At 34.1% G+C, this 934,269-nt stretch overlaps 20 protein-coding genes across 43 annotated transcripts; 7 read left to right on the forward strand and 13 right to left on the reverse strand.

The window, feature by feature from the left end:
- The first annotated feature begins 121,457 nt into the window (after positions 1-121,457).
- On the forward strand, positions 121,458-726,797 carry LOC143911227 (CUGBP Elav-like family member 2). Of its 15 annotated transcripts, none has more exons than XM_077430030.1 (15): positions 121,458-121,606; positions 133,452-133,525; positions 223,269-223,358; positions 373,570-373,638; positions 560,385-560,423; positions 626,696-627,310; positions 641,019-641,085; positions 646,937-647,057; positions 649,043-649,125; positions 663,593-663,641; positions 721,901-722,079; positions 723,168-723,438; positions 723,605-723,751; positions 724,602-724,721; positions 725,478-726,797. In XM_077430030.1, exons 6-15 carry the CDS (start codon positions 627,189-627,191, stop codon positions 725,762-725,764), a joined length of 1,446 nt encoding a protein of 481 aa, XP_077286156.1. In that variant the 5' UTR covers positions 121,458-121,606; positions 133,452-133,525; positions 223,269-223,358; positions 373,570-373,638; positions 560,385-560,423; positions 626,696-627,188; the 3' UTR covers positions 725,765-726,797. The 15 variants fall into 15 exon arrangements, with proteins under 15 accessions (XP_077286156.1, XP_077286152.1, XP_077286155.1 ...); XM_077430026.1 differs by lacking the exon at positions 133,452-133,525 and adding an exon at positions 724,120-724,146 and having other exon boundaries at positions 725,478-726,578; XM_077430024.1 differs by lacking the exons at positions 121,458-121,606; positions 133,452-133,525; positions 223,269-223,358; positions 373,570-373,638 and adding exons at positions 467,364-467,489; positions 469,394-469,519; positions 724,120-724,146 and having other exon boundaries at positions 725,478-726,578.
- On the reverse strand, positions 156,866-159,611 carry LOC143910732 (uncharacterized). The gene is made up of 3 exons (XM_077429330.1): positions 158,960-159,611; positions 157,238-158,140; positions 156,866-157,148 (listed from the first exon to the last, which is right to left on the reverse strand). Exons 1-2 carry the CDS (start codon positions 159,609-159,611, stop codon positions 157,464-157,466), a joined length of 1,329 nt encoding a protein of 442 aa, XP_077285456.1. The 3' UTR covers positions 156,866-157,148; positions 157,238-157,463.
- On the reverse strand, positions 489,636-496,203 carry LOC143911270 (uncharacterized). Its single transcript, XM_077430105.1, has 2 exons — positions 495,766-496,203; positions 489,636-491,207 (listed from the first exon to the last, which is right to left on the reverse strand). The coding sequence occupies exon 2, from the start codon at positions 491,186-491,188 to the stop codon at positions 490,883-490,885; it is 306 nt and encodes a 101-aa protein (XP_077286231.1). The 5' UTR covers positions 491,189-491,207; positions 495,766-496,203; the 3' UTR covers positions 489,636-490,882.
- On the reverse strand, positions 657,593-661,416 carry LOC143911233 (uncharacterized). Its single transcript, XM_077430044.1, has 2 exons — positions 661,326-661,416; positions 657,593-661,272 (listed from the first exon to the last, which is right to left on the reverse strand). Exon 2 carries the CDS (start codon positions 658,967-658,969, stop codon positions 658,625-658,627), a length of 345 nt encoding a protein of 114 aa, XP_077286170.1. The 5' UTR covers positions 658,970-661,272; positions 661,326-661,416; the 3' UTR covers positions 657,593-658,624.
- LOC143911226 (endoplasmic reticulum lectin 1) lies at positions 726,664-730,921 on the reverse strand. 2 transcript variants are annotated; one of them, XM_077430021.1, is made up of 8 exons: positions 730,612-730,921; positions 730,055-730,292; positions 729,821-729,985; positions 729,459-729,736; positions 729,176-729,232; positions 728,044-728,190; positions 727,350-727,515; positions 726,664-727,280 (listed from the first exon to the last, which is right to left on the reverse strand). In XM_077430021.1, the coding sequence occupies exons 1-8, from the start codon at positions 730,735-730,737 to the stop codon at positions 726,910-726,912; spliced, it is 1,548 nt and encodes a 515-aa protein (XP_077286147.1). In that variant the 5' UTR covers positions 730,738-730,921; the 3' UTR covers positions 726,664-726,909. The 2 variants fall into 2 exon arrangements, with proteins under 2 accessions (XP_077286147.1, XP_077286148.1); XM_077430022.1 differs by lacking the exon at positions 729,176-729,232 and having other exon boundaries at positions 730,612-730,901.
- A 1,368-nt stretch (positions 730,922-732,289) lies between these two features.
- Positions 732,290-734,065, forward strand: cni (protein cornichon). Its single transcript, XM_077429039.1, has 4 exons — positions 732,290-732,539; positions 732,636-732,748; positions 732,821-732,964; positions 733,041-734,065. Exons 1-4 carry the CDS (start codon positions 732,390-732,392, stop codon positions 733,066-733,068), a joined length of 435 nt encoding a protein of 144 aa, XP_077285165.1. The 5' UTR covers positions 732,290-732,389; the 3' UTR covers positions 733,069-734,065.
- A 1,929-nt stretch (positions 734,066-735,994) lies between these two features.
- aph-1 (gamma-secretase subunit Aph-1) lies at positions 735,995-737,305 on the forward strand. Its single transcript, XM_077429041.1, has 3 exons — positions 735,995-736,313; positions 736,381-736,554; positions 736,626-737,305. The coding sequence occupies exons 1-3, from the start codon at positions 736,092-736,094 to the stop codon at positions 736,947-736,949; spliced, it is 720 nt and encodes a 239-aa protein (XP_077285167.1). The 5' UTR covers positions 735,995-736,091; the 3' UTR covers positions 736,950-737,305.
- IFT43 (intraflagellar transport 43) lies at positions 737,071-739,416 on the reverse strand. Its single transcript, XM_077429042.1, has 4 exons — positions 739,330-739,416; positions 739,051-739,161; positions 738,473-738,975; positions 737,071-737,507 (listed from the first exon to the last, which is right to left on the reverse strand). The coding sequence occupies exons 1-3, from the start codon at positions 739,377-739,379 to the stop codon at positions 738,765-738,767; spliced, it is 372 nt and encodes a 123-aa protein (XP_077285168.1). The 5' UTR covers positions 739,380-739,416; the 3' UTR covers positions 737,071-737,507; positions 738,473-738,764.
- Positions 739,417-740,606: 1,190 nt separating this feature from the next.
- On the forward strand, positions 740,607-743,108 carry LOC143910383 (ATPase family gene 2 protein homolog A). Its single transcript, XM_077428827.1, has 2 exons — positions 740,607-741,075; positions 741,146-743,108. The coding sequence occupies exons 1-2, from the start codon at positions 740,703-740,705 to the stop codon at positions 743,074-743,076; spliced, it is 2,304 nt and encodes a 767-aa protein (XP_077284953.1). The 5' UTR covers positions 740,607-740,702; the 3' UTR covers positions 743,077-743,108.
- Positions 743,109-745,081: 1,973 nt separating this feature from the next.
- LOC143910372 (uncharacterized) lies at positions 745,082-755,413 on the reverse strand. The gene is made up of 5 exons (XM_077428810.1): positions 754,742-755,413; positions 747,116-747,221; positions 746,789-747,021; positions 746,506-746,708; positions 745,082-745,478 (listed from the first exon to the last, which is right to left on the reverse strand). Exons 1-5 carry the CDS (start codon positions 755,375-755,377, stop codon positions 745,211-745,213), a joined length of 1,446 nt encoding a protein of 481 aa, XP_077284936.1. The 5' UTR covers positions 755,378-755,413; the 3' UTR covers positions 745,082-745,210.
- A 12,327-nt stretch (positions 755,414-767,740) lies between these two features.
- On the reverse strand, positions 767,741-772,484 carry LOC143911234 (protein FAM151B). 3 transcript variants are annotated; one of them, XM_077430046.1, is made up of 5 exons: positions 772,347-772,482; positions 772,179-772,262; positions 768,993-769,127; positions 768,380-768,624; positions 767,741-768,315 (listed from the first exon to the last, which is right to left on the reverse strand). In XM_077430046.1, the coding sequence occupies exons 2-5, from the start codon at positions 772,216-772,218 to the stop codon at positions 767,857-767,859; spliced, it is 879 nt and encodes a 292-aa protein (XP_077286172.1). In that variant the 5' UTR covers positions 772,219-772,262; positions 772,347-772,482; the 3' UTR covers positions 767,741-767,856. The 3 variants fall into 3 exon arrangements, with proteins under 3 accessions (XP_077286172.1, XP_077286171.1, XP_077286173.1); XM_077430045.1 differs by having other exon boundaries at positions 772,179-772,484; XM_077430047.1 differs by lacking the exons at positions 772,179-772,262; positions 772,347-772,482 and adding an exon at positions 771,806-771,981 and having other exon boundaries at positions 767,764-768,315.
- Positions 772,485-773,335: 851 nt separating this feature from the next.
- Positions 773,336-789,387, reverse strand: LOC143910329 (protein peste-like). 3 transcript variants are annotated; one of them, XM_077428759.1, is made up of 10 exons: positions 788,932-789,379; positions 788,574-788,613; positions 777,416-777,548; positions 775,438-775,743; positions 775,137-775,349; positions 774,934-775,065; positions 774,669-774,840; positions 774,397-774,599; positions 774,223-774,296; positions 773,336-774,103 (listed from the first exon to the last, which is right to left on the reverse strand). In XM_077428759.1, exons 3-10 carry the CDS (start codon positions 777,536-777,538, stop codon positions 773,698-773,700), a joined length of 1,629 nt encoding a protein of 542 aa, XP_077284885.1. In that variant the 5' UTR covers positions 777,539-777,548; positions 788,574-788,613; positions 788,932-789,379; the 3' UTR covers positions 773,336-773,697. The 3 variants fall into 3 exon arrangements, with proteins under 3 accessions (XP_077284885.1, XP_077284882.1, XP_077284883.1); XM_077428756.1 differs by lacking the exon at positions 788,574-788,613 and having other exon boundaries at positions 773,565-774,103; positions 788,932-789,387; XM_077428757.1 differs by lacking the exons at positions 788,574-788,613; positions 788,932-789,379 and adding an exon at positions 783,235-783,393 and having other exon boundaries at positions 773,565-774,103.
- Positions 789,388-795,533: 6,146 nt separating this feature from the next.
- Positions 795,534-808,935, reverse strand: LOC143911381 (protein croquemort-like). 2 transcript variants are annotated; one of them, XM_077430254.1, is made up of 9 exons: positions 808,818-808,935; positions 803,554-803,694; positions 803,113-803,295; positions 799,151-799,276; positions 798,826-799,035; positions 798,535-798,746; positions 797,379-797,642; positions 797,187-797,294; positions 795,534-797,110 (listed from the first exon to the last, which is right to left on the reverse strand). In XM_077430254.1, the coding sequence occupies exons 2-9, from the start codon at positions 803,674-803,676 to the stop codon at positions 796,864-796,866; spliced, it is 1,473 nt and encodes a 490-aa protein (XP_077286380.1). In that variant the 5' UTR covers positions 803,677-803,694; positions 808,818-808,935; the 3' UTR covers positions 795,534-796,863. The 2 variants fall into 2 exon arrangements, with proteins under 2 accessions (XP_077286380.1, XP_077286381.1); XM_077430255.1 differs by lacking the exon at positions 808,818-808,935 and adding an exon at positions 808,242-808,304.
- A 2,759-nt stretch (positions 808,936-811,694) lies between these two features.
- Ced-12 (engulfment and cell motility Ced-12) lies at positions 811,695-814,745 on the forward strand. Its single transcript, XM_077429312.1, has one exon. The coding sequence runs from the start codon at positions 811,762-811,764 to the stop codon at positions 814,018-814,020; it is 2,259 nt and encodes a 752-aa protein (XP_077285438.1). The 5' UTR covers positions 811,695-811,761; the 3' UTR covers positions 814,021-814,745.
- Positions 814,699-820,377, reverse strand: TBC1D23 (TBC1 domain family member 23). Its single transcript, XM_077429313.1, has 2 exons — positions 820,230-820,377; positions 814,699-818,596 (listed from the first exon to the last, which is right to left on the reverse strand). The coding sequence occupies exons 1-2, from the start codon at positions 820,256-820,258 to the stop codon at positions 816,607-816,609; spliced, it is 2,019 nt and encodes a 672-aa protein (XP_077285439.1). The 5' UTR covers positions 820,259-820,377; the 3' UTR covers positions 814,699-816,606.
- Positions 820,378-829,643: 9,266 nt separating this feature from the next.
- On the forward strand, positions 829,644-839,423 carry LOC143911236 (signal-induced proliferation-associated 1-like protein 1). Its single transcript, XM_077430049.1, has 11 exons — positions 829,644-830,253; positions 833,441-833,863; positions 833,944-834,198; positions 834,277-834,562; positions 834,640-835,240; positions 835,371-835,506; positions 835,581-835,829; positions 835,903-836,085; positions 836,929-837,914; positions 838,028-838,243; positions 838,326-839,423. The coding sequence occupies exons 1-11, from the start codon at positions 829,899-829,901 to the stop codon at positions 838,434-838,436; spliced, it is 3,801 nt and encodes a 1,266-aa protein (XP_077286175.1). The 5' UTR covers positions 829,644-829,898; the 3' UTR covers positions 838,437-839,423.
- Positions 839,424-841,331: 1,908 nt separating this feature from the next.
- On the reverse strand, positions 841,332-845,467 carry Mnn1 (menin 1). Of its 3 annotated transcripts, XR_013260559.1 has the most exons (7): positions 844,668-845,467; positions 843,988-844,213; positions 843,671-843,917; positions 843,449-843,598; positions 842,621-843,370; positions 842,039-842,241; positions 841,332-841,912 (listed from the first exon to the last, which is right to left on the reverse strand). XR_013260559.1 is itself a non-coding variant. In XM_077430051.1 (6 exons), exons 1-5 carry the CDS (start codon positions 845,256-845,258, stop codon positions 842,866-842,868), a joined length of 1,719 nt encoding a protein of 572 aa, XP_077286177.1. In that variant the 5' UTR covers positions 845,259-845,381; the 3' UTR covers positions 841,332-841,494; positions 842,827-842,865. The 3 variants fall into 3 exon arrangements, 1 of the variants encoding a protein (XP_077286177.1); XR_013260560.1 differs by having other exon boundaries at positions 841,332-842,280; positions 842,630-843,370; positions 844,668-845,381; XM_077430051.1 differs by lacking the exon at positions 842,039-842,241 and having other exon boundaries at positions 841,332-841,494; positions 842,827-843,370; positions 844,668-845,381.
- A 2,303-nt stretch (positions 845,468-847,770) lies between these two features.
- Positions 847,771-853,847, forward strand: grp (serine/threonine-protein kinase grp). 2 transcript variants are annotated; one of them, XM_077430052.1, is made up of 8 exons: positions 847,771-848,077; positions 849,867-850,090; positions 850,162-850,339; positions 850,498-850,640; positions 852,180-852,392; positions 852,879-853,063; positions 853,141-853,275; positions 853,353-853,847. In XM_077430052.1, exons 1-8 carry the CDS (start codon positions 848,013-848,015, stop codon positions 853,536-853,538), a joined length of 1,329 nt encoding a protein of 442 aa, XP_077286178.1. In that variant the 5' UTR covers positions 847,771-848,012; the 3' UTR covers positions 853,539-853,847. The 2 variants fall into 2 exon arrangements, with proteins under 2 accessions (XP_077286178.1, XP_077286179.1); XM_077430053.1 differs by having other exon boundaries at positions 848,067-848,132.
- Positions 853,848-856,430: 2,583 nt separating this feature from the next.
- On the reverse strand, positions 856,431-857,322 carry LOC143911240 (gem-associated protein 6-like). The gene is made up of 2 exons (XM_077430054.1): positions 857,109-857,322; positions 856,431-856,949 (listed from the first exon to the last, which is right to left on the reverse strand). The coding sequence occupies exons 1-2, from the start codon at positions 857,249-857,251 to the stop codon at positions 856,592-856,594; spliced, it is 501 nt and encodes a 166-aa protein (XP_077286180.1). The 5' UTR covers positions 857,252-857,322; the 3' UTR covers positions 856,431-856,591.
- Positions 857,323-859,704: 2,382 nt separating this feature from the next.
- On the reverse strand, positions 859,705-925,491 carry nompC (no mechanoreceptor potential C). The gene is made up of 18 exons (XM_077429331.1): positions 925,474-925,491; positions 888,329-888,430; positions 878,891-878,992; positions 875,873-875,989; positions 871,732-871,824; positions 871,446-871,659; positions 871,182-871,378; positions 871,014-871,112; positions 870,637-870,939; positions 869,337-870,564; positions 869,067-869,266; positions 868,454-868,990; positions 868,168-868,374; positions 866,179-866,869; positions 861,852-862,066; positions 860,218-860,346; positions 860,001-860,133; positions 859,705-859,925 (listed from the first exon to the last, which is right to left on the reverse strand). The coding sequence occupies exons 1-18, from the start codon at positions 925,474-925,476 to the stop codon at positions 859,705-859,707; spliced, it is 4,791 nt and encodes a 1,596-aa protein (XP_077285457.1). The 5' UTR covers positions 925,477-925,491.
- Between the last annotated feature and the right edge of the window lie 8,778 nt (positions 925,492-934,269).

Genomic DNA, 934,269 nt, shown 5'->3' on the forward strand with positions numbered 1-934,269 from the left:
TTCTTGAACTCTCATTACATATTTTCTGGTGCATTTACAAAATAGTGTTACGTAAGTTATGTAGTTAAAACTCATAAATTAAAGGTAAACAATAATAAGAATTGTATTGATGACCAAAATGAGCAATATGGCAAAGTATGAAAACGATCAGATAAGAGGCAACATTTTTTCAGAATTGTAATCGTAAGTGAAACATAAAAGAGGTTTGTAAATATTGATTAGATCACATTTTAATTTTTCAAATTTTCTTATATTATCCTTAATAGATATTTAAATAACGTGCCCGTTGATTTACAATAATTCTAGAATTACGCAGTACAAACGATTCATATTAAATAATATTATAAATGCTAATTTTATAATAAAAAAAACTAAATGCTTATTTAATCATTACAAAATATTGGAAAGTTGGCTTAGCCAAAAAAGAGAATATTTTGAGCAGATTTGACAAAAGGGAGAGAACAAAAGATGTTGTTTAAAAAGTGGACATGTTCTCTTGAAAAGAGACCTGTTGGCAAGTCTAACATATGGCGTATGTATTTAAAAGTTATTATAAGTTAATAGAGAAGGAAATGTTTATTTCTAGATAAAATTTGATTTAAAAGCTTTTTTAAAATAAAATACTATGCTGGATATAACAATATGCATCAATAAAATAGTTATCCATGAATAGTAATTTTATATATATATATATATGTATGTATTTATTTTCTTTTTACAAATGGATGTCAAATGACTAATTACGCACTATTGAGCATACTCGAAGCATACTAGAATATGTACATATATACATGTTATATTACATGTACATACATTGTATATATAATATGAGCCGTTCCACTTTTCTTCATTTCGGGAAATATCTCGCAAAATATTAAATATGAATGTTGACTGAAAACTCATTATTATAATCAACTTGTTTAAAATACAAAAATTCCCTGGATCGTGATGATATTTAATACATTCGAATATATGAACCACTTTTCTTCATTTAGAGAAATATCTCGCAAAACATTATATATGTATATGTACATATATAATGTTTTGCGTTTAACAATATTTAAAAAAAGTGCCGGCCTGTAACATGTTTATTCAGCTTTTCCGAGATTCTGGACATATCGAATTAAAATAAGTGATAGCAATTTTTGAATTAAGTCAAACAGAAGTAGTGATTTTGAAACTGAAAATTATACTTCTGCTTTTTTAAATATAATGGTTCATATATCTATTAGACGTGCATATGTAGTATGGAAGAGGAGACATTTTCAAAAGCAAATTAAGTTGAAAAATCTGAACACACGTACATTTATATATGCTAATTATTCAATATCGGAAGCTCCATATGTGACATAATCCCTCATTGTCAAGGATTTCAACCGGAAGGGTTGTAATATTAATTAAGCTTTGATGCACGTCAGACCTGGCTCACATTGACGTGGATGCCGTTAATTTTAACGGCAAAATTCACCGTGCACCATCTCTCTATTACTCTCAGGTAAAAGGAATTGAATTATAAAACAAACCCTACACTCACACGTGTGCACTGCATGTTTATTTATCATCCTGGGTGTGTTTGTGTTTCACCGTTGAAAATACATTTAAATGCGGGCTAGGTCTGGGGTAGTTTTATCACTTTAATGGAATCGGCTTACATTTGACGGGGAAAAGTTGACCGGATATTACGGTAAAGTTTATCAAGCTGTCATGACGTTTCACCATTACATGGGGATACACGCGGAAAAGTCCTACGTGTGTTTGTGCGTGTATAAGCATTTAATAAAATTAATTGAAACACAATGGCCTGTTGCTACTCCACTCTACTCTATGTACATACATATGTATGTACGTACCGAAATGGCCGTTACATACATATTCGAGTTTGTTTTCCGGAACTTCTCACGGCTTTGTGTTTCGGTTTAATTCTGGCATTGTCCTAACGAAACTAAACATGTTACTGTTGTGTAGTGTAAGGCCGGCGCTTACTTATTACGCAAAAAGGTCCAATTTGGAGTAAATGTAATTTATTTTTTGAATTAAAATCAACTTGAACATTTTTCGCGTCGAACTTGGCGCTTATAATTTTCTCATGAGTGCGCTCCCGGCTCTCGCGCGTAAATTAATATTTTATTTTCTCAGACGTCGGGAAAAGTAAGTTTTCGCGGAGGAAAACACACAGAAGGAGGAAAAAAAATAAAATACCAAAGAAAAAAATGTACGACGTGGAGAGCCGTTTTTATTTGAGTTCGGTTTATATTTGGCGTTTCGGCCGTCAGTGGAGCGGATCCCTTCTCGGGGGCAACTTTTGCGATTACGCTCGGGAATAGGGGTAAACTTTTGCAAACGGCACAACGAATGAAATTTTGTTACGGAAAAACGACAAAACATCGCTGGGCCTGATATGATTTGCGCCAAATTTACACACACACGTATAGAGGCAGACAGTAAAAAAAGGAAAATCGTCGAAAGTGCCACGCTCCATTGGAGTAACGCGGGATCAAAACGAACATCACAATACGTACGTTAATCCAGTGACGAAATAAAGAAAGAGAAGTTTATCTATACATGTTTATGACTACTATGAACATTTATAAACTCGATAAAAGTTTTGCGATTACTCTTTGAAGGCATAGTGGAATGATTGGATTGCTACTGTCGCTGAGGAACGAACGATTTTCGACACGAGTTTCTGTTTTGAATTGAATTAAAAGTTATAATTATTTTCGAGTTTTTTTAAATAATTCAATTGATGGATGTGTTAACTTTGTAAAGAAAGTATTTTTCGATATGTGAGTAATCGATACGTCTGCAAAAGTGAAGGTCAAAAATTCCCATACTCCATATGATAACTTCTAGTATTGCATATTTTATAACACATCATTTTAACATGATATTTCCATCCATGGCACTTCGAATATGAATGTCGTAAACCATCCATTTCCACTCAATATTTGTTTGTATTAAATATTTAAACATTTTTTTTATACATTCCATCACTCAAATTCAACAATCACAAATAACTATCCGAACAAGTACACTAGTACATATGTACCTATATGTATATCCTCCATTAAAATCTTATTATTATTTTTTTAATTTTATTTCAATCAAACATGTAGTCTCCTTTATAGATCGCTCAAATTGATGAGTGTTCTTACACAGATACAATACAATACATACAATTAATACCAGCATTTTTATACAATGCTAATTCATACAAACATCATCCACAGTGACATCTATGGAGAAATTTTCGCAGCATTTTTATTATAGAAATTGGCGAACCCCAAGACGCTGAATAACTTTAGATTTGCAAGAGAGATTGGATTCTAATTTACTGGAACTGTTTCAATTCAAATCAGAAAACTCTGAAAAGAAACGATTGCATTGGGCTCAAAAATCAAGGTCTGGCCAACAGCTACTAGTGGGAATCATAATGTCGAAGGCATAGTCGAAGGCATTCTATATTAACCACTAGGCCACGCTGCTGATTGATTATTATTTAACCACTTACATACAACCAAGTATAATACTATATTTTTAAATACCAAATTTGTGTGTTATTAGAAAATTTTACACTGACAATGGATCATGATATATTTTTATGGAACTAAACATATTTAGACAGAAATTACCCCAAGGTGACATATGTGGTTAGATTATATAATATTTGTACATAAGTAATAACAATTTTTCAAACATAACAGGACATATAATACAATAGAGACATCTATGGATAACAGTTTTTTTAATAGACAAAAAAATATATTTATTATATTGGAGATGCTTATTATATAGCTAACAAATTGGAGATGCTAATTGGCGAGAAACTTAGGGAGAGGATACCAATTTATATGATTCGCCAACGCAATTAAGCCAGAAAATTCTAACAGGAGATGGTTGATCTGTGTTTTAATTACCACAAAATCTCGCCCGCTACGTATTAAGCCAGGACTTGAACCCACGAACTCTCTACTTGTATCTAATAGCTCTACCAGTCCAATAAGCTGTGACTATATCTACAAGTACAGATAGATTTTCTATGTATACGATATAAATATGTGTATATTTTATCTGAATTATGAAAGTAATTTTAAAAATCTTATAAGGGAAAAATGATGTCTTGTTTTCTTTGTAGTACTATTACTAAAATGAGCCATTGTGAGTTGTAAAATGAGTGTGATTGAAATACTAGATTTGCGAAGTCTCAATCCAATTGTGCTTAAGTATAATATGTGCATATAATACAGTGTAAGATTGTTAGATTATTATACATTATACGTAATTACATATTAATTTGACTATATCCTGTTTATTGAAAAGTATTGAACTATTTTGAACTTTGTGTCCCATAGGTGTTGGTAAATTCAGAGTTCCTGTCAGGTTTTGGTATAGTTTGGACGTAAACTAGAAGGTGCAAAACTTGAACTACCTTCAATGTATATCGGTTGGGCATTGTCCGAAGGGCTTTTCACCAGAAGACAGTTCCAGCAACGACCGTCGCCCTCGCCTCACGACCCGACACACAATAGTTATTGCCGAGTATAAATCGATTTATGGCACAAAGGCTTTGTTTATTGCTCGTAAAGTTTTCCATCATGAATATTTCTACGTCGACGCAGAAAACAATTTGCTCGGGAGGCGTTCGAATGGCGCCCCGTCGCACTTTGAAAGTTGCCCTTTTGTTGTTGTCAACGAAGCTCGACACGAATTTTTCGAACTCACTCGCCAATAGACTCGAGTCAAAAGCGTCAAAGTGTGATGATTTAGTGAAAAAAAATCATTAAAAAAGTAAATATAAAATAGTGAGCGACAAAGCTGCCTTTTGTAAGCTCGCGTTCAATGGTTATTCGCGGAAAAGCTTTTTTTATTTTGCCGAAATCAATTTAAAAAACATTATAGAATATCAGAATGGACTATATAGCTACATAAAAATGCTTATAAGGTCTGATTTAAGGTGAAAATTTCACGTTGACTAAAATTTTATTTTAATTATCACTAGGCATCTAATATGTAATGAGTAGAGACACGTATTTTGGACATTTTTCCATAAATGCTCAATACATGCTAAAATTCGGAATGGATGCTAATAGATGCTAAATTCGTAAAATATGCGAATACATGCTAAAATAACAAACAAAAGTGAACTTTGTATAAAATTTATAAAATTAATAATCAATTTAGAAGGTTTACCATAGACGGTGTTTTTCCTGTCGAAACCAAGCAAATGCTTTTGTCTACTACTGTTAACAAGAGAAAACAGTTGGAGCTGTGTATCCAAAATACTGCTCAAAACAGCGTTTTAAAACTAGAATCGCATTCAAGACTATATGAGACAAATCTATTCCTCCAACCATTGAGTAAACTATTCAATCCATCTGTGACAGGTACAGAATCTAATATTAATGTTAAAGAAACCGGCCGCTGTTTAATGTATTAACAGAGGCTGAATGTTTGGAAGGATATCAGGACTTTTTTATACAATTAATAGAGAATATGAAAAGTGAATCCACGCCGGATATATTGCTATTGTTGATGGCAGCAAAAATTAAATATGAAGAGTTTGGTTGTGCAGCTCTAAAATCTATTTGGTATCCCGTCAATAGTGTGGATGCTGAAAGGTATTTTAATAAATACAATAAATGTAATTGTTACCGATCGTCGCACGAATCTCAAAAAAGAATCCGTAGAAATATGCCCCATGTTGAGTTTTAATAAATTTCAATTGGTATTATATTTTTATACTCATATTTTTTGTCTTTGTATTTTTATATTCATGTATTTTGTATTTGTTTTTTAATAGTAATGTTTTTTTCTTTGTAGTTTTAATTATAAAACATTTTTGAATTTTTCTATTATTTTTAATTGTTGTGTTGTCTTTAAATTGTAGGTATATATGTATATAAATTTTATTAAAATTCGTCGAAATTGTTTATTATTTAAAATTAAACTCTTCATAAAAATTGATGCTAGGTAGACGCTAAAATTGAACATTTTTTAATGCCCTAAATCGCTAAAATGCAAAATGAAAATGCTAAAATTGACAAAAATAGATGGCCAAAATACGTGTCTCTAGTAATGAGCATTATCCCGGTACGGATTAAAAGAAAGTTGAAGCCCAGTACGAAAACACACCATCTTAACCACCCCATAGACGAGTAACGTCTGTCAGTGTATGTATGTATACGATCAAAGGGCTTTCGTTCGTCATATTATTTCTGGGAATTAATAAAGTGCGCCTCGGAGCGCCAAAACGGGACGCTCGGCTGTCAGGCGTCAGGATTAAGCGACAACTTGAGCGACATTTAACGGTATTTCATTTGGCGCCAACCCAATATTAATAATACATAGACAAAATATCCCCCACCCATGAAGGTGACAAACATACATACACTCACCCACCTACACATTCACATCCGCTAGGATTTGATTTGTTTTTCACGTGTCGCCCTTTTGTCTCCGGCGACACTTCTCGCTAATTCGCGTACGTCGCCCGCTCTGCGAATCGCTTTTGTAATTTCGTCATATTACGCTTGATGCCTCGTTATTAGGTTCTTCTATCTGAGACAAGTACTCAAGCCTACATTTGTATTAAGTACATACCGAGCATGAGAATTGTTACGCGTGAAATTGAATAAAGTATAATGGGTGATAATTTATAGTGTAGTATTGTCGGTGCTAAACGTAATTGATGGCTATGATCAATTCGAGCATAATATTGAAACAATAAGAAATTACATCTCTAAGAACCATTGCTACACTTTAATTTTGTTTATTAACATTACTAAAAAAATATAAAGATTAGCAGATAAATCGGATTCTCATGCTCATTTCGATTGAATTTCAGCATGAACGAAAGAAGAGATATTAACGGGGTTGCGGAGATGACATTTCGATGTACATTGATGATTGGCAATCTTAAAATTGAGTTGGATCTATCTGGCAAGTGTAAAATGTCAAAAGCCGAGACAAAAGTATGAAATGAGCATGCAGTGAAATTAGCATGCGGCCAAGTAGTTTGCAACCATTTGTAGCGGAGCGCTTTGTTATACAAAAAATCTCTATTTTCTGGTTTGGTCCAATGAATTTCGTTCAACCTTTCTACCTAAATTTAATGGTTTTATATATTTTTTAATGGTAAAAATATAGAGGTATAAAATTTTTAATTTATATTACATGTAAAAAAAAATTATTCCGATTCGGTTAGCGGTTTTTGAGATAATTGAATTCAAAAATTTAAAGAAAAGAGTAAACTGTATAAGGGGAGGTACCATTTCCGGTCAACTTAAAAATTTGAAAAAAATTTACATCGTATCGATAAGAATAAGGTAACTGATACTATATTTCGGTTTCATAGAACTAACGGTGTTAAATCATTTTTTTAACACCGTTACACACACACATTTTTTCTAGATTATGAAATGGTGATCAGTGATCGATTCTGAGTTAGAACCAGTCAAAATCTTGAGTTCGAATTTTCGCATGATCACAAAACTTCATCGATTGTTACTACGTACAATGTACGTAGTAATAATAGATTTTAACAATAGTTTAAATCTAAACTATGGTGATCTAGTAGAGATATTGTGTTCGTTTTTGATTAATTTATTTTATATTTTATGTTTGTTTTTTATCATGTTTTATTTTCATTCTTATTATCTTATTAGAACTGATGTGTAATGTTACTGTGGCAAAATTGTAAAAAGTAAAAAAAAAATTTTCATATAATATTTGTACTTTATTTGAAAAACTTGTTTTTTTTTGTGTAGAACTACGCATCATTACTTTTTGATAAAATAAATGCGTTTTATTTTAACGAATTTAACATATAATATTTAACTATGTACATATTATATGTTAATTGTGTAGGTTAGTATGTAATTATATATCCAAAATGATAAAAAAGTTCTCAAATGAATATTGAAAGACATAGAAGATTAAACGTAAACCTAATCAAACATTTATCCAAAAATGTTTGGTTAGGTTTACGACGATTTTGACGACGAAGTATTTAAATTTAATTTAAAATATTTACAGTTTTCGAAAATACGATTTATATTTAAGGAAAAGCTTGAATGCAAGATTTACTCAGACGTTGTACACAAATCTGAATATACCATACATCCAGAATTTATTTATTTCATTTGAATACCCAGGACAATAGAGAGGGCCGTGTATATATTTTTTCAATGGCAAAGCGGTTGTATACGCATGTTAGGGATTTTCACTGAGAACTGTTGCAGATGGGCTTTACAGGAGTTGAATTTCAAGAAAAACTTAATTTAATGTATCCTGCACGGGCCTGTGTCACGTTGGGTAGCGATTTATCACGCGCGCACGCCGCCAGCACGCGCTCCATGAATCATTCAGCGTCTGAAGCAGCCAGAGCAACTGAAGCTCTTGCACGCACTACTCTTTTGAGCTCCAGGTTTTGTTCGAGCTTCGATTTGAAAGCACAGCTTTCTAAACCTGAAGATTGATGATTAAACGAAGTAAAAATAAAAAATAAATAAACGAAAAAATAATACATTCCTCAACTTCGAACATCTGCCTCTGATATTTATTCCGAAACAACAAAATACACTGTTATATCATACTAGTGTTGTACCCGATGAAATATCATCGCATGGGTGTTGGCATATTAAGTCATTAAATAAAAAAAAGGTGCTGTGTTTGACCTTTTAAATAAATTTAATTTAATATTTAACTAGTTGTTTTACCCGGCTTCTCTCCGTGTTTGTAATATAAACAGCTTTGATTTTGATTTTTAAATACTTTTTAATATTACAAAATTAAGTTCACAATACATCTTACATCTTTTTAAATAGCTACTGATCTACTGATCATTTTCTATTTTACAATTTTAATTTAATTTGGTTAGTAATCATAGTATTATATTATTCTAATGTTAATGTACAGCATAATAGGAAAAAGAGCTCAACAACCTATTTACAATTATTATAAATGTTCATAATACATTTAATACATAATATTAATTAATGACTCTCTAAATTCGATGACCTAAAGCAGATTGTGTTTAGGTAATCTGTATGTATTTAATCCGAAATATTTTCTATTAGCTTTAACATGGCGAATCTAATAGAAAAAATTCATTTGTTTTTTTATTAAATTTATTTGAATCGAAAAAAAATAATATTCAACCAATCGAATCATCATAGACACTGGATTGTTTTCGATTCCCAACCAACAATACTTACAAAGTCTCTATAGAAATTATATATTAGATTGTTTAATATGAAAAAAAGGTAAAAACTAGCTACATACCTACATATTAACAATAATAAACACCGATAGAAAAATTAATCAATTAAATAAATTTTCAATAGGCAGCGATAAATTATTTCGGTTTGTTTGCCAAGCGGAAAGATTGGCATCGATTAGTATAGAAATAAGTTATTTATTTTGTTATTATACTTACGTATACTTTTTGTATTCGACTATTTTAGTACAGCGAGCGTTATATCAGACACACAGACACACATACAGAGCGATATTATAACTATATTATATTATGTATATATATACATATATATGATTATATGTTCCACCTAAGTTTGTGTGTGTGTGTGCATTTTTTTAAAGCAACAGTGTCGCCCGGAAGTGAAGTAAGCTTCACCCCCATGCTGGTGGCGCAACATCCCTTCGGGCGTGAGTTATTGTCATTGCAGACTATTTACCGGATAAATTGCGCAATAAACAATCAAACCCAGATGTTTCGGCTGTTCGATGGCTATTATTGCGTCTCCCGCTGGCTGTCCAGATAGGTAAGGGCTACCCAACTGGACACATTGCCAATAATTGTGCACGCATAAATATGTGTGATACGTTCAAATGGAAACCGCAACGGTTAAATGACGCTTTTAAAACATCCTCGGCTTACAAACGATGTTTATTGCATATAAAAATAAAATGTTTGGGGATGAAATCGAGGAGGATCTGTCCGTTGTTTATCTGAATTACATTAGTGGTACATCTACATATATGTATGTATATACCTAAAAAATAACAGGGGGTAAATTCTTGCTCAATAGATTGATTTGGAATGAAATGATACAAAAAAATGTGTAAGAAGACAATTGAGAATGTATTCAATAATTATTTATTTATTTAACATACTTGGGGGAGGCGAAAAAGCCGATGGACTCAAGGGGTTTGATTTATACAAAAATGCCACTTTGCTTGAAGAAAAAGATCTTCAATCAATGTGTTTTGCCAGTGATGACGTATGGATATGACACTTGGATATTGAACTCCAAACTGCTACAAAAAGTTCAATGCACTCAAAGAAGTATGGAACGTTGTATGTTTGGCATAACCAGGATAGTGGATATAGTAGATAGAGTGGAGAGATTGAAATGAAGCGTATTGTAGAGGCCTTTATCCAGCAGTGGATGGTGAATGGCTGTAGATGATGATGATGATGATGATATAAATTAATCGACAAAAAATATATAAAAAAATAAAAGAGAATACAAAGAGATAGAACAGTAAAATGATAACTAAAAGAAAAAAAACCAAAATATAAAAAGAAATGAAGATATAGGAAAAGAAGAATTATAAAAAATCTTTAAGTTTAAGAAAGACATCTACATAGCTTGTTCTTAAAAATCTTAAGGTTTTTAGAAAATACCACATTTTTAAGAAGACTGTACCAAACTTTAACCAGTCTGTTTGTAAAGATGGAATCTCTAATCAATATGTTCGATTTTTTTTTATGAGTCTGAGAGCGTGACTTCTAAGATGATAGTTGGAATTGAACATAAAGGAGGTTTGTAAAAAAGAGGTTAGACAATTGTAATGATAATTTAATATTTTAAAGATTTTGATTAAGTCGCCTCTTGTTATTATTAATACATATAGTTATGTATTATTTGAAAGCAGATGAGATAAGAAAGCAAAGTGTCAACTTTCAATTATTGGAAAAGGATTAAAAAACAAAGCAACCCGATATGTAATTTGAGCTTTACGCTTCAATAAAAGTTGATGCTTACTAAAGTATCATATTGAAGTCTAGACTTTTCAGATTGGAGATCATTTACATATGTAAATACATACACAGCTTTGCGATGCCATTATTTTTTTTTACTTCAATCTAAAGCAATAGAAACATTCGTGGCTATTGAGGGACTCTCTATGAAGCATATACATTTTTCGCCATAGTTCTTTATCAACTCAAAATAAAATAAAATTATATCGCGCGCTCATATTACCATTATTATATGTATGGAATAACGCCTCGAATACTAACCTTTCCAAGATCCAAGTAATACAAAATAAATCCATAAAAACAATTAATAATACACCGATATATGTATATTAACTTGAAAAAACTGCATGCCATATATAATATTCCGTCTGTTACGGACATTACTAACAAACTAACCAGTAGATTCTATGACAGAATCACTAATAACTATACTAACACACTTGTGAAGAGTCTCGGTGATTACAACAAAATGTCTATACCCTTCAGGTATAACACACAGATTACCTTAACACAATCTGCTTTAAGTCATCGACTTTAATTGATATTATGTATTAGATGTATTATGAGCATTTATAAGAATTGTAAATAGGTTTTTGAGCTCTTTTTCCTAGTATGCTGTAGATTAACATTAGAATAATATAATACTATGATTATTAACCAGATTAAATAAAATTGTAAAATAGAAAATGATCAGTTGATCAGTAGCTATTAAAATAGATGTAAGATGTATTGTGAACCTAATTTCGTAATAATAAAAAGCATTTAAAAAAAAAATCATATAAATTTTTAGTTGTAATTGTATCAAACAAACTTGTAATTGTATCTTGTATTGTAAAAAATTGTAAAAAATTGTAAAAAATTGTAATTGTATCTAATTGTATCAAACAAACAATGTTTATCCTTATTGTTTATGCGTTTTCAAAGTACGACAAACATAATGTCATATAAGCATTTAATAAAACGTGAACACGAATTTCACATCATCTTCACAATCGTTCGTTGAATTTAATACTATTCCAGCGTCAGATGTTTATGACAGCCCTGAGTTAACATGGCATTACAATACGAGTACACGTATATCAATACAAAATTAAATAAACATCGATACATAGATCGTTCTGTAAACATTTTTGTATTTTTGCACGCCGAATTGAACCGACGGAGAGTTCCGATACAAAAGTACGGTCATAAACAGACCCGGTGAAATGTATCAGACAGGGGGGGGGTTGCGGTTTTCCGAATCGGTCCAGGTATTTTGTTCGAGGCATTCAGTTATTACATTTTATGTCCAATCCGGAATGTTTGCGGAAGTTTAATGCGATTTCCGTGTTCTTGCCGAAATGGGGCAGTTAAATTCGCATCGATATCTCGCTCACCGGAAATATGCTGCGGAGACATTTCAATAAGCGCCCAGCCGATGTTAAATTTCACGGTAATATAATACATTATATCAAATCCCCATTCGACCGACACGTTTCAACCGTAAAATACATACGAATATATAGCAGATACATTACAAATGTCTATTATTTATACCCAAAATAAAATAGATAGGTATTTGCCTATGTTACACATAGCAGAACTAAATTATTGGATTTTCCCGTATATTTTTCATAGACGTACGTACACGTGTACGTGTGCTGGACTGAATATACCATCGTTTGTAACGGGCATGTTTTCTAGACGTACACTGGAAGATGCTGCTACGTTTTCAGCAAATATTTATTCAGCCGAATCTACTGCGTTTCGTATTGAAGGATTGCCATTTTTGAGAATCAATGAATATCAATGAGAAACACAGTCTAGTCGGTGTATGGGCGATACATTTTAAAATTGGCGTATTTATTCTATTATTATATTTAGAAATTGATTGTTTTCAGTGAGAGGTCAAAAGTTGTGTATTTTAGACGAAAAGTTCGATTAAAGGTTGGAGTTGAATTAAAAAATAACAATTTATCTTGGAAAAGCGATACTGAAACTCGACGCCGCTTTTGTTTATTGAAAATTGAGAAAATATTTTCTGAGATAACTAATTTAAATGAGAGGAATTGAACTTTATAAGAAATCAAAACATTTAATCAAATTAAAGTATTCATTTTATATCGTTAGTCTGTGAAAACAATAAGAAAATTAATTAACCACAACATAATAATCAAAACTTGTTTATCGAGAAACTTGAATCAAGTGGAAAACTTACATACAGAAGTTTATATTTTTGATTTGTATAATTCAATACCTACATAACACTAAGTCGAAGCGAAAAACATGAATTTTTGGATCTTTGGAGCTACCTTGGGTATATTATGGAGTTGCAATTTGAATGGAAAAAAAATTAACAAACTTCATGAAATATGAGGAGGCCAAAATGACCTATTTTAACAGAGAATGTCATGTTTTACGCCAAAACAGGTCATTTTGGCCTCATTATATTTCTTAAAATTCGTCATGTTTTTCGGATTTTTTTGTGTTCAAATTTTTTGTGTTTTGTGTCCAGATATAAACTCAAAAATGTTCTCAATGACTTTTATTTTCAAAATAATGACGGGAATACGAAAAAAATGAATATTTTTTTGAAAATAACGCTTCGCCTTTCAAACGAAACGGCGACTTTGAATTCTCGTTTATTAGTTAAAACTTATTATAATCAACCCAAATAAACTTTAAAAGATGAACATTGAGTGTTTATTTTATTTAAAATTATTTAAAAAAAATCGAAACTATTCTTGAAAAAGAGATGCATGAAAAAAATTTTCTTTTTAGAAATTTTTGTCGGGTTAAATCGATTGGTTGAAGTCACAAGATGTTACACATTTTTAAATCAATGATTTATTTTATTTAACATGCCTATGATAACAGAAAGTTTTCCACTATTTCCATTGATGAAAAAACGAAATTCGCGTTTTTCCCTCCGGTTAAATATTTATATCTATATAATATGTACATATGTACATATACATTGTATGAACGATATTTGAAATAAGATTTGATACATTGAAAGACAACATAGTGTCTTCCTAATTTGTAATTTTTACTATTTTTTTATATTATTAGCCAGCAGCGTGGACGAGTGGTTAGCATATTATGGTATCGAACAGAGAGGTCACGGGTTCAAGTCCCACTAGAGTCCCGTTGCTGGCCAGCCCATGGTTTGTGAGTCCAGTTCGATCGTTTGTTATCAGAATTTCGCAATATTTCCGATTTTAATTGAAACGGTTATTGTAAAATTGGCATCTCCTTTCCTTTCTCTCTTGCTAATCTCAGTTAATTTATTCAGCGTCTTGAGGTTCGCCATTGATTATAAAATGCTGAAAATATTCCTCCATAGATGTCCATAGAATTCGCATTGTATAAAATGCTTATGTATATTGATTGCATTGTATCTGTATAAGTGTACTCATAGCTTTGTAGCGATCTGTAAAGACGAGTGTTCATGTTCTGTGAAATAAAATAAAATAGAAATTTAAAAACTGTGAAAATGACGTAAAAGAGCACGATAGCAGTAGTATAATATAAAGGTTGATAAAATTGTTTTTATTCTCTTCTGTACTGTAATGGAAGCTATCAACTTCAAATCTTTATATCTGCATTTAGAGTAAAAGGTCAAGAAGCTTTCCCAGCTAAAAGTCGTATAGAAACCATCGTGTAATTAGGAGGTCGGAGAGTGAAGTGGGTCTGTCGAATAAAACAAGATAAAATACTAGAGCATCCTTAAACCAAGGGTTTTTTTTTAGTCAGTCGGAATGCTTTGGCCCTCTTTCGCACACATTGTGTGTAACTCACTGCTTAATAGGGATACTTAGTGAGTGTTGAGCACATTTCGTGACAAATGTAGTCTAAGAACATTTGTAATTAGGCCATTTGGCAACGGTTCAGCGCCGCATAATGCATTGCCGAGTGGTGGCACATTCGCAGACGAAAGTTTGCCCACTTGAAACGAAGTAAAAACCGGACAACCGGTTAGTCCTAGGCCAAAGCCTATACAGCGGGCAAAACTTGGCCTATTCGACCGGAGAAACTTTGCAAAATACCATTATTTGCCATATGCGTGTTATGATAGAAACATATTCACATACTTCAAGTATGGATATAAAGTTCAAAGTTTCTTTAATGGTATAGTTTGTTGATTTTGAAGTATGCTGGTATTAAATATTTCATACTCAACGGTTATATACTTAAATAACACTTTTTATATGTACGTGGAAAAAAGTCCAAATCATCATAATTAAATACAACCAAGTAGTAAATTTGATGATGAACGTAATGTAATGGCTTCAATTAGTACTACATGATATGTATTATAGACATTGTTTTTCCTTCGGTTTTTTTTAAGGTTTTATATTTGTTTCATTTCATATCTTTGCAAGGCACACCTTTCTAAACTCTTCCAATTGCTTTGAAACTTTTCCAACTTGCTAGGTTTGGCCTTCGATAGAAATTTCAATTGCTTTCGCTAATTCGTTGGAGAAATTTAATCATCATAGACATGTTCAAAGATCCAGAGTTTTTCGAAACGATCGGGTAATTGCTCACGCTTTAACTTTTTCACACTATATCTTATTTACCTTGAAGAAATAATGAAGGAAAACAATTGACAGAACACTGTTTGAAACTATTAGTGAAGTAAAATATATAAGGGAGATAATGAGAACCTATAATGCGAATTTTATAAAATATAATGTGAAACTAGGCGTTTAAACAATTAAAATCCGACAAAACGAGAGGGTGGCGGGAAGGAAAATAAATAAGGCTAATTACCATAAGACGTCAAGATGGTAAAAATTGTAGCATTTTTTAAACGTGTCTATTACGATTATTTTTCACCATCGTACTGGCGGAATTGATTTGAATATCTATTGTTGAAAAAATGACAAAGTTTCGAAACGATCGGAATAATGTAGGATATAATATCCATATGTTGTCATACCAATGAGCGAAGTGAAATATAGTCTTAGCCTTGTAAGAAGTGAAATATAGAAGAGCTTTGAAATGAAAAAGTGTAATAACCGCATCTGCACTGGAAACCATGTACACTTCTATTTGTATTAGAAAAATAGAGATGAATGGTAATTTCCTTCAGCAACAGATTTTGAACTTGTACGAATTATCTTCAGAATTAAATGAGTAAATAATCATTTAATGAATGTTTAAAAGTTTGAGTAACTGTATCATAGTACGTGTTTATATTTCGCTAACTGACATTTATTATACAAAAAAAAATAAAGCAATAAAGATAAATTTATTTTATTAAAAGACGCCAGTCGCCATCGAGCAATTCCACTTTCGAATAATGTTCCTGTGAAAAATATGTAAATTTCTAGACGTTTAGCGACGTACGTGTCCTAAGAGGTGAATCGATATGGCGGCACAAGAGTTTTCTCAAAGCTGGAAAAGTCGACTGCAGTTGTCCAGAGGTTTTCCAAACGTAGACCTAAAGCTTGGTCACGTCCATTCACTCTTTTCTAACCGAAATCCATCTCGTTAAAAAGGCAACCAAACGGCCCCAAGAAGCACCTTCTCACCAGTATTCATAGAGAGAGGGGGATAATTCAAGCAGCAATTCTATCCACAAGAAAACTGCATAGCAGCATATGTACATACAATCAATTACTAATGCAAACCGAGCAAACTGGCTATTGTTTGTGTTGGTTGGTTGGTTGTTTCGTCGCCGAGCTCCATTGAACTTGAGATTGTTCTTGGGTGCAGCGCAGTGGTGGTCTCTCAGAATACACACAATGGTCTTCGGCCTTTTAACGACCCGTGGAACTTAACGCCGACCGACTCTTGTTCTGAGCACACTGAATAAATTAGTCGAAGACAAAACGTTTCTCGTTTCGGACGAAGGGTGTGGGTCGTTTTCATGGTAATCAGACCCTTGGCCTGAGCACTGTTCGTGTCGCTCGTTAACGACCCATTTTTCACGCAGTCTCACTCCGTCTTCTGCCCTCCAATTACACACATCGCTTATATAACATAATCGCTTCTTCTCCACCTTCTTAATGTAATATTAATAAAGAAGGCACGGTGCTAATGACTAGTCGAAGAAGCCCATTTAACAAGTTATATCTATACGACCACTAAATCATACCATGCTTGACAAGAGTAAATCAAAGATAGAGTGAAAAAAGAAAAAGGTATAGGCGTTTAAACAATTGAAATCTGATATAGCGAGAGGGTGGCGAAAAGAGAAATAAATACGGCAACTTACTAATAGACGTCAATGAGAACGATAAAGTAGTGTAGCATATGCCAAAAGGAGCCGCCTTTATAATTGGTTTACGAGGATTATCTCCAGGCTTAAGTGCTGTCGGCTAACAATGGAGACCCACGAATGTACTGTGGTCGGTAACGGCATTCGGTCACTTTCCGCTAGAGTTCTCATAACTGACAGCGCGAAAGCGTGGGACTGCATGCCGAGACCGTGGGACTGCGTATCTGGTACGTGACTATAACAGTAAGTAAACAAACGCGTCAAGGAAGATTCAGTGAGTGGCCTGCCCTTTATGAGCAGGTACTTAGGCCATATTAAGGCATTCTGGACGGAGCCCTGGCAGTGCGTGGATCTCCTTAATCACCCAATAAATGATGTAAAGCGACTTTGGCCTTTTATTTGGATCCTCCACCCACCCCTACGCAACAGTAGTATTTTTCAAACGTGTCTATTACGATTATTTTTCACCATCGTACTGGCGGATTTGATTTCCACATATGTATATATTGATGACGAAACCGAGCAAAATGGGAAAGTTTGAAAACGATCGGAAAAGTGTGGATAAGAACCCAAATATTGTCTGACGAAAAAATCGAAAGCAAGCTGATAAGAAGCTTGTAAAAACAGATTACGCTTATATGACCCTTTCCGACTACCCTTTATTAAATTAAAAGTGCCATCTGATGTCAATTCAATGACATGAGGTTTTATGTTGAATTAAATTAAATTAAAATTTGATGGTAATTTAATTAAAAGTCTTAAATTATTTTTGTATAGTAGAAATATCAAGCAAAAATGGTAACGTAACATATTTAAAATTATTTTCATGTTTAAAAAAATAAAATATTATAGAGATAATAATAATGTTTTCCGGATTAAATCGTTTATCAAAATAAACGTCGTATTTTACTATTTTGTTTATTAGAACTAAATATTTTACATAAGTACATACATATGTATGTGTAGGAGTGTTGATGTACTACATATGTACATATTTGTTAGAAAGACATTCGAAGAATTAATTTAAAGCTTGTTTATAGTGATTCTCACCACAACTAATTTGCCAAAAGCCACATCGGTGAATAAATCGTGCAAATTTATTTGAGAAATGAGATATAAACTGAAAATGTAGTAATTAATTATCTTTGGTAAAGAAAACTCAATTCATTATAATCAGAACATCAATTTCTTTTAAAGCTCATATTAATATTATTATTAGCTTCGGACCATTATGGCATGATACGAAGAACCTAAAGTGCCACGATAGTGAACATAAGAAAATAATACACAATAAAAATAAAAAAAGCAAAAGCAGAAAAATATTATATAAAAGCAAAAGAAAAAAAATGCAGAATAAAAAAAAATTAAATAAAGACAATAGGGAATGTCTTACATCCACAGCAAACACCAATATCTAATATATAATTTCAAAAGAGACTTTGCTTGTATGTATGTATGTGTATTTGTTGGGTTCATAGAGTCTGTGACGTTCAATTTAATAAAAAAACAAATTAATATTCAAATAAATTTAAATAAAATAAAACTATTCAAATAAATTTAATAAAAATGTTATCTATTAGACTGGCCATATTTAAGTTGTTTGTATTACAAATACCGAGCGAAGCCGGGTAAAAACACTAGTAATATATAAGAATCAGCCGTAAATATAAAACACTCTTGCAAGCCCCAAATGGAAGAGAGAATATCAAAACTCCACTCATTCACCAAATCTAATTATGAGTGCAGGCTACCAGACAAATAGGCTAAAATAATCTCTACTAACCTACACTTACTACAACTCAGGCACCGCAGCAACGATTTTATTAAGAAGTCGGATAGTTCTTGGAATAGGAGCCATCCGATAAAGCACTGTGCGGGCAGAAGGTACAATGATTAAATAATCATGTATCATAATTATTAGAGACATACTTTCCCAACTATTCTAGCAATGACGGGCATGACGTATTACCACGTAAAAGCTGGAGAATAAAACGAATTAATGAGAAGTTTCTCCGAAGTTCAAGGTAATTATACCCAAGCATGCCAAAAAGGAAAAGAGAAGGGTAGAGAAATTCATTCCCATAATTACATAATTTTCATATCTTTCAATCATTCAGATAGTACATAGTATCCAAGCCCAATGACACGAATACAAAAATATCACAATAATACGGATATAACATCAGTGTGAAAATACAAGATGAACTATTAAATTTGTATTTTAACAATACACACATCCATGGATACAAACTTTCAAAGTAAATTTCGCATAATATCATATCAAAGTAAATAGTACGAAGTTCAAATTGAAATCGAAACTTCATTTTGATTTAATCAAATAGATTTATTCTTTACACAAGGGAGTCTAGTGAGTTTCGAAATGAAACTTTCCAAAGCCTAATTGTACGATTTAGAATATTTGATCTGCATAAATATATATATACATACATACATACATACGTACATAATTCGTACACATTTCAATGCGAAACTAGCTTCTCTCATTATTCACGCTACAAATTGATTACCATACCGTTATTGAAACGGCATTACCATTCCGTGCGTCGAATTTAAAACAATTTATTTTGCGGGTGAAGTTATTATAGAGCGGCAAACTTGAGAACGGCATACACATCGACCCTTAGAGAGTAAATTAATTTCGAAATCATTGCAGATGTTGCCAAACGCGGCGCTAGAACGACGTCAGTTGTTGCCAATTGGAACTAGGGACACATTAAATCGAGTGTTTTCACACCCGGTTATATGTATGTATGTATATTCGACGATAAATTCAAACACAACGACCGATCTGATAAGTACGGTTAATTTTTGAGAGTGAGATTTCCATCGCCGTTTCGAACGGCGTGTTATTGGTTTGGACCTTTCGCAGTTACTGCATGTGAATTCCATACCCTTTGGTTTGTGTCCGGGTTCCGGGTATTCCGGAATCAATATGTAAGTAATATCTTGTCCGTCGTTCTTGACATACCATAGAGAGATCGCAATCCAATATCCCGCCGGTCATACAAATACCTCCTCTTTGCAGATGGTGGCCACAACTACACGCCCCGCCGGAGAGTGTTCCCGCAAATAAGTGAGTCATCTCAATATCCTGGCAGTTTGCATTACGCCTGACTTTGCACTCCAAATATCCTGCTCTCGCAATGTCGGGGGAGCTTCCTTTATTTTCTGATCGAAAAAGTTTTTATCGCCGGTCCCCGTCCGGTCGCTGGTGGCCCTTTGGACGAATTTGTATTGTGCAATTTCACTACTGGGGTCAAGGGTGTCCCCCGAGTGGCGAAAAGGGGTCCGGATGACCGACTCCCCGTCTCTCTTTCAACCATTTTTTTTCGTATAGTTGAAAAATAGACTGGAAATTATAAGGAGGGTGCGGATAGTCGACCGTGAAGCCTAAACCGCATCGGTAAAAATCCACGGGGTGAAAGGAAAACCTATATTGCATTAGGATTCGAAAGGATTTGCCTCGGACGAATATAAAAAGGGGGAGCGGAGGCTTTATGCATAGAATTTATGATGTAGTACTTTTAAAATCAATACGGATGTATAAAATAAAATATTAATGCGTTGCAAGAAATCCGCACCAAATACAAATCGACAGGGAGGACTCAACGTATGTACACGCGTTCATTGTACATAAATCATAAATAAGCCACCGTTTTTTATACGCAACCACTCAAATGAATAAGGATTTAAGGGTCTTAAATAAAATATGACAATTTACAACGAGTTTTCGTGAATCTTACGATTGATGGATTTTTAAAAATTGTTTTCAAATATCACTATAATGAGCAAAAAATAGCCTGAAACCATATTTATTGTATCTAAAAGCTCATAAAAATTGGTTTTAGATCTTGATATCTAATGGTAGGTAGTCAAATTAATGAACTATAAACATAATAATTAGCCAGCAGCATAGCTCGGTCGTTAAGCTTCTGCCTAACACCGAGAGGCGCATGCATGGTTTGACCCCTTGAGCTGACATCGATTGAAAAGAATTTTATAGTATATCTGTAGTGCTGCTGGTCAGACCTGGATATTTGTGATCTGGGTCGATCGGTTCATATCAGAGTTAGTTAGTCACAACCTACTACGTCACCACTATTTGAGTAATTATAAGTTACCTATTATAAGTTACCCATTTAAATAAAGTATCTGATCTAATAACCAATTATCCAGAGGATCGATTCATTTTACTCGGTGATTACAATCTTCCCACTATTGATTGGACAATATACGACTCAAATCTGCATCTATTTCCTTCCAATTGTATTAATTTTTCTTCCCTTTCCTTTACTCAATTCTTATCTTATAATAAACTTTATCAATACAATTATTTGTCAAATACTAATAATCGTATTCTTGACCTAGCTATTAGTAGTTTCCCCTTATATATTTCTCGTGCTGACTCTACGCTAATCCATGAAGATTCTCATCATTTATCCTTTTGCATCTCAATAATTTACAACAAATCTTCACCCTTGAATTATAATTATAATAAAACTTTCCTCTTTAGAAAAGCTGACTATGCTACAATTATTCCAATTTTAAGCGATATCAATTGGAATTCACTTTTGTCCAATTTAAATATTGATTTAGCTTGTAAAAAATTTTACGATACCTTACAAAATATTATTGAATGCCACGTCCCTTTTACTCTTAAATCTAAACGTACCAAATATCCCCCTTGGTTTACATCGTCTCTTATTAAAATAATAAAAGAAAAAAACAAATTCCATAAAAAATTTAAAATTTATTCAAATCCCTTAGATTATCAAAGTTTTTCACTATTAAGAGCTCGAATTAAAAAATATTCTTTAATCTGCTATAGAAATTATATTTCTCTTATTCAAAATAATATTAAAACTAATCCCAAATCATTTTGGTCATATATAAATTCAAAAAAAAATACCTCCTCTTCATATCCTTCCGTAATGTATTATGGAAATAAGTCGGCTTCACATGGTTCTGAAATCTGTACCATTTTTGCTGACTATTTTGACTCCACTTTCAATAGTGATTCTACCATTAACCTTTCTATCTCTAATACAGATACTTCTTCTTGTAACTTATCTACTTTTCATTTTGACTTATCTACTGTACTCAGTCACATCAACTCTCTCAATGTTAATCTTGGTGCGGGTTGTGATGGTTTGCCTTCTTTTTTCCTTGTTAAATGTGCTGTCCCATTATCTCTTCCCATAACAATCCTTTTCAATCTTTCTATGTCGAACGGTAAATTTCCTGACTATTGGAAATTATCTTACATCACCCCTATTTTTAAAAAAGGTGATAAGAATCTTATTGAGAATTACCGTCCTATATCTAAACTATCTGTCATTAGTAAAATCTTTGAAAAAATTATCTATAATTTCCTTTTCTCCAATTTCAAAAACTACATTATACCTGAACAACATGGTTTTTTTAAGGGGAGATCGGTAGAGACTAACCTGCTTAATTTCACTAGTACTCTCACATCTTATATGGACAAACGAATCCAAATAGACGTCGTTTATACGGATTTCTCTAAAGCTTTTGATAAAATCAATCACAACCTTTTACTCAATAAACTTTGGTCCCTCGGAATCCGAGGAAATTTATTTCGTTGGATCTCTTCGTATATACTAAATCGTCACCAAATCATAATTCTCAATGGTTTTAGATCATCACTTAGACATATTCCTTCCGGTGTCCCACAAGGGTCGCATTTAGGTCCCTTATTCTTTTTACTCTATATTAATGATATCTCATACATCTTCAAACATTCCTTTATACTTCTTTACGCTGATGATTTAAAAATTTACAAACCTATATACACCATAGACGATTGTCATAAGATACAAGAAGATCTAGATAGATTCTCTATATATTGTTTAAATAATGATCTTTTTATTAATCTAGAAAAATGCTCTATTTTAAATTTCACTAGAAATAAGTCAATTATTACTAATCAATATCAATTAAATCATTCAATCCTTAACACGTCATCTTCTATTAAGGATCTTGGTGTAATACTCAATGATAAACTAGATTTCTCTGAACATATTTCTTTTATTACCAACAAAGCATTTAAATCTCTTGGATTCCTACTCCGCTCAACAAAACCCTTTAATGATCCTTACGTACTAAAATTACTTTATTTTTCCTTTGTAAGGTCTCACCTTGAATTTGCCTCAATTATCTGGTCACCTTTTTATTTATCCCATATTAATTGTATTGAGAAAGTTCAACTTAAATTTATTAAATCCTTACGCTACCTTTTTCCTACCTATACCCATTCTACTGTTTCCGACATTTTAAAAATCCTTTCTTTTAACAATCTTTCTGTCAGGCGACGACATTCTGATGCTATATTCTTCTTTAAGCTCATAAATGGTTTCCTTGATTGTTCTGATTTACTGAATAAGGTTAATTTCAGAATCCCAGTTCGATACCCTAGACGCGTTGCACTCTTTTCACTTGATCCTTTCAATACTAATTCCCAAAAATATTTTTATCTGCAGCGCGTTTATCGTATGTTTAACGGAGAGCTGAATGAGGTTGATCTGTTTGGTATTTCCCTACATCAATTCAGGTCTAACATCAAGAGAATCTTGACCGATTGATTCATTTTTTCTTCTATTCTATTTTTCCAATATTTCCATTATTTTTATACTTTAGTTTAGTTATGTAATGTGCTATTTAATCATATTATAGCTTTCATTCCTTTCCATTTCATTTGTTTATTTTGTATTTACCTTTTTCATTTGTTTTTTATATTTGTAAATTTCAATTTCTTCTTATATTCTATCTTATAACCTTTTCCAATTATTTTAATACTATAGTTTAATTATGCAATGTACTACATATTTTGTCATGCCTTTATTCTTTACTTTTTAATTTGTTTTCCTTATATTTATCTTTTTCATTTTTGTAAAAATCTATTATTGGACTCGGGTGTTACATATATTATTTATTTACTTAATGTGTTTTTTATACCTATCTCTGTACATCCTGTCTGTTGATTTTTCAATTAATAAAATAAAATAAAAAATAAAATAAAATGATTAATGTACAATAAAATGTATGTACAATTCATAGATGTCTCGTTAATTTGCGAGTTTTCAATGTCTCGTAATTCAGCGACTTGTATAATAAAAATGCTGTATTGTTTGTAATTGGCCGGGAAGGCACATTGGGGCTTACCTGAAAGGCCTTCCTGGTATAAAATGTTAAAAAAAAAAATTAAAAAGTAATATATTAAAATTGAATAAAATAGAAAGTACTAAAATGTAAAAAATAATTATGAAACCGGCCTAAATGTTAGAAGAATACCCCTATAAGAACTAACTATGAACATATTTACTAGCAAGCGACAGTAATATTGAATAGTAAAATTTATATAAATTATATTTGCAGTATAGCATAATTGTTTAAACAAAATTCTTTATATAACCAAATATTTACGCCTCAAGTTTTTGCTTGAGGCGTAAAGTCATAATTTCAAGGTTATATCCACGCCTCAAACTTTTATACAAAAAGCTTTGTTTTACCATAATTATTTCACTCAAGTTAGAGCAGTCTCATTCTTCAATGCGCAGTACATTTAGTAATTTCCCTTTGCTAATGAAATTACTAAATGTGCGTAGGCTTGCCCGGAATCAAAGAGTCTTGATCCTAAAACTAGTTTATCTTAAATATAAGAGTCTTTATCCTAAATATAGATACCCTCATTCCTGAGGATTGCAACCTCCATTGGTCTTTCAATGAGGAGTGTGGACACTCCAGATTATCTCCTCCCAAAACTATGTGCGCCAAGTGACAGATACGTATAGTTTTGGATTTGGCCAAAGTATTTCAATAGTTGGGTCACGAATATCACTAATATATTACTTTATTTAATCTATTATTGAACTGAAAACGTATGTCATAATGTAAAAACGCTTGTAATATTAAGTTATGACATAATAGTAAAATAGTAAATTTGACCATTGTCTAAGTGAGATGTGAAGGGGTGGTAGATAGCTAACTGTCATCACTCCGATCCGACACAAGATTTCGATGTAAATTTTAATGAGTTCGTTAATGATAAAACTCCTCTAGTTTTATGTCAGAAACACAAGCTTATTTTAATGCTAGCTAGCTTCCGTATGACGATAAGATATCGAAGCCACCTGATCAAAAAAGATCACAAAAAGCTTGTAAAAATACCATTGACGTTTTTTCTACCCACTTAACGATGGGAAAATTCTCAAACCCCTAATTATATGCCTTGAAAAGTTTCAGCAACGGGAAATTTTGCCAAAGTTACTTTGATAAAAACCATCACATACATATTTAGGTAACCATTTACACTTAGCAAGTTGAGTAAGCTGAATACTATCGTATACATAATAGTCTAAATTAATCTAATCTACCTAACACTTCACATAAATATAATTATAAACATATTTTGCATTGCATACTTCATAGAATTCCTTTCTCATTCAAGAATTTTATAACTTACATTTCACTCGACTGGTAATATGAAATGCAAACAGCATTCAACACAGTTATGATGAAGCTATGTACATATGTATATATTAAAAATTGAATTTTCCGGTTCCATACTTTTTAGTAGATATATGAAACATATAAAACATCCATAAATTCAACATTCAGCGCTTTCGCACTACTTGTGTTATTTCTAAATAAGTGGTAAGAAATAGAGTTTCGTCGAAGGCAAAGAGAAAAAAGGAAAATACAATATCCTGTCTATCAAGAGACCGTAAATAATGCAATATTGATAGCGTTTAGTATAAGACCAGTGAGAGAGAAGAGTCTGGCGGCTGTCTACCATCCAAAATACATACATATATACATATATGTATTCAATACCGAAGTCATTTCTACTGGGGAGAGAATCGCAAAAGGGTAGGGGGAAGGAATACTTTCCCTCATACAGAGGTATCGAACAAAGGAGACAGATACAGTGTGGTCGAAAGGTCGAAAGCTCCATAAAACGAAACGAAACCATTTTCCGAGCACTGATTTGATTTCAGCAATTCGTACCCGTGACGCGCCGTCTCTCTGCCATTCTGTATAACATTGGGCATGTTGACGTTATGATATGTTTGTCTCCGTAGCGAAATAGACCCAAGTGGTCAATAATAAATGAACCATAATATCGCTACTATTACGACTCTCCTTCGCATTCTTCCATTCTTCTCGTTTATTGACACAAAAAGGGAAGCAACGCTGTTTGCACATCCGCAGGACACTGCTGGATATGACAAGAGGTTCGTCCCAACGCTTTTGGAGATTTTTTTTTATTATCTTCCGGAAATGGAAAAGAGTTTGCGAACTCGAGAGGAAAAAGGGAGAAGATGGCGTCTCATCGGTCGTATCGAGACCTGAGAAAAACACATACGAAACCTGTGAAATATGACTATTACGTTTGGCATGCATACGGCTGGGTTTTCTTTTCATTTCGTATACAGTTTTTAGTTTTGCAACGTAATGCAGTATGGAAATAAGAGGCAACTTCCTTTGGATGCAACCTGCACATTTTAATATCAGCCCCCGTGTTCTTTCGCAATATAAAACACGAACGCAACACAATGTAAGAGAGAGAGATATGCAAAAAAGCGGCATAAATCTCGAAACAATATTGTTTCGCAACAAAAGAACGCCAGTGTCGATAATGCTAGAATAAAATATTCAACATATTCACAATTTTTGCTCGAGAAAAACATTTGTTTTTTAATAGAAATTCGCAGACGTTTCGGAATGTATGTACATGAACAAAAAATAAGTGAATAAATAAATAATGATCAAATTTGACGTTATTTATTTTTAATATGGTCAAATAATCAGAAAAGAATTTGTTGACATATAAAAGGCGTATAGGGGAGATATGTAAGTACTTTGAACAAATATTTGTCACGTACAGTTTGCTCCAAAAATAATGTTTGGATATATTTTACTTACGTTCAACTACATATTTACCAAAATCGTAAATAAATAATATGATATGTACATAAATATAATATAATACATATGTACTTGTAAAGTGACCATATGAATACTTCGAAGAATCATCGTACCTATATAAACAATGTTACAAGTTGGAGGGGGAGTAAACATACATAGATCTCACTCTAAATTTGGATGTGCAGGCTCAGTGAAAATGGTTCACAGCCCAAATCGAGAATTTCTATAAAAATGAAAATTTATTTATTAAATATATTTATTCAACATTAAACACGACATTTATGGTCAAATATTGTACAGATGTATTATGCAAGACAAAAACAAATGTGAATTAACCTCAACAGGGATTTTAGTGGTAAAATTTGCAACACTTCAGACAAATCAGCGAAATTCGAAAGACCAAAATTTGCGAGAAATGGGTAAAGTATGCCATTTTTTTCAGTTTCAATAAAAATTAAATAAATTGGCAAAATCTGATAATAAACGATCGATCTGAAGTCACATATACAAGGTCTGGTCAGCAGTAAACGGTGGGATTGAATCCATGACCACTTTGTTCGATAGATTATCATTTCTCTAATATGTACAAAGGCTAAGTGCATTTTATTTTATTGTTTTCGTTTCATTTATTTATTCACTTCAGGTATCTTCATTGTTTAAAACTCTTATTTTTCGATTCCTATATTAATATTATTTTTTATTACTGTTCTATTGTATTATGATTTAATGGTCCTTGCGGCCGTATACATATGTATAAATAAATAGCATTATATGTTAACCAATAGTCTATGCTGCTGGTATATGTATTAATGTAAAGTTAATACATATAGTTTTAAATTTAGAACCACAAAATTTATTATATATGTATGCAATACAATATATGACCATTATAGTCTCTAAGCTTAAACTATTGGTTATAAAATTTAACTGCATATAAAAATGTATATTTTCATCGCACTTTGTTGAAGTATACAAATCGCAACATCTGAAACTGATTTTGTGCAATTTTAGTTACAAGGACTGCACTCAAAGCTGAAATAATGACAACGTCAGTCGGCATAAGACCGGATGTTAAATTTCTCCATCGTGTCGTTGCGGATTCATCATAAATTACGTGTTTAAATTAGCTTTTTCTCGAAATGCAGTCTCACCATGCCGAGACCGCTTCTCAAGGGTGCATTCTCCCCCCCCTCCCAACCTCCCCATCTGAAATGCAGTTTGCAGCCGCAATAACAAAAGATAACGAACGTAGTTTGCCTTCCGGTATGATTCTTCCGCACCGGGGAAGATTGCGACTGAAATAAATTGAATAATTTACATAGTAATTCGGAAGTGTCGGATGCCCTGCAGAACGATCTGAAACATTGATGATTTGATAACTAGAGTTTGAAACAACATCTGAATTGATCAAACGCGATGCACATTTAAATCCCGGAAAGATGGTAAAAAATATTCAGATATTTTTATTTATTTTATTTATATATATTTTAGCTATCAAGCTAATTTAAAAATACATCTTAATTATTATACTTAACTCTAAAATTTATAATTATCTTATATGTACTGTCCCTCACAGAGGTGTCTCTTCGCACCTCGCAGGAATGCATCCATGTTTTTAGCAGACCTGACGCACTCAGGGAGGGCATTATACATGAGCACACCCCTGTGAAAAACACCCCCAGCCGTCTTATTCTTTCTTACTCTACTTACAACTAGTTTGTCCTTATTTCTAGTATAAAAACTATGTTTATCTCTATTCCTTATTATATAATCATCAAAATACTTAGGTAATAACTTATGATCTAACTTATAAACAAAAGACAATGTATGTACTAATATTTAGACTAATTGTAATACTCATCCATCCTAATTCATCTAACATACTTCCAATACTCTACTCACAAATCTACTCACATTCAAAATACCTCTCATAGCTTTATTCTGTATTTTTTGAATTTTTCTAAACCTTGGCCACTAAAAAAAATTAAGCACAGTGGCACAATAAACCACATGTGGCAAGACAATTGAATTAAACACTAAAATTTTACTTTTTTTACTTAAAATATTTCTTAATCTACATAATACACCGTATTTTATATTTTCAACTTTTTCAATTAACTTATCATCAATTCTAATTTCATTCAATATATTTTTATTTTTACCATTCAACCACATCATTTTTGTTTTATTCACATTCAACTTTAATTTATTTTCACACAACCAGTCATTCACATAATTTAATTCTATATTTAAAATCTCAGACATTACATCAACATTCTTTCCAATTATATATATCAATGTATCATCTGCAAACAAATGTATTTTACACATATTAATTACCTTAACAATATCATTTATATATATAATATAAATAATAAGGGTCCCAATTTGGACCCTTGCGGCACTCCATGAGGTGTTACAAATTCAGAGGATAACACCTTATCAATTTTTACTATTTGCCTTCTATAATATTTTACAAACAATGCTTCATACCATCGTTCTATAAATACAAATAGTTTTATTTATGACGGCCATCAACGGAAATTCATACATTTTTTGAATAAATTGAGAGACAGTACTGTAAATCATTAGGTTAACAACGTAACGAAAATATTATGCGAAAGATAATAGCATACACTTAAAATCATTGTGACAAAGCATAGTTTATTGAAAGATGTGAATATTATTGCTATTGTATTATATGCACAAAAAAAATATGAGATTTATTGCGATGATATTTTTCTATATTCGCTGCCCTACAAATGTTTGCAAACCATGCGGCCGCATGCTCATTTCGCTGCATGCTCATTTCATACTTTTGTCTCGGTTTTTGCCATTTTAAACTTGCCAGAAAGATCCAACTCAATTTTAAGAATTGCCGATCATCAATGTATATCGAAATGTCATCTACGCAACCCCATGAATATCTCGTCTTTCGTACATGCTGAAATTCAAACAATCAAAATTCAATCGAAATGAGCATGCTGCCGCGTGGTTTGCAACCATTTGTAGCAAACCCGCCTACATTACAAAGGTCAAGGAGCCCGCTTTAAAGGTCAAGGAATTCGACCCTTAAAGCCCTCAACATGAGGCCACCACCACTCCAACGAATACAGTCTAAGAGACCCTTTCGTCGGAGAACGAGACGAATGTTCATGAATATCGCACAAGAACAACCGCATATCACTGCTGTAATGAAAAACATAGATAAAGTAAAAACCACACTGTACATAACCAAGTACAAAATAAACAAAAACGCATGAACACATAAAGCGCACACGCGATAGGAATTGATACCTGAAATGTGCCTACATTACATAATATATACTTTTTAAATGAATTCAATTAATTAAATAAAATGTTATATTTTTAAAAGTAAAAATTTCGAATACCTGTGAGTAGTGATAATAAGAGCTGGGCGTAATTGATAAAAGCAAAGGATCACTTTCTCCTTTTTTCCATAATTTTCCTCCCTAGCTGAAGCTACTTTATATGGAATAAAATTAGAGGGTATTAATTAAATTTGGCGTTGTCAACCCTCGGCGTCTGAGAGCGTCTCGAATTTAAACCGGGCGCCATCTGCCGCCGCCCACGCACGCGAGATGTTTGATTAAGGTAAGCACTTTACCTTTTTTATCCCTCCCTCCGCCTCCCCGGGAGGAGAGGTAGAAGTACCCACTCTCCGATCCACTTCGAGGGTGAAATTTGTCAACAAGGAAAAAAGGACACCGGACGCCCTTGATTATGTAAGCCCGTGAGAATGTCGCCACGTGGTCTCAAAAGAGCATTCACTACCTGGAGGGACAGGAAAGGACCTCCTTCGTGTCTGGATATCATTTACGTTTTGCGGTCGAAAGGTATACGAGGACAATGGGAGATTTTCGTTCTGACAGCGTGAAGGGTTTTGAAAATGCTCCACCACCTACCGCATCCCCATCTACTTTCACTCACACATACTGACGGGATAAAAATCGTACAACGTAATTAATTTTATCGGATGGCCATTTTTATTACATACCTCTTCTTAGCTTGCAAACGATTTGGTCGTGTGACAAAGTTTGGGGTTTTTTCCGATCGTTTTCAAACTTTGCCATTTTGCTCGGTTTGGTCATCAATATAAGTGGAAGTGTAATCCACCATTACGATGGTGAAATAGTCGTAATAGACATGTTTGAAAATTCTGCATCGTTTTACACGGTGATGTTTATCTGTCACATTCATCATTCACATCGGTAGTTTCATTACTTTTCGCCCTGCCATCTCGTTGTCAGATTTTAATTGTTTAAACGCCTATAACTTTTTCTTTTTTCACTCTAAATTTGCTTTATAGGTTCTCATTATCTCTTATATATATTTTTAGTTCACTCAAAGTGTTAATAATGAATGTTTTCGATATCGTTGTCGGTCGAAATATCGCTCTTACGGCTAAAGTCTCGTCTCACATTTGACAGTTCTAGGTTAGAATTAAACGTCACTTGACTCGACCCACTGTAACCGCGTTGGGCCGCTTTTATATCATCACATACATAAATACTTACGTGGTTACAGTCGAGACGTACTTAAAGGTTCACTTCGGCGTCTTCAGAATATTTAAATACTATATTTGCCCTGAAAACAGTTTTATTTTTAGTTATAATTATTGCTGAATACCATTATAAATTATAATGGTATACAATGTAATTCAAGACATATGTATATATGTGCAATGCCAATGGATGCATATATAATAAAAATCATATATTTATGATAGACAAACCATGCATTTGATTACATAAATACCAGCAGAATAGACTAGTGGTTAGCATACAATGTCTTGACAAAGTGGTCACGGGTTCAAATCTCACTGGTTTCTGCTGGTCAGACCTTGGATTTGTGACTCCAGGTCGATGGGTTCCTATTAGAATTTGCCAATTCATCTGATTTTCATTGAAACGGTTGGAACAAATTGTTTCCCATTTTTTCGCGAATCTCGAATTTTCAGAAATCTCGAGTTTCGCTGAATTGCATAAAATGCTGTAAATTTACAAATTTGACCACAAATGTCTCTGTGGATATTAATTGATGTGTATTTACTGAATTTTGCTGAATTGCTTAAAATGCTGCAAATTTACAAAATTGATTATTCATTGTAGATTTTTCTGTGGCTGTTTATTTATATGAATTTACTTTGTACAATACTAATAATATTTGTATCAAATGTACAATGTTTCTGGCCAGGAAGGTGCATTGAAGTCACCTGTTAAGCCTTTTTGGTATAAATTTAAAAAATAAAATAAAACATGTATTTGAAAATTAACTGTTGACACATCGAAGCATATTGACCCCTGATCCTTGTGAAAGTTGTATACATATATCAACCTTTAGATAAGTCATTAATTCGTTACGGAAAATATGAATGTGTTCATATACATACATACATATAATGTACTTAAGAGTATATTTCGTGCTGCTGTTTACGTGCAGTAGCCGGATTGAGCTGTACTGGTATACATGAACCATTATATAGTCATATTATTAATTAATCTATATATATATATATATATATATATATATATACATATATATATATATATATATATATATATATATATATATATATATATATATATATATATATATATATATATATATATATATATATATATATATATATATATATATATATATGTATATATAAAAATGAATGTCTGTGTATGTCTCGAATGGGCTCCTAAGCCACTGAACCGATTACGATGGAACTTTAAGGATTTGTTGTATTTATGTCCGGGAAGATTACTGTGAAAAAAAATTGTCCAAAAACGGGAACGAAATCGGGAAAAACGGGAATGAGTGTCATTGCAACGCAATAATATCAAATTGTTCGCTGCCTGCGTTTTTCCGACAAATGGGAACGGGAACGGGAATTGAATTCGTTATTGTGGCATTGCAACGCATGCCGGGTTCAGCTAGTTGATTATAAAATGTAATGTAATGGCTTGTAATGGCTTGTACAAAAGAAAGTACTCGGTCAAGATTTCCCGGAAAGTATCGTGTCTGTCGCACTGCTTTTTCCTCGTCTCCGAAAATTGTACGTCAAGTCCTGGATATCTGAGTTTGGCTCGCAGTCAAGATGTGCGATAGGCTGTCGCCAGTGGCGTCTCGTCGCCGAGGAGTGGTAAAAACGCCCGGGGGCGGCACATCAGATAACGTTATCGTTTTTTACGTATCCCGAACGAGAATAAATTATAGATAGAAGGGTGCCGCCCGGGTAATTTCCTGCTGGCTGTCAGCGGCCACTCCAGGCCCGGGGCTAGGGTAGGGGAGACATCGGGGTAGGCGCCAGGCGTCGTTCACAGAGGCGCCCCAGGCGACACAACCACAGACAAGAATACACTATTTACCTAACACAATGTCTAATTAGTATTAATTTCAATTGAAACCTAATCTCAATTCATACGCACAGTATTCATTTATACTGCAACAGATTGTAGTTACATAGGGTGACAATATGTACGTCCCGTTTTTACGTCCTTTGCGTTCGTCCCATCGTTTTCTTATAATTGTGTGATTTGTCTCGTTTTGTCTATATATTGATGCACAGAAGAATTTTTTTGTAAACAAATTTGTTATAACAAAAAAATTTGGTTTTATAAAACCAAATTTTTTATGAAAAATTACTTAATCGGAGAAATATTCTTGGCATACTTATTATATTTACTTACCAAAGAATTATTTTAAGCCAATTAAGATAAATACATACATTTTTTTTAAATTTTGATGTTATTTTTATTTCCATATTAATCCAAATCAAGTCGTTTCCCAAAAAAAAAAAAAAAAATTATATAAATGTAAAATAACAAGTATTTTGTTACATGATTCATTTTAGATGAAAAAAAATACTTTGTGTTATTATTTTCATTATAATTATTTATAAATAACTGTAAAATAAAGTATTATGTTATATTTAAAGTACTGGTAAAAATTATATGACTTAACAAAAGAATAAATGAAAATAAAAAAAATCTAAATTTTTAGTTGCACATAATTTTTGCAATTAAAAGAAACCGTGAATATATTTGAAGTTATTTTATTTCTTAATTTTACACGTTTCAGAAAAAAATCAGCCTGCGTCGTATGACCGTCATATATTATATAATTTTTTTTTATTTTGCTAATATTTTTCTTGTACAAAAGAATTGTACAATTTGAAAAAAAATATAATTAATTGACAATACCGATAGTTATTTAATGGAAAAAATAAAATGTTGAAACACATTTATCTAGGGGGGGAGACAAATTTTTGCGCAAATTTACATGGTGTAAGACATTTCAAAATGTGTAAGGGCTTTGAATGAGACACTACGTTTGCTGCAACCAAGTAAACACTTTTAATTAAACACGAGGAAAAAACGATTCATTAAATGTTGGACAACGAACAATAATCGCAGGGCGAGCCATTAATCTACTACCATTTGGAAGATTTAAATTTATAACTTAAACATGTATATTCTGTATTGTTCAAAGAGCGTATTCTACATACATATATACAGTTCTTCGAATACGATATAAACATTACGTATTTGGTCAACTTTGCGGCGTCCAAACGTTAAACTTTCGTCCGCTGCAGACATTAATGTATGAAGAGGGTTGCAAAGGGGTCACTTTTAATGTCGACTCCATTGCCGACGGCTGTAATTGGAATTTTTCCGGAGAAAAATATCTAAGATGGTGCAAATGCTGCTGAATATTGAATGCATTTTCTACGACGAGTATGAAATAATTATTCAGCACGAGTGAGCATTTACACCACTATGCGGGTAATTCGCGAGTAAATATTATGGTATTTTCATCGGAGTGATAAAAATATGAATGCACTTTTATACTGCGCGTAATAAAAGTGGATTATGAGCTTTTACTGTTTAATAATGTCTGTCTATCGTTCCATCGCTATAACGGCTATAATTATATTCCATTATAATGTATGTATGTATGTACATACATATCTATAATAATAATAATAAAAAAAACGTAAAATTTTAGTATTCCTTTATTGACATAATTAGGGCTAAATTATATTTGTATTAAAATGGCTCAATATTTTTTTATTCAATAAAAATTGTTTATAGATTATGGGAATTCAATATATGGCTTGCCTTTATAGAGCTCATTCACGACAACTTGCTATTATACTTATGTTATTGAATTACAGTCTGATTGTGGATGCAAAATTTGTATTTAAAAACAATAAATGTATTGAAGTTCTTCATAAAATATGTTCCAATATTATGTAACGTTTTTACAAGACTTACAATAATGCTTAAAATCAAGGAGAAAAGAACGCTTAAAAATTATATAGTGAAAAATTATGTTTTAAACACCGGAAATATTTTTACGTTATAATAAAATTAGATGTAGCTATCTGTTATATTGTGTCTGTAAGTTCGGAAATGTGAAAGATTTTTTTTGTTTTCTTCTCTGGTGCCATCTTATCAATCTCCGATAAATCATCACTAATGATATCCCTGTTTTTCCGGTCATGAACGGGCACTACGAAATAAACACTCCATCCCACAAGATTGTGAATTGATCTTCTGGATCTCTCACATTCAGATTACCAATTCGTGAGAATTTTTCCTATTTAAATTTTCTCTGAGTTGTATCCAGTCTCACCTCATGCTTGCCGGCCCATTTCCATATCATCTGTCTTACTGTTTTCATTTTTAATTCCTTGTGGTTATTTGCATTTTTAACAAAGCGATATGCGTTGGTGATGATCCTCACAAACTGGTTTTGCTATCTTTGCACATATTCGATATTGGATGGCCTACTTACCGCTCCCTCACAGTTGTACGTCATACATTAATACTGGGTTCATAATGGCCTGGTATATTACTGTTTTGCAGTTCAGGTATAATTTTGAGTGTTTTCTTATTAGCCAGTACATCTCTATTTGTTTGATTTGAATATGCTCTATTTTTTCTTAATATTATGCCCCCATGACTTGAGTTGAGGTGCAGTCTTAAATATTCGGCTGAATTGGTAGCCTGTTGATGAAAATCTGAAGGTTGATATCATTTAGTCGCAGAGTACATTTGATTTGCATTAATTAGAGCTCGTTTAGTTTACCTTCGAATATTTGGTCAATTGGTTGATTTCGTCAAGTGTTCAACCGCCTCTGTTATTGTTCGATGAAATAATCACCGTGTCATCGGCAAATATTGAAATGAATTTTTATTTTCTTAACTTTACAAGATAGGTCCTATTACGTATGCCTGAATCAAGACTCCGAGAGTGATAGTCATCACCATCAAGACTCTGATAGTGGTAGTCATCATCATCGAGGCTACGAGAGTGGTTGTAATTAATATCAACCCCGCAAGTAGCAGTCAACAAATCAACAGCAGAAAAAAGTTAAATAGTGAAGCAAAGTTAAATTGAAACAGTTCTATGTACGTATTTCATTTAAATTATCCGTTCCATACTTAAATTCTACCAATAAGATAAATATAGCGCTTTAATAATAATAAAAATATCTTGGTTAGTTAACCAAGTATTTAATCTTTCATTGGAACTTGACAATACACAAAACATTATTTTTTCCAAACACAGGTTGAATAGATAAATTAAATAAAATCGTGAGCTACACAATTCAGAAATAGAATAACAAGGATTAATACCATAAAGTTCTTGTAAAAAAACTATCTATAAATAAGAAATTAACCTTGTTTTGCTAAGAGCGACATGTTTGCAATATATCTGAAAGCATACGAGCAAATAAATGTAAAGCAAATATAATAATAATATTTACATTAATATTGATGTTGAATTAGGGGTATTCCATGGTGAATGGGGGAGTAGATGTAGACGAGACGGTTTCTTCAAATATTCAATTACAACATCATTATGTACACCCAATAAATGGAAAAACTTTCTCGACAGCATTCGATTGACATCGTGAGTAATAATTTCAACTCGGATCGGTTTAGGTGGGTTGGGGGCGATTTGCTTCTTTGCTTTCGGTCTGCTCCTTTCTTCCCATTCCAGTACAAGTCGCCTCCTCATTTCGGTCGACTAGAGGCGGCGGCAGGACCTTCGTCGTGTTTGTTTGATGTGGAGATAGAACAGATTTTGCCCGGGGCTATTGGAAAGTCGATTAAGTGTTCAACATTATCGGCCCTAGAAGGGGGAGGATGGTGACGCGACCGATCAATTCGTTTTAAATTTCGTCCCTTAAAACTTTTCTTAGCTTGAAATTTCGCATTATCTACAAAAAAAATCTTAATCTCGTACCACTTTAAAACCACTTTAACCAAATAAAACTATTACTTTATATATATACATACATATGTACAATCGCTTATCAGACACATGATATTGAACTCTCCTGAATTTCAATTTCCATATCATAATTATTCAAATTATACATATGTACAGTCGAACTTTATGCGAGAGCAAAATGCTTTTTTATCAATTTACTTAAAAGCTTTAGAAAATATTTTTTGCAATTTCTCGTAAAAGAAATTAGCTGTGCTAATAAAATGTTTAAATAAATTTATTTATCCTTCAATCTATAAAAAATAATAATAAATTTTGCCTATGAACATATATTTTTTTACATACATACATAATTTGTAATTTGTAGCACAGCGCCCATATTTGAGTGTTATTAGAAAATTTTACACTGACAATGGATCATGATATATTTTTATTAAGGAACCAAACATATTTAGACAGAAATTACCCCAAGGTGACATATATGGCTAGATTATATCATATTTGTATGTATGTCAGTAATAACAATTTTTCAAACACAAAATGACATAATACAATAGAGACATTTATGAACAGAAAATTTGCAATAAATACATACTGTATGATGCTGGTCAATGCATATTACATATATAGTACATGTATATTTAAATTACCACAAACCTATGAAATATGTAAATAATTTAAACCAGATCAATTGCAATGACAATTAAGTAAGTGTGGATTTAAATCTGTCAAACAGGTCAACCAATCAAATTTTTTACATTACTCACATTTACATTAATCACATTGTAACTGATGGTATCAAAAATTTTCTCACACCTTTAATTGGAACGTACATACATACATAGATCGTACAAACATCGAATTCAATTTACCACATTCACGATCATCATCGCAAGTCAAAAATTCAATTGAATATGAGGGAAAAGCATTGAATTCATAGACTCTCACACAATTTAAACATCAAATAGTTTTCAAGTAGAAACGTAGGAGAATTTACTTTGTAAAAAGTAAAAAGTATGTAAAAAGTACCTCGGGTGTTGGAGTCGTGTGCAGGGCCGTATCCAGGTAATATCTAGAGTAGACACTTTGACGTCGAACGGACGTGAGGGGCAACCCAACTGCGTTATTTTTCTTTGACATTCGGTCTTGAATCTATCATACGTGTGTGGGTGCCCGAATTCTCATAAGATGTGCTTTTGCACAATGGAATGGATTCCATTCGCGACTCTTTTCCAGATATATTTTTCACGTGAAAAGAACTCACACACACTCACACACGTGCCTTGATGAAAGATAAAATTTTCAACAATGGTTCGCTTTTTCGATGGGAAGGAGGGAGGGGGGGAGGAGGCAGGAGATCGTTTTGAATTTGGCGCTCTTGTGAATAATGGCCGCCGGTCGACGGGTAATGGCCACTGTGTTTAATTAACTAATGGTCGTTCGCACGCTGCAGCAGCCCTAATCAATATTTACTTTATACTTAATGCAGGCGTTTTATTGATATTGTCGATGCTGAAACTACGGATAACCCTTTAGCGATGTACATACATATAATACTAACCAGTTTGGGGAATATGCTATTATTTTATTTTATTTTATTTTATTTATTTGGAAAATTTACAGTTTACAGTTTATTAGATTGATAGTAAAAAAAATATAATTATGTTAAGTAAACCATTAATAATTTTCACATATAGGTAAAAAAAGAAAAGCTCAAACATTTAAAATAAGAAACAAAAATGATAATAGAGTAAGATAGTTAAAGAAAACAAAAAAAGAAAAAAAATAGAAATAACAGTATAATAAAAATATCAGAATAATAAGAATAATAATATGATAAAAATTATGAAATAATATAAAAAATATAATATATAACAAAAAACAAAAAGACAAAATAAATACATCAAAATAAAAATTCATAATCATAATCATAAACTTTCATTAAAATTAATCATCGAAAAACAAATTTGCAATAATTACTCTAGCTTGTATAGCATTAATATTAAATAAGTCAAACATAGAAATTGTTAAGATTAGTGTGTTGACGGTGGAGCTTGCACGCCAGATGAATGAGCTTCTTCCATAATTAGAAAAAGTATTAGGTATGTAAAGGAGCTCATTACATCTAGTCATTCTATTTGGTACACGCAATGATAGTCTGCTCAATAATTGAGGACAGTCAATCGAGCCGTTAAGGATGTTCAAAATTGTTGAGATGTCAGCTATCTCCCTTCTTTTGACAAGAGGAAGTAGATGCTGACACCTACAAGCATCTTCATAGGAAGTATAGGTTAATCCAAAACGGCTACTGACGTACCTCAGGAATCTCTTCTGAATGCGCTCCAATCTGTCTCTTGCACCAGAGTAATCTGGGTTCCAAACTTGGGATGCAAACTCAACAATACTTCTTACGTATGCACAATATAGTATTTTGTATGATTTTATAGAAGTAAAGCATTTGGAGGACCGGATGACGAACCCGAGGGCCTTCGACGCTCGAGCTACAACATTGTCAATATGTTTACTAAAGGATAGATCAGAGTTTAAAAAGACTCCCAAATCCCTAATTTCCGATACCCTTGTGAGTCTATGTCCGTTAATTGAATGAGGAAAGTCAACTGGACATAGTTTTCTGGTGAAGGTTATGCAGGAGCATTTTGCTACATTAATTTCCAACTTATTTATGCTGCAATAAGCCTCTAGTCTGAACAAATCATCTTGTAGGGCCAAAGCATCATTTCGGTTGTCTATTCTCTTGAAAATCTTCATATCATCAGCAAATAATAGTACATTTGAATTCTGAAAACATTTTTCAATATCGAAGATGAAAATATTGAATAATAGAGGTCCCAAGAGGGAGCCTTGTGGAACACCAGAAGGAATATTCATCCATTTCGATATAAATCCATTTAATGAGACAGCCTGTGATCGACGCGTAATGTATGAGGTGAACCATCTATAGAGATCACCATGAATACCGATCTGTAAAAGTTTTTCAAGGAGAATATCGTGATCAATCTTGTCAAATGCCTTACTATAATCTGTATATATAGTATCAACCTGAGACCGATCGTTCATGGCATTAGTAACGAAATCATTAAATAGTAGTAAATTTGTTGTAACTGAGCGTCCTTTCTGAAAACCATGTTGTTGCATACTAAGAGATTGCGAGATAGCTGGAAAAAGTTGGTCGTACACTAATTTTTCTAATATCTTAGCAAATATACATAGCTTTGATATAGGCCTGTAATTGGAAATTTCGTTTTTTTTTCCTTTCTTATGTACAGGAGATATGAATGCTGATTCCTTGTTTTAGTTGGTTTAATTATTTAATAGATTTTTGGCCTCCGAACACTTTATATCTACTTTTAGCACTGTCCTGCCGATCCACTTTAATACAAAATATAGCAATTTGCATTTAAAAATATCGTTATCTCGTGTTAAAATACATACTTGAAGTGTACCGATATAAATATGAAACGGATTCCCGATATATTCAGATATCAGATTCGCAAGGCTAAAAGTATAATCAAGAGATATGAGTCTTTTTAGAGATTCTGTTGGTTCTCTAAATTGATATATCCAAATTATTCTGATTATGACAGAAGCCCTCCGATGACAAGTGGGTGACTTAAACCTCCGATGATCAGTTGGGTAACTTAAAAGCTTCCTAAATTTACGATGTGTCCTTATTGAGAAGACGTCTATAAATTTGTGATTCAAACCCCATTTGGATAGGTTTATACATATATAATGTAAAATTAAATATTTTTCGATCGATGATTGTAATGGTAATAATACATTCAAAAGTGCGGCACAGTACGCCTAGATGTACTCCAAATGTGATAGGCGTGTCTTCACGTCGTTATTAATTTATACGATCTTCTTATTTTAAGAAGTTCCTAAATTAATTAATATACATATAAGAACCACCATTATTGACCATTGTCAATTCCATGTCAATACAAGGATAAAATATCACTGAAAACAATTTAGGGGGTAGTTTTGGGAAGGATCACGATGGTATAGACTAGGCATGCCAGCGTATTTTTTTGTATCTATTAAAACTATTCTATTCCCGGTTTTTGACTTTAGAATCACTAAATTTGGTATACGAGACACCCCAAATTAGAAAATTAGTGGATTTTAGAGCGGTTCAGAGCCCTGAAACAAAGAGCTCCTATATGAAACTCCTGGGCAAATGTTTTTTCCCACTATGTAATTTCACTGTTAAAAAATTAATATACACCAAATTTTATATACATACATATACATAGCATATCATAGTACTTTAACTCTATCTGAATTTCGAAAGGAGATGGAACCCAGGGTCAAGGTATCTCCATACAAACATTCACCAGCTTGATCAGCGCTGGTTTTATCTAGTCATAAAGCACACAAATAGAATTAATGTGCCGTTAAAATTTGAACAAAAATAATATTCAACATAAATATAGTGATGTATACGTATATGTATACTGTATAGTCGACTTTCAATTGAGATTTCTTTTAAAACTTGTTGTCAATGTAGTTTTTAAAGTGAATAGTTTCATAAGCTGATTCCCCATAAGTACACGAGACGTACGAGAAAATTACTCTTGGGAATGAAAGACCCAACAATGACAAGAGAAAACGTTCACTTATATGTATGTATGTACAAGCGGTAATTTTAAAGTAAGCTCGTGTTACAGAAGCAATTTCTCAGCGTGTTTGTATTTATTTAGAAATTGCGTGAAAATAAAATAAATCGTACCCGAAGGTTCTTTTTATTAGCAGTTATGGCGGTTCTTCGTAACATATTTCCTCAGCGAAGGGTACATACAATGCGAATCCCCAGAATAACCATTTTCTTAGACGTCGCATAGTGAAATTTCCTCGCCTTACAGTCGTATAGGAAAATTTCAGCGACAAAGTGTTCCGTGAACGAAGTCGCCATGGTCGTTTTCTCATTCGGCAACTGCGGATGGATTTTTATACCCAACTTCGCGCCAACTTTGATTAAACTTTTCCATTTTGAACTAAAGTTACATACTTTGCTAGCACAGTGCAGGGCGAATGCACACAGTGCCGGGAAAAAAAGATGAAAAAACAAATAATACGAATCGGAAAAAGGTCGATGCATTTGCGAACCGCGTGCACCGCATTTCGGTACGAATCACGTCTGCTCATATTTCACATTTTACGTGAGTCGTAAAACTGTTCGAAAATGTTTTCCCATGTTCATATTTCAAACGTTGCGTTAAGCCGTAACGAAATATTAATTAAATACGCAGAATAGCCGCGAGATTTATAGACGGGCGTCAAAGCGAATTGGTCGCATTCATTTTCCGATGATTTCGTAAGAAGGCGCTTTTCCGCGAAGTGCCGTAGCGGAAAATGCGATAGGATTAAGCAGACCTGGGACGAATTCCGCCACCGAGTATCAAAAGAGGAGAGGGATTGGAGGATGGGGTGTGGGCTAATTTTCGCGCCGAAAGTTAAAGGCGAGCTTTCGGACTTTTCGAGTGGCCAGCTTATTTATTAAAAGTGTACCGGCGGAAAAGTTTCACGACTGCCATTTTCCGACACAAAAGGCGATACGCTTTAATTATGCACCTTTGACAAACTCAAATGTTAGATTCATTTTTCGAAAACTGTCTTTTCTATACCCATTTCAACGATGTCGCTAGCATACATACATATGTACAGCCATACATATGTATATACAAGTCAAAAAGCTATACACTCTACATCAAAAAGAACGTGACTGATGTATAAATGTCCTCCATTGTATAACTCTGTTGCAGATATATTGAAAATTTAAGAGCAAGCTAAGGGTAAAACAAAGAACTAGCGAGCATAAAACGTCGAACTATTAGGAATAGGACAAATAAATGGCGCCACACCAAAACCGGTCTAAAGAAATGATCATAAGGTCTTAAAAGGCTTTGCTAGTGTAGTAAACGAGATGGAATTATCAACATATCTATGTATATTAAACTACGTAGCTTTTTTCTAGAAGTGATGAACAATAAATTAATGAAAATCAATTAAGTTAAGCATAATCAAAACGTCTGTCTCTATCTCGATCCATCGTGATGCAATTTTTTACTAAATCTTTTGCATTCAATTGTATGAATTATTTTAGTTGACCGTTATTTTTACTTGAAACTAAAACCAAACATTAAATATTATAAGGAAATGTAATGCTCTTTCATATTTTAAAAGTTTATGACCTTTGTCTTGCTTTGTAAAGAGTTTAACCTTACTTTTACCATTTTATCTACATATATTACGATTAATAATAGAAATATAGATTCTTGTAGGAGCATCATTATTTTTTTAGTTTATTTTTTAATTCCTCTTTATGCTTATATTATGAAGTTAGTTTACTAAAAACAGTTGTTTGCATGTACAAAAAATTATACTTGTAATGTATAATTTCCCTTTATAAATTCTTAATCATCATTTATTCGTCCAGAATTAGACATACTTTTTAAAAATTCATTCTCTAGATTCATTCTTTGTGACTGCCTACACCAACAAACTATGGTAATCTTTCAATTTTGCACTATTTTTATCAAATAATGTGAAATCAAAATTATAGTTTTGAAACCACGTAAGAAAACCTCAATCCTAATTGTTGGCCATCACGAAGTTAATGTCCAGCAGTATAATAAGAATAAATTGGCTGAACTACTTAGAGGAATAGAGACAGAGAGTAGACACCTGGGTTTAGAGATAAACAAAAGTAAAACAAAAATCCTATTCCTCGAAAGATTTGAGACTCTCATAAAGTCTGATGCATTAAAAGACTATAAGGAAGTCGACGACTTTTTTTTTACCTATGTAGGTGCTTTATACTCGAGGGAAGGAGGATGCGAATCAAAAATCTGCAGATCAGTAGGAATGGCAAAAATGGCAATGGTCAGCCTCATAAAGGTATAAAATAACCAATCTAATATGAAAATAATGAAAATTCGTCTGGTGTGATCTCTGGTATTCCCTATTGCATTGTATGGATTCGAGACATTGACCCTGAAAAAGAGAGAAAGGGATATGCTAGATGTATTCGAAATGTGGTGTTGGAGACGGATACTGTGCATCCCATGGACCACAAAACGCACTGCTAGTTTCAAATAGACTCTCCACAATATGTAAGAAAAGATTTATTTTCTACTTTGGTCATATCGCCAGGAAGTGGAGTACTGTTGGTAGCGAGAAGATTGTTTCCCAAGAGATGGTCAGACCAAATCAAAGAACTGACGGTATTGTCTCTTAGCACTACATTTAACTTGGCACAGAACTGGGAGGAGAAGGGGCGAATATTTCATCAAATACTAGGCGACATCAATGACCACGATGCTCTGAACTGAGCAAACGAAGAAGAAAAAAAATAACATGTCACTAGGTGGGAAATGTTTATATTGCTTTGTAAACCAACAAATTGATCAAAAACAAATCTATACATACTTCAGTGTCGTGCTAATTACATATATCAAACAGGTGACAATGGTAGGAATGCATGCTAAGTATCGTAGAAAGATTCGAAAAGGAAATGTCCATTTTCAGATTATGAAATTAGAAATTGAAAACGTGTGCGTGATTTTTTTCAGGGTGGTGATATTTTTTTAGACACGTCGACGTGACGGATAAGACGTTCGAACTTCGAACGCATAAATAAGCAATGTGTTTTCCTCGTTATACGAGCGCATTATTCACGCTCATGTGTTTCACATTTGAATATTGGCGCGCATTTTTCACGCGCTCGCGATCAAAGGCGAAGATGGCTCAAATGAGGGGGCGTGGAGTGGGGGGGGGGGGGGGAGCAAATGCGAGCACACGCAAGTAATTTATTACGATTCAATTATTCCCCGTAGAAGCTCTACAGAATCCTGTATTTCGATGATAAATATTAAAAAATTGTGTAGTCAGAAGAAACAAATTTTCATAAATTTCATAAAATATCTAACCTTAACTGAACTAAGAGAAGGTTAGTAATAACTAGAGGTAGGATAGTCACAGTGCTATCCATTGTTCGGCAAACCTTTAACAATGCATTTACAACCTTTGAACAATACACGGCTCCCTCAGGCTCCGGTGACTAGTAATAACTAACCTTCTCTTAGTTCAGAAACGATTTTGTCGTGTGACGAAGTTTGGGTTCTTATCCGATCGTTTTCAAACTTTGCGATTTTGCTTGGTTTGGTCATCAATATATGTGGAAATGACCTCCGCCATTACGATGGTGAAAAATAATCGTAATAGACAAGTTTGAAAATACTCGAATATATTTGAAAGTCATATTTCTTCTTGACTTTTATCTTTCGAATTGATCGTTCAGACTGTTCGTCCAGATTGTTCGTTTTAGCCTCTTCTTACTTTATATTCCTTTTCGCCGCCATCTCGCTATGTCAGATTTTAATTGTTTAAACGCCTATAACTTTTTCTTTTTTCACTCTATATTTTATATGTATGTATATCCAAGGTTTGGTAAGCAACACCGCCCAGGAATTGATCTCATGATTCCTCAGTTGTAAGCACTATACGCTAACGACCGAACTATGTTGCTGGTTAATATTTTTTGTTTCTGTTTTTAAAAATAAACAAATATATTAAATAACCAGCAGCATGGACTAGTGGTTAGCATGTCTTGTTATGGTCATTGAGGTTGTGAGTTCGAGTCACGCTGGTTGCGGCTGGCCAGACCTTGGTTTGCAACCAGGTCGGTCGTTTCTTATCAGAGTTTGCATTTTTTTTTGATTTTCATTGAAACGATTCCTGCAAAATTGGCTTTCCCTTCCCATTTCTCTCGCGAAATATTGAGTTATTGTGTTATATCTCAGGTTTCGCCAAGTTTCTCCGAAATATTTTTTCCTGTGGATGTTATTGTATATAATTTCGAATTGTAAAATGAAAATCTTATCGATCGTATTGTATACGATGCTTGCAGTGTCTGATCATAGATGTCATGTATGGTTTCGATTTATGTAATAATTATGTATTAAATATATATAATTTCTTGAGTCTTAATCTGTTTAGCACACTCGTCGCTTTGTAGTATTCTGTTACACGAGCGTGCATGATTGTGAAAAAATAATAAAAAAAAAAAGTAAATGGAAAGGTACGTGTATTTCAATTGAAATTTAATACAATGTACATTTAATTCATCTATAATATATAGGAAACGTAATACGTTTTATATTATGTAATATAACGTTAATTTGAGCATTTTATACAAAACAAATATTATAATAAAATATTAATAACAAAATCAATTCGAATTAATTTACCGAGAAAAGTTTCGCGCATTATGCCTTATAAAATTTTACCAACTTTAATTGGAAAATAAAATATGAAGCCGTCAGGTTTTACACCGGGCCAATTTTAAATCACCGAAGCAAAATAAAGAAAAAAAAAGTGAAATTTCAATACAATTAAGAACACAAGCCCAACTTTAAAAAAATTGAACCAACTTTGTCGATTTGTTTAATATTATGCAAATGTATGTAAAGTGGCGTTCCCGCGATGGGGAATTACGCGCAGCACGCACGTGATTTGTAAATTGGTAAAAGCTCAAAGGCGAACCCGTGTTTTTTATTTTATTTTATTTTACTTTTTATTTTCAAACATCTCTCCACATACCCTTCACTCCATTCCTAGACGGTTGTTTTAAGCCAAATCCATTTAATCAACTAAGTGGGATGCGTACGTGTGTTTGTGTGTGTGTCGATATTCGAGAGGAAGGAGGGGTCGTTGAAACAGTTTGAGATTCTGGAAAGGGTCCGTTTGTGTCTCCTGCTCGCCGGGCGATTACACGGACATCTACAAGTTTTTCCTTTCACCACCCCACCACTTACTGATTGCAACATTACACTTAACAATATTAACACGTCCCCCGACTCGAGGGCTGGGGGAGACGCGCTCTCCCCCATCGGAAGCTTCTAATCTCGCTGATTCATTCGTCCCAACGCCGATACGCACTGAGATTTGATCTCCACCGCTCCGATTACATGCCCTTCCATTAGCGATACTCATCTACTACATAAACTATCCGATTCGAAAAGTTATCATGTTAAAATATCAAGTCGTGCCATGAATGAAAATTTATTTATATAATTTTAGCTATCTAGCTAATTTAAAAATACATTCTTAATTTATTTAATTATATATATTATCTTAGCTATCATGCTAATTTAAAAAATACATCTTAATTACTTAACTCTAAAATTTATAATTAGCTTATATGTACTGTCCCTCACAGAGGTGTCTCTTCGCACTTCGCAAGAATGCATCCATGGTCTTAGCAGACCTGATGCAATCAGGAGGGCATTATACATGAGCACACCCCTGTGAAAAACACCCCCAGCCGTCTTATTTTTTCTTACTCTACTTATAACTAGTTTGTCCTTATTTCTAGTATTTCCTATGTTTATCTCTATTCCTTATTATATAATCATCAAAGTACTTGGGCAATAACTTATGATCTAACTTATAAACAAAAGACAATGTATTAATATTTAGACTAATTCTAATACTCATCCATCCTGATTCATCTAACATACTTCCAATACTCTTAAATCTACTCACATTCAGAATACCTCTCATGGCTTTATTCTGTATTTAAAATCTCAGACATTACATCAACATCTTTCCAATTATGTATATCAATGTATCATCTGCAAACAGATGTATTGTACAATTCTTAATTACCTTAACATTATCGTTTATATATAAAATAAATAATAAGGGTCCCAATTTGGACCCTTGCAGCACTCCATGAGGTGTTGCAAATTCTTAGGATAACACCTTTTAAATTTTTACTATTTGCCGTCTATTATTTAAGTATGATTGAAACCACTTTAAAACTATACCATTTATTCCTAACTTATATAATTTTTGTAATAAAATATTCCTATCTACTGTCTCAAATGCTCGTTTAAAGTCTAGAAAAACTGCTCCAACAACTATACCTGATTCATTCATCGCCTCCATCCAATATATTACTTAACTCTAAAATATTATATATAAATTTATATGCACTGTCATTCACCGAGGTGTTCCAATTTTAAGGAACCGTTTCAACAATGATCCGATAAAGTTGGCATAACAATACATACATACTATATTAAAAATAATAGGCCTTATAAAAATCTTAATATGAATTTGAAATCTCTATGCAAAATCTCGATTTTGTTCATAGTGATAATTTTATATGGGAACAGTCAGTCATTAAGTGGCTGGACCCCAGACTTCTCCCTTCCTCAATTATAGCACTAGAGAAATTATTTTTTAATATGCTATGGATATCCACCATATGCATGTTTTTATTTTTATTTATTTTTTTGATTAATCAATAAGAAGAGGTTAGTAAAAAATTAAATAAATCAAAAATCAATTAATTAAAAAAGAAAAAAAAGAAATAGGCCTATGGTGGATATCCATAGCATATTAAAAAGTATTGCTCTAGTGCCATAATTGAGGAAGGTAGAAGCCTAATAAGTTTGTATGGACAAGGCGCTGGGGTTCAGCTCTCTTAACTGGCAATCATCAAGAAATTCGAACAAATCAAAATTACTGGTAAGCTATACTGTGGTTGTATTATTTAATCGCTTAAATATTAAATTGTTTTCTAATAAAAAACATCAACTAAAAATACGCTACGCATGATTGACACATTTGCTTTCATGTTTCGTGTTTGCTTTGAAATCCGCAAAAAGATCACGCAGAGCGCATATTGCTCGCATTGTTCCCATGTTAAACACATTTACAAATTAAATTTTCAACGGACAGAAATCGAATGAGTGAGGGGTTGCGCGTCGGCCGCGGTACGCAGAGCCGGTTTCAGCAATTAAACAAGCTTTCGCAAAAATAGATGAGTTTTATCTGTAAATTAATGGGTTTTCCGCTCTATGAATTCACAATGTGTTATAATGTAATTTTAACACTTTGAATCCGCGATGGAGCTATTTTATTCATGTCCATTTCACTCCCCTCTCCGTCCCCATCATTGGACCGCGCCGAACGAAAATCTCATTTAACATTCACGCGCAGTGAGTGTCCGGGACCGCGCTCAGGTGCCGAACTGACGACAATTTCGATTTATTTATTTATTTCCCGTTATTTATTATTGCACACGTGAGTGCGTGTATATGCACATACGTAGGGGTGAGAGACTCACGTGGAAAAAAATTATGTGTGTTGTCCTCGTCGTCGTTTTACATAAGGCTACTAATCAATTATTATTAAGCGATTTTTTCAGAAAACAATAACTACAAGCGTTATTTGAATCATGAATTTTTTTTTCATGATTCAAATAACGCTTGTAGCTTAATAACGACTATCTAGCGAAATGGATTATGATAATCAACTCAAATAAACATCTTTAAGTTAGCATTGAGTGTTTATTTTTGTTTAAATAGTAAAAAATCAAAAAATTACCTCGAAAAAGAGATATATGAAAAAAACCAACTTTTTACTAACCTTTTCTTACTTTGCTTTCGATTTTGTGGTGTGACGAAGTTTGTTTAGAAATAAATCTATCGGTTGGTGGCACAGAACTTTGTTCAAAATCATTGATTTTTTTTAACGTTACCTTAATACGGCGAAAGTTTTCCATAAGGTCCATCGATGAAATTCAATAACTAATAAGCCTCATGAGTTTTTACCCTTCTAAAATTTACCCCAAAAGAGAGCTTTTTTTATGCCAAATTTTCATTCTTCTGTAACCACGTCTCGAATTCTTCGTCAAATGCTGATTTTAAAATTTAATTTACAACATTTTTCTTATGTTTAAAAACATTATTTTAATAAGTTCTATTTTTTTATGTAACTTCTTACATTGTGAATATTTGCATTATAGCTCTCAAAATTTTTCTATATAGGTTTATCCCATAATTATACATATGTACACGTATATGCATCACCCTATATATTATAGTACAGTATAGTAGTATACATATATGTAAATATATATATATATATATATATATATATATATATATATATATATATATATATATATATATATATATATATATATATATATATATATATATATATATATATATATATATATATATATATATATATATATATATATATATATATATATATATATATATATATATATATGTATATATAAAAAAAATCCATTTCCGCGTGTGTGACGAGTGAACGCCGGCCCGTATTTCATATGTAATCAGATTTGGCGTGGGGAGTTGGGTGAGAGAGAGAGCGGGTGGCCGCGTCTGCAAAAGACTTTTCAATTTTACGCCGTTGAGCAATCGGAAATATCCCGCATCTTTACACTTGTCTTCCCTCACTTTTTCCGGTTGGGAAAATTCGACGGAAGCCGACAATTACGCGGCCCAAAGTCTCAGATACGCGCGAAAGCCGCTTTTCAATCGGCGCGCCAACTTTTCCTCGCGAATGTGAACAACTTCGGCTTTTCCTTTTAAATTTATGTTATATAGACGTCGAAGACAGTACTTACGACATTATCCAAATCGAATGATTCAAATCTCCAACAAAATGAGATTATTTGAATTACAACGAGAGAGTTATTATAGGCAAAGCGATGCAGATCACTCAACTGATAACCCGGGGAGTTTAAGATGTGGGGTGATCGTGTATGAGACAAGTTCTATATCAAAATATATCAAGAAATCATCAAGTTTTTCATTATAATATATTATAAGGTACTTCCATAGTTATATAAATTAAAATATTACAGAACATTAAGTGTTAATTAAACTACACAACAAAAGTACTACCTAATTATGTATAGTTCATATTCTGAGGTAATTATCAATAAGGTGGGAAGAGGTAGATGAAATGATAAGACACTTTCTCTAATCACAATTTAATACAGTCTCCGCAAAAGAATTTTATTAAAAAAAAACAATTATAATAACATTAAAAAGGTATATATAATTTTATTTTATTCGAAAACCAAGCAAAAGTGATAAAAAGATCTGTTCAGACAATGAATTAGCATTTTTTTTATTGAATCAGTCATATAACGAAGTTAAACCTTTCTTTATCTTCTCAATAGTTTGTTCAGGATAACGATCAACTTTACTAAAACTTCTTTAGAGAATTTACATGCATACATAAATACATTCAACTACTATTTGAATTTGCTCTTAGAGTCTAGCCTTCTTCACTTCATGTGTTTTTCTCATCCCATTCTGGATTACTATTTTGATATTTTACATAATGGTATTGGGAAGAAAATCTAAGATAATGTACATATAAGGAAATTTATACAATATATCTAATATATAATTTCGAAAGAGACTTAGTAAGTTTGTATCTTTTGTTGGGAACTTCGTAAACAAAACAAAATTTCTATGACGACAATTCAATTGGTTGAATATTATATTTTTTTACATACCTCCTTTACGTTTCACATGGCTTTCGTGTTAGTGGTCATTTTGATCTCTTATCCGATCGTTTTCATACTTTGCCATATTGCTCATTTTGGCAAAGTATTTGCCATATTGCTCATCAATACACGTTCCTAAAGCGCCACAATGGTCAAAAAATATAACACAAAAACAAAATAACAATTAAACATAAACATAAATACATCCATACATAAACATAAAAAATAGCATTTAATAATAACAGATAAAGTAAAAATATCAAATAAAATATAGCATAAGGAATGCCTTGCACCTACAGCCAGTTTCAATAAATATGTAAGAAACAACTACAAATACAAAACATCCCTGTAAGGCCCAAATGGAAGAGAGTTAATCAAAATTTCACTCATAAATCACAATCAATCATGAAAACAATGATGAGCGCAGACTACCAGATAAATGGGTTAGAGTAATTTCCGACAATTTACGCTCACTAAGGTGGAAAATATCACATTCAGTCTCGGCAGCAACGATTTCATTAAGAAGTCGGATAGCTCTTGGAATAGGAGCCATTCGAAAAAGGACTGTGCGGGCAGGAGGTACAGCCAGCAAATGATGATGTCTACCACGCACATAGTGATTAGGAACATAAATTACCAACTGCTCCAGCAACAACGGGCATGACGTATTACCACGTAAGAGCAGGAGAACGAAACGAATTAATGAGAAGTTTCTCCGAAGTTCAAGTGATACGATACTCATTTTTCAACCATTTTTGCGGTTGCATTTTTAGTGTTCGATTTTCCAAAGTGAAACTTTTCAACGTTAAAAAATGTACAAAACTGAAGTGAGACGATAGGAAGGTATTGAAAATCCTCATAAACCTGTTCTGTATAAAATATACGGTCGATTTTTTCCGAATTATATTCTGGAATCTAGTATTCTTCGATATTTGGCAAAGGACCATCTATTTATTTTCGCTATAATAAATCGCGATGAAGTTGCGCGAATCGCACTCGACGAACCGTGCACGGAAGTCGCACAAACGCGGTCGGTTATTAAGCGCTATCGCTCGTCGTCGCAACGGAAGTGTTTTATCAAAGTTTACGGTGACTTTGGCACCGAACCAACCCACCCACCCACCCATCCACCCTTTCCTGAAACCCCTGCGACGGTCAGGTAGAAAGCACTTCCGCAGAGTTACACTCTACTTGATGATTGTTTCGCAATGCTGTTTTCGCGTTAACCGAATTCAGTTCGGTTTTCCGGTTTCGCTACACAGAACCGCATCACGACCCCCGATTCCTCCCTCCCACCCACCCCCCCTGCTATCCCTACCGCTCTCTGCCCTTTAACTTTGAGAACGTGTTCTTCCGGTAGAAATAATGCGGCTTGTAGCGGGCCACATATCGCATTATCGCCATAGCAGCGGCTACGACTCAAACTCGCTTATTACGATATCCGATTTCGGTAAAACTCGTTCGGTTAACTTCCCGACTAAAATGAATCAATAGCAGGGATTCTTAACCATTTTAAGGCAAGTGAAACGGACCATTACAGAAATGTTTTCAAAAAATTGTATTACAAAATAAGATAATAGTATAAAAATGGCATTATTCAAATATGTAGGATAATAGTACAAAACACGAAAAACGTAAAGTAGTCTTAGAAGAATTTCTTTATATGACTAAATATAAAATATTTATAAAATCGTTGTTTTTATAAAACTCTTTTTACCATAATTATTTTATTTTATGCTTTTCCATAGTTCCAGAGTTTTATGTCGAAGCCGGGTAAAACAACTAGTAATATAATAAACCAAAGTTTTTTTAATGTAAAATCGTTATTATGGAAATTTGGATGACACTACTGAATACATCTGATCTTGAGAAATTTTTAAAAGTACTTACAAAACATGCAGTATGTGTGTATAGCTTATTAATACTAAGGAAGACTTTCACTACAAAACTTTATGGGGAATACAAAAATGGTTAAATTTTTATATAATTCTCTGAAACTCAATTCTGAATATCCTAAAAATCGCATTCGTGAACAGCTGTATAATAAATTGAATTAATTTAATTCAAGCTAATTTCCATAACAATAAATTACACTACCCTTACTCGGTAAAAAGAAGCAATCGCTGTCGCGGTTAACGAGCCACGTGTCGCCTTCTTCTTATAAATATTCAGAAGTCCTTGGCTAATGCAACACTCGTAAATATCGAACAAGTGTCGAGAGGGGCTGCCGCCCTCCCGATTAACCCACCGGAGGGCACAGCGTGTTTTTACGGGTTCTGGGACTTAATTAGCGCGGCAATTAATTACCGGGTCTCGGAAGCCTCACCGGTCAAAGTTGCGGTCTATGCACAGAGTGGGAGTTGCCACCTCCTCCTCCCCCACCCAATCCAGCTTCATAAAGCGACGTTTTGGCTGTTTGAATAATTCTGCAAGATGCTACATATATCGCGAAAACTTTCCAATGTGTCGTCCGGGAATACACAAGTTTGACAAGAGAATTCGTCTTGGAAGTTTTTACCTCGATTTTATTCGCAACATGGACTATGTATGGGCTTTTTATATATGTAGGTCAATGGAATGCGTTATATCGGTCCTCTAATTGTACTCGAAGAGGTGCAAGAATCCACATACATACATATAGCGGGATTTGATTTATGTCATATGAAGTTCGCTAACTACAAGATGAATTATCCTTCTGGGCTTTGCAAAGTGAAGTAAATAATCAATATATGTACATATAACAAACGACACGAAATGCTAACGAGCGGAGAATGCTTGTGTCATAGTTAACTCCGCTTTTGTATGGAGAAATTTTCAATAGAAGAGCAATGAAAACGCACACTTGAAATAGATCATTGACGCATTAGGCTCGGCACGAATAATTGTATGTACTATTGTCATAGCATATGTTTCACAACTTCAAAAAATACTCGCTCTTTTTATTTTGTAATTATCATTTATTTTACTGTTAGTATATTGATTTAAATTTGTCAATTTTGACTGGCTAGGTTCACTCCACCAGTGGTACTTAGGACGAGCCGCCATCTGGTCAATTCGGTTTTGAATTTAAACTATATAGATACATATATCATCATCATCATCATTTACAGCCATTCGCCATCCACTGCTGGATGAAGGCCTCTCCAACACGCTTCCACTCGTCTCTGTTTTGCGCAACACTCATCCATCTCATTCCGCACATTTTCCTAATTTCGTTCACCCATCTTCCTTGCGGTCTTCGTTTTACTCTTTTGCCTTCTATCGGGTACCATTCAAGCACTTCTTTTGTTCACCTTTCGTCCATCCTCCTAGCTACGTGACCCGCCCATTGCCATTTCAATCTCTTCACTCTATCTCCGCTCTCTAATCACTTTTAAATTAAAAGCCAATTTTAGTATATAACTTTTTCATAACATGCAGAACCACGTCATACTGAACTAGCTACATAAGAATATGTCACGTATAGGCTTCTAAACCAATCAACCGATTACGATGGAATTTTCAGGATTTGTTGTATGCATTTCCGGGAAGCTTATTGTGAAAAAAAACGGGGAAAAAAAGATTTTACCCACGCGAAAGTTTGAAGCGCCATTGTGTAGACATGGAAATGTGTTCGTTGGTAAGCACGTTACCAATTGGTTTATGATGACACGGCGTTGAAGAAACGTTAGTACAGCTCCAACCATCACTTGAAACGGTAACGGGAATTGCATGCTTTATTATGGCATTGCAAAGCATGCCGGGTTCATCATAAAATTCAGTAGTATTTCAATGCATTTTGAATGATTTTGAAATAAAAATATACGTTTTAAGTTGTCTGGAATTACCAAAAAAAACTACATAAATATTTTGAAAAGATCACTGAATAGCCAGTGCTACGGCCATTCCGAAATTTCAATTACGTTTCATATTAAACGTAGCAAACATTCTTTTCGGAGCTTTGAGCGCGAGTTCAGTACGTGCGTGAGTAAATGCTAGCGTGGGCACACGTGCGTGAGAGCGCATACGCTCATAAGAAATTGATAATACTATTAGGCGAAGATTTCCAACCTGTTGCCTCCACATCCAGCACATGCTCCATATACTAATGCTCGATATAAACATACGCTCGAGCGACCGAAAGTCTTCCATATCGACGAACTACCCCTGCTGTAAAATATTACGTTTCAATCAGCCAAAAAAAAAAATGAAGAAAAACCTAGAGCTACATTCGTACGTATGCTCTGCCCCAGCGTGAGTTTTCTTGCAGAAATGAAAACATCAAAGTTGCTTTTCTATAAAGATTCATTCACTTCATCGTTTAAAGATTCGTACAAATGAATTAAGTTTGATATAATGTTAAAGATATTTTTTCAGTAAATATTAATTAATTAATTAATTTAAATTTGTACCATTGTCGCATTACAGGAATCCTTAGTGCGCCACAATGATCGAAAATTTAACAGAGACGTGAAAAAAAAATATACAGGCAAAAATACATAATAAATAATCATTAAAAATAGTAGATACAATAAAAATCATATATAATATCACTATTCTGTGGGTTTGCCTGTGTCTCTGTCTGAGATAACGCTCGCCGTACTATAATAGTCGTTTTGATTCGAAATATGTATATATGTACATATGTACATGTTCATCACAGCTAAACCACTGCCAAACCGTGTAATTTACATAATAAAAGAAGAAACTTCTATATATAGACTGTTCGACACCAATGTTTCTTCTAGGCACATAGTACGAAATAATTTACCGCCATCTATTGGAAATTTATTTAATTAATTAATGTATTAATATCGGTGTTTTATATTGTTTATACATATATAGGCAGGTAGGTAGTTTATACCATTTTTTTTTTCAAACTAAACAATTAAATATATTTAAAAGGTATTTGAAAAAAATTCAACCGCGTGGGGATCGAACACATGAGCAACGACACCTTTCTTTTAATTTTTTAAAATTTAATTACTAATATGCCCACACCCATGTGATGATATGTCATCGGGTACAACACTAGTATCAAAGAAACAGAATACATAGTATGGAATGTTTTGCATTTACAGCCAGCACCAATATACATATACGAACCAGCTGTAAATACAAAAAATCCCTGCGAGGCCTAAATGGAAGAGAGAAGATCAAAATTCCACTCGTCATATAAAATTATAAAAATAAGGTTGAGCGCAGGCTACCAGACAGATAGGTTAAAATAATCTTCCTTACTAAGGTGAAAAATATTGAGAAGTTGGATTAGCTCTAGGGTTCGCAGGCACCGTCGTGGGCGCAGCCGCTGAGGGTGAAGCCATAGGGGGTGGAGTCCTAGGGGGCGTAGTTGCGGGGGCGCAGGCACCGGATTCTGGTATACATATAATTTCGAAAGAGACTTACTATATATGTTTGTTTGTTCGCGACAGTCAAGTTAATAGAAAAAATAAAAGAGTATTAAAATAAATTTATATAAAATAAAACTATTCAAATAAATTTATATAAAATAAAACTATTCAAATAAATTTAATAAAATGTTAACTATTAGATTACTCATGTTTAAGAGGTTTATATTACAAATACCGAGCGAAGCCGGGTAATACAGCCAGTGAAATATATAATACAAAACGAATTAATTAAATATGTAATACTATAGCATGAACCACGTGTAGAAAGATTGCCGAGATTTGAGTTAAAGACGCAGTGAGTAGTGATAGAGTTAATGTTGACCAGTCGGCCAGCCAGTTTCGAATGAAGCACGGAACAATTCCGCGGAGTATTTATACACAGAGTGTACTCTCAGCACAGATTGGCTGTTGTATACACGGGCCCTTATTGGCTGTTGTATACAGCATGCTCATACGCCGAGGGCTTTAGGTGCAAATGAGGCGAATAGTAATGGAAGACCAGTGGTCGACGAGCATCAATGACCTAATCTCTCCATATTCCCTAATAAATAGGCCAATTTTAATGTAAAAAATAAATTCAGTTTTATATCTACTTGTATAGTTGAATGTGAATTTAATTTCAGACTATCAAAATCATGTTTTTTTTTTTAAATATTGCTCTATTTGACGACACCATTAAAATATCCATAAAATGTTCATACGAAGACAGCAAATTTACGCTGTAATTTATGATATAAATACAATAATCTGTCAAAAACCGTACGTGCAAATTCCTCAAAGAGAACATTTGAATTAATAGCATTTTTATATCCGGCGTCAGCGTGCTCGACCGCGACCGCTGAAATTACCAGAAAACAGCCCAAAATTTGCAAGGGATGGCAGATAGGGGGTGGCAAGCGCAACGACGCCAACGAAAGACCCAACCCCAACCCTGCAAACAATAATAGCTCAGTCTTTATTGTTAGCATCTGCGCTTTATAAAATAATCCTTTGTGACATTATTGTGGCAAGCGGAACGTTAATTAATTTTATAAGTTTAATATCCACCCCCTCCTCCCACCCAGGCTTCTCCCCATCGAAATTGTTGCAGGGATGTAAGTGTGAGAGTTCGAGGATGGGTGTTGTGAGGGGAGGGGTGAGGGATGGAAGCGCGGGAAAACGCGTGAGGAAATTGAAGAAAGGAAGAAAATAAATCAGAGTAAGACTTTCACTTGCACCTGACTCCACTTTTGAGCATAAATCTCGAAGCTTGTTTAAACTTTCCAACATGAGGATTTAATATAAGGGCGAAACTGTATCGCATTTAAAAGCGCGACGTTTCTGTGTACTAGCTTTTTCCCCGGTTCCAGTCGAACCCGGAAAACTACAAGCATAATTTATTACACACAAACAAACCATTTTCGTACCACGAAATTCTGAATATGAACTTTACTTTTTAAATTATGTACTAGATGGAAATCCTAGTGCCGACAAACTATCTATGTAAAAGATGTTTCTTTTCATGTACATATTATATTTATATACCCAGACTTTTTGCAATCATTAAGCAAACGCAAAATATATTCCTCTTTATAAAACGAGTATTTTTATTTATATATTTATAATCATCCACTAGTATTTGTGAGTATCTTTGAATTCCTAAAGAAAATTTATTGTACGGAAAAATCAGTCTTCTACAAAAAATTTATATCCGTGATATAAATAAATATCTATAAATGAACGATTATATCAATTTATTTTATAATTTTTTTGTTGAAAAAAAATATATATTTCGATTAACATAAAAGGATACATAACAATAAAATTTTAAATTAATCCTAATAATAAAAATAGTTCAGATGTGACGTATTTGACGAATATGTCACATATAGTATAAAAAAAGAAGAATAAAAAACATAACTCGATAATGATACATATGTTTATACCTATATATCGCCAGCAGTATGGCTCAAGTGGTAGCGTGTACATACATATGTTTAGCACCAAGTGATTATTGGGTTCGAGCCCGCTATATTGCTCGTCAGACTTGGGTGTTTGTGAGTCCAAGTTGATCGTTTTTTACCAGAGTTTACCGATTGTATCTGATTGTTGAAACGGTTCCTCAAAATTGGCAAAAAAATCATGGCACCTGCTGTCACAAATCTTCTTTATTTAATCTACATATGTACAATTTGTAGAAATTATGTACAAATCTTAAATTCATAGATGTCTCAATGGATTAATTATATAATTAATCAATTAATTGCTAATGTCGTGTTCTTCAGCTTCTCGGAATACAGTGATTTATGTAATAAAAATGCTGTGTTCTTTATAATTAAATGTCTAGAAAAGTGCATTGGGGTCTTCCTGTCAAGCCTTCCTGGTATATATTAACTCCTCTCGAGAAAGCACCAATGTTACTAGCACCTCTAATGCTCTTTTGGCATTGCATATTTGAACACCTCTGTGGAAAACACCTCCTGCAGTTTTTTGCTTTTTTTAACTCTTTCTATAATTAATTTATTCCTATTTCTAGTTTTATAATTATGTACATATATCTCTTTTCCTTACTATGTATATGATTATTAAAATATTTAGGTAATAGATTCTTATCTAGCTTACATATATACAATTTTTAAAGTGATTAATTTAAGACTATTTCTACTATCCAACCATTTCAATTCATCTAACATATAAACATACATATGTACTTTTAACATTCTTACGTTTCCTCGCATCCAAAATTGCACGCATTGCTCTATTCTGCACTTTCTGCAGTTTATAAATACACAATCCACTAAATAGATTGAGCACTGTAGCGCAATATACAGTATGAGGCCGTACAATACAATTATATAGTAATATTTTCCTTTTTATAATTAATACATTTCTTAACCTACAAAGTACACCAACTTATTTTGCCATTTTTTTAATAATATAATCCGCTTGCACCTTAAAACTTAATTTTACAATCCAAATAAATGCCTCTATAGTTAAGATCAAAATTGATCTTGAATGAATTGATAATATTCAAATACTACTTAAATTCGAAAAAACAAATACTTATTTTATTCAAACGTCATTTAAAAGCTCGCTTGTGAAAAGATATATGTACATGTACATATAAGTCGGAGGTATTAAAGCATAGGATGGCAATTCGTTCCGATGACTGGGTCTGTTCGAACGACACAAAAAGCCCGCCCAGGGCGGCTCGGGCTCTGCGAACCCGAACGACCGACTAAATGTATATTTATTTTATCGAATCCTCCGGCCGTGTAAATTTGATTTTATCAGGCAATAACACCCTCCGCAATCTACCTACGGCCCTGTTGTCTCGGCGGCGTCTGCGAAAATCTTGTCGGAATCGCGGCAAAGTGAAACAGTCGCGGGCGATACTCCGATATGCGAAATATAAAACAAAACGACGAAACAAAAACAGATCGGAAGGGGAGGGGAAAACTCGGATTATCCCCAGCTTGTACGTAATTTATTTTTCACTTCGAATCTATCCCCCTTCGTTGCAGTTAACAGGTTCATGTTTTTTCTATTGCTTCGAGGATAATGTCAGTGCTTTTTTTTAGAAAGCTTCATTTTTATCGATAGTCACTTTTTATTCCGAAATGGAATGAGGGAGGGGGGGTTGAACAACTCAGCATTTTTTTCTTGCTTCATAGACTCCCTTGAAAGATTAAAAGGAACAAGCAAACAGGGTGGGATTTATCGGAAAACTTTTCTTAAAATTCTTCACCGAAAATTCCAAAGGCTAATTTTCTTTTTTCGTAATCGAAGCGAAAAATATTTTCTTTTAATTACGAAGCGATCCATCGCGAAATATGCTTTGTAAGCGTATTAAAATTAAAACATCCGGGAGGGAAAAATAATCAAATTTATATCTTGTACGTATACATAATGTACGAAGTGGAGTGTATAATCTGGTGTGAAGTGATTTCGTTGTTCGGAAAAATCAGAGCTTTTCCGAGCTGTTAATTTGCGACTAGTGGAAAAACAATATGGAGAGAGACGTGCTAACAGCCAGGGGCGGCTCACCCATCACATGCAAATACCCCGACAAATGGATACAATTTCTTTTATAGCTTTCCAGGGCGAATAGCCCCAGGATCACAACCTGCTCCAGCGTTCATCAACCTTTTAAAATGAATTGTGGATAATAATATTTTCGTTCGACTTTAAATTAAATACAATGTAATAACAGATTTTCTGAAAATATCTTCTCGGAAAAGTTGATGTATATTGGAAGCTTTACAAGAAATTTCCAAGAAGCGATTTTAATATGTAAGCAATAAACATTGTAAAAAACCAAGTAAAAATAATAAGCCTCAGTTAAGCTTACTTGGCCTCGAGGTTGAAAGTCACCGGTGAGGATAAAATATAATTTGATTTTTTTGATGCCTTTTATCTCATCATATTCTGACAAGGCTTATTAAATATTTGGTTACATGATATATTATTATAAACTCCCATCAGAATTTTACAAAGTGCTTCCGTTGAAATTTTAACGGGTGGTTTTTGAAGTAAATAAATTGAAACTCATTAAAAAAGTACCAAATAATATATTTTTTTACATACATACATATATATGTATATATATACCAGGAAGCCTAACAGGTAAACTCCAATGCGACTTCATCACAAACATCGATATACAATTTTTAGAATAATTTTAACAAAGCATCATAGAGACGTCAACGGATAAATTTTGATAAACGTACATTTACGGAGCATTTTTTAATATAAATCGTAACATTTCGAGATGCTAAAAATCAGAGAAATTTGCGAGACATTTATGGACAAATTTGCAATATTTTTATACGAATCACCGAAAATTGTGATGCTGAAAACTTGGAAATTGCGAGAAATGGGTAATGGTTGCCAATTTGTTGGAACCGTTTCAATGAAAATCAGATTAATTGGCAAACTCTGATAGGAAACGATTGACCTCGATAAACCAAGGTCTGGTCAACAACGAGACTCTTAGTGGGAATCGAACCCATGACATCAAGCAAGAAATAATTCAACACTCACCACTAGACCACGCTGTTGATTAATGGTGAATGTTAAGATGTATGTAATAATAAAGTAAATAATGAGCATAGGCGTAATTACAAAATAAACTAGGTCTGAATCAATGCGACTCAAACATGCTTTGAAGTAATCTGAAGAAAGTTTCATTCGATGCCTTAAAGCGGCTGAGGCTCATATCCCACTATGAAGAATACAATAAACTGTGCAAAAAATACGCAGAATCTACAGTTGCCAACCACTGCTTCAGCAGACGAAATTTCAGAGTGGCTACGCTAAGAGAATCGTTCGAAATGTATTACATTTGCATTATTCAATTTCTTTCACGATGAAACAAAGACGCCAGCTCCAGTACTGCATACAACAATGGTCCATCGAGCGATAACCACCAACACCATAACGCGGAATTCGAACACGGCTAAAACTAACCGCGGGTTCAAATAAAAAAAAAAAAACACATAAATCACAAATGCCGAGAAATTCATCTCGGCTCATCCCGAAGATGGTAAGCTTCCATTTCGCCGGTGCATTGTAGCGTTACGCGAAACAAGAACCAGACCCCATTGTCCTCTTATTCATTTGCCTTTTGCATTGTGCGAGACGGCGAAAGACACGGCACCGAAGGGGTTAAAGCGGGTAGGGTTAAAGGCCCATACTAGCCGAGTGCAATAAAGCCGGTTTGTTTATAGCTACGAGTGTCTACAAATACGCATTGTGCTGCAACAGGGAAACAGTACCAGCACTTAAACTGGATGTATCTATGTATCTGTACATATGTATGAGAATTTTACGTGAATACAAAAAGGCTATTTACGCGTGTTTTATTGAAACGGAATCGCGCAGATAAAATAGGTTTATAGTTTGTTAGCGTTTAACCGCTTCTGTTTTATTTTGATACGAGCAAAATAGTCATTCTATGCACGTCGTAGACCACAAAAGATAAGATATGATACACACCGTCGACAAAAAATACAGTTTGACATGTCTCCTTTATTTTTCTTCTTTCCAGAGTGGCACACCAATTCTATGCAATCTCCCCTATGAAGCTTTCAAATTTCAGCCGTTTTACATGCTCAACAAAGAGCGTGAAAATGGAGATAAAATCAATATTCTACACACTTGTTTAACATTTCTAGTTGTATGGGATACTAAAAGAAAATCATATAAAGCTATATAATAATTATAATTAATTTAAACAGCTTAAAATTCACAAGACAGAACAAACGCTTAGATACAAGAATAAGAACGTCAATTAACCGTCGTAATTATTAACCATCCAGGTATCTATACATATGTTATGTCACGCTCCAGGGGTTGTTTGTGTTTTTAACCCTCCCTTACCGAAGTGGGGTATGCGAGTACCGATGTGGTTTTCAAAGCTATCCACCCTATATTTCTTGTATTCCTAGAATGAACTAAAATAAATTTATTTTAATAGATTTTGTATGATTTATAAAAGGGGTACATCGTAAAAAAAATTCATTTATACATTTCTAGGTTCCAATGTATGATTTAAAGGCGATAGCGATAAATCATGTTTTTGACTGTTCGCTTGCATATTCTTGTTGATCGATGAATCAATACGAGAGAAAGAGACAGCTATATTTTCGGAGTGCGCGAGCGTATGAGTCATCCAGTTGCCTGTTGGCCTTACCCATATGCGGACGCATGTTGATGCTTGTCGTTATTTATGAATACAAAAAAAGTTTTTTAAAAACATACCTCTTCTATAATTTGTATATAAAATTATTATTTTGAATAAAAATACCAATAATTTTATTTTACTACCGCCATCTATGTTTAAAACTAAGAACTGGATAGACGTCAGGCACTTTTCAGAAATTAAAATCTCAAACGCGTCTTAAACGATAATTTTGCACCATTGCAATGGCGGAGGTATATTGATGACCAAAATGAGCAATATGGCAAAGTATGAAAACGATCGGATAAGAGGCAAACTTTTTCCTGAATTGTAATCGTAAGTGAAACATAAGGAAGTATGTAAAAAAAGTCAAAAACATGCTATACGACTAAATATTTTTTATGTTGATGTATAAAATAAGAGATATAAAAAATGAGCACTAACACGAAAACCATGTGAAATGCAAAGGAGGTATATAATGATTAATAAGATACAAATTGACCCTATTTGTATTGAGAAAAGCTGTATATTGATTAAAAAACACTGGGGGTCTTACATGACCCCGGTTCGGGAGACTCGTCCGATTTCAACGCTCCGTCCTTCAAAGGTTAAAAGAATTGTTAAGGATGATAACGATCCAGTTAATATAACAATATATACATGTATTTCTGAATATATGTTCTCATGAAAATTTGTTTTAAAAAACACATAGATAATTTTTGTTTACGGGCCAGTAAAATGCTGGGATTTTTACTACAAGTTAGTAAACCTTTCTAGAGTGCGTTGGTGCTTTAAATTTTCCATAAATCTCTAGTACGAGCATTCTAGAATTATATGGAGTCCTACTCATACGACTCATTCATTGAAGATTGAGAGAATCCAAAAACAGTTTTTCAGATATCTTTATATGAAATTATATGGTTATTATCCCTGGCTATATCCTAGTGATTTTCTGCTAGGTTAACGTTAGCGTTAGGCTTTAACTCATTGGAGTCACGTCGTGTTATGTTTCTGGGTAAGCATTTTTTTTAACTATTAACTGGATCAATACACAATCCTCGGGTTCTTAATGAAGTTTTATACGCCTAGTAAGTTCAGGGACTTGAGGTATCGTGATTTATTTTCAAATATGTATGTACATATGTTAGCAACGTCTCCAATCTCTGAAGTAATTTATCTGCTCAACCGGGTTGCTGGTGAAATTGATCTATTTAATGTAATCAATGCTGAACTATAATAATTTGGTGGTTGTTGAACAACACTTATTGTTGATTTTATCCAACATGAATGTCGTTAAGCATGAGTATTTTATATGCCTATATTTGTACTATGTTTATATGTCACAGTGACACGTTAAAGTACTCTCTTATGTCACTGTGGCTTATATGTACAATAATAAATAATTTAATTATTTTTATTTAAAGTTTTTAAGTTCTGAATAAAAGAGCACCGAATCTTTATATCATATTTAAAAATATACGTTTTTAATTATCACAAATATATTCTAAGAAAACTTTAATATTGTAAATAAAAACATTAGAGATGCGTAGAACTATTAATAATTTACTGCATTGAAGAACAGTACTCGTTGAATCGGAAGTTATGATTAAATAGATGGAGTCTGATGTTTTGACTGACTCTCGTGCCTCGGGCACGGTTTACATATAGATATACCGAATTTCACTATCTCAATGTTTATCTTTTAGCGATTAGATTAACTTGTCGCTTTTCTGGTTTTATATTCCCCACGTGCAATTCATCTGTTTACTTAAAATTAGATCAAGGCGTGCTATATATGCAGATAATCGATCTTGCACTTATCAATTTTGAACCTTCAACGAAAGCATAATCGTTGACAGTAAAGTAAAATTAAATTCCCAAACGTACACATGTATGAATATTTAATAAGCTTTCTCATTGAAAATTACCAATTAACCACATATAATATTTATGAATATCTAAGCTGCTTGAGTGAAAGAAAACATTAGTTCAAAAGTATTTACATGCATGTGTAATATCAGATTAAAAAAAAACAAACAGAAGCATCAGACAAAAAAAGCCCAAAAGGAAATTGACGAAAGGTTGAAGATCTTTTGCATTGAAGATTTTATGCGTTGAAGATCTTATGCATGAAAAGTTGAGATATTTGAATATGAAAGTGTCCATTTTCAATTAAAACAATGATGATTCTAAAATATCTATAATTTAAAAATTCCGAAAGCTTTACGCACTCTTTCTGTCACATTATACGAAATTATACGATCGTTTGCCAGAAAGCTCTCCTCGGAAGCGACAACTTTTCCTTTCACCCCGCGCTAGCTAAGAGGATTAAACGAGAATATCATATAATAACGTTTTTTAAAAGCTTTTCGAGAACTGTTTCCGTTTGTCGAGAATCGCATGCAACGGATACCTCCGACATAATGGAAAATTTTCAAAAGGAAAGTTTATTTTATTTCATCCACCTCTTGCTCGGAAGGAGACCGTGAAAAGTTCACCGAACCGAAAGTTATCACACTTACTTTGCCGAGCATATTAAAGTGTTTTATGGCATGCGGGAAACGTATTGCGTAATACAAATAAATAATTTACATAGTGTGCGCGCGTTTTGCCGGCGAAAAGTTTTCCCGGCAAGGAAAAACACCTCGCGCGAAAAGTTGGTGTCGGCCGGGAAAAAGATTGCGCACTCGTTTGAAGAACATAATTTCGACGATAAGTGTGCGAAAAAAGCTCGCCATTGTTGAGGCTAGAGCTTCGCTCTATTGCGGCCATAGTGAGAAATTATGTGACCATAAATAAAATATCTTTTTATCCTGGGCGAGGCCCCTCTATAAACCAAACCGACGACGCACTTACACGACGTCCATTATATTATACGCGGGAAAAAGGAATATGTATTCTAAGCAATATCCTTCAATCAACCACCTTCCTCTCTCCCCTGTTCTCTATTTTCACCTTCCTTTTGAAAAAGAGGGGTTCTTATCGAATAGACGGAAATCTTTTAGCGTTATTCCTAGAGCGCCAAAGTACATATTTTCATCAAATTATTTTATAGCCATACTCTAAATTCCAACATTCTTTGTTTACGATTATATAGAAAACATCTAAAATAAGAATATTGCGTCCTCAAAAGACAATAATAGTAAGTTAACGCTTTAATTAATACGATTTATTAATTAGAATACAGTGGAAACTTTTCATAATAATACCAATGTTTGTGGCAGTACAGAATATAAGTTTAACTTTAATTTAAAATCACGTATCAATGCATTTTAAAAACGAAAAAATTTCAACGCGTAAAACATTAGTAGATGAAAAATTTACCAGAATATATTTATGAAATATTTTAAAATCATAAATTAACTTCAACTAGAGGCGTGGACTAGTTCGTGAACCACGGTTTGAGTCCCACTAGAGTCCCACTACTGGCCATACATGCATTTCCATACATTTATTTTATAATTAGCAGCGTGGAGTAGGGGTTAGCATATTATGCTTTCGAGCAGAGTGGTCACGGTTCGATTCCCACTAGTAGCTGTTGGTCGGACCTTGGTTTGTGACTCCAGATCGAGCGTTTCTTATGAGAGTTTGCTAACTTTTTAAAAAAATATTTCATTTAAACGGTTCCTGTAAAATTGACACTTCCTTTCCTATCTCTCTATTTAATCTCAAGTTATTCAGCGTCTTGAAGTTCACCAATTTTATTATAAAATAATGCAAAAATTACTCAATAGATGTCACTGTGGATGTTTGTATGAATTCGCATTGTATCAAATGCTTATGTATATTGATTGATTGTGTTGTATCTGTTTAAGTGCACTAGTCGCTTTTGAGCGATCTGGAAAGGCGAGTGTTCATGTTCTATGAAATAAAATAAAACTCAGTTTCCCAGTTTTGTGTCATCTTTAAAATGTTCTATCATTGTGCTCTAAGAACGCGATATATTTATATTGTAAATAAATTATTGACAGTTTCAACTATGTAATCTTAAACCATTGGTCAAATACATACACAGCAATAGATACATAATTTGTACCAACGTGTAAAAACTTCAATACTTGCGTGATATCGCGCTTCTCACACAGTCCATGTTTTTCCCCAGTTTTTCCCCTGAGGTCTCGCTAGACGATATTTTTCCGCCGGCGTAACTAAGAAAGTTTTTCTATAAATTTAAGGTTTTACCGAACTTGGCCTCAGCGCATCTTTTGAACTTCGCTCGCTTTTCATACCTGAAAAGCCGGAGCGCAGTTTGTCTTTATTCCCCCGTTCGTCCATCCGTCCTTCCGTTCTTTCCCTCTCGCTTTTCCCTTCCCCTCCTCTCTTCTCTTTTCGCTCTTTTACGCTTTTGATCTTACCGCAGAAAAATGACATGCACTCGCGGGACAAATAAATGCGATTAAGAAGCTTTACCACCAGCATCAATGCACCTACCGCAAGCTTTTCATAATTTTAAATAATTTATTTCAATTCTTACTCAGTCTCTACAAAGAACTTTTACATTCCGTATAAATACTTTTTATTTAATATTTAGTCACAAGTCATTGTTTCATATAAACACTGTCGGAAGTATATCAATATAAATACATATATTGTAGCAATGACATATGCGCGTACATATTTACATACATAAATATAATCAATTGAGATGGAAATAGCGATGGACGGGTCACGTAGCTATAAGAACGGACGATAAATGGATGAAATAAATGCTTGAATGGTACCAGAGAAAGAAAAAGGTTGCAAGAAAGGCCACAGGGGCGATGGGTGGATAAAATCAGAAAAAAATGTGTGGGATGAGATGGATGAGAGTGGCCCAAAACAGAAAAGGCCTCAATCCGGCAATGAATGGTTAATGGCTGTAAATGATGATGGTGATGATGAATGTTTATTATTTTTAAACCTTTATTGTATTCAACCATCTTTCAAAATTCACTTACATATTTATTTATTTAAGTTTACTATTGTGGCATTACAAGTGTCCCTAATGCGCCACAGGGGTCGAAAAAATACAGAGAGATGAGAAAATTAAAATATTGTTACGTATACTGAAAAGAGCCGCCGAGTAATTGCGATCGGATTAGGCCGGGTAGCGTCCTGAGAGACCGTGTGACCGGTATAAGTGGTTTCAAGGATTAGCGACAGGCTAAGTGCATGTAGGCTAAACAATGGCGACCGAGTTGGCTGGTATTGGTACTTTCTCAAAATTGACCTGTACCGTGGGAGCGAATGTCGTGGGAAGACATATCCGTACGTGACCATAACAATAGGTAAACAAATTAGGCGTCGAAGATGTCCTGAGAGATCTATCCCTTATAAGGCGATACTTAGGCGATATCATGTCATTCTGGACTGAGCACTGCCAGTGCGTGTATCTCCTTAATCATCAATAAATGCTGTGAAACGACTAAGGCCTTTTACTTGGAACCTCCACCCACCCCTACGCAACAATATATACATATATAAACATAAAAAATACATTTATACGTAATCATAAAAAAACAATAGCATTATAATAATAGCAGATAAAGTAAAAATATAAAATAATAAAAAAACAAAGTAGGGAATGTCTTGCACCTATAGCCAGCACCAATATACATATAAGAACTAGCCGGAAATACTACGCAAATAATTATTAGGGACATAAAGTCCCAACATATATCCATATACGTATGTATGTAATTGACTAAAAATATTGTTAGCCTACGGGTAAACTCCTTTCTCTTTTCAACTCCTGTATATTCTTTCATATCGCTCTATTATATAATTAGGTTCAATATTGATTTTCTAATGTTGATTATGATGATTTTTTCAAAAGTTTTTGCTGTTCATAATATTGTGTTTTTCTAATATAAAATAAATAAAAAAAGAAATAAATGAACTGAACTTTTCAATCCACCTTTTAACATGTCACAATGTGTAAAAAATTGTTAAATACACTTCGCATGATTAAAATTAATTATGTTAGAGAGGCTTTCATCCAGCATTAGATGGCATGTGACTGTGAATGATCATATAATCAATACTTAGTACATTAGTACAGCAAGCGCTTCATATTTTTTAAATTATTTTAAGTTTATATTTTGCAGACATAATGTTGATGTTACATTTACGCACGAAACCGCACACAATTGTAAAACGTATCAAATTCGTTATCATTTTTCATTTTGATGTAAGCGACGTATTGTAATAAAATTTGATTTTTATTTTTACTACACTCCATCAACTTAAAAAAAATAAAGTAAAAAATGAATAATTTCTATAAATAAAACTCCAAAATGAAAATTGGAACTCGCGAAATATACGTCTATGTAGAAGCAACATAGCCTACCGTTTCTATTTCAATTACATTTTCAACGCAACGTTTCAATTTGAACAAACGATCGACGGCGAGAATTCTCGTTTCCGCCAAACTATTCGACGAGCGGGAATCCTTACGATTTAACCAGATAGAAGACGAAGAAAAATAAGAAGTAGAAAATCGGCACTGTCAATTTTCAATTTGACTTTTCGCATTTTTTCCCCCATTTTTTAACAGTGAAGAGGTCAGCACGCCCTCTTTGCGATTATAAGACGTCGACATGCAAATTCAGTTTACTCGGTGCGGTCTTCATATCTCTTGTTCCGTCTAATTAAATTAAATACCACCGCAATGAGAAGGTCTCCAACCGCTAAAGCATCGTTCAACGAAAGCTCCCCAGCAGTTTTCCAACTTTTCCACAGGTAATTTCAACGTCGAAGCCTTTCCAATAGTTGAATTAGTTTCCGAGAACCAACTAATTACTTGTCTTTAAGAGCCGGCGCACATTCATCGAGTAATTTTTAACACACCATTTCATTCAAATCAAATCTTTCAGAAATAATTCCATTCTGTCAATAGTCAACATTCCAAAACAGTCAACATTTCGCAGATTGGCAACCGTCGTTCTACGTGCGATGTTGTGCTTCGTGTCTGAATGCCGTTTTAGTTACCTCACTTGCCGGCTTAAGTAGCATATCTTGTTTTTTTTTATTCCGGGCTAAGAATGGAATTTATTTTACCGGGAAGGAATTCCCACTCTCTTCACGTTTTTCTTTATTTTATTTTTTTGGTCCGTTGTATTTTGCAAAACTGGGAACGCTTTATGGTTGAGCCTTTGCAAGTGCAATAGCTAACCACGAGTCTGCGCGTATTTTTGCATCGTTTTACATATATTTATGATACGCTGTGCGAAACCGAATAAAAAATGCTAATTCATTTATCATTGAACGATTTAACGATTTCCATCACAATTTTACAAATTTGTATTACGGTTATGATTCCATAAAAATTGACACGACCAATTTTCCTACCAACCTAACCTTGGAATATATGTATGTACCGAATGGAATATATGTATATACGTACATATATTCCATTTGCTATCAAATTATAAATCTCTATCAAATAAAGAAGGCAACCAACTTCAGAACAAGGAATTATGATAAGAGTTTTATAGTAAACTGTGAAATTAGAAAATTAAAATTAGAAGATGACATGAATACGTAAGACTACAGGAATTCATTATTCTTCATCAGAAAATACACCGGTTATTTCATTTATGCATTTATTTAAAATAATTTGTTATGATCTTATAGTAAAAGCCTAATATGTCTGTGTTCCTCTTTAAATTGTGTATAGTATTTGATTTGTAAATGCTTTTTATTATTACTAAATTATGTTCACAATACATCTTTATCTATTTTAATAGCTACTGATCTACTGATCATTTTCTATTTTACAATTTTAATTTAATTTTGTTAGTAATCATAATATTATATTATTCTAATGTTAATGTACAGCATAATAGGAAAAAGAGCTCAAAAACTTATTTACAATTCAATTCAATTCAATACAATTGTAAAGTATAAAAGTGATAAATATTTTACAAACTGTCAAACTTCACAACAACAAAAAATTTCCTATATAACAAATTGCAACTATTTTGAAACAAAATAACTAAACATACTTTTCTATCCCCTTTCTTATTTCGTTTTTTAACGAATATTGAGAAAATTTTAATGAAACAATAAGTTCGACAAGTCTCCAGAAGTTATATTCTTAATAAGAGATAACAGATATAAAAAATGACCACTTACACGAAAACATGTGAACTTAATAAGAGGTTAGTAAAAAAAAGTTCATCAAAGCACCAAATACTGAATTTTACATACATAACCCGCAACGCGGAATAGTAGTTAGCATATTATGCTTTCGAGCAGAGTAGCCAATTTTTCCGATTTTCATTAAAACGGTCCTGTAAATTGGCATCTTCTTTCCAATGTCTCTTGAAAATCTCAAGTTATTCAACGTCTTGGATTCATCAATTTCTAAAATAAAATGCTGCGAAATTTTTTCCATAGATGTCAATGTGGATGATGTTTGTATGTATTTGCATTGTATAAAATGCTTGTTTTAATTGTATTTTTGTATTGTTTCTGTATAAGAACACTCGTCACTTTGGATCGATCTATAAATATGAGTGTACATACATGTTCGATTGAAATAAAAATAAAAATAACATAAAAATATGTCTACAAGAAAAAATTTCCAAAAATCAAAATTCAAACATCAATATTCGTATAATCAACAGCAAACTAACCATCTAACGTACGTACGCTTCGAAAATTTTACAGCACAAATCAAAAGAGCATTCTGAATTTTTATCGTACCACGTTTCACTCCAACGCTGAAAAAAAAAAAAACCCACCACCACCACTTTATGTATTCTCCATCTGCAGCCTCCACTCCGAAAGACCTCGCCGATTGTACTCATATAATAAAATTAGACGATACGATACGCCAGACTTCTCGATTTAAATCCATCGCGCAAAACGTATCACGGCAATTCTATTACGCCCAAGTTAAGTCGAGAAATTAATCGACGATAGCTTCGCAAACGCGTCTGAATCGCCGGCCGCTAGTACGCACTAACGGCCGTTAAACGACGCGTGCGAATCGCGAACGAAGTGACGATATCGTCAAACGACCCTCAGAAAGGGTATCGTTAATGATTGTAAAACGACGTAAAGTGGAAATCTCGGTCGAGGAAACCTCTCTATCACACCCCCCTACACACACACACATCCACAAAACCCACCCACCCCATGACCAGATCATCGACACCGTTAAAAATATTACGGCGCAATAAAGGCCGGAACAATGCGACCTTTACTATACTATGGTAGGGTTACCATACGTCCTTTTTTCCCCAGACATGCAACCCTTTTCAGGTCTTAAATTTCCGAGCTTTTAAAATGTGTAAAAATGTTCGGGTTTTTACTTTATACACTTATTATTTATTTGGGCTTTGAATCTTAGCACCTTTTATAACGGTGGTTGCGTCATTGTCCCGGTAGTATTTTTGATTTTTAAATGTTTTTCATTATTACTAAATTATGTTCATAATACATCTTGTATCTATGTATTTTAATAGCTACTGATCTACTGATCATTTTCTATTTTACAATTTTAATTTAATTTTGTTAGTAATCATTGTATTATATTATCCTAACATTAATGTACAGCATAATAGGAAAAAGAGCTTGGGGTTTACCTGTTAGGCCTTCCTGGTATATATATGTATACATATGTATATACATACATATAAATGTATATACAAATGTAAAAATAAAATAACATTTTCAAAATCACCCGTTGACATAAATTAGAATTATAATTTTGAAACACTATTTTAATTTGAAACGTTATATTTGAAAGTAGCTTTTAAAACTCCACTTTCTTTCATTTTTTTCAGAAATATTTCGCAAAACATTAACTATAATGTTTTGCGTTTAGCAATTTTTTACTTTATCTGTATCTTTTTCTTTATCTGTTTTTTTTCTTTTTTTTAAATCTTGATGTTTTTGTAATTTTACTTTTTTATATCACCATGTGGTGCTCACTGTAAATGGAATATTATATTTTTATTTATGTTTATTATTATTTTTTGTCTCATTATACAACTTTCTTTTTATATTTTATTCTGTATGTGTGCCTATTTAAATAAAATAAAATAAAATAAATAAAATATTTAAAAGTACTGGTGGCCTTGTCTTACGTTTATCCTGCTGTGCCGAGATTCTGAACATCGAATTAAAATCCAACTGTTTTGAGACTGCTGTACAATACTCTCGTTAGGAGTATCTTGGAATACGCCTCTATGATCTGGAATCCTTCCAATAAATCTCTATCTATGAAACTTGAACTTATCCAAAGACGCTTTCTTCGACTGCTTTATAAGGAGCAATATGGGATTTACCCATATTTATTTCCTTCACAATTCGTCATGGGTATGGTCGGCTACACTTCTCTTGAACACAGGAGGAGTGTTGCCCTCATCAAGTTCTTGTTTTCCATATTTAGAGGCTATATCTCCTGTCCGTCTATCCTGGCTGAGTTGGGCCTTCATGCTCCAGAGAGTGTAATATGGACCTGCCATCGTCCCCTTTTTCACACTCCTCTGGCTAGAACTGTGGCTTTTAGTTATTCTTCCATTCCTCGTGGGCTCCGTTTCTTAAATTCACTGGATGGTGCCATTGACATTTGTCACAACTCTCGTCATTTTCTGCACCACTTCCTAAGTTACTGAAGTCGCGACCATGTAGAAAGGTTGAGTTATTTTTTAAGAATTTTTTTTTTATTTTTACTTGTCTTTTCTTTATTTACGTATTTTTAACTGTAAAATTTAATGTACTTTTTTACTTTTGTCCTTTCTTAATCTTTTTAGCACACTCGTCGCTTTGGAGCAATCTGTTAGACGAGTGTGCTTGATTACTTGATGGTGTATAATAAAATAAAATAAAATATCACCACTATTTGAGTATGATTAATTTACAGTAAAATTTATGTACAATTTAAAATTCATAGATTTCTCGTTAATTTGGAGTTTTCAGTGTCACGTAATTCAACGACTTATGTAATAAAAATGCTGCATTGCTTGTGATTGGCCAGGAAGGTGCATTAGTGTATACCTTTTAGGCCTTTCTGGTATATATGTATATAATAAAAATAAAAAGTCAAATAGAAACACTGATCTTGGATCTGAAAATTGGATTTCGGCCACTTTCAAATATAACGGCTCATTTAATAACCGACCAAAATCAAAATCACATATGTAAAAACCCAGACCCAAAAGGAACTGTAGACAATGGTAACCCTATCCGAATATGGCCACCCTATGCTATGACTTTTCCGACGAAGGGTCTCGAAGACCCTAATAGTGGGGTTTTCTAATACGTTTTGCATGCGTCCGCACGGATATTTTAATGCGTCCGTGCAGGTGGAGGGTAGTTAATTTGCGGACTGCGGAACAATTGTGTGCGGAATTTAATTTCGGGCACGTTTGACGCACGTACGAGACTACCTCGCACGACCCGTCCTTCCACAGTTTGTATGGACTCGTATTGTATAAGTACACGAGTCGAGAGTGTCGCAATTTACATGCGAAATAATTTACTTATTTAGTGGACGCGTCGGAGCGAAACGCATGGCTCGTGTGAACGCTGATTGAAACGGTGTGCTTTCGGCGATTCAATTCGATCTTGAGAGGAGCTTTCGAAAGACTGGAGTAAAATTACACGTGACTTTCCAAAGTATGCGTATTATATAAATACATATGTATATAGTATAGTTTGGCTTTTGGCAGACAGCGCACTTGAATTCCGAAAGTCTCTTTATGTATGTATGATCTTGGCAGACCTTTTCCGCCGCGGGATTGTTTGCTTGGAGTTTTTCCGCTGACTTTTAAAGAGTATGGAAAATATTAGGTTGGTTGAAATTTAATTGCAGTATATGACAATTTTTTGCTGAGTGGTTCTGAATCGTTGGAAACTCAACATTTGTGCATGCTTTGGAATTCTTTCCCATAGTACTGGTTCAACTACATACATATCTTCAGTTAGTTGTTATAAACCGAAGAAAGACGCCTACGATATTTTCCATCTTTATAACTTTCAGTCGAAATACACAGTTTCCAGGACAACTATTGCACCGTACGTTCCTTAACAATACCCAACCTATAGCCATTGCTTAATTCGTGAACAGTTTCTGTAGCGTTACCACCAGTTTTGAACTCATTCAGGAAATTGCTCATTTTCCACAATTAATTGAATATTCTAATTTTACTTAAATACAAACAGAAAATAATAATAGCATGACAATCATCATTATCACAGCCATTTGATATCCACTTCTGGATATCGAATGGCTGTGCTGGGCAACTCTCATCAATCTCATCCCAATTTTTTTTCTAATTTCATCCACCCATCTTCCTTTCACCCTTTTAGATTCTCTCAAGTTACATTTCAGCAATTCTTATATCCACCTTTCTTCCATTATTCTAGCTACGTGATCTGTCCATTTTAATCTTTTCACTCTCTTATATATCGACTACCCGTTTCATACTGTTCACCTATGTATGTATATACGTTTTAATTGTTATGACGAATCAAATTAATCAGTATCCTCATCCATCTCATCCCACACATTTTTCTAATAAAATCCACCCATTTCCCATGTGGCATTCCTTGCATCCTTTTACATTCTCTCGGGTACCATTTGAGCACTTATTTCATGCATCTTTAGTCCAATGTTTGCATAAATGCTCGCGACTTAATCTGTAGAGCGTTCAAGAAGTCGCAATCTGAAGTGTTCTATTCATCGATATGAGAATGCAATATGTATTTGAAAGTAAATATTTGAATAGCAATATATTAAATACATTAATTAAATATATTAATTAATTAAATTATGTTCACTTGTACCAACTAACTCTACAAGGGAAATAAGTGTAGTCTCACATAGCAAAGGGGTACTTGTTCCTAATATAAACTCCATGGAACTACCTATATGTACAATGTACATTGATCTCAAAACAGCTGCAAGAAAAGAATAAATTTCAAAAAATAAATAAATAATAAATAAGTTTCAGATTGTGCTTCGTATATTTTCATACGATTAAAATTATTGTTTACATACATTGTTGAAATATTTCATCCAATAACTTAAAAACCTGTCCCGAATCATTACTGTTTGTAAGCAAAATGTTTAGAAATTACTAATTTTGACAAATGTCGCCTAAAAATAATATTCAAAAAATCATTTTACAACAAACATACGAGTTTAATATACAAACATACATACAGTATTAACCAGCAGCATAGACGAATGGTTAGCATATAATGCTTCTGAACAAAGTAGTTCCCGTTTCAATCCCACCGGTTGCTGCTAGCCAGACCTAGGATATGTGACTCCAGGTCAATCGTTTCCTATCAGAGTTTGCCAATTTAACTGATTTCCATTGAAACGGTTCCAGCAAATTGTCAACCTTTACCCATTTTCTCACAAACTTCGAGTTTTCAGCATATCGATTTTCGCGGATTGGCAAAAAAACACTGAAAATTTGACCATATATGTCTCTGTTGATGTTAATTTATATTTGTGTTTGCCTCGCATAGTACTTACAATACTTCTGTACAACGCTTGACCATAGATGTCATGTTTAATGTATAAAATATATGTGTGCATAGATAGCTGTATCTAATATATAATTTCGAAAGAGACTCTGTAAGTATGTAATGTTGGTTGGCAACATCGACATATCAAAGTTTCAATGACGACGATTCTTAAATTCGATTTTTAAATTCAAATAAATTTAATATAAAAAAAAACAATTGATTATTTACAATTTCATTTGCCATGTTTAAGCTGTTTATATTACAAATACTGAGCCTAGCCAGGTAAGACAACTAGTAATCAATAAATAGATGAAACTAATATGTATGACCAAAATGGCGCATTGGATCACTCTGTAATGCCACTGCGGTATAATAAAAATAAGTAAATAAATAAGAAAATATTTTTTTCCACTAAAACCATTTGAAATATCAATATCGCCATTTTATCACGAAACAAGTTTTTATATACTTTTGCTATTTACAAAGGAATTGCACATTCCACCCCGTATCTTTCAATATTTACACTCAATTTTCCAATGTTCCAGCCACTACCCTTAAACAAACACCCTTTTCAACACACACACACACACACTCATAGTATATTTATTTATTTCTCACGACACTTTCCCACCCTCTCTCGTTTCGGTAAACTCTCAAAGATTCGCGAGCGACTTCCGGTGTTTGTACAAAACCCGGAGGGGTGGGAAGTGGGGGGTGGCTGATTAAATTCAATGACATGGGCAAGTCGTCACGATTGCCTGCCGATAAAACACCGAAACCGCGTTTAATTGCGATTCATATTCAATGAGGCTTTGTGGCCCCGCGCGCATTTTATGAGCGCCACTCCGTCTGCTGCCCCTTCCCCTTTTTCCACCCACCCGCCCTCTCACCGACCGACCACCCACCCACCCACCCACCCCCTACCGACGTAACTATGTAAATATGAAATCACCTTACCCATTAGGGTTTCTCGTTAGGTAAATTCATTGCCTTTCCCGCGTGAACAGCACGCTCTCCCTGAAATTATGCTTGGCTTCATAAAACGCCACTTTTACGACGGAAACTTTAATCTTTTTCCCGCCCCTCTCGCAGTGGGGCGCGATATTGTTTTTATTAATTTTTTTTACCACGACTGATACGATACCGAGCGCCTATTATTATTTCCTCATCCGCAAATAATTTATGATATTGATTGGAGTGGAAAAAGTTCTAATAGCCAGTCCTGCTGACTACATATGTACATACATATACACATATGTACATATATTCCATCAATCAATATCATCCACGTACATACACGTTGAACTTAATTCATTTTTAAATATCTGATTTCTTTCAAGCACACGTGATCTATACTGATTTAATGATTATTCTTTCGATCTTGCATCGTATCAGTGGCCATTGGAGCCATTAGAGTCGCTCACCATGATTTTCCTCTTTAATAATGGATGGAAAATTACATTTAAAATTGTAGGAAAGATTATAAAATATGAAAAATTATAATAACATAATGGTTTACATATAAAAAATTATTAAAATATGACAAAAAATAATATTACGTATGTCTAATTGTAATTATTTTTAAATGTGTACATATACATAATTACATCAGATGTTTCAATTTCCTAATTTAAGGTTTGTGATTATAAATTAAAAACCCTTAAAGTTTCATGTATATATGTATGTACATAGGCAAAAGGATCAGGAAAATGTTCATTTAAAATTGGACATATTTTTTACAAGGTTTTTATTAGTTTCACTTCGTCCGTTAAGTATGACAAACTTCCTAAGCTCTTCCTATTGCTTTGAAACTTTTCAATTTTGTGAGGTTTGGCCGCCGATAGAGAATTCAATTGGATCCATTAAGTCGATGGTAAAATATAATCGTATTGAACACGTTTAAGAATCGAAGAATTCTGGAGACGGTGACAGTTCACATATTGCCAATAGCCAGTAGCCTTGTTTGTTTGACTTTCCGCTCCCTACTTGTTTTGTCAGATTTTAATTATTTAAACGCCTATAACTTTATCTTCCTCAAACTATATCTTCTAAAATTTGCATTATAGGCTCTCATTAGCTATCATATATATTTTTTCTCCACCGATAGGTTATTTAATGACTGATAAAAATATTTTTTTATAAAATTGAAATGGCCGATGCGGTGTTTGTTGTTTGGCCAAGCCGTTCTCGCCGCTTGTTTGACGTCCCTCTTTTCGATCTCATTTCTCTAATTTCAACTCTCTGGTTTCGATTTTTTGGATTGATTTTTGACTGAGAGCGTCTCTTCCGAACTGCGATATTTTACGAACATTTTCACACCACATCATTTTTAATTTACAATTTATACAAATCTATCTATTTATACCAATTTATACAGTCATCTCACAGTCGAATGCTAATTTACAATTTATATAAATATAGTATGAAAATAATACATATTTTATTATGAAATTCAATTGGAAAAAAATCGAAATGCATATTGATATTTCAGCTTCGGAATAAAATAAAAAAACCCGAGTAATAAAGAGAATAATTTATTAGTGACTACGGTAGAATATGTTAAGAAGTCGACGAGTGCAGAAAATTAAATAATGCAGAAGTGACTATTTTTACAAACGTCCTTTACGTTTCACTTACGATTAAAATTCAGAAGACTTTTTATTTGAAAAAAAATACACTACTGTAATGAATTAAATTATAAAGCTCCTGTTTATAACTTTATGTGCATCAAAGAGGTTTGCTACAAATGATTGCAAACCACCCGGCTGCATTCTCATTTCGATTGAATTTTAACTGTTTGAATTTCAGCATGTACGAAAGACGAGATATTCATGGGGTTGCACAGATGACATTTCGATGTACATTGATGATTATTAATTCTTAAAATTGGGTTGGATCTTTCTGGCAAGTTTAAAATGGCAAAAGCCGAGACAAAAGTATTAAATGAGCATACAGGGAAATAAGCATGCGCCTGCTTGGTTTGCAATCGTTTTGCAATAAATAGCGCAGGGGCATCAAAGAGGCTTTTATCGATTTTTTGAAAAAAGCAACATCAAATTTGTCCTATATATGTATGTATGTATGTACATGTTTAATCAATTTTTGGAGAAGCCATGTAAAGGGTTTGTATCAAACGTTTACACAGAAGAGAGTCTGCACCTACTGCATGATCTAAAAATACGCTTAAAATTCGTGAACCAGCTTCGAAAGCTTTAAATAAACGACGTCGATCAATTGTAGAGTACATTTTCTGCGCCGTCCATCCGCAGATTCAAATAACAGGTTTGCAAGGTAGTCGGGAATATTTAAGCTCCCGTATACGAATAGGTACTGGGTGGCTACACAGTGTACACACAGACTTTGTAGGCTACTACTCGAATGTAAAAGCAAATCTATGTAAGTTAAATTTGTAACGCGGCAATAGACGTGGCGGGGGCATTTGTGTATTCACCTAACGGCTGAATTTGCATTTATCTCTGTGAAAAGCCAACGTTCCGAAGAAAAACAATTAGCCGACGGCTACGAGCGACAAAAAATATCACCTGAAAAAAAAAGAAACAAAACCACATTTCTACAGTCTCCATCGTGATATAAAATCAAATTAGCATCCTTGGAGATGAAATAACAAGAGAGTATACTCGCTTATCGTACAAACCCATACTTTCATAGATAGAGCGAAAGCTCTACACACATATAATAATATGTAGGTTCAAGTGTATTTTGAGGTAAATTCTGACGATAGACTTGTATACTATCGATATACATATACATATGTATGAACATAATATGCATACTTGTGACATATTCAAAAAGGTGATACATCCTCCAAAGTCGTAAAAAATACTATAAAAATAAGAATAGATAATGCTAAAAGGGTCTTGAATACAATATTCATGTTTTTATTTTTATTTATTCATGAAGTACGTATTATATAAATGCTTCGAAGATTGGTCATAAAAATAGCTTACATATAGTGTACTCTTGATTAATTCGGCTAAGTTCGAAATGGGGCTTGGTTTTTTTTTTAGATAGTTTTAAACATATAGGAAAAATGTCGCGTTCATGGGATACCTACAAGGTATAGTCCTTTCAAAACGTCTAAAATAAAAGACCTTGTATCCTTGTATTTATCCTTGCTTGACAATGATCGATAATGGTATTAAGAAATGTAGGAGAATTTGTCGACGTTCCATATACCACATGCCGCTCTGTGTGATTTCGCTGGAGAGTACGTAACCGGATAATTGAAAAACACTTTTTATTTTATTTTATTTTTTGTTACATTTTATACCAGAAAGGCCTTACAGGTAAGCCCCAATGCGCCTTCCTGGCCAATTACAAATAATACAGCATTTTTATTACATAAATCAATGTATTTCGAGAGGCTGAAGAACGCAAAATTAGCAAATTAATTAATTAATCCATTGAGACATCAATGGATTTAGACTTGTAAATAAAGTCGCTGAATTACGAAACACTGAAAACTCGCAAATTAACGAAACATCGATGAATTGTACATAAATTTTATTGTACATTAATTACACTCAAATAATGGTGACATAGTACATAGGTAGGAAGGTTTTTAGCCAATTTTTAATCGGGAACCGTTTCAACAATGCAATCAGAGAAAATTGGCTAACTCTGATAGGAAAAGATTGATCTGGAGTCACAAATATCCAGGTCTGACCAGCAGCACAACAGATATACTCAGAAAAATTCTTTTCAATTGAGGTCAGCTCATGGGATTGAACCCGGCGCCTCTCAGTTTTAGGCAGAAGCTTAACGACTGAGCTATGCTGCTGGCTAAATATATAATACGAAGTATGAATTTTGTGTATGTGTGTACGCTCCCGCGCAGCACATCTGACGTTGGTATCACCCATCGCTCGTCATGACGTCATTTGGCGCTCAATATCAGGAGCACATATCAGACGCTCCACAACCTCCACTTTCCCGCTTTAAAAAAATTAAAAACATGTTTGGAAAATTATTGCATAAAAATTATCCCATTTGTGAAAATTTTCATTTCGAGCCCTGTTTTATATTGCATAAATAAAATATTGCAAAGTGGTTTAAAAATAGTTGAACTCCTTGCGGAACAGTCAGATTCGGATTGAAAAGCGACAATCAACGAATAGAACGACTGGGTAGTAAGTGTCAAACTAAGCCGTGTAGGCCATAGCAACCAACATTATTACCAAGCTCTTCTTACATTCGCTTATATCACGATCAACATTTACAACAATATGAGTGACCTAAAAATATATATGAGAGATGATGAAAACCTATAGAAAAAATCTAATAAAATATAAAGTGAAAAAGAAAAAGAAATAGGCGTTGAAGCAATTAAAATCTGAGATAGCTAGATGATGGCGAAAAAAGATATACAGCAAGAATTAAGCCGATGTGATCTTAGTAGGCGAACAATGCGACCGAACATTTTGGGCGATTAACGTCAGGCAGATCTTCGTGGGAGGATTCCCAAACGTGTCTGTTACGATCATCGGCGGATGATACCTTTACTTACATATATTGATGACCAAAATGAGCAAAATGGCAAAGTATGAAAACGATCAGTTAAGAGCCAAAATTTTTACTGAATTGCAATCGTAAGGCAAAGTAAGAAGAGGTATGTAAAAAATACATCAATGGAAAAGTTAAATATCAAGATCTATCAGAAGAAATAAATTCGCAGCATCCCTTAATTTCAAAGTCACCTTACGCCACTTCTACACACACACACACACACACACACATAAACACACACAAAGACACACCACATGCAAATTTTGTCCGTGCGCAATCTATAGGTCGATTTTAATTAACGATTCATAACTACCGTATACATACATACATACATTGGTACGGCAGTCGGTTGAAAGGGCCCTGCGGCCCTTCCAAAACTCACGTCTTAACTTCGGCGCACAATCGGCGCGAAGTTGCCTATTAGGTGTGGTATTAGTTAGTTATTAGAAGGGCGAACGAACGGGGGAGGGGGTAAGGACAGAGGGGGCAAGGGATGGTACGGAGTGAGTGGGGGGGAGGGCGAGGGGAGGGGTACTTAAACTTTTAGGGTCATCCCCATAAGCAGATTATATTCGTCGAAATTGGAGCCGACGCCCATAACCACTTCATCAATCACGGCCCCCACGTACGTAGCTACCTTCTACTGTGCGAACGGGCCCAAGTTTCGCCAATTTTGAAGCTTTATCCGCGCTAATTCGAATTTCGCGCCAAACCCTTGTCGCAAATTTTAATTGACTGCGACGTCGACGAGGATGCGTCCGATTAATATTTCAGATAAAAATATTCATTAGCTCTCGTCGATCTCAATTTTATGCGAGCGCCCTCTGCCAAGTTTCGATAAAAATGTAAATGTTTTTATTTTATTTCAAACGGAACATGTACACTCGCCTTTACACAGATATAAATATATATATATATATATATATATATATATATATATATATATATATATATATATATATATATATATATATATATATGTATATATATACCTACATGTATATGCCTACATATATGTATATGTATATGCCTACAATTTATATTGTAGGCCATTGTGTTACTTTAGCTATAACTCTATCTGGATTTCTCTTTCTAAAACTCTATCTGGATAATATTGAAATATCTGATAAGAAACGATCGACCTGGAGTCACAAACCAAGGTCTGGCCAGCAGCTACTAGTGGGAATCGACCCACTCTGTTCGAAAGCATAATATGCTTTCCACAAGTTCACGCTGCTGGTTAATATACATACATAGGTACGTACGTACGTGTATAAGCACTGAGGTATTTTGTATATACGTACATACATTTAATAATAACATTTAGAAGGGGTACACGTTTGCGAGATCGCATTTCCGTTTCCGTTAATTGATGGTGGCTTTATCGAAGCGCGGCATCTTTATTAATTAATTTCACAAAAGGCAATTTGTCAACGTCACATAATAATAATCGAGCGAGCTCCGAAAACCGTGCGCGCGGCGGCGAACGTGTTAATACTCCAATTCCGAGGATATATTGCGCGATTATGCTAGTTGTTTTGTAAATTTGCATGTACGGCCATTTTTCGGCGTCTACGGGTCTGTTTGAAAATAGAATTTCTTATGAATATGATAAAATTTATACGACAAACACTCGCCCGGGCATAACAGGAATCGCTAGCGTGCGTACAAATTAGACGAGGTAATTATTCATATGAAATATAATATACAGTGCGGCAGAAAAATCTGACTACATTCAAGATGAAATAACCCAACAAAATATATTTTATTTCAATAAAAAAATTATATAATAATATTTAACAAACCATGACATCGGATTTAAAAGTAGTGGTCGTGTTGTACACATTTGTGCGTTTGATAAAAGGTGAATTTTTGAAATCCACGAAGCAAAAAGATCACTCACAACGAACAAACTATCGAACTGCTGCCTCTTATTATTTAACTAGTTTTATGGCCGTTGAAATTTCAACGGGTGCTTTCGGATTGATACATGATTTAAAATAAAGTTACAATATGAATAGTAATAATTAGTTGGAATCGGAACTGAAAAAGAAATCGGGAATCGGTTATGCCAATTAAATTATACAATAAAAAATAATAACAAAGTTATAAAACCCGAAGTCGAAATCACAATCGGAATCGGATCTGAATATAAAATATACGTATTTTTACGTACTTTTCTTATGTACTGTTCTATTTAGTCATGTTTTAGTTTTTATTCTTTTATTTTTCATTTGTTTGTCTCTATGTACCATTTCATTTTTTATGCATTTCTTTATTTTTATGCATTTCTATATATGTGTCTGTTGATTTTTCAATAAATAAATAGTATTCTGTACGAAAATTGGAACTGTCAAAATCTGTCCAATCTATAATTTTGATATTTCTTTGAACAAAATCTAACGCAGGAAAATCTTTCTCAAGAACACTTGGGGCTACATGACTTGAATATTCTACTATAATTAAGTTTTTAGTCAAATGTTAATACAATTAATCTGAAACAATAAATTTGCTAAAAAAAACGCGTAAAATGTGTAATAATAAGTCTGAATGATCTGAAAATTAAATCAATATAAAATTAACAAGAAGTCTCAGTAAGATTTAACCGGGTATGAAACAGCGGAATAATCTATACATAAGGTGTACAGACATACATATATGTATGTAAATAGTATGTACCTACCGAAATAAAACTCCAATCAACGTAATTTTCGATACTAATTATCAAGCAATGTAACGGGGGTTTCGGGGTTGGTATTTAATTTACAAAATCGTCAGGCTTCCCCGTCTTCGTATAATAAATAAAATAAAATACAATTCCGCCTTGTTTACGATACCGAGTACGTACAAAAGAGTAAACTAATTTCGGTAAGGCATCGTTGAAAATTACTTAGCGGAAATATACATTTTGAATAGGAAAAACTTTTCGAGCTGTATTAAAAAGTATTTTAGGGGGTATAATTCGAATGTTGCCGGATGAACTTGCGATTAATTATAAAGTAGTCCAGCGGCGAGAATTTTCTCCCGGGAAATCTTTTCTCGAAAGTAATTAAAATATGCACGCGCTTTACGTATGTATGTGTGGGTGTATTTTTCTACATTTTGCACCGAGAGCCGAGTTGCATAGCATTAAAATGTCTAGAAAAATAATTACACAGCAGCGGAGCTTTACCGACGTCTGGGGACATACAATACATACATATGTATGTACATACGTACATACAAAAAAATTTGCAACAAGTCAAATGACAACTTCGTACATATTATGCACATGTACTCGTACATATACGTAATATGTGTGCAGTAGTTCGCCGATGATGCGCTCGAGTGCATCTCGTAAACCCTTTCACCGAGAATAAGGGTTCGTTTAATTGAACGACTTCCGCGTAACGGAAATTACGCTTAAACACAGATGAACAAAATTGGCGTCGTTTTACGAGGAAAGCCATTCTCGTAAAACGGCCACGGCTTGTGGTCGCCTAATGAGGTACAAGACCTTAAGTGCACGTTGCACTTGCGTCTCCAAGCAACCCCATTCGTTCGATTTACATCAATATTATAATATTTTACGATTTCATCACTATTCGAGAATAATCACCGCAGGCACTATTTTATATATGTATGTATGTATTTGTAAAAGATTTTAATTATATTTATATCTTATCTTTTGGAATCGAAACGTCACCGTTCTGTAAATATGTACCTATATATTTAGCGGTTCAAAAATTGGAAACGAAATTTTTATGGCAGATGGATACAAATTAAACTTTGTATAAATCGATGAAGAAAACTAAATATGTATATAAATACATATTGCATGTTTGATGTACTTTCACTACAGACACCAACCATGTATAGTACATATGTTTATAACCATGTATAGTAAAAGATTTAGAAAAAATGCAAAAAATACAGAATAAAGCTATGAGAGCTGTTTTGAATGTGAGTAGATTTAAGAGTATTGGAAGTATGTTAGATGAATTAGGATGGATGAGTATTATAATTAGTCTAAATATTAGTAAATTGTCTTTTGTTTATATGTAAGTTAGATCATAAGTTATTACCTAAGTATTTTGATGATTATATAATAAGGAATAGAGATAAACATAGTTTTTATACTAGAAATAAGGACAAACTAGTTGTAAGTAGAGTAAGAAAGAATAAGACGGCTGGGGGTGTTTTTCACAGGGGTGTGCTCATGTATAATGCCCTCCCTGAGTGCGTCAGGTCTGCTAAAAACATGGATGCATTCCTGCGAGGTGCGAAGAGACACCTCTGTGAGGGACAGTACATATAAGTTAATTATAAATTTTAGAGTTAAGTATAATAATTAAGATGTATTTTTAAATTAGCTTGATAGCTAAAATATATATAAATAAATAAATAAATAAATATGTAGATGATGATATACTATTTACATATTTTATTCTACATACTATTTTCCAGCATTGACAACAAATCGTAAAAACTTACGGCCAAAACATTAAAGAGCAATGAATCATTCGCAAACCTTATAAATGAAACTGGAAAGACTTCCTTCAAGCTCTCGCTATGCTCCTTTTACAATTTTCATTGAAAATTTCAAAGAAAGCTCTCGACGTCTCGGCGCTGAAAACAATATAGCCTCTCATGAGTATTTTCATTTTCAAGTAATTTTTATATGTACGTAGGCAATATATGTATATGTATGTTTACATATGTAAATACATACATACATACAGTGAGTAGAAATATTTTTTAATAATTAAACTCGATTATGCATATAAAATATTGTATGCAAAAAAGTAGCAGTAGCTCTTGTTTTCGACTATTTTTTTCGACCCATTTAGTATGTATGCTTTCCACGAAATAAAACCAGTATGATTGTTGTATGAATATCATGTAAATAGAAAAAAATAACAAATTTAATAAACCGGAAGTGTCCACACGGTTTTTTCCACACTACTTTGCTTATAATGTCTAAACTTTATATTTTATTTTTAAGAATTACTTTTTCTAAAAACAGTATTTCATTATTTTATGGTTATAATCTACATATATAATTAATTAAGTAATTAAGTAATTAAGTAATGAAAAAAAAAGAACAAAGTGAAACAACCGGAAGTATAAAATTTGTCTTGTATGAGTTTCTCTATATTAGCGCTCAAACGAGAACGTTTTCATAGCCGGTATGTGTGCCTCATTATCCAATTTAGTTTTTGATACTTTTAATATTCCACAAATACATAAAAACATATGTTCATCAGTTCGGTAATTATTCCGCACAAAGCGATCTCACACACGTCACTCAAATTTTGATCACGGAACATCTGGCACCCAAAAAATCTATGCATCGAGAGTTATCCACGCGAACTATTATTAGTAAGATAGTTCGCATATCAACTCAAGTGTCAGATATCCTGTATTCACGATTTTCGCGGCAATGATTGTCGTGTGCGTGATCGCAATGTGCGAAATAGTCCGTCTACCGGATTGGTCACATCTGATTTTTTTCTTCAATGGCAACTTAGTTGTAGGAAAATAATATTTAGCAATATGTATCCAATCTTAACTTAATTAATTTAAGCAATCGGCATTCAAATATAATAAAAAGCCTTTAAAAAAGGTGTTATTTCTAAACGATAAAATCACTTAAAAATTCCAAAATCCAATCATTCAAAATATACCCAAACCAGCACTTTATTATATCTATATATACCTCATTATATTGGCACGACTTGTATATATAGGTACATAATTTCCTCGATTTTAGCACATTTTATTGAATCTATGTAAATGTTAGGTCATTCATATTCGAATAAAACTAGAAAACTGTATTTCTACAAGCGCAAATAAACTTTAAACAATGTGCGCCAGTTGTAATATAACAATTCAGTTTTGACAGTGCTGATTTTTTTACGAACGCTTTAGAATTCAATTTACTAGTCGAGTGACGTTTTCACGAAAACCTAACCACTTCATCGAACCTGTTACCAACTTATAGTTGAGATATTTTGACCAGTTTGAATGTACACAATTTGCTGGATCCCGGAAGAATGAACTGAATTGCATTGAATAGTGGCGCAGTTTCGAGAAATCTTAATTTTCAAAGGCGCCCATGAAGAACTTACGCAATCGATTTTAACAAAAGGGGATTAGCACCCTTGGATAATATACAAATACCCCTTGACGTGTTTTGTGGAATTCTATTGCGTCAGTTCCCCAGCATCTTTGAAAGTTTTGATGTATCGAGAGTGCGATCACCTAATTCGTCACATGTATGAACCCACATACATGGGTTAGACGGAATATAGTACAACTGAAAATACACTTCTACACACTATAATAGTATTTGGTACTAGTTTAGATGGAATGTATTTCAAGTAGTCAAATATATCACAACTGCAAGCTACAATTCAACTGTAAAATACACCTATACACAGATATTGTACATCTGAATTCACCACACCTGCACTTCACCACCTGCAATAGTTCAATCGGAACATTGTCCAAGCGAGGAAGCCTTTTTGTATTGAAGTCACCTTATTCAGTTTGCAAACGTAATTGTAAACTCATTTCCGCTGGCTTCAGCACGTTCGCGACTTACCTACAAAGCGCTTCCAAAGTGGGATTAAACTTTTGATTTGGCCCCGGTGTGTCACGAGAGCCTTAATCGCACACGCAGCCTCTCTCACAGACACAAAAACACACACGACTTGTATATGTAGGTACATACATTCATATATGCATATACATACATACATACGTACAGTGGGCTGGAGCGAAAAACGAAAATTTTGGATATCTCCAACCTAACCGAATGATTTTTGTCAAGATAAATCGATTTATCTTAGGCACACGACATAGTTTAAAATCGACAGTTTTTTTTAATTCAACTTTCCCTTGACCCGACGCAAATTTTCAACTAGGTCCGTCGCGGGAAATCCTAAATTTTCATTTCACTCTCCAACCCAATGTACAGGGTGTTGCCGCTAGTGTGGGGCGTGTTTGTGTTTGCGGATATGTGTGTACAGCCGGGCTTAACTGTATTAAAAGTTTTATTTACCCTCTCGACACACTGTATGCTCAGACATTCGAGTAGTAAAGCAAAAACAAATATAAAGTTTTATATTAGTATATGGAAACAAAGCGTGCAAGCCAACCAGTAAATATTTGCACGCCTACGTACATTGTACATAGACACCCCCGCATTCGTGCATTTCTACCCCCTGTCTGATTGTCTCGTGATGTGTGATGTTGTTTTAAATGATATCGTTGTAATTTGAATATATGTAGATATGTATTTATGTATGTATGTATGTAGCATCTTGACAGTGTACAGTGCATAGATATTTCCTGTTTAAGCTGAGCTTTTATGTAGATATGTATACGAATATACTTTGTCCGGTAGTAACGAAGAAAAAATAAAAAGACGTATGAAATTAGGATGGAGTGCATTTCGACGAATGAACCGAGTTTTTAAATCAAAAATACCATTTTGCCTGAAGAAAAAGATCTTCGATCAATGTGTTTTGCAATGTGATGACGTATGGATGTGAAACTTGGAAATTGAACGCCAAGTTACTACACAAAGTCCAATGCACTCGTTAACATTTACATCGGAATCTTGCATCAGATCAAATAACAGCTGGTTATTCATAAATATTTTCTGTTCCCGATATTTTAAAAATCCTATCCTTTAACAATCTTTCTGTCAGGCAGGCGATGACTCACTGATGCTACATTATTGTTTAAGCTCCTAAAAGGTTTCCTTGATTGTTCCGATTTACTGAGTAAGGTTGGTTTAAGGATCCCAGTTAGGTATTCTAGATAAGTTGCACTCTTTTCATTTAATCCTTTCAAAACCGATTCCCTAAAATATTCCTATCTACAGCGTGTTTATCGTATGCTTTTACGGGGAGCTGAATGAGGTTGATCTATTCGGTATTTCCTTACATCAATTCAGGACTGCCATGAGGATAGTCTTGATTGATTGATCCATTTACATTTCTATTTCTAGTATGTATTCTTTAGCCAATTATATTATATCACTTTATGTTTATGTTATTATATTATATCACTTTATGTTTATGTATGTAATTATATTATATCACTTTATGTTTAATTATGCATTGTCCTATCTAGTCACATTTTAGTTTTAATTATTTTTTATTTCATTTGTTTGTCTATATGTATTAGATATATTATGTATTTTGTAAAAATCTATAATTGGGCTCAGATGTTTTTTGCTATATTTATTCTTTGTTTTTATGAATTTCTACATCTGAGGCCTGTTGATTTTTTAATAAATAAATAAATAAATACGCGGCTTTCCACAAACCCAATTAAACATTGGTATAACTTACTTTTTTCACTCTCATTTATTCTTATCTCATGTAAACTTAATATTACAAGCTATTATATTTTAAGTATTCATTTTTTTTAATTCACTTACATATATGTACATACATTATTACGTTAAAGCATGAAAACAAAAGCAGAAATTGTTCTTAGTCGTTTTTAACTCACATACCTCTTGACAGATCATTTCCAAAAATTTAATTCTTCATTTTAGAAGCCTTTTTTAATTTAACTATCCCCAAACCACCCCTGTCCCCTTGCTAGGTCTCACTGTTATAGATAAATCTGCATCTGTCATCCATAGATCGTGATAAGTTCAGATATGATGATGGCAATGTTTTTCCACCATGGTTTTTTCCACATTTCATTACGTACCCCCAAAACAACCCCTCACATTCACTTGGGAGTATGCGTACCCCAGTTGGCAATCGCTGCACTACATAATATTTTGAAAATTTCAAATATGTAATCTTATTTCAACCCTTCCACAAAAGTTGACAGTAAATAAAAATTTAAATATCATATAGGCAAGAAAGGGCCGCGCGTACACCTGAGCGATCAACTTAATTTTCCAGGGGTGCTAAGGGGCGCCATTACTATCACCCTCGAGTGGTGCCTCTTTATTATTTACATACAGAGACCTCCACCCGACCCTGGCAAGGTCTGCAAAGGTTTGCTCGGGCCAGATTATCGCACGTGCTTCCAAGTCAAACACGTGTCCTTCACCATACTGCAGACACAGAACTTCAATTAAAATTATTTTTTATTATAAAAGCGTTCAACACTTACACTAAACGTAAGTCGAAATCAATGTCGGCTCGGCGATAATGCTCGAAAGCACTAAAGCACTAAGGCACATCGCGATCGAGCTGGCTTAATTTTAAATTAAATTTCCAAATACACATTTTCCAGTCGAAATTAGCTCCGACTTTTTAACCATTCATTTTCATCTGGAAAATGCGAGTTTTTATCTTATTCCCTCCACCTCCGTCTTCTTATTTTTTGAAGTCTTTCTTAATTTCAAAAGTACACGTTAAAAAAATACGCGAGGCAGTTGAAAGCTGTCTCCTCCGTTTAAGAGGCAACCTTATCTCGCCCGACCTGGCCGCGAGTTAAAAAAAATAAAAAAAATTAAAAAAAGGACGATGAAGGGAACGAGAAATCGAGAGAAAGAGAGGGAGGGAACGTTCGCCAGACGACTGAATAATACTTCGGGGGCTCAGCCTTAATTACGGTGCGGACTGGACGCGATAATCCCCGCCGCAGGACCACTAAACACACAGGACTCCGTGTAAAAATAAAGCGACGGGCTTAATTTGTTTTTGTCGTTGACATTTATATCGTCTCGTAAAAAGAGTCGCCGCTTTGAGGGTTGAATGCAAACGTGTGTGTGTGAGAGCGCGAGTGCCGTAAAGCGCTTTTCCGCACGCACACATTTCAAAGACAGGGTTAGACGCGGGGAGGAAGGGGTGGGGTGGGTGTAGGGGCCGCTCTCGTCAAATTAACCCTTCAGGAGAACAAGGGCCTCTCGAGAAAAGTCCCGGCCGGATGGTCCCTCGGGGGGCCGAGCTAAAGGGCCCGCGTCGGGTCCCCAGCGCGTGCACTAAAGTGGTGAGAGTTAATGGAGTTTATTATCCGAAGAAGACTGCTTGATGATCCTCAACTGCTAGATTCTATTCTAGATATAACCCTTTCTTATCAACGGGTATTATGAATGATTTTCAATTTAAAGCTATAATCACTAACACATATGTACGTACATATGTATATTATATTGACATGTAGCGGCCTTAGAAAGTGATGGTGATATCTTCAAGAACAAATTAATCAGATCACATTTTGCATATGAAAATGATAATTCAGTAAAGCTTTATTCTAGTTAAATGTACGTCCGAAGTTAATTATTTGACTTTTAGTGGTTTTTCAATTGACATTTCAAAGGGTGGAATTCAAAAGGTGTTGATACATGATTTTAAATTATAGCTAAAATTAAAAGTCATGCTATTTCGTAAAGTCGAATAAGAACTAAACTGTTATAAAAATTGTCGACTTGGTATAATTTGGTCCAAGAACATCACTAGCGGATGCAGAACATGGGGGTGGGGGGTGGAGAAAAGCATTCATATTGAAAATATAACGCATTAAATGTTATTTTTTGTGGCCTATTACTTTTCTTATAAGCCACAAATTATGTAAAATTTAAATAGAGGTTTGTAATATTATATGTATTTTAAACAAATACAAATTTGTCGTGATTAATATATTTAAATGTGAAAAATTAAAACCTGTATATCTAATATATAATCTAATGTATATCTAATATATTATTAGAGACTTTTTATGTACGTTTGTTCGTAAATCAGTGAGGTTTAATTTAATAAAAAAAAAACAAATGAATATCCAAATAAATTTAAATAAAATAAAATTATTCAAATAAATTTAATAAAATGTTTACTATTAGATTGGCCATGTTTAAGCGGTTTATATTACAAATACCGAGCGTAGCCGGGTAAAAACACTAGTGTACTATGTATAAAAATGAGCTTTTATATACGATAGTAGCATAAGTCCACTTTCCTTCATTTCGAGAAATATTTCGCAAAATATTAAATATAATGTTTTGAAGCCATATTTAAAAATACTGGTTTCCTGTAATAAGTTTATTCTTCTTTTCCGAGATTCTGGACATATAGAATTAAAATAAATAACAACAGTTTATGAATTAAGTAAAACAGAAATTCTTTTTTTGGAACTAAAAATTGGACTTCTTCCACTTTCAAATATAACGACTCTAAGAGACTAAGATCTTTTCTTAGACATAGACTCTAAATTTCGACTCTATGTCTAAGAGAGGGGGGGGGGGGGGGCGCAGCTAAAGTTCTTTAAATTTCCATATTACATACACAGCCTATGTAGTAAAGTTTATGAGTAGCTAAAACATCAGTTTTTGAATAGATTTATCGGCCGTCAGTACATTTTAATATTGAAAAATGCAAAAGATCAGTTATGAAAAGTGACAACAGCTATAATAATTTATAAGTAAGATTCATGTAAGAAATATATCTAACATATTACATGTAAGCTAGTTTTAGTACAAATCTTTGATCTGTATAGGAGATAATACTTATTAAAAAGAGAAGATCAAATCTGAATTTCAGTAATTTATTCAATGTTCAAGATTCAGTGTGATAGGATTAACAGTACATGAATTACATAGACACACACATACTCATTTTTTACACACACATTTTTTTCTAAGCCATGAAAATATGATCATACGACTCTGAGCTCAAATCAGTCAAAATCTCGAGATCGGATTTTTAAAAGATCATAAAATGTCTTATATTATGTATTACTACTTATATACATACATAGATAAATTAAAAATATGTGTCTATGTGAAAGCTTGAAAGTTCAATGACTTTTTGATTTGATTTTATTATTAGGAAAATTTAATTAAAATTCCCATATGTATATAATATGAATACTACATAGAATCAATTAAGATACACGAATTATTTTGTTACCAAGTCATAATAAATGGAATAGGTAGACTTGTAATTTGAAAGGCTTATTTATATATCTCAAAATATATGTACGTATAAATTGCGACATTATATGATACTTCCGTCAAATTATAAATGATATATTTAAATTAGATATAAATGTTTATGTATTTCAAAGACTCACCGACAATTAAAAGCAGAGAAATGTTATCATTATAACATTTCTCCGATTGTAAGTAGCTAGTTATGTAGAACAATTTGTAATGATGTGAGACGATAACAGCTTTAATAACCGCGTCTGAAAATCACAACAGGAAATATAATAGATTAAAAATAAATGATAAAAATTATGCAAATCATCATCAAATTTCGTAAAGATTTGTTTTGCAAAATGTAAAAGGAATTAAATGAAAATTACCAAACCTGAAATGTATCAACGAGTGAAAATCCCGAACTTTATAAAATTTGTTTATGAAAAAATTTCTGTTGTTTTTCATTTAAATTTGAATGTTTTTATTTATTCTATGCAAACCTAATTTCAATCGTTAAATGATTTATGATATTTTAATAGCATGTATCTTGGAAATTTCGCATGAATATACATACATAACAAGGAGATTGGTTGTATGGGTGTTTTGGGTGTGTCGACCTTTGGTTCATTTACAATTAGTGTTGTGAGCGATGTTTCCCAACACAACGAAGAAGGGATGAGAGGTGTTTTTGGGGGAGTCGAGTGGGCGGTTCAGGGGGTGGGTTGGGATGGTTTTACAGTATTCAAAACCGCTTCGCAACCGAACGACGACGGTTCAGCAAAGGATTTATGGCGAACCTCGAGCCACCTCTGGCCGCTGCTTTTACGGTCCAGGAATGTGCTCCAGGGATACAACAACCGGCCAATATATACTTCGGTAACTATCGAATACGACCGTGAGCTGCGACCACCCAGAGGTACGACCACAATCGTGAAGAACACCCCTGTTAACACTGATGCCGCGTGTGCTAAGAATTAATTTCGAGGCGTATAAATTTCCCCCCAGACCGTGAGACGTTCAGGAATGTAAACTCGAGTGTTGAAGGGGTTGGGTTGGGTATCTCCTTAAAGGCCAAGATCTACCGTTAGCCCCTAACGATATTAGTTGAGCTCTGGGTTGCGGCGAGAACACCCAACTCTATCAAATATTTGGAGCAGGCTGTTGACTCGGCAGATTTACCTGTTAAACGCTGGATTCAGTTACAGTTCCCGTATTAATATTGCACTGTTAATATTTCGCCCGTTGATATTTCAATGTATGGTTTTTTTATGGACCGTGACATCGAAAGACAAAGCAATATGTGTCATTACGGGTCAAACGATTTTACTGAGACAATTATTTAGTCTCTATACTGGCTAACTATGGAAGAAATGCATGCAAGCAGGAGACAATGAAGAGGATAAGGGCGAAATCAGATAGCGGTGAATGTGGCATGTGGTTTTTTTTTTGATAAAGAATTGCAGACGAACGGTTTGAATAAAAATAACGATTTATTATAATATTCAGTACAAGAGACTAATTACAGACTAACTTAATTCTAACAGTGTCGAGTTTATATACTCTTATTTAAAACAATGAATGTGTTGAAGACAAAACTTGTCGTACGATTTCGGTTAGTCGGTGCGTGAGGTGTGGTACAAATCAATAATGCTATTCATTAAATTAGGTGTGTCACAAATCAATGGTATTACTTATAAAATTGTGTGACTTATCTCTACTGGTTAGTCGTTTTATTCTTATATTAATTACACATCATGTGACAATGAAGGAGTCATAATGATGGTGTCATACAAGTTTGTGAAGAATTTGTGATAGTTGAGTATAATGGTAGAGGATTGTTTTCAGCCCTTAACTCGTGCATGGGATATTCCTTTCAAAACGACACATTAGAAAATCATAATTTTTTTTATATAAGGCTTAAGTAACTAATTAATTTGGTAGACAATTACAAATTTTAATCGTTCTATTAAATAAGAAGAGGCTATTAAAAAGTAGACATCCCTTATTATTTGAGAGTGTGAGCTCTCAGATAAGTGCTTTTGATAACAGCTATGAGGTCACAGGGCAATTGCAACGGTTATTTATAATCTTGTAAACTTCGATTCGTCCCTCTTATCATTATAATTTAGAAAGTGGAAAGAATATTATGTATATACAAAATATCTGAATTCGATAAGGTTAAAACTCTGAGCGATTGATGAATTGTATATAAAGACTTCGTCAAATGTACATCCATGAATATGTATGTATGGAAATATTCTATTCAATCCATTTTTGGGTTCAATTTTCATAAAACGTTTTAATTTCATATTTAATTTGGAAATTCATTATCGTTTTAATGCATTTTTTAACTTTTCAAATAGCTGTACCGCAAAATATAAGTTTTGAATGTTATTAATTTTCAACCAAATACCACATATGTATGTATTTATCTATATATGAAATACGGTTATTATATCTGTTTCATTCCAACGATCTTTATAAACGTCTACGTTTGTATATTTACTACATGCTTTTTATCATTTTTTTCGCATGGTATTAAGTACCGCAAAATTTCATTTCAAACGTTAAAGAAGGCTGTCAAGAACAGATGCGTCTTGGTCGCAACTCAAAGGAATCTTTAAATACGTCTTAATGACGGAAATGAAAATATATTTGAAAAATAAAGCCATGGAGGGTATGTGGGGGAGAAAATTCCTCAGTCACAATTGTCGAAAAAACTGAGATTTCATCCCCCCACCCCCACTCTTGCGATAATAACGTTGACGCATCTGTTCATGTCGTTTTCGCGTTCACGCTAGAAAAATCATTCTTAATTCGCATTGATAGTATTCTTCGTTTGGAAAAATTATTTTATTATATATTTTCGATTGAATAATAAATTGTAAGACTAATCGAATTCCAGGAAATATTCGAACTGTTCCAGGATAAGCTGACCGTTAAAGCTTCAACGATGTAAATTAATTAACTTGTTAATGGCTTTCACGGTAATTAAGAGTTTATATTAGAACTTGTAGATAATTAACTATACTTAGTCGAATTATCTATAATATTATAATAAACATTTGTAATTAAAAGATTTTTGTAATAAGCAGAACGTATTAAATTTTACAAAATAAACTCAAAAGAGATATTTACGAGTTTGACTTTGACCATTCATATCTGAAACAGAAGCGTTTATTTAAAACTTAAAACGACTTTAATCAACGCATGATCTGATTCCTTACGGAATAGAAAATATCAACATGTTATTTTACAAAAATTCATTTATTTCATCACTCTTACCTTTATTTTGTACATTTACTTTTAAAATATCATAAGAATTGACAATTGGTTTGGTTATATATACATAGAACAGTCATATATAGAACTTTAAACAATATTTCATGTTTTTTTAAGCTAACTTTCATTACTAACTCAATTCTATTTTTCAATAAAGTTATTTTATCTCTTTTTACTATGAGATGACTCCATATCATCAGGACAATTTTTTTTTACAAAGCCACATTCACGTTCTTTTAAATTATGTAAGTACCGTTGCCAAGTAGGAGACAATCTCGTATTTTAAGATATAGATTTTAATTCGTTCTACATAACCACCAGCACTAACCATCAATGGTTAGCATGTATTGCTTTCAATTGTATCGCGACGGGTTCTATCCCTGATGTGTGCTGTTGGCCAGACCTTGGACATGTGACTGGTCGATGATTTCCTATCAGGGTTTGCCAATTTGTCTGATTTCATTGAAACGGCTCGGAAAACAACTCTCTTTCATTTTATCGGGTACAGCAACAGTAATTAATTATAATTATATAATATATCTAATATTAATTTCGAAAGAGACTTTGTAAATAAGGATTTTTAGTTGGGAACATCGAAAACAAAACAATGTTTCTATGACAATGATTCCATTTTTTTTTCAATTCAAATAAATTTAATAAAAAAAACAAATGCATAGTTACTATTAGATTCGCCATGTTTAAGCTGTTTATATTACAAATACTGAGCGAAGCTGGGTAAAAACATTAGTAATTAATAATTATAATCTGTCTAGCACACTAGTCGCATTGAAGTAATCCGTTAAGACGAATGTGCATAATTGATTGACTAAAAAATAAAAAAATTAAATCTTTCTCGTTAAAAATAGCTAAAAAATACGATCCCCAATCCCTACAAAAACAAAATTCATTGTGTCCATTGACAATGTTTTCAAACCAGTAACGAAAAAGTGGTGCGAAAAATTCAAACGAAAGAAATAATAAATTTTCACAGGCGACATTTTAACGGCGAGCGAGATGGAATCGTTTCGTTTTTCCTTATTTCCTTTTGGCACCGAATCGCAATCACAAAGCGAGAGGATTCTGTGTCAGCTGCGCTCATTATCGGGTGCCAGGGGTGCACTTGTCACTGAGTGCTGAAAGTTGTCGATCCCAGCAAGTTATTGAATATTCATCAGTCGGGAGGGTAGTGCGTCTGCTGCGAGAGCTTACAGAGCACTCTTCCATTCCTCGCCAATAAAACCCACCCCATGGATACATGTATACCCCCTCGACGGGCACCCTTTGTTCTCCCGAAGCGAGATTGTTTATAATTGAGATCCGGCATTTGAAGATGTAGTTGGAAGAATCACCGGGAACTTTCATATCCGGGGTGCAAATAATGTTCTTTCAGGTGGGTTAGATTGAAAGTTTTTCCTCCCCTTTTTCCGGATGTAGGTGTGTTGTGATTAATAGGTCTTCCTGTGTTAGACAAGTAACAGCTATTAATTTTGGCTCTCTTGTGGCCGCGACCTGTCATAAGCTAACAGTTTCGGAAGAAAAGGCACTCACCCGGGACGCTCTCGAGACTTCTTGAAAAATGTTACAACTTTTGGCGCGCATTTCGCGAAAGTGAATTTCATCGCATGGAACTTTGAAAAAGTATTGTTTAACGTTTCAGCATATGAAACGAGCGTTTTTAGATACTTTCCAATAAATAAAATATATATGCATTTCATCTGCATTGTTTGTTTTGTCTTCATATTATGTCAAATATGATCGATTGATTGCCCTTTTATATAAAAGTCCATTGCTGCTTTAGATTCTTATTCTTCTTCTCAATGTCCTGTCCGCATCCAGACGTTGGCGACCACCTCGTCGATTATTTGAAGATATCCGCATCGGTCTTCAGCGGCTCGGAATACATCTTCGGCGCTCATATCCGTCCACATGCGCATGTTTCGAAGCCAAGACAACTTTTTCCTGCCAATCCATTTTTTACCTTCTATTTTCCCTATGGTTATCAAACGGAGAAATTCGTATTTTGGACCCCGTATCATGTGTCCGAGGTAGTTCATCTTTCTCAGTATTGGGTTTTTTAAATTAAACTCCAAAAATGTATGTTTAATTTACAAAACCCAATACCCACAATTATGTAAAAACAAACCCCCTATTTGCTTCATAATCTCTTTTATAATTAACATTCTGGTTTTATTCGTCTATTTCGGTTTCTAACATGTTGACAAATTTGATCACATTAGCTCCATTATCTGTTGTAACAGTAGATTTGTTTGATATCGATATTATATTTTTCTAAAAGTTTTAAAAAAATATTTTTAATATACATTCCTGTGTGTTTGTCCATTAATTCTATAATTCCCATAGTATATGCATATATGTAAATATATATTAATTTTACCGAACCAAAAAAAAATATCGGTACGGTTTCCGTTTTCGTTCCGGCAAAAATAAAGGTTGATTCAGTTTTCGGTTTTCGGTTTGGTTCCGGTTCGGGTCCCTGCTAGAAATTAGTAATTCATTGGATACACAATTTAAAATTTTAACGACTATTTTAAAAGAAGTATTCAAACATTATTTTGATGTAAATATCTTTTTGGAGTTTGAAAATACGACTTCTCACATGAGTGTTAGTGTTAAACGTAATGAGGTTTATAATATTATAGTAATTTTATTTTATTTTATTTATTGAAAAATCAACAGACAGGATGTACATAGATATGTATAAAAAACAAATAGTAAATAAATAATATATGTAACATCCGAGTCCAATAATAGATTTTTACAAAAATGAAAAAGATAAATATAAGGAAACGAATTAAAAAGTAAAGAATATAGGCATGACAAAATATGTAGAACATTGCATAATTAAACTATAGTATTAAAATATTTGGAAAAGGTTATAAAATAGAATATAAGAAGAAATTGAAATTTACAAATATAAAACAAATGAAAAAGGTAAATATAAAATAAACAAATGAAAAGGAAAAGAATGAAAGCTATAATATGATTAAATAGCACATTACATAACTAAACTAAAGTATAAAAATGTTGGAAATATTGGAAAAATAGAATAGGAGAAGAAATGAATCAATCGGTCAAGATTCTCTTGATGTTACACCTGAATTGATGTAGGGAAATACCAAATAGATCAACCTCATTCAGCTCTACGATAAACGCGCTGCAGATAAGAATATTTTTGGGATTTAGTATTGAAAGGATCAAGTGAAAAGAGTGCAACGCGTCTAGAGTACCAAACTGGGATTCTAAAATTAACCTTAATCAGTAAATCAGAACAATCAAGGAAACCAATAATAAAAAACAATTGTAATAAAAAATAAATTATGATGAACTGTCCTATTTTTTTAAATTGCAGGTTTACCAGTTATTTTAAAATTAAAAATTATAGTGAAATGAATCATAAAAAATAAAGAGAAACCTCTTCAATGCAATTTTCTGTTATATAAAGAGGTTGAAAAAAAAACTTTCTTTCAAAGTTGTTTGTTTTAATTTAATGAGAGCTAAAAACTAATTTAAATTAATTAAACAACTGTTTGTAGTTCTGAAAGATGTTCTTGAACTGGAAAAAATTATAATAAATATAATACATACAAATATGTATGTACAACTTAAATCAGTACGATGATATAAACCAGCAGAATAGACTAGTGGTAAGCATATAATGCTTTGAACAAAGTGGCCACAGGTTCACATCCCACTGGTTTCTACTGGCCAGTACTTGGGTTTGTGACTCTAAGTCGACCGTTTTCAATTTATCTGATTTTCATTGAAACGGTTCCAAGAAATTGGCAACCTTACCCATTTTCTCGCAAAATCTCCAGTTTTTAGCAATCTAGAATTTCGCTGAATTGTATAAAATGTTGCAAATTTACAAGTTTGACCATAGATGTCTCAGTGAATATTATTTATTTATTTATTTATTAGTTTTGGACCATTGTGGCATTACAGGAAGAACCTAATGCGCCACAATGGCCTACATTTAACAAAGATAATACAAGTAAAAAAAAACAGAAAATTAGAAAGCAGAATAAAAAAATAATAAAAAGTAACAAAAGGAAAATAATAATACAAATAAAATAGTACATAAAATGTACAAAGGAGAAAGAAAAAGTAAAATAAATCAACAAAATATGAATAAAAAATAAAATATAAGATTGATTCCACTCATACATCACATTCAAATTAAGAAAGTAACGATGAGCGCAGGTTACCAGATAAATATGTTAAAATAACATCCGATAATCTATGCTCCCCAAGGTGGAAAATATCACATTAATTGACATGTACATATTTATGTATAATATTTATAATATTTGTATCAAATATTCAATGTTTCTGGCCAGGAGGGTGCATTGGGGTTACCTGTTAGGTCTCCCTGGTATAAATTAAACGTTAAAATAAAGTAAAATAAAAATACAGCTATTAGCCTCATTCCACTTTTTAATTCACAGTTCCAATTTGTTTTCCAACAGAAATTCACACAAAGGCTAAAATTTCTATCCTATCACATAAAGCCTTTCGTAATATTTTCCGCACAACGAAATCGAAAGGCTCCATCGAAGAGATCGCATCGAGAATAGATTGCGCGCGAAATAACACCCGTGCACCGTCGCTTTATTTGACTTTTCGCCTTTCCACTTTGTGTATGTGTCTTTACTTTTCGCCCTTCCGATTGGAACAAAGGTCCGTTCGACGGCGCGTAAAATAAAACAATTTTTGCAAGGGGCCCCACGAGAAGGGCCGGCCCTTCTCCCGTTGTCTTCTCGCCATCGACCCGACTCAATTAAATAAGTGGTATTACACACGCACGTACAAGGACTCGTCCCGGAGTAAATCAAGCGTTCCCTTTGTATCATTGGTCGGCAATCGCGGACCCGTGTTTCCTGTCAATGAGCCCGGGAGACCCTCGTTACCCACCCCTGACGCCGGACCTTTCGATCCGCCCCTGGCCATTCAATGTCGCATCACGTCAACTGAATGCTCAGCGAATAATCGCAAAATTGATTTCACTCAATCAAACCTTCAATTCAATCAACAACACTGGAAATTTCAAGCCGAAAAACCAAGTATGGTAAATCATGCACGATATATGTATGAAGTGATACTTCTGAGTTGTTTCTGTTGACAACTAGAGATATTATTCATCACTTTGATGTAAAACTATTAGTGAAGTAAAAATATATATGAGAGATAATGAGAGTCTATAATGCAAATTTTATAAGTTACTAAGTTTTATAAGTTAAGGGCGCGATCACACAGCGAGGGAGCGGTATGCTGTACGTGGGATATTTTTTTTAGATAGTTTTAAGCATACAAAAAAATACGCTTATACGACGTATGATACGCCGTATCGTGCGGGATCGTGCGGGATTGGAGCGGTCTCGTTGAAATTCTATAGAATTGTTTATACTATCTTGACGGTGATATATACCAATTCGTCGACCCTCGGACGGAGGTTGACAGTGATCGATAACGGTGTATCCCATATTTGCAAAAAAATATAGCATAACTTGTCGGAATAATAAGATTATAGAAAATAAAAATTACATTGCAAGCTTTTATTGTGTAATAATTCAGTTTTAAACTTAATTAGTAAAAAATTAAAAAAATAGACAAACATGTGTCCGGTTTATAAGTTAGAAGTTACTCAACGCCATGGAGTAACTTCTCTTCAACGCCGTATCATCATAAACCAACCTGTTAACGTAGCTACCAACAAACCTATTTCCTTAACTACACAATGGCGCTTCATACTTTCGCGTCGGTAACATCGTAATTACGAATATTATTATTAAAAGGTTTTTTCCCGTTTTTTTTTCACAGTAATCTTCCCGGACACGCATACAACAAATCCTGAAAGATCCATCGTGATCGGTTGATTGGTTTAGAAGCCTATACGAGAAATTTCTATCGGTGACCAAACTGCGCAATATAGCAAAGTTTCAAACCGATCGGAAGAATGTAGGAATTTCACTATTGAGTGAAGTAAAACATGGCAAACTCTCATAAGAAACGATCGATCTGGAGTCACAAACCTAAGTCTTGCCAACAGCTAGTAGTGGGAATCGAACCTTGACCATTATACTTTTATTTTATATATTATACATAATAAATAAAATTATATTTTAAATAAAATTTGAAAACATATTTTATGTTACTCTGGATTAGATCGTAACGGTGGATGGCAGCGCTAGTTTATGCTCCACTTCATGCACTAAGATTTTAACGATACATAGAAGATTAGCCAATCTTCGCTACCTTGCTTATATTGTTACATTTTCGCTTAAATTCAAACCGTCAACAAAGAAGTGAGTATTAAAAAAATATATATACATATATATTACAGCTATCATCCGAGCCGTTGTTGTCTCGTCGTCCGGGTATAAGGTACATCTTTGTTTTTCATAACAATTATTACTCTCTGTCGAGTTGGAAACTTTGGCACTCTACTTTGAAGATAAAAGTTCAAAAGCTCTCGTTAGAGAGTGGCGCTGTGAGCTTTTGTCGTATTGAACCCTCCTCGCCCGCTCCTCAGACATATACTCCAGGTGACAATGCAAACTTCCAAAGTCACTCGAAAGTAAACGCGAATAAATACAAGCACGCGATTCAAATATTTGTATATGTGTGAATTTGTGAGCACGAAAATGAACGAATTTTCGGGCGAAAACTCCTCGCAAGTTTACAGCCAGTGTGACGAGTTTAAGAAATATAGTCCACGGAGAGAGAGAGAGAGAGTTGATCGAAAAGTTTCTACGGATTCTTTGTAATACGAGAGCGTACGTTGTATATTGTGTAATAATATTCACGGAATATTTGAATAATTCTGAATTTATTCGGCGTATATAACCAACAATATTTTTTTATCAATAAATCCACTATTAAATTTCACACGAAATATTTCACGTAATAAAATATAATGTACACATTTGTACATTGATGTTCTTCGTAGTCAAGTGTTTGTTAAAGTATCAAAGAATTTACACTGTTTTCTGAGATGATAGATACATATACCTTAAGTACTATGTATGTACCTAGTTCGTTTTATAAGATAATTAAAAATAGAAAGTAAGTGTTCACAATTTGATGTTTTGAAATTATATTTTAATGTAGCCAAATTAATATGAAACAACTCAACAAAAAATATTTAATTTTACATATATGTAGGTACACACAAGTACATGCATTAAAATATACACACATATGTATAATTAAAAATATAAAAAAATTAAATTTTAATATAATTGACAGTATAGATGAACTGTCAATATTGGCATACATACATTTGTATGTATTTATGTCGAGAACTTTTTTTAAAAAAATTGTTTTATTTGAAATTAGAAGTTAAAATTAAAGTCGATTGTGAATGGCGACCGTTGTTCGGCGCGTTCCTTCAATTTGATTTTTAAACCCTAATTCTTATAATTAAAAATCATGCATATTAAAAGAAAAGGCAAGAAGAAGGTATGTTTTGAAAAAGGTATGGCCTTTTAAGGAATATTTAGTTATTTTTTAAAATACAAAAAAAATATCAGTTCTTTCATACACATTTTTGAAAATTTATTATGCCTCTCATATTTTTTTTATTGACACAGATGGTTGTATTTGTGTTTGTTGGATTGAATAAACATTAAAAAATAATAATTGGCTAACATACTACTTTTAACTTGGGCAGTATTAGCCATTAACTGTGAGATTTTGGTGTTTTTACTAAGAATCTTAAAAAATGAAAAAGAAAAAAAAAGACTTTGTACTGAGGTAAGTGTGGCTCAAAATGTTCTAAATTGTATGATCTATCAATCCTTTAAGGCATTGCACTAATAATAAGCTTCATAATAACCCTGTATATTGAATTTTAAAAGTAACACTTAAATATTTTGATTAAAATACAAATAATGATATTCGTTTTATATGTTTCCGAAAAAAAATTACTTTGTGCTATTACTTTCATTCAACTATTTTTAAATAGCTGTAAAATACAATATAATATCATATTCAATTTTTTATCTTGTTTAATTTTCTACTTTTAAATAAATGTACGTTCTAGTAAAAATAAAATAACGTAAAAAAATATATTACGTAAGAAAAAATTTAAATTAAATAAATCAAATTGTAAGTAAAAGAAACCGAGAATATTTTTTTTGAAAATTTGTAGTTATTTTATTTGCTAATTTTACATGTTTCAGAAAAAACCAGTCTGTGGCACATGAACATCATATTTCATATTGTTTTTTGTCTATCTTGTTTCTCTTATTCTTGTACACAAGAATAGCACATTCAAACGAAAAATTCCTCAATAACATTAATTATTATAAAATTTTTGAACATGCAACATATATTTTCTATATATAGGGGAGGGGGGGGGGTAGGATTTTTTCGCAGTGTTCTTTTTTGAGTCCCGGGAAATGTGATCATCCTAGCTATAAGGTATTTGCCATACGGCAGACTTGACCTGACCTGAACGTACAAAAACGCTGTCTTGTTTATTAAATTTAATATTCAATAATTAAATAATAAACAACCTTACTGAAATTTAAAACGTATTTTTTTAACTATAATTTCATAATTGTTGGAATACGTAATTCTTTTTATAAGCGACTAGCTGAACCCGGCATGCGTTGTAATGCCACAATAATGGATGCAATTCCCGTTCCCATTTCCGTTACCGTTGCGTTCCCGTTTCCGTTCCCGTTCCCATTTGTCGGAAAAATGGAGGCAGCGAACACATTTTAAATTATTCAATTGTTTGTTTATTTTAACCTGACAACGCAGGTCGCGACACGAAAACATTTGAAATTATTACGTTGCAATGCCACTCATTCCCGTTTTTCCCGTTCCTGTTCCCGTTTTTGGGCAATTTTTTTTACAGTAAGCTTCCCGGAAATGCATACAACGAACCCTGAAAGTTCCATCGTAATTGGTTGAGTGGTTTAGGAGCCTATACGAGACAGACAGACAAACAGACATTCATTTCTATATACCGATATATAGATAGAAGATATCACAAGTAATACAAGGATATTTACTGTTCAATATTACTATGTATGTACATTGAAGTTACCGCAATGTGTGCAGCCAAGAGGAAGAAATTACGCGATAGCCCCACTACATTTATGGTATTATCTGGATAGAAAACAGCAGTAGCAACAATGGTAACAACAGGGCTTTTCAATCGGTCCCCATTCGTCTTGGACATGGTTTCCAATGGAAGCCGGCCACAGGTTACGTTGCAACCATATTTCTTGACTGGAATGGAGCTTCCCAGTGGGCGGTGGAACACGTATTATATTTCCCTTGATACATTGTTTCCCGAGTGCTCGCCAAATTTATGGTATCGGATACCACTCGAAATTAAATCGATTTATCGCACCCCCTCCCCTGTAAATGGCGTCCTGAGACGCCCATACACATATTAAAAAAAATAAACCACACGCGAGGACCAACGATTATTATTTTATAAACGTACATGAAAGCTTTAATATCCGCCGGCTTGTTGGACCGAATTAAGGTAACAAGTGGACAACGATAAGCCCTCTACCTTCCCCATTTCCATCCCCTTTCAAACCTCTCAACCTCTTCTTGATACTTCAGATATTAATATGAAATAGAAATGGTACATGTAATATTAATAAACTTATTTTAAGTATAACTAGCTTTATACAAAAAAATATTTAATACTAAAACTAATTTCTGGGCCAATACAACAATAATAAGCTGGATAAAATTGAAACCGAAAGTGTTGTCTTATACATAGAACCAATCAGAATCTGTAGTAGGAACAGATTGATTTACAAATTTGAGTTACAAATGTATTCGGCGATGACACGTCAAAGGTTTCTACGGGTTACTACGATGATTTTTTCCACCACGACATCCAAAATATCAATATCAAATGGAATTTCTGGCAAAAGTATATACATATGTAAGAATACGAAATATCACATCGATTCTAACTTTAATGTGAGATCTGAATCAATAAAAAACTTGGAATAAAAAAATTATAATAATGAAATGATTTTTAAAACAAGCTTTTAATTAGTGTAAATTTAATAACTAACAGGCTTATGCAATCCTCCAATATACTACATATGTATGTACATATTTCAGTATACATAATACGTAGTTTTTTGTACATTGATTATTTTTATATTAGATAGCCAACAGTATGACTCGGTGGTTGCGTTTATTAATTGCATGGTTCGATCCCATGCTAATATTTAATACTACTGATCAAACTTTGATCTTTGTGACTCCAAGGCGATTGTTTCTTATCAAAGCTTGCCAATTTTTCTGATTTCATTGTTAAAACGGTTCCTCCATCAAATTGGCAAAATCATCCTACCTGCTGTCACAAATATATGAATTTGATTTATGTACAATATGTAAAAATTTATGTGTAAGTCTAAATCCATAGATGTCTCATTAATTAATTAATTTTTAATTTCGTGTTCTTCAGCCTATCTAAATACACCGATTTATGTAAAAAAAATGCTGCAATATTTCTAATTAATTATCTAGGAAGGCGCATTGGGGTCTACCTGTTAGGTTTTTCTGGTATATATCTATGTAAAATAAAATAAAATAAAAATAATTATAAACACAGTCTTATTTTGATTAATAATAAACGACAAAAATGATCAAAATTTTCTCGGTGGTATTCGTTAAAAATTTTCATGTGTTGCAGTTGAAAAATATTTCATTTTATAAGACATCAATTTATCAAGCACACTCGTCTGCACACTTAAACAGATTGGTCCAAAGCGATGTGCTAAAAAGATTAAGAAAGGGTACATTAAATATAAGTAAAACATGAAATACAAGTATAATATGTATAATAAATAGAAGTACATTAAATAAAAGTAAAATAAATAGAAGAAAAGAAAAATAAATAAATACGACAAAATAAATTCTTAAAAGGTTAACTGATCAACTCAACCGTTCTAATTGGTCGTCACTTCCGTAACTTAGGAAGTGGTGCAGAAAATGACGAGCGATGTGACAAATGTCAATGGCACCATCCAGTGAATTTAAGAAACGGAGGCCACGCGGAATGGGAGAATTACTATAAGCCACAGTTCTAGTCAGAGGAGTGTGAAATTAATTGTTATAGTTAGTGAAACGTAAAGGAGGTTTGTAAAAAAGGGACGATGGCTGGCCCACATCATACTATCTGGTGCATGTGGAGGCCCAACTCAGCCAGGATAGACGGACAGGAGATAAAGCCTCTAAATATGGAAAAACAAGAACTTGATGAGGGCAACACTCCTCCTGTGTTCAAGATAAGTGTAGCCGACCATACCATAAGTGATAGATAGAGATTTAGTGGAAGGGTTCCAGAACATAGAGGCGTATTCCAAGATACTCCTAACTAGAGCATTGTACAGCAGCCTCAAAACAGTGAGATTATGGAAGTGTCGAGAATTACGAAAAACAAACCCAAGCAAATTTAAGTTTTCTAATTGTGAAAAGTTTATGGAAAAAATCATGAATGAAGTCAAAATTTCAAATAAAAAATAAATAAACATCGGATTTCATTGACGGTGCGAATTCGCTTTGAGCGTCGTTCGCAAACACAGAAATAAAGTCGTATCGGCAAAATGAATTTCGTTTTTGCGTTGCACAAACTAAAAATGTATATTCGCTCATATCCAATTATACGAACGGCGTACGTGAGGCAATTCGCGCGGGAAACTCGGAAAAAGCGGATGAAGTGAGAGAGAGGGAGGGGGTCTATCGAAAAAAAGACGCGACGCGTCCGACAACTCGATGCCGTTCGTTTCGATGATTTTATTTAGAGATGTAGGGGGAGCCCTTCAAAATTAATGGGGGTCGGGGAGTGAGGGAGATTGGAACTTAACTCTGGAATCGGGTCCTCAGTCGCTGCGAAAGCCACGAGTGTTTACCGGATTTGTATTGTGGTTCGGCCCTCCCGTTAACCTCCCCCGTTCTCCCATTTATCCGGGTTGATTTATTCAGCCATTGTTGGGTAATTTATTCGCGCGTGAAGTTATGAATTGATCCCGACCCGGAACGGATTTAATTGTCATCGTTTCGGGGTGGAAAAAATTCGTGTAGACACGTCTGATTTTTTTTTATCAAAATACTGCATTTTGTACTTATAATGCCTACAACTTCAATATTTCGATAAAGTATTAGTTTTATGTATGTAGATATCTACATACATATTCATATATATGTATATATATATATATATATATATATATATATATATATATATATATATATATATATATATATATACATATATCTATACACTGTTTGTCATATTCCAGTTAGCGTTCACTCATTCATTCTACATTGCTGTCGGTTCCCTCATCACTGAGGATCGTGACTATGATGTCCGGTCAACCAGCTGCCTCCATTCAGTTCTAAATTCGGCCAGGCGAAGACTTGCTACCGTGGAAGCGCCCGTCACTGCAGATACTTGGTCAGTCCATTGTGCGGGGGATCTGCCTCTGGCTCTTCTGCCTTCGACGCTACCAACCACAACCAACCGCTCCAGGCTCTCCTCACCTCTTCGTGCAATGTGGCCGAAGAACTGCAATATACGTTTCAGGCATATTGTTAACAGTCTATCCTTGATTTTTAATTCTTCAAAAATAGACACAGTCGTGCGTTTGTTCACGGTCCAAGGCACGCGCAGTAGCCGTCTCCAGGACCACATCTCGAAGGCATCGACTCTCCGTCTATCCGCCGCCTTCATGGTCCACGTCTCGACACCATAAAGGCAGACAGAAAAAACGAGACTCTTCACGAGACGGATTTTGACAGCAGTTGTAATGGCTCTATTCTTCCAAATCTTCGTTAGTTGTGACATAGCCGATTTTGCTAATGTAATCCGGCGCCGTATTTCCAATTCGCTGCCGCCGTTGTTAGATATGAGTGACCCCAGATAGACAAAATTATCGACCACCTTATCATTCAAATTATCATTCATTCTAAATCCCTAAAAATAATTTATAATACACCCATATATATACTAACTAGAAAAAAAAGCGCATTAAAGACTAAAGTACATAATGCCACAATGATCCAAACTGAAATATTTAAGTAAATAATATAAAGTAATGTACATTTATTATACATCAATTATCACAAATACGCCTTGGTGTTGGGAAAATAGTATACATATGTATATACAATATAAAAATTAGTTTTCTATTAGAATATACAGTTTTCTTCAATTTAACAGTTCACTTCGATTGCATGTTCCAGCTTTTTTTTATTATTATTGCAACGGCTGTAAGATAATCTACCTGTCTCCGTTGCGATAGCTAAAGGAACGTCTGTGTTCTCTCTGCTTTTATTTGAATGCATTTTATTCGCTGTGCAAGCAATGAGCTTTTTGCGAGTAGTTAAATTTATTTCAATTTGTTTTCTCAAACAAATCTATAACGGAATCGAATCATATTGTTTTTTTTTTCAATTTCTATGAAATTTTTGATAACATTCAGGCGTTTTCTATTGTATAATATATTACAAAAAGTGAGAAAAATGTAAATACAAACAAATAACATGTCTTCTCTGACAGTTAAGAAATAATAAATTCAAACCAGAAAGTGGCGTAATAGCTGTATAAATTATATATGTACATAAGTTTCGTAAAAATATATTCTTTTAAGCACACATATTGTCATAAAATGTTTTAAGTATCAATCGATGAATAAATAATACACTTTTTTTTAAATCGAGCAGGTATGAAGTAACATAATACGTACGATTGAACTGAAATTTGATAGCATGTGATAAATATTTTATTTGATATTTTTACCTGATCTGTTATTATTAAATGCTATTTTTTATGTTTATGTATGGATGTATTTATGTTTATGTTTAATTGTTATTTTTTTTTATTTTTATTTTTTTTTTGTGTTATATTTTTGACCATTGTGGCGCTTTAGGAATTCCTGTTATGCCACAATGGTCTGTTTAGAATAAATAAATAAATAAATAAATAAATAAATAGTGGTGCGGGGCGCGCGCTAGCCAGAACGCGTATTCAACTTTTCATTTACCACTTAAGTATGTATATTTTAACAAATCCTGCTCAAAGAAGGTTCATTTCAAAAACTGTTCATTAAATAATGCAATAAATTACTATTTCACTAATTTTAAATTTCACTATAATATCCTACAGTATAAACATGTGAAATTGAAAAGCAATATACATATATACATAATTTTTATATTTGATATTTGTTAATCGTTTATTTATTTGTGAATTTAATATATTATACAAAATTTTGTAATTTAATAAATGGTTAAATGTACACATATTATAATGAAACGTTTCAATATTGCATTTCTACCTCAACGTAAGGACGGAAAGAACGTGACGTGACGTAAGGAATTTTGAAACAGAGATGACAAATGCAATTACTGACGTTTTGCATAAGCAGAAATGTGGTTTAATTAATTGCGCGATACGTCTCTGACTCTTTGTATACATATGTATATTTGTACGTAATATGCAACTGCAAGAAGTTGCATTCTGCAAATACTCAGACGAGAGATGCGAAGCTCGTGCCGCGACAATAACATCTTTATGGGAGACCGGAGGGGGGTCCCGTCTCGGGATGCCTAGCAATCTTCCCAGACTGAATACAGGATGGGAATCAACGGAAGAGGGATTCAGGGAAGGGTGGGAGGGACGTCCCTCCCCCTGGCTTATTCAGGAGAAGTCTTACAATAGATACGCCACTCGAAAGGGACGGATTCGCCAGGTATGGCATGGAAACGGCAATAAAATACCAGAAATGGCAATGCTGATGATACGATACATTATAGAAGTTTTTCTCGACGGATCTTTCTTCCTAGGAGGGGTGGGATCAGCCCTCTCACCCCACGCGAGGAATTTAAGAGTTTCATTAAAGATAATGGCATACCAGTGCGCGTATAAGATTCGTTCGGGAGGGGAAAAAAAGTTTCTTTTTGCCCTCCTGCCGTACTCTCGAACGTTCGTCTCCTTGTCGTACCGTTTGCGATTGGGGATTAAAAAATGTTTCCCCTGAAAAAGTAAGAGGAAACGTATAATGGAATTCATTATTGCTTAATCCTCTATATAATGATTTCGCACCGTTAAATTTAATTCGTTAGTAATATTGCGAAAGACGATACTCTCGTTTCGAATCTAATCCAAATATACATATAATATTATATTAAATTTGTTTCATTATAATAACAATATACTTGTTTTGAATTCATTTTATAAAATATTTATTTTTCCTTAGTCGAATTAATTTTTTTTATTAATAAAGCCCCTCCTTAAAGTCCTACAAGACTTGATATGTAAGTTTAAAGGTTACTGGAATATGTTTTCAAACATTTATCAATTCAAAATCGTGATATTCAAATTTTCATAATAAAATACGTTTATTAAGTGTAACAGCCACGTTGATGTTTATTTAATTGGATCTGCAAGGGCTTCATTTGGTGCCGAGTTATATAAATGTAAAATATAGTTTGTGTTATATATTGTAGATATACGGTGAATGTTTTTCGAATTGAAATTCGATCGATAGCAGTCAAATTTCCCGTCGAGTGCTAATATCGTTTATGGGAAAAAACTACATTTTTTTCACTTGACGTATTTCCGCGTGCACCGCGCGCGCGCTCATGCCGGAAATAAAAGGAAAACTCGATTTTCCAGCTTCCCCTTCAGAATTTGCATTTGCATCCGGCCGTGAAATAAGTTTTAAGTACCGACTGCCACTAAACACGTCACTGCTTCACCGCGCAAAAACACACAAATGCAATTTGGTACACTGACGTCTAATCTCCCGCGCCGGAGACTTGAACGAACGCACGAAACTATGCAACTGCATACAGCCATACATATGTACATGTGCATGGGACAAAGATCAAGTGAAAATTTGGTGCATCGCGAGAAATAGGACATCAGATGGATATTATGATGGCGGGCATATAAAACCCAGGGCCATCATAATACTTGAGGGGATTCAAATCCGACAAGTAACCGAGGCAACCCTTCGTCGACGGTGACAAATAGTGAGCGTTTGTTTGAAATATTATCATGGATGTGTTCGCATGACACTGTCTACATTTTGATTACACTCCCTTTTTGAAGATGAGCGCCGCCGAAGCAACAGGTTCATCTTCCATTATTTTTTTCGCTTTTTTTTCTCCACCCTCCTCTCACCCCCTCGTCGAATTCATACGTCTCGTTTTATCGTCGGGTGAATAATGACGGTTTTTCCTTACGCCACTTTCGAGGCAATCCGCTCTCATGCGACCCGAGAGCTTTAACAGGCCTTGCCGGGATTAAGTTCAAACGCTCAAGGACGGTGGTAATTTCTGAGATGAACTACAACATTTTGTTGATAGAAGCTAACTTCATAATATCTAAAACGAACCAAACATCGACTAAGCTAAAGCTTAAAGATGCTAAGTCTTACATGCAATATGTCGCATGATGATTTTAAGTACTACGCACAAATATTTAAATTAAACCAATTGTAATGTTGATGAAAACTTTAGGGCAGGTTTTCCCAAACTTTTTCTGCAATGGAACACTTAGCAAACCCGGAAATTTTAACGAAACACTTATTTTTTATGTTGGGTAATTCCCAGGGCCGCCGAGAAGAATCCCAGGCCCTGGAAAAATAATTTCGGGCCCTATGACAAACTAAAGATAGATAGATATAGGTATTTTTATTATGCGGAAGATATATCAGAACTATTAGAAAAATACCTATAAACATCAAAATATGAATAAATAAAGCACTTAATGACTTGATGATTTAAGTCCTTGAAATGCATATCTTCTTGATATCAGGCACAATATTGGTAAGTTGCATTCTACATAATATCTGGTGTGGCGTCGAGCCTGTCCCTGCACTTTGATTTCACTTTGAAAACGGAAATAAAAAACAATAATGGCTTGTTTTGAAAAATTGGGATACTCTTCTGACAAACTTATCCAAAAATCATTTAAAGGCTGATCTTTGTATTTTTGATTCAAATCAGTCACAAATTAAATTAATTAGATTTTTAAGGCGCTTAAGCCTACTGGTTTAGCTGTCACGAAAAATGGATTCCGAACTCAGAAATCATCCTTACTAGTTTTCGGAAAATATTTCAAGAGTTGTTTTCAAGTTATATAGGTGTTCTAAAAATAGTTTGGAAACTTCTTCGTCTACTGTAAAATTTAATTCTTTCAAACATTCACGTAAGTCAGGAAAAGTATCAAAATTGTTAGATTCAACTAGATGAAATCCAAAATTGTATTTTGTTATCAAAAGATGCAATTTTATCTTGTATTAAAAATTGTAAGACTTTTTCCTTGTAATGATAAATTAACTTCATTGCACTCGGTAAAAATATCTGCCAGATATGCAAGTTTTATCAACCATGACGGATTTGTTAAAACTTATTTTGTTTTGTTGAATTATTCAATATGAAGTAGAAGATCTTTAAATGTGTTGCGGTGTATAAAACCTTTCCAAATTGTCGCGGAACACTGTTGTTCCGCGGAACATAGTTTGGGAAACCCTGCTTTAGGGCATTATTTTGTATACGTAAATTTGTCATCTGTAATTCAGACCCACTTGAGGCTGTTTAATATAAAACGTCCACAACTAATAATATTCATCCAAACCATTAATCATTGTCCCTTTATTACAGTCTATCCCCAGCTTAACCGCCGGAAAAGTACCTTTACTAGAACACTTAACTAAACAATAAAAATGTTTGTCATGGTGTGGTAGAGATACTCAAACACTTACAATTAATTAAAATGTAACAATTAGTTTTACGAAATTTTTACTACTGAAGAATCGATGTTTATCAATATTAAATACAATATTTAATTTAAATAACTTTTTTTGCATTATTTCTTATCCTGTAAAATAAAATACATATATGTATACATATGTATTCCTTCGCGTTAGTTTGAATATACACCTTTCAGTCATATTCTTAACATAGATTATTCTTATGAACGTATTATTCGTATGACGCGTGTACTTCTGAAAGTACCATACATTAAATGTAATTGCTTTTTTATGAGTATCATTTTTATAAATTTTCATATGCTTTTGAAGAATATTTTCACGTGACTTCATATTGAAAATATTTATTAATTTTTATAGAATTTCAACCAATTTATTATATTCTAAGTAGTCTGGTGGTGAGTAAGTATTAGTGGTGAGTAAGTTGAAGGGGAGGAATGGGGTGTCTTTCTCAATACACTGAACTTATAAGTCTTTTATTACACATATATTTACTATATACATATATGTAGATTCAACCATCACTGCGTTTATGATGTTCCATTGAATTAAATAAATTATTCAAGTGAGCTTCGAGGCCATAATCGGCATTGTTTTCGAGTAACAAATTAATAAGGATTAGGAGGACGCCTTTGAGGCTCAATTTAGTGAGGACAATGCAAGGCGGGGGTGGTTTTCCCCGGTGCATAATTAATGGCGAGTGCATCAGACGTGACGCGGTGTATGCAGCTTTTGTTCGCAAACCATTTTCCGATAGAGCCCTTGGTCGCTACCGGGTTGAGCACCTCATTATTGCGCGACTATTTATCACGTGACTTTCCGGGAAAACCGACGCCGGTTTTCCGACGTCAAATATGAATTGAGACGTTCGAGACGAACGAGGATTAATTAGCGCTAACGCTCTTCGGTTACGTACATTTACACAGAATAGTGCAATAGCTGCTAAGCTCGTGGCAGACAAATCGCTTAGTTATGTAGTTAAAATATATGTACATATGTATGTATGTATATGGATTAAAAAAGTCAATAATGGTAATGAATAGATAAAAGCATAGATCGGTGGTTACTTTAATGCTAACCACCGAGAGCTTTCCGGGTTCAAGCTTTGGATTGACCTCAACTGAAGAGGACTTATGTATGTACATATTCGGAGTATTTATGCAGTGCTGCTGGTCAAACTTGGATATTTGTGACTCTAAGTCGTCGTTTCCTACCAAAGTTTGCTAATTTATTTGATTTAATCATTTAAACGGTTATACATTATATTGGTAAAACCATTCTATCTACTATTTGTCACTACTATTTGAATATTATTTCAATTTTATAATCTCATAATTTATTCTAATATATAATTTCGAAAGAGACTTTGTAAGTATGTAAGTACTAGTTGTTTTTACCCGGCTTCGCTCAGCATTTGTAATATAAACATTTATTCATTTGTTTTTTTATTAAATTTATTTGAATCGAAAAAAAAAATCGACTCGTGGTCATAGAAATTTTGACTTGTTTACGAATCCCAAACAAAGTTACTTATAAACATATATATTTACAAAGTCTCTATTTGATTGTTGGTTCGTATATATTAGATTGTTGGTTCGTATGTAAATCCGAGACGTCATCGAACTAATGAATATTCAAATAATTTTAAATAAAATAAAACTATTCAAATAAATTTAATAAAATGTTTACTATTAGATTGGCCATCTCGGTTACTATTACAAATACCGAGCGAAGCCGGGTAAAAACACTAGTAATCTATAAATATGTGTACAAGTTCAGAGAACAAAAAAAAGATACAAAGACCATAAAATTATATTTTCATAATTTTGTTTCCCAATCTACTGTTATATTTGCATTATTAAGAAGTTATTTAACTAATGAAAGTGTATTAAAAGTGTGAAAATTTTGTTACCCCGTATTAAAGGGATTATTATACTAATAAATAGTAGCCAGCCGTAAATGCAAAACATCCACACGAGCCCCAAATGTAAGAGAGAATACCAAAATTCCACTCATAAATCAACTATGTAAATAATGATGAGCGCAGGCTATCAGACAAACAGGTTAAAACAATCTCCATCAACCTACGCTCAGCCTACCATGTGGTCAAAAATATCAACAATTTCATTAAGAAATATGATAGCTCTTGGAATATGAGCCATCCTATAAAGTACTGTGCGGGCAAGATATACATCCACGAAATGATTACCAAGCACATACATAATTAATAGGTACATAAAGTCGCAACAGTTTCATTAATCACGGGCATGACGTATTACTATGTAGAAGCAAAACAATATAATGAGAAGTTTCTCCGAAGTTAAGGGGAATTATACCTTAGAATGCCCAAAAGGAAGGGAGTACGGTAGATATATGGGTAATATCAATACTCATTCCTATATAGGAAACGAATACATTTTGTCCGTTCTCAATAACTAGAGAGTAATTTGCATCATGCGAATTCCACACAATCGCATTATATGTACTCCAGCTTGCTTCTAACAAGCGAGTACAAAAAAAAAACAAGCGAGAAGACAAAGTGTTTGAGAATAATATTTATATCTACTCCGTATGTGTAGCCAGATAGAATGGGGTCATTTAGGGCCAAAGTCTGAAGTCAAAATTTATACAATTTTTCTTTAAATTTCACTTAGAAAGTATTTGAAATATGTATACTAATGTTAATGTTTTAATGCATCAAATGCAATGGATTTAAGTATATTAGTCATTGATTTTTTGTACAGAGTGTATTTTCAACTTATACGATAGTGTAAGGTTAGGCACCGTCAGGTTGCAAGTGACAGGGACTACGAACGAGGGTTTGAGGTCCCTAAGGGACCCCTCTAGGAGATTCCGTGGGCCACGCTTCGCCAACTCTTCCGGTTCCAGATTTACGTCACGCAGAACTACAGACTAACTACACTTTTGTTTTTCCCACTAAAACTGAACAATGCAAGGTCCGTCTCACAAATTCGTATCATAATGATCAAATTGAGGGTGTATATAAGTACGTGAGGCAGTTTGAAAAGAATCAAAACTTTTATTGTATTTCTTTTTGATAGACGGATAGACATTGATGTTCCTCCGTTTCCAACGTCACCGGAAACAGTTTGTTTTCGGCTTTAATAGTCCCATCAAACTTTACGGCAACGGCTCAAGTGTAGTCGTATTCTTTTTGGAAGACGACGCTGTTCTTTCGGAAAATGTCAAAAAGTTGTTAAATAAAATTTATAAAGTAATAAACGAGAGTTACGCCCGCTCAAACTGCGACTAAACCATGTACGAAGTTTTTTTAATTGTGTCTAGAGAGTTTTTACTTTTACTGCACTTTATACGCCTCGAATAATCAACTTAATGGAATCATTTTATATTAATGTGTCTCGTTACTTATATTTTAAATTAAAATCTATGAGCTGCTATCTATAGTCCGAGTAGACAGAAACAGCAGATAGAGAAAAAAAAGTACATTATATAATACATATATGGATACAGCAGTACAGATCTTTAGTACATTATATATATATGTAGAAGTAAAAACTGACAAAATGTATGTATACTACACAGCAGTAATAGTCACCGTAACGTATATGGGTTAAGTGGATAAAGAAATCCGTTTTTCTTTAGCTAATTGACGTGACGTCAAAGTGGCGAGTGCACGTGTACGAAGATGTGTATATGAATATTTTCGGAAACGTTACATTGTGACAATAATGATTCAACGCAAGCAATATTGCACAGTATCTTTTCCCTCTGTAATGAATGTACATAGTAAGCCAATTTAATTTATGTATTTATTTACATATTTTTGCCACAGTGACATAACAGAACACTCTAACATGCTACTGTGACCAGACATATAAGTATAATACAAATACTTTATATAGGAATACAGACATATGTATAAGCATAATACAAATCAGATAAATTGAGAAACTATGATATGAAGCGATCCACTTGGAGACACAAATATCCAAGATTGACCAGCAGCATTCAAGATTATACTCAGAATAAATTCTTCTCAATCGAAGTCAGATCACGGGATCGAACCCGGCGCTTTCTCGATACTTCAAGTCATGCTGGTGCCTTGTACTCGACCAAAAATTATTTGAACGTTCTGGAACCGTGAAATGCTGTATAGTATGAATACAAATTGTTATTTGTGTAAGTTGCTGTGCTGTGGATAGTATGAATGGACATTCATGTTTGTATACGTATATACAGCAGTACTTGTCACCGAAACATATCAAGCAGAACTGGTTTTGGAAATATTCACACATTACGTGACGCAATAGTTGCAAGTGCAACTGCACTAACAATAAAGCTGTCATGTGCATATGAATATTTTCAGAAACGTCATGCTGTGTCAATGACAAACGAGCGGTGCTGTATAGTCCGAACAGAACTAGTATTTTGCGTGCAGTGCCGTGCCGATTTCCATAAATCAAAAACAAAGATTATTGTAAATTTTTTTAGTTCTAAAAGACCATAGTTCAGTCGATATTATGATTAAACATACTGTGTATATTAAAATGTATATTTACACGTCTTTGACGTTTTTATTTAGTGTTGATTTATACGGCAGATTCTGTCGCCTAACCGTGAAAATCAAAAAGGATTATTTTCACCCGAATACAATACTGTTAAATTTTTATTTTATACGAATTTGCGGAAATCGAAACGAAATATCAAAAGTCCCATCAGTGAGCAATGAATCATTGCGATAACCTATTTTACTCTGACGCTGCAATATATAATAAAATATCGAAACCAGGGGTTACATTTTAACGTGAAAACTGCTGACATTCGATAAAAAAATCGTTAAATTCAAATACACATTTGTACATGCTATATATAACTAGACAAAGCTCTAATGAAAGATGCATGAAAAAATCAATAGCAATTTCCTTCAATCAACGAGTACATAATATGTACATTTATACTGTGGGGAATTTCCACCGATTTTAATTTTCCGAGATAGTCGATGTGTACTCTAAATAATTGCGGCACTGAAAATCAGCTAGGAATTTCGATTTGTGACGAACAGACGGGCTTCGACTGACATACGGACACTTGTGCAATGAAACCATATGCATATTACGATCATTAGCGATCGTAGTTTGTGCTTTGCATATGTAAACATGAAAACTAATTAAAACCACGTTTGTTAAATAGGAATTAATAATCCGCCAGCGTAGTTTGAGCGGATGCTGAATTCGTTACATTTATTCACAGACACTCACCACGGTTCGTCAACCTTGTAGCATGCACTATCAAAAGGGCATCGGATTCATCTTACAGCGAAATTTATATCAAATTTTGCGATGAAACAATTTTACAGTGCATATAAATGTAATTACATGCATGCATATGCGAGAGTGCATTAGCAGTCTAGCAATTTATTATATGCACCTGTCCGGTTGATAAGTCGAAATGCACTCACTGCCAACTAAATATATCATGGACTCTGCATTTGTGTAGTTGCACTTTAAAAATGATTTGTAGATATTTTTAAATACGTGTCGTCACGATGTTTGAAGTGATGCATTCGTTGAGTGTGTCACACTGAGAATGATAATGCGATAACAACCGTTTAAAATACATTCAACAATGCACCAGTTGTTGTCGTTTGAACGCATGTTGGCTTCAGCATATTGGCCAGTAGCATTCTAGCTAAACGACAAGACTGTAGTGTTTTTAGTGTATGTGAAAATTATTGTTTATATGTTATTGTTGTTTAAAATTATTGTGCAAGTGCTGTTTTCCAGTCAAGATTATACGGCATTAGATTTTGATGGAGTATATTCATGTATGTAAGTGATTTTTCAATGTACCTACATATATTTAAATATAAATCATGAAATTATTTCAAACATATGTTTAAGAGCTAATTTATTTATTTATTTATTTATTTTACAAATATACCAGGAAGGTTTAACAGGTAAACCCCAAATGCGCCTTCCTGGTCCACATAATTATTACATAGATACAATATCTTACATCTATGGTCAGTATACATATATACAAACATCGTATTAATACGATAAATAACGATGAATAACTTTCATGTAACAATACGAATTTTATATTCGATAAACAACCACAGAGACATCTATGGTGAGCAATATGGCGAAACCTAAGATATAACAATAACTAAAGGTTCGCAACAGAACATTGGGAAGGAAACGCCAATTTTACGGGAATCGTTACAATGAAAATCAGAAAAATTGGCAAATTCTGATAAGAAACGATCGACCTAGACAAATCAAGGTCTGGCCAACAGCGAGACAGCGGGGAATCGAACTCGTAACATCAAGTACGAAATAATTCAACATTAACCACTAGACCACGCTGCTGGTTAATAAAGTTTTAGACTCGGAAATCAACCGAAAATGCATAACTTGGAATTTTGTATAAAACTCTGTAGCTTTTATTCACACTTAAAATATTAATTCAAATTTAATATTGAATTTGAGTGAGTGGCTTTGAAATTTGAAATTTTCAATGGTTACTTATATCTTGGCATAGTTTTAAATGAAAAACTATATTTTATGAGCTGTTAATGTGTACCTGGCCCTACTATCTGTCAAATGAGAACAGTTCAATTATACTCGAAATTTATTGGATGAACATTGAAACTAGCTGGTATGGACTTGAAAAATGAAAACCCGTAAGCAAATTGCTTCTTCATATATTAAAATTTTACATGCGTACATTGGACCGGAGCTAAAACCGCGAATTTTGGACTTAATTTGTCGGATCTAGTGGAAAATTTTCGTTGTATCAAGGAAACGTTAATTAGAAAATTTTATTGATTTTTACAATGTTCTGTGCCACCAACCAATCGACTTATCCCGATAAAAAATTCTAAAAAGTTGGTTTTTTCATATATGTCTTTTTCGAGTTTTGATTTTTTTATTGCGTAAAAAAACACTCAATACTAAATGATTTGATTTTATTTGTTTCGATTGTGATAAGTTTTGACTGATTAACGAGAATTCAAAGTGACCGTTTCGCTAGAAAGTATTCATACAAAGCGCGTTGCGCAAGCAATGGGTGTTTTTACGACGGAAGCGTTATTTTCAGAATTCGTTATTTCAGTTCCCGTATTTATTTTGAAAATAAAAGTCGTTGAGAGCTACGAAGTACATATATAAATATAATTTAAGCACAAAGTATATCAAATAAATGAACGAACTATATGAAATATAATATGAAGACAAATAACCTACTTTGACGCAAAATGTCAGGTATTACCATTTCGGGTACCATTCTTTTCAACACATTATATAATCTACTCTCTTCATACTTCTCACCCACGTATTCTATTTCATATATGTACAATGTATGTAAATATTCACATATTTATGTAAAAACTTAATGAAAGAAAATTCAAATTCTTTAATTAGAATGGAAAAGTGAGATTATGTATTATATGTAATATATTATAATGTATGGAGAAGTAATATAATTTTATTGAGTTTTTACTAAGAATTTTGATAAACTCGTATACTCGAGTTTCATTAAATTATAGTAGACTTTGGCTTCTGAAAGCTTCATATGTTCTCAGTTTAAATCTCGCAATAAATTATATACCTTTAAATACTTTACTCGTATATTCGGATTATAGTCGTCTTAAATTATTGTTATTACCGACATATATATGTACATACATACATTAGAGCATTTGAATAAAATTGTGTGTGTTCCGTATGTGTATTTTGCATTAGTCGAGTTGCTAGAATGAGAGAAACATAAATATTTACACGAGCTACGAGTTTGGCGAGCGTGTCGCCGGGTATTGGACGCGAACCGACCGGGAAAACCGGGATTTCCCGGGAAACGAAGAGACTGGCACGACCTGTTGCGCACTCGACACTTCGTTATTATTTGTAGTGTCGCGAAATAAACGTAAACAACGATTGCATTCCTTTTTCCAGACGCTTTGGTTTCCGCGTGATTCTTTACATACATATACTGAGCTTGGCAAATTGGCGATTTTGCCCTTCTTTGTCGATATATCCGGGAAGATACATGTCTTGGCTTATTTTCCTCGAGTGGATCGAAATAATACACAATGGCGGAGGTCTTATTGTTATACGATATTTTAACGTGAAAGCGAATCACGTCTATATAATAAGATTTAATGCGATCGAAATTTCTTACCGGGCGCTCGAATCACACGGGTCAATTGCTCACTCGGAATAGCAATAAAACGACCGTTAAAATTTAGGTCGCCGAGTTGTGTGGGAAGGATGAAAGGGCAAAATTTATGAATCTCGAGTTTCCAGAGGATTTTTCTGAAGCGAAAGCCGTAGGAAACACGGCTGAACGGTAATCAAGGAAGAGTTATAGGAGAACGGTGATGGTTCCGCAGAGGCAGACTATTATTCCCTGCTATTTACACAACTGTTCAGTCTCAGCACCTTTATATCTATGTCTGTTTTTTATTATTATTTTTTCCCCTTTTATTCCTCTTGCCGGATTGAAAATATAGTTTTTCTCACCATCGAAGCTTTGCAACAGGCGATGCTTCATAGTTCGCTTTTTCTTCTGCTCGTACTTTAATACTTCAAAGAGTTCGACTTGAAGTACGCACTTCAAGACGAAGAATGAATCATTTCATTTCTATAAATAACGATGTACACATATGGCGGAATATTTTTTCTATAAATATAATCTAATAAATAATTTCGAAAGAGACTTTGTATATACATATGTATGTAACCTTCGTTCGTTGTTTCGTATACGACACGTTCGATTTATTTTTTTTCGATTCATAGCGCCAATTCCCCGGGGGCGAAGGCTCGGGGGGCGAAACCCTAGGGGGGGGCGAAGCCTCTGGAGGCGAAGGCTCCGGGGGCGCGGGCGCCGGATTCTCGTATACATATAATTTCGAAAGAGATAGTATATTTTTTTATTTGTTCGTGACAGTCAATTTAATAAAAAAACAAATGAGTATTCAAATAAATTTATATAAAATATACTTTCTTTATGATATACATATCTTAAGACCGCTATTTTTAACGTTTATAATGGCCATATACATACATAGGTACATATAATATAATATTTCAGAATTTAAAAAAATATAAACAAATGGTTTTACAGCTTGCTCAATTAGAATTGATGATCAATAGGATTAAAATATTGAAACAAATTTTAAAAAAAGCAATGATTTTATATTATTTTTTTAATTACTAATCCCATTATGCGCGGACATTTTTCTGGGAGGATATTTGGCCAACGGACTTTTGGCCGAACGGAAATTAGTCTGATTGATCCATTTCTATTTCTATATCTATTCATTATCCAATTATATTATATCACTTTATGTTTAATTATGCATTGTCCTATTTAGTCGTATTTTAGTTTTTATTCTTTTCTTTTTCATTTGTTTGTCTATACATATGTATTAAATATATTATGTATTTTGTAAAAATCTATGTTATTTTGTTATATTTATTCTTTATTCTTATGAATTTCTACATCTGAAGGCTGTTGATTTTTTAATAAATAAATAAATACCATATGTTATATATATATTATATGCCGAGTACGAATATAAAATTTGTATCGTATCCCAATTTTTGATTATGTTATAGTACATAAAATTTTTTACGAGGCCACCAGCTATGTACTGGCAAATCCCACGGGCTGGTTTTAATGTGTGAAGAAATTCGCGGGCGTTGTTAATACGCCGAAGGCGTAATTTATGCGCTGTCGAACAGTTAACCGGCGTACACTTCACGCGGCGTACCATACGCCTTTTCCATCTTCCCCCAGTAGACGTAATAAAATCTAATCCGGAAAAAAGCGGGTCAGGCCGGCCTGTAAACGCGCCATAAATGAAATTTATCGCTCGAGGAAGAGGCACGCTTCAGCACTTCGATCGAGCTGCGCTGAAATACGGTCGCACCGAAGCACCTGAATCTAATGATTATTTATCCTCGGCTACCTGGTCTCCTCGGCGAAGATCACCGAGCTCCTCGGTGATGGAGTGGAAGCCGCTCAGACGGCATAAATCAGGATCGCACAACCCCCTTTTTACACCAGCCCTCTTCCACGATTAAGTTTCCAGACTGAGTCCGCAGTTAAAAGGGGGCCGTTGCCGTGGAAACGAGACTGGTCTTTCAAGCTGATCAACCGTTAATTGAAGATTACCTTTGATATTAAGTGAAAGAGAGATTCCGTTATCTTTTTCTTTCTTTGCTTCGAAAAGAACACTGCAGGACTTTGACACAAACCATTGAAGTGAAACTACATACATATGCATGTATAACTCAATGTATGTTGCTATTAATAATTTATAACACACCCATATATACTAACTTGAAAAAACTACATGCCATAAATAATATTCCGTTAGTTACAGACATCACTAACAAACTAACCGGTAGATTCTCTGAGGGAGCGAAATGCAAGGCGATGCGGGGTATATCCTCAATATACCCAATATTTAATCGTCATAGCTATTTATGAACTCAAAATAAAATAAAATTATATCGCGCGCTCATATTACCATTATTAACCTATGCTTCACCCGTATGGAATAACGCCTCGAATAATAACCTTTTCAAGCTCCAAGTAATACAAAATAAATCCCTAAAAATAATTTATAATACACCCATATATACTAACTTGAAAAAACTGCATGCCATAAATAATATTCCGTTAGTTACAGACATCACTAACAAACTAACCAGTAGATTCTATTACAGAATCACTAATAACCATACTAACATACTTGTGAAGAGTCTCGGTGATTACAACAAAATGTTTATACCCGTCAGGTATGAACACAGATTATCTACACACAATCTGCTTTATATCGTCGACTTGAGAGAGTCTTTAATTAATATTATGTATCAGATGTATTATGAGCCTTAAATAAGAATTGTAAATAGGTTGTTGAGCTATTTTTCCTATTATACTGTACATTAACATTAGAATAATATAATACTCTGATTACTAATAAAATAAAATAAAAATTGTAATAAGTAAAAAATGATCAGTAGATCAGTAGCAATTAAGATATAAGATGTATTGTGAACATAATTTCGTAATAATAAAAAGCATTTAAAAATAAAAAATTATAAAATGTACAGCTCAATGTATGTTGCTATTAACCAGATCTATGGAGTCGGATGAAAATTTATCGACTCCGGCTTTATTTTATAATTCGACTATGACTCCAACTTCAATTCCAAATCCAACTTAAACGATTTTTATAAGATGGACTTAAATTGCCAACGAATTTCAAAATACAAAACAAAAATAAAGGAATTAAAAAAATCGCTTAGTCAATATTATTAAGAAACTACATCATCTATATAATACAAGAAAGTACATCATCATCATCTACAACCGCTTACCATCCACTGCTGGATGAAGGCCTCCTCAACACGCTTTCACTCGTCTGTGTTTTTCGCAACTCTCATCTATCTTACCCCACACATATTCCTAATTTCGTCTATCCATCTTCCATGCGGTCTTCCTTTTACCCTTTTGCATTATCTCGGGGACCATTCTAGCACTTCTTTTGTCCACCTTTTATCTATTCTTCTAGCCACGTGGCCCACCCATTGCCATTTCAATCTCTTGACTCTATCCACTATGTCCACTACCCTTGTCATACTTCTCACCCACTTGTTACGATTCCTGTATTATGCTCAGCATACATCGTTGCATACTTCTTTGAGTGCATTGGACTCTGTGTAGCATCTTGGCGTTCAATGTCTAAGTTTCACATCCATACGTCATCACTAAATAGTCAAGTGTCTATCATAAAATAGCAATAAACCTTTCTATTGTCTGAGAAAACAGGAGAGCAAAAAAAATGTTGACAATAGAGAACCATTTTTTAGAAAACGCAAAACCATTTTCTTCATGCATTTTTGATTTAAAAACAACATTCATTTGTCCAACATTCATGCGTCTTGGCGTTCAATGTCCAAAATACATAATATATTTATAAACGTTGATAAATGAAACAATTATACATTAATACAAATGACTGTCATTCTAGTCTTCATTGTAGGTCAGTGTACCACTGATTGCGATAATGAACGGGGTCATATTTATAATGCACACTATTGCATTGCATACACACACTCGTATAATATGCACGTACAGATGTCGATTCAAATCGAATGTGAATTACGAGCTACGTTGTGCTCGACCGCATTTAATGGACGTTTGCCGTTGCACATCCGCCTTATCTCCAGCTTTTGTACAGGAGCAGATCAATGCAAGTTCCGGAGATAATATCGCGCGGTTGCATCGATGCAGACTGCAACGGAGATGCACACGCTGAGCACTCGCATTAAGATTGCCAAACGGCTTATCTGTACCGCCGGGTCATCTTTATTGAAGCTCACAGAACTTTGTTCCAGAACATTGAATATTTACATAATTTATACTACATGTGAGCAGATAGTCTCGTGAGTGGTTTCGGTTTGAATTCGATCTGGTACTAATGTATGTATGGGCGTGTGTGTATTGATGGTATCACATTCGCATACGTGAGGTTCGCATGACACGTTTCCGTTGGTATATCAATGTCTAATGTCGCACAAAGCTCAGTAATTTAACTTGGAGACACTTAATTGAAGTTTCAAAGCACCAGTGGCGAAATCAGACTCCGGCAGCTGCTACCTCAATAATGCCTTAAACTTTAGACCTATTTTGCACACGTATTTCCCCGCAAGTGTGCGGCTATACGATATTCAGCGTATGATATGTCGAAGACTGTTATTATCTATATATATATGCACATATATGGGTACAGTTGTGCGAGCGAAAGGGTTGGCAAAAGTTTCGAGGGTTAAATTTTGCACAATGTATTTTAAATTTAATGGAATTCGTGCTGGTGGTCAAATTTTATTATGAGTTTTTAAAAATTTTGGTTCGAATTGGATGGTTTATTTTTTAATTGTTTGTGTTGCTTTTTTACGGAAAGTGTTTGTAATATTTAAAGAATTTCCACACCCACACGTTTTTTACAGCAAATATGAATATTAAAAAAACGATATTACGCACAATGTATTATTATTATTTGGTGGGCGATTTTTTTAGCTAAATGTAAGTTTAATTTCTTATACGGTTTTTTAATTTTATAAAATAAAAAATATAATACATTTTTTTAAACGGTATTAAGGCGAACCTTATAATTGTCAAATTCATAATAGTTGTTGGCATAAATAATAATAAACGAAATGTTGTTTATTGTAATGGAGAATGTTCGGCACTAAACGTAGTGAGTTGATTTGGTAAATTTAAAAAGATCTTAATGTTCATTTAATTATTTAAAAATACTTGGAATGTAATAGTGACCGATACCGATATAGTAACAGTATCGATACAAATTTTAGTAACCGATACCGATATAGTAACAGTATCGATACAAATTTTAGTAACCGATACTAAGTTTCAGTTCGATAGGACTAACGGTGTTCAAAAAATCCCAAAAATACACGGACACACGCACACAAATTTTTTCTAGATCATGAAAACGTGATCAGTGGTCGATTCTAAGTTCGAATCAGTCAAAATCTCGAGTTCGAATTTTTGCATGATCACAAAACTTCATCTATTGTTACTACGTACCTACATATACAAAGTATAACTGAGTAATTTGTTTTTGTTTTTTAAATATCTGAAACTTACTCTATTATACTCAGGTGCACTCAGACCGAGTCCGCTGATTTGGTCACTCGGACGTTATTCGGACGCTACAAGGACGTTGCTACGTTACGAATAACTTCATTCCGAGTAACTATGTACGTTCCGAATGACTAAATCGGCGGTCTGATTGCACTCGTATTGGGTCAATCAAGTAAAACAGACGGTATTTAATACCTTTATACGGCTGAACACGTCATGAAACTTTTCTCAGTTTGGGAATGACCTCACAAACCTAGCCTGTTTCTTATCTGGTATGTAAAGAAAGTTTTAACTCTGTAATGTATGTATATGTAATTTAAAAGTTGGTGCTTTTATAATTTATTCTCAAAACTTAATCTAGTAAATTAAAGTGTGAAACGTAAAGTAGAAAACGGAATACGTGGATGAGAAGTATTACATAAAATGGCAATGGGCGCGTCACGCAGATAGAAGAATGGACGATAGACAGATGAAAGAAGTGCTCAATTGGTACCCAAAATAATTTAAAAACGTTTAAAAAAAATAGTATTTTTGTGAACTGTATATAATTTGGAACGTTTTCAAGGGAAACAAAAAGCAAAAATCACGTTCCGAATGCGATGATTTCTAGCGAATCACTCTTGACCTGAATAAGTCCAAGTGGCCACTTGTAAAAACATAATTTTACTTGAATCAATAAATAAATGCTCATCAAACGATATACATATAGACAAACAAACGCTATTTGCGTCATCGCAACGTACTGGATTTGTCACATGTGAGATTGATCACGATTTCGGTTATTTAGCACTTTATTTCATCCCGCGGAAAATGGAACAAACCCTACCCTATTTTCTCTCAATGTTGGCGAAGAGACGACGCTTCAAACACACAAATCGTCGTTTTGAAATTCAGGCGTCGTCGTCTTCAGTTGGGGCTGTGGTGGGAGGGAGGGGGGTGGTTTGGAGGCGCCTCTCGCGAATAATTTTATTTTACTCGGCCGCTTAATTACTTCTAAAAGACTTCCATTATCAACAACATTTCACGGTCGTTAATAATGCAAATTGGCGGCGGCGCTAAAGACAGAAGAAGTGTGGGGAGAAGAGAAGGGTGTTTCGAAACTTGTAGACGCGCACCACCCCTTCGAAACCGCTGCTGTTGGTTTCTTTTATAAATTTTGAACGATTCCTAATAGCAAAACGAGAAGAGAGCGAGGTTGCTTAATCCCGGGCCATTAATGCCGGTCGAAAGGGCGGGAAAGCGTCCAGGGTTTTTCCGACGCGTCATTCATTAGCTGGGAGGAGTCGAGGGAAATGGCCATTATGTTAATTCGGAAGCAGTTTTGTTTTCGTTAATAATTCAAAACCGAACAATGCCGATGTCGAAGCCGCCCGCAATTATTATCGAAGTTGTACGTGACTTTTGAGCCAGGTTTTCAATGAATAAGTAACGAGTACAAATGGCAACACTGAAATGGAACTGACACATGTGCGGCGACTGTCGACTATCCGAAGGGGGTCCATTACACTTAGAGCGAATCATTAAATCATTTATATTTGTATTATAAATTAAAGACACACGTATGCTTTATAATAAAAAAACACAATCAAAAGTTCGTAATATATGGTTGTGACGTTAATTGGGAAATCATTCTCCTGTCAAAATTCCTGCGTTCGGTTATTACAATTGCAAATCACTGAACTCGTCACTAATTGGTGACTTTACCAGGTAGAATAAATGCAATTCTGATTAAAAGTTATTTTAATATATTAATCTGGTTTTAAAATTTTGCGAAAATCGAGTTCAAAGGAATTGCTTTTAATTGTAGATCATTAATGTAGCAAACGCGTCACATTTTCACTATTGAAATAAATTTTCGTAGATTTAAATTTTAATATTGTGTAAAGGTTTTCAAATACTGTAACTTACTGATTTAAATTATATTTTCACTTTATACGCCTTGAATGGATATTTAAATCCTTATTATGAATAACGAATTTAAATTTCTCTAGGAATATATATGTATATGTACATTCATACATATAAATGTACTCTAGAAATAATATAGACAACTGAGAATATTGATCTTATATATAATATACATATCTATATACTTGCTTTTATGTAGCTTTTCTGTGATATATTTTATTTATATTCTTTTGTTTGATATATGAAAAGATTTATTAATAAATAAAACTCTATAATTGAGGGATTGAAAAAATATTATAAACCTCATTTTTCATTAAAAATAAACCATCCACTACCGGATGAACCAATCTTTAATTCATTCTCCAATACGTTTCCATTTAACTTCATATTTTTTTCTTATCTTTTTTGACGAATCTTAATACTTTAAAATTTACCTCTGACCCTTTGATCTGCTCTTTCTCTGACTCAAATCCTTAACAGACTAATACTATTGTAAATTTAATAATATTTCCCATCCTTTTATACCTTATAGTCATAGCAAGAACACCTTATCGAAAAATTGCACTAGTTCTAATGCACTATTCCACCAATAAACCCCGCAAGTATTCCACCTCGCATAAACTATTCACCTTCAAAAGCATCTCTTACTTATTTTTAAGTGGAATTAGAACAGCATCTACTCCTAAACCCATAATCCACACATTCGTGTATATGCCAATCGCTAATTGAATAATGAAGCACATAAACGGCTTCCCAACACATGACGCCGCTTTAATCCCATTAAAATGTAATCACCCTGACAGTACTCCAGACCGGTGGGTAATTTTGTACATTATTTGAATTCGAACTGGAAATCTTAGCCCGGACATGGTCGTGAAGCACTGACTATGTACCTATGGCATTTAACAATTAAATGGTTTTATCTAGGGGGCACCATCGTAGCGTGCTTGTTTTGCCACCGCACGTGTTGAGCGCCAAACTGATTTTAATTCGGTGCCCACTTGGTGCCCCTGTTATCGCAACATCTACATTACATTCAATTAGCCGGAAAAGGGGGTGGATCGGGTGGGTAGGTGGGTAGTTAGTTCGCGTGTGTGAGCGTTCCTGCCCACCCCTCGCCACTCTTTAAAGCGATACCTCACTTAATTCACTGAACAAGCTTTTATACTCGTATTACGTGCGGAGCTTATTCAACTACATACTTGGTTTTTGTATTTTTAAGTGTCGTTTTATTTTTAATTTCTTTAGGTTGGCTTACCAAAGCTTCCGAACGGTGCAGTGAATGAAAATTTGCAATTCTCATTTGGTTAAAAAGTTAAAAGTTTTAAAGTTGTGTATAAAATATGTAAGTTTTCACCCGCGTATTGTTTTTATATTGTACGTATCGCATGAACTGAATACGTTCTTTTATTTGTTTCAAGCAATTCACTTGGTATGAATATTAAATTAAACTTTATTTATTCCCTTTTTAACGGCAACTTATCCTACCGCACATGCTAGCTTTCACAAGACCTATTTAATATTTATTAAGTCGAGTAGAAATTAATAGTTCCGTATGCAATTTCATCGATTCGTATCGATTCTAATTATAATTTAAATTGTATGGTCACGGGTCACATCACTAGTGTATGCTGCTTGCTAGTCCTTATATATGTGACTACAAGGTCGATCGTATGCTATCAGAATTTGCCAATTTATTTGATTTAATTGAAACGGTTCCTACATATTGGCATCTCTGCCCTAGCTCTCTCGCAAAAAATCGTGTTACTGAGCATTTTGGTTTTTGCTGATTTGTATAAATGCTGCTAATTTGTCCATAGATGTTTCTGTGGATGTTAATCGTTGTTTATATTTGACTTGTATAATACTTACAATACTTTTGTACAATGATTGAACATACATAGATTTCGTGTTTAATTTAATAAAATAATTCATAATTATGTGAAGTGTATCCAACTAGTCATGATACACTTCATCTGTAACATATACACTTAATAAGTGCAATTTTAAGTAACAATATACCGTTCTATCAGTATTCAAAGCAAAGGAGCAAAAATAATGGTTGTTTGTTTTATCTATAGTATCTGTCGCCCAGATGACCGTCGCCCAATTCACCTGCTCACTTTGAATCGCCCACTTAACCATTACCCAGCTGGTATGTAACTTTTTACTTTATCTACGTAGTAACAATAGATGAAGTTTTGTGATCATGCGAAAATTCGAACTCGAGGTTTTGACTGATTCGAACTCAGAATCGATTACTGATCACGTTTTCATGATCTAGAAAAAATGTGTGTGTGTCTGTGTATTTTGGGGATTTTTTGAACACCGTTATTCTTATCGAACTGAAACTTAGTATCGGTTACTGAAATTCTTATCGATACGACGTAAATTTTTTTCAAATTTTTAAGTTGACCGGAAATGATACCTCCCCTTATAGGCGTTTTCTTTTTTTTTAAGTTTTTGAATTCAATTATCTCCCTAACCGCTAACTGAATCGGACTGAATTTTTTTTACATGTAATAGAAATAATAATCTATATAGCTTTATATATTTTTATCTGAACCGGAAGTAGTACTTTTACTCAAGAGAATCGACGTTTTTTATGTTTTTTTCAGAAGCCTTCTGGTTTATTGAACTAAAATTTCATATCTAGAAGCTATGTATAAAATTTAGTAAGCATCCCTCAACCGGAAGTGGCAGTTTACTCTTGTTTTAATACAAACTATCAAGTTTTAAAGGAATAAAACTATAACATACTTTTAAGTACTTTTGCAAATCCCTAGGCGTAACAGTTGGGTTGAAAAGTTCGTAGCATAGAAAACATATTTTTTTTGTTAGAATTTGATTTTATTATTCACTATAGTTGTCTTCGAGGGCGATACAACGATTATAGCGGTCATACAATTTTTCGATACCATTTTTATAGTACGATTTGTCTTTAGCCTCAAAATAGGCTTCAGTTTCGGCGATTACCTCTTCATCGGCGCAAAATATCTGTCCAGCGAGCGTCTGAGAACAGGAAAAAGTCGCTGGGGGCCAGATCTGGAGAATACGGTGGATGCAGAAGCAATTCGAAGCCCAATTCATGCAATTTTGCCATCGTTTTCATTGATTTGTGACACGGTGCATTGTCTTGTTGAAACAGCACTTTCTTCTTCTTCAAATGGGGCCATTTTTCCGCGATTTCGTCCTTCAAACGCTCCAATAACGCTACGTAAGAGTCGCTGTTTATGGTTTTTCCATTTTTAAGATAGTCGATGAATATTATACCATGCGCATCCCAAAATACTGATGCCATAACCTTGCCAGCCGACTTTTGCGTCTTTCCACGCTTTGGAGTCACTTCATCACGTGCAGTCCACTCCGCTGACTGTCGATTGGACTCCGGTGTGAAATGATGGAGCCATGTTTCATCCATTGTCACATATCGACGCAAAAGTTCGGGTTTATTACGATTGAACAGCTCCAAATACTGCTCAGAATCATCAATTCGTTGTTGTTTTTGGTCGATTGTGAGCTCGCGCGGCACCCACTTCGAACAGAGCTTTTGCATACCCAAATATTCATTCACGATATGTCCAACACGTTCCTTTAATATCTTTAGGGTCTCAAATATCTCAATCAACTTCACTTTACGGTTATCCAAAATTATTTTGTGGACTTTTTTGATGTTTTCGTCGGTAACAGCCTCTTTGGGGCGTCCACTGCGTGCATCGTCCTCGGTTCTCATTTCGCCTCGTTTAAACTTAGCAAACGACTTCTCAACGGTTGATTTTCCTGGTGCAAGGTCCGAATAATGTTTATCAAGCCAAGCCTTGGCTTCAATAGTATTTTTTTTTGCCAAAAAGCAATGCTTTATTAACACACGAAATTCCTTTTTATCCATTTTTTCAAACTAATAAAAGTTGCTTCACTCAAAATGCTATAACTCACAAACTAATAATACGACAGCTGTCAAATTTATACACGTGTCTTTTGAAGGTAAGGGCTAACTAAAAATCATATGGATTTAATACTAGTAGCGCCATATATGTGTTAGCCTACGAACTTTTCAGCCCACTTAATATGTATGTAGAATATATGGATATATATTGTGAAAAAAATATCGTTGGTTATATCCGGGTTATAGTGTGGCAGGGTTGGTAAGTCGATACTGGCGGTTAATGGGCTCTGGTAAACGGAGCCAGGGGTAAACAAGACCCCGGGGCAAGAAGGGTATCGTGGACCCCCTCGGTCATTTGCATTGTCTCGCAAACAACACGACACTAATAAAGAGTGATTAGTCCAAGCGCACTCTACACGCCGAGACAAAATGACGCATTTAGGCGCAACGTTATCATGCTTCTTAAATGTCTTTACGTGTTTTTTTATTTATTTTCCTGTTCTGTGAAATAACAAATTGTAATTGAAGCTGTTGGAAAATTGAATGAATTTAACGCTCTTTAACCAGTTTACTTTTTAACTGAACTTACATTTAGTCGCCTTTAAACGAGAGCTGCATTCTTATCCTAGTACAGACTTGTTTTGTGTATATTATGTTACACTTAATTCAATAGATTAATTGAAGAACTATTTAAAATACAAATCAAAACACATTTTTCTTTAAAGATAGCAAACTTTTCAGAGAATAAGATATGCTAAAGATTGACTGATTGACACTCAGAGTTTGTTAAATGATTGTGGTAAATTCAATTGGCATACAATAATAAGATTTACTTTAACTTTTAAATGTGATAAATTGAAGGTTATTTTACTTTTAATTAGCTTCACTCTGTCGTTCAGTGACATTCCTACCTGTCAAAAAATTGTGATCTGAATTTGAACCACTTTTACTTGTCAGGTAGCATTGATATCTAACAGACATACGGGGGATTAGCTAACATTGAAGTAAGCTAAATATCTCCGACATGAAACTATAGGAATTTAGTCACTAACGATCTCATTCAAATTTACATCGGAATCTTGTTTCAGATCAAAGCGATGATAGCTACCGTACTATCAGTACTCCTCTTTCTACCACCCCTGTGAAACTCATATAAACATTGGTAAACTACGCTTTTCACTCTCATTTGTGTATTATCAAGTTAATTTAAATCTTAATGATAACATCTTGATATGTTTGTTGTTATTAATATAATTTTACTTGCAAGTCAAAGAGGAACAATATGAAAAGTAAAATTAAAAACAAACATTGATCAATTTTAAAAATTTGTATTCAATGACTAGTGTCTTGTCTATATATTTGAATAAAATGTTACACTGTTGTATATACATATATTAAATTTTTATATTATTTTGTCGTAATGAAACAAAACAATCACGCGGTTAAAAAGTTTTTCTTTATACTTAGAAATGCAAAAATTATAATGGGTTAGGAAACAAATATTTAAAATCTTATTTTATGGTGTTTATTTTTTTTTAATCAATTTATGCTTTTCCATGATGCCATTACGGGCAGTCTCCGAGTGACCTATGGGTTTAAAATTGTACATATATAAATTTACAGATCATAAACTAGAAATCATATTCAAATAATGGGGACGTAGTGGGAAGGATGGTTTTGCTATTAAACTTTAACATATATTAATTTATAGATTATAAATTTAAAATTTTCTATATTCAAATAGTGGTGACAAATAGTAGGTAGCTTGGTTACCAATTTTGGTGAGGAACTGTTTCAAAAATGAAATTAGATAAATCGGCAAACTTTGATATGAACCAATCGACATGAAATCACAAATACCCAAATTTCACTGGCAATATTACATAAATACTTCAGAATAAATTCCAGTAAATATCCGGTAAAGTTCCAGGGAACGGACTAGTCATAGGGCCCCGAGTCGAATATTGATATTTTATATTATTTTTATTTTATTTAAATAGGCACACATACAGAATAAAATATAAAAAGAAAGTTGTATAATGAGACAAAAAATAATAATAAAAGTTCCATTTACAGTGAGCACCACATGGTATTATTCTACATAAAAATGCATATATTTATTTAATGCTAAATGTGTATTAATTTTCGATCCGCGAACTCTTTGCGTCCAAGTGAAATTGTTTCGTTATATAATGCTTTCTTATTCAATTATTTAAAAAAATATCAAGCAACATATGAGCCGTTATATTTGAAAGTGACGGAAGTCCAATTTTCGGTTCCAATAACACTATTTCTGTTTGACTTAATTCACGAATTATTCACTTATTTTAATTCGATATGTCCAGAATCTCGGAATAGCAGAATAAAGGTATTACATGCTGCTAGTATTTTAACTAACCTCTTCTTACTTTCACTTACGATCACTATTCAAGAAAAATTTTGACTCTTATCCGATCGTTTTCATACTTTGTCATTTTGCTCGGTTTGGGTCATCAATATAAGTAGAAGAAAATACTTCCTCGTATTTCTTCCTGACGTTTATCGAGCGTTTTTTTAGCCTATTCTTACTTTTCGCCGCCATCTGGCCATGTCAGATTTTAATTGTTTAAACGCCTTTAACTTTTTCTTTTTTCACTCTATATTTTAAAATATTGTGATACGCAAAACATCATATTTAATGTTTTGAGAGATATTTCTCGAAATGAAGAAAAGTGGACTTATGCCACTTTCTATTATAACGGCTCATATAGGTATTTTTCTAATAGTTCTGATATATTCTTCACATATCTAAATATATCTATAAGATCTTTTTTATTGAGTTTTTCATATGACCCAGAATTATTCTTTCCCAGTGCCTGGGATTTCTCTCGGCGCCCCTGTATATCATCATGTATTAAATGCGATTGAATTGGAAATTTTCTGAAGCATTCCGTTGCATTATATTTTGTATCGCGTGATGATGATGATCTCTCAGAATACTCTGCTTAATGCATTTGAAATCTCCGACGTACATTTTCACGTGTAAACGATAATGCAAATGATGGTTCACATTGTGGAAAATCGCGGCGTAAGCATCATCTCGAGCGGTCTCCCGCTCGCTACTTTTAAACAATCGCCGCATCTTTCTGCAGTATCGCTTCCACTCCATTATCATCATCGCCATCATCATCATCGTCGTCGTTACCGACGTCCATCAGCTGAAGGAGGACCGAGGGGCGTGAAGGGTTTTTCCTGGGGCGGTAATTTCGCTCGTACGCGACAGTTTTCCACCGCTTTGAAGCGAGCGCCGCTGCCTATTACGGCATCACTTATTCAACCGTTTTCCCCGTCTGGGAAATCGATGTCGGTTTTCCATCCACGTTTCCTCCACCCCCCCCCCCCCGTTACTTCGAAGGGCTTCCCGTTCCACCCACTTCCCTCCTCACGTCCTTCTCCGTTTCCCGCTAGACGTGCGAGTCAATTGTTTATGAGCAACGTCCACGTTTCTAGAACGGTCGATGTCGTTAATATCACGCGACTTTAAACACCCTTTCAATCCAAGAATACTTCAAAGTAATTGCAGTGGAATTTTTATTAATTTTTTATTATTTCTTCCTGGCGTACATCTTGTTTGACAATCATTATACAATAAATTCATCATATGCCTTCCACATACAAACATATAAATTTTCTATGTTGAATGTTGTATCGACATTTATTTATTTTACAAACGTACATATTTTTACATACATATATAAATATATACCAGGAAGGCCTAATAATTAAGACCCAATGCGCCTTCATGGCCAATTACAAATAATGCAGCATTTTTATTACATAAGTCGATGACTTACGAGACACTGAAAAAATCGAAATTTACGAGACATCTATGAATTTTAAACTTGTACATAAATTCTATTGTACATAAATCAAACTCAAATAGTGGTGACATAGTGGGTAAGAAGGTTTTAAGCCAATTGATTGGAGGAACCGTTTCAACAATGAAATCAGAAAAATTGGCAAACTCTGATATGAAACGATCCACTTGGAGTCACAAATATCCAAGTGTGACCAGCAGTATTACAAATAATATACTCGAGTTCAACTCACGGGATCGAACCTCATTGAACTTAAACTAGACGGCTTGCCAGAAAAATATTCAACTTATATAACTTCCACCTATCCGAGTAATGCCTAGCAATTCATCTATTATAAAATATTCTAGTGTTGTACTACCTACATATAAACAATATAAAAGACCTATAGAAAAACTAAATAATTAAATAAATTTTCATTAGATGACGGGAAATTCTCTGTCAAGCGGAAAGATTGGCATCGATTAGTATATATACATATATAAAAGTTTTTTTCTTTTTTTATTATATCTTCGTATACGTTTTAGCTGTGACGTACATACATACATATGTATGTCACAAAATGACTATTATAGTACGGCGAGCGTTATCTTAGCAGACAGACACACAGACAGAATAGCGATATTTTATATTATATATGATAATATAACATTAACATTGTAATTGTATTTTGTAAGTATGATTTCAGAAAAAAATTCTAGAACCGCCAATGTTTTTTCTAATACATATTTATCATTTTTTTCCTTATTAATTATTATAAAATAACTCAAATTATTAATATTATAAGTTTTATATGTTATTATAATACTATTATGTTAAAAAGCGGAATTGTTTTGATCTTTCCTAATTTTTACAACCTGAATTGATCTAGCTAATTTCAAAAGACTATAATTGTTTCTAATTAATCAAATTAAGAGCTCCGATTTGGGATAATTGAAACGTCTTGTAATCGTGGCGACCATTTATTTGAGACAGATCATGAAATCTATAAGATTGACTTAATTGGGACCAACATTTCTAACGTTTTATCCCTTAAATCTAACATTTCAATTAGAGAATATCACTTTTTACATGAAAAATTTAATAATAATAGCATCCTTTTTTACCCACAATATTTATTTTTTACTTTAATATGGGATGATTTTCTCGACTTTGTGATTGTTTAAAAAAAACATCTAAAATACTTTATAAAGGAAATCAATATCCATTACCTTTATATACATTACTTTTTATTACCATATTATTACAAATGCATTGCATACTAGCTTCGATTGTAAAAGTAGTACACAAAGCAACGACAATAATAACTTGGTCACGTTCTTGTGCATTTTTCATGCAACACATGGAAGCGAGCGACTCCCATCACGCCAAGAAAACTCGCGATCATTTTCCGCGACCCATATTTTCCGATTTTTCACTCAGTCACCCCGTAGTTATAAAATCAATAGCGCAATAAAATATTCCCGGTCCCCGTGAATGGCCCGTTCCGGAAAAGTTATAGCCCAGATGTTATTATTAATAATAGACGTCAGTAAAACGAAGGGGTGGTGGGTGGGAAGACGGGGCAATTTTCTGAATTGCCATTGTGTAAAATTTTAATGGGATTGCATTTCGAAAGACTATCGATCGATGATCGGCAGTGGGAAATACCCATGTTAAAGGAGTTCGAGTGTGCACGTGTGCTATGCACATACATATACATACATATGTATGTAGGTATATTACAAATATTCCTATGTATGCTAGCATGTACAGAAACCGGGTTGTAATTGAATTTGTCACGGAAGTACACGTGCAGGGGTGACACGTGAGATTGACGAGCCTATAATTATGAAAGTTTTACATGTGACGATTGTGTGTATTTTTTAAAAATAGTAATTTTTACCTGCTGTTAAAGTTTGCCTCATTCATATCGCCGTGTTTTATTTAGAGTTTTATATACGTTTATATTTAATTAACTGACCTAGGTTACTATAATTATATTTTTATTTTTCTATTTTTAATCTGTCGTTTAACAATTAAATGTTTTCAAAACACTATTGGATATTTCTTTATAACACGGCTTACTGTTTATACCTTACCAATTTTTTCAAAACACTTTTATACTGTACATATTTTATGTTTATGATTTGGTAATACTGTTTATTTCTTCACAATTCTTAAACAAACGTTTGACGCGCCTACATTCACATCACTATAGGCCACAAATGTGTTTTTGCTTTTTCGAACATTATTTGCCATGCGGTGACGCGCTTTTGTCTTTTAAGGTTTTTGATTTCCAGGACTTTTTCAATTCCCGTGACACGGGATGGAGCTCGAAATCGTTCCCGGGATTCCGGGACATATGATGAATTTTTTTTTTACAATTTTATTTGTGATCATATTTTTTTCTTTTGTCTTTAATACCTCTTATTTTTTAGTTTTGTATTTAATATCTCCTTATTTGTTTCTTCATTCATCACCACACACACAATTGTCAGAATCCAAAAAAGTTTATTCCACTGTGGAATCATCAATACAAGAAGAATGCACTCGCTTCATACTAGTTTCATCGTCAGACATACATATATATGTACATTCATCTTTATTAAACCATTAAAAAGACGTTTTGATTGAAATATTTTTCCCGGGATTTGAGATAAAAATTCCCGGGACACAGGACATCAAAATTTCCACAATTTCCCGGGAATATCTGTCCCGGATCGACCCGGATAGGAACCCTTGTATTTTCTTATGATTATGGAGAGCTTAACTCTTTCTGACTAAAAATATGAGTTAGGAACAATAAAAGAATCGCAAGGAAAAGCTTAACTGATAGCAATCAGTTACAGACTAGTCTAACATTAAGGACTTAAGTAAATTGATTGTAATTTAATTTTTTTTTTTTTTTTTCCCCAAGACTGTTTTGGGACATTTATATATTTTGGGACATATGTAAGCTACATTTTACCATTATTTTATAGGAAGTGAAAAGGAGACTATTTTAGACTATCATGACCTTAAGTAGCAGTTGGCCAGTCCAGATTTTGTTTAGTAATTTCAAGAAGTCATATGTCGTATAGTGGAATTAAGGTTGGCACTAATGCTCATCTCGAAATAAAGCACATTACGGATTGCGGACCAGGGAGTGAAAAAGGGTGGCGCGTGAGCAGAGGGAATTCCAATAATCATAAATAAAAAAAGCTGTCACGTACAAGCCGAGCATCAGTGCCGTGCGCCGCGAAAACGGGAGAAAGTAAAAAAATAAATAAATAAAAAAAAAATAACGAAAAAACAAATAAAACTTGGAATGGCTGTAAAATGGTTTGTGCCACTCGCAGGTGCTGGAGCAAATAATAGATGCGAAGGCGCCAACATCTTCTGAAACCAAGTTTGCCCTCCTTCGTATATACATACAGACATACATGTGTGTATGTGAAAAATAACGAGCTTTAAGCCATAAAAAAGTCAAATCTGAAAAGTTCGGTACGACTTTGATATATCGATTCGATACAAAGCCGAATTTCATTGAGAAAACCTAAACCCACATTTGTCTCTGTTTATGTCAATTTCCTACTGAAGATCGCCCTATTAAATTATATACGTACATATTTACAATGTTTCGATTCAATTCAATAAGTGACCAATCATCTATGTAATTTGATATTTTCTATTCCGCATAACAGCCTTTGCATTAGGCAAAGTTTTAAATTATTCCTGGAAAACTGCATCCGCTATACACACAGAGGGCGATTTTCCGCAGAAAATTCGCATCTAGCAAAGTAAAAACGCTGAAACAGCTTCAGCTTGCTGCTCTGCTGGCTCGTTCATACATATATAAGTAAGAAACAAATTCTGCAGAAATTTCCACTCGCTTACATTGAATATGTATTCTACGACGAAAAGTGCATATGCATCGTTGGAAATAATTGCACAAACATATTGCATTGCACACATCTGAAATACAATACGCGATGCGTGATGCGAAGCAGTAGGCGTGTATCTGAAAGATTGTGGTATTTTATTTTTATTCAAAGCTATTCGATCTTTTTTTTTAATGAAATTTTTATACATTCAATGCGTCTTTGTACTTTGAAACTTTTCAAAATAAAGAAAAAGGCCATTATTTAGATTCGAAATTGAATTTTATATAAACAGAATTGCGGTTACAACGAAACTTATTTATTCTAATTTTTTTATTGCGTCTGCTTTTGACAAAAAATACATTATATAGTTTAATGGGGTAAATAACTATAAAAATGTCAACTAAAATGTTTTTTTATTATATAAGGATGGTACTGGTAATATAGAAAAGACAACAATTTGACTTCAAATAATATATTTATAATATTGCATAAGTTCTTGTGGTGGTTAGCGTTTTTAACTCATAAACTTATACAATTATGTAACATGTTAAAAGTTATGATAAAGATTTTTTAAAAATTGCATTCTTCTTGATTTCTACATATAGTACTTACAATACTTCTGAACAATGTTTGACCATATATGTACATGTCATGTTTATTGTAAATATATAATTACAAATAATGTACATACCTTATATATAATTAATAATAATTCTTAATCTGTATAACGCACTCATTGCATTGGAGTAATCATTTAAGATGAGTGTGCATGATCTATTGAATAAAATAAAGGATGTGGCTATTTGTACATACAATATCGACGGATTATTGACTATTTGTACATACAGTACCGACGAATTATTGTCTATTTGTACAAATAGTACATAGTACATAAGAAGATTATAAGAATTAGGATTTAAGATTAATAAATTATAAGATAGAATAGAATATAATAAAATAGAATATAAAATATAAAATAAGCAGTCTCATGGCCCACCTAAAATTAGATAAGATTAAGAAAATTCACACTAGAAACGAGCAACATTGAATAAAAAGGAATTCGACTGAATTTATAATTTTTAATATATTGCGAAAAAAAAGTGAGAGCTCTCGCACTATTATTAAACACTTTAATTGTTATTTTTATCAAGTTTTTCTCTACCCGATTATATATATTTTTAATCTGATAAAATAAACTGTAATTTCTCAGATGTAAAGCGTTTTAATGTCAAAATTTAGACTAGAATTAATCTTAAACAAAAAACAAACTGTACAATTTCATCCGGCGGAATTCACGCTGAGATTTCGCGGTAGATTTTAACCGGATTTGGTCGGTTTATGAATTAACGTCATCCGGGTTACGTTAGTTGAAGCCACCACGGTTGGCCGCAAGAAAGCTCGCGGCGGATTTGCTCGTTGCTTCCTAACTTGAAACACTCCAGCTAAATTTACCTTTATTATGCATCGTAACAATCCATTTATAATTTAAATATCTTCAAGTAGTTAAGTACCCACACCGAGAATATTCAATATTTTTTATGCTACTTACACATGTACATACATACATATCGATTGCAATGAACTGACTGAGTTCCAGTAATATATTATGCATAAGCTTCTTTGAGAAAAGAAGCTTTTAGAGTAGATTTTATGACTAAATAAAATATATAATCTCTTATGGGGTATAAAATTATCTAGAAATTCATTTTACATAAATGAATATACGAATAGGCAATAAGTTATATTTAAAAAATACATGAGAGTCAGCAAAAACAGTTTCCATTAGGCTACTCCATATTATTCATATGTACATAAAAATCCCAATCGGACTGAATTTACCATATTAATACTTTTGTAAAGCCACTTTTGATCAAAATCAATGTTTTTGTGCTATATTTTAGTACTTTTCCCAAGACCTACAACGTGGATAACATTTCCAACCATAATTCTAAAAATAATAACGAAAAAATACTTTAATAGTTAAAATAATAAATAATAGTTACAATATAAATTTCGATAAAAACAGTTTCTATTCAGCCCATAAAAAATGTAATTTTGTATTTACAGGGTCTATAAACTAATATATTGATATGAGACGGTAAAAGATTTTAAATGTGAATGTTCTAAAAAAATAAATTCTTACATCGTATGATCGCAATCAAAAAGTAATATTCCAATAGCTGATAATTTGAGTTTAAATCCACCATTTAAACTTTTCATATTTGACAAATTTGGCTTAGAACCCTAATAATAATACGTTATAAGCTATCCACGTATAATTTTATCCTAATTAATCAAAAGATATAGGAAATATACACGATTATACGACCTAACTTACGAACCCAATTACATTCTATGTAGAATAGTAAATAAAATATTTCGACATTTTTTTTTCAACATCGAACTTTTCAACTTCCATACACACAGTCGCAATCAAATATTCAAATTGAAGACGTGTCTTTCGAGCATTAGCATAGGGGAGGGGTCACGATTTAATACCACCCCTTCGTCGGTTCGTTCTAAATCGATCAAAAAGAATTTCCGTGTGTACACATCGTATTATTTTCGGGGCTATTATTTTGTATTTTACTATTTTCGGATTTGAAAAATCGCGACGGGGGGAGGGGGGAGGGAAAGGCTACGTATTTTTTTCCCATTTGATGGTTGCGGCTAGTGCGTGCGTCGAATACGGCACCCGTAGTTCCGAGTCCTGGGAACCACTGGGGAGGAGGGGTGTCTGGGGAATCACGGGGGAGTCATGGGGTCCTGCAACCCGTCAGGGACGATGTAATCTCAGACCGAAGGTGGCGAAGTTGCGCCTTGACGTTGTCGTTGTCGTCGACGGGGCTTTTTTTCCAGTCCACTTTGAACTTCCGATTATGGGGGAGAGGTTGTACATAGTACGAGTGGCTTACAAAGGAAACGGGAGACCTTCGTTACTTATTCGCGAGGGTTCGCGATTATTGTCGTTTTTGCGTTTTGAAATTACAACCAAAGTAGACCCAAACTTAAATATACGTACATAGTTGTCTATGAAGGTTTTTTTTGTAATGCCAGAAAAATACCATAGAACGGGTACAGCATTGACCATTTAATTTTATATAAACATTTTTTTGTCAATCAGTATAGGTATGTATAACCTATTAGTGAAGTAAAAATATGTATGAGATATAATGAGAGCCTATAATTCAATTTTTATAAGATACACTCGTAGTGTGAGAGAGATGAAGTTATAGGCCTTTAAACAATTAAAATCTGAGAAATTAAGTGGGGGGCAGAAAGTCAAACAAAAAAGGCTTCTGGCTTCTGTCACCGTTTCCAAAATTCTATGAAGATTATATTTCACTATCGACTAAGCGAATAAATAAGAATAAAGTAATCTAAACAGATACTAATAAACTTATTAAAGGTATATACTCAAAAAAGCTCTCAATGATTTTAATTTTCAAAATAATCACGGAAACATGGAAAAAATTACGATTTTCATAGATGCGATTTTCGCTTCCTCATAAACAAACATCCATTGCGAGCGCAATGCCCTTTTATATAGGAACTTTCGAGCGACATTTTCAACCTTCGTTTATCAGTCAAAACATAATCGACCCAAATAAACTTCAATCGGGAATATTAAGCCTTTTTTTATAGTAAAAATGTCATATTAAGCCTTTTTTTATAGTAAAAATGTCATATTAAGCCTTTTTTTATAGTAAAAATGTCTTAAGTATTTGAATATTATAATTATGTTGTTATGTACCTCGCTTATCAATGTAGTTCCCACAATAATCAAATTCACTTTATCACATTCATATACGTGGCTTAGTGGTGAATGTTGAATTATTTCGTACTTGATGTTACGAGTTCGATTCCCCGCTAAGTCTCGCTGTTGGCCAGACCTTGATTTGTCTAGGTCGATCGTTTCTTATCAGAATTTGCCAATTTTTCTGATTTTCATTGAAACGATTCCTGTAAAATCGGCGTTTCCTTCCCAATTTTCTGTTGCGAACCTTTAGTTATTGTTATATCTTAGGTTTCGCCATATTGCTCACCATAGATGTCTCTGTGGTTGTATATCGAATATAAAATTCGTATTGTTACATGAAAGTTATTTGTAAAGATGTTTGTAATATATGTATACTGACCATAGATGTCAGATATTTAGATTTACATGTATCTATGTAATAATTATGTGGACCAGGAAGGTGCATTTGGGGTTTACCTGTTAAGCCTTCCTTGTATATTTGTATATATGTATGTAAAATAAAAATAATAATAAATAAAATAATAATAATATACGTGAGTAAAAAGTCCATTAAAATTCCTGTAAAGGGATAATCAGATTAGACAGTAGTGCCGGACTTTGCCCAACCCAAAAAATAAAATCATTTCACATAAGTTAATCATCACCACCAAGACTCAGAGTGTGGTAGTCATCACCATCGAGACTCCGAGAGTGGTAGTCATTAATATCGCCGCGCAAGTGACGGTCAGAACAGCAGCAGAACAAAGTGAACCAAAGTTAATTATTGAAAAAAAATTCTACGAATCTCATTTTAAATTCATTCTACAAATGGTTGCAAACCACGCGTCTGCATGTTCATTTCGATTGAATTTTGACTGTTTGAATTTCAGCATGTACGAAAGACGAGATATTCATGGGGTTGCGCAGATGACATTTCGATGTGCATTGATGATTGGCAATTCTTAAAATTGAGTTGGATCTTTGTGGCAAGTTTAAAATGGCAAAAGCCGAAACAAAAGTATGAAATGAGCATGCGGCCGCGTGGTTTGCAGCCATTTGTAGCGGAGCGTGTCGATTGAGGATGACCTTTGCTATAACATACATATACGAAAAGAAAAATATTATATATATATATATATATATATATTTACACGGATTTTAAATAAAGACGGCTTAACCCATTTCACCCTAGCCTGATTTTTGTAATTTCATCCAGGCAATGCAATATGGCGAAATTACCCATCCAACAGTCGAAAAATTAATAAGCAAAAATCAGCAATCTCGAGCCCCAAAATTTAGCAACCCCATCGCGAAAATATTCAGAGACAGGGCGCGAGCGTCCGTCAATTTCGCGCGTCGAGTGCCCCGCCGGCAATAAAGCCCCTCAAACTGTGGCGCGTAATCCGGACGAGATGGGGCCCCCCGTCCTAAATAATGCAAGGGCCGGGGTCCGGTAAGCCGGATCGCGCATCGCGGCCCGCAGCCCGCCGCCAGGGCTGTTCAATTAAACAAGCAAATCGCCCGCATAATTCAATTGCGGACCCCGCACACACTCTGCGCCTGAATAATTGATCGTTTAATTCGTACAGATGCGCCGCGACGTGAATCTTGCATCGGCAACCGAACCTCCATGTACCTCCAAAACATATTGATTTTTTTAAACTTTTTGTTCATATTGTTTTAAACATATTTTTTTTAACTTTTTGTTCACCTGTATGGAATAACGCCTCGAATACTAACCTTTCTAAGCTCCAAATTATACAAAATAAATCCCCAAAAATAATTTATAATACACCCATATATACTAACTTCAAAAAACTGCATGCCATATATAATATTCCGTTTGTTACAGACATTACTAACAAACAAACCAGTAGATTCTATGACAGAATCACTTATAACTAGTCACCGGAGCCTGAGGGGGCCGTTGTTCAAAGGTTGTAAATGCATTGTTAAAGGTTTGCCGAACAATGGATAGCACTGTGACTATCCTACCTCTACTTATAACCATACTAACACACTTGTGAAGAGTCTCGGTGATTACAATAAAATGTCTATACCCTTCAGGTATAAACACAGATTACCCAAACACAATCTGCTTTAGGTCATCGACTTTAGATAGTCTTTAATTAATATTATGTATTAGATGTATTATGAGCATTTATAAGAATTGTAAATAGGTTTTTGGGCTCTTTTTCCTATTACGCTGTACATATTAACATTATAATAATATTATATTATGATTACTAAAAAAAATAATTTAAAATTGTAAAATAGAAAATAATCAGTAGATCAGTAGCTATTAAAATAGATATAAGATGTATTGTGAACATAATTTAGTAATAATAAAAAGAATTTAAAAATCAAACATATCACATAAAATAAAAAAAAACCGTAAAATATCAACTTATATTATTTATGGAAAAGCAGGTACATAGTAGGTTGAATTTGGGATGATTTTTTCTATGAGAGCTTTTTGAAATGTCTCTATATACATATATGTATGTACGTACATACTTCAGATTGATTCATGTTCATTATGGGTTAAAATAATCAAAATAGAAAACAGTTGAATACATAGGTAAAATCCGTTATTCGAAAACAGTTGTACCATTTTGCTTAGTGTCCAAAAAACTCTAAGTGTACAAAGGCCAAATAATGCTTTTATACTTTTGCTAAAAATGTACATTGTCTTATTTGCGGGGACCCGGGCCCTCTTCGAATGCCGGGCCAGGTTATTTGCATACCCTTTCCCTCCTCTCGTGGGCCCTGTGTACATTCCAAACAAGTGTAAAAAGTTCAAACAAGTGCACATATTCTGAAAATTACTATGTATGTAAGTTTGTGTATTGAAGGGGAATAAAAGTGCATGTTATTTCAATGTCAATCTCGCGGGGATCGTTTGAATAGTATATTTTACTATGGAATGGTTTTATGTGGGTGGTTTTCCGAGATGTGTATTCGGTAGTTTTTCTCGTCAAATTTCAACACGTCAGTCAACACGTCGAAGCCTGAGGCGTGTGCTCTTTAAGACCACCGAAACTTTTTGGGTCAAGTGCCACATATAATATATTGCACGGAGACGGCTTACAGTGTAACTTTGTCGGCAAACTATGAGTTTCTCGAGAAATTTCCCTCAGACGAGAGACGCTGAGTCGTTTTGAGACGCGATCTTTTCAGACGACCGCGATGCAACCGCGACGCATACGAAAACACCTATGCCTTCCAAGAGCTATTTTAAGAATTTGATGTGGAATTTTTTCTACCTGCTGAAATTCTATAAAATCTAACATTCTAAATAAACATTACATTATTCTAGGGATCCCAAATATTCGTCGACTTCAACTATTCGAATATCGAACAGTAAATCAAGAGCTATTCGAATATTCAAAAAAAGTAATTACATACATACATATTTACTTAGCATAAAATACATTAAATTTATATATGTAATATATTACAAATAATAAAATATAATTTTAAGAAAATTTATTAAGAAAAATAAAAAAAGATATTAAACTAAAATACACACACACAAAATATAAGATAGTTTGTAAAATTTAGAAAATTGCAATTAAAAATAAATTTACAAAATATAATACGGAAAAATCTTGCCGGGTTCAGCTATTATCTTATAGAATTTGTATTATAGGCTCTCATTATCTTTTATATATATGTATTTTTACTTCAATTATAAATAGGTTATACATATGATTACAAGCTTTTCATAAGTTTCTCTGACTGAATGTACGTGGCGTGATATTTTTGAGCTAATTTTGAACTATTCCACTATTCCCAATGCTTTTATATTATACCCACACAGAGAGTGTAGCTTTAATTAGAGTAATAAAATTTCTCCGACATAACGCTAGAGGAATTCAATCAATAACGAAATCATCAGAATCAACTGTCAAATCGACCTGATCAGATACGACTGCTTGACGCCTCCACTTTTAACTTAACTCTTTTAATTATATCTCAGATAAATATTATATTACAAGCTTTCACACTTTCTCATATACATTTTTATTTCAATTATATGATAAAAAAAAATTTATATTTTTTAAATTTTATGTTAAATTTAAAATTTGATTATTATATATTATTAAATGATAAGTGAATATGATTTTGGTTAAAAATAATGTTGTGCAGCATAATGTTTAAAAAAATTGTTCATTGTGAAAAATTTAATATAAATTATTATTAAAAAAAGGATTGAAAAATATGCCACAATATTTCAACAACACCATTGTGTTTTTACATGAAAAGAGTCGTGAAAAAATGTTCGCGAAGGAAAAAGCAGGCCTTTGTTCGGCGAGACACGATGCGCGGTACGATCTTGCGGTCGCGACCTTCGAAAAGATTTTCATTTTGGAAAATTCTCGAGGGCCACGAGGGATAAACATAAGCCTTGTTACCCACGTCGGAAAAGTCTATAGAGCCTCACGGCTTATTGAGCTTAATTAGGTATCCACGGGAAATGTACACGTTTCGAAGCTTTTCCCCCCGGCGGAAAATTTCCCGATGATAATTAGGCGATTTGAAAAAATCGCGATCCTGATCCTTATTCAATAATTGAAGGTTTTTTATAATAAATACGGATATATAGTATTTTATTTATTTTTTTGTAAATAAGCCTGTATTTTTATAAATTCGAATGAGACATCGGATGTGTTCGCTGATATGCTATACGGCTATCTTACATATAAAGTTGATTACCTTGTCCCGGAAATTTCTCGAGTTGGCGCACTTCCGACTTCCTGTCTGGACGACGCCTGGCTTTATCGCCAAGAAGTTCAACTTGAACTGAAAATATACTATCGGTAACGCTGCATTTTTATAAAAAAAAAATACTGCACCCAGAATAGAGAAAAAATTTTCAATTGCATTAATAAATGTTCAAATAATGTTCAAAATTAACCTTTTTGCTGTAACTACATACATACATACGTATACGTATTTGCATATTGTAAAAGTAAATTTTTCTCCAAATAATTATGTTAAATTAATAAAAAATCTGATAGTTTTGCTTTCATCGGAAATCTTGCATAAGAAAGATGCATTATACATAAAAAAACACTTGTTTAAAATTTACAAGTAGTATAAATAGTAGCGGATAATTGAAAATTTTAAGTAATAAAATACAAAGAAAGGAATTTCTTGCACCAACAGCCTGTTCCAATTAATAAGAACCAGCTACAAATACAAAACATTTATATGAGTATGATTTGGATTAGACTACAGAGATCTGACATTTTTATGGAAAAATGGTAGGAGTTACAAAATTAGTAATGTAAATATAAAAACATATCCTAGAATATAAGTCGTCTTTCAGTGTAGTCTACGATAGTTTTCAATTGAACTGGCCGAACTGCTGAAGAAATATCAAAAATAAAAACTGCAAAGAGCGTTACTTACCTGAATGTGAGATGAAACCATAACAATTTACCGATGAATATTTAGAATTAAGACATTTATATCGTGTATAAGTTAATTTATTGCTCAAAATATACTGAATGCAGGTTCTTCATATTTTATGCATATCTTCATCAAAACCTCTATGATACGAATTATGCCATTACGAAATAAATACATTGATCAATATAAACAGAAATAATTATTTTTACGGGAAGCCACTTCACGTGCCTCATAGGTAGATGCGAAAGAGCGAGGGAAAATTCAGTACGCGCTGTATTCAACGGCCCTTGTGAGAATGATATCCGCCTTGAAATTTATTCAGCCGACACTTTTTGCACTTATTTTATACTATTCGAAGTTTAACACACGATAAATTTTTTAAAGCAAATTACAATAAATAACTAAATAAAGTTAAAATAATGCAAATGATGCATTATTTTAACTAAAAACACACATTTTTTAACTGGACGCTTGGAGTCCAGCACAGTGACTAGCGGATTTTTTTAGAACAGTAAAACAAGTGTTAGGGCACTCAATGGGCTGGCAGCACACGTACAAAAGCACGTGTGCGTCATTATTGAATTTTGTTTTAATTTATGGTTTTTACTATTTTTAACAAAGAAATTACACTATACATAATTCAAATAAAAATCTGCAACGGTATTTTATTCATTATCATTTACAGCCATATGATTTCCACTGTTGATTAGAAATAAATTAAAACAATTAAAAGTTTCAATCTCCCAAATGTCCGTTAATCCAATGTCTGTTTGGGCAAAAGTCCGTCGGCTTAACTTCCTAAAAGTCTGGGCACGAAGTAGCTAATAAGAGCTCTAGGTCAAACTGATAGTTTAAAAATTCGATTATCCTAAATGTTTAACGTTGAATGGAGAGGTATTAGAAAGAGTGAAAAGATTCAAATACCTGGGTACCTGGCTGAATGAAGAGATAAACCCAAATGAAGATCTAAGAATCCGCATCAAGATAGCTAGAACAGCATTTATCAAAATGACGGCAGCGCTTACAACAAGCATCTCAATCTTCATACACGTTTGAGATTCGCGAAGACCTACGTCTGGACAGTGTTACTACATATATGTGAAACTTGAACTCTGAAGACCAGGATGATCAGCCGCATCAAAGCTTTTGAGATCTGGGTCTACAGGCGTATGCTGAAGATTCCCTGGACCAAAAAAAAATCAAATGAAGCTCTCCTTGGCATGATAGGGAGAGGCAGGGAACTTGCTTCTGTCATCAAGCGGAGAAAGATGGAGTACCTCAGACACATGATACGGGGTCCAAAATACAAATTTTTCCTTTGGTAATCATGGGGAAATAGAAGGTAAAAAATGGATTGGCAGGAAAAAGTTGTCTTGGCTTCGAAACATGCGCATGTGGATCGATATGAGCGCCGAAGATGTTTTCCGAACCGCTGAAGACCGATGCGGATATCTTCAAATAATCGACGAGGTGGTCGCCAACGTCCAGATGCGGACAGGGCATTGAGAAGAAGAAGAAATGTTTTCCGATATATGAAGCAAAGCCTTCAATGGTAAACGAGTCATCCTTAATGAAATACATAAATATGTATTTTAAACGAGATTGTCTCGTTTACGTTCACGTTCAATGTCACGATTAAGCTAATTTAACGACACCGTTTATGCCGTGCAAGCCTTCGTTCCCCATAGCCATAAAATAAACTTTAATCAAAGTCTCGACTTGCGCTCGCTTATCAGGTGCAAGTTCGATAAATTGCATGTGCGTTAATACCTCCGGATTAATCAGGCGAGTTTACGACATGTACGGCTTTCGCCACACCTTATTAGTCGACCGAAAAGCTCCAGAACCGTTTCTCATTAGAAGAGATGGGAATAAAGACGACGAAGAATATTAAAACAATCCCCGACCCTTTGATTTTCAGTTTAATTAGACGCAATTACGCGATAGTGTGAACGCTCCCGGGGATGCCCAGGGGTGTAGCGTCGCCAGAATTTAAATTGCGACCGGGGTCAACCGGTCACGCTTTGGGACGATTCGAATAATTCAGGCAAATCTAGGCCTAGGTCTTTGTTGCCTGAAGCGCTCTTTAACGCCCCTCCCTCCTCCCCCTATTTGATCATCGGGGTCTTTTAGCACCCACTGTGTTGAAATTGGGGTACGATTAAATCACAATTAATTAAATGTAAGTCTGACACCTAGTACGGGATATTTTCAGCGTACGGAATTTTCATTTGCAGATTTTCACCGATGAAAATTTTTATAGTTCGTAATTTCACAATACGAACTATTTTGGTAGATGTCGAATTCAATATTGTTTAAATATTTAATAATAATAAGAATACGTTTTTATTCCAGACGACTGGAAGAATAGTGCAATCCCCATCGTCCATATAAATAATATATCGATAATACAAATGAATGATAAATTAAATAAATATAATATAGTGATATAATCATCCATACCATCGTAAAGATGGAATATACGGTTCCACGACATAAGGTCCATTGAAATAAGATCCAACGACAAAGGTACAACGAAAGAAGATTCACCCGATAGAATGTTCACCTGATAAGTGATCCAGACGATAAAAAACCCACATGATAAAACGTCCGACCGAAAATCGTCCAACCGGTTAAAGGTCCAGCCACAAAAAGTCCGAAAACAAAATATAAAAAAAGTAATAATTGTTGATAAAGCGCTCCATATTTGACTCGACATTCGATTGAATACTCGGTGAATACGCGATACTCGATTGAATATTCGGTGAGTTTTTAACCGGTCGGACGTTTTATCACATGGGTTTTTATCGTCTGGATCTTATATCATTGGACCTTATATCGTGATACGGGAATATACGAGCGACTGTACTATTAAAAGAAGCGTTTTTATGAAAAATAAGTGGATAAAAAAGATTTGTACATCTGGTGAATCAAAATTTCGTTCAAAACAGATGTGTCAAGGATACCATTAGCAAACTTGTATAAGAGTAAAAAATCAGAAACCCTTCTGTGTTGAGACAAACTTGCGATCTTGAAAAAAGCGAGTCTGTAATTGTAAGTTGATAACAATCTTACAAGACCAGTCTTATGGGATAAATGGCGCAGAAAACGCTTCTGAATTGTCTCTAAATGATCTAATAGATTTAATTTTTGTATAAATATACATATGTACATATATACAAATTCATGTATGTACATATATATGTATAATATATACAAATTTAATCAGTCGTACGTAATATGTACGTACCAAATCGTACAAGAAAATAAGCCGTCACTTAGAATTAGTCAATAAAAGTTGAGAAATTCCTCGTCGGTATTTATTCATGGATTGAAATTGCAATCACGTGGAAGTTGAGTGTGCCGTGGATGAAGTTTTAATGAGTGGATGCGGAAGTCTTGATGCAATCGGCATTGTGTTGTTCAAATTAAGACCGAAATTTGTCAGTTTGGCTTCCCGGCACAGTCACGAGCCATTGTTGCCAGGGCCGTACTATTGAAATTTATTTACAAATTGCGTGAATTAGGGCCGGAGCACGAACGTCTGGGTTGTTGGTTCGTCTTCGACGTCCCATTATCGCAGCAGCCGCTCTAACGAGTGCTTACTCAATAGCGAGACAGGCGCATTCGTAACGGTTTAAATTTTCAAGTCAATAAGTTCACTTTTTTTTCTTTTAAATACATAGAATTTAATAGGATAAGGGAATTATTGGTAGTTTATATTTAAGCTGAATTCTGAAAATTTTATCAATTTTTCCGGTTGGCGTATGCGACTTATCAAAAATAATATGTTATTTTAAACACACTTCAGCTCTAGGCTAAATTTTCATTTCCCCATACATTTTAAAATATTGCACTGTTCGACAAATGAAGACTTTTTTTTTGGTTCAGAAACGAGATATAACTTTTCTTATAGAATTATGCCCAGTGAACACGAATCTGGTAATAAAAAATGTTGATTGGCTCAAGATTCGGAGATATGTATATGTGTTTTATAAATCGCACGATTTTTCTATATCTTGGTGTTGTTCGGTCGATGTCTCAAAATCTGTCAATTTCCTGTTCAAAATGAATATTGGAATCTATAGTCGGGTATTTTATCTTCCATTTTTAGTACTTTTAAGCTTTCAAATCTCTCTAAGTAGTCATCCAGTTCAAATCAAAAGTCAAAAGTACGTATTATCACTTGGGATTTTTTCCCACTTTTAATACTATTTTATATTGAGTTTTTTCTATTAAAACATGTTTATTGAGATAGTGCTCTGACCACACTATTTTTTGTTTTCGGTTAAAAAGGTTAATTGGAAGTGTGCTGAACTTTAAATCGGTAAAATTGCGAGCAAAAAGCTCGTACTAGTGTTAACTCGTATTTACACGAATCTGAATTGAATATTAAATTGAGGGATAATATATTAAATTATTTTTATATGAGAATTAAATAAAATTCCATTTAGAAAAATCATATTTCGACTATTCTTGTGGATTAATAACAAAAATTCTATTGATAACTGGCTTACCTCGATAAAATAAACTGTTTTTTGGTATAATAAAATTTTAAATACGTTTTTGAGATTTCTTCCTTTTATGCTTCTCATTAAAATAATAATTAAATTAAATAATTACAAAAATATTCAAAATAGAAAATATTTATATATTTTAATATAGAAATATATAAATTCAAAATAGAAAATATTTATATATAATAATATTTATATATATATATATATACATATATATACATATATATATATATATTGTCACGTTCCAGGGAGATATTTATTTAAATTTTATTTACTACTTGGTTAACCAACCAAGTTTCTTTATTGTTATTAAAATGTTACAGTTATCTTATATTCTAGATATATTCGAAAAACCGATAGATAATGGAACTATGATTTTTATAATAGGAGACACGTAGAACTATTTCACTATAACTTTCGTTCAATTTATTCTGCTGCTGTGCTGATCGTTAATTGAGGACGCGTTCTCGGAGTATTTACGATGACGACTGTCACTCTCTGAGTCGATGATGATGACTGTCCGTCACTGCGGAGTCGATGGCGATGACTGCTTTCTCGAGTCGATGGTGAAGACTGTCCGTCACTGCGGAGTCGATGGCGATGACTGGCTAATGCGGTCGAATCGTGATCTATATAAATGATTTGTTATCTTATGGGCTGAGCACATTCCTGTGTTATCTGAATATCCTATTACAGGAATTTTTATGGTTTTGTTATTCACGTATATGAGCGTGTGAAAAGTACATTTGATATTGTGGGAACTCAAGTGATAAGCGGGGTACATAACACCCCCATTGTTAAGAAACTTATTAATACATAAAAATTAAGAAGTTAGCCGCTTATGGCATTTAATATTTCTTCTCTAGATCTAATTTCTGGTTCGATTTGAACTATTTCTACTTCGTTTTCTACGTTATCTCGTGTTTTTCGAATATACTTTACATTAAATCTTTTCTTATCTCTAAAACATTTATAAAGATGAAAACTTATTTTAACTAGCATAAGTATAACAATAGTAATGATTATTCCATAAATTAGCTTTACAAAAAATGAGGAATGCTTTACAATGGCTGGCTGATTTTGATAGTTTTCTAATTTCTCGTTAAATTTTTCAAATGTCTCTAGGACTTTCTGAGTGTTTGTGTTATCTACATTTATTAATTTTATAGGATCTAGTTGATGTAAACTATAATTTGTTTTTCCTATAACACAACATTTATCATTTATTATATTTATATTTGACATTGGATTTTCATATTCAGTAAAAATGTTATTATCAGCATTTAAACTTATTAAGCCATTATTCGTTTTACATCCTTTATCTAACTTTATGATTCCTGTTTGGAATAATTCAACATATTCATTCTTTTTATTCTTACAATTAATTGTTAATTTCTTACTTTCCGACAAGGTATATAGCCATCTGTTGTTAGTTAATTTTTGCCATAGGTCTATTTTACCTTTAACATTTCTTGTGTTACAATATTCAGGTATATTCTTAGTAACATCTTTTAGCAATTTTGTTTCACAATGTATTTCACTTAGTGTGGAAAGTATATTTAATTTATTACATATAAAAATTTGATTAATAATATTCTTACAATTATTTTCTAAATTATCAAAAATAGTATAACTCATATCGTCGACTGATACTCCAATGTATTTATATGTTGGTATAATGAGTGAGTATATGTCTGTATCTGTATGAGGTATAGGTAAAGGGTAAATTTTATATAATTTATATTTATTTTGTTTTAATTTAATTTTTACTGTTGGTTTACACCACAATATTTTATTTGTTATTCGAAATTTAGGTTTGTTACCACGTTCAATTATTTTCCTTTTCGTATTTATTTCCGCATTAGTAGCGTTATTTATTTTTATAATCAATTTGTCTATGAAAATATGTTTTAACATTTTAACGAATCCATTTTTAATATTACGATTAATTCCGTTTATTTTCCCTTTAACTTTTATTTTCACCTTTTTATTTTTAATTAATAGATTGCACAGGAAATCATCTTCTGGCAATTTCATATCAATAGATTTTATTTTAATATCGCAATTAACAATTTTTTCATTGTATACGAATAAATTACATTCCTGCGGCTCAGGAAATTTAGGAAAACATTCCAATGACTTTTCAATTTCGTCATTACATAATTTTAATTCAGGTGATTTAATTTCAATTTCAAATTTCTCATTATTTATTTCGGGAATAGAAATATTATTTTCATTTTCAAAATTGTCTTTATCTTCTTCATTTATAGGATCGTTTGTTTTATTTTCAAAATTTTCATCATTCATTTCGGAAATAGGAATATTACTTTCATTTTCAAAATTATTTATTTCCGTAGATATTGATATTGGTTTTAATTCGACTTTCAAATTATCAATTCTCAATTGTTGATCGGTAGTATTGAGAGTAGTACAAAGAGTTTCATTATTTTCATTTGCGTTGACTAAATAAACGCCTTCTTGATTAAGTTCGTCATCGATAATTTCGCTTTTTATTATCTCCGGATTTGTTATTTCAACTTTTGTAATCGTTTCCGTTCGAGGTTTTACAATATAATTATTTAGAATTTCGTCATCCTCATTATCTTTGTTATTATTAAGAAGATCAATTTTTATCGTTTCGTTGATAATAAGTTTGTTTATTTTATAACAAATTTTAGCCTGATTAATTTCAAAGAAGTCAGCGCCAATTATACCGTCATATGTGGTATCGATTTCATCGTCTTTCATAATGTATACTTTGTGATGAGCAAACTCTAAATTTAGATGTATGCTTCCTATTGATTCGGATATTGAACCTTGGTTAATACCGTTAATTGTAATTTTATCATTTTTATTGTAAATAGTTTTTTCATCTAAGCACGATTCTTTTATTATGGAGATCCCTGCTCCTGTATCAACTAGAAAATCTCTAGGAATAAATTTGTTATTATTTTTAATATCAATTTTAATATGTTTCATGGGGTTATCGCTCGGGATTAAATTAAAACAATAAGAGTCATTAACTAGTCTGTTCGATTGACTCGGGCTTCGACAGACGGAATTAAGTTTAAATGATTGACCTTATTTTTATCTCTTTGTTCTTTATTTTGCCGTTTGTAGCAATTCTCAAATGTGTGTCCTTTTAAATTACAATAAGTACATGACTTTGGTTGGTCATAACTCCTGTTATATTTATCGATTTTATTATAACCGTTTTTATTTTGATCAGTGTTACTGTACTGACGATTTGGTTTAAAACCCGCATTGTTTTGATTATTATATCCATTTTTATAATTATTATTATTGTTGCTAAAATTTTTATGTTCATCATTATTTCTATTATTTTCCCATGTCTTGGGGCGCGTCTCAACAGAGTGGACTTGTCGATTTCTACTGTCTTTATTCTTGAAACATGCATTGCTTGAATGTCCTTCTCGACCACAAATGTTGCAATTTTTGTTTCTTGCAGTATCAGTCTCTATTTCTAGAGCTGTTTTATACGCATCTAAGAGAGTTTTTGGGTGAGTAGAATAAAATACTATCCGCGTTTGTTGACATTTATTTCCGTGAATCATCCTTTGAAGACTAAGTTCATCAATTAATTTTATTTGTCCGTTAAATTCGTCTGCTTTGGACTTGATGTTACAATTTTGTATGCTTTTAATAAGGGAATTTGTCGCGGTTTGAATACGATTCATAAATTTAGTTACGTCTTCGTCATGTCGTTGCTTCAATTGTTGAAGTTCCAATAATAATGTAGAGTAATTTTTATGGGGACTATAATTTCTAACAAGCGCTTCTTTTATACTATTGAAATCTCTAGTATTTATATTCGATATAATTATTCTTGCAGATCCCGTAATTTGAGATACAATGTAATTTAATAATATTTTACGTTGGGATTCCGATGCTAATATGAGAGCATTCTCACAGTCATCGATGAATTCGTACAATGGTATTGAACTACCATCATACCTTTTTATGAATTTAGTGAGTGTGTTGAAGTCTATTACTTTTTAGGAGGCATTCTTAGAATTTAAATATCAGCAGCTAAGTTTATATTGTGTGTGTTTGTGTAATGTGTGAAGTATCAGAAGACTTACACTAATACAATTTCCATATTGATGTTGGTTGTTCTTGGTCTCGAAAATCTGGGAAGGTCCTTGCGAGGTTGTAGGATGTAGAATCCGCCGTAACTAGTACGTTTTTTCGCCGTTGGTTTAAAATTATTATTTTTATTTTTATTAAAACTGAACTGTACTTCCGAACGTCACTAATTCACTCAAGAGCAATAATTGCTGATTCCCTCGGGAATGATAGATACTAAGATCTAATCTGAATAGCTACGTTTTTTGGAATGTTTAAGTTCACGAAATTTATTAAGATTTAATATCTTATTTAGCACTTTCACTTTTTAGGAATTTTTCCTCTTTTTAAAACTTTCACTTATCCTTGCACGGATATTTTTTTTATTTAAACCAATTGACTCATCCCACCGCTGCTGCCACCAAAATTATCATATGTCACGTTCCAGGGAGATATTTATTTAATTTTTATTTTTATTACTTGGTTAACCAACCAAGTTTCTTTATTGTTATTAAAATGTTACAGTTATCTTATATTCTAGATATATTCGAAAAACCGATAGATAATGGAACTATGATTTTTATAATAGGAGACACGTAGAACTATTTCACTATAACTTTCGTTCAATTTATTCTGCTGCTGTGCTGATCGTTAATTGAGGACGCGTTCTCGGAGTATTTACGATGACGACTGTCACTCTCTGAGTCGATGATGATGACTGTCCGTCACTGCGGAGTCGATGGCGATGACTGCTTTCTCGAGTCGATGGTGAAGACTGTCCGTCACTGCGGAGTCGATGGCGATGACTGGCTAATGCGGTCGAATCGTGATCTATATAAATGATTTGTTATCTTATGGGCTGAGCACATTCCTGTGTTATCTGAATATCCTATTACAGGAATTTTTATGGTTTTGTTATTCACGTATATGAGCGTGTGAAAAGTACATTTGATATTGTGGGAACTCAAGTGATAAGCGGGGTACATAACAATATATATATATATATATATATATATATATATATATATATATATATATATATATATATATATATATATATATATATATATATATATATATATATATATATATATATATATATATATATAAATAGATTAGTAACTATTATAATTTACCTTAACATGTATGTATAGAGAACATCGATAACAATAAAAAGCAATTATTGTTAGTCAAAAAGCAAAATCTAGTTAAAATTCTTATGTAACCTGTACATCTCAAAAAAAGAGAAAAACGAATTTCAATAAACGTAAAATGAACAAATCTTAGTTCTCTTTCAGCTATATTTTTCTTTCATCCCTTTGATTCAATATCTATATGTGTACGTAAATATGTTCATATTTGTACCAATTTGAGAAACCGAAAAATATTTGTTCCATTTCATTACAATAGTTTGTAATGAAATGAAATCCACCGTCTGTTTGATCCGATATTTTCATTAGATCAAAGTACAAATAAATATAACAATAATGTACTGTAAAATATATACATATGTACATATAGTTGTAATACTGATGAAGTTCAACGAGGACATGTTAAAAATGTTATCGTACATATATTACATAGTTTGAGTGATGAGAAAGAGAGCTCAAATTTGATATGAATTTAAAGTTTTGATTGGAAACTATAACAGTCCAATCAATGTCGAGAACATTCGCCGTTTGAATATCTAAAATGTATTATGAATTTCACTGAAAATGTTTCAGACGTCGCTAAATTCCCATTTGCTTGTTATTTATTATGATTAGAATCATCTCATACGCGTCGGTTATTTATGGCTCTTCTTGAAATATTATTTTTTTAGAAAAAATTCTTTTATATTGTAAAATACGTATTGTTTCGGAACGCTTTTTAAATTTATTTCGCCTCAGCGGCGTGTCTTTGGTATCGATTTCACAACATTTTAGCGCTTTTTCAAATACACAGTTCGTTCATATCATATTTCATAGAGATAAAATAAACAACGCAACGTCAAAAAAAAAGCACCTCATTATGTCAGATCAATACTCAAAATACATCATTGTACAAAATACAGTTGTGGCATTGTTTTGTTTACGGAATTTGGATCCACATTTGTTTTCGATTGATCGAAACGAATCGTTATTACGGGTTCATTAACGAACGTTGATTTGTAAGCGATGCCGTCAAAACGTCACTATTGCGATATCCAATTTAATTCGCAACGTGGAACGGGCAGAGCGTGACGATTTTGAATTTGGGGTCGTTATCGCTCTGCTTGCTAAATATCAGAAACGAGTAATTGTAGCGATCAGTCCGTCTGCAGAAACAGGGGTGGAGTTCAAGTGCAAAAATAACGGTTTTAATGAGCGTACAGGGGGAGTGAAATAGACCTTCGGGATCGTCTGCAACGTCTGCTTCTGCAACATCATCTCTACTTCCGGTCGAATTCTCTCCCCCCCCCCTCCCTCCTCTCACTCTACACTACTCATCTGGAGTTTGTTCAACTCGTTCACCATAAATTGGATCAGAAATATTAGTTTTAGATTTTGATTTTAATATGAGTCGACGTTCAAAACTTTTATTAATTTGAATAAAAATTTAATTTAATTTAATTAAAGGTTGACATTTACATACATGTTACGTTATCTGCTATTATTAATTGCTATTGTTTTTTTACATACCTCTTATACGTTTCACTTACCATTATAATTCAGAAAAAAATCTACCTCTTATCAGATCGTTTTCATACTTTGCCATATTGCTAATTTTGGTCATCAATATAAGTAAATAGATCCTCCGCCATTACGATGGTGCAAAAATATCGTGATAGACGCGTTTGAAACTTCTCCCACGAAAAAGTGCCTGACGTTTATCCAGCACTTGTTTAGACTTTTCGCCATGTCACATTTTTTTATGATTTTTATGTTTATATTTATTTTTTTACATACCTCTTATACAGTTCACATGGTTTTATCTTTTATAAGACATTCACTTCTTTGTTGTTTTTTGGATTTTGTTATTATTATTATCCGCTAATATACTCGTATATCTTATTATTTTTATGATTGTGTTAAATGTGTTGTTTGTGTGTATACATACATATATGTTTTTTTGTCATGTCTAATTTCTTTAGTTATTATTTTGTTTCTTTTCTTTTCTGTTATATTTTTGAGCATTGTGGAGCATCAGGAATTCCTGTAATGCTACAATGGTCCAAAATTTAAATAAATAAATATAAAATTGATGGTTAAGATATTTGCCTGTAAACAAATCTGCAGTCTCTAGCAATGTATTTATTTATTGAAAAATCAACAGGCCTCAGATGTAAAAATCATAAAAACAAAGAATAAATATAGCAAAATAACATCTAAACTCAATTATAGATTTTTACAAAATACATAATATATCTAGTACATATAGACAAACAAAAGAAAAAGAAAATAATAAAAACTAAAATATGACTAAACATTAAATATATCGTTACATAAGGCTTTTGTGATTGTCTAGGTCGCTATTTTTAAAAAATTTAAATTATTTTTAATAAATAATGAATTTTTTACAAACTTTTGAACGCAACATAATATCATGAACTTATTTTGAACCAATTCCACTCTTATGATCGCTTTGATAATTTACTGACATACAAATGTAAAAACTAAAGCTAGAAGAATTTAATTAATGAAATCAGCAGTATCGACTGTTGGATTGGCGCGATGACAGCTGAATATCAGATGCGCCTTCTCGCTTCCCCATACTTAACCTCACAAGTTATATGCTTGAACAGTTATATGTTACTTTTTTCAAACTATATCATTAATATAAATGTAAGATACAAGTATGAATATTGACATTTTTGACAATATGATCCTAAAATTACATTTGATAAAAAATTTCCTTTCGACAAAAGTTTTTCAACCATAAAACTCCATAACAGATTTATGTATTATTCATAAACAAAATATGTAGACGAATAGCCTCTTTTACTGTCCTCCATCTACATATACCTGAACAGGATAGCTACTTTAATGTATAATTGTTGAGTAATTTTAAATATCAACTATTATAATAAATGGATATAATAGTGACTATCATATATAAATTAAATTAATGGTCTATAAATACCAGCCATTAGATACATAATGAGTAATTAAAATAAATGATTACTATATAATACCTATACATGTATCGGTTGGTCAGTATTTATTTCATTATTATTTAATACAGGTTCACACCCGTTTTTTACACAACTATGATCATATATGTAAGTATTATAAGTATCATAAATATTGTAAGTAATATTCAAGGAAAATTAAAAACTTCGATTCTAGCAATTGTACGAATTTTAAAATATCTACAAATTTTGAGATGCTGTTGACTGATATCCAGTGAGAAATAGGATAGGGTTTCCCATTTTTTAGAACCGCTTACAATGAAATCAGATAAATTGGCAAACTCTGAAAGGAAACGATCGACCATGGCAAGCACCAAAGCCAGGGATAGAACCCGTAACTATTGAAAACATTATTCGCTAACCATAGAAATTTACTGCTGGTTAATTTACTTACCAAACTGATTATATTTCAGTATGGTTTATGCCAATTCAATTTAAAAGTTATTGGCTAACTCTTATTACACTGTTCGACACGAAAAATGGTTCAGCGACGATATTCGACTTTTCTTATAGACCTATGCCCAGTAAACATGAATCTGGTAATAAAAAATGTTGATTGGCTCTAGATTCGGAGATATGTGTTTTTTAAATCGCGCGATTTTTCTATATCTTCGTGTTGTTCGGTCGACATCTCACAATCTATCAATTTCCTGTTCAAAATGAATATTGGAATCTATAGTCATGTATTTTATCTTTCATTTTTAGATACTTTTCAGCTTTCAAATCTCTATAAGTAGTCGTCCAGTTCAAATCAAAAGTCTAAAGTACGTATTTTCATTTGGGAATTTTTCCCACTGTTAATACTATTTTATATAGAGTATTTTCTATTGAAACATGTTTATTAAGATGTTTATTATTTTCTGGCTACACTATTTTTTGTTTTTGTTTAAAATTGTCAATTGGAAGTGTGCTAAATTTTAAATCGGTAAAAATGCGAGCTAACAGCTCGTACTAGTATTTACTCGTTTTTACAATCAACATTGTTTATTGCCATATTCGTGTTCATTGAGCATAGATCTATAAGAAAAGTCATATCTAATCTTTGAACCAAAAAAATTTGTCGAACAGTGTTATTAATAACTACGCAAAATATAAATAGCTCTACAAAAGTACAACATATTTCAATCAATACACAGCATACAATAAAATTAAAGCATTGATTGGTTAAAACATCGAATGTTTCATAGTCACTTTTATTGAGTGTATTGAATTCGTCCAAACCACTCATTTAACGGTTACAAGCTACAAATTCGAAACCATCGAATAAACATGTACTCACTGTTAATAAACGAACCAAATATTCATTCCGACACAAATTAAACGAATGAGGCAATTATTCAATCATCGAAGCGAATCACCGCAAACGCCAAATTTATGATCGATCTCCGTATAATTAATACGAAACGAAATGTTTATTTTGTTACTCCTCCGCGAAACTCATCCGACTCGAACAGATCGGCAAAGGGCTTTCGGTAAGGGAGGCACGGGGGAGGCTGGGGTCGCGACAAAACGACACAAAGGGGTTGGATCACGTCAGTATTTTAATTAAGAGAAAGTCTCAATATTGTTTCAAGTCTTGTCGATGAACAAGAAATAACACGCCCGACTTGTACATAGACAGTAGGTGCTACACAAAGGGGTTGACTCGGAGTAAACAACTTCTTCTTTAGCCATCCAAAAACCAATACCGTTGATGAAGTACTAGTAAAACGCGTTCTATTCGTATCTATGCATATTGTTACGACGATAAGAAAAAATCTCAATTAAAATTTTACACGAAAATGGCGCTGTGCTTGCTGACATAAATCTTCGAATGGTTGCTTCGAAACACGAGTACTTATGTTCAGTGCCAAAAGGTACCCCCTTAAAGCGTCTGTATTGTATAAATTGGATGTAAAATTCGCATTAAACGAGATTTAGTATATTGCCTACACCCGCTCTCCATATTACAAAACCGAATTGAGACTACGCCTTTATCTCGGAAATCGTATAAATAGCGCATGTTTAATGAATGACCTGAAAGGGTTTCATTTATTCGAATCAGTGTGTATGTATTTATGAGAGTTTCTTGTGCAAATCCTAGGAATGCTATAAATAGTGCTAGATTGTATTCTATATATGATTTTTTTATGTCTGTAGAAGTCAAAGAGCTTTTGATAAATTTATATCTGAATCGGTCGCACGATAGGCAATGTAATATTCAAAGGAAATGGAAGGAAAAAGTCTTCATTTTTTAATTTACTCGTTGCTTAGGAACAATAAGGGCAAACATGCTTATGAATTCTTTTGATATTGTATCATTACGCCAATGCTTGAGTTAAAATTTAAATTATATAATTTTTCAATACATACATATATTATAATACATACAGTTTAAAATACTTAATGCTCAATCTATCCTTAATAAATTTCAGCAATTGATCATCCTTATTTAAGAACTTTTTTTAAAAATCTGACCTATATACATACATATGTATGTATGTATATATCATACATATGTGGTTAAAACTGTCCAATGCCTCGAAATATTTATACATAGTGTATTATGGAATACTACTAAAATTACCACGCATTGTTCGAGTGGGTGAAAGTTGGAGAAAAGTAATATCTAAAGTTACCATTAGAAAGTACATCGTGTTTGGTAGCTCTAAATAGATTTATTTAAATATAGATTTGCTAAGTAAGCAAACATTAATTTTTATATACATTTGGCTGGCGTTACCCGGAAAATTCTTACATTTCCACGCTTCGTTCGACATTAAAAATTATCTTCAGATGGCTGCAACTCTTTGCAAAACTCATCTATGATCTTTATTTAGACACCATGAGGTAGTTGTATCAAATTTGACGGCCTAAAATTCAAAACAGTGGATTTCCATTGGGGAAAAACTTACGAAATCAAGGTGACCCGACAAAATCGCTTGGACGAGACCGCGCAGCGACAAAATCGCGCAATGCAAATATAAGAAAATATAAACAAGAAAACGTATATAAAAACAAGTAATATAAATATTAACAACAGCTCTAATGTATAAGAAAGATCCGATAAAATACAGTATTAATAAAATAAGAATCGTTTATTTATTTTGAAAGTGCACTTTTATATTATTTTTAATTTAGGAAATATGTATTATGTAATATGTAATATGTATTCAAGTTTCAATAAAGTGTGAATAAATTCAAAAGTACACTTATATAACAAACGAAACGAAACGTACAAATATAATAAACGATTCTTATTTTATCATTACTGTATTCTATCGGATTTTTTTCAAACATTAGATCTCTTCTTAATATTTATATTACTTGTTTTTATATTTATGTATTTTTGTCGCCGCACTATTTTAGTTTGCGCGATTTTGTCCCGCGCGGTTTGTTAAGGCGCCCGAAATCAATTCTTCCAAACTTTAATTAAATTTAACTTTAAATATAGACCAAAATAATAGTGATTTTAGAAGGATTTATGTATATATTTGCTTTCTATTAACCATTTTATGATAATGAATCAAAACAATAACAGACTCCAATTATTTTTAATCCGTAGTTTTGTGAAATAATATATTCGGGCCTTCAAACTAATTGTCACCTCATTTTCCATCTTCAGTATTGTATTTTTAAGAAAACTAAACCAATAGTGTAAACCTAAGCAAATGTTTTCCTTTTAAATAATCATCAATTGACTTACACGAACCGAGGAAATAATTGGGGAGCACGGTTCGCCCCAAGAATGGGGGTGGGTCGGATTGATATTCAAAGGATCCCTTTCAGATCGCATGTCACATCGGTTTTAATTAAGTGAATACAATTAAAATATATAAATAATATTCGGCGAAAAGGGAATGCGGGGCGAGTATTATTATTAGGGGGAGTGGGTACGTATCCCAATTAGTGTGCTCTTTAAAATGGGCGGGCCGAATAAACAGAGAACGCTCGCGAACAAATCCTCTTATATACGAACGCTTTTCGGTCGACTATTGTGGCGCGGGGATTTCCAAAATAATTGGCATATACATACATACATACACACGTATATACGTGGAGTGAACGTATTATACTTCGTTAATAAGCAGTACCTGTTCGCAATTCAACGGCACTTTAAGCCGCCCGACTCTATTTACAGTCGTAATCGTCTGCCTAACTTTATTATCGCCGAGAGCTTATACCGACAGAACAGCAACAAACTCGCCTGTCTACTGTTTATATGTACGTTACACTGATTCTAAAAGTTTTTTTGCTCGTGGTCTGGCTTGTATTGCTTTGAATTCTGTCGTTTACTAAATGCAGTCAGAGTTCATTTTCATATACCATTTTTTTAAACAGACTACTTACATTTACTGTATGAAACTCTGATACTATGACTAGGTACGAATCATCGGGAATGGAGATTTAAAAAAAAAGTACTGAGACAACTATGTATGTAAAGTACTATGTATATAATTACAACCTAGCATATATTTTTTGCAAAAATTTACATACAAGAGTAGCTAATTTCCAACGAATCAATTATTTCGTTATTGACATAATTTTTCTGTGGATTTGTTTTGTGAACGCCAATGGAATTAATTACAGTACTGTTTATTGTCGCCATTTTTAAGATGTATATAAGTCACCAATCAATTAATTATTATTGTTAGAAAACGGTCATTTTTAAATACCTCATTTACGTTTCACTTACGATTACAATTCAGGAAAAAGTTTGCCTCTTATCCGATCGTTTTCATACTTTGCCATATCATTTTGGTCATCAATATAAGTAAATGGATCCTCCGCCATTACGATGGTGCAAAAATATCGCGTAAGACGTGTTTGAAATTTGAATTTCTGAACATTTGTATGTATCGTTATTTCAAATTATTAATTTAAATTATTAAAAAAAAAACAGGACAGAGTTGCCAATTTGTTAGAAGCATTTTAATGAAATCAGATAAATTGGCTTCCTCCGATAAGAAACGATCGACCTGGAGTATCACATCTAAGATCCTCATATCCCTGGCCAGCAGCACTGGGCCAGGGATTAAACCTGTAACCACAAAATTGAAAAGATTTCATGCAGGGCCATGCCTACATGTAATGTACAAATGTGTGCAATGCACACAGGCGGCCGAAAGAAATAAGATTCGATGAAATAATATTCCTTAAAAAAATACGAAACAAGAGACATCGTACTTTTTAAAATGCATTTAGGTTGTCTTGTTGTATACTTGTGGATTGCTGTTGCAAGTTACAACTTTTAACACAACCGAATTATAATTCGGGGAAATAACGGGACAGCAGGTATAGCTTCGGTCCGCATAGAGCTAGGTCTTTTGTTTGATGCCAGATGTTTTTCGTCAAGGATGACGATTATTGGTTGGCCATCAAAAGAACAATGTCCTAGATGTAGAATTGGGGGTATAAACACTATACTTTCACGAATGAACTTGAAAACGTTCAGTCTCTCTTGTCGTCTGGTCCTATTCAGAACTAGACGCTTTGGTTTTCTGTCTATTTTTTGGCTAATTTTTATTGTGATTAAAATTTTTAACACTATATTTCTCACACAATATTTATCACAAGGTAAGATTTTTGCACTACTCGCATGCACTTCATTTTTTTCAAATATTTTTTATCAATATTAAATATAATTAAAGAGCGGCCGATTCCGTAACACAATCAGAATGTCTCAAAATTCTTGAATTGAATGGTTCCTGTACAAAAACATCAATTTTATTTGTCGGTAATATGTAAGAACCGTCAGCGGTAGACGTATGTACATACATATTTACATGGTTATACATCAAAACAAGCTAATTTAAATTAAAGATAGGGACGTCAGTTGCACTGAGCTCTACAAATTGAGAACCACCAGTGAGTGTACAGGAGGGTCCGTAAATAATAGTGGGGACATTTTAGCATTGTGAATGAAGTTCATGACCGGAATAAAGTTCGGAAATATTCCCATCAGAGGCGACGCGTCTCGGCGTGGAGGTGAGTCATGGGGGTGAGTTTGCTCTCGTGGTCGGATTTTACATAATAATTAGCGGGGCCCTTAACAAAGTTTGAATGGAACTAAACTGCGTATCGTATTGCGGCAATTTGGGCAGGATTTATGGCAGCGGAGTTTCGAAGTCACGCGCCATGCCCGCCATTCACAATCATCATTACATTCAAGGTATGCAAAACAGGGCCTGTGCCACCTAGCCCGCTGTGCACACTCACAAACACACGCCGACTCGCTTTGTATTTGCACTGAATAAATATGACGAAACCGTTAAGTGTGTGTCGATCGTGCTTTCGGTACGTGTATGTGTAAATGTTTGGTGGCTGTGCTCATTTGTCGCGAAAACTGCGAAAGCGCAGAAAGCTCGGAGCTTTTCCGACCGTGCAAGCCTCCTCCTAGTTGACGACAAAGCTGTATCGCTTCGTACAAATGGCGCTCATGTTCTAAACGGATAAGTTGGTACCGTGTACAGACAATTTAATAGGATATTACGTCAAATATGTAAAAGTGAAATTAATTTATCTCTTTTAGAGATATAGAATTTAGCCAAAATACTTGAACTTCTTGTAAAATTGAATATGTCAATTTTTACTTTATCTATGTACGTAGTAACAATAGATGAAGTTTTGTGATCATTTGAAAATTTGAACTCGAGATTTTGACTGACTCGAACTCAGAATCGGTAACTGATCACGTTTTCATGACCTAGAAAAAAATGTGTGTGTGTCAGTGTATTTTGGGGATTTTTTGAACACCGTTAGTCCTATCGAACAGAAACTTAGTATCAGTTACTGAAATTCTTATCGACACGACGCAAATTTTTTTCAAATTTTTAAGTTGACCGGAAATGGTACCTCCCCTTATAGGTAAACCGCTTGCTGAATCGGACTGAAAGTTTCTAACATGTAATATAAATTATAAATTATAAATAAAAACGCAACCACCAAGCCACATTGCTGGCTATATTTCACATACAAAACAAATACAAAAATATATAAAACTTTCTCGTAAGAAAGAGTCGTATATTTAAATGAAATTTACGTAAGTACATAGAATACAGAAAATATACGATTCGTTTTGAGTAATATATTGTCCTTCAGATCGTTATCATGCGAATATACATATTAATACAAACATAATAAATTCACGAAAAGATTTACGATATATATAATACATAGATAAAGTTTATTTGGACAGTGGCGGGCTTAACTTCCAAATATTACCTGGCGCTCAGTAAACAACGTTTAGTGCGAATGTTTGATAATAAATCTTGCCTCTGATATGAATCATTAAGCAATTAAGGACCTTAATCCAAAAAGTTTATCGTTTAATTTCGTCGCACGTTACAATTTTCATCGCAGTTTGTAAATTTAGGCTGCGGTTTAAAGGGTTCGCTCATTTGGCACCACCAAAACACATATTATTCAATCGCGAAATCGATATTATTATTCCTTTAAGATCGGAGCCCTCTTTCAGAGTGCGAATTTCACATATCCTTCCGTGTTATTCTTGGTCCTATAAAAACGGGACCCAAAGTCGCCGATGCACAAACACCAATTTTCATCCAGTGTCTTTGCCAGGGGTGCCTTACGACAACATTCTCGCACGCCCCTGTACACAAACGCACTTATCCCATGCGAATTTTGGCAACTTCAACTCCCATCATACTCTACGGCTCGTTAATGGCTATATTCTACGGATGAATGCTCGTTTTTACGACTAGTTTTCTCCACTGGTCGAAATTATCGTCCCGTGTGCAAGACGGTTATGAGAAAAGTTAGCGAGTCACCAGCGAGACGAGATGAAACGGATGCGGATGGTTGTTTTAATTAATACAAACTGTCGTAGTGAAGTTGCGAGTGTTAGAAATTATCATGGAGTGTTTTACTTCTCTCATTGGACTTGTGTAGTGGCCAAATTGTAGGTAGGGGCTTTTGTCTTTCGAGGCGTGGTGAAATTTCGCCTGAACGTTTGTATGCTAATTAAATTTATGAATGATTATGTGTGAAAGCCCTTATTGACTTTTAAACCAAACTAGATATAAATTTGCTAGCATTCTGGGTTAAATCAGTATTATAAAGATATTTTATTTTAGTCCTTCACATAAATGTCAACTACATGATAATATTTCAAGTAATTGTCACGTAAAATATTGTTTCAAATATTTTCAGTCTATTAGAAGAATACACATCGGTTAGTTTTTTTAAACGCATCACTTAAGAATTCAGATATATTTCATTTTTAAATAGCCCGTGTTTCATCGGCTAGGTAAGCTGTAGATTTATAATACATAAATGGTCAGTAAATAAAATAAACAAAACAAAACATTCAGTATATAAACTGCTAGTAATTTTAATACATAAGCGGTCAGTATTCACTATCCACTGCTGGATGAAGCCCTCTTCAAAACGCTTCCCTTATGTTGCTCTCGAATATCATTCTAGCACTTTTTTTGTACATATATATTAACAAAAGAGTGGACTAGTGGTTAGTATATATCATTTAGAAGATATATAGAGCTCACGGGTTCGAGTCCCACTAGTTGCTACTAGCCATACCTTGGTTTACGACTCCAGGTCAACCGTTTCTTATCAAAGTTTGCCAATTTATCTGATTTTCATTGAACCGGTTCCAACAAGTAGGCAACCTTTACCCATTTCTCGCAATTTCCGATTTTTCAGCATCTCAATTTTCACTGAATCATATAAAAATAAACTTTTCCATGAATGTCTCGCAAATTTTCAAGTTTTTCAGCATCTCGAAATTTGACGATTTATATTAAAAAAAAACTCTGAAAATGTAAGTTTATCAAAAATGTTAGTTTTCCTGGTATACATATACAATGTATATGTAAGAATAAATTATATTAGTAACGGTCAGTACTTGATTTAAAGGGTGAATTTATTTTGTCAGTTCTTAATTTTACATATGAAGTTTTATTGAGTTATCATAATAAAATGATTTTTTATAACAGAAAACATGAATGGTTTATTTAATTCTATAGAATGGACGTTTTGATAAATCCAATAAATTGTTTACTGACTAAACTAATAAATCAACTAACCTAATTAGTAAGTACATATATACGTATGTAAGTAACTGAATTTAAAGCTTATCGCCCAATTATAATTAATGACTTAAAAATTAATGACAAAAAATTAAATTCCATGCTTAAATGTACGTAAATATACCTAAAAAAAAGTACCATTCAAATTAAATTTTCGTCCATAGATATAACTAGATATGACATAAGTTTATATATAAAATTTTGATTACTGAAATAAAATTCTTATTCATGCCAAGTAATTTTATACGAATTCAATATAAAACTCCGTACTCTATGAAAAGATCGTGTATTTAAATTTAATTAAATTCCTTCACTGGAACATCAAAGAAAATTTATTATAGGCGAGCAGAATAATAAAGATCAAGTCTGTTTTTATTATTATATGATCATAATGAAATTTGTTGTTTTTTTTCGCTTTCCCAACGCTATACGTCAGTCAGTGTATAGTTTTCAAACAGACTCGTTCCGTAAATTCAAGTCGTGTTTTCTTTTGTTCGCGCAATAAATTTGTGCGAAAAGCACTTCTCGTCTCGCGCTTACAGACGTTGCAAAGTTCACTGAGATATATATTAAATTCATACATGACACAAAGCTAAATCAAATCTGGGTGTATGTGCGCGTCTGCTGTCACAGGCATATGAATTATTTTCCGGAAATATTGGAGACAGCGAGTTCGTAATAAGATACAAATATACTATAGTGAGTGTTTGCACAAGAATAAAATAAATATAATATAATATATTACGGATCTACGCACGAAAATAACTCCACTTCACGAAAAATCCGTTTGATGTCACGCAATATCATCAACCGAACGAATATCGTTCGAAAAGTGGGTTTGTAATGATGCTTTTGTGTTGATGTTTACACTTTCAGGAATACGTGCCTGTAATAAATATTGGATGGAGCCAGTTCTTTGAATATGAAATATATAATCGTATATTGCTTGCTGATGATTAACAGGCTCAAACCACAAACTCAAAGATAAATCAAACTACTTTCAGAAGGAATTTTATTCCCAGCCCTTTTTGGTGGGTGGAAAAAAATATATAAGCTCTTTCTCTTTCATGAAAGCATGTTCAGTTTTTTACCCAATTTTAGGAAAAGAAAAGAAGAAAACGAAGGGTATATTTCAAATATTTTCAATATCTAAAATAATGATTAAATAGTCAAAACACTCATATACATATGTATATATAATATAATACATAACATCTTAATGTTTTCTTAGAAAAAAGCTTTCCACCTCTTTGGCCCGCACTCAGACTGACTTTTAACTCTCTGAATAATACAAATTTGTATTTTAATCAGTTGATCTTGATTTGAGTACTGATTCATAATTTTTTATATCGTAGCCCGATTGAGAATTACATATCCATATGTATTTTGAGTTTGATAATATTTTTAACACAACTTTAACATGAATGTAATGTAATTAACATGATTGGTTGAAGTAATTAATTCGAGAAAAAAACACTAAAACCTCGAATTACGATTAATTTGATTTACAAATGTTTCGAAATACGAGCACAAAATTTTTCAACAAATTTTGACTCGATAAACGAGCGATGTTTTAATATACGAGCAGTGCGCATTAATACGAAAATAAGGAGATGATCCAAATATATGTAAGTTAAGGTTTTATAAGAAATTTACGTCGACAATTTACACAATTTTATATCCATACGATCCAAAAAGATTACGAGCAGGTTTCCAGAACGTATTATGCTCGTTAATCGTGACTGTATATTTATTTATTTTTATTTTATTCATACCAGGAAAGCCTGACACGTATAACCCAATGTTCTTTTCTTCCCAATTACAAACAATTATACAGTATCATAGAAGACGGAGTGGGTAGCATTTTATAATATCAGCAAATTTGAGATATTTATTAACTCGAATTTGCGTGAGATAAATAAGATATATTTTATTAACATAACATTTATGTACAATAACACATTTAACACAATATAATATATCTATGCATGTATAAGGTATGCTCATGCTGGATCTCCAACATACGTACATTATCAATTGTAAAATATTTTGATCATCATTGATAGCTAAGGAATTTTTTCATCATTCAATAGCAATAATATGTCTCATTCATTCATTTCAATCTCTTACTTTTTCTGTAAGATTTTGAGCACCCTTAAAACACTTAATATTAAAAGAAATCTGCCAGCCATCATTTATCATGCATTAAACGTCAAATTCTATAAAATAAGTGCAAGAAATGAAAATAAGAAGTGTCAAATAACATGTAAAATTGATCCCTTATATCACGATCAACATTTACAGCAATATGAGTGACCTAAATATATATGAGAGATAATGAGAACCTATACAGCAAATTTTATAAAATATAGAGTGGAAAAAGAAATAGTTATAGGCATTTAAGTAATTAAAGCTAGATGACGGCGAAAATGGATATTCATCAAGAAAACGCCGAGGAGAGTGCGGTAGGCGAACAATGCCACCGAACATTTTGGGCGATTAACGTCAGGCACTTATTCGTGTGAGAATTTTCAAACGCGTCTAGCACGATATTCTTGCACCATCGTAATGGCGGAGGATCCATTTACTTATATTGATGACCAAAATGAGCAATATGGCAAAGTATGAAAACGATCGAATAAGAGATAAAAATGATCACTGACACGAAAGCCATGTGAAACGTAAAGGAGGTATGTAAAAATATAGGAAAATATAAACTATAAATATAAAAAAATGTATATATACATATATATGTATGTACTCTATTGTTTCAGATTTCAATCATAATTATAATCCCGCCCTTCATAATAGTCTTAGTGGGATATATTTATTTAAATTATATACAATATTTATGTATACTTGATGTAATGCAATCATGATTAAGATTTCAATTAAAATTATGACCCCGGATTAAGTTAATGTAATTAAATATATTACTTAAAGCCTTGGGTCACTTTAAGTAATATATTTAAGTATAAAATGATATAAGAGGGACCGAAGGTATACATTTTGTATTTTTAAACGAGTCTATTACGATTATTATTCAACATCGTATCGGCGGAATCGATTGAAATTTATATCGGTGACCAAACTGCGCAATATAGCAAAGTTTCAAATCGATCGGAAGAATGTAGGAATTTCGCCTGAATCATTAGTGAAGTAAAACATGGCAAACTCTCATAAGAAACGATCGATCTGGAGTCACAAACCAAAGTCTTGCCAACAGCTAGTAGTAGGAATGGAACCATGACCATTATACTTTTATTTTATATATTATACATAATAAATAAAATTATATTTTAAATAAAATTTGAAAACATATTTTATGTTACTCTGGATTAGATCGTTACGGTGGATGGCAGCGCTAGTTTATGCTCCACTTCATGCACTAAGATTTTAACGATACATAGAAGATTAGCCAATCTTCGCTACCTTGCTTATATTGTTACATTTTCGCTTAAATTCAAACCGTCAACAAAGAAGTGAGTATTAAATATATATATATATATATATATATATATATATATATATATATATATATATATATATATATATATATATATATATATATATATATATATATATATATATATATATATATATATATATATATATATATATATATATATATATATATATATATATATATATATATATATATATATATATATATATATATATATATATATATTACATTATATATATATTACAGCTATTCTTGCACCATCGTAATGGCGGCGGATCCATTTACTTATATTGAAGACCAAAATGAGCAATATGGCAAAGTATGAAAACGATCGAATAAGAGGCAATTTTTTTTCAGAATTCGCTATCCATCACAGTGCATCACTCGTCACTCGCTATCCTTCACAGTGCATATTTGTGGTCTTTATTTGTTATTTATTAGTTTTATTATTTAGTATTTATTCGTTTATTTTATTTGAAAATATACAAGAGGCATATTTAGCAATTGCTAAAGTAAATATATTTAAACGCGATATGATTGTGAATATAAACGATAGGGACGAAAACACCGAGGAATGGTACGATGGAGACCAAAGGAAAACATCAAACGGCGAGAGCTTTCCTCATTAAACATCCAGGGCCGTGCACGTCCCCGGTGCAAACTTATTTTTCAGACAACGACAACTACAACGACGACGACCGACGACAACAACAACAACAACGACAACGACGAACGCAAACTTCCTTTGTGAACATTTATTCGATTCATCCATCCGTTTTATCCGGTGCCGCGTTGATAACAAGCGACCTTTGCCAGCTCACCGTTTGCTTCTTCATCGCGTTTCTCTTTTTTTTTTTATTTCCCGCTGTTTATTTTGTTTTATATCATTTTTTACGCTCTCGCCCTTCATATAATTTATGTCTTTGGCGTTCGTTACACCGTATTTGATTTGTCTTTTGATAATCTTGAACGAAGGCACAAAATAAAATAAAAAAACGCGAGTATAGAGAACGCGCAAAAAGGAGTGGGGTGTTTTTAATAAGGGACAAACCGGCCGTGAACAACTGACACGGGTTGTTCGTATAAGAATATTATTCCGTTATCAGTCTGCTTTAAAATCTCCCTATTAATTTTATGAAAGAACAATCAAATTTGAATCTTTTTGATGTCATCTGTTAAGCTATCGTTCCCTTGTAAGCAAGCCTTTGTCAGCTTAATCTTGGATATAATTTGATATTTATCTACCAGTACAACGTCCCGACAAACATACACAATATAAACAAGCTTTTTTCAGATTTGTTAAATAAAATATAAATGTAAGCATACCTACAAAGTGGCGGAAGTCCAATTTTCAGTAACTAAAACACTATTTCTGTTTGACTTAATTCACAAATTGTTATCACACTTTTTAAATCGATATATCACTCTTCGAAAAGCAGAATAAACATATTACATGCAACCAGTATTTTTAAATATTGTTAAATGCGAAATGTTAAAAAATGGAAGTATGCCACTTTCAATTGTATAAAACAGCTTATATTTTGGTATATTTTATTATAAAATCTAATAAAATAAAGTAGTATTTAAAAATTAACTTCAGTGTTGTGATACATATAATATTAAAAATGACTAGACCTGCATCATAAAAATCTTTGCTTTTCCATTCATATAAATATATACATATACATATTTATGTAATAGATACGTACTCTCGTACACGTGAACAGAAATGTATTTCTTTGATATGTAAAAAGAATTTTCAATATACATATGTATGTATGTATAATATTTTAAAAACAAAATTTTATCTTGGAAAACAAATATTGTACAATTTGCATTCATTATACATTGACATAAGTACAAAAATATACATATGTATGTATATTCAATATTTAAAATACAAATGAATTTTTTTTCAAAAAACATTACCTGCGATATTTTTTAATTATATAAAAGCTTTTTCTGAGAATTATATAAAAACGAAGAATAAATACGGGCTTTGTTAATTTGAATAATGGGTTGAGAGCTATTCTATAACAGATATTTGAGTAGGTTCAATGATATATGTATATGTAGTATACTAGTGGTTTTACCCGGCTTCGCTCGGTATTTGTAATATAAACCGCTTAAACATGACCTTAAGCGGTTTATATTAATTTAATAGTAAATATTTTATTAAATTTATTTGAATAGTTTTATTTTATATGAATTTATTTGAATAGTTTTATTTTATATAAATTGATTTGAATAGTTTTATTTTGTATAAATTTATTTGAATAGTTTTATTTTATATAAATTTATTTGAATAGTTTTATTTTATATAAATTTATTTGAATACTCGTTTGTTTTTTTTATTAAATTGAGTGTCACGAACAAACAAATAAATATACTAAGTCTCTTTCGAAATTATATGTATACCAGAACCCAGCAACCCCCCCGGAGCCTTCGCCCCCAGAGCAAAAAATCGAACCAAAAAATCGAATCGGTGCCTATGAATCGAAAAAAAAAATCAAATGTGTTGTCTACGAACCAACCAACGAAGGTTACATATATAAATACATATGTACATATATACGAAGTCTCTTTCGAAATTATATATGTATAGTATATTGTGTAAAGTACAGCTTATTCAAAAATGAAATTAATATGGCATACATGCATTGTCCAATTTGCAACATATGTAGATTTTACTATGATAGCTTTACAAAAATAAAAACAAATGTATTTACTCTACACCGCACGCATTTATCGGGTCAGTTTTGAAAAAAGAGCCGAAAAAATAAAAAAAAAGTTCAAACCACACAATGCGTGTGTTCATTTAGCATTCCGCGAATATTTACATACGTACGCCTGCGTACAAACATACACATGTACATGCGTCGAAAATTTCATGGAATGAAAGTGTGACGTGTATATTTCAGCGAGTCGCATGTATTCATTCGCATGTGCAAGAAGTTGCCTGTTAAATGATGCAGCATCCTCTCAGGCTCGAATGGAACTTTGAATGGAATGGAGACACTGTCGAAATGCTTTCGTTTTATTCAAATTGTAGGAATATAGCGCACTCGCTGAATTGCAAAGATACGAAGCATCCACTTCAAAAATTCAATCCGTTTTCTGAAATTGCGTTTTTCCTAGATATTGTTTAAGCATTGTTGTCTTCTTTTTGTCGTTTTGAATCTACGCTTTGTATGAAGAGTAAACCAATTGTAGAATAAATACACATTTCATATTCACTTGTTGATTGCGAATCCTGTACTATAAAACGGGCTATTTTATATACGTATATTTGTCAATATTTTATCTCAAAAATTATTACAAGGACTTTAATGCCAGCAGCATAATTAGATGTTTGCATTAATGTCAACCACCGAGAGGTTGCCGAGTTGAAAATAATTGAAATAATTGAGTATGTCTGCAGTGATGCTGGTCAGAATCAGATATTTGTGACTCCAAGTCGATCGTTTCCTATCAGAGTTTGCCAATTTATCTGATTTTATAGTTGAAACGGTTCCCGTTTAAAAAAATTGGCTATAAATCCTTCCTTCGAACGGTTCGAATTCCACCACTATTGGAATATGATTTTAAATTTGTAATCTATAAATTTATATACATATGTATATACAAACTTAATACCATAGGTTTTGGTCATGGTCAAAAACTGTAATTGCATATATCAATATAAATTAAAAAAATAAATAAATACAATTTTCATACTTAAATGAACGATTTATATCCAAACATATGTAGATTCTAACCTTGGGAAAACTCATTTTAAGGGGTTAAGTTAATCAGATTCAATTTAATTTATAATTTAAACAACAATCAGCTATCACTACAATGAATAAGTTTTTGAAGATATAATGAATTAAACGTTCAAAATAAATGACTATCATAAAAACAAGTCGAACAAAACGCAATATACGAAGCTATGTATAATTTAATACATAAATGAAACTGCTAAAATATGCAACTATCTGATTGTTAACACCTAAAACTGTTTAAGTTAAAAACAAATAAATAAAAGAAGATTTGAAAAAATAATATACAATTAGCCAGTATTGTAGCCCAATGACTAACGTATAATGCTAACGACTGAGAGGTACCGGGTTCAAGCCCTGATTTGACCTCGATTGAAAAAATTATGCGTTGTATAATTCGAACTACTTCTGCGGTCAGACTTGGATATTTGTGACTCCAAGCCGATCGTTTTCAATCAGAGTCTGTCAATTTATTTGATTTCATTGTTGAAACGGTCCTCCGCCAAATTGGCCACCTACCTTCGAATTTGAATATAATATTGTATCTATAATGCATAAAATGTATATAGATATGTACAAGTTTGGCCAATGGTATCGCTTTAGGGCAACCTGTAAATACATAAAAATAATAAAAAAAAACTATTATTATAAGAATGTGTATAACATATTTGGCTTATTTTTACTTTATTTTTCAGATAGTATAACATTGCATTAAATATTAACTTTTTTATGCATTCATAGACCTCAATTTCATAAGCGACTGGTTGCAATCATCGTCTTCCAAAACGACAGGTCATATTGATAAAACGACTATTAGAAAAAAATCAGCAGTAGCATATTTTATTTAAACTATTACCCAGTCCATTTATTTAGGCTTTGAATAGTGTTTACATTTTTTTTGTGCACGGAAACAATGCATCGTAACGAAAACGTATACAGCAAATTCGAGTAGATGGAAAGTGGTTCGAAAAGCCGGTGAAACCCGATCGTAAAACGCCCTTAAAAATCGATCGAAAAACGTCGTAAAAAAGTGAACCTTTTGTACATGCACGTAACGTACTAGAAATTCGATCCTCATTGTCCTGATCGTAACAAAGAAAAGCTCGAAAGCTCTCCGTACCCAAACCCATGTCGAAAGCTTAATCAATACGAGGATCGAATGAAGGTGCACGATGGCATATACACCTTCACATATTTATTTTATCACTAAAAAAATACACACCGAATTTATTTAGCTTCCAAAAATGTATATCCCAACATAAACGAACATGCATGTCGTTGTCTAATAAATAATAATAAAAAAATCGAGAGTTTTTCGCGTGCTAGCAATACTGGCGCATTTACAATGAGAAACGTCTGGAAATTTATATTCAATTCAGAGCAATTAGTGCCGGAAAAGTTTAAGTCTGCAGCGTCCGTGCCATATACGTACACGTCACGTGGATTTTCCGGCTTTTCACCTATTAACGAACGCAAAGTTACCATGCACAATTTCCGTCAATACGATACTTCGAAAAATAATCATAATTGGCGGCTCAATTATGCAACAAAGTACTCGGCAACGTGTAATATCTGCAAAATTTAATATATGGCGGAAACAAATGCTCGGTAATATTGAAGAGGATCGCTTTTGGCAGCAGAATGAATGGCTCTCAATTAATATCGCTCATAGTGTGATAATAGCTATAATAATAGTAAATGACATCAAGATTCATTGCCATGGTAACGCCTCATAGCAGAATTGTTCATTAATAATGCCCCTGTTATTATCGTCATTCCTTTTGAAGGTTTTACAATTTCGTTTTATATTGTAATATATAAAATAAGTCCTCGATTTTCATTACAGCGAATAATACGGAAAATAAACGGGTCACAGTGAATTTTTAGCATGTTTTTCACATCAAACTTCATTCGCATCATAATCATAAATATTTGTAAAATAAAAAAAATGTTGACAAAAGTGATATTATTATTATTATCATGAGCACTACAAATCGTAACTATTTTATTTCGCGAAAATGATACTATACATAAATAAAATGTGGAAATATGGAATTGAAATAATACTGGAAGGATGTATAAATATATAGATACATGAAATCAGAAAAATAGTCAACAAACAAGCATTAAATTTTAGTTTAAAATAAATAACGTCACACTCTATTATATAGGAATATGCTAGTTTATATATGTATATGTACATTTTTTTATTGTATAAATGTTTTTTTACTTTGTATTTTAATCACAGTAACGCATTAGGTCTACCTATTGAGGTGATGTTGATCTATTCGGTATTTCCTTACATCAATTGATTGATTGATCCATTTCAATTTCTATATATTGTTTATCCAATTATATTACATCACTTTATATTTAATTGTGCATCGTCCTATTTAGTCATATTTTAGTTTTCATTATTTTCTTTTTCATTTGTTTGTTTATATGTAATATATGTAGATACTAAATATTTTATGTATTTTGTAAAAATCTATAATTGGGCTCAGATGTTATTTTGTTATATTTATTCTTTATTTTTATGAATTTCTACGTCTTTTCCCTGTTGATTTTTCAATAAATAAATAAGTAGGCGGAAAAAATAGAAGAAAGGAAAAGAAAAGGAATTGATACAGGATATAACGCCGTTCTACACTTTCAGTAATTTTTATTACTTTATCTATGTACGTAGTAACAATAGATGAGGTTTTGTGATCATGCGAAAATTCGAACTCGAGATTTTGACTGATTCGTTTTCATGATCTAGAAAAAATGTAAGTCTTTGCATCTGTGTGTGTGTGTGTATTTTGGGGATTTTTTTTGTTTACAAAGCCGATGCAGTACCTTCTATTAAACATAAGAAGGCTTTTTGTGTATTACCACGTGATCCAACCTATACATATATATTTTGGCATCACTAACAAAACTTCAGCTTTACTGCTGAAAAAACATATAAAAGCACTTCTTTAACAATTACCAAGCTTATAACGAGTTTTTCACATATCGAACGACCCCAGTACATAATTCAAGCCACCCCTAAAATTTAATCAAGCCAGCTCTGAAATTACAAATTAAAACAGCAGAGTTTAATTCTAGACCATCCACCCCACCTTTTTTTTTTGAAGTAGTAAAATAAACGTCGCACGTATCGTCAGACCCACATCGTCGGGCGACAATTCGAGTACGTCGACCGCTAGTACGGCAAATGGTACAGCGCGGTCCGTAAGTCGAGTCCCAAGACGACATAAATTAGTAAGGTGGCTGCAGTCATACGAAGACATGGTAAGGTCACCGAGTGCGAGTGGCGGCTTACAAGAAACGTCCATTAGTTCCCGAATTAAGCCAGTTCGTTACATTCGCTCGAAACAGTCTGCTACCTACCCGCATCGAGCCACTACACCCCGTACCCCCCCCCCCCATTTCGTTCAACCCCCTCCCCCTATATACAGGCCATGTTACAGTGTCAATTTGTCAGGAGGTAGTTTTTTTGTTCGTGGAAGCGGTCCATCGCCAATTCCCGTCTCTAGAACCAGGCAGTCGGATTAAGATTAAAGCGTAATTGGCTGACGAGAGCCAATATAGCTGGCAATAAATTCGCTGTATAAATATATTATATAAACCCAAACCTCTTTTTGCACTGCAGATATTATGTTCCAAAGACAACCATGCAAAAAAAAAAATAAGATGCACATACATATTTATTTAGCCAGCAGCATAGCTCGGTAGTCAAGCTTCTGCCTAGCACCGAGAGGTGCCGGGTTCGATCCCATGAGCTCACCTCGATTGAAAAAAAATTATCTATATCTACGAGTATATCTGTAGTGCTGCTGGTCAGACTTGGATATTTGTGACTCCAGGTCGATCGTTTCCTATCAGAGTTTGCCAATTATTCTGATTTCATTTTTGAAATGGTTCCAGATTAAATTGGCTAAAAACCTTCCTACCTACTATGCCACCACTATTTGAGTATGATTAATGTACAATAAAATGTATGTACAATTTTAGTAAAAATAGTAATGAATAAATAAATAAGTAACGAATTTTTGTACATGGTTTTCGATTTAAATAATATTTTACATAAATTCTTCTGAGAGATCACTAATGTCAGAAATATTTAATGAAAAGACATGTTCAGGAGTATTTTTACTTATTTTAGTTATGTACATATGTATGTATGTAGAACCATGTTTAAACAAAAAATAATACAAAAAACTACATTTACAAACCGTAATCGAGGGGACTTTTCTATTGTATAAAGTACAAATTTACTTAGAAAAACATGAAGCACTGCAAGTTTAGTGTAATAAAAATATATGAATGGAAATTCACTGGTAAGATTCAGGAGGAGAGGATGATTATAGGGCCAAAACTTCGTCTAATATTTTTATACAAAATTAAACTTATATAACGTTACAAAATAAAAGCGCTATTTATCAGATTTATCAAAAGTAATATTAAAAAATAGCACTACAACCGTTAGAAACCTGAATTTTCAAAACGTCCTATAGCATTGCTGAATACCTTTTATGCCCGCGATTGTTCTCTCATTTACCAATAACTACAGCAATATATTAGTCAATTGGCCATATTGTTTTATTTTGGGCATACCGTCATTCAAATTATAATGCAATCATTGAAATATGGAGATCTGTATATTTTGTGTAATGAGGACAGGAAACTAGATACACGTGTAAGATGTATTGTATGATTAGAATAGTCGATATTGTAGAACGAATGTCGAAATTAAAATGGTAATAAGCTAGGCGTGGCTAGATGAATCAAAAAGTTCTCAAATGGTACCCACGAAAGGGTAATATTGGAAAAGTGATCCTCAGATCAACAACGATTGGAAACTTCGTCTAGCAGTACATTGCAAACAGTTGCAAATGATGATATATTAAATAGATTAGTTGAATTGTATGAAAAATTTACAGCACATTTGTATCTAATGCCAAATTTACGAGTGGAAACGTTATTTATTATCTCAACAACATATACGATTTCTGATTGTTTATGTATTCTGTATTTCGTTAACGTACACCCGTCGCATTGGAGCAGATCTGTAATGACGAGTGTATATTGATTTGTAACAATAAAAAATAAAATATATTTTATTTAAAGAAGTTTGACAGCATAATATGTATATATACATACATATTATTTATTTATTTATTTATTTATTCTAAACAGACCATTGTGGCATTACAGGAATTCCTAAGGCGCCACAATGGTCAAAAAATATAACACAAAAAAAAAACAAAATAACAATTAAACATAAACATAAATACATCCTTACATAAACATAAAAAATAGCATTTAATAATAACAGATAAAGTAAAAATATCAAATAAAATATAGCATAAGGAATGCCTTGCACCTACAGCCAGTTTCAAAAAATATGTAAGAAACAACTACAAATACAAAACATCCCTGTAAGGCCCAAATGGAAGAGAGTTAATAAAAATTTCACTCATAAATCACAATCAATCATGAAAACAATATATACATATATATATATATATATATATATATATATATATATATATATATATATATATATATATATATATATATATATATATATATATATATATATATATATATATATATATATATATACATATATATATATATATATATATATATATATATATATATATATATATATATATATATATATATATATATATATATATATATATATATATGGTATGAAATAAAAATAAAAATAAAATAAAATAAATAAATAAATATATAATATAAAAAAAGTTTTATTCAAGCAATTGCTCATTCAAGTCTTTTTCCTTGTACGTATTCTCCAGAGAAGGGTTTGAGGTTTTTTTTTTCGTGCAACTTTTATCGTAAACTGCTTTGAAGAGATTTTCGAATTTTCTACAACTTTGGCCAAAGTATTCTCGGCCACAATATTGTTTTTCTTTCCACTAATTTTTTGGAATCCTTTCTTGGATACCAATCCAAATAAGCATTAATATATAGTTGTATCATCCATATATTGAAACACTAAGCACTAAATAAAATGCTAGTAAATAATAGTTTTTATATACATAGGTACATGTACTTTGAGTTTCCAATATAAATTTCTGAATTTCGATGAATCATCCAACAAACACGATAATAATTCTATAACGTTGATAATATATGTAAGCCCATCCCATGAACTTGTTAAATATAATTTGTGGAATTACTGTCCCTAATGCGCCACAATGGTCGAAAAAATACAGAGCAACGAAACATAAATATATATACATATATAGACAAAAATACATGTATGTATAAATAACCATAAAAAACAATAGCATTATTATAATAGCAGATAAAGAAAAAATATCAAATACTGCGCGCGCACATTAATACGGGAGGAAAAGCCTGTTCCTCTTGTTCCTGTTCTATCCTGCTCGCGCAAATTAAGTGAGTATGTACCGTTTACCATGCAATCTTTTTTTTTGATCTTTCGATTTTCGATCTTTGCCGATATTTGCGTTTTCTGTAATTGAACATTCTGGCTCGTCACGGAGACCGAATTATAAAAGACATAAGTCCCAACTGTTCTAGCCACGATGGGCATGACGTAATACCACGTAGAAGCTGGAGAACAAAATGATTCAATGAGAAATTTCTCTGAAGTTCAAGGGAATGATACCCAAGAAGGAAATGAGTAGGGTATAATTTTAATAATCATCCAATTTGATAAATCATCTATAAATAATATCATCCATAATATCCAGTATGAATGATATAATTTATAGCATATGAAGTGCGACAGTACGCATACAGGCAGGCTTTGGGATAATATATGAGTATAATATGTACAATATACATACGCATTCAAAGATATCGCATTAGTCAGCTATTTTTTCTCGTCCCAAAATATATTGTGTATTCATACATCGTCATCGCTCCCCATACTGTTTATATATCTGAAAGCTACGGGAACTGCTTCGGAGCATTTCAGCCTAAACCCTCACCATAGGAAGGGTATCTTCTATACCTCCCGGTGAGTATCAAAAGCCTCAGTTGGATTTGAAGAGGGAACCCCTCGCCTACTAAATCACTCTCGCCTGATGAAAAAACAGAATATAAAAAGACAAGAAAGAAAGATCGTATATAAAAAAGACCACCTCATCGTAAATTTAATTACCCCAAACAGACAAAGTAATTTAACGTCCAACCCCAAAATGAACGGTTAACAATAATTTAATCTATGTATGTGTATGAACTTGGAATTTTTCTACGTATCAAATGTATATACACATGTTTTTCAATGGTTTGCTCATTTCGGTTAACAGATGTGAGATTCCGCACGAACTCAACAGGTTCTCGCGCTGCCAAAAGGTTAAAGCGAAGCGCCGTAAAACAAAGCTCCCGATTTTTAATTTCGACTCGCATTTGTAAAATGTCGAAAGCTCTCGCCGTGTCGTCTACAAAGCATTGTAGTCGAAGCCACTGTATGCGAAAATAAAATGGGGAAAAAAAATGCAAAGCAAGACCGCAGCTGCGTACTTCTTCGACAAATGCACTTTGATGTATTTCACATAAACCATGTAAACGTGTTTCGTTTGAACTTTCGAAGCGTATATACATATATTTTTTTAATTAAACTGTAGTTCGTAATTTATTATTCAGTCGTTCATTTCATCGAAAAGGTATACATATATGTATGTATATGGTAGTTGGAAGAATATTTCTAGATCAATAACGGCTCAGTATGGCTTAATGTAGCGTGTATGTTTAGCACCAAGTGATCAGTAAGTTTGATCCGCCATACTGCAGGTTAGATTTGGGGGTATTTGTGACTCCAAATCGATCATTTCTTATCAGAGTTTTCCAATTTTATCTGATCATTGTTGAAACGGTTCCTCAAAATTGGACAAAAAATCATCTTTCCTGTTGTCACAAATCTTATATATTTATTGTGTGTTTAATTTGGCAAAAAAACCCAGGGCATAGTATTATTGCAACCACTAAGCTATACCGCTGACTGAAAGCTCCTCCAACACGCTTTCATTCGTCTCTGTTTTGGGCAACTCTCATCCATCAATTCAACAATTAATTTTTAAGCCCACTTTTCATGTTTCTAACTACATACATATGTATGTTCCGGTTATTATGAAAGTGGAATAAGTCATGTAATATTTCATTTGAGATAATTGGACTTTTACGTTAGTTTATTTTAAAAATTATTTTGATACTACATAAAAATATATTTATACATTATGATTCTTAGTCTTAAAGATATAATATTTTCTCTACTGGTAGAATTTTACGATTACCTTGTAAAATAATTGTATTTTTGGTACCTTAAATGACTTGTTTGACTTTAATAATAACCGGCACAAATTATAAAGAAAATTGTAAAAATTAACTTTTTTTTGTTAATTGTTCTCTTTTTACAAACCTCCTTTTAGCTTCACTTACGATTACAATTCTGAAAAAAATTTGCCTCATATTTGATCGTTTTCATACTTTGCCATATTGCTCATTTTGGTCATCAATATAAGTAAATGGATCCTCCGCCATTACGATGGTGCAAAAATATCGCGTTAGACGCGTTTGACACTTCTCCCACGAAAAAGTGCCTGACGTTAATCGCCCAAAATGTTCAGTGGCATTATTCGCCTACTACGCTCGTCTCAGCGTTTTCTTGGTAAATATCCGTTTTCGCCGTCATCTAGCTTTAATTGCTTAAACGCCTATAACTTTTTTTTTTCACTCTATATTTTATAAAATTTGCTCAATAGGTTCTCACTATCTCTCATATATATTTAGGTCACTCATATTGTTGTAAATGTTGATCGTGATATAAGCGATAGTAAGAAGATGTTGGTAGTACTCTAGGTTGTTAGGACCTACACGGCTTGACACGTCAAGTGTCAAACGCGCCCAGTCATTCTATTCGCTGATTATCGCTTTAAAATCCGAATCTGACCGTTTCGCAAGGAGTTCAACTATTTTTAAACCGCTTTGCGATATTTTACGATCTTTTATTATATGAATACATTCTAATTTTTTTATCGGATGATTGAAAAGTTCATTTTGTCCATTACACTTGGCAACCCTAAGTGTAGATAGTTAGCCAGCGACGTTAACCAATTTAGGGTTAAGTATAAAATTAAGCCAAAATAAAATTATTTTAGAAATTGGCCTTTTTAACCCCTAGAAAAAAGACTGAATATATCACAGAAAATAGGGAAAGGCGGTACGAGAGTACATACATATGTATATATAATATATATCATAGAAGAGAGCCACAAACAAAAAAGTTGAGAGACGCCGTGTGACCGTAAAATTTCTAGGTGCAGCATGAGTCATTGCATATTTTTTCTAGCACTCATAAACAAGGGTCCTCCCTGTTTTTGGGATGGATACCCCGAGGTGCAATAATATTTTGTGTGTTTTTGCGCCGGTCAATTATGCGCCATTAGACGCGGCAATGGCACTCCGGGGAACTCGCAGACTAGCTCGCTATCACGAGACGAGTTAACCCTTCGGCTGCAGGCCGTTATGTTAATGCGGGACGATCAAATTAATTGAACGTGTGCGTGCCAAAGACACATACACGTGTCCCGCTGAAATAAAACCATCGACTTTGTGTACAGTGTGTGCGTAACGCGGTCAACTCACACACGATACTGTTTAACGCTAATGTTCGCGTGTAACAACATTATTATCTTATACAAAAGTACATACATATGTATGTACGTTTATATTTTATGTACCAATACATCCTTACATATATACGTAAAACTTCAATAGCTGTATCTGTGGAAATTCAAATAAAAATATTGCATATATGTATATAGATAAATATGTACATATACAATATATGTGAATGACTCATTAGAGTCCTATTAGCTGGGGCAAACTACGGCCCGAGAGCCGCATGCAGCCCAACAGCACGCGAACTATAATCCAATTTCCAAACAAAGATGACTTTTTTGTATTTCAACGCCTTTAAAAAATGAATAAACGACACATTGAAGAATTTATAGACTTTTAAACTATTTTTTCATATTTGATTTTGTTCAAATTAAGATAGAGTTGGATAATCTATCATAATTTGAATACTCCTAGATGTACCCGTCGTGAAGAAATCTGCATTAGTATTTGTAATATAAACAGCTTAAACATGGCGAATCTAATAGTAAATATTCCTTTGTTTTTTTATTAAATTTATTTGAAAAAAATATTCAACCAATCGAATCGTCATAGAAACTGACTTGTTTTCGATTTTCAACCAAATATAATTACAAACTTACAAAATCTCTTTCGAAATTATATATTAGATGTATTATATATTATACCAGAATCCGGTGGCTCCCCCGGGGGCATTCACCCCCGGTGCCTCCCGTCCCCCGTCCTCATGTCGTCATTGAAATTTTGAATTGTTCCTAATCATTTTCCAACCAACAATACTTACTTACAAAGTCTCTTTGGAAATTATATATTAGATGTGAACACACATTTCTAACAACGAACTTCAATAAAAAAAATTTACTGTCAAGAATCATTTAAGAACGTTTACGAGCAGTTTTAAAAGGCTCAAATACAAAATAAACACCTAAAATAAAATAAAAAATGTTGAAAGATATAAAATAGTTCCATGTATTAATCTCATTGAATTGTTGAGAATAATATATTTGATTATATTAAAAATATATTTTGAAAACCCTAACTGTACATTTAAGATAGTATTTAAATATCAAAATCAATTCTACCTATAGAACTAGAAGTTGCGCCCCAGGCGAAACTTTTAAAATTAATATTTTTCTTATAAAAAAACCTTTTACTTTTTTTAAAAAAAGAAACAATAGCATGTTAAAAATGAAAATAAAACAATAATACAAATTTAAAAATGGAAAAATAAAAGTTTTGGCGAGTGTATATGAGAGATAGAGAGTAAGGTCAATATTGGTTTCTTATTTATTTCGAGATCAGAGTGATAGACTTTAGACGTAGTTAAATGTTTTTGACCCGTTGACCTGCCACCTCCAAATGAATCACGAACTAAAACCGCCGAATATTTACACCCATTGAGAGATCATTGGTTGATGGGTCGCGACACCTTATTGGCTGTTGTATACAGCTTGTTCATACGTCGAGGTGCGAGCGTGAGATAAGGTGATCAGCGATAGTAAGTTAGAGATTAACGACCAACAATAACCTAATCTCTACCATGCATTATCAATATATTCTTGTAATAATTTTCTCGAGAATCGGGGTCCTTCAAAAAGCACGTACCCAGGAAATTTACCCACCCCCTCTCATCAGCCCTATCCATATATACTTTATGTCAGATAATTCAAAATGAAGACTTTATTTAACCAATGCATGTATTTTTAGACATTGAAAATGAAAATTAGTTACCCCCCGCGTAAAAATGTGGGTACAAAAAAATTGTATATTGAAAATGATAAGACAAAAATAATTAACAAAATTCAGTCAATAGCCGCATAGGGTCCGATGAATAGGGGGGGAGTTGATCCTGAATCTCGATATTCTTTTAATTTGCGCTCCCCTAGTCCCACTAATTGTCGTAACGATACAGCATCCCCTACTGTCGCAGAAAAAAAAGATAACGGGACGAGACTGCGTGGGTGTCTCTGGAATGGGAGTCCCCCCCTAAAAATAGAGGTGGGGTCGGGACAGAGAGCACAAAATAAGAAGATATTTATCGCAAAGAAGAGGTCTAAGGGAGGGGGCGTGGGGCGAGTAGCAACAGTTGCTAAAAGTTTACGGGACATCCTGAGGTATTTAGATAAGCTCCTGGCGCACCGTAACAGCGTGTCGAGCTTTTTTTATTTCGCGAACACCCTGTAAACGAGACTTGCTAACTGACGTGGCTGGGAAGCGCTCCAGGTTTCACGCGCGCGGTTACCGAGGCAATTTAATATTTTTTTTGTGTCTCGTTGTATATGATTTTAACTTTTTAGATTTTTTTCTTCGTCGTATTCTACCATTTCTAAAACAATCTCCTTAATTGAAACGAAATTTATAAAGGTAATTAAATAAATGGTAGGATTTTAGTGTGATGGATGCCATTACATTCGTGTAACGTGAGCTCGAGTACATTTAGAAAATATTTATCTGAAATTTGACCCTCAAGCTCTTGACCAGTGATTCCCAATGGAAATTACGCATACCAAGACGGGTACGGAAGGAGTACAGATAAGGGCACCTCACATTGAGGCAGCGAAATGCAAGGCGATGCGGTGTATATCCTCAATATATCCAATATTTAATCGCCATAGTTCTTTATCAACGCTAAATAAAATAAAATTATATCGCGCGCTCATATTACCATTATTAACCTATGCTTCACCTGTATGGAATAACGCCTCGAATACTAACCTTTCCAAGCTCCAAGTAATACAAAATAAATCCCTTAAAATAATTTATAATACACCCATATATACTAACCTGAAAAAACTGCATGCTATATATAATATTCCGTTTGTTACAGACATTACTAACAAACTAACCAGTAGATTCTATGAAAGAATCACTAATAACCATACTAACACACTTGTGAAGAGTCTCGGTGATTACAATAAAATGTCTATACCCTTCAGGTATAAACACAGATTACCTAAACACAATCTGCTTTAGGTCATCGACTTTAGATAGTATTTAATTAATATTATGTATTAGATGTATTATGAACATTTATAAGGATTGTAAATAGGTTTTTGAGCTCTTTTTCCTATTATGCTTTAGATTAACATTAGAATAATATAATACTGTGATTACTAACCAAATTAAATTAAAATTGTAAAATAGAAAATGATCAGTAGATCAGTAGCTATTAAAATAGATATAAGATGTATTGTGAACATAATTTCGTAATAATAAAAAGCATTTAAAAATCAAAAAATCAAGGAGTACAGATATGACACCGTCGGCTTCTGAGGCTCTCAAGTTAGGCTCTCAACATTATCGTTTCCTATCAAAGTTTGCCATTTTTCTCTGATTTCATTGTTGAAACGGTTCCCGATTAAAATTGCCTAAAAATCCTTCCTACCCACTATGTCACCACTATTTGAGTATGAATAGTGTACAATAAAATTTATGTACAATTCATAGATGTCTCGCTATTCAGTGTCTCGTAATTCAACGACTTGTAATTAAAATGCTGCATTGTTTATAATTGGCCAGGAAGGCGCATTGGGGTTTACCTTTAAGGCCTTCCTGGTATATATGTAAAAAATAAATAATTATCCACTCTTTAGAGCGAAAACACACTGACTAGTATGGGACGTCACATATATTTTTTGGTTCAGCTTCCCTGTGTGGCCGATAGCAATGGGTGTTCCACAAACCGAATTCGGGTGTACTTGAACGTGCAGAATGCACATGCTTGGGAAGTCGCACGTGTATGCATATCCAGTGGAATCACCCCAATTTTGGAACAACGGGTTTCCAATTTTTTTTTCAAAAAAAAAAATTAAAAAAAATATATATATATATATATATATATATATATATATATATATATATATATATATATATATATATATATATATATATATATATATATAAAAGATAATCACAATTATGTGTATGTTTTAATTAAAACTAATTTTCAACCAGTTCGCGTGTCGCAAATGCAAATCTATATTAACTAATTCAATTATTATAATTCATACATTTATAGCGAATATTTGTGGTGAAGGGTTAGTTACTTTCAATCGATTCTAAGAGAGGAACTTAATGAACCACTCCACTAGGGGGTGATCTCGAGCATACAAGTATGATATTCCTAGATATACGTTAAAGTATAATAGAACCTTTCAAAGTTTCAACCCGAATCGGACATATTTTTTCCGAAATAAATATCTGGAAAGTGTCACCCCACTGATACGACACAACCCCTAAATTGCACCCTCGCTATCTAACCCAGCCCCCCCCATCCGTGACGGAGCACGTGACAGAGCAAAAGGACCATAGAGTAAATCTCAACTTCGCCGTGTGACAGGTCAAGGGGCAGTATATCGAAAAACGATCGAAAATATTATAAAATAAAAATATAATAATATAACCGGACCCGAAACAAATTTTGCCGCTGCATTTAAACGCAGAACTACCTATTTAGATTGGGACTTATATTGGAAATGGAAATATAAAAACTGTCGCGACATATGTAGGTATGTTTGTGGGTATGTGGAGGACGCGTCAACCAACAACCAACTCTTGATATTGAGCGCCAAGCGACGTCAGACCGAGCAACGGGTGACGTCAGCTTCAGATGCGCTAAGCAGGAGCGTACACACATACACACATCCACGAAGACACACACACACACATTCATTCATCATTTCGAAAGGGTGAACGGGTTGGATCGACGAGTGTGTAATGCCCGCAATCAACATTCCTATTAATACGTGCGCACGCACCTATAAATTACATCTAATATATAATTTCGAAAGAGACTTTGTATGTACATAAATATTTTTGGTTGAGAACTGTTGGGAAAGTTTCTATGACGACGATTCGATTTTTTTTTCGATTCAAATAAATTTAATAAATAAACAAATGAATATTTACTATTTATATTTATATATATACACTAGTGTTGTACCCGATGACATATCATCGCATGGGTGTTGGCGTATTAAGTTATTAAATATATCGGGAATCTGACATAGAGTTCGCATAAGTGCGAGCAGTACTCGCGGCAAAATATATGCGTGCGAAAGAGACATCCATACGTTCGACATCGATACAAGTTCTAGTGAACATGCGGTTAAACTGTCGCAAATTTCGTCGAGACGAAAAATACCGAAATCGAAGTGAGCATGGAGCCGCGTGTTTTGCAGCGATTTGTAGCAAATTGCTAGCGGCTAGTACATATGTACATATGTACCGTCACGAATAGATGTATGTACATACAACATAGTTCTACGTCAAAAATACATATTTTTTAATCAACACATTCGAGAGGACATCACACTCGAGAGATAGCCTCCCGCTCTCTCGCCCGGCGTATTTATTGCCAGGATATTCAAATGCTGGGACGCCGACGGACTACATCTCTTCTATTCTCGCCTCCTCTTCCGGTTCGCCCACTTCCGGTCTACTATCGGCTTGCGCTTATCTGCGGGGCCGTGTGTCACCGCCGCGGTCACCCCTCTGTACCATAAATCACGACCAGATCTGCATTCCACATACTAAATAGTCGACCGATGACCGCACGCTCTGTATGAAACTAAATTTCGCCAAGAAATTGGGACGGTCGGCTATTTTTTTTTTCGTCTTTTTATTATTACTATTTTTTCTCCTCTCGCCGGATTTTACGACTTGCAATATGTGGTCGGTCCTCGCAAAAGCGCCGAGTCGACTTCCGACTTCTAATATATAAATAGGGCTCAGCGCTACAAGATAAACCGGAAGCCGACGTTAGCATATCTAAATTATCCGTTCTTCCACTCGCTGGCGAGGCGTCCGAGGCCCAGGGTCCAAGACAGGCCACTAAAGTATGCAGATAGTCTGAGTTATTTCTAGAAAATTTATTGTTTCCATGGTCGGTTCTGCTACTATGTATGTAACTCTTTCACCCCCATTCCGTTCCTACACGGACAGTAGCTGGTGCAGAATGCCTAATTATTTATTTAAAACTTATTTTTTGAGTTCTGTGACTATGTATGATCACTTAAGAAATTCTAACTTCAACATAATATATGTACATACTTGATTTCATTCAATATTAATGGGTTGAAAATTTGATGGACATGATGCAAACATCTTCATGGAGGAGCGGGTTTGATCCCTAAAGTTCAATTATGTACATAATCAAGCAGCGTGGACTAGTGGTTAGCATATTATGCTTTCGAGCACAGTGGTCACGGGTTAGAGTCGCACTAGTGGCTGCTAGCCAGACCTTAGTTTGTGAATCGAGGTCGATCGTTTCCTTTCAAAGTTTGCCAACTTTTCTGATTTCCATTGGAACGGTTCCTGCAAGAAAAAGCATCTCTTTTCCTATATCTCTTGCAAATTTCAAATTATTCAGCATCTTGAGGTTCACCGGTTTGTATAATAAAATGGTGTAAAAAATTCTCCAAAGATGTATCTGTGAATGATGTTGGTTTAAATTCAAATTGTATCGTATAAATTTATAGATCGTATTGTAGAAATGCTTGCAATGCTACTTTGCAATGTTTGACACATCCACCTCACCACACACTTTTTCCTAATTTCATCTATTCCGCAGGGAAGACCCTGTAGTCTTTATCCTTTTACCCTTTTGCATTCTCAAGGATACCATTTTAGCACTTTTTTAGCACCTTTCATCCATTCGTCTAGTCACGTGGCTTTCCAATTGCCATTTCTCTTCACTCTATATGTACACTATATCCACCACTCTTTTCATACTTCTACATGTTATTAATAATAATTATGTATTTATAAATAATGTAGTGTTCATTGATCTGTATGAGTATTCGTCAATTTAGAGTTAAAAGGCAAGTGTATATTATATGATTGAATAAATAAACAAATAAATATATCAGAGATACCAAAACTACGGCCTCCATACCAGAATGTAGCCCTTTGCTTTTTGTCTAACCCGACCGGGCCCAAATGACCGAAACAAATCTAACAACGCATGAATCTCTACAAAAAACATTTATAACAAACACCAAATCCAATAAATTTTATAGAACGTTCGAAAAATGCAGAATCTAGCCCGATCCAGTCCTCATACTTAGTTAAAATACCCGATATATTCCTATTTGATCTTCATCTTAAAATCATTCATTCAAAGTCAACTTCAGTTAATTTTTTAATATGAACTATCACCGAAGATATACTTACGATTAAAACATCTCAACCCATTTAGAATTCTATTAGTTCACAAATTCAATTAATCCACATATGTATGTATGTTAATACTTTGGGTAGCGATCGTAGTGTCGCAAGCACTATCACGTCCCGTTGGACCAGAGACAGTAATGGAGCGTTTTCGGGATACGTCTGCACGTTAAATTATGCACACGGTCCCGGTCAGAATGGCCACTTTAACCTTTTTAAAATATGTACGCGTCGCGAACCTAAAATAAACTCGGCCATCATGAAAATTGGCTTTTCGGCCAAATATCAAACGCGGCAATTTCGAAACCTGAACTCCACCACCGACCGCCGATCGAATCTGCGGCCGAATTTTCTCCCAATCAAACGGGAAAGCAACTTTTCACGATTTTCGTGCGCGACAATCAAACGAGCGTCGATGTTTTGATTGCTGAGGCATTACCAAGCGCGCCCCACTGTTGGGGAATTACTGGGCACTAAGCCGGTAAGCCCACTGTGAGCCACGCTAATTAATGTCGTATTGCCTTTCACTGGGCTCAACAGTGTCCATCGTCGTCGTCGTCACATGTAAAACAGTCCTCCCCCACCCACCCCTAACCTTCCATTTTCCTGTGAGTCTCCTCCCACCTCCCACCAGCTTCCAATTAACCGAGATTACGCGCGGGCCGCAGTTTGAGAGCCGCACGCCGATAAGTACGGTGTGGTGGGATTTATCTTTCGATCGAACTCTCCGTACGATATGTGTGTGTATTATTTTAATAAAATTTACATTTATTATAATATCATATTATATTATGCGGGAAAATTCTCTCTCGACTGAAATATGAAAATTCTAAGAAAGGTCTTACATAATAAATATTCTGTGTAATACATATTTGCAAATAAGTTTTTCAAATTAAAACATTGAACATGGTTCGAGTTTGATCAATATTGCTAGCAATATCAAATTTCGCAATGCTGCTCCATCCAAGCATTTAAACAATTTGTGATTGTATTTGAAGGAAAATAAAAAGTAATACTATAATATTTTCAAAAATGTTTCAAACTAAGATTGCTATTGATATATTCTATGTATATTAAATTGAATGTCGGTGTGTGTGTCTACAATAGGCTTCTAAGCCACTGAACCGATTACGATGGAACTTTCAGGATTTGTTGTATATATGTCCGGGAAGATAACTGTGAAAAAAACCGGGAAAAAACCTCTTAATAATAATATTCGTAATAAGGATTTTACTGGCACGACAGCAAAGCGTCATCCAACGCATCACGCCGCGAGTGTGACAATAATCGCGCCACGCCTACCTCGCACTCGAATGTACTGATCATTCAGGGCTGTACCAAAAACACACAGCGGATGGCCCACGTCAACAAATATATCTATACCTATATATAAAATTGAATGTTTGTGGAACGGGAACGAGAACGGTAACGGGAATTGCACGCGTTATTGTGGCATTGCAACGTATGCCGGGATCAGCTAGTTACATATAAAAGCACATCGTTTTGATTTTCATTCTGAATTAAAACTTTATTGAACAAGTGAAACTAATAAAAACCTTGTAAAATACTGTAACGTGGGAACACGGGAGTGAGTATCCGTTGGGGAACTGCATTCGAGGGTGAACAATGGAGACCCTCAGATTAGGCCGAACGGTACTCAGTTAGTTCCCGCTAGAATTCTCAAAATCCAGGCAAGTGCGCGAGACTCACTTAAACCTGAACGTGCCTGGATAACAGACACATAAATAGATCGGGGAAGCTGCTTGTCAACTCGTCCTTTATAAGGAGGTAGATGTGCTGTATCGGATTATTCTGGAGCGAGCGCTGGCTGCGTGTGGACCTCCTAAATCATTCAATAAATACTGTGAAGTGACTTTGGCCTCTCACTTGGATCCTTAACCCACCCTACGCAACAATACTAACTATCCAATTTTTTTTAACTTCAGTCATACTTTTTCGCTTAAAAAGGTGACTGAACTGTATTTAACCGGTCGGTAACTTTAAATGCTATTGGTCGATAGTTATAATAAATGATCAGTTATATACATACTATGTATAGCCAGCAGTATAGCTCGTGGTTACTTTAAGGCTACTCACTGAGGGCTCCCAAGTTCGAGACCTGATATGACATGAATTGCTAATTTATTCCTAGTATTTCAGGAGTGCTGCTGGGAATACTTGGATATTTGTGACTCCAAGTCGATCTTTTCCAATCAGAGTTTTCCAATTTATCTGATTTCATTGTTGAAATGGTTCCTCACCAAATTGGCATCCAACCTACCTATTATGTATTTTTTAGCATTTTAATATAATTTGAAATTTATTCAATAAATGTTCAAGTTTAAAACCACAGGTGTCGCTTTGGGGCAACTTGCAAAGGCACCATGGTAAAAAATATATTCATATATCCATATGGTCCATATTTTTAAAGAACTTGTTGAAATCAAACAGTCAGTTTATTAGAATATATTGAATTTTTTACATAATTTCATTAGATCTAACTGTGCTCTAACTGCACATAATAAAATAATTGTCAGAAGCCAAAAATAAATGAGTAATTTAATCATTTTAAATAATGGACATTATAATAAACCTAAAAAAAGCATTTAGCACTTGCCTTACTGCACTAAAGAAATCCGATAGCCACTGTGCTGGACGCAATGGAGTTAAAAATATGCGTTTTAAGTGAATATCATGCAAAATCTGCGAGGTTAATTATTGTAATTAGCTATAAAAATAATTTTACCACATATTCAATTTCAAATAATATAAAATCAGTGCAAAGAATGAAAAAAATAACGGCTAAAGCAGAAGCGTCGTTCTTAATTGGATATCATTCTCATACTGAACGTTGAGCGCGGCGTATACTGAACTTCTGTGAAGTACGTACGTGTGCAAGAGGTTTCCCGTGAAAATAATTATTTCTGTTGATATTGATTAATTATTTTATTTTGTAATAGCAGAATTCAAATCAGAGAGGTTTTACTGAGGTATACATAAAATATGAAGACCCTGCATTCAGTATATTTGGAGAAATAAAATAAAAGTCTTGGTCACTCGCTATCCATTGCGGCAAGTGTTAACGATCAAATTGATCAATTAATTGATCCAAATAGTATATTATTACTGAATCAATTCAAAAGTGAAATTAATAACTGATTTTAAAATTTTGTTGCATAAAATGTTTAATCACAAATACATAACGACTGTTAATAACACAATTGGACAGAATATAATTTGAAATTTACAATAAATTTGAAAAGGATCACAATTCACAAAGACCATACATACAAACGGGAAAAGCGGTCCCATCATTAAATAATACTATAATATGTATTTACATACACACATTGGGCTTTTTTTCTAGTTTTAGATATCTTTCATCAATATTTTCACAAAAAAAAACATATCTTAGCAGCCAACACCTACTTATTAAGGGTCAGGATAGGTTAGGTTAAGTTAAGGTTGGCTCTATTCATTTAAGATTTGGTTAAGAGATATGTATCTGCTGACGATATTTTGATAAAAATGCTTCGACAACATTATGGGGTAGCAGGAAAAAACAAAAATTGTAATAAACATTTCGTTGCTACGATACAAATAAAAAAAAAATAGTCGACTGCGATTCAAAAGTAGATTGCATGCTAAGGTAGACCGCATACTAAAGTAGTACCCATATTGCATATATTGGTTATAATACATTATTAAAACACTCACTGGGTATATTTGACGTTTCCACTCGGGTGTCGTATATAAAATAAATCACCAAACTCTCCTGAAAAATTAAATTAATTATTAATGACATTTATGAATAGATATATTTTCGATAAAATTAATTTCAATGTTCATACCTATCGCACGCTGTCTCCATCAATACACTTGTACCAAAATACTCTCGCACTGCACAATATTTTTTTTATATTCACCAATGAAATACTTTATTTATTCTCGCTGTATTGTATTCAAAGCGAGGCGACACACAGGTTACGTAAAAAATCGTTGATAAAATTTTCAAAATTGAAAATGCACAACACTTAAATTTCATACGAGAACTTTCCGGAAATTATCTCCGTACTGTTTTATTGCATTCTATTTTGAACTATCGAATTCAACGTTTCACACAACTCCACCGTTGTGTGAAATTGTATAAAGCAATCGTTGTCATAAAAACTCGAACTCTGTCATGTTTTGAATAAAAATATTGATTTTAAATAAAAACAAATTTCAATTGTTTGCGTGGTAACGAGTTACACAGGGATACAAAATGGACGCGGTCTTTCATCTACTGACGCTAATTGAATATTTGACGCCAATTAACATGTCAGATTTATATGTATGTATATACCTTTTAATGGATTCATTTACTAACGTAAATTTATATATTATATATATAAATTTATATTATATTTATATATCAATTATATTATACTGATCTTTATTTATGAATTATATTCGTCGGCTCGATGTTATTTTGGTACGAAGGTAGCTCAATGTCTGATACTGAGAAACACCGATTTGTACTTTTATTTAATCCCGTCTTGCTCACGAATTCCAGTTTGTAAATATATTCTTTCTACTATAAACTTGTTTGATCAAGGTTGGTTTCGGTTTAAATTTTCCGATCACTTTTTTAACTGTACCTACTCACAAACTACTATAAAAAAAGAAACAAAAAAAAAATTATTTAAATTTTTTTCGTCGTATTTATAAATTAACGGGTCGAGATAATATATTTAAACATTGAATTGTTCAAAATTTTCTAACTACAGTTAAAATTATTTTTCACAAAAATCTAAAAGCCCACAACATTTTTTTATATTACCTTTACATAGATCCTATTAATAATACGAATCAAATCTCCTTTTTTAAATCAGTTCATATTTACTTATTTTTTATTTAATCAATCATGCACATTCGTATAACAGATTGATACAACGCGACGAGTATGCTATACAGATTAGGATTATTTAATTATATTCATATATATATATATTTATCTTTTTAGCCCATTAATTTATACTAAACACGAAATCTATGGTATTATGTCTATATACTATTAAACATTGTACATAAGTATTTTACCAGGCAAATAAAAATATCGATTAACAACCACAGAGACATCTATGGACAAGTTTTCAGATTTTATACAAATCCGCGTAAATCGAGATGCTGAATAACTCTTTGAATTTTTGCAAAAGATTCGAAGAAGAATCAAACTGTTATATTTTGTACATTATTTGCGAGTATTTTTCTTTATATGTACATACCCTATAATATTTTTATGATAAACGGAATACTAGATTTAGAAATAGTTATGTAATAATTACTAACTAATCTCAAAAGATGACAGGCGTGACACTTATATTAAAAGACGTATAGCAACAGCCAAAGATGCTATGATTAGGTTGAACCAAATTGACGAAGGTTTGTCTAATTTATGGTGTTGAATTTTGCAACTTTAAAATCATGGAAAAAAACTATAAATGCCTTTAAAATATGGTGCTGAAGGCGAATGTTTGAGAGTATCATAAACAGCCGAAGATAACTAATGAGCCCTCCAGGAAGTTACATAAGATCGCCAATAGTCTGTCAACAGGCTATACTCAAAGAATCCTCAGTTTACATATACATGCATACATAGATAAAAGAGAGATAAGAACTTTTAGGGAAAATAAGGATTGCAATTTACCGTCAAACATTTACCGTAACGGTAAAAATTCACTACCGGTAAACGAAAAATGGTTTTTTTTCGTGGATAGCTGTATGAGGTTCCTTTTCCAAAAAAAGTTAACCTTGATTAAATGGTAAATAATTAAAAATAAATTTCACATGAATAATTCTATATAAATGCATTCAAGTAAATTCAAAATAATAAATATATATATATATGTATACATACATATTTTATTTTTAAACATCCATATTGATTTATTTCAAGTTTAGAACATTTTAAAGTTTGGATCATAATTGAAACAACCGTCTGATCGAATTTATTACGATTTGGTTGGTCTGTGTTGCTAGTGAATTTATCAATTTGAAATTGCCACATTTAATGCTGAAAATAATCATATTTCAGTCTACCTCATCCAAAATACGCCATTTGCATTGATTTTCAATGTAGTTTTATGCAATAATATGTCTGTATAGTCAATGTATACCATGAACTTAATTCGCATTAAAAAAGTTTTTAAATTTTATGGCAAAATTTTTCCTATTTACCGGTATACCGGTATTGCAATCTCTACTTGTGACTGGGTATGTGGACCACTTTCGGAGATGGGGAAGGTTCTCTTCTCAATATACTAGACAGATCCAAGTCGCTACTGTTTCTTCTATGACTGAAACCATTGGGCTAGTAGAATGTCGAGAAAGATGGAGAACGAGATGGCTGATGGGGATAACGAACAGATAACGACCCTCTGCACGGAGAATAATGACTTTAGAAGAAGAGTAATCTCTATTGCGTGCACTTTTGAGCTGTCGCTCCCATTGAGTATCCATAGTTCGATATTCTGTATAGGGACCAAATTGATCTAATTGCGAAATCGTTCGCTAAAATACCATCGTATTATACATATGTATACGGACGTGTGACAAAGGTTCATGTTTACTTTGGGCTTAGTGCATCCATCGACTATCGTTTGCGCTGTAATCTTGTTCAGAGGGGGTAGTTTAACGCGATCGGACAGTGAAAGCTTTGAACGGTAATATATGCGTGAACAAAGTATCATGATCGGCCCGTGTGTCCCCTCGGCACACTGGGGGCTTTGCAAAGCCACTTCCGGTCGTCGTCCGCTGCCGATTTTCACCCGTTTCCGGTACGTAATGACGACGGATCCCGCTCTTAACAAAAGCCCCAGTCCGATCGACAGTAGCTTTTCATCGGCGAATTTTCCAGAGGAGTTTTCCTCGCAAACAATTGTCGAATTAATTAAACGTACATACATACATTCATGATAAATCATCGCGTCATTGTTTCGAGCGTAAATGCGACACTCGCATGATTGATGGTACGCCACGCGTCATCCCGTCGGGGCTTCGTCATTAGCGAGCCGTCATCGGTGTCGTCATCGACGACGCTCGGCTCGTACAAAGTGCACAAATTTCACGTGTTGCAGTAGCCCGGTTGATGCGTGTAATTAATAAATTGGTCAACAGTACACGTGGGGGTGGTTCTGCTGTTACGGACACGTGGACGGGTGAAAGGGGGTTGATTGTGGGGGTCGGGAGGGCACGTGTTCAATATCTAGTGTCGATTTACCGCACGAATGGTCGATGGGTTTCGCAATATTGCACGTGCAATTGCATAAGTGCAACCGTTATATACGTTGCGTGTATACATATATGTATGTATATGTAGGTATATTGCGCAACAACGCACGCTCATGATTCCTCACATTTGTGTGTGTGTGTGTGTGTTGGGAATATTGCGCTCGATTGGATACGAAGTTTTCGATGTGAAATCTATCTATGTTTATATGTAGTGCTTCGGTTGTGATTTTGTAATGTCCGTGTTTCATTAAAAGTGATCGTCGATGAAATTGTGGGTTTTGTTTCTACCTTATCAGAATTTTCTATTTTGTATGTGTTTTGGTATGGAAGCCGACTCTATTCATAGATATTTAAATAGGAAAATATATTGAGTATTCAAGTTTTCGAGTGAGCTATCTTTTCTCTACATGAGTATGTACAATGTACATATATGCATATTTGTATGAAGATTGGTATATATATATATACATATGTATGTATGTACATACAAATGTGTGTATGCCAGTTCTTGGAATGATTGAAAAAGGTATCCTATAAAAACGTAAAGGAGGTATGTAAAAAAATTACGTTGATTTGAATAATAATGTCTATTTGCGGATTCCAGCTAAAATTTGTGAGTGTCAAATTTATGATTGATTATTTATTATTTCAATGATTTAACATTTGCAGAGTATAGATATTTCCTTTCTATTTATTAAAATGTCAAATCAAAACAAATACGAAGCAAAATTAATTTTATTTTTAATATTGTAACGTGGAGATTGGTTTACTTGCGCTGATCACCTGATCTCTTGTTCGTGCCAAAAAGGCCTCTAAGTATAAACGAGCCGAATACGACAACCAATAAGATCTCGCAACGCATCGACCAATGATCTCTCAGAGCGGGGAGTACTCGATGGGTATAAATATTCGGTGGTTTTGGTGCGTGCGTCATTCGGAGCTGATAGGCCGACGGATCAAGAACAATAAATTACCTCTACCACTACAAGTGCGTCTTTCACTCCGATCTCAGAAAACCAGCCAGAAGCTTTTTCTATTTTATTTTTTTACATAGATATATACCAGGAAGGCCTAACAGGTAAACCCCAATGTGCCTTCCTAGACAATTGATTAAAAACATTGCAGCATTTTTTATTACATACATTACTGTATTTCGAGAGGCCAAAGAACATGAAATTAACAATTAATTAATCTATAGAGACATCTATAAATAAATCAAATTCAGATATTTGTGACATAGCGGGTAGGATGTATTTTGCCCATTTGATGAAGGAACCGTTTCAACAATGAAATCAGATAAATTGGCAAACTCTGGTAGGAAAAGATCGACTCGTAGTCACAAATATCGAAGTCTGACCAGCAGCATTAAAGATTTTAGTCTTTTTAATCGTGGTCAGCTCATGGAAACGAACCCGGTGACCTCTCGATGCTTAGTGTCTACGCAACCACCGAGCCATGCTGCTGGCATGGCAAACTCTGATAGGAAACGATCACAAATATCCAAGTCAGACCAGCAGCATTAAATATTAGCACGGGATCGAACCCGGTAACCTCTTGTAGCATATCTTAATACATATATACATATATATATATATATATATGTATATATGTATTAAATATCACAATATTTTTGTTCAATTTAAATTTAAAATGATTTTATATTCGTGAAAAGTGTCCGACTATTCACTGGCTTTAACTGTATTAGAAAATAGAGTTGGATTTTTTCGTCTAGTTTAAAATACCGTGAATAAATAAGTATTTGAATTCAAAGTAACTCTTTTTTTCAATTGAAATGCACGACATCGTAAATTGGCAATGGCTTGAAATAGTATTATTATTTGATTCGTATGTAAATATTTTAAACGGCTATTAGTCGAAAGCGGGCGAAGTCTTTCGAACGCAATAATAAACCTATTACGTTTCATATCAAAGGATTTACGGCGTTTGCACTGCGTTCGAGTATCTTGTCCAAATTGCTCATTCATGCCGAGTAGCAATTTACAATAATCCGCATTATTGAAAAGCCCTGGCCCCGATGCATTGAAGATGTGCACTCGCACGTTGCACAATGGCGAACGTACGGGTCGATACGGTGTGGACGGGGTGGGTGTGGGGGTGGCGACGGGCGGATGCTGATGCAGCATCCCACCCACCCACCCACCCACCGTCCGCGGATAAGGCGTATTGCATTTCGCGCTTGGCCGTATGCTCTCGCCTAATGTAATCGCGGGTGAAATTAATTGCCAAATTGCATCTCGCGATCCGATTCGCAACACGTACGAAACGAGTGCATGTGTTTCGCCGGATAGTTTTCCCGGCGAATTTTCCCCTGCCCCCGTCGACCGTGAGATGAAAATCGAAATTGAAATTGGGTAGGTCACACATCGCGCGATAACAATGATGAACACGTAGACCTTAAAGTTTTCACCCCCATACGGTGTGGAAACTTGTAAAGTGACACGTCTCGAACAAGCTTTCGCGTTTTCCTTTCTCACCCCGTCTGTTCGGTAATGTTCTAGGTCGAGTTTTTCCGACGTATCGATGATGTATCTGCTGTATGGGGGTGGCCGTAATCTGATTTTTATTCCGTAACAGAATTTGTTTGCGTCTATTCTGTAATGTAAAATTATATTACTTATTTTTATGTAAAGAAATTGCACCATGAAGGTTTGAGAAGTTTTTAGATTTTTATAAAACTGTTTTTTTCCTATACATCACAATGCGTTTTATTTTGTGTGCAACCATAATGATAGACTGGCTTTTAGTATGTTTTAGACATGGATTATATGTATATTTACATATGTTGTTAAATCTATATGGAATCATATTTTTTTATATAACTATATGGAAAATATGCATTATAAGTTTTCTCTGTATATCCCAATACAAACTACTGTGTATAGAAATATAAAAATAGAAAAGCTCTCTATATTTGTACAATATAATGCTTTTTGTTATACAATATAATGCTTTTTGTTATACAATATAATGTTTTTACGATGGATTGTAGTTCAAACTGTAATATAATATATATGTAGGTATAATATTTTGAATTTATGTTTTTAATAAATATTTGATTTTTAAATGCTTTTTATTATTACTTAATTATGTTCACAATAAATCTTATATATATTTTAATAGCTATTGATTTACTGATCATTTTCTATTTTACAATTTTAATGTAGTTTTGTTAGTAATCATAGAATTATATTATTCTAATATTAATGAATGTACAGCATTATAGGAAAAAAGAGCTCAAATACCTTTTTACAATTATTATAAAGAATATTTAGAATAGTTTATTTTTTCTACTTTTTACTTTATCTATGTACATAGTAATAATAGATGAAGTTTTGTTGAAGTTAACCGAAAGTGGTAGCTCCCCTTATACATCCCCTTATACTCCCCTTGTACATTCATATGAGCCGTTATAATTGGAAGTGGCATAAGTGAACTTTTCTTCATTTCGAGAAATATCTCGCAAAACATTAAATATACTGTTTTGCGTTTAACAATATTTAAAAATACCAGTGGCTTGTAATACGTTTATTCTACTTTTCCGAGATTCTGGACATATCGAATAAAAATAAGCGATAACAATTTGTGAATGAAGTCAAACACAAATAGTGTTTTTGGAACTGAACATTGGACTTTCGCCACTTTCAAATATAACGGCTCATATGTAGGTGTCCTCTTCTTTTGGATTCAATTATCTTTTAAGAAACTTTATTACGTGTAATAGGTATAATAAATTTCATATTATTATATTTACCTCAACCTCATTTATATTTACTTCATTTCTAGAAGTTTTAGCTGGATTCCAAGTAGTATATGAAATTTTGTGAAGATCCGTCAACCGGAAGTGGCAGTTAACTCCCGTTCGATTTTTCTTCTACTACTTTTTCGACCCTTTAAATATGTATGTGTGCTCTTCACGAGAAAATTCTAGTATAATCTTTGTATAGAAAAAAACAAATCAACAAGTTTGAAAAACCGAAAATGGGATTTTATCCTATCAGAAAAGTCAAAATTATTTAGATTTTTTCCACACTACTAAACGTGTCAAGCTGAAAGCAATGTTTACTCAGTTTGGTTTTGTAATTTTCAAAATAGATTTATGTAGTTAGGGTTGTCAGAATACTATGTTCGTATTTGTATTTGGTTTTACTCTTATGTATATAAATATTTGTTCGTATAGTTTGTAGTTTATTTAAATGTTAGCTGTTTTTGTCTTTTGAGCTTGCAGCAGGCTTATTTTTAGCGGTCTTCAATTTCAATAACATATCTCAATCAGATAATCATCTCATTGAAATCTCAAAACTGTTATGAGATATAAATAAAAAAACTATTATTTGAATGAAACCTCTCTCTCTCTCTTTGTTATTATATGTATTGTCATATTGTCATCTGTTGAATATTTATTGACTCCTCCGTGCTGTCCTCTTCGTCCCTTTGGATTTAATTTGCCCGACACCTCTTCACTCTTCTGGTTTATTATGATTGAGTTGAGCACATTCAATCTTCCATATATTTCAGTTTGCGGTGTGGAGATATTTAATTGAAATTATCATAGGGATTCCAGTTTGCGCGAGTAACTTTGACCGGTGGCGAGTTCCGTTTTATTTTTATCCCGTTAAATTTTATTTAGGGCATTAGCAACGGTGAACGGGTAAAATGGTCCTAATTGAAAACGCGTCCGAGGGATTTTTTTCATCAATCAAACACCACTCAAAAGTTTGCGGTGGCAACCATTCGTCAAAATCAGAGCCGCGTCGCCAGAAACAAAGGAGGCCGTAGCTCGTCCTCCAATCAATAACTTCCCAAAGTGACAGGTGATTCATCCCTCCACCGCTTCCCTCACCCCCTCCCTCTCTTTCACCCCTCTCTCTCGTCGCTCTTCATTTTTATCCCCTGGGAGGAGAGTGGGGGACTTATTTTCCTCCTCGCCACCTCCGCAAAGCATTGAAAGTGTGTTGATGTTTAAAAAAGGGAGAAAACGCGCGGAGAATGTAGCACCTCAGTCTCTCGATTGTTCTCCTAAAAGAGTGAATAATTCAAACTTAATTTTCACACTACTTTTATACTAGTACTTCGGCGAAGCAGAGCTGTAGATTGTTGGAGCGATGACTTAAAGGTTTTGGTTCGAATCCGGAATAAAGTCAGATTTATTCAATATCACTGAAGGTGTTGCATCTTCATACATACATATGTATGTATCTACCCAGAGAAATGTTATAATAATAGAAGTGCCTTTACGAATTAATAAATTGTGTCAATATTACGCGGTACGTCTCCATAACTACGCTACAACGCTCGGAATACAATCAGAGTCTTCACATATTCACTACAGAAATTTAAGTTTTATTTTGATATATATTTATTTACTATTAAATATTAAAATAAAATAAATTACTATTAATTATTTTTATTACTATTAAATATTAAAATAAATATTAAATTAAATAATAAAAAATATTAAACTATTTAGTATACATTTTAAAATTAATCTTTACATCTTGTAGTCGATACCGAGCATTCTGTCGCATTCGTACAATGTGTTGTAACATTGTAAGAACGTAAAATAATCTCTTTTTTTTAATTTTTTATTATTTAACTACATAATATTGTTAAAATATAAGTCAATGCAAGGTCTTTAATACTATTACTGTATGTTTTACTGTCCATAGCATGACGTTGACGATTACATTTATCGTCTAAAAAATGTAAATTTCTATTAATATAAAATATATATGTATGTACATACATACATATGTACATACATACCTTGTCCATAAATAAATTGATAATATCAACAACTTACGTATTTTATATTAAAATTTTATAAATGTAAAAATTTCAAAATACGAACCACAAACAGATGTAATTGGCCATGGCGGGTCGAGTGGGGAGTGAATTTGATAGCATGTTTATTTTACATAACAGATTATTTAACAAAAACTATCTACCATTAACCATATTTTAACCGAGCATTCGAAAAGTTGTTTTAGGATTCTGGAATTTATCATCTTAGCATGTATATTTAATTTTAATTAATGTTTATATTTGATCTATGTATAATACATAAATAATGTTATGACCACTGTTATATTGAATGTACTCTCAATATATAATGAAAATATTGAGATCCATATCAGGATTTTTGAATTTCATTTTATTTAGTTAGTAATATTGAGTACTAGTTAAAAGTGGAAGTGAATAGATCGCACTTTTTTTATAATTTAAGAGATTGAAAATAAAAGAAGCGCAAAAGGTACACCTTAATAATGATTGAAATTCCTTGGCTTAAAAACATGTAAAAACCTTGTAAAAAGAATCCATGTGTGAAAGTCTTGTCGATGTTCGGAAAGCAATTTATATTTCGATGCTTTTCATCTTATGCATGTCCGGGAAGCTTACTGTAAAATAAAAACGGGAAAAAACCTCTTAATAATAATATTCGTAATTACGATTTTACCGATGCGAAAGTTTGAAGCGCCATTGTATAGTCAAGGAAATGTGTTCGTTGGTAACCACGTTACCAGATGGTTTATGACGACACGGTGTTGAAGAGACGTTAGTTGAGCTCCAACCATCACTTGAAACGGGAACGGGAATTTCATGCCTTATTCTGGCATTGCAACGCATGCCGGGTTCAGCTAGTATGCAAATAAATAAATAAATATGCTTGTGCCCAGAGTAAGCAACTTCTGGATTCAATATATATATGTATGTATATATGTAGGTCGGTCGACGTATTATATTTCGACATTGAGTGGCCTTATTTAAGGCGAATATAAATATTTTGGATGATAATGTGGCGACGTTAAAAGTCTAAAATATAAAAAGCCGAGCTGAGCGCGGCTCGCCGAAAACATTATCAATCGAACGAAAGCCCCAAAGTAAACTTTGCGAGTGAAGTTGGGGACGGTCGCCGTGTAATAAAGCGCCTAATATTGAATCAACATCTGACGGCCGGTTTGTTTTAATTTCAACTTGGAAATAATAATCCGCACCCTCGACCGCCGCACCCAACCCTCCCCCCACCCGCCAAACCCCCGTGTACACTCTTCGAAAGGGGTGGGGGGGGGGAGAGTCGGTGGTCAAAATTAAAAGGGGAGAAGGCCTCGTATTTTATATAATAATGTATATTTTTGAGAAAAGTTTAACATCGTCTGGCAGGGGCACGCCGAGCACTGGTGCAGCGGTACTCAAGTTTCATCTCTTCTAGTTTTTCATTACGATAATGACTCGGTGGGTGGGTGAGGGGTGGGATTGGTGGGTGGCGAGTCGGGTAGGTGTGTCGTTGTCGTAACCGTTTTTCACGGAGTATTTTCTATTTTTTCGTTCGGAGCATTTTGTGAACGTTGAAAATGTCCCAAGACATTATGAACTTAACGCTGCAGTTGGTTCAAAAGTCCCCGCGAGAGTTTGTCGCTCTCGTAACTTTCGTTCACTTTGCGGAAAGTATACATATATATGTACGTGCATATGTATGTATTTACGTGTGATTATTATTCGGAAATATTGTCGCGTGTTTGGTGGTGGTTTTTGAATGTGAACGATGTGCTCTTTATTAGAGAGGAATTCTACTAATGACTTGAATTTCGCTAGAGTGCTATTAGTATGTAGACCGTGTTAATTCTAAATGCTGGTAAATCGAGTGTTTTAGTATTCGACAGCGTGGTATTTGTCCATCGTCAGCAGTTTATGATGTATTGTGACCGTGGGTAGTTTCAATTCGACATATTGACTGTGAGTAAGACCGTATACTTATTATTATTCATTTATTCATTTGTAGTTTTGGACCATTGTGGCATTACAGGAAGAACCTATTGCGTTACAATGACCTACATTTGAAAAAGAGAAGAACACAAAAATAAAATATGATAATAACATGAATAAACATGATGAAAAAAATAGTAAACGAAGAAAGATTAAAGAAAAATAATATAAAAAAATGCAGATAAGGTGAAAAAAATCAAATAAAAGAATAAATAAAATCCTCAAATCCTATTCATAGTTTCACATTGAATATAAAGTGAGAATGATATTTATTTAATAAATATTATGGAAACGCCGAAATGAACCTGTATGAAGTTACCTGATTAGGTAACATTGTTACATATAAGTATGTTATGTTACTTACATATAACCCGATTAAGTAATTAAAATGTTCATCAATGAGCGCAAGTTGTAATAAAACAGTTGAATTTAGACAGCTCTGATGCTTTAGTATTCAAAGGTATTACGAATAAAGGTAAAGAGTTGGTATCGTTGTCATAACAACAACTCTAAGAATGAGTTCAAAATAGAAATGTGACTTTCCAACTCAATTTACTAGTCGAGTGACGTTTACCGAAAGTCTAACCTGGAACTGTCAAATGTCAAATGATGAGACACTTGGCCATAAGAGCGATATCGATCGACAACGATGTCGATAGCATTCACTATTACCACTTTGAGTGAACTAAAAATATGTATGTATGAGAGATAATGAGAACCTATAAAGCAAATATAATAAAATATAGAGTGAAAAAAATGAGCAATATGGCAAAGTATGAAAACGGTCGGATAAGAGATAAGAGATATAAAAAATGACATCTTAAACGAAAACCATGTGAAACGTTTAAGAGGTTAGTAAAAATAAAAAGTTATAGGCGTTTAAACTATTAAAATTTGACATGACCAGATGATGGCGAAAAGTAATAAGAGGCTAAAAAAACGCTCGATAAACGTTAGGGAGATATGCGAGGAAGTATTTTCAAACGTGTCTAATATAATATTTTTTCACCATCGTTATGGAGGACGTCATTTCCACTCATATTGATGACCAAACCGAACAAAATGGCAACGTTTGAAAATGATCGGAGAAAATAAGATAGAAAAATAAAAATCATAATAATAATAGTAATAATTCATAGATTAAAAAGAAATTAAAGGTAATAACAGAATGAAGCTAAAAGGAGGTTTGTAAAAATACAATAAACCACAAGAAAAATAGTACATAAAAATGTATATAAGGAAAAAAAATCACAGCGAGGCCCAAATGGAAGAGAGTATATTATGATTCCACCCATACATCACATTCAAATTAAGAAAATAATGATGAGCACAGCTTACCAGACAAATATGTATGTTAAAATAATGGGTCTACGTGACGAGACAGAATGTTAAATTACAGAAAACACAAATATCGGAAGGCAAAGATCGAAAATCGAAAGATCTCAAGTCGAAAGATAAAAAAAAAATGGTGCATGGTAAACTGCGCGCGCACATTAATACGGGAGGAAAAGCCTATTCCTCTTGTTCCTGTTGTATCCTGCTCACGCAAATTAAGTGAGTATGTACGTGAGTATGTACCGTTTACCATGCACCCTTTTTTTTTGATCTTTCGACTTAAAATCTTTCGATTTTCGATCTTTGCCTTCCGATATTTGCGTTTTCTGTAATTTAACATTCTGTCTCGTCACGGAGACCGTAAAATAATATCCGATAATCTACGTTCACCAAGGTGGAAAATATCGCATTCAGTGCTGTGCAACGATTTCATTAAGAAGTCGAATAGCTCTTGGAATACGAGCCATTTGAATTACAAATGTATATATATTTCATTTCATCTTTGCAGTGGTAAATTTCGATCTTAGCAGAACAATAAAAATCTCATATATGTACCACATACGTACATATACATATTGTATACACATACAAAGACTTGGACTCCTTTTACTAAATACTGTCAATTGTTTCTCAATTGTACTCAATTGTTCCATATTACCTATATATTATCTAGACTTACACCCCCCTACATTGTCTAATTTTCTTGTCGATACTAATCAATTGCTAAGGGTTGATCGTGTGAAAGACCGTGGCATAGTATTATTTTTATCTTTGATTATTTTTCCTTTATAGTTACAATAGATGGAGTTTTGTGATCATTGGAAAAAATGTGTGTATGTCCGTGTATTTTGGGGATCGTTTGTTTGTATATAAATTTATAGTGATTTTAAATAATAAAAAAATTGAACAAAATCCGACTACTGGCAGAATAACTTTAGTTTTGTGTAAGCTTCACTACATTTGCGCTCTATTCGTATTGAAAATACTCTCATATCTGGTATGTGTGAGCGTGTATGTATGTTTGATTATCGAATTTCTTTTTATCCTTCTTATATTCCTCAAATACATACATAGATAAAGTCGTGGGTTGGTAACATCCGAATTTCTTATATTGTTTTAATAATAAGCAAAGCATATAGGAATTTAGATTTAATTTTTAGACTTTCCTAGCACTTGAAATCCCAAAGTACTTTTGCCTTGCTTTTCAATTCATTTGTTATTAGTCATCTGGAATTTGATTGTGCTGTTTGGAATTCCTTCTATCGAGTATATATTAATAACGTATGTAATAATAATCCCTTCTATCGATTATATATTAATATCGAGTATATGTATATACTCAATATTAATGAGTATATATTAATATCGAGTATATATTGAAATCGAGTATATATTAATAACGAGTATATATTAATAACGAGTATATATTAATATCCAGATTTCTTCTCAATGATTGTTTTGTTTCCTTACAATCAGGAGGAAAATTTTATATACGTTGTAATGCTATTTGTTTCTGTTTTTAAATTAAATACCTACTATGTACTAGACTTCGGACCATGTACTACATACATATTGTAAAGAAGATCGAGTAGTATTAAGGAACAAAGTAAGATGAACGCGTCGATTGCATCGAGGAATTCTCGTTGTAAAGTCGACGTAGGAGATTGATCAGACTTAGTCGGTCAGGGTGCACATATGGAACTAATCATTGTCATCACCAGATCAATATGGTTGTAAAATATTACGTAAAAATGCAGCGGAAAACCATAGACAGATTTATCATTTATTTGTGCTAGTAAAAGAAAACGTGAATCTAAACAACGGCTATGTTTAGTTTCATGTCCCTGAATGTTATATTTGTTATCTATCGACTACTACAAAAATTTCTTCAAATTGTATATATACATATGTATACATGCCTGTAAGGAGAAAAAACAGTCGAAGCTGTTTTCGTCTTAATTTTTATTTTATTTTATTTTTTACATAGATATATGTATGTATGTATACCAGGAATGCCTAACAGGTAAACCCCAATGCGCCTTCCTAGACAATTAATTACAAACATTGCAGCATTTTTTATTACATAAATCGCTGTAGAGAGGCTGAAGAACACAAAATTAACAATTAATTAATAAATCCATAGAGACGTTTATGGACTTATGGTTAATTTTTTACATATTTTACATCCCTGCGCTACAAACGATTGCAAACCAAGCGGGCTCATACTTATTTCGCTGCATGCTCATTTCATACTTTTGTCTCGGCTTTTGCCATTTTAAACTTGCCAGAAAGATCCAACTCAATTTTAAGAATTGCCAATCATCAATGTACATCGAAATGTCATCTGCGCAACCCCATGAATATCTCGTCTTTCGTACATGCTGAAATTCAAACAGTTTCAAAAAAATCAATCGAAATGAGCATGCAGCCGGGTGGTTTGCAATCATTTGTAGCAAACCCATTTTACATAAATCAAATTCAGATATTTGTGACATAGAGGGTTGGGTGGTTTTTGCCAATATAATGGAAAAACCGGTTCAACAATGAAATCAGATAGGAAACGATCGACTTGAAGTAACAAACATCTAAGTCTAGCCAGCAGTATCAAAGTTTAGGACGGAATCGAAACCGGTAACCTCTCGGTGCTAAACATAACAAAATCACCGAGCCATACTGCTGGCTATTTACATAGTGCATAGTGTTTACAGATTATATTCTAGAATTTCTGCATTTGTATTCCTTTTTAGGGTTAATTTGACGAGATCGTCACTTGAAATTTCGAGGATAAGTGCATTCTAAATTGAATTCGTTATATCTCTTATACGCGAACGAATTCTATTTTTTGCGATTCGTCTTCGAAAAATACACTCGGATTGTCTCCAAAGTGGCAAAAAACGAGGGTGCCAACGACGTAATGTAATTATGCAACGCCGCATACCGTCAGTGAAAAAAAGTCAACGTGCAAATATTGACTGCCAAACTTGGCCAAGTGTAGTCCCATCCAATCCCACACGGCCACCGCGCCTCATCCCACGGGACCCCGGAAACTGGGGGGGCAATGGAGGGTGGGTGGGTGCGGGTGGAGCGGGAAACGGAAGGGATGGTTCTGGCTGCGAATGAATAGAAAAATGAAGCATGATGTTTTAATTAAGGGGTGGCATTAGGGGCTCGTTAAGCGCGGAGGCTGTTCACGTCAGTCAATGTCGGGGTCTCGCCGACCCACTGAATATTGATCACCGACGGAAAATGTACCCGGCACACCGGAGAGCCTCATTATTTTACAAAGTAATTATATTTATACCATTTTAACGCAGGTCTCGTCCCCTCCCCGCCCCCGTCGATTTTTTTCCTTTTGTGTAGAAAATCATATTCATTTGCATGTCGAATAATGGTGTTCCGTAATTTGATGTTCTGAATGGATACAATAGTTTATACTTGTATTGTATTTGGTGTGCATACAGAATGGTAGATGAATGGTAACTTGATTATGATGAGGAAAGTGGTTGATAATAATTTCTTGGCTCCCCATTGTGATACTCAAAAATTGATTTTGTCGCATAATGTTACCTATATACATATGTACATACATATATATTTTGCTTATATTATACCTATATTATTTATTTGCCTTGTATATACATATATAAGTTTTCATTTTCAATTAATCTGTTTATAAAATAGAGGAAAAATATGTTGTAGTTTTTAATTACATATATCATATTATTCACTGAAAGAAATTTCGTTTTTTATTAATTATTTTCCTTAATCCAAAATTTTCTTTTCTTTCTCGTAAAATCAAGTGAGATACATATCTAGTATGGTTTTAATTTATACATACATACATACGATTATGTACGTATATATGTACATCCATTTCCAAATCCTTTTTGATTTAGGTTGCATGTTAACATTCAATAAAAGGGCTAACATCTGATGAGCTTTTTCTCGTTATTTCTTTGGTTTATTTGAAGGTTTATCAGGATTTTTAAATAGATTGAAACTATGTATGTATAGGTATATAATTTACCTAAATTGGTATGTACATTCATATACTTGAAGTATTTTACATTCAATATAATAATACTTATATTTTATTAGCACTAACCAACAAATTCTTTTAAAATAAAATTGCCATTATTATGATTTTATTTCTGTTTAAAAATATGTATTTATCTATTGCATTACATGAACAAATATTAGGCCACTTGTAAAAATTATTTTGATCGAAAATATAGTTCTGCCTCTTGCATCTGACTAAAAATTTATCTATTGTTTCTCTTTATCAGGTTGCTTATTATATAAAATTTACGGAATTTTCCATTTTACGCAAATCAATGTTTCGATAGTAGTTATTTCGTGGCGTTGTTTTTTTTATTGTTTCCGTTTCTTATTTATTTTTTTAATGCAGTGCATCTTTTTTATTGATAAATTCCAAAAATACGAGAATCGAGTGAAGAGAAGGCAAAGCTCAAATTATTTTAATAAATTTTCAAGGGTCAGGCGAGGTCAAATATTCCAAACAACTTTAATTATCGCGATGTGCGATCCAAAAAACATAGAAAGGTACAATGAAATTGGTTGTACATACATATGTATATAAAAAAAATATTTAAAAACGGGCATGATCACATTTTACCAAGCATATCTTTCAAAAACGGACCTTGCTTAGAAGTTGGCAGTAGAAGTGGAAAGAGAATGAAATATGAAATTTTTTTTGCGAAGATAATCGATTTGATGTTAGGTAAAATTTGCCACTTATTTGATTTAAAAGTCATGTTGAATCGTGAAATAAAATGAGAGGTTTATGGTACTAAATTGCGGTACAATACTGGTGCACTTTCAACCGCATTTTTATTATTCCACTCAAAGCGTCAGCCGCCGAGAGGAGAGCCGGCACTTAATTGATATAAAGCCGACTGATTAATTGAGACTTAGTCTCTTTATCTCGTCCAGGATGATTTAATTCAGACAAAGGGGAGTTCTTTCTCCTTTAAGCGCCACAGAGAGAGAGAGAGAGCTTTCGAACGCGACTCGTCCGAAGGCGAAAAAAAAAAACTACGGCGAGTTAATGGGTTAAAATGGAGCGGCGACTTTAAATACTCGCAGTAGTGGCGTAATGAAGCTAGAGCATATCTTTAAACGCGACATTTATTATTTTGAACGGGGTTTTGCAGCGGAGATTCAACGTGAACTGTTCGACGTGTACATTTTGAACAAAAATCGCATTTTTGCAAGTCTCAAGTGGGACATCGACTTGTGAACGTTTAGCGCGCGTGACGCTCCGAACGAAATTGTTAACGAGGAAACTTTTTCTGTTTTTATACGGCCAACCCCCCGCGCTCAGACATTTCATTTATGCGATTTCGGGCGATCGCTTTTACGGTCATTAGCAATTCATAATTTGCCCGTAAAAAGAAGAGGCTTTAAATTGCGGCGACGCGACGTCCGTCCTTTGGAAAAAAGCGTACTATCCCTTTCCGGTCGGGTGGGGGTGGGCGGTTTCGGGCGGGAGGAAAGGGTCTGGACCCCTTCCGACCCCACAAGGGTGAACAGTGGGGAGAAACGCGGCGAAAGTTTGAATCTACCCCATAATCGTAAAACTCTCAGGATACGACCCGGGGGTTGCGGGAGAGTTACGCACTGGACGTGCTCGCTCTGTGGGCCATGAAACAAAAAAAAGAAGAAGTACGAAAAAAGTCGTAATGAAAAAGTCCATCCTGAGGAAGCGCATTTTGACCTTCTTCCGACTGAATTTATAATTTAACGTCGTTATGTCGGATTTGGTTTGCGTACTTTGTATTGTGTCTGTTATATGGCGTGAGACGATGGGTCTCGATGGGATGGCACGCGAAAATTACCATTTTATGCTTATAAAATAGTCGGTACGTGTTATGGTTATTTGGGTTGTGATTTTTTTTAGTTTTGGCAAAGAAAGCCAACTTTTACTTTTACTGACACCAAATTAAAACTACATAAAGCTATATAATATATTCTTAATACATATTTGTCTGGTAGCCTGTGTTCATCACTATTTTCATAATTAAATATGATGTATGTGGGATTTTGATCTTCTCTCTTCCATTTGGGCCTCACAGGGATATTTTGTATTTGCGGCTGGTTATTATACATATATTGGTGTTGGCTATAGGTGTAAGACATTGCCTATTTTTTTACTTTATCTATTTATGTAGTAACAATAGATGAAGTTTTGTGATCATGCGGAAATTCGAACTCGAGATTTTGACTGATTCGAACTCAGAATCGATTACTGATCACGTTTTCATGATCTAGAAAAAATGTGTGTGTGGCTGTGTATTTTAGGGATTTTTTGAACACCGTTAGTCCTATCGAACCGAAACTTAGTATCGGTTACTGAAATTCTTATCTACACGACGTAATTTTTTTTGTTATTTTGTCACTTTTACTTTATCTGCTATTTTTTATGATTATGTATAAATGTATATTTCGGAGTTTCTCCCGGAAATCAGAAAATATTTCAAAAGTAATCAAATGTTGATTTTTAAATCAAATTCCTTCGAAATATTCAGTATTTTTTGACTTTGACATGTACATACATACATATATGTATGTATATATTTTTATTTTTCTCATTTCTCTGTATATTTTCGACCATTGTGGCGCATTGGCGACTCCTGTAATGCCACAATGGTCCAAACTTAAACTTAAATAAATAAATAATACTACAAAATTTAAATGAATACGCAGCCGAAACAACTCGTTCGTCTGGGGATATGTTTGTTTACCTGAATTTCGTAGAAATATCTCCAACACAATGCAAAACATAAATAAATGAAAGGGCATTCCAACTCAAGAGTGGCTAGGGGTGTCATTATTACCATTACTAGAAGCTAGAAGACTAGAAAAACGCCGTAACCTAGAGAAGCATGCAATTGAGAGAAGTTCAGGTTTTAAAAGAGGTTGGTAGGGGCGCAAATATGGGACGATTAACTCACTTTATAGGAATAAAACAAGAGGGCGATGATATTCTGAACTCCAAATCAGATGAAGAACCAGCCATGTTTCAGGTTATCCAAGCGAAGAGTCTCATATCTGCCACTGAAGAGTTTTTTTTTTTTATTCCTTTGTAAATTTATGACTTTGGGTTTTGGGGGAGGGTTGGTGAAACCCTGACTAACCGCACCAGGTGACATTAACCCAAGCGATGCCACTAGGTTCAAATATTAAATCATTTATTTGAATAGGTCGAAAAATAATCTGCCTAATGGATTCACACGACCAAAATGAATGTTTTAATGTGGGAAGCGGATCAAATCCATTGATAATAATAATAAAATAATGTGAAATGAAACAACATACATATGTATATGTATGTATCTACATATGTACCAGTTTTGTGATCATGACAAAATTCAAACAAAGGATTTTGTCTCTTATCACGTCTTATTAGTTAACATATGTGTGTATTTATATAAAATATTTGTCAATAAGGAATTGGATTTAAAAATCAACATTTGATTAGTTTTGCAATACTTTCTGTTTTCCGGGAGAAACTCCGAAATATACATTTTGTTTTAAAATATTTTAAACACTCTGTTTACGTGGTCTGCTTTAGGGTTGATTCACTTTTGTACGGTTGACCGTTTGAATTCATTTGAATTATTTCATGAAACTTTCGATTTGATTCTAAATATACAATAGTTATGTATGTATGTGCATATAAATGCATGTAAATTTCAATAGCTTTTATGATCATGGTTCCCCATTATACACACTTCGCACGTTCGATGTTATTAATTTCCCATTTAGCGTTTAACCAGACCCAACCTAATAGAATTAGTGCACTCGTATGGTATTTTGCATACTGTATGTAATTCCTCAAAAGTCTAAATCGTTATCATTATCAAATTATTTAACAGATGTATAATCAGAGAAGGGGGCGTCATTTTCGGGGGAGCTGGGGGTGTTGTGTTGGCCACGTTGTTTAATGTATTATTATGAATAAAATAATATAATAAAATGGGATTGTTAATAAAATGATATTATAATAATAACATTATAATTTTCAGCATTTATTTAACGCTAATTTTGTATTTTTAGTTAAAAAAAAGGTCAGTGCAATTTCAAGAGACTATTTTTTACTTTATAAATATGCGTTTATACACAAATATAATTCACCCCCCCCCCCCCAGAAAGTCATTCCTTACTGGTCCCCCCCCCCCTGGGAAAGCCCCCCCCCCTGGGAAAAGTTGAATTGACGCCTCTGATCAGTGCGTTGTATTGACTAATATCTTACAATGAAATTTCATTTTGATGATTGAATATTTATTTCCGAAATAGTTAATATCGTTATTTATTTATTTTTACATAGATATATACCAGGAAGGCTTGACAGGAAGGCCCAAATGCGCCTTCCTGGACAATTAATTACGAACAATGCAGCATTTTATTATTACATAAATCACTGTATTTCCAGAAGTTGAAGAACACGAATTAGCAATTGATTAATTAATTAATTATATAATTAATTCATTGAGGCATCTATGGATTTAGATTTTGTACATAATTTTCACAAATTATACACACAATGAATACAGAAGATTTGTGACAACAGGAAAGATGATTTTTTGCCAATTTTGAGGAGCAGTTTGAACAATGATCAGATAAAATTGGCAAACTCTGATAAGAAACTATCAATTTGGAGTCACAAAAACCCCCAAATCTAACCAGCAGTATGGCGGATCGAAGCCACTGATCACTTGGTCCTATTACTTGGTACCATTAAGCCATACTGCTGGCTAATTATATATTATTATTACAGCCATAGTGCTGGCTGGTTATATACATATTATTATTATTATTTATTTAAAATTTGGAAAATTGTGGCATTACCGTTATTACGTTATCATATTACAATATTGTTATATTTGTATTCAACAGGTCTGATGTCGTCAATGATACTTCGTTCCATTTCCAGATAGAATTGCAACCTTCTTGACTAGTGAAATATGTTCAACACGCGATAGACAGGTATGTGGTAAAATATATGTTTTTTTTCAATTGAGACAAAGAAGACGAGTCAAACAGACCCTTCACTCGAAGCACGCACGTTTTTTTCTTGAAATAAGTCCACTCAGGTATTGTTGTGTAGGTAAAGTCGGCATTAGTGAGCATCACGTAGCAACGAGTGATGTGTCGCAGGTGCTACACCGTAGAGGTACACTTAAAAAAGAAAAGCTCGAGCTTTCAAAGGAGGCTTAAGTCGAATCTCATTCTGGGATAGAAGGATGCTTTGAATAACAGTGATAGATCAACATATGTCCATATCCGGCGAGCGATTAACCGCCGTTCGGCTCAGTTTAACGTTCCGACTTAATTGCGTTCATCCATCACGCAAGGGGGTGGTTGTTATTATCAAATGACGTGATTTACGATGTGCGCTGTATGTCGTGTGTTTTTCCTTCGTATTTTTTTTTTGTTTGTTTTCGAGGGGCAGATGCCCGTTGACGTGTCTGTTTAATAATTTGAATCTATCTGCCGTTTCGATTGTGTGTGTGTGTGTGTGCGTGTATGTAGGTGATATGTGTGATTGAAAATTAGGGGTGGTGAAATCTGGCGAATAAAAGAGACCGCAGGGGATTCGTTCGATAATGATGAAGTCGTTGATTGAAATCGTCTGTCGGATGAGGGGATGCTGAGCGCATTACCCATTCAGATCAGGATCGCCAAACCACCCCCCGCCCCGCCCCACTCACCGTTTCGCTCGTCGCCTTGTTGCAATTACTGCCGCAAGGGATTCAAATCAAAGGACGACGTGGGCCTTTTCAAATCGACATATTTTCCGGCTTTGAATACGTGCCGTCGTATAACCGGACTATTTGTTGTACTTAGGGGGTACTTTGTTCGCGTTACGGACAGTCTGGTGGCGGCGAACTTCAGAAGTCGTTCTTTTACATATTACTCTTGGTGATAGACTCACAGTCTTGATTTATTTGTGTGTGTGTGTTTGTGTTTTTTTTCAATTCAGAGAATGTACATACTTCTGTTCATTTTTACATGCTTTTTAATGTAATCAAAGCCTCTCCAACTCACTTCCACATAATTTCCCACGTTTCCCGTATACTTCTAGTTATCTCATTTGTCGCCATATCCTATCGCAGTCTCTTGGTGTACCATTCGAGTATTTTTTTCGCCTACCTGTCATCCATTCTCCCAATCTCGTCATCCACTCATTGTTATTTCAATCTCTTTATTTTATCTATTATAATATTAAAAATAAAATTAGCTTTGCATCGTATTTGTTTTGATTTGACATTTTAATAAATAGAAAGGAAATATCTATACTCTGCAAATATTAAATCCTCGAAATAATAAATCATAAATTTGACACTCGAATTCGCAAATAGAAATTATTATTAAAATCTACATAAAATTTTTATAAAATACCTTTTTCGATGATACCGAGAACTAGCATATCTATATATGTACATATTTAATTATTTTATTTTGTAATAAGTTTTAGTTTTGACCATTGTGGCATTACAGGAGTCCCTAATGCGCCACAATTGTTGAAAAAATACACGGACAAAAAATATATTTATATCAAATAATAAAATACAAAGTAGGGAATGTGTTGCACCTATGGCCTGCACCAACATTGGGGTAACCTGTCAGGTCACAGCGATCTTTAGTTATTGTTATTGTTATTATTGTAATAATAATAAATAAATAAATAAGAACTAGCCGCAATTACAAAACATCCCTACAGGGCCCAAATGGGAGAGGGAGGATGAAAAATCCACTCATATATTATGTAGATATTTACATTCAATTATGAAAATAATTATGAGCACAGGCTACCATATTATATCAACTACTCTAGTTAGTTTGTTTCATTTACTGACTCTTTTGACTCGCATACGATTTTATGGAAGAAAAATTGAACAAGAGTACACTGATTTTCATTAAAATTTATATATTATTTGGTGGTATTAAACTAAAACTTCTAGATATGAAATTTTAATTCAATACACTGAAATATTTCTGATAAAAATATAATAAACCTCGAATCTCAAGATTAAAAGTACTGCTTCGGGTAGAGATAAAAATATTTTTAAAAATATATAAATTAATAAAATGTATCATTTCTATTATATTTAAAAAAAAATAGTCCGATTCGTAAAGCAGTTTGGATGATAATTGAAATCAAAAACTTAAAAACAGGGACACCTATTAGGGGAGGTACTACTTCCGGTCACATATGAATTTGAAAAAAGTTTACGTTGTATCGATAAGCATTTCAGTAACTGATGCTATGTTTAAGTTCGATAGGACTAACGGAGTTTAAAAAGTTTCCAAAATACATAGACACACATACTAGCATACTAACATACACATTTTTTCTAAACAATTTAAAAGTGGTCATTGATCGAGTTCGAAATCTTAAATTAGAATTTTCGCATGATGACATACCTATCTTCATCTGTTGTTACTACGTGCATAGATAAAGTAAAAATTTAAACAAAAATATTAATTATCTGATTTGTGTTTAAAATTGATATAAAAAAATTCTAAATATAAAAATAAATAAACAAAAGCCACGTTACTGACGTCTGGTTCGATTAAATTTGTACAATCTCCTTATCGAATGATATAATCGTTCTACTTTATTTTTAAATTCAAGATATTTTTCTAAATATTTAATAGCCTTAAACCATTAAAAATGCTTATAATGAGGTAATGAGATTAAAGCCAAATATGTAAAAAAAAAATGTTTGAACTACCTAATGGTGAAACCGATTTTTTTTCAAATATAATATTAAATTCGTATCAAATTATATTTTCTGAAAACGGAGTGTTTGTATAATGACTTATTAACGTAATATTTTTTGTTTTGATTGTGTGGATAAAATAAATTAGAAAATAATATGGAAAAAATCGGTCTCATTTTATTTGTAAATTATACCATCAATTCGTGTATAAATTGAGTTACGCGATCGTTTTCTTTTTGCTTTTGTAATTTTTTCGCGGTTTTCTTGAAGGTAGGGAATACCACGAGAAACGCGTTTTTCGCCAGCTCCCCCCCCCCTCCCCGGTCCCTAAAACAAGTGTTATGTACTCAGAAGTACGGTGTGATCGATTTTCTTATTTTCTCGTTAAGAAAATGTATTTATGCCCCCGCGCCTGGTAAAAGCTTTTTAATGAGAAAACTCCCAAAAACAACTTTCTCTGTCGATTGAGTGTTATTATGCGAGATTTTTCTTTATTTTTCCACTTCTACCCCCTCCGCTTTCTTGTCGATCACCTCCGCCCTCCGGAAAACGCTGTGTTTTCCGACGCCGCGGCTTCGATTTCCATAATCAAACGCGAAACGACGCACATAACGCGTTTATTTTCGAACTCAAACGCACACACACACGAGTAAAACGCACGTATGTATAAACAAAAACATTTCCGGCATTCGAGATTTTTGTTTTATTTAAGGACGCATGCAAATTACCCGTTTGTTCCACATCAAAAAAAATAAAAAAAAAACAAAATACACACATACAACAGCAACAGCACCACTATAATGTCATTTTATATGCATTTGCATACAATATAAAAGATAATCTAACGTTTATCGTAGAAGTTTCTCGTAAATAAAACACATATTTTATGAGTCAATATCGAACATCCTGACAGGCTATCGTTCGAATCTAATCTAATGCTATCATTGGATTTTATTGATCATTTTTTTATTATTATTGTATATCTGGTTGTGAGAAGACATAGGCGGTAGATTAAAATAATTGTACATAAATTTTATTGTACATTAATCATACTCAAATAGTGGTGACATATGTAGTAGGTAGGAAGGATTATAGCCAATTTTTATTCGGGAACCGTTTCAACAATGAAATCAGAGAAAATTGGCAAACTCTGATAGGAAATGATCGACCTGGAGTCATAAATATCCAAGTCTGAACAGCAGCATTAAAGATATACTCTGAATAAATTCTTTTCAATCGAGGTCAGCTCATGGGATCGAACCCGACGCCTCTCGGTGTAAGGCAGAAGCTTAACGACCGAGCTATGCTGCTGGCTAATGCTGGCTGTATGTACATACATACATATCATATATATAAAGACGGTAATCTGTGTGTGTGTGTGTGTGTGGGTGTGTGTGTGTGTGGGTGTGTGTGTGTGGGTGTGTGGGTGTGGGTGTGTGTGTGTGTGTGTGTGGGTGTGTGTGTGTGTGTGTGTCCTAACTCTCGCCGAACATAATGAATGAATCGATAAAAATCGACAAATTCATTTTTCGACGAGACGACTTTGTCGCGACTCGAACCGATCACCCCAAATAGCCTGAATATGGGTCTAAATTGAGCTAATGGTCACGTGCACCACGCCAAATCCAATTCTTCATTTCGCCTTTTTTTTTAAACATTAATTGAAATATTCCTTCTCGCCATATAAAAATACGTAATTATAATAATTTTATTTAGCGAGGTTTTGAACCATTTTTTTTCTTTTCATATAAAGAATTAAATATATATTTTTAATTGAAATTATTGAAATTAATTTATATATTAGCGATATTTGAAAAATAAAATTAATTCCAAATCGCGGGATCGAGCTGGGGTCCTTGCGCTCAGAACATTCACGCTAACCATTAGACTACGGTCTCGATATAAAAAATGCTCTAAATTACGCTCTAAATTCATTTTTTTGTGCCTTTGTCTTTCTGAAACCAGTCGATTCCATATCTTTAACTTTATTTTTATTCGAGTTTCAATTTCTATTCGAAACCACCCGTTGAAATCAACGGGCCCTACACTAGTGTATATAGGTTAAAGAAAAACTTACCATTGCATCACCTTTTATATAAGTCGTAAGCCTTATTTACACACTTAAATATAAATATATACAAACAAAAAGTGATATGATGTGGCAAGGCGGTTTCAATAGTGCGTTATTACGCTCGCGGCAGTCCCGGGTCGTTATGGCGGGGTTCTGCAGCATCAGGTGTCCGACGTCGTAATTCAGGCTTTAATCTTGGCATGGGGCAGTCACCGGTATGGTGTGTTCATTAAAGCCCCATACCGACCCATGCCGGACAGTGAAGCGACCCACACCCGACCCGAACGGCCCTTGTTTACACCGATGTTAAGGCATTCGTGTCGCGATGACCGGATGTTGCCACAGCTCTCGCTCCATCCTCCCCAACCCCCACCCCCTCTTCTCACCACACACACACAGTTTCAATTGTAAATGTCCCCCTCAGTGGCGATTTTAATCTTTCTTTAGTGCTGAAGTTTAATATATCGATTGAACAGTTGTGGGGAGTGAGGATTTATGTAAATGTAGCCATTTCGATGTTTACTTTCTCCTCACATTGATTGCTCATATTATTGTATTGAAGTCTATATTTATTATTGACAAATTCTATTGTAGTGATGTTATAGTCCTAGTCTAAATGTATGTGTCTTTGAATACGCATTTATAGGCATACTAGCTGAACCCGCAATTCCCGCAGAATAACGCATGCAATTCCCGTTCTCGTTACCGTTCCCGTTCCCGTTCCTGTTTCCTTTCCCGTTCCCATTTGTCAGAGAAACGCAGGCAGCGAACACATTTGAAATTATTGCGTTGCAATGACACTCATTCCCGTTTTTCCAGTTTCCGTTCCCGTTTTTGGGCAATTTTTTTCATAGTAATCTTCCCGCACATGCATACAACAAATCCTGAAAGTTCCATCGTAATCGGTTTAGTGGTTTAGGAGCCTATCCTAGACACACAGACAGACATTCAATTTTATATACATATATACATAGATACGTTCATGCACACATATTATGTAGTATACAATGTATGAAGTAATCAGGAAATGTAGGCTAGTTGCATTGCGACACTAATGAATAGGATAGGCTTATTTTGTATCTCAAGAATTGTTTACTGTAGGCAAACTCAAATTGGATTACATACATACTTTTATTTACTTATTTTTTGATACTTTTTGCTACAGTAACATTACAGAATATTCTAACGCGTCATTGTGACCAGACACATAAGCATACTACAAATATAATATACAAGAATACAGACATAGGCATAATACAAATCTGATATATAATTTCGAAAGAGATTTATGTAAGTTTGTAAGTATTTTTGTATGTAAGTATTTTTGGTTGGGAATCGAAAACAAGTCAAAGTTTCTATGACGATGATTCGATTGGTTGAATATTATTTTTTTTCGATTCAAATAAATTTAATGAAAAATCAAATGAATATTTACTATTAGATTCGCTATGTTTACGCTGTTTGTATTGCAAATACTGAGCGAAGCCGGGTAAAACAACTAGTACTTTTTATATCAGAATTAGCGAGATATCTATGTAAATCATATTCAAATAGTGGTGACATAGTGGGTAAGATTTTTATTGCCAATTTGATGAAGGAACTGCTTCAACAATGAAATCAGATAATTTTGCAAACGCTGATGGGAAACGAGTGAATTGTAGTTAGAAATATCCAAGTCTGGCCAGCAGCATGTAAGATTATTCCAGTGATAAAACGCAATTGATTTTTTAAACTTTAAAATTAAAGCTTATTGACGGGAATAATTTTACCCATTTCGTTGTAGAATTTTATAAGAGCATTAAATATAATTAATTCATTGTTAAGTGACGAATCTTTAATGAGAGGTCACCTGGTTCGATGCCGTGAGTTGACCTCGATTGAAAATAATTTATTCCGAGTATATCTGTAATGCTGCTGGTCAGACTTGGATATTAGAACTCCAGGTCGATCGTTTCCTATCAGAGTTTGCCAATTTTCTCTGATTTCATTGTTGAAACGGTTCCCGTTTAAAAAAATTGGCTATAAATCCTTCCTTCCTACCTACTATGTCACCACTATTTTAAGTATGATAAATGTACAATAAAATTTATGTATGTACAATTCATAGATGTCTCGTTAATTTGCGAGTTATTCAGTGTCTCGTAATTCAACGACTTGTATAAAAAAAATGCTGCATTGTAATTGTAATTGGTTAGGAATGCGCATTGAAGTTTACCTGGTATGTATGTTTAAAAAAAAAAGTATGTAACTCACTATCCATTGCAGTCTAATATCCATACATATTTGATATAAACTATATTCACAAGTCAACACCTCTGCAAATATAATTCTTCATAGAAGAAAACTTCGTTAGTAAGTGATGGTATTTAACAATTAACTACATATTGACATTATTGCAAGTAGTGGTGATTCAACACTAGATAGATGTCTGTGTGGGATTTCTCGCACAAGACACTCGTGTCCACGTGCTTGAATTCCCTCAATTGTATGACACTCCTCGTATATCCGAGGGTTGTCACCCCCCACTAGAAACCCTAGAAGGACCTCCTTGTGTCCCTCGGGACCCACAAGTGCATCCCACTATACGACCGCGTCGGTCATCAGAGTGTTCCGCTAATCCTTTCACCGCTATTATACAATTACCAATATAAACTTTTATAGTTTTCAATATTGGCCGAGCGTTCGCCTCACATTGCCGGGGACCTTTTATTAAAACGGGGCCGTTTTGCGTCTCTCGGAAATCGTTTGCAGATATCAGATCGCCCGTTGCATCTCTCGTAGCCAGAGGCTGGCTGGAGCCGGCCGTCGAGCGTGAAAGGCTTGCCCTGGGGCGCTCGTTTGCCGACATTGCCAACACGTCTGATCTCCTTTAATAGTATGCTCACTTCTTGTCCACCGCTTTTTGACTGAAAATATATATCTCCTCGAACGCCGTAATATTTGATGGTGGATTTTAATCGAAAGCTTTCGATTGCAGCGCATATATTTGATTTTGAATATTGCATCGTCGCGAGTGTGACGCGCGAAAATCTAATGCACGTTCACACTCGCAAAGTGGTTAGTAGTTCTATAATTGCGTGATATTTGCAAGGATACACTTTGATGTCGTGGAGTTTCGTGTGTGAATCTTGAATGTTTTGTGTATCCGTTTGATGAAATTTCAAATTACATCTGTGGTATGTACCTGGAATGGATTTGGAATGCAAATTGCTCTTGCATTACTGGTATTATGTAATATGTAATATGATATGATGAACAAAGTAATATCTACTTTTTAAATGAATGAAATTTAAGTTTATGTACATATGTATGTCGAATGCACAGTACAATTTTGTTGATTTATTTATTGAAAATAGAATTTTAATTAATTCATTTAAATAAAATATTAAAAAAATATTGTTTAAACAAATATATTTGCAGTTATAGCTTTTTGGATTATCTTACAAATTATGCAATTATCAATTTTTGCGTTACATACAAATTTATTTCTATATGATTCATTTAAAAGTGTTTATTGACTATATTGTTGTACATAAGTATACATATACATATGTATATTATAATCTAAATTTATTTTGCGGTCTCTCGACGCTCCGTGAGAACGGACGTGCCGAAGACGTACTCTCTGTGCGAGCGCTCATAATACAGCGATACGCCATACCGTCAAAAAACCCACACCTTTTAACATACACAACAAACACCCCCCACAAAACGAACACCAAAAGAACACATGTTGGCACCATGCGAGGATCCAACCTGAAAAAGCGAATTAAGAAGACACTGATAACTACAACCGAAGCTCCTCAACCAGGCTGCTCTCAGACCGCTCAGATGGAGACCGAGTGGCAGTTTCCAAAACATACGGCAAAGAACGTGAAAGATGTTGCTCCTGAATTTAAAATTCAGGAGAAAAACAAATTTGAAGGGCTCTTGGAAGTTTCCGATGTCCCCAGAAGCGGTGGAAGAATCCCGCCCATCATCATGACAGTTACTGGCACTCACGGCAGCATGATCGAGTCGATCAAGAAGTTTATAAAAGACTTCACAATGACTTACATTGGTCAAAATAATGTCAAGATACAATGTAAAAGTCTTGAAGACTTTAAAAAACTTCGGGATGGATTGACACCAGACCGACAATTCCATACCTTTTCCAGGAAGGAGGAAAAGGAAATAAAAAGTGTCGTACGTGGCTTGCCGAAATTGCCGGAAGCTGATATTAAAGATGACATCATCAGACAGGGATTCCCTGTAACCAAAGTCATACAGATGAAGACGAAGGAGCCTAGGAGCAACGCCACCGAGCTATACTTGGTGTTCTTCGAGCCATCGGTATCGGCAAAGAAGATTAAAGAAATCCGGTACATCTGTTACACAAAGGTCAGTGTCGTTAAATATACTAGTAAATCACAAAATATTACTCAATGTTTCAGATGCCAAGAATATGGACACGCTGCGAAAAACTGCAATCGGCAGGCCAAGTGCGTCAAATGTGCCGGCACTCACCTCACCGCACAATGCAATCAAGGAATAGTTACCCCTGCTGTCTGCTCAGGCTGTTCAGGATCTCACCCCGCTAACTTCAAACACTGTCCAAAAAGACAGAGCTATCTGAAAATGCTGGAATCGAGGAAGAATCGAGCATCAATTGTCAAAGCCAACCCTTGGAAACTCCCAGTGGCGCAGCCACAAAATATCCCGGTCGTTAACGATCATAACTTCCCAAAGCTACCGACCATTAAAACTCCTTCACCAAATATCCCAAATATCCCTAAAAAACCCCACCAACCAACCAATCCCAACATTCAACCAACAACAGACCTAACTTCCATGGCGTCTATGACGAAGATGTTGAAGATCCTCCAGGAGATTCGTGCCAAGGCTAGCGGTTGCACCGACAAACTAGTGCTGGCACTCATGCTTGTCGAATATCTCGATGTCTTTGATTAACGGGAGGCGCCTGAACATTCTAGCTTGGAATGCTCGTGGACTTAAGAATAAGATTGACGAACTAGAGTCGGCGATCGGTGAGTACTGTGTTGACATAGTTTTAATCTCCGAGACCTTCTTAAAACCTCATATCCGTATTAACCTACCTAACTTTAACTGCTATCGCGAAGACCGAGAACAGCATGGAGGGGGAGTTGCCATTTTTATAAAATCGTCAATTAAACATTGTCGCGTAATAACTCCGCCACTAAAAAATTTAGAACTAACCGCCATCGAACTAAAAATTAACAACACCCGTCACATAGTAGCATCCGCTTACAATCCTCCCCAAAAACGATTATTGGCATCCGATCTTAACAAAATATTTAACATTGGTAGTTCGGTAGTGGTAGCTGGTGACTTTAATGCCAAACATCCGTTATGGAGTTGCGTAAACACTGACCAACAAGGCACAACTCTTTTTAAATACATTCAACTAACAGATACAATCTTACTTCATCCGGATACATACACACACTATCCCACAAATAACTCACAACCATCCACACTAGATCTTGTCCTCGTCAAGAACTGCCCAAAAATATCGACACCAAATGCCCTTCAAACCCTGTCGTCTGATCATCTCCCGATAATCTTCTCAATCGACGGGAAACCCGAGGAAATCATCAAGCATAGTTGGGATTACGGGAGAGCTAACTGGCGAGAGTTCAAGTCGTACATAAATGACCAAACAATTCTAACTTCTACCACACTCACAAACAAAACCGAAATCGACAGCTCCATAATACACCTAACGGAATCAATAACTCGATCCAAACACCTTCACATACCTAAGACAAAATACATTGAACACAAATTAGAGATAACTGACTTTGTTGCAAATCTAATTAAAAGTAAAAATAAACTCGGTAAAATTTGGCAAACATCAAAAAATCCAGCATTGAAAACATTAATTAATAAGCTCACATATCAAATTAAAATTAGAATCAAAGAAATCAAAAATGAAGCTTGGTCTAAAAAATTAGAAAAATTGAGCTCAGTTGATGGCTCTCTATGGAAATTAGCTAAAGCGATTCGCAGGACAAAAAACTTGATTCCTCCATTAGATGATGCAGGAATCTCAGTGACGCGTGATTGCGACAAAGCAGAACTATTATCAAAATCCTTCCAAAAACATCACACACTCACACAACATTACAATCAAATACCAACGCATAATAAAGTCAACCGCTCCATTAAAATCATCACAAAAACTCCCACTAACAGTACTAAAAATATAAAATTGGTGCATCCGTGTGAAATCCAAAATATAATACGTAATTTAAAAAATAAAAAGGCACCTGGGCGAGATTCAATAGATAACATCACAATCAAACAACTTCCATTTAAAGCTTTAGTCTCACTATCTAAAATATTCAACGCATGTTTACTCACCGGGTATTTCCGAGAATACTGGAAAACAGCCAACGTAATTCCCATACTTAAGCCCGATAAAAGCTCAAAAAACCCGGCCAATTATCGACCCATTAGCTTACTTTGCACGCTTTCAAAAATTCTGGAAAAAATAATCTACACACGTTTACTTAAAGTCGTAAATAAGAAATTAATAAATGAACAATTTGGATTTCGCACTGGACATTCCACGACCCAACAACTAACAAGACTAACTGAACACGTGACGAAGAACTTTAATATGAAGAGAAGTACCGGAATGGTATGTCTCGACATAGAAAAGGCCTTCGACACGGTTTGGCACGATGGACTCATTCATAAGCTAATTATTAACAAAATACCAAACAACCTAATTCTCATCATCAAATCGTACTTAACTCGTAGAAAGCTAGTGGTTAGCGTAAATAATGAATTATCGTCTCCAAAAATAATCGCAGCTGGCGTTCCGCAGGGGAGCTTGCTTGGCCCACTCTTGTTCTCCATATATATAAATGACATACCTATTCCAAAAAACTGTCACATAGCCCTATATGCAGATGATACAGCTTGCTTCACAAGTAGCAAAAAACCAGACACTATTCTTAAAAATCTTGAATTTGCAATTAAAACAATGACTGAACACTTCACTAAGTGGAAAATTCAAATTAATCAAACCAAAACAGATGCCATATTCTTTAGTGTTAGAAAACATAAGCCAAGTTCAGATCTGAAAATCCCCTCTGGAGAAAGTCTGAAATGGCAGTCAGTAATAAAATATTTAGGAGTAACGTTTGATAAAAGAATGAGATGGGCACCTCACATTGAGGCAGCGAAATGCAAGGCGATGCGGGGTATATCCTCAATATATCCAATATTTAATCGCCATAGTTCTTTATCAACGCTAAATAAAATAAAATTATATCGCGCGCTCATATTACCATTATTAACCTATGCTTCACCTGTATGGAATAACGCCTCGAATACTAACCTTTCCAAGCTCCAAGTAATACAAAATAAATCCCTTAAAATAATTTATAATACACCCATATATACTAACCTGAAAAAACTGCATGCTATATATAATATTCCGTTTATTACAGACATTACTAACAAACTAACCAGTAGATTCTATGACAGAATCACTAATAACCATACTAACACACTTGTGAAGAGTCTCGGTGATTACAAAAAAATGTCTATACCCTTCAGGTATAAACACAGATTACCTAAACACAATCTGCTTTAGGTCATCGACTTTAGATAGTCTTTAATTAATATTATGTATTACATGTATTATGAACATTTATAAGGATTGTAAATAGGTTTTTGAGCTCTTTTTCCTATTATGCTTTAGATTAACATTAGAATAATATAATACTGTGATTACTAACCAAATTAAATTAAATTGTAAAATAGAAAATGATCAGTAGATCAGTAGCTATTAAAATAGATATAAGATGTATTGTGAACATAATTTCGTAATAATAAAAAGCATTTAAAAATCAAATCAAATTTATTTTGCATCGTGAAAATGAAATATGATAATTCCTTATATATTATTATATTAAAAGATTTTCTCATTGATTTGTACGTCCGGTTATTTTGATGAAAGGCTCAAATTCAAAGTGATTTCAATTTTGATATATGGCAGCTTGATGAGATGAACTTCTAAATCGGATATGCCCTTTGGCATTCAGATTCGCTTTAATCAAATTGACGTATCCCGTTGTTATCGTAAGTGAACCATCAATAGAATTCGATTGGAGATTATATTTACTTAGCGAGGTATAAATTATTAACATATGAGCCGTTATATTTTAAATTGGTGGAAGCTCAATTTTCACGTCCTAAAAACATTTTCTGTTTGACACTATTTGTACATTTTTTGACTATTCAAAATTTTTACTTTATCTACGTACGAAGTAACGATAGATGAAGTTTTTTGATCATGCGAAAATTCGTAATCGAGATTTTGACTGATTCGAACTCAGAATCGATTACTGATCACGTTTTCATGATCTCGAAAAAATGTGTGTGTGTCTGTGTATTTTGCGGATTTTTTAAATTCAATATGTCGATAATCTCGGAAAAACAGAATAATCGCATTACAGGCCATCAGTATTTAATGTTTTGCGAAATGTTTCTCGAAATTAAGAAATGTGGACATTTGCCAGTTTCAAATATAACGGCTCATATGCTAGCAAGTAATTTCAAATTAAATAATTATCAATATACAATGCAGCAATATGCAACATATTGGAACAACAGATTCGTATTGATGCCTTAAAACGTTAAGCGTGTAGTAGTATTATCTGGGCATTGTCTCCAGTCGATTATTTATAGAAGGTAGATTAAATATTAATACGCATGCTCTTGTGCAATATCTGTCTTGATTGACTCGCAGTATTGGACATTATTGGCAATCAGAACCGGGCGAATTGCATGAGCGCACCCTTCATCTCCAGAATGCATCCGAATGCACCGTCGAACGTGCACTGGCCGCAGCCGCAGACGCCATGGACCATGGCGTCCGACCATACAGGTAATTAACGTCGCTGGCGCAGAATCGATTCTGACTTCCGGGAGCTAACTACATCCAGGGAAATACCATCGTCTGCTAGTCTGTATATATATATGTATATATATATATATATATATATATATATATATATATATATATATATATATATATATATATATATATATATATATATATATGTATATATGTATATGCGTATGCACGTTCATGGTAACATATTAAAGTCGAGCTTTTCCGAGAATTTTCACGCGTTAGAGGACACCTTTCGGTAAATAGCACCGTAGCACAATGGGGTTGATATCTTGGCAGAAACCTCAAAAAACATTCATATTTTGAACCAATATTTATTGAAATCGATACATACTCTAGGATTGTCATAAATTAAGTCGCAACTTGTCCATTTTTGTAATTGTGCGGGCTGCGATTTGAATCTTAAATACATCACTTTTCTTTTTTCTACACCTTTTTAGTATTTGTTGTACGTACTCATCACCAATAGGTTAGTTGATCATTTTTATATATGTATTACAGCAATTATAATTCTTTCTTTAAATTTTATTGAATTATTTGAAGTTGACATGTTAAACAATATTAATGTTTTAGTTTATGAATTTTATTTGTAACTATGTAGCTGAACCCGCCATGCGTTGCAATTCCACAATAACACATACAATTCCCGTTCCCGTTCCCGTTGCGTTCCCCTTTCCGTTCTCGTTCTCGCTCCTGTTCCCATTTGTCGGAAAAATGCGACCAGCGAACATATTTGGAATTATTCAATTGTTTGTTTATTTTAAAAACGCAGGCCACGACGCGAACACATTTTAAATTATTGCGTTGAAATGTGACGCATTCCCGTTCCCGTTTTTGGGTGATTTTTTTACGGTAAGCTTTCTGGATATGCATACAACAAATCCTTAAAGTTCCATCGTAATCGGTTGAGTAGTTTAGTAGCGTATACGAGACAGAAAGACAAATAGACATTCATTTTCATAAATTTTATTTGTAAAGTTCTACTTTATAGCAGGGTATATATTGTGTGTGATTTTAAGAAATGTGTGCATCGTCGATAATTATAAACTGTGGGTACTTTTCGTTTTACGAAGCTCATGTGGTCCATATACGTTTCTAGAGTGCTTTTCTTCATTACTGTAGGAAAATGGCTTGATTTCTTTCAAAGGAAATTCTGGGAAAATATTGTCATTCGATCTGATACATTTGTATGCTGTTTTTTCCTTTTATTATTATATAATACACATCCAATTTCTTGTGTCAACTATTTGTTTTCGTGTTTCTTGCTAGCTCTTTTCTTGAATACTTGTAAACGTATATTTGTTGGAAAACTTTTTTTTATAATAATATCATATTGATTTTTTATTGTGTATAAATTACGTTAACAATAAGTTTTAAGTATATTCTCGTTGATATTTTAATGTATGCTTTTGAAAAGGAATTGATTTATTATTTGTAGTTACATATATGTAACTTATACACTGTATTGTCAAAAAAATATGAAGCTATTTTGAAAATTTTTCTCTGTTCTCTGTAAAATATAAAAATTGGTTTAAAATTGCATTAGCTAAGTCGTGATATTATCAGCAATGATATTTGGTACGCAATATTTACATATATTGTATTTGTATTTTTAGTTGGCCCTGGGATAATCCTTCAAATTATTTGACAAGCCATTTACTTTCAGTCAGTATACTTTTAGTCAAACGTTTTAGAATTTGTCATCGCTATATGTATGTATATGATGTGGCTTTCACATCAATTATGTAACATCGTAGATAATTCTATGTACGATCAAAATGCAACGATGAGTATACATATTCATATGTGAATTATTTTATTATTGTGTTGCGTAGGGGTGGGTGGAGGATCCAAGTAAAAGGCCAACAGTCGTTTCACAGCATTTATTGATGATTCAGGAGATACACGCATTGCCAGTGCTAAGTCCAGAATGCCCTGATATCGCCTACGTACCGCCTTATAAAGGGTAGATCTCTCAGGACGCCTAATCTGTTTACCTGTTGTATAGTCACGTATTCGGATATGAATTTCCACGACATTGGGTCTCCCCGTACCGATTCTGAGAAATAACTAATAACGGTCATTGTTAAGCCTAAATGCACTTAGAGTCCAGATATAATTCTTGGAAGTAAGTACGAGCACTTAGTTAACCCGATAACAGATATCCGTTGGTCTAAGTGCACTTCGCTCAATCCGCGGCGTACGTAACAATTGCTAATAAAATCCGTTTTTACGGTTATACAAGTGATATTAACGAATCAAAATTTTCACTTCGTTAGTAAAAAAATAAAATAAAATTTGCCTGAAAAGTTGTTAACAACTTTCACTAATTAATAGGCTGACGGGAGAAGTTAATCAAAGGCCAATTAGTCGAATCATGCGAATTATGAGCAAGTTATTCAACTTCAGACCGATCTAGTCATTAACGTATTAATCAATGGGAAACTTTTCAAACGAAAATCAAATTTATACAATGCGAATATTACAACGTACGGTGCATCGGCGAATTGTTAAATAGGGCTTTGTAATGTATTTAATATGTAAGTATCCTGTTGTATTATAATACGTATCTACTAATGTGTTTTAATTGTTGTGTTTGTGAGTTTTGTTGTGTGTGTGTGCGTTTTGTCGTCGGTGAAATTTCATCGGTTGAAAATTCGCTTCTGTGACTTTTATTGCCACGTCAATTGCATTAGTGAGCATTTTTCAAATGCATTTTGAGCGAAGCTCGTTCGTAATATTAGCGCGTTTTACATTGCGAACGTATCGAATGAAATATTCGTTTCAGCTCGGACACACAATGGAAACTATGCAGTGACACTTGGGAATGTTGATGGATCACCGGCCACGTCAAACTAGACGTTCGTATGAATTTATAACTGATGGTGAAAAATAGTGCATTTTTGTTTTTGGACTTGAATTGTTTTATGACGATTCTTCGCTTACCTATTCGAATACACGATTTAGTTAATTTGTATGTGAATCATTTTTACGTCCACTATTGGTTTCGGGACTTTTTTATATGACAGTTACAAGTGTACATACATACGTATATTAGGATTCGAATTCTTTGATATTTCAATGATTGGTTTTGGAAAGGACTATAATATTTGCATATGATCCATTTATGATTTGTCAAACAAAATAATTTAAATTTGTCACACATGCATTTATGGTCGGCAAAATAAATGCTGTGCATATGGACTTAGGTTCGATAGGATAGGAAGTCAGAACAATTCAAATGACATAAAATTAAAATTACTATATTTCTTAATTAGAATTTAGGTTAAAACTAGATGAACCGGTTTTGGTAGTAGCGGTATTGGAATCCCTAATAAGACGTATCCAACTGCGAATCTGCGACTCATGCATAAGCGCTCTCAATAGATTTTATTAGTTTTCTTAATTGTACATTTAAGCTATATGTATGCAATATATTATAAAATATTGTATATATGTATAACTAGCTGAATCCGGCATGCGCTGCAATGCCACAATAACGCATGCAATTTCCGTTCCCGTTCTCGTTCTCGTTTCCGTTTCCATTTGTTGGAAAAATGCAGGCAGCGAACACATTTTAAATTATTCAATTGTTTGTATTTTACCCTAACGACGCAGGTCGCGACGCGAACACATTTGAAATTATTGCGTTGCAATGCCACTCATTCCCGTTTTTGGGCGATTTTTTTTGTAGTAAGCTTTCCGGTCATATATACAACAAATCCTGAAAGTTCCATCGTAATCGGTTTACTGGTTTAGGAGCCCATGCGAGACAGACAGACAAACAGACATTCATTTATATATATATATATATATATATATATATATATATATATATATATATATATATATATATATATATATATATATATATATATATATATATATATATATATATACATATCGATATTATAAAATACTGTTGTTTGTTTATTGTAATTGATTTATAAACCATGTTGAGAATGAAACACAAAAAAATACTTCCCCTTTATCCCCTCTTTTTATCTCCACCACAATCTCACTAACATTTTATTGAATGCAAGTGAGATGAAGCACTTATGTATGTACTTTAACGCATTCTGACGTGCTAAGCGGAAGTTGTAAAGCTTTTAAAAACAACCGTATGGTTGCGCAAAACGCGTTTTTACTTAAAAAACTTTAAACTTATTATAAGCATTGTATATACATATGAGCCTTTATATTTGAAATTGGCGTAAGTACACTTTTCTTCATATCTCCTACAACATAAATACATAATATTAAATATACTGGTGGCTTATGAAACGTTTATTCTGCTTTCCCAACATTCTGGATATATCGAATTAAAAGAAATGATAAAAATTTGTGAATTAAGTCAAAGAGAAATGGAATTGAAAATTGGACTTCCGCCACTTCAAAAAAAAACGACTTACATTTGTATTATATTATGTTAAATTACAAATGGCAAATGTATCGTAAAAATTTTACGAAAATTTTGGAGAAAAACATTGATTTACATAATATAATGAGAGTTCGAAAATTTTTTGCAATTTTGTAGACAAAAAAATACGTCCGACAATTTCATGACGAAGTCAAAATTTGCCTAAACGATGAATACCAATTTAGATATTTTTTCGTAGAGAAACTTTTTCAGCGACATGAACGTCAGTTTAATTACTCGTAAAAAGGTTCGAATCCATATCCCTCACCCCCCCCCTTCTTCGTCATGGTCCCCACAACGTCAAATAAATCCCTTAATTATATTTCACAAAATCTGAAAGCCTCTTACTGACTTATGTATGTATGTATTTACGAACGCTGTGTGTTTTCACTTAATTGTATTAAAAACCTGCCTTACGTTTGCTGTATTTACGATGCGATATAAAATATGTAATACTTAAATTTTACAGTTTTCAGCTATTTGCAAAGTAGAAATAATATGTATGATAATTTAATGTGTGAATCATGATATTTTAATCATACGTATTTCGGTTTGATGTGAGCGATGTATTTCTTGGAATTTATTAGGGTTCACTTACACATTTTAGCGAGACGAATAAATACGCTTGTTACGTCGGTCCTTTCATAAATTTGTCAGACGGGCCTCGTACGTTACAGATTTTTTTTTTATATATTTCACCATCGCAAACCGCATACATTTAGCGTCGATTCGAAGGGTTCACATCCCAACGACTGAGACCCTACAAATGCCTCGCCCTTATGACTAATCGCCATTACACGAGGTCCGGGGGGAAATTAATGGATGCGAAACCCAAGCAAGGGTACAAATTGTTTTTTTTTCTTCTATTTTTTTCGGACGGAAAATTCCCATCGGATAAATGCGCTGGCATTATTCATTGCACAAATTTCGGACGTCGACACAATCGCGAATAATTAATTTGAGGTTTTGTTCCTTGTGTGTTTATTGTGATTGTTGTATTTTATTTTCTTTTACTTTCCGTTTGATCGTCGCTGGTGTAGTTTTTTGTATGTTCAAATGGAAGTGAATTTTTTGGTGTTAATTTGTTGTGGATTAGAGGCGTTTGTGTGTGGCGCCAGTTTGTGTCACTTTGTCGCTTTTCCGCGGACGCTAATTCGATTCGGCGTCGGAAAATTCAGAAGAAAATTTCCGCTCGAGTAGACGGACGACTCTCTCGCCCGGAAAATATACTCGCTCCAGTTTTTTTTTTTTTTGCTTTGCGCGGCTTTCACCGTCTAATTTATTTATTATTCAACTTGTTCAATGGACAGTAAGACAAACAGGAAGATAAACTCCGTTTTTATTGCTGTTTCTGTGCTCTTTTTTTTGTAGTTGAAAAGGGCTAAGAAGTTTGCATGGGAGTGACATCGATCCCATTTTAGTAAAGTTCGTTGTACTTCAATTTGCTTTGTTAAAATTACTGAATATGAGTACCAGTTTTTACGAGGTCTTTAGGTAATATTTGTATATTTTATTTACTAAATAATCCTAATTTCAATGTAACAATTAATCTGTATTTTTTATTTATTAAATTTAAAAAAAATATTTATTATTATATTACATTTAAATTAATCATTAAAATATATTATATAATCAATTTTGGTTGTTATCAGAATTTAAAATAAAATAACAAATAATAAATTTTAATTAAACATGTCGAATTTTCTCCCATCGAAAAAAGTTTCTAAATTGTCAACTAATAAAGTATACATTTCTGTTACCGCACTGTGATGGATTGCGAGTCACCAGGACGTATTTCATTTTATTTTTCCAAATATGTATACTGAATGCAGGATCTTCATATTTTATGTATTCCTCATAAAAAACTCTATGATTTGAATTATGAAATTAATAAATAGAAACATTGATCAATATCATCATAAATATTTATTTTCGCGAATAGCCTCTTGTACACGTGGCTCACAGATGCGAGAAAGAGGGGAAAATCAATGGCTCTGCTTTAACCATTTTTTATAATTTATTTCTTGCGCTTATTTTATATTATTCGACATTTGATACATGATACATGATTTCTATAGCTGATTAAAATAACGATTCTTGCAGATTTTGCATTATTTTACTTAAAAAAAAACACATTTTTAGTTGGACGTTTGTCGTCCAGCACAGTAGCTATCGGATATTTTAGCAAAGTAAGGCACGTATGTAGTAATACATTTTTAAACTTTGAAATAGAATTGATAAAACACTGTATAAATCCAATATCTAGATATAAAAAATCAAATATTGGTCAACAAGTACAAAAGTGTAATATGAAAAAAAAGGTTTTAGAAAATTCAATACGTTATTTTTTTAATTAGAGGTAGTAAAATTACAACTTGACTTTTCCACTAGAGCGTCTTCAGTCTTCATTGTTTCCGCACGACTTCCGGCGTCTTCACAGCTTCCGGAGGCTTTGTAGGAGCATTCTGAGGAAGTGCCGGTGAGAACACTGAGGATTTTCTTCGCAACCGGTCATCACTTCTGAGAAAAATCTATTCGCAACCACTTTCTGAATATTTAACATCAACTCAATCGATAAGTCGGCTTATTTGAAGTAATTGATTTTTTTAAATTAATTTTTAATTAACAACGAAATATATAATTATAATAACGTAGCCAAATCTAATAATGAGCAAAGAAAACGTTGGAGTTTCATTTCGCCGTCATATATTCGGTGTAATGGCTTGTTAAGGGGACGCGGAACAAAGAGTTGAACAAAGTTATTCCCCCGTTGAAGAGAAATGGGTCGAATTAAAATAACAATGGGGACATTTCATATATTATAATCTAGAGTTTTACTCATTTTCTGCGCAAGAGCTGTTCCGCAAAAAAAACTTTTCGAATATTAAAGTCCCGATGTCGTTTTTTTAGAAATAAAAATATGACATAATAAGACATGAAAAACTTAAATAACCCCCCCCCCCTCTCTTTCTTTTAAATACGGCAACTTTGATAACGGGAAAAAAACTTTAGACTTTTTCTTTTAAGCTTGATTTATGTGCGTGCATTTACATATTCAAATTACAGGTACAAATATTGTTTTATTAAGACTTTAATCCGAAACTTGATTAATGTTACGCTTCTTAAATAAATTACTCATATTTCAGTAGGTACTTCAAATTGCTTTACTTTGAATAATTGAATTTTAATTACTACATATGTATGTATATACCTACGTACGTATAATTATATTTTGAAAAATAAATCCATCTAAATGAACTCACAATCACAAAAATGAACTCAACAAAAAAATTCGTTACGTCTGCACGTTTTGAAATTTTTATTGATTTCGGTGTATTTGCATTTGTATTTTGCATCTGAGATTAAATATTTGGTAGAGTGTAATTATTTTTTACATTTTTGCTCGATTTTATTTTGCCGATTTTGTAAATTTGAACAAGATTTTTGCAATTAGCCGAAACGAATACTAATATTGATACCAACATGTTTTTATATGAAAAAAATGCTCATTCTCGAACACGCAACGTAAACAAAGATCACACTGAAAAAGCAATTTATCCGAGTAAGCAATTTTGCTGTCTATATGAGAAATAATAATAATTTTTTTTTGTATCCAGTTTAATTGTGGCTTTTTCGCGAATTTAAATACCTATAATGTTTCGCAAAAACGCTTCGCTTATCTTCCGTTACGTATGAACGCACAATAATTACTTAATTCCGAGAATTATCGATTTAGAAGTTTTTCAGCGTTACGAACAGCAGACCCCCTCGAAGTTTAGATTAAAGGGAAAACCTAAAGATGGTTGAGTTTCCCACGATCCGACACTATATCGAAAATTTCAAAATTATATACGAATTTTCCAGCGATAAAGACTCGTTTGAAGTGTGAAAATTATTCAATCGAAAAATACTTTCAATAATCAATTTCCATTACATTTTGCTCAGTTTCAAGTTAACCATTAAAGTCATAATTACTGATACACTTCAACGATTAATTGTTATAAAAATTGTTTCATTAACCACTTATTATATATGTAAGTAATATTAAATTTATATATTTTATATTTTTCTGATTTTTAAATGCTTTTTATTATTACAAAATTATGTTCAAAATACATCATATATATATTGTAATAGCTACTGATCTACTGATCATTTTCTATTTTACAATTTTAATTTAATTTTGTTCGTAATCATAGTATTATATTATTCTAATGTTAATGTACAGCATAATAGGAAAAAGAGCTGAAAAACCTATTTACAATTCTTATAAATGCTCATAATACATCTAATACATGATATTAGTTAAAGACTCACTAAAGTCGTTGACCTAAAGCAGATTGTTTCGGTAATCTGTGTTTATACCTGAAGGGAATAGACATTTTGTCGTAATCATCGAGACTCTTCACAAGTGTATTAGTATGGCTATTAGTGATTCTGTCATAGAATCTACTAGTCTGTAACAAACGGAATATTATTTATTATCTATTATATGAATTTCACGAAATGAAACGAATCTCAAAATTATTCCGACCCTTATTAACTTCGTTTTAATTTCAAGAAATAGCCTTTCTCATAACTTTGATTAGATGAAGGGGGGATTTTGTAGGTAAATTTTACAACTCCCTCTACCTTTTTGTACTAGATCGGTTTCTAATATCGTCTATTTTATTCATACATTCTCTATATGTAAGTCTGGTTTACGACTCACTCATATGTTACACCCAAAAACACATTAAAACTTAGTGCACACTCAGAGTTGCATAGAAGCAATAAAACGACGAGACTACTAAATCAAGCGCTAGTCGACGATGGTGTCCTAAGTAAAAACAGTGGAATTTATGTCATCCCATGAATAATATGATCATAATAACCTCGTTTTGCGACGTCGTATATACATACATTACTCGCCTAGTGACACTCGGCACACATTCAATATCCCGGGACATCTTTCACCAATCCAATTTGTAGCCGCGAGCTATCAACGCCAACGTAATGGCTCATCATACACATATTGGATATGAATTTGGGGATATTTTTCTCGGCACTACATATATCATACCTAAGCGAATATAGGGTAGAAGCCATTTGCTAGTCCTTGCCCAATTTTGGGGGAAAACAGTTGAATAGTTTTCTACGTATTGTGCAATGAGGGTTGTTTATTGGTTGAGTTTGAGTTTTTTTTCAGGGAAAAATCAGAGTTTTTAGTAAGTTATTCAGTATATTATAATACTGTTTGGTGAGCTATGTACTTCTATGTGTATCAGAATGTTTCATAATATAAAGTGCACTCTGAAAAGTCTCCTTGGAAGTACACGAGAAGAGATTGTGAATTAAATATGTGAGTGAAAAGTACAAGTATGAGTAGATAGTGAATGAAGAGGTGGGCGATATTTATATTAATATTTTGATTGAATTTTTATATGGAAAATAAATAAAAGAGATAATATATTTAGAATAAAACAAGGTTAGTGACAAATCTATGAGCAAAGTTTGTAAAACAAACTGAAGATGAAAGATGAAAGCGTGTTGGAAATGGCTTGGTTATGATAATGAAAATTTTAAGGATTCTTTTAATTTGTTTCAAGATTTTCCAGGAAATGTTTTTCTGAAAAACAATTAAGATTTTTTGCTTTACGTTTTCTTGTTAATTGTTTGTTTTTCAAACTGAAATTATTAAAGAAACCTTTTAAAATTGATGAAACCTCTTTTCCATACGTGCTTTTAAAATGTTAATTTCACTATACATATAATTGTAAAATATAATATAAACATACCGAATTCCGTTCCAAATTTATTCAAAAATTTAAAATTCAATTGAATAGTGTTTTTTCAAGGAAATTTTGTACGTACTAGAAAAACATTGTTTTTCTAGTACGTACAAATCTAATACTAAGCAAAATTTGTTGACATGTTAAATTTATTTTATCGAATCAAATAAACTAATACATACATATATAATATATTTATTTACCTATATATTTCAAAATAAGAGTATAACATATACTTTTTCGTAATAAAGTAATATTTTTGTTTGAAATTGTCTTTTCTGGTCAAAATACCTTAAAATCCTATTTTTCGAGTAAACGTCAGCCGGAAAATCTTTTTATCTTTTTTTATCGTTTCAAAATAGAACCTCGCAGCGTTCAACGACCATTTTACCCTTATCGCGCGGCTGCAGGGAAAGGATTAAAATTCAAAATAATATAACTCCCATCCGAATGTCTTTGCGTATTTGCCGAATTCCAAATTTTTTTTTTTACATAAATATCACCAAGAAAATACCTATAATTTTATATAAATACCATCAACTATATATGTATATAAAGTATAGTGTATAAATTCAATATGCGGCAAATTTGAATAATCGTCGAGTGCATTTGATGTCTCTATTCAGTCATAACTTGGAGAATAGGGGGTGGTTGAAGAGGCTTTTGTAGTGAAGCCAGATGCAATATCAATCTATCGTTGCTCCTAGCCGGAGGTCCATTAATCTCTAAGCAGCGTCCCTAATGTGCAATTTTGAGGTAAACTGCGGATCAATTATCAAGGGTGACCCTCACCGCTACCACCCCCCATTACAAACCATAATTTCCCCCATTGCAAACCACTCGTGCCATAAATGTCCGAATAAAAACAATTAAGCCGAACGTTCTCCACCCACCTACGATTCGATGTCGTGTAAAATAAAATTTGGTAATAAAATTTTGCGTTCATTTTCATTGTGCATTGGGGTGAAGGCTTATAATTATAGATAGAGTGGTTTTAATCCGAGATATTATCAAATTCGATTGTTTTTAAATAAACTTCATCTTTATGTTAAAAATTTTAATGAAAATGTATACATATAAACCGACATTTTCATTTATATAGTTATTATTAGTTGATTTTCATCGAGCACTGTACTGGGTTATATACACACATACATATTTCAATTTGATTGGTTGGTTAGTAATTCAAAGCAAAATTATAGAATTCGATATTTGTGACTTTGATGATTCGAATTTGATTGTTGAATTTGATTGTTGAATTTGATTGTTGATTTCATTGTTGAAACGACAAAACTATACTTCCCTATATTACTATAGTGTCATCACTATTCGAATATTATTTCATATTAATAATCTATAAATATTCACATTTACAAGTTTAATACCAAAGGCAACCCGTAATGTTATCAAGGAAAAATATTTTTTATATAAATAAATGTAAGAACAAATACCCACTTTAATAATGGCAACAATTTCATTATGTATACATACGTATATGTAAGTAATATATGGTCTTAATAGCTTGCTATTACATATGTTCATATGTATATTCACGGAAAACAGTAGTACGTATAATGTGATATACATAATACAGTGGTATAATATAATATTTCGTATAATATTTACTCGTGAAAAATACTCCGCACGAAGTAGATAAATGAGAAAGTTAGTGTATTGCGCAAGAAGCTGACCGTGAAATTACTTTTGGGAATTCAATAGGCGGTAATGAGGGAAACTTAACCGTATTACTGGGAAAACTCGTCATTTTCCGACACAACACATTAAGCGAGAGCACACGCTCTCGTTCACTTACAAAAGTATTACGTAAAAATATACTATATATGTATGTATGTATATTTGTGTATGTTTGATTTTTTTTAATGAAGCCAAGCTTACCGTCGGTCGTCCATTTAGTCGGTGCGAGGGAAAATCGCGAGGGTCCGTCCGGTGATTTAATAACGTTGATAAATGGGGCGGCCCCGCACGACCCCACCCTCATCCCTCATCAGAGGCCCGTCTTCGGAGGCTCTTTCTGACCAGATCCGACAAAGGAAGACCCCCTCTGGACCTCCTTCAACTCGTCACAAAACTTCGTCGACGACTTTTGCGAAAAAAGTCTTCGATTCCGCTACGTTTCCGGCATTCCATCCCTTCCACGACCGCTGGGTCACCCTCGCTCCCTTTTTCCCATCCCCTGATCCTCGTTTTCTTCCACACATCGCCGCCCTTTTTGTACTGTGACACTGTGACAAATAATGTCCCATGACGACTCACTTTCGTTTTTTATTATTTATTTCAAACTTTCTCGCGTTTTATTCATACGGTGAAATTTAGTATAAAGTCTGCTATAATTATGTGTTTTTAGTGGAAATTCAGCCAGCAGTATGTACATATGTATGTATATGTAAATTTTGGATGACGTTTATATTGACATTTCTGATTGTACGGTTCAAATCTTATAATCAACTTTTGAACCAATTTTCCACACATATTTTTGGATTTTCATTACTAAAATTTTTGGAGAAAAGGTGAAAAATTGGAAATGTCATCCATCAATATTCAGTCAGCATATATTATACTATATAAAACATATACAGTGTGCAAGAACCAACAGTGAATACAAAACATCCCAAATGAGAGAGAGAAGATCAAACATAATTCATACATCACCATCCCACTATAAAAATATTGATAAGCGCAGGCTACCAAATAAACTGATTTAAATAATCTATGATAACCTACGCTTACTGAGGTGAAAAATACCACATTTAGGCACAGCAGCAACATTTCATTTAAAAGTCAGATAGCTCTTGGAATAGAAGCCATCCGATAAGGAACGGTGCCGTCATCAAATGATGATGTCTACCAGGTAAATAATTATTTGGGACATAAATTCTCAACTGTTCCAGCAACGATGGTCTGGACGTATTATCTACCACGTAGAAGCTATGAAATAAAACAAATTAATGAGAAATTCCAAAGTTCAAGGAAGTTAGTTATACCCAAGCATGCTCAAAATGAAAGGAGATAGAGATATGGGTAATAACCATACTCTTTCCTATACAGGAAACGGAGAATACAAAATCTTCGAATCATCAGTGATATAATAATTTTGTACTGATAGGAAACGATCGATCTAGAGTCACAAACCAAGGTCTGACCAGCAGAAACCTGTGAGATTTGAACCCGTGACCACTTTGTTCAAGACATTATATGCTAACCACCATTCTACACTGCTGCTATATATGTTGTAATCAAATACATGTTTGTATATCATATATATATGATTTTTATTATATACTAGTGTTATGCGCGTTGAAATTTCAACGGGTGATTTCGGAAACACATTGATACATGATTTAAAATAAAGTTATAATATGAAGAGTAAAGGCTGTCAATTTGTTGGAACCCTTTCAATGAAAATCAGATAAATTGGCAAACTCTGATAGGAAACGATCGATCTAGAGTCACAAACCAAGGTCTGGTCAGCAGCAACCAGACTCAAATCCCTGACTATGAGTTCCCTATGTTCGAAAGCATACATATATGATAACCAATAGTCAATGGTGCTGAACAAAAAGTAATAATAATCATGACGTTGCAATTGATGAAGCTTTATCACATGTATTCAATACATTTTGAAATGCTGCATTTGTTCATATGTACGTACATACCTATGTACGAGTACGTTAACAGCATACATAATGTAAAAACGGCATTCACAATCATACTGTAATTCATTTTTACTGAAAATATTAAGTACACTATCTATATTGATTATATAAATTTATTAATTATAATTAATTGATTATTTCAAAACCATTTCCCTAAAATATTTCTATCTACAGCGTCTTTATCGTATGCTTAACGGGGAACTGAATGATTCGGTATTTCCTTACATCAATTCAGGACTGCCATCAGGAGAGTCTTTTCCATTTCAATTTCTATATATATTATATATTCTTTATCCAATTATATTATATCATTTTATCTTTAATTATGCATTGTCCTACATATATAGTCATATTTTAGTTTTTATTTTTTCTTTTTCATTTGTTTGTCTATACATATGTACTAGATATATTATGTATTTTGTAAAAATCTTTAATTGGACTCTGATGCTATTTTGTTATTATATTTATTCTTTATTTTTATGAATTTCTACATCTGAGGCCTGTTGTCTATACATATATATAAAAATGAATGTCTGTATGTGTGTCTCGAATAAATTATCCATTTATCCGATTATCCAATTATCCGATATTCCATCGAATCCCTAAACCACTGAACCGATTGCGATGGAATTTTCAGGATTTGTTGTATGTATGTCCGGGAAGTTTACTGTGAAAGAAACGGGAAAAAACGGGAATGAGTGTCATTGCAACGCAATAATTTCAAATGTGTTCGCTGCCTGCGTTTTCCAAAAATGGGAACGGGAACGGGAATTGTATGCCTTATTGTGGCATTGCAACGCATGCTGGGTTTAGCTACTTTTTCAATAAATAAATGAATAATATGTATTTAATTGGGTCATTGCGCATGTGTCCATAGCAGGTATTCGAATTTACATTAAAATTTTAATAGATTCGATGTGGTGACAAGCATATGGTATTATTTGCAACATTGACTAAAGTGGCGAAATATTTTTTATGAAAAAATGATATCAATTGGTGCGAGACCAAGCCGTGTACGAGCTGTTGCTACAATATCGACCGTCTGATTACGTATTCCGCGGGCGCGATACACTTAAAATGAGATTTCTTTTGAGGGCGCTGAGGTCCCGCAATTTTGCGGTCCATCCCAATCCCAACCCCCCATCCTCCTCTATTTCGTATCCCAGTCTCTTCTCTAGAATCTGGCGTCCACGTATGAAACGTTCCGATCAGTTTTTACGCGGCACGCACCTGAATAACTGATGATTCGATTCGGTCGCGACCTCTAAGAGCCTGTGATCTGTGCATGTTTGCCTTTCGAGATTCATACACTATATTTTTATTTTACATAGATATATACGAGGAATGCTTGACAGAAATACCCCGATGCGCCTTCCTGGACAATTAATTACAAACAATGCAGCATTTTATCATTACGTAAATCACTGTATTTCCAGAAGCTGAAGAACACGAAATAACAATTAATTAATTTATTACAGAATTACTCCATTAAGACATCTATGGATTTAGATTTTTTTACATCATTTTTACAAATTTTACACACAATAAATACAGAAGATTTGTGACAGCAGAAAAGATGATTTTTTGCCAATTTTGAGGAACCGTTTCAACAGTGATCATATAAAATTGGCAAACTCTGATAAGAAACGATCGATTTGGAGTCACAAATGCCCCCAAATCTAACCAGCAGTATAGCGGATCTAACCCACTGATTACTTGGTTCTAAACATACACGCTACCATTGATTTTTGCATGCTTTTTATTAATACGAAATTATATTCACAATACATTTTATATATATTTTAATAGCTACTGATCTATTGATCATTTTCTATTTTACAATTTTAATTTAATTTGTTTAGTAATCATAGTATTATATTATTCTAATTTTAATGTAAAGCATAATAGGAAAAAAAGCTCAAAAACCTATTTACAATTCTTATAAATACTCATAATACATCTAATACATATGTAATATTAATTAAAGACTCTCTTAAGTCAATGACCTAAAGCAGTGTTTAGGTAATCTGTGTTTATACCTGAAGGGTATAGACATTTCGTTGTAATCACCGAGACTCTTCACTATGTCATAGAATCTACTGGTTAGTTTGTTAGTAATATCTGTAACAAAAGGAATATTAAATATGGCGTTTTTTTCAAGTTAGTATATATGGGTGTATTATAAATTATTTTTAGGCGCTACCATTGAGCCATACTGCTGGGCATATATTTTTTATTTATCTTAGGTTTTCGTGTTTGTTGTGTATCGATGAGGCGGTTCGAAACTTCATTTGTTCGCGTTTTGTGTAATATTATAACACAAGGCGATTTAGCCTAAGCGACTTTTAAGCGACCCAAAGGAGATTAAGTTCGAGACGAGTTTACCCAAACGGGATTTGGCTCGAGTCTCATCCGTGTCGGAGGAAAAACTCACGCATCTCTCGGTTTTATTACGAAACGACGCGTTTTATATTCACGACCTAATCTCTCCATATTATAAATACATTAAGGGCAAATTTTCCCCGTCCGCTCGCGTGTCACTGTATCGAAGACGCGAGCCGCTGAAAGCGTCTCCGTTCCGATTATGTTCAAAGTTTTATCTTTTAATTCTGAAGTGTCTTGGTAAATTAATGAAAATTCTGTATCAGCATAATGATGTCATTTTGAAAATTGAAAAGGAGGTTTAAAAGTGGCATTAGGATGGGTGTAAAATGTGAAATTCAGCCTTTGATTACTTTTGACAGACGAACGGCGAATTTCGAAATGCTTGCACATTTTTCGGCGGAAACGCGCATTAGATACGGACGAGAGGGGAGCGAGTGATAGAAGACGGCCTTAGGGGTTGAAAATCCCTTGTCTCGGACGATAATTCCTCGCGGGGTTCACGACAGACAGACAGACAGACACCTGCCGACGTCACCGTGAAATTTGCCCGTCTGACGCGTTGAAACACGGGGACGACAGAAATTAAGGCGGAGGCGAACGTGAAATAAAATCTACCCCCACCCTCTTATTTTTTCATTGTTTGATTTTTATTTTTTAGTAAAATGCCGCGAAATTTCGAGCATATTAAATTTTCTAGGCCGACGCGACGTGTCGCCAAATTTGATCGAATGAAAAATATCGTCGGAAAATGCTCCCTCAAATATTTGGCTTATTGTCGCCGGTGTAGGATGGTTTTTTTTTTTGTTATTTGCGCTGTCGTTGTTACGATGTCGTTTCTTTTTCCTTTTTCGGTTTTAATTTAACCTCAAATATTTGAATTTTTCTTTCGATCGTTGTGAAATTTTTTATTACATTAAGGTGGATATGATATTAGTTTTGCATTTCGAATTGAAAATTGCAATAAAGAAATAAATTATGGGTGTCCAAAGGGTTTGCTACAAATCACTGCAAACGATGCGGCTGCATGGTCATTTCGATTTCGGTATTTTTTGTCTCGACGAAATTCACGACTGTTTGACCGCATGTTTACTCGAACTTGTATCGATGTCGAACGTATGGATGTCTCTTTCGCATGCATATATTTTGCCGCGAGTACTGCTCGCACTTGCGAACTCTATGTCAGATGATGCTCTGTTAAATTTTTCTATAAATTTGCTTACCAATATTTATAATTGGCAAGGAATTAGTTAGGCCTTCCTGGTATGTTAACGTATATGTATACATACATAATACATGCAGAATGTCTAAGCATATTAAAAAATAATGTTTTTTTGATGATATTGACTTGTGTCGTTTAAGCAATTATTTTGTTTATGAGTAGTTTGTATATAAAGAAATGCAATTTTAAATTACTTCAAAGTAAAGAATTTTAAATTATTTCATAAAAAAACAACAATTAAAACTGTTTTGTATAATGTTATTAAAAAGTTATATGGACAGTGAAATCATACAAATTGGCAAACTCTTATAGGAAACGATTGGCTTGGAGTCACAAATATCCAAGTCTAACCAGCAGCATTAAAGATTAGAACGGAATCGAACCCGGCAACCGCTCGGTGCTTAACATAAACGCAACTACCGAGCCAAGCTGCTGGTTATTATATGTAGTGCTGCTGGTCAGACTTGAATATTTGTGACTCCAAGTCTATCGTTTCCTATTGAAGTTTGCAAATTTATCTGATTTCATTATTGAAACGGTTCCTCATCAAATAGGCTATATGTCACCACTATTCGAATATTATTTCAAAGTTTATAATCTATAAATATTCACACGTATAAGTTTGATACCGTATGTATGCACTATCGTGGTTAAAAAACTGTTAGTACTTACATAAGTAAAAAAAATTATCTAACCATATGTGTCGCTTTGGGGTAATTCCCACATGGCACATATAGTGTACATATTTGATTGTAATAAAACAAAATGTAAATCAAAGTGGCCAAAGATTAATACGGCCAACGAGTGTAGTATTTCTCATTAATCGTTCTAATTTTCTTATTTTTCCCCCTTCAAGTTGTCGTGGAAAAACAATAAAGCAGTGTGTTACAAAATAAGTTAGGAAAATAAAATAAAAAATCAATTTGTGAACCGGATGGTATAATTAATGAAAATATCGTTACCGATATAATGCAATTGCCGATGTTCCGGTTCGTATACGACGTCGCTTCCGGCCCGCATTATTTTTTGATTGCGGCGAGCGAGCCACCCCCAACCCTCACCCTCCAGGTGGTCTCGAATCGATATGGGATATTGCGTTTGCGTTTACCTTCGATAGGGCAAGACGCAGTGGTTGTAGACATTATAGTTCACCGGAAGCCGTGCAGACAACAAACATAATTTCCTAATACAAACCGGAACTACATACATACATACAACAGGCGACGTTATTGAACGGTCGAAGGAAAACGCACGCGCACATAAATACTTAATTAACGGTCGAAATATATACAATTGATTTATAATAAATAGAGTCATCCTCGTTGATTGAGTATGCGCTAAAAATAATAAAAGTTTCACATATCGGAAAAATTATAGCTTGAAATGTCGTGTAGTTTGTATGTATTATTATGTACCTCGCTTATCAATTTAGTCGACTAACCAGAATGGATAAGACACACCATTGATTTGTGGCACACCTAATTTAATAAGTAGCACCATTGATTTGTGGCACACTTAATTTAATAAGTAACACCATTGATTTATAGCACACCTTAAACAATGACTAACCAAAATCGTACGGCACGTGTCTTCAACACTTCATTGTTTTAAATGATAGTATATAAAATCATTGGTGTTAGAATTTAAGTTAGTCGTCACCATCAAGACTAATAATAAAGAAATCTTGGTTAGTTAACCAAGTAGGTATTAGACATTGGGTATTGTTTTTCTATCTAATCAAAATATACGCAGGTGAAACTACCAGTACATATTACGCAACGTCAGTCGCCTAAACCGGATATAACAAACCTGTACCACAAGGGGGGGGAGAGACGCTTATTAGGAAAACCCGCACGAAAAGTGCGAATCCCCGACAACGATTAAAACTTATCTGGTGCGGGCGAGAGAAGGCTTTTCGCGGGGAAAACTCCCCATCAGCTTGTTAGTCTGGCAATTTTTATGCCCTAGCCTTATTATTTGACCGGGCTTCCGGTTATCCGGCCACACACGAAATCCGTATTAAAACCGCACATTCGGCCGATTACGCACCCACCCACTCACTCCCCCCCATTCCCCTCCCGACTCTCATTTTCTCCATCTTTCCCCCATCCCTCTGATATGTGGGTCTGTAATCCGCGACTCACATACACCGACGCGCGTGTGTATGTATGTATGGTATGTGCCCTCTCGTTTCGTCGTTTTCTTCCTTTTGTGCCTTTTTGCGTTGAAGGATTCGCAGGAGGACGAGCGGCACAAAGGCGGTGAAAGGGTTAATCTCGCATTGCGCGTTCGCGTAAATCTCATCGCACCTCACGCACGCATTTGTATAAACTTTTCCCGCTTTTCGTGGATTACGAGTCGTACGTTTTTCAGACCTTAAATTATTCTAATGAAAATTTTATAATATATGTAAAGATAGTGTTAGCTTTTGGTATAAAAATGCATAATCTTATTTATGATATCCATATATATGTACATATTTGGCGTTAATCTTCGATAAATATACTTAGGTTCGATTATTCTACATATACAAGACTTGCACCAGGAAGCGTGCGGATTGTCATTTCATTTTTTTTTTATATTTGTTACTAAGATTTAATTGTATTCATATATGTATGTACACTTGATGAATGTGAAGCCTAAACATGAATCATTGGTAAAAGTTTGTCGCCACAACTAATGTGAGTTGCTTGAATAAGATCGATGTATCAAATTTATAGGATGATGTACACAAATATGAAACTGGAATTATTCGGAATGTATAATATAATGTATACTTGAATGTGTTATATATAATAAATGTGGTTAAGATCTTTAGTGGAAAATGCGATTTTTTTATCAAATTTTATATATAGTAAGAATTTGAATAACGTATTAAGCTTAAATATAAAATAAAAATAAAATAATATAAAAACATTATGTATGTATGTATGTACATAAGTTTATGAAAATCATTTAATGACAATTATTAATTGAATTTGAAATATGTATGTATTTATACATATGTATATACAAATGAGCGTATTCTTGAAGTACCATTTTACTAAAAAAACTATTCTTGAAGATACGTTTATCTATATCTTATATTTTTAATACATTGTTACTTCAATATCATATTATACTTTCGAGCAGAGTGGTCACGGTTTGATTCCCACTGGTTGCTGCCAGCCAGACCTTGGTTTTTTCACTCCAGGTTAACCGTTTCTTATCAGATTTTGCCAGTTAAGAAATGGTTCCTGTAAAATTAGAATCTCATTTCCTATCTCTCTCGCTAATCTCAAGTAATTCAGCGTCTTAGGGTTCGCCAATTAGATTATAAAATGCTCCAAAAATTTCTCCATAGATCTCAATGTCGATGTTTGTATGAATTAGCATTGTAAAAAATGCTTATGTACATATATTGATGGTATTATTGATTGTATTATGTATATATGTTTAAGTGCACTTGTCGCTTATCAGTATAGGCAACTGTATAGGTAACGATCTGTATAGGCAACTTTCGAACAAAGTGGTCACAGATTCGATTCCCACTGGTTGCTGTTGGCCAGACCTTAGTTTTTGATTCCAGATCGATTTTTTCTTATTAGAATTTATCTGGTGTATCCAAAAATGGCATCCCTGTCCATCTCTCTCGTAAAAATTTGACTTATTCGGCATCTCGATTTTTCGTTGGTTTGTTTAATAAATGCTGCAAATTTCTCTATAGATTTCTCTGTGAATGTTGATCGTATTTGCGTATGATGCTTATAATGCTTATGTACATATACATACATACAATGTTTGACCATACATAGATGTCGTGCTTAATGTAAAAATATATAATAATTATTTATTGATAATTGATATTTCTTTATCTGTATTCAGATACTATTCCTATAGTACAATTGGAACGATGTGTAAGACGAATGTTCATGATTGATTGAATAAAAAAATAAAATGAAATAAAAAAGATGTTGGGATCCATGAGATGGTAGGTATTCCAAAAATTTAGTGATCCTTAGCTAAAAGCTGTTCAATTGTGTAGATTAACCTTTGAAGGACGGAACTTCGAGATTGAACGAGTATCCCAAACCGGGGTCGAGTAAGACCCTAGTATTTTTTAATCAAAATACAGCTTTTATCAATACAAATGGGTTCAATATATATCTTATTAATCATTTTATACATCAACATAAAAAAGTTTTAGAGCAATAGCATTTTTTTGACTATTTTTGTATTGAAAAATAGTGACAAGCATCAACACGCAAACGCACATGGGTAAGGCCAACAGGCGACTGCATGACTCAATAGCAACGCGCCAAAAGCAACAAAAACAATAGCTTACAAAAATATAGCTGTCTCTTTCTCTGGCATTGATTAATCGATCAACAATAATATGCAAGCGAACAGTCAAAAACATGACTTATCCCTACCGCCTTTAAATCATACTTTGAAACGTAGAAATGTATAAATGTATTTTTTTACGATATACCCCTTTTCATACAAAATCCATTAAAATCAATTTATTTTAGTTCATTCTAGGAATACAAGAAATATAGGGTGTATAGCTTTGAAAACCACATGGTAGTTATTACGAAAAACGTAAAATTTGGGACACTTGCATACCCCACGTCGGTGAGGGAGGGTTAACAGTTAAATAGATCAAATAGGATGTTGTAAAGAGACCATGCTCGTTACAATTTTGCAAAAAAATGTTAACACGTCAAAAAACAATGTGAAGATGCATATGTATGTATGTATAGTATATACTTTCTTTTCGTTTGCTTAATTTTGCGTTATAAGCCGTTCGGTCGGCAACGGGCAATACCCCGTTGTAGCATAATCTCTCTACATAATCTTCTGGGGCAGATTATTAGCTCAAACCGCGCGGAAGATAATGGCGTTCCGGTAAAATATATATCCAAGGTAATTAATCGCACATAATCCACAGTTGATGTATACTTTCAATCGTGCGAAAGCTGCCACGGTTCGACGTAACGCTCGTAACACTGAAAGTGTTCCTTGCTACCGCGAAAATATTCTACTCCTCTTTTTTATTTTGTAGAAGAGGGAATTTAACCCTATGGCTGACGAAGGGATGATACGTCTATGATCCCACCCATTCACCACCCCCTTTCGGTTTCTTTCGCCTCGATTCCTCGTTCCCTTCCCTCGTGCAGGGAGCACGGTAATGGATTCGCCGGGACGCGATATCGCCGGTATTATTATCCGAACAATATAAAGGATTATTGCAATTTATTTCCGGATCCGGTCCAATGGACGCGCCATTATTTTTATATACGTCTCGTATGAAACGCTAATCGCCAAATTACATACGCATTTGCTGCAGGATAGACCCGAGAGGAAATACTTTATTGACTATAATAGGAAACCGACCCGAAACAGAGATAAAGAGAGAACCCTAACGGACCCTTATATCCTCTGCCAGAAAAAATCATAATCATATCGAAATACAATATTTTAAAAATAGATTTTTATCTCCGTGTGCCACTAAGGTGATCTATTTCCTTTCATATGTACATTCTTTTGATGTTTCAGTTTTTGTGTGGTCTCATATTATATATGTATACTTATGTATGTACATGCATATACATACATAAACCTATACATAAATACGTGTAATTGAAAGTCCTAACCGATTTGTTTCTATCATTTTATGTATACATATAAGTCTTGAATAATTTTCATACATTATATTTTATTTATTCTTATTAAAATTCTCTCTGATATAATTTTAGTACTAGACACCTATCACTATATAGATTTATCTGTATATTACATTAAAAAGCTCACTCAACTGAATCTTTTTTAAATCTTTATTTATATTAGTTTAGTTATGTAATGTGCTATTTAATCATATTATAGCTTTCATTCCTTTCCATTTCATTTGTTTATTTTGTATTTACCTTTTTCATTTGTTTTTTATATTTGTAAATTTCAATTTCTTCTTATATTCTATCTTATAACCTTTTCCAATTATTTTAATACTATAGTTTAATTATGCAATGTACTACATATTTTGTCATGCCTTTATTCTTTACTTTTTAATTTGTTTTCCTTATATTTATCTTTTTCATTTTTGTAAAAATCTATTATTGGACTCGGGTGTTACATATATTATTTATTTACTTTTTGTGTTTTTTATACCTATCTCTGTACATCCTGTCTGTTGATTTTTCAATTAATAAAATAAAATAAAATAAAATAAAATATTCTATTACATTCCAGGTATTTCTATAGATAGATATTTTTACAATGATAGTAAGGTTATTTGAAGGTTCATATTGTAGTAAGTGATTAAATCGTTTTAAATATGAATGCCGTTTCTATTTAGTTATTCAGTTCAGTTCATTGTTGATAGACTCTAAATAAAAAAAATCTTTATAATACTTGCATTAGACTTGATCGTTTTGCGTACACCCAGTTTTCAATTTTAAATCTCTATGAAATAACAACCGAACAACCATTTAATTAATATTTATTTAAAGTTTGGATCACTGTGGCATTACAGGAATTTCCAATGCGCAACTCCACAATGATCGAAATATAACAGAGAAAATATGAAATTAAACAGAAAAAAAACATATTTATACATAATACATTTATAGGAGTAGTCAATAAATATTCCTTCCAAAAGGTATCAATATTCGACTGTCAAATGCAATTTTATTTTTATTCTTCATAAATAGCAATCAGCAATACGAAAAATTACTATAGTGGAGATTAATCAATCGTTACCGAGTCTGATCCACTGAACTTGAATGTGATAATGGTTTGGTTCGGTCTAGTTTTTGAGCTATTAAAAGATGCACAATTTTTACATCTTTTTAGTTTTTGCGGTCTCTAACTTAAAAATGAGTATCGTCGTGTCAAAAATAAGTATTAGAATTAAAAGTCAAATGCTATTTCTATTGATTGCGATTACTTTTAAATACTTATAATCAACTATCTAGCGAATTTAAAAAATCACAAAATAACAAGAGAATCCTTCTTTTTAAATAGAGTAGTTAAAATTTAGAAAAGTCTATCCAATTAATTAATAACTTCTAGGAACTTAAACCTTTTTAAAAATAAACTTGAATCATCAATCATGAAATAAATGGGTTTTTTTAGTATGTAAGTTTATCTCATGTATTTTCTTTTGTTTATTTTATTTTCGACTACTTTGGTTTTTTAACGTTTTCTATTCGTTTTTTATTTTTTTTATTATCTTATTTTATATTTGTATTTCTGTACTATTGTATACCTACATATACATATGTATATGTAGTTCATACATAAAAGATAAGCACAACTTGTAAGCACCGAGATCTTTCACTACTTTTTTGTTGTTTTGATTGTGCGTTTTGTTGTATGTATGTACGTTATCTTGTTTAATTTGGTTCTAGGACACTTACCCCCTAGACATATACCCCCCGGACATTAACCCCCCATGCAAACAGTATCAATGCCAATTTATTTCAGCCAGAAAAATACAGATTCAGAAATACAGATATTAATTATCCATACATATATCAGATTCTTTATAGATTTTACAAATTCCAACATTAATAGTCTAAAAATATTTAAAATATAATAATAATAATTTAACAATTAATTCAAATTTACTTTCAATACCACAGAACGCAAAAGCTAACTGGTGACTAAAAGTCTTTTAAATTGATATTTATTATTTTTACAACAATAAATTTTAATTAAATATTTTATATAAATTAAAATTCCATATGCTCTACCGCACTTAATTTATTACTTTTCTTTATTATTAACTAATGGTTTTACCCGGCTTCGCTCGGTATTTGCAATATAAACATGACTAATCTAATAGTAAACATTTTATTAAATTTATTTGAATTGTTTGATTTTATATAAATTTATTTAAATATTTGAACAGGCTTTTCCTCCCGTATTCTGCGCGCGCACATTAATACGGAAGGAAAAGCCTGTTACTCTTGTTCCTGTTGTATCCTGCTCGCGCAAATTAAGTGAGTATGTACCGTTTACCATGCATCCTTTTTTTTGATCTTTCGACTTAAGATCTTTCGATTTTCGATCTTTGCCTTCCGATATTTGCGTTTTCCGGCATTTCACATTCCGGCCCGTGAGGTAGACCCGGTATTTAGGTCAATTATATATTAGATAGAATAATATAAATTCTACTGTTTATATTAGATAGAAGAATATATATTCTACAAGTCAATCGCATAATTGTTTTTTTATTAAATTGACAGTCACGAACAAACAAACATACATATATACTATCTAAGTCTCTTTCGAAATTATATGTATATTAGAATCCGGCGATCCCCCCAGCACCCTCCGGGGCCTTCTCTCCAGGCATGAAGGCGCCCTCGCCCTCGGCACCTTCACCCTCGGCACCTTCGCCCCCGGAGACTTTGAATCGAAAAAAAATCGAATCGACGCCTATTAATCGAAAAAAAAAATCGAATGTGTTGTTTCCAACCAATGTTACATACATATATGCATACATATAAACCAAGTCTCTTTCGAAATTATATATTAGACTATTAATTATTTATTACTATTTTTGTCCATGGCGGGGTTTATTTGCACGGAGATTAATGCCCAGGGGGTTTTTGGCTACATGTCCGGGGTACATGTCCGGATACCGTTTAATTTATCAGTGACAGCTACCACTGTAGGATGTCCTCGTATTTACCTATGTATAAGGTATATTCTTTTGTGGATCTGTCGCAAAGCTTCTCATATTGATATTTACGCAATTTCAACTGAAAAAAAATCTAAGACAAATCTAATGCCTACTAAGGGTAGTTTTAGGTCGGACGAAGTGCAAACAAAACGCAGGGGGGATAATTTGTCCCTCTACGTGGTGGCTGAGTAAGTCGTCGGAAAAGTTCAGAAGCGGCGTCTTTATCGTAGTGGGCGTTGCGACGCGTACACGAGACGCTCTTTTGCGCTTCCGGAAGAGAAGTACTTCCGCCGGCGAAGGAGACGACTTCCGGTTGGCGCAGCACACGTCGCTTTCACCCCGCCAAGACGATAATTATCCGTTTCCCGTCACCACCTATCGAAAAGAAAGAGGGAAAAAAAGGGTCCCAGACCGATATATTTCGCTTAACTTGGCAGTTGGCGAATTCCAGATCACGGTTTTTATCAGATGATAAGCTTAATAATGAAGTTCTATAGTACATCCAATGTTCTACCTACTAGCTGAACCCGGCTTCGCCCGGTATTTGTACTATTTTTTTGATTTTTAAATGCTTTTTATTATTACTAAATCATGTTCATAATACATCTTATATCTATTTTAATAGCCACTGATCTACTGATCATTTTCTATTTTACAATTTTAAATTAATTTTGTTAGTAGTCAATCAATTCTTATAAATGCTCATAATAAATCTAATACATAATATTAATTGAGAACTCTCTAAAGTCGATGACCTAAAGCAGATTGTGTTTAGGTAATCTGTGTTTATACCTGAAGGGTATAGACATTTTGTTGTAATCAACGAGACTCTTCACAAGTGTGTTAGTATGGTTATTAGTGATTCTGTAATAGAATCTACTGGTTAGTTTGTTAGTAATGTCTGTAACAAACGGAATATTATTTATGGCATGCATTTTTTCAAGTTAGTATATATGGGTGTAAATTTGTAATATAAACAGCTTAAACATGGCAAAACAATCTAATATTAATATAACATTAATTTGTTTTTTTATTTCATTTATTTGAATCGAAAAAAAATAATATTCAACGATATCGATATCGTCGTCATAGAAACTTTGATCTGTTTTCGATGTTCCCAACAAACCTTACATACACAGTTACATTAAAACTTACACACAAAGTCTCTTTCAAAATTATATATTATTGCATTGAATATTAATACAATATAATTCAATGCAAGGTCTTTAATAATATAACTGTAAGTTTTGCTGTCCATAACATGACGTTGAAAATTACTTTTTTAATCTAAAAAATATAAATTCCATTAATATAAAATATATACGTATTCCATAAATAAATTAATAATATCAACAACTTATGTATTTTGTATTAAAATTTTATGAATGTAAATATTTCAAAACACTTTGTTGTTTTACCAAAATTCTGTCATTGGCCTTACTAGTAACTTGCGATTTAACTGCCTTACTAGTAACTTGCGATTAAACTGTTAAATAAGCAACTTGTAACTTGTGATTTAAATACATAAATATAAGCTTATTACTGTAACAAATAATTTGTATTATAATTCGAGACTTGTATCGTGAATCTCAAAACATGTCGGCATAGATCTCGTAAGTGCAAACTGCTTATTTGGGGAAATAAAATATAAACATCAAAATTGTTTCTAAATTATACTATCTCCCACTCGTCCCCGTAACACAATATATAGCATACGATTTCTTTCGATTTACAAAATGAGGTATATTCACATGTGTATATGTATGTATGTATATATATATATATATACATATATATAGTTGCAATTCGTACACGTGCGGTCATGTCGTACATTTGAGTTTTTCGCTCGTTTTTATTTATTTCGTAATTTCTATTATACGAGAGACGCACGCGTGCGTTGAACGCATAAAAGTCGTCGTTTTAAAACGCACGTGCGTGAATAATATGATGCGAAAACACGACGGCCACACTTGTTATTACGCATTGAAACAATTTTCCTCGCCTGAACAATAATAATTCGGAGAATGTGTGCGCAGAAAACAGAGCGAAAGAGGGGATGGAAAAACTGGGAGTTTTCCCCGATATTATAATTAATTTTGCCGCGCGAGCAAAACTGAAAGTAAACACGTAAATATCTTCTTTGCTTTGCTAGAAATCGACGCGCAAGCAAACGTTTTCGCTTTCCGATCAAATATTTGATGTTTTTGGCGTTTCAAAAATACACAGTGTTAATTCGAGGAGCGCCAAAGGAAACATCGCTTATAAATAATTAAGTATCATTAAATGTGCTGAAGTTTGTGTTTTATCTGATCTTTGTTTGGGTTTCCTGAATTATAACAATGTACTGCTCGTTCATTCAAGATTTGATAAGCCATTCACGTGCTATGAGCTAATATTATTTATCTACATATTTTAAGAATATGTTATTATTGTAAGAATGATATTTTGAAATGATTTGTTGTCAAATACTATCAAAAAATTTTGTTTCCATCCAGAGGTTTTTCTCAATTATGCATATGTTTTTATTACATTACTAGTTGTTTTACCCGGCTTCACTCAGTTTTTGTAATTCATTAAAGAATTAATTAATTATATTGAATGTTCTTATAAAATTCTACAAAGAAACGGGTTAAATTATTCCCGGCGAAAGCTATCATTTTAAAGTTTAAAAAATCAATTGCGTTTTATCACTCGAATAATCTTATATGCTGCTGGTCAGACTTGGATATGTGTAACTCTAATTCGCTCGTTTCTTATCAGAGTTTGCAAAATTATCTGATTTCATTGTTAAAACGGCCGCTCCATCAACTGGTATTTTATATATAATTCTGATATATAAAGTACCAGTTGTTTTACCCAGCTTCGCTCAGTATTTGTAATACAAGCAGCGTAAACATGGCGAATCTAATAGTAAATATTAATTTGTTTTTTTATTAAATTTATTTTAATTGAATAAAAATAATATTCAACCAATCGAATAGTCGTCGTAGAAACTTTGACTTGTTTGCCATGTTCCCAACCAAAAATACTTACATACAAACATACTTACATACAAAGTCACTTTCGAAATTACATATAATATTTTTATATTATGCTTATGTCTGTACTCTTGTATATTATATTTGTATAATGCTTATGTATATGTCTGGTTACAATGACGCGTTAGAGTATCCTGTTAGAATGTTACTGTAGCAAAAATATCCAAAAATCAATTAATAAAAGTATTTATGTAATCCAATTTGAGTTTGCCTACAGCAAACAATTCTTAAGATACGAACTAAGCCTATCCTATTCATTAGTGTCGCAATGCAACTAGCCTACATTTCCTGATTACTTCATACATTGTATACTACATAATATGTGTGCATGAACGTATATAAATGCGTATTCAAAGACACATATGTACATCTAGTATAGAATTATAACATCACTACAATATAATTTGTCAATAATAAATATAGACTTCGATACAATAATATGAGCAATCTATGTGAGGAGAAATTAAACATCGAAATGGCCACATTTAAATCCTCACTCCCTACAATTATTCAATCCACATATTAAACTTCATTACATAATTATTCTAAACCATACATGACATATACGGTCAGACATCGTATACAATTCGATCAGTAAAAACATCGAATACAATACGATTAATAAACATTTTATACAACAACACAAATTTATACAATAAACATCCACAGAGACATTTATGGAGAGAAACCCGGTAAATCCTGAGATATAACAATAAAAGAGGAATGGTTAGGTAACCAAATTTTGCAGAAATGGTTTCAATGAAAATCAGATAAATTGACAAACTCTAATAGGAAACGATCGACCTGGCGTCACAAACCAAGGTCTGACCAGCAGCAACGAGTGGCACTCAAACCTGTATCCACTTTGTTTGAAAGCATACTGTAAAAGATTCAACAAATTCGAGATACGAATAACTCGAATTTGAGAGAAACAGGCAGGATACAGATTTATGATATACAGATCCGTCACAACAATTAAGCTAGACAAATAAGAAAATTATAGTGTAGTTTTAATAACCAACAAGATCTCTCCAGAAGCCTATTTGGCTGGGACTTGAACCCACAACCTTTCTACTGGTATGCAACGGCTCTAAAAGTTAGCTACGCTGTGTATGTAAGAAAAGATGACGGTCATACTGAAATTTTTAAATAACGAGCCAAGTAGAAAAATAAATATGACCATAATTAGTTAAAAATAATGATATATTGAAAGCACCTTATTAGAACAAATCAAAAGGCAAAAGAAAATATATGTATGCTTCATTTACGATTCTTTTTTGTTTGTCAATAGTAATATGTATAATATATACCTGTATTTTGGAAAGATATAATACTTTTATATAAATGGGATCCATAAATGTGTGCGGGAGGATATTCAAAGTCAAAGTCTTTACGCAACTCGTTTAATGTCTTCGCTTCTGGCTCGACCCAGCGAGTGACAACCTCAGTCCTACCAACTTAAAATATTCTCATTCATACCAACCTACACGGCCAATCCTGTTCACATATTCGTCCTCGAATATCCGTCTTCTTCCGTTCTTTTACAACTTAAACTTAAAACATAGTCCTAAATAATTTGACATCTTAAAACAGCTTAAAATCTGAAAATATTCTTCGTATCTCGGCCATACTTCATCTTATCTTACATCTTCAAAAATTATCTCTATATAATTGCTTCGAAATATATTCCATTCTATACAATATATCATCTTACATTCTTTTAACGATGCTACCAAATTCAAACATTATTCAACATATAGAGCATTTCCTAAAACATGAAAATACTGGAATAAACAACAAAACATTACACCTTTCAATCATCACAATTACAATTATTACACATTTCAATACAGTTCAATTATTGCAAATCAATTTTCACACATTTCAATTATTACAATTATTACACATCAATCTACATACCTACATATATAATACGTACTTAAAAATAATGACATACTTATATTATATATAGTCAGAATGGCTAAAAAATAATCAATAATGGACGAAGATTGAATTAAAAAATAAATATATCTACTCGTATAATGTGTATGTATGTGTAGGCTTCATTATTCGAGTTTGTTTGTATAAATATTAGCATCAGAAATGGTAAAAACATAAAATTGACTTTATTTTTTATTTTTCATTTTTACATTAACATTATTTTATACCATAATAAATATGAAAGCTTTCATGTGAAATAAACGCTTCACCGATTGGGCTATCGTTGTAGAGTTTCAGCTGAATTTTAAATCATGTAAAGCTTCATACTTGATAGATTCAACATGGGTATGCATAAATGCATGCGGTCAATGCAATCAACTCTCGACTAAATAGAGTTATTGCGTGCAAGGGGAGTCAAATTAAATTATATGAAACTAGCTTAACTTCACCGCTCTTTGCCTCACTTTAACGACCTGTTTGTAACGACAAAATATTTATATGTACAAATTAGTGCTTCCAATCCCGGAAGATTACTTCAGCACCGGGATAGTGATGCTAGGAATTTCCGATCCCGGGATCCTGGTGCTAGCACCGGGAAATCAAATGTTCAATTGCATATTTTTACATTTCAAAACCGTTCAATTGCATTTTACAAACTCTCTCGATGTTTCACCCAAAAAATACTCGCATCCATTTTTATATTTCTAAGATTAAATAAAAAACATCCTTTAATGTAATCAAATAAAGTAAAAATCATTACTTTGATTCGTTGATTCGTTTTTTACAAATATGTAGTTTGTACCGTCTAGTAATTTTTCATCGAAACAATCCACCTAATATAAAAACTGCAATTACATTGATTTTATGTAAAAAAAATCGGATGTGACCAACCCACGACTTTATCTACATAATCACACATATCAGCTATGACCATTTTCGATACAAATTGAACACAAATGTTGGGAAACTTACACAAGATAAAAGTTCTACTTACGGTTTACGAATTATGACCAAAACCTTATCAACTCTACATAAATAATTCACAAATATCAGGTTAAATTACAGAAAACACAAATATCGGAAGGTAAAAAAGGGTGCATGGTAAACGGTACATGCTCACTTAATTTTCGCGAGCAGGGTACAACAGGTACAAGAGGAACAGGCTTTTCCTCCCGTATGCTGCGCGCGCACATTAATACTTGTCATTGCTCATTCCACTATTGTTCATTATATAATGTTGTTTTATGATTTTTCCTTATTATTTTTGTAAAAATAATATTTTTAAAGAAATTTCGCCAGCACGGTACACGGTACCAGAAAACACCGGGATCCCGGGATTGGAAGCCTTAGTACAAATATTATATAAAAAAAATTCATTCCACTCTTAGCAGAGACGCTTGTGAAACGTACCGAATGGGTTCGTTTAATAATAACACCCCGAATTATACATATATTCATATTATTTAAAACTAATAATGTTTATTTTCCAGCCATTTTTGAAGCCTACGCCAGCTTTCGTGGAAGAAACCTTTTACCTTAACCAAAAAATTATATATACATATTTTAAATACCCGCAAGCGTTGATTTTCACGCTCAGATGAAGTCACTGCTTGTTATTCCAATTTTGCTATGAATTTTCAAAATGTTTACGAAGATAATATTCGATTTTGTCGAGGCGCCTGGTTTAACATATTGCTTTTTTTATGAATAACATTCCGCATTAAACGTTCATATTATTTTACACCAATAATGTTTATTTTCTAAGCCACCGTAGAAGGCTGCGTCAATTTTTGCGGAAGCAACCCTTTTCCTTAATCATAAAAAATATATCTATAAGCACCCTCAGGCGTAGATTTTCACGCACAGATGAGGTTACCGTTTGTTATTCCAGCTTTCGGATGAATTTCCAAAATGTTTATAAAGATAATATTCGATTTTGTTGCTCCTGATTTTGCATATTTATGAATATATGAATATATCAATACAATTTCAAAACTATACATGTTTTATGTACATATAATAAATACAAACAAAATAAAATGATTTAAATGGATAGCTGTAGATGCATGGATCAAATCCAGCTAGTTTTTTGTGATGACACTATTTGGAAAAACATTTTGTATGCATAAAATTTAAAATAACAATATCTGTATGTATGTATATTTTGTTGTTTGTTTGTATGTAAACGTTTGTTGTTTTGTTTGGCTGTGCACAAACAGAATGACGCGAGAGAGCGTAAGAATTGACTTTTTCCACGAAATGAAAATATTTTTCGCATTTATTTCTACGACACTTTATGCTAATTGAATTCTTTGAATCTTGTTAAATACAGACTAGAAATAATATTTTTGCCTGGCAAAATGCTGTACGTACAATGACGCTTTCGTTTGTTTATTGTGGCATTTTCGCTCGGTGCTGCTGTATAATAATTAGTTCAGTGAAACGCCTTCTCGCCGCATCTTCATTTTGCTAATTTGCTTATAAACTTGTTAAAAAATATACAGGTCGTTTTTTTCACCGTTCTAGATTGTTTCTCGAGTGCTTTTTTAAATTTGTTATGATGAAAAAATCTCGAAACAAAGTGCACTCTCTCTCTTTCTCGTTTTCACTGCAGAAACAGCACTTTCACTTTAAATAAATATAATAAACACTATAATTACTAACGAAAGATCAGTAGATCAGTAGCTATTAAAGTAGATAAAAGATGTATTGTGAACATAATTTAGCAATAATAAAAATCAAATAAAGAGCTTGAATGTCATTTGAATCATTTCTTAAAATAAAATGATCATAATATATATATATATATATATATATATATATATATATATATATATATATATATATATATATATATATATATATATATATATATATATATATATATATATATATATATATATACATAAACTAGCTGAACCCAGCATGCGTTGCAATGCCACAATAACGCATGCAATTCCCGTTCCCATTCCCATTCCCGCTACCGTTCCCGTTACCGTTCTCGTTCTCGTTTCCATTCCCATTTGTCGGAAAAATGCAAAAAACACATTTTTGATTTTTAAATGCTTTTTATTATTACGAAATTATGTTCACAATACATCTATATCTATTTTTATAGCTACTGATCTACTGATCATTTTCTATTTTACAATTTAATTTAATTTGGTTAGTAATCATAGTTCATGGTTAGTAATCATATTCCAATGTTAATCTACAGCATAATAGAAAAAATAGTTCAAAAACGTATTTACAATTCTTGCGAACATATTTGAAATTATTCAATTGTTTGTTTATTACCCTAACAACGCAGGTCACAACGCGAAAACATTTGAAATTATTGCGTTGCAAATCATTCCCGTTTTTTCCGTTTCCGTTCCTATTTTTGGGCGATTTTTTTTAAGTAAGCTTCCCGGACATGCATACAATAAATCCTGAAAGTTCCATCGTAATTAGTTTTGTGGTTTAGGAGTCTATACGAGACAGACCGATAAACAGACAAAGAGACATTAATTTATATATGTATATGTAGATATGTATATATAATAAAATATATTGCAGCAATACAGTTTTCATTCAACGTTTCGACTCAGATGTATTTATTGTAGCAAAGACTTGCAAATTCCAAATCCTTTAAATTCATTTCCAGGACTATCTGTGCGAGTTTCGACATGCGACTTCCTGCTTAGCGTCGATTTTGAAGATCTGAAAGACCTTTGGGTTTTAGCGCGACCGTTTCTACGCGAGTTTACCTCTCGTCTCACGATTCGGGAAGATCCCATAACGGGATCATCACGGCCACTTAAACACAAGCTTCCAAAGCTTTGAGGAGGCATCAGGGCAGACGTAAAGGGCGACGCTTCGGGGTGTGACGACACCGCAGATCCGAGCAAAACGCAACGCCCTTAAAAGCAGTTCGCACGTACGAATTTTATTTTCGCGTCTGACTGTGGGACGGCTGAAGGTAGGACACGGGGATGGGGGCATTAAAACTTTACCACCCCCAAACCACCTTCAACCACCCCTTTCCCCATCTCGCTTAAGTATTTAATCCTGTTCGCGCGCGACGCACCCTCAACCGAAGCCCTCAGGAGCGAAGTTCGAGGCCCAGCTTTTACGATCGTCGAAAAATACAGGGCGCGTGGTCGTCAAACAAAAGAAAAGCGTCGGATTAAAAACGAACACGGAACGGGAATAAATTTCGGGATAAGGTTCCCGGTTTTTGATTGTTCGAAGACGAGGTGAATCCGCCATTTTTTTTCAAATTTTTTTCTAAGGTTCTTCCGCGTTAAAAAAAGTTTTTAAGATTGTTCCGCGTAAATCACGCGCGATGAACGTTTTGAAAGGGAAGAAAGGCGAATTTTTCCATTATGAAGTTATTGCCGGCTCTTTTTATTGTTATATCTGCGCCATTGTTAATTCGGCTGGTTCTTCTCCTTTTGTGCGCCCGGAATATCTGGCGCTGTTATCAATTTAAATTAATTGTTAAGCGAAAAAATGGGGAAAGAAATCCCGCTGAATAGTAATGTACCCCTCCTTGAAAGCAAAAAAAAAAAATCAGGCACGTTTAAAAAATTTATGACATCGTGAAACAAAGAAACGGCTCGCTCGTCATAACAACGACTATGAATAATTTAACAGAAGTGTGCGTTCATCAGTTATGGCTCGTTCTGTTATTTTTTCGACACAACCAATTATCAATTCCCACGTACATACAGATACGGCAGAAATAATTACAAGATTTATGTATATTTGTACACACACGTGGCTTGAAATTCAACACTTTAGTTAAAAATAATAATTTGAATTTGTCATTTTAATTTTGTATGTAATGACAAATTCAAATATTTTTGTCATTTAATTTTGTAGCATAATCATATATATAACGACGGTAATCTGTGTGTGTGTGAGTGTGTGTGTGGGTGTGTGTGTGTGTCCTAACTCTCGCCGAACATAATGAACGAATCGATAAAAATCGATTAATTCATTTTTCGACGAGACGACTTTGTCGCGACTCGAACCGATCACCCCAAATAGCCTGAATATGGGTCTAAATGAGCTAATGGTCTCTGACATCGTGCCAAATCCAATTTTTCATTTCGCCTTTTTTTTTTAAACATTAATTGAAATATTCCTTCTCGCCATATAAAAATACGTAATTTTAATAATTTCATTTATCGAAGTTTTGAACCATTTTTTTTCTTTTCATATAAAACAATTAAATATATATTTTTAATTGAAATTGAAATTAATTTATATTTTAGCGATATTTGAAAAAATAAAATCAATTCCAGGACGCCGACTCGAACCTACCCCAACGCGCCCAGATCAATATACACTGACCAGTACACCATGATACGGATATAAAGGCTGCTCTAAATAACGTTAATATTCAATAATCGTACAGAACGTATGGACAACCAATCAAAACGGAGTCATATCTTCGGTAGTTGTCGGGAGAAGTCGGGTGTCATGGATCGAGTGAATCGATTTCGATTTGCAGTATCGCTCGGGGCGATAGCTAATAATAATAGAAAAAAATAGGAAGTCTTTAAATAAATAATTGAAAACTCTCCATGGGAGTCTGCGTATTTTTAAGAATCGAAAATTATTACAAATAAAGAATTGAAAACTATCTATGAGAGTCTACGAAAATAACGGTTCCGGTTCCGGATTTTTTTTTTTAGTTTTATAAGAGTATATAATAATTTTATACCCATGCGATGATGTTTCATCGGGCTATTCACTAGTAATATATAACCAGCACCGTAGACAGGTGGTTAGCATATCTTGCTATAATCAGTGTGGTTATGAGTTCGAGTCACACTAGTTGCTGCTGGCCAGACCTTGGTTTGTGACCAGGTCGGTCGTTTCCTATCACAATTTGCCAATTTTTCTGATTTTCATTGAAACGATTGCTGCAAAATTGGCTTTCCCTGCCCATTCCTCTCGCAAAATCTTGAGTTATTATGTTATATCTCAAGGTTCGTCGGGTTTCCGTCCATAGATATCTCTGTGGATGAGTGTTGTATAAAAATTCGTATTGTTGTATAAATATTTGTTGATCATATTGTACACGATCCAATGCACTTTGCTATGTTTGACCATTGATGTCATGTATAATTTCGAATTATGTATATAATTTGGTGTGTTTCTTGACCTATATAGTACACGTCGCATTGGAACGATCTGTAACGACGACTGTACACAGATTGATTGTTTGAATAAAATAAAATTTTGTATGTATGTAGATACATATGTATATAACCTATTAATATATGAAGTTTTGTAAATATGCGAATATTTTATTGATCCCTGATCACGTTTTGATGATATCTAGAAAATGTTAGTGTGTGTGCGCGTTTTCGTTTTGGAGATCTTTAATCATAACATAATTATCGTGGGTCTTCTCTGTTTATTAATATTTATACTTTCAATCTAGTGTTACTATAATTTTTCTCTGAACTTATGCTTGAATGTTATCCTTCAAATACTGGATAGTTTGAAGTCGAACATACACTTTCACTTTCAAATATTTCCACGGAAGGAAATAGCACGTTGATAAATCAAGTATGGAAGCTTGGCAACATTTCTGAAAAGAGGTGCGACATGTTATGAGATCATATTTCGGAAAAATGGAATTTTATGCGGTATGCATCTATTCGATTTAGTACCACCTTGTTCTACCAAATGTTTTGGTTCTACCAAAACATTTCCGAAATTCCAAAATATAGAAATCTTGTTGTTTTGCTGAAGAAATTTGTTCTACATACAACTTGTTGAAGTTGATCTCGTTTGAATGATTTTATCTTCACTAAACGAATTTGTAGTTTGGTTTAATTCTGATATTAAATATTTACTTTTCAATTGTTAATTTTCAAGATATTAGTTGTCTTATTGTTTCCACCACGTTATGTATTTGTGCGTATTGTTTTCATACAGTAAACGTGTTCGCTAAAATAAGCAATGGTGTTATGAACAGGCGTTGCGTCGGTGGAAAATCAATCTTGAAATTAAAAATTGTGGTTTTCCACGGCGAGGCAATGAGCTGGCCGAAGCCAACGTAATGAAAATATTTTTTAATATGCCAGATGTGGAATTTACCGATGGTATAAAAGTCGGCGTTGTGTAAAAGTCCCCGTGAGACTATTTTTTTTAATAACGATGGCCGTTGCAACGCACTGGCTGTACGCCGAGGTCTCGTTCTAATAAATAACAATCACGAAACTAGGTGTATTAAAAAAATATTTATTACATTAATCAATTTTCATATGATGCAATCCTATATCCACGGCTTCCGCTACGCAAGCGAAATTCATTCCGCCAAATGACTACATATTTTCCAAATAATCCATACTATTATAACGTACATAGATATAATGTGATTGGTGCTTTGTGGACCACATATTTATCAGCACTAATCACTTGATTTCGCGTTCGCGCCAAAAAGGCCTCGCCGTATAAATAAACCATCGACCAATGATCTTTCTGTGCTTAGAGTACACACTGTGTATAAATATTCGACGAATCTGTTCCGTGATTCATTTGGAGCTGGATCGTCAACGGTACAACAATAAACTACCTCTACCACAACTCGCTGGGTCTTTCTCTCCGACCTTGGAAACCTCTCTACACGTCCACGTTACATTATGTATGTTTTTCAATTGGAGTTTTAACTATTGAGTAAGGAAAATCTAGCCTTAACCTAAACCAAATATAAAACGAAACGCTTTAGATCAATGAGGCGTAATATAGCAACCAGCAGAATACATTAGTGTTAGCGTGTAATGGTTTCAACTGATTGGTCACGAGATCAATCCCTGGCCTGGTGTTGCTGGCCAGATCTTGGATAGATGTGACTCCATTGGATAGAGGTGATTTGCTTCGATGATTGAACAATTGCCTCATTCGTTTAATTTGTGCCGGAATGAGTATTTGGTACGTTTATAAACATGTTGATTCGATGGTTTTGATTATCTAGCTTGTAACCGTTAAATGAGTGGTTTGAATTAATTAAATGCCCTCAATAAATGTCAAAAATGTAACTATGAAACATAATACATTCGATATACATATGTACATATATTCAAAATGCATTCGAAAAATCAATGCTTTAATTTTATTGTAACAATATGTAGTGTATTGATTGAAATATTTTATACTTTTGAAGAGATATTTAAAATTTGTTCAGTTATTAATAAGAGTTCGCCAATAACTTTTAAATTAAATTGCCATAAACCATTCTGAAATTTGGTCAGTTTGGCAAGTAAATCAACCAGCAGTATACATATGTATATCAATGGTGAGCGTATAATGCTTTCAATTGTGTGGTCACGGGTTTTATCCCTGGCTTTGTTGCTGGTCAGACTCAAGGTCAATCGTTTCCCATCAAAGTTTGCCAATTTAACAGAAGTTTCATCGTAACGGTTTCAAGAAATTTGCAGCCTTGTCTTATTACTCGCAAAATTCAAGTTTTCAGCATTTCAATTTGCTGATTTGTAAAATGCAATTTTTTTTGTCATATTTATCTATAGATGTCTCTTTAATGATTTGTAAAATTTTTCTATTGATTGTTAATCAATGTTTATAATTGGCCAGGAAATATAATTATAATATCTATTGGTTATTTTGTAAATTTTTGCTTGGCCTCTGTCGTTTCTATGCGCATTTGGTTGCTTTAGGTCATCGACATTAGAGTCTTTACTTAATATTATGTATTAGATGTATTATGAGCATTTATAAGAATTGTAAATAGGTTTTTGATCTATTTTTCCTATTTTGCTGTACATTAACATTATAATAATATAATACTATGATTACTAACAAAATTTAATTAAAATTGTAAAATAGAAAATGATCAGAAGATCAGTAGCTATTAAAATAGATATAAGATGTATTGTGAACATAATTTAGTAATAATAAAAAGCATTTAAAAATCAAAAATCAATGCGCATTTGGTATTCGCGCGTCGCTCGGAGAAGAAATTTTGCAGAATAAGAGATGAAAATCTTGATGCAAAAACAACCCGTTGAATTTCAACTGGTAAAACAATAATCTGATTTTACTTAAGAATTCTAGCACTTCTATCATGCCATTGCATGTCTTGTAATTTACATTTTTCAACTTAGAACCTCCGAATTTAACATAAAATACATACTTCTACAATCTCACATAAGCCTGAATTAAATCTTAAGTGGTTTAAAACTCTCGAAAGAGTTTTATTTTAAACTTTAAGCAATGCCAAGAAGAAGTTGAAGTACTTTCGATATGTTAAAAAAAAGCTATATACATATTATACCTACATATATATATCGAATGTAACCATGTACATACGTATTGAAAAGAATGTAGGATAATGAATTTCCGTTTCATCGAACATCGATTGATCTATCGTGTTTGTATTACAAAAATTGTTATATAATATAAAGTGAATTACCGATAAACCGTCTCATGTCGATTAACTCGCCCACGCATGTGTATTTCCGAAAAGAGCCTAAAATTAGTATTTGGGGTGAGCGATGTGGGTGGGAAAGAGGAAAACAAACTAGTTTCGGACATTAGTCATATTGCCTCCTTAACGAATATGACATGAACAGTTCGAAGAATCGATTTTCAATATAAGTGGCGACCGCCTTAATTATTAACGGGGAAAATGTGGTGTAACCATGGTTTCAGACCGATGGTACACAAAACAACTTGAACGTATCGACACATCTAGCCTTATATTTGTCGACGTGTGTGTCATCCGCGAGGGGACTCTAAATCGTTGGCTTTCGAATGGAAATGTTTTCATTGTGATCAAAAAGGAAATTAAAAGTATTCAATAAGGAAATTTCTTTAATATAAATGTCTACAAGCTGGCTGTACGATGTTGATATTGGACGTGGAAGTTATAAATATTAAACCTATGAGCATTGGATGGTATATTTAATACACTATATTGTATACAATCAAAGAATCTAAAATTTATAAATGCCCTATAATAATATTTCTATTTTGTTCTATTAACTTTAAATAATTCCAAATTTATTGAAAACTGTAGGAGCTTTTGGGTGCCAGATGTTCTGTGATCGAGATTTTGGTGACTTTTTACGGAATAATCACCAAACCGATAATATTAATAATTAATATATGTATATAAAAACGGGCAGGATGTTTGTATGTACATACGTACATATATATGTACATATGTGTGAGTGCATCAAGTATGGAGATTTCAAAAAAAATCCCTGGTCTGGTGCTGCTGACCAGATACTGGATTCCATTTCGATCGTTTCGTATCGTATATATATATATATATATATATATATATATATATATATATATATATATATATATATATATATATATATATCTTTATGAGGTCTTTAAGAGGTCTTCCTCCAGCAGTGGATGGTAAATGGCTGTATATCATGATGATGATATACATAAATATTATTTTTGATTTATTACTTTGAAGTTTTGAAAGTGTTTTGAACTTTTCAAGACCCTTAAAGCTAACATTAATCAAATCGTATAGCATTATTAGCCCGATGCATTGTGATGTCTATTGCCTTCACAATTTAGCAAGTATAGACATTTTCATCGATTTTGAAAAGAAAGAGGGCTTTGAAAAAGTTAATTCAAAGTAAAACATAAAAGAATCGAAATATTCGACAAATCTTTCAAATTGAACAATAGTAAAAAACCTTTCAGTTCGCTAATCAACTTTGCTCCATTGCGGCTTCTTCCAATCTCACGCATTAAAATCATCCATGCGAATTCACCGCCGCAAACGAGTGTCTCTCTCAGCGATTCAAAATTAAATTATTCCACTAATTGAAGTGTAATCCGATCTAACTTAATGATACAGAAGGTATTCGAGTGCGGAGAAAGAGCCGGAACGTGCGCGAGCCGCAGTTTGAGAGTCGCGGACGGGGTGTATTTGCCGAGAGCAAACAAAAGCCTGGCGCGCCGCACGGGCGGGCCATTAGACCAAGTGAAGCTTACACACGCACAATTTCGTTAAAGTAATGAAAATACCCTTCTTACACACACCCACACTCGCGCCTCCTCAACCCTGCCGAGTCCGGACTTCAATGTGTTAATTTTTGTTGATCATGTTCGAAATTTTCCGGCGCGCTATCGGCCGGGCCATTCCGCGCTCCAATTCGCAGTTTTCCCGATGTTCGTGAAATGAGCCGGAAGTAATGTAAAAATGTACGCGTTATCGATGATTCACGTTTTAACCCCCCCCCCCCCCACTGTGGCTGACCGCGTCGTATTTTTCTATTTTCATTCCGGTTCAGTATGTTCTGCAATATATGTACATATGAACGAATTATACATAATTTATTTTTATTTTTTACTGATTTTTGATTTTTAAACTAGCCGAGCCGTATGTGTGGTTGGTCAAACTGAGACCGGATGCGTGTTGTTATGGTCACTTGTTGGAGAACAAGCCCGAAGACATGTGATAATAAATAGTCTGACACTTAATCTGTGCGTTTCGCTTGGAATCCTTCACATCCGGATCCTATATTTGGGGGCTTTGTCCGGGATGCCCGAAGACATTCCAGTGACAGCCAGGAGCGGTCAGACGACGACGCGGAATTGTGACAGTTGAGGTTAAGGACGCGCGCGCGATGACAGCGAGAACGCGTACGAGCATAAAGGCGAAGCCCGTGACGTGGGTGACGTCACGACAGCGAACACGCCACACAACAATGATGATATCCAAGACGATAACGCCATTGTCAGCGTCAGTTGTACGTCGGCTAACTGTCGTGGAGATGCAGAGGTTCGAGGACTTAGACGAAGATGATGACGACGAGGAAGAAGAAGACGAAGCGCCATATTTTGGTAGAGACAAATTCGAGACGTACGCGCCACGGTTTGAGGGGATCGGCGGTGTGCCAATCAGCCAGTGGATTGTGCGCATGGAAGAATTTGCGAAGTTCTTCCACTGGACGCCCCTGCAGCAACTGGTCTACGGGAGAGTATATTGCGTAGGAACAGCGAGAATGTTCCTGGATTCAGAAGGGATAATTAGATCATGGACTATCCTTAAGCAGAAGCTGATAGAAGAGTTCCAGTGGGATGACGAAGAGCTCGTCTTTGAAGAACGAGAAATGCTTGCTCAAGCAGAGCCCATTGACTCCGATTCAAGTGGGGCCGGTGAAACACCAAAGATGTCAAACGGTACACAGCCTGCAGCATCGCCGTCTCAAACTACTTTAGACGCTTCTTCGGTGCGACTAGACACGGGTGAAACAGATATGACTAAATCACAAGAAGAAATAAGAGAACCAGTCAGTATTCCAATACAAGAAGAAATAAGAAAAGAAGTCAGTATCCCGGGTGCCGCCCTGTTGGGTAGCCCCATAACAGAATCCGTTCTTATGTGCATTGACGGCAACAAAGTGAAATTTGTTAATAAACCGTGTGTTTTGATGAAGGTTAACTTAGAACAGAGTCTGCCGAGGAGGAAAAAAGAGCAAAAGATGAGGGATCGTAAGGAAGTGTGGCAACAGGCATGTAAAAGACAATTTAAATGTCACAAAAGACCTTTGCAGCAACGGGCTTCACGAGAGATGTCTGCTCAAAGAGAACTCATTGTTTCCAATAATGAAGAGGACGATGCGAGCATGGCTGATGGAGGTGTGAACCTGGCTGATGGAAGTATGGACGGTGATGGTTTGCAAAGAGGAAGACTTTGGGACTACGGAGACATACCGTCTTCAAATACAGATGAACCACCCGATGATCAATTTGGAAAAGGATCTAAGGATTATAGTCATTTGAAGAATTCTGAAGATGAGAATAAAGAAAAGGAGGAACATAAAGACAAAGAGAAAGATATGGCTAAATCACAAAAAGGATTAAGAGACCCAGTCAAAATTTCAACACCGAAGGACACTATATTCACTTTCAAGCTTGGTCGTAGTCGGATTGATGTTAATTCAATGGAAAAGAAAATAGAACCATGGATTGAGAAAAGACTTACTGGATGTATCAGTGAGCCAGAACCAATATGTGTTGACTTCATTTATGGTAAATTACTAGCAGAAAATCTGTGGGGTGACGGCCAGTTCGTCGGACGGTCACGGAGAATCGCCACGGGCATTGGATAGAATTTAAGTTGTACCGATGGAAGTGAAGTGTGCGTTTGTGAATTAGAGAATAAGTGAAATACCTGGAGGGTTTTTAGTTAAGCCTTACTTGTAATTTGATGATTGAAAAGTGTAATGTTTTATTGCTTATTCTAGTATTTTTTGGGAAGTGCTTTGTATATTGAATCATGTTTTAATTTGGTTACATGCTTAGAAGAATATAAGATAACTGTATTGAAATGTAATTCTAGTAATGTTTTAAAATGTGATTGTTTCCGATGTAAAGATTTAACTTGTCATTGTAAAGGTATTGATTTTAATGTTTTGTATTGCTTGTAATAATTTTAAATTGTAATTGTGATACCTTTCTGTTTTGTATTGCTTGAAATAATTTTAAATTTTAATTGTGATGATTGTGATGTGTAACTTTATTGAAGATTGAATTGTGTTGAAAAGTAAAAATTGATTTGTAGTGAAATGTGTAACGATTAATTTGTTATAATTGTAATTGTTATGTAAATTGTAAAATGATTGATGTATAAGTGTATTGAAATGTAGTTGTGATGTAAATGTAAATTGTAATTGTGACAATTGAAAGCATGTTTAGAAGAATATAAGATGATTTTATGGAATGGAAGATGAAACATTGTTGAGGATGATAGAGGAAATGTTTTAAAAGAATGTGAGATGAAACATTGTTGAGGATGATAGAGGAAATGTTTTAAAAGAATGTAAGATGATACATTGTATAGAGTAGAAGATGAAATGTAAAAGAATGTGAGATGAAATGCTGTAAAAATATAAAAGACGAAGAATGTCATCCGAGGGCGAATGACAGTCAGGAATGACCGAATATAGGAATGATTTTTAAACTAGCCGAGCCGTATGTGTGGTTGGTCAAACTGAGACCGGATGCGTGTTGTTATGGTCACTTGTTGGAGAACAAGCCCGAAGACATGTGATAATAAATAGTCTGACACTTAATCTGTGCGTTTCGCTTGGAATCCTTCACATCCAGATCCTATATATATATATATATACCAGGAAGGCTTGAAAAAAGTACTTCCAGAAGCTGGAGAACACGAAATAGCAATTAATTAATTAATTAATTAATAGTAGATAGAGTGCAAACAGACACCGGTGATCTAAAGTTGGATGGAGGGGTGTTAAAAAGAGTGAAAACATTCAAATACCTGGGTACCAGGATTAATGAAGAGATGGACCTAGATGAAGATGTAAGAATCCACATCCAGATTGCTAGAATAGCATTTAACAAAATGAAGCTTACAAACAAGCATCGCAATCTCCGTACGAAGAGCTACATATGGTCAGTGTTACTACATGGATGTGAAACATGGACTCTGAAGACCAGGATGATCAGCCGCATCGAAGCTTTTGACATGTGGGTCTTCAAGCGTATGCTGAAGATCCCGTGGACCAAAAAAAGCTGTCCTCGACATGATAGGGATAGGCAGAGAACTTGTTCCTGTCACCAAGCGGAGAAAGATGGAGTACCTCGGACACATAATACGTGGTGCAAAATACAGATTTTCTGCGTTGGATTACCATGGAGAAAATAGAAGGTAAAAAACGGATTGGCACGGGAAAGTTGTCTTGGCTTCGAAACATGCGCATGTGGACCGATATGAGCGCCGAAGATCTGTTCCGAGCCGCTGAAGACCAATGCGGATATCTTCAAATAATCGACGAACTGGTCGCCAACGTCTATGAATTTTAGATTTGTACATAATTTTTACAAATTGTACATATACAATAAATACAGAAGATTTATGACAACAGAAAAGATGATTTTTTGCCAATTTTGAGGAACCGTTTCAACAATGATCAGATAAAATTGGCAAACTCTGATAAGAATTGATCGATTTGGAGTCACAAATACCCCCAAATCTAATCAACAGTACAGCGGACCAAACCCACTGTTCACTTTAGTAGCGTGTTAAATATACACGCTACCATCGAGCCATATAGCTGGCTAATATGTACATACATATTTTAATTGAAATTTTCAGAGGACTTTACAATATATTTTCTCATTGATCCAAAAGTTTATGAAGGCTTTTTAATAAGAATAGTATGCCGATTGCTCAATATGTGAATTTTGTAACCTTCTTAATTTTATTATATACATTTATACCAGAAAGGCCTAACAGGTAAACCCCAATGCGCCTTCCTGGCCAATTACAAACAATGCAGCATTCTTAATTACGAGACACTGAAAACTCGAAATTAACGAGACATCTATGAATTTTATTGTAAGACACATCATACTTAAGTAGTGGTAACATAGTGGATAGGAAGGTTTTTAGACAATTGATTGGAGAAATAGAGAAAATTTCTTCATTTCATTGTGGATGATGTTTTTATGAAATTGCTTGTTTTAATTGTATTATTAGTTATTAAATTGCTAGTCTAGACGCAGCTTTGCGTAGAGTATTTTTTTATTTTTAAATGCTTTTTATTATTACGAAATTAAGTTCACAATAAATCTTATATATATTTTAATAGCATACTGATCTACTGATAATTTTCTATTTTACAATTTTAATTTAATTTTGTAAGTAATCATAGTATTATATTATTCTAATGTTAATGTACGGCATAATAGGAAAAAGAGCTCAAAAACCTATTTACAATTCTGTATGAATGTGTTGATAGTATCAGCATTTTATGAGAATCCTTTCAATAAATTTATAAATTATATTTAAAAAAATTAGAGCCAATATCAATTATATGTTTACGTATTGTTATTTACATACATATGCTCATGTGCATGTATGTAGAATATTATTTCGTGTGTACTTATTACATATAAATTTTACGTGAATGAATAACCTTTTATTCTTGAAATGTTACAAAAACTTTATCATTTAGTAAAACATACTTTGCAGCATAACTCGTAATAGGATTTGAATAGAAAAATATAATAAAAAAATTACTTAATGACATTCATAAATCTATTTCACAAAGTATAATAAAATGAGTTTTCATTGTACATATAGGTATATTGAAAATATTATGTTTTATTCTATAGATAGATAAATTGTCTATATGTTATTGATAAAATTTCGTATTTTAATAAAAATAAGTTGATTTCCAGCTGTCTTATTTTTTCTTACTCCACCTACAGCTAAATTGTTCTTATTTCTAGTATAATATGTATATCTCTATTTCTTATATTATTACATTATATATTTATGTATATTATTATACTAATAGTCCGAAGTAAATATTTTTATTTTTTTATTTTTTTACATATATACCAGGAAGGCCTTACAGGTAAATCCCAATGCGTCTTCCTGGCCAATTACAAATTACAATTACAATTACAAATGCAGCATTTTTATTACAAATCGTTGAATTACGAGACACTGAAAAACTCGCAAATTAACGAGACGTCTATGGATTGTACATCAATTTTTATTGTACATCAATCATACTTCAAATAGTGGTGACATAGTAGGTAGGAAGGATTTTTAGTCAATTTTTTTTTTTTTTCGGGAACCGTTTCAACAATGAACTCAGAGAAAATTGGCAAACTCTAATAGGAAACGATCAACCTGGAGTCACAAATCCAGGTCTGACCAACAGCATACTCTGAAAAATTCATTTTCATTCGAGGCCCGGGCCCAGGGATCGAACCCGGTACCTCTCGACGCTTAGCAGAAGCTTAACGACCGAGCTGTGCTGCTGGCTAAATGTATCAGTAAACAATTTGACTTATTTCATCTCATATTTTTAAAAATTAGGTTAAGAATAAATTTTGCATGAGGACCCAAAATTCCTAGCATGCCATTGCCAACATCAATGTTTTTTTAGACATACCCAGCAAAGGTTTTCTCTATTTTATTCAGGAGTAAACAAATCCAAGACATACTATTACATCTAATATATAATTTCGAAAGAGACTTTGTAACTATGTAAGGTTTGTTGGGACATCGTTGAATATAATTTTTTTTCGATTCAAATAAATTTTATAAAAAACTATTAGATTTTTTTGCCATGTTTAAGCTGTTCATAATACAAAAACCTCATTTAAATAATCATGATTAGCTAAAGCATTTGAAACACAATATCGATTTGTTCATATCGATATGCATACATAAATTTATGATGCAAATACTTGTTAGATTTCATTGCATTCATAGTAATGAATGATAAGTGCTCGCTGAGTGGCATAGATGTATATTGCAGATGCACCTCTCGTGATTGGTATCATAGAACAATACTAATTGGATTTGATGCATGCTCCAACTGCATGCGATGCATTTGCAGTCTACGGTAAATGCAATTCGAATAAATTTCAACGCGAAGACCTTTCGACATCGTTCGTATCGAATCGCACTCAATTCTCACCGATCTGCAGAATCACTATATCATATTGTAAAATTTCGAAATTCGTTCAATTTCAATAAATTCCGTTTGTGTTCATAAAAGTCATAAAAAAATTTTTCGCTCACTTTCGTATCGATGCGTCAATTTAGCGTTCACGGTAAATTTAACCGAAAATCAAACGCGATTATCCTCGTATAAAATTTCGGGCCTTTTTCGCGATTCGCAGAAATAAAATACAGGGGCGTCCGTGAGGAAGCATAGGTGGGCGGCACAACGTCATCGTTTCATCTTTGCCTCCTCCCCCTCATCCCTCCTGCGAATTCCTCATTAAATTCGAAACATTTTATTATATATTTTCGGAAATAAGGAGGAGAAGGTGGAGGGCATCGGGTGAATGAATATCTTATTTGTAAATACGATCCCTCATTTTCAATATTGCTGATGATTCGTTTTATTTGGCCGACGTGTGCGAACGAGCGCCGCAGGAAGAGAGATACATATGTATGTATATTTGGATATTTTATGATTTTACTGTATATTTGTATGTGTTATATGTGTATGTTGCGTTACATTATTCCTGTATTTGCGAATCGATAATTTTCTTTTTGGACTTTTCCGCCAAATTGAACGCTTTCAGTGTATTCCAATGATACGTTATTTAACTTGCGATAAAGGACCGTACGTTTCAGTTAATTAATTTCGTTTTGAAAGCGGTACGCGTATCAGTACTCAAAGGAATATTTTTTTCATCGTTTTATACGACTTTGAAATGCGAAGTATTTAAATAATATATGTATGTTTATTTCTTAATTAGTGTTTTTTCTGTTTTGATTTACATATTTATTTAAAAATACTTGGGAGAGGCAACATAGTCGATGGATTCAAGAGGTTTGTTAATACAAAAAGCTAAAATCAAATGAAATACGAAACGAAAAAATAAATTAAAATATTTAAGAATATACCGAAAACAAGGAAGAACTGAAAAAACTTATTTATTTTTAGGAATTCATCATTTATATTTTTAAAGATATTTATGTAGTCACTTGAAGCTACTTATTTATTTGCTAGACTATTCCAAATTTTAATCATCTATTTGAAAAGAAGGATTCCAATTATTTTGTAGTAAATATATTTTTGGAGTCTGAGAGTATGACCTCTCAGATGAGTATTTTCGTTAAACCTAACGAGGTTCATCATTTTTTACTCGTCTTTCATTCCGATCTCGGAAACTCCTCTACACGCCCACGCTACAATATTATTAAATTTTTGAAATCAAATTCAAGCAATGGTGACAAATGAGGGTAGGTAATCAATTTGGTACGAACCATTTTATGAATGAAATCGGCAATAAATTGGCAATAATCTGATAGGAAATAATGGACCTGGAGTCACATATATGTATCTAAATCTGGCCAGTGACACCAAATCAGGGCTCGAACCCATGACCCTTCAGTTGTTACAAGTATTTATAGACTTCAATGAGATCACCTCTTATTCTTCTCGTCTCCATAGTGAAAAGATTCATTCGTTTAAATCTTATATTGTATCGATTTGAGTTCGAATGGCATTTTTGTATCATATTTAAACTGTATTAAAAATATTTTTATGTAGACTTGGGTTCTCTATTTAGTTTTGTTTAATTTTAGAGACGCTTTACTCCCTTTTATGCCATTTTAAGAATAAAAGAAACAGACTAATATTACTATAATTTCATTTCACGTCCATAATTAAGCAAATATTTTAACAGATATCTACCTCCATAATATATTTTATGGATTTTCAATTTATTTAAACTATATGTACATACATTATTTATTTATTTAAAGTTTGGACCATTGTAGCATTACATGAATTCCTAATGCGCCACAATGGTAAAAAATATAACTGAAAAGAAACAAAATAATAACTAAAGAAATGAAACAAGACAAAAATAAAACATATATATACGTACACATACAACACATTTAACATAATCATAAAAATAATAAGCTATATAATAGCAGATAATAATAATAATTACGAATTATAAAAAACAACAAAGAAGACGAATATCTTATAAAAGAAAACATATGTATGTATATACACAGACAAAAATACATTTATGTATTTAATCATAAAAAAAACAATAGCAATTAATAATAGCAGATAACGTAAAAATATCAAATATTATAATCTTATATATTTTCAGTTATTAAATATTTATTTTATTTTAATCATCATGATTATAATACGGATTTAGCTTTAGAAATATCTATTTATGTGGTACAAGTGAATGAAAATTCGAGATATTAAGAGATTAAATCCGATTCTACCGAATCGATATTCTTAAAATTTGACTCGCAAAAATTTTCAATTTTTAATAATTTTCCTTAAAAAAAGCTATGTACCTACATAGATAATAACATGGTGTCGTATTTTTTACAATATTTGAGGGAACCAAAATAATTCGTGTTATTTGTATTTATAGTATTTAATATTTGTGTAATGGTTGTCGAATGAACCGTTCTCAAGTGAATAAGCGGTTCGTCCACACCTGAATTTTCCCGCGAACGAATATTTATGTGTCGGCCCGGCTACGAAGTGCACCGTGGCTTTTTCGCGGTTTTCCACGCGAACGAAAAGCTTCACGTGTACAGATACATTTTCCCCGGCTGGCGAAAATCGCTTTTATGGTTTTTCCAGTCCCGTTTCGTGTACGGGCAGGCGTTGCGCAAACAGAGCGCGAATAACCGGAAAAATCTGTCTCACCGGCGCTATCTCATGCCCCGGGTAATCCATCCGGCCGACGCCTTCTTTGTCAATGTTATTTTTCTATTTTCGTTTTTTTTTCGGGGGGTTCACGCTCTTTTCCTTTTTATTTTTTTATTTTTTTTCTCTCGTTCGACGCGCCGCCTCTGATTATTCAGCGTCGCGAGCCGTCCATAAATCCCCCGCTCTGATCCGGCCCTCACGTAGCCCAAACAAAAAAAAAACACTCATCACCTGACGCCCCTGTGCCCTCGACTCGGCACGCGCGCGACGCTTTTATTTTTCATTTTATTTCATTTTTTTATTATTCTTTTTCCAAAAGCTCCTAAACCTGGGGCGCGCTGTTTGCATTGTGCCCGGATTCGGCAACTTGCGAGGATAAGCCCACGGGCGCATCGTCTATTTTTTCAGGCGACGTGAGTCTCAAAATATCGATTCTCGAAAAATTGGCAACAAAAATTAGGAATCATAAATAATCTATTATTAAAATCCAATTGATACAAAGTAAATACAAAAAACGGTGAAATATTTAAAATTTACAGTCATATATTTGGTGGATAATATTTACAAATGCCTCATATGCATTTTCAATCCACTTCTATTCGACTTCGAAGAAATATTTTTATGATCTCTTTCTTATGCAAATGTTCTACATACATACAGCCTCTCGTAGAACAAACTTGCTAAGTCTTTTGATGTTGCAATATATGCATATGTAGCTTTGTTTATAATATTTCTTTCCTCCACATCTCTAAAAGACAAAAATTATGAACTATGAAAATCATTCAATATGTTAAGTATTTTTTTATGTACATACATACATATTATAATATGAATATAACCACTATCCATATCCATATGTATATATGCTGAAATCAGGGTTGTGGAGTCGGAGTCAGAGCATTTCAAGCGGAGTCAGACTCGAAATCGGAGTCATATAAAATAAACTGATCCCGACTGATTTTTATTATTTTCTTTAATTAATAGTATTACAGTATGTGCTAACTACTCTTTAATTTTATTGAAGCAAATCCACTAATAAATTGAAATCTCTTTATTTAAAATTATGAATTCAAATTACATTTTAAATAAAATCGTTGAATTGCACATATTTTGATGTTCTGCAGCCAGAACTGATTGTTTCCTCCTTTTCATACTGTTTTTATTTATTTATTATTTAATTGATTTGTTTGTGTATGAAATTCATACACATATATTATGAATGTACTTACTTTTTATTTATACTTATTACATTACCAATAATTCAATAAATTGGGTTACATGCCAACTTTTAGTGTTTTTTTTTTTCATTTAGTTTTCATATTTTGAATATCGATATTTTTTTACTACTAATAATTTTATATGTTGGCAAGAAAAGTCGATCTTACTAAAGTTGGGGTTGGAGTCGGAATCTGAGTTTAATCATTAGATATAGTTGGAGTCGGAGTGAGAGTCGGTATATTTTGAACCCACTCCAAGGATCTGATTTTAATTTGGATTACCAATGAAATTATTTCAGCTTTCATACTTTGGTCAGTTGATAACCTCATTTCGAAATATTTTAAAAAGGATCTTTAATATGGTATATTATTTATTTAAAATATGTTTGTTTGTTTTTTTTATATTCAATTTAATTAAGTCGGTGTGAGGACTGTATTACTTCACAGTCCATATCTACTATTTGCAGAATACTATAAACGGCTGTGGTATACAAATAGATTAATTAATGGAACAAATTAATTAATGGAACTCTTCTACTGTGCTTACATATTTTCGTAAAAAAACATTTCTTTTTACAACGGCATATTATTTAATTACCAATTGCTATTTATAATACAATTTTATCTTCTATTTTATTTTGATTCTTAAATGCTTTTTATTATTACTAAATTATTTTCACAATACATCTTATATCTATTTTAATAGCTACTGATCTACTGATAATTTTTTATTTTACAATATTAATTTAATTTTGTTAGTAATCATAGTATTATATTATTCTAATGTTAATGTACAGAATAATAGGAAAAAGAGCTCAAAAACTTATTTACAATTTATATGTATTATACAATGTATATTATGTACATATGGACGTATACGATAGTATTTATATAATATAGAACCTAAGAATTCTGCTACGTCTACTTAACTCTCAGTAACAAAATTTTCCATTTTTTCCTTCATCTTATAATACATACATATGTATGCATATGCATATGCTTTATATTAGAAAGTGTATACGGACGGGACCGCATAGATAAGGGGTGAACCTCAAACTCTGTTGGAAATCGCCATATTTTTGGTAAGTGGTCCGCGGGGAGAGCCGCAGGATCATAGGATCATCTTAGGGCCCGTCCCTTAGGACCAGGGTCGGATATCGAAATTACAAATAAACTTAGGGCATATAGGATACTTCAGGAAAGTTTCCCTCACCTGGTCGCCCCTGCGGCTATTTGCATCCAGAAGAGAAACCAATGTTTGTTTCACCCCCCACGAAATTCATTGTTTCGCAATATGAAAATCGTAAAATAACCGAATCAACGTATGTCTGTACATATATGTTTGCTTATAATATACGTATAATGTGCGTATTATGTTGTATAATATATATATAATATACTACTAATGTTTGTTATTCATTTTCCGATACTGCCTCGTATCATCGACGGATTTTCGCCTTTCCGCAATTTCCCCGTTTCTTTTTGTTTGTTTTTCTTTTATCTCGTAAAGAAATCAAATAGCCTCGCAAACTATAATGTGACAGCGTCCGAAGACCATGGCGCGTAATAAGATAGGAAAATCCTTCATAAAAGAGTGATCGGTATGTGCGTGGACACTAAAGAGAAATTACGCCTCGTATTTTCCGGAAGGCGCTCGCAAATCCCCGAAGAGGAGGATGCGGGAAGCTACTTATACTTATATGTATATTTGTTGGGAATATATGTGTATGTGATTTACGTTTTGCTACCCTCGTGGTAATATTTGCCGATAGATACGGGCCGGTTTTGTGGCCGTCTCGGATGACATTATGCCGGCCCCTCGGAAATCCCCCATATAATGCGGATAAAGCGGCCCTGGTGGAGTAAATTGGGCCCGGGGAATCCCCTGAGGAGGCCCTGAAAATAAGCCGTGTCAAAGCGCTGACGAACCCCGGTTGGACCTTCATTTTTTCCGGTCTCTCGTGCGAGATCGATCACTCTCCGTCGCGAGCACACTACGTCGCCTTTTATGAATCTATAATATTATATATATATATACGATGTATAAGTATAAACAGTGGACTAAGTACCTTATCGTTCCGTTGGGAAATCGTCTTATATTATAAGATGTTGCCGTGATACATGTACGTACATACATATGTATGAAGTTTGCCGGCTACGCCACAGTTAAGGTCCGTAGCGTAAGCCGTAGAGATACATAGGTCTAGGTTTTAAATTTTTAAATTTTCATTTTATTTTTCAAATGAATTCTACCTTAACCGGAATTTACAGTATTATTTTGTTGATCTTCTTCTTCTTCTTCTCAATGCCCTGTCCGCATCTGGACGTTGGTGACCACCTCGTCGATTATTTGAAGATATCCGCATCGGTCTTCAGCGGCTCGAAACAGCTCTTCCGCTCTCATATCGGTCCACATGCGCATATTTCGAAGCCAAGATAACTTTTTCCTGCCAATCCATTTTTTTCCTTCTATTTTCCCCATGGTTATCAAACGGAGAAATTCGTATCATGTGTCCGAGGTACTCCATTTTTCTCCGCTTGATGACAAAAACAAGTTCTCTGCCTCTCCCTATCATACCAAAGACAGCTTCATTTGATATTTTTTTGGTCCACGAGATATTCTGTAGAACCACATCTCAAAAGCTTCATGCGGCTGATCATCATAGTCTTCAGAGTCCACGTTTCACATCCATGTAGTAGCACTGTCCAGACGTAGCTCTTCGCGAATCTCAAACGCGTACGAAGATTGCGATGCAAATAAAAAATTAAAATTAAAATAAAATAAAATATGTATTATTACATTCAGTGAAAATCCCAATCAATATTTCTATACTATTTTTATTTAATTAAATTTTAAAGTTATGTTACAAGTTATAACGAAAAAGATTATTTTAATACTGAATCTTTTATTTTTCACAAGGTACACTATTAAGTATATCTAGTATTCTTAAGAAAACTTGAACTTGATCTTTAACGTCGAACTTAATATTTGAACGATGAACTTGAGAGACGCGAAGAAATGTTTATCGTGAGCTTTCGCTCGCACCGTAGTGACTTGATTAAATGCTTATATAATATAAGTGATAAACTTACCTATAAGTGAAGTAAAAGTATATATGATAGATAATGAAAACCTATAATGCAAATTTTATCAGATATAGTGTGAAAAAGAAAAAGTTGTAGGCGTTTAAACGTGAAGATGTCCAAAATGTTTGCATTTTTAAACGTGTCTAATATGATTATTTTTCACCATCGTCCTGGCGGAATTGATTTTCATCATCGTCCTATCGTTGATGAAAATCAAATCAATCAAACCGCGCAAAATGGCAAAGTTTCAAAACGATCGGAAGAATGTAGGTCATAATATAATATTTTGTCAGACCAATGAGCGAAGTGAAATATAGAAGAGCTTTTAGATTATCAACCAACATTTGGATTGCGAAGGGTTTTCTGTGAGGTCACTAACACTAACTAATATAGTTAATTATTATAAGACTTTTTTAATCTACATAATTCAATCGAGTTGGCGTCTGTACCTATAATTTAAACGGTAAGTTTGGAATTTGAAGTCGTAGGACCCACATACAAAAATCTCCAGTCAACGCTGATTGACACCGTTTGTGGCTAAAATATATTAAAACGCTTATTTACCTATACAGCTATAATTGTAACCAGTCAATAGCTTGAAATATCCAGCGTATAATAATAAAAAATATATATGTATTCGTATATTGGTACATATTTATTTATCTATAGTAAATATAAAAAAAATGTGTAAATAGAAGCTTTCTGTGCTTTTGTATCATATCTTCATTTATGGGTGTCAAATTTATTACTTTCGATAAGATGTCATAAGTTTCCCTCGAGCATTGATCACTCGCATTGTTTGTTTTCTTTCTTTTTGTTTTGTTTTTCCGCCGAGGGAAATTGCTGTCGGCGCGTGAATGTTTTAATATTTGGCACGCACGTGTTGGGCATTATATTCCCATTAAAGGTGGGTCACCGTTCACTTTGTAAAGGTAATAAAATTTAACTTAACCGTTTTACATTAACGTTTTCTGAAGCAGGCGCTCGCAATTTCACCCCTCCCCCTCTCCTCTCTCTCTTAGGCCGTGGAAAAATCGCCGCTTTTCCACGGACCGGATTACCAAAGGGTTACCTTTTCCCATCCTCTCATCCCCCCTTTGCCTCATACCAGTCTATTTTACCGCAGATGTACGGTTTTAAATCTCATAAAAATGGAAAACTGAATTATCGCATATTTTTGTTTATATACATATGTATTATATTGTAATAAATATGCAGGTATGAATATATACATACATAGTATTAACATCTTAAATTATTTCAAAGAAATATGTTCTAACTTTCCAACTTTTATATGTACATACACATATAAAAACGAGAGCGATGTATGTATGTTTGTGGGTATGAATGAATGTGGCGAACGCGTCAACAAGTATAGAGATTAAAAAAAAAACAAAATTTATAATTCCAGGAGTATATATGTATATGTATGTAATGGCTAGAGATATATAATAAAATAAATACACGCGAACGAGGCGTACAACCAATCGGCGTGAAGTGGTCCACGTGGACTAAAACATTTGACCAATTAGAGCAATGACGATACATTCTGACCAATGGGTGCATTTTAAGTATCCACTATAGAGAGGTGGCGTGACGAAAAATCGTGTCGAGGATACGCGGGGAAGTGGAGGGGGTGTGAAGCATCTGACATGTGCTCCTGATATTGAGCATCTGACTTGGAACGGGTGACGTCAGCGTCAGATGCGCTACGTGGGAGCGTACACACATCCACGAAAACACACACAAACACATTAATTCATCATTTAAAACGGGTGAACGGATTGGACCGGCTAGCGTGTAATGCGCGCACTCAACACTTTACTATTAATACGTGCGTGACCCTATAAATTACGTTACATTATATTTATATATGACATAACTTTATTTTCATTCGTTAATCAATTCCTTGTGTTACAATAGTTACAATACTTTTCTATTCAAATGTATAAAATAATATAATTATTACAAGTACGAATCAATTTAAAAGGCTTTTGATCTTGTTGGACTTTATTCAAGTAACATTAAACTGTAAGAAAATTATTTATATTAACACGAATAATATAAACGAGGAAATTTTGATAAGAGATAAATACTAAAAATACAAATCAGTCAAAATCTCGAATTTTCGAATTTTCACAATACTTTAAATAATTCGCAAAGTAAATACTTAAAATAAATAATAAATAATACACCAGTATAATAAACCTAAAGCGTGTTTTAAATAGTTAAAGGCTTCTAAAAATTATTAAATAGTAATTTTAAATTACTATTACTGGGACTATTTACTAAATTTCTTAAGCTTAGTTAGTATTTTTGTAATTCTTATGTAACTTTAAATTTCAGTCATCATATTTAATAATTAAAAACAAAGTTTATCACAATTTTATTATATGTAGGTTTGAAAATATGTAAAATGAGATTTATTTTCGCCGTTCATTTTAAATATGTTTGATGTGAAACTAAAATAACGTAATTTAATTTAAAACCTCGCTCGTCCGTAATCGAAAGTTCGATAACCAATTAAAAATGATTTAATAAAAGTACTTACGTTTGAGGGATTATTAAATCCATGCAATTTTTAGTTTTAAACGAGCGCGTGCTATTTTTCATGTTCGTGAAAACCATTTGTAATACGCGAGCAAACAAAATCAAATAAAAAATTCAAAGGGCTTACGCGAATCGTTATTAGGGCCGCAACACACAAGGGCTTATTATATTGTGATATCGACGACGGGTGTATTGGTTATTTAACGATTTTATTTTCAATATTTTCACCGTTGTTTTTGCCCTCGCCGAACTCCCCGAAATTACATTATGGGAAAGTCCAATAAAAATCATTTTGTTTCACCGGATCGAATCGCGCGCGCGTATGTGTATCGCCCGCATAAATCCCCGGTAATTCCCAGTTTTGGGGATTATGTCGTATATAAAAAAATATATACACATCGCATATAATACGCCAATCGGGAATTTTGCGAAAGTGATAAAAAAAATATTTCCCAGGCGCTAAAAAACCATTCGTAAAAGACTCAATATTGTATATGACGCAGTGCTAGCGTTTATTGTAGTGATGATACAGTATTTAATGCGAATAAAAAGCATTTACAAATTATAACCAATGACATGGACTAGTGGTTAGCATAGTATGCTATCGAGCAGATTGGTCACGGGCTCAAGTCCCACTAGAGCCCCACTGCTGGCCAGACCTTGGTTTTTAACTTCAGGTCAATCGTTTCTTAATCAGAGTTTGCCAATTTTTCTGATTTTCATTGAAATGATTCCTGTCAAATTGGCTACTCTTTTTCCTATTGGATTAATCTGTTAGACGAGTGTGCATGATTGATTGAATAAAATTAATTTGAAATTATTTCTAATATCAAAGTTTCAGCTCCTGATCTTTGTTTATAAACCAGCTTCAGTGAAATTAATAGTATTTAGTGGGAGTGGTTTTAATTTGAAGTTTGAAACAACTAATAGCTGCCCAATCAAATGATACTAATTAGGAAATGAAGACAAAAAGCTAAAACTTTGATATTTGAAATAATCTTTGATATTCTCTGTATATACTCGTACATATATAATATGTACATATGTGATAATTAATGTTTGTATAATTTATTTATATATGTACGAAGTAACAATAGATGAAGTTTTTTTATCATGCGAAAATTCAAACTCGAAATTTTAACTGATTCGAACTCAGAATTAATCGTATTCACGCTTTCATGGTCTATTTTTTTGACGTACATATATCTGTCTCGTATGTAAACTCAACATTTAACTTTGAGTTTAAATTCACAGTTTTTAGCTTATGAGAGCTTTATTTAAGCTATAGACGTAGTATGTTCTTTGTAAAGAATCAGACCTATTGAGAGTTTTTATTCAAATTTCATCCATTGAGCAACACCAACCATCTCCGGCAATACATATATATTAATTTAAAATTGAAAACAAATTGTTTAATTCGCATTTAGTGAAAAAACCATTTAAACTGAATGGCACCATTACGTTATATTTCTTTATTTATTTTTACCATTTTGACGAAGTGACATTACAGAGTAGTTTTAAGTCGTCACTATGGAAAAAAACAAATATAAAAAATGATACGATAATAATAATGAAAATAAAACATGATAAAAATCAAAATATGAAATAAATCAAAAACAAAAACAATAACAGAACACGTCTACGATTTTAAATTGAACAATCCTTCAACCAAATCGGCCTATTTTAAATTAAGCGAACCCAAGTTAACAGAAATATGGTTGAGAAACTTGATAACACATGCAGCAAGACGAATAAGCCATCAAATTAGTACAAACTGTGGCATTCAAATTAGTACCTGATGCCTCGGAACATTCTTTTTCTTCTCAATGCCCTGTTTGGGGGTATTTGTGACTCCAAGTCGATCGTTTCTTACCGGAGTTTTATCGGATCATTGTTGAAACGGTTCTTCAGAGTTCACGTTTCACATCCATGTAGTAACACTGTCCAGACGAAGCTCTTCGCGAATCTCAAACGAGTACGAAGATTGAGATGCTTGTTTGTAAGCGCCGCCTTCATTTTGATAAATGCTGTTCAATGCAGCAATCTCGATGTGGATTCTTACATCTTCATCTAGGTCCATCTCTTCATTCATCCAGGTACCCAGGTATTTGAATCTTTTCACTCTTTTTAACACCCCTTCATCCAACTTTAGATCACCTGTGTCTGTTTGCATTATATCTACTAGTAATTCATTAATTAATTAATTTTATTCATTTCTTACTTTTCACTGTTTCTACTTTCACTCGGAACGTTGAATGTGTAATATAAAGTAGTATTTTACGTATTGGTATTTCATTAGATCGAATTTTTTCTATATAATTCAAATAAAATCAACTTATCGGTTTATTGCAAATGAAATCTGGGAAATCGTGAAGCCATATGCAGCAGTACAAGACCGTTGAGAGTACTCTGAGAGATGACGGTCTGTGAATTGTATAAATGTACTGACGGACAAGGCAAATATACATATGTTATAATACATATATTATTAATTTGGTATAATTTTGCGGCACAAGCGGACTTAAAGTAACCGTCGCACTATTTCTTCGTTCGGTGGGGGTAGTAATCTGAAGGTTGAGGGTCGGTGGTTTATGAGGGTTGTAAGACACGCGGTCGGGTATAGAGAGGTAGGGCTAAGGGACCTTCGTGGGCTATGCTTTATGGGGCTGTTGGGATCTAAGTGAATTATTCATGCATCCATCCAATCACCATCCTCCCCCACACTCAGAGGAGTCGATAACTTTAAACTTTCGATATGTTGCTAATAATTCCGCCGAGGAGCTTTCGGGTTATAACTTCCCCCTCAGACTCGCTGGAAACACTATCGCTACGTTATGTAAAAGCTTCAAATGCTCCCTCGAAGCTCGCTGCACGAAATCAAAATGGTGGGTCGTTCGAATATTCAAGATTTTCAGAGTTTATCGTCAATAGAAGTAAAATGTAATGCTGCAGAGTACATATTTTCAATATGGGTCTATTTTACTTTGATGTGGGATTATGGATATTTTAGCAGTAGCTGTGGCATAAAAATATGATGGATTCGAAATCGCCATAAATCTATCCAATAGCAATAATGATATATCCTTTTTGCTATAGATTTTTAACAGTACTTAGTTGGCTTGACAACTATTCATAGTATTGTATCAAAACAATTTGTAGATTAAAGCAGGCCCGGCCTGGCCAGAGGGTATATGGCGCCTCTAGGCAGATTGGTTTCAGCTCCCCCCCCCCTTAAAATTTTAACAGTAAATTTCATTAAAGTTTTTGAAATTTTATGGATTGCAAACCACCTGGTTGCATGCTCATTTCGATTGAATTTTAACTGCTTGAATTTCAGCATGTACAAAAGACGAGATATTCATGGGGCTGCGCAGATGACATTTCGATGTACATTGATGATTGGAAATTCTTAAAATTGAGTCGGATCTTTCTGGCAAGTTTAAAATGGCAAAAGCCGAGACAAAAGTATGAAATGAGCATGCGCCCGCTTGGTTTGCAATCGTTTGTAGCGCAGGGAATATTTTACAATCAGTATTATTACTTCGAGTAGAAAAATTAAGTTGACTATATAATGTTTTATAAATTCAAAGAAAGCCAAATTATTTATTTTTATTTTTTCAATTTAATAATCAATAAACGAAAAATGGGGGCACCTCGCAGTTTATGGCGCCTTAGGCACGTGCCTAGTCTGCTGCACATTTGAGCCGGCCCTGGATTAAAGTAATATATACATACATAGATTATAGTGATTTTTTAATGATTATTTTAAATATTTAACAAAGCTTAACTTTTTCCCTTCCTAATCCGATTAATCATAATCACATATAAGTAAAGCTGAATACCAATACATATAAGGCATTTTAAAGTATCAAATTCTCATTGAGATACAAAGAGCAAATTTTTTTAAAAATGAATTTAGAAATATACCAATCAGTCTTAAACTGTTAGCTGTCAAGATCAATGAAAGATGACCCATTGGAGAGGTCGACAGTGTTATCTGATGTACTCAGCCTGGCTCTACTAAAAGCCGTCTCGTCATTGTTTACTCGCTCTGTTCAATTTACGTCAAGCGATCAAAACAAAGGCAAAACACGACCATCAATATTGGTATTTTGTTGCCGATTTACTTTGCAAACTCTTATCAGAAACTGGCGTTATTATTATTGTGATTATCAAACACGAGTGTTGTATATTACGTAGGGTCTGTGTTGAAACTTGCTGATGTTCGTCCCGCAAGAGAGATAACGAAGTTACCGAGTCCTCCGAGGGACAACAGGTGATCACAGACGTGGAAGCAACCCGTTCGCAGGGTGGAGAGGGTGGGAAACGGGTTGAATTGAAGGGTGGACAAACAATGAAACGACGATAACAGACGAAAATCGTCACAGCGGCAAACTTCATCAGATACATCTGATTTGATTTCCCCATATCAAGATTTTCCCCCGTGCACGATTCTCGCTTGAAGGAAACACGCTTTCGATTATATCTTTCGTTATGAGCTTCGTTGTCGCTTGAGTAATTCTTTTCGTTTTTATTTATTATACTAGTTTTGTGCCCGTTGATTTCAAAGAGTGGTTTCCGAAAGGAATTGATACACGAATTAAAATATACAATTATATGTAATTACTAGTGTTGTTTTTATTAAATTTATTTGAATCGAAAAAAAATTATATTCAACTATATAAAATAATATCGTCGTCATAGAAATTTTGATTTTTTTTCGTTGTTCCCAACAAACCTTACATACATACATACATAGTTACAAAGTCTGACTAATTATTAACCAATTCATTAATTACACTGTTCGACAAATGACGACTTTTTTTTGGTTCAGAGACAAGATATGACTTTTCTTATAGATACATATGTATATGCCCAGTGAACACGAATCTGGTAATAAAAATGTTGATTGGCTCGAGTTTCGGAGAAATATGTGTTTTTTAAATTGCGCGATTTTTCTATATCTTGGTGTTGTTCGGTCGATATCTCAAAATCTGTCAATTTCCTGTTCAAAATGAATATTGGAATCTATAGTAAAGTATTTTATCTTTCATTTGTAGTACTTTTTAGCTTTCAAATCTCTATATAAGTAGTCGTCCAGTTCAAATCAAAACTCAAAATTACGTATTTTCAGTTGGGATTTTTTCCCACTGTTAATACTATTTTATATTGAGTTTTTTCTATTAAAACATGTTTATTGGGATTGTTTTCTGGCCACACTACTTTTTTTTCATTTTTTAAGGGTTAATTGGAAGTGTGCTGAATTTTAAATTGGTAAAATTGCGAGCTAAAAGCTCGTACTAGTATTTACTAGTATTTACACGAATCTAAATTAAATTAATAGGGATAATATATTAAATTATCTTTATATGAGAATTAAATAAAATTCCACTTAGAAAAATCATATTTTGACTATTCTTGTGGATTAATAACAAAAATTCTATTGATAATTGGCTTACCTCGATAAAATAAACGAACACAAGATAATCGAACAGTGTTATTGGTAATGAAATAGGTGTAAATAAATGTGTTTGAATTTCATACACAAACAATTCAATTTAATAAAAAAAAAATAGACGAAGGAAACAATCCGTTTTGGCCACGACATATCAAAATTCGTGCAATTCAACGATTTTATTTATAATGTAATTTAAATATACAATTTTTGCATAGAAATTATTAAATTTAAATTTTTGAGTTGATTTATTTCAATAAATGGGAGATTCTAGTTGACACATATCGTAATACCATCAATTAATGAAAATAATAGAAAGGAGCCGGAGTCCGTTGATTTTTAACGCCTCGGATTGCGACTCCGACTCCGCATTAAATGCTCCGACTCTATGACTTCACAGCCCTGATTCTTAATTTTATTCAACACAGATTTATATTTTTACTACATTAAAACATTTTACTACGTTTTCGTATTGGTGAAAGAGTTCGTGGAAATTTTTTTTTTCGTTAGCCGATTTTATCGTTTTTAAGTTTTTCGATCTCCAAACAGACATAGTTGAAATTTGAAAGGCTGCTTGATTTTGATTAATTGTTCGGAACAATTGTCGTTTTCCACGAAATTTTCTTATACATTTTCTCGAATACGAAGAAAAATACAGAAAATGTTTAACAGCTATTTTTATACAGTCGTAAATCAAATTTATTTTATATTTCATTACAGCTATTCTGCTTTTTATGCGATTTTATTGAATTTAATTGCATACTTCAAACCACTTAATGCTTCAACATTATAATTATTTCATTCACTTTTACTAAGTCTTTTAATAGGCACATTAAAATTTACTCGTATGTATAGAAGTCAATTCATACTTGCACAGCACTCACCAATAACTGCACGTAACCGTACGTTTTCTATGAACACATTCATGTCTTACGTAACGTAGACGTAACAGAGCTAGCCAGCAGAATCTATTCATACTGTATAGCAGTACATGCCACCGTATTAAGCAAAGCCGATTTACTTTGGCTACTGTAGAAATTGTCATAGTGACGGGTGCACATGTACTAAAGAAGGTGCGCATGCGCATATGAATACTATCGGTAACACCATATTGTTACAATATTAATTCGGCGATAAGACGCAAGCAATATTGCGCCGTATCGTCACGCTCTGTAATGTATATGTAAGCCAATTTTGCTTTGCACTCAGTCAAAATTTATCTGAACGTGTTGGAACCGTGGAGTGCTGGATTGTATGAATAGAAATTGATGTTGTCGTGAGCTGATATGCTGTGTTGTTGCCGTGAACTGCTGGATAATATTGTAGCATATGCTAAAAGGAGCCGCCGTTATAATTGGTTTTCAAGGATTATCTCCAGGCTTAAGTGCTGTTGGCTAACAATGGAAACCCCCGAGTGGTCGGTAACGGCATTCGGTCGCTTCCCGCTAGTGTTCTCAGAACTCACAGCGCGAGACCATGGGACTGCATATCTGGTATGTGACTATTATAATAGGTAAACAAACGCGTCGAGGAAGATGCAGTGAGCGACCTGCCCTTTATAAGCAGGTACTTGGGCCATACCAAGGCATTCTGGACGGAGCACTGGCAGTGCGTGGATCTCCTTAATCACCCAATAAATGCTGTTAAGTGACTTTGGCCTTTTATTTGGATCCTCCACCCATCCCTACGCAACGCTATGAATAGACCTATGTAAATTGTTAATTTTATAAATATACTTCCAATATTTACAGATACATATGGAAATATGAAAAAAATAATATCGACTGCTTTTTGACGGTAAAAAATGCTCATTAATAATGTAATCTATATATTTATAAATGTACATATGTACATATGTACTTAAATAAAAAGGTTGATTCACGGAATTATTTTTCATTTTATTTGATATATTTAAAATAAGCTACACTCTGAAGTCTCCATAGGCGAGAGATTCATTAAATTTTCAACAGTCTGTCTATGGAGCTGGCTCGCTTCACGAGTAAGTGTACGGTACTCAATCAGTAGTACTGGAAGCGAGTGAAACTAATGGACCACTTTCTTGGCAATTATAAATTCCAGCCGGCTTATGCATAATGTAAACATGGCCGACCTCCGAAGAGGAGAGACGTCACCTTTCAGTGCAGCTTATTGTCGCACAAATCCTTCCCATTATTCAGTGCAACGGTGCAAGCTGCAGTTTAATGGTCTTCTATGTACGTATGTACGTTGCCGTCAACGTGATGCAACAGAGAGCCATGAGATTCACGTCATCGTTCATGCGCCATAATTTTATATTTATAATACATGCCATTGTACAAGACACAATTTTACTACATACTATGTATGTATGTACATTCATAAGTATAATTCGTCTGTATGTATATATATCAGCTATATGTGATGTATGAACAATTTCGAATTTTTACGAATTATTTACGTATTTTTTTAACCTATCAATTATATTTGTGCAAAATTTTTCTTTTGTGTTATATTAGGGAGGCTGTCTTTTCACACAATGAGAAGTAATTTGTTGGACAAAACGGAGCCTTTGAGAATTTTCAAAATTTAAGAAAAAAATGTATACATTCGATCTACAATTTAGATTCTGAATATAATAATAAGCAGTGGTGTAGTCGGGCCAGATCGCCGCCCTGGCACTTTGATTGATATAAAAAAATTTTTTCGAGTACAATTAAAAAAATTTTCAACTAAAATGTCACATAAAATTTTGTATTCCAAATATTGTAAGCAGACTCTCGTTTTAACACTCAATGACCACAATCGAATAGTAATATGAGCACATTCAAAACTTAAAAGACGTTTAATGAAATGTATTGGCTTTTTTATCTAAAATCACGCAAAACTTCGAAAGAAAACATTCTTTGAACTATTGACCATACGCACTTGAGGATAGATAAAATGAGGGAACTCGGCTTAAATGAATAGTCATCTCTAAATTCACATTTTAAAATTTAATAGTTTTTTGACATATGTATGTATATACATGGTTTTAGCATCGCTAAAAGGAAATGTTGCTGTTGACACACAAACACGGGTTTTGCAAAATCAAAGATAATGAAGAAGATGAAATTTTTATAAAATATAAGAAAATACATAATAATTTCAACAAGTTAAATAAAATAATAATTAAGAATATTTGTTAATTATTATTTGATTGTTTTTACAAATATTTGAGTACCAATATTAGGATACAACTTTTTTTTAGTAAGGAAAAAAGCGGGGGGGGGGTCGTAAAAATTAAACAACGACTTGGTTATTTTTTATTTAGCACTACACTACTGATAATAAACCCATTGAATGCTCGAGTGAAATTCATAAAAGCGTCAGTTTCTGATTTCATATATATATATATACATACTTATGTTGCTTTATATTTTTAAATAATGTGTAAAAATTCACGTAACTACTTACCTCTTCTTAGTTCGGAATCGATTTTGTCGTGTGACAAAGTTTGGATTGTTGTCAGATCGTTTCCAAACTTTGCCATTTTGCTCGGTTTGGTCATCAATATAAGTGGAAATGACATCCGCTATTACGATGGTGAAAAATAATCGTAATAGACACGTTTGAAAACACTGCATCTTCATTCACGGTGACGTCTATCGTTCACACTGTCGCATTTGTCCACACTGTTCTGATCGTTTTCTTTCCTTTTTTGACCCCCTCTCGCTATGGCAGATTGAGCACTTTGTCATACTCATGATCAAAGTTTACGGAGAGAATTGGTGATTTCTCAATTAGGTTTTTTTATATACATTTATTTTATATAATACTAGCTGAATCCAGTATGCGTTGCAATGTCAGAGTAAGACATGTAATTCCCGTTCCCGTTCGTGTTTCCGTTCCCGTTGCGTTCCCGTTCCAGTTTCAAGTGATGGTTGGAGCTTTACTAACTTCTCTTCAACGCCGTGTCGTCATAAACCAACTGGTAACATAGTTACCAATGAACACATTTCCTTGACTACACAATGGCGCTTCAAACTTTCGCGTCGGTAAAATCGTAACTACGATTATTATTATTAAGAGGTTTTTTCCCGTTTTTTTTCACAGTAAGACAAAACAAATCCTGAAAGTTCCATTGTAATCGGTTGAGTGGCTTAGGGGCCTATACGAAACAGACATTCAATTTTATATATAAAGATAAAATTTAAATTTATTACCAAGTATTAACTAATAAGTTCAAAAACCAAATAAATTGTAAAACTCTATACGATATCACGCATACATTTTCTTACTATATTATAGTGAGCATCAGATTTTCTGTATACAAACTTCAAATGTAGCATGTGAGTGGATGGAGATATTAGTTTAAAACGAAAAAAATGTAAAAATATGTATGTCGCCAAAGACTATAATCGCGTCTGCCTAATGAAAACTGGTTATGGCCACCCTGGGATGATGTGGGTGTACCCCGTAATCTCCTTAGGCCTCAGTGGGTGGGTGGGTGGATGTGTAAAGGTCTACATTTGTGAGTTCTTAACGTGTACGTATGGGGCGCGTCTGTCCATCTGTCCGATGGGGTTTTGTTCTTTTTTCCACCCCCCACCCCCGCTTTCGAGGCTTTGGTCAAAAAGGTCGAGTTTTTAAAGTGACAAAGGGTGGACCGTAAGCCGCACGCAGAGCTACAGTCACCCCTTCTACACCCCCTCCCACTCTTACTTCATTTTTCCTCTGTGCGAAAACCCCAAACAAAACTGGCTTATGTAAAGGCACGAAATATACGCCAGATATAAACAAATATTATTACATCGTTTATAGGATTACGTGACGTCCTTTTTTGGTCAAAATTTATTTCAAAATATAAAAATGTTAATGGCCATTTATCAATTTCGACCATATTGCTCGAAGTTGATAAATGTTTGGAAATTTAATACTGTGAAAGAATACGTCTGTAGTGGTTTTTGCAAATTTGATAGACTTTAATATAATGACCACATTTTGTTAATTTCAATTTCGGAATGAAATAAATAGTGGTATAAATCTTCGACAAGTTTATATTTCATTTTAGCGTGCGTGATACGTCTGAATTAGTACGAAAAATATGTATGACTATATGAATAATATATTAAATGCGTTTGAGTTCTTATTATTCGTTTCGGTTTTATTAAACTAACAAAACAATACATTTTTCAGATTTCATATCACAACAAAATATGAATTTTAATAAAAATGCTTCATAAACACTAATAAGCACGTATAAAACCCCCACATCAAAAAATAAAGAAATGAAAACATTTTCATCACATATTTTATAACTTAATTTTACCATTATCTGGTAAAATTAAGTTATAAATTTGATTTGTTAAAAAACATTGATTTGTTAAAATCAATCAAATTAAAATCTATTTCATTTTTTAAAGTCAGTATTAAGACTTAATTCGTTTTGTTCTCCAGCTTATTCGTGGTAATACGTCATGCTCATCGTTGCTGGAACAGTTTGGACTTTAAGTTCCTAATAATTATGTGCGTGCTAGACATCATATGTTTATGGTTTTACTAGTTACTGCTGGCACAGTTCTTTATCAGATGGCTTTATTCCAAGAGTTTATTCAGTTCTTTATTCCAAGACCTATCCGACTTCTCAATGAAATCGTAGCTGCGATGCCTGAATGTGATATTAATATATTCGAAAAATAGATGAGTAGAATCTGAGGTCGTGACTTTACTGACGGAATCTGATGTAGTGACTGACTCTTGCACCTCGAGCACGGTTTATGTACTAAATATGATGATTTTAGTGTTTATATTATATCGATTACATAGTTATCGCTTTTTCGATTCGCCATGTACGATTCATATATTTATTTTAAATAGGATCAAGGCGCGCTATATCACATAATACTTAACAACAACCTTAAAAAGAGCACTAACGATAACTTAAATAGTTGATTTCGTGACTTACATACATGTAGTCAATTTTCCATATCACACCAAAGTAAAGAATAAAATGAATGAATAACTGTAATAAACGGAACTGCTATCAGTTCCAAAGATGTTTACAAAGAGGATATGCAAGACTATGATAGATTTGCGAAAGATACCTATAAATTCTTAATGATTTTCCGCCAGTGTGATAATTTCAGACGACCGGTATAAATTTCATATGTCGCATTTCACACTTTCGTGATATATCGCGAGTATCTACAGTACATGTTCCTATATAATACAATATATGTATTTGGTGAACGTAACTTTTCATATTTTTCCCGCGACTACCTGAAGGTGGCAGTTCCGGTCCACGGGGTCCAGGCCCACGCTGGATACAGAACAGCAGTTGTGTAACTCGGTCCGCACTTAAGTAACAAACTTGGCCCATAAGTGAGGACCCCGACATAAGTTTTTCCTCTCTAAGGACTTTTCACCGGTGCGAAACCTTGTCAGCTTTATTAGTTTCATATTTCTCGCGAGGTCGCATTTTACGCGATCGTCGAAAAAATCAAACAAATATGTACATATATACAAACGCTGTCGTCTTTAGGGCTTATTTTCGAATGCGATAACTCTTTGTGCTTATTTTTAAAATGCGGAAAAGCTCCATCTGCAGAGCGGTATCGGAGGTGGGAGAAAAGGTGAAAAGTTTTGATGTAAGGCATGCCAGAGTCAGAAGCGGGCAAGAAATCAGGTGTCGGAGCTTTTCCATGTGCATATACACATATGTACACTTTACTGTACACTATCGCGTGTTAACAACACGTGTTTCTAGTATGTATGCATTCAATTTGAGAAAAATCTCACAGGCTTATCGGAAAGTATAGAACGAACTTTCTCCAAGTTAATGTTTATATTACACAGTAGTGGTTTTACCCGGCTTCGCTCCGTATTTATAATATACATAAATCGCTTAAACATGGCTAATCTAATAGTTAACATTTTATTTTGTTTAAATTTATTTGAATATTCATTTGTTTTTTTATTACATTTAATGTCACGGATTCTACGAACCAAAACTTATATACATACATACATATAAAGTTTCTTTCGTAATTATATATTAAGATGTATAGGTATATAACATTTTCTAACATTACGCTTTTAATATATAATAATTCCTAAAAATAATTTATATATTATACCCATATATACCCTTGAAAAAACTGCATGCCATAAATAATATGACAGAATGAAAGAATCACTAATAACCATACTAACACACTTGTAAAGAGTCTCAGTGATTACAACAAAATGTCTATACCCTTTAGGTATAAACACAGATTACCTAATCATAATCTGCTTTAGGTCATCGACTTAGAGAGTCTTTAATTAATATTATTTATTAGATGTATTCTGAGCATTTATAAGAATTTTTAATAAGTTTTTGAGCACTTTTTCCTATTATGCTGTACATTAACATTATAATAATATGATAATATGATAACTAACAAAATTAAATTAAAATTGTAAGATAGAAAATGATCAGTAGAGCTATTAAAATAAATATAAGATGTATTGTGAACATAATTTAGTAATAATAAAAAGCATTTAAAAATCAAAATAATATATAATATAATATTTGGTTGGTTTCAGTACATCTGACCTCATAATTTTAATACATGTCTATTTATGAATATACATACATACATACATACATATATACATGCATGCATACATACATACATACATACATACATATATACATTAAATTATGCCTATAAAATAACAGTTTTTGAGGACTTCTTATATATCGTATCTATAACTTCGTATCTATCTTTATTTATATTTTTCGCTTCAGCCTAATGTCAATATTTCACTCCATTCTACAATTCTAACTTGTGTATGATCAAGAATTTTGGAAGGGATAAGAACCCTTTGAAGAGTTTTTTCGGACGTTCAAACTCATATTTTCGGACGTTCATCCGCTGTTGCTATAACTTTCATTATAAATAGAACCACCAATCAGGTTTTTAAAGAGGTAAAAGCTCTTTTGAAAATTGTAAGCTTGAATATTTTGTATTTAAATAAACACTTGAAATCAAACGTTCTTATTCATAAATATGTATTTTACTAGTATTTTTTAATTTAAGAATACTTCAAAAAGGCTGCATTTTCGATGGAGCTAAGAGGTTTGTTAATATATAAAGCATGTACAAAAATACAAAATATTAAATAAGATAAAAAACGAAAATAAATATAGAAAACTCGAAATAGAAAACTCAAAATAGACGAAAAAATAAATTAACTTGAAAAGGGAAGAAATACAAAAACCCATTTATTTATATAAAACCGCTTTTTGTAATAGAAATATACCTATATCTGAAAACGTATTTTATATTTCTTGCAAGCGGCATGTAAGGAAAATGTCTCATAATTCATATAAAAATATATATTATATAATAGACCTTTATATAACCGATTGTCATATTATATATAGCATATATGTATGTATGTATGTATGTATAATATGACCAGCATCGTGGAGCAGTGGTTAGCATATTATGCTTTCGAGCAGAGTGGTCACGGGTTCGAGTCCTACTGGTTGCTGCTAGCCAGACCTTGGTTTGTGACTCCAGGTCGATCGTTTTCTATCAGAGTTTGCCAGTTTTTCTGATTTCCATTGAAACAGTTTTCCTATCTCTCTTGCATATTAATGTTCACCGGTTTGTATAATTAAATGCTGCAAAAATGTCTCTATCGATGTCTCTGTGCATGATTTTTGTATAAATTCGTATCGTATAAATGCTTGTAATGACGCTTGGAATGCTAATTTGCAATGTTTGTCCATATGTGACGTATATACATAATATAAAACTATATAATAATTATTATTTTATTTATTTATTCTAAACAGACCATTGTGGCATAAAAGGAATTCCTAAAGCGCCACAACCGTCAAAAAATATAACACAAAAAAAAACAAAATAACAATTAAACATAAATTAATATATAACGAAAATAATATACTCATCAATTATACATAAAAAAAATACATTTGAACGTAAACATAAATACATCCATACATAAACATAAAAAATAGCATTTAATAATAACAGATAAAGTAAAAATATCAAATAAAAAAAATATAGCATAAGGAATGCCTTGCACCTACAGCCAGTTTCAATAAATATGTAAGAAACAACTACAAATACAAAACATCCCTGTAAGGCCCAAATGGAAGAGAGTTAATCAAAATTTCACTCATAAATCACAATCATTTATGTATTTACATACATATAATTTTGTGTTTCTTGTTCTGTATAAGTACATTCGTCGCTTTGGAGCAATCTGTAAGACGAGTGTAAATGTTCGATTGAATAAATTTATAAATCTTCTTGATCGCCAAATTAAAATATTTTAATTAAAAATTGGTATGGGTGGGTAAAAAGTAGATTAATGTTGTGGTTATATTTTATTATATTAGTGTATTTCTGACCACTATTAAATAAAAAAATCTGCACCCATATCTATAATGTATATTTATATTTCCAAGAAGGATCATAAATATTTAAATTGTATTACAAGGTGAATACTTTTTGTATATACAAAAATAATAAGCAATTGTATACAGTTAGCAACAAAATTTTCATTAGTATTCATTGAATAGATTCCGTAATTATTGTATGTATACAAAAAATAATTTTATTTGCAAACCATCTCCATTACTACGATATATGTATGTATGTCATTGTAAAATTTCCCGTTTAGTTTTCCTACCCCTAAATGGAGAAAATCTGTCAGCTTAACGGCGTTGACGAGTCGATAGCGATTTTCCTCCGTCGTCACGTCCCAGAAAAGACACCACACAAAATGAAAACTGACATTTGTACCGTTTCAAATCGATCCAACTGCGTCGTATACACAATTTCGAAATTGTTTCAATTGGCTTTCGATAAGTTTTCAGCAATCCAAATTGCGAAATGGGAGTACGTGTGTATCGCGTGTCGAGTCGCTATCGGAGACCGTTCCAATTTACACGCTCGCCCCACTCCAAATGCATATTGCATATTGCATTACGGGACAAATATAATAAACGGTACACAGGCGACGTGCATTTGAACCATTTTAATTGCATTTTCATGGGATTTTCCCGTCTGTCGACCGCACGGTCGTCTCCCTCCAAAGAACAACTCGCACGAACTCTCCAAAGTACGAACACCATTGCGAAGCCCAATGAAATTGAAATAGTATATGCTTACATACAAGATAATTGCTACGAAATATTCCAAGACTTACCATAAGAAAGCGACACAATATATTGGGACCTGAAAATCTATATACATATAAACATATATAAATCAATGTTTGTCTGTCTGTCACGTATGCGTTCCTATATAATTCAACCGATTGCGATGAAACTTACAGGAGTTATTGTTTTCATGAAGTTATTGTTATTATTTAGATGATTTTTGTTTCCATTGGGCATCACCACTAGCACCAAGTGATGAGTGGGTTGGATCCGCTATACTGCTGGTTCGATTTGGGGGTATTTGTGACTCCAAATCGATCGTTTCTTATCAGAGTTTGCCACTCCCTGAGTGCATCAGGTCTGCTAAAAACATGGATGCATTCCTGCGAGGTGCGAAGAGACACCTCTATGAGGGACAGTACATATAAGTTAATTATAAATTTTAGAGTTAAGTATAATAATTAAGATGTATTTTTAAATTAGCTTGATAGCTAAAATATATATAAATAAATAAATAAAATTTTATCCGGTCATTGTTGAAACGGTTCCTTAAAATTGGCAAAAAATCATCTTTTCTGTTGTCACAAATCTTCTGTATATATTGTATGTACAATTTGTAAAAAATATGTACGAAATCTAAATCCATAGATGTCTCAATGGATTAATTATTTCATGTTCTTCAGCTTCTGGAAATACAGTGATTTATGTAACAATAAAATTCTGCATTGTTTGTATTTAATTGTGCAGGAAGGTGCATTGGGGTCTTCCTGTCAAGCCTTCCTGGTATGCCTTCAAGCGTTCCCTATGTAAAATAAAATAAAATAAAATATAATCCGAACAATAATAAAATCAAACACACATAAGAAGAATCAGCACCGCGTGAATTATATTCGGAATCCCTGTCTTATTAACAAGCACACGTCCCCTCCCACGTGCGTTCATTTTAACGGGATACGCGCTCGAGTATTATTATCTCCGCGTTATTAAATTCAATTACAGGTTGAGGAGGTGTGGAACAGGTGACGGGGGGGGGAGGGGGGGGAGTTGGGCTCAAAAACGAAAATTACTCGACGAACATTGAATTTATTCATATATAGTGGGTTGGTGGTGTGCGCGGTGAATTCGGTGCGCGAAACACAAATATTTGATCGGATATGTCGCTTTGTGCGCGAACTCGGCAAATATTTAACGGCTCTCAAATATTTGTCCCGATCCCCGTCGAAGCCGATATTCGACGACCGCCAAAAATTATTATGATTGACGTAAAACTACATACATATAGAGTGTCGATGGGGCTTGGACGTGCGTGAAGCGGCCGCCAAAGTCAAACTCGTTCGATTAATTTGATTACTGATAATAGGAATATGTTTTCTCATATAGGCATTGATTTTGTAATAGCTGATTGCTCGGAATTCAGAATGAATATACTTACTAGTATTTTGCTCGTTGATGTATCAGCGGGTGGTTTTGGAATGGATTTGATAATTTACGGAAGATTACGTGTACATTGGAGTTCGGTCTTTCGTGTCATGTGAGGAGGACGTGCTTCTGCGTTCCTCCCGCTATTACTCGCTTAAACCCGGCTATTGCACGAAATTTAACTTAACCATCTAATCACTTATTTTACTAATTGCATCCTAGTATAATTTAAGTGTAAAAATAAACAGCAAATCGGTCGTAAAAAGCGGTTTTATATCAGTTATTTCGAAAAATTTTGTGCTAATTTTTGTGTCAAATCGGTGTCAAACGAGATACATCTCCCTACCTGAATACAAAAAAAAAGGGTCCTTCGCCAGCCAAGTCGGTCCCACAGAAGCAATAAATCTTCCACATAATTGCTTCCAGCCAAAAATCTTTAACGAACTTTACTTAATAGAATAATAGCAAACAGAAACGGTGTTTCCCAACTGTCTATCAGTTCTTTTTCATATTTAAATTATATTAAAGTAATTCGTGTAATTTTATATACTTTACTAAAGTTATTATTAAAATATTAAATTGCAAACCGCACTCACATATATAAATCCGTTGTCTCCAAAGAGGCGTCTCACGATAAAGATCTGTAAAAAAGTAGTATAACAATTGCTAATCTATTATTATCATAACTAACTACTCTACTTACAAAGTAACCCTGTTAAATGGCATGTAATAACTCATAAGTGATCCAAGTGATACCTAGGATGACTATATGTCAAAGCTGACCACAGAGAAGAGTTTATGGCGGTAAGAACTCACTCCTTGAATGGAAATCTCTCTCAAGTACCGCCTTTTTCTCAACACATCTTGGATAAATGCGAGAAAAATAATATCCAAACCTCCAACAAGGTAAGAGTGACGATGGATGATAGCTTAGCTAATAGAAACCTGTATTTAGCCACGTACAATGTAAGAACGTTATCGAGTGAAGGAAGTGTGCTTGCATTAGAGAATGAACTAGAAAGTATCAAATGGGATTTAGTAGGACTTAGCGAAGTAAGACGAAAACAGGAAAACCAAATAATCCTAAAAAGTGGTAACTGTCTCTACTGGAGAGGGCTACCAAATGGTAGAATAGGAGGAGTAGGGTTTCTTATCAATAAGAGAATAGAAAGAAATATTATAGAAATAAACGACATATCGGAACGTATATGCTATGTAGTATTAAGAATCTCGAGCAGGTACACTTGTCAAATCTTCCAAGTGTACGCCCCCACATCTAGCCACCCAGACGAGGAAATAGAAGACTTCTACGAAAAACTACAGGGCGCATACGATAATAGCCGCCACCACTTTAAAATAATCATGGGCGACTTTAACGCAAAAATAGGACAAAAGGCAAACACAGAAAGAGCAGTAGGCAATTTTGGTACCGGCCAAAGAAACGACAGAGGCGATCGCCTCATAGAATTCGCAGAACACAACAGGCTCTTCATCACTAATTCATTTTTCAGGAAAAACACCAACAATAAGTGGACTTGGGAGAGTCCTAAAGGAGACAGAAACGAGATCGATTTCATCCTAACAAATGCCCTGCACTCCGTTAAAGACGTTAGTGTTTTAAGTAAAGTAGATATAGGCAGCGATCACAGATTAGTCCGTGCCAAGATGGCCATTAATATAAATTGCGAACGTAGGAAATTAATAAAAGGATGCAGTAACTCTCCAGATTTCGCTCAACTAAGGTCTAGGAAAAAGGAATTCGAACTCGAACTTGGAAATCGATACGGGAAATTAAACCCAGAAGCAGACATCGAGGAATTGAACACTGTAATTAGTTCGGTTCTAACCTCAACAGGTAAGAAATTAGGTGGTTTCAGGAAACAGATTAAATTAAGCAAAATTTCAGCGGAAACAAAAAACCTAATTAAGCATAAAAGGAATTTAGATAGGGATAATAATAAGCAAGAATACAATCTAGTAAATAAGGAAATTAAGAAGAGAATAGTCAGGGATGTCAGGGATTTTAACAGCAAGCTAATAGAAAATACCATTAAGAATAACCGTAGCCTGAAAAAGTGCAAACAGGATCTTTTCTTAGGCAAAAACCAAATGATCGCAATCAGATCAGAGAGCGGAGTAATAATTAGGAATAGAGAAGAAATCATAGACAGAGTTTACACGTTCTATGCAAAACTATACGAGAACGACAACGGCCAATTCCCCACTCTGGAATCGACACACGGCCAAAGGGTTCCTGCAGTATTGCCTAGCGAAGTAGAGGCCGCGCTAAAAACTGCAAAGAATGGTAAAACCCCAGGGGAAGATAATATTCCCATTGACTTACTAAAATGTGGCGGCCCCCCCCTAATTAATATCTTAGCTAGGCTTTTCAGCAAATGCATCCAGAACCAAGCTATACCAGAAGGATGGAATAACGCAACTATCATTTTAATACACAAAAAAGGCGACAAAAGCGATATCAAGAACTACCGACCCATTAGTCTACTTTCAGCGGTCTACAAGCTCTTCACGAAGGTTATTACAGAAAGGCTGAAGAATATCCTCGACGAGAACCAACCTATAGAGCAGGCAGGGTTTAGGGCAAATTTCAGCACAATGGACCACCTCCAAGTAGTTGGCGAACTAATCGAGCGCGCCAACGAATATCAACGGCCACTGTGCCTAGGTTTCGTCGATTATGAGAAAGCCTTCGATACAGTTAGTCATAATGCAGTACTTAACGCTCTAAAAACACAGGGAGTGCCGGAACCCTATGTGGGACTGTTAGCTACAATATATAAGAATGCCACAGCTTCAGTTAAAATTTTTTCAGGTACAGATAGATTTAGCATAGGAAAAGGAGTAAGACAAGGAGATACAATCTCGCCCAAGTTATTCAATGCGGTGCTTGAGGGAGTTTTCAGGAAATTGGATTGGGATACAGCCGGAGTAAGCATCAATGGTCGCTTTTTGAGTCACCTTCGGTTCGCAGACGATATAGTTTTAGTAGCTCGTGATTCAGCTGACCTACTTATCAGACTAACACAGCTGGACAGGGAAAGTAGAAAAGTAGGATTAAAAATTAACGTAGATAAGACTAAACTAATGTTCAATAGTTATTGCATGCCTGATAGCATCCCCTTAGATGATAAACCAGTAGAAGTAGTAAATAATTATTTATATTTAGGTCAAATAATTGACATGTCTGGTAGTAAAAATGAAGAGATAAAGAGACGTATGAAATTGGGGTGGAGTGCATTTGGACGGATGAATGCTGTTTTTAAATCAAAAATGCCACTCTGCCTGAAGAAAAGGATCTTTGATCAATGCGTTTTGCCAGTGATGACGTATGGATGTGAAACTTGGACACTGAACGCCAAGATGCAAAATAAAATCCAATGCACTCAAAGAAGTATGGAACGCTGTATGCTTGGCATAACGAGGAAAGACAGGAAGCGGAACACGTGGGTGAGAAATATGACAAGGGTAGTGGACATAGTGGATAGAGTGAAGAGATTGAAATGGCAATGGGCGGGTCACGTAGCTAGGAGGATGGACGAAAGGTGGACAAAAGAAGTGCTTGAATGGTACCCGAGAGAAGGCAAAAGAGTAAAAGGAAGACCGCAAGGAAGATGGGTGAACGAAATTAGGAAAATGTGCGGAATGAGATGGATGAGTGTTGCGCAAAACAGAGACGAGTGGAAGCGTGTTGGAGAGGCCTTCATCCAGCAGTGGATGGCGAATGGCTGTAAATGATGATGATGATGATGACGTGTACATATTTTATGGTGTCTCGACTAAATCGCGCGGGACAAAATCGCGGGGACAAAATCGCACAACTCATTTATTAAAAAGTAAATCAGCTGATAACTAAAAATAAAACTATCACTGTTTGATCTGTGTACATATGTAGCTTGTATTGGTTAGAAAATTTGTTATGGAGGAATAAACAATGAAATTTTAGGTTATGAGTTGCTGCCGGCAATATGTATGCCGGGAACCTTACAGTTTAGAATAGTTTATTAATACTAAGATTGCTTTAATGATTTGCTTTAAGAATAGTTTATACGTGTATGATTGTCCATAAATGAGTTTATGTATTTACAGAAATGAACTTTTCAATCATCAGATAAATTAAATCAACTGATAACTAAAAATAATTGTATGTGATGTATGTATGTAAGCTTATTGTAAATCATATTAACAATTAGATACAATATAACTTATTATTGAATACTTATCCCGCAGATAAAACCCAATGAAGAGATATACTTTTAGCCGTGAAATGTCAAATCTGACATATCTGGCCAAAAATCAATATATATCGTGTATTACCTTACAAGAAGCTACACGCCAAATTTGAAATTTATATATATGTACATATGAGAGTTAAAACTATAAATATTTATATATATGAGATAACGAGAACCTATAGAGCAAATATTATAAAATATAGAGTGAATTATAGGCGTTTAAACAATTAAAATCTGATATGGACATATCAAGGCGAAAAAGTTGGAAGACACGGGACGAACGCTTGTTAAACGTCAAAAAGGTCTACGTGCCCCGTTTTTAAAACGCGTTGTATACGATATTTTATCTCCAACGTAATGGCAAACGATACATTAACGTATATTGATGAACAAAATGAGCAATATGGCAAAGTATGAAAACGATCGGATAAGAGATAAGAGATATAAAAAATGACCACTAACACGGAAGCCAATGCAAATGAGGTATGTAAAAAAGAAATGATGACCGGAAAAATGCACTCGAGATAGTTGCACTCTCAAGACTACCAAAATTTCAAAGATGCTAAAAGAGAACTAACCCAATAGAATTCCACAAAAAATCGTCAAGGGGTATTTGTATGTTATCCAAGACTGCTAACCTTTTTTTGTGGAATTCTATTGCGTAAGTTCTTTTTGAGCGCCTTCGAAAATTATGACTTCTCGAAACTGCGCTACTGTTCAGTGCAATTTAGTGCATTTTTCCGTGAACCATAAGCAAGAAAATAAATACAAAACAAGTAATATTTAAAATATAATTTCGAAAGAGACGTATATACGTATAATGTATTGATTTCGATTCGTTTTTTCGGTTCCGGATCCGGATTACTTTTTTAGTTCCGGTTCCCGATGCTTGTTTCTGTTCCGGATCCGGATTCTTTTTTCAGTTCCAATTCTGATTTCAGCTCCAATTCCGTTTCCGGTTCCAATGTCAATTCCGATACCCTATATAAAAAAAAAATTATAAAAAAGACCATTCTTTTCTTGATTGGGTGTCGTTAAATACTTTTTTTTTCCAATTCAAATAAAATTTAATACAAAACAAATGAATTTTTACTATTAGGTAAGACATATTAATGTGGTATATTTTAATTTAATAACTTAATATGCCAACACCCATGCGATGATATTTCATCGGGTACAACACTAGTTAATAAAAATAATAATAATTTAAAAATATAAATAGAAGTAATTTTTATAATTATTCTATTATTTTTTATTTTTGTGTTTCTTCTAATTATCTTACTTAATTTATTACTTATTTGCTTAATTTGAATCTAATTATTATTATTAGTTTATTGTTGTTATAACTATAATCTAGGTTATTATTTTTATTATTATTAATATTATTATCTTACCACTATAATTGGTACTATTTTTAATTTTGAATTTTTAATGTTTAAATTTTTCTTTTTCACTCACCTATGTAGGTACATATATGCGAAATTTTTTAAAATGGTTTATCTTCTAATAATTATTTTTTGTTATCAATTTTGAAATCAATAAAACTGTAAATTTTCCTAACAAAATAAATAAGTAATAATAATAAGAAGAAAATCAATTTGTAAAAATGTGATCAGTGATTGATTCTGGTTTAAAATCAGTCAAATTATCGAGATTGAATTTTCGCATAATTACAAAACTTCATCTATTGTTACGTTTTCAGATCGACTTGAATATTCAAAGAGCAATTTCATACTAGACAATAAAAAAAAAGACAACCAGATCGAAATCTCAATATCGAGCTTCGAGTCACACACTCGGAAAAATAAAAAGAAAACAAAACGACCCGGATGCACGGTGATACCTCGTCTTTTGAATATCAAAAGCGACCGATGTCAATCGTAAAAGAAGGAAGGGAGAGAGAGAAAGAGAGTAGGGAGGTGTTGTGAGCGTAGATCGCAGGCTATTGGGGCAATAAGCCGAACGCGCAGGTGACGCCTTGCAATAAAAGGCAGCTTTTATCGGTGCGATAAAGCATTGGATGGCGCGCGTCGGAAAAAAAATTAGGACGCCATTATCAATTTTACGACGAGAGCTTTACGACGAACTGCCGGAAGTGAGAATTTTCCTACCCGCTCCTTTTCCCCAGTCAGCCTTCGAAATTTGCATGGACGCCAGTTCAAGGTCGCGCTTCTGCTGTGACGACTCTACCGATCGTAAAGGAGCACACACACAGCCGATATGACTGCCGTGTGTACTTATGTGTGTGGACGAAGGGTGAAAATAAAAAAGATTAGATCGTAAATCAACATTTTTCATTGTAACAGCTTGAAATTGGGGTAATAACGGCCACCTGAAGTGGTTCGTGGGAAATTGGACGCGCCGCGTCTCACTGATTGGGTATCGCCACTTTTGAAATGTGTGGCCAACTGTTGCGGTTTAGATTCAATTTTTTTTTATGCGATTGACTTGCATAAATAATAGAATATCTATTCCCATATCTAATATATAATTTCGAAAGAGACTTCGTATATATGTATGTATGTATATATCTAACTTTCGTTGGTTGGTTCGTAAGCAACATATTCGATTCAAGTCCCGAGGGGTGCCGGGGGGGGGGGCGCCGGATTCTGGTATACATATTATTTCGAAAGAGATTTATATATGTTTGTTTGGGGTTTGCTGCAAATGATAGCAAACCACCAAGCCGCATGCTCATTTCGATTGCATTTCAACTGTTTGAATTTCAGCATGTATGAAAGACGAGTTATTCATGGGGTTGTGCAGATGACATTTCGATGTACATTGATGATTGGAAATTCTTAAAATTGAGTTGGATCTTTCTGGCAAGTTTAAAATGGCAAAAGCCGAGACAAAAGTATGAAATGAGCATGCAGCGAAATGAGCATGCGCCCGCTTGGTTTGCAATCGTTAAAAAAATAATCGCCCGAAAACGAGAACGGAAACAGGAAAAATGGAAATGACTGGCATTGCAACGCAATAATTTCAAATGTGTTCGCGTCGCGATCTACGTTGTTAGGGTAAAATAAACAAACAATTTAATAATTTCAAATGTATTCGCTGCCTGCATTTTTCCTACTAGCCAAATTAAATTAAATTGTAAAATAGAAAATGACCAGTAGATCAGTAGCTATTAAAATAGATATAAGATGTATTGGGAACATAATTTCGTAATTATAAAAAGCATTTCAAAATCAAAAATGTGTTTTTTGCATTTTTCCGACAAATGGGAACGGGAACAAGAACGAGAACGGGAACGAGAACTAGAACGGGAAAGCGACGGGAACGGAAACGGGAATCGCATGCGTTATTGTGGCATTGCAACGCATGCCGGGTCCGCTAGTACATAAATAAAACAGGCCGCGAAGCAATGGTTCGATTTTATTATGTAGAGAGTATATGGACATTTTTTTATAGAAATTGACGAACCTCAGACGCTGAAGAACTTGAGATTTTCAAGAATGATTGTAAAGGGGTTGCCAATTTACAGGTACCGTTTCAATGAAAATCAGAAAAATTGACAAACTCTGATAGGCAACGAGTCACAAACCGAGGTCTGGCCAGCAGCTACCAGGGGGAATCAAACCGTGACCACTCTGCTCGAAAGCATAATATGCTAACAGCTAGTTCATGCCGATGATTTAGCTGTACAAAGAGTTGATGGACTAATGTCCATTTGGCGAACCAAATGGACACTTGGCCGAATGAAATTTTTAATTGTTCAAATTTATGAATAATTCGTTGTTTTACCCGGCTTCGCTCAGTGTTTGTAATATAAACAGCTTAAACATTGCGAATCGAATAGTAAATATTCATTTGTTTTTTTATTAAATTTATTTGAATCGAAAAAAACATTCACTAACATTAACATTCAACCAATCGAATCGTCATAGAAACTGACTTGTATTCGATTCCCAACCAACTTCACAAAGTGTGTTTCGAAATTATATATCAAATATATAAATTTTTTATTTTTTGTAAGGTCAAGGTGATTTTTGAATAACGTATATGTTTCCAATGAGTTTTCAGTAATATCCATTTATCCATTCTCTTTGCATTTTCTTTTAAATATATGTATATATAGTCTGCGTTAGTTTCACTACAACTTCCTATGTAAATATAATAGGAGCACACTTGCATTTTTGTTAACGAGCTGTTGATTTTATACGGTTCGTGCGTGTAATATTCTAAAATAAATAGAGGAGTAGGCTAACAACCCCTGCGAGTAATAATACGACCACCGACCGGTGCTACAATTTTCATTTGAGCGCATATGTGGTTTTTACGCCAATCTGATCGGGCGTCATTTAATTTTTTCGCTTTTACGACCGAAACAAAACAGAAAAAACACAAACTCACTTGGATTGGCGAGGGAAAAGGGTGCTCCAGGTACATACCAGTGCCGCCGGACAGGATTTTCACGAGTAGAATGAAACGGGGGCATCGTGGGGTGGATCCGATAAGGGTCGAACTGCGGGATTTGGAAGCGACTGACGGACAGACAGGATTCGCAGGACAACGGGCAGAACGCGAGAGCGCTAAGGACACAGCAATTAGTAGGGATTAAGCCTCACCAGCCTGGATTAGTGTCCCACCAAGAAAAAAACACCCCCGTCGGATCGATCCGACATTCGTTACTGATGTTTAAACATATTAAAAGAAATCTGCGTTCGCAAAGGTAGAGCTAATTAAGAGTTTTAATGCGGATTATGTGCTCCCCATGATTCAATAGCTTTTACGATACCGCATGCCCTATTAGTATCGATTTTGAAGTAAAATAAATATGTATGACTGAAGAGAATAGGTTTTAGTTTTTATCGTTAAAACATCGCCATTGATAACCGGTATTTTTTAATTTACCCGTGTTTGCCGTAAACTATTTCATCACGAATTAATAACACATACAGGCATATTATTACATTAAAGTTCGATGAAAATGGCGTATTGTGGATTATGTTGTCTGGAATTTGTTTATTTTTAGTATTTAATGTGGAAATTTCAAATTGATAAATTCACTGCCAGCACAGACCAACCAAATCGGAATAAATGCGTTCATTATAATAACCTCCTTTACGTTTCACTTACTACAGTGAGCGACAAAAATAGGTACGCAGTAGCAAAATTTCATTTTATTCGTATATATCGCAATATTTTTCATTTAAAAGTTTCTGAAATCATGACTAGGATCATTAAGATAATAAAACAAGACAAATTATTAATTATATTGATGTATTTATTGAGATATTGGAATTATTTACGAAATGGACAAATTTGGGAAAAAAGTATTGGCAGTTCTTCGGGAGTTTTTAATTTAATTTAAAGCGGTTTTCACGGTATACATTTTTTAAATGTTTCCTATTAATAATATATACATAAAACAATAATATATAAATAAAATAAAGCTTAATATTTAGTAATTCCCCCTTTGTTTTTGATTACTGCCTCAATTCTTCTGGGCATAGAATAAAACAATTTTTTTATAACATTTGGGGAAATATCCTTTTCCCATGCCTCCGTTATTATGTTTTCCAGCTCTTGAAGCGTTTTTGGATTGCAGGCTTTTACTTTCCTCTTCAAAATCGCCCATAAATTTTCGATAATGTTCAGGTCTGGACTGTTCCCGGGCCAGGTAAGGGATTTAATTCCCAAACTTTCTTTATAATTGGTTATCTAAAACAAGTCGATGATATTTACCACATAAAAAAACAAATTAAAGATAGAAAAACGGTTTGATAACTTACAGAACGAGCCCGATATCAAGGTGCAGATTCGTCCTGAAATATTGGTTCAGCGACGAATTCTATGAGTGCTTCGATGGTGGGTAAAACACGTTCCCGTATCGTGTTTTCGTATTGGATGGCATTCATGGACCTTCGGACGAACTCTAGCGCCCTTATTCCATATCCTGTAATGCACCCCCATATCATGACATACGGGGAATGCTTCACGGTCGCGAAACACAACTTGCGTGAAAACATACTCCACTTCTACGGCGAACTGTGGTCTTCCCATCTGATCCAATAAGATTCCAATTAGATTCATCTGAAAAAACCACCCTGTACCAGTCCTCTGATATCCAATTCTTCTTGTCCTTGGCCCATTTCAACTGCTTTTTCTTCATTGAAACCGCCAGAAGTGGCTTTTTCGCGAATTTGATCGCTCTAAACCCTAATTTATTCAGCTTCCTTTGGATCATACGGGTATGTACTGCTGTGGATGATGAAGTGTAAACCTCATCCCTGATTTTAGAAGCAGTAATAAATTGATCTTGAAGAGCAGCACGTTTTATGACACGATTTTCACGTTCCATCAATTTTTACTTCCTTCCAGATCCTGGAGCCCTTGTTAATAATCCTGTATCACTGTATTTTTTGATGAATTTTCTCACAGAACCTTCACTGAACCCCACCCGACGAGCAATGTCTCGATACGCGATTCGCTCTTTCGTAAGAGCCAAAATTACCGCTTTTTCATCGGTCGACATTTGGCGTGCGGACGACATTTTTCCGATGCGATGCTATTGCAACCAAAGTTAACGCGAAACTAAATAGGGAATTGACCATCAGCTTTGTAAATCTTTGAACCAACGGTTACACAGAGTTGTGTAAAAAAAAAAAGGTTGGGGTCTCATTGTTTACGGCAGGTAGAGAGGTTTGTTTCGCGCTGTTTGTCCGAAATCTATGTGCGTACCTATTTTTGTCGCTCACTGTATTACAATTAAGAGGACTTTTTATATCTCTTATCCGATCGTTTTCATACATTTTGCTCATTTTGGTCATCAATATAAGTAAAGGTATCATCCGCCATTACGATGGTAAAAAAATATCGTATTAGACACGTTTGAAAATACTGCATCGTATTACACGGTGACGTTTATCTGTCACATTCATCATTCACATCGGTAGTTTCATTATTTTTCACCCTGCCATCTCGCTGTCAAATTTTAATTATTTAAATGCCTATAAATTTTTCTTTTTTCACTCTATATTTTATAAAATTTGCTTTATATATTCTCGTTATCTCTAATATATAAATATTTATAGTTTTAACTCTCATATGTAGTATATATAAATTTCAAATTTGGCTATACAGCTTCGTGTAATGGCATATAGCCGCTATATATCGATTTACGGCCAAATGTGTCAGATCTGACATTTCACAGCTACATAGAACTACATCTCTTCACTGAGCGTTATCTGCGAGATAAGTATTCAATAAGAAGATATGTTGTATCTAATTGTTAATATTATTTACAATAAATGTTTATAATAATCGTATATTATATGGTATAATACGACGGGACAGCCTCATCCACCTTAAGGGAGTAAGTTAAAAATGCGCATTAAATAATTATAATACTGTTACGTATACTAAAATAAGAGGGTAGCAAAGAGCCGCCGGTTAAGGACAACCGGATTAAGTCAAGGCGTCGAGGCCGTGCGACCGTGATAATTGGTTTCAAGGATAATATCTAGACCCTAAGTGCATGTAGGCTAAACAATGGCGACCGAGTTGGCTGTTATTGGTCCCTTTGCAGAATTGATCTGTACCGTGGGACCGAATGTCATGGGAAGACATATCCGTACGTACGTGATGGTTGAAGCTCAACTAACGTCTCTTCGACGCCGTGTCGTCGTAACCCAACTGGTAACGTGGTTACCAACGAACACGTTTCCTTGACTATACAATGGCGCTTCAAACTTTCACGTCGGTAAAATCGTAATTACGAATATTATTATTAAGAGGTTTTTTCCGTTTTTTTTTCACAGTAAGCACACAACAAATCCTGAAAATTCCATCGTAATCGGTTGAGTAGCTTAGGAGCCTATATGACAGACATTAAATTTTATATAAATAGATTACTGTTCGCGGCCGGGCTATAGTGAGTGGACGTGTCTGTGCGCGCTCTCGGTTATTACTAACGCCAGCTGTCTCTACACTTTAGAACCACTAATAGAAGCCAGGAATAACAACAAGGAGCTAGGAGGAGCTCTTGGTACATCGCAGCGTCCGTATCAACATTGTATTTCGTATCTAAAGGTGTACGCCGTTGTACTGCGAACGATATACGTATTGTTGCGTTTACGTGATGGGCGATTGTTGTCGCATGTGGCGCGATCTTTTTTTCGATGCGATAAACCGTATCGAAAAGAGATTTGCTGCTTTGGAGTTGTTACTTCAAAGTTCAGCCTCAAGAGGTGATGTCCCTCATCTTTCTGTTTCCCCTGTTGCTAATGCAGCTACGGTGAACAGTGGCTCCAGTCAGAAGAAGAGGAAGAGGAAGGGACGCAAATCTGATGGTGCTACCAATCCTCCTTTTGTCCCCTCTGCACCTAGAGTCAATATGCGCCGCTTATCCCTGTCTCGGGACGGTGGAAAGTCTGTATCCGGACTTTTGGCTGCCACACCATCGAATAAGCAACTACCACTACATCGGCGGAATTTTGAAGTTGGGACGGCTGTTTCCGGTAGTATCACTGCAGCTAGAAGACTCATCCACATTCATGTATGGAAGCTCTCCTTGGGTACTTCCTGCGATGCTGTACGAACTCATGTTCGAGCCATCTGTGGAGGCGTGGATCACATAGAGGTGTTATCACTAAAAGCACGTGGAGACTATGGATCTTTTAAGATCTCTGCCCCTGCTTCTGTGGCTGGCCTGCTTTTTTCTGCTGATTCTTGGCCTGCTGGGGTCCACTTCGGCAGATTTAGGGACTGGAGAAATAATACTAAGAGTAATATTAACTCTACTTCCACTACTAGTAACGCTACCTCCTCTCCGTCTGTTTCTCAACTTAATCCATCGGTTGCTGTATCTCCAAACGTTACGTTTGCTGATGTTTGTTCCGGAGCTGCTGGGAGCATGACACCAACTGTTAATACTCTTTCGACTACAAATGCTAAGAGTAGTGATACAACTATGTCTACTGTCGCATCATCGACTATTTCATCTGTTCCTCAGTGTCGTGATTCTACAGTGACCGTATTGCCTTCTTCTTCTTCTTCCGTTTTATCTCCGCTGGCAAGTCTTGCGACTTCAAATCAGTCATTTCTTGTTCCAAAAAGACTCACGCGCCAGACTGAGAGATCGAAAAATAACAATCTACTACCAAAACGTACGCGGTCTCAGGACCAAGGTGGCCGCGTTTAATACGGCGATTTATTCTATTGTCGATGATATGGTGGCGTTAACTGAAACATGGTTAACGCCATCATTTTTTAATTCGGAGTTCTTTGATTCTTCGTGGACAGTGCATCGTCGGGACAGAGAGCAACGACGTGGTGGGGGTGTTTTATTTGCTTCTCGTGTCTGGTTGCGGTCTGTCAGGTTGAAGAACTTTGAAACTCCTTCTGGCGAGGACTTATGGGTGAGAGTTGATTTTGTATTTGCGAGAGTTTTTATTTGTGTTGTTTACATTCCGCCCGCTGCGAAAGACGATGTATATGAGTTATTGTTTGCAAATATGATGAATGTACGTGATTTCATAAATGAACGTGACATATTATTAATAATGGGTGATTTTAATATGCCTAGTGCCAATATTCATGTCCGCAATAAATTTAATTTTGTAATTTCCTATTGCGACCTAGTACAGGTTGGTTCACCCATTAGTCCAAGTAAGCTTGATATTATGTTGGTGAATGAATCCAATGTGTCAGCAACGATGATCCTATGCCCAAAAGGAACTGCGATCATCCCTGAGGACCTATATCATGATGCATTACAAATTGAGCTTCTGTTTTTGTCTTCTGTGAGACCTGTTTCAGCTTGTTCATCTGTTGGGGTTCCTTCATCACGATGGAATTTTGCTCGCGTTGATTCTGAATTGGTTTATAATGAGGTTCGTTCTATGGACTGGCGCCAAATGTACCTCATGAATACTGGTGATGCTGTTGAATTTTTGTATAACACACTATATAATATTTTTGACAGTTATGTTCCTCGGTTCATCAGTTATCCTAATTTAGAACTACATCGTCGGGTTTTTCCACCGTGGTTTGGGTCCAAACTTATAACTGATGTTCGTGCAAAATGGTTGTCTCATAGAAGATGGAAACGTAGCCAATCATTTCGTGACTATGAGAAATTTCGGATTCTTAGGAAGATCGTGAAACGTGGTGTGAGTGAGCGTTATACCCTCTATCTCAAAGAGATGGAGAGTGCTATCGCAAGTAATCCTCACCACTTTTTCAGATTTATTAAGAGTAAGCATATTTCACATGGCCTTGAGCATTCGTTCTCATTTAATAATAAAAGTTGTGTCGGTCCTGAGATCGCTAAAGCTTTTGCTAGTTTTTTTAGCTCTGTATTTGATCAGAGATCACCATCCCTTGATGCTAATTTGGCTTCCCAAATTGGTACTGAAGGTGTTGTTATAGACATTCCGCGGGTCTCGCTTGGAGATGTTAGGATAGCAATTTTGAAGCTGAAAGGGTCTGTTGGGCCTGACGGTGTGCCCCCTGACGTATTAAAGGCATGCTGTAATTCGCTCTTAGAGCCTCTTCAGTTTATTTTTAACCTTATTCTGGATTCTGGTAATTATCCTGAAAAATGGAAATTATCTAGAGTCATTCCCATTCATAAAAGTGGCTCTAAAAATGAGGTTGAAAATTACAGACCTATTGCTATCATCTCGGCTATTCCCAAAATTTTCGATAATATCCTTCACCGTTTGATTCTTTTGCAGTTCAAAAGATTGTTGTGTGATGAGCAGCATGGTTTTTCACCATGTCGTTCCACTACCACTAATCTTGCCTGCTTTTCATATTATACCATGTCTAAAGTTGACCGTGGACAACAAGTTGATGTAGCCTACTTTGACTTTCGAAAAGCATTTGATCTTGTCAACAATGACGCTCTTATGATCAGATTAGCTGAAGTGGGCTTTTCTCCACGTCTTCTTAAACTCTTTGCTTCTTATCTTAGTGATAGGAAGCAATTTGTTAGATATGGTATTTATGAATCTCCTTCATTTTTTACGCGATCTGGTGTAACTCAGGGGTCCACCTTAGGCCCTTTACTATTTACAATAGTCATTAATAACCTCCCAAAAGTACTACGCAATGCTTCATGTCTCTTGTTTGCTGACGACGTTAAACTATTCTTTGCTGTTAAGGATGAGAGGCAAGCCTCTCTCCTTCAAGCTGATATTAACGCTGTTTTAGAGTTCAGTTCCAGTTTAGGGCTTGAACTGAATACTAGTAAATGTGCTATTATGAGTTATGGACGTGCGAATTCGCTCTATTGTCACGGATATTCCATTGGATCCGTATTGTTGAAGCGCGTGGAATCAATGGTCGACTTGGGTATCACTTTTGATCCTCAATTCACCTTTCACAACCACATCAAGACAATCGCTGACGTTTCCTTTCGTCGACTTGGATTTGTCTTGAGATATGCTAGATTATTCTCCAACCCCTTGTCTTCTCGCTTGCTTTTCAACTCGCTTGTTAGAAGTAAGCTAGAGTATAATGCAATTGTGTGGAACCCGCATGAAGCAAACTACTCTCTTATTATAGAAAAAGTGCAAAAAGCATTTCTTCGTTTTCTTTATAAGAAAGAGTATGGGTACTACCCATATCTCTATCCTACTCCTTTCCTTTTGGGCATGCTTGGGTATAATTCCCTTGAACTTCGGAGAAACTTCTCGTTAATTCGTTTCGTTCTCCAGCTATTGCGTGGTAATACGTCATGCCCGTTGTTGCTGGAACAGTTGGGACTTTATGTCCCTAATAATTATGTGCGTGGTAGACATCATCATTTAATGGTTGTACCTGCTGCTCGCACAGTTCTTTTTCGAATGGCTCCTATTCCAAGAGCTATTCGACTTCTCAATGAAATCGTTGCTGCTGTCCCTGAATGTGATATTTTCCACCTTGGGGAGCGTAGATTGTCAGATATTATCTTAACATATTTATCTGGTAACCTGCGCTCATCGTTACTTTCTTAATTTGAATGTGATGAATGAGTGGAATCTTAATCTACTCTCTTCCATTTGGGCCTCGCTGTGATTTTATTTTTTATTCATATTTTGTTTTATTTTATTTTATTTTTTCTTTCTCTTTTGTACATTTTTATATACTATTTTAATTTTGCTCAGTGTAAACAAAGAATGGGATTTATGGATTTTATTTTTAATTTTTACACTTTTGTTATTTTTTTTTTCTCTCTGAATGATGTATTATTTTCCTTTTGTTACTTTTTTTTATTATTTTATTTTACCATGTTTTCTGCTTTTGCTTTTTTCCTTTATTTACAGTTTACTTGTTTTTATATCATGTTTTTATATCTTTTTCAAATGTAGGCCATTGTGGCGCATTAGGTTCTTCCTGTAATGCCACAATGGTCCAAAACTATTAAATAAATAAATAAATAAATAAATTACTCACCTGAAATTTATTTTTTATTATTTATTTTTCATTATACGATTCAATCTAGACTAACTTTTTTAGGAAAAATAACTACATACAAATATCTAATTCATGATTCTTTTTCATTTACCGATAAATACCGATATACCGATAGTAGGAAAAATTATTTACCGTTTACCGGCTCATTAAATCTGACGGTAAATTGAAATCCCTTATTACGAGCTGAGTCGATAGTGTGTGTGTGTGTGTGATGTGGAAAAGTGTACCATTTCCGGCTACGTAAACTTGAAGGTTCGTACTAATTGAAGCTCGCTCGATCCGGTTTCCGGTTCTGTCCGGTAAGCGCGCTGGCATTGTGCATTTTCTGAGGCGGTCGCGTCCGCTTCCAATTAAAACCACTGGACCGAAGCTGAGGTCGCCGTTCGCAATTACAACCTCTGCCAGAATCTGCAAAATACTCGCGGCTTCCTCTGCATTATCGTCGAACTGGCCACAGCTTCCCAAACTGTGCAGCTGCCGCCCTTTGTTCCGGTGCACAATTGTGTCGCCCGACCCAGACATCCCACCATCATGCCATGTTTGACTCTACATATATGTACCTCTGATTTACTTCAATATGTTCCAGTTAGTGTGACGTCATGTAATTAAAACCTGTATCATAATATATATAAGACAATACGTCATTCAAATATATCAAAAAACATTATAAATATTTTACTTTGAGAATCGTTGTTATGCTTTGAGAAGTTGTTCGTTTTGCTTCGTGGTACATTTTTATTACTGTCGTACGTACTGTTGCTCTTTGTCCTAATGAAGATAACGAGTTCAACGATTTTATCTTTCTATTATTAATTTAAAATGTAGCAAGAGTGAGGAAACAGTTTAGATGTAGGTGTTTTCGATTGATCCAAAAATAATTAATTATAAACTTTAGAAGGGAATAATTTTGACAGTTTAAACAAAAGTTTGTTACTTGTTGCTTGTTTAAACTCGGAGTACTATGTACATTGCTTAAAATACTTTTTCGCTTTGCTTCTATATACAACACGGCTTTTGAACTTTGATTTTAATAATTACATAGTCGTCCTAAATTCATAAATTTTATTTTATCAACGTAAATTTACGATTATATTTGTTTAAATATATATACATATAGTATACATAATTCAATTTTGAAATTTATTTTATGTATTTATTTATTTTACATACATATTTATGTATATGGAAGGCTTGACAGGAAGACCCCAATGCGCCACCCTGGAAAATTAATTACAAACAATACAGCATTTTATTATTACATAAATCACTGTATTTCCAGAAGCTGAAGAACACGAAATAACAATTAATTAATTCATTAATTATAGAATTAATCCATTGAGATATCTATAGATTAAGATTTTAAACATAATTTTTACAAATTATACACACAATAAATACAGAAGATTTGTGACAATAGGAAAGATGATTTTTAAAAGACGTATTACGAATTAAAAAAGACGTTTTCTTCTCCTGGGATACGTACCAGTTTGATGGTTTCGTCACCTGTTCCTCGGGGCATCAAACTCCTCATCCAGATTTCTGTTAATTTGGATTTGTTCAATTTCAAATATGCTGATCTGGTTAAGGGATTGTTCAGTTTGAGATCGTAAATGTGTTTTCACATTTAATTGTTTATTTTCATGCTTTATTTTTGTAACATTACATTTTGATATTGAATTTTATATTTTAGTATCTTTTGGTTGTTTATTTTATGTATACGTACAATATCCTAGCTATAGTGACGACCTGGAGTATATTTGTAATGTCACTCTAACTGTAGTAAATAATTAAATTAATTAAGGCATGACGATAATTCACAGGCTAATATATTAATATATTGTACAATTTTTAGTCAAAAAAGTAGTTCAAAGTTATTTACGTGCGTAGTTGGAAATCTATTCATCTTTATGAGATGGCAAAGAGTTCTTGGAATGCGTAAATTAAATTAATTTCCAGTTGATGCCATATAAATAATATTCTCGGTATTTCAAATATAAAATTTAATTATAAATGCAAAATAATAAGGCTTCGCTTATTCCCGGAAAGAAGACAACTATTATCAAGCAACAGCATTTTTATTTATAACTAGCTGAACCCCGGCATGCGTTTCAATACCACAATAACGCAAGCAATTTCCGTTCCCGTTCCCATTTCTCGTCTGTTTCGAGAAGTGAATGTTTCAGTTTAAAATTAATACTTGATAATCAAATTAAATTACAGTAATGTTAATTTGTCGGAAAAACGCCGGCGGCAAACACATTTGAAATTATTCGATTGTTTGCTTATTTACGCAAACACATTCGAAATTATTGCGTTGCAATGCCACTCATTCCTGTTTTCCCGTTCCCGTTCTCGTTTTGAGCGATTTTTTTTACAGAAACCATCCCGGGCATGCACACAATAAGTCATGTACGTTTCATCGCAATCGGTTGAATGGTATAGGAACGCATACGTGACAGACAGACAAACATTGATTTTTATTATATGTATATGAATATAGATTCCATCAAAGTTGACCCTGAAATATATAGATATGTGAAGTAACAAGGCTAAAAACCCTTAAAACTGAGCTGATGTAAAAAATTAGAATTTTAACGATAAATAGAAGCAGGACGATTCCAAATGGAAAAATGAAAAAAAAAAGAATGAAAACTTATTTATTTTTATTTCAAGTACTGAATAAAAGAGATTCTTTAACACTGAACCATTATATTACATTTATTTAAAAATATACACTTATTAATATATTGGAAAAACAGATGAGTAGAATCTGAGGTTGTGATATTACTGACGGAGTCTGATGTTGTGACTGGCTCTCGCACCTCGGGCACGGTTTATATACTTAATATGATGATGTCAGTGTTTATATTATATTGATAAGATAGTTATCGCTTTTGTGATTTTACATTCATCATGTACGATTCATATATTTATTTTAAATTGGATCAAGGCGCGCTATATCACATAATACATAACAACAACATTAATAAAAAGAGCACGAACGATAACTTAAATAGTTGATTTGGTGACTTACATATACATATGTTATAAATTTTCCATACCACACCAAACTTAAGAATAAAAGAATGAATGACTGTAATAAACGGAACTGCTGTCAGTTTCAAAGCTGTTTACTAGTGCTTCCAATCCCGGAAGGTTACTTCAGTACCGGGATTGCGGTGCTGGGAATTTCCGATCCCGGGATTCCGGTGCTAGCACCGGGATTTCCAATGTATAAGAAAAAAAAAGTTCCATTGCATGATTTCATATTTCAAAAGTTCCATTGCATTTTGCAAACTCTGCCGATGTTTCACGCAAAAAAATACTCCCATATTGGTGTACTAATTTTGAGAGTTTGGCTACATTTTTTAAATTTTCGGTTCGCTTCCATAAATTTCTAAGATTAAATAAAACACATCCGAAAATGAAATTAAATAAAGTACTTCTGGTTGACGGATGTTTACCAACTTTTATACATAACTTGCTAAAATTTCAGTTCAATAAATTAAAGGATTTCTTAGAAAAACATAAAAAACCTTGATTCTCTAAATTAAAAGTACTACTTTCAGTTTAGGAAAAAATATTGGGGTATAATATTAATAATTTCTATTACAAGTAAGAAATTTCAGTCCGATTTGATGACTGGTTTGGGAGATAATTTAATTCAAAAGCATAAAAAGAAAGAGGACACCTATAAGAGGAGGTACCAACTTAAAAATTTTAAAATCGTGTATCGATAAAAATTTCAGTAACCAATACTAAGTTTCAGTTCGATAGGACGAACAGTGTTCAAAAAATCACCAAAATACTCTGACACACAATAAACATACGACACTCACACATAAACACAGCCACACACAATTTTTCTAGATCACGAAAACATGATCAGTGGTCGATTCTGAGTTCGAATCAGTTAAAATATGCTTCAAATCTCATTGTGGTTGAGCACAATATCTGCGACACAATACAGGCCATTCATACCATTTCGTGGAAACGGCAAGCCGGCGTCAAAACAGGTGGCAAACAAATGGACTATGACTGTCATTGCTCATCCCACCATTGTTCATTATGTAATGTTGTTTTATGTTTTTTTCCATATTATTTTTGTAAAAATAATATTTTTAAAAAAATTTCTGCCAGCACCGTAATCCCGGTATTCAAACTAGTTTCAGCACCGGGATTCACGGTACCAGAAAACTCCGGGATACCGGGATCCCGGTGCCCGGAATCCCGGGATTGGAAGCCTTAATGTTTACAAAGAAGATATGCAAGACTATGATGGCATCTACGAAAAAATGGATCTTTAAGTAATAGTCGATAGGCTTTTTGTTCACTTTGTTCTGCCAATGTGCTGACCGTTACTTGCAGGATCAATATTAATGGCTACCACTCTTGGAGTCTCGATGGTGATGACTACCACTCTCGGAGTCTCGATGGTGATGACTAATTTATGTAATCGAATCGTGATCTTTATAAGTGATTTTTATCTTTTGGGTTGGGCTAAGTCCGGCATTCCTGGGTTGGACAAAGTCCGACACTCCTGTCTTATCTGACTATCTCTTTACAATAATTTGAATGGACTTGTTACTGACGTATATTAATGTGAGGAAGTGAATTTGATTATTGTGGGAACTACATTGATAAGCGAGGTGCATAACAGTATGTACATATTTACTTCAACCCAAGCATACTTTCAGTACAAAAAATCGTTCATTATATTTTGTCTCGAAGACAAAAAAAAAGTACCTAAAAATTAACAGCATTGCACCAAAAGTGCATGACGGAGGGCACTCTAACCGGCCCGTATCCGGCCCAGATTTGACCGGAAGATGAATGAGCCATCCCCATTACACCCTCGCCCACTCCCACCCCCTCCCTCACCATAATGAAGATTAACTTTGCACCGAACGAAAGAGACTAATTAGCGAGAGTGGCGAACCTCACCACCCCCCTTCCCACGCCCGTGATAGCCGGGAGGGACCTCCCCGGTCGATTTATGATATCAACGCGCTACTATCGGGGACACGTCACGGGTTCCCGAAACCTGACGGGTTTCACGCAATATATAGGTGTAATACGTATGTATGTATATTATATTCGATCCACACTTTCACGGGACGCTCGTTGACAACATCCCGCGATACGCATCTCTCACCTCGAACGTTCCGCAAACTTCGGTGTTGTCTGAACTTGTGTATGGGCGGTAGGAGTTGGGAGAGTGGGTGGGTGCTCGTTTTGAACCTTCGTCGTTTTCATTCTGAAGAGTTTATGTAATAAATTACAGGAGTTTTGTTTTTTAAGACCAAATTTTTCGTAAAACCAATTTGATCTTTAAATTTTTTACTGGTCGAAATCGAGCGCGATTGTTTTTAATCCGACACCATTTTCCATATAGCATAACTTACAAAGTATATGCATACATATGTACATTTAAAAGTTTTGTATTATTTTTATATTCTTACTAGTGGCCTGGCTTAAAACTCAACTTTTAATATAATAATATATGTATAGCAAATCCTCTTAAATGCCACTGTCACAAAAAGATCTTCGATCAGTGTGTGCCAGTGATGACTTTTTAGTTGGAAAATTTAGCATTGATCACCAGAATACTACATGAGATACAGTGCAATTAAAAAAGTATGGATTTCTATATGCTTGGCATAACGAGAAGATATAGAAAACGGAATACGTGGGTTAGAAGTTTAATAAAGGTGGTTGATGTAATGGTGAGGGTAAAGAGATTGAAATGGCAATGGGCGGGTTAGATAGCTAGAAAAACTGACGATAGATGGACGAAAGAAGCGCTCGAATGATACCCGATAGAATCTAAAGGGATTAAAAAAAAAAGCAGGGGACATGGGTGGATGAAATCATAAAATTTCGTCCCTTTATAAAACCAATTATGACTGAAACTGAAAAAGTTTTTTCCATTGTTGAAAATATTTGTGCCAAATCTCGAAATAGGCTTTCGGATTTTGATTAAAATATTTTATAATTCTTAGGAAGCTACATAGGTATATCAAATAAATTTATTTTTATCGTTATATTTTTCCGGTTTAGACATTGTTTACTTTTTTAAATTAATAAATCGATAGAAAATAAATTCAAGTGAAATTAAAAAAAAAATTACATCATATAATCCAGAATCCTGGGAGTTCTAGGAACAATTCCGAGCTCCGTCGCATGTCCCGGGAATTGAAAAAGTTTGGGAAATCAGATTGATTGTAACTTCAAACATCAGTTACTAATAGACATATCAATGCCTAACTCGATATTAAGTACTAGGAAGTTACACATTTTGAAACAAATGTAAAATCAGTCTTCCATCGAAATTAGTATTCCTAAAATGAGTCATATCGATCGTTACTTCAAACATCAATTACTTAAAAATATATCAATGCCCCAACTACAATCGATCCGTTGTAGCGTGAGGCGAGTGCATGGTGCATCCGCTCTAAAATCGCCAGATTAACAGAACGGCAGCTTTAAACGTAATTTTCGTTTTCTCGAATGATAAATTGCACATCAGATGACGAGTAACCTTTCGATGTGCACAGATGCAATTATTAAAATTGAGTTGGATCTTTCTGACGAGTTTAAGGCAAGATTCGGAACTTATCGAATCTTGCCTTATTAAACTCGCCAGAAAGATCCAACTCAATTTTAATAATTGCATCTGTGCACATCGAAAGGTTACCCGTCATCTGATTTGCAATCTATCATTCGAGAAGACGATAATTGCATTTAAAGCAGGCTTCCGTTAATCTGTCGTTCAATTTGTCTGGCGATTTTAGAGCGGATGCACCGCATCCCGTGAGGCTTACGAGAACTGAGCATACTGTCGCATTCGTGCGATGTGGTATACCTTAAATAATTTCTTCTTACTATATTTTATTTAACTATATAATATCATTACAATATAATTCAATGAAAGTCTTTAATAATATCACTATAAGTTTTGCTGTCCATAACATGACGTTGACAATTACTTTCATCGTCTAAAAAATATAAATTTCCATTAATATAAAATATATAGATATTCCATAAATAAATTAATAATATCAACAACTTACGTATTTAATATTAAAATTTTATTCCTGTAAATATTTCAAAATACGAAGCACGAACTCAAAACTAACAAAAAATAAAAGTTAAATTCTACCGACCGCTATACGCACAAACATGTATTTCTTGACCAAAATACAATGCAAAACTGAAACGAAATATAATTGGCCATGGTGGGTTGAGTGGGGGTGAATGCGATAGCATGTACATTTTACATAAGTCTCATGCTAGATCAGTTCGACTATACAGATAAAGTATAAAGTAAGTAAACAATTTAAAACCTGAAATCAGTCTTCTTTTGATCTAAGGATTCTTTCTATTGAGAGCAATCCATAATCCCCATAAGCTAATTTGGACCGACAATAATTTTAATAAAAAAATGTATAGAAATCAAAGGGGATATATAATTGCACTTAGTTTTAGATAGTATACACTTGCTACGTGGAACTTATATTCAAACAGTTTGCACTAACTTTTGGACAATTAACAATAAGATCTGGACAATTTCCACTAAACAATTAAATTTCAGTTCAGTGAATTCATATCCTATTACATTTTCACTGGCCCATATCAGTGAAATAATAATTTTTGAGAGATTTGTCCATTCCCACTCTTCTCATGGTCCACACATTATAATATCTTAGCAGCGAACACTTATTTATATATTATTAGGTTAAGGTTAGGTTAGGTTAAGTTAGGGTTGGCCCTATTCATTTAAGATTAGGTTGTTAGTGTCGGTATTTATTTTTGTCAAATTTTATTTTTATTACTGGCAACCCATTTGACGTTTGATTTGCCGGGTGAGCACCGAATCTGTCGTGCGAGCTATTTTACAGAGGGGCATTATTTTTATTTGCAGGGCGAAATGTTTTGGAGATGGGCATTCGCATATAATATGTTTAGATTTGACAGATCCAGAGAGATAAGAGACATAACACTGCACCGAGACGAGTAAGGCGCCCACGTGACCAGTTGACGGTGTCGCCATCGAACGGCGCACACGTAAAATGGATTTTGCCTTTACTTAGTGGAAAACATCCGTTTCATAGTGGAAAACGTCCGTTTCATAGCCGAAAACGATTAACACGAGTGATCACTAGCGGACCCAAAGAGCGCCGTTCATTGTTCGATTGTTGTAAATGCTTTTTTAAGGGTTCGCCGAACCTTTTTTTTTGCACTAGTGATCACATAACAAAAGTGCATTATATTTGTTATGGGTGCAAATTATTTTTACCAAAGTTTATATGGTCTAAACTTAAGTGCAACAAATTACTAAAGGGCGGATAGGGAGCGTGCTTTTTCCAGGAATCGGGGCGTTTTGGGTCTATTTACAAAGCTAGAGTGCAAAATAAGGGTTCTTCATAAAATTTGACAAAACACGGCGAACAATTAGTAATGAACGGCAGGCTTCTGGTCCGATCTCCACTAACCACGTCCAGAAATCGAATAGGAATTCGATCACATTATATGTCCGTGCAACCTGTGAGATTTGGTGTGCCGATCCTGTCACCGTCATCCCTTCAGCCAATTTGCAAAGGCTGTGTCGTTACGCTCGCCTCGCGGTATTTGTATAGAGCTGGCTGCCTGTAATTACGGTAAGTGGCCCCGAACAATTTGTCTAAACAAAAACTTGGGTAACGCCGTGTTAATGGGGTCCCCCCGCAACAAAGGCCCGACAACTGCCCTAATAGAGATTGATCGTCACGCGGCGATCTGTCTCGTCTGGGTGTATGGAGCCAGGCTCGCTCCGGTGTACCGACCTCCCCTCGTCCTACCCCATTACGCTAACCAATTTCGTTAATCTTGTTTCGAGTTTAAGCCTATTAGCATTGCGTGGGTCTGTCGCACGTTTCGCCAAGATTTTCTGACCGAGTTGCCCTCCCATCCCTCCCCTCTAATGCTATTTGTCGACCGACAGCGGTGCGCTCGATTGGATCCGTCCCGTATAAGCGCACGACCTTTATTCAAACACTAAACGTACACACAAACTTGTTCCCGGGAGTAAATTAATTAATTGCCGCCATAATACCGACTGTAATACAGTGGACTTGTCGGTAAGGTGCTTCCGGTTTGTGGCGAATCCAAGGGTGAGACTCGCCCGAAGTGTTGTCTTTAATCGTCCAACTGTTACAAGTGTATTATATTTACTAAACTTAGTCAATAAACTTACGTTTGTGGTTGCATTACTAACTAGCATAATATCTAACTTATGATTTTCTCCCCGATAATATGTTTTTTTTCTAAGCACACAGTTCTTTGTGCGTACGATGCTCAATATATGTACACCAGGTTGCAGCTATGTAATTAATTTACTTATTTAAATACTAGTGGCCTGTGTGCAATATCCTAAAATATCGTAATTCGGATCAACTGAATTAATAATTTGAAATTGAACTAATTTTTTTGAAAAAAAAATTGTTTTTGTCGGCTGATCATGTGATCGAAGTGATATACCGCGTCTCTTTCCACGATATACGATTCAAAGAGGAGAAAGAGAGATGGAGCATGTAAACGAACATTCATACGTACTCCATACGCACGTGGACACGCATTGGACAATTATTATATACGATTAGCCACATTGTCAATACAGAATACTCAAACGCGTCACTGTGGCCAGACTAGGGTTTCTGGACTCGACCCGGCCGGGTAATGACTTAAGACCCGGATTCGGGATCCGATTTTCAAATCCCGCCGAATCCGGGTATTTAAAATTTCGAATATTAACGTAAAAATTCAAAATGATTTTCAGTCGATACATTGAAAATATTCTAATATGTAAGTGTTATTTATAGATTCTGCGTGTACGTGATTCATATATGACCTTATTTGTTAAAGTACTTGATTTTAGGACTTGTGAGTTCTGAGAAAACTGCAAGCAATGGAACAGTGTACATATTTTTAGAATTCTAAGACCTCAGAGTGCAAACATCGTTTCAATATTATCATCATCATCTTCATACTTGATTTCGTATTTGTTTATTATATGTTTATTATCTCCTTCTATAATTTTTGACCATTGTGGCGCATTAGGAATTCCTGTAATGCTACAATGGTCCAAACTTGAAATAAAAAAACATTTTTCCAGAATTGTATAATGAAACAAAATAAAAAATAAATAAAATTTAAATTTAAAATCTGGAAGTTTTTGATTTTGATTTTGAATCCAGATCCAGATCAGTTTTGGAAACCCGGGCTTACAAAAACCCTAGACCATACATATAAGCATAATACAAATACATAATACAAGACATCTATGTTATAGATAATATATTTTTGAAATCATATTCAAATAGTGGTGACATAGTGGGTTAGAGGGTTTTTGCTAATTTGATGGAGAACCCGCTTCAACAATGAAATCAGATAAATTAGCAAACTCTGACAGAAAATGATCAACTTGGTCACAAATATCCAAGTCTACTAGCAGCATTTAAGATTATGTATACTCAGAATAAACTCTTTTCAATCGAGGTCAGCTCACGGGATCAAGCCCGAGACAATATATACTTGTCTAGTGTACATGTGTACTTTGAATGACATGGATAAAGTTTTAAATAAATAAATTCGTTTTTTTCTATTTAAGTAAATCGGTGATTCTAAACCTCTGCTCAGACGTGAATCTGTGAAATACAGTATTTTTTAAATTAAAGTTGGATAAACAAACAAAAACATTTAAAAGTTTTTCGACAAAGCTTTAAAATTTATCACGAATCGTTACTCAATTTTATAGTATTTTGAATTATTACTGAAGATCGCCAGTTTGAAACTTTCAACAGAACAAATCCTGATTCACTCAATTTCATTTATAGCAAAAGTTATAGTTTTCTCGACATTGGATGAAATTTTATGTTGAAACATTTATCTGCTTCTTTCATATACTAGCATTTTACAGATAATTGTGTTAATAAAAAATGATCTTTTTTGAATTAAGACTTTCGCATCATACCTACTCTTGAATATGTGTACATATACACATATTATACACATGTATAATTGTAAGAAAAAAATATTTTTATTTATTTATTTAAAATACTTGAGAGAGACAGCTTTGCCAATTGCCCCAGGGGGTTTGTCAATTACAATTACAAAAAATTATTTATTGAAAACGAATGCGTCACTGTGATTACAAATAAAAATTAAAAAGTCATAATTATAATAAAAATAAAGCATTTAAAATATAATAAATAATAGAGAAAAGACAAAATGTAAGACTGGGTGAAATTAAATTAAAAGACGAAAAAAATACAATTAAAATAAACCAAAATAGAATAACTATGAAAACCCATTATTATTTGGGAAGTAATCAAGTTTATTTTCAAAGAGGTTTGGGTTAATATAAGTTACCAATTAATTTGGCTTACGTTTCCAAATATTAACCACTCTTTTCTAAAATAAGATTTCTCTAATTTTATTTTAAAAAACATCTTTTTATTAGTCTGAGATTTGACCTTTCAAATGAGTGTTTTTGCTAAACGCTTGGAGGTTTATCATACAGTGGTTATTTATAATTTTATAATCTTCAATTAAATTGCCTTTCATTCTTTTCGTCTCCAATATGGAAAGAATCATCCTTTCAATCTCATATCGTATGAAAGATATTTAACTTCAGTAGGAATTTTTGAAAATCTTCTTTGATAGATTCATAGAAATCTTTCAATATTCACTATTATTTATTTATTTATTTATTTATTTATTCTAAACAGACCATTGTGGCATAACAGGAATTCCTAAAGCGCCACAATGGTCAAAAAATATAACACACAAAAAAACAAAATAACAATTAAACATAAATTAATACATAACGAAAATAATATACTCATCAATTATACATAAAAAATACATTTGAACATAAACATAAATTATATATACGTATATACATTTTAAATATAAGTTCTTTAATTAAGTTTTTTATTGAAATATCTACAGAGAATTGACTGTGTAATGATCATATTTTAGAGAGGTTATCTTTGTTTTGATTATGAAAGGGGCCATAAACTAGAGAACATTAATAACCTCCAAGACATAAATACCTAAAATATTATAGTTTCACCTAGTAGGTACACAAATTGTTTTGAAATTCGGAATATACAATTTAATGTTCATTCGTTAATTATAATATCGTACCCGTAATAAACGTTTCATTTCAAAATTGCCTCTCTAAATTCCTGAAATTTTCGACATAGGAACGCAGCGAGAAGGGTGCGAGATAGTGAGGGTGGGGAGGCGGTGGCGATACTACAGGAATTCAATATTGACTAAAAACGTCTCCCTTATTAAGATTTAATTGGGGGACCATAGCCCTTCGCCATTTTCCCGTGTAACGTTTCAATCTCGAGATAATCTGGACCGGGGGACGCCCGGCCACCTCCGAAGCTCTCACAAAAGCTTAATCAAAACATCAGTGCGACTATGAAGGGGCTTTAAGCTAATGGGTTGGCTGTAATTAGTCGCGAGCTTAATCTATTACCTCACTAGGACAACCCGGGACGAGTAACCCTTTAACGGCTAGCGCGCGAGTTACGCGTCACCGCAAAACTGATTCTATCGCCGACACGTCTGATATCGCGCCGTAAGAATGGCGCGACTTTACGGTGAAAGCCTAAATGAGATTTTGTTAATGAAACACTCCCACGCACAAAGGGTTAGCGCTTATCTCGAGAAAATTACTTTAAATTATAACCGGAGTTCACGTTAATACTCGCCTACAATGTGCGTTTATCATTTAACAAAACGGCCGTATCACGGATTTACAGCTGCCCGCACTCGTGCCATTTTTACCGTATTCAAATTATTTTACGCTGCTCCTCTCAAACTTTTTATCAATTTTATTTCATGTAAACAGGAGTATGTGTTGAGCAGGCGTATATCAAATTAAATAATTTTTTTAAGCCTAATAACCATAGTAACACACTTGTGAAGAGTCTCGGTGATTACGACAAAATGTCTATACCACAGATTACCGAAACACAATCTGCTTTAGGGCATCGACTTCAGAGAGTCTTTCACTAATATCATGTATTAGATGTATTATGAGCATTTATAAGAATTGTAAATAGGTTTTTGATCTATTTTTCCTATTATGCTGTACATTAACATTAGAATAATATAATACTATGATTACTAACAAAATTAAATTAAAATTGTAAAATAGAAAACTATCAGTAGATCAGTAGCTATTCAAATAGATATAAAACGTATTGTGGACATAGTTTAGTAATAATAAAAAGCATTTAAAAATAAAAATAAAATACTAAACTTTAATTAATATTTAAAAATTGTCCTCCAATTGATTCTAAATTTTAGCAGTGCTCTCAAAAGCTAGAGTATTGACGTATCTGTACATTTCATCGCGGTGACATTTAATCGCACGAACATTTCATCGTTCAACCTTCTCATTGCAGTGACATTTCATCGCGGTGGCTTTTCATCGCATGACCATTTCATCGCCAGAAAATTCTATCGCGGGGACAACTCGTTGACATATTCCATGTAAATATTTTTCAATTACATTATACGGCAATAATAAATTTAAAAATAAAATATTTTAGTTCTAGTTTAAATGTATGTAATTAAGCTTTGTATGTAATTAAGTTTAGTCTCGTCCGGCCATCCACGTAAAATAAGCTATGTATTATATGCCTTCGTATACATATGTATATGTGTTCTTGTCACATTAATCACAGCATGATTTGCTTCATCGCCATGAACTTTTTTTATAATTTAAATTTGTTTTTTTTAAATCTCCATATTTTTCTGTAAAAAAGACGCATACTGCTACGTATCCCGTGCTTCTTTATCAAAGTTTGTATAAATACAAGAATCGTATGTATATGTACATATATAAGGGAAATATGTACAATAAAGATGATAAGATAAAATAATTTTAAAAATTAAAAATTAAAATAAACATTAACATCATCAGATTCACTATATACCGCACCTGAAGTACTGAGTGTCAGTCATAACATCCGATTCAAAGAGTCAATATGCATCGATTCAACCAGCATGAGAAAGCTCTTAATCAGACAGTGCGAGCGTAAGCTCTTAACAAGTAGTTTTACGCGTTCATCGTTCCAATATTAAGATTAACATCAAAAATGCTGTTTCAAAAATATAAAGTCATAGTTCAAAAAGTGTGCTTTGTGAAAAATAAAAGATCCAGTGTAAATATAATAAAAATAAAAATTAGAGTAAAAGTACTACTTCCGGTTCAGGTAAAAATATGCAAAAAGTATAAGGTTATAAAGATTATAATTTCTATACATGTAAAAAAAATTCAGTCCGATTCAGTTAGTGGCTTGAGAGATAATTGAATTCAAAAACTTAAAAAAAAGAGGACATCTATAAGGGGAGGTACCATTTCCAGTCAACTTAAAAATTTACAGAAAACTTAAAAATTTAGAAAAAAAAATTTACGTCGTGTCGATAAGAAATTCAGTAACCAATACTAAGTTTCAGTTCGATTGGACTAACAGTGTTCAAAAAATCCCCAAAATACACAGACATTTTTTCTAGATCATTAAAACGTGATCAGTTATCGATTCTGAGATCGAATCAGTCAAAATCTCGAGTTTGAATATTCGCATGATCACAAAACTTCATATATTGTTACTACGTACATAGATAAAGTAAAAATATTGATTGGGATGTTGACTGAATCGTTATCATCCTAATTAAATTATTAAAAATATAAAAAACCCCTGGAACGTGACAATATGTATGTACATACAACCTTTCAGCTTTTATTTATTAGGGAAAACTTTAGCACTTTGATTTATGTCGTGAATAAAATGTAAATTCAGTTTTTTGTATAAAATATGAAAATAATGTATTTTACCTAATTTATACAAAGTACATACATACATAATTCATCCAAAAAATAAATTATATAATACAAGCTTTCATTTTTCTGCCGTACCTAATATTATACAATTTGTACGTACCTAGATACCTTATTATATATTATTTACATAGTAATAAATTCCAAATTTAAACCTTTTCAATTAGCATGCCCCACAATAATTAAGCAATTTTCTCAGTCACGCACATCCACCTGGGCCTCATAACAATATCGCAATATCAATTGTCCAAAACTGGCCTCGTAATGAATTCAACCCCATCCCCACCCGCCGACCGCCACATACACACAATCAAGATCACAATTGAAACGGCTCGTGAGCGACACTATCGTCGCAATTAACATCAACGACCCAAAGCCCAAACCCAGAAAACCCATGAAAGATGCGCCCTCGAAGAAATACGATCGCAACTCGAATATATTAATGGGGAACACGGCGACCCGGAACGGGTTAACTTGCAGGCCTGCAAGGTCAATTTAATTAAGCCCGGGCAGAGCGTTACTCTCGCTAACGATATTTAAGCGAATCGATTTGCAACCCCCTCCAATATCCACCTCCCACTAACCCTCCCCTTTCGTTCTTCTTCTGGAAATAATTAACTCTAATTTATTCGACATCTTTCGGGGTAAACAAGTCGCACAATAGACGTCGTTTTGCGAGAATAATCGTTTTTCTCGGAAATTAGCCCACGTGTAAATAATCAACGGGGCCGACCCTCCTCCGCTTTTCCTCATTCGTATGACGGCTTTATTGCCAATTAATCAACGACAACGCTAATTACACCACTTTGACAAATGTCGACGTCGAGAGTGAAATGCGGTGCCTTCGCACAGCACCGAAAGGGTTTTACAAATAATCATTGTTGTGTTTTTAATTTTTGTTGATTTAATTGGTTTGATTTCGGGAACGCTTTCGAGGCTTCGGCTCATTACATCGGGGAGACGTTAGGGGTGGGCCTTTTTGCGAGGCTCTTCAAAAGTTCACCCTCCCGTTCAGCGTCTCTTGTTTGTTAATATGCGATGGAAAGTTGCCGAATTTCTTTTGTCTTCATGTTGAAAAGTTGTCGGATGTTGGAATCGGCGTCAAAAGCACACTCGACGCGAAAGGGTAAACTTTTGACGATCTTATCTGTTGCCGTTTTCACTTTGTGTACACAATAAAGCTAATGAATATTCTGGGTAGGGAATTTCAACAAATAATATGTTTCAAATTATTTATTTATGACATCTTTATATATATTTATTTCTTATATGATATCTTCAACATGCATACATGTAGAGTTTCGTACTTGAATATGAATGATAAAAAACTAATTGCTTAGGTTATTTTTTATCCTTTTACTTTATCAAAATGGAAATTTTCAATAACGCACAGAATAGCTGTGAAATGAAGGCTTTGTATATAGGTACATACATATCAGAATTATTTAGCTTGATTTTATTTGTATGTCAATAAGTTTTCTTTCCATTGAATATTGTCTAAACTTACAAAAATATTTGGATTCTTTCACTAGCCACTATCTTAATATCCATTTGTTTGTCAATGTTACCAAATTGCATTATTTAGAATTACATCCCCTTTATTGTTTAATTTTCTAATCAACTACTTGGGGTTGATTGTGTGAGACATTAGTGTTTTACTTCATACTAAATTTTCTTTCCGTAATCATATTGATTTAATAAAAAGCTAGGCATATAGGAATTTGGGTTTCATTTTTAGACTACCCAAGTCCTTTAAATCCTATAGTGCTTTTGCTTTGCTTCTCAATTCATTTGTAAGAAGTCATCTGGAATATGCTAGTACTGATCATATGAATATGCTAGCAATGATAATATCAGATGAAGCTGTCCTCGGCATGATAGAGAGAAGCAGGGTACATGTTTCTGTCATCAAGCGGAGAAAGATGGATTACCTCGGACACATGATGCGGATATCTTCAAAAAATTGACGAGATGGTCGCCAATGTCCGGATGTGGACATGGCATTGAGAAAAAGAAGAAGTATTAGATCTTTAATAGATGCTGTTCTGGTAGTAGCCGGGTTCCGAATGAATGCTGAAACCAACGAACTTTTGGTCTTTTAGTCGAACTCGCTCGTTGGTCGGTGAGCCCAGCTCTCCAATTGGTCGCTGAGTCGGGCTCTCTGATTAGACGATGAGTGCCCCGTGCTCATTGGGCGGCGTGCACTGATCGTCCTATCTTTACACGACAATATAAAAAAATTCTATTCCTACTGCAATTCTAGATTTTTTCACAACTATCGTTTTATTTCCTTATAATCAAAGAGGAAAATGATTTATGACTTATGTTTTTTGGTTAAGCTATTTTTTATTTAAGCTATTATTTATATTGTAGATCCTATTCCAATGTCCAATCATATCCCTCCGTAGTTCTTAATTCTTTCACATTAATCCCTGTTGAATATATATTCATAAATTCTGATCCTACATATAATGAAAGGATGGAAAAAGTAGAAGCCATTTATTATGTAGATACATGTGTACATATGTTATTTGTTTGGTCTAGGGTAATTTCATACATAAATTTAATGTGAGTGCAGTTAATTTTAACATCTCACACAATAATTTACCAGTGGTAAGATAGCCAAAATTAATATTTGGAGCATTGTAGATTGCTTGATATTATTCAATGCTCCGAACCTAGTGGACATTTTCCCAGTTAGCCTGCTTTCAGGTCGGATGAGCGATGACTCCTGCTGGTTCAACCAGCAGTGTCCACTCTTCGTCCTGCAGGCGCGATTAATATCCTTCAAGCTTTCTTTTCCAGCTTCATTCAGACGTCATCAATTATTCCGCTTTCATTTTCATGCGCCTTCCCTCAGCCCCCGCTGCGCGAGAAAAGAAAAACATCTATTTTATTTAATTCAACCCCTCTCCTTTGGGGGGCGGCCCCACGATTCTGACACAAATAATATTTCTCCCCATTGTCGCAGACCTGGCGGGACGTCCACGCAGGAGATTTCTTCGAGGTGCTTTGTTTTCTATTCGTTGTGATGCTGGAGAAAGAGAAGGGCGATCCAGGGGAGTCGAACCGAAGCCGCTCAAACAACGGCTATGCAATTCTCTAAATCTCTTTTGATTGCCCGCTCGTTTAATAATTCTTTTTGTGTGCGCTGCCTGAACACTGTTTACACGAACCCCTTCCTCCCCCTTTCCGAATATATTATCACTTTTTATCCGTTCGTATTTTACGATTTTGCACAATCAGAAGATTATCGTGTCGCTTGTTTGCTAACAAGAGGTTGCTGCGAAAGTTCCGTGTCGAATTGATTTGTGCTACCGCAAATGTGGTTTTATGTTTTTTTTTTCAATTCGAAATTGAAAACGGTTTGTGAATATACGAAATATCATTTTAATAAGTACGTGTGTATGTACAGTCAAATTGCCTGTCATTTCTCAAGCATGTAAAATAATAAAAAATGAAATTACTTGCGTTTCAAATCAATAATATAATATATTCATATATTCAGTTTCGTTTTGTTTTCAGTGTAATAAAATATGATTGATATGGATGGAAATATTAAATAAAAATTTATAACAGTGGTATCAACTCATAGCACTTGTTTGTACCAAATATGGCATGAAAATTTTTGGCAAGCGGTTAATTTTCAACAATTACTATCGTAACAATAGATTTTCTTCAAAAAAACTTACTACATATATCTTATTAGTATAGAAAATCAAAGTTTCATGCAACATGGTGGTAGAAGTTGTCTACATACTCGGATTAAACACATTAATAGTTGCATTGCAAATTTCAACATTTTAAATTTATTTTAAATTTTAGTTAAGTGAAACTGTATACTAAAAAAGTGCAAAAAAAGTGCGACCTTGGATTTGTGACTCCATGTCGATCGCTTCCAATTTATCTGATTTTCATCGAAACGGTTCCAATAAATTGGCAACCTTACCCATTTTTCTCGCAAATCTGATTATGCTGAATTTTATAAAATGCTGCAAATTTACAAATTTCTCTATGGATGTTAATTGATGTGCATTTACTGAATTGTTTAAAAGTGCTGTAATTTACAAATTCTACCAATAACTTGAGATTGGCAAGACATATTTAAAAGCAGATGCCAATTTATAGGAACCGTTTCAATGAAAATCAAATAAATTTGCAAACTTTGGCTAGGAAACGATCGACCTGGAGTCACAAACCAAGGTCTGGCCAACGTTTAGTAACTAAAGGTTGATTACCGATTTTAGTTAGAAAAATTTAAGCACATGAGCTCACCACCGGGTTCCAACCAAAGGGTTCACCACTGCTGAATTATTTTTTTTTTTCGCTTTATTCTTGAGAATTGAATATCCCACCGTTAAATTCTCATTTTTCACCTATTTATGTACCTATCACGATTATTTGCTAATTTTCAATGGGTGCATTAGTACACATACCAAATCATCAATGACTCGATACATTTTTACGTCCAAAGACCTATGAAAAATGAATATTGGGTGTGTATATGAGAAGTGTTTTGTGTGTTTTTGGCATATTTTGTTATCGGTAATATGTAGCGAGTGAAAAAGTGGGGAGTGCACCCCTACTCGCCGGCGCAATTAATCATGTCCCGTCCGCGGAATGAACCCTTTCACCGCGGGCCCCGCCGCTGTTTGCGGAATGTTTCCTCTTCTTTTGCTTAGCAAATTTATTGGATGATGGATGTCCACGGCAGCCGAGGGTTGCTCTTCCGCCGGAGGCACCAACGCTTCCTATCCGAAAACTCCATTCTTCTATTCCATTCCAGCCGACGTTCAACTGAAAATTAACATAATACGTACAATTACCGGTTGAAATTTTTATTCGAAACCATTAATCGTCATTAACTCCAACCAATATATCAATTTTATTTTCACTACACTACGGTCAGTTTCAAATAGGAGTATATGTATGTAAATATGGACTAATCAAGAGCCAGAACTATCTTGCTTGGGTAACCAAAATGTGGTCATCAAAAAAGCACGCGGGGACAAAATCGCTTGGACGAAACCGTCCAAGCGAACGCTTGGACAAAATCGCGCAACGCATTTAGAAACACAAAAATAAATATGAAAACAAATAATATGTATAATATGTAATTATTCAAAACAGGTCTAATGTATAAGAAAAATCCGATAAAATTTCTTCACGCTTTATTGAAACTTGAATAACAAAAAATAGACATATTAAATATAATTATATGTCCTAAATTTAAAATAATATCGAAGAATCACCACAAATGCAAAATAAATAAACGATTCTTATTGTATCATGACTGTGTTCTATCGGATTTTTCTAACACATAGAATCTGTTTTTAATTTTTATATTACTTGTTTTTGTATTTAATGAAAGATTTTCGAAAGAAGACTTTTTCCAATGAAAGATTTAATAATGTTTCTATTTTTTAAAATTACTTGGTTAACTAACCAAGATTTTATTATTATTAAAATGTTACATTTATCTTATTGGTAGAATTTAATTATGGAACGAAGAATTTAAGTGAGATACGTAGAACTGTTTCACTTTAACTTTGTTCTGCTGCTGACGTGATGACTACCACTCTCGGAGTCTTGATGGTGATGATTTAAATTCTAACACTAATGATTTTATATACTCTTCTTTAAAACAATGAACTGTTGAAGACACGTGTCATCAATTTTGGTTAGCCAGTGTTTAAGGTGTCCTATAAATCAATGGTGTTACTTATTAAATTAGGTGTGCCACAAATCAATGGTGTTTCTTACCCCTACTGGTTTGTCGATTACATTGATAAGCGAGGTACATAACAATACATATGTATATGCGTTGCGTCATTTTGTCGCTGGTTTCGTCCAAGCCATTTTGTCCCTGCGATTTTGTTCCGCGCGATTTTATCGGGACACCAACGATGATAATGGTAACCACTTTTTTTGTTGATTTGTTATAAATTAATATAACATATTATACTTGAATTATATACTATATTATACCTTGAATTCTGTTGAACCACTTCTGAACTGTTCGGTGAGTAGGACACAGTCCAAATAAATTTCCTGGGTGCTTTTAGTGCTGTTCCAACAATCAGTTATTTCCAAAAATCGTATAATTCTATTTATTACATGCCGTAAATACATATATATTTACATATTCTTTTTTGAAAAATTTCTCTCAATCATAAATCGATATTTGAACTGCGTCTGACATCGAACTAATATATGATACTGTCACCTAAAGCATGCAACACAACATAACAATAAAATCGGCACTACCGTATGAAAATTTTTACCACTGCGTATTAAAATCAAACTTTTGCAATCATCATATATGTATATATCGATGGTTTAGTGCACAGATATTGTACGTATATATGTCCACATTTGAATTTGTATCGAATTTTAAGTTTGTAGATGCTGGAATAATTCAGCTTTTTCCTTTCAAAGTAATTTATGTATACCACATAAATTAGCCTGAAAGGATAAGCCTGAATTATTCCAGCATATACAAACTTAAAATTCGATATAAATTCAAAAATGGACATACAATATGTATGTATATGTGCACTAAACCATCGATATGTCGACTATTTGTCGATAGTTAAGCTTTTTCTGTAACCTTCCAAACACTAGTTAAATCGTCTTTAAAAGTAATTCAAAAAAGGAAATCATTTCGCAACCTTTACAGAACGCAACGGCAACATTTCGCAACGGGTTAAAATTAATCTTTGTTTTTTTTTCACAAGTTCAACCTTCTGTTTCAACATAAATAGTTTTCAATTAATTTAATTACTTTTCTCTTCACAGTATTCGAAATATTTTAGCAATGAATTATGGTATCTTATATGTATATAAAACCGAAACGGCGTCTGTAATTTGTTTCTGATTGGCTGTCGTCAAAGTTGTTTCTGATTGGTTGGATTGGTCAAAGGAGATTGGGATTCACCAGTCGTTAAATAATATTAATTTCTTTTGATTCAAATAATAAATTTAATAAAAAGACAAATAAAGATTTTTTTCATGGTTTTCATTTAATTTCCATTTACTGAGCAAAGCCAGGTAGCACCACTAGTGTACATATAAAAGTTCAATAAAAAATCTGAAATTTCATGAACACGTTTAAAATCTACCCATCAATAGTACTATGATAGGCATATACATATGTATGTATATGTAAACTGTGAAACCGATGCAATGCAATAAAAATACATATGTAGTTGTTGACTTTATGTACTTTTATACTATAAAATCCTTCAGAAAAGGACAAAAAATATTAAAAAATAATTGAAATCAAATTAATAAGCTTCTCAAACTCTTATTTTTAAGAATATATGTGAGTATCCAAATTATTCATATGCCTGGAAGTTAGAGCCTGGAACATGTTAAGCCTCACTTTCAATTTTGAATTTTAAGCCCGTTGGTCACCAGCTGGAGAATTACTCCACTAGGTACGTAATATATCAAACGTGTGTGCATCGTTTTATATATTATATTATAGGTAGTGTCTCGCTATAATTGTTTGCGGTTGGGGGATGATGATGTATAGCCTCACCCTCACCACCCTCTCCCGTGGCGTTTAGCGACCACCGAGATTAGACTCGGAGAGCTTTTGTCCCTGGGTGATAAATACCCCAGGTCTCTCCTAATGAAATTGTCTTATTTTGAATGAACAAATATTGCCGACTCTCGCATCCACGACGTAACTAATTAATATAGGGCGAAAAATTGCGCCCAAACACGCTGCTCGCGACGCACTGATTGATAGTGCTGAAGGTTTAACATGGCGTACAGACTACAATGATTGATGAAAACCATAGTGCAACCAGAAAAAATGTTCGCTTGTCGGATTTATATAGATTGGGAAAACCTCGATGTAACTTGAGCTACATACACGCCTATCGCTCACAAAAATAACCAGTTGATATGTATTATATTATAGAATTTTATTTTTATATTAGATTTTCATTCTGGGCTTTTCCGAAAACTAACTACAGTTTCAGAATTATGAGTATGATATTATAAATAAAACAATAAAAATGGTGTATATGTATATCTACATATGAGATAGTGAGAAAGAAGTAACTGTTATAGACAGAGATCGGCGGACAAGTTCCTTTGCCCACTAAAAATGGTTCAGTATTGTTCAAAAAGCACGCTCCACCTCCGAAGACTAGTTATAACTGTTCAATGTTCTATGTAACATGTCAAGTTTTGTGGAAGTGGCAAAAGTTCTCGCTATGTAGCCAGCTGTCATCACGTCGATATGACAGGAAATTCTTTCTATCGTCATGTCGGAGAAATTTCATTATTTTTTTGACAGTAAGCCCACCTACATACATACATATATATATAGATAAATATCAAAGCGGTCGAAAGAGTGGAAGTGTTTAAAAATTAGCAAATAAGAAGATTGTAAAAATCTTGTATTAAATAATAGACAATGATCACTGGATCAGTAGCTAGTAGAAAATACTTAAGATTTATTACGAACAGGAACGGGTCCCCTGCGAATCAATTCTCCTGAAATTAACTTTTTGACTTATTATTATTACCAGCATCATCATAGTAATCATTCCAGAAACATTTCCAATATATCTTATACGTATGTACATATGTATGTATTTCGTTACTTTATTTTGAAAGGCTACTGCACGTGTTTTAACTGTTAGTTAGAACCTTTTCAAAGTAAGGTAACGATGTTACGACTTATCTCAACTTTTAATTAAATATTTATTAAATGCAAGTTAATTATTATGTCAACTTATATTCAAGTATAGAAACGCAAAGCTCATTTAACGAGAATTGAAAACATGCCCACCGAATAGGAACATAATTAATGAACAATAAAAATCATTTAAATAATCAAAATATATCGATTAGTCAATAGTTATCATTATTTTAAACCAAATAATGTATTCCAGAACATATCTCTCTATATTATAAAAACGTTGTTACAAAAAAGGATTTTTATTTTCATATACTCTCCTACTGCAATAAAATGAATATTTATCTTTAGCTTTGTATTTTTAAAATATGTGTATACATAGAGAAAACACGTTAAATACCAATATTCTATTTTTTATGATTTTGTGTTTTTATTTTAAATAAGCAATATTTTTTGCTATTGTGTAGTTTGGATAGTAATAATAATAACATTTTACATAAATATACCTTTCATTTTCCAAACTGATTTCTTAGAAACAAAAAAGTGTTTATTTACGAAAATTATTATTATTCAATAGGAAAATGAGTTGCAAATTTCATTTAGCCTTCGGGCATCACAGAATCGATTTGATTGCTCAATTTATGAAAAAATAATTCAATTGTACAATTTCATTAAAATGTTTTTAAACTGAAAACCCATCCCAAAGTTTGCCCTTAAAAGGTATGCAAAAGAAGGTCTAAAAATAAAAACAGGGTTTTTTTTAACCGAATTCGATTTCGTAAAACGATATTTGAATCATGTTTCTAAATTTGTTTTGTCATGCGCGGGGAAAAATTGAATTTTCTCCCGAAATTACACTGCGGGTTTTTTCGTTTGTGTCAAATTTTGTATTTCGTGCAATAGTGAATACGATTACGGGTCTGTAATACGAATATTTTACGCATTTCGAAATATATAAAATAACGTAAGCGACGTTACTCGCACTTGCTCGAGAGACGTAAACAACCGGTCTTTATACTAGATATATTTTTTCTTTTCTTACTTGACGCGAAGGAAAATCTTTGCATAAAATATAAAGCTTGTCGCTGGCAAGACTTGAAAAAAGAATAGAAAATAAAGAAAGCTGGAAAGAATACACATATATATATTATATTAGGTATATATAATAATATAAAAAAGAGAGGCACCGTCGGCTTTGGAAGTCTAGCACCGCGGGCAAGCAGGTATGTCGCATTATGGAAATTAAATTATGATAAATGCACGAGAGGGCGTAAATAGATTATAAAGTCATTCAAAGGGCTTTCCTTCTTTTACCCCCAAGACTCTAGATCCCCTACCACCATCCAATGCTGACTTTCAAAGACGTCTGCTACGCCTCCGGGGACCAAATGACCGTCACAATATCCAACACTTCAATACCACTTGGTAAAATAAAATATCCACTCAGGCATTCAAGCTTTTATAAATACAAATTAAAACCCTTAAAACATATACAAATATAACAAGAACATCTGTATTTATTATCCAATACTTTGGTCAGAACTTGTTTTATGTGCACACATAGATTTACAACATGATAGATGTCAAATTATTATTTCGTTAATTATTTTCGTATTAAATTATTTAATACTATTGACGTACTTTCAAGTATGAAAGTATGTATGACGGCATATAAAGTAATATTCATATAACTCGGTTGTTTGTTACATCTTCAAAGACAATTCATGCCTTTTTATTATTATCAAAAATAATTCTCTCAAATGGCTATATATACATGTTTTTCTGAGAAAGCCAACGGCTTCAAAGCTCAATCTCTTTTTTGATGTTTACCGTCTACGGCTTGGGCCATATCGAATATTTTCAATTATTTTACATCAAAATAATGATATAACTTAACATAAATATCTATTAATTAAATCGACTTACTTAAAATGTAATTTATATGTAACTACTTTCTTAAATACATTATAATGATTCGAATTCATTAAAAAAAATTAGTCCTTAAATATGCTAAGGTCGCTTTCTACTTAAATTAAAAAATTAAAAGAAAAATAATATAATAACCCATTAATGAACACTTTTGGGTTCTAATTTTCACTACTAGCTAATAAGAAAAGCCGAGTAGGGGTGCCATGGCTCACTTTGAGCTTATAAACATTTTATATTCATTATGATTTTTCTTCTTATTTTTTTACAGTCAGTAATATCTAAATTTTACAGTCATTATTATTATACTGACTGTAAAATTAATGAAGACCGTAAGAAGTTGATTGTCATATATCAACCACTCACAAATAAATCATACTAAGCGATAAATTGGATCTTCAGATACTAGTAAATATGCTTTAGACCAGGCCTGGGCAAACTGCGGCCCGCCACGCAATTCCATGCGGCCCTCGTGATTATTTCCAAATTACTTATTTTCCTTCAATTTTTTAAAAATAGTGTTTATTTTTTTTTAATATATCCGTGATGTGATTATAATACAATCCCATGTATTATAATGTATCCGTGAGTATAATTTATTATAATGCAATCGCATCTATCGACTTGTGACTTGTCACGGGGTTGGGTTGTGTGCGGATAGTCTTATCTGCAATTCGTGCGATTCGAATTAGCGCGGTATGTCCTACGAAGTGGGCTTTTTTTTACCTAAATTCATGGTAATTCCATTGTGAACCATCCATTCGCCAGATGTTAAATCATAAAAATAGTCCCTAAGCCTTTTTTGGCTATTTTGGGAGTAGTCATTTTGTGAGTGACTGGCCAATACAGGTAGTGACTTCGTGCTACTTTGCAAAGAAATAACTTCCTTTACGTCTCCAAGGTATTTCCAATTTTTTTTTAATTATATTGTATATATCCTAGACTCTAGGTATAATTACATATAATAGATATAATTCTCTAGGACCCACAGAATTATAGATAATCTTATTGTTTCCGGAGAAATTGTTAGATAATTATTTAGAAAACCATAATATTTCTGACAATTCTTGTGCCTCTATTAAATATTACTCAAATATAATCAATTAAATAATCTTCAATATCAAATAATCTTTCTAATGATCAATTAGAATCAACTTAACACAACACCACAAAATACTGTAGTCATTTTTACTCTGTAATAATTTTAGTACTTTCTATTAACTATTAGAATGAATAAAAAACGAAGAATTGAAGACGAACGTCGCATGTTTAATAAAGAATGGAATACAAAATATTTTTTCGTTCAACTGAAAAATAAGGCTATTTGTCTTATTTGCCAGTAAAGCGTTTCTGTTTTAAAAGAATACAACATAAAAAGACATTTTACTACTAAACATAGTGAATTTGTTGCAAATCTAGCCGAAGATTCGATCCTGATTATTATTTAATTGCACTTCATTGTATTATACATCAGCAATTCTTGTGCAAAAACGTATTAAAAGTTGATCACATAACATCACGTGTTATTAAGCTTGTCAATTTAATCCGATCAAGTTGACTGAAACACAGACAATTTATCAGCTTTCTTGAAGATCTTGATGCAGAGTACACAGATATTCCTTTTCACAGCCATATTCCATGGTTAAGTTTAAGGAAAGTACTTCAAAGAGTGTGTTATCTATATTGTAGTTATTTAACGCACACACACTCTCACACACACATACATACATATATATATATATATATATATATATATATATATATATATATATATATTAATATATATATATATATATATATATATATATATATATATATATATATATATATATATATATATATATATATACATATGTATATGCGGCCCGCCGACTCATATAAAATATCGAATTTGGCCCTTCAGCAAAAAAGCTTGTCCAGGCCTGCTTTAGACAATATCTAGATTGTGGTTTCTTAAAATTGGCGTTCCCTTCAATGGAGGTGCTCCTTTCCTAACCATGGGTATTTAAAAAAAAATAATTAGTGTTAGGAAATTTACAACTTTGCCTTTTTCCGGTGGATGACCGCTATAGAAGTCAGTAGCTAGTAGTCATTAGGACATTAGCAATAATGGCGTGACTCACTGTGTAAGCAAAATACTTCAGGCGTGATTCACTATTTGGAAAAATACTAAAGGTTGGTTAAAAAAATACTAAATATTTGGTTACTTGAATAAATCTTACAATAAATATTTATGATCGAAAACCCGACTTACAAATTCGCTAAAAATGTACCGTGAATGTTGACGCGGCCAAAGGGTTAAACTTGCGAATTAATTCGAAAGTTTTTGCTGTTTGAAAAAATATATAATTTAAAAAATAAATTGAAAGTTTATTATTGCCTGTTTTAAATATTTTTTTTATGGATTTAATGTTATAAAATTTATTTAAAAAAATGGTAGCTCTGAAAGCTAAACTAGCCTCGGGCTGGGCCTGCTAATAGGAATATACATATTAATTTTCCGTCAATTTGCGTTGATGTATTTTTTCAACCCAATAATTTCAATACACAATCATACATGTTATTTATATTAAAAATATGGAATTTGCAATTGCCTTATACAACTACTATGGAACGTGAAGTATTGATTTTTATACTATCATCACTAAATGCCTTTCCCAATACAAAAACAGCCCCTAACCTCAGTTGCTTGCAAGATTCCCTCAAGACTTGTAAGAAGGAGATGTTAGTGCGATCGGAGAGACATCCAGATTATTGAATCAACCAATCAAAGGGCAAGAGTGCGATTCATATTTACTTAGATACAACAATTTATTTATAAAGCGACCTGTTATCATACATGTATATATATATATATATATATATATATATATATATATATATATATATATATATATATATATATATATATAATATTATACATATACTCGTAATATCATTTACAAACATACATATAATATATTGAATTTTCTGGAGAGCCGGATGTGATCGACAATTAAGTGATTGTATAAATTCAATGGAGGATTAATTCGATAATATTCAGTAAATGTTGCGAGTAATTCATCCGTTTCTGAATGTTTATCTATTGTTTACATATTGTTCGCGTATCGAACGTTCCGAGAAAGTCTCGCACAGCTCAGTGGATTTCCGGCCAGCTCGTTATTGTTTCCGGTACGGATTCGCTACGGTCAATAATAACAAGCTGGCTGTAAAACGAAACTCAGACATCTACCGACGTTCTTTGAGAAACCTGTAAAATATTCCAAAGAAAATAATTATTCAATATTCAGAAATAACAACCCCACTTTAAAACAGCTCATTAAAACGGCTACAAATTCCTTTTGTAAGCCAATACCGATCTTTAAACAAAAATACAAACATATGTATATGTATATATGTACTGAAATCAATACAAAGTAGATATAAACTTGGTTATATTTAATAAACAATGAATATTTATATGTTGAAAAGTCTAGATGCTTAAACAAAGAGCTACTGATATTATAGTTTTGTATTTCTTGGAATTAGTAATATACATAATATATTTATTAAGTTACAGTTGTTTACTCATTATTATTCAAAATTTAAAATAAAAAACAACATATTTTATATTCATATTACAATTATTGTTTCTTATTTATTCTTTTACTAATTAAAATTTTTATCTTATATATAAAACCGAAACGGCGTCTGTAATTCGTTTCTGATTGGCCGTCGTCTCTGATTGGCTGGATTGGTCAAAGGCGGTTGTGATTGGTCGGTCGTTAAATAATATTGTTTTTTTTTTCAATTTGAATAAGTTTAATAAAAAAACAAATTAAGACTTTTTTTCATGGTTTTCATTTAATTTCCATTTACCGAGCGTAGCCGGGTAGCATCACTAGTAATTGATAAATCATTTTTAATATGATTTTAGCTTTTATTCATTCTTCAAATAATTGAATCTAGTAAATTTAAAGTATTTTACAGCTTTTTATTAGTTTCACTGTTTTTTATTTAAACATAGATAAGTGTTTAGCATATAATTCTTTCAATCCAAGTGGTCACGGGTACGACCCCTACCCAAAGCTGCTGGCCAAACCTTAAATATGTGACTACAGATCGATCGTTTCCTATAAAAGTTTGCCAATTTATCTGATTTTCATTGAAACGGTTCCAAAAAATTTGCAACCTTGACATATTTCTCTTCTTGAAATTTACCGACTTGTAAAATACTGCTATAATTACTCTATAAATGAAATTACAATAATAACTTTATAAATGATTGCTCCGTAAAAATTTATCTATATATTGTTTATAGATGTTTGTAATTGGCCAAGAGGGCGCATTAGGGTTTGCCTGTAGGGACTTTTTGGTATATAAGTATGTACATATATATATATATATATATATATATATATATATATATATATATATATATATATATATATATATATATATATATATATATATATCATCATCATCATCATTTACAGCCATTCGCCATCCACTGCTGGATGAAGGCCTCTCCAACACGCTTCCACTCGTCTCTGTTTTGCGCAACACTCATCCATCTCATTCCGCACATTTTCCTAATTTCGTTCACCCATCTTCCTTGCGGTCTTCCTTTTACTCTTTTGCCTTCTCTCGGGTACCATTCAAGCACTTCTTTTGTCCACCTTTCGTCCATCCTCCTAGCTACGTGACCCGCCCATTGCCATTTCAATCTCTTCACTCTATCCACTATGTCCACTACCCTTGTCATATTTCTCACCCACGTGTTCCGCTTCCTGTCTTTCCTCGTTATGCCAAGCATACAGCGTTCCATACTTCTTTGAGTGCATTGGATTTTATTTTGCATCTTGGCGTTCAGTGTCCAAGTTTCACATCCATACGTCATCACTGGCAAAACGCATTGATCAAAGATCCTTTTCTTCAGGCAGAGTGGCATTTTTGATTTAAAAACAGCATTCATCCGTCCAAATGCACTCCACCCCAATTTCATACGTCTCTTTATCTCTTCATTTTTACTACCAGACATGTCAATTATTTGACCTAAATATAAATAATTATTTACTACTTCTACTGGTTTATCATCTAAGGGGATGCTATCAGGCATGCAATAACTATTGAACATTAGTTTAGTCTTATCTACGTTAATTTTTAATCCTACTTTTCTACTTTCCCTGTCCAGCTGTGTTAGTCTGATAAGTAGGTCAGCTGAATCACGAGCTACTAAAACTATATCGTCTGCGAACCGAAGGTGACTCAAAAAGCGACCATTGATGCTTACTCCGGCTGTATCCCAATCCAATTTCCTGAAAACTCCCTCAAGCACCGCATTGAATAACTTGGGCGAGATTGTATCTCCTTGTCTTACTCCTTTTCCTATGCTAAATCTATCTGTACCTGAAAAAATTTTAACCGAAACTGTGGCATTCTTATATACTGCAGCTAACAGTCCCACATAGGGTTCCGGCACTCCCTGTGTTTTTAGAGCGTTAAGTACTGCATTATGACTAACTGTATCGAAGGCTTTCTCATAATCGACGAAACCTAGGCACAATGGCCGTTGATATTCGTTGGCGCGCTCGATTAGTTCGCCAACTACTTGGAGGTGGTCCATTGTGCTGAAATTTGCCCTAAACCCTGCCTGCTCTATAGGTTGGTTCTCGTCGAGGATATTTTTCAGCCTTTCTGTAATAACCTTCGTGAAGAGCTTGTAGACCGCTGAAAGTAGACTAATGGGTCGGTAGTTCTTGATATCGCTTTTGTCGCCTTTTTTGTGTATTAAAATGATAGTTGCGTTATTCCATCCTTCTGGTATAGCTTGGTTCTGGATGCATTTGCTGAAAAGCCTAGCTAAGATATTAATTAGGGGGGGGCCGCCACATTTTAGTAAGTCAATGGGAATATTATCTTCCCCTGGGGTTTTACCGTTCTTTGCAGTTTTTAGCGCGGCCTCTACTTCGCTAGGCAATACTGCAGGAACCCTTTGGCCGTGTGTCGATTCCAGAGCGGGGAATTGGCCGTTGTCGTTCTCGTATAGTTTTGCATAGAACGTGTAAACTCTGTCTATGATTTCTTCTCTATTCCTAATTATTACTCCGCTCTCTGATCTGATTGCGATCATTTGGTTTTTGCCTAAGAAAAGATCCTGTTTGCACTTTTTCAGGCTACGGTTATTCTTAATGGTATTTTCTATTAGCTTGCTGTTAAAATCCCTGACATCCCTGACTATTCTCTTTTTAATTTCCTTATTTACTAGATTGTATTCTTGCTTATTATTATCCCTATCTAAATTCCTTTTATGCTTAATTAGGTTTTTTGTTTCCGCTGAAATTTTGCTTAATTTAATCTGTTTCCTGAATCCACCTAATTTCTTACCTGTTGAGGTTAGAACCGAACTAATTACAGTGTTCAATTCCTCGATGTCTGCTTCTGGGTTTAATTTCCCGTATCGATTTCCAAGTTCGAGTTCGAATTCCTTTTTCCTAGACCTTAGTTGAGCGAAATCTGGAGAGTTACTGCATCCTTTTATTAATTTCCTACGTTCGCAATTTATATTAATGGCCATCTTGGCACGGACTAATCTGTGATCGCTACCTATATCTACTTTACTTAAAACACTAACGTCTTTAACGGAGTGCAGGGCATTTGTTAGGATGAAATCGATCTCGTTTCTGTCTCCTTTAGGACTCTCCCAAGTCCACTTATTGTTGGTGTTTTTCCTGAAAAATGAATTAGTGATAAAGAGCCTGTTGTGTTCTGCGAATTCTATGAGGCGATCGCCTCTGTCGTTTCTTTGGCCGGTACCAAAATTGCCTACTGCTCTTTCTGTATTTGCCTTTTGTCCTATTTTTGCGTTAAAGTCGCCCATGATTATTTTAAAGTGGTGACGGCTATTATCGTATGCGTCCTGTATTTTTTCGTAGAAGTCTTCTATTTCCTCGTCTGGGTGGCTAGATGTGGGGGCGTACACTTGGAAGATTTGACAAGTGTACCTGCTCGAGATTCTTAATACTATATAGCATATACGTTCCGATATGTCGCTTATTTCTATAATATTTCTTTCTATTCTCTTATTGATAAGAAACCCTACTCCTCCTATTCTACCATTTGGTAGCCCTCTCCAGTAGAGACAGTTACCACTTTTTAGGATTATTTGGTTTTGCTGTTTTCGTCTTACTTCACTAAGTCCTACTATATCCCATTTGATATTTTCTAATTCATTCTCTAATGCAAGCACACTTCCTTCACTCGATAACGTTCTTACATTGTACGTGGCTAAATACAGGTTTCTATTAGCTAAGCTATTATCCATCGTCACTCTTACCTTGTTGGAGGTTTGGATATTATTTTTCTCGCATTTATCCAAGATGTGTTGAGAAAAAGGCGGTACTTGAGAGAGATTTCCATTCAAGGAGTGAGTTCTTACCGCCATAGACTCTTCTCTGTGGTCAGCTTTGACAGATAGTCATCCTAGGTATCACTTGGATCACTTATGAGTTATTACATGCCATTTAACAGGGTTACTTTGTAAGTGAAAGTAGTTAGTTATGATAATAATAGATTAGCAATTGTTATACTACTTTTTTATAGATCTTTATCGTGAGACGCCTCTTTGGAGACAACGGATTTATATATGTGAGTGCGGTTTGCAATTTAATATTTTAATAATAACTTTAGTAAAGAATATAAAATTACACGAATTACTTTAATATAATTTAAATATGAAAAAGAACTGATAGACAGTTGGGAAACACCGTTTCTGTTTGCTATTATTCTATTAAGTAAAGTTCGTTAAAGATTTTTGGCTGGAAGCAATTATGTGGAAGATTTATTGCTTCTGTGGGACCGACTGAAGGACCCTTTTTTTGTATTCAGGTAAGGAGATGTATCTCGTTCGTATATTCTTTTGCTCAGATTTGACACAAAAATTAGCACAAAATTTTTCGAAATAACTGATATAAAACCGCTTTTTACGACCGATTTGCTGTTTATTTTTACACTTAAATTATACTAGGATGCAATTAGTAAAATAAGTGATTAGATGGTTAAGTTTTTAGATTAAATTTCGTGCAATAGCCGGGTTTAAGCGAGTAATAGCGGGAAGAACGCAGAAGCACGTCTTCCCCGCATGACACGAAAGACCGAACTCATATATATATATATATATATATATATATATATATATATATATATATATATATATATATATATATATATATATATATATATATATATATATATATATATATATATATATATGTATATATATATATATATATATATATATATATATATATATATATATATATATATAATATATATATATATATATATATATATATATATATATATATATATATATATATATATATATATATATATATATATAAATATATATATATATATTTATTTATTTATTTAAAGTTTGGACCGTTGTAGCATTACAGGAATTCCTAATGCGCCACAATGGTCAAAAATATAACAGAAAAGACAAGAAACAAAATAATAAATTAGACATAACAAAAACAAAACATATATATACACAAACAACTAAAAATTATTATTATTATATATCGTTTATCGTCTTGAATTCATTCTATGTTTACAAGGTTTTTGTATTTCGTAATATTCTTTCTCGATTATGATTTTCAAGTTATGAATTCTATAAGTCCTCACCAGATAGAGTTTCAAAATTTGTCATCCGGACTGACCGAAACCAATCACGACAAGCAAATAATACACCACCACCACGTCGATCTACTCTATCGTGACGATGCAGCCTCCAGGAAGAATCAAAAAGTTCAGCATCAAAAAATGATGAAGTCAACCATGTTTCCGTTAGTGCTACCATATCATCACAAATATGTAGTAGAAACGGCTGAATTAAACGCAGCCAGCTTTGTCCTGAGACCTCGTGCATTTTGGTAATAAATTACCAATTTTCGGTCTCCCAGTTTGGCGCGTGACTTTCTTTGATACAAGAAATGGTAGTTTTGATTGAGCCAATGGAGACGAAACGGAAGAGGAAGCAGAAGAAGAAGCCAACACAGTCACAACAGAATCACGACTATCAGGACCATTTGAGCAGGCAGATGTAGGAGAAGAGGCAAACATCGACGTCACTGCGACCGTTTCCATAGAAGATTCACTAATACTTGCAGACGTAGTTTTAATATCAGGCTTCAAACATCTAGCAGCTCCCGTACAAACATCAGCAAATGAAACACTTGGGCGCAGCTCTAATGATGAAACAACGTCAGTGGCAGACATAGAAGTAGTATTACTATTCGATTTTTTATTCTTAATGCTCATTCCCCAATCTTTAAATCTACCAAAATGAACACCAGCAGGCCAAGAACCAGCAGAAAATAACAGGCCAGCGACAGAAGCAGGAACAGATACCTTAAAGGATGTATAAGATCCTCGTGCATTAAGAGGGGAAACCACAATGCCATCCTTTAATCCTCAGATGGCACTAACGTGAGTCAAAACCTCGTCACACGAAGTGTCCAATGAGAGCTTCCATATATGTCTATTGACATTCCTTTTGACGGAAACAATAATTCCAGAAGCTGCTGTTCCCACCTCAAATTTACGTCTAAGTGGAGGTTGTTCAGCCGAAGGTCGGTCAGGTAATGCGGGTTGTCCAGGTTTTTCATGATTAATTCGCAGACCAGATTTACGTCTATTTCTTTTCTTTTTGCCCATCTTCACGGCTGCATCAGCAACGAGAGAAACAGAAGGAGAAGGCACAACACTTCTAATAAGTACAGGAGAATTCAAGCCTCGTATTAACTGCTCTAAGGATGAAAATCTTTTCTCAATACGATCAATTGCATTGACACATAGTTCACGCCACATGTTACAACAATCGCCCATTGTAAAAATTCAAATAAAAAAAATAACAAATGACAATTTTTTCTTATTCTTTCTTCTTTTATTATTTTTTACCGTACTAAGTATATAATAATTTATCGATATATATTTTCAGAAATCAGTTTAACCACTGTATTTAAATCACAATTGCAAAATTTTTATCAAAAATGAAAGCAACACCAATAACACTAATAACACAATATATATATATATATATATATATATATATATATATATATATATATATATATTGTTTTTATATTATTTATATCTGTGCTATCGTTGTGTCTGGACGTGTTAAATCGTTCGCATTCTACCATGGAGGATATTGTTACTATAAGCCAGAGAATACTCGCGGACCTTTCAAAAAAAGGATCTGGTGCCAATGTCCTTACCAAGGACAGGGTGCGATACATCAGCGACGAAATTAAAAATATAGTATCCATCGCACGCGTCGCTTTTAATAACCTGGCCTCGCTAAAAATCGCTGTGGAGTCCCTCCAGACTATCCACACTGATGTCGGTGAAATAAAGAGGATGATGTGTCGTCCCTTTCCAGCAGCTCTGGCTCCAGCTGTTTTTGTTGAACCTACAACTCTGCAATCGGGCGAGGTAACATTACGAGAACTCTCCACACTGTCAACTGAATGTAACAATACTACAGTACATAAACAAACACCTGTCAGATGCCCGTATGACGTTATAGCGGCATCCTCTACCGTTTCACCTCCGCCTTATTCAGCTTCAACTTCACTCGCGTCTGCTTTAGCTTCAGCATCTACTCCTGGGTGTGCTACTGTTTCTGCTTCTACTGTTTCTGTTTCTGCTTCTCCTCCTTCTCCTATAAAACCTGCGAAATCTTACAGTCAGGTCGCAGCGCTATCTTCTACTGCTTCACCTCTGCCATCTTCATCTTCAGCTACACTTACATCAGCTTCTGCTTCAACATCTGATTATGTTCCTGTCTCTTGTGCTCCTGCTTCTGCTTCTACTGTAGATCCTTCAAATTCGTTCAGTCAGGTCGCTGGGACTTCTTCCGGGAGACTGCCATACACTCGTGGATCTGGAGCACCTGATAAAACTTTACAGGTGGCCACTATTCCGAAATTGAAGAATGTACACGTTTTTAATTTGGCAAATAACTGCACTTGTGATACTGTGAAACAGTTCGTATTAAATAAAATTAAAAATAAAAGAATCAACGTTTCTCAGGTTGCTAAAACTGACATGTGCTCGTCATTTAAAATTAGTGTAGATACTGAAACTTTTAATATAATTATCAATCCTGAATTTTGGCCTATGGGTACTGGCATAAGAGAATGGTTATTTCTCAAAAAAATCTCTTCGAAACCGATTGCCCAAACCCGTGACCCATAACATTAAACTTTATTATCAAAATGTGCGGGGTTTAAATACAAAACTCAAGGAATTCTACAACAACGCCGCTTCTAGATCTATTGACGTCCTTGCTATTACTGAAACATGGCTAAACTCATCTGTACATGATGCCGAAGTACTTGACAGCAGTTTCAATATATATCGCCATGATAGATCTGCCAGAGGTGGTGGTGTTCTTCTAGCAGTTAAAAATACAAATATTATTTCGGTTGAAAGACTTAGTCATCTTGAGGACATTCATGAATGTGTATGGCTAAAACTAAGATTTGTTAACATTCCTTTTTTTATATACATATGTACTATTTATTTTCCACCAAGATCTCCACCAAATATTTATAAGCGATTTTTTGATTTAATTATATCTAATTATTCACATTTAAGTAATGGTCGCATTTTTATATCTGGAGATTTTAATCTGAATTCTTCTAACTGTTTTCCTGATGACCTTAATTTTTTTATATCTTTATTCAACTTAAAACAAATTAATACTATTCGAAACTATTTTAATAATTCCATGTTGGATTTTCTATTAACAAATTTAGATTGTCAGAATATTATTATTTCAAATTCAGTTGATTCCTTGGTTCCTGAAGACAGCTATCATCCTGCTCTTGATATTCATTTAAAATTAACTATAACTTATTCCTCACTTCGTTTAATAAATAACTGTCTTAATACCTCTGTCCTAAATGGATGGTTATTTACAAATGTTGATTTCAAATATTTAAATGATATTCTTTGTAATTGTCAATGGGAGCGAGTTTATGAGTGCAAAGATGTTAATTTGGCCCTCTCTAATTTCTATGACATTATATATTCTATTTTTAATGATTGTTTTCGGTTGAAAGGATTAGTGACGAGTAAAAGGATTTATCCGCCTTGGTTTACTAAAGAAATTATTAATCTCTTAAAAAGTAAATATGAAACACATAAACTCTGGAAGAAATCGAGCAATCCTCTTATCTTAAATAATTTCCGTATTTTACGTACGGAAATTAAGAAATTAATTAATAATGCATATAATGTTTATGTAGCTGATTGTGAAAGTTCCATAGTTAAAAACCCTAAGAAATTCTGGAACTTCATCAATTCTAAACGTGTAAATCGTGTAAAGTCGACCATTATGTACAATGATTCTGGATTGTTAGAGGGTGATCAAAACATTGCTAATGGATTTGCCGACTTTTTTAAATCAGTTTTCAATAATCCTACTGATTCCATGGAACCTACCAATGACTCGGAATTTACTTTCCCCACTTTAGCGATTAATCATCTTGACTCTTCCGATCTGAAATATGGCTTTCTAAAGTTAAAAAATATTTATTCTTCCGGTCCTGACTCCATCCCTAATTACATCCTAAAAGGATGTGAGGTTAGTCTCTTAGAACCTTTAAAATTCATTTTTAATTTAATTCTAAGGAACTCTTCATTCCCCAATTTATGGAAATGCTCTAAAGTAACTCCTATTCATAAGAAGGACGATAAATCTTGTGTAAGGAACTACAGACCAATAACTATCTTGTCAGCGCCAGCCAAAATGTTTGAGGTAATATTACACAGATACATTTTTAATCACTTTCAAAGTATGCTCATTGATCAGCAGCATGGCTTTCGTCCGGCCAGATCAGCCATTACCAACTTGTTATGTTTCTCTAATGACATAACCAGCACTTTGGATTGTAATAATCAAATGGATGTAATATATACTGATTTTGAGAAGGCGTTTGATAAAGTTGATCATAAAATTTTGGTTAGTAAATTAAGTTTTATTGGATTTACTTATAATCTTGTTGGTCTTTTTATTTCTTATTTACAGGATCGACGTCAATTCGTTAAGTTTGGGAGTTGCTTTTCTTATGAGTATGTTGCCACTTCTGGGATTCCCCAAGGATCAAATCTTGGCCCTTTATTATTCCTAATATTTATCAACGATATTCAATCTTCTATTCACCATTCTAAATTTTTATTATATGCGGATGACTTAAAAATCTATAAGAGAATAATTGATTTACCTGACGCTCTTTATTTGCAAGAGGATTTGAATTCTATTTATGAATGGGCTAATGTTAATAAACTTCCCTTCAATATCCTAAAGTGTCGGGTCATTTCTTACTCTCGTTCTCGTTCTCCTATTAAATATCCGTATAAATTTCATGATTCTCTTCTTCAGAGAGAATTATTTATATCTGATCTGGGAATAGTCTTCGAAAATAGTTGGAGTTTCAACATTCACATTGAGAATATCTGTGATAGGGCAACAAAAATCCTTGGATTCGTAATCCGTAATTCGTCCGAACTAGGGCTCACTGCCATTCGTCTCTTATATTGTACATTAGTTCGCAGTGTGCTCGAGTTTGGCTCCATTATATGGTCTCCCTATCAACTTCGTTACTCTCTAATGTTGGAACGAGTCCAAAGGAAATTCCTTAGATTTTTATATCTGAAGACATTTGGATTTTATCCATATCTGTTCCCTAGTGCCTTTGTCTTGGGATCTTTGGGTTTCAACTCCCTGGCAAAGAGAAGAGATTTATTTCTTGGGAAACATTTCGTAAAATTACTTAGAGGAGAGATTCACAATCCCACTATCCTGGAGAAACTAAAATTCTGGGCCCCGGAAAATCGTAGAGTTTTAAGAAAACATGATATATTTTTACCAATTAGGGCTAAATCAAACGTGCTCATGAACTCCCCCCTCTCGAGAGCTGTTCGACTCCTTAACTTACTGGCACATTACTTGGACCTATTCGATGCCAGTTATGTTGAGTTGGTGGAACACATCCTAAATAGCACGATATAAATTTTTCAATCTTATTTCTTTGTTTTTATTTTGTGTACATATTTTTTACTTGATTTTTATTATTTTTTATGATGTTTTTTTTTTATTTATGATTTTTATTATTTTCTTATGTTTTTTTTTATTTATGATTTTTATTATTTTTTTTATGATGTTTTTTTTGTAATTTTTATGATTTTTATTATTTGTATTAAAATCACATTGACGCTTTGGGGCAACCTGTCAAGTCTCTGTGGTATTGATTTTTTAAAATAAATAAATAAAATAAATAAATAAATATATATATATATATATAAATATATATATATATATATATATATATATATATATATATATATATATATATATATATATATATATAAATATATATATATATATATATATATATATATATATATATATATATATATATATATATATATATATATATATATATACATTTGTAAAATAAAAATAAAATTAAGATAAACAAATGTCAAAAGAAGATTTTAATCGTTGATGAAATCATTAAAATTTCATCAGAATCATCTGTCAGATCGACGTGATGACATCTAGGTATTTACGCGCGCATTCTCGCAACTTTTGTGCAGACTTCACAAGTTTCATAGTTGAGCAGTTATAACATGTACTTTTTCACACTATATCAATATTTAAATCGCTTTTTTGGACATGGACAAAATAAATTCATCTAATTCATGTCGGGAACCTTTTTCGAACAAAGAGGAGAAAATTTGCGAGCCACATTATATTCTTTTCGAAATATTTTAACAATTAACTTAAAATTGCAAAATTTTATTTGGATTAAATATAAGATTTGAGATCTTTCGATGCATTTGAATGTCTTCAAATCTATTCAAAAGTGATTTTCAAACGATATGTTATTAAAATTGCAATATATGTATGTATGCATTTCCTTGGTAATACATTCTAAATGTAATCAATTACTGGAACTTTTGAAACGCAATAGATCCGAAATATTATACGATAAATAAATCGAACAAATTTAGAAAATGTGGACAAAACATAAAGTTTATGACAAAAGTCACTCGTATACGAGCCGTTATAATTAATAGTGGCATAAGTCCACTTTTCTTCATTTCGAGAAATATCTCGCAAAACAATATATGTAATGTTTTGCATCTTATAATATTTAAAAATATTCGTGGCTTTTGATACGTTTATTCTGCTTATTCAAGATTATAGACATATCGAATTAAAATAAGTGATAAAAATTTGTGAATCAAGTCAAACAGAAATAGTGTTTTTGGAACTGAAAATTGGACTTTCAAATATAACGGCTCATACATATGTACATATTTATAAAATTATCTACAGTGACATCAGCATTAATACAAGTATTAACTAATAAAAACAAATATAATACATAATATAAGTTGGTGATATTAAGAGCCACAGTTTATAATGGAAAGAGCCCCCATTTCCCAACTTCTGATCCAATTTCGTTAAAATCATTCGAGCTGGTTTTCATCATAAAACAGACTCTCACAATAATAGGGTCGAATTTTATTGCTATTCAAATAAATTTAATGTTATGCCATACAATGTTTACGTATAACCTTAATTAATCAATTTAATGTTTAAATAATTTATTTCGTCTCGGAATACATACACGTCCGGTACGAACCGGTACGGATTGGTGACACGTTGTCGTCCTCATTTGACTAATCCTGACGAACGAGTATCCTGCCCGAATAATCGGATTATCGTCGTCCTTCATATTCGGCCCCTTCTTAACAATAATCCAGGAACATGAACGGTGACATGTTCTGCCAAATGTTAACAACCACTGTGCGTAAGTCGGAGAGCTTTACATATTCCGGAATTAATTTTTACTACACATACCTGCAAGGTACAGCATATTATACATCTGTGTATATGTATACGCTGAATATCAAATTAATTTACAATGCGCATATTCTATTGCGTTCTCAGTTAGTACTCCATGATATGATCCCAATTACGATACCTATTACCATAGGAAAACCCATCATCCCGAGTCCAAATGATGATATTTTAAGAACGATTCCTATTAAGAGGGCTGGACCCCAGCGCCTTGTCCATACAAACGTATTAGACTTCTCCCTTCCTCAATTATGGCACTAGAGAAATTATTTTTTAATATACTATGGATATCCACCATAGGCATGTTTTCATTTTTTTTTTGTGATTAATTGATTTTTGATTTATTTGATTTTTTGATTAATCAAAAAAATAGAAAGATGCCTATGGTGGATATAAATAGCATATTAAAATATAATTTCTCTAGTGCCATAATTGAGGATGGGAGAAGTCTACTACGATTGTATGGACAAGGCGCTGAAGTCCAGCCCTCTTAACATTCTATAAGAATTCTTCATCCCACAGTTTAATACCCGGATTTTTAATGTCTCCAGAAACACTTATATTCCGAGTATTATTTCCTAATCTTGCTGTTAACTCTGAATTGAACTGGGTTGAAACTACTATTGATCTTGGGGGTTGTTTTTCAGAGTGACCTCAGGTTCTCCGATCACATTGATTATGTGTGTTGTTAAGCTTCAAGGATAGCAGGGTTTGTTTTTTTGCAATTCCCAGAATTTCTATAATCTTGTTGTTTTGAGGCTGTCGTAGAATGCTCTGGTAGGAAGTATCATGGAAAACGCATTTATGATCCGGAGTCCTTCTGCCAAAAGTCAGTATATTAAGCTTCAGCTTATCCAAAAACGCTTTCTCCGTCTTCTTTATAAGGAACAGTATGGGACTTTCCCATATTTATTTCCTTTTTTATCGATATGGTCGGCCACACTTTTCTTGAACACATGAAAAGTGTTACCCTAATCAAGTTCTTTTTTTCTACATTTCAAGGTTTTGTCTCATGCCAGTCTATTCTGGCGAATATTGGCCTTTATGCTCCGGAAAGTTTTATCTGGACCCGCCATCGTCCCCTATTTCATATTCCTCAAGCAAGAACCGCGGCATATTCTAATTCTCCCATTCCTTAAGGTCTCCGTTTTTTAAACTCACTGGATGGTGCCATTGACATTTTTCATATATCTTTTCATTCGCTGCACCGCTTCCTCGGCTACGAGGGTCGCGACCAACTAGACTTAAGTTAATTTTTAACTGTTAACTTGGCTGTTTTTAACAAATTCACCGTCAATATATTTATATTTATTGTAAGAATTATTAATGACATATATGTTTTATTCCATTTTGTTCTGTTATTAGTCTATTTAGTGCACTCGTCGCTTTGGAGTTATCTTTTAAGCGAGTGTGCATGATTAATCGATAAAAAATTTATTACAAATATTTTGCATTCATCTTGTACTAGAGAAAGAATGTTCAAGTCCTGGGAATTAAAGGAACGACACAGAGCTCTATAGCCGGATATTGAAATAGCCCGGGTATTCAAAAACACCGATACATACATAAGAGCATAGAAAAACATTCAGAGAATTCTTAAGCTAATCTAAATTGAAATTTTCTGTGGTATTTACAAATAAATACGATATTTGAATAATTTATATGTTTCGATTGTAATTAATCAAGCGCAGAACGTTTTCGGAATACAATTTCCATAACGAGGCGGCGTCGTAAATTTTCGCCGAATTTTCCCTTTCCGACTGTTGAAAAATTAATATGAAAAGGTCTTAAAAGTCGCTTCGTACTAATTTACCAGGTTCCAATTTTTGCCCAAATCTCCAGCACTGTATATTTTCCACAGTAATATATTTTAGCCCACTTTAAACCGGCCAGACTTATTTACGACTATGATTTGCATATTTGCCGCCCAGCGATCTATTCGACTCTTATGAAAAAAAAATTAAAAACAAACGCAAAACAAATAAAAAGCGGATACACTGACAGCGCGATTTGTCAGGGGTTCCGGATAAAAACCGGTTAATGCTAATCGACTACCGGAAACGGTTCAACCGATGTATTGCCTAAGGAAATACGAGCTTTCAGCCTTTTTCACATATGGTTGGATACATTACATAATAAATGAACCGTTTTAAAAAAATAACAATACAAAAGAAATCGTCATACTTGAAAAATAAATTCATAGCCTTCAGGCAAATAAGCGAATGTATTTGAAAATTTTCGGAAAAATCATTTCTTTTGGTACAACTTACATATGTACAAATTTATGTATGTATAGTAGTGTCATCCAATTTCCACAACAACGCCTTTTCAACATACATAAATATCGTCTAAAGATCCGTTTATGCATATTATTAACAGCTTGGCACAGCACTGCACGGAAAATACTATTTCTAATCACACTATACAGCACCACTCAATTTCAGCGCGTTCATACTTGTTTTGGACGAGTGCAAGGCAAATTCGGCTCACATATACAATACAGAGTGCATATTGAATTTTGAGTCAATATTGTCACAATATGACGTTTCCAAAAGTATTCATATACACATGTCAGCACTTATCGAAACGTATCAAGCAAACCGATTCTGCTTGATACGTTTCGGTGACGTGTACTACTTTATAATATGAAGAGATCGTGTCGGTTACTGCTGTTTTGATCACAAGAAAATATGAATGTGTTTTTATATAATGTACTAAAAAATAGTTTTCGTACTGCTGCTTACGTGAAGGTACTAATATATACATATATAATAAATATCCCTGGAAATAGGATTTTTCTTACATACGATGTTCGATAGACTTTTCACCGGGTCCAATTTATCATAAAATCATGTATGTACGTATCTATCATTACGACCCAAAAGCATACCATTTGATTTTTTGACCATGTTTTTCTGCAAATAATCCAAATACACATTGCTTGATTTTTTATTAATACATTTAATGAGTTTCTGGAACTTGAAAATTTGAACAAAAGATTTCCAGAAAACCTTGAAAACCGATATAATATAGCACTGTTTATGTTTATATTTATATATGTAAGTATGAATTATAGAATTTCGATAAGGCGAATTGAATTTTTTGTTGATTTTTGCGAGCTTTTATAAACATATATACGTTTATCTGGAATCGTGAGATATTTCATGATAGTTTTACGTGCTTTGTTTCTTTTCAGACAGGTCTGTTCAAGTAGGGGCTACACCCAGGAGAATTTCGACAGCGACCGCAGCTACCTGATGGATGGGTGAGTTTGGCAAACTTGACTTTTTTCTTATTTTTCACAACAGCGAAATTGAGTTTTATTATAAAAATAGTCGAAAATATCTCATTCTCACCGCGCTAAACTTCTCAAGACTGAAATTCATCTCAAAAGTAAACATATTGAATTATTTAAAAGCAATTTTTTCTTACCACAGTATAATATCGTTTGATCCCAATTTCATATTTGCGATGTGTGGATATTATTCCGAAGGACCACTTCCATCCCTCTCGCTATTTTCACCCCTCCCGGGAGGGAGGGGAACGCGCAAATTGGCGAACGCAGTAAATCAAACGTCGGGGCTTTGAATTATCGGAAAAGTAATATGCATGCATTCTCCGTTCACGCCCTTTTCCCAACCATCTTTTCTTTCACAACTCACATCAGCAACTTTTAAGGGATGAGCCGGGGGTGAATACTCACTTCAAGGCGGAGATATTCCGTCTTCGGAGGTCCGTCCGGACCCACACATCGCGATTTGTTCGAAACTTTTGCGCGTCGTGAAGTTTTCCCTTTGAGAAATCATCCTCCCCAAATCTACCCCGTCCCTCTAGTCGTCGCACAAATTATCAACGTTGAATTTTCATCCCCGACGACGGCTTTGCCGTCCTTTGAGTCTGAGCTTTCGAATGAGTTCTGTGTTAGCCTTTTAAAATGGATCGTAAAAGGACTGTCTAAATTTTATAATATACATATGTACTTGTTTTATTTAAATATATAATATAGTATACATATGTATGTATCCATCACATATATATATATATATATATATATATATATATATATATATATATATATATATATATATATATATATATATATATGTACATATTATAATTTCATATTTTGATCAAGTATGTATGTATTTTCATATGTACGTAAGCGATTGCTCTGAGAATACGTGTGACGCAAACGTACAAATATAAAAAATATAATAATCCATTAAGCAAACGACTGTATTTCATATATTTATAATACAAAAATACATATGTATGTATAAAGTATCGGTCTTCGTGACGAGGCAGTATGTTAAACGACAGAAAACGCAAATATCGGAAGGCAGAGATCGAAAATCGAAAGATCTTAAGTCGAAAGATCAAAAAAAAATGGTGCATGGTAAACAGTACATACTCACTTGATTTGCGCGAGCAGGATACAATAGGAACAAGAGGAACAGGCTTTTCCTCCCGTATTAATGTGCGCGCGCAGAATACGGGAGGAAAAGCATGTTCCTCTTGTTCCTGTTGTATCCTGCTCGCGCAAATTAAGTGAGTATGTACCGTTTACCATGCACCATTTTTTTTATCTTTCGACTTGAGATCTTTCAATTTTCGATCTTTGCCTTCCGATATTTGCGTTTTCTGTCGTTTAACATTATGTCTCGTCACGTAGACCCATTTTATATTCATTGTACTAATAATAGGCTCGATGTACTTTCATTGGGTGAATTATTGGGTTACAATTTTTGCCTTCCGATGTTCCTCTTGTTCCTGTTGTATCCTGCTCGCGCAAATTAAGTGAGTATGTACGTGAGTATGTACCGTTTACCATGCACCTTTTTTTTTGATCTTTCGACTTAAGATCTTTCAATTTTCGATCTTGGCCTTCCGATATTTGCGTTTTCTGTCGTTTAACATTCTGTCTCGTCACGTAGACTCATTTTATATTCATTGTACTAATAATAGGCTCGATGTACTTTCATTGGGTGAATTATTGGGTTACAAATTTTAAGTTCATCTGATAACATAGCTGTACCGTTTACCATGCACCTTTTTTTTATCTTTCGACTTTAGATCTTCCGATTTTCGATCTTTGCCTTCCGATATTTGCGTTTTCGGTAATTTCACATTCCGGCCCGTGAGGTAGACCCATATATACTATATAGACCATATTTGATTTAGAAATCTCAATACATAGATATGGCTGGACTACGTATATACAAGCGCGACATGATGTGACGAGACACGACAAACTCTAGTCGAGTAAACTGTGTACGTTCAGCGAGAGTAACGCAATGTGACATGACAGGAATCGAGGAAATTTCATCGCTTACTAATACCACCTATATACTTATTATACATATACTTGAAACATTAGTGCTTTGCACGTTAAAATAATGTAATGAAATATTTTTCAATATAAACCTTGTTTCTTTGATCGTTAAAAAACAGTTTCTTAAATCAGTCTAGAGAACATGCAAACATTCGCCATCCAATGCTAGGTGAAGTTCTCTCCAACACGCTTCTATTCGTCTCTGTTTTAGACAACTATCATCCATATCATCCCTCAATTTTTTCTTATTTCATTTTCGCATCTTCTCCCTGGCTTTTTATGCACTCTTTTAAATTCTCTCAGGTATAATTCAAGCACTTCTACGTAAATTACCCATTTGCAATTTCAATCTCTTTACTATCTCTATTACTTCTCACCCGTGTATTCCGTTTTCTATCTCTTCTCTTTATGCCGAGCATACAGCGTTCCATACTTCTTTTAGTGCATTGGAATTCACTAGTAAGACACGTCATCACGAGTAAGATACATTAATATCTGAAGAATTCAAGAATTTAGTGCTTTATAGATAATTTAAGACATCTCCGAATAGGTTGCATTCCAAAGTGTCAAAATTCATAGCTATAACTAGTCACGTAAAATCACTCAAAGCACTTGCAGATGAACATCACTTTCCAAACAAGATGAATGATTTGTGCGTCCGTGTTCATCTGTGAGCGCCTTGCTCATCCATGTTTGCCCGTGCGCGTTGTATCCTAATTTGTACTGGCCATTACATAATATATTTTTTTAGTTATTATTATAATAAACTAGCTGAACCCGGTTCAGATAGTTCAGCCTAGCATGCGTTGCAATGCCACAATAACGCATGCAATTCCCGTTCCCATTCCCGTTCCTGTTCCCATTCCTGTTTCCGTTCCCGTTCCCGTTAGTACAGTAATGTTAATTTATCGGAAAAACGCAGTTAGCGAACACATTTTAAATTATTCAATTGTTTGTTTATTTTACCCTAACAAAGCAGGTGGAGACGCCAAAACATTTGAAATTATTGCGTTGCAATGAGATTTTTTTTACAGAAACCGTCATGTACATGCACACAATAACTCTTGTAAGTTTCATCGCAATCGGTTGAATGGTATAGGAACGCATACGTGACAGACATTGATTTTTATATATCTATATATATAGATACATTCAAAATTGACAAAGAATTATAATAAATTATTGACCGCTGTGACATGAAAATACGTCATACTAAAAAAAACATAAAAAAAAAACAAAAAAACTTATAAAAAAAGTCTTACAAAAAACAACAACTCATTCATCTCATTCAAATAGTTGAATCTATTTGAATAATAGACTCATGAAACTGACCAGTTCATCAATACGACAATCAAACAAGCCCAAATGCTTAACTATCATGTTAAGGAATCGGACAGCTTGTACAAGAGACAAGTTACCAAAAGCAAACTTTCTCGCAACAATAGGTTGGAAATGTCGGCGATGACCTAAAGCTGTACCACATTCATGTGCACAAAATTTAAGCTCCAATAAAGTCAAAAGGTTGTCAATACTTTACTTTAAAACTCCAAAGAAGTATTTGGAAATGGCAATGATCCTTTTAGAATATAGGGAGTCAAAGGCTTTTAATACCTTATAAAAAAACTGTGTGAAATAAATACGGGTTATATTCATACTTTCTCTTGTAAAGGTATGGAAGAAACTTTTTTTTAACTCTTTCTATCAAGAGAGAATTTCATTTCGTTGAAACCCCATATGACTCTAATATGCTCCGAACAAGATTTGTATATGTATACAATTCTAATTTAAACAAAATCGTGATTTTGAAAAAACTCTTTGATAGTTTTGCATCGCGTGCAATCACTATTCGCAAACTAATCCAGTGCAGTGCATCGATTTGCATAAACGACATCAGGGTGCGTTTACACCGCGTCGAACAAGGCATATCGGCGTGACTCGCTGACTAATTGAACTAGTTCTGGCGAAAAAGGTATCACGGGTCGAGACCGGTCCTAGGGGGTGGTTCTCTGATGCAATTACCGACCTAATTGGGGTGGCGTGGTCGCAGACCGTGGAATTACCTCTGTATTGACCGCCATATAGCATTACGTCCAGACCGTTCGCCGCCATAAATATGGACGTAAACGGATCGAGACGCGATTTTTTGACTCTGGTTGCAGCGAACTGTGTAAATTTATATTGCGATAATAGAATGGGGTATGTGGTGGTAGTTGTGGTAGATATCGACGGCGCCCCGGGGCGGAAACCTCATCATTCTACACTATTATGTGAGCATGAGCGTATGCGCATTTAATGGACTGCGAGAGAGCATCTTGTGCGGAACTGAATGCTTTATTAAGTTGCCCTCAGGACACGTTTTACTACTTCGATTTATAAATGTCGACGATAAAAGCTTTTGCCGTGACAAATTTGTGACCAGTTGTCGAATTGGCTGTCGTATGATTTAAAAGTTGCCTTTTGTAAGCGTGCAAGCGTGCATGCATATCCGATATCTCCAAATAATATAAAACAAATTCCTAAAATAATTCAAAACACATCTTTGTATACTAACCTGAAAAAATGACAGAACAGAAATAATATTCCGATAGTCACAAAAACATAATATTCCGATACTAACAAACTCACCAGTAGATTGTACGACAGAATCACTAATAACCATACTAATACACCTGTTAAGAGTCTCGGTGATTACAACGAGATGTTTATATCCTTCATCTATAAACACAGATTATCGAAATACAATCGTGGATTGTATAGAATCCTTAGTTAATGTTGTGTATAAAATGTATTATGAGAATTTTAAATAGGTTTTTTAGGTTAATTTTGCTATTGTGCTTTTCATTAACATTAAAATAAGATAATACTATAATTACTTACAAAAGAATAAAATTGTAAAATAGAAAATGATCGATAAATCAGCAGCTATTAAAATATATAAATAATGTATTTATTGTGAACATAATTTATTAATAATAAAAAGCATTTCGAAATCAAAAAAATGCATACTCAATATGAATACACTTTACAAATGTGTTTATTATCTGCCATGATTTGAAATTGATACTTTTTCTGATCTACATTCTTCTTAAGAAAATATAAAGTAACAAAATGATAATATTATTTTAAACAAACAACTAAAGGTCGTCTTTTCATTTCTCCTTATTCTACGTACATATCCTATCCTATTTCTCTATCCATTTCCTTTGGGAAACCCTTTCTGAACTATATCCTAAATAGTCTTTATGTCTTTTTCTCAAAACAAAATTCTAACCATTTTCATTCAAACTCTTGCTGGTTTTTTTTTCTGGAAATCCAGCATTTTTTGCGAATGTAACAGGGTAGCATATTTTTATAATAATCAACAAATACGAGATGCAATAAGCTCAAATTTGCGAGTTGCCATTTTGTTGGGAGCGTTTCAACAATGAATAAGATATATCGGCAAACTCTTTTAGCAGACGATCGACCTTGAATCAAATATATCCAAGGTCTGGTTTGGTTTAAAAATCTTTAAAAATAAACATCAAACCAATCGAATATGAATTTTTGTATTTCCGCAGAGACTATTCAACGTAGCAGAGACAATTCAATCTTTACTAAATTTGACCCCTTAAATTCGAATATAACATTGATTTTTATTGTTTTCTTTTCGTTTATGAGATAAAATCATTTAAAAAAATTCACAATTTTTACAGATCTTTGGCTTATGTGGCTTTTAACTCAAAATCTAGTATTCCTGTGTTAAAAGAGTATATAATGTGATTTTTATAGGTTTAAAAAATCCTGTAATTAATTATCTAGCCAATTTTAATAGTCAAAAATGTACTTTTTTCTTAAATATTTTTTTACCTAACCAAAAATCTGTGAAAATTGAGCATTTTTAAACAATCTTACCTCATAAAAGAGAAGAAACCACCAAGAATCATTGTCATATTCAAATTTAGTTGGTCAAACTGAGTAAAATCTGATTATTCTCCGTTCCGGTAAGTAAAAGATTTACAGTAACAGTAAAAGTTTTGTTGTTCAGTGATATTTATGTATTCATTTCAGTTTGGTCATATCATATAGTCTGAAATAACCAATCAAAGTTTATTCAACATGCACCTTATATTCTTGACTCTGTGCTTTGAAGTTTACTGCATGCAATATAAGCATACAACAATTGCATACATCTGTTCAAACAAGATCGAGTGTAATGCGTAATAAAAACTCCAATAAGACTTTCACCACTTACTTCTCATTTATTTTTCTCCTCGTCGGATGCAGCATAATTCCAAAGTGCACCAGATAGATATATAGCACGCCACGTGCAATTAATGCCTTTCCTTCCCTTCGTTCCTTTCATTTCTAATTTGGACGATTCCGCAGCACCGTTATCGCAATTGGCCTCTCCCGTCGTTCGTTCGTTTTAAAATCTGCAGTCTTTTTCCAGCCTACAAACGCCCCAACGCCAAAAAGCGCACATTCGTTTAATTCGAGAGCTGTCGTGATTTATTCGGGGGTGCGAGATGAAGGGGTGAATAATTTAAATGGCCTCAAACTGATGGACAATGCGACAGTTTTATTGGCGGAACGAACGAGCGTCACGTTGCATCCAATGCGATCGATATGCATACAGTTGCATGACTTAATAGTATGTCTGCATACGTAACTACTTGCCGTTCCATTTTTTATATTAAACGTTTCCATATAAGCCTTCATTTTCTACTTTCGTTTTATACGTGAATCAATAATACACACACAAAAAAAATTGTATACATACAAAACGTCGCGGTTATTGTAATGACAAATGCCCATTATTTCGGTTGGCGTTCGCGTGAGCAATTTCGACCACTTTGTCGTATTAAAAAAGAATCGATCGTCAGTTTTACTATACACGCCTAAATACAATTGGCTGTAATGATTCTGGAATCGTTTCATTCCTTCCGGCATAATGGATATCCGAGATTGTGTCGTTCAAATAATATAATCGAATGAATCGCCGAAGAGATTTTAAAATTCGAATCCGAAATAATCTGATAAGTGGTTTTATACTCTCCCTCTCATTCTCTTAATCCACTTTGCATTTTTTTTACGTATTATACTTATATGTATACGTTGTGCATACCCCGGGTCATTCTCACTTGTGAATGTATTTTATATTGAAAAAAAATAGGGAGAACGCGAGCTGTCGAAGTCCCCCATCGAATACTCCGATACTCGAATAATTCTGCTAACGATCATAAAAGTAATTGAATTTTTAAACCCTCTCATTATTTTTGAATTGTATCCTCGTAATGAGTGCTTCAACGATATTTAAACTGAACGAGTGAAATATTTATTTTTTTATTATTAAATATTGTAACGTAGAAAAATGAGAGAGAGAGTATCCACTGTCTGAGTGTATTCCTAGGTGAAAAATAGAGACCCCGGATTAGGCTAACGGAACTCAGTAAGTGCCCAAACAAAGGATACGCTGGAGCTCTCACAGAACAATAGATTCATAAATGGATCGGGGAAGCTGTGGTGTGCAACTAGTCCTTTATAAGGAGGTGCAAACGGTAGATGAGATGATTATGGAGTGAGCAGTGGATCCGTGTGGACCTCTTGAACCACTGTATAAATGCTGTGAAGCGACTTTGGCTGTTCATTTGGATCCGGAACCCACCCCTACGCAACAATATAAAAAAATAAAATAGCTTGAATTTGATTTTTGTAAAATTTTCACCAAATGTATATGTATAATGCATCTCATGTCAATTTTTATTAAATTATATTTTCTTTTGACCATTGTCTATTTTCCATCATTTTTGATACATGTAAATTTTTATATAAAAATTCACTGAATAATATTCACAGCGGGAGAAATAATTTTACCACTTACAAACCTACATGTGCTAAAAAAAAAGCTAGCTACTGTGCTGGACGCCAAGCGTCCAGTTAAAAATGTGTGTTTTAAGTTAAAATAATGAAAAATCTGCGTGGGAAACTATTGCAATTAGCAATAAAAGTATTTTATTGGGTCTTAAAATTCAAATAATATAAAATAAAAAATAATGAATGGAGTAGAGCCGTCATTCCTAATTAGATATCATTCTAACACTGACCGATGACCGCAGCGTACTGAATTTTCCCCCTCTCTTGCATCTGTGAGGCATGTGTACAAAGGCGTCCCACAAAAATAATCATTTCTGTTTATATTGATCAATTTACTAGTGACACAATTTGAATGATGAGGAATGCTTGTGCTGAAACCACATTTTTCCAAGTGTAAGCAATATTAGTACAGTCTCATGTGAAGAATGAATATAGTGTAGCGTTGCATAGGGAGACGCCCCGTGGACCGGTGACGTCATGGTGACGCCGACCAATGGTGGAGTCGGGCGTTGTGGCCAATGGCTACACCCGACTCCTTGACCAATGACTGTACTTGTTGACGTGTCATAAACGTGTATGCGCTGAGCGCTCTATGATATAAGAACGGTACGCTCTCGATCGGTGGCATTCGGATCCTGACCTCCACCGGACGAGCAGCAATAAAGAACTGGAACCTGCCTGCGTGTTTTCTTGTACCTCGACCTGACTCCACTTACCTTTGAATACTCTTCACTGGTGTCAGAAGTGGGATCTACATGGTTGAGACAAGGAGCCACAAAGGTGCGGATTCGGGGTCTTCATCGCTGCCGGAAGAAATGGAGCCGAATCGAGAACAAAGCCCTGGGGAGCCGAGCAACGGAGGACGGAGACGGGAGGAGCAGAGGAGCCGGGTGTCGAGGAGCCGGGTGCCAAGGACACCGGAACCGAGCTACAAGGAGCTAAGCCAGGGAATGGCGAGCTGCCAAGAGCAGGTCCAGTCCCTGCAAAACACCTTCGCCACGTTTTTGCAGTCCTGGGAGAAGTCTGCGACACCAACGCAGCCGAAAGCCGACGTACATCCAGAACCACCGAGGAGATCAGAGGTATGTTACGAGGACAGGCGGACCACACAGCGAGACACGTACGGGGTGCGGCAACATTCCCACCGGTACGAATACACCACGTTCGACGGTACTGAACGGTGGAAGGACTTCCTCAACCACTTCGAGTTTGCTGCACGGCTGAACAAGGAGACGACGAACCTGGAGGACCGACTGTGCTGCCAACTCCGAGGTGCGGCCGCCATTTTCGCCAGTCAGCTGCCATCGACGCTGAGCTACGACGAATTGACGGAAGAGCTGGCACAACGTTTCAGAAGACAGGGCACACCGATTGCATGCCATGCGGCAGCGGAACAGAGAAGATGGAGTGCGGAAGAACCAGCCGCGGACCACGTAGACGCGATACGAGCCCTCTGCGAAGACATGCTGGAGGGCGTCCACACGAACGCCGAAGCAGTCGAACGCATGACCGTGTGCATAGCGGCGAACTCCTTCACGTACCCCAGTCTACGGGCCAAACTTGGCGCGCTCCGGATCACCCCGACTACAGCGGACGTGATAACCAGAGCCGACGCAACACGACAAGCCGTCATCTTCGAAGCGAAGGAACAACGGTCGGCACAACCAACGTCGAGAACAGTACGTCCCGACGCGGGAGCGTTCAGACCATCTCGACCGGCCGTGCGACCCCCACGATGGGTGTCATCGGACCAGACAGCGCGACCAGCCACTACCACTCCAACGTGTTGGAACTGCGGACAAACGGGACACATTAGCCGGTTGTGCCGCAAGAAGAGGGTCCGGAAGCTGGAGCCAACGAACGACGAGGATGAAGACGACGAGGAGGAGGCGGCTTCGGGAAACGAGCAGTGATCGGCCTGTTACGGGTCAGACCGATCACCGGTGCACGCAAAACACCCGGAGTGAACAAACTGGACGGCAGCGGCACGGCCGGCTCGTTTGTCGTGAAAGGAGAGATCGGAGGCGTGCCGTGTCGAATGGTGGGGGACACCGGGGCGTGCATCACGGTGATCAACCCGGAACTGTTCGCGAAGATCTCTCCTAAAGATTACACCGTCGTGAAGGGCCATTACAGCAGAGCGCGGCAAGCGGCGGGCCAAACCATCAAGATCCACCGATGGATACGGGTGACCCTTAATCTGCAGGGCGAAAAGTTTCCGTGGAACGTAGCGGTGGCGGATATCCAGGATCCCATATTGTTGGGACTGGACGCACTGAGACATGTCCGAGCTACGTTCGAGTTGGGCGGAGAGGAGAAGTGTATCATCAGGGGCGTGCAACGCGAGAAAGGCAAGAAAAATGCTCCTGCTGTCAAGAGCATCCGCGGGGAAGTACCCCACCCGAAGATCACGGCGTTACTCGAGAGGGCCGATATTATGCCAGAAGAGAAACGGCGCCTCGAGACCATGATTCGGGAAAATCGGAAAGCGTTCGCCCGGGACGAGAAGGACCAAGGAAGGACCACCAAGGCGGTCCACACCATCGACGTGGGAGACGCGAAGCCGATGAAACAGCCGCCGAGAAGGATACCGCTAGCACGGAAAGAGGAAGTACGCGCTATGATCGACGACTTACTGAAGCAGGGCGCGATAGAACCGGGGCACGGGCCGTGGGCGTCACCGGTAGTTCCGGTCGCCAAAAAGGACGGGTCGCTAAGGATGTGCGTGGACTACCGGAAACTGAACACCGTCACCAAAATAGATTCACACCCCATCCCGAGGATCGACGACACTTTCGACCAGTTGAACGGAGCGAGCTATTTCAGCACACTGGATCTGCAGAGCGGATTCTGGCAGGTACCGGTCGCCCCGGAAGACCGCGAGAAGACAGCGTTCGTAACAGAGTTCGGTCTGTTTCAGTTCAAAGTGATGCCATTCGGGTTGTGTAACGCGCCAGCGACGTTTGTACGGTTAATGACAAAAGTGGTCGGTGACATAAGCAATGTCCTCGTGTATCTAGACGACATTATCGTGCACAGCAAAACTTACGACGAACACTTGGTGCATTTAAACAATGTGTTCGAACGGATACAGGCAGCCGGCCTTAAATTGAATGCAGACAAGTGTCGATTGTGCTGCCGCGAGGTCGAATTTCTGGGACACCGAGTGTCAGCCGAAGGAATTTCGACAGATCCGAAGAAAGTCCAAACCGTGCGGGACTGGACGACTCCGAAAACACAAACCCAAATGCGCAGCTTCCTGGGACTGGCCACGTACTACCGAAAATTTGTGCGCAATTTCGCCGAGATCGCGAAACCACTCCATCAGCTAACGGAAAAAGGGCGCGAGTTCAAGTGGACACCGACGTGCGAACAAGCGTTCGAAAAGTTGAAAGAAGCGCTGACTACCACGCCAATTATGTCGTATCCCCAGCCGGGAGAGCGATATGTGTTGGACACCGACGCCAGTCAACATAGCATCGGTGCAGTTTTGTCTCAAGTTCAAGGGGGGGTGGAGAAAGTGATCGGGTATTTCAGCCGGACAATGAACAAACCCGAACAAAACTATTGCGTGACCCGAAAAGAACTATTGGCGGCAATTAAAGCCATTCAACACTTCCACCACTACCTATCGGGCTCGAAGTTCACGTTACGAACCGACCACTCAGCGTTAACGTGGCTGAAGAACTTCAAAAGACCGGAGGGCCAGTTGGCGAGGTGGCTGGAAATTCTGGGCCAGTACAACGTGACCATCATTCATCGACCGGGGATAAAGCACGGGAACGCGGACGCACTATCGCGAAGGCCGTGTACGGAAGAGTGTCCCAAATGCTCACGCGCAGAGACAACCGATCAAGAAAACGACTCGGCCCGAACGGAACCAGTAGAACCCGCAGAACCGGAAGCACGAGTAGCCCTCGTAGGGATCTTGCCCAACGAGATGACAAACTCGACGATCGACAAAATCGTCGAGTGGAAGAACGCCGGAACGAGACCACCGTGGGAAACAGTATCTGCTGAGGAGCAGGAACTGAAAATACTGTGGACCCAATGGGACGCATTGGAGGTGGAAGGCGGTAAGCTGTACCGGAGATGGGAGAACACTGCGGGAACACGTCACACAAAGCAGCTGGTGGTGCCGACTGAGAAGATACCCGAAATCATGTGGGAGATGCACAACGCGCCCACGGGGGGCCACTTCGGTATCAATAAAACGTACCGAAACGTGCGCCAAAAATATTACTGGCCGACGTGTCGAATCGACGTCACCCAGTGGTGCGAACGATGCGCACAGTGCGGGGCCCACAACGGACCACACCGAAGGAATCGCGGGGCACTTCAACCGTACCTTTCGGGGACGCCACTACAACGAATGGCAGTCGACATTCTGGGTCCACTCCCGGCCACCGAACGAGGAAACCGATACATACTGGTGGCCATGGACTACTTCACGAAGTGGCCGGAAGCGATTCCACTACCGAACCAGGAGGCAGAGACCGTAGCAGACGCCCTGGTAGAACAAGTGTTCACGCGGCTAGGCGTCCCGAACGAGCTGCACTCTGACCAGGGACGAAACTTCGAGTCGAAGTTGTTCCGTCAGGCACTGGACCGGCTGGGCGTACACAAAACGAGAACAACACCATACCGACCTCAGTCCGATGGAATGGTCGAGCGACTCAATCGAACCATGCGGGCGCACTTGACGAAGTTCGTCAACGACGAGCAGGACGACTGGGACACGCTGGTTCCGCACTTCCTCATGGCATATAGAGCGGCCCAACACGATGCGACAGGAGCATCACCAGCAGCCATGATGTACGGACGAGAACTGCGCATGCCGGCGGACCTACTATATGGGGGCCCTCCACCAGACAGCGAACCTCAAGATCCACACCGATATACCACGAAGTTGACCGAAGGCATGGCCAAGGTACATCGGTTCGCCAGAGCCCACCTCCGGATGCAGAATAGCCGTATGAAGACGCGATACGACGTCCGCAGAACCGAACCGGCGTACGAAACAGGTGACCGAGTATGGCTGTACAACCCTGCCAAGACTCCAGGGCTTTCACCAAAGCTGCAATCGTTGTGGGAAGGACCGTACACCATAGTGACTAAACTTAGTGACGTAGTATATAGGATACGCAGGGAATTCGACGGCTCAAACCGATTAATGGTGGTGCACCTGGATAGACTCGCAAGGTATAAGGCCGTCGAATATTGACTGTAATTGTATGTAGCTGTTTTGTAATTGTAAATTAATGTGTAAATTAATGTGTAAATTAATGTGTAAATTAAGGTGTAAATTGGTGGGTCGATCGGGACGATCTCTCTTAAGAGGGGGGTTGTGTAGCGTTGCATAGGGAGACGCCCCGTGGACCGGTGACGTCATGGTGACGCCGACCAATGGTGGAGTCGGGCGTTGTGGCCAATGGCTACACCCGACTCCTTGACCAATGACTGTACTTGTTGACGTGTCATAAACGTGTATGCGCTGAGCGCTCTATGATATAAGAACGGTACGCTCTCGATCGGTGGCATTCGGATCCTGACCTCCACCGGACGAGCAGCAATAAAGAACTGGAACCTGCCTGCGTGTTTTCTTGTACCTCGACCTGACTCCACTTACCTTTGAATACTCTTCAATAGTTTTAATATATAAACGTTTCTTTATATTATAAGAATGAAAATATTAAGCTATTGAAGTGGTGCTTAAATAATGATAAATTTTTTTGATTTTCGCACATGAAAAATATTTTCAACATTCCTTTTATTATCTTTTACAAATTTCCCATTATATCCCTCGTATTTTTCAATCTTAAGCTCTCTTCAAATTCCGAAATTTTCCGTTTAAAATGTTCCCTAATATTAATATATAATTTAATATAACGATGAATTCCCTGTTTTTGCCTTCAAAATTCTTAGTAGAGTCCTTGAACAGTTTTTGTATACTTATACACAGTATTAAAATGAAGATCTGTGTTTAAAACATGCAATCAAAATTACAAACCAAACCAGTACGTCAACCGGAAATCCAACCTCCCAACAATGAACAGTTGATTTTTCGAGCTCGTAGCCATCAATCATATCCGGTCTTCGTGTCGTCTGCGATAAATCCGGGATTTCGGCGTTATTTTGCGTCCCGATCGAGCTATTTCTCATATAGAAGAGAGCCACTCAGTGTGCGAGTACAGGAATTTGGCCTGGGCCCCTTCTTAAAAATCTAATCGTAGGATGTACGCACTGCATCTCGGGGCTTTATTAAACGCCAAACGAACGGGGGCATTTCTGAGACTACCCCCAATCCCTCACAAGGAATGAGGGTAGGGGTGGGAGGAGATTGGGGTGGTTCTAGGGCAGCCCCCGGGATGTCTTGTAGATGATTGATCGAACGGCAGCAACAGGCGGGCGCGAGCCCCCGAAGGATACCCGCCCACCCCTGATTATAGCGGATTCCAACCCAAAATTTCATTACACTAAATGCAAATAGGGCTTTGTTGCTTCGGATCTAACCCAACATATGCGTCGTCTTATACAGGCTGATCCACGGCTTGTAGTAGATTCTTTATAGAGTGATAGGGGTGGTTTTTTTGGAAGAAATTCATAGATGAAAGTATGTACATATGTAAACAAAATTTGGTATGTTCTCCTGTATAAGGAAGCAAACTATTTTAAAACTGTATAAGGAAGCATTTATAAGCATTATTTGGACATTACTTACGGAGGTAAGTATTATATGTATGTACATACATGTACATAGATATAATACAGAACACGGTAATGCATAGCATGCTCGATACAATACACGGACTTCGATGTTGCATATGTTTACATATAATGATTTTAAAAGGTTTTTACTTCAATCTTATATTCAATGTTAATTCAAAATATATATATTTAAGAAATGACATTTCATATATACATATGTATTTAAATACATATGTATCTATGTATTTATATCGACATAATAACCATTCCGATGCACACACATATAACCATAGTTCTAGTTATGTATATGAAATTCCGTGTTGTAATATTTAATTGCTTTTGATTTAAGTATATATTTTTTCTTGTATTATTTTGTTATATCCTAATTAAGAATTTCTCTCTGGAATTTTCATTTCTAAGGAAAAGTAGTTAGACGATAGGAGGATGACTACTTTTTAACTATCCACTAGTTTGGCCATTATTTCGAAAGAAACTGTCATTGATTTTTTTAAAATGGAAATTGACTTAATATAGCATTATTGAGTATAATCGACATTTTAAAGTGGCGGAAGTCCAATTTTAAATTCCAAAAACACTTTTTCTGTTTGACTTAATATACAAATTGTTATCACTTCATTTAATTCGATATGTTTAGAATTTCTAAATAGCATAATAAACGTATTACAGGCCACCAGATTTTTAAAATATTGTTAAGCGCAAAACATTATATTTACTGTTTTGCGAAATATTTCTCAAAATGAAGAAAAGTTGACTGACATACATAAGTGGTATACATAAGTCGTACATACATATGTATATGAGCCGTTGTATTTCAAAATGGCGAAAGTCCAATTTTCAGTTCTAAAAACACTATATTTCTGTTTGACTTCATTACGAGCCACCAGTGTTTTTAAATATCGTTAAACATTATGTATATTTAATGTTTTGCGAGATATTTCTCAAAATGAAGAATAAGCTTATTGTAAAAAACTAAATGTATATAAGCTTATTGTAAATCATATTAACAATTAGATACAACATAACTTCTTATTGAATAATTATCTCGCAGATAAAACTCACTGAAGAGATATACTTTTAGCAGTGAAATGTCAGATCTGACATATTTGGCCAAAAATCAATATATATCGTGTATTACATTACATAAAGCTAGACGCCAAATTTGAAATTTATATATACATACATATGAGAGTTAAAACTATAAATATTTAAATATTAGAGATAACGAGAACCTATAGAGCAAATTTTATAAAATATAGAGTGAATTATAGGCATTTAAACAATTAAAATCTGATATGGCCATATCACGGCGAAAAGGTTGAAGATAGATTATAGTAGCTTGCCGTCACCGTCATAGACGTCACCGTACCCGAAATTGTGGATATTTGATACGCATTGTATACGATATTTTATCTCCAACGTAATGGCAGACGATACATTAACGTATATTGATGACCAAAATGAGCAATATGGCAAAGTATGAAAACGATCGGATAAGAGATAAGAGATATAAAAATTACCACTAACACGAAAACCGGGTGAAATGCAAAGGAGGTATGTAAAAATAAATGTATGCCACTTTCAATTATAACAGCCCAATTATTCTTGTGAAATTCACGTGAATAATGATCTTACCATTAACAATTAACCGACCAACACTATCAATTAGCGTATTGAATTATCTCACTGTAATATACAGGTGACGCCAATTTGCATCCAAACATATGTACATATAATAAGTACATACGTATTTTATAATCATTAATAAAATTACTTAATTTTGGATTTTCTAATATTTTAATTTGTCTTTTAACTGACTACTTGACAGATCAATATTAATTTGTAAAATATGGTCATTGCTCTTCTGTTAAATATCCAACCTTATAATAGTGCTCCGCAAGGCTCTAATCTTGGACCCTTGTTTTTAACTTATATATTAATGATATTTACAAACCATTTCCCACTCTTTCTTTTTATTATATGCCGAAGATTAACAACTCTTTTTATCTCCAATGATAACAGAGTGATTTAGATTCTCTAGATAATTGATCTACGGAAATAACATATCCAGCTCAGCATTAATAAGTGCCATATTATCTACTATTTTAGGTCTCGTCAACGACTTCAGTTTTCATACAGAATCTTTCATTCTTAAAAAAAATCTTAATAAAATATATTTCGTGGGTTGATTTAAGTATAATGTTACGATTTCTATGATTTTATTTCACATAAGATTGTTATTTGACCGTATGATAAAACCAATCGATTTAGTGCGTTCAACCTGACCTTTCTACCCTCAGGTGACCTTCATATCACCCCTCACCAAATGTACGATACATGCGAATGGTATGTATTTGCGAAATGATGCAGAAAATTCGCGCACGTATTCACGCATCAAATTAAATTCGTATTTATTCGAAAAACTGCATATATAATATAAAAATATATAAAGCAATTGATGCAAAATTTTGAAGTTAACTGACGATCGCCGCGTTAAATGATAAAAGGAATCGTAAAAAAACAGAATCGATTTTGGCCAACGTTCGGAAAAACTAGAGAGCGACTCTTCGGGGAAATTTCATTTGGGAAACAAGACTCGAAAAAATCGTAACGACATCAAAAAAAGTCACAGCTGCAGATGACAATCACTATCGAGACTGAACAAAATCAGTATTGTGATAATAACAATTTTCGCGTTCTTTTTTTATTGGTTTCAATAGTTGTATGGAAAATTTAAAACGAAAATGTCGTCGGTTGCATTGAATTGCAACAATTCGTATAATACGTTTCCAGATACAGTATATATGAGGAAAAATCGAACAATGGAGACTTTTTAATGCACTCAGCGGGGTTTGGATGCACGTTTTTATGACATTGTTTGGAGAGTTTTCAGCAAATGTGATGAGATACGCCGGTCGTCTGCCTCCCATAAATCACGGTGGTTTTCCCATCCCCCACTCTTCTACATCGAGGTTGTTCTTGTTGTTTCCGCAGATTAATACCATTAACTGGTTCGTTCGCGGCGAAAGCACATTTTAACCACACTATCGCACTCGGCCCAGTTATAAAATTTGATTAATCGCCAACGAATGAACTGAATTGCCACCTATACAACCACATAGTGTGTACCTTTATATATGTACCTACATATATTTTTTTAATTTCAATATTGCCGACATAAATCTATTTAATGGTGCGGATTTGTTCGAATAACTACGCCCTGATATGATGTATATTTTTCGGCTGGATATTTAAATGCAATTTGCAATTTTACAATGGAAAATTTATAGCTTTTACGTTCTATGTACATATTTTAAACGCAGAAAATCTCACTTTAGTTTGGAATCGTTTGTAGAAATTAAAATATATGTATATATATACATATACATATAGCCAGCAATATGGCTTAATGGTAGCGTGTATGTTTAGCACCAAGTGATCAGTGGGTTCGATCCGCCATACTGCTGGTTAGATTTGGGGGTATTTATGACTCCAAATCGATCGTTTATTATCAGAGTTTGCCAATTTTATCTAATCATTGTTGAAACGGTTCCTCAAAATTCATTCATTCAAAAAAGTCATCTTTCCTGTTTTCACAAATCTTCTGTATTTATTGTGTGTACATATAATTTGTAAAAATTATGTACAAAATCTAAATCCATAGATATTTCAATGGATTGATTCTGTGATCAATTAATTAATTGCTATTTCGTGTTCTTCAGCTTTTGGAAATACAGTGATTTATGTAATAATAAATGCTGCATTGTTGATAATTAATTGTCCAGGAAGGTGCATTAGGGTCTTCCTGTCAGCTTCCTGGTATATATCTATGTAAAAATAAAAATATATATATATATATATAGATTAGAGGTTAGCATGTAATTCTTTCGATTTCGATTGTTCTATCCCTGGCATTGTTGCTGTCCATACCTTGGATATATGACTCCAAGGTCAATCGTTTTCTTTTGCAGTTTGTAAACTTATCTGATTTCATTGGAAACGGTTCCAACAAATTGGCAATCCTGTCCTATTCTCACAAAATTTGAATTTACAAATGTGATAATTTGTTAATACTAAAAATACTGAAAAAAATTGTCCATAGGTTTCTCTATGATGATTGTTATGTTTTATGATCAATGTTTGTAATTGGCCTTATTAATAGTACCTACTAAAGTTCAAGCCATAAAATAGTTATTTATAGAAAAAAAAAATCAATAGAATGGTCTAGAAGTGCTATTTAAAATCTTAGTGGAATATACTTATATGAACTTAATATACATAATATGTATACGTGAATAAATACAATGATGATAAAGATTTCAATAATAAATATGATCCCGGCTTAAATTAATGTACTTAAATATGTAGGTCACATAATATCATCCTTACGCGACCCAAGATTTTAAGTAATATATTTAATTGCATTAATTTAAGCCGGGATCATTACATATTATGATTTAAATATTACATTACATTTAAGTGTACATGTTCGATTGAAATAAAATAATTATAAAATAACATTGTATGAGTAGACCTTGTCGGATGCTGCTATTAAGAATGCGCCACATACACATTGCGGAACATATGAATGTGTCCATATAAAATGTACGAAAGAATATTTCTCTTATTGATGTTTACAAGCACTTGCCGGCTGGAGCTGGGCTGGTATAAATAAACGTTTATACGTAGCCTTAGGAATAGGAGTAGTTCTGATTACAAAATATAATGTATTTTTTACTTTTTTATTCTATGGTTTGATTTATTGATTGTCTCGCTTGTGTTTTACGCTGCAATAAATATCAATAAACATTTGTTTGTCTGCGAAACTTGTTTAAAGTGCAATGCATGTCTAGTCGTAGGTTCGTAATTCGTACGAATTCCACGCACAGCTTTCTTAAATTTGGCAAGCGAATATGGCAATATGCAACATGAAAATTTCACAAAGAGCCAATCCTTTAGTAAACACAATACAAAAGATCATATACGAAATTATAGGAACTGAGCTTCAATATTGTATTGATAAATATCATGTTCGTACCGAACAAGACCATCTCTGCGATTCTGCATATTCGCTAACAGAAATCCGATAGCCATTTGGTAAACAAAATGGCAAGTAAATAAAAAAAGATGCTTTCAAAAATACATATATCCGGCGGCGTATCGACAGCCAACTCTAGTCGACCCGACGCTGTGCACCATTTTTTTATGTAACAAAACTGCACATGCACGTTGCATTTGGAACATGTCGGCAAATTCAATAGATTACTCGATATGTCTGTGTATTTCTGTGATTGAATTAATTAAACTGAGCGATTCTTCGAATACTTTTACATGTGTTTTATTTATTTATTTTTAATTTAATCACACAAAGACATGTTTTATTCTAAAATGAGATTTTTTTTATTTATACGGTTTATTTAGAATCTCAACTATAATTGAAAATAAATATTTTTGTTCGGAATAAATGCAATCTATATATATATATATATATATAAAATTTAATGTCTGTCTGTGTGTTTCGAATAGGCTCTTAAACCAGTGAACTGATTACGATGGAACTTTCAGGATTTGTTTTATGCATGTCCGGGAACATTACTGTGAAAAAAAAATCGCCCAAAAACGGGAACAGAAACGGGAATGAGTGTCATTGAACCGCAATAATTTCAAATGTATTCGCTGCCTGCGTTTTTCTGACAAATGGTATAGGAAGCGAGAACGGGAACGGGAACAGGAACGAGACCGTGAAGTAGTCAGTTAAAATATGAATGAAACTAAGTGATTTTATTAATGATTGAAAAATATCAGTAATAATACTTCAATACGCTAATTGATAGTGCCGTTTGGTTAATTGTTAATAATAAGATAATTATTTACGTGAATAATACTTGGATAATTGGGCCGTTATAATTGAAAGTGGCATACGTTCATTTTTCTTCATATTGAGAAATATCTCGCAAAACATTAAATATAACTTTTAACAATATTTAAAAACGCTGGTAGCCTGTAATGCGTTAATTCTGCTTTTCCGAGATTCTGGACATATCGAATTAAAATAAATGATAACAATTTGTGAATTGGGTCAAACAGAAATATAGTGTTTTTAGAACTGAAAATTGGACTTTCGCCTTTATGGCGAAATACTCATTTTCATAAGTAAATCTCAAATAAATTCATATGATACTTATAATAGGTATGTTTGTAATACATTCATGGCTTCTTCAGTGAGTAATATAAAGCTTGGAGCATGTTTTGAATGGATTTATATGACCCAATTTATTTAGGAGGTGATTTCTACCAACCAAACTAAGATTTGTAACATACTGCGTACATTTTCGCTGAATAGTGAAAGGAAAAACATAGAGAAAGCAAAACCTAATACGCCAGCGAAGTAAAACATACATACACTCATTACGGTAGAACGAAAAATGTTCGAGAAGCGTTCGCGCCACCTTGGCGGAAACGAACCGTATAAATTTAATTTTCAGGCTCTCGTTTTCAGGCGTATCTTCACGCCTCGTTCCCGTAATTTACGGCCGTAACAAGCGGATCCGGAGCACACATCGACGACAAGTTTTCCGGGCGGGGCCACCGCATAAATCTTAGTCAGATTTCGGCGGCTTGATTGCTCGTTAGGTGCCACGCATAGTTTTCCCGCTAGTTTCCGCGGGGCAAAAATAACCCCGGCCAATTCCACTAATTGTCCGCGGGTTAACTAGGGGAAATTACGCATTCCTCGGATGCTGACTGGGGTGACCTTTTCACCCTTATCCTCCCCCCTCCTCGCTCCGACAGCGAGAGAAAATTTTGAACGCTTGCGAACACTATCGACGAAGCCCTTTTTGGTGGGTCGGTGGAAAGGGTCGATTAGTGTGGCTTTGAGGCACTCGAGCGACCCGTTCGAGTGTAAAGCGAATCTATCAATTATTTACTGGGCGAAATTCTTGAGGGCAAAACCTCTGCGATCCTTTGTACTTGATCGAAATGAGGTGAAGGCATTTTAATGTAAGAAAAGCGGTGCTTAATTGAGTTTCCATCGACTAAGCAGACACTTTAGTGTGTTCAATATAAATTCAAGTTAATTATTTTACAAACAAAAGCTTTCATGTTGGTCGAAATCCTATTGTACATAAATAGTTTCGTATGTCATTGTTTGGAATATTTAAAATAAAATGATTAGTATCTTAATAACGTTCAATTAGTTGAGAGACGATTTAACAGTTGAGACGAGAGCTAGCATTGTTTTTAAAACACTTCAGAAACAACATAGATCAGAGGTTAATGCTTCCAATTGTGTAGTCACAGGTTCTATGCTTTGCTTTGTTGTTGGCCAGACCTTGGATATGTGACTCCAAGGTCGATCGTTTCCTTTTTTTATCTGATATCATTTGAAAAGGTTCAAAAAAACTGGCAATCCTATCCTATTTCTTACAAAATATTGTATTCCCAGCCGATTTGCTGCAAATGATTGCAAACCACCAGTCTGCATGCTCTTTCGATTGCATTTTAACTGTTTGAATTTCAGCATGTACGAAAGACGAGATATTCATGGGGTTGCGCAGATGACATTTCGATGTACATTGATGATTGGCAATTCTTAAAATTGAGTTGGATCTTTCTGGCAAGGTTGATATTAAAAATGTTGCAAAAAATTGTCCATAGATGTCTATATGGTGATTCAAATGTTTAATAATCGATGTTTGTAATTGGCCTTGAATAATACTTGTGTAAAATGTTGATAATATGTCGTGCTACTAAAAATGGGTGTATAAATTTATATATATTGTATTTTCAACTGTTGGGCATCATTTTTTGACACTCTTTAGTAGTGTTATATCAAAAGTTCAAGTATAATTGTTTATAAAAATAATCAATATTATAATAGTGCTTTGAAAAATCAATGAAAACTTTGCGACACTCCCAAAGATTAAAAAACCTACTGCACTACAATTCGAGCTAACATTTTATTTTTACTTTATCTACAATATATAAGTAGTAACAATAGCTTTGGGCGGACCCATCAACCGGAAGTGCCTATTTACTCTTGTTCAATATTTTTCGACCCTTTAAATATGTGCGCCCTTCAAGAGAAATTCAAGAAAAATTCTCATTTTAATGTAATGAAATAAAAAAAAATCATTCCATTTAAATACACCGGTAGTAGGACTTTTTTTTCTTTGAAAAGTCATAAATGTTGTGACCACATGATTTTGTCCACACCGCTGAACGTATCAAGCTGAAAATATTTTTTTTCTTTATAATATATTATACTTACTTAGAGCTGATAAGGTTTTGGTCAAAATTCGTAAACCAGAAATAGTATTTTTTTTAAAAACAATATTTCATTATTTTATTTTGACCTTTTAAATTATTTTTATCTTCTTGATATTTTATGTTTATAATATGTATAGTAATTTTAAGTAAAAAATTGAACAAAATCCGACAGCCGAAAGTAGAACTTTTGTATTGTGTAAGTTTCCCTACATTTGCGCTCAATTTGTATCGAAAATGCTCTCATAGCCGGTATGTGAGAACGTGTATATCGGTTTCATTATCGAATTTTGTTTTTTATACTTCTTATATTCCTCAAATACATAGGTGAAGTCGTGGGTTGGTCACATCCGATTTTTTTCAATTAGTTTATCTACATACATATGTATTTATATGCATTCGTATTGTAATTAATGTAACGTATTCAAATTTTGGCTTTTTATTTGTCCCCAACCGATAAAATGTGAACATAAAACCGAAACCGTACGTAAGCATAAATATGAAATGACTATTACCCTCAATATTGGACACTCTCTTTGCAGACATCAAATTTGGAAATAAATTTCATACGGATCGTAATATTTTCAATCTGTGCTGTATAATATACATATGTACATCTGAACATATGTACATATGTGAACACGCATACCGTTATATAGTACTACGTGACTCTCCATAGTTTTTTTTCCATAGTATAATACCTTTATCGTTTATGTGCAGTGAAAAATCGCCCTTTAAAAATATATACCCCTACAGCCAACCTTTCTATTCCGATAAATCTAGCGGGCTAGTAACGTAGAGTCAAAGATAAAGCCCTGCATCAGGGCGTGCCCGAGCCCTAACGCCTTATTACGTACATATGTACGTCTCGTCAAATTCGATAGACTCTCTCATGTTTCATGCATTCGAATAGAGATTAGAACTTTTGTTCGGGATAATTTCGCATCGGATGAAACCATATTCCAGAGATCACTTTGTTCCGCTCTAAGATAAGCAATTATGCTAATGGATTCCAGATAGTACCTATTTCTAATTAGAGGTGGTGCATATTTTATACCACCACACCTTAGAACAGTTTCAATTATAATAATAAAATCTTATTGATTTTAGAAATTATGATTGTACATATGCAAAGTTATTTGGATCCTCAGAAAGGGCTGTATTTTAACTTTATCTTTACTTTATCTATGTACATACATATGTACGTAGGAAGAATGAAGTTTTTGTGATCATGCAAATATTCGAACTCGAGATTTTGAATGATTCGAACTCAGAATCGATCATTGATCACGCTTTCATGGACTAGTAAAAATGTGTGTGTGTGTGTGTGTGTGTGTTGATATGGATGTCTGTATTTTTTAATTTTTTGAATACTGTTGGCCCTATCAAACTGAAACTTGATATCGGTTAAAGAAATGCAAATCGATACTACGTAAAAAAAATTAATTTTTAAATTGGCCGAAAGTGGTACCTCTCCTTATACATACATATGTACATACATATTTAGGTGTCTAATATTTTGGGGATTTTTTGAACACTGTTAGTCCTATCGAACTGAAACTTAGTATCGGTTACTGAAATTCTTATCGACACGACGTAAATTTTTTTCAAATATTTAAGTTGACTGGAAATGGTACATAGATACACACACACACACATTTTTTCTAGATCATTAAAACATGATCAGTAATAGATTCTGAGTTCGAATCAGTCAAAATCTCGAGTTCGAATTCTCGCATGATCACAAAACTTCATCTATTGTTACTACGTACATAGATAAAGTAAAAATTTCTACAAAATCCGACAGCCGAAAGTAGAACTTTGTGTGAAAGTATAACTTTAAACCCTACGTTAGCGCTCAAACTTGTATTGAAAATGTTCTCATAGCCGATATGTGTGAACGTGTTTATTTGCGTCATTATAGAATTTTATTTGTATAATTAATTTTTATTTTTATACTTTATATATTTAAAAAATCCTATCCTTTAACAATCTTTCTGTCAATCGACGACTCACTGATGCTACATTCATTTTTAAGCTCCGAAATGGTTTCCTTGATTGTTCCGATTTACTGAGAAAGGTTGGTTTCAGGATCCCAGTTAGGTATTTTAGACACGTTGCACTCTTTTCACTTAATCCTTTCAAAACCAATTCCCTAAAATATTCCAATCTACAGCGTGTTTATCGTATGCTTAACGGGGAGCTGAATAAGGTTAATCTATTCGGTATTTCCTTATATCAATTCAGGACTACATCAATCAGGAGAGTGTTGATTGATTGATCCATTCCTATTTATATTTCTAATATATATTCTTTATCCAATTATATTATTTCACTTTATGTTTAATTATGCATTATCCTATTTAGTCATATTTAGTTGTTATTCTTTTCTTTTTCATTTGTTTATCTATATGTACTAGGTATGTATATCATCATCATCATCATTTACAGCCATTCGCCATCCACTGCTGAATGAAGGCCTCTCCAACACGCTTCCACTCGTCTCTGTTTTGCGCAACACTCATCCATCTCATTCCGCACATTTTCCTAATTTCGTTCACCCATCTTACTTGCGGTCTTCCTTTTACTCTTTTGCCTTCTCTCGGGTACCATTCAAGCACTTCTTTTGTCCACCTTTTGTCCGTTTTGACCCGCCCATTGCCATTTCAATCTCTTCACTCTATCCACTATGTCCACTACCCTTGTCATATTTCTCACCCACGTGTTCCGCTTCCTGTCTTTCCTCGTTATGCCAAGCATACAGCGTTCCATACTTCTTTGAGTGCATTGGATTTTATTTTGCATCTTGGCGTTCAGTGTCCAAGTTTCACATCCATACGTCATCACTGGATTGCATTGATCAAAGATCCTTTTCTTCAGGCAGAGTGGCATTTTTGATTTAAAAACAGCATTCATCCGTCCAAATGCACTCCATCCTAATTTCATAAGTCTCTTTATCTCTTCATCTTTATTACCAGACATGTCAATTATTTGACCTAAATATAAATAATTATTTACTACTTCTACTGGTTTATCATCTAAGGGGATGCTATCAGGCATGCAATAACTATTGAACATTAGTTTAGTCTTATCTACGTTAATTTTTAATCCTACTTTTCTACTTTCCCTGTCCAGCTGTGTTAGTCTGATAAGTAGGTCAGCTGAATCACGAGCTACTAAAACTATATCGTCTGCGAACCGAAGGTGACTCAAAAAGCGACCATTGATGCTTACTCCGGTTGTATCCCAATCCAAGTTCCTGAAAACTCCCTCAAGCACCGCATTGAATAACTTGGGCGAGATTGTATCTCCTTGTCTTACTCCTTTTCCTATGCTAAATCTATCTGTACCTGAAAAAATTTTAACCGAAGCTGTGGCATTCTTATATATTGCAGCTAACAGTCCCACATAGGGTTCCGGCACTGCCTGTGTTTGTAGAGCGTTAAGTACTGCATTATGACTAACTGTATCGAAGGCTTTCTCATAATCAACGATACCTAGGCACAATGGCCGTTGATATTCGTTGGCGCGCTCGATTAGTTCGCCAACTACTTGGAGGTGGTCCATTGTGCTGAAATTTGCCCTAAACCCTGCCTGCTCTATAGGTTGGTTCTCGTCGAGGATATTCTTCAGCCTTTCTGTAATAACCTTCGTGAAGAGCTTGTAGACCGCTGAAAGTAGACTAATGGGTCGGTAGTTCTTGATATCGCTTTTGTCGCCTTTTTTGTGTATTAAAATGATAGTTGCGTTATTACATCCTTCTGGTATAGCTTGGTTCTGGATGCATTTGCTGAAAAGCCTAGCTAAGATATTAATTAGGGGGGGGCCGCCACATTTTAGTAAGTCAATGGGAATATTATCTTCCCCTGGGGTTTTACCGTTCTTTGCAGTTTTTAGCGCGGCCTCTACTTCGCTAGGCAATACTGCAGGAACCCTTTGGCCGTGTGTCGATTCCGGAGCGGGAAATTGACCGTTGTTGTTCTCGTAAAGTTTTGCATAGAACGTATAAACTCTGTCTATGATCTCTTCTCTATTCCTAATTATTACTCCGCTCTCTGATCTGATTGCGATCATTTGGTTTTTGCCTAAGAAAAGATCTTGTTTGCACTTTTTCAGGCTACGGTTATTCTTAATGGTATTTTATATTACCTTGCTGTTAAAATCCCTGACATCCCTGACTATTCTCTTCTTAATTTCCTTATTTACTAGATTGTATTCTTGCTTATTATTATCCCTATCTAACTTCCTTTTATGTTTAATTAGATTTTTGGTTTCCTCTGAAATTTTGCTTAGCTTAATCTGTTTCCTGAGTCCGACTAATTTCTTACCTGTTGAGGTTAGAACCGAACTAATTACAGTGTTCAATTCCTCGATGTCTGCTTCTGGGTTTAATTTCCCGTATCGATTTCCAAGTTCGAGTTCGAATTCCTTTTTCCTAGACCTTAGTTGAGCGAAATCTGGAGGGTTACTGCATCCTTTTATTAATTTCCTACGTTCGCAATTTATATTAATGGCTATCTTGGCACGGACTAATCTGTGATCGCTACCTATATCTACTTTACATAAAACACTAACGTCTTTAACGGAGTGCAGGGCATTTGTTAGGATGAAATCGATTTCGTTTCTGTCTCCTTTAGGACTCTCCCAAGTCCACTTATTGTTGGTGTTTTTCCTGAAAAATGAATTAGTGATAAAGAGCCTGTTGTGTTCTGCGAATTCTATGAGGCGATCGCCTCTGTCGTTTCTTTGGCCGGTACCAAAATTGCCTACTGCTCTTTCTGTATTTGCCTTTTGTTCTATTTTTGCGTTAAAGTCGCCCATGATTATTTTAAAGTGGTGACGGCTATTATCGTATGCGCCCTGTATTTTTTCGTAGAAGTCTTCTATTTCCTCGTCTGGGTGGCTAGATGTGGGGGCGTACACTTGGAAGATTTGACAAGTGTACCTGCTCGAGATTCTTAATACTATTTTATTTTATTTTATTTTATTAATTGAAAAATCAACAGACAGGATGTACAGAGATAGGTATAAAAAACACAAAAAGTAAATAAATAATATATGTAACACCCGAGTCCAATAATAGATTTTTACAAAAATGAAAAAGATAAATATAAGGAAAACAAATTAAAAAGTAAAGAATATAAAAATACTATATAGCATATACGTTCCGATATGTCGCTTATTTCTATAATATTTCTTTGTATTATCTTATTGATAAGAAACCCTACTCCTCCTATTCTACCATTTGGTAGCCCTCTCCAGTAGAGACAGTTACCACTTTTTAGGATTATTTGGTTTTGCTGTTTTCGGCTTACTTCACTAAGTCCTACTATATCCCATTTGATATTTTCTAATTCATTCTCTAATGCAAGCACACTTCCTTCGCTCGATAACGTTCTTACATTGTATGTAGCTACATACAGATTTCTATTAGCTAAGCTATCATCCATCGTCACTCTTACCTTGTTGAAGGTTTGGATATTATTTTTCTCGCATTTATCCAAGATGTGTTGAGAAAAAGGCGGTACTTGAGAGAGAATTCCATTCAAGGATTGAGTCATAACCGCTAGTTATTTATGATAATAATAGATTAGCAATTGTTATACTACTTTTACAAATCTTTATCGTGAGACGCCTCTTTGGAGACAACGGATTTATATATGTGAGTGCGGTTTGCAATTTAATATTTTAATAATAACTTTAGTAAAGAATATAAATTTACACGAATTACTTTAATATAGTTTAAATATGAAAAAGAACTGATAGACAGTTGGGAAACACCGTTTCTGTTTGCTATTATTCTATTAAGTAAAGTTCGTTAAAAATTTTTGGCTGAAAGCAATTATGTGGAAGATTTATTGCTTCTGTGGGACCGACCATTGACTGACGAAGGACCCTTTTTTTTGTATTCAGGTAAGGAGATGTATCTCGTTCGTATATGCTTTTGCTCAGATTCGACACAAAAATTAACACAAAATTTTTCGAAATAACTGATATAAAACCGCTTTTTACGACCGATTTGCTGTTTATTTTTACACTTAAATTATACTAGGATGCAATTAGTAAAATAATTGAGTAGATGGTTAAGTTTTTAGATTTAATTTCGTGCAATAGCCGGGTTTAAGCGAGTAATAGCAGGGAGTACGCAAACGCACGTCTTCCCCGCATGACACGAAAGACCGAACCGTATGTATATATATTATATTATTAATTGGGCTCAGATATTATTTTGTTATATTTATTATTTATTTTTATGAATTTCTACATCTGAGGCCTGTTGATTATTCGATAAATAAATAAATACATTTTTCTTACATTCTTCAAATACCTAGATAAAGTCATGGGTTGGTCACATCCGAATTTTTTATCTAAAATTGCCCCAAATATACTACATACTACTTCGAACCCTTGCAGCTAAAACGATGAATCCATTTAACTATCAATATGGCTTACCTTTTTTTGGATATTGAACTATGAGTACTTACAATGCACGTCGAACTGACGCACCATGATAGCTCGATCTCCACCTACATATAATACAAACTCCCCCCCTATGTATTTATGATGATCCATTGTTCGCGCAGGATCCGTTTCCGGTCCCGAGGCGTCGGATAACGGTCCTCTTCAACAGACGTCGGATATCGAGGATCGGTTCGCATTTATCTCTCACGGCCGTCGCTCTGGCGCCTCTCTGGCGTTAATTTGCCAGTAAAACTATCGACCTAGCCCAACCCAAAGCCGGGCCATGGCACTAGGAACAACCAACACCCACCCCATCCAGAGCTCAGGGGTAATTTAAAACTGTGGGACCCCATTGTGCAACGAATCACCCTTGAAATTCAATAACCCCCAGCGCTGTATCGCGACATCGGCGTTCTTTATGCGACGACCGCCCCTTTGTTGGTCTTGTGGGGCTTTGAATAGAAATTGGATACCTTTCGACGAACGGATTGGCGATTTTTCTTCATTTGTGTTAATTGATTTTTCTCCAGCACTTCTTCTCTAGAAATAAATAAAGCTCTGGCGTCGGAGCTGGTGTGTGTTGGTTCAATTCGAACGATGCGATGCCACGAAACGTTATTGGCGTTCGTCGCCTCGATTTATTTATCGGTCGACGACCACTGTATAGGGCTCGACTAAATGAAAAGTAGCTACGAACGGTTCTTCGCAACCATAGATTCACATTAAGTCTCAGGACCGCAACACGAGCTCGTAAAATCAACACGGACGCCAGCGCAATCAAGGTGCTCCAGATTACCGAGGAAAAAGTGAATGAAACAAACTCGAATCGATCTCTATTCAGTATTGGGTGTGCTTTTGAACTCGTTTCAACAAACTATGTAATTAAACGTACCTGTTTTCGTAAAACGAACTTTCAGTTCCTAATTATTATACATACTATTATGCCTTCGTCCTCATCTTATTTCCTTTAAGATCTATTTGTAAGTTAGTATTAGTAACTGTTAGTTATTTATTCAGCCAGCAGTATGGCTGAATGGTAGCGTGTATGTTTAGCACCAAGTGATCAGTGGGTTCGATCCGCTGTACTACTGGTTAGATTTAAGGGTATTTGTGACTCTAAATCGATCGTTTCTTATCAGAGTTTTCCAATTTTATCTGATCATTGTTGAAACTGTTCCTCAAAATTGGCAAAAAATCATCTTTTCTGTTGTCACAAATCTGTGTTTATTGTATTTATAATTCTTTGTTTATTGTATGTACAATTTGTAAAAATTATGTACAAAAATCTAAATCCATAGATGTTTCAATGGATTAATTCTTTAATTTAATAATTACTTAATTAATTTTTATTTCGTGGTCTTCGGCTTCTCAAAATTCAGTGATTTATGTAATAATAAAATGCTGCATTGATTGTAGATTCGTGTAAATACGAGTAAATACTAATACGAGTAATAAGTCGTCATTTGTCGAACAGTGTTATTTAACCACGTTATTTATACCTTGGCTTGAGATGCAAATTCCAGTTTTTCTTTCCATTTCTGGAAATTGAAAACATCGCATTTGAATGAATAATTTATTTTAAATGTGGAATGTAAAGTCGTCTAATTTATTTTTCCTTTGACCTTTGATAATATGAATAAGTATACATTTCACATTTTTTTTAGATTAAAAGGTAACAAAAATATCGGATGAATTCCTCGAATGGGGGCCGCAATTCTGAACGCCGCCTGGAAATTTTTATGCAAATTTACGGGACGAAGTTGCTAATACATATTACATATAATTTTACATCATCTTAATATCATCAATTTACATTTTCATTATAGATTATTTTTTCTCTTTTAAAATGCTTGAAATGAAGTCAAAATATGAATAGACATAGAACAACTTATGTCTGCTAGAAATTCATATTTTATCATTTTATCATTTGAGTGGTTTTTTACTTTATCTATATACATACAGTGGTAACAATAGATGAAGTTTTGTGATCATTTTTCCTATTAGAATAGTCAAAAATATTAAACGTATGAAGCTGAAAATTTATATTTATATTCTTTATTATTTACCTCCTTAACGTTTCACATGGCTTTCGTGTCAGTGGTCATTTTTTATATCTCTTATCTCTTATCCGATCGTTTTCATACTTTGCTATATTGCTCATTTTGGTCATCGAAGATCAGGATGAAAGAAGTTCAATGTTTTGTCTTATTCCTTATTAAAATTATGTATTATAAGAGTACACATATTTTAGTACAGTGTAGAAATCTCCTATTATATTATAGCTGATGAGCACATATTATAATTCATGCTAATGTCTGGATCCGTGCTCCACTTTCACACTTAATACTCCCTAATGAGATTTAGGATAACATGATAAATTGACCGTCCGTAATTAAATTTCACCAACAGTTTACGCAGGCAGTTCAAGTTATATTCTACACGCATTATGACACTATCAAAATGATCGCTTTTCCATATATGTACATATGTACATATAATGTATAAGACGAGACAAATAAGTCAGCAAAGTCATTAACATATTATCAGAAAGTGGTATTATCGCCTTCTTTGCGGAAGTTTGCGAATCGACTTACATTCCCTTTTCCTTCGTCGAAGATAAGAGAGTTCAACCCTTAATGTTCAACAGGTTAAAATGGCGTTTGATCTAATCGTTCTGGGTGTAATTAAAAATCAATTTGTATTCAAATTACATAAACGCGATGTTTGTTTACTGTGTCGATTCACCCCGGGGCTCCCATTAAAATGATTCACGGACTCGAGTTTCATTGCACTTTTGAATTTTTACTGTGGAAATGTGGGAAATTTAATCCAACCTCCCACATTTTCTGTGAATAATTTCATCATTGAAATTGAAGTTGGAATAAAATTGTTTATTGTGGTCTGGCGCCGCAAGCTCGCATATAAAAGCGAAACTTTTCCATTATTCAATGTTCGAAATATACACTCTTTTTTTTTCACGAAGGCGGTGTCAATTAATGAATTAATTATTTACAGATCCGAAATTTTAAATTAAAAGTAAGCGAAACTTCGATAAATAATATGTGGATAAAAGACTGATCTAAATTTATTTATTCGCGTATCGCGATGAGGCGTAATTTATTCGAAATGGAATATACGTGTTAATCTCTATTAGAAACAGAGTATTTCCATTATTCGTTCTTAAATATTCATGTCGAAGATTAAAGTCGCGTTTTTAATCCATTACTGCTTTTAGCGTTTGTTTTCGAACTTTTTTATTTTTATTATTTTCATCTGAACGACGGATCTCTTTGAAATTTTACTATGAAATTACATTTATCATCATAATAATAATTAATTAGATTCCATATCGTATCCTTTAGACAAAAATTCGATAACAGATATATATATATATATATATATATATATATATATATATATATATATATATATATATATATATATACATACATACATACATACCTGTCCATAGCCTTTCTTACAAGCTTTTTACTTAAATTGTATTATATGTATAGCCCGTTCAATATTTACAATTTCTGTCAGTCCCTTTTTCTTTCAGAGTATTTTTCTACAATATTCACAAAAAATACAACTTAAGTTGAAAGCCCTTCAATATGAATATTTACCGCTTCCGCTTTTACAATCCTTTATAAAAAAGTTTAAGTATATTCTTATCATATAATATAATATATGTACTACATTTCTACTATATATGTATGTACATATTTTTTCTTTTATAAGACATTCCCTTCTTTGTTGTTTTTTATGATTTGTAATTATTATTATATATGTAACTTATTATTTTTATGATTGTGTTAAATGTGTTGTTTGTGTATATGTATATATGTTTAGCTTTTGTTGTATTTAATTTCTTTAGTTATTATTTTGTTTCTTTTATGTTATATTTTTGACCATTGTGGTGCATTAGGAAATCCTGTAATGCTACAATGGTCCAAAATTTAAATAAATAAATTACAGACTTTACAAACATATTTATAAATTATAGCCCGGCTCGAGGGTATATGGCACCCCTTGGCAGGTTGGGTTTCAGCCCCCCCCCCCCTTAAATTTTTATACAATAAATTTCAAGAAAATTCTTGAAATTTTATGTTGAAGAAAAATTTATATTCAAATTAGGCACGTTGTATGTATAAAAATGAATAGAATAAAATAAAATACGAATAACTATAAATAAAGTCGGTACTGAAGACATTAATTTATATTCAACAATGAAAATACAGTGACATTTTTTCTTTCGAATATGATTGGTTACGTATCTATGATTGGTTACGATATGGTTACGATATGGTTACGTTATATATATATATATATATATATATATATATATATATATATATATATATATATATATATATATATATATATATATATATATATATATATATATATATATATATATATATATATATATATATATATATATATATATATATATATATATATATATATATATATATATATATATATATATATATATATATATATATATATATATATATATATATATATATATATATATATATTATACATACATGTACATATGTTTCAGTGGTATTTTATATAAAATACAATTCCAAATCACCATTTGTACTGTTTTACAATTTTTATTCGTGAGTCTTTGATATTTGACTTCCTTCCTGTGTTCCTCGTAAATTATTATATATTACAATCAATATTTTTACTTCAATTAGAAAAATAAAGTTGAATATGAAATGGTTTTATAAGTTCAAAAGAATGCCATTTTTTTTTTCTTCTATTTAATAATTAAAAAAAAGACAAATTGGGCGCCTCGCAGCGCTCCTTGTTTATGGCACAAAAATTCGTTTATTTTATCGAGGTAAGCCAGTTATCAATATAATTTTTGTTATTATCCTCAAGAATAGTCGAAATGTGATTTTTATAAGTGGAATTTTATGTAATTCTCATATAAAGACAATTTAATATATTATTCAATTCAGATTCGTGTAAATACAAGTAAATAATAGTACGAGATTTTAGCTCGCAATTTTACCGATTTAAAATTCAGCACACTTTCAATTAACACTTTTAAACGAAAACAAAAAAATAGTGTGGCCAGAACACTATCTACATACATAAACATGTTTCAATAGAAAATACTCAATGTAAAATAGTATTGACATTGGGAAAAAGTCCCAAGTGAAAATACGTAATTTTGACTTTTGAATTGAACTGGACGACTACTTAGATAGATTTTAAAGCTAAATGGTATTAAACATGAAAGATAAAATACCAGACTATAGATTCCAATATTCATTTTGAACAGAAAATTGATAGATTTTGAGAAATCGACCGAACAACACCAAGATATAGAAAAACGCGCGATTTAAAAAGCACCTATACATATGTATCTCCGAATCTCGAGCCAATCAATATTTTTTATTACCAAATTCGTGTTCACTGGGCATAGATCTATAAGAAAAGTTATATCTTATCTCTGAACCAAAAAAAAGTCGTCATTTGTCGAACAGTGTAATTAAATTAATTTATTTAGTCACACGCCTCAATAAATCTCATTTGAAGAGCAAAATCAAGCTGGTCAAACGGACACATCCGCATGTGCAAATGCTCTCGTGCGCATAGCTGGCAAACTGACACAAACTGGCTGCTAATGCACTCTAACCGAGCCAAGATTCATTCCGCTTTATTCTGGCTGAAGAGACAACTACAGTTGGGTGCGAAAGTGCAACGACGACAGCCAAGAGTCCTCTGAAAGACATATTCCGAATAAATAACAAACTTTCCACCAAATAGGCGCAGGTAGACTTGTTTAATTTATAATGGCCTACCCCTACTCTACGGAAAAGATGCGCACCACTTCAATCTCCATAGTTGGTGCGGCTTTTGCGCACCTCTTCCTAGAAGTAGGGATAGGCCTTTATAAAGCCAGCAGCGTGGCTCGGTCGTTAAGCTTCTGCTTAACACTGAGAGGCGCCGAGTTCGATCCCTTGAGCTGACCTCGATTGAAAAGAATTTTTCTGAGTATATCTGTAATGCTGCTGGTCAGACCAGGATTTGTGACTCCTGGTTGATCGTTTCCTATCAGAGTTTGCCAATTTTCTCTGATTTCATTGTTGAAACGATTCCCGATTAAAAATTGGCTAAAAATCCTTCCTACCCACTATGTCACCACTATTTGAGTATGATTAATGTAAATATTACAATAAAAATGTATGTACAATTCATAGATGTCTCGTTAAATTGTCGAGTTTAAGTCAGTGTCTCGTAATTTAGCGACTTATGTATATAATAAAAAATGCTGTATTGTTTGTAATTTGGCCAGGAAGGCGCATTGGGGTTTACCTGTAATGCCTTCCTGGTATGAAATAAAATAAAATAAAAAAATAAAAAAAATAAACGGAACGACCTCTACCACTTTAGTGAGGGCGCCTTGCACAATGTAGCCACGACGTTTTATCTTCTTTTTTTTATTCCCTTCTGATCGAGCTGACCTTTTCGATGAGATTCGTGCCGTCGTCGGTCGTGGTGTATCTACTAGCATTTCGCTCCTATAATAGAATTTCAAATGTGAAGCGTATCTTTACCTCCATTGTAATATTATATGAATATATGGATGCCTGAATATACCTATAGATAGGTGGCTAAATTCGTATGTAATATATTCGTGAATGCATTGAACAGCTGTAGATGCACGCTATTGAACGCTTTTACATATACTAGTAAACTTTGCCGCATCCCCTGACTAATTGGGAACCAGTTTCGAAATCCTCTGATGAGGTCCTATAAGCTGTCTAAAATTAAAATATTTAAGGATTATATATTTATGTATAATCGTTCTACATAAAGGATGAATTCGTTTGATAACAACTGTCATTAAATAACAAGTTACTTTGATCTTTCATTCAAATTTGTATGATGGTCATAGAATGCATTCATAAATGAACTATTTGTGTCATAAGGTCTAAGCGAATTTTGGATTTTCATCGCTTCACCTAGTGGAAAACTTTCTTCGTATCAAGAGAAATGTAAAATAAAAAAAATCATTGATTTTAAACAGTGTCCTGTGCCACCAACCAATCGATTTTTCTCGACAAAAATTTCGAAAAGTAGGTTTGTTCCATATATATTATTTTTGAAATTAGTTTTCATTTATTTTACTATTTAATAAACTCTTGGTACTCACTCATTAAAGTTTATTTGGATCGATTATTATAAGTTTTGACTGATTAAAGAAAATTCAAAGTCACCGTTTCACTAGATGGATGTTTGTATGGGGAAAGCGTTGTCTAACTTAAATTCTAACAGTAATGAGTTTATATACTTTTCTGTAAAACAACGAAGTGTCAAAGACACAATTTTGTGATACAATTTTGGTTAGTCAGCGTTTAAGGTGTGCTATAAATCAATGGTGCTACTTATTAAATTAGGTGTGCCACAAATCAATGGCGTGTCTTATCCTACTGGTTAGTCGACTATTTTAATAAGCGAGGTACATAACAGTACCTATGTATGTATATAGATATGAGGTGACTCAATATTAATAAACTGTTTGAATACGCCATAATTGAGAAATACTACTCAAATAGAATAAAACTTATATCTCTCATCAAGCCTTAGAATCACTCTTATTTCAACTTTGACTTTGACTCAGATGCTATTTTCAAAAATGCCTACCTATTACTTTAAATTATATATTCCTAATAGGAACCATTCACACCATTTATGTACATTGGACATTGTATGGAGTAACGCCTCGAATACTAACCTTTCCAAACTCCAAATCATACAAAATAAATACCTAAAAATAATTTATAATACACCCTAACTTGAAAAAACTGCATGCCATAAATAATATTCCGTTTGTTACAGACATTACTAACAAACTAGCAAGTAGATTCTATGACAGAATCACTAATAACCATACTAACACACTTGTGAAGAGTCTTGGTAATTACAACAAAATGTCTATACCATTCAAGTATAAACACAGATTACCTAAACACAATCTGCTTTAGGTCATCGACTTTAGTGAGTCTTTAATTAATATTATGAGCATTTATAAGAATTGTAAATAGGTTTTTGAGCTCTTTTTCCTATTACGTTGTACATATTAACATTATAATAATATAATACTATGATTTCTAAAAAAAATAATTTAAAATTGTAAAATAGAAAATGATCAGTAGATCAGAAGCTATTAAAATAGATATTAGATGTATTGTGAACATAATTTAGTAATAATAAAAAGCATTTAAAAATCAAAAAAAAAAATTGGACATTGGACATCCAGATCAATGGGTTTAAACTTTTATTATTTATACAACGGCTGGCAATCTATGGGCTACCCAGGGGTCGGTGACGACATGGAAATTGCTCCAATAAAGCAAGCGTGAGCGTATGAATCATAAGCTTAATGATGATGGGTGTCGGCCATAAGTAGCGCGATGCATTATTACGGACAATAAAACGGTGGTGCACAGCACCCCCTTGCAGGAATTTGCAGTACCTACAAACCAGACCAGAGAGCTGGGGAAAACCGGGAAGGAAGGCAATGCATCTCGTCCGTAAAGTATGGCCTTAGTCACGACACGCCAGGATTATTCGCTCTGGGTCGTCTAGATCTCCTCCCCCCCCGTGAAACCTTATAAATCCGCTTTTAAACCCAAAATCCTATATGCGACTCGTGACTCTGGCACTCGGGAAAATATGGCAACACATCGTGCGATGGCCTTTGGCCGTCATATATTTTATATGCTTTTCGTAACTGATGTGACCTTTGAAGGAAGTATTGTATGTATGTACTGCGTCAAAAAGGGTCAGTCGGAAAAATTCACGTGCCAAATTCTGAAAGACGCTATATGTAGGTATGTATGTATGTATGTGCAGTATATAGCATCTTTACTATCATGGTTGAATTTCTACGGAAAGTATTCGGATGGTTCATAGCCAGCTCTAAGACCCAATATTCGTACTATACATAATATAGGTCGAATGGTTTTGAGACTTAACGTATTCTTCTTGCTACGCATGAGTAGACATCCATAGTTCCTGTCATGGATTTCGGTCAGTTAGGCATCTACTAATCTGCTGAAGATATATATGTATGTATAGATAAATAGCTCGGAAGTATATTGGATGATCGCCAATTTTATAAGGAACCGATTCGTAGACTGAGTCAGTAATCTAAATTTTCCATTGGCTATAAATCACTAGTCGAATCGTTAAATAAATAAATAAATCTTTCGATTACAGACATCAATCTACGTAATGAATTATACATATCGTAGTCGTTTTAGTTCGCAGAGTTCGCACATTTAATATTTTGTTATTATAATACATACTTAATATAAAAAGTGATGATAATTTAAACCAAACACAAGGCAGACCATAATTAAAGTATAAAAAATTCATGTAAACATTATTCAGCTAATTTATGTATGGTTGTTGATTTAACAATCAATTAACTGATAGATCTATTATCTGTGCTTAATTTCATCATTATCACCACCCATTATTAGATTTAAAAATTTAGAACACTCCCATATACATATGTATGTACTACAATTCATCCTTAACAAGCTACATTATTCTGTTTAAATTTAACCAAATACACTCGCTTTAAGCACATCGCTTTAAATACACTTGCTTTAAACACATCGCAAAAGTCCAATTTTCAGTTACAAAAACACTATTCTGTTTGACTTAACTCACAAATTGTTATCACTTATTTTAATTCGATATGTCCCGAAAATCGGAAAATCAGAATAAATATATTACAGGCCACCAGTTATATTTAATGTTTTGCGAAATATTTCTCAAAATGAAAAAAAGTGGATTCATTCCACTTTCAAATATATCGGCTCATATGTATTTTATTTACATACTATTATAGAATATCCCCAATCTATCTAATCATCCTGCTACATTGCGATTTTCATTTCAATTTTTTGCGCAGACTTTTGGCCGGATGGACTGACTGTTATGACTGTTGTGACTGTTATGTAAAAAAGGTTCGGCAAACCTTTAACAATGCATTTACAACATTTGAACAATAAACGGCCGCCTCAGGGTCCGGGCTTTAGTTATGACTGTTATGTTATGACTGAGTCTCGTACGTCGGCACGGTTTATATACTGAATCTTATGATGTCAGCGTTTACCATATATTATAAGGTATTATAGCTCATTGTTTTCAAATTACTAGTAGAGTAGACTAGTGATTATTTTCCCATGTTACCGTTTCAGGTTTTCTTTTCCATTTCAGGTTGCCTTTAGCGACCCCTATGGTGTTGTAACGTGGGAACATGAGAGAGAGTATCCACTGTCTAAGTGCATTCGTAGGTAAACAAAAGAGACTACGTATTAGGCGAACAGGACTCAATAAGTACCCCAACAAAGGATACGCTGGAGTTCTCACAGAACAATAGACTCATCACGGTAGACCTTTACGTGCCTAGACAATAGATACATAAATGGATCAGGGAAGCCATGGTGGGCAACTCGTCCTTTATAAGGACGTACATACGGTAGATCAGATGATTCTGGAGTGAGTGGTGGATCCTCTTGAATCGTTGAATAAATGCTGTGAAGCGACTTCAGCCAAGAGTAAACATTGATTACAAACAGTATATGTATGCATGTATTTGTATACATATGTATGTACATTCTGATTATTTTTTTCTTGATTCGTTATTATATTCGTATATTATGTTGGCAGTGTTTTAACCAGCAGCGTGGATTAGTGGGTAGCATATTATTCTTTCGAGCGCAGTGGTCACGGTTCGATTCCCACTAGTAGCTGTTGGCCAGACCTTGGTTTGTGACTCGAAGTCGATCGTTTCCTTTAAGACTTGGCCAATTTTTCTTATTATCATTGAAACGGTTCCTGTAAATTATGATCTCCTTTCCAATCTCTCTTGAATTATTCAACGTCTTGAGGTTCGCCAATTTCTATAAAAAAATGCTGTAGAAATTCCTCCATAGATGTCACTGTGGATGATTTTTGTATGAATTCGCATTGTATACAAATGCTTGTATTAATTGTATAGTTTTATCGTATACGTATTAGAACATTAGCTTTGGTGTGATCTATAAAGGCGAGTGTACATTTTCGATAGAAATAAAAAATAAAAAACCTTATTTTGGCATATGATCTTGTATAACGGATATTTATTACGTAAGCACTCAAAATCAAACATTTAAATATAACGCAAGGCGATATCACCGCATTGGATATGTTTGAATGCAGAATGCATTCTATTATCGGTTACTGAAACGACTGCTATTCAGACACTTCCACTAAAGTGTTTACAATAACAATGAATCTTGCTCGCCTTTATGGCTTCTAGGAGAACGCCTTCCAGTCGAAAATCCATCGAAGCAGAATAATCAACAAGACTTGTATCACTGTTGCACCTCAACCCTAAAACGCCCAACTTATCTCAGAAAGAAAAAAAAAAGAAAAAAATGGTCGTTTAGTACATACTCACGGTGAATTTGATGATGCGAGTAATCGATTGCGACACTCGTCGACTGTTCTGGGCAGATTGGACCCACCCCCATCCCCCATTGACTAACCGTGGTCGCAAGAGGGTTGGCAGTACAATATGCTGCTTTCTCAGGTGTGGGGGTGGGATGGGAGTGGCGCATATTCATGTAACTAGACTCGGGTGGTTTGCTCCATCACACGCCCGAATTGAACGAAATATAATATCGTCGAGGGGTTAAGATCACCCCGGCAACTATCTGCATGCTTACCGAGGCCACTCGGTGGTGACTCACGACAGGTACGTGCGTTTTGTGGGGGTGGAGAGGGGGCGTTTTGGGGTTAAATCGTAGGGGTTGCACTCGCAAACCGGAAGGTGAACGGGTCGCATTAAAATACACAAATTTTAAGGTAAAGTTCACGTCTGTGTTTTGGGTATGTGCGTGTGTATGATTTTAACCTTTTCGTCGCATGAGCACGTTAATTCGATTGTGTTTCGGTCATTTGTATGTTCAAACTTGTATCAGCATCCTCTCTCAAAATATATTTTATATGATGCACAAGTTTATTATGGAGATGGTATTATTATTTATATTAAAGTAATTTATTTATTTATTTATATATAATTTAAACTATTAGCTAATTCAAAAATACATCTTAATTACTTAACTCTTAAATTTTATATTTAACTTATATGTACTGTCCCTCACAGAGATGTCTCCTCGCACCTCGCAAGAATACATCCATGGTCTTAGAAGACCTGATGTACTCAGGGAGGGCATTATATGTACACGAGCACACCTAATTTACTTACAACTAATTTGTTCTTATTTCTAGTACAAAAACTATGTATATCTCTATTCCTTATTGTATAATCATTAAAGTACTTAGGTAATAACTTATGATCTAACGTATAAAAAACAAAAGACAATGTACTAAGATTTAATTGAAGTAGAGTTTGTAAAAGTAAACTCATACGTGATAACGATTCCAAATATGTATGTCAACGCATTATTCTTAATCCAATATCCAAAACTCTTTCAAATTTCTCAAACTCAAGTTCTATCTTAGATTCTGATTCTGGATCTAACTTTTTGGCTACTCTCATAAACCACCGTATATATGTACATAGATTTTAATTCATTTAAATTACTCAAATTTCATGACCAACTCTGACTTTGATTATGACTCACAATATTTAACATAAAAAATTCTCAAAAATCACCATTGCTTATCGTACTTCCCTCGAGCACATACATATATATATATGTACTTATTTGGGGAAGCATTTCTTTAAGTTACCGGTTGGTTTGGTGAAGAATCCCCAAATGATTGCAGAATTGAGCTTCAATGTTCCAAGCCAATTCGGGTACATTACATATGTAGATGCTGCACTTTGTTATCTTATCTTGTGGCACGAACCAATTTGATGGCTTCGTCGCCTATTGCAAAAGGTAGATTTCAAGCTCCTCAACCAGACTTCTGTCAACTTGGATTATTTTTTCTTATCTAAAATATGCAGATCTGGTTGAGGGATTCTTTAATTTGAGAGTATAACGTGTTTAAATAGTATATTTGTTTTATATTTATGTGTATTTTGTTTTTTTTATGTTTTATTTTTATTATTAATTAACTGTTTTTTTCTTTTCTTTTATTTAGCCATAATGACGTCTTGAAACCACTCTGTAATGTCACTATGGCAAAATTGTAAATCAAATAAATACATATTTACATAGGTACATACATATATAAATACAATGCAATGACTTATGGATGTACGTAGTTTAACAGCATTTACATATATTAAGAATTATGTAGGCAATATAATGTGTAGGAAAGCTGTGAATCAACTTCATTATCGTACATAAAGAAAAATAATATAATTAGTCAATAAATATTTAATTATCACTACTCCCTACTGAATACTGCAACTTTTAGTCAACAACTTTCGCAAACTTGATCAAGTCGATGAATTCACTTAATAATAAATTTTATCTGTCAGAAGTATGTATATGTACATATGTAGCTGAATCGTATAAAGATTGCAATTATATGTACAGGGACAAAATGCTACCAGTTGTCTACAACATATATTAATAAATGACCATAAATGATTAAAAATCCATATACAACGTTTTTCTAACTTTTAATCGACCCAGCAACGCTGAGAAATTCTACTACTACATATTTCATTCATTTTACAATGCTTAAATGTAGGATCTGGTTGCTAAGAGACATGGGAAGTAGAGTAAAATGAGACTCGTTGAACGGTTTAAAACATTGTTTACTCGGCGGAGCACCACAACGATTTGACGTTAGACGCGTTACATGTACAAGATGACAACCATTTTTAACTCAAGCATGCAAACCTAATCATTCATACATGCATTTTTCTAGGTTATAAAATTGGATTCCACATAATAAAAAAATAGTATTACGGATTTCAATACCGGTTTTCCGGTAAATTAGCAAAATTTGGCCTTTGGTAATTACCGTTATTTTATCGCAAATTTATTGCATATACATTGTACATTATTTCATTGAAAATCGACGAAAATGGCGAATGGTGAATTAGGTAGTTTCAAATTTGTTTATTTTCAATATAAAATGTCCAGAAAGATGCATTCGTAAAAGTGGTTACACTAATACATGTCTAAAAGTAGCAACACAAACCAACCAAATCGTAATTAATGCAATCAGAGTGTTGTTTTGATTATAATCCAAACTTTCAAATGGTCCAAACTTTAAATAAACATATGTATGTATATGATTGGTTAAAACATAAAAAATATAAATTGTTAGTTGTTCCTATGCGACTGTTCCACTAGGAGTCCCATAAGGGTCACGTTGGGTCATTTATTTATGTTTACTCTTTTAAGTGTTCTTATTGTGTGTAGATCATTGTGCGTTGAATTTTTCTGAGACGGCCGGTGAAAAAAAGAAGATTTCGTAAATCGTAGCATTTCGTTGCAGCACTTACCTAATTATTTATTAGAAATAAGTACCTATGCTGTGTTTTATTTTTTTCTTTTTTAGTTAAATTTATATTAATTTTTGACTATGTAGTATTTTTAAAAGCAATTTTTGGGATGATCAGAATTTGTACATCTAATATCTAATTTCGAATGTAAGTATGTATATATACATATATATTTGGTTGGGAATTTCGTAAACAAGTCAAAATTTCTATGACGATGAGTCGTTTTATTTTTTCGATTCAAATAAATTTAATAAAAATACAAATGAATATTTACTATTAGATTCGCCATGTTTACGCTGTTTATATTACAAATATTGAGCGAAGCCGGGTAAAACAACTAGTATTACATAATTTTTAAAAAGGTTAGAATTTTCGCCAATGCAATATTATTCTCGTACATTTATTTGTTGAATATTGATTTTGTTCAAATTGACTGATTATTTATTTACGAATGGGATTCAGGTATTTATATGACACTATTCACCTGACATTTATTTTTAATTTATTTACGATTTTAGGAAAAGCAGCCACACATAGTTATCTAAATCGTCGTTTTTTACCTTATGTTTTATTTACTGGTATACCAGTATTGGGAAAAAATTACCGTTTACCGGTAAATGAAATTTGACGGTAAATTGCAATCCCTGAATAGTATACGTCAACCGCTGCGTGACATTATATACGATAAACTACGAAGCCGTCATAATTTCACTGCGAAAATAAATATGTACGTTTCGCGAAATTTTCATAAACAACATTATACATTCATGGGTTATTCAAATTGTTTCGGTCGTTTAAATAAATATTCGGAATATCAATCGCCCTTTCCTCCGACGTGCATATAATCAATATGATATCTAGTTACTTGCGTTTCGGCGGGTCGCGTTTAGCACCCCTGGCTCGACGGATATTGGTAGCGAGCAGAGCATTCTGACAAGGGTACGTCAGGGGTGCCCAAAGTCCCTCTTATTTATTATGGCTCGCTGTCGATACGGCCGAATATTGTTTGACGACGTCCCTTTTTTCCTGACAAAGGGGATATTTATTGCTTTGTCCGCGGCGTACAAATCCGGACTCAGGTGAATTTATTTGTGTTTGTCCCACCCCGTCCGCCACCCACCCACCGACCCACCCCTTTGCTCCCGAAACCCGTTTATTTCCTACTGTTTATCCTTATTTTCATCATGATTATGGGGTGCACGCCCTAAAAGGACACACGCTGGCGTAGCATTGTGCGGCTAAAATTGACTGAAACGGCTTAGCCTCCCTCGCCTCTGGGTCAGCTTTCTATCGGTATCAATTTGATGTCGACAAAGGGAAACCATAAATGTAAAAGATAATCTACTACTATATTTGAAACGATATTTGTCACGAAATGGACATAGTTTTTTATACAAGGGTACGTCGAGCAGAACGCATTTATAGCCTCCCATTGTGTTCCGCGTATTTTAATCATTGGGAAGCATCAAACGAACAACACAATGCCTGTATTCACAAATTTTCAGATTGTTTTCCATTTGATGGGATTACGTAACGGTCGGTCTTATTGAAATATTGATCAACCAAGTGAGGCTTATTTTATTTCGGATTTAAACTATGGATGTTATTTACTGCGAACATTTTTGTTCACATGAATCATATAAATGTGGCGCTGTAGAAATTCTGCCGAAAATTCTTGCGCATTATTTTTGTCAATTCGGTGACATTTATCTCGCCTAATAACCTCTATGAATCACTTAAATTATGGTCTTTAATGCAATCATTTTCATTTCCACGAATTGCACTCTTTAAATCATTCTTGTTTGATAAATTGTGACTCCGATGAAGAATTTACTTGGACTCTAAAAATATCAATGATGTTTATATTGCACATTGTTTCAAATCCAAAACCACATTGAAGCAATAAGTGTTAGCATTTATATATAAATACGTCATAATTTGCTTTCAACAGACATGACACGTACAAAAACAGGAAGAACACTCGCTACTGTATACATTTCATTTATTTATTTTATTTTATTTATTTATCAATCGAACATATTCACACGCCTTTACATATCGCTCCAAACACTCGCTACTGTATACATTTCATTTATTTATTTTATTTTATTTATTTATCAATCGAACATATTCACACGCCTTTACATATCGCTCCAAAGCGACGAGTGTCGCTCAAAACACAGATCAAAAAACACTACATTATATATAAATTATTATTACATAATTATTATTATATATTTTTTACATTATACACGATATATATATGGTCAAATATTGCAAAGTAGCATTGCAAGCATTTACCGTATTTAATACGACATTTATACGGCCAATACGAACAATACAAGCATTTATAGAATGCCAATTCATACAAACATCATCCACAAAGACATTCATGGAGAAATTTTTGCAGATTTTTTTATTATACAAACCAGCAAACACCGAGATTGGAAAGGAGATTTTACAGGAATCGTTAATTGGAAAATTCTGATAGGAAACGATCGACCTGGAGTCGCAAATCATGATCTGGTCAGCAGCCACTAGAGGGAGTCGAACCGTGACCAATCTGCTCGGAAGCATAATATGCTAACGATCAATCCACGCTGCTGGTTTTACATTTTAAAACATCTTTGCAATGCAATTCGAAGTCATTCATGTCAGGAATGTCGCTGAACTAACAGGGTGAATCTTTAAAGATTGTAAAAAATAAATTTTCGCTACTCTTTCTCCAGACACAAGTTAATTGTATTATAACGAGTATGTTGCTCTTTGTTGGAATTAGCAGAGTGAAATTACTAAATGTAATCAATAATGAATAATTAGACTGCTCTAAATAAAGTGACAAAACACAAAATTCTGGAACTCTTAAAAGCATAAAATAAAATAGTTATGGTAGAAAAAATGTTTTATTTCCTTTTGAATTAGACAGACAGACAAAAAATCAAAAGAACATTTTTTTCATATGTCACAAGAGACTTGTATAGATCCTAGGCTATTTAGTCTTGTATAGATCTTAGGTAGCCATGTTTTTGACTGTTCGCTTGCATATTCTTGTTGATCGATGAATCAATGCGAGAGAAAGAGACAGCAATATTTTCGTAAGCTATTGTTTTTGTCGCTTTTGGCGCGTGGCTATTGAGTCGTGCAGTCGCCTGTTAGCCTTACTTATGTGCATTTGCGTTTTGATGCTTGTCGTTATTTTTTAATACAAAAATAGTCAAAAACATGCTATAGGACTAAAACTTTTTTATGTTGATGTATAAATGATTAATAAGACATAAATTGAACCCATTTGTATTGAGAAAAGCTGTATTTTGATTAAAAAATACTGGGTTCTTACTCGACCCCGGTTCGGGACAATCGTTCGATCTCGACGCTCCGTCCTTCAAAGATTAAGCGGTTCATTTTACAAATACCGAGAGAAGCCTGGTAAAAACACTAATTTAAAATAAACTGAAAACTTTACGAGTAAATTTCTCAATTTAACACAATCATTTGTATCCATAGGTATTTAATTTTCAGTCATGATTTGTAATCAATATAACTCCAAAGGAACCTTTTCACATCTATTAAAGTTTCAATGCACGTTCTTCCCCTTCCTCTTTGACTCATGCAGCAACCTTTGATGCATTTCCAACTTCCATTAATTCCAAATACACGCCTTCTATTTTCAAGTGTTCCAAGTTTGTTTACGTCGCGGCGGGACACCGAGTTTCCCCATCGACGTCTTTGAAGGGTGGATATTGTGGGGTTTTCTTCGGTCGCTAATCGACCCCTTTAGGCCCAACCCCTTCCCCACACCCCCCACGGACGGTAGAGCCTACATTTTGAACGGGCGCGATTGTGAAATTATTCAAATTCGCCCTTCAACCAGTCGACTTCGACAGCCGACTTCCTGAACGAATACGTCAAAGCCTAAGCTCTAAAATTGAATCGATGTGAAATATTATATTCGCCGTTAACGTTGGTTATAATTCGCATGTCTAAAGCACCACGCGTTATTTGATTCGATTTGTCCGAAAATTTCACATTGATCGACAATATGAATGACGCTAATTAGGCTTTCACGTCGACAGTTTTGTTTATTTTAATGCATGTTCGATGTCATGTGCATATGACATGTTGCTACAATTGCGCAATGCACTCGAATGATAATAGTACAATAATCGACCTGTTGAATACAATTTTTCAATATAAATTCGCATATTACTGTCATATTTTGACAAATTTCCCTCGTGAAATACAGTTATTTCTATTTAAGCGACTGTAATTTACATGGAATTGCATTGCGTGACCCCTTTCTGCCTATAGACGAGAGTAATGTAGCTTATAATGTAATACTCGTCTATTAGAATGAATCATACATGTAAAATATGTCATAGATTTAATCAAATTCATGAAAATGAAACATTGGAACAATTTGAACAGCCAACAAACAAGCCATCATTATGTATCATTTCATTTCAAGTTGAAATTTGAAGCTTTAAAAAATTGACATATTTAAAGTTCATAGTTCATTTTATAGTTTTTATTTTTGCTCGAACTCAAACATTTTGGACTTTCAGTAAGACAAAAGCTCTACATCTGGTATGTATTTTTTATTTATATTTTTCCCATTATCACCTTGCGGACTGCCCCTATACAATACATATAGTATTAAACTTGTATATACATAAATGTATAGGTTATAAATATTTTAAATCATTAACATTCAAATAGTGGTGAAATACTGGGTAGAATGGTTATGCCAATTCTATGAGGAACCATTTCAACAATGAAATCAGACAAATTGGAAAACTTTAATAAGAAACGGTCGAATAGCAGTCACAAATATCCAAGTATGACCAGCAGTTCTTCAGAATTAAGGGGCCAGGGCTTGAGCCCGGGAACCTCAACCGTAACTGAAAATTTTGATTTCGTCTTTTGTTAAGTAACAATTTTTAACAGAAAGTATATTGCTTTGAAAGAAGAAAATAAAACAAAAGAAAAATATTATATATGATGTAATATTGTACTTTATAGTAATTTAAAAATAATTTTGATGAGAATTATAGCAAAAGCAATATTTTTCAGAAACATGTAAAACGAATCGTGTTTAAAAATATTTAAATGTACTTTAAAATTAACATATTGCGTGTAATTCACATATATTTATATAATAACATTTGTTTTTAGAAAAATATGGAAATATAAACAACATCGAAAATTAAAAAAATATTTATATTTATTTAAAATAATTCTTTGGTAAGTAAATGAAGAGATCAACTTTATTTAAATATTAATATTATTAGTAAAACGAGAATTTTTCTCAGATGAAGTAATTTTTCGAAACAAACTTTGGTCTTTTAAAACCATATAATTATTTTTATTTACTCTTACGAGTTAAATGAAGAGAGGATAAAAAATTATTATGTGCACGTAGAGGTCTACCGTGGTGAGTCTATTGTTCTGTGAGTACTCCAGCGTATCCTTTTTTGGGGTACTTACTGAGTCCTGTTCGCCTAATCCGTGGTCTCTATTGTTCACCTACGAATGCACTTAGACAGTGGATACTCTCTCTCACGATCCCACGTTACAATACCATACGGGTCGCTAAAGGCAACCTGAAATGGAAAAGAAAACCTGGAACGGTAACATGGGAAAATATAAATTAGGTTCATCGGCTATGTCGCCTTTCGCAAGTATTAAAATAAATAAAAAAATATTCATTTTAGGTCAAAACGGGACAAATCAAACAATTTTAAGAAAAAGACGGAACAAACACAAAGTACGTATAATACAGGATTGTCCCGACCAAAACAGAACGCATTGTCACCCGAAGTATAATACATACATAAGTATAGCAAAAAATCCATTTTACGTATAAAATTACATACGCAAGTTCTTCGGAAAACTCATCCGGTTTGAATGGCAGTATGTATTACGAAATAAAACCGACACATTTTGATATTCCAGTCTAGCACATTGTGCCACAAAGTCCCTGAACAAAATTCAATAAACACAGAAGCCATAGATAGCGAGAGTGAACGTCGAACATAGTGGATTCCTCGGTCGAATTGAAGTCCTCACCGAAACTAGGACGCCAGTTCACCTCGTCTCATAACGAAAGGTGGAGTGGATACGAAGAAATGGGAAAAGCAGATGGCGCACACCCACTGCCATGCCATAACATCCGCAAGAGGCGATAAACAAAAACAAGGCGAACGCCACAACCGGAAGGGCGCTCGACGGTTATAACCGGGTTCAACGGCATCGGGGTTGGGTGTGACCGTGTCTTTTTAACCCCCCGCCCCCACACCCACCCCTCCCCCCAACCCTATTATCCTTCTTTCCTTATAAATTGCAGCAGGAGGAGGAGTGGTGGTGTGATGTCACCATTTCATTTTCCAGTCTGCCGGGAAAGTCACGTAAGAAATGTATAAATTTCGCGAACGAATTCATCGGATAAGTACAGTCTGAAGGCGAGTCCCCCTATCCCCTATCGGTAAGCGAGTTGAAACTTGCTCGTTTCGTTAATCTTTCGAACAATAAAATTAACCCTTTGGCTGGATCGCTTTTGCCGTTTGAATACGAAGAGCCGCTTTTCGACGAGCTAATGCCCCTTGCAAGAGGGTATCAATTGTGCTAACTATAGTCGAATAATATGGAAAAAAAAATAATTTTGAAGCAACAGCAATATTGATGTAACAGTATTATCCAAGTCGTAACATTTCATTTATTTATGCTATTTTTAAAAATGTATATTTTCCTATAATGCCATTATAGGACGCTCTTGAGTGACACCTATGGTATTAAACTTGTATATTTATCATATGATCGCTTTTATCAGTGTGTGTGTGTGTGTGTGTGAGTAACGCTCTCCGAAGTATAATAGTCGTTCGATTCGACATACATACGTCACAGTTATTTTATTCTATTTTATTTCAATCTAACATGTACACTCGCCTTTAAAGATTGCTCCATAGCAACGAGTATACTTATACAGATACAATACAATTAATACAAGCATTTTATCCAATGTGAATTCATACAAACATCATCCGCAATGACATCTATGAAGAATTTTTTGCAGAATTTAATTTTAGAAATTGGTGAACCTCAAGACGCTGAATTACTTAAGATTTGCAAAAGAGATTGAAAAGGAGATGCCAATGTACAGGAACCGCTTTAAGTGAAATCAGAAGAATTGGCAAACTCTGAAAGGAACGATCGAGACCTGGAGTCACAAAAATGGTCTGGCCAACGGCTACTAGTGGGAATCTAACCGTGACCACTGCGCTCGAAAGCATAATTTGCTACCTATGTATGTACTAGTCTACGCTGCTGGTTAAAACACTGCCAACATTATGTACGAATATAATAACGAATCAAGAAAAAACCGATCAGAATGTACATATATACATACATATTTACATATATATATACATACATACATATACTGTTTGCTACCTATATTTACTCTTGGCTGAAGTCGCTTCACAACATTTATTCAACGATTCAAGAGGTTCCACCGCTCACTCCAGATTCAACTGATCTACCGTATGCACGTCTTTATAAAGGACAAGTCACCCACCATAGCTTCCCTGATCCATTTATGTATCTATTGTCTAGGCACGTAGAGGTCTACCGTGGTGAGTCTATTCTTCTGTGAGTACTCCAGTGTATCCTGTTCGCCTAATCCGTGGTCCCTATTGTTCACCTACGAATGCACTTAGACAGTGGATACTCTCTCTCACGATCCCACGTTACAATACCATACGGGTCGCTAAAGGCAACCTGAAATGGAAAAGAAAACCTGGAACGGAAATATGGAAAAATATAAATTAGTTTCATCGGCTATGTCGCCTTTCGCAAGTATTAAAATAAATAAAAAAATATTAATTTTAGGACCAGTAAATATGGTTTGACTATAAATCAAAATTATTATAGTTCAAATCTGCATTTACATACATACATCTGAATGCATCTGCGAGCATGTGCTTTCATTGTCATAGTTGCACGATGATCTACGATTCCGGAATTTGTATCACTTAGTGCAGCGAACGGGGTTTTGATGTAAACTGAAGATGCACGCGAAAATGAAGAAACGGAACTATTATTGCAGTACGCCAAGTATGCACTTTGGTAACCGCAGTTCGGGGCATCATAAATTGCTCACGGCGCAGTTTGCACACGGGCAACACACATAATGCACCCCACACACATACACAAACCTACAGCTCGTATCCTTTTGTGCGCTCCGGCATTTACCGCAGAAATTATACATGCCCTAGAGCAGCGCTCTTCAACCTTTTCACCCATTCGAGACTACATCTTTAACGATTATTATCAAGAGCTACCATCCGCGTATGCTAAGCTGCTTACTCTGCAATCTACATATTCACAAAGGTATATATGTATGCCAAATATTCATGCTCATAATTTATGTTTTGACTACCAAACACGTTATTTACTGATTGTGTACACGGAGCAATATTTGTGAACTGATTTTGAGCCACTACCACTCTATTTGACCGACATACGGAGTTTAGCTCAAATAATAGTAAAAAAATGTCTCCATTGAATTAAACCATTAACGAAATCATCAAAATTTCATCAAAATCAACTGTCAGATCGACGCGATGACATTTAACAGAAGCACCTGCCCACCGCTCCTGCTAAACTACATAGGTTACATAGTTGAACAGTTATAACAGTTACTTATAAATAGTTACATCCTTCCTGCACAGTTATTTATGGGAGCACTCGATGATGCCCTTATTCACTAGGAAAAAATGCTTGCCAATGACCAATATTACATGATTAATGGTTTGTAGAATCTCCCCAGTCATATGCATGTTTTTCATATATGTATATGTAATATATGTGCATAAAGTCACAATAAAATATCAAATTGAATTGTATTTTGGCAAACGAAATATCCTTTCTTATTATAAAAGCACAGTTAAATTGTGTAAAAGCCATAAAATTTTATATCGGAGCTGGGTGAAATGCTTCATAGCCAAAAATTTCGCAATAACATCTTTACTACAGATATTTCAGCAAGTTTATTTCAGATATTGTAAATCTAACGAATTCAATTATAAACACATCACTGAAACATTTTACAACTATATATATTTTTTTTATTGTTAATAAATTATGTTCATAATCCATCTTATATTGTATATAGCTACTGATCTACTGATTATTTTCTATCTTACATTTTTCTTATTATTATGTAGGAATTGATGTATAATTACTTAATGTAATCGTAGAGTGAAAGAGTTGTTGCACGTTATTATCTTTTTTATGATTTATTATTTATTTTTTGTTAGTTATTATTGTACTAGTTGTTTTACCCGGCTTCGCTCAGTATTTGTAATAGAAACTGACATGTTTTCGATTCCCAACCAACAATACTTAGTCTCTTCCGAAATTATATATAAGATATCAAATGTTTTATTTTTGTAAGGTCAAGTTGATTTTTGAATAAAGTATCTGTTTTCAGTGGGTTTTGAGTAATATCCATTTATCCATTCCAAATTATTCGCTCTGTTTGCATTTTCTTTTAAATATATGAAGTTCAAAAACCTATTTACAATTCTAATAAATGCTCATATACATGCGTAATATTAGCCAAAGCCTCTCTAAAATTGACGATCTAAAGCAGATTGTGCTAAGATAATCTTTGTATATGTATACCTGAAGGGTATAGGCATCTTGTTGAAATCACTGAGACTTCACAAGAGTGTTAGTCTGGTTATTAGTGATTCTGTCATTGAATCTACTGGCTGGTTTGTTAGTAATGCCTGTAGTTTTTTCAGGTTAGTATACATGTGTGTGTTATAAACTTTTAGGGATTTGTTTTGTATTATTTGGAACTTGAATTGGTTAGTATTGGAGGTACTATTTCATGTAGGTTAATATTGGTAATATGAGCGCGCGACATGATTTTATTTTATTTTTAGTTGATAAAGAACTATGGCCATTGAATATTGGGTATATTGAACATATACCATGTATCACCTAACATTTTGCTGTCTCAATGTTAGGGTCTCATTTGCATTCTTTTATCACACATTACTCCTAAATATTTTATAGCTGATTGCCATTTCAGACTTTATCCAGAAGGGATTTTCAGATCTGAATTTGGCACGAAATACATATTATATATTAAATATATACTTAGCCAACATCATGGCTCAATGGTTGCGTTTATGTTTAGCACCGAGAGATTCCGTGCTAATCTTTAATACTGCTGGTCAGACTTGGCTATTTGAGACTCCAAGTCGATCGTTTCTCATCACAGTTTGCCAATTTATCTGATTTCATTGTTGAAGCAGTTCCTCTATCAAATTGGCAAAAATCATTCTACCCGCTATGTCACAAATATCTGAATTTGATTAATGTACAATATGTAATAATTTATGGACAATTATAATTCCATAGATGTCTCTATGGATTAATTCATCTATATTAAGGTATATAAAATTGAATGCCTATTTGTCTGTCTGTCTGTCCGACTGTCTGTCTCTTATATATTCATAAAACGCTCAACCGATTACGATGGAACTTTCAGGATTTGTTGTATGCATGTGCGGGAAGATTACTGTGAAAAAAAACGGGAAAAAACCTCTCAATAAAAATATTCGTAATTATGATTTTACCAACGTGAAAGTATGAAGCGCCATGGTGTAGTCAAGGAAATGTGTTTGTTGACAACCACGTTAACAGGTTGGCTTTTGACGACACGGCTTTCAGCTCCAACCGTAAGTTGAAACGAGAACGGGAACAGGAACACAACGGGAATGGAAACGGGAACGGGAATCGCATGCCTTATTCTGGCATTGCAACGCATGTCGGGTTCAGCTTGTTAATTAATAAATTGTTGATTTCGTGTTCTTCAGCCTCTCGAAATTTGCACATTCAGTTTTAGACCATTCAAATGAAATCCATTAAAAATATAGTTCATTCATTTACCTTTTAACCAGAGTCAATATGCAAAACTATTCAAAGTCTATTTGTACCGCCATCAAGGGGAGGCATTTGAGATTCGCCTGAAAATGCATTTAACTGGTCCCATTCACTCCCCAACGTATACATACATATGTACATACTTTCTGCATCAAAGCTAAAAATTTATTTTCAAAAAACACGTACGTAGTGTACTATTATCGACCACTTTGTTTCAGAGTCTATACGCCGGGCTGTCTGCTTGTTAGTATTATTTTTGATACGTCGGTCGCCATGATATAGGCGCCAATAAAATGGCGTCATAAAACAGCCATAAAAATCCTTACGTGACTGCATTCGCTATTTAATGAGCGCTACTTTGTCGTCGAGCATTACGCTCACTTTGAGTAATGAAATTATTACATAAACAAACACAATGTCGACGAAATTATGCACATTTCACTTCCAGTGTGCTGAAATTTGAATCGAATTATTCGAGCGTGCTTAAATTCGCAGGGGTCTTAAAATAATACATAGTACAATGTTAAATGTCAAGATAGATTTTTAATCTAAAACAATTTTTGAATTGTAAACTTCTATGGGCGCGTATGAGCGCGGGATCGTTACTGAAGTGTTATCTATTAACTTCACACCATGCAATGCTACTCCCGAAATGATGGCAAGAATCAATTCGACAGTTTCACTTCTACCATACAATACAAGAACTGCCACAGTGCTCTCTTCGGGCTAACAAGGGTCGCAGATGTTTGGGAAAGGGCACGTACAATTCAATTACAAACGTCAATTTAAGGCTATTCTCAGAATGAGAGCAGCCTCCCTACGTTGTCGTGTCTCTGTATCGTCAAATTATAATCTTGCTGCCGCGACTATTCATTTTTATTCATTACTATATGTATATTCGATGGATGGAATTGCTACACCGACCACCATAAATTATTTGTCAATTGATTAATTAATTATTTTATTTATTTATTATGATTGTATGTATATTATTATTATGTTTATTGTATCATTTGAATTATCTATATATTCTACATAAATATATGGACGATAGGAATTGCACTATTCTCCTTATCGCTTGGAATAAAAATTATTGTTATTATTATTATACACTAATTGTACCCGATGAAATATCATCGCATGGGTTTTGGCATATTAAGTTATTAAATCGAAAAAATTAAAAGAAATGTGTCGGTTCAATCCGCAAGTGGTTGAATTTTTTTTCAAATACCTTTTAAATATATTTAATTTAATATGTATATTTAATTGTTTAATATGAAAAAAAGGTAAAAACTACCTACCTATCTACATGTAAACAATATAAAACACCAATAAAAAAATTTATTAATTAAATACATTTTCAAAATATGGCGGTAAATTCTCTGGCAAGAGGAAACATTGATAGCAAATAGTATATATAGAAGTTTTTTTCTTTTGTTATTGTATTCGTATATACGTTTTGGCAGTGATTTAGCTGTGACGTACATATGTATTTCGAATCGAAACGACTATTATAGTACGGTGAGCGCTATCTAAGACAGTTACACAGAATAGCGATATTCTATATATGTACATATATGATACAAATGTATACCTGTTTTTTTGAAAATAGATTTTCTTTACGTACGTTAGAATGAATCAGTTAATGCAGAGCATCGTAACTTTTTAGCATTACTGCAAGATAAAATTCAAATAAATATGTGCAATAATTATAAAACCCGGCCACGAAAGGAAGACATTTCCGGGGGAATGGGAATTATGGCAACCCTAAAGTATGTGGCATGACGTGTTTAGGGATAAAATGACGCGATAATCCCTCGTCGAGATGCAGCGGGCTATTTCGTCGTGAATTTGAGTTTATTATCGACCGGTATTCCACCCTCGTCGAGGATCATCCCCTAAAGGTGAGCAGCCCCGACGACCGGCTATCTTCGTCCAACCGGCAGAAACACAACCAAAATAATTGTTTGCTTACGAAATTGCCTATAAACACGAAACATTATTTAAAATTGGATTTGATTACAACCCTCTTCCACCCCATCGGGAGGCCACCCCCTCCCGGAACACCCACCCACCCCGCCTTTCTACGAACCCTTCGTCGAACGTTATATCTCACGAGCGCTTTTTTATTTGTTAAATTTTAATTTTTTGCTAGGGTTGTACAATGCGTACATTCAATAAGGTTTTTTGCTTACTTTGTGTACATTATAACTGTAATTAATTATCCCAGATTTTTTTTAGGCTTCTACAGAGTGTATACAATTTTACACGTATAATATTTGCTTGCGTAATGAAAAGTCAGAATTTTGGCTTTTATGGCTACTTTCAAGTGAATGTGTTTTATATGGTTTAATTATTGTATTTATGGGGTCTACCTACATATGTACGTGAATGCTAGTTTGTGTATTCGTATAAGTTTGAGTAATAAAGTTTAACTGAAATATCTACATTATTTAATGTCATCAAAATACAAATGAACAATACATACATATATTAATATATACTGTATACCTATGTATGCACGTATATAAATATGAACCAGTATACTTCGTTTGATAATACTTCTTATATACATATTTATGTATATTTACATATTCATAATTTATTTTGAACACATTCTGTCTCTAACTGACTTAATTTTACTACATTTTATATTTTTTTCGTCAATGCATCAACTTAAAATCAATGCGACCTAGCTTAGATCGTTGAGGATAGGTTCGTCATCACTAGGGTTTCTGCATTCCCGGACTTTTTCAATTCCCGGGACACGGGACGGAGCTCGGGATCGTTCCCGGGATTCCCGGGATCCCGGGACACATGCAAAAAAACCTTTTTTTTTCAATATAATATATTTTTTATTAATAAAAAAAATATTTATTTATTTACAAAATATAAAAAAAAGTAAACAATACATAATATTTCTATTAACTGGAAAAAATGTAATTATAAAAGTAAAATTATTTTAAGTAGCTTCTTAAGTACCTGAAAAAACTCTTTCAGTTCCGGTCGAAGTTGGTTTTATTGTTTAAAGGGATGAAAACATTTTTTTTAAATCATCGGTTTTTTCTCCTGTCATCATGTATATTTTAATTTCTTTTTTAAAGTCGAGCTTATTTTTATTTACGTTATTTTGTATATTTGTCTTTGATTACTTCATTCATCGTCAAACATATAATTGTTTCATCTTCATCCGGAATCGTCAATACAAGAAGGATATACTCTCTTCATAATAGTTTCAGAGCACGATATACATTCGCTTTTATTACAACATTTAAAAAATGTTTTTTTCGGTATAAAATTAGAATTATTTAAAATTTGTATGAAAAAATCAGTTTTATGCTCTTATTTCTTCGATTTTAATTTTAAATTTTCGGAATAATTCATCGGTAAGGTCAAGTCCTTCGGTATTGAGATTTTCCAAAAATAGAATTACAAGAAACGATTAAACGCACAGAACCATTATGATTATAAAACTTCCACGTTCGGGGAATGCGCTGTTCTTATTGCTAAACAACAAACCTTTGAGAATATTTTACGATTCTTTTTTGTATTTGGTTTATTATTTCCCTTCGTGGAGTGGTGAAAATATTGTATATTTTCAAGATTTTTTAAAATCCCATTCCCGGGATTCGAGATAAGAATTCCCGGGACACGGGACATCAAAAATTTCGTGAATTCCCGGGTATGTCTGTCCCGGGTTGACCCGGGTCAGAAACCCTAGTCATCACTAGAAGTAGGATAGTCACAGTGCTATCCATTGTTCGGCAAACCTTTAACAATGCATTTACAACCTTTGAACAATACACGGCCCCCTCAGGCTCCGGTGACTAGTCATCACCATCAATTACATGAATAGTAAATTTTCTAACTCCATATAAGCGCTTTGGTCATCAAGATTTTCTTTCTGAAGTATTCGCATACATTTTATCTTTCATGAAATAATGACGTTCAGAACTAATTCTTTGCCATTCATAGATATTAGTCTATATATTTATATATTTCATATTTTTCACCCGATTCTGTCTTTGATTTATCTTTCTGAATTCAATCAATTTTGGCTAGCATTATTGCGCTCAACATTCAAACTTCACATCCATAAATTAGATATAAGATTACTTAAAAATTACTGTTTCCTATTCTAAAAATCTGGAGATTAGATAAATTAAAGATCCCCCTTGATTAATTTAATCCGTTCAACAAACATAGTATTGATGTTTTGTGCAATTAATAAAATTAAACCTTTTATTTACATGTTTGATACATCTGTTTTACAAGTACAATCTGTTTTAATATTATTATTCGTCTTGCTTCCTATTCCTTACATCCATACAAATTAAATTAAATTGTTAGAAGGCGTTAAATTTAAACGTGCACTAAAATTTAGCGGCTATACAAGAAAACAACTACTTCTAAGTGTTTCAAACTAAGTTCTATAGTAATATTCTAAGAATCTACCAAGTTTGTAAAAAGTAGAAATCCTGAAAATGAAAATGCACTTACTTCGCTGACGTCTTCGAAATTTTACTTAAATTTAATTGCAACCATAAGATTATCACAAGTTCGCTTTGTCTATGAATTCTGCAGTTGTAAATGTAAATCGATTATATTACTTGCATAATACGTTCATTTCCACATTTCCTTGCCTAATCTAATTCTGAATAATTTATACAACATCAAAATTTGTGCGTACGTATCACACACAGAATTTGAATGGTCCGTAATAAATAATCTATTTTGTCCTGTGCGAAGTCGTGCATGTTACATCTCCGCCCAAATTCAATAAGGCAAATTTTGACTTTGTTAAGATTCCCTCTCTCTCTCTCACTCACTCTGTCTCCCCACCCCCCCAGAGTACCATCCACTCCACCTTAGCACCCTCCGATGGTAGTGGAGGCTGCGAATTCGCAACGATTCAAAGAATCGCTCGAGAAAGTCGGGTGGATGAGGGGGTGGATGACGATTTGTATACATTAAAGGCCACCCCATTTCCACCCAGTCGACAGTTCGCGGTCTCCTCGACACCCACTCCACCCCCCTCCCGCCCAGCTCCAGTCAAAGTTCGCGTATTTCACAGCTATTTGCCGGGATGATTACTTAGAATTCATATCAACCCTTTGCTTATTAAAATTGTGGCGCTCGAAATTAATTTGCACGCCTCAATCTTGGGTCCGCGTCTCTCGGCTTTCATCACCTGACTGTTTGTTATTCGAACGACAGGGCACAAGTACGTGTCGACGACGATTTTCATTCATCCGTCTGCCATTCACTTTCAACTCGCTCCCGATGACTTCTCGCGAATATTGTTCGTTTTGAATGTGAAATTAATAAATTTTAATAGGACAGCCCGTTTAATTGATAGCGAGAAGGAAACGCAGGCACATTTTGCGAGAAATATGTATGTACTTTTAAGCATTGTATATTTATGTATATGCGTGTATTATATTGCACAGGCTGGGAATTGGCTGTAATATTTATACTGGCCCGATATTTTCCAAACTTTCTGTTTATTCGAATACCTTAAATGTCGTAATAAGTAATCATTACTATCCGGCAAAAAATATTTTAAGCCAAAGTATGTATGGATGAATACGTAACAAAAATGAAGTAAATTAACCAAATTTATGTAAACTTATATAAAATTATGTAATCTTGTTCAAACTTTCTTTTCAAAAAATCATACGTGAGCTTTATAAGTCGTCGTTTTGCATTTTCCATAGATAGGCAATAGTTTAAAACAGATTTCAAATCCATTTTAAAATGTATTTGATTTAATAATTATATGAACTATCACGTTCCAGGGGTTGTTTGTGTTTCCAAAACTTTGATTTGGGTAATTACGATTCTGTCAACATCCCAATCAATAATTCTTTGTTTCATTATGTAACAGTATATAACATTAACTTTTTTTACTCTCATTTTTTTCGTAGGAAGTACATAATCACTCTCAAATATCAATGATTATTTTTACTTACCGCTTTTTAGCTTGCAAACGATTTGGTCGTGTGCCGTAGTTTGGTTTCTTATTTATTAAATCACAAGACATAAACTATTAATGAAGTAAAAATATATATGAGAGCCTATAATGCAAATTTTATAAGATAAAGTGTGAAAATGATAGGCGTTTAAACAATTAAAAACAAATCTGATAAAACAAATCAAATCAAATCAAAAAACAAATCTGATAAAACAAGTGGGGGCGGAAAGTCAAACAAACAAGGGTACTGGGTATTGGCAACGTCATATGTGAGTTGTCACTATCTCCAATTTTTTTTGATTCTTAAACGTGTTTATTACGATTATATTTCACCATTGACCCAATTGAAATCTCTATCATCGTCCAAATAAAGCGTTTCAAAAAGTGTATGAAGTTTGTCAGACTAACGAAAGAAATGGAAACTAAGTAAAACTTTGTATAAATGATTAATTTTAATATAATTTTTCAAAAGGAAACAGTCGTAATTTTGTTTTGTTTGTATCTAACGATTGGGTATTTTATTATATTTATTCTATTGAACAGATTTTCAATATGTCAATAAACTGAATGATGATTGTAAAACTTTCATTAATTTTGGATTTACATTTTAGTATACACATTTTTTAAAGTGAGCAAATAACTTCTTAAACTAATGTATGTAAATCGTACAATGAAATACCCAATTGTGAGATAATGCACTGGAAATATCTTTTTGATTTTGTTACTTTTTTGTTTATTGGATAAAACGGTAACGTATCTCTCAAAAACTTCACATACCACCAAGAAAGCTTAGTTTTGAAAATAATGAATAATTTTAGTTTTTAATGTTTCGAAAGTTCGAGTCAACCTTCGTGATACAATTTGAATTTTAATATGTCGTGCATTGACGTGTAGTCCGTTTGTGTATTTCGAGGCTGAAAAGGCTGGTGCTTTTTCAATACAATAAAAAGCAAAGTAGGTTTTTTCACGTGCAGCCAGATGTTTTCATCGATAAATCGCGACCGGTCGCACAAATCACGACACGTAGCCGCTCCGAATGAAAATTTATATTCAGTTTACGGCACCAGCCAACCGATGTTAAAATGTTCTCTACGCCTGCAATAGCTCGCTCTTCAACGTATATATGAACTTTTAATTATTTTTTTACTCCTTCTGAGCATGAAAGGAAATAGTTTGGAACGTTTAATGCTGCACTATGTACCTATACATGAGGTCTACCTCAATTAAATTTCGTTTATAAAACACGAGCATATGTACGTAGTTATAAATGCATTTAAGTATTAAATAAAAAATAAAACATTTTCAAATTCAATTCATACAAAAACAAAAGAATGTATTAGAGTAAAATTTTAAATAAAATTTTCAGTAACGATTTGGCACTTCTCATGTATAGTAATATTTACATACTTTCTTAGTTTATTGTGTAAAAACTTGTGCAAAATACAAAAGAAGTACTCATCCAGCGATTGAAAACATGTAAGCTAAAGTACAAAGCTCTGTTTTTTATATGATTGCAACTTATCAACGTCTTATTCACGTGATTTAATATCCATTCTACATTCTGATAATAGTATACTCAGAGATAATAATAGAAACGCCTTTACGAATAAATACATTGTTTCAATATTACACGGTACGTCTCCATAACTACGCTAAAACGCACGGAATACAATCAGGGTCATCACATATTCACTACAGAAATTAAAGTTTTATTTTGATATAGATTTATTCACAATTTGAGTATATAGGGCGTTGGTGGCCAATCCGTTTCTTCTCTCAGTTGGTGGATTATTTATATCCACTTTTTTATTTGTCTGTCCTTGGTAACTCTTAAATTAACGTGTAATGTATAGTTTCAACAAAAATATGTATAATAATGAAGGATATTTATATTAATTAAAGGTCATTAATATAATTGAGTATTCGGCGTCACCAAGAGAAATGTTTTTACATTTGTTTAAAAATATTTTTTACAATTATCTGGTGCCACCCCTGAAATGTTATGTAGAATGCAGGCGATCGCCATGACACTTTTAAAAACTGTCAAACCACGGTGTTGATTGAATAATATGTTACTTAAATGATCAATTTACTTATAAAAATGTATGCCATGTTGTTTATTGTGTGTTTTTGAATGCATTGTGCAATTTTTAACGATACACTTGCCTATTGCCCTTGCCCAGAGAAGTTTTTATCGGACATACGTCGACCACCAAGCATCAAATACAACTGAAGCTAAAATTATTTAGAAATGTCTGTGGACAATCGTCACTTGACAACAATATAACACCTAAAGCCACTTCTATTATTATAACAGTATACAATATTGTATAATAATACGTTCATATTACGACTTTATAAAATCATTGAATATACGTTATACATACATATGTATTTCAACGGACTAGCACGATTTACTCTTATTTTACATAGTACTCATATTTTACATAGTACTCTTATTTTACATAGTACTCATATTTTACATAGTACTCTTATTTTACATAGTACTCTTATTTTACATAGCCATAGAACATGCGCCAGTCAACTTATGTACTTTAAAGTTAAGTAATGCAAGGATTGGTCTAATTTATTTTAATTCGTGACTCATTTTTGATCGTAGATATTAATGAATTTATACTTAACGTTAACACTATACAGGCGGCATCCTCTATTTGATGGCATATTACGTTTAACAACCGACACCATTTACTAGCTAATTAACAATACAGTCACATTGAAACTTTGCAAAGAATATAATATTTATACAGTAGAACCTCGATTATTCGGACTAATTAGGAATAAAGGTAGTAGGATAATGCGAAATCTGGATACTCGAAAAAAAATCATTATTAACAGTGAAAGAAAAGAACATTTAGTATGAATAATTTGTATTGTATATCTTTTAAATTTAGTATGAATGTAATTTAAGAAAGGAATTCAATTATTGATTTTTGATTAAAGGTAATTTTTTAATTTTTTCGAAGCTGCCAAATCACTAATATTTCAACAAATTGTATCGAGCTAATTTCTTCTTAGCTCTCAAACCATTGCATAGCGACATCTAAACTGAAATGCTTCTAAATGCGTTTCCTCTCCGTCTTATTGATCTTGATCTTCAATGCCCGACATTTCCATAATTATTTACTAATCATTCAAAATTTGGAATTCATAATCGGTCGTATTGCAATTTAACCACTCGAAGATACCTTCTTCGTCGCATTATCTCCATACTGAAACTTCTGCTACCAATTCCCTGCTGCCATATAGCAACATTATTTTGAATTTTTTGTAGAAGCTGATAACTGTTTTTCATTATTTTCGAATGCTAGCAAAAATCGTCAAAGAATCCCTTTGAATGTTTCTATTACACCCTGATCCATTATTTTTACTAGAGATAATGGATCAAGATGTTGCAGATTCTTTTTTTTATTGATCTGAATAATCGAGTATACGTGTTGATACGGAATAATCGAGTAATCGAGTATACGTGTTGCTAGAAATTTTAAAGAAACATCAATATGGTAAATCAAAATTTAATTTTACAAATCTTCACATGAATTTAATGACATACTTAAAGCCTGCACGTAAATGAATATTACGTTTAATTAAAATAAATAGTAATCATGCTCGTCCCTTACAAGACGAAACCTACATACATGTATATACGGTTACGAGCAATTATATTACGCCCATATTGTATATTAGGCACTGCTCGCAGTGAAAGGGTTGAGACCGGGTAGAAGCTGATCCGCTCGGACGTTTCTCGCTCGTTAAACACAAATTCGGTGGCTTAAGGGTTAAAAAGCAAAAGCGGTTCGCTGGCGTCCGATATAAATGTCGGCCGCGCCCATAGCGCGTATAAATTTGATTTGGTCCGGAAAATGCGCGGATAAATAAAAATCAATTGGTGGGCTGCGGCGGAAAATCGAGTGATTTATTCGGGATGGAGTGAGAAGTGGGGTGCGGGGGAGGGGGAGATTATCGATCGAATCGCATGCTCGATACGTAGACCCGGAAAATTCGCGGAAAACTCGCGACTCATTCGTCTTCCATTAGAAACGCGGACAGATGGCTCTAGCGCGCCGCTTTTTTTTTGTCTCTCCGAATTGTGCGTTTTTCTTTTACGACCGTCATAAACCATTGTTATTCGTAATCGTAAAAAAAATTACTATTCTTTAAGGAAAATTGATAGTTTTGCGTTTTACGAGCGTGAAAATAATACAGGTATATCAATGAGGCGAAATAACTCATCGTTCAATATACATACACACAATAGCCACTTCAAAGCGCGCGATTATTGTGCGAAGTTTCAATCTTATTGTGAGTTTTGAGTGCGTGCTCCAATTCGATTCTGGTGAGAGGAGTGCCCGTCGCCAAGATTCGCATAAAGATATGTATCTCGGATGCTGGATCTGCTCGTCCAGAAATCAAGTGTCCTCTACCCCTCATACATAATCAAAATTAATCTTGACATTTGAATACGTTCGACAAACATATGGTACGAGTCGCTCCCTCGACTCTGGGCCCTCCCTGCCAAAGGGCAAGGGCCGCATTAATGGAACCCAAAGTGTATGCCCGAGCACGCACAGACCACAGTAAAACCGAGCGCAGCTTAACGACTGTCTACGACCGGAAACGGGAATGTTTGTCATTGAAAATATCCAATGTTGCCATCGCGCGTTTTTATTCCTTGATATTTTCTTTTCTGTCAAAACTCATATATGTATGTACATAAAAACATGAATCTACATATGTACTTCATACATATGTATATACGAAAAAAATGTGCGTTATTCAAATTTTGAATATGAAAACATGTACATACCAGTGGCGGGCCCGTCCATGGATGTTGTGGATGCTGCGCATCCCATAAAATTTACGTCAAAAATATTTTCATACAGTTTGTTTTATCTTTTATTTATTTTTGATTACGTGATTATGATATATACGATCTTTTGTCTGATCCTAAATTGACATAAACGAACATCCCCGTTGAAAGGCAGAAGCCGTCTGCGCGACCGATGCTTGTTTCACACCAAGCTCGTATCGCCTTGAATGCTGAAGTTCTCTACAAATCTTTTGCGCATGCGCACAAGTGAGCTGTCACTCTCACGTATGCGCATGAGACGACTCTACACCCGTCTCGCTCGCGCGATACTTGCTCTGGAAGCAAAATCTCCTTTTGCGTATGTATGGACTTGATTCGCTTTTTATGTGTGGAGTTTCGCTTGATTCGTTGATTGATATTTCGAACGTTACGTCCTAAGTTATTTACTTTTATTATTGTATTGTAATTTATTACGTCCTAAATTGTTATTTATTATGGCCCTAAATATAGATAGCCAAAGTAACAATGCAAGTGGATTTATCGCCTTTGTTAATAATAATTGCAATTGTTTAATTAAAAATGTACTAAAAAGGAAATTTGATTATCTACCATATAATGAAAAAAATTATTGTTAAGAGCCGAAAAGCCATACCAATATTGAATATTCATTCAATAAAAAACGAAAACATATCAAAGACATTTTAATAAATATAAATATGACAATTAAAAAAAATAAACCGATCGTGTTTAGGACAGCATCCTCTGGTTGAAAAGTCAACGCACGCCACTGGTATATACACTATTTTCCTTTTGGGCGTGCTTGGGTATAACTGTCTTGAACTTCGAAACTTCTCATTAATTTGTTTGATTCTCCAGCTTCTACGTGGTAGGTAATACGTCATGCCCGTCGTTGCTGGAAAAACGTTGGGACTTTATGTCCCTAATAATTATGTGCGTGGTAGACATCACCTTTTGATGGTTGTATGTACCTTTTGTCCGCACAGTTCTTTATCGAATAACTCCTATTCCAATAGCTATCCGACTTTTCGATGAAATCGTTGGTGCTGAGCCTGAATGTGATGATTATATTAAACAATTTGTCTGGTAGCCTGCACTCATCAATTTTTTCATGATTGAATGTGAGGTATGAGTGGAATTTTGATCTTCTCTATTCCGTTAGGGCCTCACAGGGATGTTTTGTATTTTTGGCTGGTTCTTATATATTGGTGCTGGATATATATGCATTCCCTACTCTGTATTTTATTATTTGATATTTTTACTTTATCTGCTATTATTATAATGCTACTAGCTGAACCCGGCATGCGTTGCATCGGTGATCGGTTCGAGTCGCGACAAAGTCGTCTCGTCGAAAAATGAATTAATCGATTTTTATCGATTCGTTCATTATGTTCGGCGAGAGTTAGGACACACACACACACACACACACACAGATTACCGTCTTTATATATATGATAAACAGTATACTTGCTTTGCGATAAATAAATCAGATATATTCAATTGTGATGTGTTCAAATTGTTTGATGAAATCAGCACCAACGATTTCATCGAAAAGTCGGATAGCTATTGGAATAGGAGTTATTCGATAAAAAACTGTGCGAGCAGGAATAAAAAGCTTATAGAATACCAGTGGTTTCACCCGGCTTCGCTGGGTATTTGTAATATAAACCGCTTAAACATGACTTATCTAATAGTAAACATCTTAATAATTTTTTTTGAATAGTTTTATTTTATATAAATTTATTTGGATAGTCTCTTTCGAAATTATATGTATACCAGAATCCGGTGCCTGCGTCCCCGGAGCCTTCGCCCCCGGCAGCGCCTGCGCCCTCGATGACTTCGTACCCGGGGTCTTCAAATCCTTTGAATAAAAAAAAATCGAATCGGCGCAGCGCCTATGAATTGAAAAAAAAATCGAACGTGTCGTCTACGAACCAACGAACGAAGGTTATATACATACATATATACAAAGTCTCTTTCGAAATTTCGAAATGAAGCATCTTCATTAATACGGTGCATAATACTCAATATTACAATATAAGATTATTGTTTATATACTTTCCTGTCTTACAGCGACATTGAGAACAACTGTCGACCGGTATTATTATAGCCTTCACTATCCTATTCGTCCCCTACTCCAGAAGACATTTCAATTTCGGACAACACTATCCGCAATACTACATACGAGAGTTCTGGGGAGAGTTTTCCACGCGTGTGTGTGTGTGTGTGCGCGCGAGTGTGCGGAATTTTTGTGTGTTTGCAACAAACATGATTTCAATTTCCCGTGTTGGACCCCCATAGTCGCTAAGTTTCGCTTATCTCGATTCCGTGACATAATGTCATCGTGGGTTGTCGGCTGCGAAGGGGGTGAGAGGGGTGCACGTGTGCTAGGGTTGGACCTATGCAGGTTTATGTGTACGAACTCGCATGTACTCGCATGTACTCGTACCCTCTAAATGGATACATTTTATTATCCACTCTGATTTACTCGACAAACAAAACTGGCGCATTAAGCGACCGCTATAACCGCACTTTTGAGGGTTGAAGTTTTATTTGTTTGCTCGCGATAACGAGACACCAACTATGCACATTCTCGAAATTATGCATTATTTAATACATATATTGTACATATGTATGTGTTAAAAGTCTTAGTATCTGTTTGGGTAAGCGCTTTGAAATTAAATATTAATATTTTGGTATATTTGAACTGTACGGAGTAAATGCTTAGTAACTTACTAGACATATCAATAAAGTGCTTTGAAGTTTTTTTTTTTTAACTTGGTTATATAATATTGTAGGATCTAGTTTTCAGGAAACATAGGCGGTAGAATAAAATGAAACTGGGGTTAACAAACAGAGTTGAGGTGGATTACAATATTGTTTATTTTGACGGAGCGCCACAGCGAACTAATTCGTCGCATTACATGTCACCAACCTCATCATTCATGATATTCATGCATGCCAACTTAACAATTATACATTAATTCTTCTATGACAGAAAAACTGAATCCTTCAATATTATATCGAACATGGATTTTAAAAATAATAATGATAATTTTTATTTCTATTGTTTTCAAGGAATAAAATCAATAGAAATAAAAAATGAAAAACCAATTCAGAGGAAATGAATTCAACCAAATTTTTCTCTGCTAATCGTTCATGCACTGAGCTCATATCATTTTTAGTTTTGTTTGGTTTATTAAATGAACTGTACTCACATATTGTATAAATATGAACTGTATTTTCATATTATATCTACACATATGTGACAGTTGAAGTGTGTCTTAAAGTTGTAATATATTTTGACTAGTTTTTGCATCTTCTGATTTTCTTTTGAACTTCTGATAATTGTATTATAATTATTTTTTTTTAATCTCCATTAACCAGCAGCGTGGTCTAGTGGTGAATGTTGAATTACATCGTACTTGATGCTACGAGTTCGATTCCCCGCTAAGTCTCGCTGTTGGCCAGACCTTGATTTGTCTAGGTGGATCGTTTCTTATCAGAATTTGCCAATTTTTCTGATTTTCATTGAAACGATTCCTGGAAATTGGCGTTTCCTTCCCAATTTTCTGTTGCGAACCTTTAGTTATTCTTATATCTTAGGTTTCGCCATATTGCTCACCATAGATGTCTCTGTGGTTGTTTATCGAATATAAAATTCGTATTGTTACATGAAAGTTATTCATCGTTATGTATCGTATTAATACGATGTTTGTAATATATGTATACTGACCATAGATGTCAGATATTGTTTAGATTTACATGTATCTATGTAATAATTATGTGGACCAGGAAGGCGCATTTGGGGTTCACCTGTTAAGCCTTCCTGATATATTTGTAAAATAAAATAAAAATAAAATAAGAAATGACAAATATTCATAAATCCTTTGGATTTTATGTATGTACATATCAAAGACAAAACGCTTTTTACATACATATACATATGTAATGGAAACATATTTTACTGTGTTTTTTATTTATTTGCTTTTTATTATATTTTAATGAGTTTTTACAACAATGATTAACAGATAAAATTAATAATTAAAAAATAAGCAGATAAAATCATGTTTTCCATAATATGCAGCTTTATTAACAAATTTTAGGCATAAAACGCTTCATATTATAAGAATATTTATTAGTACATGGTTAGTGTGTCCTATTTTATATAAGATTTATTTTAAGCGCATTGGTCCCCAACCATTCATAAATATATCAGAGAAAGTACATAAGTACTCAAAGCTAGCACATTTAAAAGTTTTCACAGTGTACTTAAAATCATTTACGTAGTTGTATGACTTTTATGAATTCTAAAGTAAACCCTCGTGCGATGTAATTTTTCCTTCCGAATTTTTTGCTTGGCTTTCTTTTTCTTCCGCATGGGAGAAAAGTGGTGTTGAATGGGTTATTTTTTAGATTCCGTACGTTTATCGAGTCATAACTGACCTTAGTGTTGGGTGCTTTTTACACTTTATAGTGACGTGAACGACCATTGTTCTTACCCGCCGACTTTTGCACCTTCTGCTTTTCTCCTCGCGATATTCGCATATTATTTTTTTTTTTTATACAACATATACATACATATGTGTGGTAGATGGTATGATTTGCATGTCTCCGTAATGAGAACGTGTTTTTCGCAAAGCCTTAATAAATAATATTTTTCCCCGCGTTTGAAATTTTATTCATTTTCTCCGCTGTTTTATGTGTTCATTCCCTCTGTGTGTAGTTTTATTTTTCATGGCTTTTCGTTTCGGCTCTCTTCGCACATGCATACATACATATGTGTGTATGTATGTATGTATGCAGCTGCCGCGTGGCATATATGTGTATGTATGTACGTATGTACATATGTGTGTGGAGGCTCTGTTTTGTTTTTTTTTTGCCGTAGTTTTATTGAGATTTTTATGCATTTTCCTCCTTGCCTCATGTGTTGTTATTATACGAAACTCGAATGTACGATACTCCGTTTGCAAGTACGGAAGAAAAAAGTCATCACTTTTCACATAATTTCAAAATTAAATTGCCGTGAGAGTCTCTTTCGAGTGATGCACTTTAATTAGATATCTTTTTTTTAATTTGTAATTTTTATATATTATACTGGTTATTTTACCCGGCTTCGCTCAGTATTTGTAATATAAACAGCTTAAACATGGCGAATCTTCATATATTCATTTCATTCAGTAAATATTCATTTCATTTAGTTGCAAACTTACAAAGTCTCTTTCGAAATTATATATTAGATCTATTATATATTATACAGCCAGCAGCATAGCTCGGTCGTTAAGCTTCTGCTTAACACCAAGAGGCGCCGGGTTCGATTCCATGAGCTGACCTCGATTGGAAAATAATTTTTCTGAGTACATCTGTAGTGCTGCTGGTCAGACTTGGATATTGTGACTCTAGGTCGATAGTTTCCTATTTTATTTACAAACTTTTGATATGCTATACTAAATCCACATCACCTAAATATACATATTTGGGTGAACTTCATATAAATAAAACCGAAACCGCAGAATCGCTGAAATTTATATTACATATGTACGTAGAAATAACAAACGTGGTATTGACAGAAATATTAATGCAAATGATGTTTAGGAAGCGTAGATAATTATGCGCGAAGAAGTTGCTAAGACTAGTCGTGAGTTAATTAAAATATAATTGATGGGTCACGTTTAAGGTCACCAGATGAACTCACGGTGTGCAGATATGTTAGTAATCCATTGATATCGGTCACTTCTGCGAAATCAGACTCCATGTTGAATAGCATATCGCCAGAGAGCTCTCCGGTGGTTTATCGTACTTTTCGACGAATATTCAAGAATATTGTACCACAGACGATAAAAAATCAACTCACGTCACTCTCGACTGTCAATGCCGAACTCTCGACTGTTCTAGACTGGCTGTCATCAACAATGTTGCTATCGTGAATATTTTAAATCAGCGTATTGCCAGTACAACTATAGGTGACGGTAATTGGACTATTCGTCACATTGCGGTGGTCACAAAGACAATTTTCGCCGTCAAAATCGCGAATACGGAATATTTGGCACTCGAGTTCTCGTTAGTGTGATAGTTATCGTTAGTATGATGAACTTTTCGGCTGCCGGATGTTCCGTTATAGAGATTTCAGTGACTTTTGACCAATAATCACCGAACGAAGTAGACTTAGGGTGAAAACACACTGAATAGTACGGAACGTCACATTCTTGTCTCCACACCGTAATAGTGGGTGTACCCCAAACCGAATTCGGGTAAAGATGCACGTGCATATGTTTCTCCTACATTTCTTCAAATATGGGATTCACTGTCAAGCGAGGATAAAATACCACCTAAAACACTCCAAGAGGAAATTTTTGGGACTGCGTACCGTGTAAATGGAATAAAGATACTGCGTTTTTTTCGCATGATGGACTTTTCGGCTGCCGGATGTTCCGTTATAGAGATTTCAGTGACTTTTGGGCGAGCACTTTTGGGTGACCAATAACACTATTCGACAAATGACGACTTTGTTTTTGGTTTAGAGACGAGATATGACTTTTCTTATACATAGATGTATGCCCAGTAAACACGAATTTGGTAATAAAAAATGTTGATTGGCTCGAGATTCGGAGATATGTATGTGTTTTTTAAATCGTTTTTTAAATGTCTTGGTGGTGTTCGGTCGATGTCTCAAAATCTATCAATTTCCTATTCAAAATGAATATTGGAATCCATAGTTGGGTATTTTATCTTATTTGTAGTACTTTTCAGTTTTCAAATCCCTCCAAGTAGTCATCCAGTTCAAATCAAAAGTACATATTTTCACTTAGGTTTTTTTCCCACTGTTAATACTATTTTATATTGAATATTTTCTTTTGAAACATATTTATTGGGATGGTGTTCTGGCCACACTATGTTTTGTTTTCGTTTTAAAGGGTTAATTGGTAGTGTGCTGAATTTTAAATCGGCAAAATTGGGAGGTAAAAGCTCGTGCTAGTATTTACTCGTATTTACACGAATCTGGATTGAATTAATAGGGATAATATATTAAATTGTCTTTATATGAGATTTAAATAAAATTCCACTTAGAAAAATCATATTTCGACTATTCTTGTGGATTAATAACAAAAATTCTATTGATAACTGGCTTACCTCGATAAAATAAACGAATTTGTGTTATTAATCTCGTCTCTGAACCATTTTTAGTGTCGAACAGTGTAATCACTAGTCACTGGAGCCTAAGGGGGCCGTGTATTGTTCAAAGTTTGTAAATGCATTGTTAAAGGTTTGCCGAACAATGGATAGCACTGTGACTATCCTACCTCTAGTAATCACCGAACCATTTGCTACACAACTAATCACACTAATGCACATGTTACACTGATTAGTGGGTGAATTTTTTAAACAATAAAACCCGAAAGGTTAATTGGGAGTGTGTGTTTGTAATGTTGGTGTGTTTTTTTTTACATATCTATTTTTCGTTTTGCGGTCAATGGTTGCGAACGTTGCGACTTTGCGGAGACGAGCGGCGTTCGAGCGAATCGCGACAGTATTAATTAAACGCATTTGACATTATCCAAATGCAGTTGAACTGCAGGCGCAATTTGCGTAATTGCAAATAGTTGCAGCGGCGCATCCAGTGATCGTCAGCCGAACGGTGCGCGAGCGTTAGCGTTAATCGTACACCGTTTCGTTTTGTACGATTCCAATACAACTTTTAACAGCGCGCCAATGCAATGATTTTGCGAATCGAATCTCCATAGAGACAAAAGCTCGTTAGCCATCCAATCACAGTATAACGCGAACAGGTGTATTGTCGGATGATGTCCTGTCAATTGACGAGTGACTTGTGTGAGTATGCTATTAAGTGATAATGATAATTTCGACAAAAGCTCCATTATTTTGATTATCATTATCGGACAAATACATGACTCCTTAGCAACTCTGACAAAATATCTTCAATCTGTTTTTATTATTACAAACCACTTCTTACTTCAGTAACGATTTGTTCGTGTGACAAAATTTGGGTTCTTATCCTATCGTTTTCAAACTTTATCATTTTATTTATTTGTAGTTTAGACCATTGTAGCATTACAGGAATTCCTAATGCGCCACAATGTTCAAAAATATGACAGAAAAGAAAAGAAAAAAAAATAATAACTAAAGAAATTAGACATAACAAAAACAAAACGTATATATTCACAAACAACTGATAATAATTAAAAATTATAAAAAAACAACAAAGAAGGGAATGTCTTATAAAATAAAAAAGAGAAAGAAAAATAAATATAAACATATGTACATATATATATACACAGACAAAAATACATTTATACAATAGAAAAAGCAATTATAATAGCAGTAGCAATAAAAAACAATAGCAATTATAATAGCAGATACGTAAAAATATCAAATATAAAATATAAGGAATGCCTTGCACCTACAGCCAGTTCCAATAAATAAGAACCAACACCAAATACAAAACACTCCTGTGAGACCCAAATGAAAGAGAGTTAATCAAAATATCACTCATAGATCACAATCAATCATGAAAACAATTATGAGCGCAGACTACCAGATAAATGGGTTAGAGTAATATCCGACAATTTACGCTCACTAAGGTGGAAAATATCACAATCAATCTCGGCAGCAACGATTTCATTAAGAAGTCGTATAACTCTTGGAATAGGAGCCATTCGAAAAAGAACTGTATGGGCAGGAGGTACAGCCATCAAATGTTGATGTCTACCATGCACATTTTGCTCAGTTTAGTCATCAATATAAGTGAAAATGGTGTCCGCCATTACGATGCTGAAAAATAATCGGAATAGACACGTTTTGAAAATACTCCATTATCGTTCTCGGTGACGTCTATTTTCCGTATTTATCCAAACTGTGCCGATCGCTTTTTCCCTTTTCGCCACCCTCTCGGATTTCGTCAGATTTTAATTATTGAAACGCCTATAACTTTTTCTTTTTTCACTCTAGATTATATAAAATTTGCATTATAGGCTCTCTTTATCTCTCTTATATATTTTTACTTCACTCGTTGGTTATATAATGATTGTTAAATAGCGTGGTGTTAAGTCGAATAGCATGGTGTTTCGGCCAAAATTCGAATGACATTTAATCCGTCATTTATATTTGCGCGTGCCGACAGATCCTAATCAGGTTACTTCATACGGGTTTACATATAATTAGTTATACTAAATTGCATATCATCAAATACGATGGTCTTTTTGTACAGTACGGTTTTTATGTCATCTTCTTGCTATGTAACCAGCAGAATAGACTAGTTGTTAGCATATAATTCTTGGAACAAAGTGGCCACAGGGTCGAATCTCACTGGTTTCTGCCGGCCAGACCTTGGATTTGTGACTCCAGGTCGATCGTTTCCTATCGGAGTTTGCCAATTTATATGATTTTCATTGAAACGGTTTCAACAAATTGGCAACCTTACCCATTTTCTCGCAAATTTCGAGTTTTCAAGAATCTTGAATTTCACTCAATTGCATAAAATGCTGCAAATTTACAAATGTTACCATAAACGTATCTGTGGATGTTAATTGATATATATTCACTGAATTTCGCTGAATTGTTTATAAATGCTGCAAATTTACAAATTTGACCATATTATTATTATCTGTGGATGTTAGTTGATATGTGTGGATTTACGTTGTATGATACTAATAATACTTGTAACAAATGTACAATGTTTCTGGCCAGGAAGGCGCATTTGGATTACCTGCTAGGCCACTTTGATATAAATTAAAAAATAAAAATAAATAAAATACATCTTAATGTTTTCGATTAGATATCTGCATACATGTATTGGGTTTCATATTCGTTGGCTCTTATGATTCACACATGTGCATTTATTGGATTTTAACTAACAAATTTGTCTTAAATCTTATGTTCTTTGGTGCCTGTGAATATTTTTTTCTCTTTGACAGGTTGAATTTTGTAATATAGTTTGAATCAAGTACGAGTACTTGGTATTTCATATGTTGTTTCACTTTTTTTGACTCCTGGATATACGGCGTTTGGAAATAGTTGGTTCTTGGGTATGTTGACTCATGTTTATGATGACTCCTGTTTATGTTGAATCCTGTTTATGTTGAATCCTGTTTATGTTGACTCCTGTTGATGTTGGCTCTTGTTTATGTTGGCTCATTTGTATATTGGCTTCTATGTATGTATGTATGTATTGGCTTCCTTTTTCTTGTGTCAACGTTTTCTTTAACCTATTTTTAATATATTTTGCGCGAGAAGCTTTTCCAAGAAATTACTCTCGAATATACATACATATGTAGTTTATCTTACATACATACATATACTACATGAATCGTATACGAAACATCATTCTGTAATACCATCTTTTCAAATCATATTCTTTTCATTTATTTCCATAAGTTGAACAAACATAAATACAATTAGGCGACATCGTGTTAAAATACTTATCCTAACAACATCATAACCCTTAATTGTACACGAACATTTCCAGCGTCGCTGCGTGCTCGAACAAAATCTGGCGAAATTAAAAGGTTGACAACGCACGGTCTCAAACATTACACCGGTAAACACCGACATTAATTAACTAAAATAGCCGCCGAATTCGGGGTGGGTGTTATCCCGTGGGGGAGAGTCTCTTCCCACCTCCCGTCCACCGACCCCTCCCATATTTCCACCCCGTTGGGCCTCCGTGGCCAGTCGCCTCGCAAGAAAAGTTTTAATAAGCGGAGCCTGCGAATAAATCCGAAATTGCTCGCGGAATTTTACCCCCAATTTGGAATTTTTGCCACCGTTACTCTCCTCCCCCTCCCCTGCCGCCTCTTTCCCCTCGCCCGTAGTAAATTACAATTATTCGAAATGTTCGTAATGGCGCGTAACGCGATTTACGCACCGCTTGATTTATTGTCGTGTAACGTTCACACGTACAACAATATTTTAATCTGACATATATAAATATATATATATATATATATATATATATATATATATATATATATATATATATATATATATATATATATACATATTTATATATAAATGGGAATACTATTATAATGTAATATAATATAGGTATAGTGTTTCCGTATACATATGTATGTATGTATGTATGTATAATATGTAACAGGGCAAATATGTAATTTTATACTCGATTGCGTTCGAGTCATGTGCCGTTATTCATATTGATACAAATAATGATATGTCTATTGATTTATTCGTATCAATTATAATCGCAAAGACCCCTTACCTTCCGAGAACAAAATCTATTTTGAATTGATTGATTGTTTTAACTTTATCGTCGTTGAATTACAATATTATCGACTGTTGAATTCTCCAGTTGATTAAATATATATGTTAACCGCAAAAATACACACTGGTTGCTCGCTCCGGTCGATTCTCAAATAAACTTAATATACATGTATTATATGCTTAATTTTCTTCTGTTATTACTATTATCTTCTATATTGACTATTTTACATGTATTTTATTTAGCTGTGAGTGTGCTTTCCTCTAAATAAATTATCTGACAGTGTTGAATATAAAATAATTAAATATTGGTCCTTCATCCAAAACTGTCTATTAAACTTGAACTTATCCAAAGACGCTTTCTCCGACTTCTTTATAAGGAGAAATATGGCATTTTATTTAGAAATATGGGATTATTTATTTCCTTCAAGATCTGTCATGGGTATGGCCAGCTACACTTCTCTTGAACACACGAGGAATGTTGCCCTAGTCAAATTCTTGGTTTCTATATTTAAAAAATTTATCTCATGCCGGTCTATTCTGGCCTTCGTGCTCCGGAGAGTTTGGTCTGGACCCGCCATCCTCCCTTATTTTATAAGCCTCTGGCAAGAACTGTGGCATATTTAAATTCTCCCATTCCTCGAGGCCTGTGTTTCTGAAATTCACTGGATGGTGCCATTAACATTTGTCATACCTCTTTTCATTCGCTGCATCCCTTCCTTGGTTACGGAGGTTACGACCAACTAGAGCAGTCACAGTTGACAATTTTAAGTGTTAAATGTTGACTTGACTGTTATATTTTTTTTATTTATTGTAAGAATTTTAATTTCGTGTATTTTTCTTTTATTTTTTTCCTGTTCTTAATCTTTTCAGCACACTCGTCGCTTTGGAGAAATCTGTTAGACGAGTGTGCATGAATAATTGATATAAAATTATCGTTAAATCCACCAACGTGAAACGGAGAATACAAAAATTTATTTCATTATATTTACTTTATACATACATTTTATCTAAAATACTAACCGCAAATTTTTTTTATATAATTTTATGTTAGTTTTCAATTTTCTCATATTACATATATTTTCATATGTATCACACAGGAAATACATTAAACTTTTTTGTGTGATTTTTTTCATATAAAATGCATCCAATGTTCCAGACTTTTTGTTCACATGAACGAAGTTTAAAAATACAATCGTGCGCACGATTCGATTTAATCTCATAATATTGTAATGCCCATGCTTATTTTAGAGCTGAAAGCACACAGTTCCATCCGTGAAATCTCACCTGCAGCTTTGCGAAAACTTTTGCACAAACTTACTGTCAACGTGGCTTAAAAACAAAGTTGAAATTTCGCGCGAGCTCGAACGATCTCGCGATATTGTTGAAATTTCTTCGACAAACTCTGAATTAACCAACGGTTAATTTCCAACTACGTGTTGAAAATTTTCATTTAATGCGCGAGCTATTATGTATCTCTCTCGAAGTACGTGTTAACACACTTTAAGGGCATCGATTTGTTAAATTTATTTATGTACATACATTTTTCACTAGTTCTAAGTACTAAGTTCGGTGATGATGGCCCATTTTAAAAATCTTGAACGTGGATATCCATGTTTCAGATGTTATCTGGTGATATTCCCAAATGCGTTTCTTTCCACTTTTTAAGATCGAATTTTTATTGGATCCCTTTTTTATTTCAGATTGTGTAGTGAAGTGATTATATACATATATCATTAGATTGAACCAGCAGCGTGGACTAGTGGCTAAGCATATTATGCTTTCAAGCGAAGTGGTCACGGTTCGATTTCCACGAGTAGCTGCTGGCCAAACCTTGGTTTGTGACTCCAGGTCTATCGTTTCCTTTCAGAGTTTGCAAAATTTTTCTGATTTTCATTAAAACGGTTCCTGTAAATTAGCATTTCCTTTCCAGTCTCTCTTACAAATCTCAAGTTATTCAACGTCTTGAGGTTCGCCAATTTCTATAATATTATAAAATACTGCAAATATTTCTCCATAGATGTCTCTGTGGATGATGTTTGTATGAATTCGCATTGCATAAATACTTGTATTGATTGTATTGATCGTGTTGTATCTGTATTAGTACACTCGTCGCTTAAGAGCAATCTATAAAGTCGAGAGTGCACGTTAGATTGAAAAAATAAAATTAAACAAGAAATTTTCATCGATAAATTTTCTTCAATGCCATGTTACATAATATAATATTGCTATTATGTGTGTCTGTTTGTGTGTCTGCTGTGTGATAACGCTCGCGGTACTATAATAGTCTTTTCGATTCGACATACAACGTACATACATACGTCACGAGGTTCGCCAATTTCTATAATAAAAAAATGCAAATATTTCTCCATAGATGTCACTGTGGATGATGTTTGTATGAATTCAAATTGTATAAAAATGAATGTATTAATTATATTATTGTATTGTATCTGTATTATGTAGTACGCTCGTCGCTTTGGAGCGATCTGTAAAGGCGAGTGTACATGTTAGATTGAAATAAAATAAAATAAAATAACTGTGACGTATGTATGTCGAATCGAACGACTATTATACTACGGAGAGCGTTACTCACACACGCACACACACACACACTGATAAAAGCGATCATATGATAAATATACAAGTTTAATACCACAGGTGTCACTCAAGATCAACCTGTAATGGCATTATAGGAAAATATACATTTTTAAAAATAAAATAAATAAAAAAAATGTTTCGACTTGGACAATGCCCTTAAACAAGATTGCTGTAGCTTCAAAGCGAAACTGTTTTTTCGATATTATTCGAATAGAGCACGATTGATACCCTCTTGCAAGGGACATTAGCTCGTCGAAAATCGGCTCTTCGTATTATGTAGTACACTCGTCGCTCTGTAGCGATCTGTAGAGACGGGTGTATTTGTTCGATTGAAATAAAATATATGGAAATACTATAATACATTATACTTCAAGCGTTCTTCTGTACCTATCGCAACATCATAGCCCATTTAGCTTATTATAATCTGAACGATCCGAATCTGAACTTGAATTTGCGGCAAGACTGTGTAAGAAAATATGAAATTGACGTGTGTTGGAATTTCTTCAGTCGCCCGAGTGCTCGTCCACTTGCATTATGCGACACATTAATCAAAACCAAGGCGTTCAAACACGACGACAAAAAGCTACGTGCATCGATTTTCGTTCAGACTTCAATCCTGCCAACCCTTTCGTCGTCGTCCTTTTTTCGGTCGACGCACGACAAATAATGAAAAAAAAGTCGCGTGACGTCACGAATTCGTTCGATTAAATGGCGCGATTGCGATTCGACTTTTACGACCGTCTGTTTGTCCTGTGACGGATTCGATCCATTGCCAGGGTGCGTGACACGGACCTCTAGACGGACGCCCTTTATTGTATGGCCCTGTGTAATTGGCTCGCCTTTGTAACCGGTCCACACTCCCCCTTTCGTTCCCTTCCGCCCTTAAGCCGAAATATGAGTTCAATTTTGTCTACAAAGAGGCACAATTAAAAAGGACGATAATTGCCTGTTAATAGGCTGACAAGGGATTTTTTTTATTTTTTAGTTTGGTTTTGTGTTTTTTTTATGGCTATGAGCTGATACTGTAATAATAGCTGTAAATTCGATATCTAATCCAATATTCCAGCGGCGTGGACGAATGGTTGGCATATTATTAGTGAGCGTAAATTGTCGGATATTACTCTAACCCATTTATCTGGTAGTCTGCGCTCATCATTGTTTTCATGATTGATTGCGGTTTTTGAGTGGAATTTTGATTAACTTCCATTTGGGCCTCACAGGGATGTTTTGTATGTGTAGTTGTTTCTTATTTATTGGAACTGGCTGTAGGTGCAAGGCATTCCTTATGTTATATTTTATTTTGATTTTTTGATTTTTTTTTTTTTTTTTTAATTTATATACCAGGAAGGCCTTACAGGTAAATCCCAATGCGCCTTCCTGGCCAATTACAAATACTAATACAGCATTTTTATTATAAGTCGTTGAATTTCGAGACACTGAAAAAACTCGCAAATTAACGAGACATCTATGAATTGTACATAAATTTTTATTGTACATCAATCAAATTTTTCAAATAGTGGTGACATAGTAGGTAGGAAGGATTTTTAGCCAATTTTTTTTTCCGGGAACCGTTTCAACAATGAAATCAGAGAAAATTGGCAAACTCTGATAGGAAACGATCAACCTGGAGTCACAAATCCAGGTCTGACCAACAGCATACTCTGAAAAATTCATTTTCATTCAGGGATAGAACCCGGCACCTTCTTGACGGTAAGCAGAAGCTTACCGTCCGAGCTATGCTGCTGGCTTTTATCCGTTATTATTAAATGCTATTTTTTATGTTTATGTATGGATGTATTTATGTTTATGTTTAAATGTATTTTTTATGTATAATTGATTAGTATATTATTTTCGTTATGTATTAATTTATGTTTAATTGTTATTTTGTTTTTTTTTTGTGTTATATTTTTTGACCATTGTGGCGCATTAGGAATTCCTGTAATTCCACAATGGTCTGTTTAGAATAAATAAATAAATAAATTATTAGCCAGCAGCATAGCTCGTTCGTTAAGCTTCTGCCTAACACCGAGAAGCGCCGGGTTCGATCCCATGAGCTGAAAAGAATTTTTCTGAGTATATCTGTAGTGCTGCTGGTCAGACCTGGATTTGCCAAGTTTCCTACCAGAGTTGGCCAATTTTCTCTGATTTCATTGTTGAAACGGTTCCCGATTAAAAATTGGCTAAAATCCTTCCTACCTACTATGTCACCACTATTTAAGTATGATTAATGTACAATAAAATTTATGTACAATTCATAGATATCTCGTTAGTTTGCGAGTTTTTAGTGTTTCGTAATTCAGCGACTTGTATAATAAAAATGCTGTATTGTTTGTAATTGGCCAGGAAGGCGCATTGGGGTTTACCTGGAAGGCCTTCCTGGTATATAATGTAATAAAAAAAATATGCTTTCGAGGAAAGTGGTCACGCGTTAGGTCCCACTAGAGTCCCGCTGCTGGCCAGACCTTGATTTTTGAGTCCAGGTCGATCCAATTTGTCGAAGTTTGCCAATTTTTCTGATTTTCATTGAAACGGTGATGATATAGTGAGATGATGACACCGTTTTTCCGATTCAATGAGGAACTGTTTCATCAATGAAATCAGACACATTGGCAAACTTTGATAGGAAGCGATCGACTCGGAGTCACAAATATTCAAGTCTAACCGGCAGCACTATAGATAATACTCGGAATAAATTATTTTCAATCAAGGTTAGCCCACGGGATCGAATCCGGCAACCTCTCGGTGGTTAGCATTAACGCAACCACCAAGCTATTCATCTGGCTATATTTTTTACAGAAGTTTTAAAAAAATAATAATATATTACGCATATAATATGTACATTGGTAATGAAAATGAACGGTCAGTAAGCCGCTTAATGTTTTAAATATTTTTTGACATTCAGATAATAGTCAAGCAGTCAGTTATGCTTATTGTGCTATTTAAAATTTATTTACATAACATGAAGGTTGAATTTAGTGTTGTTTAATTTTTGATATATTTTTTTTAATATCTAGCACAATATTTATTTTTATGGTATGTATATGTTTATGTATATAAAACACCATCAGTAACTAATTGACAGAAAATTGCGTTGGATAAAAATATTAAACAGGATTTAATTAAGAAAGTTAACCTTGTGTCCCAAGAAATGTTTAACGTTCAATCGCTATACAAATATTTCAACCTTGCCGAAATATTTGCTGACATCTCAAGGTCAGCTGTGTTTATTTGCCCATTTCGAGATTAATATATAAAAATTTATCATAGCATGAAAATATACTTTTGATAAAGTAAATATTTTATATTCTATCTAAATATAATATATGTATGTATTATATAGGTACAATAATAACACGCAGCGAAAATGATAATAAAATAATAATTTAATGCGTGTTCAAGCCGAATTTTCTAAGGCTAAAAAAATTTTTAAATAAACCTAAAATTGATTTGTTTCAGAATATTTTATATTTTGTCTATATTAGAGTACCATTAGATGGTATACCTGCCTAATTTTAAATTGAAAACTATTGATCTACTATATATTTATTTTACATTTGTACATATGCCAGAAGCGAGGCCTTCCTGGTATATATGTAAAAAATAAATAAATAAATATGTACTATTTACATACTATTTTTTATTTTATTAATTGAAAAATCAACAGACAGGATGTACATAGATATGTATAAATAAACAAATAGTAAATAAATAATATATGTAACATCCAAGTCCAATAATAGATTTTTACAAAAATGAAAAAGATAAATATATGGAAAACAAATTATAAAGTAAAGAATAAAGGCATGACAAAATATATAGAACATTGCATAATTAAACTATAGTATTAAAATATTTGGAAAAGGTTATAAAAAAGAATATAAGAAGAAATTGAAATTTACAAATATAAAACAAATGAAAAAGGCAAATACAAAATAAACAAATGAAAAGGAAAAGAATGAAAGCCATAATATGATTAAATAGCACATTACATAACTAAACTAAAGTATAAAAATATTGGAAATATTGGAAAAATAGAATAGGAGAAGAAATGAATCAATCGGTCAAGATTCTCTTGATGTTAGATCTGAATTGATGTAGGGAAATACCAAATAGATCAACCTCATTCGATATATACGATAAACGCGCTGCAGATAAAAATATTTTTGGGAATTAGTATTGAAAGGATCAAGTGAAAAGAGTGCAACGCGTCTAGAGTACCGAACTGGGATTCTGAAATTAACCTTATTCAGTAAATCAGAACAATCAAGGAAACCATTTATGATCTTAAAGAAGAATATAGCATCAGTATGTCGTCGCCTGACAGAAAGATTGTTATAAGAAAGGATTTTTAAAATGTCGGAAACAGAAGAATGGGTATAGGTAGGAAAAAGGTAGCGTAAGGATAGTAGTAAAGGAACTTGTAGTAAAGGACAATGTAGTAAAGGAACTTGATCATAACTTATCAAACTTTTTTTTATAACATTCATGCAAAATTTTCGTTCATCTTTCCAAAAATGAAAACTCTTCGAAGCAAAGCGTGAATTTTCTCGTGACTTTTGTGAAAATGCGACATTTTCGTAGGACGAACATATGTACATACATACGTAAGGGTAAAAAGAAATTGTCGTCTCGGTATTTTATCCATTCAGCTCTCGTACATTCAGCGACATCGTTCAAGTGCAGCATCTACGTACACATATATGTACATACATACATACAAATAGATTGTATGTATGCGCGAGTACGTGAATCCAAAACTATATGTGTGTATAGATAGCTCTCGACACTTTTCACAAATCTCCGATAGTTTTTCAAAATGGCGCATTACATGCATGTGTACACATTTCCATACGTATGTATTTATGATTCGCGTGCAATTTTCGTTCTCCACGTGAATAATGCCGTGGCACCGCAACCCCGCGCCATTTTTCCGCGTCCGCGCACTTCCTGACCGCCCTTCCTGCCGCTCCTCGTATCACTTCCGGTACGCGGCCCTGCATATTTCTGGTTGAATATCCCTGGTCGGCTTTTAAAGGCCGACGGAGTCATTAAGCGTCCGCGTGCGGATAAAAGGGAGAATGATCATCGACGTACGCCGCAAAGGGCAGATCGTCATTATGGACGCTCGGAAAATATGTACATATGTATATATTCACATTCATAATAATCGTAAACTCATCTATGTATATATAGATATGTATATGAATCAGGGAAACGCTTAGAATTGTAAGTCAGGTAGCTAAAAAAAATATTTAAAATTAAATTAATGAAATTCTCACGTTGAGACATTGTACATACATATTTTCCTAGCTTTCCTTTTTAGCTGTTGAATATAAATCGTCACTGAGCTGTTTAAATTTTCATGAATTTCTCTTACCTTCTTACTTGCTAGTACAAACACAGGATACATATATAGGTATTGAATATATTACAAATGCACTTTTCTGGAAATTTTTCTGTAGTGGATTACGTATTTTCGAAATTTTACAACAATAGTTTGTCAATCATTGTATCCATGGTGGCCAATTGGTGGCTCGCGAGACATTCTCGTCTCTGAATTGTAAAGGAGCCAGAAATGGTTCTCTTGCAATTCTCGGAAGGTAATTGAAAAACTATACAAAGTAAAAAATATAATATAATATAGTTACTATATATAGTATAATTGGAAACTATACAAAGCCGGAAATCTGCCGCCCAAGTAGTACCGAACACAGATATTGAACACTAGGGTTGCCACCCCAGTATTCGATATCTCAGTATCCCATTTATTTTTCTTTTTTAAAGGCTTTATTAGTTTCACTTAGTCAGTTAGTCTAAGAAACTTCCTACACTCTTCCGTTCGCTTTGGCCGCCGATAGAGATTTCAATTGTGTCCGCTAAATCTGTTTGTCTATTTATCTGTCACATATGCGTTCCCATACCATTGAACCGATTGCGAGAAAACTTACAAGAGTTATTGTGTACATGTCCGCGATGGTTTCTGGAAAAAAAATCACTCAAAAACGGAAACGGAAATGGGAAAAACGGGAATGAGTGGCATTGCAACGTAATAATTTCAAATATATTCGCTTCACAACCTGAGTTGTTGGGGTAAAATAAACAAACACTTGAATGGGAACAGGAATTGACAAATGGGAACGGAAACCGGAACGGGAATGGGAACGGGAACGAGAACGGGAACGGGAATAGCATGCGTTATTGTGGCATTGCAACGCATGCCGGGTTCAGCTAGTTTAATTTATAAAAATGATATATAAAGTGTATATTTATAGTAGTTAAATTTAATTTATAATAAAATATTCAGGTTTTTTTTTCGTTATATTTCATATATTTTATAGAAAAACATGATATTAAAAATCTTTTTATTCGAAATGAAGATTTTTGAATAATGAAAAAATCTTTTTATTCGTGTTAAATATTTGAAATAAAAATATATACAGCTTAATAAATTATCTAAATTATTATATATGTATGAGCAATTTTCCCATCCGCTCTCGAGAATTGCATATTGCGTATGTATGTAGTAGGTCAGAAGAAAATAAATGATACTTTCGATTTGATACATATAGGTCGGATATTCGTCTATACAAATGGTAATTACTGTCGTGTACGTACATATGTATGTATGTTGTGCCATTTTTTTCCCCTTCTATGTATATGGCACTCGTGTGCAACCTGCAGTAGGTGCACAATCGGCTAATCGGATTATCGCCGGAAAGTCCCGCAACTGGATTTACATAAGCACTACAAGGGGTGGCAGGCAGGTGGTTGCACATTATGCACCCGCCTTGCACTCACCCACCTCAGATCTAACCTTTCTTTGCTCGGAAAACGCTTGGCAGCAGCCGGAAATTAAACTTACACAAAAAAGTCACCTTTCTTGTTTCAGAACAGTGACTTGCGTACTACATTATAGTTTTCATTATACAATAACATGCAGAATTGTAAAGTACATACATGTATACATATTATATGTATAAAAAATATTAACTTCATATGGTCTTTCCAACTATTATATATCGTGCTAAGGGTTTTATGGGTCAACTTGATTGACCTTTTGAATGGCTAAAATAAAAGTAAACATGTACATATGTATATAAATAAGTTTTTGTCAGCTATACAAACCCATAGTTTTCAGCTCTGAGTCATCATATTTGGTACGCTATCTGAAACATTAGAGGGAAGTAAAAACAGATCAAATTGCTCTATATAAAAACGCCCAAGCAACGCCAGTGTGAAAATTTCCGGATTTGCAAGTCAACGCCGGGTAGTGTTCGTAAAAAATATTTCAATATACATATGAGCCATTATATTTGAAAATGGCATAAGTCCCCAAGTGACACAAGCCTTCATTTCGAGAAATATTTCGCAAAACATTAAATATAACGTTTATATGCTAATACTATACTGTGTATGAAAAATTTATTTTACGAAAGCGTAATTGAAAAAGTCACGCCTAAAGAGCGAAGAATCGAATTAATGTATACATAATAATTAAATTCGCTTTATAACGTATCACTCTTTTTTCATTTTTCATACACAGCACACCCAACATACATATCTATATATGTGACGTTCATACATACATATCTATATATGTACATTACACCATCAACTGTCAGAACATATTTTCAAATTTGATTTTTTCCTCTCAATTTTTTTATTTGATTTATTTAAAATCATAATGATTTTCACCATTGCGTAACACTTTTGTGTGATAAAAATATTTCCCAACACCTGTGATTTGATTTTTTCCGTCTCCCACCTGTGCCTAATAAATTTCAGCTCGTTTACTGCTGTCCAATCTAACAGATAATACGTTTTAGCCGAAGAGAATATTAATTCCGGAACAAATATATAATAAGAGAATATAATTCCGGAACAAACTTAATCGAAGTCTTTAAAATACTAAATAATCATTATAAATGTCACATGTCCAATCTTTTTACATTCAACGAAAACACTTACCTGAGAGGTCATTCGCTTAGAATCCAAAAATAAAAATCTAATCAGAGATTCCTTCTTTTCAAACAAAATGGTTTCAGCTTGGAATAGTCTTCCCAATGAAATTGTAATTTCTGTTAACCTTAATATTTTTAAGAATAAGCTTGATGCATTTCTTAAACTTAAAGGATTTCTGTAATTCTTCTTTCCCAATTTATTATTTCTGTTTCTTGTTTATTTTTTTTCTCTCTTATTTTTTATTTTAATATTGTCATTTTGAATGTATTTTACTTTTTTTCTCATTGAATTTACATATATGTACATATGCATAAATCAAACTAATTGAGTATATCGGCTTTGCCGCCTACCCAGTGGTGTAGTCGGGCCAGGTCGCCGACCTGGTAATAATTTTTGAGTCAGGTCGCCGCCCTGGCACTTTGATTGATATAAACATTAGTTTTCGAGTACAATTAAAAAATATTTTGACTAAAATTTCATATACAATTTTGTATTCCGAATATTGTAAGCAGACTCTCGTTCTCGATGACCTCAATCGAATGGTAATCTGAGCAGATTCTAAACTTAAAAGACGTTTAAGGAACTTTATTGGATTTTTTTATCTAAAACCAACCAAAACTTCCAAAGAAAATATTCTTTGAACTCTTGACCATACGCACTTGAGGATAGATAAAATGAGGGAATTCAGCTTAAATGAATAGTCATCTCTAAATTCACATGTTAAAATTTGATAGTTCTTTGACATATGTATGAATACATATGTATGTATATGGTCATTGCTAAAAGTAAATGTTGCTGTTGACACACAACACGGGTTTTGCAAAATCAAAGATATTGAAGAGGGTGAATTATGGAAGTTTTATAAAATATAAAAAAATACATCATAATTTCAACAAGTAAGAATATTTGTTAATTATTATTTGATTTTTTTTTATAAATATTTCAACTACCAGTATTAGGATACAACTTTTTTTTCAGTAAGGAAAAAAGCGGGGGGGGGGGCGGGGTCATAAAGATTAAACACCGACCTGGTTCTTTTTTATTTAGCACTAGACCTAGCGCCTACCCCAAGTATGTACATATATTCTAATAAATAAATATACCTGCATGCATAATACATATGTACGTAACTTAAATGCGCGCTTTCTCCGAAATATCCTTATGAATTGCTTTCATGTTCCACAATTCTTAGACTCGGGTATTATGTACTACATACTCGTACATCTGGAAGCTTGTTTTTTATTTCAATTGTTTACATTCCGCTTAACACAGGTACGCAGTACTGTGTAGCATAGCTCCGTTCGTTTACAAATTGCGTAAATCTAAATCGTTAATGACATGGAACACTTAACACGACTGGCTGTCTAGAGACATTTGAGTCGACTCGATCAGAAGTGATTGTTTGGCGATGGTGATCTAGTGAGCAAGTATACAATTTGACAGAGTCTCCTGGCGCGTGGCCAAGCTACCAAACAATGTTGCTGAAAAACTCGCAACGACTCGGCTGCCAATTCAGATGCTCGAAAGTCGCAGAAAGACACTTAATCCACGATACACAGCATCCCACGTGCCACTGTTTGCCGGTCCGCATTCCTCAGGATCGACCTCCTTATAATATATTGTCTAGCGAGGCCGCTACCACTCATCGCTGCCCAACTTAATCTGTTTACCAAACGGAATTAACCACTCGCCTGTGTCTCGTGGGACTTTGCACGCGCCGTCGAAAGTCATAGAAGAATCGAACCACGCGGTGGAAGATTCCCACCGATCGATCGATGTTATGTGCATGTACATATATGTGCTAAGAATTAATTAACGATGCTATTTCGTTTAAATCTCGGGCACGAGCGTGTTTTATTAAACTCCGTTTCTCTTGTCGGCGCGTGCACATTTTAATCAAGTGCTTGCTCCCTTTTTGAACTTCAATCGAGCGTTTGGTGCGGTTTTGTCCGCTCCAATTTCAAGTTTTTCGATGAAAAGCCTTTTCGCCTGTAATTGTTTCGAATCTTCGCTTTTCTGGCTCGGGGGAACATCAAAGAAGGCCCGGGCGTGCTCCCACGATGCTATGAACCCTTTATTTTTTTTCATTCGATGAAATAAACCGCATCAAACATAATTTAATGATTGTTTCGATGTTCCTCGCTTTGGATGTGTTTATTTAATGAAACTTCCTCGTTGTAATGATGAAGTTATAAGTGTGTCTATTTAAAGATGCACTTGAAGTGTATCCTTAAACTGAAGGTTTATCAGGCAAAATGTTTTTAACAAATTGCGAACACAACGAAAACTTCGCGTTTGTTGTGAAAGTTTAATGCAATTTCTGAATGAAAACTTTCGATCAAAGTACATACATGTATGTATATTTTAGGCCCAATTTATGAAATTGCTCATCTCACGTCTTTGTTCACGAATGCTGTAAACCCGTTGCTTTTTGCGTGAGTTTGTCAAAAGTATTTGCCAAATTAATAAAATATGCAGGAATTAATTTCCTAATTTATGAATTGAACAGATCAGTTCGTTGCGGGGCCTGTTAATTAAATCAAATGGCATTTAATTTCAAATAATCTGTTTTTTCACCTTATTTTGCCCAAATAGTTTGAAATAATAATATGAAAACAAACACCATAAACTCACAAATTAATTTTAAATTTAAATAATGAACTGAATTTACCAAAGCTAAATTGACATTCATACGGATGTTGAAATGTCAATATGACATGACAGTCGATCATAGATATAGAATCTACATATATCTATGCAGTCGATTTTCCTTTTTTATTATAAGAATACTATTCCCTGACAAATTCGCGAACAAAGCAACTGACTAACACCGTTCATTTACAAAGTAATTCTTTGACACTTTCATGAAATGAGCAATTTCAAAAATTGGGTGTAACATATATAATATAATTCATAAATAACTGAAGCATTTAGAAACGCTTCATCAATTTTATGAGAGCATTTCCCGAAGTTTTTGACGTGTTTTGTTGTGTTGTTTTTTTTTTTGGGCAATTAAAATTTGTCTAGACGTTTGATGTATGTATACCAACTTTTAGCACTAAATCGCTCTCGGTATTGACGACGATCCTGTGTTTGCAAAACGAAGCTGTGACTGGTATAAATTATTTTTATCACTCTCCTATGAATAAGTGTCGAATTCGTTTTTCATTCATTTAAAATTCGCTTTCATTCGAGGGAAGCGAATTTTTTTAGAATGACGTGATACTAAATATATACATATTATGTATATATTGAGTAAATCGTATAATAAATTGACGTGTTTTATTTACCCTGATGAAACCAGCCCACATGTGTAAAGTTTAGTGATTGTAAACATCAAAATGGTATTGATTTTATTTGCTATACTTAATTTTATGTTTTTTTTTATATATATTGTACAGTATAGAAAAAAAGCTCATTTCATAGCTAATGGTTTCGATACGACCAAATTTAAATACAATATATGTACTTTCATTTCAAAATAACTTTTCTCAAATGCCTAAGGCCATGTTGAAATAAATTCTGAAACTTTTCAACTTTATGATGTATCATTTTGAAAAATGTAAATTTTAAACCCAGTCATTTTTTTCCATTTCAGTATGATTTTCAAAAATGAATCATTCGATATATTCGGAAAAATGTGGAGACTAAAGACTTAGAATACCTGTCAACGTACTCATAAAATAAAATATCTCTAAAGCAGTTTTATTTTAATTATTAACGTACATATGTATAATCAACTGTATGACCCGTATCGATCTTTCTTTCTGTTATACATATTTAGTTGAGTGACTCTATGAGGGTAAATGTGGGGTTGACGAAGCTCAAATCGTGATTTAATAAAATCAATAAAGATTTTTGCCTGCTAACGTGTGTATTTTGAGATGATATTAGATCCAGGCAATTAGAATTTGCTTTCCTTCATTTTAGTCCGAAGAAAAATCACATATCAAAGAAAATTTACAGATACCATTCCATGAAACATCGATATTTGAAATTGAGCTTCTGAGTTAGCTTTTTGGTAATACGAGTAAGGAATTGAGTAAAAGTGGATGACATTGATAAAAATTTCTCTCGAGCCTTGTGCCTATGCATCATTCTTGAATATCATGATCGCTATCAGTTATATTTGATTGCCACTTGCCCAATCTTGACTTTTGAAACACGTTCTTCGTAGATTATATGAATGTTTTAAAATAACTTAAGCTGTTTTATCGCTGAATAGTGAAGGGTCTTAAGGTTGACCTTTCCAACTTTGAGTATGCAATTAAATATATGAACATAAATCCTCGTGATTTGTAGGTCTGAGCAAATCAAACAAATGACGAATATTCCTACGACTGCTGTCAAGATTTGGGTAATATTATATTAACACCCCATATGAAATTACACCCCTAATCAATATACATATCACAGTATGTATATTGATTAGGGCACTATCCTTTTGAAACGGGATAAGACACCAATGGGCCGTATTGGTAGCACATTACATACATAAATTAAATAATATATAAAAGCAAACGGATATACATATTTACATATAACCTAAAAATTGCCTTGGAACGTACATTTTTTATGATTAGTCAGAGGGAGAATTTTGGTTCCCGTAATTTGTAGAAAATATTTAACTTTAATATCAAAAATCCATTGATTTGGTACTAATAATTACAATCAACATATCGTTCCCTTTTTATTTAAAAAAATAAATTTTATAAATTATAATAAAATAAAGCAGCAGTTACCTGCGAAATACAATTCAGCTCTTATATGGCTCCGACCTTTAGGCCCTGCCACACTGGGTGACTTTACGGGCAACTTGATGCACAGCAGCAACGATTTCATTGAGAAGTCGAATAGCCCTTGGAATAAGAACTGTGCGAGCAAGAGGTACAACCATCAAATGATGATATCTACCACCCACATATTATACATATTTATTAGGGACATAAAGTCCCAACTGTTCCAGCAACAACAGGCATGACGTATTATCACGTAGTAGCCTGAGAACGAATCGAACTAATGAGAAGTTTTTCCGAAGTTCAAGGGAATTATACACAAGCATGCCCAAAAGAAAAGAAGTAGGGTAGATATATGGGTAATACCCATACTCTTTCCTATAGAAGAAACGAAGAAATGCTTTTGCACTTTTTCGATCATCAGAGAGTAATTTGCTTCGCGCGGATTCCACACAATCGCATTATACTTCTCACAAGCGAGAAGACAAGGAGTTGGAGAATAACATAGCATATCTCAAGCCAAATCCAAGTGGATGAAAGGAAACGTTAGCGACTGTCTTGATGTGGTTGTGAAAGGTGACTTGAGGATCAAAAGTGATACCTAAATCGACCATAGATTCCACACGCTTCAACAAGACGGATCCAATTGAATATGCGTGACAGTAGATCGAATGTGCACGTCCATAGCTCATGATTGCACATTTATTTATATATTAAGTTCAAGGCCTAAACTAGAACTGAACTCCGATGCATACAGGTTGAGGCGACCATAAGGTGAATCGACCTCAAGACGAATCCTCCCACACACGCCGCTGTCCGCATCAACATGGGTCGCCTCACGGTAGACCTCTCCGGAATTCCGGAGCGTCTGTAGCCCCCTTTAATATCAGCTTGAATTAAAGAGGCTTGCCTCTCATCCTTGACAGCAAACAATAATTTAACGTCATCAGCAAACAAGAGACATGATGCATTACATAAAACACTAGGGAGGTTATTAACAAGAGTTGAAAATAGTAATGGGTCTAAAGTGGACCCCTGAGTAACACCAGATCGAGTAAAAAATGAAGGAGATTCATAAACACCATACCTATCCTAGAGTAAATTGCATTACACTCTAGCTTACATCTCACAAGTGAGTTATGTACATATTACATATTACAACTAGAAGATATGTATGTATACATCAACTGTAACATACATATTGAGTAAAATAATTCGGAGTCAGAGCCGCTCGAGCATTGACAGACTTCACAACACAATTCGTCACCGGTATGTCGGCAATTGAAAATCACTCTTACTTGTATGCCGTAAAATCGGTGTTGGATTAGTTTCAAACTTCAAAACTGAAAGTGAAGCGGTTCATGTGACATGACATGACATGAGGGGCATGTGGACGACCCTTGGAGCTCGCTTCGACGGTGGAAAGCTCGCACACGTAAGGGATGGAAAAGCGGGCGTCCTCGTCGGGGGCGAAGCGGCGAGTGTCTGTGGGGCCCGCGGGGGTATAGCGGGGGCCGGGGGGCGGCGCCACCTGTCGCGCGGGGGCGCAGGCGCGGCGGGGCGCTGCCGGGGGCCCGCAGTCCGAGCGCGGGCGCCACCGCCATCGCACGCGCGCCTCACACGTTCGCGAACGCACAACACGACATAACACGGCACAGAGGCAAGTGCGCGCGCGATCCGACACACACGTGTCACCCCGTCAATGTAAACACGCGTCACACGCACTCTCGTCGCGCTCACGCGTCCCTCTGCGTCGCAAACGTCAGGCTCCCGCCGTATTTACAAAACAAACGCCACTATCGACGACGATCCGTGTCAATACAAACTTGTCAATTTTAACGCACCCTTATCAACGGCCCTTTCGGTCGCCAACCCCGTCAATCTAACGGTGCAACGGTCTTATTAATCGTTTCTGTGATTGTGACTTTTTCGATTGCGGAAATGAAACCCTTGAATTAAATCTGTCGTATTTGAATCACACTAATGAATTTTTCATTTCAAAGTTTAAAAGTTTCATACATATACATATAATAGAATCTGTCATTGGTTTTTTTTTATTGATAATTGATGTTTGTGATACATATTAAATCTATCCTAATCCTGTGCTTATTATTCGTATTTTCATAACGTATTGCATATTTGAATCACACTGGTGAATTTTTCATCATTTTAAAAGTTTCATAGATATATGTATATAATATAATCTGTCATTGTTTTTTTATCGATCATAATTGATGTTTATAGTAATCTTAGATATATTCTAATCATGTGCTTATTATTCGTATTTTCATAAAGTACATATTTGAATCACACTGATGAATTTTTCATAATTTTAAAAGTTTCATAGATACGTAAATATATAATAGAATCTGTCATTGTTTTTTATTGTTAATTGATGTTTATGATACATCTTAGATCTATTCTAATCCAGTAGTTATTATTAGTATTTACCAAAAGTATTACATATTTGAATCAAACTGATGAATTTTTCATAATTTTAAAAGTTAAAAAGTTTCACACATACATACATATATGTATAATAGAATCTGTCATTGTTTTTTTATTGATCATAATTGATGTATATGATACATCTTAGATCTATTCTAATCTAGTGCTTATTATTAGTATTTACATATAGTATTAACACATATTTATGTACGTACAGTATGGGTCTACCCGGTTGGACCAACTTGAAATTTCTCGAGACTCGTCTAACCAACTTTTTCGAACATATAGGAAAATGTATGCATAGTGAAATACTTATTTTTCAAAATAAACATTAACTGTTAAAAATATATATATAGTAAGAGTTGATTTTTTAACGTTTTTAAATATTTTAAAGGTGTGTTAATAGTTTAAAGATCTATGAATGATCACAATTTATCTCGTTTATTAAAGATATTACATATGTGCGTGTATACAAAAAAAAATGTATATAATGTACAAACCTGTTCAAGCAGATGAAAATTTGTTAAAACGAATCTCGAGAATTTTCAACGGAGTGCACTGATATAGCATAATAGGAAAAAAATCTCAAAAACTTATTTTATGTAAAGACGAATATTTAAAAGTCAACGATCTAAATCAAATTGTGTTTATACCTTTATAAAGGTATAGACAGCTTGTTTTTAAACGTCATTAAAATGCAATGTTCACAAGACCCATTACATCTAACGTTGCTTAAAATAAATGTGTTCTGATACACATATGCAATACGAAAATAGGATATGACTCATTTTATTCAAATTGTAGACATATCATAAGGATGTTGTTTAATATCAATCGTCGATCATTTTAAAGTATTCATTATATATATGTACATCTACATATGCGTATACAGACGCGACGCGATAGTGTGCGAACAGAGTTAAAACATGCGTAAACATTACGTGCTTTAATATAAACGGGAAATAGGATCTGTGTTAGGTTACGATCGATAGACGCCCACTAGATGTTTATGTCGAAAAGTGTCATCCGTCGTATCGTTTTGTGTTGCGGGAAATGAGGAAAAGTCGCGCGGAAAACCGTTATCGAACTCGGCCATGTGCTCTCGCACATGTCAAAATCTCTATGTGATTGATGTATTCTTATTGTTTTTTTTTTAATAGAATTGTGTGAAAAATCAATAAGTGACGTTCAGTGGTGATTGTTATATTAAATGAAACATATTAAATAGAAGAACATACGTATTGAAAACAGGACATTGTGCAGATTATGCATATCAAGGAAGAAAGGTATGTTTTAATTTGTATATATATTTTTTAATATAAATGATTAAATGTTGAATTTTTTTCACGCTTCAACGAGATTCACTTAGTATTGTACACGACCATCCAAATGAGCTTTGAAATTTAATTAACTGAACGTCAGCCAAGAAAATTTGTACCGTATCGTAGGCGTTCCGGAAAATCGCCTATCTCGACGTGCTTTCAACATTTCGCAAGATGCAAATTTATATTTATCATATGTATGTATATTTTAATGTGTGTGTGTGCGTATATTAAGATATACGATAAGTCAATCAAACATGTCTCCCGCTATCTTAAGTGATTGATACGATTCAATTAATTCGGTACAATGGTGATGATCGCTCGATGAGCGTTCGATCATTTAAATTTTGACGTTTCACCACGAATTTCCATATATTGAAATTTCGAGCTTTCATCATATAAATTCATTTTTGGGGTTCCGTTTTTTTTTTTACTTTTTTTTCGTTCACGCAGAGTGAGAGAATATTTACCATCCGATTCATCATTTGTTTGATGAATATACGTACGTACGTGTAAATAATGTGACAGATCTCCGATAAGCACGGCATGGCACTCGTGTGAAATATGATTATTTATGATATGAAAATTAACACTACATATCGTTTTAAATTTATTTAAAACATTGAATGAGTATTTGTTAATGTTGACAAGATGGCCAGATGTTTTTATCGGGCAAATTTTAACGCTTTATAAAGGACTTGTTTCAAGGCTATTGTTTGCGTATGAAAGAAATTTATTTTCTATCGTAATCATTTGCAAGTTTGAAAAATTGTATCTTTCAAATGCTTTGAATGTTTTAATTTTTATTTTATCTATGTATGATGTGTCAATAGATGAAGTTTTGCGATCTTAAGAAAATGTGATATTTTAACTTGTTTATATTCAATATCAATCTGTATCAATCATATATCTATTCAATATCAATCGCGCTTTGATTATTATTGATTTCGTATTTGATATTAATTTTTATAAGGTTTTTATTATTCATAAGGTATGTTCATAATACTTCTAAGGCCTTAATTAAGACGTAAAACTCATGTTGTACGGCTTAAGTCTATTATAATCATTATCTAATGTATATGTATATGAATTTTTGTTGTTAGTACTTAAATAAGTTATTTGTCTAAGCTTGATGGTTTAGCAAGATGAAAAAGCTCAAATATATTGAAAATATGTCTTCAGTCTGTTTTAATCACAATCTGGTCACAATATGCTAGTATACAAACATATATGTACATTCCAATAGCTTTTATTTAATTTGACATCCAAATTTCGTTCGTCGTGGTTTCCAGTTGAGTCACTTTTTATTATCAAACCGATCATAAATTCAGCCGACTATGTATTTTTTTCCTAAGATTACTTTTGACATTGATATTTTGGATCAATGTCAATTGTCATAGTGTGTGTTTTTGATGAGACTTCTCGAGTCTTCTATTTTAAACCTTGATGGTTTATGTATATATTTAAGAATATTTGTGAAAGATGGAATTTGATAATACGTGCATATGTATGCATGTATGTATGTACATGCAGTAGTGCAGAAGTATTAACATCAAACAAGATAAAAAAAAATGAAAAACAAAGAAAATAATAACAAGTCATAATAGATGAAAATAAAATAAGAGAAAATACAAAACATAAGTAGGAGAATGTATAGGATAAGAAAAGGCTTCAAAACATATTTACATTTTACTAAGATTTTGTGATCTCTAGGTATCATTTTGAAGGATTTAACTGTATACTATTTATTTTAATAGGCACACATACATAATAAAATATAAAAAGAAAGTTGTATAGTGAGACAAAAAATAATAATAAACACAAATAAAAATATAATATTCCAATTACAGTGAGCACCACATGGTGCTCACTGTAATTGGAATAAAAAATGAAATTGAAAAAAACAGATAAAGTAAAAAAGAAAAATAAAGAGAATGAAGGTGAAGGTGACTGTAATGGTCTTTGCTGTATTCGAATGAACAGTGATGCAAATCAAGATAAAGTTACACATTCTATGTACATATGTACTGCATGTAAAGGTTTTCTGGGCGAAAGTATGCACGTTGAATTTAAATTTCGCAAATAATTTGAAGTTCCTCGAAAGTATAAGGCGCTTTAAAAACCAATTTAGCTCAGTGTACGTTCAGCTGTAATTTGAGTTGGCTGCGCTGAAATAAGACGTTTCAGCGGGTACAAATGTGCTAGCGCGCACACCGTATTAAATTTTACAAAAGGTCGGATATAGTGGTGGCGTGCCGCGGTACAACCGAGAATACAAAATTAAATTACAAAATCACATTTCTGATTCAGTCAAAACGACCCGGTTGCATATTTGATCCGGCCCTGTCACGAAACCCATCCGCCGGCTTTCGTGCTGCCGGAAAAGCCTTCCTTGTGTTCATTTTTATTCGGGATTAGTTCGTTTGAAATTTTTTCGGACGTGTTTTGAGTATGTTTATACATATGAATGTATGTACATATGTATGCGAGTCTCGTCGCGGGTGAGAAAACGATGTGAACGAAAAAAAAAATACATAATGTACGGCTATAAATTTTCCGGAGGGTCGGTTTCGTTTAATTGTTTTCGACGTACTATAATTATTTTCGAGAGTTTTCCTACGGCCACGATGAATAGGCTATAAAATTAGAAGCTCGCGCGAGTGTTTACACAATTTCCTATAAATTCTCTTTATTAGCGGTTTCTAAGCGATGTTTATTATGCCATCGGGTATATACGTATAAAATATTGAGAGGAAAATCTCTCGCTCGGTGTATTATCGTCTTTCGAACGCAAAGAAAATATATAAACCGGGTATCTTTTGAAGTTACAAGTATGCATGTATTCAATAAACATTATTTGACAAATTAACACAGCGAAAATGAAATGCAGAATTTTAATGATACTGTGTACAGCATTTTAAACAGAATTGTCGATATTGTCTACAAAATCTCAGTTTTATTTATTATTAAAAAGGGTGAATTATCTCCTCATATATATGTAATACTGGATTCGAAATATGAACGCAAAATAAAAATTGTTTATTGTTCGAATTACTAATTTTACGTAATGAAAAATGTACTACATACATATATGTACTGCTAAGTAACAATCGGCATTTCTATGATTATGATATAATATATACGTATATTTAAATTTTATTTGAAAAAATTTGAAAGAGAATGATTTTTTGTATACATTATTGTTATAAATTCAAGTTAGACTTCAATATGTTGACTTAAATACTCGCTTTGATGTAAAGTATATGAAATTTGATATGTACGAGTATGTTAAAAATTATTGAGAAGTTTCCCTAATTATTATTTAACTTGTAAATATGGCATAGCCCAAATTGGTTTTTTAAAACAATAACTCTTTTAACAAATAATTGATGATGTTAAAAATAGTGAATAGGGAAAACTACCATGAATAAATAAAATGAGAAACAATAACAAAAAATTATAAATTGGAATATATAAATATTCGGGAATTTACATTAGTCTTTGATTTTGATCTTTAAAAAAAATTGTTGTCCTGTGTGATCAGATCGATCTGTTTAATTTAGGCAAAAAATCGTAAAATCCTACACTTAAGTACATATATCGACTACCTAGGAATGTATGTATTATAGATACGTATGTATATTCATCAAAATTATCCGAATACGATCTCCAAAGACAATGATAAAATTCCTGTCGCCGTTCTTTGATCCGACCGAAAAGCGGAAATTAGAAACAAGTCAAACTCGAACGATTCAATAAAGTTGTCAAATATCTGCTGAGCAGACGTCGGAAGATGGTTGTCGACCCCCGTCGGAATTCGAGCATTTAACAGGTTTTATGTGAACTGTCGCCGATTATACATATACATTATTATATATAGAGTCGGTGTGTAATGCGTTAAACGTGTCCGAATGAAGATCGTTTTTCCGGGATCTCTTCGATGTCACACATTTACGACCGACAATAACATTGGCAAACGCCTCACTGAAACAGGACGAAAATGGTCGTGGATTTGAGTGAAAGATATCCTCGACGCTCATAACACTTGACCCCAAAAGCCTCGTCGTTTAACGTCGTATGATTCAGTACTGGGTGAAATTGTGCCAGTGCAGTCTTTGAGCATGTATGTACTCGAGTGGACGACATCAACGGAAATAGTCGCGGGTGAATCACGCATTTTTATTGGCGTTACGTTCCCCGTTTAATCGCCAGTGTATTCACCGGTGGTTTTTTCATGTAGAAATACGCCGATCTTGACAGTTTTATCAGTCGAATATTGGCCGAAATCCAATGACTTCGAACCGTCCGCTGACAAAGAATCGTCACATCCGCATTAGCACCGGGCCCCGGTCTCATTTCTTTATGCACGAACTGAATGTATTTCTGTTCTTCTTCTTCTCGGTTTATTCCCGTGTCGCAATCGTTCGATCGCCCCTTTGTTCTTTCTATGTATATAACGCACACTTTATTGTGAAGTTTATTTTTGAAAAATCTGGCCGCGCAACTCGTTCGGAACGTATGCGGAAAGGTTTTGGAAACGAAAGCGTGCGAAAATTGTCCTTGTTGTTGTATCACATTATAAAGTTAATCAGGATTTGTGCGGAAATTTCAGCGCAAACTGCCCGAAAACATTATTCAGACTATGAATCTAGCGCGTGACACGTCATTGTATATTTTCTGGATTTTGCAGACATTCTGTGCTCAGTTGTGTCAACAGAAATTAACATTTCACACTAACCAGATGGTCACGACTTCCCTCTTCGGCTTAACGTTTGGCACTTTCGCTGTCGTATAAGAATCTAATTTGAATTTTTTACGTATGTAATCTGTATTCAAGAAGCCAATTAGCGTCCTTGAAACAATTCGCCTGCGAATATATTGAGTTTTAATTAAATTTGAGATAAGTAATTGAAACGCCTTTGTAAGAGGACGCTCGTTGATTAATAAACGATACAAGAGGGGGATCCTTTTCAGTCTGTACGAAATGAAAGAATAAAATACGTAGCGATGTTTTAAAAATGAAGGTCGTACCTATAGAATATTCATCATGGTCGATTTCGATGGAGGACCCTTTCGGAGGAAAAACAGCATGTTTTCTCCCTTAAGTGAATTCGAGTAACTTAATTTCGTCCTTTTAGAGTGGACCGCTAGCGATGTACGTCGAATACTTTCCAATTATTGTCGGCACGCTCTTGTTTGTGTTTTTGTTATATTAAATAATAATTAATCCTATTTGCCGATTTCGGACATGGTCGAGGTTAAATTTTCATTTAATCGAAAGGGTTGATATTTACCGGTCTCGTCTCGCTGCAAATATTTATTTGGACTCAATTGAAAAATCGCACTGAACGGCTTCGTTCGCCGCCCTTATTTATGTAAACGAAGAACGAATATTAATTGAAAATAATTCAATTTAAACTTCGGGAGAATATCCCGAAGAGTATCCACCGATAGCTCGCACACATACATACATACATAGATACATACATACAACCATACAAATATACACAAGATATAACTTCCCGTTTCCTTCGCGAATTAATTGCCCAATCGAGTGCTCGCGGCTGTGTTTACACGGGGCTCCCGGATCGAATCCAGGTCGGGATGCGAGCAAACAGAAGAACGACTCTCTAGGGGGGAGGAGGAGTGGTTGGGTGAGGGGAGTAGGGTAAATTAGGGCTAGAATTAGACGGAGCTTTTAAAAAAAGGGTCCTAATTGTTTCGGCGCCTGAGAATTCCACCCTAAGTTCACATCTGACCTGTATCGTTTAATTAAAAGTGTTTAAAAATTACGGACGTGTTTTTTACTTCTTTTTTTTCGTCGTGTTAGCTAGTTTCGTATACTGCTGATTTCGTCCGATTGAACCCGGTCTGGAAGTTAAGCAAAGTTGAAGCTTTTCATGTTCGAGGCTGAAGTCAAAAGTTCTTCATTGTCATGAGTGGGTCATGCACTTATCCGAGAATAACCCTCTTTAACTTATCCTTCTTTAGCAGGTTAATCCTGATATACGTTTGTATGTACTAACAACTTCTTATTATATCAACGTTTGACTCAAACTAAATTTGAAACCAAAACTATCCTAACATAATCTAGCGCGACTAATAATAATAATAGATAAAGATAAAAGTCAAAGAATTAAAACGATTGGAATACTGATATCAATCTTCAAATATTCATTTCAACAGGCGCGTATTTTAGGCAACTCTCCTCCATCTCATTTCAGATATGTATATTTTTCTGATTTCATCCACCCATCTCCCCTGTAGCTTTCCATGCACCCTTTTACATTCTCCCGGGTACGATTCGAATACTTTTTCGTCTATCTATCGTCTATTACGTCTAGCTACGTGACCTGCTCATTGCCATTTCAATTTCTTTACTCTCACCGCTACACCTTTGTCATACTTCTAACCCACATATTTCGTTTTCTATCTCTTCTCATAATGCCAAGCATACAGCGTTGCACACTTCTTTGACTGCACTGGATCTTATGCAGCATTCTGGCGTTCAATTCCCAAGTTTTGCATTTATATATCATCACTAAGAAGACACATTGATCGAAGATCTTTTTCTTCAGACACAATGCACTCCATCCTAATTTCATACGTCTCCTTATTTTTTCTCCTTTATTTCATAGATATATTCACTCAGATAATAGTTTGTTAGTTTTTTTGACTTTTATTTTCTACTATGTATTGCTTTGTCCGTCGACATTTCAATGGTTTATTTTGAAAAGGAATTAATACGTGAATAAGGCTTAAACTTTTGAAAAATTCACTGAAATAATGAAACGTAACGCCAAAAATAATGAAACGTAATTTTGAAAAGTTACCAAAGTGCTCTGATAGTATATAAAAAGAAACAACGTTATTACTCAATGTAGCCAAATTGTGAAATTATAACCAGAACTCTCTACGGACGCGATATGCATATGTTCATATAGTATATTATTATGTGTATACATATAGTATATTATTATTATGTCTTCTTATAATACGTAGATTATATATAATCAAACTTCTATTATTTTTCTCGGAAACGTAAATGCAATGGCCAAAGCATTATCTTGAAATATGTATACTCTATCATGTGTATGTATATACATATATGATCGATTTACATACGTCTTTTAAGACAGCATGAAGATCATCATACATATGCAATAGAATTAACTATATTATACCATAAACTTGAAAAGTTATATATTATTGTTTGAGTTGAATGATCAAGGTTTCAGAAAACATTCTACATATTTTAAATCAGAATTTTAATCAGGTTTCATATTATCCGTGTTGAAAAAAGGATCAAAGAATCAAAAAAAAAAAAAAATATATATATATATATATATATATATATATATATATATATATATATATATATATATATATATATGTATGTATATAGCAGTTCTGTTTTCATGTAAATATGTACTGGGCTTCATTTAAACTTGCGTCGTTTAAGGTGTGTATTAGTCGGTGCACCATCTGCCGCAATTTTAATAAGGATATTTTCCCAGCTCACCCGGATAAAGATACAGGGGCATCTGCATAAGTGCACCCGAGTTGCAGTGACTGCGTTTTCAGTAGACGCTTTGTAAGCGGAGACCACTTGCGATGATAACAACCGCACGAGACCCGAGGACTTGAGTCCTTGCCGTGCAAAAAAAATCCCTCTCCGGTGAACAGACGAGGATCGTCGTCGTCTTCGTAGTCTGCGGTGAGGAAAATGGAAAAGTCGCGTTGTGCCAGGGTGAGCTTTAATTATGAAATAGTCGTTTGAGCAAATTAAACATAAACTGGTGTCGCGACGCCACTGGATTTTCCCCCTAGGGACTCGTCTACGCTTTTTATATTGCGCTTACGCTTATGTTTATAATAAGTGAACGTTTATTTTCGAGCATTTTTTTAAGAGTTTGTTTGCTCTTAAATACTCTTTATATGCTGAATTTTTGTATGGCTTTGCTTTGATTTATTCCCATGCTTTCGTGGTTTTTATTAATATTAATTTTTGAACTTCTAGTGAGCAGATTACTTTGAAATTTTGCACACATACCACTTTTCGATAATAATATGATAATAAAATTTATAAACAGTGGATTAAATATCTATTTTTTCTTTCAATTAATATTGAGAATTTTGGATTGTTATTTTCACACTACATTTTTCATGGTTCATATTTTATTTGTATTTCTTTTTAACAGTTATCGCATAGCTTGTTTAGTATGTAGACTTTAAGACTTATACACGTACATAAATTACATGATATTACAGCGTGTCACTTTGTATTTTATGTGCTCAAATAAATTGTTTCAATTTTTCTGAACCATTTTGTTGCAGCTGTTAACATCTACAATCTAAAAGTGTTGCTCTCGAAATGATAGGAAAACACTTTTTTGTCCATGTCTTGTCCAGATTGCTCTCATTTTACTCCGAAAAGTGTTCATATTGTACATGATTATACCTGACAGTGTGACTTCATGTGACTAATGAAAATTCCAACTTCATTCGTAATGTGAACTGATAAGTTTGTACTCTCGTTTACATACTGGATGATCACTGTTTTTCGAGTCCTGGAATAATCTGATGTTATTTGTTCATTAAAAGTTTTGTAAATTCAGAACAAAAAATGAAATTTCGTTGCTCACCGGAAGTACATAATTGAAAGAAGCCAACAAATTTTGTATATACAAGTGTACAAGAAGAATATTTTCCATTGCCAAGTTTTGTAAGCAACCGTCTCAACCATGTAGTTGAAATAAATTAGAAAATTCCTACTTATTTTTTTTTTTTTTACAATTTCGCCATAGTGACATTACAGATTAGCTAATTTATTACAAGACATTGAAAACTCATAATTAACGAGACATCTAAATACATAATTATTACATACATAAATACACATTTAAATCGAAACAATAACTGACATCTATGATATTACAAACATCGTATAAATACGATTAATAACATTTTGAATGTAAGAATACGCATTTTTACATTCTACATTTACATATATGGTGAGAAATCTAGTGAAACCTGAGATATAACAATATCTCAAGGTTTGCAACAGAAAATTGGGAAGGAAAAGCCAATTTTACAGGAACCGTTTTAATGAAAATCAGAAAATTCTGATAAGAAACGATCGACCTCGACAAACCAAGGCCTGGCCAACAACGAGACTCTTAGTGGGAAACCCGTGACATCAAGAACGAAATAATTCAATACTCACCACTAGACCACGCATCTACATACATATATACATAAAAATGAATGTCTGTGTGTGTCTCAAATAGGCTCCTAAATCACCGAACTGATTACAATGGAACTTTCAGGATTTGTTGTATGCATTACCGGGAAGATTACCGTGAAAAAAAAACGGGAAAAACGGTAACAGAAACGAGAAAAACGGGAATGGGTGTCATTGCAACGCTATAATTTCAAATGTTTTCGCGTCGCGACCAACGTGTTCGCTGCCTGCGTTTTTCCGACAAATGGGAATGGGACCGGAAACGGGAACGAGAACGGGAACGGGAACGGGAACGGGATAGGGAACGGGAACGGGAACGGGAACGGGAACGGGAACGGGAACGGGAACGGGAACGGGAACGGGAACGGGAACGGGAACGGGAACGGGAACGGGAACGGGAACGGGAACGGGAACGGGAACGGGAACGGGAACGGGAACGGGAACGGGAACGGGAACGGGAACGGGAACGGGAACGGGAACGGGAACGGGAACGGGAACGGGAACGGGAACGGGAACGGGAACGGGAATTGGATAAGTTATTGTGGCGTTGCAACGCATGCCGGGTTCAGCTAGTTTTTAATAAAATAAATAAAAATTACATTCACGTGGTTTGATAATTTTAAAAACCATGAATTGACATCAAACTAGAAAGCTTGTTTTCATCCAATTCAACTAGAAATGTATGTACATAAATGGGTTGATTGAGTTTTTATAAGGGATTTTTCCAACTGAGCAAGTAAGCTCACCTATAAATTTATTATATTCTGAAAATTTAATTAGAACTGTCTATTACTTATAAATGAAACTGCCGTTAGCGTTAATTGAACCAATCCTGCGGAACAGCTCCATCTTCACAGCTTCCTCCCCGGACGTGGCGCAATCGGAGACCGACGTTGCATCGGCAATGCACACACAACAACGGCAATAAATACACACGTGGGGCCGTTGGGGTGGCCGGGAGAAAAAGGGGGTGAGATCCTATGTGAAGAACCGACTTAACAACGTTTGCAAACAAACCAGAGAACGGGCAAACATTCCGGCGAAGTTGGGCGTGTGCGGCCGACTCGCACGACTCAGTTTGCCACCACAACGGCAACGGATATTTGCTCCTCGAGAGGGATGCGGATGCCCTCTGGCTCCTGGTGCATACAGCCTCCTTCTCCTCCTCCGATACGGTTTTCCCTCCTGTTCAGTTCGAGATTTCCATCCCTGACCGCCTAAACTGTTCATGGCACGGCCGAGTGTAATAATGCTAGTCGCTGTGAACTTGCACTAACTGAACTTGGGAGATGCCCGATGCAGTTTGACAAGATATGCAATTGCGAGTTATGAACTTTGAATGCATGTTGAATGTGTGTGTGTGTGTCATTTCAATGGGCCGTTTGAACTTTGCTAGATGTCTGGATTTGAATTTTAGAATTGATTTATTTTATTTTATTTTACATAAATTAAATGCGTCTTCCTAGACTACAATTAATTACAAACATAACAGCATTTTTATTACATTATATAATAATTATATAATATAATAAAATACATTTCTATTACAATATTACATAATAGCAGCTACTAGTGGGAATCGAACCGTGACCACTCCGTTTGAAAGCATAATTTGCTAACCACAAGTCAATAATACAGTGGTACTGAAACGAATCAAGCAGAACCGGTGGAAATAATTACGCATGGCGTGACGTCATAGTGGCGAGTGCACGCGTACTAACGAAAGTGCTCATACGCTTATTATTAAATTTGTACGATATTAAATTTGTTGCTTCGGTGGTCAATGATCTTTCAAATATAATATTATATTCGGGAGATTCAATGAATCATCTTATTCTGGAATATTTCCAGCTTTCCGATCATCTGCCATTTGTATGATTAGACAGTCCAAATCAATCAACTTCAATTATCATGAATTTAAATCAAATATTTTTGCAATTGAACAGGATCGTTGATTATATTATTAAAATCCCGTTATCGACGTCGAATACTGTCTCAAAGTTGAGTTTTTGTTTGATTGCTGATCAATTCAAAGATTTATTTTATCATATTCTTGTACTACATTTCTAGTTCAACTTTTATAATTTTCTATTCAAGTTAGTATACCTAACAGTCAACGCTTTTTATTAAATTTGTTCTAAAGAGCGAAATTTATTTTATGACGATTTATGGATCGACGAGTGTATCGTTGAAAAGCTATGTCGCTTTAATACACAGAAAATATTATTTCATTGTGATTGCTGTTGAATAAAATTATGAGTATAGTTTTGAGTTGAAATGAGCATATTATGAACTGAGCGACAGTTATATAATTTTGTGAAATTTAATCGCAACGCGTACATGCGAAGTTCATTATTCGAAAATACGCGAATCAATGTTATCCGAAGTCGTCGCGTGAAATCGTTAAAATTTTCAATAAAGTTTAAATGGAAAGTGTTACACCAGCCCCTATTGTAACGCAACAATTGGTGATATCAGCACCGTGTAACATTTTGCCATACCAAATTAAACCTTTTGACTAATTGTAGTCTGCGTTCAATTAGCACGCACGCAACATCTGCCGTCTTCGTATCGAATTCGAACGGAAAGCTTTGAAGTGCGATAGTCCGCCTGTTTCCTATTACCAGTGACTTGTGTTTTCCATTTTGACAGACTTCCGATACCAGAAATACAAAAAAAAAAACACAAAATATCACGTCCCGTTTAAATTTAAAACCCCATTAAAAAATGTTCCGTGCCGAATTTTATCGCGTCGGCACAATTTAACTATTCTTTCGCATATTTGAACGCTTTAATAGGCACATTAAAAGTGCACCGAGCAACAGTTTTAACTGCAGTTTTAGAGTATGCACATAATCTTGCATAATTAACAAATAACATCGCGTGATAAACGCAGCATTTAATGGTATGTACACGAGTTCTACCGCGATTCGGTGTGCAAGTTTGTGTAGTTTTCAATTTCGGTTAGAAATTTAGTTGTGCATTGTTTCGAATTGACACGTGGTGCTATTTTAAAACTGAAACTAACACATTCGGTTCGTTGACGGTGGTGCCCACACAAAACCACGAACACGTTTCGAAGACCACGCGCTTCTCGGCGGTATTGTGTGGCGTGATCGCACGCCATAAATCAACGGCAATATAGAGATGGCGAAGGATAAATTTACCACACGGTTGGATGCCAATCAAAAGAAATTTGATAAATAACACGTATAATGTAATCATTTTTTTTGAAGGACGTGCCATTTTGTTGATTGAATGATGTCTTTCTTTATTGTTGTTGTTACCCAAAGTTGAGCGAATAAATATGTCTATTGAATATATTGCAGATATGTATGTGAGTTCTGTTGATGATTTTATTCGATTGAATGTACATGTACGTTTATTTTAAATTGCTTCGGAAAATATTTGGAACCTTGTTGTGTATGGCATACTTGAAATTTCAATGCATGATTGACTTCAAGACATCCAAATATTCGACATTTTCCAGATATCGAATTGAATCAACTTTAAAATTAGTATTGATGTTTTATTTATTTGTAATATAATTTTATTTTTAGAATTGTAAGCTGCTTTAAATGTACATACATACAAAAATACATATATACTTTGAAATTATCTATTCATTTGTAAGGAGTAAGTTAGAGTATATGTAATTCCACAGTATGGTCTCCTTTTTATTACACACCTCTTCTTAGCTTGAAAACGATTTGGTCGTGTGACGAAGTTTGGGTTCTTATCCGATCGTTTTCAAACTTTGCCATTTTGCTCGGTTTGGTCATCAATATAAGTGGTAGTATCATCCGCCATTATGATGGTGAAAAATAATCGTAATAGACACGTTTGAAAATACTGCATCTTATTACACGGTGACGTTTATCTATCACATTCGTCATTTACATCGGTAGTTTCAGCATATTCTTATTACTTTTCGCCCTGCCATCTCGCTGTCAGATTTTAATTGTTTAAACGCCTATAACTTTTTCTTTTTTCACTCTATATTTTATAAAATTTACTTTATGGGTTCTCATTATCTCTCATATATATTTTTAGTTCACTCAAAGTGTTAATAATTAATGGTATCGATCGATATCGCTCTTATGGCCAAATGCTCGTTATTTGACGTTTGACACTTCAAGCCGACTGGCGTATGCAAAGCTTTTACCTTTACATAATTATTAAAAAATAAAAAATAAATAAAATAAAATAAATAAAATTTAAATCATTTTTACTCTAAAATACATATATTCAATATAACTTTTTTAAAACTCGTCTTTCATTGAACCACGACATTTTTTTATTTTATTTGAATATAAATAAACTTCATGATAGAAGGATCAGCAATGATTTCATTTTTTTCTATAAAATTGACAATTCTTTTGTTGATTTTCTTTATTTGAATCTGTTTTTCAACTAAAAGTCCTCTTCGCTTTATTCGATCTCTACAGTTATTTTCAAATGGTAATAAACTAATTAGATATGGAAATGAGTATTTTAGTGAGATTTTTTTGGAATGAGTTTGGGTTGACTCGGCACCGATTTATGCTATATTTTAATTCTTTATAATTTTACATATAATGTTTATAAATAATAAGTTGATAAATCTAATGTGTTGTAATTTGAAATTAAGAATGTGCTGTTTACATAAAAAATATGTAAACAGTACAATATACATTCCAATTTATTCCAAATACAACGATACATTTTGGGTCATAAACGTACATATTTACATATACATATGAATATCTTATATGTAATTACAAATAAATATAATATTTTAAATGGTGTGTAATAGAATAATAGATTTAGTGAAAATTCTGTAATTATATATTGATTAAAATTTTCATTAGCATCCTTCAAAGGCCCATTCAATTAATTGAGCTAGTGGGAATCGAATCGTGAACTATATAGATTTTGATTCAAATTAGGTTCGGTAATCCGCTTTACAGCTGTATTTTTCAATCGGTTAAAATTTAGACCGCTTAATCCCTAATTAAAGTTAACGTAACTACACAAGTTTACGCATGAAAGAGTCATTATCCCATCCCTAGACGAATTGAGTTACCAAACTTCCAGGTCCCGGACACTTTGCGACTCGTGTAAGTTCACAATAATAACCCACTAGAATATTAATGCTCACGTTTTCACCGACGACATCTCCGCTTACACAGTGAAACATCGATTTTTTTTCTTCTTTAGCATCCCCGGGCCGAATTTTGCAACTGAAAATATTCGTGCGTGAAAGGGATTTTTCAGGGTATTTACGATCAGCGTAAGAAAATATTTTCGTGCTTTGGCGGTTCTGTTTGTGTATTGTATTTGTGTGCGCACGGCGACCCTCGGAAGGGTTCAAAATCGAAACCTTTTGCCCGTGTATCAAAGGTGAATGGTTCTTTGTTGGGATGTGGTCTGAAGTATCGTTTTCGAATCGGGTCGTCCTTGTCGGTGCCGGTCAAAAACCATTTATTATGTGTGCGCCTATAATGGACGTCCAACAAACAAAATTCCGATAAAAATCCCCCAAAAATAACGCACAATATGAGAATACCCCTATATATGTATATACTTAGGTAGAACGAAAATACAAGCGTATCGATGTACGTGTATGCATTTGAAACTATTTCCCAGCTTAAATTTATTTTCTCAACCGAAGAAAATCTCGCCAAAAGTCATGGTTTCAATGGAAAGCTTTCGAGCTATCGTCATCAATCATGCGTGCGTTCATATGTGTGTACATATGTATGTATAGCGAATAATTTTCCGAGGGAGCAACAATACCCTACGAACAATGCTATGGGTATAAGAGGGAGAAAAATCCGTAATTGACCGACGTAGTACTCAGGTGTCCCTCAGATTGGCCCTTTTCCAGATCGGGTAGGTCGCTTTCATCAATCAACACATGTTCGAAGCTCACACACAGTGAGATTGATCGACATAATGTATACAAATATTCTTTATTCAATGCCGTGAATCAGTTCTTCTTCTATAAAAATAATCAAGCTATTTTTTTATATATATTTTTTTTGATAATCATCCCCATCATTGCCAATCTGGTGGCAGCAAACTTTTAATTAAGTTATTTTATCATCAATTTATAAGTATTTTTTCAACATCTAATAAATGCTTTGTATGTTAGAGTATCGATTCCATTGGATGAAAGCTTCTCCAGCACCTTGCATTCTTCCCTGCTCTGAGATGCATTAATATAAAACTGATTACATATACATATATATGTATACACATATTTGTAGGCTACCTTGTTTTCTTCTTTTTATAATCTTTTGGGTACCATTCGAGTAACTCTGACGTCCATTTTTCATCCAATTTTATTACTACGTGTCTCTTCCGTCACCGCTTCATCCTCATTAATTTATTTGTACAGGTATACACCCAATTTATAGTCAACCTTGTACATAATTATTATTCAAGGCCAATTACAAACATGAGAATCATAAAGACATCTAGGGACACATTTTTGGAGCATTTTTAAATATCAACCAAATTATGAGACGATGTAAACTCGAATTCTGCGAGAAATCGAAGAGGATTGCCAATTTTTTGGAACCGTTTCCAATGAAATCAGATAAATAAGCAAATTCTGAAATGAAACGGTCAACCTTGGAGTCACATTTTCAAGGTCTGGCCAGCAATAGAACCCGTGACCACGCAATCGAAAGCATTACATACTTACCACTGATCTTTATTGCTGGTTCATGATTCAACTAATTATGAAAAGTTCTACTAGTTTTCTATCTGTTCTCGTTATAATTAATTTCTGAATCAGTTATTTAATACATATGAAATTTAAATCTTAGATTTTAAAATCTACATATATGTATATACATACATACTCTTTATTCTTAATTGAATTATAAACACTCAGACAACGCAATAAATTAATGTTCAATTTACCGTCCGATCCAAATCTAGCCCGGTTCTCAGACATCTTCCGACAACATGATACGTTTCAGGCGAATTGACAAGTCAGCTTCGAAATAAAAAGGCGAGGGCTTTAAAGATTTATCCTCGGAGCGCTGATACAAAATTTAACGATAATTTTCTTATAAAAGCCTTCCGCCTCTGTCTACTTTCTCAAACAGATAATCCACTTTGTAGACGTTCAACGTCTCCCCTTGACAGTTCACTCAATAATTCAACCACCGGACTTTCTGACGTAAAACTAACAACGTTATAATATATATGTATATAGTAGGTATATTCTTAGCTTAGAAATCTATTGAAGCTTCAATCGTATGACGTTTAAGTATGTATGTATATGTGTAGCTAAGTAGATGTGCATTCACGTAAATTCTAAGCTTTTAAGGGGTTATAGCGTAAGCAGAGCGTATAATCGAAACTAGCGTATTACAAAGCGGATATTCGGAATTTTGTCTCTGGAGGTCTCGCCGGTCAGACAGACCCCCATGAGCCTCCAGAACCCCTCCCGCTTCCTCCCACAGTGCTCGAAAGTGATTTATGCGGATTTTCACTCGACACGAGCGGATTTTCCGGCGCCTCGCCCCGTTCGTGAGTTATGGCCCGTAGAGGTGCACCTGCACTACTAACATTTCACCCCCCGGGCCACCCCTTTTATAACGGGAGGAGGCAGGAGCCCACGCCAGGACGTCTTAGGAGGCTTGTCTAGTTCGAAAATAGTTTACCGTTAGGGAGGAGAAAGGCTTATCTCAACAACAAATAACTTATCATTGTAGTCGACGCACCCATAGTAAATTCCATTCAGTGATGTAATATATTACGTTTGAATGAATATTATCGTCACTCGAGTGCATGGTGGTATTATGTATGTATATAGCGGCCTGAAGTTGTTCGCGATAAGTAATCTTATCTTCGTCTTCTTTGCTTGATGATCTTCTTCCTTGTTTACTCGTATTTTCTTTATTCTTCTTCTTTTGCTTGCATTGTTTATTTTGTGTTTTCTTGGAACTTTGGAAGTGCCTTAGTAAGCTTAATAGTCTTTATACATGTATGTACATGCATATATACACAATTATATACATATACGAGCTTTCATAATTTAGAAAAATCAATGTACATACATATGTACATATATATGATATTAAATCTATCTTTGTACATATGTGTAGATGTATAAAAAAATACTTTTGATTTGTCTTTGTTATAATACATATTTATTTTTTTAATAATATTATCATTAAAAAATAATGTTGTAACTATGTTTCTAATTAAAATATCTGTATCGTTTTTTGATAAAATAATGTTTTTCTTCAAAAATCTTCATGATCACCAGCATAGGTCAATGTTTGGCGTGTAATGCTTTCAATTGTGTGGTCACGGGTTCTATCCCTGGCTTTTTTGGTGGGCAGACCTTGAACATTAATGTATATACAAATTTAAAATCAAAGATTTAAATTTCATACATACATATACATATGTACATATATATGAATTTAGATGTGATCAATTTGAAAATTTTTATAATGAGAACAGATATAAAATTACTCAAATTGCAGAAGAACTACGAAAAATAATTAGTTGAATCCCGAACTAGCAACATAGATCAATGGTTAGCATGTAATGCTTTCGATTGTGTGGTAACGGGTTCTATTCTTGGCTTTGTTGTTGGCAAGATGTTGAATATGTGACTCCAAGTTCGATCGTTTCCTTTCAGAGTTTGCCAATTTATTTGCTTTATTTAGAAAAGGTTCGGACAAATTAGCAATCCTGTCGTATTTTCCGCAGAATTTTGACTTTACGGCATCTCAAAATTCTATAAATAAATTAATAATATCAACAACTTGCTTTTTATATTAAAATTTTATTTCAAAATACGAACTCAAAACTAACAAAAAATTTGAAAGTCAAATTCTACCGACTGCTACACGCACGAACAGTGTCGTATTTCTTGACAAAAATGCAATGCGAAACTGAAACGAAATGCAATTGGCCATCGCGGGTCGATTGAATGCGATAGCATGTACTTTATTTATCAATTGTTTCAGAAAATTATCAAAATATAGTTGCACTCTCTACTGTCACTATACAAAGCCTTCGTCTAGTATTGTCATAAACTGTACTAAACTGCCTTATGAACTATACGTATATTATAGTTATAGTAGATATATTTTTTAATAAAATTTTAAGTGTTGTTTTCTTTTGATCCGGGATGTGTGCCAGGGTGAGATTGATGAAATTTAATTAAATTGAACGGTGAAATCGTCGTAACGAAACGAGCCGACCGAGGCGCGAATTAAAAAGCCGAAAGGAGACCGCAGCAGTCAGTCGTGTCGAAACGGCGGGCCGCGGTCCACGGGTCCAGTCATTAAATTACCGCGGGCATATTTGGGTCCGTGTTTGCTTTTGCCGGCTAAAAGGGATGATCCGCGATAAGGGTGGAAAGGTCGCACATAAATAACGGCGCGATACCTCCTAGGGCACACGCGAGCACCGACGTAAATTTGGCAGGGCATTATTAGCCGGGCTGAGGCTCGTGAGCATATATGCTGTGCGGTGATTACCACCCACCCACCCATTAGACTTGTCTACCTACCCATCCACCACCCCCTCCCCTACCCCCACTCTCCCTCCCGACAGCGGAAAGCGGACCCTTTATGAAAGAACCGACCTTGATTGATCGTGTCGGATCTGCGACGGTACGTCAACTGTCAACGTCGACTCGATGAGATGTTCTTGTTTGTCTGTTTTCTTGTGTCCATAATTGTGTAGAAAATATTGTTTGATGTAATTCAAATTTTAGTATAATGCATTTCCACTTATGACATTTGATAATCTAAGAAATTTGAATCTAGGAAGCTGAAGATTCTTCTCAGTCTCGAATGTGGACTGCAAAGGTACAAATCCAAGACTAGGAAGATTCTTAGGGCGAAAACATACAGCGATGAACGGCACACCGCGTGCATAGCTCCTCTCCGTGGGTGATCTCCTACATTCTTCAAATATGGGATACACCGTTATCGATCACTGTCAAGCAAGGATAAATATGTATATACAAGCATACAATTTGACCAAAAAAGGTCCAAAGGATCATAGGCACGGCACGGCACTGAATGGCACGCATCATTTTTTTTTTCGCATGTTTAAAATCATCATCATCTACAGCCACTCAACGTCCACTGCTGAATGAAGGCCTCTCCAACACAAGTCTCTGTTTTCCGCAACTCTAATCCATATCACGCCACACATTTTCCTAATTTCGTCTACCCATCTTCCTTACGGTCTTCCTTTTACCCTTTTGAATTCTCTCGGGTACCATTCTAGCACTTCTTTTGTCCAGTCTATTCCTCATGTTCCTCTTGTATCCTGCTCGCGCAAATTAAGCGAGGCTGTACGACGGGGGGAAAGAGAGTTTTACCGCACGCCACTGATATATATATATATATATATATATATATATATATATATATATATATATATATATATATATATATATATATATAAATATATATATATATACTACCCGCTTTTCATATGTATTCATGGTAAACGAACATTTTCGACTTTTCGATGCGGTGACGGTCACCGTTCTCACCCACGTATTCCGTTTCCTGTATTTCCTCGTTATGCCAAGCATACAACTTTCCATACTTCTTTGAGTGCATTGGTCTTTGGGTAGCAACTGGGCGTTCAATATCCAAGTTTCAAATCCATACGTCATCACTGGCAAAAAACATTGATCGAAGATCTTTTTCTTCAGGCAAAGTGGCATTTTCGATTGAAAAACCACAATTATTATAAATATACAATTATTATAGATACGCATATGTTTGGTTGTTTATAAATTTTTTTTTCTTAAATTGAAAAACAAATCTTGATCGCTGGAAAAGACTTCGATAATGGTTTGATGTAGTTTATTGAAATGTAAAATTTGCACGTGGTGGGCCAGCGGAGCGTACGGAACACAAGCTGTCCGTACGCCGTCTACTCGGTGACTCTGTCGACCGTCGCGTATTTCCGCTTGGGCCGACACTAATGCCAACTCGTCAATAATGCCAATCGACAATCAGTTAATAAGACTGTTTGCCACACGTCATTACAAAAGTCGGAACATAGTCCCACATAGGAAAACTGTTGAACAATACAGTTATTCTACAGAGTTACAGCATTACTGACGAGTCGTTTACAATAAATCATAGCTCTTAAAATAATTAAATAGAGGGTGAATAATGAAACCTTTGCCTCATCCAGTGTGAGGATAAAATCAATTTATTGGTTCAGTAATATTTCAACTTATAGGTATACCTCTGGTGAATGTTGTTTCTATTTACATTAAAATTTTTGAAATCTCCTTTGAAGCTGTGAATAAGCATTACAAGATAAGTTTACTTTAAAGAAGAGAGAGTGGACTGTATATGGTTTAAAACTTAAGCATTCCTCATCTTGATGTTAACTTAGACAATACAATGTTGACACTGTTACAGTTGTCAAGACAGATCAGCTATTACCGATCAACTAAACTTAATTAGTGAGTGTAATGCTCCTAAGTTAACTTGATTTCATCAACAAGTAGCACAAACATTGCTAAATTAAAAGTAAATTGGAAAGTCATTCATTCATTCCTACAAGCAGGAAATGAAGGCGAACTATGATTATAGATGTCTCTACGTTAAACATCGAAATGTTCAGTATTATAATATTTACTTATTCTATGATTCACATAAATACTATAAACAGTAAGAGTTAACTTATGTTTTCATAACAAGAAACATAAGACCTGCGGATGACTCCCGGCAGGTTATAATTAAGTAGACATGAAATAATTTAAGATGCTCCATTAAGTGTGGCTTGGAGACTAACATTAACAAATCATGAATCTAATTTTAACTGTCAAATTTGAACAGTTTATTTTAAACTCGGATATAATCCTTCCGAGTGATGACATGAGACAAGTCTTATATTATAAAGACAAAATGATTAGATTAAATTCGGAGATATATACTGCCGAATGTTAAAATGAAAATAGCTTAAATTATACACACAACACAATTAAAGTGAATTACGGAGTACTACTATTAACATTGAATGATTTAAACTCATGATTACATCTAATAAGTAATATGAGTTGGGGGTAGTGTCTTCGGGTTAAACTAAGCTACCGAAGTTGACGGAATTGAAGCTGCTGTTTCTCCTCCCTCTTGCTGATCTTCCTTCCTGTCAAGTGGTCCTTGTGGTAGAATCGGCAATGGCGCCACTAGATGACTGGACCGACGAAACTCTCCGCTGGCAGTAAAGACGTCGACGACTCGAACTCTGCCATCTGGTCCGGGATACAATTTAGTGACTCGACCCAAGACCCATCGGGTTGGCAGCATGTGTTCCTCCTTTAACAGGACCATTTGACCCACACTCAGATTGTTGCTCGAGTCCTTCTTCCATTTGTGTCGTAACTCCATTGGAAGAGCGAGTAAGGATCTGCCAATTAAGAAATGTCCAGGTGTGAGGGGTAAAAGGTCTAGTGGATCCGAAGACAAGGGACTAAGAGGACGGGAATTCATGCAAGCTTCTATTTGAGTCAATACCGTACAAAATGATTCGAAATTTAAGGTGGTGGCCTTTAACACCTTGTTTAAATGAATCTTCATGGATTTAACCGCTGCTTCCCACAGCCCTCCCATGTGAGGCGCCCTTGGCGGGTTAAACTTCCAACGAATCCCTTCGGAGGCTACATACCGTAGTAGCTTCTCCTCATGAGGACGTTCGTAAATTAATTTTACTAAATTAACGAGTTCACGACTTGCACCGACAAAATTAGTAGCATTGTCGGAATATATCGTATTGGGCCTGCCACGTCTGGCTACGAATCTTCTTAAACAATTTAAGAAATTTGAACTCGTTAAGTCTCCGACAAGTTCCAAGTGAACTGCCTTACTGGAAAAACACACAAAGACACAAACGTAACCCTTAATTATCTTAGAATTCTTATTGCAACCACTCTTCACAGGAAAAGGTCCTGCGAAATCTATCCCCACATGACTGAAAGGAAAATTCGCAGTGGTACGTTCAAGCGGGAGTAATCCCATTAATCTATTGTGTGACAGTGGTTTATTTCTGAAACAAATGACACATGAACGCACCACTCCTTTGACAGTATTATGTCCGGCCAATGGCCAATAGGTCTGCCGCAATAACGACAGTAAGGCTTGAGTACCCAAGTGAATATATTTCAAGTGCGCATCTCGGACAATCATGTGTGTAAGTTTATGCTTATTTGACAAGATAATGGGTGACGTTGATAGAGTTGTTCCCAGAGGAAGTCTACTTCCAACACAAATTAAATTCTCGTGGAATAGAGGGGACAATTTAGCTAATTTACTGCTACTGGGAATTGGATGTCCCTTGCTCAGCAAACGATATTCCAATGGAAATGATTCCATTTGCGATAACCTTATCAAATTATTTAAAGCATCTTTTAATTCTAAAGCGGACGGTTCGTTATTTTCTTTAACGTTTAATTGTTTATTCCTTAGTGGCCGACGAACATATGATAAAACTCGAAGGAGTCTTGGAAGATGAGAATGTTTATCTATCCAATTATTTTCCCTCACAAGGGTAGCGTTAGTGACTACCCTTCTCTCTGGAAGATCTATTGTGATCTCAGGAGGTCTTCGAGGCCATCGTGATTCATCTAATTTCAACCAACTAGGGCCGTCCCACCATAACGAATTATGATTTAATTGTACATTTTTATTTTTCTCTGCTATTTGAATCTGTCGGTACATCTGCTTAATATCCGCAGTAATCACGTATTTATGGAGTCGAAAGTTGAGTAGTAAACTTAACAAATCTGATTGGACACTAGGTCCCACCATCAAAATATTATTTAGTGAGATATTGGACGTTGTCTTTGCGGACGCATCAAAAACTACACGATATTTAGTGGTAAGGCTAGACTCCTTAACTACGACGTGATGAGGTGAATAACAATGAACCTCATGTGCCTCCGGAGGTTCACACTCTGACATATGTCCTGAATTTATATACTCTTCTAAAACTTTATTGTATTCCATTTTTAAATTATTATTGGCTAAAAAACGTCTTTCCAAAGTTTTGTGTCTTTTCTCCGCAATGTGCAATGAACTTCCTAATACTACCGGGGAATTTTTATATGGTAAAGCTACACAAAATCTACCGTTTTTATCTCGTGATGTGTGTGCTTGGAAATGTTCCTCACATCTTTTCTCCTCAAGAGATTGATGTTTTACCATAGGAACCTGGTCTATCATCCAAAAGTTTTGAATGTGACTGTCTAATTGACTTAAGCCTATGTGGCTCTTCCCTGGAGCATTATTTACTTCGGGATATGGACCAACTATTGTCCATCCGAATTCGGTATCCTTTAAGATAGGCATACCTTTTCCTAACTGGATGGTTCCTGCTTTCATAGCATGAACGCAAATCTCGGCGCCGAGCAATAAATCGATTGGCGTCGGTTTATTCCAAAGGGGATCTGATAACTTGATTCCCGCTGGTATTGAAATTAACTGTTGATCCAGTTTCACAGTTGGAATTTCGCCAGTAATTTCTGGTAATACCAAACACAACACTTTGGTTGAGTAATTAGTGGTTGAAGACCTTATGGTCACCTTGGTGATGTGACGAATGCTACTTTCTTGATTAGCGATACCTACAATTTTTTGAGAGATTTTCTCTAACTTGAAGTTATTCTTCTTAGCGAAAGATGTGGTAACATAGTTGACTTGTGAGCCGGAATCTAATAATGTGCGACCCTTAACGACCGTTCCATTGGACGTTATAATGTCTACTTGTACCGTGGGTAAAATTATCTCCCTTTGAGAGAAATAAGTAGAATGAGCATTAATTGACTTCCTTCCCGTATTATTTGAACTAAATGTATCGTCCTGATGCAACAAAGTATGATGGTTTTGTTTGCACCTTAAGCAATTATAGTTAGACTTGCAATTTGTTATCTTATGCGATGAATTTAAACATTTAAAACACATGTTATTAGATTTAACGAATTCATTTCTTTCCATACTGGATTTTGCTTTGAATTTATCACATTTGCCTATGAAATGATTATTCCGACAAAATGCACATGCGTTTACCTTACTTGATGGGTTTTTATTCGCGACATGAGTTCTCCTGATTCGTTGACGGTTATGAGGGAATTCTTTCACCGTAATTACCGATGCAGTAGATTGTAATACGTTACATCTATTCTGCAGAAACGTTTCTAACTTCTCGTACGGTGGCATTTCTCTGTCAACCAGAGATGTTTCCCAGTCCTTTAATAAACTAAATGGTAATTTCCTTAGAACTAAACATGTTACCCATGGATCTAAAATTTCTCTCGCGTAACCCAACGATTCAATGTTTTTAATACACACTGTTACCTGATTCAATAGATTTCTCAATTCGATATGTGATTCTCTTGTGATTAATTTTAAGTCACAAAGTGAGTTAATCCTAGTTTTGAGATTAAGTCTTGGTAAATTATATTGCTTGTCTAAAATACTCCAAGCTATTTCGTAATTGTCTGAGCTAATATCTAAACCTGATACAGCTGCCAAAGCGGGACCGCGTAATGATTGATGCAAATATAGTAATTTCGTGACATTCGAATATTCCGTTTTGTTTCCTATTATATTCTTAAAAGCTTGTTGAAACGATTGCCATTCAGATGGATCTCCCTGAAATGTGGGAATGGTTAACGTCGGTAACTTATCTCTAGCAAATTTAATTGTTGCTTGCTCTACCTTCAGTTTACAATCTTGAATGGATTGTCTCTCTAATGCTGCTTTAAGATTTTGAATTGTCATTGTGATTATGTAGAACTCTTCGTCTATTTGATCCGCCTGCTCTATATCTGTGATGTTGTCTAAATACTCATAATGGAGTTTTTGGAGATAGTCGTATGCTTTTTCAATAAATTGATACTGTCCTTCATTTATTTCGGAGATTCTGTCTATTTTCTCCTGTAGTCTTTTAAACGCGCCCGAATACCTTAATTCTATTGACGTCATTGTAACTTCTACTTTATTTTCTTTCGCTAATGTTTTTATCGATTGAGTCTGACTTCGAGTCTGATGTATTCTAGAGCTTGACCTGTCTCTAATAGGTTCTACGTCCCTAGTTGGATTTCGACCTTTATGCGACTGGGAAGTCGAAGCTTCTATTACCTCGTTTTCAGCACTTGACATTTGTTTCAGAAAGTTGCACTATTTCGTCTCATAAATACAGTTATTCTCTACTATAGCTGTCAATTGAACTATTCGTAGAGATAAGGTAATAATATTCAATGATTAACCGTGAATCTTAATATTCTACTTTAACTATTATCACCAGAATCTATCCAACATATTTTGGAAGAAATAACAACCCTAAATTGGTGGGTGCTTGATTTAAACCACTTTGGGGCTACAAGTCTTGTGATTTATTTTAAATCACCACTGTTTCATCACACATTATGAAACAAAGAGATCTACCGATGTATGAATATGCCGGTATGTACTTGATTTAATCCACTTTGGGGCTACAAGTGTAATTCCACATTTATCGTGGAAGGGGGGGGGGGGGAGGGTGTTTCTACACACATTAAGAAACAAAGATCTACCGATATGCATATACCGGTATGTACTTGGTTTAAGCCACTTTGGGGCTACAAGTATAATTCCACATTTATCGTGGAAGGGGGGGGGGGGGAGGGTGTTTCTACACACATTAAGAAACAAAGATCTACCGATATGAATATACCGGTATGTACTTGGTTTAAGCCACTTTGGGGCTACAAGTATAATTCCCCACGTGCTTTGCTAATTTTACACTACATCTGATTTTACACTTTTAATACGAAATTCGATGCGACCGATGAAACATTCCTTCGTAGCGCGATATTATTTTATACAATCGCGTTAATTAATTGTTATACTTTAAAACATATTTTAAAAACTGACCTACCCACATGATTGCCTTTTGAACAGATTGCCTGAGATTGAATACATTCACTTACTTGAATATCCTTTACGATGTTTATGTGATCGTTCCGATAATTTTGGATTACCTCTGTGTCCCATGCGTCTTTGTAGGTTATGTTTTTATTTATATATTTTCTGCGTCAATCACGCGGTCATGTACCTCTGTACATCAATCAATATATTGCTGAAATAGAAGCAAACATGTTATTAGTATTGGAAAGGTATGGATAGTAACAAAGGAACGATACCGATTTCTTAATTGACATCCATTTTTTCTCGACCACGTTTTTTCCTAATGGTTTGTCCGTTTGGTGTTGTGGCCTAGGTTACTGGTGTCCGGTTCGAAGTGACCATCATGGAAAAGACTTCGATATTGGTTTGATGTAGTTTATTGAAATGTAAAATTTGCACGTGGTGGGCCAGCGGAGCGTACGGAACACAAGCTGTCCGTACGCCGTCTACTCGGTGACTCTGTCGACCGTCGCGTATTTCCGCTTGGGCCGACACTAATGCCAACTCGTCAATAATGCCAATCGACAATCAGTTAATAAGACTGTTTGCCACACGTCATTACAAAAGTCGGAACAATCGCTTCAAATGCTTTGAACCTTACTTTGTTGAAATTCGTCATGCTGATAAAGATTTGTAGTTATTCTGTATTATTTTTTTTATTAATTTATTAGACCTCATATACCGAAAATATTTCGAGATTATTAGTAGCGATATAATGCATGAAATTAACCGGTTGGGCGACGATCGATCAATCGCGGGTGACTATCAAATTTGCATTCGAGACGAAAAGTTAACAGTTTCGATGCCGGGGACGTTACGCGGTCGTTTTTCGATTCGACGAAGGGTAGGTTAGTCTAGAGGGGGTAGGTGAGGGGTTTCGAGTGGGAATCTGCTTGTGCGGCACGCGCTAACCTCATTATTCGCTCTTTCATGTCGCGTGCCATTGTGTCCTGCCTGCCGACGGCAAGGTTGTCAACCGCGTGACACTTGACAATGCAACACCATTGAATCGATATTTCAGATGAGAGCCCCCCCACGTGTACATGTGTGCCGACGAATCGGCTATTTTTAATCTTCGTTGTATTTATTTCTGAGAATTATTTATATATATTTAATTAATTTCTCGTGTCTCTTGTTTTATTGTACATATGTATTGTGTAAAATTTATATAAATACATAGTGACCCAGTTTGCTGTTTTTTATCACAGCTCATGATGAATATACATATACCTACGTACACACATATGTACGTATGTGTTTACATTTAAATATAACATAACTTTCAAACGAACTTTAGTTTTAGTTTAAAATATCTCAAATTTTATTACAAATAGTTCGAAAATGAGGCAAAGGAGCACGTGTTCGAAAAAATAATTAATCTAGCAATATGATTTTTTCTGTTTTCAATTAGGTACTAATATATTTTTAAAATTTAGAATCTAATATTAAATTTTAGTTAAAATAAAATACAAAACATGTAAAAATCTTCAACAATAAATTATGTTTTCATTACTTGTGAACGAAATAGCCCTATGAGTGAACTAAAAATATATATGAAAGATAATGAGAACCTACATATAAAGAAAATTTTATAAAATATAGAGTGAAAAAATAAAAAGTTATACGCATTTAAACAATTAAAATCTGACATAGCGAGAGGGTTGCGAAAATGGAAGAAACGATCGGAATAGTGTGGATTAATCCGGCAATGTGGACAATAGACGTCACCGAGAAAGATAATGGAGTATTTTCAAACGTGTCTATTACGATTATTTTTCACCATCGTCATTATGGACTTGATTTCCATATATATTGATGACTAAACCGAGCAAAATGGCAAAGTTTGAAAACGATCTGATAAGAACCCAAATTTCGTCACACGAAATCAGACGTAAAAATTGTAAAAAAAATATCTAAAATTAAGTTGAAGCTATTAATAGAATTAGAATAGTCATTTCTGCAATTTTAAATGCTTAGAATTTTATTTTATATGTATGTACATACATCATCATCATCGGGCCATTCACCGTCCACTGCTGGATGAAGGCCTCTCCAACACGCTTCCACTCATCTCTGTTTTGCGCAACTTTCGTCCATCTCACCCCACACAAATTCCTAATTTCGTCTACCCATCATCCCAGCGGTCTTCCTTTTACCCCTTGGCATTCTCTCGGGTACCATTCTAACACTTCTTTTGTCCACCTTTCGCCCATTTTTCTAGCCACGTGGCCCGCCATTTCAATCTATTCATTATATCCACCACCCTTGTCATACTTCTCACCCACGTATTCCATTTCCATGGTGCCTTTACGGGTTTTTCTCCAAGGCAGAAATTTGTTTACGTACTTACACATTTTATAACATTTTTTTAATAAATTTAAAATTATATTCAATGATGATAAGAAATGAGGATAGGTTGTCATTTTTTTCGGAAACGTTTCAACAATGAAATCAGATAAATTAGCAAACTGTGATAGGAAACTATCGTCCTGGAGGCAATGTGTACATACGAGTCTGACCAACAAGGTCTGGCCAACACCAGGCCAGGGATTGAACCCATGACCCCTAAATTGATTACAATACTAAGTTGATTACCACTGAACTATGTTGCTAGTTAGTCGATTAATGGTCGAATTATAGTCAGTATCATTTGTATTTGAAATTGATCGTCTGCTAACGCTTACCTACATTAATATATTGATGCTACATATGTATATAGTTTTTTACATGTTTTTATCGTTCTTTAAGATTTTTAGACAAATATTTGAATTCATGAAATGTCTGCATTTACTTTCTATAAAATATGTGATTAAAATTGATACAATGTTTAATGTAAAACGCGTCAATAATTATATATTAAAATAAATAATACACATATTTAGTGATTATATTATATATTGAGATAACATATAAATATATTTAGTACTATACATATATATGTACATACATACATATGTACATACATATGTATGTATGTATATAGTCAATTAAATAAGGAAATTATACAAAAATAGCTCCCTATAGTCTAAATAAAGTCCCTTCAATTAATCTTCTTAATTAAATTTTAATTTTTAGCTCAGTAAATTACATTTAGTGAGGGCAGTTGACAAATGTACGTTTTCCTCAAACGTATTAAAGCAATTAAATTAGAAATTATACGCCGTTTCAAAAAAAAAGTTTATTTCAACACATTAAAGGGTTGAAATTTTTCACACATACAACTACAGACATACAGAGACATTCGAAATATATAATTTGAACTAAGCACTGCGATGTTAAATCACCCTTGTCTGGCCCCTCGTGCCACGTGCCGTTTTCTTGCCGAACGAAGGGGAGGAAATGTAAATTGCGAACCTCAACCGAAATCCCTGTAAGTGCTTACATTTTTCAATCGCATTTATTTGCTTCCCTCTCAAAATCGTGCCGTATTGTTCGTCAATTGATTTTTAATATTCATATACAACAATCCTTATCGAATTTTCCGAAAATAACACGTACTCTGTTTTTGTTAGGTTTTTCTCCTCGTATCTATGTAATATAAACGAGTTCCGGGTACATCTTCCATCGCTTTGTATAGACTTATGTATATATATGAAATTTTATTTCATTTTTATTTCAAATCAGTTGTGATATACTTGAAGCACACGAATGTGACGTGCCTCTCAGCAATAAGTATCCCGAAAGAGTAGCATTTTTCCCGGAGACGATAGCCCCCTGCCAGTTGAGTTACAACCCTCCTTTAATTCCTCGTGTGTCGGCAACCCCTTCCTTTAAGCCCCCATTTGTTCAGCTTAAGCGGAATCGATATTCAGCTAACAAGCCACTTCATTTCGGCGACGCGTACGCTAAAATGTCATAAATATACATATGAGCTGACTAATTCTAAACTACACAATTTATTTAAAAAAAAAAGATAAAAAATATTTTCAAGTTCTAGGAATGTTTTCACGCTTGAATCGTTCCTAATATTACAAAATATGTATGGATGTACATATGTATATAGTAAAACAGTATTGATTATTTTTCCAGTATGAAATAATGTTAAGTGGATTGACAGTCAATCAAAACACGGATAATAAGTATAATTAAGATGAGCCTTTTGTTAAAGATTTTCTTGTACGAAATGAATCGAATGTCACAAAACCTAAAAAAAACAATAGGCAATGTTGACGTAAAAAATATTTGTGAAAAAAAAGAACCGTTAAGTAATTAAACGTTGTGTTTTACAAGATGGGATGTTTTATCTCATCATTCGGACTAAAAGTGTCGTATTTTCTCTCTTCGAATAATGTCTTCATCGGTGTATCCAATAGGCATATACATATAATATAAGATTCTAACAATGATTGATCACTAATACAGTTATGTACCATATAAATGTATTATATTACCATATAGATGTATAACACTACACACCTGTTTAACACTTACCGCACTGTGACCAGGGCTCATATATTTTATTTTATTTATCCAAATATACTGAATGCGTTTTCATATTTTATGCATTCCTCATCAAAACCTCTACGATTTGCATTATGTCATTCTGACAATAAATCATTGATTGATATCAACAAAAATAATTATTTTCGCGGGAAGTACACTTGCCTCACAGCTTTAACAGAAAGGGGGAATTCAAGACGCGCCGCGCTCAGCGGTCAGTGTTACATAGAATGATATCCGCCTTGGAATGGCCGCTCTGTTTAAGCCGTTATTTTTTCATTTCTTGCACTTATTTTGTATTCTTCCAAGTTGAATACATGATAACATGATTTTTATTGCTTATTACAATAATTAACCTTGCAAATTTTGCATTATTTTAAGTTAAAACACACATTTTTAACTGGAAACTTAGCGTCCAGCATATTGGTTAGCGGAATTTTTAAATAAAAACGTGTTATAAATGAAATAAAAACACGTATGAGTCGCAATATTTCGTTTAATAATAAAGTTGACTTAAAATTAGTTACAAAATAGTTGTATATATTTTCTAATACATTATGAAAATCATATATTTATTTTCAATATGCTGTATCTGTCTGTCTGTCCGATATAATACTCGCCGTACTATAATAGTTGTTTCGATTCGAAATACATATGTACGTCACAGCTAAACCACTGCCAACAAAACGTATACGAATACAAAAAGAAAAAAGCTTCTATATATTGTTTGCTATCAATGTTTCCTCTAGGCAAATAGATGGAGAATGAAGTTTCTGAGCGTTTACCGCCATCTATTGAAAATTTATTTCATTAATTAATCTTTCTATTGGTGTTTTATATTGTAGGTAGGTAGTTAGTTTTTACCATTTTTTATTACTACCTATCCTCTTCTTACTTCACTTTCGATTTTTTTCGTCTGACGAAATTTGGGTTCTTATCGGATCGTTTTCAAACTTTGCCATTTTTCTCGGTTTTCGGTCATCAATATATGTACATATGTATGTGGAAATGAAGTCCACCATTACGATGGTGAAAAATAATCGTAATAGAAACGTTTGAAAATACTCCATTATTATCTTTCTCGGTGACGTTTATTGTCCACATTGGCGCATTTGTCCACACTGTTACGATCTTTTTTCCCTTTTCGTCACCCTCTCGCTATGTCAGATTTTAATTGTTTAAACGCCTATAACCTTTTCGTTTTTCACTCTATATTTTATAAAATTTGCTTTATAGGTTCTCATTATCTCTCATATATATTTTTAGTTCACTCATAGTGTTATTCATATTAAAATATTAAATATAAATATAGAATTAAATATATTTAAAAGGTATTTAAAAAAATTCGACCGAACACATGACTCTCACATTACTTTTATTTATTTTTTATTTAATAACTTACTATCCTATCACCCATGCGATGATATTTCATTGGATACAACATTAGTAGTTCATATAATATTAGTTAATAAACAAATACTTATTTATGTATTTTATTTATTTATATACTTTTAGCTATTTAACTGATTAAAAAAAATACATTCTTAATTACTTAACTCTAAAATTTTATGTTTAACTTATATATACTGTCCCTCACAAAGGTGTCTCCTCGCACGTCGCAAGAATGCATCCATGGTCTTAGAAGACCTGATGCACTCAGGGAGGGCATTGTACATGAACACACCCCTGTGAAAAACACCCCCAGCTCTCTTATTTTTTCTTACTCTACTTACAACTAATTTGTCCTTATTTCTAGTATAAAAACTATGTACATATATCTCTATTCCTTATTGTATGATTCTAATTACATATGTAGCAGAAATATCACATTCCTAATAAGTTTTGGACGAAGCGACTCATATTATGATTTTTTTTTATTTCACACGCAATGTACATACATACATGCATATTCGACAGCAGGACATCCGGAAAACTTTCGCCGGATAAGCGCGCGTCTGCCGATTGCCCGGAAAATTGGAAGGCTTCGACTTGGAATCGCTGAAACTATATCCCACGACCGGGAAGTATAATTGGGTTGTAGACCGTAAGATCCTGACCGCAGACAATGCACTGGAGATAACTAACTGCTCTCCCCATCAACCCCCCCGCCCTAACAACTCCACCCCACTTCCACCATAGAAACGGATGAATATAGCCTCCCCCCCTCCTCACCTATCTTCCCTTCGCATCCTCTTTCTCCATCGCTAGAAACCCCCCATACCCCTCCTGAGCTACGAGGACATTTGCTACGGTTACGACTACGGCGTAGGCGCAATATAAATATTGATGGTATCCATACGATATTTGCTAGGAACGAACTCAATATAGTTTTATTACAAATACGGAACTCCAAGTATTTCTTTTTCGTCCAAACATACATACGTACGTACACACATACGAGGCTGTTATCAATCGTAAACGTGATGAGAAAAGATCCACCGTAAACCCTTTGGCCTGTTTTATTCAACCGTATTCGTGGAATTGCCGTCATCTCGAACTATACATTCATTATCTGTAATATATGTACAAGTCTAATATAAAGTTTATGCATGTTTGTTTATTGTATGTTGAATTATTAAAAAACTCAATAGAGCATTCGGCTGTGAAGTGAATGTATTGTATTCAATGCTGAAGGTATTTCTGCGTGATTTTTACTGTGTCTATGTACATACATACGTATGATGAAAAAACAACACAAAATGTAATTTGTTGATTTTATCTCACTAATTTGAATAGTTATATATAAAATTAGTACAGTCAGATAATCATTGCCTTTTTGATTGTATTCTAATCTCAAATAATAACCTATTGTATATCTTCAAAATCTATATACATATACATATGTACATATAGCACAATTATTGATTTTTCAGCCATCCTATGTAGTTCTCAAATTATGGTTTTTCTAACATTGGAGAGCCCTTTCATGAACTTTCATGAACTCTTAAGTTCCTGCAACACATGAAATACGCCAAATAATTAACATTTATCCAAAATTTATATTAAAATACATGTACATGTACATATGTAGGTATAACTTTGCAATAAATATTTTTTTATAATTAATATTAAATTTCCTTTAGGGCCACCTCAATTATATTCGCATATGTACATAAATATACACATGTATAATGTGCTCAGACAGATCAAGTAAATTGGCCTATCAAATCAATTAAATTTTGAAATTTCAAATTTTCCAACGAGAGAAATAGGTCTTAACCATATTTGAAATGAAATGTTTTAAGGTCTATTCATACTAGCATAGCAAGTACCGGCTGTATCCTTTGGTACATTTTGTATGGACACATTCATGTCTAAGTAACAGCAGTAGCCGACAAAATCTATTCATACGATACAGCAATACATGTCACCGTAACGTATCAAGTAAAACTGGTTTTCTTTTTTGCCACTGTGGAAATATTCACGCACGACGTGACGTCATAGTAGCAAGTTCACGCGTACTAAGAGTGTGCATGCCCACATGAATATTTTCGGAATCGTCAAATTGTGACAATATTGACTCAGTGATACGACGCAAGCAATATTGCCCCGTATCGTCGCGCTCTGTAATGTATATGTAAGCCGAGTTTGCTTTGCACCCGGCCTAAGCTTGTCTGAATGCCGACACAGCGAGGTACTGAATAGTATGAATAGAAACTGTCGTTTATGTGAGCTGCTGTGCTGTAGACTGTGGATCTCAAGTCTTGTGAGTCATATGGCGACGCCTATCAGTGGTTTTGCAAAGTTCAACAGCTTTCGCTTTTCCTGTGACATTTTTGTGTGAATATATGTTTTTTTATTGCTTTTTAAATTTATTACCTAGATTAAAATTCTTCTTTCAAACACCCGGTTGAGTTTCAGCAGATAAAACATTGATTTAGTATATGTAGTTAAATCCAATCTCTATTCTTCTACATTTACAATTCTATGAATACGTTCGGGTTTTTTTTACTTGTAGTATAATCTATTATACAAGCAATGTGGTTGCATTTCAAAAAAAATTTTTTCTAGTACAAAGAGACTTTTGCAATTATTTGTTTATACCGATTTTTACAAGCTTTTTATTAGTTTCACTTCATCAATTGGTCTGACAGAATTCCTACACTCTTCTGATCGCTTTGAAATATTGACATTTTGCGAGGTTTGGCTGCCGATAGAGATTTCAATTGGGTCCGCCAAGTCGATGGTGAAATATAATCATAATCAACACCCTTTAGAATCCAAAAATGTTGGAGTCGGTGACAGCTAACCCATTTCCAATAGCCTGTAGCCTTATATGTATGTTTGAGTTTCCACCCCCACTCGTTTTGTCATATTTTAATTGTTTAAACGGCTATAACTTTATCGTTTTCACACTATCTACATATATATATATATATATATATATATATATATATATATATATATATATATATATATATATATATATATATATATATATATATATATGTATATATAAAATTGTATGGCTGTTTGTCTGTTTGTCTGTCTATCTGTCTGTCTGTCTGTCTTGTATAAGCTCCTAACCGATCACGATGGAACTTTCAGGAGTTGTTGTATTCATGTCCGGGAAGATTACTACAAAACCTACTAATAATAATATTCGTAATTACGATTTCACCGACGCAAAAGTTTGAAGCGCCATTTTGTAGTCAAGGAAATGTGTTCGTTGGTAACCACGTTACCAGTTGGTTTATGAGGACACGGCGTTGAAGAGACGTTAGTAAAGCTCCAACCATCACTTGAAACGGGAACGGGAACGGGAACGCAACGGGAATGGGGATTGCATGCCTTATTCTGGCATTGCAACACATGCCGGGTTCTGCTAGTACCTTATAAAATCATTATGTCTCATATGTAATTTTACTTCACTAATAGGTTATATATAACAGTAACGTATATGTTTAGCACCAAGTGATCAATGGGTTCGATCCGCCATACTGCTGGTTAGATTTGAGGGTTTTGTGACTCCAAATCGATCGTTTCTAATCAGAGTTTTCCAATTTTATCTGATCATTGTTGAAACGGTTCCTCAAAATTGGCAAAAAATCATCTTTCATGCTGTCACAAATCTTCTGTATTCATTGTATGTAAAATTTGTAAAAAATATGTACAAATCTAAAATTCATATATGTCTCAATGGATTAATTCTGTTATTAATTAATTAATTGTTATTTCGTGTTCTTCAGCTTCTGGAAATACAGTGATTTATGTAATAATAAAATGCTGCATTATTTGTAAATAATTGTCCAGGAAGGCGCATTGGGGTCTTACTGTCAAGCCTTCCTGGTACATATATGTATATATACCTATGTAAAAATAAAATATAATAAATGATAAAAATATGTTTTTATAAAATTGAAATGCCCGATGCGGTGTTTTTCATTGTGATGGCTAAGTGATGGAGTGCCAGCACTTCAATCGAAACGTATATCGTTAACAGCGATCATTGCAGACGGTTTGCATCGCTCGTGAAATCATTCAATTTCGACACGACCAATCGAATCGGCACGGCATGCAAAACTGTATTCGCATCTCGCCCATAAACGGATCGGGCGTGCGGAAACAAGCGATCCGTAGCCGATTTTACAGCCGGACCCGCGCTCTCCTCCTTTCGCACATAAAACCGGCTGCATCCGCAACTCTATAAAAACCGGTCGCACACATAAAAGTAGCAGTCGAGTTTACATCGACCAACCAATCCAGTCTCGGCCGTAGATCACTTCGGGATTCTGCCGGCGACGCCATGCCAGAGCCGTCCGCAACCCCATAGGAGGGGAGGGTCAGGCTGCCGCCCCATACCATGGGGTTTCCAGTCGAAACAATCCCGGCTTCCGGGGGCTCGGGATACCCATTGTTACGATTGCGTTCATTGCTATGTTACGTTTCCACGTTTTTCTTCCTTCTTCTTTTTTTTCATCCTCTTCTTTCGCTTACCTTTCCTGTCGGGTCTTTCGTCCCTCGCGGTTCGTAATTTCGCGTCTCTCTCTCTCTCTCTCTCTCTCTTTGCGGTTTTCACCAGTTGAGTCGCAGCGTCTTCTGCAGTCACTGTCGGTGAACAATAACCTTTCAGATTTTTCAGCATTGCATTCAGATGAAAATTTTTCGTGATTCACCGGTGTATTTTGCCCGTCCGTCGAACAATATGTTTTGCTCGGTGCTCATTTTCAAAAGGCACTCTTTCCCGCTTCGAATGAAAGTTTTCAATGAGAATAGTCACGACAATGATTACATCCGTTTTTTGTGTTGAAAAAATAATAAAAATTAATTTCAAACGTACGGTTTTATTACAAGCTTTTTACTTTATTGTTTACTAGTGGTTTTACCCGGCTTCGCTAGGTATTTGTAATATAAACCGCTTAAACATGACTAATCTAATAGTAAACATTTTATTAAATTTATTTGAATAGTTTTATTTATTTATTTTACTAATCTAATAGTAAACATTTTATTAAATATATTAGAATATTCATTTGTTTTTTTTTTATTAAATTGACAGTCACGAACAAACAAACATATACATATACTGTCTCTTTTGAAATTATATGTATATCAGAATCCAGCGCCTGCGCCCTCGGAGCATTCGCCCTCTAGAGCTTTGCCCTCGGCGGCTGCGCCCCCGGAGCCTTCGCCCCCAGAGGCTTTGCCCCCTAGGACTTCGAATCCTTTGAATCGAAAAAAATCGAATCATTTGTTCGATGACGTCACAGATTTACGAATGAACCAACGAATGTTACATACAAAGTCTCTTTCCAAATTATATATTAGATGTAGTTCACTTTGTTAGTTCAGCTACATTCCTGCCCGTAAAAAAATTGTGATCTGATTTTGAACCACTTCCACTCTACAGATCGCTTTGATATCTTACCCACATACGGGGTTAGCTAACTTTGAATTAAGCCAATTTTTATTTTTTTTAAATTTGTATATATTTATATACCTACCAGGAAGGCCTAGTAGGTAAACCCAATTCGCCTTCTTGGCCTGAATGATTGCACATTTGAAACAAGTATTATTAGTATTGTTACGTACGCCGCGGATTGAGCGAATTGCACTTAGACCAACGGATATCTGTTATCGGATAAACTAAGTGCTTGCACTTACTTCCAAGGATTATATGTGGACTCTAAGTGCATTTAGGCTAAACAATGACCGTTATTAGTTATTTCTCAGAATCGGTACGGGGAAACCCAATGTCATGGAAATACATATCCAAATACGTGACTATACAACCGGTAAACAGATTAGGCGTTCTGAGAGATCTACCCTTTATAAGGCGGTACGTAGGCGATATCATGTCATTCTGGACTGAGCACTGACAGTGCGTATATCTCCTTAATCATCAATAAATGCTGTGAAACGACTGTTGGCCTTTTACTTGGATCCTCCACCCACCCCTACGCAACAGTATTATATGTACAAAGTAAATACATATCAATTAGCATCCACAGTCATAATATTTATTAAAAATAAATAAATAAATAATGGTTTGAGAAACATTGTTTTTAGATATTATTTGAGACAGAGAATTTATTTATTTATGTATGAGAATCAGTTTGTATGCACATATTTTTATTTGACAAATGTATTCGTATTGTCTTTGTATTACATATATACATATGTATATATGTACATATGTACGTACTTTTTTTTGCTTATAAAGTAGCCATACAACCCGTGCAAGATATGTTTACATTATCTGTAGTCGTATTTTTATATAACGTAACTTTCAAGACACTGAACGCTCACTAATCCGTATAAAAATTCAGATATTTAAATAAATTTTCTTGTAGTGGCAGTGATGAAACACTTTCGGGCTACATTAACAAAATTTCCACGCAGTTAAACATCGGACCATTATCTTAAATTTACAGAATAGTTTAATTAAAACTAGTCTCTACCTATGTTTAAATTTTAAGTTTACTTACACTTACCGCAATACCCAGACCCTCGGAGCTCGGTACGTACATACATACTTAAGCCCGGCTCAATAAATCATAAACTCTCGGTAGTGCGCTCTTATTAAAACTTTCAGACCGAGTCGCCAACTGGCACTGGGTCATCTCACAGATTCCTGGGGTCGTTTTCAAAGACCAAGCCGAGGATATATAGGTATACCTAAGTGCCACCAGAGACATCCGAGCGCAGTGAACCGACTGCACAACAACTTTCCCATAAGTAGCTATGTACATGTGTATGTAAAGGATGTTTCAATGAGGAATATACAGAATAGTCCACAGGAAACGAATAGTTAGTAAAAAATATGTATTGATACATAAATAAAGGTAAAAGTATACCATTTTGAAATGTTTATATGCCAAAAATAGTATCAATGAAATTTGGAGCCGTTTTCGGAAATTCGCCCCCACTCTTTTCAGTGTTTCCATAAAATATAAGTTGAAAACACTGTGCCGTGAAAACCCCTGCCAACAAACTCTTCGACTGCGGAAGCCGCTATAGCAGCTCCGTCAAATGTACATATGTAGATGTTCTTCTTCCCAATTCATCGAACAAAACTAAAGAGTTAATTGCAGTGCACCTCAATACTACTGCTTCACTCAATTCAACCAGGAAGTTTGGCTGTTCATTATATAATCTACGAGTAAAGTAAAAATACGAGTATTAACCAGCAGCTTGGTTTAGTGGTGAGTATTGAATTCTTTCGTGCTTGATGTCACGGGTTCAATTCCCACTAAGAGTCTCGTTGTTGGCCAGACCTTGGTTTGTCGAGGTCGATCGTTTCTTATCAGAATTTGCCAATTTTTCTGATTTTCATTGAAACGGTTCCTGTAAAATTGGCTTTTCCTTCCCAATTTTCTGTTGCAAACCTTGAGTTATTGTTATATCTCAAGTTTCGCCAGATTTCTCACCATAGGTGTCTCTGTGATTGTTTGTCGAATGTAAAAATTCGCATTGTTACATGAAAAATGTTATTAATCGTATTTATACGATGTTTGTAATATCTGAACATATGTAGATGTCAAGTATTGTTTCGATTTACATGTGTATGTATCTAATAATTACACTGTTCGACAAATGACGACTTTTAAAATGTTTCAGAGACGGGATATGACTTGAAGGATTTGAATTTAATAATACATTTATTCAATACGAATATTTATAGCGTAAAAATAAGTATCAGTACATTTTAAGCACCCGAATAAAAATAAAAATAGACATGGAAAATAAAAACAAAAATCTAAAAAATATTTTTGTTTCGAAAGCATTATTTTTTATTTTCCATGTATATTTTTATTTTAATTCGGGTGCTTAAAATGTACTGATACTTATTTTTACGCAATACATATTCGTATTCAATAAATATATTATTAAATTCAAATCCCTCTAATTATTTCATTACAAAATTATTTAAAAACACATTGAAAAAAGTTTGTGACAACTATATCGTTGTATACAATGACGCACATTACAGCGTACAATGATGTAGCGCACACAACACAAATTTGTGCTCTACTAATACGAAATTTTTCCTCACAATTTTACCGGTTTAAAATGCACCACACATCCAATTAACCCTTTTAAACGAAATCAAAAAATAGTGTGGCCAGAACACTATCCTAATAAACATGTTTCAATAGAAAATACTCAATATAATATAGTATTAACAGTGGGAAAAAGTCCCAAGTGAAAATACGTAATTTTGACTTTTGATTTGAACTGGACGACTACTTAGAGAGATTTGAAAGCTGAAAAGTACTACAAATGAAAGATAAAATACCCGACTGTAGATTTCAATATTCATATTCAATATTCATTTTGAACAGAAAATTAACAGATTTTGAGAAATCGACCGAACAACACCAAGATATAGAAAAATCGCGCGATTTAAAAAACACATATATCTCCGAATCTCGAGCCAATCAACACTTTTTATTACCAGATTCGTGTTCACTGGGCATAGATCTATAAGAAAAGTCATATCTCGTCTCTGAAACATTTTTCGTGTCGAACAGTGTTATGTGTTTAGATGTCTCGTTAATTATGAGTTTTCAATGTCTTAAATTAGCCATAGTGACGACCTGGAGCTAATCTGTAATGTCACTATGGCGAAATTGTAAAAAATAAATAAATAAATAAGAGAGATAAAGACAGCCTTTAATGCATATTTTATAAAATATAGAGTGAAAAAAGAAAAAGTTATATGCGTTTAAACAATTAAAATCTGACATAGTGAGATGGCGGCGAAAAGTAAGAAGAGGCTAAAACGATCGACAGACGTCAGGAAGAAATACGAGGGAGTATTTTCAAACGTGTCTATTATGATTTTTTTTCACCATTGTAATGGCGGACGTCATTTCCACTTGTATTGATGACCAAACCGAGCAAAATGGCAAAACGATCGGATAAGAGCCAAACATTTTTTTTGACTAGTGATCGTAAGTGAAAGTAAGAAGAGGTTAGTACAAAAGCAATTCACTCCAACGTGCGTTTAAAAGTTTGATGAATGGAAAATATTCCGCTATCCAAATCCTAAACCTGTCGTCGAAGCACCCTGTGGCAAACTTCTGCAAAACTTGGCCCGAAGCGAGGCATTGGGGAGACATTAGACTCGTTCCAATATGTCGATTATTATTAAATTGAAATACACCGGCATAAACAAGCCGTGTTGTGTTTGCGGGGAGCGGTGCGCGACGACCGCAAAGGGTTAATAATTCACGTATGCAAATAGCGGCGGATGTTGGCCGACGCGGTTAACACACTCGCCGCCGGTGTTCTGGATCGCGTCCTCGTCACCCTTATCTGCAGGAACGGTTTCGAATTAGCCGAAGGGAAAACTTCTTATCGGGTGCGGTCGAAAACGACAACCGGTTAATTCGCCCGGTTATCTCCGCGTTGAAATTCTTCAAAAGCTCAACTGCACTAAATCACCGCGGTCGGTTTAACTGGGCTCCGGCACGCTCCACTGCAACTTTTAACCGCGGAAGTTGTGTTAGTTTTGCGATAGTGAAAAAATTTGATGTTGTTTGCGCGCGTTTGATATATGCGGTTGTAATTTCGCGTGCCGTTTAAACTGCATGGGTGTGTGAACGTTTTCGACAGACGTTGTACATAAATTAGCGAGCGTTGTTTCTGTATACGTCGTATGTATGTACATATGTTACGAGTGGATCAAATTTAATGTACATAGTTTTGTTATTTATGTACTATGTGGCGATGTTTTTACGATTTTGAACTAATTCGTTATTCGAATATAATCATGTAATAAATTATTCTAATAAATAACGTTTATACGAGGTGATTTCTGATTACATGGTATATATGTATATGTCGAGATATACTCGTATGTACATATGTAGATACATATATGTATGCCGAGCAGGCCCGACCCGAGGCTATATAGCGCCCCTAGGCAGATTTCAGTTTGGTTTCAGTCCCACCCCCCCTAAATTTTTAAACAATAAATTTTTGTTGAAGACAAATTTTTATTCAAAATGGGCACGTTTTATGTATAAAAATTAATAAAATAAAATTATATACGGATAGCTTTGAATAAATTTGGAAATGAAGACATTAATTTATACTCTTGTTATAATGAATTAAGGAATTTTATAGACTGAAATTTCTTCTTTCGAATATGATTGGTTTAGATATTTGATTTCGTGAAGCAAATCCATCCCTGATATATATTTATACATATATGTATGTACATATATATTAATATATGTATATTAATAATATATGAACGTACATATGTTTCAGCGGTATTTTATATAAAATACAATTCCAAATTACCATTTTTACTGACGACCTTTTTGTTGTTTTACGAGTTTTATTCGCGAGTCGTTGATATTTGACAGTCAACTTTCTGCGTTCCTCGTAAATTATAATATTTTACAATCAGTATTGTTACTTCGAGTTTGGTGATTGATAAAAATTTAAATTGCTTCCCCCTAATTCAATGGTGAAAAATAATCGTAATAACCACGTTTAAGAATCCAAATATTTTGGAGACGATGACAGCTCATGGGCCTTGTTTGTTTGACCCCCCCCCCAATTGTTTCATCAGATTTTATTCCAGCTTAATTGTTATGACGGATTCAATGAATACCCTCCCCTCAGTTTCTCACAAATCCGAGTTATTAGCATCTCGAATTTGTTGAATCTTATAAAACGCTACATACATACATATGTAATGTATTTCTCACAAATTCGCTGAGTATCGAAAAAAATATTGATTGACCATTGATGTCTCTATTGTATTCTATGTTTAAAAAATTGTTAGTTTTTATAATTTAACCATTTATATCGCCTTTGGGTAATTCCTGTCATGGCAAATATTATGTATGTACATATGTGATAAAATAAAATAAAATTAATTGAAAGGTCTATGAATATCTAACGATCATATCCCAAGTGGAACATCGTTGGATCTCACTTCTGTGTAACATTTTCCCTCCAAAATGTTCACATATCGTGTCATTGTTTTTCTATCTAGTAATCATTAGCTGCATAGGTACTACATAAAACTCTCTACTAAACTCAATTTGGATAATTATTCTGCACCAAAAAGGTATATTGAATGTATCAAACCTACTACAATTTATCTTCTTTTAAAGGATCAAATGCCAGCCGCTTTCTTTCTCACTTTTGAGATTTCCTCTTCCGTCCCCTATACATATATATTTTCAGATATTAATGAAATCTCAGACGAACGGTGGCGCTCACCGTTATTTAAGGACCATTAATCAAGCGTCCTCCCCTGGTCTCTGGTCGACTTCACATTTTTTTTATTTAACCGGAGAGGGGCACAGGGGGGCTCGGTAGCAATTTTCCTGTGAAGCCATTAGGGGGCATTCAGCGTCTGGTGCGCAAGTGCCTCTCTCGCTTCCATTAAAAAATTAAGTGCACAACATAAAATGTCATTATTTATTCGTGGCTCGACCACGTCGTTGCGGTGACTGTGCGACAGGGTTGCTCGGGTATTTTTCACCCCAGCTCACATTCGTTCCGGTTGCAACTGTGCTTAATGGAAAACCACGGAGTGCAAAAAAATAACCGCGTCTAGGTGAGAGAGCGCGTATTGTTTGGTCCACATTATATGTATAACCTATTGTGTCTCCTTGCACCGGCTAGACAATGACATATTTTGTTTTCTAGATCAAATGATACTGCACGTTTTGTATAAGGGTGTTTCCATAGGTTTAATCTTCTTATCATATGGCTGTAAGGCGATTGAAAGCATAGTACGTGACTACGTGTATACGTAGGTCTTCTATCGATTAGTTAAGTGTGCTTTATTCTTGCGTCTTGCTGTATACAAAGGATATGAAACAAATGTAGTGTATACATACTTGACATATATCTTATCTTAAAATATTTTGTAGAAGTAGTTCAGTTTTACAAGGAAATGTGTATGTAATTTGTTTTCTTGTCTACCTTTGGCAACAGGATTATTGTATAGTGAGATGCTATGTAAGAGAGTATTTATTACATACATACATACAAATGTACATATGTACATAGCCAGCAGCATAGCTTGGTCATTAAGCTTCTGCTTAGCGTCGAGAAGGCGCCGGGTTCGATCCCTGGGCCCAGGCCTCGAATGAAAATGAATTTTTCAGAGTATGCTGTTGGTCAGACCTGGATTTGTGACTCCAGGTTGATCGTTTCCTATCAGAGTTTGCCAATTTTCTCTGATTTCATTGTTGAAACGGTTCCCGGAAAAAAAATTGGATAAAAATCCTTCCTACCTACTATGTCACCACTATTTGAAGTATGATTGATGTACAATAAAATTTATGTACAATTCATGGAGTTTTTCAGTAATTCAACGACTTGTAATAAAAATTCTGCATTTGTAATTGTAATTGTAATTGGCCAGGAAGGCGCATTGAGATTTACCTGTAAGGCCTTCCTGGTATATATGCAAAACATCAAATGTAATATTCTACGTTTAACAATATTTAAAAATACTGGTGGCCTGTAATACGTTTATTCTGATGTTCCGAGATTCTGGACATATCGAATTAAAACATAATAATTTGTGAATTAAGTCAAACAGAAATAGAGTTTTTGAAACTGAAAATTGGACTTCTGCCGCTTTCAAATATAACGGCTCATATGTACATAAATGCTGAATAGTATGTAGTGATATGTACTAAATAGTTGATTGTTTCTCATTTTATTTAAAGTTTTGACAATTTCGAAATGGGAAAAAAATCTAAATTTAACAGCCATATTGTATGGGTACAATTTTTTTGTAAGTAAAATATTATATAAGAGCAATTTCATTTAGTTTAATAATATAGTAATGTACATATTTTTGACTTTTATTTATTTTATTTTAATCAAAATTTCTGAGACAATTGTTAAAGTTTTTACGTCATTTTCATGAACTTATCGTTTAAATAATCTTATCATATTAAAAATATGATTCTCAATCAAAAGTCCGAAGTAGCTTCAGTGACGTTTCTATTAAAACTTGTTTAAGTTTTGCCAACTAGGCGAACTTAGACTACTTTCTATGAAGAACAATTATTTGATCAATCCTACATATTTTATAGTGGAAATGCTAACCTACTTTTCATTTTAATCTTCAAACTAACTATACATTATGTTATTACTTTATCTATGTTTTTTTCTGATTCTTGAACTTGCATTTTTACAAATCTTACCAAAGCTTGCACATATGTATGTACATATTATGTATACTAGTAGTAATAAAAATAATTTTTGTAATATGATTGTACTAATAGTTTCATGTAAATATGTATCGACGGATAATTTGTTTTATTTCATCTCATAAATTTAAAAATCCTATCAGAGTTTGCAAATTTATCTGATTTTCATTGAGACGATTCCAAAAAATTGGCAACATTACCTATTTTCTCGCAAAATTTCGAGTTTTCATCAATTTCGAATTTTTCCGAGTTGTATAAGATTACAAATTTGTCCATATATGTCTGTGTAGATATTAATTGATACGTGTTTATGTACTTTGTATGATACTAATAATATTTGTATCAAATGTACAATGTTTCTGACCAGGAAGGCGCATTGGGGTTACCTGTTACCTATCTATATACATATATAAAAATCAATGTTTATCTGTCTGTCACGTATGCGTTCCTATACCATTTAACCGATTGCGATGAAACTTTTATGAGTAATTTTGTGTATGCCTGCGATAGTTTATGTAAAAAAATCGCCCAACAACGGGAACGGGAACGGGAAAACTGGAATGAGTGGCATTGCAACGCAATAATTTCGAATGTGTTCGCGTTGTCACCTGCGTTGTTAGGGTTTACCATAAACAAACAATTGAATAATTTCTAATGTGTTCGTTGCCTGCGTTTTACCGACAAATGGGAATGGGAATGGGAACGAGAACGGAAACGAGAACGGGAACGGGAACGGGAATTGCATTCGTTGTTGTGGCATTGCAACGCATGCCGGGTTCAGCTAATATTATATAATAGTGAGCTCATATTTGCATTTCGTTGACTCTCTGTACACCAGACGTTTGCATTTTAATTTTGATATTTGACTATGTCTTCCATGAAACCGTTTTATGTAAATATGAACGTTTCACTCGAACTGATGTCATGTCGTTTATGCTGTGTATTAATAATATTTATTTGGCCTTGTGATTTACAATTAGTTCGCTACTCGACAAAGTATGAAATTTCATATTTATTTATTTATTTACATATAAGCCACAGTGACATTACAGATTACTCTAACGCGCCTGCGTTTTTCCGACAAATTATCATTACTGTAATTTAATTTGATTATCAAGTATTATTTGGAAACTGAAACGTTCACTTATCGAAACACATCGAGAAACGGGAACGGAAAGAGGAACGGGAACGGGAATTGCATGCGTTATTATGGCATTGCAACGCATGCCGGGTTCAGCTAGTATAAAATAAAATATGTGTATCTGTGTCTGTTGTGAATATACATATACATACATATGTTGCATTCTTCATTTGAATCGTCACGTATATTCTTCACTTTATTCGTGTAAGTAGGTTGGTACCTTCGTAACTTTGTGAATGCGTTTTAATCCATCACGTAGGGGACCCCTCTCGCGGCGCATAATCGGCTCGATTGTGGACCCCCTTATCTGACACTTGGGCAAACCGGCAGCAAGAGGAGGTGGGAGGACACCCTCCCATTATTACACGTTATAAAATCGACGAGAGCCTTTCGCAAGTCACGACACGCCCCGAATTTTTCATTGTTGGCCGTTTCTGACAGGGGGTCCCTACGATCGGGGCCCCTTTAAATTCCGATCGGATGCAATCTAGCACGTGGATGGACTCCCAAGCGATGACTGTCGATGATTTGCGGTTCGCACAATCGAACGTGTTTCGATTGCCTTCATTGTCAAGATCAAACGGTTCGAATTGCCGGTTGGTTGTCGGCCAAGTCGCGAATCGGTCCTCTCTATTGCGACACGATGTGCAATTATGCACTCTATTTCTGGTGGTCGTCAAACGCTTCGATCTCCAGAAGGCTGGGGATTCCTGGTCGCTGATCTCATCCAGACTCTCTCTCACACAGCTGTCGTGGTCATTAATTTTATTTCGGTATCGGATGAAACGATTCCGGAAAATATCCGCCGATGATGCTCGATTGACTCGAAGATGCGCTCTTGAGTTATTCTAACCTCGTTTATTTGGTGTTGTTTGAATTAAGTTTAAGTGTTGTTGAACGCTATTAAGGGATCAAAGACTACATTGTGTTCTTAAACCTTTTTCTTAAAAAAAACAATCCGGATTTGAGTGTTGGTGTTCTGTTAATCTTTATCTACCGTGAAATGTGGATAATTTGACTCTAAATTTAGATTTACAGTAACCAAAGATTATAATATTATTATTTAACAAATTACTTACGTATTTTTGAATACTTAATTTTTTTTTAATTCAGCATTATAACTCGGTAGTTGCGTTAATGTTTACCACCAAGAGGTTCCCAGGTTCAAACCCTGTAGAATTATTCAAAGGAGTATTTACGTAGTACTGTTGGTCAGACTTGAATATTTGTGACTCAAAGTTGATCGTTTCCTGTCAGAGTTTGCCAATTTAACTGAATTCATTCCTCATCAAATTGGCAAAACCAACTTACCCACTTTTTCACCACTATTTGAATATAATTTCAAAAATTTATGATCTAAAAAATTATATATGTATGTACAAGTTTAATACCACATTTTGCGCTCAGATGCAACCCGTAATGGGATCATGGGATTTTAAATATGAATACAAATAAACCTTGTAAAAAAGTCCATCGTTTATATGTATGTTTATAAAAATACACAAATCATATTATATTTTCATCATGCTGAAAACTTTATGATATAATAAATATCTTCCAGTTAAACGAAGTTAGTTAATATTTACTTTAAGTTTCCATCTCTGTCAATAATACGTTTATAAAATTTTAGTTCTGAACATTCTAAGACTACCAATCAAGTAAAAGTTTTATTTAAAGAAAACCAATCTTATATTTAATGATACATTTTTGTTTGTTTATCCGCTATACTAATTGACAGTTTTAAATTGGGAGCTACCAATTTTGATATACTACATATTTCATGTTACTATAAAACTATAACATTTTGAAAAAGTTGTATTTTTTATTTTTACTTTTTTAACGTCGATTGATTTTTATATATGTATGTATGTATATAATTTTAAAACTGGAACCCATTATGGTGGACTATAATACTATACATGGTGGACAATAATACCATAATATTATACGCTACAATACTATATTATTGTTGATGCAACATTTCATTATACGACCAGTTATACGGAAACGGCTAGCTACCCTATATGAAAAAGTTTTATTCCAAGAATCTTATAGAAACTATTTCAATCAGAATGTATGAAACAAAGTATGAAGATAAAAGAGACAGAATAATTATGTACAGTAGAAAGTAGCAGTAGATACATAGGAAAGTAAATGTAAGCTTTGAGTAATGAGACTTCAAATGACTCAAAAAGCGAGTGTACATAAACGGTCTTTGAAAAAGTATGCGAAGGTGAATTTAAAAAATGGAAACGTCTGTGAATTCTGCATACAATGCCTGCATCGTCAGGGGTGTCAGCCACCCTTAGGGTGCCATAGGGCGAGCATTCCACGCCAATGCGATGAGGGTTGCTCTTTGCCGTGTTTTTCATCAACCTAAATGAGTACCGCTTTCGTCTCCGACGCGTACAAACATACGTAAATAAGTACACCGGAGTATTATATTATATTATATTAACGCGTTTTCGTATGCGAGCGCGTGTTGAACCATTATTGTCGTGTCGTGAAAACTTTGTCGTTTTTCCCCGCACGCCGTCTATAAATCACCGAACATTAGCCTTCTCCTGATGGTTTGTGCGTTTTGTTTTGCCGAAATGTTTTCGTCTCTCTAAAAAAAGAACAGAAAAAAGCAGAAAAGCCTCAACTCGAGAGATATCAAATATTTCTTCCCTCCCCTGTTTGGTGCCGGGGGATGCTACCCAAAGAGGGAAAAACGTTAAGTGAAACAAACAAACATCATCGGGTTACGCGGTGGTCCCTTTCGAAAATCCGTCGATTCCCTGTGAGTGTTTGTTATTTTCTTGTTTGTTTGTAAATGTTCGATAAATTTTCCAATGTAGTCTATTTGCAGAATGGTGTGTTTTCGTTTTGCTAATTATCTACTTGTCAATATACATACATACTATTGCTATTCTGCGATGTTTCTTGACAATATTTGTTTAATGGGTAATTATGTTTTTTTTACATACCTCCTTTACGTTTCACATGGCTTTCGCGTTAGTGGTCATTTTTATCTCTTATCCGATCGTTTTCATACTTTGCCATATTGCTCATTTTTGTCATCAATATACGTTAATGTATCGTCTGCCATTACGTTGGAGATAAAATATCGTATACAACGCGTTTTAAAAACGGGGCACGTAGACCTTCTTGACGTTTAACAAGCGTTCGTCCCGTGTCTTCCAACTTTTTCGCCTTGATATGGCCATATCACATTTTAATTGTTTAAACGCCTATAATTCACTCTATATTTTATAAAATTTGCTCTATAGGTTCTCGTTATCTCTAATATATAAATATTTATAGTTTTAACTCTCATATGTATATATAAATTTCAAATTTGGCGTGTAGCTTCTTGTAAGGTAATACACGATATATATTTATTTTTGGCCAAATATGTCAGATCTGACATTTCACGGCTAAAAGTATATCTCTTCACTGATTTTTATCTGCGAGATAAGTATTCAATAAGAAGTTATGTTGTATCTAATTGTTAATATGATTTACAATAAGCTTACATACATTTAGTTTTTTACAATAAGCTTATTATGACTACCTACGCTGCGAACGGTACTTTCACAATAGTTTGACAGTTCCATGCGGTGTGTTGTGTTTGTGATTTTCGCCTTTAAATCTAAAACTGACCGTTCCGCAAGGATTTCTAACTATTTTTAAACCGCCTTGCGATATTTTTCTTTCCATCACACAAATTCAAAATCATCTTAATTATCAAAATTGTATGAAATTTGACCTTCGAATTTTAAAATTACGAATGTTGAAAAATTGAGCTCTTACTTGGTTCAATTTTGAGAATCGCTAACTATCTTCAAAGGGTATTGGTTGATCTTTTTGGATGGGACTGATATATGTAGTTGCTAAAATTGTCGATGATTTGTTGGTTAAAATAAAGCGACATTCATCTCTTATACAGTATATATTTTTTATTTTTCTTCCACTATTTTTTTCGACCGTTTAAATATGTTTGCTCAACACGAAATAATGAAGTATAATCTTTGCATCAATGTTATGAAAAGTGGATGCATTCTTGCGAGGTGCGAGGTAACACCTCTGTGAAGGACAGTGCATATAAATTTATACATTAAAATTTATTTTTTTATATAATTTAGCTATAAAATGTATAGCTAAAATTATAAAATAAATAAATTAAAAAAGTAATCATTGGGTGGATTAAAATTGAAATTGTCTCTAATGAAAATTTCAATATTATTTAATTTAAAACGTTCTCTTTAATATCTATTTTATTAAAGTCACCTCAACTCAACGTCTGCGTTACGCAATTTAAGCGCTCAAACAGCGTTGCATACTTTATACGGTTTACAAGTCTCGGGCTTTAAAGGGCCCTCTGGGAGGGCCGGAGAGAGCACCCCGCTTAACGGCGATTTATGCGACGCCCCCTAATAAATCTAGAATTCAATAATCCAATATGGGGGCGGTCGGCAATGGGCGTTTGATACCCCACACTGCGAAAAATAATAAAAACAAACAAACACATTACACATTATATGATATTATAATACACCTAAGCCGCGCTGTACACACACAGCTTTGGCCAGAATTAATTAAAGCACTGGATATATGTATATATGGATATATATATATTTTTTTTTTTAATTAATGCCGGTCGCACGTGTGTCGTGCGCTAGGTGAAATTGCCTTTTTTTGTTAATTTTATTTCGTTTTCATTACGCGGCAAGATCCTCGCGAGATAAATCGAAATTTAATTTGGAATTTCGCCGAAGTTCCCGCAAATGAAATGCGACGCTTTCCCAAATGCTAAGTTTTGGCTAGCGCTAGCATTATGTGGAACTTAAAGGTGAGGACACGTGAACTTTGGAAATGGCGACCGCAAATCACGACTGCTGTCGCGAATGGAAATGTTTACGACGTGAGCTCACCACGAACGTATTCAAATCGCAAAAGTTTTATTTTGTGCTTCGAAAATTTAATACATTTTTTTCTAAGCCGCCCTGCGACTCGTCGCATGTGAAATTTTATATTTAATTCGACTGCAAAATGGCGTTTTCGGCCCGACCGACGGAGTAAAAGGAGCAAATACATATAAAAACGAACATTTAAAAGGGCGGCAAACGGAGCGACGAGGGCAGTAAAATAAACTAGCAGTAAACTGATGTAAAAGTAAAATGAAAAAAAAAATGCTGTAGATATTGTGCTCCGTACGGATTCGCGATCTGACAGCAGATAAAGAGAAAACGAAAAACAACCGAAGCTTACGAATGCGCTTCGCTCTTTATGTAAATTAAGGAAAAATATAGCAGACACACAATGAAAAAGCCCGGACTACGTAGGGTGGGGGGAAACAGAGTGAAAAACTACCCCAGAAACCCATAGCCGAACGAGGCATTACCTTTTTAAGCGCAGTATTTAAAAAAGAGCACGAACGAAACCCATTGTGTTTACATTAACGTACATACCATCCAATTATACTTTATTGTAAATAAAAATAAATATTTATTACCGCATTTCTGTATGTATATTTTAAATAATTTAACAAAACCGTTCATTAGAAGCGATTAACTTAACAACAGTTGATTAAAACTTCCACTTTGTTTCGACTGCGCAAAATTTAATAACAATACATACCTAATATATCACAATCGGCAAATTGCCCTCATTAAAGTACGTATATTGATTCTAGCTAATAATTATTACAATACACGGAAAAGACTAGTTGTATTCATACTATACAGCAGCGTACATTTCGGAAATTTCACACATATTTTGGCTGAGTGCAAGGCAAAATCGGCTTACATATACAATACAGAGCATATGGTTGCGTTTATGTTTAGCACCGAGAGGTTACCGGGTTCGTTCCCGTCCAAATCTTTAGTACTGATGGTCAGAGTTGGATATTTGTGACATGTGAAGTCGACCGTTTCTTATCAGAGTTTGCCAATTTATCTGATGTCATAGTTGAAACGGTTCCTCCATAAAACCGGCAAAAATCATCCTCCGCACTACATACGTCACCAATATCTGAATTTGATTTATGTTAATATGTAAAAAATTATGTTCATGTCTAAATCCATAGATGTCTCTATGGATTAATTGTTAATTTCATGTTCTTCACCCTCTCGAAATACAGCGATTTATGTAATAAAAATGCTGCAATGTTTGTAATGAATTATCTAGTAAGGCGCATTCGGGTCTACCTGTTAGGCCATCCTGGTATATATCTATGTAAAATAAAAATAAAATAAATAAAAATAAAATAACTCGAATCAATATTGTCTCAATATGACGTTTCCGAAAATATTCATATGCGCACTTTCATCAGTACGCGTGCACTCGCCACTATGACGTCACGCCATGCGTAAATATTTCCACTGGTTCTGCTTGATACATTTCAGTACCGCTGTATAATATGAATATATTACCAGCAGTGTGGACGAGTGGTTAGCATATTATGCTTTCGAACGGAGTGGTTACGGTTCGATCCCCACTTTTAGCTGTTGGACAGATCTTAGTTTATGACTCCAGGTCGATTGTTTCCTTTCAGAGTTCGGCATTTATTTCTAATTTTTATTGAAACAGTTCCTGTAAATTAGCACCTCCTTTCCAACCTCTCTTTCAAATCTCAAGTTATTCAGCGTCTTGAGGTTGGCCAATTTGTATAATAAAATGCTGCAAAAATTTCTCCATATATGATGTTTGTATGAATTCGCATTGTATAAAAATGCTTGTATTAATTTTATTATTGTATTGTATGTGTATACTCTTTGCTTTGGAGCGATCTATAAATGCGAATGTATCCATTGAAATAAAATTAAATAAAATAATATTGTGTTGGCTACTACTGATACATCTACGCCACATGAATATTACGGAACATAAAAATCTGTAAATGTTGAATACCGGTCTGTACTGTGCGAGTATAAGCAGACTTTTAAGTCTATTTTAATATTATGTTTACAAGTCTGTTTACACGTTATTTTATTCTTGAAAGTATTTTTAATATTTGAATGCTAGTGTTTATGGCTTAATAGGATTTTTTTTGAACAATGCTGCTTTTGTAATGTTATGGTTAGTAATTTTAAATAAAAATTTGCATACATGTGTGTCGTATTTGCACAAATAGTTACTATAAATCCCCGACTTGCGGTTTTTCTTGTATGACATTACCATAAATTTATCTAGAATTTTTACGATATGACATTCCGACATTAAATAAAATTTAACTGCAAATTGCAGCAACCAGCTTATGTATATTCGAAAAAAAAATTATATTCTAATAAAGCAAACGCAGCTCAGCCTCTTCCATATTTTACGTTTCCGAATCCATTAATATCAAAATAAAAAAAAATTAATGGAAAAGGGGAGTATCTGCAATCAATAACCAATACCTTTAATTGAAGTCTGTATTCCGTTCTCCCATTTTCTTCACTGAACCCCGTTTACAAAAATTAATGGATCTCCACTTTCACTTTGACGGCGTATCGCCGTCGATATCGGCACAACATTAATCTTACACTCCATCGTTTCCCAAACTTTTCACTCCCCCGTGTCGGCCACTTGCGACTTTTCACTGCAAGCCACCCTCCCGTGCGAGTTTTCTTCTAATATCGTGTTTGTATGCAAATGGAAGAAGTGTTGAGTGTGGGGGACGAGTGCAAAGCCTAAGGCTTCGTCCGACCGAAACAATCGCAGTACAGGGATAACCATCGAGTGTTCGCAGCCTCGATAAAATTCCAACAGCTTATTAAGGGATTTGTGGCGCAGGGCTGGGGTGACCGCGACCCCAACCCTAATGCAAACACCCACTCGCGCTACTTTAATCCCACAACTACACACGATTGTATCAAAATTCTATTGAAACTTCTGAATTTCCACCTTTTCTCCCGAAATTTCGTATTTTATAATACCAAAACACGAAAATTCATCAGAACATAAATTTCTCACGTATAAAATGAGTACAGGTTCGATTATAAAAGAAACAATCGATGTTAATAATAATATATAGCTAAAGCATAGCTCACTGGTAGATAGGACCTCGGCTTAAGAGGGCTGGACAGCAGCGCCTTGTCCATACAAACGTACTATACTTCTCCCTTCCTCAATTATGGCACTAGATAAATTATTTTTTAATATGCTATAGATATCCACTATTGAGGTGCATCTGTCGTTTTATTTTTTGATTAATTATTTTTTATAGGAGCTAGGAACCGCCAAACATCTATAAAATCGCCTCTTTTTAACACCCACGAAACGGGTCCAGCGTGCTTATTTAACGGTCGATTTTTAAAAAAATACGCCGATAGATGCACAGAAATTATCTTTTTCATACCGATGATGAAATTTTTTTAAAAATTGGTCCAGTTTTGGAGGAGAAAATAGGAGAATACGAAACCTCGATTTTGACAATTTAAAATACGTTTTAACTGGTCGAAGCGCAACTGTCGCATTCACTCAATATATATATTGATATATATTGTCGCATTCACTCAATATATACATACACTCAATATATATATCGAAGAAAGGAACGGTAACAAAATTAAGGTTTCGGGTGTACAGCCCTCTTAAGGCCGGAATCAAAAAATTTATTCAGTTTTCTCGATGATCAAGAGTAAGTAAGCTTATGGCAAAATCTGGATGGTCAATTGATTAAAATTTGCCAATTTATCTAATTGTGACGGTTGAAATAAAAACAGCATTCCCGATACTGTCTCTCGCAAATTCACCCAGTCCGAATTTGTTGATTGTTACAAGCAATAAATTGTGGTTTTTAATATATGTAAACCTGTATTGTATAATGTGTTTGTATGTATACAGTTAGCCATAGTGGTAATCTGTCAAAGCAATATGGGCCATATTTTTGCTTAATCTATTTAGGTACGTAGTAACAATAGATTAAGTTTTATGATCATGCGAATATTCGAACTCGAGATTTTGACTGATTCGAACTCAAAATCGATCACTGATCACGTTTTCATGGTCTAGAAAAAATATGTGTGTGTGTGTCTGTGTATTTTGGGAATATTTTGAATACCGTTAGTCCTATCAAACTGAAACTTAACGTATCAGTTATTGAAATTCTTATTGATTCAACGATAAATTTTTCAAATTTCGGAAAAGTTGAATTGAAATGATACCTTCTCTTATAGGTGTCCTCTTTTTTTAATGTTTTTATATTAAATTATCTCCCAAACCGCTAAAAAAATCAGACTGAATTATTTTAACATGTAATAGAAATTATAAATTGTATACCCTAAAAATATTTTTTTTATATTTTTACCTCAACCGGAAGAGAATTGAGGCTTTTTATGTTTTTCTAAGAAACCTTTTGGTTTATTGAATCGAAATTTCATATCAAGAAGTTTAAATTTAATACCAAGTTGTGTATAAAATTAAGTTAGCATCTTTCAACTGGAAGTGGCAGTTTATTTGTTCATACATACATGCCATATTATATAACACATTCCACTTACACTTACATTTCAATTTAAAATTATATTGAGCTTTAAAAGCATTTGAATTAAATTAATAACCAATAATGATAAATATTTCATATCTATTTATATGTATAGGTATATAAAATTGAACGTCTGTTTGTCTGTCTGTCTGTCGGCCTGTCTCGTATAGGTTCCTAAACTACTGTACCGATTACGATGGAACTTTCAGGATTTGTTGTATGCATGTCCGGAAAGATTATTGTGAAAAAAAAACGGGAAAAAACCTCTTAATAATAATGTATTAAGCACTATTATATAATGTATAAGTGAAAATATGAAGCGCTATTGTGTAATCAAGGAAATGTGTTTGTTGGTAACCACGATACCAGTTGGTTTGAAGAGACTTTCGGCTTTGAAAAGACGTTAGTAGAGCTCCAACCATTAATTGAAACAGGAACGGGAACGGGGATTGCATGCCTCATTCTGGCATTGCAACGGATGCTGGGTTCAGATAGTTTTAAATTAAAAAAAAAAAAAACTAAAAAGTTATATAAATATTTAGTATTTATTTAAAAAAAAATTCGTTCTATCCTTAAACCTCCTCCGATATTAATCATATTGGTTGTCTTCTTTTCTAATGGCAAAGATGCGGTAACCCTAACGTTAGCACAATCGGGGGCCGTCATCAGCCCAGATTTGCAAAAACCGAAACACAAAATGCCACCAACCAGCTCGGGAGATTTATGGCTCTTGGCCGCTCGAGGATTTGTACTTTTGTATCAATCATGCGCTCAAGTTGGAAACTTTCTTCGGATAAAAGTATATATGTAGGTTTTTCCTAAAGGAGGGGTGTACGTAGTACATACACGTCCGCCGGACGCCGTTATACTATTACAATCCAGAAGAACACGCGATTTATGTTAGTGTGTGTGTGGAATAGTCTTTGTTTTTCCACGAAAGTTTTCCGCCTTGGCGATTATCAAAAAAGATGGAAAGTAACGGCTCCCGCAGGCAGCGCCATTTCTCATTTTCGCTCGGGCGCCATTGGCGTCGCGACGCCTCAGTTGAACTGCATCTTACACCCTCCTTTCCCATTTGGCTAATATTTAATGATTCTGATATACATATATTTGTCTCTACAATACTTATATATCCTATATTTAAAGCCAGGAGGCTTTAAAATAAATAATAGAAAAATATATTTTATTTCAAAAACTTTGATTTGTACCTTATATGTATAAAGGCCTCACAATTAAGTGAGTTTATTTTTTAATATTTAATTAGCTCATTATGGGCCATTATAACATATGCTGTGTTTTAAACCTTTGAAGGACGGAGCGTCGAGATCGAACGAGTATCCCGAACCGGGGTTGAGTAAAACCCCAGTATTTTTTAATCAAAATACAGCTTTTCTCAATACAAATGGGTTCAATATACATTTTTTTCATTCATCAGTTTTAGTCCTATAGCATGTTTTTAACTATTTTTGTATTAAAAAATAACGACAAGCATCAACACGCAAACACATATATGTACATAGGCAAGGCCAACACGCGACTGCATGACTCAATAGCCACGCACCAAAAGCGACAAAAACAATAGCTGTCTCTTTCTCTCGCATTGATTCATCGATCGACAAAAATATGCAAGCGAACAGTCAAAAACAAGACTTATCACTACCGCCTTTAAATCATATTTTGGAACGTAGAAATGTATTTTTTACGATGTACCCCTTTTCTAAATCATACAAAATCTATTAAAATAAATTTATTGTAGTTAATTCTAAGAATACAAGAAATATAGGGTGTATAGCTTTGAAAACCACATATTTATTACGAAAAACGTAAAAATTGGGGCACTTGCATACCCCATTTCGGTGAGGGAGGGTTTAAACTTCATTCACAGGCCGTCAATACAGCATGTGTGATTTTAAATCTACCAAACTTCATAAGAAAACATATATCATTTGAAATATTTAGTTTCAAACTTCCATTCATAGATATTATTATCCAAAAAATCGATAATATTAACAAAAATCGTTATATTTAAAAGTGGCAGAAGTCCAGTTTTCAGTTCCAAAAACACTATTTCTGTTTAACTTGATTCATTGCTATCACTTATTTTAATAAGATTCGTCCAGAATGTTGGAAAAGCAGAATAAACGTATTACTGGCCAGCAGTATTTTTTAAATATTGTTAAACGCAAAACATCATATTTAATGTTTTGCGAAATATCTCAAATATAAAAAATATATATTTCTATAATTTAAAGCTTGACTTTTTCCAAGGAATTAATCGATAATATTCTAAAATAATAATATTCAGAAAAGATTTCAAGTACCTAGGTACTGAAATTGACTGGATTTTCTTCGCATAGCATACATATGTATTTTTCAAATTGAATCTTTCGTTCAAATAAATAACACAATGATCTATAATATAAGATAGATATCGTTTTTTACATGAAAATATATTGAAATGTGTATAAATTTTACACAAATTGAATACAGTTGAAGAAATACTGATCCAATAATTCATGCCGTAGAAAACAACTGTTAAGAATCTGTTTTTCTATTTTTAATTTAATTGATGGAAAGGTTTAGGAGTTACGTTTAAGTTATAAAACCTATTACATACTTAAAACGTTACTTTGAAAATAATATGCGGATTCTAATTGAGTTTTCTGAAAATTCGGGCCAATAATATAAAAATAATGTCACTAGAAAGTTCAAAAATTAATTTTCTTTGAGTTATTTAAGCGAAAGCCTGAATTTCTTAATTATAATTTTAAAAACTTTTATCTCTATGAAGTCGTACTCTTAAAATGATTTTATCTATTAATACTTCATTTAAAAATCAAATCACGAGAAAATTAAAAAAACTAAATTTCTTTTGAGACGTAAAGAAAGATTAATTTCTCTTTACAAAGATTATTTATATAATACAATTATTAATTTGAATTTTTCACCCTGGTCGCGACGCGAAAACATTTGAAATTATAGCGAATGACACTCATTCCCGTTTTTCCCGTTTCCGTCCCCGTTTGTTCCCGAATTTTTTTACACAGTAATCTTCCCGGACATGCATACAACAAATTCTGAAAGTTCCATCGTAATCGGCTGAGTGGTTTAGGAGCCTATTCGAGACACACACACACAGGCATTAATTTTTATATACATATATAGATTTCAAAATGCCATTTTTGAAAGTCTTTAAATCGTCAGCGAAAGTTAATAAGACCTATTTTAGATAAATTATACCAATTGTATCAACACACTCACATCATAAATTTAATTTGTATCGTTTTCCAATAATCGAGATAACGAAATTGATACTGTATTTTCATTATTTACTATTTTTTATACATACATATATATGTAGGTATATTTCATTTTTTCATAATGATCAATATCATCAATAAATAAATAATACTGATATATAAACTATAATAAACCAGCAGAATAGACTAGTGGTTAGCATATAATGCTTTGAACAGAGTGGTCACCGGTTCAAATCCCACTGGTTTCTGCTGGCCAGATCTTGTATTTGTGACTCCAGGTCGATCGTTTCCTATCAGAGTTTGCCAATTTATCTTATTTTCATTGAAACGGTTCCAACAAATTGGCGGTCTTACTCATTTTCTCGCAAAATCTCGAGTTTTCAGCAATCTCGAATTTCGCTAGATTGTACAAATACTGCAAACTTCATGTACACTCGTCTAACAGATTGCATCCAAAGCGACGAGGATACTATACCGATTAAGAAACATATATCAAATGACATATAATACATAGCCATTATGTACTTTTTACATTTTTTTTGTAGACGATATGTATGGTCAAACATTGCAAATATTTTTAATTATATAATACGATCAATAAGCATTTTATACAGTATGAATATTTTTGTACATTAATCATCCACAGAGATGTCTATTTTATGGGTGATTTAACTAAACGAATTCTATAACCATTTCTGATATCGTATTACAGCAAACTATACACATGTACGTACAAAGAGACATATGTACGTGTGACAATGTTTCTTCTGTGATACGGCTAAATGGATTCTCTCGTCCTTTTTCCCTCGTAGGTGTCCTTTTTTAAAATTGTCCTCATCATGGGGTATTCTGTCCGGGTCTCCTCCACCTCCAGCCCTCTTCATCCCCTGATTTATAACGGATTACTCCCGTCTAGGAGGCGCTTCCTCTTCCTCTCCGACCCCTAGAGAAGTCCCTCAGGAGAAGCCTTTGTGCCTCCGAGTAGGTGGCTGCGCCTTCATTACGGGACCCCCGTCAAATTAACATATATTATGCCGAGCTATTATGAGTGCGAGCCCATTTTACTATTTCACTCGACTCGGCCATTGTCTAATGAAATTTTACGTTATTCGACCCGCTCGATCTCGAGTAGGTTTGCCGTATTTAAAATGGAATTCGGTGGCGCTAATTCCGGGCACCGCTCTTAGGTACGCACTTAATTAAAAGTAGAACGGCTGTTTTTGATTTACATATGAAAATGCCGGTTCGGATTAAGCAATATTAGCCCCGTTCTCACTCACCTTAGAAGAGAATCGGGGCCGGAGGAGTTATTCGGGTAATTGAATCGGCCAAATCCCCCCACGCTCGGACTGACGAGCTTTCCTCGCCTCTTGTTAACTGAGCTTAAAGCTCAAAAGCTCTGGAAATTATTCATTCACACTGTGCGTATCACAGCTCTGGGTCGGGTGCAATGGCGTCAAATACTCGTAAATATTTTAAGATTTTAATGCTAAATTATTTTGGTGGAACACTGTGAAATTATACGCGATTCATGTGAAAAAATGATTCCAAAATCTGTTAAAAATATATAGCATTAGCAGATAAGATAACATTGACCACACACAAAGTAGAAATTTAATTATTTGATAATACATGTGTCTATATGTATATATGTAATATATAAAAACCAATGTTTGTCTGCCACGTATGCGTTCCTATAGCATTCAACTGATTGCGATGAAACTTAAAGAGTTATTGTGTACATATCCGCGATGGTTCCTGTAAAAAAAATAGCCCAAAAACGGAAACGGAAACGGGAAAAACGGGAATGAGTGGCATTACACCACAATAATTTCAAATCGTTTTCTATCCGAGTTTCATTGAAATACTTCAGCAAATTGATGACTGTACTATTTCTCATAAAATTCAAGTTTTCAGCATCTTGAGTCCGCTGATTTATAAATTGCTGCAAAAATGTTTGTCAAATAAATCCAAAGATGACTCGATGATGCTCTGTAAAATGTCTCTATAAATTGTTTATCGGAGTTTATAATTAGCCAGGAAGGCATTGGAGCTTAAGGCCTTCCTGCTATGAAAAATATAATTAAATAAATATTTTAATGATATCCACAAACCAAATTAAAACGATAATTTGAAGAAAACGATGAAATATGTAATTTAATATTTCTAAAACAACAGCTCTGGTATTTATTTACAACGTTTGAAAAATTCTAGAACATACCGAGTTGTGTTTTAAAAAACAACAGAAAAATGCACTTTGGTCCCAGTTTTTATTTTCAATATATTTTATTTTACTTTATCTATTTAACAGGTAACCCCAATGCGCTTTCCTGGCCAGAAACATTGTATGTACATTTGATACAAATATTATTAGTATTATACAAAGTACATAAATACATATCAATTAATATTCACAGAAACATCTACATATGTATGGTCAAATTTGTAAATTTGCAGCATTTTAAACAATTCAACGAAATTTAGTAAATACATATCAATTAACATCCACAGAGACATTTATGGTCAAATTTGTAAATTTGCAGCATTTTATACCATTCAGCGAAATTCGGGATTGCTGAAAACTCGAGATTTTGCTAGAAAATAGGTAAGGTTGCCAATTTGTTGGAACCGTTTCAATGAAAATCAGATAAATTGGCAAAACTCTGATAGGAAACGATCGACCTGGAGTCACAAATCCAAGGTCTTGCCAACAGAAACCAGTGGGATTTGAACCCGTGAACACTGTTCAAAGCATAACATGCTTTTTATTTACAAATTTAATACCCATAGATTGTTTGAATCCAAAGATTGTTTTTTAATAACTATGCAAGGTTGATCTGAATCTAATCCTCTATAAAAACTGTAGGAATATTATAAAACTGCATATAAAATGAAAATAAAATTTTGCCTGAAATTCAGCTCGAAACTTTTCGAACATTATCCGAACTATCACCGCGACCAAAACAATATAAAAATGAAATTTTCCGTATACTTAATAGTTGCACCAAATGGAAATCGGTTTCTATAGCAAAAAGCTTTCGGGTGCAGCAGGACAGGACAGTCTAAAGCTTCACACACAAGAAGCACGTTTATCAAACGAGAGCTGTTTAAAATCTGAACTTAAAAATCTTAGAGCGCACGCGGACAAGAAACTTTTCCGACTTTAATCTAATAAAGTTTATTTTTAAAACTTACTTACCCCGACCAGCTCTGCGCTTACGACCGCTGGGAAAAGTTTAAGAGCTTTCCAGCGCATATACGACGGCGTAAGCGCTCACTTTCAAAGACACTTTTACATAACGCTCATTTTCAATACATCGAACGTAAACACAGGGCGTGCAAAATGTGTGTATTATATAACGAAAACACCGACGCGCACATCCGTGAAAGAGCTTTTGGCCACACGTGTAGGGCTTTGTGCAAAGCTGACCGTTTCCGCGTTATATATTTATGCGAAAGGGCCGGTTCACTCTTTACAAATGTAATAAGGGCCCGAAACGGACAACCTTTTCATTTGATGGGCTACAGTTCGACATTCGCGCGATGCTACTCGTGTTTTTTCATTTTACATAAGATATATCAATTCAACCTATAAACATAAAATGTATGTATGTTCATAAAGGTTTTGAGCTATTTTTCCTATTATGCTGTACATTAATATTAGAATAAGATAATACTATGATTACTTACAAAATTAAATTAAAATTGTAAAATAGAAAATGATCAGTAGATCAGTAGCTATTAAAATAGATATAAGATGTATTGTGAACATAAATTCGTAAAAATAAAAAGTATGTGCATATATTTGAACGCCAATTTAGAACGTAAACGGGTTTTGAATACCGCCAGAGCCCTTTTCAAACTGTCATAGGCATATATGTATGTACAAATGTATATTTTTGATTGAAAGTTACATACATACATATGAGCCGTTATATTTGAATGTGGCGGAAGTCCAATTTTCGATTCCAAAAATACTATTTCTGTTTTGCCTTAATTCACATATTGTTGTCACTTCTTTTAATTTGATATGTCCTGAATCTCGGAATAGCATAACAAACATATTATAGTCCAATATTTTTAAATATTGTTAAATGCAAAACATTATATTCAATGCTTTGTTGGGTTAGACGGAATATAATCCAACTAGTCAAAATACATATATTACAACTGGAAGATACACTTCAACTGTAACATACATATGTATATACTTTCTTTTATATATGTAGATATGTATATAATCCTATATAATGTATAAAATCACAAATACGAATTGAAGGAAAACTCCCAATCACATCACATATGTATAACAAACCATAATCAAGGCATTTAAAATTGGGTGGTTACAAAATCAAATGTTGGTATATATATATACATATGATTAGTGTTTCTTATTTCTCGACATTTTTCATTTTTCGATAAACGAGAATTGTCACTTTCTTCAAAAAAACTCTCGAGAATTCTCTAGAAATGTTCTAATAAATTATAATATAAATTAAAATAATGGAAAATAAAGGTTGTTTTAAAATATACATCTTTTTAAAATTATTTTTTTCATTTTTAAGGAGTGCTTTAGAAAACACAAAGTATTTAACGCTGAATTGCCCATTCGAGTACGTTTTTAGTTATAAAAAATCATTTTCAACCGAAAAATTGCGTTCGTTTTCAGTATATGTATGTGGGTTTTATCGTAGATAATGCATCTTTCAGTTGCTGTAAATTTTCTGTCCTTTTGCATTCGTTTCGAATATATTCGAATATTCGAATATAACTCTTTAGATAGAGACAAGTATTTATCATTGTTATTGAATAATTTCCGTGTTTGAATTCTTCAAGAGACATTCCATTTTTTTCTTAAGTTTAATTGAATTTTTTATTGTTTTTCGCATTTGGACATCTATGACCTCTATAATTTCAACGTTAGGGTTATCAGAGACGTATTCATTATATGCATCTTCATTGATTTCTTCATCATCATCATCATCAGTATCTTCGTTATCGTCTTCTTTCTTTGTATAAATAACCCTTTACGAGAATTTTCGAGAAATCGAAAAATATCTCGAGGAACGAGAAACAAAAACTTATCTCTTTTCTTGTCGAGAAAGAATTCTAGACAAGAAACACTACATATTTAGATTTTTATATCTGAAGACATTTGGATTTTATCCATATCTGTTCCCTAGTGCCTTTGTCTTGGGATCTTTGGGTTTCAACTCCCTGGCAAAGAGAAGAGATTTATTTCTTGGGAAACATTTCGTAAAATTACTTAGAGGAGAGATTCACAATCCCACTATCCTGGAGAAACTAAAATTCTGGGCCCCGGAAAATCGTAGAGTTTTAAGAAAACATGATATATTTTTGCCAATTAGGGCTAAATCAAACGTGCTCATGAACTCCCCCCTCTCGAGAGCTGTTCGACTCCTTAACTTACTGGCACATTACTTGGACCTATTCGATGCCAGTTATGTTGAGTTGGTGGAACACATCCTAAATAGCACGATATAAATTTTTCAATCTTATTTCTTTGTTTTTATTTTGTGTACATATTTTTTACTTGATTTTTATTATTTTTTTATGATGTTTTTTTATTATTTATGATTTTTATTATTTTCTTATGTTTTTTTTTATTTGTGATTTTTATTATTTTTTTTATGATGTTTTTTTTTTTGTAATTTTTATGATTTTTATTATTTGTATTAAAATCACATTGACGCTTTGGGGCAACCTGTCAAGTCTCTGTGGTATTGATGTTTTAAAATAAAATAAAATAAAAATATGATTAATTTTTAATACTGTAAAAATATTCAACAGGCGTCTTAACGTTCGCGAATATAATTAGTGCGCGACGTCGAAAGGGCTAAATTGGCGTCGACTCGTGCTCCTTGGCAATAAGCCACGCATTTAATATCGCATATAATTACTCCAATTAGATTATGATAATTGCCCTAATAACCGATTACACACAAACGCACACGCGGAAAACGCCCGCACTGCGAAACAGTGGGCCAATGGCCATTGTCCCATGGCGTTATTCAATTCGAATCCCTCACTTGCCTCCAATGCGAACCAATTCGATTTATACCATGCACATTTTCCGGTCCGACCCGGGCTAATTTTTGGCGAATCGTCCACGAAACGATCGATTTAATTCATTTTTCCGAACGTCCCGTCGTCGCAACGAAATATAAAGCTGAAGCTGCGGCGAACAAAAGAAGACCGTAGCAATGATTTATAGCGACCGAAATAGAGTTAGTCGTGCATGGACGAAGAGGAGGAAGATAGAGAGCGAGACGAGACACCGAGACGTGGCTCGATCCTGAAAATGTAACGGGCATATTTTATTCAGCGCGCAATGTGCTGAAGGCGTATATTTTTGTACGTTTGCTTTTTGCGACGGTGACTTTTGTTTCTTAAAATATTTGACTCGGCGCCGTGTAATGTGCAATTTTACGACTTCGATCCGATTGAATTTATGCAAAAAGCAGCCCGTGTGCATCGGGATGAGTTGTGCGCTCGATTTGCCGTATACATATTTCTGAACGGGGGTTCGTGCTCGATCAGTTCGATGTTTTCCGATTTGATCCGTTTCGAATGCACACTGGGGCGAGTCGTGCATGAAATATATGTGAAAGTGCTCTGTATATTTTAAATTATAATATCTGTATGTAAAAATGCCCGTCTATCTCTATAAAGTTTGGGTTTTATCATCTTCGAAGTGTCCGTATTGTTTTGGCAAGTGTTCGTCTATACTTGAATGTTTACATATTGTTGCGTAAGGGGTGGGTGGAGGATCCAAATAAAAGGCCAAAGTCGCTTTACAGCATTTATTGGGTGATTAAGGAGATCCACGCACTGCCAGTGCTCCGTCAAGAATGCCCTGGTATGGCCTAAGTACCTTCTTATTAAGGGCAGGTCACTCAATGCATCTTCCTCGACACGTTTGTTTACCTATTGTTATAGTCACGTACCAGATACCACGTACGAATGCAGTCACATACCACGTACCAGATATGAGCTCTAGTGGGAAGTGGCTGGGTGCCGTTACAGGCCACTAAGTCCATTCGGGGGTCTCCATTGTTAGCCTACAGCACTTAAGCCTATTGTATATCGATGTTTGTAATTGACCAGGAAGGTGCATTGGGATTTATCTGAATATACATATGTGTACATAATATATCTATGTACATATGTATTTAATTAAATAAAATTTGTTATATTTATAAATGGCCTCATTCATAAATTGAAGACAGTTTGATGAGTTCATTCCTTTCCATTTCATTTGTTTATTTTGTATTTACCTTTTTCATTTGTTTTTTATATTTGTAAATTTCAATTTCTTCTTATATTCTATCTTATAACCTTTTCCAAATATTTTAATACTATAGTTTAATTATGCAATGTACTACATATTTTGTCATGCCTTTATTCTTTACTTTTTAATTTGTTTTCCTTATATTTATCTTTTTCATTTTTGTAAAAATCTATTATTGGACTCGGGTGTTACATATATTATTTATTTACTTTTTGTGTTTTTTATACCTATCTCTGTACATCCTGTCTGTTGATTTTTCAATTAATAAAATAAAAAATAAAAATAAATAATAAAATAAAATGAGTGAAATACCGAGATCGGTCTGTCGATCAAATTTCTCAGTAGCCTATAATTTACGTGGTAGTAAAAGGGAATGATGATTCATCTAAAATATACATTTTTTTATGGCAGGTGATGAAATTTCTTTGATAATAATTTTTTATCAAATAGAAAAATTTTCTTGTGTTTATTTTGTAAATATGATTTTATATTAAGGTAGATGTGCATTATTTTGTCCACGCAATACTATAGGTATATTGACTCAAAAATCATGGTTCTCTCAAAGTGTGAATCAAATAAACATGATTTCATATTATAATTTAACAGATGAATGATGGAATTTAGTTGAATTCCAGCTATGAGTCACAAAAATGCCTTCCAAACTTAAATCACTTTCATATGATACGAGATTGAAAAGAAAGAATCTTTCCACTTTGGAGACGAGAAGAATGAGATGTGATCTAATTGAAGTCTATAAATTATAAATAACCATTACAATTGTATTATGATAAACCTCTTTACATTTAACAATAATACTCACAGAAAAAGATATTTACTTAAAATAATTAGAGAATCTTTCTTTTCGAATAGAGTAGTTAAAATTTGCAAAACTTCTAGTAACTTTAACCTTTTTAAAAATAAACTTGATTCCCTTAAAATAAATGGCTTTTAGTGGTTCTTCCTTTTTCAGTTTATTTTTTATCTTTTCTCTTCTTTTTTTTCCTCTATTTTGAGTTATTTATATTTATTTTAGATTTTTTTTATTATTTTTAATCTTGCTTGTATTTTTGTATTTTAACTTTATATACAAATAAACCCCTTGCATCCATCGGCAATGTGGTCTATCCCAAGTATTCTTAAGTAAATAAATAAATAACAGACGGAGCAACTTTCAGAATTTGTTTGCAACTTTCTAAAGTCTTTCTTCGTCTTCTTTTTTTCTAGCTCGAAAATTAGAATCGCGTAACTTTAATGATTCTGTACCTGTTTTATCCAGCTAAAGTTCACTTAAGCTTCATCGCTCTATCTGTGGTTTTCCTCTTCTCGTTTCATCGAATCAAAACATCCATAAAATTGTTAAATGAACTTTTCCTTATTTTGTCTATTTTGAAATCGTGCACTTTTCTTTTTCATCCACTTGATAAAACATTTATAAATATAAACAAGACACTGCCAATTTTATTCAAAATTAAAAATGAAATCTCATCAGAATCTACCCAAAACACACACATTATATGTTCATATAGATTAATCACAACATGCAAGTAAGCAGAATATTGGATTACGCTATGTTATTAGCAATCGATCCAAACGTAGGACTTCTGTTGCCAAACTGTAACCTATAAGCACTCGAAGCGTGCATAAATTAGATTAAATACAAACACAACGGATATTGCACTCGCATGAATGTACCAGTACGTATGTACATACAAATTTACGCGAGTGTGTGTAATTATTTGCGGGGTGGTCGCGTAAGAGTTCGAGTGCGTCGTTACCGTGTTACACTCGGCTTGTTTTTGACATTTTTATATGTATTCGCGAGTGCACCCCCTATCCCCTCTTTTGGGAAGCTGTAGAGTCGGGGGGTGGGATGGGAGGGGTGTCACCATCTGCGTCCCGCGGATTATGGTGTGCGCGCGAGTGACGCCTGATGGGATTTAAGTGTCGAAACGAGCTCGAATATCCCCATGGAAATTAGAGCTGAGCTCGATTTATCGACAAAACCTGATGATGCTCTGCAAACACTAACAATAGCCGTGGATATTTTAAATATTTTACGTTCGCTGGTGACGAATGATTTGTGACCATCTTGAGGATCGCTGGGTTTGTTGACTTGTCATGGCTGTTCTTCTTTTAGTGGTGTGCAGAGCTTGCAGGAGTGGGTGGGATAGGGGACAAATTCCTGGGGTTCACACTAATTGAAGAGTCCGATTCTGGAGAAAATCATAGAGATAATGTATTAACCCTCCTTCACCGAAGTGGGGTATGCAAGTGCCCCAATTTTTACGTTTTTCGTAATAACTATATGGTTTTCAAAGCTATGCAAAGCTATATTTCTTGTATTCCTAGAATGAACTAAAAGAAATTTATTTTAATAGATTTTGTATGATTTACAAAAGGGGTACATTGTGAAAAAATACATTTATACGTTTCTACGTTCCAAAGTATGATTTAAGGGTCATGTCCATTGAAGTATAATGTATAGAATAGTCATTCCTAACAAAAGTATTGCTTAAAAGCGAGCCATCGAAGAGAGAGACGGAAAGTCAGAAGAGAGACAAAAGAGTGAGGAAAAAAAATTCGTGGAAGTGATCGTCCCTTAAAAAAGAATACGGTGTACGGCCCTGTTTTTCAATGAGTGAGGCTGGTCCGAACATCTAGACGCACGTGTACATACAGATGTTCGGACTTTGTCGAACTAATACTACCACACAATTTCACTAGTAGAGCCTATTTCAAAGAGATCCTACTGCTACAGATTTTAATAATCAACTGAGCAAAACAGCCGACATCTCCGTTTGCACGGAGTTTTTGTAGCAACATTTTTGGAAGCTAATAGCGCTTCTACCCATTCTACTTCAATGGTCATGTCATATAAGTCATGATTTTGACTGTTCGCTTGCATATTCTTGTTGATCGATGAATCAACGCGAGAGAAAGAGGCAGCTATATTTTCGTAAGCTATTGTTTTCGTCGCTTTTGGTGCGTGGCTATTGAGTCATGCAGTCGCGTGTTGGCTTTACCTATGTACATATGTGCGTTTGCGTGTTGATGCTTGTCGTTCTTTTTTAATACAAAAATAATCAAAAACATGCTATAGGACTAAAACTTTTTATGTTTATTTATAAAATGATTAATAATATATATATATATATATATATATATATATATATATATATATATATATATATATATATATATATATATATATATATATATATATAGAAGCCATTCGTATTGGGAAAAGCTGTATTTTGATTTAAAAATACTGGGGTCTTACTCGACCCCGGTTAGAGACACTCATTCGATCTCGACGCTCCGTCCTTCAAAGGTTAAAAAAACACATATTAAAAACCGCTCCGCAACAAATCGCTGCAAAACACGCGGCTGCATGATCATTTCGATTTCGGTATTTTTCGTTTCTTTCGAACTTGTATCGTTGTCAAACGTATGGATGTCTCTTTCGCACGCATATATTTCGCTGCGAGTACTGCTCGCACTTATGCGAACTCTATTTCAGATTCCCAATATACCTCTCCACTCGTCTTGTGATCCTGATACTTTTGTCTCGACTTTTGCCTGTTTTAACTTACCAGAAAGATCCAACTCAATTTTAATAATTGCCAATCATCAATGCACATGGAAATTTCATCTGCGCGACCCAATGAATATCTCGTCTTTCGTACATGCTTAAATTGAAACAGTCGCGAATTTCGTCAAGACGTGAAATACCGAAATCGATATGAGCATGCAGCCGCGTTATTTGCAGCGATTTGTAGCAAACCAATTAAAAACAAGGTCAATTTGAACAAGTGACACCCTTTTAATCTTTTTTTTTCCAAGTACAATAAAACTTAAAATTAAAATAAACATGCGTGTATGTAGGTGGATAACAGACATATATATGTATGTAGATAATAAAATTCTATTATATATCTATGATGATAGATGAATAAAAAGAAATGCGATAATAGTACCCAAGATAATAGAAACGATAGGTATATAAATTGAGGCTGTTTTGTAGTATTGGATATACTACAATGTATGATGTCTATATAGTTTAAATTGAGGAACTATTACTACCACTTTATAATGCATTTCTTTACAAGGCTTTTATTTTTTATCAACAAAATTATCAGTACCCAATTTTCCGAAAATACTTCAAATTTTCTAAAATACAGAAAGTTGCCAATGAAAGTTGCCTGACTTAGATTCAGAGAAAATAAAATAATAAAAAAATAACTTGGAATATTATACAGTATATTCGTGTGTGGTCGTGTGATGGAAATCCATTGTTTGCGCAGCGATGGCTGCCAACTTCAGTCGCATTCTAAAGTGTCAATAAATTCGGTCGAAAACCCCCGTATTTTTATTCAGAATCTGAAAATAGCTTCGGTGTCGAATGTCGCCACTGCACAATGCATTCATCACATTTGCATTTTTAGTTGGCGCCTAAATAAAATTCCGCCATTTGATAGCCATTGCATCATACACGGCTTATGGCACACTCGTTTAATAATAATTAGTCCTTGTAAAAAATGGCAGGCGCGTGCACATATTCCGGTTTTAATTTTAATTTAATTTAATTTGAATGAGAGCTATGCGAAATTTAATAAAAGTGCACATCCGCACGCTGGGGGGGAGGGTATTCCCACCCACCTCCTCATCCTGCGCCATAAAAATTCTTGGAAGTGTTCTTCGGCAAAGTCGACCCCGCTATACGACGAGGTGAGCATCGCAGACTGAGTACTTACCTACGTACACGTTGTTTCAATTCAGCTACCGCCCTGTTTATTTTAAGGGACAGACATACAGACTGACGGGGCACAAAGGGAACATCTCTCTTCTCTCTGACACCGGGACCGAATGGTGGAAAATTCTATTGCGGTTTTTCCATTCCTTTTATTTTCCTACACTAATAGTATTTGATTTCCGTAACATCTGAACTATGCACATACATACATATCTAAGTGGTGATTTTACGTTGCAGTTGATATGGTCCAGTATTTTTTTCGTTAAAAGGTTTTTTATCAAAAGTCGAGCTTATTTCGTATATAAAGTATGTATGTATATCAGACCGTGGTTCATTAAAATATGTATGTACATATATATTTTCTAAAATATATGTAACTAGTTGTTTTCCCGGCTTCATTTGTTTTTTTTATTAAATTTATTTCAATCGAAAAAAATAATCGGCTCGTAGTCACGAAATTCCCAACCAAAGATATATACATACATACTTACATACAAAGTCTCTTTCTAAATTATATATTAGATTACTATCTGTACCCAGCATGCGATTCCTGTTCCCGTTCCCGTTGCGTTCCCGTTCCCATTTGTCCCAAAAAAATGCAGGCGGAGAACTATTCAATTGTTTGTTTATTTTACCCTAACAACGCAGGTCGCGCCGCGAAAACATTTGAAATTATTGCGTTGCAATGCCACTCATTCCCGTTTTTCCCGTTTCCGTTCCCGTTTTTGGGCGATTTTTTTACAGTAAGCTTCTTGGACATGCATACAACAAATCTTGAAAGTTTCATCGTAATCGGTTGAGTGGCTTAGAAGCCTATACGAGACAAACAGACATTCATTTTAATATATATGTAATAGATACATGATTACATTATATTATTATTATTTTCAACAAGCGGCGTGGATTAGTGGTTAGCATATTATGTTTTTGAGCAGAGTGGTCGGTCACGGGTCCACTTGACTCCCGCTGCTGGCCAGACCTTAGTTTGTAACTACAGGTCGATCGTTTCTTATCAAAATCGTTTCTTACCCCATTTCCTATCTCTCTTGCTAATCTCAGGTTATTCAGCGACTTGAAGTTCGCCAATTTGATTTAAAAAATGCCACAAAAATATCTCCATTGATATTTGAATAAATTCGCATTTATTTAATTGCTTATGTGTATTGGTTGTATTGTATCTGTATAAGTAAACTCGTCGCTTTGCAGCGATCTTTAAAGGCGAGTCTACATATGTATGTACATACATACTGATAAAAATATTATTGTAAAAAAGTATAATATCAGCTTATTGGGTAAAGCTTTAGCTTCGTATAAAGATTTCTTTACGGTTTCAAATGATAAAATACAAATAAAGAATCTGTAATTTGTCTATTCGTGCTGTTGAATTCAAATTGCCTAAACATACATAGATATCATGTCACGAATATGAAAAGTACATAATATGCATATTGTAGTGATGCCAAAGTACTAATATGTATACTTAAATAAACTACCTATATTATACTATCGAAATATGTAAAATTTCGTACGTACATATTTATTGATTTTATTTTTTCTCCAACAGACAGTAAAAAAAATCATAAAACATTTTCTATTTGAATGAACTTTCCAAATGATTCACTGAGTGTTTTACCTTTCTAAATCTATTGTCCTTTTATTTGTAAAATACGATTCGTATAGCAAAATAATATTATCAGATATGGTGAGTGTCTTATACGGTAAACATTATTAGAATTTGAGAATATATCCCCCTAGCTATTTATTTTATGGAAATACTAAAATAGGATTAGAACAATAAAGCCATAATTTTTAGTTTCCTTTACCCCTAAAGTCAACATTGCGATATATTACGGAAATCGCCTACCACATACATACGGGTTTCTCTCTCTAAATATTCTAAAAATTCTTTCCTCGTAACTTATTGTTGGAAATAGTAACCTAAAAAAGGAAAATAATCGAATACGGATAAGGCAAACCCAACCCTTATACCACCCACGTAGTAATCCCCCGCCAAAAACGAGGAATGATAAATTAAGGCATTGTTAGCATTCGGTGGAGACGTCACGAATATAATACGCCTAATTAAGCTGAACGCGATTCGATTAAACCAATTAACCCTTACACTGCCGAAAATCCACTCGGTGAAATCGTCGAACGGAGACGCCAAAGATGCCATTGGAAATTGCGCTGCATCGTCGTCGAGATCAGTCTCGTTTACCATAACGACCCGTATTTACATCGCAAAATGTAATTTTCCCCTTTGAAAATGCATTTTGAATCGTCGACAGGAGTTTTTCGTAGGGACATTAACGCGTAGTGAAATTTGTCGCTGAGCGGAATCTAATTTCAGCGATCCTTTCTTTCTCTTTACACGGTCGACGTATTTTTCGATTTATATATTACACGAATTGTCGCGAAAAAGGTTAGCAAATATAATCGGCACGGGTGCCTTGTGTTGCCCTACGCAATACATTTTGACCCTTTAAATCCTCGACAAACAAGAGCTATGGAGTCTCCCGGATTGGAGAGCACTGTCGTGTAAAATTGGGAATTTATACACTATTCGATCAACGTTTCATATTTTCTCTCGTGCGTTTGTATGTATGTAGTTTTCCCATTGGATAAATAAAGATTGCTTCTGAATTTAGAACCCCGCGAAAAATGTCCGATAAATAAATATTACCATTTTGAATTGGGCGTGCTTAAATTTTACAATGCTTTTATAGGCGTTCGTAAAATGTAATAAAACCAACCTTTACTATTAAGTTTACGATACAATGAATTAACCCCAAATTTTCTTACTTATAATCTTAAGAATTCGAATTAGAATTATTATTAAATCGATCTCAGGCACATTTCGTGCATGTGAACATGCATGAATAAATATTTACGTTCCTTATTCTCGGTTTTCTTAAGTTCGTGTGTAGAATTAAAATAACTATTCTATACAATTTGGAATATAACATACATATGTATATGTACGTATATTAAACAACGGCATCAAATAATTGCATTATATTTTAAAACTGTAAGTCAACATTAAATTCTCAATTTATTCGAACAGTGGGAGTGTTTAAATCTAAGTTTCCGATTTATCAAGTGTGCCAATTTATTTTAAGTAATGCTTATATGAGAGATGATAAAATTCCGCTAACATAATCGTTATTATTTACAATTGTTACATTTTCTATCATAATGAATAAAATAATCATTTTTCCACACTGATGACTGTTCATAAAAACGTCACATCGACAATGCGCAATTATTTAAACTAGTATTGAGTTAAAATATAAAACTACACTTTCATTGATTTATTTTTAAGTTTTATTTAAAAACTATGGATGTGAAACTTGGACATTGAAAGCACCAACATCTAATATATTCAAAGAAGAATGAAACGCTGTATTCTCAGCATAAGAGGAGATATAGGAAACGGAATAGGTGAATGAGAAGTATGACAAGAGTAGTGAATATGAAGAGGAGAAAATGAAGAGATTGAAATAGCAATGGGTGAGTCACTTAGCTAGAAAAATGAATGAAAGAAACTCTGATAAGAAACAATCGACCTGGAGTCCCAAACCAAGGTCTGGCCAACAGCGGGAGTCCAGTTGGACTTGAACCCGTGACCCTCTACTCGGAAGCATAATATACTTACCACTAGTTAATTTATTTTATTTCTGTATAGTTAATATATTTTTTGTTTCGTCTTTGTTATATTTTCAACCATTATGTTGCATTAGGAATTCCTGTAATTCCAAAGTGGTCCAAACATTAAATCATATACGAATATATATAATAGCGCTATTCTGTGTGTGTGTGTCTGTCTGCGATAACGCTCACCGTAGTATAATAGTCGTTTCGATTCGACATATGTATGTCACAGTTAAAAAGGTGCCAACAAAACGTACACGAATAGAATACGAATATTATAACGAATCAAGAATAAACTTCTACATATATATATACATAAAGTTTGCTACCAATTATTTTTCTATGAAAATAGTCTCAGAGCATTTTGCGCCATCTGGTGAAAATTAATTAATTAATTTTATATTGTATATATGTATATGTAGGTAGATAGTTTTTACCATTTTTTTTCATATTAAACAATCTATAATATAAAAATGATTGTCTGTTTGTCTGTCTGTCTCGTATAGGCTCCTAAACTACTCAACCGATTACGATGCAACTTTCAGACTTTATTGAATGCATGTCCGGAAAACTTACTGTAAAAAAATCGCCCAAAATCGGGAACGGAAACGGGAAAAACGGGAGTGAGTGGCATTTCAACGCAAAAATTTCAAATGTTTTCGCGTCGTGACCTGCGTTGCTAGGGTAAAATAAACAAACAATTGAATAATTTCAAAAGTGTTCGCTGCCTGCATTTTTCCGACAAATGGAAACGGCAACGAGAACGAGAGCGGAAAAGGGAACGGGAATGAGAACGGGAACGGGAATTGCATGTGTTATTGTGGCATTGCAACGCATGCCGGGTTCAGCTAGTATACAGATAAAAAAAAATACATAAAAATCAATATCAAATAAGTGTTCGCTGCCTACGTTTTCCGAGAAATGGGAACGGAAATGGGAGCTATTGTGGCATTGCAACGCATGCCGGGTTCAGCTAGTTACATATAAATATTAAATTATATTGTTGCGTAGGGGTGCATTTATTGATGATTAATGAGATACACGCACTGGCAGTGCTCAGTCCAGAATGACATGATATCGCCTACGTACCGCTTTATAAAGGGTCGATCACTCAGGACGTCTAATCTGTTTACCTGTTGTAAAGTCACGTATTCGGATATGTATTTCCACGACATTGGGTCTCCCCGTACCGATTCTGAGAAAAGCCTAATAACGGTCATTGTTTAGCCTAAATGCACTTAGAGTCCAGATATAATCCTGGAAGTAAGTGCAAGCACTTACATAGTTAATCCGATAACAGATAACCCTTGAACGATCACATAGTCTCTGGGATTCTATTCGCTTAATCCGCGGCGTACGTAACAATATTTTAAAGGTATTTGAAAAAAATACGACCGCGTGCGGATCAAACACGGGACTGACACATTTTTTTTATTTAATAACTTAATATGCCATAACCCATGCGATGTTATATCATCGGGCATAACACTAGTCAATTAATATCAGTGTATATCGATTAAGACGAGTATTTGATACGATATTCCACTCAATTTCACGGCATCCAGACAGTTAACGCGAGCAGTCAATTAACACGTAGAGGATGTCCAATAACATGGTCGTCGAATTCTTGTCCCATGGACTGAACGTCGCTTCGTGCACCTGCGTTAACTCTCTAACCCCCGCTCGCCTTAACCCCTTGCTCCCCGCCGGCACGCAAATGTCACCCGGTGAACAATTTAATCAATTCGACGCGCGTCCGCCGCCCGCCGCAAACATGTCACGTGACAGGCGCACGTGGGGTCGCTCCACCCACCCACCCACCCACCCACCCACCCACAGCCTCCCGACGAACGGACCCCAATGCTGCACACCAAACGATTGAGCTTATTTTCCGAACGTCATCTCTGCTGGCAGCTGCACCCCAACCGACCCCTTTTCCACCCCCCCCCTTCCCTTTTACCAATGCCAACCTTTACATTGCCGTCGGTGTGCACCGTTGCCGTCAACAACATGTGCTTTGAATCGTTCGATACATTTACAATGCAATGCCATACAACAAATATGATACGTACGTACATATATAAAAATATAAATAAAAATTGATTCTTCTGACATAAAACATTACACCGAATGTGAATAAATCATAAACAAGAAATATTTTCAAGTTTCTGACTTGCTATACTAATGGTACATGTCCCGGTTTATAGACCTGTGTCCCCTTGTCCCGGTACACGGGTCAATTGTTCCGGTATTCTATCTTTGATTTTTTGATTTTTAAATGCTTTTTATTATTACGAAATTATGTTCACAACACATCTTACATATATCTATTTTAATAGCTACTGATCTACTGATCATTTTCTATTTTACAATTTTAATTTAATTTGGTTAGTAATCATAGTATTATATTATTCTTATGTTAATATGGTGTTCAACGAGGTAGTTGATAGTCGAATAGGAGTAAAAATAGGTGGCGAAATTATAAATAATATCCGTTTCGCTGATGATACGGCAATATTGACTGAGAGTGCCGAAGACCTGCAATCGTTATTGATCGCAATTGATCATCCATGTACAAAATGGGGTCTGTCTATTAATATCAACAAGGCAAAATCAATGGTCATATGTAAAGAAAAAACGGATCCATTAAACCTGAGTGTGCGCAGACAAATGATTGAACAGGTCGAACAATACAAATACCTAGGAGCAATGATCAATACGGACGTCAGTTCCGAAATGGAGATAAGAAGAAGGATCGAAATAGCAAGAAATGCCTTTGAAAAATGTTTTGTGTTGTCGAAGGTTGTCTATGAAATTGCGCTTAAGAGTCCTGCACTCCTATGTTTGGTCAGTTTTGCTGTACGGATGCGAAACGTGGACGCTGTTAGTGGCATCTATGAACAGGATAGAGTCCTTTGAAATGTGGTGTTACCGGAGGATGCTAAAGATCTCGTGGAAGGACCATGTAAGAAACGAAACAGTCCTCCAGCTTCTTCATAAAAAGAGAGAGCTTCTTGACACGGTGAAGTGCCGTAAAATGGAATACTTTGGCCACATTATTCGCGGCTCCAAATATCGCCTTCTACAAACAATCATAGAAGGGAAAATATAAGGCAAACGGTGGCTTGGGAGAAAGAAGCTCTCTTGGCTCCAGAACATCAGGTCATGGATGGGAATCGGTCTCGAAAATTTATTTCGGCTTGCCCATGATAGGGAAGAATTCGCACGGGCCATAATCGATGTCTGCCCATGGTAGTCGCCTACGTCCGAATACGGATTCGGCATTAGAAGAAGAAGAATGTTAATATACAGCATAATAGGAAAATCAGCTCAAAAACCTATATCTATCCTACCTAAACTTAAATGTATATCTAGTTAGTTAGTCAGTCAGACAAAAACTTCTAAAGAAATACAAGTAAATGTGAGAATGAAAGGTGAAAGGGCTACAAAGTTTCAAGGACAAGAGTGGATTTAATTACTGTAATTACTCAATTGTATACACAGAGTCGTACGAAGGGAGTAACGGTGCCGGGTTTCGAAATCTAGGGGCGCCAAAATCGCCATCACAAATTTCAATTTGAATGCTTATATTAAATGAATGTGACAAATTCACGAAGTTTTAAGTGAAATAACAAATGCAAAGATATTGTCCCCGCTTTTTAATGAAAAATTTAGCAAAATTAACCGTAAAGGTTTTTGAGCTATTTTGCTGTACATTAGAATAATATAATACTATGATTACTAACAAAATTAAATTCAAATTGTAAAATAGAAAATGATCATTAGATTAGTAGCTATTAAAATAGATATTAGATGTATTGTGAAAATAATTTCGTAATAATAAAAAGCATTTAAAAGCCAAATCGTCCCGGTCGCCATCTCGATTATAATGGTAGCCCTGTACAAAGCACGTACTACTAGCAACTGAAAGGTCGCTGGTTAGACCTCGATTGAAAAGAATCATACGTTGTATAATTTCAAGTGTATCTGCAGTCAGGTTTTTATATTTGTGACTCCAAGTCGATCGTTTCCTATTGTAATTTGCCAACTTATCTGATTTAATTGTTGAAGCGGTTCCTTACAAATTGGCTACCTACCCGCTTTTTATCATCACTGTCTGATTGAATATAATTTCAAATTTATATGTACCTATGTATAAATCTATATTTGTACAAGTTTAGCCATAGTATCGATTTGAAGCAACTTATTATGGCACTAGGGTAAAAATTTAATAAATAGAATTTAAAAAAAAATAATTTAAATGGGGTGCCCTATTATATGTAAAATATTATATATGAATGAATATTTAATATTATATAAATTTGAATATTTGACGTACAATTATGTATATACATATGTATGTATTTAGATACGTACTAGCGATATTTATTTACATTTCAAAAATATACAAAGCATTTAAAATAAATCCGACATTATATCCCATTAATTCTTATATCGCTGAATTCGGCAAAAATATTTCTTTCTAAAAATACTGATTGATTGGTTTTGGTGACTTATGTATGTATGTACATACAATCTGTTCGCAGTATGTATTGCGTCAAAGCTTTTATAACGTGTATGGAATTTCGCATAATGTCCTGCAAATTATCATTAGAAATGATATTTAATTCCCATGAAGTTTGTCAGTTAAAATTGTAATAAACCTATTATATAGTCTTTGTCATTTATGTAATAATTAAGTTTAAGAAATAAATTCATAATATAAATTTGACATTTAAATGACGCAAGTTTAAAAATAGTCAAAAGTAAAATTTTAATAGCCATATTTATATTTGGCATTTGAATAAAGTTCATTCGTTCGCGAATGATCTCAATATAGAATAATATTTGCGCTATTTACATTTTTATCTTCTTCAAATGATTCTACGTACATACATACATAAATACATATTTAGATTAATCCACTATTAGAACAATGATTAAATTTGATTTTGAAACAACGTCTTTTACTTTAACATTTTATTATTTTTTTTGCATAAAATTGTCAATAAAATTAATAGACCTAATGAAATTTTGTCTACTATAAAATTTTTCCCAAATTAGATACATCTTCTCTATTGAGATCATAAATGATTTCATACCTTCATTTAATAATGCAAGTTTCTAGACTATTCATGCTTTAACACAATTACCATAGACTGAGGTTCAAGATGAAGCTCTTCTAGAAGTTATTCAGAATAGATACATGCATCCGTAGGTGCATTAAACAAGTATGTAGTCTAGAAAGTTTATACACCAAACCTTCACTTTACAAACACTCTCTATACTATACAGTTTTTCATACTAAAACTCATATTTCATAAATCGAACGATTGATATATCAATACATATATTACTGACGGTCCATTGCAAGGGCTATTTACACACGTATGTATGTATGTATGTATTTGAAAAAGCATTTTACCTACAATCTTTGATTCAAACTTTCTATTCGTATTTATGTGAATAATGCGTGACTTTCAAGTAGTCAAATAAGCATATAACCTAACCTTTTCATGTGAATATAATTTGGATAAATTTTAGTATTGTCGCTTATCATAAAAGTTAATGTTGTGTGCAAAAGTTCATACACAATAGATTAATTTTAAGTCGCTTTGAAAAGGTTAAATTTTACCCGAATACGTACTCTCCATTGTGAGCCGTCGTGCAATTAAACACATTTAATACACAAACCGAAGCAATAATACCGCTCAGTTTTTAATGAAATCGATAATTTAATTCCATTCACGTTGTATGTATAATTCAATTCATCGAATACATATGTGTGTTGGAAGTTTACTCGTTGATCAGTATCGAATATCGGGCCCAATTTGTCGTGCGGGTAATAATTAGGTCGGCAACTAGTAATTAGTAAGCTCTAATGTTGCCTCGAATCGGTCGTCGATCATCGTTAAATTACCAATAACGAGTAATTTGCTTCGTCGCTGTAAAAATTTACCGACTGAAAAACGACTTAATTGATATTGCGAGTCATAAAAAATTGTCGATTGGCACTTTTGAATGTTTGCTAACGAAAATTGCGCAGTCACTTAAGAGCGTTCCGGCAAACACGCTTTCTGTTCCGTTCGAGACAGATTTTAAGCACAATGTGTATATAATATACAGCATGTTACTATTTTTTATTATTATATTATGTTTCTTGGATCGAGCTTTCGGCTATATATCATAAAAATTCCAATTCTCCAACGCATATATCGTCTGAAATAAAACGAAAAGTATGTCTTTTCGGACCATGCGAGTTTTATTGTCGCTGACTTGATATATTTGATACGAAAAGAAAATATTTCATATGACTTATATATGTATATGTTTCTTACTATTTCAAGGCATTCGAACGTTTCTGGTTATAATATTCATACATTCTAAACCGTTTTAATTAATAATTGCTTCGAAAAATCGTCATCAATCATAGACCGTTTTGTAGTGATTAAAAAAATACGAGTATCAATTTCACATTAAGCGACATGCAGTATTAATCGAATCCGAAAGCGTTTAAACGTTCATTTTTTTCTTGGGGCTTGTTTATTATTGAAAAAAATTCCACGTGCGTGTCGCGTCGGAAAAACTTGGAATTTTCCTCTCGAGAAGCCGCTGCACACAATGCGCGGCCGATTTTCCAACTTTTCAAACTACGCTTTATATTATTAATATGGGAAAATTACCGTTTTTGTGAAAACCGAAAGCGAGCTTTTATATTCAATAATCCGAGGCATTTTCGACGATAAGCTCACGCGACGTCGCATTAAAATTATAAAAAAAATACCCCATATGAAAATAATACCCACGTTTGCGAAAAACTCACAAACCCACTTCCCGAATTCCATTATTACGATTTTACGTGATTATATATACTCGGTGAGGTCTTAATACAGTGCGCTATATAAATACATTGTATAATATGTGTTCCGACTTTTGTAATGACGTGTGGCAAACAGTCTTATTAACTGATTGTCGATTGGCATTATTGACGAGTTGGCATTAGTGTCGGCCCAAGCGGAAATACGCGACGGTCGACAGAGTTCGAGTAGACGGCGTACGGACAGCTTGTGTTCCGTATGCTCCGCTGGCCCACCACGTGCAAATTTTACATTTCAATAAACTACATCAAACCATTATCGAAGTCTTTTCCATGATGGTCACTTCGAACCGGACACCAGTAACCTAGGCCACAACACCAAACGGACAAACCAATAGGAAAAAACGTGGTCGAGAAAAAATGGATGTCAATTAAGAAATCGGTATCGTTCCTTTGTTACTATCCATACCTTTCCAATACTAATAACATGTTTGCTTCTATTTCAGCAATATATTGATTGACGTACAGAGGTACATGACCGCGTGATTGACGCAGAAAATATATAAATAAAAACATAACCTACAAAGACGCATGGGACACAGAGGTAATCCAAAATTATCGGAACGATCACATAAACATCGTAAAGGATATTCAAGTAAGTGAATGTATTCAATCTCAGGCAATCTGTTCAAAAGGCAATCATGTGGGTAGGTCAGTTTTTAAAATATGTTTTAAAGTATAACAATTAATTAACGCGATTGTATAAAATAATATCGCGCTACGAAGGAATGTTTCATCGGTCGCATCGAATTTCGTATTAAAAGTGTAAAATCAGATGTAGTGTAAAATTAGCAAAGCACGTGGGGAATTATACTTGTAGCCCCAAAGTGGCTTAAACCAAGTACATACCGGTATATTAATATACCGGCAGATCTCTTTGTTTCTTAATGTGTGTAGAAACTTTCTCCCCCCTCCCCCCTCCACAATAAATGTGGAATTATACTTGTAGCCCCAAAGTGGCTTAAACCAAGTACATACCGGTATATGCATATCGGTAGATCTTTGTTTCTTAATGTGTGTAGAAACACCCTCCCCCCCCCCCCCTTCCACGATAAATGTGGAATTATACTTGTAGCCCCAAAGTGGCTTAAACCAAGTACATACCGGTATATGCATATCGGTAGATCTTTGTTTCTTAATGTGTGTAGAAACACCCTCCCCCCCCCCCCCCTTCCACGATAAATGTGGAATTACACTTGTAGCCCCAAAGTGGATTAAATCAAGTACATACCGGCATATTCATACATCGGTAGATCTCTTTGTTTCATAATGTGTGATGAAACAGTGGTGATTTAAATTAAATCACAAGACTTGTAGCCCCAAAGTGGTTTAAATCAAGCACCCACCAATTTAGGGTTGTTATTTCTACCAAAATATGTTGGATAGATTCTGGTGATAATAGTTAAAGTAGAATATTAAGATTCACGGTGAATCATTGAATATTATTACCTTATCTCTACGAATAGTTCAATTGACAGCTATAGTAGAGAATAACTGTATTTATGAGACGAAATAGTGCAACTTTCTGAAACAAATGTCAAGTGCTGAAAACGAGGAAATAGAAGCTTCGACTTCCCAGTCGCATAAAGGTCGAAATCCAACTAGGGACGTAGAACCTATTAGAGACAGGTCAAGCTCTAGAATACATCAGACTCGAAGTCAGACTCAATCGATAAAAACATTAGCGAAAGAAAATAAAGTAGAAGTTACAATGACGTCAATAGAATTAAGGTATTCGGGCGCGTTTAAAAGACTACAGGAGAAAATAGACAGAATCTCCGAAATAAATGAAGGACAGTATCAATTTATTGAAAAAGCATACGACTATCTCCAAAAACTCCATTATGAGTATTTAGACAACATCACAGATATAGAGCAGGCGGATCAAATAGACGAAGAGTTCTACATAATCACAATGACAATTCAAAATCTTAAAGCAGCATTAGAGAGACAATCCATTCAAGATTGTAAACTGAAGGTAGAGCAAGCAACAATTAAATTTGCTAGAGATAAGTTACCGACGTTAACCATTCCCACATTTCAGGGAGATCCATCTGAATGGCAATCGTTTCAACAAGCTTTTAAGAATATAATAGGAAACAAAACGGAATATTCGAATGTCACGAAATTGCAATATTTGCATCAATCCTTAATCGGTCCCGCTTTGGCAGCTGTATCAGGTTTAGATATTAGCTCAGACAATTACGAAATAGCTTGGAGTATTTTAGACAAGCAATATAATTTACCAAGACTTAATCTCAAAACTAGGATTAATTCACTTTGTGACTTAAAATTAATCACAAGAGAATCACATATCGAATTGAGAAATCTATTGAATCAGGTAACAGTGTGTATTAAAAACATTGAATCGTTGGGTTACGCGAGAGAAATTTTAGATCCATGGGTAACATGTTTAGTTCTAAGGAAATTACCTTTTAATATAGTAAGAGACTGGGAAATATCGCTGGTTAGCAGAGAAATGCCACCATATGAAAGTTTAGAGACATTCTTGCAGAATAGATGTAATGTATTACAATCTACTGCATCTGTAACTACGGTGAAGGAATTCCCTCATAGTCGTCAAAGAATCATGAGAACTCATGTCGCGAACAAAAACCCATCAAGTAAGGTAAACGCATGCGCATTCTGTCGAAATAATCATTTCATAGGCAAATGTGATAAATTCAAAGCAAAATCCAGTATGGAAAGAAATGAATTCGTTAAATCTAATAACATGTGTTTTAAATGTTTAAATTCATCGCATAAGATAACAAATTGCAAGTCTAACTATAATTGCTTAAGGTGCAAACAAAACCATCACACTTTGTTGCATCAGGACGATACATTTAGTTCCAATAATACGGGAAGGAAGTCAATTAATGCTCATTCTACTCATTTCTCTCAAAGGGAGATAATTTTACCGACGGTACAAGTAGACATTATAACGTCCAATGGAACGGTCGTTAAGGGTCGCACATTATTAGATTCCGGCTCACAAGTCAACTATGTTACCACATCTTTCGCTAAGAAGAATAACTTCAAATTAGAGAAAATCTCTCAAAAAATTGTAGGTATCGCTAATCAAGAAAGTAGCATTCGTCACATCACCAAGGTGACCATAAGGTCTTCAACCACTAATTACTCAACCAAAGTGTTGTGTTTGGTATTACCAGAAATTACTGGCGAAATTCCAACTGTGAAACTGGATCAACAGTTAATTTCAATACCAGCGGGAATCAAGTTATCAGATCCCCTTTGGAATAAACCGACGCCAATCGATTTATTGCTCGGCGCCGAGATTTGCGTTCATGCTATGAAAGCAGGAACCATCCAGTTAGGAAAAGGTATGCCTATCTTAAAGGATACCGAATTCGGATGGACAATAGTTGGTCCATATCCCGAAGTAAATAATGCTCCAGGGAAGAGCCACATAGGCTTAAGTCAATTAGACAGTCACATTCAAAACTTTTGGATGATCGACCAGGTTCCTATGGTAAAACGTCAATCTCTTGAGGAGAAAAGATGTGAGGAACATTTCCAAGCACACACATCACGAGATAAAAACGGTAGATTTTGTGTAGCTTTACCATATAAAAATTCCCCGGTAGTATTAGGAAGTTCATTGCACATTGCGGAGAAAAGACACAAAACTTTGGAAAGACGTTTTTTAGCCAATAATAATTTAAAAATGGAATACAATAAAGTTTTAGAAGAGTACATAAATTTAGGACATATGTCAGAGTGTGAACCCCCGGAGGCACATGAGGTTCATTGTTATTTACCTCATCACGTCGTGGTTAAGGAGTCTAGCCTTACCACTAAATATCGTGTAGTTTTTGATGCGTCCGCAAAGACAACGTCCAATATCTCACTAAATAATATTTTGATGGTGGGACCTAGTGTCCAATCAGATTTGTTAAGTTTACTACTCAACTTTCGACTCCATAAATACGTGATTACTGCGGATATTAAGCAGATGTACCGACAGATTCAAATAGCAGAGAAAAATAAAAATGTACAATTAAATCATAATTCGTTATGGTGGGACGGCCCTAGTTGGTTGAAATTAGATGAATCACGATGGCCTCGAAGACCTCCTGAGATCACAATAGATCTTCCAGAGAGAAGGGTAGTCACTAACGCTACCCTTGTGAGGGAAAATAATTAGATAGATAAATATTCTCATCTTCCAAGACTCCTTCGAGTTTTATCATATGTTCGTCGGCCACTAAGGAATAAACAATTAAACGTTAAAGAAAATAACGAACCGTCCGCTTTAGAATTAAATGATGCTTTAAATAATTTGATTAGGTTATCGCAAATGGAATCATTTCCATTGGAATATCGTTTGCTGAGCAAGGGACATCCAATTCCCAGTAGCAGTAAATTAGCTAAATTGTCCCCTCTATTCCACGAGAATTTAATTTGTGTTGGAAGTAGACTTCCTCTGGGAACAACTCTATCAACGTCACCCATTATCTTGTCAAATAAGCATAAACTTACACACATGATTGTCCGAGATGCGCACTTGAAATATATTCACTTGGGTACTCAAGCCTTACTGTCGTTATTGCGGCAGACCTATTGGCCATTGGCCGGACATAATACTGTCAAAGGAGTGGTGCGTTCATGTGTCATTTGTTTCAGAAATAAACCACTGTCACACAATAGATTAATGGGATTACTCCCGCTTGAACGTACCACTGCGAATTTTCCTTTCAGTCATGTGGGGATAGATTTCGCAGGACCTTTTCCTGTGAAGAGTGGTTGCAATAAGAATTCTAAGATAATTAAGGGTTACGTTTGTGTCTTTGTGTGTTTTTCCAGTAAGGCAGTTCACTTGGAACTTGTCGGAGACTTAACGAGTTCAAATTTCTTAAATTGTTTAAGAAGATTCGTAGCCAGACGTGGCAGGCCCAATACGATATATTCCGACAATGCTACTAATTTTGTCGGTGCAAGTCGTGAACTCGTTAATTTAGTAAAATTAATTTACGAACGTCCTCATGAGGAGAAGCTACTACGGTATGTAGCCTCCGAAGGGATTCGTTGGAAGTTTAACCCGCCAAGGGCGCCTCACATGGGAGGGCTGTGGGAAGCAGCGGTTAAATCCATGAAGATTCATTTAAACAAGGTGTTAAAGGCCACCACCTTAAATTTCGAATCATTTTGTACGGTATTGACTCAAATAGAAGCTTGCATGAATTCCCGTCCTCTTAGTCCCTTGTCTTCGGATCCACTAGACCTTTTACCCCTCACACCTGGACATTTCTTAATTGGCAGATCCTTACTCGCTCTTCCAATGGAGGTTAAATATAACACTAATGTCCATGCCAATCTGCTTCAGATACAATTGACCACAGCAGCATTTTGGAAACGTTGGTCGGCGGAATATTTACATTCTTTGCAGTTACGACACAAATGGAAGAAGGACTCGAGCAACAATCTGAGTGTGGGTCAAATGGTCCTGTTAAAGGAGGAACACATGCTGCCAACCCGATGGGTCTTGGGTCGAGTCACTAAATTGTATCCCGGACCAGATGGCAGAGTTCGAGTCGTCGACGTCTTTACTGCCAGCGGAGAGTTTCGTCGGTCCAGTCATCTAGTGGCGCCATTGCCGATTCTACCACAAGGACCACTTGACAGGAAGGAAGATCAGCAAGAGGGAGGAGAAACAGCAGCTTCAATTCCGTCAACTTCGGTAGCTTAGTTTAACCCGAAGACACTACCCCCAACTCATATTACTTATTAGATGTAATCATGAGTTTAAATCAGTCAATGTTAATAGTAGTACTCCGTAATTCACTTTAATTGTGTTGTGTGTATAATTTAAGCTATTTTCATTTTAACATTCGGCAGTATATATCTCCGAATTTAATCTAATCATTTTGTCTTTATAATATAAGACTTGTCTCATGTCATCACTCGGAAGGATTATATCCGAGTTTAAAATAAACTGTTCAAATTTGACAGTTAAAATTAGATTCATGATTTGTTAATGTTAGTCTCCAAGCCACACTTAATGGAGCATCTTAAATTATTTCATGTCTACTTAATTATAACCTGCCGGGAGTCATCCGCAGGTCTTATGTTTCTTGTTATGAAAACATAAGTTAACTTTTACTGTTTATAGTATTTATGTGAATCGTAGAATAAGTAAATATTATAATACTGAACATTTCGATGTTTAACGTAGAGACATCTGTAATCATAGTTCGCCTTCATTTCCTGCTTGTAGGAATGAATGAATGACTTTCCAATTTACTTTTAATTTAGCAATGTTTGTGCTACTTGTTGATGAAATCAAGTTAACTTAGGAGCATTACACTCACTAATCAAGTTTAGTTGATCGGTAATAGCTGATCTGTCTTGACAACTGTAACAGTGTCAACATTGTATTGTCTAAGTTAACATCAAGATGAGGAATGCTTAAGTTTTAAACCATATACAGTCCACTCTCTCTTCTTTAAAGTAAACTTATCTTGTAATGCTTATTCACAGCTTCAAAGGAGATTTCAAAAATTTTAATGTAAATAGAAACAACATTCACCAGAGGTATACCTATAAGTTGAAATATTACTGAACCAATAAATTGATTTTATCCTCACACTGGATGAGGCAAAGGTTTCATTATTCACCCTCTATTTAATTATTTTAAGAGCTATGATTTATTGTAAACGACTCGTCAGTAATGCTGTAACTCTGTAGAATAACTGTATTGTTCAACAGTTTTCCTATGTGGGACTATGTTCCGACTTTTGTAATGACGTGTGGCAAACAGTCTTATTAACTGATTGTCGATTGGCATTATTGACGAGTTGGCATTAGTGTCGGCCCAAGCGGAAATACGCGACGGTCGACAGAGTCATCGAGTAGACGGCGTACGGACAGCTTGTGTTCCGTACGCTCCGCTGGCCCACCACGTGCAAATTTTACATTTCAATAAACTACATCAAACCATTATCGAAGTCTTTTCCATGATGATCCGGTTCGAAGGACCATCAACTTCCGACTTTTGTAATGACGTGTGGCAAACAGTCTTATTAACTGATTGTCGATTGGCATTATTGACGAGTTGGCATTAGTGTCGGCCCAAGCGGAAATACGCGACGGTCGACAGAGACCGAGTAGACGGCGTACGGACAGCTTGTGTTCCGTACGCTCCGCTGGCCCACCACGTGCAAATTTTACATTTCAATAAACTACATCAAACCATTATCGAAGTCTTTTCCAATATGTGTACGTATGCACTGAAGCATATTGCAGGCTAATGCAAATACTCGTGCACTGAACCAGTGTTAATCAGGATCATAATATCTCACAGAATGGTGCACGCACACGGTAAATTCACAGATCGTCAGTTAATTGTCCCGAATGAATTCGAACATAATCTACTGTACTTGCATAATAATCAGCCCATTCAATCGGTTTCCTGGGAGGCTTTATGTTGAAATTCAATTATTACAATAATACTAATAGCTATTTTAACTTCATATACCTACATACATATATTATCAAATACACAAAAACATATACTTACGAAATATATAAACTGTATACATATGTATATTTATTTATTTATTCATTTTTACATAGTAGAAATATACCAGGAAGGCTCGACAGGAAGACCGCAATGCGCCTTCCTGGACAATTAATTAGAAACAATGCAGCATTTTATCATTACATAATCACTGTATTTCCAGAAGCTGAAGAACATGAAATAGCAATTAATTAATTAATCACAGAATTAATCCATTGAGACATCTATGGATTTAGATTTTGTACATATTTTTTACAAATTATACACACAATAAATACAGAAGATTTGTGACAACTGGAAAGATGATTTTTTGCCAATTTTGAGGAACCGTTTCAATAATGATCAGATAAAATTGGAAAACTCTGATAAGAAACGATCGATTTGTAGTCAAAAATACCCCCAAATCTAACCAGCAGTATAGCGGATCCAACCCACTGATCACTTGGTGCTAAACATACACGCTACTATTAAGCCACACTGCTGGTTATTTGTATATATATATATATATATTTATCAGCTGGTATATATTTACCAGCTCGAGCAATGCCGGTCAAATGAACTATATGTACATATCTCTTACAGATAAAACCGAAACGGCGTCTGTAATTCGTGTCTGATTGGCTGCCGTCATAGTCGTTTCTGATTGGCTGGATTGGTCAAAGACGCTTGCGAATGGTCGGCCGTTAAATAATATTAATTTTAATAACAAAGCAGTATTCTCACTACTAGACTGCATTTCCATTTCAAGTTACTTTTATTATATCCATGCGAGAACGGATGAGATCGTCAAAAGTGGAACCGAGCGTAGCCGGGTAGCACTACTAATGTTCTATAAAACATGTACCCTTGCTTTGATTTAAGCGATAGATATGTGCATTCATTTCGAATTGGTTATCAGCTGATTTCTATTCATTGAACAAACAACGACATACTATACAAGATGAATTTAAATGAATTTTCAATCCTTATCACTTACCTTATTGATATATGTGTTTTAAGTTTAAATAATGTCAAGTCAGCGAGATTAATTATTGTAATTAGCTATAAAAATCATCTTATCATGTATTAAGTAAATAGTGAATAATGTAAAATAGGTTCAATAAATGAAAAATATTACGGCTGGAGAAGAGCCGTTATTCTAAGGTGGATATCGTTCTTAAACTGACCGCTAACTGCGGTGCGTGCTTAATTCCCCTCTCTCTCGCATCAGTGAGGCACGTATACAAGAGGCTCCCCGCGGAAATTATTATTTCTGTTGATATTGATATATATTTTTATTTCGTAATAGCATAATTCGAATCATAGAGGTTTTGATGAGGAATATATAAAATATGAAGACCCTGCAGCTGCGTTCAGTATACATATTTGGAGAAATACAATAAAATATATGTCCTGGTCACTCAATCAAAGTGTGATAATATAAATAGACCTTAAATCGATGGACGTACACATACATACATACATATATTTATTTATATCATAAACATAATATATATATATATATATATTTATATCATATACCTACACCTTCTTGAATTTTAAATTGTACTAAATAAAATCTTCTTTTTGTTACAGATCAAAAATGTGCATCATATCAAGCCATCGTAAAAATAGGTAAATTATACATCCATTTTAGATGTTCAAAATTAACACTTGATTGGTTGCTTCGCTTGAATATAAATTGGTCATTATTTGTTATGTCCTTTATCACATGTGAATCGTCTACAAATTAAATCAAATGCGAATCTCAACTTAATGTAAATTTATTCCAAGCCTAACTTCAATAAATATAGGTAAGATTTATAATGACAGTTTCAAGCGCGGAACATTTGAAACTACGAGAATTATAGTATACATATGTACGTTTGGGTGTATGCAAATCGGAGAAATTATATAAATAAGTAAACTAGATCTTCTTGCTGCCAAATGTCATCTTGTAGGCGTAGTTAAATTTTATTGCACTAGCAACATAGTACGTATTACCTATATGTATATTAAAAACAAACGACACTATCGTGGATCCGATTATTGTAAAACTTACGAGAACAAATCATGCTGTCGCATTGTAAAGACGTAAAATTATGTCTTTACTTTTATTAAATTATTAATTATGTAACTTTATAATATTATTACAATTTAATTAAATGCAACTTTTGCTGTCCATATCATGACGTTGACAATTACTTTTACCGTCTAAAAAATATTAATTTCCATTAATATATGTAAAATTAATACGTATTCCATAAATAAATTAATCATATCAACAACTTACGTATTTCATATTAAAATTTTATTTATGTAAATATTTCAAAACACGAAACACGAACTCAAAACTAACAAAAAATAAAAGTCAAATTCTACCGACCGACTCACGACCAATGTTGTATTACTTGACCAAAATGCAATGCGAAACTGAAACGAAATGTGATTGGCCATCGCGGGTCGAGTGCGGGGTGAATGTTAAATGATAAAGTGCTAGATTAGTTCGGCTATAACTATAGTTTCTGTTGGTTTTCACTTTCAAGTGGGAATTATCAAACGATTGGTATTGAATTAAATATTTAAATTGTTTCGAATAAGCTGCTGCATTAGATCATTATTTAACGTTTGGCATATTTGACCTGAGACAGCTGCAATTCCAACAAAACCTCATTAATGCGCATCGAGACACTCTTGCTCGCAGAGTTGTGTGTAATTTTAATATTTTACAAGGTACATGCATTTTCCACCCCTTCGGCAATACAAAACGCTTCAATTCCACGAACAGCGAGCACACATTTTCGACAAAATTCTCGGGCAAAGTGTCGTTGAATATTTAATTATAGGTTTGAGCTGTCGAACCGTCACTGGTGCCGAATCTCATCTTGTTTAGAGACATCTTCCCGTCTCCTTTTCTCCGTCATGCCGTCGTTTTCGTCATTGTTCGTCGCTAAGCCGGCGGCTGGAAAACTTTTCCAGAAATCCTCCTCTGATGACACTTCCTTTCTCCTCCCTCCCTATTGTCGTCGGAAGGGAGCGAAAGATTGTCGGGATTTCCCCGCTGCGAAAATGAATTATTAACGCTTTTCAAGACGCATATTGCGTCGGGCCAAAGCAAATAGATAGGCACCGAACGTCGACATTCATTATTAACCCTTTACGTGCCGAGATTTTCGAATCGCTAACACGATCTCACATTCCGCGCGCACGTGGAGCACCCAAACTATTTTCAATAAAATTTCCACGTATCTTTAATCTTTCCAATCTTACAACAAACACAACCTGCACAATTGACTATTTGGGGACTTTTTCAATTCCATCTCGAGCTTTCAGCATAACATTTTATTACAAATTTAATATTTAATTTATTTAAGTTTAAGCTTTGACCATTGTGGCATTACAGGAGTCCCTAATGTGGTCGGAAAAATACAGAAAAATGACAAAAAAAATATATCTATGGTATATATAAAAATGAATGTCTGTCTGTCTCGTATAGGCTCCTAAACCACTAAAACGATTACGATGGAGCTGTCAGGATTTGTTGAATGTATGTCCGGGAAGCTTACTGTAAAAAAAATCGCCCGAAAACGGGAATGAGTGACGCGATCTGCGTTGTTAGGGTAAAATAAACAAACAATTGAATAATTTCAAATGTGTTCGCTGCCTGCATTTTTCCGAAAAATGGAAACGAGAACGAGAGCGGAAAAGGGAACGGGAACGAGAACGGGAACGGGAATTGCATGTGTTATTGTGGCATTGCAACGCATGCTGGGTTCAGCTAGTCTTACATCAATAGCCAGCACCAATACATAAGAACTAGCCGCAAATACAAACATTCCTGCGAGGTCCAAATGGAAGCGAGAAGATTGAAAATCCATGCAATCATGCAATTATGAAAATAATGATGAGCGCAAGCTACCAGACAAATAGCATAAAATAGTCTCCAATAATCTACGCTCACTGATGTGGAAAATATCACATTCAGGCACAGAAGCGACGATCTCATTATGAAGTTGGAAAGCTTTTTAAACAGTAGCCATCCGATAAAGCACTGTGCGGCCAGTAGATACAACCTCCAAATGGAGCATTGTGCTCAATTTGCGATAAAAAAAATCGCACATGTTTAATTGGGTTCGGTGATTATCCCGCAAAAGGCGATCTCGCGCGAGTTACTAAAATCTCGATCACGGAACATCTGGCACCCAAGAACTCCATCAATCGAAAGGTTCGCACGCTAAATATTGTACTAACGATAGCTCGAGTACTAGATGTTCCGTGATCGAGATTTTAGTGACTTGCGCGAGATCGCTTTTTGCGAAATAATCCGTTTACCATTTGATTGTGGTGTGTTTAAATTTTTCTCCGAAAATTGTGATGGAATTCCCTTGGAATTTGATTCATTGTGATTCTTTTTTCGTATAAAAATTAATTTTAAAGTCATCATATGGCTGGAGGTGCAACAAAACTTTGCAACCCCACTTCTCTACACCATTGAGCTATAGTGGGATGCTAGGAATGCCCCTTACCATCCTCTTTATTTGAAAATTTAATGTAAGTGAGTTTCGCTTTTGTAGTGTACATCTAATATATAATTTCGAAAGAGACTTGGAATCCGTGACGTTCAATGTAATAAAAAAATGAATATTCAAATAAATTTATATAAAATAAAACTATTGAAATAAATTTAATAAAATGTTTACTACAAGATTGGGGCCATATTTAAGTGGTTTATATTACAAATACAGAGCGAAGCCGTAAAATACAATTTCGATTCTTTGTCAATTTCATTGTTTATTTTAAATTAACTACTAGTGTTAATTTTTACCTCTAAATTATTCTACCATAATAGTATATAAGCCGTAAAAAAATAAAGCAAAAAAACTGCTTCGAAGAGGAAAAACTTTGGTCTGACCATTTTCGGTAAAGTTAGTCGTCGTCGTTGGACATTAATTAGCCAGGGGTTCCAAACAGCGCGGCACTCGAACCCGACCTTAATCGCGGCGACATTAGTTGATCGTGGCCAGTGGTAATTAACCCCTACCCCCGACCGATGCAAATGACTTCTTGTAAAAGAAAAAAATAGCAGTCGAACAAACACTTTCCAAGTCGAATAATCACACGACCAAAATAAACTTCGTGTTTTGTTTCTAATTGTTTTCGAAAGTTTAATGATTTCGTCGAGGGTTGCGGTAACTGACCTCACCCAAGTCACACAGATTAGTACAGGGTGTCCCAAGACATTAAATTTCGGTCGCATCCGACGGAAAAGCCCGCGAGAGGACGCGCAAGGGCGCACGTGACAACGTAAGGGTGAAAATCCGATTTTCCGGAAAGGGTTGCCGCATTTGAATTCCTAGCAGATTCGGACACAAATATACAAGGAAAAAAGTGTCTGTCGCCTGTTGTGAAAACAACATTTGTTATATTCGATTTTCTTTATACTATATTTATTATATTTATGTACATATGCGTGTGTGTGTGTTTTGTGTTTGATTTAATTGATTGTTTTATTAAAACGGTGCGTCGTTTCTTATTATGAAATTACGGCACTTTGACTTTGATTGATAATGTCGATTTGTTAACTCGAGTATCTGCGATGAAATTTGTTTTGCAAGCTTTGTACCTGTGCTGCTATACGTATACTTCTCAAACCGTTTTGGATGAAATTATTATCCTTGTGAAATAATTTTGTATTTACATTAATTAAAATTAATTGTATACATATATTACATATAACAACGCGTATATTATAGTTTGATTCATATTGTATTTAATTGATTAATTAAAAAAATATATTTTTAACTTTTAAAATTCGCTATGTATTTAATTATTTAAGTATTTTAAAACAATAAAATTCACATTATATAGAAAGAACATCTGACCAATATTTCCAATACTCACTTTTAATATAGCAATACTAGATTTTAAGTTAGAGGCTGCGATAGCCAAAAAACTGTAAAAATTTCTTATTCTTTTAAACCCTCATACATACATATATCATAAACAAGAATTAAGGGAGTCACAATTAGTAAATATTGATTAGTCTCCGCTCTGAAAATTATAAGATAACAATTGAATTTCATCTTCTCACTTTACTTTTAGTATATAACCAGCAGTATAGATCAATGGTAAGCTAATAATGCTTTTAATTGTGTGGTCACGGGTTCTATTCCTGGTGTGTGCTGTTGGCCAGGCCTTGGATATGTGACTCCAGGTTGATCGTTTCCTATTTCCAGAGTTTCCCAATTTATCTGATTTCATTGAAACCGTTCAATTTTCACTGATTTGTATAAATGCTGCTAATTTGTCAATAGATGTCTCTGTGAATTTTAATCGTTGTTGGTATTTGGCTTTTATAATACAATACTTTTGTACAAATTTTTGATCATGGATGTCGTGTTTAATGTAATATATAATTAATAATTCTTAATATTTATATCGCACTCGTCACATTGGAGCAATGTGTTAAAACGAATGTGCGTGATTTATTGAATAAATTTAAGATTTATTAAAGTATTATCACGCATTAGTTAGATGAGATTTTCGAGATTAGTCAGATTAGACGAAATTCATAAAAAGATAATAAAATTTATAATATTTTGGTCTACTTTGAAGTTACAATCACTAATACGCGTGTTTAGTTTCCAAATTATTCACGTTTATAATGTCAAATATGATACTAAATGTAATATAACTATGTAATAGAGAAAGGACATCAGATGTAAAATCTCAAAGACCTATTTATTTTATCTAAAATTCCCAAATGTTTTTCCCCCGAAAATACATTACAATGCAAGTGCTTCCTTTCATGATGCCGTTCGCAATTCCGACCCACTGAATTTGCATATTACAATTTACAAGACACAACAAATGTCTGCCCGTTTCCATCTTCCGAAAAATATTTTTCTCTACATATATAATATGTGATGGGAAAAAAAGAAAGAAAAAAGATTTTTCGCATCCAACACGTTTTTTCAGTATCCCACGGGTGCTTCGACCCAATCTAATTCTACGTTTGATTTGTTCTTCTTGATTGCCCTTCATGCCTATTTATTGGCCCATATACAAAGGTACCACTAAGGCTACGCTCCGAAGGTTTCGTTTACTTTGGCCGAATCGCTGAATGAATTAAACATCAACTTTATTTTCACCCTTAGATGTTCGCCGTCAAACGCTTCCGTTAACCCTTATCCGATCGCTAATATGATTTACCCTTACACAACTCCTTTGTAATTTAAATTCACGGGTTTTTCTTCTCGCATCTCGTCGCCGATGATTCGATTCGTTTGAAGATCGCAAAATGAGTACGTATGTACATATTATAATTCGGTTGTGCGAGTGTTATTTGTTCGCGGGTCGAATTCGAGTGTGACGATTCTAATTCGATTTGAAACTGTATCCAGGTTGTTAATCAATCTCAAATATCCGCCAGCGTAATCCGAATAATCTCATTAAATACCGAGGCATTCATTATCGTTTAATCCCCCATAATTCCGTTATTAAGTTTACCCCGGTCTCGAATACGCTCGTGTCGAAAAGGTCAAATATGGTTGAAAGCTCTCACACAAACTTTAACTATTAAACTCGCATATAGAAAATTATTTTCATTTGATACGTTTTATGCCACGCCTTAACACGGACATTAATCTAAAATTTATATAAATTTTAAAATATCTAGAAACAACTTATTGAGAGATTATTCACAGATCCTTATTTACTATGATTGAAAATGTATTTAAATTTAAACAAAATATACAAAGTGTTGTAAAATCAATTTAACATTTATGTTAAAATGCAAATGTGTCCAAAAAATAGTATACATATTGCAAGATGTTTCCATTTTCAACTTTTTGTTGCAAATCATTACTTTTGACAATACATTTTAAACGTAAAAAAACGAAACCTAAGCCTGACTTCAAAAAACTATCATATTTGAAACATTTCGTATATTAGATAAACGGGCCCGAACTGATGAAATACATCAATACATTTCACATACATATACATATGTACATAAATTAGTATATTCATAACACCAAATTCAACGAATTGACTCATTACAATTTATCAATGCAGTAAATTTATAATAAACAGTTTTACGTATCTCTTAAGTCTATCGTTCCAATATGAAAGTGTTCTTCGAATGTATTAGTAATAATTAAAAGTTTATATTTTAAAATATAAAATAACGATTCAGAATTAAATAATCTATTTTATTCAAAACATAACTTGAAATAAATTGATTGATTGGAATTTTGACTGAATCGTTATCATCCTAATCAACGTTTAAAAAAAACATCCCCTGGAAAGTCTACTTTCAGACTATACAACTTACATTTATGGTTTTATATTTTCAAATTATTTTTTCGCTGATATTATACATACATACATACATATGAGCCGCTGTATTTGAAAGTGGAGGAAATCAGTCCCAAAAACACTATTTTTGTTTGACTTAATTCACAAATTGCCATTACTTATTATAATTCAATATTTCCAGTATATCTAAAAAGCTGAATAAACGTATTACATGCCACAATTATTTTTAAATATTGTTAAACCCAAAACATTATATTTAATATTTTGCGAATAATTTCTCGAAATGAAGAAAAGTGGACCTATGCCACTTTCAAATATACCAGCTCGTACATAAAATATATAAAATTATATACAAAAGGAACACAATCTTCATGGTAGAAACTTTGTTTACACAAATTATAATATAGTATTATGTATCTTCATTTTCCAATGATTTCATAAGCCATTTTCAACGATAGCATGAAATCCAATATTATAGTGAAAAGCCCGCAAGTACGCTAAATTTGCGTATAGTTAACTATCCAGGTAGTTGTTGTCGTAAGTCTTGGCGATCGGCCCAAACGATCCCTTGTTCCGATATTATTTATTGCGAAACTATCGACATTCGCCATGGGCGCGCGAAACTTTAATTAAAACCGAAAATTGGCACGGAAATTCCCGCCGAAACAATTTTCCAACGTCATAATTTTCCCCACTTACACGGTGGGAGCCTTTTTAGTTCGACCAAAAACTTTCACATACAATAGAAATGACATACATCATCGCAAACGACGCGCCAAAGAGCCCATTATCGAAATACCATTTCCGGACATAATAATTTTTCAACTAACTTTCAATTTGATGCGTGCAGTCTCCCCAATTCGTCGGTTAGGTTTAACAAAATAATTGAGATGTTATTCGTCTTGCGCCATACTTTCACGACAAAATGGCACGCCAAAAAAATAGTAGTGCGTATGAAGGGTGCGTGATATATAGTAGCTAGTTGATCCCCCATTAATTTCAATACGACGGCCAGGGGTTTTCAACCTTAGGGGGGTTTTCCACGGGGACACGGCCGCAACACATGGTCCATTCGCGCACTCCTGCCTCCGTCCCTAATGGTCAAACTTGCGTCATTATGCGCGGGCCGGAGGACTCGTTTTTCCTTATCTCCAGGACCTCCGGCAGGCTCCTGTGGCCCTTATCCTGTTCGAGGAATTATGCGGATGGTACATGTCGTCAACCTTTTTTTCCCCGTAGTTTATTTTAAAGCGGGGCCGCGCCGTAAAACGGATCGTTATTTACGCTTACGTTCGCCTCTCCAGAGGGACCGCGAATCTACGTCGTTGTTTTAATGTCTTTTATGTTAAAGTTAACCGTAAAAGTTTGCTTTGCCTGCATTTTTTTATTATGTAATATAATGTGATGTATAAGCTAGAATGAAAATGAAAATTTATGGTAGGTGTTCCGACTTTTGTAATGACGTGTGGCAAACAGTCTTATTAACTGATTGTCGATTGGCATTATTGACGAGTTGGCATTAGTGTCGGCCCAAGCGGAAATACGCGACGGTCGACAGAGTTCGAGCAGACGGCGTACGGACAGCTTGTGTTCCGTACGCTCCGCTGGCCCACCACGTGCAAATTTTACATTTCAATAAACTACATCAAACCATTATCGAAGTCTTTTCCATGATGGTCCTTCGAACCGGATACCAGTAACCTAGGCCACAACACCAAACGGACAAACCAATAGGAAAAAACGTGGTCGAGAAAAAATGGATGTCAATTAAGAAATCGGTATCGTTCCTTTGTTACTATCCATACCTTTCCAATACTAATAACATGTTTGCTTCTATTTCAGCAATATATTGATTGATGTACAGAGGTACATGACCGCGTGATTGACGCAGAAAATATATAAATAAAAACATAACCTACAAAGACGCATGGGACACAGAGGTAATCCAAAATTATCGGAACGATCACATAAACATCGTAAAGGATATTCAAGTAAGTGAATGTATTCAATCTCAGGCAATCTGTTCAAAAGGCAATCATGTGGGTAGGTCAGTTTTAAAATATGTTTTAAAGTATAACAATTAATTAACGCGATTGTATAAAATAATATCGCGCTACGAAGGAATGTTTCATCGGTCGCATCGAATTTCGTATTAAAAGTGTAAAATCAGATGTAGTGTAAAATTAGCAAAGCACGTGGAGAATTATACTTGTAGCCCCAAAGTGGATTAAATCAAGTACATACCGGTATATTCATATCGGTAGATCTTTGTTTCTTAATGTGTGTAGAAACACCCTCCCCCCCCCCCCCTTCCACGATAAATGTGGAATTACACTTGTAGCCCCAAAGTGGATTAAATCAAGTACATACCGGCATATTCATACATCGGTAGATCTTTGTTTCTTAATGTGTGTAGAAACACCCTCCCCCCCCCCCCCTTCCACGATAAATGTGGAATTACACTTGTAGCCCCAAAGTGGATTAAATCAAGTACATACCGGCATATTCATACATCGGTAGATCTCTTTGTTTCATAATGTGTGATGAAACAGTGGTGATTTAAAATAAATCACAAGACTTGTAGCCCCAAAGTGGTTTAAATCAAGCACCCACCAATTTAGGGTTGTTATTTCTTCCAAAATATGTTGGATAGATTCTGGTGATAATAGTTAAAGTAGAATATTAAGATTCACGGTTAATCATTGAATATTATTACCTTATCTCTACGAATAGTTCAATTGACAGCTATAGTAGAGAATAACTGTATTTATGAGACGAAATAGTGCAACTTTCTGAAACAAATGTCAAGTGCTGAAAACGAGGAAATAGAAGCTTCGACTTCCAAGTCGCATAAAGGTCGAAATCCAACTAGGGACGTAGAACCTATTAGAGACAGGTCAAGCTCTAGAATACATCAGACTCGAAGTCAGACTCAATCGATAGAAATATTAGCGAAAGAAAATAAAGTAGAAGTTACAATGGCGTCAATAGAATTAAGGTATTCGGGCGCGTTAAAAAGACTAAAGGGAAAAATAGAAAGAACCTCCGAAATAAATGAAGGCCAGTATCAAACCATTAAAGAAGCATACGATTATGTCCGAAAACTCCATTATGAGTATTTAGATAACCTCACAGATATAGAGCAGGCGGATCAAATAGACGAAGAGTTCGACATGATTTCAATGACAATTCAAAATCTTAAAGCGACATTAGATAGACAATCCATTCAAAATAATCAACTAAAAGTAGAGCAAACAACAATTAAATTTGCTAGAGATAAGTTACCGACGTTGACTATTCCCACATTTCAGGGAGATCCATCTGAATGGCAATCATTTCAACAAACCTTCAAAAATATAATAGGAAATAAACCTGAATATTCTAATGTCACTAAATTACTATATTTGCATCAATCATTACTCGGTCCCGCTTTAGCAGCTGTCTCAGGGTTAGATATTAACTCAGACAATTACGAAACAACTTGGAGTATTTTAGACAAGCAATATAATTTACCAAGACTTAATCTCAAAACTAGGATCAACTCACTTTGTGACTTAAAATTAATCACAAAGGAATCACATATCGAATTGAGAGATCTATTAAATAAGGTAACGGTGTGTATTAAAAACATTGAATCATTGGGTTACGCGAGAGAAATTTTAGATCCATGGGTAACATGTTTAGTTCTAAGGAAATTACCATTTAGTTTATTAAAGGACTGGGAAACATCTCTGGTTGACAGAGAAATGCCACCGTACGAGAAGTTAGAAACGTTTCTGCAGAATAGATGTAATGTATTACAATCTACTGCATCTGTAACTACGGTGAAGGAATTCCCTCATAGTCGTCAAAGAATCATGAGAACTCATGTCGCGAACAAAAACCCATCAAGTAAGGTAAACGCATGCGCATTCTGTCGAAATAATCATTTCATAGGCAAATGTGATAAATTCAAAGCAAAATCCAGTATGGAAAGAAATGAATTCGTTAAATCTAATAACATGTGTTTTAAATGTTTAAATTCATCGCATAAGATAACAAATTGCAAGTCTAACTATAATTGCTTAAGGTGCAAACAAAACCATCACACTTTGTTGCATCAGGACGATACATTTAGTTCCAATAATACGGGAAGGAAGTCAATTAATGCTCATTCTACTCATTTCTCTCAAAGGGAGATAATTTTACCGACGGTACAAGTAGACATTATAACGTCCAATGGAACGGTCGTTAAGGGTCGCACATTATTAGATTCCGGCTCACAAGTCAACTATGTTACCACATCTTTCGCTAAGAAGAATAACTTCAAATTAGAGAAAATCTCTCAAAAAATTGTAGGTATCGCTAATCAAGAAAGTAGCATTCGTCACATCACCAAGGTGACCATAAGGTCTTCAACCACTAATTACTCAACCAAAGTGTTGTGTTTGGTATTACCAGAAATTACTGGCGAAATTCCAACTGTGAAACTGGATCAACAGTTAATTTCAATACCAGCGGGAATCAAGTTATCAGATCCCCTTTGGAATAAACCGACGCCAATCGATTTATTGCTCGGCGCCGAGATTTGCGTTCATGCTATGAAAGCAGGAACCATCCAGTTAGGAAAAGGTATGCCTATCTTAAAGGATACCGAATTCGGATGGACAATAGTTGGTCCATATCCCGAAGTAAATAATGCTCCAGGGAAGAGCCACATAGGCTTAAGTCAATTAGACAGTCACATTCAAAACTTTTGGATGATCGACCAGGTTCCTATGGTAAAACGTCAATCTCTTGAGGAGAAAAGATGTGAGGAACATTTCCAAGCACACACATCACGAGATAAAAACGGTAGATTTTGTGTAGCTTTACCATATAAAAATTCCCCGGTAGTATTAGGAAGTTCATTGCACATTGCGGAGAAAAGACACAAAACTTTGGAAAGACGTTTTTTAGCCAATAATAATTTAAAAATGGAATACAATAAAGTTTTAGAAGAGTACATAAATTTAGGACATATGTCAGAGTGTGAACCTCCGGAGGCACATGAGGTTCATTGTTATTTACCTCATCACGTCGTGGTTAAGGAGTCTAGCCTTACCACTAAATATCGTGTAGTTTTTGATGCGTCCGCAAAGACAACGTCTAATATCTCACTAAATAATATTTTGATGGTGGGACCTAGTGTCCAATCAGATTTGTTAAGTTTACTACTCAACTTTCGACTCCATAAATACGTGATTACTGCGGATATTAAGCAGATGTACCGACAGATTCAAATAGCAGAGAAAAATAAAAATGTACAACGAATCATTTGGCGAACAGATCCCCAGAGTAAATTCAAGCATTACAAGCTTAATACAGTAACATTCGGAACTGCTTCAGCCCCATTTTTAGCTACTAGATGTCTAAATCAGTTAGCAGAGGAGAATAGAAACAAATATCCCATCGCTAGTAAAGTGATCGAACGTGATTTTTATGTTGATGATTTGCTCACGGGAACTAATACTATTGAAGCTGGTAAATTATTAAAGGTTCAACTGGAAACCATATTATTATCAGCCGGTATGCCCTTAAGCAAATGGACATCGAACAACTCCGATATAATCACGGATGTTAAAGCTGACGATTGTTCAGATTTTAACTTCTCTAACGAATCACACAAAACTTTAGGTTTATTTTGGAAACCGCGGGAAGACGTTTTTGTATTTAAGGTTCAAACCGAAGTCGAGACTGAAAATATAACAAAAAGAAACTTTTTATCAGTAATTAGTCAGATCTTCGACCCATTAGGACTATTATCTCCATTGTTAATTAATTATAAGATATTAATGCAATCTGTCTGGCAACAAACCATTGGTTGGGATGAATTCATTCCTCAGACAATCTTCAAAAAATGGAAAGATTGTCAATTATCCAATACAGTCATGAAACTTTATAAAATTCCTAGATTGATAATACTAAATAATGTCATTAATATACAGGCACACGGATTTTGTGACGCATCCGAGAAAGCTTATGGTGCTTGTATTTATGTAAAATGTACTGATCAATTGGGAAATTCCAAATGTCATCTTGTGTGTTCTCGTTCGAGAGTCGCTCCGCTCAGTTTTGTAACTATTCCGCGTTTAGAGCTGTGCTCCGCTATGTTATTATCAAAGTTAATGAAGTCAACAATAGACCAATTAACAATTCATATTAATGAAAAATATTATTGGACGGATTCAACCGTCGCATTGCATTGGATTAGAGGAGAGTCATGTAAATGGACCACCTTCGTTGCCAATCGAGTGGCCGAAATCCAATCAATATCTCAACCCATTGAGTGGTACCATGTCTCCTCTACAGACAATCCAGCAGATTTAATTTCTCGAGGGACTCAACCATCAGAATTAAATCATAATTCGTTATGGTGGGACGGCCCTAGTTGGTTGAAATTAGACGAATCACGATGGCCTCGAAGACCTCCTGAGATCACAATAGATCTTCCAGAGAGAAGGGTAGTCACTAACGCTACCCTTGTGAGGGAAAATAATTGGATAGATAAACATTCTCATCTTCCAAGACTCCTTCGAGTTTTATCATATGTTCGTCGGCCACTAAGGAATAAACAATTAAACGTTAAAGAAAATAACGAACCGTCCGCTTTAGAATTAAAAGATGCTTTAAATAATTTGATAAGGTTATCGCAAATGGAATCATTTCCATTGGAATATCGTTTGCTGAGCAAGGGACATCCAATTCCCAGTAGCAGTAAATTAGCTAAATTGTCCCCTCTATTCCACGAGAATTTAATTTGTGTTGGAAGTAGACTTCCTCTGGGAACAACTCTATCAACGTCACCCATTATCTTGTCAAATAAGCATAAACTTACACACATGATTGTCCGAGATGCGCACTTGAAATATATTCACTTGGGTACTCAAGCCTTACTGTCGTTATTGCGGCAGACCTATTGGCCATTGGCCGGACATAATACTGTCAAAGGAGTGGTGCGTTCATGTGTCATTTGTTTCAGAAATAAACCACTGTCACACAATAGATTAATGGGATTACTCCCGCTTGAACGTACCACTGCGAATTTTCCTTTCAGTCATGTGGGGATAGATTTCGCAGGACCTTTTCCTGTGAAGAGTGGTTGCAATAAGAATTCTAAGATAATTAAGGGTTACGTTTGTGTCTTTGTGTGTTTTTCCAGTAAGGCAGTTCACTTGGAACTTGTCGGAGACTTAACGAGTTCAAATTTCTTAAATTGTTTAAGAAGATTCGTAGCCAGACGTGGCAGGCCCAATACGATATATTCCGACAATGCTACTAATTTTGTCGGTGCAAGTCGTGAACTCGTTAATTTAGTAAAATTAATTTACGAACGTCCTCATGAGGAGAAGCTACTACGGTATGTAGCCTCCGAAGGGATTCGTTGGAAGTTTAACCCGCCAAGGGCGCCTCACATGGGAGGGCTGTGGGAAGCAGCGGTTAAATCCATGAAGATTCATTTAAACAAGGTGTTAAAGGCCACCACCTTAAATTTCGAATCATTTTGTACGGTATTGACTCAAATAGAAGCTTGCATGAATTCCCGTCCTCTTAGTCCCTTGTCTTCGGATCCACTAGACCTTTTACCCCTCACACCTGGACATTTCTTAATTGGCAGATCCTTACTCGCTCTTCCAATGGAGGTTAAATATAACACTAATGTCCATGCCAATCTGCTTCAGATACAATTGACCACAGCAGCATTTTGGAAACGTTGGTCGGCGGAATATTTACATTCTTTGCAGTTACGACACAAATGGAAGAAGGACTCGAGCAACAATCTGAGTGTGGGTCAAATGGTCCTGTTAAAGGAGGAACACATGCTGCCAACCCGATGGGTCTTGGGTCGAGTCACTAAATTGTATCCCGGACCAGATGGCAGAGTTCGAGTCGTCGACGTCTTTACTGCCAGCGGAGAGTTTCGTCGGTCCAGTCATCTAGTGGCGCCATTGCCGATTCTACCACAAGGACCACTTGACAGGAAGGAAGATCAGCAAGAGGGAGGAGAAACAGCAGCTTCAATTCCGTCAACTTCGGTAGCTTAGTTTAACCCGAAGACACTACCCCCAACTCATATTACTTATTAGATGTAATCATGAGTTTAAATCAGTCAATGTTAATAGTAGTACTCCGTAATTCACTTTAATTGTGTTGTGTGTATAATTTAAGCTATTTTCATTTTAACATTCGGCAGTATATATCTCCGAATTTAATCTAATCATTTTGTCTTTATAATATAAGACTTGTCTCATGTCATCACTCGGAAGGATTATATCCGAGTTTAAAATAAACTGTTCAAATTTGACAGTTAAAATTAGATTCATGATTTGTTAATGTTAGTCTCCAAGCCACACTTAATGGAGCATCTTAAATTATTTCATGTCTACTTAATTATAACCTGCCGGGAGTCATCCGCAGGTCTTATGTTTCTTGTTATGAAAACATAAGTTAACTCTTACTGTTTATAGTATTTATGTGAATCATAGAATAAGTAAATATTATAATACTGAACATTTCGATGTAACGTAGAGACATCTATAATCATAGTTCGCCTTCATTTCCTGCTTGTAGGAATGAATGAATGACTTTCCAATTTACTTTTAATTTAGCAATGTTTGTGCTACTTGTTGATGAAATCAAGTTAACTTAGGAGCATTACACTCACTAATCAAGTTTAGTTGATCGGTAATAGCTGATCTGTCTTGACAACTGTAACAGTGTCAACATTGTATTGTCTAAGTTAACATCAAGATGAGGAATGCTTAAGTTTTAAACCATATACAGTCCACTCTCTCTTCTTTAAAGTAAACTTATCTTGTAATGCTTATTCACAGCTTCAAAGGAGATTTCAAAAATTTTAATGTAAAGAGAAACAACATTCACCAGAGGTATACCTATAAGTTGAAATATTACTGAACCAATAAATTGATTTTATCCTCACACTGGATGAGGCAAAGGTTTCATTATTCACCCTCTATTTAATTATTTTAAGAGCTATGATTTATTGTAAACGACTCGTCAGTAATGCTGTAACTCTGTAGAATAACTGTATTGTTCAACAGTTTTCCTATGTGGGACTATGTTCCGACTTTTGTAATGACGTGTGGCAAACAGTCTTATTAACTGATTGTCGATTGGCATTATTGACGAGTTGGCATTAGTGTCGGCCCAAGCGGAAATACGCGACGGTCGACAGAGTTCGAGCAGACGGCGTACGGACAGCTTGTGTTCCGTACGCTCCGCTGGCCCACCACGTGCAAATTTTACATTTCAATAAACTACATCAAACCATTATCGAAGTCTTTTCCAGTAGGTTTGTTGCGAATTTGTTCATTTTAAATGGAGAATGCTTCAGGTGTATCTCAATCTAGGTATATATATTTATAATCACATACAGTGTAAACGTAGTCATTTGAACTAAATAAAATTCAACCTATCGATCTGAAATTATACCTTGGTATTGCCTGTTATTGTTAAATATCCTTTTGCAACCTATTTTGCAAGGCAATAAATACCCAATTCAAAATATTATACGTCCTTACTTACACTGTTGACTGAAGTAGGTGGTCTAAAATTTAGTTACACCAGTCGAAGCTTAGTTCAATCTTGGATTTGCCACTTGATTTAAAATAGTCAACTTATACAAATTCTTATATATTGCAGCTAACAGTCCCACATAGGGTTCCGGCACTCCCTGTGTTTTTAGAGCGTTAAGTACTGCATTATGACTAACTGTATCGAAGGCTTTCTCATAATCGACGAAACCTAGGCACAATGGCCGTTGATATTCGTTGGCGCGCTCGATTAGTTCGCCAACTACTTGGAGGTGGTCCATTGTGCTGAAATTTGCCCTAAACCCTGCCTGCTCTACAGGTTGGTTCTCGTCGAGGATATTCTTCAGCCTTTCTGTAATAACCTTCGTGAAGAGCTTGTAGACCGCTGAAAGTAGACTAATGGGTCGGTAGTTCTTGATATCGCTTTTGTCGCCTTTTTTGTGTATTAAAATGATAGTTGCGTTATTCCATCCTTCTGGTATAGCTTGGTTCTGGATGCATTTGCTGAAAAGCCTAGCTAAGATATTAATTAGGGGGGGGCCGCCACATTTTAGTAAGTCAATGGGAATATTATCTTCCCCTGGGGATTTACCGTTCTTTGCAGTTTTTAGCGCGGCCTCTACTTCGCTAGGCAATACTGCAGGAACCCTTTGGCCGTGTGTCGATTCCAGAGCGGGGAATTGGCCGTTGTCGTTCTCGTATAGTTTTGCATAGAACGTGTAAACTCTGTCTATGATTTCTTCTCTATTCCTAATTATTACTCCGCTCTCTGATCTGATTGCGATCATTTGGTTTTTGCCTAAGAAAAGATCCTGTTTGCACTTTTTCAGGCTACGGTTATTCTTAATGGTATTTTCTATTAGCTTGCTGTTAAAATCCCTGACATCCCTGACTATTCTCTTTTTAATTTCCTTATTTACTAGATTGTATTCTTGCTTATTATTATCCCTATCTAAATTCCTTTTATGCTTAATTAGGTTTTTTGTTTCCGCTGAAATTTTGCTTAATTTAATCTGTTTCCTGAATCCACCTAATTTCTTACCTGTTGAGGTTAGAACCGAACTAATTACAGTGTTCAATTCCTCGATGTCTGCTTCTGGGTTTAATTTCCCGTATCGATTTCCAAGTTCGAGTTCGAATTCCTTTTTCCTAGACCTTAGTTGAGCGAAATCTGGAGAGTTACTGCATCCTTTTATTAATTTCCTACGTTCGCAATTTATATTAATGGCCATCTTGGCACGGACTAATCTGTGATCGCTACCTATATCTACTTTACTTAAAACACTAACGTCTTTAACGGAGTGCAGGGCATTTGTTAGGATGAAATCGATCTCGTTTCTGTCTCCTTTAGGACTCTCCCAAGTCCACTTATTGTTGGTGTTTTTCCTGAAAAATGAATTAGTGATAAAGAGCCTGTTGTGTTCTGCGAATTCTATGAGGCGATCGCCTCTGTCGTTTCTTTGGCCGGTACCAAAATTGCCTACTGCTCTTTCTGTATTTGCCTTTTGTCCTATTTTTGCGTTAAAGTCGCCCATGATTATTTTAAAGTGGTGACGGCTATTATCGTATGCGTCCTGTATTTTTTCGTAGAAGTCTTCTATTTCCTCGTCTGGGTGGCTAGATGTGGGAGCGTACACTTGGAAGATTTGACAAGTGTACCTGCTCGAGATTCTTAATACTATATAGCATATACGTTCCGATATGTCGCTTATTTCTATAATATTTCTTTCTATTCTCTTATTGATAAGAAACCCTACTCCTCCTATTCTACCATTTGGTAGCCCTCTCCAGTAGAGACAGTTACCACTTTTTAGGATTATTTGGTTTTGCTGTTTTCGTCTTACTTCACTAAGTCCTACTATATCCCATTTGATATTTTCTAATTCATTCTCTAATGCAAGCACACTTCCTTCACTCGATAACGTTCTTACATTATACGTGGCTAAATACAGGTTTCTATTAGCTAAGCTATCATCCATCGTCACTCTTACCTTGTTGGAGGTTTGGATATTATTTTTCTCGCATTTATCCAAGATGTGTTGAGAAAAAGGCGGTACTTGAGAGAGATTTCCATTCAAGGAGTGAGTTCTTACCGCCATAGACTCTTCTCTGTGGTCAGCTTTGACAGATAGTCATCCTAGGTATCACTTGGATCACTTATGAGTTATTACATGCCATTTAACAGGGTTACTTTGTAAGTGAAAGTAGTTAGTTATGATAATAATAGATTAGCAATTGTTATACTACTTTTTTATAGATCTTTATCGTGAGACGCCTCTTTGGAGACAACGGATTTATATATGTGAGTGCGGTTTGCAATTTAATATTTTAATAATAACTTTAGTAAAGAATATAAAATTACACGAATTACTTTAATATAATTTAAATATGAAAAAGAACTGATAGACAGTTGGGAAACACCGTTTCTGTTTGCTATTATTCTATTAAGTAAAGTTCGTTAAGATTTTTGGCTGGAAGCAATTATGTGGAAGATTTATTGCTTCTGTGGGACCGACTGAAGGACCCTTTTTTTGTATTCAGGTAAGGAGATGTATCTCGTTCGTATATTCTTTTGCTCAGATTTGACACAAAAATTAGCACAAAATTTTTCGAAATAACTGATATAAAACCGCTTTTTACGACCGATTTGCTGTTTATTTTTACACTTAAATTATACTAGGATGCAATTAGTAAAATAAGTGATTAGATGGTTAAGTTTTTAGATTAAATTTCGTGCAATAGCCGGGTTTAAGCGAGTAATAGCGGGAAGAACGCAGAAGCACGTCTTCCCCGCATGACACGAAAGACCGAACTCATATATATATATATATATATATATATATATATATATATATATATATATATATATATATATATATATATATATATATATATATATATATATATATATATATATATATATATATATATATATATATATATATATATATATATATGAGTTCGGTCTTTCGTGTCATGCGGGGAAGACGTGCTTCTGCGTTCTTCCCGCTATTACTCGCTTAAACCCGGCTATTGCACGAAATTTAATCTAAAAACTTAACCATCTAATCACTTATTCTACTAATTGCATCCTAGTATAATTTAAGTGTAAAAATAAACAGCAAATCGGTCGTAAAAAGCGGTTTTATATCAGTTATTTCGAAAAATTTTGTGCTAATTTTTGTGTCAAATCTGAGCAAAAAAATATACGAACGAGATACATCTCCTTACCTGAATACAAAAAAAGGGTCCTTCAGTCGGTCCCACAGAAGCAATAAATCTTCCACATAATTGCTTCCAGCCAAAAATCTTTAACGAACTTTACTTAATAGAATAATAGCAAACAGAAACGGTGTTTCCCAACTGTCTATCAGTTCTTTTTTATATTTAAATTATATTAAAGTAATTCGTGTAATTTTATATTCTTTACTAAAGTTATTATTAAAATATTAAATTGCAAACCGCACTCACATATATAAATCCGTTGTCTCCAAAGAGGCGTCTCACGATAAAGATCTATAAAAAAGTAGTATAACAATTGCTAATCTATTATTATCATAACTAACTACTTTCACTTACAAAGTAACCCTGTTAAATGGCATGTAATAATTCATAAGTGATCCAAGTGATACCTAGGATGACTATCTGTCAAAGCTGACCACAGAGAAGAGTCTATGGCGGTAAGAACTCACTCCTTGAATGGAAATCTCTCTCAGGTACCGCCTTTTTCTCAACACATCTTGGATAAATGCGAGAAAAATAATATCCAAACCTCCAACAAGGTAAGAGTGACGATGGATGATAGCTTAGCTAATAGAAACCTGTATTTAGCCACGTACAATGTAAGAACGTTATCGAGTGAAGGAAGTGTGCTTGCATTAGAGAATGAATTAGAAAATATCAAATGGGATATAGTAGGACTTAGTGAAGTAAGACGAAAACAGCAAAACCAAATAATCCTAAAAAGTGGTAACTGTCTCTACTGGAGAGGGCTACCAAATGGTAGAATAGGAGGAGTAGGGTTTCTTATCAATAAGAGAATAGAAAGAAATATTATAGAAATAAGCGACATATCGGAACGTATATGCTATATAGTATTAAGAATCTCGAGCAGGTACACTTGTCAAATCTTCCAAGTGTACGCCCCCACATCTAGCCACCCAGACGAGGAAATAGAAGACTTCTACGAAAAAATACAGGACGCATACGATAATAGCCGTCACCACTTTAAAATAATCATGGGCGACTTTAACGCAAAAATAGGACAAAAGGCAAATACAGAAAGAGCAGTAGGCAATTTTGGTACCGGCCAAAGAAACGACAGAGGCGATCGCCTCATAGAATTCGCAGAACACAACAGGCTCTTTATCACTAATTCATTTTTCAGGAAAAACACCAACAATAAGTGGACTTGGGAGAGTCCTAAAGGAGACAGAAACGAGATCGATTTCATCCTAACAAATGCCCTGCACTCCGTTAAAGACGTTAGTGTTTTAAGTAAAGTAGATATAGGTAGCGATCACAGATTAGTCCGTGCCAAGATGGCCATTAATATAAATTGCGAACGTAGGAAATTAATAAAAGGATGCAGTAACTCTCCAGATTTCGCTCAACTAAGGTCTAGGAAAAAGGAATTCGAACTCGAACTTGGAAATCGATACGGGAAATTAAACCCAGAAGCAGACATCGAGGAATTGAACACTGTAATTAGTTCGGTTCTAACCTCAACAGGTAAGAAATTAGGTGGATTCAGGAAACAGATTAAATTAAGCAAAATTTCAGCGGAAACAAAAAACCTAATTAAGCATAAAAGGAATTTAGATAGGGATAATAATAAGCAAGAATACAATCTAGTAAATAAGGAAATTAAAAAGAGAATAGTCAGGGATGTCAGGGATTTTAACAGCAAGCTAATAGAAAATACCATTAAGAATAACCGTAGCCTGAAAAAGTGCAAACAGGATCTTTTCTTAGGCAAAAACCAAATGATCGCAATCAGATCAGAGAGCGGAGTAATAATTAGGAATAGAGAAGAAATCATAGACAGAGTTTACACGTTCTATGCAAAACTATACGAGAACGACAACGGCCAATTCCCCGCTCTGGAATCGACACACGGCCAAAGGGTTCCTGCAGTATTGCCTAGCGAAGTAGAGGCCGCGCTAAAAACTGCAAAGAACGGTAAAACCCCAGGGGAAGATAATATTCCCATTGACTTACTAAAATGTGGCGGCCCCCCCCTAATTAATATCTTAGCTAGGCTTTTCAGCAAATGCATCCAGAACCAAGCTATACCAGAAGGATGGAATAACGCAACTATCATTTTAATACACAAAAAAGGCGACAAAAGCGATATCAAGAACTACCGACCCATTAGTCTACTTTCAGCGGTCTACAAGCTCTTCACGAAGGTTATTACAGAAAGGCTGAAAAATATCCTCGACGAGAACCAACCTATAGAGCAGGCAGGGTTTAGGGCAAATTTCAGCACAATGGACCACCTCCAAGTAGTTGGCGAACTAATCGAGCGCGCCAACGAATATCAACGGCCATTGTGCCTAGGTTTCGTCGATTATGAGAAAGCCTTCGATACAGTTAGTCATAATGCAGTACTTAACGCTCTAAAAACACAGGGAGTGCCGGAACCCTATGTGGGACTGTTAGCTGCAATATATAAGAATGCCACAGCTTCGGTTAAAATTTTTTCAGGTACAGATAGATTTAGCATAGGAAAAGGAGTAAGACAAGGAGATACAATCTCGCCCAAGTTATTCAATGCGGTGCTTGAGGGAGTTTTCAGGAAATTGGATTGGGATACAGCCGGAGTAAACATCAATGGTCGCTTTTTGAGTCACCTTCGGTTCGCAGACGATATAGTTTTAGTAGCTCGTGATTCAGCTGACCTACTTATCAGACTAACACAGCTGGACAGGGAAAGTAGAAAAGTAGGATTAAAAATTAACGTAGATAAGACTAAACTAATGTTCAATAGTTATTGCATGCCTGATAGCATCCCCTTAGATGATAAACCAGTAGAAGTAGTAAATAATTATTTATATTTAGGTCAAATAATTGACATGTCTGGTAGTAAAAATGAAGAGATAAAGAGACGTATGAAATTAGGGTGGAGTGCATTTGGACGGATGAATGCTGTTTTTAAATCAAAAATGCCACTCTGCCTGAAGAAAAGGATCTTTGATCAATGCGTTTTGCCAGTGATGACGTATGGATGTGAAACTTGGACACTGAACGCCAAGATGCAAAATAAAATCCAATGCACTCAAAGAAGTATGGAACGCTGTATGCTTGGCATAACGAGGAAAGACAGGAAGCGGAACACGTGGGTGAGAAATATGACAAGGGTAGTGGACATAGTGGATAGAGTGAAGAGATTGAAATGGCAATGGGCGGGTCACGTAGCTAGGAGGATGGACGAAAGGTGGACAAAAGAAGTGCTTGAATGGTACCCGAGAGAAGGCAAAAGAGTAAAAGGAAGACCGCAAGGAAGATGGGTGAACGAAATTAGGAAAATGTGCGGAATGAGATGGATGAGTGTTGCGCAAAACAGAGACGAGTGGAAGCGTGTTGGAGAGGCCTTCATCCAGCAGTGGATGGCGAATGGCTGTAAATGATGATGATGATGATACAAATTCTATCATAATTTTTTTTATTCTTTTATGTACATACATATGTACGTTATAAAACGTGACTTTAATTATCTCAACGACAAGATGTTGTTATTGGGAAATTTTATATGTTTATAAAAGGTCCAACAAAGAATAATACAAATGCCTTAAGCGAACTTAAATCACTTTCAAGATTTAAGGAATGAGTCTTGAGAAAGGTTATTTAATTTAAAGTCTTAAAAATCGTCATATAATCAACATCCTTACATTTAACAAAAACACTCATCTGAGAGGCTTTACTATTAGACTCGAAAGAGACATTTACTACAAAAAAAACAGAAAATCCTTCCTTCAAATAGAATAATTAATATTTGGAATAGTCTATCTATCGGTAACTTCTACATAGTAACCTTAGTAGTTTTTTAAATAAAGTTATTGATTTCCTTAAAATAAATAGGTTTTTGCAGTTTTTCTATTTTTTCATATATTCTGTACTATTTTTATTTGATTATTTATTGCCCCCCACTCCGATTTCGATTTTTTTTTAATTTTATTTATCTGAATTGTAGCAAACCAATTGGATCCATCAGCAATGCATCATTTCATCAATAATTCTTAAATAAATAAAAAAAATAAGCATATGAATGTAATATCTACGTTGTGAATTGTAACGCTATTTATTCAATAAGGCTGTAATTTGGCACTGTTTTTTTAAAGTCATAGAAAAAACATTGTAAAGTGGCTCATTTTTTTTCGTAAAATTAATTTGCCACTCGGTTATAACGAATACATTTAAATATATACTTTTATTTCATCAAAAACTCGTTATGCATGTAAAGCATTATTTTCTTAAGAAATTCTTCCAGATCATTTTCATACGATATATTTTCAATTTAAGCATAATTCACAACTTACATACATTGTATGTATATTCCATTTTCTCTAAGCGATACGTCTTGCATGAAATGCTATCCAATTACATTATTAATCAAGCCACATATTATATTCTCGATATAATACAGATCAAGATTCGATAATGATAAATTGATTGCCATAAAGACTAAATTGCATCTACCTCATCCTCACGTCTCATTTAAAGTGAATGTATATATTATTTGGAAAATTCAGAACCTTCAAACGAATCCATATGATAATTATCCGATACATATGTATGCACATACATAGCCAGCAGCATAGCTCGGACGTTAAGCTTCTGCTTACCGTCAAGAAGGTGCCGGGTTCAATCCCTGAATGAAAATGAATTTTTCAGAGTATGCTGTTGGTCAGACCTGGACTTGTGACTCCAGGTTGATCGTTTCCTATCAGAGTTTGCCAATTTTCTCTGATTTCATTGTTGAAACGGTTCCCGGAAAAAAAATTGGCTAAAAATCCTTCCTACCTACTATGTCACCATTATTTGAAATTTGATTGATGTACAATAAAAATTTATGTACAATTCATAGATGTCTCGTTAATTTGCGAGTTTTTTCAGTGTCTCGCAATTCAACGACTTATAATAAAAATGCTGCATTTGTATTTGTAATTGGCCAGGAAGGCGCATTGGGATATACCTGTAAGGCCTTCCTGGTATATATGTAAAATAATAATAGTTAAAGCAATTGATTCCATCGAACATGTATACATATATGAATACCACGACATAACCGCGCGGTGACAAAACCGCGAGAGCCAAAACCACGAGAAACATAACCACGCGCCGACAAAACCGCCCCAGCAAAAAGCGCTCGGCGACAAAGCCGCGCCAGAATATATGAAAAAAAATCAAATATCAATTTCGTCTTCGATCTCGACTTCGAGCGTGTCGACTTAATCGTTGCTTAAGTTAAAGTTGAAAGATGGGAAATCACTAATGGATTATGATTCAGTTATATTAATCAAATTGAAGTGGAAATCGAAAGCAAGGTCAAAGTCGAGACGAAGTCTAAATTGCCAGCCAGCAGTATAGCTCGGTCGTTAAGCTTCTGCCTAACACCGAGAGGCACCGGGTTCGATCCCATGAGCTGACCTCGATTGAAAATAATTATATCTGTAGTGCTGCTGGTCAGACCTGGATATTTGTGACTCCAGGTTGATCGTTTCATATCAGAGTTTGCCAATTTTCTCGGATTTCATTGTTGAAACGGTTCCCGATTAATAATTGGCTAAAAACCTTCCTACCTATTATTTCACCACTATTGGAGTATGATTAATGTTTAATAAAATGTATGTACAATTCATAGATGTCTCGCTAATTTAAGAGTTTTCAGTGTCTCGTAATTCAGCGACTTGTATAATAAAAATGCTGTATTGTTTGTAATTGGCCAGGAAGGCGCATTGGGGTTTACCTGTAAGGCCTTCCTGGTATAAAATGTAATAAATATAAAAATAAAATTGATATTTTATTTTTTCATATATTCTGGTGCGGTTTTGTCACCGAGCACCTTTTGTACGGGCGGTTTTGTCTCTCGTAGTGTTAGCTCTCGCAGTTTTGTCGCCGCGCGGTAATGTCGGTGCGGTTATATCGGGGCGCTTATGTTTATATATATTTCACTTGTAATAAAGTTATTTCGAGATATGATTTTTATCTCCAATATTTGTTAGTAGTAATCTGTCAGTAGGTTAGCGTTTTGCTAGATCAATTTCATTCGTGTACTACGCACACGACACAGCATTTCTACTACATATGTATACCAACATATAAAAGTACATACATGTATGTAGATATACGATGTTATTACATATGATACAATGTTGCCGGCAGTTTGTGCGTCTTCCATTTGTGAAAATTACCCATTGATCACGAGAGACGACGAGTCTATCCTACCTAGTGAACGGGGGGTTGGGATTTCGGGGTAGGTGCGAGACGACCCCTTTGCCGTGCCTTCAAACTTTGATGAAGTTCTCGTCCCGGCGGTGAACGGCTTTGTTAAGGGCTCTCTAAACGTGATCAACGGATCGATCGGAAGCCACTTTGACGATATCGTCGGGTATCAAATTCACTTTCAATATATTAAGGGAGCGCGTGGGCGTGTAACTCGTTCGCCTAACTCGATCTAATATGAGCTTCGAATTCAATACGCGAACGATTCCGACTCGTATGCTAACTATGAATAAATTTCACCGCTTAATTGTCGACGATTCCGTGCTTCCGATCGGTATTATATTTATGAATATGTGTAATACATAATTTGCACTGAGAGATTCCGCACGTGGGATAACGCGTGCTATTTTTAAACGGTCGACAGTGTCGCACGTTTTCCGCTTATGCATTTCAAATGTGCTTTTTTATGTTGGTCTATTTTTTTCGTGACTGGTGTAATAAAAAAATGAATCATCGCAAACCGTATGAACTGAAATATCATTAGAGCCCGTCGGGATTTTAAACTACATATATCAATGCAAATTTTGCACGTCTCATTTTTGCTTATTTTGCAATACATATCATATTTCGGAGAATATTTGTGAAGGCATGAATAATGAAGGTAAAATTTGCATACTAGTTGGCACCCCCGGTGCAGACGTTCACACAGTTCAACGAGTGTCTGTTAAATGAACTATCGTTGAAGCTTTCACTTAAATGTAGCACTTTCACTTTTATTGATAAGCAAATAACGTTTGGGTAGAATTTTATTTTAATTAAATTTTTGATTTTTAAATGGTTTTTATTATTACGAAATTATGTTCACAATACATCTTACATACATGTCTATTTTAATAGCTACTGATATATTGATCATTTTCTATTTTACAATTTAATTTAATTTGGTTAGTAATCATAGTATTATATTATTCTAATGTTAATGTACTGCATAATAGGAAAAATAGCTCAAAAACCTATGATTTTAATTAAATAAATATATTTTATAATTGGTGAATAAATTAAATTAAAAATGACATCAACCAGTAGTCTCATTGGACTAGAGGGACTAGGCAAGTGCCCTAAAATTTTTCACCGAAAATCTTTTACGTAAAATTTAAAATTATCAACAGTTCAATAAATTCAAATCATTGTCTATATTGATATTATTCACTCGGATTAGCAAAGTTCGGAAACCGGAATCGGTCCTACCTGAGGTAGTGATAGTGGATTGTTATGGTATGGTCCGCTGCGTCGTTCGCTTGCACGGACTCGCCGTCTCAATTCTGTTTCTTTCGCGATACTAGCGAATTGTTACATATAAACGTGCTGTCAAAGACAAACTATTTTTTAAATTTAGTTATCTCTTCAAGTATTTATGGAATTTTCACTGAGATTACATATTCTGATTTGTGTCTATCAAACATCATCCTGTGTTTTTTTTTTAATAGCAAATATTTACACAGTACTTCTTGAGTACAAAAATTCCAAAGGACTCCCCACAGAGCAAATCAGTGCGGAGCGCGCAGAAACAAATTGTTCGACAAACCATTCAGGAGATTAAGTTTTGAAGACAAACAAAATGTTATTAAGAAATGTAGGTTACTTGGGATATTTCTCCTAGCACTTAAATGACAAATTATGCTCATCACTTCAAGACAGGTCATTGTAATTCAAAAATTAAAAACATATCCTTTTCTATATATGTATATTTTTTTTTTGTCCAAAACTAGTCCCCTGTTTTAAAACTCCCGGCACGCCATTGACATCAACCCAGATAGATCTCCTCAAAATTTGATTGCCATATCTCAACAGAAACTTCTTGCCATTTAGTTTTTATTCTAAAATAAAATTTATTTTAGAGATTAGAAAGTCTTAGAATTTGAGAATAGAGAACTTAGAATAGAGAAGTCTTCAAATTTGATAACTGATATCAATAGTTCACTTTAGGTACAGCTGTTGTGAATATACTGATATACATATGTAGAAGTGTTCTGTTTCGCTTTTAATTATTTGAAATATTTAGGAGAGTCTCAATGATAACATAATTAAAATAAAAATGATAAACTTAAAATTTCATTGCTTCAAAATGTTACATACAAACAAACAGCTGTAGTTTTATTTGAAAAAAAAATACTAAGATTTTCAACTCATCGGAACATGATTCGAATTCGTTTAGTGTGTGATTCAATAGCATACATTGAACATTTGATGTCACAGTTTGCTTTAATTGCTTAGTTATTATTTGATGAAATCGTTCATTATATACATAAAGATTTTCCAACGTGATGAAAATCATTTCCTAATAAAAATTCGATTGTCAATCTTCGCCTGATTGACCGTCGCGCTAATTGATTCGATCGCGTAATTTTTTCCCCGGTTCCTGTGTGTGACCGGTGCCGGAAAAGCCTCCGGTCGGCAACAAGAAGTTAATCTTCGTCAACGTTCGCGGCTAATTCGTCTGCCATAGGTCCCGGTAAGAGGCTGAGAGAGTCTGATGATGACCCGGCGACCATTAATCTTGCCAACGACGGTCGGGACACAATGCGTTCCGGATCGTTTCTTTGTGAGCGGAACGGTTTATGCGAGATGGATCTTCCGATACCGAGGCTATTGTCGTGATTGCTTAAAAAACATCCTAAGAAATATCGTGATCCGCGTGATATGTAAGGAAAATGGCGCTGCAAAGTACATTATCCGGACGCGCGTTCAGTTCAACACTCAGAATAAATCAATCACATTATTGAAAGTTGACACTACAATAGTGTATCATTATGTTATAAGCGTCGGCTCGAGTTTTTCGATTCTGAAATCAATAGTACATTTTTTGATTTTTAGCTACCAATTTACGTACTTTTTCCGTCTATCTTTTATCAGCAGTAGATAAAAGTACCATGTGGAAATATATTCATTTCTTCAATAATCATGCCATCTTCTTTTTTGACAATTTTTAAAGTCTTCTATCCTTTTTAATGAAAACTTTAACCTGCATATGTATATGTATTACAACTGATGAACCGAACGGAAGTTAAAAAAATACATGAAAGAATCTCATATCAATATGTAGTCTATTAACTTCAATAAGCTTCATGATTTTTTTTTATTCAATATCAAAGTAAACCTTTAAAATTTCAGAAATTAGTATATAGCTATTGTATACCGATGTTGTCGACTAATATTATTGAATTTGAAGATTCATGATGTCAGATAATTTCTCATTTTGGTTAGTTCTGTTAATCGAACGTTCTTACATAAAAATAAAAGTATGGTTTGATGGATTTTTTGATGCAATATTAAAGTTAATAAATGCAATATTTTTTTAATAAATACCGACCCTTATCTTAAATGAATAGGGCCAACCCTAGCTTAACCTAACCTAACATGATCATTAAATAAATATGTGTTGGCTGCTAAGATCTAAGATGGGCGACGCCCTATCATCCAAATGTCAAAAATTATAATTTATTTGGTTTTACTTATCATTTATATTATTTATCTGATCACTTAATTACTTATCGAAAAATTGTTATTTACTGATCATTTATAATATTTAACTGATTTACTTATTTAATAAATTAATCACTTATTTAATAAAATATTGATCATTAATCTTAATTTTCAACACATAATTTTAGTTATTTTTAGCCCACCAAATAATTAGTTCCCTTAAAGTTAGCCTATAAAATTTCATTTCAGTTAATATATGGTTGTTACTATTATTACAGAATTTTATAATTCATGATGCTGCGATCTTAAAAATATTTTCATTTTAGCTAGCTCTATCGTTCAACCTTCCGTTATTTTTTTATTTTTTAAAAACAGAACCAAACAACATTACAACGTACATAACACAACACTGATACCAAAAAAGTTTCTTTATATAAATTATTACACTGAAATATAATAAAAACAAAAAAGACAAGCGCCTTTGAAAATGGTAAATAAAGGGATACTAAAAATAATGACTAATTAAAATAAATTTAAACCAAAAAAAGGAGCAACAAAATGGATCAATGTGAGGGGGTATGTCGTAATGAGAATAGCAAGATCTATACAAAAAGATATTACAGATATATTATAGTTGGTGGTACATAGTGTTGGTAGTACATAGTGTTGGTAGTACATAGTGTGAAATAATGAAGGAATTCAGAGGTATCTGATTGGACATTGAAACATTGATTAGATTACATTGATTGTATTTTGCAAAATAAATAAGGGATATCAATTATATAATTCAAAAGCTTATACAGCTTTACATAAAACCTACATAATAAATGTTCTTCCTAGATTGTAAGGAAATAAAACAATCATTGTGAAGAAATCTCGAATGGAATTTTTTTATTTTAAAACATAATGGGATAGTTAAGCACTTTAAATAAACCCAAGCAAATACTTTCAATTGTATTTTTTTGTCCCACTTTTGGCAATTGGTGCGTTTAGTTTGTATCACCTGATAATATTAACAGTCTACACTAAATACATTATCTTATACATTAGATCTTTCACATCCCATTCATTCATACTACATAATGCCAACACTCTGGTGAGAACATGTAAAGGTTTAATTACTACAAAACTTCATAAATTGATACTACAGATGTACGTACAAAGATAAAGTAAAAATTAAAAGGAAGTTGAAGAGCAAATTGGACAAAGTATGGATGTATATTTTGTTTATAAGTACTAAGGCATGATTATTAACAAAGTACATACATAGCAGCCGTTAGAAAAACCACTTTTCTACATTTTGAGCCTGTAATGCGTTTATTCTGCTTTTCCAAGATTCTGGACATATCGAATTAAAAAAAGTTATAAAAATCAGTGAATCAATTCAAACAGAAATAATGATTATGGAATTGAAAATTGACCTTCCGGCACTTTCAAATATAGCGACTCATACATGTATTTACGGAATAGTTCATTGTTTCTCATTTTATTTTAAGTCTTGACAATTTTGAAATGGAAATGAGATTAATCAATGACACATATTGTAAATATTATATAAAAGTAATATCACTAAGTTTAATATTATAATAATAAACACTCATACATATATTGTTGACTTTTATTAATTTAATTTTAATTTATGAGGCTATTATTAATTTATGAGACTATTGTGAATTTTTTTTGCGTATTTTTATTTGTCATTTTCATGAACTTGTCGTTTAATTAATATCACCATATTAAAAACCTGTTTCTCAATCAAAAGTCGCTTCAGTGAAGTTTCTATTAAAACTTGTTTAAGTCAAACAGACATAGTGTTTTTTTTAATTGAAAATTGAACTTCCGCCACGTTCAAATATGTGGATGATGACATTATGTTTTGCGATCAAATTTAATCATGATAATAAATTAAAATTGAGTTTTGATACTGTCTAAAGTCCCTTTAACTGCTTACGTTTACAATTCAACTATAGTTTACAAGTTGAACCATTGTACAAATGAGCGTGCCAACAACAGTAGTGAATAATTGAATATGTCCATAAATAAGCGCTCGACGGTGCGGGCGAGGTAAATAGTTAAAATTTAAACTATAGCGTTTCGGATTTAATCAATTATTTAACAGAAGGTCCTCGCACCATTTATTCAGCGGGTTACAGTTAACGCAAACCGTTATTATTCCAAAGCCGAGCATTTCGCCTCGGCGTTAATACGAAAATAATGCATAACATCGTCGTATCGATCGCCGGCGACTTTTCCGCCTTTTTTCCGGCAATCGTGCGATTTCCCGGGGTTATCAAAGGGTCTCGCGTGAATAATCACAATCCCGTTAAGTTAGTTCTTTACGTTCGGGACCGGGTCCTAATAGTTATATATCGTGCTCGGAATACCTCGTTTTATGGTCCGAAATGTCCCCGTCAAAAAATGTGTACGAGCGACGGGAAAAAATGAATTCGTGATAGTCGAACGGTCTATTATTCCACGTTGTGAAAATACTCCGAGTTCCTTTTGACTGAAGGATCTCAAGTATTTCCCTTAGAGCGGTCTCCTTTTCTTTCTTTATTTTTTTTCGCCGCTTCAATATCGAATATTCTGAATTATTTAAAACGTTCACCGATAACGTATCGCATCGACGTGCCTCTCCGGAAGAAATTCCCCGCAAAATATTTCCCATCGGCTCAAATAGAAAATGAAATTTGAATTATTACGCACCGTGTATGGGTTATGCCGTATTCACTGACCCGACACATGTACATATGTAATGAATGCATCAATGCAATTCTTCCGGCTTTAAATGCAATATAAGAGGGGGCTGGGGGAGGGAAATTCAACATATATATGTATATTTTCATCACAGAAGTGAATCGCCCCGCCTTACATCCATCACTCTGAAGGGAAACGCGAATGAATGTTGCACCATTCATCACGCATACATCATCTATCAGCTGGGGACATGCCCAACTTTGACTTTTGATTTTTTTTTGTTCTTTTCTTCTTTTTTTTGGCTTTTAATGGAGGGATAGTATGGCACCCGATGCCTTTAACAAATTGCCACCAATCGTTAATCATGTAGAATTGGTTGTATTGACGTTGTCATATCTGCTTTACGTGTATTGTGAAAACGGTCACAGTGTGTGACATTTGCATATAACTATAAAACGCATTTGGATTTGATATATGTGTACAAATTATAGTCTGATATGAATCAGTGTGATGCTAGTAATTGTATAGTTCATTTTTTTTACTGAATTATGTAAATAATTCAAAACTAATTACATCAAAATGCACTAATACTACTTTCTTTCTTAGGAAGAAAGATTTTATATCCAGTTCGACAAATGTGAGTTAAACATAAATATTTTCCTACTCCTTCCTTTCTTAAATGTAGTACTTTCCCGTTTAAAATAATCACGAGAGTTTATTCAGCATTGAAAAGTGAAAAATAGAAAGATTTGAAACATTCAAACACTATCATCAATATTTTATAGAGACATTTGAAGTATTTGTTGACGAATGTGCTAAAATTGCACGGTAGTATACAGGTTATACATTTTAAAATTGATTTTCCCATAGTTCTTAAGCAATCTTAAGCTTTATGATTTTTTTTATGTTTAATACAGAAGAATTTTTTAACACTTACCGCACTGTGATGGATAGCGCGGGACCAGGACTTATATTTTATTTTATGTCTGCAAATATGTATACTAAATGCTGGGTTTTCGTATTGATGCGCCGTCATAGTGGCGAGTGCACCCGTGCTAACTATTTTTGCCTGCCATATGCATATAAATATTTTTGGAAATACGACGCAATTAATATTGTGCCATATCTTTGCACTTTGTAATGTATTTATGTACATATGTATATGTAAGTCAATTTTGCTTTGCACTTGCCCAAAGAAGTATCAACGTGCCGAAAATGAACGGTGCTGTATAATATAAATAGAAGAAAGTTTTTAGGTGCAGTACTGTGCCGAGCTGATGAAGTGTAGTGCTGGATAATCCACCATTCCCATCTTTTTTTTGTTAAGAAGAAAATTAAAAAAAAATGCATGGAAATAGATTTCCAATATGTGAGCAGTTATATTTGAAATTGGCGTAAGTCCACTTTTCTTCATTTCGAGAAATATATTTAAATATAAATAGTTATGGTAAGCCAGTAGTAAGCCACGAACATTATTACCTAATCCCTACTTAATACTACTATATAATATAATTGTTTATCGATGTTGGTAATTGGCCAGGAAGGCGCATTGTGGTTTATCTGTTAGGCTTCCTGGTTTATATACATAGGTACATACATACCAGTGGCGGGCGGTGACTTTTCAAACAAGGGATGCTGTCCCTTGTTTGAAAAAAAAACCGACCAATTTATTTTTTAAAATTTAATTTTATTCTTCGTTCCTTTTTACAAAATTCATCGATAACCGCATCATAGAATTTTTTATTGTTTTTTAAATTTGACATTATTTTCTTTTCGATTGCAATTAAAGCAAGACCAGAGAGTCTTTCTTCACTTTGAATACTTCTGGTGAACGTTTTAATTCTTTTCATAGTCGAAAATGATCGTTCAGCCGATGCGCTCGTGGAAGGTATCGTACAAATTAATTGTATTAAACTAAATACTTGTTCCAAAACGTCTATTAGATCATCTTTCACAATTAATTCCTTTACGTCATTTATAGATTTCAAATGAAAATCTTGCGTTGAGTACATGTAAATTAATTCGCTTTTTAATTTCATAAAATCAAAGTATTTTCCATAAGTTAGGTGGAGTGATTTAAATAGGAAATCTGGAAAATTATTTTCATATTCTTTAAATTTTTTGACGTTAAAAAATTCGAGAAATTTTAAATTTTCGATATCTCGAAATCGATTGGTTGTATTTACTGAAAGAGTTTCTAAAATTTCAGAATAGTGAAGTTTATACGTTGTTTTCACATCTTCTTCACATTCAGCATATTTTCTTTTTCTATTAAAATTTTTAGTTATTACTTTGTTCCACAATGAATCAAAATCGTCTTTTTTGTTATCTAAATATTTTACAAATTTTTTAATTTCACTTACGCAATACGATATGTCAAAGGTTTTTTTTTGTAAAATTTCAAATAAAAAATCTGCCGAATTAAATATTGCAGAAAATAAATACAAATTGAAATTGAATTCAAACTCTTTTAAATAACGATGAAGGACTTCAGCATTTATGACAGCATCAGTATCCCATTCGTCTTCATCATTAATTATTTGATTAAATATTTCCATTAATTCTGTTTGATATTCTAATATCATATTTAAAATTTTGCTATTGTAGTTCCATCGTGTAGGGGCAGCAGTGGGAAATCGTTTTTTTATTTGACAATCGAGAAGGGAAATTCTTCTTGAAGACTTACAAAAAAAAGTTGAAAATGACAACATACGGCTGAAAAAACGTTTGCATCCGGATATATGTTTAACAGATTGCGACAAAACTAAATTCAATCTGTGAGCGTAACAATGGACAAATAAAGAATTAGGACAAATATCTCGAATTTTTCGTTGCACTCCATTATGCTCCCCGGACATTACAGCCGCTCCATCGTACGTTTGTGCAATTAATTTGTCCAAACAACCAAATTCTTCCAAGGTCTCACGTATGTGCTGAAAAAGAGCATTAGCTGTTCTATTGGGACTAACATCGACAAATCCAACAAATCTCTCCTGAATTTCATTGTTTTCATCTACATATCTAAAAATAGTAGATAGCTGAGCTTTGCGACTGATATCTGTAGATTCGTCCACAATTATGGAAACAAATTTTGATGCACGTATTTCAGTTTTAATCTCATCTAGCAAGACTTTTGATATTGCGGATACCAAGTCATTTTGTATATGGTTCGATAGTCCAGTAAACACCGTAGAGTTATCTAAATGAGTTTTCAATTTTATGTCTGATTCACTCAACAGATACAGCAATTCAATATAATTCCCTCTATTTTCCGATTCCTGGTGTTCAAAATGTCCTCGTAAAGGTTGTTCTTGTTTTGCTAAAAAACAGATCGCGCTTATTAATTTCGACAAAATGTATCTATTTGCAGTAACTTCTTTGTTGTGCCTTTCAATATTTGCTTTAAATTGAGCACTTAAAAAATTTTCTATACGAGGTCCCTTTCCAAATTTTTTAAATTGAGCAGCAGAACATATGTGAGCTTGAGAACATTCATGTCTCTTGCGCGATTTACTTAAATTGTTTAGGTCAGAAAATCCAAATTTACTCCAGACATTCACTTCTTGAGAAAATAAAATACATGGCCAACAGAATAATTTCGTTAAGTGAGCACATCCACAAATCCATGAAATTTTTTCGTATGTTTCTGTGTTAAAATACCTTTTAAATGTTTTTGTTTTAGACTGAATATTTAATATTGGTGTGGGTTTGGGGCTCTTAACAATAATCTCCTTTTCATTAAATGGGAGAGAAGCAAATCTTCTTTTCAGCACATTTTCAATTAAACAATTGCAATTATTATTGATCTCGACGACAAGTCCACTCTCATTGTTATTTTCGATATCCATATTAAAGGCAATAATGAAAACTCGTAAGTAGTGGAACAGTAAACTAAAAATAAAGTTAGACGAAACTAATTTAAATGAAAACTTAATTCAAAAGTAAAAAATAACCAAATTACAGTATAAATGATTAACTTCGTCTAAAGAAATGAATCGGCTAGCTTTTTGATAAATAACTTGGGGCGTAGCGTGCGGAAATATCGATCAACAGCGGCTTCCAAGTGAAACTCAATAGATAAGCAAACAGAGAAACCGAATCCACCGTAGAGGTTAAACAAGTGTCAACGCGTCCGCGCGAATAAGACAGCCTCATAGTGCGCATGCGCAAATGGGATCGGTCTCGACTCCGAATCCATGACGCGCGCGCACTTCACTCAGCGTCTACTCGCCAGCGTCACTCGCCTGTGGCCGGCCGGCCGCCCGCCTATGCGAATCCTTAATAAAAATTATCAAAAGATCCTATATAATGCATCATGTAACAAAAAACACGTGATATGTGAAATATATATATATATATATATATACTCATATACTACATCATAATCACGTACATCACTAAGAATACATCGAAGCGAAATTCAAATATTTATTGAAAATACTCTTGGCTTTTTAAAGTTATAGGGGATGCGCCGCATCCACCGCATCCATGGACCGCACGCCACTGATACATACATATATTTATTTATTTATTTAACGTTTTTGACCATTGTGGCATTACAGGAAGAACCTATGAGCCATGAATATATGAGTCGTTATATGTAAAAGTGGCATAAGACCATTTTTCTTCATTTTCAAAAACATTTCGCTATTGTATATGTATATTGTCGGTTCCCGGAAAGATGCACTAAATTGCAATGAATAGTGGCGCAGTTTTGAGAAGTCCTAATTTTCAAAGGCGCTAAAAAATAGCTTACGCAATAGAATTCCACAAAAAAAGGTTCCAAGGCACCCTCAGACAACATACAGATATCCTTTGATGCTATTTTGTGGAATACTATTTCCTTAGCTCTACTTGAGAATCTTTGAAAGTTTTTGATTTCTCGAGAGTGCAACTATCTCGGGTGCATTTTTTCCGGTCACAATTCTTATTCTTCTTCTTCTCAATGCCCTTTCCGCATCCTGACGTTGTCGACCACCTCGTCGATTATTTGAAAATATCGTTCACATGCCCATGTTTCGAAGCCAAGACAACTTTTTCCTGTCAATCCATTTTTTACCTTCTATTTTCCCCATGGTTATCAAACGGAGAAATTCGTATTTTGGACCCCGTATCATGTGTCCGAGGTGCTCTATCTTTCTCCGCTTGATGACAGAAACAAGTTCCCTGCCTCTCCCTATCTTGCCGAGGACAGCTTCATTTGATATTTTTTTGGTACACGGGATCTTCAACACACGTCTGTAGACCCACATCTCAAAAGTTTCGATGCGGCTGATCATCCTGGTCTTCAGAGTCCCTGTTTCACATCCATGTAGTAATACTGTCACCATTCTGGACATATTGAATTAAGTAGTGATAACAAGTTGTTGGCCAGACCTTGGTTTGTCCAGTTCGATCGTTTCTTATTAGAATTTGCCAATTTTTCTGATTTTCATTGAAACGGTTCCTGTAAAATTTTACTTTTCCTTCCCAATTTTCTTTTGCAAACCTTAAGCTATTGTTATATCTCAGGATTCGCCAGATTTCTCACCATAGATATCTCTGTGGTTGCTTATCGAATGTAAAAATTCGTATTGTTACATGAAAAATGATGTACTAATCATTTTCGATTTTACAATTTTAATTTAATTTGGTTAGTAATCATAATATTATATTATTCTAATGTTAATGTACGGCATAATAGGAAAAAGAGCTCAAAGACCTATTTGCAATTCTCATAAATGCTCATAATACATCTAATACATAATATTAATTAAAGACTCTCTAAAGTCGATGACCTAAAGCAGATTGTGTTTAGGTAATCTGTGTATATACCTGAAGGGTATAGACATTTTATTGTCATCACGGAGACTCTTCACAAGTGTCCAAGTATGGTTATTAGTGATTCTGTCATAGAATCTACTGGTTAGTTTATTAGTAATGTCTGTAACAAACGGAATATTATATATGGCATGCAGTTTTTTCAAGTTAGTATACATATATGGGTGTATTATAAATTATATTTAGGGATTTATTTTCAATTACTTGGAGCTTGGAAAGGTTAGTATTCGATGTGTTATTCCACACAGGTGAAGCATAAGTTAATAATGGTAATATGAGCCCGCGATATAATTTTATTTTATTTTGAATTTTTTATGTACATACATAGATGTCTCGTTAATTATAAACTTTCAATGTCATGTAATAAATTAGCCATAGTGACGACCTGGAGCTAATCTGTAATGTGACTATGACGAAATTGTAAAAAATAAATAAGTAAATACATAGACGCCTACTTTAATGTCCATGGCTGTCGAACCCAGAGAGATGTAATAAAAATAGAGGGGCCCTTACGAATAAATAATTGTTGTCAATTTTACGCGGTACGTCTCTATAAATACGCTACATCGCACGGAATACAATCGGATCAATTTACTTATAAAAATGTATCCCATGTTGTTTATTGTGTGTTTTTGAATGTATTGTGCAATTTTTACCGATGCTTGCCCATCTTGCGAGTAATATAAACAAACAGAAAAGTTACAAATAAAAAGCGTCAAATACGACTGATGCTAAAATTATTTAGAACTGTCCGTGGACAGAATGTCACTTGACAACAAAAGAACACCTAAAGCCACTTCTATTAATATTATATTTCTCTGGTTAAACCATTCCACTGAATTTTAATCAGCAATCGATCTACTATATACATAGGTACATATTTCGATATATGTATATATGGATGTAAACCTCACTTAAAATGTAAAGATTTAGAGATTTCTTGAATTAGGAATGAGATGAGCCGTTGAAACAGCGGCGCTCCGGCTTTGAAGTGTTAATTTTAAACACGACCTTTGTTCGTGTGATTACGCTCGTCTGAACGTACCTACCCCATACGCGTCCTTCGGGGTGCTGCATCGCGATCAGAGGTAAATAACAAGCGTTTACGGGAGCCCATCATTTCCATGGCGGCTAATGGGGTCAGCTCTACCCCCACAGGTCCCTGAATTAATAACGAGGCTGGGAGCGGTTCGCCGTATTCCTGTTTGTTTGCGCGCGCGCTTTCACAGCAGTTTGCATCCGCCGTTTGTGAAACAAACACCGTTTTATCTTCGTCGCTTTTGTGTTCGCGCATGTTTGCCCCGAAATCGCTAAGATAACCGTCAAGTTTTCAGCGCTGCCTTCGGGTGTCATCCCCTTTCCGTGACAACGGGTTTCCAACAAAATCTTCTACCGGGTTATGCTCAGTGGTATTGTCTTCGAGACTAGCCTCTTCTTAGCTCGCTTTCGATTTTTTCGTCTGACGAAATTTGGATTCTTATCCACACTCTTCCGATCGTTTTCAAAATTTGCCATTTTGCTCGTATTGGTCATCAATATATGTGGAAATTAAATCCGCCATTACGATGGTGAAAAATAATCGGAATAGACACGTTTTAAAAATACTCCATTATCGTTCTCGGTGACGTCTATTGTCCACATGTATCCACACTGTTCCAATCGTTTTTTTCCCTTTTCGCCACTCTCTCGCTATGACAGAATTTAATTGTTTAAACGCCTATAACTTTTACTTTTTTCACTCTATATTTTATAAAATTTGCATTATAGGCTCTCTTTATCTCTCTTATATATGCTTACTTCACTCGTAGATTATATAATGATTGTTAAATAGCGTGGTGTTTCGTCCATAAGTCGAATGACGTTTATATCTGTTTACATGTTTATATAATTTGTTAAAAAATAAAATAAATAAAATCTGTCATTTATATCTGCGCGTGCCGACAGATCTTAATCAGGTTACTTTATACAGGTTTACATATAATTAATTATACTATATTACATATCAACAAAGACGATGGTCTTTTAGGACAGTACGGTTTTTTATGTAAAATCATAATATTCGTTTCTTCAGTTTAGTTGACGTATATATGTACATAACCTCAAAGTTTGTCTTAAGGTTGACAAAAAAAAAACCAATTGACAGAAAGAAACAATTGACAGAGAAAAAACAAATGAATATTAACTTGTAGATTCTCTATGTTTACGCTGTTTATACATACATATATTACAAATACTGAGCGAAGTCGGGTACAACCAGCAGTTACTAATAATTCTAAAACACATTTATGTCAAGTGTAGGTTTCCGAAAATCATTAATTTCGAACAAAGGGTTTCCGGAAAGCAACTGTATGACAGCTCTGATTACCTTATAAGGTGGTTTGAAATTTTCTTTCGAAAAAGAATTCTCGTTTCATGTGCATTGCATTCAATCTTCGATATCCATTTGTTCGACGATGCAATGCCATCAGTTGCAGTTGGGGGTTAAGGTGAAGGGAGGTATAGTCTCCCATGAGGAAGTGCCCCCCTGCTTAGACGGATGGTCTTCTGTCCAGCTGCTCCTGATCTTGCCTAATGGACGTTTGTCCCCGTGAGGACACACGGATGTAGATGAAATATGCTTCTCGATATAATAATGTAATGCATGTTCACATTGTCATTGATTTCTATTCTTATATACATATACATACATACATACACATGGTCCCTTTCAGTATACGTACAAATATGTACATACGTATGTGTGCCTTCAAACTGCTCGATATAGTCGTTGCACCTGGAGTCTGTACCATTCTTAAATACTCTTAAAGTAAATAATACAAATAGTTACGTCTTTTTTTTAATTTAATAATCTTTCGACATCGGTGGGTGGAATTTTCGAATGCCAGATATTCCGTGAAACGATATTTTAGAGACGCGAGCAAGATCACCGTGTGTAAATTAGTCACTGAACAGGTGTGGGTCACTGCATCGGAAGTCGAAAGATCGACAGTTGGATGATCGAAAAGCAACGATCGAAATTTGAAAGATTGAAAGTTGAAAGATCAAAAAGAATGTATGCATACATTCCTATATATACTACCCGCTCTTCATATGTTTGCATGGTAAACGGACTACTTCTCATATCGTCATAAAAATCGCGAAAAAATTTCAATATTTCGACATTCGCTCAAACCACTTTCGATGCAGTAACGGCCACCGTCACCGAACCCATGAAGATACGCCTATCACAACTGTTGTCCATGAACGCGTCCTGTGTCACACTTTTGAGTGTGTTTTTACTATTTTTCTCTAATATAGCAACTTGATCTCTGATATGCTTATTACGTATATTAATTTTATACATTCATATAATCTTGAATATTTAAATTGATCCTAATAAGCGGATAAATGGAAAGCCAATTATAAATTTTACATAATTAAAATGTAAATATCTCAGAGCTGATTTTACAAAATTTACAATCGCCAAAGCATCAAAAAGCAATTTTAAAACAATTTGCTACTAGCTTGATTTATTTGAAGGGTAATCATCTTCAATTATTATGGAAAATTGGTTATAAATCTTTAATTAAGGAAACGTCTTATCGGCTCAATAATTTATGATTAAATATAATAAAATAACAATTTAAACTAATTGGCGACTCATACTTCTTTGACTTTTCTTGATATATGAATTTAATATTCTTATTGTACAAAATTGATTTTTATGTTCTGCAAATTAATATACATAAGTACATAACTATTATGAGACTAGTTTTCTTTGTTTATTTACTCCAAATTATTTCACTTAACGGTGAACTTGTATATGAAAGCTTATTTTAAAAATAAGCTTCAGCATCAAATTTCGCAAACTTCGAGCCAAAACTTCAAAACTAAAGGAAATGACGCAAACACACATGCATCGCGTCACCAATACCAAAGTAAACATTTCCACTAAGTTGGCGGAAGCGAAATATTATATATCCTAAACTACCAACCGAAAAATTATTTTATACTATTAATTTTTTAATTAACGCGACATCTACAATGGTCAAACATTGTAACAGAAGTACAATTTACTTTTAAGCATTTATGTACACAAGGGAAATACGATCAACATCCACAGAGACATCTATGGAGAAATTTGCAGCATTTATAAAACCAGCGAAACATCGAGATGCCGATTAGCTCGAAATTTTTGAGAGAGATAGGAACGGAGATACCAATTTTGCAGGAACCGTTTCAATTAAAATCAGAAAAATTGACGAACTCTGATTGGAAACGATTGACCTGGAGTCACAAACCAAGGTCTGGCCAGCAGCGACCAGTAGGATTCGAACCTTTGACCACTTTGCTCGAAAGCAATAGACTTAGCTCCACATACACACCCCCCAACTCCCCGCTACCTCGCTTTCCTGCATACATACACACATCGCGTCCGTTTTTTTTTTTTTTGGATCTTATTGAATTGGAATTTATTGGAATCATTTGGATCCGCCAGCAAATGCGCTCGAGTTGCATTGATGCGCATTTTAGAGTGATCCTTAATTTTTTAATCCATTCTGGATTGTTGCAATACTCAAATTTATGTTTTTATTTGCTAGAATCTTCTCACAAACGTTTTTTAAAGTAATACATGGATTTTCTTTTTCAAAATACATTAAAATGTTTAGTTTGATTTGTAAAATTTTCAATTTGGAATGTTAAACCTGTAAAATATAGATACATGCAGGCCCGCTGAGAGGAATCCCGGGCCCTGGGAAAAATAATACCGGGCCCAATTACAAATTTTTACAAAAATACTTAAAGATATATTTTTAATATGCGAAAAATTTATAAAACTATTAGAAAAATACCTATATGTTGGTTGTTATTTTTTAAAATAATTGAATACGAAAATATGGTATAACAGGTAGGATTTCCGAGACGAGGCCCTCGAGTAGTCCGGGCCCTGGACTACTCGAGGGCCTCAGCCCCAACTTTACCCCAGTTCCCCCTCCCCTGATATTAGATAATCGACTAATTTATTACATATGTATGCCAAATTTAGACAAAAATGCGCTCGGGTTGCATGGATGCGCATTTTAGAGTGATCCTTAATTTTTTTTAATCCATTCTGGATTGTTGCAATACTCAAATTTATGTTTTTATTTGCTAGAAACTTCTCACGAATGTTTTTTAAAGTAATAGATGGCTTTTCTTTTTCAAATTTGATTTATAAAATGTTCAATTTGAAGTGTAAAATGTTCAATTTGATTTATAAAATGCTCAATTTGGAGTGTTAAACCTGTATACACTTTGCACAAATGCACTTGTCCAGCAGATAGTAGCGGGCGTACACTTTTATTACACAAAATCGGAAAATTTTCAACAGCCACGGAGCTCGAAGAATCTCTCGAGAGAGAAGGATTATGAAGAGTCTAAGAGGGGGGGAGGGGGGGGCTAAGAGTCGTCCCAGTTTGAGAGACTCTGGACCGACCGTAGCGAATTAAGCTCGCCGCCTCCTCACAACAAAGATCAAAAACTCGCGTACTCTCTTACTCTCGCGGCAACGACGAAGTTTTAAAAGCCCTCCTCGGTAGGAATCGCTCTAAATTCTGGCTCTCGAGAGTGTTCATCTAAAATTTCACTTACGGGGGGCGCCCGAACATAATTATTCCACCGTTAGCGGGGATATTGCCTCGCGCAGCGCTACGTAATACATCGTTTGAAGCGTCAAATTTCCTTATTAAACTTACACGCGCCCACATACACATTCTCCCTATGTGTGTGCGTGGGTGTGTCTGGGAGGATGTTGTAAAGAGGAGCGTTTGCTCATTATACGGTGTAAGTGTACAACAAAAGTTGATAGAGAGTGCGTCTCTTCAATGGCGCATACTTGGCATTCAAAGTTAATCGGATTGAATTCGGCGTGTGTGGAAAACTCGCTCGGTGGAAATTTTATACACTTTCCTATGTACTGTTTTAGTCGCGATGCATTTTGAGAATGCTTTGTATGTGTGCACTGACGTCCTTTGACATCGTATATCGTTGTTTAGTAATGAAACGGTTGTGAAATGTGCCATGTAATGTTGGTCGTTTTTCATAGCATGCGCATTGATGTTTACGATTTAAAATAATGAGTGAAATTTAGTTCCCCGTTCGGATAGAATGTTTTTCATTATAATATGCTTATTAAATTTTCAATCAAATTACTGAAATTGATCCGATGTGGCGTGAGACTTACGAGATAGAAGCTTGCTGTCGCATTCGTGCAATGTGTTGTAACATCGTAAGGACGTAAAATGATTTATTTATTTATTTTTAATTATTTCTTATTTAACTATATAATATTATTTCAATATAATTCAATGCAAGGTATTTAAGAGGGCTGGACCCCAGCGCCTTGTCCATACAAACGTGAGAAGTACGTTTGTATGGACAAGGCCTTCCTCAATTATTAAAAATTATTTTTTAATATGCTATTTATATCCACCATACGGCATGGTTCTATTTTTTTTATTTTTTTGATTTATCAAAAAATCAAATTATTCAAAAATCAATTAATCAAAAAAATAAAAAATAGAACCATGTCTATGGTGGATATCCATATCATATTAAAAAAATAATATTACTGTAAGTTTTGCTGTACATAACATGACGTTGACAATTACTTTTATCGTCTAATAAGGATAAATTTCCATTAATATAAAATATATACGTATTCCATAAATAAATTAATAATATCAACAATTTACGTATTTTATATTAAAATTTTATTAATGTAAATACTTCAAAATACGAAACAGGAACTCAAAACTAACAAAAAATTTAAGTCAAATTCTACTGATACTTCTAAAAATTCTTAAATTAAATTAAATTCAATTAATTTAAATTCGTAAATTCTTCTATACGCACGAAAAATGTTGTATTTCTTGACCAAAATGCAAGCGAAACTGAAACGAAATCTAATTGGCCATCATAAATATATAGCCACAGCGTAGAGCTATTGCATACCAATAGATAGGTCGTGGGTTCAAGTCCCGGCCAAATATGCAGCTGGCGAGATGTTGTTGCTATTAAAACACAGTCTCCTGTTAAAATTTTTCGATTTTCCAGTTTAATTGTTGTCAAGAATCCAATAATAAATTGGTGCCCAATGAATGTGTCGAAATCCAATAAATTGAATCCAATAAATTAAATCCAATAAATGTCACATATGATGTATGTATGTACAATGTAATGAAAATAAAAAGAAATTTGAATTACAGATTACTATATATTAGCATTAACTGATTTAAAATTACTAAAAAAGAAAAAAAAGCATACAAACTGATATAGAGCACTGATATAGAAAACATTCATAGAGCACTGATCTCTTCTAAAATACGTCTTAATTAAAGTATAATGCAATAGTATACCAAAAATAATGATACTAGGTTTATCACACACTGGACTAACTTAAAGCTGTTTTGAAGGTCAATGAAGTCAACCTATTAAACCCTTAACATGAGGCCACCAACCCTCCTAATGAATACAATCTAAAAGACTCCTGTCTAGCTATAATTGCACAAAAATTTTAACTAGCATATACATATGTATGTATGTATGTACATAATCATTCATCAATTGAATTCAATTCTCAATGATATATCTTAACCCTACATATTTGGCTCTGTGGTTCTTCAATATGTTTATACCTAAAAAAATATATATACTTCACCCATATATGTATTTAGATAAACATATATACTGGGAGTAGTGCAGCAATTACATATATTTATACATCATTTTAATTTTTGCATGTAGAAAAAAAAAATAACTAACTCTCACCTGATCAAAATTCAGGTACTCCAATGTACGAGTACATTATAATGGAAATCGTGCTTAATATCTATATAAAATTTTATAAAGTGTCATAAATGTGTGACGCACTCTAGAGAAATGTGTCTTGTTCCCTTCATTTAATGGCTAATTATATTTGATTATAATAAAACTGCGACGACCCACTTTCGTTGGGAAAAACGGCACGTGTAATATCCGTAAACGGTGGCACTGCGTACTTTTGCATTAAATATGACACGGTTCGAAACGCGAACAAAGCACAAAGAGGAAACGTCGTAGCATGTTATATCTCAAAGAATATAAATTAGTATCCAAACTGCTTTGACGGCTCCTGCAATAAGCGCTTAGTGCTCCATTGAGCCGTCGAACGCGCCCTGCTTTATTATTATCGTGTCGTTTCGACTTATTACTTCATAATCGACGTGAATTTTTTTTTAACCACACTGTAGCATATGTGTGTTTTGAAAGTGTTAACATTTGTTACGGGGGATGGGGAAGAGGGTCCGGCATTTGTTGTTGAAGTTTGGCGCGCTCGCTCGCGTTCCGAATCTTCGATGAGATATGAGATGGCGAGGCGGGGAAAATCCCGGGAAATCCCGGCACGCGCTCGCGCTCAGGTGCCGCCATTGTCGTCTCGGGATTAGATGGTTACGACGGTGGGCGAAAAGCTCGCGCCAAATCAGATTACTCGTCGGTTTGCTAGTTCGGCTCGGAAAACTGTTGGCGGGCGCTTCCGTTTCCGGCCGGAAAACTCGCGAGCTCGCGCTGACGACACAACTCTCATGCTCGATTATTACATGCGAAACTATCGCATGGGGTGTCTTTAATGTCTTTTCGCTATATCCACTTATCTACTATATACAATGTATATTTAAGTCTTTCAATTGTGAGAAAATTCGACTGATTTTTACTCGGTATCAATACCTGATCGAGTTATGTTATGTGTTTGTGTGTGTTTTAGAAACTATTTCAAAACCATTAATATTTATTACTGAGAAGAGCTTGTATCATATTATATTACAAAAATTATTGCTGATACATAAGTAAATATATATATAAATATTTTATATGCATGTATTTACTTGTATGACTCATTCTCATTTTTAATGAAATGGTAGAGTAAAAGTTAATCAAATAGAATCTTCAAAAAGTAGTGAACACCAATAAGATTCAGGATCATTCTACATATTATACGAATATTATGTATACATATTTTTTTATTTTATTAATTGAAAAATCAACAGACAGGATGTACAGAGATAGGTATAAAAAAAACAAAAAGTAAATAAATAATATATGTAACATCCGAGTCCAATAATAGATTTTTTCAAAAATGAAAAAGATAAATATAAGGAAAACAAATTAAAAAGTAAAGAATAAAGGCATGACAAAATATGTAGTACATTGCATAATTAAACTATAGTATTAAAATATTTGGAAAAGGTTATAAGATAGAATATAAGAAGAAATTGAAATTTACAAATATAAAACAAATGAAAAAGGTAAATACAAAATAAACAAATGAAAAGGAAAAGAATGAAAGCTATAATATGATTAAATAGCACATTACATAACTAAACTAAAGTATAAAAATAATGGAAATATTGGAAAAATAGAATAGGAGAAAAAATGAATCAATCGGTCAAGATTCTCTTGATGTTAGACCTGAATTGATGTAGGGAAATACCAAATAGATCAACCTCATTCAGCTCTCCGTTAAACATACGATAAACGCGCTGCAGATAAAAATATTTTTGGGAATTAGTATTGAAAGGATCAAGTGAAAAGAGTGCAACGCGATAATTATATAAACATTGTCAAACGTCTGCATGCAATCCGTTTTTCAGAATCGTTTCATTTTCAGTTTCATATTATTTCTAATTTTTTAAATAGGCGTGGAGAAATTTAAACTTTCTTTCGTATATCTACAATATTGACATACATATGTACATATACATATTTCGGATAATTTTAATATTTAAAAATAATATAATCATTTTATAGTTCCAAACCCCACAGATGTTCTTAAGATGCAAGCAAAGCAACATAAGCTTTACTAATCGTATTAAAGTTTGTTATTCAAACTTTGGCTTCCTTTAAGATAGTAAAGCGGATACAAATATGGTTTTATACTAAGCCGTTTCGTAAAGCTGTACATTTAAAAAGTATTTATAAATACATATAATATATAATTATGGCTAATATGATTAGGCTTGCAAACTTTATATTATTTTTATTTTTATTCAATCAGCCATGCGCACTCTAACAGATTGCTCTAATGTGTCGATTAAGATTAAGTATGCTATGCAGATTAAGAATTATAAATTGATATCTACGGTCAAACATTGCACAGAAGTATTGTAAGTATTATTCAAAGCAACTACAAATATCGATTAACATTCACACAGATATCTATGGACAAATTTGCAACATTTATTCAAATGTGCGAAAATCGAAAAATGCGAAAATGAATAACTCGAATTGACAGTGTTGTCAATTTTTTGGAACCGTTTCAATGAAATCAGATAAATTGGCAAACTCTGATTGGAAACGATCAACCTTGGAGTCACATATCCAAGGTCGGGACAGCAGCGCACACCACGGATAGAACTCGTGACCACATAATTGAAAGCATATGCTAAATAATAATGAATCTGTGATGCTCAATATATTATACGTACTGCCATTTTTAAATAATATTTAGTTTGATGTAATATTTAATTAACCTAATCATAAGTCGTGTTTTAATATTAAATACGGTCATATATTTATAATAGCGTTTTACATGTCCATTGTTTTTTTAATGACGGAGGAAATTCCATAAAAATTTACTTTCAGAACAATTTTTATTATTTATTTTTCGTTTTGGTGCATATTTTTCTTTGCCTTTGTTATATTGCAATGAATAGAATGAAGCCAAGGAGCTCCCCCAAACGCTGTCATGTAAAATGCAAAGATCAAGAGCTTCTTTCTCCGAGAGCAAATTTGCTGTTATAATTGTCGTTTTAACCGAAATAAAAGTTTCAACCGACGTAAACACGACCTATAACTTAGATGGGGGTGGGGGGGGCAGGAGGAGGACGAGATGGCAAACGGAGAGAAAAGTTGCGGGAAAAACGAACGGAGAAAAGTGTCCGGGTAGTGCAGGGAGTATTCAGCTTCATTAAAAACCCTCCCCCATGAAACCGGAAGGAGAAGGAAGAAGACCAGCCAACAGGCCGAGGATGTTTGCTATGGGACGACCCATTTTCCGCGCTTCGCATAAAGGAATTATGATGACAGACGACCGTCGTCGCTTATTTATCCTGATTCGGACCGGGAGCCGTTTGTTTGTGACGTCTGATTTTCTCGTTAGTTAACCGCGAACAAAAAAAAAAAAAAATGAAAAAACACGCACACACTAACGTTGAAGACGCGAGAAAATCGACCGCTTTTCCTACGACGCGCGGAGAAACGACCCGCTTTTACAACCTTTTTTTACACGCAATTTCACCGTTGAATATTTAATACAATAATAATGTACTTTCATGCGTATTCTGAATTGTGCGAAATTTATATTTCGCTATTTTTTCGGATTGAAATTTAATTCAAAAAAAAAAATCGAGATCTTTCGAAAATTATTTCTCCGACGGTTTATTTAGCTTTTAAAGTGCGTGCCGTTAAAGCTCGCTATAACGACGCTTCGCTTTAACGACGCCGCTCGTTCGCTCGTTTATTACGAGCGTTATACTGGTACGTTTTCGAAATTAACGCAAACTCGCGCTTTACAGTTTTAAAAGAGCGTTGTCTTATCCCGTGTTTAAATTCAAAAACTTTTTTTACTACACCTAGTGAGCAACGTGGCGTCGTTTAATGAAATTAACAATTTTTACCATCCGTTCATCTTCATCGCTAGAATTTCAAGTAGCATTTGATGTATAGTCGAGAGCTCGTTAGCGCGGTCTGAGGTGTTGAATGACACCGAAAGCTAGGAGATCTCAGTTTCTCGAATGCATCTGACAGTTACGCCATGTAACGACGTGTCAAACATCACTATTTCCCGACACAGAAAGATACTCGAGAATTTCACCGGTGACACCCACGATACATTTCCTCCGGTGTCAACCCCTTATCGACTCGTTGCCAACGCGTACATTAAAATTCGAATTTATCAGTTCGTCGCGGTCTCCCCTTGACATATTTTGATAAACTGCCGTTGGAAATTTTATAAATACACATGTAAAGTGCGAAACTACTCTAATGGATTAATTAATGATGATTTATTACGGTTCATCCGTCTGTCTCGCGTCCACGTGTAAGCGTTACGTCTTTAAATAAATATGATTTAGCAACCGAGTCGCATCTTCCGTGTAATTTGTCTCGCATGCCCTCCTTTGTCTTTTTTATACACATTTTCTGTCCGGTGTCTTTCTTTATTCTCTGTTGTTTTAATAATTATTTCAGTCATGATGATTTTTTTTTAGTATCTTGAGTGTTTCCCGGAATTCATTGTGAACGCATGCCAAACATTTGAGAAAAAATCATTTATATATTTTGTATACAAAATACATATGTATTCTATTTCATTTTTTGCGGCACTTTGTACTTGTAACGCGTATGATAAGCGCACGACGACGCCCACAATTAATCATGTTTTTTTTTGTATTCTTTTGAATTTGATGCTGTATTTTTTCGGACAATATGTACGCACCCTTAAAACCCTTTCATTCGCAATCGCATTTGTCTTTTTTGTGTTGTAATAATATTAATAAAAATGCTAACATCAAATGAGATCATGTTTTATTTTTAATACCGCCTTGATTTATCTGTTACTCGAATATAATGATATTGTACCTTAATAACATACTTCATTTCGGTATTTTGATTAAATGTTAAAATGTACATACATATAACTTAACAATAATATCAACTACATTATACCTTCCAGAAAAATATCAATATAAAATAACATCGGGTAATCAATATAAAATAACTCTATTTCAATCCATCACATCTCTTTTAATTTAATTAATCTTATAAACTATCAATTTTAACATTATCATTACATTTCATTGCGTTCTATCTACTATCAACTACCATTTTCTTGAGTTTCTATCATACATACATTTTCATTTCTTAATTTACACTCTTCTCTATTCGTCTATCCTTGTTACATTTCAAAATATGAATTTTATATTAATGCTTATTATTAATTTTTGTATTATCAACTGTAGCCTTAGACGTTAGTTGAATATGATTGGAAATTGCAACACTGAAATATTTTAACTTCAAAATCGTATATGTTTCGCATAATATATGTACCCATGTACATATACATATGTAAAATGATTGCATAATTTTTTTGCCCATTTACCGCAAATAAACTTTTTTTTTTAAATGCTTTTTATTATTACTAAATTATGTTGACAATGCATCTTATATCTATTATATTTTAATAACTACTGATCTACTGATCCTTTTCTATTTTACAATTTTATTTTATTTTTGTTAGTAATTAAACTATTAACAAACAGCGTAAATGGAAAAAGAGCCCAAAAACCTATATAAAATTCTTATAAATGCTCATAATACATCTTATACATAATATTAACTAAAGTCGAGAAGCTAAAGCAGATTGTGTTTAGGTAATCTGTATTTATGTATACCTGAAGAGTATAGACATTTTGTTGTAATCACCGAGACTCTTCACAAGTATATTAATATGGTTATTAGTAATTATGTCATAGAATCTACTGGTTAGTTTGTTAGTAATGTCTGAGACTAACAGAATATTATTTACAGCATGCAGTATATATGTATGGGTGTGTTATAAATTATTTTTAGGGATTTATTTTGTATATATCCAAAATAATGAATCTTTGTAATTCGAGAAATATGTTATTTTCATATCAGCAAAAAAACCATAGGCGAGTTTCAACCGTCTGCCGTCTTTTCATTCTTATATAAAATGTAATTGTCAATAAAAATTTGACAGATCGGCTCCGACGAACACGTATAAAAGTTGCCAGTCTTTAATTGAGTCGAGTCGGTTCATTTTCGCGGTCGCTCCCGTTATTTATGGGGACGCCATTTGTCGTCGATTTGAATAAAAAGCGACGAGGGGAAGGGAATAATGTAGAGAAGGGGGGGTTAGGAAAACCGAAGAAAAATGTCCGACGGCGACAAAGGGGACCCGAGCCACAATGGTTTTCCCAACCTCCCGCTTACAAGGGCGAAGAAATATGACAAGTCATGCTCGGCCGTCGTCTGCTTTTCCGGGATCGGAACGGCTTTTTTCCGGGTGGGCAGGCTCATCGGTTTTCCGGAACCCAAGCTTTGGATCTCGGCCGACAGGTTCGCTAATTGACAAACGCGTGAACGGTTCGCGTCCCAGATAAGTGCTTTGATGTTTGAACCGTGTTTACTATTAGTCACGTACATATGTATGTATGTACACATTCATATATACAATATACCCAGTAGAAACGTAGGTCAGTGTTTTTAAAATAAAATTTTGTTATATAATGAAATTGAATTTGTTCAAAATTAAGCCGGGTACGATCGTTACGATTCACTTGTTGTTGTTTTTATTTTTATTTCTATCGCAAAAGCTCGCCGAAATAGGAAACGTGATACGTGTGCATAAAAGCCCGAAACGGTGTCTCGTTAATGAGAGGCTTTTTGTTTTGTATCATCCCGTCTTAACAAAATCCCCAGCTTATACTTTTCTCTCTTTATTTGTTATCGCTCTATCCTATGTTACTCGTCCTCAATGTCAATTTTCATTTTCGATGCGAACGCCTTCAACATTAGAAAGAATTGTTAACGATAAGATAAATGTATAAAATTCGCGCACACCCACTTATACATACCTATTTTAATTTTTAATTTTCCTTTCGCATTGTTCCGATTTAGAATTGGATTTCAAAGGTCGGATCGTTGTTTGATGCAATTAATTATGATATACATATGTATGTTTATTAAAATACGGCAACGTTGAAATAATTGAAACATAAAACGGAATGAATGATAACAGAAACGCAAACATTTGCTTTGTGCCAATTTGGCTAATTACATCGTTTTCAGGCGTATTATGTCGCCTCAAAACATACTCTCAATATTAATTAGAATTTTAGCGAAACTATCCTATCGAAATTAATTAATGTAGTGTGCAAATAAAGAAACATCTCAATTTCATCATGCAAATATACCCACACAAGGGAGAACAAAATGATCAGCAAATGAGAGTGTTAATCTCTAAATGGATACTCACTTTGATTGTTGACGGTTTCATCATTTTAATGCTCCGTGAAATTAATCATTTCGAAACATTACTCAAACTAATATGTATACCGTCAGAGGCTAGTTTTAAAACACAAACTTTATAAAGACGGTTTGATTGAACCAGCTAACAATTTTTATACATCGACATATTTACAATACTCTTAACACGTACTGATGAATATTTGTATTGAACATTACTGTGGCTTCGGAAACAGAATTGATGCAATAATTATAATAAAGTTATTTGTATAATAATAATAACAAACAACAAACATTGTCGTCGTAATTATAATTGTAACCAAAGTCGCACTCAAGTCACAACCGAAATCATTGTGGTTAGCATAAATGCTTTCGAACATAGTGGTCACAGGTTCGAGTCCCACTGGTTGCTACTGGTCAGACCATGATTTGTGATTCCAGGTCGATTGTTTCCTATCAAAGTTTGCCAATATATCTGATTTTCATTGAAATGGTTTGACAAATTGGCAACCTTTAGAATTACCAAGAGTTATTATTAAGGATAGGCGCTAGGGTGCTATTTTCCAGGAAAGAGGGTTTGTCTATTGTCAACCTAGAGAACAAAAATGCTGCCCATAAATGTCACACAAATTGCGAGTTTTTCAGCATCTCGAAATTTGCCGATTTATATTTAAAAAATAAACACACACACAGACACACCTACATACATTTTTTCTAGACCATGAAAACGTGATCAGTGATCGATTCTGAGTTCGAATCAGTCTAAATTTCGAGTTTGAATTTTCGCATGATCACAAAACTTCATATATTGTTACTACGTACATAGATAAAGTTAAAATGCTCCGAAAATGTAAGTTTTTCAAAAATTAGTCAAAATTGATCTATATATGTAATCTATATAATAATGCTTTGTCAAAATTATTCTTAAAATTGTATATCGATGTTTGTAATTGGCCAGGAAGGCGCATTGGAGTTTACATGTTAGGCCTTCCTGGTATTTATATGTGGTATTCTTTATGAGGATATTTGATAGGAAACAAGTAAAACGCAGCTTATACAAGAAAAAGTATTTTATTTTTTCTTTGAATCACACGAATGCGACAGCAGCTCGGTTCAAGTCTCACGCTACATCGGATTATTTTATGAGCACTTGGCTAACTTAAAAGCAATCATACAGAACATTTGCATTAGGGTTGTCAGGCGTCCCGATTAATCGGGATTGTCACCAGTTTTAAGTCTAGTGCCCCGGTGCCCCCAAATAAACCTCTCGGGACGCCCAAATGTCCCAGTTTACTACTTTTTAAATTCCTACAGAAGTTTTTAACTCAGAATTCGATGTCTGGACCAGAGAGTCTGGTAAAAACTGCAACAATATTCAACAATGAACTATTTGTCTCTGTATTATACTTTCTGGAGAACTATGTATAGAAGGGACACAAAAAATGTGTACCAGACATCAATCAATCTATCTTAGATCGATAATTTTCTCACACTCAGATTGATTGATCACATGCAGACGCGGAATAGACGCCGTCAGAACAGAAAGACTAAAACATTTCTGTGATTTTGCTAATATTGAATATAAAAATCCACTCTTACGTTCAAAAACTAGGTGTCTATCACTATTACCTGCAATATAACGCACTCTAAAGCTATTTGAAGCTTTAAAAGCTTTTTTTAGCTGAATAAAAAGCACCGAAAACCTTATTAGATTTTTTCACTAATCCTCTCAGTGAAGTCTCTTCGGTGTCTTGATTTTAATATTGTAGCACTTTTCATTTACATACATATATTTAAAATAGAAGGGAAAAAATTAACCATAGATATTCTAAATATTATGACTTCGATTGAAAATATATCTATAAAAAAGTCAAAGAACTGATTTTTTCCTTTTAGGGGGGGGGTGTCCTGGTTTGACTTGCATGAAATCTGACAACCCTACTATACCTAGACATATTGATGATCCGTCAACAAACGTCTAAATATACATAATATGTACCTGAAAAACCAACAAATTTAAATTCTTAAATTGAGAATTGTAAATGGTGCGTTGAAACTGTGTGTCGCGGTTTTATCGTCACGCAATCCTCCCATAAAGCGTCTCTCCATCAATTGTTTTCCCGGCGCGTGAGGAAACGACTCGCGCTCTGGCAACACTGGCAAACTTAACCCGTGTTCACTGCAGGCAATTAATGGCGCGCGCTAACAACGCTCGTTAATTTATATTTATTTGTTTTAATTCACAACGTCGAATCTGTAACAGTAATTACACAGATAAATTTAAAAACTACACCCGCCTACGATTTGTTCCACAGCCTTACAAACGACCGAATTCTCCCTTACGCACTTGGAACACGCCAAGTTGGTGACTGCAACGACTTGATTCTGAACGATTTCAATTAAAATAAAGTCACAAATTTAGTGCTGCGATACCACCTTTATTACACATTATATGTGTGGATGCTATGTCCCAAAAAATTAAATTTTTTATCGTTTGAAAAAAGCAGTACGACACCCTTTCGTCAAACGCGAAAATTCTAAGCATGCCGCTTTCGCCTTTGTGCACTGACATGTATAAGAACTATAAAGGGTCGTATAACTGTGGCAGTTTTGTATTTTATAAGGCTATTAACAATCGTAAACTGCTATTTTTCGGGAAAATGCTTTATACGGTGTGCTTAATTGCGATTTTTGCTCCGTTTTAATTTGATACGTAGCATAGCTGAAAAGTTACTTTCTATCCAATGAATTCACTAATCAGTTAGTGCACTAACGTGTGGGCTTTATTCGTGACTTTATCCGATTTATATACAACATCAACCTGGTTTTTATTCTACAGTATTAAAATGCAAACCATAAATACCATTTCTTTAAAATATTTTCATCAAAATTAAAAAAACTTGCCATCATGATGTCATGGCTATATCGAATTAATCTACCTTAATATTGCGTAAAACCTTTCGAAATAAAAATGGGACACCAATTTGCTTAAGTGAATTGTGTTCAATAGAAATAAAATGATCTAAAAGTGGTGTGAAATATAACACTGTCTGTAAACAAATACCTAGCTTAAGTACCTACCTATTACATACATATCTACAATGACCGGTACTAACCGTAACAGCCAAATTTTTTTGACAATAAACTTAGTTTCGTATAAATGTTTACATTTGGAAAGGTTCGCCTATATCGGGTTCGAATATTAGATATTAAATAAATATCGAAGTCATTTCGATATAGTTCCAAAATTACAAAAAAAAAGTACGATATTTCAGCTATTACTAACGATGAATTTTATTGCTATTTCAAAAGCTTCAATTAAAATCGACTGCTTCTTAAAATTATTCCGAGTATTTCTGCAGTGTTGCTGGTAAAGTTTGGATGTTTGTGACTCTAAGTCGATCATTTCCTATGAGTTTGCCAATTTATCCGATTTCATTGTTGAAACGAATCTTCATCAAATTGGTAAAACCATTCTACTAACTATTTCCCAACAATACGTTTGTATGTATGATTTCAAATTTATAATCTTTGAATTTTATATGTACAAGTTTAATACCATAGGTGTCGCTCAGGGGTTTTTAAAACCTGTGATATCATCATGGTAAAATTTAAATTAAAAAATAAATAAATTAATGTTCAATGCAAAATTTATTCATTGCTTAGTGCTTAATTTTTTGGATCATTGCTTGGCTCCTTCTCAGTAGTACTGCCACACCTGGGTGAGCTTTCAATTTGATATTCGGCGACCATCCTCGACAGTTGAACTCCACGACGGCATTTTCACTACTTTCAAAGTGCATTTGGCCAAATGGTATGTAAATTTGCTCACGAACAGCCTAATTCGAGTTTCGTGTTTGCTCGCACCGCAGCAGTCGACTAAAAATATAAACGCTTCCAAAGGCGTTAGGTGTGAAAGGTGTACGAGGGAATGGAAGAGGGGTGAATAACGCACTCGGGCGACAATATTGTTTCATATTTTAGAGGGTGGATCGCAGGGGGAGGTGGGTGAGCTTATCGGCCCCGAGCGATAAGCAATCCGGCTTCAGTTACACACACACACACATCCCACTTTAATGTAACGTTTATTATTATTTCTACGACTTTAATGTGAGCTTCGATGGTAGATATCCCCCGTCGCTTTCCACATATGTGTGTGCGGGGAGGTGTTATTATTGAACGCGTTCGCTTTTAAGATAAACAAAAATCGATGGGTTGCGTTATAAACGTGGTGTTTGTATAGCCGTATCGCGCCTAGTGACTTATTGTTTGCCGAGTGCGAAAGCCTAATATTCTCTCTTTTTTGTGAGGCATTATATTGATCGAATTTTATCGTCTGACAATTATACCTATCTAAAAATCGAGTTATGTAGAGCGTGAGGTTCGAAATATGCACATATGCCGTTTTATCTTCGCTTATTATCGACTCTGCCTTGTTTTGTGGTTGATAAGCTTTTTCCATCGTTATATTAAATGCAGAAAATTTCATATGAATTCATATCTTTGTATCTATATGTATATCCGACAGATTGAACTTCATAATAAAAAAATCGATAATTAAACTTACATACACGTTCACACATCCCCGTTATGAGAGCATTTTTGATACAAATTGAGCGCAAATGTAGAGAAACTTACACAAGACAAAAGTTCTACTTCCAGTTGTTTGATTTTGTACAAATTTTTTTATTACTTTAAATCACTATAATTATTATGCACATTAAATATCAATAAAATAAAAATAATTATTAAAAGCTCAAAATAAAATAATGACATATTGTTTCAAAAATAAATACTACTTCCGGTTTAAGGATTCTGACCAAAACCTTATTAGCTCTAAGTTAATACATAAATAATACAATTATAAATTTTCAGCTTGATACGTTCAGGGGTATGGAAAGAATCGTGGTCACAACATTTTTGACTTTACTAAGAGTAAAAAATCCTACTTCCAGATTATTAAATTTAGTGAAAAGTACACATGTTTAAGGGTTCGAAAAAAATTGTGGAAGAAAAATCGAACTACAATAAACTGCCACTTCCGGTTGACGGGTGCTTAACAAATTTTATACATAACTTGGTATTAAGCTTAAACCTCTAGATATGAAATTTCAATATATCAACTATTCATACTTCTCATCCACATATTCCGTTTTCCATCTATCTATATCTCCCAGTAATACCGATCATAAAGCGGTCTATACTCATTTGAGTACATTGAACTATATATAAGCATTCTGGAATGCCAAAATTCATATTTAATATGATTGACAAATTTTGTCTCCAATTAATATCATTGTGGAATAGATCCTTTTGACAGAACGACATCCAAATTTCATTTTAATTTTGCAAATCCGTTCTGCTTGGTTCACGCAGGTAGGTGGCAAAACTTTAAAAATTGTAGTCTAGGATCCAAGTTGAAGTACCATGAGATATGTATGTATGTTGCAAAAATTATTGTTTATTCATTGAAAACGTTTGATTTGCATAATAGACAAATAAACGCGCAATAATTCATCTTTATAGTAGATTATAGTGCTGAAATTCGCTGTAAGCTCTTTCGATATACGAAGAAAACTCTCTGAAAATACCAATAAAATCAATTTTCCGGTAAAGCGTGGAATGTGTATAACACTCAAATGTATTCCCGTCTACAAATCTAACGATTAATTCTTCTCGCGACGCAAATAAATTTGAAAAATTCCTAATCCGTCACGATTTTTATCGGTAAACGCTGTGAGTTAGGTGGGTAATATTATAAGCTGTGCGATCTCGCGCGTGTTTGCTGAACGCTCGAGAGCATCACTTTAATAAATAAACGCTTCAGGTTGTCTGAAAACAATAACGTGTGAAAATTGTTTTTACAAAATCGACCCTTACAAGCTCGCTGACAGTATTTATTCAATGTCTTGAAAATAGTTCACAACAGCCATATATAAGATCGGTACATATGAATGTACATATGTAAAACGTACATTCCGTATTCAAATGTGTACCATACATATGAACATAAATATATTTATGTCTTCTTGAGACTTATACATATCTAATTTAGCTAATGAGGTCCTCGCGTAAAGCAATTTCTGCAAATTAGTTGCATGTAAGTATACATGTAAGCAGTGGTGGCTCGTGCATAGAAGCTTCGGCGCTGCAGCACCCCCAGAAAAATTACAGAAAAATCGCATTTACAACTTGTATTTAGATATTTGACATGTATACATATATATGTATGTATGTAAGTTAATACAATCTCTTATATTATTAACAGATTTGAAAATTTTAGTTAAGTAAATACTTCAGATGAACTCAAGTGGCCCTAAGGGTGAACCTTGAGGAACTCCTGAAGGGTTATGTCTAGAAGTCGATACATGCCCTTAATTGTAACTTATTTGACCTCCGTTTTTAATATAAAAGGATAGTCATCTAAGCAAATTTCCATGAATGTCATATGCAAATAATTTTTAAATGAGTTATCTGTATTTTACCTAACCAAGGGCCTTTTAAAAATTTGTATAAATTACACTTATACATTTCACTTGTGAATTCGAGAAGATTCGTATTGCGTACAATTGTATAAGTACAATAATTATTTTCCAGCACAACACGGAATTACTGCAAGCGTTTAGATCTCCATTTAACATAGCACAATACTTTTTTGAGCATGAAAGCATTTCAAAATCCATAAAGATATGGCGTAACATAAAAACGTGCGCAGGTATCAAGGGGTAGTATACATACAAATAGCATTTGGCCAGTATACACGGTAACTTTGCGACACCCTATACCAGGTCGACAATACAAGAACGTTCCGATTACTTTTTCAACGTGCAAATCGCGTTTCGCGCGTAACGAGCATCATCAACAAGTAGCCGCATCTCCGGGGTTAATTAACCGAGCCACCCCGTGCACACCCCCCACCCCGAGATAACGGCTTATTTTTAATGTGTCAACGGCCGTAACGGCCGGCGATTATGCCGCGCCAGTTTTCCGCTCTGTTACTTACCATAAACACGACACCCCGCCTGGCCACCCCATCAGATAGGGGGTGGGTGGGTGGGTGGATGAGCCCCTCGTTAGCTGGCGGCCGCTGAGGAAAATTATGCGCGGCCCTTGTTGACTCTCAGTGACGCCCGCTTCTAGTGGCAACCCTGATATTTGTGTTACTCTCTTGAACAAACCGATTACCGCCAAAATAAACTAGAACTTCCGTGACGACGTCTTTACTTCCTGCAGACACTCGCTTGTTATTTCCGATATTTCCAATACATAGCAATGTGTCTTGTGTTGCTAACAAACGCCACACCAGTGTTTCTCTATCCTTTCTGGGAAATGATTCACGTATGGTTTTCTGAGTACTATTCATTTAAGTAAACATTTATTTTACATACATCTATAAATAATACAAATCTAACCATAGCATAACCCAAATTATGAATTGGAAAAAATATACCTAGTATAAATATTACAGTGTTCAATTGACCTCTTACTATAGGTATAATGGCTACCTACTTTCAATCATCAATATATTGTTTAATATGGACATACATACATGTATGTATATGTTGGATGAAGATAATTCAATGCTAATAGTTTTCAATAGTGGTCCAATGCTGACAGTGAATTTCTACGGTATAGCACAATGTATTTTTAATTGTGCATATAAGCATTTAGTTTATGTGATGCAAAGATGCTATGTATGTATGTATGTAATCAGCAACTTAGATCAGTGGTTACTGTATAATGCTATCAACTGAGGGGTCATTTGTTCAATCCCTGGATTGGTTCTACTGGCCAGGCCTTAGATTATGTGAATCTAGATGGATCGTTTCCTATCAGAATTTGCAAATTGATCTGATTTCATTGTTGAAACGGTTCCAAACAACTTGGAAACCTATCCCCATTGATCATCATTATTAAAATATGATTTTAAACTTATAATAATAATGTGATAAAGTATATGTGAACAAATGTGTCGCCTTAAGAGGGCTGGACACCAGCCCTTTGTCCATACAAACGTATTACACTTCTCCCTTCTTCAATTATAGCAATTTAAATTGGTCCAGTTTCGGAGGAGAAAACTGGAGAATACGAAACCTCAATTTTGTCGATTTAAATACGTATTATCTGGTCGAAGCGCAACTATCGCATTCACTCAATATATATGTATATATTGATATATATTGTCGCATTCACTCAATATATATATCGAAGAAAGGAACGGCAACAAAATTAAGGTTTCGGGTATACAGCCCTCTTGAGCGTATGATGTAATGTAAATATAAATTTTCACCATGGTAAATATAAACTTTTATTTAAAACAAAAAATAAAACGTACATGTTTTATTCAACATATGTTTGTACATACATGACAGTAATTACCCCAAGGCGACACATATGGATGTACATATTATATGTTAAAATTATTTTTTTTAACTATGTAAGTACCAATAATTTTTCAAACATAACATAGCATCTTTTTTCAATCAACACATTCTTGATAAACACCAAATTTGCTAAATTTACATTTTGTACATAGGTAGTAATTATAAGATTCAACAAATTCGAGATACAAATAGCTCAAATTTGCGAAAAACTGAAAAGGATACTGATTTTATTCGATCTGTTACGACAATTAAGACAGAAAAATCTAGAATTCTAACATGAGATGGTCGATCTGTGTTTTTTTTTTTTAATAACCGGAAGACTCCAGGTCGATCCTTGCTTGCTTATAAGAGTTTAACAATGTATCTGATTTAATTGTTGAAACGGTTCCTCATAAAAATATTAGCCACCTACCCTCTATTTGTCACCTTTATACTATATTGTATGTATTCATTTAGCCATAGATGTCGCCTTAGGAAAACCGGTAATGGTAACATGATTTTATTTTATTTTTATTTATGTACATATGTACATACATTCATATCTGCCATGACAGGAATTACCCCAAGGCAACACATATTGTTAGATTATTTTTGTAAGTACTAACGATTTTGAAGCATAACAGTACATACTTATAGATTTTAAATAGAGACATCTATGGATAATCCAATAATTTTTATTAATTTAATACACAGCAAATTTCCCAGAATTAAATTATGTAATTACATTTATAAGATTCAACAAATTCAAGATACTAATAACTCAAATTTGCTAGAAACTGAGGACGATACCAATTTATTGGATCCGTCACAACAATTTAACTAGTCATATTGGAATAGCCTAAGAAGAGACGACTGGTCTGTGTTTTTTTAATAACCAGAATAGATCGCCAGTCATATCTACTGGTATATGTACAATAGCCCTCCAGTTTATATATGTACATACATATATGAATACATCCAAAAGAAACCATTTGATTGAGAAGAGATGAATATTTTTGTGGTGTTGATACAATCCATTTATTTGAAATCTATGATAATCGCTGTACTGGTACTACGAGCTGAGAGGTTTCGTTAAAAACGAGGGTTCAATAAAAAAAATTCCCTTTCCTTTATATTTCAGAAAATATTCGTTAGCACGAATTGTAAGCATAGTTTGAATTCTGTATCGATTTAATCAACTGAGGTAGCTACCGATAGCTGTTATATTTGCGCATTGTTGTGTCAATATGAAAATTCTTATCAAGCGCTCTGTGGGAAATGAGAATTTCTTGAAATTTCCGATAACCATCCGCCATTTTGTTTTTTGGGAACGTTAGGCACAAGTTGATGAAGCAGGTGACTCAAAGGAATATTTTCAAATTACCATTATACCAATTCAAATATATATATATATATATATATATATATATTCCGTTATATTTGAAGCTATGTACACAAGCGCACCTTTCGACACGGTTCCCTGTTTGTTGTAGCTCGATTTATCTTATCATTTCGATTACGCGAATATACATACATACATACATATACACCGATGGCAATTTGTGTTCTATATTATGTTGCGTTATATAGCGCATATTTCATTTTGGAAACACTCCATTTTCGTGAATTCGATAGAACGACATTAAGTTTGCGAGCGTCTGCGTCAACAAAAGTTTTGAATAGAGGCGTGCAAAAGTTGTCGAAACACTATACACTGACTCATTTCATTTTATTTCCAAAAGTAACTTTTTCAGGTTAAATTTGTTGTTTTCGAACGCTACTTTGTACTCTTTCGCATATAATGGTAATTTATCTTGTGGTCCTGCAACTTTTGCTCGGATTGTATCGAACGGAATGAAGTATCCACGATGAGAATATGCAACTTACACAAACTTGAATTTGACCCGTATTTTATATCCATCTATGTACATACATATATACATTTATGCTGTCCATAATATTATACAAACACATTTTGTAAAATCAATACCGAGTCTCGTAAGCCATTCGCATAATTAGATAGATTTCCAATGAAGGAATGACCTTTTCTCCTCAATATAAAACAATCGCATGCGAGTGCTGTTTAGAAGGAAAACTATACCTATGTATACAGTATGTATGTACATATGTACTGAACCACTGGGAAGAGGAAAATTTCACATTTAGTCATCGACATAACAATTTAAAATATCCTTTGCAAATCAAAATTTATTTAAAAAGTAAACCATTCAAAATCTATGTAATGTATCAGACGATTTGATTCGATTTTTCTCTTATGGTGCTAAAAATTTCACAAGCCACCATGATGATAGCTCGTATACATAAATGATTAATCATGTCAATTTGTGAATGAAATCAAACAGAAATAGTGTTTTTGGAACTGAAAATTGGACTTCCGCAACTTTCCGCCAATATATTGAATAATATTAAATGAATATCCTGAAACATTAGACTGAAAGCTCGGCGTCTTAAAATAATTTCAGTCGGAATAGTTGCGTGCCAAAAACATTACCCCAAAATAAAATGAAATATATTGAATATTAGTGGTTTCACCCGGCTTCGCTCGGTATTTGTTATATAAACCCCTTAAACATGACTAATGTAATAGTAAACATTTTATTAAATTTATTTGAATTGTTTTATTTTATATAAATTTATTTGACTGTCACGAACAAACAAACATATAAACTAAGTCTCTTTCGAAATTATATGTATACCAGGCTCCCCCCGGTGCCTTCGCCTTCAGCGCTCCTCGGGACTTCGCGCCCTGGGCTTTTGAATCCTTTGAATCGAAAGAAAAACCAATCGGCGCCTATGAATCGAAAAAAAAAATCGAATTTGTTGTTTACGAACCAACCAACGAAGGTTACATATCGTCAACCCGGAAGAAAAACGTCACATTAGCGACTTGTATAATAAAAAAAATGCGGTAATGTTTGTAATTGGCCAGGAAGGCGCATTGGGGTTACCTGTGAGGCCTTCCTGGTACAGAAAGCTTTTGATAAATTAAATCATTGTATTTTATTAAAGAAAATGTCCGCATACGGATTTCATGACGGATTGTTCCATTTTTTTAGATCTTATCTTCTGGATTGTCAACAATTTGTAGCCTTCGGTTCCGCTCACTCCCGTGTCTATATCGCTGGCTCAGGAGTTCCAAAAGGCTCTAACCTAGGGCCCTTGTTATTCAATTTATTTGTAAATGATATAAGTAATAAACTGGTCAATTTTCGTTTCTCACTATACGCTGATGATTTAAAGCTCTATTTGAGTCTCGATTCTGAACGTTCTTGTGAGCTTTTACAAGATCATCTTAATGCTCTTCATGATTGGTCGTTAACCAACTGTTTGCCTCTTAATGTCTCCAAGTGCAAGGTTATGTGTTACTCCAGATCCAGATCCACCCCCGATCGTACCTTTCCATATCTTATTGGTAACTTTTTATTGAACTGGATCGATTCAACTGTTGATCTTGGGTTTGCATTCCAGAGTGACCTATATTTCTCTGTTCATATCGACTCTGTGTGTTGCTCTGCCTTACGAATGCTTGGGTTTGTATTTCGTAATTCTCGACACTACCATAATCCCGCTGTTTTGAGATTGCTGTACAATGCTCTAGTTAGGAGTATCTTGGAATACGCCTCTATGATCTGGAATCCTTACACTAAGTCTCTATCTGTGAAGCTTGAACTTGTCCAAAGATGATTTCTCAGACTGCTTTATAAGGAGCAATATGGGATTTACCCATACTTATTTCCTTCAAAATTTGTCATGGGTATGGTCGGCTACACTTCTCTTGACCACAGGAGGAGTGTTGCCCTCATCAAGTTTTTGTTTTCCATATTTAGAGGCTGTATCTCCTGTCCGTCTATCCTGGCTGAGTTGGGCCTTCATGCTCCAGAGAGTGTGATATGAACCCGCCATTTTCCCCTTTTTCACACTCCTTTGGCTAGAACTGTGGCTTTTAGTTATTCTCCCATTCCTCGCGGCCTCCGTTTCTTAAATTCACTGGATGGTGCCATTGACATTTGTCACGTTTCTCTTCATTCTCTGCACCACTTCCTAAGTTATGGAGGTCGCGAACATTTATAAAGGTTGAGTTAGTGTTTTTAATTATGATTTCATGTTTTATTTAGTTATCTTTTCCTTATGTAATTTGTATATTTGTATATATTTTTATTTTATTTTTTATTTTATTAATTGAAAAATCAACAGACAGGATGTACATAGATATGTATAAATAAACAAATAGTAAATAAATAATATATGTAACATCCAAGTCCAATAATAGATTTTTACAAAAATGAAAAAGATAAATATAAGGAAAACAAATTAAAAAGTAAAGAATAAAGGCATGATAAAATATGTAGAACATTGCATAATTAAACTATAGTATTAAAATATTTGGAAAAGGTTATAAAATAGAATATAAGAAGAAATTGAAATTTACAAATATAAAACAAATGAAAAAGGTAAATACAAAATAAACAAATGAAAAGGAAAAGAATGAAAGCTATAATATGATTAAATAGCACATTACATAACTAAACTAAAGTATAAAAATATTGGAAATATTGGAAAAATAGAATAGGAGAAGAAATGAATCAATCGGTCAAGATTCTCTTGATGTTAGACTTGAATTGATGTAGGGAAATACCAAATAGATCAACCTCATTCAGCTCTCCGTTAAACATACGATAAACGCGCTGCAGATAAAAATATTTTTGGGAATTAGTATTGAAAGGATCAAGTGAAAAGAGTGCAACGCGTCTAGAGTACCGAACTGGGATTCTGAAATTAACCTTATTCAGTAAATCAGAACAATCAAGGAAACCATTTATGAGCTTAAAGAAGAATATAGCATCAGTATGTCGTCGCCTGACAGAAAGATTGTTAAAAGAAAGGATTTTTAAAATGTCGGAAACAGTAGAATGGGTATAGGTAGGAAAAAGGTAGCGTAAGGATTTAATAAATTTAAGTTGAACTTTCTCAATACAACTAATATGGGATAATATAATTTGTTTATATAACTTGTATCATTTCCTTTTGTACTTCTTAATCTTTTTAGCACACTCGTCGCTTTGGAGCAATCTGTTAGACGAGTGTGCTTGATTAATTGATTTTGTAAAAAAAATATTGAATATGTGTATTTTTATTGTTATAGGATTGTATGCGTGTGAGTGATTACGCGCTAGAAGTGAATCGGAAGAAGTGCTGGCAACACAGCAGCAGCAGTACGTGCGGGCGGGTGGGGCGGACGGAGGGTGGGTACCAGTGTGTGAGTGTATCTGTGTCTGATAAGATAAGATAAGAGATACACGCCGGGCAGATGTTGAGGTGAGGTGAGGTGAGGTGAGGTGAGGTGAGGTGAGGTGAGGTGAGGTGAAGTGAGTGAAGTGAGGTGCGAGGGGATTGGGTGGTTGTATGGAAGTGGTGGCAATGAGTCGCAGGTGACGCGGCGGCAGTGGCGCGACAACGGTTGGGGTGTTGGGCGGCAGTGGCAGCGGCAGTCCCCCGCCGCCACACTGTCGCTGAAGACGACGGGGCCACCGCCCCAGGGCGCTGCTGCGGCCGCCCTTGCCGTAGGCTGCGTGCTGCGGGGCGTCGCGCTGGCGTCGCGGCGCGCACAACTCCAACAGCATCACCACTGGCCTGCGATGCTGCACTCGCTGGACGCCCTCGCCGGCAAGATCTCGCCAGGGGCGTTGGACGGCAATGCCAACAGGCTGCCGGCCATCACCAAGGCAGATGTCGCCAGGCCGCAGACCTCCCCCACAGAGTAAGTCCTCCACCTTTATTATTGGACTAGGTTAAGGCATATTAAGCTATTAATTTAAAAAAAAATCGAATTTGACCAACCCATGACTTTATCTATGTATTTGAGGAATATAAGAAAGTCACAAAACAAAATTCTATATTGAACCGTACAGCCACATTCACACATACCGGCAGCATTATCAAAAACAAATATTTATTATTTATTTTTATTCTAAACAGACCATTGTGGCATAACAGGAATTCCTAAAGCGCCACAATGGTCAAAAAATATAACACAAAAAAAAACAAAATAACAATTAAACATAAACATAAATACATCCATACATATAAAAAATAGCATTTAATAATAACAGATATAGTAAAAATAACAAATAAAATATAGCATAAGGAATGCCTTGCACCTACAGCCAGTTTCAATAAATATGTAAGAAACAACTACAAATACAAAACATCCCTGTAAGGCCCAAATGGAAGAGAGTTAATCAAAATTTCACTCATAAATCACAATCAATCATGAAAACAATGATGAGCGCAGACTACCAGATAAATGGGTTAGAGTAATTTCCGACAATTTACGCTCACTAAGGTGGAAAATATCACATTCAGTCTCGGCAGCAACGATTTCATTAAGAAGTCGAATAGCTCTTGGAATAGGAGCCATTCGAAAAAGGACTGTGCGGGCAGGAGGTACAGCCAGCAAATGATGATGTCTACCACGCACATAGTGATTAGGGACATAAAGTCCCAACTGCTCCAGCAACAACGGGCATGACGTATTACCACGTAAGAGCAGGAGAACGAAACGAAACGAAACGAAATATATAGCTATGACAGCATTTTCGATACAAATTGAGCGCAAGTGTATGGAAGTTGACAAGACAAAAGTTCTCCTTCCGACTGTCGGATTTTGTTCACATTTTTTTTATTAATTAAAATCACTATCAGTATTATACATAATAAATATCAAGACGATTCAAATCATTTAAAAGGTCAAAATAAAATAATGAAATATTGTTTTTAAAAAAAATACTACTTCTGGTTTACGAATTCTGAACCAAATCTTATCAGCTCTAACACGAATAATAAATAATACGAATATAAATTTTCAGCTTGATAAGTTCAGGGGTGTGGATAGAGTAGTGGCGACAACATTTTTGCCTTTTCTAAGAGGAAAAAATCCCACTTCCGGTTTATTAAATTTAGTGATTTTTTTTTTATTTTCATTACATTGATACAAGAATTATACTTGAATATGTGCTCATGTGTACCCTTCACGAGAAAATTCAAATATAATCAATGTAATGAAAATTTAAAAAAAAAAAAAACAAATCTCTCGTAGCCGGTTTATGTGCGTACGAAAATGCTCTCATAGCACGTTAACGTGTACATATGTACATATGTACGTATCTTTCATTATCGAATTTTGTTTTTTATACTTCTTATATTTCTCAAATACATACATAGATAAAGTTTTGAGTTGGTCACATCCGATTTTTAAAAGCAACACCATTATACATAGACCATACCACTGCCGAAGATTATTCACCAGTCTTCCGCCGGACCTGACTGTTGGCCTTTGGTCTTTCCTTGGATTACTAATCGCAGAAGATCAAATTTATGGCTCAACATCACCACGTCCCACTCAGTGTGTTTTCACCCTTAATTACACTCGTAACTAGGAGACTTCTACCTTTGGTTATCCATCCAAGAGAGAATCTTTACTATTTATACATAAAAACGCTTTTTACTATCTCATAGATATAAAATCAGCCTCTTCATCAGAATGAATCCTGAAATGGATGATTAAATAGGACAGGGAGGGAACATTGTGGAGGTACAATAATCCAAAGCTGCTGTTTTATAAACATTCATTTACTTAATCGTTGTCACCATTGTCTTACATTTTCTTTGTGAACATCGTCGTTTATTACAATCATTAGCATAACTTTAACAGATTTGTTTCATATTAAATTAGTACAAAAACTAATAGAATCAGTCATCCAATGAGCTTCTAAAATTGTCAGTGCAATATTTCCTTGAAACTTACTACGTAAACGTAGGCAATATTACATGTACAAGTTTTGTCACTGACCAAACGGCAGACATACTCTACAATAAATACGTATATACAGTATCCTTTTGCTACATCTTTTCGATTGATATGAAAGGATTTCTTTTCTCCTCGACGGAAAACTAGCTCCTCAAAACGATGCGATGCCCAATTTCCGTACTTGAAACGAGTTTCGCATGGGGAGTGCAAATAACGCGGAAGCCCAACTGGCTCAAGGGCGACCCAAAGTTGTTAATTTTGTAAACGAGTAACGCTAACCTCTTAGTTTGGTTTTCAATAATTAAGATGGAAGCGGTTAGAATAGCGGTAACTGCAAAAGTTTCCAACTAAAGCACTGTGTGTATTCAGCGAAAGGGGTATCCGCTCCCCAAAATCGAGAACTCCTACAACGAACAACTTTCTAAGCAACGGCCTAAGTTTGCTCGTTGTAATGCAAAAATGTTTCATTTTTATTGCGCTATAAAATGGTGCGGCTCTGTATAGCGGCGATCGCATTTATAAACTGCATTTGTATGTATTTTCGACTCAAACTCGGTCGCTTACATTATTTATTTCAGATAAAAACATTCATTTAAATAATTGAACCACTGCAGTCGTAGACTATTTAGATTTTTTTTCATACATATATACGTATAAATTTGCACCGTTTTCAAGCATTATTCTGATTTAAGACTATTTAATGTTAAAATGGCAAACCAAACTAAGTACAAATCAGCTATCAGCTTCCAAATTGGCTGTCATTAAAAAAGTTTTATTGATTTGAAAAACTAACATCTAAAAAAATATCTTATATATGTATGTAGGCACATATGCCATAGTGCCATGACAGGTCACCTAAAACTAATACTATGGCTAATTTGCTATTTATTCAATCAAATTATACGATGTAGGTGTATATGTACATATTTACACACATATATGAATTACAAACCGCAAGAATACGTATGCTTGCAACAATCAGCAAATTGGGACTAGCCGATTTTTAGAAAGAGGAAGGGATGCTGATTTTATTTGACCCGTCACAATAATTAAACTAGATAATTTGGAAAATTCTAACAAGAGATGGTCGATCTGGATTTAATGACCAGTCAGATCTCGTCAGCAGGGGTAGACGTAATCTTTATCACCGAATAATTTGAATAAAGTGTTTGTTTCCGGCTGGGATTTGAATCCATGACCTGTCTACTGGTAAACAATCGCTTGACCGATGAATAAAATTGTTCTTTACATATATTATATTATATTTCTTTATACAGGCTACACCCAGTTTTATTAACACGACATATATTGTCAATATTGTACATATATTCAAAGTCAATTACAAACATCGATCATCAAACATAACAATCACATAGAGACATGTATAAGACATCAATCAAGATCTGGCCAGCAGCATGGGGTCAGGGATTGAACCCGTGACCACACAATCGAAAACATTACATACTAACCTGTAACATTAGTAGTTATTTAGTAGAGAACATGAACACCATCCATAAAAGATACTACGCAATGTCACAAGGTTCTCATATATTAATTGACATTCTAAAAGCCAACAACTGTGATTTTTTATAATAAAAACATTCAATAATATAATTAAATAAATTATTCAATAAATGGGAAATGAAAAGATGATTACTAAAATAAAACATATAACGAGGAAACACGTAGATTTAATAATAAAGATCTAAACGAGGAGCAATATAAAAAGCTTGTAATCAGTGAATTAAAAAAAGAATATGAGAAAGTATGAAAGCTTATTCCTATACATCTAATTAATCAAGAGTTAGATTAAATTGATAGAAGAGTTCTAAAAATTACTAAAAAAGCTATTATATTTGTTAAATTTATGATTATTTTGAGAAAAGATGTATTTTTTATTTATAAATGAAGTATTAATTAAGTTTTTATAAGATGAGAGTAAATAAGAGTGAAACAAGTAACTATTACGTTGCAGTAAGTTGCAAAGGAGTGGTAGAAAGCCGCGTATGGATAGCTAGCTGTCATCACTTCGATCTGACACAAAACTATTATGTAAATTTTAATGAGTTCGTTAGTGATTAAACTCCTCTAGCTAATAATTTTAGCACCAATATCTTACTTCAATGTTAACCAGCTTTCATATTTAGTTTATAGGTAAAATATCAAAGTGACCTGAAGAGTGGAAGTGGTTCAAAATCAAATCATAAATTTTTGACGGGCAGGAATTTTATTGCATCGACTAATAAAGAGTTTGTAAAAATGGGTCTTTTTGAGAATATAATAGAATAGAATTGTTATTAAATGAATATATGTATGTAACAATTAGCACATTTACATTATATTTAGAATTTTTCAGACCCGTGGAATATCCGCTTAACCGCGTAATGAATTATTATTAAAAGCGCTCTACTTTTGTCAATCCGATCCGAAATTAATTTGATAGACTGACAAAGCCGCTTTTTGTATATAAGTTGAATTTAATTTAATAATTTTGAATTTATTTCGACGTTAAAATCAATCAGTTATGTACTATGTCCACGTTCATTTGAACGTGGACATATACAACGCGTACGAGTATTTGAAAAGGGCTTTTCATGATTTAAATTACATAATCGATTTATCGAATAGAATTTATATTCGCGATAATATTTCCATTTGGCTTACCTTCAATGTAAATCATATTAAATTAAAACAGTTAAAATTACTGTTTATCATACTTTATTTAATCCATTAAATATAATATTTATAAAATTAAAAGATGATACTTCTAAAGGTCGGTTTATATTATCCAGCCTGCACGTCAACAAGTCGGCACAAAATTGCACGAAAAAGACTACTTCTATTCATACTGTTGCATAGGGGTGGGTGGAGGATCCAAATAACAAAAGGCCAAAGTCGCTTCACAGCATTTATTGGGTGATTAAGGAGATCCACGCACAGCCAGTGCTCCGTCCAGAATGCCTTGGTATGGCCTAAGTACCTGCTGGTAAAGGGCAGGTCGCTCAGTGCATCTCCCTCGACACGTTTGTTTACATATTGTTATAGTCACGTACCAGATATGCAGTCCCAGGGTCTCGGCACGCAGTCCCACACTTTCGCACTGTCAGTTGTGAGAACTCTAGCGGGAGTGCCGTTACCGACCACTCAATTCAATTCAAGTCAATTTGGGGGTCTCTATTGCTAGCCGACTGCACTTAAGCCTGGAGATAATCCTCGAAAACCAATTATAAACATCGGTAAACAATTTATAGAGTAATTTTACAGAGTATCATTGTGACATACATACATATATGTATAAATTTAAGAAATATTAAATTAATAAAAAAAAACAAGATGCTGAAATCTCGAGATTTGCGAGAAAATGTGTAAGATTGCCATTCTGCTGGAACCGTTTCAATGAAAATCAGATAAATTGGCAAACTCTCATAGGAAAAGATCAACCTGGAGACATATATTCAAGGTCTGGCCAGCAGCATCGGGCCAGGGATTGAACCCGAGACCGCTCAGTAGAAAACATTGCACGCTAATCACTGGTCTATGCTGCTGGTTAATGCAATATGCTATGTATTATGTACAATGGTATAAAACTTACATAGAGCATTTTTCCTGCTTATGCTTAGCAGAGTATATAATTTTATTTTGTGTATTTTTATTTTTTTCGATTCATCTCTTTTTCATTTACACGCGTTCTAAACTCGACAAAGCCTCCGTGGCAGCGGCGACGCCGCAATCGAGTTAGGAAAATTGTCTTTTCCAGTTTCTTGTTCATCTCGTTTCCGTTTTTCTTTTATTCCCCAATACACCGCCGAAATATTTCGCTGTTGCGTGGAAACGTATTCAAATCGACATGCTATCGCGACTGATAAAACCTTTTTTCTTCTTATTCTTCTCCTCTGCCTGCCCCTCTTTTTCGTCGGTTTTCTCACCAACCACCCCCTCCCACCCTTATTGAATAGGATTTCATAAAAAAAATCATTGGAAATGCTCAAACGCGTCTCGAACCGGAATATCGGAAGATAGTTTTTCCCGATTTCAACGCCGCATCACTTCAAGACACCTTTGTCTAATATAAACGATAAATTTACATATTGTGAAAAAAAACATTTTCAACGAAATACAATACTATTGATATTTACAATCTATGTACATATATACATTTTATACATTTCATATTGAGGCATTTAATTTTTAAACTCCCATTGGTGCAGACTATCAAAAAGCATTTCAGTAGTGCGCTCGCCAAATTGTTGGTTAATTAAACTTGTGGCTTCAACTTTGCTTTCATTAAAATCTGCCGTGTATATATTTCGAATTTTACAAAACAAAACTCTCGCAAAATTCGAACTACATACCCAGAATTGAATTACTGAACAACGTTGAAATTTATTCAATATCCCGTACGTGGAAAATATATTTATACAATAAATAGCTGCATGTTAAAAAAAAGAAATACTCTTGAATTTTCGGTAAAAGCACGGTAGGTACTCTTATCTGTGGTGCGCACATACGTTATCGTCGCTTTATCGGGACGGTTATCTCAGGAGAATACTCGGAAGATTACGTGTCGCCTTTTTGTTGGATACTGTTCTTGATAAGACCACTCTTCTACATATACATACAAGAGCCGGTGAACTAAACAGGTGAAATGAACCCAAAGACCAATTTGAATATCAAAATACACTCTCTATTACGCCGTTTTGAATAGATAGCCCTAATTACAATGTGACGCTTCGCGTTTTCAAACTATTAATAACTTTTTTACATACATACTTTATATACTTATATACTTATATACATACTTTATATACTTATATACATACTTTATATACTTATATACATACTTTATATACGTATATATACTTATCGATAATAAATTTCCGGTTTCAAATTAGCACTCTTATTTGGCGACCTTTATCAATATTGTCGGCCAAGACGTTCGATGTTGTTTCAATACTACCAAGTACATACATACTTGCAATATCGTTTACCGATAATAGTAATATGTATAAATGCTTTAAACATTTACTGCCTTTTTCCATTTTATCTACGGTTTTAAATCATGTGTAGATTTAGAGGTCGTTCCGTGTATAAAGGCCTACCCCCACTCCGCATAAAATATGCGCACAATTTTGTAATATTATCCTTCTGAGAAATACTTCATTATACAGAGCATCAAATTCCAAATGTATCAATATTAATATTATTATATACATATATAGACACGCTAATCTATGTGTGGGTGTCCTAACGCTAGCCGAACATAATGAATGGATAAAAAGCCTAAACTTTGTATAAATTCATTCGGTGGTGTCGAACGGTTGAACTCTCGAACACAAATATCCTCTTATAGGTATACCTGAGTTCAGAGACTTGAATATTCAAATAGTTCTTTTTTTAAACATCAATTGAAACTTTTCGTTCTCGCCATATAAAAATACGTAATTATAAACATTTTATTTAGCGACGTTTTGAACAATTTTTTTGTTTTCATATTAAACAATTAAATATACATATTTTTAATTCAAATTCATATTGTAACTTTATTTTAAATCATGTATCAATCCGAAAGCACCCGTTGAAATTTCAATGGGCGTAATACTAGTATGTATATAAAAACGAACGCGATGTTTGTTTGTGGGTATGTGGGTATATAGAGATTGCATGGACATGTATGAGATATCATATCGATTTCGATTCCTTTTCAGTTGCGATTCCGAATTCCTTTTTCAGTTCCGGTTCAGGATTCCTTTTTCAGTTCCGGTTCCGGATTCGATATTGAGTTCTGGTTTCGGATACTTTTTTCAGTTTTGATTCCGGATGCCTGTTTCAATTCCGATTCCTGATCCGTGCTTCAGTTCCAATTTCCAATTCCTGTTTCAATTCCGAGTCCTGATCCCTGTTTCAGTTCCGATTTCTGATTCCTGCTTTAATTTCGATTCCTGATGCCTGTTTCAATTCAGAATTCCAATTTCTGTTTCAGTTCTGATTCCGATTAAGTATTATTATACGTATTGTAACTTTATTTTAAATCATGTATCAATTGGTTTCCGAAATCACCCGTTGGGGTGATTTCGGAATATAATATAATCTAATCAAATCAAAAATATAATCAAATACGGGCACAACACTAATATAATATAATCAAATACAATGTTACAGATTTATAATTGTAAATAATAATTTAATAACTCCTACTATTTATATCACAAAGCCTTCAAATATGGCGTCGAACTCAAATTTGAAGTTTACAAATTGGCTTAGAGAAACTCGACGGATATTTAGTTACTGGTGAGTTTTGGTTCGATTAACCACACCTAAAGTTTCAGTTTACGCGGTTTCTCTTCGTATAAACAAAATACCGTATTTCTCTGCTCTGTTTGTTATTAGTTGAATTTGAACTACACTTTCGATATACCTTATACCAGAGAAAATTTATAATTAATATAAGTGGCTTTAGACGTTATATTGTTGTCAAGTGACGATTGTCCACAGACATTCCTAAATAATTTTAGCATCAGTCGTATTTGATGTTGGGTGCTTGACGTATGTCCGATAAAAACTTCTCTGTTTGTTTATATTACTCGCAAGATGGGCAAGCATCGTTAAAAATTGCACAATGCATTCAAGAACACACAATAAACAACATGGGATACATTTTTATAAGTAAATTGATCTGATTGTATTCCGTGCGTTGTAGTGTAGACGTACCGTGTAATATTGACACAATTTATTTATTCGTAAGGGTCCTTCTATTATCATAACATGTCTCTGCCTTATACATAAAATTCGATATCCACTCAAAACCTAGATAGTATTTCAAAAATTATTTTATTTCGCACGCATGCGGACGTTAGCCTGTTAACACACCACGTTCTACAAATAATCATTTCAATACATGAAATATGTGTATTCCGTATCTTTTGCGCGTTCTACAAATTGTATATAACACACGATACGACAGCGTCCCAATCATCACGATGACACTGAACTATCATCAATTTAATAATAATAATAACCCAGTTTATTTATTAATTTAAACGCGCAAACATCGCATCCTTACCCACATGCAGCAGTGTGTCAATAATCGATAATGCACGAGCAATTGCATATTTTTTCTTCTATCTAGAAAGTGCAACCGGTCGTTGCAATTCAGTCGCGACGCGCGCTTCCCGACCGACGCTCGGCGTCGATTAAATACGCGATTGTGGCGCCCTCTTTTCACGGTCAAGCCTTCGTCGAGATATCGGCCAGCATCTGATACAAATAAATAGTTTTAATTTTGCGGTTTCCGGTGTGCGAATTCGAAGTGGGCGCGGGCGCCAAAAACCACACCTCGAGAATCGAGTCATGCACAGAGTGAGCATGCTGTCTCTGCTGCAGCAAATCAAAGAAGAGGCGTCTTATTACGACGAAAAGCTGATGGACGATAAGTTAGTATTGGATTGTCGAATTGTGTGGTTAAGTCAGTGGCGTCACGTGGCTGACCACGTGGTCGCGCGATGTGCGCTTGCACTATTATTGCACGTTGCACGCGTTCGGTGTGATATCGCACGCATCGAATGCAATTATTCTTATCTGTGTTTTTGAAATGATTTGTGTATGTTGCATATTTGTATTTAATAATTTCATTAAGTATCAACATTTTAATTTTAGTATAGCAATGCCTCAACAATAGACTATATCGATGGCTTGGTGCACACATATTTTTTATGTCCATTTTTGAATTTGTATCTAATTTTAAGCTTGTATCAAATTTTAAGCCCGTAGATGCTGGAATAATTCAGGTTTTTCTTTTCAAGAAAATTTATGTATACCACATAAATGACATTGAAAAGAAAAACTCGAATTGTACCAGCATCTACAAACTTAAAATTCGATACAAATTCAAAAATAGACATACAATATCTGTGCACCAAGCCATCGATATGCAAGTTTTATACAAATCGTCAACTTGTTTCTTAACAAGTTTTAAATGGCATTGTACGCCTTTGAAGGCTTTTTTTTCTTTGAACTTTCAACAAATGTGTACAATATGAATTGTATGCGTTCTGCATGGATTATATTATATAATTCAATAGATGTGTTTGATATCTACTTGATTTCATACATTGTATTTATTGCTATTATAATATTAAAATTTACAAATAACAAGAATATCTACTTTTAAATTTCAATAATATGTTTATATATTTAATAAAAGCATTGATTAGTGTGAATTATTTTTATGTGCTTCAAAATGTGATCTAGTATTTCATAATATTTAATCATCTCTAATGAATTACATGCGTCATTGTGCATAATTTATCACTGATGCAATCCGGTGCATCAACATTCGCGGAACTTTTATTGAAACAGTAAGCAAAAAATTGGGTCGATACAATCTTACAATTTAATTATATTCCTGGGATATGGCTTATATTCGCTAGGTTTGTATCCAGGGTCGTAGCATGGGGGCAGATTACTTTAGGCGCAAGATTGGGGGGGCGCCAAAATGCGATTGGTTTTTACTTACCTCTTATACAGTTCATTTTAGGTATTAATTTATATGATTTTTTACAAATAATGTTTATTTAAATGTGAAATTTTACAAATAATGTTTATTTAAAATGCAGACGAGTGCTACGAGACACCTTATTTACGAAAATGACAATATTCTCCTTTTAGTTGAATTTATTTGTGCTCTTATTAAATGAGAATACGGTAATTTTTTATTTTACTTAATGGAATTATTCCAAAATGGTGAACAAAAAAAATAAACAATAAGGAGGGAGATAACATGTTTGCCCCGAGTGAAAACTACCCTAGCTATGATTCTGATTATATCCTTAATATAAAGCTTTTCTTAGTAGCATTTTGTTGCCGTATAAAAAATTTGATTAAAATGAAATTCGGCATTTTTATGTTCAAAATGAAGATTGACACCCAATAAAGATCTCAACAAGTTTCATTTTAAAAATAATTACGGGATCAAGAAAAAAATGATGATTTTCTGAACATAGCTTCCTCCATAAAAACGGACGTTGTGAGCGTGGCGCACCTTGTATAGGAGTTTATGGCGAACCAGCAGCTTCAAATCCTCGTTAATCATTCAAACCTTATCATAATTGACCCAATCAAAGTGCAAAAGGTGACTATTTAGCATTCATTTTAATATAAAAATAGTAAAATAATGATTTAAAACTGCTATATATAAAAAATATATATGTATATAAAAAAAACCCACTTTTTTTAATATTCTTCTTGGATAAATTGTTTGATTGGAGGTACGGGTGTTTTAAAGCGATGTAATTTTTCATTTGATGTTTACTTGATTTGACACAAGTTTTCCACTTGGTCCATCGTTGGAAATCCAAAATTCGCATTTTTCACTCCAGTCTAATGTACATATGTACATATATGTATGTATATTTTGATTCAATTTAGCTGACTTTTTCACTGTATAAATATACAAAATATCATTCGCATATATTGTATATTGACACTTCAAAGTTGACCTGATTCCACTCAACATTTGAATTATTTCGTAAATATTTTGTTATTAAAATCAAAACTGTGTATATGTAGGTTGTTCGTTTCGCTTAACCCGTTGACTGACGCAATAAGCGCGAAGGCGTTAATGTGGCGTATATTTAAAATAATCCTTTTGGCTTTTTTTCAGCCGCGTTTGGCACACTTTGCGAAATGAAACTCGTAATTTTCGCCGAATGAAAATTTACACACATATGTTTTAATAACGAGTGTGTATGCACATAAAGCACCACATTCACATCGCGAAAAATCTGATTACGAATATATTCACATTACTGCGTGACGTTTATGCGTTAATCATCATATTGCATTGCTTTTATTACTTCCGTTTATTTTATTTTATTTATTTGATTTTTTTTATCAAATTTCACCCGTTTTCAACCTCGACGCTTTTTAGAGCGAATGTTTTTCATAAATTTTATTTTAAACCCGTGCCATATCGAGTCTATTTTTTTATTATTTAAGCACGCGCTGTTGTTTTTTTTTTATATCGTGATAATACATTTCACGATAGCATTTAATATATTCTATTATAGATTAAACAATATTTTGACAGTTTACGAAAACTTGATTTATTTTTTTAATTCATTTATCAGTCCGGCACATAAATACATTTGCTGAAATTTTGTCACATGTGCATACATACATACATACATATTATAATAGAATATCCACTGTATTTGTGAAGATGATTTTTGTCCGATATGCAACCTCAATCTACAGTTTTCAATTTGGTATGCCAAACTTCTGTAATTTATATAGTAATTAATTGTTTGATTTAAAATTCAAATAAATTTATTTATTTATTTATTAATACAGATACACACCCATTTATTTTATTTTACACAACATCTATGATCAAACCTTGTACATAAGTATTATTCAAGGTTAATTACAAACATCGATAGAGACATCTGTGTACAAATTTGCAGCATATTATAAATTAGCAAATTATATATGCTGTAAACTCGTATTTTGCGGACAGACTGGCCAATTTGTTGGATTCGTTTCAATGAAATCAGATAAATTGGCAAACTCATATAAGAAATGATTGACCTTGGATTCACATATCCAAGGTCTGGCCAGCAGCACAAAGCCAGGAATTGAACCCGTGACCACACAATGCTGTTATATATTTGTTGAACAGCATTTGAAACTCATGACGATTTTATTTACATATCAATGACTTAGTGCACATATATTGTATGTCCAGTTTTGAATTTCTATCGAATTTTAAGCTTGAGGTAATTTATGTATACCACATAAATTACCTTGAAAGGAAAAACCTGAATTACTCGACCATCTACGAACTTAAAATTCGATACAAATTCAAAAATGGACTTACATACATACAAATCTGTGCGCTAGCCATCGATATGTTAGAATTAAAATGACGTATGGTAAATTAAACCATGCAAAAACTTGTAAACACGCTTTCAAATGTATGCAAACATATGTATGTATTTAAATAATCTATACGTAGAACAGATAATCTATACGTAAAACAATGTATTATAAATGTATTTAAATATATGAAAGTGTAGCGGAAAAAACAGCGCTTTCCATCGCACGGTGCAGATTACAAGTGTCTGAATGACAAAACTTTGAATCGAGGTCATTTTCAGTTGCATTTAAAGACATTTCTATGGAATGAATAGATTTTCTCATTAATTGAATCGAATACTTTCATTGTCACAGGCTTTAAGGTAGTGCAGGGCTTTAATTCCACTTGCATTCGCTCGCTAGGGCTGGCGCTTTCCGAAAACAAAAGTTTTCGGTTTCTTTCCATTTTATCTAATCGGATTACGATTGCCAATTAAGTTGAGTTGGCCGACGGATGGAAACTACAAGGCTTTCCCATCTTCTTAAAGACCTCCTGCAAATAGTTGCGCTGGCCGAGCTGCGGTAGGATTAAGAAGCCCTCAAAGGGTCCCCAGATTAAGTGCGATCGCTTTGTGTCCCTAGCCAACGCCCCTAGGTTCGAAGCCCTTCTATGAGGGCTTTTGTTTGACCTCACCGCGATCGATATTACCAATATCAACCGCAACTTGATCCAATGCCACTTTTTTTACACATTGAGTAACGTGAGAATTCATTTAAATTTTAATCACGTTTTTTCTTATTGTTACAGTGGGATGAATATGAACAACATCAACAACAATGTAGATTCACCGAAACCAGATCCTGACTATATCAAGGTAAATATTCTTACTTTTAATCTTATAGATGATAATCGCAAATGTGATAATGTGAAATCTTCCATTGTTTGCCTTATTGCTAATTAGTTTTTGTGAGAATTGTGCAATCTTTTTTCACAATACTATCGGATTAACTTGCTTTTTAAATAGACGTATATATGTAATTGAGCTTTAAATCTTATTGAGTGTTATAGAAACTTCACAGTTTATTTTTGTCTTCGTGCAATAATACAATGGAACTGCTTTTTTGGGTATTTGTCCATATGTATAAGTCGTTTGATAAAACTAGTACACTTTTTATGAAATAAAACTTTTTATCTAATTAATGTGAAACGTAAAGGAGGTTTCTAAAAAATTAATTGAAATATTCAAAGCCTTCGGCGATAATGATGCCTCCTACAAAATATTGGCAATTTAGTCGAAAATTGTTAACTTTTTTCTTTGATAAACGATAAAGAATGTTGAAACTTTAAAATGTTTGCTAATCACTAAGTATGTATAATATTAACTTTCTTGCGTAGAATTTTATAAGTGCATTCAAGAAAATGTGCGTTTTTACAATTTTATTGTTTTACGTTTTTGTATACATATGTATATATGTACATATACATATGTATATATACCAGAAAGACCTAACAGGTAAACAACTGATTACAAACATTGCAGCATTTTTTATTACATAAATCACTGTATTTCGAAAGGCTGAAGAACACGAAATTAACAATTAATTAATTAATTAATTAATCCATAGACACATCTATGGATTTAGACTTGTACATAAATTTTTACATTATTGTACGTAAATCAAATTCAGATGGTTTTTGCCAATTTGATGGAGGAATCGTTTCAACAATGAAATCAGATAAATTGGCAAACTCTGATAGGAAACGATCGACATGGAGTAACAACTCTCCAAATCTGGCCAGCAGCATTAGAAATTAGCATGGGATCGAACCCAGTAACCTCTTGCTACTACATACATATGTCATGGCTTAGAATTTGAAAAAAATGGTCAAAATTATGCAATATGCAATGACTCAAAAATTGTATCAAATGCTCAATCGGCATATTTATAATTATTTTTTAGTAGAACTGATCTTCTATAATACTACAGATTATGATTTAAATATTTCAGTCGAAAAACGATCAATGTATGTGACCGACAAGCAATGCCTATCGTTGAATTGTAAAAATATACAAACAAGCGTTGCCAAATATGTACATGTGTATGCAAAATATAAGCTTTTCAAAACGGTACCTGTATCATGACAAATATAATTCCCTCAGCTTTGAAATACAAACTAGATTCCTTCCAATGTGTAACTATGTACTACATGTAGATAAGTTGTACAAATAATCTAGTGTGTTTAAATTTTGATAACACTCAATCTCTAGGTCTTTGACTTTGTGATTATTTTTCACAAAATGACCCCTTCGTGAACCCTTGCGTGAATAGAATTTAATCCGGTCTTTAAGTTTTATTTAATTCGTATCCAAACGACCCAATCGAATACATGTTATGTCCTCGTGAAAATTTTATTGCACTTTCCCTTCCCAAGTGCCGATCGTATAGGTAGGTACACGGCCGTTTGTATTATCGCGTGAAATACGGATCCGAGTGTGATCCGCGGATAAAGTTCAAACGCTAGTTTTATGGCGTGAAATTTCAATTTCCAACCCGCCCGATCCGGAACGGGGGATGAGAGTGAGGGGATCTCAATTCGACGATAGTAATACGCGAGTAATTCGATCGTAACGCAGGCTTGGGGTCGCGAACCGACGCTTCTGGAGGCCTGGCGATCCGTGTTTTACGGCACGGTCGGGGATTCGGCGGTCCGGATTTGGCCCGAGGATAAAACCGCCGAATCCGGACTAAGCGGGTCAAGGACGACCGTTCCGGATTATTGCGTACTGATGGACGCCTAACTTCGGGTTATCCGGCCCACGTCTAAGTATGACGGGCACGTACGATTTTTTTCCCCATTTTTTTTTTCGACCGAGAAATTCCCGCGAGACGATCCTGGAAATCTACCCATTTGAACACATCTCTTTTATGTATTCGTGTAAATTTTTATATGGGGAGGGAAATGTGTGTCAAAAATTAATGCGATCCTATCCAAACTGACTATATACATATACTACATATGTATCTAAACAGAAAACCATTTGAAAGCAATTTTGCTTGAATTTTTTTACGATATGTATGTATATGTTACACCGAATCCGTGAAATTGTCTATTACAAGCATTCGGCAAGAGAATTGCCGAATGCGTGAAAAATGCAAGCACGTTGCCTAGTTCACGGATTTGGCAAATTCTTTGGCGAAAGCATGGAGTCGACAAATACACAGCAGCGCTCCGGTGTTGTTTTTTAGAACTGGACAGCGTGGACAAGTGTCAAAGTGACAACTGAAAGAGGATGTTTAATTTAGTTTAATTTACATATTATTATGTATAATATGACTACATACATATGTTTCGATCATCTCATATGACTTATACATAAATTAATGCCATTTTTATACATTTTGATCAATATTTTAACAGTGAAACATACATATGTATGTAGTCATATTATACATAATAATATGTAAATTAAACATCCTTATTCAGCTGTATCTTTGACACTTGGTTATAATATAACACGCTGTCCAGTTCACGCATTCGGCAAAGAATTTACGGAATCCGTGAACTGGGCAACGTGCTTGCATTTTTCACGCATTCGGCAATTCTCTTGCCGAATGCTTGTAATAGACAATTTCATGGATTCGGTGTAACATATATATGTATTCGAAAGTGTTTCGACATCAATTTTTTTACACATTTATTGTAATGTAAGTAATTTAAATGAATGTCTGTCTGTGTGTCTCGAATAGGCTACTAAACCACAGAACCGATTACGATAGAACTTTCAGCATTTGTTGTATGCATATCCTGGAAGATAACTGTGAAAAAAAATCGCCCAAAAACGGGAATGGACACGGGAAAAACGGGAATGAGTGTCATTGCAACACTATAATTTCAAATATTTTCACGTCGCGACCTGCGTTGTTAGGGTAAAATAAACAAACAATTGAATAATTTCAAATATGTATGTTTGCTGCCTGCATTTTTCCGACAAATGGGAACGGGATCGAGAACGAGAACGGGAACGGGAACGGCAACGGGAACGGGAATTGCATGCGTTATTGTGGTATTGCAACGCATGCCAGGTTCATCTAGTTTATAAATAAAAATATTTTCAAAATAAAAACAAATCTGAATAATTACGCGAAATAATATGAAAATAAAAAGGACATGCTACTATTTATACTACTAAGTATTACTATCAGTAAAATTAATAATAATATAATCTTATATATCTCTATACATACATAGGTATATATAAAAATCAATGTTTGTTTGTCTGTGTCGTATGCGTTCCTATATCATTCAACCGATTACGATGAAACTTACATGAGTTATTGTGTGCATACCCGCGTTGGTTTCTGTAAAAAAATCTCCCAAAAATGGGAACGGGAACACTTCAATAAACAGAGTGAGTGGCATTGCAACGCATACCGGGTTCAACTAGTATATTATAAAACTGAAACGGCGTCTGTAATTCGTTTCTGATTGGCTGTTATCAAAGTAGTTTCTAATTGGCTGAATTGTTCAAAGACGTTTGGGATTGGTCGATCGCTAAAAACTATTAATTTTTTTCAATTCAAATAATAAATTTAATAAAAGCACAAATGAAGATTTTTCCATGGCTTTCATTCAATTTCCATTTGCCGAGCAAAGCCGGGTAACACCACTAGTTAATAATAAAAAATAGTATTTAACTCACCTATGTAAGTAATTAAAAACAGATTTTTATGCGAATTTCTTTCAATATACTATTTAAAAACTCTTCACAGGATTCGAAAAATATCCATTTGACTTGCAATGTACAAATCTTGAAGTACATATCTACGATTAGCAAAAATGCAAGACGCACTATTTCGAACAAAAATCAAAACTCAAAAATGTACATATTTCGTGTTCGAAAACGGTTACATGTCCAATTTCCCGGATTTTCCCACTTCAACACGGGACACTCTACTCAAATCCGTGACTGTCCCACCCAATTCAGTACGTTTGGTCACCTTACAATAAAAATAACTTTTATTATTCCATACGATAGGAAGAATGGTGCAATCCTTATCGTCCATTTAAATAATATATAGATGATACATACAAATGAATTATAAAATAAATAATTATTATATAATTATAATAATTACAATAATAATAATAATATGTACATGTACATATAATATTTATATTAAAAAATAAATAAGTCTGTTAAAAAGCTTTCTATTAGTCAAAAATCTTCACCTACTAAAATATATGTACCTATGTATTAACACTTTAACGACCGTGAACGCCACGTTGTCGTCCTACCATTGCTTTGTTCAAACAACCGCGGACGCCAACGTGGCATCCTTAGATACATACAACTTTTCTGATGACAAAAACCTTAAGATTTAATTTAAGCTTTGAAATTTCAATAAGAGATGGCAGTAAAAATATACTAAGCTTGGTTTTTTATGCTCATATATACATATGTATGTACGTATGTAGTTGTCGATATTAATGATTAAAATAGTTCGTACTTTACATTTATTTTGCTTGTCTTTAATTTTGATCATATTAAAAAAGTCTATAATCTTATATTCCTATCGTACAGCCCTGTTTGTACGTATGTATATTTAAATTATATATTAATGATGGATCGATCCAGGAATCGAATATAAACCCCGCAAAACCCCAATATATCAAATCGTATTTTATATTCCTGATCAAAAACCACGAACTTCATCTCTTTAAGACTTTATCGTTCGAAAGCTATTAATCTTGACATTGAAATTTAGGGTTTTGCCGAGCTCGTTTTTCCTTAATACATATTTAAACATTTTTTGCTAACAAGATCGACAGTCTATCTACATAGAAATACAATATTATATGACTAAAAGAAACATTGCCTGAATTTATTGGAAATATATTTAAATGTGTAGAAATAGCAGTTTTTTTTTTTATTTCGTCTCCAAATAATTTCCAAAAATAAATCGCATTTATCATTTTTATAACTGCGAATATGACAATAAACTACGTACATTTGAAATAATATACGTTTATCATGCAATACAAATTATATTATGAAATATATGTATATGTACAATATTTACAGCAAATGGTACAAATTTTATCATCGATATTAAGCTTATCAAAATACTGTTGTGTCCAATTTACAGACATTATCGTAAAGATTCATATCACCATTTGTCAAAATGATAAATTTGGTTCATGTATGTACATATATAGATAGTGCACTATTAACGCTGATTTGTATCCAATGTAGACTACTATATATATAGAAATATTTTTGGTTATTATTATCGATAAATCGGGTTTAACATTTATTTATTGGGCAATTGTTACAAGGCGACAAAATTACTCGCGATAATATCCGTTATATGAACTCGCCCTCAAACCCCTTCACATAATAAAATGTACGCATTAGAAGAGTACAAGGGTCAACATTACAGCTGCCGAAAGCTGAACCCTGCGATTGTAGCGACGACCCGAAATAATTTCCTTTGAATTAGACCCAGCCGAGATTCCAGAAAGGAAACGTAATAAAGTATCAAAATTACTTCTCGTTTGGACAAACTATACAGATCAACATCACAAAAGTTTCCCCTTCGTACTTTTGCCCCACTTTTTCTTTCCCTTTTGTTTTGTCCCCTTTATCTTCGACACATATTCGATTTCATATAATATTATACACACATTGTATATTGTAGACTTATTTATTGTTTATTTTTCAGATGTTCGTCGGGCAGGTGCCGCGCTCGATGGACGAAAATGACCTGCGGCAAATGTTCGAAGAATTCGGAAGGGTTCATCAAATCAACGTACTTAGGGATAAAGTCACCGGCACCAGTAAAGGTCAGTTTCCAAAAAAAATACATAAATATTGAATATATATCTATACATCGAATGCGGAAAGCCTTCGACGTCAATTTTCCATCGTAAAAACAATAGCGTAGATTTCCCACGGGCTCGTAATAAAACGTTAAAGCAATTACGTATGATTGATTCGTCCCGTAAATCACTCATGTGTCTTTGTCATTCCGTGGACCGAAAGCCTCTCAGCTGTAAGCCTAGAAAATATGTAAAAAATATGATATCAATATACGTATATATATAAGGCGTTGCATGTGTCGTGTATAAAAAAATGTTAAATATAACCCGGAGGGAAATTTTGTGAAAGCCACCATTTAATTAGATATTAACTTTTAATATCAATATTATTTTCGTGACAAAAACACGACCTCATAGATATACTATAGACTAAAACTACATATATTACAGTCGAAGTGTTCACTTCGGTTCGTTCATGAGCATACTTGTTTGTTCATAACTATTTGTTTTACAGTCAAATGTGTATCTTCAAATAGACTCACCAGTTGTCGTATGAAATTTTAGCTGTCAAAACCTTTAAAATGCTAATGTATTTGAAATCCTATAGAAACCGCATTATAACTAATATTGAAAATATTGCAATCCAGAGTAAGAATACATATGTACATACATATATAAAGGATGGGACAAACGATTTAGAATACTTAAACTTATGATTATAAGCACTGAGCAACAAAAAAAATTACTGGAGCAGAAACTTGTCAATCTATACTAAGTTTGACCAACTAAATTCGAATATGACAATGATTTTTGTTGGTTTTTTTTCGTTTAAAAGATATGAGCATTTAAATAGATAGGCAATTGTTACAGATTTTTAGCTTTTGTAGTCTTTGAGATGAAGAATGGAGAACGCATCACTCCATATCACTCGCTCACTCTCTCGTACGAAGGATGAGCGATGAGCCTAGAATATTTCATATTGTAATTTTAAATCATTTACCGCTCGAATTATTACGTTAAGGTAAATAAAAAACATTGAGTTTAAAACCAACTTTTATAAATATAATAAAGTGAAAAATTAGCGAAATTATCTCGTAAAAAATATATAAATTTTTTACTTTTAAAATTCGCTAAATAACTCATTCTATGTATTTTAAAAAAATTAAAAAAAATTACAATCTATAGAAAAAACATCTGGCTATTGATTCTGATACCCACTTTTAACACAGCAATACTATATTTTGAATTAAAGATTGTAAATACCAAAAATTTGTCAAATTTGCACATATTTTCATATGTATCTTTTAAACGAGAGTAAGCAACAAAAAATATTGTCATATTCAAATTCAGTAGCTCAAACTTATAAGAGATTGATTAGTCTACGCTCCGGTAAGTAAAAATTGAAATTTTTTTGTTGCTCAGTGTAGTTTGTGCATGAACGAACTATGTAATTCGTTTGTCAATTTGTTATAAATTGTGTATACTAAAACTAGACAGACTGGTTCGTGTATGAACAAACTAGTATGTTCATGACCAAACGAAATGTACACTTGGACTGTAACATATGTAATTTGGAACTAAAAGTAGAACTTTTCGAATACTGAATGTTTAATGGCTAGAAGTGAATCATCTGGGTAACTTTACATAAATAAAATACTATTCTCAGTGAACTCCCATATATTATACATGATTAGACGTATAAATAGATTGCAACTTTTTATCCCACTTCTGTTTGTGCCTGGATGATATAATTCATACTAAAAATCGGTTGAAACTCTTCCGTTGGACAAAACAATCACATATGCTTGCTTTTTCGTTTTATTTTAATATATTATATCACTTGCATACAAACCATATGTATTTATATTATATATTTAACAACATTAGTTAAAAATTGTCTCACCTTTCGCTCGTCGGCGGCATGTTTCCGTCCGTATGTTCATGTTTGATCTGTGATATGTTTCGTCATTGTTAAACACAAGTATGTTTTGTTTTGCTATTTGTTTCAGGGTGCTGTTTTGTGACGTTTTTCACGCGAAAAGCAGCGCTGAAAGCGCAGGACGCATTACACAATATCAAAACGCTAGTCGGGGTGAGTTGTGTCCATGTGTTATATATTTAAATATAAATTTACATTTATTTATTTTTTAACATTTTAACAGCTGAATGTGTCCAATATTAACCACTAACACTTTGTGTTATTTGTACTTATTATATTCTCGAGATTTTTCCTTTCGTCAGAGTGAAATTGCATCGCGGATGTAATGAGATTTTTCTAATCATTGTGTTGTGTAACGTTTACGACGTTTTAACACCTCGTAATTGCTTACTTAAACTTTATTGCGAGTTGTCGAGTTTAATACAGCAGTTATTATCAAAGTTGCCGGGCGAAAACAACTCGCTAAATTGCTTTAGGATGTGCAATCCGCTTAACACGCTTTCGACTCTCGAAAACTATCCTTTGATATGAATTATATAAATATTTTGGTATACTCTCGTATTTCATGATACGTATAGTTTGAAAATAAAACGCTCAACCTATTTTTCCCATTTATTGAATGTTGTTTGTTATCGATCGTGACATCACTCTTATCAACAAACAAACTTTACTGTTAAATTATCTCTGTTTACATATCTGCCTAATACACTTTAAGAAATTATATTACTTATCTATATACACACATTCAATGTTATTATACCTCTTGAATTTATATCATACCCATCCGATTCAAACACATTTATTATCTATTATAAATTTTCCATTAATTACACTGAGCAACAAAAAATCACGTTTTTAACTTACTTGAGCGGAGAGTAATTAATCTTTAATAAGTTTAATCAACTGAATTCGAAAATAACAATGATTTTCATTTGTTTCTTTTCAATTATGAGTATACTTATGTTGCTCTTACTAGAATATACTTGTGTTGCCCCTTTTTTCGAGATATCATACATTTATTGGGTTATTTTTATGTTTTATTTATTACTGCGTTTCAATATTTACCACTTATGTTAATATGAAATATAAAATATTTAGATATAAAGCATTATAAACGCGGTAAAGTGAAAAATTAGCGTAACAGACTCATAAAATATATTTTAGACTTTGAAAATTCGCTAGATAATTAATTATAAAAAGTAAAACAATAAAATTACAATTAATAGAAAAAACACGTAACTATTGATTACAATACTCACTTTTGGCACAGGTATATTAGATTTTGAGTTAAAGACTGCTAAGTATTTTAAAGTAATAAAAAAAACCAGTCATAAAAAAAAATATCTGATTATTGATTCCAACACTCATTTTTGGCACAGCAATACTAAATTTTAAGTTAGAGATTGCAAAATATGAAAATCTGTAAAAATTTCCCATTGTTTTAAACGCTCATATCTCATTAAAGAAAGAAAATGAACAAAATCATTGTCATTTTCCACTTCAATGTGTCAAATTTAGTAAAGATTGATTAGCCTACTCTCCGGTAACTTTTTTTTTTGTTCCTCAGTACTATTTCTAATTGCCCTCGACTTTACAAAAATTTGTATTTATTATACACTCATAATGATATGAAACTTTTGTTTCAAAGCCTAATTAATACTTTAAAATATAATACTGTAGTATATGTTAAATACTACATATACTCGTATATAATTTAATTCAATAAACTTAAATTAAAGTAAATAGATGTTATAGTTGTAACTACATTTATAAATCATAATAAAACCTTCTAAATTAATATTACATTCCACTTTTGTAATATATACAAAATGTATTTACACTATTATAAAGGAAACATTATAAAGCTAGAGGGTTACAAAATGTGGTAGCAACCGTATTTCAAAACCAACATTAACATAATTTTTGACCTTTTGATAGCTAACACAAATATTTATCCGCAAGATAGCATGTGTTTATTTAATGTTGCTAATAAGGCGAGTTCGCTCGCGTTAAACAGGTCCCTGACCAGATTTATCCCTTTTGCAAAGTAAGGGAAAATGTTGGCTTGTTTTTCCGTAATTGCTCGTTAAATTACTACAACGGTAGCATTTACATCCTGTGGGTACTTTGTGTTTGTTTCGCGAACCCATAAAGTCGAACTAGCCCCGAGACTCTTGCCCAAAAGGGCAGATTACTTTAACGAGGTAACAAACCGAACACGGCCAGCTTTCCCAACCCCCAAAGGTATGTTACACTTATATTGCGCAACTTATTGTCTTATTACTTCGGCTTGAACTTGGCGCCGCGGTTAAATTGGATAACGAAAAACTTGACTTTTCGCCGGTTGGATTCTCACTTCGAGAGGAGTTCGTTCGGGTCGTGTTTGAGTTGGGTGAATTGCCAGTGTAAACGATCCCTCAGCTGGAGATTTTTACATTGGGCCAACCGACGAACGAGAGGACTTCTTAACGCCGATTCGAGAGCAACAGGTCTGTTTGAGCCGATTTAACGAGGAGGATGTGTGCTCGTATTCACTGTTAGTTCTTCAACGGGGGGCGTTGCATTTAAATGTTGAATCGCAAATTGAAACGCTATTTGGATTTCGGCACGTGTGAGTTATAGTCAAACTTGCGAATTTCAATTCATTGTTGGTTCATTCTGGTCTATTAGATAATGCGTGTATCCACTAGTATCGTGCTGCTCCGTAGGCACTTTATCATCGTCGACAATTGGACAGGGCTCCTTCTAAGGTTATTTAAATAATTATTTTTTTTAAATCTAATAATTTCTCTTCTTCATACTCTCATCCTGCTCTTATAACATTTTAGTTTGCAACAATCCTCAGTTTCTATCCATCTGCAAAACGTTTGAAACTACCTTCATAACGATAAAACGTTCTTTAGATCGTGTAATAAAGTGTTTTTGAAATAGATTGACTTTGTATTACTCCTTGGCTTCTATAAAGTGGGTAGAATGTAATATTGGTGGTGTCAATCATATCAAACAACAAAATTCTAGATACGATATGAATTATAAAAGTATTCACATTGTACATAGTATTGGATATACTTTAAAACATCCAATGGAATATATTTAGACAAAATTTGCCAAACCTTTTCATTGATTAAGTTTTCAGCAGAGACTTAAAACTGTTTAATTAAATAAATAATGCATAAATTCATTCTTGCGACATTTATTAATAAGCTAGGATTCTTCTGCGATTTATTATAACCATGTAATGATCAATCAATAAATCTAAGATATTAGAAAAGTAAATCTAAAAACTAATAACAAAACGTTTTAAGTGGCATCATTTGTGTCATGATTAAGTGCCATATTAACGTTGTATGTACCACTTTCATAATACTAAATGGATAACTTCTAAAACGTCGTCTTTTTCAACTATTAAATATTACCATGATCATGGTGGCTAAAGATATGATCATTATTCACCCAGTCGTAAGACTTACTAAATGTACTGATCAATATATGTACATATATCCATATGTTTATAATATTGTCAGTATAAATGCCAGCGCAATTAATACTTTAGGAGGCGGCATTTCAAAAAAATTTAAAGGGTGCAAATACACCGCAAATCACGTATAAAATGCATTTGATCCTATGTGGTACTTACAACATTACCTCATTTGAAGATTGTGTATTCAAATACCTATATAAAGGTATGCGTGTAAGGAAATGTGTTCACATGTGTAAATAATTTAATCTTCATTCGTTTTACAACGCTCAAGTATGTCTACAAACGTATACAAATATACGTATGTATAACAGGCTGATGAATCTACTTTCCAATTGTCTCTAAGACGTCTAAAAGTCGTTTTTCTTTACCCTGCCAATTAGAACTATCATGATTTTTTATGAATTCTTTAATATGCATCAAATCAATTCAAATCGAACAATGAAATTACTTCGACCAAAACAAAAGATTTTTTTATTCAAACTTAAAACTCGTCTTATTTTGTTTCATACCCATATGTTATAATATTCAGTAATATATCCTCAGGTAATTATATTGAATTTGACCTCTTGATTAATCGAACTAGTGAAACAATCGTATAAATTAAACGCGTCACAATTCAGAATCGATATCGGTCAATTCAGAAACCTTGAACCGAATAACCGAATATATTCCATTGTAGATTTTATACACCGTTCGTTTTTTGAACTAAAAACTGCCGTTCCAAAACTTTCCCCATAAAACTATTCTCGGACATAAATAAGAGCATCGTTTGCTGGAGTGCGAGTGGTAGCGGCCCTGTCTTCCAGCCCTCCCCATCCTCGCCTCCCCACTTTGTTTGCCTAATAAATTAGTGGGCGTTGTTTGAGTGGGTGGAAGAGGGTGGGGCTATCCTCGGGCACAAATTACTCGGCAAATAGCCACTGGCTGACTCCCCGATGATTTGACACTGTTTGCCCCATCAATCTGGACCTCGTAATTTACTATCCACTCACTCGCACGCACGGTTCACTACCCCTGGCCGTATCTCATGCACCAAAGATGCTGGCCTCATCTGCATACATAATTACAAGCGCACGTAGAGAGCGACATCTACAATCGACCAGTATAACAACAATCCAAGTTTCAAACCGGTGGATTTTTTTGCCCGCCATCTTTTGTTATATTTTGTAAGCTGTCAAAAAAAAAATAGTATTAACGGTCAATTTGCAGCGTCGACAAGTTCGATTTGTCCGTGAAAAATAAACGCATCACGAGTGAATAACGAGCCAACGGACCCTCTGATGTTGCCCTCCTCTCGCAGGAAATGAGTCAATAAGCAATCCCTAATCGCGAGATTTCCCCGACGATCGAGCTACACAGATTTATGACCTCTTCCGAACGGCCCTTTGACAAATGGGTGCCGTGCTCGCTCCGCTTAATCTAAGGTCCAAAATCTTGATTGGAGAACCCCGTGAAAAATTCACTTCCTCTTTGACAGGGTCGACTTCATCCAATTTTCGTTTTATGTTTTTTTTTTTTTTTGCCCCCGCCTTCAAAGAAAAAGGTCGCCTCTCTTCTGGGTGTTGAATTTTCGCTCCGTTAATATTTTTTCCCAGCGCTAATTTTGATGAGTGGACCCTTTTTATGTCATTGGAAGTTTCCCAGCGCGTTCGGTGTTAGCGCTTTGCTCGCGTAATTTGACACCTGACGTGCATTTTTGTAATGAAGGTAATTTAATATGAAAAAGAAAATAGGAAGAGAGCAAATGTGCGCGCACGGTCGCTAAGGTCTAACGTCGACCTTCGTCACTCCTCCGATCGGAAAATTTCGGGAAAATCGGACGCCAATTATGTACGGCGCCGTCGATCGGAATTTTTCCGGATTCGAATGCTGAATCGACGATCTATCTTCATTCCTATATGATAGACACGTTAAATTGAAAATGAATTCGGTGAACATTTTTTGATTGGTGACCGATATCGCGCAGTGAAAATTGACACGTTTCGGTATTAACATATTTGTGATATCGAAAAAGATCTTCATATCGTAACAGTGAGTATTTTATTTAATTAAAAAAACAACTTATCTATCTAAATCCACTTAAAAATAATCATTATCTACTTTTTGAATTCCAAAAGTGATAACCATCGATACAATTTATTTTATTATTTTTTTTGTAACATCTTTATTAACTTTTAACCTTATAGTCATCCTTATCAGAAACTATTTATGTACATACATATGTACTTAATGATTTCTTCAATTCCACTACCTAAAAAAATACTTTAATAGGTAGCATTCGAGTAGTACCCCGACTTAAGCGCGCTGTAAAAAAACTGCGCCGACATAAGAGCGCGGCGTCAAAGCTGTGCGAGACAAAGCAGCGCGAGGCAAAAAACCGTGAATCGACAAATGAGCGCGCTAACAAAAGCTCGCCAAGAATGTATGAAAAAAAATTTATGTCAATAGTAATGAAAAATAAAATTGTTGTAGTTTTTAAAATGCGTTAAATATAAATATTGTCGTTTTTTTACGGTCCTTTTCAATAAACAGTAAATCGATTTGTGTTGAATACTGACTATCGCTCTGCCCATGACCATCTTTTAATCTACGATCAAAACTTTTTCAAGATCAAATAACGATCATCGCATTAGTCTGACTTTAACTTGACATTTGACAAAACAGCAGAATTAGTTGCAAAGAGCTTGAAACTCTTCCCAAAAATAAAATACTAAATAGCCCAACTATAAATATAGTTCATATATTCATAATCTCCACTTTTCAATATATTTATTGATTCAAACCTCTACAATCCCACATCTTATTCAACTCGCGAGTATTATCCATTACAATTTATTCGGGTTTTTTTTAAAAACGTTTGCTATTTAAGATGATACGGTCACATGACCTGTTTTAATCTAAATTGTTATGTTTCATATTTTTTCTTGGTGCATTTGCATTTGTCCCATGACCCATGTAACCCTCAACTGCATATGGCTCTTTTGACGCTTCGCAGTTTTGTCTCGCGCGGCTTTGACGCCACACTCTTATATCGGCGCGGTTTTGACTGGACACCCATTCGTGTATATGTATGTTCAATCCAAAAGCATACAAATTTAACATTTTAATGTTATTTGATTCCCATTTCATGTAATGTTTCACCTTCAGAGTTATACAATACTACTACAATAATGTTGGCTCATGTGTATTTTAGAGGCGCTAATTTCGATACAAATCCTCTTCGATGCTAAAATATTCATATTTCAACCGTTCGAATACAGTTCAATATCTTTAAATACACACGAGAGATGGTCGTATAAAGCAGATTTCCCGTCTATTTTGGTAGGAAATATTCACAAACGAACGAACGATCCGAAAGGAAACGTTTATTTTGATCGCGTTTATAATCTGGTTTTGTTACAATAACAGTTGTTCTGCGCCGCTTCTGCATTACAATACTCTGGACTTTTTAATGTTTGGTAATTGATATGTGGACATACTAGATGCCTCTTGGGCGGAATAATGACGATAAACAGTCCATCACGACCCAAGACGTACTAATTTGCCGTTGTCAGCCGTATTATCTGGCAGTTGGCTCACTTAGCGGCCACACCTGACTCACCACACTCAAAAGGCACGTCAGATATGCAGTGATTGATGCCATTGTTTAAATTTATAAAAGATCAAAAAAAAAAAAAAACGTCAACGAATCATTAATCGGTTACTTATAAGAATCTTATATATACTTTTGCTCTACTTGTGATTTTTTTTTATTGAATTTATTACGAATTTTCGTGTGATTGGTTCCGTGAAAATGCTCTCTTTTTGGCGAATGTTTTTTAACATATTTGACGTTTTATTTTTCGTCTGCGGTCCTCGCTTTAGAAGCACACGTCCATTGTCCTTTGGCTTGTCGTCTATTTTTGTATCGGTGTTGGCGATTAATGGCGCGAAGCATCGTGTTTGTTCAAGCACTCCTAAGCGATTTGAGGGGCGTCCGATAAGAACGACACTTCGTTAAGTTCTTTAACTCGCTGCCGTTTTTATTTAATTAAATTTTAAGTGCCCTCTGGCGCAACTTAAATGGGGATGAATCGCGACTTTCGAGTGCCTCCGGTGAACTTCAAATAAATCCACCCTTTTCACTCTGTCTTTTTATTTTAATATACATATATGTATATTGTATATATCTACGTAGTTTTATTTCTTCTTGTATTACTGTGCTGCTTCAATTCAACTGATGCGTAATTTGATGTCAGTTATAAGAAAATGTTTATGTAAAATTTAATTAACGAATCAAAGTTCTAGCTAGATGTGATAAAACAATTTGATTTGCTAGCTAGGTGTGATAAAATGATTTGATTCTAAATGGGTCCATTTAGAATCAAATTCTAAATGGACACATTTCGACAATGGACACTGTTGCATTCATAATTTTTTGTTTTTATGCTTTAATATATGGACATACGTAGTTTTATCGTATGGAAACGGCTCGTTTGATTAATTTTTTTTACATCCGCAAATCCGTTTTTTTACAACACGAAACAAACTCATAAAATTTAATGATAGTAAGCAAGATATTGTTTGCCATATTTATAATATATGTAAATTTGCTTAAAGATTCCGTAGCAATATGAAATTCGATTCAACATACCAATAAATGCTATTTTTGTACCTAATACTTACATAGGATACGTCAGTGGAATGAATTATATACATATATATTCATATACAATTTATTTGTGCACTAAGCCGTCGATATATTTTATTTTATTTATTTATTTATATCAGGAGGGCTTACAGGTAACCCCAATGCGCCTCCTGGCCAGAAACATTGTACATTTTTATACAAGTGTTAGAATTAGAATTATACAAAGTAAACACAATTAACATCAATTAACATCAACAAAGACATCTATGGTCAAATTTGTAAATTACAGCATTTTTAAACAATTCAGCGAGATTCAATTAATATCCACAGAGACATTTATGGTCAAATTTGTAAATTTGCAGTATTTTATTCAATTCGGTGAAATTCGATATTGCTGAAAAGTCAAGATTTGCGAGAGAATGGGTAAGTTTGCCAATTTATTGGAATTGTTAGAATTAAAATTAATTAAAAGGCAAACTCTGATAGGAAACGATCGACCTGGAGTCACAAATCCAAGGCCAGCAGAAACCAGTTGTATTTGAACCCGTGACCACGTTGTTCATAGCATTATACTAGTATATTCTGCTGGTTAGCCCTTTAAGTGTTGACGTCTTTTCTGTTGAAAGCCCGCCAGGCTGAATATTCCGCCCAGATTTCCAACTAGAATTATTTAGAAATCCAATAGAAAGCAGGTATAATAAAAATTGTAGCTAATACAAACAAACCCTAGATAACTACCGCCGAGGATTTCGAGTTTTGTAAAGGTGTGTTTAGACTCTCTTGCAACATCTTGCAACAATATAAAATAAACAAAACAAGTCTATTAACGAACGTATTTTTCCAAAACTACATAGTTCCATCTTCTTCATTATTGTTAAAATGTAATGCTCACAATCTAAATGCCAAGCCACAAACTAAAATACTCAGCAGCTAGGGATTTCCAACGGGAAATTCTGCTATGGTAATAAATTCATAAATTCCGGTCTAAACAAGTCTTTATAAAAGTTGACAAATGAATGACACGCACTACACGCCCCATGTTCAATGCATTTTTTACTTTATCTATGTACGTACATACGTAGTAACAATAGATGAAGTGATCATGCAAAAATTCGAACTCGAGATTATGACTGATTCGAGCTCAGAATCGAACACTGATCACGTTTTCATGATATAGAAAAAATGTGTACGCCTGTGTGTGTCTGTGTATTTTTGGGATTTTTTTTCAATGCTACCTGGAAAGGCTTAGTGGGTAGTATTCTTGTTTAATTTGTTCATATTCAAACTACAACGCCTATCGGCGTTTTTTAGCCTCATGGACTTGTTGGCAAAACGCCTATCAGCGTTGATCAGCATTCAAAGGGTTAATGTATTCGGCGAATGAATTCTGCAATGTTTTATAGCTGAATAGGCGTATTTCTCCACTACTACTTTGTCATCACCTAACCGTTTCGGAATATTGAACAACCTATAAATACTTGCATCTGTCTAATTGCATTGTTGTTTTTTTTTTTTTAGGTATTTTAATGTCGAGACGACTCTTATATCGAGCTCCGAAGTCGCGCGTTTTCCTTGTTTATTTTACCCGCATACCCACACACACAAACTGTGCGACTTTTTTTTGTTTCACCACGCGTGCAAAACTTCTTTTGAACTTTTCGAAACGCCTCCGAGGAATGGAATCTGTCGAGCGGTGAGTGATTGACGCCCAGGGGACGGAAATATATCGCAAGCTTCGTCCGAAAGCTCCAACGAGCTTTCGTACTGGACATATCTCGCGAAAGCTCCTCGAATGCTAATTTGACCGTCAACTTGTCACCGCTCGACGAAGCCCAATCATATTTCTGAAGACTTTCCACGCCTCGACTCGAAATCTTTCCACTCATCTCTTTTGTGATTTTGTATGTATTACATATATGTATGTATCGCTTCTTGATTCATCTTCAGTTCGCAGATGATATAGTTTTAATAGCTCGTGACCCAGCTGACCTACTTAACAGACTAACACAGCTGGACAGATAAAATAGGAAAGTAGGATTAAAAATCAACGTAAATAAGACTTAACTAATGTTCAATATATAATAACTATAAGATTAGTCATGTTTAAGCGGTTTATATTACTAATACCGAGCGAAGCCGGGTAAAACCACTAGTGTTCAATAGTTATTGCATGCCCGATAGCATCTCATTAGATGAAAAACCAGTAGAAGTAGTAAAAAATGATTTATATTTAGGTCAAATAATTGATATGTCCGGTAGTAAAGTTGAAGAGATAAAGAGACGTGTGAAATTAGGATGGAGTGCATTTGGACGAATGAATGTGGTTTTTAAATCAAAAATGCCCCTCTGTCTGAAGAAAAAATCTTCGATCAATGCGTTTTGCCAGTGATGACGTATGGATGTGAAACTTGGACACTGAACGACAAGATGCTACACAAAGTTCAATGCACTCAAAGAAGTAAAGAACGCCGTATGCTCGGCATAACGAGGAAAGACATGAAGCGGAACACGTGGGTGAGAAGTATGACAAGGGTAGTGGACATAGTAGATAGAGTAAAGAGATTGAAATGGCAATGGGCAGGCCACGTGGCTAGAAGAATGGACGAAAAGTGGAAAAAAGAAGTGCTTGAATAGTACCAGAGAGAATGCAAAATGGTAAAAGGAAGACCCCGGGGAAGATGGGTAGACGAAATTAGGAAAATGTGTGAGGTGAGATGAGTGGAAGCGTGTTGGAGAGGCCTTCATCCAGCAGTGGATGGTGAATGGTTGGGTTCCCGGAAATATGCACTAAATTGCACTAAAAAGAACTTACGCAATAGAATCAAAAAAAAAAAAAGGTTGGTACCCTCGGATAACATTCAAATACCCCTAGACACTTTTTTGTGGAATTCTATTGCGTTAGTTCTCCTTGGGCATCGTTGATAGTTTGGATGTCTCGAGAGTGCATTTTTCCGGTCACCGAATGGCTGTATATGATGATGATGATATGTATGTATGTATGCATGTAGTCTCCCATTGGTAGGTTGTTACGCGATGCAAGTACAGAAATGTAAAGTACGCGGGTTTAGTTTACCATGTAAATAGATGCTCATTTGTACTCGTTTGCTATGTGACACAAGTGAGCAGATTAGCATATCGTTGGAATAGTGTCACGCGTCGTACAATACGCGTGTTTCGTTTTTTTTTTTTTGTTATTTTCATTCGAAACGGCATGAAATCGGCAATTGTTCGCGTGTTTCGCTTTGAACGGAGACTGTCGTCGTCGTGTTCTAAAGCCTTTTCACGACGAACGCAGAAGCCTTTCTATAACGCTGCAAGTGTATTACATAGATCGAAATTATGTTGTATAATTTCTAAATTCAAAGACGAGTGTGAATACGTGAAGTGAAGCAGTGTATTTGTTGCTAAATTGAAATAATTCTTTGCGGTGAATTCAAAATGTGTTAAAGCTTGTAATATAAGGTTCATATTGTATGGAAAAAGTAACTGTTATGTTTATGACCAGACTTAGGCGGCGAGGATTCCGCCATTAAATAGCATTTACCAGACCTCTCCATTGACGTTCAAAGGAAGAGAGCAAAAAACAGGTTGACAATAGTGAACCGTTTTTTTGTGCGAAAATAAACCGTTCAGGCCGATCTTTGGTTATAATCAGACGGCAATTGGATTATTAGTCACATTGCAAACGCCCAAAAGCCAATTTTTGCCAAGAAAATCGCGAATACGGAATATTTGGCACTCGAGTTCTCGTTAGTATGATAGTTAATCGTTAATATGATGGACTTTTCGGCTGCCAAATGTTCCGTTATAGAGATTTTAGTGACTTATGGGCGAGCGCTTTGTGACCAATAATCACCGGACCAAACAGACTTAGGGTGAAAACACACTGCGTAGTACGAAACGTCACGTCCTTGTCTCCACGCTGTGACAGTGGGTGTTCCCCAAACTGAATTCGGGTGGCACGATTCTGATGAAATTTTGTAGATTTTGTAAATGATTGAATTCTTCGCTAGCATTTCGTTAAGAGAAATTTGCTTCCTTTTGTAAGAGCTAACTTCCATTTTTCGGTAAATTATTAAAGCGATCGGAAGAGTGGAAGTGGTTCTAAATCGGCTCAAAAATATTGCGTATAAAATGGTTCTTAGTTTGCTGAAAAATGTTGATAGCCAGTTGAAGAAAGTATCGTATTCTCAATTTGGTATAAAAGTACTATCAGTTGATAAAAGTATCTTAGTCTCAAACAACTCTTAACGACCTTGTAAAAATAAAAATCTTCTTCAAGCCAAGATGGACGGACGATGTATTTAGGAATTTTTAACTGGTGATATTTTGTAAAAAAAAAAAAAAATTATGCATAATCAATAGGATGGTCCAATTGTCATAAAAGATTTTCGGGAGTCAATAACTTTTTTTTTTAATAATGTCAATGGTATTGAAATACTTACATTACATATCGAGCAAATGGATATTTGTTCCTTTAGGTACATATAGGTAGATGACGTATATATGTATTTTAAATACGGTCCATTTCCCGTTTCCGCCTCCTAATGAGAGTCTCTTTCGACTGCATTCTTCATTACATTAGTTCATTTTGGAGGCCATTGTGTTTGAATTTCAATACAAATGTTCTATTCGTGCTGCTCAATGTTTTCTTCGTTATTTCAAATACCCTCACGGGAACAAATCGGAAGCTGAAAGTTCGATCGGGCACACGTGGGATCAATCCGAGAGTTTTTTTTTCCAATATCCGCTCGCTATAATTTAATTCCCATACATGGGAGGGGGGAGGGGATTAATACAAAGCACAAATTTCACTTCTACTGTGTGTGTGTGTTTGTGTGTATGCTTCTGCATTTCTAAAATTGAGGTTTCCTCCAAAAATACTTTGGCTTTGAGCCTTCATTGAACTAACTCACTTTTATTCCTACAGCGCATTCTAATATATTCTAATATAAAATCAATATTTGTCCATACAAATATACCCCCCCCCCTCTCAAACATTTGCGGCACATGAATATTATATAGTTGAAGTATCTTCTAGTTGTAATATGTTTTGACTAGTTGAAATATATTCCATCTAACCTGGTACCAAATAGCGTTATAGTTGAAGTGTACTTTCAGTTGTAATATATTTTGACTTACTGGAATATATTCCGTCTAACCTAACCTAACCTAACCTAACCCACGCAAGTTAATTCATTTAGCGAATTAATTCCTGCTGGTCAAAATATATTACAACTGAACATACAGTTCAATTGTAAGTTGGTACCAGGTTATATGAAGAAGTTAGGTTTTCGTGAAAATGTTACTAGATTTGTAAATTGAGTTGGAAAGTCACATTTTTGTTGGTTTTGAACACATTCTTAGTTCTTAATATTAGCAAATAATATAATTAAATTAAATTAAATTAATATTAGCAAATATTATATTAACACATTATTGAATTCAAAAGCATTCTTAAAAACGTTAGAGCTTGGAAAAGTCACATTTTTGTTTTGAATATATTCTTAAAATTATCGTAACACGGTATTCATTACCTTCTTCGTAAGACCTATCAAATATTAAACCATTATTGAATTTTTAGGCATGCGAAAAAAATATCAGAGTTATCAAAAATCAACTGCGCTCGAATTTATAGATTCACTAGTAGAATAGTATTCGAATATCAATGTCCTAAAACGCCAATTGGAATATATTACAACTGAAAATACACTTCGATTGTAACATACATATACACTACCGCTACCTATGTATGTATATCTTTTTGCTAAATATGAACTAGATGTTTGTATGAATTAGTGTTAACTTAATCGGTGTATGTGTGTGACTTCAATGTCAATGTTACAAATTCCTTTCCACGCACGTAATACATGCAGTGTTTATTTTTATTTTTAGATTTGTTATTTAGTCGACGTAAACTTGGAAAGAGTTAATAGCACCACTTAAGCGTTAAAAATGCAGATCCTTAAACGTTATAGTTAGCTATCTGTCAACTGTTTAGCATACGTAAATAGGGACACTCTGCAGAGTCTCCTAATAACGTCGTTTAAGCAATGTCCATGGTAATAACACGATCGTTAACAAACTTCCAAGACGTTCAACATCAACAGTGTATAAAAATTTCAAACGATAAACATTTCTCGATATTCCCAGACGAACAATGGTATTGAGTCATTCGATACGTGACGCACGGGTGAAAAACCTTACACCGATCCTTGCCTGTGCACAGGTGAGCACTCGCATATATGTACGAACCCGAACAATGGAATTCTAAATTTATCTTCTCGGGCATTATCCGCAACTGCACTGTTTCACTCGACGAATTAAGTCAAATCCCCGGCAAGATTGAAACAGCCCACGAAAGCTCCATCACTTTGACCCCGACGTAAGGATTAAACTTCCTTAGGGGAATGCCGTCGTTTAATATCTTACGTATATACATACATACGTAGTATGTAGTAGACCTTATATGAAATTTACGTGACTAATTTGCGTTTTCTTTCCTGCAGATGCACCATCCTATCCAGATGAAGCCGGCTGACAGTGAAAATAGAAACGGTGAGTACTGTTATTTATTGTTTTTGTTTGGTTCTGAGTCGTAATTTGGTGACTAATTGTGCAATTTAGCGTTGCATCTCTCGTGTGCCATCCCTGGCTTGCACCATAGTTTTTGTCGAGATTTTTACTCATGACTCAACTATGTCACACGATCTTCTTAACATTAGCGTGGACTCTTACCTCATCCGTTCGCGGTTAATTGAGCAATTTTTCGAAAGAAACATAATTTTAACAATACGAGTCTAATATAGCGTACATTATATGTTTGTCTCTCCAAAAACAAAATAAAAAAATGTGTATTTGTTTTCAAAAATTGTCTCAAATTGTACATAATTGTTTTTTTTAACTAAAAGATACTCGATAGCTAGCTACACACGGCTTTGACATATTTTCTTATTATGCTTTTCAGTACATACTTTCGTATTCGCATATATTTGGCGTATAATCCAATACAGTGTGATCGCAATGTTTGTCAATTGTTATTATCGATTGCATGATTCTAGGAACAAATTAAGGTTTGTTTATACCAGTACAGCTCAAGCCGGCAATGAACACATTCTTATGTTCTGTTAAGTTCAGTGACGATTTCGCACATGGTGAGCTCGCACACGATAATTATTGCTACGGAAATCTTGAACACAGAATATTTGATACTCGAAAATTCCACCCACCGAGAGTCAGACACTCGAACTACCACGATAACGAGAATTCGAGTGCGAGATATTCCGTAATCGCGATTTTCGTGGCAACGATTGTCGTGTGTGAGATCGCCATATGCGAAATTGTCCGTTTACCGTTCCGTCATGTTATGAATACATAAATCGTGTCCAAAACGGTAGCAATCGACACGATCTAGGTATTCATATCATAGAGCATTGCAATTTACCGAAACGCATCAAACAGAACCGGCTTTCTTTGACCACTGTGGAAATATTTATGTATGACGTGACTTTATAAAGGCAAGTGCACCCATACCAATGAAAGTATTGCTATGCGCATATGAATATTTTTGAAAACGTCATTTTGTGACATCATTGACTCGTATGAACGTGCCGAAAACGAGTGGTGCTGTGCAGTATGAATAGAATTAGTATTGTCCGTGCAGTGTTTTGCCAAGCTGTTGACGCACAGTGCTGGATATAAATGAACCTTTATAGTGCTTCTGGATTTTTAATGCTTTTATTAATCTTGTTACATACATACAAATACACTAAATGTATCACGATAGTTTAAAACTGCAAGATGTATCAGATGGCCACCAATATTGATTGAAAATATGGTGAATACATGCTATGCAATTTTTCTTTTTGCTTTCTAGAACACCGAAAAAGCATAAAATTTAGTATTGTACTTTTGTCACCTGTAACATCTTGTTTAAATTTAGAATAGAACTTCATGGTTAGTTATCCAATAATGAAGTGATCATTTGTGCGCTTATTCGTAACGGTTATCGGGCTTAATTAACGGACGCCCCTTACAAATATTTTCACAAGCGTTCCCGGCTGTCAGAATTTTCGCCGATTCAATGATAATTTGCGTTAAATAAAAATTTATAAATCAAAATGCATTAATCCGAATTTGATTCGACGCTGCGTTATTCACGCTTGAAAAATTCTTTTTTAATTAAATTCATTGTGGGAATTCAAAGTGGAGAACCAACTTCGATCCCCTATCCCTCGTCCCGGGACAGCATTGAAAGGCCATTGTTTTCCGGAATGGGTCGTTTCTGTGCGCGAATTGTTCGAGAACTTTTGCACGGCCCGAACATCTAATTAGAGGTTAAAAAAAAGAGGGAAAACGAGCGGAAAAAGCGGATTCGCAAAGGAAAAGCACGGATTCTCATCACCTTCCACTCCCCCCTCCCACCCCCTTAACCATCCAGATAACGTTCATTGAAATTTGAACGAACTCGCCTCTCTATCGGCAATTATTATCTATCGCTGACAATAATCCAATTTGGCTTCGTTTCGATCCATTATTTTTTATGCGCGCTTAAAACATCTTCTCTGGTCGAAGTTTGACGATATTGTCGCCGCTTAAAAACCACTCGATTTTCATTATCGTCCTTTTATACATAGATGCCTCTGCCTTCTGCGTCGTTCCGATCAAAATTTTGATGTAATGCGATCTCGGTGGTATAATTTTCATTTCCAAGACTTTTGAAACACCGTGTATGTGTTTCTCGGTACGTTTACCTGAACAAACAAACATTGCGACACGCTCAACGTTTACCGCACGTTGTCGAGTCTCGAACCACTCCTATAACTCTATGTACCTACTATACGAAATGCGGCCATTTGTCAAAAAAATGTACATACATATGTATGTATGTGCATATCATATCCAAAAATGTAGGCATGGTTGACGACAAAACGAATCGCGTGCATCGTTAGTGCAACTCGGTGCAGATTGCATTCTCATGGTCGTATTTTTTCCGTCTCGTCAAATGCGTTGTGCAATTAGTGCACGTCCTCGAGAAGATTCGTACGATTTCGATTTAATAACAATGCAATTATTCGTCTATGATTGTTAGCTGTGCAGGTATGTATGTATGTATGATGTATGTATGTGTGTATGAATGCGCGATAGCAATCGTCAACATTTTTCGTTTTAGTTGTGGAATTACCTTGAATGTACATACATATCACGTGTAATTGAATCTATGTACATCACTGGTCGCCAAGCGGGCTTTTTTTTGGGCGTTGTTCATTTTTCCAGTATTATCCTATTGGCTTATTTTTTGTTTATAGATTCCGTGGACAGGGGTTTTCAATACAAAATATGATGTGTATTCTAATAAAATAAATCACAATAAAAGTACTATGAATTGTAATAAAATAAATCAGTTACATTGTTAATATTTTCGTTTAGCAGCGTGGTCTAGTGGTGAGTATTGAATTATTTCGTGCTTGATGTCACGGGTTCGATTCCCACTAAGAGTATCGTTGTTGGCCAGACCTTGGTTTGTCAAGGTCAATCGTTTCTTATCAGAATTTGCCAATTTTTCTGATTTTCATTGAAACGGTTCCTGTAAAATTTGATTTTCCTTCCCAATTTTATGTTGCAAACCTTGAGTTATTGTTATATCTCAGATTTCTCACCATAGATGTTTCTGTGGTTGTTTGTCGAATGTAAAAATTGGTATTGTTACATGAAAAATGTTATTAATCGTATTTATACGATGTTTGTAATTTATTTATTTATTTTTTATTTTTTCATTTAATTTACACCAAGAAGGCCTAACAGGTAAACCCAATGCACCTTCCTGGCCAAAGACAATTATATAAACATATATGTATACCATCCATATATACACAAATTCTTACACGTATACACAAATACAGATACATACATTCATAAATATAAAAATACACATATATACATATACATACATACACACCTACATATATATATATACATACACACATACATATACATATATACATATACATACACACATATATATACATATATACATATACATACATATATACATATACATATACATATACATATATATATATATATATATATACATATATATATACATATACATATATATATATATATATATATATATATACCCACACATATATACATACATATACATACATACACATATACATATACATATACACATACATTACATACATCCATAAACATACAAACATTATACATGCATATACACATAAACACATCAATACACATAAATAAAGATAAATTACTCATATATATATATACATATATATATATATATAAATAAAAAATAGCATACATATATAAATATAGATAAAACCAACATACATACACATTATGCTAAATAATAACATTACAAAATGAAAACAACATGTGTAAATATGTATGTAGCTAGAAGTCATTTAAAATATGCTGCCTGACAGAACTGTATGATGAAGTAAAAACATCAAGGCTCCCAGAAAGCAGGTTAAATAGTCGAATGGCTCTTGAAAGGGGTGAGTCATCAAGCACATTAGTCCTGGCCCGAATAGGTAGGAATAGAGTTCTGGAGCGAGATTCTCTCAGTTTCTCAGGTACTCTAAGTTTAAGATTACACAGAACTTCAGGAAGATGATATTCACCCCTTAGAATTTTTAGAAAAAGCTTACCAAGATGATTGTTTCTACGTGAAGCTAAGGAGTCAAAGCCCAAGGAGCCCATGACAAACTTACTGGGAAATAAGTAGGGATAGCGCCCAAACTCTCTCATGTAGAGATAGCGAAGAAATTTTCTTTGCACCCTCTCTAACATTAGCGTGTACCTTAAATGATTAGGACTCCATATGGCCGAACCAGATTCAAGCAAACTGCGCACCAATGTAGTATACAGTAAACGCGTCACTCTGGTGCTATTAAAGGCGCGTGAGTTTCTGATGACGAAGCCTAAAGTTTTTGTAGCCCTATTGCACACATCTTGGATATGAGAATTAAAATTCCAGATATTTGAAAAAGTAATTCCCAAATCCTTGATATGTGTGTGACGGGCAAGAATAGAGCCATCAATATTGTAACCAAATTCAATTGATGATCGAGATCTGGAAAAAGAGACAATGTGACACTTTTCAACGCTTATCGGAAGACAATTTGAGTGTGACCAAATAACGAGTGAATCTAAATCGCTCTGTAGCAGTAGAGCATCGGAAGAAGATTCAACGCACCTAAAAAGTTTTAGATCATCTGCATATAATAAGAAGTTGCAGTTGTGGAATATTTCCCTAATATCATTAACAAATAAAATGAATAGTAAGGGGCCAAGATTAGAACCCTGTGGAACACCAGAGCAGGTTGGGTATTCAACAGAAGAATAAATTCCATATTTTACAAACTGACGTCGATCCTTGATAATATCTGATCATAGATGTCAGGTATTGTTTCGATTCAAATATGTATGTATGTAATAATTGTGTATTTAGTAGATGTCTCGTTGATTATAAGTTTTCAATGTCTTGTAATAAATTAGCCATAATGATGACCTGGAGCTAATCTGTAATTTCACTATGGCGAAATTGTAAAAATAAATAAATAAGTATAAATAAGTGTATACTATATTGTAGATAAGATCCGTTTTTTCCTTTTTATTTATGATTGCACTTAAATTTAACGGCATTCGTCCGTAATAAACATTATTTCTTTTTTTTTTAAACTATTCGGCTCCTTTGAAAGTATTATTTTTAAATAAAATGAACATCCCTGCTGGCAGCTAAATAATGTCTTGCTTAGAGAAAAAGTATTTAGTTAACAGTAATTTCATACAAGAATAGTCTCAATGAACGGGCGTAACCGGTACTAATCTAATATATAATTTCGAAAGATACTTTGTATGTACATATGTAAGGTTTAAAGGTTTGTTGGGAGCATCGAAAACAAATCAAAGTTTCTATAACGACGACATCGATATCGTCGAATATTATTTTTTTTCGATTCAAATAAATTTAATAAAAAAACAAATGAATGTTTACTATTAGATTGTTTTGCCATGTTTAGGCTGTTTATATTACAAATATCGAGCCAGGTTAAACCACTAGTATACCATAAGTATCCATTGCAGTTAATTGTTTACAAAATATGCTAGAACAATATCAATTTCTTGACTGGTATTCGTCCTTTATTAGTTGAAACAAAAGGTTCATGCCCAAAATACAAACTACGTTTGAAAATAGCCCGCTTGGCAACCACTGAATTGTACAAAATATCCGGTACGCATATAAAGCAACAAGTTACAATTTTTCAACTAATATCATTTGTCATTATCTATTTTAAATTTTACCAGCAACGTCACTAGCCCTACTATAATAGTCGTTTCGATTTGACATACATATGTACGTCACAGCTAAAACACATCCAACAAAACGTATATACGAATACAATAACAAAAGATACAAACTTTTATATATACTGATCGCTACTTATGTTTCCGCTTGGCAGAGAATTTACCGCCATCTATTGAAAATTAATTAATTGTAGGTAGGTAGGTAGATTTTAATATTTTTTTATTAAATATATTTAATATTAAATTAAATATATTTAAAAAAAAATCGAATTTCGAATCCCGCGTGGGGATCGAACACATGACCGACGACACATTTCTTTCAATTTTTTTATTTTTATTTAATAACTTAATATTCCAACACCAATGCGATGATATTAAGCCAGCAGCGTGGCTTAATGGTAGCGTGTATGATTGGCACCAAGTGATCAGTGGGTTCGATCCGCTATACTGCTGGTTAGATTTAGGGGTATTTGTAACTCCAAATCGATAGTTTCTTATCAGATTTTGCCAATTTTATCTGATCATTGTTGAAACGGTTCCGCAAAATTGGCAAAAAATCATCTTTCCTGTTGTCACAAATCTTCTTTATTTATCGTATGTACAATTTGTTAAAGGTATGTATGTACAAATGTAAAAAAAATCCATAGATGTCTCAATGGATTAATTGTTATTTCGTGTTCTTCAGCTTCTGGAAATACAGTGATTTGTGTAATAATAAAATGCTGCATTGTTTGTAGTTAATTGTCCAGGAAGGCGCATTGGGGTCTTCCTGTCAAGCCTTCCTGGTATATACATATCTGTGTAAAAAATAAAATAAAAATATGTCATCGGGTACAACACTATGTAGTAATATTGATAAACCTTAATGTTGCTCTAGTTTCGATTGCTTTTTGATAACTCTTAAACATCAAAAACACGCTATATAAAAGTCACTTGGTGATTAATAAATTGCAGCAACATGTTGTTGAGTTGCAGCAACATATTGATCCCGTTTGATTCCGTTCAAATTTGAAACAAGGTTATGTACATTGCAATGACAGAACGAAGGCACCTTTCCTAAGGAAAATTTCGTAAACAAATCGCATAATATATTTCACATTTCCACTTGACCTTTAACAAGTGCCGTTGACAACTATTCGCTCGTGTACTGTGTGCATACATACTTCATTTTAAAACTAGTATATTATGTATATTATTTTTTGTGGTCATCGTCATCATCATCATCATCATCGTCGTCGTCGTCAACTGTCACCGTCAAATGACGCGACGATGCACGCTACAGTCTGAGCCATCGTTTAGTTGACGCAGAAACTCGTTGCGAGGTGCTCGTGTCGCTGTGGAACACCCTGTGGATATATAATTGAATAGTTAGTCTTTTGATACAACGTGAATCATAATCTCGATCGCAAGTAGCGTTTCTCAAAATGTGCACGCGTTGCATACATTTCGATCGCGTTTCCTTATATGATTAATTATTACACATCTTATTAGTACATATGTATGTAATTCTCGGAAGGATTTATATTATACTGCGTGTTATGCGGTTTTTTTTTTTTTATTATTATGTACGTTTCATGTGTTGATATATGTATGAGATGGCAACTAATAGTCGGTGACATTAGAGCAAGTTCTCTCATCCGGATGAAGATCGTCGTTTCAATTAACTGAAACGTCCATTCGCCCACTTTCAGCACGCGAGTGCTCCTCCTCTGCCGACGAAACTTCAAAATCAACGTGCCGATGATGTTTTTGAGTCATGTTCTTCGATATTTAAAAATATAAACACGAGCCGGTTTTTTTTCGTGTCATTATTGTAATGTACGGTCACGTGTTTGGACACTTCCTCGGACTCTCTCTTGAATTTCAAGTTCCGCTTCGTGAACGATTCTTCCTCATGTTTTTTGGTTTTCGACACCCAGTTGAGTCACTGTCGACTCCTTTGAATGTTTCGTTGATTTTTTTTTTTTTTTGAAAGTTGACACACCATAATTTATACGTACTTTTGCCTGATGGAACTTATCCACATGAGTATACTTTACATCTGCAACTGTTTTTTTTTTGAACAACACAAAAGGAAACTTTTAAAATTTGGCTATACAGGAAGGTTATGAATTCCACGGGAAGGTGATAAATTCAACGGTACTCCATCAATTTTTTGTGTAAAAATTATTTATTAACATATAAATAAAGGCAAGAGTACGCCATTTTGAAATTCATTTATTTATTTATTTACATATTTTGCCAAGTGACATTACAGGATGGCCGTGGGCCCTCTTTAATGACGCGAACTTGATGATTATTTAAATACACTACTTCGCCAATTTAATTCAATGTGCATACCACGGCAGAAGCTACACGTATATTTTTTTAATTATCACTTCCTAAAAATTAGAGTTAAAACACTAACTATTATCACTGTTTAATTGAGTTGTGAAGGGAAGGGTAGAAAGTCGTATTTGGATAGCTAGCTGTCATCGTTTCAGTCTGACACTAGATTCCGATGTAATTTTTAATGAGTTTCCTATTTTTATTTTTTTATTTACATATGTATTAGCCACAGTGACATTACAGAATAGGCGTCACTGTGACCAGACAGATATATAAGCATAATACAAATACTATATATGTATAAGAAAATTAGCGAAACGTGTACATATGTTGTAGATAATAAGATTTTTTTAAATCATATTCAAACAGTGGTGACATAGTGGGTAGGATGATTTTTGCCTATTTAATGTAGGAACCGCTTCAACAATAACATCAGATAAATTGGCAAACTTTGGCAGGAAACGATCGACTTGGAGTCACAAATATCCAAGTCTGACCAGCGGCATTTAAGATTATACTCAGAATAAATTATTTTCAATCTAGGTCAGCTCACGGGATCGAACCCGGTGACCTATTAGTGCTTAGTATCAACATAAACCACAGTCCCACGCTGCTGACTGTCTATGTGGAAAAAATTATATCACTCACGACCAAGCGTTTGGAAAAATTTTCGTTATTTGCCTCCGCTCTTCCCAGTGTTTCTATTTGTTTGATTAGATTTTTCATTATTGTTTTATTCGTTAACTTGAAGTTGCGGTTGTCAAAATATTATGCACGTGGGTTGGATTCATTATGCAAAACCATGTATGAATGTTCAATTATCAATGTGAAGCATACACATTAATTATGTCGTTGTAAACTTTTCTGTTTTGTTGCCGGGATGCTATCGCAGTATTCGCATATCGGATTACTCGGTGCTTATCATTGCACAATGCAATATTTGTTACGATATTTTATTTTTGTCTGTTTGATTTTTTTTTTTTGCGGAAAAGAAAAACAATTGTAATCCTGTTAACTATAGCTCGAGCGCTCGTATGATTCTCACAAAATCTATTATCGGTGTGGATGTGTATGTGTTAATTACGCATTTCCACGCCATTTGAACAGTCAGGACTAAAATTTGCAAAGGATATGTGATATTTCGAATGATTCGTTTGTATGATTTTGTACATATTTTGTATAGGAATAAAATGTGACTCATATCAAGGCCGTTATGATGACACTTGGGCAGGACTGGTTTTAGAGCTGTCAGTTTATAAATCATATGGTGAATCGAACTCGATGATCAATGATCGTACTTACGTGCATATTAGCCACGAAGTAATTCATCTAAAAAGCAGTTAGTTTGGAAAAACTTTTGAAATCTGACTAAGCTTTAAAATAGCCTAATCATTATACTTGGGTATGTCGGTATAGCGGATGAACCCAATTTTTACTTTATCTACATACATATGTACGTAGTAACAATGGATAAAGTTTTGTGATCATGAGAAAATTCGAAGTCGGAATCTATCATTGATTACGTTTTCATGATCTAGAAAAAAATGTGTGGGTGTGTCTGTGTGTATGTTAGTATGTGTGTCTGTGTATTTTGGGGATTTTTTGAACCCCATTAGTCCTATTGAACTAAAACTTGGTATCGCTTTCTGAAATACTAATCGATACTATGTACATATGTCATTTTTTTTCAAATTTTTAAGTTACCCGGAAATGGTACTTCCCCTTATGTGTGTCCTCTTTTTTAAGTTTTTGGATTCAATTATTTCCCAAACCGCTCAACGGATGAAACTGATTTTTTTTTACATGTAATAGAAATTATAAATCATATATTTTTACACTAAGCGGAAGTAGTACTTTTACTAAAGATAGTCGAGGTTTTTTTTATGTTTTTCTTAAAAATCTTTGGATTATTGAACTAAAATTTTATATCTAGTTTATTTTCCCATGATGCTGTTTTCGGGTTGCCCATGAGCGACATCTATGGTATTATTCATGTGCATATATAAATTTTGAAATCATATTCAAATACTGGTGACATGGTGGGATGGATATTTTTTGCCAATTTTATGAGGAATCGTTTCAACAATGAAATTAGATAAATTGGCAGACCCGACAATAAGAAACGATCGACTTGAAGTCACAAATATCCATATATTTTTTTTCAATCGAGGTCTACCCCCGGAATCAAACCCTGCAACATCTTGGTAGTTACCATCAACGCAACCACCAATCTGTTGCAATAGTAATTCAACAACGATTCCCAAGATAATTCCCGTCTACCCAATAGCCCAGTCTGCCAAGATGCTAATGCATCACCAATCTATATACATACATATGTATGTACATAAAAAATAATGTCTGTTTGTCTATCTGTCTCGTATAGGTTCCTAAACCACACAACCGATTACGATGGAACTTTCAGGATTTTTGGTATGCATGTCCGGGAAGCTAACTGTAAAAAAAATCGGGAATGAGTGGTATTGCAACGCAATAATTTCAAATGTTTTCGCGTCGCGACCTGCGTTGTTAGGGTAAAATAAATAAACAATTGAATAATTTCAAATGTGTTTGCTGCCTGCATTATATACATATATATGTATGTACATAAAAATTAATGTCTGTTTGTCTATCTGTCTAGTATAGGCTCCTAAACCACACAACCGGTTACGATGGAACTTTCAGGATTTTTGGTATGCATGTCCGGGAAGCTAACTGTAAAAAAAATCGCCCAAAAATGGGAATGAGTGGTATTGCAACGCAATAATTTCAAATGTTTTCGCGTCGCGACCTGCGTTGTTAGGGTAAAATAAATAAACAATTGAATAATTTCAAATGTGTTCGCTGCCTGCATTTTTTCGACAAATGGGAACGGGAATTGCATGCGTTATTGTGATATTGCAACGCATGCCGGGTTCAGCTAGTACAAATATAAAATATATCGGAAAATCATTTACCCGGAAGAAGTCAACATTTTGTTTTACGGACTTTTGGCCTTTTTTGGGATATGGAGACAATGGATTTTAATGGCAACAATGGCTTGTTGAAAAAAATAATTCTTTCAATAAAATAATAGGCACACTTTCAAAAAGATTTTGGTTCCCAAGTATGATCCGAAGCTCACCGATTGAAATCTGATTTCAAAATGGCGTCCCGTACATTTGGACGAAACTTCGGTGCGTTTGGTTTGTTTTTGTTTTTTGCATATCGACCCAATCGAGCAGAGTTTGTCAATTTGAATAGCCCGGTTGACCCTTAATAAATACGATACGACCGCGACTTCACCAAGTGCGGTGCGATAGATTAAGCCGGCCGCCATATACGAAATAAAAAGTGTGGTGCGTGCGGTGCTCGCGGCACGCCGTTTGACTATCAATGAGCGCTTAGGCGTGACGCACACTATTGTACCGATATAAAAATTCACGAAGCGTCTTCCTTCAGTGTTCGGCTCGAAAAAGGGTACACAGTTTGTGCATTTTTCGGCCGCGACCCCGAGATTGTCGATTCCTGCGCGTCCATTACCCGGCGTCGGTAATGGGACACGTTCGCAAAAGCGCGCAATTCAAACTGTTATATAGTGTTGCCATATTCGAAGCTTGCGAGCTTATCGACACAATTTTAATGCTCCATTCGAATTGATTGTTCGTCGTTTTCTTATCGCTTCACGGTCCGTCGTGCCGTTTAAAGCGCGCTTAAAAATTATAATCGGAATCGATAGCGAAAATCTAATTGGGTTTTCAGACCTCAGAAATTCGCACCGCTCCGTTTCGTTCGACTCGCACTTTGAGCGCTAATGACAAATTTATGCAATTCGAAATTATCTCGACGGCGTGCAGGACGGCCGTGGCGCGCGCTCTTTAATGACGCGAACTTGGATGATTATTTAAATATACATGCTTAAATCTCACTGCTTTGCCAATTTACTTAATGTTCGTACCGCGGCAGAAGCTGCACGTATATTTTTTTTAAGTATCGCTTCCTAACAATGACAGGGAAAACAGTAACTTTTACCACTGTTGAAATGAGTTGTGAAGGGGCGGTAGAAAGCCGTGTTTGGATGGCTAGCTTTCGAACTGACACAAGATTCCGATGTATTTTTTGAGTCTGTTATTTATTTGTGATGGGGCGGTATAAAGCCGTGTTTAAGTAGCTAGCTGTCGTCGTTTCGATCTGACACGAGTTTTCGATTTGAGTTTGTTATTTGTTTATTTTTTTATTTACATATTAGCCAGAGTGACATAACAGAATACGCGTCACTGTGACCAGACATATAAGCATAGTACAAATACTGTACATATATGTTTATATAAAAATTGGCGCCACATCTACGTTTGTTGTAGATAATAATTTTTTTTTTAAATCATATTCAAATAGTGGTGACATAGTGGGTGGGATGGTTTTTGCCAATTTGATGGGGGGACCGCTTCATCGGATAAATTGGCAAACTCTGATAGGAAACAGCAGTATTAAAAATTATACTCGGAATAAATTCTTTTCAATCGTGGTCAGCTCACGAGATCGAACCCGGTGACCTCTCTGTGCGTAGTATCAACGCAACCACCGAGCCACGCTGCTGATTAATGATTAAACTACTCTAGCTGCATGTTGGAGACATTAACTCACTTTAATGATAGCTGAACCCCAAATTTCATTAAAATATCAAAGCGATTTAAAGAGAGGAAGTGGTTCAAAATCAGATCACAAATTTTTGACGGGCAGAAACGTCATTGAACTAACATAGTGAAGCTAATAAAAAACTTGTGAAAAGTAGAACAATTGAAAAAGTACACCACTCTCTATTTTTACTTTGTCTTTTTTCTATATCTAAATTTCGTATAAAATCAAGTCATCTCATCCTTAACTAATAATTCAAATCTTACATAATATCTACATACTTTTTTTAAGGAATATAAATTTATGGCACATGTTCACCGACTTGCAAAAATATTAAAAACTAAAATTATATGAATAGTCATTTAACACTTTTATTTATTTTTTTGTTCGAAAGCATTATAAGCCAACCACTAGTACACTGGTTTATATAATGTTTTTATCTAAAGAATGGCAAAACCTTCACTTGAGTGCACTTTACAATCTTTAACTTTAAATTGAGACCGTAAAATTGGTTTCAATGACAGTTTTTAAATTCCAAAAGTCGTAAAAATTTTATCGGAAAGTCGCCATAAATCTTCTCCCGTCTTGCACTCGTGTTTTGCTTCTTCTGAAACTTGACGTCGACTCATTCGCATCATTTCCATTTTAAATCAGAGCTACCTTTTATTTATAAACGAAATTGATTGTATACATACAACCTTTATACGAATGCAAATATTACACGCAGATAATCTAAATCGGATGTTATTCCCGAAAACGTAATTTTATTAACCGGACGCATTCGTTCGTTTGTTTACATATAACCGACCTTTATTTTCAGGATCAGGGATGTTCATGAGCGAAGCTCCCTTTGTCGTATTAAACGAAAAGGACACAAGCGTGTATGTAAATCGTTTCATTTGGAATTTTTGGGCCAATCTATGCGGCCATCGACCGAGAGCATAAAACCAAATTTTAACCCTTCCAACGCGACCGTTTTGAACCCTAAACAAAATTTACATACCGTCGAACATCAAAAAAAAAAAGTCCAACAAACAAAAAATCAAAGCGATGAATCTTTCATTAGGATTCTACCCCTTCGTTGAATAATTTTATGTTATATTTTTGATTTCTTATGCGTTGGCAGTGGTGTCCTCTAACTTTCGTAACAACGGACTACCAACAAAATATTCTTCCAATACATTTTTTTATCAAATTACATGCTATTATAAAAATATCCGTCTAAATTTTATTACGAATGATACTGATGATAGTAGATGGATACTAGATGGATTAGGAATGTATACAAATGGCTATAGCTCAAATATTATTGTCATGTTTCATTTTAGCTATTTTGTAGCATATATTTACCGATAATTTCAAAATAATGATCTATTTTAATACTTAACAACAAAATTTGATGTAAGATTGATAACATTGAATCTCTCCACATTGGAGACGAGAATAATGAGAGGTGGTCTAATCGAAGTTTACAAAATTATAAATTATATTAACCTCCTAACGTTTAACAAAAACACTCATCTTAGAGGTCACACTCTCAGACTCAGACAAAATATATTACAGAAAAATTAGATATGCCTTCTTTTCAAAAACTAGATATGTCTACCTAATGAATTAGTTACATTTAATAACCTAAAACTCTTATTAAATAAACTTGATGATTTCCCAAAAATTAATGGGTTCTTTCTTTGTATTTTCATTTCTTGTATGTATTTTTAATTTTGTTTCAACTATGTATGTAGTTGCATTTTTTTTATTCTATTTTGATTCGTGTTTTTATCTAATTTTATTTTATTTTTTATTTTTTATTATAATTTACAAACCTTTTGGATTCATCGGCTATGACATATCCCCAAGTATTTTAAATACAATTTACGAAATACGTACAATTAAAAAATAATATAAAATCATTACGAAATAGCGATTTTTACTGTAAATTTTATCATTTATCGAAAGATGAACTATATAAATGAACATTAAACATCCAATCATCCGATTGATTTTGATTTTTAAATGCTTTCTATTATTTTGAAATTATGTTCACAATACATCTTATATCTATTTTAATAGCTATTGATCTACTGACCATTTTCGATTTTACAATTTTAATTTTATTTTATTAGTAATCATAGTATTATCTTATTCTAATGTTAATGTACAGCATAATAGGAAAAAGAGCTCAAAAACCTATTTTTTTAATTCTTATAAATGCTCATAATACATCTATACATAATAGTAATTAAAATCATCCGATTGAGAACTAAGATCACACCAATATTTAACTCGAACTTTTCTATTCTCCAAAATATTTCAGTGCCAACAATTCAGAAACACATTTCTGACAAGCTACGGAATATATTCATATATATATGTATACATATATATACAGACATGTTTCCGTAAATTTGAAATTTTGAACAAAGGATTTCCGGAAACCCTCGAAAACCCACCAGATGACTGCACTACGTGTCAGTCCGATCCTACACTGACATCTGATATACTTGCGTTTAATTCAATTTGTGTTTTTCGTGCAATATATACATACATCCCGTGGATTTTACCTATACCGTAGCCGCTAATGAATTATGCAAGTGACTGGTAGACCGCTGAAAACCAACAACGCCATTGATTTCTCATGGCCACGCGCCGTTTGCAATTCAAAAACGCGCGCTCGTATATGGATTTATGTCTTACATAGGCGCTGAAGACTTACAATTTCGAAATTTTCATACATGAATTATTCCCCCGGTCGACTTATCGTATAATGGTGTATATGGCGAGGTGTGAAACTTTCAGCGGTTTCAGCGATCGCCAACCGCGGGTGGGCACGCCGACCTCAATCCAGAATTTGATTCAGATCTATATCGGCGTCTATTTTCGAATTCGAATTTATTTAGCCCCAGTGTCGAGAGAAATTTTCCTCTTCAATTAGAACGAACCCGTCTAATGCGCTAGCTCACCGGTCCGCTCGGGTTTCGCATTTCGGAAATTAACACGTCATCTTCGCGGTGTGAAGATAACTAAATGCACGCGTGAACTGTCAGTTCTGAGTTCTGTTTACAGCATCACTGAAACCCTGTCGTTTTATTCAATTATAAATTTATTAATAATTTTATTACCCATTGGCGAAAAACGTGATTTTTTCAAATACAATTTATAGAATACTAGATGAAGCCAGCATACGCTGCAATGCCACAATAACGCATGCAATTCCCGTTCCCGTTTCAAGTGATGGTTGGAGCTCAACTGGTGTCTCTTCAAAGTCGTGTCATCATAAACCAACTGGTAACGTGGTTACCAACGAACACATTTCCTCGACTACAAACAGTGGCGCTTCAAACTTTCGCGTCGGTAAAATCTTAATTACGAATATTATTATTAAGAGGTTTTTTTCACAGTGAGCTTCCCGGACATGCATACAACAAATCCTGAAAGTTCCATCGTAATCGGTTGAGTGGTTTAGGAGCCTATATGAAAAAGACAGACAGACACAAACAGACGAACAGACTTTTATTTTATTTATTTTTTATTACATTTTATACCAGGAAGGCCTTACAGGTAAACCCCAATTCGCCTTCCTGGCCAATTACAAACAATACAGCATTTTTATTTTACAAGTCGCCAAATTACGAGACACTGAAAACTTGCAAAACGAGACATCTATTAATTGTATATTTACATTAATCATACTCAAATAGTAGTAGGTAGGACATAGTAGGTAGGAAATATTTCAACCAATTTTTAATCGGGAACCATTTCAACAATTAAATCAGAGAAAATTGGTAAACTCTGATAGGAAACGATCGACCTGGAGTCATAAATATCCAGATCTGACCAGCAGCACTACAGATATACGCCTCTCAACGCTAAGCAGAAGCTTAACGGCCGAGCTATGCTGCTGGCTATATTATATTATATTATAGCTTATATAATATATAGTGTATTTGCTCGATTGCATTATTCAAGGCATATATGTTCAAACATACAATATCATTACGTACATATGTGTCTGTATTTACATATGTATGTATGTCAGTTTTAATTTTCTGGAAGTCACATTTTGATTTTGCATAAGCTTTTAGTCTGATTTACATGATTTCATATTCATCCACATTCAACAGGATACATTTGAGCGGGGCTATATTCTAAATCGAATTTGAAACACTTAACATGCAGTTCAATATGTATAACAAGACAGATATTTTTTCTTTCACGACTGGCGCATTATAATGCAATATAGGCAAATTTAATTCAATCCATAGTCAGAATGTGCTTACAATAAATAAATAACTAGGGGATTTCCTCGTCCACGTCGTATACGTGATGGATTTGCGACGTCGCCATGTGTTGACACTGTCGCTTTACCTATGCAACCTTGTACTTGCTTGGCCTTTGAACTGAATTATTTACATTTATTATCTTAGTTAGAATACTTATTTGTTGGCAGCACAGCACGACTGTCGCCTCGGTTCAACTTAAATTTTCATGACAATCGATGATTTGAAAGGCGAGGGACGCGGTCCGGTTTTGGTCCTTCGAGCACCAAACTTTCATACATACATAAGATTATTAACCGAAAATTAAATGGCGTAAATATGACTACTGGTTGTTCTATTGGACTATTTTTTTAACCATTTTGATATAATATGGAAATAAAACACATAAAATTTATATCAATCTGTGCTACTTTTCTGTGGCACCCACAAAGTCTATCCCTTCCGAATTAGTATAGGCGTGGATACTTGGTTCGAATTTATCAGGCGACGTAACAATCATCGCGAATGACAATTGAGGATGTCGTCGAAATTTGTAAGTCGAAATCGTACGACCGGAAGTCGAAAAACCTGACGGGAAGTGGCACCGCTTAAGGACCAGGCTCAATACGATTTACGTTCGTCGACTCTTGTGTATTATTCCCAATATAGCACACGTTATGCTACCTGTATGTATTTTTTTTTTTATTATATAAATACTTTGACGCTAGTAATACAATATATGTATTATTAAAGTGAATGTTGAGAATTGTTGACACATCTCGGCCGCCGAACAAACACGGGGCGTACAATACACAAAACAAGTCACAGATTCGTTTCAAAATCGTCATTGTTTACCCAGATGACTTAAAATTTACATACACGCAGCGACCGGGGAGTGAAATATATTGTTTTTATATTACTCACATACGTGTGTACTATATTACTGTACGGAATGGTTTTAATGTGTGCCCAAACACGTCACATATGCACATTTCAAACATTATAATATAAAAATATGATTCCTGAATTCCAGGATTTTCCTCAAATTAAAATTTCATCATCCCTGTTTCATATTATATAATATATCCGTACTAGGGATTCCAATACCGGTATTAACAAAACTGGTTCTATCGGTTTTTGATCAAAATTTGACCTTCAGTACTTACAGCCATACCTACATATATATTTAACATGTATGTACATATAATATCCAGCAGCATAGAGAGTAGTTAGCATATAATGCTTTGAACATAGTGGTCACGGGTTCAAATCCCACTGGTTTCTGCTGTCCAATCCTTGCTTTTGTGACTCCAAGTCGATTGTTTCCTATCAGAGTTTGCCAATTTTTCTGATTGTCATTAAAACGGTTCCATCAAATTGATAACCTTACCCATTTTCTCGCAAATCTTGGTAATGATGGAACCGTTTAAATTAAAATCAGATAAATTGGCAAACTCTGATAGGAAACGATCGACTTGAGTCATAAACCAAGATCTGGGATGCAGCAACCAGTGGGACTCGAACCCGTGACCACTATGTTAAATCTTTACGAACAATTTAAATGAATTTGTATTGTATTATAGCCAGCAGCATGGTTCGCTGGGCTTTTGTCTAGCGCCGAGAGTTCGCCGGGTTCGATCCCGTGAGTTGACGTCGATAGAAAATAATTTATTATGAGTATATTATCTGTAATGCTGCGGGTCAGATTTGGATATTTGTGACTCCAAGTCGATTGTTTCCTATCAGAGTTTGCCAATTTTTCTGATTTCATTGTTGAAACGATACCTCTATTAAAATTGGAAAAAACCCCATCCTACCCACTATGTCACCACTATTTGAGTATGATTTATGTACAACAAAATTCAAAGATGTCTCGTTAATTTCGATTTTTTCAGTGTCTTGTAATTCAGCCACTTACATATGTAATTGATTTTGATTTTTAAATCCTTTCTATCATTACTAAATTACGTTCACAATACATCTTATATGTATTTTAATAGCTACTGATCTACTGATCATTTTCTATTTTACAATTTGAATTCAATTTTGTTAGTAATATTATATTATTATAATGTTAATGTACAGCATAATAGAAAAAAATAGCTCAAAAACCTATTTACAACTCTTATAAATGCTCATAATACATCTAATACATAATATTAATTAAAGAATCTCTAAAGTCGATGATCTAAAGCAGATTGCGTTTAGGTAATCTGTGTTCATACCTGAAGGGTATAGACATTTTGTTGTAATCACCGAGACTCTTCACAAGTGTGTTAGTATGTATGGTTATTAGTGATTCTGTCATAGAATCTACTGCTTAGGTTAGTAAAGTCTGTAACTATTACATATGTAATAAAAATACTGCATTGTTTGTAATTGACCAGAAAGGCGCATTGGGGTTTACCTGTTAAGCCTTCCTAGTATATTTGTATGTATGTATTAAAAATCAAACCAGAAAAATCTGAGATTATCCCGACGAAATCTTCAGAAATGTTACCTAATCTCATGTACAGTGAAATAATTTTTTGAAAAATTCGGGTAAATTCAGGTTAGATTCTCTAGTCGATGTATGTATGTACATATGTAGAATACACGAGTAACGACTTCGGTGACCCTAGTAAACGTCGTTAAAATATATTAACGACGATTCTGTTACGCTGCTGTTCTTCGTCTATCTGTCATCACCTTGTCCGCATGTGTGTGTGTGTGTGTTTGCATTTTTATGCATCGGCAATGTCTATCGACATTTAGTATGCGCAAATAACAGACCGAACGTATCGGCTGCATTGTAATGCGTACCCGTCAACGCTTCTCAAAGTTTAGACGAATTTTATCGTTTTCATGATTTGGATGTGCGATTTTCTCGCGTATGATTAAAGTTAAGAAATGTTATCTTGTATTCGTGCGGTTTCAAATGTCGGATATCATATGACATTTGAGCGCTCGCGGCTCATTTCGTAACATTTTGTCATGAAGCTTGCGATTGTATCGTCAATTCTGATAATGAAATACAATACATATGTACATACAACCAAAACTCAAGCAAAGGAATTAAATTTGCAATGATTATAACTTAAAAAAAAATCACGGGGCCTGCTTTGGATAGCATTGTTTTGTATGTACATACCTCGCAAATATACTTTCAAAATATGTGGATGCATTTTCTATATATAATACAAGGCTTTTATATGTTTTTCACTATTTGGGAGTTTTTACAGATCTAATCTTCGACATGTGGAATTATAAAAACGAAATGGGATCACTTTAAAATTTAGTATGATAATGGGTTTGTAAAATATCGCAGTATAAATATATACAATCATGCCAGAAAGACCAAATCAGTCCGAGCTGTCAGAAATTTGACCGTAACACATACATACATACATACATATTTATATCAGAATTATAAAATAAACATTTTAAAATTCATTATAAAACCTACGAGTGTATTAAAAATATATATGAGAGCTAATGAGAACCTATAATGCAAATTTTATAATATATATAGTGTGAAAAAAAAGGACTAGGCGTTTAAACAATTAAAATCTGACAAAACGAGAGGGTGGCGGAAAGGAAAATAAATAAGGTTACTTACCATAAGACGTCAAGATCATCAACATTGTATTATTTTTTAAACGTGTCTATTACGATTATTTTTCACCGTCGCAATGGCGGAATTGATTTGAATATCTATTGTTGACCGAACCACGCAAAATAGCAAAGTTTCAAAACTATCGGAAGAATGTAGGATATAATATCCATATGTTGTTTGACCAATGAGTGAAGAAGTGACATATAGAAGAGCCTTGTAATAAAAATCTCAGCTATTCTTCGATTCGGTCGAGTCGAGGTTTCAATTAAATTCCAAACCAGCAGAATAGACTAGTGGGCACGGGTTCAAGTGAACAGAGTGGTCACGGGTTCAAACTTGGATTTGTGAATCCAGGTCGATCGTTTCCTATCAGAGTTTGCCAATTTGTTATTTGATTTTCATTGAAACGGTTCAAAAAATTGGCAAACTTACCGATTATCTCGCAAAATTTCAAGTTTCCAGCAATCTCGAATTTCCTTGAATTACCAACACCCATGCGATGATATTTAGCCAGCAGTGTGGCTTAATGGTAGCGTATATGTTTAGCACCAAGTGATTCAATCCGCTATACTGCTGGTTACATTTGGGGGTATTTGTGACTTCAAGTCGATCGTTTCTTATCAGAGTTTTCCATTTGTATCTGATCATTGTTGAAACGGTTCCTCAAAATTGGCAAAAAATCATCTTTCTTGCTGTCATAAATCGAAGTATTTACTGTATGTACAATTTGTAATAATTATGTACAAATCTAAATCCATAGATGTCCCAGTGGATTAATTATTTAATTAATTCATTCATTAATTGTTATTTCGTGTTCTTCAGCTTCTCTAAATACAGTGATTTATGTAATAATAAAATGCCGTATTGTTTGTAATTAATTTTCCAGGAAGGCGCATTGGGGTTTCCGCCTTCAGCCTTCCTGGTATAAATTAAAGATAAAATAAAATGTAAAAAATCAATATATATCGTGTATTACATTACATGAAGCTAGACGCCAAATTTGAAATTTATATACATATGAGAGTTAAAACTATAAATATTTAAATATTAGAGATAACGAGAACCTATAGAGCAAATTTTATAAAATATAGAGTGAATTATAGGCGTTTAAACAATTAAAATCTGAAATGGCCATATCAAGGCGAAAAGTTTGAAGATAGATTATGGTAGCTTGCCGTCACCGTCATAGACGTCACCGTACCCGAGATTCTGGATATTTGATACGCATTGTATACGATATTTTATCTCCAACGTAATGGCAGACGATACATTAACGTATATTGATGACCAAAATGAGCAATATGGCAAAGTATGAAAACGATCGGATAAGAGATAGAAAAATGACCACTAACACGAAAACCATGTTTTTTTTGATTTTTAAATGCTTTTTATTATTACGAAATTATGTTCACAATACATCTTATATCTATTTTAATAGCTACTGATCTACTGATCATTTTCTATTTTACAATTTTAATTTAATTTGGTTAGTAATTACAGTATTATATTATTCTAATGTTAATCTAAAGCATAATAGGAAAAAGAGCTCAAAAACCTATTTACAATCCTTATAAATGTTCATAATACATCTAATACATAATATTAATTAAAGACTATCTAAAGTCGATGACCTAAAGCAGATTGTGTTTAGGTAATCTGTGTTTATACCTGAAGGGTATAGACATTTTGTTGTAATCACCGAGACTCTTCACAAGTGTGTTAGTATGGTTATTAGTGATTCTTTCATAGAATCTACTGGTTAGTTTGTTAGTAATGTCTGTAACAAACGGAATATTATATATAGCATGCAGTTTTTTCAGGTTAGTATATTTGGGTGTATTATAAATTATTTTAAGGGATTTATTTTGTATTACTTGGAGCTTGGAAAGGTTAGTATTCGAGGCGTTATTCCATACAGGTGAAGCATAGGTTAATAATGGTAATATGAGCGCGCGATATAATTTTATTTTATTTAGCGTTGATAAAGAACTATGGCGATTAAATATTGGATATATTGAGGATATACCCCGCATCGCCTTGCATTTCGCTGCCTCAATGTGAGGTGCCCATCTCATTCTTTTATCAAACGTTACTCCTAAATATTTTATTACTGACTGCCATTTCAGACTTTCTCCAGAGGGGATTTTCAGATCTGAACTTGGCTTATGTTTTCTAACACTAAAGAATATGGCGTCTGTTTTGGTTTGATTAATTTGAATTTTCCACTTAGTGAAGTGTTCAGTCATTGTTTTAATTGCAAATTCAAGATTTTTAAGAATAGTGTCTGGTTTTTTGCTACTTGTGAAGCAAGGTGTATCATCTGCATATAGGGCTATGTGACAGTTTTTTGGAATAGGTATGTCATTTATATATATGGAGAACAAGAGTGGGCCAAGCAAGCTCCCCTGCGGAACGCCAGCTGCGATTATTTTTGGAGACGATAATTCATTATTTACGCTAACCACTAGCTTTCTACGAGTTAAGTACGATTTGATGATGAGAATTAGGTAGTTTGGTATTTTGTTAATAAGGAGCTTATGAATGAGTCCATCGTGCCAAACCGTGTCGAAGGCCTTTTCTATGTCGAGACATACCATTCCGGTCCGAAAACCATGTGAACTGTATAAGAGGTAAGTAAAAAATTCGTCGGGGTTTCAGTTTGTCGGGATTGATTGTTGATTCGACTGGTAATGGATGTGAAAGTGTCGCGAATGTTCACATGCTGATAATTTAGTTTAGGAACCATTTGTTTGATCGGCTCGATTGGCAGCGTTGTTGAGTGACGCGTGGAACCAATCATACATGGTGGATGGCGGGGGCCGAGGGGCGTAGGCTTTGACAGGGCGCTCCGCCCCACCGGCCAGTAGCACACCGGCGCTCGTACCGATAGTGTCTCAGTTAACCCTCTACGTGCCGGTCGCTTACGTGTTTTCGGGGTAATGCTCGTGCGCACATTCAATTCTTATAGACCTTTTTTTTATTTTTACTATTTTTTATTCGACTTTTTTTACTTTTCGAAAGACAATAATAGTCGTTTAAAGTCATATACATATTTTTTTCACATTGAAAATTATATGTGCATCAAAATTTTTATTATTTTATTATCTAATATATGTATATAATTTCGGAAAAGACTTTGTATGTAATTTTGTATATAAGTATTTTTGGTTGGGAAGATCGAAAACAAGTAAAAGTATCTATAACGATGATTCGATTGGTTGAATATTATTACTTTATCTATGTACGTAGTTTTTTTTTCCGATTCAAATTAATTTAATAAAAAAACAAATGAATATTCACTGTTAGATTCGCCATGTTTAAGCTGTTTATATTACCAATACTGAGTGAAGCCGGGTAATAACAATAGTTATTAATAAAAAGATGAATGCGAGTTTATGTAATTAAAAAAAAATGTATACATTTTGAAACTTATGCGCGCGTTTGTCCAATGTTCATGTTCAAATATGCATATAATATTTATATTACAAATATGCATATAATACATGAAAATTTCTACTGCAAAAACTTTTTGTTATTGAAATTAATTTTTTTATACACTTTTTAAAATGTGATTTGTATTGATGACTATGTGTATGTGATGACGTATGTGTGTACAATTACATTTGAATAATATTTTCACCCGATAGAGATTTATATTAATGTTCTGGTAATTTTCAACTGAATATTTGGATTTTGCACACACATGACTTGTTGATTTGTATGTACATATGTATATTTTACAGTCAAATTATAATTACACTGATATTTCAGTGAATTCTTATCCGATTACGATTCGCCTGGTATATAAAATATATCTATGTGTATGTATATATATATATTTCATTGCGGAATCTATGTACATATTTACAGAACCTGGTTGGTGAAATTATATATAATGCTTTAAAACTCAAATTTCTGATTTTGATGACCCGAATGACGCTTTTACATTTACTCCAAAATTTTTTGACTATTTTTGACTATATCAAAAGTTGTACAAAATATAGAGATGGGCCGATCAATCATTGGTGTCTTATTAATAAAACATTTAAAAATTTATTAAATGACAAAAAATAACAATTTGAACAAATTAACATGATGTATCCCTAAAAATATTTCAAAAAACGATACTATGCATCGCTACTGCTAGGTTTGATAGCTAGGCCTCTGATTTCGTTTGATAGCTGTAAACTTTAAATTCTTCTAAATTTTGTATTTTAATATCACAAAAAGACTTTAATTTTCATTTTACATTTTAGCGCAATTATTTACGAGTCATTCGCCCGTTTTAACATTGAGAAGTGAATTTATAATTCTGTTGTTTGATCCTTACTTGCTACCTGAGTGAGAAAAATTATAATTTTACAATAACAATGTCACTGTAACATGTACATAATTATAATTTTACAATAAAAAATTCACTGTAACAGATTTATTATACAATATGTTACAGTCGAAGTGTATTTTCAGTCGTTATATATTCCGACTGGAGTTTTAGGTCATTCATATTCGAATATAATTCAACTAGTAAATTATATATCTACAAGCGCAAATACACTTTCAACCATGTGCGCCAGTTGTAATACAACAGTTGAGTTTTGACAACTCTGATATTTTTTACGCATGCTTAATAATCCAATAATGCTTTAATATTTGCTAGATCTTACGAACAAAGGTAATGAATACCGTGTTACGATGACTTTAAAAATATGTTCAAAACAAAAATGGTACTTAATTGGAAATTAATTTACCAGTTTTCACGAAAACCTAAACTCTCTATCTAACCTGGGACCAACTTGTAGTTGAATTGTATTTACCAGTTGTAATATATTTTGATCAGATATAGTGTGATTCGCCATATGAATGAACTTACGTGGGTTAGACGAAATATATTCAAAATATTTATATTACAGCTGAAAATACACTGCAACTTTAACGGTAGTTGGTACCAGGTAAGATGGAATACATTCCAACTAGTCAAAATATATTAAAACTGGAAGATACCCTTCAAATGTAACATGTGCATTTATTTGACCATCAGAATTTGTCTTTATTTTAAACAATTTAAAAAAATATATTTAATAAAATAACATACGCATAAGTTAAATCATACACACGTTTGTTGCTTAGTCGTACGTTTTTTTATTCGTATGCGTTTTTATATGGAAGTAGTGGTTTTACCCGGCTTCGCTCGGTATTTGTAATATAAACCGCTTAAACATGACTAATCTAATAGTAAACATTTTATTAAATTTATTTGAATACTCATTTGTTTTTTTTATTAAATCGACTGTCACGAACAAACAACCATATATACTAAGTTTCTTTCAAAATTATATGTATACCAGAATCCGGCGCCTTTGCCGCCGGGAATCGAAAAAAAAATAAATCAAATGTGTTGTCTACGAACCAACCAACCAAGGTTACATATATGCAAAATGTCTTTCGAAATTATATATTAGATGATTTGAATTATCAAAATTCGATACTAGCGTTGAACGTGTTAGAAAAATTGTAAAGAAATGCGCTCTCCATTGTTTTTTCTCTCACCGTCCGGTATAGTGAGCACGTGCCAGCCAAAACAAGCGGCCATTGAGAAATGTTTCTATTTTTGAAGATATGGCGATGATTGAAGTAGATCTCCAGTCGAAATGTCTTGTCTTGCCGAACGTGGGCGGACATAGAAATTTCATTTAAACGGCGATCTGTCACCCCGATATGCCGAACGTTAATTTGTCCGTTTCTCTCGATCTGCCGTGATATATTTTGGCGTGTAAAAAGTACGAAAGTTTCCATATTCGAGGAGAACTTTGAACCGTCACCTGTGAATCTGTCAGTTAAAAATTACCTTTGAAACGCGCGTGTAACTATTGCGGAATTGGATGTTCATGTACAATACATCGTTATCGTACTACATATACAACATCGTTCATGTACAATACAATACAGCGAAAAAAAATAACGCGTAAACTTTACCCAGGTACTAAGTCTGAACTGTGTCACCTTCGTATAATTGGCATTATTATAAGTGCATGTACATACATACAGCTGTAGCATTGTATCTATATATGTATGTATGTAGCAAAACGCTGAAAGTAGGTGACCATTTTCATACTAAAATGTATGACGATATGATGGTTTATCTGCACATAAAGTACTCATTTTTTGTCTACGTGTTTGTATTATTCTATACGAATTTTTCGTAATAGTAATAACCTACGTGAATAGTTTGTTGACACACATGACTTCGTCAATATTTTTTTCTATGGCATAAATTTGAAAAATATTAAGAAAGATCTGCGATGAATGGATGCGTTTCGTCCAAAAAATGGTTCACTATTGTCGATTTCTTAGAAAAACCATGATTTTTGCTTTATTGCATTGAACACTAATGGAGCGGTCAATTGTTATTTGAAAAGCATCCATCGACTTCCTTGAGACTAGTAATAATAGATTGGCACTTTTTTTTTGAGAAAGTAACTTTAAGTGAAATGCGAAGGGGCGGTAGAATGCTGCGTTTGTATAGCTATCTGACATCGCTCCGATCTGAAGCAAACTCTTGTAGCTTCATTTCGGAGACTTTAGCTTACTTCAATGATGGCTAACCCCCTTATTTTTACATACATATAATAAATATACCAGGAATTTAGGAAACAGGTAAACCCAATGCGCCTTCCTGACAATGACAAATATCGATATACAGTTTTTAGAATATATTTTTTTAACAAAGCATCATAAAAATCATCATTGGATAAATTTTGACAAATTTTTGATAAACTTACATTTTCGGAGAATTTTTTTTAAATAAATCGTAATATTTCGAGATGCTGAAAACTCGAAAATTGCCAGAAATGGGTAAAGGCTGTCAATATTTTGATACGAACTCTGATACGAAACGATCGACCTGGAGTCACAAACCAAGGTCTGGCCAGCAGCAACCAGTGGGACTCGAACCCATGATCACTTTGTTCGAAAGCATATACATATGATAACCACTAGTCCACGCTGCTGGTTTATGTCGGTAATATATCAAAGCGACCTGATGAGTAGAAGTGAAACTAATTAAAAGCTTGTAAAAACGTTCGACCTACTCCAATTCGACCTATCACATCCTTTCACAAACCTCACCCCCTTGGGGTGTTTTCGGTGATATTTCATCTTTTTATTGACATACGTTTGACAATGTTCGATGTCGGTGATTCCCATATTTGAAGAAATGTATGGGAAATAATAATAATAATAATAATAATAAGATCGTACGAATTAATAATTACGTGAAGATACGCCTCTCAAGGATGAATTCCACGCACACGTCTTGTGTGTGTTCTTACCATTACTTTCGTTAGACAACACTATGTCAAAATTGAAGTGACTCTCAGACTTTATTTAAACAATTTATTAGGCTCAAATTTTATTTCCATGCTAATATTGTTTGTTATCCCAATTGCTAATATTTATTAATAATTGGCTGTATTCAAACTAATATTTAAAATGTTTTTTTTATCAAAATCCTATATGTACGTATATAAATATGACAAATACATCTTCAATCAATAGATTTTTCAATAGAATTTGTTTATATCGAGCTCCTAAAAACAATGTAAAACTTTCTTAGAACATTTTCCGATAACGATGCTCATTAAAAGTAAGTCCAATTACTTGCATATTCTGATATTACACTTTGTAATAGTTTAATTGTTATTTATCCTGCGTGAAGACAAAGATTTTAAATTATTTTTTCATGAATTGCAAATCCACGTATGTGTTATTTTAGAGTTGAAACTTATTATTAGGATTCGGTCCGTCGTAAATACATCAACACCTTCCAGATCTCGCAAAAGCTCTATGCTTATTTATATTGCTCTTCAATATTGATACGTGTATATTGACCGCGGAATTTTGAACGTTTTTTACGATTATTAGAATATCAGTATACATATATAGACTGTTTAACCGTTCTCGAATTTGAAATCTGCATAAAACGAAAATAAACGCTCTCTATTGACATCGCGCAATTTTCATTTGCGAATGTGAAAACGTCGCGCGGTCGAGGGTGTTATTCTTCGCCCACTTCTTCTGAAACGTTGCTCCTGAAAGTGAACGAGTAAATACTCGGGTAAACTGTCGTAATTCACTGGTTTTTACGAGTCGGCTATTTTCACAAGTGTTTCGCAATCGGACGGATGGACAGACAGTCGGAAACGCATTGTCTCAACGGCTAACTACTACTCTGCTCGCTGCATTCCAGTGCATAAGCTATTTCCAACTGCAACGTCGTTTATCAAAAGTAGGTTCGCCGACGAACAATGAAAATTGCTGCCGATGAAAATCGACGTCTTATTTAGTCAACCTTCAATGTCAACAGTGATCAATTCATTTGTATTCGAATAAATCATTATTATTTTATATCAGCATGTCAGTCAAGAACTCATGACTGCGTGAAAAAAAAATTGAAAAAAATTCACGTCGTGTCGATAAAAAATCCAGTCACCGATACTAAGTTTCAGTTCGATAGGACTAACGGTGTTTAAAAGATCCCCAAAATACACAGACACACACACATTTTTTCTAGATCATGAAAACGTGATCAGTGATAGATTCCGTGTTCGAATTTTCGCATGATCACAAAACTTCATCTATTGTTACTACGAAGTAAAAGTAAAAATTGGGTTCATCGGCTATATCGACTTTCCCAAGTATAATGATTAGGATATTTTAAAGCTCAGTCAGATTTCAAAAGTTTTTCCAGACTGTCACTAACTGCTTTTTAGATGAATTACTTCGTGGCTAATATGCATGTAAGTATGATCATTGATCATCGAGTTCAATTCACCATATGATTTATAAACTGACAGTTATAAAACCAGTCCTGCCCAAATGTCATCATAACGGTCTTGATATGAGCCACATTTTTTCCTCTACAAAATATGTACAAAATCATACAAACGAATCATTCGAAATATCACATATCCTTTGCGAATTTTAGTCCTGACTGTTCAAATGGCGTGGAAATGCGTAATTAACACGAGAAGTTTTGTAATCATGCGAAAATTCGAACTCGAGATATTGACTGATTCGAACTCAGAATCGATCACTGATCACGTTTTCATGATCTAGTTACTTTATCTATGTACGTAGTAACAATAGATGAAGTTTTTTTTTGCTAGATCATTTCAACAAAAAAGTGTAAGAAATTTAAAATTCTATATTATGTATTTTAGAAGCTTTTTATTAGCTTCACTCTGTTAGTTCTATGAAATTCCTGCCCGGCAAAAATTTTTGATCTGATTTTGAACCACTTCCACTTTATGTTTAAAATCCACTTACATAGATAAAACGCATATGCTGTCTTTTTCACCCTATCTCGACCAATAGCATTTCGTTCATGCAATGTTCTATTATCTATACTAAATGCTATTTATTGGTCGAGAGGAGCTGAAAGAGATGTACATTTTACATTTTACCTGTCTGTACGTTTTACCCAAGTCTCTTCCTTCAGCGGATGGATTAACGTAAATTCTAAGTCATGGACATCGAAGGCAACGATCCCTACGATCGACAATTTTTGTATGTACAATACTATATAAACTAACCTATCGTCAACTGATATATTTGAGGTTAGGTCAATTTATATCGTGTACCAACTATTTACAACATACTGTATTTAATGTAGTGAAATGCTAGCTATGTTACAAACATCGTAGGTAGCGATCTCGACGACCGACAAATTGGTCGACAAATCACTTCATTTAGAACAAGTCGAATGCACGTACATATATCAAACAAACTATCTATCATCTACTCATAAATTTCATGTTAGGTTGATTTACATCGCGTAACAATGTCTTATTTGATATAGAGAAATCTTAGCCATCATAGTTAGCGATCTCTACGACCGACAAATTGGGTGAAAAATCGCTCCATTTAGAACAAGTCAGATATAAACAGTGGTGTAGTCGGACAGGTCGCCGCCCTGGTACTTTTTTTTGACCCAGGTCACCGCTCTGGCACTTTAATATGAAAATTGTTTTATGAGTAAAATTAAAAAAATATTTGGACTAATATTAATAACACTTAATCGAAGAATAAGAGGCGACTTAATCGAAGTCTTTAGAATAATAAATAATCATCATAAATATCTTATGTCCAAACTCATTATGTTCAATGAAAACACTCATCTTAGAGGTCACACTGTCAAACTCCAAAAAGAAAAATCAAATAAATTGATCAGAGATTCCTTCTTTTCAAACAGAGTGGTTAGAGTCCCAACAATCTACTAAATTCTCAAAACCATAATATTTTTAAAAACAATGTAGAAGTCTTTCTTAAACTTGAAGATTTTTGTAATTCTTCTTTTCCAATATCTTTTCTATATTTTTGTTTTCTTTTAGTTATTATATTACTTATTATTATGAAGTTTTTAGAAAATATAAAAAACATCATAATTTCAACAAGAATATTTGTTAATTAGCATTCGATTTTTTTTATAAATATTTGCACTACCAATATTAGGATACGTATTTTTAAGTGATGAAAAAAGAGGGGAGGGGGTCATAAAAATTAAACACCGCCCTGGTTCTTTTTTATTTAGCACTACACCACTGGATATAAATATATATAGATTAATCTATCATCGACTGATAAATTTCAAATTAGATTTATTTGTTTTCATTTTTTGATATGTAAGTTTCTGAATAGCCATGAATTTATTTTGATTTCTTTTCTGTCGTGCAATTTTTCAAATTATTCGTGAAAGTACTTATTTTTTTTAAACCACTTGAATATTGCTAAAAGCGTGTATCGTCGTAATTTTTGTACATTCCCAAGCAATTTACGGTGACGTCTAATTATACGTTGTTTATTATGTGTGTCACTAGATAAGGTAATGCGCGCGAGCCGACATGCATTTTTCTGCGTGCATCGTAAGTGCTCTTCGTTAGCGACCGAATAAATAAACAACCCAATTGAATTCGACTCGTATCGGCTTGCGTGCAATTTTGGTGCATCTTTGGTTATAAATTTCGCTCTGCAATTGGTCGAAGCGGCGAAATTAATCGTCCAATGAATGCTAGAGGAGAATTCATCCGTCGCCTGCCAGATATTATCATTTGATTGGCTGGCTTATTGTGGATATAGTGTGCGATTGTGAGATGCTGTGAATTAAAAGTTGGCACTGTATGAATGTATGCTGATCGTTCTCTAGTATTCCAGAACGCGATTACAGCATCAATTTAAATTCTGATACTATTATGAACTACGTTTATATAATGAAAGCATTTTTCTTTTCACTGTTTTTTTTTTTACTTTTGTATGAGTGTTGATTCTTCTTATCTCTAGCTCGGTACGCTTCGTATTTATATACCCAGATGCAAACCCAATACAAACTACAAGGCTCAGAACAATGTATGTACATACGTTCTCTGTTATTGTATACAAACAAATAAATAATATTTAACGTACTTAAAAGAACAGGATTTGTCTATATTTTGATTTAGATTTTTAAATGCTTTTTATAATAAATAAATTATGTTCACAATACATCTTATGAATTATCTATTAAAACATTATCTAATTTTAATGTTAATATACAGCATAATAGTAAAAAAGCTCAAAAACCTGTTTGCAACGTTCATAATACATTTTATAATATTAACTAAAAGTTGATGATCCAAAGCAGATTGTGTTTAATCAATTTGTGTTTATACATGAAGGGTATAGACATCTTATTATAATCACAGAGACTCTTCATAAGTATGTTAGTAATGTTATTAGTGATTCTGTCATAGAATCTACTGGTTTGTTATTAGTGTCTGTGACTAGCTGAATATTATTTCTAGTCTGTAGTTTTTTCAGTTTAGTATACATGGGTGTGTTATAAATTATTTTTAGGGATTTATTTTGTATTATTTGGAGCTTTGAAAGGTTAGGGCTCATCTCATTCTTTCGTCAAACGCTGCTCCTAAATATTCTATTACTGATTGCCATTTTAGACTTTTTCCATTGGGGAATTTTAGATCTGAACTTGTTAAGTTCTCTATATATGGAGGCAACTATGTGTGTATGCACCTTGGTCCCAAATTTGTTCTCTGATATATTAACACCCAGAAAATCGCCTAACTGTCGTGAAAATTTACCTATGTTAACCAATACGTCAAATCAGATGTTTCAAAATTTTCGTCCAAATAATTAGATATACTTTACATTATGTACTTTCGATCAGCTATTGGCAGGCAAAATCATTGTCAGTGATACATTGTCAGTGGACCAGAGAGTTGTGGTAGACTTGCAGCGTCATGCAATTGCACCATCGAATATATGTACATGACTCTTGAACAATTGAGCTATGAACCTGCGATGCACTTATTTACGGCGCGGAAACTCTCAAAGAGCGCTTCAATCAATTCTTCCGGATGATTAAGTCGTGTCGTACATCCCTGTTAGTAACGAATCGATGCAACTTCTCCCGCCGTTCGGATTCCAATGATGCATCTTGCACGGACAGTTGGCGCGTGATTGATACATTGTTGCACCGAGACCATGCCAAGTTCTAGAAGTCATTGCGACGCCCAGTCGGATTCCCCCAGATCCACTCGACCGATCATCATCACTCATCATCAGCCCATGACTTTCTCGCTCTCTCTCTCCCTCTCTATCCGCGACTCTTATGACTCTCAGTGCTTTTATTATATTTCGAATTGAATAGAGCCGCGGCTCTCCTCTATAAGCGGCCCAAGGCTGAGCCAAACACACGTCTCCTCCATTAAAAATGCACTCGGCTGTGTAAACACACTAGTTGCCACATGTCCTCAATCTGGTTAACCACTCTGGCCGTTCTAAAACTAATTCGATCTCGAACGAATGCCTGCAGTGTAAAGGGCAAGGGCAATCGCGATCGATAAGTCTAGGCAATAATCCCGTGCGCCGCAATCTCTCCGCAAAATCAAATTTGGGTTACTACTCCTCTGGTTAGCGTCGAAAGCGTCTTAATCCCGCTAATTCCGACCCGACTCCCAATAACACACGTGGATTATCCCGGCATGTATGTACGTGCCCTTAATCGAGTTTGGGCCTTCGTTAGGGACAAAACCGCAAGTCTACGCTTATATGGCAAGGATAAAAACTTTAATTATAATATCTCATACGAGATAAGTGTGTGTTGTTTTTTTTTGTATGCGGCGTACGTCTGACGATCGCCACCTGTTCGCTGATTTAAAAAAGCTTTTCAGATGAACGTTAGATTAAATCTTGTGAGCTTTTATTGTGCTTCCGAGTTTATTTATTCCGCTGTTGTCTTTCGTCAGCGATCGTAAACCTTGATTCAATGTTTGCTTTGTAAAACGTATGCGCTCTCTCTGCATACAACGATTGTCTATTATATATTTGCGGTAAATAACCGCAAATTTAAATGAACATCTAAATTTAAATTGAGCCATTCAAATGTGGGTTTGCTTTAAACGGTTGTCTATAATTACTTTTGCTTTAAACGGTTGTCTTTCGTTTTGATTACTTTCTTATTTGGTCGTATTCCTTATGAATATCGTTTTCTTTGGATTTTGAAAGCAACAAGAATTTTCAATAAATCCACACCTCTATGCCAAAATCTTGGAAAACTTTTCTTTTCTGCAGGGGGTGCTATACGTACCGGTAGACCGGGACATGTCCCGGTTTATATTATAGATCTGTATCCCCGCGTCCCGGTACACGAGTCAGTTGTTCCGGTGGTCTATCTATGTATGTATGTACCAGTGGCGTGCGCTGAAATTCTCTCTCTTTTTGTCGTACAGCCTTACTTAATGTGCACGAGCAGGATACAAGAGGAACAGGCTGTTCCTAATCGTGCACATTAAGTAAGGCTGTACGACAAAAAGAGAAAGAATTTCAGCGCACGTCACTGCTATATACATAGGTATTTAGACAAAAACTACTAAAGAAAAACAAGTAAATGTAAGAATGAAAGGTAAAAGGGCCGCAAGGGTTCAAGGATAAGTGCGAATTTCAAGTCGAATGTGAGTCAATCACTTAATCGTATACAAAGAGCCGTACGAAGGAAGCAATGGTCCCGGGCTTTATAATCTAAGGGCGTCAAAATCGTCATCCATCGACTTCACTTTTCCCAGTGGCAGCTCTGACCTGCTCACTCCATCTTGTTGGGGATCTTCTTCTGCTTCCCTCAACGCTTCCCAGAACGATAAATGTTTCCAGGTTGTCCTGGTCTCGCCGCGCAAGCTGCTCAAATAACTGGAGGATACGCATTATACAGATAGATGATAGCCAGTCACCAACCCTTGCAGATCTTGTAGCATGGAAGCACTTCTCGCTACAAGCATCCGTCTCCAGCACTACATCTTTGCCTTTCTCGAGCTTGAAACTCGGACCAGACGCATTTTCGTAGACACTGTGATGGCCTGGTCTTTCCAAGTTTTGCTCAGTTTCGTCATTGGGCTTTCCACCATGTCGATCCGCCTTTTTATTTCAATATCACACCCTCGTACTTGTGTACAACTTCAAGATCGGTATTCATGTATTATATTTGAAATTGGCGTAAGTCCACTTTTCTTCATTTCGAGAAATATCCCAGAGTAAAACATTATATAAAATGGTTTGCGATTTATAATATTTAAAAATACTGATAGCCTGTAATACGTTTGTTCTGCTCTTTCGAGATTGTGAACATATCGAATTAAAAGAGGCGATACCAATTTTAGAATTAAGTTAAACAGAAATAGTGTTTTGGAACTGAAAATTGGACTTTCCAATATAGCGGCTCATATGTTGATTTTTTTATAAAACTATTATACTTTCTGTCATAAAGAATTAACCAAAAAAATGTACTACAATACAATACTCGTACAGTAGTTTATTTAAGATTTCTCTTAGATAGAGAAAAAATGATTTCGTTCATAAAAGTCAATGGAATTCAATTCAATGTAATTTTTGCATGAAATTTACATTTTAGCTATATCAGCAGCTACATATGTACATACATACATATAAATGCAAGTTACATGATGAAAATCTTCTTCCTATTCGCGGACTTTCTAAGTCAAATTCCCATCTTTATAATAGTGTAATATTTCTAAATTTACCATTCGATACAACGTCATATTACACTGTTCAACACGAAAAATGGTTCAGAGACGAGAAATGACTTTTATTATAGATCTATGCCCAGTAAACACGGATCTGTTAATAAAAAATGTGGATTGGCTCGAGATTGGCGCGATTTTTCTATATCTTGGTGTTGTTCGGTCGATGTCTCAAAATTTGTCAATTTTCTGTTCAAAATGAATATTGGAATCTATGTTTGGGTATTATATCTATCATCTGTAGTACTTTTCAGCTTTCAAATCTCTATAAGTAGTCGTCCAGTTCAAATCAAAAGTCAAAAATATGTATTTTCACTTGAGATTTTTTCTCACTGTTAATACTATTTTATATTGAGTATTTTCTATTGAAAAATGTTTATTGGGATAGTGTTCGAACTACACTATTTTTTGTTTTCGTTTAAAAGGGTTAATTGGAAGTCTTAACTATAGGTATATACGAAGAACTTCTTACTTATCAACTTGTAACGAGTCACAAACATACGCACAATAATGACTTACATACATACATTACGGTGTTGTGATATGATTTTAGTTCTGAAACATATTTTGAAGCGTAAAGTGACGTTGTACGTATGTAATGGGCAATAATGAATATTGCAATCAGTCCACATCGCACAATGAACGATTCGTCGAACGAACACGTGAATGTGGCGAATGTGGCCTGGCCGTGCATAATTTGCATGTTCGTCGCATTTCCATAACGTCGATATACAATAACAATAACGACAACACTCTTTTGTCATCTTTACGCATACGCCTCAATAGGAAATTATTATTACTGCTACGGTCGGTTCGCGGTAATTTTTTAAAACGTCTCCAAGACAATGAGACACCACCGCTCGAATAGTTGAGCTTTTTTTACTTCTTATTTATTATCATTTTAACGTGTGTTTGTTTGTACGACTGAGATTCCTCTCTGGTCTGTATCAAACTTAATTTATGTTCGGCAGGAATGCACAAACTTTTCTTTCAGTTTTGAGTAGTATTTAGATAAAAATTCTATTGATAAGTGTTTCAGAGCTAAAATTATATCACAACACCATAATGTATGTAAGTCACTATTGTGCGTATGTTTGTGACTCGTTACAAGTTGATAAGTAAGTAGTTCTTCGTATATACCTATAGTGAAGACTTCCAATTAACCCTTTTAAACGAAAAAAAAAATAGTGTGGCCAGAACACTATCCCAATAAATATGTTTCAATAGAAAAAACTCAATATAAAATAGTATTAACAGTGGAAAAAAATCCCAAGTGAAAATACGGACTTTTGACTTTTGATTTGAACTGGGCGACTACTTAGAGAGATTTGAAAGCTGAAAAGTATTACAAATGAATGATAAAATACCCAACTATAGATTCCAATATTCATTTTAAACAGGAAATTGACAGCTTTTGAGACATCGACCGAACAACACCAAGATATAGAAAAATCTCGCGATTTAAAAAATACATCTCCGAATCTCGAGCCAATCAACATTTTTTATTACCAAATTCGTGTTCATTGGGCATAGATCTATAATAAAAGTCATATCTCGTCTCTGAACCATTTTTCGTGTCGAAAAGTGTTATAGGCAACAGTAGCAATAGGTGAACGGTTTATAAGAGTCGTTTTGCTGTTGGTTTCTATGTATGAATAATGGTTCGGTGATTATCGGTCACAGAGCGCTCGCCCAAAATTCACTAAAATCTCTATAACGGAACATCTGGCAGCCGAAAAGTCCATCATACTAACGATAACTATCATACTAACGAGAACTCGAGTGCCAAATATTCCGTATTCGCGATTTTCATGGCAAAAATTGTCTTTTGGGCGATCGTGATGTGACTAATAATCCAATTACCATGAATAGCACCCGTATGGGCAATCTTCTTGTGGTGTAAAATCGTCCAGTCAAAATCGCTCGGTACATAGCCGCCCCGATATTACGGCGAGCGGTGATAAAACCGCCCCAGAAAAAAGCGTTCGGCGACAAAACCGCGCCAGAATATATGAATAAAAAATTAAAATATCGATTTTGACTTCGACTTCGATTACGTAAGATACGTTTTGGTGACATGTACTGCTGTATAATATGAATAGATCGCGTTGCTGCTGTTTTGGATACGCCACGTATACATTGCGGAACATTCGTATGGCATGTATGTTGCCGATTTGAGCTGTGCTGGTTGAAACGCACTTTAATTAATAATTAATACGTGACGTATTTTAAATTTCAAATTGATGGCAATTATAAAATTACTTTAGGTGTGTTTTTTTTTTCCGTGTAAGAAATTTTGTAACCACAATTTTTGTTGTCATTGAAAAAAATTACCACAAATTGTATATCATTTTGACGAACACAAATGTAAGTAGTTTCTAGAGTTCGTCTTTAAGATTTTAATCGGCAATATATGTATAACGATTATTTTATTTATGATTAGTGAAACATGATTTACTTATTTATTTGTTTTCATAAGTACATCTGTATATGTATGTGCTATATATGTTTAAATGTTTAAACTCGAATTGTACGAGAAATGAGACAGGACTGCCAATTTGATGGAACCGTTTCATTGAAATTAGATAAATTGGCAAACTCTGAAAGGAAACGATTGACCTTGGAGTCACATATCGAAGGTCTGGCCAGCAACACAGCCAGGGATTGAACCCGTGACCACACAATTGAAAGCCTAACATGCTAACCATTGATCTATGCTGCTGCTGATTATATTAAAGTGTAGTGCAAAAGGCACTTCAAATGAATGCAGTTAAGGCAAGAGTGTGCTTTCACAGCTAACTTATTTATTTAAAATGCACTCGTGTCATCTCATGCGGCTCCCGGACCGCAGCTTCCGCGGCCCTGACGCACTTGTACATGAATATAATTAAATTATCGATTTTTCTATACGCGTAACCGCACATATGCAAGTTCGTGTATGTAACGCACATTTTCTCGCGTTTCTTAAGTTCACACCGCAGACTTTGAACCGCAAATCACATTTACGCAATCGCGATGTCTCCAACATTGCACTAAACCAGCCAGGAGTGTCCAACCGATTTTTTTCGACATTCAAGCGTGTAATTCCCGTTCGTTTCCGGTTGCCGGCTATTTCGTTCCAAGAAGAAATAATTTTTTTCAAACAAAGAAGAAAAAAATCTGCAAATTAGTTCAGAGGTGTGTAGGCGAACCCAACGCCTACGCAGGTGTTCCGGAAAAAGAGAGAAAATGTGAAAAATCAATCCAAGGCTGATCCATTTTCAAGTCGTATTTGTTTCGCTGTATCGCTTCTGTTCAATTTGCAACGCGGCGTGTTTCTTCAGTTTGCGCGTTTTAGCATCTCCCGTTGTATGAATCTCGTTAGAACATCAGTGACAACTAGTTTAGCACGTTGTCTTTGTGTCTCTTTGAAATACCTGACAAGTGGTATCTTTAATTAGCGACCAATCACTTTGTGTCGTCAACGGTCATTACGTAAATCCTGACCGTTCGAATCGGGCACGTTCGCGTGCACACAATTGCACATGCATTGTGCAAAAAATGATCGATGGTGAAAATCTGTGATTTTTGTGATAAAATGTTCAAAACACCTTACCAACTGTCAAACAAGTTGTCTTCTATCTCCCTTCTTCGCGTACGCTAGACAAGATTTTCGTTTTATTACATGTGTGTGTATATACGATTGGAAATATTTTGATCTTGTCATTTCGTACATCGCACGCTTTTATAATATATGTCACAAAAGCGTTTGTGCAAGCCAAAAATTCGCATTTATTTATATGAAGTGTGAGAAAAGAATTCGTACAAAGTGAAATCGTAAAAATATCGTCCCATATCTCATTCGATACATAATGGTTTATACATACATACATACATACTATACTTTATGATGATTGTTTGATTTTATCTAAAGCAAGGGCACTACAATGTGGTATGTAAAAAGCAACATATAGAATGCAATGACTTCATTGCTTTGTATTTATGTACATAGATGCATACATAACTTCTTACCGAATGATCATATATCTCGCAAATTGTAATAAGTCTTGCCCCATACTGCGTTTCTTTAAAAAAAATGTCTCATTAATTATTTATAGATGTGGAACTAATTTTTCTTTCATTTTGGTTCGACGTGTTTTAATTTTTTTTTATTATTTTAATTGTGGAACATAACCAGACGTATGTTATGTACTATTTATTCATTCGGTCTTGCTCATTTTATTTCGTATTATTTTAAACTGCTACCACAGTGTGCACATTAAACTACACCTTGGTTTCAAACTCTAGTAGTGATTTAAGAGGCTATACAATAATTCAGCATTAAATCAGATATATGTATACATTCCACTATTGCACAAAGCGTATTTATATCATTCAGAACTGCACGGCTTCATCCCGCACAGCAGTGCACGGAAAAGATTATTCTATTCATACTATACAGAAGCATACGATTCGGCACGTTCAGACTTGTTTCGGCCGAGTGCAAGGCAAAATTGACCTACGTATACAGTACGGAGTGCGACGATACGGCGCAATACTGCTTGCGTTGTATCATCGAGTCAATTTAGTCACAATATGACGTTTCCGAATATATTCTTACGAGCATGCGTACTTTCGAAAGTACGCATGCGCATATATTTCTACAGTGGCCGTAGAAAACCGGTTCTGTGATGTGTACTACTGTATAATTCGAATAGATCGTGTCAGCTACTGCTGTTACGTACATATTACGGAACATATGAATGTGTCCATATAGAATGTACTAATGAATAAGTTGCCGGTCTGTGGTTTGTCAGTATAAACTGACCTTTTGGGTCTATTCATACTACCATATAATAATTGCACGTAACCAAAAGTAAAAAAGTATTCTTTGGTAAATTTTGTATGCCGCATTCGTGTCTAACGTTGCGTGGACTTAATAGTAATTAACAACAGTAGCCGACAAAATCTATTCATACTATGCAGCAGTACGAGTCACCGTAAAACCGATTGTCAATATTTACGCAAGACGTGACGTTATAGTGCGCAAGCGCATATGAATATTTTCAGAAACATCTTATTGTTAAAATAATTACACGCAAGCAATATTGCACCGTATCGTCACGCTCTCTAATGTATATGTAAGCTGATTTTGCCTAGCATTCGGCAAAAACTTGTCTGAGCGTGCATTACTGTATAGTATGTATAGAAGTAGTCTTTTCCGTGCACTGCCGTGTCGGGCTGTTACTTTGCAGTGCTGGATAGTATGAATAGACCTGCATGCGGAAATTCTACGTATATTTTATATTATTTTAATAAATTAATTTAACTATAATTATGCAATATCATTTTTTTTCTAAAAATTATATATAATTTAGTCTATTATAGAAAAAATATATAAAAATGAGTCAATATTCCATAAATGCATACTTTCTTACTATTTCTTTCAATGTGAAGAAAAAAACTATTTTAATTACATTAAAGCTTCCGATTAGTATTGAACGCTAATTTTCCGTGTCATATATAAGTTTTGTAACAGCGATGGAAAAACTTTCTTTCATTTTATAATATTTTTCACTAATGGGACACGTCGTGCCGTGCCTGTCCGACGATTTGTCACTTCTATCGTGAAAATCGCAGTTTTCAGGTCAATACCAAAGTACAATTTGATATATATGCTTTCTAGAAATATTCCAGTCTATTTATACGCGCCTATTTGTGCAAAACAATGTATATATTTGTTATAAGCATACCGAAACCGCAAAACAGAATGAACTTTCCCCACTACCTTTCATTGATATTTTATTTATGACCAAAGAACGACACACAACACTACATATTTCAATCAACGTACCACTTTATGATCATTGTACTTGTAGTTTATGCCAATCTAATTATTTATCGATTGAAATTAATTGTACGGTCTTCATAGAGACGCAGGTGAGATTTCCCGACGTCTAAAGAAAAGCGTCGTCTATTTATTTGCACGTCGCGCGAAATATTTCCACACTTTTCCACACGAGCGCGGCGCGTCGTCGGATACGCACGTGCGCATGAGCATCTCTCTACTACTGTCAAAATAATTCACAGGTGATTAAATCGGATCGGTATCAGTGATATTTAAATATTGAAATTCAGTGCTCGAACGAACGTTTCGCGGTGTAAAGATAATTTTAAAGAGTGGTGTGCGATGGCAATACGCTGATGGTGCGCGATGGTGACATGGCCATGAAGAACCGAGTGAAGCAGCAGCAGCATCAGCAGCAAAATGGCTCCAATAGTCCTCCAGGAAGTCAATATCCTGCCATCAGTGCGGCCTATTGGCTGCCGGCTCCGAATCCCACGCCGTACTTATTACCAGGTATTGAAGATTCATCCTTAACGACATGGGATTGATATTTCTATCTGCCTTTAAGTATATTATATTAAATTTGAATTAATTTTAAAATATCCTTTGCTTGGAATTGTGATCAATGTGTGCCTTTTCATTCAGCGCGCCCGTTCAGGTAAACAGTGCACAGGTGATAATTCGCAAACGACCGTGTTGTATCTACGCAGTGTTGATTTTTAAATAGAGGGGATTTTCTTGAATTGAAATAAATACTTGCTGTATTAGTATAATACGTTTCTTATTCGAGAAATATTATTTTTAAATTTTAAAACTGATTCAAATATCGATATACATACATACATAATGCTTGAATTTGTATGAACAATGTTTCGAGGAAATTTCATACGTATTTACTATCTTAACGGTCAAATTATTTATCGTAAACCTGTGTTAAAATGTTATTGTAATGATATTTATTTGTATGGAGTATGTCGGCTTTCCGTTTATCTCATCTTTGTAATAAGTTAATTAGATGGAAATTTGCATCAAATTGTATGACTGGATTCTTCTGTTTGAGTCTTATCTGTCCAGAGAGAAACATCAAATACAAGCGTGTATTTTTTTAAATTAAAATACGAATATGTGTGTGTCAGTGGCGTGTCGTGACTTTTAAAACAGGGAACTAAGTATAGACAGAAAATTTTTGAATTATAATAATCTGTCTTGAAGTGATGATTGCAATTTTTCATTTTTGTGCTAAGAAAAATATTCTAAATAGCTTTAATATCTTTCCAAATTACATTAAGTTAATCTTCAAAGGTTATTCTTCTGAATAATTTTTCGAACAATCGATCGAGAATTCAACATTCCAAAGCCTCGTTATTTGTTTTCGCGACCCTTGCCACATTTGTAATCAAGAAGCTGCGTGTAAATATGCGTTATTTTAACAAAAAAATTGTTCAGAACGATGTATGATAGTCACAAATCAGAATATCCTTAGTGAAAATTCCATAAATGCTTGAAGAGAAATTAAATCGAAAAATGTTTTGTCTTCGACGCAATATAAAAATTCACATGTACCGAAAAAGGAGGAATTGAGACGACGAACCGTGCAAGCGAATGATCCGGTGGACCATACCATAACAATCCACCATCACTATCAATTAGAAGGGCCGATTTCAATTTCTGAACTTCGCCTTTCCGAGTAAACAATATCAATATGGACAACTATTTGAATTTGTTGTAATTGAATTGTTGATATTTTTCAATTTTAGGTGACTAGTCTAGTCCTTCTAGTCCAATAACGGTACGCCACTGTCATTAAACAAATTAAAAGTGAATATTTTATATGTGAAATGAAAAGTAAATATTATTCAATTTTATTTCAGTTAAAATGCGATACATATATATGCTTTTTTTATTTTAAGTCCAAATTAAAGGTCAGTGCGGTTTTCAATCAGATTATATTTTACATCATTCAAAACTTTGAGGGATATTGAGATAGATTGATAAAAGTTTTATAAACAGAACCGCATGCGGCTCGGAAACCCCCGATTTATAAATATACCGTTTTGGAACTAAATAATTACTCAAATTTGACATTTTCATTATTATAACAGAATTTAAGCTTTATAATAAAACTACCTACTTAACAATTCTTACACAATTTGTGAACAATCGATTGCATTTTTTTATCTAAAGCATTATTGTTTTTATGTGCATTTCTAATCAATTATTTTTATCGACTTGTAAACATTGACGTTCAATATTGAATCCAATCTAAATTCAATTTTCAATACAGAATTATTGACCAACGAGGTAGATATATGTATGTATTTTTAATTCAATATCTACGCTTTGTTTGAAAACGTTATATCATAATACCTACATCAAATTCGAGTCGAACTTTACCCTGTGTATTACAAATGTATTTTTCTACGATAGATTTATTTGTCTTCTTAATTATTCCTGTGACTGTTTCTTTTGATCGTTCCGTTGAATTTACTTTTCTTTTTAAATCCGACGTATACATATGCGTTCACGAGAGCCCTATTAGCGTTTTTAATTGGGAAGAAACATCGCTACTTTCATGCAGCTTAACTCTCAAAACATAATAATAAACTTATTATTTTAATTTTTCCAAGGAATGCAGCTTCCGTCGATTCGTACGCATCGAGTGCATTCACTTTCTATCTCATCTTCGTAATAATTCAAAGCGAAATTTGCATCAAAGTGCAACAGCCGCTCATAAGTGGATTCCGCAGATTCAATTCGTGCCGTATGAATATGATTTTTTTTTAATTATTCAATTTACATACGACTGTCGTTAAGTGACGAATTTAATGCAAATATTCTCTTATTCATATGCACTTTCGATTTGATTCTTATCTTAAATCTACAGTGGACTTTTGACTGTCATTCTTCTAGCACAAAGCATCGATTATGTGTTGGTAATTATCGTACATAAAACATTCATTTCCTGTAAATTTTAGATAGAAAATTGTACATCGGAACGTATATAATAACTCCAAATGATCCAACATTAATATAAAAAATCCTTATAAATAGTGCCTAAAAACTTTGACTCAAATTTTCGACTGTCAAAATCCATGATTTCTACTACAATATTTTATTAACTTTAAAATCAGTTGATAAAAAACGATTTTTTTTTGCATTAGTTGTACCCAAGACAATTTAAAAGGGTACAAGAAAGGCCACAGATGAAATGAGTAATAGAAAAATGTGTGGGGTTAGATAGATTAATGCTGCTCAGATCAGAAACAAATGGAAACTTTTTGGAAAGGCCTTCGTACATATGTAAATAGATAGTAGATGATGATATTGTAATTCATTTCCAAAACAACTCGTTGAAGTATCAACGAGTACAGCTTCAGTTATTAATAAAGAATGTAATATTCTATAATCATGCATACATAAATAGTGTCTTTTACAGCGAGATCTGGTATTTTTCTATAGTAAAAAGTTTTTTTTTTTGTGAAACACCGCCTACATAGTAATGTGATATGAGCCATATGTCATTCGAACGTTTATAAAGCACATTTCACATCGTTGTAATCTATCAGCGGTATCACTTTTCAGCCATTTGGCAAAGATCAAATTGTCGTAAAAACAATGTCGCATGCGCTTTTTACGACTGTGTATTCTCATAATAATTGCAAATTTCAGCACACATACTATTCACCTAGCTACATTATTTTTTGTATCGGCATAATACGGCGAAGAGAGAGTAGCTAGAAATTTTTTCACGTATGGGAAGCATTAGTGATTTACGTGACGTGAATCGTTGACATTGCTGTGACAAGCGCACATTTAGAGAGTGCATCTTTGCGTATCGTTTCGAGCTATTGCAGCTCGACGGTGTGCAAGAGCGACTGCAACTGCAACTGCAAACGCCTCTCCTTTTCCATTTCATTTGGCGTTGCCCAAGCATAAATGCATGCGGTTTGCATTCGCTGGAAATGGGCGTCGACACGCTTCCGCTGCAACGAAGCTCTTCAAAACACTATGCAATTTACATAAGCACTGCTGGAGTACCTGCAAGATTTTGTGCAACACTGTAAACTTGACCTGGTATATATTATATGTACATATGAAAATTTTCAATGATCAAAGGTGAGGAAAAAATGAACCATGGAATGACACTATTTAACACGATTGTATATGTACAAAAAATATAACCTAGATATATGATTGTCAAGGATCAAAGAATCTTCTGTACACTACATAATTGTGAAAGATTGAAATCAACTGAAAAGTACGAAAATCCAAAGATGAAAGATACATAGATATTTATTTAAGCTGCTTTTAAAGATCATTGAAGTTGACTTAAAACCCTCAATATGAGTCCTCTCACAATGAATATAGTCTGAAAGACGATTCAGTTAGGAGGACTATACCTTAGGAGGACTATATCTCCTAAGGTATAGTTCAGTTCAGGTTAAGAGGACTATACCTTAAAAATGCTAGCACGCCTTTCTATGCCATCGCGATCCTTGCTAAAAACTCACATCTTGGAATGTTTTCGGTGATATTTTATCCTTGTATTGACATAGGTTTGACAATGATCGATACCGACGATTCCCATATAGGAGAAACTTTCGAAATAATAAGATTTATTTTTTTAAAACAGATTCATACAGTATTACAATGTTTTTTCATAATATTGACTCCAAAAAAGTTTTGTATATATTTTGTTATCCATTATGTATTAACCTCAACCTTACATAGGTTGCCCGAAGTGACATATATTGTCAAACTTTTGTACATAAGTATCAAATACTATCATTACACATAATGATTAAACCCAAAACATGAATTAAGAACACTGTGTGACAAACTGCGGAAGCCGCTATAGCAGTTCTATCATTTGTAGATGTTCCTATTCCTAATTTATCGAGCAAAACTAAAGAGTTGATTGCAGTCCGTCTCGATAGTGCTACTGCTTTACTCAAATTCAACCAGGAAGGTCAACTGTCCCGACATTACAATGACATGAAGACACTCCTATAATAGTTAGAGTCTACCTAGGCGTGCCGTGGCGTACTTACGAATGTGTTCGTACCATTGAGAGTATGATCTATTTATTCAAGAAGCCGACGGCTAAGTTGTAAATAATTAGAATGGTTGTTTATGTGCTGGGTGAATATTGAGTATGAATTTAAGGGACGAACTTATTCACACGAATCAATTACCCCTTTCCGAGTCTATTGTACAGTTTTTTCCTCTTTATTCAAGTACTTGAAATAATCAACATAAGCAGTGATAGCGGTTGTAAATGGACGAGGAAAGTTTTAAAATCAAATCTGAAAGGATGTGTGTATAGGTAGAATGTAGAATGTATGTAGAAGATAGTAAAACAGACAAAATTGACATTGATCATCCAGCATTGGATGGTGAAAAATTTGATGTTGATCGCCATATTTTACGACAAGATGCATTATTTCTCAAATAGATTATAAATCGTACTATGCACGTGTGCATATAAACAAAAAAATGTTAACAAACTCTGGTTTTTGAGAGACTATGCCCATGTGATATTATTTGAATAAATCATGGACACTAAGCGTACGTGCGCACGTATCTTCTCCGTCACACTCATAAATTCATTCTAATGTTCCGTTGAATTATTGTCTCGAAAGTTCTCCTTTTTTATTATTATTTTCATCTGAAAAAAACATACCACAATTTCAGGTAGGTCATGCACGACACTCTATTATTAGCGACATCTTACCAAACTGACACGTTTCCACGAATCACTTATACATATATATATTTATTATTTATTATTTAAGTTTCCGAAGCACATAAACATACAATAATACAGATTAAGCCCCAACTATTTTAAGTCAAACAATTGTGTGTGTGTGTGTTTTATTATGATTACATTGACGGAATAATGTATGTATAGGTATAGTGCATTTTTACGAAATGCATATGCGAACAATGGCGATTGTGAATGCACGTGCTTTGTTTTTCATTTCTTATCATTTCAATGCTATTTTATAATATGCAATGGTTTTATCGACATTTCTCATTCAATTACAGAACGCTTTTCTTATCGATTCAAAGGAATTATGATGAACTATTTGCTCATTTCGTGCATTATATTGTGTTATATTCGTGTCAACAGGGGCGGCTCGTGACCTTAAAAATAGGTGGGGCAAGAGGAAGCTAAAGTCACATATGTGATTGACAATTTAAGCATACCTTGCAAAATATAGTTGAAATGTCGAGAAACATTGACGGTGTTGTGTATTTTTCGAATCGTATGGTTTATTCTGCCCCTAAGATAGCTTTAGGGCAAAATCACACAGGAAGGAACGCGGCACGTGGTTTTTTTTAGATACTTTTAAACATGCGAAAAAAATGTGGCATGCCTTGCACATATTCATGACACGCCCAGCACACACCGTCCCAAAATCACCCCCTGGAGTATTTTCGGTAAAATGTTATCCTTGTATTTATCCTTGCTTGACAGTGATCGATAACTGTGTATCCCATATTTGAAGAAATGTAGGAGAACCCCCACAGCGGGGGTCAAGCACACGACGTGCCGTTCGTCCCTGTGTGATTTCGCCCTTACGCAGCCAACTAACAGCAATCCTCTATATACGGAAATACAGATCATTTTTTTTATCTTAAGACCGGTGTGACGCTTTGGACAACCCGTCAGGTCACACCGGTCATTTTATTGTTGTTGTTATTATTTTTAAATAATAATAAATTAAATAAATAAATCTTCCTCGACTTATTGTCTACATACTACACACAGTACCACTCGCAAGTGCCTGCATAGCAGGCAAACCGAAGCTGGCAACCACGGGATCACGGCAGATAAACGATTGCTTCAGAGTGAATTACAAAATGGTTGTACTCACTACGTGGTGAGCGGTATGAAGAAACACAAGTTGACTCATCAACAATATACAAATACAGTGCCGCCCTTACGTGTCAACGTCGAAGGGATATTAAAAAAAACAAATTGGGCAAGAAAAAACGATTAATTTTTACTTTTGATTGAAAGATTTGTTCTAAAATATATCATTATGTATATATGTATATATTTTTTTTTATTTCATAGAACATGAAAACTCCCCTTTACAGATCGCTCAAAAGTGCTTATAAAAATACAATATAATCAATATACATAAGCATTTCATTCAATGCAAAATCATACAACGATCCAAAGTGACATATATGTATGGAGAAATGATTGCAGCATTTTATAATCGAATTGGCGAACCTTGAGACGCTGAATAACTTGAGATTAGCAAGAGAAATAGGAAAGGAGATGACAATTTTACATGAACCGTTTCAATGAAAATGAAAAATTGGCAAACTCTGGTAAGAAACGATCGAGCTGGAGGCACAAACCAAGATCTGGCCAACAGCGGAACTCTAGTGGGACTCGAACCCGTGACCACTCTGGTCGAAAGCTATAATATGCTAACCACTAGTCAACGCTGCTGGTTATAATTATAATTGTATCATGTATTAAATTCAATTGTTTGAATTATTGAATGTTGTGAAAAAAACCACATGTTGAACAAGGTCGAATCTAAACCGGGGTAATGAGCAAGCAGCTCTGAAGACTTCACTCTCTCGCACGATTTACTCGTTTAAATTATATTATATTGCTGAAAACCAAGTGACGAAATTTATATAACGCTAGCTGGGGGGGGGTCGATTGTCGTGAATTATCTGAAAAAGCGCGTTTTAAGTCTGATTAATAGAGTGCTCGAGTGATTTCGCGGTTTTTTCGACGCGTTGTTTTCTCGGCGAGCTTTAAGTTTTCCCCTCGTAAAGTGCGCTTTTATAAGACGCCTTAAGGAAAAATGAAAGAAAAGCAAACACACCCATACACACACACACACACACACACACTTGTGCGTAAACGACAAAAGCGTTTTGGATAACGGCCAGCCAAATTACTCGGCGAAAACTAACGGTTGTCATGTAAAACGACCGTAAAATACAATGCTGAAAATTCAACTGTCGATTCATCGTGTTTCCAATGATTTTTCTGCATTTTTTCCGATCGTTTGTTTATCTTTTCGGGGGGGAGGGAGGTTTACTTTGAAACGTTCCCTCGAACGTGTGTGTCGTCGGCTAAAATTTCATCCGTTGATTTTTGGCTCAGTTTCTGAAAACTTAATGCGAACATGTCATGCGAATGATTCGTTTTTTGTTTTTTTTTTATTCCAACTTCTTCGTGTTGATTTATGCGTATATAATTATGATGTTTCCATTTGAAAATGTAAATAAACGTCCACCCTGTAAATTTAACCGGATTAATAACGTAATAACTTATGCTTCCTTTTGTTCCAACAGTTTCGTCCCGATAAATCTTCGTTGCGTTTGCATACTGTGTCTTAACGTTGCATATATCTTCTAATTTTGAAAATTGTGTTTACGTTCAACATAATGAATTTGTGGCCTGTGTTTCTGAATATGCATCTCGGACGATCAATCAAGCGAAAGGTGTCTTAAAAACTAACGAAAACATCGGTGATTCTACATTGAAACGATTTTGTAGCCAGATTACATGGATTTATGTTGTCTAAAATTTAGCCACAATGTATGTATACTGCACTGCTAGACCTATTGCATACCAGTACATATACATATAGGTCGTGGGTTCAAGATCTTGTGGTTATTAAAACAAAGATCCATCGCCTCTTCTTAGAAGTTAACCGATTTTCATAGGTTAATTGTTATGACGGATCCAATAAATTAGTTTCCTCCTCCTCAGTTTGTCGTAAATTCGAGTTATTATTAGCATTTCGAATTTATAAAATGAATTGAATCTTATAAAATGCTACCTAGATACTGTATTTCTCGCAAATTTTCTGTGTATCAAAAAAAATGATTTTCCATGGACGTCTCTATTGTAAAACATCATATCAACCGGTACAATGAAAATTGAAAGAAAACTTTCAAAGGGTTTCGTTAATGAACATACTAGTTTGTTCTTACACGAACGAATCTGGCCAGTTATAGTGTACACAAAAGAACAAATTGACAAACGATCTACATATATATACAAATACACAAACCATTAGGCATAAGTTTAAGTATTCTCAATTGTTAGTCCCATCTTATTTGTATTACTTACAATAATATTATTAATATGGCAATATTTTTAATATTAGTGAAATATAGCAACATTGTAACGCGGTTTCCAAATGATTTCAAATACTTGAAGTTTTAACATCTCAAAGATTATGACAGCTAAATGTTTCATACGACACATTGTGAGTCTATTTGAAGATAGCTTTTGACTGTTAGCATTTAAAATAAAAATAATAGTTCATGTATGAACAAACGAGTGTGTTCATAAACGAACCGGAGTGAACACGGACTGAAACACATACATATATACATCATATCATACCTAACTTATATTGAAAATAATTTGTGACTTATTATAATGTACATATGTATATAATAAGTCACAAGCCTCAAGAAAAAGATATTCGATCAATGCGTTTCCTCAGTGATGACGTATGGATGTGAAACTCGGACATTAAACGCCATGATGCTACACAAATTCCACTGCACTCAAAGAAGTATGGAACGCTGTATGCTCCCCATAACGAGGAAAGACAGGAAGCGGAATACGTGGCTAGTGAACATAGTAGATAGAGTAAAGTGATTGAAATGGCAAAGGTTGGACCACTTGGCTAGAAGAATGGACGAAAGGAGTGCTAGAATGGTACCCGAGAGAATGTAAAAGGATAAAAGGAATACTGCAGAGAAGATGGGTGTACGAAATTAGGAAAATGTGTGGGATGAGATGGATGAGAGTTGCTCAAAACAGAGACGAGTGCAAGCATGTTGGAGAAGCCTTCGTCCAGCAGTGAATGGTCACGAATCGTATCTGCGATCTATAATTTCATTTAAATCTACATATTTTCATTTCATAATAATAGTATATTTTGTACAACATAAATAGCACTAATAGTCGATGATGCTTGTTTATTGCCTTAATAACTTATATGATTAATGTTGTTAACAAGGTTGCTGCAGTGTGTATAAGTATATATATATATATATATATTTTCAATTGTATATAATATATCATTATATTAAATCAAATCATATAAACGTTTATATATATATATATATACATATAAGCAGATTTATATACATATGTGCACGTGTAATTTGATTAGGCCTAGCATATACGAGTATCTCGTAACAAATTTCTCGATATTTAACTATTGCACGCTTTGAACGAGATGTGTGTTGAAACTGGATCACGACCACCCAAAACAATAGAGGAAGTGATGGTGTCTGTATTGTTTTTTCAGCTGAGTTTCAGCCGAGCTTTCCAATGTAATTTTCCGACAGATAAAATCTGACGTCTACAACGACTACCCCGTTTTCGTTGTATGCCGTAAATTTTTCTTTTTTCACAGCTTCGTCTCAGCCGACCGCCAGATATTGGCACGATATTGTCACCGAGGCGCTACAAAAACAATTCATCAAAAATATCAAACACAAATAAAAACATAAAACAAAACGCAAACTCGAAAGGACGAAATGAAACGTATTGTATATTATATTTATAGCGTGCTGAAAACGGACGCGACCAATTGATTTGTACGGTCTGTGAGACCCAGTTATGTACTAACACTAACGAGACCATATTACATACATAAAATCAAGAACTAATCTTTATAAATTCTATCGGAAGCTGTCGCGATGATGTCTAGAACTCCATTGCGTTTCATTCATTCAGTTTGGAGGCCACTCCTACTTCATAACCTCACTCTATTATCATATGAAGTTATGAAAACACTCCCACATAGTGACGTGGGTGGTACATTTGCCTTCCCATCTCGCTCACTCTATATTGTTTGTTTTGTTTAACAATCCATTTTTTTTTTTTATTATCTAAGTATGAGTCTTTGCGACGGCTTCAGTCTACATCTTAAAATAAATTGAGATAAAAAAAACAGCTCATTCTACATACAATCATTAGAAAACAGTATTAAGGTTTGTTCATCTTTAGTACATTATATATGGACACATTCGTACGTTCTGTAATATGTCCGTGACAACCGACACAGTCTATTCATATAATACAGCAGTACATGTCACCGAAACGTATCGAGCAGAAACGGTTTTATTTGTCCACTGTGGAAATATTCACATATAACGTGACGTCATAGTGGCGAGTGCACGCAAACTAACGAAAGTATGTTCTGTAATATATATATGTAAGCGGATTTTGCGTTGCACTCCGCCAAAACAAGTCTGAACGTGCCGAAACGTACGCTGCTTTATAGTATGAATAGAAGTAGTCTTTTCCGTGCACTGCTATGCCGGGCTATTGACGTGCTATATGTTAGATAATATAAATAGACTTTTTATAAAACAGTACATATCAAGCGGAACCGGTTTTCTTTGGACACTGTGGAAATATTCACGCATTACGTGACGTCATAGTTACGAGTGCACGCGTACTAATGAAAGTGCGCATGCGCATGTGAATATTTTCTAAAACGTCATATTGTGACAATATTGGCTGACGATATGACGCAAGCTATATTGCGCCGTATCGTCACGGTGTGTAATGTATATGTAAGCCGATTTTGCCTTGCACTCGGCCAAAATAAATCTGAACGTGCCGAAACGTATGCTACTGTATATTATGGATAGAAGTATTATTTCCCGTGTAGTGTTGTGCCGAGGTGTTGACGTGCAGTGCTGGATAATATAAACGGACCTTTAAAAGTGTTAGAAGGATTGAGAAGAATTGAAATATCACAGATTTGATTACTGAATTGCTTGACGATTGCAACAAATACATATGTATATAGAAGGTCATTGAAAGTCATAATATGTGTGTGTATGTTTGTTTCAAAGAATAAATATGATAAGAGAATAATCTTATTATGAAAAATAAATAAATTTAAAACAATATATGTATACATACATACATACATACTTCAAAGCGTATATACAGAAAAATACAGAAACCAGGAAAAGTCATTCAGAATTTACAAATCAATAATTTACCACTTTGTCTAATCAAATAGCACATACAAATAAATACATAGATGTTTGTTTCGTACTCTTCAAATTCCGATTTTGAAGGAATTCAAATCAAAATTAAATGAAACCATCTACCAGAAAAATGTTCTCCACATTTCGAAACGCCGAACAGTAAGACATCTTCAAGTCACGAACAATTAACACTGTTCGCACTTGTAAGAACGTATTACACGAAGGTTGTATGTATGTACGTGCATACATATGTACATTTCGAAACCGGTCATATTTTAATGTATACAGCTTCTCAAACTGATGTACCACATCGTCGCGTGACAGTTGTCGTTGCATTTTCAATAAACACCGTATATACGTATATATTAATTGGGCCATCCCGAAAAACCATTACAGATAGAGTCGTGTATTCAAAAATATATACATACATATACAGGTTAAAACTGTACTTCTCAATTAGTACACACGTCGACTTACATATTTAATATTCGTATGATAAGCAAGTTGGCCTTTGTATGTGCACATCTACTTAACACTTTGCACACTTTTTTTTTTTGTAAATTGAACAAATAAAAACTCCAAGTCGCCATTGGTGCGTTTTACAAATGCGTATATGTATGTAAGTACCAAAAATATGTCTATAACAGTAAATTTTTAAATGTCAGCGTTTTAAATATTCCTTACTATTATTTTTGGATGTAATTTCAATATCAGTACCACATCGATGACACATATTTTTTTCAAATATGTATTTTTTATCTCATTGATGATGTAATTGAAGAATACACATGTTCAAACAACACATTTTTTTTGTTTTGAACAAAACTAACTTGAAGAATTTTCCATTTACATATATTTTAATTTATATCAATATTATTTTCAATGTGGTTTATTTACCGTTTTTTTAAACATATGTTTACATTTAAAAATAAATAAAAACCTCATAATATTAAAGTGCATGTAATTTTTATTAGCAATATATTATTCACAAGACTGTGCTTTATAAATATTCAACGAAAAATCTTGTTTTTTGGAAAACGTTCAATTATAATTATTAACTACTAGTTGTTGCTCAGGTGGGTAAAAGTTCAAAAAAATAACTAAAAAGTGAAATTTTTCTAAAATATTTTATACTAGTGTTTTGCCCGATGAAATATCATCACATAGGTTATGGCATTTCAAGTTATTAAATAAAAAAAAATTAAATAAAATGTGTCGTATTTTTTTCAAATACCTTTTAAATATATTTATAATTCATTACTAAAATATGAAAAAAAAATGGTAAAAATACCTAACTACCTACATATGTATAAATATTATAAAACACCAATAGAAAAATTAATTAATTAAACACATTTTCAAAAAATGGCGCTAAATGTTCAGAGACTTACTAGCCTAGAGGAAACATTGGTAGCAAACAGTATATATAGAAGTTTTTTCTTTTGTCGCTATTTTCGTACATTTTGTTGGCGAAACGACTATTATAGTACGGCGAGCGTTATCTTACACAGACACACAGAATAACGATATTATATATGTGATGCCTGAACCCCAGACTTCCATCCCTTAGAATGTTTATGGTCTAATTTAAAATACCACAAGATACCAAATTTGATGGTTCTGAAATGGAATCTGTAGAATCAATCATAAATATCATCTTACAGTTAATTGATATGATTGATTGTAAAGAATTTTTTTTACAAGGTTTTTCTTATTTTAAACGTAATTTCCTCTGGAAAATAAATAATCATTGAATTTGTATCGAATTGAACGTTCACGCATGATCAATTAAATTACAAATATCACACCTAAATCGGTAAATGCATTCGCCACATTGCACTCGAGAGGTGAAACAGAGATTTCCACGAGTCCAACTGTGCCAACATTACGTAGAGTGACCTTCGGTTCTCGGAATCGTCGTGTGCAAAGTCAACACCAGGTGACTGGGACAGGTAAACCTGCTAATTGACTATGTGTGCGATTTGGCCTGATAAAATTACCAACCGCACATCAATCACTATAATCTGCGAACGTCGAGTTTCGTTCGGTCTCCATAGTACATTGTTGAACGCGATCTGTGTGTATCAATCGGCACTCCATTGCACTTTTCGATGCAACGTTGCATTCGATGCCGCTCATTATGCATTAGCCTTGTACAATAATTTATTCGTCGATTTACTTGATTAAATAATTGATTTGTTCTGCATTGTGCTTTGTTCTGTGGGACTTGGATACAAATTTTCATGGAAAATATCGTGCAGGTGTGATTGATGCACGTCATGAAATATCAACGGCGATGATTAATAACAATCAACAACAAAAAAAAAATGCAAACGGCATTATGATACCTTCGATATGAAAGCGTTGTATAATTTTTCTGATGTTTCATTGATCTATTTTCGATTTAAGAATAACCGCGATCAATTAGTATGGCCATAAATATGGAAATATCCATGCAAATATTTAGACAAATCCCATAAAGGAACCATCAAGTGTGTAAACAATCTATGAAACCAAAGAACGATGACTAAATATTTTCCTTTATGCCTACATATATTAGTAACTCATATGCCTATTGAATGTTTGTGTATGTTAGCCCTTTAACGTATACTTTACATGTGTATATTCGAGATGTTGTTATTATATAAAAACTAGTTTTATGGCCGATGAAATATCATCGCATAGGTTATGGCATATTTAAGATACATATTAATTAAAAAAAAATCAAAAGAAATGTGTCGATCCTGTGCTTGATCCGCACGCGGTCTTTTAAATATATTTAATTGTTTAATATGAAAATATAATGTATATAAATAATATAAAACATCAATATAAAAGAATCTAAAGACTTTTGTATACATATTTTCATTACTCAATAATGTTTGTATACAGTTGATTAATTAGCAAATTCACAAAAGTCAAAATTATTCGATAATAGACTGTGTTTTAATGGTTCATACACATTATTTGACTTAATAAAGAAATAATTATTATGCACGTGTATAAAGACGGGTTTTTCTACTGGTAATTTACATATGTTAAATAAATAAGTCCCTGATCGAATCTGTAGCGAAAAGTTATGTCTACATATTTTACACAAATATTAAAACCACACAGTAATTGTCTTGTAATGACACAATATTTGTCTAGTAACAAGTAATTTGAATTTCAAATTCAAAATTAAATTCATAACGACTCCAAATGTGCCCGACTACTGTACATATATAAACCAATCAATCAATCAATGTATAATCTAATAGTCATAATCAGGGCTGCCGAGTAATTTTAGGCCCTATGAAAAACTTAAAAAATGGATCTTATAGATATATTTTTTATGTGCGAAAAATCTATCAGAACTATTAGAAAAATATAATATAATAAACCTACCTACGTATATTATGTTGGTTGCTATTTTTTAGAATAGTTGAATAAGAATGTTTTTTCACATGGACACAAATAATGCGTGGATCGAAAAACAATAAGCATTTAGCATTAAATAAATACATGTATTTTTATGTAGAATAATATTGTTACGTATACTAAAATAAAGGTTAGTAAAGAGCCGCCGGTTAAGTGCAATCGGATTAAGCCGAGGCGCATCCCTGAAACCGTGCGACCGTTATAATTGGTTTCGAGGATTATCTTCCAACTAAGCGCAAGTAAGCTAAACAATGGCGTAGTAGCGGTACTCGGTCGCATTCCCGTGGAGTTCTCAGAAGTGACCGATACCATGGGGCTGAATGTCGTGGGAATACATATCCGAGTACCATAACAATAGGTAAATAAATTAGACGTCGAAGATGTCCTGAGAGATCTACCCCTTATAAGGCGGTACTAAGGCGATATCAAGACATTCTGGACTGAGCACTGCCAGTGTGTGTATCTCCTTAATCATCAATAAATGCAGTGAAACGACTTTGGCCTTTTACTTGGATCCTCCACCCACCCCTACGCAACAATATAAAATATCAATATCGGCCAGTCGGACACGGGGCCCCTCGAGTAGTCCGGGCCCTGAAACTTTACCCCGGCTGCCCCGCCCCCCCCCCCCTTCTCATCAGCTCTGTTCATAATAATATGTACATATATCCACAATAGTACTCTTTTTATAATACTAAAATCTCTCGTATTATAAAGTTGCCCAATAAAACATAATTATTTTTTTTAATTGTATAACATTAGCCCATAGTAAGTTATAAAAATGCAGTTTATGTTCATGATTCCATAAATACATATGCATTGTTATGAAATTTGAGGATTAAAGTAAGCAGTATGCATTGATAAGCGGTGCAGAGCATTTACTATGCAAATCGCCCGATGCACCGGATGCATTATCGCCATTCAGTATTGGCATAGCTCATCTGTTGGTCTGTTGCAATGTATCCGGTCTGTTGCAATCTATCCGGCTCATCCGCGGTCGAAGGTTGCGGTGAACTATGCACCAAGATACGACCACTCGCGCTCACGTGCTCATTCATCTGTGCAGCCGACGAAACCGTTGCACAATGCACTTGCACCGACACATCCAACCACCCATAATCAACACCCACTCTACCGAATGAACTCCCCATGCCGAAAATAGTTTCATACGGCAGCGAAATTGATACTAAATGAACTGAATGACCCAAATACTCCATTGCACCTGGATTGAAAACCCCCCCCGACACCTTATAAATAACCATCATATGAACGTTTCAAATTATAATACATGTGCTATTTTTGATCTATTCTAATTGCTGTCTTTTTTATCTTTGCAGAAAGAAAATTATTCGTTGGTATGCTAAATAAGAAACTTGGTGAAAACGAAGTGCGAACACTATTCTCCGGACATGGATCAATTGAAGAGTGTACGGTCCTTAGAGACACTGCTGGACAGAGTAAAGGATGCGCATTCGTAACATTCACCACTAAACAAGCTGCCTTTGCCGCCATTAAGGTCAGTTCTTATTACCATACTATTACCAATGTTTAGTGTACATACTCTATATATAAAATTTAAGCGTTCTTCAGATCTGTTTAGTATTATTAAGTGAATGTTAAATCTGAATTTAGACACTATTTCAAAACAGCAAACAAGTCCTCTTTCGTACGATTGATAACATAATAATCAGCTCCATTATATAGTCATAGATCTTGAATAACTTTTGTAAATCTGGCTGAGGAGTCGTTAAAAAAAAACACGACTTCGACTCCGACTCCCAAAAAGCCACGACTCTACAACCGTGATTTTAATGTACATCAAGTCCATGTGTACACAATTATAAACGTTCATTGAGATAATAACAGCTATAATTATCCTTGAAACCATGGTAATATAATATACGCATATAGAAACAATCACTGGTTTTAGTGCTAATTTATATCTAATGTTTATTTGTGGTTATCTTTATGATATTTCAAATTGTTTAACGATTTAAATATAGATTCTCAGCTAATTAATATATTCTTCTTATGCAAGTGCCTCTTCTATTGAAGGTTGATGATCAGAGTACTGATTTCAATGCCAACAATCTTGTGAAATAGTAGTACTAAGTCAATTCCATCCTGTATAATATACGGTTCTTTATTTATTAGACTTCTCTTCTATTAGACTTTTAAAGAAATTCTGAGCTTTATACTATAGAATACTTTACCACAACTGAAATACAACATTATACTATGTCACATACTATTTGTGTGATGTCTGTGCAAAGGATTTGATTATTTTTATACACATACATATGTATCATATATATCTTACTTTAATATGGTATATAAAACCTGCACATCCACAAAAATAAAAAGCAAAATTTCCAACTAGAACTTTAATTAAACTAAATCAGATATATTGGGAAAGTAAATGCTAAAGCTTTTAATGCATACCTCTTTGTGTTGATTGATTCTTATTCTCTAAGTCCAGTTAGTTTTTTTAATATTCACCAACTTTACTAACTACATATTATTATAATAAGTGTATTTAATTAAATTATACACGTGAGGATTCGATAATGTGAGCTGTAATTAATGTAAAGTGGTCAATTCCAGGCGTTGCATCACAGTCAAACTATGGAAGGTTGTTCGGCCCCGCTAGTGGTAAAATTCGCCGACACCCAAAAAGAAAAGGACCAGAAACGGATGCAACAACTGCAAGCCAGTCTTTGGGGGCTGTCAGGAGGCCTCGCAGGAGCTGCAGCAGCATCAACGCCCCCTGCAGCCCCAACCTACCTACCCGCTGAAGCTGCCGTCTCGCCGGCTGCAAGCTTGCAACTCCTACAGCAGCTTCAAGCTGTCGGCTTGCACCATCACCTCTTACAAGGTACACCCCCCTCTAGAAATCCAGGCTTATCCCACCGCGCTATGTACATACTGAAAATTAAATGTGTTCTGTATTTTTGTCCCAGTTCACATATTACATATGTGTATGTAGTGACTAATTTCATCCTTAACATTGTTGTCTCATTTGTTGTCTGTGTGTTGTGTAGGACTCGGTGCACAGACTGCGGACACCGCTAGTTTATTAGCGCCAATGTCAATGCAAAATTTAGTAACGTTAGCTGCCATGGCTCAGCCTCAGATCACGGCTGCATCACAAGCACCAGCACAACTGGCCACTCCTGCCACGTCATTATGTGAGTTCTCCTTGATTATGGAATATATTGTATACGTTGGTTTTGAAATAATTCGAAAATATATATATATATATATATATTAAACATAATAAATATATACACAACTCTGCTACTGTGAAAATATGTATATAGTAAAATTTAAAATTATCCAAACATGTTTAAAGCTATTTAATTTAGAATGCATATTCTATTTTTGACTCAAATTTTATATCTTGCACTTTCACGGTTTAAAAATTCAAAAATGAAAATACTTCACAAAGACTTTGATAAAAATTGATAATATTTTAAATTACCATTATGTGAAAATATTGATTAGTTTTAGTATAATTGTTATAGAATTTTCAAAAAACCATTATTTTCTTCTCTAGGTCTTCTCGGGAAGACAAATCTTACAGGTAAAATGAAGTTATCTTCTCGCTGTGACAAAACCTGCTTTAAGTTTTTACTAATTTTATACTACTCTGTAAAAGCTAATCATTGTTGTTTTTATTTTTTTTTTTTGTGTAATTTTTCATTTTATTTGTATAAATACTGCATTATTTTATGATTAACCCAAAAATTATGAATTTGTTCATTTATTGGACATTTATATTGTGAAATTCCGTTTGTTTGTTTTACAATGTGATTTTTAATATAATTTGTAAAAGCATGATTTATTATGAAATGGCTTTGCTAATATTAATACTTTTCGTTTATGTATTATATCCAAATATTTTTTTACTTAATTGATTCGTCTGGCATGAGTTATATACAAAGAGTAGTGTCGAAAACGAATTTGCTTTTGAAAATTGGTATATTTGAAAGATACAGATTTAATTTGCATATTTTAACATGAATATTCTTATTTTAGGGTCTACAGCTGACACATTATCGTCAGCTTATGCGGCACAATTTGGCACAAGTGCTTTTGCCGCATCTCCTTTAGGCACTGCATCCACAATAAATGCAGCAGCAGGCAAACAAATTGAAGGTGATCTTAAAAAATATATGCATATATTTAATAACCAATATATAAGACATCAGAAACAATATGTAATATCTAATCAACAATTTTCCAAAGGCGTTCAAATCAATTAATATTTTTTTTTCCATAGATACATATGTTTATTTTAGTATTTTTTAATGAATTATTATACATATTGTCTTTGCTAATGTATGAATTGACTTTAGTGTAATGTGTACACATGAAATATTATACTAGCGTCGATCAACATATTCATATGTTATAAAGTTGGCAAAAGTATTACAATACCCAATGTGTATTGTAAGAATATATTGTTAAAAACAATTTATAATGTTTGTTTTTTAAACAATTGCCTATGATATATATGTATATACATATACAGTGGTGTTATCCAATTTATGTACCAAAAATAGTTCTTACAATTGATTCCAGCTACAAAAAAAAATTTCCAAGCATGCATTACATTTTTTCAAACATTATTATAATATATCTAAATATTCCTGACACCCTAATTTTTTTGCCGATAATGCTTAATGACTTTCTCGTTGGGTCTTATTTATCATAAATCAGTCATTAGGATTGTATAGAAATGGCTAGAAGCCTTTGGATAATCACTGAATGACCACTGTATTTAATATATCACTTTATTAGAAACGTATTGTCTATGAAATTGATGTCAATGAATGTTTAATATTTTGCCAATTTAATAACATTAACCATTTGTATAAAGAAAATCTTTCAAAGAGTATGTTATTGTTCAAGCTAACGGTTTCTCAGGACCAGAAGGAGGCAATCTGTTCATCTACCACCTGCCGCAGGAGTTCAACGACACCGATCTGGCGTCGACGTTTGTGCCGTTTGGTCATGTGATCTCAGCCAAGGTGTTTATAGACAAACAGACCAACCTTTCCAAGTGTTTTGGCTTTGTGTCATACGATAACGCCGCATCGGCCCAGTCCGCCATACAGGCCATGAACGGCTTCCAAATAGGTACTAAGAGACTTAAAGTGCAACTGAAAAGATCGAAAGAAGCGTCACGGCCTTATTAGCATTAACTTAACATTCGAGTGATGCGATCGTTGATGTGTATTTAAACTTCTTCAATGGCAGTGTTACTCCTTTGGACATGATAACATGAACTTGTGCACCTTTTTGACCACTTTATATTTATTAAGTGAATTTCTATTTTTGTTCCCCCAACCCCTATTTACTTTCAATGTACGTTACTTTCCTACTTTTTCTTTTTGTTGAAAGAAATGTAACATTTTTTTTTAGTTTACTTGCATGTTGGAAAATATCAAAGGTTCATTTATATGTAACGGGTATGACTTTGCCGTACTCGTCAGTGTTTTACTTTAACTGTTTCGATTGTTTTTTTTTCAAAGCTATCTATTTTCGTAGCTTTTTTATGGTACTTCGATGTTAAGTCGACAACTTCTTTTATATAATTTATTAGATAAATACTTTGATGACTGTGAACGGGCCAGTTTTAAACACTAGGTCATAAATATGGGTCCTCGGCTAAATTCGAGTGAGGTGTGGTAGTTTTTCTCACGCATTAGTGTGATTATATATGCCATAGTGGATATATAAATGTATGCAGCACTTTTGAGGTCCCAAATAAGAAGCTGAACATTTAGCCGTAGGTCGAGCCCTTCATACCAAAGCTTATGAAAGTGTGCACTCTGAAAAAAATATGTGTAAACAAACCTCAACTTACAAAAATTTCATTTCGATGTCAGAGGCACATTTTTTTGTTGGTCTGAGTTTTATGTAGATAATTATCAACATCTTACCAGAAAATTTTATACACACACCCACACACTTTGTTATTGTAAATGTAAATACATGTCGAAAGTTAATTATGTCTTTTATTTATTCATTTTGAAACATATTCCCTTCCTTACTCAAACACAATGTGATAATACAATATAAAGAAAACGATCAATTTGAAAAACAAACTTTATTTGAAGTGAAATAATAAAGAAATTTTGTAAGAATTACACTAACAAACATCACAGAACAACATGAGGAAACTATTCCATTCAAGAATTATACAAATAAATTACTAATAAAACTTCTATGGAGACAATTTATTTCAATTACACATACACACAATTGTTAATTAACCACCTTTATTAATCCTTCTCCCTTTCTGACAGTTAAAATAATTATTGTTGTATTTAAATTCAATTTACAATTCGTTATTTTTATATTCCTTATCACGAGAAGCGGTCTCTTCGTCTTTCTTTGGTGTTGCTTCAGTACTAGGTGAACTTTCTTTACTTTTTTCAGCGTACATTCTGTCAGTTATACGTTTCATGCTGTTAGGCCAAGATATTATGCCGTTATCATCAGCCATATCCAAAATTTCGCAAATCAGCGGCGACTCTATACCCAGTATATATTGGCAAATTTTAGGCTCCAGCAAATATAAAGAAACTTGACTCGGACTTGAAGCATTTTCTAAGCACTTCAACTTGACTTCAGTCTGTCTTGGTTTGCGTGTTTGGGAACATTCATTCCCTCTGGAGTAGAAATGAGATATCTGCGTTCGCTGTGGACCTGTAAGCATCACATGTACGATTGTACTATAATGGTAAGATATTGTTAATATGGTTAGTTATAATATACCTTTGGGTTTGGGACGTTTTTGAGGGTTTTGAGCGATCCATTCAAGATGATCGTCTTCGAAAAATTCGCCGAGCAGCACCGTCGTTTGGAATCCTGCTTTTTCATCGATGTGAACCTGCTTCACATATTTTCCGTAGCAAAAGTCATACTTCCACCATCCGGTACCCTATAAGATGAAAATAAATACACAATAACGAATAATATAAAACTTGTTTCTTTACTATAATATTTTTACGCATAAAAAAATAAAATACGAATTTAAGACAAGCTGAAAAGAGGCTAGTAAAAATATGGACATTTGATATATCACTTTTACAACAAAAATATAAAGCAACCTAGAATGAATGAAATGCGCATTAACGCTGAGCATTAAAGATTGGCAACGTTTCAAACTTAATTAACGTTATATCTTAATAATCACAAGTTAAGAATTTGTGAATTAAACTGCAAATTTCTTGTAGTTGAAATCATGCGATTTTTTTAATTCAACCTTTAACTGCGCACTTAATTGTTAAATGGTCAAAACATTATTTTTTATTTCATACTACAAATAAAATATTGCTCAATGTGAATTTTCTTATATTTAATTCGCATTTTTTTATTCTAATGCGCAAATGATTCATTCTAAGGAGCAAAGCTATTTTTATAAATGCACCGTTAATTTGTGCCCATATATTATATCAAAACTACTTACACCTCCTTCAAGACAATTTTCACCTTCCAAAAACGCTCTGACTAATTCATTGGGTGGTAAATCAAGTTTACGGATGGGTTTAACATCTTTTTCTGGACTGTCATAATCAATGGGATGCAATTCCATTTTCACTCTAGCTTCACCGTCCTAATAAAACGATATTAATTTAACAAACTAAATTTATAATACAGATATTCATAATAATTTAATAATATATGAAGTTTTAGACAAATTATATGCATAATGATTGGTATAAAACAACAAAAAAAACAACTATATCCACTTTTTTGAAATTTTAATGATACAATTTGATTCTGTCATTATGCTAGAATCAAATTACAGTATTATTTAAATTTTTAAAAATGAATACAGCCATTTTGATTCATTACCACCACTCAAATAGTGATTAAACTGGTAGCTGAAAATTTATTGCACAAACAAAAAGCTACATGCAATATTTATTATACACAATCAAAAATTATTAGTATTATGAAATGTTTATTATATTATTATAGATACGTATGTGTATATAAAACGTTAAAATATATGACGACGAATAATGTTGTCGATAGGCATAATTACATTAAAAGGTTTCGAGGTATATAATGAAAATAAAGTATACGTAGATCGATAAATAATTCATACATACATACATACATATGCATATAATATGATGCTACTGTAATCATATAAGCATGATAATAATGAATAACTGTACTAATTGGTATTTTGCATTAGTATGCATAATTTTCGATTTTTCATATATTAAATCAGAATATAAATTTATAGTTTATGATCTTAGTAAAAAATATAAACATTTTAAATTCAATATAAAAACACACACACACGTGATTTGAACTTAAACAACATGATGTAAAATCCACTGCCATATAAAATTAATAATTCAAATGCAGAGATTCATACAAAATAATTTTACATATCAACATTATATGTACCTTTTTATGCCTCGAATGCGCACTGAAAATTATAAACATGCAAACAATGCTAAAATTTACCTTTTTAATTACATTATGTATTATATTCCCCACTTCTTGTGATTTTTTCTTGAGAAACAAAAATAACAAACATGCATAAAGATATTAATAGAAATATGAATACAGTATTCACCTACCTCGTTAACTTGTTCTACTTTAATAAAGGCAAGGACATCTTTTCCTAGCTTGTTTTCCTGAACAAATAAGTATTCTATATATATATATATATAAAGTATGCAAATCAAAACGTGCAACACAAAAAGCAACTATAAAAGTGAACTAACAACTTCAACCTCGGATAGTGGAATGCGAATATGCACTCAAAGAAATACATTATATAGTATAGTATATATAGTATATATTTTAACATTATATAGTATATATTTTAAATAAAATATATTTAAATTCGAGCACACAAACCTGAATTTTTTTATTGAATTTGAGACTCTCCGCTTCCATAGCGAGTACACTTCTTGGTTTTTTCGGCGCATTGTCAACAGGTAAACAATTTATTAGGTTCTCTTCGGAATCTTTGGGTTTGTATAAAGGATGGCTACATAGCAACGGAGACAAAATAGTGACTTCGTATTCGCAAGTCGACGTCTCTTTGAATGTGTATATTTCATGTTTTCTATGACTGAAGCACACATATTGTACTTTTGTCATACGCGGCTTATTATTCAAATCACAAAGTGTACCTAAATAAATCATTTCATTAAAAATACACAAATAGTACAACAAATTAAAGATACTAGTTTGATAATAAAAAATAAAATTCTAACCGTCGTCCATTTCAAACTCAACATATGGCAAATTGAGACCTTCGATTTTCTTAAACTTCAATTTATCATCATTTACAAGGGCATTAACCATTTCTTCCTCCAGTTTCTTCTGTTTGGCCGCATCCCATCGTCCGAGGAAATATTCCTGAAGTTTAGCTTTTTTACCTAATGAATAATAACAATAAATTAAACATAAAACGCTTCATTTCGATAGAAGACAATACAATAACAGACCTTCACGTTCTTCGTGGTACTGTCGAACATATTGCCCGTGACACACCTCATACGTCCAATAGCTTTCAACGCGGTAAGAACATAGTTGAGGATAAAATAAAGGTGAAAGCAATTGTAACGGACTAAATCCCTCATACTGATCCGACTCTTCAGAATTTTTTGCACTTAAGAGAGGAATATAGCATTGATACTTTTCATGGTGGGCCGTCATTAAATCGAGCACTTCATTGTCCGGATTCTGTCAAGGAAAAAAAATCTTATTTATTCAGGCACCATATTGAACAGATAATGAATTATTTATTTATTTTATTTATTTATATATATTTTAGCTATCAAGCTAATTTAAAATTAAACATTCTGGCTGAATTTTTCAGAACAAAAAAAATGTCAAATATGATTAAAGGATAACATTTTCGTGTTTCTACTCTCATTTATTTATTTTATTCATTTATTATGAATAAATATAACGAAATATATTCATATGACTCGATATGTCATGCTTGGTTTCATTGTAAAAATAGCTGTACTGTAGATAGCATATGTATGTATGTACTCACAATATTGTCCAATTTTCCAGGCCAATTTATTTTAAACTGGATGGTGTCATCAAATCCTTTAAAGTCATGGCAGTTTATAGAATGGAGGAAACAAACCAGAACAAGGTAAAATGTTTGAAGAATCATTTTGATAAATGAGCTTAGGCGAAAAACTATGTTTAAATCACATTACGAACACTATTGTTAAATATACATGAATTTTAATATTATATTTGATAATCGTTCAATAGACCAATTCGAAAGCGACACACCGCAGATAAACGTCATCTGACAATGCAATTTTTGGCCGTAATACAACGCATATTATGACATTGTGCTATTTTTTTTCATAATAGTTTTGGAAATTCATCTTCAAACTTTAAATACCGTGAATAATAAATAGGCAAAATATTACAGTTGCCAACTGTTACATAATCGATTGTACGATTTTTAAATTAAAATGTTAGAATTTTTTCTAAAAAGCTTTTTGTGTCCTGTGGTGTTTTCATTTACTAGAGTTGCAAAAAGACAGTAAGGATGAAAACGAACTGAGTGGTATGAGAAGTCACGTCCCTGACTTTTAAACAGTGGGTGTTCCCCAAATCGAATTCGGCTGTTGCACGTGCAGAATGCATATGCTTGAGAGGTCACTCATATATGCATATCCATAAGCAACCGATAAGTTTCTCATACATTTCTTCAAATATAGGATTCACCGCTATCGATCACTGTCAAGCAAGGATAAATACTAGTATAAAATATCACCGAAAACACTCCAGGTGGCTATTTTTGGGACTGTGCACTATACACGATGCACTATACACGATGCACAGTATATGGCCTGGGGGTTTAAAAGTATCTAAAAAAAAAACACGTACCACTCAGGTGTGTCTTCGCCCTAAGGCAAAGACTATAATCATTGTTCGTATGACAGTCGTTGACCATTTGAAAAAAATAACAATACATTAATGCCAATTGATAATTTATTAACCCTCCTTCACCGAAGTGGAGTATGCAAGTGCCCCAATTTTTACGTTTTTCGTAATAACTATGTGGTTTTCAAAGCTATACACCCTATATTTCTTGCATTCCAAGAATGAAGTACAAGAAATTTATTTTTATAGATTTTGTATGATTTAGAAAAGGAGTACATCGTAAAAAAATACATTTATACATTTCTACGTTCCAAAATATAGTTTAAAGGCCGTAGCGATAAGTCATGTTTTTGACTGTTCGCTTGCATATTCTTGTTGATCGATGAATCAATTTCTATTGAGTCGTGCAGTTGCCTGTTGGCCTTACCTATGCGCGTTTGCGTGTTGATGCTTGTCGTTATTTTTTATTACAAAAATAATCAAAAACATGCTATAGGACTAAAACTTTTTTATGTTGATGTATAAAATGATTAATAAGATATATATTGAACCCATTTGTATTGATAAAAGCCAGTTTTTTAGACATTCCACTAACCCAAGCAAATATTGGTCTCGAGTATTGCCTCGAAACGTCTATTTGCACAAGACCAATATTAGCATGGATCAGTGAAATGTCTTAAAATTGGTCTCATGTAAATACAGCATTAAATAAAAAAAAAGGTACTCAGTAATGTCATAAGAAAACTTTAAAATTCAAGTGGCGAGCGACTTTAGCATGGCCGACAATTGAAGTCAGTAGTAAAAATTATGAGTCACTTTTTGCCAGGTTGGTCAAATATGAAATGTGTTGCGGCCAAAGTTGTCAGTTGTAGGTTGAAGGTGTGTGGTGCGGGTGTAAGGTGCAAGTAGCCGGCTAAATTCACAATGGCTTTCAGTTTTCCGGCATTATCTTATATCGTCGCTCTGATCATAGATGCTTTTCTCATTTTCTTTTCAATATTTCACGTAATAGCTTTCGACGAGCTAAAAACCGACTATAAGAACCCAATACATCAATGCAACAGCCTCAATCCGGTAAATTCCGCTTCATCACTCACTCGGATTTAAATACGCATACATTAAGTTTCCATTAAAGAAAATTTTCCATTAAACATGCCTTATCTATTTCAGCTTGTGGTGCCAGAATATACGCTACACATTATTATCAATATATTGTTCCTCTTATCAGGGGAATGGTTCTCTCTAATTATCAATATTCCATTGCTTGTGTACCATCTTAACAGGTAATTTTTAAAATAATACTAAATATATGTCTTTTTCGGATTCCAAATTTAAATATATAAATAAAATACCAGATATCGAACGAGACCTGTGATGAGTGGGTTCGGTCTATACGACCCAACGAGTATAATGAATGCGGATATACTTACCAAATGCCAAAGAGAAGGATGGGTTAAATTAGCATTCTATTTGTTATCATTCTTCTATTATTTATATGGGTATGTATTAAACTTTAATTGTTCATGTATTTTGTCAACTGTTCTCGATATTATATGTCATTTTTTCTTTTTTCAGGATGATCTACGTTTTAATATCAGCATGAAGTGATAAATTTCACTATGTTTTAATACTTTTTCAAGTATGTTCTTTGAATAGTTTTTTGAATGTTCTATGATAATACTCCTTTTCGAAAATAAAGAATAAGTATTACCGTTGTGTCGTCACAATAAGTACAATCAATCAATTGAATGTGAAATATCAATGTGATTGTAACAAAGTTAATCCTTGTGGAATGTTTAATTTAACAATATTTTTCCAGTGTAGTGTTTAAAAAGTTTCCTTTCAGTAATCACAAATGTATGCACGCATTCTTATTTTAAATTAAAATGACTTGAATGTTCAGTGAGATTGCAGTAAAATTCAATTGCATTATTCATTTAAAAATAAACTGATAACTAAGATAGAAATAAACCTGACCTCATATAACACTTTTTTCTTATGCTTATTTTGTTAGAGAATTACATTATATGTCAGTATTTATTAATTAATACTATACTAAAACGTTGAATAAAAGTAAATCAAAGTCTTTGTACTTTTAGTTGACATTTTTTGCTGGGATTGTAAGGTTAAATTTTCATTTAAAAAATGTTACTATCGAGGGTTAATCAAATATCAATTTTTGTAATTTCTTATCAATGGTGTTAATATTTCTATCGAAATGGTATCAGTATACCTATATGTATGTAACAAAATGTATTTGTAAATAATATGTGATATCTAACATTTTATCCTTTTTTAACTCTTAGATGAGAATCGTATTCTATATATAAAAAAAAGTAAAATGAAAGGAAACTCATTTTTCTGAAAATTTTTTTTTATAAGATTTTCAAGTTATTTATACATATTGTTTATAAATCATCCCTTGTTTATCATGCTCATTAGATTTCTTATACATTTACTTCTTTAGTTAACATCAGTGTGGTTTTAGATGTTAGTCTTGTGTATTTATTTATATATGAATAAATTTTTGTCTTTATTCTTTTCTTATTCCTCAATAAATCAACTTGTCATTTTTTCGTTCCTAAAACTTTACTGTAGATAAATCGCATTTATTTATATAAAATTAAACATTAAATAATGATAACTTCAGCAAACAAATGTTTGTGACGATCATACAATAGTACAGCTATAGAAATAATGGTAAGTGGACGTGTAATTCAAAAGACATTCAAGAATGTAAAATCAATAGAACTTCGATTTAATAATAGAATAGCGCCAACAGACTCAAACTATCATTTAATAATCAAGTGGTGATTTGAGAAAATATTTCACTTAATAATACAGTGAGGATCATAAATTAAATGTATAGTCATACTGTAAACTGCTACATACTGAAATCTACCTCATTCTCTTGTAGAAGTGAGTTAACTAATGAGAAGGAATTATTTTTTTATTACAGTTAATTCTACAAGAGCAGAGCTGCCAATTGAAAATTCGGGCTTTGGTGTAGTGCAAGTAGTTTTTTTCTCCAGTTTCGTTAATTGTTAGTTTTTGGCATAAAAATTCGCCAGTTTAAATTCATCAAAACTCATCAGACCTGCACAGAAGCAAAACTGCCCCCAATAAAGCATTTTTGGAATTAATAATGAATAAGCTTACATATAATTTCTACAAGATTTTTGCACAAGTATTTATTTATTCATTCCAAAGTTTGACATTACAGGAATTCCTAATGCACCACAATGATCAAAAATAATAAATTTGTATTTAAAGAAGTAAATCAGATGCATTAAAAAAATTGGCTCTTTTTACGAAATAATCACATGTATAAAAGGGTTCGGTCATTATTGGTCACAAAGCGCTCGCCCAAAAGTCACTAAAATCTCTATAACGAAACATCTGGCAGCTGAAAAGTCCATAATACTAACGATAACTCGAGTGCCAAATATTCCATATTCGCGATTTTCATGGCAATAATTAGATTTTGAGCGATCGCATTGTGACTAATAATAATCCAATTACCGTATAAAAGAAAGTAAAAAAAAATGTTTTCACTTTTAAGACTTTAAATAACGGTTTTTATTTCTGCCTTGTGTGGGAATCACTCTTTGGTAAATTCAAAATAATATGTATTGTGACATTTATTGAATATTAAGCCAATTTAGTACCAACTTTCACAATTATTAATCTGCGAAATATTTGTCCTATCTTCAAGTCGGTTCACAGTTGTAGAAGGTTGGAAGCATCTGATTAAGAAAAAAATCTGCCCAATTAGGTATATATCTACCTAGTCAGCCAAATCCGAATTAAGGTATGTTCATACTTAACAGCACTGCACGATTCCGTTTCAAATATGTCATTTTATTACATTTCTATTCATATCTACCTACACGTCGCGCTCACGTCACGTTTACAGCAATTTGGCCGAGTGCAAGGCAAAATCAGCTTACTTATACATTAGAGGCCATGACGATACGGCGCAATATTGCTTACGTCGTATTGTCGAGTACTTGCAATATGAATGCATACACGTGCATTCGTAGCTACGCGTCAGAATACAAGTCAGCAAAAATGTTTCGACGTTTATCGAACGAAAAATTATGTATAATCGCGCTGTTGTTGGAAGAAGAAGCTCAAAAAGGCAATAAAAAAGCACAGAGACGTTTTGATGTGCATTTTATTAAATTTATTTGAATCGAAAAAATATCGATAATTGGTCCAAAACAGCAAAGCGGCAGACTCATGGCACGTAATTCGCGTGTATATCTCCACGATGGCCAAAAAGACGGATACGATACGTTAACGGATGTTGCTGTAAGGTATGAACAGGAAATGTCGGGTACTGCTGTAAGCCTGCCGTGGCGTAAACGTGACGGTTGGTATGAATATACCCATACAAATTATACCAAAGAATACTTTTCGTACGGCCGGATACCTGCTGAAGTCGTTAAGTGCTGACTAGGTATGAACAGACCTTTATAAATGGACTTTACAAATACATATCCATAAATTAAGTCGAACTCGCATATGGTCGTAAAATGGTGGCTCTGAACAACTGTCAGTTGTAACGTCAATGTCAGTCACCACTCATCGGGCACGAGTGGCAAAACTATTCAAGCTGCAAAGATGACTATATCTGAACTTGTGGGTTGTGGACTGATGGCATTCGGGCCGGCCGTCTGTCTCTTCTCAATGACGGTCGCACAGGATCCAGTGCGCATCATCATAATGATCGCAGCCGCCTTTTGCTGGCTGCTCTCACTTCTGCTATCCTCCATACTTTGGTTTGCTGTAGTGCCGCTTAGATCATATCTCGCTTTCGGAATGTTCTTCTCCGTGCTTTTCCAGGTTAATTTAAAACACTACAATCCAATTAATTATACACTGATATACTAAAGCGACTTGTCGGTTACAGGAACTGTTCCGGTATGGAGTGTATAGATTATTGCGGCGCACTGAAAACGATCTACGTCAAATTGCCGATAGTCAATTGATAATTGAAAATAAGCACGTGTTTGCATATGTGTCCGGAATGGGCTTTGGTGTCATAAGTGGGGCGTTTGCTTTCGTGAACGTACTCGCAGATTCGGTAAATACTACCCGATATAATTAAATAATACATTTTATACTAACAAATTATAAATAAATATTGAATTTTAGGTTGGCCCAGCGACAGTCGGATTGAAATCGGGCTCAGACGCATTCTTCATTACTAGCGCTCTGACTACACTCTGTATGATACTTCTACACACATTTTGGAGTGTTATTTTCTTCAATGCTCTCGATGAAAAAAATTACCTAAACGTCTCTTGGGTGGTAGTTACCCATTTAGTAGTTTCCGGTTTAACGCTCCTGAATAGATGGCATTTGTACTATGCTTCGATTCTTCCCGCATATATCATACTAGTTATTACTATTATGATGGCATACAAAAGCATAGGTGGCTCTTGGTCTACTTTCAAAAAAGTACTTCCGTATTCTTAGTCGAATTATATTTGCCAAAGAAAGGCTCGATTATAAATAGCGATAACTATTTTTACCATATCATCGTACTAAACACGAGTCGATAAAATGGTAGACATTTATAAATCAATAAGACTAATCTACCCAACTATCAACATTTTAATATTTTTCTGGAATTCACCACCACTATTCTTATATAACATGACAGTGCAATTAACTTTAGTTAATATAACTCACCATACATATTTTCCCTGCTAAAAGATAAACGAAAATGAACATAAGCAACTGATGAACTAAAATAAAAGTTATGTGATATCTCATTCATAATTAGACATTATTTTTATATATTAAGTACATTTATTAAACTTTTTTTATTGATTTACTATTATTTTTACGATAAGTATAGTAAGACATTTATACAAGTAGTACATAGTAGAGTGGTTGAATTTTTGTGAGCTGTACTGACTCATAATCCTTTCACACTACTATGATTCTCCTACAGAAATGCCTTCTATGATACTACATACATATATTATACGTATTTATTATTAAGTTCTAAAAGACTAATTGAAATTAACCCTTTGGCTGCTACGAGGTTTTTCAATGTCCAAGCGAAAAATGCTAACATTTGTAATTATTTTGAAAAAAAATAAATATAATATTTTTTTTTACATACTTACTTCGCCGAACACTCGTAATTTTTATAATACTTTATATACATTTTTAAGAAGCAGTCGTGAACTCGTGCTCTCTCTTTCTGTTTTGCTTTTACATGCGTGCGTGCGAAAGAGATACCTACATATATACACTAAATAAGTTTTGACGATTGTTTTCCGAGGCTTTATTCTTTTCAATAATCTATTTTTAGATATCGATGTATCCTTACAACATGCGATATATTCGAAACAGGTAGCGGTCTCTCTCTCTTTCTTTCTTGGTTTTAATTGTGTACGTATGAGCGAGACACACAAGGATGCGAAGGTTCTAATAATCAAATAATTTTTCAACATGTATCATAAACATTTTGTATGCATTTCAGTTGCATTTGATTGATTGCATGAATTCGTGACGTCTCGTGACCTATATAATTGAAAGCGGATTTCTATTGTTTTTTGCCATTTATTTTAACTCTGCAAAATGATATCGGACAGTGAAAGTGATGAAAGCGAAATAATAGCTCCTCGCCGAGGAACTCGACAAATCAGCAGCTCTACTGATTCTGAAAATGAATTTATCGATAATAATCAATTCCCAAGTAATAACTCCTTATATGACATTGACAACGAACCCGAAATTTACTTTGATGATGAACCCGAAATTGAAGAGCTTTTATTTAAAAAATTGATAAATATTTATAAAGCTTGATTGAAAAATAAATATAAATACGTATATAAAAAAAATGTTTCGTGCCACTGATGCGCTGGTGGCTCAAAGAAAGTATTGAAATACGACAATTAATGACGTCAACAACGATCGTCGTAGCAATCTTCGCCGATTTCAAAACAACGATTTATCGTTGTTGTAGCAGTCAAAGGGTTAAAAACAATTTTTACTTATAATAAATCATTTTGTAGTGTAATTTTTATTTATAAAATGATCAATAAATAAATATAAAATACTATTCATACATAAATTTGGTGGTTATTATTATTCATACTTAATATATGAATACTGCATGTTAAAATGATAAGCCTAAACTTTACCGACCCTATACTGAAACAACTGGAATACCACAGAATAGTGATTGTGAATAAAGTAACAAATTAACAGTGGTAGCAGCTATCGCTTCATTAATCCTACTGTAATGCCTTTGTAAGAATCTACTTGTGTGAAACACTATTTGACACCTTCATTTTTATAATACTCCGATAAGTCTTTGAAGAGAGAATCGACAGTCCACGCTGCGTCAGCTTCTTTTACATTTGCGTCAGAATGGATAAATTTCAATAGAGGCGACAGATTAACACCATCTAGTGCTACAAACGACTGCTGTTTCAAGAGTTCAGAATCTAATTCCTGGTACATTGCAGACTGATTCAGCGAGATCCTAAACAAACGATATAGTTTTTAGGTGTATTTTTATTACATATGGTTATATATTTTTAACAATTATGTATTGTACTTGGAAATTTTTGAAGTATTTTCATTTGATATCTGCGTCAATTCTTCGGCATCTGGAATTGTGGGAATTTCGCTTTCTGACTCAAAACTCCTCTGTGGGATAATAAGCTCTCTGAAACAGCAAAAACATACACGCTCGTTTAAAACTAGCAATAATTTAGTACATTTATACTAAGTATAATAAAACTCGATGCAAACTAAAACCACTTAGACATTGGACTTAATAATAAATGTAATAGTAAGTTATAAATTATTCTAATTTTATATTAATAATTGATACCTGGCTTGTGGAGCCTCCTGAGGAGCTGGAGTACGTGACCAAGCCGACATCTTTCCTAAACAACAAAACAAAACTACTGATGTTGCCAGCACTAAAAATTTTACAAATGTCAAATTTAATTACTTGTTTTATATGGTAAACGGATTATTGCGCAAATTGTGATCGCGTGCACGACAATCGTTGCCACAAAAATCGCGAATTCAAAATATCTGGCACTCGAGTTCTCGTTAGTACAATATTTAGCATGGCTTTCAATTGATGGAGTTTTTAGGTGCCAGATGTTCCGTGATCGAGATTTTAGTGACGTGCGTGAGATCACTTTTTTGCGGAATAATCACCGAACCGTTTTGAATCGTATGTATATTCGCGTAAAAAATGTTTAAATAATATCAACATAAATAAAAGGTATTTATTGGTTATATGGGTGCAACCGAGCATTCAGTATATGTACATACAAACTTACACTAACACAAACAAATACATGGCAATTACATAAATTTGGTCGTAAACGGATTATTTCGCACATGACAAATTGTTGTCACGAAAATTGCAAATATGGAATATCTGGAACTCGAGCTCTTGTTAGTATGACAGCTTATGTGGGTATCTCGCAATGGCTACGTCCACACTACCGATATCTACACTCGATATTTTCGAATTTTCCATATCCAGTTCCCATATTGCAACCTGTGGTTGCTATTTAGCAACTGGTTATGGAAAAATTCGTAAATACCGGGTGTAGATATCGGTAGTGTGGACGTAGCCAATGAATAGATTTTTTGGGTAATAGATGTTCCGTAATGCGTGCGAGATCGCCTTTTGCGGAATAATCACCGAACCAAATTTGGTAGGCTCAGCAAGAATCGTAAATAAATCGAGTAAATAATTTTATATAATAAATTCATGAAATCGCTTTATTTTCTCTGCATCCTATGCAAAATTTGTCTATGAATCATAGATCTTTGCTTTATAATTTTTACACTGCAATAAACGCCAAAATTTTCAATTGCTGTTAAAACTAACCTTGATTTTCCCAAATAACTAATGTCATTGTTTTTGTTGAAGAGATATCCCCCCCCCCCCCCCCAAATTTAATATATTGTTCAATGTCAGTGGTTGCGTACTATCACTTTACTTAAACTGTTTGCGATATCTGGAGGCCATTAATTTAACTGACGTGTATTTGTGTTAGTATGATACTCGATGCTCGGATGCGCCCGTATACCAATAAAAATATTTTAAATTATATGTCATAGAATTAAAATGAGATCATGGTCAATATTTACGAATGCTATAAATGTCACATGGCTATGTGAGGTTATATTCTATTTATCAATTTAAGTTTGCAAGTTTGTAAATTTAGCATTTTTAGAATGCCTCCCAAAAGCAAAAAAGCTCCCAACTGGTTTAAATGTGACAAATGTTTAGCAAGTGTTGCATATAAAGATTCTAAAAATCATCCAGGAGAATGTCCGAGCGCTTTAAATTCTTGGTTAACGCCGTTCGTCAGCTCCAGTATCTTAAACACCACTTTAGACACAAAGGATTTAAACGAAGATAACACCGTCCCTCCAGAGATGGCAAATAATTTAATTTTTGTAAACCCATACGCAATGGAATTGTGTAATTTTGTAATTGGTGATCCGGTTTTGATTGAAAGTAATGCGAATGATATTCCTAGTATTGTACGACTCGTTTGGCCCATATCTTCAACTATACCTACTTTTGCTTCAATACCTGAAATCTGTAAGTTATGATTCATAAAATAAAGAAATATACATATGATTCTTTAATAAACAAAAATAATATTTTCCAGATTTAAATCCTGACTGGCAAAACAATATTTGTTTGAAAGTATCTATCAAATCACTTACTGCCACACTCCTATGTGCTGATACTATCCATGTGGAAAATTTGATGGATAATGAAATGTTTAGTAATCCTGATTTTACAAAATATGCTCAATCACATCTAATCGGAACGATTGTTTCTGTTCGAAATAAAATAAACGTTCCATTTTTCGGAACTCCCGTTACGTTGAACATTATAAAAATGATTGCAAACTCAATTGAATATGACAAAAATATAAAAGACGAACAATGGTTTGCAATAAACGAGCATACAAAGTGGAAATTTTGTAATAATGACACCAAACCAGAGAAAGCTAAGAAGCAATTGTGTGTCGGAGGAGTTGATTCTATCTTAAGCGATATTCAGACTATAGCAAACATTGCACTCAACAATGATAGCTTTAATTCAAATATAAATCTAATAAAGTGTGTCTTATTATATGGCTCATCTGGAACTGGAAAATCTCTCATTTGTAAATACATTGCATCTCAAATTCAAGTTAACACCGTTAATATTTGTGGATCTCAGATATACAGTAAATTTTTTGGTGAAACAGAAGCCGCATTGAAAAAAGCTTTCGACGAAGCTATCAACAACAGTCCAAGCATAATTCTAATTGATGAAATTGATACTTTGTGTCCTAAACAATCGTCTACTAGTACGGAACAAGAAAAGCGAATCATTTCAGCAATGGCAACTATATTAGACAACATCCACATCGGTCAAAATAACATTTTCATTCTAGCCAACACAAGTAGACCTGATATGATTGATCTGACACTTAGGAGATACGGTCGGATTGATCACGAAATAGAAATACCGATACCGGACAAAATTGCCAGATTTGATATAATGAAAAAACTCTTTGAAAATTTTCCACACGCTTTAACACAAGACGAAATCAATCAACTTGCAGAATCAGCTCATGGTTTTGTCGGTGCAGATATTGGAAATCTCTTCACTCAAGCCACTATGCATATGATGAGAAATAACGCGTTAACCAACGATTTAAAAGCCCAATTCGCTGATTTTCAATGGGCTTTGCAACAAGTGAAACCGAGCGCGATGAGGGAAGTCTTATTAGACATTCCAAACGTCAAGTGGTGTGACATCGGTGGACAGGATGATTTAAAATTAAAGCTCAAACAAGCTGTTGAATGGCCTCTGCGGCATAGTAAAAGTTTTTTGCGACTTGGCATAAAACCTCCATCCGGAGTACTCATGTACGGACCACCTGGTTGTTCCAAAACTATGATCGCTAAAGCTTTAGCTAGCGAGAGTGGACTCAACTTCTTATCGATCAAAGGGCCGGAACTATTCTCCAAATGGGTGGGTGAATCTGAACGCGCAGTTAGAGATCTGTTCAGAAAAGCCCGTCAGGTCGCCCCTTCTATAATATTCTTTGATGAAATTGATGCGATAAGCGGAGAACGTTATAAAAACAGTGGTAGCGCTAACGTGCAAGAGAGAGTATTGGCTCAAATTTTAACAGAATTAGATGGCATTTCACCTTTGGGTAATGTAACAGTGGTGGCAGCCACCAACAGACCTGATAAAATCGACAGTGCTTTGCTTCGTCCTGGAAGATTGGATCGCATTGTGTATGTCCCGTTACCTGATAGAGAAACTAGATCTTCCATATTCACTATTAAATTGGCAAAAATGTCATTGGCTAAGGATGTTTCTGTCGAATACTTGGTAGAAAATACAGAAAATTATTCCGGTGCTGAAGTGCAAGCCGTGTGTCATGAAGCAGCGTTAAAAGCTCTCGAAGAAGATATTGATTGTGTTGAAGTACTATTAAAACATTTTGATACTGCATTACAAATAGTAAAGCCTAGAACCCCACCTAATTTATTAAGTATTTATGAAAAATTTGGAGAATCATTTTTATAGTTTTTTATGAAATAAATACATAATTTATTTACATTTTTTTTAATTTTGCCTACGTATGTGTATGTTGATATAATCTATTTATCTATATATCATCATCATCATCATTTACAGCCATTCGCCATCCACTGCTGGATGAAGGCCTCTCCAACACGCTTCCACTCGTTTTTGTTTTGCGCAACACGCATCCATCTCACCCCGCACATTTTTCTAATTTCGTTCACCCATCTTCCTTGCGGTCTTCCTTTTACCCTTATGCATTCTCTCGGGTACCATTCAAGCACTTCTTTTTTCCACCTTTCGTCCATCCTCCTACCTACGTGACCCGCCCATTGCCATTTCAATCTCTTCACTCTATCCACTATGTCCACTACTCTTGTCATACTTCTCACCCACGTGCTCCGCTTTCTGTCTTTCCTCGTTATGCCAAGCATACAGCCTTCCATACTTTGAGTGCATTGGATTTTATGTAGCATCTTGGCGTTCAGTGTCCAAGTTTCAGTCTGTTAATTAGGTCAGCTGAATCACGAGCCATTGAAACTATATCGTCTGCGAACCGAAGGTGACTCAAGAAACGACCGTTGATGCTTACTCCGGCTGTGTCCCACTCCAAGTTCCTGAAAACTCCCTCAAGCACCGCATTGAATAACTTGGGCGAGATTGTATCTCCTTGTCTTACTCCTTTACCTATGCTAAATCTATCTGTACCTGAAAATTTTTTTACCGAAGCTATGGCATTCTTATATATTGCAACTAACAGCCCCACATAGAGTTCCGGCACTCCCTGTGTTTGTAGAGCGTTAAGTACTGCATTGGCAGCGTTAAAACTAGAGGTATCTACCACGGTATTTGATGGAGCTATCAAATACAGCGTGTTTCAACGCTATTTCTTGTTTTCCAAGGCCGTAATCTGAAATCTTTGGTCACACGCCCCTCCATAATTCCGGCAAGGCAATCCGATGGGTACTGCCGGAATTATGGAGGGGCGTGTGGCTCGCCAAAGATTTCAGATTACGGCCTTGGAAAACAGGAAATAGCGTTGGAACACGCTGTATTTGATAGCTCCATCAAATACCGTGGTAGATACCTCTAGTGTTAACGCTGCCATTACGGCTAACTGTATCGAAGGCTTTCTCATAATCGACGAAACCTAGGCACAATAGCCGTTGATATTCGTTGGCGCGCTCGATTAGTTGGCCAACTACTTGGAGGTGGTCCATTGTGCTGAAATTTGCCCTAAACCCTGCCTGTTCTATAGGTTGGTTCTCGTCGAGGATATTTCATCAACTATTCGAATAGTATTCGTGTATAAATTTTTTTATAAACTAAATACACAAAATCAACATGAAAAGAGTGATGACGAAGAAGACGATTATAAAGAAAATGAAAAATATAATGGGGACAATTGTGATGAAAATGAAGACAATGAAGAAGATGAAATGTCTACATGTGAAGAAACGGATTTTTATTCATTAAATACGGAAATGTTTGAAGAAAATCACTTTTCGATCGATAATAATCTCTACGAAATTTTAGAAAACATCAGAAAATAATACGAATATTTAAGAAGTCACCGGCGAAATATACATTTTTACAAGAAATCATAATGAAAAATGAAAATAAAAATTGAAGTGGAATTCAATGGCATCTATGATAAGACGATTCATTCAAATTTATGCTTGGTACATATGTAATTACCTTTTTTTTTTAATTTTCGAATATATTCGAATAGCTATTGATTTACTATTCGATATTCGAAAAGTTGAAGTCGACGAATATTTAGGATCCCTAGTACCAAAGAATACTATCCGCACTTGCATGACACCTGCAGGATACGGGTCGTGCTGGATAGGTATGAACAGACCTTAAATTGTTAGTTGCCAAGACCAAATAAAATAAACATGTACATATTTAGGATGAGCCAATTTAAACTTTGTACAATTTCGTTGGTCAGCATTCAAAGGGTTAATAATAAAAAAAATGAACGGGCGAAATAATACGCCCCAAAAAATATAATAAAAATTGCATGTAGGTATATGATTTTATTTTCCATAACTACAACTTATTCAATCTTAATACAATTAATATATCACAGTTAGTTTGAATTGATGTAAGATGTATAACACGTTGATGAAAATCATACATTTCCAAATATTCTCGCATGCCTTGACATTTCGTCAAATTTGTCAGACCTCTTCGGACATTTGCCGGTTTTTCTAATGTATTCCCCGAATTCACACATCGGCGTTTCGCACTGTCCGCTTTGAATACACATTCTGTCCTTCAGTCCAAAGTACTCCTTTCCTCGTTTGATTCTCATGCAATCTCGTTGTTTATTAAAACAGTCACATTCGCATTCCCCGTCTTCGGTCAATCGAACGGCAAATTCAGTTGGACATTGACATCTGCAAATAGAAAATGCAAATCAGATTGAATCACTATTTCTCGTTTCAAATAACTGAACGATTGTTTCAATACGCATGAACGCATGCATGCCTGTGCAAATAATCTATTTTTGACCAGCGGAATAAACTAGTGGTTAGCATATAGTGCTTTGAGTAGAGTGGTCACGGGTTCAAATCCCACTGGTTTCTGTTGGCCAGACCTTGGATTTGTGACTCCACGTCGATCGTTTCCTATCAGAGTTTGCCAATTTGTCTAATTTTCTACAAAACGGTTCCAACAAATTGGCAACCTTACTCATTTTCTCGCAAAATCTCGAGTTTCGCTGAATTGAATAAAATGCTGTAAATTTACAAATTTGACCATAAATGTCTCTGTGGATGTTAATTGATATGTATTTACTGAATTTCGCTGAATTGTTTAAAATGTTTCAAATTTACAAATATTACCATAGATGTCTCTGTGGATATTAATTGATATGTATTTATGGGTGACCGTAAAAATGTCGACAGTGAAAAAGTCGAAAATGTTCGTTTACCATGCATACATATGAAAAACGATTAGTATACATATGTATATATCAGTGGCGTGCGGTAAAAGTCTCTCTCCTCACTTAATTTGTGCGAGCAGGATACAACAGGAACAAAAGGAACAGGCTTTTCCTCCCGTATCCTGCGCGCGCACATTAAACAAGGCTGTATGACGAAAAGAGAGATAATTTCACCGCATGCCACTGATATACATATATTATATATACATAGTACCATTTACCATGCACCCTTTTTTTTTTTGATCTTGAGATTTTCGATCTTTGCCTTCCGATATTTGCTTTTTCGACCTTTTCACTTTCGGTGCCGTGAGGTAGACCCGTATTTATGTACTTTCTATATGTATAATACTAATAATGTTTGTATCAAATGTATAATGTTTTAAGACAAAAAGGCGCATTGGGGTTACCTGTTTGGCCTTTCTGGTATAAATTAAAGATAAAATAAGAAATAAAAATAAATAATTAACTTTTATAAATACCTTTTTATTGGAATTGGCGCTTCTGTTTCAGCTTCGGGTATGTCTAATATGCCATGAAACGTCGGTCCAGACCTTAATGATCCGAGTGCAGCCATTTCATCTTTAATCATAAAATCAATTTTCCTCGGCCTGCATTCACATTCTGTGTGATTGAGGAAACTCAATTTTTCAACATTTTTTCTACTGTGTCCAACAGTTGTTGTCTAAAAATATATTTATATATTTTTATAATATCAATTGAATAAACACGAAAAATAAAAAAGTTTTCTACTACAAAACATACATAAAAATAAAGTTCTACAGTTTCATTTCTTTTAGGCATACAAGCTAGCGATTCAGATCCGCAGCATCCTGTGTCTTCACCACATCTATGCAAAAAAGTGCAATGTGGCACATATGTTTTCGACGGATTTGGATATATGTCTTGTATAGAAACGATACGGCGTTGAGGAAATCTGCACATTCCTTCCCTTGCCATTCGCAACGTATGCTGCACAGCTTCGGTTATCTCATGCTCTGTAACAATCAACGAATATAAAACGATCAACACAACTTTAATGAATCTGCCATAATATAATCAATATCAAACGTGAAAAAATTTTCAACATACGTTTTAATTTATGAACTGGTTTCGAACGTTCAAGATGTTCTCTAGTACCAAAATAGACCCATTTGACCCCAGAATCTGGGCTGCTGTCTGCTTGAGAGCCATATTCCTGGAAAGCATAAATCTTAATTGCAATCTTCACATTTATTAAGAGCGGCATATTGAATTTCATATTAGAGATCAAAAACCCAAACGTTTTATGTAACTGGGTAGTAAAGATATTACTTTAAATAAAATTGGCGAAAACTTCAAACAGTGTTTAAAATTAAAATAAATCATCATTGAATAAGGTCGGAAGAAGTTTTAATTGGATTTTTATAGGCGTAATTAAAACTTAATATGGTCGTACTTTATAGCCTGTTCATATGGATTTACATAATAAAAATGAATACATATATTGAAACGCCATTTTGGATATGATTCTTTCCGACATTGACGATCTTTCCGGTGTGTTCGAATAGTTTACATGATAGTCACATACATATGTATACATATGTACATAGTATTCTTCGTTTTACAAATAAGTTGTTTCATTTCAAAATGCTTGATTAACATTCTTTCATGTCAAAACTATAATCCGACTATAATATGTATGTACGTGCGATTACAAGTGGGCGATGGTATCTTTTAGCTAATGTCTGGCAACGTACTTCTGTGTGGTCGTGAACGAATGTTTACACTGAAATAATTACATATGTTTAGTCTGGCTAGAGACAGATGAGATGAATGGTTTAAATTTTTAAACTAATAGAAGAAGAAGGTATTCCGAACCAACCAAAATCACAACCAAGTTTGTGCATATCTCAAATCTGGACACCATCTGCTTGCAAGGAACACGATTTCGGCGCAATATGTACATACCTACATAGATGTAATGACTAATAGGGTAATTTTCTTTCTCATATTATACTTAGTACAGAACACAGAAGTGTAATGGTTTATTTGTATTATATTCCACTCATAAATCTACTAATACTTGGAGCTGAAAGTCTCGGATATGTGTACAAATAGTATATATCAACTTAACCCTTTGAATGCTGACCAACGCCGATCAGCGTTTTGTCAAAAAGTCTATAGCCCTGAAAAACGCCGATTGACGTTGTATATTGAGCATGTACCAAGTAAACAAGAATAATACCCGCTAAGCCTTTCCAGGTGAAAAACTAGATATGAAATTTCAGTTAATTAAACCAAAAGGTTTCGGAGAAAAACATAAAAAAACCTCGATTCTCTAGAGTAAAAGAACTACTTGCGGTTCAGATAAAAATATTTAAAAAATATAAAGTTATAAAGATTTTTATTTCTATTTATCTAAAAATTTCAGTCCGATTCAGTTAGCGGTTTGGAAGATAATTGGATTCAAAAACTTATAATTCTTTAACTAGTTTTGGAAAAATACATTCATTAATAGACTTGTTTTGTTTATTTTATATTATTGCAAGATATAATAGAGTCTAAACACACCTTTACAAAACATTTGTCAACGTTTATAAAGACTGGTTTACACCGTAATTTCTGAATTTATAACCATAGCAAAATAACCCGATGGAAATCACGAACTACTGAGTGTTTTAGATTGTGGCTTGGCATTTAGATTGAGAGCATTACATTTTAACAAATTGTTGTTATTCAATTGTCTTCATTGGAAGACGATGGAACTAGTTTTGGAAAAATACATTCATTATTTACATTCACTTGTTTTGTTTATTTTATATTATTGCAAGATATAATAGAGAGTCTAAACACACCTTTACAGAACTCGAAATCCTTGGCGGTAGTTATCTAGGGTTTGTTTGGATTAGCTACAATTTTTATACCTGCTTTTATACCTTGGATGTCAAAATAATTCTAGTTGGAAATGTTGGCGAAATTTTCGACGTGGCGGCTTTCAACAGAAAATACGTCAGCACTCAAAGGGTTAAGGGTTGAATTAATTTACAGTCACAAACACACATATCTATTTACAAATTGATTTAAGTTTTTTTTATTTAACGGTTAAACGAGCTCTGATCCCTGTGTTGGTATTTGGGAAGACATGGGAAGTCTCGGTGCATTCTCAGCGGGACGAATTAACCTTGTGGCCCGTTCGTCGTTCATAAAACTCGACTTTCTTTTAATAAGACCGCGAAAAGCATGTCGCGATAAAATCCAGTTAAATTGAACGACCGGTTAACGTTGCGAAGGGCTCGAATTCCATTCATTATGAGTACATATTAAATTAAGCGTTTATTTTCTCGTTTCAACTATCGTTGCTTAGATACAAAAGTATGCGATGAAAATTAGGTATTGTACATAACTTAAGTTGGTACACAAGCTAGTCGAAAAGTGAAATTTATCTTAAACGAACACGAGTAAATATTATCACGTATCTTAATATTTATTTATGCAAACACTTCCTTGAGAGTGAAACTACTGTGTACTACTACTTCCTACTTGTAATGTGAAAATACAGCTTCTTGACTTATAATTACATGTTTCGAAAATTACGTAAAATCTTCTTATGCATATTTACATTCGGTCAATACTTGCAATTGATGCAATTAAAGTAGTTGTTAGTAAAATTTTCGAACGTGCTGCTAATTTTACAATAATTGACCGGTTTATAGTAGTTGAGCACTTGATATTTTTTTTAAATAACATTAATAAGAACTTTCTGTGCCGACAATGATGCTCTTTAACTTTAAAATATATACATATATGCGCTACAAACCATACTCTACCAAGGTCTATTCATATTGGCACAGCACAGATCGGCAACTGCACGTAAACGGGAGTACGAAAGTATTATTTGGTACATTATAGAAAAAGATCTTCGATCGATGTGTCTTTCCAGTATGACGTATGGATTTGAAGTTTGGACATTGAACGCCAATATGCTACACAAAGTCCAGTGCATCAAGAAGTATGGAACGCTGCATGCTTAGCATAACGAGGAAAGACAGGAAGTGAGAAGTATGAAAAGGGTATTGGATAGAGTGAAGATATTGAAATGGAAATGGACAGGGCCACGTGAATAGAAGAATGAACGAAAGGTGGACTAGAGAAGTGCTAGAATAGCACCCGAGAGAATGCAAAAGGTACCCGAGGAAGACCGTAGGGAAGATGGGTAGATGAAATTATGTGTGGGATGAGATGAAAGTTGCGCAAAACAGAGGCGAGTGGAAGTGTGTTGGAGAGGCCTTCATCCAGCAGTGGAAAGTGAATGGCTGTAGATGATGATATGAACGCATTTATATGTTCCATTGGCGTATGCGCATTCTCGTATTCATATGCGTCCATATAGATTGTACCAAATAATACTCTTCGTACTGCTTTTTACGTGCAGTTGCTGGTCTGTGCTGCGCCAATATGAGTAGACCATTAAAGCGAAAACACGCTGAAGGGAACGGCATGGCAAGTATTCGTGGCTTCCAGCGAAGGAAGGGCGTTCCCAGTTGATTGTTAATTCGTACGATCTTATAATTTCTAAAAGTTTCCCCTACATTTATTCAAAAATGGGAATCACCGTTATCAAGGATAAAATATCACCGAAAACACTCCAGGGGTTGATTTCTAGGACTGCGTTCCTTAATGCGTGCTTGCGTTTTTTTTACACGTGCAAAAGTATCAAAAAAAAAATACTCTCTGAGTATGTTTTCGCCCTTATATAAAATCTCCCTGTTTTTGTCGATTTCAGGCAGATTTTCATGGCACGCCACTGATATGTACATACAGATGTACATATGTATGTATGTAAATAGAAAAAAGGCACAAAATTAGCACCTATCATTTTTATTACACTCTCATATTTACTATTAAGGTTACTATTTTATTATAATGACCAGTGTATGGATTAAAATACACACATATATATGCAAATTTATAAATTAGCCAATTTAACGTGTTCAAAAACTACCATTTTTACAGTGTTGCACAATTTTACAAGTTTTATTACTTTTTAAATGTAAACGCATAATTAACTTTGAAAAACGACCATGACCCCACTTGCATTTGATCAGTTTGTTTATGACAATTATCTTTATTGCAATAAAGTCATCAAAACAATCGTATATGACACTATATAGGATAGTCTACTAATAGTACATATTATATTGTATGCGAGCTCTAGAAGGCTATTGAAAAAAAAACGTGCCCGAAAAGAACCACTTAAAAGAAGTAACAATGTGTGGCGTAAACAATGTTTTATCAAGATGAAAGTCGATGAAAAATGATTCCAGTATTTACACCTGCTCAAACCGGCAGATGGGAACAGGTTGCTTGTGCGTTTATATGTAGATAGAATCGCATACCCTAAATTCATTGATATTTTTCTGGTAAGTGCATTTTATGAGGCGTGGAAATTCGAAAAGGGCATTGGCAACTTAAAGGCACTTGATTTCTTGATGGACTGTCAAATTGATTACAGCCCATACTATAATTAACTGACGAGATCAATCTTTTAGTGAGCCTAGTTAGGGCAAATGCCCAACCGCCCATAGCTTTGAATTTGTATCGCCTATTTTGGAACGAATCGTTATATAATATCATACATTTTCTGTAAACATTTAAAATAAAGTAAAAATCTATCTCAATTACAGGCAGCACCGGACTACCGAATATGGAAAACTTTTGGAAGAAACCTTGTATCATTATAAACGAGACAAACTTTTATGATAAAAAAAATGAAATAGAAGGTTAAATATATGTATGTATGCATGTATGTAGTCTTAAGAAGAGTTGGATACCCCTAATAACGGATTTATCTAGAAAAATCTAGTAGGTATTAATATATGTAAACCGTTAATGTTAAAATAATCACTATTTATGTACAATCGAACGCAGATGCTACTTATATTATTAATAACTCCTAAATAATAAAAATATTCAAACTTGTTTCTAGCTGCCACACCTATGTACATTTTTCTCTTGCAGGTACTATTTACATATGTATATATTAAGAAAGGTGAAAATATAAATGCGTTATTTATATAACAAATATCTTATGTTCCTGAACTAAAGTTTGAAATATCATATTCAATTGCTGTCAAACTAATGTGCATTTTATAACCAGTGTTGAAATACTTTTATCTTCTATAATTACGACTTCCAATACTATGAAATCTACGTATTTATTATCGATGAAATTTAATTACAGACAGACACAGATTTTTTCTAGATCACGAAAACATGACCAGTGATCGATTCTGAGTCAAAATCTCGAGTTCGAATTTTCGCATGATCAAAACTTCTTCTATTGTTACTCCTTACATAGATAAAGTGAAGATACTATGATATACTGTATAATTAACCTAACTGTTCTACATACTTTGATTGCAATTTTGCAATTTGGATTTGCAATTTACCGTCAAATTGAATTTACCGGTAAACGGTAAACATTTTTTTCCACTACCGATATACCGGTATTTACCGGTAAATGGAAAAATAAATCGTGAATTACATAACTGTATATATGCAAGTATGTAGTTACTTTTCTTGAAAACGTTAGCCTAAATTAAATCATAAATAATTAAAAATAAATTCTAGGTAAATAATGTCAAAAAAAATTGGATCATAATTGAAACAATCATCTGATCGCATTGATTACGGTCTGTATTGCTACTCTCAAGCAAGCATCAGCGTAGCCACTAGGGATCCCAAATATCCGTTGACTTCAACTATTCGAATAACGAATAGTAAAGCAAGAGCTATTCGAATATTTGAAAATTAAAAAAAGGTAATTACACATGTACTAATCCTCAATTACATTATATTTATATATGTAATATATTAAAAATAATAAAATGTAAATCGAAAATACACACATAAAGTAAAAGATAGTTTGTAAAATTGAGAAAATTGCAATTCAAAAAAAATTACAAAATATAATAAGTTTATTAATTATATTTAAATGCTTTCCAAATTTCTTCACAAACATCATTTGTGATGCAATAACATCGCGAAATATAGCTTTTTTATGAAATCTTTTAAAAAGTAACTTTTTTGCAAAATATATACACGAATAATATTCGAATAGTTGATAAAATATTCGAATAACGAACGGCTGAAAAATTAAACGAATAATTTGAATACTCGAATATTCGAATATTCGATTGGGATCCCAAGTAGCCACTCTTACGAAATAAACAAATTCCAAACTACCTAATCCAAAATAAGCCATTCGCATCGATTTTTAATGCAATAATACGTCTGTATATGCACTTAATTCGCGATAAATTTATCGGTATATACCGATGGCCAAACTTTTGCTGATTTACCGGTAAACCGGTATACCGGTATTGCGATCCCCAACATTGATTGATGTATGTATAAAAACTTTTGAAATATTTCGAATACGAGTACCTACGATGCCGCAATCAATATGTATTGATCAATAGCTCAAATGATTGCAATTATACCTGTCCTGAATTTCTTGACACGTTGACATTAGGCGAGGCGAGTTAACTTTGAAGAAATACCCTCAAATAAACACTCATGTATATGTATGTACCTATATATGATTTGAATGCCTCTCCCTGTGTTTAATTCAGTACGAATTGCATCATTTAACGCAATTTCCAAATGCCTGTTGTAAATCATTGACGATAACCTTTGAATGATGGAATCGAACTCTTCGACGCTGTTCCCACTTCCTACGTTTATTTTCGATTGTTCCGCTTTTTGATAGTATTGCACAAATGCATTGCGATTTTTACACTCATCGGCCTACACATACATACATACAGAAAAAATATTGGACAATAATTAATGTTGGATAATACAGTATGTAGATCCATGACGTACTTGCCATCAATTCATAAAATACTATCACCTCTGTGATAGTACGTTCATGCGTAATTTTTTTTCACTCTGATATCTCCGTTTTTACTATAAACAATCTTCAAAACTGTCAATACCAAACTGCGAAAATCATTTCGCTTAATGTGAAAGTTCAATTCTACAATTAACTAAACTTTTTGGTCAAATTTTTCCTTATTTATTAATACGCCTAGGCACATTTCAATAACACTCGATTACAGTTTGTAAAAAGTGGCCGATTTAGCACATAAAACTCATTGAGTAGGAATATCAAATAGATTTTGTTAATCATTTGATTTATATCGTGCGTTTTCTATTTCAAAATATCGTAACTCTATGATCAAAATAAATAGTTACATCAACGTAAGAAGTTTTTTTTTCAAAAGTGATCAGATGAAAGTTAAATTTTTTTATACGCAATTAATTTATCGTTAATTTTTTATTGAAATAAGGTTCTTAGCACACTAATTTCTACATCTGAAAGTAGGCTGCATACTTATAAAGTTTTTTGATGCTATTAGATACGAGATTTTTAACTAAAGATCGAACATTAAATTTACTTTTTAAAAATCTCTGTTTATTTGTTTTTATTTTAAAACCTGACTTGATGGACATTATTGTCAATACTATACAGTGGGTTCGAATGAGTGAAAATATTTGAGTTTTACCCGTTCAGACTGATATATTTGCTTTAAAAATAAACTTGATAGACTCTCCGACAAGCGAGAACATTCTCAATGATTTTCATTGCCTTCCCCAGTCTCAAAGTTCGTAAATACAGTCTTTGAAAATGGGAAAGTAATGAATAATAAACATCTCAAACTCGCACATTACCGATTCTTGATCGTAGTCGTCCTGCGATGGGTCCTGATTGAAGTGGTTCGTCTCGTTCTCACCATCGGCCATGTACTGTTCGATGAGTTCACTGACATCCTGCGGCTTCAGCTCATCCGCATGCTGAATCATCTTGATATGCTCCTGGTTATCCTCCTCTTCGTAATCCTCATCGTCCGGATCACCCGAATCGTCGTACCCAAAATCATCATCCTCCACAGCCGGCTCCTCCACCTGCTTCGTGGCTTTGAGATCGACACTTCGATAGCTTTCCGTGGTAGGAGCTTTCGGCCTATGAATGAGCAAATAGTTGAGCTCATCGTCCTCCATCTCCCTGGGCACGATCTCGTCCAGTTGAGATATCTTCCTGAAGAGATAGTCCAGTTTGTGAATCCTGTGCCTGAACGTCGGGCTCTCCTCTTCCGGGTAAGTTCTGGTGGTAGTTGGGTCGGTGTCGGCTCGCACGGCACATCCAGCACACACGAACAAAAGGAACGACACCTTGTCCAATGCGATCATTTTCGATGATTTATTTTGGCTCAGTTTCCTGTTGCATGTTTCCCGAGCGGCCACACACGGCGATGATCGCGCCGAGACTGAAGCGAGCGTGTCGCTCGGCCAGCGGCTCTCACACATTATTTATAATAACGCGCGCGACACCGTAAATAAAATAACACGACGCACTCATATTTACTCTACTGTGTGGCCCGCCCTTGCCGCAGCCCTCCTCAAACTGTGTGACACCTGCAAGTATCCCCAGGGCCTTGTCCAAAAGGACCACAAAGAAAAGAGTGCTCCCATCCCTGCCGCTTGACCGCAGCGCGCGTTCAACCGCAGAAAGAAGTCGTTCCCACTGCAGATAGTGTTCTAAGCCTAATTCTGCAAAAAGGAACCAGCCCACATTAGTTAATACACCCAATTCTGCACACGATCAAAAAAAATAAAATAAGTTTCAGCCTGATAGGACTAACGGTGTTCAAAAAATCCCCAAAATACACACACACACACACATTTTTTTCTAGATCTAGAACGTGATCAGTGATCGATTCTGAGATCAAATCAGTCAAAATCTCGAGTTCGAATTTTTTTATGATCACAAAACTTCATCTATTGTTACTACGTACATAGGTAAAGTAAAAATTCTACAAAGATTATTTTGATTTGCCCACAGTCCAACTTTGCAAATGCCCCATCTTTTTTATTCTTACAAACCTCCTTTATGTTTCACTTACGATTACAATTCAGGAAAAAATTTGCCTCTTATCCGATCGTTTTCATACTTTGCCATATTGCTCATTTTGGTCATCAACAAGTAAATGGATCCTCCGCCATTACGATGGTGCAAAAATATCGTGTAAGACGTGTTTGAAAACGCTCCCACGAAGAAGTGTTTGACGTTTATTCAGCGTTTGTTTAGACTATTCTCACTTTTCACCATGTCAGATTTCAATTGTTTAAATACCTATATTTTTTTTATTTTTTCACTCTATAATTTTTACGTTTGTTTCAATGCGAAAGAATGGAAGGAAGAAGGGAAAAATTCCCAGGGCTCGTGATGTTTGAAGGGGACTCGATTTTGGGGAAAATTATAACAATAATCCAAAAACGACCGCAAATATTGTAACTACAATCACTCAGTTGAAATCTTTTTAAAAAACGCTTTTTTTATAAAAAATATATTGATTCTTTTTTAAAAAGGTATTTTGAAAACATTTTGATTTTTGGATTTAAATAAATCTTAAATGTACATTCAGTGATTCAAACGCCTTTTTGCCTGCGGCGCATGCTTTTTATTTGATGATTATTTAACATGCCGAAAAAGGAGAACATTTTATTTTTGGAATTCTAAAATTATCCCACACAAAAAAAGCCAAGAATTATTACTGTCCTAGGGCCCGATTTCACTCTCGACGGCCCTGAATACGATATACTACATAATACGTAATATATATGTGTATATCAAGCATTAAGAAACTAAAGAAAAAAATATATTTTGTTTTATGATTTTTCATAATTTTTATGCTTTAAGCTTTTAAGCTTTTTACGTAAAAACTAAATTTAGTGTACTACATATGTATTACTACTGTATGTATATCATGGTTAGACCATGAAAACTTTATAACAAAGCTCATATTTTTATTTTTAAAATTCACCCGCCTAAGAATTGTGAAGTTGGTATTGTATAAAAAATAATACTCATGTTAGTTAATTCTATAAGGCATAGAGATCTATTTAAATTTTAACCAATTATTTTTGAAAAGAACTTCATTCATACATATCTACTATTTCACACTGGCAAAGTTAAGCTCAACCTTTTTTAAATCGCAAGAATTGCACATATTACTACTTACAACTGACTTCCGACTTCAACAAGTCCACAATATATTCTTAATATATTACATACTGATAAATAATATTATATTATATATACTGATACAAAAGAGTTTTGCATTTCAAGCAAGCACAGCCATGTATACTTATATTATATATATATACGCATACGTAGCCCATAAAAATTACTACTCGCATTAAATGTGCAAATTTACTGTAACGTGTGGTTACTGTAATTGCATGGACCAAATTTCGTAGTTGCCCATTATGTATTGACTGTGTAAACGTTTCATTGCACTCGAAACACTTCCAAATTGAATCTTTCAACAATATTGCTGTTGAACATAACGAGTTAACTGATTGATATTATGCTCAGCTTCTTTGACTTGACTTATGTACATTGTAAGTGCATACATGCACGCTGTGAATAAACACACTATCACTAACAAACCTAGAACAATATTTGCTCATTCAAAGCTTTTGCACGTGTGTAAATCTGCTGATTTTATAAATTCTCAAGCAAATGGCCGAAAAACTTACTCATTGGGTACATTGAAGGAGATTTTTTCGAGGAGAAAAATACACTCCTACAATTAACACTAGTTCAACAATATACTTAAATAATGGTGTCCATCTCTGTACACAAGCAATTTGCTGATCTGTCTTTTGTGCAAACTATCTTGTCGGTATGTGAAACCAAGCAATGTCAGCATTTTGTTCCAAAAGTGTTCTGCTATCAGCACAGCATTCTAAAATAAATTCAAACACTGTTGAATTATCATATTTTCTCTTACGCGTCAGGTAAGCTGGTATGGTCATCATTTATAAAACAAGGACTTAACTTTGATACGATATCTTTTCAACCGCGGACCAACTGTTTGGGCTCATACGACCTCGGAGATTGTCATTTCGTCGCTCCCTAAGCGAGTTTTAATACATCTCTGACTCGTTTCAAGTACTTGGGTGTATAATACACGATATCCTTTTTGTTTTGGTGAATCCGTTCAGGAATGCGATGGCGTTGAGTTCAGAGATCGCCGCCCCATCTGCTAAATCGCCGCGTCGTGTAACAACACATGCACTTCTCAGCTGCAGACGCATAAATCAAAAGGAAGAATTCCGAAACGGGTTTAGCAAACAATACCCTCGCAATGCGATTCATACACATAAATCATGACGAAAAGCGCCGGACCCAAATAGAGAGCGTTTAATGTGTATGACATGGCTAGAAGCAGGCAATTCAGAAGCTGGGGAGCACCCAGAACGCTCCTATGACAATCACACGTACATTGTACATAGTTAGTTTAATGAAACGCGCCAATTAAGACTTTCGGCTCAGTAATATTCACACCGCTTGTACCTAATTATAAATATGATGCAACCGGAGCATTCCTCTTCTAATTATGGGTAACTGTTAACTGAGGACCTGTAGAGGAAAAGTGTGATCAAAAATCCACGCGTGCTTATTCGCCAATCTACGTATACTAATACCTATATAAATAGTCTGTTCATCAAATTTATAAGTATTTACTCTCAATATTAGGGATTATATCATATATATAATATCGCTATTCTGTCTGTGTGTATGTGTATCTGCAATAACGCTTGCCGTACTAAAATATAATAGTCGTATCGACATACATATGTACGTCACAGCTAAAACACTGCCAATAAAATGTAGGAATATAATATCGAAAGAAAAAAAACTTCTATATATACTGTTTGCTACCAATGTTTCCTTTGGGCTAATAGACGGCGCTAAGTCTCTCAGCATTTATGGCCATCTATTGAAAATTTATTTATTTAATATACTTGGGGGAGGCGGCAAAGCCGATAGACCCAAGGGGTTTGATCATGCATATTTTATCAATTTATACATATTTGCAAATTAAATGAGAAAAATAAAATATATTAAAAAATGACAATATTAAAATAAAAATAAGAGAGCAAAAAAAGTAACTATATTAAGTAAATTTATTTGATTAATTATTTTTTTTTCTATTGGTGCTTTATATTGTTTATATGTAGGTAGGTAGGTAGTTCTTATATTTTTTTTGATATTAAACAATTAAATATAAATATAAAATTAAATATATTTAAACGGTATTTGAAAAAAAATCGACCGCGTGTGGATCGAACACAGGACCGACACATTTCTTTTTTACATACCTCCTTTGCATTTCACATGGCTTTCGTGACTCGTCACTCGACGCTCCGTGAGAACGGACGTGCCGAAGACGTACTCTCTGTGCGAGCGCTCATAATACAGCGATACGCCATACCGTCAAAAAACCCACACCTTTTAACATACAAAACAAACACCCCCCACAAAACGAACACCAAACGAACACATGTTGGCACCATGCGAGGATCCAACCTGAAAAAGCGAATTAAGAAGACACTGATAACTACAACCGAAGCTCCTCAACCAGGCTGCTCTCAGACCGCTCAGATGGAGACCGAGTGGCAGTTTCCAAAACATACGGCAAAGAACGTGAAAGATGTTGCTCCTGAATTTAAAATTCAGGAGAAAAACAAATTTGAAGGGCTCTTGGAAGTTTCCGATGTCCCCAGAAGCGGTGGAAGAATCCCGCCCATCATCATGACAGCTACTGGCACTCACGGCAGCATGATCGAGTCGATCAAGAAGTTTATAAAAGACTTCACAATGACTTACATTGGTCAAAATAATGTCAAGATACAATGTAAAAGTCTTGAAGACTTTAAAAAACTTCGGGATGGATTGACACCAGACCGACAATTCCATACCTTTTCCAGGAAGGAGGAAAAGGAAATAAAAAGTGTCGTACGTGGCTTGCCGAAATTGCCGGAAGCTGATATTAAAGATGACATCATCAGACAGGGATTCCCTGTAACCAAAGTCATACAGATGAAGACGAAGGAGCCTAGGAGCAACGCCACCGAGCTATACTTGGTGTTCTTCGAGCCATCGGTATCGGCAAAGAAGATTAAAGAAATCCGGTACATCTGTTACACAAAGGTCAGTGTCGTTAAATATACTAGTAAATCACAAAATATTACTCAATGTTTCAGATGCCAAGAATATGGACACGCTGCGAAAAACTGCAATCGGCAGGCCAAGTGCGTCAAATGTGCCGGCACTCACCTCACCGCACAATGCAATCAAGGAATAGTTACCCCTGCTGTCTGCTCAGGCTGTTCAGGATCTCACCCCGCTAACTTCAAAGACTGTCCAAAAAGACAGAGCTATCTGAAAATGCTGGAATCGAGGAAGAATCGAGTATCAATTGTCAAAGCCAACCCTTGGAAACTCCCAGTGGCGCAGCCACAAAATATCCCGGTCGTTAACGATCATAACTTCCCAAAGCTACCGACCATTAAAACTCCTTCACCAAATATCCCAAATATCCCTAAAAAACCCCACCAACCAACCAATCCCAACATTCAACCAACAACAGACCTAACTTCCATGGCGTCTATGACGAAGATGTTGAAGATCCTCCAGGAGATTCGTGCCAAGGCCAGCGGTTGCACCGACAAACTAGAGCTGGCACTCATGCTTGTCGAATATCTCGATGTCTTTGATTAACGGGAGGCGCCTGAACATTCTAGCGTGGAATGCTCGTGGACTTAAGAATAAGATTGACGAACTAGAGTCGGCGATCGGTGAGTACTGTGTTGACATAGTTTTAATCTCCGAGACCTTCTTAAAACCTCATATCCGTATTAACCTACCTAACTTTAACTGCTATCGCGAAGACCGAGAACAGCATGGAGGGGGAGTTGCCATTTTTATAAAATCGTCAATTAAACATTATCGCGTAATAACTCCGCCACTAAAAAATTTAGAACTAACCGCCATCGAACTAACAATTAACAACACCCGTCACATAGTAGCATCCGCTTACAATCCTCCCCAAAAACGATTATTGGCATCCGATCTTAACAAAATATTTAACATTGGTAGTTCGGTAGTGGTAGCTGGTGACTTTAATGCCAAACATCCGTTATGGAGTTGCGTAAACACTGACCTACAAGGCACAACTCTTTATAAATACATTCAACTAACAGATACAATCTTACTTCATCCGGATACATACACACACTATCCCACAAATAACTCACAACCATCCACACTAGATCTTGTCCTCGTCAAGAACTGCCCAAAAATATCGACACCAAATGCCCTTCAAACCCTGTCGTCTGATCATCTCCCGATAATCTTCTCAATCGACGGGAAACCCGAGGAAATCATCAAGCATAGTTGGGATTACGGGAGAGCTAACTGGCGAGAGTTCAAGTCGTACATAAATGACCAAACCATTCTAACTTCTACAACACTCACAAACAAAACCGAAATCGACAGCTCCATAAAACACCTAACGGAATCAATAACTCGATCCAAACACCTTCACATACCTAAGACACAATACATTGAACACAAATTAGAGATAACTGACTTTGTTGCAAATCTAATTAAAAGTAAAAATAAACTCCGTAAAATTTGGCAAACATCAAAAAATCCAGCATTAAAAACATTAATTAATAAGCTCACATATCAAATTAAAATTAGAATCAAAGAAATCAAAAATGAAGCTTGGTCTAAAAAATTAGAAAAATTGAGCTCAGTTGATGGCTCTCTATGGAAATTAGCTAAAGCGATTCGCAGGACAAAAAACTCGATTCCTCCATTAGATGATTCAGGAATCTCAGTGACGCGTGATTGCGACAAAGCAGAACTATTATCAAAATCCTTCCAAAAACATCACACACTCACACAACATTACAATCACATACCAACGCATAATAAAGTCAACCGGTCCATTAAAATCATCACAAAAACTCCCACTAACAGTACTAAAAATATAAAATTGGTGCATCCGTGTGAAATCCAAAATATAATACGTAATTTAAAAAATAAAAAGGCACCTGGGCGAGATTCAATAGATAACATCACAATCAAACAACTTCCATTTAAAGCTTTAGTCTCACTATCTAAAATATTCAACGCATGTTTACTCACCGGGTATTTCCCAGAATACTGGAAAACAGCCAACGTAATTCCCATACTTAAGCCCGATAAAAGCTCAAAAAACCCGGCCAATTATCGACCCATTAGCTTACTTTGCACGCTTTCAAAAATTCTGGAAAAAATAATCTACACACGTTTACTTAAAGTCGTAAATAAGAAATTAATAAATGAACAATTTGGATTTCGCACTGGACATTCCACGACCCAACAACTAACAAGACTAACTGAACACGTGACGAAGAACTTTAATATGAAGAGAAGTACCGGAATGGTATGTCTCGACATAGAAAAGGCCTTCGACACGGTTTGGCACGATGGACTCATTCATAAGCTCCTTATTAACAAAATACCAAACTACCTAATTCTCATCATCAAATCGTACTTAACTCGTAGAAAGCTAGTGGTTAGCGTAAATAATGAATTATCGTCTCCAAAAATAATCGCAGCTGGCGTTCCGCAGGGGAGCTTGCTTGGCCCACTCTTGTTCTCCATATATATAAATGACATACCTATTCCAAAAAACTGTCACATAGCCCTATATGCAGATGATACAGCTTGCTTCACAAGTAGCAAAAAACCAGACACTATTCTTAAAAATCTTGAATTTGCAATTAAAACAATGACTGAACACTTCACTAAGTGGAAAATTCAAATTAATCAAACCAAAACAGACGCCATATTCTTTAGTGTTAGAAAACATAAGCCAAGTTCAGATCTAAAAATCCCCTCTGGAGAAAGTCTGAAATGGCAGTCAGTAATAAAATATTTAGGAGTAACGTTTGATAAAAGAATGAGATGGGCACCTCACATTGAGGCAGCGAAATGCAAGGCGATGCGGGGTATATCCTCAATATATCCAATATTTAATCGCCATAGTTCTTTATCAACGCTAAATAAAATAAAATTATATCGCGCGCTCATATTACCATTATTAACCTATGCTTCACCTGTATGGAATAACGCCTCGAATACTAACCTTTCCAAGCTCCAAGTAATACAAAATAAATCCCTTAAAATAATTTATAATACACCCATATATACTAACCTGAAAAAACTGCATGCTATATATAATATTCCGTTTGTTACAGACATTACTAACAAACTAACCAGTAGATTCTATGAAAGAATCACTAATAACCATACTAACACACTTGTGAAGAGTCTCGGTGATTACAACAAAATGTCTATACCCTTCAGGTATAAACACAGATTACCTAAACATAATCTGCTTTAGGTCATCGACTTTAGATAGTCTTTAATTAATATTATGTATTAGATGTATTATGAACATTTATAAGGATTGTAAATAGGTTTTTGAGCTCTTTTTCCTATTATGCTTTAGATTAACATTAGAATAATATAATACTGTAATTACTAACCAAATTAAATTAAAATTGTAAAATAGAAAATGATCAGTAGATCAGTAGCTATTAAAATAGATATAAAATGTATTGTGAACATAATTTCGTAATAATAAAAAGCATTTAAAAATCAAAAAAAAAAAAAAAACATGGCTTTCGTGTTAGTGGTCATTTTTATTTTTATTTAAAAACTTAATATACCAACACCCATGCGATGATATTATTTCATCGGGTACGAGACTAGTTTATATAGAAATTAGGTAGCAGCATGGCTCGGTGGTTGGGCTTTTGCTTAGCACCGAGAGGTCGCCGGGTTCGATTCCGTGAGTTGACCTCGATTGAAAAGAATTTATTCCGAGTATATTTGTAATGCTGCTGGTCAGACTTGGATATTTGTGACTCCATTTGTCGATCGTTTCCTATCAGAGTTTGCCAATTTTTCTGATTTCATTGTTGAAACGATTCCTCCATTAAATTGGCTAAAAACCATCCTACCCATGTCACCACTATTTGAATATGATTTATGTACAAAGTTTAAAATTCATAGATGTCTTCTTAATTTCGACTTTTTCAGTTGCTCGTAATTCAACGACTTACATATGTAATGCTGTATAAAATAAAAATAAAAATGCTGCAAATGTGAAAATAAATATAAATCTAACTGTTTAAACTATGACTTGCTACTATTACCATATTTTTATTACTAAAAGCAATTATTAAAGTAGAAAAACATGGTACATATAGTTAATGGTGGAAGTTTGAGTATATTGCTATATTTTTTAGAATTTAAATATTTAAAATTAAAAAAAAAATGCTTTCAAAATAAAATAATGTTCCTACAGTATTTTTTTTTTCAGATGAAAAATTGGAATGAATGTGAATATTTGCACTTGGAAAGCCCCCCTCCCCCCATTCTAAGTTATTTTCTCACCTATCTACCTACATACATATGTAGTAAGCTCTACCACTAATATTTAGACAAATGCCCTCTTTCGAAGGCGAGTGTTTACCAACATGGTTAGATCTGGTGAGCCACATTTGTATATATTTATTTAAATTCCAAATATTTGTTATCATGTATGTTATTTCCACTCCTCTCATGACTTACGTACGTATAATCACAACCCTCAAACGGTTACTTTATACACCCCAAATTCTTCAAACAGCATGAATTGCCTTTATATGCTAAAGTTGCACACGTGCGCGTTTACCTAGATTTAGAACACTTATGTAAATATTATTCTTCCTTGTTTTCCTTTTAACACTCATCGCAGTTCCTAACCAGGAACACTGAATCCACGTGTTCGCTCATGTATGTTAACACAGTTCTGTTTGCTTCCGGTCAATTTACCTCCGGAAACCATTGAATTCTTTCATTATTAATCACCATATTTATTGAGGAAACTCCTTCAATAAGCTCGAATATTCCAAAAGATTTTTAATTTCAATATAAATAACAACAATTAATGTTTTCACATCATCTATCATAATTAACTTGAAGACTATTTCTTTACTTTAATTTAGAACAATTTTTTTACCATACTAATGGCATTTCATTAGATGATAAAATAGTAGAAGTAAATAATTATTTATGTTTAGTTCAAATAATAGACATGTCCGGTAGTAAAGAGGGAGAAATAAAGAGACGTATGAAATTAGGATAGAGTGCATTTAGACGAATGAATGTTGTTTTTAAATCAAAAATGCCACTCTGTCTGAAGAAAAAGATCTTCGATATATGCGTTTTTCGAGAGATGACGTATGGATGTGAAACTTGAACATTGAATGCCACGATGCTACACAAAGTCCAATGCACTCAAAGAAATATGGAACACTGTATGCTCGGCATAACGAGGAAAGACCGAAAGTAGGACAAGAGTAGTGGACGTAGTGGATAGATTAATAGATATTGAAATGGCAATGGATAGGCCACGTGGCTAGAAGAATGGACGAAAGGTGGACAAAATAAGTGCTAGAATGGTACCCGAGAGAATGCAAAAGGCTAAAAGGAAGACCGCAGACAAGATGGGTGGGGTGAAATGGATGAGAGTTGCGCAAAACAGAGACGAGTGGAAGCGTGTTGGAGAGGCCATCATCTAGCAGTGGATGGTCAGCAGCTGTAGATGATGATGATGATGATGATGACATAACATCAAATCTCAACGTGATGTCAACGACCATAGAAATCATTGCTTACCAAACTATTATAATGGTCATCGTTATATTTTATGACCGTATTTTATTAGGTCGTTTTGATTGACCAGTGATGTTTAATTTGACGAGTAGAAAAGGGCACACACCTGTGTGTTGTCATCAGATTGCCGCATTGTCGATGACTTCATCATCGCTGCACTCGCGGAACGCATCGACTTCAATTGTGCGTTTGCCAACTTGTGCTGACGAGCTGGCCTGCATCAGCGCTCCTACGAGGGTCAACGCTCCAGTCAGCCTCAATTATTACGACATTATCCACTAATTAGACGGAAAACTGCCTATGTGCCCTTCCGCACGTGCATGAGCTTCCTCACGTGCACCCACTTATTCATTGAGTATATTTGAAAGTGCACTGATTCAATACCTTCACTCTAAGTTCGATCTATAAGTAACCGGTGATTAAGTTGAGTGATATTTCAGTAGTTGTCCACACATATTTAGCCTAATTCATTAGTGAGTGTCGTGACTACTATTCTTGTCATACTGTATTTGACATTCTTTCGCTTCGCATGCACTCGTGTTTGAACCCAATGCTTCTTCAAATTCAACGAAACAACATTTTAGTCAAGTCTAAAAAAATCACTTTTGAAACATTTTTTTAATAATAATGTTTGCCCGTTGAAATTTAGCAGGGTATTGTGTATTTTTATTAGTTTCACTGACCGTGTGTACATATGTACATGACGCAATATTTGTAAGTTGATTTTGAACCACTTTCACTCATCTGATATTTTCAATCACTTTGATATTTTACCGACTTGTGTACGGGGGCTAGCTCGAATCAAAGTAAACTAATGTCTGCGACATAACGCTTGAGGAATTTAATCATTACAGAAAACATCAAAATTTCATCAGGAATCGACTGTCATATCAACGCGATGACAGCTGGCTATCAGAAGCGCCTGTTCGCCGCCCCTACTCCACTTCACAGTTTTCATAGTTGAACAGTTACAACAGTTAATTTTTTCTGACTCTAAAGAATACTCAATTGACTTGCTCAAATGACTTAACTGCTCGGCATACTCAAAATAATTACTCAATTAATACAATAGATTTTTTGATTAATTTCGATTAATTAGGTGTTGAATTCGAAATGTACATACATATATTTAAATACTTCATCATCATCATCATCATTTACAGCCATTCGCCATCCACTGCTGGATAAAGGCCTCTCCAACACGCTTCCACTCGTCTCTGTTTTGCGCAACACTCATCCATCTCATTCCGCACATTTTCCTAATTTCTTTCACCCATCTTCCTTGCGGTCTTCCTTTTACTCTTTTGCCTTCTCTCGGGTACCATTCAAGCACTTCTTTTGTCCACCTTTCGTCCATCCTCCTAGCTACGTGACCCGCCCATTGCCATTTCAATCTCTTCACTCTATCCACTATGTCCACTACCCTTGTCATACTTCTCACCCACGTGTTCCGCTTTCTGTCTTTCCTCGTTATGCCAAGCATACAGCGTTCCATACTTCTTTGAGTGCATTGGATTTTATTTAGCATCTTGGCGTTCAGTGTCCAAGTTTCACATCCATACGTCATCACTGGCAAAACGCATTGATCAAAGATCCTTTTCTTCAGGCAGAGTGGCATTTTTGATTTAAAAACAGTATTCATCCGTCCGAATGCACTCCATCCTAATTTCATACGTCTCTTTATCTCTTCATCTTTACTACCAGACATGTCAATTATTTGACCTAAATATAAATAATTATTTACTACTTCTACTGGTTTATCATCTAAATGCTTAGTTAAGTGTAATTCAGTGTTCATTGTGTAAATGAGGGAAAATTTCGGTTCGGTGATTATTCCGCAAAAAGCGATCTCACGTCACCAAAATCTCGATCACGGAACATCTGGCACCCAAAAACTCCACTAATCACGCGGAATATTGTATGTACTAACAAGAATTCGAGTGCCAGATATTTAGTATTCGCGATTTTGTGGCAACGATTGTCATGCGGCGATCGCAATTTGCGCAATAATCCGTTTACCAAAATTTCAAGGTGCAAAGAGTAAAATTGTTTAGCACCTCTGAACAGATCAAAGCGGTATATATCAAACGACAGTATTTCTCAGAATTGATAATTTTTTTTTGTGTCAATTATAATAATAAAAAGGTCAACAAATTTGCTTTAATCATAAAATATATTTATAGAAATAAACGTATTATTACACATGTATGCTTCATTAAGAATCTAGATGAAGTTGATCGGAAACCTCTTTGGGCACATCCAAATAGATTCTATTGAGTCCACATTCCAAAATGAGTTTCTTGAGGGAATCTATGTTTACGAAATCTCCCTGACTCGACCAAATGGTCAGCGTTGAATCAAACTTGGAAGAAGTTTCCTTTAGCAATTTGATCAAACCTTCCTTACTATTAGCAGCTATTCCAGCGCGTACTGGGAATGTCACTTTCTGCTCCACGTCATTGTCCATTAGTGTAGAAACCATTTCATTGAGTTGTTCCGACGTATAAGTCCCTTCGACTATGTTACCTCCGTACAGTGTCGTCCATCCAGTGGACAGCATCGTCTTGGAATAAGGTCCAGCACCGCGTAAAAAGCGAGAAGCATTCACAGGTTTCACTTGACTGTTCACTGGACCAGGTAAAATATCAGCATTAATCCACACCGGGTACGACACCTGCGATAATCAATTTGAGCATAAATATCAATCCAATAAATACAGTGTTTGCAGTGAAAGTTACCTCTTGGTATAATTTTTCAATTATATGCAACGACATTTCGAAGACTTCTATCGATTTGAAGTCTAGTTTGACTCCTTTCTTTGATACGGTAGTTTGCGTATTGAATTCGTTGATTCTTTGTAAAAATTGTTGCAAGCTTATGTCTGATGTTTGGGCAGGTGGATGACCCATGACAGGCTGTAAATTCGAAGGGTCGTCTATTAACGTTCCGAGAATGATGTCAGCTTCTATCATCATGATATCTCCTACAAAAATAAAACCGTTTTAATGCTTTTTGAAAGGTTTCGACTTTGAAATATAATAAAACCACTCCCTCGGGTAAATTCTTTCGATCTTTTCAATTACATGGGAAGTTTCTAGAATCGATTCCTTTCTATGACTTATACAAAACAAAAGAGACATAGAACTATTATACATAGTATCAAACACCCAATCAGTCCTCGAACTTTTAGATCATGTTTCGTATATCAAAGTTAGTTGGCTCGCCCATTTCGTGAGAGGTTCAGATGCATCGATTGCATAAGTGGTACAAACTTTATAAGATATGTTTGAAATCGATCGTGATTTACACATAAAGTAAGCGTTTATTATATGTAGAATGTTGCAAAATTACCTGATAGCACTTCTTCGAGATAACGTGCATCATTTACAGCATGAGCCCAACTTAATTTTGTTAAATTGTCCTTAATGTTGGGGAAAAAATCAATCGTGTCCGAAGGTTCACACACAATTTGCTTACCCAACATTCCTGAAATAGATTTAACAAAAAATCTAAAACTTTTAAATGAAATTGTACAAAATTTAAATTAGTTCATCATAAATATGCACATGTTTATTTTATTTGGTCTTAACAACTAACAATTTAGGCTACAGCGATGCAATAATTCGCTTAATACATTTTATTTTTATTTTTGTAATCAATTATTTGTAATCGATTAATCTACATACATCTACTTGATGTTTTTAACCCTTTGAATTCTGACCAAAGCCGATCGGCGTTTTGCTGGCAAGTCCTGGGCCTGAAAAACGCCGATAGGCGTTGTATATTGAGCATGTACAAAGTATACAAGTATACTACCTGATAAGCCTTTAAAGGTAACATTGAAAAAAAATGCATTGTACATGGGTCGTATAGTCCGTGTCATTAATTTGTCAACGTTTATAAAGACTCGCTTACACCGGAATTTCTGAATTTATAAGCATAGCAGAATTACCCGATGGTAATCCCTAACTGCTGAGTATTTTATATTGTGGCTTGGAATTTAGATTGTGAACATTACATTTTAATAGCAATCAATAAGATGGCACTAGTTTTGTTTATTTTATATTGTTGCAAGATATATTAGAGAGTCTAAGCACACCTTTACAAAACTCTCAATCCTCGGCGGTAGTTATCTAGGGTAGTGATCTAGGGTTTGTTTGTATAAGCTAAAATTTTTATTATACCTGCTTTCTATTGGATTTCTAAATGATTCTAGTTGGAAATGTTGGCGAAATTTTCAGCGTGGCGGGCTTTCAACAGAAAAGACGTTAGCACTCAAAGAGTTAACAAGTATAATACGTACACGCAAGTATATTCACAGTAGCCATAATTTAAATTGAGATATTAAAATAGAAGACGCAAATAGAAGTTCACAATTGGCGTATTAACGACCGCACTTGAGAATATAACTGATGGGAAATGAGCAATCAATTCAAAATGCGAAATAAAATTTAATTTGGATATCTTATATATAATTTCGACAGAGACTTTGTATGTAAGTTTGTAAGTATTTTTGGTTGGGAATCGAAAACAAGTCAAAGTTTAAATGACGACGATTCGATTGGTTGAATATTATTTTTTTTCGATTCAAATTTAATAAAAAAACAAATGAATATTTACTATTAGATTCGCCGTGTTTACGCTGCTTATATTACAAACACTGAGCGAAGCCGGGTAAAACAACTAGTTTATTATATTATACAATTTATGTACACAAATAATGATTATAATTTCAAAATATTTCATTGGTTAAATTGATTACTTTCTTGAATCAAAACCATAATATTTTATTCGTAATTTTTAATTTTATTTAAAAATCTATTGTTACAAAAAATCGAAAAGGATTCTATCTACACCATTATCGATTTTTTTATTAATAAATTTATATACATATGTTTCGATTTTTTTTAAATAACATTAACGGATAACCCCCCCCCCCCTCCCCTCTCCCCGGCGGTGTAAGAATAAACCAAAAACAGTTTTTGTACACCTTTTTCTTTCTATACATATTTTATAAAAGAGAATCATATATACCAGTATAATATCGCTATTCTGTGTGTCTGTGTGTGTACAGTGTAAGATAACGCTCGCCGTACTATAATAGTCGTTTCGATTCGACATACATATGTATGTACGTCACAGCTAAACCACTGCGAACAAAATTTACGAATATAATATCGAAAGAAAAAACTTCTATATATACTGTTTGCTACCAATGTTTCCTCTAGGCTAACAAGTCTCTGAGTTTTTAGCGCCATCTATTGAAAATTTATATAAATAATTAATTTTTCTATTGGTGTTTTATATTGTTTATATGTATGTATTTCTTTATATTTATGTAATTTTATTTAACTCAGAAACAAATTAAATATAAATATTAAATTAGATATATTTAAAAGGTATTTGAAAAAAATACGACCGCGTGCGGATCGAACACAGCACCGACACATTTATTTTACTTATTTTCTATTTAATAACTTAATATGCCATAGCCCATGCGACAATAATTCATCGGGTACAACACTAGTACATAAATAAATAGTAACTTATATTATCAATTTGTTTTTACATTTTATGATAAATATTTTTAAGGTGGATTGGACCTTTTCTGTAGAATGACTTTCATGCAGATTATTTCATGCATTATAACATCTCTCTGCTCTCATGTAATTTATGACCTATTTGTTCAGTATAAATATTTATAAAAGTTATTGGTAAACAAAAATATTCATCTAAGAATATCAAAAACTAGTGGTTTTACCCGGCTTCGCTCAGTATTTGTAATACAAACCGCTTAAACGTGACTAATCATAAGTAAACATTTTATTAAATTTATACGAAAAGTTTTATTTTATTTAAATTTATTTCAATATTCATTTGTTTTTTTTTATTTAATTTAACGGTCGGATTCTACGAATCAAAACATACATATATAAGTCTCTTTCGAAATTATATATTAAGACGACATCTTTTGATACCATTGCGTACTAAAATAAGAATACGTCTTAGATAAAAACGTAATTTGTTTTATCGACAATAATTCCATTACAACATGTACATAGAAACAAAATGCGCACATTTGCCAAACGTCAGAAGATTTAAATTGATTTAAACGAACAAGAACAAAGGACGCGTTAAGATATTTTCAGATACACAATATTTACCTTCCATTCTTCAGCGACAAAGACGAGCTGTAACTTAAAATCACGTATAGATTGCTAACGCCACAGAACCCACATTGCACAATTCACAATAATATTGCGCAATGTTTGTACACTAATCGCATTTGTTGGAGTTGGTGAAATTGTACAATTCTTCAACAATAGTAAATCTATTTTCTCTTTATATATAGTATGCGTATATTTTTTTAATTATTCGTTTACAATTATTATGTAATCATTAGCAATGTAATGTTTATATCTTATCACAAATTTTCAATACTGACAAATAAATGATTAATAAGTTTTCTTAAAAATCTCAAAACACATGTAAAATCAACAATTTAACATTTTACATAACACTTATGCTCATACATACCCAGTCCGATAAGTGAGATGTATCCCACGAAGTTCAACATATTCGAAATAGCTCTGCCGTTGCTGCCGCTGGACTTAATTTCTACTGTAGTGAGGTCAGCAATTAGGAAACAATAAAGCAATTCGTCATTGAATTGTTCGAAGTGAATAATACTTGCGAAACGCTTACCTTTCAATAGGCAGGTGTCGCCGAATGAATGATTGTAAACTTATCTCAAAGTGGAAATGTGCTGTTTTGTTGTTTTCGGTGTTATTCAACAATTCAATTAACATATACATATGCGACACACATTACAAATATGATTACATATAGTTCATAGCAATCAAATTAGACAAATAATTATTTATTTATTTTCGTAAGATAATACCTTGCAATGCTTCATATGAATTGATTATTAAAGTATATATTTATTTATCCGATTACCATTTCAAGCTGAAATAAGAAGAGGTTTGTAAAAAGACATTTGTTTGTTTCAAAAAATTGTATATTATAAAACAGTGACGATTAACTGGATATTTTGTTAGATTTGATTTATTGTAAAATTAAATTTATTTTTAAAAAATATCCATAGGAAGAAAGAATAAAAATTAACTCACTATTTTCTACGGGTGCACCTCACGGGATCGAATTAGAAATGCACGAAAAACCAAATATTGGAGGGCAAAGATCGAAAATCGAAAGATCTTAGAGTATGTATCGTTTACCATGCACCCTTTTTTTTGATCTTTCGACTTAAGATCTTTCGATTTTCGATCTTTGCCTTCCGATATTTGGTTTTTCGTGCATTTCTAATTCGATCCCGTGGGGTAGACCCATTTTCTACATATTGAACACAAGTCATTACAATAAATCTTATCAATAGGTAATTAAATATATTTTTTTATTACTATACAATTGTTAATCGTTCAATTGAATTATTAAATTTTGATACATATGTATGTATTGTATAGTAATACAATATCTACAATGACCTATAAATATTATGTATATATTTATTTAGTTACTATATAAATAATAATAATCAGTACTTACAATTTTCTTTCGAAATTATTTATATTGAATAATATATAATAATGCATACATATGTATATAATATATGAGTATATGAAATGGTAGTTTTAAAATTATTCCTGAAAGAAAGAATTTTAATTTATTTTGATTAATGGTTGTCATGGATTAGCTTTTTACTTTATTTTGTTTGTAAATACAATATCAAGTTTATCCAAAAAAAGGAAAACTAAATCCTTTCGGCCGTGTAAAATATTTAACTTCTTAAAATAAATAATATAACATATGTACAATTATATCACAGATAAGATATTCTGGTACATTTGGTGATATTTTTGTAAAAATAAATAATCTGACTAAGCTATTGTTTGGAACGCCTTTTGTGATCCAAAATATATAAGTGATATTTCATATGAAAATATATAATTATGTGTACTTCTTTTTAAATTATAAATGCAGAATTACATGAAAAATAATAATTTTCTACAAAAATATACCAAAATTTAATAATTTACTCCTTTTTCAAATCATTATTAACAGAATTGAGAGGCTCTACCACGGCTACTTCTTCATCTTTTTCGTCTTCGTCTTGATCTTCCACGCTGGGTAACACATTGACGTGTTGCTTTGGAGCACGCATATTATTCAAAATTGGTTTACTTTTTTCCAATTCAATTTTTGGTACAGGATTGTCTTTTTTCCTTCTATTCAGTCGACGGCATGCTTTGACGTTAACTCTCACCGGTGACCACAAAATGATTATTATACCCAATGCAAATAAACCCAATCCTACTGCATTTCCCATCATGGGGACTTTCAGGAGCGATTTGACACCATCTGCTATTTCAGCATTAACTGTGACATGCTGTTCGAACCACAACACCGGCAAAAATATATGAGGAACGTCGTTATATAACCTGAAATCATCCATATTGTCATTTATAAGATACTATATACTAATTTTTCATTAAATTTATACTGATTTTGAATTTACATAATTGTACAAATTACACGTTTATATAAAATGTTGACTTACGTAACATAGTTACTAGGTGATACCAGAAAATTCAATTGAAATCTTGCGGCAACATCAACCGGAATACCAGATGTCTAAAATGATTTGATTAATCAATTAACATACTGCATAGCTTGCATTATAATGAATCTATTTGTATACATATATAATTAAAAATTGAATTAAGCTACATACGGGTTCCAAGGCTATGTAAAATTTGTGTTTATCTTCATCAGGCGAAAGTCCTTCTATAGCATCTAAATAATAAGGATCTGCCAAATAGAAATGTGGGAAAGATATAAATGCAGGTGAACCATATCTACAAGTCGATACGTTGAGTGTACCAGATGGCTGACATTCTCCAGCACAAAAACATTTGTTTTCAGGATGAATTGTACCTGAAATTGATTTAAATTTTGAATTTAATTCTATAATGATTGTTGAAACGTTATTAAATATTGAATTACCGTTGTCTAAGATGCTGCTTCCTCCTGAATATTTATATGCAGGTATTCCTTGAACAGTTACTACTTCGTCATAGTCAAAAGTAATTGTCCGGCAAAGATCGGCTGAAAACATTGAAATCTTTTGGGTTTTTGATAACTTCGGTGGATAAAATTCACCAGCTGATCCTTCTACCTTCAATACCAATAAACATAGCTTAATAAATAGTTATAATAACAATAATTTTCATTTATAATATGGATACATATAATATTATATTGGCATCACCTTTGCACATGATCCAGAAAAGAACGGAGTCCTTGTGTTATTATTCCAATTTTTAAGAACACCAAACGATTTAATATTACCATAGCCGGTGGCCATGTTAAAATAGCCGTCATTTTCAGTAGATCCATTTCTCTAAAACAATTTACTTTTTATTATTATCAAAGCAGAGTAAACGTTGCAATATTATAATAACTTTAAATCACCTTATAAAACCAACCAAACTTATCAACTGGTGGCGCGTTTGTTTCCTTTTGAGGAAGACTTTTTGCCAAATCTAACAATGGATCATCGTAACCGTCAAATAATAATTCTCTTGCTGTTTTAGTTACAGATATTTCTTGATTGAAAATAGTCAGTCCCATCGATAAACCTTTTTGACGAATATAATTCCAATACCTCGACGTATAAACTGCACTCTATTGATTGATAAAAACATTAAATAAAATTAAAATACACATAGTTAATTCAAATAACAATATCTGCACGAATATTTTATATACATACTGCTGCTATTGCGTTCAACGTTGTTATATTATCATCTAAGGTTCCTTTGCTACCTTCTTCGTCGAAGTACCATTTTCTCATTTGTCTATAGCTAACTGTTGAATTTTCATTATTCCACGTAACATTGACCTTCTCTTTCGTTTCTCTGAATCTATATGGTCCCATTTCAACAAAATGAGGCTTAACATTTTTGTCAGTAATGTTTATAGGATTGGTCCAATTGAAAAAATATATGTCAAAGAATATGGGAATAGTTGGCGCTTTCCAAATCGGAAAACTCTTTGACGATGGTGATAATTTCAATTGCTGAAAACAAATAAGGTATGCATTGTTATTAAATACTAGTGTTGTGCCCGATGTAATATCATCGCATGATCTATGGCATATTAAGCTATTAAATAAAAAAAAATTAAAAGAAATGTGTCAGCCTTGTGTTCGATTTCAAATACCTTTTAAATATGTATATTTAATTTAATATTTATATTTAATTTTTTAATATGAAAAAAAAAATGCTAAAAACTACCTATGTACCTAAGTACATATAAACAATATAAAGCACCAATAGAAAAATTAATTAATAAATTAATTAATTAAATAAATTTTAAACAGATGGCGCTAAATTCTCCGAGATTTATTAGTCTAGAGGAAACATTGGTAGCAAACAGTATATATAGAAGTTTTTTTATTGATTTCTTATTATGTTCGTATTGTATTCGTACGTTTTGTTGATAGTGTTTTTACATACATATGTATGTGCATATGTCGAATCGAAACGACTATTACATATAGTACGGCGAGCGTTATCTCACATAGATACATTTACACAGACACACACAGAATAGCGCTATTATATTTATAACAAGTGCTATGCCCATTGAAATTTCAACGGGTGCTTTCGGATTGATACATGATTAAAAATAAAGTTACAATATGAATAGTAATAATTAATCGGAATCGGAACTGAAACAGAAATCGGGAATCGGTTATGCCAATTAAATTATGCAATAAAAAAAAAATTTAAAAACCTGAAGTCAACATCGAAGCTAAAATTGAAATCGGGAATCGGATAATATGAAAAGTACGTATTTTTACATCGCGTGACGTAAACAAAAAGATTTATGACCATATGACATAAACCCCGGTCATTGACCTCGAAAAGTTGAATATTATAAATTACATATGTATATATTATATATGGTAAACGAACGTATTCATGGTAAACGAACATTTTCGAATAATGTAAACGAACGAATTTCGGTAAACGAACATTTTCATATAATCTTTCGATGCGGTCACCGCATCGAAAGATTATATTTTATGGTCACCGAAATTACATATTTTATGGTCATCAAACACTTTCCGTTTTTCGGATGATTTCCCAGCGAAAATAATAAAAGAACAAAAATGGTATACATATTACATAAGTACATACATGATGATAACTTATTATGTACATTTGAAAAATAAATTATAATATATGTATAACGTTTAAACTGCATTAAATATGTTAAATGTTGAACTCTTATCTAAGCATATGAATGTACAAAGTATATAATGAAGGTCATGAACCTTGATCTCTATGTCATCTTTAAGCTGCAAACAGTATTATTTTACTGCGGTTGAATGAAAAATCAAAATAGAAAAAGCCTTGTTATTTATACCGCACAATTGTGGTATTGATACAAGGAAATCAGATACATATCAATTGCCACTAGTGGTTTAAACATGTTAAATCAATTTCTAATCCAGTTACATAGTTTTTGGAGACTTCTAGAGATCAACGTGTGATTTTTTTTTAAATACATATGTACATTAATGCGTGAAGTTATACATATTTGGAAATCATGTGAAATGGGAATTTCCATGAAATGTTTGTAATTTTTGTTTGTATGTATATAATAGCGCCGCTATAAATGACAATAAAAAAAAATATTTTTTATTTTGTTTACTACAAATTAGTAAAACGTTAATTAATTACCTGAGCTAAAATTGCTTGAAATATATCATCAAAACAAATTGCGAGCACAGCACCAGCAGCAGCAAGCAATGCTCCGATTGCAGGAAGCAGGGTCACTCTCCAACGAATTTTTTTGGGTTGCATTTTTAATGATCTATAAAAGAAAATATTTTTCATACAATAACGTTCATTACAGCACAAAATTCCTGTGAAGACACGAACCAACAAAAAAAAAAATCACGTTTTTTACTTACCGAAACAGAGACTAATCGATCTTTACTAAGTTTGACGCACTGAACTCGAATATGACAATATTTTTTGTTGGCTTGCTCTCGTTTAAGAGATTTGTTCGTTTAAAAAAATATACAATTTTTACAGACTGGCTTTTGCAATCTTTAATTCAAAATCTTGTACCAAAAATGAGTAGTGGAATCAATAGTCAGATCTGTTGATTGTAATTTTGTGTTGATTTAAAATACGTATAATTAATTATCTCGTGAACTTAGAAAGTCAAAAATATATTTATTTTACACGTTTTATTTTTATGATATTATTATTATATTTTCATAATTTTTGACATAAAAAAGCAATCCTTGTTAAACTTAGTTACGCCAAAAAGTATATTTATGACTATTAAAATTCGCTAGATAATTAATTATAAGTATTTTAAAAGAAAAAAAATCGCAATCAATAGATAAAACACCCGACTATCGATTTCAAAATTCACTTTTGGCACAGCAATACTAGATTATGAGTTTTAACTATATTTTTAAAGATTTTCGGCTTTTGGCTTTTGCAGTCTAAAGACTGCAAAAGCTATATAAATTGTGCATTATTTTAGCGCTTATATCTCATAAACGAGAAGAAAACAACAAAAATCATTGTTATATTCGAATTCAGTGGGTAAACCTTAGTAAACATTAATTATTTATTTATTTATTTAATATACTTGGGGGAGGCGGCAAAGCCGATAGGCCCAAGGGGTTTGAATAATCATATTTTACAAATTATACATATATGCAATAAAAAAATGAGAAAAATTAAAATACATTAAAAAAAAAACAATATTAAAATAAAATAAAATAAGAGAAGAAAAAAAATATAAAATATATAAACAAAAAAGATAAAAATACAGAAATATGATTATGGGAAAGAAGAATCACAAAAATCCTTTGGTTTTAAAAAAAGTATCAAGTTTATTCTTAAAAATATTAATATTAATAGAGGTTACTAAATCGTTGGGAAGACTATTCCAAACTGAAACCACTCACTCTGTTAGAAAAGAATGTATCTCTGATCAATTTATTAGATTTATCTCTTTGGAGTCTAAGCGAGTGACCTCTGAGGTGAGTGTTTATGTTGAATGAAATAACATTAGACATATGACAATTATAGTGATTATTAAGAATTTTATAGACTTCGATTAAGTCACCTCTAGTTCTTCTCGTCTCCAATGTGGTGAGATTCATTATTTTCAATCTTTCATTATAAGAAAGTGATTTGAGTTCAGAAGGAATCTTTGAAATTCTCCTTTGAACCCTTTCAATACATGTAATATCCTTTTTAAAATGAGGATTCCATATGCAAAAAGCGTATTCAAGTCTAGGTCTGATGAAAGTTTTATATATTTTTGTTAAAATAGTTAAATTTAGAAAATTGAATACCCGCTTTATAACATACAAAAATGAGTAAGTTTTGTTGACAATATGATTTATATGAGCGGACCATTTTAGGTCGCAAGTGGTGATGATACCTAGGTCTAATTGGTATTGGACGCAATTGAGGAAAAGGCTGTTTATTTTGTAGGAAAGATTTGGGTTATTTTTTCCTAGGTGGAGAACAGAGCATTTCTTAACATTTAAAGTTAGAAGCCAAGTTTTTGACCACGTGACTATTGTGTCCAAATCGCTTTGAAGGGAATTGCTGCCATCTGAGTTGGCAGGACAATAAAGTTTAATGTCGTCAGCGAAAATAGAATATTTACAAGTGAGGTAATTTGCTATATCATTAATAAAAATTAAAAAAAGAATTGGCCCTAAAACAGAGCCTTGGGGAACACCACTAAGGACGGGATGAGATTCTGAAGAGCAGGATCCAATCCTCACCGAGAAGTATCTAGACTTCAAAAACTCTGATCCAGTCAAGTAGCCTTCTTCTTACACCTATATGCTCGATTTTTAGTAAAAGCCGATCGATAGGAACTCTATCAAAGGCTTTTTCGAAGTCAAGATAGACGACATCTACGGGTATATTATTATTAAGAAGGAGAGACCAATCATTGTGCACGGATAAAAGGTTACTCAGTACTGATCGGCCTTTTATAAAACCATGCTGGTATTAAGATAAAAGGTTACAAGACTCAAGAAATTTAGTCAGTTGAGAGGCGATGATTTTTTCAAAACATTTTAGCAAAATGGGTGAAAGACTGATAGGACGATAATTAGTGGCTTCTAATTTGTTTCCCTTTTTGTAGATAGGAATAATGTTAGAAGTTTTCCATTCGTTGGGTATAAAGGAAGATATAAAGGAATGATTGAAGAGTTTAAAGAGGGGACGAGATATGGATAGAGCAGTTTTTTTTAAAAAAAGTGAAGGTAAGTTATCATTACCAGGGGCGGAGTTGTCTCCCAGGTTGTGGACTATTTTATTTAATACGTGGACTATTTTAGATATTCAAATACTGAAATATTTAACGAAAACCTTCCCAACTTACATCTATCTTTTAAAAAAGTCGATGAATTTCCTCGCATATATATGTATATAATATTATATTACTTACACACTTTTTAGAGTTCAATACCTACAATAAAATTCTTATTTAGATATAATATAAAGAAGACATCATTTTCTGATCAATTTTCTTCACTGCATAATTTAAAATTTAGATCATGCAACATATATTTGGATTTAAGTAAAATTTATTTTTTTAGAAACTATCAAACTGCCCTACACGCAAAGCTACTCATGTATACAATGTAAGGTTTCATTTGTACTACGTAATTCGATTTTCGTCGCCCCAAAAATCAACGTAAATGGATTTGACTAAGAGGTCGTGACTTGCCCATGACATACGCCATCACAATTGATACCATTGGTCTCCTCTATATCATGCTAAACTGCCAATTATTGCTCGTATACGTTATTCTTGACAAGCCTACGCATTGTGGCCCAGATTAATCGTCCACTATGTAATAACGTTATATGTAGTGGTTCTGAAAACTTTTAAACTGTTACAAACTCTATGAAGTAAAGAAATGCGTGAAAAAAGACTATTGAATATATTATATAATAAAACCATTAATAAATGTGTAGTATTATGTGGTATTAAACATATTGCTTTGTAATACGTAACAAATGGAAATTGTACTATAAAAAAATAAGATTTTGCGTACGCCATATCAGTTTATACCGAATTATTTTGTGTTTTGTTGATTTATGTACATATTTTGAAAAAACTAGATGCGCAGTTGTGTATATAATTTAGGTGCCTCATTTAAATTTATATTATACAAAGATATTAAATTCCTTATGACTTTGTAAATCAATTCATATATTCATAACATTTTGAATTATGCAAAATAAAATAAATACATCAATTTGTTTTCTTCATTATTATTATTCAAATATTGTTGAATATTTCGTAAACATTTTTTTCTAATTTATAAGAAAAATCTTAATTTCCGTATCACTTGCACTTTTTTGTGAATAAATTAAAGAACTTTACATCTATGGTATTCTTGGAAAAAACCATTTTGAAGCAATAATTCTACAAATGTAGCAATAACTCTAATGTATATGTATATGAAGCTTAAGAAAATATTTGTAGGAAAACAAGTCTCGTGTACGATCTCTGGCTACGAAATTTTTCGTCGCTAAAAACACTAAGGCAGATCCTACGAGACAAATCTTTTAACCTCGTTTCTGAGAATCTTTTGTCGAACAAAAACTCCGTTCGTCCAAAACTTTCTGAGACTAGGCTGACAAACTAAAACTGAGCTAAAAAAATCGTAAAATTAAATTATGATTATAATATCCGATCAATTATCAAAAAAAAATTTTAGCCCTTGAAATTATATTACAAACAGGACCCGTTGTATTCTATTGTGAACAAAATCCTTGTGTTGGCAGATAAGTTGACTATCGGTAAGAAACAGTTACAACAGACAAATTGCTAGGTATATTTTGGCGTATTTGTCTACATTTAAATCTTTCCGTCAGTGTCCAACGTACATAAGTGTATTCGAACTTACATAAAGTCGAATACAATTAAAAAACCAATTCCATCAGATTATTTTAAAATATATCCGGATAATATGTATGTATATCAAAATTCAATCAATCGTTTAAAATGTAGCAGTACAAATGTATAATATGAGGATTCGAAGGACTAGAATCTGAAATTCGAAAAAATAAGTTCTTTCAAAAGCTGGAAGTACAGCATATTTTCTATATCTATCAATCTTAAAAATACGGACGCTAATGAATTATTAATTATATACACTTAATGTTTATATTTCGCAACTGCTACACTTATTGGTAATTACTTTATGGATCGAGGCGAAAACTACATATTTGCCTCGATGTATTATTGTAAGACTGGTTTCTCAGCTAATTTGATATTAGACGAAATATCCGAAATTATGTGGATATTTATTTATTTATTTAAAAGTTTAGGACCATTGTGGCATTACAGGAAGAACCTAATGCACCATAATGGCCTAGATAATAAAACAAAAGAGGGAGAAAACAAAAAATAAATAGATAGAACAAAAAGCAAAATCAAAAAATAAGATAAAAAAATGACAAAAAAAGAAAAGATAATAAAACAACATTTAAACACAACCATAAAAAAACAGTAAAGTAATAAAATAGTGGATAAATGAAAATTTAAATGCGTAATAATATACAGAGATAATTTAATAAGTAGTAAAAATACAAAGAAGGGAATGTCTTGCACCTGCAGCCTGTTTCGATAAATAAGAACAAGCTACAAATACAAAACATCCCTGCGAGGCCCAAATGGAAGAGAGAAGATTATAATTCCATTCATACATCACATTCAAATTATGAAAATAATGATGAGCGCAGATTACCAGACAAATATGTTAAAATAATATCCGATAATCTACGCTCAACTATGTAGGTGGAAAATATCGCATTCAGGAATAGCAGCAACGATTTCATTGAGAAGTCGAATAGCTCTTGGAATAGGAGCCATTCAAAAAAGAACTGCGCGAGCAGGAGGTACAGCCATCAAATGATGATGTCTACCACGCACATAGTTATTAGGGACATAAAGTCCCAACTGTTCCAGCAACAACGGGCATGACGTATTACCACGTAGTAGCTGGAGTATGAAACGAATTAATGAGAAGTTTCTCCGAAGTTCAAGGGAATTATTCCCAAGCATGCCCAAAAGGAAAGGAGTAGGGTAGATATATGGGCAATACCCAAACTCTTTCTTATAGAGAAAACGAAGAAATGCTTTTTGCACTTTTTCGATCATGAGAGAGTAATTTGATTCATGCGGATTCCACACAATCGCATTATACTCTAGCTTACTTCTAAGAAGTGAGTTGAAAAGCAAGCGAGAAGACAAGGGGTTGGAGAATAACTGAGCATATCTTAAAACGAATCCAAGTCGACGAAAGGAAACGTCAGCGACTGTTTTAATGTGGTTGTGAATCGAGGATCAAAAGTGATACCCAAGTCGACCATATATTACACACGCTTCAACAACACGGATCCAATGGAATATCCGTGATATAATATATCCATCAAGCTTGACACTGTTAAAAATTCACCACTGAATAAATTGTGCAAAAAAGACACGAGCTCACCTGACATTATGTAACGTAATACGCCATGTTGCTTTTTAATTTTATCTAAGATTTTTAAAATATATTTTCAATATCACAAAGGTCATTAATATTCCACGGTTGTAATCTACGAAAACTATAATCTACAGTTCCAATACACGAGAGTATCTGAATAGCACTGAATAAATTAATACGTTTTTTACTTAAAATGCGACTCTTATGAAAAACATTTGAAATTAAATCACCGTTGTTGCACAACACCTTAAATGCGTGTGAATCCGGTTATTTTATATACAAAAATGTACAATTGAATTCATTAACATAAAATATTTAACCTTGAAAACCAAATTCAAATACGTATAATACATAATTGATTAAATGAATATGGTAATTTATGAATCGAATATATTTAATGCATATCTGCATATAATTCAACAGATTCTAGCATGGGAATAGCCCTTATTTATATGAAATAGCTCACTCAAGTAACATATGTACATATGAAAAAGGCGGTGGTGTGCGGTACATGTTATCCAATTTTGAAATTGTCAAGGATTTATTTTAAGCATGTACAATATATACATAATTTATTAATTATGTAAGAATCAAACACCGCTGCTTATAAATGCACATGCGTACGCCATAAAAATTCCGAGACATTTTGTTCGCGCATGCACTTTACCATTTTCACCAATTCTCGACCAACTTTGGCGAACGTAAATGTCCATGCGGTTACAATCTTGAATATCAATTGTAAATTTGTTTTGATACAATTGGTGGTAATATTTTAGAAGCCATATATTTAGTTGTTGTGAAAGAAGACAAGTCATTGGTGAATTTTCTGTCTGTGTTCTTCCCATATTGACCCATAGTTTACATGGCTCTACGTGACGAGCCAGAATGTTAAATAACAGAAAACACAAATATCGGAAGGCAAAGATCGACAATCGAAAGATCTTAAGTCGAAAGATCAAAAAAAAGGGTGCATGGTAAACGGTACACACTCACTTAATTTGCGCGAGCAGGATACAATAGGAACAAGAGGAACAGGCTTTTCCTCCCGTATGAATGTGCGCGCGCAGAATACGGGAGGAAAAGCCTTCGACTTAAGATCTTTCGATTTTCGATCTTTGCCTTCCGATATTTGCGATTTCTGTAATTTAACATTCTGGCTCGTCACGGAGACCGAGTTTACATATATAAACAGCAGCGTGGTCTAGTGGTGAGTATTGAATTCTTTCATGCTTGATGTCACGGGTTCGACTCCAACTAAGAGTCTCGTTGTTGGCCAGACCTTGGTTTGTCGAGGTCGATCGTTTCTTATCAAAATGTAGCAATTTTTCTGATTTTTATTGAAACGGTTCCTATAAAATTGGCTTTTCTTCCCAATTTTCCGTTGCAAACCTTGAGTTATTGTTATATCTCAGTTTTCGCCAGATTTCTCACCATAAATGTCTCTGTGGTTGTTTATCGAAAGTAAAAATTCGTATTGTTACATGAAAAATGTTATTAATCGTATTTATACGATGTTTGTAATACCGGACCATATATTTCAGGTATAGTTTCGATTTACCTGTGTATTTACGTAATAATTATTTATATAGATGTCTCGTTAATTATGAGTTTTCAATGTCTTGTAATAAATTAGCCATAGTGACGACCTGGAGCTAATGTGTAATGTCACTATGGCGAAATTGTAAAAAAATAAATAAAAATAGCCACACGCATTTTTATTTTACTTCATTTCTGAAATTATTTTTATGTGCACCCATTAATTCAAAAACGTGGGAATACTCAAATTTCTCCATGTTAGATATTATTCCAGTCGTTGAGTTATCTAACTTTCCGATAGCTCATCATTAGCGTGAGGATTAAAAAAGACTTTTAACGAACTACCATTCATAATCTGTTTCATATAACGTATAATATTTCTAGAAAAATATACATATGTATGTTACATTATATGTACATATATGATCAAACACATACAGGGTCTCCGAGAGGGGGGGGGGGAAGGTGGGGTTAAAGTTTCAGGACCCGGACTACTTGAGGGACCCCGTGTTGGGACGTTCGACCGATCGATATTGATATTTTATATTATTCTACATCAAAATACATATATTTCTTGAATGCTAAATGTTTATTATTTTTCGATCCGCGCATTCTTTGTGCCCATGTGAAATTGTACCTGTTATATCATACTTCAGTTCTTATTCGATTATTTCAAAATATAACATTTAACATATAGGTATTTTTCTAGTAGTTCTGGTCTATTTTTCTAGTAAAATATAACCAGCAGCGTGGTTATGAGGTCGAGTCAAACTGGTTGCTGCTGGCAAGACCTTGGTTTGTGACCAGGTCAGTCGTTTGCTATCAGAGTTTTCCAATTTCCGATTTTCATTGAAACGATTCCTGCAAAAATTGGCTTTCCCTCCCCATTTATCTCGCGAAATCTTGAGTTATTACGTTATATCTCAAGATTCGCCGGGTTTCTCTCCATAGATGTCTCTGTGGATGATTGCTGTATAAAAATTCGTATTGTTATATAAATGTTTGTTGATCGTATAGTATACGATGTTTGCAATGCACTTTGCTATGTTTGACCTTAGATCTCATTTATAATTTCGAATTATGTAATAATAATATAATTTGGTGTATTTCTTGGTCTGTATAGTACACTCTTCGCATTGAAGCGATCTGTAATGACGACTGTAGATAGATTGATTGATTGAACAAAAAATAAAAAAAAACATCCTTAAGATTTTTTTTGTTTGTTATAGGGCTCGGAATTATTTTTCCAGGGCCCAGGATTCCTCTCGATGGCCCTATACACATGTACAAGTACATATATCTAATACAGTGGTTCTTAACCTGGGTTCGGTGAGTCAGTCTCAGGGGTTCGGCGGAAATTCAGCAGAGCCAGGTTCAACAGCAACTCTTCAGAACAACAACGCTCTCAACGTTTTGGTGTCAACAAATGGTAACGTACCCTGTTATTGCTAAGAAAGCTCTGGAGATTTTCATACCGTTTGTTACAACATATCTTTGCGAGCAATCCTTTTCGAGGATGCTGGACATAAAAACGAAGAAAAGGAACAGACTTTGTTGCGAAAATGACAATGAGAGTGGCATTGCCAAGGTTTCTAAACTGGTCTCTTTAAAGGCAACAGCAGAAGTCACACTGATTTGCAGTAAATATTCATTATTATGTTTTTAATTTTGTGTGAAAATCATGTTTTAATGATTTTGTTCTTTGAACACAGTGATGTTGATGTACGGTTCATTTTTTGCACCAGTAAAATATATACCTATGTTTTGAATTTGAAAAAAATCATATTTTATTTAAGGTTTCGGTGAGTGCGCATATGAAACTGGTGGGGTTCAGTATCTCCAACATGGTTAAGAACCACTGATCTAATATATATCGCGTCCTCAGAACACTATCGTTATACATAAGTAATTGATTTACATACTGTATGAAAGCTAGCCTTATTTTCAATATACGAATCAATTCCTTTCCACAATCATCCGTTGAAGTGTCAACGGGCAAAATGTTTATGTTAAAGTCAGTCCTCTTGGTTTATTACAATATTTAAAACACTGTCCTGATTAATTGGGCGTTATCACCATTATGGTCAAAGGAAACACAATGTGTTTTGAAAGAGAACTGTTTTTTTTATTATTAAATAAAAGAGATAAAAGTAAATGTGAAATCTATTATATGTATGTACTTGTCAATACAAGACACCAAGATAACCCTATTTTCAAATTAAATGACAGTTTATTGAATACATAACGACTCGTTATACGCCGTTGGCGTTGGTTAAATATTGAAATAGAGACGAAAATCGCCATGGAATAAAGCAAAAGGTTAATGACATTTTTTATGCTCACCTTCGTGGGCCAAATGGGTACAACTATTTCACATTAAGAACGTGTCCGTTGCAAAGTATTAATTATCTAGGCATCCGTAAGAACCCTCACGTTGGAAAACACTCTGATACTAACTCTGAATTACGGCGCTGAAAATATACAAGTCTGAAAAAACGTCATGTAACTGAAATTGAGAAAGAGTATGAACAATGTGACAAACACAGACATTCGATCTGTAAGGGTTTGTGGGCTTGGGACTTAGCATTTTAACGAATGTAGCAATTATTGACAGCGATCGTTATGCAAGGATCGCATTCAGGGTAGATAAACCAAGTCCGTGACGCAATTCCCCTGTCGTGTGACCCACTCATTATTTTCAATAATACACCAAGGGAATGTTAAAGAAGCATAAAATCGGTACAAGTAATCCGAAGTGAGCTTATGTGGGCAGAAATCAATTTAGACGTTTGATATACTAGTGAACTCTGTCTAGTGAATTTTAATTCAATGTGGATAATGACAGAAAAATCTGTAATGAATTATGTACCCATACATATTGTATATAATGTATTTATGTATATATGTGCATATATTTGCATAAAAAGTATAATAAATAAATATACATTTCATGCGATAAACATTTCTACAAGTTCTTAGAAATTGTTGGTATTCGGAATGAATAAATATTTATATTTGTGTTTATTTGATAAATATATAATGCTTGTGACATATGTATGTATGTATGTAGATATATATACAATGTATGATAGTCCGATTGAAACTTTGTTTATATATTATATTATATGTACATAAGTGTAATAATGAAAGAAAGCTATCATAAAATTTTGATTTATTATGCATTGTACGTATATGAACAAATGTATCTTTTTTTACCCTCTTTATTATACAATATATGCTTCCCTATATTATTAATATTTATATAAATTGATACATCAAATCATAATTTTTTAAATATAAATTTAAATTGACTCTAATTTCTATTCTTTTTGTCACTTAACTCGTACATTTAATTTTTTTTTTAACAAATTAATATTCATATGGTGCTATTGATTAATATTGAATGAGAGTATTCAAGATATCCAATAATCATTATTTTTTTAAAGTAATGATATATATTTGATTTGTATTAATAAAATTCATTGCATTTCCAATATAGAAGTACAAAATACCGCATAAATCTGCAATTATTTTAAAAGCAATATATTTTAATTTTTATAGTCCCTTATTTTATATAAATGAACAGAATTTTCGATAAATTCGGTTTTTGTTTTTAAATTTCTAGTCCTACTTTCAACTCTTGAAAACTAAAGAATCCAAAATCATTTATTGCTTATTTATGATAAATTAATTATAAATCCGAATATCTCATTCTTATTGGTCTCGACTTATTAAATTATTCTAGAAATATACCTACATATATGTATATGTATATTGCAATATATGTAAGTGTAATGTATTATACATACAACAGTGACGCACCCCAGGAAGATCCAGGGGTCCAGCTTCCTTCAAATTGAAAGAAAACAATTAAAAGTTATTCCAAAAACCATGATCAAAAGTATATTATCTATCACAGTTTATTGAATTTTATTGAATATTTAATAAAAATGTATTTTATCCATTCAATCCGTCCCCCCCCCTATTTAAAAATTAAGTACGTGGTGCGCCCCTGATGCATGTGCATACATAAATAAATAAATAAAATGTACCCAAAAAGTGTATAAAAATATCTTATTAATAAATACAACTTCAGCCATATTAATATTTTGTCAATTTCAATATTAAGAAATAAAAGATACGATATTAATTATTAAAAATACTCACTATAAATACTTGAAAGCCTCTTCCAGTTTTATACACCAACCGTCTACTGTAAGCACAGTACAGTACTGATTCAATTTAATACGCATTAAATGCAAGCGAAACGCATCCAAATAAATATTTACAATGTTTAAAATGCACTAGTCAACAAGGCTAAAGCTGACCACACAACTTTGTTGGCAAAATCTTTCATTAAAGGCTTTTACTTCGTTTCACTTTGCTAATCGGTCAGGCAATATTTTTTTAATCCTCTTCACGTACGGACGTCTTAAAATTGAAAATAATGAATAAACTTCGTCAAACATAGCTCGTTTATATGCGAAAAATCATTTGCATTAAAAATCTCTACTCAATTAAGCTGGCAGTTTATTCTTAAACTTTTTAGCTAAAATTAACAGTTCTACAGGTTGGAGTTTGGAGGTGTTATCGCGACCGAAGTTTAGACACTAGTGAATCAGTAAAAACCTGTTTCCTTGACCATCACCTGTAAGACATCACTACGATGAAACATTCCGTTATCCACATTTTTTTTTACTTTATCTTTATTTACTAAGTTTATCGATGAGTGTAGGTTTACATAATATTTATGTATACATATTTTTAAATTACAAAACTGCGACAAAATATATTTTTTTTAATATCCGACAATTAGCACATGTATGTACATACATATATATGTACGGATATACACGAATATAAGCACATGTTTGTACATACGTAAAATTTTACTATTACATTATAGTCGTTTCAAATCATTAAAATATATTATTTATTTGAACCCTCAAAATGAGCAATTTAAACCTACATATAAGAATTGTAAATAGGTTTTTGAGCTCTTTTTCCCATTATGCTGTACATTAACATTAGAATAATATAATACTATGATTACTAACAAAATTAAATTAAAATTGTAAAATAGAAAATGATCAGTAGATCAGTAGCTATTAAAATAGATGTAAGATTTATTGTGAACATAATTTAGTAATAATAAAAAGCATTTAAAAATCAAACGCATACGTCAATATATGTATGTCATTTTGACAAATTTCATAATTTCAGGGCTGTGGAGTCTGAGTCAAGGAGTAGTAGCATTTCCAGCGGAGTCGGAATTGTAAAAAATCAACCATTTCAAACACCAACCAATTATTCTAACATCAGAAATCAAAAATCAACTCCTTTTATTTTTTTAATTAACCAGGGACATCATTTGGGGGGACTAGGGTGGGAAGTCCCCAGATTTGAACGGAACTATTCACGTTGTTTAATGTATTATTATGAATTTGAATTAAAATACTAAACCAAAAAAAATTAAATATTGAAATTCTTTAGATCACTGTCAGGTATAAACACATCGATTTTTCCCAGAAAAAAAATGCTTACTCCGAAATATATTTTGTTTTGTTTGTCTTACTTTGAAAGATATTTGTAAAACTCGTTTATCCTACGAAACAAATTATTGAAAAGGATTGCCTTTCTAATACTGATTACTAAATTGTTATACACTCATTATAATTAAATCGTTAAATTGCATGTAGTTTGACGTGTGTAGCCAAAACCGATTGTTTTCTCGTTATCTGTTTGCGCGCATACGACAACCGTTGCCCCGAAAATCGCGAATACGGAACATCTGGCACTCGAATTCTCGTTAGCGCGATCGTTCACGTGGACGACTCTCGACGGGTGGAATTTTAAAGTGCTAGATATTCCGTGATCGAGATTTTAGTGACGTACGCGAGATCGCGTTGTACAAAATAGTCACCGAAACATGAAATTCATACACATACACTGAATTTATTTACTTTTATACCTATTTCATTACCAATAATTCAATAATTTGGATTTCATATTTTGAACGATTTTATTTTTACTATTTTCGGTAAGAATAATTTAGCGAGATAGTAGATTAGTAGATCTTACCAAAATCGTTCAAATCGGGGTCGGCGTAGCAGTTGGAATTGAAGCATAAGGTAAATGTTAGTGTCGGTGGCGGCAAATTTTGAAGGGAATCCCATTGATGTATAATACACTAGATGGGCCCTGACGTGTGATTTTGGTCGGAGATCTTATCTTCACTAACTGAGGGGTGTGGGGGGTTTAACTAGCGAGGAAGTTGGGAAAAAATGGTTTTTTTCCCTATGACGCAGCGGTACCTACCTACCTACTGAGAGAAACTGTGCATGCGCCATGTATTTTGCATGCGCCAAAAGGGAGACCAGTATAAAGCGTGAGGGCGGATATAGTGTATTATACATCAATGAGGGAATCCACATACATATTTTCCAGAATTTTGTTTTTAAAATAACGCCAAAAAGCTCACAAAAACTTTTATTTTCAAAAAAATGCCAGGAATATGAAAACGACCGCTTCCGTCGTACAAATGGCAAAGGGTTTTTGGCAAAAAATACACTTTGAATTCTCGTTAATCAATCAAAACTTATTCTAATCGACCCAATGAAACAGCAATTGAGCGATTATTTTATTACTAAAAATTCTAAAAAAATAATTGTTTTAGAATTTTTTGTCTAGATACATATATATATCGATTGGATGGAGCCACAGGACATCGTTTAAAATCTTAGTAAAATTCAATGTACTTAAATATCATATACACCGTTTATAATACTAATTAATAAAATTTTAGGTAGATGACGGTAGACTTCGTAAAACGGTCAATCAAATTATCCAGCGAAGACAATCAATTCATAATTTATTAAATGAACTATAATATATTTGAGTATCTTATCATTGAATAATTCAACAGTAACGTGGAAAAACGACCCGAAACAAAATTTCATTAAATATTAGCTCATGGTTTGTCTATGATTTGATCGTCATTGCTATGCGAAATTGAATGCCACATTTTATATAAAAATGATAGAATCCCTTACTTATCGAGACTTATATTTCGATGATATCATAAAACGTGATGAAATTTATCAATAAACTTGTGCATAGCAATTCAAAATATGGCTTACATAAAATAATTTTCATAAATAAAACTTCACGGTTGCTTAGTTATAGTTAAAATATTTTATTTTATTTTTTTACATAAATTATTTTATTAATATTATTATTTAATATCGTCACAAATACAATTTATTAAACTTAATTTTTCAATTGTTGAGCTGTCTTGAAGAAGTTCGTTCAACCGTACATCACTTCGATAAAAGCAACACATTCAAGCTCAGGTCAAACGTGACAGAAAGAAATATAGATAATGCACCGACCTATATAGGGATTTATACATACATATATGTAGTACGTAGAATACATAATACTCGTGCATATATTTTAAATGGAAATATCACAAAATCCAACAACTGTCTAACTTTTCATATAAAAAAAAAATAATACGGTAGAGTCGAGGAAACACTGAATGTGTTTAAATGGTCATATTCAACTTAGATGGAAAGAATTAATGTGGCTGAATTACAATGACTTAAATACAATATTTAAGTAGAAATCACACATGATTTTTTTTCTATATAATGTACACCTCTACTTATCTTCTTCATTCAATCTTTTCGTGAGCAATTAAAATCAAAATGGACTTGCATTGACATGATCTGACGTGTGTCATATCATTAGACAGGCAGAGATTTAAATAAAAAGCATAGCTAGACTCTATCTAGCTATTAAATACATTTATCCTGTCGGTGAAAATCACCAGTTTCGAAATGTTGTAACTCGAAATATCTACCAACAGAACATAAAAAAGAAAAAAGGGGAGAAATTAAATTTAAATTTTTGGTTAAACAGTTAAATTCGATTCATACGTACAGTTAAAAGAATGCCAACAAAATGTACGAATATAATAACAACAGAAAAAAACTTCTATATATACTGTTTGCTACCAATGTTTCCTCTAGACTAATAGACGGCACTAAGTCTCTGAGAATTTAGCGCCATCTATTGAAAATTTATTTATTTAATTAATCAAGTTTTCTATTGGTGTTTTATATTGTTTATACATATGTATGTGGGTAGGTAGATAGTTTTTACATTTTTTTTATGTTAAACAATTAAATATAAATATAGATAGTGCTAAATGCTAAGAGACATAGTGCCGTCTATTAGCCTAGAGCAGTGGTTCTTAATCGGGGGTGCGCGCACCCCATGGGGCGCGATAAGGCGTATCAGGGAGTGCGGGAGGCGTTCCTAACAATATAAATTTATCTATTCAATTTTTGATGACATCGGCCAATTATTTTTTATTTCCAAGGAGTGACGAAAGCGCTTGGGTAACTATAACTAAAATAATGTAATTTACGGCAGGATATCGCGTCAAGCTAATTTCTCATTTCTCGCAAATAATAACGACAATTTTCTCAGAATTTGCACACCGTCGTCTCCACTGGTATACTGTTTACAATTAGTTTTGCGACAGTGGCAGTATAGTAAAAAACTTCTTGTGACTAGCATGTGTACACACATGAGAGTTCGATTGCAAACGTTACCTGTTCAGTGATTAAAGCCCGATATATATTGATCACGCAAACGTAAGAATTTTTCTCACAAAATTTTGAATTATATGTTATTATTATTTAATTGACCTTTACTATGGTCAAAAAAACGCCAGTGGAAAGACGATTATGTTGGTTACGGATTTACTTGTACAACAGAAAAAGATGGTACGCAACAATTTCAATGCATCTTAAGTTCCAAGATGTTTTCAAACTCCAATCTTAAACCATCAAAGTTGTTAGAACATTGCAACAATGTGTATGGTGGTGAAGGTGCAGGTCATAGTCTGAACATCTTGAAATCAAAGAAGGCTCGATTTTATGCCAGTGGTACAAAATTATGTGGCGCAACAATTCAAAAGCCCTTGTTGGAAGCGTCCTATCACGTGGAATATCTGTGCGCTAAGAAAAAAGCCTCACAAGATCGTTGAGGAATTGATAAATTGCCAAAACTTTATTAGAGTCAGAAGAACAAAAAAAAATACAGCAGGTTCCATTATCGAACGATATAATTCGATCGCGAATCCAGGATCTTAGTGAAGATATTTTACTGCAAGTAATAGAAGACATGAAAGTCAGTGCTCTGTAAATAAGCATACAACTGGATGAGTCAACTGACGTGAATAATTGCGGCCAGCTCTTGGTATTTGTGCGATATATAAAGGGAAAATAAATAATAGAAGAATTTATATTTTGTATGTAATATGTAAATGTACATATGTATGTGTTTTTAAATAAACAATATATCTTGCAATAAATGTATGTTTCTAAATTAAAGATTCCAAAACTCATTTTTCAAGGGGGTGCGGGAACATATTTTCAGATTCAAAGGGGTGCGGCTCACTGAAAAGGTTAAGAACTAAGACTGCATTTATTTGGAAAAAAATTAAAACCCCCTAATAGCACGGAGAAAAAATCCGTAAAAAAAATATATTTTTGATTTTAAAATTCGCTAGAAAATTAATTATAAGTTTTTTAAAACAATAAAAAATCACAATCAATTGAAAAAACATCTGACTATTGATCCCAATACTCACTTTGAGCACAACAATACTAGATTTTGAGTTAAAGACCGCAAAAGCCAAAAAAGTATAAAGCCCGCGCATTTTTTTAAACGCTCATATCTCATAAACGATCACCAACCAACAAAAATCATTATCATATTCGAATTCAGTGGGTCAAACTTAGTAAAGATTGATTAGTCTCCGCTCTGGTAATATTTTTTGTTGCTCAGTGTAATCAATGCAAGTCAATTTAAAACACGATTTACAGCAAATTTTATTTTAATTATATTTATTTGACAAATAAAATCACTTGTCGCACATTTCCAGGACCATTTAACACAAAACAGGGCTAAATATTACGCATATGTAGGTTTGATTTTTTTTTTCGATTTTTAAATGCTTTATATTATTACGAAATTACGTTCAAAATACATCTAATATCTATTTTAATAGCTACTTCTATTTTATCATTTTCTATTTTAGAATTTTAATTTAATTTTGTTAGTAATCGTAGTATTATATTATTCTAATGATAATGTACAGCATAATAGGAAAAAGAGATCAAAAACCTATTTACAATTCTTATAGATAAATATAAATATAAATAGCTCCTTTTGAGGGTTCAAATAAATAATATATTTTAATGATTTGAAACGACTATAATGTAATAGTAAAATTTTATTAAACTCTCAGACACAGCACCGATAATCTTTCACATGCATACATACGTCTACCTCTATTTATTTTCTCTTAATAAATTAGTCAAAATTTCCTTTGTTCATTTTTCAGTCACTTATTTACATATATCACGTTTTTTGTAAATTTTGAACACTTGATTTAAGAGAATATCAATCGTCACCGTGAAAGTATTCACTCATGTCTGGGCTGACGTCGGCAACAAACCTAAACCAATTACAAATCGACTCGATTGAATGTACAATGCATTACTTTATCTTACAATGGGCGCTCTATTTGACGGAATTAACCAAAGGTTAATACTCGTTAACCCCATTTATGAGCTCCGTATTCGACTGGTGTTACCGTCCACTATGTGTTGATACAACCTTAAATTTTTGCAAACAATCACAGCGTGATAATTTCCTAATTCAAAAATCAAAACATAATAAAAGCCATATTTATCAAAATTCACATATGTATTTTCAATTCACTACAAAATAAACATAACCAATACTACAATACAATTTATACAATAGAAAAAAAGTGTAAACACAAAATTACTTAATTAAGAAAAACTCTCAGTAAAATAAATTTCTAGGCAAAATATACATATTATATGTATATAGATTATATAATAAATATATGAACATATGGAATAACATGGAACATATGAAAAAAATATATATGTATGCCAAGCGAATGCAAAATGTAACGTTTTCAGAATATGGATTTGACAATTTTTAAAATTTGACATATTTCAATCGAACTCAAGTTTATAATTTAAATAATTGATTTAAATTGGTTAAATTATCATATGTGGGTTGATAAAAAATATTTCAATTGGTAACTGAGTTTTATTTTTGCTCGTGTACATACATATGTACTAAAAATTGAAAATAATATATATTTATAAAGCTGCACGAATAAAAGCAAATATACATAGCTATAAATCTACCGTGATATATGTATGTATCTAGAAAATCACCACAGTCGTCATACGTACATCCCTGCAATGCACTCGAGGAATGGAAATATTTGTCATTTGGTATTTAGATCTAACATACTGGTGAATCTGTACATACATACATAGATTTAGTATGTGGAATTGTATGAGTAAAATTGGAGAATGATTTGTTTCACATTGATTTATCACAGTTATCATTTTTGCTCTCAGAAAAGTAACATACTGGGATTGAAAAATTAAGAATTATAAATAATTTTTATAGACTTTCCGAAACTTTTTTTAAAAATAACATAAGAAGCATATTCTATCTGGAAACTTAAATCTATATAAATAGGTATATAAAATTGAATGTCTGTCTGTGTGTCTGTGCAATTCCCGTTCCCGTTCCCGTTCTTGAAATTATTGCGTTGCAATGACATTCATTCCCGTTTCCCTTCCCGTTTTTGGGCGATTTTTTTTCACAGTTATCTTCCCGGACATGCATACAACAAATCCTGAAAGTTCCACCGTAATCGGTTGAGTGGTTTAGGAGCCTATACGAGACAGAAAGACAAACAGACAAACAGACCTTCATTTTTATATATGTAGGTACATATGTATATACATACATAGATGTACGGCATTTGATATGGACATTATATTGAAAAATTAACAGAAATCAAAAATAAATTCAAGAAAATAAAAAATAATCTTATTCATATGTACATATGTATATCAATGACACAATTTATAAAAAAAATCCATAAAAAAACAGGCATAAAACTTAAATTTATTTCATTGCACAGCATCAAAAACTTTTGAAATTATTTAAAAAATCAATTCATGACTAGCTCGTATCACTCCTGAGCAAAACTTGAGATTCCACTTGCTGCCTTGACATTTTTACAGCATGTAATGCGCCGATCGATATTAGTATAGCCCCAATGACAAGAATGGCATAAAGTACACCTTCTACAATTTGGGGCACTAAAAGAGCCAATTTCGCTTGAGAGGCATATTCTTCGGTCAATACCACCTCTTGACGAAACCATAACATAGGCATATATATGTCATCAGGTAGTTTATTGAAAAAGCTGCCGATAAAACAAATATGATAATAAGAATTCTTAATATTTCAATTTAAAATTATATAAATTAAATTAAACCCACCTCATTCCTGGTATCCTAGTGACGTGTAAGTTGATTTGCAACTGTGCTCTGACAAGCAGTGGAATTCCAGTAAACACTTCAAGTCCCATTCTAAACTCATCATTTTCCCTATATAAATGTAAATAGAATAAAAAGACATGATAAAACACAATATGTATGTATATAAATAGTAATATGTTTATGTTTACACACTTATTTGGTTTTATTCCATCTAATTTCGAAGTATAAACAGGATCAGCCAGATAGAAATGAGGGAATGAAACAAACGCCGGTGCTCCCAATTTGCAACGAGACACGTCTCTGGTACCTGCCGGTGCACAATTTCTACCTTTGAGGCAAAAGCACGCATTTTCAGGATATTTAACGCCATCATCAAACACAGAGTCATCACCGACGTACAATGAACCGGTGATTCCGTGAATAGTCGTATCTCCCGAACGCTTTAGTGTGATCGCACTAAAAATTAATCATAAATGCATTAAAACATACATATATATATATATACGAGGCATATCATAAATTGATAGCAATTTAATTGTAACTCAAAATCCAACATAGTCTCTATTGATATCCAAGCATATTAGTGACCAAAAAGAGCCTGACGAACTCGGTACCACTTTAATATACGGTCTACCCTCACATATCTACTTTAGTATGCGATCTACCTTCTCACTGTCTCAGTTCTCGCGTGTAACAGTCATACTGAATAATACCAACCCTAACAACCTAATCTTAAATGAATAGGGCCAACCCTAACTTAACCTAATCTAACCTAACCCTTAAATAAATAGGTGTTGGCTGCTAAGATATGTTTTTATTTGTGAAAATATTGATGAAATAAAACTTAAAAAAAACATATCTTAGCAGCCAACACCTATTTATTTAAGTGTCAGGTTAGGTTAGGGTTGGCCCTATTCATTTAAGATTAGGTTGTTAGGGTCAGTATTTTCATGGCTGCTGACGATATTTTGATAGAAATGCTTCAACAACATTATGGGGCGGCAGGAAAAAACAAAAATTATAATAAACAGGTCGTCGCTACGATACAAATAAAAAAAATAGTCCACTGCGTTTCAAAGGTAGATCGCATGCTAAGGTAGACCGCATACTAAAGTAGCACCGACGAACTCTTTATTACACACACAATTATTCCTTGAGTCAGTCAGAAATGTTACTTAAAAACAACATATAAAGCACTCAATAGCTAGGAGCTAACTGACTGTCACGGACTCGTTCTTGCATTCCAAACTGGACTTGTGTTGCTTAAGTTTGCAAACGCCAAATGAGCCTCATATACATATGTATGTACAATGCATTCAAAATGAACGTGAAAAACTTATCCACTTACGAACACACATCGGTAGAAAATACTGTAACATTGTCCGGATCGTACTGTGGAGGAAAAAGTTCGCCGGTTCCACCTTTGACCAATCCACAATCGCCTTCATAAGAGTTAACCCTTTCATCAAGGTTCCACAAATCCATCAATCCTAATTTGTTTATGTCATCGGCACCCGTGAAGATGCTCATCAATCCATCGAAAGTATCCGACTCATTTCTCTGATTGATAGAAAATAATGTTTAATACTGTAAGTATAAAATTTAGTACATTTTTTTTATAAATTTATTTAATACACACCTCGGCAAACCATCCAAATTTTTTATATGGTATGTTAATAAGAGTCTTATTTAAATCATTTACAATATTTATAATTTTGTCTTCGTACCCTTCAAATAACAACTCTCCAGCTGTTTTAGTAATAATTACCTTTTCGCTTTCAAAAACCAAAAATGAATTAACCAATGTTCTTATAGCCCTAGGTAGATTACGAACGAAATGACCAACAATCTGAAAGTTAACAATCGCATAAACTCAAACAAAAAAATTTAATATAGTAAAATAAAACGCAATTTTATAAAAAATGCTTGCATTATTAAAAAATAAAAAGTATGTATGTACTTACAATGCCTATAACATTAACATTTGTAATTTTATCGGAAAGTAGACCGTTCGACATATTCTGATGAAATACCCAAGTTCTTCTCTGCAGGAATGATATTGTTCCATTTGGATGCCATGTTTCATTGACCTAATAAGATTTTACATTTATTATTTATTTATTTATAGTTTTGGACCATTGTTGCATTACAGGAAGAACCTAATGCGCCTCAATGGTCTACATAAGAAGAAAAAACATAATATTAACAAGAATAAAATACAAGCAGAAAAAATGATAAAAAAACAAAAGAGAAATAAAATAATACATAAAAATTAACATGAGAAAAAAATATCAAATAAACAGAATACATAGTAGGGAATGTCCTGCATCCACAGCCAGCACCAATATACACATGTACGTATGTATAAGAACCAGCCGTAAATACAGAACATCCTTTCGAGTCTCAAATCGAAGAGAGAAGATCAAAATTCCACTCATACATTACATCCAATTATGAAAATAATGATGAATACAGACTACGAGACAAATATTTGAAGGTATATTATAGATATTCATTTACTAGTGGTTTTACCCGGCTCCGCTCGGTATTTGTAATATAAACCGCTTAAACATGACTAATCTAATAGTGAACATTTTATTAAATTTATTTGAATAGTTTTATTTTATATAAATTTATTTGAATATTCATTTGTTTTTTTATTATTAAATTGACTGTCACGAACAAACAAACATATGTATGTATGTATATACTAAGTCTCTTTCGAATCCTTAGAATCGAAAAAAAATCTAATCGGCGCATATGAATGGAAAAAAATAAATCTTCGGGCTTCGGGGGTGCAGGCGACGGATTCTGGTATACACATAATTTCGAAAGAAACAATATATATGTTTTTTGTTCGTGACACTCAATTTAATAAAAAAAAAAATGAGTATTCAAATAAATTTATATAAAATAAAACTACTCAAATAAATTTATAAAAATGTTTACTATTAGATTAGTCATGTTTAGAGCCCGGAATCTGAAGGGGCTGTTTATTGTTCAAAGATTGTAAATGCATTGTTAAAGGTTTGCCGAACCTTTTTTACAAAGGATTTACGACAGTTGAACAATAGGCGGCACGTTTCCGGCCCCTTCAGATTCCGACCTCTAGTCATGTTTAAGCGGTTTATATTACACATACCGAGCGAAGCCGGGTAAAACTACTAGTGTTACATACATATGTATACACAAAGTCTCTTTCGAAATTATATATTAGATATAATATACAAAGTTCATTGAAAATATTGAGAATTCATTTATGATGAATAAGGGTCTGTTCATACCTATCCAGCACGAACCGGCAGCATCAAGTATCCTGCAAGTACGGACAGTATTCTTTGGTACATTCTATGTGGATGCGTATGAATGCGTGAATGCGCATGCGCGAATAGAGTATGAAAGCGTCCATATAGAATGTACCAAAGAATACTGTCCGTACTTGTAGGACATCTGCTGTTGCCGGTTCGTGCTGGATAGGTATGAACAGACCTTAAAGTGAAGATTACCAAGATCAAACATGGAACTAGACAAACAAAAGAGAGAGCAGGGCCATTACCGCTAAAACAATCATCGTTTAGTAACTCGGTAGTGACTGACTAGTAATATGTATATTGAATGTTGTCTTCACAAATCTGTTTCTACATTATTTAATGAGCTTAATCTGCTTTTGCTTTCGTATTACGACAAAATACAACTCCAACAAAGCTTATCTTCATCAGTTCGCCACGCGAGCTACATTTGAGCGTAGTTCATTTCTCTAGTCTTATCCTATTAGTCTTTTTTGTTTGACTATAAATGAAATTAACGGGGGTTTTCAATGTAAAATATAATATGTATTTTAATAAAATAAATCATAATAAAAATAAATAAGCAATTACTATGTATTGTAATAAAATAAATCAATAACAATGTAAATATAATATATTCGTATTAAATAATTTATATAAGATCCTTCGTTTCCTTTTTTTCTTTTCCCCTGGGGAGGTTTATACCTACTTTTGTATTTAGGTTTGCACTTATATTTCACGACATCGGTCCATCCGTTCGTAATAAACATTATTTCCTGTTTTTAAGTATTCGGTACTTTTGAGAGTATTATGTACTTTTATTTAATAAAATAAACATCCCTGCTTAGAGAAAAAAGTATTCAGTTAACCCTTTGAGTGCTGACGTCTTTTCCAATTTCCAACTAGAATTATTTAGAAATCCAATAGAAAGCAGTATAATAAAAATTGTAGCTAATACAAACAAACCCTAGATAACTACCGCTGAGGATTTCTAGTTTTGTAAAGGTGTGTTTAGACACTCTAATATATCTTGCAACAATATAAAATAAGCAAAAGAAGTCTACTAATGAATGTATTTTTCCAAAACTAGTTCCATCTTATTCACATTCCACAATCTGTAATACTCGACAGTTAGGGATTTCCATCGGGAAACTCTGCTATGGTTATAAATTCAGAAATTCCGGTGTAAACCAGTCTTTATAAACATTGACACGGATTACACGACCCATGTTCAATGCCTTTTTTTTCAATGCTACCTGGAAAGGCTTAGCGGGTAGTATCCTTGTTTATTATGCACATGCTCAAAATACAACGCCTATCGGCGTATTTCAGGTCCATGGACTTGTTGGCAAAACGCCAATCGGCGTTGGTCAGCATTCAAAGGGCTAACAGTAATTGCATACAAAAATAGTCTTAATGAATGGGCATAGCAAGTACTAAAATTTCATAAGTACATATTCATTGCAGTTATTTATTTTCTAAATATGCGAGAACAATGTAAGTTTCTTGGCTGGCTTTCGTCCTTCATTAGTCGAAAAAAAAGGTTCACGCCCAAAATATAAACTACGCCCGAAAACAACTCACTTGGCGAACACTGGTTTATATGAATGTTTGTCTGATGCTGCGTACGCACCAAGCTAACGAACGGCCCATAGGCCAACTTTTAAAACCGTACAAAATATCGAAATAAAAATTAAATTAAATATCAAAATTAAAACTATTATTGTTATATTAAAATTAAATTCAAATATAAAAATAAAATTATAATCATTATATTAAAATTAAAATAAAATATTGAAAGTTAAAACAGAACATACACAATTTAAATAAATTTTCGAGATTGAGCTAAAATTAGATCATCAACAATCACATACAGGTAGTCCTCGACTCAAGATGTTTTGACCGCTACTGTATTCACACACAATTCCGGCCGTCGATGATCGGTAAAAAAAACATTTGACAAAAAATCGTCGGTGTTTTGTCAAAGGGTTTTTTTTTTCTTTCGTCGAAATAAAATTAATAGAGAATTCTATATTTTAAGTCGGTCGGCAATCACAAACAAAAACAATGTAAAAATCACACATCATCCGATAAATTTTACCTATGAGCTGATTTATTTATTAATATTATTTCCTTTTGTGATGACCGACAAGAGGATGGATTTTGATCGAATGGGAGCAAATTCATGAATATACAAATACAGTCTCAAATCAACGCATACAACCGTATATAGGCTAAAGTGTGATGCCGTATAATTGTTTTCTCAGAGAACAGTGGATATCGTGACGACTTTTAAGAAATAATAACAATTTTTTTTCACTCGTAAGCAGAGAAATTATAATATTTCTCTAGTTGTAAATGCGTATCGTCGTAATTCAAAACATTGTTGTATTTCAAAACATCAACGATGATCTCATTTTAGCTCAATCTCGCTCTTTAGCTTAATTTTGATATTTGTTTTTCAATTTTTCTAATTTAATTTTTATTTCGATATTTTGTACGCTACTGGTTTTAAAAGTTGGCCTGTGGGCCGTTCGTTGGCTTGGTGCGTACGCACCATGAGAATTTGTGAAAACATCGGGTGTCATCTTCATTTGACTATACATAGAATATATAAAAATAAATAAGAAGTAAACTACCTTTAAGTGATGTTCGCTGAACACATATGGCCCCATTTCATTAAAATGTGGTTTTACGTTGTTAGGATTGGCAGTAACCTCATCAGCATTCGATAAATTATATAAAAACAGTTCCAAGTACATTGGAATGGGTGTTTCGCGCCACATTTCATAGCTCTTCGATGAATTAGTCAATACAAGTTGCTAAAAATATATAAAAACTTGATACAATTTCAAAAAAATATGAATTCAGTCTATAATAAAAACATTGTATTGAAAACAAAATCATTATAATTGCAGATAATATGTTATTCATATGTTAATCAATTCATATTAGAAGTTAATTTTAAATATGAATCATAAGAGTGAGTCGCCAAAGATTCAGATTCGTCATGCTAAACATTATTTACATCTTGTTTTACATATATTAAAGCATGAATGGATAAACTTGGAAATACTCACGCTTTTTAGCATCGAAAGGAATATTGCAGGCCATAAAACCAATAGTATAATGCAGGCTATGAGCAAAAAGGATCCACAGCCGAAGAAGAAAGCAAGTTGGCACTTTTTTGAACAGCACGCCATCGTGGATATTATGTGTTTCTGTAAAGATAGCCAATCATAAAAAAAATAGCATACATAATCGTATAAGTACTGGCGTAGGAATAACATGCACGACTGATTCAAGATTACGCTCAATCATCCTTCCTCAAACATAATTAAATAATAAAATAAGAAAAACATATTGAATTCCAAATCAGTGATGCATATTTGAAAGGTGATGCTCACCGTTGTCACGTAACATATGTATTATATAATTTATACAAAATGAATATAACACGTTTGCTAACGTGTATTTATTGCCGAAGCTGATTACCAGATTTAAAAACAGTGATAAGACTGATATAGAGCTTTCGATGCAACGAAGACATTGAGAAGAACCAAAATTTACAATGTTGCATAATTTCAAAACAAAGGATTCTCATACATAATATGTATTGTGATTTGATGGTGGCGTGATTTTAAGATTACGAAGAAACGAAACATCAACAATGTAGTCAATGTAGTAGAACAAACGGTAATCACTCATTTTGATAAGCTGTTATTAAATGAAAGTTGCATAGGTATATTATAATACAATACAGCATCATTATATCATCATATATATAAAAACGGTAATATGTGTGTGTGTGTGTGTGTCCTAACTCTCGCCGAACATAATGAATGAATCGATAAATTAATTTTTCGACGAGACGACTTTGTCGCGACTCGAACTGCCTGAATATGGGTCTAAATTGAGCTAATGGTCACGTGCATCACGCCAAATCCAATTCTTCATTTCGCCTTTTTTTTTAAGCATTAATTGAAATATTCCTTTTCGCAATATAAAAATACGTAATTATAATAATTTTATTAAGCGAGGTTTTGAACCATTTTTTTTTCTTTTCATATAAAACAATTAAATATATTTTTTTAATTGAAATTATTGAAATTAATTTATATTTTAGCGATATTTGAAAAATAAAATTAATTCCAAATCGCGGAATCGAACTAAGGCCCCCTCGCCCAGAACAGGTCGCTAGCCATTAGACTACGGCCTCGACAGAAAAAACGCTCTAAAATTACGATTATCCTTTAGAAGTATGGGGAACCAATCATTCGCGTATCTTCGGCTTTCGTTCGAATCGATTTCCGATTTCTTATGATGGGGATGGGGAACAAATATGGGAACAAAAACAACCAGTATGGGGAACAAAATTTTTTTTTTCATATTTTTCATTATTTTCAGTTTTTTCATTTTTTTCATATTTTTCATATTTTTCATATTTTTCATTATTTTCATATTTTTCATTTTTTTTTCATATTTTTCATTTTTTTCATATTTTTCATATTTTTCATTTTTTCATATTTTTCATTATTTTCATATTTTTCATATTTTTCATTTTTTTCATTTTTTTCATAATTTTCATTTTTTTGCGCCTTTGTCTTTCCGAAACCAGTCGATTCCATATCTTTAACTTTATTTTTATTCGAGTTTCAATTTCTTTTCGAAACCACCCGTTGAAATCAACGGGCCCTACACTATGTTTATATAATGACAAAGACACGTGTAAATGTTATTTCATCAGGAAAAACATCAGACTATTGATTCCAATACTTATCCAATATTGAACACAACAATACTAGATTTTTAGTTAAAGACCGCAAAAGCCAAAAAACTATAAAAATGATCAGTGGACTAAAGAAAGAAGTAAATTTCCGGGATATTTTAAGCGTAGTATATGTATAGTTACAAAAATATTTCATATTTAGAATTTTATAAAGAAATAAAAGAAAATAAGAAACGTTTGCACCAAATTAGCAGTGTAGATAAATATAGCAACAGAGATGATGAAATTGAGAGTGAGAATGAAGATGATTAAATTCAACAATTATTTTTTAAGCCCACTTTTCATGTTCCTAACTACATATGTACGTACATATGTATGTATGTTTCGGTTATTATGAAAGTGGAATAAGTCATGTAATATTTCATTTGATATAATTGGACTTTTACATACATTTGTTATAAAAATTATTTTGATACCACATAAAAATATATTTATACATTATGATTCTTAGCTTTATAGATACAATCTTTTCTGTAATGGTGGAATTTTATGATTACCTTGTAAAATAATGGTATTTTTGGTACCTTAAATGACTTATTTCACTTAAATAATATTTTATTTATTTTTTACATATATACCAGGAAGGCCTTACAGATATACCCCAATGCGTCTTCCTGGCCAATTACAATTACAATGCAGCATTTTATTACAAGTCATTGAATTACGAGACACTGAAAAACTCGCAAATTAACGAGACATCTATGAACTGTACATAAATTTTATTGTACATTAATCTTCAAATAGTGGTGACATAGAAGGATTTATAGCCAATTTTTAAACGGGAACCGTTTCAACAATGAAATCAGAGAAAATTGGCAAATTCTGATAGGAAACGATCGACCTGGAGTCACAATATCCAAGTCTGACCAGCAGCACTACAGATGTACTCAAAAAAATTCTTTTACAATCGAGGTCAGCTTATGGGATCGAACCCGGTGCCTCTCGGTGTTAAGCAGAAGCTTAACGACCGGGCTATGCTGCTGGCTATAATTATAAAGAAAAAAGGTAAACATTTTTTTGTTAATTGTTCTCTTTTTTTGTCTATGACACTTGGCAACCCTAATCCTACCCGCTATGTCACAAATATCTGAATTTGATTTATGTACAATATGTAAAATTTATGTGCAAGTATAAATACATTCATTCATTAATTAATTCATTGTTAATTTCGTGCTCTTAAGCCTCGCTAAATATAGCGATTTATGTAATAAAAAATGCTGCAATGTTGTAATTAATTGTCTAAAAAGGCGCATTGGGGTTTACCTGTTAGGCCTTCCTGGTATATTTCTATGTAAAAATAAATAAAACACATAATTCCATGTTTAGAAAGACATCGGACATATAAATATTGAAATGTCGAAAAATACTTGTTTTAAAGGTCAAGTTACACCAACGAATTGGTGACTCCATTTCGACATATGACTCAAAATTAAAATAAAAATAGCGTATATTTTAAAGAATAAAAAATCAAAGTACATCTACCCTATCCCACACACTGATAACGAATGACACACTCTTATGTAGAATATGAACAATATCATGTTCAAAGTTTAGCATAAATCACTGTTGGTTTTAGAATATTGCAATAAACTGCGAAAATCATTATAATAATAAGTGATAATAAACACATTTATAAAATATAAACGGTTGCATTTTTCACAACCACATTGTGACTAATGAAACATGGGGCAGAGATCATTAAACACATGATAGTTTACGACGGAAACACTCATTCAATTACGTATGCATCCTTAGATAGATACAAATATAGGCGCAAGTATTGGATGATAATTATATTCAAGCATGCACAGATAGATATATTGAGCAATAGTGAGATAGTAATTCATACACACTATGAAGGTTTTATCTCACTGTTAGTAATTTACACAAATTACACCGAATGGCGATTTGAATTCATTACCATAAAAATCACAGTTTCATTTGTTCATTTTGTTCACAATAACAAAGTCAAATAAGTCAAAATGCTAATGCTATCGCAAGTTCAATCTGCAATTTGGCAATACAATGCATCCTGATAAAATTGCAATCAGTTGCAGACAAACTTCAATGTATCTACAATGTAAAGATGAATGCTAATTTGTCTGCTGTACAAATCTGTAGTTTTAAATTTGAAACCAACAAATTTATTGTAACAAATCACGTTGTGATTTAACTTGAACCGTATGCTACATATAATTCTGAATAAAGTTCCATTTTTTTTACCCGCCTCGATCCGCTTGAGCATTCCTTTCGAATAGTATTTTAATTTTATGAATGTTTCCTATCACAGTAGAGTTTTGATTACCCAGTCTAAATGACTATTAGATGATTGTGATAAAGAACACACAATAATACATACATTTTATGGAAATATGTATGTTGAAATTAGCTCTCTTTTTGTACACGCCAAATCACATACATTTTTCTGACATGAATGTAAGTCAAATTCTTCCAGTCTTTGAAACCAATAGTACTTCTTGTCTTTCATAGTAAACTCTAAATATCGAAAAACTTCAAAATGTACCAGAAAATTATCTTCGTCTCTCTATTCTTGTTTAATTCGTCTGGAGATAAGCCACATTGTTCCATCAATCAAATTTAGGAATCCAAAATCCTTTTGATCGATCTATCAATTCACTGATAAAATATTCAATTCATCTATTGCTCACTTAAACTGTATAAATGCTAATATGGTACGACAATATTGAAACATGAAGAACAAATCACGAACATAATAAAGAATCAATAAGGTCAGTTTATACAATCAAGATAAACAAGGTTTTGTGTACTGTATAATATTCAATCATGAATGTTTTAACATAATTCATAAAATGATAAAAAAAAAATCTCAATAAAATAGTTTAAAAAAACTTAACAATAATATCATAATTATGTAACAAAAAGCGATTCCTTTACCCCGTTGTAATTTATTCGACCGTTCACTGCAAATTTCTCATTCATTCTTATACCAAAACGTACCTTTGCACTCAAAGAGGACCTCAACCTTAATAACTCATTCTCAAATTTCAATCAGAATGAGACATTAATTTTCTTTGTGTTCCATTGTAACACATACAACTGTTTACCAGTTACTGCATTACGAGTTCATTAATCAGCCTTCAGATCTATCTTATCGTTTCGAATATATTATTATTCGCATACATAACATTTTAATTAATGCATATTAAAGTCCATTGAATTTAATGCGCAAATTGAAATGAATAAAATATACGATAAGCAGTTAAATGTAAATGAACCTTTCACTTGTACAAAAACATAATGAGATTAATGTGCTATGAATATAATTGAAAAATAGAACAAAGTTACATACATACATATGGTTTCTTTATACGTCGTACAAAAATATAAACTGGGCGATAAATAACCAGTCATCGCGAGAGAGTATTTTTAAATAATATGTTTAATATTGGGTATAAAACTTTCAATATATGGACTAAATAATTGTTTTAGTGTAGAAAAAAGATCGTAATAAAAAAATTAAACAAAGATAATAGTAAATGGAACAAAAATATTGATGGGAATGAAATGACGTACGTTACATGCGACGAGCCAGCACACAGCCCACCACCGACTAAACTAAAAGTTTTATGGCAGCTGTCACTGTGACAGTCATACTTGTGTACACACACGTGCGTAATCGCGTCTTAGCACTAGACGCGGTGTTATAACGCGCACTTTATATATTTTAATTTTTAATGCTCTTTTATATAAAAATTAATCTTCGTAACTATGATTACTGTGATTATTGAATATAATTTTAAGAAATAACAGCAAAAGTGCGGAACAGTTTAAAAATTTTTTGGTATTTGGTATTATGTTTGAGAAATAAATGTACTGCGTGCTATCACAGTGGGTATATATAATGAGAATTATATTTCGATGCTGTCTATCAGTAGATATTAAATATCTATTTTTCTCTTTTATGAATCATTCCTAATGCTAGTGCGGTAAACAGATTATTTCACACATGAAAATCGTTGCTATAAAAATCGCGAATACGGAATATCTGACACTCCAATTCTCGCAGTATGATAGTTAACGGGGATAACTCTAGGGTGATGGAATTTTCAAGTGCCATTTATTCCGAGAGTGAGGTTTTAGTGACATAATCATCAAACCGCTAGAACATTCTTCGAGCCATTCACGAAACCAATAGTAGCTTGGTTTATTGGAATATCTCAACAATAAGTAGCTTCACTATATGTAAGTTTCCTCACGGAATGAGATAAGAATAAAGAAAAGGCACTAGATATGAATAAAAAAACATAAACATATTTGCAGCAGTTTCAGCATACTTTGAAACACCTCTCATTCTCATCTCATTTATAAATGTAATTAAATTAAATTTGTGATGCAAAGATAAAATTTCAAAAATTTAAGTCGTTGAACATTATTTTATTTAGTGTTTGACCACTTCGACTTTTCAATTTTGAATAAGTCAGATGTAGAGAGCAGGGGCGTCATTTCAGCTTTTGACTTTCAAGAGGGGGTGGGTGGGTGTATTATATTAAAAAAATGAGTGTATATGAATTTTAACTATTTCTTTTAATAACTTTTTTTATATATATTTTTATCAATAAAATTAATAGTAAAATAATTTTAAAGGATAAACGAGTCTTAAAAATATATTTCAAAGTAAGACAAACAACAAAACAAAATATATTTGCGAGTTGATATTTTTTTTCTCCGAAAAATCGACGTGTTTATATTGGGTGACCGTGAAAAAGTCGAAAATATTCGTTTATCATGCATACACATGAAAAACGGTTAGTATATATATATCAGTGGCGTGCGGTAAAAGTCTCTCTCCCCCCGTCGTACATCCTCACTTAATTTGCGCGAGCAGGATACAACAGGAACAAGAGGAACAGGCTTTTCCTCCCGTATCCTGCGCGCGCACATTAAACAAGACTATATGACAAAAGAGAGATAATTTCACTGCATGCCACTAATATATATTATATATACATAGTACCGTTTAGCGTGCACCTTTTTTTTTTTTGATCTTTCGACTTAAGATCTTTCGATTTTCGATCTTTGCCTTCCGATATTTGCTTTTTCGACCATTTCACTTTCGGTCCCGTGAGGTAGATCCTTAAAAATTTTTTGTCCATCATCCACAAGCTCCTTATACAGTGTCTAAACTCTCCTTCCATTTTTCTATTTTTTATCATGGGATGCACATCAAAACGCCTCCGTGCTTTTTTATTGCCTTCTTGAGCTTCTTCTTCCAACAACAACGCGATTATATATAATTTTTCGTTCGATAAACGCCGAAAAATTTTTGCTGACTTGTATTCTGACGCGTAGCTACGAATGCACGTGTATGCATTCATATTGTAAGTACTCGACAATACGACGTAAGCAATATTGCGCAGTATCGTCATGGCCTGTAATGTATAAGTAAGCCGATTTTGCCTTGCACTCGGCCAAAGTGCTATAAGCGTGACGTGACCGCGACGTGTAGGTAGATATGAATAGAAATGTAATAAAATTACATATTCGAAACGGAGTCGTGCAGTGCTCTTAAGTATCACATTACAGACTGAACGATAGCTTCAGCAGCTGTAATGTGTGTATATGTATGGGTGACCAGCGGCTGTGTGTGTGTGTCGTCGTCTCGATCAGCTTGCTCTGGAACGGTGCGGGGTGGGGGAATTATACAAAAGAGTAACGGTTATGATCTCGTTTTTATTGATGAATAGATGGCGCGCCGGGGAGTTTCTCGGCGCCTGTGCCCCTTTATGGCGGAGGCTGTGGATTGAGTAGGCTGTGGCTGGTCAGGAAGGGTAGACCAGCCACGCCAAGACCTTCTCGGTCGGAGTCTCACGAGCTTCTGAGAGCTCGCCGTGTTCGTGGCTTGGGTCGAACACGTGGTCGAGTATAGTCGGTGAGGCACGACTATGGAAGAAGCCATACTCCTCGGAGGGCTTCTATGATGCCAATGAGCGCTCGCCGTGATCGCTTGGGTGGATCACGGGGCCAGCCTGCCTTAGTTCGAGGCCGGCTTTTACGAGGGACGCTGCATCTGGCGGTCCGCGCCGGGATCACCGAGCGCCGGACCCACGGGAGAATCTAGCACGACTGACAGATGATCAGAGTAAAAGAGAGAAAACAAAAGCCGAAGCCATAAGAGGACAACCAACGGCCATGAGGGTTTTTGGCTCGGACACAGACCTTTATATTACTTGACAGTGTTTTAAAAAATTTCAATATTATATTTTTGTTGGTTTAGTATTTTAATTCAAATTCATAATAATACATTAAACATCGTAGATAGTCCCGTTCAAATCAAATGACGCCCCTGGTAGAATCGTTGATAGAAATTGAAGATTTTCAATTATGTTAATGGTCACGTTTTGGCAGATTTGTCAGCGTGTTTATGGGCGGTGCCATTAGGCTGTCAGTTTATCACTGCCTGTTGCCGAGAATATTGCGCCTGGCCGCTTACCGGTCTTTGGCCAATTGACGTTTGAAGATGAGCGCGGCGGCTGTTGCTGTACCCAATAGTGGGGGAGGTGGGAGCGGGGGCGGGGGCGGGGGCGGAGGCGCGCGCCCCCCTCGGAGTAACCTCCGTGATGCCAACATCGTTAAAATCGCCGTTCAAATGCCAACGGAAGCCGACAAACTTCCTCAACTACTAGAGTTCAACCAGCGACAACCGCTGGCTAGTATCGTACATGAACTCTGCCAACTGTGGGGTTTATCAGACCCCGATCATTACGCTTTGCAATTCTCAGACGCCAACAATAAGAACTACGTCACGGAGAAAAACCGCAACGAGATAAAGAATGGCTCCGTTCTCACCCTGGAGCAGGCTCCTTCTAAAACGGCGGAGGAAATACTCTCACAGATGACGTCCACGTCTGTGGATCAGCGGACTGATGCTTTGCGTCGCCTCTGTTCGCTCAGTCCCGATAACACCTTCGCCCAAGAGTTCATCAGCAAGAAAGGTCACACCCAACTCATCGCCAGCATCGAAACGGGAAAATTCGAAGGTCAAGCCTTAGCGTTCGCACTCTCTTCCTTCGTCGAACTGATGGATCAAGGAGTGATGTCGTGGGACATTCTAGAAAACCAATTCATCAACAAAATCGCCAGTTATATAAATAACCATTCTCCCACTCAAGACTCCTCAGTCGTCAAATCGTGTCTCTCCATCCTCGAGAACATCGTACTGAACGGAACGGGAAAAAACGTACAGGTGGAAAAAGAAATAACCATTCCGAACCTCATAATGCATCTCCACCCTCCATCGGATAATCAAGTTATTCAACAAAATACTCTGGCTCTCATTAACGCTCTGTTTCTCAAAGCAGATATTTCTAAACGCAAAGCTATGTGCGCCACTCTCTCCTCTAAACAGGTCAGAAATGTGATTTGTTGCAGAGTCATACAGACTCAGGCAGAAGTAGGCACCGAAATGGCCCATCAACTATATGTAATGCAAACGCTTTGCTTGAGCTTGTTAGAACAGCGGATGGTCAAAATCGACCCTCAAGACCAAGACGCTCTCGAGAAAGTAAAAGAACTGAGACGCATCGCATTCGAAAACGACGGAATCGGCATGAACGTCGATATAACCACGAGACGTCAACTCGGCTACGCTAAAGATTATAAAAAACTCGGTTTCAAAAACGATATAAACCCTCTATCAGACTTGGCCGAAGAGCAATGTCCCGGAGTTTTAGCTCTGGATTGTATGATTTATTTCGCTCGTAACAACAACGAAGCATATACAAAGGTCGTATTAGAAAACAGTTGCAGAGTCGACGAACACGAGTGTCCATTCGGAAGGACCAGCATAGAGCTTGTAAAGTTGATGTGCGAAATCTTGAGGATCAAAGAACCACCTAGCGAACAAGGCCAGACTTATCATCCGATGATTTTCACGCACGATCACCCGTTTGAAGAATTCTTCTGCATATGCATTGTGCTATTGAACAAAACATGGAAAGAAATGCGCGCCACAGCCGAAGACTTTGTCAAAGTATTCAGCGTCGTGAAGGAACAAATATTAAGAGCTCTATTATCGTCACCGATGGGCTTCGATAAGTTTCGTCAAAAGATTCAACAATTGACCTATCTGGAGATCAGACAAATCTGGCAGCAAGAGCGGACGACGCGCGAAGAATGGGAGTCGCACGCCAGACCGATCGTAGAGTTGAAAGAACAAATCACTCCTGAAATAATGGATCTGATCAAACAACAACGACTCGGATTACTAGTCAACGGCACCCGTTTATCAAAATACTCTCGGGGTCAGAGAATCAAAGATAAATTCTGGTTCGTTCGGCTATCCCCCAATCACAAAGTCTTACATTACGGCGATTGCGACGAAAAGAGTAATCCTAGTGTCGAAGAACTGAGCGGCAAATTGGTCATAACCGATATTAAAGGTTTGATCGTCGGCAAAGAGTGCCCTCACGTGAAGGACAAGAAAGGTGGCAAGATCCCTCATCATTTGGCGTTTTCGCTCACGCTGGACTCTGTCGATATGACGTCGTTGGACTTTGTAGCTCCCGACGAGCAGGTCTTCGATTACTGGACCGACGGCATCAACGCACTCCTCAGTAACAAAATGGTCAGTAAGATGTGCGAGAATGATTTGGAAACGTTGCTGTCGATGGATATAAAACTGAGATTATTAGACGCTGAAGGTATAGATATTCCACAGGATCCACCGCCGATCCCACCCGAACCTGATAACTACGATTTTTATTATGATCTCAAGTAGATGTAAATCTCTTATGTAAAACATTCCGTAAAAAGACCAAACGAACGCTTCTGCTATTCGGTATCTACTATATGTATGGTGTAAGCAATTTTCCTTGTATTGAAAATGAACATGATCGTTCACATTAATTATACAATAGTGCAATAATTAATATTGTAAGTGATTCATATTGTGTATAAATAAACCAATATACATATGTGTATTCTAAAAGTATTTATAAAAAAAGAACTGGACTGTATTGTATACAGTTTGTTTTATATTTTGATTCTTCCATTTTATTATTAATCTAAAAAAGTATTTTAGTGCCATAGATTGAAAGTTTTGAATCTATTTATAATTTGAAACCGTATTTTTTACATATCAGTATCATTGAGTTGATGACTTAATCATATTTTATATCTTTAAGTTAACTTTATTTAAAAAAAAAAAAAAAGAAATTTATCATATCTGCGTGTTGATAGATAATTTGATATGATGTAATACATGTATGAATAATATTAATATTTTATTTTTTACACGTATGTATGTGTATTTCCATATGTATTATTTGTTTGAACATTTATCCCAAATTCAAATAATATTAATATTTTTATACAAAAAAATTATAAGGTTAATATAACCAACTATGTATGTATGTAGGAATATTTTCATTTGTATACCAAAAAATAAATAGATGTATTTATAAAGTATTTATTTCAGTTAAATTTCTAAAGATAATAAATAAAATTTATTAAACTATATTCTTTCATTCTCGCTTAACATATTATTATATTACACAGCCTAATCGCAAGCAAACGGAATATACAACGAAATAAAATTCCCATTATTGAGAAAGTTCAAAACAATAACGTTCTGCATTCGAGGATTCATCATCGGAGTCGGGGAAACCTTTGGCTTACTTCAATTAATTCTATACATAATACATATTATACATTCACCCGAGCGGAAAACAAGTTATTCAAACTATCACTAAATATATTGTAATACTGTACAAATAAAATCTGTAAAAATTCTATACACCAATTCAATTTATTTGTGTCTTTCACAATATACACAAGACGAAATTAAATCATTACATGTTAATTTTGATTCATCAAATATTAAGCTAGAATAAAATTTAACAACCAAATATAAAATATTTCACTCTACTTACTATTATACAACGCTCTGAATGTGCAAATAATTCTCACACAAGTTTTACATATGTATTTAATACTATCTGATTCTCTATTGCAGTTATGACAACAAGAGCAATATAAAATCTCCAAAACATGTCCCATAATATATGGGCGTTATCCTACAAAACAGTATACAAATTATACATATATTCTTTGACTAATTTTTGTATAATGAAAAAACCTATACATTTTTTATGTTTGTTATCATATTGTAAGTGGGTTGAATCTTTTTTAAATGAAAATAATCACTAGTAATTTTAAAATAATCAAACATATTAGCCCCCATGCGAAGGCACCCACATTCATGTATTAAATAAGTACATAATCACAAAGGAATCGTAAACGTTTATGGACCACATTTTGAAATTTACAAATTCACTCCTGAAGCCAAAACTAATATTAATTATATTGGCTTAATTACACTGAGCCATTAAAAATCACGTTTTTTACTTACCGGAGCAGAGCCTAATCAATCGCTACTAATTTCGACCCACTGAATTCGAATATGACATTGATTTTAGTTGATTTCTTCACTTTTATAAGATAAGCGCGCAATTTTTGGCATTTCCAGTCTTTAGCTCAAAATCTAGTATTGCTGCGCCAAAAGTGAGTATTGAAATAGATAGTCAGATGTTTTTTTTGTATTAATTGTGAATTTTTATTGCTTTAAAATAAATTTTAATTTATCATCTAGCGAATTTTAGAAGTCAAAAATATATATATATTTTGTAACACAATTTTTTTCTCAAGTTATTATGCATTTATTGGGCCAGTTCTATATTTTACTACATTTACAAGGGTTGGTTTTCAATGTCAATAATTTTTTAACTTAATAATTCGAGCAATAAATGATTTTAAATTACAATATGAAATGTTTTAGGTGGGGGTGTTCTTTACTCGTAAGTGAGTACATCATGCATACAGTCATCAACAAACGAATTAGTACGATTAGATAACAAAAATTGAAATGAAAACTAATCTTTATAAAGGTGGTAAAGTGAAAAATTAGCGATATAAGCTCATAATATTACAGAAAAAAAAATGTCAAAAAATATATATTTTCGACTTTTAAAATTCGCTAGATAATTAATTATAAGTATTTTAAAGCGACAACAAATCACAATCAATATGAAAAACATGTGACTATTGATTCCATTACTCACTTTTGGCACATAAATACTAGATTTTGAATTATAGACTGCAAAAGCCAAAAATATGTAAAAACTGTCCATTTTTTTTAAACGATCATATCTCATAAACGGGAGCAAACCAACGAAAATCATAGTCATATTCGAATTCAGTGAGTCAAATTTAGTAAAAATTGATTAGTCTCCGCTCCGTAAATTTTTTTGTTGCTCAACGTTATTATTCTAAGTTAAATTCTTTAAAAAAAGAAATTAAACCTATTTCAACTGTTTTTAACGATCTGATTAGAAACAGCTTTGGTGGCTTCCCCAGCATTGGGTATCAAAAACCTATCCATATCCTTAATTACCAACGTATCGCCTTCCGGCATTCCGTATTTAAAAGTGATCAGTTCTGGATGTCTTTTCTTGGCGGTGATTTTGACTATGGAAGAGAGAGGTCGCCGTACGATGATTTGCGCAAAGCCTTTGCGTTTCTCTTCATCGCGCATGACAACTAAATGACTACTGGTGATGACCAAGTACGCATCGTGCATATATCCGTTCATCATAACTTCTTGACATTTGAAATGTTTAACTACATTGGGATTTTTCAACCAATCGGCCAACTCCACGATTTCCTGTGCGTTCTCCTCATCCGGTGTCAACTCTTCAAGTCCTATTTCGCCGTCATTGTCCTCGTCTATGCTAAAGACGGGAGCTACATTCCGGTAACGTTTACCATTCCTATCATTTTTAGACACGTGACGTTCCAACACGGGCGAATTGGCATTAGGATTGACAATATAGTCTATGAGTTTACCTGTAACTTCTTGAGATTTACTACGCATAGCTGCTGATAGTTTATTGAATAGATCAACGGAAGTTGTATTGGTTTTTGGAGGGATTCTATCCTTCGGTTGGAGTTGTACATTAGGAGCGCAAACTAAGCATCGTGAAGAATCGTGGTCTTCCAAGCAGTCGACCATGTGATTTCCGAAATAGTCATGTATAGCAATGTATCCTCCATCTAACATAGACACGTGACGGATATTTCTTTTTAAGAAAGACGCCACAACCATGTGAACATAGCCATCTTCTTCCATTCTACCCGAGCCAAGTATACATAGATGTTCACCAGCTGCCAATGAATTAGCTGCGAGAGCCTGCCGTTGAGCATTCAGAAGTCCTTGAACAGCTGTCGCAAACGTAGATGGCTCTTGAAGCATGAGATTACAATCTAAGGGAAAAGCTGTAGATAAATGTCCAGCATTATACTGATCAGCGGGACGACAGTCAACTAAAAAGAACCGAACGCCTTCTGAATCCGGATTTATTTCCATCGTAGCATTTTCGACCAGTTCGTGTACAGATACCGGTAGACATAGTGCTTGTGTAACGCTTTTGGAAGAAGCACTTGGACCTTCATTTCCAAATAAGACAGGTGCTATATCTGCTTGGAAAGATTTGGGGGTTTTATGGGCGTAATATTGCGCTAATGAACAAAAATCATTAACATCTTCAGTTTCTAAAGCACACGGCATATTTATCAAAAATTCAATGATCACATCTTTCGGTTCATTCTTCTTCGACAAGATCAGTTCACGCGCATTAATGAGCATAATCAAAGCGAGGAAGAATATAAAGAATTGATCGGATTGTTGGAAATATAAATCCCACATTGACTGAACGACCGGTAGTATACAAGTCCCGGCAAATAGGCTTTGGAACCACGGCAAGCAGTATTGTTCTGGTGTTATCCGTTTTGTATCCAAAAAGGAACACAGTTCCGGCTCGTGATACTGAAGCAACAACCATAACACGTGAAATGGAGCACCATTCTTGTTGCAATTCTTCGGCACGTACACTTTAATAAGCTGCTCAAATAAATTGTAAGTTTCGGCTCGTGGAAGCTTGAGGTTAAGCAACGGCAATAGTAATTCAATCCAGCCGTTATTTTTGGAATAATTAATATTTTTAGATTTACAATAAAATGTGAGAACAGATTCTAAATCAGAGGCAACTGATACTTTGTCGTCTTCGTCGTTTCCCAATTTTTGCACGAATACTGTGACATCTTCTCTCAGACTGTTTTGATTTGGCAAGTCGAATATTTCGTTGAAATTGCTCATCTGATTCCCTTTATTTTGCACGTTGAGACACACTTGCCAAACGTCAGCGCGTACATTTTCCGGTATGGTTTTTCCTTTACACACTGCATAAATGTCGCTTGCCGTACAATCGTCCAAAAGAATTGATTCCAATTCGATCGCCCTAGAAAAATAATTGTTCTGTAAATATGTACATACATATATATTATCATTATAATAATATTATTAGGTAAACAATTATTAGAGTATTAATCAACACCAAAATATGTTCAATATTTTGACTGGTATTGTAATAATTTGTTATTTAATCTGAAACATTAGGGATGCCTAATTACTCGGCTTTGTTTAGTACCCGGGAAGTCGAATATTTCGCAAACTTGTACCTAGGAATTTCGGGTATTCGGGAATTGACATTAAAACAAAATCCAGATCAAAAAATAAATATTTTTAAATATAATACTGTAACACAGGGATTATCAGCCGCCTAAAGTGCATTCGGGGGCTAACAGTGGAGACCCCCGAATTGGCCTAGCGGGAGTCTAAGTGGTCGGTAGAATTCCTAGAAACCCTGACTCACTTAAAACTGCCTAGACAACGGAGAAACAAATGGATCGGGGAAGCTGTAGTGAGCAACCTTCCCTTTTTAAGGAAGTACTTAGGCCATATCAGGAGGTGCGAAGAGACACCTCTGTGACGGACAGTACATATAAGTTAATTAAAATTTTAGAGTTAAGTAATTAAGATGTATTTTTTTTAATTAGCTTGATAGCTAAGATATATATAAATAAATAAATAAAATATCAGATCATTCTGGAACGAGCGCTGACTGCGCGTGGACCTCCTGAATCAGTCAATAAATGATGTGAAGCGACTTTGGCATTTAATTTGGATCTTCCACCCACCCCTACGCAACAATACCAAAAATGCAAAAATACTATTATATTTTTTGATTCTTAGATAAATTCAAGAAAAATATTTGTTATTAACAAATTGATTTTTCCAACATATATTTGATATGTTTAGTGGAGAATGAAATACGGTTGATTTAGTAAGTGAACCCTTCATATATTTTTAATTTATATTTTAAAATCTTATATTTTTTATTTATTTTATTTTTAGATATATACCAGGAAGGCTTGACAGGAAGACCCCAATGCGCCTTCCTGGACAATTAATTATATAAAACTATTATTGGTTTTGTATATTTTTCTTATCCATATATAGGTTAACACCAAGAATAGTGTTGCCTGGCATTTAACGCAAGAGCCAACAGTACCTACATAATATTGTGTAATTCTCTGTTGTGAAGGTGCGAAATGAATTTCTAAACACAAATTCTTACAAGTACGTTGTAAATAATCCGAGACTTGCGCCGAAATGACGTTTCAGCTTCCGTGTCACTCCGTGAATATAAATGCATTCGTTTGTGATTCACCAAGACAACTTTGTGAATCCAAATGATAGTGAATTGCACACTCGACGTTTTGTGTTTACCCAAATATATACAGACTCATATAAAACTGTGTGGTTCCCCAAATAAAATTGAACAATAAATATTTGTATTTACATACAGTAACTCATTAAATATTTATACAATTTTGGCAAAATTTTCACATGTGTTAAATGAATACTTCTATTGGAATGCATCCATTTAAATCGCATCAAATTACGATTAAAGAAACTTGACAAGACAGAAACATACAATACAGGTACATCGTTTATCTACATTGAATGGTGCGTAATGCCTTCAAGGCTTGTGATTAATCTGAAGTGAAATGTAGCAAAGGTAGACCCACCAGGTGGAATCTTCGTCGTCAAGAGGCATTGTGAAAGGGGCGCAGAAGGGGCGGAGGCGCTGGGGGGCGACGAGAACGAGCTGACAGCTCGACAGACACCGACAATGACAACGGCCTAAGCACAACTTCACACGACCAGCACTCAAGTACGACTAGTCGAGATAACAAACACAGATAACGCATTCGCACAGATCAAACAACGCTTTTATTGCGCTACAATTTACAATTTGACACGACTAATTTCCAATTGGTTACACATTTCAATTACGATGGTGTGCCAATTAATTATCGGTACATTAATTTGAAGTTCACACTCGAATGTATTCTCTTTTCTATCTGGTTATAGCCTGGACTTGAAAATTCATAAAGGTATTGCGCATCAACTATATTCCAAACCTATTGCTTAGTCGAAGAACATTATGTTTGGATCAGACTCAAAGCAACAGTTGATTGTCAAGTGTCATTACTGAAGGGCGGCTACACGCGGTTTATTTTTTCTTATAAAACCCTCAGTGTTCAAAGCCAAAGGGCAAAATACTTGTAAAAACATATCCTTTCTAAGAGATTGACAATAGAGAGTGAAGCGAAAACTACATTTGGTCTGTCGTCATTACCTGTTCGCTTATCTATGGGCAGGGCCGCGCCTACCATATGTACAAATGTGTGCAACGCACACAGGCGGCCAAAAGAAATGAGTTTCGAAAAAATTATATTCCTTAAAAAATACTAAACAAGACATCGTACTTTTAAAAATGCATTTAGGTTGACTTGTTGTAAACTTGTGGATTGCAAGTTACAACTTCTAACACACCGTTATTTTATGTTCTATTATCTTTGCCACTGCCAGATGTATTTTTTCATGGATGTTGAGTATTGGTTTTGTCATCGAAATAACAAAATCCCAAATGTGTGAATCGTCTGGTCCTGTTCAGAACTAAACATTTTGGTTTTCGGTCTGTTTTTCTGATTAATTTTTATTGTGATTAAAATTTTCAACACTATACCCCAAATTAATATGATTTATTTAAATGCTGATAAAATTAAAGAGCGGCCGATTTCAGTTTACACACAGGCGGCTGTGCATGCACAATTCTCAGTATAAATAGTTACTAATGCTAGTCCAGTTAACAGATTATTATTATAGTTATGAGTAATATTTAAGAATACATTATAACAGTAAGATCGAGTGAAATTAAAACACATTTGGAGGAAAACAAGAATGATTTCATCGCACAGATGCACAGCGAACGACCTACAGACGACTTCTAGACACACGTCAAGCGATCCAGCATGATCAAATGATCTCATTACGCAGCTTCATATCGAGTGATCTCTAGACCTCTAGACACTGACCCTGACCCTATCTCACAGCTGCATCGCCCAACCTCCAGCAATGATGACTGTCGCCCAGCTGCACATCGAACAGGATATATAAACCAGCGCAGCAGACTCAAAGGGTAGTTCAATCAGCCACTCAACAAGAAGTCGAGCAACCATACCTTGTACTATGAACCAATGAAAAATCCTCAATAAAGCTCAAACCGAGTTTCTACATATAGATCGGCATACCTCTACCTAAAAATAGTTTTGTAGGAATATAGCACGACTTGTGCTATTACGAATCAAAACCAGTGATCTCATCATCGATCCTGTACAAACATGCATAACTCAAGGGCAACGTCCCCTTCGACCATTCCAGAAGAAATAATTCATCGCTCGATCGTAAAACTAACGAAACCCAACAGTGATGTCATCAGGAAACTGTAACACGTGTCCTAGAAAGTCGTTTACGCGTGGCACACGACCCCATTCTCAAACGAACGACGTCCTGGCGCTGACCCTATAGCTATAAAACACGCGCCTCGAAAACAGGTCAACACGTGTCCCCAAGACACGCGTCCTGGAAACGAAGACAAAGCATCTGCACACGGCACGCTTCAAGCCAGAACGTATATAATGCGACGCACCAGCTCCGAACACCAGAGTGAACCTCTGGAGTTCAACCAGCTCACTTCTCTGAAGCTCAACCACTTCGTACATACAATAACCATTGTAACAATTGAACAAAAATAAACGATCCTCTTACAAACACAACCGGGATTTTCTTAGACCGGGACACGGTCAACACATCTGTCCCGCGTGCTAAAGTTTTGATAAAAAAAAACAGATCTTGTTAAAAAAATAGTGTTTTATATCATCAAACCATACATGTATATGTATTTAAAATAATTCATTACAATATTATAAAACTATATTTATACTAAATATAATTGATTTAATAAATAAATTATGTTAAGCTTCAAGCTCATATTACATACAATTTTAAATTTATTCACAAAACTTATATTTAAAAATTGACATTCACTATTGAGTGAGCAAATTTTTTCTGTAGACTCAACTGTAACCAAAAATAATATTTTTACTAAAACAAATAAATTTGATACATTTTCTTGAGCCTAGCTGCATGGCCATTCATCAGCTACTATGTATGACTTTTTCATATTGTGGTTATTCTTATGCTTTCTCAAATATTTGTTTGATACAAAGGATTTTAAGCAGATTTCACATTTATATGGTTTTTCCCCTGAATGGTGATTCATATGCAGCTTTAAATCACTGTTTGTTACGAAACATTTAGTACAAATTTCACATTTGTGCGGTTTATCTCCAGTGTGAATGCTCATATGTCGTTTCAAGTTATTGTTCGACACAAAGAATTTCGCACATATTTTACATTTGTACGGTTTCTTTCCAGTATGACATTTCATATGCAGTTTCAGTTGACTATTTGTAATAAAACATTTAGAACAGGTATCACATTCGTGTGTCTTTTCACCAAAATGAATATTCATATGCTTTTTTAAATACCTGTTTGATACAAAAGATTTTGAACAAGTATCACATTTATACGGTTTGTCCCCAGTGTGATATTTCAAGTGTAATTGTAATTCGCAATTTGTTACGAAGCATTTTGAACACACGTCACATTTGTGTGGTTTTTCTCCAGTGTGAATACTCATATGACGTTTTAAGTTATTGTTGGATACAAAAGATTTTGAACAAATTTCACATTTGTAAGGTTGTTCTCCGTTGTGAAGTTTGGTGTGTAGTTTTAGTTCGCTATTCGTCACAAAACACCTTGAGCAGATTTCACATTTGTACGGTCGTTCTCCAGTATGAATACTCATATGTCGTTTTAAGTTATTGTTCATTACAAAACATTTCGAACAGATATCGCATTTGTATGGTTTCTCTCCGATGTGATGTTTCATATGCCGATTTAGTTCACAGTTCATTGTAAAGGACTTTAAACAAATTTCACATTTATATGGTTTGTCCTCAGTGTGAATTCTCATGTGTGCCTTCAAACTGAATTTTCCTAGAAACTCTTTCAAACACATTTCACATTTGAACGAATTGTCCCCTTCGTGGGCTCTAAAGTGTTCTGCCAATTGATATTCGAGAGGAAATGCTTTGCAACAAATCTTACATTTGTGAGGTTTTCTTTCAAAATCTACTTTTATATGCCGAATTAAACTGCATCTGAACTTAAATGATTTTAAACAGATATCACATTTGTATCGTGTGATTTCGCAATGCACCAAAAGATGCGAACTTAATTCAACCTTAGTATTATACGTTTTTCCACAAAAGTGGCATTCATGTTTGAAATTACTTGTATTATATTCCACTCCTCCATTTATCTGAAAATGAAAAGAAATTAATTTTAATTATATTTTAAAATAAGTTTCAATTAGTTTAAATGCTGGTATAATATAATATTAAGTAAAGGATTATCATATAATATTACCACAGAATATTTTCTTACGGTTGCTGAAAAATCATTAATATTTGATCCTTTTTTATCTATTTCACAACAATTACCATTTACTTCGTTTACTGAGATTTGTCTTAAATTTCTTTCACATATTGGGTCGGATTGTCTTTCACTATGCTTATTATCAATTGGAGAATCATATGAATTAGTATCAAAACTCTCAGTCACCCAAACTAAATCGTCTAACAAAATTTCTTCCACTTTGATTTCTTCACGTTTGATTAATCTTAGTCTTGCCATCTTATCATTTTGACAACATATATTTTTAAAATCGGTGAAAATCTCTAAGTTAGATTCACACGGTGAGCATATAGTGTCAGGTAGCCCGTCATGGTTTTCCAACTGTAAGAAAAGTACATCTTATAATATTATTTACGAGAATTATTGACAGCTGAAATAAAGTCACCAGAATAACAATCGGTCAATATTAGCCACTAGCCTCTAGCTGACAACAGTTATAAATGCGTTTCGCAATCAAATCCGAATCATATATAAGGGAAGAAGACGCAGCTGACGTAGAACCCAAACAAAGTCTACACTCCATCACAATATACTGTAACTGTAAATGTCACATTGACAGCCGACACGTATGCATACCAACAGCATAATATCACATGACGTATTATCAGAGTTGATATCAATTGAAGTTTGGCTATATGTAGTGCAATTATCTATGTACTTTCGGATTTGTCCTAGAGCAATCATTTTACAATATATACGATAACTTGGGCCCCAAACCACTAGCCGATTAGCAATTACAACATCACCGCAAACATTAATAAGCAGTTTTGGTTTTACTGTCGTTTTTGTAATATGCAATTTTGACTCGGTTTCTTTTAGTTCGTTGGCAAGTGAAGACGTGTCTTGGGTTTTCTTTCTTCTTCTGGATTCGTTGCGTTCCTTTTGAAAAAAAAATCTTTTGTACTCCATCCACAAAAAATGATAGAGACGTGTCCATCAGAAGCTCATTTAAGGAGCAGTATGTTATTGTTGTTTCACGTGAAAAAAAGTGCTGTAGAGGCTTCAAAATTCATTTGCGACATATACGGCGATATACTGGATGTAAGGAAGTGCCAACGTTGGTTTAAGAAATTTCAATCAGGCAATCTCAGCTTGGATGACGAGCCTCGAAGTGGACGGTGCATTCAACTCTTAATGATATACATATATCTTGATGAATTATAAATAATTAAAGAAAATTAAGTTTGAATTTTACTATGAAAAACGACTTAATATAATAGCATTATAAAGAATCTATCGGATTTTCGATGGTGCTTCAATTCTCCAATACACGTGCTCAGATAAAGCGTAATTAAAAGATGATCACGGAATTGCAATAAAGAAAAGATCTCGGGTTAAAAAGAGATTGTCAGAGGCGCAAACAAAGGATGTTTGAACGTATTGGCCTGAATTTATTCTGAACGTATTGGCCTGTATTTATTCTGAACTCCAGATCAGATCAAGAACCATTGAGGTAGTAAAGTAGCAGCTATGTTTCAGACGATCCAAGTCAAGAGTCTCATTCTGGCCCTGAAGAAGATTTTATTTTTATTTTTTCCTTTGTAATTTTGAGTTGGGGAGGTAGGGGGTTTTGGCATCCTGACTTACACCGCACCAGGTGACACCAGCCCTAGCAACGCCACTGGTACTCCTCAGTATGTCTACAGAAAAACATCGATTAGTTGGTCTACCCAACTATGCAAAAAAAGTCGAATGACTCATTTACTATACGCCTCTTTGCTAAACTTAGACTTGTAATTTTTTTATTAACAATAAAAGGCCTCTCTATTAAACATACTTCCGTTTCCTACAACTGGCAGCACATTTTCTATGTAGATACACAATCTCTATAACATAAAAAAAATAGTATAAATTGACAATTATAAAATAGCAACACGAGGAAATATATTGTGGCGGCTCGCTATACGACATGATCGAATTTTGTCACCTTCCTGCGAGTGGGGACCAACTCGATTGTGTTCGGAGCTAGCTACTCACTCTGCCTTCAGCTGTCATAAATAAAACACGTGCATTAACATGCCAGTCGTCTCATTCGTTCATCCCCCATAGTATTGTTACGTACGCCGCGGATTGAGCGAATTGCACTTAGACCAACGGATATCTGTTATCGGATTAACTAAGTGCATGCACTTACTTCCAAGGATTATATCTGGACTCTAAGTGCATTTAGGCTAAACAATGACCGTTATTAGTTATTTCTCAGAATCGGTACGGGGAGACCCAATGTCGTGGAAATACATATCCGAATACGTGACTATACAACAGGTAAACAGATTAGGCGTCCTGAGAGATCTGTAGGAATCTCGTCGTCGTCATCGTCATCGAAACCTTCGAGAATATTCCGCAACAACAAAATACATCGAGCGGAACAGCGCCAAGCATTCCAGAAAATACTACGCCTCGACGAAAGCAAATTCCCCTTGTACGCATCAATAACTAAATGCTCGTACAACCACTTCCATCAAGCATTCCAGAAAATACTACGCCTCGACAAAAGTGCATTCCTCTTGTACGCATCAACAACTAAATGCTCGCACGCATCAATAACCACTTCCATCAAGCATTCCAGAAAATGCTACGCCTCGACAAAAGTGCATTCCTTTCTTACGCATCAACAAACCACCACCATCGGTCAGGCGATTCCAGAAACACTATAAAAGGAGGCAGTGGCGGACTGGGACTGAAATCAGTGCATGCCAGGAGTCAAAGGGGGCCCCACCCAGGGTTAAAATAATTTGTCCCCCCCCCCCCATATAACAAAATTTTCTTCTTTCCATAACGCTAAAAATCAAGGGAAATTTTTTTTTTTTCAAAATTGGGAATTAACAAATTTAGGTACAAGAAAAATGGCAAAAGCAAAATAGATCCATAAATTATATTGTATATTTCGTTTTAACCCTTGTCCTAGGTAAATATAATGCATCATAAAAGAATGCGGCATAAAAGCGGCTTTTACTTTCGGTAGAAAACAATCAGGGACGTCATTTCAGCTTTTTCTTTGGGGGGCAGGACAGGCAAAGATTGGTTAAATTGAATTTTTTTTCAAAAAATCTTTTTTATATCGGAATAAAAATGGAAAATATTCTTTACCTTATTGAGTTATAAAATATGAAAAAAAGTAAGCTTATTTTTGAAAAAGTAATTATAAAAAAATATTATGTAAAAAGAGAAAAAAGCGCCGCAGGCGAAAATTTTTTTCCACCAATCTTTACATAGTCAACATTAATCGACCATCAAACTGATTCTCCAAAAAACTATCAATTAACTTAATTTCTACCGACTGTCTTGTCACTTTATCTATGTACATATATGTACGTAATAACATTAGATAAAGTTTTGTTTTGTTTTTTTTCAAAGCACATAGCAGCGATTATTTTATTAGTTACCCAAAAGTAACATACATAAGAAATACACGTAGCATTCATAGATCCATAGTATCTCATTAATCATTAAATTCATAATATTTTCTAAATTCACACTATTCCTTAATTTAGGCGAGTGCCCCCCTATGGCCCCCCCAAATTACGTCCCTGAAAAAAATGCATAATATTTTCAATTAATGTTAATCGAAAATCGGGATTTTGGGGAGGGGGCCCCTATCCTATATTTCTATTTACATGGATGTGTCTAGATTAGGAATAGATTTTATATTCGGAAACTGTTTAAAATTGTGTATTTAAATCTTACTATATCATCGAAGTATAATCAAATGTTATTTTGAAAGTATGAAGTAAATTTAAATCGCTGGTTGATGATGAATCGTCCTATCAAAATTGTTTTGAGCAGTTCAGTTTATATTATTCACGAAAATTTGTTTATTCCCATTTTTATTTCAGTAGTTAATTGTTACATAGGTATTGGTATATACATAATCTTGACGTTGGAATAGGCCCGGCAAAAGGGCCCACGCAAATGTTGAAACTTACATTTCAAGCCTAATAAAAAAAGTTAACCGATCCTTGGGCTGTTAAAGCAGGTATTAGTTATTTGTGTATATCGTAAGAAATTTGTTTTGTTGAAATACCCAAACTTTAGGTCCTAAAGTTGCAATATCCTATACATTTTTACACACGTGAAATAGTTAAAAAGTTATTTAATTTTACTGAGGGCCCATATTTTCTAACAGATAGTGGGGCCCACATGCCATCGGGCATGTTCGCTTGTATGGCCAGTCCGCCACTGAAAGGAGGTACAACCCAAACAACGCCAGTCGACCCACAGCAGCAAGAGTCGACCCACAGCAGCAAGCGTCGACACACAGCAGCAGACCAGTCAACATACAGCTCCTGACCAGCCACCACTTCACTACACGGACTTGGAAGATCAACCAGCCGACCGAGCCAGCAACACACTGCCGTATTCAGAGACTTGCTGAACATAGCCGAATGCCGAGCCAGCGACACTCTACCGTATCCAGAGACTAGCCGGACATAGCCGAATGCCGAGCCAGCGACACTCTACCACATCCAGAGACCTCTGAACGACATACTTTTGCCCACAAATACCATACCTTTGTACAACCATAGGCAAACAATAAAACTTTATAAAACTAGCACAACAGTGTTTCGTTAGGCTGGGATACGGTCAACACTTACCTACCCCGCCTACAGATCTACCCTTTATAAGGCGGTACGTAGGCGATATCATGTCACTCTGGACTGAGCACTGACAGTGCGTGTATCTCCTTAATCATCAATAAATGCTGTGAAACGACTGTTGGCCTTTTACTTGGATCCTCCACCCACCCCTACGCAACAGTATAAATAAATGCGAGAAATTCACAAAAATGTATTTTTTTATGAATTACCTATTGAAAAATGCTTGAAATATAAATAGTCACCCACTTGACTATCGGTTGATGGTTTTATGGATGGCGTATGGAGTTAAACGACGGAATTGTTGAAGACATGACTAAGTTAATATTTTTACATATGTATTTTTACGTATGTATTTTACACATATACCAGGAAGGCCTTACAGGTAAATCCCAATGCGCCTTCCTGGCCAATTACAAATACAAATGCAGCATTTTTATTATAAGTCATTGAATTGCGAGACACTGAAAAAACTCGCAAATTAACGAGACATCTATGAATTGTACATAAATTTTTATTGTACATCAATCAAATTTCAAATAGTGGTGACATAGTAGGTAGGAAGGATTTTTAGCCAATTTTTTTTTCCGGGAACCGTTTCAACAATGAAATCAGAGAAAATTGGCAAACTATGATAGGAAACGATCAACCTGGAGTCACAAATCCAGGTCTGACCAACAGCATACTCTGAAAAATTCATTTTCATTCAGGGATAGAACCCGGCACCTTCTTGACGGTAAGCAGAAGCTTAACGTCCGAGCTATGCTGCTGGCTGATGATGGAAGTAATAAGGAAATAATATGATGGAAGTAAAGCAGTGGCAAACCAAAACATGACGGAGTCGGGCCGAAACTCGACCATGTCGCAAAACCGCTTCAGTTTGATTTTAATTAACGTTTTTTTTCTATATGGAAAATGAGAAAGAGCAATTCGCGTGAATAATCGCTCAACGAATGAGCATTTATCAAACAATGGAGAGGCGCGTTCGATAGACGTTCGAAAGTCGCGCGTGTTCGCGAGCTCGATTGGCGCGTCACTCGTCAAGTCGTCAGATCGTCGGTTGGGGTGCGAGTGTGGGGTGTTGGCGCTCGCGTTTGCGGCCGACTGGCCGATTGGCCGAGTGGCCGAGTGGCCGCGTGACACGAGCTGAGCGGGGGAGATGAGTGGGGGAGGGCGTGCGCCCCCTTCGGGTTGTCGAGCTCGCGACCGACCGACATGAACGTGTCTGCGCGTCGCGCGCTGCACCGCAGCACCAGCAGCCTGGAGCTCCACCCCTCCAACTCCAGCTCCAACTGCAACCCCAACTCCAACTCGATCTCGACCCCCACCCCCGGCTCCGGCTCCGGCTCCGGCTCCGGCTCGGCGGCGCCGCTCGCGCCCCCCTCCGCCGCTGCCGCGCCCCTCCGCAGAGAGTTCGGCTCGCACGGGGAGCTGCACCGCCCCAAAGCGCACCACCCGCTCCCCCCCGCCGCCGACTGCGCCCCGTCAGCCCCCGCCGACTCTGGAGACAGCTTCTTTGCCATGCTCCAGAACATCCGGCCAACTGTCACTGTGGATCAACGCTCCCCAGGTACGCCCCCTTTCCACTACCACTACACCAATCGCAATCGCACTCGCTCTCGCTCTGATAGTAAACAAAGGAAACTTGTTATTTTTGAATTGTTCATTCATGAAATGATAAGTCACCGTTTGCTATTGCGCTCATTCATTCGTATCTTATTTGTTTCATCGATTCCATTCATTGTTTTCGCACTGCAAGATTACTCGAATTATATCTATGACTTTTGCATTGAATTCATTTTAGCTTTAAAACGTCACAAAATCATCGACCTTGTGAATAGTTTTGACGATTAGTCCACTTCCTGCTGACACAAAGTAATTTTTTCTAACCTTTAGTACTGTAACTTGGAGATTAGGTGGGTGGCGCTCGTGGACCGATGGCTTACGAGCGCTAATCACCTGATCTCTCGTTCGCGCCAAAATGATCTCGCCGTATGATTGAGCCGTATGCAACAGCCAATGGGATCGCCCCACTCATCGACCAATAGTTTACATGTATATGTATGTATGTATGTTGTGCCCAACGGGTATAAATATGGGGTGCTCTCGATCTGGAAAGCATTCCAGCCTGGAACGCCAGCGAGAGCACACGAATAAAACCGTCCTACGTCTTTCTCCGATTCTGGAAGCCCCCTCTTCACATCCACGCAACAGTACTTAAGATAGCTGTACACCCGAAACCTTAATTTTGTTGCCGTTCCTTTCTTCGATGTATATATTGAGTGAATGCGACAATATATATCAATATATATATATATATTGAGTGAATCCGACAATTGCGCTCCGACTGGATAATACGTATTTTAAATCGACAAAATTGAGGTTTCGTATTCTCCAATTTTGTCCTCCGAAACTGGACCAATTTTTGAAAAAAATTTCATCATCCGTATGAGAAAGATATTTTTTATGCAACTGTGCGCGTATTTTTTTTAAGATCGACCGTTAAATAAGCACGCTGGACTCTTCGTGGGTGTAAAAAAGAGGCGATTTTATAGATGTTTGGCGGCTCCTAGCTCCTATAAAAAATAACTAATCAAAAAAATAAAATGATAGATGCATCCCGATGGTGGATATCCATAGCATATTAAAAAATAATTTCTCTACTGCCATAATTGAGGATGGGAGAAGTGTAATACGTTTGTATGGACAAGGCGCTGGTTTCCAACCCTCTTAACATTCTAAATCATTGCATAGAATTTCAACCACTGCTAGAAATTCATTATAACATGCTTAACCTGTATATTTATACGCTCTTCCTTAATCCTTTGAGTGCTGACGTCTTTTATGTTGACAGCCCGCCTCGGTGAAAATTTTGCCAATGTTTACAACTAGAATTATTTATAAATCCAATAGAAAGCAGGCATAAAAATTGTAGCTAATCCAAACATAACTTAGATCACTACCGCGGAAGATTTCGAATTTTGTAAAGGTGTGTTTAGACTCTCTAATACATCTTGCAACAATATAAAATAAACCAAAGAAGTCTTTTAAAGAATGTATTTTTTCAAAACTATGTAGTTCCATCTTCTTCATTGCTGGAAATTCGTTATAACAAGACTAACCTGCATATTTATGCGGTCTTCCTTAAAAGTATAAGGAAAACGTAACATTCCATGTAAGTAAGGTGACCATTTGTACTATTTTACCAGTACATTGCTAGTTTTTTGCGTATCTGTCCTGGGATAAAACCAGTACACTCTTTTATCTAATGGATGTATTTAAATATACAAAACCTTCAGTGAAAATGTTGATGTCTCTTGCAAAAATATTGAAAAATTAGTTAAATATTGTCTTTTTTTACCAGGAACATATGTATGCATCTGCCGAAGGACCTTTTCCTTCAATGAACAATATGTGGTCCAGTGACAAAACGCAACATTGAATGTTAAAGCTTTAGAATGTTTGCTAGTCGATAAGAATAATTTTAAAAAGTTCTGTGTAGAATTTTATAAGAGTGTTAAAGAAAATTAATTCTTTATGTTAGTTTTTAATAATGGAAGTATTTAGAAAAAAAAAAAGTTTTTTTTGATAAATGTCCTGGTTTTCAATTTGAAAAAAATGGTCACCTTATTCTTAATCATTACATAGAATTTTAACAACTGCTATAAATTCGTTATAACAAGATTGACCTGTATATATTTATGCGCTTTTCCTTAAAAGTATAAGGAAAACGTAACATTCCATAAAAGACTCACCTATATTTTTAAACTCCAATATTAAAATTATTACATCATATAACTTTGATTGTTATACGATGATATTTAATATTTTATTTTATATAATTTTTTCAATTAACCATGGACACTCGTCTAACAGATATAGCTCCAAAGCGACGATTCCACTACACAGACTAAGAACAAAAATACAAGAATTACAAATACATACCTTATATTAAAAATTCTTCCAATAAACACAGTTAAATCGGTGGTAAATAGTCAACAGCTAAATTAGCAGCTAAGTGATTAGTGTTAAACAACTCGCCATCCCTAAAAGAAGGATGAGGCCAGGTCTCGGTGATGGCAATGATGTCGAAATCAACTCCAAATTCAGATACCTCAAAATCGAAATAAAATCTGAATCAGTTAAATACCTATATAAAAAATAACAAAATTTCCAATATAATAAAATGTAGGGCAATTTTCTCACATCTTCCAAATATAATCTATCACTTGTATGTAAGATTTCACCAGGACTGTGGATTAAAATTTACCGACTCCGACACTTTTTAATGATTCGACGATAATAAAGAAAATAATAATAAAAATGAGTCAGAATCTCAGTTGATTATTTACGACTCTGACTCCGCTTGAAATGCTCCGACTCCACAGCCCTGGATTTAACACAAATATCAAATAAGCTCATGAATAAATGCATCTGAATCTGAAATATCAATAGCGTTTTTAATATTTGGTTTTTTGGGTATTCGGAATTCGTTGAGATGATCATATTAACTTTTTTTTTACCTAAAACTCACATTCTTATCATAAAAGATTTTCTGTGTCATAAGACGTCATTGTTTGTAAAACTAAAGCAAATAAAATCGTCATTATTTTAGCGATTGCAGCACCATTCATATAATTATCTATTGTAAGAGATTACTGTGTTGAATTCCAACATTATATCAGCTAAGATTTTGTAATTGAATTTTTGCTTAAATACTCGAATTATTTTTACTCATCCAACGTATTTTTGTTTAGGTCCTGCTGATTATTTGCGCGTACGTCCTGAACCTTCGACTGACGCCGACGACGGTCCCAAACCCCAAGCGAGTCCAAAGCTGCGCCTCAAGTTTCAGAAGTTTTTTTCAGCACCTACCAAGATGCGCCCTTTAGATGATTCTGCGCTGTCTGCTCCGTGTATTTCAGACATGGACGAGGCTACAAAAAGACGCGGTTTTGCGCATTATGACTGTCAATCTCTCACCGCCAACCTCGGTTTGGCTGCCAAACTTCGAGGGGTGTTATTGGGTCGCCGTAGAAACACCACTACAGGAGCCTCGGCCGCTTCGATGCTCGCTTCGAGGGCGATTGAGCTCGACGGAGATGCAGAAGATGACGCTGGTGATGGTTGTACTAATGAACTGATTGAAAACTGTCCATTTTTTCGTAATGAAATTGGAGGCAAGTATTATATAGCAAAGTGTACATTGGATATCTTCATACATTGTAAAAATTATAATATTGTTTTATATTTTTTTTAGGAGAAGAAGAGCGTAATATAAGTCTAAATTGGAAAACTGGCAGATCGAAAAAATCCATTTTGCACAGTTCAACTTTAAATTCGTGCATGCACCAACCTAGTATAGCTTATGGTTTGTCAATTTTGGAGTTTCCACCTGGTCAAACGCATTGGAAACAGGCGTGCTATCTTGCAAGACAATCTTCTCATTCGTCTCGTCCAATTGAATGTCAAGATCAGGGTGCTTTATATTACAGGAATCATTTTTTTAATCAAGGTGATGATAACTCGAATCTTTGTTCTTGATTCATTTTTTAATTTTTCAGAATACAATATCTTCTGTTGTTTGTTTTAGAACATCAGAATTGGTTCGGTATGGACGAACAAGTTGGGCCAGTTGCAATTTCCATAAGAAAAGAAAAGACTGAGTTGGGCAACGTTTCAGAAATGCTGAATAACTCTACAAACACCAATGCCGTTTTATGGCAATATAGGATAATTATACGTACTTCAGAACTGTTAACAATAAGGGGTTCAATATTAGAAGATGCGATACCCAACATTAAACCATCGAATAAAGTGATAAATGCTAAAGAAGTTATTGAATATGTCGCCCCTGAAATACAACTGTCGTGTTTGAGGTAGGTTCAGATATGATACGAAGTGTGTAATATGCATAAATTTAAATTTTTAATCATTTATATTATTATTTTAAAAGGCTGGGCATTACTGGCGGTGGAGTGGAAGAACAGTTGTTGCGATTAGACGAGCAGTGTATAAGTCGACATTATAAAGTAGGCGTCATGTACTGCCGACAGGGACAAGCGAGCGAAGAAGACATGTACAATAATCAAGAAGCCGGACCGGCATTAGTCGAATTTCTTCAGATGATCGGTAAAACTGTACGGTTACAGAATTTCGAAAACTACAAGGCTGGCCTCGATAATAAGACCGACTCTACCGGTCTCTATTCCGTGTACACAAAGTATCAAGACTGCGAAATAATGTTTCACGTCTCGACTATGTTGCCGTACACCCCTAACAACCGTCAACAGTTGCTCAGAAAACGACACATAGGAAACGATATCGTCACCATAGTATTTCAAGAACCTGGTGCGCAAAGATTCACACCAAAGAATATAAGATCCCAATTTCAACATGTATTTATTGTCGTTCGAGCTATAAATCCTTGCACCGACAACACTCATTATAGTATAGCTGTATCGAGATCTAAAGAAGTTCCCATATTTGGTCCACCTATTATCGATGGTGCTGTCTATCCTAAAGGAAAAGTGTTCACCGATTTACTTTTAGCAAAGGTATTGAATTTATGCATACTTTTATACGTAATTTGAAAGCATTGATGTTTATATACAATGCAATTTCATTCTATTGATATTTGTGGCAATGATATGCGTTTGTATATTTATAATAAACGTTTATTTTTAGATTATAAATGGGGAGAATGCAGCTCACCGATCGACAAAGTTTTCTACGATGGCTACTAGAACTAGACAAGAATATCTGAAAGATTTATCTAAAAATTATGTATCGACGACAGCTCTTGATACCGTTCAAAAATTTTGTAAGATGCTGTTCTGTAATACATTAATGTATATTTCAAAGAGAAATGTTATCTAATAATCGTTTATTTTTTAGCTTTGTTTTCATCATTGCTCAAAACAGGTGTCACGAGTGGTGTCAGCGGTGTTAAAATGTTAGGATATGGTAATCCGAATTTAAATTGGAGCACAGGAGGTTCGCTGTGTTGGCCTGTGATTGCAAGAGACGAAGGAAGAGCTGGCGCTCTCGCAGATTGCTTCCTGGGATTGTCCCGCGATACCTTTGTTTTAATTGAAGAATGTACTCGGCAAATAGTTTTCGTCGCTCCGACGGCCTCTATACTTGGTTAGTATGATGCGTATGTGTATATTATGCGTATGTTATGATTGTTGTATTAAAATAACGCTTTTTTTTTTAGGTTGGAGTTGGTGGGGAGATCCTGGTGGTGTTCGTATTTATTATCATCGTGGCGAAAGTGTGGCTGTTAGAACTCGTGAATTATACGAAGCTGGTGAATTGATACGCGCCCTCACTCTCGCTGCTACATCGGCTGCATTGGCAGAACAACTTCAACTGCGTAGAAATAATGCTGGTCAACTTGGTAATTAACTAATTTTTTTTTCAATTTGAATTCTTTACGTGTATTTTTTTTATTATTACATGCATACATTATTTGTGCCATGACAGGAATTACCCCAAGGCGACACATATGGTTAGACTATTTTTTTTTTTACATAAGTAGTGTTGCGTAGGGGTGGGTTTAGGATCCAAATCAATGGCCAAAGTCGCTTCACAGCATTTATTCAATGATTCAGGAGGTCCACACGAAACAGTCGCTCACTCCAGAACAATCTGATATACTGTGTGTACCTTCTTATAAAATATAAGTTGCCCATCACAGCATCCCCGATCCGTTGGCGTGTCTATTGTCTAGGCACGTAGGTTTACCCTGGCTAGTTGCACACACTCGACCCGGTTCTGAGAACTCTCGCGCATCCTTTGTCCGGATACTTACTCGGTAATCTGAGAGTCTCAATTGTTCACCCACGAATGCACTTAGACAATGTGTACTCTCTCCCATGTTCCCACGTTACAGTACGAACAATTTTCGAAACAACAGAACATAGAACTCAATGGAGACATCTATGGAAAATTAACAAATTTTTTGATACACAGCAAATTTGCGAGAAATACATTAGGTAGGTAGCATTTTATATGATTCAACCTATTCGAGATGCTGATAAATCGAATTCGCGAGAAACTGACGGGGAGGATACCGATTTATTGTATCCGTCACAATAATTGAGCTAGACAAATCGGAAAATTCTAACAGGAGATGGTCGATCCGTGTTTTTAATAACCACAGGATCTCGCCAGCAGGGTATTTGGCTGGGACTTGAATCCAGAGTATGTGCAAGTATTTAATTTATATTTATTGTTATAGGTTTCCATGTGCAACCAGATGGTGTCGTCACTCAAGTTGAATCTGGAGGAGGAGCTGCTAGAGCTGGGCTACGGCAAGGTGCCCGTCTTGTTGAAATATGTACAGTAGCAGTATGCACTCTTTCACACGATCAAATGGTTGATTTATTGAAAACATCTGCGCCTGTTACCGTAACTGCCATCCCACCTCTTTCCAATGGCACAACACGAGGCTGTTGCACCGGTGCTGAATGTCCTGGGGCCAATGGATTAGTCATAAGTGGCGGACAATTACCGGGTCGACATCGCCGTCGGTATGAAAGAAGTTTCTCTCCACCTCGATCGAGTGCCAGTTCGGGTTACGGAACCGGAAGCTCCAGCAAAAGTTACTGTCCTCCTGATCTTTGGTCTACAGACATGGCTCCGATTGAAGTTGAAAAATCACCAATAAATCTCGACTCCAGGGCATCATATAGATCGCCAGAAACTGACTATTCCATTTTGAGAAGCGATACGTCGGATCCTTCGATATCTCTCCAGAGTGCGAAAGTTGTATTAGCTCGACGGCACTCCCAAGAAATAATCAGCGTTAATCACAGTGAATTTAGAGGAGACAAATTATGGCCGGATGGAAATGGCGAGCGTGTTGATTCTTCTCCACGTCCGCAGCAAAATTCTGGTTCTAGAAGAGGGACGCCTGCGAGTGGTCATCAGTCCCCTGCGAGTACGGGGGAAGCTCGATTGAGAGTCCCGCGTACGCAGCGCCACAGCGCCGGTGGTAGTACCACTCTACAAGAAGATTTGATGAGACTTATCAATCCAGACTATATTGAAAATGGAGGTAACACCAGGGAAGAAGGCATCCTTACACAAGCGCGACCCGCAACTGTAATATCGAGTACTTCTAGCGGAGGATCACCAGCTCCAAATCCACCTCTTCCATTACCAGATGCACGTCTCATGGATTGGCCTTCTCTTGTAGACACTGCAACGAGAGCAATGTTACAAGTAATTACTTTATTTCTTGTGTTTTAGCTATTTTTACTCTATCTATGTACGTAGTAACAATAGATGAAGTTTTTTTTAATATAATGTTGCATCTTTTGTATTATTTTGTTTAGATTTGTGAAGAACAGTATACTTCATTGGGTGATGGCGAAGGGAGTATAGCTTCGGGGGGTGCAGAAGGTCTCGATATTGGAGAATCTTGGAATTCACTAGGAAATGGTGCAGATATCCCCACGGGTCCAGAGTGTTGTTCATTGCGACGACAAGTTAATGAATTAGAAAATAAAGTCATTCGAGAAATACGTACAAGACGAGCTTTAGAAGAAGAGGTAAGACATTTTTTCATCAGTTTTATTACATGTTGTATGGCGTCATGTATTTTAATAATGAAATTTTTTTATATAATTCAAGGTTAAACGGCTAAGACACCACAATAGGCGTTTGCGTGAAGAAAGTATGAGGGCTGTACAACAATTACAGAGATTTACCAATTGGTTTTTTCAAACAGTAGATCGACAATAATTGAATTGAAAATGTTTGCTGCTATCTTCATTTTTTTAATAATTAATATTGAATAATTCTGGCCCAAAGAAAATAATGAATTAAACTGCAAAAAATGTATTAAGTTTTGTGTATTTTATATATTTAGGAATAAGTTTCTAGATGTTATTCACATATATACACATTATAATACCAGAAATTATTATTGTAATTTTTGACAACACATATAAAATTGTTGCAAAATCAAAATAAGATGTTTATTAATATTATACATATATTATATACAAGGGTGGCCAAACTTTATGGATGTTGGAGCTGCATTATATAAAATTAAAAGTGAACTGAATTCGCATTCAGTTTATGTGACTGTTTAATAAACAATTTTCATAACGCTGAATATAACTGATGTATTATTCAAATGAAGACGAGGGATTGATTGATGTCCTTGTATTATTATTTCTTTTTTTCGTTTACGATGTATTCAATGTATGTGCAGTTTGCTGTCCACCATTTGGCGATGTCTGTTTTATATATATGCATGATTAAAAAATATAGGAATTGTTAAAACTCCATCCTTAATCTTTCATACATATATATATTGTTAAGTGCCTTTGAATATTTTCAACTTATAGTCTTACATCATGTTAATTTTAATTTATAACTGTGTCAAATTTACAATTGTCAAGACGTACCTTATTTCAACCAGTATTTAACATAATTTAAATTCTTATTTTTAAATAAAGCAGCTACAATTTTGTATTACTTTTTTATACGTATTATTTTATAATTTATTTTATGTGTTGATACACGAGTCTCGCATACGTTTAAAAGTTCTACTTAAATTATAAAAGAACTGAAAATTGAGTATGTAAGAAACGTTTCTCAAAATTATGCTACTTACGACAGTTAATGGTTACTTATATTTGTTAAATTTTGTTTAATGTTAAATAATTGTATGTCATATAGCTTTGTCCACTTTTTTTGTTACTTGAAAGATAATATTTTTCGTAAAACGCTTACTTTAATTTGTGTGATATTATTATTTTCAATAATTTATGTAGCAAAATACATCATGAAAGCATAACATAAGTACCAAAATTCAATTGTATGAATTTTATTTAATTATTAAAGAAATAATTTTAATGTTTATACATTCCAGTTGAATTATATATGTATGTAAATAGCTAGTACAAAAAGTTTTTTGATATACTTGACATTGAATTCAAAAAATTATAATATTTCATTGACGAATGAATTTACTTGAATCGCTTGGCGGCCGAATAGAAGTATAAATACGTGAATCAATATTTATACATATTAGAATTTTGTAATATAAATTTTCTCTAATTCCAGTGTTATCAAGTTACAACACTTGTTTGCAAATGTAATTAAATAATAAATATATACATATATATATATTAAATCAATACTGATGTAGTGCCATTTATACAATAGATCAGATTGTGTTGGGAAATATACATATTAATTTTAGTGATAGCTTTTGCTTGTGAATTGTTTCGATTCATTGTTCGTATTCAAGATTCAATATCTTCCTTTTTTTCTTCTTATATTTCAATCTTCACTATGTTTACGGGGTGTAAACCTTATGGTGTGTGCTTTAAGTCTGGGAAGACATTCGAGAGTTTTTTTACGTTCAAAAACCAACTGATATTGGAAATTAAAATTATAGTGATAAATTTGGCCTTTGATTATGGTAGTATTAAGAGATTAATATTAAATTTGCCTTATTTTAAATATATCAGTGATTTGTATTATTTTATATTTAAGTATTGTATGTAGGAAGTAGTAAGTATTATCTCATTTGACGATGAGTATTTCATTCCAAAAAGGCAATGTGACTACGTCACAAGGAACAAATTTAGTATTTTATTATAGGCATAGTGATTTGTATTATATTTACTTGCGTACAAGATTAGATTTACGTATGTTTTCATATATATATATATATAAATATAAAGCGTAAATCTATTTTGTTTCATTGTGTTGAAATGATTATATTTACTTATTGTTATATATTTTTTTGTATTGTCAAGCCTTTTTTTATTCCACCTTTTATGCTGTGTAACAGTTGATATGTATAGATTATTGTTATTGTTATTTGCAACTTTATACATGTTATTAGAACACAGCTCAATATTGTTTTTCAACTCGTCATACATTTTCTTGTTGCATATGCAGTTTTTGATATTTAGTGCCTTAAACATTGTTCTATGACAAATATTTGAATGAAAGAATGCATTCGATTTGTATGTGAATATAAGTTGAAAATTTTGCGACATTGCTTAGAAGCCATAGAAACTATTTTTTTTTAAATCAATTTTCGTATTTCTATTGTTAAAATTTTCTAAATAAATAAATATTAGATTTTTGATAAACTCATTTGCCACACACTAATAATTGCTATTACAGTTAAAATTGCATAATAATTTTAAGCAATGTCAATTTACATATATGCATAATATATATATTATTACCGTTAAAAATAAAATTAAAAAAGTTTGTATGTATTAATAACGTTCCAAGACTTCTTTTACATGTTTATGTAATAAACCAAAGAACTTATGAATTTTGTAATAATAAAATTAACTTGCAATCTATATACGGGCGATGTGCCGTCGCTAATTAGTCTTCCTCGAATCTGATCGATTGAAACGTACTTGATTTCTTTTATGAAGGCCTTGTTTAAGTTGAATTAAACATTAGATTATATTATTGTAGTATTGATTAGTTCATAAAAATATTGATTATAAATAAGAAACATTCTCATTATTTATTATGTTTAATTAAATATATTAAAATATAACATTTTCATCTCTCGTATTGTACCCTGATCATACTTTCCTCATCATATTTGGGAATCGAATGGATGAATTGAATGAAAGTAGTTTTTTTTTTACATACACTATGTGCATTCTTATAATTATTTATTTAGTAATGGAAGATCAGATCTGAACATGTAACTTAAAAATACTATATACAATACTATCCTAGTATTGAGTAGGGCTAGGCATCTTCGAGTGCAAATGATCTTATATGTCATCTGTCATTTCACACCCATCTGCAGAAAGGGAAAAATACATGAATCTTATTGATTAAAAAAAACTTTCAGCCACTCAAAGCAATAAAACTTCAGCTCCTAGATTTGACAATTGATGAATATGGTAGTTTTTATGCTATTGATTAAATTACATAGTACTAATGGTTTTACCCAGCTTCGCTCAGTATTCGTAATATAAACTGCTGAAACATGGCTAATCTAATAGTAAACATTCATATGTTCTTTTATTAAATTTATTTGAATTGGAACTGGGAATCGGAATTGGAACTAAAATAGGAATCCGGATTCGAAACTGAAACAGGAATCGGAAACCGGAACTGAAAAAGTATTCCGGATCCGGAACTGAAACAGGAATCTGGATCCAGAACTGAAAAAGGAATCAGGAACTGGAACTGAAAAAAAGAATCGGAATCCGGAACTGAAACAGGAATCCAGAACCGTAAATGAAAATGGATTGGGAACCAGAATTGAAACAGTAATTCGGATTCAGAACTGAAGAAAATAATCGTAACCCAGAACTGAAACAGGAATCCGGAACGGGAACTAAAAAAGGAATCGGGAAACTGAACTGAAAAAAGAATCCAGATCTGGAACTGAAAAATGAATCAAAAACGAAAATGATATCGATATCATCACAGATTCTACGAACCAAAATTTACATACATACATACATAGTCTCTTTCGAAATTATATATTAGATTACAGGATACAAGTAAACTGAAGTTATTTGAAGTCAACAAAAATCGTCTACCAATCTGAATAGGGGTCTACGTGACGAGACAGAATGTTAAATTACAGAAAACACAAATATCGGAAGGCAAAGATCGAAAATCGAAAGTTCTTAAGTCGAAAAATCAAAAAAAAATGGTGCATGGTAAACGGTACATATGTACTCACTTAATTTGCGCGAGCAGGATACAAAAGGAACAAGAGGAACATGCTTTTCCTCCCGTATTCTGCGCGCGCACATTAATACGGGAGGAAAATCCTTTTCCTCTTGTATCCTGCTCGCGCTAATTAAGTGAGTATGTACCGTTTACCATGCACCATTTTTTTTGATCTTTCGACTTTCGATTTTCGATCTTTGCGTTTTCTGTAATTTAACATTCTGTCTCGTCACGGAGACTGTCTGAATAGATATGCACAATTCACAGAGTGCAACAAACATAGAATTGAGAATAGTTAAAACATCGTATAATCACTAAAAAATTGTATCCTCTACTTTACAATTCTAAGGATGCCCGGCTCTAAACAATAGGACTCGGACATAAGAAGTTCTAGTGCTAAAATCTACATACACTTATGGAATGAATTTAATAATTAATGACTGACATTTACAACATGGACAGGCGATGGATTCAACGCCGACATTTATTCTCGCCTTATTCGTTTCGGACGAATACTGCAGTGTGCATTTGAATCGGTACCGTCGCCGCTCGCTTTCTGCTTCTTACTGACGAATACCTGGCTTTGAGCCGTCAAATGTAAAGATATCGCGTGCGTATTCAACTTTTCAGCGAGCAACAGATCTTTCAGACCTTTCATCTTATGACTGTATAGAGTGGTTGTCGGGTGGCTGTTTGCCACAGCTTCCATCTCCTCGCCCAGCTCCTTGGGAGTGTTTTCCGATGACGCTGTCGCGGATATGGCCGAACTACTTTGTGACATTGAAACGTCATCGGCACTTTGTGACTCATTGTCAATGGAGGAATTATCTTTCGCTTCATCAGTACTTTCATCGTGGCATATTATGTTGACTTGAGCCCTAACATCGGCGTCGAATTTCGATATTGTGCTGACTAAAGGTTTCGCCCAGCCTATGTGCAATATCGGAGTTTGACTCTCTTCTTCCCACTTACAAATACCGTCGTAAAACCTTTAAAAAAAACACACCATTTAATTATGTAATTTGTATTAAAAAGAAAATACTATATATTATTGCGACAATACAAACCTTAAAAGGTGTGCAAAACACTGAGGATCTTTTAAAATTGACCGTGCCGAATGACCGGAACTTTCGATCTTCATTATTTGAGGGATTAGCTCGTTGGCTATTTCGATGAATTCTTTATATATTTCCTCATCGTCTCTAGAATAGTTGTATCTGCGGAATATAATTTCTTTTTAATAAAATAAAATGTATACATAGATTACGCATTGATTGAAATGTACGTACGATCTGATTACGTCTCCGGCATCGGCCCAACTGCCGAAAGCTTCTTTGTACATTTTATTGCGGAAATAATATCCACCTTGAAACGTGTAAGGATACACATGCCTGTTGCAATAGTTTTTCCTGGCACTTCCTATTGCTTCTTGGAACAATTCAGAAGCATCGGGTCGAACTTTTCCATCATCATAACGTCTTACTTCTTCGAGCTCTCCCAAATTTCCCAAAGCCATAGGATAGCCGCTGAGGTAACCTACAAAATATAATGTTTATTTTTATATAAATGCAAAAATACGTACATTGTAAAAATTATTTTATAATACCTTGCTCGTACAGAAGCCATAATAGGCGCTGTTGCATCAAAGCTACTTCAAACGCGTCCGTAGTAGAATCAATCGAAGGATTTATGGAAGAGACTAAAGCCGCAACTTCCATGTGTCTCGTACAAACTACAGGATAGCCGGCTACATACAACCAAGATGTTGTAATAGCGCCAGCTCCGATGGGCTGACCGCGTTTGTCTTCATTCCCTTTGCCATGCCAAGTAACCTAAAAATTATATACATACATACATACATATATAGAATGCTACAACTAGTACTTTTGAAGTGTTTTTACAAATAAAATTGTATATAATTATATAGTAGACATAATTTTCCAAATGAAATTCAATTTGGCAGTTTTTTTTTTAATAAATCGGGAACTAAAGCATTGTTTTTTTTAACTTTGATTCAAGATTATTTGGAATATCAAAGCTTTAGCTCCTAAGCTTAATTTTTAAACTAGCAACTTCGGCATTTGTAGTTGGGAAAGTCTTTTTAGCAACTTTCATGTTGATTACTTCTACTACTTTCTGCAATTTAGAAATGGAGGCAAGAAGCTAAAGCTTCAATATTTATAATAATAACAAATAAATAAAGTTTTGTTCGTGTATTAATGAAAAAACTGTTGGGTATTAAGCCCTATATGGAAAATTGTACAGTTATATGATAAAAAATAATACCTCGGCTGTTTCATTGCCATCTGGTCCGAAGACGACCCAAGCATGATCTTCTGACAGAGCCAAGTGTACATCGGTGTACCCGAGCACTTGACAAGCGGCTACAACAGCAAAGGCGACGCCAAAGCAATCCAATTTGCTACCTGTCAGGTAGCTGTAGAGGCTCTGAAGATGTGCACGGTCTTTGTAGTAACTCCGTGTTAATGAGTTCCAAATAACATCTGATACCTTCTTGATGAGGGCACGTGAGGCGGTCTGCAGATGTTTTGTTTTAGCCTCGTTGCCTAGGGCTCCTCTGATGATTCCGACGAATTTGTCATACAAGGTGCTCACCTCTTCGTATGTGATGACTGGGAAGCCAACTTTGACCAGTTTGTCGGATTTGGAATCGTTTTGATGGCGAGATTTGAGCGTTTGTTTATCTTGTTCGGGGTTCGAGGGTTTGCGTTCCGTCAGACTGTTCTCGATGGCTCCGACGACGATGGAGAGAAGGGCGAGGTCCGGCTCTTTCTCCACTTCGCTCCTGAAGAGCTCGATGAGACGGCACGCGCCACTGATTGGGAAGCTGTCTCTGTCGGGGCCGCGGGACCACATTTCGCGCCAAAACACTCGCGCCAAAAACTACATTTGACAACCACCAACTCGCCGGCAAAACAACCCGGCTTTCCTAACCTCGCGTTGACATGCGCATTGCGCGCCACGAATACTGGCAACACTGGCTACTTTTCGATTTTTTACCACCCTATTTTAGATTTATCGCATATAAAAGAAGAGGTTCGGTGATTACTGGTCACACAGTCACTAAAATCTCTATAACGGATCATCTGGCGGACGAATAGTCCATCATACTAACGATAACTTCTAAGCCCGCTTTAAGGTCTGTTCATACCTAGCCAGCACGTACCGACTTCAGCAGGTATCCGGCCGTACGAAAAGTATTCTTTGGTACATTTTGTATGGGTATATTCATACCAACCGTCACGTTTACGCCACGGCAGGCTTACAGCAGTACCCGACATTTCCTGTTCATACCTTACAGCAACATCCGTTAACGTATCGTATCCGTCTTTTTGGCCATCGTGGAGATATACACGCGAATTACGTGCCATGAGTCTGCCGCTTTGCTGTTTTGGACCAATTATCGATATTTTTTCGATTCAAATAAATTTAATAAAATGCACATCAAAACGCCTCCGTGCTTTTTTATTGCCTTCTTGAGCTTCTTCTTCCAACAACAGCGCGATTATACATACTCTATGGGGGTAGGGCGAATGAAACGACTGGCTTTTTAATGCACACAAGTGTTATATTTGGCAGCCGGTAAATAAGTGGTAAAGCAATTTTTCAACGCGGCCGAGCTGGTCCCAACTCACAGGATGGAGAGCGAAACTCGACCATATCGTAGAGCCGTCATAAATCCAATTACCAGATTTGCGGTCCCTGACGAACCGAAAGAACTTTTGCAGCGAACAGTTGCAGTAGCTTGGTGAGTACACCCTGTTGTAACTTAATGGGCTTGGGTGCGGTTGCAAAGTTGTCGCAACTTGGGGGCCGTTCAAGTATTACGTAAGCAGATTTATTACAATTATTTACCCCCTCCTCCCCCTTGTCAGCAAAAGTAAGCAAAGCTCTTACCCCCCCCCCCCCTCCCATGCTTACGTAAACATTGGTACCTATATGCATTTTTTAAAACTTTCGAACAATTTTTGGTATAACTTGAATTTGTCTATTTGAAACGACATCTTAAACAATTCAACTTTGGCGAAAGAGGATCAACGGTAACACAAATATTAACTTGCTTTGCTTTGCTTACAACACGTCAAATCGTCAATCGTACCGAAATCAAACAATAGATTGACGGAAAAAATTTTGACAGTGAGAAGCGCGCGGTAATTCCCTCACTCGCTTCTAATAATAATAATAGCTTTTATTCCAGACGATGAGGAGAATAGTGCAATCCCCAACGCCCATATAAATAATATATAGATAATAAAAAAAGTATTGAAAAATAGTAAATAAAAAAAAAAAAATAAATAAATACATAAGTAAATATATAAATATTACTGATAATAAATATAATAATAATAAATAATAATAAATAATAATAATAATAAATAATAATAATAAATAATAATAATAATAATAAATAATAATAATAATAATAAATAATACTAATAAATAATAATAATAATAAATAATAATAATAATAAATAATACTAATAATAAATAATAATAATAATAATAATAAATAACACTAATAATAAATAAATAATAATAAATAAGTCTAATAATAATAAATAATAATAATTTTATGTCTATTCAAGGCGGTCGGTGTAGCAGTTCCATCCATCGAACATACAATGAAGAATGCAAATGAGAAGATGCAGCAGCAAGAAGACAATTAGGCGATAAAAATATATGAAGACGTAGAGAGGCCGCTCTCATCCTGAGAATGGCTTCAAAATGAGGCACATGCCCTTCTACAAACATTTGCGACGAGCTACAGCTCCTAGGTAACCCGAAAAGAGCACGGTAACAGTTGTTGTATTGTACTTTTATCTTCCTCATCGTCTCCCGCTTGTATCTGGTCCATAATTCACCAGTATAGAGGCTAGTACAAAAGGACATAAATAATTGTCTCTTAACCTCTACACTGGAGTGGAAAAATCGTCTAGCCAGCATATTTGCCCTTACACAAGCGAGTACCTAAACGTATTCATTATTTGTGGGAATCCCCGAATATGTGTTTGGTTTTCAAGCATAGACAATGTGTAAAAAAAAAAAAACTACTGCTGACGTAATCACCATCTCGACCCCCCCACCTCCCATGTCATCAAAAATAAGCAAAGCAAAGACCCCCCCGCCCCCCTATAGTGCTTACGTAATACTTGAACGGCCCCTTGGTGAATACGGGGATTTATGCTAGTCGGTTCGATTATAACAAATTTGCTGTGAAGTATTTATTTAAGTGTTAAAACTTAATTGGGTAACGCCAACTTTGATGATTGACATCGTTTTGTTTTTATTCGACGTGGTGGATAGTAATGACGAGCTGAAAATGAATTGGTTTTGAATTTTGAACGGAAGAGCGAAGGAGGTGTTCGAGAGGAGCGGCGTTGTCTATGGGCGATTGATCTCGCGGGTGGCGCCGGCAGCCGCGGCCGCCGCGCCCGCCGACCGCTTCTCGCTCTTTGCCGCTCCCCATTTGCCATTCACCGTTCGCCTCTCGCCATTCGCCATTAGCCATTTGCCATTCGTCACTCGCCACTCGCCACCGGCTGATTCGCGCGTCTACCGATACGGACATCGACTCGGACTCGGACTCCGACTCCGACTCCGACTCTGACCATGGCGGCCGACTTCGTGGAGGGGTGGCTGCTTGGACAGACGCTAGGCGAAGGAGCATTCGGCGAGTGAGTACCACCCACCACACTACTAAAACGCCACCACTACCACTACAACATGCCGGTTCGTGCCCCACACCCCGTGCCGCATCACGCATCACGCCGGCCATGGCACGCGCATTCCCCCCGCCGCCCCGCCCCTCCCCTCCCCGTCCCTCCCCGTCCCTCGCTTCCCGCCGCCTGACAGGTGTCCCCGGGGGCCCGAGACGCGTCCGCGAGCCGGTGCCCCTCACCCCGCCCTGCCCCGCCCACTCGGACTCGCCCGGCCGCGTGTCGGCTGACGAACGCTCTCATCTACTCGATTGTCACTCCTGATGAATGCCTTTTATGCTCACTCTAAACCCCCCCCCCCCCCCTTCCAGCCCCTCTCGCCTTGACACCCTTCACCTCGTGTTTGACCATTCTCATTTTTTTACTCTGGCAACTTTTTTTTTGTTTTATTAATTTTCACTTGTTTTATTCGTTTTTATCATTTGTTTCTTTTAATGATGCAATTGCATGTTACTTTTTTCAGCTGATTTAAAAATGTAAACATGAAGTAAATAGTAAAAAAAAAAAGAATCTTTTTCATATCGATAAATACATATATGGCTCGTGAATATTTTCTACAATTTTAAAGCAGGAAATGTTTATTTAGTACTCATTTATTTTGTATCCAAAAGTATAGAACATTCATCGCATCTATAATTTAAAACATGTCAAAAGGTCGACAAAATTTTTTTTTAAATATAATTAATATATTGTGCCAATTTAATGTGAGGATTGTTAACATTGTAAATGATGATTACCTTCTATTTGATTCACGGTTCCAGGAACCGTGAATAAAAAACACCAATCATTATTCAGTCCTACTCGTTTTCTTGCAAGATATTTAAAATGCACTGATAACATTCTAAAGATTCTCGGTTATTTGTGATTTTTTTCCTTTGACTCTCGACACGTTTGTATTTCACCTCTACATTCACCATGAACTCTTGGCAGAAATGCTAATGCCTCCATGCCTCAATTTTAAACAAAAAAAAAGAATAATGAGTCTTAAAATCTATATTATTTTTATTAATCGACTATATAATGGTAGCCAATTCAGCAAAAAAAAAATCTGCAAATACGTATAATGAAAGAAGTGAGATGAAAATAATTATACATTTTTTTTTAGTTGACATTCGAAAATTATTCATTTATTTATATGTTGTAAATTAGATCCAAACAAACTGCAAAAAAAAAAAAAATATTGTCACAATTTCAAATATTGAATACAATTATTTATATCATATTTTGCTGTCGATAGATAAAATATCAGTAACTATAATAAAATCAGTCAAATTCACTTAAATTTTGAGTTTCAAAGACAACATTTTTTATATTGAACTTTTCATCTAAAAAATGAAATGTGACTGCTAATTTTTGTAAATAAATAAACATATAAATAAATAAAAAAATGAATATATCGACGAAATGTTTAATATTCTTTCACGAATTAAAAAAGTGACTTGCAGTAAAATGAATTGTGACCAAATTAGAATTCCTATGAGTCATAGTAATAGTATTGCCGACTCTTTAGAATAAGATGGGATGTCGTGCTATTTAGAATTATTCAAATGCCCACATTGCGGTTTCATATTTATGCAAAGTACGACTTTTTTCTTACTATAAAGTTTTGTTGTGCATTATTCTATGTTAGTTGGTGTGGGTATGATATATATATTATGTATTACACGTAATACCCACTATATACATGTGTATTGTAGTAAGTTCAAATTTCAAATTTTATAACACACAAATTTCTCATTTCAAATAGAGTGAAACTCGTCATAAATAATGCAACAGGCGAAGCCGTCGCTATGAAGATGATCGACCTGCGAAAGTACACCGACGCTGCACTGTCGGTGAAAAAAGAGACGGCGATTCAACGCTCGCTGCGACACCCCAACGTACTCCAATACTATGGAAAAAGATCGCACGCCAATTTTGAATATATTTTTTTGGAATATTGTTCGGGCGGAGAACTCTTCGATCGCATAGGTCTGTGAATTTTTTTTGATTTTTTTTTTTTGGTGTTTTTTTTTTTAATCCAACAGCTTCCGTTTGTTTAGAGCCTGATTTGGGGATGGCGGTGAAAGATGCGAGGCGATACTTCCGTCAGTTGTTATCAGGTGTGGAATATTTACATTCTCGTGGAGTTGCACATAGAGATATCAAACCTGAAAATTTATTGCTAGATCAATACGATAATATAAAAATATCTGATTTTGGCATGGCAACTATGTTTAGGTATTGAATATTGAGTGACAACACAAACAAACCATTGTTATATCTTGTGCAAATTCAGATCAATTGTTATTTAAAATAATGCATGAAAAATAATGATTTAGAATTTTCTTTTTAAAGTCAAATTTTACTTCAATTTTTTTGTTGTCTTTTCAATGTAGATTCAAAGGCGTCGAGCGTTTATTAGATAGAAGATGTGGTACTTTACCGTATGTGGCTCCGGAAGTTTTGAAGGAACCGTATCGAGCGTCTCCTGCAGATCTTTGGTCGTGTGGCATTGTTCTGGTGACAATGCTCTCTGGAGGTTTGTGCATCATATTTAGTTTTTTAATAGTTTTTATTATATCTTTATTGACGTGTTTTGGATTTATAACTTATGCGAAAATGTAAATTTGTCGTTTGCTATTATATTTTAGCCATCACATGAGGCGAAATTTTAGGTGAGAATCTTTGTATTCAGATTTTAAATGTGTAGTGCTTTTTTTTTATTATGTATTCAATGTTTTAAATTTTTTTTATTTATTTTACGTGAGACTTTTTTTTAAATCAAAAACATAATTTACATTTTTAAATTTCTGTATGTTTTTCATACCAAACAGAATTAGCATGTTGTATATTTTTGATTATTCAAAATTACGTTCATCAATCTCTGATAATTAACATTTTAGCATGATCTGTATCATATATAATAATTTATTTTTTTGTTATCGTTTAACCCTTTGAATGCTGATCAACGCCGATCGGCATTTTGCCGACAAGTCCACGAGCCTGAAATATGCCGATAGGCCGATTTTTGAGTATGTAAAAGATAAACATGAATACTACCCACTAAGCCTTTCCAGGTAGCATTGAAAAAAAAATGCATTGAACATGGGTCAATGTTTATTAAGACTGGTTTACACCGGAATTTCTGAATTTATAACCATGGCAGAATTTGTTGATGGAAATTCCTAACTGCTGTGAGTATTTTAGATAGTGGCTTGGCATTTAGATTGTGAGCATTACATTTTAGCAACAATGAAGGAGATGAAACTAGTTTTGGAAAAATACATTCATTAATAGACTTCTGTTGTTTATTTTATATTGTTGCAAGATATATTAGAGTCTAAACACACCTTTACAAAAGTAGAAATCCTCAGCGGTAGTTAGTTATCTAGGGTTTGTTTGTATTAGCTACAATTTTTATTACATTGCTTTCTATTGGATTTCTAAATAATTTAGTTGGAAATTTTCGGCGTGATGGGTTTTCAACAGAAACGACATCAGCACTCAAAGGGTTAATTATGAATTCGAAGCATGATTTCTATCACTTTAATTTTGTATGCCATACATAAATATATGATAAAATGTGTTATATAATTATATACATATTTGCATAATAATAGTTTTGCTTGTGATGCTTGTGTTGACGTTGCTGCATGGAACGGATGAGTTGGTTGTATCTTTGGTATCCTAGCTGTAGGCTGTTTAAATTTGCCTGAAGTTACGGTACCAAAGTTATAAACACTTCATTGAATCACACCTTTCGTTTTTATTTTGTTTTGATTTTGCACACACACCCACACACATTGTCTCGGTGAGTATCATCATACTTTAATTAATGTTATTATTACAATTTTGTGTTTTTACTGATATATATATATATATATATATATATATATATATATATATATATATATATATATATATATATATATATATATATATATATATATATATATATATATATATATATATATATATATATATATCTACGACTAAAACCTGCTGTTTTGTGAATTGAATATGATTGCAATTTGTTCGGTGCACGTTTTTATATGCGTTTTGAAATGTTTACCGTCAGTTTTGCCGTGGGATCAACCGTCGAGCAAGTGTAAGAACTACGAGGATTGGTGCATCGGTGGTGTGCTCGGCAGCAATGGACCGTGGAAGACGATGACGGCTGGAGTGTTGGGACTGTTGACGGGGATCCTCGCCGACGACCCGCAGAATCGTTCGGCGTTGGAACGTGTGCAGAGTCATCCCTGGATGTCGACCCAGTCGTCTGACGACATCGGTACGTTTAATCTCGGGATCTCTTACGCCGAGTGTATATCTTCTTGGTTGTTTTCTTGAATTATATATTTTACGATACATATATATTCGAGTTGTAAGTGTGCGTTGTTTCGTTTGGGATATATATATGTATTCTGTGTCAGGTACTAGGTGACTCTGAGCTGATGTACACTCAGGGTCATTTGTACCCTGAGACAGCGTATATTGTTACACGACTTGTTTACTACTGTAATGTCGATATATATATATATTTATTGAACGCACATGGTTCGTGACGCACAACACTTGCATGTCAGTGTCTATACTTTGGCGATTTAGCTGTGTGATTGATTTTAAAATTCATAAAGCTAGATTACCAAAGCATTGCCTCTGATCACATCTTCGTTGGATTTAATTACTCACATGTAAGAATTTTGCGATTTTGTTCCGACTGCGGTCATTTTTATTGTATGTCTGTTGTAAATTTGTTGTATTTTTTTCTGTACAGATTACGGTAGCAATTTGGAAGAGTTCAGTATTAGTTTGTCTCAGCCGTTACCCAGTGGAGATCATACGGCTTCTTTAATCGCTCACGAGACAGATGACAGGGAAATGACTTGTTTTTCTCAGCCCATCGCTTGTGATGATTTGTTATTGGCTTCGCAGATGAACCTGACGCAATCTGCTTCTCAGGTATTTAACGTTCGGTATTTAATATGATGTTATAGCTGTGATAAAGTTTGTTCTAAATTTTTTCTTTTTGATCATAGGGCGTTTTCCAGAAACTTGTTAAACGTATGACGCGTTTCTTTGTTGGTTGTGAATATGCACAGGCCACTGAAAGGCTTACTGCGGTATTACGTAGTATGATACAATGTCAATGGAAGATATCGCAAACGAGAGGAGTATGTGAATTTGTAATGATCGGTTTGATGATTTGTTTAAATTGGTTTGCTTATTTTTTTTTTCTATTAATTTGCAGATAACTGTTACGACGACTGATAATAGAAAAATGCAGCTTATTTATAAAGTAAATTTTATTGATATGGATGGGAAGTTGCTGGTCGATTTCCGACTCTCTAAAGGTTGCGGGTTAGAGTTTAAAAGGCGATTTGTTCAGATTAAAAAAAGTCTTGCAGATGTTATCATACAAGGTTCCTGTAATTAGTTTTAATATATTTTTTTAAATCAGTTTTGTGCCATACATTAAAGATTTTATTATTATACGAGTATCTAATCCTTGATAATTGCAACTGTTTTAAATTGTTAAAAAAAAATAGTGTAATTTGATGAATTACGCTCCACATTATATTATCAAGGATTAAAGGTTCAGCTGTGATTATTTTTTTTATCTACATATATAGCTTTATTAGTTTTGTTAACCTTCAATTACCTGTGACAATTTTAATGAATGATCTGTATTTTAGTTGGATGTTGTGTTTTAACTATACATATATAAATAAAATATGACTACTTAACTTTGCATTTTATTTAAAACTTGTTATCAAAACACTTATTTTGTAAGTTTTAAAATTCCTTCTTACATCAGTTGCGGAGACAAACTGGAACGCTATAGAAAAATATGATCTTGCGTAGTATTTCGGAAATCTTAAATCAAATCGACACTCAGTGATTTAAATATTGAGTTATATGTTTATTGTGGCTGTGGAGTGTGATCAAAATTTACTGACTCCAACTTAAACGATTTTAGTAAGATAGACTTCTTGCCGACGCATAAAACTATTAGTAATGAAAATAATAGCGATTCTTATATTATAAAAATTTTATGGAATTAAAAACTCAAAAAAAAAATTTTACATGTTACCCAAATTAATTTATTTATTTTAAACAGACCATTGTGGCATAACAGGAATTCCTAAAGCGCCACAATGGTCAAAAAATATAACACAAAAAAGAAAAAAAACAAAATAACAATTAAACATAAACATAAATACATCCATACATACATAAAAAATAGCATTTAATAATAACAGATAAAGTAAAAATATCAAATAAAATATAGCATAAGGAATGCCTTGCACCTACAGCCAGTTTCAATAAATATGTAAGAAACAACTACAAATACAAAACATCCCTGTAAGGCCCAAATGGAAGAGAGTTAATCAAAATTTCACTCATAAATCACAATCAATCATGAAAACAATGATGAGCGCAGACTACCAGATAAATGGGTTAGAGTAATTTCCGACAATTTACGCTCACTAAGGTGGAAAATATCACATTCAGTCTCGGCAGCAACGATTTCATTAAGAAGTCGGATAGCTCTTGGAATAGGAGCCATTCGAAAAAGGACTGTGCGGGCAGGAGGTACAGCCAGCAAATGATGATGTCTACCACGCACATAGTGATTAGGGACATAAAGCCCCAACTGCTCCAGCAACAACGGGCATGACGTATTACCACGTAAGAGCAGGAGAACGAAACGAATTAATGAGAAGTTTCTCCGAAGTTCAAGGGAATTATACCCAAGCATGCCCAAAAGGAAAGGAGTGGGGTAGAGATATGGGTAATACCCATATTCTTTCCTATATAGGAAACGAAGAAATGCTTTTTGCACTTTCTCAATCATCAGAGAGTAATTTGCTTCATGCGGATTCCACACAATCGCATTATACTCTAGCTTACTTCTCACAAGCGAATTGAAAAGCAAGCGAGAAGACAAAGGATTGGGGAATAATCTTGCATATCTCAAAACAAATCCAAGTCGACGAAAGGAAACGTCAGCGACTTTTTTGATATGGTTGTGAAAGGTGAGCTGAGGATCAAAAGTGATACCCAAATCGACAATAGATTCCACACGCTTCAACAAGACGGATTTAATGGAATATCCGTGACAATAGAGTGAATGTGCACGTCCATAGCTCATAATTGCACATTTGTTTAAATTAATGAATTTGTTTAAATTAATTAATGAATTGGTTATGAAATATGTAGGTGTAAATAAAAAGTAAGTACATTCATAGTATATGTGTATGAATGTGCACGAACTAATCAACTTAATAAAAAAAATGAGAGTATAAAAAAAGTATGAGTGAGGAAACATCGTTCTTGGACAGAACACATCATAATATGTACATATTTGCATTTAAATTCGTGATTTTTAAAAAGACTTAAATTTCAATTTAATAGTCTATTTACTTCAATAAAATTTGACAATTCTTTAGCATACCGTGATATTATTAAAAATAGAAAAAGGAGTCAGTTGGTAGATTTTTTACGATTCCGACTCAGACTCCACAGCCCTGATTTTAACACCAAAAATTAGGACAAAAATAACATGAGCTAGGGAGAATTTTAATGTGAGACTGATTTACTATCTTACTTTACTATATACTTACACTCTTTACTGTTGAATGAAATTTGGGATTAAAATAACGACTTTCGTCTCCATTATACATAAATTTTATAAAGTTTTCTCACTGGTTTCTGTCCACAAAGTTCGGCTTTCGTGAGTCGTCTTCTCGCAGTCACTAATATTGATTGAAAAGTCATCATAAACATTATTTCTTATTAAAATAGCGGGTTTAAATCGCTGCTGTAGAGATAATCGGGATTCCAGGGGACCTTTTCAGTCCGATCCCTTTCAACGGGCAAAAATTGGAAATTCCTTATACTTCAATATTCCTGATACAGTAAATATGGAACATCTCATTTGTGTAGAAATTGACCATAAAGATAATCCTGAATTTACAGAATTCTGAATAAGAATACGAATAGAACGCATTTTTTCACGGTATTTTTATTTTAAACGTTTTTGATCCTTAAACCTCGAAAGCTCACATGGAATTGAAAAATATTATATTTAAAAGATGCGATCGCTAAAAATCTTACACACTAAGAGATAAAATTGTAATTGCCCAAAAATCGCAAAATCACAAACGTTCCAGTTTATTTGTTCGCGACTGTATAGTATGATCATTAGAACCAAATAATATTGGATACTGGGATAAGTGTTTCTAAAATCTTGGAAATGATTGAATGAGGATTCGTTTTCATGTTGTTAGTATTTTCATAATTAGTAAATGAACAGAAGGAAAATGAATTTGTTTTCATATAATTTATTGAAAAATAGTGGTAACATTACAATATGATTTGTATTTAAGTCCATGGCAGTGTGTATTCACTTTTTGTGCCCCATTAAGAATGTTCACCGTTGATGCACTTATAAAACAGCAGACTATAGTAATATTTTTTAATACATCATGTTTCCATAGAATCGCTGGGCATGTTTTGAAGTAGATGTTGTATCCTCCCCAGAACTATGGAATTACTACTAGTACAGTTCTCGGGTTTGTACGGCGGTGATATTATAACATGGCCATCATGAACGTGAAGCTTATCGTCCACTTCCTTCACTGGAAGTAAATTTCTTAGCAACCAACTGTGTGTTTTGCTTTTAATTGATTGTATGTCAGTCTGGTCCAGACTCTTCTCATTGGATATAAATACTCTGTGTACCCGGTCAGGCGGTGGATCTTTAATTGTAATATCACGAATGCTGAAGCCGACGACGATTTTTGTTTCAGGGACCCCGCAAATCAATGTGGAAAGAATAATACTAGAATGGATGATATTTTAGGTTATGTATACGATTTATAATTTCACTAATTTTGAAGTTAAAACTAAGTCACATTAAAAGTTTGAGATGTGTCATTGCTTTGAATGACTATTTGGTGATAATTGCATGTAATTATGGTTAAAACAAATATTCGAATACCTGCCAGTGTAAGGATCAATAGCATCAACGAATCCTTCGTAGTTACTGTTATTACTAGTGCAAATAGATACGTATGTTCCTATAAAGCAGGCTAATTTAGAAGGGGGTTGCGTGTGTAGGGGCTGAGCCCCATCTGAGTTCATTTTGCTGGATTTAAATAAAGTCACAAACAAACTGTTCGAATTCCCTGACAATGACAGTTGCCGGTCCAAGTGTTGCCAATAATTACGGTATAGCCAGTCGTTATTTTAAATTGAAAACTTATTTTTATTTTGCATTGTAACTGAATTTCAATGTATTTATACGAATTCGATTGATGTTGAGATGCTTTAAAATTCTTTTTAATCATATAATTTTGTTTCGCTAGTAAACTAGTGATTTAGTCGAATATAAAATTGGTATTTCTTTCTTACTAACCAAATTATTGTTTTTCCCCCCTGGAAACTTATTGTATGATTATATTTGTAGGAATATAGCACAACTTGTGCTATCCCGAATTAAAGCCAGTGATGTACTATATTTCACAACAATACACAAGTCGTACGATGGCATTATCGCACTCCTGTACAAACATGCAGAGCTAATCTCGCCTGAAATTATCTTCACCACTCGAGGGTAACGACCTTTTCGACTATTCCAGAAGGAAGATTTCATCACTCGATCGTAAATTGAGCAACATTGAGGGCCGAGGCAGATCGGCACACTGACCTGACCTCAATGTCTGTGGAAACTTCCAGAAGTACGATCTCGTCACCTGGAGACAAAGGATAACCTCAAGCTCCAGAAAGCTGGATGACATCACTCAACTAGTTTATGTATAACCCAGAGCATCAGACTCAGATGTCAGTTTAGCCAGCCCTTCCGCTGAAGTGGGCAACTAGCCCACTTCTCCGCTAATATATTATACTTGTAACAAACTTGTATACTGTATAATAATAAGCAATCCTCTTAAAAACTCAACCGAGTTTCCATAGGTCGGGACACTGGTCAACACACCTTCCCGCGTCCTAAATATTCTCATTAGTGTAGGAATATAGGCCAACTTGTGCTATCCCAAATCAAGGAAGATGATCTCATCTACTTTATTTCTCATTAAAAGTCACACGATTGCATCATTGCCTTCCTGTACGAGCATGCAAAGCCGACCTTGCCTAAAATATCTTCGTTCTCACAAGGGCAAAGACACAATTTGACTTACTCTACACAAACAACCTCGAGCCCAAAGGAACCCCAGAGAACATTATTTCATCACACAGCTACGCATCGACCAAACCTGGTGGCATAACTACACAAAGAACAGCCTCAAGCTTGTAGGAATCCGAGAGCATGATCTCACCAGCCAACCTACAAGGATCTTTACCAGTGCACAAGCACAAGAAACCAGTGAGCTTCTGGAAATCAGCCCGCCCACTCATGTGAAGTTGAGCAACTACATATCTCCTTTGCCGGACATACAATAAAACTTGTATCCACTGAACATGAATAGAGATCCTCTAAAAAACTGAACCGAGTTTTTATAGGCCGGGAAACAGTCGAAACCACCCATCCTATAGTAGCATTTCGTATGTGTACTATCAAAGAATAGTATGTTTTATGGTTTTTTTTAAGTGATGGAGTAGAAGATTGAAATCCAGAAGTTATTTTATTGTAATACAATGGATTTGTAGTATAAATTTTCATAATTGGGAAAAATAAAAAGCGATGTTTAACTATAAGGCACGTATATTTTATAAATATATAATTCAATTACATGAAACTTACTACATGCACGTAAACAAAAATTGAATAAATAAAATTGGTTACATAAAAATATTATTCAAAATATACAAAACTTCAAAATTGTTTTTGTTGACATTTTTGATATTATATTTTGTCTAATTTAAGAAAAAGTAAAATACGAACACAAAAATGTTATTACAAATTACACAAATGCTATTACAACAATAAGGATTAATTAATCAATTTTTTGATAATTTTATTGTTAAAAACTAAAAACAGCATGAAAATATTAAAGATTACATTAGAAATTACACAAATGCATTTTTTACTACAAATATTATTGCTATCTACGTATTTTAAGGAACAGTAGATTTATATTTTGGCATTTTAATATGATAAAATATACATTAATGAAAAATAATCTAAGTATTACATATGTCGCTAACATATTTACATACATTATATGTATATTTAGTAGTATAATATATACTGATATATTTTACATAACATTATTTACATGCACACACATACGTACAAATAGAATTGAATAAATTGGGTAATACAAAAGTTCCATTAAAAACAGTGGGCTTTTCTTGCAAAAATATAATCGTCATCGACAATATAAAACATTGAAAAAACCTAACATCCTCTTTATTATCTATATTTCGATTATTCTATGTTCAGTTTGATTCTTTGATAGTACACATTTAATGAATGATATGTATGTATTTATACAAATAAAATATGGGTAACTAATAAAAAAATAAAATAATATATAAATATTCGACGTTTTTACGGTTTCGTTCACGTTGTAATATTACATATATTAAAATGAACTTTGCAAACAGTGATTAAAATTATAATTGATTTTTTAGGCTTAATTTGGAGCTGGCGTTGTCGCTCCGGGTAATTCTGATACTGTGGAAGCAACATCTTCACTTTCTGCTCTGCCTGGTCCTTCGGTGCTGTCTCTCCACAAAGCCCTATAACGTTTGGCTATCGTTTCCCAATCGGCCACATTTTCAATGCGAGTAGTACTGGAAAAACTCAATTGTGACCCGAGAGGACTTAAATGGACAACTGACAAAGCTACAGAATCTGAAATTATGCATTTGGATGAAAATTGAAGTAATCACAAAATTAAGCAAATACATATGAAACGTAAACCAGCACCTTTTGGTACAACTTGAGTCTTTTTTACTTTCGACAACCACTTTGCGCCAGCTTTGGTCCTCGCGCTCATTTGATTCCTCTGCATTCCGATGAGATGAACCAAACTTGGTCGTTTTCGTTTGGCCATCCTCGCCTATTTAAAGCAAAAAAGAACATGAATATTCTACATACATATGTATTTTCCATTATTTTTTTTCACCAAATACAAATAGCAAACCTTGCACATCGCAATGAGCCACATTAGCCAAGTTGTTACAAGATTCAATGGTGACGGTGCAGTAGTCGTTCGATGCATGTTCCTGATGAGCTTGGAGAGGCCATATTTCCATTCGATATCAGATTGCGCCTGCAAGCATCACATTATTAGACAACTCGACACAAACAATGCTTACACAAAATCTTAAATACTAATAATACATACTCTAATTATTATGATTATCATTATAAGTTGAAATTCAGCGTGTGGTTTTTACTTTATAAGTGACATATATAGGTCAATTAGTAAGGAACTATTGAATTGGCAGAGTTCAGAACCTGCACCGATCGCTGAATTGCACAAATTTTGTATAGACTGTGCTGACCTCGGTAAATATACGATGTAGTTTTTATAAATATAGAACTTTAAAATGAAATAAAACATATAAAAATCGTGATAATGACCATGGTATTGACTTTATTAGAAGATAATGCTATGCCATTAGTGTTTAAATACTGTATTTGGCATATGGATGCCGTGGCTGGTTCGAATAAAGCGCAATTTGTCAATTTGGAAGTCCAATTTTCGACCGCTTTTTCGAATAGCTCGGGCCGTATATCGGCAATAATGCAGCGAAGGCTTCCAAGTCATTCATCGTTTCTGGTTTATCAGCGTAGACTAACGACTTCACATATCCCCATATAAGGTTAAATCACGCGACCTTGGAAGCCAATTCACGACTGTAAAATTGACGTAGCGCATGGTAAGTTTCGCGAACGGAACCATGAATTCCGAAATAAATTAATGTTATGCCACTAGGGTTTAAATATGATATTGGGTATATGGACGCCGCGGCTGATTCGAATAAAGCGCAATATGGAAGTCCAATTTTCGACCACTTTTTCGAGCAGCTGTGGCCGTATATCGGCAATAACGTGGCGAAGGCTTCCAAGTCGTTCATCGTCTCTAGTTTATCGGCATAGACTAACGACTTCACATATCCCTATATAAGGTTAAACCACGTGATCTTGCAGGCCAATTCACGACTGTAACATGGACGTAGCGCATGGCATGTAACTTTCGCGAACGGATCCATGATTTTCGAAATAAATTTACACAATTTGAAAGCGTTTATCTGGTGTAAGTCGATTCATGGTAAAATGGCAAACCAAACTAAGCACAAATCATATATATGTAGGATATTAATATAAAATGATTATAATTATGTATAATGATGTGGCTCATGCCGAACAGTTGGTATTATGCACTGTATGTATTAATGTTAAGGTTGGTACTACCGAACCGTGTCCGAGCGACAGTAGTAGGCGTCGCGCCTTGACGCGCCGGTTGCGTACGCGCATCGATTACCTATTGTTCTAAATAAACAAATAAGATTGAATTAAGATCGCTTTTACTTGTCTCTCTCTCTCCTGCAATCCTCCCTACTACCCAGTGGACTTCCTATATATATGATGTCAAATTGGCTGTTGATTGAAAAGTGTTCGAAAAGGAAACCTCTAAACAAAGCACCTTTTATACGAGTAGTATCATATGTTATGTGTGATTTTAATAAAAGTTCTAGAATGAAATGCTTATAGTATGTAAAGTGAGATGCGGATGGAGGCGTCGTTGGTATTGTCGCGTCCGCACATTACCTGTATCCGTTGGTACGTGTCTGACATCATAGCAATGAGCAGATTGATCAGAACGACCACGGAGACCAACATATATATTCCGAAGACGATTTTGTAAAGGTACTCGGTCCAGGCCGGCTGCTCCACCGGCGGCGATGCGTGCGTCTGCTCGGTGGTGGTCTGACCGAACACGGCGAAGAATAGCAGCTCGAACGACAGAATGGGATTCATCTTGACTGAAATCAGAAATGGAAAACAGGGCGAATGCCCGCAGTGAACGCGTTGCCCAAAATTACCTGAATGCGTTGGTATGTGTCTGACATCATAGCAATGAGCAGGTTAATGAGGACGACGACGGACACCAACAAGTAGACGCCGAATACCAACTTGAAGAGGCTCTCGGTCCATTCGGGCCGCGATTCCGGCGCGTAGTTGATGTCGTCGGGGGTGGTGTGCCCGAACACGGCGAAAAACAACTTCTCAAAAGCCTCCACCGGTGTCATTTTCGCTAGAGGGAAAGTCACCAACAACAAAGGCCCATCAGTTCCTCTTTCGTGAGGAAAAACTTCTCAACAAACAGTTACAACAGGCTGACAAGGCCGCTAACACACAACAAGCCGTCCAACAAACAAATAAAAAACAATAATGCCAAAAAATCAACATAAAAATCGTCAGTCGCCACTTCAAATTTACACAGATTTTTCAAAATCAAAAAGTGGCAGTCTACAGTTAACTCTTAAAAAGCTGACCAGACATCATAGACTTTATAATGTAATTCACATTGAAAGATAAACTAATCAACAAATTAGTATTCATATAAAAAGGAACATTATTTTATTCTTCCATAACCAATGTTATGCTTTTTATTTTTTATACTTCTAAATAAACGAAGACGGTTTTGCAAAACAGTATCCAACCCATATGATTTAATAATTATAAACACATTTACAAACGCAGGCTTTGAACTGTATATTTTTTCTCATTATCCATTTGCCCGTACTAATTTTCGCGGTACGTTTTCAGCGAATTTGTAAATCGAGTTTTCGACCATAAATATATATTGCAATATTTATTCAAATGACCGAATATGTCAATTGACAACTGAAGTATTTTTATTTTTAAATAGTGAATCACGCCTGTAGTATTTTGTTTACACAGTGAATCACGCCAGTTTACGCATGACGTATATAGCGGTCAACCGTGGAGAAACGGTTATTATTGTACATATTAACGCTTAAATAAATTAAAAATGAATATAAAATAGACAATTTTCACCAGATTATTAACTGAAGACATACACATTAAAAACAAACCGTATAAATAATAAATTTCTTCTAAAAATAAAAATCTGTCACAACATAATAACTTTGATGAATGTTGCACAAAAAAAATTTTTGTCAATTTTTAATAAATGTAAATGTATGTATAATTAAAATTGTTTATTATTTTTATTGATTTATTAATCCCCAAATTTTATAATTTACAAAATTTTGCTCATATGGGTTGAACCATTTTTGCAGAACTACATACATATGTATATACGTCCGAAAAAATAAGCACACGTTATATAGAAAAGAAAATGTAAATTTTTCCATATAAAAAGTTAAAATATCACAATTCACAGACAAATACATATGTTACTCTAAAAGTCTATTTCTAATTCTAAATTTCTAAAAATTCCAATAGTTTGACCTCTTTATAGGGAAAAAACAACATTTTCCACACACAGTCACACACGTGTGTAACACTTCGCCAGTTATGAAACTGTTTTAGACGGAACAGCTTCAATGAACTCACTCATTGAATCTACAAATCATAGAAAAATCTGAAGCGACAACGAACGACAACAATCAATCAAAAAACCAGAAATAAAAAACATCAACAGTCAACAAACGTCCAAGAACGCGAAACAAACAAAAACATTCCAAAACACAAAACAATCAAACACAAAAAAAAGTTAAAATAAAAGAAAGCATGAAACGTAAAGAGAATGGATTGCCAAGACGATGAGTAACATACTGGGAGCATCCCTGTGCGACGAGCGGGCGAAGGTGGCGATAGGGGAGGTTTTTGGACGCAGTGTTGCGCCTCTACTGAACACAGCCTAAAATTCAAAACTGAACGCAACATTTGCCTAAATCGTACCAGTTATTGAATAAACGTGCGACCTGTAACAAAACAAAAACTAAAAACAAACAAGGCTCATTCCATCGGAGTGGGGTGCATCGACATATTCGATGATCAACTGGATGCGCCGCAAGTTTCACAATCAAAACAAAAAGCGCACATTCTAACCAAAAATAATAAAAAAAAACAACAACAACAAAAATGTATTCATCTAGAACAAGACAGCTAAAGTAAAATAAACAACATCAAAACTAACATCGACAAGTAAAAACCTTCTTACAAATAAAACACCATGCTATGAGAAGTAAAAACGATGATTTTCATTCCGGGCGGGATGCAACAAACTTGCAATTGTAATTTTTTATTGATGTAGAGTTGTTACAATTTTTTTTTTTGATTTTGGATATTTATCAAAAAGCATTCCATAGGTAAAAGTAGGTTGTGAGGGTGAATTATGTGGGGGGTCGCATTCCAACACCAACATTCTAGTGAGGCGGATGCAAGCAGCGGTGGCTCAACGGTGGTCCGCGTGCCTCTAGAGGGCCCGCGTACCGCCGTTTGCCACCTCTGCCCACCCTAACATTCCCTGACATGTAACTTACTCCCGGGTCTGTGCTTTCTCCTGTAGCTATCCGTGTAAAAAGGTTTTTTCGGAGACGTATCGATCCACTCTACGTCATTCGGAATCCCTCGTTTCGCTCGAACATTGGACATTGAATCTAATTGCATAAGTCAGTTATATAAATGATATTCATTAAAAAAAACCAATCCTCAAATCATCACTGGAGCCTCTATCTTATACTATACAACGAACGAGCAAAAAAAACATTTTTTCAAATAAAAGTTGAATCTAATATATAATTTCGAAAGAGACTTTGTAACTATAGTTGGGTGGGAAACAAAAACAAATTAAAGTTTCCATGACGACAGATAAATTCGCCTCCGGCCCCAGAGGGCGCCGGGGGCGCAGCCGCCGGATTCTGGTATACATATAATTTCGAAAGAGACTTAGTATATATGTTTCTTTGTTCGTGACAGTCAATTTATTAAAAAAAAAAACAAATGAATATTCTAATAAATCTATATAAAATAAAGCTATTCAAATAAATTTAATAAAATTTTTTCTATAAGATTAGTCATGTTTAAGCGGTTTATATAACAAATACTGAGCGAAGCCGGGTAAAACCACTAGTCTTATATAATTTTGAAAGAGACTTTGTATGTAACTATGTACATATGTAAGGTTTGGGTGGGAGCATCGAAAACAAATGAAAGTTTCCATGACGACGATATCGATATCGTTGAATATATATTTTTTCGATTCAAATAAACTTAATAAAAAAGCAAATTAATGTCTACTATTAGATTGTTTTGCCATGTTTAAAATATTTATAATATAAATACCGAGCGAAGCTGGGTAGAACCACTAATCTTTGATAAATTCGAGTACTGATATGTATGTTCATATGTACTTTTACAGTAGTCATTCAGATTCGTATATGGTTGAATATTTAGTAGTACTAATTTTAGAAAGGAACTACATACTAAAAATCACCGTAAAAGAGTGACAGTTTATGTATGTATGTATATCCAAACCAGGTCAAATTCCAGTAGAAAAAGAATGGACTTGGTTTGGCATTATAACCACAACAATGGCATCCGAAACGGGCTAGTGATAGACTTGAGTCCAATAACCGTATATTTCTTAAGTTGACAGCTCTAGGAGCAGGTCTGGTTTCAATTATCAGTTTGGGTTGACCTCGATTGAAAAGAATTTATTCAAAAGTATTTCTGTAGTGCTGCTGTTTAGACTTGGATATTTGTGAATCCAAGTCGATCGTTTCCTATCAGAGTTTGCCAATTTATCTACATAATTGCATTGTTGAAACGGTTCCTCATCAAATTAGCAAAACTATCCTACCTACCACACATGTCACAACTATTTGACTATGATTTCAAATTTATAATCTATAAATGTATGTATATATGTACAAGTTTAATACGATAGGTGTCACTCGGGGACTGAATTACATTACTGAATATTCATATCATGAGAGAGTTAAAGATTAAACAAAAAGAGCTCAACAGTTTATAGACCCAGAAGATAGAGACTCCAGTACTCCAACAAGTATACACATTTTATATATTTGAACAGTCCATAGTAAAACTTATAAAAGGTATAAGATAGAATTGAAGTAATAAATAAGGAAGTATATTTTACCGTCTGAGAAGTATTCTTTAGGCCTGGGTCTAGATAGTCTGCGCACTTCTTCGGGCGTGAAGTTCTTGAACGGCTGATTCAGAGCGACGATGTGCATCGAGAACCCGAAGACGAATATGGCCAGCACGGCCAAGAACCTCGCCAAGTCCTTCATCAGATCGCCGATGATGATGGCCCAAGGGCCGAACAGGTAGTGAAACGACAGGAAGTCCAGTATTTGAACACACGCCAATAGGAACGACAGTGCGAAGAACTGATTGCGGCAGTACATCAGCGTGGGCCAGTACGGCTTGTCGATGAACAGCATCCCGGAGACGTGGGCTGCCACACCGCACATCCCGAAAAGCAGAACAGCCAGTTTGATCCAGCCCAGGCCCGACTTTTCGCTGGGGTTCGTCAGCTCGAAGAGTAGCAGACCACTTAACCAGATGAGCAAACACCACTCGTACCAGTACGGCAGGAGGCTGGGACGCACCACCGGATAGATTGGCGTTATGCCGACTATCATCAGCAGCACCATCAGGTATATGTGCGACGTTAAATACGACATGAATTTTATGATTGGCACTTTGTTGTATTTGTGGCCGAGTGGCAGTGTGAACACGACCCACACGGGAGGGCAAATGAGGAAACCGATGAACAGGAACATAGTCCTCCAGGGGGCCCACGTTAAACTTCCCCGCCACAATTCCTAAAAATCAAAATTCAAAATGAGACGAAGAACACACTCGATCGGTTCAGTTGTTATATTACATGCATGCACTTACTTATAAATGAGATTTCTAGAACATTCATACAAAACTTAAAGGAGTCATAGACGATGCGACACTTTGCCAAATTATCTCTCGTAGCTGTTGTTGGTGTCTTTATATGTAAGACGAGTGAAAAATTGCTCCAACTCCAAACAAAAAGCATGAGCTGGATTCAGATGGGGAATGTTGTTAGCTTTGAGATCCTCAGTTGATCATATCAAAGATTTGAAATATGTAGATAACGGAAAATATGCTGAAAAAAGGTCTTGGGTTTACGTGTTCGGACGTCTATCTGGTTACATTATTTCTTAAAGGGTACGATTTAACGGTGAGTTAAAAAAAAATAACTTTGCTCCTTAGAATGAATTATTTGCGCATTAGAATAAAATAAATTATATATAAAATAAATATATATCAGTCAAATAAAAAATGTTACAATGAGCAATAATTTATTTGTATGTAGTATGAAATTGAAAAAAAAAATTCGATCATTTAACAATTAAAAAATGCGCAGAAAAAATCCCATGATTTCAACTACAACAAATTTTCAGTTTAATTGGCAAATTCTAAATTCGCAAGTTATAAAGATTAAACACCTATGCTATTGAATGGGCCTACTTGGACGGTGGCCGGTTGAGACATTGCCGATCATATATGCGAGATCTAATGCTCAACGTTAATGCGCATTTAATTCACTTTAGATTGCTTTATATTTTTTCTGTTGTAAAAGTAACTAAAATTGTTGACCTAATTAAAACAACGGATTTGTAATTTTTCAAAAGATCATGTGTTTTTTTATTTACTAAAGGTTTTTAATTTTATTGCTTATTTTATTTTTTTAAGTATTTTTTGTTATGTTTAAAATATTATATAATATCAATATACGACCTTTTATACGTTCTTTTATTTTATAATCTAATTATAATTTTTCTATTGTTGTTTTTTTTTAAATATATGAGAATTTTTTTTTAAATTTTACATTTATATTTTTAAATGATATTATATATTTATTAATTCACAAAAATTTTATCAAATTACGATAAATGCGCATTTAAATTATTTCCTTTCTTAAACGTCCTTGAATGATTTTGGCGAACTCAAGCTAGATATATTTACGTCGTTTATATACCAAAGATTTATTTATAATGTGTTAGGCAACTTGTCGCATAGAATATGACTCCTTTAGTCCACTGTCATTTTACAAGGCATAGCCTTCTAGAAATTACCTATCTTTTACCTGGAGGTATCTTTGTACTACGGTATGGGCTATGACTTCCTTCTGTTCATTTTCTATTAAAACATCTAAAAATTCCATATTTCTACGATCAGTGGCAGTGAGGATGCGTCCAGCTGAATCCGACCCAGCCGCTAGAGCTAACAGTTCTGTGGCCATCGATTCACATTGCTTGCCAGCTGATATCAAATCTTTGGCTCGTTCTTTTTCCTACAACACCCAAACAAAAATCAATAAATTTATTCAGTTGAAACATATGCACGGTATATATGGTTGGATTTGTACGCACCTTAGAAGATAAATTAATGAAAATATTAGATAATTTGGCAGCTGCATCTACTGGTGCGGGTGAAACTAAAATGAACTCTTCTATCGGCTTATTATTGTAGTTCTTCGAACACACCATTAAATTATATACAAATCTACGATCTTCCATCAACGAGTACGTGTCGTGCTCTTTGTGCATCAGGTATTCCAACACGTCGTTGTGTCCCTCGGAAGCTGCGAACCATATCGCCGAACAGTTAAAATTTGTCTCGGTCTTAGGAGATGCTCCCGACTCACACAACAGTTTTACAACGTCTAAATGGCCTGCTTTCGAAGCACAATGCAAAGGAGTCCACCCGTTCTTGTCTGTAGCGTTGATTTCAGCACCCTGTCCCAGCAATACCTCCACCATCTGATAATGTCCATGGGTGGAGGCTATGTGGAGACCAGTTTTTCCATGACGATCCGTACTCTGCAAAAGTTCGGCAGATCTACTCAAGAGGAGACCCACCACTTGCATATGACCGCCGAAACACGCCAGATGCAAGGAGTTATAACCCTGAAAAAAGTAAATGCATTACATAGACTATATAACCAATACCATATTTGAAAACATTTTCATGAGTTTTACATACATTTTCTGTTGTAGCAGCCTCAACTTGCACTCCTGCCGAATTGAGCAACAGTCTGACAACGTTCTCGTTACCTGAATATGAGGCTAAATGCAAAGGTGTCATGCCGGACTCGGTCCCAAGTTCACCCACCAAAGAAGTACCAGTAGGTGCATCTGATTTTACTGTGCCAGGCACATGCGTCAGCAACTCTCGAACAGTATCTAAACATAAAACGCCATTAAGTATACGTACACATTAGATGCAACAGTTCAAAGATTATATTTAGTTAACCTGCTTGTCCGTAGTATGCCGCCACATGAAGGGGTGTGAGTCCTAGCTTTTTGCTAGATATCTTCAGAGAATTTGACGTTCTCATGACTTCCAGCACCTGCCCGTGTCCATTTTGAGCTGCCAAATGCACTCCGGTGAATCCAGATTTGTTTTCATCAGTTATTGATGCACCAGCGCGTACCAATGCTTTGACCACGTCAGCGTGTCCACCTTCGGCTGCCAGTTGTAAAGGAGTAGAATCGTTCAATCGATTCCTTGCCGATATCACTCCGTTCTTATCGAATTTCATGAGCTCTTCTATCACTTTCACGGATCCCTGCATGGCGGCTATGTGAGCACAAGTGTTCCCGTCACGATTGGTTGCCATTACTAAACTCGGATGCTGCTGTAAGAACAACTGTGCCACTTCTGAAAAATTGTTCTGGGCCGCCGCGTGAATGGGCTTCTGTCCTAGTTCATCGGTCGCGTCTATGTTAGCTCCTAATTCCAACAGCGAGCGACATACCTCGATTTGACCACTGGCTGCTGCTAAGTGAAGAGGCGTTTGCTTCTTCAGAGTCAAGACGTCTATCACAGCGTTATGGTCCTTGATGAGAAATTTAACAAGGTGGGTGTATCCGTTCATGGCCGCCAAATGCAAAGCCGTCCTTCCGTTTCTTGATTTTGAGTTTATGAAAGCTTTGTTGGTGAGAAGGGCGTCGCATACTTCTAAATATCCTCGTTCAGCCGCCAAGTGCAGAGCTGATCTGCCTTCTGTGTCGAAGACGTCAACTCGAGCATGATTGGCGAGCAGCGTGTTGACTAGCTCCAAGTGCCCCCTGTGACAGGCTATCAACAAAGGCGTCCACCCCACTGATGATTGTTTGTTCATGGCCTTCTGCACGTCGGTGGATGACATATTTTCAATCATTTGATACATAACATCGTTGTTACCGGCAACGGCACAATAATGAAAAGCAGTTTCGCGCACTTGTTTGGTTTCCAAAGTCACATCGGCACCGTGTTGAATCAACAATCTAACCACTTCACGATCGTTTCCAGCAGTTTCAACATCTTCCTGGTTTATATGAGAAGCACAATGTAAAGCAGTGGCGCCGTCATCGTTGACCATGTTGATGTAGGACGTGGTAGCTTCGGCGCCATGCTTTTCCATTACGAATTCGATCAGCTGACGTACAATGTCGGGTCTGCAACTTCGACCTGCCAAATGCAACGGCGTCTCTCCCACCTGAATAAAAATAAATTCAATATACCAAAAATAATACAAAAAACGACAATAATTTAAATGAACATAATTTACTTTTGATTTGTTGAGAGGATCTCCTCCATCTTCGAGTAGGAGCGTCAGCGTGGACAGGTTGCCGTGTTGTGCTGCCGCATGAACAGGCGTTTGTCCATCTTCGGTAGGAAGATTGACTCCAGCACCTGACTTCAACAGCATCAAAGCACACTTTTCTCCACCTGGGACACGTGCAGCAATGTGTAAAGGAGTATCGCGTTGTTTCCCGCCTCGTATGTGCACATCTGCTCCATAACCCAAAAGAGTCTCAACAACAGCAGGCTTGCAAGATTCGACTGCTATATGTAACGCCGTATGATTATCCTAAAATTTACATAAATAAATAAAAACCTCACATAAAACCAAATATTTTCAAGCTAAAGTTTGACGAAACTTACATTAGTGGTGACGTCTACTTTTTCGCCCTTTTGAAGAAGAGTATTGATGATTCCTACATGGCCGTACCTGGCTGCTGTGTGTATACTTCTGGCTCCACCCTACACATTTAATGCAATCAAAATAAAATTCAACAGATAATTTTATACGAAATGGCAAAATTTAAATACCTTATTCGGCATATGAAGATACACTCCTTTCTTGAAGAGCATCATAGCACAATCGGCGTGTCCGTTCAGCGATGCTATGTGCATCAAAGTGCTACCGTCTTTGGTCCTTTCGAATATACTCGCTTTGAACTTGTCAGCCAAAAGTTCTATGATACTAGCGTGACCGTTTTCAGCAGCCAAATGCATAGGAGTTCGATCTAAACATAAAAATACCCATTATTTAAAAGTTTCTTAAACGACATTTTGTAAGATTGAAAGACGCACCTTGATGATCAGCGATTGCAGCCGAAGCTCTAACACCGTAAAAGTACTTCACTAGAGTTTCGTCTCCTTCAGCTGATGCTATGTGTAGAGGTGTCTGTCCATCGCCGTTTTGAGCATCCACATTGCTTCCATAATCGACTAATATTCTAACCATGTCTATGTCTCTTCTTCGAGCTGCCAGATGTAAAGCACAATCGCCGTTTGTCGTTGTCGCCTATTTGCACCAATTCAAACAGTTAGAGATTGATATATCATTGTTGGGTTATAAGAATGGAAAGAGATTGACCTTGAGCTGTTCTGAGGTTTGGGAAGACAGCAACTCTCTGCACATGGATTGGTTGCCAGCCTCGACAGCGAGCAGCAGTGGTATTTTTCCTCGCTGAAAAACCAAAATGTCGTCCATTATTTTCTTCCAATCCTTCACCATCGCCTTGCGCTTGTTCAGCTCGATGTAACTGATCTCGTCCGTTTTGGTCAGGTTCAAACTGAACTTCAAAGTCTTATCGTCCGTCTTTGAAGATCTGGTGAGTGACGTTTGCGACTGAACATCACTGTTGTCATCCGACGAAGAAGACGACCGTTGCTCGCCGCGGATTGACATTTTGCACATTTAGGTCCTCGCTATTATTCAATACACTTTCGAACTTCGAAGGTTCGCCATAAAAAACTTTTTTATGCCTTTATTAGCTTAGCTGACTATGATTTCGAAACTAATGTATTTTCATGGCGTGACACCAGTTTACTTTAGTGATTCGTCATCTTTCCGCGTGGCGGGTTTTATACGAAATAGCAACGAGCATATTTCAACGTTTATACGTTAATTATGTACATTAAATAATTTCCAGAGTACATACAGTAAGAGATAATCAATGCAAATTGTAGCTAACCGCCGAATTCAATTCCGTTCTGAATTGCATGAGTTTTTCAAACGAAGTGCAGGAGTTAATTATGCAAATTTTCATATCCGCTATTATCATAATGGAATTTCCGACCGCCCTACAATTTCCTGACAGTATAAATCGATAAAATGAAATATTACTAAATTTATTCTACGACAATACATATGCATCGAATCAGCATTGAAAGTTTGCATATTTGAAGTAGTTTCACATAAAATTTCCCATATATATGTATGTAGCATTCGATTTTTTGACACAAGGCGCATCACATTTTCAATATCGTTTACACATGCAAGTTTTCCGATACATTTCACATTACACTATCAGAAGCATCATAAAATTCTCCAAACGGCTCGTAGGTATTCACAAAATTTATTTTACAATTTTATTTGGCCTTTGTCTTAAAATATCTGCATACATAGAATAGTTCAAGGTATCCCTGCACTTACACAAATGTAATTTAAACGGAAATATGCATATAAATTTAACGCCACTTTAAATAAATAAATATTTTTACACTGAAAAGACAATTTTCAATCGATAATTTGATTACTAGATGCAAATTAAATATTTATTATTATATTGTAGTAATATTTTAAGATTATAACCACACAATTTAATCAAAAAAATGTTTAAAAATAACGTTTTTATTGTTTTGAATATTGAATAAATCCGTATTTTCGTTTGATCGATATAAGTAAAATATTACAATCGGAAGCAATGTGGAAATCATTCACTTTTATCACAAAATATTGCACATTTACATGGTTTAGAGTGATTTTATTTTTTATTTGTTCAAAAAATAGTGTAATTGTCACGTTAGGACACAATTTTCGACAGTGAGGCGATATTGGCGTAGTCTCGTGAGATACTAAATTCGTAGTCATAGTTTGTCAGCAACGAGCCCACCTAAACGTAACCCTCGTGTGACGTGTTTATTTATTTCAAGACGAAACAGTACAAAGCCTTCAATCGAATTAATATATAATATAATGAGAATATCCAGTCAAAGTTTTTTATGAGTAAAGTTTTCCATTAACTTTGCTACTTTGCAACTTTCGTCATTGTGGCATTGAAAGATATTGCGTGATTTATTACTTTGAGATTGAGATTATTATTTTTTCCCCACTGTTTTTGTATACAATCAAAGCGTAAGTTTTAATTTATATACGAAGAAAAATAAAATACTAAATATTTGGTCGAAAGGATGTTACTTCTGATTTTGACACTGCACTTTGGGGTATTATGGGCGCGATTCATTCGTTGCAGTGTTAAAGCTTTGTCGCGTGCTTTTCTAGGATACGAATAAGTTTCCAGCAGCACTATATTCAAATAAATGTCGTCATTAATAAGTAATGAATTGCCGGCATCGGGGCTAGACAATTTCTGAGGGTAGGTAATCGAAAAGTGTGCGTCGACTTGTGTCCTACAAGTCTGGGTCGAATTAGCATTTCGTATAATCGAAACATTATTCAAAACGTGTGTCATTTCACCAAGTTTGTACTTTCGACGATTTAATTACTAGATCGTTAAGAAAAATCACATTGAAACTTTGAAGAAATTTCAATGATTTTAATTGTCTTGAAAGGCACCTGTTGCTTCACGACACGGGAAAAACTCCATTCTTTATTTTCCAGCTATGAAATTGTTAGTTTCGAATGGAATTTTCTCTTTGACAATCGTTCGTTCAATTATTTTGTCAAATAACTAGGTACTCGTGAAAAGTGTTCTGCAAGACAACGAGTCAATCATTTTGCATGACAACGACTTCAATACAAAAGTTTCGAACGTTATAATGTACAATAACATGATATTTTAATTTCGACTTCAAATTAATTATGTATAATTATACTTTAAAACAACGAGAACATTGTTCGACGATTGTTTATATTATATTATATTAATTATTCAAATGTGATAAGAATTTAATTGATCTTTGGATTATAAGCTCAAAGATTAGATTATTTTTTAAATTCTCACTGCATAATGTCAACAAATTTCCTATAATATAACCATTAACATTTGCAGTGTAAAACTAACGCCAATTAAAATACCATTATAATAACTTAAAATAAACAAATCGAGTCATTACAAAATAAAAGCCCGAGTCTTTATTATATTAAATAGAAATCTTCACAGAGAAATTAAAAAATATATATTTTCATTTATAATATTGTATATATATATATATTATTCTATTAATTTCAAGTACGAATTTTATTCAAATAGATCCATATTTGTATGTGTATATAAGAGCCGTTATATTTGAAAGTGGCATAAGTCCGCTATTCTTAATTTCGAGAAATATTTCTGTAAAACATTGAATATAATGTTTTGCGTTTAGCAATATTTAAAATTACTCCTGGCCTGTAATACGTTTATTCTGCTTTTCCAAGATTCTGGACATACCGAATTAAAATGAGTGATAACAATTTGTGAATTAAGTAAAACAGAAATAGTGATTTTGGAACTGACTTCCGCCACTTTTAAATATAACCGCTCATATACATATTCGTAGTGTCAAAGTGCTCATATTGCAAGGTTTTTTTTGAATGGGTTAACTTAATGAAACTTAACCTGATCTATATACATACATATGTACATATATCATAGAACTAATGATAAAGATAAATTGAACTATTTTTATAAAAAGTTTTATTATTTAATAAAAAAAAGTTAATAATTTCTAATAAAAGCACATGTTTAAGTAAAAAAAAATACTACTCTTATTAGTAAAAATTTTTCAATAGCTGAAATTGTTTAGATAAATTCTCACTATATAAAAAAATTAAATGAAAAATGAAAATAAGACCTAATATTATATTACATATATTATATAACCTATGTACATACATACCAAATAAACGCGGATAAACTTATTATGGGTTTTCTTGATTGTATCATATTATTTTAATTATTATCCATTACATTACACCAGAATTTTCTAAATTTAATTGAATTGTATTTGAAGAAAGACGATTTAAAACTCTTCCAAAAGAAATCTAATAATAAGATAAAATTTATTATTTTTTTAATTACTTTATAGTAAGGTCAACTTCTGTTATTTCAAGTAACATTGTTTTTTTTTGTAAAAAATTAAAAAGGTACGAAAATTTAATCAAAAAATTCCGGAAAAATTTATTCTTATGAGAATTCCAATACAGAAATTTTCCCCAGAAAACGATTCAAACTAGAATACAATAAGATATTTTCCGGAAATTTTCAGCTTTACAACCCCTGTGTGCAATGATGGCGAAGGTTGGGGGTAGGAGTGGGCGGTGACAGAGGGCGGCGCATCCGAGCGCCAGGCACCGCCTTCTACCCCTACCCACTGTACCATTACCACCCCCATTTCATCCCCCTCACAATTGTCACTTACTACAAAAGCATCTTCAAGTACAACACGAGAAAAAAAAAACACCTTTCTCCAAATCTACATATCTCAAAAACTCTTATTACATAGAAAATATAGGTAGTCAATATGTATGTACATACATATGTATATGTATATGCATATGTAAACTTTACCCCGTCTGCTTTAGTTTTGATATCCTTTCCGGCCGCAGTCAAAAGAGCTCTCAATATACTGGTTGCAGTTCCGGTTTGCCTACTCGCCACTAGATGCACTGCGGTTTGTTGTCGACTCTAAAATCAATAAGGATTCAAATAAATAAAAACAACGAAGTATTTTTATACACATATCTACTTATAATATTAACAAAATATCAGTATCGTGATAAAAATTTTAAACATTATCAATTTATCAATACTCATATGTATGTATATATAAATATATACATATATATATATATATTTTCATCTGTTATTTCTATGTTTTATTTTTATTTTATTTTTATATACCAGGAAGGCCTAACAGGTAGCCCCAATGCGCCTTCCTGGCCAATCATAAACATCGATAAACAATTTATAGAGAAAATTTACACAGCATAATGTGAATATATTTGACAAAAGTTTTAGCATTTTTGCATTAAATTCGAGATGCTGAAAACTCGAATTATACGAGAAATAGGACAAGGTTGCCAATATATTGGAACCGTTTCAACGAAATCAAATAAATTGACAAACTCTGATAGAAAACAATCGACCTGGAGTCAGGCATATCTAAGGTCTGGCCAGCAGTGTTGGGCCAGGGATTGACCCTGTGACCACTCAGTTGAAAGCATTACACGATAAACACTGATCTATGCTGCTGGTTTGGTATTTTGAACTTAATCGATCTGTCAGCCTATTGATACAGACGCTATTTGAATCTCAACAAGCATCAATATCGGCTGCTGTCGTCGTCTTTATATATTCATCAAATTCGCATTTTTATTTAATTTAATTAAAAAAAATAATCCTTGCAAATGAGGGTAGGTGGCCAATTTGGTAATCAAATAAATTGACAAACTTTAATAGGAAACGATCGACCTGGAGTCCCATACATATATATCCAAAGTCTGGCCAGCAAAACCGGGTCAGGGATTGAACCTGTGACCCTTTAGTTGTTAGCATTTAGTTGTTAGTTAGCGAAATCAAATAAGTTGGCAAACTCTGATAGGAAACGATCGACCTGGAGTCACATACATTTTATTTTATTTTATTATATACATACATATGTACATATGTATATACCAGGAAGGACTATCAAGTTAGCCCAATTACAAACAACACAGCATTTTTATTACACAAGTCACTGAATCACGAGACACTGAAAACTCGAAATTAACGAGACATCTATGAATATTAGCCTGTACATATATTTTATTGTATATTAATCATATTCAAATAGTGATGACATAGTAGGTAGGAAGGTATTTAGCCATCGACGAACTGTTTCACCAATGAAATCAGAAGCATTGGCAAACTCCGATCGAAAACGATCGACCTGGAGTCACATACATATATCCAAGTCTGACCAGCAGCAACCAGTGGGACTCGAACTCGTGACCACTATGTTCAAATAATGGTGACATAGTGGGTAGGACAGTTTTCACCAATTTGATTGGAAGTCACAAATATCCAAGTCTGACCAGCAGCATTACAGATATACTCAGAATAAATTATTTTCGAGGTCAACTCACGGGATTGAACCCGGCGCCTCTCACCACCCAGCCACGTTGTTGGCAATATCCAAAGTCTGAACAGCAAAACTGGGCCAGAGATCGAACCTGTGACCCTTCAGTCGTTACCATTATTCTCTAACTACTGAGCTATGATGCTGATTTAATGAGTTTACTCATAAGTTTTGAAGGCTAAGTCCACAATTTGGTACCAATATACATATGTACGTATAAATATAAGATACATGGGTATCGATACAGATTACATTATGTACGGGGTTTTTAACTGTTGCGCCATACACACACATTACTTTTTCGAGCCGATTCGCAGAAGGCAAAAGCACACTCGTTAAATGGCGAATGTTTCGATTATATCTGTTACATTGTACATTGATATAATAGTGGAGCAGGCGATAAACATATTCCGGTTGTAAATTCGGTACACACATACGTACATAATAATATCCGGCATGTCAAATTGGCGAATTGAAATGCGTAAAAGCAAATCGGCTACGACTGCGCTTTTCGGTGAAATTTTCAACTCGAGCATCCGGTTCCGGTCGTACCACCGAGTGTCAGCGGCGCCTAACTTTTTACAACTTTTCGTGACTTTAATTTTGATAAACTTACGCCGGCCCCTCGTATAATTCACGCGCCGAGTTCCCAACTTTCGGTCGACCGATAAACCTACATAGATAAAGACTACCCTTTATCTGCGCTTCTCCCGTTCCAAATTTCACAGTTTTATGGGTGTTGAGAGCTCATTAAAAATAATGGAAGCATGCATACTTATGCCCATACAATACACGTCTAAAAATCATATCTAATATATAATTTCGAAAGAGACTTTGTATGTAAGTAAATATCGTTGGCTGGAAAATGGTTGGGAACTTCGAAAACAAGTTAAAATGTCCATGACGACATGGGGACGGGGTACGGGGGGTGCCGGGGGTGAAGGCCCGGAGGGCGCCGGATTCTGATATAATATATAATACATCTAATATATAATTTCAAAAGAGACTTTGTAAGTTAACTATAGTTGGTTGGAAATCGAAAACAAGCCAGTTTCTACGACGATTCGATTGGTTGAATTTTTTTTTTCGATTCATAAATTTAATAAAAAAACAAATGAATTTGCAAGTACTATATATAGTAACTGCAAATAGCCAATAATTTGCACATATAGTACCGGCAAATAGCCACAACCATTAAATTAACGTTTGCATAATCTAATATATATGGAATTTCGAAAGAGACTTTGTATGTAAGTATGTTTGTAAGTATTTTTGGTTAGGAACTTCGTATACAACACATAGTTTCTATGATGACGATTCGATATATATTTTTTTCGATTAAAATAAAGTTAATAAAAAAACGAATGAATATTTACTATCAGATTTGCCATGTTTAAGCTGTTTATATTACAAATACTGAGCGAAGCCAGGTAAAACTAGTTATATATTATATATATGTGTATACCAACCCCTCCGGTAGAAAAAGCATCAACTCCTTTCTTGGACAGTAGAAGTTTGACCACATCTTCTCTGGAGAACATAGCCGACATGTGGAGGACATTGTAATTATCCTGAAAACATTAAAAACAATCAAATTAATTCAAATTTTACAAAATCGTACATATCTATTATATAATCGCCTAAATCTGTGTGTGTATTATTTTTTTCATTTTTTTAATTACATTTATACCAGAAAGGCCTTACAGGTAAACCCCAATGCGCCTTCCTGGCCAATTACAAACAATACAGAATTTTTTTTATTATACAAATCACTGAATTACGAGACACTGAAAACTCGCAAATTAACGAGACATCTATGAATTTTACATACAGTTTATTGTACATTAATCATACTCAAATAGTGGTGACATAGTAGGTAGGAAGGATTTTAACCAATTTTTAATCGGAAACCGTTTCAACAATAAAGTCAGAGAAAATTGGCAAACTCTGATAGGAAACGATAGACCTGGAGTCACAAATATCGAGGTCTGACCAGCAGTGCTACAGATATACTCAGAAAAATACTTTTCAGTCGAGGTCAGCTCATGGGATCGAACCCGGCGCCTCTCGGTGTTAGGCAGAAGCTTTACGACCGAGCTTTGCTGCTGGCTAAATATGTACATATGTCTGTAAGTAATGTAATCTCCGCAGTATAATAGTCGTTTCGATTCAACATACGTCACAGTTAAAACACTGCTAACATGTTGTACGAATATATTTATTTATTTATATATATATATATATATATATATATATATATATATATATTTATTTATTTATTTAATAGTTTTGGACCATTGTGGCATTACAGGAAGAACCTAATGCGCCACAATGGCCTACATTTGAAAAATATATAAAAACATGATATAAAAACAAGTAAACTGTAAATAAAGGAAAAAAGCAAAAGCAGAAAACATGGTAAAATAAAATTACAAAAAAAGTAACAAAAGGAAAATAATACATCATTCAGAGAGAAAAAAATAAATAACAAAAGTGTAAAAATTAAAAATAAAATCCATAAATCCCATTCTTTGTTTACACTGATCAAAATTAAAATAGTATATAAAAATGTACAAAAGAGAAAGAAAAAATAAAATAAAATAAAACAAAATATGAATAAAAAATAAAATCACAGCGAGGCCCAAATGGAAGAGAGTAGATTAAGATTCCACTCATTCATCACATTCAAATTAAGAAAGTAATGATGAGCGCAGGTTACCAGATAAATATGTTAAGATAATATCCGACAATCTACGCTCCCCAAGGTGGAAAATATCACATTCAGGGACAGCAGCAACGATTTCATTGAGAAGTCGAATAGCTCTTGGAATAGGAGCCATTCGAAAAAGAACTGTGCGAGCAGCAGGTACAACCATTAAATGATGATGTCTACCACGCACATAATTATTAGGGACATAAAGTCCCAACTGTTCCAGCAACAACGGGCATGACGTATTACCACGCAATAGCTGGAGAACGAAACGAATTAACGAGAAGTTTCTCCGAAGTTCAAGGGAATTATACCCAAGCATGCCCAAAAGGAAAGGAGTAGGATAGAGATATGGGTAGTACCCATACTCTTTCTTATAAAGAAAACGAAGAAATGCTTTTTGCACTTTTTCTATAATAAGAGAGTAGTTTGCTTCGTGCGGATTCCACACAATTGCATTATACTCTAGCTTACTTCTAACAAGCGAGTTGAAAAGCAAGCGAGAAGACAAGGGGTTGGAGAATAATCTAGCATATCTCAAGACAAATCCAAGTCGACGAAAGGAAACGTCAGCGATTGTCTTGATGTGGTTGTGAAAGGTGAATTGAGGATCAAAAGTGATACCCAAGTCGACCATTGATTCCACGCGCTTCAACAATACGGATCCAATGGAATATCCGTGACAATAGAGCGAATTCGCACGTCCATAACTCATAATAGCACATTTACTAGTATTCAGTTCAAGCCCTAAACTGGAACTGAACTCTAAAACAGCGTTAATATCAGCTTGAAGGAGAGAGGCTTGCCTCTCATCCTTAACAGCAAAGAATAGTTTAACGTCGTCAGCAAACAAGAGACATGAAGCATTGCGTAGTACTTTTGGGAGGTTATTAATGATTATTGTAAATAGTAAAGGGCCTAAGGTGGACCCCTGAGTTACACCAGATCGCGTAAAAAATGAAGGAGATTCATAAATACCATATCTAACAAATTGCTTCCTATCACTAAGATAAGAAGCAAAGAGTTTAAGAAGACGTGGAGAAAAGCCCACTTCAGCTAATCTGATCATAAGAGCGTCATTGTTGACAAGATCAAATGCTTTTCGAAAGTCAAAGTAGGCTACATCAACTTGTTGTCCACGGTCAACTTTAGACATGGTATAATATGAAAAGCAGGCAAGATTAGTGGTAGTGGAACGACATGGTGAAAAACCATGCTGCTCATCACACAACAATCTTTTGAACTGCAAAAGAATCAAACGGTGAAGGATATTATCGAAAATTTTGGGAATAGCCGAGATGATAGCAATAGGTCTGTAATTTTCAACCTCATTTTTAGAGCCACTTTTATGAATGGGAATGACTCTAGATAATTTCCATTTTTCAGGATAATTACCAGAATCCAGAATAAGGTTAAAAATAAACTGAAGAGGCTCTAAGAGCGAATTACAGCATGCCTTTAATACGTCAGGGGGCACACCGTCAGGCCCAACAGACCCTTTCAGCTTCAAAATTGCTATCCTAACATCTCCAAGCGAGACCCGCAATATATATATATATATATATATATATATATATATATATACATATATACCAGGAAGGCTTGACAGGAAGACCCCAATGTGCCTTCCTGGACAATTAATTACAAATAATGCAGCATTTTTATTACACAAATCACCGTATTTCGAGAAGCTGAAGAATACGAATTTAATAATTAATTAATTCATTAATCCATTGAGACATCTATGGATTTTTTCTTTTGTTTTATTATTTTATGTATGTATATACTATTGAAAATTTATTTAATTAATTCATTCATTAATTTTTCTATCGGTATTTTATATTGTTTATATGTAGGTAGGTAGGTAGGTAGTTTTTACAATTTTGTTCATATTAAACAATTAAATATAAATAATAAATTAAAGGTATTTGAAAAAAATTCGACATGTGGGGATCGAATACATGATCGATGACACTGATTTTTTAATTTTTTTTTAATTTAATAACTTAATATACCAACACCCATGCGATATGCAGAGAAATGTAATAATAATAGAAGGGCCCTTATGAATAAATAATTGTTGTCGCAGTACGTCTCTATAAATACGCTATAACGCGCGGAATACAATCGGATAAATTTACTTATAAAAATGTATCCCATGTTGTTTATTGTTTGTTTTTGAATGCATTGTGCAATTTTTACCGATGCTTGCCCATCTTGCGAGTAATATAAACAAACAGAGAAGTTTTTATAGGATATACGTCGAGTATCAAGCATCAAATACGACTGATGCTAAAATTATTTAGGATTGTCTGTGGACAATCCTAATGAACTAAATGTTATATTAACCCACTTTATAAATATAACATTTCTCTGATGATATGTCATCGGGCACAACACTATAACATTATTTTAATTCGTGTATCAATTCCTTTCCGAAACCACCCGTTGAAATCATCGAGCACAACACTATGTTGTATTAAATAATACGTAGCTGTCTAAAAAACACATGTCAGTACTACAGTAATGTCACTATGGCGAAATTGTAAATAAATAAATATAAATATTATCATACTATAATACAAGCAAATTTTCGTCAGCAGTTAAACGGTCAATGACTAATTACATCATACTGACCATTCATTAAAATACACATGTAACCAAAATCAAGCGTGAACCTAATTAATAATTTCTAGTTTCATTTCTAGGTACATCAATTAAGCGGCAATCAAGGCTCATTCTGCCTCGACACGGTTTCCTCCGATTCGACACTCTGCAACGGGAAATTAGTTTTCCCTGTATTCAATGAAACATACAACTGTAATGGCGGCTAATTTTCAACGTTTAAATTCGAGAAAGTGTAACGCAACCCTACATACATACATACATACATATCAAAAACGTTGTTGTAAAATAAGCAGTTCTGTTCCACTAGAAAGTTGACTAATGGTTCCATTAAAGACGCCCACACCTCTCCCCCTGCCGTGCCATACATCTTCGTCAGCGATATTCAAACATTTCACGACAAAAAAATATACATATACATACATATATACACACCAATTTGTCGCATTTAGTCCAACCATTCAACCGACATACTTAAAAAATGTAAATAATATCTTCTCGATAACTTTTCAAAAAGTATTTTACGATCCATAAAACCATTATTTACTCCCGATTAAAATTTTAATTAAAAGAGCGTGTTTCGAGCTACCATTAAACCAAAGATTGAACACCTCTGGTCGGCTAGTTGGGGATGGAGGGGGAGGGGGAGTACGTACGATATTTGACCCCTTAAATCAGTTGCGTGATTGTGTACTACAGAGTACACCAAACGAATCTTATCAATTAAACAAACTTGATTTTTATTAACTAAATAATTTAGTAAGATTATTGATACGTGTGCGGAAACGCGCGTTTCGTATACAACCAGAAATTAGGTCTTCGACTTTCGACGGTTCTCAAAAGTAAATTATATATATTATATATGTTATACATATATTTAAATCAACCGAAGATACATACGATTGCCCCCGATTTTCGCAAACACGTAAGAATCACTTTAAAAATAGCCGCTTTAATACGGTATCGTTTGCTTTACATGTTTACTGCATATAAGCACATACTACACGTAGGGTCGGACCGTGCAACATACTATAATTTACTTGCTTATGAAATTTTTAATTACAAAACGTGTACACTGTGTATTTTTTTGGCGAAAGATCACTCCAAGGTTCAAGCGCCGAACGGACCCGTATTGTTTTGAGGTCAAATCCCCGGTTGTGGGTCAGATGAATAATAAATAACTACCGCTAATTACCATTCACAGTATTTATAGTATTTAACGCAAACGGTAAAACGTAAAGGCGTTTCTTTTGTGTTTTGTTCGATGAAGGGGGTGAAAAAAAACAAAACAAAAACCGAACGATACTGAAAATCTGCCGAAAATTGAAACGTTCAAAAATAATATCAGTTTGTTTTTTTTATGAGCCGATGAATACACCGAAGGCTGGAAATAGAGTGGAAAATAACAATTTTCCAATTAAAATTGCGTGATCGGTAAGTATTTAGATCGGCCAATTGGAAACGGGTAATGGGCTGTGAAACTTTACCGAGTTATTAAAAACCTTTAATGTGCCTTTTTTCCTGTTGATTTTCGGCGCCTGGAATTGAAATTTCGGAAATAATCGTCCCAGGTGTACGAATTCCGCACAATTTCGATATTTTTATTCGTTCGCTAAAGATAAGCGGAAAAGTTGCCGGAAAATTTTTCATAATAATATACATATAATGTATATAGCCAGCAGCATATCTCGGTCGTAAAGCTTCTGCTTAGCGTCGAGAGGCGCCGGGTTCGATCCCAAGAGCTGACCTCGATTGAAAAGAATTTTTCGGAGTATATCTGTAGTGCTGCTGGTCAGCCCTGGATATTTGTGACTCCAGGTCGATCGTTTCCTATCATAGTTTGCCAATTTTCTCTGATTTTATTGTTGAAACGGTTCCCGATTAAAAATTGGCTAAAATCCTTCCTACCTACTATGTCACCACTATTTGAGATTGATTAATGTACGATAAAATTTATGTACAAGTTAAAATTCATAGATGTCTCGTTAATTTGCGAGTTTTTCAGTGTCTCGTAATTCAGCGACAGCGTATAATAAAAAATAAATGCTACAATCTTTGTATTTGGCCAGGAAGGCGCATTGGGGTTACCTATAAGGCCTTCCTGGTATAAATTATATAATCCCAATTTAAAGATCAATGAAGTCGACCAATAAAGCCCTCTACATGAGGCCACCACCCCCCAACGAATACAGTCTGAGGCACCGTTTCGTCGGAGTACGAGAGGGTTGTTCCGCAATATAGCACTAGAAAAACAGCACATATATAACAAATACATATATATAATATATGTATCAAAATACAAAATGATTTTTTTACTGGATCCTTCGTACGAGGGGTGGTTTTTCCGCATGTTTCCGATTTGCATTGTTGCAGTCGTGGAGGGATGTGGCGAGTGGTGTGGCATAGTGGTTGGAAATGGGTCACGCACGGCAACACCATAATAATGAATGCTGTTTTACATTCACCTGAGACGCTAGGGTCATTCGGAGACCTTCGCAATTGAATCGATCATTTCAAGGGGGAAGAAAATCTCGCCATTTCAATGGCTTTCCGTGCCAGTGGCACGTTGTAAACAAGGCGGGCCTGCACGTACGAAAAGAACATCATAACTTATTTAATCAACACCTTATTTTTGTGAGTTTATTTTGTACATGAAAAATAAACCAAACGATTCCGTTTTTCAACCGTTGAAATCAATATGTCACATCAACATCACTACATTAACTAATAGGCTTTAAATCCAGAATTACGTTTTAATTTTTGTGCGTGTGCTAAAATTAGGTTTTGACTGATTCGAACTCGGAATCGATTACTGATCACATTTTCATGGTTTAAATAAGGCTTATATCTATATGGCTTGTGTTATCATAATGTACACAGTGCCGTAACTGTTATTATAATGTACACAAACCGCCCCTTTGGCACCCCCCCCCTTCAAAACATAATATGAGACAAAAAAAAACTGTATTGTCACTACGTAAAGTAAAAATATATATATAAAAAAATGTTTTTTAAACACTAACCTCTTCTATATTTTGTTTATAAAATTAAAATAATATATAAAAAACCTCATTAAGAAATCACCAATTCTCTCCGTAAACTTTGATCATGAGTATGGCAAAGTGGTCAATCTGTCATAGCGAGAGGGGGGCGAAAAGGGAAAAAACTATTAGAACAGTGTGGACTATAAACGTCACCGTGAACGAACATGCAGTATTTTCAAACGTGTCTATTACGATTATTTACGGTCATTTCCACTTATATTGATGACTAAACCGAGCAAAATGGCAAAGTTTGAAAACGATCGGACAAGAATCCAAACTTCGTCAGACGACAAGATCGATTCTGAACTAAGAAGAGGTTAGTAAAAATGTATGTGTGTGTTTGTGTTAGTATGTGTGTGCGTCAGTCAAATGGTGACCAGACGTCCTGTTTTGGTAGGGACAGTCCCGTTTTTTACGTGTTTTTTATATATATATATATATATAATATTATATATATATATATATATATATATATATATATATATATATATATATATATATATATATATATATATATATATATATATATATATATATATATATATATATATATATATATATATATATATATATATATAATATTTTTTATCTTGTTCCTATTTTCTAATTCCTCGACAATATTTATGGATATTTGAGGGAAAAATTGTAAAATTTTTCGACATGCAACACATTTTTTTTTATATAGGGGGGGGGGGGGGGGAGGAGAGTTGTTTTTGACGAGCGTATTTCACAATCGTTTCGTTGTGATTTTTTAGTTGACCAGAAGAGGTACCTTGTTCTCTTCTATACATTGTTTACATTGTACCACCATTACAGTTACATTATAGTTTGGTGTTACAGTTGGTGTCGATACATTGTGTATTGAACTAATTATTTTTACCTGTAATAGGTATGATAAATTTCACACGTAAATATTTTTACCTCAACTGAAAGACTACTGAAACTGAAATTTTAAGTTTCGAAATGAAATTTATTATCTATAAGTTTCGTTATAATATCGAGTAACATAGTAAATTTGGTGAAGATTCGTTGGCTGGAAATGGCAGTTTACTCTTGTTCGCGTTATCTTCTACGTTTTATCTTATATTAAATTAATCTTATTTTTTCGACCTTATTTTTGCACTTACGATATTTAATGTTTGAAATTTTATATTATTTTTATCGTAATAATAAAGGTAATTTTGAAATAGCTATAAAAATCAATTAAAATCATAATTTTTATACAAAAGTGACGACATATGAAAATATTTATTATTTAGTATTATGAAAATCAAATACATAGGTCATATGTTTCGCCAATTATCTTATAAGATTTAATTTTCAGATTCAAATAATTCAGTTCATCAACAATAATTGATAGATAATTTGATTTATAATATAATTGAATTGGTTTCGTAATAACAAGATTACCTTGAAAAGTGATTCGTCTTACATAATATATTGCAATCAAATAATAGAGTTTTTGCATTAGAAATAAAGCATGCCCTTTATGTATATTTTCCCATGATGCCAATACGGTTTGAACCCGAGCGACACCTATGGTATTTAACTTGTACATACGAACATTTATAGATTTGAAAATTTTTTAAATCATATTCAAACACTGGTGACATAGAGGGTAGGAAGATTTTGCCAATTTTATGAAGAAATAAAATAAATTGGTAAACTCTGATAAGAAATGATTTACTTAGAGTCATAAATATCCAAGTCTGACCAACAGCACTACAGAAATACCTCCGAAAAAATTCATTCCAATCCAGGTAAACCCAGGGCTTGAACCCGGGAACCTCTCGGTGTTTAGAATTAACGCAACCACCAAGCTATGCTGCTGGTTAATTTTAATATTTTTTTCAATGCGAAAAAATATCTCTTCGGTGGTAATTTATTCAAACGAACATGTCCATTTCTAATAAAACACATGCACCGGTTAATAATAAAATTAATTATATCGGCGTAGCATGCTTGGACTCCGAGCCGGTCATATAATTTACGATGTTTTTCACCAACGAAAGTTTTAACACCCCAGTACATACATATTTAAACGTCTTTTTTTTTTTTTTGGCAAAGTGCCTATTTTTTGAAAACTCAACCCTCCAATAATAATTATTTAACACTTTTATTTATACCATCGTGCTAATATTAAATTTTAGAGCTGCCATCGCGTTCATTGTGTATTATAATATGTATATATAAATAAATCAATTTGAATATTTACTCGAACGTTTTCAGAATTGTATTAAGCCGTATTTAGGGGTTAAAAAAACTATGCGGCTATAAGCGGCAATTAAACACCAAGGTAAGACTGCTTGGTTCGCGTTTTGTGACCCAGCGGACCTTCACCCCGGCAGCTCAACAGCCTTATCTTTCATCTCTTGTACAACCTGCAACCGTTACCCTCTTCGATCAATTAATACCACTCGTTGGAGTGTGTAGTGATTTTGTGAATACTAAACAAAGTTTAAAAAGCATTCTACAATGAGTAGATATGTATGTACATATGTACGTAAAGTTTGAGTAAAACAACTTACATTATTTCTAGCACCAACGTCAGATCCAAGCTCAATCATTCGATCCAGAACCGACGTTTTATTGTCTTTGACGGCCATCATCAAAGGTGTCATCCCAGTGGTCTGAAATAAATGAAAAAAACATGTTATAACTATGTATGTTAGATGTACATCAGACGCATCAATATATGTAAACAGATGATTTTAGATAAAACTAGAGTAAAATAACTACTTCCAGTTCAGATAAAAATATTAAAAAAATATAAAATTATAAAGATTATTATTTTTATTACATGTAAAAAGATTTCAGTTCGATTCAGTTAGCGGTTTGGGAGATAATTGAATTCAAAATCTTAAAAAAAGAGGACACCTATGTACATATAAGGGGAGGTACCATTTCCGGTGAACTTAAAAATTTGAAAAAAAATAACGTCGTGTCGATAAGAATTTCAGTAACCGATACTAAGTTTCAGTTCGATAGGAATAGCGGTGTTCAAAAAATCCCCAAAATACAAAAATACAAAACACACACACACACATTTTTTCTAGGTCATGAAAACGTGATCAGTAATCGATTCTGAGTTCAAATCAGTCAAAATCTCGAGTTCGAATTTTCGCATGATCACAAAATTTCATCTATTCTTACTACGTATGTATGTACATAGATAAAGTAAAAATAAGTTAATATATGAGTTCAATTTAGAATATTAGGTATATATTTTGACTAGTTGGAATATACTCCATTTCACCTGGTTTCAGCTACCGTTATAATTGAAGTGTATGTTTTGTAATATATTTTGACTAGTTGGAATTTGTATATTCTGTCTAACCCACGTAAGCTGATTCATATGTCGAATTACATTCCAACTGGTCAACATATGTACATATATTTATTTGAATTGAAAATACAGTTCAACTATAAGTTGGTACCAGGTTACAATGATAGGTAGGTTTTCGTAAAATCGTCACTCGACTAGTAAATTGAGTTGGAAAGTCAATTTTTTTAATATATTCTTAGAGTTACATTTTGTAAGACGGTATTAATTACCTTTGTTAATATTTAACAAATATTAACGCATTATTGAATTCTAAAGCATTCGTAAAAACATCACAGCTGTTAAAACTTAACTTCTACATATGTACATATATTACAACTGGCGCCCATCGTTGTATGTACATAAGTATATTTGCACTTGTAGAGATATAATTTATTAGTTGAATTGAATTCGAATATGAATGACCCAAAAGGTTGGAATATATTACGTTTGGAAATACACTTCGATTATAACATACAGTTTGTACATAGAATATAATTTATTGGCTTAAATTTATAACTGCAAACAGATAGGAAACACATCTCTGGCAATTTATTTGTTCTAGCTGTTTCTCGGCAATTAGTAATCGGTCTTGCAACGGGTTTGGTTCATCAAAAGATCCATTTTTTGTTCTACAAACACTCTCAAAAATCGGATGATTCGTCCCTCACAAGTACGGTTGTCAGATTTCATGCATTTCAAACCAGGAAAATCCTAAACCCCCTAAAAATATTAATAATATTAGACCACACAGTTTTTGAATTTTTATTTTAATTTTACATTTTCAGTTTACAAGATCTTGTAACCAAGTTTTTATACTCTTCACATAGACTATTGTTGCAGTTTTTGGTCTGGTAACAGTTTTAAATTGTTCAGGCTTATACATTTTTGAAATTGGTTCAGGCTTATACATTTGTTAAGTTGGTTCAGGGCTTTAAATGTATAAATCGGGTCAGTTTAGGCATCCCGAAACAAAAGTAGTAAATCGGGACATTTAGGCATCCCGAAACAAGTATTCGGGACACTAAGACATGGAACAACCCTGCTCATAAGATCTATTGATAATATATTCTTTAGCTACGACAAATGTCGTAATCAGAGACTATGAAAGACTTGTCTGCCAAAAAATATTTAGGTCAATGACATCCACAGTAAACGCACATTTCGAGTCCCCAATATGATAAAGAACAAGAATATAGAAAAGGAAGTTGGCATTTCTCAAGTCAGTAGTTGAAATCATAGTATATGTGTATGGGAGTTGTTTTCTTTAAGAAGTCTAAATTAAAATGACTGTGATGTGTTCCTCAAATCAAAGAGATAGCAAGTTTTGTCAGCTGTAATTTTATTGAAAAAAAGACCACTAGAATGTCCTAGGAGGACTTGAAAAGATTTATCAGCAAAAAAATAAGTTCTGGTGCAGAATTAAAGTTTTCAAAGTAGAGAAGGTATTAGATTTATTATCGTCGGAGATGAAAAAATAATTGAAATTGAATAAATGCAATATCATTTGGAGTCATAGATCTAATCATTATCAATTAGTTACGTAATCGTAATTATCAAGTCGTGAATGTGAAAATTAATTGCCTAATTCAAGTCGTAATTTAACTAGTGTAGCACATTAAATCGGTGTCGTAGAGGGTGTGGTAAAAGGTTGATGCGAGCTGCAATCGGTGCATTTTGCAAGTCTCGGTGCGCAAGAGAAACCAAACCCGCTTATCGCACGAGTGTTCTCGGTACGCTTTTTTCGCTGGAAAAATCTCCAATTAGCGAACAGCATTGAAAACGATCGAGGAAAGGGCTGGGTCGTAAGTATCGGCGAGCACGGCAAAACTCAATTACATTTATTTGTGACGCAAAGCCTTCTCGCGTCTTGGCTAGATTATGCGATATTGTAATCAAATTTCCAGGAAACCATCGAATCAGGTGTTATTTTGAGACGCTCGGTGAGAAATCTCACGTCTGTGGAAAAAAACGCAATCAAGATTTTCTCAGCCGAGTGCCTTAAACAGTAAGTAGGTAATTGATCAGAGAAAAGTTATAATAATAGAAGTGGCTTTAGGCTTTATATTTTTGTCGAGTGACGATTGTCCACAGACTTTCCTAAATCATTTTAGCATCAGTCGTATTTGATGCTTGGTGCTCGACGTATGTATGTCCGACAAAAACTTCTCTCGGCAAGGGCAATGGGCAAGTGCATCGTTAAAAGTTGCACAATGCATTCAAAAACACAAAATAAACAAGATGGGATACATTTTTATAAGTAAATTGATCATTTTAGTAACATATTATTCAATTAACATCGTATTTTGACAGTTTTTAAAAGTGTCATGGCGATCGCTCGCATTCTACATAACATTTCAGGGGTGGCACCAGAGAAATGTAAAAATTATTTTTCAATAAATGTAAAAACATTTCTCTTGGTGGCGCCGAATACTCAATTATATTAATAATTAATTATTTAAGTTTAATTAATATAAAAATAATTAATTATTTAAGTTTAATTAATATAAAAATCGTTCATTTTATATTATACATATTTTTGTTGAAAATATACATTACACGTTAATTTAATAGTTCCCAAGGACAGACAAATACAAAAGAGTGGATAAAAATAATCCAGCAACTGAGAAAAGAAACGGATTGGCCACCAACGCCCAACACCACAATATACTCAAATTGAAAATAAATCTATATCAAAATAAAACTTTAATTTCTGTAGCGAATATGTGATGATCCTGATTGTATTCGTTTTAGCGTAGTTATGGAGACGTGTCGGGTAATATTGATACAATTTATTTATTCGTAAGGGCACTTCTAATATTATAACATTTCTCTGTAATTGATATAATAAATCATATATAAAGTCTTTACATGTTGTCATAGCTGTTAACTTATTCAGACCAATTTAATTTGTAATTAATTCATAGGTATTCAGGTGCTTAATTGCAATATAATCTATTTCTGTATATTCTTACATACATTCACAGTCAAATTTTCGTGAGGTTATTACTCCAAAATTATATTAGTAGTAAATGTTTCGCCATTTAATCGATGCTTCGAAGTAAACAATTGAATTTCTTGTGAATTTTAAATAAAACAATTGAAAGTCATTCTAAAATGTTTAAATGAAAAATGCAATTCAGATGCATATTGCATCTGAATTCTATGCATTATTTTGCCCTCAAATAGACATATATGTAAGTTAAGGGTCGTATTTCAAAATTTTTAGAAAATGTTTTATAAGTACAATTTAATTTGGAATCTATTGATAATATTATAATATATGTTTTTATACACTAAGCAAGTTGATAATGATTAATATTGTTAATGTGAAGTTTTATTTGGTGTATTTTTATGAATATACATACATAGAAAACTATTCCAATCATACATTATACATACATAAATATAATGTAAATAAACTTCTCGGGTTTAAAATGTGTAAATAATAATTGTATAAATTTTAATGCAAGGACGTAGATTAATTTGAATGTTTGTTTTCATTTAATAACAATATTTCTTACATATCTCTGTGTTTTTACGGTGACATTAATAAAACGTTGACTGCATAATCTAATTCTACAAAGCATCGCCCCCAAAAGCAGACTAGTTATTTTTAGATAAATTTATTACATATTTTTGATTTGTATATGTTATAGTTCAAGAGTTCACTCCGATTCGTTCATGAACGTACTAGTTTGTTCGTACACGAACTATTGGTTTTAGTTTAAGTGACAATAGTGAAAAACTATTTTTAAATAGACGCACCAGGTGTAGCATGAAACTTTTAACTGTCAAAACGCCAAGTATGATATTTAAAAGGGAAATCTTATGGAAACTACATTACAACGTGCTATCATTCCTATCTTCCGTAATATTAAAAGTTTTCAAATCTAGGGTAAGCATATACATATGTGCATATATGCACGTACATAGAGAATGAGTCAAACGATTGAGAATACTTAAATTTATGCTTAATAGTTTATGCACGAACAAACTACATATTTCGTTTGTCAATTTGTTCTAGAGATTCCAAAAATAATGACATTTGCCTCTACCGGTACCGTAAAAAGCTTTGCTACCGATAGAATCGGTATTGATAAATTAATGCATTTCGGTTCTACCGGTAGTTTATTTTGTATTACCGGTATCGAATTACCGGTTCGAGTAGAACCGGTATTGGAATTCCTAGTTTTGTTGCGTACACTAAAATTGTCCAGGTTGGTTCGTGTACGAACAAACTATTCTGTTAATGAAAGAACGAAATTTTCAATTGAACTATAACATATACAAACAAAATAATGATGAAATACAAACAATAAGTTTCAATAGTCAAGATATATTTAAATAATTTGATTAATTCAAGATATGAGCCGTTATATTTGTAAGTAGCGTACGTTTACTTTACTTTATTTTGAGAAATATCTCCCAAAACATTAAATATAGTTTTTGGAAGTGAAAATTGGACTTCAAATATAGCGGCTCATATATTAAATTTATATTGTTACATTGTTATATAATATTTAGAATATGTAAATATAATTATTCTTGCTTATCTTGCATTTGAAATTTAATATACGTATGAATTAAATTTTGAAATGTTGTCATCAAATCTAAAACTGTATTTCCGTTGTTATTAAATTTATTACGTAGTTTACGTGCCGTTAACGGGTAAAATTCCACACCTTGACCGCTTCTCATTTGAATTTACACAATTAATTCGCACAACGACTTAATTTGTATAAATAGCTAGAATTCCACAGCGATACGTTTACTTTTCCAACATTTCTAGCAAAACACCAGCAATACTGCGGTATGTCAAAAGGGGTAAGCAAAGCAATCTATCCTTGATCTACTCTCAAAAAAAGTAAAGCCTATATTTTTTGCAGTCTCCGTTTATTATTAATTCACCTTCACAATCATCAGATATAACATAGTAGCATACAAAACGTGTGATTTCAATTGAATTTAATTTTTGATTTATGTCGTTCGAAAAATATGTATATCATTAAAGTAATTTTAAATGCATAATTGGCTCATTCTTATGTAACATAGCCAGTGAAATGTAATCCATTGTATTCGAATATAAGAATGGTTTTCATAACCAGGAAAATCCAAAAGTAAAGTCATTATATGAACATTAATTTGCTCTGCTCATCAATTTCACATTAGGTAGGTGCGTAATATAAAACTAAACATGGTAATCTAACATAGAAATATCTAGAAAAATAATAATAAAAAACTTTCTGATCGCTGCGAAATGAGCCAGTTATAAGAAAATATTATTTTTATAATGTATATAAAATAGTATGAATATGTATAATGTATAAAGAAGTAGTCAAGTTTTTTTTTAATTTAATATTTGATCTTTATCAAACAAAAAAAAATGAATGACCTTTTTACGCTAAATGTGAAAAAAGTCATCAAATTGAATATTTCATATTTGAACACACACATTATAGTATTTTGATAAGTATCATCACGAAAATTTTCGTCTGCGACGTATTATTTCAACCCTAGTACGGATACTACAACATTTTAACGAAAAAGGATACGGTGGGTCTATTGGACCCTTGGGTGTGACAGCGCGAAAGCGTGGGACTGTATATCTAGTACGTGACTATAACGATAGGTAAACAAACGCGTCGAGGAAGGTGCAGTGAGCGACCTGCCCTTTATAAGCAGGTACTTTGGCCATATGAAAGCATTGTGGACGGAGCACTGGCAGTGCGTGGATCTCCTTAATCACCCAATAAATGCTGTGAAGCGACTTAAGCCTTTTATTTGGAACCTCCACCCACCCCTACGCAACAATATCATGGTTTCTTTTGATAAAATTAAATGTATTTTATTTCAAAATAATAAATGCCACTTTGAAAAATATAAGTAAGTGAGTTGACGTAGTTCTAAATTATACGGGTATTACTTTGATCAAAAATAAAAATAATTTATTTGAATGCATTAAAATAACGTTTTACGTTAGGACTATGGTACTTAACTTGCGGCTCGTGGGCCGCATGCGGTCTTTTGGTGTTACATACTTAAAATAAGTAATTTTTTTCATTGTATTATTTCCTAATTGACGTTTAATATTTTTATCATTGTATTATTTCCTTATTTACGTTTAATATTTTTATCATTGAATACAATAAAATGCAACATTCAATTTAATACATTTTCAGGCATCCTTCATATTTTGGGAAACTTTTTTTTCGACTAGTAAAGGACGAATACCAGTCAAAAATCGATATTGTTCTCGCATCTTTTGAAAAGAAATAACTAAAATTAATATAAGTACCTGCTATGCCCGTTCATTGAGATTATGTATATATCTTTGTATATATCTTATATATATATTTATACCCATTTATCTGGTAGTCTGCGCTCATCATTGTTTTCATGATTGATTGTGATTTATGAGTGAAATTTTGATTAACTCTCTTCCATTTGGGCCTTACAGGGATGTTTTGTATTTGTAGTTGTTTCTTACATATTTATTGAAACTGGCTGTAGGTGCAAGGCGTTCCTTATGCTATATTTTTTATTTGATATTTTTACTTTATCTGTTATTATTAAATGCTATTTTTTATGTTTATGTATGGATGTATTTATGTTTATGTTTAATTGTTATTTTGTTTTTTTTTTTGTGTTATATTTTTTGACCATTGTGGCGCTTTAGGAATTCCTGTTATGCCACAATGGTCTGTTTAGAATAAATAAATATTTGTATATATGTATATATGTATATTTGTATATATATATATACATATACATATATCTTTGTATACATTTATATCTTCATATCTTTATATATCATATACATATATATATATATATATATATATATATATATATATATATATATATATATATATATATATATATATATATATATATATATATATATATATCTTTTATATAAGTATGTACATATCTTTGGTTGGGAATTTCGTAAACAAGTCAAAAGTCGATTTTTTTTTCGATCCAAACAAATTTAATAAAAAAACAAATGAATATTTACTATTAGATTCGCCATGTTTACGCTGTTTATATTACAAATACTGAGCGAAGCCGGGTAAAACAACTAGTAATAAATAAATAAGATAATTAGTCAATAAAAGTAAGTAGTAGAAGAATATTAACCAATTTTTTCTTTAACTTAATTATTGAAATTTAGAATGCTGATGGGTTCGTAAGGACCCACTACATCTGGATTAGAGTTAAAAAAAATGGCCAAAGCTATTCAAACATTGAAAAGGTTGCCGACCCGCATTTAAGCAGGACTTAAATCGAGAGATGTAATTAAAATATAAATATATTTAAACGATGCATTTTTATACTCACATTTATCAACGATAAAATCGAAACACCACACATACATATTCGTATAAACAAAAAGAAAATTCGCCATATTTGAATTACCCTATAATTCAATGCAGACACTAAAATTTTTCTTTGCGTGTTATTCCAATTCAGTGCCTACACGGCATGCACGTCGACGATTTATTATTTCCTATAAAAAGGCAAATAAATTGATAATTGAACGATTCGTGGATCGGAGCATTGAACACGAAGATCGGAATTCCAAACGGAAAAATGGCGCTGTGGAAAAGCCGACTTTGAGGAGCGCTGGACGCAGCCTCCGAGTTCCGCATCCGGCGTCTATATTTGGTGGATTTTCCAACGTCGGCCGGTGCCCCCGGCCAATCGGAGGTAGAGGGGGCGGCGCCCCTCTTTCGGGGGCTCCAAGGCCGACGGTAAGTGTGCCAGGGGGCGCGCGCCCTTATCGCGCGGGTCACGCGCCCTCCACACCACACTTCCGGTCTGCGGGGGAGCGTGTAAGAAATTTGGCCCACATTCCTTACAAAAATCCATATCGCCTGCACCACCTTCACAACTTGACCACTTGTCAATTACACACATACACATACAATTATTATCCTTATACATATTATTATATACATATATACATATGTACATATACATATATAATATTTGATGCGTGAGTTGACTTTTGTGGTGGTCAGTGTTGCGCTTCGGAAAACTCCCGGAAAAGCGATGGGTTTCAGTGTATTTTGTTTAGGCGTTTTTAACGTATGAAGCTTTGTTAGGTCAAGCTGTGTATGTATGTATTTATGTATTATAGATTATTCAATGTTGTAGGTCATTTATAATGGTTAGCTTTGACATCATTATAGGATTATATTATAATATTGGGCCGAAAATAAATTTTCATTTTTATATATTATATGTACATACATACATATGTATATATATTACGATATTTTCGCTTTTTTTTCATTCTGAAACGTAACCTTAATACATAAAATAATAACGCAACTAGAATGATTCCACTTTCTATAATTTAAAAAAATTGTTTTCACTTGCGAACTAAAAAAAATCGTAATTTTCTTCGTTTAGATTGATGGGATGATTTCACACGGTTAAAAAGAATATTCAATAGTTTTTTTTTAATAAATATATAAATATATATTTGTGGCATGTGGTGAAATTATCCCTTACCTCAGGAATTTGTACAGATCTGTGCTTTGCAAGTATGAATAGACCTTAATGCGAATCATATTGTTTGTAACAGTACTTAATTTACAAAAAACTAATATGAGAAATAAAATGATGTAACAGTATTGAAATAAAATAAGATGTAAGGGGAATGTAAAAGGAAATTTCAGAACTCTTATATGCAGAATCAGAAGTTTATGTCTGTATATGATGATGACCTATGTATGTAATAGGAACAAAGCCATGGACAATTATTCAGTTGAACGTATATAATTTCATCAAATTCTTCTAATTAGTTAAATATGTACATAGTATTCAATATGTATTACATATACTCGAGATATACACTGTCTGTATTATTCATAAATACAAACAGTAAAATAATGGAGACCATCAGATCAGATTTGAATTAAAACGGAATCAAACCACATAACTTACTGTAAATAAATGTTTTTATAAATAAATGTTTTTAATGGTACTTTATCTTTCAATTGTTATTTAGAGTTTCTATGGTATGCAGATGTCCTTAATATGTTTAGATTAGATACGAAATTTAATTTCAAAGTCAATATTATTCAAGTAACGAATACTTAAAATACTTGAAAATTAGGGTCAGCGAGTAGTATTATATAATTACAGATATCTGTAATCAAATTAAGCCATATCCTAGATATAGCTTGTCACCACATTAATTCAATTTTATTGTTAAATTAAGTGTTACGTCACGTAATATATAAATATTTGTTCGATATATCCATGTATAATAAATATTCATATTTTCATTTGTGATTTACCCCACTTCCCCAATGACCGCATTATATGGAGAGTGACTTATCAATTATATAACTCATTAAAAAATGACTAATTATATGTACGTTACTTGTAAGTTTGACAGAAAATGCGTAAATAACGATTAAGTAAAAAAAAAAACAATATTGGTTAGTATTAATAATAATAAAAAATACAATTTATCATGAATTGTGATGCGACTTGTGAAAAGGTCAATTAAGCGGACAAATGGTGTATATTATATTTACTTCAATGTACGAATGAATAACATAATTTAAAAATTATTTTCATTATTAAAACAACATTCATATCTGTATCTTCGCGTTTCAAAGTTATGACAATTGTATGAGGAAAATGTAGCGTTAAATTTAATTCACTATAATTAATGGATGATAAAATTATAATTATATCTACACAGTTAAACAGATGCATATCTCAAAGTCAATAAAAGCATTTGACGTCGCGTTGATTGTGGTCATAAAATAATAACATGAGATGTCTCTCGACAGAACGAAATTTATAATATAAAATAAATTTTTGGTATTATTCTTATTTTTATTTCAAAACTTTTAAACATTCTTGCATTTGATGCATTCTTGCAGTTGATGCATTCTTGCGAGATGCGAGGATACATTTCTGTGAGGGACAGTACATATAAGTTTAACAAAAAATATGAGAGTTAAGTAATTAAGAATGTATTTTTTTTAAATTAGCTAAATAGCTAAAATTATATAAATAAATAAATCGCCGTGCGATCACCAGTGGGCGATTGTGCTAGGTCAAAATCGCCACGCCCGTCGGCACATAGTTGCTACACCTTAAATGAAACTATATTAATTTCGGTTTCCTCACAACGACGTCTATGAATAGTTTTTAAAACTAATAAAGTGGAAAAAAATAAAAATTCTTCATAGAGATGTTTATAAAAACGTGTGGCGATGAAGTGATTAAAATTATGAGAAGATGTCCTAAAAATAATATTTATTATAAAATAGATTAAATATAGATTAAGTAGCAGATTAAATGGTAATATCATCATCATCTACAATTATTCGCCATCCACTGCTGGACGAAGATCTCTCCAACACGCTTCCACTCGTCTCTGTTTTGCACAACTCTCATCCATCTCGCCCCACACATTTTCCAAATTTCGTCCACTCAGCTTCCCTGCGCTCTTCCTTTTACTCTTTTTCATTCTCTCGGGTACCATTTTAGCACTTCTTTTGTCTACCTTTCGCACATTCTTCTAGCCGCGTGGCCTGCCCATTGCTAATTCAATCTCTTCACTCTGTCCACTACATCCACTACCCTTGTCATACTTCTCATCCCGATATTTCGTTTCCTGTCTTTCCTCGTTACGCCAAGCATACAAAGTTCCATATTTCTTTGAGTGCATTGGACTTTGTGTAGCAACTTGGCCTTCAATGTCCAAGTTTCACATCCATACGTCATCACTAGTGAGCGGATCAGAAGCGTGCCGTTCATTGTTAATTGTTTGCGGTGCTTTGTTAAAGGTTCGCCAAACCTTTTTTTTTTGCACTCTAGCTTTATAAATAGACCCAAAACGCCCTGATTCCTGGAAAAAGCACGCTCCCTATCCGCCCTTTAGTCATCACTGGCAAAACACATTGATCGAAGATCTTTTTCTTCAGGGAAATGCTATTCAAATATGATTTCAGTATTTATAGTTTGTCAACAATTACGAGATATGGAAAAAATTACTACTGAACTTTTCTAGACTTACAAGTTCAAAATTATTACACCTTTTTGTATTTTTTTTTAACAAATTAAACCTTTTTGTATGTGAAAAAATATACAAATATACACAAACTACATATGTATGTGTACATTTGATTATAAATTCTAGAATGCAGTTCATATGTTAGTTAGAGCATATTTTCAAATCGAGTGCTTAGTCATTGTATGCACACGTCAGTATACCCACACATATGTATAGGTGCATATGTAGCTTTTGACACGCATTGCAAATGTGCAATTGTGCATGAATAGGCAACAGTTTCAGGCGTTTTTGTATGAAATTAGCAAAAGGGGAAGGTAGCTACTAGATACAATATATTACGGTGGGCTAGGTCCAGCTACTTTTCTGGTAAGTTTCCAACACACCGTACCGTGGGAATGATGGATGGTGTGGATATTGCGGTGGATGTAACTCACCCACCCACCCACCCATTTGGCTCGATTAATGGTTTTGTGCAACGGTAATCAAAAGGGAGCAGCACCAGAAGAACGCCAGACAAATAATGATGGTGTGAGGCGAAATCGCAACAAAAGCTCAACTGCTTTTAGGGAAATTAAAAATGAACAGGCGTGTTCCTCTGACCTGTACACATGCAAAGTCGAAAATAATCGAAAGGTGCAGCTACACCTATAATAGACCATTGATTGCCCATAATACGAACATGATCGAAAATGGTCTATTACATATTTTGACATGATAATCATGTCTATTTTATTTTTAGAAATTTTTAACGCGTTATATTCACACTATTTACTTCTATCTATGTATGTATGTACGTAGTTGTTATTACGTATTAGAAATATGTACTTAGAAATTTGATAATATCTAGAAATTTCTCAAGACCATATAAATAATCATTTTTAATATGAAATCAAGTGGTTTTTCCATCCATACATAAATTAATACAGATTAGGCAAAAAAAAATGTTTACTCATAAAGAGTGTTACTTGCATATACGAGTATTAATAAGTTTTTGAGCTCTTTTTCCTATTATGCTGTACATTCACATTGGAATAATATAATACTATGATTACTAACAAAATTAAATTAAAATTGTAATATAGAAAATGATCAGTAGATCAGTAGCTATTAAAATATATATCAGATGTATTGTGAACATAATTTAGTAATACATAATAAAAAGCATTTAAAAAAAAGAGTATTATTGAGTTAAAGTTATGTAAGATAATTTTGTTTACTTGAAATGATTTATGTTTGTTGTTAAAGCTTTTGAGTTGTATAATTGATAGTCCTTATTTATTAAGTAAGATGCTATTCTAATATTCGATCGGATCCCTCCGTAATTCTTCATTGTTTCTTATTAATCTCTGTTCCATCAACTATTCCTGTAATTTATTTTAATATATGTAGATCTTGTTCTTCTTTTAACAGTATGATCCTTTTTGTTGTTTTTTTTGTTTAAATTTCTATTATTTGGTCATTTTTCCCAGTAATACGTATGTATATGTACATATATGTGCTATTATTCAATGTTTTTTTTTGTTTTTATTTCTACATAATTGTTGCTATTAATCTTCATAAACTTTATTACTAAAGCCCGGACCCAGAGCGCGCCGTGCATTGTTTAAATGATGTAAATGCATTGTTAAAGGTTTGCCGAACATTTTTTACAAATCATTTACAAAAATTGAACAATGAGCGGCGGTCCGTACTTTATTTATTACATATAGATAAAATACAACGTATTTATTATAGCAATGAACAGCCATTAAACCGCCTATTATTTTAAATATTTTTTAACAAACAGACAAAAGTCAAGCAGTCAATGACTGATAATATGATTTACTGACCAAATTAAAACAGGCCTCATACATATACATATGTACATACTATACATAATATAATCAAATATATAGATTTTTATTTAAGACAACACTTTGACAAGAATATTTTGTCTGATTAAACCGTATCGTATTTTTATACAATGTTCTTCATTTGATTATATATTTGAAAATTTAATTACAAAAAAATTATTTTTTTCGGATTATCACACGTATTTACTTTGGAATTTGGAGTCAAAAGGGATCCTGATTAGTCAGAAGACAACGAATGAGGTTAGATCACGTAATATAATTCATATTTACTATATTTTCAATTGAAATATGTAGGTAGGGAAATCCCAAATTCAATAGATTTCTGAGGATAAGTCTTAAGATAAGATAACAAAGATAGATCCACAAGTTTATAATGCATATACACACAGTATTCAATTTGTATGTCTGCTATAAATTTAAAAGGATATATATATTTATTAAGATGGTAAAATACAATTCAAAAGTCTATTTAAAACTTTCACAAAATCAAAGTTTCGTATTCGAAATTGTTGTATCCTGTAATAGATTTTTGATTGGAATAAACTTTTAAGTATAGTAAGTATAATATAAGTATAGTAAGTAAGTATATTCATATACTACCTAACATTTGTGTTGCTCCTAATGGGCAGTTTACACTGATCAGATATGAAGTTTGAGATGGTAATCGTACCAATGTGTCGTAGATCAGTTTTCACCGCTTACATAAAGTCGGACCAAACATTCTAATATTACCTAATGCTTTTTCTATATTTAGTGCGGTTTTTTATTGAGCCAAATATGGAAAGCTTTTCCGATTAGGCGTATAACATTGTATACGTACTCGTTCAACCGTTCTTAATTAGAATTGCGGTTTCATCCAGCGTGAAGGTCTTATCGAGGACTTGTCCCCGCGGCTTGTTCGTGATTTTAGAAATTACAAAGTGGCTCTATTGATTGGTTTCAGCCTATTTCGGTCCAAAACGCGAATATGTAGAGCAAACGTCGAAACTGAAACGGAGCGATCTTGATTTGAGAGTCGGGGGTAGCTTTAGCACCACCAAACTAATCGCACACACGAAATCTCGCTGCCGAAAACCGGCTCGTTCCACTTAATGTATCACACCGGGTTGTTTATCGACATCGAAACAAGTCAATATAATCATTCGCAGATGTTATACATACCGTTTTGGTTTAATAATAATTTATTCAATTAAATAATTAATTTTCGTTGTACTTTTTGTATCACGCGAACGGGCGTAGTAGATTCCCGCTAAATGTCGTATTGAAGTGTTGATTTTTTGAATTTACATAATAAATTTTCACTTTTAATATGATTTGGCATATATATATATATATAATGATGACTATTAAATTCAAGGTTGAATATTGTGACTGAAATGTTAAAATGTTTTAATTAACTTCGTTTTAAGTAACGATTCTAAAAACGCGTAGGCGCTGCTGAAAATATTTCAGGTTGTATATTTAATCGTTAATAATTTATAAAAAAGTATTTTCAACATATTTGAGAGTTAAGTTCATCGTTTTTTAGAAAAAAATCCCGAGTTGCCAATTAAAAATCTTGCATAATAAAATAAGAAAATCTTGCAAAGAAGATTCAAAGTGTCGACTTCCCGGATATTTGTTATATTTCTCTCCAATTAACCAAATTAAAATAAATATCGCATTATATTGAAGAAAAGCTTGAAGTTTATTTTATATTTAATATGTGATTTAAATATAAAATAAATATATGTTTGTGTTCAGTGATTACTAGAAAGTAAAAAAACTTTTAATGCTATTTTTTTCGTACCTAAGAATTAAAACTGATTGTCTTATTCTGGATTTGTAATCATTATTTAATAGTTCTTAATATACGTACGTATGTACTGTTTATGTACGAAAGATGGACAAAAGAAGTGCTAGAACGGTACCCTAGAGAATGTAAAATGTTGAAAGGAAGACTACAAGGAAAATAGGTAGATGAAATTAGGAAAATGTGTGGGGTGAGATGGATGAGAGTTGCGCAAAACAAGATGAATGAAAGTATATTGGAGAGGTCTTCATTCAGCAGTGGATGGATGGTGAGTGGTTGTACGATGATGATAATGATGATTAAAATTATTTGTGTACTGTTATCGACTTGCAATTTCCTATCCAAAAAGCTCCATATTAATCAAAAATAAATAAAAGCTGACCTTTAAAAAAGTCAACTAAGTAAATCTTTCACAGCATTTATATGTATATACATATTATAGCTCGAATATGATTCACCTCTTCAACGACTTTAGTAACGAAGTAAAATAAAAAACTATAAAATAATAAATCGGTGGTGGTGTTTCGATAACGAACTGCTATTTTTTATACTGATTTTGTAGATCGTGTGTTTGGTGCAACGCATAATTTATGGTAATTTTTTTCTAATATGATGAATATTTCCGATTAGGTTCGATGTAAATTGAGCTGTTTTCCTTTTAACAAATTTCATCTAGTAAAGTATCCAATTTATATTGTTATCATAACGTGGATTAATTTCTGGTATATGGATGTATAAATAAGGAGGTGGGGGGGGGGTCGTAAGCTAAACAAACCCTCATTAAACTGTTGATCTACGGTCTCCTCCCCCACGTCCGCCCCGATATCGTACCCAAGTAGTTTTTTTTTCTTTCGAAAAATATATGTACTTCGCATGACTAAACAGCTGCGGATCTAGCACACCGATTTTTCTATTTCGGCGTGCAAAAAAAAAGCGGGTCGTTTGCGGGAAATTTTAATTTCCTGTAAAGCCATCGTCGATTCATCCCCAATTAATCACCGACCGCCTCCGTGCGAAAAAAACCTTTTTCGGTAATGATTCGATACGGAGAATAGAGCCTTTGTGTCGAACGCTAAATTTCCCCGATTTCAAGGATGAATCGTGTGCGCTTTCCACTGGTGAATTTGACTGTTTCATCCGTGGATAGGAAATTTGAATTTCGTCGTCAGTTCGACCTTCGTGTGACTTTTCATATAAAAATATAATGTGATATGAAATTTGAGAAAATAACGAGAAAACTTATCTGGGCAATTTTCAAAGGAATGAAACGGTGGAATCGTCTAAAATTAGCCAATCGGATTTAGTGAAACAAATTGCCGATTTTCAAATACGGTTTTTCTAAACCTAAAGTTTTGAACGTCTAAATAATTCGTTTATTGACGAATGTTTTATGGGGGGGAATTTAAGTGCTCACATATGTACATAATCACGGGTCATGATTAGGGTTTGCAATACCGGAAAAAATACCAATACCGGTATTTTGTTATTATAATTAAAATCAAAACCGGTCTTGTAAATATCAAAACCGGTATTGCAAAAAAACGGGCTATGGAATTTAACATCAGTCTCATAATAAATCTATATATAATATGTACATACATATGTATATATAAAAATTAATGTCTGTTTGTCTGTATAGGCTCCCAAACTACTTAACCGATTACGATGGAACTTTCAGGATTTGTTGTATGCATGTCCGAAAAGCTTACTGTATAAAAAATCACCCACAAACGGGAACAGAAACGGGAAAAACGGGAATGAATGGCATTGCAACGCAATAATTTCAAATGTTTTCGCGTCGCAACCTGCGTTGTTAGGGTAAAATAAACAAACAATTGAATAATTTCAAATGTGTTCACTGTCTGCATTTTTCCGACAAATGGGAACGGGAACGAGATTGAGAACGGGAACGGGAATGAGAACGGGAACGGGAATGCAACGGGAATTGCATGCGTTATTGTGGCATTGCAACGCATGCCGGGTTCAGCTAGTTTAGTATAAAAATATATTTATATCATTTTACAACTTAAGAGATTTTAAAGGGGGAAAAATAGATCATAAGCATATAATTTCAATTTTTACAAATACCTTATATTTATTGATTCTTTCAATTAAAATATGACGAACCCGCGATTTTTAAACTGCAATGCGATTCCTAAATTTGTAATTAAAAATGTAAACATAATTGAAATCAATTATATTTACATTCAAATTTACTCTAAGTTTATACTGAAATACCGGTTTTTCGTCTTTTCAAAACCAGTATTTCGGTATCTTAAAATCGGCTAAAATAACGGGATCCCGGTTTCCGTAATAACGGTATTGCAAACCCTAGTCATGATCCTTTCTGACTTATTCATCACCTCTCAAAAGAGCAAATTTATTAAATATTGCTTAATGAATTTAGCCCACGTAATAATTATGAGGTATGTAACTTCATCATTATTTTTTGTTTTAATATTTTTTTATAATTCAGATTTTATGTGTATATTTAGTTTTCATTTTTGGATTGGATATACATACATACGTAATCTGTTACAAGGACTGTTAACATTTACGAAGTGTGTAGGGGGGCAGTACGTTTTTCTAACATGCTACCTTTAAATTACACAAATGTCAGATTCGTGGTCATCACTGAATCTTTCTTTGCGTCCTCGGATGAATCTAGGGCAAGGTGAGTGTCATCGTGCAAATCTAATTAGCATATTATCTCTCTCGTCGAAGGGTCATCTACCCTCTTTTAACAATTCCATCGTCACCCTCCCCCCCTAAGAATACATTTCACTTTTGAGCGCACGTTTCAAGGCCAAACATTGCCGAACATTTCCATTTTTCCGACGAGGAAATCAAGAAATTTACCTCACATGTGGCCGATTAGCGAAAAAGTTTTTTTGATCAATAAGTAATTGTAGTGTGTACCGTTTGAGTCGAACAATTGCGAATTAAAAGTGCGACATTTTTCTCGAATTAACTTTGAAATAATTTCGACATTAAAAATTAGCATAATATGATTGAGCATTTTAATATGAGAAAAACCCATTGTTTGTTGACTTTAATACTTTTTAGAAGTAAATGTGCACAGCTTATAAAGTTTCTATATTAATGCATGAAATAACGATTGGTTAAATGGTATATTTTTAATTTCATATGGTTTTTAAGCGATGGAAAATTTGTATATGTACTTTCTTGTAGGCAATTGTGCCTTTTCCCTTTGACCTTTTCGCTTTTGACCCTAATTTCGCGAATTTTTGTCGCCCGATCTAAAAGTTTCGAACTCCATGGAACTTTACGAAGGTGAAAAGTGTTTAGAAAGTGATTTCAATATTTATTTTAATGCGTCAACACATGATCTGTACTGAAACACAGTATCAAATAAACATGTACATTTAGAAATTTATACAGACGGATTTTAAACATTCAATCAAATTTGAGGAAAAATCTTACACTACTGAAAGCTTCTGTTTAAAATCTACGTCAATCAAGATCAATACGTGTTTCATTAATCATGTCTCATTTATGTGTATATTTACATCTTCAAATTTATCTTTGATCATCTTGATCTGTCTACATATATCTATGTGAAATTTTCAAGGTCGCAATTAGCAAGTCTTAAAGTCTGCCTTGAACCCAATGCGAGTGATGGTTGATTAAATTTAAAAAAAAAAATCTGCATCAAATCGATATATGCTAATTTTGTATCTGAATGCGAGCGGTCACCGTTTCTATAAATATTCATTTAAAGAAGTCGAGTTTGGGGGGTGCAAGGGTGATAAGGTAGGGGTTGCAAGTGTTGTCAGCGAGCACGTGGTTGTCGAGGGGGTGGTTTGGTTGTTTTTGGTGGCGCATGGGGTATACAAATCCGTGTCAAGGGCGCAAGCCCTCACCCTTACATGCCGCCCCCTCCGTGTTCAACCACCTGATAACTTTTTACGATCCCTATTTGGGCGGCTCGGGGCTTTTGGTAAGGATACGTCGCTGTTTACGCACTCGATTTGTCCTTCTTGTGGATTTTTCAGAACGCGATCCGAACGATGGTCGGTGGTAGTTAATTTTCATGGCAGTTGTTTAGATTTAAATTTAAAGTGGTTTTCCTCGTATTTAATAACATGCTGTTACGGAGTGATTTAGTGACTCGACAAGTTGTAGGGTAGTGTTGATTTTATTTTATATGTATGTGTGTGTGTGTGTGTGTGTGTGTGTGAGTCTGGAAAAAGTTGTGGTTTTTGTTTTACGCTTTTCAAACTAATTTTGTTTGTGGTTTGTTTGAATTGTTTTTTTGGGAAATAAAACAAAGGGATTTGTGAAGTTAATGGACTTTTTCGATGGTGGCTTTTGTTGCAATAGATTAGTCAGACATAAATAATACAGAAAAATTTATGTGAATTTTAGAAATGAGCCGAAATGTATATACGTTATATTTTGTAAGATAAATATAATACATGTTTTTTTATTATTTTTATTTCAATCGAACTTGTACACTCGCCATAAAAGATCGCTCCAAAGCTACGACTGTACCAATACAGATACAATATAATAATAATATAATTATACTAGTTAAATTAATTATACTAATAACACTGTTCGACAAATGACGACTTTTAAAATGTTTCAGAGACGAGATATGACTTTTCTTATAAATCAATGCCCAGTAAACACGAATCTGGTAATAAAAAGTGTTGATTGGCTCGAGATTCGGAGATATATGTATGTGTTTTTAAAATCGCGCGATTTTTCTATATCTTGGTGTTGTTCGGTCGATTTCTCAAAATCTGTTAATTTTCTGTTCAAAATGAATATTGGAATCTATAGTCGGGTATTTTATCTTTCATTTGTAGTACTTTTCAGCTTTCAAATCTCTCTAAGTAGTCGTCCAGTTCAAATCAAAAGTCAAAATTACGTATTTTCACTTGGGATTTTTTCCCACTGTTGATTTGATCTGGTTACAAGTTATAAATGTATATATGTATTGTATTGTATATAGGGATTGCAATTTTCCGTCAAATTTCAAAAACCGGTAAATGGTAAATAATTTTTCCTCCTACCGGTATACCGGTATTTAACGGTAAAAGAAAGAAAAATTTTCGTGGATTAGATAACTGTATTTGTTTCCTTTTCCAAAAAATGTTAGTCTAGATTGAATCACAAATATGTAATTAAAAATAAATCGTAAAAAAGTGAATATTGTATATATGAAATTCATTAAAGAAAATTCGTAATAATATTTTTTTATTTTTATTTTCTATTTTTAACCATTCATACTTCATTTGAGGTTTGGACAATTCGAAAGTTTCAATTTCAAAGAGCACATTTATTACGATTTGGTTGGTCTGGGTTGTCAATGAATTTATCATTTTGAAATTGTCATATTTAATACTGAAAATAAACAAATTCCAGACAACCTTATTAGCAATTCGCCATTTGCATCGATTTTTAATGTAATATTATGCAATCATATGCCTGTATATATACTTAATTTGTGATATTTACCAATGGCGATGTTTTATATTATTCTAAATAAAAATACATGTATTTATTTAATGCTAAATATTCGTATATTTTTTTCGATCCATGTATTCTTTGTGTCCATATGAAATCGTACCTGTTATATCATACTTTTTTATTCAATTATTTAGAAAAATACATACATACATACATATATGTAGGTGTTTTTCGTATAGTTCTTTCATTTCCATAAGATCTTTTTTTTTAATTTGCTATAGGGCCCGTGCGAATGTCATCATTTTTGAAAATGACACATAAAATATTTGAAAATTATACTAAAGCATATATTTTAATGAATAAATGTTATTTGTTTATTGCATCAGCAAATATGTTTAGTTTAATATGAGTATTTATGTGATGATCAACATCATTTACAGCAATTCACTATCCACTGTTGGATGAAGGCCTCTCCAACTCGCTTTCATTCGATTCTGTTTTGAGAAGCTCTCATCCATCTCACCACACACATCTTTCTAATTTCATCCAACCATCCTCCTTGCCTTCCTTTCAACCTTTTACATTCTCTCGGGTACCATTCCAGCACTTATTTTGTCCACCTTTCGTCCTTTCCTCTAGCCACGTGACCCGTCCATTGTCACTTCAATCTTTTCACTATATTATCAACTAGTATTGTCATACTTCTCACCCACGTATTCCATTTACTAAATATTGACACTAAATTAACCGTCATCTTTGTAAACTTTGGAAAAAAATATTTATGACCATATCTCTCATCTCATATTTTTAATTAATTCAAAGTATAAAGGGTTAATATAATACATAACAAGAAGATCGTTTGGCATGATATTTTAAATTAAATATTTATAATCAAAACGTGAAAATATATTTCTTAATCTGAACAAAGGGAAACTTATATCTTAATATAATATCATTTAACGGTTTACATATATTATTCCACAAAACAATTGTAGTCATTAATCAAAGAAAACGGATAATGTATTCATGTGAAAATTTTAATATTATTATATTTACATATGTACATACATTCGCTGACGCAAAATTCCGAATGAATGTACAAAAAAAAAAAAAAATCATCCGCATGTATAGTGAATTAATGCCGAGGTCATCTAATTTTTTTTTTCTCTTTTTATGGCAAATTCTTTCACTGCGCTTTCGATACGAGAGAGTCGTTATAGTTTTCAACTCGACAGCTCGCGCTTTTACAGCTATGATAAGATTCAAACTAGATATATTTACGCTTTTCGAGATGTTGACGAAAAAAATAATAGAATTCGGCAGTGAAGGCCGCCTTTTGGCGTTATAATCGCATACGTTTATTCGGAAATACGGCAATCGCAACAATAAATAAACAGTTAACCTTCACTGCTGTTAAATATCCAACCTTCCACTGGGTGACGTATGTATGTACGTTCGGGTCATTACAGGTCAACGGCCAGGCGACTTTAGACCTTATCACCACCGCGCCACGGGTCAAATTCCCGCGAAGTTCCCTCGAAACGGGACTCCTAGTGAGTTTTATGCAAGGAAAATGTAGATAGGGTTTACGCCGTTCGATCGTGTATAAATATTCTTTATATGATATATAATATATAATAATATCAATTTGTAACGGTATCCTCTTATCTCGCACGGTCAGTGCGTATTTATTTTGCATCATTATCGACGCGTTATAATGACAAATATTTAAAAAATTGATATTATTATCTAACTTGTGAATGTATAACAGACTTGTATAGGGTCATCAAAGGTGTACTATTTTTAAAATGCTTTGTGTGCTGATGTTTAATTAATTATAATATACCATATTACCGGTCGTATTGAATCGTATCGTTGACGCTTTGAAAATGTGAGTTAATTATATTGTACATATTTTCCACCCTTACTTACTCAGGTACCTCACCCCTCACCCCTGGAATGGTTGCGTCCCTCACCCCCTGGAATGTTTGCGGTGATATTTTATCCCTGTATTGATTGTAGACACATCGTAGTGCACTGGTAGAGCTATTGCATACCAGTAGAGAGGTCGTGGGTTCAATTCCCGGCCAAATACGCTGTTGGCCAGATCTTGTGGTTATTAAAACACAGATCTCTTGTTACAGTTTTCCGATTTTTTTAGCTTAATTGTTGTGAAAGATCCAATAAAACGGTATCCTCCTATTAAGTTTCTCAAAATTTCGAGCTATTAACGTCTTGAATTTGTTGAATCCTATTAAATGCTACCAACACCATGTATTTATTGCGTATCAAAATAATTTTTTAATGTCCATAGATGTCTCTATTGTATTATATGTACTGTTATGTTTGAATATTGATAATACTTAATAAAATTATCTAACCATTTGTGTCATGTTGGGGTAATTCCTGTCATGGCACATGTGATATGTGTATAATAAAAAAAATAGTAATTTTTTTTTAAATGTTGGAGAAATTTGCCAAAATAATAAACTTTAGTACGAATGGATAATCCCTGTGGTGTTAAGATACGCCTCTCACCGCTGGAGTTCGCGTTCGCGACCCGTGCCGTACTTTTGAGTGTATTCTTATAATAACGAAACTGTATATTTGGTAGAAAACACGATAGTTATATAAAAATATTTTAACAATTATTGGTCACATTAGTGATAGTACATATTAATGTATTTATTTGTTTTCTACAAATTTAATAGCAGCTTAATAGAATTTTTAAAACACGCCTTCGCAAGATGAAAATTTTGTGATTTTAGAAAATTTCACCGAGGTTTTTCATCACGTACACTTTGTCTCAGGGCATTACATCGCAGTGGCTTTTCATCGCAGCGGTATTTCATCGCGGTGATTTTTCAATGCATAATAAATTCATCGCACGATGAAATGTATTTAAGTATATTAAACTTTTCATATTCATTGCGCATTTAATTATATTATACGGCAATAAAATTGTTCAAACAAAACATTTCAAAAGTTCATTCTGCTTTGTTGATGAAATAATGCTCGAAAGTTTTCAAGTATTTTTTTAAAAAAGAGTAATAATGATTCAAAATACATTTCTCTTTTAATTAAAATATGAATATCAACTTTTTTATTAAAATATGAATATCTTTACATTACATTTACATTTGCATGAAATCTTTCAGCGAGTTGTCCCAACGATGAAACGATCGTGTGATGAAATGCCTCTGCGATAAATAGCTCGTGCGATGAAATATCACCGCCATAAATTGGCATGCGCGATGAAATGTCTATATATGTATGTATAATATTTTCGTACATACATACATTCGTATATAAATAAAAAACAAAATTGTTTACCACAAAATTAATAAAGTGCAGTAATCAGATTCTGGAATTGAATAATTTAATAATTGAGTCAACTTTCATAATAATCAATTTGAGGATCATCACGATGAGAAGAGCTTTTAAAAATCTTTATTCAGTGTATGTACATATATGCAATGCGCTTATATGTGTACTTAAAAACCATTCACTGAAGTGTATGTGTATTATTTATTCAGCATATTAATTAACTTGACTATATGATATGTATCTTATTATTAATTGCTATATGATTACTATTATTTATTATTATACTTGTACCTATATGTATTTGAACGTATTATTACTTAAAATTATTGTACATACATATGTAGTTACACGTAATTTTTCGGAATAAAATAGTCATCCGTCGAGAACGTTCTCGTGTTGGGATTTTTCGGCGAATGGTAACATTTTTCAGAAAGAGTGAATAATTGGATTTCGTTGTCGGGATCTTAAGAAGTTTTTCCACGAATGAAAGTATTACGCACAAATTGCCGCGAGTGCGAAAAATCTCATTACGGGCCATTCCGAGTATCGTCATAGTTAACGACCACGCGAAAAACCCACCCCTTGGATCGTTCCAGATCGTTTCAGCCGGCTGTGAGTGAGTCCACTTTTTCAGAAGGGGTGACGTGATCCATTGCCACGACAAAAGGGAGAATTACCTCATTTCACGATAACTTTGCATGATCGAAGTTTCAAGCTAGCAAAATAAATAGCTAATTCGGCGAACGATTCGACACGGTTTCGATGTTGAAAAATTGTTTTCATGCGCGAAACGTCAGATGAAAAATACATTTTGCAAAGTACGTGCACGCACTGTTAATTGTTTTGGAGTTATTTTCATTTAGTTTTAATTGTTATGTGATAAAATAATTAGGAGATACGCTATTAAATTAAATACACGTTATTCTGTTAGTTTATTTTCATCCATAAGTACAATGTATTGTTTTTAATAGACTAATATCATTTATATTAAATAAACAATTGTAAATGGGTTTTTGAGCTCTTTTTCCTATTATGCCGTACATTAACAATAGAATAATATAATACTATGATTACTAACAAAATTAAATTAAAATTGTAAAATAGAAAATGATCAGTAGATCAGTAGCTATTAAAATAGATATAAGATGTATTGTGAACATAATTTAGTAATACATAATAAAAAGCATTTAAAAATCAAAATATACGAGTATTATTGAGTTAAAGTTATGTAAGATAATTTTGTTTACTTGAAATGATTTATGTTTGTTGTTAAAGCTTTTGAGTTGTATAATTGATAGTCCTTATTTATTAAGTAAGATGCTATTCTAATATTCGATCGGATCCCTCCGTAATTCTTCATTGTTTCTTATTAATCTCTGTTCCATCAACTATTCCTGTAATTTATTTTAATATTAATATTTAGTAATAATAAAAATCATTTAAAAATCAATTAAATAAACTGTTTATTTAACACTTTCTAAGCAATGCATTAAGGTATATTTTTATACAGTGCACTCCGTTCTACCGACTTGCAATTTCTCAAGACTCGTTTTCTCAACTTTTCGTCAGCTGGAATAGGAGTTTGTATATTGTAAACAATAATGTTTTTTGTATATTGTAAACAATAATATTTTTTGTATACATGTACATATGTAGTATCTTTAATATACGAGACATATTGTGATTATTCACAGATTTATAAGCTATTAAAACACCTTATATGTATTTAAAAACATTTAAAAATCAATTCTTACTATATATTTTTATTAGTTAACCCTTTGAATGCTGACCAACGCCGATCAACATTTTGCCAACAAGTTCATGGGCCTGAAAAACGCCGATAGGCGTTGTATTTTGAGCATGTACAAAGTAAGCAAGAATAGTCAAAGCAAAACCTCTTTCAATAGTGCAATCTTTCGTATATGCCGTATTTACGATAGCTTAGATGATTGTCCTGACCTCTTTAGTGACTCTTTTAGTATTTTTAGGACAAAGGTGAAGAAAATAATATATGGTTGATTTGCTTCTTCACCCTTATAGTCTTTCTTTTTCTTTTTTACTTTATCTGTATCTTTTTCTTTATCTGTTTCTTTTCTTTTTTTTTAAATCTTGATGTTTTTGTAATTTTACTTTTTTATATCACCATGTGGTGCTCACTGTAAATGGAATATTATATTTTTATTTATGTTTATTATTATTTTTTGTCTCATTATACAACTTTCTTTTTATATTTTATTCTGTATGTGTGCCTATTTAAATAAAATAAATAAATAATACTACCCGCTAAGCCTTTCCAGGTAGCATTGAAAAAAAATGCATTGAACATGGGTCGTGTCATAAAGACTGGTTTACACCGGAATTTCTGAATTTATAACCATAGCAGAAGCTCCCGATGGAAATCGCTAATTTTTATTGTGTATTTAGATTGTGGCTAGGAATTTAGATTGTTAGCACTACATTTTAATAACAATGAAGAATGTGGAACTAGTTTTGGAAAAATTCATTCATTAGACTTCTTTTGTTTATTTTATAATGTTGCAAGATATATTAGAGAGTCTACACAAAACTTTACAAAACTCGAAATACTTGGCCGTAGTTATCTAGGATTTGTTTGGATTAGCTTCAATTTTATACCTGCTTTTTATTGGATTTCTAAATAATTCTAGTTGGAAATGTTGGCGAAATTTTCAGCGTGGCGTGCTTTCAATAGAAATGAAGTTTATCTCGTAAAATACGTATTTCATTATGTAAAAAAAAATCGTATGTGTTTTGCATATACATATACAAACTCGACGACGAACTACACCGAAAAAGTTGGGCAAACGAATCTCGAGAAATTTCAAGTTAGTCAACTGCGGCCTATTACTATACCTATACATATGTAATATATCTATATGTATTTGATATCATTTCTGTTTAAATCACCGTTATTTATACATAAGTATCACAAAGGGCGATGAATCGTAATCGTTTAGTAGATATTATTTTATTATGGAAATATTTTCAATTCGTTAAATGTTTTATGGTTTTCTTCTATTATTGATGAAATTTTTTATACTCCATTGAAAAAAATTACAAATTTTTCTCATCCTATACATATACATACATACATACACAAATTTTTGTAAGGATAATGTTTATTTCACACGTTTCGTTTATGACGTTAATTTATTGCGTACTAAAATAAATTCCATGCTCATAATAAATTTTATATTCTGAAACTAAAATAGACAGACATCAAGGAATGGATAGTCAATTAATAATTTGTATCCGTTTGATAAACGATTTAATAGGAATTGAATTGCATTTATAGGAATATCTCCGTCCAAAAAAAAGTAGTAAATTTCCTTCCTAAATAATAATTTCCAATTTAAAACATGCTTATAAATCCGTATATTTGATTTTTTTTACTGATTTATCGAAAACTTTAGTAACTGCTTGTGATCGTTTATTGAAAATTTTTAGTCATTGATTGTAATGAGTGCATTTATGTAAACAATTTTTGTATTATTAATAGGTTTTAAAAATAAAAATCAATACTTTCATATGTATTTCTGATACATCTGAATAACGAATACGTCGATTGTGTTCATTTTAAGAAAATCACACCGTTAATTGAGCAGCTCTGATACATGTATGTATATCTAAATAGGGTGACCGTAAAAAAGTCGACAGTGAAAAAGTCGAAAATGTTCGTTACTGATATACATATGAAAAATGGTTAGTATATATGTATATCAGTGGCGTTCGGTAAAAGTCTCTTTCCCCCCGTCGTACATCCTGACTTAATTTGCGCGGGCAGGATACAACAGGAACAAGAGGAACAGGCTTTTGCTCCCGTATCCTGCGCGTGCACATTAAACAAGGCTGTATGACAAAAAGAGAGATAATTTCCCCGCATACCACTGATATATTATATGTATATACATACATAGTACCGTTTACCATGCACCTTTTTTTTGATCTTTCGACTTAAGATCTTTCGATTTTCGATCTTTGATTTTTCAACCTTTTCACTTTCGGTGCCGCGAGGTAGACCCATCTAAATAACATCATTTATTAAAAAAAATATTGACAACGATTTTTTTCGCTCATTTCCCACATGAAGCATTTTTACTCGATATAGCCATCCAAAACGTATTCAATTCACATTATTTCAGTATTTTTTTTGGAATGGAAATAATTTAGTATTTAAAGCGTAACGTCTGGGGATTGTTATTAATGTATATATTATTTTTGAGGGCGGATACATAAAGCACGAGATAATATTTCGTCGAGCGATTCGAAATACGGCAATGATCAATAAAACAACTTGCTACGACTGCACACGTTTCGGCGACCGAGACTGGAAACTTTTATATTCCGTTCGTCGAGATTCGAGCTTTATGTGCCCCAATCACGACATACCACAAAATGACAACGAATCTTCGACCCTTTTTTATTTCATTTGTTTTTGTACATTTTAAAAAAATATATATGTTTGCATACATATGTATAAAAGCGGTCGGTCGTCTGCCGGAATCGATAGCGACGGCAGTTGTAAAAAAGGGAAATTGATGTTTTCGGTGAACGGAGACGAAGCGCGGCTACTTCGGTTGAATTAATGCGACCGAAAAAATGGTACAGCCCTCTCCGAGAGGGCTTGGGAGGGCCGGGGGTCGGAAGAGAGGATTGTTATGTCGATGCGATAGCGTGCAGAATTGTTGGCCCAATGGGCAATCGCCGACTGGAAATCAAGATAAAGATATCGTATAGGGAAAAGCAGGACTGGGGCACACGTGCTAGCCCAGTAAATGGTACAACCGACTGTAAAACGGCCAGCTTTCGCTTCTCAATGAACTCCTATTAGTCGTTTATAGATTCGAGATAGCGTGCGACAAGTCTAACCTTTTCAAACTTGAGATAAGATCGTCGTTTTCTATTTGGAAGTAAGTGTTTTTGATGTTAACGTGTTCATCTGAATGAAAATTTACATTTTAGTGCTACTTGACTCGTTCTTAAAAGGGCTGGACACCGTCTTGTCCATACAAACGTATTACACTTATCCCTTCCTCAATTATGGCACTAGAGCAGTGCTACTCAAACTATTTCAGTTGGCGGACCAGCATTTATTTTTCAGTAATTCTCACGGACCAGCATCATATTTTTAAATAAAAAGTTTATGTATGTACATATATGGTTGAAAATTTCTTCATATAACAAATAAAAATAGTATTAAATATAAGTAGTAAAATGCCCCCCTCCTCCCTTGGGACGAATTTAATTTCATATATACTGTAAATTTTTCATATTTAAATATTTTATTTATTTTTATTTTATTTCATACCAGGAAGGCATTACATGTAAACCCCAATGCGCCTTCCTGGCCAAATTACAAACAATACAGCATTTTTTATTATATAAGTCGCTAAATTACGAGACACTGACTTAAACTCGACAATTAACGAGACATCTATGAATTGTACATACATTTTTTTTTTTTATTGTAATATTTACATTAATCATACTCAAATAGTGGTGACATAGTGGGTAGGAAGGATTTTTAGCCAATTTTTAATCGGGAATCGTTTCAACAATGAAATCAGAGAAAATTGGCAAACTCTGATAGGAAACGATCAACCAGGAGTCACAAACCCTGGTCTGACCAGCAGCATTACAGATATACTCAGAAAAATTCTTTTCAATCGAGGTCAGCTCAAGGGATCGAACTCGGGGCCTCTCAGTGTTAAGCAGAAGCTTAACGACCGAGCCACGCTGCTGGCTATATATATATATTATAGAAATATATATTATAGAATTTATATTGGGTTTATATTTTTATAAATATTAATTGAAAAACATTTCTTCCCCATTATTTTAAATTATTAACACATATTCCTGAATGGGTTTTTACATCATAGTAGTTTTCTTTTAAAAAAAATAACTACAATGTATGTAAGTATCATATCTACTATTATTTACATATATTGTAATGTTATCTAAACAAATCTAAAATCACATTTTTTTATGTTCAATTTCAAAATGGCCCCCTCCTTGACCATTTTCTGGAACCGCCTATGTTATCCCTTGTCAACTAACGTATGGCAGCATGCGATAATTGTCGTTTATAATCCGCGCCTATATCTTGGCATAGTATCCCGAATAATCTTGAGTTTGTAGGGCATGTCTTTATATAATTTAATATATGAAATGGATGAGATGGTGCAACGTTATCATAAGCTGTTATTTTAGTTTTTTATTTACTTTTTTGCCCATGGACCGGCTACCGCCGGTGCACGGACCAGTAATGGGCCGCGGACCATAGTTTGAGTAGCACTGCACTAGAGAAATTATTTTTTAATATGCTATAGATATCTACCATAGGCATGTTTCTATCTTTTATTTTTTGATTAGTTATTTTTTCTAAACATCTATAAAATCGCCTCGTTTTTACACCCACGAAAAGAGTTCAGCGTGCTAATTAACGGTTGATTTTTAAAAAAATACGAAGACACAAACATAGAAAATATCTTTCTCATACCGATGATGAATTTTTTTTTTAAATTGTTCCAGTTTCGGAGGAGAAAATAGGAGAATACGAAACCTCGATTTTGTCGATTTAAAATAGGTATTATCTGGTCGAGGCGCAACTGTCACATTCACTCAATATATGTATACATTCACTCAATATATATATCGAAGAAAGGAACGGCAACAAAATTAAGGTTTCGGGTATCCAGCCCTCTTAACCCTTTGAAAGCTGACGAACACCGATCGGCGTTTTGCCGACAAGTTCGTGGGCCTGACTGAAAAACGTCGATAAAGCGTTGCATAATGAGCATGTACAAATTAAATAATAATATTACCTGCTAAACCTTTCCGGGTAGTATTGAAAAAAAATTCGGATGTGAACACCCATGACTTTATCTATGCATTTGAGGAGTATAAGAAGGTCAAAAAACAAAATTCGATACTGAACCGTACAGACACATTCACACATACCGGCAGCATTATGAAATACTAATAGCTATGACAGCATTTTCGATAAAAATTGAGCGCAAATATATGGAAACTTGCACAAGACAAAAGTTCTATTTCCGGTTGTGGGATTTTGTTCAATTTTTGGCCCCGGAAAATCATAGAGTTTTACGAAAACATGAGATCTTGTTGCTCATTGGGGTTAGAACAAACATGCTCATGAACTCGCCCCTCTCGAGAGCTGTTTGACTCTTCAACCCACTGACACATTCCTTGGATGTCTTCAATGCCAGTTATGTTTATTATTATACATATGTCTTACATGCTCTATATATTTTTATTATTTTTGTCATTCTTTTATTACATATTTGTATTATAACCACAGTGACGCATTATGGCTACCTGTCAAGTCACTGTGGTATTGATTTTTAAAATAAAATAAAAAAATAAAGAATAACGTTTCAAAGATTATTTGACTGAATATAAAAACAACAACAACTCTTCATAATTGTTTATACTCCATTTAACTGTCTTTCTTTCGTAAATTGTTTTGATTTTTATTTTCTACTAATGTTTTGCCTGACAACATTTCAACGGATGATTTTGCTATGAATACGTGATTTGAAATTCTAATTAAAACTTTTATATATTGTATAGGTATTTGAAAAGTTGGCAATTTGTTCTGATAGGATTCGAAAATAGAAACAAATCTGAATCAATAACTCAATCTCGTTATATCGGGTACTAAATAAGCGATATAATAAATATATTATATCATAAATTAAATTAAAATTTAATACGACCTAGTCATATTTTTCCAAACTGCAGTTGCTTATCGCTTTTTACAAAACATAATAATTAATATACTATTATATCTAATTACTCATCGTCATTATTGAACATCATTATTCATAGATATAAACTAGCACGTGACTATACATGTGTTGACTGTGCGTGTGTTCTTCAAAATTTGAAAATTTGTTTACATATACGTATATGTACATATGTATATGTATGAGTGTATTTATATTTTTGCGTGCGAATATAAATGAGGCTACTATTTGATCATTGATCAAATTTTAAATAGGAAATAATAAACGTATAATACTTTAAAAAATAAACAACTCTTATCGGTATATTGTATGACTATTTACGCTCAACACGTTTTTTAAACACTGTGTAGAGTTACGGAATTTTTGGAATTTTAGATTAACATCGGTAGCTTTGTATCATATAACATATTTTCAAATTATTAAAAATTTGCAAAAATTGTGCTCCTTTTATAGACATTCCATTTTTTTTAGCGAAATTCTGTATATTTTTTTATTTACATATGTAAATAAATATAAATATAAAATACGTATAATAAGAATCAAACATGTAGGTAAGATGCAAAATTTGTGTTTTACTTCTGAAGCGAATCTACATATATTAACAAATTTTGCTCGAGGCAAAATCTTGAATTTATCCCCCCCCCCCAACTTTTAAAAATCATGTTTAAACTTTTTTATACAAGAAAATTTACTCCAATTTTTGTTATTTAAATCTAAGAATTGTGTTTCCTTGCTTTCAATTGAAAGTATACACAATTTACTTAATCTATCCTGAGTGTTTGACTATTTTATATTTATATAATGCTATCATCATATTTTTATATTATATTTATCTGTCAAATTTAATCTACATATTAATTAGTCGAAGATCTTCTAAATAATGATTAATTTTCATTTTACTAAAAAAATTCAGGAATTTGTGCATTCAGATTTTGGCACCCCTTGATTTTGGCACACCTGTATGGCCGTAAAAGGATTTCTTAATTTTTTTTTAAATTATTTGTTATTTAATATTATTACAATATAATTCAATGCAAGGTCTTTAATAATCTTACTGTCCGTAACATGACGTTGACAATTACTTTTATCATCTAAAAAATATAAATTTCCAATAATATAAAATATATACGTATTCCATAAATAAATTAATAACATCCACAACTTACGTATTTTGTATTAAAATTTTATCAATGTAAATATTTCGAGACACGAAACACGAATTCAAAACTAACAAAATATAAAAGTCAAATTATACGCACGAACTATGTGTGTATGTTCGTGGTTTTTTTGACCAAAATGCAATACGAAACTGAAACGAAATGTAATTGGCCATCGCGGGCCGAGTGAGGGGTGAATGCGATAGCATGTACATTTTATGGTGCTTACGGACTGAACCAACGACGATTTTGGGCCAACTTTTTAACCAGCAGAATAAAAGCAGTAGCGTACAAAATATCGAAATAAGAATTAAATTTAAAAATTGAAATTAAATATCAAAATCAAGCTAAAGAGCGAGATTGAGCTAAAATTAGATCATCGTTGATGTTTTGAATTACAACAATGTTTTGAATTACGACGATACGCATTTAAAACCAGAGAAATATTATAATTTCTCTGCTTACGAGTGAAAAAAAATATTGTTTAAGTCGTCACAATATGTTACTGAATTTAGACCATCGATGATCTAAAAAAAAAAAACGACACAAAACTGCGGTCGGTGTTTTGCCAAAGGGTTTTTTTTTCTTTCGTCGAAATAAAATTAATAATCACACATTATCCGATAAATTTTACCTCTGATATGATTTAATTATTTGATTTATTTCGACGACAGAAACAATTGAAGAATAAAAAAATCCGTTTGATAAAACCGACAATACAACGGATCGGCAACTGTCGTTGGATCACCCATACTAATACATGATACATATATTCTCAGTAACTGTGCTTTACGGGGAAGTAAAAATAATAATTCTTTGATTTTTTTTCGATCTTATATTAGTGCGTATCTTCGTAAGTCAAAACATTTTAAGTCGAGGATTACCTGTATGTGATTGTTGATGATCTAATTTTAGGTCAATCTCGAAAATTTATTTAAATTGTGCATGTTCTGTTTTAACTTTCAATATTTTATTTTAATTTTAATATAATGATTATAATTTTATTTTGATATTTGAATATAATTTTAATATAATAATAATAGTTTTAATTTTGATATTTAATTTCAATTTTTAAATTTAATTTTTATTTCGATATTTTGTACGCTACTGGTTTTAAAAGTTGGCCTGTGGGCCGTTCGTTGGCTTGGTGCGTACGCACCATTACGTTAGTCTCAGGCTAGATCGGTTCGACAATAACATATTTATCTTTCATATCTAAATTTTTAATAATTGCTCTATTTTGTAAATATTACACAATTTAGTATCCGAGCATAAAAATCCATTTATGTTCACGAATCGTTGATTTTTTCAACAGTTAATTTCATGGAATTATTATAGCTGTTTTGAATTTTGAGAGGTTCATATATGTATATATGCAACGAAAAAAAAAACTAAATGGGACATTATACTTTGACAGTTGCTCTATCCAAAGTAAGGGGGGGGGGAGGTTGTTCAAATCGTGTAGCAATATTTTTTGTCAGTATTAAATTTTTATGGTCGTTTCTGTTGTGACATAAATTAAATACGTGGTGGTCCTGTTTGACAAGTCGTGGAATTAGCAAAAAGAGAGGAAACACAGGAGGGAGGGAGCCGATTATGAAGTTGGTACGATATGCTCCGAAATGGCCCATCACGTGGAAGGGAATGAAGGGTAGCACGTGTGCCAGGGCACCAAAACTACTACAAGAACACAGTCTGCACGCAAACCATATCCAAACCATAATAATCGTTAGTATACACGTATAATGATAATGAAACTAATACAAGCATTAAAATTTGATTTTCGAATACGACACTAATATGAGCATACATAAACCCACGTACATATGTACGTGCATATGTAAGTTCAAAAGTTTACCTATGTACGTATGTACGTATAGTGTAAGCATACTTTCGTCTTCATATGTACTCAATATATTTTATTTTTGCATTTGAATTTTGTTTAATTAGTTCAAATCACGATATATTTCAATACTGGGCCAAACAGTTTTTGAACAGTGCGTGTGTTTATCGTACGTCAAACGTGTATAGTGCGGCACATTAAACTGACGAGTTTAAATTAATATTCATTCAAGTAAAAAGTCATAGTTTTTTTAAAAATATAATCAATTTAACAATTTAATACTTCACAAAATACTATTTTACAATAATATATAAAATAATTTGTTAGAACGATTGTTTTAATTATATAAAGTAAACTTATTGTAGTCGTCTGCATACAAAATACGCCGTTGAATTTATCTCGAACCGCGAAATAATAATATTTATATTCAGGACCGATCCGATTCTTGCACAGACATAATTAATTTAAGCTATCGTGCAAAATTATTTTTAACACTTGTGCTATTCATTCATTCTCACTCGTTTTTATCAGATCGACTTGAAATTGACCTCAATCGCTCTGGACAGGGGTGGCCCCTAGTTGAAGCCGCGTATTCCTAAGCTGGGGGTGCCTCAAATGGATCTGACGAATTTCAATATTTAAAAACAACCTCATTATTAATTAATTGCGAAATTTCGGACCCACTTTAATACAACGCTCCGGCTCAAGTACCCAGTTGGCACGTACGAATCGTCCTTGACTAAACTACCACCTACTTATGAAGTCACGATTTAAACTTTGCGTACGAATTTAAACAACCTTCTTAGCGGTGGTGAAAATTTTTGATGAATTAATCAACTTGTTATAAACAGTGGAAGTTTGCTGGAACATCGAAAAGAGTGAAATGCGGTATTTGGTTTGAGTCCTTCAAAACTAGACCTCATTACCTATATATGTATGTATGTAAAATAGTATTATTCTTCTTAAAGTAGCATATTCGATTTCAAGCGTGGCTTTTTACGGTTTGTCACGTAATTCAGTTACCAATTGCTTGTCATGTTAGTTGCCCATTGCCTTCTTGTTGGGATTGAATGGGGGAAGGAATTAAACTTAGCAATAATGATTAGGATATGATGTCATTTTTGTATAGAACTACTTGAAAAGCCTAGTAAGATAAAATCAAGAACTGATTTTAATAACGTGTCGCTTCAGATTTACAAGCATTTTCTGTACTGCCTGTAGCTATATTATATGTATATTAGATTGGCCCTCACTTTGCTGAAATGATTTGATCTTTTTTTTTGGCATTCAAATATGTAAGTGTTACAGAAGAACACGCAGTTCTATTTTCTATTAGAGAAATACCCATAAAATACGCATACAATATTGAAAACTTATGTCACAACACTAAAAGGACATGACTTTAATCGATTTAAGTAGGTTTTGCATTTTTTTTTAATGTTTATTTTATAACTAAGTGATTCTGAATTCGTTGAAATGTATTCTATGTATAATATAATAGTAGGGTAAAATTACAATTGTTTTAACAATGTTCTACATAATTGGGATGTATTTCTACGTCTACTAGATACATAAGTTCCCGATAGAAAAAGCACAACTTTTATTTTAAATACGTATTTGTATTGCGTTTGTGAGAAATTTCGACCTCGAGATTTTGAGCTGATAACCTTTTTTAGAGCGAAATCACACAGAGCGGGCTTTTTTTTAGATACTTTTAAACATGCAGAAAAAATGCAGCATCTCTAGCACATAGCACAGTTCCAAAAATCACCCCCTGGAGTGTTTTCGGTGATATTTTGCCCTTGTATTGATATAAGCTTGACAGTGATTGATGACGGTCAATCCCATTTTTGAAGAAATAATAACGTACAAATTAACAACGCCCTTTCTTGACTGGAAGCCACGAGAAGATATGCCGTGCCGTTCATCTCTGTGTGATTTGGCCCTTACGAAATTGTGTGTGTCGGTGTGTGTATGTGTTTCGAGGATAACTTAAGCACCGTTAATCCTATCGTGCTAAAATTTGGAACTTGCCTACTTCGACACTAGTAGTTTTCACTAAAGATCGACAGATCTCACACTAAACAAACAGTGACATACCATGTCGATGACACCCGCCAGTGGCACCGTGTTGACATCTTCGCCTCCTCCGGCCACCAGCTTCTCGAGGCTCTTCAGGTTCTGCTCCACGGCGGACCACTCGCCCTTGAGCGCTAGGGAGAGTATCTTCTGTGCAGCATCCCTGGTGCTGGCTCCGGCGCTCTGCGGCTTCGAGACAGCCTCCGCCCCGTCGCCCTTGGCCGCGTCCTTCTTGTCGCCATTGTTGGCCGAGGAGTCGTCCTTGGAGTCAGGCTCCTTCTCGGCGGCCGCCTTCGACGCCGCCGCATTTTTCTCGTCGGCGTCGGCCGCGGCGACGATTTTCTTAGGCGGTCCCTTGCCGGTGCCCCTTTTCCCCGACGTCGACATGGTCACGCATCAGCGTCCCCGATTCTATTGTTGGATGCGACCGTGTCCATTGTGCTACCTCGAGTACATGGGCGCGTATTGTCGGGGCGATCCGTGGGCGGTTTCGGGGTGGTTTTCGCGTATTGTTGTTGTCGCGCTTTGTGGCCGCGCGCGGTGGTTGAGTGGAGCTCGCGCGGACTCAACGGGCAGACTGGCCGCGGCCCGGACCGACGGGGTGGTCGAGCCGGGGGGGTTGTATGGGGGGGGCTCAGAGAGGGCGACGGGTGCTCCCGAGGGTTGGGGGCTCCGTGGCGGCCGCACGCTCTCTCACCCCAGATTCGCCAGAACCGCCCATTTGCATCTAAACCATACCTTAACACACAGGCGACGTGAAAAGCTAGCTCTACCCCCCCTCCCATTTTTTTTTATTTTAGAAAAAAAAATCTTTAGAGTGCAACGGTGATAACTCAAAATCGAATTGTTCAAGTTTCTACGAGATGTGTTCAAGTCTACTGGGGTGCGTTGAAAACAGCGAATTTTGGGATTTGGAATTTGGAAGAGATGCTGAAAATCTCGAAATTTTTGAGACGTTTATGAACAAATTTCCAGCATTTTTATACGAATCGGCGAAATTCGATATGCCGAAAACTCGAAGATTGCGATAAATGGGTAAAGGATGCCAATTTCTTGGAACCATTCCAATGAAAATCATATAAATTGGCATACTCTGATAGGAAACGATCGATCTGGAGTCTTAAATAGAGGTCGGAATCTGAAGGGGCCGGAAACGTGCCGCCTATTGTTCAATTGTTGTAAATGCTTTGTAAAAAAGGTTCGGCAAACCTTTAACAATGCATTTACAATCTTTGAACAATAAACAGCCCCTTCAGTTTCCGGGCTCTAGTCATAAACCAAGGTCTAGCCAGCAGCAACCAGTGGGACTCGAACCCGTGACCACTATCTTCGAAAGCATATATGTATGCTACCTACATACTAGTCCACGCTGCTGGTTATATATTTTTTGACGATTCCCCATTATACAGAACTTCTTTTTTCAACTTATTTATTTATTTATTATTTATTTGGAAAATTTACAGTTTATTATGTTACATAGATTGATAGTAAAAAAAAATATAATTATTTTAAGTAAACCATTAATAATTTTCGCATATGGGTAAAAAAAGAAAAGCTTAAACATTTAAAATAAGAAACAAAAATGATAATAGAGTAAGATAATTAGAGAAAACAAAAAGAAAAAATAGAAATAACAGTATAATAAAAATATTAAAATAATAAGAATAACAAAACGATAATAATATGATAAAAATTATGAAATAATAAAAATAATATAATATATAACAATAAACAAAAAGACAAAATAAATACATCAAAATAAAAATTCATAATCACAATCGTAAATTTTCAATAAAATTAATCATCGAAAAACAAATTTGCAATAATCACTCTAGCTTGTATAGCATTAATATTAAATAAGTCAAACATAGAAATTGTAGAAAGTAGTTTGTTGACGGTGGAGCTTGCACGCCAGATGAATGAGCTTCTTCCATAATTAGAAAAAATATTAGGTATGTAAAGGAGCTCATTACATCTGGTCATTCTATTTGCAACACGCAACGATAGTCTGCTCAATAATTGAGGACAGTCGATCGAGCCGTTAAGGATGTTCAAAATTGTTGAGATGTCAGCTATCTCCCTTCTTTTGACAAGTGGAAGCAGATGCTGACACCTACAAGCATCTTCATAGGATGTGTAGGATAATCCAAAACGGCTGCCGATGTACCTCAAGAATCTCTTCTGGATGCGCTCCAATCTGTCTCTTGCACCAGAGTACTCTGGGTTCCAAACTTGGGATGCAAACTCAACAATACTTCTTACGTATTGCTAAGAACTTAACTGATTCATTCGAAGTTGACTAACCGATATTTATTTTATTTTTTATTTTTTACATATATACCGAAAGGCCTTACAGGTAAACCCCAATGCGCCTTCCTGGCCAATTACAAACACTGAAATTACGATTACGAGACACTGAAAACTCGCAAATTAATGAGACATTTATGAATTGTACATACATTTTATTGTACATTAATCATACTCAAATAATGGTGACGTAGTAGGTAGGAAGGTTTTTTAGCAAATTTTAATCGGAAACCGTTTCAATAATGAAATCAGAAAAATGGGCAAACTCTGATAGGAAACGATCGACCTGGAGTCACAAATATCCAAGTCCGGCCAGCAGCACTACAGATATACTCAGAAAAATTCTTTTCAATCAATCCCGGTGCCTCTCGTTGATAGGCAGAAGCTTAACGACCGAGCTATGCTGCTGGTTAATGTGATATGTGAACAATATTTCACTACGATCTGGAGAACACTCTTAATGTCAATATCTTATGAACAAAGAAAATTTATATGAACAAAGAACAAAGTTTAGTAAGCTTATATTTTATGCTATTGTGTTATACGTTGAGTGCAATTCCAAAAAAATGGGTAATCATAGTTAGTCGCGGATCGTGTATAGCATAGCATCGCAACCTGCGTGCCCCTGCCCATATTGTACTGTGGGCACCACTTTGATCTAACGCGTGTGAGGGAGAAAACCGATGTTAGTTAGCGCTTTCTCACCTATGTACATATGTATGGACTAGCTAGCGACTACCGATAAAGTTCATATGTATGTATGTAGCTGACAAACCACGAGTCGTAAACAATGTGTACCGTGAATATCAAGAGGTTGCATGGCTCTGGTAGAGCTTCTACCAGATACAGTACAGGAACTGCAGTACTGCAGTACCTTAACCAAACCGGTTTTATATGAAAAAAACCACATATGTATATACATGTACATGCAGGACGCCTAAAAACATTTTCAACGAGCCGTTACTGTTGACAGTTCTCTAGAAGAATATGAAAACCTGACCGAAGCTGACTCATTTTATCCAAATTAAAAAGTTAACACCCTTGCGCTCTAAAGAAGCGATATGCTTCCGTGTTAAAATAGGACAGTCAATCAAAGGAAGGCCTGCTTTCACATGAAAGATTCGTGATTGAGGTGTGTGGGTATGATGCGCTTGCACCAAATGTTAGATCAGTCAATCATTATTTTGTATGTCCAAATATAATCTATAAATATGTGTATGAAAAGTCTCGTCAAACAGACAAACATATGACATATTTATATTTCATAGTGCTTATTCTAATAATATACATGTAGCAGGAATGATCGTGTTTTCCATCAAAGGAGTCCTTTTACCGGTAATTTATACCTATGTATCATATATGCATGTACATACATATATAGGGGTGATGTTACATCACCCCTGGGAAACCCTGACCTATACAATACATCATTGATGTATTGTATAGGTCAGGGTTTCCCAAACTATGTTCGGAACACTAGTGTTCCATGGAACCTGAATAGGTGATCCGCGAAAAATTTGCAATGGTTTTATAGGCTGCTATACATTTAAACAACTTCTACCTCAAATTTAAAGGCGAGTGATGGTGAATCTTCACTGATGTTTATGACGTTAAGAATCTAAGTATGTACAAACAGGTGAAGAGTTTGAATAGAAATTACATAGATACGGAAATAAAAATTGTGGAAAAAGTAAGGTAAGTACAATATAAGGTAAAAGTAATACAATTTTTAATACAAGAGATAAAATTAATTTTGATTGTTTCTATCCCTACTGCCTATATTGTGCATGATATCAAGAAGATTTGCAATTCAAGAACTCAAAATCATCAAAGTCGTTAAGAGCTTTGTTGACTATATTTAAAAATAATTATGAAATAAATAATAAGTGTTTTACATAATAATATATTTTATTTTATATTTACCCAACTTTAAAATTTCCGGATTTAATAAAAAAAACAATAGAGTATTCAAATAAATTTATAAAAATAAAACTATTTAAATAAATTTAATAAAATGTTTACTATTAGATTAGTCATGTTTAAGCGGTTTATATTACAAATACCGAGCGAAGCCGGGTAATAAAGCTAGTTTGTAATAAGGCTCTGTTTTTAGTGCACTGAGTTTCATATTGTTATGAGTTTTGAATGCTATAGGGTTACCTAATGAAAACAAGCTTAACCTTGTCTTCTTATTCTCTTTGTAAATAGTTCTATGTAATTTATTGTATAAAATACATAGAACTTGTTTTTAAGTTGATTGAAGGTACGTTGTAAATAAATAGGCAAGAAAATAAAACATTAAATAATCAAAGATTGAGGTAATTCTTTTCATCTGTTATAAAAAAGATAAAGTTTTTTTCAAATGATAAGATGTCAGACATAAAAAAAACAAACACCGAATGTTAAAGATTTCTATCTTTTGATGTAACATGTTGTGTCTACGTTAATCCATGCTGATACGCTGATTGACATACGATTTTAAAACTGTTCAAGTACGATTAAACTTGAAATAAATATTCTTAACGCTCCATATTTGGCCGTTTGGATTAAATTTTTAAATTGTCCAGACATTATACATAATAAACCGTAGATATCTTTCAATTCATGTATGTATTTACATATGTAATATATAATACATGCTAGGTTACAAAATTATTACAAACAAACATTTTATTCTGATAAGATAAGGACTGTTTTCTCATCTTACATATTATATGATAATAAACACAGACTGTCGATCTGCATTTGTGTTTCATAATTTTAATATTGTAGATGAAATTATGCAAGCAGTTAATATCTGTAATAGTGTAATACCTATTTTAATTATACATAACTAGTGGTTTTACCCGGCTTCGCTCGGTATTTGTAATATAAATATAATGTTTAAATATGATATTGAGCATATGGACTCCATAGATGGTTCGAATAAAGTATAATTTGGAAGCCCAATATCGGACCATTTTTTCGTGTAATTGGGGCCGTATATTGGCAATAGCGCGGTTAATGTTGGCTTCCAAGTCGTCCATCGTCTCTGGTTTCATCCCTATAGAAAATAATCCATCTTGGAGGCCAATTTATGACCGTAAAATGGACGAAGCGCAAGCAAACCTCGATTTTCGAAATTAATTTGCAAGCGTTGTTCTGAAGTAAGTACATTCATGGTAAAGTGGCAAACCAAATAAAGCACAAATCAGCTATCAAAAAGCCAGCAGCATGGCTCGGTGGTTGGGCTTTTGCCTAGCACCAAGAGGCACCGGATTCGATCCCGTGATTTGACCTCGATTGAAAAGAATTTTATTCTGAGTATATCTGTAACGCTGCTGGTCAGACTTGGATATTTGTGACTCCAGGTCAATCGTTTCTTATCAGAATTTGCCAATTTTTCCGATTTAATTGTTGAAACGGTTTCTCGATTATATTGGCTAAAACTTTCCTACCTACTTTGTCACTACTATTTGAGTATAATTAATGTACGATAAAATTTATGTACAAGTTAAAATTCATAGATGTCTCATTAATTTCGCGTTTTCAGTTTCTCGCAATTCAGTGACTTATGTAATAAAAATGCTGCATTATTTGTAATTGGCCAGGAAGGCGCATTGAAGTTTACCTGTTAGGCCTTCCTGGTATATATTTTATTTTATTTCTTAACATATAAGCCACAGTGGTATTACAGATTACACTAACGCGTCACTGTGGCCAGTCACACAATCATAACATCATAATAATGTTGCGTAGGGATGGGTGGAGGATCCAAATAAAAGGCCAAATTCACTTCACGGCATTTATTGGTGATTAAGGATATACACGCACTGCTCGTGCTCCGTCCAGAATGCCTTGATATCACCTAAGTACCTCCACTGCATCTTCGACGTCCGGTTTCTTCCCTATTGTTTAGGCACGTATCCGGATATATATTCCCACGATCCAAGGCTCTCAGTCCCACGCTATCGCGCTGAGAACTCCACAGGAAAGCGACCGAGTGCCATTACCACCGTTAAGTGCATTCGGGGGTCTCTCATTGTTAGCCGACTTGCACTTAAGCCTGGAGTTAATCCTCGAAACCAATTATGTCAAACGCCGCGCCGTTTGACATAACAGCCGTGGCGGTTCCTACGTTACAATAATAATAACCTTAACCATAATAATAACTACCTGTTGTAGTTTGATGGGAAAATCATTGACATTTATAATTGATAAAATCAACCGCGGGCGTTGCTCCACAACCACTCAAGCAGTTCAGCACAGCCTACATTAAGGGGGTATTCTAGTCTAGAGGGACAAATTTTGGGCGTTTTTTAAAATTCAATAAAACAAAAACTAACAACATTTTTGACATGCATTTTTTTATTATATGTTTATTAATATTTCAATAATACATAACAAAAATGAAAAAAAAAAACATTAAAAATTGAAAAATCTACAGGCTGGTAAAGTGGGGGAGGTATAAAAAAGGGTGCTCCATCTTGACACGATTCCAACCGAAAAAAAAAAAAAGATTCTTAATTAATAAGAGTGGACCTAGTGTCAAAATGGCAACTGTTTGAAAAAAAAGTCATTTTTTGGCCTTTTTTTTTCAAAGTTTTGAATTTTTTAAAAATATTAAAAAACAATATTTTTACATAATTCTGGTACGGACCATAGAGGGATATATAAAAAAGAACCACACCAAATTTTAAGTTAATTGGTCCATTGGAGATATCATGTCAAACCCGTTGGAAAAAGTATATTATATAAGACATATTTTTAAAGGTTTAAACTTTGAAAATATGAAACAAAAAAAAAATCGATATTTTCAAATTTCTAGACTAGAATAAATAGGTCAATTTCACCAGCAACCCGATTGAGCAGATATATCGTTCTAGATACTGGATATATTCATGTATATAATAAAATAAATTGGCTATCGCTGAGATAAGTTTTGCCAATTGGAAAAACAAACCTATAAAAAAAACCCCTTTAATGTATTTATGAAAAAATATAAAATTACTTCTGCGGTACTTTTAGGGTTAACATATTTTACTTTTCAAGTACACGTATGGAATAGTTTCCAAGACAGTTACAAATGAATCCTATTTAGACAATGCTGAAAATTAATACATATTTAACATTTTATCCAAACATACGAAATCTTAATTGCCTCGACGATTACGCGATCGATCTTGATGCTGAATTATGCGCAAAAATTCCGAATAGGTATTTTCCAAGAGGCCAATTGTGTAGTTCTACAACTATTTATATGAAAGCAACAAATCGAATTGTACTATGGTATAGCAGTGTACATACATACATATGTACTTGTGAAGAAATGGGCCAGTCACAAGTTGTGCTTTCGCGGAATGTGACAGTATTTCTCCATCGGCGAATCTGACAAAAGTGCTGTTTTTCTTTGAAACGGACGTTCATAGAAATCATGCTTGTCACGCGATACGCAAATTATTTAAATTTCCTAACGTATGTTAAATATAGTGAGTGATATGCAGGATAGGCCCTTACAATTAAATTTATGTACACGTATGTGAGCCGCGCTTATGCAAAGTAAGAAAGTAAGTAAGTAAGTATGTACCACGTGTTTGTGTGTGTGTGTGTGTTTGTGTTTTAAAAACACTGACACACTTTTTGGTTTTCGCATACGCATTGGCGTGTGTCGTGCTTCATTATAATGTTGACCCTTACACTGTCCCGAAATTTAATTTCTTACGCTTGGTATTTCTTATCGTGACAAATGTACAACCTTGAACTATCCTCTGGAAGTGTTCGACAATATTTGGACTACTTGTGGATGAACAATTCTACTTCAAAGATCGATTTAAAATCATATAGCAACATGGCTCAGTGTTAAGCGTATAATGCTTTCAACTGAGGGGTCATAGGTTCAAATGCTGGCCCGGTGTTGTTGGCCAGACCTTGGATATATGATCCAGGTCGATCGTTTCCTATCTGAATTTTCCAGTTAATTTAATATCATTGTTGAAACAGCTCCAAACAAATTGGCAACCTATCCATCCTCATTTTTCACCATTATTTGAATATAATTTCAAATTCATTTTTAACAAATTCGTCGCTTATCGAATTTGTTGGTATTAAATTATATATATTGTACAGTCGCGGTTTTGGAAACCGGAACACCATAGAAAAATGTGGTTTTGCGTGAAATTTCAGTGATCTTAAATAAAATAAACACCCAAAGTCATTAAAATGGTAGATTATATCATAGTGCTTTATTTTAACGACAATAGTTAAGAAAAGAAACAAACAAAAAAAGGAAGGGAGAATTTTAGTCCGAGCCGGTTTTTATGACCAAACGCAGTCTCCACAGTTGAATGAAATTTTGAATGAAAAAACACAGTTGAGCGTAAACTTTTAATTTTATGGTACTACATATATATATATATATATATATATATATATATATATATATATATATATATATATATATATATATATATATATATATATATATATATATATATATATATATATATATATATATATATATGTTACACCGAA

The sequence above is a fragment of the Arctopsyche grandis genome, chromosome 4 (assembly GCF_051622035.1).
Source record: "Arctopsyche grandis isolate Sample6627 chromosome 4, ASM5162203v2, whole genome shotgun sequence".
NCBI classification, from domain to species: domain Eukaryota; kingdom Metazoa; phylum Arthropoda; class Insecta; order Trichoptera; family Hydropsychidae; genus Arctopsyche; species Arctopsyche grandis.

Excerpts from the sequence above, each read along its gene's own strand:
- nompC (XM_077429331.1), bottom strand. Across the intron at positions 871,379-871,445 it reads TGCAATCGCTGATCATCAAG|ATCGAACTCCTATGCATTTG; the intron begins GTGCGTCTTTCA and ends TTTTATGTTTAG. Across the intron at positions 869,267-869,336 it reads GGCATACTACGGACAAGCAG|ATACTGTTCGAGAGTTGCTG; the intron begins GTTAACTAAATA and ends TTTTATGTTTAG.
- grp (XM_077430052.1), top strand. The coding sequence starts at position 848,013 with ATGGCGGCCGACTTCGTGGAGGGGTGGCTGCTTGGACAGACGCTAGGC. Across the intron at positions 850,091-850,161 it reads AGAACTCTTCGATCGCATAG|AGCCTGATTTGGGGATGGCG; the intron begins GTCTGTGAATTT and ends CCGTTTGTTTAG. Across the intron at positions 852,393-852,878 it reads CCAGTCGTCTGACGACATCG|ATTACGGTAGCAATTTGGAA; the intron begins GTACGTTTAATC and ends TTTTCTGTACAG.
- TBC1D23 (XM_077429313.1), bottom strand. The coding sequence starts at position 820,258 with ATGCCTCTTGACGACGAAGATTCCACCTG. Across the intron at positions 818,597-820,229 it reads GACGACGAAGATTCCACCTG|GGCGATCGAATTGGAATCAA; the intron begins GTGGGTCTACCT and ends TTATTTTTCTAG.
- Mnn1 (XM_077430051.1), bottom strand. The coding sequence starts at position 845,258 with ATGTGGTCCCGCGGCCCCGACAGAGACAGCTTCCCAATCAGTGGCGCG. Across the intron at positions 844,214-844,667 it reads ATGGCAATGAAACAGCCGAG|GTTACTTGGCATGGCAAAGG; the intron begins GTATTATTTTTT and ends TATAATTTTTAG. Across the intron at positions 843,371-843,448 it reads TGTTTTGCACACCTTTTAAG|GTTTTACGACGGTATTTGTA; the intron begins GTTTGTATTGTC and ends TTTTTTTTAAAG.
- LOC143911234 (XM_077430045.1), bottom strand. The coding sequence starts at position 772,218 with ATGTTGAACTTCGTGGGATACATCTCACTTATCGGACTGG. Across the intron at positions 769,128-772,178 it reads CATCTCACTTATCGGACTGG|GAATGTTGGGTAAGCAAATT; the intron begins GTATGTATGAGC and ends AATCTATTTCAG. Across the intron at positions 768,316-768,379 it reads TTGAAAAATTATACCAAGAG|GTGTCGTACCCGGTGTGGAT; the intron begins GTAACTTTCACT and ends TGATTATCGCAG.
- LOC143911240 (XM_077430054.1), bottom strand. The coding sequence starts at position 857,251 with ATGAACTCAGATGGGGCTCAGCCCCTACACACGCAACCCCCTTCTAAA. Across the intron at positions 856,950-857,108 it reads ATTGATCCTTACACTGGCAG|TATTATTCTTTCCACATTGA; the intron begins GTATTCGAATAT and ends CATCCATTCTAG.
- LOC143911381 (XM_077430254.1), bottom strand. The coding sequence starts at position 803,676 with ATGGCGTGCTGTTCAAAAAAGTGCCAACTTGCTTTCTTCTTCGGCTGT. Across the intron at positions 799,277-803,112 it reads TCAGCGAACATCACTTAAAG|GTCAATGAAACATGGCATCC; the intron begins GTAGTTTACTTC and ends AAATCTTATTAG. Across the intron at positions 799,036-799,150 it reads ATGTTAATGTTATAGGCATT|ATTGTTGGTCATTTCGTTCG; the intron begins GTAAGTACATAC and ends GTTAACTTTCAG.
- Ced-12 (XM_077429312.1), top strand. The coding sequence starts at position 811,762 with ATGAGCGCGGCGGCTGTTGCTGTACCCAATAGTGGGGGAGGTGGGAGC.
- LOC143910732 (XM_077429330.1), bottom strand. The coding sequence starts at position 159,611 with ATGAAACATATTAAAATTGATATTAAAAATAATAACAAATTTATTCCT. Across the intron at positions 158,141-158,959 it reads AAATAATTTTGAAAATGAAA|ATGTTACTAAGAATATACCT; the intron begins GTAATATTCCTA and ends AATTGCTAAAAG.
- IFT43 (XM_077429042.1), bottom strand. The coding sequence starts at position 739,379 with ATGTCGGCTTGGTCACGTACTCCAGCTCCTCAGGAGGCTCCACAAGCC. Across the intron at positions 739,162-739,329 it reads CAGGAGGCTCCACAAGCCAG|AGAGCTTATTATCCCACAGA; the intron begins GTATCAATTATT and ends TTGCTGTTTCAG. Across the intron at positions 738,976-739,050 it reads AATACTTCAAAAATTTCCAA|GATCTCGCTGAATCAGTCTG; the intron begins GTACAATACATA and ends TCGTTTGTTTAG.
- LOC143911227 (XM_077430026.1), top strand. The coding sequence starts at position 627,189 with ATGCTGCACTCGCTGGACGCCCTCGCCGGCAAGATCTCGCCAGGGGCG. Across the intron at positions 722,080-723,167 it reads CTGCCTTTGCCGCCATTAAG|GCGTTGCATCACAGTCAAAC; the intron begins GTCAGTTCTTAT and ends GGTCAATTCCAG. Across the intron at positions 723,439-723,604 it reads GCACCATCACCTCTTACAAG|GACTCGGTGCACAGACTGCG; the intron begins GTACACCCCCCT and ends TGTGTTGTGTAG.
- LOC143910372 (XM_077428810.1), bottom strand. The coding sequence starts at position 755,377 with ATGTGTGAGAGCCGCTGGCCGAGCGACACGCTCGCTTCAGTCTCGGCG. Across the intron at positions 747,222-754,741 it reads ACGACTACGATCAAGAATCG|GAATATGGCTCTCAAGCAGA; the intron begins GTAATGTGCGAG and ends TATGCTTTCCAG. Across the intron at positions 745,479-746,505 it reads GCGCCAATTCCAATAAAAAG|ATGTCAATGTCCAACTGAAT; the intron begins GTATTTATAAAA and ends TTCTATTTGCAG.
- LOC143911226 (XM_077430021.1), bottom strand. The coding sequence starts at position 730,737 with ATGATTCTTCAAACATTTTACCTTGTTCTGGTTTGTTTCCTCCATTCT. Across the intron at positions 730,293-730,611 it reads CTGGAAAATTGGACAATATT|AATCCGGACAATGAAGTGCT; the intron begins GTGAGTACATAC and ends TTTCCTTGACAG. Across the intron at positions 729,737-729,820 it reads TGAGTTTGAAATGGACGACG|GTACACTTTGTGATTTGAAT; the intron begins GTTAGAATTTTA and ends TGATTTATTTAG.
- LOC143911236 (XM_077430049.1), top strand. The coding sequence starts at position 829,899 with ATGAACGTGTCTGCGCGTCGCGCGCTGCACCGCAGCACCAGCAGCCTG. Across the intron at positions 830,254-833,440 it reads TGTGGATCAACGCTCCCCAG|GTCCTGCTGATTATTTGCGC; the intron begins GTACGCCCCCTT and ends ATTTTTGTTTAG. Across the intron at positions 833,864-833,943 it reads TTTTCGTAATGAAATTGGAG|GAGAAGAAGAGCGTAATATA; the intron begins GCAAGTATTATA and ends TATTTTTTTTAG.
- cni (XM_077429039.1), top strand. The coding sequence starts at position 732,390 with ATGGCTTTCAGTTTTCCGGCATTATCTTATATCGTCGCTCTGATCATA. Across the intron at positions 732,749-732,820 it reads CTTGTGTACCATCTTAACAG|ATATCGAACGAGACCTGTGA; the intron begins GTAATTTTTAAA and ends ATAAAATACCAG. Across the intron at positions 732,965-733,040 it reads TTCTTCTATTATTTATATGG|GATGATCTACGTTTTAATAT; the intron begins GTATGTATTAAA and ends TTCTTTTTTCAG.
- aph-1 (XM_077429041.1), top strand. The coding sequence starts at position 736,092 with ATGACTATATCTGAACTTGTGGGTTGTGGACTGATGGCATTCGGGCCG. Across the intron at positions 736,314-736,380 it reads TCTTCTCCGTGCTTTTCCAG|GAACTGTTCCGGTATGGAGT; the intron begins GTTAATTTAAAA and ends TGTCGGTTACAG. Across the intron at positions 736,555-736,625 it reads TGAACGTACTCGCAGATTCG|GTTGGCCCAGCGACAGTCGG; the intron begins GTAAATACTACC and ends ATTGAATTTTAG.
- LOC143910329 (XM_077428759.1), bottom strand. The coding sequence starts at position 777,538 with ATGCAACCCAAAAAAATTCGTTGGAGAGTGACCCTGCTTCCTGCAATC. Across the intron at positions 775,066-775,136 it reads AGTTTGGTTGGTTTTATAAG|AGAAATGGATCTACTGAAAA; the intron begins GTGATTTAAAGT and ends AAATTGTTTTAG. Across the intron at positions 774,297-774,396 it reads TTTACATAGCCTTGGAACCC|ACATCTGGTATTCCGGTTGA; the intron begins GTATGTAGCTTA and ends AAATCATTTTAG.
- LOC143911233 (XM_077430044.1), bottom strand. The coding sequence starts at position 658,969 with ATGAGTGGAAAGATTTCGAGTCGAGGCGTGGAAAGTCTTCAGAAATAT.
- LOC143910383 (XM_077428827.1), top strand. The coding sequence starts at position 740,703 with ATGCCTCCCAAAAGCAAAAAAGCTCCCAACTGGTTTAAATGTGACAAA. Across the intron at positions 741,076-741,145 it reads TGCTTCAATACCTGAAATCT|ATTTAAATCCTGACTGGCAA; the intron begins GTAAGTTATGAT and ends AATATTTTCCAG.
- LOC143911270 (XM_077430105.1), bottom strand. The coding sequence starts at position 491,188 with ATGGAGTTACGACACAAATGGAAGAAGGACTCGAGCAACAATCTGAGT.